Below are 1,061,569 nucleotides of genomic sequence, written 5' to 3'. Positions count from 1 at the left end.
CTGGGGAAGTTTGATGGGGTGAAGATGACATCATGAGAGGCATCTGGGCCAGGGACATGGGGCCCAAAGAATGGGAGCAAGAGGAGGATTCTCCCCATGGGGAAAGGCTGAACTCCACCCACAGGGCCTCTGAGGAGGAGAAGCCAAAAAGCCCAGACTTCCTCTGATGATACGCCCACTCCATATACTTAAACACACACATTCATAAACTCCTGGTTTTTGCTTCTAAATGTATCTTGAATCGATCTTCTCCCCTCCATTTCCACCACTGGTCATTTTACCACACCACTGTCTCTCACCTTGATCACATTTGTAGCCCCCAGCAGGTTTCCCTGCCATGGTCCTCCCTATTCAGTCCGTGCTCTGCTGTGGCTGTCCCAACCCACTTCTGGCCTCATCTCCTGCCGCACAAACCCCTGGCATTCCCTGAGCATACCGCCTCTTTCAGGACCCTAAGCCTTTGTACCTGCCGTTCCCTCTATTTGAAATATTCCTTGGTGAACTTATATTCATTTTTTTTTCAGATTTAGTTTGTATTAGTTAAGATTTGGCTTAGCTGCAAATGATGGGGAAAAAAAAAGGAGAAAGAGAATAGCTTAAACAAAATGGAATTCTATATCTCTCTTAGGTAAACATAGGCCAATCAAGGCTCCTTCTGTCTTGTTGTACTATCATCCTCAGCAAAAGGCTCATGTCCAAGTTTCAGCTGCTTCAGCTCCAGCCATCAAGTCTACCTCCCAGCCAGCAGAAAGAAGGACATGTACCCTTCCTTTAAAGACACATCCCAGAAATGGTTCTTACCACTTTTACTGACATCCCATTGGTCAGAACATAGTCACATGGCTACACTTAGCTGAAAAGGAGAATGGGAAATGTAGTCTTTATTCTGGATGGCTGTATTCCCAGCTGGGAAAGAGCTATATTATTCAGGAAGAAGAGAAGAATGGATTTGGGAGGACCTGAGTAGGCTCCGCTGCACAGCTCCAGTATCACTCTAAATGCCTTCTCTGCCCTCACACTTCTCTGGAGACAGACGATTCCATATTAACCGTAGAACATTTTGTATATTCCTGGAGTATCACACTTATTATCCTGCAGTGCAATGATTCATTGACATATGTGAGAGCTCTCTGAGTGCAGGGACTTTGTCTAATTCATCTCCATGTCCCCCTATTATGTTTGCCACAGCACATATTAAATGACTTGTCCATCATTACACAGTAAGAGGTGCAGCCAGAATTGGAACCCAGGTAGCTAAGGCCAGCATGGGATGGGACAGAAAGGGTAAAGAGACCACAATCAGGTCATGAAAAGCTGTGTGCAAGCAGTCACTGAAGGGTATATGATGGAAAGATCACTCTGGAGGGCAGCAAGACAGAAGGTGAGGAGACTGCTCAGAGGCTGTTTGAGCAACCTGAGAGATGATGAAGACTCTGAACTAAGGCATAACAATGAGGATTGGTAGGAGAGAATATATTTGAAGGATACTGAAGTGGTGAACTGATAGTACCTGCTGACTGGTTGGATGAAGGAGGTGAAGGAGAGGGAGGAAACCAGATGTTTCCCAGGTTCCTGGGCAAGTATGTAGATGATTGCATAACTTGTGTCCATCAACAGATGAATGGATAAACAAAATATGGTATACACATATATACAATAGAATATTTTTTCATCTTAAAAAGGAATGAATTCTGATACATACTACAAAAATGGTTGAATCTTGATGACATTATGTAAGTGAAATAAGCCAGACACAAAAGGACACATCTTGTATGATTCCACTTACATGTGGTACCTAGAATAGCCAAATTCAGAGACAGAAAGTAGATTAGAGGTTACCAGGAGCTGGAGGAGGGAGGGATGAAGAGATAAATTGTTTAATAATACAGAGTATCTGTCTGGGAAGAAGAAAAAGGTCTAGAGGTGGATCGAGGTGACGGCTGTATAACAGTGTGAACGTACTTAATGCCACTGAACTGTGCACTTAAAAATGATAATTTTATGTTATGCATATTTTACCACAATATTTTTAAATAGCATTTCTGGTACCCTGATGGTTTTCTGCTGAGCCTATGCTATAAAATATAGCTGCACTGGATTTTCTGTGAATCGTCATCATCACCACTCCTTCTAATGTCTTTTCTGGGATGCAGAGGAGACACCTGGAACCATATTTCCCAGAATCCCCTTCTCTCTATGGGCCTAGGTTAGAGTCAGCGGGGTGAGATGGAAGAGGAGAGACCGTTATTCTTCATTGGTTGTTGCAGGCAGATGCGTAGCCAGACTTGGGGTTTAAAGCAGCTTCTGGGTGACTTTCTTAAGAATCACACTCGTTGGTTTTGCAAACTAAGATAATTAGATGAGCTTCCCATTTGTAGCCACTTACAAGTGAACTTTTGAGAATCACTCCTTCAAGTGCAAGCTGAGATGGTCACTCCTCAAGCCCTTCCAACAGTTTACAAAACTGTAATTTTCTACATTACAGCCTTTCACACTTGAAAAATATAGAGTGGCTTCTGTTTTTCTGACTGAACTTAGATTAATACAATAGGTAGATGCAACACACACCCATTCTTCCCTATTTGATGATACAGTTTTAGTTTTTAAAATGTTTGGGTTGGTTGGAGGTATTTGTATATGGGTATGTGTTAAGTGCTTTGTGTGTGGAATCATTTTAAATCATTGTAGGCAGAGTGACACTTCACCCTAAATACTTCAACATACATCTCCTAAGAATAAGGACACTTTGACATAAACAGAATACCACTATCACACCTATGAATATTAACATAATTCTTTACTATCATCTAATATATACCATATATTCAAATTTTCCCAATTCTCCCAAAATGCCTTTAATAGCTGTTTTCTCTCTCTTTTTTCCTTTTTAAATTCAGGATCCAACACATTTCATGCGGTTGTTATGCCTCTGTTGTCTCCTTACATTTAGAACAGTATTCCCCAACCCTTGACATTGACTTTTTTTGAAGAGTCCAGATAAGATGTCTTGGAAAGTGATCTGAATTGGACTAGTCATTTCCTCACCATTAGATTCAGGTTAAACATTTTTGTTCAAGTCTTTGGATTCAAAAACCAGTCCCCTGAAAGCTCTTACTTACTGAAGAAATCAGCTAATACATGTAACTGGAATGATGTAATTTTTAAAAATCACTATTTTGCAACCCTCAGGGAATATTTGATTCAGTCAAGGTTCATCAATGAATGCTAAAACCATTAAATGAAAAATTATTGAGGAAAGGGATGCTCGCATGCCTTCAAACTATCTCCCCACAAATTACTTATAAATCACCAAACTTTACTTTTGCAATGGAGAAATCTGGTGGTTGATTTTAACCAAGTGATCAAACTTAACATCACCAAACAGTGGAACAACCTGATATTTTGTACCTCCAGATATAATGCAATAAGAAAGGTCACCTCTGAAGTGTCTTGAACCTGATTATTTCCACAGAACTTGTTTAAGCTTCCCTGTCTTCACTGTCTCCCTGTTGTGTAGAATCATGGTATTCACAGACAGCTGAATTTTTAGAAGAGAGTTAACCATCTGTTTTTGTTTTTGTTGTTGTTTTTTGATCCGAGAATTGCCAACATAATCTGACTGTAGAGTAAAAAGAATTTTAAAATGTATATTTATAAAGATTAAAAGGTACCTTGCTCTTTAACGCTCTGTAGCAGCAGTTTTACTGTAAACACATGTATTAAACAAGTATACGGATCTCAAATAAAAACTCAGTGTGAACCGAATGGGAAGACCTCCTAGACAGTCTTTCTCTTGTGACCTGTTCTTCAGAGGAACAATAGTGACTTCTCATTGTATGTAGTGTATAAAATGTGCTGCAGGTTGCCCTCCTTCAGCGTACTCTGCCAAGATCTCAAGTGTAAGCTGTGATGCAGCAGTCTCCGCTCAGTGTGGCATCAGTTCCTGGATTCCCTTTCAGAACACACCAGGGACATAGAATATAATCATAATATAATAACTGCTCTTTATGGATCCATTCTACATTGCTTATATTTCTATCACCAAGTCCTAATGGAAGTCCATTTCTTAAAAAACAATTTACATCTCAAATACAATTCAAAAGGAAAGGTATTTATGTTAACACAGCATTAAAATAGCCAGACGAGTTAAGCACTGACCCGCGGGATCGTTTCTTTGTTTGTCTTGAACGACAATCTATTTGCATGGTTTGTCAAAAAGAAAAAGAATTAAATAGGACATCTACAAGTGAAATATATTGTCATTAAATTAAAAAAAAAAACAACTCAGCTAAAATTGGAAAGAGAATTAGTAAACTGGAAGGTTGATCTGAGAAAATCACCCAGAAAGAATCATAGAAATAGAGAATGAAAATATGAAATGGAAGTTAACAGACACGAACAGAATAGGAAAGTCCAATATATTCCTACCAGGATTTCTGCAAAGAGAATAGAGACACTTCAGGCAATATTCAAAAGATGATGGCTGAGAAAGTTTGAAAATTGAATAAAGCTGTGACATGAATCATCAGTTATAGGAAGCATCCTGAGCCTTGAGTAGGATTAAAATTAAAACAAATGCAAATCAAGACACATTATAGTGAATCTGCAGAACATTGAAGACAGAGTATCTTAAAATCAACCAAAGAGAAAAGACTAATGATCTACAAATAAAAATTATTAAACTGACAGCTGGCTTATCAGCAATATATCTTCAAAAGACTGAAGGTAAATTAATGGCCAACCAAGAATCATACTCAGGTAAACTATTATTCAAGAGTAACAAGTTAATTTCAGAGAAGGACTGAGAGAGTTTATCACTTACAGATCCTCATTGAAAGACTACTAAGGGTCTGAAATGGAAATAAACCCAGAGAGGAATGGGATACAAATAACATGGAAGCAACAAACAATGAAATTAGTAAATGTTTAGGTAAATTAAAACAGCAGGGACTTCCCTGGGGACGCAGTGGTTGGGAATCCACCTGCCAGTGTGGGGGACACAGGTTCGATCCCTGGTCCGGGAAGATCCCACATGTGGCGGAGCAGCTGGGCCCGTGCACCACAACTACTGAGCCTGTGCTCTAGAGCCCGCAAGCCACAACTACTGAGCCCACGCACCTAGAGCTTGTGCTCCGCAACAAGAGAAGCCACCACAATGAGAAGCCTGCGCACCACAAAGAAGAGTATCCCCTGCTCACTGCAGCTAGAGAAAGCCCAAATGCAGCAACGAAGACCCAACGCAGCCAAAAAAAAAAAAAAAAAAGCATTGGTGATTTTACATGTATTTATGTAAATGTGTGTATATATATATATTTAAATATCCATATATTTAACCCACATGAGATTAGTTTTTTATAACTAAAATTGGTCAAATATTGGCAATTTCATATAGTTCAACCTAACATGAAACATTTTTCCATGTAGTTTAGTCTGTCTTAGTCACTGCTGTATTTCCGACACTCAGAACGCTGCTTGTCCCATGGCAGGGGCCTCAATGAAAATTACTGATGAAGGGATTGCTTTAGAGAAGGTGTTGTAAACAACGAGGAACGAAAATATTATTGACTAGACCAAAATCACGTGGAGAATGGGAAAGGAGAGGTCAAGGTGAAAGCATGCGGCAGTCTTTACATTAGTCAGGAGGAAGATAAGAATATTGATTATCTTTAGACTTTAAGTCAAGTGGGAGGATTAAAATTTCAGGGGTAACCCATTAAAGATACAAAGAATACATAACTTTCAAACCAGCAAATGGGAAAAAGAGACTAAAGAACGTCAGATTGACTTCTAGTAAAGGCTGGTGGATTGACTGTATGCATCAGCCTCTGCTCTTTTCTGAAATCCCAATAAAATGACATTAAAGTGCACTTAAAAAAACGCATAAACCCACAAAGAGAATAGGAGACAAAAGAAATTTTGGAAGCTGGAAAGCTTCTAGATAGTCAAACAATAGTAACTAAACACACCTGAGAAGATGAATTTTGAAGCAGCAGTGGAGAAAGGCAAGAAACCCCCTGATTGATATTACTGAACTCCCGAAAGCTCAGACATTAGCAGCAACAGATTCTTCTGGAAACATGGGTGGCAGTGGGGCTGAAAATGTGGCACATGGTTGAGAGTCTGTTTGAGAAGCAGATTCCTCTCCAGTTCCGCTCAGCTGGGTTTCTGTCCTTCCCCCAAAGCCAGAGGTTTATTCTCTGGAGAGAGTAAAAGAACAGGTCTCTGGCCTGGGAAAAACAAGATATGGTTGGGGCCAGGGTTCCTGTACTCAGAAATACAGGATTTAAGTAAAATTTTATATATTAAGTTATGAGACTCCGCTTTCCACACACCATCCTTCCTTTCGGCCAAAATGTTGGCCTGTTTGACTTTACCCTCCAGAAAGGAGACTGGAATATTCTCCCTGTGAAATTAGACTAAGCCAGGAAAATAGACCTAAAGAAACACTTTTGTGGGTTTTTGTGGTCAAGATGGTCCACTGTAAAGTGACCCATGGACTCAAGGCTTCACATCAGCTTCGTTTTTTCTTCTAATTTGCTATGAAATTTTCCAACATACAGAAAAGTTGAAGGAACAGTACAATGATCACCCTAATACTCACCATCTAGGTTCAGTAATTGTTAATATTTTGCCATGTGTGCTTTCTTTATATACATGTATGTATTTTATACGTGTGCCTAACCATTTGAAGTTGCAGAGAGCATGCACTTTTCCTCTAACAACTTTAGCTTGTATGTTCTAAAAAATAAGGACACTCTTCCACAAAACCACAGTACTCTTATCATACTTAGGAAAATTAATAAGAATTCTATAATATCATTGGATATACAGCCCGTGTTCAAATTTCCCCATTCGTCATTTAACAAGCTTTTTATTCGTGCTTTATTATTTTCTCAGTCAAGATCCAATTGAGGTGGGGGGAGGGATAAATTAGGTGTCTGAGATTAACATATATACACTACTATATATGCAATAGATAATCAACAAGGACCTACTGTATAGCACAGGGAACTGTACTCAATATTCTGTAATAACCTATATGGGAAAAGAATCTGAAAAACAATGGATATATGTATATGTATAACTGAATCTGTTTTCTGTACACCTGAAACTAACACAACATTGTAATAAGTCAACTATACTCTAATATAAAATAAAAATTAAATTTTAAAAAAAGGTCCAGTCAACATTTATGCATTGTCCCTTGTTGTTACTAAAGTACTCTTTAGTCTTTACTAAGTTGTTCCTACTTTTTTAAAAATGACGCTAACTATTTGAAAAGACCAAGCCGGTTGTCTTGTAGAATGTGCCATATTCTTAATTTGTCTGATTGTTTCTTTGTAATGTCATTAACCTTGTTTCTCTATCTTCTGTATTTCCCATAAACTGGAATCTAAGTCTAAAGGCTCAGTTATGTTCAGGCTATATTCCTTTAAAGAGGAAGCAGGAACTTCACATTACATCACATCAGGAGAAATGCAGTGTCCAGTTGTCCCGCTGTTAATGAACCTAAGTTTCATCAATTGGCAAGGCAGTGACAAGGAGATCTCTTAGCTGTAAAGACATGCTAGTTCCCTTTGTAATTAGCAGGTGATCCCTTGGTTCTCTGTCCTTGGGAACCTGATGAATTTACCACACATTCAAGATCTTTGCCTGAAATTATTATCTCATTGGGGATTTTCTAATTCTATTATTCCTTCTACATGTTTTAGCTGACATTATTCTGTAAAGAAAAGCTCTCTCTTATCAATGGGGATGAACTACAGTTCTTCCTGAAGCAGCAGCTGGGTAAATGCTTAATTCTTTCCTTTGACCAATTTACAGGAGAAGGAGGTAGTAAAATATTCTCCTCAATGGTGGCAAATTAAATGTTATATTGTTCTTTTGGCTGTCACCATGGACTCGGGGAATTTCTCTTTTTCAATTTTTATGATGATGCACAGTTATTACAAGGCAATATAGCCATGGTTGATGCTCAAACTCTTCCTAATTTGGCCAGTGGGAGCCCCTTCGAGCTGCTCCTGTGTTTTGTTTCTTTTAAAAAGATTTTAAATTTTATTTATTTTTTTTTTGGCTGCATTGGGTTTTCATTACTGCGCATGGGCTTTTCTCTAGTTGCGGCGAGCAGGGGTAACTCTTCGTTGTGGTGCACGGGCTTCTCCTTGTGGTGGCTTCTCTTGTTGCAGAGCATGGGCTCTACGCGTGGGTTCCAGGAGTTGTGGCACGAGGGCTCAAAAGTTGTGACACGCGGACTCTAGAGCACAGGCTCAGTAGTTGTGGCACATGGGCTTAGTTGCTCCGCGGCATGTGGGGTCTTCCAGGACCAGGGCTCGAACCTGTGTCCCCTGCATTGGCAGGAGGATTCTTAACCACTGGGCCACTAGGGAAGTCCCTCCTATGTTCTTTTAACACATCCCACTTGTGAGTCAGGGTTCTTTAGAGAAACAGGACCAATAGGATATATATAGATATATAAAGAGATTTATTATGAAGGAGGCTCACACAATTATGGCGACTGAGAAGTCCCACAACCTGCCACCTGCAAGCTGGAAGCCCAGGAAAGCTGGTTCTAGTTCAAAGGCCTGAAAACCAGGGGAGTCAATGGTGTAAGTCTCAGTACAAACCCAAAAGCTCAAGTATTGGGGGCTGATACTGTTAACTCCCAGTCAGAGTCCAAAGGCCTGAGAACAAGAGCTCCAACATACAAGAGCTGGAGAAGATGAATGTTGCAGCTCAAGTAGAGATACCAAATTTGCCCTTCCTCTGCCTTTTTGTTTTATTCATGCCCTCAAATGATTGGATGATGCCCACCCACGTTGGAGAGGGCAATCTTCTTTACTCAATCCACTGGTAATCTCTTCCAGAGACACCCTCACAGACACATCCAGAAATAATATTTACTAGCTATCTGGGCATTTCTTAGACATCAAGTTGACACTTTGAGTGCTTCCTTGATTTCTGATACAACTAGATTTCCCAAGCTCACCTTGTACTTTGTTTGCCCCAGACCTGGATCTCCAAGGGGCCCTGGTTTGTTTTAGTGGAGAATGGTATTACCAAACCAGGTTCCGGTGCTTGGCATTGCCGTTGGGTTGTCTTTGCTTGTAGGCCCTTGCAGTTAACTAAAGGTATGAAATATATGGAAAAAAACCATGATTTCATATAGATATTTCTAATTCAAATTTTAAACTGCAGAATTTTTCTTTTTTTAATTTTTTATTCCTTTTCTCTTATGTATTAATTTGCTTTAACCTACAATACACATAAAATAGTTTCTTTTAGTCTATCGTTTGTCTTTTGACTTTGCTTAGAGTGATTTGATCTTTTGCCCTGAAAAATATTTTTATTTTTGTATAGTCAAATTATAAAGTAATTCACCTATTTTTTCTTAAGTACATGTATGGTTTCATCTTCTCATTTAGATCTCTCATGCATTTGGAGTTTATTCATCTCTCATTTATCTCTCGTGCATTTGGAGTATATGGCATGAGGAATGAATCCAACTTTATCTTTTCCCAAATAGCTATTCAGTTGTTTCTCACATACTAAATGTCCATTTGTTCTTTGGCCTATTTCTGGACTCATCATTCTGTTCTATCGGTTTGTCTCTTCATATGCCACTACCACACTGTTTTACTTTAGAGCTTTATAGTACGTGTATCAGCTCCCTAAGGGTTTCCCCCTTATAAACATAAGCAGACAATCAAGAATCATAGCATAACCAAGGGGGGAAAGTGGCGGGGTAGGGGTGGTGGGATGATGAATTGGGAGATTGGGATTGACATATATACACTAATATGAACAAAATGGATAACTAACAAGAACCTGCTGTATAAAAAAATAAATAAAATAAAATTCAAAATTTCAAAAAAAGGAAAAAAAGAATCATGGCATATCTAAGGAGAGTCTCTCATATGAAAAATGTGGGCCAAAATAAAAAATAGAAAGCAGCAATGTAGAGAAAGAGTCTTTGCAGGGAGAAGAAAAGAAAAAAAGAAAAGTGCAGAGAGATGTAAGAAAAGATATTTTAGGACTTCCCTGGTGGTCCAGTGGTTAAGACTCTGTGCTTCCAGTACAGGGAGTACGGGTTCCATCCCTGGTTGGAGAAGTTTCACATGCCATGCAGTGTGGTAAAAAAAAAAAAAAAAAGAAGAAGAAGATATTTTAACCATAAAACAACAATAGGATTTTTCTTTAAATGTCAATATGGATGACCAGAAAAAAAACTCTTGGAAATTAAAAAATATAACAGAAATGAAACTAATCAAAATAAACAAACCAAAACTCAATAGAAGTGTTACAAGATAAAGAAGGTTGATAAAGAGAAGGGAAAATTTAGAAGGTGAGAGAAACAATCCAGGAGGTCTAACATTCAGACAGTAAGAGTTCCAGCAAGAGACAGAATGAGGGAAACCATCAAAGAAATTATTCAGGAAATGAATTTCCAGATTGAAAGGGCCCCTCAAGTACTTTCATGCCTAAGGAAGTGGTTGCAAATAGACCCACACAAAAGCACTTCATCGTGACTTTTCATGACCACAAATGAATCCGTGTACCTCAGATTGGGACTTGAACCCACATGCTGGGACTCAAACCCAGCCAAAACCCACGGTCTTCCAACTGAGGTAACACACCTGGTTTCAGGATTTAATGAAACTCAGATTCTTGATGTCTCATCACAGAAAGAATTCAGTGAGAGAAAAAGCGATAGGTAACAAGTGGATTTATTTAGAGAGAAACACACTCCACAGACAGAGTGGGGGCCATCTCAGAAGGTGAGAAAGACACCAGGGTATGGGGTTGTCAGTTTTTATAGAAGGGGTTAATTTCATAGGCTAATGAGTGGGAGGAGTATTCCAGCTATTTTAGGAAGGGGCTGGGATTTCCAGGAATGGGACCACTGCCCAATTTTGGATCCTTATGGTCGGTCTTGGAACTGTCATGGCACCTGTGGGCGTGTCATTTAGCTTGCTGATGTGAGCCTATACTGAGGCTCAAGGTCTAGTGGAAGTCGACTTGTCCACCATCTTGGACCCATTTGGTTCTAATCACTTTATGTCATGTCCTTGGGTTATGTCATTCTTTCAAAGGTTGTGCCCTGCCTCCTTCCCTCCTGTTTCACAAAGAGAAAGAGAAGATGTTATGGAACGCAAGTTCATGTGCCTGACATACAGGGAGTCCAAACAAACAGAAACATTGGAGTTTGGAGCAGAGAATAGTTTATTGCAAGGGCCAAGCAAGGAGAATGTGCAGCTCATGCTCAGAAACCTTGAAATCCCCAATGGTTTGAGGGTACAAGTTTTTAAAGGCGAAATTTGGGGTGAGGGATGCAGGGTGTATGACTTTCTTCTGAATGGTTGGTTGTGGGGTAACAAGGCTGTGTTCCAGGAATCTTGTGCTCAGCCTGAAGTTACCATCCTCCACCTGGGTGGGAACCCCATTTCTGCAGAAGAACTGAAAGATAGGTATGTATATGTATATTCCTTGAGGACAACCAGGACACTGCTTTATCACTGCACCATTGTTTCTTGTCTGCTCCTCCTTTGTTTCAGCAATACCTCCCCTCCCTAATTAGTAACTTTTAAGTCTAACCTTTGGAACTCAGGGAAGGTCTAGGAGGCTGAAGCCTTTTTCCTTCAAACAAGAAACAGGGGACACGGAAAGGATTTGAAGCCAGGAGAGCCCCACAGGGTCCTGCTTCATTTCAGGAAGGCAGGGGATAGAATGTATGTGTGTGTGTGTGTGTGTGTGTGTGTGTCTGTGTGTCTGTGTGTGTGTGTGTGTGTGTGTGTGTGTGTGATGTGTTCAAGTTGTGTATATGTGGAAGAGAACCCAATTTTCATTGACCATTAGTGGATAATCATGAGCCTGAAGATAAGATAAAGCTAAAATTGAAACATCAGAGTAATAAGATTTTCTAAGAGCCAAAAGTTGTTTTTGCAGAGTGAAAAATGGGGATGAGCTTGAGGGACTTCTGTTTTTTTATACTAACTTGTATAAGTTTTATTTATTTATACTAACTTTTAAAACTGTGTACTTTGATGAAATAAAAGCAGAATTTAAAAGTACATAAAATTATTTTTAAAGGAATACAATAAAACAAATAGAAGTACAAGCAGGAAGATAAAAGAAGCAAAGAAATACCATGGTAAATAGAAAATATAAAATAATATGATAGAGACAAATCAACAATCACAGTAAAAGGAAACAGATTAAACCAGCCCATGGAGCATCAAATCTGGAGCTAGACCGCCTGGGTTAAAATGCTGACATGGATTAGCTCTTTGACCTTGGGCAAGTTATTTAACTTCTCTGTGCATCAGTTTCCTTATTAGTAAAATGGGGATAATTATAGCATATAGTATGGTATAATTCATAGGTTCTTTGGGAAATAAATGCTTTAATATATTTAAAAAAATAAAATAAAAGCACTCAGAGCAATGCTTGGCACATAGTAAGTGCTGTGTAAGAATTTACTATTGTTATTATTATTATTTTCACATCAGACTTTACAAAAATTCCAGACATTTTCTGTTTAAAGAGGCACACCTGTAACATAATGTCAGAGAAAGTAACCTTTAACAAAGGGTGGGGGGAGAGTAGAAGGCTTTAAAAAGACATACCAGACAAAAATAAATCAAAAGAAAGCAGGTATGACAATATAATATCAGAACACATAAGCTTTGGGGCAAAAAGGATTAATAGAAAGAAAAATTCACCAGGAAAAGATAAAGCCTAAGAGTAGGGACTTCCCAGGTGGCGCAGTGGTTAAGAATCTGCCTGCCAATGCAGGGGACATGGGTTCGAGCCCTGGTCCGGGAAGATCCCACATACTGCAGAGCAACTAAGCCCATACACCACAACTACTGAGCCTGCACTCTAGAGCCCGCGAGCCACAACTACTGAAGCCCGTGGACCTAGAGCCTGTCCTCTGCAACAAGAGGAGCCCGCGCACCACAACGAAGAGCAGCCCCCACTCTCCTCAACTAGAGAAAGCCCATGTGCAGCAACAAAGACCCAACGCTGCCAAAAATAAATAAATAGATTTATTTTTTTAAAAAAAACCTAACTGTATAGTCTCAAAAGACATAAACAAAAAACTGCTGAGTCTCAAAGAGAACTTGACAAATTTGATAGGTGATTTTAGTGCCATCTTCTCAAAACTGATAGAATCACAGAGAAAAGATGTGAATAATAGTCAACAAACTTGATATATAAAGAACTCTGCACACCCCAGGAAGCGGAGAATCTTTACCGTCACAAGTACGTACCTCAAGGGAAATCCAAACATTATTTGTAATAGCAAAAAAAGAAAAAGAAAGAAAGAAAGGAAGCAAGGAAGGAAAGAAAAAGAAAGGGAAACAACCTAAATGTCATAAACAGATGGACAAATAAATGGTGGTAAATTCACAGAATGGAGTATTAACATTAGCTGGTAAAAATAAACATGTTTGATATACATGTATTAACATGGATATGTCTCCCAAACAACGTGAAGTGGAAAAAAGCAATGTGCAGGAGGATACAAACGATTGTATATTAATCACTTAAAATTTTATAGCACGTGAAACGATACTGCATATCATTTTGGCTACATAAATATATATAAAAGAATAAACCATGGATGGAAAGGAGATTCACCAACTTCAGGCTAGTGATAGACTTTGGGGAGAGAAAGGAAATGGGGAGGGACTTTCACTATATCTGTCAGATTCTATTCCTTTAAGAAAGGATTCTAAGACATGAACATTAATATTCGTTGAATCTTGGAAAGGGGTGCATATATGTTAATAACTCTGTCACATGTACCTGTATGTATGTTTGAAATATTTCACTGTAAAATTTTAAAAATAAAAAGCAAGAGATTAAATTGATGGAGAGATAAAGGAAATAAAGGCTTAAGAGTATCGCTGGTTTTGTACACAAGAGGCTCCTGGTTAGCCCAATAGAGGCAGATGCAGTGGCTCCGTGGACGTAGAAGCCAGATAGAGGGAAGTGAGGAGAAATGAAGGAAGGAAGGGGCTTGAATGGACCTTTGGTGTAGCTGCTTTGGGGGAGCAGGAGAGAGAACTGAGTAGGAACTCACAGAAGTCTTAATTAACAGACTAGCCAAGGGCCCACTAAAAGCTGCAGGTCTGAATATACAGTGGCATAAATCATAGCACAGTCTTCTCTAACAGGGTTCCATAAGGTGAAGTTGAAAAAGCAGAAGCCAGCTTTTTATATATATATATAAATTTATTTATTTTATGTATTTTTATTTTTGGCTGCATGGGGTCTTCGTTGCTGTGTGCGGGCTTTCTCTGGTTGCGGCGAGCAGGGGCTACTTTTCGTTGCAGTGCACGGGCTTCTCATTGCAGTGGCTTCTCTTATAGCGGAGCACAGGCTCTAGGCGCGTGGGCTTCAGTAGTTGTGGTGCACAGGTTTAGTTGCTCCGTGGCGTGTGGGATCTTCCCAGGCCAGGGCACGAACCCATATCCCCTGCATTAGCAGGCAGATTCTCAACCACTGTGCCAGGGAAGCCCAGAAGCCAGCTTTTTGTGAGGAAAATGAAAGAGAAAGACAAGAGGACAAAGGGTCCAGGGAATTGCAAAAGCATTGTTGAAGTAATGCACTGGATGGGAATGATGGAAGCAGGAGTCATGAATATGAGACAGAGAATGAGAGATCAGAAGGATGGGCACTGTGGCTGAAATGAGACAGAGGAAAATGATGCTGAAATTGAGGAGGTCAAGGAGTTGAGAGGGAAGGTGTTTGGATGGGTTTTCCACATACATGATGCCACAGGCAGGAAGGCAGTCTCCGAGGAGAAGAGATAGATGATCAACTAAGAGCCAGATGCTGAAGTCTGTAGTGAATGTGGAGGTCAACAATGAGGACCAGTGAGGGAGCATGGCCAGGTGGAGCCAGCCTCCAGGCGTCAGTGGTCTGGAAACAGCAACCGGGCTGCAAATCGTCTGCCTCTGTGAAGGAGGGCTGCAGGAGAAACCGGGGAGCAGGCATCCTGCACGAAGGCCAAGTTCCCACAAAGGCCAGGAAGTGGAGAGAGTTCTAGGCAAGGCTGAAGATGCAGAGGCGTCTGATCCATGGGGCAATGGGAAAATCGGGAGGGAAGAGAACTTTGGGGTGTTGTGTAGAGAGAATAAACAAAGAAGGATGCAGGAGAGTGTAGGAGTGTTCATCTTGCCAGAGAGCCTTACTTTTGGGGCTGTGACCAGGAATGAAAGGGATGTGAGGCACAGTGGGTTTAGAAGAGAGGTTAATGTTGCATCCAACATGTCCAAAGCCTTGATGAAGGCAGCCGTTGACACTGAGACCAACATGGTTGGGACCTCAAGGGTGGGACCACTTACTGTGTTCCAGACACTCTGCCAGGTCTGGAGATGAACTTGGTACCAAGTAACACCCAACTAGATTACACTGTGAGCCCAGGGATGTTCCAAGTGCTACACAGCAAAGGACGAGTTCTCTGGGTGATGAAGGGAAGAAGCAGGATGCCAAGCAAGAGAAAAGATGTGGAGGCCAGAAGTTATGCAATCCATAGTATGAATGAAGGGCTCAGTGTGGCTAGAGTGTGGTGGTAGGAAGGTAGCCTGAGCACATCTGCACGTCCCTCTGCCCCTCAGAGTCTGGCCCAGTAGGATTTGAAAATACTTGATAACAATAACCCCTCTACTGAGCAGCTCCCATGTGCCTGGTATTTACCCTTTATCATCTGTAATGCTCAAAGCAATACTCCGAGGTAGGTATTGTTATCTTCATTTTACTTACTGAGAAACTGAGGCTCAGAGGGATTCGGGAAATTGCTCAGGGTCTTGCCCTGGGCCCATCCCGGGTCCGTCTAACTCTGAAGTCCATGCTCAGTACGCCAACTCATGCTCAGGATGAGAGAACTCTGCTCGTGGGGCCTGTACCACACAAAGCCTCTACACACCTTACTGGGGGACCCAGGGACCCACGTGCTCAGTGGAAAACCAGGTGCCAGGAATTTATGATTCAGTAGAAAGAGGGCTGTTGAAACACAGGGGAGCCAGGGTCCATGTGTAAGCTGATCTGGGACAGGAACAATAGCTCAGGGCCAGCCAGGGAAAGGACAGCCAAGCTCGGGACAGCCGCCAAGTCATCATAGGGAGTGGAGTCCACCCCTCCCTCCTTGTCCCATCCCACACTTAAATATGCCCCCTTCAGTGCCCCTTCTCTACTGTCCCCTACAGAGGTAGAAGCAGCTCTAGTTGTGGCTGGAACACCAGGTCCTTAGGTCTTTAGCCTTGTCAACCGTGGCCTCCACAGGCCATGATCCATTGTGCCTCAGAAATGCCCCACAAGATGTTTGTGTCAGAAACACCTACTGGTGGTGCAATAGCTAGATGAGACCTAGCTATTGACATGGACTCTGATACCACAAAATGTACTGAGCACATTCTGAGTCAACACAGTGATGGGGGCCAAGAAAGATAAGGATTTTAGTTGTTTGGGTTTTGCTTATGTAAACCCTCCTTCGTCACCAAAGGTTTGAGGCTCCTGGCAGTGAAAACTGAAATGATGATTATGGTTATGATGATGATGATGATGAGGGTGATGGTGATGGTGATGATGATGATGAGAGAGAGAAAGAGAGAAGACCCTCAGGACCAGTGAAAATAAAAATTGTAGAAGACAATCATGACCTGAGAAAGCACAAGACCTGAAGAACGCAAGCACAAGCAATAAGGGCTGACAAAGTTGCAACAGTTGACTTTTGCATTGGCTTTGGGTTTCCCGGAAATCCATGAAGAGGGAAATTCAGTTAGTTACATAATTGTCGTAAGCAGAAGAAAGAAACAGACCAGAATCAAAAAGAAAATAAAGCTTTTCCAAACATGAGTTGCAAAATAAACATCTCGATGGGACTTTGTATACAAGGACTTTTGAATCGTATTAAAAAGTCACTGAGAGATGTCAATTTTGCATAAGATCAAGGTGAGGAAGCCCAAATACCTAAGCTTCTGGTGATAAGATCTGTGGATAGGATTAAGAGTGCCTGATATTTTTTAGTAGGAAGTCCTGTCTATTAAAATATTAACTAACATTAATAAATAGCTTTTATTTTTAATCTAGGCGTATGTTTAGATTTTTCTTTACAAATTTATTTTTATGCACTCAGACTGTTTAGTAGCCTGATTTATTGTTTAGAATATGTCATACTTACAATCCATGTCAATGGATTGTAATGTTCATTCACAATATGATTTTTAAGAGATTAATGTGGACATATCATAATTTAACAATCTCCTCTTGTACATTGTGTTTTCTTAATTTTTAAAATTATAAACAGCAATGTAATGAACACTTTCATAGCTAAATGCATGCATTCTTTGGTTATTCCCTTACCGTTAATTTTTAAATGGAAGAACATTTTCTAAACAGGTGTATCCCTATTCACAAACCCTTTGCAGTGATACTGAGACCTCCCAGTGTTAGGACCAGTTAACCTCCCAGGTTGGAACCAGTGGCTTAGACTCTAAAGGAAAGATGCACCACAAAGCCTTCAGGCATTTTCTGTCTCTGTTACTTTCATGGATTTTCAGATACAAATTGAGTGCATGTATCTCATTTCACTTTTCTCTGAAACCTCCCTCAAAATATAGTGAAGAGATTTTTTTCTTTTTTTTTTAGAAAAGATGTAGACCCATAGGGACAAAAAGAATGGAAAAGAAGACCACAGCAAAATTTTGAAAGCTAGAAAGCAGACAGACCAGTTGCAACTAATTTAGCAGGCCTGAGCAAACTGATCTGAAGTTGGCAGTGGGGAAAGATGAGTGCCAATCTGATTGATTGCACTGAATTCTCCAAATGTTAAGGAATTGTAGTAAATCTTCTGCTAGCCAATGTTACACCCGTGTATGAATTAGTAATACTCTCCCTTTTCTCAAGACACTCTACTGCCATCTACCAGAAGTTTGTCACAATAAATATACAATTCCATGATGTCTACAGTGCGGGAAAGGTGCACTCGGAACTGTGCCCTGCACAGCTTGCACAGCCATACGTACCAGCCCTGACCTGGAGGCACCAGGTACCACTGAAAATAGACGTGAATGAAGAGGCTGTTGTAAAATATGAAAGATTGGTTAAAACTATTTAAAAAGCTGGAAAAGCTTTAGCGTTATCTCTCTCACCTTGGCGGAAGATTGGAGGTTTATTCTCTGAAAAGGGGAAGACCGAAAATCTATGGACAGAGAATGCCTGGCAGAGTTGAGGACAGGCAGAGAATGCCTGGCAGAGTTCTGAGTACCAGAAATAGAGGGATTAAATCAAAGTGTGCCCTCTGAATGCTGAGTCCCATCCTGCTTCTTCCACTTGGCCCCGGGAGCACTGGTATCCAGGCCTTTACCCTCCAGGCAGGAGAGTAGGAGAAACTTCCTAGGGAAACATGACCTGCTCAAAGGAAAATACCTAACTATTTTTACTTTGGGGGTTCCCGAACTAAACTTTCCAGTGGATCACCCAACAGTGAAGCTCATAGTCAACAATACTATGTACTCATGTACATGGAGCTTCAAATCAGCTTTAAAATCCCCACTCTGCAGTTTAAGCAGATAAGCAAAGTTTACCAGGCATTTGAGGAAAGAGCCTAACATGAAAGATAGAGACCAAAACAAACAGACATTTAAAAAGGAACTTGAAGAAAACTGAGACTATGCAGACAGAAGAACACTTAAAAATACCATTAATATCATCAGAGGGTTAAAAGAATATATTACAATGATGAAACAAGAACAGGATACTACAAAAGAACATTCACAGAACTTTTTTTAAAAAAGCCCTTGCAAATTAAAAACACAATTGTAGAAACAGAAAACTGAATAAAGTGTGAGGAAATCTCCCAGAAAGGAGAGCATGCAGAGATGGAAGAAATGAGTGAAAAGAAAATTAGAAGACTTGTCCAGGAAGGTCCTATTATTGGAAGCGACTGAGCAAAAGTGGTACAATCATCTTAGAAAACAATTTTGCATTACCTGGTAAAGATGAACATACGTATACTGTACCACTGAGCAAGAGAATAAAGATTTATTAAACTCATTCATTTATCCAACAAATATTGAGCACCTGCTAAGTCATTGTGCTGGACTTTGACTATACAAGAATAATAAACAAGATAGACAAGACCTCTGCCCTCGCAGAAACCAACCAAGATTCTCATCTCAAGGCAGCTGGGAAGTATGACCCATCTCAGGCTCAATTTTGTCCACAAGGTTTGGGTTTTCGTGCAAGGAGTCTCTGGATAGATTTCCTGTGGGCAGAACATGTGTATGAAGGAATTGTAATTATTCTGTGGCTCAAAAGAGGAGTAAAAATTAGAACAAAGCTGGATTGAGAAAGAACCAATTGAATTTTTTTAATTTTGATAAACTTGAACAGAGTTGTCCAAAGATAGAATCAATTGTTTGGGGAGGTGGTAAGTTGGCTGTCAGTGGAGGTGTTCAATACTAAGCAGGATTCATTCACTGAGTGATTGCATGATGGCTATGTGCTGGACACTGGGCTAGGCACTGTGTATTATTTAGCCATTGCTGCGTTGCAAATCACCCCCAAATTTAATGTCTTATGATCTCTCACAGTTTCTGTGGGTCAGTGGCTTGGCCGTGTGGTTCTGATTCGGGATCTGTCATGAGATTGCAAGTAGGACGTTGCCCGGGTCTACACTCATCTAAAGGCTTGACCAAGGCTGGAGGATCTGTTTCCAAGGTGGCTCACTCGTATGGCTGGCAAGTCGGTGCTGGCTGTTGAGGAGGGGCATTGAGTTGGAGTTCCTTCCTATGTGGACCCCTCCACAGGGCTGCCTGAGTGTCATCACAACATGGTGGCTGTCTTCCCTCAGAGTCAACGGTCTAAGAGAAAGCAGGATGGAAGCCACAATGGTCTTTATGCCCTAGCTTTGGGAGTCATATACCATGACTTTCACAAAGCCTATTGATCACCTAGGTCAGCCCTCTTCAATGTGAGAGGGGCCACACAAGGTCGTGAGTACCAGCGAGATGAGGATTAATCTCAGAGGCTGGCTACCACAGTGTGAATGCAATGATGAACAAACAAGTGGGGTGCCTGACCTCAAGGGTCTGTTAGGGTAGAGTTAGGATATTTCTTAGAGATGATGTCAAAGGAACAGGAGTGAGACACAAGACAGATCCCTCCAGTCCTAACGTCCTGTGATTTTGTTCTTCTAGGTCTTAGTTCTTTACCCACTGTACCACTAAGCTACCATCTCAGAACCAGCAACTCACATCCTCATTCTTCTGCCACGGGCAATTCTGAGGTCTCCATTATTAGCTGCTTGTCATCACACAGCGACATAACATGGTCCCACTCTTGGTGCTCTCAGATACAGAAGTCCCTGGATAACCCCACGCTTGTTGTTTCTCTCCCCAGAGTGCACCACTGCCTGTTCTCCTCTTCCTGGGAGCGCAAGGTGTCCTATGATAATGCCAAGAGAACACTGTGTCCCCATGCGGGAGCTACTTTCGATCCAGCTGGGCAATCCCTCAACAGCAGCAATGCCCTGTGGGTTCAAGAGGAGAGCGGGTCCCGCCCCCCTTTACCCTGTTGTGCTCTTCTGTCCCTAATCAGGGCCATGCCAACCACCAGACACTTCAGGGGCCGTGACCCCTCGGACGTTCTCAGATGACTTTTTACCTTCAAGCTTTGTGGAAGGGTGCAGGGGTATGGCTAATGTCTTAGCCTGGCCCACACTGGTGCTGGTCGACCCTCGGTTTGGTGCACTAACCCATGCGCACGGAGGAGTCTGTTATCTCCAGTTCACCCGAGGAGCCAGAGGTGGCTGGGGGAGCTTCAGGCCTGAAATTGTGCTGGGCTCTGGGAGGACCATTGGGAGATACTGATGTGGGCTGCACCGGAGTCCAGAAAACGCCCTCCCCTGCCACTCGCAAGGGACTCTTAGGGCTCAGTTCTCCCGTGTGTAAGTGCTTCAGTCTTGCCAGGTGGTAAAAACCGGATCCTGGCGAAACTCTGGTGAATATTTACTCACTTGTTTGTTTGTTTCTAGTTTTTAAAGTAATACTATTAGGATGGCTATTTTTAAACACAACAACAGAAAATAACAAGTGTTGGAGAAGATGAGAGAAAACAAACCCTTGTGCACTGTTGGTGGGGATGTAAAATTGTGTAGCTGCTGTAACACACAATATGGAGGTTCCTCAAAAAATTAAACAGAATTACCGTGTGATCCAGCAATTCCACTTCTGAGTATATTCACAGAAGAATTGAAAGTAGGGACTTGAAGAGGTATTTCTACACCCACATGCATAGCTGCATTCTTCACAACAGCCAAAAGGTGGAAGCAACACAAGTGTGCACAGACAGATGAATGGATAAACAGAATGTGATCTATACATGCAATGGAATAGTATGCAGCGGTCAAAAGGAATGAAATTCTGATATATGCTACGACACGAGTGAATCCTGAAAACATTATGCTAAGTGGAAGAAGCCAGACACAAAAGTAAAACTATTGTACGATTCCACTTACATGAACTATCTAGAATAGGCAAACTCTAAGAGACAGAAAGCAGACAAGCAATTACCAGGAGGTGGAATGGGGGAGTGGTAATGGGGAATTACTTAATGGATACAGAGTTTCCGTGTGGTGATGAAGAAATTTTGGAGATAGTGGTGATGGTTTACAACATTGTGAAAGTGATTAATGCCACGCCACTGAACTGTACACTTAAAATGGTTAAAATGGCAAATTTTATGTTATATATATTTTACCACAATAAAAAACGAATACTAAAACATTATCTTAAAGTCCCAACACTACATAAATCTATAAAGTAGAAAGAAAAATCCCATTCTCCGGAGAGGAGACCCGATGAATTGACCATCTAGGTTTAGAGAGCTCTTTCTTCCGTGTAGTGGGCATCCCCTCTTCTCTATGGGATTCTTGGAGGGGCTCACACTTCCCACTGTGCTGGGCTTACCCTGGTGGCGCCACAGCCTGGTAGTTAAAAGTAAAGCTCTCCAGCTGGATGGCCTGGGTTCCAATCCCAATTCCAACACTTGCTGGATAACGTTACGTCAGCACCCTGTACTGCCTTTTTCTCACCTACTGCATCTTTGATGTCACTTTCTGTTGTGAGGATTATATGAGTCGATGTGGTACATATACCATGATTTTTTAAAGCATCTAGCATTAATGAGTAGAGTGTCAGCTTTAGTGTCATCTCTGTATTTAAAATTTCTAGAAGCTTCTGCCACTGGTCGTTCCTTATTGGCCATGATCTTGGGGCATGGGGTAGCTTCCTCTTTTACTCCCTGTCATCCCTTGGTGTCTTTCCCTTGAAAACCCTGTATCCCCATTCTGGGAAGGAAAGGGGTGCCGGGCTAGACTTGGAGACCTGGGGTCAGAGCTCACAGCTGGGAGGTCAAGTCATTTGGGACAAAGGCTTGAACTGGCCCTTCTCTGGGGCTCCCTCCTGGGGAGGGTCTGTGAGCCTCTGAGGGTGGGGGGGATACCCCACCTCCGAGGCTGCAGCAGCAGTCCACAGCTGGCTGTGCTGATGAAACTGCTCAGAGCCCGACTCCTCTCTTCCCCCGCCCCCTGCCCCAGCAGTTGGCCCCAGACCGACAGGTCCCGTTGCAGGAGGCTCCAGGGCAGAGCTCACCAGGGCCCCATGGGCACCTGCTCCTCCTGACCTCCCAGGACTCTGCCCGGTCTCTAGGTCGCATTCCTCAACTCTGGAGACCATGGGTTTAGCAGTCAAGAAATTTCTGAAATAAGCAAGAATCGATATAATGGAAGTGTGACGGGGTGGGGTAGAATAAATCAAAATTCACAGCAATAAGCCAGGTTAAAGGCACAAAAGAGCTTATGCCAGGAGGGACAGTCTCCCCACTGTGCCGTGAGCTCTCCAAAGCCAAAGACCCTGTCCTGGCCGCCTCGGTGGCCCTCTCAGAGTGAGGCACATTGTCAGACCGCTGCTCCACAAAAGCTATTTTGCTCATTGCCTGGTGCCTGTGATTCCACATACAAGAAATACCTAGAGCGGGCAGACTCACTGAGACGGAAAGCAGTGGTGGCCGAGGGCCGGGGGAAAGTTACTGTCTAATGGGTACGGAGTTTCAGCTGGGAAGATGAAAAAGTTCTGGAGATGGACGGTAATGATGGCTGCACAACGAGGTGAATGTACTTCATTGAAGACATTTGTTGGCTGAGTGAGTAGAAGCGGGCTGCGTATTTCCTCTTTGGGTAACACGTGACACCTTTATCCACCTCCCCCTCGAGCTACCCCCACACCTCTCTCAGCACACCCTGCCCTCCGCCCACCCCCGTCGCACCTCCCAGCCCTCCGTGTCCCTCTAAGCATCCCCTGGCAGCCCCTGCTAAGCTTTGCCAAGCCCTCGCCTCAGGCCCTGCAACACCAAGGATTCCCACAGTAACCAGACCGGGCTAGCTTCTCAGCAGCTTTATTGAGTAGCGAGAGGTAGTGTCACTTTCCACTGGACAGGTATCCACGGGTTGGTACCAGGACTGCTTTGGGACAGACAGACAGACAGGGGGCAGGGCAGGGCAGGTGTCAGTGGTGGGGCAGGAGCAGCAGGTGTAGCTCAGCCCTCCAAAGGGGCAGGCGTCGGCTCCTGGGCGGGGAGGGCGTGGGCCTGGATCTCTTCCTCCTTGAGGGTGTTGAAGAAGGTGTTGACTTTGTCCCGCAGGTCCTTCTCCAGGAAGCTCAGGTGGTGTTCCATGTCCCCCGCCAGGGGGCCCAGCTTCTGCCTGAGCCCCTCCACCTGCTGCACCATAGCTTTGTTGAAGGTCTCGCCGTAGGGCCCCACGGTGTGGCGGAATTTCTCCACCTGCTGGTCCAGGTGGCTGCTCAGCTCGGCCAGCGACTTCTGCAGCTCCTGGGCGTTGCCCTGCAGATTGCCACGCACGCTGTCGGTCACGGGCTCCAGCTTCTGCCGCAGCTCCTCCGCGCGGGCCGAGACCTTGGCCTTCAGCTCCTCGGCGTGCTTCTTCATCTGGAAGGCCAGACCCTCGAGCTGGTGGCTGAGTTTCCCCTGGACGTCCTGCGCGTAGGGGGCCAGGCTGCGGCGCAGCTCCTCCACGTTCTGGTCGATCTTGGCCTTGAGCTCGTCGGTGTAGGGCGTGAGGCGCGCCTTGAGCTCCTCCACGTTCTGGTCGATCTTGGCCTTGAGCTCGTCGGCGTAGGGCGCCAGCGAGGCCTGCAGGTTGTCCATGTTCTGCCTCAGCACCGCCTCCATGCGCTGGGCGTAGGGCGTCAGCTGGCGCTGCAGCTGCTGGGTCTGGGCGTTGACCTGCGCGCGCAGCTCCTCCGCGTAGGGCTCCAGGCTCTGTTGCAGCTGGCGCATGTTGGCCCCGATCTTCTGGCTCACCTCGCTGGTGTGGGGCAGCAGCCGGGCCCGCAGCTCCTCCAGCTCTTTCCGGATCTCCTCCTTCAGCTTCTCTGAGTCTTCGGTCAGGCGTTCGTGCAGCTCCGTGGCAAAGGGCACCAGCTTCTTCTGCAGGTCATCCTTGTAGGTGTTCACTTCCCCAAGTTTGTCTTGGAAGAGGGTGCTGGAGCGAAAGGACACAAGGGGGCCACCGTTACGCTTGGCCCTCCATGCCAGGACCTTGACTCCTTGCATAGCACTCACCTTACACACACCTGCCTAGGACAGGTGAGTGTGCAGGTTACTGAGTTCACCCATCTTCTCCCTGTGGCCTTCCCTATGGTGGATCATGATTTGAGCAAATGGATGTAATAGACGAAGGTATTAACATTGAACTTGTATCTCTGAATCTCCCCCTGAGCTTGAGTCACAATATCTACCTATCATGTGACCTGGAGCAGTTTGCTTTCCTCTGCTTACCTGTAAAGTAAAAAGTGTGGACTCTGAGGTCCTTCCCAGCCCAGGTGTGCTGTGACGGAGATCACATTCCCTAGTAGAATGTTATGTTCTGGACCTCTTCCAGCATCTTCTAGCTACACCAGGTGCTGCTTCCCTGCCATGTGCCCACCCTCAGAAGCTTGCCAAATATCCCCACCTCCCTTCCCATGATTTCACAGAGGCTTGTCCTGCTGGAATGTATTAGAAGCCAGCTCACACGACCTTTCTTTCCCTTCCTTTCTTCTGCGAGCCGCAATACTAAGGTGTGGCCATTCGTCATGCTCTAGAAAGTTAAAGCAGGGATTATTCAGCCCAACTTTTCTGTTTGTATATGTGGATCCCAGGTCTGGAGACCTTGGGTCCCCAGAGAGTTGGTGGCAGGGCAGTGGGTATCCTAGGCTCAGGTCTCCTGCCTCCGATTTCAGCCCTTGCCCACTCATTGCATGGCCTTTAAGAAGCTCCACCTTGCAAGCTCTGCCCCTCTTACTTGAGCTGCTGGGTGAGCTCGGACTGCTGGAGATGTTCCACAGCCTTCTTGGCATTGTTGCTCAGCTGGCTGAAGTAGTCCCAAATCACAGTGGCCACCTGGTCGGCACTGACCTCCGCCTGGGCACCTGGGTGGAAAACAGAGCAATTCACGAGGACCTGTCTCCTTCCCTGCCCCTCTGCACCAGCCTTGAGCTGCAGACCGGATGATGGGGGGGAGCCCAGCCACTGATTTCCTTCTCTACGCTTGGCTAGCTGGAAGCTACGGGGGTATGTAAAATGGGTATAGCACCAATGCCAGGGGGCCCGCCGCTGTGAATGGACTAGCTCCTCTGAGCCGGGTGGCAACCGGGCAGCCGCCTGCATCCAGCTGTGGGCTGACAGGCACTCAGAACTGTCCTCTTACCTTGGCCTCAGACTCTCCACCCTTCCCTGCCTGATGCAACAGATGGGTCCTGCCTGAAAGTCCCATCCAAAGGCAGCTCCTACTCACCGGTGACAGCCACCAGGGCCAGGCTCAGGACCACAGCCTTCAGGAACATCCTGGGCTCCTTGCTGGGCTGGAAAAGTCTCTTACTGCACTGGATCCTTCCTGGGTTCAGATGGGGCCAAAGGAGAGGTTCTCAGGCAGCTCACCTATGCTGCTGTTCGAACTGATTGAAGCTCAGAGCCAGCCAGGCATTTAAATCCCCACCGGGCTGCACTCCCCGCCTTCCTCCCCATTGTGACTCCACGCTGGAAGGTGACACATTCCCAGGAGGCCTCTTGGACTTTCGTGACTCTAAGGCAACGTGGAAGCTGACGACAGACTGGAGCCCGGGAAGCAGTCAGAAGCTCTGTGCACGTGCCCCACCCAGCATTGAAGGGAGGATGGGTGAGGGGCCATGAGCTGGGGAAGAAACGAGGCCTAGGGAACACCTGAACCTGGGACTGATGCCCCAGAGGCCCTGTGGCAGCTCTGAGTCTGTGCCAGGCTTGGTGGGGGTGATGGGGAGGCAAAGTTCACAGCTCCTCTGTCTGCTCCAGTGAGGAGTGGCCCCCCACTCCTACATCCCCGGAACCGGACTCCATCTCAGAGCAGCAGACTCTGGGCTGGGACATCCAGGGCCACAGGTGCGGGCAGCGAGCTGAGATCCAGTGCTCTGGTCAAGGTGCACCCAGGAGCAGGGGACCCCTGCAAGCCTTTGGGAATGTGGGTGGAGTTGGGGGGTGTCCCGTGTTGAAGGTGTTAACTGTAAGTGTGCTTCATGTCCCATCACTGCCAAGTGTGTCACCTTGGTCTAGTGATTCAACTTGGCGTAGCCCTGAGCCTCAGTTTCTCCTTTGAAAAATGGGGTTGTTGGGTATATTAAATGAGATATCGCTGGTGAAGTGAGTAGTACAGTGCCTGACAGAGTAAGCACTAAAAATTAGTTGTTATTGTTGTTAATAATAATATTACTATTTTCCTAATTTGGATCAAAGCAGGGAATACAGTAGAGTGCTCACTGCTCCATTGAGAGTGGCAGAGTTAGACCCAACCCTCCGGGGGTCATCAGGCAGGCGTGATGCAGGGTGAGGGGCAGGCTGGCCCGAGGCCTGATTTCTGCCCACCTCTCCAGCCACACTCCCTGGGTGGGAGCGGCCAGCTCGTGATGAATCACAGGACCTGAGGCTCTCAGGGGGCCTCTCACCAGGGGATGATGGGGATGGTGGTGGTGTCCAGGAGATCTTCTCCTTGGGCTTCCAACGTTCTCTCCAAATGAGATCACACACAGGAAGATATCCACCAAGAAGGCGACACAGCCTGGTCAGCTTGGGCCCCTCTGCTGGACCACACACATCACCGTGAGAGACTATGAGATGAGACCCATCGTATCGCACTGCTGGCTGTCCTCTGCGAGTGCAGTGCCTGGGATGTAGATGGGCTTCCAGTAGTCTGCCATTGGAATAGACCACAGCTGTGCTAACCCTGACTTCCATGTCTCCGTTTTTTCATATACCAGAAGTGGCTTGCTGTATCGTGGGATGGAAGACAGCTAGAAGGCTTTCTGATGCTTGCACCCCTTCTGCAGAGTCCCCACTACCCAGCAGTGTCCCACACCACCCGTGGTCACTTCCAGCGTCAGGGAGCTCCTCCTTTCTGGAGCAGCCCGTGCCGTCTCGCAGTAGTTATTAAGGGTTCCGGTGCTGGAGTCGGACGCCCTGGGTTTGCGTGTGGGCTCCCCACGTACTGACTGTGCGATCTTGGGTGAGTGTCTTAACCTCTCTGAGCCCCGTCTGCCTCAGCAGGGCGTAGAATAGTACCTGCCTCCTGAGGAGTCAGGGAGCTAATCTGAGTAATGCTGGGAATGGTGCCTGGAGCAGTGAGTGGTCATCAAGTACGAGCCACGTTTTACCCCTGAACGCTTTACCTCCCTGCAGCCCTCCCGAATCACGCACAGTCCAGCCTGGGCTGGGTGCAAAGGTCAGTGTCCCATCCCTTCCCTCCTCCAGGCCAGAGATGAGGAGGGCAGTGAGTCACCAAGGACACTCAGTTGAGTTTGGCCTCCTGGACTGACCGTCTGAGCAGTGGGCTTCTGGCTGGCACAGCTGAATCAGCACTGCCCAGTCCAGCCTTGTGGCAGGGGCGTGGGTCACAGAGGCTCATGTGCTAAGCCTCACTCGGACACAAGTGGAAGCAGAGTCAGTCCAACCCCAGAGGACCATTTTTGGCCTCAGCTGGTCAGGCCTTCTCCCGCCTACCCCCCTCCTCTCCTCCCACAACCAGGTATGGTCTGGGGGCCAAGCCTGGAGCGGTCTCCTCATTCCAGGGCAGCCATGGTCGCGGGGGAGGGAGAGAAGAAGGCGGGGAGAGGTGGCTTAGTCTGGGCCACCGATAAGACCCTTACTGAGATAGCCCTACTGAGACCCAGCTGGAGCTGCTGGGAGGGATACAGGCACAAAAAGGGGCCAAGCCCTTTGAAAGAGTTAAGGTCCCAGGCCCCATGGCAGGTTGCAGCCCAGCTGCATGGACCCGCACACCCAGGTTCTCTGCCCAGCTTGGCACCTCACCGCTGGGTCTCTCTGCCAGCGTCTTCTGACCTCCCTGGGATCAGTGGCCCATTGCTGAGCAGGAGAGAGAGCACAGCCTCCTCCAGACCCTCCACATGCATGGAAAGAGAGCTGGAGGAAACAGGGCCAAGGGCTCCAGCCAGCGCATTCTAGCCTGCCCCAGCCCAGCCTGGAACCTGGACTCCCACTGTGGCCCTCACCCCTGGGGCCGAGGAACAGGCCAGAACAGAAGAGGGAAGTGGACACAGTTGCCCTCTACCTTCCTCAATGTCCACCTCCTTCCGTGACCTCCTAATCACCTTCCTTTCCTCCCCACCCCATCACCAAAATCTGTACTCAGGATCTGAAACGGATTGACTCTGATGAGTGAGTGACACAGATCTCCAAGGGTCTCATCTCTCCAAGCGGTTTGGTACCAGCGTGGCTATTTGAACACCTGGATTCTTGTTCCCAGCTCTGCCACTGATGGGCTATGGGTACTTGGGTAGGCCTCTGGCCCTGCCTTAGGTTTCTCACCTGTAAAATGGGGTTAATAATGTCTACTTCACAGGAATCTGTTTGTATTTTAGCAGATAACAAGGTCTAAGTCAAAGGAATGAATCTGTATGGAGAAACTTCAAGTCTCAGCCACAGATAAAGAATTCTGAGGGTAGAGCCAGGTCACTTTCTCAGGCCTGTGATTTCACACTGTGGGTTTAGTTCCTTCCTCCTGAGAAGAGGGCCGCCTGTCAAAAGCTCTACTTCTACATTGGAGGCTCCTCCCACCTTCAGACTGTGCTGTCTAGGGAAGGACAAGGTGTTTGGGAGAAAGGGAGAGAGATTTATGAAGCCCCCGCCATGAACCAGCTGCTTTGTACGTATCTCATTTACATTTCACCGCGATTCTGGCATATCGGTATTCTAGCCCCATTTTACAGAGGAGAACATCGAGGCACTGAGGTGTTAGATCTCTGGCCCTGGGTCATATGAGTAAGTGCCAAAGTCATCATTTAAACCTAGAATTTCTTGGCTGTGATGTCTTCACATCCAGAAGACAAAGGCCCCTGATCCTGCCATCCAGGCTACAGCTCCCAGTGTGGGCCCAAGGGACACCTCACTCCGAGAAGGGCCCAGGCCTCTCCTGGACAGCTGACTGCCCCGGTAGCGCTCGTCTGGCCCCTCTCGCCACCAGACCAGCCTCACCACAACCTTGGTTCCCTTCAGTTGCCTAGCCAGGGGAGCTGAGGAAGCTGAAGCCCGAGGTGAGAGTACTCAGCGCTGGGACTCAATCCCAGCTGCCACGGTTTGGGGAGGGCCCCAAACATGAGCCTGGATCCTGTCCCAGGGAATGTTATCAGTGGGTCCAGAGAGCAAGTTGAGGAGGAAGGGGTGGTAGGATAAAGGCCTGGGACTCAGAGCGGCCTTTGACCTTCTCCCACCACCCCCTGCTCTGGGATCAGCTCAAGAAGGCTTCTGGGTAAGCAGCACAGGGACTGAAGCCCAGAGGTGGAGATGCTGGGGAGGTGGCTGTGTGCCCTTAACTGTGTCCCACCTCCCCGCACAAGCCTCTGCCCATAGGTCTTCTGTGACTTCACTCTAGGCACCCCATCCCGACCCGCTGAGTTGTTCCCAAGTCTGAAACAGCCCATCCCCCTTTCACATCACCCACCCCCCTTGCAGGCTGTTGTCAGGGCTTGGGGCTGGGGTGGAGGGGCGGGAAGGACCTGGAACCCAAGTGTGAAGGGCTGAGCTTTGGCCTCTAATCCCTTCTCCCATTTCGCCAGCCTCTCCCTGGGGAGCCAGGCTGATCAGGAGGAATGGGGTCTCCCCAGGCCCAAGCCACCCCCGGGGTCCTGAGCACATGTGGGCTACAGGGGTAGCAGAGAGCAGCATGGGCACCCGTAGCTTCCTAGAGGTTTCCCACCTCCCAGCAGGCCTGACTGCCTCTGGCTACCCTCTCTCAGGCCCTGGTCTAGATTGATCAGCAGGTGACCTTTGCCCAGCTCCCTGGGCCCTCAGTGCCCGCTGCCCTGGGGACAATATAAAACAGGTCAGAACCCTCTTGCCTGCTTACTCAGTTCATCCCAAGAAGCAGCTGCTCCAGGTAATGCCCCCTGGGGGGAGGAGGAGGAGGAAAAGGAGAGCAGGATGGAGAGGGCCAGGCTGGGGTCCCTGCCCAGCGCAGCCAGCAAAGCCTGGAGAAGAGCCTGCTAGAACCGAGGAAGCCTTAGGGCTCGATGAGCGTCCCCTCCCCAAGGCATTCTGGGGAAACCGAGGTCCGTGGGGGAAGGTCACCGGCCCAAAGCTACGTAGAGCGTAGTGGCAGAGCTGGGGCTGGCACTGGCTCTATTTTCCATGCATTCTGCATGCTTAGGACTAGAAGAAGCCTCAGACACCCCAGTCCTACCCCAGGCAGAAAAACTGGGGTCTGGAGGGTACAGAAAGCCACCCAGAGTCACACAGCATTTTAGTGGCGGAAACCTGGCCAGGACCCAGGTGTCTTGATTCCCGGTCTGGTGGGGTTTCTGCTCCATGCCGCTCCTCCCTCTCTCTGGCCTGGGTCCCCCAAGTACCCTATCTGAAAGCCTTTAGCCTCCCCCATACTAGGACGGGAACAGGCCCTTCCTCCTCCTGGCCTGACCCAGCTCAGGTCCTATTTTAGGGGCCACTGCGTCTCCCCAGGGAGGGTTCAGCGGCAGTGGGGGGATGTGGGGCACCCCTCACAGGACACTTCCCTGCAGGAACAAAGGTGCCATGCAGCCCCGGGTCCTCCTCGTTGCTGCCCTCCTGGCGCTCCTGGCCTCTGCCCGTAAGCAGCTGGTGGGACTGGGCTGGGGGCGGGGAATGGGCCACTATCTGCCTGGAGGACCCTTGGCAGGTGGCTTGGGGATGCCGGGCCCCATGAGTGCCTGGGCAGGAGCCACGGTTCCCCAGAGGCTGATCGACCCCACTCAGCCCCACTCTCCTCACAGAAGCTTCCGAGGCAGACGATGCCTCCCTTCTGGGCAAAATGCAGGACTACATGAAGCAGGCCACCAAGACCGCCACGGACACACTGACCAGCATGCAGGAGTCCCAGGTGGCCCAGCAGGCCAGGTTCGCCCTCCCTTCCCTGCCCCCGGCCCCCCACCTGCCCCTGACTTGGTGAGAACCCAAGAGGCGGGCTGTGGCTTTCCCATGGCCACCAAGGACCTGCGTGTCTCTGAGCCTTTCTGTCTGTAAAACAGGCTCCCTCGCAGGGCGAGGGCACCATATCCCGCCTCTTATCCCTTTGTCGTCCTTCCTTTCTTCCGACCCAATTTCAGCCCGGGGTGTGTGTGTGTGTGTGTGTGTGTGTGTGTGTGTGTGTGTGTGTGTGTGTGTGTGTGTGTGTGTGTGTGTGTGTGTGTGTGTCTGTCTGCCTTGTTCCAAGCCCTGGGGCCCGTGTGAGCAGAAGTCGGTCCTTCCTCTCCCACCCTGCCCCTGCCCACTAGTCCTCTGCTCTCCCCAGCCCCCTTCCCCGCCTCCACTTCACCCGCATTGGCTGGCGTTTCCATAGCAGAGGCATTCACAAACATTTTTAGTCCTCAGAACCCGCCATGGAGTGGGTATTATTTTCCCCATTCTGCAGATGAGAAAACCAAAGCTCACTTTATCAAGTGACCTGCCCCATTTCATGCAGCTAATCAACCCTCTGACGATTTTCTAAATGAGAGACTGCTTCCCCCGGCCCCGACCCACTCAGAGCCACGGGGATGTACAATTCTAGGGCGCCTCATGTGCCTAGACTAGAACGGCAGTCCTGACCTTACACATCTCCCCACTCAATCACTCCTCTCCGCTTGCTTCAGACCCGTGAGCACAAAGGTCTGCCCCCACCTGGAGAAACTCGGCTTGTGCTGGGGGTCCCATCATCACCTTCGGCGTCTTTTCCTGGGGTGGCAGCTGTAGGGGGTCCCTGCCTGAGGTCTTGGAGCATTGCTGGGTGGAGTTGAGAAGGTGCTGGGAGGGGCAGTGGGGATATGGTAGGAGCCCCATGGTTGCCACTGCCTAGAGACCGGCTCTCATCCCCCCCCTGTTTGTTCCCCTCACTGATTTGACCCTCAGAGGCTGGGTGACCGACAGCTTCAACTCCCTCAAAGACTACTGGAGCACGTTCAAGGGCAAGTTCTCTGAATTCTGGGATCCTGTCCCGAACCCCACACCGCTTTCATCCGAGGCCGTCTGAGATCTCAGTACCCCAAGTCCACCTGCCCATCCATCCTGCCAGCTCCTTGGGTCCTGCAGCCTCCCAGGGCTGCCCCCAAAGTTCGCTTGAAAGGGACGACATTCTCAGTGCCCTCCCACCCCACCCCAGACCTGGCCCACCCCCTGGGTGTGCTGTCCTTCCAATAAAGCTGGACAAGAAGCTGCCATGAGTGGGATGTCCCACGCGTGCCATGTATGTTTGGGCGTGGGAATGGGCCGGGGCTCTTCCGTGGGTGGGCTCAGGACTGGCTCCAACTCGGGCAAGCCTGGGGCTGGTGTCCCACCCACCTCTTAGCAGCTGCGTGGGGTAAGGTAGGAATGACCCTACCTACCCTGCCTGCCTCCACGGGTTTGCGTGGAGGAGCAAAGGGGATGCTAGGCTTGGCAAGACTTTGATAAACTGTCAAGTGCTGTGTAACATGTCTTGAGTGTGTGCTCTGTGCTAGGCCCTGCGCCTGACATTTTATGTCATCATCAGAATTGAGACTGTGTGTGATCATCAAAATTCTGGAGTGGATTTGCCCCGACCGGGCCACCTGGCCCTCTCCACCACATTTGAGGGAAGGAAGCTGAGGGGGTAGTAGTTAAAGTAAGATACATCTGGGCTCTAGTCTTGGTTCTGTCGCTTCATACCAGCCTCAGTCTCTTATCTGTAAAGTGGGTACAATGATACCCCATCCACTGTAGGTTTGCTGAGAATGAATGAAGGAAAAGAGACAGTGCACAGCACCTGGGACATCAGAGGCACCTGGTGAATGGCTGCCATTGTCACTACAGGCTGAGCTGCTTGTCCCCTTGGGACCAGGATTGGAGCGGGGGGGGGGGGGGGCCCGTGTCCTGGGAACTAAGGAGAAACCCAAGGTCACCCAACACAGGCTGCGTCCCTTGTGTCCCCAGTACCCAACAGATGTTCACGTCAGAGAGTTCCAGAACTACAGACTACCTGAGCAGCCCCCCACTCTTCCAATGACAAGACTGAGGCTCAGAAAGGGGAAGGCACGTGCCCAATGTCACTGAGTCAGCAAACAGCAGAGCTGGACCTCAAGCCCAGGACAGCTGTCCACACTCTGCTCAGCTGACACAGAAAAAGGCTTCGTTACTCCCATGCCAGGTGTCAAAGGCTCCTTGACAGATCTTGGTGGTGTCAGGACATCCAGCCCCACCTGGAGACGTCTGCTCTCTTCGGAAGTCCACCTGGGCTTCTCTTCGGGCCCAACTTGGCCAGGGATCCCAGCACCCACACCTGGAAAGTGTTCTCACCCAAATCTGAGCTTGACGCCTATCGTAGCTCAGGATGGTTAGGAACTAAAAACAGCCCACTCCTTTATCCAAGAGCTGTTAAGATACACTGGAGGTAGAGGAGGGGTAGATTTTCCAGCACCAGGGCAAAAGGCCCTGAGCGGAGAGGGAAGGGAAGGCTCCACGAATGCACTGCCCAGATCTTTGCAGGTCTGTGAAGCCACAAGCATGCACATGGGGGTGTGCATACCTGAGTGTGAAGAGGGGCTGGCTGTACACACTCAAGTCCATGTGAACTTGAATGCCTGGCCACAGATTTATTTACTGCTTTTTAATAATCATGGGTGCTCAGGAGCACGTAGGTCTGAAAGGGGCAATCTAGACCACCCTGCTCTTCAACCCCGGAAGTGACTTCACATCTCCAAGCTCCAGCTTCTGCATCCATACCATCAATTTCATGGCAGTCTCCCCAGGATCTGGGGAAGGATGCAGTAAGATGATGGATATGAAAACACTTTGGGGATTAAAATGTGCTAGTTACCTGCAAGAGGTGCTGACTATTTTTCTGACGCAGGCCAGAAAAAGAGGGGCTGGCAGGGCTGGAGCCCCAGGGATGGGGCTGGCACAGCTGAGCCCGAGGAAACAGCGGCTGTTTCCAGGCAGGGTGGGAGTGTGAGGAATGGCACGAGGCCCATGTGAGAAAGGAAAAGGGACGTGTTTGTTAAAGTATTTTTTGCATTAATAAAGGATGAAGGAGCAAGTGCCAAACCCTTCATTTCAACCTGCCCAAATCCTTCAAGTTCCAGTGGCTCGTTGCGGTCCGTCGGCCTCACCTGCCCTAGGGTAGGAGGGCTGGGGGAGGCTCCTGTCCTCTGCCCACGGGAAACGCTGGGGACAGGGAACCCACTTCTCCCAGCAAAGCCACTACTTCTTGCTTGAGGCCCTTTCAGGGCACCTGCGTTGGATTATCTCTCACTATGCCTGGTCCTCTATTATTTCCTTTCTGTCTCCACTCTTGAGCCCCCCGGCCAAGCAGGTCTTCGAGCATTAAGGCCCTGAGAGGCCCCAGTTCAGAGCTGATGACTCCACTGGGAAATCAACAGGTGTCCCTGCCCTCTGGCCACGCCCCCCTGGAGCTCCCTCCAGCGTCACTCCCCCCACCCCCCAACCTCATTCTCCCCAAAGAGAATTTCTTGGCTTTTGGAGAACTCTTTATTGTTTAAAATTCATCATCGAAGCTTCAAAAAAACATACAACCCATCACACCCTTCCCGCTCCGAAAATGTTTATTCTAAGAAACTGAAACTGATGGCGAGGGGAGCCTAAGGCATCTCATTGGGCATTCAGCTTCTTGGAGGCCTCGTCGATGGCGGCCAGGATGCTGACCTTGAGGCTCTCCAGCACGGGCACTAGGCCCTGGCGGAGGTCCTCCAGCGCGGGCTTGGCCTTCTCGCCCAGCGCTCTCAGCTGCTCGCTGGCCTTGGCGTGGTACTCGGCCAGGCTGCCGCCGCCCGCCTTGAGCATCTCGAAGCGGGCGGCCATGCGCTGGCGCAGGTCGTCGCTGTAGGGCGCCAGCTGCTGCCGCAGGGTCTCCACGTGGGAGCGCGCGCGGTCGCGCATCTCCTCGGCCAGCGGGGTCAGCTTGTCCTGCAGCTCCTGCACCTTCTGGCGCGCGCCCTCGCGCAACTCCTCGCCCAGCGGCGCCACCTTCTGGCGGTAGATCTGCAGCTCCTCCTGCCACTTCTTCTGGAATTCGTCCAGGTAGGGCTGCACCTTCTGCTTCACCTCTTCCAGGTCCTTGTTCATCTCCTGCCTCAGCGACTCTGTCTCCTTTTCCAGGTTGTCCCAGAACTCCTGGGTCACCGGGCCCAGCTGTTCGCGCACTTTGGCAAACGTGCTGGTCAGGCTGTCCCAGTTGTCCAGGAGTTTCAGGCTGAGGGGGGAGAGAGAGGAGGGCTCAGGGCAGGCCTCCCAGGCACCCCGGCGCCCCCTGGAGCTGCAGCCCAGCGCCCCCGCTTACCTGGGGTGACACCTGGACACACCTGTCCCTGAAGGTGCGGTAGCTGGGGGCAGACCCTCAGCCAGGCTTCTCCCATCCATGATCTCCTCCCCCCTGCCCCCCACTCCCACTGCATCCCACTGACCAGATGGACATAGGAGCTAGAAAGAGACAGAGCTGGTTTTGGTACCCAGTCCTGTCTGTCCCCGAAGCCGGGCCTTTTAAGGACCTAGTCTCCACCCTTCCAGCCCATTCTCCTCTCTGAAGACAGCCATCCTGTTGCTGGCCGGAGCCGAGGAGGGGGTTAAGAAGGGACTTAAGAAGAGGAAGGGGCTTGTTGCACCTGCAGGCAGAGCGCGGTGCCGTGAATACTGACCCGGCAGCACGGGTCTGCCCCCTGCTAGGGGGCTGTGACCCTGCGTGGGGATCCCACTTCTGTCTGCCATCCAGGTCTTCTATGGGGCCCATCAAATAGCAGGTGGGGATTCGGCCAGTCTGGCTGCTTCTTCCCACAGGCCTCCCCACCCCCAGCACCGGCACCCCCTACCCCTGCCCCAGGCCCCCAGGCTGGGTCCTTACTTGAGCTGTTTTCCCAAAGCGGAGGCTTCAAATTGGGCCACATAGTCTCTGCCACTGTCTTTGATTGCATCCACGTACACGGTGGCAAAATCCTTCACCCGATCCCAGGATGACTGGGGGTCATCTTGCTGCCAGAAATGCCGAGCCTGGCTCCCTGGAGGTGGGAGGGGAGACCCAGATCAGGCCAGCTCTGGACCGGGATCTGAGCTGAAATGCTAGGTAGGGGAGAAGGGGGTGAGGGAGAAATTCTGCTCCCTGTGCCCAGGAGGGTGGACCACAGCGGTTCAGAGAGAAGTCGCCCCCCGACGGTCAGCTCCCTAGGTTGGGGGCACCTACCGGTGAGGAAGAGCACAGCCAAGGTCAGCAGCACGGCTTTCATCCTGAAGGGACGTGGGTGACCTGGAGGAGAAGACGGGCCCGGCTGAGTGGGGCTTGAAGGAGCCCGCGCACCCCATCTCACTGTAGCCCGGGAGGAGGGGGCGGGGCACAGGGTAGGAGAGGGCCAGGTGTCCAGAGCCCCAGCATGGGGCAGAGGAGGATCCCAAAGCCTGAGCCTCAAATGCCTAGAGCTGGGGGAAGCAGGTTGCAGCACTTACCTCGATGGCCAGCAGTCTCTGAATAGCCGGCTCTCCCCCAGCCTATTTATGTGACCAGGCAGGGGATGGGCTGGGAGGCTGATAAGGCCAGCCCAGGCCTTGCCACCGCTCACTGGTCCTGGCGATGTGGAACTCAGAGTTCAAGGATCAGCTCTGTCCCTGGGGCCGGGCAAATAGAGCAGGCAAACAGGAAACTGTGAGGGCTGCAGGGCCAGGGATCAAGGGTTCAGGCAGGGGTGGGAGGGAGTGGGTGCAGGCTTGCGGGTCCCCAGAGTCTGGGTCAGCTGCACCCGGCCCCTTTCCTCGGTCGGGGCTGTGTGCCGGCCATTGTCCATTGTGCCAGTGCAGTAGGTGAATGGGAGGAAGGAAGAAAAACACATGAGCTGCCAGCGATGGCTGGGACTTCTCCACTCAGGCGGTGTCCTCCCCCGCTGTCCCCTCGCATTCCAGGGAGATTGTCTCACCTCCACCCTGCCCCCGCCTCACAAAGGCAGCAGACGGTGCTCCCACCAGTGCTGTCGCATCTCCTCGTTGTCCCCCCTCTCCAGGCCTTTGCAGACCTCCCAGATCCAAAAGCAAAGGGAGCCCTGTGCTAGGATGCTGCCTGGGGAGAGAGACAGGACAGTGCTCAGTGGCTCCCAGACTCTGAGATGTCAGAGACCTCTAACATTTCCAAACAAATTCTAAAGACCAACACAGAGCTGCCAACTTTTTATTTTGTCATGTTAAAAATCTTACCCACCGCTGCGCCCCACCTGGCCCAAACCTTACCATCTGGTGGGATGAACTGGGAGATTGGGATTGACATATATACACTAGTATGTATAAAATGGATAACTAATAAGAACCTGCTGTATAAAAAAATAAATAAAATAAAATTCAGAAATTCAAAAAAAACCCCAAAAGAGCCTAACCTCAGAATAAAGGACAGTTGCTTAAATGGGATACATAGATCTTTGCATTGTTAATATTTTTAATTAATTAATTTTTGGCTGCATTGGGTCTTCGTTGCTGCGCACGGGCTTTCTCTAGTTGCAGCGAGTGGGGCTACTCTTCGTTGTGGTGCGCGGGCTTCTCATTGCGGTGGCTTCTCATTCGGAGCACGGGCTCTAGGCGCGCGGGCTTCAGTAGTTGCGGTGCGCGGGCTCAGTAGCTGTGGCACACTGAGTTAGTTGCTCTGCGGAATGTGGGATCTTCCTGGTCCAGGGCTCAAACCCATGTCCCCTGCATTGGCAGGCGGATTCTTTTTTTTTTTTTCCTTTTAATTGAATTTAATTTATTTTATTTTTAACATCTTTATTGGAGTATAATTGATTTACAATGGTGCGTTAGTTTCTGCTGTATAACAAAGTGAGTCAGCTATATGTATACATATATCCCCATAGCCCCTCCGTCTTGTGTCTCCCTCCCACCTTCCCTACCCCATCCCTCTAGGTGGACACAAAGCACCGAGGTGATCTCCCTGTGCTATGTGGCTGCTTCCCACTAGCTATCTATTTTACATTTGGTAGTGTATATATGTCCATGCCACTCTCTCACTTCGTCCCAGCTTACCCGTCCCCCTCCCTGTGTCCTCAAGTCCATTCTCTATGTCTGTGTCTTTATTCCTGTCCTAACCCTAGGTTCTTCAGAACCATTTTCTTTTTTTTAGATTCCATATATATGTGTTAGCATACGGTATTTCTTTTTCTCTTTCTGACATACTTCACTCTGTATGACAGACTCTAGATCCATCCACATCACTACAAATAACTCAATTTCGTTTCTTTTTATGGCTGAGCAATATTCCACTGTATATATGTGCCACATCTTCCTTATCCATTCATCTGTCCATGGACACTTAGGTTGGCAGGTGGATTCTTAACCACTGCACCTCCAGGGAAGTCCCAGCATTGTTCATATTGATCTTGGATCCCACACAGGTAAGAATGGACACCAGCCCTTAGGGATGGCTGGTGTCAGGGAAAGACCTCTGGACTGCTAGTGGCAGGAGCCTAGGTTCTTATTTCATCTTTGCCTTCAGTGTGCAAAATCCTGGAGGAGGATTGTGAGCCAGTTATGTAATGTCCCTGAGCCTTGGTTTCCTATCAGTAAAATGAAGATAAGAACGGGGGTGGCTGGAGGACGAACCCAGGGAAATCCTGTAAATCAGTACCGTGTGCTTGTTGGTGTTTGCAGAGCCATCTTGTAAGGTTTCTCCTGGAAGGTGTGCGAGCCCCCAACACCAGGTCACCTGCAGGGCCCCTGTCATAGAACCTGTGAACGTGCAGGCCGAGAGGAATTTTGAGATCAGCCTCTCCCCACCCACCATCTTCAGATGAGGAAACTGAAGAGTGGAGGAATTTGCCCAGTGTCCGTGTGTCCCAGGGAGTTAGAGGCAGGGCTGGACTTAGAACCGAGGTCTCTGGACTGAGGACCCAAGGCAGAAATGTGCTCTGCACCACCTACTCAGGAAACTCCCTAATGTTCTCAAACCCAGCCGGGGAGTGCCGTCTGCCAGACCCCGGAGTGGCGGGGCTCCAGGCCTCTCCCACTCTAGCCAGCCTCATGCCTTCCTCCTCAGAGCGGAAAGCTCTGGAGCTGGACCACCTTAGGTTTCAATCCCAGCTCTGTCACTTGTTAGCTGTATGACCTGGGCTGGTCCAGACCTTCCTTCCACCTCACCTCGGTCTCTTATCTGTTAAGTGAAGATAATGATAGAACATGCATCTCCTGGAGTCATCGTAGGGGTAGCACGCATGGCAGGCAGGATAAGCCCCTCCCCCAAACACATCCATGTCCTACTCTCTGGAACCTGTGACTGTTCCCTTACATGGCAAAAGGGACTTTGCAGATGTGATTACAAGGACCTTGAGGTGGGGCAGCTATCCTGGGTTATCCAGGTGGGCCCGTGCCGTCACAAGGGTCCCTAAATACACAAGAGGAAGGCAGGAGAGGGAGAGTTGGAGAAGAAGGTGGGAGGTCAGAAGCAGAGGTTGGAGTGATGTGATTGCTGGAAGGGGGCCATGAGCCAAAGAATGCAGGCAGCCTCTAGAAGCTGGAAGAGCCAAAGCAGCAGAGTTTCCCTAGAGCCTCCAGGAAGAATACAGCTCTGCTGACTTCATGCTTTAAGGCTAGTGTGACCTATTTTGGACTTTTGACCTCCAGACCTGCACTGTCAGATAATAAATTTATGTTGTGTTAAGCACTGCATTTGAACATGCACGGCAAAACTGAAAGGGACCTGGCACTTAGTAAACAGTAACTGTTCTGTGGCCCAGAGTCCCAATTTCGGCCATTCTGCCCCCCTGCTCCCACTGAGCACACTTGCACTGTCAGACCGGAGCTATGACCTCCGTTTCTGGTGGCAGAAGTGGGGTACGGTGAGGAATCACATTTTCTCTGCGTGGCCTTGACGTGCAGATGCCGAGATGAGAGACTGACCCACCCCCAAGGCTCTGTGGGCTCAGCGGAGAGGGAGGCTGCCACTTGGCCAGCCCAGCTCCCTTGCCTGTTGTCTAGAGTCTGAGGGAGGCCGGTCCCCTGCTGGGGCAGCTCAGGGGTGTCTCAGGACGAGAGGCTCCTTCCTCTTGGGGAGGGGAGGCGGTAGAGATCCTCCTAGCCAGCACACGGGGGGCCTCAGAAGCTTACCGGTTGGGCACTGTTTTGCCCTGCTCTTTGGTTCACTACTGAAACGATGAGAGCAAACCTAGTGTTTGACATCTGCACAGTTCTTCAGTGGCCACAGCAGTTTCACGATGAACTCAGTCTGTCCCTTTAAGGCCAGAAGGCCAGATATTCTCCTTGTGGTGTCTGTGAGAAGGCTGCAGCTGAGAGCTGCTAAGAGCCGCCCTGCGTCCTTCAGCCGTTAAGTGCTCGGTGCTGGCAGGAAGGGCATCAGGGGGCCTGGCTTCTAGCTCTTTGATGGTTGCCTGTCAGCCAACAGCAGCCGGACCCCCGACTCCCAGAGCCCTTGTTTGATAGCATCTTACCAAGCCAGAAGCTTCCTTTTTAAATACACTTATTCACTAGTGTGTCTACTCCATCTCATTGTAAGATACTTGGCTTAAACCAGCCCAAACCCCTCGTTACTAATAGTTTGGAGAAGCGAGTCTTTCTGGACAGAGACCTATGGGAAAACCACCACCAACAGCAAACGGAGCGCATCTCAGAACCAGACTTGGGGTCCAGCCAGTCATTGTCAGAGGCGCCAAGTGCCCGGATTGGACTAGCTGTTTGGTGGGCGCAGGGCCTACCAATGCAGGCCCGCAGTCCAACCACCCTCTTCCTTGATCTGGGGAGTCTCCAGAGTGACCGTTTCTGAAGTGGGTCCCCTGACAGGTGTGGGAGTGTGGCTGGCTGGCTACAGGAGTGGATTTTGCTCAGAAATGACAGGCCACTCATTTCACAATTGATGTCTCAACGTCGTGCTGGTCAGTTCTGCGCTGGGAGGACTCTGTCCCCTGCTGGGCCTGGCACATAACAGACACTCAGCAAATATTTGCTCAAGGAACCACACTGGCAACCAAAGGAAGGGTCACCAGGGAGGCAGATGGTCATCTGAGGGAGTGGGCCTGGAGAGGGGAGACAGGAATCTGGAGCGTTTGGCCCTGTATCACGGGCCCTGCTCAGAACATTGACTGGGAAAGCACATGGTGCAGGTCGGGAGGGGAGGCTTGAAGTTAGGAAGGTTTGGATTGATCAGGGGAGGAGATCCCCACAACCACCATCACCCTATTCACTATCTGGCAATTTTTCTGCAGCTCCTGGTGATAGATTCCAATTTAGACCCAGGGCAGGGCATTGTAACCAACCAAGATTCCCTCCTGCCCTTCCGCCTGGGAGATGAGGCAGCAGGAGCAGACGTCTGGCTCCTTGGCAGGCACGCCAGCCTTCCGAATTCTTGATCTGTGCCGGTGGAACAGGCTGGGGGCTACCACAAAGTCAGAGAGACGAGTAAGGATCTGTCAGCAGGGCTTCCATCTTCTAGAGCTCAGACCTCAGGGCCTGCATCCAGGAGGCAGGGCCCTGAGCTCATCTCAAAGGCATCTTGGCTGCATTCAGGAGGGCGTGGCACCTCCCATAAAAGGTTCTTACAAATCGTTTGAAGTCATCTGGGTTTATCGCTGTTTGGTTTCAGAGACACTCCCAGCCTTCCACGGGCCTGTGTACACACTCAGATGATTTCTAGAAGACCCTTACTGAGAAGGCTTTTTCCTGTTCTAAACAGTCCCACAGCAACTTTCTGGTCCACCACGGACTCCCTCCTCTCCCTCTTCTTCCTAGGAACTCCGTATTTCCAGCTTTTGTAATCTTTCTTCATAGAAGGGCCTTCCATCAGCTATCTGTCAGCCGTGGCTAGGACCCTGCTAGAAATTCTACCTTGCCCTCTGGAGTCCAGCCGTGGAAAAAGGGGGAAAACTATAGCAAAAGTCCCCTTCCATCCTAACACTTATAGTTGATCGTATCCCTGGGCTGACTGAGGTCACCCCATAAAGGCCCCAGCCTGTGCCAACTCTTTGAGGTCCTCCTTTTACTCCTTCAATAGTACGCTCTCAAGGAATGTTTTCCACCCGACTCAGCAAACTCTAACGTTCCCTTCTGAGGGGCCAGAGTCCAAGCCAGGTGCCTGACGACCCAGCATGGAGCCGAGTTCAGCCTTCTAGAGAATGCTCGTCTCGCAAGGCGGGTGAGATAAAGCGCTGCTCAAAGCCCCACGCTACACGCCCTCAGCCTCCAGCATTCCAGCTTCCAGCCTGAGCGTTTCTCCCAACTAGACTCCAAACCACAAAGGCAAGAAACATATCAACGTAAGATCATAATCAGGTGTTTATTTGCACAATCCCCTACTGTCCAACCAAGTTACTAAGTTGTAAGTGCCCACCGAGAAACGACTACAGGTCTTACTGCAACTTGGGTCTGGAGGTTTTTAATCCTTTTTTAGTTCAACATAAATGAGAAAGAAAAAAAAATACTCTGACATTTTCAAAGAACAGAAATAGGAAAGTATGTTCATATACATTCAACATATACTGCGCATATTGGTCACTACAATACAAAGCAATGATTTTTTAAAAGTGTAGTTCGCAAGATGGCACGGTTAATAGGCTCACTGGCTTTCGTCTGGGTGGTCGCAGGGGGGCGGCAGTCTGCTCGGTCCATCAGCACCGTGAACAAAACAGGCTGAGCACGTGGTGGGAGGCCAGCATGGGAAGTGCAACGAGCCCGGAGAAGTCAACAGTGGCTGTCTGGGCTGTCTCGGTTGCTTCCAGAAGGTGAGCGGCTGGTGGCCACACCAAGTGGAGGGGATTTGGGGACCAAGGAGACACGGAGAGATCCCAGGAAAGGCTCTTGCACTGCAGAAACCCACTCGAGGGATACCGGGTCCAGGAGCTGAGCTGCCAACATCAGTGAGAAGGCCAAGCTGCACGGGGATCCTGTCAGCAACACCAGGATGGCCATGCTGGGAACCCGCTTTCCTCTGTGCAAATTCAGGGTGAAAGACTAGGAGGCGCCGGGGGACCTTTTACTCTGCTTTCCCAGCAAAATGGATCAAGAGTCGGGATATTTAACACCTCTTCCTTGTTTTGAAGATCGGAAGGCGATAACCCAGATCCTCTGTCAGCCCCCAGCCAGCAGAGAAGACTTTGGTTTCTAACAGCGAAGAAAAATAAAGATAATGACACAAATAATAGCTATTGCATATGCACTGCTTCAGCTGGGGGAAAGGAGACCACTACATCTGTCACTGGCACGAGTGAGAACGGTTCACAATTACAAGGTCTAAATAAAATACTTTGAACAAAAGGTGCAAGTCACAATTCAAATAGAACAGAATCTGGTTAAACATTTCTCTTTTAAACAAAAATTCCTTTTGTTTTTATTTATTAATAATAATAATAACAATAATAATAACAATAATATCAACATTTACCAAAAACAATTCCTACATGATCAAGAATTAAAATAGGGGCTGAGGATGCCCAGGGAGAAGGAGAAGTTAGGAGAGAGGCAGGACCCAAGACAACCTCCTGTTCTTCTTGCCTGTGACAAAGAGGCTGAAAAGGAAAAGCATTATATGTATGTATATATGGATGTATACGTATACATCCATATATATATGTATATGTATATATATATACGGAGCAACAATCCTTGTTATAGCACAATATAAAAGGAGAATAAAAGGTGACACAAAAGCATAGTGTACCACTGTCGGGTGTTCAGTCCATGGGTAGAACCAGCAGGATGATGAAGGCAACCAACTTTCCAGGTTGTAAGAGGGGAGCCGAGTTACACACCAAACAGATGTTCTAACTGGCAACCCATCAACGCCAGGCCACTCGCAGCCTCCGTGCTAACATTCTCATATGACCTCGGCTGGGCCAGACATGTTTTTCAGTGGATCCCAGCAGCAAAGACCTCTCCAGGTTCCAGGCTTGGGGTTTCTCTTTTTGCTCTCCAAGGGCCAAAGGCTGTCATCCCTTCCTCTGTCTCTTTCTCCAGCTGCTAAGATTCCAGAGGATGTTACCCTCTAGCTTCTGCTCCTGCGGAAGAGCAGTGCAGGGACTGGAGGGCGCTCTGTGGACGGAGGCCAGGGAGGGGAGTGGCTCTGCGCCCCTGGCCACCGTACACTAACTGCTTTGCTCTTCTGTCTCAAAAAAAGGAAAGAAAGAAAGAAAAAAAGAAAGAAAATCACCTCCAAAAGAAAACATACTTAAAAAAAAAACCAATCAAAAATAATCCAAACCAAAACCAAACAAAACCACCAACTCAAATACATCAAATACACTTTCACGAAAGGTGGCGAACATGGATTTCCTGTTTATTTCCTTGGTGACTTGGTCATACAGGCGAACGTGGCAAAACCCCCCTCAGAACCCAAAAGAACAGCACGCTGATGAACCAAATGTGAGGAAAGGAGCCGACATTCTGGGTGGAGGGAAACACAATGGCAACTTGGCGCAATGCTGCTAGATACTGTTGGTTTAAAGTCAACCTTTTCATTCCCGCGCGGTACATAAACCTGCAACAGAGCAGCAAACACAGAGAATTAGTTTCAAAAGAGAGAGACTCATATATTCCACTGAAAACTTAAAAAAGAAAAAAAACATAGGTGCGCTTTACCTCAGATATTTAGAGAGTTCTGCCTAGTATGGATTCGCCAGGTGGCTTAACTTTCATCAAGTCTTTTCTGTCAATGAATTCTCAAAGACAGAACCGATACTACCTGCTGTGTGCGTTTAGGCATTACTCCAGCCAGACTGGACTGTTTATCCGTTCTCTACCACTGGCCTCTGATCACACATTTCTGGAATATTTTGCCACTTGCAGCACAGCCTTAACAAAATCTGGCTAGCCATGTTTTCTTGCTGAATTTCATCCTTCAGGACTGTGTTCAAGGGTCACCTCCTTTCCCATTACCCTGGCCAGAGGTCCTGTCTGTCCTCTGAAGCCCTAAGCTCACTTACTCTGTGGAGGCTGTGGCACCTATAATGCGTCTTATCCCCCATAATTCAACCAAGGGACTATGGCCAGCATCCACCCCCAAACAACTGGCGTAGTGCTTAATGAAGGAACAGGAAGACACAAAGACCTTGATGGGAAGAGTGGCGTTGTCAAGTTCACTGGCTCAAGTTCACATGGAAGGAATCTCCTGATGGGATCAGGAGCTGGTACTGGGCCGAAGGGCTGGTCTGGCCCCAGCCAGGGTGATACTCACCCTCCATCTTTTGCTACACGCCTGCCTGTTCCATGCTGAAGGAGACCTCGGGGTGCTTGTAGCTGAGCAGTATGTCTGTAATACACGTGGACGGGTAGCAAGAGGCGTTTAAATGCTGGCTGCCGTCAGTCAGGTCTGGATGCTCGTGACCTCCAAGACTCTCCCCGCATTCTGCAAGACCAGAAGCAACATGGGAGATGTGCGGGCAGAGGGGTGGTAGGTAGGCAAGAGGTAGACGGAGGTGGAGGAGAAGTCTGAACCTTCCGTAGCCCGACTCCCAGCCCTGAACTCTAGCTCAGAGCAGGCCCTTGGTCTGGCTAGTGACCGTGGCTGGGGGCCAGGCTCCTTCCTGTTGTCCCCAGTGTCCGTTTTTCCCTCTTCCTTTACAGTCTCCCACCGTCGAGCACCGTCAGCTCCTGTGGTGTGGAGGACACCCTCGCGGCTGGCAGACACTGACTCCTGGGCACGCTCTGTACTCAGGACACTGGCCTAAACACTTTAAACCCCCCAAGCTAGTTAATGCTCACAGCACTATCTAGGACAGGGGCTCTGTCTGTCCCTTTACAGGGGAGGACCCTGGGGCTCAGAAAGGTTAAACACCTTAACCTGTGGAGCCAGTAAAGGGCAGTGAGAATTTACTGCAGACCTGTCCGCTCCCGAGCCTGGGCTTTATAGCAACTATGATACCCTCCCTCTACTGGTCCTAAAGGGAGACAGACATGAGGACACGGTGCCCTCTCATCAGAACCAGAAAGAGTTATGGAAGGAGCATCTTAACAGAGCGCTGCAGACAGAAGTGTGACGCCCCTGCCCTCAACCCGGAGGCGCGCTCCTTCACGCACTCACACTCGGTGCAGGAGAACTGGGGAAAGGCTGTATCCAGACAGAACCCCTTGGGGATGCCGTGGCTTCCCATGGGCTGTTTGTACAAGAGGGGAGTAGTCACTGGTGACCATGAAAGGGGGGCCCCTCCAGGAACTTCTCCGGGCTGCCCCACGCATAACACCCCTCACCCTCATTCTCCCCATCCTGGAACTGCTGGCTCCCCATGAGCGAGGACTGACTGAGAACCGCATCTGACATCCGGGCAGAACTAAGTGCTTTCCCAGCCACGAGACTCATGCCAGGCAAGTTATCCAGCTGCACCTGCAGGAAACAATTAGGGAAAGAAGTAAGGATATCAGAAAACGCGCCACCCTCAGGGACCCCTAGAGACAGCTGTGCCCTCCAAAAGCGCCCAGGCAATGGCCGGCCTCAAGCACTACCACCCAGACTCCCTTCCTCTGCAGGGCCATCTAAAGGGGGACGCGGCAATGGTGACCCCGCGGGAAGCTGAGGCTGGGGCTGGGGGTAGGGTGGGAAGGGAGGGGCACGGTGAATCTCAGCTGGTGGTCAGATGCCCTTGACATCTACATGGCCTTCCAGTGCCAGGTTTCTGACCTATCTCATTACCATGAGGAGTCTGTCTTAGGACAGCACTGTCAACAGCACTCTCTGCGAGGATGGGAAGGTTCTGTACCTGCCCCGTAGGAAGCCAGCAGCCACAAGGGCTACTGAGGCCTGAAATGTGACTAGTGTGACTAAAGAACTCAGTTTTCAATTTTATTTTGTTTTAATGACATTTAAAATTGAAAAGCCACACGTGGTTGGTTGCTGCTGTATTAGACAGTGCTGCCTGCGAGTCTGCCCTAAGGAAACGGCGCTTTGCCGAGTGGATTAGCTCCCTTATCTGAATAAATTCAGTGTAGCTGCCAGAAAACTAACCAAGAGCCTGAAGGCTCATTTGCTGGGGCCTGAGTTTAGACTGTCTGGGGAGAAGTTCAATAACTAAGACAAGAGGAAACAGACGGCAACCGTTCTCGATTCCTCAGTCTCAAATGTGGAGCTCAGGTTCTACGGAGATGCTCCTGGAGTTCAGGATTGCTTGTTACGGTGATTCCGAGAAATGCTCCCTTAGTGCCCGGAGGCGCTGCGCTCTGGCTGAGGAGAAGGAGAGTACATGCCACCCCGCATTCCTAAGTTCTGTTTTCAAGGACCCACTTCCGGAAAGCAGGAGGGGGCCAACATACATAAGCGTCGTCACTGTTCTGGATCGTGTGGTGTCTCTGGAGGGTCCGGGGCCTGTGGTGTTCACTGACTGAGGGGTGTGCTGGGTACCCAAGTCCATTGTGATCTGGCAGCTCCATTGCTTGTCCCGGAGAACTTCTATCCATGCAGTTCCCTAGGACAGACTCTGAGGGGACAGAGCAAAATAGGGTCAGCAGACCTAGAGTTTCTCCCAACACTGGCAACTCTCACCAAAGAAATGTCTCGCAAGGGACAGCGGGCAATGGTGAGGGCCACGTGCGTACTCTCCGCTCATCCTCAGCTGGCTGGTGATGCTCAGAGGAGCCTGGACCAGCCTGCCAACCCTGAGTCTTAACAGCAAAGCCGAGGCTCTCTCTTGCAGGGATCACACCCTTAGGAGAAAAAAAATCCCACATATCAGTGGTTGGCTGGATCACACTGAACATTTTCTTTTTTTCTTCATTTCTCTGTTGATTTGACAGTGCTATGTTCCCACACCTAGATGCACAGAAGAATCATTCTTGGCGCTTTCAGGACCTCTAGCCTAGGAGGATGGCCTCCATCCTGTGGACGCCTCTCTCCCCTTCCTTGGCTTCCCCTCTGTACACCACCCAGTCCCCTCCTCTCCTCCTCTGACTGCTGCCCCCAGCTCCTTCGCTCTTTACATTTCTATCCTTGACTGTCTCTCTCTCCCCACACTTGCTTTGGCAGTATCATCTATTTTCACGACTTCAACTACACTGCTTCTCTATAAAGAATTACAGAAATGCTCTTTTAAGCTCCAGATCCAAAATTCTAACTATTTACTAGGTATCTTTCAACCTGTCCAATTCAATTGGACTCAACATGTCCAATTCTAAACTCATCAGCTTTCCCCCACAACCTCTTTCAGACATCCTGGTTTTGGTGCCTACTTTCCTAATCTTCTGGGTATGATGAGCTTGTGGAGTTCATATTGATTCCTTACTCCTGGTTCCACATCATCTTAAGTCAGAAGAATGTGCCCCTCCAATGTTGGCCACTTCAGTCTCTTTCTTACTAATCTCACTGCTTCCACTGAAGTCCTGTTACCTCTTGCCTGGATCACTATAAAAGCCTCCTAACCATCCCTCTAGCACCGTCCTACAAAGACTAACCTTTCTATAGGGGAGCCCCAAACCCCTCATTTTCACAACACTGTCCCAGCCTCTCTTCCCATGAGTACGCCACACGACTCTCCTCTACATTCTAAGCTCTGGTCAAATGGGACCGTGGACAGTTCAATGCATTTGCTCTCACTGTTCTCTGTCTCTGGAAATGCTTGATTCTTTTACTTCCATTTCTGCCAATCTGAATCAACTCATCCTTCTAGGTCCAGCTCAAATGTTATAATTTTTATGAAAATTTCCCTTTCAAACAGAAATAGATCTTTCCTTCCTTTAAACGTCAGAAGACTCTATTGGACTCTGATTACTCTAATGTTATTCCTGGCACCATCTTCAATTGCATACTTGTCTTAAGTATTCATACTAAACTGTAAATTCTTGGAAGACAAGCCCTCATGTATTCTACGCATGTTTGTGAGCCTTCACTATTCCAGAACACTGTCCTCTTCCCAGTGTTTAATAATAATCTCTTTAACTGATATTAATAAACACTCTCTTAATGTGGGTTAGCCACCTGTCAGAGTCATATAACCCTGTGGACTGGATTTTGGAGAGAAAGAGGAATTCACAAAGACTGAGTATTTCTTCTTCTTGACCAAGGATGGTCAAGAAGAATACCAGGGCCACACCTAAGTTGACAGGATCCTCCTGGTGGCACTCCTGGCTCCAGTCCTTAAGAGCCTAGAACTTCAACGTACGTTTTCTTTGCTTGGTTGGTTTTTCTGGGTTAAAGCTCCCTGGCAACTATTGGGCTCATCTCCTGATGAACTGTACCTTAGCGAGACCAGGTTTTTAAACAAATTTTAATAGGAAATACAGTCCTAATGCTACCATCCCAGTATCTATTTGAATAACGAAAGTAAAATGCACTGCTTGAGTGATGGTTAAAGGGTTTCAGGTCTCTATATTCAAATGGTCTCCGTAACCATCAAGGTGAGGCCTGGGTTCAGGGGCTGAGGCAGGACGGGAAGGGAGGGGAACAAAGTGACATGCACGTTGCTGGTAATGCAAAACGCTCTGGAGAAAAGTGAAAGGATGGGAGCTTCCAAACTACCAAAAATGAAGTCAAGTGAGAAATCTTTTGAAAGTTCTCTGAGCAAAGAGGTCAAAGGAAGAGCCAGGAGCCACCGCTTTTGCTACTGAAAGCTAAAAGCCAGCAGCGAGAGGAAGATAAAAGCAAGCCTACGCCAGGACTTGCTCTGTGGGATTAGGTCACCCATCCTACCCACCCAGCCCGATTCCTCTCAGTGGACATAGCTCACGTGCTGGCCGCAGGGCCAAACAAAAGCCACCGGCAGGAAGTGGTGCAAGGCTGCCTCTGTGGAGTGAGGGACTGGCTCTTGAGTCTGCTTTGCCAGGAAGGAACACGAGTAGCTGCTTCTTACTTTTCCGAAGTGTTTTCTAATGCCTATACTTTCTTCTTTGATAGCTAACCCCATCCACTCAATTCCCTGGGGCTCCTTTTTTCTGGACTATAGAGCTGGATGCAAATCTCATGAGCTGCACCTCCTTGCTCTCCCAAAGACAAACGCGAGAGCTCTCCTGTTTAAAGATTTTTAAAGGATGATTATCAAACCTGAGGAAATGGCGAGGCTAACAGCATGTATAAGCCCTGGTTCTCGACATTCAGTTCCTTCCCACCTCTTCCAGAGGCCTCACTGTGTTTATCTGATACGTATGCTGAATCTCCCTCCCCCAACCCACCTCTCTTTTTTAAATCTATCTTTATTCCTGAGAATGGGGTTTCTCCAAACCCAAACACCTACCCTCCTTTTGGCCCTGCCTTTGAGAAGGTCCCATGGATGCTGTCCTCCTAGCCTGCTCTCTTCACAGCCTTTGGGTCTGGTGCCAACACACCTGAAAGTGCCACCAAGACAGAGCGAGCTATTGCTTGACAATCACATGACGAGCCTTCCTGACTCCCTGGCCTAGAGCTCAGAAGCACTAGCTCTGGGGTCAGGAAGACCTGGGCTTGGATCCTGGCTTCACCAGGATTCCTGAGGTGGGGGATCCTGGGCAAGTTAACTGACTTCACTGGGTCTCAGTCTCTTCATCTGTAAAACAGGACCTACTCCACAGGTGGGTAAAGGGCTTACTTGAGCTTGGTACTCTGTTATGAGCTCAGTAAAGACTCATACTCATTTTAGAGATGTTACTTCTGAGTGGATGGGGCACGATGAACCAGCTGACAAAAACAAACAAGAAAAGGATTTTATCACAGAATCCTACTTCCAGAATTACGGGGGCAATTTACCCACAGGTAAGTGAACAAGTGAGTCACTGAAACTGTAACTTCCAGGAAAGAAGCCTCTGGTTTAGGAGCGACTAATGGGAGTTAAAAACTAGACGAAAGGGAGCTCCCTGGCGGTCCAGTGGTTAAGACTCGGCGCTCTCATTGCTAGGTCCCAGGTTCAATCCCTGGTAGGGGAACCAAGATCCTAGAAGCCTCGAGGCACAGCCGAAAAAACCAAACCAAACCAAACCAAAATCAATCAAACAAACAAAAAAACTAGACGAAAAAGAAGCCTATTAAGGACTTCCCTGGTGGCACAGTGGTTAAGAATCCGCCTGCCAATGCAAGGGACACGGGTTCGAGCCCTGGTCCGGGAAGATCCCTCATGCCACGGAGCAACTGAGCCCGTGTGCCACAGCTACTGAGCCTGCGCTCTACAGCCCGCGAGCCACAACTACTGAGCCCACGTGCCACAGCTACTGAAGCCTGCGTGCCTAGAGCCCATGCTCCACAACAAGAGAAGCCACTGCAATGAGAAGCCCGCGCACCACAATGAAGAGTAGCCCCCGCTCGCCTCAACTAGAGAAAGCCCGCGCGCAGCAAGAGAAAGCCCGCGCACAGCCAACAACAACAGCAACAAAAGCCTATTAATAGGAGTTGGGTAACAGACCAGGGCTCTGTCTGTTCAAATTTCAATATAACTCACAGGTCGAAGATTTGGAAGGGCTGGCATCTTTTGCTTGGCAGATATAACTTGGAAGGGGTAGAATGGGAGGCAAGAAGGCATAAAGAAAAGAATATGACTAGGAATTCGGGAAACTTGAAGTCAGGTTCCAGCTCCATCACAAACAGTGTATGAACTTGAATAAGTCATTTAATCTCTCCTAACCCCAGTTTCCCTATCTGAAAAATGAGGGTTGTTTGGGGGCTCAAGAGCTAACACATGTGTAAGGGTCTTTAATAAACTGTAAAGGACTACACAAGAAAAGTATTTTTAGTAAGAATGTTGAGTCCTGCGTTTAGAAGTCCCCTGTGACACTCTATAGGTGAGACCCTCTGACCAGTGTGGCAGCTGCGGGGGCGGGGTGGGGGAATGCGGGCATGTGTGTAAACAGACCAAGCCTCTGGCCAAGGAACGGGAAATTCGGGCTCAAATCTTTGGCCTTCTTTATGCCAATTCAGCAGCTGGAGGAACTATGGAGCTCACCACAGGATATATAAATAATGCGGAAAGAGGACTGCTGGGGGCAGAATTCTCGGGTATTTACCCAAGTAAACCTGAGACAGTACAGGAGGAAGGATGATCATCTGATCACGCAAGGGGAATAATTACACAAACGGACCCAAAGCGCAGCGCCCACCTACCCAGGGAACCTCGGGGCAGCTTGCACAACTCTCTGTTGAATCTGTCAATGTTGACTCATCCTTACTCATTTACTGGGTTTTAAGGGAAAATGAGAGAAATGACATGTGCACATCCCTCCTAAAGGTTCTGAGGGGTAAACCCTCCCAGCCTCTGTCATCATGTGACTCCTCTGTGAAGCCTGAAGTCCACCAATGCTGCGGAAGCTGAGTAGGCTCGGAGAAGAGGATGCAGTTTTCTTTGTGAGTTCAAGCTGGTAATCTCACTGTGTAAACCGGTTATGCTATCATAGTTATTTGCAAAGTAAAAAAAAATAATAATAAATCAAGTGTATGTAATACTACAGAGGGAAGATAAACCTTACTTCTACTTCTGGAGTGGCAGACAGGAGATTACAGGCAGCATGGGGCATGTCTAGCCCTGAACCTTCTACACATTACAAAGAGACCTTTGGCATGTTGCCTGCTCAGCGCTCTGGCAGTGCCTGGCCCCGCGCTGATTGGTGGCATACGGCCATAAAAGAAATAGGTAAGCATGGCCGCTGATACGATGGCATGTAATTTTCCTTGACTAACACCAGCAATCCCTGATAATCGACCCTTAAGAAATTATAGGAAGATGCCAGTAGCTCTGCTCGTTATAATTATACCTCTTACAGCACTCATTACGTAGCGCTTCATTTAAGGCCATTTATGAACTTGTCTCTCCCAACCCCCAGTACGAACTCCCTGAGGGCAGGTTCTCCACCTTTTCATCCCTGCATTCCCCATTGGCCTTAAAATACAGTCTTGTGTTGGTCTAGTCATTCAATAAATTTCGCTGAATTTGCTCTATCACAGAAGTAACACATGAAGTGTTTGGGGGCCCGTGTGTAACTACACAGAGATGGAGGTCTCATCAGAGCAAGCAGCAGGCGTCGCCCCAACAAAGACATAAACATGGACGGGCTGCACCCTCGTGCCTGCAGGGTGGTGGGCGGAGCACATCACAACCCTTTCTTGGCAGAAGGAACGGCAAATTATCGGATGATTCTTTGGCGATTGTAAAACTGTGAGCTCTCATGTTAAGTGTAGAATCATGTCAGGTTAAAGCAGGAAGAGATTGTGGAGCCTAGTTTCTCCTGTAAAAGGGATCATAAGACATATGCCCAAGGTGGGTGTGAACACTAAATGAGTAACTGGCTGGAAAGCACCAAGCCCAGAGCAGACCAACTCTAAACACCTTCTCGGAGGGGGCACCCAGCTAACATCCCTCACGATGGGAGGAGCGGTTAGGTGTCGGGGTGGTCACAGGTTTAAGGTAAGGACAATGGGGGCGCTTCAGGATAAGAAGAAATTTTAAACACACATAGGTACATCCCCGGAGCGATTCTAACTCTAACTCTGGAGTGGCTTTGGGCTTCCCTGGGCTATTTTTTCTCTATTGCATTATTTTACTACACTGGATTCTAAACTCACAGGGTAATAAACTTGGGGCTTTATTTATTAAAGATAATTGTATATATGGTTCCAAAAGTCTCAAAATAGAAGTCGAAAGAGGTTAGAAAGAAGCAAGGTGAATAGTATTCAAGAAAAGGCATACGCCGTAGCTAAGTTAAAGAGTAAGTTGAGAGTAAACTGGGCAGAGACAGGAAGGATCATCTCTACCATACACTGGCAAGCAGGGCAGGAGCTAAGATTAGGGCTTCTAGCAAAGCTCGTATCAAAGGTCAGGAAAAGAAGATTTAAGAAAAAAGAGGGCTTTGGGGGGGAAGCCAAACTGATCATGAGGCAACAAGGACAGGGTAGTTTTGAGCTGAAACCTTTAGGGGTGTACTTATGGCTTGACTCTTCCAGAAACCACAAGAGATGCTTGCAAGGAATAATGGCGGCGATGGTGGCGGATGTAAGAAGTTAGGGGGAAGGAAGAGGCAGAAGTAACCGTAATCACTCAGCTTGGGGAAGAGGCGGGAGGGACTCGTCAAAAGAATCCTGACTGCGGGCTTCCCTGGTGGCGCAGTGGTTGAGAGTCCGCCTGCCGATGCAGGGGACGCAGGTTCCTGCCCCGGTCCGGGAGGATCCCACGTGCCGCAGAGCGGCTGGGCCCGTGAGCCGTGGCCGCTGAGCCTGCGCGGCCGGGAGAGGCCACGGCAGTGAGAGGCCCGCGTACAGCAAAAAAAAAAAAAGAATCCTGACTGCAGTTTCGGCCTGAAGCGAAGTGAACTGATTTAAAGCTGCGGGGAGCCGCTGGAGCCAGATCATCCTCTGGATTTCAGGAAACCTTGGCCCTCACAGCTTCTACTAACTCCTTCACGTAGACTAGACTTCAGACCGACCACGGCAGCTTGCTTCCCCCCAGAAACGTGCCTGAGACACTCCCACCCGCTGGCCTTTCCTCATGCTTCTCCCCTAAATCCAAACGGCAAAATCCTTTTCATCCACCAAGACCCAACTCAAATGTCACCTGCTGCGGGAAACCTGCCCCTGCTCTGACGGAGAACTGGTCTCTCCCTCCCCTGGTCTGCCACGGCACTTGGACCAGCCACGTCCTGCCTTCCTTCAGGCCCCAGACAGACCTGCAAGCCCGCTGAAAGGGGGTTCCTCTGACAATCAGGGGACACAGGCGAATTCAAGCCCCCTGGTCTTCCTGTACATAGGAGTCACACAGGAGGGAAAGGTGAAGGGAATTCAGAGAGAGTATTTTTGAAGAAAAATATTTCAAAAGGTTATTTTCACACGTGGCAATCCAGGGTGCGGGTGGGGAGTGTGCACTACTGTGTGCTCGCACGCTCGCTCGTTCCCCGAGCCTTGCACACCCAGCGTGTGCTCAGCGAGGGTCTGCTGGCGTGAAGTGAGTAGCTCTCGGGTTCAGTGCTACTCCCGAGCTGTGGGCCCTGGGGGCAAATCACTTAATCTGTGCCTCAGGTGAATCACCGGTAAAATGGGGACAGTAAGAGTTGTGAGGATTAGACAAATTCATATGTGAACAGCATCTGGTGTCTGGCACATGGAAAGCACTACGGAAGTGTCAGCTTTTCTCCTTTTCTGGTGAAAGCTGTCATTCGCACAGGAAGCTTTCCCACAGCATCCCTGATGCCGTCAAGCTGCCTCTGCTAGAACACTCCCAGCCACAGGAAGCTCCCAGGCTGCTGAGCAGCCTATTCTGGAAAGTTCTCAGGAAGGTCTTCCCCAGGGAACTGAAATCTGCTGCAACTTCTATCCTGATCTTGGTTCTGCCCCATAATATGACCCCATACCTTTTCCATCTGACAGGTATGATAGCTCTCCTGAGTTTCTTCCCCCGAGCCTAAACATCCCCAAGTCTGTCAGCCAATCCACATATGGCCTGGCTCCGGAACCTCCCACCATCCTACGTCTGCCTAAAAACACAGCAGCCGCAGGTGGACACGATACGTCTGACTGGTGCAGACCTCAAACCGGATGGCACCCATCTGCCCAAAAGCCCAGGATTTAACTGGAGTTTTATGGAACCACACCCCTATCAGTGCTTAATGAGCACAACGTGAAGGCACCAGGTCCTCTGCAGGTAAACTGATTTAGAGCCAGGTCTTCCATCCTGCTCTGTGCCAGCGGACCCAATGCCCCCAGGAGTTGAGTTTTGTGTGCTGACTTTAAAAGGACAGGGCAGGAGAGGCAGGCAGCTTCAAGAAGGGGAGGATGGGAGAAGTGCCCAGCTTCGGGGTTGTATATTTCATGGAGAAACTCGTTTTCAAGATCTGTGATGATGGGAGGGATGTCAGTCCAGATTTCGAGTAGGGTGAATGCCATGACACGAGTGGAACAATGTCTTCTGAGTATAAGTTACTGACAGTAATCCCAATCTCCTCCCAAATGAAAATGAATGTACTCGCTCATTATACAGTGATACTAAATGAAATGGCATGGGGTCCCTTATGATGCTGTAATATTCTGTGTTTAGCTTACTAACAAAGTGATCAGAGTAATAATAATACCTCAAATTATTTACATCATACATTCAGATGATCCAGTGTGCCTCTCTCTCCCTCTCCCTCTCTCTGTGTCACACACGCAAACATTATGTATAAACATAAATACATACGTGTGCGTTTTAATCTTCACAAATACTCTGCAAAGGACCGTTATTCCTCCCGCCCTTTTTCACAGATGAGGAAATAAGAACCTGAGGCTTAAGTGACAAGGTCACTGCATTCGTAACACAGGCATGTCCAGGACTGAGGGGCCCTGACTGTTAGTTCAACACTGCTTACACTAAATCCTGTTTCCTTAGCACCGGCTGGCTTTCATTCTACCGCAGAGGTTAAAGCCAGCTATTCTGATGACAGCCGAGAAATTCTGGGTTCTAAGGAACCACGGTACAAATATAGGAAACAGGTAATATACCTTACTGACTGTACTATCTGTATGTTAATTGTCTCTCACTCTCTTTTAAGTTTCAAAACAGATCCCCTTCCCCACCAAGTACGCACTTCCTACGTGCTTCTCCCCTAAACGGTGCTGCAGGGCTTCTCAGGAATTCTATTTTTCTTAGGAACCCAGAGTACCAGCTGAAGAAAGGTAATACTGCTGAGCTAACTGAATGAGGGCAGACTGGCCCAGGACTGGACTTTGCGGGGCTCTTACCTCGGCTGGACACCTTATTTCTATTGAACGCAGCAGCTGGCTGTCGGTACGGATGTATCCCCAACTCCTGTACGTGACTCACGGTTCCTAGTAAAGATTCAGGGTCCCCGGGCCCGCCAGTACTCAAGAGCAGGGGGCCATCGTGGCAACCTTTGGTCAACGTGTTCACGTTCTTCCTGTCCGGAAAGCCGTCCTTGGCCCCCTCACACGAGCACTCCTCCTCCATGCTCTCCGAGTGCACGAGCGCCGGCTGGTGAGCGTAACCGTGGGTCGGGGTGGGTGAGGAAACCTGCGAGATACATTCTTGCGCCCTGATTTGCAGAAGATGCTGGGGGCTGGTGTGGTGGTGGTGATAAGAGTCAGCGTTTTGATACGGTAAAGCCTGGCGCTCTGTCATACTCTGTCCCCCGAGGCCGGGAGCCAGACTCCCTGCATCCCCCTGGTTCATATGCCTGAACAGTTCTTGGTACTCTTGCTGCTGCTGCTGCTGCTGCCGCTGCTGCCTTTTAATGAGCTGTGCAAACTCTGCTGGGGGCAGCCGAATGTCCGAGTGGCCGGTGAGCGAATGCCGGGGGGAGAGCAGTCCTTGGAGGATGTGGGGGACCTGCTGGTGTCGGGCGTAGTCCGGCGGCGTCGGGGACAGCAGGGCCTGCTGCAGCGCCGACGCAGTATAGTGCGGTGGCTGCTGATGTGCGCTGGGAGGGAAGGTGGGGAACTGGTCAAGTGGAGGGACTTTCAGGGCTTGGGTGGGAGGTAACCCCACTCCTGCTGAAGGGCTGTAGCTGCTGGGGGAACCCCGGGACTGGTCCGAAAACAGATGGGGGTGTAAATGCGCCTGGTCGTAGTTAGCAGGGGAGAACCGATTCACGTTCAAGCTGCAGACACAAAAGGGAATGAGTACCAGGCATCCATGTGACAAGTGTGCTAGACTCCCCAGGGGAACAGCTACCACGCTTCCTCAGTGGGGAGCCCCCGCTGGTACAGAGGACTGCGGTGGATGGGGCAGGGAAGATGGGGATGTATGCGTCATCCCCACCCATCCCCTCTGGTTGAAGGTAGCAACGTCACTTGAACTATTAAGATGTACCCATCTCTTAGAATATGGGTGACAGAGAAAGAAACAATTCTAAAAGAACAGACAAGGGGAAATGGCATTTTTACCAACTCCTCTAATTGGCCACTTTCTTCTTTGCAGACATATAGTAAGGTAGCTTTGTCCTTGTCTTCCTCTGTCTCATTAGCATTTTGATCCTGGGTCAATATATAGGTTTCAAGTCCATCCCAAACCCACCACCCCAATTTTAATAAGGCTGAAATGAGCACAGCCCAGTCAGAACCCTTCTCCTTTCCTCCTCTCTCGCCCTGCTAAGGGGCTTCCTCCCACCTAGGTCACCTGGAGAGACGGCTAGGTGACCCTGGGCCGGCTTACCTGTGGGCCTCCGCACTGTCGGCACTCAGCTGCTTGGACAAGGGCCGGTGCCCGTAGCTGAAGGCGGCCATCAGGCTGGTCCGGTGCTGCATCTGCACCTGACTGGCGCTGGGGCTGATGGAGACGCCCCGGCCAGCAGAGCCTGCAGCTGTCCCGGGCATGCTGCTGAGCATGTCAACAGGCTCCTGGACCTGGATGGTCACCTGCTGTGACTGGGGAGGCTGCTGTATGCCCAAGCAGGTCAGTGCCACGCTGGGAGGAGGGGAGCAGTTCTCAGGCTGCTGCTGGAAGACTGCACTGCGGGAGGGGAAGCCTTGAAACTGGGAGGGAGATGCAGCACCTGGAGAGAAAGGAACCTCAGAGTGACCAAATGCCGGGGTTACCAGCTGGCCGGAAGTCACGGGAGCCAGTGAGGACACCTAACCTGCATACCACCCAGAGCAGTGCTTCTCCAGCTCCAGGATGCCGAAGGCTCCTCTGGAGGACTCGAGAAAACACAGGCTCTCCTGGGCCCGACCCGCGGAATGCCGATTCAGTAATTTGTAATTCCAGGAATTTGTCGTTCCAATAAGTTGCCCGAAAGCTGGTCTGTAGATTATTCTTTGAGGAGCTCTGATCCAGGGCAGTGCTTCTCAAACTCTAATGCACATGCAAATGGCCCGGGGATCTTGCTAAGATGTAGATTCTGATTCAGCGGGTCTGTGATAAGATCTGAGATTCGACTCTTCCCACCGATGTTGTTCGTCGGGGACCCCACTTTGGGTAGGAAGGGCCTAGAGAGCAATTTGAACTCTCCAGGGGATCTACATTGGGTGGCGTTACTGAAGAGATCCTCAGTTTTTGGAATACTAAATGCTCAGAGTGCTGGTCTCTGAAGGCCCACAGACTAGGGCACACTCATCTTCACCTTCATCTAAACGCCCACAGGCGAGGAGCCACGTGCCCAGTGGATCACCAAACCCAGGCATGACAGGAGGGAAGGTTCCGGTAGTCGCCTTTCATTGGGTAGAGTTGGAGGGGGTTTTATGAAAAATATTATTAACGGTCAACCTTTACTGAGACCTATTTTGTTCTGGAGACTATTTCAAGAATTTCACATATATATTTATTCAGTAAATAGTATTAGCATCCCTATTTCACCTTTGAGCAAGCTGAGGCGCCCGGAAGTTAACAAACTCGCCTGAGGTCTCACAGCTCAGGAGTTGGTAGAAGAAGTCAAACTAAGGCAGCCTCCCTCGAACACTACGTCACTCTGCCACCCGAATCGATCGAGGGCTTGAGGCACTCAAGGCGAGGCCTCACTTCTCCCTGCGCACACCACGGTTCGGCATAAACCTCTGCACTCACCGTGAGGCTGGACCATGGCGCTGCTCATGGGGGGAGGGCTGTTACTGGGCGGTCTGAAGAGGTGGTTGCTGGCGTGGCTGGGGGGAGGGCTTGCAGGCTGGATCCTTAACCTTGAAAACAACAGAGCCAGATGAGCAAACGCGCTTCCGGAAGTGGCAGGGTGGCCTTGCAGTTAGTTTCTGCCATTTGACACACAGGCGGAAACTACTTCTTTGGTTTTGATAAGACTCCAGGCTAGACAGACATGCACAGACCGCCCACCACAGTCTACTTAGAGCCGTCCACATCTTATTTCCCCAGACTTCCCAAGGGGCCAGAGGTCACTGTGGGCCTCCGTCTGGCCTCCTCTATTACTGGCGTCAGGTTACTTTGTTCACGGGGCTAAGAAAATGAAGCGGCACAGGGAGTCGGGGTTTTAGGGGGCCACGAAAATTGACACTGGCCTCCCTGCTTTTCAAGTGGGTTCTTCCAAGGTGAATGTTAGAGTCAGTCAGTATCGCCCATGAGAGTCAGGCCAACAGCTTAGGCATGAAACACCACGCTTCATTACCTCTGGAGCTGGTGGGTGAGGAGGGCGGGCTGATTCTCACACGCAGCCTGAAGGGGTGGAGAAGGCTGAGGAGGACAGATAGAATCCTACAACAAATGCGGGAAAGGAGAAAGAACACTCGTGAGCTTGAGGATTAATGAGAGCCGTTCTCAGGAAGGGAAGAAACTCTCTGTGACCAAGATTTATGCTATTGTTGTTCATCAAAAGGTTTGATTACCTTTACTCAAACATAGCAACCATGCATACAACTCAGCTCCTCTTTGCCCTGCGGGATCTCCTCCAAAGTTCACAGGCAAATCAGCCCGAAAGCAAACTCCAGAGAAGCTGGAGAAAAAGCAAAGAGGGAAGAGGCCTACTTGAATCTGTTGCTGGAGAATTTGATGGTGCTGCTCCTGCTGGTACAGCATGTGCTGCTGCTGGGTCTTCTCCAGGGCTCTTTCATCAATCTGCCCCCCGTACATCTTCTGCAGCTGCTCGCACTCCTGAAGGGAAAGCGGTTAATACAGATGGGATGCAGCCAGGCCCACGCCGCGCGGTGATGTCAGCAGATGCAGATCTGCCCCCAGGTCTCACGGGCAGAAGGAGCCACATAGAAGAACAGTGTCCTTGAGGAGCAACTAACCCATTTACGTAGGCATTTGTGTACGAAATACATTCATGCTCTGTCCTGGCTGAACAAAAGGAAAACACCAAGATGGCCTGCGTACAAGCAAAGGTTCCAGTGTGAAATCTGTGTACAAAGCACATGCCACTCGAAGCTTGGTCGTCAGGAAGGCAGAAAGGAAGCCGGCCCTTTATAAAGCCTGGAGGTGCACTTCCTTCCTCTGGGAGCGCCATTCCATACCAGCTGGAGAGGATGCCAGGTGGTAAGAATGCAGAGCAGGCTCCAACAAGACCCAGTGCCCATAAATCATGAGAGGAATGCCAGGGTTGCTTCGAAGGACGTTCCCTGGGGCCTCCCACTGAAACACAAGCCCAGAAATTCCTCTCTAATGAACTACAGAGACAAGGGGAAAATTTAGTCCCTTCCTGGGGAAAGCTGGACATAACAAGAAGTAAGGAGAGTGTCAGGAAGCTATTTGCTTTGGAACCTCTAAAACTTCAGTGCTGCTGACATGAAGTGGGTAGAAAGTTTAACACCCGGGTCCTCCTGCAATAGCGGTCTCTGTTACCCACGCTTCTCCAGAGATGCCTGCCATCTCTTCCATTACCTGCTGCAACTGTTTGATGCTGCTGTTGTTGCCCATTTTTTCCAGGTGAGCTTTGAAGGCCTGGATGCTGGCAGCCCCATCAGAGAACCGGCGCACAGGGGAGAAACGCTCCGTAGGGAGGTGCAGGGTGTTGGAGTCCTTGTAGGTAGAGCTGAATACATGGGAAGAGAAGGTTAGGGGCTAGGACTCAGGGGTTTTGACCAAATCACCTAGGGACACTGCTCCAGATGAACACAAAGCTTGCTGGCTGCACGTGCAGCCCTGCACATTACGCCATCTCCACGTCATCTCCAGAGGCCAGTCGTTTCCCTAGCCTGCTTCCCTTCAGAGGCATCCAAGTGACCATCGTCCATTTCCACTTACCTTGAGTTGGCTTAACATCCAAGCCCGGTAAGGTCCTGGGATCAAATACATCCGGTTCTTACAAATACACTGGGTCAGAGAGAACAGCTTCACAGTATCCCTCAGGCCCAGCTGTATAGGAACTCTTGCTTTTATAATCATGTCTCTATCTAGTGCCTTTAGAAACCTAGAACAAACCTACCCGTCTGACCCGAAGTTTTCCCTGAGCAGCATTCTCCGTATGACGGACCAGAGGGAAACTACAGTCAACTGTGGGGTCAAAGGTCTGGCCTGGAATTCACAGGTTTTGTGCTAGAAAACGGAGGGTGCAGGTTTAAGTGGGGAAAATGGGGACTTGTGATCCCCAGATGGAGACAGACCATTCTTAAGGAATGTGGGCCTCAAGATCCTGCACGTACCTGGTCAACGCAAATAAGGTTACCTGCCGTGAAAGTTAACTTCTCAGAGCAGTGGCACCCTCCCAACCTGCTGATGAAAGAGCAATCATGTGGATAACCTTCAAAATGACCCACTGCTCAATCAGAACGCAGCCAGTGTCTTACGGAAAGAAAGAACAAGCTATCGATAAGGAATGCCTAAGACAGCATCAGAGTTAGAAGCTACCACCTGTACTTGTTACCTAATCAGAAAGAGATGTTTATGGGTTGAGGTAAGCAGATAAAAGGCTGCCAAGGCAGCATTCCAGCAGCTGATGGAAAGGATCAGGATTTCATGTCGAGGGCAGAGGTGACATCACACTGAGCCATGGGTGAAATGATGGACCACCTTGCCAGTCACTCCTTCTGGACTGAAGCAGAACCAAGGCTAAGGAAGAGGGTTAACAAGCGAGTTCAAACGCGGCAGACAGGGAGGGACTAGGAGGATCTGGTGACTGTGCAGAGGGGTCAAGAGGGTTCTGGCAGCCTGTGAAAGCCCTTCACCCTCTCTTCTCTAACGATGGCTCCTGTTTCAGACTCTACCTGAAGCTGAACAGGAGGGAGCTGATGAAACGAACACGAACATGTATCTGGTTCAGCAACACAAAAGACAAATGGTTTTGGCAGACGCACTCCAGAAACAGTGATCGTGAGAGCCGCTCTCAGGAGTATTTCCTCAATACTTCTTATTTCTGCTTCTACTTCAGGTGTTTGGAGTCAAAGCAAGCAAATACTATTGTCTCCTGAAATTTGATTCTTACACTTGCAATATATTCTGATAATGGACACATTTCTGATTCATTCAGAAAGTCATGTTCTTCAAGGAGTTAATATGGCCTGTCTGCACAAAACACATTCTCTCCCCTCAGAGCAATACTCCCAGGTCCGGGTATTTCATGGCTTTTCCAGAAGATCAGGTTGTGAACAGACTGACACCCCCGGCAGCCCAGCACAGCAGATTCAGTGGAACAGTTCTGATGCAGCTGCTCATTTTGGAAGCACTGATAGTATCAACTGTGTTTTATTTTTATTAGCAATCATGTTCAAACTCAGGACAGCCTCATGTTAGGCTGATATTCCCACTACACTCTTCAAACAGGGACTTGGCACCCCACCTAGATAAAATCCATCTGTGTCAGTTGTTTTTTGTTGTTGTTGTTAATTACACTTAAATTTTTTTTTTAAATTTTAACTTACACACTTCCCACATTGAGAAGGTCAGTCAGACCCATCTTCTGTCTCCATGTTGGACTTCATCTATGATACCCCAGAAGAATAGATAATATGTGCTGTTCTTGAGTCATTTCCTCCAGCAAATGAAAGGAATTCAGTAATCTATTCAGGCTACCCATTTTCAGTGTTTTATAGCCTGGGAAAGTTTCTCTTTTCCCCTGAAGACTTACTTCAGCCTCTTGTGTTGCCATGTTTTTACAACCCCATTGAGACACGCTGAGGTTGCACAAATGCCCCACCGTACACAATCTGTCACTCATAAAACATTCATTCCAATTCGAACTGGCTTGACCATAGGAAACCCTCTACCAGGAGTGTTCACACAAAAACAGGCAGCAGACAGATTTCCAGCAGGCAAGGCCTTGACAATGACTAGGCAGGGTGGAGACCACACAAATGGAGCCGTGGGCCAATGTGGTCTTTCTTTAGTAACAGGTGTAAACAGGATATCAGGTCTGATAAAGGCAGACTAGGGAGATGCGCTGAGCTTCATGCTTCCCCCATAAGAACACATCCTGAGGAGCACCTGAATCAAACAACGATTAAACCCAAAGGCCTGAAACTAAACAACAGACCCTGACATAGGATGAAAAATTAAGTGTGGGGCTATAAAGGAGGGGAAGATAGAAACAGGGAGAAACAAAGTAATAAAGGGTCTATTAGGTAACAGTGTAGAACTCAGTTATTGAGAAATCACAGAAAATGTTTGGAGTGGAAAATGCAGCTAATAATCACTCAAAGTACTCTCGATGTAGTATGGTAACAGTGTAGGCCCCGAGAGATTTTCCTTAGAAAAATACTGTCTTCCCGTGCCATCAGAGTTTTATTTGAGAAATGTCATTTCTACTAATAAACCATGTTCACTGCATTATTCATGGTCATTTATAAAAGCTTATCTTCCTCCTTTCTAAGTTCCAACGTGGCACTAATGAAGTCTCAGTCTGCTCAGAGGTCACCTGTCTCTGCTGATTACCTCTGATGCCCAGTGGGTAACTAGACACAATGAAAGCACTGCGTCAAGACTGCCAGTGTGAGCCTGTTGCAAGACTGAGTAACAACACATTTATAGACTTAATCTCCTTGGAATCTGCTTTCCAACCTTCCCAAGTAAGACTGCTTTTCGCTGTCCTCCCAAAAAGATTGAAAGAAAATAAGCTCTAGCAACTGGTGGTGGCTTTCAAAGTGTGGCCTTTGAGCTTGGGGACAGCTTCAGGATGGACTAAAGGTTAAGATTTTCAGTCATCGAGGTGTTCCCAGAAGATAATCATCTTCTTAAGCCAGCAAAGTGTCATTCCCCTCTGTTCCAAGGCTTACTTGAACTCAATTTTGTGAAGTTTTCTTGGCAAGAAAGGTTACACTTGTTTCTATTTCTTTAAGACAATGAATTATAAATGTATCAGAGACCTACTGAAAGATCTGGCCGTCAGAATATTGCAAGGATGACTTTTCAAGCACAACACTCAAGAGGATGCAGTATCTCTGCTCTGCCACTCACAAAGGAACGCATCTCCCCCATACCTAAGCTCCTTGTTCAGCGGTCACGTGATAAGAAGTGCTCACTCTTTCGATGGCGATGGGTTATTAAAGGTCAAGCCTACTGATGTGGCTACAAATCCTTCTATTTCCAGTTGGCCTTCTAAGAGCTTCACCCACTTTCAGGTTTCAAGTTCAGTTTCATCTATAAGTCAACATGTAGAATCACGAGAATCACCTGCAGGCACTAAACATGCCTACGAGGTAATGGGAAAGAAGCATCTCATGTTGCCCTGGGCACTGCTTAGTTAAGGAGTTGAGAAGATGTAAGTTCAGGATGCTATTTGAAGCCACGATGCTAGTCGCCATGTCTGTAGGACTAGCCAGAAGGGTGCCTGTCCAATGAGCCTCAAGGAGCTCCCACGGCTCACGTGGCTACTCACCGATGCTGATCAGGTACCAGGTGAGGGGGCCAGACCCGGGAACGGAAAGGCTGCTGTCCTAGCTGCCGCTGTAGGTCCGGTGGGATCTCAGCTGTAGGGTTGGTCATGGCCAGTGTATGTCTTTTGGACCTATTTGCCAAGTACCTGCAACAAGCAGGAGCACATTTCATAGTAAAAAAGACAGACAGGAATATTCCTCAGCAAGAAGCATTAGAAGTTAATCCAAAGCACTCAGAGTGAAACAGTGCCAGAGCTCAAAAAGGGCTCGATGGCCAACAGATCCCTGACTGGATGAAAGCGAAACATGTTCCAAAAGGCCAACAAAAGTTGGCTTACCACTGAAGTGGCTGAATTTTGGACCTAAGAGTAGCAATTAAGAGAAGAGAGAAAACAGATGTAGCTCACAAAGTGGGATCAATTTCCCTTACTTCATTCCATTCAGGAAAAGAATTTATTTTCTACTTGTTAGTTTCATTCCTCTTTTCTCTCCAAATTTCTAAACTACAAGTCGGAGGAAATGAGCCCTAAGGATTGTTCCTAGAGATGAGCCAAGAGAGAGATTCAGAAGGGCTTCGCATGTGTCTCTTGATGCCACTGGCCCCGAGCGTTGGAGACTGACCTCGCTGCAAGTCACAGAAAACAGATCTTTCCATGTGGGGCTAAGCGAGTTCCAACACCACCCCTTCCCTCATGCCCCATGACTGTAACTCCATCATCAGAGAAGAAAAACTGATGTTGTCCCCAGGGAACCAACATTCTCTAAAGGATGAAGAAATGAAACCACATGAAATGTTTAGAATTGTTTTTTAGGGGAAAAAAAGGCAAGGCAAGAAAACAGAAGTTTCAAAAGCTGAAGAGTGGACAAGCTGATGACTTTTCTTCTGAAGATCTTTCAGATCCACCACTAATACCATCAATAAGGTATCAGTCCCCCTTGGTCTGACTGATGACTCCCTCCACCACTGATGCTCTTATTGGGCATGAATAAAAGAAGCATTATTCCTTCCATTACCTCAAAACGGATGGGCACTTTACCCTTTAAATGTTGGTCTAAGGAAGAAAGAAGGAGTTGAAGGAAGTAAAGTGCAAGACAAAGATGATGAAATGAAATACTGCTGTCTAATTAAAGTAGGAAGGCAGTAAGTTTCCTAATTTCTCTTCATGACACCAGCAGCACCCACGTACAACTTTACACACCCTGTGACTGGCAAACTATAGAAACCACAGCATCAAGAGAAAAACAAAGTCAACACGATTCCTCTATCGGCTACGCTGTAGAAGGAGCTGGCCCACCAGCCAACACCCCTGTTCTTCACTGTTCTTCCTACATGGGACCAGACTCTTTTTGAACAGCAGCTCTCACACAAAGCTACTGGGGGTAGGGAAAGAATACTGGCCAGCAACCGTCCGGGTCTTATAAAGTGGTCTTGTTTCATTCTTAACTACTTTGCCCATTCCAGCTAAAAACAGTTAACAGACTAGAGAGTAATTAGCGGTATGCAGACTTGCCAGAGGGTAAGCCATTAGTGGTTTAATATCCATTTGATAAAAACACCCGAAGTTTCCCCAAGAGCCCATGAAAACCATTTTATTTCAACTTCCCTCAAGGGAAAAAAACATATAATCTTGAAGAACACCTGTATTTCTGGGAAAATACATGCTGGATTCTGGTCAAACCCCCCTCCCCGGAAAATAAGAAAGTCAGCTCTCACAAGGGGGCGTGCACGGAGCTGAGGACCATGGCTAATGGAACTGAGGCCAAATGAACAGTACAGCATGCCTGATGGTCACTGCCGTTTTCTGTGAATTAGGCATCTCTGCAAACAATGGATATTTGCATCTGTCCCTGGCCCGAATCCCATATTCTTTTTTCAACATCTCTTTGTTGATACAAGGGGATGGAAGAAACACACAGCAAACAGTACAAGAGGTATTCATTCTCTTGGAAAGGAAGAGTCCATGCCAGCGGTCCATGGCCAGACTAGCTAGGATCACTGTCATCCCAAATCTCCAATTCCTTTTCAGTAACAGTTCTTGGCAGGTAGGAGCAGGCTTTGGGCCTTGTGAATACTATCAGAGTTGCAATATGAAGGCAGGGGGCAAGGAAGGAAGGAGGGAGGAGAGAAAAAGTTCTTATGGTTATTGCTGTCACTTAGGGGACTTCCAATGGTGCTTACAGAAATGAAATTTTCTGGGTAGTCTTCTGTTACTTCCATGTGGGGAGGAACATGCCATCTGGCTTGAGCAAAGAGACCACACAAAGGTTGAAGCTGCACTGTACCACCTCCTTGGGCAGAGGTGACCTTTCGCTGGTTGCAGGGGGAGCCTGCCCAAGGACGTTCTGCAAGCACTGCCAGATGCCACATTACCTCTGCACAGCTTCCTGATCTGGCTCCCCATCCGAGCTCTCCTCGTCCACAGGGGTAACTGCTGGCACTGCCTGAAGAGAGACAGGAAGGAAAAGCTCAAGGTGGCGCTTCCTCTGCAGGAGCTCTTACTCTAGACACTGGGCTTGGGGCAGGCCTCTCTGTCACTTTTTTTTTAATCTGCAAAGCTTTTCTAGGATCCCTGGGTTACACAGAACTTTCATATACCTTTCCATTGTTCCATTTTTACCTCGCTCGGTTGATTTTAATTTGAATTTCTTCCTCTGATTCATCTTCCTTCGTTCATTTATTCATCCAACAAATAGCTGAATGCCCACTATGTTCCAGGACAAAATGTGAATTAATAAAGTTCTTGCCCTTGTTTTACAGTCTAGTGGAGGACAGAGATAGGCAAACGGACAAGTACAAAACAGCAGGACCCAGTCATGGGCGCTTGGGAATTGAGGAAGGCATTCTGGAGGACACGGCCCCAAACCTGAGACCTGAAGGATGAGCAGGAGTTAGCCCAGCAAAGAGGGGAAGGGGTCGCAAGCGTCTGAGGTTTCCAGGCCAAGAGAAAAGAGAAGGCCTGCGGGTGTCTGAGGACCTGAAAATGTAGGAGAAGCTTGTTTACCTGGAATGTCCAGGAACTGACCTGTTGTTTCATATTAATGTTATTTCCAGACTTTAGATATCCTTTGCTCCAGAAAAGCATACCGGTTTTTTAAAAGCACACTTTAGTACATAACGTAAAGTTGTGCAATTACAATTCAATGCTTTAAAATCGCCGTTACGCACCAAAACATGTAAGTGAAATGAGGACCGCCACAATGCATGCATTACTGTGACTCTTCCCGTCTGCCTGTGGACTGGAATGCTGTATATCCTGGATAGCTACTCACAGCCTGTGGCTCACATAATCACCATGCCTCAAGCACCAGAGCAAAAATCATACCTCAGTTATTACAAAAGAGCATTTTTTTAACGGACAATAATTATAAAACAAAACAAACTTTTGGAATAGTTCCATTGTCTGTATGCTCCTAGGGTTTCCGGATCCCTTACTACAGTTCTACAAGGCTGGAGTGAACAGGGTTAGGCAGGAAGTGGCTACAGACGAGGCAGGAGAGGAACACTGTGGCCAGTTATAAATGGCCTTGAATACCACATTAAGAAGTTTATTTTGAGAAAAGGCAGTGGTGAATCACTAAAGATTTTAAGCAGGGACATGATGTTACAAGATTTATATTTTAGAAAGCTGGCTTGCTTTAGCTGCAGCATGGAAGTGGCTGGTGATGAGGATTAGAAGACAAGCCGGAACAAGGAAGCCGGTTAGGAGGCCACTGTGCTAATCCAAGCAAAGGAGGACAGTGGCTTGAGTTATTGGAAGGGCAGTGGGGATGCAAAGAAGTAAGATACTTACTTCACAGGCCCCGGGTAACTGATTTGACATGGGGAATAAGGGAGAGGGAAGAAGTAAAGATAATACCCACATTCCTAGCTTGTCTAACCAGGAGAGTGGCGGTGCCATTCACTGTTACCCAGCAGGAGAAACAGGTTTCACACAGTCAGGATAAGTTCATTTGAGGACACGCTGAATTAAAATGGTAAGTACTTGTTGAATAACCAACTAAATTCGTGCAGTCGGTAGTCATGTATACAGAAGTATAGAACTCAGAAGAGCATTCTGGGCTGGAGAATCACTGAGTAACTGAAATTAGAGAAGTGGACAAGATCACTCAGAGAGAGCATGTAAAATGAGATGGAAACGGGGCCTCAGATAAAACTCTGGGTTTCACCTACTTCAAGGAAAAAGAAGAAAGGGAACCTGAAAAGGAGGTAGGTGCAAAACAAAAAACAAGGAGAGTGGGGTAAAAGAAGACAATATTTCAAGGAGAAAAATGGTCAGCAGTGACTAATACAGTTGGGAGGTCCAAAAAGATGAAGATTAAAAATGTCCAGTGGACTTACCAACAAAAGCTTGTTAGCGACCTTGGCAAAAACAGTTACAACGGACAGAGTAAGTCACCGCACCTCCCATAAAGCTGTCCCTGATCCTTCATAACCTACATTGAACTTGCCCTTCTCTGAGTGCCTCTGCCACCTACAAGTCCATGGTCTTCACTCTGGTACTTAATCACATATGGCCCTTTACTGTTATTCCAATACTTCACATATGTGGATCTTACTGTCCCATATTATAAGCTCAGTGAGGCCAGGAACCGTGAATATAAATTCTTTCCTTTTCCCGACAGCAGTGTTACTGAAAGTGTGGCCCGTGGACCCGTGCCAGTCCACAGACTGTTTCGTTACCAATCCAAAATACGGTGGGTAAAGAAATAGAGAGTGAGATTTACAAACCTTTACAGCAACTTAACGGAGTAATTTTTTTCTGTTGAATCAAATAAAATTTAGCCTTGCAGTTCATATATTTAAAAAGTTTTACTTCTCTAATAGTTCACTTTCATTTTATTTTACAAAGGTATTTATCCCTGATGGATGGATTGAAGGGGAAAAAAGGTCCTCAACTAGAGATACATTAAGAAGCACTGCCCTAAAGCACCCAGTAAGGGCTATGGATATAATTAGCACCCAATCTTAAGGCAGCATGAGACTAAATGAATGAATAAATGAATGAAGGAATGAATGAATGAATTTACCTACGACAGAAAAATAATCAGAAATAAACAGAACCCAGCGGAAGAAGAGAATCTTTGAATGTGACCATCACATATAAAAAAATTGGGATTGAAAGATACCAGCTGTCAGGTTTGAGCTTGTGAAAGCCAAATGTACCGAAAGTGTGAGGGAGTGTTAATCAAAGGAGGAAGGGTTGGCGAGAATGTAGTTTTGGAAACCAGTCTAAAAAGCAATTAAGTCCAGAGAAAACTGTTAGCTTCCGCTGCCCTCTGGCAGGGAAACGTTACCTGCAGGAAGGCCAGGTCTGAGGCTAATGCTCCCCCCTGCCCACCCGCCCTCGAAGCGCAGGGCTGCAGCTGCCCTTTATGCAAGTATCTATAAGTAGCCCCCTGAGGATGAGGCCTCCAGAAGCAGGCTGCAGTGTGGAAATTATTTGGTTAAGTGAAGAAGTTAACCAAAAATTAACTCTGGAAAATTCTACCAGCCTGAAGAAAATGGGAATGACACTGAGCATCATACACTGAGGGAAAGAAGAAATTCAGACATTTAGGTTGGAGACTCTACGTTCTACAACCTCTGTATCAAAGGCCTCTGAGAAAGCAAGTTGGGCTTCGTGCTGCAACTCACTGGTGTCATGGTGACAAGAGGGGAGGGTCCCCGTGGCCGCTTCAGCAGCTGCTGGGCATGCAGTTGGATGTTGGCGCCTCCATCTGATGCCCTCCGGCCAAGTGGGCCCATTCCGTTCAGCAGCTGCAGGGTGGGCGGCTGTAACAGGGACTGCTCCTGTCAGGAGTAGAATGGGAAGGGGCAGATTGGTGAGGTGGGGGGAAAGGAGGAGAGAAAACAGCGGCACTCTAATCTACTGAAACTAAGGGATCCTACGATGATGACGCAGACTAGAGAAATCTCCCCTCTCACCCGAGCTGCTTTGCAAGAGAAATCATCCTTCCCTATAAGGACACCCTTAAATCCTGGGGACAGTCCCTCAAAGTCTCTCAAAGGAAGCTCAGATGTGCATCTTTAGGGGCCAGCCCTCTCCCGTTTCCGGGTACCTTGTATTCCAGCTGCCCAGCTGGCTGCAGATTTTGCATGGGCAAGAGGTTGTGCATGAAGTTCATGTTAGGGGCCACCTGCAGGAATGGAGCCTGCGGGTTGACTCCAGGAAAGCCAGGCAGCAGCTTCTGCAGATCTTCCATAACCTCCGTGCTGATAGGAAACAGGATGACACAGAAGTTCAGTTACAATTCTCACTCACAACCTATATCCCCAAAGTGATGAAACGGCTAAGTTCAGCACAATTTATTTTGTTTTATTTCTACTTATATCTATTAAGTAGAATAGATATATAGAATAGATATATATTCTATTTATATCTACTTTCCTCCTAAATCTGTATTTCCCTCTATGATCCCAGAGCGAGTGGAGGTGTGTAGAGCCTAGCGTGCGGAACCTGGCGCTCTGCCATTTTACTATCTGGGCCTGGGAATCGCCATTCTTCACGGACCACTCATATAAAACCAACAGCTCTGAGCCAAGAGGAAATGCTGGCCCCAGTCCAGTTCAGGTTTCCAAGGCCTGGAGGTGAATGGCAAGTTTCTGGAGGAGGACACAGGCCATCCACTAAAACAATGGCTGCCCGAAGTAGCAACTGATTCACCAGGGAAAGAATGCAATCGGTGCCGTCAGTGCTGATGGGCAGATAAGCGTGGATCTGTCGAGCTCCAATGATGGGGTTTACCGCACACTTTAAAATAAGAGCTCTTTCCACTAACAGCGCGACACGGGACTCCACCCCTTTGCAGCTGAAGCAGTCTCTGGAGCCAGAATGTTCCCCTATTGCCTGTTTGATCGTAGGCTGAGAATGAGAAACGTGAAGCAAGCAAACCAGCAGGCAGGGGAGGCTTTTCTGGAAATTGAGAACTCAGAGAAAAAAGAACCCTAGCTTTGCCCCTAGCTGAGCTCTCAAGAGAGCCCTGGCCACACCCTTTTCTTCCCTCCTCTGTACAAGAAATAGCCAGAGAAGAGGGGTGGCTATTTCAGTCGTGAGAATCTCCAAGTGCAGAACAAAACTGGGAGAGCTGGTCTTCAGTCCACTTCCCCAGCGTGAGGGCAGCAGGGGACACACTGAAGGACTGTTATGGGGAAACACTTGGGGAAACTGGTACTTATTTGGCGTGTTTTTGGATTTTTGTCTACTTAATTTTTAACATATACAAATTATATCATACTATTTGTCCTCACTTCTTAGATGAGTCTTGCATTAGGATATATGGCAAACAACATCTCTAAAGGCTGTCAAACTCGGATGAATTTTCAGGGGTACCTTTACGTGGCTTAGATCAGAAGACCTTAATCTTTGTGGGAAAAGACATGCTATGCTCTTCACCAAAGTACTGTGATTACCTGCCACGATGGTGGCTTTCAGCCCACCATCCATGAGGGACAGCTCTGTGATTTTTAGTCAAATCCAGTCTCATCTACCAGGGACCCTGAACTGAGTTAAAAACATGTCTTGGCCACTGGATTAGATCTCATCTGGGAGATACAGTGAAGTAGGGAAAATGTGCCATGGTAGGAACTCAAAGTCAGTGGGAATTCTCTGCCCGGGTGTTAATCGGGCAGATACTCACCGTGGGTCGGCCACGCCCACTGTGTGCCTCCTCATCGACAAATAGCGGACCAGCGCTTCAGGGGAAGGCTCTTCACCCTCATCACTGTCCAAGTTCACCGTCCCATCCGGCTGAGGAGGAGAGAAACACAATCAAATTAGAAATAAGAAGTAAGGAAAGGCAGCAAGGCTATGGGCAAGAAAGCAGTTTCAGCTGACAGCTATCAGAGGATGCTACTTGCCTCCACAATTTGATTCTCTGGGTTGATGAGCTGCACCTGGGGAACGCTGATGTTCATAGTGGTACCAGCCTGCTCCGCCTGGAAAGCAGTACGCACACAGACACACGTTCCTTCAGTACCAGAGGGAAATAATGATAGGCTTGCAAAGCATTCTTGAGTGCTAAACTCTATGTTTCTACCTCTGAGTCTCTGGTTCATCTGCCCTTAGAAGCTACCAGGAAGCATTCTTTAGAGAGGACAGTCTCTCTCAATGATTTGCTGTTTCTTTAAAAAAATAAAATTCAACTATTGTTGTCCCTCCCAAGTACTGGGCTACTCTTCCATCCTCTCTGTCAAAGAAAGGTTCAGTTCTTTGCTTGACCTCTGACAAAGCAAGAGATGACAGCCGGGAAGGGACAGAGGTACGGAAGAACAGGAACTCTCGTGACCTAGAGTTAGTGAGCGATGGCTAACCAACCCCCCTCCATGTTACTTGTCCTGAATCTGGTCACTGGAGTTATTGCCCACCTGGATGTTGACTGGTGCTTGAAATGCCACGGCTCGGGGCATGCTAGGAGGTAGTCCCACACGCAGAGTTTTGTGTCTCTTATGCCGATCACACAGCAGGCTGTAGATTGCACTATAGTGATCATAGGCATCTGATCTTAATGACTACCAAGAGAAAAGGGGAAAGAGCAAAACACCTGGGTGATGTGGCATGTCAATGACCAAAACCCTTTTAATAGTAACATTAGAAGACCAAAGCGCCTTCTTTCCAAGGCCCAGACAGGGGCAGAGGAAGAAGAACGGGAGGGAAACAAAAAGATCCAAGTTCCCAGGAAGAAGGAATAATGGAAAAGGCAGGACAGAGGGAGCAGAGCGACACCCCACCTTGTTCTCCACTCATTTACAGATACCTGTAGTGTCCGCTCTTTGTCCAGTCCCATGTCCTCCATGGCTAAGAGGACATCCTCATTTAGGGGGTCCATCTGTCTTTCTTCCTTCAGCTGCTGACATTCAGCTATTAACTGTAACAGAAAAAGGCAAGCTATCTAACTCCCAATCAACCATGTCGAGATGGCACATCATATATAATGAACAAGCTGTTCCATGCTGCCTGGCTTGGGAGATTCTTGGCCTCAGACAAAGCCTAAGCAAGAAAGCCCTGGGTACTCAACTAGGAGCAGATAAGATCGTTAAGGCCACTATCTTCCTGAGCTCCTTGGGGTACCCGGGATGGCTATAGTGGTTCAAATAAAGGAATGCTACGGGAGCCGCTGGACTGAGCACACTAAGAGAAGGGAAACAACCCCGTGGGAGGAGGCTGTACTGCCCCAAGAGCCGGGAAGGGACTCTGATTTGGGGACAAGCAGCAGGGAACTGGTATCACTGTTCTCCAACAATTCAGCTGGTTTAAGATTCCTTCTTGCTGGCTTCACTTACTTTAGGATTACAAACAAGTCTGTACCCAGGCCCGCCTTTTCAGGTCCTGGCCTGATTACAGTCTCATGCAGAAGAGACTGCAGTAGCCCTAAGAGGAGTTCCCTGGGGCGAGTGGTGCCCAGCTCACCCTGTCAAAGCTGGGATCAGCGTCCCCTAGCTTCATCCACTTGTGCTTGCAGATCTGCTCCATGGAGAGGCGCTTGTTGGGGTCTAACACCAGCATGTGGCGGATCAAGTGCTCACATTCTGCAACAGACACAGAGCCTGCGTCAAGGTCGGTGAGGGAAGCACCGCTGGGGCTGAGGAACTAGAGGCAAGGTGAGCAGGCGGCTTTTCAAGCTCCTGACTTCTAATTTGTTTCTCTTGCTTTGTGATCCTTACCTATGTCCTTGCTTACTCCAGGAGAGACTGGGCAAAGGCAGAAAGAGGTGGAGGAGAGAGAAATTCAAGTCTGGTAGTCTGGTTACTTAATACCTTCACTAAAAGTCAGATCAGAAAAAAATCTGGGGATAATCCCTGGATTTCATTTATTTATATTATGTACGACCTCATTTAAGGCAATTAATGAAGAGTTTTGAATGTCCTTCTGAAGAGATTCAGTTATCTTACAATGTCCTCAAAATAGTTCCTCCCTCCTCTATTCAATCCTATGTGCATAGTAAGGCTTTCAGCTTAGGGTCCAAAGCGCTCATCAAAACTGAAGGAATTAGATGTTCTGATGGTTCCAGGTGTGGGGAGAAAGGCACAGGCACAGAAATGCCTCCCTACCACACACTGGGTCTCTGCTGGCCTTACTGATCATCTTCTCTGCGGGTGCGTACAACTGGGCTCTGAGCTAAAGAGATTCAGATCAAGAGACATCTCTCTCGGGGAGCTCATGCTACAGAATATATTGCAAAAAGAATGACGGTTTCGAAATTAAGACGCCTATATTCTGATTTCAAAACCACCCTCTTATTTCTAAGTTTTCTCATCTGTAAATTGGGGGTTTTGAGGATGAAGGTGGTGATGATGATGATAGAAACAGCAGTATTAAGATACTCTTCTGAGCACTTTACACAATTATTTTTATCTCATTCAATCCTCACAGCAATCCTAGGAGGATGGAACTATCATTCTCATTTCGGAGATGGTAAAAATTACGTGCAGGGAAGTCAAGAAGCTTGTCGAAGGCCACATAATAGGTCAGATTTCAAACCAGACAGTCTGACTCTTTGGTTGGTGCTCTGATCCACACCCTATCTCACCCAGAACCCGCAGAACAAAGTCCAAAGTCCTTTGACCTCCCTGAGCTCCAGCACACGGGCCTTCTTTCTAGACCGTGTGCGTGCTTCACTCACCCCCTCCAACGGCATTTACACGCGCTGTTTTCCTCAGTTGGGGCGGCCGCTCCCGAACCCTCACTTGGCTGGTTCCTTGTCATTTGGGAAAGGGCTTAAATGTCACTTTCTGAGAAAGATCTTCCCTGGCCGCCTCATCCTCCTCAAGTAGGCTTCCAGTCGCTCTCTATTACATCACACTGATTTTCTTCACACTAATGACTTCTTTGTGAAATCACCTTGTTTACTGCTTATCGTCTAACTCCCCCCCCCCCCCCCGCCCAGGTAAGGTCCACGTCTTTCTTATTGCTGTTTCCAGCACCAAACCTGCAATGCCAAAGATGATTATTACACCTAATAGGAGCTGAACAAACAGCTGCTGAATACGTGAATAAATAAATATTTATTGAAACTCTAGTCAAACAAGATTGTATTTGTGGAAATGCTTTTTAAAACTATAAAATTCTCTATAAGATACAAAATTGTCTGTTTCTGTTTTACTCCAGCTGTCCTGAAAATAAAACTGGCTAGTGATAATAACAATAATAAATTAAAGAGAATTTAATAAGTTAAAAGACTTTTCATATACAAGGCACTGTGCTTACCAACTCTATTTCATTTAATCTTCACAACAACCCTATGTTAGATACTGTTTTCAGCCCCGTTTATAAAAGAAGAAACAATTAACGTAACCAACCATTGCAACCTAAAGGGCCGAGCTAGGACTTGAGAGCTACGCTCTTGCACATTTTCACGTGGATACAAATCATTTGGTATGTTTTTCCAGAGTAAGTTCAACTCTGAAACCCCACACTTTCTGCACCATTTGGCAAACACCATTCTATATCACCATCGTGAAAGGAATACAAAGAGTGATTAAGACAAATTACTCTTAATTTTTAATTTATTCTAACTTTAAACAAAAATACAACAAAGCAATATATCCCTATATCAAACTGATATTACGGGAATCATCAATTTGTTCTTGCTTTATGATCAAAAGTATATTCAAATGCAGTGTGGATCTCAAAGGCTGTGGTTCCTATATCCCTATAAAACAAACGCCATCTACAACATTAAGCTTTTATTAAAATTATGTCTCCAGAGCAGCAAGGCTAGATGCCACAACTGTGGTCTCTATGGAGATGATAAATATCGCTGCCACACATCTTTATGGTCTGCAATCACTTGAGAGGAAAAAAGTGTTCTTGATTTAGAAAGTTACTAAAACTAAAGACCCCCATGTAGGGAGAACGCCTGGGCCTGATTCCAAAGCTGGGAAATTATTGTTAGGCCCTCTAGATGGCACTCTGCTGTTTTCTTTTGGTTTCCACATAGCATCTAGTGCATGAACGGTAGCCACATTAGTTCTGAATCAGATGACCAAGGCAGAATGATGTTTAGTTACAGGCTCACTTTAAAACAGAATTCTCAAGGCATTTTATTAAAAACAACAACAACAAAAATTAACACCACTGTAGTAAGTCCTGATTAGAAGATGTATCTGGTTCAATATCAGGATCTTGAAACCTCTATTAAGTCATCCTTAGCCATTATTTGGTTTCAGATGCCTTGAAAAATCTCCAGAAAAATATGAACAAGAATTTATACACAAAAATGTGCGTGTATTTTTAGTCTATTCAAGGAGCCCCCAGAGCCTGTCACAGATTCCACAGGCGTCTACAGGTCCCAGGCTGAGAACACCTTGTTGCGGTGGCAACACCTAACGGATACAAGCTCTTATCTGTGTGCCCTATATAACACCCAGCGCCCAAAAGAGCAGAAATCTAACACTCTTCATATGTTGCACAGATGGCAAAGTATGACAAAATGTGGAAAGCCAGGGTATTATTATCAACTCATGTTTCCTAAGTGTCACATATAGCTCAGGAAATTATATTCAAACTAGACTGGAAAGTACCATTCTACATAAAACATGGAAAGAGGGTGAAAACAAAGGAAATAAATGCTTTCAAACCTAATAACACAATTAACCACTGGACAGTCAATTGAAATGAGTGGAAAGAAAATGGGGCCTCAGATCAAAGAGTACAAAACATCATCAACTTTCCCAGATGCCAAAGAGAACTCTATTTTAATGTCAAAAATGTCCCCATCGCTTGTTCCCTCTCAAAGGGCAGACCTTTGCTACTGAACAGAACTGAAGCACTTGGGGCAGTGCAGGAACCCTCGGCTCTGCGTGTTCGCAAGTGCCAAGTGGCCTCTGCAGTGAAAATCGCTGTGGTCCCGCGAAACCTGATGCCACCAGAACCACCGGTGACTAGAGGATGCCCAGCTGAGACCCTGCCCCGCGGCGCTGACAGCATTTGCATGACTCTGTGGAGAGAGGGCTGCTGTAAGGGCAGGGTCCTGAAACGGGAATTAAGTTCAGACTGCCATCTCAAGTTGTAATTCCATCTGAGGCGGGGTCTTTAACACCTTTTTTTCTTTTTTGACCTTGATAATAAACAGCTTTCTCTAAGAGGCTGAAAGCATTCAGCCCGAAGGAGAAAATAATAAAGGATGAAGAAGGGGAGTTAAAAACCAACTTCAAAATTCACCCAAGATTGTTAATAGAAGCTCTGTCTCTAGTTTCCAAGATAGAAGAAATAAATAGAATAGCTTAAGAAAGAAGTTCCTGACTAAAACTTTGAAAACATGTCCCCCGAAGACAGGGTAAAGGTCATGAGGCTGATTTATCTTGGAGAAGAGAAGGTGTAGGCAGGAAGGGGCACACTGGGTGTTCTTCAAGTATCTGAAAGATATTTATACAGCAGACAATGTGCATTTATATTTTGCTGCTCCAGGGCCCTGAATTTGGAATAATTATACGTAACAAGTTCAATTTAGGAGAAATCTTTCTAATTATTAGAGTTGATCCAAAGTACTTGACCAAGGTCCTAGGGATCTAAGGAGGGGCCCCTTAGGGAAGTGAGGGGGGCAGTCAAGTAGGCAGGGCCATACCTGGAGCACAGCTAATTTTATTTATTTTATACATTAGTATTCTTAGTAAGGTTTTATTTAAAAAATTAAGTCCAGGGCCTTCCCCGATGGTACAGTGGTTAAGAATCCGCCTGCCAGGGGTGGTGGTATGATGAATTGGGTGATTGGGATTGACATGTATACACTGATGTGTATAAAACTGATGACTAATAAGAACCTGCTGTATAAAAAAATAAATTAAATAAAATTAAAAAAAAGAATCCACCTGCCAATGCAGGGGACACAGGTTCGAGCCCTGGTCCAGGAAGATCCCACATGCCATGGAGCAACTAAGCCCGTGCACCACAACTACTGAGCCTGCGCTCTAGAGCCCGCGCACCACAACCACTGAGCCTGCATGCCACAACTACTGAAGCCTGCACACCTAGAGCCCGTGCTCTGCAACAAGAGAAGCCACCGCAATGAGAAGCCCACGCACCACAATGAAGAGCAGTCCCCGCTCGCCGCAACTAGAGAAAGCCTGCGCGCAGCAACAAAGACCAGTGCAGCCATAAATAAATTAATTAATTAATTAATTAAAAAAATAAAGAACCCCCCCTTTTTAAAAAAAAAAAAAGAAAGAAAATTAAGTCCAGAAGCAACTGAATAGGATGAACTCTTTGGTCTCCTCCAACTCCAAAAACCATATAACTATGAAAAGGGAACAATTTGACCTGAAATATCAATTTGACCTGAAATAAATATCCTTATTGTCACGAGAAATGTCTAATCAGAGGCTGGCATTTGAGATGTCGTTAGAAGGGCCCCAGTATTAGGTGTGAAGAAGACTTGGGATCCTTGAACGTCTCAGTGAACTCTGTGTCCCCAGGGCCCGCATAGCACACGGTATGTAACAGGTTCTCAGTAATGCCAGTTGAAAGAAACACGGGACTAGGTGACTGCTACAATTCCTTCTAACAACTTTAATAATCTGATTCCAAGAGCCCACAATAGAATAGGCATTCTCCATGCTTCAAGCTAGAGAAAGCAGCCAACTATCACCTTACAGAAGATTAAGATGTGGCACTGTTTGGGGGCAAAAGCCTGGGTCAGATGATTTCCAAGGCCCCCCCCTTGCAGCTTTAGAGTTCTTTGTCTCATTCACACAGAGGGTACTTACTCACTGATCTTTTCTGAGGCTGCACAGAATAATGTGTAAATCAGATTACCACGTGAGGAGACGTCTGCATGTGGCCTAGCCACAGCGTCTAGGTTATGGTACAACAAACCAAAACAGCTCCTGGCAGATAAATCTTCTCCATAAACCCTGTGGATGTGTCTGAAAGTATTAATAATGTATCCTTAGCCTCTTAAGAGAGTGAGGGTGAGAGAAAGAAAAGCGTGGAAAACAACACACGGAAGGAAGGAATGAAAGATTAATAGAGCAATTCATTCAAAAATATTATTTAATAATAATTACTAACATTTACCAAGCACTGTATAAGAGCTAGGCAGAGTGCTAATTAAAATAAATTAACCCTTTAAGTTAATTTAAGCATTTAATTCACACACTAATGCTTATTAGTATTATAAATATTTCACAAGTAAGGAAATTAACAATCAAGTAAGTTAAGAAACCTGACCAGATAATAAGAGGCAAAACCAGGATACAAATTCTGGTCAGTGTTATGCCAAAGCCATATAATACCCAAATTAATTGTTGATGTATTAGGTAGTAGCTAGAGTATCTTTATGAAAACATATCAAATCAATTTCACTCCTCTTCCAACAGATCAAATGCCATGTAGTCACCACAGGTTCTATCACGATAGAGTCACCTATAAGCCAAGTTCATAGAAAGTGGGCTAGGTGATAACTTCATTGTCAGAAGGCTATGAACAGCTGGAAAACAGTGTTACGGGGAATGGCAAGTTGTATTAAGGTGAACTGAGAAGGCGGGGACATGATGGGGAGGCTGAAGTGCGCTACAGAAGAGTGAGCTTGGTTTATATACTCTGGCTGTTGCGTGATGACGGGGACTGGGATGGAAGGCTGGCAATGACAGGCTTCCCCAGTCAAGGGATCACAGGCAGAAGGCGCAGGCAAAAACTCAGGAACTGGCCCTCAGAGTCTGCAGGCTGATCCCATGATGGAGGAAATGCCAACTGTCCCTTAAGCCCTTTAAGTGTGGCCAAAGTACGGGACATGCAAAGCAACCATTTTCAGCTCTGTGGGCAGAGGAGTGGTCTGAAAGGAACTGAGTCACAGATTCTTTCTGACCACATAAAACTGCTTGGAGCTGGGGGAACAGAAGACATCTGTGTGCCAGGAGGCATGGGAAGAATGCGAGGAAGAAGCAGTCACCCAGGAAATTCATGCTTCTTACAGGTCCTTGGAAGAGGGTATGGTGTGGTGTGTGGTGTCTCACGTCCCCTTTCCAGTCAATACTAGGTGTGTTCAAAGGTAATGCCAAAACATGTAGCCCAAGAGCTCTTTATTTTCAATAACTTTAACAAACTTCTTAATAAGGTTTAATTCTCCTGAGCAATTCAAATTTCAAAGAGAGCACTATTTTTCTCAAATCTCAAAAATCCAAAAAAGAAACAAAAATAAATTGGCTAAAATTAAAATGTCTGTTTCCCTGAAAAATGAATTAACTTCACTTTTTTTTTTTTTTTTTTTTTTTGCGGTACGTGGGCCTTTCACTGTTGTGGCCTCTCCCGTTGCGGAGCACAGGCTCCGGACGCGCAGGCTCAGCGGCCATGGCTCACGGGCCCAGCCGCTCCGCGGCACGTGGGATCTTCCGGGACCGGGGCACGAACCCGCGTCCCCTGCATTGGCAGGCGGACTCTCAACCACTGAGCCACCAGGGAAGCCCAACTTCATATTTTTTTTTTAAAAAGTTACATGGCACTAAAGTTTTAACACTTTTCAGAACAAGAATACAATGTGAAATACTGTCTGATTCTGCTCTCCACTTGGCCAGCTCAGGTACCAGTCTGGGGGAGAACTGACACTATTACAGCAGGCAAACAGAACAAGATTGATGACTGGTCTGCAATGACAATCTCTGGATGGAGCACCATGGCTTTGATAAGAATCTGTGTTCTGGACTTACAAATGTTTGTGACTCAGAGCTCCTCTTTAATGCTATCTGACTTTTCCAAAAGAAAAAAAGAAAAGAAAAAGTCTGTCATAATGTCCTGATCCTGTCATAATCATGGCTAAAAGAGTGTGCTATCTTGCAATGTCATGATCCCTACAGAAATAATTAAAAAGAAACTCAATAAGAAATCATAGGTGTTTTTGCCAACATAACTTCTTTTGGTATGACGATGGCCGGAGCTAGGAATCCTCACTCTGCTTGTGGACTAAGTCCTAGAAATGATATTTTTTAACATGCCCAAGGAAACCCTGTCATTGTCAGCTGTCAGCTGACAAGGTCAAATCTATCTTACATAGCAACTATTTTAAAATCTAAACAAAGTAGACAAATGGTCTTAAAATAAGACATTTCTATGTATAAAGAACATACACTGAATGCACTGTCATATACCTGCATTGAGAGATCACATAAATGTTAAGTACAATCATACAAAATACAGGGTTTTTGTTGTTGTTACAATGAAGTTTTGTTATACTGGATATTGCTAGAACAATGGTGCTGTAGGTATTAGAAGATTTTTACTCTATAGAAATTAAATTTTGATACTTTACTGTTACAATAGAAATGCATAAACATTTCTAACTTGTATTTCTAACTTTAGAGTGATAGTCAATACCACAGTTTTACACAATGAAAGAAAATACACAATCTTGGAATTAACTCTAATAGAACTTAATCTGTAATAACGCTGGTTGTGATAAAATTTGACTCATAATAAACAAGCACTGAGATCAGCTCCTCTAAAAGAAGTGACACTGAGGGAAAAAATGTCTTGTTTTGAAGCCATTTGCTTTTAGTTCTTTCGGGGAGAGAAAAATGGGAGTCCCAGTACCAAAGCACTCCATAAAATTCCTACAAGGATAGCCCAACAGCAAGAGATCAGACAAGGAAGTGGAGAGTGATTTAAATACAAATTCTACCACACTGGTTTCTGCAAATTATTATCAGAATGTTCTGGAATAGAAATAAAGTTCCTTATGACCAAATCCTGTGAGACACTTTCTATGGTTGAACAGAGGCCAAAGGGAGATGGCTTGGCACAATCTAGCAAATAATGATGGCGCAGATAAGAAAAGCTTCTATTAGGAATCCATAAAGTTAGGCTGAGAGGCTAAAACTTCCATTTTAACAGTTTATCAACCTGAGATAGACTGAGGAGAAAACAACTGTTTGTTGTTTGATACCATAGGTATCCATTTATTAGAAAACTAACATCTATTTCTCGAACTCTGCTTATTTTCAAGGCGGCCGTGATCTTGCCAGAATTAGGATTTAGAAATTAGGAGCCGCTGGCTTGAAGGCTGGGGACGACCACATCTACCCCTGACATGCCACACTGTCATACTAGAGGCTGTCCAATTTGCAGTTCACATTTTTAAAATAAAAACTTGTCACTTACACTACCTTATTATTCAAATATATTTTAAGTCCTAATAGCAATCATTACGGTGGAAGAAAACTCTGGTTCAGCTTTACATCAGAGTCCAATACATAGTCCTTGATACTAACACTTTTTTCCAAAAATAATCCAGATGCAGATGGGCAAAGATATCCATTCCAGGACTCTTTGGATACTTGGAATAACCTGTGAGATATGTACTCACTGAGAATTAAAGTACAATCGAAGACAGTTAGGTGGCTTCTGAAGCCAGAGTGCACGGGCTCAAATCTCAGCTCCACCACTTCCCAGCTGTGTGATTCTGGGTGTGTTACTTATCCTTACCATGCCTCAACTGTCTTGTCTATCAAATGACAAGAGTAGCATACCTCATAGCGTTGTGTTAAATATTCCATAGGTTAATGCAACGGTGTCTGGTACCAAGAAAGTGTTCAATGGATGTTAGCTATTATTCAAATCTCTGGAGTCCTTCCATCTAGAACTTCTTCCCTTACTCTGTTTTCCTCTCTAGGGTTGCTGAAGCTAGGAGACAGTGTGCTTGAAAAGGGTGGTACGAGATAGGGCAGTACCCGTATTTACCCCCTGGTTTTCTATCATATTAGGTAAAATCACGGCTCAGCTGCTCAGGGGAGGCTTGCTTAACTCTGAGGTAGCCCTAGCCTCGTTCCTGACATCGTGTGGATTTCTGCACTCACTAACATGAAAGCACTACACAGGTTGTCTCCCTAGAGGCTGAGTATACCTTAAAAAAGTACGAGAGAACTGTTTTGAGGACTCTGAGCTCCTTAGTATACGGAGACTGATGGGCGAGTTACTTTAATCTCCCGTCCCAATCCCGCATGCTGTGTGGTTCTTGACGAGTAAGCCAATCAGGGCAGAATTGTTTGCATCTAAGTAGAAGCTTTTTGGCAGTAGCTGCACGGTAGTCTCCATCAGAAGCATAATGTAAGCCTGGGTCTTGCGTTCCCAGGGATAAAATGCTTATGCAGTATTACAATTAATTAAGTCACAATGAAGTCTAATCAATAAAGACTCAAAAATATTGTCCACAAGAGATCTCTATATACTTGCCTCAATGCATTTTTTCCACTGGAAATTAATTCTCCTTCAGCTAAATATTGGGCTGGCCCAAAAGTTCATTCGGGTTTTTCCATAAGATGTTACCAAAAAATCCAAACGAACTTTTTGGCCAACCCAATAAATGACTGATCTTACTATATCTGCTAGCAGGTGATATAAGTGGTGAATAAGACAAACTAGGCTTTAAGAAGTAGGCCTCTGATGGTTTTTAAAAATATACTGGTAGTGACTGAGCTTGGTGCTCAAAAACTTTACATTGTTGGCTTCCGTCAGTGGGACCGGAACTCAGAGAAAGCAACTGCTAACATATGTGGCCAGGTCAGGTCTCACCTTCTGCAGAAACTCAAAAAAACAGCAAGGTTCAACTTTGAATCCTTTTATAATTTAGGCTCAGGGTTTTACCTAACTGCTCTCTGGGATGCTCTGAGAAGTTTAATCCAAAAACACTTGCCTAGACCAAATGTATTTTACTTGAGACATTGAAAGCCAACTCCATCGTAGATCAAACCCTTTTAAAAACTAGAAATCACTTGACCTGGTCATTTACATATTAATGTATATAACAAAAGTACGTAAAACCAATTAATAATTCAGATCATCAGTGAGTTACGTATCACTTTAATAATAAAATGCAAGAGTCTGATGGAAGAGTCTATAGGTAAGTGATGATTCAATTTTTCATTAAAAAAAATTTACTGAATATTTATGCCATACCAGATGCTCTTAAGGCTTATGGGAGGATGATGATGTGTGTGTGAAACACAGTTCTGATATACAGGAGCTTGCATTCTAGGGAAGAGGAGAGGAAGACACATACATAGCTATTGAACTAGGTAGTATAATATCGATCCCCCTTGAATAAATCCTCTTAAATTTATACCACTGTCATTGCAACTTGAAAGTATGTCTTTAGAATATCTCGGGATGTCCAGGAAGGGAAGGTTGTATCAAACAACCAAGCCTAGGCCTAGAGATATCCACTAATTGGGAGGACACGTCATTCCACACATTACTGACAATAAAGAGATGCTTAGAATTCTTAAACTAACCGTATCCATTTGTATAGCATGGCCTCCCACACAGCTATAGATACTCTGGAATTCAACTTGGCTAGAAGAAGCTGGACCATGAGGCCTTCCCCACTCGGCCACCCAAATGCTCATTTGAAAACCGACACCAGCTCTGCTGGAGTTTCTAGATCCTTCTGGCAGAAAAATGGATAAACTCAGTTCAAGTCCATGACAACAGCCTGAGAAAAAAAGGATCTTGTTTTTTAGGACTTCCCTCAACTACATTATTATCTGTAGCACAGTAATGGCTGACCTGACAGGCTGGAAAGCGGCTGGCTCCAGCCTCCATATAAAGAATTAACTCTAGGTCTAACGAGGTGCAATTATGCCTAGAAGCTAGAGGTGTAACCAGCAAAAAGACTCAGGGACAGACTCTAGGTTTCCTTTACATGAACTCGAAACTTTTTGGTACTTGAAGGACGTCTAAGCTGAGAGAAGACTAAACCATCGTATGCCTTTATCCTTCAGACAGCAGTCTCGAAGGGCCTTGGGATTCAGGCCTACGCTGGTAGGCAAGGCCGAGCACATGTATGTCCCTGAGGGCAGAGAGATCACACTAGTAACACAGCAACCGTCTACTCATTTCCTAGATTGGGTTGTTTGTCACTTCCTGTACTTAATCTTACAAAAAATGTTATTCCTACTTAGGGAATTACTTGTCCAGGATTAAAAAGTGACCGCATTTAGGATAATTATGTTGGTGTTCTATGAGTCTTTAAACTTCCGTGTTAACGTATATCATGTTGTAAATATTAGCTCTTCCTAAGTAGTTAAAATGTTACATGGTTTATTTCTAAGCACTAAGAAACGATGTGGCTGACAGCAAGGCTAGCTATTTCACCAGCATCCACTATCGGAAGCCAGCTCTGTAAGGCTTGAGTAAAAATCTTTTGCCATGATGTGGAGGTGGAGGGGAGAACGGATCCAAGCTGCTCACAGGAAACACTGTGGACACTAGCAAAGCAGAGGAAGTGGTTTGTTTACACTGCCCTTTCTCTGCAGCGGTGTGGTGTAGTAGAACGGACACTGAATTTGAGTACTAACTTGGTCACTTATTACCTGTGTGGCTTTTGGCATGTCAACTAATTTCTTTAAACTTCAGATTCTTAAACTTCATTGGCAAAATGATAAATGCTAGTGTCAATACCAATTCCAGAGTACAATTACATAGCTCAAATTAGATCAAGTATAGGAAATACTTTGTAAACTTGAAAGCCCTAAAGAAACGTAAATTACCGTTATTGATATTATTATTTGAATTATTCGGTAGTGAGCACTGTAACAAATCTATGCATGCATGCATGCATTCATTCAGCAAATATTTCCTGAGTGCCCACCAGGACCCAGGCACTGTCCTAAGCCATGGGAACACGGCAGTGAACAAAAACAAAATCCTATTGCAGTCAAGAGGCAGTGGGGATAAGGGGTGGGGACACAGTAAACAAATAAGGTCAGGTAGTGGTGAGTGCCATGAAACACCGTGAAGCAGCGTTACGGAAAGAGAATGACAGGGTATCAGGAGAGGTCTCTCTGGGGGGACATTTAAGCAGAAACCTCAGGTTAGGTGAGGAAGCCATGTAAATATGTGAGGAAACAGGAATGCATGCACTTGGAAAGTCTGAGAAACAGCAAGGACGCCTCTGTAACTGGAGCTCGGGGCCTAAAGGGAAGAAAAGCAGGAAATGAGATTAAAGAGAGGGGCCAACCACAGTGTGCCTTGTAGGCCATAATAATAATGACTTTTGGAATTGTTTTCTAATAATAATGACTTTTGGAATTGTCTTCTAAGTGTAAATGAAAGTGACTGGAGGGTTTTAAGAAGGATCCTATTTACTATCTACATACTGTTTACTAAATCCTACCACATGCCAGATGTTCTGCTAGGCTAGAGACAACTGTGAAAAAAACCCCACATTTTGTCTTTACTTTCTCTAAGCTCACAGTCTGCTATGGAAGATATATAATGAAAGAAACAATTACAATGAAATGTTTGGGAAGTCCCATGATAAAAGAAAGACTGGTAGAAATTATCTAGATTCTTATTTTTATCACATCTAATTTCTTGCTCTAGAATACAGGAGTGGGTGGCATGGGGTAGGGTAGGGGGAGGAAGAAGTACCCCAGGCAGAGGGAGTTGCTCCAGAGAGTATCACTTGTTCCGGGAACCAGAAGGAAATTAGGGCGACTAGATGTAGAATAGGATCTGGGGCTGCAGAGATAGGCACGAGCCAGGTCACAGAAGTATTACTATGTCATTGTTTTTCAAAAAGCAGTCATGAGATCAATTCAGTAAGTTATAATTAGCATTTTTAATGTAATAGAATAAAATGTATTAGAGTGCACTGCACCTAGTAAAGACAAGTTTTACTTTTTAAAAAAACTTTTGTTCAGCTGTATGTATATATGTATTTTCTAGGTCACTGTATGAAATGTATCTTTTACTACGGTCATGGTCAAAAATGAAGTCAGTGCTCTAGCCCCATTAAGGAGCGAACTGCAGCCTAGAGGCAATGGTAAACCATTGAAACGTTTAAGCCGGAAAATGATATAACCAAATTGTGTGTGTGTGTGTGTGTGTGTGTGTGTGTGTGTGTGTGTGTGTGTTGTCATATATAGTTTAGAAACATTACTCATGCAGCCGTGTGGAGAACGCATTAGAGAGGGATAAGGCTGGAGCCAGGCGTCCATTTAATTGGCTATTATTTAATCCAGGCAAGAGCCACTACAGAAGTGTCTACAGGAATGGAGGGTTGAATCTACAGGATTTGGTAAGTGAGTGGCTGTGGTGATGGTAAGAGAGGAGGAATCAAGGCTAGCTTCTTGGTCAGACGGTGACACCATTCACTAAGATAGGGAACACAGAATGGAGCAATTCTAGGGAGGGATTAAATTCAGTTTTGAAAATGTGTCCACTGATGTGAATTCAAGACACACAAGTAAAGCTGACTGGTAGCAACTGGTTGGATATATAGCCTCTCATTCCAGAGGAGAGGTCTGGGCCAGAGAGTTACCCAAGTGTTAACTGGGGACTGAACATCACTGTACTCCCTGAAGCCACAGCAGTGAATAAGATGCTCAGAAAGATGGTGTAAAGAAGAAAAGATTTAAAGGATGAACAGAGAAAGAGAAATCTGGCAACAAGGTGTACTCAGAGAGACAGGAGGAAAACTGCAGAACGTGGCATCTGAGAAGCAATGGGAAAAAAAGTGTTTTAAAAAGTAAGGAGTGACTCAACAATAAGAAAACAAACAACCAAATTTAAAAATGGGCAAGGGACTTCCCCGGTGATCCAGTGGCTAAGATTCCACACTCCCAATGCAGGAGGGGCCTGGGTTCGATCCCCTAGCTGGGGAACTAGATCCCACATGCCGCAACTAAGAGTTCCCGTGCTGCAACTAAGACCCGGCACAGCCAAATAAATAAATAAATAAATAATTTTTTTAAATGGGCAAAACATTTAGACATGTCACCAAAGAAGATATACAGATGGTAAACATGCATATGAAATGTTAACCATCATACATCATCAGGGATTACAAATTAAAATAACAAGCTACTACTTCACATCTACTAGAAAGGCAAAAATCCAAAGCACTGACAATACCAAATGCTGGTGGAGATGCAAAATAGCACAACCGCTTTGAAAGACACTTTGGTGGTTTCTTACAAAACTAAACATACTCTTATGGTATAATCCAGCAATCACACTCCCTGGTATTTAGTCAGATGAGTTAAAAACTTACATCCACACAAAAACCTGCACACGGATATTTATAACAGCTTTGTTCATTATTGCCAAAACCTGGAAGCAACCAAGAGGTCCATCTGCAGGTGAATGGATAAGTAAACTGTGGTATCCAGACAATGGAGTACTATTGAGCATTAAAAAGAACTGAGCTATTAATCCACGAAAAGACACAGAGGAAACTTATATGCATATTACTAAGTGAAAGAAGCCAATCTGAAAAGGCTACATAGTGCATGTTTCCAACTATATGACATTCTGGAAAAGGCAAAACTGTGGAGACAGTAAAATGATCATTGACTGCCAGAGGTTAAGGGAGTGGGAGGGATGAATAGGCACAGAGGATTCTTAGGGCAGTGAAACTGCTCTGAATGATACTATAATGGTAGATTGATGTCATTATGTATTTGTCCAAACCCACGGAACGTACACCACCAAGACTGAGCCCTAGTAGACGATGGACTTTAGATGGTAATCCAATGTAGTGTCGCAGCAGGCTGATGGACCGTAACAAATGTTCTACTTTGGTGCCGGATACTGACGGTGGGGGAAGCTATGGGTGTGAGGGGACAGGACGTATATGGGAGCTCTCCGTACTTTCTGCTTAATTTTGCTATGAACCCAAAACTGCTCTAAAAAATAAAGTTTATATTTAACAAAAGAAAGAAAGGAGTGAACTTTTAGCATTTAGCACTAAATACTGCTGGGCAGTCATTAAGATAAAGACCAAGGATATCCAACAGATTATGACAAGATCACTGGTGACTCCGGCCAGAACAATCCACTCCACCCCTTCTCTGCCTCCTTCCAGAGCAGAACTGCGAAGAGCTGTGTCTGTTTCCTTTCTCCGCTTCCCGTCCACCCCTTTCCGGCCGCATCTACATGGGTCAGGGTTTTACTCCTGTTCCTCCACCAAGGCGGTACTTCAGGATCATCAGTGATCTCTTTAAATCCGGTATCCAGTTCTGTATGGCTATTAGCATAAATGATGACATTCTGGGCTCCTACCATGCCTCCCGTCCTTCCACTGACCCTACCTAGGACTGTGCTAAGTCACTTCTCTGTCATCAAGGACTCTGTAGTTAATAGCCATTGTTTCATGATCATTAGGTCCAGGTGGCCTCTGTGCTCTGGTGGTCTCCAAACAATGATGAAGACCTTTGCTGACATATTCCTGGTGCCCATTAATAGCCTAGCTACCCATTAATAAATATTGATTTAGGAATGCACTTACTGTTTCCAAGCACATACCCACGCCCCTTAGGTTAACGATAAAATTGTCCCCTTGGCAGTGCATGGTACCGTTGTGAGTGTTCCTGGATGGTTGTCCGCCTGATCCTACTTATTCTGTGAGTAAGTTACCCTAAAATAAACTGACCCATTGATCACCTGGAGCTGCCTACCTTGTTTTTTGGTCTCAAGATGCCTTCTCAGTTCAATGGGTGCTTTCCGTTCCCTCCGTCCTCCAACAAGTTCTCAGTCATCTGACGTATCAGCAGCACCCCCCACAGTTCCTCATTCCCTCCTCCTTGAAACATTCTCTTCACTTGTTTTCTAGAACAGAGGACTCTCTGGCTTACCTTACTAGCAATTCCTATGCGGATCCCTCTTCACGTTCCTGATCTCTGAATATTAGTGTGTCCCAGAGATTAATCCTTAGACCTCTTCTCTTCTCTGCAATCATGGCCTAAAAAGTGACCTTATCTCAGAGCTTAAAATACTGTATTACCTACATACTGATCATTCCCAAATGGGTATCACTAGCCCACCACTCCCAACTAAGGTACAGTCCTATATTCAACTGCCTATACAATATCTCAACTTAGATGTCTAATGGGCATCTCAAACTAACACATATAAAATATCTCTCCATTCCCATCTCTGTTAGCAGTAAATCCATCCTTCCAGTTGCTCAAGCCAAAACCCCTGGATTATTAATAATTACTTTTTCTCTCACATCAAATCCCACATATATGTTGTTGGAGCCAGACTGCCTAGGCTCAAATTCTAGTTTAGTCACTTAGTAGCTGTGTTATCTTGGGAAAATTGCTAAACATCTCCTGGCTTCAGTTTTATCACCTATAAAATGGGGGTAATACTCCCATGTATCTTACAGGGTTGTTAAAGTAATTAAATGAGTTAATGTTTGCAAAATGCTTGAAACAGAGCCTGCCACACAGTACATACTATCTCTCTCTTTTTTTTTTTTTTTTTTTTTTTTTTTTTGCGTTACGCGGGCCTCTCACTGTTGTGGCCTCTCCTGTTGCAGAGCACAGGCTCCAGACGCGCAGGCTCAGCAGCCATGGCTCACGGGCCCAGCCGCTCCGCGGCATGTGGGGTCTTCCCGGACCGGGGCACGAACCCGTGTCCCCTGCATCGGCAGGCGGACTCTCAACCACTGCGCCACCAGGGAAGCCCTATCTCTCTCTTTTTTAAAAAATATTTATGTATTCATTTATTTGTTTAGGCTGCACCAGGTCTCAATTGTGGCATGATGGATCTTCACTGCAGCATGCGAACTCTTAGTTGCGGCATGCGGGATCTAGTTCCCCGACCAGGGATCGAACCTGGGTCCCCTGCATTGGGAGCGTGGAGTCTTACTCACTGGACCGCCAGGGAAGCCCCTGTATTATCTCTTGAATCTGACGACTTCTTACCATCCCCACCTCTACACCCCAGTCTGGGAACTAGCCACCAATATCTCTCACGTGGATAAAAGTCTCCTACTAACTGGTCTCCCTCCTTCAGCCCTTGAACCTTTTAACCAACAGAGCTGCCAAAGTGATTTTTTTAAAACACAAAAGTCACCGTAAAGTTCTTTAGATATTTTTGCATGTTTGAAAATATTCATAATAAAAGTTAGAAGAAACCGAAAAGTCAGATAATATCATTCCTCTGTTAAAATCCTCTGATCCTTTGCATTTCACTCAGAGTGAAAGAGGCCTTAACGCTGACTGACTAAGCCCTCAAAGTGAGCTCTCTGTTGCCTCTCTGATGGCATCTCTCCTGTCCCCTCACTCATTCCTTTCCAGCACAAGAGGCTTCCATCCTGTTCCTTAGACACCCAGTCATGCTCCCTCACTGGGGCCTTTCTACCTGCCGTCCCCTCAGCCTGGAAAGCTCTTCCTCAGACTGCACGGCTCACGCCCTCGCCTTCTTCAAGCCTTCGTTGAAATGTTGACTTCTCAGTGAAGGGGTTCCCTGACATACCTTTCCAAATAACCACCCACCCACCATCCCTAACACCCCTTCTCTATTTTATTTTTCTCACAGCTTTTTTCTAAAATGCATTTTAGAAATAAAATTTCTGAAATTTATTCTAGATGCAATTCTCATTTATTCTAAAACGTCATTCCCACGTGCTTATAGTGTGTTGCCAACCCAGCGGACATACACTCTGTATGTTGTTCCTTAAAGTGAAATCATGATTAAGCAAAACTAAATAGATTGCTTACAGCATTGTCTCCAGAATGTTCTTAAGTGCACATAGATGGTGATGAAACACTGTAGATTCTGGGTGTCTGGTGTCTGTCTTCAGTGTTAAATTCTTCTAAGAGCTACTTACCCTATTGCCCACTCATTTAAAAAGTACTTTTTGAGTCTGGGGGATAAATGTCATAGAGGCAGGAAATGTAGTAGCAGCAAGATTAAGATGCAAAGCCTGCTTTATCCTTGGCATTTATTACCACATCTCAATGGGGCCCCAGTAAATAGAAATATCATCCTGAAAAAGGGTGAGAGATGAGGTGAAGACAGGGGTGAAACTACTACGACTACTGCTACTATGCGATGTACCTATTAACTTTACACACATTATTTAATTTAGTTCTCATAGTTGTAGCCCTCACAAAACTGTCAGCCATTTATTGATGAGGAAACTGAAGCTCAGAAAGACGCAGTGGTCTGCCACACCACACTGGTAGTCCTATGTAGAGCCCAGAGCCAAACTCAGGAGGGTTATCTGATGCCAAAGCCTAGATGCTCTGTTCCTATAGAACCCTTGCCTCTGGAGGTGTCAATTCAGCAAACTGGAGCCAAAAAAGGCGGTTAAATGGGTAATTTATACTCTGTCACTCAATTCCTGGGATAACTTAGCATGTCTAATGTTCCATGAACCCAGTCATAGCTGTGTGATGGCAACTCCCTTACCTGTGGACATAAAAAATGGGATGCGGAACTTTCCACTCAACACCCGGGCCCGCAGATTCTGCAGTGTGCTCCCATCAAATGGCAGGGCACCACACACAAGCACATAGAGGACGACTCCGAGGCTCTGCATCCCAAACAGAGAGTACATACAATTAATCACATCAGAGGAAACAAAAAAGGCTATTATAGTATGTGTATGAAGATAATGGTGAGTCATGCACGAGATAATGGAACAAACTTTTTCTTCTTTTTTTATAAGAAATAATATGGGGCATTGTCAAGGCCAATCATCTTTAGAATAGTCAGCATTCTTCTTTGCTTCCAGACATTACTTTTTGGGAACATAACTAGAATTTCTCTCATTACTCATCCTAGGGAGAACGCAAGTGGCAACAACAGAAAGAATTTCTGTTCTTGGCAAGGGTACCCATCCAAGCTTGCCCTAGGGTTTTTTTTTTTTTTTTGCAGATGCAAAGCGGGAGGTTGAACTCCGTGGCTCAGTCCATAAGACAAAGGTTGAAGAACAGACTGCACCAAGAATTGGGAATTCGAAGAACAGGTGATCAGTTCTAGTGCAGTACTACGTGTTGTCCAGGATGAGGACAGCTGTCATCAGTCAAGGGTAACTAATGCTATGGGGTATAAGGGAAGGCAGTCACATACCCAGATGTCCACTTTGGGCCCGTCATATTCCTTTCCTTCAAAGAGTTCAGGTGCAGCATAGGGAGGGCTGCCACACCAGGTCTTTAGCAGCTGCCCAGGAGTGAAGAGGTTACTGAAGCCAAAATCTAGAAAGACAAATGGATATAACTCATGTTACCTTTACCCAGTGAATACTAGTTTCTAGTCAATAGAATAAAGGTTCTGGATCCTGAAGTCTGAATATCAAACACGAAAAGAGAACCTTTAGAAATTATATAACCAGCTGTTTAAATTTAAAGTAATAGTGAAATAGAAATACAGATGGGCTGGAATGCAAAAGACACATGGTTAACTAAAAGTAAATATGATTGGTTTATGTCAGCAAAACCAGCACCGTTTCCTTCATAAATCTGGACTGAGTGAGGTGAGTGGTATTTATTTACGAACAAAAATAAAATTGGATAATGATTGATATTAAGACCACGTCAGAATCAGTAAATACATGTTAAGTCTACTCACCTGGACCCAGGATTTTCAGATTACTTTTACTTCTTATGACAAACACATTTATGACCACTAGAGATATAGTGAACTTAAAAATTAGACAAAGTGACTTTATTATCATTAAGGTGGCTTATTCAAAATAAAGAATATGCAACTTATTTACAAACAAACCACAAACACTTAATATTTTAACTTCAACTCCTTTTGTGCTTCAACTTCCCCCCTTCATTTCTCCCCCTCCCACTGTCTGAAGAAAGAGTTGACGGGAGATACGAGGGGTGTGGTTTGGGGAGGAATACCAACAGAAAATGAACAAGGATGGCAGGCTAAGGATAGAGTCTCGCTGACTTATAAATACTTTTATGCACATAGATATTTAGATGAACAACGTGCAGGTATGACAGGCTAGAGCTCCCTCCTGCCCCCAGGCCTACCACATTCCCATAGTCCCAGCAGCTGAAGACTCTGGGCACCTCCCTACTCTCGGAAACACTCCTCCCTTTCCTAGTTTTACTCTCGTTGACAACTCTGCCTCCTTTTGCTATTTGCTTTTCTTCTTCCTACCTTCTCCAGAAGGTGTTTTCTAGTAAAGCATGTGCTGATTTTGACTATCGCTCCTTGCCCTGTATTTTCTCAGGGCCAGCTCTTCTGGTCCCACAGCTTCCACTCTCATTTGTTTGGTAATGATTCTCCAAATTTATATCTTTGGCCCTGGTACAATGCTTAAGCTCCTGACAAGAACTTCCAGTACTTGCCTGGGAAGAAACATCTCAAACTCCCCATTTTCCAAAATCAAACCTGCTCTTCCAGCAATGTTCCCACGTTCATTCATGGCACTACCTCTGCGTCACCAGGAGCACTGGTGTCTTCGCTCCTTGCTCCTTCTCATCTCCATTTCAAACCGGAGGTACAGCTTTTACTGCTTCTACCCTGTAAGTGTGTCTTGAACCTATCTCCTTCTTTCCATTTCCATTCCTCCCACCTCAGTTCACACTCTTATCATCTCTGACCTCGACTGATGCTCTTGCTTACTACCCTCTATTTCATTTCCCTCTAAGCCACCCATTCATAGCACAGTGAACGTGACACAAATCACATCGTGCTGCCTGCTTGCTCAAAAACATTCGGTGGCTCCCTTCTGCTTACAGAACAGTCTAGCTCTCTTAGCATTGTCACTTAAAGGTCCTCAGGACTCAGCTCCACCCAACCTTTCCAACTCACTCCTAGCCATTCTAGCATCACTAGACTATGCACAGCTTATGTGCCTCTCTTATGCTACTTACTCTCCGTGCCATGCTTTTTCCCTTCCTTGCCACATTTGAAAGCACACTCATTTTCAAGGCCCAGTCAAATATTACTTCCTGTTTGAAGCCTTAACTGACTCCCACCACAAAATACCATGCCAGTGGCTTCCTCCTCTCTTGCTTCCATGGCCCTTTGCTTATACCTCTACAGCCCAATTACAACTCTGCCTCATGCTATACTTAGTTGTATTATGTGTTTATACCCTCCACTAGTTAGTAAATGGGAGGGATATCGTTTTATTTATCTTAGTCTCCACACAGTGTTTTCATACATAGCAGGGGCTCAAGAAAGGGTCACTAAATTAAACTGCAATAAAACTGCAATAAAATCCCTGGGCCAATCCTCTTGTCACCTCCTGGCTACTGGAGCCTTTTCATACTGACTGGCAGCTGGCCAGCTACTAGAGCCTCTACCTCCCAGCCAGCCCTCCTAAGGTTGTAAAAAACTTAATGATCACAAGGGGCTTAGAGGTCAGAGCCATCATCAGAATCACTATAGCTACTTCAAGGAGAGAAATCCAATACTCTCATTCATCAATGCAAAATAAATGCCTCTTCTGCCAAGTCTTCCTGAATCTCCTGTAAGAAATGTCCTCCACCTACTATCTCTGCACTCCCTTATTACTTTGTATTCCTCCTTTATTTTGGGTATTTACATATATAAATACCCTATTCTTCTAGCTCCTTAAAAATATCCTCTCTCTCTAGTAGAATATCCTCTCTCTCTAGTAAAATATCCTCTCTCCCTAGTTCCTTAAAAATACCTGTTTCATCTCTGACTCTCTCACATTACCTAGCATACTGTTTAATTTAAACACAGTAGGTACTTAACAAATGTTAACTATGAATGCAACTGCAATTAAAGCCCTACCAACTAACCTACAACTTTTGAAACCCAGTACTTTTAATTTATAAGTTAAAGTCTGCATGCACTGAAACCTGTTTTTCTTAAGAGACTGGCGATAGGTTGCTAAAAATCCCAACAAATGAGATTCAGCAGAGCAGGTATCTTTGGGAATTATCCAGAAAGAGGGCTCTTGATATATCTTTTAATTGGTTGGCAAAGACCTTCACCAGGTCCTTTCCCACGACTAGCCTTCTCTGCACAGCGAGGAAGACGTGCTGATGGAGTCTGTAATAACTAATGGACTCTGACACTGGTGTGATTGGATAGCAAAGTCCAGAAGAGTCATGGAGTATTCTGCTTGTGTTTTGAATGGAGAATGCAACAGGGCAGGCAATGAATTAAAACCACTTGATTTTAAAACTTCCTAATAAGCATCTTAAAGTACATAGGAAATCTGTCATTTTGAACAATGAATGCTCTATCTACAATTAGTAACCTTTCTATGATTTTACTCTGTCGGGCAGAAGAAGGCACAGACTTAATGGCACGAGCTTGTTTTTTAGTCTACCAAACAGGAAACCTTTACAAAGGAAACAATATTAAAGGAAACCACCTTCAGCAATGGTTATAGGCTTAGATTGCTATTAGGTGTTTATATGAGAAATGAGTGGGCAGGAATGAATGACATGATCAGGGCCTGACATCTGGAGATGCCACGTCGGGGGAAACACCTGCTTCCAGAGCATGTTACAGCCACACAGCTGCCCTCAACAGCTAGACCCAATGACCGACAGCAAGATTTCAGTAAGATTCAACAAGAAACCCCCCACCAGCAGCTCGCTCCTATTTCCTATTACAGAAAGCAAAAACCCTTTAGTCTTGTAAACCTGTCATGGGGTCTCCTCTAATCATTCCAAGTATTGTTTCTTACTCCTAACCCTAAAGCGTTGCACATTTAAGCAAAGTTTATTTTGCCATGCTTGCTATGACACTTGTTGGAATGGACTTGTTCATCTTATTTTGGCTCAGTAGCTTAGCCAAATGTCTTTCAGTCTTTACTAAAGCTTCTTATTCCTAATGTCTCTTTCATGGTCTCCAAGTTCCTCCATTATCTTCACTCATGTATTTAACATGTATTTCTGGAACCCTTCCAATCAGTAGAGCAATGTGTTGGTTCCTATGAAAGAACCAAAGGCAGAAAAGATGTTCCTATGGAAGGACTCAAAAAGAAAGCACAACTTAAGTTGAGTGGATTGGAGCTAGAGAAGCAGAGGGGGATATGGAAAGGGTTTTCTAAGTGGTGGCTGGGCAAAAGCAGAGTAAAGGCAGATCACTTGGAACTAGTGTGCTAAGTTGAAGCAACAATAAAGAAACTGCCCTGGGTATGATGTAGGGTTCACCAGAGGTATATGGCAAAAAAAAAACATTACACAGTAGCAACAGGCCAGACAAAATATAGCTTTAAGTGATAGAACAAGGACCCTAGATTTCACCATGTGGACTTTTCTTTCTTTCCTTTTCTTCTATTTTCCCCAAATTTACAAATTGTATTAGATTTCAGATACAAAGAATTTGATTATGAATTAATTATAATCTTTGGTTCCTGGCACACTCTCACCATTGCTCCACATGTGGCCTGCTTTTATTTAGACTTTTTTTCTATAGCCTTATTATTATATAAAATTCACCCATTTAAAGTGTACTTGCAGTGGTTTTTAGTGTATTCATAGAGTTGTACACCATTACCTCAATCAATTTTAGAACATTTTCATCAACCTAAAAAGAAACCCTGTACCAATGAGCAGTCACTCTCCATTTCTCCCCCCTCAACTCTCCCACCAATGCCTCCACCCTAGACAATCACTAATCAACTTTCTGTCTCTACGGATTTGACTATTCTGGACATTTCATATAAAAGCAATCATACAATATGTGATCTTTTGTGACTGGCTTCTTTCAATTAGCATAGTGTTTTCAAGGTTCATACACATTGTAGCATCTATCACTAGTTCATTCTTTTTTAATTGCTGAATAATATTCCATGGTAAGGACACACCACATTTTATGTATCCATTCATCAGCTGATGGATATTTAGGTTGATTTTTTTTTTTTGGTACTATGAATAATGTTGCTACGAACATTCACATAAGTTTTTTTGTGGATGTATGTTTTCATTTCTCTTGGGTATATACCTAGTAGTGGAACTGCTGGGTCATATGGTAACTCCATGTTTGGTCTTCTCAGGAACTGCACAAACCGTTATCTGAAGTGGCTGCAACACTTTACATTCCCATCAACAATGTACAAGGGTTCCAATTTATCCACATCTTTCCCAACACTTTTTTTTTTTTTTTTTTTAATTTTTGGCTGCATCGGGTCTTCGTTGCTGCACGCGAGCTTTCTCTAGTTGTGGCAAGCGGGGGTTACTCTTCATTGAGGTGTGCGGGCTTCTCATTGTGGTGGCTTCTCTTGTTGCGGAGCACAGGCTCTAGGCCTGCGGGCTTCAGTAGTTGTGGCGCGTGTACTCTAGAGCACAGGCTCAGTAGCTGTGGCGCATGGGCTTAGTTGCTCCGAGGCATGTGGGATCTTCCTGGACCAGGGCTCAAATCTGTGTCCCCTGTGTTGGCAGGCAGATTCTTAACCACTGTGCCACCAGGGAAGCCCCTTTCCAACACTTATTACTATCTTTTTATATTTTTAAAATTACAGCTATCCTGGGTGGGGGATTGGTTTTAATTTGCATTTCCCTGATGGCTAATGATGTCGAGTATCTTTTTTCATGTGCTAATTGGCCATTTGTATATCTTCTTTGGACAAATGTCTATTCAAATCTTTTGCCCATTTTTAAATTGGGTTAACTTTCTATTATTGAGTTGTAAGAGTTATTTATATTCCCTGGATACAAGTCCGTTGATATGATTTGCAAATATTTTCTCCCATTCCGTGGATTATCTGTTCACTTTCTTTTTTTTTTAAGAAGATGTTGGGGGGAGGAGTTTATTAATTTATTTTTGCTGTGTTGGGTCTTCATTTCTGTGCGAGGGCTTTCTCTAGTTGTGGCAAGCGGGGGCCACTCTTCATCGCGGTGCGCAGGCCTCTCACTATCGCGGCCTCTCTTGTTGCGGAGCACAGGCTCCAGACGCGCAGGCTCAGTAGTTGTGGCTCACGGGCCTAGTTGCTCCACGGCATGTGGGATCCTCCTGGACCAGGGCTCGAACCCGTGTCCCCTGCATTAGCAGGCAGATTCTCAACCACTGCGCCACCAGGGAAGCCCTGTTCACTTTCTTGATAGTGTGCTTCGATGCACAAAAGTTTTCAATTTTGATGAAGTCCAACTTATCTAGATTTTCTTTTGTAACTTATGCTCTCGGTGTCATATGTGAGAAATCATTGCCTAACCCAAGGTCACAAAGATTTACCCCTATGCTTTCTTTTAGAAGTAGTTACTTATTCTTCGTTATGCAGTGAGCACCCCTGAACCCACCACCCAAATAGAAAACTGCTATCTTAATAATCACATCTAATCATAAGCACTACCCATCCCATCCCCTGTCCTCTTCCAACCATTGATTTTCAACCCTGTGTATACATCAGAATCACCAATGTATTTAGAGTGATCCACAAACCTTACTTCAGACCTACTGGATCTCCTGGAAATAATTTAGACATCTGAATGTACACAGATAAAACAACTCTTTCCTAAGAGGTTTGAGAACCACTCTTACAGTGATGAGTCGTTAGAACTTCTGGTACGGGCAGATGCAGTAAAATTAACCTGAAAGCAAGACTAGGTTAAGTGTGACGTGAAGTGGAAGGCCCGTGAGAAAGTAGAAACAGTGAAAATGAGAAAGACAACTCAAAAATTATTTTGAAAAAAAGACTGGACAGTACTTGAGGACAGATAATAATACATGGGATGAAAAGGAGTGAAAAGTAGAGAGTAGTTGATTTGGGGAAAAAAAAATTTTTTTTTGGTCATGGGTTGAGTTTAAGAAGGTGAGTAGAAATTCAAGTGAAGATGTTCTGATGAAATGAATTGTAGTAATGAACGGATAAAAGTTTTTTGAAAGAATAAGTGGAGAAAGAAGGATGGCTGGGAATCAAGGCTTAGGAAACACCCATAGGTACTTCCTATGCTATAGGTGCAGGAATAGAAAGAAAAAGGAGCAAAAGGGAGAGAGAAATATATCATTATAATAAGAAAGCTGAGAGAGGAGAAAAACATTTCAAAGACGGAAAAGGTGGTCTGCAGCAACCATATAATGTCATCCAAGTACTGTGCAACTTTTATCTGAGGGAAAACTGTATCACATGTAATGACTCGAGACTAGAAGTGGAAAAATTCCCCTGAGAATTTTTGTTAGTTAATCTGTCTTAATGCTAAGTCATAGGAATGAACTAAGAACATAACCTAGATTCATTATGAATCATCCAGAATGTCACACTACGAATAAAATAAGGCCTTTCTTACTAAGTTGGATGACAACCAATAAATAATAATTCTGAACTATGAGTAAATTTGTTCAGGGTACTTAGAAACGAGCAATGTGGCCACGCAGCTGAGTGGCACAGACCCTGGAGAGCCAAGTATACTGGGCTGCCCTGCTTCGGCTCAGTGCCACAGTTTTCCCATTTGTGCAGCACTTTGAATTCTGTGGAATAAAAAGCCATTTTTCAAGGGACACTCTGTCAAGTGCTGTGTTTTGGTACCATGTATTTATTATCTCATTGAGATGAGCGTTATTTTTGTTTTACGTCTGGGCAAGTGAGGGTCATTAAGTAACATGTTCAAATTTAAAGTTTAAACAAACCCCAAAACTTACTAAGAACAAGGCCCAGCCTATAATTCCAGCCTGGATGCCCTCAAAGCCCACATCCACACTGTGCTTTCAGCATCAGGTATATGTTTATATTTAGGTAAATGTACATCCCATAACTATTTTTATACAACTTCCAAATTCCTTAGTTATTATATTCTACTGTTTTTCATCTTCTTCTTGACTGCCAACCCTTTGTTCTGCTTATGTAATTCCCAAAGGCATACAGGGCTTGAGACATACTGCTCCTTTACAAGTTGCTTTAAAAACAGTGCACTGAAAAGAAGAGTAGGCACTGTATATCACTGAGGAAAGGATGAATTTCTCAGTAAATGGCATAGGTACATCTGATTTTCCATATGGGAAAAAATTATATAGGACACCTTCCTCACATCATATCATAAAATTAATTCCAGGTGGATCACAGACTTAATGTAAAAGGTAAAACTACAAAGTTTTTATAAAACAATAAAGGAGACTATGTTTATAGCCTCAGGGGATGGAAGAATTTCTTAAACAAGAAACAAAAGGCACAAATCATAAAGGAAAAGATGGTAAATTCGGTTACATTAAAATTATACTAAAATGTCTGGGCCAGGAAGCACATGAGAAGCTGCTCAACATCACTAATCATTAGAGAAATGCAAATCAAAACTACAATGAGGCATCACCTCACACCAGTTAGAATGGGCATGATCAGAAAATCTACAAACAACAAATGCTGGAGAGGGTGTGGAGAAAAGGGAACCCTCTTGCATTGTTGGTGGGAATGTAAATTGATACAGCCACTATGGAGAACAGTATGGAGGTTCCTTAAAAAACTAAAAACAGAATTACCATATGACCCAGCAATCCCACCACTGGGCATATACCCAGAGAAAACCATAATTCAAAAAGACGCATGCACCCCGATGTTCATAGCAGCACTATTTACGACAGTCAGGTCATGGAAGCAACCTAAATGTCCATCGACAGACGAATGGATAAATAAGATGTGGCACATATATACAGTGGAATATTACTCAGCCATAAAAAGGAACGAAACTGGGTCATTTTTAGAGACGTGGATGGACCTAGAGACTGTCATACAGAGTGAAGTAAGTCAGAAAGAGAAAAACAAATATTGTATATTAACACATATATGTAGAATCTAGAAAAATGGTACAGATGAACCCATTTGCAAGGCAGAAATAGAGACACAGACATAGAGAACAAACGTACAGACACCAAGGGGGGGAAAGCAGGGCGGAGGGTGGGAAGAATTGGGATATTGGGATTGACATGTATAAAACAGATAACTAATAAGAACCTGCTGTATAAAAATAAATAAATAAAATTTAAAAAATAAAGTCTGTCTTGCTCATAACAAAATTATACTAAAATGTCTATTCATTGAAAGAGAGAGTGAAATGAGAAATCACGAAATGAGAGAAGTTATTTGTAACCCATAAAACAAAAGACTCGGGCTTCCCTGGTGGCACAGTGGTTGAGAGTCCGCCTGCCGATGCAGGGGACGCGGGTTCGTGACCCGGTCCAGGAAGATCCCACATGTCGCGGAGCAGCTGGGCCCGTGAGCCATGGCCCCTGAGCCTGGGCGTCTGGAGCCTGTGCTCCACAACGGGAGAGGCCACAACAGTGAGAGGCCCATGTACCGCAAAAATAAATAAATAAATAAATAAGACAAAAGACTCATATCATTATTGAAACAAAAACTCCTATAAATCAGTAAGACAGACAACCCAGTAGAAAAATGGGCAAAAGACTTACTTAAGCAGACACTTCACAAAAAAGGCCAAAGACATGAAAAGGAGTTCAATCTCATTATTAAAGACAAAATAAAAAACTAAAACCACAATGAGATAACCATTACACACTCACCAAACTGACAAAAAGTATAATGTGTAATAATACCCAGCACTACACACTACTATACAGAAGTGGATAGCTAATAGGGACCTACTGTATAGCACAGGGAACTCTACTCAATGCTCTGTAATGGCCAATATGGGAAAAGAATCTGAAGGGGAGTGGATATGTGTATATGTATAGTTGATTCACTTTGCTGTACACCTGAAACTAACACAGCATTGTAAATCAACTATACTCCAACAACAAATTTTAAAAAGAATACACAGCACTGGTGAAGACATGCAGGAATGGGAACCCTCACACAAACTGACACACCAGTTTAGCATCACCCAGTAAAATCTGAAAACAGACATACAGTACAACCTAGCAACTTTACTCCTCAGTTTATACTCTTCATTAATGTTTAAGGATGCACATTAACGTTTAAGAATGCAATGTTCATCGCAATTGTTAGTAAGAGCTCCAAACTAAAAGCAATCCAAATATCCATCAATGGATAAAATGGAAAAATAACTTGTGGTATACTTCTGTCATGGAATACTAGACAGAAATAACTGTGCCACAACTACTGAAGCCTGCACGCCTAGAGCCCCTGCTCCGCAACAAGAGAAACCACCGCAATAAGAAGCCTGCACACTGCAGCGAAGTGTAGCCCCGCTCACTGCAACTAGAGAAAGCCCACGCACAGCAACGAAGACCCAATGCAGCCAAAAATAAATAAATTTTAAAAAATGATCCACATCAAAAAATTAATAATAAAAAATAAAAAGGGATAAAGGTATGAGAACTCAGAGCTGCCCTTAGAGAACAGCTGAGAGGGTAGGAACTGGGAGTTACTTGCTGAACAGGAATCCCAGTGAAGTTTTTGTTGAAAACAGCAATAATCCTATTTGAAGAAGAGCAAACTATGAAGATGTGATATATAATGATAGAGTTTAGAGTTGTAGTTAAAAACAATTTAAAAGTAGTAAATATTTTAATGATATATAATTGCTGTCATAATATAACAGCAATTAGGTATAAATGATAAGCAGTTCACTTCATTAAAAATATTAGTATTAGTGTTATACTAATAAAATAACTACTTCTCAGTAACTCATATTAAGAGACAAAGATGGCATACATTATGTAATGGTCTGAATGTGCCCCCAAAATTCACATGTTGAAATCCTAATTCCCAAGGTGATGGTATTAGAACGTGGGAGCTTTGGGAATCGATTAGGTCATGAGGGTGGAACCCTCATGAGTGGGATTAGTGCCTTATAAAGGAGGCTCCAGAGAGACCTCTAGCCCCTGCCACCATGTGTGGACACACTGAGCAGGCTCTAGCTATGAACCAGGAAGAGGGCCTTCACCAGAAGGCAGTCATGCTGGTGCCTTGAGCTTAGACCTCCCAGCCTGGAACTGTGAGCAGTAAACTTCTGTTGTTTATGAGCCATCTAGTCTGTGGTATTTTATTACTGCAGCCCGAATGGACTAAGACGCCTTACTCATAGTTTAAAAATCAATTTTTGTCTATACTGTCACTGTCTCCCCTAAGTGAACAAGAGCTGCTATCAAAGAACGACACTGAAGAGACTTAGATTTTCCTTCTTTTCCTTCCGTATGTCTAACTTAAGATAAACAGGCTTGATATACTAGCGAATCAAAAAACATGGACGGCCAGAAGAGAGGGGAGGGAAAAAACTCAAAAAAATGGGATAGTAAAAAACAGAACAACACGTAGGTAACTGAGAGTTAACCTAATCTTGGCAAATCTTTCTGATAAATAATCTTAACTCTCCCCTAACTAGAAGATATTTTTTTTCTGCTTATAACATTTTAATTATTCAAATCCCAGTGGTAAGAAGCCAGTGGACGGACAGAGGCTAAACATGTCTTTATCACCTCAGGCACTCTGTATTCAGCCACTATTTTCTTTTAGCTTTCCAGAACTACCGTCCTAAGGAATACTAAAGTGCTGCATGGCCCCAGCTCATGTCAGCCCAGGATGGTTCTAACCAGGGGGCACAAGGAAAATAAACTACGGCATCACAAGCTCACACGGCGGCGTCACAAGGCGAAGGTTGGAGAATGCTGGTGCAGTACAAAGGGAAACGCAGAAGCAGGGCAACGTCCACAAGAATAAAAAATGAGAACAAGAACAACAAAAATAACATAGAAACTTAAGGCAAAGAAGAGAACAGATTCAGTGCATGTTCAAAATGATAAGTATATAAACTCTAGTTTTGAACTGTACTGATAATGTCAAAGAAAGGAAGGCGGGGAGTAAACACCACAGCCCTATCAAGAATTTCTGTGCTCTTACAACAATATGGGAGAGCTTAAAATTATGTAATTATGTTATATCATGTAAATTATGTTAAATTATGTAAATTATGTTATATCTATTTGATATGCAATCATTAAAAATGATTACATAGAACAGCATAGGGAAAATATTTACCATAAAGGATAAAAACTACACGTAAAATTGTACATACAGTGACTATAATTATAAAAAAGCATGCATAGAAAAAAAAATGCGTTCAAAATGGTAAGTTTTGGAGGTGAGATTCCAGTTTGAGTACTTAAAAATCTTTTGTTGTTCTTTAAATTTCCTATAGTATGCTTATATTATTGCTTTATTATTCTGTATTAAAAATTTTTGTTTTAAAAATAAAGACTTGAATAATAAGAACTAAAACACTGAGCAGTTAGTTTCAGAAAATTCTCAGGTACAAAGATGCCATAAAGATACTTTATATCCCTTCCTCTTTATTTATTGGCAACAGGAAAAAAATTATGACCTACAGAATCAACATTAAAATGATGAATATTCTGAAGAGTTACAGAAGGAAAGGGAGAAACAAGAGAAGAAACTGGTTGAAGTGAATACTCACACCCACACAACAGAAGCCATATGGGTGGAGTTGTTCTCTTCATGTGGCCTACGGTCATTTATTTCTCCACTCATAAGTGGCTCCTAACATAATTTGTTAGGTCTCTTTTCCAACCCCCAACACCCTGGTTGGTTAGCATTTGTCTGCAGGCTAGAATGGTATCTTACATCCCCTTAATACAGAGCAGCAGACTAATTGGAACCATATGTCTGTCTTCTAGGGATGGTTTAAATACCAGAGCTTTACTATCCATTTTGAGACTTGAAATCCTTTGTTCTAGGCAAGATCAGGAGGCTGGGGCTATACCTGGCAGTGATACTGTAGCCCTAAAAGTTAAGTATATCAACAACTGGGTATGTCTATGCGGCAAGGGGAAAGAGGGAATGGGTGGCACGAATTTAAAAATCAGGACAACTGCAAGAGGAAATTTTCTTACTTGGTCCACCACCTCAGAGTAATACCCTTGACTTCTTTTTTGGCTGACCAAGGAGCAACCCGAAGCAGATATAACAGATTAGGCGCAGCCTGCAGCCAGTTCCAAATGTTCACAGTGTCTGTGAAGGTGGTACAGTAGTACAGCTACAAGTGGCAGCCAACCCCTTCAGGAGTAACTTGTGCTTCATTTCACTTCCTCGTTGTGATAAGTAAGCTTGGAAGTACGGGGCAGAGGAAAAACGTGAAGTGGGAAAATAATTACTTATCCTAAATAAACCACCTCACCAGAAAATACCGAGACAAGATCCTTCCTGTTTGTTTTGTTTTGTTTTGTTTTTGCGGTACGCGGGCCTCTCACTGTTGTGGCTTCTCCCGTTGCGGATCACAGGCTCTGGACACGCAGGCTCAGCGGCCATGGCTCATGGGCCCAGCCGCTCCGCGGCATGTGGGATCTTCCCAGACCGGGGCACGAACCCATATCCCCTGCATCGGCAGGCAGACTTTCAACCACTGCGCCACGAGGGAAGCCCCCTTCCTGTTTTAAAATCTGAAAGCTTCTGAGGACTCATAACCCCAATGCTGCACTTGCAAGTAAAGACAAAGATCAAGAATAGAAATAATTTAGGGCCCTGATTAACTTCTCAGTGGACTAATAAGTACGGGGTGTGGGCCACAAGCTGTCAGGTATTCTAGCTAGAAATGAATTGACAAATCAAAGATCAAGACCTGTAAAAGAACACTTTATAAACAGGATTTAGACCGTTATATGGACTGTTAAGATAGAACATGACACGGAAGAGGAACTAACCTTGTTTTTCCTACACAATATTACTAGCCTAGAAATCATGTGACCCAAAAGCTTTATTTGGATTTGAACACAAGAGTCAACTGTGTGAATCTCAAAATATTGGTAGTGACAAAGGATGAGTTTCAAAGTTCCCAGGAGTCTCAATATTAGTTTGCTCTTAAAAATGGGTCTGGGAAGTCCTGAAGTGTTTAGCAATCCCTTCAACCTTTGGCTGAACTTCCTAACTAGGAGCTAATAGAGAAGTAATGCCAAAAACTACTGACTCACAGCCTGAGCATTTATACTCAAGAGAAATTCCTTCATGGGAAAAAAAAAAAAAAAATCAAGTAATCAGCTTATCTGGGAAGGGGGGCATTTGGTTTAGTTTAAGAAACCAGGGGAGGTCAGAATTGGAGGAGGGGACAGGTAATATTCAGGAGGTTGAAAGAATATATGTACCTTCTTGGTAATGCGTTAGGTATTAGAGGACCATTCTGTTGCAGCTCCTACTATTGCACCATATACAGGGCTCTTACACAGCTATCACTTAATCTTAGCAATCTCCTGACCCTCCACAACTTCTGAGCACTGTGTATCATACAGCATGATGACTACCTCCGTGGAAAATGAAAGTTTAAAAACAAAAATGCTGGAGCAGCATTACATTGGTATTTTCAATGAATGACATGTATTTGCCCCCAAAGTTTTAAAAATATCTTAGCAGTTAGGATCACTGAACTCAGCTATTTTTAAATGAGGTAATAAACAAATCCCCTCCACTCTTAACATAGATAGCACTACCCCAACCCTTCTCAGGAAAGGCAAAAACCCCTCACCAACACGGGATCTTTTAATCAAACTCAGTATTGAGTAGATGTATAAAGGAAAAGGTTATAATAAGACCTTTTCTATAAGACCTACAAACAATATTCACTGGAATTCTTGAAAACGTTAATGCATACTATTGCAATTATGATTCTAAAGTGATTCATATCACTTAGAAAAATAATAGTCCAATCATTCAATCAAGTAAGTTTCTAATCCTGATAGGTGAGCACACTATACAAATTTTTAGTGTGCCTTTTATGGACCATAATGAATCAAGGTCCCCTTAACTTCTCAACAGAAACTAAAGATACCAAATGGAAATACAGTATATAGGTATAACAATAATATTTTCCAAATTAAAAATTAAGGCATATGGTCTGATAAGCAGAAGGCTACTTTTGGAGAAAAGAAGGTACGATCACATATAAGATTCTCAGTTGTCACCTAGAAACTAAGCAGGCAAGAAAATACCATCTTAGGTTAAGCCTAACAGAATAGAATAAACATAACTCAAATGAGAGGAAACATCTGAACAGTAACCCACCTAAAAGGTAAGGTGTAAATATACTAACAGGAGTAGGATACGCCCCAAGTTTCTGAGGGACCATTAGTGCATCAAGGGGCAAACAACATAATCACACATCTAACAATATAATTATATGCATAAATTGAGTTTTAAGCAAAAGTTTAGGGGCAATTGGTATATAATAGAGGAGAAAGGCTTTCCTGAAAAAGAGTCTATCAAGAGCTCAGAGAATCTCTCAATCTGATTAAAAAGATCAAGGTCATATTTGGACTAGAATGTTAAGAAAACTAACCTATTTAATTGTACAAGTACTCGGTATTTTCCAACTTTTCTGACTCTCAAACTTCTTTCAAAGGAATATATTATCCTAAAAACCTTGCAAGAAAGAAATTTTTAAAATAACTTTGTCAAAAAAAAAAAAAAAACTTTGTCATTTTTATGTGATTTATGATAAAGAAGTAATTTAAGTAAAATATTTTATATTAGTACATTATTAAAATTGACTTAAAAGTTCATTATAAATAATATTTATCAACAAAATGAAAAGGCAACCTACTGAATAGGAGAAAATATTTGCAAATCATATATCTGATGAGGGGTTAATATCCAAAATACATAAAAAAACTCATACAACTCAGTAGCAAAAAAACAATTCAATTTTTTAAATGGACAGAAGATCTGAATAGACATTTTTCCAAAGAAGACATGCAGATGGCCAAGAGGTACATAAAAAGATGCTTAACATCACTAATCACCAGGGAAATGCAAATCAAAACACCTGTTAGAATGGCTATTACCAAGAAGACAAGAAGTAACAAATATTGGTGAGGGTGTGGAGAAAAGGGAACTCTTGTGCACTGTTGGTGGGAATGTTTACTGGTGCAGCCACTATGAAAAACAGTATAGAGGTTCCTCAAAAAATTAAAAAGAGAACTACCATATGATCCAGCAATTCCACTTCTAGGTATTGATCTAAAGAAAATGAAAGCACTGGGAATTCCCAGGCAGTTCAGTGGTTAGGACTCCTTGCTCTCAGTGCTGAGAGCCCAAGTTTGATCCCTGGTTGGGGAAATAAAATCCCATAAGCCGCGTGACGTGGCCAAAAAAAAAAAAAAGAAAAGAAAATGAAAGCACTAATTCAAAAAGACATCTGCATGCTCATGTTCATCGCAGCATTATTTACAATAGCCAAGATATGGAAACAACCTCAGTGTCCATTGACAGATGAATGGATTTTAAAATGTAGTATATGTATACAGTGGAATATTATTCAGTCATAAAAAAATAAAACAAAATCTTGTCATTTAAAAAATATTAAATAGTTATATTCACTTTATTTCTTGTTTTTTCTTTTTCCATTATGGTGTATTACAGGATATCAAACATACTTCTCTGTCTATACAGTAGAACCTTGTTGTTTATCCATTTTATATATAATCGTTTTCATCTGCTAAACCCAAACTCCCAATCCATCCCTCCCCTCAGCCCCCTCCCCCTTGGCAACCACAAGTCTGTTCTCTATGTCTGTGAGTCTGTTTCTGTTTCATAGATAAGTTCATTTGTGTCATATTTTAGATTTCACATATAAGTGACATCATATGGTATTTGTCTTCCTCTTCCTGACTTACTTCACTTAGCATGATAATCTCTAGGTCCATCCATGTTGCTGAAAATGGCATTATTTTACTTTTTTTAAATGGCTGAGCAGTATTCCAGTATATATATATATATATATACCACATCTTTCCTATCCATTCAGCTGTCGATGGACATTTAGGTTGCTTCCACGTCTAGGCTATTGTAAATAGTGCTGCTATGAACACTGGGGTGCATGTATCTTTTCTTTTCTTTTTTTTTTAAACATCTTTTTTGGAGTATAATTGCTTTACAATGGTGTGTTAGTTTCTGCTGTATAACAAAGTGAAACAGCTATACATATACATATATCCCTATATCTCCTCCCTCTTGCGTCTCCCTCCCACCCTCCCTATCCCACCCCTCTAGGTGGACACAAAGCACCGAGCTGATCTCCCTGTGCCATGCGGCTGCCTCCCACTAGCTATCTATTTCACATTTGGTAGCATATATATGTCCATGCCACCCTCTCACTTCATCCAAGCTTACCCTTCCCGCTCTCCATGTCCTCAAGTCCATTCTCTATGTCTGCGCCTTTATTCCTGTCCTGTGGGGTGCATGTATCTTTTCGCATCATAGTTTTGTCTAGATGTAAGCCCAGGAGTGGGATTGCTGGATCATATGGTAACTCTATTTTTAGTTTTTTGAGGAACCTCCACACTGTTTTCCATAGCGGCTGTACCAATTTACATTCCCACCAACAGTGCAGGAGGGTTCCCCTTTCTCCAAACCCTCTCCAGCACTGGTTATCTGCAGACTTTTTAATGATGGCCATTCTGACTGGTGTGAGGTGGTACCTCATTGCAGTTTTGATTTGCGTTTCTCTAATAATTAGCGATGTTGAGCATTTTTTCATGTGCCATGTGTGTCAACTATGTGTACCTGAAATGCCTTTTTAATGAAGGTACATTAATTTTTCATTTGTAAAAGCTCCAGTCTTAGGAATAGGATTCAGAAGAGAGAATTTTCCAAACTCCATTTTCCCAAGGGTCAATATACGTTAAAGTTCCTTAGCCCCTGCTAGTTGAGGGTCCTATACCATTTCAGGGTGAGAGCACAAGGGTGAGGCGTTATGATTCCTAGGCTCTACTAGGGCCCGAATTTGGGAAAGTCACATGGCCTCTCTGGGTCTCAATTTACTACCCATCAATCAGGGAGGCGTACTGAAAGATTACCTAAACAAAGGGTGTTAGGATAATGACATAAAATTTGGGATTGACACGATGAATATTCGTAACTACTTTTTGTGACCTGTCAGGGACATTCTCAATCACCAGACTATGGAAGGGGCCTCAGAAATCCAAGGCTTCCAACCTTTGTTTTGAGATACAGATATGACTGTATCTTAGCATATTCATACTGGCGGTGAAAGGTCAATAGACTTACCAAATGTTTTAGTTTCTCACTTTTAAAAAATGAAGTAGTCTAGATCTCACTGCATTAAAGGTCAAAAATTTCCACAGTACCTCAAATCCATGCACTGTGGAAATTCTTTCCAAAATATTGGCTTTGCTGTAGCTGAACTTCAGATCTTTGCTGTCTACTGATTGCCAACTAAAACAATAACACCGGAGTGGAAACCATCTCATGGAGGCCATTCTGGGAGTCGACATTTAAAGAAAAAAGTTTCCAACTTCCTTAGGTTAAAAAAAAAAAGTTTCCACAATTTTCAAAACATTCTCATAACGTCTGAGTATTTCAAATAACTTTGCTTCAGGGAGTAAGCCAGCTACATTTAGGCAATCTTTTATAAATACAGAAATTTCTCTAGTAAATTTTTAAGGACAAGAATTAAAATTCCTTTTGAATAGCAGTACATCAACCATTAAAAATAAGGCAACACCAGTTTGACAGCTTAATATAATCCATCAATAAGAAAATCTGATTTCTCTATTTCTAAACATATCTCTGACTGGAAGTTCCCTCTTCCTGGCCCAGAGATGTGACTGGTTACCCAGTCCCAGAAATTCCTCCTCTGCTCACATCTCTTGTATTTGTTGCCCTTTTCTTCCTTCCCACATCCACTGCCACCACCCGTATGCAGGATTTTACCATTTCACAGCCTTTTAACTGATCTTCGTATTGCTTTCCTGTCCCCTCTCCCTACTCCCACCCTTTTTTCCTTATCCACCCTGAATCTGATTTATTAAGCCTGGTATTCAAACAATTTCACAATTTAGTACAAATACCTCCCCTTCCTGCCTTCTCAGGCATGACTCCTCGATCCTTCCCTCTCACCAAGCTTTTCTGCAGATATGCTGTGTGCATTCTACTGCTGCCCATGCTTCTCCAACTCAGCTTCCCACTGTAACCAAAATAAAGCCCCAAATCCTCACCATGTGCACAGGTCCCCAGGCGAACTGGCCCTTGCCAGCTCTCTCATCCCATCTTTCCACTCCCGGCCTTATTTATTATCCTCAGCCATGCTAAACTTTCTCTTACCCCCTAAATATGCTGAATTCACCTCTCGCAGGCCTTTGCCTTGCTCTTCCTTCTGTTTGGAAGGCTCTGACTATCCTCGTTATCCTCTCACAAGTCGTTCTATCAGACTACCCGATATTACCATTTTCACAGCCCTTATGAGAGCTTGTTTATGTGTTTACTGTCTATCTTTCCCCATCAGAACATTAGTTCCAAGGGACTATTTTAATCGCTGCTGTATTCCCAATGTCTGCACACAGCAGGTGCTTTACTAACATTTGCTTACTGACTAATCCTACTGGCATTCTCTCCTTGACACCTATCCTTAACGAGTTCTATTCATCCTTTAAGACTCACCTCAAGTGCTATATTCTCAAAAGGGTGTTTCTGTCCTCATCACCACTATGTAAAGTTCAGATCAACAAAGTTATTGAGCACCTACTATACAACAGGTACAATAAATGGGATATGCTTACAGTCCCTGTGGCATCTGTAATCTAATGAAATTCTGCAAACTAAAGTGGTTTCTCCATCCTCTGAACTCCTGTGGTGACCGGACTATACAATTAACGTGATAATGAATCATGATGTGCTCTGTAACATCTCTCCTATTGTATCAAACTGCAGTTTGGTAGCTGTTGGCCATGCTGTCACCCAGGGATACAACCGATGTGCTAAGAGAGCCATGTTGTGCCTCCTCCATCCTGAATCTGCTCCTTTGTGGATCCTCACACATCTGAGGCACAAAGTGAAAGGTTAGAGACCAAGAACCCTATTCTTTTCCCAGCGTTGAATTCTCTACATGAAAGCGATTTGCACGAGTGCTCTTTATAAGAAATTCAAACGTTTAGCAAGTTAAAGGTGTTTTGGAAACTCTAGTGTTTTCTAAGCAAGACATATTTGCATGCCAAATATGTTGAAATTAAATGATATACGTGAAAATGCTTTGCAAAGTACTTCTTATATATGTAAAGCATAATTTTGGTGTTATTTAACTTTTCAAAGCTCTAAGCATTTGCTGCCCACATAGACTGTAAATTCTTGAGGGCGGGAGTCATGTTCTGAGCCTTCTTTTTTCTGTCCAGTGATACCGGAGCAAAAAGCCTTTGTTAAGAACAGTGAAGATTACAGATAGCCACTACAAATTCTTCGTTCCAGACTTGGCAACTGTGCCTTTCAGAAATAAAATTCTTTATTCTGAAAACAATCAATGCTTATGCTGGATTACTAATGATAGAAACATCTTTCAAATAATTCTACAGAAGATAGGTTTGTGACCAGCATTAAGAAGAAAGCATTAAAACCAGAAAAAAAAAAAACCAAACTATTCACCTGAGCTTCATTCTCTCTAGAACTAGCACTAGAACAAAAATTCATAGGTAAGAATTTAATCACAAAAACTCTTAAACAATGGAATGATGTTGAATCTTTTAATATCTGTAACTGAAACTTATCTCTCGTGTCCTGGGAACACATATTCACTTGAAGAGGGCTAACATGGGCTTTTATAATAGCTAGATTTTTATAGTAGTACCAAGTATTACATGTAAATTGTCACATTACTTCATACAAAAAGTAAACATAAATTCCTGTAAACACAAACATCCCCAGAACAACTTATTCATCTACTTTTGAACAGGATGCATAATCTTTTCATCGAAACCACTAGGTAAATATTGGATAAGGAAAACATGAATTCCTTAAATTTCCTGATCTGAATTTTTATTAATTCCAAGTTAATTTGCTACTATAACATATACGATGATTTTTAAAATGAGGTACTTAAGACTAACAATATTTTAAATAAAATAAAAAAACCCTCTTTTCTCTCTCATGTGTTTCTTTCATATACAGTAGTTCTTTCTTACTGAGATTTATAATAATTCATCAAAAAGACTACTGAAAAGATCAGGGATCTGAAAGTTACTTTTAGCTTTCAGAATAAAAAGTTGATTTCATTACTTATCTGAACTTATCCCATCAGAACCATCCAACCTACCTCTCTAAAATTAGTCATGCTGTAGTCAGCTTCAACTAGAAGCGTTCCTCCCACTGGTCCATTAAGTTCAAAGAAGGCCTGGCTGATGAGAACGGGTATTCTATCCAATTTATGTGTAGGAAGGGAAGTTCAGGCAATGACTGAGAAACTGAGTAATGACAGCATGTAGGAAAGAATGCAAACAAAGACAATGTCAGATGCTGTAGCAGAGCACAAAGCTAGGGGCGCTCATTTAGTCTTTGCTTTGCTCTGAAAACAAATAATAAAAATGCAGACTTTAGGTTAATGAAATAAAAATCTTGACAAAATATATGCATTAATACACAGAGAGCCCAAGGCTGGCTGTCAGGACCCCTAGGAGTCTGTAATTACACACCAACAGGTAGAGACTCATCTTGTGACTGCATGGGTTTGTTTTTAACCATTAACAAAGGAAAGTATTTAAAAATCTCCTTACCCAAATATTTGTCAGTAGAGTTTCTAAATTCAATTATCACCAACCCCTGCTTTTCAAACTTGGCTTCTCAATGCAAAAACTAAAAGCCGTACAAATTTCCCTTAACTAAATCAAAATGATTCTAAATTCAAAATCAAGAACCAAGGAAGCATAAAAACTTTTTCTTAGTCTTTGGTCAGTGAAGGTAGACTAAGACTGTAGCAGAAAAAGAGGGCCTTCTTTTTTTTTTTTTTTTTTTTTTTTGTGGTACGCGGGCCTCTCACTGTTGTGGCCTCTCCCGTTGAGGAGCACAGGCTCCGGACTAGCAGGCTCAGCGGCCATGGCTCACGGACCCAGCCGCTCCGCGGTATGTGGGATCTTCCCGGACCGGGACACAAACCCGTGTCCCCTGCATCGGCTGATGGACTTTCAACCACTGCGCCACCAGGGAAGCCCTGAGGGCCTTCTTTTAACTCACTACCCTAATCAAAAATCCAAAGAACCCTACAGTAACATTTGTGGTAGGCTGAATAACAGCCCTTCAAAGACATCCTTGCCCTAATCCATGGAACTTGTGGATGTGTTATCTTCTTTTGCAGATGTGGTTAGGTTAAGGATCTTGAGCTGGAGAGACCATCCTGGTTCATCCAGGAGGGCCCAACGTAATCACAAGGGTCCTTACAAGAGGGAAGTAAGAGGATCAGATTAGGAGTGGGAGATGTGACAATGGAAGCAGGAGGTGGAAGTGTGATGTAAGGCCTGGAGCCAAGGAACGCAGGAGGCCTCCATGAGCTGAAAAAGGCAAGGAGATGAATCCTCCAAAGCCTCCAGATGGAACCAGTTCCACCAATACCTTGGTTTCAGCCCCACAGGATTCATTTCAGATTTCTGACCTCCAGAACTATAAGATAAACTTGTAGTGTTTCAAGCCACTAAGTGTGTGGTAATTTGTTACAGCAACAATAGATAACACATTTTATTATACTTTTAGGGATTGTGAAGCTTAGTAGGTGTTATTACCATTAATTTAATTGAAACTACAATGAATAATTACAAAAGAGGGTTTGCAATTGTCAGGCCTTTCCACCCTACCCACCCTCGTGAGCACTGTCAGCATCTAGAGAGCTTTAGAGAATATAAACCAGACGTCAGGGCAAAGGAAAAACATGATTTCACGTAAGATAAAGAAAGCTTCTAATTCCTGTCTACTACGTACTGAGCAAATACAGAACTCAAAGAGCTTACAACTATAAAAGTTCTAATCAGCCCAACTTAGATAAACAAAAGGCTAGGTGACATTCCGAGGATGTAAAAGTAGAGCCTGGCAAGTGAGCAGTTATGTACACAAAAGACACTGTCAGAAGAATCAACAACCTACAAGGGTTCACATAGGTACTTTGACCTATAATATAATATATATTTGAACTCTCAGTTCCCACCCAGTTAAGGAGGGAATCTTCAGAATTGCTTCTTACCTAGGCTTTTCAAGACAGTTATATTCTAGCTAAAGTTCTGTTTTCTATATGAGATTCCAGTCCTTTTTTATCTGGAAGACGAGGGACATACAGTGCAATACCAAAAACTGTCAGAAAAACAAAAATGGTTTATTTTCATATTTATAGTTTCTATATAAACTGCAGTCACTTTCTTCTATCAATAGGTGGTGAGCTTGTATTGGTTAGGCAAATGCTGACAGTTTACTACAATTGAAGTATGAGTAGAGTGAGGCAGTGAAAAGTGCTTTTTTAGGCACTGTCAGATGAGCAGATGAATGAAATTTGAGGATAAAAAGAGATGGACTGCCTTTAAACCACTGTAAGATCTATTCTTCTTAAATGATCATAAAACCACAGTCTTAAGAATAAGCATGCTCTATATCAGCAGTGACACAAATCAACCTTCTCAAGTGAAGGTGAGAAGGCACACAATTTTATCAGTTTTTTTTTTTACTAATTTATTCTATATTTTATTCCTTATTCAAAAATTACTTTTTCTTCTTTCTTCCCAACCCAGTTGCATCCCAAACTACATAAAAAAATAGCATCAATGTATTTTGAAAGCTTAGTAATTTTCAAGCCACACACACACAAAAATCCTTTTTATAATACTTCTTTCTGAATAGATAAAACAGATAATCCCTTGCTTTAAGAACCTTGAAGGAAAAGCTGCTTCACTCCTATTTCACATCCTCAGCATACTTCTCACCTGCTATTTTGATATTCAGATTGGCATCCAGTAGCAAATTTTCAGCTTTTAGATCACGATGAACAATATTCCGACAGTGACAAAAATAGACAGCTGCGACAATCTGTTTGAACTTCCGACGGGCCTCCTTTTCTGCCATTCTGCCATGGGCCACCAGGTGGTCTGCGGCGAAGAAGAATACCATCAGTTCTTGTTTTGGGACAGTGGTATAATTTCAAGAGGTAGACAGAAGGAGTGATACAAGTGGGCCCAGCAAATGAATGAGTCAAAGAAGTAAAACAAACAAATGGAAAACAATACACTTACAGTCCTGATTTGTATCTATAAAAATTCATTAGTAATGAGCACCCAAACTTCGTTAAGTATAAATCCCATTACACATACATATGCATAAGAATACACTCGCCCTACCATAAGGAAGGAAGAGCTGTGAGGGATGCACATAATGGTTTTCTTCAAGGATTGTAACACTCAACACCTTCCTGTGCATATCTCCGTTGCAAAAGATTATACAGCAAACATGCACATGAAGATACACAGCAAACATGCACATGAAGATAAGTATCAGCAATATTTCCTGTGCTAAAGGGTGAGTCAAAAAGCAGAGTCACAATAATCAATCACTTTAGGAAAGAATAGACAGAAATTAGTCATTGCTGAGAGGGGAAAACCTGCTTTATATAGGATTCTGTTTAGGCTAATATCTCTTCTGCTTTCTCAAAGGTTTACAGTTTGACATAAAAATGTACTTATTTGGTGACTATTATCTGGAATGCACAGTAATATGCCTGCATCTTTACATTTGCATTTACTGTGCTTACCAAATATTTTTAAAACTATGTTATTAATTTTTACAGATAACATCAATAGAAAACCATGTGAGTTTCTACCACTTTAAATGAAATAATTTCATTGGCTATGTCACTAAGGTATAACAAAAGAATTTACATGTGATTAACTTTGTAATTCTATAAATCAGGCTATCCTCTATATTTAAAAAGGAATTGATTGACATATAATCAATGTCATAAGTTCTATAACACTTTTCTAATAGTGGAAGTACGGTTATATTGAACCAATGACATACATATCTTTAACCCAGTTCTTCATCTGACAGCATATACGGATCACGACAGCTGATGGCATCAGAAATGTCAGTGACACAGTTTGCTCTGTTTGAAATCTGTAATAGCTCATCAGCACTATCCTTAAATCAACTGATCTAGCTGGAAAAAAGACACATTTGCCATCATAAGCAACCTGAGATAGTGGGAAAGTGGAAAATTAGACAATATAAGTGTATTATTTTTTGTTTTTTAATAGTACTTTCAGTAATACTACCCAATTGTTTTGGCACCATCTCCATCCCCCATGGGACAAGTCAGGTGAATCTTTTCTTCATCACAAAGAAGAACTTTGAGATAAAACATATGCACCAGTAATGACTGACAAGATTAACAGTTTAGGACACGAAATGGAGTGGGGGTGGTTTGAAGAAGGGGGCAAAATGACAATCCACCCACATATCAGATTTTCAAATAATTCAAAGTACATTCTGACCACAACGGACATTAAACTTTGGAGACCAAATACATTAGTAATTTTAACAACGTTATAAGTAGTTTATTTAAATTATTAAGAAAGACCCCTCAAAGGAGTTGTTATAATTGTTAGAGTTATCAATGACCCACACATAAGATCTTTGAAGCATTTCCCTCAAAAACAATCATTATTATGGCCAAGATCACCAATTTGGTAGAAAGAAAGAGAAAATAAGAAGTCTTTAGCTTAGATGTTAAAAGGACTAGGATACAGCTTTCTACAGGAGTTTAGAGGTGGTGATAAGTGAGCTCACACTCTGGTATGTTTAGGCTTCTGGTGAGATCTGTCAAATGAATTTCAAACAACACAAGGTCCCCAACTAGGGACAGGGAGTGAATACAAGCTGTTGAAGAATTGGATGTCCATCAGATGTGGACACCATGCTCCACTTGAAGAGGCCATTCTCTCTAACAGTACCTGCTCCTTTGACCCACTATTTCTCTTCACCCAAGGCCTAATTATTCTAATAATGTGCTTTAGCTGCTAAATCTTGTCTAATTAAAGAGCTTTGAAGAGACAGCTATTCTTGAGAAATACAAAAATAAACCCTTATGAAGGTTTACCCTCAGAAGCTCATTTGGCCAAGCCACCCATTAATTAAAATGCCCAGGAGACATTCATCTGGCAGTAAATACTAATTACCAGAACACATCAAAGTGCTTCTTAAATACAACAGAATGATTAATTTAGCAATTTCCAAAATAAGTGATTTTCTTTTATTAAAAAAACCTCTTTGTATTTTCTAAGTACTTTGTTTTCCTAAAATGATTGGAAAGTTCTCAAAAATGTTACATAGGCCAGGAGCTGGTAGAATGCAGCCTAGTTCTGTTTTATCTCTACAATGACACATCGGTTGTCCTTGGATGAATCATTTATACTGCCAATATTGCCACCTCTTGATCTGCTAAACAGAAATAAATTCTGTTACATGCTATGGCCAAAGAAAGTATAGCATATTTGGGAATAAACTTGTACTTTGACTAAGAGTTAACATATATGACATAATTTTAACTTTCAAAGACATTAAAAAGCTATTTTTTAAAAAGGTCCACTCATTACTACACAAATACTATGTCAGCATTTGGTTAATAGATCATAAGGATCTTTGTTCAGGATTCTGTAATGCTTGAAAGTGATTATTATTATACACCAATTGTACTGTTACACGGTTCTGGTTACAAGGTATTTGTGATAGCACACTGGGTAAAATGGCTTAAACTATATAGTACTTTCCATAAAGATACCTACAGTATCCCTACAGCTAAGAATATAAAGAAGATACACAATTTACTTTTTTAAAAAATGTGTTGCCTGCAAACGTCAGATGTTTCTTACTAGCCATTGTGTTTGATGTTTAAGTTCTTTCTTCTTTGGGAACGTTGTGCTCTTCCCCACATACAGGACCTTCATACTGGCTCAATGTCATTCAGACTTTAGCCTCTGCTTTTATTTTTGCCCATCTTATTACCACCACCACCACCCCCCCCCCCCCCCCCCCCCCCCCGCCTCCAGCCCCTGTTAGTTTGCTTTCAGTGTAAACCTACAGGGTCTAGTGGGTGTGCCAGGAAGCCAGCAGCCTGCAGCGGTTTTTGGTCCCTGCTGAAATTGCCTTTCAGCTGCCTGCTGACAAATGGCTGCTTTATGTTCATGTGTGCTCCATAGGCAGGCAGCAAAAATTCTTCAAGTTCAAATATGACATTTAACTTTCAGCGAAGAAACCCAGAGCAGCAGTAGCCCAGCCTGGACTTAACACAAACTCACAGCATTTGAATACATACTGGGGTAATTTCAGAAGGCAAATGAAACAAATAGCTCCCAAGCCACTCAACATTCAAAGTAAAATACATTCTGCAACTTGTCAGGATAAACCCACTTGCAAGGAACTCTAAAGAGTTGTTCTGCTTCTTCTGGACAGTTTAGTGAGCTAGTTCTCCGAAATACTGGGCAAGATGCCACCCATACCTCCAGTCCCAAACACCCCACCCTGCAACCATGACCCCAGCCCCCCATCCACACCCCTGAGTCTAGCCAATCTTCACTCCATCAGAGTAAGTCCCTTTTCACCATCAATTAACTACTACTCTATTTAGTTGCCATTATACCTCTGGGGCAAATTTAAAGTTTTTCTCTATCACAGCTTCAACCATTTCAACCCAGACAAGGATGAGGTGACTTTCAATTAAAAGGAGAAAACGGTTCTCCTGTTTTCAAGTTCTTATCAAAAGTGAGGAGCCTGTGAAATAAAAACAAAACAAAACAACAACAAAAGAAAAAAGTAAGGAGTCTAAGTTCTCTTTCTCACTTTCCAATCACCATAAATAACTTGGCACTGGATTTCTGTAATCTTTTTTATCTGCTCTTCCTCACAAAATCAAAAGTAGTTAGTGACACTAAGGGATTTATACACCTCACGAGGAGTATATCATTAGAAGCGGAGGGAATGAATTCTGAAGTTTCAAAAGTCTTAGAGCACCAGCGTTTACAAAGTTTGCTTCAGAGTTCACTGCTTTTTCCACAGTGAATTGCTTCAAATTCACTGTTTGTAATTTTGTCCCAATCTGACTCAGGAAGAAATATCTTGTGGTACAGTTAGATTCTAACCTTTCAAAGAGCAAAAATACACATAAGGCAGTCTTAACGTCCCTAGACCAGCCTTGCTGGAGTGTCAGAGGCACGCCACTAATGGGGTAGCGGTGGGAAGCCAACATTTCTTAAAATAAGTCACTTTCCCACTATAAACAGACAGTGTCTCCATTTGTCTGCTAAGTCTACAACATCTAAGATCCAAAACACTAGCTGAAAATGAACATACCCTGATAGCAGGTCAAGCAACAGGGCAGAAACTTTTCATTTTACATGATGAAGAAATAACCCAGTCTAGAATGGGAAAAAGGCGGCTCATGTGCTAAGCTTAGGTGGCTACCTGGAAAGATTTCTGCCAATTCCAAGCTAACCACAGCTAGCAGTTCTTTGCTTTGCCACTCAGTTCTATCATTTCTTCTTTCTACACTCATGGAAACGACTTCCTGTTTATCAAACAAATGCTTCTTTCCAAAAGAGTCAGGGCGAGGCCAAGATAACTCAGCTTCCTGGGAGAAGGTTAACAAGAGTGCACTCAAATGTCACACTGTCCCTAACCCTCGGAGGCCCCAAGCTGCCAAGGACTAGAGGAAGAGGGCTTGTTATTTGGTTTTCCTTGCCAAGATTCCAGCTACCTCATACCAGGCCTCTTTACTTGTTGCTGCTGATGGTTACCATCTCTTTTCTTCATCCTTCCAGTGGTCCAGGCCAAAAACCTTGCTGTCGCCTTTCATTCTCTTTCTTTCATACCCCACATCCAATCCATCAGCAGATTTTATAAACTCTGCTGTCAAAGTACATCCAGAATTCAACTATTCCTCACCCTTATCCCCACCCCACTCTAGTGCCACCAACCTAGTCCAATAGCCATTATCTCCCTCCCGGTTTACTGCAGTAACCTTAGAATAAACTCCTAACCAGTATCCCTGATTCTGCCCTTGGCTCACTGCGATCTACTCTCAAAATGACAGCCCAGATAAGAAGTCTTTTTTTTTTTTGAAATAATTACAGATTCACAGGAAGCTGCAGAGATAGTACAGAGAGATCCCATGTACCCTTCACCCAGTTTCCCCCAATAGTTAAATCTTACATAATTACAGAATAATATCAAAACCCAGAACCTGACATGGGTAGAATATGTGTATACTCCTATGTCATTTTATCACATGTATAGATTTGTGGAACTACCACTGCAATCAAAATACAGAATTATTTGGAGTTACTCATTACTGAGTATTCTTGCAGGCATAAAAACAGAATGTCCACTATTACTTTTTTCTGTCTATCCCAAATATTAAACTTTTTCCTTCAGGGCTCTGAGAAAACACAATTTCTTTCTGATTCACTTACAGTCACAAGATATGCTTTAGTTCTAAAAGTTTTAAGCTAGAACTATTTCTATTTTTTTCCTATGCCTTCTTACTCATACAAAAGAGCTTTGCATGTGACGGATGCTTAATAATTACAGATTAACTCAGGGAATATCCACCAGAGGAAAGACTATATACATATTTTTGTACTCTTCATCTTGCCACTAACAAAGTTTGTAAACTAAGCATGGTTTATGTTAAGGCTTTATAAAAAACAAACATGCTATTCTTTTGATACAAAGTCTGTTTACATTAATGTATAAAGGAGGATTTGTTTTCTTATAGTTTCTTAAAAAAATACTTCTAGACTAAGTATAAGCCCAGGTAGCCTATGAAATAGGATCCCGTATATTCTTCAAGGCCTTTCAAGAATGTTATTCAGACTTCTCAGATATAGTGCAAATGTTTCTCGTGCTACACCAGTATACTAGCAAAGGTGGGTTAGCTAATTTTGTAATACAGAGATTCTTCCCTGATTCCTAGTATAATTGCAGGTTCCAAATCCAGCCCATTCTTTCTCTGAAGCTTTCCCTAACCTACTCATCTACTCTAGAAGAACTGGTCCATAATTTGTATCTAATGGCATTTAGCATATACACCTCTGTAACATCAGTGAACAACTGTATTACAGTTGTTTCTTAACATGTGTATCTCCCTCTCCAGACCAGGGATTCTTAGTCCATGGATGGGTTTCCACCCACGAATCCTGTAAGGTAAAGGAAAATATGGATAGTGTGCTTCCATTTGTGTAGTAAGGAAGAGGAAATACAAATTTGTATGTGGGTGTATGTATGTATATTTAATTTATATATTCTAAAGGAAGTAATATTAAGTGAGAAACTTCTTAAAATGGTTACTTATCAGGGAATGGAAAAGGGGTAGAAGCTAGAATTTCCTGAATGTACCCTTTTTTTACAGTTTTAGTCCTGAAAACATGTAATGTCTTAAATAACTTACACAATTCAGAATTGAGTCAAAGAGAAGAAAAATTTCTAAAAATTGAAAGCAAATTGGAAAAAAAAAGGAACGTAACTCTGAGTTAAGTTGTGACATAACCAGAAAATAATTTTTTTAAGTGACAATTGAACACAGTATTTTGCCTATGCATCTTTAATGGGCTATATCCTGAGGACAAAAAGAACCAGCAGTCTCTTTAATATTTGTAATAATATTGGTATTACTTTGAGTCAGTCTTGCCCTCACTCTCATGTAATTACATTAAAGTCATTTGAAACCACAAATTTTCAGCATAAGAGAAATGAGACATAAATACATAATATTCAGGAAGTAGAAACACTGAAATCTTAAATTTCAATTGGAATGTTAGTACAAACTTGTATTTTACTTTTCTCTCTATAAAACCCACACATTTGCTACCTCTGTGCCCTAAACAGGCCTCTAAGCAATGACAACCCAGTAGTAATATAAGCATCCCTAGGGGACAGGCTGAAGGAACCAGAGCTCCCAGGAGAAATGTTTGATTCCAGGTCTGAGACAGGAAGTGTTCAAGATAAGCCTGGAACATCTTACCTAAAAGCAAGGAAGCTATTAAAGACTAATGGGATCAGGGACTTCCCTGGTAGCGCAGTGGTTAAGAATCCACCTGCCAGTGCAGGGGACACGGTTCGAGCCCTGGTCCAGGAAGATCCCACGTGCCTCTGCGCAACTAAGCCCATGCGCCACAACTACTGAGCCTGCGGTCTAGAGCCTGCGAGCCACAACTACTGTGCCTGAGTGTCACAACTACTGAGCCCGCACACCTAAAGCCCATGCTCCAACAACAAGAGAAGCCACCGCAATGAGAAGGCTGCGCACCACAACGAAGAGTAGCCCCCGATTGCCCCAACTAGAGAAAGCCCACGTGCAGCAACAAAGACCCAAGGCAGCCAAAAATAAATTAATTTTTAAAAAAAGAAAGAAAGAGGGCTTCCCTGGTGGCGCAGTGGTTGAGAGTCCTCCTGCCGATGCAGGGGACACAAGTTCGTGCCCCGGTCTGGGAAGATCCCACATGCCACAGAGCGGCTCAGTCTGTGAGCCATGGCTGCTGAGCCTGTGCGTCCAGAGCCTGTGCTCCGCAACGGGAGAGGCCACAACAGTGAGAGGCCAGCGTACCGCAAAAAAAAAAAAAAAAAAAAAAAAAAGAAAGAAAGAAAGAAAGAAAGCTATGTGCAAACACACAGCTTTAAAAAAAAAGACTATTGGGATCATGTCAAAAGAACACAGGAGTCAACTTAAAGAGGCTTCCGCTAGCTAAGTGGAGTAATTTGAGCATCAAAAGAGTAATAACTCAATGGACTGAAACACTTCAAACATGTTAAAATCTGTAAGTTCATAATGATATTACAAAATAAACAAATAAAATCAACTTCATTGGTCACCACTGGTGATTGCTAGGGTACCAGTTCATTACTCTGAAATTTAATACATAATGAAAAAGAATCACGCATTTATTTTGCCTTTATTGCAGTTTCTAAATAGTTTACAGGCAAAGTTCTTTACAGAAGAATTAGAGCTAATAAATGCAGAAAGAATGAGAGAATTAAAAAATCACCATTTTGCAACTTCTAATGAAGTAATGTATTATTAGGCAACTAAATAAGAGTGGCTAAAACATTTGATCAAAAGTGGATGAGAAACTTTATAAAAACTTTATGAAACTTTATACATCACTAAAAGTGGTGAAATCGGACATTATACAAATCCTGAAATGATGCAACAGTTAGACTATGATGTATTCCTCTCCCCGACCCCACCAAGGTGACCCTTATTTAACCAAACCACTTTACAATAGAAATAGTGAGCCAGAGACAACATGCTGAATGATGCAATAAGGATCCAAATCCAGAATGTGGGAAATTTTACAAGATGATCCAGTTTCTTCAACAAATAAATGGCATAGAAAAAAAAAAAAAACAAAAAACGTGTGTGACGGCAGGAGAGAGAAGGGGTTGTTATAAAGCATAAAATTAAGATACTTATCAACTCTGGACTTCGTTGCATCATGATATGAATAAACTATAAATAGATGTTTTGAGACAATTGGAGAAAGCTACGAAACATGGCCTGCCTATTAGTTAATTTTGTTGGGTTTAAGAATGGTATTATAGACTTTAGTTGATTATGAAGGATTAGCTGATACTGGATTTACTCTCCCACTTTAACCAACTATAAAATTTGGACTGTTTGCAGACATTGGGCAATAACCAACAAAAGGTTATGATTCTTCAGAGAGAGAAAGCACAAGAGTTGAGTCCCATATTCACCCCAAACCACAACCTATGAAAACAGATCAGAGTTAGGGGCTGGTAAGGCAGTTAGAATTTGGGTGGCAGGAGAGCAGCGAAGGAGAGAGAAGCAGAGGAGGAACATCAAAAGTTACAAAAGAAATTCTGATGAGGTCTTGGCCAACTCTCAAATTGCATATGAGCAAAAGCAAGACTATAAAAGGCCTAGCATTAGAAAGTTGCTGGGAGGATGAAAGCTAAAGAGAAAATTTTAGAGATTATACAGTGCACAGGGGATGCTGGCGTTCAGATACAGCTTACAAGGCAAGACCTTGGTGAATATTCTACATATTCAGTGGAGAGCCCAGAGGACAACACCCTGGGAGTAAGGGCTGTGCCATGGGAGTAAGGGCAAAACTAAAACAGAACCAACATGACAATGCCTAAAACTAATAAGCCTCAGCATGATCAAGTTGATCCATCATAATTCAACCTCCTGCCAGCACAACTCAACATTGTAGAAGATAACATAATCCAGAGTCTTTATAACGTGTCACTCTTAATACCCAGTATACAATAAAAAAATTACTAGACATGGGAAGAAGTAGGAAAAGTGACCAATAATCAAGAGTTTAACGTCAACAGAAGCAGAACCAAAGATGACTTGGATATTGGAGTTGGCAGGCAAGGACTTCAAAAATGACTGTGATTAATACGTTAAAGAAAACACAGGGAAAGATGTACAAAAAGGATAAGATGGAACACGTCAAAGGAGAATCAGTCTCTAAAATATATATAATTTATAGGGACTCCCCTGGTGGCGCAGTGGTTTAAAGAATCTGCCTGCCAATGCAGGGAACACGGGTTCGAGCCCTGGTCCGGGAAGATCCCACATGCCACGGAGCAACTAAGCCCGTGTACCACAACTACTGAGCCTGTACTCTAAAGCCCGAGAGCCACAACTACTGAGCCCGCATGCCACAACTACTGCAGTCCATGCGGCTAGAGCCCGTGCTCCACAACAAGAGAAGCCACCGCAATGAGAAGCCTGTGCACCGCAACGAAGAGTAGCCCCCACTTGCCGCAACTAGAGAAAGCCCGTGCGCAGCAACAAAGACCCAACACAGCCAAAAATAAATAAATAAAATAAAAACATTTTTAAAAAGTAAAAAATATATAATTTATAAACATATTCTAAAATGGCAAAACACCCGAAATTGAGAACTTATTGGATAGGTTCAACAGCTGGCACAGCAAAAGACAGGATTAGTGACCTTGAAATAAATATTATTGTTAAGTTTTAAAAAATCCTTATATGCAAGAGAAAATATTAAGTATTTAGATGTGAAATGATATGATTTCTTGATTTGCTTTAAAATACTTTTAACCAAAAAAAAGTTGGGGGAAAGGATGAAACAAAACCAGCAAAATATTAATAACTATCAAAACTAGGAGATGAGTACATCAGAGTTTATTATACTATTCTCTTTCCTCTTACATATATTTGAAAATGCCTATAAAAAGAAGTTTTTAAAAATGGAATCTATCATTTGCACACCTATTTTCATAACAGCATTATGTGCAATAGCCAAAAGGTAGAAACAACCCATGTATCTATCCATCCACAGATGGATTTAAAAATGTAGTATGTACATACAATGGAACATTACTCAGCTTTAAAAAAGAAGGAAATTCTGACACATGCAAACAACATGGATGAACCTTGAGGACTTTATGCTAAGTAAAATAAGCCAGTAGCAACAGGACAAATACCGTATGATTTCACTTTTATGAGGTACCTAGAGTAGTCAAACTGAGAGAAAGAACATAGAATGGTAGTTGCCAAGGGATGCGAGAAAGGTGAATGGGGAGTTGTTATTTAGTGGGTACAGAGTTTCAGTTTTGCAAGATGAAAAGAGTTCTGTAGATGGATGGTGGTGATAATGCGAAATAATTAACACCACTGAACTATATACTTAAGAACAGTTACAACAGTAAATTTTATGTTATGTGTATTTTGCCACAGTTTTTTTAAAACAACAAAATCTCTCTCTCTCTCTCTGTCCCTCTCCCCCTCCCTACCCCACATGCACACACACACAGACACCAGCCCAGAAAATATCTTCAGGATATCAGAGTTTGAAGGCACACTGAAATAAAATGAACTAATTCCAAAAAATGAGCTAAAAATCTCTTTATATGTCAAATATTTTAAAATATTATGACTAAAATATCTTTATTTTTCTAGAAGTTTCACTTTGTCAGAAAAGACTTCATTTTCCAAAGACTTCATTTTCATTTAAAAAAAAAACAGTTCAGAAAACCCTCAGAAAAAATATTAATACAGGAGCCAGGTAAAAATATTCCTTTTGCTCATTCTCTGGGGCATTTATTTTTACATCATGATAGAACCAACAGGATGGTCAGACAACAACCATGAATAGATATCTGGCAGTAAAGTGAGGTCATCGAACTGTAAGTTTCCAAGCACTAAGCACAGGTGGCTTCCTCATATACCTTGGGCAGGTTACAAACATAAATGCTAAAGTCATGTCTGCTATTGAGAAAATAAAACCAAAAAATGAAGAATAATGAATGGGAAATTAATTAGGGAAGGAGACGGAAGTAAACTGTTTTAATTGAGGATGACTGAATGAGATTCAGTGATACAGTTATTTGCTTCTGTCAGTAAAGCCTTAGAAAACAGCTAGTTCTTGTAGCCAAAGGGAGTAAATAATTTAGTGAGAAAACAGTATTTTAGTTATAAAAATATATAGAATGTCGTGAGGATTAAATAAGAAAAGCATGTTACAACAACAACAAAAGCACCACCCAAAACACAGTAGTGTGTTCAAATAAACAAATGTGATAGTGTTCTCAAACATTTAGGAAGTTGAAAGATAACATATGTAACACTTAACACAATATCTGGTACAGGATGGTTATACAGTTTAGTCTTTCCCATTCTCTGCTCTGTAAGTGAGTCTGAGGGTCCCATAGCATAAATAAACGGCTTTGCGAGAAGTTCTGGGTTCCATACATGTTGACACTTTTAGGAAATGTCATTTTTAAGGCACTGAGAATGTCCATAATAAATCATACACACTTCAACACAGTACTGTTAAGTTAATAATTTATTTTAAATGCTCATGAGTTCTGCCTGGTATTCAGGAAACTTTTCTTGATAAAGTGCTGGATTTATAACTTCACAGTCTCAAACAGGAAGTTTGGGGATATATATCTAAAGAAATCATACTGTGGAAGTTTTAAATTATGAGTTTAGTGGTTTACAGAACTAACCAGCTTCTGAATTCTGTTTATAAAATTAAACAGACTGGGCTTCCCTGGTGGCACAGTGGTTGAGAGTCCGCCTGCCGATGCAGGGGACACGGGTTTGTGCCCTGGTCCGGGAAGATCCCACATGTCGCGGAGCGGCTGGGCCCGTGAGCCATGGCTGCTGAGCCTGTGCATCCGGAGCCTGTGCTCCGCAACGGAAGAGGCCACAACAGTGAGAGGCCTGTGTACCACACACACACAAAAAATTAAACAGACCCACACTGTCATGGCTGCCCCTTTAAAATACAGTGTCAAACAGTCATTTCAATAAATCAATTGAATGAGTAATAAATGCTCATTCAATAATCATTTATTGAAGCCTATTACATTGCTTAGAATTCATAATCTTTAATGTCTTCCTCTGCAGTTATCCAGAAAACAAAAAGGTATTTTCCTCCCATGTCAAAAACTCATTTAACTAAAATATGTTACGGAATAACATGAAAATTCCGTGCTTGACTTCGTTATACTTCACTGTGATATAATGAAATAAATATACTGAGTGCCTACTATATGTTAGACACTGCATTAAATAGTGAAGATACAGATGAATAAGATTCAAATGTCACAATCTGCAGTCTAGTCACATTCTTTCATTCAGTTAGTCTTTCATTCAACTGAACAATAAATATGTAATGAACATGTATTCTCTGCGGGCACTTTTCTAAGTACTAGAGATTTATTAGCAAGGCTCAAAAGTTACAAAGTCCTTACTCTTAAGAGGCCTATATTTTAGTGAGGTGAGACAATAAGCAAACAAACAAACAAACAAATAAATAAATGTCTGTTGGTGATAAGGACCAAGAAGAAAAATAAAGCAAGGAAGGAAATACAGAGTAGTGGGCCAATAGGAAAAGTGAGATTTCAGACAGCACGGCAGGCAAAGACCTCTCTAATAAGGTAACATTTGATAAGAGACCTGAAGGAAATGGAAGAGAGAGCCATGTGGATATCTGGGGAAAGAGTATTTCAGGAAGAAGAAATGGAATATGTCAAGGCCTTAACGTGGGAACATATCCAGAGTTTAATGAACAAGAAAGAGATGCTGGACTTCCCTGGTGGCGCAGTGGTTGAGAGTCCGCCTGCCGATGCAGGGGACGCAGGTTCATGCCCTGGTCCGGGAAGATCCCACATGCCGCAGAGAGGCTGGGCCCGTGAGCCATGGCCGCTGAGCCTGCGCTCCGCAACGGGAGAGGCCACAACGGTGAGAGGCTCGTGTACCGCAAAAAAAAGAAAAAGAAAAGAAAGAGATGCCAGTATGAAACGGGGGAGAGTACTAGGTGCTAAGGTCAGAGAGATAGCTGGAAACCAGGTAACATAGAGGTTTATAGACTATGCATTTATTCCAAATAGATGAGAAAGCCAATAGAAGTAGAAAGCGGAACGGGAAGATTCCACTTTCATTTTAAAAGAATCGCTCGCTGCAATAGAGGAATCAGGGCAAACTCAGGGAGCCTGGTTAAAGGCTATTGCCATAACCCTAGCAAGAGATACCTATGACTTCGGTCAGATTGGTATTGGTGGAGGTGGTGGTAAATGACCAGGTTCAGCATATATTCTGATGATAGAGTCACCCAGATTTACTGACGGATCTGGCCCAAGGTATGAAAGCAAAAGAGAAATTAAGTATGACTCTATAGAAGTTTTTGGTGTGAGCAACTGGAGGCACAGAGTTGCCACTATTGAGACAGGGGAGACTGGTGAAAAGAAAAAGTTGGTGAATGGAAATCAAGAGGTCAGTTTACATATGTTAAGACTGCGACATCCATTAGACATCCAAGGGGAGATGTCAAGTAAACAGCTGGGTATATAAACCTAGAGTTCAGAGGGCAAGTCAGACTGGAGAGTTAAAATTTGGAAGCCATGGGACTTCCCTGGTGGTCCAGTGGGTAAGAATCCGTATTCCCAATGCAGGGGGCCTGGGTTTGATCCCTGGTTGGGGAACTAGATCCCGCATGCATGCCGCAATTAAGAGTTAGCACGTTGCGGGCTTCCCTGGTGGTGCAGTGGTTGAGAGTCTGCCTGCAGATGCAGGGGACATGGGTTCGTGCCCTAGTCCAGGAAGATCCCACATGCCACGGAGCGGCTGGGCCCGTGAGCCATGGCCGCTGAGCCTGCGCGTCCGGAGCCTGTGCTCCTCAATGGGAGAGGCCACAACAGTGAGAGGCCTGTGTACCGCAAAAAATAATAATAATAAAATAATAAAATAAAATAGTTAGCATGTTGCAACTAAAAAGTCCGCATGATACAACTAAAAAAAAAGATCCCACATGCCACAACTAAAGATCCTATGTGCCACAACTAAGACCTGGCACAGACTAAACAAACAAATAAATAAAATATTTTTTAAAATAAATAAATAAAATTTGGAGGCCAGAAGTTTCATGGGCCATAAAAATCAATTAGGGAGTAGATGTGCATAGAAGAAAAGAGGTCCAAGGACTACACCAAGCAGCACTCCAAAATTTGGATGTCAGGAAGATGAGGAGGATCTGGCAAAAGAACCACCAGAAGAAAAAGTGATCAGTCAAGGGACTATTGTCTAAATTACTCAGTCTAGTGCCAGTAAATGACACAGAAATACAAAAGAAAAAAACTCAACTGCAAACAGTGGTATAGTAGAGGTATGCTCAAAGGAAGAAGGAAAAAGGCAATAACTCTCGAGCACAATCAGGGCAGAGTTGACAGAAAGCATAACATTTGAGAAGAGTCATGAACGTTGAGTAGCAATTATAACAAAGAAAGATAGCTGGGCTTTTGTATCTTGTGTTCTGACACGTCCTATGGATAATCAGCCTTCCAACCAATTCCTCTGAGGACAATCCCTTTATAGACATTGTGAAGTAAAAAAGGACAGTATTCTACAAGAGATCAGGAAGTAATGTAAACTCGTCTGAGTCCCCACTAGCTTCAGACTACCATGGGACATGCTAGGGTACCTGGTAAACCCCTTTCTGCCTCTCTTGCCTTCATAACCTCTAGCTAACAAGGCTTTGAGCCTTCTACATTCATTTCCTACCAAAATTACTATTTTTACTGATGACAACACAACCGGGCATGGGTTTTTTTGTCTTTCATTCCAAATCAAGTCAGCTGCCCCTGGCAACAAAGATGCTAGTTTTAAGGCCAGCCCAGCCTTGGATTACATTATGTTTCCCCCTGGGGAAGAGGTGCAGGATGTAGGGGCTCAGGAAGGAAAGCCAAAGACTCCCACTATTCCTACCACAAGTTCAAAAGATTTTCATGAATTAAGCTTCTCAATTTGATGTTTGCTACTGGTTCATTTTCAGAGCCCTAAATGGGTGTTTCTAACAATTTTGTCTAGTTTTATATTTTTTTCTTTGGAGAGAAGATATTCTTAACTCTGTTACCATCACTTTTTTTTTTAATATTTATTTTATTATTTATTTGGTTGTGCCAGGCCTTAGTTGCAGCAGGCGGGCTCCATGGTTGCAGCTTGCTGGCTCCTTAGTTGCGGCACGTGTGCTCCTTAGTTGCAGCCGACAGGTTCCTTAGTTGTGGCTCACCAGCTCCTTAGTTGCGACAGGCAGGCTCCTTAGTTGTGGCATGCAAACTCTTAGTTGCGGCATGTGTGTGGGATCTAGTTCCCTGACCAGGGATGGAACCCGGGCCCCCTGCATTGGGAGCATGGAGTCTTAACCACTGTGCCACCAGGGAAGTCCCACCATCACTTTTATTTATCTTATTTTCAATTGCTACGTCTGTACATATTTTAGAGTTCATTTATTATATTATATAACATTTATGCACTCATACCTCACCCCATTACATTCTGATTTCTATTCTTATTACACTAGTGAAACAGCTCTCTTTAAGAATACTGAGAACATCTTTGTCTCAAAGCCAGAAGTTACCTTGCATTCCTTATCATATTTGACTTTTCTACAGCATTTAATACTGCTCCTTTTTGAAATTCCTATTTTCCTTGGTTTTTATAACACCACAGTCTTATTTCATCGACAGTGGCTTTTCATATTTTATGGCCTCATTTTCAACTTAAATACAAATACTGATGGTAAGAAGGGTTTCATCCTTAAACCTATTCTTTCATCTTTAAACATACTGATGACCAACTACCATCTATCTGCTGATGGAAACAAAATCCCTAGGCTCTATCTTATCCCTGATTTCCAGATTTCTATATCCAATTACTTGATGGACAACTTTCACCTAACTGGTGCCTCAAACTAAATATGTCTAAAACAACACACTTCATCTGATCTGTTTTTTTTTTTAAATTTATTTTATTTATTTATTTTTGGCTGTGTTGGGTCTTCGTTATGGTGCACGGGCTTCTCATTGCAGTGGCTTCTCTTGTTACGGAGCATGGGCTCTAGGTACGTGGGCTTCAGTAGTTATGGCATGCAAGCTCAGTAGTCGTGGCTCGCGGGCTCTAGAGCACAGGCTCAGTAGTTGTGGCACACAGGCTTAGTTGCTCCGCGGCATGTGGGATCCTCCGGGACTAGGGCTCGAACCCGTGTCCCCTGCATTGGCAGGCGGATTGCTAACCCCTGGGCCACCAGGGAAGTCCCATCTGATCTGTTTTTAACCCTGGTATTCTTTATCTCAATAAATGACACTACTACTGTCAAAAACAGGATCAGAAATCGAAAAATCATCTTACTGCCCTCTTAACGCATTTTCTCCTTTACCTAGCACTGTACTTCCCAATAGTTTAGTAACCTTTGATATGCTTAATTAATCTAAAATTTCAGGAATACTGCCTACTTCTTTTACATAAACAATGATAAAATAAAAAGCCTTGAGGAGAAAAGGTGAAGTTGTTATTATATAAGTAGAGGAAATACTACTAATTTATACATACTAGCTCTGCAAACAAGCTATTGCCTATGCCTAAATCTCACAGTAATAATACCCATCTAAGAAAATCTGTCTCACCCTCTTTTTAAATGGGGACTTATAACAAGAGGGTAAAAAAGACTTCATGTTAAGATTGTTTTGCTGCTATGTCTATTTTCAAAACAGAAATTTGGTTTATAGTTATAATAAAAGATCCTCCCAGAAATACTTTATTGAAGTCATTCTACATGGAAGAACAGATTCTTCAATCTGGTGAATGGGAAAGAACATATACTCTGGAGTCAGGTAATCCTCAGCTCTGTTACTGATTAGTTATAGGACTTTGGCAAATTATTTAGTGTTCCTGAACTCCAGTTTCTTCGTCTGTAAGATGATGGCAAAAATATCTATGTTACAAGATTATTGTGAAGTTAAAATGAAAAAGATGAAGTCACTACCTTACTTCAATACGTCATCATTCTTAAGTATTACTATACAGTCTCCTAACTGGTCTTAGAATGTTCCATCCCAATTCTTCCTTATATGGCAATGATTCAAGATGAAATTCAATTCTTTTACATGGTTGGTTCATTCATTCATTCACTTACTCTTTCAGTAGTTACTGATCATTTCCCTCAGTAATACTTGAGTCCAACAGTATGAACTGGAGAGCAAGAGGAGCCATGGAGTTGAATGGTGAGCAAAAACAGACATGGCCCCTAAACTTGTGGAGTTTGGTGCCTGGTGGGAGAGAGAATCCACTACATAATTACAGAAAGAAATGTAAAACCGAACTGATATCAGTACTGCCAAGAAAGGATACAGTACAATGAGAGGGTGTGATAGGGGACTTGGCCAAGTCAGAGAAGTCTTACAAAGCTCTTTACTATGGAGCCTTTCCTATCAAACCAGCCTTATTTGCGGCCATTTTCTCATACATAGCCTATATTAAAACCATACTAAACAACTAAATGAATATGAAATACGCCACGTTCTCTCTCCTCTTGAAATCTTTTGAACATGCTACAGCATTTCTGAAATACCTTGCTCCCCCAGTTAATTCCAGAAAGTATCCAAAGATACAGTTCTTACACTACTTCTTTAAAGCCTTCACCACCCATGACATTAATATTAATCACCTGATTATGTTGGGGTATGCCAATTCCTCTACCTGACAACTGATAACGTTTGTAAATCATTAATATTAATGATTTAATATTAATATTTAATATTAATTAATATTAATATTAATTAATATTCTGAGATTATGCCAAAATCCTGTCCCCATCTGTATTAGTTCCCTTAGGGTGCTGAAACAAATTACTACAAAATAGGTAGCTTAAAACAACTGTAGTTTATTCACTCACAGTTTTGGAAGCAAGAAATCCAAAATCAAGTTATCAGCAGGGACTCACTCTACCTGGAGGTTCTAGGAAAGAATCTTTTCTACACCTCTTCTAGCTTCTGGTCACTGTCAGTTTTCCTTCACTTGTGGCTGCATCACTCCAATCCACTTTCTTCTTTTTCAAGATTGTTTTGGCTATTCTGGGTCTTTGTAATTCTACATAAATTTGGAATAAGGATATCAATTTCTACAAAAATGTCAGCTTAGATTCTGATGGGGACTGCGTTGAATCTGTACATCAATTTGAACAGCACTGTCATCTTAACAATGTTAACTTTTACAATCAATGAACATGGGATGTTTTTCCAATCATTTAGATGGTCTTAAATATCTTTCATCATTGTTTTATACTTTTTTGTACTTTTCAGAGTATAAGATTTGTACTTCTTTTGTTAAATGTATTCGTAAGGGGCTTCCCTGGTGGTGCAGTGGTTGAGAGTCCGCCTGCCGATGCAGGGGATACGGGTTCGTGCCCCGGTCCGGGAAGATCCCACATGCCGCGGAGCGGCTGGGCCTGTGAGCCATGGCCGCTGAGCCTGCGCGTCCAGAGCCTGTGCTCTGCAATGGGAGAGGACACAACAGTGAGAGGCCCGTGTACCGCAAAAAAAAAAAAAAAAAAAAAAGTATTTGTAAGAATGTTATTTTATTAATGCTATTGTAAACTGAACCGTCTTATTTCTTTCATTCTCACATTGTTCACTGTAAGGATATGGGAATACAATTGAACATATTACTCTTGCATCCTGCAACCCTGCTAAACTCTTATATAGTTCTTACAGTTTTTTAGTGGATTTGTTATGATTTTCCATATACAAGATCACGTTGTCTGCGAATAAACTGTTTTACTTTTTCCCTTTCCAACCTAGTGCCTTTTATATCTCTTTCTTGCCTAACTGCTATGGCTAGAACCTCTAGTACGATGTTTAAATAGAAGTGGAGAGAGATGAAATCTTTGTCTTCTTCCTATCTGTGGGGGAAAACATCTAGTCATTCACCATTAAGTGTGATGTTAGTTGTGAGTTTTCAGACATCCTTTATCAGATTAAAGAAGTTCCCTTCTATTTCTAGTTCGTTGAATATTTTTATCATGAAAGAGTGTTGGATTCTATCAAGCACGTTTCTTCATATATTGAGATGATCATGTTATCTTTCTAAATTTTAAATGTATTGGACTATATATAGTTGATTTACAATGCTGTGTTAGTTTCACATGTATAGCAAAGTGATTCAGTTATACATATACATATATTCATTATTTTTTAGATTCTTTTCTCATATAGATTATCACAGAATATTGAGTAGAGTTCCCTGTGCTATACGGTTGGTCCTTATTAGTTATCTATCTTATATGTAGTATTGTGTGTGTGTTCATCCGAAGCTCCTAATTTATCCCTCCCCCTACGTTTCCCCTTTGGTAACCATAAGTTTGTTTTTGATATCTCTAAGTCTGTTTCGGGTTTGTAAATAAGTTCATTTGTATCATTTTTTAAAAATTTGATGCCACATATGAGTGATATCATATGATATTTGTCTTTCTCTGTCTGAGTTACTTCATTTAGTATGATAATTTCTACATCACCCTTGTTGCTGCAAATGGCATTATTCCATTCTTTTTTATGGCTGAGTAATATTCCATAGTAAATAGGTACCACATCTTCTTTATCCATTCCTCTGTTGACATTTAGGTTACTTCCATGTCTTGGCTATTGTAAACAGTGCTGCAATAAACACTGGGGTGCATGTATCCTTTCGGATTACAGTTTTCTCTGGATGTATGTCCAGGAGCGGGACTGCTGGGTCATATAGTAGTTCTATTTTTAGATTTTTAAGGAACCTCCATACTGTCCTCCATGGTGGTTGTACCAATTTGTACCAATTTACATTCCCACCAGCAGTGTAGGAGGGTTCCTCTTTCTCCACATCCCCTCCAGCATTTATTGTTTGTAGACTTTTTGATGATGGCCATCCTGACCAGTGCAAGGTGATACCTCACTGTAGTTTTAATTTGCATTTCTCTGATAATCACTGATATTGAGCATCTTTTCATGTGCTTTTTGGCCATCTGTAAGTCTTCTTTGGAGAAATATCTTTTCAGGTCTTCTGCCCATTTTTTGATTGGGTTGTTTGTTTTTTTGGCTTAGAGCTGCATGAGCTGTTTGTATATTTTGGAGATTAATCCACTGCCAGTTGCTTCATTTGCAAACATTTTCTCACATTCTGTAGGTTGTCTTTTTGTTTGTTAATGGTTTCCTTTGCTGTGCAGAAGCTAAGTTAAACTAGGTCCCATTTGTTTATTTTTGTTTTTATTTTCATTACTCTAGGAGATGGATCAAAAAAGATACTGCTGTGATTCATGTAAAAGAGTGTTCTGCCGATGTTTTCCCCTAAGAGTTTTATAGTGTTTGACATTATATTTAGGTCTTTGTTCCATTTTGAGTTTATTTTTGTGTATGGTGTTAGAGAATGTTCTAATTTCATCCTTTTACATGTAGCTGTCCAGTTTTCCCAGGCCCACTTCTTTACTCCACTTTACATGCTTGCCTGTTTTATCATAGATTAATTGACCATAGGTGCATGGGAGATGATATGTTACCTTGTATTTTCTTTTATTGATATGATGTATTACATTCATGAATTCTGATATGGTGAACCAACCTTGCATTTCTTGCATGTGGATAAATTCTACTTGATCACAGTGTATAATTCTTTTTATATGTTGCTGGATTTCATTTGTAAGTATTCTGTCGAATACTTTTGCATCCATAGTCATAAGAGAGACTGGTCTGTAGTGTTTTTGTGTTTTTTTTTTGCGGTACGCGGGCCTCTCACTGTTGTGGCCTCTCCCGTTCGGAGCACAGGCTCCGGACGCACAGGCTCAGCAGCCATGGCTCACAGGCCCAGCCACTCTGTGGCATATGGGACCTTCCCGGACCGGGGCACGAACCCACATCCCCTGCATCGGCAGGTGGACTCTCAACCACTGCACCACCAGGTAAGCCCCTGTAGTGTTTTTTTTTCTTTTCCTTGTGAAGTCCTTGTCTGGTATTGGTATCAAGTATATATCAAGTGTATATATATATATATATATATATATATATATGTATGTATGTATATGTATGTGTATGTATCAAGTACTCCCTCTTCTACTTTTAGAAGAGTTTGTGAACATTTGCTGTTAACTCTTTTCTAAATATTTGGTAGAGTTCAGCAATGATCCTCCAGACTTGGACTTTCTTTATGGGTGGTCTTTTGATTCCTGCTTCTATCTCTTCACTTGATATAGATCTATTCAGATTGTCTATTTCTTCTTGAGTCAGTTTCAGTAGTTTGTGTCTTTCTAGGAATTTTTCCATTTTATCTAGGTTAAACAATTTGTTCGTGTACAATTGTTCAAGTATTCCTTTATAATAATTGTTATTAATTTAGGGTCAGTAGTAATATCTCTTCTTTCACTTCTGATTCTAGTGTTTGAGTGTTTCTTTTTTTCTTGGCCAATCTAACTAAAGATTTGTCAATTTTGTTGATCATTTCAAAGAACTAGCTTTTGGTTTCATTGATTTCCTCTATTTTTTTCTATTTTCTATTTCATTAAATTCTGCTATAATTATTATTCCCTTCCTTCAGCTTGATCTTAGGTTTGGTTTGCTCTTACTCTTCCACTGTCGTAAGGTAGAAGACTAGGTAATTGATCTTTCTTATTATAGGCATTCTACAGTTATAAACTTCCCTCTAAGCACTCCTTTAGTTGCATCCCACAGGTTTTGATATGTTGTCTTTATTTTCATCCATCTCAAAGTACTTTCTGAATTTGCCTTTGACTTCTTCTTTGACCCATTGCTTACTTTAAAATACACTGCTTAATTTTTACATATTTGTGAGTTCCCCAAAGTTTTCCTGCTATTCATTTCTAATATCACTCCGCTGTGGTTGTAAAACATTTTGTATTACTGCTAAAATTGAATAAGTTTAAATTTTATGCAGGTTTGTTTTATGGCCTAGTATATGGTCTATCTTTGAGAATGTCCTGTGTTTACCTGATAAGCATATATATAGTATTGTTGTTAGGTGGAGTGTTCTATAGATGTCTGTTAGGTATAGTTGGTTTACAGTATTGGTCAAGTCTTATTTTTCCTGTTGATCTTCTGTCTACTTTTTCTGTCCATTATTGCAAGTAGAGTATTGAAGCTTCCAACTATTGTCACTGTCTATTTCTCCCTTCATTTCTGTCAGTTTTTGTTTTACGCATTTTAGTGCTCTGTTATTAGATACATGTTTATAACTGTTATAGTTTCCTAATGTATTACCTTCTTATTATAGAATGTCCCTCTTTATCTCTAATAGTAGAAATAAAGCTATTTTGTTTTAAAGTCTATTTTGTCTGATATCAACGTAGCCATTTGAGCTTTCTCATCATTGCTGTTTGCATGATATATAATTTTCCATCCTTTTACTTTCAGTCTATTTGTATCTTTGAATTTAAAGTATGTTTCTTGTAGACAGCATACACTGGACCATGTGTTTTTTAGTCAGTCTAACAATCATTGCCTTTGCATTAAATTATCCCACCCATTTACACTTAATATAAGTATTGATAATAGCTGGATTTATACCTGCTGTTTTACTTATTGTTTTCCACATATTTTATGTCTTTTTTTGTTTTCTATACCACCATTACTGCTTTCTTCTGCATTAAGTGAATATTTTTTAATGAAGCATTTCAACTTCTTTAATGATTTTTTTACATTATAATTTTCTGAGGGTTTTTTTTAAAATGACTGCTCTAGTGTTTAGCATGTATATTTTATCTTATCCAAATGAGCTTCTGATTTACACCAGGTGATTATATAGAAGGGTTTCTGCTTTATAGCATCATTTCTTTTACCCCCTTTTTTAGTGTTTTTGCAATAAAATTACATCAATTAATGTTACAAATGCAACAATACATTGCTATATAATTATTTCTGTGCCATGTGTAATGACTTCCTTAGCCTAATGCAGTTTTTCTCACACACATATCCTTTGTACCGTTATTGACAAATATATTACACATATATTACATTATAGCCTTAACAATGTATTTTATATTCAATTTATTTTTAAACAGGTTAAAAGAAAAAAGGAGAAAGTATGCATCTCTTATGACTTTTATAATTACATAATGACACTTATTGGTGCCCTTTGTTTATTGTGTGTACTCAAATTACCATCTGAGGTCACCTGCTTTTACCTTGAAGAACTTCTTTTAGTATTTCTTGTAAGGTGTATCTGTCAGAAACAAATTTGCTCAGTATATATATTTTTCTTTATTTTTTGGCTGCGTTGGGTTTTCATTGCTGGGAGCGGGCTTTCTTTAGTTGCAGTGAGCGGGGTCTACTCTTCATTGCACTGCTTGGGCTTCTCACTGTGATGGCTTCTCTGGTTGCAGAGCACGGGCTCTAGGCAGGCGGGCTTCAGTAGTTGCAGCACGTGGGCTCAGTAGTTGTGGCTCGCAGGCTCCAGGGCGCAGGCTCAGTAGTTGTGGCGCACGGGTTTAGTTGCTCTGCGGCATGTGGGATCTTCCCAGACCAGGGCTCAAACCCGTGTCCCCTGCATTGGCAGGCAGATTCTTAACCACTGTGCCACCAGTGAAGTCCCTCCCTCAGTTTCTGATTATCTGAGAAAGTCTATTTCACCTCCATTTTTGAAATATATGTTCACTGGTATAGGATTTTGATTAATAGTTTTTTTTTTCCTTTCAGGGCTTTAAAAATGTTATCCTATTGCCTTCTGGCCTCCGTTGTCTCTGCTGAAAAGTCTGCTATCTAAACCTACAGAACTCCCTTTAAGTGACGCATCATTTTTCTCTTGATGCTTTCAATATTTTGTCTTTGACTTTCACTATTCTTACTATGATGTATCTGTTTGTGCATCTCTTTGTGTTTAATCCTGATTGGATTTTATTGAGCTTCCTGGATATGTAAGTTATTGTTTTTCAATAAATTTATGAAGTTTACAGTCATTATTTCCTTGCATATTTTTTCTGCTCCTTTTTCTCTTCTCCTGGTATGCCCATTATAAATATGTTGGAGCACGTGATTGTATCCCACATTTCTCTGAGGCTCTATTCATTGTTCTTAATTTGTTTTTCTCTCTGTTCTTCAACTTGCATAAAAAGCCTATCTATAAATTCACTTCTTGTTCTGCAGTTCAAATCAGTTAAGCCTCTCTGATGAATTTTTTAATTTTAGTTATTTTACTTTTCAATTCCATAATTTCTTTTGATTCCTTTTTTTAAAAATTTCCATCTCTTGAACATATGTATATGTATAACTGATTCACTTTGTTATAAAGCAGAAACTAACACACCATTGTAAAGCAATTATACCCCAATAAAGATGTTAAAAATAAAAATAAAAAATAAAAAAATTTCCATCTCTTTATTGATATTCTCTATTTGATGTGACCCTATAATCATATTTTCTTTCACGACTTCAATTGTGAGTTCCTTTATGTCTGTGAACATGTCCATAATGGCTACTTTAAAGTCTTTTTTTGATAAATGTGGCCTCTCTGACAGGCAGTTTCTGTGGCCTGCTTTTTGTTGTGGCCTGGGTCATACTTTCCTGTTTCTTTATATGTTTCATAGTTTGCTGTTGTTGGAAACCAGACATTTTAGATAACATGTTGTACCACGTCTAGGTACTGGTACACCTCTACCCTTCTGGAGCATGTTCTTGTTATTTGCTTGTTTATTTGTTTAGTGACTGGCTGGATTGTTTTAGTGAAGTTTATTCCCCCATACACAGTGATCAGCTTCTAATGTTGTTCCTCAGGGGAGGCACAGCCTTGGTATATCCACCACTACCCTCAGATCACTGGATCACCATGGTTTGGGCAGGGCTCTCTTCCTGCCTTTTCTTAACCAAGCCCAGCTGTTAAAATCCAAAAAGTGTGGCTGGTTGCTCTTTTTTTTTTTTAATATCTATTTATTTGGCTGCATCGGGTCTTAGTTGAGGCACGGGACTTCTCTCTAGTTGTGCGCAGGCTTAGCTGCCCCATGGTATGTGGGAGCTTAGTTCCCCAATCAGGGATCAAACCTGCATCCCCTGCATTGGAAGGTGGCTTCTTAACCACTGGACTACCAGGGAAGTCCCTGGTTGTTCTATTATTTTCAACAATGCCCTGGAGCATAAACTGGTCTATAAACAATCCTATCAAGTTCTGGTTCCTTTGAAGAACAGTTTCTGAGATCAGAGTTTGATTTTTCTTCTGACCTTAGGAAGGCTCTTGTGATGTTTTACTCCCTGGTTCTTACCTGCAAACTAGCTGGCCTATACTTTAGCCTGCTCGAATCTCCTCTGAAATGCCTGTAACCACAACCTCCACAGTTCTTGTGTGTGCCTTCAGGCTTGAACTTCTTCACTCCCCATTGCAAATGAAGCCAGTTCCCTTGGGAAGAAATTAGGAGCTATATGTGTTATGGTCTGTTTCTCCCTCTGGGCAAATCTCTGAGCCAGGACTCTGAAGCTAGGCTGGGGACAATGGAAAAATTTTCCTTGAGTAACACTCCCTCTCTAGGAGCTGAGCTCAGTGCAGAGAAAAGGGACACAATCTCAATTCTCCCAGCTTGACTCTCTTGGGATGACCCACCAACTTATAACCCAAGGCAAGAGTGATCTGGGTCCCAGTATTCTCAGCATGCCACACCCAAACTCCACAAGTCAGGGCTGGGTGGAAGAAGGAGTCCCCACTGTTCAACTGCTCTCACCCAGGACTTAGCAACAGCAATAGGTAGCTGGGGCAGGATAAGAAATGCTGATGTCCAGTTCCTCCGGGAAGAAAGCCATTAGTATAGGTGAAAGGAGGGGACCAGAGGGCAGGCCTGTGTTCTTGGCTACAGTAACCTTGAGTGTAATCTCCACCTTGCTGAGCTGGCTAGGGGGAAGAAGGAAGCAGTACTGGCTTAAAAACCACAGACACTCTTACTTCTTACTAAATTTTCACAGATATTCTTGAATAAATGTTTCTTCAGTTGCTGTTCACCCTTAGAAACATTTCCAGAGACTTTAAAAGGCTGGATTTTAGGGGTTTTTAAAATCACTTTCACCAGTTTCACTGGGGAGCAGGGCAGCAGAGCTCCTCATGCTATCCTGCCAGAAGTTGATCACCAAGGTTGCCCACTCTCACCACTCTTATTCAACATAGTTTTGGAAGTTTTAGCCACAGCAATCAGAGAAGAAAAGGAAATAAAAGGAATCCAAATCGGAAAAGAAGAAGTAAAGCTGTCACTGTTTGCAGATGACATGATACTACACATAGAGAATCCTAAAGATGCTACCAGAAAACTACTAGAGCTAATCAATGAATTTGGTAAAGTAGTAGGATACAAAATTAATGCACAGAAATCTCTGGCATTCCTATACACTAATGATGAAAAATCTGAAAGTGAAATCAAGAAAACACTCCCATTTACCAATGCAACAAAAAGAATAAAATATCTAGGAATAAACCTACCTAAGGAGACAAAAGACCTGTATGCAGAAAATTATAAGACACTGATGAAAGAAATTAAAGATGATACAAATAGATGGAGAGATATACCATGTTCTTGGATTGGAAGAATCAACATTGTGAAAATGACTCTACTCCCCAAAGCAATCTATAGATTCAAGGCAATCCCTATCAAACTACCACTGGCATTTTTCACAGAACTAGAACAAAAATTTTCACAATTTGTATGGAAACACAAAAGACCCCAAAGAGCCAAAGCAATCTTGAGAATGAAAAACGGAGCTGGAGGAATCAGGCTCCCTGGCTTCAGACTATACTACAAAGCTACAGTAATCAAGACAGTATGGTACTGGCACAAAAACAGAAAGATAGATCAATGGAACAGGATAGAAAGCCCAGAGATAAACCCATACACATAGGGTCACCTTATCTTTGATAAAGGAAGCAAGAATATACAGTGGAGAAAAGACAGCCTCTTCAATGGGAAAACTGGACAACTACATGTAAAAGTATGAGATTAGATCACTCCCTAACACCATACACAAAAATAAGCTCAAAATGGATTAAAGACCTAAATGTAAGGCCAGAAACTATCAAACTCTTAGAGGAAAACATAGGCAGAACACTCTATGACATAAATCACAGCAAGATCCTTTCTGACTCACCTCCTAGAAAAATGGAAATAAAAACAAAAATAAACAAATGGGACCTAATGAAACTTCAAAGCTTTTGCTCAGCAAAGGAAACCATAAACAAGACAAAAAGGCAACCCTGAGAATGGGAGAAAATATTTGCAAATGAAGCAACTGACAAAGGATTAATCTCCAAAATTTACAAGCAGCTCATGCAGCTCAATAATAAAGAAACAAACAACCCAATCCAAAAATGGGCAGAAGACCTAAATAGACATTTCTCCAAAGAAGATATACAGATTGCCAACAAACACACAAAAGAATGCTCAACATCATTAATCATTAGAGAAATGCAAATCAAAACTACAACGAGATATCATCTCACACCAGTCAGAATGGCCATCATCAAAAAATCTAGAAACAATAAATGCTGGAGAGGGTGTGGAGAAAAGGGAACACTCTTGCACTGCTGGTGGGAATGTGAATTGGTTCAGCCACTATGGAGAACAGTATGGAGGTTCCTTAAAAAACTACAAATAGAACTACTATATGACCCAGCAATCCCACTACTGGGCATATACCCTGAGAAAACCAAAATTCAAAAAGAGTCATGTACCAAAATGTTCATTGCAGCTCTATTTACAATAGCCTGGAGATGGAAACAACCTAAGTGCCCATCATCGGATGAATGGATAAAGAAGATGTGGCACATGTATACAATGGAATATTACTCAGCCATAAAAAGAAACGAAATTGAGCTATTTGTAATGAGGTGGATAGACCTAGAGTCTGTCATACAGAGTGAAGTAAGTCAGAAAGAAAAAGACAAATACCGTATGCTAACACATATATATGGAAGTTAAGAAAAAAAAAAATGTCATGAAGAACCTAGGGGTAAGACAGGAATAAAGACACAGACCTACTGGAGAACGGACTTGAGGATATGGGGAGGGGGAAGGGTGAGCTGTGACAGGGCGAGAGAGAGGCATGGACATATATACACTAACAAACATAAGGTAGATAGCTAGTGGGAAGCAGCCGCATGGCACAGGGATATTGGCTCGGTGCTTTGTGACCGCCTGGAGGGGTGGGATAGGGAGGGTGGGAGGGAGGGAGACGCAAGAGGGAAGAGATATGGGAACATATGTATATGTATAACTGATTCACTTTGTTATAAAGCAGAAACTAACACACCATTGTAAAGCAATTATACCCCAATAAAGATGTTAAAAAAAAAAAAGTTGATCACCCATTTGTCATTTAACGTGGAGGTGAAGGAAGCAAAGTGCTGGGGCCGTATATGTGCTATCTCATTTTATCTTCACAACTGTAAGGCAGATATGACAGATCTGACTTTTATAGACCATGAAACTGAGTTCCAAAGTCCCAGTAAAAAAGCAAATAGTGGCAACAATCTGATTCAAAACCAGGTATAACTGCCTCCAAAGCTCATGTTCTTGATTAAGCCCATCCCTTCATCTCTGATACAGATAGTTTTAAAAATGAGACCTCATGAGACAGTTATATCCCTGTGCAGGCACAATAATTTCTTTAGGTGATACATCAATTTCTTCCTCCTCCAGATCTTTTATAATAATACCATGAGAAGTACTACTCTGTTTCCTCATGCTTTGAGCTACATTCCCACAAAGAATCTATCTTTTATCTTTTCTGTACTTTTGAAATCTGTTTTCCTAAAGAGCAAAGTAGGTATGATGTGCACTGTGTTTGGTTCTTTGATTATTATGAACATTAAGATGACAAGGTCTCTTTGCTCCCAAGATTACCATTATGCATAAGCACAGATGCAAAGCCAAGCAAAAATGTCATTAAGAAGTGATACCTCCTTTAAAAAAGACTCACACTTATTTTGAAGATTCTTAGATACAAAATTGTCAGATTTATGGGGAAAGTTTAACATACCAAAATATTCATAGTCACAACTCACAGTCATTAATGAGAAGATTCCACTTTAAAAGTGATATCATGCTCTTTAATATATTTTAAAAAACGAAGTGCCAATATTTTGAAAATTAAAAAAATTCTTACCATCCAGATTTAAACTAAAACAAAATCTAAAAAAATAATCTAAATAAACCTAAAATATATAAGAAGAAACCTTTCTCTATATTCACATGCCAAAAAAGAAATAAAATTTAAAAATAAAAAGACATGTCAATCTAGATTTGAAAGTTTAGTCATTATCTCTATTTGGCTCCATTTATCATTGTTACCAAAAAAAAAAAAAAAAAAAAAAATGGGGGGGTGCCAGTTTTTACCACCTCAAAAAGTCATATTTCCTGGTAACAAATTCTCCTGCTTAATTCTGACGTTGTGCTAACCTAAGCGTTAGAGGAAAAAAAGAATAGCTACTGAAGACAAAACGTCCTAAATTACAAGAATCATTAAGGGAACTGTGAACACGTGGTAAGGAATAGAGTTACATGTTATATTTAAATAAATGTTAAAGAATGCATTAGGGTGAGACTGTTTGCTCCGAGTGGCTATTTCACACACAACAGAGGCCCACCACACTTGTAAGTGTTCTGTCACACTTGGTCACCCCAATTAGAATCTGGCAATAGGAAAGACCCTCAAAAGTTCAGAGAAATGTTTGTTTTTGAAGATCTTTAATCTCAACCATCAACACCTTACTGAAATAAACAAAACACCTTTGCTAAGGAAACAAAGATGGTGAAGACTTAAAAGAGATGAATCAAAAATAATTATAATTACTTTGTTGATAGAAAATGACAGCACTGGAGGACAGCATCAAGTCACAGCTGCTCAAGTGACAACGGCATCGAACGGCTATTTTAAGTTTGCCGTGGTGTGCTCAATAGCTGTTTGAAGAATGCAGTAAATGTACTTACCAAATATTTCCCCTCCACTAGCATATTCTGTCACCAGATAAATCATCCGTTCTGTCTCCATAACCTGGTGCAAAGGCAGGAAAGTGACAGTGATACAAATGACAGGGTGATATCACAGGAAGAGAAACGAATGAATCTTCTTTTGTCATTTGAAGTATTAATAACCATTACTGCCTAAAGGAAACTTAAAACATCAGGGGATTGGGAGGGTGACAGACATAAACGTTATTAAGAAGAAAGGGGGAAAACAGGTATTCCTCCAAGTTCTTAAAAGTAGGAAATATTTCCTACTTGAGAGAGTCCTTTTGTCATCCCAGGAGGCCTCTGCAACTTTTTAAGCTCCACAAAACTGAGAAGCGAAGAAGCTGCCAAGAACCAAAAAGTTCACATTTGACAGTGATCACCTGAAGCTCAAAAATGTCCCCCGCAAAACCCAACCGAAACAAAACTTAGGGAGAACAACAGGAATCACTTAAGAACTGCACAAATATCACCTATGGCTGTGCTGTTTTTAAATGGAAATGACAACTTTCCTGTCCACCATCCTTTTATTCAAAACTGGGAACGATAATATAAATATTCAACACTTCAATAATATAAACGACTTACTTGTATTTTTATCTTAGTCTCTATTTTGCCACTGTTTACAAAATTAGTTGTAGTGTGTTGTCAGTTCCTTCTTCCTTTTTACCTTTTTCATTAAATATTTATTAAAGTAATATATGAGTATATATGTTCATTATAAACATTTTAAATACCCAGTATATAAACAAAAGAGCAAAGGTTTTCCTCTTTCCAACCCCCTCCATTTTATTCCTCAGTGGAAACACTGTTTATAGCTTATTCTATAACATTTTAGAGCAGTGCTGTCCAATAGAAACATTGTGAGTCTCATATAAAATTTTAACTTTTCTAGTAGCCACATTAGAAAAGAAAAAGTTAATTCTAATAATATATTTTATTATCATTAATATTATTTCAAAAATTTTTAATTGTAAACAGCTCCAATTTTTATATTTACATTAATATTAAGTGAAAGTAAAAATCCAGTTCCTCATTCACTCTAGCCACATGTTAATACACAATAACCACATGTGGCTAGTGGCTATCATAGTAGGCAATACAGTTTTACACTTTCACTATGCTTCAAGGTTAATTATTTTATCAAATCATTCCCTAGTCACTTTATTTTTGACATCTCTATACGTTAATACCATAACAGTATCATACATTACCTTATAATAATAGATCTATTTCTTCTTTTCAAGAGTTTCATAGTACTCCATTGTATGTATGCATATTCTTTTAATTTTTCAATCTAATAACTGTGTCATTTTTTTCACTTTAATTTAAAAACTCTCTATAGACTGGTGATACTAGCCCACTGTTACATGTATTGCTTCCAAGTTCTTTATATGTTGACTTATATAACAAAAAGTAAGTACCCTAAATATATGCAGTTGTTTAGGAAAAAAAAGAAAAGGAAAAAAAAATGTCATAATGTATATCTCCTTTGTACCAGGCCTTTTATTGACCGTAAATCTTTTAAATTTTATTGAAGTACAGTTGATTTACAGTGTTGTTTTTAATTTCAGATTTTTTTGAAAAGAACTTTGCAGGAGTTCAAAAACTTTCCTATATAGTTATCTATATTTGGCTCACTCTATAAACCCGAAGAGACTAAAGCTTTAACAAATGACCTGAAAACTGCCTTGACAACTCAACAGCCATTCTTCACCTTGGCAGTTCAGAATCTCCCATTAACAATATTAGCTGCCAGAGAGCAAAATTAAAGCTTAAGAAAGGGCAATGTTCAAAGCCAGGGCTGAAAGTATATAAACCTTATAGGCTAATGAAATCTTGGGTAAGAAAGGTAAATTTGCAGATTTCAGTTATAAGGTTAGTACCTATAAGTTAACCTCTTGAGAAAGATCAGCCTAATAAGCTCTACAACTATTTAAAGATGATTTACTTTAAAAAGTGAGGTCAAGGGCTTCCCTGGTGGCGCAGTGGTTGAGAGTCCACCTGCCGATGCAGGGGACACGGGTTCGTGCCCCGGTCCGGGAAGATGCCACATGCCGCAGAGCGGCTGGGCCCGTGAGCCATGGCCGCTGAGCCTGCGCGTCCGGAGCCTGTGCTCCGCAACGGGAGAGGCCACAGCGGTGAGAGGCCCGCGTACCGCAAGAAGAAAAAAAAAAAAAAAAAGTGAGGTCAAGAAGTTTACTCAACCTGTCAGGATAGGAAGGAAGCAGAGGTTAGACACCTCTGAGTTTGCAGATACAGGTCTTCAGACAACCCCAGAAACCTTTCATGGGTTTCCTTCTGGGGTACAGTGGAGGTGTGGTTCAACATAATTTAGTGTGATGGATTTCAACAAGCCTGCTCCTGCTGATCTAATTCATTTCATTATGTGAGCAGCTGATGCCAGAGACGAGCCCTAACACTGTAGCCTTAACCGTATACACTAATATCAAGACATGCTTTCTTTCCCATGAAAGCAACAGACTATGAAAGCTTCCCCTTTGGGCCTTGGTCAATGTACTCTTCACACTCTTACACATGATCCCGGATCTGGGCCAGTAACCACTTACTGCAGACTAACAGCAGCAAATGAATTGAGGGGGTGGCCACATCCTGCAGAACCAGGTGATGGCTGATCTGGTAGAAAGCAGTGAGCAGGGCTGGCCCTATGTACAGGCAGAGCTCATGGCTGCCAACACGCTGCAATTTGAGAAGCACCTCAAAGCTCTACCTCTCCCAAAATACCTCCTCTACCAGCCTGCTAAGGCAAGGTCCTCCTCTCCTATCTGGCTTAAAATTCCAGTCATTAGATTTACTGCTTTTGCTATAGGCTAGGGAATGACTTTTGATGAAGGCATGAAATATGCATGCTTCTTGGAAGATAAGAAAACTAGAACAGAAATCTCTTCCATTACACAGAATCAACCTCTTGGTTATCAAAGTAATCAAATGCTATCTTAGAAAACTAAGTCTAGTACCCTGTTAGAATAGAAAGGAGGTAGGCTCTGACTCATACAAGAAGCCATGCTTAAAATATCCTTTGCCATCATAATTCATAACATGATCACAGAAATTAGTATTTAAATAATATTGTAAAAATTAATATTACTTTCACCCCTCAAAATTCTGTTCCTTTTGGGTTCCCCATTCTGCTTTAAGATTCTGACCTAAATAAGTAAGTTCTCATCACCTTTTTGTGTAACTCTAAGAATGGCATCCAAGTTTTAAAGAACAAATTATAAAGGCCTACTTAGGTAAGTTAGACCTTACCAGTAAATACCCAAGGGAAACAGAAGTACTGAGTCGGGGGATAATAGGGTAGGATAAATAATAGGATGAATATATGAACATAGAAACAAAAAAAAGTTGCAGATGTTCACCCACCCACCTTCCCTTCAAAAGTAACCACAGACACAAGTGACCATTCTGGGTTCTTTGTTGCCATACACTACACCACTAGTGATCCTACCTGGTAAAGCCTGATAATATGGGGGTGGCAAAGCATCTTCATAATTTGAACTTCTCGGAAAATCTTCTTCAAGTTTTCTTCATCCAGCTGGGTCTTATCTATGATCTTGATAGCAACCTGACAACAGAGAAAGAAAATTTACTCTGATGCATTATTTATTATTTTTTAATAAATTTATTTATTTATTTTTGGCTGTGTTGCATCTTCCTTGCTGCACACGGGCTTTATCTAGTTGTGGCGAGCGGGGCCTACTCTTCGCTGCAGTGGCTTCTCTTGTTGGAGAGCATGGACTCTAGGCACACAGGCTTAGCAGTTGTGGCGCACAGGCTTAGCTGCTCTGCAGCATGTGGAATCTTCCTGGACCAGGGCTCGAACCCGTGTCCCCTGCATTGGCAGGCAGATTCTTAACCACTGAGCCACCAGGGAAGCCCTCTGATGCATTATTAAAAGGAGTTTACTAAGGAAAATTAAATCCACTTTAAAACGTATTCTACAAAATACAAACTGCCAGTATTTTGTTTACAGAATGCCAATGAAGAAAATAAATTCACTCTTTTTAGAAAGACAGAAAATGGACTTCCCTGGTGGCGCAGTGGTTAAGAATCTGCCTGCCAATGCAGGGGACACAGATTCGAGCCCTGGTCCGGGAAGATCCCACATGCCACGGAGCAACTAAGCCCATGCGCCACAATTACTGAGCCTGCTCTCTAGAGCCCGCGAGCCACAACTACTGAGCCCACATGCCACAACTACTGAAGCCCGCACGCCTAGAGCCCGTGATCTGCAACAAGAGAAGTCACCGCAATGAGAAGCCTACGCACAATGAAGAGTAGCCCCCACTCACCGCAACTAGAGAAAGCCTGCACACAGCAACAAAGACCCAATGAAGAAAGTAAGGAAGGAAGGAAGGGAGAAGGGGAGGGAGGGAGGGAGACAGGAAATGGATTCCTAGCAATTTGGTCTCAAAGGAACAGACTCCTAAAGCTAATGGGTCTTCTGCCATTTCTTAAATTGCTGCTACAGTAAAACCCCAGGACAAAATACTTCATTACTCTGCAGATGCAGTTACATTTTAGGCAAATCATGCTGGGTGCAGAGAATGGTATGTAGGGCCTCTTATTAAGACAAGAAGCTTATATCATAAGTAAGTGATGACTTAGTAAGGGCTGACCAGAAATTCCACAGGTGCATCCCACACCTCACCAGGTGCTTCTGTAACTCAGTAACAGTAGTAGTAGTGGTGATGGTGGTGGTGGTACCAGCAGCAGTTACTATATACTGAACACTAACTGTATGCCAGGCATAATCCTTAGTGCTTTGCAAGTACTGACTCATTTAAACCTTACAACACTCCATATTATTATCAACCTTATTTTACAAATATGGAAACTGAGACACAAAGAGATTAAGTAATTACCCAAGATTAAGTAATTTATAGCTAGTATGTGGTAGAGCCAAGATTGAAGCCCAGGTATCTCAGCTTTGGAATCAAATTCTTAATGATAACCCTGCAAAAATCTGGAGATCTTTCTGTGCTGTATACACACTGCTTCAGTATAAAGCAGCTTTCTACTTCGCTCCTAATTCTTAAGATACTCAGCAGCATACATATTTAAAAACAGAACGAACGATGAAAGACTTTTAAAATTACTAAATCTAAACTTCGTTATTCTCAGTGAAATACTCAAAATATTGGAGTGCCCCCGAATATCTCTATATCTCAGTTTCAATTACTCAATCAGTATGTAATCAATGAATACTAGTTGGACGAAGGACCAGGACTAGGCAAATTCTAGCCCCTTTCAGTTCTTAAAATTCTATGATTCTATACACTGGGGGAAGAAAATAAAATTTATACTAATTGAGAAAAAAAGGAAAAAGAAAAAACAGGGAAGCAAAACTGTCAATACTAAAAAGTTTAGCCCAAGGATATAAAGACAGTATGGAACTGTACGTGGTAGATGATTCGAATGTATGAATGAACAACATAACAATAACTTTGTTTGGAGCTGTTTCAGATGTAGAATGAGGACTAATGGGAGAAAGGTACAGGCAGACAAATTTCAGCTCAATTCAGAGTTAAGCCCTGCCTAATGATGGAATGTGATAAAATGAGGTGGGTGTAGCTTGAGTTTCAGAGATTAACCAGACACAGCCTTCACTTCAGTGAGCTCACAATCTAGTAGAGGAAAAAATATGTGAAACAGCCAACTATACAACATTGGAAATACAATCAATAAAGCTATGTACACAGTATAAGTAGAAAAGAGGATGAAGTATGACCTTCACTTGGGGGGAGAATAAGTAGACATAGGGAAAGACTTCACAAAGAAGAGAGAACTTGAGAAGAGACAGAATTGAGATGGGCAGAAAAGAAGGAAGAGAATTTTATAAGGAACAACAGCAGAATCATTAACAAGTCCTACCAGCTGCCTGACCTCCTAATAAGTCTTGAACCATATGACCCGCGATCACGAGCATTTCTACTCCTCATCACTGTGTCAGATCACACACAGTGTGCTGTCTAATATAGTAGGGACCAGCCACATGTGATTACTGAGCACTTGAAATGTGCACGTAAAATATACACCAGATTTCAAAGACTTAATATTAAAAAGGGAATATAAACTATCTTACTGATAATTTGTACATTGATTACATGTAGAAATAACATTCTGGATATACTAGGTAAATAAAATATATTATTAAAACTAATTTCAATGAAAAGGCAATCCTATGGAACGGGAAAAATATTTACAAATCACATATCTGATAAGGGATTACAAACCAAAATATAGAAGGAATTCATACAACTCAGTTTAAAAAAAAAACCCCAATTCAAAAATGGGCAAAGGACCTAAACAGACATTTTTCCAAGGAGGACATACAAATGGCCAACAGGTACATGAAATGGTATTCAACATCACTGGTCACCAGGGAAATGCAAATCAAAACCACAATGAGACACCACCTCCTGCCTGTTAGGATGTCTACTATCAAAAACACAAAAGAGGGCTTCCCTTGGTGGCGCAGTGGTTGAGAGTCCTCCTGCCGATGCAGGGGACACGGATTCGTGCCCCGGTCCAGGAAGATCCCATATGCCGTGGAGCGGTTGGGCCCGTGAGCCATGGCTGCTGAGCCTGCGCGTGCTCCACAACAGGAGAGGCCACAACAGTGAGAGGCCCGCGCACCGTAAAAAAAAAAGATAAATGCTGGCAAGGAAATGGAGAAAGGGGAACCCTTTTACACTGGTGGTGGGAATGTAAACTGGTACAGCCACTCTGAAAACAGTATGGAGGTTCCTCAAGAAATTAAAAAATTGACCTACCATATGATCCAGCAATCTCACTTCTGGGTGGGAAACAAAAGGAAACAAAATCATTATCTCAAAGAGATTATCTGTACTCTGATGTTCATTCAACAGTCAAGGTACCAGAAATGACCTAAGCGTCCATCAAAGATGAATGGATAAAAAAATGTGGTGTATGTATACTACTGAATATTATTGAGCCTTAAAAAAGGAAATCCTGTCATTTGCAACCAGTGGATGAACTTGGAGGACATAATCGTAAGTGAAATAAGTCAAAGACAAATATCACATTACCGCATGGTATCACCTACATGTAAAATTTAAAAAAGAACGAAAGAACAAACGAACAAAAGAAAGAAAGAGTCAAACTCATAGAAACAGAAAGTAGAAAAGTGGCTGCCAGAGGCTGAGAGGTGGGGAAAATAGGAAGAGGTTGGTAAATGGGTACAAACTTTCAGTTATAAAATGAATAAGGTCTGAGGATCTAATGTAAAAAATGATGACTACAGTTGATAACACTGTGCTGTAGCATTGAAATCTGTTGAGAGTAAAACTTAAATATTCTCACCATATAGAAAAAAAAGATAAATATGTCAGGTGATAGATATGTTAATTAACTCAAGGGGTAAACCCTTTCACAGTGCATACATATCAAAACATCACATTGAACAATTTAAGTATCTTACAATTCTATTTGTTAATTACACTTCAATAAAGAGGGGTGGGGGGGAACCTAACTAATTTCACCTGTTTTTACTTTTTGAAATATGACTACTCAAAAAGTAAAAATTATATACATGGCCCTCATTTTATTGGACAGCACTGGTCTAGATGATACCAATAAGCTAGCTACCAATTAAAGCAGGTATTCCACGAAAATGACTTCTGAAATACTTGACCCAATACTGAGAATTGCCAGCCACCTATCTCAAAGAAACTTGGCAGGCTACAAGGCACTCAATGCTCAACACTGCCTCGGGGAGAATCTAAAATAAGGTCTCAAAAGTTGCATTCCAAGAACTCAATTTAATTCCATTAAAAATTGTTTACTGAGCAACTGACTGGCTTAAGGCAGTGCCCTCGAGCAGCTCACCAGCAGCTACTCTCAACAGGGATTCTGTGAGACAATTAAGTTTTACACTCAGTTTTACAGCAGTTCTCAAACTTTTTGGTCTTGGGATTCCTTCTCTTAAAAATTACTGAGAACCTTCAAAGAAGTTTTGTTTATATGGGTAATATCTATCAATATTTACTTAGAAATTAGATTAAAATTACAATCAGAAATTAAAACAAAATTTTAAAGCAGAAGAATACACATGCACACATTTCATCAGCCATCAGAGTAATCATATCATCAAACATCAGGTGGTCTTTTGAAATCTCCACTGCATAATTATGAGAGAATGAGAGTGAAAAATGAAAATAATGTTTGAATATTTATAAAAACAGTTTTGACCTAGGGACTCACTGAAAGAGTTTTGGAGACTCTGGGGTCCCTGGATCAAACATTGAGAACAACAAGGCATCACTGTATGTAATGAATTAACTTCTTGCCTAGGTATCTAGAATGGTACTGAAACAGGAGGGAAGGGGGCAGAACACAACCTTTAAAAGAATGACATGGGGGCTTCCCTGGTGGCGCAGTGGTTGGGAGTCTGCCTGCTAATGCAGGGGACACGGGTTCGAGCCCTGGTCTGGGAAGATCCCACATGCCGCGGAGCAACTAGGCCCGTGAGCCACAACTACTGAGCCTGCGCGTCTGGAGCCTGCGCTCCTCAACAAGAGAGGCCGCGACAGTGAGAGGCCCGCGTACCGCGATGAAGAGTGGCCCCCGCTCGCCGCAACTGGAGAGAGCCCTCGCACAGAAACGAAGACCCAAGACAGCCTAAAATAAATAAATAAATAAATTTAAAAAAAAAAAAAAAAAAAAAAGAATGACATGGCCATAGGACATGACAAAAACTGGTTAGAACCAACTAAGTCCAAGATGGCGGAAGATGTGACTTCCACTGGACCTTAAGCCTCATTATATGCTCACTGTAATACATTAGCATATGCTAAATGACACACCCACCAGAGCCATGACAGCTCTGAGGCTAACCATAAAAGGTCAAAAAGTGAGCAGTGGCCCAATTCCTGGAAATCCCTTCCCCAAAATAATTGGAATAATTCTCCCACTCATTAGGCTACGAAATTACCCAGCCCATAAAAACTAATCATGTCATATTTCGGGGCCTCTCACCTTCTGCGATGGCCCACATTCTGTCTGTGGAGTGTGTTTCATTCTAAATAAATCCACTTCTTACCAATCACTTTGTCTCTCACTGAACTCTTTCTGTGACGAGACATCAAGAAACTGAGCTTCATTAAGTCCTGAGACCAGGTGTGTGATCTCAATTAAAAGACCGTGGGTTCAAGTCCCAATCTGAGTTGCACGGTTTCAGTACCACCTTTGGGAAAACTGAGAAAATCTTCACTCAATTTTTTTTTTTCCTGTAGGACTTAATTCCTTCTATAAGAATTAATTCATTCTCAGTTGAGATGGCTTCTAGAAAAGGAATTTAAATGTCTTTGCAATCAGCCTTGGTGAAAAGCTTTTTCCTTTTAAACTTACTAGAAAATAGAATTGTCATCAGGAAACAGGTTTAATGCAACCCAAAACCACCACAAACTGCACAAGCTAGACTATAAGCACTAAATGGCCATGATTAAAGATGTACCATATGTACCACGGTCAGGACGTAGGCTGGTCATACTCTTGGGAAGATCCTGACCTTTGCGCTGGAACCAATCAAGGAGTTGGTATTTTAGTTTGTAACAAATATTCAGATCAAGTACTAAGGGGCAAAGACATACATTTGGAAAGAACCCATTACTCCATCCATTTTACATACCATCATAACTGTTTCTGGGAAAATATGCAGCTGTCAAGCCTAAGGAATGACTGAGATGTTAGGATTCTAGCCAACTTCAGACAGGAGGATTCAACATGACCACCAACGATAATAATGGTCAATCAGCTCTCAATGAATTCCAAAGGAAATACAGTTGACCCTGAACAATGTGGGTTTGAACTGCTAGGGCCCACTTATACACGGATTTTTCTTGATAGTAAACACTACAGTACTACAGTCCATGGCTGGTTGACTCCACAGATGTGGAGGAATCAGGGATGTGGAGGGCCAGATGTAAGTTTTATGTGGATTAATCCCGGTGTTGTTCAAGAGTCAACTATAGTTTTAAATAAAAGAAAAAAAAAGATTCAACTATTGTTTAAAATATCTAGCAGGTCTTTAGGTGATTTTTATTTTTCTATACTTCTCTGTTTGGGCTGTACTGAACAGGGAAAATAAAATAATTCATGCATGCACAATGTCTGGGGGATAGAGAATTGAGAGCTTACCTGCACTGACAAAATATACCATGAAACATGCATTATTCTTGGAAGTATTTCTAAGGTGGTACACGGTATATCGTGCATAATTAATAAATGAAAATTTTCTGGTGACGACTTGGAATTCAAGGCATAGAAGGGACTTTTTTTTTTTTTTTTGCAGTACGCAGGCCTCTCACTGTTGTGGCCTCTCCCGTTGTGGAGCACAGGCTCTGGACGCGCAGGCTCAGAGGCCATGGCTCACGGGCCCAGCCGCTCTGCGGCATGTGGGATCCTCCCAGACCGGGACACGAACCTGTGTCCCCTGCATCGGCAGGCGGACTCTCAACCACTGCGCCAACAGGGAAGCCCCAGAAGGGACATTTTTAAGGCAAAAAAGAAAATAACTTCTCAGTTCCAGTAATTCCCATCTGGTTAACATTTACCGTCTCAGAAAACAGAAGTCCTAGGAATGTCTCTAACACAATGGGCAACTCCCTCAGCCTAACTGACATTATTGTTGTTGTTATCTTAACATTTACATGGTGCCAACAATACTTTGTATGCTTTACAGAACATTAAATCAACTCCTGGCCTGTAGGTTTACCACTTAAATGAACTGAACAAAAAGATCTTTAAAAAGGGATGGAGGGAGATAGGAGAAGAGGATGGAGTTGATAAAAAACATGAAGGTAAGGTTAGAATTACTTACAAAGTATCAGTCCCCATTCCATTTTCAGGTATTTATTTTGGATTGACCACATCTCAGAAGTCTAAAAGGGGGATTGAGATTGAGATTGACGGCTGAATTCTAAAGGAGCTATTTAAAAGGATGCCCTGAAGCCTTTTTTAAAGGAAGAATTTAAAGGAAGGGCAGGAAAGAGGGAGAGGCCCAAAGAAGATTGGAGGGCAAACAGGAGCTTTGAGAAGAGAGGAGGGATTGGGCAGAAAAGCATAGAGAAATGGGGAGGAAAAGGGTAAGAGCTAAATGGTTTAACAAGGAAGTCCTAATAGTTTAAAGTGGCTACCAAAGCAAATGGTATAATGAAACGATACCAATTGTTACAGAAATGTTTTGAAATAAAAGAAAAACAGAACAGCAGTTAGTCCAAGGAGAAATTTAAAGTTATGGTAGGAAATTAAGCTATGAAAGATGAAATTTTCGTGCCAGAGAAGAAAGACTGGACATGTGAGTAAAGAACTTGGCAATGGCCTGGACTGTGAGGTCAGAAGGAAGCAGAAAGCTGAATGGATTTCAAGATGAATTTTCTTAATGAAGTACATGCTACTCCTTCCTAGAGTGCCAGCTCATAGGTAAAAATAACACAGGCTCACAGAAGGATTGTGCTCTTCCCAAGAACGGTATTTGTCAAGGAGTCTGTGTACTGTTAGGCACATTTAGACGCAGCACCTAGAACACTCAAAGCTTTTTAAACCACCAGCTGGAAAGAGAGCTAATCTCCCCAATGGAGATTTATTACACTGAGCATCTTGCTAACCTTACAATGAACGGTAGTGTTGTTCCCAGTGAACAAAGTCAGCAACAGTTCATATTTTAAATTGTTTTAAATTATATTAATATGCCCCCAAAGCCTAATAACATAGCCTGCAGTAGCAGGAGGTTGATTGAACCAAGGGAACACAATAACAGTTGAAAAACCATTCTAAATTCCTCATCTCTTTGCATCTCCCAATTATTTGGTAATGAAGACTAAGGGAAAATAGGAAGCAATCTCCGTTATCAGATAAGCATCTTACCCTCCCTACTTCTGAAACTCTTACCTGTCCTGCATCCTTAGATGTCAGTACTGTGAGCTAATTGTGAAGATGTACATCTTCGTCAAGCCAGGCATTTCTAGTCTGAATGGTTATAACACTGGGCTGTCTGTCTTCCCTGCAGCAGCCCAGAGTTAGAGCCAGCTTCCCTGTGCCCATCAGGAACACTGCACCAAGCACCTTCTGAGGGGCTTTCCTAATCCCAGCTGCAAACCATAAGTGCTGGCAGGAAATGCCCCCTGGGATTCCACCAAAATGGGAATATTTTTGTGTGGTGGCTTTTTGCATTTATTCCGACTTCAATGAGTTCCTTTTATTAAGTAGTCATCACATTTTCAAACCAAATAGATTTTATTTCCATAATGAATGTCTGTGTCTCATGTGAAGTGAACAGTGAAGTTTAAGTGACTTAAATCACTCGCCTGTATAGTCTAACTGGAACATTAATTAATTCTCAAATTTCTGATATTTATTTTAAAGGCAGGAGGAGGAATGTTGATAAACAACAGTGCCATAGAAAAAAATCTGAAAAACTGTTTCAGCAAAGTACAGCTCATTATTATATGGATTATTGCTATTAGATTGGCCAAAAAGTTTGTTCAGTTAGTGAATACGTTGTTCAATTCAGTTCTTGGTGGAAATTACTTTTATTTTTACTTAAAACTGAATGAACTTTTTGGCCAACCCAATACATATCACATGTATGTTAACATTATTGTACCCATATTAAATGTAAAAACACAACTACATGAAGCATGTACTTCATATCACAGTTAACATTTAATAAGATTGTTCGTCCTTTCCCTTAGCAGGATTACATGCATCCTAAATTCTGACTTTCTATAATAGTCCTAAATTGACATTACAGTACAAGTCTAGAATTCTAAAAAGCTACTAGAAGTACCAGCAAGGATTTTACTTTTAAATAAGCTACCATAATTATGTATTAATTCACTAAAATATTAAGTATAGTTAATAACAGTGAGGGTTTTTTAAAAAACTCATTAAAAGCATCCACAATTTAAGCAAAAACCAACCTATTTATTACACTGTCTACTGGGCCCTCTTTTGATCTTATGACAGTATTGCTTTTAAGCAAATGGATATGACTCCTAATTCACTGCCAAAGAGACCCAAAAGAATCTCCAGACATCAGAAATAGTTTCATTTAAGACAGACATATTTGCATAAATATCTTTTTAGAAAACTAACAGACCATGAGAAACATCACCCAAAAAATCACAAGGACCGAGAATTATGAGATGAGAAATGAAGGGAGAATAGAGAGCGGGGGGAAAAGAAAATAAAATGTTAATTGATAATAACTTCACACTAAAAGTAATTATCCCTCCCTATTCTTTTTTAAATTTATTTTATTTTTATTTATTTTATTTTTGGCTGCGTTGTGTCTTCGCTGTGCGGGCTTTCTCTAGTTGCGGTGAGCGGGGGCTACTCTTCGTTGTGGTGCATGGGCTTCTCACTGCAGTGGCTTCTCTTGTGGAGCACAGGCTGTAGGCGCGTGGCTTCAGTAGTTGTGGCACATGGGCTCAGTAACTGTGGCTCACGGGCTCTAGAGCGCAGGCTCAGCAGTTGTGGCACATGGGCTTAGTTGCTCCGCGGCATGTGGGATCTTCCTGGGCCAGGGATCGAACCCGTGTCGTGTCTCCTGCATTGGCAGGCAGATTCTTAACCACTATGCCACCAGGGAAGCCCTATCCCTCCGTATTTAAAGATCTCTTTGAATTCTCCTGAGATCTCTGGGTCACAGATTTCTTTAGAGATCATACTTGCATTCTTTGAAACAAAGTCAAAGAAAATTCCAATAAATCAAATGTACTTTTCTGAGTAGAAGATGGCACAGAATAAAGAGTTCTGGTAGGAAAGACATAAAAACTAACACATACAGTAGCAGAATCTTTTTCCCTCTGAACAAAATCTCATAGAAGCTCTAATACATAAGATGAGGAATGGGAGAAGCACCTACTCTGGTTAACTCTGGGTAAGAGGTTCAGAGACAGACAAAACTTTTCAGAACCCTAGGGCTCTGGAGAACAATTCAGAAATCACTGGGACAGCAAAAAGAGAACTGGAGTGAGTTGAGATCTAGAAACATTTGTGACCTTGGGCATATCACCTTACCTCTATAGTCCTCAAGGTCCTTATCTACTAAATGAAAGGTGTGACTGTAAGTGACTTGCAGGCAGAGTTATCAAGACAAGGTCTCACCATGCCAATTCCTAAGTAGAACTCTGAGAGACTCTGGTGTTGCTTCTTTTACATTTTTATTTTATTTTTTTAAGTTCCAAGGTTCATTCACATAAAATCAATCAGAATCACCAAACAGTTCTCAATCTTGAACAACTAAAATATTTAAGCCATCTAGTTTTACAGTGCTATATAATATAGGACGATATGATAAGCAGAAAGATGTATTTACCACATTTGAGATAACCTCAGTGAGTAAGCTCTCAAGTGTTACCTTTCTTACTTAAACAGCAATTAAATACATTGAAGCATAACACCACTGTCTACCTAGGAAAGCCTTGGCATTTTTGCTGCTAATATTTTCTCTATTGGTAAAATCAATATCTCCTACCACTAAGAAAACTGATAATCAATAATATTATTAATTTCCATTCCACTTACAGAACAAACAATGGTAGTCTAAATTAAATGGAATGTGATGCAGGCCACAATTAAATCAAACTAATTAAGCCATAAATTATAAACAAATTAGGAAGATGTCAATATAGAAACCAAAAATCCAAGTCTAAGAATCTTATCCAAATTTGATAGTTTCCATCTATAAAAAGAATCTTAGAAATGAGAAAATTGAAGTGTCAAGTTAGTTTTATATTTTTTCTTTGTGTTTTAGACAAGTTAATCCCAACATATTAAACATAATAAAAATAGCTTTAAATTTATTAAGCACTTAATACATGCCAAGGCAGTTACTTTTTATTATGAAAAATTTCAAATATATATAAAAGTAGACAGTAATACAATTAAATCAGCTTCAACAATTTTTAACTCATGGTCAATCTTGTTTCATCTATACCTCTACCAATTTCCTCCAAAATCCCAATTGCCATATCATTTCATTTGTAAATATTTCAGTATGTACCTCTAAAAGGATCCACTCTCTTATCTTAAAACATAACTATGGAACAGTTATCACACTTGAAAAAAATAACAATAATTATAGGCATTAACTCAATCTTCACAACAACCCTGTGAAGTAGGTACTACTATCATTCCCATTTAAAACTGACGCACAAACCAACCAGGTAATTTGCCCAGGTTATACGGTACTAAATAGCAGAGGCAGAATTTGAACCCAAGCATTTGAGCTCTAGAACCTGAACCCTTAACTACACACTATGTTTTGCTGCCTCTCAAAACTAGATTTTACGGTAAGGAGTTCTTAAATATAAACATAGTAAACTGATTAACAAAGGAATGAATGACAGTATCAGAAGTCAGCAAAATTTTGAAACCGGGAAAATACATCACAGTACTTCACCTCTCCTCCAACTTCTTTCTTCATCTTCTGCTGGTATGCTCATGAACACCTCTACCTTCCTTCGTTTAACATAATGCCAATTATTACAAGGTTTGTTCTTCTCACTACAACCAGCTCCACCAGGTTAAGCTGATATTTGGGATGTACTCTCTGACTAGCTTTCATCAAAACAGACTCACTGGGTGCAGTCCTACTCAAAATTAAATATTCTCTACAGAAGTCATAAGATGTAGCAGACAGACCCTAAGGTGACCAACCTCCAGTGATTGCACACACCATACATTCATTCATGATTTTGTGTAATCTCTTCTCTCCCCTCCATCAAGCTGGAAGTCCTGATGAAGCAAGTGGCCATGTTTGAGAAGCTCCTAAGAAAAGGAACTGTGGATGGTCTCAAAGAACTGTAGGCCACCTCTCTAGAACCTGTGGGCAGCCTCCAGCCAACAGCCAGAAAAAAGTCAGTCATAAAGCCACAAAAAAATAAACTCTACCAGTAGTCTGAATGGTCTTTGGAGTGGGTTCTTCCCCACTGGGGCCTCCAGATAAGAATGCAACCCACCCAATACCTTGATTACAGCTTTATGAGACCCTGAGCAGAGGGTCTCCTGACCCACAGAAACCATGAAATAAAAATGTGTGCTGCTCCTACCTCGACTGGGGAGTCGGCAGTGACTCCCATGAGGAAGCGATACTTGACTGAGCTCTGATAGATGAACAGGCGTTAACTGGGGGGATGAATGGTCAAAGGTCCCAAAATTGGGGTAGCATGGCAAACAAAGACTGAAAGAAAACGAGTGTGCTTAGAACAGGGTAAAGAAGGAAGACCAGACTGAGGAGGGTCTCATAGGCCCTAGGAAAGAAAGTGATTTGGAGGACTTTATCCTGAAAGCTATGATTAAAAAGTTTTAAGCAGTGGGTACCATAACACCTGAATGTCCCAGAGACATCTTTAATTCAACTGTACAAAATCCAATTTCATTATCCCTATTTCTCATTTCCCAATTTCTATAAATGGCACTATCCTTCTTCTAGCTAGGAAATGACAAACAGGCTACATTATTTTACATTCCTACCAGAAATGCAGGAGAAGGTTCTAATTTCTCCACATCCTCACCAATACTTGTTATTGTCCATCTTTTTTAAATTATAGCCATCCTGAAGGGTATGAAGTGATATTTCATTGTGGTTTTAATTCTCATTTTCCTAATGACTAATAATGTTGAGCATCTTTTTAAGTGTTTATTGGGCAGCTGTATACCTTCTCTGTTCATTTTTTAATTAGGTTGTCTTTTTATTATTGAGTTGTAAGAGTTCTTTATATATTCGCAATACAAATCCCTTATCAGATATATGATTTGCAAATACTTTCTCCTCATTCTGTGATTTGTCTTTCACTTTTTTGATGGTATTGTGTACAGCACAAAAGTTTCTAATTTTGATGTGGTTCAATTTAATGTTTTTTCTTTTGTCCCTTGTGCTTTTGGTGTCCTACCTAAGAAACCACTGCCTAACTCCAGATCACAAAGATTTACTCCCATGTTTTCTTCTAAGAGTTTTACAGTTTTAGTTCTTACATTTATATCTTTGATCCATTTTCAGCTAATTTTTGTGTATGGTGTAAAGCAGGGGTCCAACTTCACTCTTTTGCATGTGGATATCCAGTTGTCCCACCATCATTTGTTGAAAAAACTATTCTTTCTCCATTTAATTGTCTTGGCACTCTGTCAAAAGTCAAATGACCACATTTGGCTTTTATTTCTGGACTCCTGAACCTATTCCACTGATCTGTCCTTACATATACTATATACTGTCTTGTCTCCTAGTTCTTGATATTCTAGATGTCGATATTCACCTTACTCTCTTAAGGTTGGTGTTTATTACACAAAACAATGGGTTTTGTAAAGTCTCAAGCACCCAACACAGGACCTAGGACCCAGAACCCAGAACAACTATTTATAATTATTTAGCAACTATTAATTATTAATAGCAACTATTAATGAACCAAACCGAAAAGATTTCTGCTTGTGATTTAGGGGGAACTTTTAAAATTATTTTTAAGAAGGTCAGTTGATAAAGCAAATATTAAAAATCGAGATGAAAATAACCTACCAACTTAGCAAAATAACAACAGAGAAATAGAACTAAGAAAGAACTGGAGTAACAGTTACTAGGCAACCACAACAATTACTAAAGGGGACGACTACTCCAAATTTTTATTCCAGTTAATTCATTCATTAATGTAACTGTGTATGTTAGATCCTAACTACTTCTTTTAAAAAAGAAAGAAAGGACTGAGGTGCTTACAAAATCAAACACATAAAATAAGACAATTAAAAAAAAATCAATAAATTCTTTCCTCCTATTTTCTCAAAGCTATAGTGCCCTTGGGAAAGGGCCAACCACTTCTAGATCAGCAGATATGCAAAGGATTCATTAGCATTAAGTCCATTAGTCTACAGGCAACACACACGGGGAAACTTCTAATATATGAAACAAGGACAAACTGTGTTAGACTCTTCAAAGGATAGATATAGGAAGTTCTGGCCCTCACCTCCCCAAATCTCTGCTTTTTAACCAAAAAAGGATAAAGAAAAGTGAGGGTTTCTTTGTCCTCTGGTTCCTCCAAAGTAGGTCAGGTCTGTGTGTAATTATTGGCTTTAGCATTCCTTCAGAAAAGGAAGAGATGTCAATGCATGGAGATTTTTAAAAACAGCACACTCAGGCTAGGGGTAGAGGCAAAAGAGTGCCTCTGCTGCGTACCAAAAAAACAAACTAAGAACAGTTTTTTGTTTTTAAAAATCGTAAGTCAATTTTAAGACAGGTAGGATAAGAGGCCTAATTTCTCATTCTAAGGCTACAAACCCCTGAACTTCTTGAACATGTGGATAAATCCTCCTTGTTTCATCTTCTTCCTAGTCATGCTCCCTACTTAGCAAGGTTGACATGAAGAAACCGTGAAAAACAAATTCAAGATATATTTACCGGAGGATTTTCTATGTAAGAACACCTACCAAAAGATTAATTAAGAACTAGTATTTTGCATTACCAAATCTTTCCTTAGAAAAAGAATCACTCTGGGGTTCTTTTTAACAATATGCTCATAGAAATTTTTATTGTGAAATACGTCACATACAAACCACAGTTCCTTATGTGCTTTTCTATTCTAGTCCCTATTTCAAGACAATCACTATCCTAAAATTTATATTATCATTCCTTTGCTTTTCTTTACAGTTTTACCCTATATGTATCACCAAACAACATATTATTTAGATTTGCCTGTTTTTAAATTTTATATCAAGAGAATCAGACTGATCATTGTTAACTGCCTTTTTTGATCCTTATAATGTATTTATAATATTCCTCCATGAAGATGCATGCAGTGGTACCTAATTCACAATATTTATGCTAAATAGTCATTCTTTTACAAATATACCATCTTTATTATTGCTTTACAGTTGCTGGACATTTAGGTTGTTTGCATTTTTAGCTATTATGAACAGTATTTTAAATATTCTTATATTTGTCTCCAGGGCCATGAATACAAAAGTTTCACTAGGGTATATATTTAGGAACCAATAAGTAAAGCCAAATTGTTTTCCAAAATGGTCATATTCAACAGTGGGACTGTTCCCACTGTCCCATATCATCACCAACAACTGTTATTTCTCATTTTTCCCAGTCTGGTGAGTGGTGGGGAGCAAACAGTTCCTCGCTGTTTTAATTTGTATTTCCTTGATTACTGAAAAGGTTGAGGATCTATTCATATGTTCACGGACCATTTATTTCAGCCTCTGTGAAATAAACTTGTTCGCGACTTTCCTATTTTCTTTTTTTTTAATTTGAAAAGTTCTTTTATATTCTAGATGAACTTTGTCAGTACATCTTCTCTCAAGTTGTGGCTTATTTTTTCACTCTCTTTATGGTGTCTTTAAGTAAATTTTTTTTATTGAACTATAACAGATATGCAGAAACATCTCCAAATTATAAGTGTAACCCACATACGAAAAAGCAACTTGGCCCTTTTGGCTCTATGAGCAGCACCATGGCGGTCGCCAAGAACAGGCGCCCTTCTAGGAGACCTCACTTTTAGTCTAGTGCAAATTACCTAGACTATACGAAGGTGATAATAGCATATTATAAGTGATTTTTTTCCTACTGTGAAAAATAAAAAAGAACAAGCGCCTTACAAAAGGCAGCAAAATGGGAGTCAAGAAGAAAGTGGTTGATCCATTTCTTAAGAAAAATTGGTATGACATAAAAGCACCAGTATGCTCACTATAAGAAATACTGGAAAACCACTAGTTACAAGAACTCAAGGAATGAAAATCACATCTGATGGCTTCAAGGGTAGTATTTTTGAAGTGAGTCTTGCTGATCTGCAGAAGGATGAAGTCGCATTTTGAAAAGTCAAGCTAATTACTGAGGATGTTCAAGGCAAAAACTGCCTGACTAATTTCCATGGAATGGATCTTAGCCATGACAAAATGTGCTCCGTGGTCAAAATGGCAGACCATGATTGAAGCTCATGTTGATGTCAAGACTACCAATGGTTACTTGCTTCATCTATTCTGTGTTGGTTTTACTTAAAAACACAACTCTCTGATGCAGAAAACCTCTTAGACTGAGCATCAACAGGTCCACCAAACTTGGAAGATGATGGTAGTAATCATGACCTGAGAGGTGCAGACAAATGACCTGGAAAAGTGGTCAATAAATTGATTCCAGACAGCATTGGAAAAGACAGAAAAGACTTGCCAATCTATTTATCCACTCCATGATGTCTTTGTGAGAAAAGTAAAAATGCTGAAGAAGTCTAAGTTTGAACTGGGACTAAGTTTGAGCTTCATGGTGAAGGTGGTAGTTCTGGAAAAGCCACTGGGGATGAGACAAATGCTAAAGTTGAACGGGCTGGTGGAAATGAGCCACCAATCCAAGAATATGTTTAAGATTCAGAGAAAAAATCCGATTTGTGGGGAAAGAAAGCAATTTTGGGTTCTCAATAATTTTTAAGAGTGTAAGAAGTCCTAATGTCAAAAAGTGTGATAACTGCTAAATCAGACATATGTGGTGTCTTATTCTCCGTGCCATTCAACCTCATATGTCCCATCTCTTCTTTCTCTGTACTGAATTTCAGAAATTTTCTTCAGATCTATCTTCCACTTCACTCTTGAATTCTATCCAATCTATACCATCTTTCCATTGTGTTTTGTCATTTTTTTCTTTAAATTTATTTATTTTTGGCTGCGTTGGGTCTTTGTTGCCACACGTGGGCTTCTCTAGTTGCAGCGAGCAGAGGTTGCTCTTTGCTGCAGTGCGCAGGCTTCTCATTGCGATGGCTTCTCTTGTTGCGGAGCACGGGCAATAGGCAGGCGGGCTTCACTAGTTGTGACACGTGGGCTCAGCAGTTGTGGCTCGCAGGCTCTAGAGCGCAGGCTCAGTAGTTGTGGCGCACAGGCTTCGCTGTTCCACGGCATGTGGGAATCTTACCGGACCAGGGATCGAACCCGTGTCCCCTGCATTGGCAGGCAGATTCTTAATCACTGCGCCACCAGGGAAGCCCCTGTCATTTGTTTTTTATTTCTAGAAGTTCTGCTGAGACTGAGCTCTTCTTTCACACCTTCCTCAACAATTTTGAGTCTCTTCACCATACCGTAATTTTAATCTCCTCTTTTATTTCTTTAAACATCTACAGTCTTTACAAGACTAATGATTACCGCTGATGTTTTAGTTATCTAACACTGTGTAACAAACCTCCCCAGAACTTTGTGCATTCAAACAACAACAATCACTTATTTTGCTCACAAATTTGCAATCTGCCCAGGGCTCAGAAAGGACAGCTTGTTTCTGTTCCATGTGGCATCACCTAGGGCTGCTTGACAGGAAGTTGGAGGATCCAGTTTCCAGAGGCTTCTCACAAGGCATCAACAGGTTAGCACTGGCTGGCAGCTGGCAGCTTAGGCCTCAGTTCATCTCCACATGGGTCTCTCCATGGACTGCATGGGCTTTTTCACAGCATGGTGATGGGTTCCAATAATGAGCATCCCAAGAGAGCAAGGAAGGTGTGCGGCATTTCTATGACTTAGCCTCAGAATTCACATAATATCACTTCCGTGTTGACTGACTTTTGGTCAAAGCAGTCAGAAAGCCCTGGCTAGGTTCAGTGGAATGAGACAGACTCTACTTTTTTTTTTTTTTTTGCGGTACGCGGGCCTCTCACTGTTGTGGCCTCTCCCTTTGCGGAGCACAGGCTCCGGACGCGCAGGCTCAGCGGCCATGGCTCACGGGCCTAGCCGCTCCGCGGCATGTGGGATCTTCCCGGACGGGGGCACAAACCCGTGTCCCCTGCATCAGCAGGCGGACTCTCAACCACTGCGCCACCAGGGAAGCCCCAGACTCTACTTCTTGATAGCAGAATAGCAAGGTTCTAGAAGGGCACATGGGCTGGGAAATACTGTGGCAGCCATCTTTGGCAAATATAATCTGCTACACCTGACTCACTCATAGTTGCTTGTCTTCTTGTGCAAGCTCACATTTCTTGCAACTTTATCCATAAAAATTTTTGAGGTCTGTCCACAGAGATTTAAATTTGATTCTCCCAGACTCTGGGAATCACAACCAACTAGGACTACTAACAACAAAGTTAGCAGCTGAGAGATTTTCAGGCCTTACAGGTAGTGCAAAATCCTGGCTGCAAATCCATGTGAGGGCAAGCTTCTGTTTAGGCAGTTTCTTGGGAGACTTTTTCCCCTTCTCCATTCAGACCCAAGGCATTAATATGCAAGTCTCTGTATGCAGGGAATTTTTTCTCCTACTCATCCACTGAGAAGTCACGTTTCTGGGATCCCAGTTTTATATAGGGCAGTTTCTAATATGACCTCCCACTCTGCTTGGACACTATTTTCTTCTCTTGTCCCTCCTCCCTTTGGCTCTAAAGCCATAGGAAACCCTCAGCACAAACACCACCATCAGTACTTACTCTACATTGTGGAATCATGCTTTCTAGTCCTTTCAAGGCCTTCAGTTGTTTTTCTCACATGGGCTTCAGTATTTTACATATATTTTTCCTTTCCCCAGCTTCATTTTAAAATGTTCTGACCAGAAGGGAATTCTCTGCACATCTAATCTACCATATTACTGTCAAAGAAATTACTCACCATTCATTTTAAGCTATTTCACTTACTAAAAAAAGATAAATAATGTCAGGAATACATCTATGTTTTTAAAAGGCAGCCATGTAAAATATCATATTTACTTGGATGGAAATGCTTTGGAAAATGTCCTTAATTAATACACTTCCCACAAAGCAAATCAGAGGGAACTTAAACTTATTAGAAACAGTAACTTTTGCCCCAGATTCTTCACACCTCTTAAACTCTATTGGGCTCTATGCCCTTGTATGTATTTTTTTTAAATTTATTTATTTTATTTGTTTATTTTTGGCTGTGTTAGGTCTTCCTTGCTGTGTGGTCTTTCTCTAGTTGCAGTGAGCAGGGGCTACTCTTCCTTGAGGCGCGTGGGCTTCTCACTGCAGTGACTTCTCTTGTTGCGGAGCACAGGCTCCAGGAGCGCAGGCTTCAGTAGTTGTGGTAGTTGGGCTCAGTAGTTGTGGCTTGCGGGCTCTAGAGCACAGGCTCAATAGTTGTGGCGCATGGGCTTAGTTGCTCCGCAGCATGTGGGATCTTCCCAGATCAGGGCTCGAACCCGTGTCCCCTGCATTGGCAGGCAGATTCTTAACCACTGAGCCACCAGGGAAGCCCCCTTGTACGTATTTTAAACATGGTTTAGAACTGCACCACAACCCAAGGTAAAGGAAACTGTACCGATTTAAAGGAAAAAACAACAAACTATTTCTAGAGCCAATGTCTTAAGGTTAAAATTAAAAAAATAAAAAGATGAGGTCAATGTCATATAGGAAGAGGTAAATTCAAGTTCTCTTTGGCAAAATGAAAATGAATTAACTGGATTTAATATTCATATGCATTTTTTGAAACATGTTCTTAAGACTAAAGAAACAGCAGTTCATGAAAAAAAAGGAGCTATAAGCCACTGGAATAAAGCCTTTGCGCGTCAGATCTCCCCACCATGCTGAAAGCAATGGCTACAAATTACCATACTCCCCAAAAGATGACAGCCAAACTCTTCTATCCCAGAGGAAAAATGGCTATTGCAGCCGTTAGTCAGCACTGCAGGAGGCTTAAGACTAAGTCACTGAACAGACCATTTATTGTTCTTCATCTTGTACAATATGACCTTTCCAGCTCAGCCTGCTAAACATCACAGTGGTCCATGAGGAGAAAATCCACATGGAAGCAAATTCCAAAATGCAATTTACCCTATAGGCAGCTTGCTTTTCCAGATTCTTCATCCCACTTTGCTCTACTCCCCTCTGGGTCATAACAGAACTTGGCAAATGTTAGAATTTGCTATGTATAAACTCTGGAGCCCAGATTAGAAAACTCAGCAAAGTATGCATTTGGTACTGGCAAAAATGGTCGCTTTGTGCACTGATTCAGATTTGCTAACTTAGGATATCTACGGTTTCAAAAATGTGTCTGCAACTGTTGAAATAAAAAAAATCGGAGAAAAGGCACGTGTCACACACATCCCAACATAGGCTTACGAGTCTTCTGAGATCATCCTCTCCGTACCAACAAAATACCAAGGCCATTACACAATCTGTGGTTTCTTCTCATAATTGAAGAAATTAATAGCTTTGGATGCAAAACTTAGATAGCTTTACTCTGAGATATTCTCCCAGCCTTGGAGCTCTGTGTATAGAATCCCAAAGTACCAGTTACCAGACTCCCAAGTAGAGGTCTACAAAAGGTTCTTTTCATTCACTAGCAATCTTTCTTCATAGAAAACTTCAAAAACGTCTTTTGGAAGAGTTTTCCACTTATAAAAAGAGTCTGCAACAAAGCCCTATTGTATAGTAGTTTGTGTTTACAAAGCTGATAAAATCCATCTATACTGTAATTTCATGTCATACTTTATTGATAGCTCTTTTCCTTATATTAAAATCAAAGAGTTAGCATCCTAACAAGGTAGAGAGTACACAGGATACATTTAGCACATGACGTATGACCAAGTTTAAAAGGGTTGAACCTGGAAAAGGTAATTGCTCAGTTTGAATTGTAAGTAATCTGACATACTGATTTGGGGAGCAAAGCTACATTCTATAGTTTTAGGCAATGTAAATCTAAAGCATAACACAGCAATGAGTTTTTCCATCTGAGTAATAAGGGTATTCATATAAACTAATTACAGCCTAGAAATTAATTAACTGATCAAACCAGATGAGTTTACCCTTGGTAAATTAATAAGAGCTTGCTTGTCCATCTGGACATTAAAATGCTAGTCAGCAGAGGTTTTGTTATAACTTAATCTTTTCTGATTTGCTTTACATCAGAATTTTTTTGGCCTCCATTTGTTCACCTACAAGTCTGTAAGTTCCTTTATACACATCCAATAAAAGCAAAACGAGTACTTAAGCTTGTACATATGCTTCTAAGGGGCTATCTTTTTAATAGATTTTGCATTTATTTAGAGCAATAATGTACATGCATAAAGATATTATTGTTTAAAAAACTTATACTTTGTAATGCAGTCCCTTAACACACCCAAAAAAATCAGTGCAACTAATGCCTATTCAATGAATAGTATAACTACAAATAAAAAGGTCCTCATTTACTCCTGCACAGAAACTGAAGGACCTACTAGCATTAACCTCAATTCAGTATTTTAGACACACAGGCTTTACGGAGAAAATGAGTTTATAATTTCAGATACCTCTAACTGTCACATAACCAGGTCTGGGTTTCTACAGGGCTGTGGTAGCTCACTTCAGTTAGTGAAGCAACCCATCAAGGGCATCAATCAGTCCGGTTGGGGGGAAAAAGCATCAATATATTTATTATATTTTGGATATATACATTTTTTTCAGTCCACTCTTCCACCTTTTTCTGAAGAACAATTTTTTTGTTACACTCTAAACTTCTGGCTTTTGATATCAAGTAGAGAACCCCAATGTCATTAACGGTGCAGAAAGAAGAGCCTGGGCTTAAGGCAAGAGAATGAAATTGGCATCCCAACCCTACCACTTAGCTTCACGTCTGTAGAACAACTACTTTAATAAAGTTGCTATAAAGGTTAAAAGATATATCACCTAGAACTGGTGATATAGCTGGCATAGAACAGATAACTAATAAATATTGGCTGTTCTTATTGTTGTTATTAGTACCAACACTATTATTATTATTATTATTATTATTCCTGATGGGTCCCTACCCTGTTTCCTAGCAATTCCAAACTTGTCACTTTCTTCAAGCCCTCTAGTCAAGCTCAAATCCCTAACTTTCAACAAATGACCCACTCTTGTGCTTGACAGAGAAAACAGACATGAAGAATTTCCTCAATTTCATGTCTCTAGATATCTTCATGCACCCAAATTTGCCTTTTCTTTTTCATTCTAGAAGAAGCAGGTCTTTCCTCCAACCTCAGGCAAGTAATAAGTGCCCAGTAACTGTTAGTCACTATCATCCTCTTCCTCTTCCTCAACAAAAGGAACAGGAATTTCCAAACTCCACGTTACTGAAGACTGGCTGTTGCTCCAATTTCAGGCTTGGCAACTACCAGCACTCATGTGATTATGGAGAATGGCTACTGGTTTTACAGTAATCCATTACTCTCTTCTTCATCCTCAAAATCCATTTAGCTGACATAAAGGAGGTCAAGTTCTCATAAAATAACTAATGGTTCAAACTCATAGAAACAGAAAGTGGAATGGTGGTTGCCAGGGGCTGGGGGAAAGGGGAAATGGGGTATTTTTTAATGGGCATAGAGTTTCGGTTTTGCAAGATGAAAAAAGTTTTGGAGTTTGGTTGCACAACAATGTGAATGTACTTAACACTACTTAACTGTATACTGAAAAACAGGTAAAATGACAAGTTTTATGTTAGTGTTAATTTTACCACAATTTAAATACATACATATTGGTACTAGCTCAAGGCCACCCCAATATGACCTCTGCCAACCTTTGCCCTGAATTCATTTTCTGGACCCCTATTCAAATTAGGGTGAAAGTTCATTTAGCCATTTCAGTTTGTTCAAGCAAATTCCTGACCAACATCTAGATAACTTATATAACCTATGTTTTTATAAAAGATAAAAAAGATGCCATGTTGTTGAGGGATACTTGGGGGTTAGGATTGAATTCTCAGAGATAACAAGTACAGCATCTGCTTCCCTCCACCCAGCAGAAATAAATATTAAAATAATTCTCCAAGAATACTACTCACACTCCCAGTGGAATCTTCTGACATTGGCACATAGGATACTTGGGACAGAGGTATGGAAGTGAATAAACATGTGGTAGAAAGCTCTCTTAACATAACCTGCTCCAGTGAAACTCACCAAATGAAACCCATGTTGTAGGAAAAAATTTGACTTGAGATGCAAATATTTATAAAAACTGTGACTTAAAGACCATCTATTTTTAGGAGAGAAAATATGCAGTAAATCTAACACAGCAACAAACTAAAATGCAGGGTGAAAAGATAATAGTAAACCATTTCAACCAGAATAAGAAACTGTACTTTTGAGAGTTGTTTTTTTTTTTTTTTTTTTTTTTTTTTGTAAGCAGGCCTCTCACTGTTGCGGCCTCTCCCATTGCAGAGCACAGGCTCCGGACGCGCAGGCTCAGCGGCCATGGCTCACGGGTCCAGCCACTCCGCGGCATGTGGGATCTTCCCGGACCGGGGCACGAACCCGTGTCCCCTGCATCGGCAGGCGGACTCTTAACCACTGCGCCACCAGGGAGGCCCGAGAGTTATTTTTAAAATGTTAAGTATTCATTCTTTACCTCAAGATGTTCAAGAATCATTATACAGAGAACTGAGTGTGTTAAACACATGCAAACACATATGAACAAAAGCTAGGTTTGGCTGTATTCACAGAACTTACCTGTAGTTGGGTGGTACAACTCCCACTCACCTCTTGAAGTATGTAAAGGACATTACCTCAACACAAAGGACATTACCTCAACACAGAACCATGTAATGTTAACACTAGAAATATCTTATTCTAACCCAAGCCCTTTGTTTCATAGATGATGAAACTGAAGCACTGAAGGGATAAGTAAAACCTATGTACAAAATAAATTATGAGATCCCAGCATATAAAAATTCAGTAACTTTCTAATATACCAACATTAATTTATAAGAAGATGTGATGATGATAATTTTTAAAAGAACACATTCACAATAGCCACAAACTATCTCAAGCCTTGGAAAAAGCATTACAAAAATGTGTGAGAATTTTATGGAGAAAGCTAGAAAACGTTAGTAAAGGACCTAAAAGAGGACACATGCCATGTCCATAGACAGAAATGCCTAACGTTGAAAAGACCTCAATTCTCCCTCTTGCCCCTATATAAGCCACACTCTAGTCTCTCTTCCAAATAAAACTACAATAAACAAAAGAATATTCTTCTATGTTGTGGGCGATAATGGCAAAGGGATGCAGGGGTAAAAAATATAAGGATAAACCAGGAAAATAAGTCATCTTACCCAAGCAGTTTAAACTTTAAATGCAGGTTTCTAGCCTATAACGCCTAGCCAGCAGGACTCTTCCTTCTACATTCATTATTTCTGCGAGTTCAAATGTCCCTCAGATGATCTGTGTTTTCATGCAATTCTCTATATTTGCTTTAAAAATCAGTAAAGGCTTTTAAAATGTAAAGTGAACTTTGGAAACAATGTGGGCAGACCGGAAACTAATTTAACATTGTAACTTCATAGCCCACCTTACACTTCTTTAAAGTCTGTACAAACTTGCACTTCAGTATTCTGCCACTGTGCTTCCTGAAAACAACACCGATAGAAACTATCTTTCTAAGTCCCTACAGATCAAGAAGACAAGGTCAGCCTCCCACCCCACCCACAACGCCACACACACCTCCAGGACCAAAAAGATACAGCACCATAAAATCCTAATAAAAGTTCTGCATTAAAACTAAAGGCAACCCAAGTTATTTTCAGTGAGTAGTCTAAGATAAAGAAGGGGGGCTTCCCTGGTGGCGCAGTGGTTAAGAATCCTCCTGCCAATGCAGGGGACACGGGTTCGAGCCCTGGCCCGGGAAGATACCACATGCCGTGGAGCAACTAAGCTGGTGCGCCACAACTACTGAGCCTGTGCTCTAGAGCCCGTGAGCCACAACAACTGAGCCCGCGTGCCACAACTACTGAAGCCTGCGCACCTAGAGCCCACGCTCCGCAACAACAGAAGCCACCACAATGAGAAGCCCACGCACAGCAACGAAGAGTAGCCCCCGCTCGCCACAACCAGAGAAAAGCCCACGCGCAGCAACGAAGACCCAACGCAGCCAAAAATATAAATAAATAAAAGGGATTGAGTAAATTAAAATGAAAAATTAGACCTGACCCTGTGGAATTAACTTCCTATTACTGTGGATTTCCAAATTAAAATCCCATGTGTAGATTTTGACACGTGAAGTAGAACGAGGCGGGACAATTAACAACTAAATCTTTAACCTAAGCAAGATGGTTTCTGACAGTTTAACTCAAAAAGGTAACTAAAAATACACACAGGGCCTAAGTTAAACCTTACTGCAAACTGGGAAATAAGCAATTGAAACTTCTGTTCTAATAACTTCCGAGTCTCTTTAATATTTTATTACATCAGATCCAAAGCTGCCAAAGTTTAAATATCAGTCTGGAGACAGGGGCAAAAGATTCTTTTTCCCCTCTCCCCCAGAAAAAAATAAATTGGAAACCGTAGATATTCTGTGAGAAGGCAGTAAGACAGTCTGTGTTTTAACGGTGCAGTCATGTAAAGTCTATGGCCAGACATACCGACTATGCGAGCTGCTTGGCAAGCAGTACAACATGGGGTTTACTCATACCAATCACTGTAGGGCTCTTGACTAGCCAAGTACCAGCAAATGTGCACTAAGTCTACAGTTCAGAGGTGAGAACTTTCCTGAATACAAAGCTACTATAGAGGCCAAGTGTCTAGACTTGAGGAGGAGGAAACCTGTCAACATCAGAGAGCTTCCCCAGATTAAAGAATGAACATTTTCCCCCTTTGAGAGAGAACGGGAGAAACTGTTATGAATGAGCCCCAACAGTCAGAACGCTAACCAAAGTTGGGTATATCCTGTATACATTAATGAATAAAGCAACAAGTCTAAACTTACGGGCCTGCAGAATACAGATTTGAATATCTTAGTATAACAGTACAGATTATTTTATTAAAATAAATATTTAAAAGTACATTTAAAAGACATTATTTCTCCAGTTTCTTCAAGAATATAGGACAGGGGCTTCCCTGGTGGCGCAGTGGTTGGGAACCCGCCTGCCAATGCAGGGGACACGGGTTCGAGCCCTGGTCCAGGAGGATCCCACATGCCGCGGAGCAACTGGGCCCGTGCGCCACAACTGCTGAGCCTGCACTCGAGAACCCACGTGCCACAACTGCTGAAGCCCTCGTGCCATGGCTGCTGAGGCCCGCGTGCCTAGAGCCTGCGCTCTGCAACGGGAGAGGCCACCGTGGTGAGAAGCCCGTGCACAATGAAGAGTAGCCCCCGCTCACCGCAACCAGAGAAAGCCTGCACACAGCAACGAAGACCCAACGCAGCCATAAATAAATAAATAAATTTTAAAAAGAATATAGGACAAAAGACCAGTGAACTATATCCCTAGAGTTAAACAGGAATAACCTCTTTGACAGGCTCTCAATTCTTAGTTTTCCTTAAGGCTCGCTCTCTCTGCTTAGGCTGCTACTCAGTCACTCCTCCCAGTCTCAGATATCTCCAATCAGACCATAATAGCTTCCATGTCTGTATCTCCAGGCTTCATATTTCCAACCATCACCCCCTGGATATCACCCTCATCTTCTCCATTATACTGGAAAGTCAGCCCATCCATAATTAAACTGATCACATTTTCTCTTCCACTGCCAAATCTTCTCTTCTACTCTGAATTCCCTTGTCACCTAAAAGAATTGTTTGGATAAAGCAATAATTAATCTACTTCCTAATTAATCTACTTACCAAAGGTCTCCTGCTTCACTTCCCCAAACCATTAATCCCTCACATTCCAAAAATGTTCTTCTATCATGAAAGCAGTATCACAAAATAATAATCGCTACATAGGTAAGTTTTCTGTGTGAAGTACTGGGCTTTATGTATATTACCTCATTCAATCTAATCCTCAAAACAGTGCTCTGAGGTAGGCATTGCTGTGCTTGTTTTACCAATGAATTAAACCGAGACTGAGGCTTATCCAAAGTCAGAGAAACAGCTAATAAGTGGGAGACTAGGAGTTCAATATCAGATACTAACTCAATCACTATATAAAACTACCTCAGTACAGATTTTTTTTTAATTGAAGGAAGGGGGAAACCAGGCATAATTTGATCATCCTAATAATTAAGTTACTAATTCATCATTTATCATACAGTTTCTGTCATGAAGTACACATTATTTTATATTATTAGAGATACTCTCAAAACACGAATCTGATCTAAAAGACTGAACCAAAAATATATTTTGGTGATTGCCTATTGCTTAAACAATGAAGTCAAATTGTATTTCACAATCTGCCTCCAACCTACCTTTCAATTATATCTTCCAATACTCCAGCTACTGCCCCTTTCCCCACTCCCCACACTTTTTGGCACTAACTAACGTACACAACTAGTAATTCTCATTCACTCTCCTAAGGCCAGGTCTGTGGGCAATGTTTTTAATGTAGCCTACCCTGACTTCTTCAAGCAAAATTAATTCCTCCCTCTTCTTGCTTCTACAGCAGATTTTTCATTCCTTTTTTTTAAAACACAGCTTTATTATTTTTTAATAGATTCACTTTTATTTGAATACATTGTTTTGTGTGCATTTTTTTTTTTTTGGCTGCACTGGGTCTTCATTGCTGTGCACGGGCTTTCTCTAGTTGTGGCGAGCGGGGGCTACTATTTGCTGTGGTGCACGGGCTTCTCACTGCAGGGCTTCTCTTGTTGCAGAGCATGGGCTCTAGGAGCACGGGCTTCAGTAGTTGCAGCATGCCGGCTCAGGAGTTGCGCCACGTGGGCCCTAGAGTGTGTGGGCTCTAGGGCGCACAGACTTCAGTAGTTGTGGCATGCAGGTTCAGCAGTTGTGGCTTGTGGGCTCTAGAGCGCAGGCTCAGTAGCTGTGGCGCACGGGCTTAGTTGTTCTGCAGCATGTGGGATCTTCCGGACCAGGGATTGAACCCGTGTCCCCTGCAGTGGCAGGCAGATTCTTAACCACTGCGCCACCAGGGAAGTCCCCAGGTTTTTCATTCTTAACTTATACCACACACATCTATGTACATATACATATACATTCATACACATATATCATCAAGTTATTACACACACCGAGAAAGGGAGTCATCTTATCTTTTCATATATTTAGACACACATACAGAAACCTCATATATTTTGCACCTATAGGGAAAGGCACTTGTGTAGTAATTCTTACTATTTCTGTTCCTATCTCTTCCTTTCTTATCTACTTCTTACCTACATACACTCCATATGCTCTCCAGCATATTTTTAAATTACATTGAGGCCAAAGGAAAATATTTCCAAAGGTAAAAGTAAATAACATGGCAACTAGCACTACAGTCAGGATCAAACATGTAGCACCTAATATATATTAACTGTACAAATTGTTTTGTTTGTATTTAAAGAAGTAGGGCTTTTCACTGTGCTTTAGGTAGCAGAAATGGCCACCACTGTCCAGGATAGGGAGGTAACAGCATGAGGAGTTGGGATTCAAAACGTTATCACTAAAGGACCAAATACGAACAACAGATTTTTAGATCTTTACTTCCTTTCCCCTCCCCACACTAATAGAAATGCTTTTTCATAGACACAATTAAAAAAAAAAAATTAGAGTAACCCTATAGTAACCACACTATTTCCAGATTATTTTGCCCTCTACAATACCTTGCATTATTAACATATTTTAATTATAAAATGTCTGGATTAACTGGAAAACATTTTTTTTATTACTGTTTAACAACAACAAAAAGACACTACAGGCAACAGAATAAACGTAACCTTTTATGGCAGACATAAAAAGACACCCAAAAAGACAAGGTTACTTAGCTTCTGTAAGTGATTTCTTTTCTCCCTCTATCCTTCTAATATATTCTGAGAAACATACAGGAATGGAAATTTAAGAAAACATGCATATTCTTCCAGTGCAGACCTAAAGCAACAAGGGAAAAAAAACCTCAAGTAATGGAGGGGAATGGGGAGAGGAACAGGGGCTGTAAGATGTCAGCAGGGTGATAGGGGAGGCCAGGTTGCCAAAGAAACCAAACAGTAAAGAATAAGAGGAAAAAAATCGTTAGTTGGAAAACCTCTGAATGCTTTTACAGGAGCTCAATCCCTTGTCCTAAAAAGATGTGCTGCAAAGAGACCAATTGTCACGAATGACAAAGGGGACCTGGAGCAAGAACACCAACTGCCAAGCAACGCCCTCTTCTAAATTACACAGTACATGTCCATCAATTAGAACGACCGCAAATGAATTCGGAATCCATGATGAATCTTCTGACTGCAGAAACCCAAACTTTGTGTGTGTCTGTGTTATTTTTTTAAAAAGAGCTTCTGTCAGCTTACATTTAAGTAAGTATAATGGTTAAACAGACATAAATACAAAAACTATTACTGTTTATATAAGCTGACCCAGGTAAAGAAACTCAGCGAGCCAGAAACACTTGTGAAATTTGCTAGCCTCCCTTCTTCCTTAAAGTCCAGTCTAAAGTTGTTTTGATTTACCACAGTTTAGAAAGAAAAAAGTGAAATTACGAAGTATTATTTATAAGCAGCCAGTAATTACTGGTTTTGAAAAGAGTTTGAAATGAGCGAACCTACTTGAAATCCCCAAGGCAAACCTTTGTTCTAAGGCCACTAAATCGTTTTGTAGTTAAGGAGATAGGGAATTAATAAGGGGAAAAAATTACACAGAAGAAAAGAATGTTAATTTTATTTTCTCTGGAAAACATAATATTTTAGAGCATGGTGGTTAAGACCATGGTTTCTGAAGCTCTACTCCTTATTAGTTTTGGGACCTTAAGAAAGTTTCTTGCCCTTGCTGTGCTTCAGTTTCCTCACTGGTTAAGGTAAAGAGAGTAATAATATCTAACTCACAGGGTAGCTGTCAGGTTTAAATGAAATAATGATTAAAGCACTTAGGGCAAACAGTGCTCGGTAAGGATTCAATAAATGATCACAAAATCCCTTTGAGATTATCTAATTAATTTCCTCATCTTGACCATGGTTATATATACTGCAAACTATCCCCTATAGTATCACTGTCAGACTAAAGTTCCTAAAATCATCCTTTCACAGTGCATGAGGAGCCATGTTTACTCACAAACTCAAAACTATGGGTCTGGCTTTCAATATCCTCTGAAACCTGTCCCCACACAATCTCTCCAGTTACTGCCCCCAAACAATCAGTTTTCGTCCTACTACTCTTCACTCAACTTCACACAAAACATACTTTTTCATTTCTGCCTTTGCAGCAACTACAGTCTTCTTAAAAGGTCCACTTGCCAGGTACCTCTTACCCCTACTTTCTACCTGCGCAAATATTAACTACCCTTCCAGGACACAGTTCAGGTTCTTTGAGAAGACTCCAGTACTTTGATCTCCTAGTGATCATTCCTAATCCTCTCAACAACCTAGCTCCTGAGGATAAACTGTGACTGTTCTCTACTTGTACCTGGTTCATTCTAACTATACAAGACAACAATCTCCTTGAGGGCAGGGACTATATTTTCCCTTAAACATCATCCAGAGGTCCAGCAAAGCTATGCACCTTGATAATAAGGCTTTTCACTCACTTGTTTTCACAGTTGAAAACAAGGGAAAAAATTTTATTCAATAAACACAATAAACAGTAAGCCTCCTAAATCCATATTATAGCTTAACTCTAAGAAGTTAGAAAATATTCTCATAAATATAGCTGTAATTTTACGACCAGAAAAATATCAGTTACATATAAACTTGCCCAAACCCAGTGGCATGAGAAAGAGGCAGATTCAACAGGATGAAAATATGGTATTTGTCTCTCTTTATTTTTTTTTTAGTATTTATTTATTTATTTGGCTGCGCCAGCTCTTAGTTGCAGTATGTGGGATCTAGTTCCCTGCCCAGAGATCAAAGCTGGGCCCCCTGCTTTGGGAGTGTGGAGTCTTAACCACTGGACCACCAGGGAAGTTCCGGTACTTCTCTATTTTTGATGTAAAAAGAATAAGCAGCAGCGTTTCACTATTCTTAAGTTGCTAATGGAAGCATGCAGGCTTAAAAAAATCGGCATGTTCCCTGATCAGTATCACATTCATCCACAGCAATATCATGGATGACCTTTTCACTTTAATCCATTATCAGAACAAAATCACAGATCTACCCTAATGCAAGCAATTTTACATCTCTCTGAAGTTCAACAACTTGAGGGAACAAGATTCAGAGGAACCACTGGCCATTATTACTGGATTACCTCTCCTGAAATTTCCTCAGTGCCAGTCTTCATTTTGCCATGCACTTGACTCCCTGGCATCTAGTCTGGAAGTAGGCTTAAATACATACACACAAGGAGGTGTGCTGAGCAAAACACTGGTTATATACTCAGCCAGTTCATCTGGATCAAACAGGGCAGGCAGTCTGATAGATAGGCAAACCAGATGTGGGCTGAGGAGACCCGAAACAGCAGACTTTCTCATATGTACATCAATCATTCATTCAACAAACACGCAAGGCACTAAGTGCATATCTACTTCTATGTACTATATACTATATGCAAGGCACTTTGCTCAGTATTGTGGGGTTAAGAGTACTTAAATCACTGACTCATTCTATACTGGCTCACATTTTATTTATTTGTTTATTTATTTTTAATAAATTTATTTATTTTATTTACTTTTGGCTGCATTGGGTCTTCATTGATGTGCATGGGCTTTCTCTGGCTGTGGTGAGCAGGGGCTACTCTTGGTTGCGAAGCGCAGGCTTCTCATTGCAGTGGCTTCTCTTATTGCGGAGCACGGGCTCTAGGCATCGAGGCTTCAGTAGTTGTGGCTCGTGGGCTCTAGAGCACAGGCTCAGTAGTTGTGGCGCACAGGCTTTAGTTGCTCCGCAGCATGTGGAATCTTCCCGGCCCAGGGTTTGAACCCACGTCCCCTGCATTGGCAGGCGGATTCTTAACCACTGCGCCACCAGGGAAGCCCATGACTCACATTTTTAATAAAAGGCATATGACATATACTACCAAAAAGGCAAATATGTCATTTATTTATATTTCACTTTGATTCAGAAAATGTTTAAGATAGCTCATAAAAAGTCACACTGGATAAAATATAAAATGATGAAGGGAAAAAAGGAGAGAAAATGAGATTAGAAAGACAAGATAAAGAAAAAGTAAGAGGTTTATTTACTAAAATGAGAATATTAAGATCTTTAACATTTTTCCAGAATCGGACAAATGTACAACATAAAGAAAACAGACAGAATACTATGAATTTGAAGGAGTAACAGATCTCATCCAACCAGGGTGGTTAGGGAAGACTGGGACCCAAAAGAGCACACAGTGCCACTGTTGACTAAGAATGTGAATTCCTTTTTTTTTTTTTTTTTTTTTCCGTTGCGGAGCACAGGCTCCGGACGCGCAGGCTCAGCGGCCATGGTTCACAGGCCCAGCTGCTCCGCGGCATGTGGGATCTTCCCAGACCGGGGCACAAACCTGTGTCCCCTGCATCGGCAGGCGGACTCTCAACCACTGCGCCACCAGGGAAGCCCGAATTCCTTTTTTTAAATAAGAAAGCAAAACTGTATTCTGTTGCTCTAAAAACATGTGTATATGAGATGCTTTTCTAGACAACTCCCAAACAGAATTGATCATCTCCTTATCAGTGCCCTTTAGTACTTTATGTAACTTTATTCCTTCCTCCCAGGTTTTTCACTATCTTTGTAACATCAATGCCCAGACCAATGTATTATACGAAGCGCATAGTAGGTGCTTAATGAATGTCTGTCAAATCAATTTAACAAGCCGATTATTTCCATGGTTCCACTAACCTCTGCGGTCAATGCAAAGTTTTTTTGCCCCTTCTACAGTTTTAGACATGCCCAGGAGACACAGAATAGATTGGGACAGTGGTACCTCATTAATGTTCAGTAGTAGTATCCTAGGAGGGTACTATATATAATAATCCAAAGATGAGCCCAGGGGCTCAAGGGAAGGAAAGTAAGGAAAAGACTGACAACTGTTGTTTGAAACATATCTGGAATTCTTCTTCCTTTTACCTAGGATGAATTTTGGATGTAAAGAGAAACGAATGTTTAAAATCTCAGTTTCACCCTAATGAGAGTCAGGGACTTTCACAATGATCTCATAGATAAAGAAACAAAATGGCAAGACAAAGGTATGACTTTCATCATTTCCTCAACAAACTGGAGCCTCAGAAAAGCCCCAGCCTGGCACACAGAGGTCTCATCTAATCTAGGGTTTTGCTCGTGCACAACTCCAAGATCACAGAAATTTTTCAGAAATAGTGATAGAATCATAAATCTGTATGTGTGCAGTTACATGAACTTTTTACTTCATAAATACAGTAAAAAGATAATTATTAGCCATATAAAAATAGAAATTTAGCCATAATCCCAAAGTAATCCAAAAAGCTGCTTTTAATGAAACTAAAAGTGGACAGCTAGGGAACTAATTTTATTAACTGATCCATTTTGAATAAATCAAAGAGAATATTGACAACTATAAAGATACTACCTTCAAGAACAAAGGGATATGAAATCAAGGAACATTTCAAATCATATTCCAGATTTACACAACTAATCATAATTCTTAGCTTTTATTTCAAAAGATTTATGAAAAAAATGTATTTGCACAAACATAAGGGAACCAAACTTGCCTAGAGTTTGACCATAGAGTTAAAATATGTTAGAACAGTCCTGGAATCATAGGTTCAAATACAAAGTTTAAAGCATTTTGATGTTTTTTTATTGGTAGATACTGCTGACTTTTATATCCATCACTTCTTTACATGAAGTTGCCATAACAGGCCAAGTGTTGGATAATTAAGCCATAGATAGATGTTTGTGTTCCAATTACACTTCCAAACCATAAACATCCTGCAACTTTTCTGAAACTGCAACTTCAATTCCTCTAAAATTCTTAAAAATCTGTGATTCTTCTAAGCTCCGGGTAGATCGGCAATGGCAAATTAATTACAATCCTAATTGCTATCTAGTCAATCCAGATGAACACTTGTTTTTATACCAATTTGAAGTTCAACATATTTGTAGGTCTTAGCAGATCGGTAAGAGTATAATCTTGTGAGACACAGGAGGCAGCTGGATCTCTAAGAAGGCCTTTAATTGAAAAATATTCTTGATCTGAGGAAGCAATTCAGGAAAATGCTTCAATTTTCCACGATCTAGCGATCTGGCTTTAAATACAAATCATCTTTCCATATGTTGCTTTAATTTAGTATCTTCCCAAAAGAATCCCATAAACTGGTCATGGCTAAAGGTACAAAAATGAGGTGACTTAACAATCATTTTCATCATCATCACATCACATGCCATTAGCCTATTTGCTAATAAATTCACAACATAAACTCTTCCGACAATTCACTGAACGCTGAGCACCAAACCACCTTTCTATGTTTGTTTTTTAAAATACTGATATTTTTTATTACAAAGCAATACATGTCTATTCTGGAAATTTTAGAAAATACATATCAAAAAAGAAGAAAAAAATCACTAATGTTACCACTTACAGAATGCAACCACTGACATTTTAGTGAACAGTAGTCTGTCACCTGGCTCAATGTTTTCCACCTCAAGCTCAGCTCCATCATCTCCCCAACTTCTTCCAGGTCCACCTGGATTACCTAACTCAACACCTCACGCTAAATTCCTTGAGTATGTCTGTAGTTTTTTCCTATATGTATACCTACCAACACAGAAGTGAAACTATACTATACATACTTACCCTATGAAATATGCTTTTCCCACTTAAGAACACATATTGTTTATCTTTCAATGTCTTTAGTTTTCTACAACGTTATGAAAATGTGTCATAATTTAAAATTGCTCTTCCAGGATTAGACTTTTTGGGTTTCGTTTTGTTTCATTTTGTTGCTATTCCAAACAATGTTTCAGTAAATATTCTTATGGGTACATTTTTGTTTTGATCTGCAATTATTTCTGTAAGACAAACTTCTAAAAATGAAACTGCTAAGTCAGAGAGTATACACTTTTAAAGCTGTTGACACATTGTGGATATGTACCACTAAAGCTGTGCCCATCTAGTCCCCTGCCCCCAGAGCAACACTGAGTATGATCTCTTTTTAAATAAAGCTTTGCCATTTTGGCAAGTAAAAATGACTGTCATTGTAACTGGCATTTATTTGACTGTGGGTGATACGTATATAAGGTATATCTAATATGAAGTTTGTATATTAGATAATTATATGTTCTTTCATTGTTGCTAAAAATTTCTATCAGCTCACTTTTACCTCCAAAACCTCTGTGCCTGACCTCTGAACTTTAGCAGGCTTATATAAAAGGGGAAAGTACAGCATAAAATAACACTGTTCTGCTATTCCTGTCTTGGAAACTATTTTCTCAAACCTAATGTTGGGCAAAATAACATTTCTATGACTTATGCTCCAATATAGAAGGTATACACAAGAGAGGTGACACAATACCTTGAAAAATAAAATCTATCTGCTATTAGCTGCACATTGTTAGAGTTTATAAATCAGATCAAGCCACTTGGGATTTGTTTGTTTTTTAACTACTTTCCTAGACATCCCTTTTAAAATATTAAGTGCATTTTAATGCATAGTCCTGTCATGGAGCCAAGAAATAATAAAACAGGGGGAATATCAACTCTCTTTAAGACTATCATATTACTAAAACATTAATGACAAAGCATCATATTAAAGTGATATATCTTATAAAAGTAATGACAGATCCCATTAAATTACAACTGATTCATCTCTTGTTACCGTGCCCAAACCAACCGGAAAGACAAAGTAGCTTTCGGGCTCAAGATTTTCTCTAACTTGTCCAGCTCATTCACACACTGCCAAGGCCAGCTCCAAAGTGATTACCTGGATTTTAATGAATGCATTTCTTAAAGTTTATTAATGTACTTACTTGATGCCAGCATAGCTGGAGGGAAGATCACTAGTCCAATGAGATCATTAGGCATTGACACCAGATTATAGAAACATTAGGAAATGACAAAAGGTTGCTTAGCAGCAGTTTTCCAAACACATTCACATGAAAAAAAACTGACAGTAATCTTCTCCACAGAGAAATCACAGACTAAATCTATTCATAAAAGAGCATTCACTGATCTCTCAGCAAAGGAGCTCAACTAAAAAAGTCTACCTTCTTGGCAAATTTTCCTCATAAATAGGAACTAGAATATGGGATATCATAATTCCCTCTCCCCAAAGTTCTCCCACGTTCAGATAGGTGGGGGGACAGCAGGGAAACCTTCCTCTCCACGGAGGTTGAGCTGTCACTCAACTACACTACTATCTAAGTCAATGTCATAAGTCATTTCCAGGTCATCTTTCAATATATGGAGAATGTGAAAACTAATAAAGGGAAACCTCACTAAAATGGAGTCAGGAGGCCAGAAGGGGGAGCTCTCACGCACATACCACTTGTCATCAGCACAGATCCCAGCAGGAAGAGATGTACTTTGCATCTCTGACAGCAGGAGGAAGATTTTCCCCTTGCCAGGCAACAGCTCAGCCAATGAGAGACTCACAACTCAGCAAATGAAAAGCCCACTATCCTTCGAATTCTCAGGTTCCTCCAAAGGACTTTTTGTGTATAACAGCCCCTCCCAACTTCCCCTTCTCCTCTATAAAAGAGTTCCCTCTCCTTTGCTTTACCAGACTATCATTTGTGGTTTGACATAGTTGCATGTTCCGAAGTGCAATTCTATGCTGCTCCCAAATAAGCCAGTTTTGCTGGTAAAATAACTGACTGTTTTATTCTTTTACGTGAACAAGAAGAATCTGGCATCTGTCTCTGCCTTTTCCGTCCTAGTTACAACCATCCTAGGCAACTTCCCATAACTATGACCTTATTGCCAAGGACCTTTATCTCCACTCTACTTTGTTGTCCCAATCCCACTCCTGGATTAGTCATAATCCATAACTACTTTAAGTCTTGAAATCCTAAAGTTCAATATCTGCATCAAGCTAGACTGACTTTTCTAACAATCATAATACCCGTCCTGCAAAATTATGAGAAACAACAAGCCTTCAAACAAGCATTCAAATAAATGTTAATTCTCCTCCCCCACCTCACTGTTCCCCTTGGAGCAACCCCAGCAACAGATACTCTTCAATCTCATTAGAACCTTCAGTCACTTACTTGGCTCTTCCTCTTCCCTTTTCTCCCAGCTGCAGTTTATCTCCTCATGGCCAACCTGCTAGGACAAGTGCTGCCACCTCCTCACCTAACACTCCTCAACTCCGTGGAATCTGCCTCCCACCCCAACTACTCCACGGAAACTCTCCTCACAAAGGTCACCAACTGACCCACTCATACCAAATTCAGTAGATACTTCCCAGTCTCTATCTTAAGGACTTCCCAGCAGTCTCTGACAAAACCGACCACTCCCTTCTTCAGTCTTCCTTCTGCTTCAAAAAATAAAACACACAAATAAAAAACCCTCCCCTACCTCCCTGACACCTTGTTATCCTCCTCCTCTCCCAGTCCTCCATGAAGCAGCCGGAGGGATTTTTCTAAAGGTCTAATTTGATCATGACCCTCTCCATCTTAAAGCAGTTCACTTGCTCTTAAGCAAACTCCTCCTCGTAGTTTATAAGGTGACTGGTTAATTCCCCTGGCCTCATTTCTCGCAACCCACTTCCCTGCCCTCCACAATCCAGCCACACTAAACAATCCATAGTTCCGTAAACAAGCTAGAGTTTTTCTCTCACCTCCTCCAGCCACAATTTCCTCAACTGAAACATTTGTGTCTTTCCAACACCCCAAATCCCCACCCCTACATCTTGCACAACTTTACTTAGCTGACTTCTACTCATGCTTTCCTAAAAAGGATTCCCTGCTCCCTGAGGCTGGGTTAAGGTCTACATGCTATCATAAGCTCCTTGTTATAGTATCTGAAAACTGTAATTGCCTGTTATTTGTCAAATATAGACAAATAACACTAGACTGGAAGCTCCCTGAAGGCATTAAGTGTATCATGTTCACCCTGTTAACCCAATGTACAACTAACTCTGTGTCTGACACATAACAGGGACTTAAACATTTCTCAAATAATGAATGAATAAAGCGCACCCTTCTCTGTACCCCTAGAACAACTCTCTAACTCAGGTCATTATTCCTTGCTTGAATGATCACAACAGTCTCCTAATGAATAAAGGAGTCTCTCTACCTTCATTCCACCTTCCACGTTGCCTCATGAGTTAATAAAAGCAAATTTGATTCTATCTGCCCCCTTCTTAAAAGATATCAGAAGTTTCCCCATTATCTATGGGAACAAATCCAAATTTCTTAGCATAAAATGCAAAGCTCCTTCATTACCTGGTCTCTACTAATCTATCCTTTCTCATCTCTTGGCACTTCCTCACACTGTCATTGTGCTTTGGCCCTTATGAAACCATTTACAGTTTCCAGAACTTACCATGCTTTTCCAAACCTGTCTTTGTATCTAGCCTAAATTCCCCTTGCCACTTAGTAAAGCCTACAGTCTGAACATGATAGTAACATCTAAAAAACTTCCTGACTCTGGAGTAGACGCTGACCTTAAGTTGCGAATATTGGGATAAAGTATTAGTCTCCCAAGGGAAAGAAAAACCACAGCATCCATCTTAGATCATTTTCCCAAACAGAAGCAGAATCTATTTACATACTTAAGTTACTTTCACTGGGGTCCATCTGGGCACAACTTCTCCTTCACAATGCACTTGCATCTTAGTTCATTACTGAGAAAAAAAATGCCGCATTCCAGAGGAAGAAAAGAAAGAACATTTCACAATACTGGCTTCACGATAAATACACTTTATCCTAAAACAGTATGAAGGAAAATTCTCAATATAATAAAATACTTGTCACTAGCAGTTCTTTTATGGAGAACATGTAGGAGGAAGGCTTGTCATCTGACAGTATCTACCAGGTTAGCATTACGCAAGTATCAGAAATAACAAGCAGAAAGTACCAGCTACTGTCACCAAAAAGTCTGTATCCCTAAGTGAACTCTACTGTGAAATGAGGTGGAAGTTGTGTTTTTCCTGTTCTAAAACCCAACATGCTCACATTCCTTACAGGTAGCCAATACTGGTAAAGTACGGATTTGCCAGCATGAAAAGCAGTCAGTGTTCTGCCTTAAGTATACATGACTTGTGGAGTAAATGCAGCCTTTGTAGTAGTTGCTAGAGCAATAACCAACAACAACAACCAAAAAAAAAATGTTAGTCTGCCTACTACATTAACATCTCTTTTCCCATGATACTGATTTTTGCCACGCTGAGCGTCCTGTAATGATGAGAAATTAACGACTTTATCAGGTCTACACTATTCAAAATCTGACAGGATTTATACAGAATCACCAAGCTGCATGTGCCCAACACTCACTCCTTTCTGTTCAATGAGTCTTTCGTGAATAAGAACATAAAAGAAAGCCCTGACTCAGGCAGATCTAGTTTGGAATTCAAGCTCCACGACTTACTAGCTTTACACTTTTGTCAAATTTGCTTAACATCTCTAAGCACAATTTCTTCTAATGTAAAACAGGTATAACAAAAGTACCCAGCTCATAGGGTTGTTCTCGGGATTAATAAAATAACATATTCAATACAATGTCATGTATAATATACAGTAGGACTCCGTAAATAGAAGCTATTATTACTATTATTTAGATTTTGCCACTATAGCTATTCTATTGCTTTAGGCAGGGTCAGTATCACAGAGGGTTATAAATTTCCTCTTTTGGAGAATTTATATCTTGGGAAATTGAATTGAAATAATCCAAGCTGAGAATTTAATGCTCAAAATGATAAACTCTGATTAAACGTGATACTGCCTTCATCTGGGCATCTAGAGAAACTGGTGAAGAAAAAGCAAAAGAAGAAATCAGATTGAAGTATTTATTAAATAACAAAATGCTACCATAGGAGTTGTATATATTAAAAATCCTCTCCAAATAACCCCATCATCCATTGATTAGAAACAAAATTCGTAGAATACAACTCTGAATTTAGCTAGTTTGAACTAAGACTGGAGCTTGTCTTCAATTAAGCTTTGACACGTAAGTTCACTGAATCTACCTTCAGGGGCATATGCTGATAAAAGTAACTAACAATATTATTTGGACTCTATAAACAGGAACCCTGAAAACACTTGGGTAAATGCATTTTGCTAATCAGCTCTGACCTCTGATAATAATAAAGGGGGAGGGAAGTAAAGACACTATTAATTAAGACCTGATTCAATTCTTTCCTTCTAACCTTTTTTTAAATTTTATTTATTTATTTAGGCTGCACTGGGCCTTAGTTGCAGCACACGGAATCTTCGTTGCTGCATGCGGGATCTTTAGTTGCGGCATGCAAAATCTTAGTTGTGGCATGTGGGATCTAGTTCCCTGACCACGGATTGAACCCGAGCCCCCTGCACTGGGAGCACCAAGTCTTCGCCACTGGACCACCCAGTGGTCCCATTAGAGGAAGTCCCATTTCCTTCTAATTTTAATGAACAAACATGAGTCACAAGAGCACTTCTTCCCACTTGCCAATAACTTTCTTCCACCCAAATGCACTGAGACTCCTACCTCCTCTCCCTAACCCACCTTCCGCTAACACTAGTCCAATTCCTACTGGGCAATGAGAAGGGAAACAAGGTTAAAAGCTATGGGATAATAAAGAGGTCCCCAAACCAAAGATTTCTAATTGAAGCTTAATGTCACAAGACTTGAGCGCTAGAAGGCATGTCAGAGACATCTAGTGCAGCTACCTCAATTTAATTGGTAAGGAAACTCTAAGAGTTGCCCAGTCTCATGCAAATAGTTAATGTCAAAGCCAGGATTAGAACCCAAAACTCTTATCTCCCAGTCCAATGTTTTTCCTACTAAATCTGAAATCAGTTTTTAGAAGACTGTATCAATGACCCCTTCTCCATTTTTACTATATAATACCCAGAATATAAAAACAAAGTGTGAACAAAGGATGAGGCACGGGAAACAAAAACTACTACCAGCTAACATTTATTGAGAGCTTATTATACCAAGCACTCTGTTAAGCACTTAGGTGCATTATCTCCTTTAATCTTCATAACAACCTTACAGTTAGGTGCAATTATTAGCATCCTTTTTCAAATAAGGAAATTGAGGCACACAGAGGTTAAATAACTTCCCCAAGGTCATACAGTTAGTAAATGGTGGATCTAGAATTTGAGCTCAGTCTCACCCCAGAGCCTGTGCATAAGTAGCAAAGCAAAAAAGAAAAAGATATCACCAGAAAAGCAGTTCATCTAGTCAATATCCACAAAATTTCCTTCTTCCAAAGATACTATATTAGGGCCTCTATTTTGACCTCAAGAGATCAAATCTCTTAAGAGAGATTTCTGTATGGGATTCAAGGTTTGCTATAATCCTGCCAAATCTAGTAAAATCCAGATCTATATTTGGCTTTGATAGAGCTGCAATGATCAAAAAGTTAGCAAGGACAGAGCACTGTTCTGCTCTCAGGCTACTGGCCCAATTTTAATTTCAAGAATGAAGCCCAAAAGAGGATTTTCCTTATTAAAACAAAACTATAATTCAAAAAGATACATTCATACCTATGTTCACACAGCAGCACTATTCACGATAGCCAAGACATGGAAACAACCTAAATGTCCTTCGACAGATGAATGGATGAAGAAGATGTGGTACATATATACAATGGAGCACTACTCACTCATAAAAAAAGAACAAAATAATGCCATTTTTGTAGTAACATGGATGCAACTAGAGATCATCACACTGATTGAAGTAAGTCAGAAAGAAACAAATACCATATAATATCACTTATTTGTAGACTCTAAAATATGACACAAATGAACCTATCTATGAAACAGAAACAGAATCACAGACATAGATAACAGACTAGAGGTTGCCAACAGGGAGAGGGTTGGGGGAGGGGTGGAGTGGTATGTTGGGGTTAGCAGATGTAAGCTTTTATATACAGAATGATAAACAACAAGGTGCTACTGTATAGCACAGAGAACTATATTTAATATCCTGTGATAAACCATAATGGAAAAGAATATAAAACAAAAGAATGTGGGACTTCCCTGGTGGTCCAGTGGCTAAGACTCTGCGCTCCCAATGCACGGGGCCCAGGTTCAATCCCTGGTCAGGGGGCTAGATCCCACATGCCGCAACTAAAAAGATCCCATGTGCTGCAACTAAGACCCAACGCAGCCAAATAAATAAATAAACACTAAAAAAGAAAAGAGAATGTGTATATATATGCAAAACTGAATCACTTTGCTATACAGCAGTAATTAACACAACACTGTAAAACAGCTATACTTCAATTAAAAAATAAAACAAAACAACAAAAGAGACATGCAAGCAACCTAAATGTCCATCAACAGAGGAATGGATAAAGAAGATGTGGTACATATATATAATGGAATATTACTCGGCCATAAAAAAGAATGAAATAATGCCATTTGCAGCAACATGGATGGACCTAGAGATTGTCATATTGAGTGAAGTAAGTCAGACACAGAAAGACAATATCATATGATATCGCTTATATGTGGAATCTAAAAAAAAGGGTACAGATGAACTTATTTACAAAACAGAAGTAACGTCACTAATGTAGAAAACAAACTTATGGTTACCAGGGGATAAGGCGGGGGAGGGATAAATTGAGAGATTGGGATTGACATATACACACTACTACATATAAAATAGATAATGAACAAGAACCTGCTGTATAGCACAGGGAACTCTACTCAGTACTTTGTAATGGCCTATATGGGAAAAGAATCTTAAAAAAAAAAATAGAGTGGATATATGTATAACTGATTCACTTTGCTGTATACCTGAAATTAACACAACATTGTAAATCAACTATACGCCAATAAAATTTTTTTTTTTTTTAGAAAAAACACTATCATATACGTCCACATTTTCTCTCCTTTCCTCTGCTGTATCTGTCTTTGTTTCATTGAGGCAGTTCTCGGCCAACAAACACAGAAACTGGTAGAAAGCTACAATAAACAAGATAATTTAGAAATCTCAAGACCCTCCAAATAATGTGTTCATTTTTTTTTGAAACTATTAATGCTATGATTGGGTCTGTTTTAAAGCTGCTAGATTTTTTTAAATTTATGCATCTTATTTTATTTATTTTGGGCTGCTCTGGGTCTTCGTTGCTGTGTGTGGGCTTTCTCTAGTTGCAGCCAGTGGGGGCTACTTTTCGTTGCGGTGCATGGGCTTCTCACTGTGGTGGCTTCTCTTGTTGCAGAGCATGGGCTCTAGGCACACGGGCTTCAGTAGTTGCGGCACACGGGCTCAGTAGTTGCGGCACGCGGGCTCAGTAGTTGTGGCACACGGGCTTAGCTGCTCCGCGGGCTCCGCAGCATGTGGGATCCTCCTGGATTAGAGATCGAACCCATGTCCCCTGCATTGGCAGGCAGATTCTTAACCACTGCGCCACCAGGGAAGTCCTTGTGTCCAGTTCTTGAGTCTTTGTCATACAGACTTTTCTATTCAACTCAGAAAGATGCCTGTTCCACTCAGCAAACTCTCCTTTAAAAGTGGAAAATTTCAGAATGGCAGCCATGGCCACAGCCCAACGGTAAGGAATGCAGCTCTCCACACACTAACCTTCACAAGCCAATACTGGAAAGTCCCAGAGAACTGCAACTTTGGCCAAGCTATATAGTGAAGTGGGTTTCAAGTTTAAAATGCCCTTTAGGGTTTCCCTGGTGGCGCAGTGGTTGAGGGTCCGCCTGCCGATGCAGGGGACACGGGTTCGTGCCCCGGTCAGGGAGGATCCCGCATGCCGCGGAGCGGCTGGGCCCGTGAGCCATGGCTGCTGAGCCTGTGCGTCCGGAGCCTGTGCTCCGCAACGGGAGAGGCCACAACAGTGAGAGGCCTGTGTACCGCAAAAAACAAAAACAAAAACAAAAAAAATGCCCTTTAAAATAAGGTGCAAGTGGGACATCCCTGGTGGTGCAGTGATTACAAATCCATCTGCCAGTGCAGGGGACATGAGTTCAATCCCTTGTCTGGGAAGATCCCACATGCCGTGGAGCAACTAAGCCCATGCACCACAACTACTGAGCTCGCAAGCCACAACTACTGAAGGCCGCACGCCCTACAGCCTGCGCGCCGCAACAAGAGAAGCCCCCCACCACCACTCGCTGCAACTAGAGAAAGCCCGCGTGCAGCAACAAAGACCCAATGCAGCCAAAAATAAATAAATAAAAATAAAATAATAATTAAAAAAAAAAAAGAAACAGACAGTGGCTGGTTCACTGGGTCAGTATCCTTCAGACTCAACAGAGGTCGGTGCATTGATTTTGAAGTCCAAACCACTTGGGTTTGAATCCAGCTATGTCACTCACTAAACTTGGGACTTCAGGTTCAACTACTCCCTTAATTTACTTATCTCTAAAATGGGTATAGTAACATCTAGTTCACAAACTGACAAAGTAATAAACAAGAGAGTACATTCTATGTGGTACATACTAAAAATCTTATTTGTTACTATTTTTTGCTGCTTTTTGATAATATAAAGTATCACAACCCCAAGAACATGATACTTATATAAACAGCAAGTCTAAATGGCCCCAGGAAAGATGTGTATCAGAAAGAGGCAGGATATCTGGCATGTTATATGTGTCATTCATTCCCATTGTGGGGTTAAGGTGAAGCACTGGGGGAATGAAAATGCATCTAGCAAGGAAGAATCATGACGCCACAGTAAAGTAGAGAAGGAAGGAAGGGAGGGAGGGAGGGAGGAGGGAGGAAGGGAAGGAGGGAGGGAGGAAGGAAGGGGAGCAGAAAGCAGAGGCTGATTAATGAATAAATGCAGTATTCCTTGAACTTTGCTCAAGCTAAAGTAATCAGCTCTATACTTTCATTTAGAGTCAACTACTAACACAGACACGCATGCACACACACATACAGAGGACAAAGGAGTTCGAATACAGAGCCCTCTCTCTTGGTCTTTGGCACAACTGGGTTAGCATCTGTAAAAATACAGTACAAAATGTAAAGTCACCAGGATATGAAACTGACCGAACTTTATTAAGTGAAGGTAAAGAAGAAGGCTCAATGGATGCTTCCTTATGGACTGTAGCTTTGATCTTAGATGGGCAGATTCCATACCTAGCCAGAAGCAGAATCTAGGTAAGCTCCATGATCAAGTGTTGTGGTCAACCTTGGGCCAGGATTTATTTGAAGTCTCTCCTAAGTACTTCACTCTAAGTGTACTCAAGACAAAGGCTCTTTATATTAAACAATGAAGGAGGGAAGGGAGTGAAAGTGGGAAGTAGTAAGAGAGAAGTGAGAAGTAGTAAGAGAGAAGAACCTAAGATCTTCACAATGTGAAACGGTTAAATGTAAAACGCTTTGGGGGGTAGGTGCTGCTGTTTTTTGCAAATACAGGTATTTCTGTTCAGGCTATTTTAACCCCTCACTTACCTGGGGAGTGGATAAGAAAAATGCACAGTTGGCATTCTGTTCTATTTTTCCCCCAGAATGAAAACAGCAACTTTCACAGAAAAGCCCTTGTCTCAGATTAATCTTGTTATGGAACATTACACAATTACCACAAAGGAAAATGAACTGATTTGAAAGCAGTCCTAGCAAAGCCATCAACAACAGAGCAGACCAGTGAATTCACTGAAAGAAAGAACCTGGAATTGGGGACTTAACCCTCAAAATGAGATTATCATCCATAATTCACCACTCTCCTAATCAAACCCACAGTGTTCCCTTTGGCCCATCCTCTATTATATTATAGCACCAGCTTCCTACTGAAAGCAAAAGGATGAAAAATAATAATCTGTTTAACTAAATATCTGTAACATACCTAACATTTAATGTAAGCTTGTTTGCCTTCTCTTCACCCAATCTACTTGCCCATCCCTCAGCAATTAGAATCAGCAAATCTGTACTGAATGCTGAGGGTGTGGGTGGGGATATACGTACACAGGTGCACATGCCAGTGCACATTCAATCACAAGTGACTGTGTGTGGTGGAGGCTCCAGGCAACATTCTATCTGTAGAGCCCACGCGGCCCTGGGGTTCACAGTTCTCTTACGGTGTACCACAATAATTTTCAGATTAAGAGAATTTCTTTCTTGCTGGAAATTTGACATTAGGCAAACTCTAAGAGTTTAGAATGTGAGTTCAGTGTACCGTCAAGTTGTTGAATCTTCCTCACTAAAAAAATGCATACCGTCTTCCTTCCAGTAACTAATCCATCACTTATGGAAAACATATGTTAGAAAGAAATACGTTTGGCAGACAGAAAACCCAGTTTTAAAAGCTGTGAGGGAGGAAGACATACAAAAAAGCCTGACTCTGAAAAAAAAAAAATCCTGCAATATAACCATAAAATTTGAATTTATTCCAAAACAAGTAGAAAATTCGACCCTTAAGCCTAAATGATTGCCAAAGGAAAATAAACTAACATTCATTGCTAAGCACTTTTTTTCTGGTTTTATCCCTACAAAAACCCCAAGAGATGAGTAAATCTTCCCATTTTACAGCTAAGGAATCTGAGTCTCAGAAAGGTTAAGTAATTTGCCTAACATCACGCTAGAATTCTGAACCCAGTACTTTCTGACTCCAAGCTCTATATTTTTTCTACTGTAACCTTGCAAACTCACAAATCTATTAATACAGAAACAAAGGAGGAAAAGGCAAAACTATAAAAAATCAATTCAAATTCTCTATGGAGAGAAGTCAAAATCTTGAATTCAGTTAAGCACACTAAATATGTATACTGTGTGTATATATGATTAAAAGCCTTTCCTGCAGAAAATAACACTATGGTTTCTTTTAAAAATGTATTAATCTCAAATTCCAGAATTACTTCAAAATCTTGTTGGCAAGGGGCTTAATTCTATACAATTAAGACAGAAAGTAAGGAAATCAAAATGTTTCACTAATAAACAAAAAACCAAATCCATAAAGTCATTATGGCTTCTGAACCAGAAAACTTAATTACAAATAGCCTTACATTTGGTAAAATTACTTTCCTGAAGCATAAGTCTGCAATTACACTAAGTCCACAGAAAGCAACCCAGAAATAAACTGTTCCAAAATTAGACCAACTAAAGGTAGGAAGACAAAGATATGAGTTGGTATTTTTAAGAAACTATAATGCATAAAGTCAAAATTTACTGTTGAAAACGAACCTTTACGTAAATACCACAGGAGTCACAATTGCTTTATAGGCCGTCAATCTCAGTATACTTATTAGCATGCTCTAACATCTATAACAAACCAACATACCTTACAAATCCTTTAGAGATCCTCACTTAATAATTCACATCTTATTGTCTTCCAAAAATTTTCCTTGGATCTAAATTTTCCTACAGCTGGATGTTCAACTACTCCTCAAGAATGTTTTCTTCATCTATTTTGTTTTAATGCTAAAATGGTACCACTTTTGTTTATTTCTCAACTTCTAGATCAGCATTAATCAATCTTATGAAACTTTATCTACCTCCAAAGTCCGGATACTGAAGATGCATTTGGGAAAAAATATGTATTAAAATATGAAAATTTTAGAATAACACTAATGACAACTCCTGTTATCAGTTTATCCCTAAGGAGGTTGATTCTGGCTGCCCAGAGAAAAGGCCACACCAACACCAATGGGACAGGGGAGAGAGGCTTCTACCATGGAAGCTCAGTCTCCAAAAAGCCTCTCCCAGACAGGCTTCCCCCCTTCCTTGCTCACAATGGGCCCCCTTTCTGAAGATCTGAGAGGGAAGGAAAGGAAGGGAAGCAAAATAAGACCTCCCTGCACTTCGAATTTACTCTTTCCCCTTCCCCTTTCCAAATACCTATAGTACTCTCAGCATCCATACTGAAGGTTTTAGAGACTCTTCTCTGCAAAAGGATGGGTGGGATGGGAAGCGTAACTTCTCCAGTCCTGGGGTAAAAGCTGTGACAGGTATCCCCTACATGGAGAGAGCCGATAAACCAGAGACAAGAGGATTAGCCTGCTATGTTCTCATAGGTATTGGAGGTGAGGCGTGCAAGACCTACTAGAATACCAAAGTCTGACTTTTCTCTTTTTTCCACCTCAACTACCCTCTTCAGTTCCCAAGGCCTGTGCCTATTATATCACCAGGGTTCTCTCAGCTTAGTGTGGGACTCTTCTTTCTTCTCTGTTGGCTTATTGGGTCATATGCCAACTGTGCTCCCACTCCCTGTCCCCAAGGCCACTGTCCTATTGAACTTTTCCTTTAAGTGTTTAAATGCTATTCCTATGGAGGAAGGCCAAGGTTATCTACCCCACTTCATTAAATTACATCATATGAGTCAACCAAAAAAACGGTTGCTATGGGGTTGTTTTCTTTTTTTTAATTAATTTATTTTTGGCTGTGCTGGGTCTTCATTTCTCTGAGAGGGCTTTCTCTAGTTGCGGTGAGCGGGGGCCACTCTTCATCGTGGTGCACGGGCCTCTCACTATCTCGGCCTGTGTGCGGAGCACAGGCTCCACACACGCAGGCTCAGTAGTTGTGGCTCACGGGCCCAGCTGCTCCGCGGCATGTGGGATCTTCCCAGACCAGGGCTCGAACCCGTGTCCCCTGCACTGGCAGGCAGATTCTCAACCACTGCACCACCAGGGAAGCCCTTACCATGTTTTTTAAAGAAATATATCTATAGAGTGTAGAGATGAAATCTGAAATCCCCACCCCACGCCCCCTTTTACAAATTGAAGCTGTAAATGTTTTGTAGTAAGATTGCTGATGTGTTGCAAATAGATTAGTCAGGCTAAACCACAATGGGGTGAGAAGGAGTAATAAAAAGGAAGGCTGAATGGGACTGTTTAAACATGTTTAAATGAGTATTTAGGGATGTATTATGATTACATTCTTAATTCCAAGAGATAGTTTTGGATGAGTCATTGTGTTGTACCATCCAGAGAAGAATTTCTTTCCATTGTTACACATAACAGAGAGTAGACTATTCCTAAGGGGTTATTTTCTACAGAAATTAAACAGAAAAAATTCTTTTTTTCCCAGAACCAGAAATTCTGTTGAGATTGGTGAGATTCTCAAAGAATTCAACATCACTTAGCCATTTTGTAACGCTGAGAGAAGCTTCTTGGGATTTACTGAGGCTTCATTCATACATAAAATTCTGAAAGGTATAGCCGAACAACCACCATAAAATAAGGCTCCCTGCTTTGCAGTTTGACTATCAACACAATTCCAATCTGGTTATCTCTCAAACACTTAAAAAAAAATTCTTATGTTGTCAAGGGCAAAACAACACCATTTATTAAATCAGAGCAGATTCAATGGCCTCTACACAGGCCTGTAGAAAAACTAGAATCCTCACTATGCAATCAAACTTGAAACAGTTTACTTTTTTTTAAAATAAATTTATTTATTTTATTTATTTATTTTTGGCTGAGTTGGGTCTTTGTTGTTGCTTGCAGGCTTTCTCTAGTTGTGGCGAGCAGGGACTACTCTTCGTTGTGGTGCGTGGACTTCTCATTGCAGTGGCTTCTCTTGTTGCGGAGTACGGTCTCTAGGTGCGCGGGCTTCAGTAGTTGTGACACACAGGCTCAGTAGTTGTGGCTCACGGGCTCTAGAGCACAGGCTCAGTAGTTGTGGCACACGGGCTTAGTTGCTCTGCAGCATGTGGGATCTTCCTGGGCCAGGGCTCAAACCCATGTCCCCTGCATTGGCAGGCGGATTCTTAACCATGCACCACCAGGGAAGCCCGAAACAGTTTATTTTTGAAACTTAGACCTCAAGAAAGAAAAGAGCTGCCTAAAGTCACAAAGGTAATGTCATAGCCAGGCCTCTAGAATGAAATATAAGTCTCTAGATTCTCAGTCCACTGTTCTGTTTATTACATGATGCTGACTGCTAAGGGCCTCATCTACACAAATAGAATGCAGATTATTTTAGGGCAGGATCCATGCCCTATATATCTTTGTGTCTTCCACTGACTCTTCTATATAGCTGAAGTTACAATAAATACTTATCCACTAATTACACCTAATCAACTAACACTTAATGGTCTAATAATTTCAGCTCTTAAGAAATTTAAATCTTAAAGGTAAAGCAATAAAACTTTTAGAAGCTAATATTAGAGGTTATCCTCATGACTTTATGTCACAAACAAGATACAGAAAGCACTAATCTTACAGGAAAATACTACTAAATTTCATTACATTAAAAGTAAGAACTTGTTTATCAAAAGACACCATTAAGAGTGAAAAGGCAAGTCAAAAAGGTATCTGTTACAGGTACAAACAAAAACAAAAGGGCTCCTATCCAAAATATATAAAGAACTATCACAAGTCAATAAGAGAAAAAGACAAATAGCTGAACAGAAAAATCTGCAAGAGACTCAGACATCACAAATGGCAAATAAACTCATGAAGAGGTGCTCCTACTATTAATCAAGGAAATGCAAACTAAAATCACAATGAGATACCACAACACTCCCATTATATAGCCAAAGTTTTTAAAGTTTGACAATAACAAGTGTTGAAGAATACGTAGAGCAATAGGAACTCTCCTATACCACTGGTGAGAAAATGAACTACTACAACTACCTTAGAAAAAAGTTGGGCAATATTGAGTAAAACTGAAAATAAGGAAATCTCACGACCTAGTAATAACTTCATTTCTGGGTATATGTCCCAGTGAGGCTGATATGTACCAGAATACATATATAAGAATGTTCCTGACAGCAAATTCATAGTAGCTACAAATTGGAAACCACCTCAAATGTCCACTAACAGTAGAATGAATAAATTGTGGTATATTCCTGCAATGGAATACTATACAGCAAAGAAAAAGAACAAACTATTGTTATAACATATAGACAAAACCTAAAACTGGGCAAAAGAAGCATATGTATTTTGTAATTCCAATTACATAAAGCCAGAAACTAGGCAAACTGTATTGTTTAAAGAGGCACATTTAGGAGGCAAAACCATGAAGAAAAGCAAAGAAGTGAATATCAAAAAGTTAACATGTTTGTACACAAGAAGCTAGCTTCTAACATGCTAGGGATGTTCTATTTCTTGATCTGTGTGTGGTACACATGAGTATTTATATTATAACAATTCACAAAGCTGTACATTAATTTTATTTTGCACTTTTCAGTATGTCTATTTTCTTTCCCCAAAAATAGGTTTTAAAAGAGCTAAGCACAGGCTAAGTACATAGTAAGCACCAATAAAACATATTATAAGCTTTTTTTTTTTTAAAGGCAAGAAACTATTGAATTGATGTGACACACTTTGGGAGAATCAAAGTACCTGTGAGCATGAAGCAGTCACATATGAAAGCAAAAGCAGTTTGACTCCTGACTGAATACGTCATTACCCCACGGAAAATAAACTGGTTGTATAGCTCCTTTACAGCCAAAGGAGGTAGAAGCAATTAAATCCCATATATGGGAAAGCACATAGTTCCTGGAGGCAGACAATGTGGATTTCAATGTTACCTACTTGGCCTTGAGCAAATTACTTAATGTCTCCAAATCTCAGTTCCTTCATCTGTCAAACTAAGAAAATTCCTGCCTAGCTACATAGCATATCATGAAGTTCAAATAAAACAATGTTTGTGGGCTTCCCTGGTGGCGCAGTGATTGAGAGTCCGCCTGCCGATGCAGGGAACATGGGTTCGTGCCCCGGTCCGGGATGATCCCACATGCCACAGAGCGGCTGGGCCTGTGAGCCATGGCCGCTGGGCCTGCGCGTCCGGAGCCTGTGCTCCGCAACGGGAGAGGCCGCAACGGTGAGAGGCCCGCATACCGCAAAAAAAACCAAAAAAACAAAAAAGAATGTTTGTAAAAGCACTTGCTGAGTGGTAACATACCAAATATACGGTATTATTAAGCTATTGCGCAATATTATTTTAGACATGGGTAAATCAAGCATAGAGAAGAAAATACCATGGAACACGAAAATATGAATACTTCATACCCTACCTTTCATTTAGGATGTAGGAAGAGATGATGCCTCTAAATTGGCATAAAATATGAGCCCCTAAATTGGCATAAAATATGACAGGGTAGGAGAAGAAAGGATGAAATCCCAGATAATGTGAAAACTGAAGAGCACCTTAGGAAAAAACCTGCAGCTGATAACTAAATACAATAGTACTCACTAATTCTGACCAAATGACAACTCCAAATGAGAGCGTCACTCATCAAATACCATTACCTAGTCCTAAAACGTATTATTTTTGATGGCAGGAACTGACCTTAATCATCTTTATAGAAGCTTTAGGTGTCATACAAATAGAACAACAGGAAAGAAAGAGCCCCCTGTCAGTCCAATCAACTCCAATCCTCAGCAAGTAGGCAAATGTTGCTGGGAAGAAAGCAAGAAGAAAAAGAAATGCCATGACCATATGCCTCAGAGAACAGCAATTCTGAAAATGTGAAAGACTGGATTATTATAACATTTTAAAGGAAATTAGTAGATTGCAGAATCTCAGAAATGTAATGGACACTAGCCATCATAATAGAAGTCCTAATTTTACAAATGGAAAAATGTGATGCCTCAAGAGAATGAGAAGACAAACCGCAGACTGGGAGAAAATATTTGCAAAGACAAGTCTGACAAAGGACTATTATCCAAAACATACAAAGAACTCTAATTTAAACTCAACAATTAAAAAACATCTGATCTGGGGTCTTCCCTGGTGGCGCAGTGGTTAAGAATCCACCTTCCAATGCAGGGGATGCGGGTTTGATCCCTGGTCAGGGAACTAGATCCCACATGCATGCCGCAACTAAGGAGCCTTCCTGCCGCAACTAAGACAGGCACAACCGAAATAAATAAATAAATAAAATTTTAAAAATATAAAAATCTGGGCTTCCCTGGTGGCACAGTTGTTGAGAGTCCGCCTGCCGATGCAGGGGACACGGGTTCGTGCCCCGGTCCGGGAGGATCCCACATGCCGCGGAGCGGCTGGGCCCGTGAGCCCGTGAGCCGTGGCCGCTGAGCCTGCGCGTCTGGAGCCTGTGCCCGGCAACGGGAGAGGCCACAACAGTGAGAGGCCCGCATACCGCAAAAAATAATAATAATAAAATAAAATAAAAATTTAAAAATCTGATCTAAAATTGGGCTGAAGACCTTAACCGACACCTCACCAAAGAAAATACACAGATGGCAAATAAGCACGTGAAGAGATGCTCTACATAACATGTCATCAGAAAAAATGCAAATTAAAACAGCAACGGAATATCACTACATACCTATTAAAGTGGCAAAAATCTAGAACACTGTCATCATCAAATGCTGGCAAGGATGTAGAGTAATAGGAACTTTCATTCATTGCTGGTGGGAATGCAAAATGGTACAGCCAACTTTGGAAGACAGTTTGGCAGTTTCTTACAAAACTAAAAATACTCATACTATACAATCAATAATTGTGCTCCTTGGTATTTACTCAAATGAGTTGAAAATTTAGGTCCACATGAAAAACTGCACATGGATATTTATAGCAGCCTTATTCATAACTGCCAAAACTTGGAAGCAACTGAGCTGTCCATCAGTGGGTAAATGGATAATTAAACTGTGGTACAACCATACAGTGGAATATTATTCAGTAATACAAAGAAATGAGCTATCAAGCCATTAAAAGACATGGAGGAAACTTAAATGCATACTGCTAAGTGAAAGAAACCAATCTAAACAGGCTACATACTCCATGATTCCAATTATAATATGACATTCTGAAAAAAAGCAAATTTATGGAGATAGTAAAATAATTTGTGGTTGTTAGGGAGAGGGAGCAATAAATAGGTGGATCCACAGGATTTTTAGGGCAGTGAAACTATTCTGCATGATACAACCCATAATGCTGAATACATGTCATTATATGTCTGTCCAAACCCATAGAATGTACAACACCAAGAGGGATCTCTAAAGTAAACTGTGGGACTTTGGGTAATAATGATGCGCCAATGTAGGATCATCAATTATAACAAATGTACCACTCTGGTGGGGGATACTGATAATGGGAGAGGCGATGCATGAGTTGGGGTAAGAGGTATACAAGAAATATCTATAGTACCTTCCACTCAATTTTGCTTTGAACCCGAAACTGCTCTAAAAAATAAAGTATATTAAAAGAGAGAGAGAAAAAAAGAAAAAACAAAATAAAACAAACAAAAAACCAACAACAACAACAAAAAACAGTCCAAAGACTAGAACTGACCTACTGAAGGTCACAGTAAGGGGCAGTTTTACTAGTAAATAATTACAAAGAGAGTTCAAAACAAAGTTCCCATAATAAACAGTTAAGACATTCACAATTAACAAAGCTCATGAGAAATCAAAATCTCCTGCTCTCCTCTTCTCCTCCCACCATTAAAGCTTAGAAATCAACCTTTCCATGACAGACTGCAAAATGTAGATTTTAGCCCCTTTAGGGCCAAATTCTCATTCGTTCTGATTTTGTTCACTACTAAGCAATAATGTTTAACTTTAGGGAAGTCAACAGCAAAATCCTGCAGTTACAAAGGTTTCTAAGTGATAAGGCAGATACTGGAAATGACATTTTCCAAGAAAATAATCTGAAACTTTAATCACTGAGGTTCAAAATGGACAGTATATCAGGAAACTAATAGTCCCTTTTTTTTTTTTTTAAGGAAACTTAACATTCTTGAAGTTGGCCAACAGGTGATCAACTGGGGCAAGAATGAAGCTAATTTAATTGGGAAATTATATTAATTATCTAGCAATGTCCTTTTAAGAATTAGAAACTACTAAAAAGACTGAGATAAACTTTAATTTATATTGTACTTTAGGTTTGGACAAATCCAAAAACTGTAAATAATTGTGAATAATAATTATTAAGGGTCACAACTTAATGCTTAGGTACCACATACCACAAGACTAAACTAATAGAACAGGTTAAAAAACAAAAAACCTGAAATCACTGGAAGAGTATTTTATTTATTTTTAAATAAATTTCATTTTATTTCATTTCATTTTTGGCTGCATTGGGTCTTCGTTGCTGCGCGCAGGCTTTTCTCTAGTTGCGGCGAGCCGGGGCTACTCTTCGTTGTGGTGCGCAGGCTTCTCATTGCGGTGGCTTCTCTTGTTATAAAGCACCGGCTCTAGGCGTGCAGGCTCAGTAGTTGTAGCTCGCGGGCTCTGGAGCGCAGGCTCAGTAGTTGGGGCACACGGGCTTAGATACTCCACGGCATGTGGGATCTTCCCGGACCAGGGCTTGAACCCATGTCCGGATTCTTAACCACTGTGCCACCAGGAAAGCCCTGGAACAGTATTTTAAACGATTTTTTTGTTCCCTTAATAATCCTTTCGAAGAATAAAGGGAAATTTGCTATTTTGAACTTAAGTGGTATAGAGGTTTCCAATAGGCACACATCGAACCAATTAACATAAGCCTCATATGCCCCACACAATTTCAGGAGCAGTGAAACTGTAGATCAGTGGCCTTATGTAAGGCACAGTGACGTCAATTCCATCTCCCTTGACACAAGATAGGGGTTGGATTAAGAAGCCTGCAGGAATTTCATATCACATTTCCATTCTTCAGTACTCATTCATTTGTATCATTTTGCTGTGACCTTCCTCTCCAGAGACATATATTACCGGGACCAGACACATAATCTCTATTAACCTGAAACTATCCTACTAATAGGACTTCAGGCTTAGCAGAACAGAGGGCTGATGTTGCTTCTTCTTTCCTCAGTATGAAATAAAAATAATAAAAATACTTTTTCCAAAATGTACATGGATAACACTAATAAACACTTTGTTCAATGTTAGAGAAAGAGATATCTCAAGAAATCGTTGTTAACTAATAGCAGGACTACAAAACAAAATCATTTTCTGCCCCTGTATTTTCCTTAATCAAAGAAGAGGCTACAAAACAAGTATTTACTGATACTACTGACCCATAAGGGGCTACACTATTTCTACCTGAAAGGGAAGGGAAGTTCAAAGTGGCACCTTCCCCAAAGAAAAGCCCCACCTCAACCACTAGCTAAAACAGAAACAATGACACAAAAAAGAAAAACAACCTCCCAAACCAGAGGCTTGACTACAGGAGCCAGATGAAACTATATATTCGTTTGTTCAGAAAAAGTAAGTGTCACAGCCAACTTGGCCAGTTCTCACAAAGCACACACCCTTGAGAAGAGCCTGGGTCATCCACGGTCATTTGGGCAGTTTCTCCACAAGAAGAGCAAGCACACTGCATGTGTAGTGAAAAACAAACATTAAACCTCCAGAACTATTTGCACAAAAGAAAAATGGGATCAATTTGGGCTGAGAAGGAGTGGTGCTTATCAAAGGTCAACCACGTAGTACACGTTTGCTCAATCTCCTTGGTAAAGAGCAAATGGACAGAAACGACTCCTTACCCAGAATTTTCCAAACATTAACCAATGCCCATAACAGCCTAGTGAGGTAAATGAGGTTTTACAAATAGGGAGAGACGCTCTGAGGATACAAAAAAAAAAAAGTGAGGACCTGGCCCCTGGGCCAATGTCCTCTCTGCCTTTCACTTGGTATATAGACTACTCAAAAAAGACTGCCTGAAGCCTCTGTTTTCCACCTTAGTATAGAAAGCACCTCTCAATTCTCAATTTCACACATAAGAGACTATGTTTTAAGATATAAAGTCTATACCAAAGGTAGCAGGGCTGCTTTGCTTACCACTTTGTCAATTATTATCAAAAATTCTATTAATTGGTTAAGGAAGACCTTCTGCCTATATATACAGGCTTTACTACCAAAAAAAATAGTTTTAAGTAAATTTTACTTTGTATTATTTATACTACCAGTTGCTAAAGAAACAAAGTCCTGATCATTTTGTACTTGGGCATGTCAAAATCTTTTTATTATACAAGTAAATATGTCTGGGAACTGACTAGAGGAAAGCACAAGAGAACCACGTGGATGACAGAAATGTTCTACCTTGATTAAGATGGTGGTTATAACATTTATCAAATCTCACTGAATTGTATACTGAAGATCTGTGCATTGCCCAGTATGCAAATTTTACCTAAAAAATACAAGCATCAAAGATGATTATTTAATAACCAAACACTTGAGTTAGGAAGCACCAAGGGGAAGCCCCATATCACACCACAAAAAGACAAAAATCCCAGTTGAAAAACTTGCCCTTTTTTTCCTCAGCCTGTCATCTCCAACTTCTGTGCACTAAGTAATTCCTAGGGAATCAAGTGGCCACGGGGCCTTCACAGCCTCCACTAAGCAGAAAGGAGAGGGTCTCAGGGCAGTGTGGAGAATTGCATCTGACTGTGAGCATGTAAACCATGTTCATCAACTAGAGTTGCCTCAGATATCAGGCAAAGTAACACAAACCATCCCTGTGTCAAAGGCATCATGGAAAAAAGCATAGATGTCTCCTCTGAGGCAGATTAAGAAGAAATGAATTGAAATTTCATTGGTAACCACATGGCCCAAATTAGTCTCTCATAATTGTCAGTGAGATGCTTATCAGATTGTACAGAGCAAGTGAGGAATGTAAAATGGTACAAATGTAAATGATTTATATTACAAATGGAAATTGCCACTTTCATCAGCAAGTAGCTCAAAGAATATTTTAGCTGAAAAGCCAGGTCTATTTTGTTCAGAAGTAAACCCAGAAATGAGTACATAACAGGATCTCTATTTCAAGGGTTAATAAAAACACCTTTTATTCTGAAATTTTAAAAAGGGGTTGGCGGCGGGGGGGAGTTCCTTCTTGATAGAAATGCCAGGTTTAACCATTGGCATGTCGGAGAAAACACAAGTGACACCCAAGATAACTAGTGTAAGCTAAATTACAACATGTTCATTTTTTAAAATAGCTCTTTAAAATAACTCCAGTGCAACTCCAAAGTCAGTCATTCTTACTAGCAGTCTTAAAAAAAAAGTATTACCAACACTGGCTACATAAATGTAATTACCCATGCTCATTTCTGACATTCGCCTCTTCCCTAAAGACTACTAAATATAGCCACTTCAGCATGTAAGAATAGACTATCTTGGAAGATAAACAGGGCTTCAATAGTGCTTTATAACACTAAACTGATGTAAGGTTGCAATGTTCCCATGGGCTCATCTGGTGACACTACCGAAGTTAAAGCTGCAATGTATTTCAGTCTCCTAGGCTGAAACATGACCTTAGAAACCATCTAATGTGGTTGTTTTCAAACTTTCAGATGACTTTCCGCCTTCTTTTTGCCCCATCACACTAAAAAGACACAGTATCATCCATCAATAATAACAGATGCAGAAAAAGACCCACAGGTCATTTGGAAATGTGCAGCCACCACCACACCCCACATTTCCACTCTGTGCCCAGTCTGAACAGCTTTCCCCATATTTCTATCCTTATTCACAAGCAAACCAGGAGGCTACTCGACAGAATCCTGGGATTCTGGGTAAATAGAGCTTGAAAAAAATCACTGATCTGGTCCAACCCTTCACTTTACAATTAAAAGTAAGATGAGAGGCAGTATGGCGTAACTAAAAAGGAGACCATGGAATAAAAGTCAATTCTGGTCCTAGCCCTTGCCAGGTGTATGACCTTGAGCAAATCTCTTAAACTCTTTAAACTTCCTCATTATAAAATTGGTATGATCATATCTCCGCCCAGTATTTTCTATAAAATTCCTTTGTAAACAGCAGAGCATTACATACAATATGGTGTTTTTTTGTCTTGTTTTTGGCCACCACGTGGCTTGTGGGATCTTAGTTCCCCGACCAGGGACTGAACCCATGCCCACAGCAATGAAAGCTCAGAGTCCTAACCACTGGACCACCAAGGAATTCCCAATAAGGTGTTATTTTTATTGTCAGGTTATTATAAGCCAAGACAACACAGTGAGTTAAGAGCACCACCAGACCTGAAACTAGAGGCTCCTGACAGCCTCTCCAAGGCTTTTCTCACTACTTCACACAATACTTGTGTTCACTGCTAGACCATTCTTATTAAATTCTCAAACTTGGGTTTTATAATAACCATTTTTATCAGGAAAACAAAATGGTACCATGCATAAATCAAAATCTTTAAGATTACGTGAAATAAATGTAAATGCAAGGAATTTACAGTCTCTGCAAGCCAAAAAGGGGAAACACAGATAAAGGGGGTACTTGCATTTTGCACGATGATATGCTGTGAATGCTCACTAAGGTACTAATGAAACAATTTTGACCATTCTGAGCTGCTGTGTGTTACTGATGTGCTGAAGAAAAAAATAAAAGCCTACAATAGGGCTGAATAATAACTGGAGGGTATACGCATTGATCAGAACACAACCGTTATTTTTAACGGTTAAAAATGTTGCAAAGCAATACATGGTTGAACTCCAGGTCAAATATAAATACAACTGGACAAAGTAATCTAACCTACAAATTATACATTAATAAAAGACTGAATGGGCATTATCTCTGCCACAAGCCTTACCACCTGGGTGCTGACCATTTAGTGCTCTCACATCTACTGGCCCTCCAGCCACTGAGCGTCCCCACTCATAAGCCTAAAATGAGTCATTGCTGTTTCATCTGCCTAAAGTGTGAGGAGGAAACAGTGAATTTAAGAAACCAGATGGAAAAAAGGATGGAGAAAATAAAGCCAGAGACGTCATTAAAATGTAGCATGAATGGGGAAAAAAGTGTGTGTATACATATATTATTCAAAGAATTTCTAAGACTAATGGAAAGCTTCTTCTCACCCCCAACCCCTCCAAAAAAACAACCCTTGGAAAATACTACCAACGTAATTTTTTTTTCAGAACACAAAAATTTCTTTTTAAAGTCGTGTTTATAAGCTCATATATATTCATAAAGTGATTCATTTGGTAGGAACATATAGTCATCCAGAAGCAGTGAACAAGCTATAGCTTTAAATGCTCAATCTACCCATCTAGACTTAAAGGTTATAGTAGCATTTCTGGAAAACATATTACTCATCACTGTTCTAACTATACATCTCTGTATAGAAAACATGGAAAACAGGGTGGACTAGTAGTACACAAGTTTGTCAGTGACAATGGTTAGAAAAGTCAAACCACGTTAGAAAATAGCATGGAACACTATTAACATCTGCATAGTTCATCACCCTGGAAATTTCACATCACAGACAATAAGCATATGGACTACTTTCAGGGAAGGCTGTTTTCTGAAAATGACTCACCCTAACCCATCTTCAGTGTCTAAACATGAGATGAGACAATGCAAAAATAAAGCAATGGGTCAATAATGCAACCAAATTATAGCAAAGTAAGGTAAACTAAACTATCTTATAATTGATAGGTATGTCCTCCCTAAGTTCTGAGTAATTCTCCTCTTATTTCAATGAAGATAGTGCATTACACACATGCAGCCTGAACATACAGGATGCTTTTTATTACTGATAATAATACTAACTAAAATTTACAGAGTATTTATTGTTTAAAAAGCACTTGTATTATTATTACTACTACTATGATTGCCTCCATTTTGCAAAAGAACTGAAGCTCAGAGAAAGGAAATGAATTGCCTAAAATTATGAAGACAGTAAGAAATAATGGTAGGACTCAAATTCAACTGCTATGACTCTAAATTCTGTGATTTTCTTTAAAGTTAAACCTTTTTTCATTTATCAGCATGAAATCCTTCATTCATGAAACCTTTCGTTCATTCATTCCTTTATCTAGTCAAGAAATATTTATTCAACAACTATGTGTTGCACACCATTCTCTTCTTAAGGAAACAGAAAGGGTATGCCTGCTTTAGGTGGTAAAGAAGTGTATATTACAATCTAGCATAATGGTCAAGGACTGATTAATCCCTAAAAAAAAAGATACCAGCGTAGGAAGTGGCAAAAAGAAATGGGTATGTGGCACAATGGGAACACAGATGAGGAAGCCCTTAACTCTTCCTATAGAGGGCAAGAAAGTTTCCGATAGGAGGTTATAATGTTACCTGAATCTTGAACCATGAAAGAAATCTGGCCAGTAGATAGAGGAGGTAGGGGGCGTGTAGGAAATAAAAACAAGAGGGGCAAAGGCCAGAAAATTCATATATAATATATTGAGGAAACTAGCTCAGCATGACTAGGAGCCAAATCAGGCACCACCCGTGAAGGAGATGGAAAACAGGTAGGGGCCATGGCAATCAAGACCAGGCTTATTGATGCAATGCTAAGGAAAATGGGCTTTGTTTTACTGGAGATAGAAGACAGTGAAGGTGAGTAACATGCCGAAATTTATGCTTTAAAAAGATCAAACTGGTTTTAGTGTGGAGGTTGGAACTGAGGGATAAAAGGCCAGAAACAGCAAAATCAGTTAAAACTTTACTGCAGTAGTACAAAATATATGAGTGCCTCAATTAAGGCAGTGAAAAGGAGAATGAAGGGCAGGTAACAAATCAGAAGTCTATCTTGAAAACAGGATCTTAAAACTTAGTGATTGACAAGAAGTCGCCAGGCAAGGTTCAAGGAGTAATCTAGGCTAACTCAGATTTCTGGCTTATACTACTGGGTGAAGAAGGAGAAGCTATTTTGGTTAGATAAATAATGAGTTCTGTTTTAGGTAACTGAATTAAGTCTGTGATATCTATGTGGCATAAGGTCAAGATGTCCAAGATACAGTTAGAAACTGCACCCTAAAACAGCACCCTGAAACTCAGAAGAGGTATGGGATTTAGGAGTCATTTGAGTGTAAGTTGTAGCTGAAGACATGGACCCGTCGCTGGTTAGCCCAGAAAGAATATAAATAGAGGAGACTGAGAAGGGAACATTAATGAACCCAAATATTTAAGGGATAAAGAGAAACAATGTCGGAAGACTGAGAAAAAGAGTTGTAGGAGGAGAGCCAAGATAAGATGTTTGCAAACCTAGAGAAAAGAGAATTCAAGAAAGAGCAGGGGGGCACTTCCCTGGTGGTCCAGTGGTTGAGACTCCATGCCCCCAGTGCGGGGCCCTGGGTTCCATCCCTGGTCAGGGAACTAGATCCCGCATGCTGCCAGGAAGACTCGGCGCAGCCAAATGAATGAATGAATGAATAAATAAATACATAAATAAATAAATAAATAAGAAAGAGCAAGAGTTACTGCAATTAAAAAAGAAAGAAACTAAAGAATAAAGTTTTACAAAGAAAGGGGAGTATGAGGGGACGTACACTGAAACAATATTTCTGTAAAGTATTCATATTTGGCAATGTGTGAAAGTTTTCAAAAGCCTGTAAGATACCCACACCCGATGACACAGTAATTCCACATCGAAGAGTCTATTCTAAGGAAGGAATCAGAAATCCTACAGTGGTTTATAAACAAAAATGTTCATCACAGGATTATTTATAATAGCAACAGAATGAAAAATTTTTTTGCTTCATAAAAAGATAGTTTTATTATAAAACAAAACATGGATACAGAAAGAAAAAGTAAAAGCTTGATAAGCTAAGGTGAATATTCTTTGTAACTGACATCCGGGTCAAGAAATAGCATGCTGGGACTTCCCTGGTGGTGCAGTGCTTAAGAATTCGCCTGCCAATGCAGGGGACACGGGTTCGATCCTGGTCCGGGAAGATCCCACATGCCGCGGAGCAACTAAACCCGTGCACCACAACTACTGAGCCTGCACTCTAGAGCCTGTGAGCCACAACTACTGAGCCCGTGTGCCACAACTACTGAAGCCCACGCGCCTAGAGCCCATGCTCCGCAACAAGAGAAGCCACCGCAGTGAGAAGCCTGTGCACCACAACGAAGAGTAGCCCCCACTCACCGCTAGAGAAAGCCTGCGCACAGCAACGAAGACCCAACACAGCCATAAATAAATAAATAAAAAGGGCAAGAAGAACAAAAGAGTAACATTTAAAAAAAAAAAAAAGAAAGAAATAGAATGCTGCCAGCCACCCCAGGAGCTTCTCTTTGTGCCTCATCCCAATCATAACCCTTCTCTGTCCTCCAAAGTATCCACTATCCTGGTGTTTACAGTAATCACCTCCTTGTATTTTAAGAGTTTAATTACTCAAATGTGCATCTCTAGACAATATTGTTTAATTTGGCAAAAATGTTTAAAATGTATGAGAGGAATGGCTAAATAAATTATAGTACATCCATACAATGAATATTAAAGTTATTAAAATTATGTTCATGGATAATTTTCAGTGACACAAAAAAAATTTATGATAATGTTTGTTGAAAAGAGCAGGACACAACCCCCATATTCAGTTAATTATGTAAAATTAAAATGCATAGAGTCAAAAAAGAAAAAGGTGTAAAACAACAAAATGTTAGTGGAAGTTATATACAGGTAGCGAGATCACTTGTGGTTTTTGTTTTCTTCTTTAGCCTTCCTTTTTGCATGTACCAAATTTAATAATGTTCATGTATTATTTTTTTCTTCTTTTTAAATTAACCATTTTTTTTTTTTTAGGGTATCTCATTGAGGCTCTACTTTGAATCCCGAATAACTAATGCTGAACATCTCTTCTTGTGCTTATGTGCCATCTGCATATCCTTGTCAGTCAAATGTCTTTGCATGTCTTCTGTCATTTACTAATTGTTTTTTTTCACTATTGAGGTTTAGAGTTCTTCATATATTATAGACAATAGTCTTTTGTTGGACATGTGGTTCACAAACATTTTCTCCCAGTCTGTAGTTCATCTTTTCATTCTTTTTAACACAGTCTTTAGCAGAGCTAAAGTTTCTAGTTTTCATGAAGTCCAATTTATCAAATTTTCTTTCTATGAATCCTGCCTTTGATATCAAGTCTGAGAAGTCTTTGCCTAGCTCTAGATTCCAAAAATTTCTCCTGCTCTTTTTCTAAAAGTTTTATAGTTTTATGTTTGCATTATTTAAGCCTATGATCCAGTTTGAGTTAATTTTTATATAATATATGAAGTTTAAGACAAAGTTCATTTTTTTGCTTATGGTGTCCAACTGCTCCAGCACCATTACTGAAAATGCTATCTTTCCTCTATTGAACTGCTTCTATATATTTGTCAAAAATCAATTGGGCAATGGCTAACAGGCACAGCGTTTCTTTTTTAGGTGATGAAAATGTTCAGGAATTAGATAGTGGTGAATGTTGTACAACTTGGTGAATATACTAAAATTCACTGAATTGTACACTTTAAAAGGGAAAATGTTATGGTTTGTGAGTTACAGCTCAATTTTTTAAAAAATCCACTGGAGATATAGGTATAGGTCCCTATTCTGTTACTCTGAGTTCTCTATTCTTTCCATTGATCTATGTGTCTGTCCCTCACACAAACTCGATTATTATAGCTGTGTAAGAAGTCTTGAAATCAGGTAGCATGATTCTTCCCATTTTTTTTTTATATTTTGCTATCCTAGTTCCTTTGTATTTCCATAGATATTTTATATTGAGAATAATCTTGTCTATATCTACAAAAAAAATCTTGCTGAAAGTTTTATAGGAATTGTACTAAACTCATATGTCAATCTGGGAAGACCTGATATCTTTATTATACTGAGCCTTCTAATCCAATATACACTGTTAGTATATTGAAATACAACTGATTTTTGCATGTTTATCTTATATCCTGTGACTTTGCTAATACACATATTATTTCTAGGAGTTTATCAGTAGATTGTTTTCTACATAGCCAATCATGACATCAGTAAATAGGGAGATTTTATTTCTTCCTTTCTGGCCTATATTTCCTTTGTTTCTTTTTCTTGCCTTATTGCCCTAGGTAGAACTTCCAGCACTATGCTGAATAAGAGTAATGAGAACAGACATCCTTGTCTTATGCCCAATCTTAGGAGAAAAGCATTCCATTTTCACCATTAAGTACAATGTTAGCTGTAGGGTTTTTTGTAAATGCTTTATATCAAGTTGAGAAAGTTGTGCTCAAAAAGGTTGGGCCCTTCTGAGATTATGTATAAAAGGAGTCTGCAACTCATCAAGGGGGAAAGTAACTACTTGTATCTCTCTCTCCCTCTCTCATTATATATATCCAAAGATCACCCTATTAACCTCAGAAGGCAATATATGTACTATCTAAGCAATCCACTCTATGGTAAATTATCTACACTTGACTCTTAACAATGCTAATTAAATTCAACCATGATCTTTCCTATCAGGCATTTCCTACCAGAATAGCTCTGTCATAAACGTAAGACAACAACTTTCTGTTTTAAACTAGTAACCTAGATAACTTGGACAATTAGATTATTAAATACAGTAATGGCAGAGACTATGCCACACATTGCTTATATTCCTACTGTGCCTTGAACAGAACCAGAAATAAATAAAGCTATTGATTTAAGTCACTATTTTATGGCATCATTATACAGTCTTTTAAAAAGGAAAGGCCATGGGCTTCCCTGGTGGTACAGTGGTTGAGAGTCTGCCTGCCGATGCAGGGGACACGGGTTCGTGCCCTGGTCCGGGAAGATCCCACATGCCGCGGAGCGGCTGGGCCCGTGAGCCATGGCCACTGAGCCTGCGCGTCCGGAGCCTGTGCTCCGCAACAGGAGAGGCCACAGCAGTGAGAGGCCCATGTACCGAAAACAAATAAATAAATAAAAATAAATCATTCTTTCAAAAAAAAAAAAAGATAAGGCCAAATGTTTCAACCCCTTCGATGTGAATTATAATGGACTACATCACTATTTAAGTATGACGGATATTTACAACCTATAGAGAGAAACAGTTTGCTTCCCACTTCTCAAATATCTCATCCAAATAATAAAAATGGGCTTCTTTTTCACATTTACTAAGAGGAGTCTAGATGAAAGTGGGAAAACACCCCTGTCAAGTTATAACAACTAAAGACTGAATATGCAGCAAAAATAATAATAAAAATTACTTGTCTACTTTTTGTAGATTCCTTAGGAATCTTTCCATTGACCAAGATTCTATTAATAGTCTGAAGCATTTAAAATATTTTCCCTTCGATGGCTATCATAACATAAGGTGGGGAAGGCTCAAAATGAGCAGACTGGTCTCTATTCGGGGGTGTGTGTGTGTGTGTGTGTGTGTGTGTGTGTGTGTGTGTGTGTGTGTGTGTGTGTGTGTGTGTGTGTGTGTGTGTGTGTGTGTGTGTGTGTGTGTGTGTGTGTGTGTGTGTGTGTGTGTGTGTGTGTGTGTGTGTGTGTAATGTACACAAAGTCAGGTCCTCCTTGCAAAAGTTTTTTAAAAAATTTTTTAATTTTATTTTATTTATTTTTATACAGCAGGTTCTTATTAGTTATTCATTTTATACATATTAGTGTATATATGTCAATCCCAATCTCCCAGTTCATCCCACCACCACCCCTGCCCTCCACCACCACTTTCCCCCCTTGGTGTCCATACGTTTGTTCTCTACACCTGTGTCTCAATTTCTGCCCTGCTTATAGTCATTACTTATTGTGGAAGTCAGGCTAATCCACAAATTAAAGCATTTTTCAAAGATTTTATTTTCAAGCCACTAACTTAGAAATGTTGCTTTATATAAAAGCACTCACCCTGTATATGTCAGTATAACCGAAAGCAATAAATATCTATCTGCCATTTCAAGCAGAATAGAAGTTATAAGTTCCTACCCCAGCTCCAGTATTTGGTGAGTGAGTATTTGCTCTTAGCTTGATTTCTTCTAGGCCTAGAACCGACTGACCCACACTAATTTGCTCAATAAACAATGGACCTAAAGCTTAACTACTAGTTGTTAGTCATCAAAAAAAAAAAAGCTGTTAGTACTCCCCCAGTTTCTTTTTACTTCTAAGTGGAACACAACCAAAACCCAGAGGGTAAATTCAAAAGAGAGAAGGGGGCAGGGAAACATGGCTTTGAGCAACCAGAAAGAAAATCAAAAGGTTCATGCAACCAAAGCTCATGCATTATGTTGAAGAGAAGGGTCTCTTGGGCCCTTACTAAAATCTTATTTTATATAAAAATCATTATTACATTTATCTCCTGGTTTCCAGCCCACAGCATATTAAAAGGGGAAAAAAGTAGAAAGAGGAACTAGGAGAGAAAAAAGTCCGTTGGAGTAGCAGTGACAGAAGAGACAGAAGTATTACAAAACAGAATTCAACAAAACATTTAGTTCCTTCAGTTCATGGGAAAGAACTCTATACACTTCGGCACAAAAAATAATGTTCATAGTGATGACCCTAAGTTATCAAATAAATTTAAATTATACTCATATGTTCTGTTTAAAAAAAAAGAAAATATCAAATACATTAAACATACATATTCAGGAAAGTGTCACTATTAAGCTCATAAGTCAAACAGATCTTTAGACTGAAGCATGTACTGGCTCTGTAACCTTGGACAAGTTACTTATATTCACTAAGACCCAGTTTCCTTATATGTAAAATGGAGCTAATAAAACACACCTCATTGGGTTGTTGTCTGGTACTAAGAGCTCAACAATTATTAGTCATTTCTATTACTACTGCTCCACTACCACTATTATTCACATTAGAAGGATTTCTATTCCAAATGGTTTTTATTGAGGTATAATTACACACAATGAAACACACATATTAGCGTACCATTTGATGACTTTTGACAAATGTATGCACCCATGTAACTATCACTCCAATCAAGATCTAGGATACTTCCTCCAAAAAGTTCCCTCCTCTTTTCTACTCAATTCCATCCATCCACCTAGAGACAATCACTATTCTGATTTCCATAACCATCACTTAGTTTTACCTGTTCTACTATTCAGATAAATGGAATCATATAACATGTAGCCTATTGTGCCTGAATTCTTTTATTCAACATAATGTTTTTGAGATTCATTTCAAGTTTATCTTTTTAAATTTCTTTCACTGAAATCATAAAAAATTATTTGTATGAATATGCCACTACTTAAAATAAAATCATAGGGTATATAATGAAGATTCATTTACCAATAGTATTCACCATATAGAATATCTTACCATTGATATTAATAAAAGAAGCATTAAAATAGAGAATGTAGATACTTCAAGGCCTATAGAGGGTCTTTTAATGATTAAATATTCCATACTTCTCACACACCAATAAATATATAATTGAGATTTCAGTTAGTCATAAAGCAATCTTTTATCATATCTGATGAATATTTTTTAATTCTGTAGATGATAAAGAATATCCTCAACACTATTAATAAATTAAAATCCTATACCTAAACAGGAGGAAGCTCCTGTGCCAACACTACTCTGGTTGACCCACTTAATGGAGAGCTTCAGCATAAGTCTTATATGAATTCAAACTCCTGATACAGACGCTACACAATTTTCTGCCTATAGGACAGTTCCCATCCATGCCCAGTATTGCTGAGTGTAGCAATACATTTTTACTAACATCCCTTAACACTGGGAACAAGAAAGAACCTTATTTCCTGCAATGAGAAATAAGGCACAAGTTTAAAGAATTCATCTCTTTAGTCATTTTTAAATAATTAACTAATCTGTACAGCCGAAACCCATGCTCTGGCTGATAATATCAATAATAATGCAATTTCTCCCAACACAAATACATTTTAAGTCAAGTTAACTCAGGGAGGAAATTCTGCCTCATTAGTGAAGACCCTATCCTCTGTGAATTTAGACAATGACTAGGCTTAGAACTAGTTAGCTAAGGAGAGTGGTTTTCAAAATAATATCCAAAAAATACGAGGACTTTAGCATTTACATTACTTTCATTTATTAAATAAACTGTAACTATTTTTAAGACTTCAATAACAGAGATGCACACAGATGTGTTATATGCCAATTTTAATAAAACGGAGACAAGCTCCAGGCAATTTCACCTACCAGGTTAACTTGCTTTTGTGCAGGACTCAAAATAAGGCTTCTCCAGCCATTTCTGTCCATTTGCTGAATGTGAAATTCTTTAAGATATGCCCTTCACTAGAAAGACTGTAGTTGTGCACTGGTGTTTGTTCTTATTCTTCTTCTTACTCAGGACTGTGTATATCCACTTATGTAAAATGGTACAAGCACACACATATGCTGCACTCCATTAGTTGTCAGGCAGCACTGCCTCAGCACATGCTCTAGATGACACAGCATGACTGTCACAAAATAAGTGAACCTGTAACGTGAAAGTCTGGGTCCTTCTTGCCCTACTTTTATATTTATGATAGTATTATCATAAGCTTTCAATACTTCTTCAATAACTTAATGTCTGTGGTAAGGTAAAATGATTAATGAACAATATCAATGAACCATATCAAAATATGATTAAAATTCTGAGATTTAAGAAAAATATCTAATAATGAATATAGCAAGATTGGTCAGGCTCAAGGCAAATTGACAATTAGTGTTAGAAACCAATACCAACCAATTCTTCAACCATTATCAAACACACTGATAATAGTATGTGAAATGAAAGACTCTCATATCAATAAATAAGGTAATAGCTCTTTGTCAATGGAGGTCACCTTCTACAGCGAGAAAAAATATATATCTCAACTCCTTGATACGTTTAGTGAAGTTAAACCTTACAAAATAGATTTATGATCCCTGTCAAGTTATGACATAGTTTGTTGGGGGGAGGGGGGAAGAGTGAGCGTAAAAAGAAAGCTTAAGGTTATTGGGGGGGGGAGAATTCAAACAAAATTTAAATCTAACAATGAAAATACCACAGCATTGTTCAAGGTAAGTTATCACACAGAACATGAGTAACTAGTACACACTCTGGAGGAAAAGCTTATTAAATCCTATACTACTAACACTGTAAAGAAGTTTATTGGATGAATATACTACTGTTTAAATATAATTATAACCATTAGTTGAAACAAGAAACTAGAGAAAAGCATCTACAATACTTGAATAATTGAAAGGCTAAAATTATGTGAAATCTCGGCACTTTAGCTAGCAAGGTCATGAATGTTGAAAATCTCATCATGCAAGTGATGATGCAAAGGGTTTATTTGTCAAACATGCACAAAAGGAGGGAAAAAATTAATATTTAGATAACTTTTTAGTATGCCCTCAAATAAGTTGCTTAAAACATAATGAGATATGTACTAGTGGTAATAAAACAATGACAGGAAAAACTGCAGAAGTAGTGGCTCTTATAAAAACTATTACTTAAATATAGTTTAAGTAAGAATGGCATGTTCCATAGATAAGCACGAGCTGTTAAGAAGATGCCAGCCAGTATGATTCAAACTATCAATTTATTAAGGCATGGTCTGTAAATTTCAGACTTCACAGAGCTATTTGGAACTATATAATGAGTTCCAGAAACTCTTCTTTCATTTGCGAAATTTGTTAGTTATCTAACCCCAAGTTCTATTATAAACAGTTCAAATAAAGCCCCCGCCCCCCCCCCCCAAAAAACTTGCCGTTTTTACTTTTCGTTACCAAGAAACTCCTTTAGTATCTCTCAGTTACAACACAGCTGCACCAGCTGGTGCATCCTGCTAATACTTTAAATAATTCTGCCAAGCAAGACTGTAATGCTACCAAGCTTTACAACTGCAAATAATGTCAACGATAAAATTAAGACAAAATCTCAACTGAACATACAAAACAAAATATATTTATCTGTTTTAAAATTTTGAGTGAATAAAAGACAACGACAGGCAACGAGGATTCTTTTTTTTTAATGACTCTGATAATATTTTCAAACACGCAATGAAGATTTAAATTAGCCGAGAAACTTACACAACAATCACTCCAGATTGAACAAGTATGAATTAAGGAATATCAGTGATTCTACTACGAAATTAGGATTTCCCGCTACTCCATTTTAAAACTTCTAGAGCAGATTAACTGAAACGTTTTCAGAGCAATACAAACACAGCACAATGGTTAAGGGCACCAGATATGAGCCTAGCTCTGCCAAGTATTCACTATCTGTAAACTTTGTATTAGTTACCTTAACTCACTGTGCCTCAATTTTTTCATTTGTAGAGATAAAAGTAACTACCTACATTACTGGGTTGTTGTGTAAATCAATACACATAAAGCTCTTAACAGCAGTCTAGTGCCTGGGTGCTTAGAAATGTTAGATGCCATTGTTGTTTGTTGTTGTTAGGCAGGGTGGTCTTAAAAATGGTTACCATTTACAAGGACCCTTCTGTGTAAACCAGGATTTTTTTTGATACTGTGCAACTGAAACAAAACACAAAAATAACCTAGAGCTCCCTAGAGCTCAAACATAGACTGACTTTCTTTAAAATTCAGCAAACTTAAATATATATTTATACTAATTTATCAGTTTTGCACTCATTAGGGCTCCAGATAAAAATTCATTTACAAAACCTCAGACTAGGTCAAAGAACTCAGGACAGAAATTTTGGCTATAAAAATGTTCTTTGAGAAACCAACCCAATCAGAAGTGGTCTTACACTCAACTTTTAAAATATCTGATAGAAGTAACAGTGCTAATTCATCCAAGCTCAAAATTGGATGCTCCCAGGTGAACCTGTTTTCAAAAGAATAAAAATATTTCAAAAAATGTTTGGGGGAAAAAAAAAGACAATGAATTATTTTCCTCTCAGTGAGTAACAAGATAATCCTAGTAAGGAATGTGTGTGAGGCTCAGATGAGAGAATTGTTTTCAGTGAGAGAAGAGAAACAATAAAGAAGAAAATACAAAACTACAAGGGAAAAATAAAAATTAAAACAATGTTATATGTGTTTTACCACAATTTAAATTTTTAATTAAGTCAAAATAAATTATTTTCCATGACCCCATGCATAGCATACAACTGTACTTCTCTAAAATCCAAGATCCAACCTTTTTGGACAGGATAGAAATAGGAAATAAAATTTTCAAAAATAATAATGTAAGTAATAAATTGTTCCTCATAAAAACACAAAGAATATGTAAGCTGTGTTTTCCTGAAAGTTGAGATATTGTGATATGGAGATATTTTACAAACAGTCCTCAGAAAAAAATAACCGTAACAAAAGGAAACGTGGAAATATGGATGCTATGGGGACAATTCATGGGTTCATGGGCTCATTCAAAGCTTTGGAAGGCCCACTCTGACTCTACTTAAAGAAGAGTCAGGGGCTTCCCTAGTGGCGCAGTGGTTGAGAGTCCGCCTGCCGATGCAGGGGACACGGGTTTGTGCCCCGGTCCAGGAAGATCCCACATGCCGCAGAGCAGCTAGGCCCGTGAGCCACAGCCGCTGAACCTCCGCGGAGCCTGTGCTCCGCAACAGGAGAGGCCACAACAGTGAGAGGCCCGCGTAGCACAAAAAAAAAAAAAAAGAGAGTCAGCATTCTGACTATACTTAGAGAAGAGTCAGAGCTCCTGAAGACAAAAAGCCTTGAAACCTAAGGTAGCAATCATCATGGGAAATATTTTAGGAAGTAACTCGAGGTTTGTGTTTTCCCCACAATTTGTTAGAGGAAAGAAAGAAAAATGAAGATCTAACTACATCATCTCAAGAGGTCAGAACAGTTCCTTTAAAGTAAAATTTTAGACTTTTCTCCCCAAACAAAAATTGACATATCTGTTGTCACAATGCCATCACAGGCAACTTACATTAATGTACAGTTAGTTCCTTCAGAATTGTTACATGCCACCAAGCCAAAGTCAGCACAGAAAATATATTAAATGACTCTCTGGCAAAACAGAGCTTCCAACAGGGCAACGATAAACATAAAATAACTCTTATGAAAGTTGGGGTATTATATAAAAATATGCAGATTCCTTTTAAATTTGAAATCCCCAATTCATTAAGAAATAAATCCCCCCTTAAAAGAAACTCAGAGCACCGTATCAACCAGGTCATTCAATTCTAATGTTACAGAGTGAATGCAGCAAAATTAGAACATGTTTTATACAATATTAACTAGTCATGTGAGATCTTAATTTTAAATGTTTGCTTGTTTATCTGCCCCCATAGCTAAGTACTGTATATCATTCGTTTCTGTCTTTAAAATATTTGGTGGTGAAAATTAAAGCTAAGTAAAGGATACTATCATTTTCTCTCCAAACAAAAAAACTACTTAAGATAAGTATTAATCTAGGAAGACTCTGGTGCCTGGTCTTTACACAGAATCTTGGTTGTGTCTGTAGGAAGGGGGAAAAACTGCTTTTATCAAGGCCAAAGGCAAACACTGCCAGGGAAAAATCAGTCACTGTAAAATGTATAGGGAATAATAAATCAACAACAGCCCTTCTCCTCAAGCAGCTTAACATTAACAATAAAAGTCAACTACAAGAGATAACACAAAGCAAAACAAGATTAACTGCCACATAACTCAGAGACAATTAGGCTGAGCTCAAACAAGGGAATGGATAACCTGGGCCAGAATAAACAGAAAGTTTCCCTAAGGCTAAGAAGCATTTAAGGAAGGTAATGGGCAGAAGTTCCTAGAACCAGGAAGGGCACTCAAGCACTGTGCCTGTACTCTCATACTGATGAAGGAGGCTACCTTGGAAGGAAGTGGATCTGACACCTTTTATCAGCATTAAGCAACTAACATGAATGAGGATGGAAAAGAAATATAACTGATTTCCAGGTTTCTGCCACTCCCAAATAATAAAGCAAGCATCAAGACCTAAACTGGGTAAAACAGACTTCAGTGACTCAGCTTAGGACCAGCTGTAAATGAAGTTCTGGTTAAACAAAACAACTGCTTTCTTTGAACTTGCCTCCTGTGTCAGTAGGGTAATTGCCCTAGATAAAGAGACATCATCTTCAAAGGCAGAAATTATAAAAGACATGGCACTTTGTCACAGCTTACCCTCCCCCCCCCCCATATCCTCAAGTCCATTCTCGGACATATATACACTACCAAACGTAAAATAGATAGCTAGTGGGAAGCAGCCGCATAGCACAGGGAGATCAACTCGGTGCTTTGTGACCACCTAGAGGGGTGGGATAGGGAGGGTGGGAGGGAGGGAGACGCAAGAGGGAAGAGATATGGGAACATACGTATATGTATAACTGATTCACTGTTATAAAGCAGAAACTAACACACCATTGTAAAGCAATTATACTCCAATAAAGATGTAAAAAACAAATAAATAAAATCAGATAAATATCACCTGTAAAAAAAAAAGACAATGACAATCAAGCAAAAACAAACAAAAAAACATGCACAACAAAAGAACCACCACAGAGCCAGTGGTTCAAACGCTGCCTCGTTTCCTTGCCAAGAAACAAGTTAATTCCTATGCTAAATACCTTTCCTCTGTTTTCACATGGTTTTTCAAATGCTGAATGCATCAAGAAATCATACCTCTTAAGAAGTTCTAATGTTTTATGATTTCTCTTTTTTGTTGTGTGTTCTGTGGTCGAGATCTGTTTTGTCTTATTTCTGAATCAAAAGAAAGCAGAAACCTTAGCCAGAATAATTTACACCAGATATGTGAATTTACATATCAGACAATATTTTTAAAAACAGAAACATCCTCCTGGGGACTCTTCTTATAAGATGATTGAACTAAGGTGGCCTAAAGACAACCTTTTCCCCCTTCCAAGCACAATCTTCCTGTTCTCTCAGCCTCATCTGAACCTGCTCAACTAAACAAAGAACCACACAAAGAAAATTTCACAGAATACTAACTTCAATAATTTACAGACAAACCAACACACCCCTGGCTCCAGTCTAGAATAAATTACAAGGTTCTTTATTTGCAATGACTCTGCGCTCCTCTTCTCTTTATCCTCTTATCTCCACTCCTAATAATCTCATATTTCTTCCCTATACATGAATCAAAGCTAAGATTCTTTGAAATATCCCACACATTCACGCAGAATCTCTCAGATCAGAATCACCTCAGCTCTACATCGAGACTACAGCAATTCTCAGCACAGGAAGGTGACTCTTGAGGGTGCAATTTAAAAGAAAAAGCATAATTAATAAAATAAACCTTATTTGATCAATAAAAAGATACCCATTGCCTTCATATTACAAACACCAAAAATAAAGCTCAAAAATGAGAAAATATTCAGAACAAACTCAGTTTAAGACAGGCTTGCCATTAATGTACGTTTGTACGTGCAATGTACACTAGAAGTCTTACTGCAGATCATAAATAGAAATGTTTCCTCTTCTCAGATAACAGTTTAATTTTGATAATTTTTATTTTAAGAGAGTATTTTTATTTTAAAAATAAGACAATTTTGTAACTATTTCAAAGTACTACAAAAGGGGATAAGGCATGAGATTTTTATGTTTATCAAAAGAGGCGATGAAAGCAGCAAAAATCTCTGATCAATGGCTAGAGCCACAAACTGCGTAACACAAACAACATCTCCTACAAAAAGTGAACTTACTGAATAAGAAAAATGTTGGAACCTAGTGCTTTGAGCTCCTAATCTAGTGCTCACTTATTTGCCGTGAAATAGAGAACAAATAACCTAAATGTTGGACTACTATCTTCCCCAAATTAGAAAATAAAATAATGTGAAGTAGAGGAAAAGAAAAAAAAGAATATCATAAAAAACAGATCTATTTAATACTTTCACTGAAATATGAAGGTCTAAGTTCAAAGGGCATTTTTTTTTCAAAGAGAGAAGCAGCTAGTTTTACATTAAATAAAATTTCCTGTTCTATAAGTAACATCAGTTGAGCACTTAATATGTACTGGGCACCATGCTAAGTGCTTTCCATGATTATCTGGTTTAATTCTCCCAAAGACACTAATGAAGTACCCACTGTTATTTTACAGAGGAGAAAACTGAGGTTTAGAACAGTTAAGAAACTTGCTAAACTAATAAATTAGGAAGCTGAAACTCTTATACAGGTCTTCAGACTCCAAAGCCTGGATTCACCACTATTCCCTCCACGAGGAAAGCAGCGGTTTCTAGCCTAGCACTGACTCTTCTTGGCTATACATAAAATCCTGCATCTCCCCATACACTCATCTCTACCGCTCCCTCAACCCACCTGAACTCTTGCTAATTGTTCTTTGTCATTTAGAATTTCTTACATGGCTAGATAAATGTCAACTTCAAAAAGGTGATAAGGAAAGTGCCTTACAATCTTGAAACACAGCTGATGGGCCCCTTTTCCAAAGCCTGGCTTACTCATTCATTCATCCATTCAAATATTCACTGAGCACCTACTATGGGAAGCAGTGCTGTGTAGTGATTAACAGCATGAGATTGCTTAGGTTCAAATCCTGGTTCCATCACTAACTTAATATGTGACTTTGAGTAATTTACCTCTCACTGCCTTAGTTGCTTGCCTCATCCATAAAACAGAGATACCTATAGGTCTGTAGTAAAGGATTAATCATGTAAAGAACTTAGAACAATGCCTGGCACTTCATAAACAAATGTTAGCTTATATTATTACTGTGTGGGGGACATTTAAGCTAGAAGCTATGCATGATAGAGGTGATATGGCATGGTATGCCCTCTCTTCTCAAGCTTGCAAAACATCTGCATAAATAACCACAGACCAATCTGTAAATACTACTACAGGTATTAGTAAATAAATGCTGTATGTCCGAGGAACGAGAGATTACTTCTAGCTAAAGAGATCAGGGGAGGTCTCATGGAAGAGCTAGAACTTCAGCTAGACCTTAATATAAAGGTAGAGAACATTCCAAGTACACAATAAAATCACGGAACAATTAAGAAATTGAGCTCCAGTAAGGAATCATCATGGGAGAACAGTGGTGAAAAACCTGAAAATGTAGGTAAGACTGGGGTCCGATTATCAAGAAACCTGAAGGTTCAAATAAGGAGTTCACAAAAATACTATCGTATTTTAAAATGTGAACTAGTATTAATATTCCCCCCAAGTGGAATACACACGTGGAAATGAGAGAGCGGAGGCGGGGGCGGGTAATGCAGGAGGAGTGGGAAAGAGAAAAAAAAAGCAAAGCAAGTCAGAGGAGTTGCAGAAATCCAGGCTTACGGGTAACACAATCATATATACCAGCTTTTCTCAAACTGTACAGTGGCCAACTAAATTCAAGAAAAGCTACACACTCCACCTCGTTTCTCTCTTCAGGGATTCACAAGGCACACTAGTATTTTACGAACTCTCAGATGTCCTATAGCAAAGAAACAGACTAATTTTGTTCACTATTTTGTTATTTTGTTGTGGAACCCTAACATTCCCCAAACTTACCTAATGATTCTTTTCCTCCTAGAACATATACTTAAACATTGCGGGACACTACTGTTCTACAGAACTTATTATGGAAAACTTTGATACTAAATATTTGGGAAAATGGGGTATGATCACATAAGAGAAAAGAGATATCTTGCAGCCCTATAATCATTTTTTGAAAGTCCCTTCTAAGATCACAGACTACTCTGGAAGTCTCCCTTATTTTGTTTTATCCTAAGTGGCAAATAAACGAACTAAAGGAGTACCATGAGTATCATACCTTTTTTTCTACCTTGAGAACAACAAAAATTTTAAGACTTATACTCCAACAACAATACAACTTGAATTAACTTCTAATTTACTTGCCCAAAGTGGCCCAAGAATTTCACAGATGTATTTTCCTTTCTTAAGCCAAAAAAAAAAGGACTGGTAGAGCCTGTTTATGCCTACTCTCGTGTCTTTCTAATCTTTTTCTTTCCAATTTACCATTCTCTATTCTTCCATCCATAAGTGATTTTCCCTTTACTGGACCTCTTTTGTCCTAAATACCTCTGTCTTCTTTATTTCTCCCAGGTCCCTGTTGAAATTATTATCTTGAGCCTTTGGGCTCTCAGTATGATCAGAGAACGCATTCAACATAGGTGACAACACCATGGATGATAGACAGAAGGAGCAAATGCTGCAGTTTCACCATTCCAAACCCTAGTAGACACTGCCCATCCACCATAGCACTCCTCCCAAATAAACCCATAGTGCTCTCAACAGCTATTTCCAATCTCCTGAAAGTGAAACCGATTTACACATAGGTTCTATAGTTCCCATCTGCATTCTTTAGATTCCACCGGCTGAAATGTGAAATGCACTAGCAAACACATCTTACAGGTTACAAAAGAAACACAGATGGTCTTCCAGGCTGGAGTGGTGTCTTATTGCACATCTACATGAGTCTGGGTTTTAAAAGTCAGTACCTGCATCAAAAGTGCCTGAGACACACACAGGGCCTTACCAAAATAGTACCACATTCAGGAACCTTCGCCCAGTTAACATACCTATGGATGAATAAATAATGAAGATAAACTTTAAAACAACCTTGAAATATTTTACCTTCTAGGAGGCTTTCCGCTACCCTAACTGAATGTTTTCAGTAAGTATGCATTTCATTATGCTTTCTTCCTGAGTTGGATTTCATCTAAATGTGGATAAAGCACTGTAATTAAGGAAAACCAATTGGCAAAAATGCTTTAAGAGCAAGACCTCTTTTAAAATAATTAATATCTGTCTCTGTTCAACTAAAAATGTGGAGTGCAGCAGCATGAAGGAAAATATAAGATTCATTCAATGACGGCACATAACTAAGCTAATTAAGGTAAGTAAAAAAAACTGTTTACTGTTCGTGCCCCGGTCCGGGAAGATCCCACATGCCGCGGAGCGGCTGGGCCCGTGAGCCATGGTCGCTGAGCCTGCACGTCCGGAGCCTGTGCTCCGCAACTGGAGAGGCCAAAACAGTGAGAGGCCCGTGTCCCGCAAAAAAAAAAAAAAAAAAAGAGTCCTGTACCACAATGTTCATTGCAGCTCTATTTATAATAGCCAGGACATGGGAGCAACTTAAGTGTCCATCAACAGATGAATGGATATGGAAGATGTGGCACATATATAGAATGGAATATTACTCAGGTATAGAAAGAAACGAAATTGAGTTATTTGTAGTGAGGTGGATGGACCTAGAGACTGTCATACAGAGTGAAGTCAGTCAGAAAGAGAAAAACAAACACCGTGTGCTAACACATATATGTGGAATCTAAAAAAAATAAAGGTTCTGATGAACCTTTAATAAATAAATAAATAAACTTCACTGTGTTGAGGGGACAGTCTAGGAACCTAGCCTGAGGAGCTGAGGACTGAAGATCCACTTTATTTTTATATGGTAATAGGTTTCTGTTTATACGGTAAGTACGGATTTAATATTGAGATAGAAAAAGAAGTGAATTGCAGTTTAGAAATTGCTGTGTTTCCCTTCTGTTTTTTTCTTTAGTTATTAAACTTTCCCTTTCCTTAGTTTGTAGCGTTATTTCATGGCATCTTTGTGGGGCAGGATGTGATGATTTTTGCTGAATCAAAAACGACTACCGTTTCTCCGGTTTCACAGGTTAGAGAAACTGATGAAGTAAATAAGTTGTAATTTGAATATAGAGTCTGTTTTGGGGACTCCTGTGGGCATATCTTAGTTTTAAAAGGGAAAAAAAGATTTAGTGTTCTAAAGGGATATATAAACGCAACTTTTTGACACTGGCTTCAGATTTCATTGGTTCAACAGATATCACTGTTGCATAATACATAATCTTCCAGTATGGTAGCTAATGAGATACAAAACTGCATAATTACAGCAACAATTATTTTCCTTATAGAATTTGACGGCTACTAAGTAAACAGTGGGGTTTTTTTGGTTTTTTTTGTTTTGTTTTTTTTGCGGTATGTGGGCCTCTCACTGTTGTGGCCTCTCCCGACGCGGAGCACAGGCTCCGGACGCGCAGGCTCAGCGGCCATGGTCACGGGCCCAGCCGCTCTGCGGCATGTGGGATCCTCCCAGACCAGGGCACGATCCCATGTCCCCTGCATCGGCAGGCGGACTCTCAACCACTGCGCCACCAGGGAAGCCCGGGTTGTTGTTGTTTTTGATATTGAACTGCATGACCTGCTTGTAAATTTTGGAGATTAATCCTTTGTCAGTTGCTTCATTTGCAAATATTTTCTCCCATTCTGAGGGTTGTCTTTTCGACTTGTTTATGGTTTCCTTTGTTGTGCAAAAGCTTGTAAGTTTCATTAGGTCCCATTTGTTTATTTTTGTTTTTCTTTCCATTCTTCTAGCAGCTGGGTCAAAAAGGATCCTGCTGTGATGTATGTTACAGTGTGTTCTGTCTATGTTTTCCTCAAGAGTTTTATAGTGTCTGGACTTACATTTAGGTCTTTAATCCATTTTGAGTTTATTTTTGTATATGGTGTTAGGGCGTGTTCTAATTTCATCCTTTTACATGTAACTGTCCAGTTTTCCCAGCACCACTTATTTAAGAGACTCTTTTCTCCATTCTATATTCCTGCCTCCGTTATCAAAGATAAGGTGACCATATGTGTCTGGGTTTATCACTGGGCTTTCTATTCTATTCCATTGATCTATATTTCTGTTTTTGTGCCAGTACCATACTGTCTTGATTACTGTAGCTTTGTGGTATAGTCTGAAAAGTCAGGGAGCCTGATTCCTCCAGCTCCGTTTCTCTTTCTCAAGATTGCGTTGGTATTCGGGGTCGTTTGTGTTTCCATACAAATTGTGAAATTATTTGTTCTAGTTCTGTGAAAAATGCCATTGGTAGCTTGATAGGGATTGCACTGAATCTGTAGACTGCTTTGGGTAGTAGAGTCATTTTCACAATGTTGATTCTTCCAATCCAAGAACATGGTATATCTCTCCACCTGTTGGTATCATCTTTAATTTCTTTCATCAGTGTCTTATAGTTTTCTGCATACAGGTCTTTAGTCTCCTTAGGTATGTTTACTCCTAGGTATTTTATTCTTTTTGTTGCAATGGTAAATGGGAGTGTTTCCTTCCTTTCTCTTTCAGATTTTTCATCATTAGTGTATAGGAATGCAAGAGATTTCTGTGCATTAATCCTGTATCCTGCTACATTACCAAATTCATTGATTAGCTCTAGTAGTTTTCTGGTAGCATCTTTGGGATTCTCTATGTATAGTATCATGTCACCTGCAAACAGTGACAGTTTTACTTCTTCTTTTCCGATTTGGATTCTTTTTATTTCTTTTTCTTCTCTGATTGCTGTGGCTAAAACTCCCAAAACTATGTTGAATAATAGTGGTGAGAGGGGGCAACGTTGTCTTGTTCCTGATCTTAGTGGAAATGGTTTCAGTTTCTCACCACTGAGAATGATGTTGGCTGTGGGTTTGTCATATATGGCCTTTATTATGTTGAGGTTAAGTCTCCTGTATACCTACCTTCTGAAGAGTTTTTATCACAAATTGTTGTTGAATTTTGTCGAAAGTTTTCTGCATTTTCTGAGATGATTCTATGGTTTTTCTCCTTCACTTTGTTAATATGGTTTATCACATTGATTGATTTGCGAACACTGAAGAATCCTTGCATTCCTGGGACAAACCCAATTGATCATGGTGTATGATCCTTTTAATGTGCTGTTGGATTCTGTTTGCTAGTATTTTGTTGAGGATTTTTCCATCTATGTTCATCAGTGATACTAGTCTGTAGTTTTCTTTTTTTGTGACATCTTTGTTTGGTTTTGGTATCAGGGTGATGGCGGCCTCGTAGAATGAGTTTGGGAGTGTTCCTCCCTCTGCTATATTTTGGAAGAGTTTGAGAAGGATAGGTGTTAGCTTTTCTCTAAATGTCTGATAGAATTCGCCTGTGAAGCAATCTAGTCCTGGGCTTTGGTTAGTTGGAAGATTTTTAATCACAGTTTCAATTTCAGTGCTTGTGATTGGCCTGTTTATATTTTCTATTTATTCCAGGTTTAGTCTCGGGAGGTTGTGTTTCTCTAAGAATTTGTCCATTTCTTCCAGGTTGTCCATTTTATTGGCATATAGTTGCTTGCAGTAATCTCTCATGATCCTTCATATTTCTGCAGTGTCAGGGGTTACTTTTCCTTTTTCATTTCTAATTCTATTGATTTGATTCTTCTCCCTTTTTTTCTTGATGAGTCTGGCTAATGGTTTATCAATTTTGTTTATCTTCTCAAAGAACCAGCTTTTAGTTTTATTGATCTTAGCTAATGTTTCTTTCATTTCTTTTTCATTTATTTCCGATCTGATCTTTACGATTTCTTTCCTTCTGCTAAATTTGTGGGGTTTTTTTGTTCTTCTTTCTCTAGTTCCTTTAGGTGTAAGGTAAGATTGTTTATTTGAGATTTTTCTTGTTTCTTGAGGTAGGCTTGTATAGCTCTAAACTTCCCTCTTAGAACTGCTTTTGCTGCATCCCATAGGTTTTGGATCATCGTTGTTTTCATTGTCATTTGTCTCTAGGTATTTTCTGATTTCCTCTTTGATGTCTTCAGTGATCTCTTGCTTATTTACTAACGTATTGTTTAGCCTCCATGTGTTTGGGTTTTCTATGTTTTTTTCCCTGTAATTAATTTCTAATCTCATAGCACTGTGGTCAGAAAAGATGCGTGATATGATTTCAATTTTCTTAAATTTACCAAGGCTTGATGTGTGACCCAAGATATGATCTATCTTGGAGAATGTTCCATGCACACTTGAGAAGAAAGTATAATCTGCTGTTTTGGGATGGAATGTCCTATAAATATCAATTAAATCTATCTGGTCTGTTGTGTCATTTAAAGCTTGTGTCTCCTTATTAATTTTCTGTTTGGATGATCTGTCCGTTGGTGTAAGTGAGAAAGTCCCCCACTATTATTGAGTTACTAGCGATTTCCTCTTTTAGAGCTGTTAGCAGTTGCCTTATGTATTGAGGTGCTCATATGTTGGGTGCATTGTTATATCTTCTTCTTGGATTGATCCCTTGATCATTATATAGTGTCCTTCATTATGTAGTGTCCTTCCTTGTCTCTTGTAACATTCTTTATTTTAAAGTCTATTTTTTCTGATATGAGTATTGCTACTCCAGCTTTCTTGTGATTTCCATTTGCATTCTGGAATATCTTTTTCCATGCCCTCACTATCAGTCTCTATGTGTCCCTAGGTCTGTAGTGGGTCTCTTGTAGACAGCATATATATGGGTCTCGTTTTTGTATCCATTCAGCAAGACTCTGTCTTTTTTTTTTTTGCGGTATGCGGGCCTCTCACTGTTGTGGCTCTCCTGTCGTGGAGTAAAGGCTCCAGATGCGCAGGCTCAGCAGCCATGGCTCATGGGCCCAGCCTCTCCGTGGCATGTGGGATCTTCCTGGACCGGGGCACGAACCCGTGTCCCCTACATCGGCAGGCAGACTCTCAACCACTGCGCCACCAGGGAAGCCCAAGCCTCTGTCTTTTGGTTGGAGCATTTAATCCATTCACGTTTAAGGTAATTATCAATATGTATGTTCCTATTGCCTTTTTCTTAATTGTTTTGGGTTTGTTTTTGTAGGTCCTTTTCTTCTCTTGTGTATCCCACTTAGAGAAGTTCCTTTAGCATTTGTTGTAGAGCTGGTTTGGTGGTAATGAATTCTCTTAGCTTTTGCTTGTCTGTAAAGCTTTTGATTTCTCCATCAAATCTGAATGAGATCCTTGCTGGGTAGAGTAATCTTGGTTGTAGGTTCTTCCCTTTCATCACTTTAAGTATATCATGCCACTTCCTTCTGGCTTGTAGAGTTTCTGCTGAGAAATCAGCTGTTAACCTTATGGGAGTTCCCCTGTATGTTATTTGTCATTTTTCCCTTGTTGCTTTTACTAATTTTTCTTTAATTTTTGCCAATTTGATTACTATGTGTCTTGGCGTGTTTCTCCTTGGGTTTATCCTGTATGGGACTCTGTGCACTTCCTGGACTTGGGTGGCTATTTCCTTTCCCATGTTAAGGAAGTTTTTGACTATAATCTCTTCAAATATTTTCTCGGGTTCTTTCTCTCTCGCTTCTCCTTCTGGAAACCCTATAACGCGAATGTTGTTGTGTTTAATGTTGTCCCAGAGGTCTCTTAGACTGCCTTCATTTCTTTTCATTCTTTTTTCTTTATTCTGTTCCACAGCAGTGAATTCCACCATTCTGTCTTCCAGGTCACTTATCCATTCTTCTGCCTCAGTTATTCTACTATTGATTCCTTCCAGAGAATTTTAAATTTCATTTATTGTGTTGTTCATCATTGTTTGTTTGCTCTTTAGTTCTTCTAGGTCCTTGTTAAACGTTCCTTGTATTTTCTCCATTCTATTTCCAAGATTTTGGATCATCTTTGCCATCATTACTCTGAATTCTTTTTCAGGTAGACTTCCTATTTCTTCTTCATTTGTTTGGTCTGGTGGGTTTTTACCTTGCTCCTTCATCTGCTGTGTATTTCTCTGTCTTCTCATTTTGCTTAACTTACTGTGATTGGGGTCTCCTTTCTGCAGGCTGCAGGTTTGTAGTTCCCGTTGTTTTTGATGTCTGCCCCCAGTGGCTAAGGTTGGTTCAGTGGGTTGTGTAGGCTTCCTGGTGGAGGGGACTGCTGCCTGTGTTCTGGTGGATGAGGTGGATCTTGTCTTTCTGGTGGGCAGGACCGCATCCGGTAGTGTGTTTTGGGGTGTCTGTGACCTTATTATGATTTTAGGCAGCCTCTCTGCTAATGGGTGGGGTTGCTTTCCTGTCTCGCTAGTTGTTTGGCATAGGTGTCCAGCACTGGAGCTTGCTGGTCGTTGAGTGGAGCTGGGTCTTAGCGTTGAGATGGAGATCTCCGAGAGAGCTTTCACCGTTTGATATTACATGGGGCTGGGAGGTCTCTGGTGGACCAATGTCCTGAACTCAGCTCTCCCACCACAGAGGCTCAGGCCTGACACCCGGCTGGAGCAAAAAGACTCTGTCAGCCACCCGGCGTAGATCTCAGCAACCTCAGCATATGATTTTCTTTCTTTCTTTGGCAGAGAACTTTCATCTTTTCACTTCAAGGAAGTAATTTACGGCTTCTCTTTGGCATATCTGAATTGCCAGCGTCACTACTCTGGTGCTTTGTGGCCATTATTAAGTAAAATCAGGGTCACTTGAACATAAGCACTGCAATACCATGAGGCGCGAAGTGACAAACGGCGGGACGTGCTGGACAAAGGGAACACAGTGAAGTTTAAATAAAATTTAAAAATAATACTGAAATCATCTTATATTCAACTCTCATAACTAAAGAGTAACAACACTACCACTTACAAAACCAACTCCAGGTGACATTTTCATGGGAGTTCCCCCAAAATGCCTGAACTCTTCATAATCCTGCTAAATATACTAATCGTGCCTTAACATAGCTTGAACATAACAAAGCTTAGCTTCTGTATCATGTCGCTACTAGGATGAACATTAAACTGAGCTTCTCAGCCATAGGGCCCATGTCTTATTATTCAACCATATTTTGGCCTCCAAATCTAATTTCTATTTTCCCTGGTTCTGAACTTAAGTTATATTTTATAATATTATTGTATTCACTTCCTGTCAGTATTTCAAATCCTTTGTAGAACAAACCGAGTATAAGTAATGTTTTATTCACCTTTGTGTCCTCAGTGTTTAGTGCAGTACCTGGCACATAAATTCTTCTTTTTTTTTAATTAATTTATTTGTTTGTTTTTATTTTTGGCTGTGTTGGGTCACTGTTGCTGTGCGCGGGCTTTCTCTAGTTGCGATGAGCAGGAGCTACTCTTTGTTGCAGTGCGCAGGCTTCTCATTGTGGTGGCTTCTCTTGTTGCGGAGCACAGGCTCTAGGCGTGCAGACTTCAGCAGCTGTGGCACTCGGGCTCAGTAGTTGTGGCTTGCAGGCTCTTGAGCGCAGGCTCAGTAGTTGTGGCGCATGGGCTTAGTTGCTCCACGGCATGTGGGATCTTCCCAGGCCAGGGCTCAAACCCATGTCCCTTGCGTTGGCAGGCAGATTCTTAACCACTGCGCCACCAGGGAAACCCAGCACATAAGTTCTTAATTCATGTTTCCTGACTTGAACGCTACTGCCCCAGTGCAGTTCTAGCTCAATAAAATACCTATGGCAAATGACCATAGCAAACCTTAGCAATATTATTTATTGGCCTGGATCAGAAGCTATATGCCCTGAGCTGGTGTTCTAGACAATGTTTTTGTCAATGAACAAAGGAATGTCAAAACTCTTTTTAAAATTGTTTTATTCCTTGAATCTTTTCAAAGAAAACAATCATTTCATTTTTACATAATAAATATAAAAATTCAAGTAGATGAAAGAGATTTTCAGATTTCAATTTGAATAACCATTATTTTTACTTACTTTTCTGTTTATTTTCACTTTCCAGGCTCTTTTCTTTTGAGTAGATGACAAAGAAACCTATTAAAATGCTTCTAAAATCATTTATCATTTATCATTTATTTATTTATTTATTTATAAAAACCTATCTCATCTCAGTGATCACAGCAGACCTGTATCAGTCTATTGGACAGGAGAAGATGGCAGAAGAGTAGGACGCGGAGATCACTTTCCTCCCCACAGATACATCAGAAATACATCTACACGTGGAACTGCTCCTATAGAACACCCACTGAACGCTGGCAGAAGACCTCAGACCTCCCAAAAGGCAAGAAACTCCCCACGTACCTGGGTAGGGCAAAAGAAAAAACAGAGACAAAAGAATAGGGACGGGACGTGTATCAGTCTATTTCCATACATGGCAAGGCATAGTATATCTATAATATAATTCCTGTTTGGACAAGATTATGAGTCCTGGTGACCATATTTTAATTATGACTCATTCAGACAAGCCAAGACATACTACTAAACAAAAAGTAAACTGCTGACTTAAAGATCTGATGATACAAAACACAGTAGATTCTGCCAGGTAATAGTGTTTCCCTCTTCAGCAGCAAAAGGTACCAAGCCCTGTCACTTTAAAGATAGACCTCTTCACCCCATATTTTGTGCTGCCCCCCTCAAAAACAAAGTTAAAAACCTTAGGGTCCAATCTAAGTACCTACCTAACTGAGGCAAATCACTCAAACTATCCAATACTGAGGATAATAAATAAAGGAATCAAACTATCCAATACTGAGGATAATAAATAAAGGACAATAACATATGCAAATCAGCCACTATAATTTATCCAGTTATCTTTCTTGGACACAAACAACGGAGACGATGTTCAAGAACAAATATAGGAGATAAAGACTAGTGACAGGAGTTAAATAGATAATATTTGTATACATTAAACTACCACAAGTCAGTTCTACCTACTTCATTATTCTCCTTAAGCTCCAAAAACACAAAACAGAAGAAAAGTCTTCTATTCCAAAAGTTGTTTAGAAAGGATCTGTCAATATATAACCAAATATCTGCTTACTGATGGGAAAAATCTCTGTTCACCAGCCAAGGGACTTTGGAGAGTAAGAACTGCATGTGGCATCTCCCCTTCACAGCCTCCTAATTCCACACCAGTTTGTAGTTATTCTTGTACTACAAGAGTATCAGTTTCAGAATGTAAGCCTCATAAGCCCCCAGGAAAGCCATTCTAGTGGAGCTGTTCCAGAAAGTTTCACTTTAGTTCCACAAAGAATCTAAGAGGCCCAGTCCATGACAAGAGTGAACAGTAATTGCTCTCTTGGTTTCCGTCTCTGACCTGTTAAGAGCAAAGCTTGGAGCTGTCTGTAATCCATAATCCATTTTAATATTCTGCTAGAACATTACAAAAATGTGGCTTTCACTAAAGGCCCTGGCATGAAGCTAAAATTGGGATTCTCAGTTACTAATCCTGTGTAGAATTTGTTCTAATTCTCAAAAAAGTAGAGGAAATTCTCCTTCCCCCCCCCCCCCCACCACCACAAATAAAAAGGGCAGTGGTGAGGCCCACAACACTTCTGACAGGCTGTATAACACACTGTCTTAATCACACTTCAGATAAATAACAAGTAGTAAGTAGGCTATTCTTCTCCATGACATTACATTAAGCAAGTAATCTGCTCCATTATTCTGGCATCTATTTCTTTTTTTTTTTTTTGTGGTACGTAGGCCTCTCACTGTTGTGGCCTCTCCGTTGCGGAGCACAGGCTCCGGACGCACAGGCTCAGAGGCCATGGCTCACGGGCCCAGCCGCGCCGCGGCCTGTGGGATCTTCCCGAACCGGGGCACGAACCCGTGTCCCCTGCATCGGCAGGCGGACTCTCAACCACTGCGCCACCAGGGAAGCCCTGGCATCTATTTCTTAAAGTTTGATACAGCTATCACTTCCAAAACTTAGGCACTGTGTAAAAATGTATGGAGTAAATTGATGATTCTTAATTTCTGAGCTAGATCATCATCCAGTTTAAACACTTTTTTATAAAAGGAAACTAGAGTTCAAATGTGTTAAGTGATTTGGCCAAGGTCACATGGCCTAGGGTAGAGTCAGGACACGAACTGGGGTCTCCTGACTCCAGTCTCATGTTCATTATGACCAGAGGAACCAGACAATGAGACAGCTCTACTATTCATCAGTGCTAAGTGCAGTGGGCACTTTTCCTATCCATCTGTCTTTTAAAAGATACAGTCCCTCTCTGTTCTGCACAATAGCCTATGTGGAAACAGAGCACATATGAGCTAAATTACTATTCAAGGGTCATTTAAACAAGCATGATGCAACACTGAGGCACAATGTCCATGTTAAATAAGCAGCAAAATACAACCAAATAAAGGCTTTATTTAAGCCAAATTATGTGTATATGTCCCCACTCCATCATTCAACTACAAACCTTCTTTAGGGCAGAAACTGTTTCTTCTTGATCTCTATATACTTTGGAGTATTAGCTCCAAAAAGTTTTGCTTATATACCCCCTAAAATAAAACTGGGAGGAAAAAATCCTTCCTTGAATATTTTTAAGTTGATACTGAAAATTTTTTATCAAAAGTTTAAATCATTGCAAAGGCTGTACTTTCCTTTATAGATCAATATAGGCCAATTTAAAACTGACAACTAAAAAAAAAAAATTTATGTCATTAATTTAAATACATCCAATGAAATCTAAACACTTGAGTAATCTGATACCCACCATCCTCCTCCGTTTTAAAACTATAACAATATTTCATTTCCTATATGAAATGTTATACTATTTCTTTTCCTCCTTGAAATTATATCTCTATTCTTCTTCTTCCGTAGTATTTTATTTTAATATAAATAAATAAAAATTTTAATATAAATTTTTATCATCCTTTCCTGTAACGTATTGTTGTTTTTAAATGACTGTTCTATGTTTTAATTAATTTATTTATTTATTTATTTATTTTTGGCTGTGTTGGGTCTTCGTTTCTGTGCGAGGGCTTTCTCTAGTTGTGGCAAGCAGGGGCCACTATTCATCGCGGTGCACGGGCCTCTCACTATCGCGGCCTCCCTTGTTGCGGAGCACAGGCTCCAGACGCGCAGGCTCAGTAGTTGTGGCTCACGGGCCTAGTTGCTCCGCGGCATGTGGGATCCTCCCAGACCAGGGCTCGAACCCGTGTCCCCGGCATTAGCAAGCAGGCAGATTCTCAACCACTGTGCCACCAGGGAAGCCCTGTTTTTTCCTTTTTTTTTTTTTTTTTTTTTTCGGTACACGGGCCTCTCACTGTTGTGGCCTCTCCCGTTGTAGAGCACAGGCTCCGGGCGCACAGGCTCAGCAGCCATGGCTCATGAGCCTAGCCGCTCCGCAGCATGTGGGATCTTCCCGGACCGGGGCACAAACCTCATGTCCCCTGCAACGGCAGGCGGACTCTCAACCACTGCGCCACCAGGGAAGCCCGAAGCCCTGTTTTTTTATTTATTAAAGTATTTCCTTTGGATTGAGTTCCTGTTACTATCATTGGTAGTTGCAATTGGTGAAAACAATGCAAATGTACTATAAATTTTGATAACTAACCATAAAAAGTTATTTCCTGTTTTGGAGATGCAGCTATTAATAAGATGTATGGAGAAGTGTATACACCTTGATAAAGAGAAGTTTCACACTTGATGCCAGTGTCACAGCTATCCTTTTGTTGGAACCCTGGAGTATTTTACACCTCAGATAAACATACATCAGTGAGATTCAAGATGAGTGAAAGGTATGGCTTTTTCTTTTGTCAACCAGAAGAGCTGGAACTAAAGGGAGAGTAGGAAAAGAGAGCAAGGATTTTGCCAGTCTTGTCTTCAGACAACAATTTCAGGAAAGAATATAAATGAATATTGAGGACTCTCAAAACTAGCCAACCTAGATACCTTTAGACATGTACTCCAATTTGAAGATCACTGCTCTAGCTGGGTTCATTTATTGGAACTTAATAAAATGACAACGATGCCTGGCAGACAGGAAGAATCAGTGTACATTTCCCACCACTAGGCAAATCTTATTTTTCCCCATCTCTCGTACACTTATTTAAATAAGACTAAAGTCTTATTCAGATATGGCAGTGTGATTTATTTTTAAAACATATATAGGACTTCCCTGGTGGCGGGCGCAGTGGTTAAGAATCCGACTGCCAATGCAGGGGACACAGCCCTGGTCCAGGAAGATCCCACATGCCACGGAGCAACTAAGCCCCTGCACCACAACTACTGAGCCTGCGCTCTAGAGCCTGCGAGCCACAACTACTGAGCCCACGTGCCACAACTACTGAAGCCAGAGTGCCTAGAGACCATGCTCTGCAACAAAGAGAAGCCACCACCATGAGAAGCCCGCATACCGCAACGAAGGGTAGCTCCCGCTCGCTGCAACTAGAGGAAGCCTGCGTGCAGCAACAAAGAACGAATATAGCCAAAAATAAAGAAATTAATTAAAAAATATATATATATATACACATACAGCTCAGTCTGCCAAAGAATAATTGATCAAGTTGGCTACCGTCTTGGTACCACTTCTACACATACAATGATTTTTACACCACAAACATTCAGATTACTTTGCAAAAAACCAGAAGGTTTTTTAAGCATATATGAAAAGAAAAGTGTGTCACTGATGAAAATCATATTTTTGACACTTTTATAAAAACCCAAGGTGATTTACATTTCAAAAATTAATTAAAATACTTTTAATTCTATAAGGCCTATTAAAACTTTCCTTATAATTCACTATGAGACAGATTTCTCAAGATCTGTGAGGTATACATCCAAGACGGAATGGCAAGAACTTTAGCCTATCGAATTTAACAGGTCAGAACCTGCTTTGTTTAAAATACTTCTTGATCTCTCTCTGTGTTAATATATTTGTCTGGATTCTAAGAGATGGTAATTCCATCCTCATCTGATCTGCTCCTACTTCTACTCTGCCCACTAGGGTTATAGGGCACTGAGCAGTTACCAGGCTTAGGTCTGACAAAGCCACCCCCTTCTCCCACTAATCTTTGGCCTCACTTGGAGCTCAAATGTAAGTAACCTTATACTCATATTCCATCACACCAGGCAAACAGGTAACACCCCAAACCACATTACAGTTTAATACAGGAAGTTGGGAATACATTTTTTTGAGATATAATTTGCATACTATAAAATTCAACCTTTTAAAGTGCATAATTCAATGGTTTTTTGTATATTTAGAAGATTGTGCAACTATCTCCACTGTCTAATTCCAGAATATTTTCATCACCCCCAAAAGAAGTTCTATGCCCATTAGCAGTCACTCTCCACTCCCTCGTCTCTCATCCCCCTGTAGCTCCTGGCAACAACCAATCTACTTTCTGTCTCTATAGATTTGCCTATTCTGGACATTTCATATAAATGGTATCATACAGTACGTGGCCTTTTGTGTCTGGCTTCTTTCACTTAGCAAAATGTTTTCAAGCTTCATCCATGTTGCTGTGTTATCAGTACTTCATTATTTTTTACGGCTGAAATATATTCCGTTGTGTGGAAATACCTCATTTTGTTTATCCATTCATCAGTTGATGGGTATTTGGGTTGTTTTCACTTTTGGGCTATTATGAATAATGCTGCTATGAACATTTGTGTACATGTTTTTGTATGAACATATGTTTCAGATTTCTTGGGTATATACCTAGGAGTAGAATTGCTGAGTCATATGGTAACTCTATGTTTAACTTTTTGAGGAACTGCCAAATTGTTTTGCAAAGTGGCTGCACTATTTCATATTCCCACCAGCAATGTATGAGGGTTCCAATTTGCAAAATAAATTTTATTTTCCAAAATCTCTTCCTTTACAAGCCTTCTGCCTTCTTTAAAAAATGAGCATCAGGATAACACAAGATTGTACATCAACTATACTTCAATTTTTAAAAAATGAGCATGAGGAAAATAAACTCTTTTCTCCACAATCCATTGTGTGTTTTAACAACTAGCTTATTTTTTAAAAAACATATTCTCTGTGAAGAATATAAGCATTAAAAGAGAATATAAACGGTATGGCTATAAAATATTGAGACTATCTTAACCAACACATTAGAATATTCACATCTAAATGAGTACTGTGCCTCATTTAATTACTTAAGGAGGTTATACACCCATCCCGTCTTTGGAAACTCCTCTTTTGAATTGCTTTCAAGGTCAGTTCATAAAAGTAGATAAAATCAGTCTTACAGTATCATATAGCCATACCTTTTTCCTGTTAAGGACCAGACACCATACTACCCAGCTTGATCACCCACCTAGTTTGTTTTGCAGACATGAGTTCAAGTGATTCCTGGCCACTTCCACAAGTCCAAAACAGCCTTTTGTAAAAAAAAAAAAAAAAGGGAAAAATAAGGAAGGAAGGAGGGAGGGAGAGAGGGAGGGAAGTTTTTTTCCTACCACTGAGAATATTCTTCAAAATGGAGTTTTTAAATGGACCTTGTATTATACTACAATTATATACGATATCATCATTGGGGGAGGCTAGCGGAAAGGTACACAGTACTCTATGTGCTATTCTGCAGTTTCTTGTGAGTCTATAATTATTTCAAAATAAGAAGGTTATAAAATACAGACCTTAAACAAGGGGCAGAGGGACTTCCCTGGTGGCGCAGTGGTTAAGAATCCGCCTTCCAATGCAGGGGACACGGGTTAGAGCCCTGGTCCGGGAAGATCCCACACGCCGCGGAGCAACTAAGCCCATGTGACACAACTACTGAGCCTGCGCTCTAGAGCCCACGAGTCACAACTACTGAGCCTGTGTGCCACAACTACTGAAGCCCGGGCGCCTAGAGCCCGTGCTCCACAACAAGAGAAATCACCGCAATGAGAAGCTGGCACACCGCAATGAAGAGTAGCCCCCGCATGCCGCAACTAGAGAAAGCCCGCCTGCAGCAACAAAGACCCAACGTAGCCAAAAATAAATAAATACATAAATTTATAGAAAAGAAATCTCTTCTCTGAATCATTAAAAGGGAAAAGTTTTAACATTTCAATCTTTAGCAGACTTAATAAGAATAGAGTTGAAAAGGCAGAAACAGCTCTACTCATATGCAACAAAACAAAACAGGTCTGATAGAAAATAGACTTTCTAGCTTTGGACTGTGTTCCTTTAATCAAAAAACATTAGAGGTTCTCTTACACTCTGGGAGAAACTTCCTGCAAAGACCACACGCCATCCGCTGCATTCTGCCTGCTATAGGTAGGAAGCTTCATTGTAGTATCAAATTTCTGGTTGAAGAGCTCACTGAGGTCCTAAACAAACAGTTCTGTGTCTCTAATGCCATACTTTCAGAAAGCAATCATTTCCAGAAGATGTAAGACACTGATTGCTGAAACGCGGGAGGATCCAGCACTTTACTATGGGCCAAGCAAACAGCACGACTGATTCAATGTTCATTGGGGGCCACTGTGTACTAGATACCAGTGACACAGAGGTGACTAAAAGACAAGTTCTGCCTTCAAAGAAGCCACTTTCTATTGGGAAAAATACACCAAAAGAGTAACTGTAATAAAGGTGTAAATGCTATTGTAGACGTATGTAAGAGGTGCTCTGAGAATAATAACAGCTAATATTTATGAACTACTTCATATGTGCAGGTTCTATTCAAAGCATTTTTCCTATATTAATTCACTTAATCCTCACAATAAGAGTAACATTATACACTTTTTATAGATTAGAGGCACAGATAGGTTAAATAGTTTTATCCCACTTCTACAGCTACATTATTAACCAAGGCAGACTGACTCAGGGATTTTAACTACCCACTATATGGTCTCTTAAAAAAGGACCAATTAATGTTGCCTGGAAGGGCAGTTAAGACTAAAGAGAGGAAAAAGAGTAGATTAACATATTTATCAATGTATCCACTCATCACTGAAGGATGACCAGAAATTCACCACACAGATGAGGAGTTTGGGGTGGAGCTTTGGGTGCTTATTCACAGGGAGTGGTTGAGGGGGCAGCACCCTAAGCAAAAAGAAAAAAGAAGTAGCAATAACAGGGGAGGGACAAAGGCCTGAGTGTGTGGTGCAGTCGCTGAAGCGTCAGCAGTCTAACCTATAGACAGGGTAGGACCCAACAGTTCCAGGAACAAGAGATGAGGCTATAAAAGAAGACTGTGGGTCGTGGGCCTTGCAGGTTCACATGGCAGGTGAGAGGGACGCATCTGAGGCCTTTACCACTGAGTGACATGAGGAGATCTGCCTTCAGTAAACATAAATCCATGAAAGGTGGGAGGTAGCCTGGAGGCCGGGAGACCAGCTAGGAGGTAATAATAATTACCAATAATTATTATATTGTTGGTAACAATAATTCTGTGAAGAAGTGATAAGGAGTGGAACGAATGCAAGCAGATGCTCCTGAAGTAGAATCAACAGTACTTGGTGACTAACTGCAGGTGGAAGTAAGGAAGAGAAGGCAGACCGAAGAAGGTATTTCTCAGGCTCCTGTTCCAGGCAGAACAGGGCAAAAGGAAGATTGAATTTTGGGAAGAATAATAATAAATAATAATAAAGTAAGTCCTATTATTATCACCCTTTCGAAAATGGAGAATTTGAGGCTTAAAGAAAATGAGTCATTTAGCCATAGTCACTAAGCACTGAAGCCAGAGAAACACCTCAGATAGACAGTTTAAGGTACCTAGGGAGGTATCCAAGTGTGAGTCTTTAGTAGGCAGCTGAGTATCTTTGTATGGACCTCAGGAAAGCTGGGAGTCTTAGAGACAGAGTTACAGTAACCACACAACCTTACTATTATTACTATTCCTACTACTAGTATTTATGAAGCACTTGCTGTAAATGAGGTACGGTTTAAATGTTTTACATACATTATTTCATCTAATCCACATGACCCTGAGGTAGGTATCACTATTCTCCTTCATACAGAGAAAGAAACAGAGAAATGAAGTAAATTGTTCAGATCTCTCAGACAGAAAATAATGGAATCAGATTCAAACGTGGGTCTTTCTGATCTGGAGGAGGGACGAGAAGGGAAAGAGGACCTGAACATGAGTTGGGAGGAAGAGCTAAAGGACTGAATCCGGAAGAATATAAACACTTAAAAAGCAGGGAGAGAAAAAGAGTCAAAAGGGGCTTAAGAAGTAGTAGTGCATCAGTGAAGGGAAGAGAGAAATAGGAAGGCACTTCTGTTTTGAAAACTAAAGGAAAGGAAGTTTTTAAAAAGAACAGGGTAATTATTAGTGTCAAATGATATAAAGAGCTCAGATAGAACAAGAGTTTAAATTAGGTAACTAGGTTTATCAGTGAGGCACTGAAAACCCTCCTCAGGTCAGTTTAACTGAAACTGCTGGGATAGACTAAAGATTACCACAGGTGTAGGAGAGAAAGAGAGGTGAAGAAACAGAAGTTAGGCGGTAAAAAGAAATAACATAAAAAATAAAGAGGTACTAGCAGGGTCAGTGAACTACACACTGTGTCCCATCTTTTCCTTTGTTTTTTTTTAAACAACCTTTAAAGATGTAAAAAGCATTTTTAGCTCGGATATACAAAAAACAGACTGCAGGACAAATCTGAGCAGTAGTTTCCCAGCCCCTTTTTAGAGCATGGTGGTTAAAAGCACATACTTTACAGCCAGACTGACTGGACTAACATCCAGCTCCTCACTATCTGGGTGACCTTGAGCAAGTCACTTAACTTCTCTGCGTCTTGCTTTCCTTACCTATAAGATGGAGAGAATAGCGGGAGCTACCTAATAGGGTCTTATGTAAGGATAAGTAAATACAAAAAAAGTATGTGGCTGCTGAAGAAAAGCCCTATTGATGTGGAGGATCTGTTAAAGGATCGGCAGACAGAAGAGAGCCAACAGAGGAGGTATGGAATGGAAAAGGTCTAGGGGTTTTTTTTGTTTGTTTTTTTTTTGCGGTACGCGGGCCTCTCACTGTTGTGGCCTCTCCCGTTGCGGAGCAGAGGCTCCGGACACACAGGCTCGGTGGCCATGGCTCACGGGCCTAGCCACTCCGCAGCATGTGGGATCTTCCCGGACCAGGGCACAAACCCATGTCCCCTGCATCGGCAGGCAGACTCTCAACCACTGCACCACCAGGGAAGCCCAAGGTCTAGTTTTTAAAAGTCCCAAAGAAGAAACGGAGAAACAGAATGAAGACAGTGAAGGTGAATGCACAGAGCACAGGCTCTATCCCAAACATTGGTCAAAGTATAAACTAGTTTGGAAGAGAGGCTGTCAACTTTTATCAAATTTTCAAATGTGCACACCTTTTGATCCTTTCTCCTCTTCTAAAACTTGTCTGTGCATTTATATCCAAGCAAGTATAAAGCTATGAATGCAAAGATGTTCCCCCTTCAGTAGTGTTGGGAAAATGAAAAAATGGAAATAACTTAAAAGTGCATCAATTAGGGGAAAGGAGAAATGAAATAATGCATACAATGGAATCTTATCTAGCCATTTAGAAGAGATAAATATGCTGACATGGAAAGATTCTTATAATTTTTTAGTTAAACTTTTATTCTGAGATAATTGTAGAGTCACATGTATTGTAAGAAATAATACAGGGAATTCCCTGGCTGTCCAGTGGTTAGGACTCGGCGCTTTCACTGTCGTGGGCCCGCGTTCAGTCCTTGGGCGGGGAACTAAGATCCCACAAGCCACACAGCGCAGCCAAAAAAAAAAAAAAAAGAAAGAATACAGAGGGACTTCCCTGGTGGCACAGTGGTTAAGAATCTGCCTGCCAATACAGGGGAGAGAGGTTCAAGCCCTGGTCCAGGAAGATCCCACATGCCACTGAGCAACTACCCCCATGCGCCGCAACTACTAAGCCTGGGCTCTAGAGCCCGCGAGCCACAACTACTGAGCCTGCATGCTACAACTACTGAAGCCCATGCACCTAGAGCCCGTGCTCCACAACAAAGAGAAGTCACTGCAAAATGTGAAGCCCACGCACCGCAACGAAGAGTAGTCCCCGCTCGCAGCAACTAGAGAGAAAGCCCGTGCACAGCAACGAAGACCCAGTGCAGCCAAAAATAGACAAATAAATTTATTTTTTAAAAAAATAGATATCCCATATACTCTTCACCTAGTTTCCCTAAATAGTGACCTCTCGCAAAGCTATAGTTCAATATAAAACGTTAACTTTTAATATAAAAAACAAACTTAGAATAGTATGCATATTACATACACTCCCTTTTGTGTATTTTAAGAGTGCATACAGTTTGTACATGTACAGAAGAAGGCATACATTTGACTGCTAGTAGTTGATAACTCTGCAAAATGGTAAAGGTTAAGGAAGAAAGAAAATGAAGGACACTTCCTTTGTGTACATTTACACTAAGTGTTCTTACAAAGTGCATATATTGCTTTTAGGATATCACAGGTAAACAGGTAGAGGGATTAACTTTTGAAATAAATAGGGCACCTATTCTTTTGATCAAAGGTATTTAACATTTGGAAGCAAAGGGGAAGGAAACTGAGGACAGTCACACTGAAAGCCTCTATTTACTCAATTAAGCAGAATGGCAGCTATGACTCATTCTGTCACAGCCTACTCACTGCCGGGCTCTGTTCTAGGCACTGGAGAATCAAAAATTAACCAGACAGGTGCGATCTCTGCACTCAAGGAACTCAGCACCTACCAAGGAAGGTGGACATTAACAGAAATGACACAGTTATAACTACCGGTACAGTGCAGCACAGCAGTTTAGAACAGGGGCTCTGGGGCCTGACTGCCAGGGTTCAAATCCCAACTCTCCTACCAAATGGCTCTGTGACTTTGGAAAAGTGACTTCACCCTCTTCACTTCAGTTTCCCCATCTACAAAATGGGGACAATTCTAGGCCCTATTTATTTACCCATCTATCTATCCCCTCGGGTTGCTGCAAAAACTAAAAAAGTCCACAAGTATAAGTGCTTAGAGTGGTGCCTGACACACAAACACTCAAATGTTTACCGTTACTGTTGTTACTCTCATGACCATTAACTATTTCAGGGAGAATATGGTCTATCTTCAGGTCAATGGAAGGTCAGCAAAAGCTTTTCCAAGCAAGTGACATATAAGTCCCAAAGAGGAGTCTGAATTAAACACCAGAAGAGAAAACCCGTCTGGCAGAAGAAAGAGAACCCTATGCTAAGAATGAGCTTGGCGTGTTAAGGATCTGAAAAAAGCCTGTAGAGTGGGGGCTCTGAGAGAAGAGAGATGGCTGGAAAACTAAAAAAGGCTGTTAAACTTGCCAGTTTATCTTTATCTGAATAACAAAAGGTGTTATACGGAAATAATAGATGTGCTGGGTTTTCTTAAATGGAGCATGTGGAAGCTTCTGTGATAGAGGGAGGTGAACCTGAGCTCAACAAAAATGGGTAAAGATTTAGAAAGAACAGTCATTCTGGTGAAGGAGAAATGAAATCAACTACAGACAAGTAAGAAGACTACTAAAGAGAATAACAAGCATAGATGAGGGGGGAACTCATGAATTAGTAACAGAACAAATTAATACGATTCAATCATTTCTTGAAGCCCTACAGCAGGAACACGGAAAATGGGCAGTATTGTTCATCCACAGCTGGAGATCTGCATGACATGTGGGAGAGAAGAACAAAGGTGCAGGAGAACTGAGGACACTTATGACTCATCGCAAGTGACCAGCTATGGTGTCCATATGGGATAAACCGATGCCAGGAAGAATGTCACAAAAATCTGGAGACAGAAGATTTAACGGGCTGGAGGCCTCAGTGAAATCAGAGAATACGTTCAGTAAATGGCAAACTGAGAAGGCAGGAAACTGCGTTCAGAGAGCCAAATTTCCAAATTTATGATTTCAGAGGTGGAAGTTCTGACTGGCCACAGGAACAGACTGCTACAGACAAGTGGAGGGACAGATAGCTGCAACAAAGATCAAGCCAGAATGAGATTAGGATATTGGACAAGTAAGCAAAATGGACATTAAAGGCACATGAGATCATGGAGGGAGTAAGAATAAACTATTACAAGGATTAGAATTAAATTTTCAGTTACATTCTTAAATATAATACCATGAGGAATGTGTTTTAAAGTATCTGGAATACAACAGGGATGCCTTGCTAAAAAACAAAGCTTCACCTATTCATTTAGCCAAATAATTTTCAAAGACCTCCCTGCTATAGTAGGCATTCCTGACTAAAGCTCTTAGACAAACAGAGAAAGAAACTTTCTGGATTATTTGTCACAACTGGAGAGCAAGCCTCATGGTAATGGTAAAAACTAAAGGCATAGACAAGCCAAAAACTGGGAGGAAATCTTTGCAAAACATATATCTGACGAAGGACTGGCATCCAAAATAATGATACTAAGAACTCTTAAAAACTCAATAGTAAGAAAAAAAAATTGTAATGGGCAAAAGAGCTGAACCTCACCAAAGAAGATACACAGAGAGCAAACATGCATAGGAAAAGATGCACAGCTTCATATGTCATTAGTGAATCGAAAATTAAAAAATGAGATATCACTACACACCTATTAGAACAGCCAAAATCCAAAACACTGACAATACCAAACACTGGCAAAAATGTGAAACAGGAACTCTCTTTCACTGCTGGTGGGAATGCAAGATGGTGCAGCCGCTTTGGAAGACAGTTTGGCAGTTTCTTACAAATCTAAACATACTCTTACCATATAATCTAGCAGTCATGCTCCATGGTATTTACCCAAGTGAGCTGAAAACTTAAGTCCACACAAAAATCTGTATGTGGATGTTTACAGCAGTTTTATTCATAATTGCCCAAACTTGGAAGCAGACGAGATGTCCTCAGTGAATAGATAAATAAACTGTGGTACATCCAGACAATGAAATATTATTCAGGGATAAGATGAAATCAGCTACCGAGCCTCAAAAACACATGGAAGAACCTTAAATGCATACTGCTAAGTGAAAGAAGCCAACTTGAACAGGCTATATACTCTATGATTCCAACTATATATGATTCCAGAAATCTGGAAAAGGCAAAATTATGGAGTCAGTAAAAAGGCCAGTGTTTGCCAGGGAGCGGGGGTGGGGGAGGGAGGAATGAATAAGTAGAGCATGGGGTAGTTTTAGGGCAGTGAAAGTATTCTGTGTGATACCATAATCGTAGATACATGACATTAGACATAGGTCCAAATCCATAGAATGTACAAGATAAAATGTGGACCCTCATGTAAACTATGGACTTTAGTTTAAAATAATGTATCAATATTCGCTCATTAGTTATAACAAATGTACCACACTAGTGCAAGATGCTAATATTAGGGGAGAGGGAAGGTAAGGAGGTATATGGAAATTCTCTACATTCTGCTCAATTTTTCTGTAAACCTAAAACTGTTCCAAAAAATAAAGTCTATTAATTAAAAACTAAAACTACACTAAGGGCATTTACCATGTGGGTCACACGAGAGAAAATAATGTCTGCTACTGGTGAAGAAGTATATCCAAGAGGTTCAGGGTGCAAACTGCTTGAGCTGGATCTGGCTCTCCCACTTACTGGCTTTGTCACTTTGGGCAATAAGTCTCAGTTTCTTCACTGGTAAATTGGGGATGCTCATCATCACGGAGTTAAGAAGAGTCCATACATGTACAGCACTTAGAATAGTGACCAGAATAAATTAAGTGTTCAATAAATATTAGCTCCCTGTTACTCAAAATAAGGTCTATAAGCTTGTAAATCAATATTACCTGCGGGCTTGTCAGAAATGCAGACTCTCAGGCATGCCCAGATTTACTGAATCTGCTTTTGAATAAGATCCCCCAGGTAATTTCTGTGCATATAAGGTTGAGAAGTGCTGTGTCAGGTGGTACTACTAGCATCACAACTATTCTTCAACAGTGTCACTAGAAAAGGAGCATAAATACTGGAAGAATCCAAATTATCATTTGCTGATGATTATGACAGTCTAAAAAACAGAGAGTGAATCAACTGTAATAATCAATGAATTTTGAAATATATGCTAATGTGACAGTAATTAAAACATGTAGTACAGGTACACAGTACCCTTTATTAAGAGTATATGTTAACAAGACCATTTCAAACATGTAGGTAGTAAATGATAAAAAATATTGATAGCCAGTTGTCCTAGTAGTTTAAGTTAGATCCTTATCTCACACTATATTGAAAAACCTAAATATTAAAAATAAATTTACAAAACACCAGAAGAAAATACAGGGTATTTTAAACGCTCACGTAGGTATCTACATTCCTAAGCATACCATAAAACCCTGAAGTCATACTAGAACTACAGTTTTTAAAAACACTTTTATATGACAAAAAATACCACAAAAGTTAAAACTTAAGATAAATGATATGCGGAGAGAAAATACACCATATGTAACAAAGGATTAATAACCATAATATGATTTTTTAAAGGTCCTATATATGAATAAGAAAACAAACAACAGTCTTTCAAAAGCTAACAGAAAAAAATGGGGGTGGGGGAATAAAGTAGGTTTCATATGCAAAGGGAGTTACGAAAGCTACAGTACAACAAAATAAAATAAACGCCCCAAAATTTACCTACAAGTGTTTGTATGTACACAGGAAAAGGTATGGAAGAACATATACCAAACTGTTAATAGAAGTTACCTCTAGAGAGCAAAATGTGGGAATGTGGGACTGTCTTTTTCTTTATAAATTTCTACATAGGGTCTTCCCTGGTGGCTCAGTGGTTAAGAATCTGCCTGCCGATGCAGGGGACACAGGTTCGAGCCCTGGTCCGGGAAGATCCCACATGCCGCGGAGCAACTAAGCCCAGGCACCACAACTACTGAGCCTGTTCTCTAGAGCCCGCGAGCCACAACTACTAAAGCCCGTGTGCCTAGAGTCCGTGCTCCACAACAACAGAAGCCACAGCAATGAGAAGCCCATGCACCGCAACGAAGAGTAGCCCCCACTCACAACTAGAGAAAGCCCATGTGCAGCAACGAAGACCCAACGCACCCAAAAATAAAAACATTTATTTAAAAAAAAAAATTTCTACATAGATTGAACTTTTTACAATGTACATGCTTTTTTTTTTAACTTACCTTTGTTTAATTATAAAAGAAAAAATACTGATAGTTTTAGTGTAAAAGGCTAATATTTTCAGTAGGAATCACAAGCTTCCTGGTCTTCCCAACAACTACTTAACCTCAAAATCGTATGACATTTGGAAAATATATCTTCACATTATCAAAATTTTCCTAAGAATTCTTAACTAAAAATATGCCAACTTTTTGTCCTCACCAAATGGGCCACTGTATTCAATTTCAAGTGGCCCTCTGTTCAAAGCCGGTTCCAACCTAACTTCAAAAGTGAAGTGTCTAAACCAGACAAGAAATTTAGCAACATAGCACAAAATATTGATATGGAACCCACATGTCCAAAATATGCCTAACAGTAACAGACAGCAACTGTTTAAGGGTAACTGCAAGTAACTCCATATCCACTTCAGTTTCAATTCTGAATCATTTCTCACTAAACTGGAAAAAAAAGTTTTGTGAGCCATTTGTCACCTCTGACTAAACACAGGCTTCAGCCCCCAAATCGCTAAGTGTGGAAAAAGTACATGCCCTTGAGAAGACTGCCAATGGAAGGGTTCTTCCAGAAAAAGTGGTTCACACACACAGCAGGAAAATCTTGTATAGAGGGAACTCGGCTACCACGTTCATTCCCTCAACCAATTTGAAAACTACTGGAAGTAAATGACTAAGAAGTAAAACATGAGACAAGATGAAAAAAATCTTACATACTGAAAAACACATAAAGTGGTTCAAGTCTGTTTGTTTTAAAAAGTTGTCTTTTGCTGAAATTAGAATATTACATTCTTGCTCTGGATGAAACAGAAATTAGCTTCACTAGTTTCCTATAATGCACTTAGAAATTTTTAGCTGCTCTCATGGATTATATGACTACTTATACTTAACAAAATGTATTACATGTAGATTCGCCTATTCTTCGCATCATTAGACCTGAATTTAATAAATAAATAAAACTACCAGTTGTTGGAATTCAGCACCCTCCCCTTTCCCTAACACTGTCGCTCAAACAAGTTTAAGCTAAAATAATCAGCATCCATGTCTCAGAAGATGTGACCATAACCACGATGAAACCTTAAATTAGTGAGGTTGGAAATCTTCCACAAAGCAAAGCAAAGATTCATTACCTTTCACCATTTATGTCACAGGCACAGTATCTTGGTTTCTAGAGCGGCCAGAGTCAGAACCACTAAGCAAGGCAGGACCCCCTGCTCAATCTAAATTCAGCTGCCAGGATATCTGCAACCAAAACAAACTGCAGGGCCTAGCTTCCCTTGTTCAAAAGGTAAACAATCCCTCTGGCCTGACTTACCAATAAAGATGTGAGTAAAAAGATTATCAGGAGGAGAGCATACCCAAGTTTTAAGCTCTTAAGTTCTCAGTGAAGTTTCTTAAGATTCCTCACTTAAAAGAGAAAGACAAACCTTGTCAGTAATGTTAGAAATGGCACACTCTACTCCAGGAAAAACAAAACAAAAAAACCCTCTTCAGGTACACTGATAACTTTATCATACACCAATGAGCATATTATCAGAAAGATCTAGGAAAAAATGTGCCTGGAAGAATACAGCATTAAAATTCATACACTGGTCGAGAGAAAAAAGACCCAAAACTAAGGTCAAAATCCCTCAGTATTTTTAATGTTGGACTTGCTCCTGTCCAAGCTCCTAAGCTTGCTCTCAAGTGTAATTTGTCAGTAACTGCCAAGGAAAAAATTTTAAACAACGCAGAGTGCTTGTTTTATCCAATTTATAACATACTTCATTATCATCAGACAAACACTAAAAGTTACATAACCCTACGTCTTTGTAATTATCTCCTAAAGACATTTTAAATGAAAACAGCCCTACTATTTATTGCCTCCCTTTCTTAACTCCTTTTTCTTTATTTTTTGAGATTACTGACTCTCAAAACTGGATAATAGAGACTGGTTTACCCTTCCTCCAATTCATCTACCAGGCATTTGACCTTCAGTGGTAGTTTAGTGTTTAACCATCATTCACATTTCTTTTCTACTGATAAACACTGCCACAAATTAGGATGAACAATACAATTTGGCATGTTATCTTATCAGACTGTGTACTTACAATTATTGGCTGCTACCCAGATCTTGACTGGTCTACTCTTACACCTACGACAACTCCTTTTGGAAAAGCACCTTAAAACAGAACTTCAACTTAAGCTCTTTCTGCAGAAAAGGCAGGGTAATTAGTAACTAAACGGCCTACAAATTGAGTTCTCTTGAAACACTCAAAATAGTAAAGTTAAGTAGTAGATCTTAACTGCATTTGACTTTTAATTGCTATAAATCTTGTGCTAGAGAGAAATCAGGAATAGATCCCATAGAAAATAATTTGTCTCTAACGATTCTTTTTTTTTTTCACATCTTTATTGGAGTATAATTGCTTTACAACGTTGTGTTAGTTTCTGCTGTACAACAAAGTGAATCAGCTATACGTATACATATATCCCCATATCCCCTCCCTCTTGAGCCTCCCTCCCACCCTCCCTATCCCACCCCTCTAGGTGGTCACAAAGCACCGAGCTGATCTCCCTGTGCTATGCAGTAGCACTAACCATTCATTTTACATTTGGTAGTGTATATATGTCAGTGCTACTCTCTCACATCGTCCCAGCTTCCCTTTCCCCCCCCATGTCCTCAAGTCCGTTCTCTACATCTGCGTCTTTATTCCTGCCCTGCCACTAGGTTCATCAGTACCGTTTTTTTTTTTTAGATTCCATATATATGCATCTCTAACGCATAGGAATGTGGCTTGACTTCTTGCCCTGCTCTGATAAACCCCAAACTACTTTATTACTTTAAAAACTGAAAGGAGAAAATGAAGACTAAATTTTTAACTTTAACAGCTACTTAAAACAGTAAAATAAAAATAATCACACTAAATAATACATCTCATTAATGAAGGAAATGAATTTTTCGTGCAGCAAATCAGACAACCCATAAACTTTTGAAAATAATTCATGAAAACAAATTTTAAACCTTACACTATATTTCATTTGAGAGCATGGAAATTTAAGTATGCTATAAGATAAACTATTCTATGTAAAGGAGTTTAACAAAATTGATGTATCTGTTATAACTATAAATGGCTATTTTCACACAAATCTAGCACCCTTCTTCAGTATCTTCAATTTTTTCTTAAATCTTCATAAATTGATTTTAATAAAGTTTATCCTCTGACTGATTGACTGATTTTTTTAAACTTCTATCAATCTAAGATCCCTGACATCTTTACACCAAGGAGGGAGTCTGGTCTTCAATAGAAAACATGATTTTTCTATAAACCATGTTAGATATGGACGGGTATTATCCACACAAATTACTTATCTTTCAAATATTATTAAAATCTGATGATTAGTAAACAACACATTGCCATTGCCCCAAGTACCTGAGAAGTAGCTGGAAGACAGTTTGCATGTGCTTGTGTTATGGGTTAACAGCAAGGATTTCTTAGATATGATACCAAAAGCACAATTCATAAGAGAAAAATGGATAAACCGGAATTCAAAATAAAAACTCTTGCTCCTGCAAGACACTGTTGATATATGTATAACTGATTCAGTTTGCTGTACACCTGAAACTAACACAACATTGTAAATCAACTATACTCCAATAAATTTTTTAAATAAAATAATAAATAAAAGACACTGTTAAGAGGATAAAAAGATAAATCAAAGAAACGAAGAAAATCTTTGCAAAGCATTTATCTGATAAAGGACTTGTTTCCAGAATAATAAAGAATTCTTGAAACTCTACATTAAGAAAACAAACAACCCAATTTTTTAAAATAGGCAAAAGATCTGAACGAGTACTTCACCAAAGAAGATAAACAGCTAGCAAATAAGTACATGAAAAGATGTCAGTATCATTAGTTATCAGGAAAATGTAAATTAAAACCACAAGATAGCACTACACACTGATTAGAATGGTAATGGCTAAAATTCTATCACACTAGTGTTGGTGAGGATAAAGAGCAACAGGAACTCTCACACACTGCTAGACAGAACGTAAGACAGTACAGCCACTTTGGAAGACAATCTGGCAGTTTCTTAAAAAGTTCAACACACACCTACTAACCAAAGGATCCAGCCATTCCACTCCAAGGTATTTACCCAAGAGAAATTAAAACATAAATCTACCAAAAGTTTCACAAGTTCATAGCAGCTTTATTCACTATAGCCGAAAACTGGAAACAATTCAAGTGTTCAACTGACGAATGGATAAACAAATCCTGTTATATCCTTACAATGTAACAGTACTCCCATATACCACTCAGCAAAAAAACCTAACAAACTACTGATACAGGCAACAACAATGAATGATCCTAAACACAGGATGCTGATGAAAGAAGAGTACATCCTGGATAAGGCTGTTTACATGAAATTCCAGAAAAGGCAAAGCTAACCTATGGACAGCAAATCAGTGAATTTCTGGGGGTAAAGAGGGGTGGGAATGAATGCAAAGGGCAGTAAAGGAACTTCTGGGGATAACAGAAAAGTTCTTATATCTTGATTATGTGACCATTATTTGAGTGAGTATATCTGTCAAAATGCAAAACGTGTATCTAAAATGGTTCAATTTTACTGAACGTAAATTATACATCAATCAAGTTGATTAAGAATATTAAAAGCAAGATACATAGTGGTAGCAATCAGAAGCATAAGGTAGGGGCATAACATTACACTGGGCAGATTTATCAATGGCAATGAAACAACTACCACCAAACAAACAGACAGGACAGAGGATAAACAAAGTGATGGGTCCTGATCTGCTAAAAAATCCTGGCTAGAACCACTTTTAAAAATTAAGGGCTGGGGGCTTCCCTGGTGGCGCAGTGGTTGAGAGTCCGCCTGCCAATGCAGGGGACACGGGTTCGTGCCCCAGTCCGGGAAGATCCCACATGCCACGGAGTGGCTAGGCCCATGAGCCATGGCCGCTGAGCCTGCGTGTCCGGAGCCTGTGCTCCGCAACAGGAGAGGCCACAACACTGAGAGGCTCGTGTACTGCAAAAAAAAAAAAAAAAAAATTAAGGGCTGGGAGGGACTTCCCTGGCAGTCCAGTGGTTGGGACTTCGCCTTCCAATGCAGGGGATGCGGGTTCGATCTCTGGTCAGGGAGCCAAGATCCCACATGCCTTGCGGCCAAAAAGCCAAAAAACATAAAACAGAAGCAATGCTGTAACAAATTCAATAAAGACTTTAAAAATGGTCCACATCAAAAAAAAAATAAACTTAAAAAAAAAATTAAGAGTTGGGAATTCCCTGGCGGTCCAGTGGTTGGGACTCCACACTTCCACCCGTGCCCCCACGCAGGGGGCACGGGTTTGATACCTGGCTGGGGAACTAGAATCCTGCATTCCACAGGGCACGGCCAAAAAAATAAAGAAAGAAAAAAAAACTTACAGGACATCCCTGGTGGCATGGCGGTTGAGAATCCGCCTGCCAATGCAGGGGACACGGGTTCGATCCCTGATCTGGGAAGATCCCACATGCCATGGAGCAACTAAGCCCATGCGCCACAACTACTGAAGCCCGCGTGCCTAGAGCCCGTGCTCCACAACAAGAGAAGCCACTGCAATGAGAAGCCTGCGCACCACAACGAAGAGTAGCCCCTGCTCGCCACAACTAGAGAAAGCCTGCGCGCAGCTACAAAGACCCAACGCAGCCAAAAATAAAAATAATTAATTTAAAAAAAATTTAAGGGCAAAGAAAAATATATATTCCCAAGAAGAAGGTGGGGTGAGAAAAGGCAGAAAATGCTTAAAGTCAACATTACCTATATGTACTACACATCTCAAATAGAAAAGAATACCAGTTACACAGAAAACAATTACCTTTAATTAAGCAAAGGGAGTAGAAGGAGCTCAGTACCCAAGATATCTGATCTGAACCCAGATCTGCCACTGACTCACACTTTATTAAGGGCATTAACTCTGAGCACCTCAGTGTCCCTCCCCTTTTTGAAACAGAAATATTAATTACGGTCGCTGAATAGCCCTTTTGAGACACTGTAGAAATAATTTATGTGAAAAAAGTTTAAGTTATACAGGAAAGTTATATTCTCCATGCAAAAGCATGCAACTAAGAATATACTACATTATCATCAAATCAAATTAATAATTGGGTATCTTAAGAGTCAAAACTGGCTCTCCAACCCAAAATGTCTCCCTATAGCCTATAAAGGCAAGCCCAAATGCCTCAGCTAAAAATTCATGTCCTTTATGAACTGACCCAATCCCATCTATCTAAAACATCTTGTATTAATCCAAATTCATCTACTTCTCCCAAACGTAGTATTTTCCCTCCCTGGACATGCTGTCCCCATACTTCTGTCAGCAATCCAACTCCTATACTTTGTTTAAAGGTGACCCCAAAGTCCACTGGCCTAATAAAACCTGCTTATCCCTGGGGGGAAGGATAAATTAGGAGGTTGGAATTAACATATACACACTAGTATATATAAAATAGATAGCCAACAAGGACCTACTGTAGCACAGGGAACTATACTCAATATTCTGTAATAACCTATAAGGGAAGAGAATCTGAAAAAGAATATATATACATACATATATATGTATAACTGAATCACTGTGCTGTACACCGGAAACTAACATGATATTGTAAATTGACTATAATGCAATTTTTTTTTAATGGTAAAGAAACAAAACAAAAACTGCTTATCCGTAACCAAAAATGTTCTTTCCTTTTTCTTAATTTCTAGTGCTTACTCAGCACTATAAAACATGGCATTTAATTTTAAACCATAGTTTCCTATTCTCTAATTATGTATTGCCTTTTAAATCTTATTTCTTCACCTACAGAAAGGAAGAGCCTTAGAGATGCATAGTATGACTGCTACCCTGTTGTAATGTACCACACTGTTGGGAAGACAGAAAGTAGAGCTTGTTGCTTTCTCGATGATGCTGTATTACAGACAGATTACCAACTTAAGGGGATGGAAATCTAAACCACATTCCATTTTGGCAACATCAGCAAGAATCTATGGTTTTACTTGCCCCACCTGGAGTGAAGCTGGAAGAAGGCAGAAGTGTAGGTTTGACAATTCTATACCTAAGTTGTTGGGCTTTTTGTTTTTCTGTGGGTTTTAGTGTTTTGCTTTTTTCTTTTTTTTTAGTTTTTATTATTATGGGAACTTTCAAATATACACAAAAGTAGAAAGAAACTGTACAGTGCACCTCCCGTACCCATCAGCCATCTATGACAATTATAAACACAGGGCCATTTGTACCTGTACTCCTGACCACTTCTTCCTCTCCCCAGCAGATCCCAGATACCATATTATGTCATCTACATTACGTCAGTATGTATTTCTAAAAGCTAAGTACTTTTTCTTTTGAATATGACCACAATATTATTACTCTATCTAAAAAGATAATAATAATTCCTTAACATCAAATATCTAGTCAATGTTCAAATATCCTCATTCTCATATAATAATTTTTTTATCAATTGGTTTGTTCAAGTCAGGATCTCAGATTACTTCAGGAGGAAAAACGGTTTCTTTTCTCCTGCTCCATGGCCTTCCACTCCTTCAATTCCATATCCTACCTCTCTTAACTTTTAGGTGTAGGCAGAAGAGCATTTCCTTTTCCCAGTACCTACTACTCTCCTTCTTAATCAAGAAAACATCTATCCTCAGTCCCGATACTGAAGTCTATCATTACCTCAGAGCTCTTACCACATTCAGAAAAACATTTAATCCAATGACACAGCCTCCTTCCTTCACAGTTAAGCTGTCCATTTCATTTACTACTCCAAAGAGTTTTGAACTCTAACATCATATAAATATAAATAATGAAGCCCCATTAAACGATTATCTTTCCATTTCTATGAATCTCTCTGAGGAGCTCAATTTTAAGTTCTTACATTGTCAGCTTCCCATTTTAAGTGAGTTACTCTTAACAATTCATGAACTAAGGCACAGTAGGTAAGGCATTTAAGCCCAAAAGATTACAGGTACAACGCTGAGAGATCAACATTGGGTTGGCTCTCTTCCTTAGCCATGAAATTCATCCCTCACTAGTCACAAAGGGAACCAGGTAAGAAGCTATGTAATAATCAGCTCAAAAACAAACCCTAATAATCAGCTCAAAAAAAAAAAAAACCCTTCATTAGAAAATAATATAAATGCAGACAGTGAATCAGTGGGGTTATTTTCATTCATTGTGAACACATATTAATAGAAGCAGATAGCAAATGTTAGGAAAACAACTAGAAGAGAAGAGAAAAAGAAAGCATAATCTTCACAACTACTTCTAAACCCTAAGAGCTAGTAACTTGGACATTCAGCAGGGCAGGATGAATCAAAACCCTTTTATTACCCACTTGCTTGGACTCAGCATTGTGAAGGACAAAAAACAACATGGCAGTCTCTGTCTTTAAGGAACCCACACTCTGGTAAAATTAGACTAAGGTATATCAATAAGCATTAAATTGTGCAAAGCACATTTAAAGCAGTGGAGCTCATGGAAGGGGTCAGCAAAGGCTAAAGAAGTCAAAGAGAATTATGTGACAGTCAGAAGAGCTGAACCTTGAAGGCAGGACATAGTAGGAATCAGTAACACTAGGACACACTGTAAGCACATGAGGGTGGAGACCATGCCTCTTTCACCACTCCATCCTAATGCCTGGCACAGAGCCTAGAACACAGGCGACCCTCAAATATTTGTGGATAAATAGAAGGACAAAAGGTAGAGGGAAAAAAAGAAAAGAAAGAAGGGGGGGAAAAAAAAGAATAGGCATTCCAGATAAGAGGGTTTTTTTAAATTATTTTTTACTGGAGTATAGTTGAAAGAGTTTTTTTTTTTTTTAAATGAAAGATTAAACATGGCAATTTCATGAGGCAGTAAGGAAACACTGAATGGTGAGAAATTAGGTAAAATAGGTAAAATGAACCCAGCCTATCCATAGTTTTAAAAGTCAGCCAAAAAGATATAAAACTGCTTCCATATTAAGTACTAAAATGAATATGTCCAGAAAGCACAGTTATGTTTCCACTTTTCAGGAACACTAACAAAAAGTATAAATGGCCATTTTTCCTAAAATGGTCATTCATCTTTGTAATATTATTGGGCATAACCTAGAAACTGTGCTAACATTTCCCCAGAGGTGAACTAATACCATTTGCTGGTAAAGATGAGTAATTCTTTGTTTTTGTTTTTGTTTTTTGCGGTACACGGGCCTCTCACTGTTGTGGCCTCTCCCGTTGCGGAGCACAGGCTCCAGACGCGCAGGCTCAGTGGCCATGGCTCACGGGCCCAGCCGCTCCGCGGTATGTGGGATCTTCCCGGACCGGGGCACGAACCCGTGTACCTTGCATCCGCCGCCACCAGGGAAGCCCTAAGATGAGTAATTCTTTTCCTGAATTTTTACTATCTGGAAATGTGACTGGGTTATCACTAAGGTCAGTCTCTTTGGTGGTTGTTTAATCAAATGCCTGAGACTCACCACAATTAAAGCAAGAGACGGCTGAGTGCAATCTAGCATAAAAGCCAGTGACTAATGCTGAATCACAGCTTCCAAGCGGTTATTTCACCATAATGTCAACCTCCCATATTAACACCCCCTACAGTGGTCCTTGGAAGTACATCAAAAGTATTATCCAATAGTACTCTCCAATATTTTGCAGGATAATGCTAAAGAATTGAGGGTGGTAAAATCTAGTCGGGTCTTCAGCCTATAAGCCAAAATTTGTGAAGTCAAGGAAATTCTTACCTCCTCAGACTACACAATGGGAGGAGTATTCATGATTATGGCATATACTCAGTGAATATGAATTCCCCAGACATTTCCCCCCAAGAAATGTTCCAGGTCCTGGCTACCACCAGCTACAGTCTTCAGTGGCAGCTATATAATCTCTATATAGAAGGACTTTAGGAACATCAATCTAATGAGGGAAGGGGACCTTGGAGAATTCATCATAAAGCTACATATGCATGGTAAGTGTATTACTTTCATTTAAATTATATGCATGTTCAGAGTGAGTGTGGCCAGCTGTTAGCATCTCCAGTCATTTTCCTCAGCATTCCTTCTACTCTTCCAGCCCAAATCATGAGAAAAAGGCAAGCTGTCTGCTTATAGATTAACACTGTTATAATGACAGTGATAGAATTCTGGTTATTTACAATTTCACTGTTCAATTTGGGTGCCTAACACCTGGTAAGATGGAACTAACAAGAGCCCTGGAGTCATACTGACCTACTTATAAAATCTCAGCTCTACCACTTAAAAGATTTGTGACCTTGAACAAGTTACCAAACTGAATCTCAGTTTCCTCTATGGAAACTAGGTGTAACAACAGTTTCTTTGCAAAGCTGTTGAGAGATTAAGCATGAAATTATATGAAGTAACCAGAACATAGTAGGCACTTAGCATATGGTAATTATGATGGAAGGCTGGTGACCAGGCCTATACTCAGGTTTCCAAATACTATTAACTATATAATGAAAGCCTTTATCAGCCTCACTCTCTCTAGTCCAGTTGTGAGGTGACTTACCTACCCTTGTATAATCTCATCTGCTGTCTAGAGGAAAAAGGCTCCCTCCCACTAATCAGTCTTGGGGCCAAAAGTGACTCTGACATTACAGCCATCTCCTTGCCATGCTATCATCTCCTCCCTGTCTCTGGAGCCTCTAGAAAATCCTATGTTTTCTCTATTGCCTATTTGTTTCATGGCCTTAGGCTACATGCACTCCCTTAACAAATTCTGAATGCCCAGTTTTGCCCCCAGTCTATTCCAGGAAACTCTGAAAGTATCCAGTTTCTCAAGAACGACCATGTTTTGGTTTGCCCTACTACTATACTCCAAGAAGGCAGCCAACCCATCATGTTCTGCCAATGCCTAAAAACCTTTTTGTCTCTGTCACAGGCTGATTGCCAGCTCTTCTCTCCCCTGGTAAGCGAGATCCTGATTTCTAGAATGACAGGTACATCTCTCTCTCTCACAAGCTTGCCTCACTCAGGTTTATTTCATCTTATTCTCCCACCAGCACTTCCCCACATCCCCACAACAGTATTTCTAGTTTGGGAAAAGTGGAAAGATACTCAAATCAGAGTTAAAAGACCTTGGTTCTTCTACCTCGACCTCTGTTAGTCAAATTTATTCTTCTTTGTAAAATGCTGTGCTTACCTCACAAGATCGCAGTAAGGCTCAAATAAGACATCTGTGAATATGTTATAGAGATCCAAGATATTATTATAACTATAACAAGTTTCTGTTGTGACTTAATATTTACTTTTTTTATTTTTATTTTTTGACTGGATCAGGTCTTAGCTGTGGCGCACGGGATCTTCATTGAGGCATGAGGGATTTTTCGCTGCAGCGCGTGGGCTTCTCTCTAGTTGTGGCGTATGGGTCTTCTCTCTCTATTTGTGGCACGCGGGCTCTCTCATTGAGGCGCACAAGCTCAGTAGTTGTGGTGCATGGGGATCGAATTGGATTGCATTAGAAAGCGGATTCTTTACCACTGGACCACCAAGGAAGTCCCAACATTTACTTTTTTTAAAAAAAAAAAATCTTTATTGGAGTCTAATTGCTTTACTATGTTGTGTTAGTTTCTACTGTATAACAAAGCGAATCAGCTATATGCATATGTATATACCCATACCCCCTCCCTCTTGCACCTCCCTCCCACCCTCCCTATCCCACCCCTCTAGGTGGTCACAAAGCACCGAGCTGATCTCCCTGTGCTACTCCCTGTGCTATGCAGCTGCTTCCCACTAGCTATCTATTTTACATTTGGTAGTGTATACATGTCAACGTTACTCTCTCACTTCGTCCCAGCTTACCCTTCCCTCTCCTGGTGTCCTTAAGTCCATTCTCTAGTCTGCGTCCTTATTCCTGTCCTGCCCCTAGGTTCTTCAGAACCATTTATTTTTAGATTCCATATATATGTTAGCACACGGTATTTGTTTATCTCTTTCTGACTTACTTCACTCTGTATGAGAGACCCTAGGTCCATCCACCTCACTACAAATAACTCAATTTCGTTTATTTTTCTGGCTGAGTAATACTTCATTGTATATATGTGCCACATCTTCTTTAACCATTCATCTGTTGATGGACACTTAGGTTGCTTCCATGTCCTGGCTATTGTAAATAGTGCTGCAATGAACATTGTGGTACATGATTTTGAATTATGGTTTTCTCAGGGTATATGCCCAGTAGTGGGATTGCTGGGTCGTATGGTAGTTCTACTTTTAGTTTTTTTTTTTGGCGGTACGCGGGCCTCTCACTGTTGCGGCCTCTCCCGCTGTGGAGCACAGGCTCCGGACACGCAGGCTCAGCGGCCATGGCTCACGGGCCCAGCCACTCCGCAGCATGTGGGATCTTCCCGGACTGGGGCACGAACCCGTGTCCCCTGCATCGGCAGGCAGACTCTCAACCACTGCACCACCAGGGAAGCCCTACTTTTAGTTTTTTAAGGAACCTCCATACTGTTCTCCATAGTGGCTGTATCAATTTACATTCCCACCAACAGTGCAAGAGGGTTCCCTTTTCTCCACACCCTCTCCAGCATTTATTGTTTGTAGATTTTTTTGATGGCCATTCTGACCGGTGTGAGGTATTACCTCCTTATAGTTTTGATTTGCATTTCTCTAATGATTAGTGATGTTGAGCATCTTTTCACGTGTTTGTTAGCAATCTGTATACCTTCTTTGGAGAAATGTCTATTTAGGTCTCTGCCCATTTTTGGATTGGGTTGTTCATTTTTTTTGATATCGAGCTGCATGAGCTGCTTGTATATTTTGGAGATTAATCCTTTGTCAGTTGCTTTGTTTGCAAATATTTTCTCCCATTCTGAGGGTTGCCTTCATCTTTTTTTATGGTTTCCTTTGCTGTGCAAAAGCTTTTAAGTCTCATTAGGTCCCATGTGTTTATTTTTGTTTTTATTTCCATTTCTCTAGGAGGTGGGTCAAATAGGATCTTGCTGTAATTTATGTCAGAGTGTTCTGCCTATGTTTTCCTCTAATAAGAGTTTTTATAGTGTGTGGCCTTACATTTAGGTCTTTAATCCATTTTGAGTTTATATTTGTGTATGGTGTTAGGAAGTGTTCTAATTTCATTCTTTTACATGTAGCTGTCCAGTTTTCCCAGCACCACTTATTGAAGAGGCTGTCTTTTCTCCACTGTATACTCTTGCCTCCTTTATCAAAGATACGGTGACCATAAGTGCGTGGGTTTATCTCTGGGCTTTCTATCCTGTTCCATTGATCTATATTTCTGTTTTTGTGCCACTGTCTTGATTACTGTAGCTTTCCAACATTTACTTTTGAATATAAAACCCTAACTTTTTTTTTTTTTTTTTTTGCGGTACGCGGGCCTCTCACTGTTGTGGCCTCTCCTGTTGCGGAGCACAGGCTCCGGACGCGCAGGCTCAGCGGCCATGGCTCACGGGCCCAGCCGCTCCGCGGCATGTGGGATCTTCGCGGACCGGGGCACGAACCCGTGTCCCCTGCATCAGCAGGCGGACTCTCAACCACTGCGCCACCAGGGAAGCCCAAACCCTAACATTTTTTAACTCCTCTAGCACTATTTATATTAGCAAAGGATCAGAAATAACTCAAATAGTCATCTACTAGGGGACTAACTAAAAAAATATATGATACATCTTTTCATGGGAATACTGTATAGCATTTTTTTAAATTAGAAAGCTCCTTATATAGCTACATGTAATAATCCTTAAGATATAATAGTGAAAAAAGATGCAGATCAGTGAGTATAATTTACTACAATTTGTTTTAAAAGAGGGGTACAGTAAATAGATACACACATTTACTTATAAACACATAAAAAATATCACAGGATATATGACACTGATAATACTGACTATATAGGAAGGAGATCTGGATCGCCATGGGGTATGTGCAGACAGAAAACTTTTCTCTGTATTTCACTCTTTTGTAGCTTTAAAATTTTTGAAACCCTAGCCCCTAGAGGGGGTAGGAAAATCATCTCTTCATACAACTATACACCTGAGAAATAATATGGACCATTAATGAGGATGACAGCATAACTGACAATTCATTTCCTGGGCCAGCCTCAACATCAAAATTACCACCACCTAAAACAAACTATGTTCCCTTCCATGATCTCATTCCATCAAGTGACCAGAGTTAATTTATTCCTTCTAGTCAGACTTCCTGACTTGCTAATTATGTATCCATGTGCTATGCATTTCCACACTCAACGCTATTTATAAACTCTTAAAACTTATTGTCTTAAGGGATCTACTGCAAGTCTTAGAAAGGCCCTCTGAACCATAACATTTTCCACCTTCAAGCCTGGTCAAGGATCATTCCAATGCTAACTTTTCTGAACCAAAGACTGAGTTCTTCCTCTTAATTACTCAAGGTTCACCACAGGATCCAAGCAAATCAGTAATTTGAGTCTCTTTGGTTAGATGACTCTACTGCAGACCACCCCCTACTCAGAGAAGAGTAGATTATGTTAATTTCCTCTAATCTGGAAGAAAAACACTCCTTCCAAACCTTGCAAAATAACTCTTCCAGGGCGATAAATAAAATGTATGAAGGCAACATCCTCCCAAACCTAAATTGTAAACAACATTGCCTTAAACATGACTTTAGTCATGCTGGAATGATATCATAGGAGCTAAAACACTGCTCAAAACAGCAGCAAGTGCTACCTCCATTCTTGCTGTCCTATGACAAACAGGGTATTTTTGGACCTAGCCTATGAAGCAGCACTCTGTTGATTATGAGCTCCATCCTCTGAATTCCTTTCACATTCAACCTTGGTTTTCACTTTTCTGGCACAGCGCTCCAAAACCTCAATGCAATACATAACGAAATGCTGGGTTACTTTAGCGCAGACAGGTCAAGCCTCCAAAAGCTTTCTAATTAGGAAATCTCTTCAGTGAAAGCATATAGAAATGTGCTGACTCCTTTTCCCTTCTCTCTTTTTCCAACAGCTATTTGCTTCCTCCGGAGCAAATCTTCAGTCAAACACAAAAGCCAGCCACCTAGCAAAGCTCAAATACAGACAGGTGTTTTGCAAGCACAGTTAAATCTCAGGAGTAACTGATCAACATGAGATAACATCTATTAACAAGGTGCTTATTGGTGTGCTGGGACAGTTAACTGCCTAAAAATCTCTGTTAAGACTAGCATTGAGAAAAATGAGGAATACAACTAAAAGAAAAAGTAAGCCCACTTTCCACCAACAGAAAACTCGCAAAAGAAAGAATCACGTTAAGTCAACTGGTCCTGCCACACAAAAACACTTTATTCCAGGGTTGTTTTTCAGTGATACTTAATTCCATGATGGAGACTAGGGACCGTAAACAAACCTTTTTGAGTATTTTTCTATTTTAATTCTACTAAAGTCCATGGTTAGGCTTATTAAGAAAAAGTCTGAGAGAGTATGACAAAACCATTGGGTTTTTTTTGACAAAATGGGTACTCATCTGAAAATATACTTGTAAATTAGCAGTTACTTAGAATTAAGAGTTTCGTTGAAACACCCTAGAATACTGTTCCAACTGAAAAGAAAGCAAGGATCTTATCACAATAGGTATGCCCTGTTCCATTAGCTCTGTTCCCCAAACATCAAGTTTCTCTGCTTTAAACTTCTTTAATACTCACAAGACCCTAAAGTTGGTTCCTGCATGAGACAGACATGACAGAAAATCCCAAGAGAATGCTAATTTCAGACTGTAAGAATTTCTAATGTTTAACAGAGAAAAGAAGGCTCAAGAAAAAGAAGTGATTATTTAGCAATGTTACCTGGGCTTTGCCCAAGTCATATCCGAATCGATTTACTGCACGCCACAGGAGGGAAACAAGTCAAGCACAGGTGAAAACTCAAGGTCACTAAACTGAATTCTGTATAGCACTTTTAAGTAGTATCTGTTTCACTATGGGCTTTGACTTCAGCTGGGTGCCAGTGCAATTTCTTGATGCCTTTTCTGCCACCTATCCTCTCTCTCTGTATTCTGCATTAAAAGATTGTGAGGAAAATGTTATGTTTTCTAGAGATACCCAAGATTATAAAATGAGAGTTTTTTTTTTTTAAAAAGGACACTTAGGGGCTTCCCTGGTGGCGCAGTGGTTGAGAGTCCGCCTGCCGACGCAGTGGACACGGGTTCGTGCCCCGGTCCGCGAAGATCCCACATGCCGCAGAGCGGCTGGGCCCGTGAGCCATGGCCGCTGAGCCTGCGCGTCCAGAGCCTGTGCTCTGCAATGGGAGAGGCCACAACAGTGAAAGGCCCGCGTACCGCAAAAAAAAAAAAAAAAAATACACTTAGGATGTCAAGCCAGAACGACGTATGTCATATCCTAGAAAAGCTCTTCAACAAGTAACACTCCCAGATCATTTCTACTTTGCAGGCTCTCAGAATGCATTAAATGTTTCATAAGTTAAATGAATGTTTTCTAAGGGAGAGCAAGGAGTTTTACTAAAGGAGATTACAGTGCTTCCCAAACTGGTATTATATTTAAGAATGTTTGAGGCTGACCTTCCAAATATACTTTAAGTACTACAAAGCTATAATAATTAAAGCTGTACAGTATCGAAGCAAGTAAAGACAGCACAATCAATGGATTAAAAGAGTTCAGAAATGTACCCAAGTATCTGGAGATTTTGTAGACAAAGTAGCTTTTTATTTTTTTATTTTTTATTTATTTTTTGTGTGTGGGATATGTGGGCCTCTCACTGTTGTGGCCTCTTCCGTTGCGGAGCACAGGCTCCGTACGTGCAGGCTCAGCGGCCATGGCTCACGGGCCCAGCCGCTCTGCGGCATGTGGGATCTTCGCGGACCGGGGCACAAACCCGTGTCCCCTGCATCGGCAGGCGGACTCTCAACCACTGCGCCACCAGGGAAGCCCCAAAGTAGCTTTTTAAATCAAGAGGGAAAAGATGGATTATTTAATAATATTGTTTTGGGACAGACAACAAACTAGACATCTGGGGAAAAAGATAGATTCATTCACTCAATAAATGGAGGGCCTATTACCTGCAAGCACTGTGCTAGATACCGAAAATAACAACATGGGAAAAACTGTACAATCCGTTGCCCTCAAGGAGCTTCCAGTCAAGGGGAAGAAGAGCCATTAATAACCACAAAAATGAATGTAAACCTGCAGCTCCAATAAATTTCACAACTGATTCCCTTCTCACCTGGCTTAAACCAAAATGCATTCCATATGAAACAAAGATCTAATTTTAAAAACAAAACCATAAAAATACTTGAAGAAAACATGGGTAAATATTTTTATAAGATTAGGATGAGGAAGAAAACTGAGAAACCTTAAAGTAAAAAACAAAAAAAAATCTGACTACATGAAAATGTTTACATTTTATAGTAAAAAAATACACATACACTGTCGAGACAAACACAGAAACATATCTATAATATTTTAATAGGTAACTAATTTCCCTAATATTCAAAAAGCTATGCACATTAATGAGAAAAAGCCAAAAAGCCCAAAAGAAAAATAGACAGGACACAGATAATTCCAAGGAAAAATACGAATAGCCAATAGACAAATTAAATGATAGTCAAATTCACTAATAAATAACTACAAACTAAGATGACATTTTCTCACCTGTCAGACTGACTCCCTAAAAAGACAGTTGGTTGCCAATGTTTAAAGAGAGCAGAGGAGCACTGTCATACACTCTCATTGAGTGAATTAGCTTGGCCTTTCTTGGAGGGCAATTTAGCAACATTTATAAAATTTTAAGCACTCATACTTTGACTCAGGCATTCCACCTCTAGTGAATTATTCTATTAAATTACTGAGAAAATGAAGAACTTAGTTTCTAACATTGTATATATCATAATGGAAAAGAACACAAAACTTTTGGGAGGTTTACTCTAGGTTGGACCTAATAAAACACTTGTTTTTTTTTTTTTTTTTTAGTTGTGGCTCGCAGGCTCTAGAGCACAGGCTCAGTAGTTGTGGCACGTGGGCTTAGTTGTTCTGTGGCAATGTGGGATCTTCCTGGACCAGGGATCGAACCCATGTCCCCTGTATTAGCAGGCGGATTCTTAACCACTGCACCACCAAAGAAGCCCTTTTTTTTTTTTAAATTTATCTATTTATTTATTTATTTGGCTGCAGAAGATCTTCATTGCGGCATGCGGGATCTTTAGTTGTGGCATGAGGGAATCTTTTAGTTGCGGCATGTGGGATCTAGTTCCCTGACCAGGGATTGAACCCGGGCCCCCTGCATTGGAAGCATGGAGTCTTAACCACTGGACCACCAGGGAAGTCCCCAAAACATTTGTATTTTTAAAAATTAAATTAAATCTGAGATTTATAAGTCTTTTGAATAATAAACAGTGCAAAAGCAAATAGAAAACCAGTACAAGCATACAAATATAAATGTGCAGAAACTGTTAAGTGACATATAATTTGAAATAAAAAAATAAAAGCCGGAAACAACCCTCAACCTATCAATAGGGCACTACTTAAATAAATTATAGTATATCCATAAAATGGAATACTCTGCAGTATTAAAAAGCTTGAGACTAGAGCAAAATGTATTGATGTGATAGAACGTGGAGATATATTATTAAAATAAAAAATGAGTAGCAAAACCACTATATATAAAATAAACAACAAAGACCTGTATAGCACAGGGAACTATATTCAATACCTTGTAATAACCTATAATGGAAAAGAAGATATACATATATACTACTGAATCACTTTGTTATACACCTGAAACTAACACAACATTGTAAATCAACTGTACTCCAATTCAAAAACAAAAAACCAAATAGCAAAGAAAACATCGGCAGTACATTCTTTGACGTTGATCTTAGTAATATTTTTGGAATATGTCTCTTCAGGCAAGGAAGCAAAAATAAATAAATAAATGAAACTACATCAAACTAAAAAGCTTTTGCATAGAGAAGGAAACCATCAACAAAATGAAAAGGCCACCTACTGAACTGGGAGACGATATCTGCAAATGATATACCCAATTAATATTTAGTTAATATCCAAAATATACATAGAACTCATACAACTCAACATAAAGAAAACAAACAACCCAATTATAAAATGGGCAGAGGATCTGAATAGACATTTTTCCAAAGAAGATATACAGATGGCCAACAGGTACATGAAAAGATGCTCAACATCACTTATCAGGGAAATGAAAATCAAAACCACAGTGAGATATCACTTCACACCTGTCACAATGGCAGGTCAAAAAGACACGAATAACAAGTGTTGGCGAGGATGTGGAGAAAAGGGAACCTTCGTGCACTGTTGATGGGAATGTAAATTGGTGCAGCCACTATGGAAAACAGTATGGAGATGACCCAAAAAATTAAAAAGAAACCTACCAGATGATCCAGCAATTCCATTCCTAGGTATTTATCCAAAGAAAACAAAGCCACTAATCAGAAAAGATATAGGCACCCCTGTGTTCACTGCAGCATTACTTACAATAGCCAAGATATGGAAGCAACCTAAGTACCCATCAACAGATGAATGTATAAAGACTTGGCATATATATATATATATATATACACACACACACACACACACACACACACAATGGAATATTATTACTCAGCCATAGAAAAGAATGAAATCCTGCCATTTATGACAACATGGATGGACCTAGAGGGCATTATGCCAAGTGAAATAAGTCAGACAGAGAAAGACAAGTACTATATGATTTCACTTACATGTGGAATCTTAAAAAATAAAACAAATGAATAAACATAACAAAATAGAAACAGAGTCATAGATACAGAGAACAAACAGGTGGTTGCCAGAGAGGAGGGTGGGTAGGGCAAGAAGAGAAATAGGTGAGAGAGATTAAGAGGTACAAACTTCCTGTTGCAAAATAAATGAGTCGCGAGTATGAAATGCACAGTGAGGGGAATACTGTCAATAATTATGTAATATATTTTTATGGTGACAGATCGTAACTAGACTTATCATGGTGATCATTTTGAAATGCACAGAAATAATGAACCACTATGTTGTGTAACAAGAACTAACACAGTATTGTAGGTCAATTGTACTTCAAAAACAAACAAACAAACTCACAGAAAAGGAGATCAGATTTGTGGTTACCAGAGACAGGGGGAGGGGGAGGAGGCACTGGATGAAGGGAGTCAAAGCTACAAATTTCCAGTTGTAAGACAAATAAGTACTACAGATGTAATGGTACAACATGATAAATATAATTAACACTGCTATTATGTTATATGTGAAAGTTAACAGAGTATATCCTAAGAGAAAGGATTTCACAAGGAAAAGGAACTTTCACTTTTGATGTTATTTACTTTGTAGAGTCTGATTATTTTATAAGACACATGTATCAGATAGATACATAGATAGATGTTTTTAAAGAGACTTTGCGGCTATAAAATGTCCTGGAAAAGGGAGATCTATCCCAAAGTGAGAGAAAGGTACAAAATGAGTACAGAGGAAAATATTTCAATAGAACATGTAATTTCAGAGTTAGAATAACTTTACAAATAAGGAAACTAGAGCATTAAAATTTAAAACCTTTGTGCTGCAAACAAAACCATCACAAAAGTGAAAAGACAACCTACAAAATAGGAGAAAATATTTGTATGTCATATATCTGATAAAGGACTTATATCCAGAATATATAAAGAATCCTTGCAACTCAACAATAAAAAGACAACCCAACTAAAAAAATGGGCAAAGAATCTAAATAGACACTTCTCCAAAGATCTACAAATGGTCCCTTAGCACAGAAAAGATACTCAACACCATGAGTCAGAAGAGAAATGCAAATCAAAACCACAATGAGCTACCACTTCACATTCACTTGGATGGCTAAATCAAAAAGAAAGAAAATAAGTTTTGGTAAGCATGTGGAAAAACTGGAACCCTCATACATTACTGGTCAGAATGGAAAATGGTGCAGCCATTTTGGAAAACAGTTTGGCAATTCCTCAAAAAGTTAAATATGGAATGTTTATGATGCAAAAATTCCACTCCTAGGTATATGCCCAAGAAAAATTGAAACACATGTCCCACAAAACTTGGTACACGAGGGGAATTCCCTGGCAGTCCAGTGGTTAAGACTCCACGCTTCCAACGCACAGGGCATGGGTTCCGTCCCTGGTCAGGGAACTGAGATCCTACATGCCGCTCAGTGCAGCCAAATAAATAAATAAAATAACGTAATTTAAAAAAAAAATTGGTACACGAATGTTCACAACAGCATTGTTCATAATAGCCAAAAGTGGGACTAATGCAAATGTCCACAATTTCATGAATGAATATACAATATGCAATATATCCATACAATGGAATATTATTCAGCCATAAAAAGGAAGGAAATTCTGACATGTGCTACAACATAGATGAACCTTGAAGACATTATACTAAGTGAAAGAAGCCAGACATGAAAGGCAATATGTTGTATGATTCCATTTATATGAAATGTCCAGAATGGGCAAATCTATAGAGACTGATTAGTGATTGATTAGGGTTGCAGGACGGAGGCTGAAGAAATGGACAGTGACTGCTAATGGGTCACTTCTTTTAAGAGGAATAAAAACATTCTAAAATGGATTCTGGGGGACTTCCTTGGTGGCGCAGTGGTTAAGAATCCGCCTGCCAATGCAGGGGACACGGGTTCGAGCCCTGGTCTGGGAAGATCCCACATGCCGCAGAGCAACTAAGCCCGTGCACCACAACTACTGAGCCTGCGCTCTAGAGCCTGTGAGCCGCAACTACTGAGCCCGCGTGCTACTGAAACCCGCGTGCCTAGAGCCTGTGCTCCGTGACAATAGAAGCCACCGCAATGAGAATCCCGCGCACCGCAACGAAGAGTAGCCCCTGCTCGCCGCAACTAGACAAAGCCCGCACACAGCAATGAAGACCCAATGCAGCCAAAAATAAATAAATAAATTTTTAAAATAAATAAATAAAAATAAAATAAAATAAAATGGATTGTGGGGACTCCCCTGGTGGCTGCAAATCACCTTCCAATGCAGGGGACACGGGTTGGATCCCTGGTCAGGGAACTAAGATCCCACATGCTTCAGGGCAACTAAGCCCGAGCACCTCAACTACTGAGCCCGCGTTCTCTAGAGCCCATGCACTACAACTAGAGAGCCCACGTGCCACAACTACTGAGCCCACGTGCTCTGGAGCCCAAGCGCCACAACAAGAGAGATGCCCGCATGCTGCAACTAAGACCCATTGAGCCAAATAAATAAATAAATAAATATTTTTAAAAATAAAAAATAAAATGGATTGTGGCGGGGAATTCCCTGACGGTCCAGTGGTTAGGACTCTGTGCTTTCACTGCTGGGGCCCAGGTTCGATCCCTGGTCAGGGAACTAAGATCCCGCAAAACGCGCAGCACAACCAAAAAAGGAAAAAAAAATGGATTGTGGTGATGGTTGCACAACTCTGTGAATATACTAAAAACACTGAATCAGGTGAATTGTATGGTATGGGAATTATATCTCAATGCAGCTGCTGAAAAATGATATACATTAAAAAGAAACTGGAAGAAACTTCCCTGGTGGCGCAGTGGTTAAGAATCCTCCTGCCAATGCAGGGGACACCGGTTCAAGACCTGGTCTGGGAAGATCCCACATGCCGTGGACCACCTAAGCCCCTGCACCACAACTACTGAACCTGTGCTCCAGAGCCCGTGCTCCACAAGAGAAGCCACCGCACTGAGAAGCCCGCACACCGCAACGAAGAGTAGCCCCCGCTCGCCGCAACTAGAGAAAGCCCGCGTGCAGCAACGAAGACCCAGTGCAGCCAAAAAATAAATAAATAAATAAATAAAATTTTTTTAGAAAAAGAAAGAAACTGGAAGCCCTATGGGGTTAAGTGACCTGCCCAAAGAAAGCTGCCAGGCTAGTAAAAACTGAGACGTGAAACACGTGCCCTGACTCCCACAGCAATGCTCAGTGCATCACTTAGACTGCCTCGAGCTGCTCTGATGGGCCAGAAAGGTTCCCCAAAGACTGGAAAAGCAGAAAACACTGCTACTAGCATAAGGAAAGGAAGAGAAATTTAGGTAACACAACTAAAATGTTGTTTTCAAATTTTAATGTGACTCCAAAATTGATTCTTGGCCTAAAAATCTAAAAAGCATTGATAGAAGAGGTTGTGACTTAGTAAAACAGTACCCCTTTTACTAAGAGCTCAATCAGAGCAGGGCACGGGATGCAGCTGCTGGCTGAAAAGGAAGAAGGAAAATGAGATGAGAAGAGGCAGCAGGCTGAAATCACCGGCCACTCTTCTGCATATGTCAGAGGCCAATGGCTAACAATGCTTCAAACAAGCTTTATTCTTGAGGACTGTGAAATCCTGTACCGAGATCCGCAAGTATCAGCTCAAAACTGAATTACCTCCCAGAATTACTATACACATATAAGATATTTAGAAATAAAAAATTAACATGGTATCTCTGCAGCTGACTTGGACACAAAGATCACTGCTGGAATACAACTGCCCCATTTGACTAGAATAACAATATCACTGTTGATGTAGAAATGGAAAGTAAGCCAAGAACATACAATCACTAAAAACATTATTTTGAGGGTTTAAAAAAATGAGCTACCAAAAAACCTCATCTATTGTCAGAACACTGCTTAGGCAACACTAGAACATTTCGACAGAAGGAAAGGACAACAGCAGGCAGGAAGCAGAAAGAAAGAAGTAAGAAATCCTGCAGGTGCCCAGCTAATCCTAATAAGAAACACACAGCTCTACTCCTGCCTTCCACAATAACAACAATCCTGTTCCTTGTGGTATACGAACACGATTTCTTTTGCCAGGAACAGAAAACAACTTACTACGTGAAAATGTCAACTTGTTCCATGGAACACTACACTGGCAGTGAACAGATATAAACCTTTCAAACTACAAAGTTTTGGCTGTTTCCTCAACCAAATTTTAACATCACTGGCCTATTGTCAAATTCAGTCCAGTTCATGCAAACTCTAACACAAGTGGACAAAAATACTACGCTGAAGTATACACTATAAATAAAAAACTCTATAAAATATCTTGTCCTCAAATTTCTAACAATTTGGCTTACTTATAAGTATAAAATTAATGCAGAAGTTCTCTTAACCCACCACCTCTCAACCAACCTGCCGAAATAACTGATGCTTCCCCTTTCCTCTGTAAAACAACTGGGGCCCCAGCATGCAAGCTGGCCCCAATTAATAGCCACTCCCTCTACTCCTGGATATTTCTGCTCCCATCCATTAAGTTGCATGCTTACCAAGAATTAACTGGTTTTCCCCAAACCTATTTATACCAGTTGTTCTTGTTATTATAGTAATGCAGTTTAATTATCTATGTAAACGGATGAGAAATCTGGGAGAAAAGAAAAACATGTTTCTTTGAAAACTAAGTTGAATGCTTAAAATGACTTGGTAAAGTCAAATTAGATGTGGATGAGACAAGTGTAAAAGACTAGGGGGAGAGAATCAAGAACTCAAGAGAGATTCTGTACTCATATTGCTTCACAAATGCCTTTAAATTCCTACTCTGCTTTAAAAAAGCAAAACAAAACTGGAAATCATAGATGATGAACTATGGGTATGTTTAACACAAACATGATGAAGAACTTCAATCAGGACATCAATATACAGAGAAAGGTCTACATCTAAGATTAGCGAATGTGTTTCTTAGACAAACTGCAAAGAAAAAGAAAAGGAGGGGAAATCTATAGAGTAAAACAAACAATTTTTTAATACAAAACTTAAGGGACATCAATCAATTATAATGTATGGACTTTATTTAGACCCTGATTCAAACAAACAAGTGGATAAAAAAAGAAAAAAAATATATTTATGTATATAACACTAATTTGATACTTAATGACATTAGAGAATTATTGTTAATTGTTTTAGGTAGGATAATGGTACTGTGATTATGTTTTTTGAGAAACAATCCTGGCCTATATAGAGATACATGCCAAAATATTCACAGATGAAAAAAATTCTGGGAATTGCTTCAAAATAAACTAGGGAGAAAAGAGAAGCTGGAAGTGATATGGGTGAAAGATTGGCCATGAGGTAATAATTGCTTACACTGAGTGATAGGTCGATGGGGGTTCATTATATCATTCTTTTTAATTTTGCTTATGTTTGAAATTTTCCATAATAAACACTTTTTGAAAAAGATTAGTGGATTAATGCATATTCACATTTTAAATTAAAATAAAATATTAAAAGTATATATGCATCATTATTTCTGATTTCCCTGCTTCATTCATTTCCCCTAATTAACTAAGCAAATCATAACCCAAACTGACTGTATAAAAGGCCTTCTATTGGAGACAAAAGAAAAGAGCATATTGTCAGATGCCTAAAATACAGCAGTGGTAACCCCCAAACATTCTAAGAACAATATTCCACATGACCCAATTACCCCTGAAAACCTCTTAACGCATACAGTGCGTAAAGTAAATACAAACATAACAGGACTGGTGTATCACCACATTTATTCACATAATTATTTCCTTTACAATTTCCTCACCACCTTTTTACCATTAAAAAAAGAGAGGAGTAATTTACAACCTTCATCAATCTCTGAAATTCTCATTCAGGTTTACCGAAGGATAGTTATTTAAAAATCAAAGATTCAAGTAATCAGAGTCTTTCTCATTAACCTTTCTTCTCTCCTTCGGCAATTTCTCCAATTTAAGTTTATGTCTCTTTGTAAAAGACCAGGAGAGAATGATGATTCATAAAAAACAACTGAAAAGGTTAGAGTCACACTTAACTCTTTTCATTCCTCGTCCAGGTTTGGTTCAGAGAAGGAAGGATTAGGCAGCTGCTCCAGCCCTCTTTAATGTGTCCCATACCTACTGCCCTAGGTTTAGAGGTGCAGCAGAGACTTAAAAGCCCTACACTCCCAAACCAAGGAGGGCAGAAGCGGAGACAAAATAAAAAAAGAAGAGTTCATTCACTTCTGGGAGGCTAAACCCTGGCACAACCTTTCTGGAAAGCAATGTGCCAATATATGAATCAGATATCTTAAAAACATGTATACCCTCTGACCCAATAATTTCACATCCAACAATCTATCCTGAGAAAAAATCAGAAATGCTTCAAAGATTCATGCACAAAAATGGTCATCACAGAAAATTTCTAACAGTGAAAAACTGGGAAGAACCTTAAATTAGGAAAAAGTTAAAAAAATAATGGCAGTCATACAACAGCAAAGTACACATCCATTAAAATTGATGTTTACAAATAGTTTAAAATGATGAGAAAATGCTTATAATGATAAGGGGGGAAGAAATAAAATAGTATATCAATATGATCTCAATTATGTATTTTACAATATTAATAACTGTTGCCTCTGGGGGGCAGGATTATGGGTGATTTTTTTCCTTCTGCTTCTTTATAATTTTCTGAGTTTTCCCAATTATAATCAGAAAAAAATAGGGCAAGGTGGTAGAAGTGAGCCAGTAATAATAAGCAACTGGGTTGAAGAGAATTTATGCTCAAGACTTCTTGTATTCCTCCTCTATCAGGTCCCGGCTGCGAGCATTCAATTGCTCCTTTAACTTAACCCTTTGCCCACCCTGACAAGAATAACACTTATCCTCTTGTCTTCTAGTATCAGTAGCCGCTACTTTTTGCCTACAGATGACAGAAAAAATACTATTTGAATGAATCCATTTAAGGTAAGGACCAATAAAAGTAACCCATTGAAATTAAGGACCAGTGACAGAAAAACAGTAGTCGTTTTAATCAGATCACTTAGTATAAAGAAAAGAACAAGTGGTAACTCCAACAAAGAGTGTGAAGTTACTTCAGGAAGTGCCAGCAGCCCAAGACAGCTTAGTGGGTCTCCTAGGCAGAAGAGGGAAAACAAGGCACTGGCTGACCATACTGACTGTACCCATGGGAACTTCTCAAGGAAGTAACCCAATGGGAACCTGTGTGTGTAAGAACCTTCTCCTTAAAATAAGGGATGTGAATTTAAATTGCAGGATTTACTTTAAATTATACTGAACTTCTTAATAATGAAAGTTTGAGATATGCCAAAAGTAACTTGCCCAGAAAGGCTGTGAAATCTCCTTACCTAGAGATTTGTGAGAAAAAGGTAGAATATTATTTTTCTTTAACATCTTAACTGGAGATAGAAAATTTCAATAATAAAATTCTAAGATGCATTGAGTAAAAAGCAAACTCAGCTCCCATTTTTTAAAATAAATTTATTTATTTTTGGCTGCGTTGGGTCTTCGTTGCTGGGCGCAGGCTTCCTCTAGTTGCAGCGAACGCGGGCTACTCTCCGTTGCGGTGCACGGGCTTCTCATTGCGGTGGCTTCACTTGTTGGGGAGCACGGGCTCTAGACACGCGGGCTTCAGTAGTTGTGGCACGTGGGCTCAGTAGTTGTGGCTCACAGGCTCTAGAGCACAGGCTCAGTAGTTGTGGCACACGGGCTTAGCTGCTCCGCGGCATGTGGAATCTTCCCAGACCAGGGCTCAAACCCGTGTGCCCTGCGTTGGCAGGCAGATTCTTAACCACTGCGCCACCAAGGAAGCACCCTTTTTTTTTTTTTTAATCCTTACATTCATTCACTAAATGAGTATTTACAGGCATTGTAGTAGGCACTGGGAATACAGCAGCAAACAATAGCTTAAAATCCCTGCCCACATGGAGCTGACATTAAATTATCACCCTGTGCCTCCTAACCAGCTTTAAAAGTTAGGTATTTTCTTCTTTTTCTTTTTAAGTAAAATGATTTTTAGAAATTTCAAGCATGTCAAAACACTGCCAGAAAACAAACAGCACCTAGCATTTGGACTGATCCAGAGACGCCCTTAATAAATACTGGGGAAACAAGACTAAAAAACTGTGTCTCAGGCACTGGGGTGGCAGGCAGACAATTTCACTATATACGAGTTTGCACGTTTTGAATTTTGTGCCATATATCATTCATTCCTAGTTTTTGATAAACAATTTTTCAAAAGCTTATTGGCTGGCTGGCTGGAATGAATGAATGAAAAATTTCTTCTCCAAAAAATTCAGTCTCAAGAAATGTGGTTGGTTAACCTAAAATTTCACATTCAATTCTTCTGGAGGGAGCAAAGAGAAGCAAAGCCTACTGCTAGTAAGCATGGACTGGAGCTGAAACTAGGTAGAAATTTGAAGATTTCTCAGAAATTCCTAATCAATACCTAAATATAGTTTAAGATAACTGGCCAAAAGTACCCAAATGAGTGAGCCCAGCCTACACAGAGGAGCTTAAACAGGCGATGGGTTTGCATCTCCTTCCTTTTCAGTTTCTGGGAAATGAGACTGAGTATTTACAATCTGATTCCTAACTCTCTGACAAGCTAAATTCTGAGAAGAAATACTTATCAATGTGGCCAGGGACTCCTGGTCTACAGTGGATCACACACCTCCTGAACAGACATATGTTCTAACATAACTTCTCTACGGCTCATCCAACAGTTTTGTCCTTAGCTGATGGAATTTTACTCTGAACAGATCCAAAAGAAACCCTCTCAAGCTAATTCATCCAAGACTGTTGAGGGCTTCTCAAAGACATTGCCAAGGTCATTATACACATTCCCATGGACAAAAGTCCATAAGAATGTACACAATTTTCATCCTCTGGATGTTATCAGTCATCCACAAGACAGCATGACTATCCTATTATGCCAGAAGGGACCAAGCTATAATAGGGACCTATTATAAAGGAGGTAGGGACTCACCTGATGGGTGAGGTCATTCACCTGGGGAACAGGCCAAGCTCTTAGATGAGAAACTAGAACCACATAAGAGGAGCCCTAGATAAATGGTTCTCTTGGCCCTCACCTGCATCATCAAGGTATGTATCTTGGTGACCAGTTCTCTTAATGAGTTATAAGATGGCACTATTCCCTGGAAACTGGTAGTGTTCTGGTAAATAAGGAGTCCATCTAAGAAATGTACCTTCAAAGACAGACCAGACCAACCCAACACAGCAAAAGTATAATTACTCATGTTCCCTGAGTGTGAGCTAGATATAGTGGCAAGAGCAAACTATATAAGGCAGACTGTGTTTATGGTCATTGCTTTTTCTGTGTTTCTTTCTCTTTTTACTTCCTTAGCATTTTGAAAGGCTTTTTTGACACCTCAGTCATGTCAAGGGAGCACCAAGGGGCATTTGAGTAGGAGATTGAAAGGCAAAGCAGTGTACCTATGGAGGACTGCAGGTAAGTGACAGAGGTGATAGAGTGAAACAATGCCAAAGGACAGGTTAAATACAGTGTTGGTATATCCCCTATTTGGAAAACTTTCCTCTCATCATGACTTCTCATCTTTGGAGTTTAATAGAGAGGATAAATAATCTTAGACTTTAATTAGTAGGTGTATCTTGTTTCTCTAATGAAAGAGTAAGTATTCAGAGGGCAAGGGCAATGTTTTCTATGATTGGAGGAGTCACGATAGAGTTAACTAGGAGTAGGATACCTGGATTCTATTTCTACCTCCCCCACTAACTAGCTATAGGATTCTGGGCAAATGGGGGGTGGGAGAGGTATAGGAGAGAGCTGTGAGTCTAACAGATAATTGATCTAAACTACTTTGATGGCTCCTAAAAGCCTGAGATTCTAAATTCCGTTAAGTCCATCTTTCTAGACTCTAGAAAAGAAAGAGTTGGAATAGAACATCTCTAAGATCTTTTTTTTTAATAAACTTATTTATTCATTCATTCATTCATTCTGTGTTGGGTCTTTGTTGCTGTCCACTGGCTTTCTCTAGTTGCGGCAAGCAGGGGCTTCTCTTTGTTACGAAGCACAGGCTCTCGGCACACGGGCTTCGGCAGTTGTGGCACGTGGGCTCAGTAGTTGTGGCACGTGGGCTCTAGAGCACAGGCTCAGTAGTGGCGCACGGGCTTAGTTGCTCCGCGGCACGTGGGATCTTCCTGAACCAGGGATTGAACCCGTGTCCCCTGCATTGGCAGGCAGATTCTTAACCGCTGCGCCACCAGGGAAGTCCCCCAACATGAGTTTTTAAAAACATAAATCAGATAATGTCAGTGCTCTGCTTTGATATCTTCTGAGGTCAGTCCCCTGTTTCACACCCAATTCCATAAAATGGCCTATAAGACCCATATGATCTGGCCCCTGTCTAACTTTCTGATCTCATTCCTTACCATCCTTTCTCTTGTTCACTAAGCTCTAGGCACCCTGACCTTGGGTCTAATCTTTGGACAAACCAAGTTCATTTCTACCCCAAGGCCGCTGCATGTGCCATTCCTTCTGCACTGAATATTCCATCTTCTGAATCTTCCCAAGCTGCCTCTTTCTCATCATTCAGTTGTCAGCTCAAATATCACCACCCTGGAAAGGCCTTCCAGCACCCTGCCCCAGACACTCTCTAGCCCATTTATTTTCTTCATAGTATTTGTCACTATATAAAATTATTTGTTTACATGTTTCTTGCCTATCTCCTCCCATCGGAAAATAAGTTCCAAGAAGGCAAGAGCTGTTTTTCTCTTTTGTTTTTGGGGTACTCGAGAGCCAGAGTAGAACCTGACACAAAATCTGCATTCAGTAAACATACGCTGAATGAATGAATGGACAAGGGAAAGGTTCCATCTCTGTGCAGAGAAGTTTTAGGTGTTTTTTAGACTTACAAAGGCTCTGGTAAGAAGAGCACATTTCTTTTTCCTTCCAAAGCATCCATTTTGTTCTCTTTTATGCCAGGAACTAGAAAACATTAGCCAGATTGATGCTTGGAAAATGAAAACAGCACTTCTGGCACAGAAATAACTAGTCTGGGCACCTCTGGCTTGAGCCAGATCTATGACTTTCTAGGGAGCTGGCACCAAAGTCAGAATGTTAAAATAAACAGTTTTGATGCTGAAAGTGGAATACTGGTATTTTGACTCTGCAAAAACTAGTCCAAATCAGTCTTAGCTCTTCACAAAGTTTCAACAAACCTTTCTCAAAATGAAGTTAGTTGTCTTTCAATAGTCATTTCTAGATTATCTAGGGATGGAACTATCCTCCTCAAATGTAACTAATATAAATCTTGCTTTCAATTTCTTTTTGACATAATTCTCTTTTCTATTTACTAATGAATCTTGTTTTCAGCCTTCTAACGAGCACAAGCATCATCCTTAGAAGTGAAAATAATACTATTGGCCCACTTTGAGTTGTTCTCCTTGTGGAAATGAGTTTGCACTAAACCACACAGCACACAGATGTGTCCTGGCTCGTCAGTATTTGGAAGGGGGTCAGGGAGCACAATGTTTTTTCTGTGTAATATCTCAAGTTAAGAATCCTGACCTTAGCCCTCTAGGTAGCACACCCTGCACCCAAGTGCAAGTGTCTCCTTAAGCTTGTAGGAATATTTCTTCATATTCTCCATGAAATTTAAGGGAATCTCTGGAGAAAAGACTGCACTCAAACTCTGTTCTGTCACCAGTCTGACAAAGTGTAGCTACACAAACACCCTGAATATTCAAGGCAGCCCAAATAAAAGCCAGTGTTAGTCACAGTTTTCATTAGACAAGTCTCATAACTATTTTAAAAGTTTAATGGAAAACTATATTTTTAAATGTCAATCGCATGAAATTAGCCCATAGTCCACAGGAATTAAATCCACTCTCTCAAAGAGGCACGTGAAATAATAGCAAACTACTTTTTTAACCTGAAAGCAGCACATCATCAGGATGACATCTACCTACACTAAACAAATGGCATTCACAAACTGTTCCAAAGTGGTGAAAAGCAAACAAAGGGGGCTATGTCTTACTCATTTTTGTTACTATTGCACCTGATGATGATGAAGAAGATGGTGATAGGGACTTCCCTGGTGGTCCAGTGGCTAAGCCTCCGTGCTCACAATGCAGGGGGCCCGGGTTTGATCCCTGGTCAGGGGACTAGATCCCACATGCTGCAACTAAGAGTTTGCATGCCACAACTAAAAATCCCACGTGCCGCAACAAAGATCTTACACACGGCAACAAAGATTCCGAGTGCTGCAACTAAGACCCAGCACAGCCAGATAAATGAATAAATATTTTTTAAAAAGAAGGTGATAATATTTACTATATACCTACTATGTGCCAGGTACATCTGTTCTAATAGTTTCACATATATTATCTTATATAATCTTCATAACACCCAAACTTGTGAGGTAAGTACTATTGTTATCTCATTTCATAGATGAGGAAATCCAAGCACAGACAGGTTAAATTACCCAGCTATGAAGTAGCAGAAGATCCAAACCCAGGCAGTCTCATCCAAAGCTCAAGCTCTTACCACAAACCAATAAACAGGCAGGTGATATATCAATATATTTGTTAAAATACATTTTTAAAGTATTTGACCAATGGCTTTTATAGTCATGTATGCTCTTTTTTTAAATGCATACAAAATATATCTACTCTTCGTTCCCATTCATCCAACCAGTGAAAGTATGATTAGGTACAGGCAACCAAATAAGCAATTGAGAAGAGAAAATCTTTTCCTTTTTTCAATCTCTTTAATATTTTATAGTGTCCTACCAAAAGAATAGGGCCAGAGAATCTCAGACCAAGGCGCCTCCAGAAAAGGGGACTCAAAGAAGGTAGGACAAAGACAGCCAGGGTGAGCTGCTGACCAAAGTATGTCACAGATGAATATTCTCTCCTGTTAACTGTTCTGCACTGACGCTCTAAGCACTGCAGTGCTGCCAATATTAAGTCTGAGCTCATGAATGCCGTGCTGCAAAAGTCACCAACAACCAAACAGGAAAATATTTCCCTTTCTCTACTAATTTTATTCATCCCAGAGTCCTGATCTAGGAGGTTTGAGAGTTAACAGAATTTGGGAAAGGGCCAGCTTTACCACTTATTATTGGACCGAGCACAGTAGCTTAGTCAATAAATAAAGTTTACTTTAGCCTCTCAGTCCATGGAATAGGTAATGTGTGTAAGAAAAGGTGACCATAAGTATTCCTCTGATGTTCAGAAAACACCTATTACCTAACCTCTTTCAGACAACACAAATATCATCTGAATTACCTAAGTCTGATGGTTATATATGGTTATAGGAAAGACCTAGACCATTCAGTGGCCTACAGGGAGAAAAAGGAGAAAGAAAAAAAATCACATACCTCCAAAAAAATAAAACAAAAAACATGATACATTCTGAAAAGAGATGGGGAAAAAAAATAGCTAGCTCTCTTTGGTTCCAAGTGACCTGACTGAAGAAGTAAGATAAACACTGCAGTGCATGGGAGAAAAATCCATCTACCTGAGTAACGGAACAGCAGCTTCTGCCACTGCCAATACCCAGGCACCTTCCTTGCCATTATATAACCAAACCATGGCCTCAATAGGCCATCATACTGTATGTCAACAGTTCTTAGACACATCTGAGCTGTCAGCATTTGAGAAACCTTTCCAAAGTGGATTCAGATAAGCATGAAGCAGGCCAAAATATATTCATCATTTACTCAGAGCACATGACAGCTCCTTGTGAATTAAGCTTCACTCACGTCGTCAGAGTAAGTTAAGTAAAGAAACACAGGGTGCCTATAACTGTAACTAGGAAATTGCACACCGCTACAGAAACACAAATGAGTGCTGGTGTGGTCCTGTCACACATGCAACTCATTGCCCAAGCCATTTCAGCCTCATTCAAGATTTTGAATATTTCCATGCATAGGAATTGCATAACTGCACACCACAAATGATCAAAGAAAAAACCAACATAAACAGTGACACCCATTTATAAACAAGCTGATGTTTAAAATGCTGCAGTCCTAAAGGATACCAAAGACTTTGAGAAAAACTTAGACACAGACACACACACACACACACACACACACACACACACACACACACACACACACACACACACTGGAAAATTAGAAAGCGGGGAGACCAGCCATAATTAGCCACTGGCTTTTCTGACTACTGAAGATAGAAATGTCTCTATTATATATAAAGCCAAGAATCAACTGTTTGCAATTACATTTACAAAAATATTCAACCCTCTCTGTCACAGATTTTTTTAATCAATATTTTGGTGTATCCAAGGGCTGTAAGATACAAAATTCTTTAAACCAGAGATACCATAAACCAGGCAACCAATTAAGTTCATAGAGTCTGTCCCGCAGAGGTCAGAGCAAAATAATCACAGGAGCTCGACGTGATTACTTAGGTGGGAGGGGGAGGCCGTGGCGAAAGGAAATACCAAAACAAGGAACAAGGCTCCAACAACTAGAGCTGTTTGTAAACATAAATTTGGCTTGGCTAACAGTAAACACAACTGGAAACACTCAGGGGTGCAGAGATGCACCAGAGTCTTGGCTCAGTCTACTCCCCGCCAGGGGGCTGAGAGGAGCACCAGGAAACCTGGCACTTTGGGATCTCATTCCGCTCAGACCTGCAGACTTGAGGCCCTCTGATAGACACTGACAGAAAGGCTGAAGGCGGCCCCCCCAGAGGAAGTGAAACTGACCAATCAATTTTCCACAGCCACCCCCCAAAGCCACCCTGCTAAGAAGGGCCCCTAACAGTCTGACAGAAAGGAGGGAAAAAGGGACTTCGGGTCATAAGTGAGCAGGAGACAAGGCAGAGGTAAGTCACTGCCTTCTGAAAGCAAGGGGCTGCCATAAGAGCAGAAACAAGGTAGGTGACAAGAACCAGAGGCTAGGCTGAGGAGGGGAGGGGAATTGACGCGGCTTTGGTAGGAAGCAGCAGCAGCTGTAACAGTTCTTCATTAGTCAGGGTGAGGGAAACACAAATTGCAGCTTTAAATATAATGAATGACTACATCTAAAGTATTCATTCAAGTGAGAGACGGAGCAAAGAAAGAAATCCGGAGTACAAATGGGCTTGTGAGTCCTGTCAAAATCAAACAATTCCTCCTCGGGTCTTCGATTCCAATACTCCCAATGAAGAAGACCACAGGAAAGAGCCAACCATATTTCCTCCAAAAATGAATTTTCTATGTAAAATATTAAACGGATATGGCTTCCTAACTGACCTTGCCCAATTGCACCACCACAGCTCCACAAATCCCTTGGGAACCAAAGGGCCCCATGAGTGTCTGGGTTCCTCACACACCTCCTCAGTCACCAGGCTTTCCCCTCACCACTGACAGCCCACTCTGGGCTCTATAAGGCCCACAGTTCTGGACCCTCCAACAACTAAATATAACCAGCAATCCAGCTCTCCCAAACTGTTTAACCCCTGAGTACCTAGGGCCACCACAAACCTGGGTCCCCCTTGGGCCTCTGTTCCCTGACCCCCTTCCTGCAGAAAAATAAAGTGCTTTTTTTCCTCCACATTTCCCCATTTTTTTCATCGCCTCCTCCAATAATCCTGTCTGTCCTCAGACTCCCATTCCAACCATCTATCAGTCTTGGACGATCAAATGCTGATTGGTGCCTCTGTCAGAAGGTACCAGGTCCCTCATACCTCTCAGTACCCTGTACCCACCACATACCCCTGGGACGTGCCCCAGCTATCCTCGTTCCCCTCATAATCCCACATCTGCGGGCTGCCGGTTTCACCCGTTTTCCCCCCATCCTCCTGGTCCACATTTCCTATTCCCCTGCCCTCATTCCCTTAGGATTTCCTAACTGCTGGTTCCAGAGGCTTCTTAGCTTACTGCCTCCTGGCTCCGGGAGAGTTCCAAACCTCTTCTTTCCAATCATCCCTTCTACGACCCTCCGCACAGCCCAGGGAGCCCCCTCCCCATCCCCGGCTCCCTAGCTCCCCAGGTCCCCGCGCTCAGTGGCCCCCTGCGTCCCCTCTGCCGTGCAATTACCCTCTCCCGGGTCCCCCGGTGTCCCCCACCTTCTGCTCGCCCTCTCCGCACTCTCGCCCGACAGCCCCCTACCCGTTTCCCCGGTCCCCAACGCTCTCCCGAGCCCCGCTCCCGCGCCGACCCCTCAGCCTCGGTGTCGCGGGGCTCTCCTGCGCCCTCAGCACTCGGACGGTCCCGGGCCGCGCAGCCCCGCCGCCGCCCGGTCCCACCGCGCCACTACCTTGGCCTTGGTGACGAGGTGCGTGGCCCGCTTGACCACAGCGAAGTTGCCCTTGCCGATGGTGCGGTCGATCTCGTAGCAGCCGATGCGGGCAGGCACCGGCCCGCGGGAGGCCGGGGCTGAGGGACGCGGCGGGCCAGCCGCCGGGGGCACAGCAGCGGGGGCAGCCGGGGGCCCCGAGGCGGGCGGAGGCAGCAGGCGGCCCGCCGGCCCGGCTCCCCCCGCTCCGGCCCCGGCAGCCCCGCCAGCTCCGCTCGCCGCCGCCGCCGCCGCCATCTTGTTGTGCAGTGAAACCTCCGGGGCCGCGGGGAGCCGGCGGGGGGAGGGGGGGAGGGGGCAGAGGGGCGGGAAAAGAGGTTGGGGGGAGCCGGGGGACGTCACTCCGGGAGGCGGAGCGCCCGCGCCGCCGGGGCCTGGCGCCATGGCAACCGCTCGTCACGTGCCGACGCGCGTCACTGCCTAGAGCCATGGCAACCGTGACCTCACCGGCGAGCTCGACCTTCCCGCGTGGGCACGGTTCCTCGGGTGTCGGCTCCCGGGTGCCCCCCTTCGGGGAGGAGACAGTGGGCACCGCCAGTGTGCCAGCAGGTTCCAAGCCGCCGCAGCGTTGCCGGAGTCGGGGGGTGCTTATGCCTGACCCAAACCCGCCCTCGATCCCCCCGGAACAGCGAATGTGACCCCTAGTGTGACCTCTGTCCCAGTTCGGCAATCACCCAGGCTCCTTTAAAACAAAGTATTTCCTCATCACCAGAAATATTAGCACTGTCCCACTTTAGCCCTTGAGGCCCCAAAGGCAGGAATAGCTACAGTATCGAAGCAACTGTAACCAAGTCGGAAGCGAGGCAGGGGAATTCTTCAGTAAAATTCCTTCCTCTTAAAAAACCCAACTCACCCGGTACAACCACTCTAATTGTCACCGAATGTAGAGGAATGGGGAAATTAGGATTTGCGTGCTCAAGGGCGGAGAAACCAGCCCAAACACGCATTCCAGTCATTGGGTGGGTGAGGGCCAGAGCAGGGACGTCATTTTCCTTCCTCCCACCCCGTCTCTGAATAAGTCTATAGCTAGATGATTGTCAAAGAAGTGCCTGCGTCCTATTTCTGTCACTTGTAGAACCCTGATGAAGCAGTGGTGCACGTCATGGTTAAATGCGTTACGTCTGTTGGGCAAAATAAGTAAATAATAAAATAAAAATTCACCCTTACCAGCGACTCTCCAAGGACATTAAAGGTGATCAAATCAAATTCCAGTAGTAAATCTCATATCCCTTTTTCTTCTCTCCTGTGTTATCTGCTATTCCACACCCTCCAGAGCCCTCACTATCTCCCGGGTTTCCCCCTCTTTCCCCCCCACCCTTTATTAAGTAGATGGGCTTTAACAGCTTCAGGTAGGGCCGGGGAGGGGTAGGCTACTGGACTGTCAATAACGAGATGGTCTGGTCAGGCAAGTGGGGAGGAGGGAAGGCTGTGAGCACTCCAATGCTGAAATGTATTCCTCCTTCCAGTCCTGACCCCTCCACATCTATGTCTCTCCTGATGGCAGAACTGTGTTGTCAGGTCACTGCATGTACAATATTAAAAACTGACACCCAGGGCACTGTGAATGTATGAGAAGCAGAGCCCCTATTTACTCTCTCTGACCAAAAGATATTTACTAGCTCTCTGATTCCCCATCTGACTATGAATAATGGCTGGGACTAGGACAGGACAGGGAGGTCATTCCACAATTGCCTTGAATCAATTCCCTGGTTGCTGTTCCAAATTACCAGCACAATTAACACTAATTGGCTTCTTTACTAGCAAATAAGGATAAGGATGAAGTGGTCCTCAGCTTCTTGCAGTGGTTAAGCCGTTTCATTGGTTGAGCTCATTCAATTGCATATAAATGATGGCATGTGGCCAGCCTCTCATCACTTTGACCCTAATCACCTGCCTCGAACAGGGACTGTATATTAACTTTGGTGCTGGGCCCCAGGGTCCCAGTTATACTATCTCCTTAAGGAAAGGAGGAGGATGGGGGTCTCAACAGAAAACTTATGAGCAGTAAGGCAAGGGGGAAAACTCTTTTGCTCCGAGGGCTGCAAGAGCAGCACTGAAACCATTCTCGTAACAACTTTACAGCCTCTCCACCCATGGAGATCATTTGAACATCAGGTACAGCAACTTCTGCTGCTCTCTGGAGGGTGTCAAAAACAAAGAAGCCTCTGGGGAGAAACTAGAAAATGGAGCGTTGGTCTAACTTCCCAGAAGAAGAGGCAGGCAGATCACTCTTGTCCCTAGCAATGGCCAGAATGTGTATGCTGTGTATTATGTGATTTATGCTTGTGCCTGTATGGATAGAGGCCAGTAGATGCTGTGTCCTATTGAGACTTGGACAAAGACTTGCTGGAGATTTCTCTGAAGAGTCCTCTTTGGTGAGAATAATATAGAAAATTAGGGAGGGGATTGATGAACGAAGATCATCAGGGAAAAAGGAAAACAGTTTAGATGTATGTATTTAATAATTATTTGTCGAATACCAAGAACCGAGTTAAGTTTGGGAGGAACTCACAATAACAACAGTCTGCCAGGCACTATGCTAAGCAGTTTATATAAATGAACTTACTTAATCTTGAACAACCCTGTGAGACAGAATATATTATTATCCCCATTTTGCAGATAAGGAAAATGAGGCACAGAGGGATTAAAGGAGTTGACCATGGTCATAGGGCTAGAAAGTGAATCCTAGAATTAGCATTCAAACCCAGGAAGCCTACCTCTGGAAGCTGAGATCCTCCCCCACTGGATTATAAACCCTGTCAGAGTAGTAGCTAGTAGGAAAAGTAGTTCCCCCCAAAACTCAGTTTAGACCCAGGGAAGAAGAAGACTTGGAGAGTTCTGGAGAACAGGGCAGAGCAGGCACCGAAGCATATCAATAAAGAACAACAGATAGCAAAACTGATTGAAGTGATGGCTTTACTTGCAAGTAGCTCCAGAAAGAGGCTCACTACTTATTGTGCAGGAGTTTTGCTGCCCTTAGAAAACAGACGGGAAGGTGTGTTCCTGCCCTGCTGCAGACTCAGAGGGGTAGCTTGAGGGCTGGATTCTCGGAGTCCTGCAGTCCAGGGTGGAGACAGAGCTAGCCACCACCCAGCTTCCAATCCACCACCATAACAATTTGCTCTTTTCTAAAAAAGGAAAAGATAGATTCAAAGATGAAAATGAGACATTTTCCTCCATAATGTCATTGCGTTTTGTTTCTAAAATTTGAAAAGGGCAAACCAAGGCATTCTTGATGGATAGGATAGGCCCTTAAGAACTTCTGGAAGTGATGCAAAACCTCTGAGGACCTAAGGTCTGAGTGGGGAGTGATATAAGCAGTGGGAGGGAATACATTAACTCTTTTAAAGTCTGCAGAGCAGTTTACCAACAACCCGAAAGGAAACTGCAGCCTCACCACATAACTCCATAGATTCTCAGAGGCATCGGAACCTTGAAGAAAGTCTAATGCCTCACTCTACGTTGTCCCAGCTCATTACTGCTCTGAAAGAAGCTAGCATTATATGAGCATTCAGTGACACAGAAGCGTTATTCAGAAACTCCGTATGACAAAAGGCAACATCATATAATGTTTACATGCCACATATTCCCAAACAAGGCCATTATTCACCAGTTATAAATTCTGCCGTCACACAGAAATCAGGTCACTGTTGGATACACGTTGTCAGGACACTCAGTGTGCCCTGGTTCTCTGGGTGAGCTGAAGGTGCATCTTCTCTCTGTTGGGGCAGTGCTCTGAGTTACCACCTCAGCTCTTGCCTTTCCTTTCCTATCCCAGACCAACCTAGTCATGACCAAGTGCATCCTCTGCGTGCCCAGAAACAGGTCTGAGCGAAGTAAGTACATAGTCTCCTGCTGTAAAATATCTTGGGGAGGGGGCTTGAGAGCAGCTTTCGGTCAAGGATTTTCTGTCCTGCTTGCCTACATTTTTCTTTTTAATGCAACCATTCAAGCTACTAAATGAAACATAAAAATTACCCTTACTACTTTGCATATGGCCTAGGATACGGTTTAAGCATTTTTAGATTATTATTAAATAATTACCCTTTAGATCATCCAAAAGACCTTTAAGTGTGATTTGTTTTAAGGTTTTCTGCATTCTTAGATGTGACTATATTATCATTTGGGATCAATGTTTTCCTCAGGTAAATACACCTGTGGTTTTATAAGGAAAATCAATGGGAAAATACATTTAGTAAAGAAAAAGAGCTCATTCAGAACAACTTTTTTCACAAAAGGATATGATCCTTAAGGTAAGTCACACTTAGTTACTCTGTGATCAACTCCCAAATATTTACACTAATTAAAAAATATGTTTGGGGCTTCCCTGGAGGTCCAGTGGTTAAGACTCTGCACCAATGCAGGGGACACAGGTTCGATCCCTGGTTGGGGAACTAAGATCCTGCATGCTGCATAGCTCGACCAAAAAAAAAAAAAAAACTATATATATATATATGTTTAACAATTTCTTTCTTTCTCTTAAATGAAAAGTATGATATTCAACAAATATTAAGATTTTGGCATATTTGGATGCTTTTCTTTCCCTGGAATATAGAAGTGTATCTCAATTCTAGGAATTCACCTCATTTCACAGAAAATAAAGGCACGCTTCAAAGGTCTACGTTAGACAGAAGTTCTTTATTTCCCTGGGTCTAAACCGACAGAACTGCAGCTTTCCTCTTTTCACTTTATCTTCACATCTCTCCTGACTACAAAGCCATCATCTCTGCTACACCTGCCTTGGGAATTGCCTCTCAGTTTTTAGTGCTCACCTTCAAACAGCCCTGCATTGTTTTGGTAGACACTACAGAAACACTGTTTTTACACTGTTTTTACGGCAGCTTCCTTTCATTATAATTGGGGTTTGCTTAATTTTTCTACCAGCCTTTCCAGCTATTGGTTAAGAAAAATTTATACTATTGGGATTGATTTCTGTAGATAGCTAATCTACCTTTGTTTGCTTCACTCCCACCACAATTTTCCTCAGTTAAACTAGAAAATCCATCATCTGCCTCTAAGGCCGAAAGTAGCCCTCTCCCTTGTCTGCAGCGACACCTGCTGGTCCAAGTTCTAAACTACATGATTCCTAGCTGGACTCCCTTTTCCATTCCACTTAGGCTTTCTAGTCCTCTCTGTTTAAACTACAGGCAGTTGAAAACCACAATCCCACAGCAGGAGCCAGGAAGCTGGAATCCAAATGCAAGCCGGTTCCAGGAAGCTGGATGTCTCTATGGCCAAATAGAAAGTACAGTGGGCTAAAGTTACAGTGGCTCTTTGGGCTGGGATAACAGTCCACAACTGTGGCTTTGTGCCACCCAGGGATGTCTCCGGTTATCCCTAGAGTCCTCGTGGCACTTTAAAAGACTTCTTTAGGGTGAAATTATTTCTGTTTGTTCTTATTTTTAAAATAATTTTATTCTTTTGGCATGTTTAAAGGGCAGCCTGGAATAATGAGTAAAAAGAGTGAGGGTTAGACCTCGCATAGACAGATAGACCTAAGCTTTCCAGTGGGCTTTTCCACTTCCAGGTTCATCTCTGAGCCTTGGTTTCCTTTTCTGGAAAATCACTCCTACTTCGTGCGGTTTTTAGACGAATCAACTCTCATAAATACGTAGCGGAACCTGGATTAGAGTCTGGTACATAGCATGCACTCAAGTATTAATTTTCTCCCTCTCAGTGCTAAAAGCGTATAGATAACAACATGCTGCTTTTCCAAATCACTTTCAAAAGATTAGGAAGATTGAGAATAGAATTAGGGCTGCAAAAATGGATTAACTTCAGAGTTAAAAAGAGAAAATTATAGTTTTAAATGTTTTGGTTGGTTGACTAAGCATGTACATTTCAGTGATTAGAGGTTGGACATATTTGTGTTTACGGTGCAATTCTATATGTCCAATGAAAGCACTCTCACAGCTTCATAAAGTAGTTATTATTCCACTTTATAGATGGTCAGTTGACTTGACCAATCTGATGATTGGCTCACACAGCCAGGACATGGTGAATCTGGAAGCAAATCCAGGCCTTTGAATCTCCAAAGTGAGTTGTCTTCCCAAACTTTAGAGTATTCCAGTGTCTATGGTCTGTTTAAAAAAAAACATGCCAATGATTTTTTTCTCCTAAAATTTATTCAAAATATATATGTAAGAAAAATACTACAATATTTTTATCATTGCTATGCAACAGTCTGAGAAATTGTGTGCATTTCCAAACTTTCTGCAGAATGCAAGTGCTCTGTGAAAACACTATAGGAGCTCTATGAGAAAGAAAAATTCAATCCTGGTGCCATTTTTTCCTTCTAAAATTCATTTAAAACCATATATGTAAAAATTACTGATTATACTTATAATAATGTCTTTATTTTATGCAATATTCTGCCTTTAAGAAACTAAACACTTGTATGTGGTTTTTAAGTCTATTTTTCAAAATAAAATTAAAACACCCTAATTTCTTTTTATTCTTAATTAAGATAATAACATTGAGTTAAATTCTAAGTTAAAAATAGGGGCAAGATATGATGAAGTAGGATAATAGGGTTTAACCTCCGACCCTACCACGACTCTAAGCTCTGAGTTGAGCCACATTCCACTAAAAGCTGGATGTGGAAACCAAAGTAGGAATCAAATCCTCCATCCTTACATTTCATACCAATTTTAATAACAACTTCAATTTCTCTAGAGATTTTTTTCCTGTGACTTCCAAGCATCAAGTATTTATGGATTCATTGTTTAGTTAAGTCCAATTCAAACTCTTGCAACCTGGCTGCAACTTCTTTTTCAGCTTCTCAAGTTTCATGTATCTTCCCACCCAGCCCTTCTCCACCCAGGAGTGCCATGGGCTCCTTTCCTGTCAAAGTACATTCTGTACTTTCTCCTTAACTTTTGCTCCTGCTTCTCCTTGTGTTTGGAATACCCTTGAAGCTCACCCATCTGTTATTTGAAATTCTACTACTTCTTTAAAGCACAGCTCAGCGCAGGAGTTTTACAATCTCTGTAAAAATTAGTCACAGCTTTTTTTTCCCCCCTGGGGCTCCCAAGCATGAGTTCACATCCTGACTCCACAACATATTCGTTGTGTGATCTTAAGAAAACTACTCAACCTCTCTGGGCCTCAGTTCTTCAACTGTAAAATAGGTATAATAACAACACCTATTTCACAGGAGTATTGGGAGGATTGAATAAATTGCTACATTTAAAATACAGTAGTGATAATTGGTGCTCTACGAATGATTGCTAAGATTATTATTATTATTAATCTATTGTAGCATTTTTAACAGCCTAACTTATTTTTAACAGTCTAACCACTTTACATGAATGGCTGTCTAATTAAATAGCAATCTCCAGATAGGCAGGAACGTATCTGTTTTGTTAGCTACTATCCAGGTCTTCACTCTGTGCCTGGGAGACAATAAATACTCAGTAGATATTTCTTAAATAAATTAATGCCTCCCCATTAAATTGTGATTTCCTTGAGGCCAAGGACTTCTGTATGTTCAGAGCATTTCTTCATCACTTTATTTCAACATGTACAGAACCTAATGCAGTGCTGGTACCTTGTAGCACTCAGCATATACTTGCAAAAGTAAAGCAAGAGAAAAATAGGAAAGTTTTATCCAAAAGTGAATACTCTCTCCTTCTGAGAGTTCAGGCAGACATGACTGGTGCTCTAGGGCTGTCATCCAAAATCTAACTTTGTTCTGAGCAGTTTATCTTGCAGAAATGTGGGGATCCCATGGCACTTCTTAAAAAGCCAAAAGAAAAGTGAAGCGTTTGCTGGGCAATCAAGCACCCTCCAGAAAACTGAGCACATAGGACTCTGCCCCTGCAAGGAAACAGAAGGCTGGAAGAAGGGTACAAGAAGGGGTAGTTGGCAAAGATCCCATTTCGACTTCGATTTGAGAGAAAGGAAAGATGAAAGAGTCCTAACTACCATTAAATCATGACCCCAAGACTGCATAAGAGCTAAAAATAGTTTCTCCAAAGAGGTAGTTTAATCTTGTTCTGTCCCCAGGACAAGTGGGAAGCCATTGATTCTACTTCTTCACTGTCGTTATTTGTTAGACTCTAACCAGGTCTCCAGGGAAAATAAAGCCTTTTAAAAACTCTCCTGTCCACTCTTTCCACCTCTTTGAACATTGTACCAGAGGTTCCAGAAAGGGCAATTAGGCAAGAAAAAAGAAATAAAAGGCATCCAAATTGGAAAGGAAGAAGTAAAACTATCTCAGTTTGCAGATGACATGATCTTGTATATAGAAAATCCTAAGGAATCCACTAAAAAACCATTTGAACTAATAAGTGAGTTCAGCAAGGTTGCAAGCTGCAAGAGAAATATACAAAAATCAATTATATTTCCATACACCAGCAATGAAAATTCTGAAAATGAAATTAAGAAAACAATTCCACTTATAATAACATCCAAAGGAATAAAATACTTAGACATACATTTAACAAAAGAAATGCAAGACTTGTACACTGAAAACAACAAAACAGTGTTGAAAGAAGACCTAAATGAGTGGAAAGATGTCCATAGATTGAAAGACATAATATTGTTAAGATGACAATGCTCCTGCAATTGATCTGCAGATTCAATGCAATTCCTGTCAAAATCCTACTTGACTTCTTTTGCAGAAATTGACAAGTTGATCCTAAAATTCACATGAAAATGTAAGGGTCCTAGGATAGTCAAAACAATCCTAAAGAAAAGCAAAGTTATAGGACTCACACTTCCCTGTTTCAACACTTACTACAAAGCTACAGAAATCAAGACAGTGTGGTACTGGCATAAAATCATATATATCAATGCAAAAGAATACAGTTGGGCTTCTACCTCACACCATACACAAAAAGTTAACTCAAAATAGATCATAGACTTAAAAGTAAGAGTTATAAAACTCTTAGAAGAAAAATGTAGGAGTAAATTTTCATGACTTTGGGTTGCCAATGGTTTCTTAGCTATGACACCAAAAGCACAGCAGACAAATAAATGATAAATTGGACTGCTTCAAAATAAAAATGTAAATAATAATAAATAAATTTGTGCTGTAAACAATACCATCAAGAAAGTGAAAAGATTACTTATCGAATGAGAGAAAATATTTGCAAATCATATATCTGATAAAGACTTGTATCCAGAATATATAAAGAATTCTTACAACTTAATATGAAAAAGACAAATAATCCAGTTTAAAAGTAGACAAAAGATTCGAATAGGTATTTTTTCAAAGAAGATCTACAAATGATCAATTAGCACATAGAAATATACTCAACACTACTAGTCCTTAGGGAAATGCAAATCAAAACCACAGTAAGATACTACTTAATGGCCACTAGGATGGCTAAAATAAAAAAGACAGACAATAAAAAGAGTTGGTGAGGATGTGGAGAAATCAGAACTTTCATACATTGCTGGTGGGAATACAAAATAGAACAGTCATTTTGGAAAAATAGTTTGGCAGTTCCTCAAAAAGTCAAACACAGAGTTACCATATGACCAATTCCGACTCCTACGTATAGCCAAGAAGAATGAAAACATGTTCATACAAAAATTTGTACACGAATGTTCGTAGCAGCGTTATTCGTAATAGCACAAAAGCAAAAACAACCCAATGTGTATTAACTGATAAATGGATAAGCAAAATATGGTATATCTATATAATGGATTATTATGCAGCAATAAAAATAAATGAAGTCCTGATACATGCTACAACAGATGAACCTTAAAAACATTTTGCTAAGTGAAAGAAGATACAAAAGTCACGTATTGTATGATTCCATATATATTAAATGTCCTGAATATGCAAATCCATAGAAACAGAAATTAGATTAGTGGTTGGCTAGGGCTGGCAGCATTGGACTATAGGGAGGAATGGGTATGATTACTAATGGATACAGCATTTCCCTTTCGGGTAATAAAAATATTCAAAACTTAGATTGTGGTGATGATTGCATAAGTCTGGGAATATCCTAAAACCCTTACCTTGTACACTTTAAATAGGTTAATTTTATGATATGTGAATTATATCTCAATAAAGGTGATAAATTTTTTTATTAAAGAGAAACTCATCAGGAAGAAATTCTCTACCAATAGAGACCCAGCTAAAAGGAGTTCAGTAAAGACTGGGTGGGGGTGGGGGCAGGAATCAAGCTTTTCATCCAAGCACCAAGGTCTTTGTGAGAAGAGGTGCTTTCAGGGAAGCCAGTGGGGAGGGTTAAAGTCTGAACTACTCTTCGACCTGTAGAATCCAGAATCAGAGTCAGTTTTATTTCTATAAAGAACACACACTTCAGGGAAAGAAGAGTGTATGTGAAATATCTCAAGGAGGGAGAATTTCACAGGAGGAGGAAATAAAATGTCTCCCCATTTCCATTCATCAATTTTATTGAACAAGAGCTCTCAAAGATACAAACCCAGCTTCATATGCAATGACTTAAATAGGCCACCAGGCACAGGGCTTCCCTGTGGCGCAGTGGTTGAGAGTCCGCCTGCTGATGCAGCGGACACGGGTTCGTGTCCCGGTCCGGGAAGATCCCACATGCCGCGGAGCGGCTGGGCTCGTGAGCCATGGCTGCTGAGCCTGCGCATCCGGAGCCTGTGCTCCGCAACGGGAGAGGCCACAGCAGTGAGAGGCCCGTGTACAACCAAAAAAAAAAAAAAAAGAAAAATAGGCCACACCGCTGATCCCACTGATCAGCTGGCAACCTTGTCCTGCAGTCCCTGAAGAATCCCTCACAGTTATAAAAAGCTCATCTGGTTCGGTGGCAGTAGCAACGTCTGCTTATTTCTTGTCTATCCCTTGTTGATAGACCCCAAGGGTTGTTGACTGTAGTCTCATGGGCTGAATTATTTTCAGCTACCACGTGTTTATGCAATACCCTGTATGTTGGAGGAGGTCATCAAAAGGATGTGACTGCTGGCTGACCCTTCAGGTGGACCCGGGCAATTGGAGGTTCCTCACTCCCTTCCCTGTCCTTGGAAGGTACACTCTGCCTACCTTTCCCTCAGTAGGAGCTGTTCCAAGGATGCAGCCTTGAGAGAGTAGGGTGTTGTGGAACCCATCTGGACTGAATATGTGACTGAACCCAGTTAAGACCTCTATATAAACTTTTAAGATTCTAGTGCGGGGGTATGGAGACTTATTCATCTTGCCTCCGCCCAAGACAAGCGTTGTAAATACGTTCCCTTGCTTATTAAACCTGCCACCTACCAATTTGGAGAGGTTGGCCTCTTTCTTCATTCTCTCCTTGCCCTCTGTGTAAGGTGGCCCGTTTGCAAACCAACCCTGTCGACTTGGGGGGAAAAAAATTGAACATGCATACCGCTAAAGCTGGGGTTTCACAGCAGCAAAGATGCAGTCACGGGACCAGCTGTTCCAAGTATGTGACAGACCCAAGAGGAGATCATGAATTACATCTCCTCCGGGATGGGGTTTGAGGTATGAATTGGGGAAAGAACTAGAATAATATTCACTTACCACACCAAAATAATGGAAAGAGGTTAGCAAAGTTTCCATAGAAGACAGTACAGCAAAGCTGCGCAAAGTACATCAAAAGTAGTGGGATAAAGAAAAGATCTAAAACAAAACAGAGCAGACCGCTTAACTTCAAGTTGTATAAACCAACAAGCCATAAACACTTCCTACATTGTGTACATGAACGAGCTTCAGTGAAATGAACTCCCTGTCTTTGAGAAGCTGGTCTAAAATTTTTTTTCTTTAATTTACAAGACAATACTATGCTGTAATTGATTCTGTAGCAAAAATTTCCTTTCCCAGGGAAATAGCCGAGGTGTACATTAGCATTGCATCTGATGATATGAAATATATGATCAGCACTTAGAAAGAGGGACAGATAGAATGTCGGAATTTGTGGCTGATAAAAAGGAATGCTGGGTAGTCAAGAGACAGAAAGCAACAGAGGAGGAACCTAGGATGCCAGTTCAACTCGATAAAATCAGATCATTTCATACCAGAAAGGATCCTGTATCTTGTTTTTCAATCCCCTTATGTTGCAGCTGAAAAAACTGAGCCTTAAAGGGATGAAGCTATGAAAGGACTTGTCTGAGCTCACACAGATAGTAGCAGGGTTGGAATCTGAAACGACATCTTCTGACTCTCTCCTTATGAAGCCAGCACTTTTGCCTTCACACTGTTTCCTCCCAGGAGCAAGTCAAGAAAAGCCTAGGAACCAAAGGACCAAAGCAGCAACGAGGGATCCTCTCCTTACCATTACTATGGCAGGTGAGAGATCTGGGAGTCAAAGGCAAAGAAAGAGTGGGCTATGAGGTCTGTATTACTTAGCTCACGTTGCCAGAACAAAATAGATAGACTGGGTGACTTACACAACAGGAACTTATTTCTCATAATTCTGGGAGCTGAGAAGTCCAAGTTTAAGATGCTAGCAGATTCAGTTCCAGGAGGATGAGTTTCTTCCTGGCTTGGAGACGACTGCCATCTTGCTGTGTCCTCACCTCTCAGAAAAAGAGAGCTCTGGTCTCTCTTCCTATCAGGACACAAATCCCATCATGGGGACCCCATTCTCAGGAACTCATCTAAACCTAATTACCTATCAAAGGCATCACATTGGAGGTTGGGGCTTCAATATATGAATTTGGGGGCGGACACAAACATGCAGTCCACAACAAGGTCTCAGAGGTCCAAGCAAGAGAAGACCCCAAACACAAGAGAGCAAGTTGAAAAAGAAAGGAAAAATGATGAAATAAAAATGGGTTGCCCTGGACTTCACTGGTGGCGCAGTGGTGAAGAATCCGCTTGCCAATGCAGAGGACACAGGTTCGATCCCTGGTCTGGGAAGATCCCACATGCCGCAGAGCAACTAAGCCCGCGAGCCACAACTACTGAAGCCCGCGTGGCTGGAGCCCGTGCTCCGCAACAAGAGAAGCCACCACAATGAGAAGCCCACTGCAGTGAGAAGCCCACGCACTGCAATGACAAGCAGCCCCCGCTCACTTCAACTAAAGAAAGCCTGCGCGCAGCAACGAAGACCCAACGCAGCCATAAATAAATAAGTAAATAAATAAATAAATAATTTAAAAGAATCTTAAACCAAAACTAGAAAACAAAAGTGTTGTCCTTAGCCCTCTTTCACACCTCCTGCTGAGATAGGGAGGATAAAGAGAGGTCAGACAGAGGGAAGATTGAAGCTAGATTGAGAGTATAAGCACTGTAGGTGGTCCCTGATGCGCCAGCAGTGCCGTAACGGTAAGAGACCTTCACTGGAGTCAGTTAATAGAGGATCAAGGCTCAGCTCCACCACTGAGGATCTTGGGACATCTTGACAGCTTGGAACATCTCAACTGCAAAATGAAGATACTGATAACCTAACTACAGGGTGGTTATAAAAACTAAATGAGGTAATGTTTATAAAACTACTTTGCAAATTATGGAGAGTTGTGTAGGTTTGTTTTGCTGAATGTTAGGATAGTTATGGGACTATGCTAGTGTTACAGATACAAAAGGAGTAGAAAGCATGGTTTCTGATCTCCAGTATCTCGTGATCCTATAGGTATAAATAAGGCTTACAAACATGAAAAGCCTTAGGATAGCACATGGCTGCACAGGGTTGATCAGGGATCTCATCTTGTCCATTGCAGGTGACTCCGTTAGGGCTGCTGTGTCTGGCTAGCTGGTAGGGTGGCTTTAAGGAAGTTTATTTGCCAGAAGCCTGCGGTACCTTATATGAGAGACCTCCTCCTAGGGGAATATGGAATCAGGCATGACAGGCACACCAAGAATTAGTGCCTTGGTCACCTGTGTGGAGTGTGGTTGTTACTACTCAAATGCAACACTGCCCTAAACACTTAGCTGAAGATCCAGGCCTCAGAGAAAAGACAAGTCTGTGGACATTGAAAAGAGCTGTTTGCCTATCTCTATAACACACTGGAGCTCAAACAACATGCTTTGGGACCACTCTCTGAGTGTATAACACAAAAAAGTGATAGAAATTATTCCCTACCCTGCTGCAAACCATGTGCTCCTTTGATACCCAGTAGACACCCAGTGGAGCAATGGGAAAGACCCAGAGAACCCGGAAGAAAGAGCAGAGTCATGGCAGTGCCAGCCTGCAGAGGTGTCAGTTTCCAGCAAGGACTGCAGCACAATAACTGAATGCGACAGTGTGTGTATTGTTGCCATCAGAGCGGTGACAGTCCCTAGCAGAAACTGCCATGCCAGGCAGCGTGGTCGGAGGCAGTGTTCATAGCTCAGCTTAGAGCAGCAGCAGCTCTTGATCAAGCATTGTGGATATTTTGGGAATGAAGGATGTTAGGTAGCCTATGGAGCATCCAGGAACATTGGGGTGGGGGTGGGATTTGCAGAGCGATGGGGCCCCTGTATTATCAGGTGAGCGGTAAAAGGCCAGCAAAAAAGTTCATGTAATACAGTCATTTCAGATAACAAAAAAGGTCAGTAGACTGGAATCACTGACATCACAGAGGAGGTGGCCACTGGACCTTGAAGCTGTTCACCATGCATGTTTAAATATTGAAAGATGCCTCTTAGCCCACAAGTCATAGAGCAAACATTCAACTATTAATTCTCCAACACCCAAAGTGCCAAGTGAGTTTTAAAAGAGCCCTTTTTAACACCACTGTGCCAGACTAAGAGGTAGCAAGTCTACCTCGCAGGTAATTCTTGCCATTTGCCTATACCCGGAGAAGCTGCTGCCTCTGCTTTTTCCAAAGAAAGCCTTCTCTGTGTTCTCCCTTGCCCCAGGGACCCAAAGGAGACAGAGGCTCCTTAGCTCTACCCCTGGTGAATAGGTTGGTTGAGTCTCTCATGTCTCCCAAAAAAGTCAGAAACAAGTGGTAGCTGGTGATACAATAGATCTAGATTATGCATAGCCCTTGCCCACTGAAGAGTCCCTGCAAAGATCGCCAGTGTTGCTTAGGGAACCTGCAGCAGTAAATCTCAAGTGGTGTGGTGGTTGCCATAGGCAACACTCTATCTTCCCTGAAAACAAGAGGCAGGTGTTCCCTTTGCATCTTTAATACATTGGGGATGAAGCTATGGAGGTAGGGAGAAAAATTGATTGTCCTTAATCCTGAATTTATTTTAAAGGTGACTACTCAATGAATTGGAAGCTGAACCTCCTTTAGGATTTCCTATGGTGGAAAGGATTTTTCAGTCTCCTGTTTTGGAGGAGAGACAATAACCAGCGATCTAGCTAAGTTACAAGTAAATCAAATGAAACTTAATGATGATAATAAAAGTTTCAAAGTTTATAAGCTTGTTTCCTGAATGTAACCAAAGAAAAGGGTGTAAAATCAGTGGTTCTTAACCTTTAGTGCCCCTAATATTCAGCTAGGAAATTTGCCTCAGGAATTCTAAATCAATGAGTCTTAGTTGAGGCATAGGTGGTGGCACCCTTATTTACTCTTCTTTCCACCACTATCAAGAGTTTGCAAGCAACTTATTCAACTGAAACTTTGGAGCCTTCAACAGACTTGTTGAAATGATTGGGGAAAAGCTAAGAAATTCATAAAACATAGGAGCCTGAAGACATGATTTTCTCCTTGAATGCTGATCCTTTCACTGATAAACTCCTTCCCTGTCCCAAGATCCCACCACTTCTGAGATTGGGAGAAGCTTGGAATATACCCAGAGCAAAAGAGATGAAACAGCTATTGGCAGGATTTTACCAGTTCATTCTTCCTATTGCTACAGAATAGCTACTCTCTGGGCTACAGATCCTAGAAATGGTGAAGAGGAGAAAATTAAGAGTCCCAGTTGGGCTTCAGGTACCAGTCCTCCTCTAAGCATGTAAAGGTAAATTTCAGGCTTCTGGTGGTTGTATATACTGCCCTGATGGCCCTCAAATTACAAAGCCCTTGATCAAATTATTGTAAGATCAATTCTGACCACATCCTCTACTTAATTCTGGTTGCTGGTTATCTTAGCTCAGACTGCCATAACAAAACACCAGAGACTGTATGACTTATACAACAGAAATTTTTGAAGTTGATTTATAGTTGATTTACAATGTTTGAGGTGTACAGCAAGGTGATTCAGTTATATATGTATACATATATGTGTGTATATATGTATATTCTTTTTCAGATTCTTTTCCATTATAGGTTATTACAAGATATTGAATACAGTTCCCTGTGCTATACAGTAGGTCCTTGTTGTTTATCTATTTTATATATAGTAGTGTGTATCTGTTAATCCCAAATTACCAATTTATCCCTCTCCCTCCCTTTCCCCTTTGGTAAGCATAGTTTGTTTTCTATGCCTGTGAGTCTATTTCTGTTTTGTAAATAAACTCATTTGTATCATTTTTTTTAGATTCCACATATAAGTGATATCACATGATATTATACAACAGAAATTTATTTCTTACTATTCTTGAGGCTGGAAGTCCAAGATCAAGGTGCCTGTATGGTCAGGTTCTGGTGAGAGCTCTCTTCCTGGTTTGGAGAAGGCAGCCTCCTGGCTGTGTCCTCACATGGCAAAAAGCAAGGGAGCTCTGGTCTCTTCTTTTTCTTATAAGGACACTAATCCAATCATGGGGTCCTACCCGAATGACCTCATCTAAACCTAATCATTTCCCAAAGGTCTATCTCCAAATAGCACATTGGGGGTTAAGGCTCCAACGTGTGAATTTGTGGGGAACACAAATATTTAGTCCATAACGTTGGTTGATTGCTTTATTTATTTATTTTTTAAATTCTCGGAGTCCCATTCTGCCCAGGACACTTCCCCTTTCTCTACCTTTTAAAACTTTTTATTATGAAAAATTTCAAACACAGAAATGTAAAGAGAATAGTACAATGATCCCTTATTTGCCTATATTCCAACTCAGTTATCACCTCTCTGCCTCTCTTTTTTCATTGGTCCCAACCTCCAACACAACAAGACAAGTAGTTTCTATGAAGACAGAAGCTGTGTTTATTTGGCATCCCTAGGATCAGGTAAAATGGCTGGCTCATGGGCACTTAATAAGTTGTTGCTGAATCAGTCCACTATGAAAATGACACTGTGCAAATGTGCTAGATGTTACGGGAGGTGCCAAGATAAATTAGACCCAGTTCCCGCCCTCAAGGAGTTTATAATCTAGAGGGGAAGTAATGGAGTCCACCTCACACTGGGTGAAAACTACCTGCCAGATACAGAAAGTGTATCTGTGTAAGATACATAGGTATCTATTCCCTGGGGCACAGTCAGACTCTAATCAAGGAGTTACTCTTCCTACCAAAGGAAAAGAGTCTTATTTTCCTCATCTCTACAAGAGAGGTGGCAAGAACACCAAGGGCTCAGATAAGCGCTCAGAACAGAAACCTGCAGGGTCAGACAAATGAAAAGAGAACTCATTCCTGGGAAGTGGGCATTTCACAAGAAGTGATAATGTGAGCAAACCTCTTCTGAAAGAAGGTGGCCAGGAGTTGGGTACCAAAAAGGAATGGTAAGCAATTGTAGATGAGGAGCTGGAGAATTGTCCACTAACAATAAGGGCCCTGATGCAAGAGGTCACATCCTAACCTAGATCGGATGGGACAGGAATAGCAGAGTTGCATAGAAAGTGGAGCAGGAGAATCTGAGATGGGCAGAGGAGACCAGAAGTCTTCAAGCCATAACTGCTTAAAGACCTCAGTAAGAAAAGAACTAGAAATTACTATAAGAACCCTACTCTAAACTAGCTTTTAGTAGGTCGCAAACAATTTTATTCAAGTTAACTCTGTGGTGAATTGTATTATGTTTCTCATTCCAGGTTATGAGTTCATTCTAAATAAAATCCTTAACAAACATGCCCTTAAGAAGGTTTATTTCCATCAGGGAGTGCCCCACATAGTGCTAAGACATGTATTCAAACAGATGCAATGCCAGATGCCCACAGAAGACACAGGTGAAGTATTATGGAATCTCAGAGGAAGGAGAAATTTTCTTTTCAGCGGTTACAATCAGGGAAGCTTTGTGGAAATGGATATTTCAATTGGATCTTGAGAGATGGGTGAGATATGGACACATATGGGAGATCAGAACAGGACATTTCTTAATAATAGCCACCTTTTTGTTTGGTTGGTTGTTGCTTTGTTTTTAATACAAACTACGTACAATTTTCAAATTTAGAAACTGGTAATAACACTTAACCAGTGTGGCTAAGAAATGAGTTTGGTTGCACTTCCAGATCTTCTGTGTACCACCCTGGGCTCGTTTCCTCCTTGTTTAGTTGGAATGTTTTCTTGGCTCAGAATTCTGAATTTTATGCGTTTACACAAAATTCAGTCTATATTGGACCCGCTCCCATTCCCACCATCACCCCCTCAAACCCAGGTGTGTTCTCTTCCTTAGCTTTCTCAATGCACATGTGATGATATGTAGATGATAAATACAGAAAGACACACTAGGGGATTTGCTTGGTTTTTTTTAATCAATAGACTAATTTTTTGAGCAGTCAGGTTTACAGAAAAACTGAGCAGAAAGTACACAGTTCCCAGATACCCCTTACCACTCCCGCACCCACATTTCCTATTTTATTAACATCATGCTTTAGTGTGGTACATTTGTTATGATTGATGAGTCAATATTGACACATTATTAACTAAGGTCTGTGTATGTATGGTCCATAGCTAAGGTCTGTGTATGTATGGTCCATACATCTCCAAATATATAATGACATGTATCCACCATTACAGTATCATACAGAATAGTTTCACTGCCCTAAAAATTCCCCTATGTTCCACCTGTTCATTCCTTCCTCCACACCCCAACCAGTGATCTTTTTACTGTTTCCATAGTTTTGCCTTTTATAAATGTCCTATAGTTAGAATCCTATAGTATACAGTCTTTTCAGATTGGCTTCTTTCACTTAGTAATATGCATTTACGTTTCTTCTGTCTTTTCATGTCTTGATAGCACATTTCTTTTCAGTGCTGAATAATATTCCATTGTCTGGATATACCACAGTTTGTTTATTCACTCGCCTACTGAAGGACATCTTGGCTGCTTCCAAGTTCTGGCAATTATGAATAAAACTGCCTTAAATATTCCTGTGCAGGTTTTCATGTGGACTTACGTTTTCAACTCATTGGATAAATTCCGAGGAGCATGATTGCTGATTGCTGGATCATATGGTAAGAATTTGTTTCATTTTGTAAGATACCACCAAACTGTCTTCCAAAGTGGCTGTATAGTTTTGAATTCCCACCAGCAATGAATGAGCGTTCCTATTGCTGCACATCCTTGCCAGCATTCGGTGTTGTCAATGTTCTGGATTTTGACCCTTCTAATAGGTGTGTAGTGGTATCTCGTTGTTTTATTTGCAATTCCCTAGTGATATATGATGTGGAGCATCTTTTCACCTGAGTATTTGCCATGTGTATGTTTTCTTTGGTAAGATGTCTGTTCAGCTTTTGCCCATTTTTAGATTGGGTTGTTTGTCTTCATATTACTGAGGGCATTTGTTTTTGTTTTACAAAACAAAATGAGATTATGTATTTCTCTCTATCTTGCTTTTCTCACTTAGTACATTGTGGAAATCCCTCTAAATCAACTGACATAGATCTAATACATTCTTTTTCATGATTGGGTAACGTTCCATGGTATGAATGAATGGTCCACAGTTTATTCAAACATTCCCTGTGGATGGTTATTCCCCTTGCATCTGGTTCTTGCTATTACAAACAATGCTGCAGAGCACACCCTTGAGCTTATTTCCTCCCACCCTGGTGCTTTTATTTCTGTTATGAAAGGAGGATTTAGTTGGTGGCTAGGAGTACAAGTCCTGAATTCAGACAGCCTAGATTTGAAACCTAGCTCTTTACTTATGATCTGTGTCTCCTTGAGCAAGTCACCTGATCTCTCTGTGCCACGGGTTCTTCATTACTTCCTACAAAACAAGAATAATAATACCTCACAGGGTTGTTGTGAGGATTAAATGAGATAATATATTATTGTGCATGGAACAGAACCTGGCACAAAATAAGTACTCAATAATTGTCACCCTTGACTGTTTACAAGATAGATTCCTGGCAGTGGGATTGCTTGCTTGAAGGGTATGTGCATTAAAAATGTTTTTTTAATGATTCAAATCTTTTTATTTTTTTTAATTTTTTTGACATATAGTTGATTTACAATGTGTTAATTTCTACTGTACTGTGTTAATTTCTACTGTACAACAAAGTGATTCTTATATATAGTAGTTCGTATTCTTTTCCATTATGGTTTATCACAGGATACTGAATATAGTTCCCTGTGCTATACAGTAGGACCTTGTTGTTTATACAGCATTTTAAATTCTAACAGATATTTCCATATTGCTTTCAAAAAGTCAAAAACGTTCATATTTCCACCACCATGAGAGTCCTTCCTTTCTATGTCACTGTCAGCAGTAGGCAGTATTACTCTTTTTAGTTCTTGCCAATTTGATAGGTATAAATGACAGCATTGTACTTGAATTTGCATTTCTCTGACTGCTGGGAAGATGAGCATCTGTTTATATGTCTTCTTGTCATTTGCATTTGCTCTTCTGTGAATTGTCCATTTATATCTTTTGTCCACTTTTCTATGTGTTGTCTTTTTGTTACCACATTGTGAAAATTCTTTACATTTATAGGTCTTAGTCCTTATACGTTCTTTGTATTGCAGAAACTTTTCTTGGGACTTCCCTGGTGGTCCAGTGGTTAAGAATCCACCTTCCAGTGCAGGGGACATGGGTTCGAGCCCTGGTCGGGGAACTAAGATCTCACATGCCAAGGGGCAACTAAGCTCGCGCATGGTAACTACTGAGCCCGTGTACTCTGGAGCCTGTGCACCACACCTAGAGAGAAGCCTGTGTGCCGCAGCAAAGATCCCACATGTCGCATCTAAGACCCAATGCAGCCAAATAAATGCTAAAAAAAAAAACAAAAAAAAACTTTTCTTAACATATTAACAGTCTCTTTGTTTATGGAATCATTTTCCACAAACAGTTTTTGGGGTTTTTTTGGTATTGTTAAATCTATTCTTTTATAGCTCCTGGGTCTCCTGTCTTGATTTACAGGTTACATAACATTTAGTTTGTGTGTGTGTAGGTGCCTAAATTTTCTTCTATAATTTTAATTGTTTACATTTAAGCAGGGGTTTTTTTTGCATATGATGTGAGGTAATGATCAAACTTCATTTTCCCTCTAGGCCATTTATGAAAGCCACTTTTCTCCAATAAGTTCAACTAGCATTTTGAATATAAAAAAATATCATATATTTTTGATATATTTCTGGATAATCTATTCTGTTCTCATATATTTTATTACAGAGGCTTTATAATATAAATATCTATTATGGCTACTTTATCACTGTTGTTCTTTTTCATAATTTTCTTGGTTATTTTTAAACATTTTTTCTCCCACATAAACTTTAAGATAGTCTAATCAAAATTAAAAACCCTGTTATAAAATATCACAAAGTTTGCAACTATCTCCAACAAGGTATGCATATTCATATATATACTATCTTCCAAAGGTATACACACAAACACACATACTTTTTCACTGCACCATTTGCGGTGCACATTATATTCTAATATATTCTAACACACGGGTAATTTTATTTTCATATGGGAAGATGAGGATATATTTATTTTAATATGCAAATGTGAAAAAATATTAACAATTGTTGAATCTAAGGTGTTCATTTGGTTGCTTGAACTATTCTTGCAGCTTTTCTGTAAGTTTAAATTCTTCTAAATAAGCAATTTATATTTATTTATTTTATATTATTATATATATATTATATTATTATAATAAATAATCTGGGAATGTAGATTGGGGGATAAGGCCAATAAAATAAAGCCATCAGTTGCTAATTATTTAAGCTGGGTGATAGGGACATAAGGGCTCACTATATTATTCTATTTTGTATATTTTTAAAATAAGAATCTAATTTTTTTTAAAAATTGAAGTGGCATTTTCATTGGAATTCCATTTAAATCATGTAGTAAGTTGGTGACATCTTAGTTGTGTTAAGTCTTCCCATCCAAGAGCATGGTAGATCTTTCCTTTTATTCAGGTCTGGTTTTATGTCCTCTGGTAAGATTTCTCTTAGGCTTCAGATTGGTCATTCATTGTTCCAATAAGTATTTGCTTAGGTTCTTACCACAGGCTAAGCACTGTTCTAGAGGCTTGGCATCCATCAGTGAGCAAGACAAAGATCTCTGTCTTTTTGAAGCTTAATACTAATGAGGGGAATCCAACAATAAACTATAAAAGTAATAAAGAAATAATATAATATGGTAGAAAGTGACAAATGTGATGGATAAAAGTAAAGTACAGCAGGATAAAGGATTCAATAGTGCAGGGAGTGGGTGGTCAGCAAAAGCTTTATTGATGGTGGCGACATTGAATAAAGACGTGAAGGAGGTGAGGGAGTTAGCCACAAAGAAACTGGAAGAAAAATATTTGAGGAAGAGGGAAAATGTTTGTATGCTGAAAAGAATTATCCAATAAAGAGTGAAAAATGATGACTACTAGGAAGGAGAAGGGACAATTGCTGGAGTGATGTCCTTCATTAGATGACAGCAATGGAATCTATGGTGCAGGTGGAGGGACTGACTTAAGGCAGGAGCACAGAGAGTTCACCTATGAGCATAGGTAGGAAGGTGGAGAGGTGTGGTGTTGGGAGTTTGTGAAAGTCTTCTGGTTGCTTCAACTTTCTCAGTAAAATAGGGAGCAAGGTCATGATCTGGATGGGAGTTAAGACGTTTTGAGGAGAGAGAAGCTATGAAATTCTCATCCAGAAGAGTGGATGAATGAATGAACTAGGGGTATATACCATCGTTGCTGGGCAGCACTGAAACTCACTTGAAGTTCATGGGACCAGTTAGCTAGGCTATGTTTTTTCTCCAGCCACTTTCAGCTGCTCAGAGCAAGTAAAATGTTTTTATGTATCTAGAGTTGTGGTTATTACCAAATAAATATGATTATATACATGGATTTGAATATAGTGACTGATCATGGAATTTAAGTTAGATCAAGAAAGAAGAAAGGCCACAAAGGGAATAAGGTATAGTGAAAAGGCAGTAGGAGGACAGGACGTCCTGGGGGATTAAAGAATTGCAGGTGTCAGGGTACTGAAAAGAGTGTGGGGTCAGAAAAGAGTGACAGTTGGTTAGAGAGGGAAATGCATGGCCATGATGAAAGGTTGTAGTTATTGGTAAAATAAGATGGAGGATTTCCCTGGTGGTCCAGTTGTTAAGACTCAGAGCTTCCACTGCCAGGGGAACGGGTTCAATCCCTGGTTGGGGAAGTTCCACATGCTGCGTGGTGTGGCCAAAAAAAAACCCAATGGAAATAGGGTGGAGGACAATATTAATGGAGGAGAGGATGTCAAGGAATTGAGAGGTAGGATGTTAGAAGGATTGTCTACATGTGTATTGAGATTACCAAGAATTAAGAGGAGGAATTCTGGAGAGTAAGCCAGGAGCTAAAACAGTAAACACTACCGCAGAAAGAGCTGAATGGCTGCCACTGAGACCCTACAGCCTGAAAAGCCGAAAATATTTGCTATCTGGCTCTTGGCAGAAAAAGTGTGTCAATTCCTTCTTTAAAGTCTTGTTCATAAAACTGCAGGGGTGGGACTTTCCTGGTGGCACAGTGGTTAAGAATCTGCCTGCCAGTGCAGGGAACATGGGTTTGAGTCCTGGTCTGGGAAGGTCCCACATGCCACGAACCGCTAAGCCCGTGCACCACAACTACTGAGCCTGCACTCTAGAGAGCCTGCAAGCCACAACTACTGAGCCCCCATGCCACAACTACTGAAGCCTGCAAGCCTAGAGCCCGTGCTCCGCAGCAAGAGAAGCCACCGCAATGAGAAACCTGCACACTGCAATGAAGAGTAGCCCTTGCTCGACACAACTAGAGAAAGCCCACGCGCAGCAACGAAGACCCAATGCAGCCAAAAATAAATAAATAAATAAATTTATTTTAAAAACTGCAGGGGTCACATCATCCAACGTGGGAAGAGAAAATGGGTTTTCCTCCTCCTCTCAAATAATATTCTGATCCAAGTAGACTAGCATTAACCAAATACCCTGTGTTCTGTGGCTTTTCTCTTTATTTTCTTCATTGCCCTGGTGGTTTTATCCCATTCTGTAGATGAGTCACTGATGCTCAGAAAGGTCCCAAGGTGAGTAAGCATTGAGGTCGGTATTCATCATTAGACTGCCTCTCTTGGAAAGGCAAAAAAGATAATAAAAACATTTCAGTTTATTACGATACCATAGGTGGCCTTATTGCATCTGAGAGTTGAACTGATAGATATGCAGTTCCTTCTTTGACATCTAAAAGTAAAGAAAACAAAACTAATGACATTGAAAGTAAAAAAGTAAAGAAATAAAATAAAATAGTAAATACATGAGGTGGGTATATTGGGATGAGAAGAATATCAGAAGATGCCCGAAGCTATTACAGAGAGTGGGTGATGTCTGAAAACATGAGATTCTGAGCTTGGGGTTTTCAGGGAGGAAAGACTGAGAATGATCTGAAAATAGCAGGACACCTACCTGATGTCCGGGCCCAATAATATGACAGTCGTGGGAGTATATACATACAGCCACCACTTTAAATGCAAAAAGATGAAGGGAATGTTCAAGAAATATTTGAGAATATAGGTGATTTTGCTGATAATGGATCATAAAATTTAGAGTAAATAGTGGAAGAATTTTAGGAGTTGGGAGGGGTGGGGGGGGACAGAGTAGGGGATATGCCAATCTTTATGGGGCTTCCAATGTGGGATACGGGGTGTCATGGAAGAACCCCAACCTCATTGAGGAAGGCAAGAAGTAACAAGACTCCAAAGGTGATAACTAGGCAAGCAAGCAGGTTGGTCTGCCACAACTCCTTGGTGGCTAAAAGTTGACATTGAAACTTAATGGATCAGAGCAAAACAGTTTCTTACAGCACAGCAAACAGCAGGAGTATCAGCCTAACTGTGCTGATTCCCCTTGCCCTTAGGCCCCACAGGATGATACAATAGGCCCAGATGGATGCTGCACATGCAGTGGGTTGTGCCACAGCTAAGAATTTCAGGCCCAAGCCTCAGTATCTTTTATAGTAAGCAGCAGACAAGCCAGCCCCCCTCCCCGCAGAAGGTACAGTTGAGCAAGCAAACAGCAGTCACGCCGTGGTCACCTTGAGCTACTTAGTTGCTCCTCTGACTATCGAAACTGCTCAATAACATGGGATATGTCTCACAGTTGGTACCCTCTGCAGGGATGTCCAGGACACACGAGGGATTGCCTCTCCCAACTTCATGGTGATTGATATAAACAGAGATCAAAAACATAATGGGATTAGTTCCAAGGGATTCAAGGCAGAAGTTCAAGTCTGTTCAGTGTGGTTAGGGAATAGGGAGTGGTGGGTGTCTGGGTATTATTTTTTACCCCTGTTAATAGAGGCAAGGAAGTCTAGGGATTCAAGATCTCAGTCCCAGTTCATGTACCCCTCTTGTTCTCTGATGATGTAGGTAGAAAGCCTGATGGAAGGGGAAGGTTATAATCAAGTTCTCAGGAGCTCAGGTTCACTCTTGGCCCTGTTGGTGGAGGGGCACATTTATACCAGATGCAGAATCCACTTTGATACCTGCTGAAGGAGTTGGGATTTCTCAGGAAACCAGGGGTTAGTCTAAGGTTAGAGATCCCCTCTTTGATCACATGATGTGAATAGAAGACCTGAGAGTTGTGTGGTCTTAGTTCAGTGCACGGACCAGTTACACAGGCACACCCTGCACTCTCTATTTTTTTTTGGCCATGCCACACGGCTTATGGGATCTTAGTTCACTGACCAGGGATCGAACCTGGGCACACAGCAGTGAAAGCCAGTGAAAGCGTGGAGTCCTAACCACTGGACCACCAGGGAATTACACCCCTTCTGCTCTCTTGATGTTGGGGTAAAAGAACTCATGGAGACATGGTCTTAATCCCTACATACCAGTTCACTCAGACTCCTATTGGGGAAGGGCAAACTTGTTTCTTCAGTCTTTGTCTTTTTTTTTTTTGGATTATATATATATATTATATTATATATATATATAATATATATATATAATATAATATATATAAAACACAAAATGCACCATTTTAGCTTTTTTTTTGCAGTACGCGGGCCTCTCACTGTTGTGGCCTCTCCCGTTGCGGAGCACAGGCTCCGTACGTGCAGGCTCAGCGGCCATGGCTCACGGGCCTAGCCGCTCCGCAGCATGTGGGATTCTCCCGGAATGGGGCACGAACCCGTGTCCCCGGCATTGGCAGGCGGACTCTCAACCACTGTGCCACCAGGGAAGTCCCATTTTAGCTATTTTTAAGTGCACAGTTCAGTTGCATTAAGTTGCAAGTTGCATTCATATCGTTGTGCAACTGTCACTGCCATCCATCTCCAGAACGTTTTCATCTTCCCCAACTGAAATTTTGTACTTATTAAACACTAACTCCCCATTCCCCTCTCCAAGCCCCTGGTAACCATCATTCTACTTTCTATCTCTATAAATGTGACTACTCTAGTACCTCACGTAAGTGGAATCATACAGTGCTTGTCCTTTTGTGACTGGCTTATTTCACTTAGTATAATGTCCTCAAGGTTCATCCATGTTGTAGCATGTGACAGAATTTCCTTTTTTTTTTTTTTTTTTTTTACCACGCCATTCACCTTGTGGGATTTTAGTTCCCTGACCAGGGACTGAACCCAAGTCCTTGGCATTGAAAGCACAGAGTTCTAACCACTGGCCCACCAGAGAATTCCAGAGAATCTCCTTACTCTTTAAGGCTGAGTAATATTGCACTGTACACAGACTACGTTCTGTTTGTCCATTTATCCATCAAGGAATGCTTGGGTAGTTTCTGATCCTTTTGATTAAAACATCTGGGGAAACCAGAAGGCCCCTTTTCCTCCTTGATGGGGATAGGAAGTCCATACACTTTGCTTATAATCATAATTCATAATCTTCGGTATGTATGTGCTACTAACACTGATCCTGATCCAAGTATGGTCTTATTTATTTATATAATGAATTCACTGTCTAACGTTAAAAATGGAACGTTGCCAATAATTTACAATCTATTTATTTGCTTCTTCCTTATCTTCTTCCCTTGCCCACCCTAAGGGTTTTTTTCATATATTTTATTGCACCTTATTCCTGAAATATATACTGTTCATGACACTACCCATTTATAAAAACTGGTAGAACTTTATAGCACAAAGACTGAATCTTAATGTATGAAAATTTTAAAAAATCAACCAGGAGGACAGAAGATTCTAGGATGGAATATAGACTATTACAAAAGAATCTATATTATAAATGACATTATTTCACTGAAGTGGGTGAGGAAAAAGAGGTGCTGACTTAAGTAACTTTGGAAACTCTGGAAACTGGAAGACTGAAAAGGAACTATACTTAAGCTTTGTCCTCAGGTTGATAAAGTCGTTTTCCTTGGAGGTATGGGTTAACAATTCTAAAACCACTCTACGCATAGACCGGGAATGAACAAATAAGTATATGAATGGCAGACGATGGGAACCCGCTTTCTTACTGTTGGAGTGAGAGGGTACAGTTAGGAAAGGAGGGAAAGCTAGAGTGAACCATGTGATACTGGATTATAGTGAGAGCTATTAGTATGAACTCGTGTTTAGCTTAACACAGATACTGAGAGATGATGATAGTGTTGTGTATACACATATAGGTACAGATACGGTTATTTCCTAGCTCTGTCCTATGAGAGGCCTACAAGCAATGACACCCTGTAGCAACGAGGACACCCATTAGATCTTGGTGTCCAAGATCTCCACACCATTCTCCAACAATACATTTTAGGTGGGCTTCACCTTATATATTCTCTCTCTCTCTTTTTTGGTTTGTTTGTTTGGCCATGCCACGCAGCTTGTGGGATCTTAGTTCCCCGGGCCGTTGGCAGTGAAAGCGCTGAGCCCTAACCACTGGACTGCCAGGGAATTCCCTACCATGATACTCTTTTTTTTTTTTTTTTGCGGTACGAGGGACTCTCACTGTCGTGGCCTCTCCCATTGCGGAGCACAGGCTCCGGATGCACAGGCTCAGTGGCCATGGCTCACGGGCCCAGCCGCTCCACGGCATGCGGGATCCTCCCGGACCGGGGCACAAACCCGTGTCCCCTGCATTGGCAGGCGGACTCTCAACCACTGTGCCACCAGGGAAGCCCTCGTTTTCTTTTTTTTTTAATTAATTAACTAATTTATTTATTTTTGTCTGCGTTGGGTCTTCATTGTTGCGCGTGGGCTTTCTCAAGTTGTGGCTAGCGGGGGCTACTCTTCGTTGCGGTGCATGGGCTTCTCATTGCAGTGGCTTCACTTGCTGCGGAGCACAGGCTCTAGGTGCGCAGGCTTCAGTAGTTGTGGTACGCAGGCTCAGTAGTTGTGGCACACAGGCTTAGTTGCTCCATGGCATGTGGGATCTTCCCAGACCAGGGTTCGAACCTGAGTCCCCATCATTGGCAGGTGGACTCTTAACCACTGTGCCACCAGGGAAGTCCCCATGATACTCTTTTTGAGGTATCAAAAAATTTACATTTTTTCCCATGAAAATATCATGGAAAAAAATTTGTGTTTCGTTTTCTTGTTTTGTTCTCTGTCTTCAATATTAGAGTCTTTTCTCAGATATCTGGTAACTTTGGCTTCTGCTTGGCTCTTGGTTAAGAATGAGGAAGTAGGGCTTCCCTGGTGGTGCAGGGGTTGAGAGTCTGCCTGCCGATGCAGGGTACACGGGTTCGTGCCCCGGTCTGGGAAGATCCCACGTGCCGCGGAGCGGCTGGGCCCGTGAGCCATGGCCGCTGAGCCTGCGCGTCAGGAGCCTGTGCTCCGCAACGGGAGAGGCCACAACAGTGAGAGGCCCGCGTACCGCAAAAAAAAAAAAAGAATGAGGAAATAAATATCTGTTGAAATCTCTGAGCACATCCGTGGGGCTTGCTGACTTTGAGCTTCACTATAGGGGTGAACTGCATGGGTCATTTGTTGAGAACAAGATTCCCCAGAGAAATTTCTTTCAACCACCTGCCTTGATAGTAAAGGTGTATGTTCTGGGAGCCAAGTGGGAAAAAAGGTTAGGGACTCTGCGTACCCAGCATTCAGTATATGAAGAGTCATTTCATCCTCCTGCTTTACTGTGCCTCCCGTCCTCCAGTCCAGAACCTCTCTGTTTTACCTTCTCCAGAGAATATAACTCAAATATTCTCCTGGGATGAGGGACAGGCTCAACCAATGCTATGGAGTGGGAAATCTATCTTTCGCATTTAGCTTCCACACAACCCTCCTCATTTTAGTCCAGCCCCACCCCCACCCCCAGTTCCAGAGGTACTTAGTGCTGTCAACCCCTGTGCCTTCTGAGGATTTTGTGATGTAATTCAGGTTGGCTCTCAGATTTGCCCACTGCCAGTTAGGCATTGAGCCTACTCTGTTCTTTCAAACTAATAACGCTTTGATTATTACCTACTGTTCTTCCTGTCCTAGTGAGTCTTTTTCCTTTTAAAAATACCATTACTGTATTGCTAGTCGTGCTTTGAGAGGGACTGAAATTAGATGGATGTGCTCAGTTTGCCATATTAATTCAGAACCTTCTTACCTCCGGTCTCACTCCCGTCAAATCCTACCTACAAGTCTTTACCTCATCTCTTGCCAGAAACAAGTGGAATCAGGGTGAGGGAGTCTAGACAGGCTCCCTGTGGAGGGTGACCAGTGATTCAGGTCAATGTCAGTGAAGGCATGGTAAATCCTGTCTCCCTCTGAGTCAACACTGAGATCCAAGAGGCTCTATCTTCGGGGTGAGACAAGATAGCAAGCACCAACGCACCATGACAATGTTAATAATCAAGCCATTAGTTTGAAACAGAACCTAATGAGGAGGACCAGAGATGGGGCCTCGCCCCCAGAAAGGGTAGTCTGGGAAGAATTGTATAGGTTGTCACTTAACCCAATGGTGAGGTTCAGGATAGGCCTATAGTTTCAGTGAGGAGAACTAAAGGACTAATCCAGAAATCACATAGAGCTAGAGCTGGGATGGTAGGCTTCAGCTCCAAGGACTCACCACTGGAGCAAGACTAACACCAGAGAGACTGTAGCCCCTGGGTTTGTCTAGGTCCTTGCTACTCAGAATATGGGTTCAAGGACCAACAGCTGGGGTATCATCTACTAGCTTGTTAGAAATACATAATCACAGGACCTACCCTAAGCTTATTGTGTCAGAACCTACATTTTAACAAGATCCTCAGCTGATATGAGTCTGCCCACAGTTTAAAGGTCTTCTATACCTACCTCTGGGGGCAAGCTGAGGGCAACAGTTGCTACAATTAGGGATACTCTTACAGACTTGCAGAAAATAAATCAAACTGAACTGACACTACTTTATTCGTGGTGAGTAAATGGATTTTCCAGTGCTTGATCTACTCGGATAAAACCCAAGTATACCATTATGATGGGACCACAAAGTCAATAAAATTTGTAGGATGGTCATATTTTCTCAATTAATATGGAAGGGCCCATCATACTCTTACGTTATTAATTTTATGAAGGCACTAAAACCAGATGGAGAAACACGTGTCTTATGTTTCAACAATTGCCAAGGGTTTAGAAAAACAAACCAAGAAAAACATGAGGACCTTTGGGAATCTAAAAGACGAAATGTAGGATTTGTGTAGCCTTACATTCTTGGTGTAGTAGAAACATAGTATTTTGAGTCAAAAGACCTGGTTTGAATCACATGTCCTTCACTTACTGGCGAATAGTGGCCAAGTTATTCAACCTCTGAGTTTTCTCATCTGAAAATGAGGAATAATAATACCAAATCACAGGGTTAAGTGAGCATTAAATAAGATGGTAAAGGGACTTTAAAGCTATGAGGTACTGTGCAAATGTGACTTTTGTTGTTATTAAGCCCCTGGTTCAATTACAATTCTGTAAAGTAGAGCTATGACCAAACTGTATGACTAGAAAGTCTGGGGAATGCGGTAATTACCTGCATGTTGTGATTTGAGAGACACCAGAAAAGGTCTTTGCTTGAGTGATAACTACAGCGTCTGAAATTCCGCCATCAATGTTATTATTCCTTGAGGTTAAATTAGTCTATTGTCTCCATGAATCCCTCTGTTAAAATCCAAATTCCACAATGAAAATGCAATCAGCCCCTACTTGTTTTATTGCTTTAAATGTTTCAAAATTTTTTCGTATTTATTATCTTATATTACCCTTTCAATTATGTGATATGGTGGGGTTGATATTTTTACTATTTTTGCCATTTTGCAAATAAACTAATTGAGGCTCAGACAGCTGAAAGTGACTTAACTGAGTTCACACAGTCACTTCCATCCCCCCTGAAACTCAAGTCAAACATTTAAGTAAGTCTTTATCCTTCCTTTCCCTGCTATCTTATATTCGAGGCATGAGAAGATGCTATCAGTTCTACCTCCAAAATATTTTAAAATCCATTTTCTCTTCTCCATGTCTACTGCTATTTACTTTATCTACCATATTTCTACATCATTATCATCTCTACACTATCATCTCTCACCTGGACTACTGTGATACCCTTCTGACTCTTCTCCCTGCTTCTACCTTTACCCCCACAATGCATCCTCATAAAGTAACCAAAATGATCTTTTAAAAACAGAAAGTGGATTTTCAACAAATGGTGCTGGATATCCACATGCCAAAGAATGAAATTGGACTCTTACCATACACCGTATACAAAAATTAACTCAAGGGGCTTCCCTGGTGGCGCAGTGGTTGAGAGTCCGCCTGCCGATGCAGGGGACGCGGGTTTGTGCTCTGGTCCGGGAAGATCCCACATGCCGCGGAGTGGCTGGGCCCGTGAGCCATGGCCGCTGAGCCTGCACGTCTGGAGCCTGTGCTCCGCAACGGGAGACGCCACAGCAGTGAGAGGCCCACGTACCGCAAAAAAAAAATAAAATAAAATAACTCAAAATGGATGAAAGATCTAAACGTAGAAGCTAAAACTATAAATCTCTTAGAAGAAAAGCTTTATGACATTGGATTTGGCAATGATTTCTTGGATACAACACCAAAACCACAGGCAACAAAAGAAAAAATAAATAAATTGGACTTCATCAAAATTAAAAACACTTTGTGGGGCTTCCCTGGTGGCGCAGTGGCTGAGAATCTTCCTGCCAATACAGGGGACACGAGTTTGAGCCCTGGTCTGAGAAGATTCCACATGCTGCGGAGCAACTAGGCCCATGAGCCACAACTACTGAGCCTGTGTGTCTGGAGCCTGTGCTCCACAACAAGAGAGGCTGCGACAGTGAGAGGCCTGCACACCGAGATGAAGAGTGGCCCCTACTTGCCACAACTAGAGAAAGCCCTCGCACAGAAACGAAGACCCGAGACAGCCAAAAATAAATAAGTAAATAAATAAATTTATAAAAAAAACAAAACACTTTGTGCATCAAAGAACACTATCAACAGAGTGAAAAGACAACCCATGGAGTGGGAGAAAATATTTGCAAATACCTGATAAAGGATTAATATCCAAAATACAAAGAACTCCTACAACTCATCAACAGAAAAACAAACAAACCAATTAAAAATGAGCAAAGGACTTGAATGGACTTTTTCTCCAAAAAAGATATACAGATGGTCAATAAGCACATGAAAAGATGCTCAACATCACTAATCATTAGGGAAGTGCAAATCAAAACCACAATGAGGGGGCTTCCCTGGTGGCGCAGTGGTTGAGAGTCCGCCTGCCGATGCAGGGGACACGGTTTCGTGCCCCGGTCCGGGAAGATCCCACATGCTGCGCAGTGGCTGGGCCCGTGAGCCATGGCCACTGAGCCTGCGCGTCCAGAGCCTGTGCTCCAGCAACGGGAGAGGCCACAACAGTGAGAGGCCCGCGTACTGCAAAAAAAAAAAAAAAAAAAAACCACAATGAGATACCACTTCACATTCATTAGGATGATGAGAGAAAGAAAGAAAAAGAAAGAAGAAAGGGAAAAGAAAAGTAAAAGAGGAAAAGAAGAAGGGAAGGGAGAAGGAAGGAAGAAAGAAGAAAGAAGGAAGAGGAAGGAAGGGAAGGAGGGAGGGAGAGATGGAGGGAGAGAGGGAGAAAGGAAGAGAGAGAGATGAAAGAAAGAAAGAAAGAAAGAAAGAAAGAAAGAAAGAAAAAGAAAGAGGAAGGATGGAAGGAAGGGAGAAAGAAAAGGAAAGAAAAGAACAAGTGTTGACAAAGATATGCAGAAATTGGAACCCTTGTGCATTGCTGATGGGAATGGAAAATGGTGAAGCCACTGTGAAAAACAGTATGGCAGTTCCTCAAAAAATTAAAGAATTAGGGAATTCCCTGGTGGTCCAGTATTTAGGACTCCGCACTTTCACAGCTGAGGGCCCGGGTTCAATCCCTGGTCAGGGAACTAAGATCCTAAAATCCGTGCAGCACGTCCAAACAAACAAACAAAAGAATTACCATACAATCCAGCAATTCTACTTATGGGTATGTATTCAAAAGAATTGAAAGCAAAGACTTGAACAGATATTTGTACATTCATAGGAGCATTATTCACAATAGCCAAAGATGGAAAAAACACAAATGTCCACTGATGTATGAATGGATAAACAAAACATGAGGGGGTTTTTTGTATATACATTCAATAGAATATGCTTCAGCCTTAAAAATGAAGGAAATTATGACACATGCTACAACATGATGAACCTTAAAGATATGATGCTGAGTGAAATAAGCCAGACACAAAAGGACAAATACTGTATGATTCCATTCATATGAGGTACCTAGAAGAGTCAAATTCATAGAGATAGAAAGTAGAATGGTGGTTGCCAGGGGTAGGGGGAGAGGAGAATGCGGAGTTATTTTTTAATAGATACCGACTCTAACTTTAGGAAGATGAAAAAGTTCTGGAGATGGATGGTGGTGATAGTTTCACAACAATGTGAATGTACTTAATGCCACTGAACTGTACACCTAAAAATAATTAAAGTGGTAAATGTTATATATATTTTACAAAAACAAACAAACCAACCAAAAATCCCTCCAAAGCAGAAACCTGATCCTCTCAATCCTCTCCTTAGGATCTTTTAATGATTCCTGTTTACAGTTAGCATGGGCTGCAAGGCCCTGCATGACCTGGCTGGTGTTTACTTTGCCAACCTCATTTTGGGAAGGAAGAAAGGGAGGTCAGGAGCGATAAAGGGAGGAATCAGAGCTGAGATCCAAATCCAGGTCTCCTGACTCTCAATGATATAGTCTGTCTACTGTGATTACCTGCCTCCTATATTTGTAAGTTAAACTTAATCAGCTAATTAACACCTTAGATCGAATAATTTAACAATTGTTTTCCAATGTGATACCTTGCTGAGAATACAGTCCTTACCTACATAATATGATAACTTTTACATGAAGAAAGATATCCTGAGCAGGTAGCACTGGAAAATAAAAGCAGAGTGGGGAACTGCAGTCAGTTCTGATTTGTCCTAACTGGGGAAGCAGGGGAAGCTTTACAGAGGAAGGGCTATTAGGACTCAGCAAAGCTTTAAGAAGAAGTAGAATTTCCATGGGTAAAGGATGGTAAAAAGGACACTGAAGGCAGAGGACAGCCAGAGCAAAGACAAGGGAAAATGCATGAGTGGAGAATGCCTGGGAACAGTCAGGTAGATGGAAGGGTGGAGCAGATGGAGTGTAGACTGGAGGGGTGGGAGATGAAGCTGGGGAGGCAGTTCAGGACCTAAAAGGGAGAAGGGAACCCAAAGCCATGATAAGGAAACTGGACTTTAAGAGAAAAGGAGAGTGAGTCACTGCACTGTAGAATCAGAGCCAAGGAACCCCAGGAGTTTTTGGTGGAGAGAAAGGGAAAGGGCAACGTCATGGGCCAAGTACCTGCATCTGAGCATGTGGGGACTTAGGATGGGGAAGGCAGAAAGATGGGGAAGAAAGAGGAAGGTCTCTTCCGGACCTATGCTCAGACAGGGAAATTAAGAGGAGGGGACCAGAGACAGGCGCTAGACAACTGTGGTACTGTTTGATGAACTCTCAAGAGTGTAGTTGGCACAGGAAACTATATTAAATATCTTGTGATAAACCGTAATAGAAAAGAATATGAAAAAGAATGTGTATATATGTATAACTGAATCACTTTGCTGTACAGCAGAAATTAACACAACATTGTAAATAAACTATACTTCAATAGAATAATTTTTTTTAAAAAGAGTGTAGTTCGAACCTGGAATCAAGAGACCTTAATGAAAAAAGTAACAGAGGTGGGTGGATCCTAGAGGGTTTTGATAAAGATCTTAGATAATTTCCTTATTTTAGAAATTTTAGCTTAAGTCCTTGAAAATTGCACTAATACCTCTGGCTGACTGGCTATCTACAACAGCAGAGTGAATGGAATAAATAAGTAAGATTTTTTAAAGTTCAATGTTTATAGGCATATTTATTTTAAAAGTGACTGAGGACTTCCCTGGTGGCACAGTGGTCAAGAATCTGCCTGCCAATGCAGGGGACACAGGTTCGAGCCCTGGTCCGGGAAGATCCCACATGCTGCAGAGCAACTAAGCCCTTGCGCCACATTACTGAGCCTGCATGCCACATCTATTGAGGCTGCATGCTGCAACTACTGAAGCCTGCGTGCCTAGAGCCTGTGCTCTGCAACAAGAGAAGCCATTGCAATGAGAAGTCCGCACACTGTAATGAAGAGTAGCCCCCGCTCGCCGCAACTAGAGAAAGCCCACATGTAGTAACAAAAACCTAATGCAACCAAAAAAATTTTTTTTAATAAATAAATAAATAAAATAAAAAATGACTGAATTAGAAGACATTAAATAATGTTGATACACACCAGGAAGGGATTAGGCAAGGAAAGGCATGTTATTTCACCACAAGAAATAAAGACCATAGTTAGACGTTAATGACCAGCCAAAGATTTAGGTCTCGTGGTAGTTTTCCTAGCTCCAGAGGATCATTATGGTGGAAACTTCTTTATGGTACTTAGCTGACATAAACAGATGGCAGTTGGAGAATTTTACTCTGTGACCCCAATGTAGTGTTAAAAAGAAAGAACTCTTTTAACAAGTTTGGTGTGTTAGGAGGGAAGGCACAAAAATCCAAAATGGTTTGGTGATACTGAAAATCCTATCAAGTAAGAGGGCATAGTGAAGCTCCAAGAGGGCAGAGAGCTCTGTAGCCCCATCCGCTAGAAAGCGACCAGCACACAGAAACATTCAGTGAGTATTGTGAAAGAATGGGTGGATGCACAGGTGTGGATTCTTGCCTTTGATTTAACTTAGAAGATCTCCAGCAGTGAGCCACAAAGCTCTGAGCTTGGTCCTGAGCTGTTATGTTCTTTTGATTGAAGAAATACAAAGTATGCTTACCAAAGAGCTATCAATAATTAGGGCTGGCGAGTAATACGCTGGCCTTAGAAGAAAATTCCCTGTCAAGTGACTACTTAAATCAGAATTTGAGTAAATATCTGTAAGTTGTGCTATAAATAGATTTCTACATGACTTCTCACCTGAGATGCCTTCTAACTTTCAAGTTCCCCGATAATGATTATGTTACTCCTTATACTTAAGTGCCTGCAAACGTTCCCTATTGCCTATCTACGTAACAATTTCCTCTTTGCAATGCCCTGCTTACTTTGATCCTACTCTCCTTTTTTTTTCAGCACTTTTTTCTTTTCAGCACTTTTGAAAAGCTTTTTCTCATCCCACACAGAGGCCGTGCCTGTTCTACTTCAGTGGTTAAAAGTTTAAATAACGTAAGTGTTGGATTTAGAAGGAACTGGCTCTGAATTCCAGATCCACCACTTGCTGTGGGGCTTTTGGTAAATTACCTGACTTCTTTCAGCTTTAGTTTTATCATAAAATGATGATGATGATGATGATGATGTGTTTTCTGAGGATTAATAAAGATCATATGGAAGTTCCCAGGACTGTGTCTGATACTTAGTTCTGTCATCTTACTTCTTCACGGATTTTTTCCCCTTCTGTCAGGACGATACTATTCACTGCCTAATTGCTTTTGAATTGTTTCACATGTTTTCATTTTAGCATTACTACTAGATTGTTATGAAATCCTGGAGTCTGTAAGCAGGGTCCAAAAAGTTTGACCTCCCGTACCTGTAGTACTTGTCTATAAAATGAGACAGCTGGACCAAATAATCCTTTTATCTATGAATTCTGTTATTTCAATATGCCTTTTGTATCCCTGAGGTGGCCTGCACAGTCTGACACATAACTATTTGTTAACTGATTGACTAAAATCTCTTTGTTGTTACTTCTCTCTTTTCTATTTACAGTAGTCATAATATAGTAGTATTAGGATCAATATAGTAGGATCAACTAGGATAATGTATATGAAAGTAATTTTAAAATTTGAAGTCGTAATTATATGTGTGTATATAAATTATATATTTATATATATTATATGTATACATAAGCAGTACATAATATATATAAACTACCATCTATATATATCTGTATATAAATATATGTAAATATATAGATATAGCTAGCTAGCTAGCTAGATAGATGATGTGATAGCTGTAATAGTAGAAAGAATAGTGGTAATAGGACCATCCATGATTTGAGGCAATTCTAATTTATTTACCAGTATAAGACTGAGGCTGGACTTATGTGACCCCAGGCCCAGCTTATGCTTGTCCAGGGTGATTCTCTGACAGCAGAGAGGTCCCATGTCATTGGGAAATTATTATTTATTAGTTTTACAGCGCATTGTACACAGAATCCATGCTCTGTGTTAGTCAAAGTGAAGAAAATAAAGCTGAGTCAGGCATGATCCCAATCTGGTGAAGGAGACCGCTAATATGAAGTTATCACCATAATATTTTACTCCTGAGAGATATTAAGCAAGGGAGATTTTTCTCCTGCTGCCTCTTCTCTTCAAGCCTTTAATCTTGCTGGCCCCTTACTTCTCTCCTTTACCCTCTCTGCTTTATACCTGGCAATTCCTACTTATTCTTTTGTTTTAATTAATCTATTAATCTATTTATTTTTGGCTGTGTCGGGTCTTCATTGCTGCACGCGGGCTTTCTCTAGTTGCAGTGAACGGGGACTACTCTTCCTTGTGGTGCACGGACTTCTCATTGTGGTGGCTTTTCTTGTTGCAGAGCACGGGCTCTGTGTGTGCAGGCTTCAGTAGTTGCGGCACGCAGGCTCAGTAGTTGTGGCTCACGGGCTCTATAGCGCAGGCTCAAGAGTTGTGGCACACAGGCTTTGTTGCTCCGTGGCATGTGGGATCTTCCCAGACCAGGTATCAAACCTGTGTCCCCTGCATTGGCAGGTGGATTCTTAACCACTGCACCACCAGGGAAGTCCTTCCTATTTATTCTTTAAGACTCAGTTCAGGTACACAATGCTTCCACTCCCCCCATACCTTACCATCACATTACTAAAGGCCTATTTATAGCAGTTCCTTTTAGCTAGTACATCATGTTCAGCAATCAAGAAAAATTAAAAGGCATATTAAAAAGCAAAAAAAAAAACAAACCGCAATTTGAAGAGATAGCGCAAGCATCGAAACCAGACATCTAACCAGAGTTGTTAGAATGATCGGACCTGGAATTTAGAACAACTATGATTAATGTACTAAGGACTCTAAGGGATAAAGTAGACAGCATGCAAGAACAGATGGGTAATGTAAGAAAAGAGATGGAAATTCTAAGAAAGAATCAAAAATAAATGCTAGAGATCAAAAACACTGTAACAGAAATGAAGAATGTCTTTCATGGCTTATTAGTAGACTGGTCATGGCTGAGGAAAGAAACTCTGAGCTTGAGGACGTATCAATAGAAGTCTCCAAAACTGAAGAGCAAAGAGAATAAAGATTGAAAAAAACAGAATAGGATATCCAAGGACTGTAGGACAACTACAAAAAGTATAAGATATGCATAATGGAAATAACAAAAAGAGAAGAAATCGAGAAAGGAACAAGAGGAATATTTGAAACAATAATGACTCAGAATTTCTCCAAATTAATGTCAGACACAAAATCACAGATCCAGGGAGATTGGAGAACAACGAGAAATATAGATGTAAAAAACCTACACCTAGGCATAGCATTTTCAAACTACAGAAAACCAAAGATAAAGAAAAATGCAAACTCCTAGAAAATAACATAGAAGAAAAACCTAGATGATCTTTTAGATATTAATACAACGCCAAGGGACTTCCCTGGTGGTGCAGTGGTTAAGAATCCGCCTGCCAATGCAGGGTACATGGGTTTGAGCCCTGGTCTAGGAAGATCCCACATGCCGCAGAGCAACTAAGCCCGTGCACCACAACTACTGAGCCTGCGCTCTAGAGCCTGTGAGCCACAACTACTGAGCCTGCATGCTGCAACTACTGAAGCCTGCACACCTAGAGCCCATGCTCCACAGCAAAAGAAGCCACCGCAATGAGAAGCCCGTGCACCACAACAAAGAGTAGCCCCCACTCACCACAGCTAGAGAAAGCAATGAAGACCCAACGCAGCCAAAAATAAATGACTAAATAAATTTTTTAAAAAATACACAGCCAAAAATAAATGACTAAATAAATTAAAAAAAATACAATGCCAAAGGCACAGTCCATGAGGGAAATAATTGATAAACTGGACTCCATTAAAATAAAAACTTCTGTACCACAAAAGACAATGTCAAAAGACTAAAAAGACAAGCCACAGAATGGGAGAGAATATTTGCAAAAGACATCTGATAAAGGACTGTTATCCTAAATATATAAAGAACTTTTAAAACTCAACAATAAAGAAACAAACAACCTGATTTTAAAAATGGGCCAAAGTCCTTAACAGATTCCTTACCAAAGAAAATATACAGACGGCAAATATACATATGAAAAAATGCTCCACATCATACATCATTAGGGAATTGCAAATAAAACAACGAGAATATCACTACATACCTATTAAAATAGTCAAAATCCAGGACTTCCTAGTGGTCCAGTGGTTAAGACTCTGAGCTTCTACTGCGGGTTGCATCTCTGGTGGGGGTAGTTCTGCATGCTGAACTGTGCGATCAAAAAAAAAAAAAAAGTCAAAATCCAGAACACCGACAACATCAAGTGCTGAGAAGAATATGCCATTGGCTGGTGGGAATGCTAAATGGTTTAGCCACTTTGGAAGACCATTTGGTGGTTTCTTCAAAACTAAACATACTCTTACCATATAACCCAGCAATCATGCTTCTTGGTATTTACCCAAATGAGTTGAAAACCTAGGTCCACATGAATACCTGCACATGGATGTTTAAGGCAGCTTCGTTCATAATAGCCAGAACTTGGAAGCAACCAAGATATTCTTCAAAAGGCAAATGGTATATCCATTCAATAGAATATTGTTTATCACTGAAAAGCAATGAGCTATCAAGCCATGAAAAGACATGGAGGAATCTTAAATGCATGTTACTAAGTAAAAGAAGCTAATCTGAAAAGGCCATATGCTGTATGATTCCAACTACATGATGTTTGGAGAAGGCAAAACTATGGCGGCATTAAAAAAAAGACAGTGGTTGCCAGGGTTTGGAGAGGGAGCGGGTAGGGAGGAATAGGTGGAACACAGAGAAATTTTAGGGCAGTGAAAACACTGTGTGATATTGTAATGTTGGATACATATCATTATACATTTGTCCAAACCCACAGAAAGTACAATACCAAGAGTAAACCCTAATGCAATTTATGGACTTTGGGTAATTATGATGTGTCAGTGTAGGTTCATCAACTAGGGGCAGGACGTAGAGAATGGACTTGAGGACATGGGGAGGGGGAAGGGTAAGCTGGGATGAAGTGAGAGTGGCATGGACTTATATATACTAACAAATGTAAAATAGATGGCTAGTGGGAAGCAGCCGCATAGCACAAGGAGATCAGCTCCGTGCTTTGTGACCACCTAGAGGGGTGGGATAGGGAGGGTGGGAGTGAGACACAAGAGGGAGGAGATATGGGGATATATGTATATGTATAGCTGATTCACTTTGTTATCAAGCAGAAACTAACACACCATTGTGAAGCAATTACACTCCAATAAAGATGTTAAAAATAATAATAATAAATAAATTAAAAATTTTTAAATGTAGGTTCATCAATTGTAACAAATGTACCATCCTGTTATAGTAGGGGAGGCTGTCCATGTGGGTGGGCAAGAGGTATATGGGAAATCTCTATACCTTCTTCTCATTTTGCTGTGAACCTAAAAGTGCTCTTTAAAAATTGTCTTAAAAAAAATTCAGATCAGGCATCATTTTCTCCTAGACACCTTTTCTAACCACCCCACCTCCTCCTTCCATTTCTTAGAACATTCAATTCTCTCCTCTATCATTGTGTATTGTATTAGAATCATTTGTCCTCACTATCACTAGATAGTGAGTTCCTTGAGGAGAGAAATGTTACCTTACTCATTTTTCTCCCCATTGTTTAGCAGAGTGCCTGACACATAAGTAAGAATTAAATAAATATCTACTGAAATGAAAAGAAATTCAGTGGGCCTAAGATGACTTTGTCAATTACTTGGACATTGCCTTTACGAATATCCAGCTTTTTAAAACATACAAGAAGATGCAAGAAACTGTCTGCCAGAACTAATTTGGATGATGCCCGGTTACCTCCTGTGTTCCAACTTCCCACTGCACTGCAGTCTTTTAGGATTCCAGGTGCTGATTCCTATTCTTGACCTCGCTTCCACCATCTGCTCCCCTCAGCTTTAACGGTCTTCTTTCTTGAGACCTGAAAATTAACCTTGACTATTCATCCATCAAATATTTACCAAAAAATATTTATTATGCCTGGCACTTCCTGGTACTGGGGTTACAAGCAAACAAGGCTCCTACCCCAGAAGAACTCATTTAGTCAGGGAGAGAGACTTGTAAACACATGGGTAAGAGAAAGGTAGACATTGTGATAGAAACAGCCATGGACTATTGGCACTCAGAACTCAGGGTTTTATCTTGAGAGAGACCCTAAAAATCCATGATATAAGGATTTGTCATTTTTAATGAGGTGGAAATTTGAATGAAACTATCTTGAAGGTTGGTGGGCAATGAAAGCAAAGCACTTAGCCAGATGTCTAGACGGGGTATGTATTTTGGCCTGGCATTGAGGTTCTTAACTCCTTCTCAAGCACATTGTTACATTCATTACAGATATCAAGCTGATTGTTTAAATTTTTCAGGTACATTTAATCAGAGAGTAAATGCTATTGTAGGGTTCCCAAAAATGGGGTGTTCTCTAAGACCTCAGAAAAATGTTCTTATGAATGTGAAGGATATATGTACTTAAGGATAAATTTATTAAATATATAGACCTGTACAATGAAAGTTACAAAATTTGCTGAGAAAAATTAAAGATGATCTAAAATGATGGCACAATAAACAGTATTCATGAATCAGAAGAGTCAATGTTGTTTTCAGTTCTCCCCTAAATATGTATTCAATGTATTCCAGTCAAAATTTCAAAAGGCTTTTTGTAGAAATCAAGAACATGATTCTAAAATTTATATGGAGGGAATATCCTGGCAGTCCAGTGGTTAGGACTCGGTGCTTTCACTGCTGGGGAGCCTGGGGTTCAATCCCTGGTGGGGGAACTAATATCCCACAAGCCACACAGCATAGCCAAAATTAATTAATTAAATAAAATTTATATGGAAATGCAAAGGACCTAGGATAGTCAAAACAATTCTGAAGAAGACAGCTAGAAGACTTACACTATCTGATTTCAAGAGTAACTATATAGTTACAGAAATTGTGATAGTCTGGTATTGATATAAAGATAGACATAAATATAAATGGAACAGAATATAAGTCCAAAATTGACCCACACATATATAGCCAATTGTCTTACAATACAGCAGCCAAGATGTCAATAATTCAATGGAGCACTTACCTGGTGGCGCAGTGGTTAAGAATCCACCTGCCAATGCAGAGGATACGAGTTCAAGCCCTGGTCCGGGAAGATCCCACATGCCGCAGAGCAACTAAGCCCACAAGCCACAACTAGTGAGCCTGTGCGGCACAACTACTGAAGCCCATGCACCTAGAGCCCGTGCTCCGCAACAAGAGAAGCCACCGCAACGAGAAGCCCGCGCATCGCAATGAAGAACAGCCCCCGCTCGCCGAGAAAGCCCATGCGCAGCAACAAAGACCTAACGTAGCCAAAAATAAATAAACAAATAAATAAATTGCGCCGGAACAATTGAACATCCATATGCACAACAATTAACTTTGTTCTTTACTTCACACTATACACAAAAATTACCTTAAAAAGGATTACTAACTGAAATGTAAAACTTAAAGATATAAAACTTCTAGGAGAAAACATGGGAGAAACTCTATTGTATTGATAACTAATAGTAAAGATTTCTTAAATAGAACACAAAAAATAACACACCATAAATGAAAGAGAATGATAAACTGTATTTTACCAAAGTTAAAAACTTCTGTTCTTCAGAAGATACTGTAGAGAATTCCCTGGTGGTCCAGTTAAGATCCTGCATGACGAGTGGCATGGCCAAAAAACAAAACAAAAATTTAAAAAAAAGCAAACAAAAAGACACTTAAGAAAATGAAAACACAAGCCACAGATTGGGAGAAAAAAATGTCTGAAATAAATATATTGACAAAGAACTTTTGTTCTGAATATAGAAGAACTTTTACGACTCAGTAATAAGAAAAATAACCTAATATTTTTTAATGGGCAAAAGAGTTGAACAGGCACTTTGCAAAAGAAGATATATAAATGGCCAAAAAGAATATGAAAAGATGCTTAATATCATCAGGGAAATGCAAATTAAAACCACCATAAGATATCATAACAACTAGAATGGCTGAAGTTTTTTTAATTGATAATATTGTGTATTGCCAAGGATACAGAGCAATTGGAACTCTCACAGTCTGCTGATGGGGGTGTAAAATGATAAGCCACTTTGGAAAACAGATGGGAAGTTTACTATAATGCTAAACATACACTTGTCATATGACTCAGCATTTCCAGTCCTAGGTCCAAGAGATCCAAAAAGGAAAACACATGTCCACACAAAGATTTCTACATGAACTTCCATCCTCATTTTATTTATAATAAGCAAAACCAGAAACAACCCAAATGTCCATTAACTATTGACTGGATAAACAAATTGTAGAATATCCATCAACAGAACACTACTTGGCAAAAAAAAGGAGTGAACTATGTACTGGTACACACAACAACATGGATGAATCTTAACATATCATGTTAACAGGAAGAAACCAGAAACAAAAGTTGACTCTACTCTATGATTCTATTTATTGAAATTGTAGAAAAAGCAAAACTAAAGTGACAGAAAGCGGATCAATGTTTGGTCATGTCAAAATGACTCAGGAGCCAACTTGAATGGGATTATTTTGGGGCAATCTGGTTATCAATAAGAAAAATAATTGCAATGAATGAAACATATCAAATGTGTTTCAATCCATGAGTTTATAATGATATTAAACCACACACACACACACACACACACACAGTTAAAAAAATATAAGAATATGACAAATTAACAATTTTCAGTTGGGAAGACAAAAATGTTGTTATATAATATGTTCTTTTTTTTTTTAATAGATCTTTATTGGAGTATAATTGCTTCACAATATTGTGTTAGTTTCTGCTGTACAACAAAGTGAATCAGCCATACGCATACACATGTCCCCATATCCCCTCCCTCCTGAGCCTCCCTCCCACCCTCCCTATCCCACCCCTCTAGGTCATCGCAAAGCAAGAAGCTGATCTCCCTGTGCTATGCTGCTGCTTCCCACTAGCCAACTATTTTACATTCGGTAGTGTATATATGTCGATGCTACTCTCACTTCACCCCAGCTTCCCTCTCCCACCCCATGTCCTCAAGTCCATGCTCTATGTCTACATCTTTATTCCTGCCCTGCAACTAGGTTCATCAGTACCAATTTTTTTTTTTTTAGATTTGATATATATGCGTTAGCATACGGTATTTGTTTTTCGCTTTTTGACTTACTTCACTCTGTATGACAGACTCTAGGTCCATCCACCTCACTACAAATAACTCAATTTTGTTTCTTTTTACTGCTGAGTAATATTCCATTGTCTTTACATTATTTCTAACAATATCTTGACCTGACCACAAAGATCTTAAAATTGAGAAATAAAATACTTACTGACCATATGGTTACTGATTGAAATAAATCGAGGCAAATGAAAATGTGTTAATTTGTAAGAATGGGAGTGAAAAAAATTTTTCCTGTTGAAACATTTCTTAATGTTGTTTTAACAATAAATAAAACTCTGAAACTTTTTCTATAAACCATCAGACCTTGCATTCTACCCACAGAAATTCCCTGAATTCACACTGTGTGTCCATTCTCAGTCCACATAGCTTTTCTTCCTTCTTTTCATATCTGAAATGCCAGGTCCCCTGAAGTCTCCCAGTTTAATTACTGTAAGTGATGAAATGTCAAACAGTCTCCTAAATTCCAGGCCACTTGGGTGGTGTTTTGACACTCATTCTCAACGTCCTAGGTTTACATTTGATCATGTTTACGTTACACCAATCAGTCCATAGACCTTTTGTCAGGGTTTCTATATTTCCTCCCTTTGGGTTGGCATGCAGTCATGAGCGAAACCAGAAAGAATCCGGATGGAATCATTAAACCCATCATCATTAATGGAAAGACAACTTGAAGAGCAAGCTCTCCTGATAGCTTTCAGTCAATTTGTCTCATAGTCAGAAAACAGCTATTTTTACCTATCACCAGCTGTATGGTGATATGGAAAACTGTATGGAAAACACAGACCCTGAATGGGGCCCAGGGGAAGGGGAGGTTGTGTGTGGGAAGTGAGGAGTGAGATAGCGTTGTATGCCCCAGAATTATGTTCCTGCAAGGAACTGAGGGGATAGTGGAGGCTTAGAGCTAAAAAGAACCTCAGCAATGACCTAGTCCATCCCTTTCACCTTACACATTAAGAAACAAAGGCTCAAAGAAGTAAAGTGAGCAATAGCCTTCAGAGAAGAACCCAGGGTACCCTGAAGCTTAGTTTAGGGTCCTTTCCACTCTACCGCCTGCATTGTTTAAATGAAATATTTAGAAAGCTAAAACAGACATATTAGGAGACAACATCAATAAATTTCAGGGTTCGGTGACATTCAGATTTTGCCAAAACACTAAAAACTGCCTGAGCCACAGAGGTATTCAAATATTAGCAGAGGCTAATTTAACCAGCTCTAGTGTTCCCTGGGGCACACTTCCCTTGTTTATGTTTATTAATTAAAAAGTTGAAAACAAGTAAGTATAAAGATAGTTCATAGGTTCCACATAGGCACAAATTCAACGCTTGATCATTCATTCCTGGTTGAGCAATACTTAATGAGTGTCTGCTATGCATCAGGCAGCATGCCAGGTGCTGGGAATCCACACAACAAGGTCTCTGCTCCCTCAGAGCTTAGAGTATAGCAGGGAAGACAGTGTATTGAAGTAGTAATTACATTAAAGTGTGTTGAGTGTTAAAACTGAAGAAATTCAGGATCCTATGGATTTATCCCTGGAGACTAATTCAAGCTGCATCATTTGAGTTCCCCAAACACAAATTCTTTTTGATAAAACGTTTAAAGCAACAAACATTTACCTGCTGGTGTGCCATAAATTGTGTGAACATCTGCACGAGAATTCCGAGGTAAATTAGCGTTTTATAGGTGGACAAATTATTTTGGATTATATACGTCTGATAAATGTAGTACTATTTGACAGTACAGGTCACCTGAAAAATAATTTGACATATCTTAAAACTTTAGGCTTCCAGGTTTTCACAGTAATTCTTAACGGGTTTTGTCTGCAAAACCGACCCCCCTGATCATTTTCAGAACTCTGGAAGGCTCTACCAATTCAGACAAGGGTCTTAACGAATCCTATCCATTTTTAAAGGGCCAGCTCAGGGCCCTGCTCCACCAAACGTTTTCATAGCCTGCGTACATCTTTTGCCCCTCCTCTCTGTTATAGATTCCGCATTTATATAGGATTTAGCAATCATCTTTTTAATATTAACTGTATGTGTATATATATATATATATATATATATATATATATATATGTCTTCCCCGAAACTGGGTGGATCTCTAAGGAAAAGACTGTCTCTCCATCCCCCTATAGTATCACCTTAAGAGGTGGTCATCCAAAATCCATACATTCATCATAAACAGAAATTCCACCCATAAATGTAAGGGACTGCCTCATTAACCTTGGGGCCCTATTTCCCTCCCACTGGCAGCAATCTGGTTTATTCCATGGGGTGGAGGAGGAAGCCAGGTTGGCGGGGTGGGAAGGGAATGGCGTCAGTGCGAGGTCACAGCACATTGTCCCGAATGCCATCTCCACACTACGGTGACATGAACGCAGGACTGAGGGATGCAGCCGTAGGAAAGATAGAGGCCCAAGTCACGCAGACTACATGCAAAACGAGGGCAGGATAGAGAACAAAGCGTGGAACCTTGCGGGGCGTGTCAGGACACCTGGGCGCCGGCAGCGAGCTCCTGCAGAAAGAAAGTGAGGAGAGGCGAGCTAAGCCAAGGCCTGGCAGGATGGGGCGGGACTTCCGGAAGCCATTTGCCTGAGTGGCAGGGGAACCGGAAGTGGGGGAGCTGCAGCGGGTGCTGAGGCCGGAGGAGGGACGCGCCGGAGCGGGGCTGCCGGGACTGAGCGAGCGACAGACGCGCCACCCGCCGACGCCGCAGCCGCTTGGGGCCCGCACGGACCCTGTGCCTGAGTGAGTGCAGTCCGGGACTCGGGGGACCGGTGGCTTAGAGGTGGGGGTTGGAAGAGGCTGCGATTTGTTATTGTGAGAGGCCCGCGACCTCCCCTCCCCCACCCTGCCGGCCCCTCCCCCGCGCCACCCCTCCCCCCCGACCCTTGGGGTGCCTCCCGCGCTCGCCCCTTCTCGGCTGGCCCGGCGTGGCTTCCCTGGCTGCCCTCCCTGCCCCCCGCACCTCCAGGCCGCTCGCCGCCTCCCTCGGAGCCTTTCCCCAGTACCCCACCCCCAAACCTGCCGCCTCCTCGGCCGCCCGGCCGCCCAGCCGCCCCGCCTCTTCCCGCGGCCGAGCACCGTGGCGGGGCGCGCCGCCCGGCCCGATCCGGCCCGGCCCGACCCCCGGAGCAGGCCGCCCTGAATCCCCCGCTACCGCGGCCCGGGGCTCGCCGCCGCCAGCCCCATTTCCAGCCACGCTTCTGCCTCGGGTCTCGGCTGTTGCCTTTCCCTCCTCCCCGAGGTTGAACCTCTGACCCTTTTTTCCCCTTTCCTCTGTCTGAGAGGCCGTTGGCGCGGGCTCAGACCAGTTACTGTTATTTTGACGGAGCACTTTTTGCCACCCGTCAGAAACTTCTCCGTTATCTTCTCTAATATATTCAAAAATCCATAGGCTGTCACGACTCAGAAGGGCTTCTTAGGGGACTGTCCAGTCCAGCACCTCATTTTAGGGATGAGGCCCAGCGAGGCTGGTGATTTGCCCAAGGTCAACCAACTAGCTAAACCTGCCAATGGACAGGTTTTCTTAGGTGCTTTTTACCTGGTCCATGTCCATGTACCAGATCAGGATCTTCTGGCCTTCAGGTTTGAGATGTGCCCGTTGCACGGTGACTCACTATTTCCATACCTCCCAGGCCAGCGTTGCTTTTCATAATGTGTATACAAACCTTAAGAAAACCAAACACATGAAGCTTTGGCCTCTTTTTAGAGCTTACCCATGGAGAAAGGGAAGACCACCTGGACCCACCCTAAGGCCTCATTTCGTACAGCTTTAAATGGGGGGGGGGTTCATTTTGGGGGAGTGGTAAAGGTATGGAGAAAACAAGGAGTATTGTCCCCTTGAGCATCAGAATACGCCTTTGCCTTGGATATGCCTGTGTCTTTGGATTCTTCTCCTGGGCACATCGTTCTGATATAAAGTTTGCCTCCTTGTGCGGGAGCAGGGGAGGAGTATGAAATCATTGTGCTTTAATGTGTTGACTTGGGCATTTGATAATAAATTCTGATTGTGCTGGAACCCCGGGACCCATCCACCAGCCCACTGAGGCAGGGTACTAGGGATGAGGCCTGCCTTCGCCTTTAGAATAACCCTGCCAGCTCCATCTGAAACAAAATGAAGAGTCTGAGGTCAGAGTGGAAACATTCTGAATCTTTTAATTCTTAGTGCAACTTTCCCCCTCCATCTGTTTCCTGGTTAAACTAAAGAAACATACAGCTCAGCTTGAGTATTTATAATTCTTTGTTGTTGGAAGTGGTTTTTGATTAGACACACACTACACCACGGTGGTATAAGCATTTGGAAATTCTGGTGTTAAGACTGTCATAGTCGGAGTTAAGTAGAGAAGACAGAAAATGCAGGAAAATTGGGAAATGCTGTGCAAGTCACTTACTCCTCATTTTCCCAGAGAACTCATTTTAATGGACAGTTAAAGCTTCCCTGGAAGAGTATGTCTCCTGATAAATTAATTTCTTCTGACCTTTATCTCCATTCTTTTGGGTTTTTCTAACTGAACATGCTGTTTGTGACCTCAGAAGTTAATGACTTGCTGCACAGAGGCGATTATTATGAACCAGTGAGGTGAGATGGGAGTCAAATCCCTCTCTGTTGCTACTTTTTCTGTTGTTACTAATTACAGCATTCTGAATACTTCTGTGCCACAATATCGCTCTCTACGTGAGGCAGGAAACCCCAAATCACTCAGATTTTTGTGACCCACCACAGGCTGTTCTCTGGATGGCTCCTGATTTGATTCTTCATTTTTATTATAAACAGTACACAGTTTTTTTTTATCTAACTCCCGAATTATTTGAATCCCCTAAATGCATAGTCCCCAGCTTGGTTCTTTCTTTTTCTTTCTTTCTTTTTTTTTTAATCCTTTGGCCGCACCACATGGCATGTGGGATCTTAGTTGCCTGACCAGGGATCGAACCCACGCCCCCTGCGCAGAGTGTTAACCACTGGATTGTCAGAGAAGTCCCCCTAGTTTGGTTCTTAAAGAGGAGATTACATGGGTTTGCCCCTCAGTTTTTGTTTTTTTTTTTTAACAGCTGTTTAAAAATGTTACCAAGCTATAGGCACAGGTAAAACTGAAAACTCCTTTGTATTGTAAGATTTTGATTTGGCAAAATAATCCAAAATCCAAGTGTCTGAAGGCACAAAGAAACAAATTTTGCTCAGAGGAGGAAGGAGGATGACCTTGTATTCATTGTTAAAGAAGAAAAAGACTAGCTAATTGGGAATATTGTGCTAAATTCTCTCAGTTTTACCTGCCTAGTGACTTTAGGTAAGTGACATTTTGTTCCTCAGTTTCTCTGTCCCTATAGCTTTTTCATTTTGCTCATGACAAAATTTAGGACTGAGATGAAAGTGTTTTGCTAAGGGTATCAGAATGCCATTAAATTTGGGTAGTAGTAATAGGATATATAAGTGAATTGACTTAGTAAATTAGAATTTATCATTGTTTCATACAGTCTTTCCTATATAGAGCCTAATGCCCTTTGCTCAAGAGTAATAGGTTTTGGAGGGTAGTATATCACCCTGAGTTCAAATCCCAGCTCTCCCTATCATGGAGCAGTTTCCTTAAATCTCCCTGAGCTTCAGTTTTTATTTAAATAACAAAGCTCCTAGCACAGTGTCTTGTAAATAGTAAGTTCTCAATAAATCTTTATTGCAGTTATTATTTTTTGATCAGTTGTTTACCTGTTGGAGAAACTCTAAAAATCCATGTCTGTAAATTGAATCAGAGATCTAAAGAGATCTTATAGTTTATATAGACCACTGGTCTTGAAAGTCGAGTATGTGTGCTGCCCTGGGATGCATAAGGAGATCCATTGGAATATAGGAAAATATTTAGAACCTCTCTTTACATTCATTTTTTTTATGTAGAAAAGGAAAAAAATTACAAATATTTAATACACAGGTTAACAGCAATTCACATCTGATTTATAAATGTACATATATTGAGGAACATTTCAAAAAGATTCTAAAACATTAAAAAATGTTTGAATCCCACTAATCTGGACCAGTCTTTACTCATATGCTTTAGTTCACTTTATGCTTTTCTAGTAGGTGTTCACCTAGTTTCTGCAGCCCCTGGGAGGAATCTGCCTTGAGAGACAGGTCATGTCATTTGCAGTTCTGTTTGTTATAAATTTGTCTCACTGTACATTGTATCTGCTGGCCTTGTCTTCCTATTTGGGGACATGCAGAATAGGCCTAAAGTCCCTTCCTAGTAATCTTCAAATACTTTGACGGCTATTTGTCCCGTTATTTCCTCTTCCCCACAGTTTTTCTACAGGTTATAAACATACCTGTTTCTTTCAACTATTTCTGATATGACAGGTTTTTTAATTTCTCACCATCTTGGCTCCTTTCCTTGAAACACCCTCTGGTTTCTCAGAATTCTTAAGTTTTTCAACAAAATCTGAACCTGGTGTTCCAAGAACTGAAATGTAGTTGGAGTGCCTGCATTGTGTGTTTAAGTGGTGAGGGATGAATTTGGATACATTTTATTATGGAGGCACCTCATATGTACAGTTTTGTCATCCTTGTTCTTTTAACAATCCCCAGGAAAAATGGTTTCAGTTACATAATCACACAGTGAGAGGGGGACAGATTATTTTTCTCGTTTTTAGTAGTGATCGCTCAGTTAACCCTGCGTCAGTTAACTTTTGCCTCAAAAATACCTAGCATGTCAAGAGTTTCTCCAGGTGGGAAAATAAATGAGGAATGGTTGGGTTTTTAAAATCTATTTTAAAAGTTAGGAAATAGACTTTTTCAATTAGTGAGTGGAAAAAGGAGCTGTTTTGTTGCTGTATTTCTTTACATTATATATCTAATTTTGAAATACAGAAAATGGGAAAAGTTGCTCCTTGTTGGTCTTAAGGACAATAGAGCTTTTTGATCAGCGGGGAAGAAAGTTACTTACTAAAATTAAAGTGAGTATTAAGTGCCATATCAGATTTAACCTGAATAGCCAGACTTGAATCAAGAATTGAACGTAGACCCCCCAAGAAACTTTTATATAGAAGATTTAGAATGTTTTATTGGCTAAAAACAAAAAGTTTCTGTGTGGCTATTTGTTTTAACCCTGTAATCCTTTTTTTGTTTTCTTTTATGTATCTTCTGATTTTTCCTCACTTTTTTTAGACAGTGAAACTCCAAACAGATCATAGTCTGATTGGAACTATATAGGTTCATCTTGCAGTTCTTCCCGATTCTTGCATTTTACATTGATGTTTTTAGCTCCGTGTGGTATAAGTCATAAGTCTTTTGGGTGAAATGGTTAGATATAGGTCCCCTTTAGGGAGTCAGCGTGAACTGGTTTGTGATCAGTGGGTCAGATGTGACGTAATTGGGGTCAGACAAACCTCATTTCAGTCACTGAACAAAGTACCTAAATTATCTGATCCTCGTTTTCTTCATTTTGCAGTACTTTTGTGAGGATCGGAGGTGGTATGTATAAAGCATAGAGTAGATAGTCCTTCATAGGTAGCTATTGTTTTCTGATAGTTGCAAATTTTAGTAATCTAAAGAAATATACACAGGTTGTGAATGATATTTTACATCTTTAGTCAGATATAGGCTTAACCCTGAGCCCAATTTTTTTTAGACCTAGTGTCATTTGGAACTGATCGAATTTATTTGCATAATTAGTGTTAAAATTGTTTCCTTCTGTAATTTATTTTTCATGAAGATTTGCTTTCATGTTTAGGGCTTGTTACTTTGTGATCCTCAAAAACTACTACCTTGGTAATCCAGGGTGTTTCGTTTACTCAGTGAATACTTATTAAAAGGCTATAACTCCTTCTGAGAAAGTTTAGTTGTATTTGAGGATGGCAAAGGAAGGAAATAGAGAGTACAGCCTTTTTTTCTATAAGCCACAAAACCCCAGCTTTTTCTCTTTCATCATCCTTTGCATTTTCCAAGTAACCTCTTGAGCCTGATGTCTCTAGTATGTATTGTCCAGAATTGGTTGAAAACAGTCTGGTTTCTTACTTGTCTTTCTAGAAGATTAGCATTTCTAATATTCCTGAATTTCACTTACTCCTTCTTCTCCACTATCAGATGCCATATTTAGGTCGTCGTTAATCAAATTTTTTTTTAGTGGATACCTGTCAAAAATAAAAATACCTAGTAAAATTTGTAGAAAACCAATTCCAGGGACTTCCCTAGTGGGCTAGTGGTTATTAACACTCTCCTGCGCTCCCACTGCAGGGGACAGGGGTTTGACCCCTGGTCATGGAACTCGATCCAGCAGGCTGCGGAGCACTGCCAAAAAACATAAAAAATTTAAAAAAATAATAAATAATAAAAATGAAAAAACCACTGCCAAAGCCCATGACTAGTTTTGTCATCATCTGTAGTACAGGTATTTGTGTGATTTTAGTGATCACTGGATTCTAATCGGTGCTGTACTAATTCTTAAGTGTGTAACTCTAGCAGCCTAAAAGGCTCTAATGTAGATGTCATTGAACTTGAAGGGTTTAATTTCTTGTCATTTGTTTCTTACAATAACATGTATTTATGAAAAATTAATATAGGTGTAAGATATATACTGATGTAATGCATTGTTCCTGAATGATATTCAAACCTGTCTGGAAGTTTAGTAGTACTAGATATTTATGGGACTTAGACAGTCATGTCCTGGACCTCGTCTCTGCTGAAAATAAACTCCAGTTGCATCGTTTCTAGGCAAAACCCAATGGAATTTATTTAATTCTTACTGTTTAAAACCTGACATGTAATATTTAAGTAAGTGGTAACAAAGAAACATTCCTGTCAGTGAACAAAACATAACATAGACATTTTTTCCGCAGGTGTAGAATGAGCCAAGGAGACTCAAACCCAGCAGCCATTCCACATGCAGCGGAAGATATTCAAGGAGATGACAGATGGATGTCTCAGGTAAAAGGGGGTGCACATGCGTTATTCACATAGATGAGTCTCTTAAATTTTTAGAGTCTTTTGACCAGAGCTACAATGGGGTGTTTTTAATGGTCAACAAGAATTGATTACTGTAAATAAAAATCTAATGTTAGAGATGTCATTCCTAATCACCATGTGATGTTGGAACTGAGGAATATTTTGAGAGCATGGGCATTGTGTACTGTTAATTTTAATAGATGACAGTGTCTCTACAGTATTCTTTCTTTAAGCTTTTTTAAATTTTTTTTTTTTTTTTTTTTTTTTTGCGGTACGCGGGCCTCTCACTGTTGTGGCCTCTCCCGTTGCGGAGCACAGGCTCCGGACGCGCAGGCTCAGCAGCCATGGCTCACGGGTCCAGCTGCTCCGCGGCATGTGGGATCTTCCCGGACTGGGGCACGAACCCGTGTCCCCTGCATCGGCAGGCGGACTCTCAACCACTGCGCCACCAGGGAAGCCCAAGCTTTTTTAAATTTTGAAGTAATTTCAAAATTATACAAATATTACAAACACTTTAGAAGCAACTTCCTATATCCTTCTCTAGACTTGCCACTTGTTAACATTTTGCCACATCTGCCTAATCATTCTGTCTGTATCTGTTTGTACTATTTACCAACTTACAGTTTTTTCTGAATCATTTGAAAGTATGTTGCAGTCATCACAATGCCCCTTTACCCCTAAATATTTGAGTGTGTTTTCTGAGAACAAGAACCTTTTCTTACATAACTACAATACAGTTATTAAAATCAGGAAATTTAACACTAACATTATACTGTTACCTAATCCAAAAACCATATTCAGATATCTGTAGTTGTCCCAGTAGTGTTCTTTTTTTCTTTTTTCTTTTTTTTTTGGTGGTACGTGGGCCTCTCACTGTTGTGGCCTCTCCCGTTGCGGAGCACAGGCTCCGTACGTGCAGGCTCAGCGGCCACGGCTCATGGGCCCAGCTGCTCCGTGGCATGTGGGATCCTCCCAGACCGGGGCATGAACCCGTGTCCCCTGCATCGGCAGGCGGACTCTCAGCCACTGCACCACCAGGGAAGCCCCAGTAGTGTTCTTTATATCAATTTTCTTCCCAGCCTAGGATCACACATTGCATTTGGTTGTCGTTTCTCTTCATTCTCCTTTAATCAGAAACATTTCTTAGCCTTTGTTTTTCATGACCTTGACCATTTGGAATAGTATAGGGCATTTATTTTGTGGAATGTCCCTCTCTTTTCTCATAATCAAGATTCACATACATTTTTGGCAGGAGTATCAGGGAAGTGATGTCTTCAGTGCATCACATAGAAGGCATGTGATGTTGATTTGTCTCATTGATGATAGTAGCTTTGATCACTTGGTTAAGATGGTGTTGGCCTAAACCAATTCTGTTTCGTTATAATATGGTCTCACAGGTTCTTATTTTAGTCAAGTGGGTTACAATCCACTGTAATTTTGAAACTCATTGTCCAAAGTTTAGCAAGTGGGAATCCCTTCAAGCTCTGGCCCCTTTGCCCTCTCAGTATGTCCCATTGTTTTTTTTTAGCACTTTATTTTTTTTTTCAGTATTTGTAGCTTGCTTTTAATAACTGTTATCCTTTACAATAACTATATTTAACCTTTATCTGTTTCCAACCATATTACCTTTTGAACTAACAAGTTCAATATGATTTTAAGTCCCCAGAGTTTCCTGTTTTAGTATTTAGTGATTCTCTTTATACTCTTCATAGTTGTATTCTCTTTCTGTTTTGGTCATCTCAGACTTAAAAATCAGTCTTTCAACTAGCTTATTTTGAGTGGTTGGTGTTTTTGCAGTACGTGGGCCTCTCACTGTTGTGGCCTCTCCGGTTGCGGAGCACAGGCTCCGGACGCGCAGGCTCAGCGGCCATGGCTCATGGGCCCAGCCGCTCTGCGGCATGTGGGATCCTCCCAGACCGGGGCACGAACCCGTGTCCCCTGCGTTGGCAGGTGGACTCTCAACCACTGTGCCACCAGGGAAGCCCCCGAGTGGTAGTTTTTTATTTTGACTGTTCTCCTATGGATCAATTATGTGATTATTCTTTCTTAATCTTCCTCATTTGTTTATATCTTTAAAAAAGTATTATGAAATATTTTGAGCATCTGTGTATTTGCTACTCATCCTAAAAAAATAAAACATTGCTAAAAGAATTGCTGTTCCCTGTATACCCCTCACTGATCAATTTCTTTCTCTTTCCTACCTCCTCACCCCCAAGCCAGTAATTTCATGTATTTACATACTACATATATAATCTCTAAACAATATAGTTAGTATTTTTGCACTTTTTTAAATTAATTAATTAATTTATATTTGGCTGTGTTGGGTCTTCATTGCTGCATGCGGGCTTTCTCTAGTTGCGGTGAGCGGGGGCTACTCTTCGTTGCAGTGTGCGGGCTTCTTCTCATTGTGGCTTCTCGTTGCAGAGCGCGGGCTCTAGGCGCACAGGCTTCAGTAGTTGTGACACACAGGCTCAGTAGGTGTGGCTTGAGGGCTCTAGAGCGCAGGCTCAGTAGTTGTGGCGCATGGGCTTAGTTGCTCCGCGGCATGTGGGGTCTTCCCAGACCAGGGCTCAAACCCGTGTCCCCTGCATTGGCAGGTGGATCCTTAAGCACTGCGCCACCAAGGAAGTCCCTTTTTGCACGTTTTTAAATGGTAAATAGTATCTTTCTGAATGTATTTTTTTCTGCAGTAATCATACATATTAAAAATATAGCTGTAGTTTATTCATTTTTTTCTCTTTAAGTAGTATTCAATTATTTTATATGAAAATACCACAGTGGGTTGTCTTTTATCTCATTGATGGGCATTTAGGTCATTTATAAATTTACTAAAAGTAGTAACTAAAACCAGATGCCTTTGTTGTTTCTGGCATAAATTAGAAGACTTAAAATGATTAGCACTGACTGGGAAAAAATTAGTCAAATGGAAGAAAAACAGATACGAATATTTAAATTTTTTTAAAAACTTGTATAGTATGGAAGGACTAACTTATATTAAAATATATTATATACCCAGATCTTGGTTTTTAAATACAGTTCTCCAATGAAAGGAACCAGGGCTCCTTAGAGAAATGATTGATTCTATAGCTGGAGCAAAGAAAATAAAAATATGGGCCTAGAGCATCTTCTAGTGCAAGAAAGCAAGAAACTACTCAAAAAAGAAAAAGAGAAAAAAAGATGGACGGCAGGAATATCACTGAAGTGATGGGTCCCCGGTGCATCACATAGAATACATGTGGTATTGGTTTGTCTCATTGATGATAAGTTTGACCACCTAAAAGACCTTAAAGAGCTCCCAGAGTGCAAAGTTGAACATTTTGAGCAGTGTGACAAATGATGGTGTTATTGGTTTATAACGGAAAGAATAAAATAAGTGTTCATTAATGCATTCTGCTATAAATAAATGAGTGGATGAATAAATAAATAGGGGAGAAGGGCTAAATCTTCCTTACAGAATAATTTTAATTAATAAATGTAGAAGTAAGGAGGGAAAAGAAAATCATGGATAGAACACTGCAGTAATAATTACTGTAGGCATGATCCATTGATGAATACTAACATTAGTGGACACAACTTTAAGGAGAAATGGTATATTTGCCTAGCCTTAGAGTATCTCCCTGTAAATTACTTTGGTGGTTTTAAGGTACGCCCACATATTTTTTGAGACCCCTCCCTGCAGGAGGTGGAGCTGAATTTAGTGTCTTGTTTCTAACATATAGAGTATGGAAGGGAAAATAACTTGATGGTGGAGAAAACTGGCAAACACCACCTTACCCAAATGATCAGTATTAACATCACCAGTAATAAGTCATGTTCCCTGATATGATACAACAAGGGCACATCACCTCTGTGGTAGTCTTCCCCAAAAATCCATAACCTCAGCCTATTCATGGGAAAACATCAGACAGACCCAAATTGAGGGACTGTCTACAGAACACCTTACCGCAACTAAATGTGTCAGGTCATGAAAGACAAGGAAAGACCAAGAGACTGTCCCATATCGGAAGAGTTAAAGGAGATATACAGATTAAATGCAATGTGATATCCTGATTGATTCAGGAAATGGGCATTAGTGGAAAAATTAGTGAGATCTGAATGAACTTTATTTTAGTTGATAGTATTCCCTAATGTTAATTTCTTAGGTTTGACAAATGTACCATGCTTATATAAGATGCTAACATTGAGGGCTTCCCTGGTGGTGCAGTAGTTAAGAATCTGCCTGCCAATACGGGGGACACAGGTTCAAGCCCTGGTCCGGGAAGATCCCACATGCTGCGGAGCATCTAAGCCCGTGCGCCACAACTACTGAGCCTGTTCTCTAGAGCCTGCGAGCTACAACTACTGAGCCTGCATGCTACAACTAATGAAGCCTGTGCGCCTAGAGCCCGTGCTCCCCAACAAGAGAAGCCACTGCAATGGGAAGCCCAAGCACCACGGCGAAGTTTAGTCCTCACTCACTGCAACGAGAGAAAGCCCACGCACAACAATAAAGATCCAACGCAGCCAAAAAGAAATAAATAAAAAGTAAATAAAATTTTTTTAAAAATCCTTACACCTGAAAATTCTGTTTTTAATAAAAAAATAAAAGATGCTAACATTGAAAGAAGCTGAGTTGGGGTATATGCAAATACTCTACAATCTTTTCAGTTCTTCTGTAGATAAATTATTTAGAAACAAAACATTAAAAGAAAAGCAGTCATGATTAAAACAAGTATTGAAGTGATACTCAATACTACTCACGGAGTATTGCTAAAATATCCATCCCTATTCTAGACTTAAGTACCACATATCAAGAAGTACCTAGAACAGATGAACATGTCCACCACCACCACAGGAATGCAGTCAACAAAATCCAGACTATGGGAGAGTCTATAGGTCAGACAGTCATATTCCTTAAAAAAGAAGTTTGGGAGGTGGTGGCAGAGGGAGGGGGAGCCTATAGATTAAAAGGGGTTTAAGAGACAAATTGTCCAGATTCTGATTTTAAAAAATCATAAAATAAAATTTTGTGACATTGAATTTGAACACTCACTAGTTATTTGTTGATATTAAAGGATTCCTGTTAATTTTAGAGGATAGAACTGGTATTGTGGTTATATATATTTTTAATCTTTTAAGAGCTACATGTTGAAATATTTATATATGAAATGTTATATCCTCAGTTTGCTTCAAAATAATCTAAGAATGGGGTGGGGCAATAGTTTCTGGAATGTTGAAATAATAGTGACCGTAAGTTAGATGATTGCTGTATCTGGTAATGGATACACAGAGATCCATTGTGTTATTCGCTCTGCTTTCCTGTATTTCCTTGATATTTTCCGTAATCGTAAGTTTTTTTTAAGGGTGATATTAAAAGACTTGACCGTAGACAAATTTAATAACAATTCGTATCAAAACATTAACCACCTAAAGAAGGCTTAGCAGCAGACTGACAGAAATATTTTCAGTAAATATTACAGATGAAGCACTGATACTGTTGTATTATCAATAAAAATATCCTCAAATATACTAGATAAGTGTCTCAGTGAGCATGACAGGAGCTTTAACTTTTTGTTTCCAAAAAGTACAGATTAAAACAATGGGAAAAGAAAGGAGGGAGAGAAAAATATTAATAACCCGTGCAGGTGCAAGTATAGTAAAATGAGTTCTGATACATTGCTGGCGTCAGAATAGATATAGCCAGTAGCCATTTTGTTAGTAATTTGGAAGTATATCCAAGATCCGTGAAAGTGTTAATCCCCTTTGCCCTAAAAATTCCCAGCCTGTAAAAGAAAATGTGTGTGTGTGTGTAAGTTTCTTCATCTCAGTCAATAGGAGGCTTCTGGCAAATCTGTCATTAGGATAAAGAGCTAAAAAAAAATGAATGTGCCACTGGATGCATCCAGTAGGATATTAAGTGGTGTTAAAAATTATGGTTATGGGCTTCCCTGGTGGCGCAGTGGTTGAGAGTCCGCCTGCCGATGCAGGGGACACGGTTTCGTGCCCCGGTCCGGGAAGATCCCACATGCCGTGGAGCTGCTGGGCCCGTGAGCCATGGCCGCTGAGCCTGCGCATCCGGAGCCTGTGCTCCACAACGGGAGAGGCCACAGCAGTGAGAGGCCCGCGTACCGCAAAAAAAAAAATTACGGTTATAGGGAATTCCCTGGTGGTCCGGTGGTTAGGAGTCCATGCTCTCACTGCCGAGGGCCCGGGTTCAGTCCCGGTTGGGGAACTCAGATCCCGCAAGCTGTGTGGCGCTGCCAAATAAATAAATAAATGAAGATTTTTTTAAAAAATTACACGATAAAATTTTTTAAAATAATTATAGTTATGAAAATCATGTAGCTACATAGAAAAATATTTCTAATATAATGTTAATGCAGTTATAATGTGTGCTCTTTATTGAGTACCTACTGGGTGGCAGCCAGAAGCTGGGCCCCTTTTATACAACTCTCATCTTCACAACTCTAAAAACAGAGTTGCCAGCAGATGTGTAAAACAAAACTCGGGGTTATGTACTTGCTTAAGGTCACTGCACTAGAAAGTAAATAAGCTAGACTTCGAACATAGGTTTTTCTGTCCCCAAAGCTATTGTGCCTTAAGGAGATATATACATACGTTTCAACTGTGTTGCGGGGGGATGTGAAAAAATAATGAGAGAAAAAACCCTAAAACGTTAATAGGTACTGGGTTAAAATGGTAGGATTATAGATGTTTTGCTTTTATCTTCTTTGTTTTTCCAAGCTCATTGCAACTACTTTTATACTTAAAAAGAAAATTTAGAGTACTTAAACCTTTAGAACAGCAGAGCTTAAATTCCATGACATTCTTTAAACATAAGCTGTTCTGTTGGTATTGAGAGGTAGTTGGCACTTTAGCATACACAGTAGAGAGACGACGTGACGTGAAAGAGCACCTACTCAATAAAACTAGCTAAAGCCTTATTCTTGCTCATCTTATCCCTTCAGTTTAAAAATACTTATTGAAACAATAGTAATTTAAAAAAATTGTTTACACAAGACATGGACCCAAGAGAAAAGTAAATGTTATCCCAAATCCTTTCACTGTAAAAGAGATGTCTTAATCAGTTGTCAAATTATTTCCAGAAATACTTTTGTATTTTCACCAATAGCAGTGAAATATCTCAGTTTCACCACAGTGTCATCTGCACTTGTATTATCAGCAGAAATACTTAAATAGTAACTCCATCTTAATTAATTCCTAGGGGAAGCATAATTGAATGTAGAGTTTGAGAAAAAGAAACAGTATTCAGACCTTTCCATAGAACTGGGTTAGAGACCTGCTAAACCATCATGTTAATTTGTTTCAGGGATGAATATAAAAATTGAAGGGCTTCCCTGGTGGCGCAGTGGTTGAGAGTCCGCCTGCCGATGCAGGGGACACGGGTTCGTGCCCTGGTCCGGGAAGATCCCACATGCCGCGGAGCGGCTGGGCCCGTGAGCCATGGCCACTGAGCCTGCACGTCCGTAGCCTGTGCTCCGCAACGGGAGAGGCCACAGCAGTGAGAGGCCCACATACCGCGAAAAAAAAAAAAAATTGAAACTATGTCCTTCAGTTTAGCATCAATGGGTAAAATCTTTTTAAAGGTGTCTTATGCCTTAAGAGCAAAGAGAAGCATACCAGGCCTAGGTCACCCTTGCTTAGAAACTTGAATTAGACTGAAAAAGCCTGAGTCCCAGTTTGCCAACATCTCACATTTAGAGGTTAGCAGACATTTTCAAAGGCCATATTAAAATCATTCAAATGAAATGCATGCCTTTTGATTGGATCCTAGTTCAAAAAATAGATACATATGATACTTTTGGAACAATTGTGAAGATTAAACGTTAGATTTTATGGGATTATTGTTTATTTTCTTAGATGTGATAATAGTTCTATGGTTTTATAGGAGACTGTCCTTATGCTTAGGAGATGCATGCGGAATATTTAAAGGTGAAGAATCACAATGTTTGCAGCTTACTCTCAAATGATTCAGCAAACACACAGATAAAGCAAATGTGGGAAAATGTTATTGTTGAATGTAAGTGAGTGTATACAGGTGTTCATTGTATTACATCAGCTTTAAGTATATCTGAAATTTTCTTTAAAAGAGTTGGAGGAAAGGTAAGCTTTTAAAAAAACATGAACGCATTTTTCTGTTCTCGTTTTCAGAAGGGCCCAGGAGTTAATAGCAGATTGAGAGGAATCAGCTTTAGGGACAGACCAAATAGAATGTTTAACAACAGAGTAACTGGTTGGACAACTGTTCTGTCTAGGCCAAGAAATCTAACAGGGGAAAATGCCAGTTTCTGATTGTTCTTTCTTCTTCACACCAGCACAACAGATTTGTCCTGGACTGCAAAGACAAAGAGCCGGATGTCCTGTTTGTGGGGGACTCCATGGTGCAGTTGATGCAGCAGTATGAGGTGAGGTGCGGGGGTGAGGGTGGTCCTTGGCTGCTCATGTCAACACATTCATTGATAACAGACTTGCATTCATTCCACTCTAGTTCAGAGTAGAAGGGAAATCAGACCTACCTGATCGGATTCTTTGTGCCATCAAGCATGATGAGACAAAGGAAAAAATACAACATTATTTATAAATAAGCTCCCTTTTTTGCCTTGGCTTCCAAGAAGCTTCACATTATATTTGTTTGTTTATATTTGTCCTAGTCATGATTTGTGTTTTACTATTTTCTTATTTGTATTTGCTCATTTATGTTTGTCTTAGTCATGATTCTCAGTTCTTATTGTGTTTTACCATTTTTATATTTTATATATTTTTGTAGTGAACTGTTTTGAATCTTTTTGAGGTTAGGCATTCTCCCAAGGGAAATTTAAAAGAAAAGATAGCTTTATATCTTTTTGGCTCAAGCACTCTAAATTTTTTCATCTCATGTTTCTACTTCACCCTATTCCTTTAAATGGTTGAATAAAGGAAAAGGAGAGTTTATTGAGTTGGCAGCTTAATTATAAATGTTGGTACCTAAGTGGCATCAGGTTGAGCTGTGACTCAAGTCTTGAGCTGAGATCTAAAGCTGTACTGAAAACTGAGTTACACAATGGCATCTTCAAAGCCCTTTCAGCAGTTGGTAGCATACCACTTGCAGTGATACATTTGAATACAGAAAAGGGAAACTTACTTCAGATGCCTCACGACACATTGCAATTGAGGGATTTTATTTCCCACTAATTTCAGCTTAAATAAATCAAGTTTTTCTCTTTTCAGATATGGCGAGAGCTTTTTTCCCCACTTCATGCACTGAATTTTGGAATTGGGGGAGATACAACAAGACATGTTTTATGGAGACTAAAGAATGGAGAACTGGAGAATATTAAACCTAAGGTGAAATGAAACTTATTATTATTATTTTTTTAAGAATATCCTTATCTTGAGTCTTTTGCAGATAGTTAAATTGTCAGACACTGGTAGTAAAAAAAAATTGCTTCTTTAAAGCGTTATTTCACTGTTGTTCTTTGCTTCCTGCCCCTTTAAGTTAAATGATATTGTTTAAGAACATTCCAAATACATGCTTAATTAAGAATCAGTGTATTGCTTGCTTGGTTTGTACTTGTTATAAATATCTTCTGCTGTAGGAAGGGATTTGATGCTAGTAAGGTATGCTATTCTGTTACCTGAGGCAGTATGAGGGGGAAAGTGCTCAGAGGTGGGCCGTGGGAGCAGAGCTATGATTCACTTGAGGAAGTAATTTTGGATCCATTTAAACATATAAACAGATTGGTAATCAAAGCCTCCAAGTTCTTCTGAAGAAAATTTGAAGCAGATGTGAACAAATGTTCAGCCCAAACATTTGCCCAGTGCCTTATAGCATTATCAACATCCTGAGTTGACACACTGCATATAAATTTTTTCAACCCAAACAACAAAAAGGAAACAAAGCTGAGCCATTGATAACAGTTGCTGTAGTTGAAAGTATTTTATTTTTGCCTTTCTAACAGAAAAACTCATGCATATTCCTTTCTTTTGTGACAGGTGGAAATTACTTTGGGTTACATAGGAAGGTGTGTGTCTCTAGGTGATAGCCACCTTATAAAATTATTTTTTTGAAGAGAAAAACTTTTAAAAACTATATCCAGCCTCCACCCCACTGACTCTTTTCCTTGAGTAGAACTGTGTATTTATACCCACTACACTCCCTTGGGTACTTTTATTTTTATTTTTTCTAGAAGGTACTTTAACTAAGGGAGTCTTATGATGTCGCAAGTATTTTCCCCCATGTTTCTTAGATTTCACTCTCTTTTTTTTTTCTTTTTTGACTTGCAGTGGTTTTATTTTTATACAGTTGAATTTATTATCTTTTTTGTATAGTTTCTGGATCTTAAGAGATTAGCTTCCAACTGCACATAAAATAATTTTCTCATCTTTTCCTAGTACAGTTTTCCTACTTAAGTGTTTTTCTGTTTGGAATTTATCCTGATGTATATGAGGCATACATTAATAATGTTTTAAGATGGCTGCCCTGTTGAAGTTACCAATACCATTTGAGAAGTTCATCTTTCCTTCTTTGATTTTTTAAAAAATTTATTTTATTTATTTATTTTTGGCTGTGTTGGGTCTTCGTTGCCGCGCGTGGGCTTTCTCTAGTTGCGGCAAGCGGGGGCTACTCTTTGTTGCGGTACACGGGCTTCTCATTGCGGTGGTTTCTCTTGTTGCAGAGCACAGGCTCTTAGGCACGTGGGCTTCAGTAGTTGTGGCTCACAGGCTCTAGAGCGCAGGCTCAGTAGTTGTGGTGCACGGCCTTAGTTGCTCCGTGGCATGTGGGATCTTCCCAGACCAGGGCTCGAACCCGTGTCCCCCGCATTGGCAGGCGGATTCTCAACCAATGTGCCACCAGGGAAGCCCCTCCTTCTTTGATTTTTGAAATAAGATTTTCAACTAACTAGTGGACATTCCTGAGTATTTATCTTTTTTCTCTTTTTCTTCCTTCCCTCAATTATAGGTCATTGTTGTCTGGGTAGGAACAAACAACCATGAAAATACAGCAGAAGAAGTAGCAGGTGGAATCGAGGCCATCGTACAACTTATCAACACAAGGCAGCCACAGGCCAAAATCATTGTATTGGTATGTGGTCTTTGGGTGGGTGGAGACCTTGATATCATTAGGTAAGGTGGGGGGTCTTTTTAGAAATGTGGTCACTCATGAACATAGAGAATCTTTAGGTTGGAAGCAGTTTATCAAGCTCCCTAGAAGCTCTTCTCTGATATGTCCCATCTTCTTATTGGTCTCATTTCCTAGAACAGCTGTGGGGTCATCTTTTTTCTGCTCATCCTTGTTTAGAAGTGGAAATCCTCTTTGTTGCCTCAGGTTGCCTTAATTTTTTTTTTTTTCGCCTTGACTATCTTCTGATAATTTTTTAAGTTGCATATGAGACTTTTCCTAGTTCCTGAGTCTCTTTTTATTAGACCTGAGTTTGGATTAGCCTAGATGTGTTGTTTTGTTCCATGGTTAATATGGTAAAGGTGGTGTATTTATCAGAATCTCTGAATTCTTTAAGATATCAGAGATTCCATCAGGAAGAAAATGGGTTCTTCATAGTCTTACCACTAACAGGAAATGCTACCCTTTGTAGAATTAAAGCATTGTCTTCATGGTCTCAGGGATAAACAGCTGTCTATTTCAGTGTTAAAGTTTACCTATAGATATTCTTAACCTAGCTAAAAATGTATGTTTTTGAGAAATCTGACGTGTATTCAGTTCTTCAATGAGATATAGTGTTAATAAGGTAGTCATTTATTCAACAAACATGCGAGAATCACGATGTACAAGGCACTATCCTAGGTTCCGAGCGTACAAAAATGAGTAAGGCGGTTCCTCTCAAGGAGCTGGTGGATGGACACAGCAATATAAACAGAATTATTATACTGTATGCTAAGGAGAGAACAGGGTATATTTTAGACATAAAAATTGACATCTGAGTTTAGCTTTAAAGAATTCATTGGTTTCCAGACAAATAGAGAAATGAAAGAAGAGAAGGTATTACAGAGAAGAATGAGAGAGAGAGAAAGGGAGGGAGGAAGAAAGGAAGGAAATGATCAAAGGCTTATACATGTATGTGTTTGTTGGGTGAGTGAAGGAGGGTGCTAGAAGAATTTTAGGGTTATCATTGGAATAAAGTTCAAGTCTGGGATAGTTAGAGGCCACAGCCAGGTCCCATGTTAGGAGTTTGGATATTATCTTAGGACAGGGTTCTGGGAGCCAGGTCTTATTTTTTTATTACATGGTATTTAATTAATTTATGTATTTATTTATATCCTACATTATTCCAGAAAAGACTACATTGTGGTTAAGAGTCCATCTCTTAAGTACAGTGGGTGGTACATTGTAGTTGCTTAGGACATATTTGTTGCATGAATGTTGCTGAATAAATCCTCCATAAATATTCTTTGTTTCAACCAGACTTTTGAATTTGATATATGGTGGTGTTATCTACAATACTAAAACATTGGAAATAACCTAAATAATCAACCCCATGGGGGAATGATTGCACAAGTCATTGACTATAATAGCACTAATCATATGACAATTAGGAGGACTGTGTGAAAACAGAATTTATGATGTATTTAAGTGAACAGTCCAAATACTAAACGGTATGTATATTATATTTAGAATTGCTTGAAAGTAAATATGCAAATTGGAAAAGGAAATAAAATAGTTGTTACATGGTAAAGGAATTAGGAGTGTATTTTGTCTCCTTTAAAATAATGTTTTAACAATTATCAGTTATTATAGAGGAAAAAATCACATGGCATACCCTTGATACTCATTTATTAAGGAAAATGTTATGCAAGTATATCAGCTATTTTTCTTATCCTTGCTTGACAATCCCAATAGGTATGGCGCCCTGCTCTTGAGGCTTAATCCTTTTTTATGGCTTTAATTACTATGGTATTCTTTGAAAGTCAGAATAACATGTATTTATTGGTCACTGGCCATCCTTCCTGGTTGCTCATTATATCTCAACCAAGCTTTGATGTGCCAGCGCTGAGGGCTGATTTTCTTTGTTGACTATTAGATTCATAGCCTTATACTTTTAACAGTTATATAAACTAGGGTTTAGCATTGACCTTGTCTGCACTTGACAAGGATGAAAGGAGATGGATTGGGGTAGCATATTCATAATTCTCTGTAGTTCTCTTTGGAACTTTACGGTCACACAGTAAGTTAATAATCGAGGTCCAGCGTTTTGCTGAAAAAATTTAAAGCAGACGTGAATAACGCTTTGGGCATAAAAATTTTTTTGATTCTTTTAGTAGAACGCCTACAGAAAACCCGTTTTTATGAAATAAGACCTCTTATCATACCCTGTAGGAGAAACAGGTGACAACATTTTTGCCTAAATAACAATAACTTGGCTGTGTGGGCATCATTAGCTATAAACCAACTAAAAGGTTGGGGATTTCTGACAGTTTTATAATTGGATCAGTTATCTGTATAAAGGCCATTTCTAGTTTGAGATGATAAAACCTTGCACTTGCCATATAAGAGCTGGCTTTTATTTACTATAGTAGAAGGACAGACATCTGATTTATCTGAAAATTATATTAGATCATTAACAAATAAGTTAAAAATGAATTTAGAACACATCTCTGTTTTATACTACCAGATATTATGTGGCTCTGATTCATCAAGACAGCATTTGTTCCAACTCCATTTCTCGTGTGTTCTAGTGTAGGTTCCATGTGGCATTAATGAATAGATGTGTATTTGAGCTAGATTATTCTAGCTATGTGGTGGACTATATGGAGGATAAATTGAAAGGGTAATACCACTGGAGGTAGGAAGACTAGTCAGGAGATTTTACATTAATTGAGGTGAATATTGGTTAAGTTCCCTAGCCATAGCAGTGTCTATAGTCAGAAAAAAGAATGGATTGGAAAAATGCTTAGGATGTAAAAGCTGAGTGATTTAATGATGAATAGATAAGGTACATGGGAGGAGAGACTCAGGGATGTTGGAAGGTCAGTTGACACAGAGAATGTAGAAGGAACATAGTCTATGGGGGAGATGATGAATGGGTTTTTGGACGTGTTAAGTTGGGTGTGCCTCAGGAGCATTCAAATACACAGTTCTGAAGCTCCAGGAAGAGATCTGGGCTAAAGTGTGTAGGGTGTAGAGAGTACTGGGCCAAGGACAAAACCCTGAAGAATACCAGCAGTTAAGGGACAGGAGGAGGAGGAGGAGCTCAGGAAGAAACCTAGGAGGGATAGTCAGAGAACTTTCATTAAGACAGTGTTTCAGAAATCAAAGGTATAACAAGTGCTAGATGGAGAGTTCCAGGGATATTTGAAATCACAAGTAAGTAGGAAAAAACAGTGAGTCTTCTCATCTTATATTCTTCTCTGCTCTTCCCCAGGGTTTGTTACCTCGAGGTGAGAAGCCCAACCCTTTGAGGCAAAAGAATGCCAAGGTGAACCAGCTCCTCAAGGTTTCCCTGCCGAAGCTTGCCAATGTTCAGCTCCTGGATACAGATGGGGGCTTCGTGCACTCGGACGGTGCCATCTCCTGCCACGACATGTTTGATTTTCTGCATCTCACAGGAGGGGGCTACGCAAAGATCTGCAAACCCCTCCATGAACTGATCATGCAATTGTTGGAGGAAACACCTGAGGAAAAACAAACCACCATTGCCTGACTGGCTCCCATCAGTGTTAATAGCGTCCCAGCTTCCTCAGATCAGTTATATCACTGGCACTACAGAATCCTTCTCTTTCTTAAGGCACTTTGCATTGTAGAATGTTCCTGGATGTTCATATCTAGTGTTTGAAGGGGAGGAGGGATTTAAACTGGTCCTGTACATAGAAGGTTTGTTTGACACAGGAGAAAAATTAGCCAAGGAAGATGGTTGTTTAAATTCATTGGAAACCAGAAGGGGACTTTTTAGTTATATGTGTGACACATTCATTGACTTATCACTGTTTTTCCTAGGACAACATCAAGCCTAAGTACTGAACAAAATGAAGATTCTTTCCTTGGCCTTTCTTTCTATGGATTATGTCATATATAATAATAATTAGAATAACACCTTCTTGGCTTTAAAACAGATGTTTTTCCAGTTTTTAAAGTTCATAATTTAGCCTTTTGTTTTTTATTTTGCTTTACTCATACGTATTCTCAATGTTATAGCAACATATAACATCAGATTGAACGTGCTTGTCATTCAAGTATGGGAGATGCTATGGTTACAGGTGAATTTATTCCACTCTGTTAACCTTTCCCATGCTTAGCAGTGGAAAATAGGTTTTGCCCCATTTGGGGGACTCAATGGAGGGTATTATTTTTATGCTGCTGAATATCACGTCTGTAATAGACCCATGCATGCAGCCTTTCCTCTATTCCCCCTCATCCCCTCTTTTTTTTGGTGGGAGGGGTCCTTGTTAACATTACAAGCTTTTAACACGTTTTTGACGTAGGAGCTCTGTTGCTGGAAGTATAAATCCCCAGCCAGTTACTCTCATGATGATATTACTGATATGTAATTCATTCTTGTGTGGTGGTCTGTGCTATAGAGTCTGTGTAGTGCTATCCATATTCAGAGTTCTGGTTTGTTTTGTTTTGTTTTTCCCTTAGAACCTGTTACAGTTTTCCTTCTTTTGGGGAGAAAAAAAACCCAGAACTCTGTTTCCCACTCCATAAGCCCTGACTTTATTTCAAGTTTTGTAGTATTTTAAGGTGTATATTTTATTTTATTTTTATTGGCTTAGTTTATAAATTATTATTAGTCCAGAAAAATTTGGCCTCTTCTCATGGGGAAATGTTGAAACTGCTCTTCCGAATAGATATTCTGCTTGATCCCACTGTTTTAGTAAAAAAAGAACTAGTAAAAAAGAACTTCGTTTAACCTTCAGGATTTCTCAATTGATCTTCATCTGAGAATTTCTTTCAAGAGAGCTCTTTATAATCTTAATGGTTTGTTGAGCTACAAGAACTGCCATTTAAAAAATAATAGGACAAAAAATAATAGGACAACAGGTGGTTTATTGTTTAATATACCTATGGAATATGTACAAACTGGATTTACAAACAAATACTTTAAACTGGACCAGGTGGATATTGAAGTAACCCATCAAAATGTGCTCTGCAATGATTCTGCTTAACGTTCAAGTTCAGTAACTAAGGCATATGTTTCTTACTCTGCTTGCAAGGCACATGGCATTGCTTTTGTGTGTTGGAGGGGGATTTGTGGTTTGTGCTAAGAGCCACTTCTGACTGAAAGGGATAGAACTTGGGCGATTTTTTTTTTTTTCCTCCTCGAGGCTTTTTCTGGGAATTTTGTTTTTTGGTTTTTTTGTCTTTAAAAAAAACAAAAACTTTCCTGAATGTATCATGTCTTCATTAACAACTGAAAATATATGTGGTGTTTACTAAACTTGTTTACTATATTAAATTTTCCTTTTTATTTTTAGTAGCCCAGGTTCTTGAGTTTTTCAAGACAGATTTTTTTTTTCTTAGCTGAGGTATAGTTCTAGGGAGGAGATTTAATTAAGCCACAATTTTGTGTGTGAAAAGACAGTTTCCTATCCAGGTCTTTTCTGTTGTCAGAGGGAAGGAGTATGGTCCAAACAAACCCCATTAGGTTACTCCTGCAGCATGTGCTTTTAGCTTCTCTCTTGACTAAGGATCAAATATCCCTTTGTGAATTGGCCTTCAGCTCCTTTGCTTCTGTGTATAAACCTTGGATGTTAACTACATTTTATATTTACCAGAGCTATTTGAGCAATAGTATTTGAACCACTAGCCTTTTAAATAAAAGTCTGCCCCATTGCTAATGTGCAGATACTGAGTCCACTTTCATTTCTTGCCAGCTTTCTTTGCACTGCTTTAGGCAAAAAGTGTTCTTCTGTTTTTCTTTGATTGACACCCGTTTGTTGCAGTGACAGAACTTAATGCTTAATATTTGGATTTCATATATATATATATATATATATATATATATGAGGGAAATATATACACACACATATATGAAGTTTAATGCACTGTCCAAGTGAAATGTCCTAGTTGTCCTTGTGATTAAGGGGCCAACTTTCCAGGCAGCCAGCAGAGGTGTTAATTCTATTTGTCTCCCAGCAAACTTCCATTCCTTTGCCCACCCATTCCCACTGCACTAGATGGCAGCTGGTGATGGCACAATAAAGATTTCTGCAGTCCCATCTTGAATGTGGCAGGTTGAAGATGTACTGCCAAGGGTGATCTAGGGCATGTTGTTTTGCTGCCACATATTCTAGACTGCCATGGGCAGTGGTTTGGCTACCACCTTGAGTCTATTTGGACATCTGTCTAAACCTGAATTTTTTGTCAAAAACCTTAACGCAACAAAACAAATCTTGAGCAGCTCATGCCCTGCTCTTAGGAATTTTGTCGTCGTTTAAAAATAATGTTCAACTTTCTTTTATCTTTTTTATTTTTTTAACCTAGTCACTGTTTACAGTTGTATGCTAACGCCTGAAATATTGTCTGTGCTGTGGTATATGAGCATTGCCAATTTTATATTTATTGCAGCGAAGAAGAAACTAAAGATATAAGAAAATGAGGAGCATGACTGTGCTCCTAAATCTGTGTGGGTGCATGTGGGAGAAGTGAGTTGGGATCCCTTGAAAGGAGGCTTTTTGGGGTGGGGTCTCCCAGGCTTCTCCTTGGTGTTCCTGCTTGGGGATCACTGCTGCTAGTTGACTGGACCTCCCCAACGGAAGTTTGTGATTCCGCTTTGGCAAAATTTCATTGACTAGTAGGACTCATTCTGTTTTAGTGCATATTTCAATATAAATGTAAACATTTCACTCAAACTTGCTGTCTTTCTGTCTCCTTTATCATAGTTTGAATTCCCATGAAGAGAGAAGGGATTTTTTTTTCCTACCTTATCACAGGCAAATTGGATACTTAGATCATCCTGCTGCTTTTCTGTGGAGCTGAATGTACCAAGCTGACCCTCATCACTTATCTCCTTGGGGGTGCAGAATGGCAGGGTAGGATGAGCAGATAGAAGGAATCCTAAGTAGATACGTGGAAATATTGTCAAGTGAAATGTTTCAGATTTGTTAATAGTATCTGGTAGTTAAAAAGAGAATTAAGTCATTAAATTGACCTCTTGACCCTTTTTCCTAATTTCAAATCTTTAGAATTTTATTCACGTTAATTGTCCCAATTTCTATAGTTTCTCCATTCCTCATGCTAATAATCACCAGTTCTTCTTTTTTACATTTTGGAATATTTCTTTCTACTGTTAACCGCCAGCTTGAACTTAAGTGCCTCAAATTAACTGGAGTATTCTGAGTTCCTGTGTCATCTAGGGAGAAAAGCTTCAGGATAACATTTCCCATATATTAACCACCTAAGCAATTTAGGTAGGTGCATTTCCACTTTACTGTTGGCTGGGAGGCCTGGAGAAGTTTGCTGTCTTGTCAAAGATGAGTCATGTAATATAAATGGTTGAGCTGGGATTTGAACCCAGCTTTACCTGACTTCGAAGTCCTTGCTCTTAACCACTACTCATTCAAACTGGGGTGTCTTTTTAGCTCTAGATTGTGATTCACTGAGTTCATTGCAGATACATCCCCAGTTTCTTTTCAGTTGAAAGTCCTGGGAATGAAGTCACAGTCTTCTCACCTGGACCAAAGGCAACAGCTTCCTTCAGTCTCTGCAATCAATATACTCCCTTTCGAGTCCATCCTCCATGTGGCCATGGAATTTTTAGAATTTATTTAAAGCGCATTATCTGGCCATCTTGTTTCCCACTTTAAAACCAGCAGTAGAATTTAAATTGTGTTTATAGAGCCAAGAATTTTTGGTGGTACGCGTGAAGGGGTTCAAAGACTGGCAACTGTATTAGCATGTCAGGAAGTTCAGATTGACAGGAGGATACTTGGGTAAGTGAAATAAGATTTTAAAGTCTAAAACAGGAAAGTGTAAGTACAGTCAGTAATAAATGGAAGAATGATTAAAATAGGAGTTGTCAGCTTCCATATGCTGAGGGGTGATGGTGGGGGCCACAAGTGCAGATGGAAATACTGAATGAGGGTTCATGTCAGACCTTCAGAAAACACAGCTGCCTCCCTTGAAGTCCACTCCATACATGAGTCCAGACAGTTCTGCAGGTGGGTTTCTGTGGATGTGTGCTGTGGACTACCTCATCTGACCTGGGTGAATGGCCTCAGTCTCAGTATAACAATGTGGCTGCTAGTGACAATGTGGACACAGTTCTCCTTTATCACCTTCGCCTCCCCAAGCTAACACATCTGCCCCAAGGACAACCTCTTTAGAGCTGTGTGACCAGAACAAGGGTCACTTACCTGGCCCATTAGGGCCTATCCAGATGACTAACTCCACCAACCACGCCAGCAATGATTACAGCAGATTGATATGCCAATAAAATGTTCCTAAGCAGCTAAAAGTGTCTGTGGTTTTTGCGACATTTGCTTTATCACTTCTCACCATGGTGAGGCTATTGGATTAAAATGATTTACTCCTATAAAAGGATAAAATTTGGAGATAACTAAACTGAGGGATTTTTGTTTTTCTACTTGCCTCCCCGTGCCCGCCCTCCCCATCTAATCACACCAAGTTCCTCTCCACCCACCCCCCCAGAGGCATTGCCTTGTGAGCTGGTCACAGGTTCCCCTTAAATCACAGGACAGCAGTGAAAGCAGCCTGGGGCCTGAGGCTTTGCTGATTGTTTCCAAACTGCTGTGTGAACCTCTTCAGTGGCCCAGAAGTGGAAGAGAGGGTAGTGTGGTGGAAGGGGAAGCTCCCTCACCAGCATCTACTTGGGGAAAGAACCAGCAGGAGAATCTATCCCTGTTCTTCTCCAGCCAAGGCAGGAGTGAAACCTTAGCTACATATTTTTACGTAGCCACAAAGCAAAGAACTTAATTGTTTTGCTAAACACATAGTCTTTCTTGGGCCTGATTTTATGCTATGCCTCTTGCCTCTTGCTTATTTGCTGGCTTATTTTATCTTAACAAATCACATCAAAAATATGTATCAAAAAAACAAATTTTACACACTGATAGAGCTTTGACAGCACCCCTGTAAAAATTAATGACACATCAGTGTACTGCAGCATGCTCTTTGATAACCACTGATAGTCCAAGCTATTAAATATAACATCCAATGTGCTCCATGACCTGGCCCTCTTCAGTTCGTTTATATCCTCCCACCTCTTACTTTGAACTTCATGCCAATAGCATTGAACTCTGAGTCTCTGCCTTTGCCCCAAGTTGAGACCCTCTGGAATATGCTCCTGCCCCTTTGCCAAACTAGCTTCTACTCATCTGTTAAGAATCCTTCAGAGAGTCCTGGAATGTTTTCTGATTTCTCCTATTTTCAGCTCACATCTGTACTAGGTCTCTCATCTTTGAATTCCCATAATACCCTGTGTAAATCTTTTACCATTGCACTTAATCACTTTTCTACACTGCTAGATATGAACTCCTTAAGAACAGAGAATGTGTTTTAAGTATCTCTGTGTCCCCAGCACCTAGCTTAGTGACTAGTACACACTAGGCACTGAATAAATGAATGAATGAATGAATGGATAGGAGATCGAGTAATTTCTTCATGATCATCTAGCCAGTAACGGTCAGAATTGAAACCGGAATACAAATCATTTGACTTCAATTTCTGTCCTTTCAATGGTATTATGCTGCTGCTTGTAAGAAACAGTAGACATTATTCCAGCTAGTGATAAATTTACCTAAGAACAGTGAAAACCAGAAAGATGCAGTATATACGTATTACAAAAATTATTGAGACATTTTCTGGAATTGTTTGATTAGAACTAGATGGAATTATGAAAGATACATGCACTCCAATATTCATAGCAACATTATCTTCAGTTGCCAAGACATGGAAGCAACCTAAGTGTCCATCAACAGATGAATGGATAAAGAAGATGTGGTATTATATACACAATGAGATACTACTCAGCCATAAAAAAGAATGAAATTTCACAATTTTCAGCAACATGGATGGACATGGAGGGTATTATGCTAAGTGAAATAAATCAGACAGAGAAAGACAAATACTGTAGGATATCACTTGTATGTAGAATCTAAAAAATACAACAAACTAGTGAATATAATAAAAAATAAGCAGACTCACAGATACAGAGAACAAACTAGAGGTTACCAGTGGGGAGAAGGAAGGGGGGAGGGGCAAGATAGCAGTAGGGGATAAAGAGGTACAAACTATTATGTGTTAAATAAGCTACAAGGATATATTGTACAACATGGGGAATATAGCCAATATTTTATAATAACTATAAGGAGTATAACCTTTAAAAATTGTGAATCACTATATTGTACACCTGTAACTTATATAATATTGTACATCAATATAATACAAGTATACTTCAATAAAAAATAAAAAAGAACTAGATGGAATTAATAAAGATGGTTTTTATAGGAAAAGTGAAGTTAGAAGAAAAAGCTAGACTGGTTCAGAGGGACAAAAATATCGTGAATGAGAAAATCACCTTTGTGAAGACTCTAGGAACCAATGAAATAACAGAAGCAGCTATAGGATGTAGCCTGTGTCCGAGCCAGAGTGTAAAGAGAGGGGACCTGTTCTGATAAGAACAACTTGGAATAAGGACTGGGTAGCTGTATGTGATCTTTAGATACAGTCAGAGAGGAGTAAAAGGTTCTTCAGTTGCATCTTCTGATTTCTTAGCCAGGGACCCAAGGTTTCTTGAAATAGGAGGATGGCTGGCTCAGTTTTATCAGTGATCTTTGGAGACACGGATTTGAGTTGATCAATTATTCATCTGCTTGTTTTCAGCAACCTGATGACCAGCCTCATTTCCTGGAAAGCCCTGATGTTGGTTCCATCACACGGCCACAGGGAACCGGATGCCTGAACGCACTGTGCACACTTCCCCTTCTGAATGGTGAAAACGAAGGTTTAGGAAATGCAGAGTGGCTGATCTGTCTCTGGCAGAAAGTCCTGGCCACTTGGTCAAAGCTCTTCTCCCTTGACTCCCCTTCTACTCTTTAGACAATAGTTCAGGATGATGAATTCAGTCAAGCCCAGCTCCACTGTGTGCGGCATTTAGGAGGACAATGGAGATGAGAGGTGGATCCTGAAGGCTCAGAAACTGCAATTTGCCTAAGATGCACAATACAGGGAATTAAACATAGAACTTTCTATCATCAAAGTCCTTCTTTTTTCCACAACACCATGAAGCTGTGGGATGGGTATGAGACCTTATCCCCAGAATGACAGAGTAAATACTGTACCTTTAACTGATTCCTAATCTGATGTGCACCCCCTTTTCACAGTCTTTGATGGAGAGAAAACAGACATGAGGGCAGCTCTGGGAAAGAACAGAACTTGCATGGTGGGAAGAAGGGCTGTACTCTTGCTTCTGGAGCTGCCTATACCCAGGACAATTGTATTTGATCTCCAAGTAGATACACTGAGCCCTTTTTACCGTCACAGTGAAAACAGGGGACTTCAAGTTCATTTCCTTCAGGGGGGCTGGTTTTGCAACCTTTTTTTCTGGGTTAAAGTTATACCATTAGTTAATTCTAAAGTCTGTTTTGATTCTGCCACCCACCTACAGACACGGCCACTACCTACCACCCAGATTCCTAAATTACTCGATCGGATTCAGCTAATCCATCCTGCTGTTGGTGAGTCCTAAGGTCATTTTAATAATACCCCTGAGCCAGCCGAAGCTTCCTTCCTGTCTTCTTGCTCCAAACTCTGAAAATCCTGTGACACAAAATGGAGCTGGACTCGTGGAAAGCTGTGAACCTTGTCAGCTGCCTGGTGAATGGTCCCATTTCCCAGGTCCTTTCTGCATTCAGGATCAGAAGGATGGCCCACAGGGAAATGAAAGGAAGTCATCCAGCCTTGTGACCCAACACTGCCCCCTTCATCACCAGGGCTGGGGTTGGGCTTTTTATATAACATGGCAGAGAATGCAGTAGCTGGGCCTATGCAGAAGGCCAGGGGGCCTGCCCTCAGGACTTGACATCTCTTTGCACTTAGAAGTCTGGCTTTGAGACCCAGCACTGCCCTTCTTTTTTTTTTGGCCGTACGCGGACCTCTCACTGTTGTGGCCTCTCCCGTTGCGGAGCACAGGCTTCAGATGCGCAGGCTCAGCGGCCATGGCTCACGGGCCCAGCCACTCCGCGGCATGTGGGATCTTCCCGGACCGGGGCACGAACCCATGTCCCCTGCATCGGCAGGCGGACTCTCAACCACTGCGCCACCAGGGAAGCCCTGCCCTTCTTTTACGCTGACTGCTGCAGCCAACAAAAAAAGCCTTCACTCCACTCAGGGCTGCCAAACCTCAGAAAGGGCCTATTCATAACAGGCTTGTGCTGTCTCTCCCTCCGGCCCCCAACCCTCCTACCCACCGTGGGTGGGGCAGCAGGGCTGAGGAAAGTTCTGCAGACCTGAGAAACCCTGGGAAAACACAGGGCTGCTGCCCTCCCACCCTGTCTGAACACTCAAGGTTAAGCCCTTGAGACCTTGAAAAAGGAAAAGATGTTGCCCGGAGAAAGGGAGCAAACAGAAATATTGATCGTCACAGTTGTTTGGCCCCAGATCGGTAGTTCTCAAAATTTATTGTGTATAGCAAACTTCTGGAGTGCTTCCTAAAATGCAGATTCCTGGGTTACACCTCTAGAGACTGTGATTCAAAAACTGCAAGTAGGGTCTCCATGAGCATTTTAAACAGGCCTAGAGGCACATTTTGCCCCCAAACCTGAGGCAGAGTTGGAATGTTTCTCCCCACCCCCAAGCCCAGCCTGGGATTATTCAGTACAGCCTCAGCACCAACCAGCCTATGGCAGAAATGCTCCGGTCCTCAACTTGTGGTCCCCACAGAACCCGGGAAAGCTCCTGGCACAGACAGGGTAGACCAGTTAAATCACATCAGCCTCAGTGGGGAGCTCAAGCTCAGGGTGGCAGTATTTCTTAGAGTTCCAGATTTACCGGGAGGTTTGTGATGAGGGAAAAAGTGAAGTGCAGTTGGAATGTGGAAATCTACATTGACTCTCCACACTGGGTTGCTGACTGCATGGAGGGCTCATTGAGAAGATACCTCTTGTAATCCTGAGGGTCCTCTGATTCCGATTCAGGTTTGTATAGATATGTGGGATAGAGTACTGGACCAAGGCACAGGGGACTTTAGTGAACTACTCATGAGCTGACTTTTTCTGGGCTTCGCTCTGCCTATCTGTAAAATGAGGGGTTGGCCCAGGAGTCTGCTAAGGTTCTAGAGTTCTCTAGCCCCTGCAGCTTGCTTTTGTTCTTCATCCTCACGTATGAATGCCTGGGCAGGGGCTAGGTCTAATTCTCTCCCTCACTGTTTGCCCAGTATAACTAGAACAGTACCTGGTACATAGTAGGTGCCCATTAAATATTTATTGCAGGAATGAATACATATTTATAACAGGTCATAAGCTAAAATAGTCCTGACTGGAACAATGCGCAGGTAGTGAGGCAGGGGCAGGGACTGAGGCTGCTGGAATCTTGCAAGCAAGAGAACCCTGACAAGTCAATGGCCTAGGTGGCTTCATCAGGGTATCTGACAACTTCAGAGGTGGCCTTTCTTTCCCTTTAAACATATCTAATTTGTCTTAGGTATGTTCTTAGAATTTGTGTACATTGTAGAAAATTTATAAATTTTAAAAATATATTAAATAAACGTAAAGACCATCCAACCAGTGATCTTTCTTTTTTTCTTTCTTTCTTTCCTGAACTTGTCTATACTTTTGGAATTAGAGGAAAATGATATGATACATGTTATTTATTTACATTTATTTTTATTTATTTATTTTTGACTGCATTGGGTCTTCGTTGCTGCGCGCAGGCTTTCTTTAATTGGGGCCAGCGGGAGCTACTCTTTGTTGTGGTGTATGGGCTTCTCACTGTGGTGGCTTCGCTGTATGGCCTCTAGGCGCGGCCTTCAGTAGTCGTGGTGCGTGGCCTCAGTAGTTGTGGTGCAGGGGCTTAGTTGCTCCGCGGCACGTGGGATCTTCCCGGACCCCGTGTCCCCTGCATTGGCAGGCAGATTCTTAACCACTGCGCCACCAGGGAAGCCCGATACATGTTATTTAAAAAGCCACCTGTAATTCAAGGGTAATCATTGCTAAATTTTATGCAGTTTTCAACGTTTTTCTATGCATGTCTATGTATTTGGAAAACATACTGTTTATATAGTGTCATAACCTGAATTCTCTGCTTGCATGTCCCTAAATGTCTTAAGCATCACTTTCAATGGCTTCATGATAATAGTACATTTAAGCACTCCCTCATTATGGACATTTAAGCTGTTTCCTTTAAGCTTTGTATTATAAGGATCACAGTGATAAGGATATTTGCCCACACTTTTTTTTTATCTGTATTTCTTATTTCCTTAGGATAGCATCCCAGAAGTGGAATTATTTGGTCAAAGAGTGTAAAGCTCTTTAAGCTCATTGAGACGTGGTGCCAAACTATTTTGTAGAAGTTTCTTTCAACGAGCTTTGTAGCTGCCCCAGCAGAGAAGAAGAGAAACAGCCCTTCGAGCTTGAAGGCATCCTTGAAGCTGTGTGGCCGCTGCAGTGGGAGGCGGGAGCGCACAGGGTTTCTCGGGCATTTCTGTCTCGGCTTCCCCTCCACGGGCAGTTTCCTAGTTCTTAGAAATTTTTCTTTTCTTAAGATAATTGGGAGAAAAAAAAACGTCCCAGGGGTGGAGGATGTTAGTGGTAATGGCAGTGGTGGTGGGGGTGAGGGTGACCCTTACGTGTGAAAAAGAGAATTTGTCAACAAGAATCCAACACTTGGAGATCCTTCACGGAAACATCCATCTAATCCAAAGTGAGCTTCCAGAGAAGGTCGGGATAATGAAAGAGGAGCCGGTAACAGGATAGGAGTGGGAGAAGGCCTCCAGCTGGAAAGCGGCGTCCCCTTTAAGACCCAAGCCGAAGCCTGGCCCTTTAAATCTGTGTCAGTTTCCCCTGACGTCAGCGGGCGGGCCGGCAGCCCCGCTGTTTACCGCCCCGCGGCGTTGCTCACTCCCCGGAGTTCTGAGCACCGAAGCCGGCGCCCCAGAAACTCGCCGCGCCGCGCGGCGTCGGGTCGCTACCACCTATCACGCCCCTCACCCTCAGACTCTCCTCCTTTCGCGGCCGACCCCGCCGCCGGCTTCCGCTCCCTTCCGCCCTCCCTCCCTCCCTCCCTCGCTCCCCTTTCCCGGCGTCTCCAGGCTCCCAGCAACTAGCCGCCTCCGGGCTGTCACGGCCCTGGCGGGCGTCCGCCGGGTCTCCCAGCCGTGCTCGGCCCCTCGCGAGCTGGGGCGCCTTCCTGTGGCCCGTACCCCAACCCCTCCCCACCCCCTCCCAGCCGCCCCAACCCCTCCCTGGCCGCTGAGAGCGCGTCTGCGGCTTCAGGGGAGGGACCGTTTCCTAATCTCAGGCCGAGGTTAAAGTTCTGGTCCTGGTGAGATGCTGGAAGTTGCGGCCAGAGCCGCAACCCGCCCTGGAGGTGACCTGTCGCTTATCGTCGCCGCCGCCGCTGCCGCCGCCACTGCCGCCCGGCCGGGGCCATGTTCGCTCTGGGCTTGCCCTTCTTGGCACTCTTGGTGGCCTCGGTCGAGAGCCATCTGGGGGTTCTGGGGCCTAAGAACGTCTCGCAGAAAGACGCCGAGTTTGAGCGCACCTACGTGGATGAAGTCAACAGCGAGCTGGTCAACATCTACACCTTCAACCATACTGTGACCCGCAACCGGGTGAGGGAAGGGGCTGGGCTCGGGGCTGGTGGTGAGTGGGCTAGCGGACCAGGGTTCCGCGATGCTGTCAGTCCCCAAGAACAGCCGCCCCACTGGGTTTCCCAGAACCACGCTGGACCCTCTTGCCAGCCCTTCTTCCTTTGCCAGGGATGTTTGTTCTGAAGCTACCAGTGGACAGTTTCTGAAGTTGCCTCTTTCCCATCTTCTCTTTGATCCCTTCCTTTCTACCAGCTGTAGTCTGAGCAGGACTGGCCTGCTCCCTACCCAGCACCCAGAGTCTGACAGTGCTGTGGGGTCTGGGAGCAAGGAAGCAGGCTTGCTACTGGGCTTGGCCCAGAAAACCCCAGGGGGATGAGACAGGCCCAAACTGAAAGGCTCTGCCTCCAGGGAGTTATAGCTGAGACTCCCCAGGGAAATGAATGCAGGACTTCCCAGGCTGCGTTAACTGCTGGGAACTTCCCAGCCCTCTTCCTTCCCTTGGAAAGACAGCTGGCCTTGTAAGTTGAAGGTGGTGGAGGTACAGCCAACCCCAGGTTGGGTGGGAGGGGAGAAGGAGTTTGCCTACCGTGGAGAAGCTTCCTCACCCTGATTTCTCTTTCATTTCTCCCCAGCTGTGAGTTGAACATGGGCACAGCTAGGTCTGGGAAGCCTAGACCCCAGGCAGGGCTGAGATTTGGAGCACTCTTGCAGCCTGGCTCACGGTCTCCTGCTCAGCTCTCACCAGGACTGGATTTACTAAGAAGTGGTGGAGTTCAGAATGGGAATCTGATTTTTTTTTTTTTTTTTCCAGAATGGGGAGGGATTGGGTTTTGATGGCAGGCCAGGATCTGCCTTCAGTGCCTGGTTCTCTGAAGTTTGATCTCATCCAACTTAGAGTCCTTTCTCTTTTTGCCCCCATATGTGGGGTTACCCTGAGAACGGTGGCCTCTATCCGTCTGGGAGGTGCTGCCCTAAGGGCTTGGGTTTCAGCAGCCCAATAACAAGCAATCCCAGGGTTTATTTTATTTTTTTTTTTTCTTTAAGCTCCGACTGTCCTATATACTTTCCTCCATAGTGCCAATGGTGGGAGTGTCTCCATTTTATAGAGGGGGATGTTGAGGCTCAGAGATGTGAAGTGACTTTTCCACAGCCCTATCCCTTGGTCAGAGCTAAGGATAGAACTTGGCCTTCTTGGCTTTCAACGATCCCTGTTTCCCCACCTCCCCGTGGCCTCTGGCTGCCAGATGAGTTGTAGAATAGGAACTTCCTGGCTCACAAGGAAGAAGGTTGGGGAGCACTTCTTGCTCTCCCGTGTCCCTGTGTGTGCGCATGTGTGTACATGCACGTGTGTGCAGACGCATGTGTGTGCAGGCATGTGCATCCGTGAACTTTTATAGCAATGGGGTATGCTGGGGATGCCTGAGGTCTCCATTGTGTTTCCCATCCTCTCCCCTAAGTCCCTCCTGGAGTCTGGGGGCTGCTCTGGCAGATGAAGGGGCATAAGGAGCTCCCCAGCTCGACCTGGATGGGGAAAGCACAAAGCCGTCTGCTTGAGGGAGGGCAGAGCTCACAGTCTCTGGAGCCATGTGTTCCCGTGGCAGAATTAGAGTCACCACGGGCTTGACTGAGGGACATTTCCGTGTCATCTTGCAGACAGAGGGCGTGAGAGTGTCCGTGAATGTCCTGAACAAGCAGAAGGGGGCTCCTTTGCTGTTTGTGGTCCGCCAGAAGGAGGCGGTGGTGTCCTTCCAGGTGCCCCTGATCCTGCGAGGGATGTGAGTAGGACCTGGGGACCAGGGAGGGGGGGTAGGCCCAGGCCAGGCCTTGCCCAGAGCCTCACTCAGGGCCTTGTCCAGGGCCCCCGACCACCTGGGTGCCCCTCTGTTTCTCCTCCCCATTCCCCGAGCCAGGAGGCTGGTCAACGGCGCAAGGGCCCAGCCAGCTGACCTGGAGCTTGTCAGCCTAGTGGAGGGGGGTAGGGAGGTAGTGGGACCAGAGCGGAGGAATTGGGGCTCTGCTCCCCTGGAGTGGCATGCTGGCTGTCATGGAACCGCAGTCATGTCTCATCTCTGCCTCGGACCATAGGTTTCAGCGCAAGTACCTCTACCAAAAGGTGGAAAGAACGCTGTGTCAGCCCCCCACCAAGAATGAGTCCGAGGTCCAGTTCTTCTACGTGGATGTGTCCACCCTGTCACCAGTCAACACCACGTACCAGCTCCGCGTCAGCCGAATGGATGACTTCGTGCTCAGGTCTGCAGGGGAGAGCGAGGGGGCCACGGTACTGGCCTCCTTCACAAGCTCTGGGAGTAACGGTGGGGGGCTCTTCTCTGCCCCACAGGACCGGAGAGCAGTTCAGCTTTAATACCACGGCAGCGCAGCCCCAGGTAAGACCTCCCTGTCAACGGTCCCTCCAGAGGAGAAATGGGGAAGCTTGAACTTGGGGGTGGGAGTGGTCAGCACTCTTTGCCAGGAGTTTCAGGTTGGTTGTACTCTCCGTGGAGGACTCTCTAGAAGCAGGAGCACTTGCCCTAAGGTGGCAGGGGACAGACAGTATAGGAAGTGCAGAGACATGGGGTCTGGCTGCCATCTTTCCTACTTGCCCTTTGGGCACTGTCCTGAGTGCCCAGCTGAGGTTGAGGGGAGTGGTGTATGGGAAATGGACCTGCTTGTGGGCAAGGCCTTTCTTCCCAGAGAGCCTCCACTGCCCAACCCTGGGAGGATTCACACTCTTCCCTTCTAGAGGGGCAAAGAGAGCATCCTCATGGGATGGGGCTCTCCCCGCCCTCCCTATGCCCTCAGTACTTCAAGTATGAGTTCCCGGAAGGAGTGGACTCAGTCATTGTCAAGGTGACCTCCAACAAGGCCTTCCCCTGCTCAGTCATCTCCATCCAGGATGTCCTGGTAAGTAACCTGCCCTTTTACTCTCCACCAGTGGATAGCAGGGCTGCTGAAGAGAGGGGACAGGGCCCAGGACCCTGCCCATCTGTCTGTCTCCTCCTCCCTCTGTAGTGCCCTGTCTATGACCTAGACAACAACGTAGCCTTCATTGGCATGTACCAGACTATGACCAAGAAGGCAGCCATCACTGTGCAGGTAGGAAATGGGCGTGGCCCGCTGGGGGATGCGGCCAGGTGGTTAGCTTTCCTAACCCTCTCTTCTTCTCCCCTGCCCCATTCCTATCCTACCCACAGGACTGAGTCTTGGCCATCCAGTCCCTGAGACTTTGGGTCCCCTTATACATGCAAGCATTGAACCACAATCCCAGTTGCCTTTGGGGACAGGAAAGAGCAGAGTACCCTTTATGGCTGCTCTGTACACGTCATTCACCACAGCTGGGAGAGGAAAGGGCCCTGGCTGGTGTTGAGGGCTGCCCTTGGCAAAGGCTAAAACCTGTGCTGGGGGCAGGGAGGGAGAGGCATGTGTTCAGCTCACGAAATCTAGTTGTGCAGCTGACGGAGGCAGCACGGCCCCTCCACTTTTTCTCCTGACTGATGCCCAGGCTATAATAGGGCACCCATGGGTTCCATGATGATGGGGCATACCCTCATTTGCTCACCTGGCAGTAGTGTTAGTGCAGGGTATGGGCTCTGGAGTCAGACGATCCTGGCTCTACCACTTACTGGCAGTGTGACCCTAAGCTGACATCCAACAGGGATAATGATAGTACTCACTCATAAGGATCTTTGTGAGGATTCAATAAAATAATATATGAGCAAAGAGTTTAGCATAGTGTCTGGCCTGACACTATGTATTCAGGCCAGACAGGGTTAGGTATTCAGAAAAGGATGGTGATGGCGATGACAAATGATGACGGTGCTGTGATGATGGCAGTCATCTTCGTCATCACTGTCCTCACCATCCTCCTCATCGTCACCATCATCGCCATTATCACCGTCCTCATCCTGCAGCGCAAAGACTTCCCCAGCAACAGCTTTTACGTGGTAGTGGTGGTGAAAACTGAAGACCAAGCCTGTGGAGGCTCCCTGCCTTTCTACCCCTTTGTAGAAGGTACATTTTGTGCCCTGGGCCTGGCCAGGGGTGGGAGGGCTTGGACACTTCCCGGGAGGTAAAAGAGCCTGTGTGGCTGATTGATGGATCTGATGGGATGTGGGTTTCTGGCTCCAGACTCTCCCAGGCCTGGTCCCACCAACTCTAGCCAAGCTCCAGGCAGGCGCTGGTTTGCCATTTTGCCATTTTACTTCCAGATGAACCGGTCGATCAGGGGCACCGCCAGAAAACCCTGTCAGTGTTGGTCTCTCGAGCAGTCACGTGTGAGTGTGGGTGGCTGAGTGGGGATGGCCTGGCCACTGGCTCTTCTTTCAGGCCTGGGGTAGGGAGTGTTCTCTGAATGGGAAGGGTAAGGAGGACCTACTCGAGCAGGCTGACAGGGTAGGAAGGAGGAGTGGTCTTGGAGGGCTTCATGACGGGGGGTGGGGGGAGGGAGCGGCGGGAGGGTGAGTAATGTGCTTTGGAGCATCCATGAGTAAAGAGATGGAGGGACTGAGATCTAGATCTGTCTCTGCCACTGTGGGCAGTGTAATCTCATTGAGCCTCAGTTTCCCCATCTCTGTAACAGGAGTAATAGAATGTTAGTCTCTATTAGCCTCACTAAGTCGGCTTAGCACAAAATTAGTAGGAAAGTTCCAGGCCCCTTAGTCATGCTCGATAAATGTTTACTGAGTGATTGAATAGAGCCCTTTGTAAACTGGAAAGTATAAGATAAAAATAAAGGATTGTGGCAGAAGGGGAAAGAAGCTGCCTCTCCTGCATGGATTCCTTATTCAGCACATTTGTTTCCAGTCCCTTCTGTGTGCTTGGTGCTGTGCTCTAGCTGTGGTCCTCAGGGTGCCCCTGTCTAGAGCCTGTTGCTATGCAGGGTGCTGAAGGCTGTGAGGAACCCAGGACAGTCACTGTGGGAGGTCAGGGCAGAGAAAGCCTCCTAGAAGGCACAGCTCCTCAGCTGTGTTTTGAAGGTTAAGTCAAGGAGGGGTCTTGGAGAAAGAAGTAGGGGAGAAAGTTCTAGCAGAGGGAACTGTGTGAGCAGAGCCAGGAATCATGTCGAGTTTGGCATATTGTTGGCACTGGCTGGGTCATTCCACCCGAGGGGAGACGTGGAGAGAGATGAGCCTGGGCCCTGCGTGCTGTGATGGGCAGGCGTGGAAAGTACTGGTGTATTTTCCTTCCCACTTCCCTGCCCACAGCCGAGGCCTATGTTGGCGGTATGCTCTTTTGCCTGGGCATATTTCTCTCCTTCTACCTGCTTACCGTGCTCCTGGCCTGCTGGGAGAACTGGAGGTAAAGTGCGACCGCTGGGCCCTCCCCTGCTCTGGGGTAGGTCAGGCACGGGGAAATGGCCTGGCAGGATCTGTGTGGCCCTGGATAATCTCCAACCACGAGGCATAGGAATGCAGGTCCCTGTGAGGGTCTGAGGTCCCTGGGCCTCTGCTCTGGAAACCAACCCCTCCCCTCAACCTTCTTCCCAAGCAGGGAGACCCCGCATTGCTTCCCAGCCTGGGAGGACCCCTGGGATCATGGATGGAGGACAGGGTTATGGGGTGGAGAGGGTGGAAGGCAGGCCAGCCCAGCATAGGAGGGATCCTCCGGCTGCCCTTCTGGTTTGTCTCTGGATTCCGTCCCTGCAGGCAGAGGAAGAAGAGCCTTCTGGTGGCCGTGGACCGAGCCTGCCCAGAAAGCGGTACCTCCAGAGGGTCTGGGTTGGTGGGCTGTTTGCTTTGTGGTTTGGTGGGGATAGTGGTGGATGGTTCCCTTGGGGGTTGGAGGAGGAAGGTCCCACTGAGGGCTTCTGGATGTTCAGATAGGGAGTAACACTGTAGGTGGAAATGGGCCTGGGGCAGTGTGCCTGTTGGTCCCTAACGTGCCCGTCTTAAAGACTGTCACTTGATTCATTCAGTGTCTGGGTCTAGGTACGCTGTCTGCCGCTTCAGACAATGCGACTCACCGCCTCTGGGATTATTAACCTTTCGTTCTCTTTCCCCTTCTTCTACCCCTCTCTCTCTATCCTCCCTCCTGCTTGGGACCTTCTCTCTCAGCTTCTCTCCTTGGTAAGCTCCAGGTGCTGTGGGCGGAGGAGCTGGAGTCCAGAGTGGGGAGGGGGAGGGGAAGTAGAGGGGTGTCTGGGTGGGACCCGGGCAGGCCGATGCTGGTCTGTCCTTGCTGCTGGTAACTTAGATGGTCAATTCCTTGACTTTGCTGTCTTTCTAGGGAGGAAAGAGGGGCCTGAGAGTTTCCAATGGGGCAGGTGGTGGTGGTGGGATAGGTGTTTGCTGGTATAGGTGCTTATTCTTTGCTGCCGCCATGGCCCCTCTGTGTCTCTCTTTGGATTCTTCCTTCCCCCTTCTCCCTGGCTTGCAGCCTCTCTCTGCTTCCAAGGCTAAGGGGTCCTTGACTTCTTTCTTTCTTTTTCTTTTTTTTTATGACTCATAAATTATAGTTTATTGAATTTTTAGAAACAGAATAATTAAGCATTGCAAATTTGTTTTAACATTTCTGTTGAAAAACCTTTAAAGTGTATACATACATACTTTAATAACCACAATATACTCTATGATATTTAATTTTTCATGGTAACAAAGGGCTTTGAATATTAATCAATATGCTAAATACTAAACTACTATAATATGTGCAAGAGATTTCCTAGTATATTATTCTCATTTTAGCCTGGTAGCACCCTGCAGGTGAGGAAGGTAATGTAAGGGGTCCCTGACTTCTTGTTGCAGGTCACCCTCGGGTCCTGGCCGATTCCTTCCCTGGCAGCTCCCCGTACGAGGGCTACAACTACGGCTCCTTTGGTACGCGTCCGCACTTGAGCTCATGCTTGCCCACTCGCCGGGTCACCACCTCCAGGGTGGCCTCCTCGGCGCCCCCTGGAGACGGGTCCAGAGTCCCCTGCCCTGAGGTCTCTTCTGCCTGCCTCACCATTTACTATTCCCTACAGAGAATGGTTCCGGCTCCACTGGATCCACCGATGGTCTGGTTGGCAGCGCGGGCCCTGGGGACCTCTCCTACAATTACCAGGGTGAGTGGGCCAGGCGGGGCAGAGCTGTGCGGTGCAGGGCTGGTGCTGGCTGCACGAACCGTGACGGTGGGCGGTTGCCTCTTCTGCCAGACGCTGGAACCAGGGAAGGGCTTGCTGTCTCCCCACCCCTCTCCTCCCTCATCCCTTCCTCCTTGGTCCCACTTCCCCGGTAACTTTCCCTTTCCTTTGAAGGGCACGACCAGTTCAAGCGGCGCCTCCCCTTTGGCCAGATGCGGCAGCTGTGCATTGCCATGGGTAGATGTGGGGAGGGCTAGTGCTGCTCTACCAATCAGCTCCTGCCAGGGCGGTTGACTGGAGCCAGAAGGCTCTAGGACCATAAAGATGCTTTGTGCATGGCTTCCCCATCTAATGCCAATAATTGCTAGCTCGTGTGTCTTTTGAGATAGGCAGGCACTGGCCCCTGATGCTGGCAAGCTGGTACCCCAGCCTCCCCCAGGCCAGATATTCTGGTTGGCTGTTGTGTTTTCCAGCACCTCACTCTCTGGCCTTCTGGGGCTCATGGGCCGGGGTGTCATGTCCTGGCCCTGGGGGCCTTTGGTCAGCAAGGTTACAGGAGGAAGCTTCCGAAGGCACAAGAAAAGAACAGGATAAAGGATTAGAGAGGAGGCAGCCTCTCACCCTTGCCTGCACCCCAGGGCCCACTGGGTCTTTACCCAGTGGGGGCCAAGGCAGTGTCTTCTCAGAACCCACACAGCTGGGCATCTTCTAATCAGCGTGACTTCTGCCAAATTCAGTCCTGCTGCTCGTGTTTGGGGCCCGGGGTCTGCTCGGTGTCCTGGCCTGGAAGCCTAGCTCAGTGAGGCGGCAGGGCTGGAGCGGTCCCTGTTTGGTGGCCTCTTCGCAGAGTCCACCCTTGTTGCCCTCAAGGACTTAGGAGCACCCGATACCTCCTCCCCAGGCCTGAGCCCACCTCTAACCCCGCTCTGAGCCCACAGTTTGCCTCTTCCCACTGCCTAGTAATTGTGACAATTGTCCCAGGTGGGTGGGGACAGACCTTGGGTTCTGTGCCCACTAGGTTACCCTTCTCCCCTTTCTGCCCCAGACCATTCCCTTGATCCTGTGGGCACCCGGCCACGACTGGACTCCATGAGCTCCGTGGAGGAGGACGACTATGACACATTGGCCGACATCGATTCAGACAAGAATGTCATTCGCACCAAGGTGTGACCCCACGTGGGTTGGCCCTGGTCACGGGTTCCCAAGGAAGGGAGATTGTGTGTTCAGCCCCAGCGTATCTCGCCACTGGGTGGCATGTTATGAAAGCAAAGGGAAGGAGCTTGCTGGGGTGGCACAGATTCCAGGGGAAATTGACTCGGCTCCCAGCCCTCTGGACCGCCCAGAACTCGGCCTGCTGGAATTCTGGCCTGTGGGAGGGAGGCCCCCCCATGTCCTCCTCTAACCTGGGCGAGAGGGGCTTCTCTGGGGCAGTGGGGCAGGGGGCTCACTCCAGCTTCTCCCCAGCAATACCTCTGCGTGGCTGACCTGGCACGCAAGGACAAACGCGTCCTGCGGAAAAAGTACCAGATCTACTTCTGGTGAGTGGGGGAGCAGGCCGGCCTTCCTGTCATTGGCAGGACGGTGCGGTGGGTTCTCGGGTTCTTCCTCGGTGCTGCCACCTCACCGCCGCCCTCCCACTCCTCAGGAACATTGCCACCATTGCTGTCTTCTATGCACTTCCTGTGGTGCAGCTGGTGATCACCTACCAGACGGTGAGTGGGCAGGGGCCGGCTCCCCAGGGCCCAAGCTAAATGCCCTCGAGGAGCTGCCCCAGGCTGGGACAATGCCCCAGTGCAGAGCCTTCCAGCCTGCGGCTTTGGAGCCAGCACAGGTCCTAGGTCATGGGTCCTGGGTTCCCATCCCAACTCTGCCTTACCAGCTGGGTGGCCTTAAGCAAGTCACTCAACCTCCCTGAGCCTCAGTCGGTTCATCTGCAAAATGGGGGCAGCATGCCAGCAGTGGTGGCCCCTCCCCCAGGTCATGGGGATTTATGAAACAAAAGTGCTGGGACTTTGTAAGTCTCGGTTTCCCTTCCCTCTTCTCTGTACTGTGGGGCAAGAACCTCCGTCATGGTCATGCCTCAGGGTTTTCAGCCACACCTAGCGAGGGGGGCAGTGACTTTACCAAAAGTGGTTCTTGCTGGTGTCACGTGCGCACACCTGCTGGCCGTGGCGGCACCTCCCATCCGTTGCAGAACGTGACTGGTGGTGGCGCAGGCTGTGGACTGAGGCACTTTAGCAGTGCCCCCTCCCTGCTCCCGCTGCAGGTGGTGAATGTCACAGGGAACCAGGACATCTGCTACTACAACTTCCTCTGCGCCCACCCTCTAGGCAACCTCAGGTGGGGATCCACTTGGGAGGAGGCCCCTTTTCCCGTCGTACGGTGAACCAGGGCAGGGGCAGGGGCTCTGCGAATGCCCGCCTCGGGTGGGGAAGTGGCCAGGGCATGAGGCCGAGGCAACGTGCCCGCTGTCGCCCCTTCCAGCGCTTTCAACAACATCCTCAGCAACCTGGGGTACATCCTGCTGGGGCTGCTCTTCCTGCTGGTCATCCTGCAGCGCGAGATCAACCACAACCGGGCGCTGCTGCGCAACGACCTCTACGCCCTGGTGAGGAGCGCTCGCCTGCCTGCTGAGGCCTCAGGCCCAGACCCTTCCTAGCAGGCAGGGCCCTGCCCAGCCCTACCCAGCCCTGCCCAGCCCAGCCCTGCCCTGCCCAGCCCTGCCCAGCCCAGCCCAGCCCTGCCCAGCCCTGCCCAGCCCTGCCCTGCCCAGCCCTGCCCAGCCCTGCCCTGCCCTGCCCAGCCCAGCCCAGCCCAGCCCAGCCCAGCCCTGCCCAGCCCAGCCCAGCCCTGCCCAGCCCAGCCCTGCCCTGCCCAGCCCTGCCCAGCCCTGCCCAACCCTGCCCTGCCCAGCCCTGTCCAGTCTTATCCTGCCCAGCTTTGTTGTGCCCAGCCCGGCCCTGCCCTTGCTAAATACCCACTCTACCCCCCATCCCACTCCTTTCTCATGATCTCCCTCTTTAGGGCCGCTTCCTTCCTCCCTTCTCGCCTTACCTCATCTCTCCCTTCCCTTCTCTCTCCGAAACAGGAATGTGGGATCCCCAAGCACTTTGGCCTCTTCTATGCCATGGGCACGGCCCTGATGATGGAGGGGCTCCTTAGCGCTTGCTATCACGTCTGCCCCAACTATACCAATTTCCAGTTTGGTGAGCGGGGCCTCCCTCTTCCCTGGCTGAACCTCAACAGGAATCTGCCTGAGTCTGCCACCCCCATTCACCCGCAGGGATTGGGATCCCCAAGATACAGCCATGTGGGCGACTCCAGGGCTGGAGGACCTGTGTGAACACGCATCCTAGCTTGTAGAACATAAGCGTCTGGATGCTGTTTCATACATCTGTCAAGCCTTTCCTGTGGAAAGGCACGTGCACGCACTGAGAAAACAAAGATAATTAAGATGCAGTCCCCGACCTCAGAGTGCTCGGACTAAGTTGTCCTTGTCGTCAGGGGAAGTCAGACTGTGGGTGACAGCCAGTGGGGCGGCAGTGGGGCGTGGCAGGGACAGTTAAGGAGCTGCAGTTCAAGCGCCAGCCCGCCACCAGCTTGCTCAGTGGCTGTGACGAGGTGTGGGGACCGGGGTTCCATGCCCGGGCTCCGCAGATGTTTCCGTAGCTCACATCCACGTCCCTCCACCTAGACACGTCATTCATGTACATGATCGCGGGGCTCTGCATGCTGAAGCTGTACCAGAAGCGGCACCCAGACATCAACGCCAGTGCCTACAGCGCCTATGCCTGCTTGGCCATCGTCATTTTCTTCTCTGTGCTGGGCGTGGTGAGGCCCCGGCCTGCTCTGCTCACCTGTAGGAAAGGTGCACACGTGTGCACACACCCCCGTCCACCCCTGCAGGAGAGAGCCCTGCTCCTTCCCTAAAGTGCCCTCCCAGCCTGGTGGGCTTAGAGCCGGCTCTCCCAGAGGAAGGGCGGGCCGGGAGAGCAGCTTTCTCCTCAGCCCTGCCTTTGGTGGCCCCAACAGGTCTTCGGCAAAGGGAACACAGCATTCTGGGTCATCTTCTCGGTCATTCACATCATTGCCACCCTGCTCCTCAGCACACAGCTCTATTACATGGGCCGCTGGAAGCTGGGTGAGCGCTCGCCTGGGGCCTGCTGGGGTTGGTGGCCTCGGGGACCTGGTCTCATGGGAGGCTTTTGGGTTCTGCCCTCTCACAGGGGGCCCAGGGGAGTCACTGGGTACGGAATTCAATGAGGCCTTGGCACAGCTGTGCCCCCGAGAGGCCCTGGGTCCTCTCAGCTGGCACAGACCAGGGGCCGGGACAAAAGGGTGCCCGTGCCTTTCAGCACCTTCCCTTCTTATAGACTCGGGGATCTGCCGTCGCATTCTCCACGTGCTCTACACGGACTGCATCCGGCAGTGCAGCGGGCCCCTCTACGTGGTACCTGCCCAGCTCCCCGGGCCCCTCCTCCTCTATCTCCACTCTTCCTCTTCCCTCCACTGGGGGGCACTCGGAGCGCAGCTGAGAGCCCAGGGGCGGGGTGGGGACCCTCTGACGGGCCTCCCTCCACTTCTCTCCCTGTCTCTCAGTTCCCCTGTCTCTGCTTCCCTCCAGGACCGCATGGTGCTGCTGGTTATGGGCAACATTATCAACTGGTCACTGTGAGTCCGGCCATCATCTGTGTAGCCAGGCTGGGTGGGCAGCTCGGCGCTTGGCCAGCCATGGGCTTCTGTGGGGAACATGGACAAATTTGGGCATGAGACATGGGGGCTGGAGAGAGAGGTGTTGGCCCCTGGGGTTCTAGAATCTTCTGTGGGCCTCTGAACCCAGCCCCACATCCTCATAAAACATGGGTTGGTGGGGAGGGAGAGCCCTTTCCTTGCTCCTCCCCTGCTTCACCAGCTCTTCCTCCCTCCTGCCAGGGCTGCCTATGGGCTCATCATGCGTCCCAATGATTTTGCCTCCTACCTGTTGGCCATCGGCATCTGCAACCTGCTTCTTTACTTTGCCTTCTACATCATTATGAAGGTGAGCGGGGCTGGCTGAGCCCCTCAGCCAGCGGCTCTGCCTTGTGGGGAGGGAGATGGGCACAGCCTCCCTGGGGCAGCACCAAGAGGGAGTGAGAATTTTTCTGTCCATCCCTCCAGGCTACTGAGTCTTGAGGAGGGGAGAGGCTAGTCTCTTGCACGTACTCCCTGGGAGCCAGCTATATCCTCAGACCCGTTTCCTGAGCCCCTTCTGTATTCTAAGTATGGCCCGTAGAACTGGTAGCACTTGAGGCCACAGCTGGCAAGAGCCCCGTTCTGTGGAGAAGGGGTTGAGGAGGTGGGGCTTGCTGAGTCTGTGTTGGGCTTGGGCCTCCGAGGGCTAGGTGCTTCCCAAGGGCCCCTCGTGCCATCCACCGTGAGAGGAGCCCCCAGGCCGTACACCCCCCAGCACAGGGTTCTGGGCACATGGATGGAGGCCCAGCCAGGGTGGGCCTCAGGGGTGAGGACACCAGGCTGCTAGTGTGGGGACCAGTTGAGCTGTGTAGGGTGATGGGATGGATCCAGGAAGGCTTCCTAAAGCATCCATCCTGAAAGCCTGGGACGGCGCTTCCAGGGCAGGCCAGGAAGTGGCGCAGGGCCCTCAGGCTGCTCTTCCCCATCTTCCCCCCAGCTCCGGAGCGGGGAGAGGATCAAGCTCATTCCCCTGCTCTGCATCATCTGCACCTCGGTGGTCTGGGGCTTTGCACTCTTCTTCTTCTTCCAGGGGCTCAGCACCTGGCAGGTGAGTGGTCCTCCTGCCAAGAGGCTACGGGAGTCGCCCACAGGCTCATCGTGAGCCCACAAACAGCCAGTTCTCTTTTCAAAAATTGTTTGTGAGCATCGCCCGTGCTTTTCACAGCTGCTTTCTCATTTCGTCCTCCTACCGTTCACCACGCCAGTGTGGAAGTATCCCCATTTTACTTATGAGGCAGTGGAGGCTCAGACAGACCCAGTGACCTGCCTAAGGTCACACAACCAGTGGTGGCACAGCTGGGGTTTGAAGCCAGAGGTGTCAGGCTCTTCCCTCTGCCTCGTATGGCACCTGCTGTGATCAGAAAGACGTCTGGCAGCGTCTCTGCCTTTGAAGCACTTACAATCTAGTTCCAGAAAGAGAGAGACTGTCAGTTCCTGGCTTTTCTTTACAATATAGTACAATGAAGGGTAATAGACTAGACAGGTAGGGGATGTGTAGGGGGGCAGAGGACAGAAAGGCTTCTGTGAGTTAGGAGGTCCAGGAAAGCTGCTTAGAGGAGGCAGGGCTTGCTCTTGGCCTTTAGAGACCCTGGCTGATGGGGAAGGGCCCTGTGGCCCAGAGGTGCCGTGACTTGAGTAACGAGGCAGAGGCAGCTTAGGGGTCAGTGACTGCATTCGCTTGGGAACCGGGTAAAGACCGTGAGCTCCTTGAGGGCGCTGCGGAGCTTTCTTGGTCATCTCTGTGGTCTCAGCATATGGCACGGACGGCCCCCAGACACAGAGTGAGGTCCAGCCAGTGTTTGCTGGACGGAGGTTGGGGAGATAATGGCCGACCTCGAGGGCCTCGGGTCATGGCCCACAGGTCCTGGCTACTATCACCCTCGGGCGGGGCCGTGTGAGCTGACAATAGTGCTTTGGAGAGAAAGTGAGCCGGGAGGAGCCCTGGAGGACTGATTGGAGCCGGGGGCGGAGTCCAAGGCAGGGAACGGAGTTAGGAGGCTTTGGTGGCCTTCTAGTCCTTCAAGGGAATCATGACCAGTGCTCTCAGGGAGCAGTCTGCAACTAAAGGCCAATTCTTAGGTGTGGGAGATGAGGGCAAGGGGTGAGCCTGAAAAAGGGTGCTCTCCACGGGCTTCCCTGGTGGCGCAGTGGTTGGGAGTCCGCCTGCCGATGCAGGGGACACGGGTTCATGCCCCGGTCCGGGAGGATCCTACATGCCGCGGAGCGGCTGGGCCTGTGATCCATGGCCGCTGAGCTTGTCCGGAGCCTGTGCTCCGCAACGGGAGAGGCCACGACAGTGAGAGGCCCGCGTACCACAAAAAAAAAAAAAAAAAAAGGTGCTCTCCAGCCTAGGGCTGGGGCTGGGAACTGGGAACAGAGAGTGCCTGGAGGGGATGGGAGCTGGTCTGGCCCAGCCTCCCCTGGGCGGTGTCAGCAGGCAGCTCTCCCTGTTCCACCCCAGAAAACCCCTGCAGAGTCCCGGGAGCACAACCGGGACTGCATCCTCCTCGACTTCTTTGATGACCACGACATCTGGCACTTCCTCTCCTCCATCGCCATGTTTGGGTCATTCCTGGTATGTCGGGGAGGCTGGAGAGGAGGCGGAGGTGGCCTCCTTTCCTGGGCTTGACTCCGCATCCGCCCTCCAGGTGTTGCTGACACTGGACGACGACCTGGACACAGTGCAGCGGGACAAGATCTACGTCTTCTAGTGGGAGCCGGGCCCTTGCTTCTCTCACTGGGCCCTTAGCTCCTCTGCCGCACTGCCCAGAGCCTCCGTAGTGCCAGGGGCGTGAGTCCCAGCCCTGCTGCCCAGTGCCAGGTGGCCGTGGGACAGCGAGGTCCAGCCCAGGCTTGGCCCAGGACAGTCACAGGGTGGCCTTGCGCCTTGTTCCTGCCCTCTGCCGGGGAGGAGGCCTGCCCCCCTGAAACCCTGGATGTTGGCCAAATTGCTGTTTTCTTCTCAGTGTTGGGGCCCTCCGCAGGTCCCCGTCCGTCAGCTCTCTGTTTGTCATCTGCAGAAGAAAGGAGGGAAGTGTCGCCTGCCCATCTCATGCCTTGCATTCTGCCCATCCTTCCCCTCCCCCCTGGCCTGGGACCCAAAGCCCTTTCTTCTTCCCCGAGCTTCCACTCCAGGGCCCTGGTCTGGGGCCTGATTCTCTGTCCTGCACCAGGGTTCTCTCCACTACTCCTGGGTCTGCATCTGGCTGCCATCACTGCCCACTCAGCTCAGCCAGGATGGATGGGGCTGTCGGATTTTGGGGACCGGCCAGCTGGTGCTGGGCTTTTGGTGCTAAGGCCTGCGAGGGGTCCCAGGCAGTGCTGCCTCCTACCTCTGACCTGTGCTCAGGGCTGGCTCTTTAGCAACGAGCATCAGCCCACATTGTCAGAACCACCTTTGATCGAACGACTGAATTCAGAGGTCACTTTCGTATCCCGTCAGCTCCCAGACTGATGTTGGCACCAGGATTGGAGGGAAAAAGCAACTCACTTTCCTTCCCTTCCTTTTTCTTTCCAGGCCCTTAGTCCTGCCAAGCCCCAGTTGGGGGCCTTTCAGTGCCATTGACACTGCCCGAGAATGTCCAGAGGCGAAGGAGGGGAGATACAAAGAGCCCAGCCCGGCCCGCCGCCTCCACGGCCACGGGAGCCCCAGTGCCTATCTTAGAAAGGGGCTCAGGGAAGGGACATGACATTCCCCTCTATGTCCCTGGTCCAGCCTCACTCTAGGACCCAGGGCTGGCTTCTAAGTTTCCGTCCAGTCTTCAGCCAAGTTCTGTGTCAGTCGCACACATGCACACATATGAAATCTTGGAGTTTACACTGAGTTGCCCCAGCTCCGGTTCCCCTGGCTGCTCTGCGCCTTGGATCCTCTTCGCCCTACCTGGTCTGTTCTAGATGCCAAGGTCGGGGGAGGTCAGGTCGGGCCTCTGCCTTGGGGATGGGAATGTGTTTTATTCTCCTCAGCTTGTTTTTATAGCTCTCCTTTGGGCTGGGGAGAGGAGGAGGGAGGGTCTGGATCTTTTTTCAGAGCTCCGTTTAATGTCTTTCCATGCTATGGTTGCATTTCTGTTTTCTATGAATGAGTCTGCATTCAATTAAAGAAACAACCAGATGCAGTTCTTGGGCCCATCTTTGCTCCCTCTTTCTGGGTGAAGATGTTGAGAATGATGGGTGGGGCAGGGCGCCCCCATTTCCCAGGTCTTCTGGTCTACCTTTCTCTTCCAAGCCCCAGTCCCATCGGGAATAGCAGTCCCTCGATGCCCTCACGTTTTTTTTCTCTCCTTTGAGCAACGGCATCAATTCAGTCACCATTTACCAGGGGCCTGCTCCATGCCAGGTGCCATGAGGGTGGAGAGGATAGCGTAGTGAAAAAGCCTTAGCTGTGCCATCTCACCTCCGAGAGTCTCCCCTTACCTGGCAAATGGCAGCAGCCTCTGCCCACCTGGTCCCCACCCACCAGTCAGACGAGCTTCACTTCTGATCTGAGCCTCTCCCAGCTCGGCGGGCTGCAGGCCGCAGGCACAGGCAGTACTCCCTGACCTGCTTTAATGGACAGGTGGTACTCTGGAAACACCAGATGGTGATGGATGGTGGGAGAGTGGGCATGTGGATGACATGCAGGCTCCAAGAGGAAGGAGATTTGAAATGACCCTGGAAGGTTGATTTAGATTTCCGCAGGCTAAGGAGGACAAGATGGGGAGCGAGTGGGGGTGGGAGCGGGCGGGGAGCGGGGAAGCTGGTGAATTCAGAACACAACCGGAGGTCTGGGCTCCTCTCTAGCCGATCCCCAGCTCCTCTCCGTGCTCTTCCCCGCAGATGCCACTAGGGGGCAATATAGCTCTTCGCGCCACTAGGCTCTGGCGTCGGGAGCTGGCTGTGGTGGGCAGACCCTCCCTAGACTGCCTGGCCCGGCCGTCCCTCTCCTGGTGGTGCTGGGTGTGTGGTGGAGAGTGTTAGCCCCTCCCTGCCAGGCTGCCCTAGGATGGGGTGGTGCCACAGCAGGCAGGCCAGAGACCCCACTGGGGGCCTCTCACCTTTCTTCACTTCCTATCCGTTCCCGGTACCCCACCACCACCCCCGAAGCAAGATTTGAGCAGGTCTCCTTCCTGGGTGATGGGGTCCAGTCTGTTTTCCAGGGTAGGTAGGGACTGTTTAAAAGGGAGGAAGGGATGACAGCAGCCTCTGAACCTCCTACCCCAGTGTTGGTGTCTCAGGCCCTAGAGACCCCCTGGATGGGGCCAGGGTCAACTGAGCTGTTGCGGAACCCTCAAATCCCACCCCCAGCTAAAGCGTGGAACTCAAGACCCACCCCAACTGTAAACTTAACCTGAGCAGGGGGCGGGGTGGTCGGCAGGGATGCCCAGGTTCTGCCACTCAAGACTTACCACGTGACCTTGGGTAAGATGCACTCAGAGCCCTTGTTTCCTCATTTGTAAAATGGGATAGTAATTTCGCTGTCACGATGCAGCTGTGAGTATGAAACGAGCGGATGTGCAAAGTGCCCGGTATGTAGCCCGTCCTCAGTAAAGGTGAGTTCCTATCTCCCACTGGAGCCAAAAGCCCCTGGAGGAGAGCGTGCCTGCTTAGTCCCCCACAAACCTCAGGGAGGGGGGCCCCTAGCCTCTTTCCTCTTTCCCTGGACGGCCCCCTCTTGAATTTCCCCCTCCCCTCAAACTCGGAGGCAGGAAACAGTGTTGAAGGAGCAGCCGTAAGTCCAGACAGCAGGGAAAGCCTTCACGGTCCTGTCCATAAAAGGCTTTTCCCGGCTGTTACCCGCCGGCAGCGCGGCCCCGCCCCCGCCCGCTCCATCTCCAAAGCACGCAGAGAATGTCTCGGGCAGCCCCCGGTAGACTGCTCCAACTTGGTGTCTTTCCCCAAATATGGAGCCTGTGTGGAGTCACTGGGGGGGCTGGGGGTGGAGAAGGAGCCAGTTTCCTCTAGCAGGGAGGGGACCGGGGCGAGCCAGCAGCGGGGAGGCTGACATCACCGCGGTGGCAGCCCTTTAAACCCCTCACCCAGCCAGCGTCCCGTCCTGTCTCTCCAAGTCCAGACAGAGCTCACTCCTTCCTGCGAGCACCAAGGAACGCCTGTAAGTACATCTGTCCCGGGGATGGAGGGGAGTTGGGCTGGGGCTTGGCAGTAGCGGTGGGTGTATCGCTGGCAAGGCCTCGGGTGCCCTGCCTGGGGCAGCCCACCCTCTTCCAGCACGCATTCCTAATCTCCACCTGCGGAGCTGGTCCTAGCTTGATGGGTGGGATGGGATTGCCAGAGTCCCGTATCTCTTAGACTGGGCAGCCTTGGGCTCACTGAAATGCCCAGGGAGACTTGGCTGGTGCAGAGGGATTGATGGTGGAAACCTGGGAACTGGGGTGAGGGAGGCTCCCCATTTTCAGCCATAGTCACACCCACGGGGGTGTGATAGGCTCCAGGTGGTGTTGGTTTAGACCCAGGTCTTGTAGTCTGCTATCTACCTGGGAGGATGTCCGAGGAGGTGAGGAGGCGCGTGGTACACCAGGGCTGGGGAGCAGTGTCCCACGGGTGGGTCCCCAGGTCCTGAGCAGCATCAGAGAGCCCCTGGGTAGCCACTGCGGCAGTGGGCAGGACCAAAAGACTCGTCTTCTGGAACAGGCTGGGGTGGCAGGGTGCAGGGCCAGTGAGAGAGCTGCCTTTCCAGGCACACAGCTCCCTCCATACTCTGAGTGGGAGCCCCTCCCACCCCCACCCCGGGCAGAGGAGTGGGGGTGAGCACCTCCAGGAGCTTTGGAATGATAGCCTGGGTGGTGCGGGCAGGGCCTTCCCCAAGGGTCTGGCTGCTTCCCCTCAGTGGTGGCTCTTCAAAGGGCAGCAGTGAGTCGGAAAGGTCTCCTCTGTCCCCAGAATTCAGATGAGCCACCCCTCCTGCCTTCTCAGATCCACGTGTGCGCATCCTACGTGCTGTGTTTTATTCTGAAGAGAGAGGGGCACAGCAGTCCTGCAGAGACCCCTGGTTCTGCCAGTTTTTCTGGGTTCCTGCTGGTGCCAGCTTTGCAGTTGGGCTTGTATTTTTCTCAGGGGAGGGGAGGCTGATGGAGCCGCAGGCTAGGAGGGTCAAAGCAGAGCCTCAGGCTGCCCTGTCTATCCTGTCCCAGGGGGCTTTGCCTAGAAAGGCCCCTGGGTGGGCCGCCCTGCCGCCCTCACCCTCACCCTCTCCTCACCCCTCCCCTCCCCAGCAGCTCCAAGGTGGGCCTGGGGAGGGCTTTGTCAGAGGACTTTGAGGGGTTCTTGGAACCCTCCACTTTCAGACTCTACCAGGAGGGAGGCGGGGGTGCCTTTCATCCCCCTTCTTTGTTCTGATCAAAACCCAAATGTTGTCTCTGGATCTAGGGGCCGCAACTTTGTGTACTTGTCACTGTGAGCCTTGACACCTTGACTGTCCTGAATCTCCTGAGACCGGAAGCTAGGGGTGGGGACACACTGCTGGCACCCTGTTCCTCACGGGCCCAGCGCGAGGTCTGGGAGGGGAAGGCAGATGGGAGGGGAGGTGGGGAGGGGAAGGCAAGAAGGTCTGGGCATGGAAGGTGGGGAGGGTGGTGGTGCCTGGACCACAGGGATGCACCTTGCCTGCCTGGGATGGGACGGTGAAGGCTGAGATGAGGAGGGAGGGTGGGAGGCCAAGACGAAGGATGGCCTGGTCCCAGCTGCTTGTGTATTTTGACCACAGTTCTTCACCCAGGAGTCCTCGGGAGGTTGGGAAGCAGGGATGAGACACACAGCGGGGTGGGGAAGGGAGGGACTTGGCCTTTGAATTCTTTGGCCCTCACTTTACAAATAAGGAAACAGACTCAGAGAGAAGTGAGTTGCCGGGTGGCTGGAATTTAGAGGAGCCCTTCTTCTGTTTTGTTTTTTTTTTTTTTTTTTTTTTGCGGTACGCGGGCCTCTCACTGCTGTGGCCTCTCCCGTTGCGGAGCACAGGCTCCGGACGTGCAGGCTCAGCGGCCATGGCTCACGGGCCCAGCCGCTCCGCGGCATGTGGGATCCTCCCGGACCGGGGCACGAACCCGTGTCCCCTGCATCGGCAGGCGGACTCTCAACCACTGCGCCACGAGGGAAGCCCCCTTCTTCTGTTCTTCCTCTCAAATTTCGTTGTCCCCTCAGGGAATGATTTTGAACAGGGGTGGAGGCTGCAGCTGGAAGAACACTTACTGTTTTTCACCATTTGGTCAGGGGCTGGCTCTCCCAGGTCGCTACCAGGAGACCAGCTCTGGGGACAAAGGACTGACATTTTGAGGAGCTCCGCTGAGGGGCAGGCAGTGTGTTCGGTAGCCACAGACAGGGCCTCATGGAATGTTCCCAGCCCTCTGGGGTAGATAACATTATCCTCACTGCAGAGACGGGGCATTCGAGCTCAGAGGAGTTGTCGGTTGCAGGGAAAGAAGGGCCGGGCAAGTGCAGTTTGGCGGCTGAGCTGGGCCCATGTGAAGCGATGATGTTCACTGCCTCCCCTGAGGGTGGGTGGGGAGAGGGACTCAGCTCTGATAAGACAGGGAGTTGAGGAAACGCGCTGACTACCTCCATCCGCAGACCATTCTCTCCTCCCAACCTCCGACCTCTCTGAGGGCCAGGGGATGGTTTGGCCTCGTTTGGTTCCTCTTCGAAGGGTGAACTCTGGCACCACCCCAGGGTGATACCTGAGGCAGGTCAGGTTCCTCCTGGCTGGCCGCATGCTGGTCTGCCCAGCGGCCTGCCTGCCTGGCCCTGCTCCTGCAGCCTCCCCTCCCTTGGTAGGGCTCTCCTGAGCGAGGCCAGCCCCAGGCCCTAAGGCAGCAGCTGCTGCTGGTCTGGACGGGGAGGGCTTCCCATGCTGTGGTTGGCAGATTCTTGGCTCACGTCCCTGGAGAGCTCTGTCTTCCTGGTTACTCAGGCTCCCACCGTGGTGAGAGCCTGAGGGCACGAGGGCCAGCCGGTGGGTATGCCAGCTCGCAGCCCTCGCTCATCTGGCTCCCCGGGGAAATGCAGCTTCTTGGCCCAAAGCTCTTGGGCTTTGCTGGTTTCCTAGCCCTTTCCAGGGGTGGGTAAGCTTCGGCCTCTGTAGCTGCAGGCAGGAGGCTGAGCTGAGCTGGTAGAGAGGCTGAGTGCTGGAGTTCCCACTTCTGGGAACCTCCATAACTTTGGGCAGAGCTGCCAAACCGCCTCACTGGACAAAGACATCTGCTGGCTTTCTTTTGAGGGGCAATGTGACCTCTTCCGAAAGGCCTCTGCAGTGCCTCCATGGTCAATCTTGGCAAAGAAAGAATGCTCTAGACCAGGGGTTATCAAACCCATGGGCTAAGTACAGCCTGCCATCTGTTCGTGTAAATAAAGTTTTATTGGAACAGAGCCATGCTCACTTGTTTACACACTGCCTAAAGCTGCTTTGGTGCTACAGTGGCAGGGACCTTATGGCCTGCAAAGCCTAAAATATGACCATCAGTAAAATGACTGTCTGGTTATTTACCAAAAAAGTTTACTAACTCCTGCTCTAGACTGCCAAAGATCTGGCCTCCAAGTTCAGAGAGGCTCCGTGGACTGAGGGGATGAGCTGGCCCGGGTGAGCAGTGCCATGGAAACAAAACCAGGAAGCAAGGGGAGGTAGATAACCGGCTAGGGTGGTTGCCCAACACAGAGCTGGAAGACCTGCCCGGCACCAGGGACAGCAGAGCTGTTCTCTGAGCCTCTCCCTCCTCCGGCTTGTGCTGCTTTAGCTCCCCGCTAACATGGCCAACAAGGGTCCTTCCTACGGCATGAGCCGTGAAGTGCAATCCAAAATCGAGAAGAAGTACGACGAGGAGATAGAGGAGCGGCTGGTGGAGTGGATCATAGCGCAGTGCGGCCCCGACGTGGGGCGCCCAGACCGTGGGCGTGTGGGCTTCCAGGTCTGGCTGAAGAATGGCGTGGTGAGTGGCACCCGGGGCAGGGGGGCTGGGTCCATGCCATCCTGCCGGAGTTGTGGGGCAGAACCCCCAAACCGAGTGCCAAGCTACCTTCTACACCCGGCAGATTCTGAGCAAGCTGGTCAACAGCCTGTATCCGGATGGCTCCAAGCCGGTGAAGGTGCCTGAGAACCCGCCGTCCATGGTCTTCAAGCAGATGGAGCAGGTGGCTCAGTTCCTGAAGGCAGCTGAGGACTATGGTGTCACCAAGACTGACATGTTCCAGACTGTTGACCTCTTTGAAGGTACAGAGAGAAGAGGGGTGGAGGCAGGTGGGGGACAGGAGGGTGAGGCAGGGACGAGGGATGATCAAAACTGCCATGATGATGGCTCTGCACAGCAGGAGTGGGATACGCCAGGAGAACCCCACACCCGCAAGGGCGTACCCTGGGATCTACTGTGCCTCTTTCGATTTTAGGACCAACTCTGCCCCGGGTTGGCCAATTTTCTGAGAGGTGTGGGCAGGCTCTGCCTTGGAGTCCTGTTTACACAGTCCTGAAGATCATTTCCCCTCCCCTCTTTCTACTCACAGGCAAAGACCTGGCAGCGGTGCAGAGGACCCTGATGGCCCTGGGCAGCTTGGCAGTGACCAAGAACGATGGACACTACCGTGGAGATCCCAACTGGTTTATGAAGTACGCGGCCACCAGGGTTTCCCTGCACCCTGAGCTTGGGTCTCTGCAGGAGACGGGCTAACCCTTTAGTACAGTGATTTGGGGAAGCAGATAGCCAGGAAGGTATGAACTGAAAGTCTAGGATGGGGGGAAATGGGTCCCTACTACTTCTTGACTCCTCCCTTTCTACCCTCCTGTCTCAGCCAGTCTCCATAGCCTGTGCTGTGGGGCAAGCTAGATAAGGAAACGAGTGGTGAAATGGGGAGGGAATGGGATCGGCCTAGGAAGTAACACAGGAAACCAAAGATGGCTGGAAAACACACAGTCCTGGCAAGTCTTTGACCTGGTTCCTCCTCTCCTAGGAAAGCCCAGGAGCATAAGAGGGAATTCACAGAGAGCCAACTGCAGGAGGGAAAGCATGTCATCGGCCTACAGATGGGCAGCAACAGAGGGGCCTCCCAGGCTGGCATGACAGGCTACGGCCGACCTCGGCAGATCATCAGTTAGAGGTGGAGGGCTGGCCCCCGGCCCCGCCCTCACCCAGCTCGCCGGCCGCAGCCCTCCCGCCTCGCCAGCCTCACCCACACCCGTGTAGCTCCTTCAGCCCCGGCCAAGCTTCGAGGCTCCGTCACTGAGCAAAGGTGACTGCACTTGGGCAGCTCGCCCGCACCCCTCAGCCTCAGCCCAACTTCTGACCCCAAAGCACTGCTCCCCTGGCCCACCTCCCAGCTTCCCGGCCAGCTCCACTGTCTCTCCCTCCCGGGCCGAGCAGGGGAGACGTGGGCTGGCAGTGGCCTGGGTGTGGGCAAGTCCACCGTCCTCCTGGGCGGCTGACGCTCATAGAAGGAGACCCAGGCCAACCGCCCCTGGGTTTTTTGCTGGAATATTTTGGGGGTTGAAATTCAAAAGGAAAAAAAAAAAATACATCAATCTTTTCTCAGGCCTGGCTGGCAGCGTCTGATTTGCCCTACTCACTTCCGTTCCGGTTACAGGAAATCTGAGCAGGGAACAGGCCGGCAGCTCGGGTTGACGTGTGTTCCTGGCTGCCATCCTCTGAAGGACCCCTCGAGTTCCAGGATTTCAGGGGCTGGGAGAGGAGAGTGAATCTCGGGACTGAAGGGAACGAGCAGCAACTTGGAGACTTGCATTAGCTTTGGGGAGGCGGCAGAAAGGAGATGGGAAGGAGCAGAACTGTGAGGAAGGTTTTTATTTTGGAAAAGCTGTGCAGAAAAAATTCAACAAAATGTTGCTGTGAAAAGAGAAAACCAAATCTTAAGCGTTAAAAAAAAAAAAAAAAATTCAAATCGACCAACTAGCTCAGAAGAGGGGAGGAGGCCAAGAATGGGAGGAAGAGTCGCAGCCTGCCAGGCAGATGGCTGGCCTCCGGCAGGCACGGCCATTTCCCTGAGCACTTTGCAGAGGAAGACGGGTGGTCGCAGGGCTGCAGGGCCAGTGACTGATCCGACACCTGTCCCAGTCCTGCCACAGACTCCCCCAGGATGTGCCCCAGCCCTGCCAGGTGCGTCGTACCGATCCTTCAGGATGAAGGGTGGGCGTGATGGTGAGGGGGTCAGGGGTGTGTTCAAGGTTGGCTTCTGATCAGGGCTAATGGAGGCCGCTGCTTCCAGGGCACGTGTGCCGAGCTGAGGGTTGACTGCCGTGCCCATATGCCAAGGTCCAAGGCTTAGGCTGGAAGGTGAGGGGGAGAGAGGAAAAGTCTGCTGTTTCTGGCCCCTGGGTCGTTAAAAGGACAGGCGTGTCTGGGGCTCTTCCCAGCCTCCACCCCTAAGCCCTCTTCCCAAGTGACCCCAGTGATGATTCTGCTGAGATGCTCTTCTGGCCATGTGTGGGTGAGGGTCCCTGTGCCCGACACCACTGGCTTGCCCTGGAGAAACAAGGATGGAGACCTGCCCAGCAGGGGCCCCAATCCCTTGTCCAGGACCTTCTCACCAAAAACTCCCGTTGGGTTGGAGGAAGGTTCCATGGCTGTTGCGAGACTGTAATCTGGCTCCGCTTGTACCTTCCGAAGGCCCTTGCCCTCCCTGAGTGTGGTCTTTAGCCAGAGGCGCTCTTTAGGCCCCTGGTCCCAGGTGGAAGCGTCGGGGCTGCCTTCTCCCCAGAGCTCCCGGGCCTGCGGAGCCGCTTTCCAAGCTTCCCCAGTCTTAGGAAGTTAGAGCCTCTCCCACGTTGGCTGTCAGGCCCAAGGTCAGCAAATCTGCACCTCCTTTGCCTGCAGCAGGTCTGGGGGCAGGTGCTGAGGGCAGTCCAGGGCACTCCTGCTCTGGGACAGGCTCCAGTCCCCTTGATCCAGCAGGTCTGGGGCGTGGAGCCCGGAGGTGGCGGGAGGGCCCTCGCTCTCCATCCCCACTCCACCTGGATCCTGGCTGCTGCAAAGGGGCACTGATTCCAGTTCTGTCCCCTCCTCCTTGGCTGTTCGGCTGCGCTGGGGCCGGTGGCGGGGCCCACTCCTACAGACTGGGTGAGAGGCCACATTCCTCTGGCTCAAGTACACTTCCAGCATGTAGTAAATGGTCCAGAAGACGGCAAAACAGCCTATCAGCACCAGGGTCTGGGGGAAAGTCAGACACCTGTGTAAGGGTGGTTTCCCAGAACAATGGGCTCAGAAACTCTCTCTCTTCCTAGGGGCTGCCTCTCCCACCCCAAACCACTCCCCCTGTTCCCCCCACACAAGGAATGCCCTGGAGAGTTAGCCTGTAGAGTGGGGACCTAGGTCTTCCCAACCCCTCACTCCCCAAGTCACCTTGAGTCTCCCACCAAGGACCACATCCCTCAGGACATTCCTGCCTGCCTGCAGCTTGGGTTTTGGCCCTCGTACCTTGAGGGTGTTCGGGGTGATGGTATAACCATCTTCCTCTGGGATTTTCAGCCCGGGAGGGCAGGGCAGCGTGAAGCCATCGTGCAGGTATTTCCCACTCATGGCACTTTCTAGTAACCTGTGGAGAAGAAAGGAGACGAGGATGCCCTACTCAGCTTGGTTCCTCTACCGCCTGCCTCGCCCATCCGCCCACCTCACAGCCAGACAGACGGAAGCCCCACAGCAAACAGGGGAGGGCCACGCTGTGGGTTCCCAGGGAGGTGGCACTCCCTAAGTGGCCTTCTCCCTGACCCCGTGAGTCCCCCTCCCTCTGACACATGTGTCTACACCTACCTTTGTCTGTCCCTGATGTCTACTGGACTCCACACAGAGCCATATAGGGTCAGCTGCCATTGCCGGAGGATGCCAGGCTGGGACGTCTCATCTCCTAGAGCCGCAAGCAGGGTGGTCCGTGAGCCACGCCCCGCTGTTGGCCACACAGACAGCAGAGGCCCTGCCCACCCCGCCACCCAGAGGGACTCAGACCACATGAGCGGCCACAGTAGTTGTCTACCTGTGTCCCACTGACCCCAGGGTACTGCAGACGTGCCTCTCGGGGTGCCCTTAGGAATGGAAAGGCGGAGGTGAAAGGTGGCACTCCCAAGTGGAGAAGTTTTGCCTCTTTCATACATACATATTTTGGGGTTTCAGCTGGGATTTTTCTTGGGAAGAAAAAAAAAAAAAGTCCAGCTAAATTAAAGGAAGGTTTGAAAACCACCAGTCTGGTGATGAACACCTAACTTGGCTGCAAGTTGGGAGGGTTGGGTTCAATTTCCAGTCCTCACTGAGAAACTGTGTGACCTCACACAAGTCACTTCAAACCTCTGCGTGGGCTTCAGTTTAAAAAAAAAAAACGGTGAAAATTAGTCCTGCCCTTACCTGCCTACCAGGGCTGGCCAGAGGATGGTTATATGAGAAAGAACTTGAAATGTGGTTTCAACAAGGAATTTTTGTTGCTATCCTGAGGAAAAATGGATCAGTCACTTCTCCAAGGAACATGAGAGGTAGTATAAATTAACAGTTCTAGGTATCAATGCCCATTTTTTTGGGTGGGGCTTACGTCTTGGCATCTACCCTCTTGGTCCGATGGCAACCCTATGTATTCCACCTGGGACAATTTCTGTGGGGACTCTGAGAGCCAGAGGGACCAGATGACAATCACGAAAGGCAGGGCCCTGGTGGGGGGCAGGCAGGCTTACCTACATCCCTGACGACGAGTCTGTAGGTCCCTTTCGCTCTTTCCCCCCAGCACCGCACAGTGGAGAAGGTCCAATCATTGAAGCCATTGGGGTCCCTGGGGCAAGAACAGAGGAGACAGAGGAAGGCATGGAGCAGGGAACTGACCCCTTTGCCCAAAAGCATTTTCTTACTGTAGTAGCAGTTGCTGTCTGAGCTACAGCCATCGGGAGGGTGCCATGGAGGGCCCTCAAGTGCTGGCCCTGGCCCCTGGGATCTCAGGGGCTGAGGGACCTGTGTCAACGTAGTGTAGTGGAAAAAGCAAACGTGGAGAGAACACGGGCTTGGGAGTCCCATAGGTCTAGGCTTACTGCTATTCTCTCAGGCACTTAACTAGCTCTGTGACTTGTTTCCTCATTTGTAAAGGGTTACAAAGTCTACACTGCATGGTCCTTACTAGGATTAAAGAAACTTGTGACCTAGAGGGGTGGGATAGGGAGGGTGGGAGGGAGGGAGATGCAAGAGGGAAGAGATATGGGAACATATGTATATGTATAACTGATTCACTTTGTTATAAAGCAGAAACGAACACACCATTGTAAAGCAATTATACTCTAATAAAGATGAAAAAAGAAAAGAAACTATATTTCAAGTGCAGTGCTGAGCACATTGTAAGCACTTGAACAAAGAAGGTAATAAAGCCAGTGCCACGGTAGCTTAGGGCAGTGCCAGTGTCCACTCCTCCCATATCTTTTCCTGGAAAAGGCCCTTGTCGCAGAGAGAGCTCAGGTGAGGGCACGTGTACGTACGAGTCCAAGCTGCGGGGGGTGCCAATAAGGGACATCATGCCACTGGGGCAAAACAGCTTCAGTTCCAAGCTGCCACGTCGTGGATGAGTGATGGAGACTGTCACGGCCACGTGCTCCAGGGTCTTCAGCCCCGACATTTCCAGGTCCATCCTGCTGACTGTGGGAAGTCAGGCTGGGCAGCTGGGAAACCAGCCCCACAAACGCTTATGCCCTCACTTCACCCCAACAGACAAAGGAACATACTCATGGAAGACACATACAAATATCTTTGGCAACCCTGACTGAACCTCATGTACACTAGTAAATGGAACGCAGTTGCTGCTTTCAAGTTTACAATCGAGTTTAGAGTCCAGTTGGGAGGACAACACATACCCAGGACACAATGGAAGAACCAAACGGAGCAATTTCCGACATTCGTTCACCCAAAAAATAATTTACTGAGTACCTCCTACATTTCAGGCACTGTGCTAGCTGCTGGGAATAGAGAGAAAAGTTGGACATGGTCTCCGCCTTCTATGTGCAAGTGGAAAATGATATGCAATGCGGTCTACATAACTGATGCTAGAACAGAGATGAGTCAGATGGGTTTAGGCAGCCGTGAGACACACTCAGAGGGAGGAAGTGAATACGATTGGTGGAGTGTTGGTAGAGGGTATTCTAGAAGGAGAAATGGCATGTAGAAAGGCAGAGGTGGACATGAACAAGTTTCATACTGAAGGAAATACAAATTAAGAAAAAAAACTACTGAAGTGAAAAAATTTCAAGGAAATTGTGCTGAATGAAAAAAAGCCAATATCGAAAGGATACACAGGGGCTTCCCTGGTGGCGCAGTGGTTGAGAATCCGCCTGCCAATGCAGGGGACACGGGTTCGAGCCCTGGTCTGGGAGGATCCCACATGCCGCGGAGCAACTAGCCCCGTGAGCCACAATTACTGAGCCTGCGCGTCTGGAGCCTGTGCTCTGCAACAAGAGAGGCCGCGATGGTGAGAGGCCCCCGCTTCCCACAACTGGAGGAAGCCCTCGCACAGAAACAAAGAGCCAACACAGCCATAAATAAATAAATATAAAAAAAATGTTAAAAAAAAAAAGGATACACAGTGTGTGATTTCATTTACGTAATATTCATGAATAACATAACTGTAGCGATGGAGAACAGATTAGTGGTTGCCAGGTGCTAGGGATGGTACAGAGGGGATGGGTGTGGCCATAAAGGGGTGGCACTGAGGAGTCTTGGGATGCAGTGGTTCTGGATATTGGCTGTGGTGGTGATTACACAAGGCTATACATGTGGTAAAATTACGGACACACACACACACATACACAGAAATATGAGTCTAACTGGTGAAATCTGAATAAGTGCTCTGCATTGGACCAATATCATTTTCTTGGTTTTGCTATTGTCCTAGAATTAAGACATTTCACATCAGGAGAAGGGTGCACAGGACTTCCCTGAACATTTCTTTGCAACCTCCTGTGAATCCACAATTATTTCAAAATAAAAAGTCAAAAAACCCCCAAACAAACAAAAAAACCCCACCAAGCTACTGAAGTGGAAGACTCAGTTGGGGAATATTAAGAAATTAGGCTGCAATGAGAAATGATTCTTTCCAAAGCAACTTTCCTTTCATTAATTCATGCCGACAGGCAAAGCAGAGAGCAGCACCCCTATTTCACAGATGAAGAAGCTCAGAGAGAATATGAAAGTATGGGCAGGGGACCTAGCATGGGAAGGGCTTTAAAATTTTTATTTTAAACAAGCAACTGAGAGCTATTAGAGATTATCGAGCAAGGACAGAGTTTTAAAAAAAAAAGTGCTAAAGGAAGGTTACTCTCAACAGCTGTGAGTGGGCTGAATCAGAGTAGGAAGAAGAAACAGGTGACAGGAAGCCCAGCTAAAATGCTTGATTCTAAGGGTAAGCCGATGTGAGCGTGGATAACTGATCAAAGAAGAAAGAGCGGGGAATTCCCTGGCTGTTCAGTGGTTAGGACTCTGTGCTGTCACTGCCGGTGAAATAAACCCTTTCTCAACTCTCGTGCCTGCTGGCGCTAATGGCATGGGCTCTGGAGCCACCCAGCCTGGGTTCAAATCCCAGCTCTGCCATTTACTAGCTATGAGAATTAGTTTATCTGTAACGTGTCCCCGTCATAGTTCATGGTTTATCATTTTTTTAAAAAATTTGTTTACTTTTTATTTTTGGCCGCATTGTGTCTTCGTTGCTGTGTGCGGGCTTTTCTCTAGTTGCGGTGAGCGGGGACTACTCTTCGCTGCAGTGCGCGGGCTTCTCATTGCGGTGGCTTCTCTTTGTTGCGGAGCACGGGTTCTAGGCACACAGGCTCTAGGTGCACGGGTTTCAGTAGTTGTGGCAAGCAGGCTTTAGAGCACAGGCTCAGTAGTTGTGGCACACGGGCTTAGTTGCTCCACGGCATGTGGGATCTTCCCGGACCAGGGATCGAACCCGTGTCCCCTGCATTGGCAGGCGGATTCTTAACCACTGTGCCACCAGGGAAGTCTCCATGGTTTATCATTTTAAGGTACACTCTCTGTCTCTTATTTTCTGCTGTACCTGGGGCCCCGGGCTCTGGAGAATAAAATTCCCAACTCCTGCCCGGATAAGCCTGCTAAGGATGGGAGAAGACACCTGGGAGTCTACCTTTTAATTGATCTCTCGTTTTACTCTCACACCTCATCTCTGCCTTCTGTAGTGCATGGGGCCTCCGAGTCCTGAGCCTTTGGGGATTCTGAGGCATGAAACGAGCCTGTTGCCTAGGTTCACCCTTACAGGTATTTGGTTTGCAACTTTCTTAGCCCTGCCCACTTCTCCACTCGTTTTCCGTCTTCCAAAAATGTGCTGCAATCTCTCCTTTGCTGTGGTCTCGCCTCTCATTCTCTTTGTCCTTGTGCTTATACCACTTTTATTCCTTTATTCTCACTTTGGTGAGGTTTTGGGAGTAAGCAGAGATAAAAGCACGTGTTCAATTCACCGTCTTTAACCAGGAATCTTCTTCTGTCCCCACGAATTTTTCAACCCACCGCAGTCTAGCTTTTGCCCCCATGAACAGACTGAAACAAAGTACTCTTGGCAGTGGAAGCACGGAGTCCTAACCACTGGACCGCCAAGGAAGTCCCAAAGTATTCTTCTTAAGGTCACCAATGGCCTCCTTGATAAACCAGGGACGCCCTCAGTCCTTGCCCGCTTGCCCACTCCCATCAGAACTACCCTAGATTCCAGTGACACCATCCTCCTGTTTTTTTTCCAACCTCAGGCATCTCTTCTCAGTTTTCTTCTGAGGCCCCTTTCCTCTGTCCACCCCCTTAATGTCAGCCTGTGTCCTAGGTCCTCTTTTATCCTTGTCTACCCCCAACCCTAGTGATCTCCTTCTTTCCCAGACCTTTCTCTTCCATTTTTATGCGGGTGACTCCCAAACCATTATCTCCAGTCTAGACTTTCAAACTTATTTATTCAACTGCTTTCTGAATACAACCTTTAGATGCTGCATAGAAGCCTCAAACACAGCAGAGCCCAAATTCTCTTCCTCAGCTCTTCACACTCCATAGTCCTTGCCCAAACCTCTTCTTCCTCCTGGGTTCTTAATCTCATGTGACGGCGCCACCATCTAATCAACGACTCCAGCTAAAAATTCAGAAATCTTCACATATACAGGTGCGTGTATATAGACGTACATCTGTATACGTACACCTTTATATATAAATTTTTACTATAGAAAGTTTCAGACCTATATAAATGGAGAAAACAGATGTTCTCAATACCTCACTTCAATAACTACCAATATATATGGCCAATCTCGTTTCATCGATGATCCCCACTTCTCCCCTCCCCAGATTCTCTTTTTTTTTTTTTTGCGGTACGCGGGCCTCTCCCCGTTGTGGCCTCTCCCATTGCGGAGCACAGGCTCCGGACGCGCAGGCTCAGCGGCCATGGCTCACGGGCCCAGCCGCTCTGCGGCACGTGGGATCCTCCCGGACCGGGGCACAAACCCGTGTCCCCTGTATCGGCAGGCGGACTCTCAACCACTGCGCCACCAGGGAAGCCCCTCCCCAGATTCTTTTGACAGAATCGCCAGGCATCATATCCTTTCATTAGTGAAGATTTCCCATGTATCTCTAAAAGGTAAAGCCTCGGGAATCTCTCTAACTGCTCTCCTTCTCCCTTACTGCTAACATCAATTGGTGATAATTGACCTCGAAGGCTCCCCACAAACTTCAAGATAAAGGCCAAACTCCTTACCATGGTAGACACAGTTCCATGTGGCCCTTACCACCTGAGTTTCCAGTCTTCCTCTGCCAGTCAGGAGCCACGCTCCAGCCACACCACGTGACTTGCGCTCCCTGAAGATACCGTCGACTCTGCACGTGTTGCCCCTGCTGCCTGGATGTCCCTTTCCTCGCCTCTTCCCCCGGCTAGCTTACCTGGTGGGACTCAGGTCAATCTCAGTTGCTTTGAGAACCCTCCTGTGTCTTCCCTGGTGGCAAGAGGCACCTGCGCCATCTCCACTGCAGTGCTTGTAACACTGCGCTCTACCTGCAGGAGGGACTGTCTTTCCTACCAGACTGGGAGCAGCTCTCTGGGGGCAGGAATCGTGTCTTATCTCTGAATCCCTAGAACTTAGTACAGTGCCTGGGATGAGGTAGGTCTCATACTTGTAGAATGAATGAGTCAATCAATCAAGAGACATTTCAGAGAAATAAATGAAAGACAAAATTCTGAGGGCTGGAGGAAGACCTAGGGAGAGGCAAGGGATACAGTGGGATTGAAAACTCCCGAGTTTCAAGTTTGGGAGCCTAGGGAATGGTGATGGCACAGACAGAAATGAGAGAAACTTGGAAAGTAAGCTGGCTGTCGATAGGTGATAATGAAATCTAAGATGCTGTACGTTTTAAACGTAAAGTACTGATGGGATGTCCAACAGCACACAGCGATTTAGGTATAGAAAGATGGAGGAAAATATTCCTGGCATAGTTGAAGGAGAGTGTTAACATGGAAGATAAGGGCCTAACGGAGAGTAAATGACACGTTATAGAGCACGGCAGAACAGAATGGAATCCAAAAAGAGCCCCGCGAGTGCTTGTCTGTGTTAGCATGTGTACGCAGTGGCACGTTACATGCATTTCCTTATTGGGGTGTACAGCAACTTGGGTGGCCAGCCATGTGGCAACACGAGAACTGTTTTATTAGAATTAAGTGAGTTAATCCTTAAGCCAGTGCTTGGCACCTAAACACTCAAATCTTAGTTGATGATGATCATATTATTTTGCCTTTGGCAAGCTGGGGTCTTTTTCAACCGCCCTCCCCCCGCCCCACCCCACCCCGAAGATCCCAGGGATTTATTTGCCCATAATCTTGCGGAAGCCAGAAAAATCTCTACCCCTCTCACTGGTTAGGGATCAGAATAAGAGATGTTGATCTAGGAATCATTTGTGGAGAGGTGGCAGCGGAAGCCATAAACACAGCTGTGCCGTCGAGGGAGAAAACGTAGAGGGAGGGTCAAGAACATGGAATGAGTCGTAGAAGGCACTCTTGGTTTGGGAGTAGTGAGGAGAGCAAACAGAAAAACCAAGTTCCTTGGGCAGAGAAGCCAGAAGAGGGCCATGGAGCAAAGGAGGTCACTGCAGCCGCAGGAAGAGGGAGGCTGCCACACAGGTCTCGTTAGTCCAGTCAGAGAACAAGAGGGCTGAGAAGGATGGGCTCTGAGCTGGCCCCTGGTCTGAGCAGGAGAGGGGCGCTGTGAGTGATGGAGTAAGTCTTCAGCGGTGGAGAGGGTGTGATAAAGGCGAGCAATTGCTTTGGTTAATTCATTTGAAAAGGTTACTGGTTGGAGGGGGGCAGAGACTTAAAAGTGTTTCCTAACAGATGCTCGGAGGGTGTTTGAAGGCAGGAGGAGGAATCAGTGGGGAGAGAAAGACTGGGCAGGAGAGGAAGATTCAGAGCCAGGAAGGAACAGGACTCAAGCATGGCCAGAGGGGGAACCAGCACTGGCTGTAAACAAGGATAAAAGGGTAATTGCAAGTGGTGTTCGGGAATCTTCTGTAAATACACACAGGCTCCCTTGTGTTTTGGATACTCCTCCCAAACCCCGCCCTCCCTCTCACCCTCTGGTAGAGATTTCAGACCCAGAGTCAGAGCTAAAGGAACCAAGGGGCGCCAATCCCCTTCCCCCTACATCCTCCTCCTGTCTTGCTCTAGAGCTGCCCTGCCCAAGAAGGTGGCCACCAGCCACATGTGGCTATTTAAATTCAATTACAATAACACACAAACTTAGTTCCTCAGCCACACGAGCCACATTTAAAATCTTCAATAACCTCACATGAATTGCACAGCACAGATAGAGAACATTTTCATCATTGTAGAAAGTTCTCTTGGACACCACTGCTCCAGAGTCTTAGTGGTATTGCACCCCTTTTCCATCTCAGGGATGTTCAGTTCCTTCTACCTTACAAAAAAGTTCACCTTCCAGCCCTTGGACACTGACTCGCCCAGGTCTTGGTGGGAAAGACTGTTCCTTGGCTATAGGGAAAGAGGTTTACTAACTGTCCGGGACTATGCTCAGCTCTATGTGAACTGGACTTTCTGCAGCCTCCAAGCACGCCCACAAGCGTGAACCTTCAGTTCTGTTTGCTCAGGGGTGAATGGGGTCACGACAGAGGGGAAGACACCTTTGCTGACCTTGAAGATCGGCAGTCCGCTTGCTGCCCTCCAAACCAATGAAGGGCTCCATTGGCAAAACTCGCCGGGTCTTCACCTCCCTTCTCTCTGTCCTTCTCTCCCCACTACCCCACCTCCCACTCTCCTCTGCCCAGGACAACCTGTCCTTCTTTCTCTTGCTTCCTAGTGACAAACGAGCAGGTGCCAGATGCCTCTATACCGAGGGAAGTTCGTTAGACACGCCGGGGAACATCCCTGGTTAGTGGGAAGCAGAAGATGATGAAGCTGGGAAGGACCCTAAGTCGACCCCCTCATCTGAGGGATGCGATTGCGGGTTAGCAGCCCTGGATGGGAGGTGCAAGTGAAAAGACATACTGTCCCCAAGACATGCACGTGCGAAGCCCCGAGGTTCCTACTGAACCGCATTCCTGGGAACGTTCCTGCACTTCTCTGCCTTGGCTGACGCTTTATGCCCTTTCCAAGACAGCATTCCTTTTACGGAAAATGCAATGAACTGGGCCCATGGATTTCCTTCCACGTAGAGGGGAAACTGGGCAAGTGCTGGACATGGTTAGGGAGAGAGACAACGGGACTATTCCCAGTGAAACCTCCACCCCAGGGATGCCGTCTCCACCTCCCCTCCATGCTCCCATCTTTGGCCATTCCTCCTTTTGCCACTGTTGTGGTTTGAACACTTCCTAGGAGGATGGGAAATGCGAAAACAGTTCCATTTGTGTACAAAGCATGACACGCTTCAATCTTCACAAAAATCAGGGAATAACTCTGCCTGTCAAAAATCCTTGAGGAAAAAAATCCCCAAGGAACTGGAGGTGAGGAAAACTCCCCAGTGGGAAGTCCGGGAAATCTGCAGACAGAAGATCCTCTTGCTCAAGTGTCCCAATCCAGCTGCCCTCTTCTCTGGGAAGGGGCTCAACCTCTGTGCTCAACGTAAGACGACATCTCTGACTGACAACACACGGCCCTCACCCCTTCAGAGAGTCCTAGCGGCCCCAGGTGTGATGGACGCGTGGGCAGAGGGAGGGCCACCACAGTCTAGGGAGCCCTCTGGGACTCCTCTGTCCTCCCCCTACAGGCCCCAGCTGACTCTCTCTGTACTAGACAAGCCTGAGAATCAAAGGAAGACATCCTCAACTCCCTCATTCCAGCCAAAGGCCACCGGGTTGCAGAGAATCGCCTGGCAAGTTCCTAGCATGGAAGTCAAAGGAAAGTCTTTCAACTCGTGCCTTGTCTCCCAGGTCCCAGTCCCAGCCCTCCCACCAGCCTTCCTAATCGCTTGCTCGGCAGTCCTTTCCACCACCAGTAACTCAGGAGAAAGGTCTCGTTTAAGCACCCGGGGGGCCAGCCAACTCAGAAGCAGCAACATGTCCTAAAATGGTCAAAGAAAACTCCACAGGTTTGGCTGGAGCTCAGCTCCTACAGGAAGGGGGTAGGATCCGGCAGGGAGGATGAGTTTAGCTTCTCCATCACCCCGCCCCAAACCTCAGGCCCACGATTAACCCCCTTTCTGCTGACTGCTTACCATTCCACAGGACCTCCAGGGGGCGGGCGGACAGTGGGATAGCCTTGTTCTCTTTCAACACGGGGCTGACGTAGGAAGCTAAGTAAGGGACAGACGTCCAGATCTATGAAAGGAAGCGGGGACGGCGAATGAACAAACAAGATGGACCCCACACACCCACTCTCATCTACTTGGCCCCTAGGGCACTGCTCTTTTGATTTCCCCCTTCCTCACCACCTTCCTTCGCTCCCGAGGCCCCTGCGGACCACCTGGACTGCTCCCTATGGCACCGAAGCAAGGAAATGCTGTGTCCAGGACAGCAGATGAGGGGCAGAGCACCCTGAGGGCTCCAAACGATACTCAGGTCCCATTTACTCTCCACCAACAGTTTAGAAATTTTAATTATAGTGTTGAGCCTGCTTCCTCACTTGTAAAAGGGGTCTCAGATGAACGAGCATTTATTAAACACCTACGATGTGCCAGGCAGTGTCTTAGGCATTCTCCCCACCTCCTCCGTCATTCCACGCAGGACACCTATTCACCTTGGCCGCGTTCACGAGTCTCCAAGCATTGAGCAGGCCGAACCCGTGCTGGTGGCTGTGGCTAAAGCCGGCCTCGTTGGTGATCCAGTCCGCGCGGCGATCCTCATACTGAGAGGACAGGGGTCCCGGTTAGTCTCTCGGATTTTAAGTTTCCCTGCTCGCCCTGCTAGCTGATCCAGCCCAGACTCTCCCACCAAGGCTGCTAGGAATGGATTTCCCAGGGAAAGCTGGGACAAAAGGGCAAAGGCCTGTGATGTCACCAGCCCAATGGCCTGTTTCTAGAGAGGGAGCCAGGAGCCACAGGCTCGAGTCAGGAGCCCAGCCGGAGCTCTCCTTTGCTGGTAAAAGGGCAGCCCCAGAACAGGTGCGAGTGAATTTAGGTCTGTGGTCTTGATGGGGTCCCCACACTTGTTCCGTGCACATGCAACTCTGGACGGGATTTGGCACCCAACGTCTGGGACACCTAGAACCTGAAGCCTCCTGAAACCTCCAAGTCCTTGGGACCGAAAGTCTGACGTGGGCTGGGCCAGGCCATTTGTCCACCTGCGAGGATCTCACCTGGGTGGCTGTGAAGACGATGATGTGCTGGACGTCACGCCACGTGAGGCAGGGCCGCACCTGCAGCATCAGGGCTATCATGCCGGCTGCCAGAGGGGCCGCGGCTGAGGTCCCCGTGTGGCCCTCGGTGCAGCCTGTGCCCTTCTGAAGGTCCCAGTCTGTGGTCACCTGGGAAGCGGAATGGAGAGGACGGGGACTGGGTTAGGGACTGTTCCCAGGTGCTGTGGAGGGAGGGGTGCGGGGCTGGGCCTCAGCGCGAGCCTCCGGGGGCCCTTCCATTGCGAGAGCTGAATGTCTAGCAGGTCGGGACGATGGAGATTCTTCCTCCTTCTTCGCCTAACAAGAGAATCTCTGGAGAGTTGAGAAGAATTAAAAAGTTACTCTGGGGGTCTGGTTACTGTGGGGGAGGGGGCGGAAAGGAGCTGGAGAGAGGGGAGAGGCCTCACGTGCAGAGGATGGTGGTTTCCTGATTCCGGCTCCTCTGGTGACCCCTTCCCAAATCCTCCACCCAACCCCAGCCCCGCCCCTCCAGGCCCCGCAGCCCTTGGAGACAGAGGAAGTGGCCGGGAGCTCCTGGGCCCCAGCTGGAGCGGGGACAGCAGTGACGGCACCGGTCGAGGAAATCCAACTTGGCAGCTCAGCGACAGGGCCTGGAGTGACATCTGTGCGAACAAAGGGAGTGTGTTCCCAGGGAGAGGAAGCTGTCCCCTTGTCCACCCGTGGGCTCACCATGGGTGTAGCATCTACAGCCCCTGCCCACCCTGGCCCGGGGCGATCCACAGGCCTCCCTGCTTCCCTGCTCTGGGCCTGGTGCCTCAGGTGGTTTCCACGAGTCCCCCCTTTTCCACCTGTGGTCCTGAGGTGGGAGGTGAGAGCGGGGGTCAGGGAGACACAGCATCTGTCTGGCATCCAGTTCTTTTCACGCTCTAATCCACCCTGGAGCCACAGAGGGTTTAGCCGAGGGGGCCCTGCCTAAACCTGCTCCAGGCCATGGCCCTCCGGATCTGGCACGCGGTGCCCATGCCAAGACCAGAAAATCTTCTTCCAAGCTTCTCTCCTGGGTCAGATACCAAGGTGCTAACTTCTCCCAAGAGCTGCCCTTTCTCCACTGTACTCACTGCTCGCCTTCCAGCTGTTACAGAGGCTGCCAAGACATGTCATTTTCACTCAGACGTCGTGTGCATGGAAGAGGAGGCAAAAACTCTCCAAGTGGAAGTCTCAGCGAGGGTGGAAAGCCTGGTCTGTGCCAGGGAGCAGGTTGATTTTTTCCTGCTACGGAAACAGCCTCACAGTGACAGTCTAGTGTGTAGCTGTGAGGCCCGTGAACTTGCCTGTGGCAGGAGCCCCAGGCAGCCACTGGAAAGGGCCGGGCAGCAGACGGTGGGCAGCCTGTACCTCCGTGCCCGCCCTCAGGAAGGCAGCCCCACCGAGCTGGTCATTGAACAGAAACTGGGAACTGGTTTCCAAGGCAAGAGCGTCCCAAAGATGGGAGCCTGGCTAAACAAACTCTCTTTTCATTTCCGGACAATTTATAGCTCAGATGGAACGTGGTAGGGGTGGGGGTGAGATGCGGAGCTGCGTCAGGAGGAGAAAGGCAGGCGGCGCACAGTAAGAGGAACCACTATGCTCGGCAGCCTTCGCGGTCCCTCGCTGGGGCCGGGTCGAGCGGGTTCCCGAGAGTTCTGCCAGGATGTTCCTGCTCGTCCTCCCAACCCAGCCTGGCCTGGGGTGGGCGTGGGCGGTGCCCTCCGCACCCAGACCCCTGCCTGCTGAGCGAAGCCTCCTGCCCACTTACTTTAGTCAGCTCCCTTTTTTCTTCTCTCGGGGTGGGGAAAGGGGCTGGGGTCACCGGGCCCTGAGCCTTAAAACACTGTGCTGACCAAAGTCATTTAGTGGCAAAACAGAATTTCAGTCTCTGGGAAAGTGAATGTGACCCAGAGGAAGCAGCCTAATTCCCAATGGCCCTGGAGAGCGCTCCCAACCCAGAGCCGCTGGAGAAATGTGACACCACCTGGCTGCAGCCCAGCTCTGCCCCGAGAGCCCCTTGTCCCCGTATCCCTCTGTTCGGGGCACTGGGGACCGGCAGGCAGCTCTAGGATGACGGGATGAAGCTCGGCCAGCTGGGTGTAGGCACGGAACCCTGAATTCTTTCACAGGTTCCCACAGCTTGAGAAACTCCACTCCCTTGCTCCGACCTCTTGTTTGCTGTGGCTCCAGCTCCAGCTCCAAGGAAAGAGCTGTCTCTCGGGCTGACTGAGACATTCCTGACTCCTTTTCCCGCCCATTCCGTGCCGACAACCACTAGCTTTACTCCCAAGGATGAACAGGAACAGAGCTCACAGTATTTACATAAGGGCTGCATAGCAGTGGAATGATGATCCTTTTTTTATAAAGGCCACAGAAATTTAGCCAAAGACCATGTTCTACCAAAGGAAGACGTTTCAATCAATGTGATACTTAATCAATGTGATTCCTATGATAACATGCATATTTGTAAGTTAAAATTTTAAAGATAAAACCCCTTTACACAGATATATTTAGAGTCCTCAGCTCCATTCTTCCAACAGGGGCAGACCCTTAGGGACACAGATCTGCTAGGGAAGAGGAACCCGAGGGCCCGGCGGGGGGCGCTTACGATGCTCCGGAGCATCTTGTCCCCACCGCTGAAGGTGACCGCCAGCGTGGAGGCACACTCCTCTGCGTAGAAAGGCATCCGTCCCTCCTCGTCCACAGCACCTGGGGACAGAGTAGGGGAAATGGGAGCAGAGATAAGGGCCTGATAACACCAGAGTCATCTCTGAGTTATCACCTGGGGGGTTGTCCTGAGTTTAAAAAATGATCTCAGTGGTCCAAGTCCTTCAAGTACACACACTCCTCACCAGGACAGGCAGCCTCAAATGGCAGAGGGTATTCTGCGCCCTAAGACCATTCTTTCAACAGGCTCCAGGGTGCATCTGGGGGGCGTTCCACCTCAATACCTACTCATCCATTCGCACATGCATTTTCCTCAACGTTTATCAATTACCTACTGTAAGTCGCACACTGTGTGAGGCATGGGGGCCATGGGAGAAGGGCACAGACCTGATCTCAAGGAGCCCATAGTCAGGGAGGAGGTCGGGTAAGTAAATGAAAACAACTGGGATGCTAAATGCTATGGGAGGGAGCACAGGCAAAGGGCATTTGGGGGTCAGGGAAGGCTTCAAGCAGGAGCGAAGGGACCCATGGAAGAGAGGCCAAAGCAGAGGCCTAAGCAGCTGTGGGGAGTGGAGGCGGGGGGTGGGCTTGGTATCCCCGATGATGGGTGGAAAGTGCTCCGGGGTATGACTTCTAAGGAAGTCCTGACATCCTCCGAGAGCAGGGCTAGTCCCTCCTAACTATCAGAGCCTGAAGAGAAGAGCAGATCATGCATACACTTTTAGACAGACCCATGGAAGCTGGGGGCACACCCACATACACGGTCCCGTCACGACTGAGTGTCTCTCTCTCTCACACACACACAGGCGTGAGCACACATGCACACTCGGGGCCACCAGGCCACTACCTATGGTGACTGTATAGATGGAGTTGGCATAGCCATCGTAGTTGCAGTTGTCGTTGTGCTGGCCCCCATTGCCACTGGCTACCACGAAGATGCTCCCAAAGCCCTGGCGGCCAGCGATCACCCCGTGTTGCAGGGCAGCCTGAGGGGCAAAACGTCCAGGTCAGTTGAGGAGTTCATAGGAAGACCCCAACCTCCATGCCGCTCACTCTTTCCTCCCCTTCTAGAAGGAAAAGAAAAAAAGCCAAGGGCACTGGACATGGGAGAAACAGATTTAAAGATGGACTCAAGGTGAAGAGGCTGTTAGTGGAACAGCTGTATGGTGCATGGGCTCTGCTTATCAGAGAGGGTAGGGCCAGAAATGGGGAGCCAAGCACACAACCAGAGCGAAACAATCTCAAAGCACTGCTCCATTTCTCTCTAAGAACATCCTCCACACTCCCCCAACCCCAGGTCAGGAGCGCTCTTCCCAAAGGAGGTGCCCGGGCTACATGGTAGGTCTGGCCCTGCAAATGGGGGTGGGGCGGGAGCAGTTCCAGGAACGGAATGAAGAGGGGGTCCTAGGTCTCCCAAGTCTCCACGCGGTCCCCAGTTACCTTCCCAAGCTGATGGGGACCGTCCACCGTCTTTCCATCGTCATCTGGTCCCCAGCTGTTGAGAGACACCCAGTGGGAAGAGCCAGAGCCAGGCTGTGGCTGCCCACCCAGGCCCCCCAGGCTCAGCCAGCCGTCCCTCCGCCCGGGCCCTTCCTCTCCTCCCAAGGGCTCCAGCTCCGGACTCCCACGATGAAAGGACACAGGGGTCAAAGGTCCAGCCCTCACTCCGAAGTGGAAAACAGAAGTACGTGCTAAATTTCTTCTTGTCCTTGGAAACTTTCCCAGTTTAGGACTACTTTAACCTGACCCTAAAAACCCTTTCTCAGGTCCCCAGGGAGTACAGAGTGGTAGAGATGGGTGGGACCTAGGGATCTAGCGCTAGGCTTGATGGCAGAGCACCAGCGAAGGGAGTATCTGTGAAAGCTCTCGGGTCTGAGGAGTTCTCCATTCTTTCTCTGAAAGGAAATGTCCCTGTGGATAATGCCATGCATTCACAGGAGACACTGCTTGGGGAAGAGCAGGTACCATCAGTGCTGGGGGGCAGCCCAGCCTCAGCCCCTCCTTATCGAACACCCCCTCCCCGCCATAACCGTAACCTGGAGCTGCAGGTGTGTTTCTGGGGGGTGGTGCTGGGTGTCCAGCTCTGCTGTGGTTGGAAAGGAATGCCCAATTTCTTCCAGAGCCTTCTGAGTTTGATAAACAGATAAACACGAGGCAGGATGGAGCACTCCTCGTGTGGCAACCTGATTACTGGGGTGACAAGGGGCTTAAGACTGAGAACCCAGACGCTGGGGGTCTGGAGAAATGAGGGCAGTGGACTTACAGGCTGAACCCAGTGGGGAGAGCCCTGCTGGGACCTGCCCGAGTCAGCCCATCCTGCTGTTCTTTGGTTGGAGGATTCGCCCAGGGCCCGAGCCTCTGGCCCCCTCACCTTGTTCCTGGCTCTGCCTCACCTGCAACTGTAGATGTCATTGATCTGATAGTGCTTGTTGAACGCCACAGCCTCCATGCTGTCTGTCAGGGGTCCATCCAGTACCCGGATACCTAGGCGGTGAAGGCCATACCGGCTCCTCAATAAAGCTGGTCCCCTAGACGGGGAGCTGGGTGCTGGGGGGCCCCCTGTGGAGACTTACTTTTCCTCTAAGTGCTCTTGGGTCTTTTGAATTTTTATACCATGTGCATGTACCTGTCAGGAAATATTTTTTAACATAATGCTAAATCTTAGACTTTAAGGATCCTGGGGTCCGGTGGGAAGATGCAGAGCCTAGAACGTAGGGACTCCAAGGTCCCCTTCTTATGTGCATCCTCAATCATGTCAAACACTGCAGTGGTGCTCGACACACAGAGGGTATTCAACAGATGGTACTCATCAGCATTACTCCTCTCACGGATGCCTAATCTCACCCAATAAAATGGGGTGGGTCACATCCTGGTGACCACACAGGGCGGAATGGAGCTTTCAGAAGGGACTTGGGCCCTGAAGGTTTCTGGCTCCCTCTGTAGCCTCATTCGCAGAGAGGGCTGCTGACCTCTGCTGGAGTGTAAGAGGAATACAGCCAATCTATTCCAACCTCGGAAATGCAGGTCCCAAGCATTTATGAGGAATCACGCGGACAGCGTGTCCCCATTCATCCCCTTCACCTTCTGCCTCAGTGGACAAAGACCGAGAGGCAGAGGAGCCGCAGTACCACCCCAGCGGGGGCCAGGGCTGTTCCGCTCTCCTGAAAGGTTGGAGAGCAGACGGTGACCATCAGAAGGGCTGGGAACGGGAGAGCTGGGAGAAGGGAGAGGGGCCTCCACAGACACACGGGGGTCACGGAGGAAGGGCAGACCAGGAGGCACTTGGTAAACCATTAAAATACAAATACAGCATGGATGAATATAAGGAGTTATCATCACAGTGAGCTGAGCATTGACAGGGCGTAACCATGATCAGAAAAAGGGAAGAGTCGTCTGCGTAGGTGGGGCCTGGGCCTCCGTCTCCCATCCAGAGCACTTCATACTTTCAGCTGCTTTATACAGTGGGGTTCACTGCTAAAAACATGTTGGAAACACAGTGCATTGAAAAAAATCAATGAACTGATAAGTCCTGCAGACACCTATTCATAAGCTTAACCTTTGCTTTCTGCTGTGTGTTGAAAGTGAAATAAAGTCGGGTTGGAATTCATGGGGGAGGGACAGAGGATGGACAGCTGTCACAGGAGGAATGTACCGAGGCTGGACTGGAGGTACCTGCTATGCGGCTCCCATACGCCACTCCCACGGCACAGAAGCTGTTGTTGGGCACGGCAGCGATCTCTCCTGCACACCTCGTGCCGTGGTGGTTGCCATTCTCCACATCCGGGTGGGGCATGGGGTCAGGGTCGTTAGAGTTGAGGTCATAGCTGCCCTCGGGGCTCTGAAACAAGGTGGGGGGGACGGGCGGGGCATGTGGTCACTCGCTGGTTTACAAGGGGTCAGGTCTTGGAGCTCAGGGAGAGAGGGGAACTGGGATTTGGGGGCTCTAAGCCAGCACTGTGGGCCCATCTCTGCAAACCACATGGGCTGTGAGATATGAGGACAGGACACCTTGAGGCAAAACTGAGGAGTGCTGCAGCTCTTGGGAAATTTCTCTCTTGGCCATTATAGATGTGCCTAGGAGCCGCTTCCATGGTGTGGGAAGCCTGGGATAAAAGAGGTTTGGGGCTACCTAAAAGTCGGGCTTTAAGGAATTTGTGCAGAGAGGGAAGCTGCCCGCAGGGGCCACTCCTTACTCCCCAGGGCAGGGAGTGGCAGCAGGAACCAGGAAGTGTCTCCCTTGCTGAGCTGGAGCCACGTCCAGTGTCTTAGCTACCAGGCTGGAAGGCTGGCTGCGGAAAAGGAGTAGATGAAGAACACCATCCCACCTTCCAGGCCCTTTCATTTGGCCCAATGACCTCTAAGAAAGGGGACAGGCCTGAGGGAACATCAAGAATCAGATAAGGCCCGGCGGTGGGGGACGGGTCGTTCCAGTTCCACTCACATAGTTGGGTGCGATGTCCTGGATGGTGTGCTCCACACCGTCGTCCACGACCACCACGGTCACCCCTTGCCCGGTTACATTGCGCTCCCATACACCCGTCACGTTGATGTCCCTGCCGGGGCTCCGCCGGTTATTCTGCAGGAGAGACAGGGTCAGGAACTATTCTCTGAGCCCTGGGAATCCAGTGACACACAGCATAGCCCATGGAGAGACAAGTTACAGCGAGCAGCCCCTGTGCACTCTTGGCCGCCGTCAAGGAGCCAGAGAGAGGTTGCAGACCAATAAGGGTAGGTGGGGACAGAGCTAAGGAGGGACACGTGAGAGCTTTGCCACCGCCGAGGTCTCCAGGAAAGCCTGGCATCACTCACGGGCAGTAAGGGTGAGAAGGTGGCTAGGGTCAAGGGTTGGACAATATAATTCATAGGCCATATGATACACATTATATTAACACCGTATAATATAACGTTACTAGTTAACTCTTGTAAAGCGTTTCCCATGTGGGCACAAGTACCTTAGTTCACTTAACCATAACCATAACCATTACAATCTCCATTTGACAGAAAGGGAAAGTGAGGCACAGAGAGGCTAAACAGTGCACCCAAAGGTACACGCTAGTCAGTGGCAGGCGGCCCAGGCAGCCTGGTCCCAGGGCCCACGCCCTGCCACTGCAGTCCGCCGGCTCTCTGAATAAGAGCACAGGGAAGGTGGAGCCCGAGGACGAAGCCCACTGTGGAAGCCCACAGAAATGTCTCCTCAGGCAAAGGATGGGGAACACTGAAGAGTAACACAGACAAGAGGCCACTAAGGCACGGGGTACCCCCCGCCCAGCATCTGAGGCCCGAAGCTGCAGGGCTGGACTCACCAGGTGCCACTGCTGCGGGTACTTGGGGTCATTGAAGTGGACGCTGCGCTTGGTCCGCTTGAGCAGCCTCTGCTCTGAGTGCCAGCGCACGGCTTCGTGCCTGGCCAACACGGCCTCCACCTGCTGCCGGACGGCCTCCACCTGCGGGGCCTGCTGGTGCCCTGCTGGCTGGACCAAGAGGTAGTGCCCCTGGAGCTCCCCGATGCGTCCTGCATTCACCAGCCCTGCCGCCTGGGCCAGGGCATCTGCCCGCTGCTCCAGCGACTGTTCTTCCCTTTCGCCTTCTGGGCTGTCCACACGCACCGCCCAGCTCAGCCCCTCCGGACCCCGGGCCCCAGGCCCACCTGCCCCCACCAGGCCCATCACCCAGGGAAGCAGTAGGAAGAGCCCGGCTAGCTCCAGGCAGAGGCAAATGGGCCTGGGGCCCAGGGGGGCATCTGAGTGTGGCACTTTCTGCCTCCCCTTGGGCATCAGAGCAGTAGGCTGCAGACAAAGAGAAAGGACACCAGAGGTAAGAATGTGATAACACGGCACACCTGGAAATCCCTAAGCCATGCCTTTTAAATCATTAAACATGTGATCCTCTCCTGTTATTCACAGTTATCTCTGACCAACAGGGATAAGCCCCCATGGGCAGCGTGGGCCAGCACAAACCCCGGGGGGTCCCTCAGTGACATGATTATCACTAGATGATCAAGCAGGATGTCTAGTTGCTAACAGGCACCGTGCTGCTCTTTCCCACTGTTGCCATGAAAAGGGCTCAGAGGTCATAGGACTCCTGCAAATTCCTGGCAGAGTCATGACCGTTCTTTAGAAGAGACCCTCCTCCCTTCTTTAGAGGCGACAGAAATCTTTCCCCAGCTGACGTCTTGGTCCCCTTGTCCTGAGGGCTAACTCCCCGCAGTGGGGCCCCGTTCCCACCTGGACCCTGAGTGAGGCTGAGCTCCTGGTCTGGCTAACCACCTCACGCTCATTTTGTGCAAACGGAGAAAAGGCATCCCTTTCGCTGTGAGCAGTGGTGACTCCAGGCACAGATTGCAGACCTGTAGGCCCCAAGAAAACAAGAAATGGTGTCCTCCCAAACCCAGTGGAGCAAGCAGAGGCTGGCCATGAACTCTAGGATCCGTGATCAAAGAAACTGCAAGTGATTAAGTATCATTTCCAGGAATCCCAAATAGGTCACAGTCTAGAACCGAACTGGTCCAGTAAGGCCAGATCAGTATATAATCCAGAAACCGTACTTCTCGACCTAAACGTCAGGCCATAGTCTTTTCTTTTTTTCCTAGATGCCTAGAAGAGGGCTTGAACTCTTAGCAAAAACCCCTCTTGAAAAAGTAGGTGGTACTGCTTCCTAGAAGTCCGGGGGGTAGTAGCTAACTTCCTGATTTCTGTACCTGTGGATGCCAGGGGAAGTAAGAGTAGGCGGGAGGCGGGTGAAATGGGGAAAACCCGAGCATGCAAACAAAACTGAACAGGCGTAAGAGGCAAGTGGACACCCTGGGGAGAAGGGGTGATTGGAAAGCAGCACTAAAGGGCTACTCTTAGTCACTAGCTCAGCAAGTTGGTTGAGAAGTGAGGGCTCAAGCTCTAAACCTGGGACTGCCACCCATGGTTTGACAGAAGGGCCAAATGAGAACTGGTGGGCAACTGTGGGGACAGAGACAGGTGAATGGGTGACAGAACATGTGTGTCCCTATTGGTGGCTGGGCTTCAGAAGCATCTGCTCTCTACGGGGGTGGGGTGTAGGGGGGTCACCTTGAGGTAGGGCTTAGTACCCACACAAATATGCAAATGGATTAGTCTCAAAACATTACATAAACATGGGTATTTTACCGAAGTCTCTTTGGAAAGGGAGAAGGGGACTTCCGCCACCTAACATTTCCCTCCCCAAATCTACATATCTCCTTCTCTCTTTTCCTCTGAGGTTCCCGGGCAAATTCCTCCCTGCGCTCCAGCAGCGTCGACTGTCCCAAGATATTCAGGTGTCCTTCCCAGTGTGCATACAAAAATCTTGTTAGATAGCCTGATAGTGACCCAACTAGGCAGGCTCCTTGAATCTCAGTAGAGCCCATAGATTTCCGGAAGAGAGGAGAAACCTGACCACTACATCCTCCAGTCCCTCTGGCAGAGCGGTACGTTAACCCCACCCCAGCCCTCACCCTAGGCTTCTGGGTAAGGAAACTTAAATACCCTCTGAAAGTAGATCTCAAACTTCACCCAACTGCTAGGCGTGTCTTTACAGCTCTGAGGTGCCAAGAGAGAAGAGGAATGATACGGACAGCCCAGAGTCCAAGATTCTGCTCCCAAGAGACTGTCCTCCTCGCAACCTCTACACCTGTTCCTAGAAACCAGGCTGCGTACCGGGGTCAGTTTCATTGATTTCCCCCTCCCTGGCCTCGACTGCCCCGTGCAATGTGCCCCTCTCCTCGGAGGACCCACACTATCCTGGATCCAAGACTCCGTGGCCCCGTCTCCCTGGGCTCCCCCACGCCGGGACTGAAGGCGCCCTCTGTGCGGCTCCCTCGTCCTCAGACACCGGCTGCCCCCCTGTTCTAGGCCACCCGGACTTCCAATGCCCCGCCCCCACCGAGTTCTCAACTCACCCGCCCGGCCGCAGCTGCTGCCGCCGCCTCCTTGCGGAAACTCACGGCTTCCCGGGAGCCCGAGAAGCCAGTGACAGTAGCATCACTTCCGCCCAGCGGCGCAGCCAATCAGCGACGGGTCCCCCGGCCGGCCCGACCAGCCGGGAGCAACTGGCTCTAGGGGGCCGGCTCCTTCGGGCATCCTCCACTGAGAGAGCAGCGTGTGTGGGTGCTCCTCGCGGGGGCCCACCGCCCCGAGTTCTCGGGGCATCTTCAAGAGGGACCTTCTCTATAGGGACGGTCCTCTCCTTCATGGTGTCCTCTGGAAAGGGCATCTCGGTTGCGAGCTTTAAAAACACCTCGTTCCTGTTCTTCCTCTGATCGTCATGACCCCGACTCTCCCTGTAATCTTCCTAGAGGGGGTCCTCCCTCCACCAAGTCTCCTTCCTTCTCGCGGTCGCATCTCCCTTAGTCCCTTCGCCCCGGGAGAAGTCCACTAGTATCTTAGGGGCTTCCTCAGCGTCCGCGACCCCTTGACGGTGCCGGCTCCGGCCGCCAGAGGGCGCCGTCGGGGGCGGCGCAGTGCCACCGCGGCCTCTCCTCTGCCGGCCGAGCCTCGCCCCCGCCGCTCGTGCCGCCGGAAGTGGGAGGTGTCGCGCGCGGGCCGGCGCTCGACCCCTCCCCCCAGGCTCGGCCGCCCCCTCCCCCCGCTCCGCCCGCTCAGGTGAGTCCCGTCCCTCCCCCCTTTCCCTCCCGGGGGCGCGGCGCGGGAGGTGTGTGCGGGGCGGGCGCGCGGGCGGGGGCTGCGGCTCGAGGGGCTGGGGTCGGGGCGGGGGGCGTGGAGGGAGCTGCGGGGATGGGGGGCGGGGGTCCCGGCCTAGAAGTGGGACGGGGGTGGCAGCCGGGTGGGGGGCGAGGGCAAGGTGCGGAGGGGCTCTGGCCGGAGGAAGCTGCAGGCTGGGCCAGCCCCCTGTGGAGGGCGGCCGGGACCACCGGCGTCGCTTCCCCCCATTGTCCCCTTCGCGACCGTCCCCCGATCTCCCCCCGAGGACCCGTCGCTCCCAGCGTCGCCGTCTGGTCGCCGCCGGGTTGCGGTGCGGGGCTTCCCTTGGCTCCTTCGACTTAAAGCCCCCTGCCGCAGCCTCCTGCCAGATGTCCCTGTCCCTCTCCCCTTTGGGCTCTCAGCCACGGAGTCGCACGTAGGACCCGTGCCCTGTGGTTTCGTTTCCCGGGCGCCAAGGACCCCCGGCCCGGGCCCTGATGGGGCAGGATGTTTGCACCTGTGCGAGCAGTAATGGCGATCTGGGGCCTGTTTTCTCCCCGGAGCCTCGTATAATTTGATGAGGGAAACTGAGGCACAGGGGGTCTCTGGCCTGGGACTGAAGTGTGGACACAGCCCAGCCTCCGTGCCTGCCCTATGCGCTCTTGGAGGGTCAGGGATGTACCTGGGATGCTATTAAAATAAAAACAAGAATTTAAACTAACCCTGTGTTACACCACCAACCACCTGCCCCCACCCCCCGCCCCAATATTCATTTTTTTTCTTCCTCTTCACCATAGAAGGCGTGAGTTTGTCCTGCAACATCTCTTACTTGGATTACCGTGTTTTTCAGCTTCTCATTTTCATGCTGGAGTAACCAAGATTCTCATACTCTGGCACCTTTAGTAACTCTAAAGAGTCTGTACTTTCCTCAGTCAGTGATTGTCAGACTTTTCCCATCTGTGGGGAACCCAGAGTAAAAGTGAAAGATACTTGGATTGCCCAATAAAATATTGCTTTTTCTCTCTCACACGAACATCTCCAAATTAATGGAGAATGCTTTTAATGTAACAGCCATAAAATGATTTTAAAACATAAGCTATTATTGATGTTAGGCCCCAAATCACATCCTTTGTAAATGATACTAGGCAAGGTAGGTAGGCATGTGGATCATTTGGAAGATTCTCATGGTCTGTGAGACTGCATTTCTCCTAAAGTGAAAAAGCTTTGCGCACATATACGTGTATGTATGTGTGTATATATATATATATATATATATATACACACACACATATATATACATACACATACATATACACATATAGTGACGTGTGAGGATCGATATCCCTATTGCATGTGATGGCTCTTTTAATATCCTACTAGAGAATACCCTTAAGTGTTTTCTCCTGGAGCCCAACTTTTTCTTTGTGTTTCTTTCCTGATATGACTCTGTTGTATGGACATTCTGAGAGGGTGAGATATATTTGTTTTGAAATTTTGGAACTTGTAGCCTGTACTTTGTTTCTGAATGTGCAGAGCATGATGGCAGCATCTGAGGTCGCTGGCGTGGTGGCCACTGCTCCCAGTCCTCCGGAATCCTCGTCTAGTGTATGTGCTTCCAAACCAGACGAAGTTCTCCCAGACGGTCTAAGGTAACGTGTGGACTCTCAACTGGGAAGATTTCTTTTGGGTAAAGGGCTTTGGAGATGGGCTTCTTATGGAAGTGTAGTTCGTCTTTCCCCTTTTTAGCTCTAGTGACATTGCATTAGATGAAGCTTTTTAAAGGTAGGGACTATGTGATCTATATTTGTATATCTGGTACCCAACACAGTATCTGACACTCAGCAGGCATGCTAATTATTTGTTGAATAAACAGATTAAAATACAGGGGATCAAACTCATTTGAAAATGCAAATATTTCCCACCTTCTCCTACATGGACTATCTGTTTATTTAACTATATGTTTATATGTTACATCTGTGTGTGTGTGTGTGTGTGTGTGTATATATATATACACACACGTTATATCTAATGTATATAGACACATGTATATGTATCTGTCTATCTATAGGTAAATAGATAACTTTATTAATATGGCTTACTGCTTCATGTATGTATTTCGCCTTCCAGCTAAACTCTTGAGCACAGGAATTATGAATACCCAACCTTGTTTTACAGTGCTTAAAACATTGTTATGTATAATGTTGTACTAGGTTGACTATGTATACTACCTCAACTCTTTTTTTAATTTAATTTTTATTTATTTATTTATGGCTGTGTTGGGTTTTGTTGCTGCGTGGGCTTTCTCTAGTTGCGGCGAGCGGGGGCTACTCTTCGTTGCGGTGCGTGGGCTTCTCATTGCGGTGGCTTCTCTTGTTGTGGAGCATGGGCTCTAGGCATGCAGGCTTCAGTAGTTGTGGCATGCGGGCTCAGTAGTTGTGGCTCGCTGGCTCTAGAGTGCAGGCTCAGTAGTTGTGGTGCACGGACTTAGTTGGTCCGTGGCATGTGGGATCTTCCTGGACCAGGGCTCGAACCTGTGTCCCCTGCGCTGGCAGGTGGATTCTTAAGCACTGTGCCACCAGGGAAGCCCCCTACGTCAACTCTTTTGTAGAGTACCTAGGACCTAATACAATAGATAACACTGTGCTAGCAGCTTTATATGTGTTAACACATTTAATTCTCTCAACAATCTCAGCAGGTAGGTGCTAATGCTGTTATTCCCATTTATAGGTGAGAGAACTTGAGACACAGAGAGGTTAGTAACTTGCCTAAGGTTACCAAGCTATGTTGGAGTCAGTGTTTGAACCCAGGCTCGTCTGACTCCAGTGTACTTAATAAATGTAACAAATCTGTTACATTTGTATTTATTATTTGCACTTGTTATTAAGTGGGTAATGGGGAAAAATGTTAAGTAAACGTAACCATAAACTTGGATCTTCATTTTATAAATAAAATCAGACACATACTACTAGTAATAATAATAACAGCTAAGGTTTATTGAGTGTTTACTGTGTGCCAGAACTAAATACACCAGATGCTTTATCTCGTGTAATCCTCACAATAATCTTATTAGGTAGGTAATATTATTTCTGTTTTACAAATGAAGTTAAGTAACTTGCCCAGAGTTAAACAGCTAGTAAGTAGCAGAGTCAGGATTCACACCCAGGTACTGTATCTGCCCAAATTTATAATTAAGTGTCCCCCTCCCCTGCCGCCACTTAACCCCCAGCAAGGAATCAGCTTAGAGTATTTATAAAGATTTTTCATGTCACAAGGTGCTGTCTCTGTTGTTTTATTTTGAACAGTAGGTACTATTGAGGAAAGGAAGGCACAGTGACCTGAAGCCTAAGTCACTACTAGTTTGGAGTCCTTAAGGGCATAGTTGACAGAAGCAGTTGTTTTGTTTTGTTTTTTAATAGCAAAGGAATTTAACACATATTATTCCTGGTAAAAGACTTACAGTCATGAATGTTGGATGTCATAGTAAATAGGTTTTGAAGATCTCTTAAAAGCAGTATGGTAAATGGTTGTAGCAAACAATGAAACAACGATTTCAGTGTATACATGTGTGTATATTTGTTATCTGGGGTAAAAGTTCTGCTGACAGCTTCAATTTTGGATTCAAAATCGTCTGTACTTCAGTCAACTTGAAGTGAAGATGCTGTGCTCTGGAAAGCTGTTGGTGGTTCTGGTCAAAGATCTGTAAAATGAATTTGAATGAAAATTATTTTTGTGAAACAAGAGTGGAATTTAAAACAATATTTCTCAATCAATATTTTATTTATTAAAATATGTGGAACAAAATTAGTACATGTACCTAAATGAAATATTCTAAGTAACAGCAGGCTATTTCACCTGCATCCCCCCAAACCTTTGGCTCCTCAGCGTCATTTCTGTGTGACCGTTCACTGCGGACTGTCTCCTGAACCCAGCTTCTTCACCACCACACCATACTCCCTGCATGTGGGACAGAAATCACTGGGTGGAAACTAAGTTCCTTTTCAGTTGGCTAATTTGGAGGGGTTTATATAGTCTCGTTTTGTTCTTCTAGTGGTTATGTTAAAAGTATTATATATTTAAGCCTCTTTAAGATTGGGTGAAGAGAGAAACCTTTTATCTTATGTTTTTGATAGCCCCAAAGACCCTGCACAGAAGCACAAGAACTCGCCTCTGTCGAGTGTAAGTAACCAAACGATAACCAAGGAGAATAACAGAAATGCCCATTTGGAACACCCAGAGCAGAATCCTGGTTCATCAGCAGGTGACACTTCAGCAGCGCACCGGGCGGTTTTAGGAGAAAACTTGATAGCCACGGCCCTTTGTCTCTCTGGCGGTGGGTCTCAGTCTGATTTGAAGGACGTGGCCAGCACAGCGGGAGAGGAGGGGGACACACGCCTCCGGGAGAGCCTCCACCCCGCCACTCGGTCTCTTAAGGCAGGGTGCGATACAAAGCAGCTTGCCTCCGGGAATTGTCCTGAAGAGAAGGCCCCACAAGCCTCCATCCTAAAGGAAGGGAGCAGGGACACAGGCTTGGATTTCCCACCTGTGGTGCCTCCAGCAAATGGGGTTGAAGGAGTCAGAGTGGATCAGGATGATGATCAGGATAGCTCTTCCCTGAAGCTTTCTCAGAACATTGCCGTCCAGGTCAAGTATCAAGTTTCTACTACTAAAACGGAATTTGGGCTTTTAATTTTTTTTTTTTTTTGAGGGCAGGAGATATTTCTTCATAGTTGGTAGAGAACTACTCTGTCTCGTTTTTTTACTGGCAACTCTCATACTGTTTTCATACGGTGCTCTGTGATGACTTCATTCTGGTGTTCAATAAGTAACAGCCCGTGTCTAATCGTGGCGACCAGGAGCTTCATGACCTACATACAATCACTTTCACTGAGTAATTGATGAGCGTAGGTCATTAGCATTCATATTTCCTGTCTTCCACGTTGCAGGAGGAATCCTTGTTAATTCTCTGACCTATATCTTAAGAAGTACGGGGTATCCTGCCTTCTAGTGACTGGTGTGCTTTTTTGTAGCAGGAAGGATGAGCACAGTAAATTGTAGGGGCCAAAATTCTTATCTGAGTCTCGAGCTTGTCTCTCCATCAGTTGTTGGGTCTTGTTCAGCTTATTTTGTGGGGTAAATGCTTCATGCTACATGGATGTCAGTGGACATTTGCCAGAACTACAGTTCTCTTGCTATGAAGCTGATAAGAGGAGAGAGTAAAAAGTTAACTTCTCAGTTCCTTGTGGCAGATTTCTCAGTGAAAGGACGAGAGCAATTCTGCCTTTTAGAATGTCTCTGAACAGTTCTGAATATAATTGTTTCTTTCTTTATAGACTGACTTTAAGACGGCTGATTCAGAGGTAAACACAGATCAAGATATTGAAAAGAATCTGGTAAGTAGTTAAACTGCAATTGTTCATGTATGAAACCATTAATGCAAAAGATCTAGAGTCACATCATCTCAGTTGGAAAAGGTGCAGGAACCTCCTTTATAAAATCCCTGACAGATGGTCAGCTAACTTCTACTTGATCACCTCCAGAGATGGGAAGCTTACTACTCATGAATCAGCATATTGCATTTTGAAAATAGCTCTTATTGTTAGATCTTATTATGAGGTGAGAACAGAACCACTAAAACTTCTTGTTATAGTTCTCTCTTGAGCTACGTAGAGTAAATCTAAATCCCTTTACTTGTTAGCCCAAAATATATTCAAAATGTTTTTTTAGATGCTTTTTCCTCTTATCCTTTAAGTCTGAACCTTTCCAGGTGAAACATCCCCAGATTTTTTTTTTTTTTTTTTTTGCAGTACGCGGGCCTCTCACTGTTGTGGCCTCTCCCGTTGCGGAGCACAGGCTCCAGATGCGCAGGCTCAGTGGCCATGGCTCAGTGGCCATGGCTCACGGGCCCAGCCGCTCCGCGGCATGTGGGATCTTCCTAGACCGGGGCACGAACCCATGTCCCCTGCATCGGCAGGCGGACTCTCAACCACTGCGCCACCAGGGAAGCCCCCCAGATGTTTTTTTAACATTCTTCTTTTCTTCATATGATATATTTTTGAGTCTTTTCTTCAACCTGGTTACTTTTTCACCTAGACATGTTACACCTTCTCAATGTTTCTTTTGCAATGTGATCCTGAGAGCTAAATGTAGTAATGCACATACAGTGTAATTACTTCACTATACAATGGAACTGTTGTGTCATTCTGTGGTGACATTCTACACACCATTTCCTAAGCTGACATCGTCACACTGTGGAGTTTTCACTTTTACTCCATCAGGTCTTTTTCTCATGTATTGTTTAATTGTATCTTCCAATTTTATGCCTAGGTAATTATTATTTTTTTTTTGAGCATCACTTTTTAAATCTGTTTTTTACTTAAAAATAAGTAATTGGTTTTTAAAACTTAGAGAACTTCACATTTATTTTTGTTAAAGTGGTCCCCTTGATCTTTCCCTGGCATTTTGTGGCAAAACTTCCACCCTGTAAGTGTGTGGATATCTGAATGTCCATTTTTCAAGAGGAAGGATAATGCTAGAAAAGGCACCCTAAGTTCAGGAAGGGGTCTTTAGGGTAAGATATGTTAATTGAATGGAAATAAAGAGGAAAACCAGGTAAGAAAGTGGATATTTGGTGCAAGTTGAAGAAATTGAGGGGCAGATGGAAAGAAGTAAGTTATTGGAGTACATTAACCACATGAAAACTTTTAAATAGAGAGTAGCAACTCAGGAGTTATTTATAACAGGCAAGTAAAAAGATCCTAGAGATGAGAGACCTGATGGCGATGTGCTGGGTGAGAACCAGGCTAGGAGAGAACCTCCAGGAGAAGGAGGAGAAGTCGCCTTTTCTTGAGCATTTATTCTAAACACTTTACATGGAGTGTTTATTTGGTCCCCACAGTTGTAAGGCAGGGTTTTGTTGACCATATAGCAATTGAAGGGGCCAACTAAGAGGTAATAGATAAGCTTTAGCATCAGTCTGAAACAGGGGTGGAAACTGGCAAGCCATTAGGCCAAAAGAGGCCCAGAGTTGTGTTTTGTTTGGCAGTATTCTTTTGGGTGGTGGTGTGGCCCACATGCTGTAATTTTTTAAATTATTATGATTTTTTAAATATTTATTTAGTTTGGTTGCGCCGGGTCTTAGCTGCGACAGGTGGGCTCCTTCGTTGTGGCTCCAGGGCTCCTTAGTTGTGGCATGCAAACCGTCAGTTGCAGCATGCACGTGGGATCTAGTTCCCTGACCAGGTATTGAACCGGGCCCCCTGCATTGGGAGCATGGAGTCTTAACCACTGTACCACCAGGGAAGTCCCTATTATTATTATTTTTAAAACACAATATGATTATATTTTAGTACACAACCAAAATACAAAACACCGTAGTAAGTTGACAGCAGTAGAACATGGTATTTCATTTGCATTGCATAACAGACGGTTAACATTCTTAGTTGTAAATGAGTTCTCCACATGCTTTTTTTTTTTTTTTTTTTTTTTTTTCTCTTCTCGGTACGTGGGCCTCTCACTGTTGTGGCCTCTCCCGTTGCGGAGCACAGGCTCCGGACGCGCAGGTTCAGCAGCCATGGCTCGTGGGCCCAGCCGCTCCGCGGCATGTGGGATCTTCCCAAACCGGGGCACGATCCCATGTCCCCTGCATCAGCAGGCAGACTCCCAACCACTGCACCACCAGGGAAGCCCTCCACATGCTTTTAAAAAGGCATTGGGACTAAGCAGGTATTAAGCTTAGTGGCAGTACAGGGAACTTTGCTCCTGTTTTATTTGCTACCCTTTTCATGCATTTACAGTAATTGCCCACTGCCTGCATTTGAAATTGTGACTCCTGCCTCTCAGGACCAATTCACCATCAATGAAACAAAGTAACAATGTGTAACCCTTTGGCTTATTAAGATGAGAATTGTATCAAGTAATTTGCTGTATGCCTTTAAGCCATCCATTTGTATGTACTAATAGTATGTACCTTGAGACTTCTTTCCGTGAAGACTAGAGTTTTTTTCCCCATCCTGTGTTGTTAAAAAGATGCATTATCGGGCTTCCCTGGTGGCGCAGTGGTTGAGAGTCCGCCTGCCGATGCGGGGGACACGGGTTCGTGCCCCGGTCTGGGAAGATCCCACATGCTGCGGAGCGGCTGGGCCCGTGAGCCATGGCTGCTGAGCCTGCGCATCGGGAGCCTGTGCTTCACAACGGGAGAGGCCACAGCACTGAGAGGCCCGCGTACCGCAAAAAAAAATAAAATAAAAATTTTTTAAAGATGTATTATGGACAGAGAGGTACCATAAGGAAGTAGAGAGAGAAGAAAAGAATCCTCTAATCTACTAGTTTTCATCAATTGGTTCTTAACCTTTAACTTTTCTTGGGTTAAGGTCCTCTTTCAGAATCTTCTGAAAACTTTGAATTCTCATCTCAAAAAATTTTATACACACCTATCCATAGACCTCAGGTTCAGAATCCCTTTAAAGTTATGATGCTGAGGTGTCATCTGTTTAGGGAGCTTTAGTTACATTTCAGTACATGGACTAAGGACTAGCTTATCCCAAAGCTAAAGTCCCATCTTGAGAGCTTATTTTTTTATTATCATAGTGTGATAAGTTTTTCGCTATTCACTTCTAAAACCTTTCTTTTCTTTGAAAGTAGTTATCGTCTAATGAACAAATTCAGTTTAATGCTCTGTTTAAATTTTACGCTGGTTACCTTATACCAAGTGTGCTTTAAATTGACCCTCTAAGTTTCAGTGTTCCTTTGAAAGGTAATCATTACTTTTCTTGATTTATTAATGTGGGGGAGGCAGAGCTGAACTGTGACCCTTAGAAGCTTCACCTCTTTTATTGACTTATTTATTTATTGGCTGCGCTGGGTCTTGGTTGTGGCATGCGAGAGCTTTAGTTGCAGCCTGCATGCGGGATCTAGTTCCCCAACCAGGGATCAAACCCGGGCCCCCTGCATTGGGAGTGTGGAGTCTTACCCACTGGACCACCAGGGAAGTCCCAGAAGCTTTACTTCTGCTCCCTGTTTATATGAGAGCTTGCCGATTTGACCAATCTGAATACCAAGTGCCCCAGAACTCTTTGGTGGATCTGCCAATTTGTAGTGCTAATGACCAGTAAGGAGTCCAGTTTCTGGATGCATTTTGAGTAGTTGATCTGTTCTTTGTTTTTGCTCGTTCTTCTTCCTCCTAATAGATAAAATACCTTATTTCTCTTATTCCCTACTGCAGGGAAATTAGCCTATAAAGGGTCAGTTAGTAGATATCTTAGGCTTTGTGGGCTGTATGTGTTCTTTTGTAACCACTCCACTCTGCTGTTGTAGTGTGAAAGCAGCCAGCCAGCTGTCGGGTATGGCTGTGTTCCTATAAAACATTTACTTATAAAAACAGACGGTGGGGGCTTCCCTGGTGGCGCAGTGGTTGAGAGTCCGCCTGCCAATGCAGGGGACGCGGGTTCGTGCCCCGGTCCGGGAAGATCCCACATGCCGCGGAGCGGCTGCGCCTGTGAGCCATGGCCGCTGAGCCTGCGCGTCCGGAGCCTGTGCTCCGCGACGGGAGAGGCCACAGCGGTGAGAGGCCCGCGTACCGCAGAAAAAAAAAAAAAAAAAAAAAACAGACGGTGGAACCTCCCTGGTGGCGCAGTGGTTAAGAATCTGCCTGCCAATGCAGGGTACACGGGATCAAGCCCTGGTCCGGGAAGCTCTCACATGCCGCAGAGCAACTCAGCCCTTGCGCCACAACTACTGAGCCTGTGTGCCACAGCTACAGAAGCCCACACACCTAGAACCTGTGCTCCGCGACAAGAGAAGACACCGCAATGAGAAGCCCCCGCGCTGCAATGAAGAGTAGCTCCCGCTCGCCACAACTAGAGAAAGCCCGTGCACAACAATGAAGACACAATGCAGCCAAAAATAAAATAAATAAATAAAATTTAAAAACAAAAACAGTTGATGGCTGGATTTGGCCCACAGGCCATAGGTTGCCACCCTCCATCTTAGCGCAGTGTTGTACAATAGAATTTCCTTTAACGACGGAAGTGTTCTGTATCTGTGCTGTCCAGTATAGTAGCCACTACTCACATGTAGCTACTGAGTACTTGGAATGTGGTAAGGTGACTGAGGAGCTGGATGTTTACATTTGCTTATTCTAATTAATTTAGCTACAGCATCGGACACTGCAGCCATAGCGCCCTGCATGGTGCCTTGAACAGGGACATGGTGAATGTTTCTTGCAATGAAATTGGCGAATTAAACTTCTCATCTGTTGTTACCAATAGGATAAAATGATGACAGAGAGAACCTTGTTGAAGGAGCGTTACCAGGAGGTCCTGGACAAGCAGAGGCAAGTGGAGAATCAGCTCCAAGTGCAATTAAAGCAACTTCAGCAAAGGAGAGAAGAAGAAATGAAGAATCACCAGGTATTCTGCTTATGTTGAAATTGGCAATAAGTAAAGTATAGTCCCTAATCAGACTTTAATTTTGTTTTCAAATTAATAGAAATAAAAAAGCAGTATTTAACTTTTTAATGGTTATCATAGAATTTTAAGGATAAACAAGAACCTTCGAGGGCATCTCGTCCAAACTCTCACTCCTATTTTGGTTCAGAGAGGAAAGGACTTTTTTTTTTTTTTTTCGGTACGTGGGCCTCTCACTGCCGCAGCCTCTCCCGTTGCAGAGCACAGGCTCCGGACGCGCAGGCTCAGCGGCCATGGCTCACAGGCCTAGCCGCTCCACAGCATGTGGGATCTTCCCGGACCGGGGCACGAACCCGTGTCCCCTGCATCGGCAGGCGGACTCTCAACCACTGCGCCACCAGGGAAGCCCAGGATTATTTATTTAATATATTTGTTTGACTGCCTACCTGGAAAGTCATTTGATTAGACTCCTGTCTCACACTATATTTAAAAATACAATTCTAAGTAAATTAAAAATATACATATAAAAACTGGAAAAAAATTTTAAATCAGAAGAAAATTTAGAAGAATATTTGTATACCTGAAGTTGCAAGAGGTCATTTTAACCCAGGCAGAAAACCTAGAAGATTTTTTAAAATTAATTATATATAATTAAACTTTTTGGCATGGCAAATGATATAGAAAACAGTCAAAAGATCAATATTAGACTGCGAGAAAATATTTATAGCACATATGACGAAGGGTTTAAGATGACATTCTGAGATTCCTACAAATTCATGGTAAAAGCCAAACAATCTAGAGAAACCAGGAAAAGTTACTGTATTACTTTCCTATTGTAATAGTTTTCTACTGTAATAGTTTCCCATTGCTGCTGTAACAAGTTGTCGTGAATTTAGAGCTTAAAACAACACGTTTATTATCTTACAGTTCTGTAGGTCAGAAGTACAACGTGGGTGTCACTGGGCTAAAATCAAGGTATTAGGAGGGCAGCATTCCTTTCTAGGGACTCTAGGGGAGAATACATTTCCCTGCATTTCTGGCTTCTAGAGGCTGTTTGCATTCCTTTACCTGTGGCCCCCGTCTCCATCTTCAGAGTCAGCAACGTTGCATTTCTGTAACTGTTCTTCCCTAATCACATCTTCCTCTGATCACAAGTGGGAAAGTTTCTCTGCTTTTAAAGACCCATTTGTGGTTAGATTGGGCCCACCCCGATAATTCAGGATTGTCTCCCTATCTCTTTTGCTATGGAGGGTAACATAGGTTCCAAGGAGTAGAACATGGACATTTTTGTGGGGAAGAGGTTATTATTTTGCCCATAACAGTCACAAACAGTAATTCACAGAAGAGGAAAAGCAAATGGGTAACAAATGTATGAAAATAAACTCAGCCTTACTAGTGTCGATCCATTTGTATAGCAAATATTTTTTGAGTTCCTGATGTACGCTCTGAAGATTTAGTGGTGAACGAAACATAGTCTCTGCCTTCATTGAATGCTTATTCTAGTTGGAGGAGACAGACAATAAAAACAGTAAAAGAACAGGAGGTAGTGAAATGCTCATTAAAATTACTAGATACCATTCCTCCCTCTTTCCCAAGAGATTGGGAAAAATGAAATAAGTTGTCAAAGGTAAGGAAAAATGAACTCTTTTTAGACATTGGTAGGAGTGTGAATTGGTATGACCATTTTAGAAAAGATATTAGGGCGACTTCCCTGGTGGTCCAGTGGTTAAGACTCCAAGCTTCCAATGCAGGGGGCACAGGTTCAATTCTTGGTTGGGGAACCAAGAATCCCGCATGACGTGCAGCGTGCCAAAAAGTTAAGTAAATAAATAAACAAGTAAATAAGTATATAAATAAAGTCTGAAGAAAAAAGATATTAGGAATTGTCACTTAAAATAATGTATATATACCTCGATTTAGCAGTCTCATTGTTAGGAGTCTATTCTACAGAAATAAAAGCTTTTGTATGAAAATATAGGCATACAGGATGTTTATTGTAGTATTATTTGTAGTTACAAGAAAACTGAAATCAGCCTTAACAGGATGGACTCTTAACAGAGACTGGTTGACTAAATTCGTTATATACATGTCATGTCGTGTTATACAGCTATTTTTTAATTTGATCTATATTTATCGATAGTATGCTCATGTCAGGTGAACAAAAGCAAGATGCAGAATAGTGTATATAAAATTACCTCATTATAAAGAAAACAAAAAAGCAAATACGTACGTAAGTACACATGTATTTGTGTAAGAATGGAGAAAGATGTGAAAGCATAGAACAAAACGCTTAACACATTGATTACTTTATGGGTGGAATTGGTGTGCATTAGGGGTGACTTAACTTTATTACTTTTTGTTCGACTTCTTATTATAAATATATATGTATATAGTTAAATAATTTAAAAAGAACAAAGGTAACCCCTACGCATAATAAAGTAGAGCCGTAACAAAACAAAACAAGGCCATATTTGTTGGAAGTAGCAAACTCCCACCCTGTGCAAGAATGCCTTTCTCAGCAGTCTTGACAGGTGTTCATTCAGCCTTTATATGAGCACCAGTAATGGAGAGCTTATTGCTTCACAAGGCAGTAAATTCCGTTTTTGAACAGTTGTGATTGTTAGAAATTCTTTTCTCCTGTTGAATTGAAATCTGCTTTATTATAACTTACTCCCTTTTGGGACTTTTTTGACTGCTTTTGGGACTACTCATCACCAGATTCCTTCAATTCAATTTGAAATCACTAAAGTTAATATGTTAATTTGAGATAGTTGAAAGTAACCTTCAGACCAAAAGAACTAATTCATTTCCTTCTTTATTTGTGTGTGACTATAATTGTGCGGGACTTAGGAGATATTAAAGGCTATCCAGGACGTAACAATAAAGCGAGAAGAAACAAAGAAGAAGATAGAGAAAGAAAAGAAGGAGTTTTTGCAGAAGGAGCAGGATCTGAAAGCTGAAATTGAGAAGCTTTGTGAGAAGGGCAGAAGGTAAATGATGCTGTTAAGAATAAAAACCCTGGGTTTATGTGTGTGTGTTTGTACATAACAGGCCGGTTCTACTTGTGTTTCTACTTTCTTTTCTTTCAGTCTAATTTTTATTTGAAAAACAAGTGCACAAATTAAAATCCTTGAGTGATTTTAGCTTTTTCAGCACCCTATGTTAAATTTAATAAAAAGTGTTTCAGGGATTCATCAGTACATTGAAATAACAGCAGCTCATTGTTTGGTTCCAAGTCTGATCAGGATTTTGATATATATCTAACACCTATTTCACTTGCCTTATCTGATGTTTGACAGTTTAGGCTATGAGGCTACTTTGATTATGTTAAATTCAGCACCAAAACCAAATTTCAAACTAACATTGCAAGCTGTTTGCAAAGCTATTTAATGGATCTGTGTCCTTTTCAGGGTACTGCAGCAAGGCTAAGGCGGGCATATAATTTGGTCATAGTTTCAATTTTCTAAGTTTCTTAATGTGACCTGTTTGGAAGCCAAAATAGTTGTGAATATTGTGATTTTATTTAAATTCTACTAAAATGCATTTTTATTTATCAAGAAAATCTTGGCTTGCTAATGTGTCCGAGAGCTAAGTGAAAAGTAGCGGGATACTTGGAAAATGATTCAGCAAATGAGGAAAGATGATAAATAAGACAGGACATTTTGGAATAATTGGGAAATTTTGAATATGGATTACGTATTAGGTAATATTGTATCAATGGTAAATATTTTGTGTGTGATTATGTAGAAGGTTCTTATTCTTAAGAGATACTTGCTGAAGTTTTAGGGGTTGTCATGATGTCTATAACTTTCAGGTGGTTCAGAGGGAGAAGTAAAGTAAATGTGGCAAAAAGCGTTAACAGCTGGTGAATCCAGATGAAGGGCATGTGTTCACTGGACTATTCTGTTAACTTTTCAGTTGGTTTGAAATTTTCAAAGAAAAAGTTGCAGGAGTGGGGGTAGATATAGGGAGAAATTAGCCAGGCAACGAATAGGGAAGAAGACATTGCAGGCAGGGGACCTATAGACGAGAAAGATTAGCAACTGAGACCTGAGGTAGAGAGGAATGAGGCTAGTGGAGGAGGCAGAAGCCCGATCACAAAGGCTCAGATCCCGCGTAAGGAGTTTGAGATTTTCCCTGATAGTGAGAGACTAGAGAGTTTTAAGGAGGGGTGGGGATCAGAGGATGAGATTTGCACTTATTTATTTATTTTTAATTAAAAAATTTTTAATTGAAGTATGGTTGATTTATAATATATTAGTTTCAGATGTACAACGTAGTGATTTAAAACCTTTATGGATTATATTTAAAGTTATTATAAAATATTGGCTGTATTCCCTGTGCTGTATACTATATCCTTACAGCTTATTTATTTTATACACAGTAGTTTGTACTTCTTAGTCCCCTACCCCTATCTTGCCCCTCCTCCCCATCTCCCCACTGGCAACCACCTGTTTGTTCTCTGTATCTGTGAGTCTGTTTCTGTTTTGTTACATTCATTCATTCTTTTCACTTTTTAGATTCCACATGTAAGTGATGACATACAGTATTGTGTTTTTCTATCTGATTTATTTCACTTAGCATAATGCCCTCCAGGTCCATCCATGTTATTGCAAATGGCAAAATTCCATTCTTTTTTATGGCTGAGTAGTATTCCATTGTGTGTGTGTGTGTGTGTGTGTGTGTGTGTGTGTGTGTGTATGTATGTATGTATGTATGTATTACCACATCTGTTTTATCCATTCATCTGTTGTTGGACACTTAGGTTGCTTCCCTATCTTGGCAACTGTAAATAGAGATTTTCAGTTTAGATAGATGATGATGCCAGTTGGAGAATAGACTGGAGTAGTGTAGAGGACCAGTTAGGAGACTTATCTGTCAGAGCCTGCGTTACAATAATGGTGGCCAAAACTGAAGTGCTGCAGTGGGGAGGAGAGATGTGAATCCATTTGTAAGGTGTTAGGGGTAGCACTAATAGGTGGAGAGGGAAGAGTTATAGAAACGCCCATATTTCTGGCTTGGAAAATTGGGGAAATAATGGGGTTTTCTAATAAGATGTCTTATTTAGTTACCCACTTTACAAGTTTCAAGTTAAATTCTACCTCCTTTGTAAAATCTTCCTTATCCAGTTCTTCCTGAACTAATCTCTCCCTCCTCAGAACATCTATACAGCTCTCTGCTGATTTTGCTTATTTTTTTATTTTTATTTTTTTTAATTTTTTTTGTTGTACGCGGGCCTCTCACTGTTGTGGCCTCTCCCGTTGCGGAGCACAGGCTCCGGACGGGCAGGCTCAGCGGCCATGGCTCACGGGCCCAGCCGCTTCGTGGCATGTGGGGTCTTCCCGGACTGGGGCACGAACCCGTGTGCCCTGCATCGGCAGGCGGACTCTCAACCACTGCGCCACCAAGGAAGCCCCCTGATTTTGCTTATTTTTGTATTATACTGTACTCTACATTTTTTTCTACCTGTGTATGTCTTGGCTGGCCATTGATATTGTAAGCCTCTTGAGGATAAAGACTGGACTCTCCCTCTTCGTATGTATTTAAAAATTTTTTTTTTACTCTTTTGTGTTCTTTTACACTTAGCTCAGTGCTATATACTGATAAGTATTGGACAAATATTTGTTGAATTACTGGATAGGAAATTAAATTTCACCTTGATATTATAGATGAATTTACGTAATAGAAATTTGCTAAGTGCTTTGTACTGTTTAAAGGTAATTACTGTGTTTTTTATTGTAATTATAATTTTTAAAGAAGACACGATGAACTGACCAAAAAAAAAAGACCAAATATTCAGTTTAGTCACGTATTTGATTTTTTTTCTCCTTGACACTTGGCTGCTTTATAATGGACATTGTCTTGCCTTTGTGGGGACACTTTCTAGTTTCCAGCTTGCATCCTTCAAGATTATTGCTGGTATTAGAAAGGTGAGGCTTCCAAGCTAGTTCTCTTCTACGGCCGAACTTCTTTTTAAGCTCCCTGCCTTTAATAGTGACTCATCGAGAATAATAGCAAATAAGGCTCTTCTTGAATAAAGATGGTGAGCTTGCGCTTTAAGAGACATCATCGGTTGATTCACAAAGGTAGGTTGGGACCAGTAGCCGAAAAATTGCAATATCAAGCAAAGGTCTTCTTTTTTTTTTTTTAATATTTATTTATTTATTTGGCTGCACCAGGTCTTAGTTGCGGCATGTGGGATCCTCCCGGACTGGGGCACGAACCCGTGTCCCCTGCATTGGCAGGCGGACTCTCAACCACTGCGCCACCAGGGAAGCCCGGGTCTTCTTTTTTAAAATGCCCTGAGCTTGCCTGATGAACTCGTGATAGAGTGATAGGTAAATAGCAGATCAAGGGAGTTAATGTTGGAAGCATTACTTTGGATGTGGTATAAGAGTTTATGCTATATTGAAATTGACAGGGTACAAGAGGATTCTTTTTGGAAATTTCTCACCAAATGCTAGTTTATTTAACTGGTATGCTTTGAAGTCCTAATAGCTTGTCTGGCAATCAGTAAATCTAGTGAGTATTTCTTAGGTGCAAAGCAGTGAGCCAGACTGTTCAGCATCCTGTATTTTGACCACAGCCTTCAGTCCTTCCAGCTTTCTGTCTCATTCCCAGTAAATGTACACTTTGACATCAAGTCCTCTTTCTTGTTTTTTGACTTCATTCCAGTTTCTCCCAGTCCTCCAGCTCCCTGGAAGCATTTCTTTGCCTAGCCAGACTGGACTCATGGTCCATTACTTGAATTTCTCCCTTACCATTACCATCAATTCTGTGGAGGCTTGTTCCTTTCCTTTCATTTTTCCATAGTACTCCAGTCCTGGGCCAAGTCAACCCCCACACCTACCCCCCCACCCTGCCCCCTCCTACATCTATCTCTATTCTTCTTATACTTGGGCTGCTGAGGGCTGCTGCAGGAGATCACACTGTGTGTCTTGAGGCCAGAATAAATTTGACAGAATAAATTTGACTTTCAAGAACACCCGGACCCTCAGGACTCCCTCTTCCTCTGAGGGCTGTCCCTAACTATTACCTCTCTTTCTAAACTTTCTGTCTCCACCACTTCTCTCCTTAGTCTTAGCAAGTGATCTTGCCTTTTATTTGACTGAAAAAATAGGGGCCATCGAGTAAACCTTCCTTCAGTTTCCTATCAGCAGATACATCCATCTTTTCTTCCTGTCCTTGTATCTGAGTCTAAACTACCTGTGTGTGAATCCTGTTTCCTCTTGCTTTTCCCACTTCTCCGTAAGTGACACCACACTCTCCTCCAGTGACTAAGCCGAATAACCAAGTCATTCTGAATTCTTCTCTTAACCCCTTTCTGCTTTACCAAGTCCTGTAGAGTCTTAATATTAATTGTCCCTTTCTCTCCATTCACTCTGCCACTCTTAGTTCAGGTTTCTGTCAGTTCTCCTAGATTCTGAGGCAGGCTACTAAACGTTCTTTGCCTCCAGTCTCCTCCATTTTAATTGGTCTAGTACAAATCTGTCGAAGAAATCTGTCAAAGAATACGGATCTGATGATGTCATTTCCCTGCTTAAAGTCCTTCATAGTTCCTAGGGTAAAGTTTAAACTCTTTAGTTTACTATAAGAGGCCCTCAATTATCTAGTCCCTGTTTATGTCCCTAGCTGCATCTTTTACCATTCCCCCAAACCACCATGCTAGTTTATACCTAACTACTACATGTTGTATCCTGAACTCACTTAAAACTCAGCCTGTATCAACTGCTCTAGAAAGCTTTCCCAGATACTCCCCTTATCCTCCCCTTCACACACCCTGACCATTTAATTTAGATGACCTTCCTCCGTATTCACCTAGCACGGTGTGTATGCTTCTGTCATAACACTGACCTCTGATGGTCTTTTGTGTTTACTGGAATGTTTCCCACATTATATAGTCAGCTTCTTGAGGGCAGGTATTTCGATTATCTATCGCTGTCAAAAAAACACTGTAGAACTTAGTGTCTTAAAACAGCAACAATATTTTATTATTTCTCTCAATTCTTTGGGTTGATTGAGTCTCAGATGGATGGTTCTTCTAGTGTCCTTTGGAGTCTTTCCTGTAGCTGCCGTTATGTGGCAACTGGGGCTGGAATGTCCAAGATGGCTTCATTCATATTTCTGCCTTGGCAGGGACACGTGGAAAGCTGAGTTCCGGTGGGACTCTGGGATGTCTAGGCCTTTTCACTCTATCTCTCCATGCTGTCTCAGGACTTTTTCCTCTCCAGGTGGTCTTTCCAGCTAAGGAGCCAGATTTCTTACTTGGTGGCTCAGGGCTCCCAAGAGTACAAAAGTGGAAGTTTCCAGGCTTTCTTAAGGCATAGACTTGGGACCAGTACAGTGCTACTACTGTGGCATTCTGTTGGTTAACATGAGTGACAGGGCCAGCCCAGATTCAGTGTGGGAGGGGACTGCGAGGAGGAGGCCTGGTTCACTGGGACGACTCCATTTTTGGAGATTTGCTACCACGGCAAGTAACACATCTTGTTTAACTTTTTCTGCTGAGCACGTAATAGTTTCTTTTAGATACGGGAAATCATAGAAGTTATATAAACGGGTTACATAATTGGAGGTGTTTTAGAAGTATGCAGGATGAATTATGAGGAGAGACAGAGGCTGAGACATCAACCAGTAAGCTCTTAACAATAAAGTGAGTTTATAAGAATTATTATAAGACTAATGGTGGTTGAATGAAAAGGGAGAAATGGATTTAGGAGGGATTGGTGTCGGATTATTTTAAGGATTAGGACAGAGGGAGAAGTCAAAAATAACTTCATTGTTTTGACCCTGGGTAACTCTGTGCCGCCATGGACAGTAATCGGGAAGTAGAATACCAGTTCTAAATTTTGAGGATAAAGTAATACTTTTGATGATACGGGACATGCAAGTTAAAATACTTAGTAGGCAATTAGAAATGGGAGACTTGAATACAGAAGAGATGCTGTCTTCATTTGGAGTTGCATATAGGTGATAGTTAAAATGATAGGAGTGAATTTTCTGTGGGAAAAAGTATAGAGTAGGGCTCAGTTCTGAACTTTGAGGTACACCTGCAGTTTGGGAGTAGAAAGAGGAAGAGAAGGCAAAAAGAATAATCAGAGAAGGAAAAGGAAGCAGTTTAAAATAGTAGTATAGGGTTTCAACGGGAGAAGGTGGTTAACAGCGTCAGAAACTATAGGGTAGGAAATGAGAACCAGGTCTGATTAAAGGCTATTGGTAATTTAAAATAATTAATTAATTAATTTATTTATTTATTTTTGGCTGCACTGGGTCTTTGTTGCTGCACTCGGGCTTTCTCTAGATGCGGCGAGCGGGGCTACTCTTCATTGCGGTGCGTGGGCTTCTCATTGCAGTGGCTGCTCTTGTTGCAGAGCACGGACTCTAGGCACACGGGCTTCAGTAGTTGTGGTGTGCAGGCTCAGTAGTTGTGGCTCACGGGCTCTAGAGCGCAGGCTCAGTAGTTGTGATGCACAGGCTTAGTTGCTCTGCGGCATGTGGGATCTTCCCGGACCAGGGCTCGAACCCGTGTCCCCTGCATTGGCAGGCGGATTCTTAACCACTGCACCACCAGGGAAGTCCCGCTATTGGTAATTATTGAATGTAACCAATAGGGATTTTTAGGTAGAGGAATTAGGTTATTGGATTGATTTTTCCCCCAATATTTTATTATGAAAATTTTCAAACATTCAGAGAAACTGCAAGTATCGTACACTAACACTCACCACCTAGATTCAGCAATTAACGTTCTATTAAATTTGTTTCAACAGTATCTTTCCCTCTATCTATTCATCAGTCCATCTTGTTTTTTATGCATATTAGAGTAAGATGTAGTCATCAGTAAGTTCACCTATAAACTCATAAACTTGTATATCATTAATTAGACTTTAATATTATTTGTGTTTCCTTTTTTGTGGTAATAAATTGTATATGCAGTTAAATATATAAATATTAAGTTGTACCATTCAGTGAGTTTTGACAAATGTATATACCCTTGTAATTCAAAGCCCATCAAGACATAGAGAATACTATGATTAAACCAGATAATTTCTCATGTACCTTCCCTGTCATTCCCTGTCCTTACACTCCCAAAGGTAACTACTGTTCTGACTTTTTTATCGAAGACTAATTCTGTATGTTCTAGAATGTCACATAAATGAAATCATACAACATGTACTCTTTTCTTTCATTCAGCATAATGCTTTTGGTAGTTTTCATGCTGTCTTTTTTATTCTTGAGTAGTATTCTTCTTGTTAATATACCACAGTTTATCCATCTTCCTGTTGATGGTAGGTAGCAGTTTCCAGGTTTTTGACTATTATGAATAAAGCTGTGAATATTCAAGTGCAAGTCTTTGTGTGATCATATACTTTTATTTCTCTTGGATAAATTCCTAGGAATACAATTGCTGGGTTGTAGGGTAGGTATATGTTTAGTTTTATAAGAAAAGGCCAAACATATTTCCAAAGTGTATATACCTTTTTATACTCTACCTACAATGTTTGAGAGTTTGGGTTGCTTCATATCCTTGCCATTCAAGTGGTTGTGCAGTAGTATTTCATTGTGGTTTTGATTTGCATTTCCCTAGTGACTAATGATGTTGATCACTTTTTCCATGTGCTTATTGGTCATTAATTTACCTGTTTTTGTGAAGCGTCCTGTCAAATATTCCCCCCTACGCACACCTTTTTTGCGGGAATTGAGGTTTTGGCTTTCTATGACTGTATAGTAGATGCTCTTTACATATTCCAAATAGTCTTTTGTCAGTTACATGTTCCGTGAAAATTTTCTTCCAGTCTCTGACTTATCTATTCATTTTAAAATTGCATCTTTTGGTGAGCAGAAAATTTACTTTCAATGATGTCTAATTTATCAAGTTTCCATTTACAGGTATTGCATTCTCTGTCCTAAGAAACCTCTGCCTCCCCTGAAGTAGCAAAGATGTTCTCCTCTGTTTTCTTATGGAAGCTTTATCATTTTAGCTTTTAATATTTATGTCTCTGATCCATCTCAGATTAATTTTTGTGTATGGTGAGAAGTAGGGGTTGAAGTTAATTTTTTCCCATGTGGATATCCAGTTGTTCTGGCACCATTTGTTGAAAAGACTTTCCCCATTGGGTTGCTTGACACCTTCGCCAAAAACCAAATGGCAGTATGAGTCATTTGTATAAATAGTGGGTTTATTCTGAGTACAGTACCAATCTATTGCATTGATATATTTGCCTATCTTTATGTCAGATCACAGTGTTGTAATTATCATAGGTTTATAGTAAGTCATGAAGTCAGATTATGCAAAGTCTTCTGCTTTTTTTTTTAACTTTAAAAAAATAATTAATTTTTGGCTGCGTTGGGTCTTCATTGCTGTGTGCAGGCTATCTCTAGTTGCGGTGAGTGGGGGGGCTACTGTTCGTTGTGGTGTACGGGCTTCTCATTGCAGTGGCTTCTCTTGTTGCAGACCATGGGCTCTAGGCGCAAGGGCTTCAGTAGTTGTGGCACGCAGGCTCAGTAGTTGTGGTGCACGGGATTAGTTGCTCCGTGGCATGTGGGATCTTTCCGGACCAGGGATTGAACCCATGTCCCCTGCATTGGCCGGCGGATTCTTAACCACTGCCCCACCAGGGAAGTCCCAAAGTCGTCTTCTTTTTGTTCAAGATTGCTTTGGATATTCTAGGTTGTTTGCACTTACATATATATATTTGAGAAGCAGCTTATCATTTTCTACAAAAACAACAGATATTCTGTTGACATATATTTATTAATGACATATATTTATTATTATACAGAGTATTTTTCACTGCCCATCCTCGGTGCTCTGCCTGTTTATCCCCCACTCCCCAACTGATCTTTTTATTGTCTCCATAGTTTTGCTTCTTCCAGAGTGCTGTATAGTTGAATCATACAATATGTAGGCTTTCAGATTGGCTTCTTTCACTTAGTACTATGCATTTGAGGTTTCTCCATGTCTTTTCATGGCTTGATAGCTCATTTCTTTTTAGCATTGAATAATATTCCATTGTTTGAATGTACAACAGTTTTTTATTTATTCATCTTTGAAGGACATCTTGGTTGCTTCCAAGTTTTGGCAATTTGCATAAAGCTGCTATAAATATCCAAGTGCAAATTTTTGTATGAACATAAGTTTTCAGCTCCTTTAGGTAGATACCAAGAAGTGTGATGGCTGGATCATATGGTAAGAGTATGTTTAGTTTTGTAAGAAACTGGCAAACTGTCTTCCAGAGTGGCTGTACCACTTTGCATTCCCAACAGAAATGAATGAGAGTTCCTGTTGCTCCACATCCTCGCCAGCATTTGTCGTTGTCAGTGTTCTGGATTTTGGTCATTTTAATAGGTATGTAGTGGTATCTCATTGTTTTAATTTGCATTTCCCTGATGACAAACGATGTAGAACATCTTTTCATATCCTCATTTGCCACCTGTATATCTTTTTTGGTGAGGTGTCTGTTAAAGTCTTTGGCCCATTTTTAAAATCTTTTTTGTTTTTAAACTGAGAGATGATATTTTAAATTTAATTTTATTCCTATTTTTTTGGCTGTGCTGTGTGGCCTCCAGGATTTCAATTGCCTGACCAGGGATTGAACCCGGGCCACGGCCGTGAAAGCCTGGAATCCCAACCACTAGGCCACCAGGGAACTTCCTTATTGTTTGTTTTATTGTTGAATTTTAAGAGCTCTTTGTATCCTTTGGATAACATTCCTTTGTCAGATGTGTCTTTTGCAAATATTTTCTCCCAGGCTGTGGCTTGTCTTCTGATTTTCTTGATACTTTTTTTCACAGAGCAGAAGTTTTTAATTTTATTTATTTATTTGGCCTCACTGCATGGCTTGTGGATCTTAGTTCCCTGATCAGGGATTGAACCCAGGCCCTTGGCAGTGGAAGCGTGGAATCCTAATTACTGAACTGCCAGGGAATTACCAGAAGTTTTTAATTTTAATGAAGTCTAATTTATCAAGTATTTCTTTTGTGGATCATGTCTTTGGTGTTATATCATTCATTTAGGTTTTCTCCTATGTTGTCTTCTAGGAGTTTTATAGTTTTGCATTTTACATTTAGGTCCATGATCCATTTTCAGTTAATTTTTGTGAAAGGTGTAAGGTCTGTGTTTAGATCCATTTTTTTTTTGCATGTGGATGTCCAGTTCTAGCACCATTTGTTGAAGAGACTCTTTGCTCCATTTTATTATCTTCACTTCTTTGTTAAAGATCAGTTGACTGTGTTTATGGAGTTCTATTTCTAGGCTCTCTGTTCTGTTCCACTGATCTATTTGCCTATTCTTTCACAAATACCACGCTGTCTTGATTTTATAGCTTTATAGTAAGTCTGGAAGTTGAGTAGCATCAGTCTTCCAATTTTGTTCTTCTCTTTCAATATTGTGTTGCTTATTCTAGATCCTTTGCCTCTTCTTATAAACTTTAGAGTCAATTTGTTGATATCCATAGAATAACTTGCTGGGATTTTGATTGGGATTGTGTTGACTCTGTAGATCAAGTTGGGAAGAACTGACATCTTGACAATGTTGAGTCTTCCTTTCCATGAACATGGAATATCTCTCCATTTATTTAGCTCTTCTTTGATATTGTTCATCATAGTTTTGTACTTTTCCTCATACAGATCTTGTACATATTTTGTTAGATTTATACCTAAGTGTATGTAGTGTAAATGATAATTGTGTTTTTAATTTCAAATTCCACTTATTCTTTTTTTTGGCCGCACAATGTGACTTGTGGGATCTTAGTTCCCTGACCAGGGATTGAACCCACACCCCCTGCATTGGAAGTGCAGAGTCTTAACTACTGGACTGCCAGGGAAGTCCCAAATTCCACTTGTTCGCTGTTAGCATTTAGGAAAGCAATTGACCTTTGTATATTAACCTTGTGTTGTGCAACCTTGCTTTAACAGCTTATTAGTTCAAGGAGGGTTTTTTTGTCTGTTCTTTCCAATTTTATAAGTGGATGATCATGTCATTTGCAAACAAAGACAGTTTTATGTCTTCCTTTTCAGTCTGTATACCTTTTATTTCTTTTTCTTGCTTTATTACATTTTCAAGGACTTCCAGTATGATGTTGAAAAGGGGTGGTGAGAGGGGACTTCTTTACCTTGTACCTGATCTTGGGAAACTTCAAGTTTCTCACTCTTGAGTATGATGTTAACTGTAGACTTTTTTGTAGATGTCTACCATGTTGAGAAAGTTCCCCTCTATTCCTAGTTTACTGAGAATTTTTACCATTAATGGATGATGGATTTTGTCAAATGCTTTTTCTGCATCTGTTGACATGATCATTTGATTTTTCTTTTTTAGTCTTTTGATGTGATGGATAATATTAATTGATTTTTGAATGTTGAACTAGCCTTGCATACCTGGGGTAAATCCCACTTGGTCATGATTCTTTTTATACTTTTTTGTATTGATTCGCTAATATTTTGTGAAGGATTTTTGCATCTGTGTTCATGAAAGATATTCGTCTGTAGCTTTTTCTTCTTTTATTTTTGTCTGGTTATGGTACTAGGGTAAGTGCTGGCCTCATAGACTGAATTAGGAAGTATTTCCTCTGCTTCTGTCTTCTAAAAGATTGTAGAGAATTGGTATAATTTCTTCCTTAAATGTGTGGTAGAATTCACTAGTGAACCCATCTGGGCCTGGTATTTTCTGTTTTGGAAGGTTATTAATTATTGAATCAATTTTTAAAATAGATATCGATGTTCATTCCTTTTTAATGCTGAGTAGTTGTCCATTGTGTGAATATCCAACAATTTGTTTACTCAGTTGAAGGTGTTCTTCTAATATAAACTGTCTCCTATTGTTTCTGATGAGAAGTCAGTGACAGTTGTTTCTCTCTGTGTATTGTGTCATTTTTTCCCTATGGTTTCTTTCAATGTTTTCTATCCTTGGTTTTCAGCAGTTTGACTTTGATTTTCCCAGGTGTGGCTTTCTTCCTGTTTTACCTGTTTGGGGTTTTCTCAGCTGCTTATTCTGTAAAGTTATGTATTTCACCAAATTTGTGAAATTTTGACATAATTTTCAAATATTTTTCCTGTCCCATTCCCTCCTTTCCTTCTGGGACTCCACTTTCACATGTGTTAGAACTTTTGATATTGTCCTATAGCTCATGGGGGCTCTTTCATTTCTTTCCAATTCTTTTTTTTTAATATTTATTTTTGACTGCGTTGGGTCTTCGTTGCTGGGCACAGGCTTTCTCTAGTTGCGGCGAGTGGGGGCTACTCTTCATTGCGGTGCGCGGCCTTCTCATTGCAGTGGCTTCTCTTGTTGAGCATAGGCTGTAGGCGCGTGGGCTCAGTAGTTGTGGCTTGCAGGCTCTAGAGTGCAGGCTCAGTAGTTGTGGCACACGGGCTTAGTTGCCCTGTGGCATGTGGATCTTCCCGGACCAGGGCTTGAACCTGTGTCCCCTGCATTGGCAGGCGGATTCTTAACCACTGTGCCACCAGGAAGCCCTCCAATTCTTTTTTACTCTGTTCAGCATATTGGATAATTTCTCTTGATGTGTCTTCAAGTTTACTTTTTATTATATCATTTCCAGTCTATTAAGCCCATGCATTGAATTTTATATTTCCAGTATTGTATTTTTCAGTTCTTTCATTTCAGTTTAGTCTTTTTTATAGTTTCTATTTCTCCGTGAAGAGTTCTTATATGTTCACTCCTTGTGAGCATATTTTTTCCTTTATGTTCTTTTGCATAGTTAAAATAGATGCCTTAAATCTTTACCTGCTAATTCCAACAACTTGGTCTCCTTGGAGTCCTTTCTATTGATTGCCTTTTTTCTTGACCAGGAGTCAGAATCAAAAGCATTATTCTAAATAAGAAACTAGACGCAAAAGGTATGCACTGTATGATTCTATTTACGTGAAGTTCTAGAAGAGACAAAACTATAGTGAGAGAAAGCAGATCAGTTGCCAGTGGCTCAGGGTAGAGGGAAGGGATTAACTGCCATATAGTAAATACTTGAGGCTTTGCAGACCACCTGTCACAGCTACTCAGCTCTGCTGTTGTAGCATGAAAGCAGCCATAGACAGTAAGCAAGCAAAATGAGCATGGCTGTGTTCCAATAAAACTTCATTTACAAAAATAGATAGCAGTCTGGGTTTGATCTACAGACCATAGTTTGCAGACCCTGCTTTTCCTGTTTCTTTGTACATTGGTAATTTAGGGTTGAATCCTGAATATTGTGAATAATACATTGTAGAGACTCTGGATTCTGTTGTATTCCTCCATTAAATCTTGTGGTTTGTTTGTTTAAATTTGTTTTATCAGGCTATTTCCTTGGTTGGGCTTAAACATCATACATACATGTTTGGTGGGCAGCAGCTGTGGTCTCTGTTGAGTTCATTTATCTGTAGATGGGTTCCTTGGAGTCTCTTCTGTGCATGCGTGGTTCAGGGATCATCCAGAGATTTAGATAGATTTATATGCAGAATTGGGGGTTCCCCATTTGTGGCTTTTATCTTTTGGGGATTTCTCCCTCATTTTCTAGCTGTTATGGTAGCTCCCAGTTTTGTCCTTTGGCTCTTGAGCTGGTAAGACTGCAAGGCTTCTATCTCAGTTTTAGTCATCAGCACAGAGCTGTCTGGGGTTTGTCCTTAGGTGAAAGATGAATAGCCATTAAGAAAACAGGAAACAATAGTGGTATTTACTTCTTCCAGTTGTCAGGTCTTCTCCTGGTTTTTGTTTGTTCTTTAGTATCTTTTTTTTTTTTTTTGCGGTACACGGGCCTCTCACTATTGTGGCCTCTCCCGTTGCGGGGCACAGGCTCCGGACGCACAGGCTCAGTGGCCATGGCTCATTGGCCCAGCCGCTCCGCAGCATGTGGGATCTTCCCAGACCAGGGCACGAACCCGTGTCTCCTGCATCGGCAGACAGGCTCTCAACCACTGTGCCACCAGGGAAGCCCCCTTTAGTATCTTTAGATAGGTGTTTTTTTACATTTTGTGTAGAATCTATAGTTTTTTGTTTTTGTTTTTTTTTAAAGAATTTATGATTCCCAGGTGCTGGTCCAGGACCACACTTTGAAAACCACTAGATTTTTTTTTTTTAATTAATTAATTAATTTATTTTTGGCTGTGTTGGGTCTTAGTTTCTGTGCGAGGACTTTCTCTAGTTGCGGCAAGCGGGGGCCCCTCTTCATTGCGGTGCGTGGGCCTCTCACTATCGTGGCCTCTCTTGTTGCGGAGCACAGGCTCCAGACGCGCAGGCTCAGTAGTTGTGGCTCACGGGCCTAGTTGCTCCGCGGCATGTGGGATCTTCTCAGACCAGGGCTCAAACCCGTGTCCCCTGCATTAGCAGGCAGATTCTCAACCACTGTGCCACCAGGGAAGCCCGAATCTATAGTTTTTTATCTGCAGAAATGGTTGGTCTATTAGGAGCAACTCTGCCCTTAGTGGAAGTGGAAACTCTCCAGATTTAATTTTTAGAAGGACGACTGTGGCTGCATTACGTTAGATGTGCTAAAGTGCAGATAAACTTATGTCAGGAAGACAGTTTTAACAAGATAAAATGAGGGCCTGATCTCAGTGGCAGCGAAAGAGAAAGGAGGGGTATTCTGAGGTAGGATTGCTGAGATTTGTTGATTGTTAGAGGGAGAAGAGGAGTAGTGACAGTGAGATGGCTGGAATGGCAGAGATGATGAATATAGGAAGTGGAGCAGGTTTAGGGCAGTGGCCTTGAAGGGGAGGTTGTAAATTCTTGTTTTAAATTCAGTTTTAAGGAGGTATACTTTATGTAAAATACACCGTTTTTTTTCCTACAAAAAGTGTAAAGTTTGGGGACTTCCATGGTGATCCAGTGGTTAAGACTCCATGCTTCCACTGCAGGGGCCGTGGGTTCAATCCCTGGTCAGGGAACTAAGATCCCACATGCCATGTGATGCAGCCAAAAAAGGAAAAAAAGAAAAGAAAAGAAAAGAAAAAGGGTAAAGTTTTTCTTTTTTTTTTTAATGTGTAACATAGGCAAAATTATTTAAGTCAATAAGTTTTTGAGAAATTTCACATTTTCTGATTCCACCCACTGCCAAGCACCTTAGTGGGTTTTTTTTTTTTAGCATGCAACTTTTGTATTGTTTTCTCAATCTAAAGAATACAGTGATACAGTATACAGTGATATTATACTGCATCTACTCACGTGAAAAGGAACAAAGTATCGCCCCTGAAATAATTACTAATTACACAATACTGCAGACTGATAAACACTGTAAGTACTAAAATGTTAACATTTCAACATACAGTGTCAACAACATCCTGCTTTCTTTTTTAATTGGTTAAAACATTTGTTAAGGTCATGCAAAATAAACACTTTGTGAAAATGTTAGATTACACTCAAACATCAAGGCAATGAAACCCCAAAGAGCAACTTTTTAATGCAACGACTGGTCAAGTAGATAAACTATTCAGCATATTAATAAAAATCCAATAAGTGAAAAACATCAAAAATGTAAACACTAAATTTAGGTAACTGCTTGTCTACGATCTCACCACCTACAGTCTTACCTGTGACTGAAGATATACTGCCAAAATTGTTCTACATAAGTAAGCTATGTTAAAATGACCAAAAAAATGTCAATGCATGATGCCAGGGTAAATTTCTAGTCCACACAATACTTAAATGTGATCATTGTCTTAACTCTGCTAACAGTAAATGAAAAGTCACACCAGATTTATCTTCTTTTTACTCTTGGTTTGTTACATGTTTTTAAACTTTTGTCTACAAGTATTTCTTATGATCCTCCCCCAGAATTAACATGCTTATTTAGGAACAGGTGAAGCAGATAAACCCTGCCTTGGTATAGAAGGCAGTGATTTCGTTTTCCCTAACTAAGTATTTCCTTGTCACTTGTCAACTGTCACTGACCTTTCTGCTATAGTTATGTCCTCAGTATCCCATTCCATAAAGATTTTTAGTGCCTATTATTATCCATGTCTCCCAGATTCTCCCAGAAAAAGAATTCATTTTTTTCCTCTCATCGCTAGGCTCACTAAGGAAAGCTGAGCACACAATTTAAAGGAGTTACAGAGTAGACCAGGGAGGGTTCTCAGGCAGGTGGATGGTGCTTGAAGCCAGGTCTGGGATCTGGAGAGAAGAGCATCCAGGTCATAGGAAGGTGATCGGCCCCTCTCCGTGGGCCACTCTCCTAGCAGCTCCCAATGACACAGTTACTGGGCTCTCCTTTGGGCACTGTTGACTCACTTTCTTACCAATTTTTAAAGCCCTCTTTATATTTTCTACTTAAAATTTAAAAACTCTTTGATAAGCAATTTGTCTATTATATAGAACACCAGTTCTCAACTTACAGAGCATTAACCTTAATCTCTAGGTTATTCCATAACCTAGTGTTTGGGTCATACTCTTCAAGAGAGTCCTTTCAAGAATTTTTGCCCAATCCACAGTTATCATTGTCAGTCAGTCTTGCCACAATTTTTTCAGTTGGGCTTCTTTGCTCTCTAATGAAATACGGACACACTTCAAAAATTCCCCACGTGTAATCTTTGGGATCCAGTTTTCTCAAGCAGTTTACTTTAGGACCATGTTTAGGGTCAGACAAGATGGATCAGCCTGGTTCTGAATTTTAGACACCCTAGAAAAAGAGAAGCATCAGTTCCTATTGAAGAGTATGTCAAACTGAACAGTATGAGAAACTATAGGAATACTGTATCAGTAAAAATACCAGGTTTAACATGCACAAAGCCAAGAAAAACAATGATGCCAGATACTGAATTTATATTAGCATTGTCCTTTGAACTCCCAGCAGAATAAACTGCTGAATGCAGGTACCACACGGTGCAATAAAATTCACCCATTTTAAATGATGAATTTTGACAAATGTATACTGTTGTATAACTACCACCACAATCATGGTATGAAATATTTCCGTTACTCCAGAAAGCTTCTTCCTGACTCTTTGGAATCAATTGCCTCCTCTATCCTGAGCCATTGGCAACCACTGGTCTGCTTTCTCTCAGTGTAGCTTTTGCCTTTTCTAGAACTTCATGTAAATAGAACATAGAATATATAGCCTTTTCTGTCTGTTTATTATTTAAGATAAAGCTTTTGCAGTTTATCTGTGTTTTTGCATGTATCAGTAATTTAATTCCTCTTTATTGCTGAGTAGCATTTACTTATAAGATTATACCAAGTTTGTTTACTAGTTGATGGACATTTGAGTTGTTTCCATTTTTTGTCTGTTATAAATAAAGCTGCTCTGAATATTCAAGTACAAGTCTTTATGTGGACATGTTTCTTTTCTCTTGAGTAAGTACTTAGGAGTGGAATCGTTGGACCATATGTTTGCTTAACATAAGAAACTGGCAAACTGTTTTCCAAAGTTGCTTTACTATTTGGCATTCCCACCAGCAATGCATAAGTGTTCCGGTTACTCTGTATCCTCACCAGTACTTGGTGTTATCAGTCTTTTTAGTTTTAGCCATTCTAATAAGCGTTTAGTAGTATCTCATTGTGGTTTTAATTTGCACTTTTCTAATAACTTTTTTTGTGTGTGTGTGGTACGTGGGCCTCTCACCATTGTGGCCTCTCCCGTTATCGAGCACAGGCTCCAGACGCGCAGGTTCAGCGGCCATGGCTCACGGGCCCAGCTGCTCCGTGGCATGTGGGATCTTCCCGGACCGGGGCACGAACCCGTGTCCCCTGCATCAGCAGGTGGACTTTCAACCACTACGCCACCAGGGAAGCCCCAACTATTTTTTTTTTAATTCATTGATTTGGTTGTGCCCAGTCTTGGTTTTGGCAGGCAGGCTCCTTAGTGGCTGCTTGCCAGCTCCTTAGTTGCAGCACATGGGCTCGTTAGTTGCAGCTCACGGGCTTCTTAGTTACAGCTTGCTGGCCACCTGCGTTGGGCGCACAGAGTCTTAACCACTGGGCCACCAGGGAAGTTTCAACATTTTCCTAATGACTGTTGATGTTGAACATCTTTTCATGTGCATGTCTGCCATTTGTTGTTCTTTTTTGGTGAAGTATTTATTTGAATATTTTACCCATTTAAAAACATGTTTTCTTATTGAGTATTGTCGATACAGGTCCTTTTATCAGATATGCGTTTTGCAAATATTTTTCCCAGTATATAACTTGCTTTGCATTTTGTAGCAGTGTCTTTTGAAATGCAAAAGTTTAATTTTTAAAAAAAATTTATTTTTTATACAATTTTAAAGGTTACACTTCATTTACAGTTATTACAAAATATTGGCTCTATGCCCCGTGTAGTACAGTACATCCTTGTAGCCTGTCTTACACCCAATAGTTTGTACTTCCCACTCCCCCATCCTTATATTGCCCCCCTCCCCTTACTGGCAATCACTGTATCTGTGAGTTCTGTTCTCTGTATCTGTGAGTCTACTCCTTTTTTGCTATATTCACTAGTTGTATTTTTTAGATTCCACATGTAAGTGATATTACACAGTGTATTTGTCTTTGTCTGACTTATTTCACTAAGCATAATGCCCTCCAAGTCCATCTGTGTTGCTGCAGATGGCAAAATTTCATTCTTCTTTACGGCTGAGTAGTATTCTATATATATATAGAATATAGATAGAATATATACCACATCTTCTTTATTTGTTCATCTGTTTTTTTGTTTGTTTGTTTGTTTGTTTTGCGGTACGCGGGCCTCTCACTGTTGTGGCCTCTCCCGTTGCGGAGCACAGGCTCCGGACGCGCAGGCTCAGCAGCCATGGCTCACGGGCCCAGCCGCTCTGCGGCATGTGAGATCCTCCCGGACCGGGGCATGAACCCGCGTCCCCTGCATCGGCAGGCGGACTCTCAGTCACTACGCCACCAGGGAAGCCCCCATCTGTTTTTTTAAAAAATATTTTCTGAAATTAAGATTTTTTAAAATTTATTTATTTATTTATTTTTGTCTGCGTTGGGTCTTTGTTGCTGCACACAGGCTTTCTCTAGTTGCCGTGAGCGGGGGCTACTCTTCGTTGCGGTGCGCGGGCTTCTCATTGTGGTGGCTTCTCTTGTTGTGGAGCATGGGCTCTAGGCACACAGGCTTCAGTGGTTGTGGCACACAGGCTCAGTAGTTGTGGCTTACGGGCTCAGTAGTTGTAGCTCACAGACTCTAGAGCACAGGCTCAGTAGTTGTGTGCATGGGCTTAGTTGCTGTGTGGCATGTGGGATCTTCCTGGACCAGGGCTTCAACCTGTGTCCCCTGCATTGGCAGGCAGATTCTTAACCACTGTGCCACCAGCGAAGCCCTCATTCATCTGTTGATGGACACTTAGGTTGCTTCCATATCTTGGCAATTGTAAATAATGCTGCTATGAACGTTGGTGTACATGTATCTTTTCGAATTAGTGTTTTTGTTTTTCTTTGGATATATACCCGGGAGTGGAATTGCCAGGCCATATGATAGTTCTACTTTTAGTTTTTTGAGAAACTTCCATACTGTTTTCCACAGATGGAAATTGGCTGCACCAACTTGCATTCCCACCAACAGTGTATGAGGGTTCCCTTTTCTCTGCATCCTCACCAACATTTGTTATTTGTGTTATTTTTGATGACAGCCATTCTGACAGGTGTGAAGTGATATCTCATTATGGTTTTGATTTTCATTTCTCTGATGATTAGTGATGTTGAGCATCTTTTCATGTGCCTCTTGGCCATCTGCATTTCCTCTTTGGAAAAATGTCTATTCAGTTCTTTTGCCCCTTTTTTTTAAAAAAAAATAAATTTATTTATTTATTTATTTTTGGCGGTGTTGAGTCTTCATTGCTGTGCACGGGCTTCCTCTAGTTGCGGTGAGCGGGGGCTACTCTTCATTGTGGTGCATGGGCTTCTCATTGCAGTGGCTTCTCTTTGTTGCGGAGCATGTACTCTAGGAGCACGGGCTTCAGTAGTTGTGGCACGCAGGCTCAGTAGTTGTGGCTCACGGGCTCTAGAGCACAAGCTCAGTAGTTGTGGCACACGTTGCCCATTTTTTAATTGGGTTGTTTATTTGTTTTGATGTTGAGTTGTATGAGCTGTTTATGTATGTTGGATATTAATCCCATATTGGTTATATCCTTTTCACATATTTTCTCCCATTCAGTAGGTTGTCTTTTCATTTTCTTGGTGGTTTCCTTTGCCATGCAAAAGCTTTTAAATTTAATTAGGTCCTGTTTGTTTATTTTTGCTTTTATTTCCTTTACTTAGTAGATGGATCCAAAAAAAAATATTACTGCAGTTTATGTCATACAGTGTTCTACCTGTGTTTTCCTCTAGGACAGTGGTCCCCAACCTTTCTGGTACCAGGGACCGGTTTCATGGAAGACATTTTGTCCATTGGGGTGGGGGGGATGGTTCAGGCAGTAATGAGAGCATTGGGGAATGGCAGATGAAGCTTCACTCACTCACCCACTGCTCACCTCCTGCTGTGTGGCCCGGTTCCTAACAGGCCATGGACCAGTAGCAGGCCGCAGACCGGGGGTTGGGGACCCCTGCGTTAGTAGTTTTATAGTATCTGGTCTTACATTTAGGTCTTTAACCCATTTTGAGTTTGTTTTTGTATGTGGTGTTAGAGAATGTTCTTATTTCATTCTTTTACATGTAGCTGTCCAGTTTTCCCAGCACCACTTATTGATGAGAGTGTCTTTTCTTTATTGTATATTCTTGCCTCCTTTGTCATAGATTAATTGACCATAAGTGTGTGAGTTTATTTCTGGGCTCTCTATCCAGTTCCATTAATCTATGGGTCTGTTTTTGTGCCAGTACCATACTGTTTTGATTACTGTAGGCTTGTAGTATAGTCTGAAGTCAGGAAGCGTGATTCCTCCAGCTCTGACCTTCTTTTTCAAAATTGTTTTAGCTATTCAGTGTCTTTTGTGTTTCCATACAAATTTTAAATTTATTTGTTCTAGTTCTGTGAAAAATGCCCTTGGTATTTTGATAGAGATTGCATTGAATCTGTAGATTGCCTTGGGTAGTATTGTCATTTTAACAGTATTGATTCTTCCAATCCAAGAACACGGTATATCTTTCTATCTGTGTTTTCTTCATTTTCTTTCATCAGTGTCTTATAGTTTTTGGAGTACAGGTCTTTTGCTTCCTTGGGTAGGTTTATTCCTAGGTATTTTATTCTTTTTGATGTGATGGTAATAAATGGGATTGTTTCCTTAATTTCTCTTTCTGATATTTCCTTGTTAGTGAATAGAAATGGAACAGATTTCTATATATTAAGTTTGTATCCTGCAACTTTACCAAATTCATTGATGAGCTCTAGTAGCTTTCTGGTGGCATCTTTAGGATTTTCTATGTATAGTATCATGTCATCTGCAAACAGTGACAGTTTCACTCCTTCCTTTCCAATTTGAATTTCTTTTATTTCCAAAAATTTAAATTTTGATGACGTCCAGTTTACCAGTTTTTTCTTTTGTGGTTCCTGCATTTTGTGTCCCAAGAAATCTTTGCCTAACCGAAAAAAGAAAAAATCAGTTTAGTTAGAAGAATGACATTGTTTACATTTTTGTAAGCCTCTTTAATGGAACAAGCTTAATCCTCCTATCTACCTCTGTATATAATCTCCTGCAATATGTTGTTTTGGTTAAAGTACAGGAAGAAAATCTAGTGATATGCAGGTATGCAGTTGGAAAAGCAAGGAGTATTTTAATAGACTTTTTAGATAACTGTGAATATTCTTCTTTGACAGTGCTCCAAAACTTGACAGATGATAGTTTCTTAAAGTTTCGTTGCATCGTGGAAACTGAAACCACTTCAGTGATTTTGTACTGTTTTATTAAAATTCATTGTCTTAACTTGCACTTTGAGTGGATCTTTTAACTGTGTTGGCTACGGAAGGAAAACCTTTTTCCTCTATCCTAGTAAGTTCAATTTCTGAGGCCTGTGAATTAACCTGACAAAGGACAGAGTAAGGAGAAAAAACCCAGTTTATGCATGCAACATGCATATAGTGAAATAATTCAGCAATGAGTAGCTCAAAGGAATAGTTAGAATCTGGGGCTTATGGGAGAACAAATGACTTCTTAAAGTGGGGGAGAAAGGACACTTTCTGGACTTTTGGAAGGATAAATGGGTTTTCAGGAGAACAAGCAGGAGTTTAAATTTGTGATAATATTTATATGTACAGGTATGAATAGTTTTTCCGTCTCCTTCAGGGCCATAAAATTCCACTGGAGAAGAGATTGAGGGTAGGTTTTATTCACATTCTTTCTTCTGGGAGTAGCTCTGCCCTGAAGAGGTGTTTAGGACAGTCTTATTTCCCAGAAATTGCTGCTGTTAGCTAGAGAAAGCTCTGAGAAGGCTTTCTTTCCTGTGTCTGTTGAATCTCAAATGTTTTCATCTTTTTGTTGTTGTTTCATTTTATTTTTTATTTTTTTGGCCGCATTGGGTCTTTGTTGCTCTGTGCAGGCTTTCTTTAGTTGTGGCGAGCGGAGGCTACTGTTCGTTGCGGTGCGCGGGCTTATTGCGGTGGCTTCTCTTGTGGTGGAGCACAGGCTCTAAGTGTGCGGGCTTCAGTAGTTACAGCACGTGGGCTCAGTAGTTGTGGCACACGGGCTTTAGGGCACAGGCTCAGTAGTTGTGGTGCACGGGCTTAGTTGCTCCGTGGCATGTGGGATCTTCCCAGACCAGGGATCGAATCTGTGTCCCCTGCATTGGCAGGCAGATTCTTAACCACTGCACCACCCTGGAAGTCTACAAGTATTTTCATCTTAAAATAATCTTTATACCAATTCGTGGGTTCCAAGTGGGCCCCATCATTGATTTGGTAAAACAATGCATTGATAATTAGGAAAATATTGCTTCAGAGTTATGCAGCTCTTCCAAGTGTTGATACATTTTATTATACAATGTTTAAAGAATCACATTTGTTGGGACTTCCTTGATGGTCCAGTGGTTAAGACTCCCTGCTGTCAATGCAGGGGGTACAGGTTCGATCCCTGGTCAGGGAACTAAAGTCCCGCATGCCGCATGGTGTGGCCCAAAAAAGAAAAAGAAAAAAAAAAGAAGAATCACATTTGTTTATATCACTGTGGATCTCATCAGAATAGTCTTTAAGTAATGGGAAGCCTTCAAGCTCCCAGTGGCCCATGCAGACTTTCCAAAATTCTGATTTTTACCTGAAAGCTCAAATGTTATTGTTGGCAACAAACACTGTCAGTTGTTTTCTTTGAAATAACAAGAGTAATTTGTTCATTTTTCAAGAACGTGTCTGCTAAGTACTCAAATTCAAATAACCATAGTTTCTCAGTTCTTTTAAGTAGAAATGATTTTACATGAAAAAAGAGGCTAGTTCAAGTTTCAACTCAAACAGTCTCACATGTGCTTTTCCTCAAGGCAACCATTGTATTTTGGCATGTAGCATTTCATAAACAGAATATTAAACAGTTATGTATTTAAGGGTTGAAATTTAAGAGGATTATTACTTTTGATGGCTTCATCAAGGGCATCCTGAAGTAAAAGTGCCCCCCCACTCCCAACTGCAAGTGTGTGGCATTAAAGAATACAATGACTAGTAGTATAATTTTGATGCCACTGCCTTCATTTGTGTATGGTGCCAATATTTGTATCCACTATAATTTTCATACAAGTAGGAGCAGTGCAAGTATCAACACAATTGTTCTCAGATAAACCATGAGATTCAAAAGAGTTATTCATCTTGGATTAGGTCAGCATCACTTGTGTTTGTTGCCAGGAATTCATACACGACATCATCTTCAGTGATTAGTTGGTGCCAATGCTAGATGAATGTAAACAAAATAGCAAGACTAGTCTTGTCTGTGGATTCGTCTATTTGTAAAGTAAAATTACAATTCTGCAGATGAGTTATTAACCAAGTCTTCAAATTTGCAGCAAAATCTTTAATTTGGTGAATTAATATATCATTAAAAAAGGGGCACTGCCATGATTTATTTTACTGACTTCATTCAGCAGGCATATAGCAATGTCACCTGTACCAAGTCGTGCTTCTCCAGTTAAGGAAGTACAGTAACTTACCCTAAGGTGCTTCAGTGGCTTTTTCATTTCTAGCTTGAAAGGTGTTAACAATTTTTAAGACTTGTAAAGAATTCATCACATCTGCATTTAAAATATTCAACTACTTTTTCTTTAAATTCTGAATGATCTCAAAATGTCACTATAACTTAACTGGCATAATATAATTAGAAAATGTTGTGTTGCCTAAGATACAGTAAGATAAATTATTAACATCTATAAAGTCAAGAGAAAGATGACTCTTGTCATACTTTGGTTTCATATTTACAATTTGCCTAGTTTTTTTGGAGTAGATTCTTCCTTTCCATGAGTCAGATAACTCTAGGCCAGTTGCATCTTTTTTAGTATCTTTAAATGTATGTATTGCAGTTGTGGGTTGAAAAAGTAAGTCTTCTAATCTCCCTGTTTGGAGTCAATGATTCATTCTTAAATATAAATGAAAAATTACAAATAAATTTTCTTTTATTTTAGAAAAAAATAAATTCTAAAATAATACATTTTAGATATAATTTAAAAATTGAGAAGAGTTTTCCAAAAATTTTTGAAGTGTTATTGTAAAACAAAATAACAAAAAGTACTTGTTTCTACCTGATGTGTGAACTTTGAAATATTACAGTAATGATTTATTGAATAGTAATGAGATTATAGTAAGTATAACTAAAGATAGCTGTAAGAGCACAAACAGAAGTACTGAGAAGGAAAATACCTTAAATTATACCCTAAACCTACTACCTTAAAAAATGCTAGAAAACGTTAGAATACAGAAGCATATATTCCACTAGCCATCAGAGTGATGATCTCATTACACTTTGTGTAGTCTCAGGGAAACTCCACTGTAGACTCATGAAAGAATGAGAGTGAAAAAGGCAAATGAATTTAGTGTTATTATGAAACTAATTTTGCTTCATAGACCAGGCCCTCAAAGGGTTTTGGGGGACCATGGACTGTGTTTTGCAAATTGCTGTTCTAGATTATTTCTTCCATACCTAGGGCTTCTACTACTATCTCTGCTAGTGACACTCTCATCTGTATCCCAGCCCAGACTAGTTATATATCCCTTGCCTGCTGAACTGCCTGGACTATTTCCTCTGCTTGGTGCTCTGTTTCTCTTTGGCATTTGCATATGCTGTTTGATCTGCCCAGAATTTCCTGTTCCTTTTGTTCACTTGGAAAGTTACTGAATTGTGAGCTGCTTGGGGGCAGGAACTAGGCATCTTTATATCCCCAGCTTTTAGCAGAAATGTGTAGCACATTGTGCTGCTTGGTAGATATTGAGTTAAATTGAATCAAGGAAGAACTCTAGCCTCATAAACAAAAACTTTGCAGTGCATCTTAGGGTAAAGTTTTTTCTCTTTTTGTCTGATCTCATTCATTCTATTGGGTTGGCCAGAAAGTTCCTTTGGTTTTTAAATAAAAATAAAGGACACATTTTTCATTTTCACCAAGAACTTTATTGAACAACATATTCACCGTTTTGGTCCACTACCTTCTGCCATTTTTCAGGCAACTTCATAATTCCATCTTCTCAAAACTTTTTATCTTTTTGAGCAAAGAACTGGTCCAGGTACCTTTTAGTCTTCCAGGGAATTGAAATTTTTTCCATTAAGAGAATTTTGTAAAGACTGAAATAAATGGAAATCCGAAGGTACAATGTCTGGTGAATATGGTAGATGAATCAGAACTTCCCAGCCAAGCTGTAACGGTTTTTGCCTGGTCATCAAAGAAACAAGCAGTCTTGCGTTATCCTGATGGAAGATTATGTATTCTCTGTTGACTAATTCTGGACGTTTTTCATCGAGTGCTGCTTTCAGTTGGTCTAATTGGGAGCAGTACTTGCTGGAATTAATCATTTGGTTTTCCAGAAGGAGCTCAAAATAGAGGACCCTTCCAATCCCACCATATACACAACATCACCTTCTTTGGATGAAGACCGGTCTTTGATGTGGTTGGTGGTGGTTCATTTCACTTGCCCCACGATCTCTTCCATTCCACCTTATTGTACAGTATCCACTTTTCATCACCTGTCACAATTTGTTTTAAAAATGGAACGTTTTTGTTACGTTTAAGTAGAGAATCACATGTGGAAATATGGTCAAGAGGTTTTTTTCTGCCTAACTTACGTGGAACCCCAATACCAAAGTGATTAACATAACCAATGATGTGGTGCAAAAATCATTTGGTGCGAATGATTTTCAGCGCTTGATTTGGATATTTTGAGTATGTTGGCTCTCTCCCGAGTGGTATAACATTGATTGTTCTCAATTAATGTCTTGATTTGATCGCTATCCGCTTCACCTGGTCTACCTAACCGGAGCATCGTCCAGTGAGAAATCTCCAGCATGAAACTTTGCAAACCGCTTTTGACACGTTTGATCAGTCACAGCACCTTCTCCATACACTGCACAAATCTTTTTTTGGGTTTCAGTTGTGTTTTTACCTTTCTTGAAATAATAAAGCATAATATGCCGAAAATGTTGCTTTTTTCCTTCCATCTTCAATATTAAAATGGCTACACAAAAATTCACCAATTTTGATAAGTTTTTTTTTTAAACGCATGCTGATATGACAGCAGTCACAATACAGCCTAACAAAATTATCTCGAATGAAGTTAAAGACAACTAAGCGCTACTGGACCCATCTTACGGAAAAAACCAAATAAACTTTTTGGCCCACCCAATATATTGGTTTGTATTAGCTTCAGTTCAGAGAAAAGACTTTTATAACCTACCTCAAATTCAGGACGGCCAACTCCTATCTATATTAACACATCCACCGGTATTTGTTTTGTTTCCTTTTGCCTTGTTTAGAGTATACTATATTCTGAAAGGAAGGTATTTCAGCTGAGGACTCAACATCTTAATTTTTAGTTCTGTCTTTGACTGTTGAGAATATTTCACAAGACACTTATCATCTGCTTCTCTGCATTAAAATCACCTGATTGCTACCACCACTTTTGGTGGAAAAAAATGTATTCACGTATTTTAGTTTCTCTAACATCCAAATGATAACTAACATTTCTTAAGTTCTTACTATATGGCAGAGACTGTCCTATATGTTCTGCATGTATTAACTCATTTAACCTGCATAATGGCTCTGTATGAGAGGTAGATTATTTTATTATCCCCATTTTTCTTTAGGAAAATGAGGCAAAGGTTAAGTAACTTGCCAATGGTTGCACAGATAGTAGATAGTAATAGTCTGGGTTTGAACTGTGAGTTTAGTTTGGCTCCAGAAGCTGTGCTTTTAACTGCTGTGAGAAGCTTCCTCTCAAATCTAATTACTTTTATCATTAACCTATGTTAGTACACATGCACAGATAGATGCTCATTATAATATTTATAATTGTGAAATTGAAAATAAGAGAATACCTAAATCAATAATGGGATATATGTACAATGGATAGTTACTTAAAAATCACAGTTTTGAAGAATACTTAATGATATGGAAAAATACATTAGGATGAAAAAGTAAGATAAAAACCACAGTTTTTGTTTGAAAAGCGTATATAATGGATTTATATGTTACATATGCATATATAAATATACAAATTTATTTTAAAAGACTGAAAAGAAGTATAATAATGATTTTTTTGTGGGTAGAGCAATTGTAATTGTAGAGCAATTTGTTGGATGCTTCCCATGGGCTAGGCACCATATTAAATTCTTCATGTGTGTTTTCTCAGTGAACTCTCCCATCAGTCGCATGATGTAGGTCCTACTCGTTTCTCAGATGAAGAAACTGAGGCCTAGAAAGATTAAGTAACTTGTCAAGGGTCATACAACCAGTAATCAGAAGAGTTGGGACCTCTGTATTAGGCTCTTTCTGTTTTTTTTTTTAAATTGAAGTATTGTTGGCTTACAATGTTGTGTTAGTTTCTGGTGTACAGCAAAGTGATTCAGTTTTACGTGTGTGTGTGTGTGTGTGTGTGTGTGTGTATATGGGTATTCTTTTTCAGATTCTTTTCCATTATATATTATTACAAGATATTGAATATAGTTCCCTGTGCTATATAGTAGGACCTTGTTTAACTACTTTATATAAAGTAGTATGTATCTGTTAATCCCAAGCTCCCAATTTATCCCTCCCTCCCCCTTTCCCCTTTGGTAACCATAAGTTTATTTTCTATGTCTATGAGTTTGTTTCTATTTTGTAAATAAGTTCATTTGTATCTTTTTTTTTTAGCTTCCACATATAAGTGATATCATACAATATTTGCCTTTCTCTGTCTGACTTACTGCACTTAGTGTGGTAATCTCTAGGTCCATCCATGTTGCAGCAAATGGCATTATTTCATTCTTTTTTATGACTGAGTAATATCCAGTGTGTGTGTGTGTGTGTGTGTGTGTGTGTGTGTGTACACATCTTCTTTATCCATTCATCTGTCAGTGGACACTTAGATTGCTTCCATGTCTTGGCTATTGTAAATAGTGCTGCTATGAACATTGGGGTGCATGTTTTTTTTGTTTTTTTTAATTTATTTATTTATTTTTGGCTGCATTGGGTCTTCGTTGCCATGAGTGGGCTTTCTCTAGTTGCAGAGAGCGGGGGCTACTCTTTGTTGCAGTGCGCGGGCTTCTCATTGCAGTGGCTTCTCTTGTTGCAGAGCGCAGGCTCTAGGCGCACGGGCTTCAGTAGTTGTGGCACGTGGGCTCAGTAGTTGTGGCTCACAGGCTCAGTAGTTGTGGTGCACAGGCCTAGTTGCTCTGCCACATGTGGGATCTTCCCGGATCAGGGCTTGAATCTGTGTCCCCTGCATTGGCAGGCAGACTCTTAACCACTGTGCTACCAGGGAAGCCCTTGCATGTATTGTTTTGAATTAGTAGACTCTTTCTGTTTTGTATTTTCTAAATTTTTTACAATTTGTATTATTTACATGATGAAAAGCAAAATTAATTTTTTAAAGTATGCAAACGTATTGGGACAAGTCAGACTTGTACAGTCTGGTAGGATTTATTCATTGGAACCATTGATTCTTTAAACTAGCTAAGCAAAATAGCAGAAGCATGGGACTTGAAAGAAATTAGACCAAGCATTTAAAGAGTTAAAACATACTCAGTGGTTTCTATTATATCAAGGATTTTTGGGGCATCTACTATGGGCAACTGATTTTTTTTTTCTAGCATGGGTTGCAGTTAGTACCCCTTAGTGAAGTGAAATCTGTTACATATCTTACAGGCTAGTGAACGTATGGTAAGACTGACCATTTTTATGACTGTTTAAGAATTCCTTAACCATTTTTGTTGTGGTTGCTAGTAGTTCCTTTTGTCTTGTTGGATCCCAAGGAGATAGATGTTGCCAGATGCCCAAAGAAGAAGATTTTTCTGTGTGTGAATTTGTGGGATGTCCCCTGTGGACGTGGCAGTATTTTTCTAATATAATTGTAATCCCTAGTTGATAAATGAATTTAATGAAAATTAGAGGTGTTCGATGAACACCGATAGTCTTTAAGAACAGCATCATTCACAGAAAGCAGCAGCCATGTTTTCCTACAATCATCCCATCGTCACAGAGTGTCTAGTAGGCTAAATGGACCGCTGATTGACCCCTCAACGTATATCACATATTCTTATGGTAAGAGGATTCTGACTCCTCATATATTTTTTCACTTGAGGAATATGTGCTGTATTAGGAAAATACATCTACTTATAAACCTTTGTCTAAAGAACTGTTAGAGAAAGAAAAAAAAAGAACTATTAGAGAATTCTTCCTCTGGCAGGAAGTTTATTTGGAGAGGACAACACATGGAGATGAAGGAAGAATATGCCCTCCTAGTTGTATCTATTACATGAGTTGACCTTGTCAGCAGAGGGCCAGACGGATGTTAGTGAATCAGTAAATGAATGTGTGTGTAAGAGACACACAGACATACACACTTGTACTTTATGAAATAGCTAGCCAGGGGTGTGTGGAGAGCTGGGCAATGAAAAAAGGGACCTGAAACACTTACGTTAAGTGGATTTTTTCCTTTCATATTATATTTAAGGTTACTAAAAAAACCAGAAGATGAATAAAATTATTTCTCTCACCGTAGAAAAGTGGGAACATTTTTCTTAAGACAGAATCCTTCCCAATCTTTTCTTCTTATTTTCACCTTTTAGAAATTCAGTGAAAATAATGTACACATTTCCATACTGTTCTGTCCACTGATCTGGGTAATCCTGTTGCTTTTAGCTATGTAACTCATTACATTACAGTCAAGTGTAATACAGGGAAATTCTTCTGCTGGTTCTGTTCCTTTGTTGGCATCTTCGGTCCTGAGTAGAATGATCAACCACCCCACATCCTGGGAAATCCCTCATTCCTGGGCAAACTGGGACAGTTGGTCACCCTAATCCTAAGGGTGTATATTACACTCTAGGGATGGGGCTGGGGAGCTGGTGTAAGAATGAAGGAAACTGATGGAAAGGAAAAGTCCTGAGGTATGAAGACAACATTTTTTCCTTTTGAAGAATGTTTACTATAGCTAAGGATGTGTGAAAATCAGTAAGCCAGTATCTGTGTGGTTAGTAGTGAATTAGTGATTGCTGCCTTAGGGATAAGTATTTTGGGTTTAGTCCTGTATTCTTCAGTACCCATACCAAAAGACAAGGAGTCAGAGGAATGCCATTTTGATTTGAGCACTCCTGGATCATAGAAGAACATTCTGCCTTCAGTGGGTTTTGGTTCTAAGTACGCACTTTGTTCTGGGTAACTTTATTTTAGCAAATGGAGATGTGAACATTTTTACTTTCAAATATAGGGTGATTATGCAATTTCAGACCACTTTAAACATAATTTATATATATCTATAGTTAATACTTAGAGTAACACTTCCTCTAACATACTAGGTAGACCAGTTTCAGGTTTTACTTTTGCCTTGGTGTTCCTTAGCAAGCTTGTCTTTCTCTCCTAAGTCTTGTTCTTGGCTTCTTACCTTACAGAGAAGTGTGGGAAATGGAACTGGATAGACTCAAGAATCAAGATGGTGAAATAAATCGAAACATTATGGAAGAGACAGAACGTGCCTGGAAGGCAGAGGTGAGAATAGCCGCTATGTTGAAGCTATGTTGAAGGTCTTGATTTTGGGCTTCCAGATGGTGTGTACTTTTGTTATAGTATCAATACTGTACACTAAGCTATTTAAGTATTATACCGTAGAGCCACTAAGCATTGTTTTAACTATCTAAGGGTAGCTTTGTGTACGTAAAATTAATAAAGTGTGTGTGTGTGTGTTTGTGTGTATGTGTGTGTATGGTTTCCTTAGATCTTATCACTAGAGAGTCGGAAAGAGTTGTTGGTATTGAAACTAGAAGAAGCAGAAAAAGAGGCAGAACTGCACCTTACTTACCTCAAGTAAGTACCTTCCATTTCTGGGGTCTTAATGGCCCTGCAGTTTTGTGTTTTGGAGGCATTTCTTTTTAGGTTTTGAAGCCCTGGGCCAGCTAGTCTGGCACTTACTCTGTCTTCACGGGGAGTCATCTCTGTGTGATAGTAATTTGTTCAGCGATTTCTCTTCCCATACTCTAAACTTCCTCACTCTCTGACTCTTCCCTTTCTACAGTCTTATAGTTTTGTACTTTTTATTGTATTATTTCCAATTGGATAAACAGTATCTCTTATGCTGTCAAGCATAACAAATGTCTTTGGAGATTTGTTTCTTATACAGTCATTTCTCCTCTTTCTGCCGTGAAATTTGGAGGACCCCCGTGGCATTTTCAGCCAGACAAGAGCCCTCTCTCTGTGGTTGGTCCGCTTTCTCCAATACTTGTTTTGCAAGATGCTGGAGTTAAAGTGAGGCGAACGGCTTAGAACCTTGACCTTCTCCTGCACATGCTCCGACCTCTTCTCTCCAGGCCCATTAGCCAGCTACTGTTCTGCTATCTCAGAGAGTTAGGAATTGGGTTTTCTTTAATTCTGTAAATTACTGTTGGTTTCTTGAAAGGTCAACTCCCCCAACACTAGAGACAGTTCGTTCCAAACAGGAGTGGGAGACAAGACTGAATGGAGTTCGGATAATGAAAAAGAATGTTCGGGTAAGTGTAGTGATGCGTGATCATTGAGTCAGTTAATCTGTGCTTAAACACTTCTGGTGATAGGGAGGGACCTTTTGCATTGCCCTTAGGGCCTGTCCTACCACTCCTCTTGCTTTCCTGATATAGGATGGTGCTCTCTTTTTAGGCAGGCTCATTCTGCTTAGCAGTAAAGGATAATTCTTGCTTTTCTCTCTTTTCTAGGACCAATTTAATAGTCATATCCAGCTAGTGAGGAATGGAGCCAAGCTGAGCAGCCTTCCTCAGATCCCGACTCCCACTTTGCCTCCACCCCCATCAGAGGTAAGAGCGCTGGCTTTGGGGAGTCTACCTTTGTGTGTTGGTGGCAGAGCCTAGAGTCTTTCACTTGTTCTTTTTATGAAGATATCGGGACCATCCTTATTTGGTACAAGAAACAGTTGCTCACTGATCTCTGCTCCAGTTTCCTAAACTTTCATTTTCTTTCTCTCCCACTTGTCTTCCACCTCGTCCCCTCTGCAGACAGACTTCATGCTTCAGGTGTTTCAACCCAGTCCCTCTCTGGCTCCTCGGATGCCTTTCTCCATTGGGCAGGTCACAATGCCCATGGTTATGCCCAGTGCAGATCCCCGTTCCTTGTCTTTCCCGATCCTGAACCCTGCCCTTTCCCAGCCCAACCAGCCTTCCCCACCCCTTCCTGGCTCCCATGGGAGAAATAGCCCTGGCTTGGGTTCCCTTGTCGGCCCCCATGGTCCACACGTGCCCCCTGCCGCCTCCATCCCACCTCCCCCAGGCTTGGGTGGTGTTAAGGCTTCTACTGAAACTACCCGGCCCCAACCAGTAGACAAACTGGAGAAGATTCTGGAGAAGCTGCTTACTCGGTTTCCACAATGCAATAAGTAAGTATCTTTAAGGATTAATTTTAAAAGTGTTTTTCAGAGAAATGTTTATGGGTTAAAATAGGAGAGGTTTCATAGATATTCCTCATGAGTGTAGTATAGAATCTCTCCCCCTCAACATTTTTCTTCCTTAGGGCCCAGATGACCAACATTCTTCAGCAGATCAAGACAGCACGTACCACCATGGCAGGTCTGACCATGGAGGAGCTGATCCAGCTGGTAGCTGCGCGACTGGCAGAGCACGAGCGGGTGGCAGCAAGCACTCAGGTAAGAAAAGCTACTTGGCGGAGAACTCAGACCTGCTGAGATGTTGGGGAAGAGGTAGATTTCAGAAATATTTGGGGTGGGAAGAAGCATTGCAGCCAGGGGTATCTGGCCTGCTTTCTTCCTTTGCTGCGCTGGGAAATGAATGACTTCTCTTTGTTAAATGCCCTGTTTCTCAGATGTTCCTCCCTCACTGTGACAACGTTTCTGCCCACAGCCCCTTGGTCGGATCCGGGCCCTGTTCCCTGCTCCATTGGCCCAAATCAGTACCCCAATGTTCTTGCCTTCTGCCCAAGTTTCATATCCTGGGAGGTCTTCACATGTAAGACTCTATTCTTTGAAAACTGGGATGTGGAGAAGCTGGGGGTGAGGAGGGAGTGGGTTTATAGGTGGAGCGCAGGAAGAAGCTGTCATCTCCTCAGCTGGGTTGTTGACAGCCCCAGCTGGGAAAATGCAGGTACTCTGTATTGGAACTTTTCTTTCTTTTGGTATAAAATCTTTTTGCTACATGGAAAGAGTAGATGGAATCATGGGCATATAAGGCAAGGAGGCCCAGAGGTTCCTTACTCTTTTGACTGTCCCTCCTCTGCTGTACAGGCTCCAGCCACCTGTAAACTGTGTCTAATGTGCCAGAAACTTGTCCAGCCCAGTGAGCTGCACCCAATGGCATGCACCCATGTGCTGCACAAGGAGGTGGGTGCTGCATGCCTTCCTCTTTTTTCCACTCTTTCTTTTTGACAGCTGAGATCGTTTAATTTTCTTGAACATTGTACAGTGTTGACGCTCATCATTAATATCTAAACATAAGGTTTCAGTAAACCGTGGCTTAAATGTCAGCAGAATTCAGAATACTGGCAGCTAGGCTCTCCCAGCTTCCTTCTACCCCATTCCCTGTAGGGGACTGGACTGGGTAAACAGTTCATACTAGAACGCCGATAGTCACTGCCTTGGAAAATTGACAATAAGATATACATATCTAACCATTGTTTCAGACGTATCATTGCCAAGAGACTTTGCTTAGATGAGAGGAATGGAATAGGGAACCTGAATATGAGATTAGTAACTCCATTAATAAAATAGTTGGAAGGCTGACCTATTAGAGATTAGCTTCACAAACTGACAAGTTATTCCTGTCTTTTATGATGGTACCAGACAGAGTTAAATCTCTTAGCACCAGGGATGATTTTTTTTTTTTTACTATTTTGTTCATTTTGTTTTTCTGAGAGGTAGAAACTGAATTTATATCTAAATTCTTGGTAAGGGAAAATCCTGAATAAGATTTGAGGGCAATGGGTATTAGGAGATGGAAGCTCATCTCAGGCTAAATAGATGGCAAGAAGGAGCAGGTCTGTAGACAGTCAGCAGGAAGCAGCTTCTCACTGTCATTAGCTGATTGTTAATGTTCCCTGTAAAACAAGATCAGGTTCACCTGCTCTGAAGACTCTTCTGGCGGTAAAAGCCAGTGAAGCAGCCCTTCCAGTCCCCCAGTGAGCTTTTCTGACTCAGTAAACATCCCTTAGACCTGTTGAACCTTAACAGCGCTCTCTCCCCTCCTTCCCTCCGTCTTTCCTGATGAACCTGAGGTATGTCTTTCTTTCTTTCCAGTGTATCAAATTCTGGGCCCAGACCAACACAAATGACACTTGTCCCTTTTGTCCAACTCTTAAATGACGGACCTGACTGGGGAGGAAGAAGAGGAGAAACTGATGTGAACAGGAAGCGCGGGTTCAAGATTTCTAAAACTCTATATTTATACAGTGACATATACTCATGCCATGTACATTTTTATTATATAGGTAATGTGTGTATAGAAAGTCTGTATCCAGATGTTCGTAAATGAAAGTATGTATATTATGCAGAAATGGTCTGTCCCCCTCACCTTTCAGTTCCTCTGGGGGAAGCAGATTGTAGGTAAGATGGTATTTAATTTGGCCTTGAAATTATGATATTCCTGCCTAGGGCTGTTTTCAGATGCAATATAAAAACCATCTAGGAAGCTGCTCTTGCTCTAAGGCCACCCTGCTCTGATTTGGCTCAGCCTCTAGTCCATTTTCTTAAGGCTCATGTACGCCGATTTGAACCCTGGTGCTCACCTGCTGTCCAGCCAGATGCCTTGCTTATTGAAAGCCTCCGGAAGCCTCAGTGCTATTCTAGCCCCCCTACTCCAAATGGAGAAAATGAGACTGATTGAGGAAAAAATATATAACCCTGATAGTTTGATTTTTCGTTGAACATTTTACTGTTTTAACACTCATTATTTGTACATAGACATTAGGTTTACAGAATAGTCTGTTTACATCAGCAAAATTCACAGTCCAAGAATAACAACATAACCAGGTCCCGTTTCCCCCATGCCTCCACAAACTTCTGTCCACCCTACTTCCTGGATAGTCATCTCTTTAGAAACTAGCATAGCCCACAGGTCTTTCCTGGGCCAAGCCATCCCTTTCCACCACTGACTTGGCTTCTGATCAAGCTTTCACAGACCAACCTTGTGAAGTCCTCACCGCTTCCCCTTCACTTCTGGTCTTCTAGTCTAGCTATCTCCCCTCCCCTTGAAGGTTAAGGCAGTTGGTTCACAACCAAGTTGTTTGGTGACCTTGGGTGAGTTCCAGGCAGGCACTGGGGTGAGGGGATGTCTGTGCAAAATTCCTTTCAGGATGATCTTGGGATATGGGTTTGAATTTTTGAAGCAAGAAAGCTATGGGGGACATGCTTCCTGTCCTGGGACAAATGGAGACCAAAGTGCTGTGAAGAAGGGAGGTTAGATTTCAGGTTTATAAGTCATTTGTTCTGTGGGTAGCTGTCTGGAGCGAGGTCATTTTTCCACCTCTGCTTATTGAGCACTTCCAGTTTCTAGGTTTATACCGAGGAAAGCTGCGTTTCTATTACAGCTTTGAATCCTTTCCTGTCGCTTTATCTTTACTCCTAATGGAAATGGCTTCAGCTCCCTTCTCTTTTGGAATTAAACAAGTAAAAATTAAGCAGTAATAAAAAAAAATTAGCTCCAGGAAAGGATATTATTATATTACCAACAGGTGAATTTTTCCCATTCTGGGACCTGGAAATGCTTACTCGCACTAGTGGTACATATGAGGGTAGCAAAGATTTTTCCTTTCAGAGCCAAATAATTCTCTCCTCTCTCTTTATGTTACTCTTCCTTGTCTTTCATCCTTGCCTATCAGCTCATGAACATACTCTTTCTCTTCTCTGGTCTTACTTGTCCCGGTTTATTGACTGGCAACAGTGTAAGGAAATGGACTTCCTGGGATGTCCTTGGCATCTTTTAGGGTGATGGAAATGGCCTGAGTACTCCCCACTGTAGAGGTCAGATGACCCACTTTCTTTGGTTAATGAAATATTAATGACTCTAGTTTGGTAGCCATCATGAACAGGGAATGTGGCAAAATGGAAGACCAGTTCCTTTGTTCTTTTCATTTGGTGGGGGGGGGGGATTCATTTTTTATCTTGTAATCTTAAGATTTTATCTCCCCTTAACTTTGCAGCAGCCTTTGGGCCACTTGCAGTATTTTTCAGTATCCAATGAAAATATAGAAATTAGAAGTGGGTCTAAAAAATATCCTGTTTCTTTTCTACAAATCTTTGACACCAAAGGAGTAAAGAGAAAACAGGAGGGGATGGGGGGCTTAACTGCTTCCTAGTGAAAGCCCCTGGAAACCAGCTGCACCAGGAAGACAGTGTGGTGGAGGGTGTGCGTGGGGGCCGGGACTCATCGTCGCTCTTTGCTCCTTCTTGTTCAGGATCAATCCGAAAGCAACAGTTAAGTTTTGGCCACCCTTGTTCTCCCTTTTCCCTCTGTCCACTGGCCTGCACTGGTACAAGCTGTGCAGACCCCTGGGGAAGGCCCCTGATGCAGGGAGTGGAGATGGGACAGTCATTTTTCTGGCATAGAATTTAAAAATAGAAATATAGAATACATATTTTTACAAGGAAGAAGCTGTTGTCTAGATTTTTTTTTTTACACTTCAGAGTTCACGGTTTCAGGGTAGAAAGGAAGAAACTGTTAAAAGAAAAATAAGTACAAGTTTTCTCTTTCAAAGAAAAAAATAGGACAATGAGACTTACTAAGGAAGGGGTTGAGTTTTATACCCTGGAAAGAGCTGGGGAAAAACCAGTTTTCCCCAACGTGGGTCGAAATTATAAAGTGGAATGTGGCATTTTCATTTCACGGTAGCGGTTCTGGAAGTTTATTTACACAGTAAGTTCCAAGCTGGAAGTGGACAGGCTCCAGTCTTCCTGTCAGTCTCTGTGGTTATGGGGTGTTCCCCGTCAGCCAAAGCAGCACCAGGTGCAGTGGGAATGAAGAGGACTCAGATAAAAAACTGCGACTCAGTATTCTTGTTTTATTGGTTTATGGCTTGTGGGCAGCTGGCCGAGGCCAGGATCTCCAGAGGCCCTCTTTGTATTTCCCTCTCCCTCATCAGGTAATTCTACGCTGTGCAGGTCCCATACTTGGAAGCAGTGTGTTGACCAGAGAGGAATAGGATCCAGTGGAATAGTAAGAAAATTCAGCTCTTCCCATTAACACTGGTATCATAGTCGACTGGCTTAGAACTGATAGGGAGGAAATGAACTTGGTCCCCACTGTCTAGCCCAAGAACCAGCCTGGGTACCCAGGTACTATTAGGAGCGGGGAATAAAGAGCAGGATAGGGGCAAAGGATGGCCTCCATCAAGGGGCTCTTGTGGTGAAGGGAATTAGGAAGCCCGGAGGCTGTCATCCTTTTTCCACGCAGCCTTGATACTGAATGCGATGCTGGTGGAGCCAGAAAGCCCTGTGTTCCTGACATTCTTGGTATAATACTAGTGCCACTGTGGGATGCCTTAGCCGAATAAATGAGGGAGACCTTAGAGACAGGGAGAAGGCAACAAAACTGCTCTGTATTATGTCAAGATCTTACTACCACTTACAGCTGAACAGGAAGAACTCCAGGCAGGGGGTATAGGGCATCAACTCTATCCCTGTTGAATGAATCTTCAAGAGTCTGCTTTCAAGGATTAGATAGGAGAGGTTTCCTATCTATTCTTAGCACCTCAGCTACAAAGCTCTGGAGAAATAGGACTGGGGGAGGGGGTGAACAGGTAGCCAGGAAGACAAAGTGCAGCCCTGTTATATTTGCTCTATTCCAGCTGCTTTCCCATAGGGCACCTGGGGCTTCCAGGGTTGGGGATGTTTCAGTGCTACCAGTCACGTGTACAGTAGAAGGTTCAGGTAGGGACAAGGAATTAATAAGGTAGAAATTCATTTGTTAGACGGAACGTTTTAGTGGGCACTTTTCCTTTAAGAGAGTTAAAAAGAGCTTTTTGGCTAGAGAAGCCCTCCTTCCCATCGCACTTTTGGTCAGGCTGCAACCACAGAAAAGAAGACATTGGGAAGCAACACCCATCTTAGAAGGTGGGATTCTTATCTTGGAGATGCCGTCTAAAACTGGGACTGGCGAGCGGTCATGTTCTGGCCTTGCCTCGCTTTGATCCCAGCTTCCCTGTCTTTGCACTCCCTCTCCTTCTCCTCGTCCAGCCACCCCCATTTGTACAAATTATTTGTACAAATTATTTTTAAATTATTTTTTAATTCAAGAGGCAGTCTTTGCACCAATGTTATAGGCTTGTCTATACAGTCCCTATCTCTAAAGCAAACAGCAAACGGTGCGTCCGTTCCCGCTGACTGGCCAGCAGGGAAACAAGATTGGCCCTTTCTCTGCTAGGGTACTGCAGAGACACACACTGGGGTCACCTTACTTCTGGAACTAAGAAAAGAAGAATACTTTGGGTTGGAGAATCTAAAGGGATGGTGGACAAAGGCTCAGGGCTGAAGTTTCAAGCAGCAGAATTTCCCAACTCAAGTTTGAGGTGACCAAGGGTATTCCCGCCATCAGAGCACTTCTTTCTTCCCTCTCCTGGTTCCTACAGGTGCAGTCCCTGCAACCCACCTTGCCAGCTTTTCCTTTTCTGTCAAGGCAGAGGCATTTGTGGGTGGGTGAGGGTCTTGAGGTGCTCTGGCCACAGGTGCCATCTGTGTCTCCTCCTTGTGACCAGAGCGAACCACCAGATGTGGTCCAGGGGGATCTCTCTCTTCTGCCCGTGGGACTCCTCACTTCAGCAGGGAGATGTCATCAGCAAAGTCATCGTGCTGATGGCGCAGGCAGCGGAGGCAGCGCCACTGACACACCATGAGGCAGAGGGGCAGCATGAAGAGGGCGCAGATGGCAGCCATGACATAGGCTATGGTCATGAGGGTCGATTCATCTGTCTGTGGGATGTTGTAGCCACAGTCTTCCATGTCCAGGGTGACAAAAGGACCTTCTACCGCTGCTGTCCTGAACTCATCGTGCACTGGAGAAAGGGCAGATGTGAGTCACAGAGCAGTTTGGATCACACACCCAAAAGAACTTCCCGGGACAGGCCTTGAAACCGGCCCTGAGGAGGCCGTAGAGTCTCCCTCCTGGGAGATGTTTAGGAGCAGGACAGAAAGCCGTTGCTACGTGGAGGCATGGCTCTCCTCCAGGTCACTGGGGACAACAACCCTTTCCTGTCTACCTGTCCAATAGGACAGGGCCCTAAAAGTCAGTCATTCTAAGCTGACCAAAAAGCCAGCCCTACATATACCTAGTAAACTCACCTGCTCCTGCTGAAATTCAGTTGCAAGACCCTGCCAGTAGCATTCAACCTCGGCATACGGCAGCTGGCAGGGTCACGATAGGCCCAGCCCGCCACCCTTGGATCTAGAGCTTCCCAAGGTGCCGAGGCAGCTCTTGCTGTTCTGGGTCTCCAAAAGAGGTTGCCAGTCCAGGCGGGGGTCAGCATGCCAGGCGATACAAAAAAACCACAAGCACCGGGGCTTCCCTGGTGGCGCAGCGGTTGAGAGTCCGCCTGCCGATGCAGGGGACGTGGGTTCGTGCCCCGGTCTGGGAAGATCCCACATGCCGCGGAGCGGCTGGGCCCGTGAGCCATGGCCGCTGAGCCTGCACGTCCGGAGCCTGTGCTCCGCAACGGGAGAGGCCACAACAGTGAGAGGCCCGCGAACCACAAAAAAAAAAAAAAAAAAAAAAGCACAAGCACCGACACAGGCTTTTACACAATACGTGGACTCTGGCTTGAGGCAACGGTTACTCCCTCCCAGACTGACAGGGGCCCGGGTACCCTCACCACTGGACAGGGAGAACGGGGATAGACTGACCCCACACCCTCGTTCCTGGCTCTCTCACCATGGCAAGCACTGACAGCAAAGCCAATTCGTTTCCGGGCCCGATCAAAGACAACGTAGAAGCCCTCCATGATAACGGCTCCCATGACAGTGCCCGTGGATGACTGTGAGATGGCGAACTTGTAACAGTCGTCTTGGGATGTGGCCACATCTTCCACTGGCCGCAGGTATTGCTAAGGATAAGCAAGCAAAGAGTGAGAGTATGTCTTCCTCCACCCTTCACCCCATCTCTGCCTTCTTGGTATCGATGCCCTTAGGCTGCCCTTCCCTTTGCCAGCCCTGAGCTCCGAGAGGCTGGTTTTTCCCAGAGCCCTTTACCGCTGGATCCTCATCTATTTTGTCTTCCAAGTTCTAGGAAGCCATGCCTGCTCACTCTTTCTCAATATATCCTTTGTTCTCGTCCTGGGATCCCACTGATTCAGGCCAGGGACATACCTGTGGAAGGATGGTGATTCGGAAGGACTGATTGGTGACCTCACCCATTAGGTAGAGTGAGATGACCGGGAAAATGTTCCACGGGGTGGTGCCTGCTTGCCAGCACACCAGCTGCTCCCCGAGCCAAAAACCGTCTGGGAACTTCTCCGTCTGTGTTGATGGGAAAAGGATAAAGATGAGGAAACGGCCTCTTTCACCATCTCGCCTCTCCCATTTTCAGATAACACTTACTGGGCCCTTTACTTGCTTTTCCATGAAATATCCAAACTGGGGAAAGGTCAGCCGAAACCCAAGGCTTAGAGGAAGAGAGCAAGAGAGTAAGGCCAAAACTTTGGGCTGGGGGACTGTGTGCTGAGCAAGCTGAGGCCCATAGCAGAGAACCGTTGTTTAAGAGACCTAAGTAGAGGGATCTAAGGATAGACATCTTGGCTCTTGTGGAGGAATGTGCCTCTCACAGACTTCCTGTGACACTCTGTCATCTCTTGTACCCCTGTCCTGAGTCCCACTGACCGAGGAGGCTGCCTTGATGGATTTGACAGCAGCTTCAAACACTTTCTTGGGCAGACGAAGGTTGGTGGTGCCACTGTCAACGATGCTCTTGTCATAGTTGTACTAAGAGGGAGAAGAGAGGGTTAGAACATCAAAAGCCTTCTTGATGCCAGGCTTTGGCCAGAATTGGAGGGGTGAGGCTGACTGCTTGGGCTCCTTCCTGGGTTGGCATCCTGGCTTTGCCACTTCTTAGGTGGATCTCCTTGGGCAAGTTACTTAACATCTGTGCCTCAGTTTCCTCATCTGTAAAATGAGGATAATAATAGTACCTACCTCAAAGAGTTATTAAATAAATAAAGAGCATTAAATTAATTAATATATTTGAAGTGTTTAGGATTGTGCCCTGCACATAGGAAGCAGTCAGTACATGTTAACTCTTATTATCTTGGGTGGGTAGACATTCTCTAAATCTTGAAAATAAAAATACCTTGTATAATGCTTTTAACTTTTCATAATACGTTTGTATCTGTTCTAAGTTAACATACATGAAGAATCTAGGTAAGGAACACCCAAATAGTTTAACTGCCATTATTGGGTCTTGCTGTGTGTCAAGCACTGGGATAAACACTTTATTCACTTTCTCTATTTTCACCACCGTCTTTGGAAAAGCTGTTTTTACTTCTGTTTTGCAGGTGAGGAAACTGAGACACAAAATAGTAACTTGCCTGAGGACACATAGCTAGAGCAGAGCTAGAAACCCAGGTCTTTCTTACTCCAAAGCCAGACTCTTCTACTACGTCATGTGACACTGCCTCGCGGACGACTTGCCCAAGGTCATAAAGCAAGGCAGTGACCGGAGTCCAGATATGCTTTTTTCCGTACCAGACCTTATGCCACGCAGCCTCTGGGAAAGTGCTAAGCCAGTCCCTAGCCCCAAACCTCAGGTCCCGCCATGTGACCATTAAGCTCCTTGCTGTTCTAGGCTCAGCCCCCAACCCTCCTGCAGGTCCTGCACCTCAACCTCATCCTCCCAGCCTCATAACTCGGGGTCTGGCCTCACGCGATGTTGCCTCCCCCTTGCCTCTCCCTGCCTCCCCCAGGTTTTATTACCTCCTTGCAGTCCATTTTCAGATCCTGTCCATTGATCTCCACCCGCACAATGATCACCTCGTAATACCATTCCCGCCGGATGGGTGTGTACCAGAGGCTGCCCATGTACAGCGAGTGGTCGATACCCCCGATGATCTAGGGAGCAGAAGAGCCAGTACCCGTGTGCCAACACAGAAGGACAACAAGTCACCCAGAGGGCAAGCATAGGATCAGTCATTTCTGGGGTGGCAAGGCGCTCTGCACATCACCTTTCTCATCTTCCTGCTTCTAATCAAACCACGCCGTAAAGCGACTGATACTTTCTTAAATGTGTTAAAGGATGTGTTCAGGGGAAAAGGCTTTCCAGGATTTTTAATTGTTTCAGAATCACACAGCCCTTGATATAAAGTTATTTAAACCTAAACTGGCATAATAAATGTTGAGTGAATGATAATTTGCTTCTGTTGTAAGTTTTATTTTCTCTGCTTGTTGGAGATAGAGTTCACCAGTTGTCCTAAATGAATTAATAAATAGACTTTTAAACTCCTTACATCTCCGCCTTCTCATCATCAGACTGAACAGTCTTGACTTGAGAGGCCTTATTTTCATTTCCTTTGAAATTTTCCTAATCATCTGTCATCCTTGCCAAGTTTACCATAGGAGCCTCAAGTCCTTTCTGGAATAATGCAAGGAAGAAAAGGGTAGAAAAAGAAAAATGGAGGTGGGGAACATGAAGAGGTTTCTCTCGATTCTCAGCAGTGGAGCCCGAGGCTGTGGTGTGGCCTCAGAGGGCAGGGAGGCAGCAGGTGCTCACGTCTCTGCCCAGTGCCCGGGCCTCCCCTCTCCTAGGGCCTACTCACCATGCTCCCTCCAACTGAGGCCAGCACCTCCGACTGGTTGAGGGGGAAGCCAGCACCACAGAGCTGCAGGGAGAAGAGATTGGGCACGTGGGTCTGCTTTACCAACGAGTCAAAGAATGGCTCCAGGGAGTCGTCAGGCTGTGGCAGAGAGAGACAAGGAGTGAATCCTCGCACAGAGGGCCCTAATGGAAAGAGGAATGGGAGGGCAAAAGCAAAACTTGGGGGATGTTCCTTGGGAAAGACCATCCTGAGGTACTGAGATTTGGTGGAGAGAGGGACAGCAAGACACACTGGCAATGCAAACAGGAAAGATCTGTAGGATCGTTGATCCCCATCTGCTTAACCTGTTTCAGAGTTATGGGGGCCTCTCTTATTCTTAAAGATCTTAGCGTCAATAGAAAAGATAGCCTGTTCCTCCACCTGTCACCATAGTTCTGCCCTCTGTAGGGATGAAATTCAGACTGCCACCCTATCCACCTGTAAAGTAATTCTTTAAACTGATTTGTTTCCCTCCCTTATTCAGTTCCCTCCCCTTCTCTCCCGTAACTCCGTCCCTGTGTAGCATGCAGTGTGCAATGTTCAGGCAGAATGTCTAGGGCTAGCCCTTGTTCCTCTCACCCTGGCGATCTCAGCGTAGGCCAGCCCCAGGATGCCCTCCCAGTTGGAGCCATTGATGAAGAACTTGTCTGATTCAGTGATGGCAGCGATGTTGGCACGAACGGTGACGTTGGGGCCGTGGGGGATGCTCACCAGGTCGGTGCCCAGCTCCCCCTCCCACTTGCCCTGGGTGTAGGGCACATACACGCCCTTCCGGAGGTCCCGGTATGTACTGGACCTGTGCAAAGGAGGCAGAGATCTGTTGGGTGCGTAACCACAGCTGGTACATGGAGCCAGCATCTAACCTACTCCCAGACGCCGAATCTCATCTCGGTCATCTACATAAGACAGGATGCTGTCAGGCTGCTCAAGAGAACATCCATAGATCCTTCACCGGGAACAGAATAAGTGACCTTGCAGACAGACGTGGGGAGCTGTCTCTGGCGCTCGCTCTCCTGTGTCCGTAGCTCGTATTCCTAGATCTGGAGCTCAGGCCCTGGAAGAACAAGTCTAGGCTTTGTGTATTGTGACTGCTGCTGCTGAAGGGACAGCTAGCGGGCATCTCCCACTCCCCGCCCCCTGACCTTATCACGCTCTTAAAGAAAAGGAGCCGTTGACTCTTGCTGCCTTGGGACCCAGTGGTACCATCTGAGTGGTAGAGAAAGTACCAAGCGGGTGAGCATGGAACTTCTTCAGCAAATTCTTCCAAGGAAGGAGTTTGCACGAGCACCTCAGCAGGGCGAGCAGGCAAGACGCACCACTCGGATGGAACATGCTTATCACCATGTGTCACCCCCACCTGTGTGGAATGACGCCTCTGACCAGGGCTGGTGTGTATGATGGGGGCAGTGATGGGACACGGGCAAGGAGCTGGAATGAATTCCCTTTCATGGACCCTGGCCATGCCCCCTTCCCTGACTGCTTTCTTTAGATAGGGAAGTTAAAGGGCAAGGGACCTAAGAAGGCGCCTTTGGCATTTGCCTAGAAGTCCAAGAATGGGGTGTCAGTCTCGACTCACATGTTTTCACACACACATACGCCTCAGACATTAGATGGCCTCTCGCCACTTCCTGCTTTTCTGTTAAAGGGGCTCCCAGATCATCCCTCACTGGCTCTGTTACCTTAAAAACCCACTTCCACCCTCCCTCCCACCTGTTAGCTAAGTCCAGCTGCTGGAACTCCCGGGAGGCAGGGAAGCATTTAGCTTTCAGTCCCTGATATCAGGCCAGGCAGTGGAGCCATGGAAGGCTCTTCCTTCCCTTCCTTGAACCGTGCAAAGCCACCAAGAGTAGCCCCCAGGCGAGGACACAGCGAAGGGAGCTGTCACTGCAGCCTGCTCAGCCTAGACTTAGGTGGTGGCGTCAGAAAACCAGAGCCACTGAGGGGTGTGGGTTGGAGTCCCTGGGCCTCCCAGTTCAGGCAGAGAGAAGGAGACCTCGAGACTGCACTGGGAGCTTTGGGGCTGCTCTCCTTCCTGCTTTCCCTCCCCCAGGAAGCTGCCCTATCTCGGAACTGACGCACTTCCTGGCTGTCCCTCAACTTACCCTTCCCATAGTTTACCTCCTCAACTCTCCAGCCCCTCCACTCTTCTCTTCTGGTCACTGTTGCCTTCTTTTCCCTCCCTCCTGCCCAGCAGGAAGAAAGGCTCTGTGGAGCTGGTCCTTCTCCCTGCAGCCCTCCCCCGACCCTCCTTTGCCCTGGATCCTTGGGAAGAGCCTTCCCCCTTCCTCTCCCCGCACTCACAGCTGCCTCTGGTAGTAGCGGTGCAGGAAAGGGTGGGGGGCGGCCCCAACTGCGAAGTTACTGCTGCCTGTGTCCACCAGGATGTTGAGCTGTCAGAGAAAAGGGAGAGAAAGATGCTAGGACAGGAGGCCTGGACTCACTCCCTTCATTGTCCTGTACCCTCCCCATCCCCCGGCTATGTGGTCTTCCTTTGGAGTGTCCAGGGTGAAGCTTCCAGATGCAGGACTGCACAGGCTGGCCCTGCTAGTACCGTGACCACAGTCAGAACATGGGGTCCTGTGACGCCCTCAGCATGGCCTCAGAAACCTTGTGTCTGCTTTTGTCTTCGCTGCAGAATTGGAACATTTTCTGTGTCATCAGAGCCATATAACTGGTGTGTGTGTGTGTGTGTGTGTGTTTCCATTCCTATTTCTGTCTACCTGCAGATGCCCTTCCTCACTTTGTACTGGCCCAGTCTGTCTGCAGAGCTTGCCCCTTCCCCTCCTCTCTGGTTCTCCTGGGAAGCACATCACCGGCAGGCAGCCTGGCTCATCCCCCTCCAGCTCAGAGACGAGCTATTCTAGGAGCTGGCACTGACCAGGGGCACTGTGGGGACCACAATGGCATGTTGAGGCCCACGTGTTTCTGACCCTGGCTGCCAGAATGTGGCTCCCCATGAAGGGCCCCCTTCTGTCTCAGAGGTGACACAGACCTATGAGTCCCACTGTCAGAAATAGTGGGACTATAGCCAGGAGCCCTGTATGAGGTCCTGGTGAAAAGCCATCTCCTCGGGGCCCTGGTTTTGGCTCATTGAAGATGGACAGGTGTTGTCTTGCTGTTCCTTCTGTGCGGCTCCTTCTACGTCTCTTCTACTTTGTCCTCCTTCCTCCTGAGGTGGCCTGACCCCTCCTCAGCCAGTCAGCCGTTTTTTTGATGCCTCCTATATCCTCACAGGCAAAAAGGAAAGGCCCCTGTCCTCAAAAACACAGCAATCTATAAAGTGAATCCTCTCTCTTTCTTTTTTTAATGAATTTATTTTTTAAATTTATTTTTGGCTATGTTGGGGCTTTGTTGCTGTGTGTGGGCTTTCTCTAGCTGCGGCGAGTGGGGGCTACTCTTCATTGCGGTGTGCAGGCTTCTTACTGCGGTGGTTTTTGTTATTGCGGAGCACGGGCTCTAGGTGCAGGAGCTTCAGTAGCTGTGGCTCACGGGCTCTAGAGCGCAGGCTCAGCAGTTGTGGCGCACGGGCTTAGTTGCTCCGCGGCATGTGGGATCTTCCCAGACCAGGGCTGGAACCCGTGTCCCCTGCATTGGCAGGCGGATTCTTAACCACTGCGCCACCAGGGAAGTCCAAGTGAATCCTCTCCTGCCCACTTGTGTGTCCTTCACCTCAGCTTCTCCTCTGACCTCAGGGCCCTCCATTTCTGCATCACCTCTCCTCAGTGCAGTGAAGTCAGCTGACCTTGGCCTTGCTGCAGGCTCCGACCTTGTCACATAGGGCAGGTCACTGTGTTTCGTCCCCTCTGCCGGATCCTCCGGCTCCTTCCTGCTCTCAGTGGTCCCTGGTAGGTCTGCTGACTGCACCTCCCCCAGCGGCCGCTCAGGCTTCCTGGCCTCCCCATGGCCGCTGTCCCCTAGCTCTCTGACCCTGCCTCCTCCCTCCTTCCCAGCCCCCACTCCTGGCCTGCCTCCCATTTCCCTCCCCGCCCCTCTGCCCCTACCTCTCCCTGGTGTCCCTCTCCCCGGTCTCTAAGCAGCCACTGGCCCCAGATGCTGTGCTTTCAGAGAATCAATAGAGCTAGAGGCACAGCAGTTCAGATTTCAATCAGCCAGGTTAATGATTAAAAAGGCTTCTTCACCCACCCACTCCCCAGAACCCGCTCTCCCACCTGCCAGGACTCTGGTCTCCGCGCCACGGCTGGCCTCAGGCTTACAGGCGCCCCTGCTATCACTGGACCCCAAAGAAAGAGGGTCTCCTCCACAGCGCTGGCGCCGGTGGTGGTAGGGGGGACCGCCTGGAGTGTGTGTACCTGGCCGGCTCTAGGAGAATCCAACCACCTTTGACACTGGAATGGAGCTGTATCTGGGGGCTCGGCTCAGCTGGTCCAGGCCCCCTCCTCCCCACTCCTCTCTGTCCTGTACGGGAGGAGCCCTCTCTGCAGGCCACTCGCCCCCCCCAGCCCGGGGGCCCATCATCCCTGGTGCCCTTCCAGTTCCAGCCTTTCTCCTCACCTGAGGAAGTTCTCCCCACTCCGCCCCCAAGGGGGTCAAGCCTGGGGAGGAATGACCCCTCCCCTCCCATTGCTCTCTCTTTAAACCCCCAGCCCCAATACCAGGAATTCAAGCCACCACTGCTCTCTCTGCTGCCCCCTCTCCACCCTCCACGCACACAGAAAAGGGAAACCAAAATAAACAGTTGCCTCTTCCTCCTGAGCAAATGTCCTTCTGTCTGTTTGCCCTTTGCACTGTGATCCTGCTTCCGAGAGAAGTGATTTTGATCCTGTCCTTCCAACATTTCTATCATGAGCCCCCTGGGCAGCCTGAAGGAGGAGGGTTTGCGTGCGTCCAACCTTAGCAGACGCCCTCCCCTCTAATTTCACCCAGCAGGGGGCCGTCAGAAGACCCCTCCCCCCATCTCCCACAAGATCATTCCCACGTCGTCCATCCTGCCTTTCTACAATCCCTCCTCCTGCCTAAGGAGGATCCACCCCTCATGCCACACCCCCCCACCCCCAAATCTGGATTCTTCCTGTTGGCATTTACAAATGCTTGTCTCTTCATTTAAAAAAAAAAAAAAAATCTTTAATCTCACATCCGCCTCCAGCTACCCTCTCTCTCCTCTCCCTTCACAACCAAAGTTCTCGGCCAAGCTGTCTTCATTTCTTCACCTCCTACTCATTCCTCAACCCATTCTCAAACTGAGTTTCGCCTCTATCCCTCCCTCCACTATAAAACAGCCCTTACTACAGTTACCAATGATTTTGTGTCACCAAATACAAAAGACGGTTTTCAAATCAATCCTCATCTTGCTTGACCTCTCTGGAGCATTCAACGCTGCCGACCCCTCCCTCCTTGAAACACTCTTCCCTGTCACCCTATCCCGTGCTTTCCTCCTGCCTCTCTGATAGGATCTTCTGTCTACTTTGCAGGCTCACTTCTCAAGGCCTGGGCATTGGTCCTCTTCCCCTCCTGCTCTACTCTGTCCTTAGGCCATCTCATCCATGGCAGCGGCTACAATTACCACCTATGTCCTTATACCTCCTGAGCTTTCAGCTCTAGCCCCTTCCTCCCCTTCGAACTGCCTCAAAGACACCTCGAATTCAGGATGTCCATGGCTGACCTTACCTGGTCCTGCCCATCTGTTTTTTCTTCACAGTTTCCTACATTAGTCACCATCCATCTGTTTCATAAGTCAGCAACTTCAGAGACATCCAAACACCTTCCTCTTCTTCACATCTCCATCCAAGGCATCAACGAGTCCTGTCCAATTAACCTTCTTAAAAGTCTCCGAATGTATTCATTTCTTGCCACCTCCTTTGCCACTCCTGGCCAACCTATCATCATCTCATCCTGGAATACCACAATAGCTTTTCAACTGATCTTGGTACATCCACTGTTGACCTCTCCAACCTGTTTCTGCACTGTGGCTAGAATGATCTTTTCAAAGCGCAGATGTGACCACGTTACCCTCCCGTGTCAATGGCTTTCCTTTGCTATTATAATAAAGACTTAAAGCTTTAACATTTCCTATAGGGCCCTTCATGGTCCAGCCCCGCCTACATAGCCAGCCTAGCTTGTCCCATACTCCCCCAAGCCCTCTGCCCACCAGCCACACTGGGCTCATTTCAGGTCCTCCAATCAGCCATGGTCCCTCCCGCAAAGGCTGTTGGTCATTCACTCTGCCTGGATTATCCTCCTTTCCACTTGCAGTTTTGTCTACTCATCTCCTATCATCCTTCAGTCTGAGCTCAAAAGGGACTTCCTAGGGACCTCCCTGGTGGCACAGTGGTTAAGAATCCACCTGGTAACGCAGGGGACACGGATTCGATCCCTGGTCCGAGAAGATCCCACATGACGTGGAGCAACTAAGCCTGTGCACCACAACTGCTGAATCTGCGCTCTAGAGCTCACGAGCCACAACTACTGAGCCCGCGTGCCATAACTACTGAAGCCTGCACACCTAGAGCCCATGCTCCACAGCAAGAGAAGCCACCGCAATGAGAAGCCCGCGCACCGCAACGAAGAGTAGCCCCCGCTCGCTGCAACCAGAGAAAGCCCGCGTGCAGCAAGAGAAGCTGCGTGCATCAATGAAGACCCAACGCAGCCAAAAAAAAAAAAAGGGACTACCTAAGGGAGAAAGACCAGGTCATATTCTCTGATTAAAATGCTTCTGTAGGACTTGCCACTATAATGTCATACTGAATCTCATCTCCCCTTGTATCTAATTTTTAAAAAAATCCCCATTGTCTCCCTACTGGGTATCACAGTGGCTGGCAATAAGTATTTCTTGAATTAATGAATGCTTAAAGGAAAAAGGAGAAAGAGCTAATCTACCCTATTTTCGGGGTGAGGGAGGGATCTCTCAGTGGCCCCCAAACTATGGGTGTTTTTAGGTTATAGGTGTGGCTCTAGCTCAGACCTGCCTTCCCCTCACCAGGCCCCCTGGTTTGATACAGGCAGCCCGGAGTCCTGGAGCCATCTTACTTCTTCCCTATCCCTTGGGGCCAGGCCAACTCAGAAGTCCCTGTAGAGCTTGCCTTTAGATGCCCAGAGGACCGCAGCATGGAGTCAGGGCTAGGTCAGTGCCAATCACTTAACAAACAAATATGCCCCTGGGGGCCTCTGAGGGATTGCAGCTTCATGGGAAGTGCTAACAAGCCCCACAGGGAAAGGCACACTTGCCCATTCCATCCTGCAGGCAAGGCTCCCCTGGAGGAGTCTGCAGCAATAGATCTTGGGCAATGAGACAGATGTGGAGCTGCTGAGTCCAGGGTAAGCTCTTTGTTCACAAATCCCACCTGTCTTGGCCCCAGCTCTCACTAGCAGATGGGAGTTACTTAGATTCTTCTGGGTGAAAAGAGCCTTCAGGAGTCATCTGTCCGTTGGCCTGGAGATATGGGAGCTTGTTCCAGTTCCGAAAGATCTCTAGTTATTAAGATCCACAGGGCTTCCCTGGTGGCGCAGTGGTTGGGAATCCGCCTGCCAATGCAGGGGACATGGGTTCAAGCCCTGTCTGGGAAGATCCCACATGCCGCGGAGCAACGAAGCCCGTGCGCCACAACTACTGAAGCCCGCGTGCCTACAGCCCACAAGCCGCAGCTGGAGAAAGCCCGCGCGCAGCAACGGGGACACAAAGCAGCCAAAAATAAATAAATAAAATAAATAATAAATAAAAAATTTAAAAAAAAAAAAAAAAAAAAAAAAAAAAAGATCCACAACCTTTCTTGGCAGCCTGTGCTAGGGTCTTACCACTTTCACGCACCTCTGGGAAAGGGCTTTTTTTTTTTTTTTTTCTGCCGTGCGTCACCATGTGGCATGTGGGATCTTAGTTCCTCGACCAGGGATCGAACCTGTGCCCCTACATTGGAAGCTCGGAGCCTTAACTGCTGGACCGCTGGGAAGTCCCTGGGAGGGGGCTTTAATTCCTCCTGCTAAAGGAAAGTCTGTTATCTTCTGTGTGGGCCTCAGAGTTTACGGGGGAAGAGCCCTTATATTCTCGTAGTATAAGCCTTTCAGCTGAAGCTGAGATGTAGGAGCCTTTCTTCCATTTCACAGAGGAGGAAACTGAGACCAAGGGTGAATAAGAACGTAACCCCTCTTACACATAAGCCACAAAGCTAGGACAAGAGCCCCTTGGCTCTGACCAAGCCCCAAGTCTTCTCTTTCATCTCCTTGACCTTCCTGTCTCTCTCATTCTCTCTCATTGGGAAAGGAAATACATGGTAGATTGTTACACTAATGAATCAGACGCCCTGTATCCATGCCCTGGTGTGATCCCCTCTGACATTGACGCTGGGCTTGGCCATGTGACTTGTTTTGCCCAATGGGACATCAGCAAAGGAGGAAAGCAGAGGCTTGTTAAGTGCTCTGTGCACTGGGGAGACTGGCCTCTTGGAACGCGGCCCTGAGCTTGTACGTGAGGAGGCTCAGTCTTGCCTCCTTGAGGATGAAAGACTTCACAGAGAAAGAGGTCCAGCAGCCTGGCGTAGTCCGGCCCCCAGCCGACCCACCAGCTGAATGCAGCCACACGAGGAGCCCAGGTAAGATCTGTAGGATCACAGCCAGCCCACAGAATCCTGAGAGGGAATGGCTCTCGTCTTAGTTTGTTACACTGCATCAGATAACTGCTACAAAACTACCTGAATTAAATCCTGAGATCCTTGACTTTGGGGCACCTACCCACCCATCGGTCAACTCCAAATACCATCTCTTATCACTTTTCCCCTCTCTCACCATCAAGTTTCTCAGTAGCACAATGATCTGTCACCTCTGCATACGCCGTTTCCTTTTCTTGAAATGTTCTCTCCCCGTTCCATCTAACTTCTGTTCAATTTTCAAGTCGTGGTTTAAACATTCTTTCTCCCAAAGGTCCTGCCCTGATGCCCCCGCCCAGATTAGGTTCCTCCTCTCGTAGGTCCTCAAGAACAACTGCGCTTCTTTGCCTACCCTTTCATCCAACTTGAAACCACTTATCCAATGTCTGTCTGTCCTACACACTATGAGTTCCACAGGGTAGGGAGCACATTTCTGTGCTTATTATCTAATTCTTACCTAGCTCTCAGTAGGTGCTCTGTAGCAATTGTTTTTAACTGTAATTGCCTCATTTGCTGCAGGTCTCTGTGACTCTAGAGCCTTGCCATTAGTTCTCAGCCTCAGGGTCCTTGCAGGGGGGATTTTCAATCCGGTACTGCGTATGGTGATGATGGCAATGGATGCCCACTGTACCCACGAAACTGAGTAGCCACCCAGGTTCTTAGAGCAGTCCGAGTGATTTCAGGACTCGCTGCTCCCGGAGTCCTCTGAGTTAGCTTCATCTGCTTCCCTAAGTGGACATTCCCAGACCTGAGCTTGCCCGAGGCTGAGAGATGGGGGCAAGGAAGGACATGAGGAACCTCAAGTCAGCAGCTGGTCCTGGCTGAGAGCCAGCGCAGCACACAGCTCCTGCCTCGAACTGAGTCCGGCAACTGGGTCCCATCCAGGCTCCTCCCACCTTGACCAAATCAGCTGACCCAATGGAAATGGACTCCTTTCTCAGACATATCCTCTGCTTCCACTTCGCTCTCCAGGCTGAAGCTGGCAATCAATACCTCGGAGCAAGCAGGCTCCCTGGTGCCACTCACCCCATCTTGGGCTGTTTTTTAAAAGGAATCCCAAGGTGGCTGGGTCATCCCAAACCTTATCTAGGGCAGCCTTCCCCCTTTAGACAGGATGCTCCATTTCCCCCGGGCTCAAACCCAGCTCAACTAATATCTATCAGTGCTTCCTATTCAAATGAGATGATGATGCGAATGGTCAAAAAGCTTACCTGTCTGTCCTTAAAGAAAAGATCTGAGACAATGGTTTTCAAACTTATTTTTCAAGCAGCAGAACCCTTTTGCAATCTCATTCAGGATCCCAGCATACCAAAGAGAAAAAGCAGAGATGCTCTGCTTTAGGGAGAGCTTTTATTTCTTTGTCTCCATCCCCTCCCTGTGGTGGCTCTCGAGGTGTCTCGTTAGCACCTTCAGCCTCCACGGAACCCGTCTGGGAAATCCTGCTTGGAGGGTAGCACAGCCACTGCTACCTGCTTTTCATTGTCAGACAGTTCCTGTTGTCTAACCTTGTCCCGTCCACAGGTTACAGGGGCTGTAATAGTCTCTGAGTCTGTCCTCAGGTGAGAATGAAGCTGATCTCTGGCCTAAGCCCACTTTCCTCCATGGCACCCGGTTGTGCTCAGCACATAGGTCTGTTTGCTTGAGCCATTGGGAGATGCCAGGGTTCATGCCTTGTGCTATTTGGTGAAAACTCCACAGGCGCTGGAGTCGAACAATTGGTGGGGTTCACCAAGCCTGAGAGGCCAACCAAGGAGACATCCAGCCTGTACATAGTGGGGTTACAGTGGCCAGGAGACAGGGTAGCCACTGGGCCCATCCTGCCAGGGGAAGCTCAGGGCAGCTCTAGGACCAGGAAAATGGTGTTTCCTTTCCAGAACTCCCCACTGCCCAGGCCCCCCAAGCGAGATGGCTCCCAGCAGACACAGAAGTTAGTTGGCGGGTAGGAGGGCTTCCCTGAGAGATGTTTCTCTTCCTGGATTTTCAACCAAAATTTCTGCTTAGCTCTTTACTGGAGATACCCAAGAAGGGCCCTTGACCATCTACCTTAGTGAGGGGGCACGGTCTTTCTCAATGCCTCTCTCACTCCCAGCTGAATTCTTTCTTTCCAGACCTGGGGAGGAAGAGCAAGAGATAGGTGTGAAAGGACAGCCTAAGAGTCCCAGCAGAGGCCTACGTGCAACTGAAGCCCAACCCCAGTCTCTAGGTTGCCTCCCAGTGCCTGAGGCCAAAACTGTCTTGACGGGGGCTGGGCTTCAGGGTCATCTAACTTGGAGGGTGATTCTTTGAGTTCAAAGGTTTTCGACCTTTTAAGTACCAGAACTCAATCAATCAATCAATCAAACAAACCTGGAATTCCACTGTATAAATACAACAAAAGCTGACCTATTCTGGGAGATTTGGGGGCAGGTGGGACAGGGGAGGGCTTGGTGAGGGGAAAGGTGGAAGGTACAGTCTTGCCTCTTACCTTTCTCTTAACCTCTCTCTCACCCTTGAGGTCCCTTTACAGAACCCCACAGATCTCAGTTTGAAAACCATTCTAGGGAGGGGGTCAGGAAAACCACTTGGCATCTTCATGGGTTTTGAGATCCTGAATCCTCACAGTTTTCTACTTCTCTGATCATTTTCTTTTGCTCCCTTGATCCCTCGTCTACATCCGATATTCTTTCCCTAATCGTTTTCCTCTTCTCTCTCCATTCTCTCAAACAAGTTCATTTGCTAACTTGGCTTCCACAAGCACCTCTCTACAGGTGACCCCTGAGTCTACCTGTCCAGTCCCAACTTGTCTCTTGGCTTCCAGTTCCCCATTCTCAGCTGGTTGCTGGATACATCCACAAGAATTGTCCACTGGCATCTCGAACTCAACCAACATGTCCCAGACTATGGAATGCTGGAAAGAACCAAGTATTTGGACTTGGAATCCAAAGACCAGGATTTGAACCCTAGCTCTCTTCTTCCCTTAGCTGTGTAATTTTGGGCAAACCACTTAATCCCTCTGAGACTCAGTTTCCTCCTGCCCAAAACAGACATGCTAATACCTTGCCCTTTTTAATTAAAGCAGAGTAATAAACATGGAAGTTTGGTAAACTATATTGTGCTTGAAAAGCTTGCTCCTTTTGCTGTGTGTCCTGTTGCAAACACAGTCAGAGAAGTTCAAAGGCGGGAGACTTCTTCTCTTCCCTCTCACCCATCAGGGACAGGGAACACCTGGTTGACCTGACAGGTGAATGCTGGCTCTCTGAAGACTTCTCCTCTTTTATATCTTCTTTCAGGCCCGTGTGTCCTAATTGAAATCCTTGTCTCGGACTCTAGAACATCCAAGTTATCCTGCACCCTGGAGTAGTTTTCCTAAAACCAAAATTCACGAGACCATTTCTCTGCTGCCCCCAGAATGAAACCCAACGCCCACTCAGCCTCACAGCATCCCTATCACAGCTTCCAGCTTCTTAGCATAGTTCACGTCTCTCTTTACGAAGTTTTTTCTCCCCACTCTCCAAATAGCAAAGCTTTCTCATCTTTCTAGGCCATATTCAAATGCTACCTTTTCTCGCAAGCCTTTCCTAACACTCTGTCAGAAGTAGCTGCTTCTTTCTTTATACTTCCAAGACTCACTGTTCTTCTATTTGTACCAAATGTACTTGGTCTTGTGTGATATATAGGCGTTTACATGTCTGTGTCTCACACCAAATCGTGAGCACTCCAAGGGCTGAGACTATGACGTATGCTTCTCTTTTGTAAGTAGGTGCTCAATAAATATTTGTTAAACTGAAAATTGACCATCACCAGATTTCAATCCTAACAATTAAATTATTGGCCTGTGTTTGGATGGCGATGCTTGTACTGTTATAATGAGATGATATCCTTTCATTTAAGCAAAGAGAATGAAAATGCTTTCTCCAAGATCTCCACTTCTGTACTTACAGCAGCCCATCAACAGTTCTATTGAAAGGTCTTACTCTTTATTTATTCATTTGCTCAACACTTTTTAGGTGCCTGTTCTGAGCGTGGCGCTGTCATAGATACTAGCCAAAGAGAAATAAAACACTACAAAAATTCATTAATTAAAAAAGACATTGTCCTCAAGAGCTTGGTGTTTTATGAGGGAAACAAACACAGAAACAGTGACACGTGCTCCTAAGTGTAGTAAGGAAGACGTGAGTTGGTGTCAGGAGAATGGAAGCGGGATCTCTGATAAACTCTCTCTTCTTCTCAAATAGGTGGTATGGAAGAGTAGGGAGGTCAAGGGTGAGACACGGTCTTAGCTTACTGACCTGCCAATTATTTAATCTTTCAGTCCCCATTTCTTCTGCTAGAAGCTGCAAATAGTAAGACCTTTTTATATACTGCAGGAATTACTGTAAAGAACAAAATAGTCTATGTAGAATATATTTTAAACTTTTATAGGACTTCCCTGGTGGCGCAGTGGTTACAAATCCACCTGCCAATGCAGGGGACGTGGGTTCGAGCCCTGGTCCGGGAAGATCCCACATGCCGTGGAGCAACTAAGCCCGTGCACCACAACTGCTGAGCCTGCGCTCTAGAGCCCGCAAGCCATAACTACTGAAGCCTGGGCACCTAGAGCCCATGCTCTGCAACAAGAGAAGCCACCACAATGAGAAGCCCGCGCACCACAAAGAAGAGTAGCCCCTGCTCGCCGCAACTAGAGAAAAGCCCGCGTGCAGCAGCAAAGACCCAACTCAGCCAAAAATAAGTAAATTAATTTTAAAAAGCTTTTATAAACTGTAACCATAAATACAAGGATATATTTGTACACCCATAGTCCTAAACCATCCCCTCCTGCCAACTTTCTCACAAATGGTCTTGTCATGTTCCAATTCATCCCAGATAGGAATCTTGAAATCACCTTTGACACCTTCCTCCTCACCCTTCACACCAATGTCACCGAGCCTTGCATCCCAGTCTTCCCTCCTTTTTCCACCTGATCACAGCCTCACTAGAGGTCCTTGTCATAGCGCTCCACACTTGGACCTTTGTGACAGAGCCTCCTGCTGCCTGCATCTCTCAGTTCCATTCTTTCTAAAATTCAGATGCCTCTTCCTAAAAGATTGCTTTCTTTGTCATTCCCCTGCACAAATAAATTCAATTTCCCCCTTATTTCTGCAGAGACCAAAGTCCAAACCTTATGGCTTGACATTTAAGGCTTTTGGCCACTTGGTTCTATCTTATTTACCCAAACCTGTAACATTAGCTGGCCTGGGTTTCTCACTGTCTCCTGAATGAACATGCATAAGCCCAAACACACATAACGCATTCTCTTCATTCACTGTGTCCTCGCTTGGTCTCAGGGGAGAGGGTGGGAAGGAGTGGACACACAAATGAAGTTGCGATCCCAGTTCGGGAGGACTTTTCTGTGCTGGGAATGGTCTCGACCCTCCTATGCATCCTTCAAGACCATGCTCGTAGCACATCTTCACGAGGCCTTGCCTGATTTTACCTCCTTCAGAACACCTATAGGGACTTCCCTGGTGGTCCAGTGGTTAGGAGTCCGCACTTCTGCTGCAGGGGGTTCCGGTTCGATGCCTGTTTGGGGAACTAAAATGCTGCATGCCGTGCAGCCAAAAAAATAAATAAATAAAAATAAACTGAAGAAAAGAACCCCTCCCTTAAAAGAATATAGATGGAAAAAATTTAAAAAAAAAGAACACCCGTAGCACTCACTCATGGTACTGCTATAAATCAATGCTTTTCAAACTTGAGACACAGCCCCTGAGGTTCTGACCTCGTAGGTGTGGAGAGCGGCCAGAGAATTTACATTTCTAACTGGCTCTGATGACAAGGGTCTGGGGTCCTCACTGAGTACAACTGCTGCAGATTACTTTGTACAAGCACTTATACTTTCACTTCCACACTAAGCTCTTGAGGTAGAAAATGTATTTTCTGTCTCTTTGTGGATCAGTCCCCCAAAACCAGCAATGAATTGCCTGGCATATAGAAAGTGCTCCCCAAGTTTCACTGTTGCTCGTTTACAGTACTGTGCCTTTCACATTCTCATTTGGTGCTTATAACAACCCCACTGGGTCGGGAGAAAGGGCATCCTTCTCGCAGACTGCGGGGGGCAGAATCAAGTCAACCACAGAGCACAGACTGGCTGGCGTTGGCTCAGGTATGGAGCCGTAAGCCAACTCATAGGGTGGCTCTAACTGGGGTCTCCCTGCCACTGGCTTCCTGGACTGGTGCTGAACTTGAAGCCCACTTTTCCCTTCTCCTAGGAAGGAGCAGGAATGGAACTGACATGTATTGGGCAATTACTCTCTGCCAGTTTCTGGGCTGGGGGATGTACATATTATCTCAGGGGTCCAGGGAAGTACAGTAATGGGATCCCCCATTTACATGTTTTACGTGTAAAACATGGAGGCTCAGAACACCCAGGTTTTTATGCTTCCTTGCAGAGCACAGAAGAGGCAGGAGTGGCCAGACAAGTAGGAGAAAGTGATTTCACATTTACTGGAGGACAAGTGGGTGTCCAGGTGCATTGTTCTAGGTGCTTTCACCTGCCTAGTCTCCTTAATCCTCACAATCACCTTCCAAAGGAGATCTCATTTCACCCATTTTTAAAGACACGGCAACAGCCTCAGAGAGGTTATATAATTTTCCCAAGGACACACAGCTGGGAAAAGGGAAAGCTGTGGGTTGTGGAGCTGGAATTCCTGGTCTCTCTGACCCCAAAGCCCTTGTTGGTCCCAGAGCCCCGTTCTGTGTCCATGTCACAGGGTCTCTGCACAATTTGCATGGTGCATCAGTAGCAGAAACGGGACTAGGAACCAGGTCCACACAGCCTCCTTCTCCCTGACAACAGCTGGCATCCTGTTGGCTCAGGCTGCTAAAGGCCTGGATTCAGGCTCTGTCCTTACACCGGTTCAAGACTGTTTACAGCACATAGGCAAGAGGAGGGGTAAGTGGGGAAGACCAGAGCCTTGGATCAGCTGAGAGGTGGGAGGGAGGCCTGGGTGGCATGGACCTCGGAAGGCTTGCTTCCATCAGGTAATTGGGAAGCGGAGGCTTGTTTTCCCCCTAGATCTGGTGTGAGAGCTGTTTAGAAGTCCAGGAAGTGTGGTGGTTCCCTCTGCCCATAGACACACTCCCACCTTCACAGACCCTCCCAAGGACAAGCCTCCCAGACACAGATCAAGGGGAGGGGGGTGGCTCAGAGATGTGCGGGCTCAGATTCAAGGTGACACTCACCAGCACACACAGAGCCATTCTGCCACCCGTGCCTGGGCTCAACCACAGAGGAGGCAAATGCTCACAGAGGGCAGCCACGGCACCCCGCGGAGGGCTGCTCATGGCACACTCCTACCCGGCCAGAGGTACAGAGGGTGAAACCTCCAACCAGCCACCTTGAGTGTACCTTGGAGGATTGTCAGGAAGGATGGGGGGAGCTGGCAGGCAGTGTTTTCTCCGTCGCTGCCATCCCCCACCCCTGAGCACCTATCAGCTCGTGGAGGGAGTCTCATGCTTAGAAGGGGGCTCTGGCTCCTTTGCTCTATGCAGTGTGTGATCTGTCCTTTCCCCAGACTCAGTTCAGTTCCCTCTGGCCAGTACTTGGGAGGCATCAGGTAGGGGAGGGACTGGAGTGCAGGATGCAAAGCTGGGGAGGAAGTAGGGGCAGGGGAAGGCAAGAGTCAGCCCGGGGCTTCTGGAGGTCACAAGGAACTCGGAAACCTTGTTTCGCTGTCCTGTGGCAGCTCAGACACGGGGAGAAAAGGGCCGGTCCAACTCCTGCCAGGATTCCTTGGTCCTCAAGATGCTGGGAACCAATGGTCAGAACCCCAGATGCCAAGATTGGGTGACCAAGATCCAGAGCAGTGGGGCTGGGAGACTCAAGCTCGGTCTGGGCTGACACCTGTTCACAGCACCCCTGTGGTTTGGACTCTTCTCCAGGTCAGGCTCCCCCCACTGATAAGTTTCTCTTGCCCCAAATCCTTCCTGAGCCATGTGTGTGTGTAAGACAGAGAGAGAGGGGAGGGCAGACAGAAGCCTGTGAGGGGAAGGGAAGTGAGAAGGGGGGCTTTGGGGCTGACTGCTGCCAGTATGATCCCAGAGGACAGGTTTGGGTGAGGGTCCCTCCAGCCCGCACCGTGCAGCCCATTTTAACAGGAGCCAGCATGCTGCACCCCCAGCCTGTCTCCCCTCGGCTCGTGCAGGAGGGAGGGTAGGGCTGGCCCGACAAGCTTACCGTCTGTGGGGGGCTGCCCACGGTCATCTCCACGTAGTAGCCCTGACCGGACTTGCCCCTCAGGTTGTCCACCATCTCCACAAAGCTGCCCCTCCGGCTGGGCTCCTCGTCGGTCTCCCGGGGCAGCCGCAGCCCCAGGGGGGCGCCCCCCAGCCCGCTTCGCAGGGGCAGCCGGATGCCAGGCTGGGAGCCGTGGGCAGGCAGCACCCCAGAGCCCATCCACAGCAGGAGCCAGGGCAGCGCTTGGGCCATGGTGGGCCCTGGCCTTGGGGCGCTCTGGGCTCACTCCAGCCTGCGACCGTCCCTGTGGCCTGACCCCAACTCTGGGTGCTGGAGGTGGCTTCTCAGGAGAGTGAACGGTGAGACATCAGGGCTCCAGCGCCTGCAGGCCCCTCGGCCAGCCCTGGCTCCAGGCTGTGGGGAGCGGGCAGGAGAGATCCACAGAGAGGCAGGAGGGGAGAAGACGGATCCGGAGCCTGGCTACATCTGGCCAGCGGTCCAACCTCAACAGAGGTCCGGGAGAGGCCGGCTCGGGCCCCCCGGGGGGCTGGGCGGGGCGGGCATGGCAGGTCGGAGGCTGCTTTCCTGGTCCTCCCGGCGGGGCGGCAGCAGGGGAAGGGTCAGGGGCTCCGGGCTCCTACAGCTGCGTTTGCAGCTCAGGCCACCATAATCCCGCTCCCAGCTCCCAGGCAGCCTGGGGAGACGGAAAGACTTGTGGCAGCGGCTGTCAAAGCCAAAGGGTTTTCGCTTTTCCCTGGGATCGCTGGGAAGTGTAGTCTTCCCGTGGCAGACAGCCCGGCTTCCGGGGTTGGTGAGGGGTCTGGGATGCCCTCTGCCGAGATGGAGTCCACCCTGCAGGACCCTGGCAGGATGGGAAGGGCCATCGGGATGGAGTGGCGGCAGACCTCTCTTGTTCCGTCAGCCTTTCATTGGGCATTTCTGGAGCACCCACTGTATGCCAGGCACGCTGCCAGGCCCTGGGGCTACAGAGAGAAATAAAATGCATATGCACCGCACAAAATGATGGGGAATTAAGGAGCAGGGGTTGGGGGGACGTCTGGGGGGTCTGGGAAGACTCAGCGGGAGGAGGTGGTATTTAATTTGAACCTTAAAGAATGGGTGGAATTTCTAAGAGCAGAGATTTGCGAAGCAAGAGTAAGGGGGATAGAAGGGTATTCTACGCAGCCAAAGGAATAAGCAAGGGCAAAGGGGAAAGTGCAGGGGGCAGTCCGCCTTCACTGGAGCCTGCAATCTGCAGGGAGGTGAGAGCCAGCTGGGGCTTCTCTCAGCTGAATCCTTTTGTGCCTTTGGTGCTCTACCTGCCCTGACCTCCACCCCAGATTCTGTGAATCTTCAAGCCCATCCAGATTTCTGTGCTGGCAGTGAGCTGAGGGTAAATGGCTGTTGTCAGCTTTAAAGTGTTTTCACTCCAAGAAGTATCTTTATGTTAATAGGTAAGAGGTTAAAACGAAAAGCTTTAGAGCTAAAATAGCTTGAAGGAGAAAAGACATATGATTATATCAACATATTATTTATCAAATGTGGAAAGCTGTTGTTAAAATTCAGCAGTCCTTCTGATAAAAACCAAGGAAGAGGGACTTCCCTGGTGGCGCAGTGGTTAAGATTCTGCCTGCCAATGCAGGGGACGGGGGTTTGAGCCCTGGTCCGGGAAGATCCCACATGCCGCGGAGCAACTAAGCCCGCGAGCTACAGCTACTGAGCCCATGTGCCACAACTACTGAGGCCTGCGTGCCTAGAGCCCGTGCTCCATAACAAGAGAAGCCAACGCAATGAGAAGCCCGCACACCGCAATGAAGAGTAGCCCCCCGCTCGCTGCAACTAGAGAAGGCCCCGCGCGCAGCAAGAAGACCCAATGCAGCCAAAAATAAAACAAAAACAAAAAACCCCACGAAAAACCAAGGGGAAACTTCCTAAACAAGATAACAGAAAATCATAGAAAACATAATAGTGACAGGCTAAAGTTATTACCATTAAAGTCAGGCTTAGGAAAGAGAAGGTCATTATCACTACTCTTATCCCACATAGCTTAGATCAGTCTAGTTAACTAATAAGATGAGAAAATGGAGCAAATATTAGAAAGCAAAGGATTATTATTTGCAGATTATATAATAAGGATAGAAATATCCTAACCAATACAGTGGTTAGACACAGGTTAAACAATAAAAATCAATAGATCGATATATGTATGGGAATTTTGTGTATATGATAAAGATGGCATTCATATTAGAGGGAAATAGATACATTTATTCAATAACTGTTGTTGGGACAACTGGCTACCTTTTGGGAGGAAAGAAAACTAAATCCCTAACTCATCTACAAATAAACTCCAGATAGGTCAAAGAGCTTAACATTAAAAATAAAACTACAGAAAAAAATAGAATATTTAAAAGATCTTATATTGAAGAAGTTCTAACAAAACTCAGAAGATATTTTTTAAAAAATGGACAGGCTTGACTAACATTTTTAAAACTTCTGTAGAATCAGGCTTCCAGTATTCCAATTCTGGTTCTGCCACTTAGTAACTGGGATACCCCATGCTAGTTACTTATTCTTTCTGTGTCTCAATTTTGTCATTTGAGAAAAGGGGATAACAATAGTACATACTTTGTAATGTAGGAATTAAATGAGATACTCCATGTAAGGCACTTAGAATGGTGTCTAGCACATTGTAAATGCTCAATGAAGGTTAGCTATTAGTGTTATTACCACTACAACTTCTAAGAAAAATGACGTTTACAAAGTTAAAAGATAAGTCACAGACTAGGAGACATTTGTTGCACAATAAAGAGACAAAGGGTAAATGTCTATAATATACAAAGAGCTTTTACAAGTCAATAACGCCCCCCCCCCCCGCCTGCCACGAACAACTTGGGGAAAAATGAACAAAGAATGTGAACAGGTTATTTGACAGAAATTCAAATGGCCACTAAATATATGAAAAAATTTCAACTTCATTAATAGCAAAAGAGGGACTTCCCGGGTGGTCCAGTGGCTAAGACTCCACACTCCCAATTCAGGGGGCCCAGGTTCGATCCCTGGTCAGGGAACTAGATCCTGCATGTTGAAACTAAAAGATCCCGCATGCCACAACTATGACCTGGCACAGCCAAATAAATAAGTAAATCAATATTTTAAAAAAGTCATTAATAGTGAAAGAACACAATTAAAACAATATTTAGATAACATCATCAGAATTTTTTTTGCCTCTCACATTGGTAATATTTGGTGTTGGTGAAGGTGTTGGTTGGACTGTAAATTATTCCATTTTTAGAGAGAAATTTGGCAACGTCTATTAAAATGTAAAAAATGTAAACTGAGCAGTGTCACTTCTAGGATCCTATCCAACAAAAATCCAACAGTATTTCAGCATTGTGTACAACATCAAAACTTTGGAAGCAAAAAAAAAAAAAATTACCAATAGGGACATGAGACATTCAATCAACTGAGTCTTATGTAACCATTATAAAGAATGGAGTAACTTCTTATGAACTCACCTTGGAAGATGTTTATGACATGTTCAATGAAAAAAGTAAAGGGACTTCCTTGGTGGTCCAGTGGTTAAGACTCTGTGCTTCCACTGCAGGGAGCACAGGTTCGATCCCCTGGTCGGGGAACTAAGATCCTGCATGCTGCATGGTGCAGCCAGAAAAAAAAAAAAGAAAGCCTATTGTAGAACAATATGTACATTATGATCTCATTTCTATAAAAATTAAAAAGTATGCACATATGCATATACATGTATGCATATAAATTTATATCTGCATAAGAATTAAAAAGCCTTCAGCAAAGGTGGGAACCCAAATGTCAACAGTGGTTTCCTCTAAAGTGTGGAATTCCTTCCCTCCTTCTTTTGCTCATTCATTCATTCAGCAAATGTGTTGAATGCCTAATACATGTTAAAGGCTGTTTTTGGCACTGTGGACACAACAATAACTAAAATAAACAGAATCCCTATCTTCATGTAGCTTACATTCTAATGCAGGGAAACAGACAATAAATAAATAAAATACATAGCATTTCAGATGGTGGTATGTGCAATGGGGGAAAATAAAGCAGAGAAGGAAGATGGAAGGGCGATTTGCAATTTTTTTTTTAAATAAACTTACCTATTTATTTGTTTTTGGCCGCATTGGGTCTTCGTTGCTGTGTGTGGGCTTTCTCTAGTTGCGGCCCACGTGCTTCTCATTGCGGTGGCTTCTCTTGCTGCGGAGCACAGGCTCTAGGTACATGGGCTTCAGTAGTTGTGGCTCGCGGGCTATAGAGTGCAGGTTTAGTAGTTGTGGCACGTGGGCTCAGTAGTCGTGGTGCACGGGCTTAGTTGCTCCGTGGCATGTGGGATCTTCCCGGACCAGGGCTCAAATCCGTGTCCCCTGCATTGGCAGGCAGATTCTTAACCACTGCGCCACCAGGGATGTCCTCCCAGTTTGCAATTTTACATAAGGTGAATTGAAGGTGTAGAAAGAACATTTCACATCTTTTGAAAACAATGGTAGGATTGAGTGTTTGTCTTTCTTATTATGTGGATGGTTTTCTGTATTTTACAAGTAAACAGGATGAAAAGAGAAGAAAAAGTTATAACAGTAAAATTTCTGACCTGGGGGTAGGGCATAATTGAGACTGATTTGGTTTTTTCCTCCCCCATCTTTACAAAATCACCCCTAAATGCTCATTCCTGATGGCAAAAGATAATCTACAGTGTGTGAAATTCTCAGTTTCTCTTCCTCACTCATTGGGTATATTAACTGGCATATCAACTGGTGTGTCATTTTTGTTATTTTCCCCCCAAAGACTTGCTTTCTTAATTATGTTTGCCTAAGGGCATTTAAAAATTAGTTTGCATTTCTAAGTACAAGTCTATAGGGAAACCTGATAAAATGCAAATTGCTTATCTGTGTGGAGTAACCTCATTAATCCCAGAGTAACCCTTATTTTATTAGCTCTCCACACTAGAGAGCAAGGGACCTGAGGAACATGGCAATTAATGTCAACCAGGTTGATTGCAAGTTTTCGGACAGGGGGACAAAATCTGCAAATGGTTTTATGAACCCTGATTTTGTGCAAGGTCTGTGGTGGATGAACTGGTGAGCTCTCAGTGTCCTTCCCGCTCTGCTCCCTTGGCTCCTCTGTGAGACTTTTAAGGTGTGTGGAGAGGAAGGGGGAGCAATGATTTGTCATCTGCAGGCAGAAAAAAGGAAGTACAGGCAGAACTGCCACAGAAGAAACTTGACGTTAAACATGAGGTATACATTCTGGATGTCTGCTTTGGGATCCACGGGAACAGCAGTCTGAGTTCCTCCTCCTGGGATCAGGCCCTCAGTGGTGCTGGGACTAGTTTCAGGACTTAGCAGGAGCCAGACACGTCCCCACCATGGAGCCTGCCAGGAGCTGCTCCAGGGCTCCATCCTCCTCGCCAAACGACTAACTTTCTTCACTTTTCTGCTCCCCAGTTTTCCCATTAATTTAATAGCCAGAGCTGTCTTTGCCGCTCTTAACTTCTGGAGGTTGAGGACGTGTAAGAGAAAGGAAGATTTGCCCTCGTGCAAACAAAACTAAAGGCTTTTAAATTATATTAGTAGTAACCCTTCTGCCAGGCAGGGTTTGTGGAGGGGCTACACGCTGTCATTTTTTCCTTCTTAAATAGACTGTTGGAAAGAGTTATGACAGGGCTTCCCTGGTGGCGGCGCAGTGGTTATGAATCCGCCTGTCAATGCAGGGAGCACAGGTTCGAGCCCTCGTCCGGGAAGATCCCACACGCCGCAGAGCAACTAAGCCCGTGCGCCACAACTACCGAGCCTACGCTCTAGAGCCTGAGAGCCACAACTACTGAAGCCTGCGCGCCTAGAGCCCGTGCTCCACAACGAGAGAAGCCACCGCAATGAGAAGCCCGCGCACAGCAAAAAAGAGTGGCCTCCCGCGCTCAGCAACTAGAGAAAGCCCGCGTGCAGCTGCGAAGAACCAGTGCAGCCCAAAATTGAATAAATAAATAAATTAAAAAAGAAATAGTTATGACAGATATTATTATACCCTTCTTGCCTGAGCCCTGCCCTCCGGTAAAAAAGATGGACAGTGGTCTCTTAACTCCTAAGCGGGTACTAACTGATTTAGTCATAGTAAATGGGAGTCTTTTGTTTATTAAAGCCTCGGTGGGTTGATTATTGAGCATCAGTGTATTATTCACCTGATGTTAATCACGCTACTAAAAACGATGACCAAAAGTTTGCCTTAGGTAAGTCACGTTACTGTCGATACTCTGAATGATCCTTTCCCGCCCGGGAAGAAATTCCCCTCATAGCTAAATTCTCTCTCTCTTTTAACCCCTTGCGGAGCCCCATCAACTATACTGGACTACCTCTCCCATCATGCAATGGGAAACGTACACATCGTCTCCGTGATCCGACGGGAACTTTAACCAATCCGATGACAGGGCTCTCATTCGGCGACCTTTTGACTCTGAGTAGAGGCGGGACTCTCAGTTGCTAGGTTCTTACCTTTTCCGGAAGTGGTTATTGGCCGCTGCAGGGCAACACCCCGGCGTCCCTGGAAGCTGGGAGCCCGGGTGGTGCTGCGGAATCTGCGCAGAGCCGGGAGCTAGCGCCCCGGGCCTCCCGGGGTGAGGGACAGGTGAGAACCCCCTGGAGGGAGAGTTGGGTGGCTAGGAAGGGAGGGAAGCGGGAAAGTCGAGGCACGCTCGTGTGCCACCGAGCGGGATGTGCATGAGTGTGGGCGGGAACTGAAGGAAGAAGTGAAGATGGAGCGGCCAGATCAGTGCGCCTCTATCCAAAATCTGAGTGGCGGAAGGGCCTGGGCTGGAGTGCTGGCGGGGCAGTGAGAGCGGGCACTGGGCCACGAGTGTGAGCTGGCAGGGGCGCTCGTTTATTTGTCCTGTTCGGATTTAGTGTGTAAGGCTGGTCTTCTGAACCCTGCTTGAACATTTCTCTCGTGGGGAAGCTTCTTCCCCCCCGTGTTCGAGTCGGGGCTGGCCCAACCTTTTGCTGTCTTATAGCCAGCTGGGGAAGTTAGTAAGTTTTTTGTTTTCATTTTTTCCTTTCCTTGCATTGATTCAAAAATCTACCTTCTCCTTGTGGAACCGCGCTCCTCACTTGCCTTCCACGACTCCTCTCTCTCTGGGGTTTCCTAACCCAGCCCCCTTCATCAGCCTTTGCAAACCCTTACTTTCTGTTCACTACACTCCATCTCTGAGCGGCTTCACCCAGAGTTTCAGTTACCATCTATTTAACGGTTACTCCCCAAACTGTGGCTCCCGCCAGACCTCTTTTCTTGAGTCTTGAGCTCCGACTTGCTTACTGAACCTCCCAACTGAATGTCGCCCCATCCTTCCCGGTCCCCCAGATCTGTTCCTCCTTTGTAGTTTCTGTCTCAGTGAAGGACTTCACCCATTCACTCAGTCAGCCATGTCTGCACTTGGAATTCATTCATCTATTATAATATATGCAGCAACGTTTGTTGGCCATATCTAGGCAGTATGCTAGGTGGGGCTATCGGGCAAGGCATAGAAGTGAACTGATAATCACAATATACTGCTTTAAGTGCTCTGATTGTTCTCCTGCCTCTCCCTTACTTGCTGCAGACATCAAGTACTGTTCTTTTGCCTCATAATACACCTGGAATCTGGCCCTTCCTTTCCATTCTCACAGCCACTGACTTAGTTCATAATTTCTTGCTTTTTCTTTTTTTTTTGGCCACCATGGGGATCTTAGTTCCCCAACCGGGGATCGAACCAGTGCCCACTTCATTGGAAGCACAGAGTCTTAACCACTGGACCGCCAGGGAAGTCCCTAGTTCATAATTTCTTGCCAGTGTTTTCAGGATACCTTTCTAACTGGTCCCTCCGTGTCTTTTCTTGCCCGCCTCCAATTAGTTCTTACACAGCTGTCAGAATCATCTTTCTAAACTACAGATCTGATCAGGCCAGTCTCCTTTGTGAAGCTTGTGATGGTTGCTCATCATGTCAGGATACAGCCTCAGTCCTCCCAAGCCTTTTATTATGTGCTCCTTGCCTTCCATTGTAGATCTCTCTCCTGCCATTGTCCCTTGTGCGCTGGTCACGTCAGAGTGGTTAAGAGCTCAGGGCTTTGGAATCAGATAGATGTGGGCGCATGCATGTTCTGCTGTGCCATTTACTAGCTGTGAAACCTTGGGCAAGTTTAAAAAACTTTTTGAAACTTGCTGAGCCTCAGTTTTCTCTTTTGAAAAATGGGGATCATAATTTCTACTTAGCAGAGAGGATGAGGTGTGATGATGTATATATAGCATTAGTACAGTTCTTGGAACATAGGAAGTGTTCAGTGAATATAAGCTTTTGTTGTCATCATTAATTCTCTGCACCTACCGTATACTCTCTTCTGCCTCTTTGCCTTTGTGTAAGCTGTGTCTTCTGCCTTAAATAACCTCACTCCCTTATCCTGGTGAACTCCTGCTTATCCTTCAAGAGCCATCTCCATGGTCCTCTACTCTGCAGTGCTTTTCCTGATCTTCCAAAGTAGGGTTAATTGCCCTTCCTTTGTGTCCTGTCGTATTTTCTGATACTTCCCTTAATGCACTTAACACACTGTATAATCATGTATTTACATATTTGGCTTCACAACTAGGTTGAGCTGGAGCGTTACCAGGTTTGTGGCTGTGACAGCATAGTGCCTGACCCATGGTAGGTGTTCAGTAAATGGTTATTGGATGTCTGAATGGCCTTAACTTATATTCCCTGGTACTAGCTTTGTCCTCTAGAACAATGTAGACTAAGCCCTTTCAATAAGTGAATGGTAATAATAACAACTAACATTTATTGAGGTCTTACTGTGTTTTGAGTATTTTACATGTATTGAGGCATTTAATCCTCACAACCCTTTTAGATAGACATTGTTATTATCCCCATTTTATAGATGAGGAAACTGAGGCAACTTGCCCAGCTGGTAAGTGGCAGAGCTGGGATTCAAAGCCAAGAGTGTTCCCAAACCTGTGCTCATTACCACTGCATAATCAACTCTAATGTCTTCCACGTTCTCCTCAGTGCCTTCTCCAGTAAATCTTTTCTTTTCTGGTGGTGAACTTTCTTTATAATTGTTCAAGCAGGGTGGAAGAAATAAATATGCAGGGAACCCTAAGTGTGCATATACGTGTGTATGCTCTGTGAGTACGCAGGTGTGCAAAACTTTTTGGCTGTGCCTGTCAAATTAGACCACATTCACAGTAAGGTAACCATAATGTCGAGAGACTGGGAACCAGTGGCATGTATTGAAGGGAAGGGAGCTGGGAAAACCTGGCTTGGAGTAGTGGTGCCTTGGGTGCCCTTTGTGGGTCCAGAGGGTGGAATAGGGCAAATGGGAGGAAGTTTCTTAGACATAGATTTTTGGCTTACTAAGAGAAAGACCTTTTCATAGTTAAGGATGATCTAACTGTGGAGTTGGCAGTAACATCAGTAATATTGCTAAATTTATTTAACATGTTTTGTGTACCAGGGACTGTGCTAGGCCCTGTACAGGTATATATTATCTCATTTCACCTTCAGACAACCTTTTGATGTAGATTATCGTGATTGTTTGAATTAAGCGCATGAGGTTATTGAGACTTGGAGAGGTGAAGTACCTTGCCTAAGTTCACACAGCTGGTAAGTGAGAAAGATGGGATTTAATTCAGGTGTTTCTGGCCCCCAAACTGGTGCTTCAGCCACTATGCTGTCTGGCACTTAAAGCATAGAGAGGAAAAATTTGGCAAGGGAAGGGCAGTTGGACCAGAGCTCTTATGGGCTTTTTTTGCTTTTGAGATTCTTTGGCTGTATATTAGTGGTTTAGAGCAGTGACCAAGCTCCTACGTTTACTTAGCTTATTTTAGGCTTGGTTGGTAAATGCAGAAGGAGGCAGAGGCATGACCCTCAGAAGCCTGTGGCTTAACAGGAGAGGTGGAACGCATTCTCATAAAAAAGGTAATACTGAGAAAAATATGCCTATGAACAAAGGAAAACTGTGTCCTTTGTACCGAGGTAGTTATAAGTAGACAGGAGAGGCCGAGGTTGGCCAGGGAGGGCTTCCTGGAGAAGGTGTATGAGACTTTGCTTTTTTGCTAGATTCTGGGATTGGCAGGAGATGGATGAGGACAGTTGGGTGGTCCTTCCCCACAACTCCGTGGCTCACAGTGAGGGTCAGGCCTGGCGGCAAGCACATCTCCTCAGGTTTCATCTGATCTATCGGTAAGTGCTGCATGGAGTACCACATTGACGGTTCTGAAGCCATGTCTAGGGTGCCAAGATTGACAGTGATGTCCCTCACGGTCTCAGGCTTAGAGGAAAATGTTAGGACGTGTGCCGTGTGTTTCCTGAAGCTGATCTCAGGGCTGCTTTCTTAGATGTCTCATCTTACCCCCGCTCACCCAGGTTATCATCACCTCTCATCTAGATTGGCTCGTGGTTTCCTACCTAATCTCTCTGCAGCCACTCTGATTTTCTTCTTTTCCAATCTGGCCTCCATTCCTGTCTGTATTTCCAGTGGCTGCCTGAGTAATCTTTTCAAAATATGTATCTGGAAAAACCCTTTCCTGATTTCCAGCTCTCTTATTACAAAAGCCAAGTTCTCCACATGGCCCGACTTCCACCCACCTGCCCAGCATCCTCTCCGACTATGCTTCTTCTTGCTTAGTGTTCTTAGCTGTTGAAGGGCCTTTGCACGTGCTGCTGCTTTTGTTAGAACATCTTTTCCTCCTCTTTTTGCCTGGTGAATACCTCCTCATTCTTCACTTCTCGGCACAGGCTTCATCCAAGTCAGGCTCTTTTCCTTCGGAGCTCTTACCTCATTTAAAATTATACACTTATCTGTGACTGATTGGTTTGTCTCCTTCCCTCACTAGACTAGCCCCTGGGGAGTAGCAGCTGAATCTGTTTTTAATCACCATTGCATCTCTAGCGCCCAGCAGCAAATAAATACTTCTCGAATGAGTAAATGATCTCTAGTAGCCATTGAACAAATGTGGTTTCTCTTCTACCACCTTCCTTATTCCTGCAATTCCTGCCCTTTTGGCCCTGTCCTTGCCTATATCTTTCCTGAAGCCAGGCAAGGAAAGAAGGTAGACTATAGCCCACCCGTATTTTAATTTTTTTCTGGCAGAAGGTTTGTTTGACATTTGAGTAATCCAGGAATTTAGACTTTTCCACATTCTTCCTGACCTTTAAATAGTTAAACATAGACGGTTTAGTAAATGGCTAATTAGGCATTTTGCCGGGAGGACAGAGATTTTACCTGCCCCCTGCTTTCTGGAGATGGGATGTATCTAGGGATAGGTAACATTTTTCAAATGCAGAATTTCTCGAATTCTCTGAGATGGTTGGTACAATGCCTTGTATAGGTCACTGCCTGTTGAATTGAATAACGTACAGCCTGATGTTCAGGCCATTGCGCTTCCTACCTCCCCAGAGATCCCCTCCCTTTTTCTTTCCCTCTCCTCCCTAACTCAAAGGATGAAAGATTCCGAGGGCTCCTTAAACCTCCAGGCTGTGGCCACATCTCCTGCACTGGTTCTTGGTCCTTTTCTGCTTCGCTTTTTCCGCGTCTGGCCCTAGTCATCTCTGACTGTATGTGTGGAGGCTCAAGCATTATGTCCGCAGGTGTTATAGGTTCTCAGGGGAGGAAGAAGATTCCCACTTAGGCTTAAGTACTGCAGGGAAGAATGCTTCTTTAGCCTTTCTTCCTGAGGCACAAAGGCGCTGCTTGGAGGTGTCGTGGTGGGAATGAGAGGGTGCAGAGCCTGGCTCCCTTGGGTCCAGTGACTGAGAAAGGGAACCATCTTTTGTGAGCCCTAAGGCAAGACACCTCCCTTGCTCATCTGTCAGCTGCCAGAGTGCAGACAGGGCCACGGGAATGGTCCCTCAGAGATCCTTTGTGTTTATCAGGGGCCCCTCTCCAGGGATCTTGGAACAGATTCAGAGTCACCAGATCTTGCCGTTTTCTGAGCACTCATTACAGGCTGCATCCCAACCTTCTTTTTGACGATGAGGTCTTTTTTTTTTTTTGCCTTGCCCCAAGGCACGTGGGATCTTAGTTCCCGGACCAGGGATCGAACCCGTGCCCCCTGTATTGGAAGTGTGGAGTCTTAACCAGTGGACCGCCAGGGAAGTCCTGATGATGAGGTCTTTCTGCTCACTTCCTCTGCTATGAGGGCTGTGTCCTGCTTGCTGCCCCAGGTGGAACTGTGACAGTGTCTGAAGAGGTGGCTACAGGAGAGGTCAGGACCTGCTCCTCCAGGCTCCCTGCGGTCATACCAGTGTGGCTGCCACCGCCCGGTTAGGGAGGCATTCTGAAGGGCTGTCCGTGGCAGCCACTTTACAGGGTGACTTGTCCCTGTGTCATCGGGCTTCAGCGTGGGAGCTGCTATAGGGGAGGGGTGCTGTGACCTGGGGTCCTGAGGTCGTAGGAGTAGGGATGCGAAGGAAGGAGCAATTCTAGAACCGCGCCAGCTTGTCAGTTGAAGAAGGTGGCACCGCCCCGTCCCTGGAGCTAGGAATCTTGGATTCAGGTTGGATTCCTTTCCAGTCTTCCGCCCCCCCTCCCCCCATTCCTGGTCCTATTAAACCTAACATCACAGCATCCCTTGTGTCTGTCCCTTCTTCTCCATTCCCACTGCTTCTGCCCTAGTTTAAGCCCTCATCATCTTTCCCGGGGACTGTAGCCTCCTCAGTGGTTTTCCTGATGCCAGTCTCTCATTTCTCCAATCCGGCCAGGCCACTCCTGCCAAAGTTCTCATCCTAAAAAAAGGCCACTCTGTGTCACTTTCTTCCACCAAAGCCCGCAGTGGCTCCTCTCTGCTGCAGGGCAGAGTTGAGGCCCTTCAGCAGCATCCACTGAGATCACCATGACTAGACCCAGGCCTGGCTTCCACCCCGGCCCCTGCCATGCGCGCTGGCATCGGCTCCCCAGACCACCTTGCCTGACCTGCTGTTCCCTCTGCCTGGGATTCCTCTCTCCGCTGTCAGAATTCTTGTCAGCCGTCGGTACCCAGCTCCTTGACAAAGCCTTCCTTCATCCCCGCAGTGGGAGTATGTTACTTCTGTGTTAGTACTCCCAGAGCAGGATGTGTTTTTCCCTTCTGCCTTCTACTACTGTTGAAGCTGTGTACGCTGCTAGACTGTAAGCTCCCTGAGGGCATTGTTCAAGGTAAACAGGGACATGCAAACAGGGCTATGTGTTGGGACAGCATGACTGCACCTGGGGTACATTGGTATATGGGTATGTGTGTGCTGCTAGTTATTGTGGTGTCTCACTAGGGTTTTCTAGCAGGGGTCCTAGACTGTTAGTTCTTACTCCTGTTGGGGGAGTGGGTAGAGTATTAAGTCAAACCCTTGAGACATTTGGGTTTCCAGGTCGTTTATGGTCCACAAGAGTATTCAGCAGGGCTTTGGAGGGAGATGTGTCTAAGAACTTTCCAGGGTGCAGAGGCTATAAGGCCTGAGTTCTGAGCCATTGGTCCCACCCTCCGCTCTCCCTGGCTCAGTTGGCCTGCAGGGGCTGGTCTGGCCCAGGTGCTCCATGACCCAGCCTCACCTTTTCCCCTTCTAAGCTGGGGCACTGATTTTCTCTTTGGGTGGGTGGGGTCTCTGGGATCTAGGTGTTCGAGCCCAAACCAGTCATGGCCGGAAGACCCATCCGCATAGGAGACCAGCTGGTTCTGGAGGAAGATTATGATGAGACCTACATGCCCAGTGAGCAAGGTAAGAGGCCTGGGTGTATTTGTAATAGTTCTTTGAGGGCAGTTTTCATGGTTTATTTTTGTTCTTCTGATGCAAAGTATGGTACATGCACAGGGTTGCTCAGTGTATTTGGGTTAGATCAGGGGTTGGCAAACTGTAGCCCACGGGCCTAACTTGGCCTGTTGCTTGCTTTTGTAGCTGAAGTTTTATTAGATAACAGCCATGCTTATTTATGTCTTGTTTATGGCTTCTTTCATGCTATAGGAGCAGTAGTATTGAGTAGTTGTGACAGAGACCATACAACCCACAAAACCTAAAATATTTACTGTCTGGCCCTTTACAGAAAAAGTTTGGTGACCTTGGGTCAGATCAATGATTAACTTTAAATGAAAATATAGTGGAGGATATCATGAAATACAGTATATCCTGAGGCCAGGGGAAACCCAATTTCTTAAGAACAAACTAAAGCTGTATGTTTTTTTAAAAAAAAAAAATAACATTATTAATAACAATAATAACAAAATTTATTGAGTGCTACTGTGTGCCAGTCTCTCTACTAAGAACTTTTCATGTGTTTCCTTTTCAACCCTCACAGCAACTCTGTGAGTTAGATACTATTATTATCCCCATTTTACAGATGAGGAAACCAAGGCACAGGAAGGTTAAGTAACTTCCCTGTAGTCACACAGTTTACTAATCGGGGCAGCTAGGATCCACACCTAGGTATTCTAGCTCCAGGGCCTACACTTTGAAGCACCATGCTATTTTGGGGCAGTGAAGATTTCTTTGAATTTCTCATGAGTTGCGGACCTGGACACACAAATTTTGCTTATAGTTCAGGTGGTTTGCAAGCCAGTTTTGGGGAAGAACTCTTGCATCTATAGGAGTCCGTGGATCCCACATTAGGATAGGATAGGATTTGTTATAACATAGGATTTTTGTTTGTTTTCCGTGTAGAAATTTTTAATCTCTGTGTTAAATTTATCAGTCTGTTCTCATATGGCCCCTGAATTTTGTATCATAGTTAGAAAAGCTTCCCTGCTCTCATGTTGTCCTCAGGTTTGTCCCCACACTGTTCGTGGCATAGCTCATCTTTCACCCACTGGTTGAGTGCCGCCTGTGTGTTTTGGGGTTTACTTTTTCTTCTGTTCCATGGGGCTGTCTGTTCAAACGCCAGAACTGTGCTCTTAACTACTGAGGCTCAGTAATAAATTCTAGTATCTAGTAAGGCTGAAATACCCTCATTCCTCTTCTTTTTTCAAAGTTTTCTTGGTTATCTTATCTGCTTTATCTCCCCATGAACTTTAGAAACACCCTGTCTTTTTCTGGGGAGGGCTGTGTATTGGGGAACTGTTGGTATTTTAGAGAAAATTGTGTTAAATTTATGAATGAGCCTGGGGAGGATTGACATCTCTATGCAGTTAAGTTATGCATCCAGGTCAACCTGGAGGTTCCTATCAAAGAACATCTATTCCTTTCCGTTTGTGTCTTTTTTCTGTTCTTCAGGGGTGACTTAAAAGTTTTCTTCATTTTGGTTTTGCACATTTCTTGCTCAGTTTATTTCTTAAAGATTTTATTCTTTTTGGTTTGCTATTATAAACGGGGTCTAACTTTTTCTAAGGCTGTTTATAAAAAACTCTCTTCTGCTCAGTCATGCGTAGACGTCCTAAGCTCGAGCCCCCATTTTCTCTTCCTGGACTTGCAGCAGCTTCCTAATCAGCCTCCTGCTTCTACTCTTGCCCTTCTCTAGTCTGTGCTCCACTTAGCACCAGAGTGATCTAATAGTGTAAAGCAGATCATATCGGGGCTCTGCTTTTCATAATCTTCCGTATAATCTTCCATTATGCTCAGCATAACGCCCTTAGTGGGATGTGCAGGGCTGTGCATGACTCGGCCCTGCCACCCAGCCAGGCTCACCCAGTGCCTCTCTCTCCCTCCCTCTGCTAGGCACATGGTCTTTCTGACGGTCCCCAGACAGGCCAGGCTGCCACATGTCACAGGCCCTTTGAACCTGCTCTTCTGCCTGAGTCCTCTTTCCTCAGTGCTCTGCATAGCTGGCTCCTTTGTTTCCTTCAGGATTTAGTTAAGTGTCCCATTCTGAGAGGTTTTCTGACCACCCTTTGTAAAAGACTGCCCCTCCACCTTGACAAACTCTGTCTCATACCTCACTCACTTCCTTCATTACATTTATCAGAAGCCTTAATTCCTTGCATATTTATCTGTTGATGTCATTACTGGCTGTTTCTTCTACCAGCATGTAAGCTCCATAAGGACAGAGGGCATTTCCCTCCTAGTCATGGCACATGGTGACTGGCACATAGGAGGCACTCAAACAATACATGTGAAATTAAGGAACACGTTAGTCCTTGGCTAACCAAATTTCGGCCGGTCCTTTTTGCCTTTCCTAGTCCCCAGGTATGTCATCTTCCAAAGTCCTCCACTGAGATGACCCATAAAGGATATGGTAAAGGGTAGAGGTGAACAGCCAGGTGAAGAGATACATAGGGCGAGGTCCGAGAGGGTCCCAAGTGCAGGAACTTCTGTCCCAGTGGAGCTGGGATGTGCCACCCTCCTTGCACACGGAAGTGCCGGAAGCTCTCTGAACCCCAGAGTTTAGGGATTTTTACGGAGGCTTCGTCGTGCACGTATGATCACTTATTAACTCATTTTCCAGCCCCTCTCCAGAGAATGAGGGGAGAGGCTGAAAGTTCCAAGCTTCTAATCATGGCTTGGTCTTTCTGGTGGCCAGGCCCCATCCAGGAGCCCACCCAGAGTCGCCTCATGGAGACAGAAGACTCTCCTGTCACTCAGGAAATTCCAAGGGCTTTAGGAACTCTGTGTCAGGAACTGGGACCAAAGACCAAACATTAATAGGAACGGGGGCAGAGACCAATATATAGCTCTCTTATTATCTCCCAAGACTGACTGATTCTTCCTTCTTTGTATCCACCCTCCTCCCACCCCCACCTCTCTTACCTTCCCACCCTCCTACCCCTCCTTGCAGAAATTCTTGAATTTGCCAAAGAGATTGGTATTGATCCCATAGAAGAACCAGAGCTGATGTGGCTGGCACGGGAGGGCATTGTGGCCCCACTGCCTGGGGAGTGGAAACCATGGTGAGTCAGCACGGGCGCCGCCTTCTGGCTTGGCCTTTGAGGCGGAGGGGGGCTGACACTGGAGATCAGCTTTAACCGGCCACCTTTCGAAGCCTGTCCTGCAATGGGCCGTCCCTCTGCTGGGCCGCCTGATGCTTTGGGCCTGAGCCCAGGCCGCCATGATGGTCCCTGGAGGGGCTCAGCAGGGATACCCAGGGTCCCAGGCTCTAAGCTGCCGCCCTGCGTCAGCATCCGTTTTGGACACACGGAGGAGGTGTCATTGTTATCCTTTGCAGACTGAGATGGAGAGTGACAATACTGGGGCCTCCTCAGTGTGTCCAGAGTGGACGCTGGTGCTGGAGAGGTTTGAGTGAGGCTACACAGACTGGCAGCGGCTTCCGTCTCCTTTGACAGCCCAGCCCTGAATTTGTGTGACTTGTGCACGAATGGGTTCCTATTTCCAGTTTCAGTTGGCACTCTGAACTGTGAGAGCAGACCCTCGCTCAGCTTATCTCAGGGGATCAGAGGTTGATGGTGAGGAAACAGACTGGCCGAGGCGGGGCGGCCACCGCCTTCCCCCTGATCCTCCCCATGCCAGGACTCCCACTACAGGGGGCACTGCTCTGTCCTTACCACCTGCACGGGGCTCTCTCCAGGTGGCCTTCTTATGGTCGGTGCCCCGAGTTTACTTCCTACCGTAGCGTGGGATTTCCTGTTTCTCCCAAACTAGCCCCCAGATATCTTGGGGTGGGGGGGTCGTCTTTTCTGCTGGGATTGTGCAATTTTGTGTACAAGTTATAATTATCCTGTTCTTCCCTGAACCACTTAATGCGTTGGCCATACCTCAAAATGACTGCAGTCGTAGCTTTACTTATCCCCGCCGCAGGGTCCTAATCCTTCCAGCTTCTCCTCGCATGACGGGCTCCCTGTTCTCTGGATCTTTTTAGCCGCCTTTCCTTGGACCTTCTCCAGGTCATGACATCTTTCTTCTACTAAAGCCATCAGCACTGCACCCAGTATTGCAGGTGCTGAGGACTCCCGGTTGTGTTTATAGGAAAAGTTTGTAGGATAGTGGTTTCTGTTTGGTTTCCAACATCCACCCTGATAGCCACATTTGCCTTATCATTAATCTCTTTATTCTTTTTTCTTTATGTTTTTTAAATCTGTATATATCTGTGCTGTTCTGCTTTTGGATACATTTTCTAATTAAAAACCACATGAGAAATGTAATCAGAATAATACCTTAATGTGCACATAATAAACAAATGGCTGCAGTGATGTAAAAAGGAAAAAGGGTGATGGAAGGAAGGAACTGTCATCGTCTGTGGCCCAGCTGTGGGCCAGGGTCATGCCAGCGGCCCTCAGGTACCTGCTGGTGGTAGTTAACACTACCTCATCCGGTAAGGAGAGCATGAACTATTTCTCACTTTTTAAAGTAAGTCATTGAAAGTTATGTATATGTGTCTTCTTTCATCCTTACTCCCAGTCCCATGAGTAATTGCTGTTAGTTGGGGAATTCCTTCGAAGTCTGGATTCTCTCTTCTCTTCCTTTAATATGTTTGTCTACCTTTACACCAATACTGTACTGTCTTTTTTTTTTTTTTGCAGGTAGAAAAAAATCACAAATTTATTACATACATACATAGACATATATAAAAATACAGGCAGATACAAACAGAGATCTTACAGCTTTGCTTCTAAATTTTAGCCATGAGACAGGAATGATAATGCAAAACTCACTAGTTTATAAAGAACAGTTGGATACAAATTGTGTTTCTGGTGAATGGTATTAGTTAAGGTGAATTGCTCAGATGGCTTAAACTTTTTACTAATATCTGCGTAAGAGATTTTAAGGTTTCTCATAGGCCAAGTTTTTAAAATACGCTTTCCTTTTTTTTTCCTACTTCTTTTTTTTTGTCTTTATACTTTTAATTGGTATTTTTTGAATAACATAATTTAAGTTTTAATGATGTCCAGTTTCTCGACTTTTCAAATATGATTAATGCTTTGTGTCCTGTTTAAGAAATGTTTGCCTATTCCAAAGTCATGAAGATATTCTGTGTCTCGTTTTTTTTTTCCCCCACAACTCACACACACACACTGTATTTTATTTTTACAAGAGATAAATAAACTGACACCAAGCATTGTAAATGGATGACCACAACAAAAGCAACAATGATTGCAATTACCAAACACGAAACACACTCATACTATGTCATAATATTGACATTCAGTCCAGGAATGTAACAGCTCCTTTACTTTGCAGTGAAAATTGATTTGTATATTTTTTGCCTCTCAGTCCTTGTGGGATTTTGTTTTTTTATTCAAACAGAAAGTCACAAAAATTATAATCATCCTCATCAGTTCACTCAGTCCCATGTAATTAATTTTTTTTTTCATCTTGATCTTTTGTTAGCACTTTTATGAATTCATCAGTTTTCCATTAGAGTTCTGAAAATGCTTACTCATTCAGTTCAGCAGTATAGTCACTTACCAGAAACCTGTACTTGTCAGAGTCTTTTCCATGAATTCCTTGAAGATGAAACCCTTTTATAGGAACATTGTTGCGAAAGCATCAGAGTACACCCAGAACTGTCTGTAAATGACAAAAGACTTGATGTCTGTAAATGACAAAAGATTTGATGAAAGTTCATAATAATGCAGTTGACAAGGAAATTTAGTTACTTCTGAGATATACATTTTAAAGTAATAACTAGAATTATGACTTATAACATTATACCAGAACATATAAGATTTTTAGAAATTTCATGTAATGTCTGAAACATTTATATTAACGTATTTCCATACAGATAACCCAAAGAAAGTTTAGTTTTAGTTGTTTTTTTGTTTGTTTGTTTTTTTATACTGCTGGTTCTTATTAGTCATCAGTTTTATACACATCAGTGTATACGTGTCAATCCCAATTGCCCAATTCATTACACCACCATCCCCACCCCACCGTGGTTTTCCCCCCTTGGTGTCCATATGTTTGTTCTCTACATCTGTGTCTCAACTTCTGCCCTGCAAACTGGTTCATCTGTACCATTTTTCTAGGTTCCACATACATGCGTTAATATACGATATTTGTTTTTCTCTTTCTGACTTACTTCACTCTGTATGACAGTCTCTAGATCCATCCACATCTTGATAAATGACTCAATTTCGTTCCTTTTTATGGCTGAGTAATATTCCATTGTATATATGTACCACAACTTCTTTATCCATTCGTCTGTCGATGGGCATTTAGGTTGCTTCCATGACCTGGCTATTGTAAACAGTGCTGCAATGAATATTGGGGTGCATGTGTCTTTTTGCATTATGGTTTTCTCTGGGTATATGCCCAGTAGTGGGATTGCTGGGTCATATGGTAATTCTATTTTTAGTTTTTTAAGGAACCTCCGTACTGTTCTCCATAGTGGCTGTATCCATTTACATTCCCACCAGCAGTGCAGGAGGGTTCCCTTTTCGCCACACCCTCTCCAGCACTTGTTGTTTGTAGATTTTTCTGCTGACACCCATTCTAACTGGTGTGAGGTGATACCTCATTGTAGTTTTGATTTGCATTTCTCTAATAATTAGTGATGTTGAGCAGCTTTTCATGTGCTTCTTGGCCATCTGTATGTCTCCTTTGGAGAAATGTCTATTTAGGTCTTCTGCCCAGTTTTGGATTGGGTTGTTTGTTTCTTTAATATTGAGCTGCATGAACTGTTTATATATTTTGGAGATTAATCCTTTGTCTGTTGATTTGTTTGCGAATATTTTCTCCCATTCTGATGGTTGTCTTTTCATCTTGTTTATGGTTTCCTTTGCTGTGCAAAAGCTTTAGAGTTTCATTAGATCCCATTTGTTTATTTTTGTTTTTATTTCCATTACTCTAGGAAGTAGATCAAAAAAGATCTTGCTGTGATTTATGTCAGAGTGTTTTTCCTATGTTTTCATCTAAGAGTTTTATACTGTCCGGTCATACATTTAGGTCTCGAATCCATTTTGAGTTTATTTTTCTGTATGGTGTTAGGGAGTGTTCTAATTTCATTCTTTTACATGTAGCTGTCCAGTTTTCTCAGCACCACTTATTGAAGAGACTGTCTTTTCTCCATTGTATATCTTTGCCTCCTTTGTCAGAGATTAGTTGACCATAGGTGCGTGGGTTTATCTCTGGGCTTTCTATCCTGTTCCATTGATCTGTGTTTCTGTTTTTGTGCCAGTACCACATTGTCTTGATTACTGTAGCTTTGTACTATAGTCTGAAGTCAGGGAGTCTGATTCCTCCAGCTCCGTTTTTTCCCTCAAGACTGCTTTGGCTATTCGGGGTCTTTTGTGTCTCCATACAAATTTTGAGATGATTTGTTCTAGTTCCTTAAAAAATGCCATTGGTAATTTGATAGGGATTGCATTGAATCTGTAGATTGCTTTGGGTAGTAGAGTCATTTTCACAATATTGATTCTTCCAATCCAAGAACATGGTATATCTTTCCATCTTTTGGTATCATCTTTAATTTCTTTCATCAGTGTCTTATAGTTTTCTGCATACAGGTCTTTTGTTTCCCTAGGTAGGTTTATTCCTAGGTATTTTATTCTTTTTGTTGCAATGGTAAATGGGAGTGTTTCCATAATTTATTTTTCAGGTTTTTCATTAGTGTATAGGAATGCAAGAGGTTTCTGTGCCTTAATTTTGTATCTTGCAACTTTACCAAATCCATTGATTAGCTCTAGAGTTTTCTGGTGGCACTTTTAGGATTCTCTATGTATAGTATCGTGTCATCTGCAAACACTGACAGTTTTACTTCTTCTTTTCCAGTCTGTATTCCTTTTATTTCTTTTTCTTCTCTGATTGCAGTGGCTAGGACTTCCAAAACTATGTTGAATAATAGTGGTGAGAGTGGATATCCTTGTCTTGTTCTTCATCTTAGAGGAAATGCTTTCAGTTTTTCCCCATTGAGAATGTTTGCTGTGGGTTTGTCATATATGGCCTTTATTATGTTGAGGTAGGTTCCCTCTATGCCCACTTTCTGGAGAGTTTTTTTTTTTATCATAAATGGGTGTTGAATTTTGTCAAAAGCTTTTTCTGCATCTATTGAGATGATTATATGGTTTTTCTTCTTCAATTTGTTAATATGGTGTGTCACATTGATTGATTTGCGTATATTGAAGAATCCTTGCATCCCTGGGATAAATCCCACTTGATCATGGTGTATGATCCTTTTAATGTGTTGTTGGATTCTGTTTGCTAGTATTTTGTTGAGGATTTTTGCATCTATATTCATCAGTGATATTGGTCTGTAACTTTCTTTTTCTGTAGTAGCTTTGTCTGGTTTTGGTATCAGGGTGATGGTGGCCTCATAGAATAAGTTTGGGAGTGTTCCTTCCTCTGGAATTTTTTGGAAGAGTTTGAGAAGGATGGATGTTAGCTCTTCTCTGAATGTTTGATAGAATTAACCTGTGAAGCCATCTGGTCCTGGGCTTTTGTTTGTTGGAAGATTTTCAGTCACCGTTTCAATTTCAGTGCTTGTGATTGGTCTGTTCATAATTTCTATTTCTTCCTGGTTCAGTCTTGGAAGGTTATACCTTTCTAAGAATTCGTCCATTTCTTCCAGGTTGTCCATTTTATTGGCATAGAGTTGCTTGTAGTAATCTCTCATGATCTTTTGTATTTCTGCAGTGTCAGTTTTACTTCTCCTTTTTCATTTCTAATTTTATTGATTTGAGTCCTCTCCCTCTTTTTCTTGATCAGTCTGGCTAATGGTTTGTCAATTTTGTTTATCTTCTCAAAGAACCAGCTTTTAGTTTTATTGATCTTTGCTATTGTTTTCTTTGTTTCTATTTCATTTATTTCTGCTCTGATCTTGATGATTTCTTTCCTTCTGCTAACTTTGGGTTTTGTTTGTTCTTCTTTCTCTAGTTCCTTTAGGTGTAAAGTTAGATTGTTTACTTGAGATTTTTCTTGTTTCTTGAGGTAGGCTTGTATAGCTCTAAACTTCCCTCTTAGAACTGCTTTTGCTGCATCCCATAGATTTTGGATCGTCGTGTTTTCATTGTCATTTGTCTCTAGGTATTTTTTGATTTCCTTTTTGATTTCTTCAGTGATCTCTTGGTTATTTAGTAACGTATTGTTTATCCTCCATGTGTTTGTGTTTTTTACGTTTTTTCCCCCTGTAATTCATTTCTAATCTCATAACATTGTGATCAGAAAAGGCGCTTGATGTGATTTCAATTTTCTTAAATTTACTGTGGCCTGATTTGTGACCCAAGATGTGATCTATCCTGGAGAATGTTCCATGTGCACTTGAGAAGAAAGTGTAATCTGCTGTTTTTGGATGGAATGTCCTATAAATATCAATTAAATCTATCTGGTCTATTGTGTCATTTAAAGCTTCTGTTTCCTTTTTTATTTTCATTTTGGATGATCTGTCCATTGGTGTAAGTGAGGTATTAAAGTCTCCCACTGTTATTGTGTTACTGTCGATTTCCTCTTTTATAGCTTTTAGCAGTTGCCTTATGTATTGAGGTGCTCCTATGTTGGGTGCATATATATTTATAATTGTTATATCTTCTTCTTGGATTGATCCCTTGATCATTATGTAGTGTCCTTCCTTGTCTCTTGTAACATTCTTTATTTTAAAGTCTATTTTATCTGATACGAGTATTGCTACTCCAGCTTTCTTTTGATTTCCATTTGCATGGAATATCTTTTTCCATCCCCTCACTTTCAGTCTGTATGTGTCCCTAGGTCTGAAGTGGGTCTCTTGTAGACAGCATGTACATGGATCTTGTTTTTGTATCCATTCAGCAAGCCTGTGTCTTTTGGTTGGAACATTTAATCCATTCACGTTTAAGGTAATTATCGATATGTATGTTCCTATGACCATTTTCTTAATTGTTTTGGGTTTGTTTTTGTAGATCCTTTTCTTCTCTTGTGTTTCCCACTTAGAGAAGTTTCTTTAGCATTTGTTGTAGAGCTGGTTGGTGGTGCTGAATTCTCTTAGCCTTTGCTTGTCTGTAAAGCTTTTGATTTCTCCATCGAATCTGAATGAGATCCCTCCTGGGTAGAGTAATCTTGGTTGTAGTTTCTTCCCTTTCATCACTTTAAGTATATCATGCCACTCCCTTCTGGCTTGTGGAGTTTCTGCTGAGAAATCAGCTGGTAACCTCATGGGAGTTCCCTTGTATGTTATTTGTCATTTTTCCCTTGCTGCTTTCAGTAATTTTTCTTTGTCTTTAATTTTTGCCAATTTAATTACTATGTGTCTTGGCGTGTTTCTCCTTGGGTTTATCCTGTATGGGACTTGCTGCACTTCCTGGACTTGGGTAGCTATTTCCTTTCCCATGTTAAGGAAGTTTTCGGCTATAATCTCTTCAAATATTTCCTGTGGTCCTTTCTCTCTCTCTTCTCCTTCTGGGACCCCTATAATGTGCATGTTGTTGCATTTAATGTTGTCGCAGAAGTCTCTTAGGCTGTCTTCATTTCTTTTCATTCTTTTTTCTTTATTCTGTTCTGCAGCAGTGAATTCCACCATTCTGTCTTCTAGGTGACTTATCCGTCCTTCTGCCTCAGTTATTCTGCTCTTGATTCCTTTTAGTTTATTTTAGTTATTGTATTGTTCATCTCTGTTTGTTTGTTCTTTAGTTCTTCTAGGTCTTTGTTAAACATTTCTTGCATCTTCTCGATCTTTGCCTCCATTGTTTTTCTGAGGTCCTGGATCATTTTCACTATCATTATTCTGAATTCTTTTTCTGGAAGGTTGCCTATCTCCACTTCATTTAGTTGTTTTTCTGGGGTTTTATCTTGTTTCTTCATCTGGTACATAGACCTCTGCCTTTTGATCTTGTCTGCCTTTCTGTGAATGTGGTTTTTGTTCCACAGGCTGTAGGAACGTAGTTATTCTTGCTTCTGCTCTCTGTCCTCTGGTGGATGAGGCTATCTAAGAGGCTTGATGGGAGGGACTGCTGGTGGGTAGAGCTGACTGTTGCTCTGGTGGGCAGAGCTCAGTAAAACTTTAATCCAGTTTACTGTTGATGGGTGGGGCTGGGTTCCCTCCCTGTTGGTTGTTTTGCCTGAGGCAACCCAACACTGGAGCCTACCTGGGCTCTTTGGTGGGGCTAATGACAGACTCTGGGAGGGCTCACGCCACGGAGTACTTCCCAGAACTTCTGCTGCCAGTGTCCTTGTCCCCATGATGAGCCACAGTGCCCCGTGCCCCACCCCCACCCCCCCACCCTCGCCTCTGCAGGAGACCCTCCAACACTAGCAGGTAGGTCTGGTTCAGTCTCCCCTCGTGTCACTGTTCCTTCCCCTGGATCCCGATGTGCATACTACTTTGTGTGTGCCCTCCAAGAGTGGAGTCTCTGTTTCCCCCAGTCTTGTCGAAGTCCTGCAATCAAATCCCACTAGGCTTCAAAGACTGATTCTTTAGGAATTCCTCCTCCCGTTGCGGTATGCGGGCCTCTCACTGTTGTGGCCTCTCCCGTTGCAGAGCACAGGCTCCAGACACACAGGCTCAATGGCCATGGCACACGGGCCCAGCCGCTCCGCGGCATGTGGGATCTTCCCGGACCGGGGCACGAACCCCTGTCCCCTGCATTGGCAGACGGACTCAACCACTGCGCCACCAGGGAAGCCCATCTTTTATAGTTTTTAGTGTACACATCTTGCTCATATTTTGTCACATTTATCTCTCTTCTTTTGATGCTTCTGTAAATGCTATCTTTTATTTATTTTTATGTTATTGAAGTATAGTTGATTTACAATGTTGTGTTAATTTCTGCTGTACAGCAGTGTGATTCAGTTATAAATACATATACATTCTTTTCATATTCTTTTCCCTTATGGTTTTTTTTGAAATGTCAGTTTCCAATTGTTGATTGCCTTCATATAAAAATAAAATTGGTTTTTGTATACTGACCTTGTAGCCTGCAACCTTGCTAAACTTACTTATGTCAGTTCTAGTAGCTTTTTTGTAGATTCTATAGGATTTTCTACATAGATGGTATGCCTTCTGGGACATGTCCTTTCTAACCTGGATACCTTATATTTCTATTTCTTGCCTTACTGCACTGACTGGAACCTCCAGTACAATTGAATAGAAGTGGTGACAATGGACATTTTGGCCTTGTTCCTGACCTTAAGGGGAAGCATTCAGTCTTTCACCGTTAAGTATGATGTTAGGTGATGTTAGCTGTAGGGTTTTCTAAATGCCATTTGTCAGGATGAGGAAGCTCCCTTGTATTCCTAGCTTGCTGAGAGTTTAAATCCAAAATGGATGTTGGATTTTATCAAATATTTTTTCTGTATCTATTGATAGAATCATATGATTTTTCTATATTGGTCTGTTAATATGGTCAATTATATTGATTGGTTTTCAAATGTTAGACTGACCTTACATTCCTGGGATAAACTCTGCTTGGTAATGATTATATATTATTGGATTTGATTTTTTAAAAATTTTGTTAAGTACCTTTGCTCCAAAATGATAGCTTGAATGCAATGAGATGGATAGAGTTGGGTATTTTTTAAATTACTGATTTCCAATTTTATTTGTTCATTATATCTATTCTTTGTTACATGTTGAGAGTTCTTTTTGTTCAGTAAGTGATCCTGTTTATGTAAATGTTCTATGTGTGCTTGATAAGAATGTAGTCTCTCATTTTTGGATACAGCGTTCTTTTTTTTAAAATTAATTAATTAATTTGGCGCATCGGGTCTTAGTTGCAGCCCGTGGGCTGCTTAGTTGCAGCAGGCGGGCTCCTTAGTTGTGGCATGCGAACTCTTAGTTGCGGCATGCATGTCGGATCTAGTTCCCTGAGCAGGGATCGAACCCAGGCCTCCTAAATTGGGACCGCGGAGTCTTATCCACTGCGCCACCGGGGAAGTCCCCAAGGTTCTTTTTTTTATTAAAGTATAGTTGATTTACAATTTTTTGTTAGTTTCTGGTGTGCAGCAGAGTGATTCAGTTTTATACACACACACACACACACACACACACACACACATAAGAATATATGATGAACCTAGGGCAGGACAGGAATAAAGACGCAGACTTAGAGAATGGACTTGAGGGCATGGGGAGGGGGAAGGGTAAACTGAGACGAAGTGAGAGAGTAGCATTGACATATGTACACTACCAAATGTAAAATAGATAGCTAGTGGGAAGCAGCTGCATAGCGCAGGGAGATCAGCCTGGTGCTTTGTGACCACCTAGAGGGGTGGGATAGGGAGGGTGGGAGGGAGGTGCAAGAGGGAGGGGATATGGGGATGTATGTATACATACAGCTGATTCACTTTGTTATACAGCAGAAACTAACACAGCATTGTAAAGCAATTATACTCCAATAAAGATGTTAAAAAATATATTCTTTTTCATAATCTTTTCCATTATAGTTTATTACAGGATGTTGAATATAGTTCCCTGTGCTATACAGTAGGACCTTGTTTTTCATATATAGTAGTTTGTATCTGCTAATCCCAAACTCCTGATTTTTCCTTACCTCATCCCTTTCCCCTTTCGTAACCATAAATTTGTTTTCTGAGTCTGTGAGTCTGTTTCTGTTTTTGGATACAGGGTTCTTAAATGTCCTTTATATCAAGCATGCTAAATGTGTTTATCTTCCTGTGTCCTGAGTAATTGTTGTCTGGTCTCACTCTTTGTTTTTGTATTTTTTTTTTTTGGCTGCACTGTGTGGCTTGTGGGATCTTAGTTTCCCCACCAGGAATTGAACCTGGGCCCCAGCAGTGAAAGCTCTGAGTTCAGGGAAATCCCTGGTCTCACACTTTTTTTTAAATTTTAAATTTATTTATTTATTTTTGTCTGCCTTGGGTCTTCGTTGCGGTGCGCGGGCTTCTCATTGCGGTGGCTTCTCTTGTTGCGGAGCACCGGCTCTAGGCGCACAGGCTTCAGTAGTTGTGGCACGCGGGCTCTAGAGTGCAGGCTCAGTAGTTGTGATGCACGGGATTAGTTGCTCCGAGGCATGTGGGATCTTTCGGACCAGGGCTCCAACCCGTGTCGCCTGCATTGGCAGGTGGATTCTTTACCACTGTGCTACCAGGGAAGTCCCTGGTCTCACACTTGAATAGTGGTTTAGTTGAGTACAGATTTGTCAACAGCTGTTTGACAATACTGTATACCATTATCTTCTGACCGCTGGGTTTGCTCGTAAGACATGTTTTTTGGTTTCATTAGTTGTTCCTTTGTAGGTAACCAACTTTTCCCCCCTCTGGTTGTTTTTATTATTTTGTTTTTAATCTCTGGTGTTCTGTAATTTCACAACAGTGTGTCTAGGTGTGGATTCATTGTTATTTACTGTGTATAGGAATTGGAGTGCTTCCTTACTCTGAGGACTCATATATCTCTTCAATTTTGGAAAATTCTCAACCATTATCACTTCCTTTTCTACACCTCTTACTGGAAATATATTGGACCTTATTATTTGATCCTCCATGTCTCTTAACTTCTGTTTCATATTGGAAAAATCACTTTATAATTTCCTTTAGCATATTTATTTCCCAATTCACTATTTGTTTCTTCTTCTGCATCAGATCTGGTTGTTTTTCATTTTGAATCTAATGACTACCAGTTCCTTCAAGCTCTCTTATGTTCTTTTCAATATGTCTAGGTTTTTTTTAGAGTTCTGTTCTTTCATTATGGATTCTACTCCTTTATCCCTACAATAATTTTAAATATTGTTATTTTTAGTCTTCTTTTGATTGTTCTACTCTCTCAGTTCTTTTCATTGTGTTACTGATTTTCCCTCGTGGCGAAATGTTTCCTCACGTTTCCTCTGTAATTAGTTATTGTGCATTTTGTGAATTCATCTTCTGCAGAGGTTATTTTCTGTGAGTGTCTCATTCCTAGGTTGTTGAGTGGCTTTACAATGGTTTCTGCCAAGGAGTTTTCAGTGGTTTAGGACTAAATTTTTCCATTAATTTCCTGACTTGGGGTTCCCTTACCACATTTTGGACTATATATCTACATGTGTCTTGGGGTTTCAGTTTTTCACTAAATTTTATTTTCCCCACCTAGAACCTGACATGTTTCCTTGCTGCTTCCATGACCTAGGTCCTTTTATTCATGGAGGGAACAGCCCGAAGGGCCCCAGATACACCTAGGGTCTCATTTCCAGTTCCTAAATTCACGAAGGCCTAAGGCCACATTTTGTTCTAAACTGGCATTAAAACCCAAGTTCCACAGGCCTATATCCAGGTCAGATACCAGTTTTGACCTGTCAGTTCATGCACTTATTATTCAGGTTTCATGTTTTCTTTTTGTTTCTGGCACCTGAGAATTTCTCTTTCCGTCTGGCTATGTGAATAGTGGTGCTGTGACCATTGGTGTACAAATGTCTGTTTGAATCCCTGCTTTCAATTCTTTTGGGTATGCCTCCAGAGGTGGAATTTCTGGTTCAAATGGTAATTCTATTTTTAATTTTTTGAGGAACTGTCATGCTGTGTTCACTGTGGCTACACCATTTTCCATTCCCGCCAGTAGTGCACCAGGGTTCCAGTTTCTCTACATCCTTGCCAGCGCTTATTATTTTCTGCTTTTTTTTTTTTTGGCCACGCCCTGCAGCATGTGAGATTTTAGTTCCCCAACCAGCGAACGAACCCGGGCCCTTAGCAGTGAGAGTCCTAACTGCTGGACCGCCAGGGAATGCCCATATTTTCTGCTGTTTTGATAATAGCCATGCTAATGGGTGTGAAGTGACATTTCATTGTAGTTTTAATTTTCACTTCCCTAATCTTCAGTGGTGTTGAGCATCTTCTCATGTGCTTCTTGGTCATTTGTATGTCTTTTTATCTTTTACCTCTGATATTTTTCCTGTTTTACTGCATATTTTCTCTTTCATTTGAATTAAGATTGAGCTTGTCAGATTTCATAAGGAGCCTGATTGGGATTGTATTGGATTTATACATTAATTTGAGGATTAATGGCATGTTTACAGACTTGAATCTTTCTATTCAGGAACACCGGGTGTCTCTCCAATTGTTTTTTCTTTTTTCTTCCCCTGAATTTTCAATAAAGCTTTCTGAAGATTTTGCACACTTTGGACTTATTCCTGGGTATTGCATCTTTTATATTGCAATATATGGATTATATTGCAATATATGGATTACTGATAATGGTGGGTGGGATGAATGGCTATTTTAGACTTGTTCATGTTGAGACCTACCTTCTACATTATTTTCTTTTATTGTTGATTGACCCCACTAGCTTGGATTATCACCTCTTATGAGTTTAGAATCTTTTGCAAAATCAGAGCTATCACAACGCATATTTTTTCTTCAGATCATTTATGAAAATATTAAGCAAGTTCTATCCCAGAATTTATCTCCATGATACCATAGTGTTTGTATTTATCCATCTAAAACAAAGTTTATTCCTACTCTAGTCTACCATGAATTCTCAGGAACCTTAACAATTAAACATCTCCATCTAGAGAAGTCCTTAGGTATCCCAATCATTTGTTTCTATCTAAGGAAACTCTTTATTCTTAGCCAAATGGTACCCATCAATTTTTATTTTTTTAATTTTGGCTGCACTGGGTCTTTGTTGTGGTGTGGGCTCTTCGTCGCAGCGCACGGGTTTCTCTCTAGTTGCGGCACGCGGGCTTGTTGCCCCGAGGCATGTGGGATCTTAGTTCCCTGACCAGGGATCGAACCCACGTCTCCTGCATTGGAAGGCGGATTCTTAACCACTGGACCATAAGGAAAGTCCCTACCCTTCAATTTTGTGTTAATCCTTTCCTCTCTTCTTTTCTCTCTCTCCCCTTCTCCCCACAGTTCTTCCTTCTTCTCTGCCTCCTTGCCATTTTTCTTCTTCTTTTTTTTTCCTGTGTAGCTTTGGACCTGAGCAGGGACTAACTTGTGACCTCTGCTCATCCCCAGCCAGGACATCACAGGTGATATTTACTATTTCAACTTTGCCAACGGGCAGTCCATGTGGGACCACCCCTGTGATGAGCACTATCGGAACTTGGTGATCCAGGAGCGGGGGAAACTGTCGACTCCTGGGGCCATTAAGAAGAAAGAAAAGAAAAAGAAGAAGGAAAAGAAAGACAAGAAGGACAAAGAGACCTCCAAAAGTCCCCTGGTGAGTCAGAGAGGCCAGGCCTGAAACCTGAGGGATATCGGGAACCTCTAGCTGTTTACAGCCGGGAGGTTAAGAATAACAACAATAATATAGTCACTTTTTGATAGTGCCTCATCTGAATTATGCCTGTCTTCTGGCAAATTTTCCTTTCAGGCTTCTAGAAGTGGTTACTATCTCTAAGCAATTTCTTTTTCCCCCTTGGGAGGCACATATGACATAATAGGATGAGTGAGGGAGTGCCCTGCTGAGGATGGGGTTTTGCAGTGACGCCGTCTGCCCCTCTGGAGAGTTGGGGCACAGGGAGCACTTGGTGGAGGCCAGAGAACCCAGAGGAGCGAGTGCTTCTCCTCTCCTTTCCGAGCCAGGCTTTCCTCGTGTGGGTTCATCATGTGTCTTGGTGGTGCAAATTCCTAGATGTCTGATGAGCCATAATTCAGTTGTCAGAACATCAGTGCCTTCAAGATCCAGAAAGAAAAGCTTGAGGCTTTATCTGGCCCTGTGGATGGCCTTTGCTGCCAGTGTCCTCGGTTCATGGTGGATAACTGACATTTGATTGCAGTGTCATCACCTTGGTCCCAAGTAGCTTTTTTACTCAGAGTTGAAAGTTATCTTTCCCATTATCATTCTATTTGTCCCTCCAGGTGTGAGGCAGGTGGGCCACATTGAGGAGAGGGAGGGACTTGGGAACCCAGTTTAGCCAAGTGGGGAACCCTGGGAATACCTTTTCAACCCTCTTAATGGTCGAGTTGATTTGCTCTCTTATTTATAGCCTTTATTTCCCACTGGTGCCTGGTGCTTACTTCTTAGTGAAGATTTCCTCCATCTTCCTTCCTTTGCAAGGTGTCCGTTCTGACATTGGATAGTTGCTGATGAATTTAGCTCTTTTCATCATTTCCAAGCTCTACAGTTACTCCCCCCCACCCCAATATTACTAATCATGGTTCTGAGAAATAAGATAGCAAGTCCATTCTTCCAGGTGGAGAAAAGAGAACAGGTAATTTCCAAAGAGGCTGAATTTTCTAATGCCGTGTGTTTGAAAGGTAAAAGATGTATAATGGGCTTTCCACTAACCCCGGACTATTTTACATGATAATCGGCATCTGGGCAGGCTCTGGCATGACTGAAGGTGAGAGAGGGAATGAAGTGAGGGTTCTGGGGTGGAGGGTTGGGTAATAGACTGAGCTCTGGGTGTGTGACTGCGTTCCTGGAGCTCCCTGTTAAAAAGGATTCCTCCTGTGGCTTCGGGAGCTGAGGGCAAGTGGACTGCGCTGGGCTGCCAGTCTGGATCTTAGGGCTCAGGACAGGCGCCAACCAGTGTGTCCAGGGGCAGGCCTGACCAGGTGGGCGACCGGGCTCAGGTGGTTTGGGCTCTCTGCAGGAGAGCTGGGTGGAGTTTAGGGTGAATGCAGGACGTGGTTGATCTTTTATGGTTTTGTCTACCCCAAGATTCCCTGACTGTGTGGGCCTCTCTTGAGCAGTACCAACTCTTGCCTTTGGTAGAAGACCTAGTCCAAGTTCCCAAGGCTCGGTTCACTGCTTATGTTTCCCCTCTTTCCTCCCTTCTTAGACTCTTTCTGATAGTCCTTGATAAGGATGGTGGATTTTATGAAATTAACCAATCACAGAATTGAGAGCTTGATGGTACCTTTGGGGTAATCTAGTTGGTGATTTTCAGACGTTTGTTAGCAATGGAACCCTGTCTTCACATCAGTTCTCCCATAGAGGGCCAGTGGATAAAGAAGAAGTGGAGCTGCTCTGGTTGAACCTGGGGGTGTGGGTGTTGGTGATGCCTGTTCCCCGTCACATGCCCACCATAGCAGCCTCCAAGGTACCAGGCGGAACCAATATGTGGGTTCCATGGCGCAAGGTTTATAAGCCATTGATCTCATCGAACCTCCTCTTTATAGATAAGGAAACTAGGGCCCAGAAAACAACAAAGCTCAGGGAGTTTTTAGCTTTTCTTCCCTCATGGGTTTGTGTTTTTCTTTAAATGGAGGGTGGGTTTCTGCTAAGGGTTTGCCAAGGGCTAAGGTAGCAAGTAGAAATCAGAAGCGCTTTGTCTTAGTTTTCTCTGCCTGTTTATATACCCATCTAGGAAACACAGCCTGAGCAGGGACTTCTGCCTTCTTCCTCCTTTCTCCGTGGCCCATCCCCTCTCTCAGCACCTGGGCTGGCTGATCTGGACCTAGACCAAGAGATGCAGGCTAGAAGTGAGGGCTCCTTTAAGAAAGGGAAGAGCCCACATATGCTGGCTGACATCCCTAGGTCTCTCACGGGCTCCCTGCCTAGCAAGCTACAGCCACTCTTCAAGGGCCAAGCTTCCCGAACCCACCAGATCTTTGCCGACGTGGAGAAAATCTTAGGCAGGGCCCCAGCCCACTGCAGGACAGAATTAGGTGATCAGCAGGGTCTGGAGAAGCCCCAGCAGGTGACAGAGAAAATCTACCTGGGGTTTTCAGACCCTGAAATAGAAGAGCTGGAAATGAGGACCAGACAGCAGAAACCTGGCGCTTTGGGCCCTGACCACAGCAGGCCCTTCCGGAACGGGCAGGATGCGTTAGAGAGCAGGAGCCAGGCCTTGGTCCACTTGAAGTTTTTGGAAGCCCTCAAGGGCCTGCAGCTGAAAGGGGAGCAGCACAGCCATAACATGGCCAAGCGGAGCTCCACTGGCCCCGGGGGGGACAAGGGCCAGAGCCCCATTCCCTCACCATCCCCTGAGGAGGATCCCTCCCTGTCCCTTTGTTCTTCTGACCCCATGCTGCCTGCCAGGAAGAGCAAGCCGTTCTTGTTAGTCAGCAGCCCAGCTGAAGACCAGAGCTGGCAGGGCGTTTCTGGGGAAGAGGGCAGCATGGGCAGGGGCAGGAGGAGGAGAGAGCCCCCGGGATTGTGGATGGGACAGGTCTCCAAGCTTCTCCACAAGGACGCCCCTTGGGGCAGCAAGAAAATAGAGCCCGAAGACCCTGAGGCTCCAGGGGCCTCAGCCATAGGTCCACCTCAGGGGCTCTTGCTAATACCCCCTGATGCCCTGGTCTCAGAACCAGCCCAGAGCGCCCCTGCAGTCGCCTCGCAGGCCCCTCGAGGGTCTCCTGCCAGTGAGAAGACACCACCCCCAGGCTCTCTGGAGCCCCCTGCAGAGGACAGGAGGCTGGGCAGGTTTGGGCCTGACTTGGAGAGCAGCAGCAGCAGCCTGGCCTCTCACCTGGGCTCTGAGGTCCTGGGGGAGGTGACCAACTTCCCGTGGGACCTGCAGAGCTCACGGGGATCTGAGCGGGGTGTGGGTCAGTCAGGCCCCGGACCCAGGGAGCAGCACCCCAGCCCCTTCCTGGCGCCCCAGTTGTCCCACATGCAGAGCTCTGCCGAGGAGCAGTCAGAGAGTGAAGACTACTCTGAGGACCAGAGGTTCTACCAGCACATCCTGCAGATGTTCAAGCTCTCCAGGCGGCTGGAGGGCCCGGGGCCGCCCGAGAGCGCGCGGGACAGGCCGTGCAGAGACCTTGCCAGCGTGGTCTGCCGCCTGGCTGCCGAGTCTTCCAGGATGTCTAGTGAGGGCGAGCACGAGGCCATCAGAGCCATGAGCTCCCAGTTTCTGTCTTGGGGGCCAGAGACGCGGGAGCATCCTCAGAAGGTGGCCGGCGCCCCGGCTGGGCAGGAGGCCTCTCAGCAAGCTCGTTTCCAGCCAAGCAGCAGCCCCCTCAGGCAGGGGCTGGTCAAGCTGAGTTCCAGCAGAGGGCTTGCTACAGAGCCAGGCAAGATGCAGCTTCTCGACCAGGTAGGCTTCTTAGAGAGCACGGCCTTCAGGCTCAGTGAACTTGGCAGGGAGGGAGCAGGTTGAGCTGACACCCTAACACAGCCAGCAGGTGTGCTTTCCTGTTATCTGTCCTCCCTTGGTAACTATTGATCCCTTAACCACCCAGGATGGCCATCTTGTGGGATGACATGCGGTTGCTGTTTCTTCTGCCCCATCACCGGCAAGATAGGGGCTGAGGGTATCTAGACTTCCCTTCCCTTGACCTAACTGTACTTCGTGGGTGGTTCACATGCTCTGACGATGCTCAGTTTTGAGGGTGAGCAAGGTGGCACTTATCCTGGCACTCATGCAAGATACAGGTACTGTCCCAGGATTTGGGAAGCCTTCCCCATCAGCTGGTTATGGGGAGGTCCTCCCAAGTAGACACCCTACCCCCAGCCTCTGAACCTAGTCCCTTCTGGGAATCACACAGAACTAGAGTTAACACTGTCATGAGAGGCTGAAGCCCAGGCTCTCTCTGCCGTTCAGTGAGCTGCTTCTGCTCCTTGCTTCCCAGCGTTTCCAGAGCCATGTGAATAATCTGTGTCAGGCTTGTGCTGACCACGTGAGCCTTCACTTCCTCCCCTCTTGGGATCTACCAAAGGGTTGGGCTTGCCCTGTCATTCCGACTCCTTTTCCCTTTAAAGAGTCACCACTAGCTTCATTCAGAAGTCAGATTGGATCCCAGACCACCGCGGGGGTCGATCTGCATTTCCCCGGCTATTCTTCGGCTGTTGCCCAGCCGTGGCTTTACCCAGTTGTTACCTCGGTTCCTAATTGCTGGCGTGCCCTGGTTCTCCGTTAGCTCTAATAAGTACTGTAGCACTATAAATATCAGATAAGCTGCAGATTATCCTGACAGTTTTAATTAGCCCAATGGCAGCAAGTTTATCCTCTCTGAAGGACAATGCCACGCACAGCCCATAGTGCGTGATCAGCTAGGAGCCAGGGATGTATAATTTCCCTACTAACCGCTGATTTGGTAAAGGCCTGGGAGAACAAAGCCCTCAGTGGGTCTGTCTCCCTCCCTCAGGCCCCCAGCACGTTAGCAAATTAGCCATGTTAGGAGTCTGTAATTTTCCATAAATATAGTACGGGAAGAATTTTACTCGCTGATCCACTGGGCTGGCTGCGGGGAGCAGGCTGGGTTTGCTAACAGTTCACCTCAGAGCGGATTTCCTGGGCTCCTTTTCTGCCATAGCCAGGAGGCAGTGTACAATACTGGCTTAGAGATTGCCCTGCGTTCCGGTCCCACGTCTGCCCTCATTGCAGGCCCTATGATTTGGGGCAGGGGTCTTGACCTCACCAGTCTCCGTTTGCTCTTGTGGGGACTGTGGCCTCAGATGGTTTTGACAGTGAAATGAGACAGGTGCTTACCCCAGTGCCCAGGGCTCAGGCAAATTTGGCCAATTTTTTTATTATCAGCTCCTTTTCTGCCTAACGAAGATACCCTGCAACAGGCCAGGTGACTGGGAGGGGGTCTCGTGTCACCTTTCAGATAAGCATCTGATGCCCTTCCCATGCAGAAATGGGTCGTGTTCAGAGCCCACCCGATGGTCTGGCCCCAGGCCCAGCTGCGGGTGAGAAGATGGGCCACCTGAACTCTGCCTGACCTCCTCAGGTTCCCCTTTCTCTCTTCAGTCCCCATGGGATTAGAGAGGAATGGAATTTTTGTGTTGTTTTATATACAATTTAAATTTGAGGATATTTAAAGAGCTGTTTGTAAACTGTCCCCAGAATGCTATCCTGCCTCGGCTTCTAAGCCCAGACTCTTGTGATGTGAATCCCTGTAATGATAGCAATTCCACAGCGCTGGTGTAGCCCTGGACCACGCACACGTGCTCCTTGCTGTCAGTATCTCATTTGAATTTCTCAACAAACCTTCTTAAGTAGCAAGACACACATCATCTCTGTCTTGCAGATGAGTAAACTGAGAGTCCAAGAGTCCGTGAGCGACCCAACGTCTCACAAATTCTGCCACCCAGTTGGTTTCTCTCCCCAGTCCTCACTGGTACAAAGCCTTTGTTTGGCCATCCCAAGAACAGGGCAAAGGAGGGGCCTGCACAGTCCTCTGGCGAGGCTCCCTCCAGCCCCTTTCCTCATCAGTGGAGAGCGGAAAGAGAGTTCTTTTGTTGCTCATGTGTATTTTTCATAGTTAATATTTATTTTAATTGAAATAAGACATGCCCATGTTATTAAACAATGTCAAGTCGAGCCAAAAGGCATAGAACGAAATACAGCAGTTCTCGGGTGTGGGTACCCCTCCCCAGAGGCAACGGCTCTCTTCCAGTGTTTGCTTCCATATTTGTAAATAATATGCTTAGACTGCTGTTTCTTGATTCATCCGTTTTCAAGTTTATCTATTGAGACTTCTCATGCTGGTAGATGAGGCTTTTGTCTCTTCTCCCCCCAACCCCCCAACTTCCTCTGTGGCTTCGGAGGGAGAGCAGAGTCCTCTGCAGCATCTGCCAGATGTGAAAGAACCATTTGCTGAGAGACAGGCCCAGAGTTACGAGGATCAGGAAGCCAGCCCGTGATTCTCACACGGCTGGCACGATGGTAATTTCTGGATGTTGTGTTTCATTAGCAGCCTCCGAACGGAGGCGGTTTAAATTTGAGCGGGCAGGATTTAGATGTTTTATTTTTATATCCATCTCCACACTCAGAGCCCTGTGGTTTCTTGGGTTTGTAACAGGATGTTTTCTGTTGCCCAGGCCCTGGGCTCCCCGTTAGCCCCCGTCCACATTCCTCTCGGGGGTCTGGCCCCGTTAAGGGGCCTGGTGGATGCCCCGCCCTCTGCTCTTCGTGGATCTCAAAGCGTGAGCCTGGGGAGCTCGGTGGAGTCTGGTCAGCATGGAGAACTCTCAATGGTAAATGCTTCTTCTTGTGTTCAGTGTAGTTACCGTGGGGCCTCCATGTTCCATGCTAGGAACCGTGACCCATGGATGAGAAATAGAGGGCATGGGCTGAGTCCTTAATGCTCATAATCTAGTGGGGAAGATGAGTCACACCTGGAGGATGCTGAACAGGGGCTCTGGGTGGTGGAGGATGGACCCAGGGCATAGGGACTGCAGTGGTGACTTCCCAGTCCCTGCAGCCAGGGCAGCAGGAGTTGGACAGGGAGGGATCCGTGAGCTGGAGCTGCTGGGGTCAGCTTCCTGGAGGTGGTGGGCTTGCTCTGGGAGCCATCTGAACAGAAAGAGAGAGGAGAAGGCAGCTGAGGGTCTTCCCCGTAAGTGCCTTGGTTTTCCTTCTCTATTTTGGAGCCTTCACAGGGTCTCAAGACTTCTGCGTATACAAAGGGTCTCCTGGGCTCCATCCATGAGGACAAGAATGCTCTCAGCCTCTTGGCTTTAGGAGAGGAGACCAATGAGGAGGATGAGGCGGAGAGTGACAACCAGGTAAGAATGAATCCTTTTCTTGGCCTGGAAACCCTCTGTGCTATGAAAAAAAATTTTTTTTTTAAAAATTGTGGTCAAATATGTCTACCATGTTAACCACTTTTAAGCGTACAGTTCAGTGACCTTAACTACCTTCACAGTGTTGTACAGTCATCACCACTATGCATCTCCAGAACTTGTTCATAATCCCATAATCTCTGTACCCTTTAAACAAAGCTCTGGATCCTCCCCTCTCCCCAGTCCCAGATCTACTCTCTGTCTCTGTGAATTTGCCTGTTCTAGACATTTCATGTAAGTGGAATCATACTGTCTTTGTCCTTTTATGTCGCATAATGTTTTCAAGGTTCATCCATGTTATATAGCACATGTGGCTGGATAATATTCCATTGTATGAATATACCATGTTTTGTCTAGCCGTTCATCTGCTGGTGGATAGTTGAGCTGAGCTGTCTTTACCTTTGGGCTAACCTCTGTGCTACTTTGAAAATAAGTGAAAATGATTTTCCAGCCCACAGCTTCATTCCTTGCTCAGTCTGTGTACCTGCTGGGTCTGACCCAGAAAGTATAACCAGTGAGGGGCTTCTCGGCCCCCTGGGCTGACCAGTTTCCTTGCCATCGTTTTCATTTTCAGAGTGTCCGAAGCTCAAGTGAGCTTCTTAAGAACCTGCACCTGGACATCGGGGCACTGGGGGGTGACTTCGAGTATGAGGTAAGAGCCTGAAGCCCCTGCAGGCAGATGCCTCAGCCTGGCAGGTCCCTCCTTCCTTTCTTTTTTTTTAAAAAATATTTATTTATCTATTTGGCTGCGCCGGGTCTTAGTTGCGGCATGCGGGATCTTTAGTTGCAGCATGCAGGATCTAGTTCCCTGACCCAGGGATCGAACCCAGGCCGCCTGCATTGGGAGCGCATAGTCTCAACAACTGGACCGCCAAGGAAGTCGCCCTCCTCCCTTCTTCAGCCTTCCTCCTTGTGGGAGACTTGTTTGGAAGGAGTACCATTTTGTCCCAGTCCTGTCCAGATGGGATTTCTGGGGTTTGGGGAAGCACAAGCGTGGAAAGGAATTCATCCATTCACTCATTTCTCAGATAACCACCGTTTATTGAATGTTTCTACATGAGGCACTTTGCTAGGTGCTATTGGCCACGCACGCCTCAGTTAGCTGTGGTCCCTGCCCTCGAAGAGTCTCATAAAAGAGAGACTTACGTAGCTGGGACTCGGAGTGGAATGCAGGGCCGCCGTCAGGGTGGTAAAACAGTGTTGTGGCTGGGGAGAAGTCGGGGTCTCCTGTCCGTTTGAAAGGCCTTATTGAGAATCTGACATCTGAGGTGAGCCAGGAAGGACGGTGGGTGGGACCGGACGAGCAGAGGCGAGTGGTGAGGGAGAGCTCCAGCTGCAGGGCACTGCACAGGAGCGGAGCACGAGGGTGTCTCCTGCCTGGAGCCCAGGGCGCGTGTGGGAGAGGAGTGGGAAATGGGGCTGTGGAGGTAGGTTGGGCTGGGTCGTGGAGGACCTGAGTGCCAGCTGAGAAGTTGGGACTGGGTTACACCGGCATTGGGAGCCATGGGAGGTTTTGAACAGAGGTGTAATGCTGTCCAGATGCTTAGCATTTGTCGAATGCTGGCTGTGTGGCGGCAGCTGTGCTGTGGTCGATCCCAGCACTGGTAAGGAGTGGCCTGGGCGGGCCTCTGGGAGTGTGCAGTTGGAGAGAAAGGATGCTGGGCACTCAGTGCTTAGTGAGCGCTTAGTACACGTTGAATAAATGAATATTTAGGAAACTGTAAAGCAGGGCCAGGTGTATAAAGAGCTCGAGCACAGGTACACTCTTTGGAGGAGTTCTGAGGGCAGAGAAATTACCTGCCCAGAGATGAGGGAGAACTTGGATGAGACAACATTTGACCCCGGTCTTGAAGAGTAGGGAGGTTTTAGATGTGGGGGTGGAAGGGATGTTTTAGGCAGGTGGACAGCTTGAGCAAAGGCATGAGGCCTGGGAAATGCAGAATATGGATGGAACTAGCTTCCGGAAAATCCCCCCAGCAGTCCTGCTGCTTCTCATCTCTTTCCCTGGTCTGTCCTCCACTCCCACCAGAATGTCCCTTCCTTCCTTCCTTCCTTCCTTCCTTCCTTCCTTCCTTCCTTCCTTCCCTCCTTCCCTCCTTCCCTCCTTCCCTCCCTCCCACCCTCCCTCCCTTCCACCCTTCCTCCCACCCTCCCTCCCTTCCTTCCTTCCTTCCATCCATTTTTGGCTGGGTTGGGCCTTTGTTGCTACGCGGGCTTTTCTTTAGTTGCGGTGAGCGGGGGAGCGGGGGCTACTCTTCGTTGCAGTGCGCGGGCTTCTCATTATGGTGGCTTCTCTTGTTGCAGAGCACGGGCTCTAGGCGCGCGGGCTTCAGTAGTTGCGGCACGCGGGCTCAGTAGTTGTGGCTCGCAGGCTCTAGAGCGCAGGCTCAGCAGTTGTGGCGTATGGGCTTAGTTGCTCCGCGGCATCTGGGATCTTCCCAGACCAGGGCTCGAACCCGTGTCCCCTGCATTGGCAGGAGGATTCTTAACCACTGCTCCACCAGGGAAGTCCCAGAATGTTCTTTCAAACAAACAAACAAAGCCTGAAACTCATCATGTCGTCGTAATAACTAAAAAACCCCAGTACATTCTTCTACTTGAAAAAGAACATTCCCTACTATTTGTTCTCGGTCTATTGTCTAATTTATTAATTTTTAACAATTAAGCTTTCTCTAAATATGTCCAAAGTATTCACACAACCAATAAATCATGAAGTCAACAACTCAGATTTCCCCAGACATTGAAATATTGATTGCGAGGTCAGTTAAACTTTTCACAAAATAGAAAATTCTTTTAAAGACTTTGAACTGAAAGAGATCACTCACATTTATTAGAATGACCACAAAACTGACCAGTGAAACAGCAGTGCCCGTATCATGGATTTAAATGTTTCCTTATTATCTTTTATTTATGTCCTTATCATCCCTTTCCACGGTCTTATTGTTTCTGACTCTTACTCCTTGGTCTTCAGCTCACCTTGAGAGCTAGGGGGAAGGTCCCAGGTGGGCTGAGGTTGAGAATGCTGGCTGACACCTAGGTGTAGGTGGGCTCTCCCAGCTGACGCAGCTCTAGCCATTGGGCAGGCCCCATGCTATACTTAGGCTCACTCTGTAGCCTCAGAAACGGTCCCCGTTTTTGCCTCTGCGCAGTCAGATATGTTTTGATTGTGACTTTGATGCTTTCTGCCACGTGACACGTTTTCTGAGTGTCATCAACCTGATCTGGCTCTACTCTGACACTTCCTTCTGAATGGGGCCTGGTCTGTTTGCATTAAATCCAAAGCCTTCTGTTTCTGGTTCCCTGAAATGATAACTTTATTTCTTCTCATCTGCCATTAAGACCTTATGATGCTGATGGAATCAGTGGCTCAGGTTTTGAGCCTGGAAGGCTGTCCATGAGTAGGAATGAGGTGTCAGGAGGACTCGCTGGCTTTTGGAGGAAGAGGGTAGTCTCCACAAGACTGAGCAAAGTGAGAGTCGGGATTGTGCCCTGTTCATGTGTGCGTGTCTGGAACCTGGCCTGCTCCCTGGAACTTGGGAAGTGCGTGGGTATGTTTCGCTGAGCGATTGAGTGGATGAATAGGTGAGTGAATGAATGAGCCACGCTGGGACCAGAGGGTGTCCTGGCAGGTCGTGTTGTGCTTTCTTCTTCTCTGGGCTTTCCCAGGTCCTGGGTAGAGTGGACACTGGATGCCCGCTTCAGCTGGTGGATTGAAGATCCCGATGTGGATCAATCATGATGTGCTTTGACTTGGGCTAGTTAATTTTTCCTCTATAATAGTTTACAAACGTCCACAAAAAAAGGAATTTTCTTCTTTGACATGTCCTGGATTCTCAAAAGCTTCCCTTCTGATCTTTATATGCTTCTCTGGGGGAGTAGAGCTTTTAAATATATTTTTTATAACCTCTTTAATATAAATAGGCAACCCAGTGTGATGGGGAGAAATGTCTGGAGTGGGAGGTGTTAAATACACTCCCCCCAGCCCCCACCCCATCTCTAGCATCCCAGCAGATTTAGTTCTTTTTGCCACATGGAGTGTTGAATTCCTGCGTTCTAACCTCAGGCAGGAACTGGGGCTTCTCCTGGTGGGGAAGGTTAGTGGTGGGGATGAACGGGGGTTTTAGGACAGACAAAGCTGCCTCTGCTTACCATGCCCTTTAAAATGGCTTTTGTCCCAGTTTATAGACCTTGGGTCCTCTGAGCTGCCCACCTCTTCCTGCTTTTGGGCAGCCCTGGCAGCCTGAGATGGAGCGCTTATTCTGTGGTTTGTTTTACCCTGTTTCGCTGTCAACAGTCACTTTGCTCATGATTCCATGAGAGGGCAGTAGGATGGCAAGAATGCCTCTCACTCTCTCTCTCTCTCTCTCTCTCTCTTTCTCTCTTTCTCTCTTTCTCTTTCTCTCTCTCTCTCTGTGTGTCTCCTTCCCCCTCCTCTGCTGCCTTCAACTTAAACCCATTTCTAGTCTATTACAGAATCAAAAAGGATACATTCCTGGAACAGACACTGAGAATGGATGGGAGTGCAAGAGGGGAGGCTGAAGGGTAGGTGAGCAGGCAGCAGATGGCCTTGTAGTGCTGGTGAAAAGACCATCAGCAGATCAAAGGGGAGGGAGGGAGCTGGGCTTAGAAATAACAGGATGATGTCAGTGTGATTGGAAAGCGCTAACAGCACTGGGGAGCAGTGCAAAGAACTGAGACCGACTGGGTGGGAAGGAGACATGGAAAATAAACCGACTGGTGTTTGGCTTGGTGGGGGGGGGTCTCCCCAGAACAGGATCAATGCAAGGACATGGTGTTCCGCTCCCCTGTCTCCCACTCTCGCCCTCCTGAGCCGTGTGGAATGTAGGGCCCCTGCCTTTGTGCTCTGGACCGCAGCAGGGGGATTGCAGCATGGGAGACCTCATAGCTTTGGGGGGATATGTTAAATATTCATGAAATGGTTCGTACAGGCACTCTCCTGCACCCCCCTCTTCATGCAGATGGCAAAGTCTTTTTGGAAAAAGACAGCAGGAATTTGCCTTATACTCAAGGACCTGGGGCTGTGACAGGAGGAGACAGAAGGAGTGTGAGCACGGTTGAGCTGAGAGCAGAGCTGTGCTGTGGGTACATCCCCCGGGTGCCCTGCAGAACACTGGCGCAGGAGGCTGTGCGCAGGGGCCTGGGTGTGCGTCCTGGGCCGGGCCTCAGGCCATGGGCCCCGCGATGGAATGAGGAGCAGGGGCTGAGTTAAAGGAGGGCAGCGTGGAGTCAGCTGGGTTTTCCAGACACTCAGCTCTCGTTCATCCATTTGTGGATAATCCACAACAAATGCCTAGTCTCCCCCTGCTGTCCTTCCCCTCAAGACGTCCCCCTGGCTGTCCTGTCATTGCAGTTAGTTGATGTGGGCGCAGGGAATGCAAGTTCACTTATTTTCATGTTAGCCATGTTTTAATATTTTACTATTTACGTAGACAGAATAGGATAAGCTCCATGGAACATTTTTCTTTTGAAGAATTTTAGCTTGAGAGTGGCATAGCCTGGGCCTGACATTCTGTAGTCTGGCCATATTCTCTCATGTGTAAGAATGGGAATCTCCCCCTGGATCTGGTGTCTTCTGATTTTTGATAGGTTACTTGTTTTTCCGTCATCTTGAATATTAATAGTTAATATTTGTTTAGCTATTTTCCATTTCATAAGCACTATAACAAATAATAGTCTAATCCCTGTATAATTTTGTAAAATAGATATCACATCTCCATTTTACAGAGTAGGAACTCCTGTATCTGCATTGACCCACTTAATCTTTTTTTTTTTTTTTTTGCGGTACACGGGCCTCTCACTGTTGTGGCCTCTCCCGTTGCGGAGCACAGGCTCTGGACGCGCAGGCTCAGCGGCCATGGCTCACGGGCCCAGCCGCTCCGCGGCATGTGGGATCTTCCCGGACCTGTGCACGAACCTGTGTCCCCTGCATTGGCAGGCGGACTCTCAACCACTGCGCCACCAGGGAAGCCCCACTTAATCACTTTTAATATTCAGTCAACAAGCATTGACTGAGCACCTATTATGTGCCAGAAACTAGACACTGAGGATAACAGGGAGCTGATTTGGTGAGGGCAACAGGCAAGGAAGTCAGCAGTTATAAGACAGTAGTTGTTGTGAAAGAAGATGAGGAAGGCTGATCTCAGGAAGGCTTCCTGGAAGAGGCGATGCCGTGAGGACCAGTGGGAGCTTGTCAGGGTAGATTGTGTGTGTATTAAGAACGCACACGGCAGAGCAGGGAGATGGTGTAATGTTTGTTCACAGGCAGGATGTGTGTGTGTCTGGAGATGACCTCAGAGGAGCAGGCAGGGCTGGGCTGGGTGAGAAGGGCTGTGGGCCGTGTGAGGAGATGTGAACTGGTGGTCCGACACCTCTTCTGCCCCCTAATCCAAGGCCTGTTGCCTTTCTTTCATCATGAGATGAGCGCGGCCGGGGTGGCTTGGCTGTGCTTGCTGAGTCAGACCCCTCACTCCCCCCGAGACACTCCCACGTCCTTCTTGGCATCCAGGAGCCCCACAGACCGGTCACTGCGTGCTGGCTGCTGCCGAGAGCCGGCTGCTGCGGGGACACCTGGCCTCGCCCTGAAGATGCCTCTCAAAGAGGAGGAGCTCATCTTGGCCCCTCTGCACCCAGTGACCATGAAGACTTCCTCCACACTATAAGTTAGGGTGTCAGGAGGGTGGGCAGCCGTGGAGGGCACCCTGCCTTTGTGCTGCCAGGGCATGAGGGAAGCCCACCACTTCTCTGTTCAGCCTCTGCTCTTCTCCCTGGGACAGGCGTGGCACTGACCACAGCGTCACCACCATGTCCGGTGCCCTTTGCTTTGGGCAGTAAAGGCTCATAGCCAGGGCCACCTGGGATGTTTCACTTTTCTCCATTCTCAGCTGAATTCCTTGAGGGCAGGACCCATCTTCCTATTCAGGTCGCCACGGTGGGGTTTGGCTCATAGAAGGTGCTCGGTGACTGAACTTGTGGGTCTCATCGTAATACACGAGTTAGCGCTTATGGAGCGCTTACGGTGCGCCAGGCGCGGTTCTCTGTTCTTTACTCACTCGATGAGTGTTAACTTATTTAATCTTTCCAACAATCTTATGAGATAGGCCCATACCCCCGTATTTTAGAGGAAGAAACTGAGGCCCAGAGAAGTTAAACAGTTTGCCTAGGGTCCCTGTAAGCACGGAGACAAGATTTGAACCTGGATGTTCTGTCTCCGAAGTCGGGCTCTGAAGTGGTCTGCTTTCCTGCCTCTCTTAACCATCCTTGGAAAGTCTGGGTGGGCTTGTCAGTCGGCTGCCAGACCTGCAGTGGATGGTCATGGCCTTGGGTTCTGTGGGTTCTTTAACAAGCAGACAGCATGGTGAATGGCGTGTTTGGGGCTTTTCCTTGGCCCTCTGGACTCTAGTCATCACGCTTCTTGTTGGAGTGTCCAGGGTCAGGCTTCAGGAAGTCTCAAAAATCCCTGCCAAGAAGTTGTCCACGCTGGCAGCCCAGGTTTAGGACAGGTGTTTTCTGGGAAGAAGGCTTCTCTGCTTGAGCCTAGGAGAGATCGCAGGCTGTATTTCCAAGGGAGGAGTTCCTTTTTCTCTTGTGGGAGCTCTAAAGGTTTCTCCTGGTCTTTACCATGGGGTTCGTGAACGAGGAGCAGGGTGGGCAGCTGTAGAGGTGGCCTGCTCCCATCTCCTTTCAAGAGACCCTGCAGAGGGGACCTTGGGGGATTAACGGCCTGCAGCTGCTGAACCTTTGATCCACCCCGGCTCGTGCCAAGGCCGGGCTTGTTGATGGAATTGATGGGGTGCAACGGGCCCCGGAGCAGGGCCATTTTCTGCATGACGGCTGCGAGACTGTCCATGGGGCCGAGACCCTTTCAGAACTGTGCTGTGGCCTGAGGCTCTCCTACTCAAGCCCCCTCCTTCCCTCTCCCATGTCACAGGTCTCAGACCTGCGTTCCGAAGCCTCTCCCCACCTCCCGTATCCTCATGGGCATTTCCCCCACTTGGTCTTCTACACACCTCACCCCATCTGGCACCTGCTGCCCAGAGGACTCACTTGATGGTCCTCCGACAGAGGAGCCTGGCTCCAGGGCTGCTTATGCAGCCCCCTGAGGCTATAGGGAGAGAGCTACCCTCATTGCTGTGCAAGAAGTGTACCCTCCTGATATTTCCTCCCTGCTGCCTTTTAAAAATGAAAACTCTAGACTTTGGTACTTTTCTCTCATGCGGTTCTCCGTCATCATCCTCGTAAACAAATATTGACTTCTGAGCCTGCCATCTAATGGGGCTGGAATGAGCCAGATTTATCACTCGAGAAAGTGATGGGTGGTGACAGAGTTGTATAGTGCAGTGCACTGGATTCCAAGCTCCTCAGTGGACGGGGGTCAGGTTGGGTGTGTTCAGATCACCATAGAATTTCAGAGTCGGTGGAGCTGGGCTGGAGCCAGGAACCTGTGTTTTTAAATGCTTTTGAGGTGTGGGATAGCCATTGGTTTCAGAACTGTAGGCATCAAGGAATGGCAGCTCCGTCTTGTAGCAAGTCTCTAAACCCTTTTATTAATTCCTGACGTCTTCCTTTCTGACACGGTCTTCTGCTCCCTAGGAATCTCCAAGAACAAGCCAGCCAGAGGAGAAGAAGGACACTTCTCTGGATTCCGACGCTGCCAGCCCCCCTACTCCTGGCAAGCTCTTCGGCCGACGTGCAGATAGCAGCCTGAGCAGTGCCGATGGCCAAGGGCAACAGGGAACAGGGGCAAGTTGGCTCCCAGAAAAAGAAAAGAATGAGAAGAATGATCCCGGGATGTCCAGGAGTGTGGCGGACCCCGGGGGTGACCCCGCGGGCGATCAGCCTGCCAAAGCCAATAAAAAAGAGGCACCAGAGGACCCGGTGGATGCAAGAGAGGAGGGTTCCCTGCAGGAAGAGGCAGCAAAGGAGCCAAAGAAGGAGGCTTCCGTCCCGAAAGAGAGCAGATCAGAGGCGAGCGAAGTAAGTCACCTTGTCCCGTGGGCAGTTGCTGGCTGCAGCCCTCTGCTGCTCTCTCATGCCCTGTGCACGTTGCTCTTCCTTCATCTTTATTACTGAGTCAGGAGCTGCATTTGCAGGCCCGGCAATGGGTCGGCAACATCAGCCAGAACTCTTAATTGTGACAAATATGCCCAGACCCAGCAGGCAGTAAAATCCTGAATGAAACTCCAAACCTGCTGGCACTAGAAATTCAGAGCAGAAAATTGCTTTTCCGTTGGCACCTCCTGGGGTATTCCTATTCCTCTGGTCTCCCACTTACTTCCTCTTGCCATTTCCTGCCTCCCCCTCCTACTTCTTGACATCAGTTTGGGGTGAGTCATGGTTGCAGCCTGTGTTCCTGCAGAGAGAGGAGCCTGTTGAGGGGAGTGGGGGGGGGACGTTTGGGAGTGTCCTGCCCCGGCATTGGTCAGTTAGGGTACAAGAAGACTCTTCATTGGTCTCTCTGGCTCCTTTGAACAACCCAAGACACGGGAGTCTTGCTTGGTAAGATCAGGCCAGTGACTCGGATGGATAGAAGTAGGACCCAGCTGTGAGAGCATTTGGCATCTTTATTTTCCAGCCCTTAGTCCCGCCCTTCCTCCAGGTGGATGGTGAGGGAATTCATTTAAAGAGCTTTTAGCTACTTCCTGGAAAAGATACTCTCATCTTGTTTTCCTAGGATCCCATCAAACTTCCCCACTGCCGACTTTCTAACCATCTCCCACTCTGCTTCACTTGGCCCTCCTTCCAAGTGTAAGGAGTGTTGCCCTGCCCAGCCTGAGGGGGCCGGGGGCAGGTGTCCAGAGAGAATGGGAGGGTCCACAGGCCTCTTCCAGGTTTTCCAGAAGAGGTGGATTTCGGTTTGGGTTCAGCCCTGTACTGGCACCGTGGATAGTGATCACGACCCTCTGTCCTCTGCTCTGGTGACTTCTCTGTGGGTCTGTCTCCCCAGGAGTCAGAGATCAGTGAACACATGAAGGAACTACAGCCCTCAGACTCCACTGCTTCTGACCCCAAGTCCTTTCTTGGCCTGGTGAGTCTGAGATGGGGGGCAGCAGAGTGGTGGTGAAGAGCATGGGTTTGCGAGGTCCTGTGTTTGAGTGATTCGCTGAGCATCTCACAGCTTGTAAGTGGGGAAGTTAGGACTCAAACTTGGGTCTTGTCTAACTCCATTTTCTCAGCCCTGCGTACTAAGGATAACACTACCTACTTTATAGGTTTGTTGTGAGAAGCAAGTGGTGTAAAGAGTATAAAACATTAGCATATAAACATTAAACAGACATAGCTGTTATTACTATTACTGCTGTGTGAATTGCCTGTGAGATCATATGAGGTCATTGCCTCTGGGCTCTAGCCCAGGAGCATTACATGAACCTAGGAGGTTAGAGACTGTGTGTTTATGGAATCACTGAGCCATGGTGAGGACCAGTCCTCAGGCTCTCAGGCTCTGACCAGGAAGGATGCTGTGGTGTGGTATCATTTCCCAAGTTACGACTTTGTCCTGGAATGCCAGCATCCATGGTTTCTTTGTCCCAGCGCTTCCACGCAGCCTGCTGTAGCCTGGCGTCACTTGCCAGGTTTGTTATCTATGGGGAGGAGTTCGGGGTGCTTTCTGGCAGAGCACTTTTTCCAGAAACCACACTCCATCTGTTCGGAGGAGGCAGATCAAAGGGAAGGGATTAGTGGGAGAGGGTCAGGGATGAACAGTAATGATACGAGGGGGTGCAGAGGAATTAGGAGGCTGTGCGCTCAAGCCCCTCACTGAGCCATGGGCTTAGGAACCAGATGGCAGCTGCATTGAGTGGAGTAGAACTCACGCTGAAAGGGAAATGTCATCAGCAAAGAAAACCCACAAGCTAGGAACGGGAGGCAAAGTCCTTGTTGGCACAAACCGTCATGAAGAATCACTGTGTCACAGAACTCTCTGAAGCAAGGGCCCCGGCCCTGCTGAAGGAGCCACTGTGTGGAGGAACGGGCTGCCCATCGGCATTTTTCTTCTCTACGGGAGTGGGTGGAGGAAGCCACAGACAGCAGGACCAGACCTTGGCTGGGCGCGCCTGCATTTATCAGGGCTGATGACAGAACTGTCCCTGTTAGCGTGCTGTCAGGTAGCCGTCCGTCACCTAGCCCAGTGACGATCTTGGGCTCGGAGGGGGCGGGCTCGTGGCTCTGCGGCAGCCAAAGGGCTGCGGGGAGCTGGCACCTGTGTGGGCACTTGCTGCCCGTCCCAAAGAGAAGCTGGTGGAGGAAGTGGCCCTAATTCATCCCCATTGTCCAGAGGGACACCTGTATGGGAAGGGGAAGGAACCAGCTGGGTGGAGCCTGGCAGGCCCTGGTGTCCAAGCTGCCCACAGGGCTTCTGGGCACTTTGGCCTCCTGGTTGGGCACCAGGAGGGAGAGACAGCTGGAAAGTGACATGCTTTGCAGCACATGTCACACAAAGAGCTTGGGCTTTGGAGTCGGCCCAGGGCACTTCTGACCCCCAGCCCTATTGCTTACCAGATGCGTGACCTTGGATAAATTACTTGGGCTCTCAAACTGCTTCCTCTGTGAGATAAGAATAAGAGGATCAGTCTCATAGGGTTACTTTTTTCCCTGTAATTTGATTATGAAAAATTTCAAACATACTGAAAAATTAAAAGACTTTTACAGCGAATAGCCTCATTCTCACCACCTGGAGTCTACAGTGAACAGTTTACCGTACCTGCTTTGCCACATACCTTTCCATCCAGTCGCAGTGTTAATTTTGAAGGTGAAATTAATGAGTAGCTGTCGGGGTGCTTGGTACAGTGCCTGGCATGTAGTAGGCGTCTTTCTGGAAGGTGGGGGTGGAGGAGAGGCCCTGTATCCCTGGTGGGCGCTGAGCGTGACAGAGGAGAGCTGACCTCCCCGTCCCTACCATCTCCAGGACTTCGGTTTCCACAGCCGGATCTCGGAGCACCTGCTGGATGTGGGCATGCTCTCCCCTGTCCTGGATGGAGCCCGCTGGGAGGTGAGTCTCTCTAGGGCTGGGCTGGAGCCTCACTTTTGAGGATAATCAAGAGCTGAGTCCTGCCCATCCCAGGGTGCATTTCTGGGAGTTCTCTCCCTTCTGATTCATTAAGGCAAGGCCCTGACGGTGCCTGTGATGGGGCTTCCGACACACATGCTCTGTTGCTGCCGTGAATTCAGTCATTCCATGTCCTCCACCGCCATATATTTATCTGTTTATCCAGTCACTTAGCAACTGAGGGCCGACCACTTGCTCCCGTGCAAAGCGCTGTGTAGTGTGTGGGTTTCAAGGCACTTCCCAACCTGGCCCATCCAACCTCTGCAGCCTCATCCTCAGCCCACCGCCCATGCCCCGGCTGTGCCCACCACTCGCCGTTCCCCTGGGGCCACACCCTCCACCCCCTTCACCACTCTGCCCGCTGGGCTGCTTTTCCTTTTGTCCCGGCAAGCTCTTTCTTGGTCTTGGAGGTCCACCTCTGACGTCACCTCCTCCAAGCACGATTTATCGTTCCTTCCCTTGCTCCCCTTAGTGCTGCTGCTTTTGTTTTATGGTTCTTTGTCTCCCCTGCCAGATGTAAGCTCAGACACAGACCCTGTCCTTAAGGAGCTTGAAGCCAAGATCATTTTTGCCTCCTCTGTAGGGTTGTTGAGAGGAGAGCGATTCTGACTTGTGGTCTTTGCAAGTCTGAGCGGGCATTTGGTTTGGGTGAAACAAGGTATTTAATGTGAATCAGGCCTGGGTGCCCTTAGTGAAGCGAGTCCTGAGACAGGATGGAGTTACAAGGTCGGTTGCATTTGTGCCTGACATGTTCTTCTTGGTTCTGCTGGACCTTGGTCCCCACCGTCTGCAGCACTGCGGTTTGGAGGCCTTGAAGGGCACAGACAAGGCCAGGTGGTGTTTGTCAGGAAGGCTTTGGAGCAGGTGATTTGAGAGACACCTTGCTGAGTAGGCTGGGCAAGGTGAATTTCCATTGCTCCGTCTCCAGAATCTGGCCAGCATTAGAATACTTGGGGGGCTTTAAAGAAGACAGATTTCTAGGGCCTGCCTAAGACCTCATGAGGCGAGCAGCCTCTTTTTGGGCCATGCCACTTGGTATAAAGCAGTAGCAGGGCCTGGCTTGCATTTGGTTCTCATGAGCACCCTCTGGCAGCCGCCCTGGCAGAGGGGGCCCTAAGCTGTATCTCATGACCAGCGTGGGGCAGCGCTGGGTGCTCAGGTTGGCTGACCGCGTGGAGCCCTTTGCAGGATTGTGTCTGCCCCTCACTTCAGGGCACGGAGGGGCTGAGCAGGGAGGTAGAGCTGGAGGGACAAGAAGCAGCCTCTTTGTGGGACGGATAGAACCATAGGTACAGTCCCCTTTGTCTTTCCGGGGGGCACTTGTCCGTTTTCCATATTCTCTGGATCTCTCCCAAGGCCAGGGCCAGCACAGAAGCTTAGAACTGAGCTAAATTAATTTTTGTTCACTTAAACATTTTTTGTGCATCTTTATTGAGATCCAATTGACATAAATAAACTGGACACATATAAATGGTACCATTTGATAAGTTTTACCATATGTATACACCTTTCAAATCACCACCACGGTCAAGATAATGATTATAATGAATTACAAACATGATGAATTTTATAATAGGTTACAAAAAATGACCATAAAGTTATTTCAAATAATACAGAAGGTCAAAGTCTTCTACTTCCTGCAGCCTTACTCCCTCCCGCAGGTAGGGACTGTTAGTTTCCATTAACATTTTTCATGTGCCTTTCCGGACAATTTTCTGTACACATATAAGCATGTATTTATTTTCTATTTGTTAATCTTTTTTTTTCCTACAGAAATTGGAACTGTGCTATTAAAAACTGCTTGGCAATATGCTCTTCAAATTCGAGAATAGACCCTTAACTGATTTCTGTGCTATTTCAGGTCTGCCCTACTCCTCTTATTGGTTGCATAGCATTCTGCTTTATGAATGCACTGTGACTTACTGGGATTTATTAAACTGAGGACTGCATCATAAACAAAAAACAAAACCCCGGAGCTAAGTTTAGGTTGGGGAAGTGGTGTTTCGAGCAGTCTTAGGCCGGAGGCTTAGAATGTGCTTGTGTCTCCCCTTTCTAAAGAGTGCCGATATGCCTGATTTCTTTGTCTGGTTCCTTTGACTCCCTTTCTCGGGCAAAAATGTCTAGGGAGCAGGTAAAAACTCTGCTCAAAATACCTCTGTCTGCGTACTTACCCAAGGTGTCCCTTATTCTGTAGCTGGGGGCTAGTTGAGTTTCTAGCAGAAGTATGGAAGGTGAAATAAGGAAATAGACAGGCCTTGTCTGTAGTTTGTCCTTTCTGATTCAGGGCTCCGTCCGCCGATATTAATTACAATCACTGCACTTTGTTACCCATCTTGTATTTTAGTCTGTGAAATAGATTGGCCTGTGTGATTGTTTTTGTTTTTGTTTTTCCTTGAAAAGAGAGGGGGAGCTGTCTGCTGAGCTCGTTGTGAATTGTAGGGAAGACAAGTTGTGAGTTGAGCTCTGGAAGGGAAGGAGGTGGGGTGGGAGAAGGGCGGCCCGCCCCGCCATTGTCTGCGGTCTCTGCCCGGCTGATGCGATTAGGAGTGGCAGCGCTGGCAGGGAGCCCTTCTGCTGCGGGCACCAGGAGGCACTCCCAGGCAGCATTGCTATTTTTCATGTAATCTGGGGGAGCTGGCTTATAGTTCAGACCCATCCAGATGGCAGAGTCCGCCACAGCTGCCGGGGCTGAGGCTGCCAGTGGAGAGGTGTGGGGGGCTGGGGGCATGGGGCTGGGGACACGGAGGTGTGCCAGCCCGGCCGGAGCCCTACTGGGGAAGATGGAGTGAGCTGTCTGTCTCCTGCCCCACGTCTCCTGTTAACCCTCGTGTCCCGGAACAGACAGGGCTCCTGTCAGTGTGACAGAAGGAGTGCAGGTCCTAGGATGGGGACTGGCACTGGCAAAGCTGGTTTCTTCTGTGTTTTGTTTTTCCTCAGGCTGGGGAAGAGGAGAGGGGGTATGAGGAGAGCTCGTACTTGTGGCATTATGCCTTCTTTTGGGCCGGAGTCGGGCTTTCTGTACGTGATCTCATTTAATCTTCACCAGAAGCCCTGTGAGCGCTGGTTTGCTATCCCGTTTCGTAGTGGAGGAGGTGCTAGAACAGAGGGGTGAGTCCAGGCTGACTGCCCTACTCTCCCCGCGTGACCTCACCCCTGCAGAAAATATGTGAATGCATCAAGAATAGTCCTTTTTCACCAGCTTGCTAAATTTGCCTAGACGCCTAAGCTTTAAAATGAGATTTGGGGTTGGCTTTCTTTTTTGTTTTGCGCTGCCTGGCTGGTAAAATCCCTGACTAGGAAGGGGGCATCATTGTCTACTGATGGGACCTGGGTGTCGGGGGAGCAGAGGAGCGCCCCGTCTTCCTCCCTTCAGGTGCCCACACAGTGCCCTTCTCGTCTGGAGTACAGCTCTCTGTCATTTCACCAAGTCTCCATGTCTCCAGGGTCCTTCCTCTTTGACGCGCTTGTCTGCTGTGCCCAGTCTTGTTCGCTTAATTTGAGCGTCCCCGATTATCACTGGCACTGGTGGTCTGGGGCCTCTGTGGATCTGGGGTGTTCATGGATGGCTCCGCTTTGTACAACTGGCAGTGAAGGGTTTCCAACTGCAGAAGGCAGGATTTTCTTTTTCTTATGTGTTCTGCTTCAGCCTCTGCCTCTGCCTGCGGTGGCTTTAGTGTCTGACTCATCCTCCCCAGGCCAGCAAGGCTGGCCCTGGGAGCAGCTGTGAGCCTGGGGGCTTAGCCAAAGCCCCAGGGCCTTCACTGTGCAGTAGGCGACCTTCTCTTCTGCATCCCGAGTGGTCCTCACTCACCAAGAGCCACCTCTCAGTGCTTCCTCCTGGCATGAGAGTCAGTTGGAGGATTAAAGGACCCAGTGCAGACCCCCCAACCCCCAAAGTATACACTTTCCACTGCTACTTGCCTACAGGCCCAGAGGTTGGGGAGAGAAGACAAGGATGCCAGCCAGTCCAGCCAAGATGAGCTGCAGAGCAAGAAGTCCAGAGACTCGGAGAGGTATAGTGCGTGGGAGGCCACCCTCAGGGGCTTTGGGATGGCGTGGACTTGGGCAGAATTCCTGGCTTTGGTCTACGTACCTCAGTGTGCTCCTGCCTGAAGGCAGATGGTGAACTGACTGGATGGCCTTGCAAAGTCTGCGTGTGTGCGTGTGCATGTGCGTGTGCGTATGTGTGTGTGTACGCAAACCAAGTCAGGAGTGGGAGGTACTGCTGGAGCATATGGGAGTACTTTGTGCCCATAGCACCATTGTGGGGACAAGGCTCTGTCCTTTTCATCAGATTGGATGAAGCCTTGTGTGTCCCTGCTCGTGGGCCAGGGCTGGATAGCCTGCTCGAGGTCCGGGGGACCATGTTAGAGGGTCGGTAGTGCAGCTCAGAGCTCCGAGCCAGGTCTTACCACATCAGAAATGGCCGTGGCTGTGTGTGTGTGTGTGTGTGAGTGAGAGAGAGAGAGAGAGAGAGAGTGAGAGACAGGAGCTTCCAGCTTCTCAGACCTGAGCCCATGATAAGAGAAGGGCTGCCACCCTGGAAGGGGAAGCGGGTGGTCGTGATACTCTTTGGACCCTGAAAAGCTATCAGCATTCTTACTTGAAGCTGCAGCTTCCTGCATTGCCTATAGTCTGACCGTTGGAGTCTGGCTTCTCTTTTTCTCCCTCTTTTCTGCTCAGTTCTTCCATCATCACCCCCCGCCCCCAACACACACACACACACTCTCCCCAGCCCCACTGATGGCAGGAATGCATACACCTGTGAGTGTGCCCAGCTCTCACTCCTGGGCCAAGCAAATGCAGCCCAGGGACCTGGGAAGGCTGAGTGTAGTCCAGGCAAAGGGAGAGCTCCGGAGGGAGTTCCTTCGTCCTGCTTTTCTGGCTGCTTTGACCTCCATGGGCTCTCCATGGAGGTGGGGCCCCGGCTGAGGTCCAGCCCGCAGGAGGCATGGACCTCGGTCCCCGTACTCCACTCCCCAGTTCTCCTGCCGCTGTCCGAGTGGAGGTCCTGACTCTGCTGCTCTGCCCAGGTTATCTCCTCCTCTTCTGCATGGGGAGCGGCTCCAGAGTCCCCTTCACAGCCAGGCCACGGATGAAGGGCCCCCGCAGCCCCTGGAGGAGCAGCTGGAACAGAAGGGGGCAGAGGAGCCTGGGGAGGGCTCTGCAGGCAGCCCCACGCCCCCTGGTTCCCTGCAGAGGTAAGGGTGGGCTGGAAGCCTCCCAGGGTGGGCGTGGCGGGCTTGGAGAGGTGGGGAGAGCAGGGGGCGGGGTTGCAGCCTAAGCATCCGCCACAGACATTTCTGCTGAGTGTTTCACACAAGCTGGAGAGTTAGGAAATCTGCCTCTTCCTCGTCCTTGGCCTACAGCTAAAGTCGGGGTGCACAGTCTGATTAGGGGAGCTTAGAAACTCTGGAACTAGCAAGTATGTCTTCTGACCCAGCTGCCCTCCTGCCAGGGGCCGGGGCAGAGACTGCTGTCACCCTGGACTAGGCTGTTCCTGCCAGGGGGGCCATTTCCCCCGGTCCCCACCTGCCAGCCCCCTCCTTCCCAGCAGGCATCCCACTGCTAGTCACTCAGCAAGCCTGTGGGGAGCCCTGCTGGGTGCGGGGCCCAGGGCTTCCCTGAGGCCAGCTGAAAGGACCTTCACTCCCTAGCCTGCTCCAGAGCCGGTGTAGACTTGCTAGTTTGTTCCCCTGGCAAGAGAAAGACGCTGGTCTTAGAGCTCATCTGGTTGGAATGAGTCACTGGGGGAGGCTGCGTAGCAGCCGTGTTTAGTTGGCAGCATCCGCGGAACTCTGCTGTGTGCAGAGCCTCTCCTGGGTGCCATAACCATTCTGCATCCCACCTGGGACGCGAATATCTGGTCCTTCAGTGTAAACTGCTCGGGGAGAGGCAGGGAGGGGAGCTGGGATCTGAGACCCGAGATAGGGAAACCACAGGTCTTGCCAGGGCCGCTGCCTCCTTTGTCCCCATCACAGACCTTTGACCCTGAATGGGGTACACCTGGAGCCTCTCACCTTCCTCTGGCTTTAACACAGTTGCTTCCTTGTTGCTGTCAAGGGAGGAGATCCCAAGCCCACCTGCCGCCCACGAGAGGGGCGAGGAGCAGTGCTCCCAGGCTGAGGGGCTGGGCCCTGGGCAGGATGAGGCCGAGGGGCCCAAGGAGAAGATGGCGGTCGGCCCCACCCTGCCAGTCTCGCCAGAGGCGTAAGGGCCAGTTTTCACATCTGTCACTGCCCTGCACTGTGTGTGGATTGCTTCAGTGCCCATCTGGTCTTGGATGGTGGGGAGGGGATGCTCTGGCTCCGGCTCAAGGAGTGGAGTGGGGGGAGAGTGAGCGAACCCTTGGTTCTGCGTGCAACCTTGACCCCTAAGCAGCCCCCGGGGCTCCCCTGGTCAGCACCTGGGGTACGAGGCTGGAAGCGAGGGGGAGGGGGGAGGGTATCTCCTGGGTCATTAGCAGAAACCTGGTAAAGCGTGTTTTCCCCTCTACCAAGCATGTTTTTCTTTGAAAAAATTATTGAGGTATTTATATACACGAAAGTACATACATCTGAAATGTCCAAGTCAGTGAGTGTTTACATACGTATACACCATATCACAACCACCCAGATCATTAGCAGAACATTCCCATCCCTCCTGAAAGTTTCCTCAGGCCCCTTTCCTCTCAGTCCACCTGCCCTAGGTCACCGCTATTCTAGCTTCTGTCCCATAGATTCGTTTTTCCAGTTCTCTAGCTTCAGATGAATGGAATTATCCAGGACACAGTATATATCTTTAGTGCCTGGGTTCCAAGCTCAGCTGTGCTCTTGCACCAAGCACGTCTAAAACTTAGAAACCTTTCCGCTCTCCTCCCCTTTCTCACCGCTTTTAGAGATCAGGAACCTGAGGTTCAGGGAGGTGAAGTGATTTGCCCAAGGTCACGTCGCCAGTCGGTTGCAGAATTAGGACCCGAGCCCTCTAGTCGCCCGAGCCGTCGACTTCTGACTCTTGCTCTGTAGCCACCGTGCCTTTTCTCTGCATGGAGAGAAACGGGTGTCAGGGTGATACAGGTTTTCCTGTCTGTGAGCTGAGCAGTACAAGAGGATGAAGCGTCCTCAGGATTCGGGCTGACTGTTGGGCAGAGACAGGTTCATGCCCTGATTACTCGCAGGAAGCGTCACCGAGAGCTGGCGGGGCACATGAGTGCACGATCTCCTGTCATCGCTGTAGCGCTGCAGGAGTGATGTAGGGAAGGGGTAGCCCGTTTTTCAGGTGGTGATATATCCCACAGTGACAGCTCTGCCCCTGAGGAATGACACAGCTTTCCCAGGTCCCCTGGGTGGCTGTGGGCAGCCAGATCAGGGTGCTTTTGATGAGGACAGGAGGTGAGTGGGGTTCAGAAACAGGACCCTCTGGGCAGAGGTCAGAGGGCATTTTCCCAGGGCTTCTGGCAGAGAAGCTGGCCAGTGAGGCTCCTCCTGGCTGCCTGGGCTGATGAGTCCGTCCCCTTCCTTTGTGTTTCTCCTCCCATCCCAGTGAGGCTGCCCCTGCTGGGGGGCTCTCTCCTGGACCACACAGTTTCAGTTTACACAGCGCCCTTAGGAAATGTCTGCTGTTCCTTTCCTAAGTCTTCTCAGGCTCCATAACTTCCTTGTTATTGATCTTTACAGCTACGTTAAGAATGGATTGATTTTCTGGGATTCGTGGGGAGTGGCTCTGTGTCTGTGCCTCATTTGTATCCATGGGATTTTCATTTGTGAAGGTGACTGAGTGACAACACAGAGAGGCCCATGCCACTGAAAGAAGAATTTGTTCCTTATATTTCCAGAGAGAAGAGGGCATGCCACGCCGGGTGGGGCCACGTGGGGAAGGACCAGGCTTGGCCAGGAGGCCGAAGAGGCGAGAAGGAAGAGCATAACCCAGAGTCTTCATTGGGGTTCTCGTGGGAAGCAATGGGCGAGACAGGGTAAGTACCCTGAGCGAGTGGAGGGGTGGAAAGTTGGAATAATTTTGGAGGGCTCTGGGCCTGGTCTCTAGTTACCTGGTGCCTGGCCCTGGGTGATTTTGGGCGTGGGAAATAGATCAGGAGATGGTAGGGGGTGTAGGGATTGGTTGGTTTGCATGTGAAAGACATACTCCCTTTGCTGTCTCTAAGGATTGGCTGATCTGGGAGGGGGCACCCTCTCCTTGACCAGCCAGCTTTTTCAGATGCCATAACATCATGAAATACAGAAAATAAAAAGCATGATTAGTAGAGCCTGTCTCCTGCATAGATAGTGTCAAGCTGAATCAGGAGGAGTTCAGAGCAAAGGGCAGGTCAGGGAGTGCAGGGAGGGCTAGCAAGCAGCCACCGCTGTGCTTGCTTTGTGGCCAGAGGCCTGGGTCTGGGAAACAAGGATACCCTTCCGTTTGTCATCCCAGCATCTTTCATGAGGTGTGTATAGAGAGAGGGTAAATGAATGAAAACAACTGGGTTGAAAGTGAGCGGAGACAAGATCCCTGATAGTGATCTGAGTTTTAGTGGTACCCTGGCCATTTCAGGGCCATGGGTATCATATCCGCCTCCCTCTCCTCCCTCCCTGCCCGCCTTCTCTCTTTGCTTTCCCTCATACGGCTCAGAGTAACTCAGTGGCCCGTCTGAAAGGACGACGCTCTGACTGAGCCTCTTCTTGGCCACTAACTGTTGCAAACTGTGTCTCACTGATGCTGATACCTGAGGAGTGGCCTAGAAATCAGACCTGCCTCTTCCTCTGGAGTCTTCAACTGCCCAGTTATCTCATAGATCTTTCAGGCTCACTGTTTGACCGCCTCGGACCTAAGCTGGGAGTTTGGGACACTCGATCTTTAAAACAGGGACACGGAGGAGAGGCCCACTGAAAAGCAGCCCCATTTGCCTGTGTGCCAGACGTGCAGGCAGGCTCAGTGGTGCGTGCAGCCTGGGCACACACGGGCACGCCGGCTGATGCCCCATCTCTCCGCAGCATCTGTCCCCAGGGCTCCACACAGCTACGTAGCCCACAGGGGAGAGAGACATTAAAAGGTACCATCTCAGGGAAAAAAGATGATTTCAGCTCAGGCTGGAAATGAGTTGGAGGGTTGATGAGGCTGAGAGCTGCGGGGGGAGGCTCTTTCCGAGGGCGGTATTCTCAGAGGAGGTGTCTTGATGCACGTCTTACATCTGCATCAGTCGGGCTGGGACAGGGGACTGAGAGGAAGCTGGGAATTGGAAGCGGGGAGACGGGCTTGGGAGCAGAAGAGAACTGAAGGCAGGACTCAAGACTGCTTCTGGTCTGAGTCATGATTTTAGGAAAGATCTTAATGATATTTCAGAGATAGCAGAAGCCTTTTGTGTCTTCCTTCTCTCTCTGGCCTCAAGGGGCTGAAATGGAATTCCAGAGCCCTTGTTTACTTCTGCTCTTCTAATTTGATCCCGCCCGCCCGCTGCCTTCTGTCTCCTGCAGTGTGGGAGCTGAGGGAGGAGGGAGTTTTACATCCCCAGCGGTGGACGGGGGACTGGCTCCCCTCTTGGGCTCTGGCCCCTCTTGTCCTTGATTGGACCACGCCCATATGCCGTTGGGGTCCACTGGGCCACCGTGCCAGGCCTGCCGCAGCTGGAGCACCGTGGGAGAAGATGGTGGTTGGGTGGCCAGACCAATTTCTGATGTAAGATTTAGGGACCTGGGAATGCCAGCATGTCCTGGCCTTTAGGAAAGCCGCTCTGGGAGGCAAAACACTTTATCCCGCTTATGCTTTCGTTGCTTAAAATGTTCTTGGGGTTTCTCTTTGGGTATCTCCTTTAAGAACCAGAATACAAGCAACATAACAGCCTTCATTATAGACATCTCTTTAACCGATACCAGTGTTCCTTATCTTACCACCCGCCTTATGCATCCAGGTTAGAATTTCTTTTACACATTTCCAAACAGTGAATTCACTCTAAGCAGATGAAGTTGTGGCATCATCGGGGAGATATGGAGCCTGGCATCTGGTTGTGCTCTTGCTCCTGTCTTTGGCTTAGGGAAGGGTCTCCTGCCCGGCTCCCTTGGCAGAGTGGGGAGGACGGTTTCCCATTCCTGGGCCTCCATGGACTGTTCTAGGTCTCAGGGCTAGGAGTTCTAGCAGCGAACTCCTAGCAGCAGCTGCTGCTGCTTCTCCCGCTGGCTCATACACACTGGCCTCTGTTCAGTTTGAGAGTCAGAGAGCAGCCGCTGGGGACTTCCCAAACTGCTGGCCTTGAGCCTCAAGTAGCAGGGAGAGCCCTGGTAGGGAGTCGGAAACAGGGCCATGAGCCACTCTGGGGAGGAGTCCATGAGGGACAGAGCTCTGCTCTCTTCCTGCTGCCGCCAGCCCTTGAGCCACAGCTTGGGTGTTCACTCAGGCCACAACCCACCAGATGCCCTGAGAGCCTCCTACGGGCACCCTCATCCCCAGGCTCTCGGGGCCTTTGACAGCCACCGTGGGGCTTGTCCTATAGAACGAATGCTGCCTGTGTCTTCGAGAGGGTAGCCTTGCTGCCCGCCCTTGGGTACAGTGATTTGCACTACGATTCCTGACCCTGGGCCCTCTGTTAGGGGGGCTGTATGTGCTGTTCTGTATCTGTATAAATCCTAGTGCCGAAAGGTGGGTGGATAGTAAACCTAGTGAAATGCTGCTTCCACCCTTGGCAGGCGATCTACACAGCCTGCGGCTCCCCCAGAGCAGCTCTCAGAGGCTGCACTGAAGGCCTCGGAAGAGGCGGTGGCCCAAGGACTCGAGCAAGAGCAGAGGGGGCTCCTGGAGTCCAAGCGAGAGAAGATGCCGCGGCTGCAGGAGAAGCTGTGGCAGGAGGAGGAGGCGGCGGAGACCCTGCAGCTTCACCGGCAGAAAGAGAAGGCGCTCAGGTCCCGCCCCGACCCCAGTCCAGCTGCCCCAGCTGTGCAGGGACACCCTCCTCCCACCCTGGCAGCCACGGGGATGCCCGGGGCCCCTCCAGGACTGCTCCCCAGTGGCCCGTGTGGAGGGGTGGGCTCCCTGGCCAGGGCTCGTGCCTTTCCTCTTTTTGGGGAGGACTTGGGAGGCGTGATCATGATGAGGGTAGCTAATATTTTTTGAGAGATTACACTGATCCATATGCTTTATGTCTATTAATTTGTTCAGTCCTCGGAATGGCCCTTATGAGGTGTCGTCATCAATTCTGTTTTGTAGCATCTATAATATAGACGAAGAAACTGAGGCACAGAAAGGTTAAGTAGCTCGTCCCAGGTATGGAGGCTCGTAGGCAGCAGAGCCCGGGTTAACCCAGGCGGTTTGTCTCCGGAGAACAACTACATCGTCCTCTCTCGGGAGTCAGGGCCCTGTTGGAACCCGCTGAGATTGGGAGGGACCACGTGAGGTGCTCTCGGACCCAGAAGTTTCTATTTGGGTTCCTACTCTTTGAGTAGCTGTCTGCGAGGCCCTAGACAAAGGCGACATGGAAGCCTGGGCTGGGCCCACGTGTACAGGATTGTGTGTATGTGTGCTGGAGTTTCATTTTTATAGGAAGAGGCAGTTCAGGGCTGGCATGATGGCTACACAGAGTCACCAGGTCCCTGGTCTCCTTTCATGTCTCTGCCATCTTTAGTGCTGGGTTTTACTCTCAGGGTCTCTTTACAGTCCAGTATAGCTGCTGGATCTCCAGCCATCGTGTCTGTGCTCCAGGCAGGAAGATTAGGGGCACCTTCTAGCTCATTCAGTCCCTTTGAAGGCACTTTCCTGGAAACTTTACCCAATAACTTCTGCTTATTCTTTAAAGGAGTTTTCCTGGAAACTTTACCCAATAATTTCCACTTATATCTGGCTGGCTACCCCTGGTTGCAAAGGCTAACTGGGAAATGTAGTCCTTCAGCTGGTCCTCTGTACCTGATAGAAAAAAAATCAGGGTTCTCTTAGTAAAGAAAAATGGGAGAATGGATACTGAGAAGGGTAGTAAGCAATCTCTGTCACAGTCCCAGGATGGGAAAGGTGCTACAAAAAGATGTTAATATATTTCACTTACTTAGCACTTAAACTAAAGGCTAAATCTTGTCCTCTTGGACAGAACATCCGAAAGTGCTAGAGACTTGCTATTTTTCTATCATATGTAGCAAAGACTTATAAAAATATTTATGCTTAATTTAGAGAAACTAACAAAGCCAACACCCAACTACCCAGAGGGTTGGGGACAGTCTCTCTCATTAGCCCAACACAGGATCGACTGACCCTGGGTCCATCCTTATGTCACCCCTCCTGGATCCCCAGCCAGAGTGCATCCCAGAGGACAGATCTTCCCACAGCATCTTCCTCTTCCAGCCAACTGAAACTTGGGGCGGGGGCCCACCCAAACAGGGTGCAACTCAGCTTACCTTGAGAGACAGTGCCTGGGAGGAAATCCCCGTGGTGTCTCCCTGCCCACCTACCAGGCTCCTCTCTCTTCCCAGTCACCCTCAGCTGGGCTGACTGTGCCCTTTGTCCCTCCCCAAACCCCCCAACTGCAGAGGGGGCCTCCCAGAGACCTCTTAAGTCGTGGTGAAAACCAGCCGCCAAAAGGGTCCGACTCAGGGCCTGAAACACAGTAGTTGCTCAATAAATGATGGCTCTTGATTGTAAATCTTTTCAGTCGAAATCAGTACAGTGTCAGCGGTCTTGACTAAGTGGTTTCTCTGTGGGCAATGCCTTGCCTGGCTGTCTTCCAAGTAGTTTATCACGAGAACCCTGCTTCTGTTTACGTGTGAGCCTTTCTGAGGGGTGGCGCCTCCTCTTTGCTGGGAAACTGCCACTTGGTAGAAATTTCTGGAAACCCCAGCCAACCTTGTAGCAAATATTTCTCGAATGAGAAAGCAGGCAGTAAGGCAGACAGACTAACTCTCAGTTTCTTTAGTTACAAAACAAGGAGATTGAGTTTAGTTGTAAGATGAAGAGAGAGAGTTGTAAAATGCAGGGCTTAACCTCTAAAGACCCTTCCAGCTCTGCCATTCTGCGGTGCTACGTGTAACATTTGGCCACGGGATGAAGAGAAAGGGTTTCTGGGGAATCTAGAAGGAAGGATTTTTACTTCACTCAAATTTTCTGTCATCATGGAAGAGAGCAGTGGTGCTGATAACTTAAAATAGGAAATGAACCTAAATCTTTTCTGGCTTTGGAATTCACTCCAGAAGCTTTTCAAAGAAATTGTCTTCTGAATCGTGCACAGCACACAGCCCCTGGTCACGTGGGGGCCGCAGGAGGGTTGTCTGCTTGGGATGAGAAGGGTACTATCATTAGTCTGCAAGTAAGGTACCCCTCATAGATAATGAAAGCTTGCTTATAGTTTAGGCCTGGTTGATACTGTTCAAATTCAACAAACATGCATTGAGTACCTACGTCATATCTGTTACTGTGTTTGGCACTTAGGATAAAACAGGTTTTAAGACAAGACTCTTTCTCTGGAGAAGCTCCCAGGCTTGTAAGGAAAACACACATACAAAAGATTAATTAATTATGGTGCAGTGTGATGCGTGGCACCGAGCGGCGTGCTTAAGAAAGGTCCTCATATAAAGTGTGTTGGGAGCAGAAAGGTAATTGATGAACTTGGAAAGACTTCTCTGAGAGGAGGGAGCTGGGTGTTGAACAAGGAACATGGGTTCATCAGGTAGGAAAGGGGATTCTAGACGGGGGAACCAGCATGAACAAAGGCCAAGAGGCAGGGAAGAGTGTAGCGGGGTTTAGAGGGGGTGGCTCATCTGCTGTGGCCAGAGCTGGGCTGGAGTCAGACTGGATCCCACCTTGAGTGAACGCCACCAAGGTGAACCTGGAGGCCGAGGGGAGCCTTTGGCAGAAATGCTGTGCTGGGATCATGGAGCCTGTAATCTACTTCCGGCTGCAAAGAGCAGGTGGTTCATAGCCCCTCTAACCTGGGGAGGTATTAGAGGGAGGCAGCAGGACCCAGAGGCTGAGGTTAGACTCGTCTTTAAGACTTAGGAAGCTTCGGACTTCCCTGGTGGTGCAGTGGTTAAGAATCCGCCTGCCAATGCAGGGGACACAGGTTTGAGCCCTGGTCCGGGAAGATCCCACATGCCGCGGAGCAACTAAGCCCGTGCGCCACAACCACTGAGCCCACGTGCCACAACTACTGAAGCCTGCATGTCTAGAGCCCGTGCTCTGCAACAAGAGAAGCCACTGCAATGAGAAGCCCGCGCACTGCAAGGAAAAGTAGCCCCCGCTCGCTGCAACTAGAAAAAGCCCGCGCACAGCAACAAAGACCCAAGGCAGCCAAAAATAAATAATGAATAAAAAATAAAATTAAAAAAAAAAAAAAGACTTAGGAAGCTTCACAGGCAGGCTACGGGCTTTTGGAGGCCGAGAGCCAGGGGTTATGCCTAAAAGAGGGAAGGCCTTGTGGTCCCGCCAACAAACTTGCCTTTCCTTTGCTTCACAGTTCCCTGACGGAGCAGCTGCAGAGAGCCACCGAGGAAGAGGAGAGCCTGGTGAGAGAGCAGGAAGGCCAGAGGCTGTCCCGGCTCTGCGCCCAGGTGCAGTGCAGCGTGGAAGCGGATGAGGACCAAATCAGGTGAGTGCAGGCTGTGGGCTGCCCGGCCCCCTGGAGGTCCACCCCCGCCTCCCCCAGTGCCCAGGCCCATCCCCACCCGCTTGTCTGCCCAGGGCCGAGCACGAGGCTTCCCTGCAGAGGCTGCGAGAAGAGCTGGAGTCTCTACAGAAGGCTGAGAGGGCCAGCTTGGAAGAGAGAAACAGGCAGATGCTGGAGCGTCTCAGGGAAGACATGGAGGCTTCGGAGAAGAGAGAGCAGGCCGCCCTGAACACGGAGAAGGAGAAGGCCTTGCAGCAGCTGAGGGAGCAGCTAGAGGGGGAGAGGAAAGACGTGAGCAACCCCCTCCCCACCCCAATGTGATCCTGGGCTGCCTGGGGAGGAGCTGAGCGCTGAGGAAGAGGAAGCGCCAGCCTTGGGGCGCAGGGTGGGGAGCCAGGTGGAGAACGAGTGTCTGCGTGGATGGGCAACGAGATGTCGGGCCGGCTGTCTGGGCCCATGTGGACCTGGCCTGTGCATTTGGGAAGATTTCATGACTGAAAGAACTTAAACCAGACCAGAGCTCTTGAGACAAAGGGGCCTCGTCCTTGTCCCTGAGGGGCAGCTGTGAGGACCTCGCGTTTCTCTCCTTTCCTCCCCTGCCTCAGAGCGAGAGGCTAGCCCACTCAGAGGAATTTTTTCTCCTTTGTCCTTACTCCCTGTCCCTCCAGTCCAGTGGGTCTGTCTCTAGGTAAGAGGCTGAAGTAGGTAATAGGCCACATGGAACTTCTGTTTTCTTTTGGTGATGGGTGGAGTTTCAGCTCTCAGGCCCAGGGTGTCTGCAGCAAGGCGTGGGGGTGTGGGGACATCATTGTACTGCACGCGCTCTGGGAGGTGGTGCTCAGACGCGCAGGCCTCCCTGCCTGGTGCTTATGCACAGGCAGGAGTGTCGCCTATGTACCGGTGGCCTAGAGGCGGGGGAATGGAAGCCGTGACCGAGCCTTACTGAAAGGCCCCTCCACTCTGGCGTTCACGTCCCCGTTCGTTTGCGAGGTGCAGACTTGAGGGACAGTTATTTTGGAGGAATCAAAGATGTGCCTGCGGTTCCCCTGGAGTGCTTAGCTCGAGAGGCATTGGGGGTGGTCTTCTGGCTCTCCTCGTCTCAGCTCAGAGCCCGGCCAGCCTGCCCTGCGTCCTCACAGGCCCTCTGCTCTGCCCCAGGCGGTGGCAGTGCTGGAGAGGGAGCACAGGGAGGAGCTGGAGCGGCTGTCTTCCTCGCTGGAGGCCAAGCACAGGGAGGTGAGGCGCGGTGGCCCTGGCCGGCGGGGCAGACCCTGGGCATCCTGGGGTGTGAGCCGCGGGACCCCTTCACCCACACCCCGTCCCCTAGGGAGGGAGTCTCCCTCTCCTGCAGCCCCCGGGGGGATGGGTGCTGGGACCCTGGGAAGCGAGTCCCCCGCGGCCACTCTGCAGCGCTCTCTGCGGGTCACGCTCCCCTGTGTGGGTGCCTCCTCAGGTGGTCTCCAGCCTCCAGAAGAAGATGGAGGAAGCTCATCAGAAAGAGGAGGCCCAACTGCAGGAGAGCCTTGGGCGGGCGGAGCAGAGAGCTCATCAGAAAGTTTATCACGTTCTCGAGTACGAGCAAGAGGTGAGTGCTGGTCTGCTCCTTCGACTGTGTACCTGTCGTGGACACTCTGACGGTCGGCCGAGCCATCCTGGCCCAGGGGTCCTCTGCTTTGCTTTGGACAGCTCAGCTGGGGTCAGGACTTCAGGGTCCGTTTTCATGCCTTAGCTCCCTGGAGGCCAAGTGCTTCTCCACCCCCATGCCCTCTATGTGAGGAGGAGGGTGTGCTGGGTGTGGCCGTGTGTATGTCACCTGACGTGTGCACGTGGGGACATCGGGGAGGTTGTGTCACATGTGTGTATGAGTCCCTTCAAGTGCTTCAGTCCCCGGGGGCTGCTCCAGCCTCAGTCTTGCATGTCGCATCCCTGCCGCCTGCCCTGCAGCTCAGTGGCCTCCTGAGAGAGAAGCGCCAGGAGGTGGAGAAGGAACACGAGAGGAAGATGGACAGGATGAAGGAGGAGCATCAGCAAGTGGTGGCTGAGGCCAGGGAGCAGTATGAAGCCGAGGTGACCTCACCACGTTCCCTGGCACTTGCACGCGCGCACACACACACACCCCGGGGTCACATACCCACACACCCCACACACCCCAGGGTCACACACACACACACCCCGGGGTCACACACACACACACCCCACACACCCCAGGGTCACACACACACACACACCGGGGTCACACACACACACACACACACACACACACACACCCCACACACACCCCAGGGTCACACACACACACACACACCCCACACACCCCACCCCCCACACCCTGAGGTGACTTCACCACGTTCCCTGGCATGTGCGTGCACACACACACACACACACACACACACACACACACACACACCGGGGTCACACACACCCCGGGGTCATTCCCAGCTGGCCGGAGGGCCTGGGAAGGGGACCACCTGTGGTCAGGGATGGTGGGAGGCTTTCTTTCCTGGCACCCTGCAATGGTGAGATCGTGTTTTGCCTTTTTACTAAAGCATTAGGTGAGGAGCGATTCCTCCCCATCAGCAGGCTGCACTTTGCTCTCATATTAATAATAGCTGACGTGTGTTGAGCTTGTACGACGTGTCGGGCACTGTCCTAAGCTCTTTATGTATATTACCTCATTTAGTCCTCACGACACCCTTAGGGGGTTCATACTATCATTATCTCTATTTTAAAAAGAGGGAACTGAGACTTGGGGAGTGTAAGCAACTCTCCCAAGCCCACCCTGGCTAGTAAGTAGAGGAGCTAGGATTCAAGCCAGAATGTCTGACTCCAAAGTCTTCAATTTTAACCACCCAACACCGTGCCACCAGGGTTAATAGAAATTCCAGGACACCAGGAAATAGACTGGCAAGAGCCACCCAATATTTAGATATTATCTGCCCAACTTCAGCCTTCGGTGGGAGCGTTCAGTGACTTAAGTGGACCCATGCCGGCTTGCTCACGTTGGGGGTGGACGAGGGGGCGGGCTGGTGGCTGACTTTAGCCCAGAGCCATGCCTCTACCCAGGGTTTCTAGGCTACTCCTCCAGTAACTGGAACCAGTATCCCAGACTCTGCACCAGGGCAGAAATAGCGGCCCATCGTGGTGAAATGTAGTTGACTCCCTTCCCAAACCAGTTCTGCCCTTGCTGAGGAAGAGTGAGAATTTAGTAACGATCTCTCTTCCCTTAAGGAACGAAGGCTGTACGTGCAGGGGTGGTGGGTGAGGCCGGCTTCCACCCAGGGATTTCTCAGCACGTCTGACCAGCATTGTTTCAGCAGCAGAGAGCCAGGGTGCAGGCTTTCTGGGGGCGGGACCTCGCCGTCCTCAGTGCTCTCCTGCTCTTCTCCAAGAGTCGGCCTTAGAGGCCTGTTGGGGTCCCTGATGGCACTGACCCAAGGCTGCAGGGTGGGCTGTGGTTTTAGGGGTGGGAGGGGCGGCTGTGGTTTCCCATCGGCGGCCCCACCGTCCGTGCAGGAGAGGAAGCAGCGGGCCGAACTCCTGGGGCACCTGACGGGAGAGCTGGAGCGCCTGCGCAGGGCCCACGAGCGGGAGTTGGAGACAGTGAGGCAGGAGCAGGACCGGCAGCTCGAGGACCTGCGGCGGCGGCCCCGGGAGCAGGTGGGGGCCCCGGACAGACGGTCGCTTGGGGCCCGCCCTGCCCGACCCCTCCACCCCGGGTAGAAAAGTGCTGGGGGCCGGCACTGCAGCAGCAGCAGACGGAGCTTGACAGCTTCAGGGGTGGGGGTCTCTCGCTGGCCATGCGCAAGCTGGGGCATCCTTGCGCTTTTGTTTTCTGGGCCGGGGAGCATCCCCAGGACTAGAGGCGGAGGTCAGCAGCCCCAGGGCCTCGGGGTTGGCACCTTCGCCTCTCCTCGCCCCCGCTGAAATAGATGAGAGGTGGTGCTCTGCTGGGAGGCCGTGGGGGCAAGTGGGGGAAGCCAGCCCAGCTTGGAGCGGGCGGTATGGGGTGGTAGGTCACAAACCCCTCCTGCCGCTCAGCACGTGCCTGTGCTCTTGCTACGCTCACGGCTTTCTCTCCACCTACACTTCTGTGCAGGAAAGGAAACTCCAAGATTTAGAGGTGGAGCTTGAAACCAGAACCAAGGATGTCAAGGCCAGATTGGCTCAGCTGGATGTCCAGGTGCGGGAGCGGGGGCGGAGGACAGGTTCTCGGGGGCCCTGGACCTTGGAGTCAGCTTCCCCGGGAGAGGACCCGGGGCCCGGAGATGGCCAAATGGCCGGTCCTCTCCTTCGCCCGCAGGAGGAGGCCGCCCGGAAGGAGAAGCAGCAGCTCCTCGATGTGCAGAGGCAGTTTGCGTTGGAGCGCGAGGTTTGGCGGCCTCTCCTGTCCTCTCTCCTCTATCTCCCCTATTCCATTTCCTTCCCTCCCGCACCCCTTTGTTCACCGGATCTGTCCAGGGAATTGGGTTCCAGACTGTGTTGGCTGCTATTGCACAAATAGCCCCAGCGTGTGGGACCAGCTCAGGAGCCGCCGCGGGTGGGCCCGGTGGGGGACACTGCCGCTGACGGCAGACACAGGCCTTCAGTGTGCCTGGTTCCATCCTCTCCCCATTGCTCTTCCCTGTTGTCTGGTGCTGCCCGCTCCCTGCCTGCCCCGCCCCCCCCACCCCCCATGTCTCTGGGTGTGTCTCTCTTTCCTCCTGCCCCCAGGAAGCCGCAGCCACCCGTCAGCACCTGGAGGAGGCAAAGAAGGAGCACAGCCATCTGCTGGAGTCAAACCGGCAGCTCCGAAGAATCCTCGAGGAGCTTCAGGCCCGCAAGTTGGAGCTGGAGTCCCAGGTGGATTTGCTGCAGGCCCAGAGTCAGAGGCTGCAGAAGCATGTCAGGTGGTCTGTACCCCTGCATTTAGCCACCCCTACTGCCTCTCGCCGGCCCTCTGACCTCTGCTGCTCATGGGCCCTTTCTACTCACGGCCCAGTTAACAGGCAGAGGTGGGGCCAGGTGGAGGGGCTGCGTTTTGTGGGGAGTTGGGGCTGTGAGTAGCCGGGGGTCCCTGGTTCTACTGTTCATGCCCCAGCTCTGCCTCCAGGGTCTTTGACAGGAGTGAAGGGATGGAGATGGTTCTCCCCGCTTCCCCCCAGGAGTCCTGACAGTGTGCTGCCTGGTCTGCTTCGTCATGTGACCCTGCCTCCCCCCACCTCCCCCCCTCGTCTCCCACCACAGTGACCTGGAGGCCAAAGCCCAGAGGAAGCAGGACTTGCTGAAAGAGCTGGCGGTGGAAGAGAGTGATGCTTCCTCACGATTTGAGCCTGATCTCCACATTGAGGACCTGAGGAAATCCCTTGGGACGGTGAGCTTTTCTGTGCCTTGGGAGGGTCAGGGTGGCTGGGCTAGGGCAAGGCTCCAGGCACCAGGAGGGGGCGGGCCTCCAAGAGTGCACCAGGAGGGGGTGGGGCTCCAGGAAGACTCTGGGCTCCTGGAGGGGTCCTGGCTCTGTTCTGCATAGAACCTTAGTCTCCTGTTCTTATCATTCCTAGTCCCCTTCTCCATCAGTCAGATTATATCTGTAAGTGAATAGTCCAGCGGCTGGCAGAACCATTTCTGTGTCTGGGCCACTAGGAGGGACTTTGGGGTCCTTGGAGCCTGTAGTGTATCTGATGTTACCTTCAATGGGCCTTTTCTACTGTGTGTCCTAGAACCAGACTAAAGAGGTATCCTTTTCCCTCTCCCAGAGCAAGGAGGAGACCGACTTGTCCTTGGACAGGTGAGTTCCAATAACCTGTCTTATTTTGAGTTGAGGATGCCAGGAAGGGGTAGGTGAGTGCCTGCGTCACAGAGCCGGGGTGGACTGAAACGTGACGGTGGTCTCCAGCGGGGCTCGGTTCAGGGAAGGGGCCCTGGGTGCCTGAGGAATCGTCTCTGACAAGCCAAGAAGGTGCCCATGGTGATCTCTGGCATCTGCTGACCTCTGCTTGTGGGTCAGGCTGTTGGGAGTGTCTAGCCATCTCTGGAGGCCTCAGGCACGTTCCCTTTCATAGTCAGGGTGGGAGGACTCAGCGCAGCCCGTGCCTCGCGCTCTGTGGGTATTTAGTGGCGATGTCCCCGCACTCTGCCTGGCCCCAGCACCGCAGTCTGTGCTCAGGGTGGGCATCTGCTCGGGAAGTGGTTGTGACCCACAGCAGGGGTTCTCAGAGAGTGTGTGTCCCCCTCCAACCCCCCGCCCTGTCCCCCGCAGCGCCCGGCACTACCTCTCTGCCGAGGGGGTAGCTCTCCGCAGCGCCAAGGAGTTCCTGGTCCGGCAGACGCGCTCCATGCGGAGGCGGCAGACAGCTCTGAAGGCTGCCCAGCAGCACTGGCGCCACGAGCTGGCCAGCGCTCAGGAGGCGGCCAAGGACCCGCCAGGCACCAAGGCCCTGGAGAACATGTGCAAGGACCTGGAGGAGGTCAGGAGCCCGGGGGAGGCCTGGGGCAGCCGGCGGCACTCCCTTTGGGCTCGCCCTCAGTTGATCATTCTGGGGACTACACGAGAGTGGTCACATGAGCCTTGGGGTCACTGGACAAGTCTAGGGAAACCAGACAGGAGATATAGGATAAGATCTCCACGAGGATGGAAGCTTCCTTACACTTACGTGCCAGTGCAGTGTGTGGAATGCTTTCTCTAATAGGAAGTCATTTGGGCCTCACAGTAACCATAGATGATGTGCAAGGTAGTAGTGGTATTCCCATTTTCTAGGGGAAGAGGAGAGACGTTCCACAGTGCTTGGCCATTCCATCACACTCAGGACTTCACTCAGAAGTGAAAATCTTTTGAGCACACTTGGCATAAGCTTGAGTTACTTCTCTGTTTTCCTTCTCTGAGACCCTAATTTGCAATGAAACGGCAGAGACGCTGTGGTTATTATCAGTGGGATCACAGCTCTCTCTGCCATTCGGGGGTCTTGGCAGAAAATCATACCTGGTCCCTTAGAATTCTGAGGGTGCTCAGAGCTGGTGAGTGAGCTGTGGCCCCTAAGCCTGGCTGGGGGGCGGCAGAGGGCAAGAGGCTGGTCCCGATAGAGGGGCAGCCTTCCCAGGGACACCTGCATGCTACCCCCAGGCCCTGTCATTGCTCTGCTGAATCCCTCCTGCTGCTGCCGCTGATAGTACTGGTAGTTGGAGCAGTGATAATAATAACCATTTGGTTAACAGTAACCATTTGAGAATTTATTAGGAGTGGGCATAGTGGAGGGCACGTAGCATACTCTATCTCTTCTAATCCTCCCTCACAACCCTATGAGAAGTAGTATTTCTGTTTTTTAGATGAATGTCCAGACTGAGAGTTCAGTAATTTGTTCAAGATCACCCAGATCAGCCGGCCTACAAACGGCAGAGCTGGGCCTCCGGCATCTGCCTGGGTGGTTAGTCACCGTCTTTCTCCTCCCCTTTCTTCGTGGCTGCAGGAGACCAGGCACCTGGATGAGATGAAGTCAGCCATGCGGAAAGGCCACGACCTGCTGAGGAAGAAGGAGGAGAAGCTGCATCAGCTGGAGTCTTCTCTCTGGGACGAGGTGCAGCCCAGTTTCTGCCGTGGCCTCCCTCCTCTATTCCTGGGATTCGGTTGGGTTCTTTGGTCCTGCGTCGGGACAGCTGGGCTGCCAGGGCCCAGGATTGGCAGTAGGCTTAGGGCTTCTGGGCTGGTGAAAACGGCAGTGGCTTCAGCTTTGAATTTGTTGAACACATCTGGGGCTTTGGATGTCTGTGCTGAGTGGTCCTGAGCAGACCCGGAGCCTCTTGCTGAAGGTTCTTGGGAGGGGACTGGCCCCTGCCCTGGTGCCCGAGGAGAAGTTTGCCCCGGGTGTCAGGAATAGAGGCTCCTAGAAGGTTTCCCTACCTTCCCTGGGGCCTTGTAGCCTTTCCCCCAGATGCCAGAGGTGTAGGTACAACAGGAGGGAAGCTTAGGTGGAGAGACACCATGGGGAGTGTTTACTGGGGGGGGAAGGGTTGGGGTCTGCGTGGTCCTGGTGGCCCTACTGCCCTATCTTCGGTGGCTGAGTTCTCTTAGCCTCGCCTGTAAGGCAGCCTATATGACGTGCCTCTCCTAGAACTTTGGGCCCAGAGAGCTTACCCACCAAGTCCTCAGGTGTCACGAGGGCAGTGGGCAGAAAGCACAGGGCAAGTCCTTACCGCCGCTTCACCCACCAGGCTTCAGATGAAGACACTCTGAGAAGACCCCCCACCAAGAAGGTGGTGACCTTTGACCTCAGCGACCTGGAAGACGGGAGCAGTGACAGTTCCGAATCCTGCCCCCTGCCTCACAGTGAGTGGGGTATCCATGGGGAATGGAGGTGCAGCCCCTCCCTGCAGCCCCGTGTGGAGGCTGTAGGGAGGGGCTGCACCTGTGGCCCCCTCCGGGGGCCAGTGTCTGGAGCAGATGCTTGGGCAGGAGTGAGCCCTCTGGGTTTCCCAGCACACTGGGCCCAGAGGCTCAGGGGAAGCCTTCTGATCATGCAGGGTCCTCACAGTGAGACAGGGGTCCCTCCTGGTGCCGTCCCCGGCCCCCCGGGGAGGCTCTTCTCCCTCTGCAGCTGTGGCCTACAAAGGGGTGGCGGCCTTCACCCTGGGGATGCTCTTTCTCTCGGCCAGCTTCCTGTCTGGAACACAAGCCCTGGGGCTTTTGTTGGGAGGAACGGGGAAGGGGTGGGGATGTGGGCCAGTAGGATGCACAGTGCCAGCTGGGCCTGGGCCATTCCAGGGCCCCGAGCCCGAGTCCTGCCCCACCCTCTGCCTCTTCCCTTTCAGTCGGCCCGACCCTGAGTCCCACTTTCCCCAACAAGATCCACTACCTGAGCAGCTCCCTGCAGCGGATCAGCGGCCAGCTCAACGGTGTCCTTAGCGTGCTGGGCAGCCTTAACACCCAGCCTCCGCCGCTTTTCACCTCCATGCCCTCACCGCTCCCCACCCAGGCCTCCAGGAGCACCCCCGCTCCCTCCTACCCCTCCCTGGTCCGGGTCTCAGCCTCATCCCCGGCTCCACCCACGTCCACCCAGTGGGCCTTGGACCCAGAGCTGGGCCCCCGGCTCTCCTCCTCCGTGGCTCAGACTGTGGACGACTTCCTGGTGGAGAAGTGGCGCAAATATTTTCCAAGTAAGCCTCCCTCTAGGCCATGTGTGGTTCTGGGTTCAGCCTCCCCGCCTTCCTCCTCTGCCTACCCCTCACCCCCGACTTTGGCATGGCCCATTGACTCCGTGGTGGGTGCCTGAGAGGACCTTGCTGCTCGCCCTGTGGCTGGAGGCCCTGTGTGTCTTGACGGTTTACCGGATGGCGCCTTTACGATGGATGCTAGAGCTCAGCCGACCCTAGGAGGTCGCTGTTGTCAGTGTCACGATCGCTGCCATCTTGTGTGTTATATATATTATGGCCAGGCATTTTATATATGGTTTTTCATTTAATCCTTATATTAATCCTCTGAGGTTATAATATTTATTCCCATTTTACAGATAGGGAAACTGAGACTCAGAGGTTAAGTATTGAAAATATGCTCCAGGGTACCCAGGGAGTGAGCAACAGACTGGGTTTTGACCCCATGTCTCTGTGACTCCAGGGTTCATGATCCCTTGGCTGTATGTGGCCTCCCCTGGTCTCATAACCCTGCTAAGGAATGTGAAAAGCCATAAAAACAGTTATTTGAAGGAAAAAGTTCGTATCCTTATCCCGGCCCAAATTGAAAATAATTTCAGTTTTAGAAATAAAATAAATAGGACCATTCCTGGCCATCCTCTGTCGTCTCTCACCTCCAACCACAGAAGCTTCTCCTGTTTTTGTCTGGGGGGCCAGTGCCTTTGCAGTTTCTCGGGGAAGGCAGGAGGGGGCTGGCTCAGATGAACCGCTGCCCATTTCTGAACGCTTTCCTCCCACTTTTCCAGCTGGCATCCCGTTCCTCAGCAGTGGCCCTGCCCCCCTGGAAAACAGGCTGGGGTATGTGTCTGCCAGGTAAGCCTCCCTGTGGGCTCAGGGTGGAGCCACACCATTCAGCTGCTCGCTGCGGCTCCCTGGGCAGGTGGGACCTGGGAGGGGACCAGAACTCCTTGTCACATCACCCAGAGCGGTTAGGCAGGTCCCCAGGCCACGAAGCTGCCTGGGTCTGCGGTGCACCTCCGCAGCCAGCGAAAAGTCCCAACCGATGAGGTCCCAGCGGGGCCCGGCGGGCCTTACCTGATCCAGCCCTGTGAGGAAGCTGCCCTGTGTCACCTTGGGGAGAAATGGGCCCCTGGTGGGGCCCTGCCCCTTCCAGCCCTGGAGTGTGGCCTTCGTCTCTTGCCCTGAGCTCTCTGTCTGCATCACACGGCTCCCTTCTTCCCCCAGGCCCGCTGAGCAACATCTGGAGTGAGAGGGGGCACCCTGTAGGGGGAGACAGATGGGCAATTATTGAAACCTGTTATTAGTTTCCCGTTCATCTTATTCCTTACCGAATGTAGCCCCTGATGTATCCCTGCAGGCCCCCAACCATAAGTACAACCCCTCTCACCCTTTGGCCAACTTGGGAGCTGATGCTGGCAAGGTATTTGAGTCGATAGAGAGGGAAGCTTTTGCAGATGAGATTGGCCGGGAACAGGCAGATGTGGGAGCCTCGCCGTCAGGAGCGTTCACCCTTTCGGGAACTGATGCTCCTCATCCCCGAGGGGCATTCTTGCCTGGCTCCAAGACCCCCCCTCTGGCACTCCTGCCTCCTCTGCCCTCCCCGCAGTGAGCAGCTCCGCCTCCTGCAGCATCCCCCCTCCCAAGTCCCCGAGGCGGGCAGCACCAACTTCCAGGACATGATCGAGGCTCACCGCAAGTGGCTGGAACATTACAAGAATGACCCCAAGTCGTATCTTTTTAGCTGCTCTCCCAACCCCGATCCCTTCTTGCTGTAACTGCCAAGTCGTGTGGGCCCTCGGAGTGCAAGGAGGACCCCGTTGGGCCTGTGACCCTTCCCCAGGCGTGCTCAGCTGACTGCAGAGTTTTCCTTCACCTTGTGGCCAGACATCTCTTCTCTTCGGTGCCCAAGCCAACGGCTGGTTCCGGCCTCCTGCAGCTGGGCCTGGATGAGAACAACAGACTGAAGGTGTATCGCTACTGAGGCCCTGAGCCGGCAGGCAGCCTGGCCTCTCCTGCGTCCAGACCAAGTGTCCGAGTTGCTGCCTGCACTTCACTCCCTCTGATGATAAAGCGTTCTGCCGTCCCCTCTTTGCTGCTTGCCTCACTCAGAACCTAGAGGAACCACGGGGAACCGGTGGCATTGGCGGGGGTGGGGGTGGGGGGAAGGATGGTATGACCAGAAACAGTAAGCCGCCGCCCCAGACCGTGTAACGCATCTCGGGCTGCCCTGTGTGACTCCTGTGGACTGGCAGCACTGACGTGGGGCAGCGAGGACAGGGGCACCTTCGCGAGAAGGTGGCACTGGAGGAGCTGCCTCCTTCCGAGGCCAGGGGACTCCTTTGGAGCGGAGTTGGCCTCTCGGACCTGCAGGACCTGCTTGGCACTCCCAGGGTCACGTGTGTGGCCCTTAATTCGCCAGAACAAAGCCCCCCACAGCGTGTCTGTACCCTGGGACCAGGCCCCGTCTCTCTAATACCTCAGCTGTGTAGAGATCAGACTTTTTTTTTTTTTTAATGTCCCCTTTCTTGAGTGTTCTCCCTCCTTTTGACTCTCTCAGTATTGGGCCCAGAGCCCCGCGGGAGGTGGCTGGAGGCTGGGCCCGGAAGTTTTGCTGCCTGTCTTCCCTCTGCTGGCCCTGGGGCTGACCTCAGGAGCACCCCCTTCCCCTTGCCCAGAGCATCCCAGCTAGATTCTCAGGGCTCAAGTACCCAACTATCAGGAAGCCAACAAGCCATAGGAAAAGTCAGGGATGGCTCTGGTCCTCACCTTGGCTTTCTCTTCCCGGCCCACCTTGGGTCTACACGTGGGTCATTTCCATCCGTCTTTTCCAGCTGTGCCACCGCCCACCCCGTCCCCCTGCCGCCCCTCCTCAGAGCTTGGAGACTTGTTCTGGAGGAGGTGAGGGGCCTGGCCTTGGCAGGGAGGGACCAAGTGCCAATGGGAGCTGCTGCCATTCTGGCACGGCATCCTGCAGCCCCACCTCCCATCAGTGGGCTCCTCGGGGGGACATGCAGGGGATGTTCAACGTCTGCCCCATTGTTTAAATACAATGCCCCCATTTTCCTTGTCTTGAAAGCCGTGGGGTTGCCCTTGCATCTCCAGTGCGTAGAAACCAACTCTCCACCATCCCACCCTCGTTCCTCTGTCATGGGGTAAGAAACTAAGATCTCATACGTTACAACCAACTCTGGTGACAATCCTGTGTTTTTTACGTCAATTAAATCGCTGCAGGTCCAGTTGCTACAAGGCAGTTGTGTGAATGTGTCTCCTTTTTGAAGGACTTTCCCTTCCTGTATTTTTAAGCAGGAGGCAAATTAATATTCACAGAACACTTAGGTATCGGATCTACTCACATGACAAACCTGTGATGTAGATAGTTTTAGCTCCATTTCTATGGATGAGAAAACCAAGCCTCAGAGATCTTTAAGTGCCTGAGGACCTGGAGAAAGCAGCTGAGTTCCCTATAAGCGCAGAGCCTCATACGCCATCACTGTGCCCTGAGAGCTCCCATCCCAGTGGGGAAGTGCCCCAGCCTCCCGACTCCACCTTCCGGCCCCGAGACTTACTGTGCCATTTCCCAAAGGCCACTCGTCGTCGTTTTCCCCATGCAGACGAATGAAAGGTAAGCCCCCTGAAGTCCTAGGCTGGCAAAGTTAGGTGAGTCTTTTCTGCTCCAGTGGTGTGAACAGCCTTCGTACTCTTGGATTTGTAGCAACAAAATTGCTGGAAGAACCAACTGAGAATCAGGCCGTGTTTCATAGACTCGCAAAAGAAAACCGACTTAAAGACAACATACAAAGGAACCCAGCCTCCTCTGTGTCCCAGTGTCCGAGCCGCTCTGAGGACGGGAAGGAGGAAGGCGCTGAGAGGAGCCTGCGGATGACTCGTCATGTGCAGCCCACTCAGATCTCACAGTGGAGGGAGCGGCCCAGAGAGATCACGGGAGAGGCCAAAGGCGGGGCCTTTGCATGGCGGGGGCGGGACCAGATCTGAGCAGTCCTGACTCCTAGCCTGGGGCTTAAGGAAAGAGTATTTTTAAAAGGGTGTTTATTTTGAATAGGCTCTGAGTTCACATGGCTCAATATTCGAATGGTACAAGAGTCAGCCCATCCGTGGGCCGTTTCCTCGAAGGTAACAAATACACCAGTTCTTTCTGGAGATTTTATGTAAATAAAAGAAAGAATGGAGACTGTTCTGACTCTTCCCTTTTACTGGTGGGGTAAGGGTCATTCCTCCCGTGGGGATCAGACAGTTGCCCAAAGCTCTTCTGTAAGACATTCATTGCCTCTTAAGGGAGCAATGCTGAGCATGATAATAGCCCCCCCCCCCCACCCCCGTAACACACATTAAAAACTTCCACACAGAATGGCAGTATGGGGGTGGGGAAATAACCCTGGCCTTAGGACACCTGGGTTTACTTCTCCCTCTGACATCTACAAGCTCTGCGACCTGAGCAAGTCCTTTCTGGGCCCATGTCTTCCCTGGTCAGAAGCTCGAAGCCCAAATCCACAGTCCAGGGACAAAGCAGGGTAGCTGCCTCAGATGCGGTGACTGAGGGGCCTGCCTTGGGTGGAGAGCTGCCCTCATCCGGAGAGGGACTGAATACGTCCAGTGGCCTAATATAGGCCCCAGGTGGGGAGGGATGCTGGCAGGGGTTGCCCATACCTCCAGCAGCTTCTTTGGAGAAGTGATGGTTAAAAAAAATGGATCAAGTACCATCACCAGTGCTGATGAATTGGAATGTTTCCTCATTCCTCCTTGAAACTTCTGCATCTCCAACCTAGGCCCCCGGCCTCCCTGCTTAGCTTTGCCATCTCCAGCAGGTATGTAGACAGAGGGCCCAGTGAAGGGCAGTGTAACACCATTTGCCATCATGGAGGAGAGGGGCATCTTCTCTTGGGGGGGGGGGGTCCCACTCAGGTTTAAAGGCAGTGGGGGTGTGAATCAAAGGTTCCCACTTTATCCTCCCTGTGCCTTGATTTTCACACCTGTAAAATGGGGTTAATAGCGGTATCTAGCCCAACGTAATAACAAAAATACCAAACAACCCAATTGAAAAATAGGCAGAAGACCTAAATAGGCATTTCTCTAAAGAAGACATACAGAGATGCTCATCATCACTAATTACTAGAGAAATGCAAATCAAAACTACAATGAGGTACCACCTCACACCAGTCAGAATGGCCATCATTAAAAAGTCTACAAACAATAAATGCTGGAGACGGTGTGGAGAAAAGGGAACCCTCCTACACTGTTGGTGGGAATGTAAATGGGTGCAGCCACTATGGAAAACAGCATGGAGGTTCCTCAAAAAACTAAAACTAGAGTTGCCATATGATCCAGCAATCCCCCTCCTGGGCATATATCTGTACAAAACTATAATTCAAAAAGATACATGCACCCCTATGTTCATAGCAGCACTATTTACAGTAGCCAAGACATAGAAACAACATGTCCATCAACAGATGAATGGATAAAGAAGATGTGGTATATATATACAATGGAATACTACTCAGCCATAAAAAAGAATGAAATAATGCCATTTGTAGCAACATGGATGGACCTAGAGATGATCATACTAAGCAAACTAAGAAACAGACGCACAGTAAAGAGAACAGACTTGTGGTGGCCAAGGGGGAGACGGGGTGGGGGAGGGATGGAGTAGGAGTTTGGGATTAGCGGATGCAAACTAATATATATAGGATGGATAAACAGCAAGGTCCTACTGTATAGCACAGGGAACTATATTCAGTATCCTGTGATAAACCATAATGGAAAAGAATATGAAAAAATATATGTATAACTGAATCACTTTGCTGTACAGCAGAAATTCACACAACATTGTAAATCAACTATACTTCAATAAAATAAAAAAAAAATTAAAGACGATTTAAAAATAGCAGTATCTAGCCCATAAAATGGTTATGAGGATTAAAGAAGTTAATCCATATAAAGTTCTCAGTGTTCAACACGCAGTAAGGGGAATGATGTCACCAAGACGGTGACGTAGGGTGTTCCTGACTTTGCCCCCCACCACAAGAGCAACTAACAACGATTCATGGACAAGACACCATTGAGAGAATCCTAGAACCCGGGAGCAAGGATGAAGCACCTTCTGTACCACAGAGACCCAGGCAGACCACACTGGGGGGTGGGGGTGGGAAGAGGGTAAGAGGAGCGGCTACACACTGACCATATTGCCCCTCCCCCAGGTCAGCACAGCCCACCCCACACCAAGAGGTCTCCCTTGGGCCTATGGTTCCTCCAGAGGGAAAAGAGAGTCCAGGGGTGACATCCAGCACTCCCAGAATTGTGGGTCACTTCATGGGAGCCCTGGTTTCACCCCCTTGGATTGCAGGGGACTCTGTGGGGCTCAACCACTGGGAATCTGATGGTGATGGAGAAGGGGGAGAGGCCTCCAGCACTGGGTCTTGGCAGACCAAATTCCCACTTGCAGAGCCCACGTAGTAGTCCCAACCTGTGTCTTTGCTCATTTGCAGAACAAGTCGATGGTGCAGTGTGACCAGGGAACTTGGTGGGGTGCAGGTCTGCACGACTCAGCTCCTCAAATGAGGAGTTCTGCAGTCCCTGGAGCCTGGTCGTCTCACTTCCAGGCAGAAGAGCTGAGTCGTAGCCCCACCAGCTGTGGTGTGCCTCCCTGCCCCTCCCAACCAGAAGGCCTCCTTGGGAAAATCTGGGAGTTGTCGGAAGTGGCCTCCCAGTCCTGCCCAGGCAGGGGAACAGACATAGCCCTACCGGCTGCCAGTTTGGCTCTTGGCCCATCTAACAGGAAGCATTGCTGAGAACACCTGGAAGCTGCTACGTAATCCTGCAATGCTTGAGTCCAGAGGCAGGAGGCAGAGCTGATCACCCCAGAGCAAAGCCAGTAGCCCTGTTGGACCAGGGAACTTGGGGCACAGGTCAGCTTGAGTCAAGACCACAAAGAGCCTTAGTGGCCTTGGAGCTGTTCTCCCAGCTCCTGGGCAGAGAAACTAATTCATAGCCCCACTTATTGCTGAATACAGCCTTTAGCCCACCTGACCAGGGAACCCCCCCAGAACACATGAGAAGCTGCATAGCCCATCCAACAGCCCCTAGCCCAGTGGCACTAGGACAGAGAGCACAGCCTGTGGCTTTCCCTGTCTACAGAGCAAAACTGGTGGCCTCACCTGACCAGGATATTCCGTGCACAATCTTGCCTGATTTGGGTCCTCAAGCAATGAGCCATGCAGGCCCTGGGTCCCATTCTGCTGCCCAAGAAGGGCAAGAAAGCTAATTCATAGCCCCACCAACTGCTGAGAATAGCATCCAGTCCCAACTGTGTAGGAAGCCTGACCAGAGAACTCAGGCAACGACAGAGCCCATCCTACAGCCTCACTTGGGTAGGGAACCATGTCAGCAGTCTTATCCAGCTGTTCTTAGCCAGTGGCATCCCCCCCTCCCCAACTTCAGAGCTTAAACAGTTGCCTCACACAATAATAGATCCTAGTAGCAGGCCCCACCAGCAGATACATCCAGAAATCCAAACTGAGCTGAGAAGTGAACTGTCTCTGCCGAAGAAACCTGCAAATTCTGGAGGAAGAGACCACTTACTCAAATGGGAAGATATCAACATAAGGAATCAATGACCAAGAAAAATCAGATAACTGTGATACCACCAAAGGAAACTAATACAGTTCTAAAAACTGACCCTAGAGAAATGGAGATCTATGTTCTGTCAGACAAAGAATTCAGAATACTGCTTTTAAGGAAGTTTAGTGAGCTACCAGAACACACAGATGACTAAATGGAATTAGGAAAACAATGCATGAACCCAACAAGTTCAGCAACGAAATAGAAACCATCCAAGAAAAAAAAGAAAAGAAAAAAGAAATCCTAGAGCTGAAAAATACAATTGAAGAGTTCAATAGGGAGTAGAAAAGCAGACTCAGTCATGCAAAAGAAAGAGTCAGCAACCTGGAAGATAGGAAATTTGTAACTGTCCAGTCAGAGGAGCAAAAAGAAAAAAAAAAAAAAGAGTGAAGAAAGCCTATAGCAGGCTTCCCTGGTGGCGCAGTGGTTGAGAGTCCACCTGCCGAGGCAGGGGACACGGGTTTGTGCCCCGGTCCGGGAAGATCCTACATGCCTCAGAGCGGCTGGGCCCGTGAGCCATGGCCGCTGAGCCTGCGCATCCGGAGCCTGTGCTCCGCAACTGGAGAGGCCACAACGGTGAGAGGCCCGCGTACTGCAAAAAAAAAAAAAAAAAAAGAAAGCCTATAGAACTTATGGGACACAAGGTAAAGAAACAGCATTTACATTATGGGAATTCTGGAAGGATAAAAAGAGAAATGGATAGAAGGTATATTTAAAGCAATAATAGTTGAAAACTTTCCAAAGAAGGGGATAGAAGTAGACATCCAGATCCAAGAGAATCTCAAATAAGTTGAACCTGAACAGGGCTACACTGAGACACATTATAATTAAACTGTCAAAAGTCAAAGACAAAGAAAGAATTTTAAAAGCAGCAAGAGAAAAGAGAAGTTACATATAAGGGAACCCCTGCAAGACTGTTGGCAAATTTCTCAACAGACACGTTTCAGGTCAGAAGAGAATGGGATAAAATATTCAAAATATTGAAAGGAAAAAAAAAAACTGTCAACCAACAGTACTATACCCGGTGAAACTGTCCTTCAGAAATGAAGGAGGGATAAAGACTTTCCTGAACAAACAAAAACTGAGGGAATTCATCACCATTAGACCTGCCTTATAAGAAAAATTTAAAGGAATTTTTTGAGTGGAAATAAAAGGACTCTAATTAATATCATAAGAACTCAGAATGCAGTGTAAAACTCAGTGGTAATAGTAAATAAATGGTCAAAGTTAGATTCAATAATGTGGTAATGGTGGTGTGTAATTCACTTACAACTCTAAAAGTTAGAAAACAAATGTAGTAAAAATAACCATAACAAAAATAATCTGTTACTAGTTATACAATGAAAAATATGTAAATTGTAACTTCAATACTCTAAAATATGAGAGGGAGGAGAAGTAAAAGTGTAAAGCTTGGGAATTCTATTGAAGTTAAGTTGTTACAATTTTAAGGTATTTTCTTTAAGCCTCATGGTAACCACAAGTGAAAAACCTATAGTAATTACACAGAACAACATAAAGAAGTCAAAGCATTCTTTTACCACAAGGTATCAAAACACACAAAAAGACAACAGGATAAGAAACAAGGTGCAATGGATCTAGAAAACAATTAACAAAATGGCAGCAGTAAGTCCTTACTTATCAATAATTACTTTAAATGAAAACAGACTAAACTCTTCAATCAAAAGATGTAGAATGGTTGAATGGGTTTTTTTTAAAAAAAAAGATCCAATGATATGCTGCCTACAAGAGAGTCATTTTAGCCTTAAAGACACATAGACAGTGAAGGGATGGAAAAATGTTTCAAGTAAATTGTAAGAACAACAACAAAGCAGGGGTAGCTATACTTATATCAGACAAACAGACTTTAAAAATGGTAAAAAAGAGACAAAGAAGATCATTATATAATGATCAAGGAGCCAATATATTAAGAAGATAAAACAGTTGTAAATATTTTTGTGCCCAACGTCAGAACACCTAAATACAAAAGCAAAAGCTAAGAGCTAAAAGGAGAAATAAACAGCAATACAATATTAGTTGGGGACTTTAATACCCCACTCTCAACAATGGATAGATCATCCAGACACAGAATCAGTAACAGTGGGTTTGAACAAGACTAAAGACCGAGTGAACCGAACAGACATATACAGATGTTCTGACAACAGCAGAATATACATTCTTCTCAAGTGCACATGGAACATTTTCTAGGATAGACTGTACATTAGGCTGTAAAACAAGTCTTAGAAAATTCAAGGAGACTGAAATCATACCAAGTATCTTCTCTTACAACAATGGTATGAAACTAGAAATCAATAAGAAGAGGAAAAATGGAAAATTCTTAAACACATGGAAATTAAATAACACTTCTGAACAACCAATGGATTAAAGAAGAAATTAAAGGGGAAATAATAGAGTATCTTGAGATAAATGAAAATAGAAACACAACATACCAAAACTTATGGAACGCAGCAAAAACAGTTCTAAGGAGGAAATTCATAACAATAAAAGCCTACATTAAGAAGCAAGAAAGAGCCCAAATAAACAACCTAACTCTATGCCTTAAGGAGCTGGGGAAAAAAAACAAAGAAAGAAAAAAAATGAGCCCAAATTTAGCAGAAGGAAGGAAATAGTAAAGATTAGAGTAGGAATAAATGAAATAGAGGATAGGAAAATAATAGAAAAGATTAACCAAACTAAGAGTTGGTTCTTTAGAAAGATAAACAAAGTTAACAAACATTTAGCTCGAATAACCAGGGAAAAAAGAAAGAGGACCCAAATGAAAATTATAAATGAAAAAGGAGACATTACAACTGATTCCCCACAAATACAAAGGATCCTAAGAGGCTACTATGAATAACTATACACCAAAAAACTGGACAACCTAGAAGAAATGGAAGAATTCTTAGAAATATACAAACCAGCAAGACTGAATCAAGAAGAAATAAAAAGTCTGAATAGACCAATTACTAGTGATAAGATTGAATCAGTGATAAAAAAAAGACCTCCCAATGAAGAAAAGTCCAGGACCAGATGGCTTCACTGGTGAATTTTACTAAACACATTTAAAGAATTAACAATCCTTCTCGAACTCTTCCAGAAAACTTAAGAGTTGGGAATGCTCCCAAACTTATTTTACAAGGTCAATGTTACCGTGATATCAAAGCCAGAAAAGGATGCTACCAGAAACGAAAAGTACAGGCCAATAACCCTGATGAATATAGATGCAAAAAATTTCAGTAGAGTGCTAGCAAACTGAATTCAGCAGCACATTAAAAGGATCATTCACCATGATCAAGTGGGATTTATTCATGGGATGCAAGGATGATTCAACATATACAAATCAATAAATGTGATGTATCACATTAATAGAATGAAAGAAAAAAAACCATGTGATCTCCTCAATGGACACATAAAAAGCATTTGACAAAATTCAACATTCATTCATGATAAAAACTCTAAACAAATTAGGTATAGTAGAAATGTACCTCAACATAATAAAGGCTATTTGTGATAAGCTCAAAGCTAACTTAATACTCAATGGTCAAATGTTGGAAGCTTTTCCTCTAAGATCAAGACTAAGACAAGAGTGCCCACCCTCATTACTCCTATTCAATGGAAGTGATCAGGCAAGAAAAGAAATAAAAGGCATCAGAATTATAAAGTAAGAAGTAATATTGTCTCTATTTGTAGATGACATGATTTTATATACAGAAAATCATAAAAACTCCACCAAAAAACGATTAGATCTAATCAATGACTTCAGTAAAGTTGCAGGATACAAAATTAGCATACAAAAAATCAGTAGTACTTCTATATGCTAACAACAAATGATCTGAAAATGAAATATAGAAAAGATCCATTTATACAATACCAACAAAACCAATAAAATACTTAGGGATAAACTAAGGAGGTGAAAGATCTCTATTCTGCAAACTACAAGACATTGATTAAAGAAGTTGAGGAAGACACAAATAAATGTTCATGAATTGGAAGACTACAGTTAAAATGTCAGTATTACCTAAAGCCATCTATAGATTCAATACAATCACTATCAAGATTTCAATGACATTTTTACAGAAATAGAAAAACAACACTGACGTTTATATGGAACCACAAAAACCCTGAATAGCCAAAACAATCCTGAGAAAGAAGAATAAAGCTGGAGGCATGATACTCCCTGATTTCAAGCTGTATTACAAAGCTATAGTAATCAAAACAGTATGATACTGGCATAAAAATAGACAGGTCAGTGGAACAGAATTGAGAACCCAGAAATAAACCCAAACATATACAGTCAACTAATATTTACTAAGAAAGCCAAGAATACTCATTGGAGAAAAGATAATCTCTTCGATAAATGGTGCTGGGAAAATTGGATATTCACATTTTAAAGAATGAAACTAGACCCGTATCTTACACCACTCACGAAAATTAACTCAAAATGGATTAAAGACTTAAATATAAGACCTGAAATCATGAAACTCCTAGAAGAAAACATAGGAAAAAACTCCTTGACATGGGCCTTGGCAATGATTTTTTGGATATGACACCTAAAGCACAGCTACAAAATAAAAAAATAAACAAGTGGGACTACACCAAACTAAAAATCTTCTGCACAGCAAAAGAAACAATTAAGTGAAAAGAACCTATGGAATGGGAAAACATATTTGTAAATCATATATCTGATAAGGGGTTAATATCTAAAATATTTATAGAACTTATACACCTCAATAGCAAACCCCCCAATAATCCAATTAAAAATGGGCAAAATCCTGAAGAGACTTTTTTTTTCCCAAAGGAAAATATACAAATGACCAACAGGTACATGAAAAGATGGTCAACATTACTAGGCATTAGGGAAATGCAAATCAAACCCACAAAGAGATATCACCTCATGCCTGTTAGAAAAGCCATCATCAAAAAGATGAGAGATAACAAATGCTGGCAAGAATGTGGAGAGAAAGGAACACTTGTGCATTGTTAGTGGGGTTGTAAATGGGTACAGCCACTATGGAAAAGAGTAACCTCAAAAAATTAAAAATAGAACTACCGTATGATCCAGCAGTTCCACTTCTGGGAATATTTCTAAAGGAAATGAAAACACTAACTTGGAAAGATATCTCACCCCCACGTTCAAAGCAGCATTATTTATAATAGAAAAGACATAGAAACAACCTGAGTGTTGGATAAATGCATAAAGAAGTTGTGGTATATACATACAATGGAATACTATTCAGCCATAAAAGATTGAGGAAATCCTGCTATTTGTGACAACATGGATGGACCTTGAAGGCATTATGCTAAGTGAAATAAGTCAGACGGAGAAAGACAAATACTGTATGATCTCACTTATACGTGGAATCAAAAAAACAAAACAAAACAAATCAACTAAAACAGAAAACTCTTTGGTTGTTGGACTGAGGTTCTTTGACCAGCACCAGTGCTCTGAGACTGAACCACATGTGTTTTTGTTTTCATAGGAGTTATACTTTCTTACAGGTAATTATAAAGATATGAGAGTATCCATGCTAAGTGGTGAGCAGAGTGCTTAACACAGTAGACTCTCAATAAAGAGGAATATCATATGATATTGCTTATATGTGGAATCTAAAAAAAATGATACAAATGAACTTATTTACAGAACAGAAACAGACTCACAGACTTAGAGAATGAACTTATGGTTACCTAGGGGGGAGGGTGGTAGGGAGGGATAATTAGGGAGTTTAGGATTGACATACACACACTGCTATATTTAAAATGGATAACCAACAAGGACCTACTGTATAGCACAGGGAACTCTGCTCAATATTCTGTAACAACTTAATGGGGAAAAGAATTTGAAAAAGAATAGGTACATGTATATGTATAACTGAATCACTTTGTTGTACATCTGAAACTAACACAACATTGTTAATCAACTATACTCCAATGTAAAATAAAAAGTTAAAAAAACAGCAGTTATTAGTGTGTTACATTGTATTGTTTTCTTGTACTTTGGGACACTATGCTGAGAAAATCAAGATTTCATGAGGCTTCAGTCTTCACTGGTCTTCCACTCCCTGATCCTTTCTTCCACTCTTTACCTGTCATCCATCTATCTAACATATATTATGCTTTTATTAAGTCAGGCACTGTCCTGGGTATAACTGTGAAGGGATAGAGCCGTTCTCTGCCCTTCATGGTACCAAGACTTTGGGTGAAAGTCAGAGGGGTAGATCAAGCTTAGTATAAGGGGGACTTTCCTAGCAGAGCTGTCCAAAGGTGAACTGTGCTGGCTTGGGAAGTGATGCATTCTCTATCAGGAGGTAAGCACGTGAAGGACAGACGATCCTTGCTAATGGCAGAAGGGATTCAAGATCTGGATGGAAGTCTGAACTAGGTAGCCTTGAAGGCCTGTTTGAATCCTGAGATTCACTGATTCTTAGAGACACTAAAACCAAACCTGGATCACCTCCAGGGTAACACACATCTGGCAGCTGTTGCCCCTTCTGCCCGAGAGCATTGCTGCCACTGCCCAGAAGATATGGGTTCTGGAAGGAAGAACAGAGCCCTGACTGGTCCTCCCACCCTCCTCACCTACAAACACAGTTACCCTCCTCTCTGAGCTCATCAGTCGCCGTTCCCCAACACTTCGCCTGCGTAGATGTGGGTGAAGGGGAGATGGCATGTGGGGAGATGCCCTGAACCTGAGTTATGAAATGAGGGTTTCCATGGAGATCCAAGTTCCTCCTCATCTTCTGCATAAATTAAGATGCTGTTAGCTGTTGTAAAGATAAACTCCCAAATCTCAGTGGCTTAATACAAGTTTCTTTTTTTTTTCCTCATAGAAAGTCCAGTTGGCATTGTAGGGGTAGAGGGGCCTCTGCTCTGCACAGATATATAGGAACCCAGGCTGAGTGAAGCTCTGTCATCTTTAGTAAGTGGCTTCTGAGCTCACCTTTGGCATTGACATCCAGCTGGAGAAAGTGGAGGGTGGCTAATCCAGCTCTGAAAATAGCATGTATCAATTCTACCACATTCCACTGGTCAGAACTTAGTCTTAGGACCCTATCCAGAAGTCAGGGGACTAGGAACTGTAGTCACCAGCAGGGCAGCCACTTCCCAGCCATTATGTACTGTGGAGGGGAGCATGAGGCTTTGGCAGACAGCTAGCTGTCTCTGACATATTCTGTTCCTCCAGGCCTCCATTTTCAGGACTCTGTCAATTTGGACACACACCAGACAGTGAGCCCCTTGAGCTTAAGAACAGATCCACTGGTCCTTTGCATCCCCACTGCTTAGCTCAGTGGCAGGGCATAGGAAGGGTTTCAGTGTATTTGGTGAGTGAATAAATGCTTGGGTATCATCTTTCTTGTTACAAATACAGATGTCTGGCAGAAAACAGTTGGGCAGTTCCTCAAAAGTTAAACATAGAATTACTATTTGACCCAGCAATTCTACTCCTAGTTGTGTACCCAAAAGAATTAAAAGCAGGGATTCAAACAATTACTTATACACCAATGTTCATAGCAGCAGGGTTCATAATAACAATATTCACAGTTTGCAAAAGGAAAAACCCATGTCCATCAATAAGTGAATGGGACAAAAAGTATAATATATACACACAATGGAATATTATTTAGCCTTAAAAAGGAATGAAATTCTAATACATGCTTCAGCATGGGTGAACCATGAAAACATTATGCTGAGTGAAAAAACCTAGACAAAAAAGACAAATACTGTATGATTCCACATATATGAGTTTCCTAGACTAGTCACATTAACAGAGACAGAATGTGGAATGGTGGTTACCAGAGGCTGGGAGGAGGGGAAAGGGAGCTAGCACTTAATGGGTATAGAGTTTTTCTTTGGGATGATGAGAAAGTTCTGGAAATGGATAGTGGTGATGTTGCACAACATCGTAAATGTACTTAATGCCACTGAACTGTACACTTAAAAATGGTTAAAATGATCAGTCACAAGAAGAAAACTGGAAAATTCACAAATATGTGGAGATTAAACAACATGCTACTGAGCAACAAATGGGTCAATGAAAAAATCAAATAAGAAATTAAAAAATGGCTTGAGACAAATGAAAATGGAAATATAACATACCAAAATTTGTGGGATGCAGCAAAAGCAGTTCTAAGAGGGAGGTTCATAGTTATAAATACCTACCTCAGGAAACAAGAAAAATCTCAAAACTACCTAAATTTATACCTTAAGGAACTAAATAATGAACAAATGAAGCCCAAAGTTAGTAGAAGGAAGGAAATAAAGATCAGAGTGGAAGTAAATAAAATAGAGACTAAAAAGACAATAGAAAAAAAATCAATGAACTAAGAGCTGGTTGTCTGAAAAGTTAAAATTGATAAACCTTTGGCTAGACTCATTCAGAAAACAAGAGAGGGCTCAAATTGATACAATCAGAAATGAAGGAGGAGGGAATTCCCTGGGGGTCCAGTGTTAAGACTCCACACTTCCAGTGCAGGGACCTTTGGTTTGATCTCTGGTTAGGGAACTAGGGTCCCACAAGCCAGGTGGTGTGGAAAAAAAAAAAAAAAAAATGAAAGAGGAGGCATTGCAACTGATACTACAGAAATAGAAAGGATCTTAAGAAACTACTATGAACAATTACATGCCAAATTGGACAACCTAGACAAAATGCATAAATTCCTAGAAACATACAAACTTCTAAGACTGAACCATGGAGAAACAGAAAATCTGAATAGACCAATTACTAGTAAGGAGATTGAATCAGCAATTAAAAAGCTTCCCACAAACCAAAGTCCAGGACCGGATGGTTCACTCATGAATTCTACTAAATATTCAAATAAGAATTAATACCAATCCTTCTCAAAATCTTCCAAAAAAATAGAAAAGGAGGGAACAAATCCAAACTCATTCTATGAGGCCAGCATTGCCAAAACTAGGCAAGGACACCGCAAGAAAAGAAAATTACAGGCCAACATCCCTGATGAATATAGACGCAAAAATTCTCAACAAAATATTAGCAAAAATAATTCAATAATACATTAAAAGGATCATACATCACGATTAAGTTAGATTTATTCTCAGGATGCAAGGATGGTTCAACGTCTGCAAATCAGTCAACATTATACACCATTAACACAATGAAGTATAAAAATCATATGATCATCTCAATAGATGCAGAAAAAGCATTTGACAAAAATTCAACATTCATTTATGATAAAAACTCTCAACCAAGTGGGAATACAGGGAACGTACCTCAACAGAGTAAAGGCCATATATGACAAACCCACAATTAACATCATACATAACAGTGAAAAGCTAAAAGCTTTTCCTCTAAGATCAGGAACAAGACAAGGATGTCCACTCTTACCACTTTTATTCAACATAGTATGGAAGTCCTAGTCAGAGCAGTTAGGCAAGAAAAAGAAATAAAAGTCATCTAAATTGGAAAGGAAGAAGTAAAACTGTCACTATTTGCAGATGACATGATATTGTATATAGAAAACCCTAAAGACTCTACCAAAAAAACTGTTAGAATAAACAAATTCAGTAAAGTTGCAGAGTATAAAAATCAATATACAAAATCTGTTATGTTTATGTACACTAATAACAAACTATCAGAAAGGGAAATTAGAAGACAACCTCATTTACAATTGTATCAAAAAGAATAAGATCCCTAGGAATAAATTTAACCAAGGAGGTGAAATACTGTACTCTGAAAACTATAAGACACTCATGAAAGAAATTGAAGAAGACACAAATAAGTGGAAAAATATTCTGTACTTATAGATTGGAAGAATTAATATTGTTAAAATGTCAATAATCCCCAAAGTGCTCTACAGATTCAATGCAATCCCTAACAAAATTCCAAAGTCATTTTTCATAGAAATAGAACAAACAACCCCCAAATTTGTGTGGAACCACAAAAGATGTCAAGTGGCCAAATCAATCTTGAGAAAGAACAGCAAAGCTAGAGGCATCATCCTCCCTGGTTTCAAACTATATTACTAAGCTATAGTAATCAAAACAGTATGGTACTGGCATAATAATAGACACATAGATCAGTGGAATTGAATAGAGAGCCCAGAAATAAGCCCACACATATATGCTCAATTAATTTACAACAGAGGAGCCAAGAATATATGATGGGGAAATTACAGTCTCTATAATAAACTGGACAGCCACATGCAAAAGAATGAAACTTGACCACTATCTTACACCATACACAAAAATTAACTCAAAATGGGTTAAAGACTTGAATGGAAGACCTGAAATCATAATATTTCTAGAAGAAAACATAGGCAGTAATCTCCTTGATATCATTTTTGGTGATGATATTTTGGATCTGACTCCAAAAGCAAAGGCAATAAAGGCAAAAATAAACAGGTGGGATTCATCAAACTAAAAAGCTGCTGCACAGCAAAGAAAACCATTAACAGAATGAAAAGGCAACCTACTAAATGGGAGCTAATATTTGCAAATCATATGTCTGATAAGGGGTTAATATCCAAAATATATAGAGTACTCATACGACTTAATAGAAAAAACCAATCTGACTAAAAAATGGACAGAATATCTGAATAAATATTTTTCCAAACAAGACACACAGGTGGCCAAAGGTACATGAAAAGGTGCTCAACATCATTAATCATTAGGGAAATGCAAATCAAAACCACAATGAGAGCACCTCACCTCTGTTAGAATCGGTATTATCAAAAAGAAATAACAAGTGTTGGTTAGGATATGGAGAAAAGTATACTCTCGTACACTGTTGGTGGCATTGTAAATTGGTGTAGTCACTATGGAAAACTGTACAGAGGTTTCTCAAAAAATTAAAAATTGAACTATCACATGACCCAGGAATTACACTTCTGGGTATTTATCCAAAGAAAACAAAAACATTAATTCGAAAAGATGTCTATACCCTCATGCTCATTGCAGCATTATTTACAATAGCCAAGACATGGAAGCAACCTAAGTGTCCATCAATGAAGAATAAAGAAGATATGATATATACATACAATGGAATACTACTCAGCCATAAAAAGAATAAAATCTTGCCATTTGTGATGATATGAATGGAGCTTGAGGGCATTATGCTGAGTGAAATAAGTCAGACAGAGAAAGACAAATACTGTTGTATTTGAATCACTGTCAAGGGATTCTATGATCTCACTTATACATGGAATATTAAAACAACAACAACAAAACCCCCAAACTACAAGCTCATAGATACAGAGAACAGATTAGTGGTTGCCAGAGGCAGGGTTGGGGGTGGGGTGGGTGGTGGAGTGGGCTAAATGGATGAAGGGGTCAAAAGGTACAAACTTCAGTTATAAAATAAGTCATGGGGATGTAATGTATAGCATGGTAACTATGGCTAATAATACTGTATTGCATATATAAAAGTTGCTAGGGCTTCCCTGGTGGCACAGTGGTTGGGAGTCCGCCTGCCGATGCAGGGGATGCGGGTTCGTGCCCCGGTCTGGGAGGGTCCTGCGTGCCATGGAGCGGCTGGGCCCATGGGCCGTGGCCGCTGGGCCTGCGTGTCTGGAGCCTATGCTCTGCAGTGGGAGGGGCCACAGCAGTGGGAGGCCCGCGTACCACACACACACAAAAAAAGAAAAGTTGCTAAAAGAGTAGATCTTAAAAGTCACAAGGAAAAAATTTGGTAACTATGTATGGTGACAGATATTAACTAGACTTATTGTGGTGATCATTTCACAATGTATACAAATATCAAATCATGTACATACAATATTACATGTCAACTATACCTCAATAAAAAAGAAATATGTTCTTCATGAAAAAAAGTTAAACATAGAATTACCATTTGATCCAACAATTCCACTCCTAGTTATAGACCTAAAAGAATTGAAAGTGGGGACCCAAACAGGTACTTATACACCAATGCTCATAGCAGCAGCATTCACAAACAAAAGGAAAGAACGCAAGTGTCCATCAATAAGTGAATGGGATAAAAAAAATGTGATGTATACACGCAATGGAATATTATTCACCCTTAAAAATGAATGAAATTCTGATACATGTTATAACATGGATGAACCTTGAAAACATGCTGAGTGAAGTAAGCCAACAGAAAGGACAAATACTGTGTGACTGTGATTCCACTGACATGAGGCTTCTAGAGTAGTCCAATTAATAGAGACAGAAAGTAGAATGGTGGTTGCCAGGGGCTGGGGGAAAGGGAAATGGGGAATTAGTGTTTAATGGGTACAGAGTTTTTGTTTGGGAAGATGAAAAAGTTCTGGAAATGGATAATGGTGATGGTTGCACCACAAGGTGAATCTACTTAATGTTACCGAATTGCACACTTAAAAATGGTTAAAACATTAAGGAAACAACCTCATTTACCATTGCATCAAAAAATAAAATACCTAGGAATAAACCTACCTAAGGAGGCAAAAGATCTGTACTCTGAAAGCTATGAGACACTGGCGAAAGAAATCAAAGATGACACAAACAGATGGGTAGATATACCATGTTCCTGGATTGGAAGAATCAATATTGTCAAAATGACTATACTACCCAAGGCAATCTACACATTCAATACAATTCCTGTCAAATTACCAATGGCATTTTTTACAGAACTAGAATAAAAAAATTTTAAATTTGTATGGAAACAGAAAAGACCCTGAATAGCTGAAGCAATCCTGAGAAAGAAAAATGGAGCTGGAGGAGTCAGACTCCCTGACTTCAGACTATACTATAAAGCTACAGTAATCAAGACAATATGGTACTGGCACAAAATCAGAAATATAGATCATTGGAACAGGATAGAAAGCCCAGAGATAAACCCACACACCTATGGTCAACTATTATGACAAAGGAGGCAAGAATATACGATGGAGAAAAGGCAGTCTCTTCAATAAGTGGTGCTGAGAAAACTGGACAGCTACATGTAAAAGAATGAAATTAAAGAACTAAATGTGAGATCGGATACTCTAAAACTCTTAGAGGAAAATATAGGCAGAACACTCTGACATAAATTTCAGCAATATCTTTTGGGATCCACCTCCTAAAGTAATGAAAAGATAAACAAAAATAAACACATGGGACCTAATTACACTTAAAAGCTTCTGCATAGCAAAGGAAACCATAAACAAAAAGAAAAGACAACCCACAGAATGGGAGAAAATATTTGCAAATGAAGCAACTGACAAGGGATTGATTTCCAAAATAAACAAACAGCTCATGCAGCTCAATATCAAAAAAACAAACAACCCAATAAAAACATGGGCAGAAGACCTAATAGACATTTCTCCAAAGAAGACATACAGATGGCCAGAAAGCACATGAAAAGATGCTCAACATCACTAATTATTAGAGAAATGCAAATTAAAACTGCAGTGAGGTATGACCTCACACCAGTCAGAATGGCCATCATCAGAAAGTCCACATACAATAAATGCTGGAGAGGGTGTGGAGAAAGGGGAATCCTCTACACTGTTGGTGGGAGTGTAAATTGCTACAGCAACTGTGGAGAACAGTATGGTGGTTCCTTAAAAAATTTAAGAACTACCATATGACCCAGCAATCCCACTCCTGGGCATATATCCAGAGAAAACCATAAGCTGAAAGGATACATGCACCCCAATGTTCACTGCAGCACTGTGCACAATAAGCCAAGACATGGAAGCCACCTTAATGTCCACCTACAGGTGAATGGATAAAGAAGATGTGGTACATATATACAATGGAATATTACTCAGCCATAAACAAGAATGCAATAATGCCATTTGCAGCAACATGGATGGACCTAGAGATTATCACACCAAGTGAAGTAAGTCAGGAAGAGAAAGACAAATACCATATGATATCACTTATATGTGGAATCTAAAAAATGATACAAGTGAACTTATTTACAAAACAGAAATAGACCCACAGACTTCAAAAACACACTAATGGTTACCAAAGGGGAAAGGTGGGGGGAGGGATTAATCAGGAGTTTGGGATTAACATACACACATTACTATATAGAAAATAGATAACCAACAAGGACGTACTGTACAGCACAGGGAACTCTACTCGATATTCTGTAATAATTTATGTGGTAAAAGAGTCTGAAAAAGAATGGATATATGTATATGTATAACTGAATCACTTTGCTGTACAGCAGAAACTAACACAACATTGTAAATCAATTATTCTCTAATATAAAATAAAAGTTAAAAAAATTTAAGAAATAGTTAAAACGGTAAATGTTATTTTGTGTATCTTTTACCACACATACAAAAAATACAAATGCCTGGGTTGCATGCCTGCAAATTGTGATTCAGTTGGGATTGGCGAGATCTGGGCTTCTTTGTTTTTTAACAAGCTTCTCAGGTGAATCTGATGTGCAACTAAGATCCACTGGTCTAGCTCTGGTTTTTGGCAGAAGGGAGAGAGCAAGGGCATGGTCTCTCGGAAGCCTTTCTAGAGGAGGGTTTCTTGAACTCTAGGGTGCGTACGAATCCTCTAGGGATTTTGCTAAACTGCAGATTTTGATCCAGTGGTCCTGGGGTGAGGAACTCACATTTCTAACAAGCTCCTAGGTGATGCTGCTGCTGCTGGTCTGTGGACCATACTTTGAGTATCAAGACGCTAGAGACACGTGGTGGTCTTGTCTGGTGGAGATCTGGAAAGGAGCAGGAAAATGCTTAAGATGACGGCTCCAGATACAGAGTTCAGTGATGATGAGCTGGGGGTGAGTGAGCAGGAGGTGAGCTAATCAGTGAACTAGCTTCTGGGTACTGTTCAAACAGGCAGGTTTGTGGTTTAGCTAAAGAACGCATCGAGGTTAGAAATCATCAGCCCACAAAATTGTGTGGATTTTGCATGAGTCTGTCTGAATTTCCAGAACTCGTGTTTCTTAGTAAGGGGCCCAGCTCAACTGAGCACAAGTGAAACTGGCTTGTACTTCACTGCTCTGTTGTCTCTTCAAGTCCTTTTCCTCCTACACGGTCTACCTCTGGTCCAAGGCCTTCTCCAACAGAGCCCCAGAGCTGAACACCTCCCCTGCTATTACTGTCCCTGCCAGAGTCAGCCCATCAGAGCCACCCACTCCATCCAGCTCAGCATGTTGTAGAGGCTCCCCTCCCTGAATGGCTAACAGTTCCACACTGGCTGCTTTCCCGCCAGTGAGTCCAGCTGGGTCACTTGGTGCTGGCGGAGTGCATCATCCTCGGGGCAGAACTGAAACTCAGCCTCTGAATAGTGAAACATGGGGCAGGCTGACCCAGTGGCTAAGGAATCAGACGCTCTTGGTTTGAACCTCATCTCCATCTCTTCCTGCTCCTCTAACCTTGGATAACTTACTCAACTCTCTAGGGTTCCACCTTTCTCACCTGCCCGATGGAGATGGTGATGCCGACTTCCCAAACCTGCCGTGAGTTTACATCAGCCAATCTTCAATGAGAACTCGGGGCTTGATCATTGTGCCTGCAGTTTGAGAAGTGACCTGCAGGTGGCGCATGCAGCCCTGGGGAGGTCGCCCGGCCTCCAGTGATGGAAGGAGCCTGGAGGGCTTTTTCCCACTGATAGCGTTAGCAGGTTCTCCGGGTGCATCCGGGCTGAGAGGGAGTCTCCCCAAGGGCCTAGGAGTCACCCAGGAGCACATAACCTCTGCCTCCTCCCCTCTTTCATGCCAACAGCTCTCCCCCTGCAATGTAGTTACCCATGGGCGGGAGCTCCTGTGTCCGCACTCGCTGGGGCTCAGGAAATGTTTGTGGAATGAGCTGCTTATTGGAAAGTGCTTCTATCCAAGGTCATGCATGCCAGGGAGGGCTTCCCTGTGGCCCAGACTGACGGGTACAACTCACATCCTGCACACACCTTCCCTTCCTCCTTCCCTCCCTCCCCAGCCCTGGGGACCCCTTCCCTTTTCCTTCTCTCTGTTTTGGGGAAAGGGTGGTGGGAACAGCAGGCTCACCTTCCTTCCAGATTCCGGGTCCACAACTCAGTCTTGACTTTGGGTGCTGAGCTCAGGAGCCCCCTTTGTACTTCTGAGGGACACTTCCTTTTCACCCAGGGGTCCTGGCCACCGTGGAGGGGCACCGTGAACTCCACGCCCCTGGTCTTTTGCATTCTCCTGGGTCTTTCCCTCTCCTCTGCCTATCCAAACCCTCACGTCCTTGGAGGCCCAGCTCACGTGCCCTTTGACCCTCTTCTCAGAAACGCCTCCTTTGCGTACCTGCACGTGGGTGCGATTCCTTCCACCTGGAATCTAATTGCAGCTCCTCTGACACCAGGTGCCCGCTGCCTCATTCTCTCTGGCTGCAACCCATTCCCCTCCTCCATGAGCCCTTTCCACATTTCTGACCTCTGATGACCTCATTCCTTCTCCCTTTGGCCTTTTCTTGTCCTAACAGTCAGCCCAGAACTTCAGGCTCTGGCTGGACCCCCAGGGTAATATCATCTCTCCCTCCCTTCCCAGTTTACAGGCATCTCTTTCACAACTTCCCACTAGCAGTTAGCGTAGCTTTGTTCCCCTGGCTACACTGCTTTCTCCCAAAGGAGAGAAGCCAGTAGACACAGCCTTCCACCCCCATACCGGCTCCCCAGCGCTCTTGCCAAGGTTGCCTCATTTTACTGATAAGCAAACTGTGGCTCAGAGAGGTTTAGGAGCTCGCTCAAAGACACACAGCTGGTCCCCTGTAGGGCCCAGCACAGAAGTGCTCAAGGAGGCAGCTTGGCTAATGGAAAGCCTTTTTAAAAGTTTAACGTGCTGAGCTAAAACTGGGCTTCTCGAAGTCTCTCCCTGAGAGACAGACGGCCTGGTACAGGGGCCTCTCCTCCCTGCCTCCCCACTGGCCCTTGCCAAATGGGAAAAAAGCCACCATGTAGAAACATAACCTTTATTGCACACGGCGCTGGGTCTTTTTTCATAGAAAAAGGTATCAACACATAAGCATCTGCAAATTGAAGCAACTCCTGGTTTTCTTGGAACAGTAAAATCGCATGCAGTGTCTCTGAGTTGGGATTTTGGTCTTTGTCAAAACCACCTAGATTGGAGGGAGGGTGAGTAGGAGGGAAAAATTGCTGAGCCTTTGTGCCTCTGTCTCAAAATAAGGTGAGAGAAATATATAGATATATAGCTTGTCGATGTGTTCCTCTCTCTCTATATATGTATATATCTCTCCACACATATTTTGTGGGGTGGGGAATTTGACTTGCACTGTCAAATTCTTTGTGCCCTGGCTTCATGGAGAAGAAGAAAATAGTTTCATTTGTACAAAAGAGTTCTATGTACAAGCGTTCATGACTTGGGGGTTGTCTTTCCCTTGTTGGTCGGTTTTCATCTGTCAATTTAATATAAATAATGCAGGAAATCAGCCCAGCTGGTGTGTGACGGCTGGAGGTGCAGACAGGTCCAGGCGGAGGGCCACTCTTCTGGTTGTGTCCCTACACCAGGGTGTAGGATTTGGAGTAGGCCCCGGCTCCCTGCTTCTGAGACCTCCCTACCCCTGATGTGCTCATCTCGAGAAGTGAGTCCCTGGAGCCCCCCATTTTGGTGTGTGGGCCCCCGGCCCGCGGAGGCTCAGTGCTGGGGGCCGGAGGGGCGGCACTGGGGGCAGCCGGGGGCTCAGCAGGGGTGGGACCGGGTGCCGGGGGCGCCGTGCCAGCTGGGGGAGCTGGCATGGCCAGAGTCCTCTGAGGTAAGGTGGCTGTGGCGGCGGCCCCCGGGTGCGGGAGGCCCAAGGGCTTGCTGGCAGGGTCCAGGGTCAGGTGGCGAGCCTGGGGCTGGTAGGTTCGAGCCAGGTTCCTGATGGAGGCCTCGCGGGGCGGGACCACGGGGCAGGGCTCCCGCCCGTCTGCCTTTCGGAAGAAAGCCTCCGACTTGGCGTAGAGGGGCAGGTTACAGTAGTCACCTGGAATGGAGGAAGCAGGGCGTGTTAGCGCCAGAGGCCTCGTGGAACCAGCGGCCAGCTTGTTTCCCCACCCCTACCCCTCAGTCTTCTCCCTGACCTGGCATAGGAGTCCCTCCGCCAGACAGGCAGTAAAGAGTCGAGGAAAGATGAGTTACTTGGCCTCTCTGAGCCTCAGTTTTCTTATCTATGAAATGGGGATAATCATATTTCCCTACAGGAATACTGTGAGGAGGGAATGAGATAAAGTAAGGAAAGCGCTTAGTACAGTGGCTGGCGCACGGCGACGCTCAGTAAATTGATACCCATTGTTAATTGATCACTATAGCCGATCAGCTTCAGCTGGTGAAGAGCTCATTTCTAAACAGGGATGTCCTAAGAGCTCTGGCTGTTAGAAAGCATTTTTTTTTTTTTTTTTTTTTTTTTTGGCCATGTCGCGTGGCTTGGGGGATCTTAGTTCCCCGACCAGGGATCGAACCCAGGTCCACGGCAGTGAAAGCGCCAAGTCTCAACCACTGGACTGCCAGGGAATTCCCTAGAAAGCTTTTCTTTACTCCGAGGAGGAGAGGAATGTCACTCCCTGTCACTTCCCCACGTTCAGCCTGATTCTGTCCTCTGAGGACCCCCAGAACAAGGCTTTCCCCTCTTTCTCACCGTGGCCTTTCAGACATCTGAAGTCAGCTACGTTTCCCCGTCCCTCTCCTTCGTCTCCTCTTCTCCAGGCAGAATGTTCCTAATTTCTTAAAGTGCCTCCTCGGGACAAGCTTCTAGGACCCTCACATGCTGATCCCTCTGCCCTGCGAGCACCCTCGCCTGTGCACGTGCCTTTCTCCCATCCACTGTGCCAGGCACTTTCCTTAGGTCATCTCGTTTAGTCCCCACAGCCCCCTGCATAAGTTAATACCTGCCTGCATTTTGCAAGTGAGGAAACTGAGGTTCAGAGAGATTAAGTAATTTGCCCAAATTCACACAGCTACACAGGGAGGGGAAATCATTCAGGGCTGCTCGTCTCCTAAGTCTTTGTAATTTCTGTTACCCCAGGCTCTTCTCTAGATGACCCTGAGCCCCTAGGTCAGCACGGCCACTTAGCAAGGCCAGTGCTGAGCAGACCAGATTGCTTACTTTGACAGCCTGGGCCTTGCACCCCGTGGCCCTAATGTCTGCTGGGGGGCTTCCCTGCCCCCCTCCCCCTGGTTATCCTAGACCTGCCCTGCTGACCCCAAAGGACATATGCTCTGGCCAGGCCCCTGGAGTCAGATGGTTCCCAGTCAGGCTAGGTCATTGCCCACCACGAGGTTTGGCCACCACGGGCTGAACTGCCAGGATTGCTCCTTTGGGTTTAGATTAAGTTCAAACAGTATTGAGACCAATGGCCACTGGGCAGCTGACCCCATAAGCAGTTTCTTTCCATCCTGGCATAGCTTCAGATTAAGGGAATGATCACTACTTAATGAGAACCTACTATGTGCCAGGCACGTATATCATTTCTAATGATCCTTACAACAATGCAAAGTATATGCTATCAGTTGCATTTTACAAATGAGAAAATTAAGGCCAGAGAGGTTAAAGGACTTGCCCAAGGTCACAGCAGTATTAAGAGGTTAAGCCAGGATGTGCGCCCTGATCTGCTTGCTCCCAAGTCCTTGTTCTTTGCACTACCCCCCGCCTGCCAAGGAGCCGTGCTGGGCTGGCAGGACCCAGGTGCAGTTAGGGCTAGGTCTAGCCAGGGCTCGTGGGGTTTGGGGGCAGGGGACACAGCAAGGGAGGTGGTCTGAGCGCTCACTCTTGTTGGCCCGGTGAGGGATGGGCACAGCCACATTTTTGCCCCGGTCGGCATCCTGGGGCTTGGGTGGGGAGGCGGTGAAGCGGCAGATGCCAGGCTCTGAGGGTGTGCTCATGGATGTCATGCTGTCAGCGTTCTCGTTGGTGCCTGTGGTCATCTGGTCAGAGGAGCTGTCGGAGATGAAGCATTCGGTGATCTCAAACTTGGCGTGCTGCAGTTGCTCCTCCAGCTTGGCATGCTCGTAGGCCCGGGCCAGCTCCTCGTAGGTGGAAGAGGCGCTCTCGGTGGACACCATGCTGTTCCGTCCTTTGTCTGGGGAGATGGAAGGCACAGAGTTGAGGGGAAATGAGTGGCACCCCCCATATTCATTGCAGCATTATTTACAATAGCCAAGACATGGAAGCACCTGTACGTCCATCGGTGGATGATATATATATATATATATATGTGATATATATATCACATATCACAAGAATATGTGATATATATATATATATGCACACACACACACATGCGCACGCACACACACACACACACACAAAATGAGATATTACTCAGCCATAAAAAAGGAAATCTTGCCATTTGGGAAGATATGGATGGACCTTGAGGGCATCATGCTAAGTGAAACAAATCAGACAGAGAAAGACAAACACCGTATGATCTCACTTATATGTGGAATCCAGAAAACCCCCAACAACAACAAACAAAACCCCCAAGCTCACTGATACAGAGAATAGATTGGTGGTGGCCAAAGGTGGGGGGTGGGAGTTGGGCAAAATGGGTGAAGGTGGTCAAAAGGTACAAACTTCCGGTTATAAATAAGTCATGGGGGTGTAATGTACAGCATGATAACTATAGTTAATAACACTGTATTGAATATTTGGAAGTTGCTAAGAGAGTAGTTCTTTAAAGTTCTCATTATAAGAAAAAATACTGTAACTATACATGGTGATGGATGTTAACTAGACTTACTGTGGTGATCATTTTGCAATATATTACAAATATCAGATCATTATGATGTACACCTGAAACTAAAGGTTATACGTCAGTTATATCTCGATAAAAAATAAAGTGGGTTTATGGGGAAAGGGTGTAAATGAGATCAGACTGAGCAGTTCCCCTACCCATAAGCCCAGCAGCCATCTGAAAGCCTGACTATGGAGTGGAGCAGGCTCACAAGATCCTGCTCTCCGCCTGTGAAGGTAGTGGTGGTGGCAGAAGTGGGATATTTGATGTGCTGCCTAATGAAGGGCAGAACATCTTTCATTCTTGAAAATAAGCCTCATCCTCTGAGCAACACTTAGCCTTTTCTCCAACAAACATCATGTGTACCATTTTCTCTGTTATCTTTTGGGAGAACAAAATGAAATCCTTGACCAAGCAGAGCTCTGCTAGGTCAAGTGCTTTTGTCATAGCCACACAGTGAGTCAGTGACCAGCTGGAAATGAAACTGACCTGTGCCTTGGACTCCAACAGCTGGTAGGTAGGAGTTGGGAAAACCAAAGGTGGAGATGGATAATGGGGGAGCTGGAGGGCAGTGAGCAGAATGAAGGCAGGTCCTTGGGCTTACCTGTGTCCTGGGAGAGGCTGGCACTGTAGCTGTCACTCTCGGTGACAGTGACACCATGCTGGGAGCCCACAGTGCGCCAGTCGGAGGTGAGGGTGCGGGCGGGTGTGGAGGCCTGGCACTTGGTCAGAGTCCACTGGCTTGAGTACCGGTTCCGGGTGCTGTGGGCTGACTTTACATTCTTCCTGGACACTGGATCTGCACAGAGGAAGCAAGAGCTAGTACCCTCCAGCTGCAGGCATTCAGGCTTGGGCAGCTGGCATTTACCAGAAAGGGCAGCAGGAGCAAGGGAGGAGGCAGAAGCAGCCACAGAAGCTCCCCTGGGAAAGCTGAGTGAGCTGCCTTTCCTGACCATGGAGCTATCTGTGGAGAAGGAGAGCGGCAGTGTCGGGCACTGGGCGGCGTCCTAGTCCTCCCCCGCCACTCTGTCTTTTCCTTCAGCCTGGGAAGAATGTCACCTCATCTCCTACTGCCTCATGACTGTCCATTCATTCCCTACAGTCCTGGATGTATTCTATGCTTGTGTCCAGAGTCACAGTGGAAGATGCAGAAGGCCCTTGGAGAGAAAGAACAACTAACCCTCTCAAAACTTCTAGGTAAGGAAACTGAGGCCCAGAGAGATAAGGTTAGTGACATGCCCAAGGCCATAGCTAGTGAGTCTATAATCAAGGTCTCTAGACTCTAATTCCAGTGCTCTTTCCCTTCTTCCATGCTGCTCCTCCCTCCTTTTTAAAAAAAATGTCACCTCTGTCTTATGCTGTGCCCACGAAACCCCGTGTGGGAGGAGGGCTGTCTCCCCAGGGATAATGCATACTGGTGCCTGGCCGGATGTCAGACATGTCGATGAGGGGTCCTGTGCTCTGGATGAGGGCTGGGTGGTGCAAGGAGACACCGGTGCAGAAACTCTGAGGGTTGACAGCTTGGCTGAACTCAGCATCGGTCACAGGGATGGTGGCCTTGTCATCTCCTGGGGGAAGAAGTGCAATCAGCAGCAGTCCTTCCCTTTGGGCACCATCTTTGCTCCCCAAATTTCTCTTTGTCTTTATCCAACAATGAAACCAAGAAAGGTCAGGTCAAGTCTTCCCATCAACGGAGGAGGAAACCTAGTCCTTGAGAGAAGCTGCAGTGAGTTCCTAGGTTGCTGAGTTGTTGACGGGGCTGCTTCTGGAACCCTGGGCACTGTGTGAGGACTGGTGGTTGCCCTTCGTGGGATGTGGCCTGGGGAAGCACACTCAGCAGGACAGAGAGCTCACTCACCCAGCTGCTTGATGCCCTCCTTGTCCTCGATGAGTAGCTGGACCCTGGGGATGTCAATGTGTAGCCGTGGGCCCTGGGGTGGCCCCTTCACGGGGGTGTCAAAGCTTCGGTTGTTCTTGCTGTGGAGAGAAGGGTTGGAGGAGGGTGACTCAGCAGTCATAACGGGTTGGGGGAGGGGTTTTGCAGGAGAGTGGGGTCTTAGAAACCTGTACCCTGAAGGGAGGAAGGGGGAGGGGAGGAGAGAGGAAGCAGCTATATGACACCCACCTTATTAACATTTCTGCCAAACTCTTTGCATCTGCAAAACAGTAGAGAGAGGGGACTGAGTGAGAATGGAGTCTGAGAAGGACGAGAATTGGAAGAGGCATGGGGAACAAGGTGGGAGAACTTCCTAAAATGCGGCCAGGGCTTGTCTCCTGGGAAGAAATATAAGGAGTTCTGAGACAGTCCAAAACATAAGGTCTCACTGCTCCCAGTTCAGGATTTGGCTCAGTTCTGCTTTCCTTTCCTCAGATTTTGATCTAATAGGGAGATCCTCCCCAAAGCAAAGGGTATGTAAAGTGCTCCATCAGCTTCCTGAATCAACTCTAATCAAACAAAACATCATAGCAGTCTGGAAATGGGCATCAGTGGTAGGTCTATCCTCAGTTATCTGTTGGGGAGAGGAGAGAGTGGGGAATGAAGTAGAGGGGGTCAATGGGTATCTCCAGATGACATCAACCAAGAAGTTTCATTTCCTTCTCTAGGACATCTGTCCCAAAAAAGTCCATGGATGGATTTGAGGGTCACTGCTTTGTCTCAGAGGAGCCTTGAATAGGTTCAGGACTGTCAGGTTAGGAATTGATAAGAGAGGAGAAGCAAAGGACCCAGGTAATCCACTAGACCTCTGATAACTGAGAATGATCTGTTAGATCAAATCTAGCTTCATGAACGAATTCAACCATCTATCTACCCACTCATCCATCCATTCATTATTGATCTCTCCACCTGTCAATCCATCCCACCCATACATCATGCATTCATTCAACTACCCATCCAGCCAGCCAGCCAGCCAGCCATCCACTGATCCAACCATTCCTCCATTCAACCATCAACCCATCCAACCATCTAATCATCTGTACAACCATCTGTTCAACCATTCATCTAATTATCCATTCATCTATTCAACCATTCATCCAATCATCCATTCATACAACCATCTATCCATCTTATCATCCATCTGTCCATCCAAGTATCCACCCATCCATCCATCCATCCATCCATCCTTCCATTGATCCAACCAACTATCGATTTAACTATCAATCCATCAACCATCCAATCTTCCATCCATCCATCCAACCATCCATCCATTTAACAACCATTAACCACCCACTGAACCATCCTTTCTTCTACCCAACTCCTAAACAAACACCCTAGGCAGCCTTAGTCATTCCCTCTTCTGTGGTATTATTGTGCCTTGGCTGTGAATTCTGTAAGGGCATGGGCTGTTCCTTCTTCATTCATCTTTACACCTCCAATGTCTGGCAGTATCTACAATACAGCAGATACTCAATAAATATTTTCCAGATGTGTGAACAGACATTTATTAAGCAACTAGTGGGTCCTGGGGAAATCAAGGTAAATCAGACCCATTCATGCCAGACTATGGTAGCAGGTGTTGGGACAGGGGATGATATTAAAAATATTTAGCACCTGACAAGGCATGGAAACAGCTCAGTCAAACCAGAGCAAAGTCCTAGAGGCCACTTGGAGGTCTACTCTTTAGTGGCTGGGTCCTAGGAAAGTCTCGGGGATCCTATATGAGAGAATGGAACACCCAGGGTAGAAGGGAGCAACATCGATTTACCAATCAACATGGAAATGTTTAAATATTTTAACAAGCAATATGGTTTTACCACTGTGTACCTCTAAAAGTCAGCCCTGGTGAGGGCAGGCACAAAGTCCTGGGGGCATAGAGGAGGAAGCAGTGAACAACTAAGGGGTTTCAGAAGGCTGGAGTGGCAGCTCTCCCTTCAAGGGGACACGGGCACTCTCCCTTGTCCAGATGGTGCTGTGAGCCAGTGGAAAGTGGCCAGCGTGGCTGAGGGTCAGCAGTCCCTCCCAGGAAGCCCATAGGAAACTCGCCCACCTCGGAGTCGCTTCAGCCGCTTCTCTTTCCTCTTCTTGCGAACGATGAAGAGCAGTGCCACCCCCAGGGTGGCCAGGATGACCGGGCAGCCAATGGTGAACAGCTTCTTCACATCGTCCCCCTCGCCTTGTGCAGACTTGATGGGTGGGATGGTGCCTGAACAGGGGTGAAGAAGGGAGTCAGTTGTCCCTTATGAGTTGAGCGTTATGCAGAGTCTCATGGGCAAGGTAGCCCTTGGACCTCCTTTGCTGCCTTTGGTCTCACTCTGATCTCTACTTCCTGGTGCAGAGCCCCAACTCTCCCCTCTGCTCCCCCTAATTCTGGTCCCATCAGGACAGCCATGAACAGTTGTGTAGTTTTTATACTGCATATGATATTAATGACTTCCTTTTAGAATTTTCCTAAAGTCTCTCAGAGATAGTCTACTCTGCTTGTTGGAGTTCAGTGTTCATTTCTAGAACGCTGAACTTAGATTCCCACATCCAGCTGGTAAGGTAGAGGGGGATGGTGAGGACCGTAGGAGAGAAAAGTCAGGGAAGTGGGATCCTGTGCTCTCTTCCCCAGTTGGAGGCAAAAGCCACTAAACACCCTGCATTCTCTCCCTGCTCCCCATCCCGTGGGCGAAATCTGCTAACCTTGGGGGCTGCAAGGAGGCAATGTTGAGTTCTCCTGCTGACATAGCCTTCTGCCAAGCCCCGAGGCTTGCTTGTTTCAAAACCTCACTTAAAAGTCATCTCCTTCATGAAGCCTTCCTTGTTTGAGCCCATCCCCTTCCGATACCACTTTTATTCTGTTTCCTTAACACATAGGTAGACTCAATTTAGCTTGTGACAGCTGGTCCCTATGAATTCAGCCCTCTATGTGCTTAACTGCATGTGTGTGCGTGAGTGTGAGATGCCCCTATGTGGCAGATACCAGTTAGTACTCACCAAACATCCGTGTGCTCATCTACATTCCCCAGACTTCCTGGCAGTTAGGTTAGAGCCATGTTACTAGTTCTGGACAACAGAGTGCGACTAGAAATGATGAGTATCACCTCCTGGCCAGGGCAGTTAGGAACTGCTGTTTCTTTTTCCTCCCTCTCTCGTTGGTGACCACGGAAGCTACATGTTCAAGATGGCATAGCTAAAGATGGTGGCCAGCCAACCCTCACAAGGTGTTATGAGAGCGAGAAACAAATCTTTATTGGATCAAGCCATGAAGCTTTTAGTGTGTACTTGTTACTGCAGCACAGGCTACCCTGTCTTGGCTAATGTACCATCTGAGCAGAGGGTTCTTATAGGGCAGGACCGCAACTGCATCTTTACCTCCCTCTCATCTCTTTTTTTTTTCTTGCGGTACGCGGGCCTCTCACTGTTGTGGCCTCTCCCGTTGCGGAGCACAGGCTCCGGACGCGCAGGCCCAGCGGCCATGGCTCACGGGCCCAGCCGCTCCGCGGCATGTGGGATCTTCCCGGACCGGGGCACGAACCCGTGTCCCCTGCATCGGCAGGCGGACCCTCAACCACTGAACCACCAGGGAAGCCCCCTCTCATCTCTTTGAAGCAATGGAGAGCAAGGGTTGCACCTTCAAGGGCCCTCTGTCTTTAGCGTTACTGACCTGCTTGTCTGCCTATCCATGTGTGTTGGTCACAGGTATATCTACCCACTTACCTGTCTACCCGTCTGCTGTTCCTTGGCCTGTCCTTTGCTTGCTTATTCACCTGTCTGCCTTTGTCCCTGACTATAGTCCTGCCTCTTTTCTATATGCGTGCCCATCTCTTTACATGTCTGCCTCTCTGCCAGCTTCCCTGGCAGCACCTTGCTCCAGCCCTGCCCACCCTTTCCGACTCACTGCCATCGTAGTCCAGGGTGGCGAACTGGGCGGTCTCGTTGCCGCAGCCAGCGCTGTTGCAAGCCCTCATGCGCAGCTCGTACCACGTGGCCTCTCGCAGCTCGGTCAGAAACACCTCCCCGGACCTGTTGGCGCGCAGGCCCTGCCAGGCCCAGGTGCCCTTGGGCCGGTACTCCAGCACGATGGCTGTGATGGGGCAGCCCCCGTTGCTCCAGCCCTGCAGGTTAAGCCGAGCGTGTGTGGAGTTGATGTGGGTGAAGAGGTGCTGCTCTTTGCTGAAGGAGGGCTCTGGGGGGCCAGAGGGAGAGAGAGGTTAGAGAGACTGGGAAAGAGTTCCCTGGGCAGCTGGGACCACAGTGGCTACGGGGGATCGGTGGGAGGCGCAGATGGGAGTAGGGATGCTCCAGAGGACAGAGGGGGAGGAAGAAGAGGAGGGAGAGAAGGACAAGGAGAGAAGGGCCTGGCCAAGGAGGAAGACACATGCAGGAAAGAGGAAGAGGTGAGCCACCCATCTGCCATCCCACCGCAGGGAAGCGGGGCCAGTTTCTGCTACCGTGACTCATCCGATGCTGCGGTGATGGGAACTAGGTGGAGTCTCCCCTTGAGTCTCCATGCTCCCCTGTGCCCTCCCTCCCTACCCCAGCAGCCTTCCACCCGCCCTGGGCCTTACCCCGCCCATGGGTCTTGGCCTCGATGATCTCGCTGATGCGCCCGGAGCCCACGCTGTTCTTGGCCGCCAGCTTCACCTTGTACCAGGTGCCGCACTTGAGGCTGTCCAGCCTGAAGGACCGCTCGCTCGAGCTGACGAACACATCCTTCCACTCCTCGCTGTTGTCCACCGAGTACTGCAGCACGAAGCCTGCCCGGGAGGTTTGCCTGGCTCAGGTTGGGCAGGGCAGGGCCTGGGGTACCCCAACAGGCATCATGGGGCTGGGCGCCGCAGGGGGCAGGGGGTGCTTTGGCCACTGGGAGGGGGTGGATGCAAATTCGATGCAAAACGGAAAGGCCCTTGGGTGAGTCGTAGGGCTCTCTCCTGTCAGCGCTTGTGTTAGGGTTGAGAAGTCAAGGTGGGGAGGGGAGCAGAAACCGGAGCTGTGAGGCTTACAAGGGGTCCTGTTTAGACCCTGCTTCTCCATATTTGGTCCCCTGGCCCCGAAGCATCAGCACCACTTGGGAGCTTGTTAGACGTGCAAATTCTCAGCCTCCGCTCCAGACCCCCTGAACCAGAATCTGTGCTCTGACAAGATCCCCTGGTGATTCACATGCATGTTTAAGGTGGAGAGGCACTACCTAGAACATTCGTCTACTGTTACAGATGTGGAAACTAAGGCCCGGAGAAGAAGACAGGCTTCCCAAGAAAACAGACTGCCTCAGGCTCGCACAGCTCACCAGTGGCAAGGAGGGTGGGTGTTGGAAAGCCCAGACGTCTAGGCTGGTATATTTTCCGGGGCACTTGGGTAACTTCCCTGTGGTCTGAATCGCCCCCCCCATTATTTCCCAAGCATTATGAGGACAAGCAGGGGGAGTGAGCGAAGCCCTTCCTCTGCCCCTGGGCCCAGAATTCCTTCCCCTGCCTCCCCTCTCCTCATCCAGACCCCTCTCACCTCGGATGGAGCTGCCCCCGTTGTCACCTGGAATCCAGGTCAGGGTGATGGACGAAGCGGAGGTTTTGGAGACAGTTAGGCGGGGTTGATCCGGGGGAACTGTGAGGGGAGAGCCACCAGCCCGCACCAGAGGGTTAATCTCTGACATTGGGTGGGTTGAGGGCGAGGGGCTGGCTGTCCCACCCTCTCGGTGCCACCCTCACACTTGCTCATTCTCCTCTCTAGCCCTCCTGCCCCCACTTCCACGGGGACCCTCTGATCCACCAAGGGTCGGTCTCCCCAGTGGCGGGTCTTCTTCCGTTCGACAACCCTCTCTCTCACGCGATGGAATTCCTCCATCCCTGTTGGCACCGGAGCCCCACCCGCCTCGCGGCGTCTCACCTTGCACCAGAAGGTTGACGATGATGGTGTCGAAGCCCCCAGTGTTGGTGGCTGTGCAGGTGTAGTAGCCCGAGTCCTCAGCCTTCACTGCACGCAGCAGCAACGTGCCATTGGCGTGGATGAGCCAGTGCCCATCCATGGACACGGGGATGGCCGAGTCTTCGCTGCGGGGGTGGGGGATGGGTTATAGCAGGCATCCCCTCCTCCGGGGGCCTCCCCCAGGTCTGCAGGCAGTTGGAGCTGGGAGCAGTAGGGGGCTGGCTCGGGGACCCTGGATTCTTGGGCTGTTACTCAGTGCTTCCCGGGCATATCCAGGAATCTTGGCCTCTTCCATCACCCAGGGAAGGGAGATCCTTGGCAGCCGACAGAGGGGAGCCAGGGAGGTCAGGCCTGCGTGTGAGAGTGGTAGCCGTGTACCTGGCTGGGCCCCTGCAGGGCTGGAGGTGACTGAGTCGCTGGAAGGGAGGGACATTGGTTCTCTTCATGGCTTTTCTGCTGTGCCCATCCCTGGGGGTCACCTATCCCTGCGGGGTCCCGCACACACCTGTCCTTGGTCCACTTCACGGCAGGGGCTGGGTCTCCCACCGAATTGCAAGGCAGCCGGACATCTCTCATCCAGGGTGTTGTCACAGTGCCCCCAAAGGATATGATCTTTGCTGGGGCTACAGGAAGGAAAGGATGAGAGACACCCCACTTTTACCACCAGCACCGCACTGGCTCCCCTTTCTCAGGGCTCCTGAATTTACAATTCAAGTCCTCTTTCCCCTACCTGACCGCTACCTTGGGCTTGGGGTGTGGGGAGAGTCCAGGAAATTTCAGATGCGAGTCATTGATACGACAAGCGTTTATCAAATACCTGTTTGGGCCAGGTATCACAGGAGGCTTTGAGGGGCCACAAAATGAATCAGATCTATTCCCTGTCCTCAAGTTGCTCGCCATCCAAGAGGGAGGCAGATACTTAAAAAAATCATTAGGGTGAAGAATACTATGGTAGGGGTAGAGACAAGTAACCCTAGGAGCAGAAAGAAGGAGGAATGAACTCCGGCAATGCAGTGGTGGTGGAGGCGAAGGCCAGGGGCGGCTTCTGGAATTGGCGGCTTTGACTTGAAACTTGAAGGCTAAGAAGGAATTCACCACACAGAGAAGGAAAGGCATGTCGGAAGGGGGAACGGCACTGAGTAGAGGCACGGGGGCCTGAAACACACGATGGGTGGGAGGATCCTTTGGGGCGACCAAAGCCCAGGGTGAGTGAAGAGGGGGCAGCAGAGCCGGGGCCAGAGCAGTGAGCAGGAGGCAGGAGGAGAGCGAGCAGGGCTCTGCTGCCACCTCAAGGAGGCTGGGCTTCCCCTTGAGGTCACGAGGAGGCTTACAAGTAAGTAGTGGTATGTTCAAAGCAGAGTTTTAGATAAATCCCTGGCTGCTTGCAGAGGATGGTTTGGTGGAGGTGATCTTTTTTTTTTTTTTTTTTGCGGTACGCGGGCCTCTCACTGTTGTGGCCTCTCCCGCTGCGGAGCACAGGCTCCGGACGCGCAGGCTCAGCGGCCATGGCTCACGGGCCCAGCCGCTCCGCGGCATGTGGGATCCTCCCGGACCAGGGCACGAACCCGCGTCTCCTGCATCGGCAGGCGGACTCTCAACCACTGCGCCACCAGGGAAGCCCATGGTGGAGGTGATCTCGCAGGATGAAGACCAGGGACAAGACGGTGGCTGGAGTGCAGGCGAGAGGTGATACTGGGTGGTGGAGAACAGACTAGGGGCTCAAGGGAAGACATGCCAGGACGTGGAGTCTCCCTAGTTTGGGAGGTGAGAGTGACTTCCAGGATCCCAGCTGGGACAACCAGATGGGTGCTGGTGCCCTCGTGGAGTTGAGGCCCACAGGAGGAGGAGCAGGGTAGGTGGGAGAGCCGGGAAGATTCTGCTCATGCTAAACCTAGGGGACGCCCACGGGCGTAGCTGGGAAGCAGGTGGATATAAATGTTTTGGAGCATGAGAGAGATGACTGGACCGCACTGATATGCACTCAGCAGCAGACTGACTGAGGTCACCAGGAGGGGGACTGCAGATTGACAGAGGAGTGGCCGAGCCCTGGGGTCCCCAACATGCAGGCGCAGAGGAGGAAGGCATGTCCCCGGGGAGACAGGAGCGCCCTGAGGACCCTGACGCACAGGCGGCATCACGGAAAGCAAAGGGAGGCAGAGATGCCAAGGGCCCAGCGAGAAGGTAGTCGTGTCGGGCACCCTGGAGATCTCCAGGCCCAGGGTTGAAAGTGTTAAATTAACCAAGCAACCACGTGCTTCGGGGGGACACAGTCAGCCCCACTGAGCCACGGGACCCTTCTTGGGGAGAGGGAAGATGTAAGGTGGCTGAGGAAGCAATGCTTAGAGGTTTGGGTGCAGGGAATGGAGGTTCCTCTCCCCTGAGGGCAGCTGCCTGGGGAGGACCGCCGGGGGCCAGAAAGACGTGGACTGGACAGAGGGGCCCAGCGAAGACAGCCTCCATCACGGGCAGAGAGAAGTGTTGGGGGCCTCAGGGATGGTGCCAGGGGCTCTAGAGATCCCGTTCTAGACCCAGTTCTGCCCTGTGGCTGGGACTGGCTCCTGTCCCTCCACCTCCCAGGGCTGCTGTGAGGACAGAAGTGCGTGATGTCCACATTCGAAGAAGTACGAAGCCCTCTGGGAACATGTTCCATTTGATTTCCACAGGGGAAGGGGCCGGCCTTCAGCCAAGACACCCAGGCTCTCAGACCACGCTCTGGGCCAGCGCCAGCTGTCCTGGGAGGAGCGGAGGCCCTGGGCCCCTTCCCTCCTGGAGGAGACAAGTGCAGAAGAAGGGCTGGGTAGCCCCTCTGGGAGGCGGGGCCAGGGGAGGTTAGACACCTGAGGCCGTGTGGAAAGAGCCCTGACTTGGAGCCAGAAACGCTAGCCCACCACTCTCAGCTGTCTTTGCAGACCGTGCCACCCCGGCCTCAGAGTGTCCACTGGAAAATGGGATGACAGCCCCCGCTGGCAGGGCAGCTGCGGGCCCTCCGTTCAGTGCCCGCTGACCCTGAGTCCAGGGAGGGTCTCAGCCAAAGGAAGCTGGTCACCCCTGGAGGGTGGCTGGGCTGAGGCAGGCACCAACCACCCGCGCCCTGGTCCTGGGGCCCCAGGGCTACAGCGACAGGTGGCTGTGGGACGAGGGAGGGCCCAGGGAAGCCCAGGGTCAGAGTAGAGGCTGGAAGTCTCGGGCCTGTGTGGCTAAGTCCCATGCCCCAGGGTTAGCGCAGGGCAGGCGGCCCGGCAGCTCCGCGAGGTGGCCTCTGTCTCGATCTTGGGCTGAGGCCTCAGAACGGTCATTCCCTGTAAAGTGGGGGTACACGTGCCCAGGCCAGGGGTTCAGCAGGGCACCCCCAAGAATAGACATGGTGTTATTCACCCTGCGTGCCCCATCTAGCCCACAGTCTCCTTCGGCATGCCCCCTGTAAATGTCTGTTTGCTGAACGAACCACCGATCAGTGGGGTCACCCCTGCCTGAGGTGTCCCGGCTTTGGAAGGAGGGGGCCGTCTTGGCAGCTCCCTGCGCCGTGGAAGCGGTGTACCCCGCCTCAGTCCCCTCTGGAGGAGCTGAGCTGGGCAGGAGTTGGGAGCTGGGGACCAGGGTGCATTACGCCCAGCGCCCCTGGCTAGCGGTGCTGCCTCGAGCCTGTTGTGAGGCTTTCTGGGAGTCAGGGGGCAGCAGAGGCCCGGTCTTGGTGCGTGCAGGAGGGAGGCGGGCGGCCGGCCAGCCCCTTACAGCCAGGTCACCGACAGGGTGGAGGGAAGACATCCCCTCCCGGGGGAGAACCGGAATTCTAGGCGGGGGCGGCTTCTGCCCTCTGCCGCAGTCCCAGGCTGCTCACCCTTGCCAGCAGGCTCGATGGTCACCTTCTCGCTGCCGTTGCCCCGGCCGGCAGAGGTGACAGCAGCCACCCACAGCAGGTATTGCTGTCCTCGGTTTAGGTGGGCGATCCGGTAGAAGAGCTGCTCCGGACTCGTCTCATACTCGCTGGGAGCCTGCGGGGCAGAGGGCAGAGGCGAACGCATGCTGAGACCCAAGTCCCCTGGGCCTCCACCTCCGCCTCCAGCCTTGCTGGGGGCCCTGGGCTCAGAGGAGGTGACGGCCGGGTTGGGGGCCGGGGAGGCAGGATCCTGCCTAGTCCGCCCTTTCTGGTTTTGGAGCCACAGTGAACAGAGTTTGCCCTGGACTTGGCACGGGGCTCGGCCCTGGGAGCTGACGGGCCTGCTCTGGTGTGTTGCTGGGTCAGCCTCAGTTTACCTCTTGGACTGATCTAGGCGCTGGCCACTGTGGCTCCAGGCCAGGAAATGTGAGTGTTCTGAGTGAGAGATGGAGGAGAAGGGAGAAGCAGGGAGGGAGGGTCTCAGGAAAACCCTGAGTAATGGGAGTCTCTGGGAAGAAGCTAAATTACTACATTTGCCTTATTAGGGCTGTAGACAGGTTCCCCCAGCCTGTCCCCACTCAGAGTCACCTCCCAGCCCTGCTGTCTAATGACTGCTCCTTCATTCCTCCCCCCTCCCCCCCACCTCTGGGGGAGGAAGGGGTGGGAGAGGGAACTAAGAAACCTTCAGGGGGCAGTACTTTATTAATGATGATTAGTGGTATAGATCACCATATATATATTTGTAGGTTATATAAATCTATAAAATTTTTTTAACCAAATGACAGTTTTGACAAGTTGCCAACAAAACAATATCGGATCCCAGTGGTTTTACCAGTTGCTTTGATGAAAAGATTACGTTGTCTTGGAAACCAGAGGCTCAGATATTGAAATGAATTTGAGAAGGAGCTTTTGATAAGCGCTAGTTTGCAGACCTCCTGTCAGCCCCTTTCCTGGTGCAGGCGGGATGGGGCTGACTTTCATTTTATTTTATTTTTTGGTCAGCTGTGGGGAAGGGAAAGCAGGACAGCACCAGGGCCTCTTTGACATCAGGGAGGAAGTCTAGGGAGGGGGAGCAGCCCCGGAACAGATGGGGGGCCCCCAAGGCCAGAGGGAGCTAATAATTAGTTATCTCTGCAGTCACGGGATCCTGCACACACATGCCTACATGCACACGCTCACACGCACACGGACATGTAGACACATTCACGCACGTGCTGAAGGACAGACCTCCAGACAGATATGGGGTCACAGAAGGACATTCTCTGTCCGCCATGGGAGGGCTGAGGGGCCCAGTGACTTATAATAGGAGAAAACATCCTTTTTGGCCCCAGACTGTGTGCAGGGAGATGCTCGGGAGAAGGTACAGGCATCCTCACAACACACACAGAGCTCCCTGGCAAACTCCTCCTCCTGCCTCCCTGTGGAGATCTGGCCTTGGATCCAGGAGGTCCCTGAAAGCCACCCTGAGCCCTAGTAGTTGGGAAGTCCTCTCAGGCTGCAGCACTGGGGGACCGTGTGGGTATCTGCAGGTCATATCTGAGCACGAGGCAGGGCAGGGCAGTGGCTTTGATACCTGCTTGCCTCACTTGCTATATGATCCACAGTGTCTCCCATGGTTTCTGGGGCCTCAGTTTTCTCTCCTGCACACTGAGAAAGCAATACAGCTCGGCCTACCCTGTGTGGTTACAGTGAGGCACATATGAGGCAAGGGGTGTGCAAGTCTTTCGTAAAAGGGGAAATGGTCTTCTCCTGGCACATTTTTCTGTGAGGGTGGAGGTGTGTGTGTGTATGCATGTGTAGAGAAAAGTTGAGTGTACTTGCTTGTGTGTGTCAGTGTGTACCTGAATGTACATTTGTGTCTACACAGGGCAGGAATGCTTTGGCTTCCCCCTGAAGGCATTAGCATATTACCCAGATCCTGGGTACCTTCTTTTAACCTGGATTCCCCAAGAATGTCCTGAAATCACTTTCAGAAATACACAACTCTACTCCCAAATGAAGTCCCAGTGAATCAAAGGTTAAAAAAAGGTAAAACTATGAAAGAAGAAACTATAGGTTAATATTTATCTGTCCTAATAACAAAAATAAAGGCAAAAATCAAAAATGATTTATAAATTTAAATTATACAAAAAGAAAACCTATGGTATAATAAAAACTAGAATCAAAGGCAAGCAAATACTTGAAACATATATGATCAAAAATGGTTATTATCCTTAATATGTAAAGAGCACTTACAAATCAATAAGAAGAAAACCATGATACACCCAAATAAAAAATGGACAAAGGACATGAATTCACAATTACCCAAAGATGAAAAAAACTGCCAGAAAACACATAGCACTAATCAACCTAACTAGTAATCCAAGAAATATAACTTAAAACAAGACCTCTTTTTTAAAAAATCCCAACTGTCAAAAAAAGAAAAATATATAACACCTTGGATTAGTATGGGCACAAGGAAGAAGTATATACTACTTATAATGCTGTATAAGAAGTATAAATTGGCGCAAAATTTCTGAAGAGTAATTTGCAAACGTGTATGCAAACCTTAAGAATATTCATACTCTTTGTGACCCAGGAATTCCTATAGAAATTTAACCTAAGAAAAAAATAAAACGTGTACATAAAAACTTTTATGAAGAACTCTCAATGAAACATTATAATGGTGAAAAATTAAAAACATTAAATATAGAATAATTGGGGGGCTAGCTAAATAGATTATGTACATACAGATAATATTTTAAAAGAATACTTGATGTCATGGGAATTCCCTGGTGGTAAAGTGGTTAGGATCTGCGTTCTCACTGCCAAGGGCCTGGGTTCAATCCCTGGTCGGGGAACTAAAATCCCACAAAAAAGAATATTCGATGGTGTGGGAAAGTCCCTTCATATGTTACATGAAAAATGCAGATTATATCAATTGTGTAAAATTTTATTTTAATTTTGTAAAAAAACCAAAACAAAACCATGGTATACGTACAGATCAAAGACTGGAAGATTATACACCAAAATGTTGCCAATGTTTATCTTTAGGGAATGAGAGTACAAGTAATTTTTACTTTCCTCTCTATATTTTATATATTTACAGAATTTTCTACAATAAAATTGTATTATTTTGATAATCAGAGAAAAACAACAAGTGTATTAAATTGTTTGGTAAAATTTCTAACAGGACTCAATGCAGCTCTGGCCAGCCCTAGGGTGTAATTCCTGGGATCCTGCACCATATGTAGTTTCCCTCATCTATTCTGAGGATTCCGCACACACAAGTTCATACACTCCAGTATGTACACACACAGACTCACGCGCATTTGCCTCTCACCCCACACTCACTCCCACAGTCTTGCACCATCACACGTCCACGAGTGTGCCCTCACTCCTGGAGCTCTTTCATAAATGAATTTGTGATGCAGTTGTTTGGAATCTGGAATATATTTCTGCAAAGCAATCGTATTACACAATCACACGTGGTGGTTAGGTCCCCTGGTCCCTCGTTCAGCCCAGTCCCTGCCTTGCAACATGGCTGAACTGCAGTTCTCATCACACTAGCACACCTGCCCCACCCACCATGTGACAATGTCTGATGGGAAATCTCCCCAGGAGAGAGGAGGTTCCTCCATGCTCGGGGCATGAAGAGGAAGGAGGGAGGGTCCCCAGGTCTCCAGCAGCAGGAGGAGGGCATGGGGACCAGGCACTCTGCTCCGGAGCCTGGGACATGTGTCCCCAGCCAGTTGACTGGGCATCCTGGAGCCTGAGTTAATGAGGAGGCTGCGTTTCCAGATACCAATCCCTTTGAAACACTTCATTATCAGAGGAAGTAATGACCATACAAACCCAAGCTGGAGAATGAGTTCCCACCCTCTCATCAACTTATGAAGGGAAACTTGCCCAACGTCTAAGGCTTTACAATTGCCAGGTTGCTAGTAATTCATTCATCAAACACGTATTCTGTGACGATGATGTTCCAGGCACCATGTTCCACAGCTGGGGACCCAAAGATGAATCGATAGATGCTGCCCTTGTCCTCACAGGGCCCCTCAGACCAGTACGGGAGACAGGTGAGTGAGCAGCTAACTGTCAGCGAATGCGTTCAGCGTGTGCTAGAGGATGAGGAACACGCCATGGGCGGTAGGATCAGCGGGGGCAGAGGGCTGGGGGGTGAAAGGCAGAGCGGCTGTCCAGACGGTGACAAGCCGAGTGTAACAAGAGCCTAGGACGTGTGTGTGGGGGAGGGGCAGGAGGAGGGGGCAAAAGGGGCAGAAGACGACGTGGCTGAAGATGTTGATTGGAAAATTGGTGCAACCCCCCAACAATGGCAGGGTGTTCTCAACCTAACACCTGCAGACCCCGTGATCCAGCAGTTCCTCTCATAGGCCCAACAGGAACGCATACACAAGAGCACCAAGAGACACGGACAAGAGTTTTCACAGCAGCACCATCTGTAATAGCTCCAAACGGAAACTACCCAAATGCCTATCAACGGATAACACAATGGATAAATAAATTGTGATACACACACGTAATTGAAAACTATACAGAAGTGACAGTGAGCGATCTCTAACCACACAGAACAATATGGATGAAATTCACAAACTCAAAATAATGTTGGGTCAAAGAAGCTAGGCAAATGGGGTGTGTGTGTGTGTGTGTGTGTGTGTGTGTGTGTGTGTGTGTAATATAAAGTACAAAAAGAGGCAATGCTACTCTGAAGTCAGGATGGTGGTTACGCCTGCAGGGGGAGGGTGGTGACCTTCTGGGGTGTTGTCCTGTTCCCTGCTCTGGGAATCCCCCCTTCTGCATACTTGGATGTGTGAAAATTCATGGAGTTGTATAGTCATCATATATGTACTTTTCTGCATGTGACGTAGTGGCTGTGAGGATGGAGAGGAGGGGACGGAGTCATTGCAAAGACATTTCTGGGCTTCCTCTCTGGTAATAGAACTCTGGCCTAACTGGTGAGGCGCGGGGCCACCTAGGGCTCAGAGGTAATTCAGAAAGACCACAGGAAAGCAGAGAACAGAGGATGAGATGATGACACAGTTACCGAGCAATTTCAGGGTAGCTTTCCGGGCTGCCGGAAGCTCATCTGCAGGTGCTGGGGCTGCTGTCACATCACAAGTTGCTGATGGAGGGAGAAGCTGGCTTCCTGCTGCTCCCTGCTCTCCCCGGTCCTGAGCACATCCCTTGATAGTACTCACGCCTCCCCAGGGAGCACCCCTCTGCTTTTCCCACTAGACTGGAAGCGCCCCAAGGGCAGGTGTCTTTGCACCTGCTCTTGTAACTATAAGAGGTGTGCAGAGCAGTCACCCAGCAGAACTCTGGTTGAGTGGCTGGAGGTAAGGAAAGAGGCAGAGGGAAGGATGCCTATTATGGGATACGGATGCATATCCCACGGCACCTGCCCTCATCCTCTCCTCCCCCTTAGCAGCCCTCAGTAGAGGGCAGGGGTTAGCCCCCCGCACTGTGCCCCAGCCTGGGGGCTGCCCACTTTGCTCCCAGGTTTAGGCAGATAGAGCTATCTCTCAGTCCTCTCCCCTAGGCTAGGCCCAGACCCTGGCCCAGAGAGAGATGCCCTTGCCTTCCCCCATCTGTCCCCACCTTCTCCTCTCTCTTCAACTGGCGCCATGCTGAGGGGGGCCACTCAGGGTAGAGCTCCAGCAGCCCTCCAAGCCAGGACTGATCATACTGAAAAGTTGATTCATTTCCAAAGGCCGTGGGCCAGCGAGTCCCCAGTCCAGAGCTCTGGGATCTGCTAGGAGCTTCCTTGGTCAGCCAGACCAGAAGAGCCGAGGCCCTCTCCTCCCACCTGCTTGAACGTGACCCCTGACTCAAAGGAGCTTCCAGGGCTTGTGATAATCTTGCAGCCCCTGGAACAGAGGACTGACCCAAGATGGACTGGGGTAAGGCTTTAGCCACTCTTGGGTGACCAGTGCCCATACTTATGCATGAATCCAAGAAGCAGCACAGATATAAGCAGCCCCAGGGTTTGGCTCAGAAGCCAGCTGATCTACAGGTACTTTCTCTTTCTCCTGTCCTGCTCATCATTTGGCCCTGGGCCCACTTACCGGCTGGCCAGACCCGGGGCTGAAGCAGAAGATGGTGTACTTGCGGATCACCCCGTTGGGCTTGGTTGGGGGGAGCCATGACACAACCACACTGCTAGCGGATGAAGGGACAGCTTTGATGCCAGCGGGGGGACCTGGAACTGAGCAGGGGAAGGTCGGGTCAGTTTAGAGAAAGGAGGAGCAAAGCCTTTGGGAAAGAATGACAGGGTGGGGAGAGTGAGGCAGATCAATCTGGGAGCGCTTCCTGAAGGAGGCATCTCTGAGCTGTGGTTTAAAGGAGGAGGTTCTAGCATGGCAAACAGGTGGTGATTATTAGGGGCTTGTAACAAAGTCTCTGAGATGGAAGCACTGGGAGTGGCCAGTTTCAGAACTGTTTGGCCAGAACCAAGGACTTAAGAAACACGAGAAAGAAACAGAACCCATAAGGAATTCATCTTGATCCCAATGACCCTACTAATGAAGCTTGTACTTAGGCCAAACAAATATACAGGTCAATTTGCTTTTTGCCCTGTGAGCTCCTTGAGGCTGGGGACTCTAGAGACTCACAGAGCAGGCCTCCTCCCGAGGGTCAAGGGTCAGTGGTCAGCCAGTGGGTGACTGTGTTTCCTGTCATGTGCTCAGGGCACTGCCCTTGGGGGTCTGGCTAGGCCCTTTCTCTTTTCGGGAGGGAAAGTCTACTTTAGAATTGGCTGAGAAATCCATCCTAAGTGGATCCAATCTGTATGGATTCTGACCTCCCCTTGCTCCCATGTCTGAGCCTGCCTGGCCTGGCTGGGACCCCAGGGCTCTGCCTGGGAGACTGGAAGCATCCTGTTTGCAGCCCACAGTCTCCTTCTTCATCTTTCCCTTGTATTGTTGTGACTTGCCTTCCCTCCTGGGAGCTTTTATGCTCCTTTGAAGATTGTGATGGTATCCCATTCAACTTATTTTACCTTTCTGAGCCTCAGTTTCCCCATCTATAGGGACACAACAACCACATTAAAGGTCTGTAGTGAGAATTAGCGCTAATTAAAATAATTAGGCACAGTGCCTAACACACAGAAGACACTCAGTAGATTGTAACAACTAGTACTTTTGCATATTCCCTCCCGTGACTCTCAGCTTTTAGCACCTACGTCAATTTTTTAAATCTAATAAGTGGTCAACAATTCTAGGTTAAATAAAATAATTAAAAACAGCAGCATCCTCCGTCCAGGGACCTGAACCCAGAAGCTCGCAGTCATCCTTAACTCGGTCCTTCCTCACTGCTATAGCCTTGCCATTTACCTCTGTTAGGGGTCTCTGCAGTTTCGGGATGCAAGGGGGTCTATGGATGGCCACTGGGGCAATTTGCAGTGTTCAAATCTTCTCTGTCATTGCATACTTTTTTTTTCTTATCAGTTATTGAGAGAAATATGTTGAAATCTCCCACTACGATTATAGATTTATCTATTTATCCCAACACTACAGGTAGTGCTGTTGGTTTTTGTTTTATATATTTCAAGGTTATTAAGTTCATAAAAATTTAGAACTGCTTTATTTGCCTAGTAAATTAAGTCTTTTACCATAACAAAGTGTCCTTCTAAGAATGAGTTTTTGCCTTAAAGCATACTATGTCTGATATTAATATTCTGGTTTTCTCTTAGTTTTGCATGGTATGTCTATCTTTTTCCATCTTTTCATGCTTAACTTTTCTACACCATTATGTTTTAGATGTCTCCTATAAACAGCACATATTTGGGTTTTGTTTCATTGCTAGCCAATCTGGCAATCTTTATCTTTTAATTGGAGAATTTAGTCAATTTATCTTTAATGCTATTACTGATATATTTGGGTTTAAATATCCCATCTTACTAAATACTTTCTATTTGTCCCATCTATTGTTTTCTCCTTTGTGCCTTCTTTTGGATTGAGTATTAAAAATACTCTATTTCCCCCTCTCTGTTAGTTTTACAGTCTTTAATTACTTTTAGATTACAATGTGAATCTTTGCCTTACCAAAGTCTAACATTATTAATTGGCACTTTTCTTCTCAGACAATGCAAGGACTTAGAACTTGCATTTACCTTCTCTCAATTTACATGCCACTGTTGTATATTTTAATTCTGTATATATTTTAGATCCCCCTTCAAGACGATGACATGATCACCATTTTACACAATCAATATCGATTTTGATTTACCCATATGTTCACTGTTAATTGCTCTTCTTTCCTTCCTACATCACTGAGTTTCCACCTGGGATCATTTTCCTTCTAGTGAAAGAATACCCTTTAGTATTTCTTCCAGGGCAGGTAGGTTGATGATAAATTCTCTCAGTTTTTTTTGGTCTGAAAATGTCTTTATTTCATCTTAATCTTGAAAAATATTTTTGCTAGGTATAAAAATTACAGATTGATAACTATTTTTTCATACATACTTTAAATATAGCATTGTATTGTTTTCTGGCTTCCATTGTTTCTGATAAGTTAGCTGACAATCTAATTTTTGCTCCTTTGAAGGTAAGTGGCCTTTTTATTCTCCAGTTGCTTTAAAGATTTTTCTCTTTGTTTTTTAGCAGCTCTATTATGATAAGCCTAGGTGTGGATTTCTTTAAGTTATTGCCTGTGAGGGTTGTAGAGCTTCGTGCATTTGGGCTTGATGTCTTTCACAGCCTTGAAAAGTTTTCAGACATTTTATCTTCTGCTCCATTCTCTTTCTCCTCTTCTTTGGGATATCTTCTCACATCTTCTATGTCCCTGATATTCAGAATGTGGTCCATGGATCAGCAGCAGTGTCACCTGGGAGCATGTTAGAAATGCAAAATCTCAGGTTCCACCCTAGATCTACTAAATCAGAATCTGAACTTTAACATGATCCCCAAGTGATCTGTATGCACAGTAAAGTTTGAAAATCACTGCTCTATATCTCTTATTTGCTCTTTTATTTTCCATTCTCTTATTTGCTCTTTTATTTTCCATTCATTTGTGTTTATAATATCAGAAGGTATTATCTTCTGACCTATCTTCCAGTTCACTATTTATCTCTTTAGCTCTGACTAATTTGTTGTTAAACCCATCCAGTGAGTTCTTAATTTCAGTTATTAATAGTTTTTTTTTTTAATTTTTTATGAGGAGTTAGGGGCTCTGGTTTAATTCTGTTCTGCTCTGTTGTCCCTCCAACACCTGTTTTATTAGGTATAGTTTGTTCTCTTGTATCCCTTTTTTGTTTTTTAGATGTCGAGGGTAGGAGTTTATTAATTTATTTTATTTATTTTTGCTGTGTTGCGTCTTTGTTTCTGTGCGAGGGCTTTCTCTAGTTGTGGCAAGCGGGGGCCACTCTTCATCACGGTGCGCGGGTCTCTCACTATCGCGGCCTCTCTTGTTGCGGAGCATAGGCTCCAGACGCGCAGGCTCAGTAGTTGTGGCTCACAGGCCTAGTTGCTCCGCGGCATGTGGGACCCTCCCACACCAGGGCTCAAACCCGTGTCCCCTGCACTAGCAGGCAGATTCTCAACCACTGCGCCACCAGGGAAGCCCTTCAGTTATTAGTAGTTTTTATTTCTAGATTTTCCATTTGATAGCTTCCAATACTCTTAAAATTTCAATTGTTAAGAATAATTATTTTAAAGTCCATATTTGATAAAACCTATGTTTGGAACTCTTGTGGACCTGTTTCTTTTGTCTTTTTTTTTTTCTGCTGGCTTTTGTTCACATTGTCACCATTATTTTTTACTGTATGCCAGACACATTATTTGCAAAATTGCTTGTGGAAATAATTTGAGGTCTCAGGTGATGTAATCTTCCTAAAGAGAGAATTCATGTTTGCTTCTGACAGGCACCTGCAATCTGGGGCACTAGCAACCTGAGGTCACCTCAATCTAATTTCTAGGACTGAGATGATTTGAGGCTGAGCTACTTTTGGTCCCCCCCCCTTTTTTTTTTTTTTTTTTGTGGTACGCAGGCCTCTCACTGTTGTGGCCTCTCCCGTTGCGGAGCACAGGCTCCAGACGTGCAGGCTCAGCGGCCATGGCTCACGGGCCCAGCCGCTCCGCGGCATGTGGGATCTTCCCGGACCGGGGCACGAACCCGTGTCCCCTGCATCGGCAGGTGGACTCTCAACCACTGCGCCACCGGGGAAGCCCTTTGTGGTCCACTTTTAATCTTAGAGTTCTACCCTTCATGGTCTCAACTCAAAGTAGGCAGGGGTGGGGGGTGAAGGGGATGGGAGGAGGGTTCACCAGACAGACCCACACACCCTAGTAGGCCCTGGCCTCCAATTAATGTCTTTCTAGTACTGCTTAGTTTCTCAGTCACTGCCTCCAGATTCAGCAAATGCCCCTGAGGGGAAGAGCTGTTCCAAATACCAGGCTCACCTCCTGGGCCTCCATTCTTGCTTGGATCCTGGCCCAGTAACTCTTTACTTTCCTGCCAGCTCTCTGATACCTTGAAGCAAGTATTAAAAAATATTTTATCCATATTTCCTAGTGTCCCAGCAAGGAGGAGAGTGGGTTTGAGTTACCGCGTCTACCATTCCTGGAAGCGGAACTCCTCTGATACGTTTTCCTAAGCGTGTCCGTCCTCCTCCCTTCATCCTCACTGCTGCTGAACTAGCACACACCTTCCTCTTCTCTGTCTAGATGCCCACACGTTCTAAGAGGCCTCTCTGACCCAAGTCCTTAATCCCCCATCCCCTTCCTGCAATCAATCCTCCACGCTTCTACAAGAGTTACCATCCTAACATGCGGCTCTAGTTCAAGCCTCTTCCTCAGTTAAAGACCTTTAAAGTGGTCTAAAATCCAACCCAACTTTGCACTCCGAGTCCATGTAGCTAGGTCTGGTATTCACAGGGGAGACAAGCGGTAGGCAAGAGGTTTCGTAGCTCGTGAACTGAGTGCAGCCGAGCCAGCCTGAAACCAGGCTCGGACTGAGAGATCTGGACTTAAGAAATGAGCTTGAATTGATATGTTTGCATTTTATCTTTTTATGTATCTTGGCTTTCTCTAAATTTTCTGGTAATTTTTTTCCTTTGGCAAAATGCAAATTCCTGAGGGGGAGGGGGAGTGGTGGGTACGGAGTCACAGAGTCTTCAGATGAGGGTATCTGTCCCATGGCACAGCTGGAATTGGAATGTGGGTCTGTCTGCTTTCCAAGTCAGCTGAGTAACAACTGTAATGACTACCACCTACAAATGGGAGAATCTGGTGGGGCTGGAGCAGCACGGCTGGGGCGGGCCTGGCTGTCCACCTACCCCTCTGCTGTCATTCCTTCCTATTCCTTGCAGAGTCTCACTCTTGCTTGGGTCACCCATGCTCCTCCACCCTTCAGAGAAAGCTGTCTCCGTCGCCTTCACCAGAGGATTTATCAGGATTAGAGTAAGTCAGCCATGATAATTCCCTTCTCCTTTCAGTGACTAGCTTCACTAGAGGCATACTGCCCCACTGTGGCTGATGGGAAATGAGCATAAACCTGTTGAGGGGATTTCTGGGAAAGGTTTCTTTTACTCCCAAGAGAGGCCCATAGGAAGAGACTGCTTCTCTCATCCTGAACCCTGTCTTGTCTGGCGTGATGCCTGGAGCTGCAGCCATCTTGAGGCCATGGGAGGAACAGCTGACAGGCTGAGGATCGCAGAGCAGAAAGATGGGAACCACTGAGCTAACCAAGCCTGGAGCTGCCCTACTCAAGACTTCTTGTTATATATGATAATAAACATGCTTATTGCTAAAATCAACCAAAGGCTTCCTAACCGATACAAGCGGTGTGATGGAAAGTATAGAGGCCAGGGAGGCAAGAAAGCCTTGATCTGCCACCCACTGGCTTTGTGACCTTCAGCAAGTTGCCTTAGCTCTCTAGGGCTCCGTTTTCTCATCTCTAAAGTGGAAAGAATACCTATGCTATAGGGCTATTGGAAGGTTAAATCATGCTTATGATGGCGCGTCACACACATGTCAAGTTAGGACCACTGTTCTGGATGAGACCTCAGCTGACAGCAGGCCCCTTTCAGCTTAGGCTTCCCTCAAGGGCACCTGGGTCCATCAGAAGCAGTCATTTCATTGCCAGCTCTTGGCAGGCATAAAGCAACTACCATTTGCTAGCACTTGACATTTTAGAAAGGATTCTATAGCTATGTTGTTTCTTACAACGTCTAGATGAGGCACTGTCCCCATTTTATCATGAGGAAACTGAGGGTCAGAAAGGTTAAGTGACTTGCCAATAAGTGGCAGGGCTGGGGTGCGCACGGCTGCTGTGTTTGCCAGTGTCCCTTCCACTCAGGGAAGCTGCTGCCTTAGGACCTGGCCCCTGCCTGTGCGTGTCCCTGTGTGTGGCTCCGTAGGCAGCTCAAGGGTAGGGGGTCGACAGCTCCTTGTAGGGAGGGATGGTGCTCTTAGACCTTTGGATACCCTTGTGGGGTATTGCCTTGGTCAGTTAAACATGTGTAGGTGCTTACATCTCACGCCTTGCATCAGAATAGGACACAAAAAGTCTGGGGGTCTGGGTGGTTAATTTCTAGAGGCCAAGAAGGTGCCAGTGTGTGTGTGTGTGTGTGTGTGTGTGTGTGTGTGTGTGTGTGTGTGTGTGTGTCCTTGAGGCCCTGAAAGGGGCCAGGCACTGAGCACCATCTCCGTTCGGTCTCCACACAAGAGCAGGTGGCTCTGCCTGGAGCTGTCCCAGGAAACCTCGATGGGGGGATTAATGATAGGAAAAGTAGGGCGGGCAGGTTGGTAAATATTTAATTGCTCAGAGCTTAAGTGGGGGAGGGGGATGATCTGATGGAAAGGGAGGGGCTTAGGGAGAGTAAGGAGCATTAATCTGAGCTGGTCCGGTCACCAAGTCACCAAGTGCGGGGCTGCACTGGGAACATCTCCATCATCACATTAGAGCTGCTCTCCTTGTAACTCCTCTCACCCCTCCAGCTCCTTCTGCTAAAGTGTCTGGGTAGAGCCTAGACTGTGGGTCTCTGTATCCTTTGAAAAACCCGAGGCTGCGTGGGAAGAAAGCCATGATGGCAACCCTGGCTACCGTTTATTAAGCGCCCAGGGTGTGCAAGGCACTTAACACCAACCGACTCTTCTGCCGATATAGCACCTGGCTCAGAAGGGTTAGAATCAACTCAGTGATGGGGTTCGGGGGCGGTGAGGAAGGGAGTGGAAGACGAGCTTGGAGCTGTGCATGGTCACACACAGCACCTCCTGGATCCGGCAAGGCCCCTGGAGGTGTGCAGCTCCAGCCCAGGCAGGAAGTCTGGCCCTTCTCCCAACCTGACCCCTCCTGGGCTGACTCAGCTCCCAGCCTCCGCCATGTGACTCCATCACTCTCCCCTTGAGGTTTGGCTCCTTATCTCTGTTTTCTTCCGGTTCCGCCCCCATGGAGAAGGGCTTTGAGATCACAGCTCCAAGTGGAAGCACATCCCATTCCCTCCCTGAGAGCCCCCTGCACACCAGCGTCCAGGGCCTGGCCCATTCTGGGGCCTCTGTGGGGTGATCGCCGAGTCTCTAACCTAGGACATGTGGGGTGATGCTCCCGTTTCCCCCAGTCCCAACCACCTGTACCCAGAGGACACCAGGCTGAACCCTGCAGGGGAGCAGGTGCCATAAAGTATGCTCCTGGGGTGGGGGGGACAGGCTTTATCCAGCCTCTGACCCAGTGCGGCAGGGGGAGGGGGTACGGTGGCTTGTAAGGTTACGCTCGAGTCTCGGAGCACCTCACCACCACTTACAGTAAGCTGTGTTCTCCCAAAGCAGGGCCCCAGTGTCCTCAGAGTCACCCTTCAGCGAACCAAAGGGACAGGAGAAAGGACGGGGCTCTGCTCTCACCCTTCTCCTTGGGTGAGCAGCGGGGTGGCTCGAGGGCAGTGCTCAGCAGCAGGCCCTGGGAGCTGCCACGCGGTCCGAGGCCAGGCCGGGGCTGGAGGAGCGCACTCACCGTCCTCCTTGGTCTGGATGTAGAGCACACTGCTGCGCACGCCGTCCCCGGCCTGGGTGTAGGCCAGCACCTGCACGCTGTAGTTGGTGAACTTCTCCATGCCTCGCAGCTCCACCCTCTCCCGCGTGGTGGTGATGTTCTGCATCTCGCCCCACTCTGCCGGACATGAGCAGCCCTTGAGTGCGGTCCAGGCCGGCCAGGCCACGGTCCCCCAGCCGCCGCCCCTCCGCCAGGCTGGGCTCGGGGCTGGCCTGCTCCACTGGGCTCAGACCTTGACTCCATGGTGGTGGCGACTAGAGGGACCCTCCACCTCAAGTTCATGGGTTCGGATTCGGGGCACTGCTCCTGGACCACATTTCTCCCCAGGTGGCCCAACCAGGGTGAGCGACAAATGCCAGCTGGGCCTTGGCCCCTAGTCAACCTTGCACCAAATGCAGCTTAATACTCTCCCCATAGGACAGTCCCATCTGTCTATCTCTCCAAGCCACATTCCCCTGTCCTCCACCCAAACCTCTCTCCGTGTGAGGGACCCCAGGAGTGACTTGGACCTGGAGGGGAGCCTGGACCAGGCGGCCAGGCAGCAGCTGCTCCTCTTGGCTGCCCGGCCCCTCCTTGGGCTCTCAGCTCTCCCTAGGCAGCGGATCCAGGGGGCATGACAGGCTGAGGGTGCCTCCCCTGCACCTGACCACTCCCGGACCAGCGCCCTGAACTCTCGAGAGTATAAGGGGTCAATCCCCGTTACCTTCTCCCCACCACTGAGGACACCCTCCCTGCAAAGAACCCGCACAGAGAACACGGGCGAGGCCAGTGGAAGGGCCAAGCCTTCCTCGGGCTCAGCGAGGACCTGTCGTCCTGGCTCTCAGCACGTCAAGGAACGTGCTGTAGACTCTGAAGAAGGGCTTAGGGAGAGGGTCCCATGGGATGGCCAGGGCCTTAGGAGGAGGAAAGAGACAGACTCCTGAGCTCACGGCCCTACCCCTGGTACAACTGGCTTTTCAGAAAACAGCCCCAGACACCGGCTTGTAGAAGACTAGTGCCGGCAAACCTACCCTGGAGCCTCTCAGGGACCTGGCACAGGCAAAGGCCCGGCAGAGGGCCCGGCCAGGGGTAGGCAGCAGTCGGCCAGATTCCAGAGGGTGAGGACGCCAGGCCCAGCCTGAGGGGACTCCAGGTCGGTGCAGGGGAACCTCAGAGGCCTGAGTGGTGGGACCTTCCTTTTTGGGAAGGTTAGAAACCAGGGTGGACCTGTCTAGGACTAGAGACAGAGAAAGACCCAGGAAGAGGGCGGCATGGCCATCAATCCACGTTGCCTCTGGAGACTAGAGAGGCTGATGCCTTCCTCACCTAAGGGCTGAGTGGGGAGCCACAGGCTTAGAAAAGTGGAAGCAAATTCTGGAAAATGAGGCCCCATCCCTGGCTCAGCACAGCTGTGTGAGGCCATCTCATCGTATAAGGCCTCGGGAAACCTTCAGGTCTCTGTGTTTTGGGAGGAGATGATGGAGGTGTGGCAGGGAGAGACAACTACTGTCAGCAGGGCTTCTGGGCAGAGCAGAATCCAGGTCGGGAAGGGGAGGGCCGCTGCCACGGAGGGATGACCATGAGCTGGAGTCCCAGGTCCTCCAGGAGGGAAGGGAGGAGCCAGGGGACACGTGGCAAAAGGCTGAGGATCTGGGGAGGCAAACTCATTTCCCTAGTGTGGGATGCTGGGCCTCTGGCTTGCAAGACTGCAGACTTCCTGGTCACTGCAAGGGCTCTGTTACACCAGTGGGCAGGGCCTTGGTGTGTCTGGGGCTACACAAACCTGTCTGGACTACTGCATCCCAGGGGAAGGCAGGCACCTGAAGTGTCGGGCCATTGTTTTGTTTTTTCTCCTTCTGCCATTCCTATCCCCCCAGCTCCGCTGTGCACCCTTCTCCAGGTCCTGGGTGGCTCATCTGCACAGACCACATGCCTCGCTGTCTGTCTGGCTGACGGGTGGCTCTCCCTGGGTTCTGGTGACCCTGCTTCCTCCTCTTGCTCCTTTAGTCCTAGGCGGTGACGGCTTCCTGCTTCTGCTAGTCCCAGGGGCCCTGTCCTCCCTCCAGACTCCTTGGGAAGCAGCGCCTTCATTAAAGTCTCCTCAATTGCCCTGTTTGAGCGCGCCACCTGTCCTGACTGACACGGCCACAAAGTCCTAATATCAACACATTCCATCAGAAAAGCAAATGTGCCTGTCTCACCCCTCAAATCCCTGCCCAACATACTGCTGTCCAGGAGCAGCTGGTGTCCATCCCCACCAGGGAGATGACTATGTGTACCCCACCCACGCTGGTCCCGGCTCTGACCCCCGGATGACAGGTATGGAGGAGGGGGTGGACTTCCACTCGACATCCCATGGAAGGTGCTCAGCTCTTAGTACGGATCTCCAGCAACCCAGTGCCTCTCGCTCCACAAGCCGGCCACCACTCCCAGCAGACTCACCCCCATCAACGTAGAGTGACCAGAAGATGACCCGATAGCCTTTGAGGACGCCGTTGAGGGTGCTGCGTGGAGGTTCTGACCAGGAGATGACGGCCACGTCGGAAGTTATGGACAGGGCTCGGACGTTCTCGGGGGGCTGGCTGGGCACTGCAGGGGCGGGGGGAGAGTTGAAAGGCCTGGTTAGGAAGGTACAGGACACATCCACGCGCAGGTGGGGCCCTGCTGCCCAGCCAGAGGAACTTTGGGTGACACAAGTGGGAGGCCCTCCTGATTCAACGAGTCGCAAGAGTTTTGGGCTGGTGACCGGGAAGTCAACCCAAGTCTCCTTTCCTGGAGATTTGGGTGAATAGAGATCCTTACAGCTTGGTTCCTGGGCTCTGGGTGGCACGTTCCTGGTTCTGGGTAAACGCTGGGGGAAGAAGGTGATGAACTCCAGGCATGAGCCCCTGGGGATTCACCAGTAGGCACCACAGCCCAGGGAGTCCACGTCCACTGAACGTAACGGAACCTGGAAGACCAAGCCAGTGCTGGAGGGATCTGTAACTGATGCTCTTATCTGATGGCTGCCAGCCCTCTATGTCACCTGAGCTCGGGGTCTGAACCAAGGCCCCGCTCTAGGGACCCTTGTGTCCTCATACCAAGCTGAAGGGAAGGAAAAGAAGAGGATTTGAAGCAACCCTGGGGCAAGGGGAGAAGAGGTTCCGCAGACACCTTTAGGACCTCTAGGATCATTACATTTTTGTCCCTTGTCCCTGCCTCTGAAGACACCAAAACGCCTTGGGTGATGGAAAACACTCTCTAAGACCAACTTGGGTGGTCTGCCCTGCCATTAACCCTCTCCATCTGAGATCTACCTTTGAGTTTAACCTAAGTCCCACCCCCTGCAGGCGGCCCTGCTGCACGATGATGATGAGAGACAGTGGTGACACCAGGCCGCAAAGAGCCACGTCGGCGAGTGACAACTTTGGTGGTACTTCCACTGGCTTCTGAGGAGCTGGGGACAAAGGGAAAGGCCACGTCTGCTTTGCTCTGAGTGGGAGAAAGCAGGCACAGGCTGGATGGAAGGTAATTAGATCCCGTTGCCCCACAAGAGGCAACTCTAATTTTTATGAGCATTTAAATGATCATACATCACCCTAACGATCCTCTTTGAGAATGATTATTGTTTCATATTACTTAGGTGTAAAAATATAAGCACCATGTAATTAGGGACCCAGTGTCATAAACTAATACAGATAGCCCGTTCGAACAAAATGAAGGTAATATAATTATGGAAGAGACACTATTGCTAAAGCAGGGGTCCTTGAATACCCCAGGAGGAGTGCTAATATTGCAAGGAAACGATCAGGATCTGACAGGCTAACGAGGCCCTTAATTAAGTATGAAAAACTGCTGAGCAAATGCTGCTGGAAACTTTCATCCCCTTCTCCTCCTTTGTTTGCAAAAGGACTCCACAGCCCGTGCTGATCTCTCCCTGTTGGTAATCCCAGCACCCAGCCCCCACTGCAGCCCCCCAAAGCAAGGGAGGTGGGGCTCTGATGGAAGCCAAAGGTGGGCCTGGCCTGGCTGTTTTCTGGGATGGTCCCAGTGGACGGAGTTTAGTGTTTGGTCAGGTGTGCTGGGTGGTCTTGGGGCAGCTGTTCCCCCTGGACTCGACTTCCCTGAGCATCCTGCATCCACATCACTTGGTCTTGCATCCAGCCCTGCCCCCAAGCAACAGGGTAACAATAGGGTGAAGTAGAAAGAGGGCGAGATTCAGGGTCAGGCCTGGATTTTGACCTGGACTCTTCTTCATTAGACGGGCAATTCTGCGCAGGCTCTTAACCTCCGCGAGCCTTGGCTCCTTTTATGGGTAATGACCTGGCTGTTAACGCTGTGGTTCTCACAGGTGCTCCCTACACCAATGGCATCGGCATCACTTGGGAATTTATTAGAAATGCCCGTTTTGGGCCCCCACCTCAGACCTGCTGAAGCACAACCCTGGGCGAGGGCCCAGCAATCTGTTTATAGCCCTCTGACGTGCGCTCAGGTCTGAGAACCACTGTGTCAGAGCACTGCTTGGGATTGGTACTGATGGTACTAAGAGGCGACAAGCTGACCTTCCTCAGTCCAGCCGGGCCCGTGGCCAGCATCACGAAAGGGAGGGGGACGATGGGGGGCTGGTGAGGCTCCGGGCTGGTGGAGGGGGTTGGGCAGCTGGTGGCAGCGTAGCTCAGGTGCTTCTCTGTACCTCTGTGCATTCTATGCACCTTTCCCTCTCTCTGTGTTCTCCCTTTTCCCCAGGGGAAAAGGGAGAACAGTGCTCTGGGGCTCTGGGGCTCTGGGGCTACTGACAGTGCTCTGGGGCTACTGACACCTGCTCCCTCTCAAAGCCTTGCTTGTGCCCCAGAGCAACTAAATGGAAATCTCTGGGGATGAAGCATCAGGATTTTTAAAACTCCCCAGATAATTCCAATTTGTAGCCACTTAGGTGTTTCTGACCTGATGCATCCTCCCTCCCAAGGATGTCTGCATTTTCAGAGAGAATGAGGCAGGGAGCGGGCATTGCTTAACAAAAGGATGGAATGCTTAACAAGAGGGTGGAATGCTGGGTATCCTGATGGCCATGGGGTGATGTCATTATGTTACTGGGGCAGTCAGTTCCCTCCCTCTGCTGGGGGCAGGCTCAGACTTAGTGACAGTTTTTAATCTCACATCGTGGTTTTAGGCTGGAGCATCAAGAAGGAAGCTCTGTTTAATCTGCTCTTTGTGGGGCTGTGACCAGCCCGGCTCTATCTCTGGGGGGCATCAAGGGTCACATCTCCTCTCCCTTCCTGGCACAGGCTCAGATACCAGCTGGCTCTTCTCTGTGCTTGGAGAGCAGGCAGGCTCCTGCTGCCTTCTAACCCTCTCTCCCCCGTGAAACCGGGCCCCTTAATTCACTCATCAGAGTTGGAGTGCTCTCCAGTCCTCAAAGAATTCAGTTTTAAAAATCGGAACCTAAATCCTCTGTCCATGGACCTTGGGATATCGTACCTCCACAGTCTCATCTCAGGTCCCTAAAACAGATGGTGGACAGATTCCAGCCCAGAAGTACAAAGGTAACGTGGCTCCTGCCCTTTTTCCAACCTGGAGGATGTAAGGGAGGAGAAACAGGACCCAGAGTACAGAGGAAAGAGCTTGGGGACAAAGATGGGTGAGGGGCCAGAATGAGGAAGGAGGAAAAGGTAGAGGGAGAAGCACGGACGGAGAGTCAGGCAGGTGCACAGACAGGCGCTCAGACAGGCCAATAGATCAATAGAGAGACCGATGGGCACAGCATTAGCAAGCGATGGATAGAGAGCCAGCCAATGGATGGAGAGGCCCGGAGTGCTAAATGGACCAAGCATCCCTCGAGGACCCAATGGGTGAGACGAGATGGAGGGATCCAGGGAGCCACAGGACCATGACGGGGCTCAGGAGGAGGGAAGGGCCCCGAGCCCTCCCTGGCAGCCCTGGCTCTGCCCACAGCTGAGATCTGTACCCGCTCACTACCCTCTACTGGTGCCCTCACCATCCTCCAGGGTGGTGGCATTGATCTCGCTGGATGAGGGCCCCGTGCCAGCCCGATTGAAGGCCTGGACCACCACCCCATATTGGGCGAACTTCTTGAGGTTGTCCAGGGTGTAGACCTCGCTGTCTCCAGTGGCCTTCATCTCCACGATGCTGTACTGCCCATTGCTGCCAGGGCTGTTCTCTCTGTAGCCGATCTGGTAGCCCCGGATGACGCCGTTCTGCAGCTCCTTCTTGGGTGCCTGTGAGTATGGGGTGGGGTGGGGAGGAGACAGACACAGTGACATTCTTAGAGGATGCTCTTTTTTTTAAAAATAAATTATTTATTTATTATTTATTTTTGGCTGCATCGGGTCTTCGTTGCTGCCTGTGGGCTTTCTCTAGTTGTGGCGAGTGAGGGCTACTCTTCGTTGCGGTGCGCAGGCTTCTCATTGCAGTGGCTTCTCTTGTTGCAGAGCATGGGCTCTAGGTGCGCGGGCTCAGTAGTTGTGGCTCACAGGCTCCAGAGCGCAGGCTCAGTAGTTGTGGCACACGGGCTTAGTTGCTCCGTGGCATGTGGGATCCTCCCGGACCAGGGCTCGAACCCGTGTCCCCTGCATTGGCAGGCGGACTCTCAACCACTGCGCCACCAGGGAAGCCCTGAGAAGATGCTCTTAAAACCAAAGTCGGATCATGTCACTCCCTTGCTTCCAAGCCTTCAAAGGCTCCCATATCACCCAGAGTCAAGGCCAATGTCCTTACAATGGCTGCAAAACCCTACAGGATCTGACCCCACCCCCATGCCTCTTGGACCCGTCTCCTCTCCCCCATGCTTCCTATGCTCCTGCACATACCTCTCTGCTGTTCACACCAGGCACACTCCCATCCAGGGGAACACTCTTTCCTTGGGTATCTACATGGCTCGCCTCCTCAACATTGCAGTGTCCTTGCTGAAACGCCGCCTTCTCAATGAGGCCTTCCTTAAGCTCTTCGTGTAAGAGTGCTCCCTGCCTTCCGTTTAGTGCTCCTTACCTTTCTTCCTGGTTTTATTTTTCTGCATGGCAGTAGTGTCATCTGACGTTCCATATAGTTTACTTATGTCTTTGACTATCTGTCCCCATTGGGATGTAAGTGCCGTGGGGATGAGGAGTGTTGCCTATTTTGTTCTCAGAGGCTAGAATGGTGCCTGGCATGTAACAGGCCTTCAATACATATTTATTGAATAAATGAATGGGTGAATGAATGAATGAATAGGGATATCATTTGGCATGGGCTCAGGGGCCCGGGAGAAATGCAACAGCAGACAGAACGTAACCTGATGGAGAGGGAGGTAGGTAATTAGTTTGAATAAAAAGAGAGAGTCCCGGGCTTCCCTGGTGGCGCAGTGGTTGAGAGTCCGCCTGCTGATGCGGGGGACACGGGTTCGTGCCCCGGTCCGGGAAGATCCCACATGCCGCGGAGCGGCTAAGCCCATGAGCCATGGCCGCTGAGCCTGCGCGTCCAGAGCCTGTGCTCAGCAACGGGAGAGGCCACAACAGTGAGAGGCCCGCGTACTGCAAAAAAAAAAAAGAGAGAGAGAGTCCCAAGATACCACTTCACACCCACTAGAATGGCTATTATTAAAAAATGAAAAATCACAACTGTTGGTGAGGATGTGGAGAAACTGGAACCCCTGGGCGTTGCTGGTGGGAATGTAAAATGGTGCAGCTGCTGTGGAAAGCGGTTTGGCAGTTCCTCGAAAAGTTAAACATAGAATTACCCTATGATCCAGCAATTCCACTTCTGAGTATATACAGAAGAATTGAAAGCAGGGATTTGAAGAGGTATTTCCACACCCATATGCATAGCTGCATTCTTCACAACAGCCAAAAGGTGGAAGCAACCCAAGTGTGCACAGATCAATGAATGGATAAACAGAATGTGGTCTATACATGCAATGGAATATTATTCAGCCTTAAAAAGGAACGCAATTCTGATATATGCTACAGCATAGATGAACCTTGAAAATACGTTAAGTGAAATAAGCCAGACACAAAAGGACAAATATCGTATGATGCTTCTCTGAGGTACCTAGAACACGCAAATTTAGAGACACAAAGTAGAATAGAGGTTACTAGGGGCTGAGGATGGCTGGGTGGGGAGTTAACGTCTAATGGGCACAGAGTTTCTGTTTGGGATCATGAAAAAGTTCTGGAGATGGACAGTGGTGACGGTTGAACACCGTAAATGTACTTAACGCCACTGACTTCTAACACATGAACATGGTTAAAATGTTCAGTTTTATGTAAAATGTATATTTTACCACAAGTTAAAAAAAAAAGAGTCCTTGACTCTGGTGTAGGCCCAGCTCCTGTTGGAGCTGGTTTGCCCTTGACATCCTGGCCAATGGCTGGGGTGTGTTGAGAGCTGAGGCCTGAAGCCAGCTCCTGGATGGAGGGACAGAGATGGGCGAGGACAGGCCGGTGACAAGGGGGCACTTCGGAGCTCTGCCTGGGCCAGCTGGAATGAAGGGCTGATCCCAGCTGGCCAGGCAAAGGGAGAAAACTCCACTGGCATCAGCCTGGAGGGTGGAAAACATACGGTCACCCCCAGCTTGAACCCTGATACCCAACCAGCCATACACACAGGTGTTCTGAGAGAGAACGCATCAACAGGTAAACACTCACCAACACAGACATTCTCATACACGATCTCACACACACACACACACACGCTGGATCCCAATATCCCTTCACATCCAGACCCATCAAAGCAAACATCCCAGTCCACACCTACCCGTGGCCAGAAACATTTAGACCCACGAATAGAAACTGGCTCTTTTAATGTGGGGTCTGCCCGTCTACATACTGAGAGAGAGCACACACCCCAGGGCATATAAAAACAGCTTGAATCAGGGCTTTAAAGACAATGCAGTTAATTTAAAAGCCCACATTTTATTGTACTAAAAAATAGTACAATATTATTTTAATTATTTTAAATAATAATTATTATTTTAATAGTACTACTATTTAATAGTACTTAATATTATTATTTAATAGTACTTAATATTATTAATAGTACTTAATAGTACAACAATTAAGTTAGTAAAACAGCCCGTTTTTTAAAATTCAATGAATGTTTAAAATGAACTGCATTTTTAAGCTCACTGTTAATGCAATAAAATGAAGTTTTTAATTTAACGTAATTGTTTTGAACTCATTAACTAGGTGTGTGTGTATTTAATTCACTTGACTTTTTGTTAATGCCTGAATAACGTTCCTCTCTGTACTTGGGCAGTCCTGTTTGCTAGTTTGCAAGGGGGCAAATTTCTGAATTTGGGTTCGTATCTATACACTCACACATTCAGACAGACATCTATTATAGACACAAATATATCTGCAAGGTGCCCTTGTTTTCGCCCTGACATATACTCTCCTATTACATACCCACGTCCATATCGAAACACACTGATATATACATCAGTACACAATGACACATACGCCTACATACGCAGAGCCGCCTACACCATGATATACACCTGTATATGTGTGATATACACAGTACCACGTCACCTTCATTCACATCAAAATATACTGGCAGAGGCCTTGGATAGGCATCCAGGCATACCCTGCTACATACATATAGATATTCACATATTGTTATAAATCTTGACACATGTTCCCTCTCTCCCTTCTTCCCTCCCTCCCTCTCTCTCCCCTCTCCCCATACTGCCCCACCTCCCCCCAAACAGGCACACTCAGGATTTAAATCAATCTTAACAATATTTCTCTGAAGCATTAAGAAATCAATAGGGCTGATTGCAAATTTATGTCATAAAGCAGTGGTGATCCATCTCGTGGAAAGAGTCTTGAAATGAAGTGACTTATCTTTCAAGTGAATCTTTATTTTTCATTAATCTGTTTCTTGGTGTTAAAAAAAAAAATCCCCTGAGAAGTCAGCCCCAAATTTATTGACGGGCTTGTTCATTCTGAAGTTCTAACTTTCTAATCAATTTTAGTTTTCATTATGAGACTTTGGAGAAATAAATCTGATTCTAAATTTTTATCAACCTCCAGGTCGGAGCTTTGTAGCCAAATGTCTCAGTGGTTTACATACTTATTCAGCCCTGCCCCACCTCCAGGCTTCCTTGGAATATTCTTAGGAAATGGGTGCAGAGTCAGGATGCAGACAAGACTTGGGGACCAGACTCCAGGCTTCATCCCCAGTTTCTGAGAGAGGCCCTGGCACCCAGATCTGAACCTGGAGGGAACCATGGCTCTGGAGTTATCTGCTAGGAGGGCGAGGACCAACGGCCCAGCCTCTGTCCCACCTTTATCCTGGTCATTTCTCTGGGGAGGGAAGGAACCAGGCTCTGCTGCCTTGTGTGTGTGTATGTGTGTGTGTATGTGTATGTCCGTGTGTGTGTACATGCCCAGGCATGTAGTCTTTTTAGGAAAAATATTACTAGGCCCTTCTGAATCTCCTATTCTTGAGTCTACCTTTTTGAAGGGCCCAGAAGGAGGACTAAAGCACCTGAATTTTCCCACCAGGAGTTCAAGTCAGAAAATGACCTTGGACTTTGATCCCAGATGTAGATGAGGCAGCCCCCCCACCCAAGCCCCACTGTTGAGATGGGAGAGATCCAAGAAGAAGGACATGGATGGGACTCAGAAAACTCTCTGTTCCTGATCTCCATGCGCTGGGCTCTGGTGGGGAGACTGCGCAGGGGCTCCAGACTCTGTGCACTGAAGTTCTGCACCTGTCACAACTTGAATGACCATGGAAGTCACCTTGCATCTCTATACCGTGGCCTCCTCTGATGGATGGGGATAAAAATACCTCTTCTGTCCACTCCACAGGAATAGAGGGTCAGATAAATTAGTTCAAGAAAATACTCAAGCACTGGAAAATGCGGTGCAACAGGAAGACATCAAGGATGGGCAGCCCTTCTGTGCCCACGGCAGGGATGTAGCAGTGAGGCCAGAGTTACCCAGGAAAGCATTTCTTGGTCCTGCTCAAGGTTATTCTGATCTGTTTCCCTGCCCAGCTGTGGAATTGCCTCGAAGATTTCCCCTCAGTGACAGTCTTCAGATACCCTCTAGATTTACAAGTTTCTTCCTCTTAGAAACGGCTGCAGCACCTACTGGTTTGTTTTCTCTGCAGATCCCCTCCCCCAGAGCTGGGGAGGGCAGTCATTTTTTAATCCTGATTTTATAGAGGAGGAAATCAAGACCTGAAAAGACCAAGCTCCCTGTTCAACGCTTTACCATGAGAATATAGGGGGTGGCTTCACCCTACCTCCCAGCTCTAGTCACAGGGCCAAGATGAGGGTGAGACTCTGTCGTTTCATCTCCCATAATCCACAGGGCCCCTTTGAAATTTACACATAATCAATTCTAACTCCAGACTTTTTACAACATGTGGGGTGTGTAGGACAGACCAGCATGGTGGAAGAACCATCTTCCCTCCTTGGCACTGACAAATTCTTCATCCCACCCTAGGCATGGGCGTCCATAAGACAGTCAGGGTGGAGAAGGGAGTGGGGATTGGTGAGGGAACCAGCCTCTTTATCCTCCTCTCTTTCCACCCCTCCAACCTCATGGATTTAGCAATAAACAGGGTTGGGCACTGTAAGAGACCAGAGACTAGCTAGTCTGTTGGGGTTTCATTTGTAGATTGAGAGGGGAAGAAAGGAGGTATTTCAGAGGAAATTGTCTTTGAATTTACTTACCTTCCAGGTCACCTGGATGCTCTGTGAGGTCACTGGCTGCAAGGTTACATCCATGGGGGGCCCATCAGGAGCTGGGGGGTGGTGGGGAGAAATAACATTATGAGTCAAGTCTTGGAAGAAAAGAGTCCTATGTTCTTACTCCCATGCTTGAGCTGGAGGACTGCTGGGGAGAAAGGAAAAGCTCGTCTACAGAAGCAGAGAACCTTTGTTTGAGTCCTTCTGAAATGATCATAGGGTTTATATTTCCCCTTCATTCTCCATAACTTGCTGAAAATGTAGCAAACAATGACTATGAAATACTGCTCAACATCCAGCAGGCTGGCAAGTATTTTTTAAAAGTTTGATAGTACAAAGTTCAGACAAAGATATGAAGTGGCAGGAGCTCTTGTACACTGATCATGTGAGAGCAAGTTGGTACAAAACTTTGGAAAACATTTTGGCATTTTTTTGGTTAAAGGTAGAAGTTTGTCCATCTGATGACTGTAATTCTACGACTGCTTATATCCCTTGGGGGGGAGGAATGAAAATACACAAATGATACAGCTGTACTGATGACATGAAGCTCACAAAAAGAATATTGATCAAAACAAGGAAGACAGAGAGAATATATGAAGTATGATGTCATGCATATATTCTATTAGAAAACAGGCAAAACTGAACTGCATGGGTTATGTGTACATGCATTGTGGTGACAGTACAAAAAAGGAAAGAAAGGAAGTTGGGATACTGGTTACTTCAGGGGGAGAGGTTATAATTGAGAAAGGGCATATGGAGGACCTCTGGTAAGTGGTAACGAGTGTTGGTTATACTAGTTTTTCTTTATGATTATTTGTAAAACTGAACATGTATGTTATATGTACTTTTTTGTATTAATTTATCTTTTGCAATGACAGGTAAGAGAAAATGCAGCAAGGAAAATCTTGTTTAAACTTTCAGGAAAACTTCATGACAAAAATCACAGGAGATAATCCAGGGCACTAGCACCCCCATCCTTTGCAGATCTAGCATATCTGTCCTTTCCAGACAGGCTGCGGCCAGGTGAGTGGGGGCAGGACCATGGACAGCTCCCGAAAGCATTGCATCGAGAACCCCATCTGGAAAAGGTCAGACGTAAGAATCTCCAATGATTCAGAGGCAGACAAAAACACCTCGGAATCTCCCCCTTCTCCTCTCCTAACTGCAAGCCCACTGCCAGTGGACAGGGTGGGTGTGGCCCCGGATGTCCCGAGCCCAGGCGCAGGGGTGGCTGGGCGAGATGCTCACCGGCCTCCTCAGTGCTGATGGTGAGCTCCTTGCTAGGCTCGCTGCGGCCAATCTTGTTGAAGGAATACATGCGGATGCTGTACACGGATGCCGGGTGCAAGTCCACGATGTTGGCCTGGTTGATGGTCGGGGAGATGTTGCGTGTGGACTGCTTGAAGTCCCAGGAATCTGGACAGAGGACACCCATTTCTAACCACAGCCAGGCAAACTCCAAACCTCAAGCAGCAGCACATCCCAACGTCAACTTAGATGCCCAGAAGAGGTCTAGTTCACAGAGACTGAAGCAAGAGAGCCTTCACAACTTCACAGAGGACCAAAGGGTTCTGTTCCATTAAGCTCAAGTGGCCAAGGGATGCCTGAGGATGGGAGCAGCAAATGCACTGCTTGGAAACTCAGGGAGCTTAACCCTTCTCTTCCCTGGGCCGCCTGGTGAACTCAAACCTCAGATGGGGGTCAGATGTCTCCTACGGTCCCTTCCAAGATCACCGTTTGCTTGCTATTCCTGAGGGTCTGATTGGCCAGTGCCCTTGTTCCTGGTTTCTCAGACCACATCAGAGACCTGTTATAACTGTGAGACACCCCCTCAACACATGATCCCAGTGCAAAGGGGGACGCCAAGTCTTATACCCCTTTCTCCTCCTATGTGTGCTTCTGTATTGCCTTTCCCTGTGCATTTGTGTGGTGGTGGTCTTGACTGTTTCTTGGGCTGTCAGGGGGGACAAACCACGTGCCAGAGTCCCTAGGCAAACCCTACCCTCTCTCTCACCAGCAAGAGAATGGTCTCTGAGTCTTTACAGTCAGAAGCCAACAAAGGGATGAGCATGTTCCCGATTCATCCAGGGGGACTGACAGCCCATTCCAGGGCTAATGTTTAGCAAAACTGTAGAATGTGAAAAATACCAGATAAATACCACTCAGGGATACTGTGACAGTAAACACTCTGCACCTCCAGAGGAATCCAGTCATGCATTCAATGTATTTGTGCTGTGCACCTACCAGGGGATCCCAGACAGACATGGAAGGGGTTGCAGTCACAGCAATGCCTCAGCCTAGGACCTTCCACACGCAGAATTCATAACCAGATTACGTTATTGGCACTTTGCTTTGAAAAGAAACAAAAAGGCAAAGCACAAGGAAACTAGCTGATAGTGGGGCTTAGAAATCTTCCCAGGGCGCGTCCTGATGTGACTGTTCAGTCTAATTTTCCATGTCTTTTAAATCCACAGTAGAGGATCCTGAAAATTCTCAGTAGACAAGATTAAACTGTATTCACTACAGTTTGACCCGTAAATCAGGGAGGGAGGCTAGCACATTCTAGAACAAATTTTAGGAAGACTTTTTTTTAGCTAATGCCTGGTAAATTAGGAGAATTGGTTCACTCGAAAAGACTATCCCATCCCCCCAGGTTCTGGTTAATTGAGGTCTTGACGTTTTTCAAAACACCACTTTTAGCTACACAGGCTTGGCATCTGTGAAGGGCACTGGCCCAGCTCCCCATCTGCAGTTTTGCATTTAATTCTTTGGTTTCATGAGCCAAAGTCACAAATGGCAGACAGTGGATGCTCAGAAAAACAGTATTTTCTCCTTGTCATTTAAAACACCCCAACTGCCCAAGAGTCACTCTGGCTGGCAGGTTAAGCCAGAATTGCAAATATGCAGGCTCCTACTGCCGTGGGTACTGCTTTGGTTTGGGAGGAAATGGGCTAGCGTGCGGAGGCAGGTGTTCACTTCTCTCTGCGGTATTCTGGGAGCTGGTGCCAGCTCACACAACATATATGATTTGCCTGCGTTTATAGGAGAGGGAGAGTGATCACGAGTCAGTGCATTCATTTTTGATGAGTGCGGCAGAGGAAGGAGACCACATGATGTGTCTGAAAACAGAGGGGCTAAAGAAAAGAGGTGCTAATATTTATCAAGCACCTGTGATGTGCCAGGTGCAGTGATGGACACGATTGACTCTTCCCTCCTTCCAATGACATCAGCACCATATCTCCACTGTATAGGTGATGCTCACGTCATCAAGGCCGATTTCTCACTTGGCCTTTCAGGTGTGTTCAACGCTTAGACCTCTCCCTTCCCGAAACACTTTTCTCTTGGGTTTCCTATTAAAACACTCTCTAGCTTTTCCTATTCTCTTGGGTCATCTCTTCACTTTGCAGGTGCATCTTTTTTACCTTACCATTAACGGTTCGAGTTCCTCAAGGCTCCATCCTAGGCTCTCCTCTCACTCCATACACTTTTCCCACCAGTGGCTTCTATTTCCATCTACACACAGATAAGCTCCCTGAAGGCAGGAACCATGTCTAAAACTTTGCCCATCTTGCCCACTTGGCACGCGTTGGGCACTTAAAACCCACTGTTGGTTTTAGATCAGAGCCACTTCGTTGTCCTGGACTTTGGACTTGCAGTTCCTCTGCATTTTGTAGTCACAAGAAATACCCTTTGCCTTTCCCTCCCTTGCCTCCTTCAACTGTCAGTCACAGGAAGGTTGCGGGGGGGGGGGGGATGCCCCAGAGAGTGGCCTCTTTTTGTTCTGCTTTTGCCAGTCATTTCCAGGTGGATTTGCCCTTGTGTTCCCAAATCATCTTTGATGTTGCCACAGAATGGCTCTCTCCCCATAGCGCCTGCAGGCTAACGCATCAGAGTCAAATCTGGAGGTCTCTAGCTGATTTTCCATACTTGATCACTGCCATCTCTCTGACCTGAATAGCTGAAATCAGGGGCCCTATTTTCTTCCCTTTCCTTTTCAGCTCTCAGAGTACTGAGCTGGCTTTGGTGAACATTGTCTCTTTTAATATTCCCTTTCATATAAGCCTGGCTTACCCAGATTAACATATTTCATTAAGGGCTCTCTCTCCCTTTCTTCATCAAAGGGTTTATGATGCAAAATATTCTTCTTAAAAACTAAGGAAGAGGCTGGGGAGATGTCAGTGCCTTCCACTCTGTGGGCTGCTTGCTGGGAGGGGACCTGGGGCCTTTGGTGTTTCAGGGGACACATTCACTGGAGAAGGGGGAGCAGTTTGGACGAAAGTCACGTCTGGAGCATTTAGCTGCCTGTGCTTGGGAAACAAATCCATTCTGCATCTCTGATTTCCTCCTTGCATCACAGCTCTGAGCCCACCACGGCAATCTCCGCAGCACCGAGAAAAGGTTTCCTGGGTCACCACCACCACTCACCACATCCCAACACCAGACCCTCTCACAGCCGCACCCCAGCTCACACAGAACGCCACGCCACACCGGGCTGGCTTACCCCATGGTGGCTGACGGCGCGCACCACGAGGCTGCCTTCTGGGCTTGGAGGGCCATCCTCAAAGAACCCATCCCTGCTCCTTGCTTGGAAAACAGGGGTGAAATGTGGTGTCTGCATGTTTAAATCTGCACGGCGCCATCTGATAAATTTGTGTGGACGGTGCTATTTATCATTCAGCATTCATGTATTATTACTCTGCTGCCTGGGGCCAGGAGAAGTCAGCGTGAGCGGGATGGCTTAGAAAGGGCAGACTTGGTAATTTCCCTTGGAAAATTAGCATGATGAGCAACATGGCAGAAAACCTGGCAAGGCACAGTTGTAATACAGAAGGGGGTCAGGAGCAGATGGTCCAGACCCAGGATGGGTGTGGTCTGGGGCAAGAGGAAGAGGGGAAGGGAGAGTGGGGCACAGGATGGGGACCCATGGAGAGTTATTCTGTGTCAGGCTCTGTGCTAGGCACATGCACATAAGCCATCACATTCACGTAATCCCTACAGCCACCTTGGATTACGTGTTATTGTCTCCACTGATAGGTAGAGATGCCCAAAGACCTTAAGTTGCTTGCTAAACATCATACAGCCCTGACACTTGGTCAACCCAAGTCTTCTGCTTTGAGAATTGTTCTTGTTCTACTATTCCACCTGCAGGCAGAAGATCTACTTACACACACACACACACACACACACACACACACACGCCCCTCCCTCCTTTGGGTCATCCATCCGTTCCCTAGGATACCTTTTACAGTTCTCATGTAATTCAGTTTGTGGTGTATTACACGTGATTGGATAATGCTTTGTAATGGTCCTGGAAGTGCCTTCGTGTGTGTGTGTGTGTGTGTATGTATGTGCATGCGAGCGTGTGTACACAGTGTTTATTCTCACTCCAACTGCATTGTAAGCTCCAAGGGCAACACTCTGTCTCCTTGTTCTTCCTCTTTCCCTACCACATGGCGGGTGCATGATTCTGCAAGATTATTATTGGCACGTAGTACATGTTGCTGACTGACAGACACATATTTCAGCCTGCAAGTCCCATAGGACTGTAAATTGCCGCATGAAGTATCTGAGTTAGAAGGAGAGGAACTTACATCTTTTAAAGGTTGACTACAGCCCCATGCTAGATGCTTTCTCTTTATTCCTCAAAGCAATCCCACAAGGTAGGCATTACTGTCTCCCCCTCACAGACAAGGAAGCTGTGCTATGTTCACAGCCTCTGCCTGACTCCAATGGTAATTCACTGCAGTTCCCACGGGATTCCTTTTCCTAAGTGCCAGGATAGTGCCCGTCTGAGTGGGGTGGCCTGGAGTAGTCCTACCTAAAGGCAGGAGAAAGGACCAGCCAGCTTCTCTGTGCTCTCGATCCTGTGATTTATTTTGCTTTTTTTTTTTTTTTTTTTACAGGTGCAAAACCCTTGTGGATGGGAGAGTCTGAGGTTGAGTTTTCATTACCCACCTCTCTACCTTGCCATCCATCCTGGCTCTGGGGTGGGGTATGGCCATTCCTCATCTTTCAGGAGAGCCAGAGGGGGTGGGGGGAAGATGTGGATGAGCTCTGAAAATAGCATCTTCCCTGCCCGCCTCTCCTTCTGCACCGCTCTCCAGATGTGTGATGTTCTCAGCTTCGCCCTGCTGAGCAGTGCCCCAGGAAAGGTTTCCACACATTGGAGGGTGGCCAGTGGAGGGGGCCGGGTGGGCAACGGGGCAGCATGGGGGAGGAGGGCAGGGGGGCAGTCAAAAGGAGCAATAGGGGAGAGGCCCGAGTGACAGCCCAGGCATCCACTCCCCACCCCCGACAGGCCACATCATCCAGGCAGGGAGATGCTGGCCCATCTTTCTGGCTCCTGGGGAGCTTGTGCCCAGACTCGGGAAGCCTCGAGGTGTGAGATGAACACAGTGGGCTTCCTCTCCTCCCCGCGGCCTCTGCCTCCACTGAGGCCCTGCCACTGCTCATCACCTGTCCCAGATGCAGGGCTGCGGCACCCTGCTCACTCAGCTTCTGGACGCCTCTCCTTCCTGTTGACACCTGATGACCCTTTTCAAGGTGCCATGCCAAGTCTCTCTCTGGGACCTCACGCATTGCTAGTAGCTCTCAATGACCTTCCCCAAGGAAGAGAAAGCTCAGCCCAGAGCCGCCCCCGCTCCCCCAACCCGGAGCCCAGAGCACATTTTAGTCTTGTTGACCAGGAACTGGGTCTGTGAACCCTCTGCTAGACGTGCTGCTCCCTGGAGAGCACTGCATCTTGCTGGGGCCTGGCCGTTCCCATCTCCCTGAATCTAGGCCTGTTAGCGTTCCATCTTCTCCCAGCTCAGTGGAGCGTCTACAGGGACCGGAGAGATGCTTCCCTGACGACCCCTGTGGGCACAGCCCCTCCTCCTCTCTACGGCCCGCCTCCTGCACTGAGAGCGACCTCCCAGGGGCGCTGGCTGTGAGCTGACTTTTCTCCCCAACTGAACTGTAGGCTTCTGAGGGCAGGGCCCCTCCTTGCCGAAACCTGTATCAAGGATGACGAACCCAGGGCCCCGGACACGGTGGCTTCTCAAGAGGCGAATACAGCTCAGAGATCTGCTGTGGACGCCATGCCAGGGGCTGCCGCTCTAGGGGAGTGGACAGCCAGCTGGCCAATGACCATGTGCTATGCTAAGGAAGGGAGGAAGGGTCTGGAAAGCTTCTGAGGAAACAAAACCTTGAATCTACGCTAAGACCTGGAAGATGAGTTGGAGTTGGTGGGAGAAGCGGGCTGGGGCGGCTTGAGTTTTCCAGACTCTCTTTCTGTGTTTTATTTTAAGATTATTTTGAAAAGCGTTTCTGGGCTTATGGTCTTGAATTCCGAAGGTATGAAAGAACCCAAGAGGAGGAGCATGCTTCTCGTTCCCTCACTCCTGTGCTGGGAGTGAGGGGGCAGCCCCCTGTTGCTGTACCTTCTGGAGAGAGTCACACAGATACAAACATGATTGCTCTTTTTTGGCTTGGCCTCTTGTCCAGGCCTCTTGTCCCCTCCTTGCCATTCTTGCCACATGACTGTGGGTCCCTTGTTTCCCCAGAGACCTAGGGGCCCATTGTTCACTCTGCTCTACATGGCTTCACAGTGGCGGGCAGCCTCAGGAGCTAGCTAGGGTCCCAAGGGAGGGATCTGGGAGGGCTTCTTGGAGGAGGAAACTTAGATCTATGCTTTTCCAGGGACTCCCATCCCCCAGTGACTCATTCTTGGCAAGGACCAGCTCTCTGACTCCCAAGCACCCCCATCATCCCAAATCAGGAGTGCCTAGATGACCCAGTGAAACTGTGCTGTCTCTGACCCCACAGATACAGCCCATAGCCCCCTGGCTCAGGGCCTTTAAGTTGCTTTAAATCAAACCACCCTATGGACCTGCCCAGGGACAGTCCTGGGAAAAAGGGGCTGACACCCCCTCCCCATCAACTGAGGGTCCCCCTGTTTGCCCCCAGGGTTCCTAACCAGTGACCAGTGTTCCTCCCTTTGGAAGACACAGGGGCTTGTGTGTCTGCCTTAGATGGGCAGCCCTGACACCCAGGGGCTGTCCCACAGAGGGGCACCGTCCCGGCACATGGTGCAAGGGGTCACAGCAGGCCCAGCCCTCACCCACCTGATTTGTTCTTGTATTCAATGTCAAAGCCCGTGATGATGCTGTTCCCGTCAAATCGCTGGGTCCAGCGCAGGTTCATGCTCCGGGCCTTCACCTCCCGGATCTCCAGCTCTGGGGGGTCGGGGGGTTCTGGGGGGTGGCAGGGGAAGGGGGCAGAAGTGAGGATGGCAGCAGAGAGCTTGGCCTCTTGCCGACCCCTACAGAGGACCAGGGATCTGCCCTGGGGGATCCGTGTCACCTGTGATCCACCCAAGGGCCCTGAGCCCTGGAGTTCAGGCAAGGCAGGAGGGGGTGAAGGGTGCCCGGCAGCAGGGCTCAGAGGCAGAGGGGGGCCTGCTCGGTTCCTGCTCTGCTCCCCTCTCTTCCTTAGCCCCTTTCCTACTTTCCCCCATGCAGAGCTCCCAACTTTTCCCAGCTTGGCTTTCCCTTCCCATACCTCCTGCAGGGTCTGCGCCCACAAATCCAGGCCCTCCACTTCTGGGAGCAGCTAAGCTCCACAGGGGCCGCAGCCATTGCAAACCTCGCTGTATGCAGCGTGCCTGGAAAGACCCTATCACCCCACTCTGGGCAGGAAGGAGGGTGGATGGAGCTTTGCCTCAGAGCTGTTTCTGGTCAGCCTCCGCTAGATGTGGGCGGTGTCCCTGCTCTTGAGGGGAGTTGGCAGTGAGCGCCGGGGTCCCAGGGGAAGGGGCTGGGGGCGTGGGGCAGGTGAGGTACCTTGCACCGTGAGTTGGATCAAGCCCCGGTCCTCCCCGTACGAGTTGATGGCATGGCAGCTGAAGAACACAGAGTCCCCACGGTCAGCAGGCTTGAGCTGGGAGGCAGCCAGCAGGGGCAGAGGGCAGCGGCAGGGAGAGAGGGAGGAATGGGGAGAGTCTTTTAGAGCTGGTCTGCTGAAGGGGGCCCATCTGGCCAGGGATCAGCAAGGCCACCTTCTTCTGGGAGAGGATCCACCAGGGGTTTGTCAAGGGCTCCTCTTTCCAGAAAGTTCAAAGGATGGAAGTGTGGAAGAGTCCCTGCAGGGAGGCCAGCTGAGGAGTTCCAAAAGAGGGAGGGGCTGAGGGGGGGGACCCAGGATAGAGGGAGGGGCTGAGAGGGTCTAGGAGGGAGGGAGGGGCTGAGGGGGGGGACCCAGGATAGAGGGAGGGGCTGAGAGGGTCCAGGAGGGAGGGAGAGGGCTGAGGGCATCCTGGGGGGAGGGAAGGAGGGGCTAGGGTGTCCTGGGAGGGAGGGGCTGGGGATTCCACACATTTAAAGGTCAGGAGTTGTCAGAAAGGGGATAGAGTGAGGTTCTAAGGCAGAGGTTGGTGGATGAAGGAGGGAAAAGGAGAGGTAGTTTTTGGGGTGGAGGAGGGGCTCCCAGACTCCCCATTCACCTCCTCTGGATACAGATGCAATAGCTGTGGGCTCCCCACTTTCTGAGACTGGGGCGTGGGTGCTCACCTTCAGCGTGGAGACCACTTCGTCGCCGTTGTCCTTGGTGGCGATGGCATACCGCATGACGCGGTCGGGGTCGATGACCGTGTCCCCCTTCTCCCAGCGGATGATGATGGGCCGCTCTCCCCGCGCCGTGCAGTTGAGCTCCTTCGCGTGGCCCTTGATGGCGATGGTGGTGTTGGGGTGGGAGGTGATCATGGCCGGGACTGGGGAGGGGAGGAGGCCCAGGAGGTCCCAGTGAGGGCGAGGGAGGCCAGCCGGGGGAGAGCACGTGCCCAGAGCCGAGGCCCCGCCCCCCGCTGCCCCTCCCCACAGAGCATCTCATGCCCAGCGAGAGGGTCTAGTAACGGTTGGGGGAGGGTACAGAAAAGCCCACTGCCTGTCCCTTTCTCCCCAGCCCACCCACGACTGGGGCAGCCTCTCTCTTCACCAGGGGTTCTGATATTCCATGGACCCCTTTTCAGAATCTTTTAAAATGCATAATATACATAAAATGACAAAGGAAACCAGATATGCTGAAGTATGGTTATACCAATATGAACATTCAAAAGCAAACTTTTGATACAGTATATCACATAATATATGCTCTGTATTCCTCTTTATGAAATGAGATCTAGTGCTGGATTGTATTCGAACGATTTTGTAACAGTGATGAGCACAAATGATATTTTGGGGTATCTGCCAGGGCTGCGATATGAAAATACCTATCGGTCACAGTCACAGGTGCTGCTACTGCTGTGGCTTGTTGCTTACGTTCAAAATGGAAGAAGTACAAAATTTCAGTTAAGTTAGTGAAAAAAGAAGTTAGTGAAAAAAAAGATGCCATTTTACCCCAGCCCCAATTCACAGAGCCCTTGAATTGGATCCGTGCGCCTTTGGTGGGGAGGCCTGTGGACCCTGGGTTACACGCCTGGTGCCTCTGCTTTGTGTCCATGGCTCGAGCTCTCTCCACAGCGGTCAGCTGGCTTACCCCCTGCTTCTAGGCAGCAGGCCCCTCCCAGACAGCTGAGAAACTCTCTTCCAAACAAAATGCAACAGAAAACCCTGGCTAGCAGCACCGTAGTTAAGAACCTTCAAGCCCACTAACAGGTTCCCCCATCCCCCGTCCCCCAACCAGTGACCTGAGAAAATCGTCATGAAACAACCAAGGCCCTGGCTGGCCGTCAGGAGAGCCCGCCCACTGCCCTCACAAGAGGCATCTCAATCCCGACCCTCCTCCAGGCCTTAGCACCATGGGCGGCAGCAGGAGGAGGGTGGGGTAGAGGGAAAGATGGTCTCGGGCCAGTGACATCTTGTCCCCTTTTTCCCCCATCAACTTAACAAACATGCATCCAGCACCTATGCCATTACGTGGCATGGTGCCAGGCTTGGGGGAGACGGGGTCGTTGCCTCCTGGGAGGGGGGGGAAGGGGAGGGGGAGGTAGGCACCTGTGCGAGCAACATGAAAATAAGGAAAATGGGATGAGTTTTTCAAGGAGGTATCAGGAGAAATTAATTTTGGCGGAGGAGTGTCAGGGAAGGTATCACCCAGCCTTTCAACGAGCATTGATGGAGCACCTATTAGGTGCCAGACCTTATGCTGGGTTCTGGAACCAACAGTGCGCAGGACAGACCCAATCTCAGGGAGCTTCGCTGCAGTGGCGAGAACAGACAACACAGTAGCAGTTCCAGGAAAGATTGCAAAGCACTGTGCTAGGAGAAGTGCTCACCATCTGACGTGGCAGGATACACACGGGGAGAAAGGGTCCCCTAAGCGGTGGAAACTGCTGGAGCAAAGGCTCAGAGGCAGCGATGTGCAGGGCAGATCCCAGAGAGATGAGAGATCTGATGCAGCTGGAGGACTGTCCTTGTCCTTGCCATTTCCTCACCACTTTACTGGGAAACCTTGCCTCTTAGAGTACAGGTCCCCAGGGCTCGCGTCTCCAGAGGAGTGCCCATGAGCCATGCTGGAGTACACACATTAGGGGGCGCTGTGGCTGACTGCAATAATCAGACCGCATTTCCCACCCCCGCACTGCGGGAAGGACCCCTGCTCACACTGAGGTCTGCAGAGTAGACAGCCACCCCCTCACTGGCCTGCTTGGGCCATGCAACAAGAGGATGCTCTGTCTTCTCTCTCTTTACACCCCCCCACCCCGGAGGCTCCCCTCTGGGGCAACGCATCCCTGCTCCACTTCTGTGGATGCCCCTTTCTTTCCCTCCTAGCATCCTCAGGATTTTTCTCCCCTCCAGTTTTGTTTTGTTTTTGGCTGCCTGCTTGGCTTGCGGGATCTTAGTTCCCTGACCAGGGATTGAACCCGGGCCCCCTGCAGTGAGAGCTCAGAGTCCTAACCACTGGACCACCAGGGAAGTCCCTTCCCTCCAGTTTTAAACACCTACTCAGACAACATTCTTCCCAGCAAACTCTCCAGGGTCCTCTGACTTCTAAGGACAAATAAGCCTTTGGAGAAAGGAAGGAAGGCATGGAGCTGTAATAGTGTGACCTGAGATGCCAGTCAGCGGGTGAGGGGACATCTGGAACAGGTCTGGGGGATGAAGGGTGGTTTCTGGCATTCCCTGAAGTCACCATGCAGCCAGCCACCTCCTCTGCCTTCTGTCATGTGGGACTGGATCCTGAGGGCAGCTCTGGTCCCTGGCCCCTGCACCAGCATCTCAGCACAGTCCCCAGCCCCGGCTCATCATATAATGAAGCAGATGAATTTTATAATGCACGGCATCACGCCAGTATACAATAAAACGTGGAACACAAATAACAAGGTGCAAGTTATAATGAAGAAAAAGCCTGCAGTCAGAGACATGCGAGTATGAATTATTGACTAAGGTTTTACACTCGCAAGGATGTGCGGAGGAATATTTTTCTATCAAAGATTTGCATAATTCACTCGTATAAACCTGGGTGGAATATAGAGTAAGATTTTACATCAACAAGTCGGGCCTCGCATTGCAGAAGCCTCCATTTTTCCTGGAGGATTGAAATGCCGGGATGTGGCGGGAGGGGCGCATGAGCTGCTTCTGCTCCCCGCAAAGTGAATGGTCAGAGACTGGGGCCTGCGCCCTTGCTTGGCCTGAGTCCTGAGGCCTTCCTGGGGAAGCGGAGGCCTAGCTCTCAAGAGGCTGCCGCTGAAGCCACAGACGAGACGGGGGTGTTCATGCTGAGGGGGGTGTGTGTGCACGTGCGTGAGCGTGCACGCGCGTGTGAAGGGGGATGGGGGCAGGGTCAAGCCTCAGCGTAGGTCACGGGTCCAAAGAAGGAAGGGGAAATGATGAGTCTTCATTTTTGGTAGGAGGACCTCAAGACTCTGCACCGGAGTGAGAAACTGGCAGCTCATCCCTGTTTTGCTCTCCAGGTAGGGCTGTACCAGCCTGTCCAGGGCCTGTGTGTGAATTATAAAGGCACCCCTCTGGCTGGATGCAACATGGTGCCGGGAGCCGCAGCTTGGCCAGTGGAGCAGGGACTGGGTTCCAGACTTTACTTGCCCCTTAGGCTATGTAACTTTGAGCAGTGCACAACCTGTGTATTCATACACGCCAGTCCCACCTCACAGGGTCTTCCCAATCAGGTTTGTTCAAAGAGACAGACACAGGGGCAACCAGAGGCCACAGGGCCTCAAGAACCCACTTGGTCCTTCAGCCCTGAGTATTACCCACACCTGGGGCCAGGGGGTGGGCTCCCTTCACCATTGTTATGGCAGCAAACAGCATGCAGCAGAACCCGATGTTCTCCTCACAGCCCCGCGGCTCAGGGCAGGTTCAGGGGAGCTCCTCTGCGAAGAAGAAGATACTGCTTCTGTGGACCCCACCCAGCTTGAAGAGCTTGGGGGCCAGACGGACGTGTTTCTACCCAGCTATGTGGTCTTTAATACGGGCTACTTGACTTCTCCGAGCCTCAGGCTCATCATGGGTACTATTCCCACCCCAAGCGTCTCACGCTCCTCTCCTGTTCCAAGAAAAGCATCAGATAAACACACGCACACCTTAAGATGTTACTTGCCATCTATTTTACAGAATCGCAGAGTCCTAGAGTTGCACAGCCCACGTAACGTTCAGCATAGTCGCTACTAGCCACACGCGGCTATTGGCCACTAGAAAGGTGGCCGGTCCAAACTGAGATGTGCTGTGACTGTAAAGTACACACTGGATTTCAAAAACACAGGAAGAAAAATGTAAAGTACCTCCTTAATAATTTTATGGTGATTACATGTTAATAGTTTAGATATATTGGGTTACATAAAATATACTATCACAGTGAATCTCACCTGTTTCTTTTTTGAACATGTGACAACTAGAAGATTTTAAATTACATAGGAGGCTTGCATTTTGTTTCTATTGAAGGGCACAGGTATAGATCATCTACACAGACCCTTCGTTTTACAAATGAAGAAACTGAGGCCACGCAGGGAAGTGATTTGCCCCAGTCATACTAATAAACAGCAACACTTCTTAAAAGTGGACAGATGGGAGAGGCGATACATAACGTATGAAGCTCTAACACTAATGGTGGAAGGTGAACTGATGCCAGGAGAACTAGCGCCCAGGTCTTCAGAACATAGAATGACAAGCTCTAAATTACTCGTGAAACATCACATCTCGTTCTGGGCTCTCTACTTGATGGAGGACATTGACAAGCTGGAGTGCGACCAGGAAGATGGACAGACTTCAAGCCATGCCATTTGAAGAGTGGCTGGAAACTGGGAGCGTGTAACTTACAGGGAGTTGGGGGGGACATGGCACAACAGCTCTTCAAAAGGGGGAAGGCAGACCTCCTGTTTGGCTTCAGAAGGAATTTTCCAGTAGTTTTGGCTGTTTAGGGAAAGGGCTGCCGCGGAGGCAGGGAGCTCCCCATACTAGACCACCTGGGCAGCGTGGAGAAGATTCCAGGGCAGCGCAGAGAAGATTCCATGTCTTTGGGCCCCTGCGGGTGTCCGGGTCTCAGGAGAGAGGAAAGATGGTCTGAGAATCCGGCTCATTGTTATGGGAGGATTCTGTGATCATACTCTTCTTGCGTATAGCGGTCTTCAGCCCCTCATCCTGGGCAAGAATCAGAGGACCTGCTTCCTCTTTTCTTCCTGCCCTACGCAGTCTGCCTGTCAATGCCAGAACAGGGGACTCTGTCACTGTGCCCCTCCCCCAGACCCTGTCCAGGCCTCCAAGGGCCTGGGTGCCCTCCTGAGCCCACAGACCAGGGGCCTCCGCCCCCCTGGCTGCTGCAGCCCCCTAATAGAGAGAAGCCCGGGGCAGCAGGTGCCCGCCCTATCTGCTCTCCTCGTCCCTCCATCTCTCTCTTGCTTCTTGCTCTGGACCACAAAGTCACTCTGCTTCACTGAATCACAGGGGTAAACACAGTTGAATCCTCACTGCTCCGAGACCTGGCTGTGCTCCAGAGCACTTCCTGGGTGAAGGCAGACCCCAGGAATTCCCTAGAGAGATGCTCGTGTGCAGTCACCCACAGGAGCACAGATGCGCACGCGCGCACACACACACACACACACACACACACACACTTTTATGGTTACCTTTTACTGGGAACTTCCCATGTACCATGTGCTGGCAGTATTCTAGTACTTTACATGAATTAAGTCATGTGGGTAGGTCCTGTTATTATTCCGCCGCTCCAAAGCCTGGGTCCTGATGTATTTCTTGACCAAGCGCCATGGCCTTCCTGTGCCCACAATGCCCCTGATGGAGCAGGCAGTCTGCTGGATGCCTTGGCCTCTTGGTTCATTACTTACTGGCCTTCCCCCAAAACAGCCATGAGAAGTAAGTCTTACGGTAGTAAGAAGGCAGTTTTTCCCTCTTTAAGCCTGTCCTACTGTAGGGGCTGGCCACCTCTGGCTGTCTGTCTGTCTGCCATGCATGCACGAAGAATCTGGCTTTGGGAAATGGAATTTGGTTGTCAGCAAAACGCTGTGGCTTCTCTATGGTGGGCGGCCTCAGCCGGCCTCTCCTAGGGCAGGTGTCAGGGACTGCAGCTTTAGGGGGACAGGCAGGAGAGCCAGGGAGGGGGCGGGGACCGTATGCACAGGGCTGAGTTCTGCGTGACAAGTGCTAATAGCAGCCGCAAAGGCAACACAGTGCTCCAGTAGGACACAGGAGGCTTTAATGAGATACAACTTCTCTGCTTTCCTGCAGTGTAATTCAATTAACAGCCAGGGAAACCTAATTTCTTTTTACAAAAGAGGGGTGCAGTAAGAGATTCTCTGGGGACTTGGGAGCAGGGAGGGGCTGGGCTTAAGGGCATCGAGGAGACCCAAGTGGGTGAGCTGCCCCTTAATACATAGCTCCTTCCAACACAGCTCCTTTAGGTGGGGAGGGTGGGCTCTTCCCTGGGATCTGGGAGGCCCTGGGGTGAGCTGGGCCAGTCTTATTCAAAGCTTTACAACCCCGGTACTTGGTATAGCGCCGGCACTGCACATGGCCAAATTGGGGCAAATTCTGGTCGAACCCAAAGGGGCTTCCTGATGATTCCCAGGGCCCTTCCCTGACACCCCATGTCACTGCAGATACCCCTCCTCTGGGCATCGAGTGTCCCTGGCATGGTACATGTCATACTGCAGTGTCCTTGGCTCTGACTGTGAGACTCCAGGGTAGGAGCATCCCTGTTCAGGACTTAGCATGTTTTTGTGGAAAGAAGGCAGGCTCCTCCAGTGCCCTGGGGCAGCCTGCCCTGGTCCACAGACTCACTCCAGGGCAGGGAGGAGCCTCGCTGGGCCTCTGGCTTGCAAGCCACGGCCTTATAGCCCTCCAGAACTCCCAGATTTCCTCCTCCTGGATCCAATGGGGCTTTACTGGCTGAAGCCACAGAGGGGAGAAAGGCACCAGCCTCCACAGTGGACTCACCCCCTCCTCTCGCTCCAGGGCCCTCCTGGGGCAGCAAGCCGAGGGGAGAGGAAATCAATTTCAGAAACAAGACAGTTGTCAGAATCCGATGTAACCGGTTTCTGTCTGTGAAATTACTCACAGGCCGGCTCCTGTCACCCCCAGCTCCCGCCTGGACCAGCTGCTATTTACATTTTAATTTGATAAAATGTAAATTTTGAGAGGCTGATAGATTTTTAAAACACCACAAGACAGCTCTGCTTCCTCACTCCCCCCCACCCCTTCCCCGAGCATCCACAGACTTTCTGACCAACCCCCAGGATTGGGGATGGAGTTCTAGGCCATGGGGATTATGAACTCTGCACCTACTCGGCCCCTCCTTTACCGCTCCAGCTTCCCTCTTCTCGGGGATCCCACCCATAAGCTGGGGTGCGCTGATCTTTGCAGTTTACAGAACACCAGAACATCCTTTATCAGGAGCTTCACTCCTGTTAAGGAGGTAGCCTGGGGGCTTTTAGCCCCCAGAGTATCAGTGAGGAAATGGAGGCTCAGAGAGGCTAAGTGTTTTGTCTAAAGTCACACAGCTGGTGAGTGGCAAGAAGCAGCAGCCCCAAGTCCCCTGACAGTTCACCGGCGCCCTTTCCTCTGCTTTCATCCAGCCTTCTCCTTCTGCCTGGTGGACTATTCTCCCACCTTGGGCTTTGTCCCAGAAGTAGGAAGCTGGGTGGGAATGACACGATGTGGAGGAATCCTGGGGGCAGTGCAGGAGGCTGAGAACTGGAGAGCTGGGCCCGTGGGGCAGGAGGTCAGTCCAGGGCCAGCTGGGGCTGGGGGCAGGAGTTAGGGGGGCGGTGATTCGGGCCTTCTCTGTCTCTGTCACCCTCCCTCTCTTCCGCCTGATGATTGGAGCTCAGCTGGTGTTTCTGACAGTCCCCGAGTCACCAGGGAGGGAAGATTCAGTTACGAATACCCAAAGGCGGAGAGCAGTGTGTGCAGGAAGGAGGACGTGGAAGAAGAAGGACATGAATGCCACCAGCTGTTGGGAGAGGCCTGATAAAATGGGAAAGAGGTGTGGAATGTTGCATTCCAAAAGGAAGCCTGGGGTACTTCTTAACCCCATTCGTGGGCACCAGTGTGTGATAACCCTAGAAGTTCACATTATTGCAGGCTTACTATTTGTAGGCACTATTCTGTATTCCTTTACATGGGTAACTCATTTAATCCTCAGAACAACCCTGTTTTTATTCCCACTTTACAGATGGGGAAACTGAGGCTTAGAGAAGTAAATTGCCCAAGGCCACACAGCTAGTAGGCAGCAGAGCCAGGATTCAGGGCATCTGTGGTTTTAGCCATGATGTGACACTGGTCAGAGAAGGGCAGGAGGCAGGGGAGCAGAATGGGAGTGCAAAGAGTCCAGCCTCTCTGAAGAGAAATGCAGCCAAACTGGGGGTGAAGCAGGTTGGTCTGGGAACCCGGACACCAAGGTGTTAGGCTGTTCTGCTCTTCTAGGTGGGTGGCCTGGGGGAGGGGGTCGAGGAGCTTTTCACAGGGTCTGAGGGAAGAGCCCTAGTGCTGGATGACCCTCCTCTTCCATCACCATTCAAGTGGATATCCCTCTGGTCCTTCCGCCGCCTCAGGCAGGACAACCTCAAGGCTGATAAGGTTGGAGGAAGGGCAGCAAAGTCAGGGTGTTCTTCACCAACCTTAAGGATGGGACTTGACTGTCTCAGGAAGTCCTTCTGAGAGTCTAACCGAAATCTCTCCAAGAGTCTCTTTGCTAAAGGATGCTTTCTCTGGCATGCTAAAATGCTTTACTGGATGTCCTCCTCCTTGCCTTTGGGAGAGGCTCTTCCAGGGGACAGCGTGTGCCCTGAAGGCTCTAGACAGCTCTGCACACCACCTTGCCCTGGGAGAAGGGAACCTCCCAGCTCAGAGGCTCTCATCTCCTTTTGTTTCCAAAAGGATTACAGGCACCCATCTGAGGTGAGTGGGCCCCTCCTTCCCCCTAGCTCAGCCCACTCCCCTCCCTCCCTCCCAAGGCTTGTGTCTCTGCTCCTTGTTAACAAGATCCTGACAAGAAACGCAGCCCTGTTTGGCAGCGTGAGATAAGCTGCCACAAAGGGGCATTGTTGGCATCTGGGGTGGTTGCCTGGGGAGGGGCGGGGTGGGTGGGAGAAGCTCTTTGCGCTCAGCCCTGGCAGGCGCTCCAGGCTTCCCCTGGGGAAGGGCTGGCGCTGGGGGAGCCTTCTGGTGCCTGCCTTGTTTTTCCCTTCTTAAAGAGCCAGGGCCTAGCGTTGTTAATTTGATCGCACCCACTTCGGCTTCTTGTCTCCCCTGATTAGCCAGGCTCCACCTGAAGCATGAGATTAATTCAAATTGCATGGAAGCAATCAGCCTCGGCTCTGAGAGCTGGTGGGGAGGTGCCAGGGGACCCTAGCTGTCCACTGCCCGTGTACGTGGGGAGCAGAACTGACAAACAGTGTATGTGTGAAGGGGGTGGGACGCGGGTCAGGGACAGCTGTGGGGCCTTTGAGACTTGGACCGAAGCCCTGTTTCTGCTGCACGGTGGGCCCAGCTGAGACCCTCAAACTCACCAGGTCTTGCTTTCTCCGGCCATAACATGGATCAGTCATTCCCTCTCTTGACTGCTCGCCAAGGAGCATAAGCACAGGGTCGGGGCCCGGGAGGTGGGGGTATTATTCTCACATGAGGGTAGGACTCGGTCCTCCACTGCCTCTGGTCTTCTACTCTGCCCAGAATCTCGGAAAAGTGGTAGTAATAGTGAAAACAGCTAATGTCTACTGAATACTTATTATGTGCCATGCACCCCGGTTAATGCTTTACATGAATTATTTCATTAAATCCACCCCCCAACCCTAGGAGGTGGGTCGTGTTTTTATTCCCATCTTGGAGATGAGAAAACACTCAACTCTGAAATGACCCTGAATATCCGAATCCTTTCAGAGACAAAAGGAGACACCACCATCTTTCTGTAATTACTTGGAAGGTAATATTTAGGGGTCATTGCTGTGAATACCCTAGAGCTGGGGTCACCAAACTTTTTCTGCAAAGGACGCACAGCACATGTCTTAAGCTTTGCAGGCCATAGGTCTCTGTTTCAACGACTCAACTCAGTTGCTGTAGCTCGAAAGCAGCCATGGACAATAGGATACGAAGAATGGACGTGGCTGGGCTCCAGCAAAGCAGGTGGCGGGCTGGCTATGGCCCTTGGTCAGTTTGCTGACCACTGCTCCAGGGTTAGTGCACAGGAGAAGCTTGGCTTGTCGACTCTCAACAAAGAAGGAGTTTCTGTTAGGAGGCTGGTTGCATTCAGACAAAGGCAGTTGTAGGATATTGGAAAGGACAGCACTTCAGCTTCCAGGGTTCTGGAAAGCACGCAGTTATGGATAATAAATCACTGGGCTTGGGGATCGTTGCGGTTTGAATCGTGTCCCCCAAAAAGATATGTCCAGTCCTAGATCCTGGTACTAAGGCAGGAGATAGATGGGCCCCGGGCTGAACAGTTTCTCCCCTGTGGACAGAAACTCCATAATAGCAGAAACTCCATAAAAGCAGGATGATGGAGGAGGCTGGGCCCTGCCCAGATGGAAGATAAGAGACCACATATTCCTCATTCTTGAAATCAAGGGGACCTCCCCAGCTACACACGCGCAGAAAGGCTCCGTGGAGGTCAAAAAGGGAGGGGGCGCCACCGCATAGTAAGTGATGCCAGCTACCCATAAGCCTCTTCACTAGAATCCATCTCGGCTAAGAGATGTGCACGCACACAGGGGAGGACCCTGAGATCAACCAAATACGGACCCAGAACCAGGCAAAGCAAGATGACTGGCCAAAGGAAACCCAGAAGAAATGCCACATACAAGTGATTTAAACTGCCACGAGTGAGCGACTCTCTCTCTCTAGGCCCGCCATGTGTCTATCCACATGTATTGCACACTTTTTCCTCCTCATAAACACTTTACTTGCTTCACTACTTTCCGTCTCTGTGTGGAATTCATTTCTTCATAGCTGACGGGCCAGGGCCTTGCCGCTGGCCACTGGTCCCTGGTGGCCTGGTGGCTAGGATTCAGCACTCTCACTACTGCTGCCCGAACTCAATCTCTGGCTGGGAATCGAAATCCTGCTTCAAGTTGCTGCAGGCCGAGGCCACATGAGATCAGGTCCTGTGAATGTGACCTTATTTGGAAATAGGATCTTTGCAGATATAATTAAGATGTCTTACTGGAGTAGGATGGGCCCTTAGTCCAATATGACTGGTGTCCTTATAAGAAGGGGAAGGGAGACACACACAGAGGGAAGATGGTTTGAAGACACCCGGGGAGACAGAGGCAGAGACTGGACGGATGCATCTACAGTCCAAGGGATGCCAAGGATGGCTGGCAGCCCCCAGAAGAGGCAAGACAACGTGTTCCCTGAGAGCCTGCGGAGAAAGCACAGCCCTGCTCACACCTTGATCTGGGATTCCTAGCCTCCCAGAACTGTGAGAGAATACAGTTCTGTTCTTTAAGCCACCCAGTGTGTGGTACTTTGTTACAGGGGCCCTAGGGAACGAATACAAGGTTCCAGTGTGTGACAGAAATTCCCTGTGCAGTGTTTCCAGGAGGACAGCCACAGCCTGTCCCCATGGAGCTGGCGGGGGCTTCCTGAGGTGGGAGGTTGTGGGCTTTACCCTCTCTGCTCTGTGGGGAGCCCACCCCCGTTACACCCCCAGCGCCACGGACAGGCTGGCAGCAGGCGAGCGGTGGCAGGAGTGTGCCCGGGCCACAGTGCCCTTCCCCGCAACTTCCACCCCAGCACCTGGCCCTGGGATGCACACCCGCTGCCCATGAGCAGTGCAAGGAGAAAGTTTCCTCCGAATCTCGACTTTGCCAGGTCTCAAGTCTCCGTAGACCTGAGAGGCCCACGTGGGAGCCTGACGGTGTCCTGAGGACTGGGCGGGGCTGGGGTCAGGGCTTGGGCTGCCGGGGAAAGCCCACCCGTGTCATCCTTCTCGGCCCAGGATAGGACAGCTGTTAGTCACACAATGACTCCTGAGTCACCTGGCGAGGTGGGAGCTGTAGGGGTCATTGGGTCCAGCACACTCCTCTGAGTAGAAATCCTGGCAGAAAGGCAGCCAGGGTTCGGCTGCGTCAAAGCACCCCCAGCACGAAGCAAATATGTCATCTCTCCACTCCCATTTTTTTAAAAAAATAATTTGAAAAATATTTATTTATTTGGTTGCCCTGGGTCTTAGTTGCGGCTCGCCAGCTCCTTAGTTGTGGCGCGTGACCTCTTAGTTGTGGCACGCGTGAGGGATCTAGTTCCTGGACGAGGGATCAACCCCGGGCCCCCTGCACTGGAAGCGCAGAGTCTTAACACCTGCGCCACCAGGGAAGTCCTGCCACCTCCTTCATTTTTACTGGTGGCACCATCATACTTATCCCTTAGCCTGGAGCCCTTGACTCTTCCCCATCCTTTTCCCAGTCCATCATCCGGGCTGGCACCTGTTCCTTCTCAGCGACTCTTAGGCTCCCCCTTTCTCTCCATTCCCTGCTCAAGACCCGAGGAGCACATCCAGACTTCGGCGCCACTATCCATCCCCTCATCCCCAGCCCTCCTATCAGACGTCCTCCCCACCGCCTCCCACGCCTTCCACCTGCCCGTCCTCCTTTCTTCCCTTTGTTGATCCAAACCCTACCTATTCCTAAGGTTCCACCCGAGTCCTGCTCCCCTAGAAAGCTCTGTCTGACCATGTCTGTCCACACTGGGTTTTTCCTTCTCAAACCCAGCACTGCACGTGTAACCCCAGACCTTTTTATTTTTATTTTTTAAATTTCCCAGTCTGGATGATTTGTATTTATTAAAGTGAATTTAGCAAGATTTAAGTGTACAAAATCAATGCACACAAAAAAATGTGGTTTTTTTCCTATTTGTATAAACAATCAGAAAATGAACCGGACTTTTTAGCACGCTATCTTGCCTGCTTCCTGAAGGTGAGTGCCAGCTTCCTAACTAGTTTGTAAGCACCCTGAGGGCAAGGGTGGTGACTTACTCTTGCTGTTTTCTCTTTCGCAGACCTTGAGGCCACGTTGGACACATAGGGGCTTCTCAGGAAGTACATGTGTATGGCTTGACCGATCCAATAATTTATTCCGCCCCTGCCATTCAGAGGGGCTTTGATCACAACCGGGGGGAGCAGTTCTGGGCTCCCCACTTACGGCAGGGTCTGGAGGCACCAATGTAGCTCTTGGCCTGTCTGCATTTTCTTATCTAGGAAACGGAGGCACCCAGTGATAGCCCTGACTCCCTTGTGCCTCGAAATTACTGGCACGTTTTCCTTGGCTGGCAAGTACAATGAGTGTAATTTTGTTATTACAAATTTTGTTATTAACATCCAGACCTGCTGGAGCTGAATGTAGGGAAAGCCTCAGATGACCCCTTAGAGCCCAGATCCATCTGGAAGGTCTGCCATGCTCACGGTCATGGGCACTGACTGCAGGGGTGACGGTGGAGTGGTGGTGATGTGCTTTGTGCCACCACTGCCCAAAGCCTCCAAGAAGGACGTAAGGGCCCAGATGAGGGCGTGGGACAGGAGTTTTCCAACTGGGAATGGAGGTTGTACAGGCAGGTTCATTCCTGTCCCTTCACTAAAATCTCTCCTGCTGTCAGGGGACCTGGCTTGCTGTGATGATGAGAGGGGGTGGCACTGGGTTGGGGGGTTGTTTCACACGGAGACCTTTTTTTCCTACCTTAAAACCTTTGTACAAAGGTTCCTTTGGGGGTGGGTTTTGATGTGACGTAATTTGCTCCAATGATACTGTTTGCCTTTGGAGGTCAGTATGATCTCCCATGTTTCTCTGATTTAGACTTGCTTTTTAAAATAAACCCCTAAAACACTAAAGGCCCCAGCTCCTGAAAGATAGGCTCTGGAACTGTGATCACACTCCCTGCCAGGTCTGCACTGGCACAGCAAATGTCACCCACTCGTTGAGCTCTGTTAATGCCTTGGGGGCTGAGGGAGAGGGAGAGAAGAATCGTGACTCCTCTGAGCACAGGAGCAGACTGAGTCCCAGGGAGAGGGAGTGACTGACCCCAGTTCACCCAGAAGCAGTGGGGGAGGTGGGGGACAAGAGGTCAGGACTCTCATCTCCCTGGTCAAGGCCTTCCTGTTCCCTAAGCCTTCTACTCATTTTGGCCTCCCTGGGTCCTACATAGGGCAGGGGAGCCCAAGCTGGCCCATGGCTTGACCTCCTGGCCAGGGCTCAGTGGGGGCTGCAGGAGGGAGCCTGGCCTGGTGAAAGGATGCATCCAGCCTGGTCTAGAAAGGGAGCTGTGGGCTCTGGGGGGGCATGTCCTTTGGCTGGAGACTCCTTGCCCTGTGGGAAGGGTGGGCGCTGAGGAGGACAGAAGAGGCCCTCTAGAGCAGGAGCCCCAGTCACCAGGCCTGAGGGAGGTGCTGCTTCTGCCTGACAAGGAGGAGGTTCCTTTGGGCAAATTTGAAATTAGGACCACCTCAGGTCATCGGATACACAGTTATCTTTCCAAGGTTTTGCATCCTGACCTCTGCACCAGTGGTGAACCCCTGGTGGGTGACCTGGTCTACTCAGGCCTGGGGCTTCCTTTCACCAGGGTGGACACCCCCCTTCCCCACTTCCTCAATCCCCACTTGGCTCCTCCTCTCCTCCCTCCTGAATCTGTGACTCTGCAGTTGCCTGTGCAGTTGCTCGGGAGGGCTCCTGGATCTGGCTTTAATTGGTCTGACATTTTGCTAAACAAACAAATCAAAACTCAGACCAAACAAAGAGTCCTTATGGGTTTAATTGGCCAAGGGCTTTGCCTTGGCCCCATCACTGGAGATTTCACAGAGAGGAGGGGAGCCTGGGAGATGCAATAGGACCTATCTAACCAGGTAACCTGCAGCACAAGGGGGCTGCCGAGTCCTGTGCAGTAGTGGCATCAAAACACAGCCAGCAAGATAACCTCATCCACCAGAGGGCAGACAGCAGAAGCAAGAAGAACTACAGTTCTACAGCCTGTGGAAGGAAAACCACATTTACAGAAACATAGACAAAATGAAAAGGCAGGGGACTTTGTACCAGATGAAGGAACAAGATAAAACCCCAGAAAAACAACTAAATGAAGTGGAGATAGGCAACCTTCCAGAAAAAGAATTTAGAATAATGATAGTGAAGATGATCCAGGACCTTGGAAAAAGAATGGAGGCAAAGATTGAGAAGATGCAAGAAACATTTAACAAAGACCTAGAAGAATTAAAGAACAAACAGAGATGAACAATACAATAACTGAAATGGAAAATACACTAGAAGGAATCAGTAGCAGAATAACTGAGGTAGAAGAACGGATAAGGGACCTGGAAGACAGAATGGTGGAATTCACTGCCACAGAACAGAATAAAGAAAAAAGAATGAAAGAAATGAAGACAGCCCAAGAGACCTCTGGGGCAACATTAAATACAACAACATTCACATTATAGTGGTCCCAGAAGGAGAAGAGAGAGAGAAAGGACCTGATAAAATATTTGAAGAGATTATAGTCGAAAACTTCCCTAATATGGGAAAGGAAATAGCCACCCAAGTCCAGGAAGCACAGAGAGTCCCAGGCAGGATAAATCCAAGGAGAAACACGCCAAGACACATAGTAATCAAACTGACAAAAATTAAAGACATAGAAAAACTATTGAAAGCAACAAGGGAAAAACGACAAATAACGTACAAGGGAACTCCCATAAGGTTAACAGCTGATTTCTCAGCAGAAACCCCACAAGCCAGAAGGGAGTGGCATGATATATTTAAAGTGACGAAAAGGAAGAACCTACAACCAAGATTACTCTACCCAGCAAGGATCTCATTCAGATTTGATGGAGAAATCAAAAGCATTACAGACAAGCAAAAGCTAGAAGAATTCAGCACTCCCAAACCAGCTGTACAACAAATGCTAAAGGAACTTCTCTAAGTGGGAAACACAAGAGAAGAAAAGGATCTACAAAAACAAACCCATAACAATTAAGAAAATGGTCATAGGAACATACATATCGATAATCACCTTAACCGTGAATGGATTAAATGCTCCAACCAAAAGACACAGGCTTGCCGAATGGATACAAAAACAAGACCCATATATATGCTATCTACAAGAGACCCACTTCAGACCTAGGGACACATACGGACTGAAAGTGAGGGGATGGAAAAAGATATTCCATGCAAATGGAAATCAAAAGAAATCTGGAGTAGCAATACTCATATCAGATAAAATAGACTTTAAAATAAAGAATGTTACAAGAGACAGGGAAGGACACTACATAATGATCAAGAGAACAATCCAAGAAGAAGATATAACAATTATAAATATATATGCAGCCAACATGGAGCACCTCAATACATAAAGCAACTGCTAACAGCTATAAAAGAGGAAATCGACAGTGACACAGTAATAGTGGGGGACTTTAACACCTCACTTACACCAATGGACAGATCATCCAGACAGAAAATTAATAAGGAAACACAAGCTTTAAATGACACAATACACCAGATAGATTTAGTTGATATTTACAGGATATTCTATCCAAAAACAGCAGATTACACTTTCTTCTCAAGTACACATGGAACATTCTCCAGGATAGATCACATCTTGGGTCACAAATCAAGTCTCGGCAAATTTAAGAAAAATGAAATCATATCAAGCATCTTTTCCTACTACAATGCTATGAGATTAGAAATCAATTACAGGGAAAAAAACAGAAAAAACACAAACACATGGAGGCTAAACAGTAAGTTACTAAATAACCAAGAGATCACCGAGGAAATAAAAAAATACCTAAAGACAAATAACGAAAACATGATGATCCAAAACCTATGGGATGCAGCAAAAAGCAGTTCTAAGAGGGAAGTTTATAGCAATACAAGCCTACCTCAAGAAACAAGAAAAATCTCAAATAAACCTTTCGGTGTAAGGTTAGATTACACCTAAAGGAACTAGGGAAAGAGGAACAAACAAAACCCAAAGTTAGCAGAAGGAAAGAAATCATCAAGATCAGAGCAGAAATAAATGAAATAGAAACAAAGAAAACAATAGCAAAGATCAGTAAAACTAAAAGCTTGTTCTTTGAGAAGATAAAGAAAATTGATAAACCATTAGCCAGGCTCATCAAGAAAAAGGGGGAGAGGATTCAAATCAATAAAATTAGAAATGAAGACGGAGAAGTTACAACAGACACCGAAGAAATACAAAGCATCCTAACAGACTACTACAAGCAACTCTATGCCAATAAAACGGACAACCTGGAAGAAATGGACAAATTCTTAGAAAGGTATAACCTTCCAAGACTGAACCAGGAAGAAACAGAAAATATGAACAGACCAATCACAAGTAATGAAATTGAAACTGTGATTAAAAATCTTCCAACAAACAAAAGTCCAGGACCAGATGGCTTCACAGGTGAATTCTATCAAACATTTAGAGCAGAGCTAACACCCATCCTTCTCAAACTCTTCCAGAAAACTGCAGAGGAAGGAACACTCCCAAACTCATTCTATGAGGCCACCATCACCCTGATACTAAAACCAGACAAAGATACTACAAAAAAAGAAAATTACAGATTATTTTCACTGATGAATATAGATGCAAAAATCCTCAACAAAATACTAGCAAACAGAATCCAACAACACATTAAAAGGATCATACACCATGATCAAGTGGGATTTATCCCAGGGATGCAAGGGTTCCTCAATATACACAAATCAATCAATGTGATACACCATATTAAAAAATTGAGGAATAAAAACCATATGATCATCTCAATAGATGCAGAAAAAGCTTTTGACAAAATTCAACACCCATTTATGATAAAAACTCTCCAGAAAGTGGGCATAGAGGGAACCTACCTCAACATAATAAAGGCCATATATGACAAACCCATAGCAAACATCATTCTCAATGGTGAAAAACTGAAAGCATTTCCTCTAAGATGAAGAACAAGACAAGGATGTCCACTCTCACCACTATTATTCAACATAGTTTTGGAAGTCCTAGCCACTGCAATCAGAGAAGAAAAAGAAATAAAAGGAAAACAAACTGGAAAAGAAGAAGTAAAACTGTCAGTGTTTGCAGATGACATGATACTATACATAGAGAATCCTAAAGATGCCACCAGAAAACTACTAGAGCTAATCAATGAATCTGGTAATGTAGCAGGATACAAAATTAATGCACAGAAATCTCTTGCATTTCTACACACTAACAATGAAAGATCAGAAAGAGAAATTAAGGAAACAATCCCATTCACCATGGCAACAAAAAGAATAAAATACCTAGGAATAAACCTACCTAAGGAGGTAAAAGACCTGTACTCAGAAAACTATAAGACGCTGATGAAAGAAATCAAAGATGACAAAAACAGATGGAGAGGTACACCATGTTCTTAGATTAGAAGAATCAACATTGTGAAAATGACTCTACTACCCAAAGCAATCTACAGATTCAGTGCAATCCCTATCAAATTACCAGTGGCATTTATCACAGAACTAGAACAAAAAATCTTAAAATTTGTATGGAGACACAAAAGACCCCGAATACCCAATGCAGTCTTGAGGGAAAAAAACAGAAATATAGATCAATGGAACAGGACAGAAAGCCCAGAGATAAACCCACGCACCTATGGTCAACTAATCTATGGCAAAGGAGGCAAGGATATACAATGGAGAAAAGACAGTCTCTTCAATAAGTGATGCTGGGAAAACTGGACAGCTACATGTAAAAGAATGAAATTAGAACACTCCCTAACACCATACACAAAAATAAACTCAAAATGGATTAGAGACCTAAATGTAAGACTGGACACTATAAAACTCTTAGAGGAAAACGTAGGAGGAACACTCTTTCACATAAATCACAGCAAGATCTTTTTTGATCCACCTCCTAGAGTAATGGAAATAAAAACAAACATCAACAAATGGGACCTAATGAAACTTAAAAGCTTTTGCAAAGCAAAGGAAACTACAAACAAGACGAAAAGACAACCCTCAGAATGGGAGAAAATATTTGCAAGCTAATCAACGGACAAAGGATTAATCTCCAAAATATATAAGCAGCTCATGCAGCTCAATATTAAAAAAACAAACAACCCAATCCAAAAATGGGCAGAAGACCTAAAGAGACATTTCTCCAAAGAAGATATACAGATGGCCAAGAAGCACATGAAAAGCTGCTCAACACCACAAATTATTAGAGAAATGCAAATCAAAACTACAATGAGGTATCACCTCACACCAGTTAGAATGGGCATCATCAGAAAATCTACAAACAACAAATGCTGGAGAGGGTGTGGAGAAAAGGGAACCCTCTTGCACTGCTGGTGGGAATGTAAATTGATACAGCCACTATGGAGAACAGTATGGAAGTTCCTTAAAAGACTAAAAATAGAATACCATATGACCCAGCAATCCCACTATTGGGCATATACCCTGAAAAAACCATAATTCAAAGAGACACATGCACCCCAATGTTCACTGCAGCACTATTTACAATAGCCAGGTCATGGAAGCAACCTAAATGCCCATTGACAGACGAATGGATAAAGAAGTTGTGGTACATATATACAATGGAATATTACTCAGGCATAAAAAGGAACGAAATTGGGTCATTTGTAGAGACGTGGGTGGATCTAGAGACTGTCATACAGAGTGAAGTAAGTCAGAAAGAGAAAAACAAATATTGTATATTAACGCATATATGTGGAACCTAGAAAAATGGTAGAGATGAACTGGTTTGCAGGGCGGAAATCGAGACAGAGATGTAGAGAACAAACATATGGACACCAAGGGGGTAAGTGGTGGGGTTGGGGCGGGTGGTGGTGGGATGAATTGGGAGATTGGGATTGACATGTATACACTGATATGTATAAAATAGATAACTAATAAGAACCTGCTGTACAAAAAAAATAAAATAAAATTCAAATATTCAAAAAAAACCTCAAGAAACACAAAAAACCAAAAAACACAGCCAGCCCCTTGCAACCCGGACTAAGCAGCCTTTCTTTGTAACTGCCTCTCGGTGAAGCATTCTCTTTGAAGATGCTTTATTTTTTCCCCAGTGTGTCAGTTGGAGGACGGATTGCCTCTTTCCCCTTTTGGTCATTATCTCTCTTTTATTTAAATTTTACTTTGTAACAGGGAGATAAAAGGTAGCTCTGTGGATGTAGTATTTTCTTCTGTTAATTACATTTATTTTTCAACCAAGTTCTGGGAGGTGGTCTGGTCTCCTGAAAGGACCATGCACACAGCTAGAATCATAGATTGTCTGAGCTGGCAGGGACCTTTGGTTCAGCTATGACTAGATTCTAGTCCAGGCCTCTTATTGTACAGATGGGGAAACCGAGGCCCAGAGAAGGGAAGGAATGGCTCGCAGATACGGAGCCCGTGAGTCAGAGTCGGGACCAGAAACCAGTCTTCTCTCTCTTGCTCTGTGCTCTCTCTACCGAACCGTGAGTAGACAGAGGCAAGCTCTTGTCTCAGCTGGGCCGATGTCACCCAATGACCTCGATCCAGCACCTTCCCTTCCCTGAGAAGGAGCTACTGCCCACCAACCTCACAGGCAAGGTATGGGCTTTGTACATTGTCAAGTGCTGAGCGCTGTGCTGTGCCAGTGGGAAGGCTGGGCTATGTGCTCAGGCACCACCCACGCTCTCGGGGTCAGGGAGGAGTGGGGACCAATCGGGACTGGATGGTTGCCAACACGGGTGTCCAGGGGCTAGGAAAGACTTCTGCTCCCTTTAACGAACTCTTAGAAATCTGGGGCCTCGAGGAAAGCAATTCTCCAAGAACCACCTCTGGAATCCCAACCGCCATCAGACCCCTGAGCTTCCGGAACTCCGGTTTGGTGCCTGATATCGAGAGTCAACGCTGCATGAAAAGAAAACATTTCACTTCCCAAACCCGTAAGCACCTCACATGTATTCTCCCTGTCCATCCTCCCTTCATTCTCCACCAGACGCCCTAAGTTCCCCCTTCATCTGAGGATGCGCACGGCCTTGCCTGCCTCCACGCTCTTGCTATACTTTGTCCTCATCCTGGAATGGAATGACCTTTGCTTCTATTGGTTCTTGTCAGAATCCTTTTCATCCTTCAAGTCCTACTTAGTGACTGTTGCTTTTGTGGAGCTTTTCTTGGCTTTCCCTTGTAGGCCCTGCAAATTAAAACTGATTACTCCATCCCTGATTCTCTCTGTGTCACATTGTTTGTGGCTTTTTAAGGCACTTATCACTTTGTGTATTATAGTTATTTTGGGTATATGTCTATCTCCTCTTCAAGATCCTCAATTTCCTGAGAACAGCGACTCCATTTTATCCAGCACTAGATTTTCAGCACCTAAAACTAATGATTGCTAATGATTATTGAATGTGTATTTGGTGTCAGGTACTGTGTTAATTGCTGTAAGTGCGTGTCTCACTTGAATCTTAGCAATGAGTAAATAGCATTATATTTCCAAACTTACAGAGGAGGAAATTGGGGCCTACAGAGATTGCTGTCCAAGATCCCACAGCTATCAAGTGGCAGAGCTGGGATTTGAACCCAGGTCTCTCTGGTTCTGAAGTCTGTGCCCTAATCCACAGAGTTTTATGGACTATTTAGTGAGTGCCCAGTGAGCAACTGTTGAGTTATCACTGGAAACTGTCAGGGTCAATGGTTCCCGACAGAGGGCAACCACAAATGTCCAATTTGACACTTGAATGCTTTTTATGATGTATATCCCTTTGATACATTTACTCTCTTACTTCTACTTGGCTAAAGCGGGGACTAAGGTCAGTTTGCCTTCTGAGAGGTCACACAAGTGTGAGGTCTGACAAGGTGGAGCCGTATAGGGTCAGCGTTTTCCTGAGCGTGGTGGGGGCGTCAAGGAAAGCCGCACAGTTGGCTTTGTAAATGGCAGGTCTTTCTGGAGCTGGCCTTGCGGGTGGCGGTGGGGGTGGGGTGGAGTGCTGGTGGTGTGGGCTGTCTGGGATGGACTGAGGGCTGACCAGGAAGGGCTTAGCCCTGGCAAGCCCATCTGTGACCCACGGGCCCAGGTCCTGTGGGTCCTTCCCTATCTACCTGCGCCTACCTGGGGGAGGTGGGAGAGGTAGAGGGGGAATGAAGGAGGAAAAGGGCAGAGCAGGCAGGGGGAAGGACGTCCTAGAGGAGGAGCTGAGGGTGGGTTACCTGAAGCAGTGTGCCCGCAGAAAAGCAGCAGGAAGTGGGATGGAAGTTCCTCAAGAAGGTCAGGACTACCCCACCCCCATCACCAAACGGTCCCATTGTCACAGGAGCCCCTTCTGAAAGCCAGATCTGGGTGGAATGATTCAGGCTGGTACTGAAAAGCAGTCAGACTCTCCAACCCCAGGCAGAAGCCCCAGCCGTGCTCAGCCCTCCACACCGACTGCCCTCAGGCCTCAAATTCCTCCTCCTCTCCTGCTGGCATTTGGGGCGGCACAGGGGCTTCTAGTATGGCTGGCAGGTCACTGGGGAGAGCGAGGCTGGAATGGAAGGAGGCGTTTGTGACAGAGGAAGTTGTGCAAGGAAAGGGTCATCGAGGGGGCACATGTGGGTGAGGGTTTGGAGACCCCGGGTGTGCAGAGGGTGTGGGAGGGGGCCCAGCTGGAAAGCAACCTGTAGGGGAGGGCCGTGTGAGGGGGGATGCTGCGTGAGCAGCTCGGAGAGACTGTGTCACAGGCAGCCGATGAGGGAGGCACGGCGAGTGGGAGAATACGAGCCGGAGGTGTTTGTGAGACAGAGCAGATGAAGGGAAGGCGTGCGCCTGTGCCTCACTATGGAAGGACGCAGAGCAAAGCGACAAGGTGGCTGGAATGAGGACGAGGGGGAAGACGGAAGGAGCAAGGTCCAGATGCTGCCCACAAGTGAGGACAAGTAGTACGGAGCTCCCATCATCCCTTGGGAAGAGGGGCCAGAGGTGTACGCTACTGCGAGAGTGGTGGCTGAGTGTGTGGCTTGGTGCTACACGCGTTCGTGAGGCTGCCCGGGATTTACGAGGTGTGTGCTCGTAGCTGCTGCCTGGGTCGTGACGTGAGGATGGCACCGAAAAATGCAGGTCCAGAGGGGAGAAGAGAATTGCCCAGGACGCCCCAGGACATCAGGGACAGGCCGACGTGAGCTGGGTCACCTTGCACACAGCCCACCCCCTGGCCCCTGCGTCTCCCTTCACCCACATCCACCTCAGCGCCACAGAGAAGCCACGGGCCACAAAGGCACCACCACGCTTGCCCAGTAGAATCCCCTACCTTAGAGAAAAAAGGCAAAGACCAAAAAAAAAAAAAAAAAAACAAGCCTGAGAGTTTGAGCTCTTTTCTCCTGCTGACGGTGGGGAGATAAGGATCAAATACCAAGGACAGCGATAGTTCCACGAGGTGCCTCCTATTTCCTCTTGCCGCACGCAGGCGGAATTAGCAAAGTTCTCCCCAGCTGAGGGATGTAGATTGATTGCCTGGTTTTATTAAGGACAAAGTGCTTTTTGATAGTGTGAGGGAAGAGCTCCCCAGAGCGGGGATTCCGGTGCCCGGAGCTTCCCAGCATCGATCGATTGCTGGGGCTTCCCCGTCTTGTGCTGAGTGAGCGAGGGTTTGGCAAGCGATAAAGAAGCTATGATTCTTAAAGGCGGGGACTCCAGGGAGACGCTGGGCGGACCGCACACTGGGCGCTGCTCTCAGCTGCCTTTCCTACACGTACCTTGGAGTGTCTTCCATTAAAAACAAAACTGGTGGCTAAATCTCTGACGGTCTACTGGGTGCCAGTTACCATACTGGTTGCGTTATCCATGTCATCTGACTTACTCTTGATACAAAACATAACAGGTAAGGCGCTCTCTTGACCCTCCTTTTGTACATCAGGAAAATGAGACACAGAGGCCAAGGAAACCTGTTAGAGGTCACTGTAATTACCACACGGCGCCCAGATTCACAGTTGGCTTGGTCAGATGCTAAAACTCAGGCTCTTGCTGCTGTTCTCTGTGGCCCATGGTCTGTTTCATGACAAAGGGCCAGACACTGTCTTGATATGATTCCTGGGGGCTCACTATACAGACCCCTAAGAGCGTAAAGGGATAGGCTCGTCCAGTAGGAATGTCTGTGTGTGACTTAACAGAACTCAGGGATATTCTAGACTTCAACGCCATTGATTCTGGCTCTAGGTCTGGGGATTTAGAAGCCAGAGATATGGTACTGAGCTAGAGTGAGTTTTACTGCCTTTCTGGCTTTTCCAAAGCTTCTTCCCCTTTCCATGATCAGTTCCTGTGTTACTTACGATGATTTTGGGAGCTGAGTGGGCTGGGAATGAACCTCTAGCACAGGTGAGGAAAGGAACCTAGAAATGTGAAGTCACTTGCCCAAAGCCAGGAAGCTCATCAGACAGATCTGGAATTGGAACCCAGGATTTCTGCCCATAGGCCTATCTCCTACATTGCATACGTGGTCTCCTTGCTAAGCCACAAACAGGTTATACACTAGCAGGTGTACATTAAATAAAAGAAATAAATTGTTTGATATGACTCTTCAGATGGAATTGCCAACCTACAGAGCAAAATAAATGGGCTGTCGTACGATACCGTGGTACAGCAAATCACGAGCCTATCATGACTGGAGTGGAGCGAGCTGGGGCCATTTAGAGTGAGGCCATTGTTTTAGATGAGAGTGCTTTGGAATCCCCCAGCAGAGGTTCCCAAGCCCACCTCTGTCTAGGAATCCTTCCCGCCTTCCCTTCACAGAAGGAGCAATGGAAACCAAAGGGGGAGGCAGGGTGAGTGCAGAGATGGGCCTTGGTCTATGATCAGGGGTGTCTGGAGGGTTGCACGGGGGCAAGACTCACTCTTAACAGTGAGGAACATGGACTTGCTGATGTCGGTGCCCACGCCGTTGCTGGCCTGGCAGAGGTAGTAGCCGATGTCCTCTTCCAGGACGTGGCGGATCAGTAGCGAGCTGTTGGGTAGGATCTGGATGCGGCCGGTGAGGGGCACTGGGTGGTACTGCTGGGGGTTCCCGCTCCCTGAAAGGAGGCGGCAGTTAGGAGGTCTGGTGTCTAGGCTGGGGGGTTGGAGTGCCTCAAGGAATGGCTGATACCTTTCTCTTGCTGATCTAGGGCCATTTTGTAGCATCCCCAAAGTGCTGGGAGCTCACATAGTTCTTGTTTCCTGGGAAATAGGAAAGACCCTCACAGAAGCCTGACCCTGCCTCAGATCTGAGGTATGGATCTGAGGTATGGAGCTGGGGGGGGGCCTCAGCTCAATGCCCACCTTGGCACTGAGCTTCCTTTGGGCTGAATTCCTTGGAGGGGAAGAAAGAGTTCTCTTTGGGCCACTTGGCAATAGGCAAAGGGAAGATCGAGCCCTCAAATGGCGGTTGCCTGGTTGTAGGCAGTCAGGCCTGGGAAAGAAGCCAGCCATCCTCCAAGGGGGGCTTTGGATACCTCCTCCCATTGCCCCAGAGTCAGCCATGGACACAGTAAGGATAAGAGGTTGGCGCAGGGCTTAGTCAGAAACCAAATGCATCCTTGGGATGAAGTTGGGTTCCAAGAAGGACCAAGATCCCAGAATAGGTTGGACTGGTGAGAAGCAGGGGTCAGTGAGACTCTGGGACCCTAGGGTGGGGTGGGGAGAGTTGGGGAGTATACTGAGTTCTAGGGTTGGAGGGGGGAGGGGAGAGGTCAATCTACGGGGACGAGAGGAAATCTGGAATTAGCATGACAGCTATTCCTGGTCCATAGACCCTTTGGGGGTGGCTGAGGATGACTTCCAGTTCAGGTATAGCCTGGGGTCTCAAAGGTCAGAACCCAGGGCTAGGAGTCATGCATGTGTAGAGACCAGGCCAAGTCGCATTAGTATCCTCCCCATCCCATCCCCGGCCATGCTCAGAGATGCTGGCTGGCCAGGGGCTTACCCTTGGCATGCTTCCACATGACCTTGGGTGGGGGGTAGCCGTCCACCGAGCAGTTGAGCACACCAGCCTTGCCATAGATGCCATCCTGGTTGTTGGGCTGCACCACGAATCGAGGGGGCACTGCAGAAAGAGGGAAGGTGGGGGAGGAACAGATCATCTCGGTCTCTGATAGGTTTTCTGGGGGCTTTGGGCACCTTCCATTCAATGTTAGCCCAGCCTGGACCATTATAAAGTTGGGAGCAGGCACCTCTGAACATCTGAAACCCAAGATGTTGAGAGCTTTTGCCAGTCGCATTGGGTTGGCAGCTGGGAATTGAGTGCCAATTCTGACTTCACCAGTGACCAACTGAGCCAGGGTCTTCTCCTCTCACGGCCTCCGTGTCCTGGCCTGGAGAGTAAGAGGTTTGAACCTCTTGATCTTTAAGGCCCCTGCCAGAGTCAACTTTCTCTGAGCCCGTGATGCAAACTTGAAATCTAGAGAGTGTTTTTAGCAGCAGACAGAGCTGGACCCTTCCTCCTCCCAACCTCGCTGGCCCGTCTCACTCACCGCGCACGATGAGCTGGCGTTCCCTGCTCACGGTGGCCGCTGTGTTGCTGGCGATGCATGTGTAGTTGCCATTGTGCTTGAGGGAGACGCTGGAGATCTGCAGGGAGCTCATGAATTCCTTGCTCTCGATGGTCACGCCCGAGCCTGAGATGATCACCTGTCCATCTTTCCTCCAGGTGATGCGGATGGGCATGTCCCCCGAGGACACCACGCAGGGGATGTAGAGCAGCTGGCCAATGGAGGCAGGCGGGAATTCGAAGGGCTGGATGAGAGGGGGCACTGGGAAGGCAAGGGGAGTGCTGCTGTCAGGCCCCCACTCTCCCCAGCCTGGCCAGCAGCATGTCCATCCCTGCCTGGCCTTCATGAGAGTGGGCTGCGAATAGAGTTCCGTGGGCACTGGTGCCTGTTTTCCCATATGTGCAGAATCTCCTGGGGTGCCCTGTCATTGTCCCCTGGCTCCCGTTCCTCTGCCCACCCAGGCCTGGATCTGCTGTCTCTGTTCAGGGCCTGGGCTGGCCTGAACTAATCATGACCTTCAGATTTGTACTGGAACTTGAATGGTGATGACTCATGTGCTTCTTGACTCCTGTCTGCTTGCTGACACACTGCCCAGCTTTTAACCTGACTTCCCTGCCATTCCTCGGTGCCCCTGTGCTCACTGTCTCATCCCAGAGCTGAGTCTCCCAGATGCCTGGGGGCCTGGGATGGATAGAGATGACGTGCCTCAGATGCTGAGGCTGTCCTCCGTGTGCACCCCACAGCTGCTCATCTAAAGCCAGGCTGCTGTAGCCTGGTCTCCTCCTGTAGAGGTCTCATCACCCACCCCATTGTCTTCATGCATTAGGACGGGCGAGAGGAAGCTCCCATCACTGGTTGTTTTCAGCTCCTTTATACACACCTCCCACCAATAATGTGATATGGGCTTAATTGTCCCCACTATACAGATGAGAAAACTGAGGTTCAGAGCAGAGACTTCATTTGCCTTAGATCACCCAGCTCATAAGAGGGGACTGTGGGATTTGAAACCTGATCTGTCTGCTCTCCAAGTCCAAGCCCTCTTTCTTATGCTACCTGGTTGCCTTGTTGAGAAAGCCCCAAACATGCCCAGACCAGAGACCCCTTTGTCTCGTAAACAAGCTCCCCATGGGTGGCAGGAAAGAGCAGAGAGGGAGCCCTGTCATCTGCAACATAGCTAGTTGGTTAGACTCACCCAGCTAAACGTCATCCACATAGCCCCCACCCCCCAGAGATTCGGCCCTCCCCCTCTCCTACTGCCCACATCTCAGCCCCTGGGGGGGCCTGTCTGGAGCCTGAGCCTCTGCAAGAGGGATCCTCCTTTCTCAGCTCTGGCTAGAGCAACAGCCATTATCTTTATGATAACTCAATTAGGACACAGTGACTTCCCCAGCAAGTGGGGGGAGAAGAGAGAGAAGGAGACGATTAGCTTAACAAGGCTGAGCACCCAGTAGATGAGACATCCTTTCTGCAGTCAAATAATTAGATTACAAGGCTGTCCACAGTCCTCTGGCCTTCTCCCGGGCACCAGCCCCACCCCTCCTTGGAAGCTTGCTACTCTCCCCACCCAGAGTGGACACAGCAGGGGGTGAACCCTGAGGGGAAAAGGATAAGTGACATCATATGCATGCCCAAGGCACCCCAAGGATTTTCAGGGCTCAGTGGCCAGGCGTGGACAGGGCAAAACCCTAGGCAGCCCTTTGGATCTCTGGGGAAGCTCCTGGTCAAGACTTCTAGGTCCAGAGGAAGTGACATTTAGAAGGGCTGTTGCCCCCATGCCCTATGGGATGAGAGCAGGGGACTTAGCTGACCTTCTCAGTGTCACCTCCCACCTTACCCTTCACTCTGGCCATGGGGGCTCCATCGGTTTTCCGTAAACACCCACAGCTCCGAAATTCAGCCCAGGCCTGGGTGAACACAGCTGGGCCCTGGGTGGAAATAACCACCATGTGTGCCCTGCCATGGGCCCAAGTCCAGGTCCACAGTCCAGCCAGGTTTTCTGAGGCTCTGGTCATTGTCCGGATCTCCCCACCCCCAAACTCTGCCTGCTGCTACTCCCTGGGCTGGGGCCTTGCCCCCAGTATTCTGAGTGGTTTGTGGGGCCTTGGATATCTCCAGAGAGATTTCTCTGGAGCCCTGACTCTAGTAACGGCCCAATGCTCATTGCTGAGATTTCCCGGGGACTCCTCGTTGGGCTCTGCAGATCTTCCCACCGCCCTTTTTGGGGTACTTTGGTCAGATTGAGTCCTCTGGCCTCCTTGGACTTTTTTTTTTTTTTTTTGCGGCACGCGGGCCTCTCACTGTTGTGGCCTCTCCCATTGTGGAGCACAGTCCCCGGACGCGCAGGCCCAGAGGCCATGGCTCACGGGCCCAGCCGCTCCGCGGCATGTGGGATCTTCCCGGACCGGGGCACGAAGCCGTGTCCTCTGCATCGGCAGGCGGACTCTCAACCACTGTGCCACCAGGGAAGCCCTCTTTGGACTTTTTGATGGAATTGTTGCAGAGACCCAGATCTGCAAGCCAGTTTGTCTCCTTAGGTTTAGCAGAACCAATTCTGGTCCAGTCTTCCTTCCCACAAAGACCCAAATCTAGAGCCCAGCAGGCCTCATGGGAAACTCCTCTCCGTCCTTTCAGACCCCGCTCCAGTACCACCTCCTCTGTGAAGCCTGCCCTCCTCCTGCACAGCCCTACAACACCTGGTTCACACCTTGATCATGGCACTCATCACATGCCGGTGGGGTATCTGTTTGCATTACCACCTTCCCTGGGTGTCGGGGAGTTCCTGCAGGGCAGTAACTAGGACTTATTTACCTGGCAAATTGTAGGAGCCCAATAAATGCTTGTCAGGTGAGTAAATGAATAAATATATGTCTGGATATCATTTCCTGGGTTGAGCTTAGAAGTTTCCCTATGAGGTGGGCAAGGGGTGGGGAGAGCACAGGATGGGGGTTCATCCAGAAAAAGGGGGAGCTCTACCCTCTTCCTCAAGATGCTGTATTTATGCTACAGGATTTTGGAGCTGGGAGCTTCTCCCTTGGTTCTTCCTGAGGTTCAGGCCCTGGCTAGTACCAGAGCTGGCTCCTTTAAGAGCCCTAGGGACATGGGGAGAGTCGTGGCAGTCATGAGGGCCCGCAGAGGGGAATGTGTGGGTCAAGCAAGGAGCTGAGGGGCTCTGCCTAGAGAGGAGAGGGCCTTGCCCCAGGGATGGATGGCCAAGAGCTCCATTTCCGTTGAGGACAGAGCAAGTGGAGACTGGAACTAGGCAGGGAGATTTAGCTCAGGCAAGGCAAAGATTGTCTCTCTCAGTAAGAAAGGATTTAGATAATGGAATAAGTTACTAAGGCAGGTTAATTCATTAATTAACTAATTCATCTAATATTTATGAAATGCCTGCTCTGTGAAGGCATTATGCTCCGTGTGGGCTGGGGAAAGTGGAAGCATGCTTAAAATATGCATAGAACCTCCGGAAGCATAGCATTGGCTCGGGAAGTTAAGACATTTCCCTCAGTGGTTATTGGACAAGCACCACGTGAATACACAGATACTGAACTCAGAGACGAGAAGAGGTGTCATCTGGTCAGGTGAGCGCAGTGGCATAGAGGACGTGGCATTTGGACGGAGGCTTAAAGGATGCACACGCTTTACAAAATATATGGAGTGAGAGTGTGGGAAAAGGCTGAGACAAGAGGCAGAGGCCAACCAGGGGCTGTCATTCCCTTCCGGTCTTTAGGAATAACACTAATGGCAATTCGAGTGGCCAGGGAAGGAGAGAGCGGCCAACCTCCATCCTGGGTGGGTGGGGGGCGCGGTTAGGCATTCACCCAGGCCAGCCAGAGGTCTCTAGTGCACTGCTGCCCTGCTGGAAGTAGATGGCCAGATCACCCCCAGGGGTCCAAGGAGTAAGGCTCTTTACTTCCCGCCCCACTCTGCCCTGCTGCAGGTTGATGGGGCAGGTGTGGTTCTGTGGGGGGATAAGTGTCCCCTTAGAAACTCCTTGGTGGGAGTGGTAGAGGCCAGAGCTGCTCACAGAATTCCTCGGCCCCAGGCTGGCATTCCGATAACCCTATAACTCCAGCACATGAGGACCGCCTGGAGGGAGAAGAAAGCCTAGGGATCCCGGCTCCTTCACGGGCTTGCTGAATACCACCAGCAGGAGGCTGTGATGGGAGGCTCTGAGAAGCAGGGTGGGGTGCCCCGTGATGTGGACATGGGACTGCTTTCTGAACTGTGAGTCTCTGGTGTCTCCCCTGCACTCAGAGGTGGATACGGGCTCGCTGAGTGTGTGTGTGTCCATTTCCACTTCTGTGAAAGAAGAAGCTGAGGCTTGGATCACCTCCATGGCGGTGATGACAAGGGACCTCTTCAGGGTTGATAGTCCACAAGGACTCCCCTCCTGCCCATGACTCCTAGCATTTCCCCAGCACATGGCCTGAATGTAAGGGGCACGGATGCTGCATAACCAAGGGATTTATCTCTGGAAGCCCTGCTCTGGCCACAGTCATCTTTGGTGAGAGGGCAACTCAGTCAGCTGTGAGGGAAGCAGGGTCAGACCAAGTTGCTGTGATGGCGAGAGGTCAGAGGCTGGCGTGGCTGAGAAGACACAGCGGTCGTGGCAGTCCCTGTGGTCCCTGGCCACCATAAAGCTGTTTCGGCCACTTGTTTGGGGGTGTTGCACAGAGGACGGCATGCTGACCGCCAGCCCAGCCCATAAACACTTTATGGTGTCTCTCATGATCTCTCTTTGGGACCGAACCTTTTTATTTATTGCACCATTTAGTAGAGAGTGGGCGCTGTGTGAAGCTGGAGCTTCTCTGCTTGTGCAGCACGGAGATGGCGAAAGACACTGTAATCCAAGAGTGACGTGGGCAAGCTGCCTCGTCACCACCACCCTGTCTCTGCCCCCGAGCCTCAGTTTTCTCAACTGCAAAACGGAGGAGTTGGATAAAGTAATCTCTAAAGCCTGATGCTGATTTTTCAGTTGTAACAAGTCTAATATTATAGGAATATTAATAACTCACTTCAGTTTTTTTAATGCAACCCCCTCTTCTCAGGAAGGCCTTCCCTGACCACCCTATTTAAAATTGCAGGGCTTCCCAGGTGGCGCAGTGGTTGAGAGTCCGTCTGCCGATGGAGGGGATGCGGGTTCGTGCCCCGGTCCGGGAAGATCCCACATGCCGGGGAGCAGCTGGGCCCGTGAGCCGTGGCCGCTGAGCCTGCGCGTCCGGAGCCTGTGTTCCGCAACGGGAGAGGCCACAACGGTGAGAGGCCCGCATACCGCAAAAAAAAAAAAAAAAAAAATTGCAAACCACTCTTCCTGCCCCTTGGCACTCTGATTCCCACTCCCTATTTGACATGAGGCATCTTTTATGGATTTCACGTTATTAACCATTTCCCTAATAGAATGTAAGCTCCCCAAGGGCAGGAAGTTTTGTCTGTCTTGAGCACAGCTGTGTTCACAGAATAGCGCCTGGAATATAGCGGGTGCGTAGTTAACGGCACTGAATGAATAAATAGATACGGCTTCGTCCACCTCCTCTCCATCGTGGACACCGCCATCACCGTGATCGCTGCCTGTCCAGTAAGGAGGATGCTTGCTCCTGTGCTCCTGGCTCCCTCTGCCGAGGAAAAGGGCCGTTGGCAGCAGCATCCTTGGCACTCCCTCCCCCCAGTACATTTGGCAATCTGCCCCTGCGGAACCTGCTGTGCCCCCTTCCTCTGGATTCTGGTGTGTTCCTTCCAAAACTCCACCTGTGCCAATGGCAGGCCTTTGGCCAGGGGGTTGGCTCTCTCTTAAGCCCCCTGATCATAGAAACCCCCAACACATTCTCTAGGGTGGAAGGGGGCCTCCCTGAAGGCTCCAAGCACACGGCAGGGACTTGTTGAGCAGCAAGGGAGGAAAGAGTGTGGATGAGGAGTACAGGCACTAGGGAGTGGGGGTGTGTGCATGAGTGCGTGTGTGTCTGTGTGTGTTGGCACTACCTCTGGGTCCTGGCCTTACTGAGCATGGGCAGAAAGCACCTCATGCCCTTGTTTTGGCTCCGGAGGCTCAGATGCGCGGGTGGAGATGTTCCCTCACTGAGCCAAAGCCAAGAAGCCCCACTTGCAGCCCTGCCTTCTTAGTTAATTAAACATTCGGCCCGCGTGCCCAGAGATGCTTTTATGCTACATTATTTTTCAGCTACAGAGGGCCCTAAAGACACCAAATCTAGGTTGGATCTCTGGGTCCTCCTCTTGGCATCCCGCCAGGGATCTCTCTGGGTGCCCAGAGACAAGCACTTGCCTTCCCCACAGCCTGGCTCTCCCCTGCCAGTCAGTGTCACAGGCACCCAAGCCCAGGCAGCCCTCGAAGCATCCTCACCCTCTCTCCCCTTGGCCCTCCTGCCTTGCTGGGTCACAACAGGCTCACTTAGGTGACATTTTCTATGGTAGCACCTGCAGCCACCTCTTGTGGCTCAGGAATGTGGCTTCACAGGAGGATACAGACAGAGGGAACATTTGTGTATGTGCAACTGCATGTGTGCAAGTGTGGACAGGCTAACGTGTCTATTTGTTGCACGCATGTGCATACAATGCGTACAGTGCGTCCATGCGTGTGTACTCATGTACACAGGTCTCTGCACATGTGTGAGCATGCATGTGCATGTGTGTCTGGTGTGTTCTGCTCTCCTCAGCTCAGTGTTTGAAAAATTCATCAGAAGACAAGCAGTCCCAGAAGGAATGGAGTCAACAGTGGTTTTTCCAGCTCATGGAGCAGCCTGGGTTTATGCCCTGCCCTGCCTGCGGGCTCTTGGCCTCACAGAGAGATGGGGGGTAGGACTTCCAACAAATCTCAGCCTTCTAGTGCCCTGTCCTGCCCCCACTCGCCCTTTCCTACACTCCAGCTCTCTGCTCTCATCCTCTGGGTGGGACGCACGTCCCAGCCAGGCAGCAGGAGTGGGGTGGAGAGTGCTGCCCTTGGGCCCTGTCCCTCTCTCCCCCAGAGTCGGGGCCCCTTTCCACGCCCAGGGGCACCTCCTCCACCCTCCTCCTTGAGTAGCTCTTAGAACAGCACAACAGCTAATCAAGCAGCATGTTCATAATCAGCTCTGATGGGTTCTTCTGCAAAAGCGCATTCTAATGAAGTGGGGAGAGGGAGACTGGGGGAGAGCGGGGATGATGGGTTTAAGCTTTCGGACAGGCAGGGGCACAGGGTCCCAGAGCCCTCATACAAATGCTGCTTCTCGGTCTGGAGAGAAAACAAGTGACTATAGCCCTTCTGGGGCTGGATTTGCAGACCCTGTGGGTAGGCAAGGGGCCGTGTGTGCACACACGCCTGTGTACTACACACACACATATGCCCCTGCTTTTGAACTCCAAGCTTGTGCTGTGTGCCGGGAGCCACATGTGCCCAGTGCAGGGGCTCTGCCCTCTGTGATCACACACACACACACACACACACACACACACACACATGCACGCACACACACGCGCGCGCACATGCCCCTTTCCCTCTCCCAGGGCTGGGAGACATGGTCGCTCAGCACAATCACAACAGGCCCAGCGAGTCGCTGAGACGGAATGCATCCGATTCAATTCATTAGGACTGATCGCTCCCTGAATGGGGTTGAATAATTGATGAGCAGAAGCAGCTTTCAGGATGTTCCGCGTACTCGGAGGCTCGCTGGAGCCTTGGTATTTATTTATTTTTTTAAGCCAACAAACCCGGCCAAATGCTCGATGGTGCAGGCGGGTGAAGGGAGTAGAGCAAAGGTTGGATGTTTTAATATGTGATGTTTACACTGTAAACTCTCGGTCCACAGCTTGTGACAGAAATGGATATAGGCAGGTCGCCCCGAGATGCTGGGAACGGAAGGCAGGCTGGGGATGGGGCCTGGGGGCTGTGAGGTTCCCGCCAGCACAAGGCCCCTGGGCTGGGCAAAGGTTTTAGCCTGAAAGGGGGGGCCAAGATGCCCCTCAGCCTGGCTGGGGTGCAGCCGTGGCGGGGGGGGGCCAGCGAGGCAGATGCTGTTAGGGTCTCCTCTCTCCTCCCCAGGCTGGAGATGGGCCACAGAGACAGCCCGTCCCCCAGTTCTCAGGCTCAGAGCCAGGCTTCCCAGAAAGTCACTCCAACCCAGACTAATGTCTCAGTTTCAGCTCAAGAAACAAACACTGTCTGGCACTGTGACAGGTGGTGGACGCACAAGGGCGCATGGGACACGGCCCCAGTGTGCCGATGAGGGGGAGCCCTGGTGACAGGAGCAGAGGGCGAAGCACTGATTGCACGTTTGCTGCTACCTTCCGTTTCTCCGGCTGTTCTCCTGACATCTGCCCCGGGAGGTCCCATCTTCACCACACGCGTGAAGGGGCCCAAAACGGAGGCAGCATCTGTCTCCCCAAACCTTTCCTTCCCCCAGACTCCCCTCTTCCTGTCCACAAGGCCTCCACTCCATCTTGCTTCAGGAGTCTGGGGCCCGCTGGGGCCTTCCCCCTGTGCCAGGGCCCCTTTGCAGGCCCAGACCCCCCTGCTTTCTCTTCCTTCCCATGGGCCCTAGGGCACAGGCTGGCCCCCTCTCCGGGTTCATGTGGTCCCTTGCGGATATGCGTAAGCCTGCCCTGGCTCTTGAGAAAGGGACATAAGCCCCTTACCCAGCACGGCCACCACTGACCCAGTGACTTTCCACCCCAGCTGCCTGGATTTTACTGACCTCTCCTTAGCCAGGCCTGGCAGGCGCCACCTCTCCATCCTGCCTCCTAGGTGACCAGGCCGCCCTGCCCTCACCCACCGTCCAGACAACCTCCAGGCCTGTCAGTTCCAAAGAATGTGTTTGGGAGGGAGCTTCACACCCCCGCACAGCCCCTAAACCCAGGGGACAGCTGTCGTCTAGTCACGAATTCATTTATTTGCTCATTTATATGCATTCATTTGTTTAATCCACAGACATTTACTGAACGGCCGCCATGAACCAGGCACTGTGTTAGGTGCCCCCACACAAAACACAGACCTCACCCAGGTAAGTGTGGCGGGCCTGGGAGGGAGGAGAATTTTAGGCACCAGGCGGTGCTCTCCAGGCCTCCAGCTGCGTCAGCAGGTGGAAGGTCCTTGCCCATCCCATAGAAGCAGCCTCGGCCGGCCAGTCTGAGCCCTGGAAGGGAGTCAGGGCACCCAGCACATGCACCCTCCACCCAGCTTCTTGCTGCTTCCGCTCTGCGACTCCTGCCCCTCTCCTACCCGTTGGTCTCTCAGGGGCCCTGCTGAGTTCTGGGTGGTTCCATGCTAACATCAGGGGAACAATATAGCCTGTCCCCTCTGACCTGGGCCTCTTGCCCAGGTACCACTGACCCCTCATGCCCCTGGGCCAGTGCTGCCGTGTTGTGCAGCCCACAGAAGGAACTGGAATGTTGAGGTACCCGTGGCCTTCTTATGTACCCCCTACAATCTCCCCCCTCCCAGCCCCCAGCAATCTTCCACCCTGCCCCCTTTTGTCCAAACTCCAGGCCGGAGCCCTCTCTTCCGTGGCTTTCCACTCCCTCAGGATTGCCTGCCGCTGCCTGAGTGGCTGGCTGAAGAGTGGCCCACAATCCTGGGTGACCAGGAGGGCTCCGGTTCAGGCTGGAAGTTGGGGGAGGCCTACCTTTGACGGCCACGTGGACGCTCTGGCTGATGGAGAGCTGCGGCTGGATGAGGACGCTGCACAGGTACTCCCCTTCGTCCATGCCCTTCTGCACATCAGTCAGTTTGAGGGTCCCGTTCTCGAACACCACCTGGCGGTGGTTGTCGGGCAGCAGGAGGGCATCCTTATACCACTTGATGGAGTAGTAGGGGTAGCCGATGACCCTGCAGTTGATAAGGGTGTCCCGCCCGGCGACAGCTGTGATGTTCCTCATCGCCCGGATGCTGGGGGGGCCTGGGCAGGAGTTGGGAGGGAGGGGGAGGGGAGGGGCGATGGCGCGGTTAGCCAGGGACGGCCGGGCGCTGCCCCGCGATGCTCTTCTCAGTTGCTTGGACTCGGAAACTCTTAGGGGATGGAAATTTGGCAGGGGGAGAGGGAGGCCTTTTTTATAAGACTAAAGGCAGAGAGCTCCCCTGGTGGCGCAGTGGTTGAGAGTCCGCCTGCCAATGCAGGGGACACGGGTTCGTGCCCCGGTCCGGGAGGATCCCACATGTCGCGGAGCGGCTGGGCCTGTGAGCCATGGCCGCTGAGCCTGCGCGTCTGGAGCCTGTGCTCCGCAATGCGAGAGGCCACGGCAGTGAGAGGCCCGCGTACCAAAAAAAAAAAAACCCACAAAAACAAAAACAAGACTAAAGGCAGAGGTTGGAACTGGGGGCCCCCGTGGTCTCTCCCGGACTACTGTTACTATCTTCAATTAGTTGCAAACAGACATGTTTGCATTCATTCATGCCCAGGGCGAGACTCCGTTCCCCTAACGGGAGAGGCTAGATGAGCGAACTAAAGCCTCACCAAGAAGTTACTGGGATTTGGGAGGGCGAGTCCTCATTTATGAGGAGGTTAAGATTCGGGGGTGAAAGTGGAAAAGTAAAGATTTTGTTATTTTCATTTGATTTGCTCATAATGGTCTTGTACCAAAAAGGATCGCACATACATTAACTATTTAAAGGACGATAGGAAGGTCTTCAATGGATGAGTTTCTTTCAACAGGTAAATGTGTTTTGTGGGCCCCTGAGAAGGGGCTATAAAGAGGGGCTCTGATCACACTGGCGGAGGGGAGGGAGTGTCATCACCTGGGTCAGGTAGGCGGATGGCCACGTGGGAATTGCAAAGGGGGCTCAGAGGCTACCATGCAGGGTTAGTGCTGGAATGGGTACATGAAACTCTGGGCTTCCAGCTCCCCCACCAGTAGGTGAGGGGCAGGACCAGGGCATCTCCCACGACCCTGCAGCTCTGTCCCCTTCCAGTTCAGAGAGGGTGGGAGGGTGGCCAAAGGGAGGCCACATTTCTCATGGGGGGTCGGACACCTGGCACAGGTGAATTTAGCATGAACCCCCCACTCCCCTTCCCCGTGCCTATGACAGCCACCAGTGCCCCTAGTCCAGCGCCCCTTCTCCCCCACTCCCCTGTGCCTCTTCTGCTCTCGTGTCAGGGCTCACTGGTTGGGTCAGATGAGGACCAATCTGACACCACAGGGCTGCAAAGAGCTTCAGAGGATCCTCTGCTCTCACCACAGCAACCTGGAGACCTGAGGCACGGGGATGGTCGCCTTGAGGACTCCTTCCCCCTCTCTTGAAGGTGCTTGCCTTGGGGCACCCTCACCCAGCCTGAGTCCCCTATTCTTGATGGCTGGGGTCTTGGAGGGTAGCCAGGGGAGGGTGGACTGAGAGATGCTGGTGCCCTGGCTCCTGGCTGCTTACACCTCCTGGAGTATTGTGGGAGCGGGATACAGCTTCGGTGGACACCCCTATCAAAGGGCAAGCCTGGCCCCACTTCCCCTTCCTTGTCCCTGGCCTTGCAAGGCCCTGGTGGGACTGTAGGCGCCAGTGGAGCACTTAGTGTACCTGGGGCCAGAGAGATTGATGGGGAGGGATGGGGTGGGGGGCAGGATTGTGGGAGGGGTGAAGGGGTATGGGGAATGGGAATGCAAAGGGGGAGAACGGTACCAGACACACACACACACACACACACACACACACACACACACACGAATGGATGATGGGACTTGTGGAGGGCAGGGAAACGGGGAGAGAGAGGAGAGAGACCTCTACTAAAATCAAAATGACGATTAAGAATAAGTACTAATCACCACAAGAAGAATGGTAAGCACAGAGATGGCAAAGGAACTCAAAAGCCTATTCTGATATTTAAATGTAGACAGGCACCTCTTACGTTTATTCGCGCCTGATATTCAGCACTGCCCACCGAGTTCCGCGCCGTGCACCGGTACACGCCCCCGTCGCGGATCTGGGGCCCCGTGACATTCATGTGGCTGATGGTGGTGCCGTCGGACATGGTGTACTGGCTGGTGCGGTGGCTTCCGTCCCGCATGATGGGCTCGTCGTCCAGGGCCCAGGTGACGGTAGGGGGCGGGGCGCCCTTGGCTGCGCACATCAGTGAGAACTGCTCCCCGGGGTTGACCACCTTCTCGCTGAAGGACGAGACGATGCGGGGCGTGCCGTCTGCAGGGAGCGAGGAGCCCCCTTAAGGCTCACCGAGTCACAGAGAGACCATCCCACCAGGCCACCCCACCTCGTCATGGGGAGGAGGCAACGCAGAGGACGTAACAATGGTAAAGCCCTTCCGCGTACTTCCAAGATTCATGTACCATCCGCAAAACCCTGTTTAGTGCACGTGAATGAAGACTCCTGGATTTGAATCCTCCCTCAACTACCTGTTAGTTCTGTGTCTTTGGGCAAGTTACTTAACCTCTCTGAGTCTTTCCATCTCCTCTCTCTGGAGGGTGGAGATAATGGGGATAATGATTATATCCTCCTGGTACTGATGATGTGAGGAGTAAATGAATTAATGCATTAAAGATGCTTACACAGCACTTTGCAAGTGCTTAATAAATGTTAGCTCCTCTCAACTTTTCCTTTTCTGCCTCTTTCTCCTCCCTTTTTAAATAAAGCCATAGAGGCTCAGAGGTTAGCTATGTGTGGAACCAGGACCTGAACGGTCCAATTCCAGCTCTGATTCGAGTGGGAGGGGTGCTGGTGCTGTAACTCTGTTAGCAAAAGCCTGAAGCTTGAGTCTTAACATGTGAGCTGCCCGGGGCCAGTGGTGGTGGTGGGGTCTGTTTTGGGGCTTAAGTCTTGGTTAATGGAATAACCTCGGACAGCATAAGTAACCCCCGGGGCCCCACTTCCTCCATGGATCATGGGGGATGTAATCATTAACCCTGGCCATCCTTCCACACAGGATTGCTGTAAAGGATTAAAATAGGCGCTAAATCCTTGAAAAAGTCAAACACCAAAACAAACATACAAAAAAAAAGCGAGGCAAATGTAACATGGCACTCCACATCCCACCCACATGTCACACCAAAATGCTGACGTTAACTCAGGCTGCCAGCCCCTGGCCCCATTTCTGAGGGAGAGCCTGGTGCCTGGTGGAGCCTGGTACTGCCTGGCGTGGCCACTGCCTCTGGCCTCTCCTCTGCCTCTCTCCCCAGCCCTCCCTCTCTGGCTGCCCCTCCCTTCCAGCTCATTGCCCCTCTCACCAGCCTCCTTCTCCACATCCCAGCTCTGAACTGGTGGGCACCAGCTGCCCTGTGAGATCCACCAACGGCACAGGGGTACCCTCAGAGAGAAAATGCACTGGGGGGGAGTAGTCTGCTCCTGGGTGGGGAGCAGTTCAGACAGGAGGTCCCCTGAGACGAAAGGCACCCCTTTCACACTAGGCTGTGCCCAGCTGATGTGTTTCCTCATTGGGAAGAGAGACCAGGGATGGGGCAGGACAAGAGGAGGTAGGGGCTGAGGGAGGCAGTTTGCTGGGCACCGGGTGAAGGATGAGGGCTTAGTTTCGATGGATGCCCGGCTCTCATGCCCCACTTGCCAAGGAATGAGGACCCCTGGGCTGTAACAGTGAGACAGATACCCGTGGGGTTTGCCTAGGTTTGGTGTTTTTGTTATCACAGTGAAAAATCCTTGGAAGGAACAGGATTATGGGAGCAATAAAGGAGCTGGGGAACCACTGAATTTGTTGGTAAGGATAGGGCCTCTGCTACCCCCCGCTGCATCTTTGTGCAAATAAGAAAAAGGTGCCTCCTCTGCGTGGTCACAGCCCAGCGTGCGTGCATGGCTTGGTAAGTGGAGTGCAAGCTGCATTTCAATCCTCACCCTCTTAGTTGAGCACCTTGTGTAGTGAATGACCCGAAAAACCATACACAGAGGTGCTGGGTGCGGAACCTTGGGGGCGTAGTAGCTTTAAAAGGAGAGAGAAGCAGGTGGAAAGCCAGGTCCATGGTAAGAAAAAGGGCCTGCTGTGAAGAGACCTCAGGCAGGGAGAGGACTCAAAAATCCAGAGGTTCCCAGCACCCTTCCAGAGCCTCTGGGAGACCGAGAGTCTTTGAGACCCTACTGAAGGCCCTTCTAATAGTGAAGTTCTAGTAATTTTGAAGGGCAGAGTCAACAGAGTATGGCGGTTAAGAGCCCTGAGTTCACACCCCAGCCCTCTTCCTTAGCAGGGCCGTGTGACCTTGGGCAAGTGACCGAAGCCTCGGTTTCCTCAGCTGTCAAATGGTTATTATAAAAAAAAAAAAGTTATCTGCACACAGGGCCCTTGGGAGGATTAAATAAGACAGTGCATCTGCCTGGAGTGCTGTGAGTGCTGAACGAATGCCTCCTGCCTCTGGCCGGGCTGTAGGAGCCCTGAACCCGCCCGTCTGCTCCGGCGGCCCCAGCTCACCCTCGAGCACAATGATGGCGAAGTCCTGGGCGGTCTGGGCTTTGCGGGTGGCGAAGCACTGGTAGGCCCCGGAGTGGCTCTTCTGGGCCGAGGTGATGAGCAGGGTCTCGTTGCTGAGCCCGCGGATGGAGATGGCCTCGTTGGGCAGCAGCAGCTCAGTGTTGCGGTACCAGCGAATGGTGAACTCCGGGGAGCCCGTGAGGGCGCAGGAGAGGATGACCGTGCTGCCAATGCCGGTCTTCAGCTTCTTTGGTGTCAGGGTCACATGAAGAGGGTCTGTGCCGGACCAGGCAGGGCAGAGGCGAGGGAAAACAGGGAGGAAAAGGAAAGAAAAAGGACTCACTGTGAGTGCAGTGTGGCCAGGAGTGGGCTGTGGTCACAAAAGTCCCCAGGAGTCAGGAGGCCCTGATTCTGTCTCCAAGACTCCTTGTAGCAGGGGGGACCAGGACGAGCGAATTCCTTTCTCTAGGGCTCAGTTTACTCATCTGTTAAATGGCAGGGTCAGGCCAGGAGATGTCTTTACGTCTGGTATTCTGATGGCCTGTGCTTTCCTGACGTGGGCCCTTTGGCTGGGCGGGGCTGGGAAGCTCCCTTTGGCTCAGGAGGACGATGGGACCTCGTCTGGTTCACTGTCCTCGCTGTCACCCACCCTAGAAACCAGGGAGGCACCCACGGCCGAGCCACCTGTCTCCTGTACTTATACAGATAACCACTTGCTACCTTCTGACTTCCTTTATATGCATCAGTTAATCCCCTGCCCTTTATCCTCACCACCCCTGTCCTGCTGCAGGCCTGCAGCTCCTGGCCTGGACCCATGCAGTACTCTCTTCTCCCTGCCCCCTTTTTCCCTGTGTCCTGCCATCGGTTCTCCATGCTGCAGCCAGCCACCGCCCTGTTCAGAACTTCCACGGCACCCAAAAACTCAGTGTGGCATTCAAGGCCATCAAGGCCCTTGGGGACCTGGCACCCTTCTCAGCAATGCAGTGTCTAGACCAGCAGCCTGCCTGTGCTTCCTGCACACGCAGAGTCTCACCTAGAGCACCCTTTGCCCCCTCTACCTACTTCCTACTCATCCTTCACATTGAACTCAGGTGTCATCTCTTCCAGGAAGCCTTCCTGGACAGCACTCCCCTCCCAGGCTGGGTTAAAGATCTCTCTTCTGGGGCTCCCTGTGTGTAACTAACACAAGACTAAGGTCATGGTCTTCTAATCACCTCTTTGTGTTTCTATCTCTCCCTCTGGACTCTGAGCCACTTGAAAGCAGGGCGGTGTCCCTCATCTTTATATCACTACTGCTGTCTGAGTCATGTTGATCGCTTCACTGGCTGGCTGGCTGGTTACCACCCCCAAGCTGGCCTCTCTCCCTTCATCTCCATGGGCTTGGGGTTCTGTACAGGAGCCTTGGAACCCCAGCGAGGGAGCTTGCAGGAGGTGGGGGCACGGCAGGCCCGTCTGGGGGGGCACAGTCAAAGCACACACGAGTCTGCTCACACTGTGCTCTCCCTACTCACTGCCAGAGCCTCTGCCTGCTGTCCAGGAAATGTCAGTGCAACATGACGCAGGTGGCATCCTGCTTGTCCCAGTCACCAGCCAGGGCTCTCAGGGCCAGGGCCCTGCCAGCCAGCCAGCCGCTCTCTCCTCACTGCCCCTGCACGGGCTAGGATGCGTGGGAGGCTTGGGGGCAGAATGATGTGGAGTATGGAAAGCATTGCTTTCCTCTCCATGAACTTGGCAGAGAGGAGCTATCACAAGGATGGAAGACAGAGAAAAGCCAAGTCACTGCCCTTTGAACCTGGTTGTCCAGCCAAGCCCAGTGTGGGAGAGGGTGGGGAGCTGTCTCAGAGGAGAATGAGGTGTACCCTTCCACTCGGGGGCAGGGGCAGGCGGTGCATGCACACAGCCGTAGGCAGTTACTTACTGTGTGTCTGTGAGCGTGCTCTAGGATGACAGTGTGTTACGTGGAGGAATGTGTGTATCTGTGAGTGTATATGGGCACCATATATGTGTGCACGTGTGTATGGGGAGGTGGGCATGTGAACTTTCAACACATCTGCCTGTGTGTGTGTGTGTGTGTGTGTGTGTGTGTGTGTGTGTGTGTGTGTAAGTACCTGCCTGCCTGTCTGTCCTGAGGCAGGAGCTCTGAACACCAAATTACTCAGAGTTAAGTTTGCTACTTTTCCAAGGATTTGGGGGTACGTGGCCCTCCTGACCTGTTCCCTGAGACAGTGTGTGTGTATGAATGTGAGTTTGAGTGTGTGTATGTGTGTGTATAGCAGGAGGGGTTGAAGGTAATTCTAGACCAGACAATTTTGGACAGTGCTTAGGTCAAGAGGGTACTAATCCTGGTCCTTCTACCTGCCTCCTCTGCGGTCCAGGGTTTGTCTATATAAGAGGACCGCCCCTTCCCCCCAAGCCTTCAGCGTCGTAACCTAAGCATTTGTATTATGAACTGTTGCTCCCAGAGCATTTCTTGGGGCTGTTCCTGCTCTTCCAGCTTCACAGTGGATTCGCAGAGGGGGGGTCTCTTCCCCACACTGCAGATAAATGTGCTCCAACTGCCAAGACCCCCTTGACTGTGGGGAGGACACTGGGCCCATATCTGGGCTGAGGGCGACAGGACAGCAGAAGGCCAGGAGGGGGTGGGCTCTGTGTGGTTCTCTGGTCCACCTGAGGGTCCGCAGACCTGCAGCTCTGTGCTCATGAGATAGGTGGTGAGCTGGGCGGAGAGCATCTTTGGTCAATCTTAACGGCAGAGCGCCCCTTTCTGCAGGGGGGGGATGGGATCACCTCTGGATGGCCTCTTTCTGCCGCCCAGGCCAAATCCCTCACAATGCCCTCGGGTGCAAAGTTCAAGGACTCAGGCTACTGCTGCCCCACAGGGGTGAGATCCCACAATCCTGGGTCTCCAGATCTCTAAATGTCAGTCCCGCTGCTGCCAACACCTTCCCTGCAGCCCCGAGAGCAGGGAACTCAAGGGAGGGATGGAGGGCTGGGGGGCAAAGGATGCCCCTGGGTCTCATGAGTCCCCCTCCAGGGCTCTTTCCCTAGCTTCAGCCCCTCTGCCTCGACCTCTCTGCCCTTCCGGCAGCTCAGCAGCAGCAGGGGTCTGCGAAGACCTCCTGCTCTCCACACGTGCTCCCTGGACCCTGGGGCTCTGGGATGGGGAGCAACAGGAAGGACCAGAGTTAATGCCCAACTGGCAGGTCCTGGAAAGGCTGCCTTGGGTGTTTGCCTCCAGCGTCTGCGCTGATCAATCGGTACTTCTATTAATTATCACTAAATATTCTGAATGTCGCCTCTGGTGGGTTCATATGTCCTCTGATGGATTCACGTCAGCATTGTTTCCTTATTATAGACTCTGCCTCCTCCCAAGAAGCTGAGAAGCCCTGTGAGCTTATCACATCACCGTCACTGTCGCTTTTGACCCTCGTGACCTCTGGGAGGTCGGAGGGCCAGGGTTTTTATCCCCTTTGACAGAAAAGGGCACAGAGGTGATGCCCAGGGTTATATGATTTTCCCCAAGTCAGTTACGATCTGGTGATATCAGAACCAAAAGGCAGGTCTTCTGATTTCAAACCCAGTGCTTTCCCCAGGACACCAACCTGCCTTCCCCAACCAGGGGATCATCCCCTGGGGCCGGCCAGAGGCAGGGGCGGCTGCCCCCATGCCCCTCCCCACCACACACGGTGCTCTCAAAGGTTACTGAAGCTGGAAGAGGGGCTTCCCCGCTCACCGATGACTGTGAGGGTGCCTGTGGCCTCTGCTGAGCCGAAGGTGTTGGTGACCTCACAAATGTAGGTGCCGCTGTCCTCGGTCCGCAGGTCACTGATGGTCAGCCCCGTGATGTGCTTGGTCCAGCGGCTATCAGCTGGAAGGGGTCGGCCATCCTTGAGCCAGCGGATGGCAGGGATGGGGTAGCCGGAGGCGGTGCAGGGCAGCTCCATGTTGAGGCCGGCCCACACTTCCTGGGAGTGGAAGCCGTCCAGGATGGTGGGGATCGACTCGGCCGGGTCTGGAAGGCAGAGAACACGAGAGGTCCTGGCCAGCCCTGGGTGGGAGCAGGAAGGCAGGCCCCCAGAACTTGCTGCCCACCGGTGCCCGGAGTGAATGATACCCAGTGTGGGAGGCTCACTGTGTCTCCTTGTGCCCCAGACTCTGGCCCAAATGCTCCTACTCGGGCCAGACGGAGGCCCTGAGAAGCACGGCTGGGAGCAGGGGCTGGGGGAGGAGAGGATATGGTGGGCAGACTAGGCTAGAATGACAGACAGACAGACAGACAGAGGGAAAAAGGGAAACAACAAGAGACACAGGGAGGGAGGGACTTTCATACAAACAGTCCCTGTGACGTAAGGATCATGACATCTTGGGTTTGTAATTCTGGTCAGGGTCAGTCTGGGCCCGTCAAGGATGGGCCTCCCTGTCCCCCCCGTCTCTTCCCACCTGCAATCTGGGCAGGCTCAGAGGGGGCAGTGCCTTTCCACCAGAAAGTGCCCAGAAGGGTTCGGAAGTTAAGCCTTCCACAAAGCACACTGGCTACCCCAACGATGCTTCTGTTTTTTGCATTCCCAAACCTAGAGGAAGCAGCGACTGTGGGCCTGCGCCCTACATTGCAGGAGGCCTAGGCCCTCACTGGTGGGATTCTGTGTGTGATGCCCGTGTTATGTGAGCGGCGTGCTGGCTGCTACCTCAGTCTAGTTCTCACCCTAAAAGGCCTCTCTGGGTTTTCTGCCCACCGGGGACCTTCCCCTGATGTAAAACTCCCATAGGCTCCCTCTACCTACATATTACAATCCACACTTCTTATCCTGAATTAGGCCTTCTGGGATCTGTGATCTCACGTCAACCAGGTCCCTGGCCTGGCCTGCCTCCCCCGCCCCGACCCCTTTCTGATCTCACTAGTTCCCCACTCAGGGCATGCTGTCCGCCAGCCCACTCTGCTTGGCCAGCTCCTACTAATCTTTCAAAACCAGCTTCAACGTCACCTCCTCTGGACGCCTCCCTCAGGCCACTTCCACTGGATTCCCATAGTTTTCCTTTGCTTTCATTTTATTTTCAAGCAGCCTTTTCTTTTAAAGAAAAAGAATGAAAAGTGCAAATATGCACATGACAAAACTTCAGAAAGTAGAGGAGAGCATACAGTGCAAAGGGAGTCCCCCTCACCCCTGCACCCAGCCACCCCGCTTCCCTCCCAGGGGCGACCACTGTCGCCACTCCCCTCCAGGCCCTTGCCAACAGCACTTAGCACCAGGCCATGTATCTGGCTCCCCTGGAAGGCCGAGAGCTCCTCGAGGCAGCGCTGATCCCCTACGGCATCTCCACGTGCCTGGCACAGAGCAGGGCTACTGAACCATAAACGTCTGAGGGAGGGTGAACGGGGGCACGTGGGCATGGGGCGGGCCGGTGGTCTGCCTTTTCCACATGGCAGAACTTTACAGGCTCATGGAATAGTAGAGCTGGCTTAGGGACTCGGAAGGCTCACACAGATGAGGGCCTGGAGACCAGAGAGGTGCAGTGACCTGCTGAGATCACACTGCAGAGCCAAGATCCGAAACCAGGTCTCTGCCACCCTTGTTCAGTAAATGGGGTCTAACCCCGGATTCTGCTCCAGAGTGAACCGTGAGAGCGCTGATGCCCCTCTCGGCCCCTTCTTGACGAAATGGGAAACTTCCTCTGTCCTCAGCTCACCCGCCCCCCCCCCGCCCCCTTTGGAGACAGGCTGAGCTAGGAATGCTCCTCCCCGGGAAAGAACTTTCCAGAAGATTCTCTGCTCCTTCCCTATTGTCCATGGCTTCTCACAGGGAGCCTGAGACTGGGAATCAGGAGACCCAGGCACCAGTCAGCCTGGGTCACTGATAAGCCGTGTGACCTTGGGTGAGTCTTATGATCTCCCAGAGACTGAGTTTCCTCGTCTGCACGTGGAGGTGATACCACGGCTTCCAGATCTCCTAAGGCTGTTGTGGGCAACAGAGCAAAATGTGTGTCAAAGAGCTCGAGTGACACTAACCCACCACGCAGACATGCCCGGCGATTACTATTCTGCCCCCGCCCGCCCTCCCTCCCTGCCAGCTTCTGCGGCCTCTTCCCCATCCTGTGGGAATGGTTGGGCTAAACAAACCCGGTGCCAGGGAAGAATTACTCAATGTGACACTTAATTGATGCAAAATACACAAATTCCGTGGCGCACCGCAGAATTTACAAGCAGAGGGGCCCATGGGGCGGTGGAGGAAGGGGCTGGGGGTGGGGATGGAATTAATCGCCGAGTCTCAGGCGTGAAATTAAATTCTGAGGGAAAGAAACCTCTTTCATTACTCTGGAGCAGAAGTAAAATGCTGTGGCGTGTATGGTGGCAGCCTGGGGGGATCGGGGGCTGCCAGGGCCAGTGCAGGGCTGGGAGACAGATGGCCTGGTCCTGAGAAATCTCTGGGGGTAGGCTGGGGCTGGGCTGGCGGGGGGTAGGGGGTCAGTGTGCCCCGGGGTCGGGGTCGGGGGCTGCTGGGACCTCTCTCAGCTGGCTGAACAGTTCTGCCCTGGAATATGACTTCTGCACCTGGCTCGGCACCCCGTGAGCTGGGGAACCCTGGTCCAGTCTCTCAGCCTCTCTGGTCCCTGGTGCCCTCCTTTATAAATGCAAATGATGGTGCCTCTTCCACAGAGCTAACGCCCATGACAGCACTTGGTCAACTCCAAAAAGCACCTCGATGTGACGAAGGGTTATTAGGTTGTATTTTTAGGGGGCTCGGTCTTTCCTCACGACTGCCTCCTCTTCAGAGAATTAACAGAAAAATGAAAAGTCCTTCCCCGTCCCCGCCCCCGCCCCCCCCCCCCCCCCCCCCCGAGATGTAGTAGGAATAATAATCCAGAGACAATAGAACAACAATAACAACGACCACAACAAACAGAGCAGCTACTCTCTGCTGAGCCCTTCCTGTATGTTCGGCCCCAGGCTAAGCTTTCTACGCGCGGCACCCTATTTAATTCTCACAACAACCCCAAGGAGAACATGTCACTCCCATTTTACAGATGGGGAAGCTGAGGTTTGGAGACATTATTGATTTGATGCCAGGTTGTACAGCTAGTGAGTGCTGAAGCTAAGACTGAAACCTTGGTCTGATTCCTGAGTCCTTTTTCCAATACGTCTCACTTTCTCCTTCCCCCGTCCCTCCCTATTACTTAATCAAACACCTGGTGAGAACTGAGAAAACCACAGGTGTGGTTGCTGCCCTCATCCAGTGACCATCGATAAGGCACTGCGGAGGGGATCATTCTGCCCCTTCCTCTTGCCTTTGTACCTGGTGAGGAGGAGGGGCAGCCATCCCTTGGGGTGTGCCGGGCTCAGACACCTTCAGCCACCAGGTGCCTTGGCAGGACCCAGCTCTGCCAGGACACACAGCTGCATCTCCCATCCCTGATTCCAGGGGTTGGCCCGGAGCTTCTGGCCAGGGAGGGATGACACCCTTCCCGACCACCAGCCCCAGGAGCTCACAGGGTTCTGGCCACTAAGGAGTGAAACATCTCAGTTGAAAGCTGCCTTGGGACTGACCCCTGCCCTCAACTCTGGGAATGGATCTGAAATGTGAGGCTCTGGGCGGAGGCCTGAGCCCTCCTGACACGAATCTCCTTCTGCACTGCCTCACTTGGGTATCAGTTGCATTTTTGCCGAGACAAGCTGCTTGTAGATTGCCTTGTCACATCACATCACATCAGGGCCCGCGTCACTCCTGGGGCCCCTTCCCCTCCGCTCCTAACGTCTTCCACCCTGTCGCAGTCATCTTGTCTATCCTTGTCTCTCTGTTAGGTTTCTGCTTTTCTCTGCCCTATGTTTTTTTCTCTCTGTGCCCATGCCTCTCCCCTTTTGTTGTCTGGCTGCCTCCCTGTCTTTGCTTCTCCGTTTCTCTATTTGGGCTTCATCTCCTAGTCTCTGGTAGCATCTCCCATTCTCTGCATCCCCACCCGCCATCCCCAGCTGGTGGGCAATGAGAGCAGAAGGAGAAGGGTTGGCATATCCTCCAGTTTAAAGGGTGCCTTTTTTGAGGGACAAGAGTGGAAGTAAGATTAGTAGGATGAAGGGGCTAAATATTTGTGCAGGGGAAAGGAGCAGGCCTGCAGGAGGGAGGATTTCTGTGCCTTTCCCACAGCGTATGAAAGGCATGCAAATTAGATGCAAAACACTACACAAACAAGTCCGTATAATCTGGAAGGTAACCACTGACACGTTTGGGAATTGGGCTGCAGATGGCAAGGTCTAGCCACAAAGATGGGGCCACACAGCACAGCCCCATCTCCTCCCCACGTGACAGTGCAGTTTCCCTTGGCACTGATTAATTCCACAAATATTTACCTAGCACCTACTATGTGCCAGGCACAGGGCCAGGCTCTGGAGACACAAGGGGGAATCAGAGAGCCCGATCCTCGCTCTCCTGGCTTCCGCTTTTCCGCTCTTGCCCCCAAATGCACCAGGCAAATAAGAGGGGGTCCTGGATAGAGTCACCTGCTGGTCAGGGTAGTCCTCGCCAAACCACAGAATGTCAGAGGTAGACAGAATCTGAGCTGTCACCTAATCTAGCTCCTTTTTCAGAGATCCAGAGACATTGCACGATTTGGTGGGGGCTAGTCCCCAAACCCAGGTGTTCTATCAGTTCATCTCCCTTCCAAAAGCCACTCTGATCCCACCTCCACAAGAGCAGAGATTTTCAAGTTGCAGGTCACAAACTGTTAGGAAGTTATGAAATCCATTTGGTGAGTTGCGTCCAGCATTTAGATAAATTGAAGTGGGATAGAATAGAATAGAAAATATCAGAGTGCATCGCGACGCACGTGGTAGGAAATACCAGCGTGCGTTGCATAGGTCATGATGTCTGCGGATCACTGTCCGCAGTTTGAAAAGTGCTATTCCGGAAAGCCTTCCTTGAAGAGCGCCAAGTGCCCTTCTTTCTTCTGTGACTGGGGCACGTGTGTGGTGTTTGATTAGCCACTTCCGTGAGGGTGTGCAGCTGGAGGATGCTGGGGTCGGGGGGCTCAGTGTGAATTCTGGCTGTGCCCCCCACTGGTTAAACAGTGGGGCAAGTTGCTTGGCTTCCCTAAGTTCTGGTTTTCTCACCTGTAGAAATAAGGAGAGCAGTGCACACCTCACCAGGCTAGTACACTGCCTAAGATACAGCACATAAGTGAAATTTCTGGCACACAGAGGGATTCAGTAAATATTAGCTTTCATCCTTCCATAAGGAGCTATAATCACTCCAGAATAAAAATCCTTATTTAATTTAGAGATTTATTTTTTTTAACCTTTTGTTTGCCTACTTTCAAATGTTGTGAGGTAAGACATACATGTATTCAAAAATAGATAGAATAGAATCCTAAAAAATTCTTAGGGACACAAGGAAATACAAAATCTCCCTAATCCAATCCAATCCCATCGAATCATTACTATGTTTGCATAGCAGATTGTATCTATGAACTTCCTGGCAGCAAAGGCAAAAAAGGAACGACAGGATAGATCCCATATCCCTCATTATTTGATAAACGGTAAAATAACAATTCTTCAGGAGAGTTAAGCTTCCTCAGGTATAGACTCCTGAAAAGAATTTAACTGTAGGGTCCTTATGTGAAGGATACCCAAAACCAAACTGGACAAGGTCTCCCCCAGTGGTTTCTGCACCTGTGTTCTTTAATCTCCTTCTCTGAATCCCCTGAACACACAGCAGACTCCCTGATCAGTGGTGCCGACATGCCCACCCAGTCCCGGGGGTGGGCTGGTGCCCTTCCTCCCCAGCCTTCTCGCCTACCTGTCACGGAGAGGCGGGCCCCGTTGCTCTGCCGGGTCTCCCCGCTATACTTGTGCTTGGTGATGCAGCGGTAGGTGGAGAGGGCGTCCTCCTTCTGCACGTCAGAGATGTACAGCCCGCCGTGGTAAGTAATAAAAAACCTGTTTTCTGGAGACATAATCAGGACACAGTCGATTACTCCTCTGGCTGGGCACACTACCAGAAGCAACTTGGGCCTGCAGGTGGCCTTCTCCTAGGCCAGGACTGCTGCCCAGGGGAGGGGAGGTGATGGGGAAAACAAGGGGGTGAAGCTGATGTAGTGCTGAAGGCAGGAGAGCATCTCTAACCAATGAGGATTTTCTATGTGCAAATCAATAGAAATTACAGTGATTGTTCCTTTAAATGTAGATACTTCAGCTTTTTACAGGAAGATGTTGGGCTTTGGAGTCAGACTAAGATCTGGGTTCCAATCTGACTCTTTTACTTATTAGCTGTGTGACCTTGGGAAAGTTACTTAACCTCTCTGAGCCTTATCTGTGCAACAGGGTGCAAATAATCCTTCAGAGAGTATTATTATTATTAGAGTATTATTATTATTAAAAAAAGTGTCTGGCACACAGTGTGTGCTCTCTTAGTGAATATCAGTCCTCATCTTTCCCATCTCTTTGCAAGGGTTTGCAAAGCTTTAATGTTCATTGCTTGCTTGTTCTTACAATTGTTTGAGGTGTCATCTCCATTTTAAAATCACACAGCCAGTAAGTGGATCAGAACTCAGGCCTTCTGGCTCCCAGCTCTCCCTTTGCACTGAGCCTAAACACAAGCCTAAATCCCTTTCTCTCAGTTTTCATCATTTATTCACCCAAGAAACAATTATTGAGGATAAGCTATACTAGGAGCGGGGGCGTGGAGACACAGATTTACGATACTAATTCATCATACAGTTTTTGATACCATTTTGTTCAAGGCAAAGGTGCCAGCACTGTGCCCTCCATGGTCTCACTGCCGTGACAGCGCGAAGCAGAAAGGACAGAGTAGTTTCACCCATTTAGCTGATTACGAGACAAGACTACACTCCGAGGTAGAATGGATTTTCTTGTCCAAGGTCCTAAGGCAAACCCTGAACTTGAGCTAGTCAGGGCTGATTTTAAAAGGGGGAGATTGTGGACTTGAGGGTTGGGGAGGGGCTTGCATCTGGCTTTGGGACTCTCTAAGCTCATGGTTTCCCACCCAAGACCCAGCTAGACTGAGATCGAGAAGCTAACCTAGGGTCCCTCTGCCTGCTCTCTAGGGGCACAGCTGCTTCCCCAGGAAGGCATAGCAGACCTCAGGCTGCCATTTTCACCAGAGGGGGCATCAGAATCAGGACAGTGAATAATGACTTACAAGAAAGCTTCAGGGGAGAGGGTAATGCTGACCTCATACAAAGGACCTGCTAACATTGGACTGTCAGGCTTTCATAAGGAAACATTTTGGGTAGCCCCATGTCCTTCAAATCCTATTATTTTGAGGTCTGCTTCCTCCCACCTGGGTGCTGAGTGAGCCCTCTCAACCGCTGACAAGAGCCCTGATACTGGCTCATTCTCCTATTAGGAATATTCTGTGGTGTCTCACCCCTCCAAGCACAAGCCCAAGATCTCAGCACCAGCAAACAGGGACCTCACCAAAGGATACTTTCCAACAATGAAAGCTGTAGAATTGCAGGGTTGAAAAGCTGAATGTGCTTGACCACATCTTTAACAAAGCTTCTCTGGCCTTCATTTGAATACCTCCAGGGCCGGGGAACTCACTACCTTATTTAGTGGCCCATTCCAAAATTGATAGCTCTGACTTTGAGAAAGCTCTCCCTTGCTCACCACTGAGCTCCATGGGTCCTGGTTTCTACTTGTTGGACCCTTACAGAACCAGTCTCAACCTGTGTTACTGACACACTCCCTCGCAAACTGGAAGGCAACTATCATGCCCTTTGACTTTTCATCAGGCTAAGCAGTCTTTGGATTTTATTTTTTAATCGTTATTTAGTATGGTTTTAAATAACTTCATCAATCTGACTGATCTCTCGCTTAATAAACTTTGGTTTATCTACAAATTTCTGAATTTTCCCTCCCTCCCTCCCACTCTCCACCCTCCCCTCCTTGTCTCCCTCCCTCTCTCCCATCTCCTTTCCATGTATCTTTGTACAGGACTAGACCTGCTATGTGGCAGGCACTTTGCCAAGTGGTGGGGATCCAACTGTCAGCTTATCTGACCAGGGTGGAATAGAGCAGGGCTACCAACTTCCAGCCTAAGCGGCATTAACTTTTTAGGGGAGACTGAGTGGGGGTGGGGAGGCAGACCCATTATACTACTGCTTCATACTCTGCCCGCAACTAAAGGCTCTGGTCGTGTGTTTGCAAGCTGCGGCTACGCCACTTTCCTTCTCTCCATCCTTGGACACCTGGCCATGTGGGCCCAGGTCCAGGACTTCACACGGATCCCTGCTGAGTGGCATCCTGTTGGGATCTCCCTAGATGAGCACTTGGCCAGCTGGCAGCCTGCCCGGAGCTTGTGGCCCCCTGCCCCGCCCCCTCCAACACGCAGACCACACCTTGTAGACTCCGGCTCAGTGCTGTGGGTAAAAGATGAAAAGGGAGCAGGAGGGAGCCAGGCCCTGCTGCCAGCAGTCAGAAGACCCACGGGAAGCACAGAGAAAGCCTGGCTCCCCCACCAGACTCTGCATGTGCCGTTTTGTCTCCATGTTGTGACATCCCAAAGTCAAATGCGGAAGCTCTCCCGTAATTTATTATGTAACTGGGACTGGAATGCAGAACTACTGGAGGGCGTTGCTGCCAATCAGAAGTATCAGGATTGGAGGTGGTGGTGGCAGTGGGATAAGGAAAAACAGGAAAGACCCTAAAATCAACCCTAGCAACCCACAGGTGCTCCAGCCTGGACAGCTAGGACCCTGTTGTCGCCAGAACGGCGCTGACAACGGTGCACTTGGCCCTAAGGAATTTTAAGCTGGGGAGGGGCGCTGCCATGCTGGTGGTGGGGAGCTGGGGTTTCTATAGCAACAAGCAGCTGCTGCATCTGATGTTTCACATCCTTCATTGTCCTCATTTTCCCCCTCCCTTCCCCCCTTCTTGTGCATATTTAATTGCAGTAACATTTCCAGATACAGTGTATCGCTCCTGAAACAAAGGCAGGCCGCAGCCAGGGGGATGCGCAGCGAGCAAGACAGGAAGGAGAAATCAGGGGTATTATGTTAATCCCCACTGGGGGGGGGCTTGTGCAACATCAGTTCTGCATGTTTGATGAGAATCAGATGATGGGCCCTGCTGGGGAAGGAAGGAGAAGGGGGCCTGTGGAGTGAGAGGCATACGGTGTGGAGAGCGGAGGAGGCACAGATAGCTGGTGGGGGGTTCAGAAGGGCCAGGGCTCCAAACACGGCTGGCCTCCAAGGCTGGCTCCAGCGGGGCGCCCTGGCAGTCCATCCTCCGCAGCCCAAATGGAACCAGCTATCCTTGGACTGGGTAGAGGAGCCATTATCCCACATCTTGTTTCCTCCTCCTTGGGGCAGGCTGCGTCCACCTGGAGTGGACAGCCAGGACCACCACGTCCAGCCCCCAGCCCGAGGCCGTTTGGACATGTGCGTCTGGGAGCATTTTTGGTTGACACCATAACTTGGGGGTACCAATGGCATTCAGTGGTCAGGTTAGAGCAACAACAACTATTCTACCCCAAATGCCAACAGTGTGCCCATGGAGGATCACTTTGTTTTAGGCTCTGGGACCAGGATATGGAACTGTGTCTAAATGTAGACTCTGCCACTGGCGCTGCCTGACTGGTGCATCTCAAAGTCTGCAGTGTCATCTGAAACACGCCTGCGACCTGAGAAGTGCTGCGCATGGCTAATGAATCCTTTTCTGGTTTTTATTATTCCTCGAATACTCCAGCCTGCTTCACTATCCTTTTTCCTGGTGATCTGGAGCACAGCTCTCCTTTTTTTTAAAGCTAAATATTTATTGAGCATCCATTACATGTTAGGCCAAGGGCTTTAGGAACATTATCTCATTTAATTCCCACACCCCTTTGAAATGGTTATTATTGTTGTTACTAACCAAAGCAGAGAGGTTAAATAACCCACTCACAGTCACACAACTGATAAGTGGTAGAGCCTGGACCATTAGTCTACTTCCTATGCTCTTCCAAAGCTCTGTGCTAGGCTGACGCTCCTAGAACAAGAGCACTTTTATAGGGACACACGTTCAGCTGGCCTCTGCTTGATTGCTTCTGTTGATGGGGTCCTCACTTCCTCACGAAGGAGCAGTCATCCATTCAATTCAGTTTGGCTCCATTTATCAAGTCTTTGTGGAGCATCCCTAGGTACTGAACTGGGCTCCATGGAGAAGTCTTGAACTTGGTATCCGCCCTCTGGGATTCCACAGTTAGAAGAGAACGTTCTTCCACCAGGAAAGCTTTGGCCTTCAGTGTTGAGGGCTGGTGAAGGGTGGGGAGGGGGCTCGATGGAAGCCATTAGTGAGAAGAGGAGGATGAAGAGGGGCCGAGCCACCCAGCACTGGGGGACAAGCCCAGGACTGGGACTTAGGAGGCTGAGTTGGAGCCCTAGCTCTGCCACTAATGATGGGGTATATACTGGGTTAAATAGTGTCCCCCAAAGTTAATGTCCTCCCAGACCTTGTGAATACAAATAGAATCAGGTTAAAAAGAGGTCACACTGGATTAAGGTAGATCCTAAATCCAATCTGACTGGTGTCCTTATAAGAAGAGGGAAATTTGGACACAGGTGCACACGCACAGGGAGGAGCCCGTGCGAAGATGGAGGCGGAGATTGGAGTAATGTATCTACAAGCAAAGAAAAGTCAAGGATTGCCAGCGACCCCAGAAGCCAGGCAAGAGGCAAGGCGGGATCCTCCCCTAGAGCCTGCAGAGGGAGCAGGGCCCTGCCCACACCTTGACTTTGGACTTCTGGCCTCCAGAACTATGACACAGTAAATCTCTGTTGCTTTAAGCCACCAGTTTGCGGTAATTTGTTAAGGCAGCCTTGGGAAACGGATACAGGGTGACCCTAGGGAAGTCCAGTCCTCTCTCAGGCCCTCAGTTTTCCCATACAAAGAGGGAAGGGGTAGAGGAGGTATGTGTTTTTAACTGTGTTTGTACATTAGAATCACCTAAGAAGTTTTTAAAATTAAACTCAGAATCTCTGGGTGTGTGCCCTGGAAATTGGTATTTTTTTTAATTTATTTATTTTTGGCTGCGTTGGGTCTTCGTTGCTGTGCATGGGCTTTCTATAGTTGTGGCGAGTGGGGGCTACTCTTTTGTTGTGGTGCGCGGGCTTCTCATGGCGGTGGCTTCTCTTGTTGCAGAGCACCGGCTCTAGGCGCACGCGCTCAGTAGTTGTGGCTCGCGGGCTTTGTTGCTCTACTGCATGTGGGATCTTCCCGGACTAGGGATCGAACCCATGTCCCCTGCATTGGCAGGCGGATTCTTAACCATGGCACCATCAGGGAAGTCCTTGGTATTTTACAAAAGCTTTTTGGGTGATGTAATGTGAAGCCAGGGTGGAGAACAACTGGATTAGAAAAACTAAGTCCCCTTCACTCTGGAAATGGATGTCTCTGTGATCACACCAGACTTCTCTGAGTTCCATTTCTCCTTCAGGAAAACGGAGATAATAACTAGGACTTAGGTCACAGAGTTGTTGGGAGAATTAGATGAAAGATGAGTTACTGCATGGGAAGGTCTCCAGCACGTGGGTGGCACTGGTTAAATGTCATCACAAGTGGCTCCATCTCAGGGAGATGGGGGGCTGCACACCGCTGGGGGGCTCTCCACCCCTCCCTGTGGCCAGGCTTCCTGCAAAGTCTCCCCCTTCCTCTCAGTAGCTTGAAAGTAAAGGAGGCCCTCCTTGGCAATTCAGTGGCCTTGCACACACATGCTAAGTGAGCCGAGAACATCTTTTCTGTCTTTTTCTAAGAGGTCAGAGAGTTGGGCCTTGGAGACTCCCCAGAGCTGCAGGAGTCCCGGAGAGGTAATGGACAGAAACCTTGGGGCTCCTGGTGGCCCCAGAGGGCTGGGAGAGAAAATCTGTCTTCTGCAAAGGTGGGGCCCTCTCCCTTCCCTCAGGGAGGTGTGAGGGTGAGTTGGTGGGGAGAGGGTCCCGGGCAGAGGAGAGGGGAGGAAGGGTTTGCTGGAAGGTGTGACTTGGATAGATCCCCCTTCAACCTGTAGAGCAAAGGAAGGGAATTACTGAGGGAAGCAGGGACAGCAGCTTCCTAACTGGCCCTGCCCCTCCTCTGTCTATTCCTAGGAGGCAGCCAGAGTGATGCTTCAAAACCTAAGTCAGACCATGTGGCTCCTTTGCTCAAAACCCCTCAATGTTTTCCCATTTCACTCAGTGTGAAAACAGTGTCTATCACAAAAATAGGCCCTTGATAAATATTTCTAGAATGAATGAATGAGTAAATGAATTCCCCAACTCTAAGTTTGTTTTATCCCCATGTGCAACTCAGAAAAGCCAGATCCCAGCTCTAAATTTACCTCTTCCAGGAAGCCTTCCCAGATTAGCCCACTCCCATTTCTGAGGGTTTGTACATCTGGCAAACCTCTTGCCACTGCTAATCACTGTTTCTACTATATTCAATTAGACTTTTAAAAATAACTACTTTTGAACATTCAGAAGTCAAGATTAAATAGTATGGCAGTTCCTCAAAAAATTAAAAATAGAATTACCATATGACCCAGCAAATCCACTTCTGGGCATATACCCAAAATAATTGAAAGCAGGTTGTCGAAAAGATGTCTGTTCACCCATGGTCATAGCTGCATTATTCACAATAGCCAAGAGATGGAAGCAACCCAAGTGTCTATTGATGGATGAATAGATAAAGAAAACGTGGTATATAGATACAATGGAATATTATTCAGCCTTAAAAAGGAAAAGAATTCTGTCACATGCTGTAACATGGATGAACCTTGAGGACATTATACTAAGTGAAATAAGCCAGACACAAAAGGACAAACACTGTGTGATTGACTCCACTTATAAGAGGTACTTAGAATTGTGAAATTCTTAGAAACAAAAAGTAGAATGGTGGTTGCCAAGGGCTAGAGGGACGGCAGAATGGGGAGTTGTTAATGTGTCTAGAGGTTCAGTTTTGCAAGATGACAATGAACTTAAACATTACTGAACTTAAACTGAAACGTTACTGGACTTAACACTTAAAATGGTTAAGATTGTAAATTTTACATTATATGTATTTTACCACAGTTAAAATGTTAAAGGTCAAGATTATAAAGAATTGGAAGGTGTCCTTGTGAGGTAGTGAGTTTCCTGTCATCAGGGGTAATTCAGTAGAGGCTGAAGAAGCACTTGGCTGAGATATTGCATAGAAGGCTTAAGTATTAAGTGAGGGAGATTAGTTGATCCTCTTTAAGGTCCTTCCCTCCCAGCAAGTTATAAATTCCTAGCTTAAAGAAATCAGAGCAGCAAGACCCCTAGAAGGTCATCTACTACAATGGTTTTCAAATCAGTGTGCATGTGCTCATTTCTACCCCAGGGCCTTTGCTGTGACTATTCCTTCTGTGCCTGGAATGCTCTTTCCTTGACTCACCCCTGGCCCTGTTCAGATCTCTGCTCAAATGCCAACCCCTTGGAGAGGCCTTGCCTGACGCCTCTATCAAAATTAGGCTGAGTGCCACGTTCCTGCCCAATTCCTTACCCTGCCTTCGTGTCTTCAGAGCACATGGCGCTTTTCGTTGAGAGAGGGAGTTATTTTAGTATCCCAGCTCCAGAACGTGCTGGCACACAGTAGATGCTCAGCGAACATGTGTCGACTGAATGAATCCTACAGTAAAGGGGCGCTTCCAATGAGCTGAGACAGCTGGACCTCTAGCCTGGAGTCCCGTCCTGAGGTCCCCCGCACCCTGGGGTCTCTTCCCCCTCTAGCCCCCGCTGCCATGCTGCAATGTTTGGGCCTCTGCTCCCCGGTTAGGCCACTTTGGTCCTTGTCTCGGTTCCCCAGGTACAGGCGGGCACATCAAAACCAGACTGATGGCTTGGAGCTAACAAAAGGGAAATCAACAGATGGTGACACAAGCTGGGCAATCTGGAGCGTACACTCTGGCCGACTCATCTTAAGGGAGAGGCCTGCAGCAGGGGATGACCTCACGCTGCCCAGGAGCTCGTGAAACACGAGGAGACCCAGGGCAGCAGGGCCCAGGGAGAAGGAGGGACACGGACACTCCATCTCCAGCCAGCCTCCCACTGTCCTTCCCTGACCAAGACCTGCCTCTTCCTTAGGTGATTGGAGCAGAAATGCTACCCTCGCTCGGAGGAGAAATCACTAACGACAGAGGCCACTGGTTCCGGGATGGAACCCCATGAGAGTCCCAGGGGCCAACATTCAGACCAGAGGTAATGCAGTAGGGCAGTGCCCCTCTGTGGACAGGGAAGTTGGGGAACTGAGCTTCCCTGAGTGGCTCTGCCTCTGCCTGTCTGGAGGTGAGCTCAGTCCCCTGGGTCTTAGAGGTTTCCAGAGCTGGGGCCTTTGAGAAAGGAGACCTCTGTCCAGGAACCTGCAGCTGTGAACTTCCCGTCTCCAGCGCCCTTGGGGACCCCTCCCGGGCAGCGTCTACCCGGGTTGGGCGAGGGATCCAGGCTTAGCCGGGGACTTGTCTTCAGTTGTTTTACAAACTCAGCAGGAAGGGCGCCCCGAGGGGCAGGAATCAGTGGGAGCCTGTGTGCCAGGCTCTGGGCTTGGCACTTTCCCCTGATGTACATCCCTCTCTTCAGTGTCATCACCGGCCTAGGAAGTGTGTGCTGTGCTTCCTTCCTGTGCTGTTGTTTCACGGACAAGGACGCTGGCTTGGGCAGAGACTCGTCCGGTAAGTGGAAGAGACGGTACTCTCACCTGGGTCTCCTGAACACAAATCGAGCTGCCAGGACAGCGGATGCTGCGGTTTGGAGGCGCTCCGGCTCACCCCTTCCCTGCGGGGCAGACGTCTCCATCCCCCCTGGGTAGTGGCCGGGCCCCTTGCTTCTTCTGGAAGAGCTTTCCTTCTCACTAGTCAGGGCAGGCGTGGTGGGCGAGCAGAGAGGGCGAGGTGCGACCAGCATGCAGTTATTGACTGAAAGGATGGGTGAACGCTATCCATCAGGAGGCCGGTGTGCAGTGAAGCAGCAGGTCAGGGCTATCAGGTGGTCATCCGTTCTGGGAGGACTCAGGGAATGAAGAAACTCTGCTGGCTCCGGGTGCTATGCGCTAGCAGGAGGGCGGGCTCGTGGGCAGGGGACTGCACGTGTCTGTGAGGGAACGAAGTGCACGTGCTGGCACTCACACTGCTGGGGGTCCGTGCATGGGCCTGTGGGGTACCACAGGGGACACAGAAGGGGTTGGCGGCTTGGGTGGTGGGGCATAAGCTCCAAGGGGTGCTGTAGGGAGCACTGTATTTGGAGTCAGAAACGGGAGATTTGAGACCCACCACCTACCAACTGGGTAGATTTAGGAAAATCCCTTAACCTTTCTGGGCTTCTGTTCTCTCATCCCGACACTGGGGACACTAACCCCTGCTTTCCATGGCTCACAGGGTTCGTTTGTGGTGCCCACGTGATGATGACCATGAAAGGGCGTTGTGACATATACTGCGCTCTACACGTGTAAGGAGGGGTTATTACCGTAATGTGAAGTGTGTAAGAGCACAAGGAGTATGTGTCCATAACACATACACGGGGTATAGATATTTGTGTAGGCGTTTTGTTGAATGGATGAATCCTGGCAGTAGAGATGATTCTTGGCTCTGGGAATCAGATGCCTTCCTGAAGCAGGAAAACCAGAGGCTAGGGATGGGGGGGGTTCTGCTCTGCCCGCCTCCTTCGCCCCTGCAAGGAAGGTCCCAGGAGGCAGTGGGAGGTATGGAGTTGGGGAGGGGAGGTGCGGAGGAACGGACGGAGTTTTGCCCTGAGACCAAGCTTTGGCCGGGGTCAGAAAAAGCATCCGGTCTCCTGCGGGAGAAGAGATGCTTAATCTGTCACAGCCCTAAGTTTTCTGGGGTGGCCTCAGGATGCTTCACTTGCCCCCCTGGGGCCTCCCAATTCCCAGAGAGAAATTGCAGTCAGTAAGGTTACCAGTTACTGCTCTATCCCATAGAAATTTATCAAAACAATGTGGTCACCCTGCCGCTTGGGGCCTGTGGGTGGTGCATGGACCAATGAGATAACTCCTCCCAGCGGCAGGGTAGGTGGGGATGACCAATACCTCTGGGCTGGCAGGATTAGCCCTGCCTGGGCGCCAACACCAGGGCAGCCTACTGGGAGCTACTTGAGGCTGGCTCTGCAGAGAACCCACCTCTCACACCTTTGTTATTCCTGCTGAGGGCGAGGGCCCTGGGGGAACCTGCTAGCCTGGGTTTGAAAAGCCCAAGGGAAGCCAAGGCCCTGTTCTGCCTCCTCTGCTCTCCCTGGACTCTGGACCCCCAGGATTGCAAGCCCTCCACCGAGGCCCCGGAGAAAGAGTTGCAGCATAGTGACATGTGAGTCTGGAATTTGAAGTCAAGTCCCAGCTCTGGTCTGGCTGGCTTTAAACCCTAGATCCTCCCTGTTGTGGACTGATTTGTGTCCCCACAAAATTCATATGTTGAAGCCTTAACCCCCAGTGGGACTGTATTGGGAGATTGAGCCTTTAAAGAGGTAATTAAGGTTAAATGAGGTCATAAGAGTGAGGCCCTAATCCAATATGTCAATTCTTATAAGAAGGAGAGACACCAGGGATGCACAGGCAGAGGGAAGACCACGTGAGGACACAGTGAGAGGGCGGCCACCTGCAAGCCAAGGAGAGAAGGCCCAGTAGAAACTAAACCTTGATCTCAGACGTCCAGCGTCCAGAACTATGAGAAACACATTTCTGTTGTTTAAGCCACCTGCTCTGGTACTTTGTCATGGAAGCCCTAGAAAATGAATCTCCTCCTCCTCCTGCCATGCTGTTGCCTGAGGACCCTTCCAGGGCTACGATTCTGGAGTCAGGTCCTGCTCCGTAAGACACTGGGGTGAGGACTGTAGGGTAGGAATGGGGAGGAGGACAGAGGCAAGCTGGCCCTGAAGCTCAGCAGGCGGACCACAGAGGTGGGGTTCAGAGAGTGAGAGCGTGAGGGTGGGGAGACACTGATCCCGAGGACCCCGCCCCCCACGGGTACCAAGAGCAGAGGGAGGGATGAGGTGGGCAGGGCACCGGTGCGGGGAATGGGCCTTTGATCACAGATAGGGCCTCGTCCACACTCGTCATCAATCACTCAATCTGATGCACTGCTGCAGGGGACACTCGAGGAAACAGAGGGTCACGCAGCCAGTCTGGGTCAGAGTGGAGCTGTCGGGAGAGGCCTCCTGTCTCCGGGCCCCCTGCTCTTCCCCACGGAACTGAGTTCAGGCAGAGCGAACACGTCTGGGTCACAGGGAGTCTGGATGGCTGGGAGGTGGGACCTTTGCTATGCGAGCTTGTACGGAGCATGCAGAGCCACAAACCCTGCCCTGCCCCGGCTGGCTGGAAGAGGGAGGGGAAGGCAGCCAGAGCTTGACAGCGGGTCACAAGTTAACAACCTCCTTGTGGCAGGTGACAGGTCCACCGCCTGCTTTCTGGCACAGGGGCTCCGAGGAAGACACCATGGTCCCACATTCATCTTCAAAACCTGATGCCAGGCTGGGCAGGGGATAGCGTGACAGGCTCCGAGTGGGTGGCACAATGCATGTGTCCCCAGGGGCCTGCGGGAGCAGCACCACTGCCACCTCTGAGAGAAGAGGGCGAGCGGTCAGAGAAGAAGACACAGAACTAGGGAGCAATGCCCATTTCTGCCCCGTAGGAGGGATTAGCCAGATCCCCCATCTTTATCTCTGCCTTTGGGGCTCTACAGGAGATGGGGTTACTGGGAAGACAGGTGCCTCAGGAGGACCCAGCAAGTTGATAGCATGATGGAGTAGAAAAAGCCCGGCTTGAGTCAGAAGTGGGGTTTGAACTATGTTCCCCTCTTGAGCTGGAATATGCCGGATGAGACTCTGAACCTGTTTCCTATGAGAATGCAAGAAGTTAATGAATGCACCCAGCACAGTACCTGGCACAGTTAGCAGTGGTTAGTGGCTGTTGAATGACTGAACGATCGAATGAATAAATGAATGTATATCTCTTGTAAGGTGGGCACTCCGAACTTGATCTGGGTCTCAGCCTCCAAGCCAACCTTTCCCACCGCCTCCCAACTGCCCACAACTGGCCTCTTATAGGTGAGAGAGTGTAAATTTCCAGGGAGGCACCAGGCTCAGCTCACCAGGACCTTGCCGACTGACCACTCTGGGCAGCTGAGATCTAGAAGGGGGGGGGTCAAGCACTGTCTTTGGAGCGGCCCCCAGGGAGCTGGGGTCACAGGGGGTGTGAGGATGGAGCGTCTTGGGGAGGGGAGCCAGCATGAGAGCCTTGGTGGAGCGGGGCAGAGGGGCAATGGCTAGTTTTCTCTCTCTCCCTGGGTCCTTTTCTCTAAATACAGCTCTATCTTCCTCCACCACAGGATTAGCACACATCTCTCATTCTCCTATTGCAACAAGATTTTATTTCTAATTATGCTGTAATAAAACTGGAGCGCTCCCAGGCTTCCTTTCAAATGACTTGTACACACACCGCCGATCGGATCCTCCTCGGCCCCATTGTAATAGCATTTCCCTGACATTCATTAGACATGCATGAGAGGGGCGCTTTAAGAATAGAATTGCATTTAAATGGATTTGCTGAGAGAGGAAGATGAAAAAAAAGAGAGGCGAGGGGAGGAGAGGGAGAGGGAGAGAGGTTTGTTGAACAAACTATGAAAACAAGATGCCATAATAACAGGGTGCTGAAATAAGCCTCTTTCTTCCCCGGCCCCCTCCTGTTGCACGTGGCCGAGCCCGGCCTCCAGCCCTCCCCCCGGAGCCCCCGCCCACACTTTCATGGTACCCTCTGGGGGAGCTTCATAGCTCCTGTGCCCTGTGTCAGATGCTCATGGTGTCACAGAAAAAACTGTTACTACCATTCAGGAAGGCTGCCTTGCTTTGACAGAACCCCAAAAGCCAGGCTGCCGCCCTCGGGAAGGGGGAGGGATGGTGACCGTCCCTCCAGCGCTCATCTTTAAGGCCCCCACCCCTGTGTCCCTCCCCCTGAATGACCACCCGTACCCTGAACTCCCATGGGCCACTGAGTAGCTGTGAGTTTTCTTTGACCCTGGGTGGCTCTGAAGCATCAGGCGTCGGAGATCCACTGTGACCCCAGGGCCTTACTCCCTGCGGAAGCGGACGGTCCCCACAGCATACTGTGTGTACCATACGCAGCCTACTAGGGGTCAGAGGCCTGCCTGCTAGGTGCCCGTACCTACTGTGGTCTCATTTAATTTCTTCCCCTCGCTAGAGCCCGATCCTCTTAAAACGGACATCTGATCATACCGAAAACCATCCCGTAAGCTTCCTCTTTTTCTTCAGATAAAGACCAAAACCCTTAACAGGGCAGCCAAAGCCCACCACCCTTCCATTGGCCCTGTTTAGTTCCATGTCTGGCCCTGGCCCCAACTCCAGCCACACCAGCCTTCCTCTGTCCTCCGTGGTGCCCAGCTCCTGCCTTCTCTCCAAACCTTGCTGCTACTCGGGACACTTAGCTGCCTCTTTCCCAAAGTTTCCACTGACCCACCCCTCGGAGCTCAGCTCACACTCCCTTCCTCCCGAAGACCCTCCCACCAGTCTTCTGTCTCCTGTCCTCTTCTCTGCATACTTGCCACAGCTGTACTGAGTCACTAAAGACCTGACATTGTCCCTAGACTGTAAGCCTGTTGAGGGCAGGGCAGGGTGGGTCCTGGCCGCCCCCCACCACCCCGCTCTGAGGTAAAGGCTCAGTACAACGGGAAGGAAGCCAGGCATTGTGCCGGGGACTTCCCGATAAGATACCTTAGCTCCTTTCATCCTGCTGCAGGCTTACTGAGGCTGAGGGTTTTTCCTTCCCCTCTAATAGACTAGGAAACTGAGAATCAGAGAGTTCAAAGCAATTTGCCCCAAAGCACAAAGCCGGAGCTGCCATAATGGAAAGCCATGCTTTTCCTATGATACTTCCTGGTACCATGGGCACTCCTACCAGTTCCTTCCCACGTGGACTGCCTCCCACCTCCCCTGCACCCAGCGAGGCCCTTCTCAAACCCTCCTTCTTCTAGAAGTCTCCTTGGACAGTCCAGCTAGTGCAGACCCTCTCCCCCTCTGCAGACAGGGCCTCAAGTTTCCCATTTGGATTGCTCCCACCTGTTCTGTGGGATCATTCTTATATCCCCAATAGACTGCAGGTTCCTTAAAGACAGTGCGTGTCGCTCTTCTGAACCCCCAGTACCCGTGGGCCAGGATACTGCAAATACACGACCAGCAGAGCATCGGACTGCAGCCAGGAGAGCCGCTCTGCCACTTAGTAGCTGCGTGACCTGGAGAGGAGCCCACTGAGCCTCCACCACTCGTCTAGAAGGTGGTTCTGATGACACCTACCCCACAGGGTCACTGAGGGGCCTCAGTGATCTGTGGCAGAGGTGGTGCCTCACAGAAGCTCATTTCTCCTCTTGTCCTATTCCTTCCTTGGGGCTCTGTTTGGTGACAATGGGAATGAGAAAGTTGGTCTTACAGTGTCCCAGAAGGGGGTGTGGCTAAAAGGGACATGGCACTATGGCCCCTCAAAGCCATCTGATGTGGCTCTAATGGCGCTGAGATGGCAGGGGAGACCATCCCTCCGTCCTTCCTACGTTTGCCTCCAGATCCACCACTTTGCCACCCCCAGGCCTGCCTGGTTCAGAGGCCTCCAGGGTCCACACGCTGCAGAGATGATGCTCCCATGATGAGCGGTCGGAGCCCCAGAGGGCCAAGAGCAGCTGGAAGGTCCGTCCACCTCTGCCTCCCCGGCCTGGCCCAGTGCATGTTTGTGAGACCGTGACCTCCATGAGGGCAGGGGCTGCCCCCTGTCCACTGCTCCAGGCTCAGTTTTGTGTACAACACCTGCAAGTGGTGATGCTCAAAAAATATTTGTTGAATGAATGAATGAATGAATGAATGATAAATGGAGTGAGTGTATGAACCTCAGCCTTTCTGCCTCCATGGTAAGTACTTAGGCTCTGAAGTCAGCCAGACTTTTGCGGAATCTTGCACAACTTACCTAACCTGATTTCATTTCCTCTCCTCTAATAATAGTTCCAATCAGAGCTGGAGCTGTTGCAAGAATGAAAGCACCTGGCTGCTGCCTGCACAGCGATGGTTCAATAAGCGATAGCTCTCGTTGCTCCATCTAACGTCTACTTCAACCCACTCGGGAGCTTTGAGCGGCCACTCGTGTTGGTGGTTCTAGATTGCTCCAGAGGCAATTCTGCTGTTTTTGAACATCTACCTTTTTTATTTACAGGCTAATCAACATGACTGGGTGGCACCCCAGTGATGCCAGCCAGGGATCTTATCAGGAAAGGTAGACATGGTCACAGTCCCATCCACATTTGTGTCTTATCAGCTCCCAAAGCAAGTCCGTCCCATTGAAATGATGCGAACACAGAAGCGCTCTGCCCCAACTCTACTGGCCTATTCATTTTTTTCCCCCAAAGCCGTGCAATCTCAGCACCTTTGAGCTCTTAATTACATCCTACGTTCCCGGGAGGCTCCCCTCCCCAACCCAGCCCTCTGTCATCTCTTCCTCCCCTAAACCTGTAATATCTGTACCCTTTCCCCGGCTTTCATCATACGCTTGTTTGTATTGTTGATCTAAAAAATGCATCGGTGGCTTGTCTTCCTTGGCAGCAATGCATGGGGGATGAAAAGGGGAGGGTGATAGGGATGTACCTCTCATTTACAGATCTCCATTATGTGCCAGCCAGAGGGCTACATACTTCATGTGCATGGCCTCAGTTTAATCCTGAGAGCAGCAATATCATCCCCATCTTACAGATGAGGAAAGCGGGCTCATGGAGATGCAGAAACTTGCCCAAGTCACACTGCTAGAAAACAACATAATTGGGATTGGAATCCAGGTTGCGTGACTCCACAGCTGTTCGAGGACAGAGGCCACAAATCCCCCCACGGGATTTCCGTGGGCCTGGCCTGGAAGCCCAAGGTCTGTAATTAACATTAGCCGTTGACAATGGCCATCTTTCAGGGAGGTATAACATTAAACGAGAAACAAGAAACGTAGGTACATGCTTCCCCCTTGGCCAGGCACACAGTGAGGGCTGTGTCCTTGCGTGTATGTGTTCCTTGCGTGTATGTGTTCCGAGCGTGACACTGGCCCCGGCTTCAGCCCACGTCCTCTCAGCACAGCTCTGGCCCTACCAGCTCCCTGGGCACACGCTGCCACCTCCACCTTGCCCAGATTGGCGCCAGCTCCCCAGCTTCCCCACACACTTGGAATTCTGAGCTCATTCACCAGACAGGTGCAATTTCCCACCTCTCACTCTCCGGCACTTTCTGGGCAATTGATCACAAACTGTTTCCAAATTAACCTAGATTTAGCTGCGGTCTCCCCTCTTTCCACTCGGGCAATTTCCTACCTACCCCCGGGGTAGGTTTCCCCCCCCAGGCTCCACTCCCTGGGTGTCTGTCTTTTCCTGTAAATTTCCTACTGATCCAGAAACTGGGTTTCTGTCCAGCGTGACCCTCTTGCCCTTGGTCAAGACTATTCTGGACTTGATCTCTTTCTCAGGATGCCTCTCTGCTCTGTCCTTGACCGTGGTTTCGGGGCACAGGACAGGCAATTCCTTTCATTTCCTGCTACCCCTTCTTGGGATTCACCCTATATGCTGAGCTTTCTTTTAATTAATATTTTGGGTTGAAGGGGCCATAGAGATTCCTCTGCATAAGTCCCTAAAAACATGTAAAGAGAAAGAACTTTGGGAGGGCAGAGATCAGAGGGAATCAGCACAAGGAAAGAGTTTGGGGATATAACTCAAAGCTGAACAAGAATTTCTTGGTAAATCCTGAGAACTGTATACCCCACCCTCAGTAAATTCCTGTCTCGAAAGAGCAGAGTAGGAAAATAGCATGAATTGAGCTCCTACTATGTGTCAGGTACTATATACTCTGTGCGTTACCACAGATGAGCATGGCCATCCCCAATGTACAGATGAGAAAACTGAGGCTCAGAGGGGTTGGCCAAGTTGTTGTCTGTGCCACAGACCCAGGAAGTTCAACACTCTCATCCACTGTGCTCAACTACCTCTGCATTCTCCCTCTCTAGAGTCTTCTGAGGGATGCGCATGTGGGGAGGGGTAGAAAGGGAAGGAAAGGAGTAGATGTGGGGGGGGGGGTGGCATTCATCTACCATTCTTCTGCCAGGTAAGCTCCAGCATCAGATCTGCCTCCTTGGCCCATAAGTTCGAGGTAGTTGCTGCCCCAGAACTGGCAGCTGAGGCAGGTAGGAGTGGGGGTGGGAGGGGGTGGGTAACAGCGGCAGAAAATCAGAAAGCGGCTGACTCTGGAGGGAGACAGCCAGTGAGGGCCTCGGGGTAATTTCCCCACAAGGCCTCTGTGGCCCAGCGGCTGTGTGGGGTGTCCTGGCACATCAGCAGTCACGGGATCAAAGAACAAATAGGAATTAATATCCCTGAGGTGGTCCGGAGCTCCTGATACCAGCAGAAAATTACAGAACATGAGACGGGAGCATTACAGAATGAATGGGAGGGGACAAGAGATTTCCGTGGCTAATCCTGTTAACAAGACAATTTCTTATCAAACTCATTATGCTTTTGAAAGGAGGGAACAAGAGGGGGAAGAGGAGGTAGGGGGAGTGTGTGATGGGGGCTTAGCCCTGGAGAAGGAAGGAGAGAGGTAGGGGAGCCGTGGTTGCAGAGACTGCAGGTTCCCGTGAAGTAGGCGTGTGAGTGGCAGGCGTCTGGGGGAAGAGGACTCCCCACCTGTCCCTGCCCTAGAGGCCAGGGGCAAAACCCCTCCCTGATGGCTAAGTCCCTGCTGAGCTGCTGGGAACACCCTCCCTGTCCCGCCAGTTGTCTGAACCCACAGGTGACCGGAGAAAAGCAGGCTCTCAAACTTCTTTCTTTGACCATATCTCCATCTCTTCCCATCTCCCATGGGTCAAAGAGGACCATCCCCATCTGTGTAGATGCTGACAAAGCAAAGCACACCATGGGTCTGCTAAGCACGTTCCTGCCGGCGTCTCACTTCTCCTTGTGGCCCCGCCCCCTGGGAGGGGGGCGGGGATGGGATTACAGGGCCTGGGAAGTTAGAGGGCCCTTTCTGGCACTTCCCAGCCTGGTATTTTGGGCAAACGGCTTAACCTCTCTGAGCAATCATTTTCTCATCTTAAAAACAGAGATTAAATAAATCTTGCCCTACCTACTTCACAGGGTCCTTGTCAGGATTAAAAAGGACAGTGTAGGCAAGAGGACCTTGTAATCTGCGAACATTTTACATACACAGAAGTGATGTTTGGGGCCATTTTGAAGTTGAGGTAGTAAGTTAAGTGTCTTGCTGGACGTAACGAGGTGGAAGTGGGAAGCCAGCCTTGAACCGTTAGTTTCAAATCCAGGGTCATTTCTGCTGCCGGAAGATCACTCCATGGGCTCGTCTTTGACTAGCAATCACAAGGGTCTTAAATTGGCACAAACTTAATATCTGTTTATTAAGGGCTCACGTTGCACTCAATGTTCTCCCAGGCTGGCTTGGGGAAAGAGTGAGGTCAAGGACAGAGTCCTCATCATCAAGAAGCTTGGCATCCAGGTGGGGCAGAGGAGTCAGAGCCAAGGAGCAATGAGAAGAATTCAAGTCAGGGTGCCTCCCTCACCCCCACAAATACCCAAGGGCACAGTGTGAAGGCCCAGACAAAAAGTCCGGTGGATGAGTAACAAAGGCAAAGACCCTGGGCCGGCACCATGAGGGAGGGCTTCCCGGAGGACTCAGGACTCGCGGTGGGTCCTAAAGGATGTGTGGGGTGTGGAGAGACGACCAGAAGTCAGGGAAACATTAAACAGACATTTATGGAGCACTTGCTGTATATCTGGTGCTGTGATAAATTAGGGCCAGATACAAAGATGCTTAAAATCTTTTAGAGGTCAAGTTCAAGGTCAAATCGAAGCCCCTCAGCAAACGTTGGTGAGGGTGCGGAAAAGCTGGACCCTTGTGCACTGCTGGAGGGAATGTAACATAATGCAGCACTATGGAAAACAGTATGGTGGCTCCTCAAAAGATTAAAAATAGAACCACCATGCGATCAAGCAATCCCACCTCTACGTACATCCCCCAAAGAACTGAAAGCAGGGACTCTGAAAGATATTTGTACACGCATGTTCACAGCATTATGATGAACAATAACTCAAAAGTGAAAGCAACCCAAGTGTCCATCCATAGACGAATGGATGAACAGAATGTGGTCTGTAAATACAATGGAATGTTACTCAGCCTTAAAAATAAAAGGAATTCTGACACGTGCTACAACACGGATGAACCTTGAGGACACTATGTTAAGTGACGTAAGCTAAGCACAAAAGGACAAAAAGTGTATCATTCTACTTAGATAAGGAACCTAGCATAGCCACCTTCATAGAGGTAGAAATTAGGATGCTGGTTGCCAGGGGTTTGCGGGGGGCAGGGGAAAATGGGGAGTTGTTGCTTAATGGGTACAGTTTCAGTTTTGCAAAATGAAACTGAACTTAAACATTACTGTTTAGAGACGGATGCACGACCATGTGAATATACTTAACGCCACTGCACTCTACACTTAAAAATGGTTAAGACTGCAAGTTTTATGTTCTCTGTATTCTAACATAACTAAAAATAATAACAAAAGGGCAGGTTCTATTGGCACCAACCTTTCAACCATTGTCCTTCCTCCTTTTTTCCTGCTAAAAAGATGGATATGTGGCTCAGAAGCACAGAGGCTGTCTTGCAGTCGTGAGGATGGCAGAGCGGGAAGGGAAAAGGAGTTTAGTTTCTTAGCAACTGGGCCAGCCCTAAGCTACCTGTACCCAGACTCCATTATACGAGAAAAACTACTCTCCAATTTGGCTAAACCATTGCCTTTTTGTTACATGCAGCCAAACACCATCCTAATGGAGACAGTTTCTAAGCTCATCACCTCTGGCTGCTTCCACCCCTCCTGCCTCTTGTATTGCTATCTTCCTGCTGAAACTTCTCTGACACGATGGAACCTTGTATCTCCTGGAAATGCCAGGCTCTGTGCCTTTGTGCACGCCAGGCCCTCTGCAAGCCCTTCCTTCTGAACAACCTCCTTGATTGTTCCAAAAGCTTCTTCCATGGCCTCCTGCATTCAGGTTGGGCATTGTCCTGGATGGGTGAGTTACCCTTTGTCAGGACTGCCCTAGCACCCCACACCCAACTCTCTCATGGTATTTACCACTCTTCTCGAGAGTGGCTGTGTTCATGTTCTCTTCCCTCTAGACAGCAAGCTCCTAGAAGCTCAAGATCTGTTCAGGTCTGGACGCCCGGCGCTATGTGGCAGGTGCTGGGTAATGATGGTGGACCAGAACTCTTCTGACTCCCAGGGGTCACAGTTGGAGGAGAAGGATTCAGACCCAGAAGCAGTTCCCTGAGAGGAGTGGCCTGAGGTGCCGGGGGAGCCCAGAGGACCAAGTGACTGCTCTGTTACAGGGGAGGTCACCGTTGAGCTGGGGCCGGAAGGACTCCTCCTGGAATGGCGGTGTCTGCCTCCCGGTGTAGGGGCAAAGGCGTAAGGCATGACAGCGCAGGGAGCCTCTGGGAAGCAAGGTCTTGGGGGGCAATGACATGATGGGGCTACAGTGTCAAGAGCTTGCCTTGTAGCCTCTGCACGGAGGGGCTGCTGAGGAGAGGAGAGGAGAAAGTGTCATGTTGGGGGTTCAGGAGCCAGGCACAGAGTCAGCGCTGCATACCTGTCATCTTAACCACTGTGATCAACTCTGATTCATGAAAAGCTCTCTGGCAAAGTGTGGAGGATGGCGGGGAACCGGGAGGGGTGGCAGCAGGAAGACGGTATGAGCTTTTGCAGGAGTCCTGGTGCCTGACAGACGAGGAGGAGGGGGAGGGGGGTGGGGTCTGCAGGAGAGAGAGAGGAGACTGCAGTCTAGGGCCAAGACCTGGCTCTGTCACTTCCTGATGTCACTTAGGGCCAGTTTCCAATTCCTTTGTGCCCATTTCCACATTAGCAAAAGAAGGTCATTGTGTTACCAATCTCAGAGGCATGTCATGAGAATTATGTGAGACAAATGGTTATAAGTGATAAGCACAAGGCCTGGCACACAGCAAGTGCTCAGTGACCCTGAAGGAAGAGGGGGGAGAGGGACCCTCCTCAGTCCCTGTGGGATATTAAAAAAAATTTTTTTATTTGTTAAATTTATTTAGTTTTTTGGCTGCGTCAGGTCTTAGTTGCAGCATGAGGGCTCTCTAGTTGAGGAGCACGAGCTCAGTAGTTGTGGCACGTGGGCTTAGTTGCCCCACGGCATGTGGGATCTTAGTTCCCTGACCAGGGATCAAACCTGCATCCCCTGCATTGGAAGGCAGATTCTTTACCACTGGACCACCAGGGAAGTCCCCCTGTGGGATATTTACAGACAGTAAAACCTGTGGCCAGAGCTGAGGGGTAAATTGGGGGCTACAGGAGGTCCAGGTGGTTGAGAGGGGAGGGCTGGATGGCAGAGGCTTTGCATGCCAGGGCAAGGAGTCTGGGATCATCTGAAGGTTTCTGGATGGTGGCATGTATGTAGGACGGGAGGAGTGCTTTAGAAAGATGAATTTGTTTCCGTTTATAGAGCAAAGAGAGAGAGAGAGAAAGAGGGAGGGAGGGAGGTGGTGGGGGGAGAGGGAGAGGGAGAGGGAGAGGGAGAGGGGGGGAGGGGGGGGAGAGAGAGAGAGAGAGAGAGAGAGAGAGAGGCTGGAGACTAGGAGGCGAGAGAGGACCAGACTTTTTCCTTTCCAGGCTCATAGTCATCAATCTAAGTCCTGTCCAGTTTCTTTCACCCTCCAACTTGGCCCTACTAATGGGTCTAAGAGGAAGTAGGTGGAGGGGATGTGGAGAAAAGCTAGAGACAAAGGCACGTCCCATCAACATGCCCTGTGTGAGATCCCACCTGACTCCAGGGCCCAGGGAGTAGGCACTCAGCCTGGGGCTACAGCTACACACCCCACGCGCCCGCGAGAGCCAAAGAGATGGATGTGTTCATGTCCTCCACCTCCAAGTGAAGGTCAAGTGCTTTGAGAAGTCAACTTGTTCGGCAGGACTTTGCATGCATTGGGGAAGGGCTGGCATCCTTTTGTAGCCACACCCACCTAGAGCTTAACGGCCCGCTTATCTGCATCTTCTTAGCTGTGGTACTGATCCATTTTTGTCAGATTAAATTGGTCTGGTGGGGAAGAGAGCGCTAGATAAAGAGGTGACACGTTGGCATCTCCCCAGCAAAAGGGGAGCACTGTCTTTCCTGGAGATGGATGCAGGGAGGGGCCAGTCCAGACAGGACCAGGCAGGGACTAGACCTTGGATGAGGGATTTTTTTTTTTTTTTTTTTTTGTGGTATGCGGGCCTCTTACTGTTGTGGCCTCTCCCATTGCGGAGCACAGGCTCCGGATGCGCAGGCTCAGCGGCCATGGCTCACAGGCCCAGCCGCTCTGCAGCATGTGGGATCTTCCCGGACGGGGGCACGAACCCACGTCCCTTGCATCGGCAGGCGGACTCTCCACCACTGCGCCATCCAGGGAAGCCCTGGATGAGGGATCTTTTAAAACAGGCATGAGGATTACTTCTGAGCCCTTCATGGTGATGCTGAAGGAAATGAAAATGTCCCCTAGAAACTCTAGTGCGTGTCAAGGGTCACAGATGGGAGGTCAAGAGCGCGGGGGCCTGGGAAGCAGGTGCAAAGGCAGAGTTCGGCAGGAGGGGCTCTGACAGGAGACTGAAGACACCTCCCGAGATGAGGCTGAAAGTGCTTACTGCCAGTGCAGGCTGCTTCCCTGGGACAGACATGGGGCTCGGGACCCCTGCCTTCCAGGGAAGAGGCTCCACCCTGCTCCCACCTGCCTCTGTACCTTTGCAGAGCATGGAACTGGCCCAGGCTTCCTGTCCTGGAGGGAACCAGGCCCTTCTGGGCCTGCAGTCCCAGCCTCACCCCTGCTCTCCCCCTCTGGAGGACCCAGTGTCAACAGAGGGGGTGGTACAGTGGGTGCTGGGAGGGAGTAAAGCTTCAGCTTCTCAGAGCCCCAGTCCCTCTTCCTCCCTTTCATGGGAGCCAAAAACAAGGGAGAGGCCCCAGGTGCCAGCAAAGCATTCTTCTGCATGCAATTTGCATTCGGTCTCCATCTTGAGCAGCCTGGCTTTGGGCAACCAGGAGAAAGAGCAGCGGCTCAAGCAGAGAAGGTGCTTAGTCCAGTGTGGGGTGTGAAGTGTTGGTGGTAGTAGTGGGGAGGGAGGGGCATTGCTCTGAGGCAATGAGAGAGGGGAGAGGGGGGAGGGGGAGGGGGAGGGGGAGGAGGAGGGGAGGGGGAGGGGAGGGGAGGGGGAGGGGGAGGGGAGGGGAGGGGGAGGGGAGGGGGAGGGGAGGGGGAGGGGAGGGGGGAGAGGGGCAGTGAGAGGGAGCAATGCACAGGGAGAGGGCTGGGGGTGGGCGTTAGGGGCCAAGAGGGGAAAGGCCTAGGACAGTGATTCTCAGGTGGGGCGACTTTGGCCCTCAGGGGATGTGGCAGTGTCTGGAGACAGTTTTGCTCGTCATAACTGGGTCGGGGGTGTTGTTCCTGGCATCTAGCGGGTAGAGGCCAGGGATGCGGCTAAACATCCTACAGGGCAGCCTCCCTTATCAGATCAACAGCGCTGAGGCTGAGAAACCCTGGTTGGGTGGAATCGGAGGAGAGAGGACAAAAAGCAGGGAGGAGGTGGGTGGGCAGTCAGCTCTAACCAGTATCTCCCAGGCACAGGGCAGCGCTGGGCACTGCGGGGTCAACAAAATGAGCAGTGGGTGTCCAGCTGAGGGCAAACTGATAAGCTGCTGTCAGGACCCACTTTACCAGGGCTGGCTGCCTTGGAGAAACACAGGGTAAGGAGGCTGGGTTGAGGAGGGGCAGAGACCTCGGCACAGAGAAAGAGGATGGAGGGAATACAGACCTGGGCAAGGTCAAAGGTCACACGGGGGGCCACCGTTCAGGCGCAGAGATGTGCGGGTTGGCTGGGTGAGTCAGGCTCAGGTTAGGAGGAGCTGGGGCATAGGGCTGGGGGAGAGGCAGGGGCTGCCCCAAACCCAGAGAAGCTCCAGCCTGGGTCCGAGCTCCTGAGGCCCGTTCCCCGAGTGAACAGGTGTGGCTTCTGGGATGGGGTAGGGGGTACAATGAGCAGGTGAGGGGCTGAGGTCAGCCTCTTCTTGGAAGAGAGGAGGGACCACCCTGACCAGGGACATATTGAAGAATTCAAGGGCTGGAAGGGACTGCATTCTATTAGCAACGAGGAGGATGATAATGGAAATAATAACAGTTGTAACACAGCTGTTGTCCGTTGAGCACCTGCTTCGTGCCAGGCACAGTGGCAGGTGTTTTAATAAAGTATCTCACTTAATCAGCATGACAACTCCATGCGGTATGCAGAGAAGCCCGGAGGGGTGAAGTGATGGTCCAAGCTGTCGTCACCGTTACAAACTCGCAATAGCTTATATCGGTGCTGTCAAAACAACTTTCTCATTTGATTCGCACGTGGCACCATGAAGTAGACTGAGCAAGTACCAATAATCCTATTTGATATTTAAGAAAATTGAGGACACCTAGTTTATTAGTGGGAAAGCCAGAACTAGAACCCAGCCTGTTGACTCCTAGCCGAGGCTGTTTCCAGAACTCTCTAGAACTTAGAGAGGGCAAGCATTCCTGCCCTGCTTCTGCCTCTGCCTCTGCCTCTTCATGAGGGGGCTATCGCATCCAGCTCCGGTGCAACTTGCCTGAGCCGTCCCACCAGCTCCCTGTACCAGACCTGGGAGAGGCCCGTGGGCTCAGAGTGATGTCAGAGCAAACTGGCGTAAGATCCTGCCCAGCCATGCTGGCCTCAGGGGCAAGGGCTTCCATCCTGGACACGTCTTCACCCCATCTCCCCCACTGCCCATCCCTTTGAGGTTTTCCTTATTATTGTAAAATTAATCTTCATTTACTCAATAATTCATGAGGCAGTGACAGGAAATGCTTAACAAAGCGCAAACTCCCCAGTCCCGGCTGGCCTGGACCACAAGCTGTCCCGAAGGCTAGGCTCCAGGGTTGCCCAGAGACAGAGATGGAGGGTGGGCGCTGGGCTCCCAGGCACAGCCACAGGTGAGCAGGAAAGCCCAGGCTGCAGGAACAGACGCTCCAGGCGATCAGGGCACAGGGCTCACTAGTGAACACGCAGCGTGTGCGCTGTGCAAGATGGAAGCCCCCCGGGAATGAGGCCCGCCTCTCATCAGAGCAGCACAAGGTGAGCGGAAGCCCTTTTCCTCATGCACCTTCAGATCCCCCCTAATGGGAAGTTAGACTACGCCCAGGGCAGTGAGCATTCGGCTATGTGTCAGGGGGCTTGGGTCCTGACCACTTCAGTGATCCTGGACCTGTGGCTTCCCCTCTCCCAGCTCTGGCTTCTTTGTGCAGAGTGAGGACTTTGCCAGATGACTCTTTAGACCTCGCCCAGTTGGGGCACTCTGTGATGCCGCCACTCCATCTCTTAAAGCCCTGCAGTGGCTCTGTGCTGCCGTCACGATGAAAGCTGAACCCCTTTCTAACTTCTGCGAGCTTTTTCCTGATGAGGCCACTGCCTGCGTCTCCAGCCGTTCCCTGCCCCTCACCTTACTCCATCTGCCCAGAACCACATGCTCTTCCCCTGGTTCTCTTAGCCTCTCCTAGGGGCCTTTGCACCTGAAGCTTCCCTGCCTGTGAAGGTCTGGGTCTCTGTTTCCCACCCCTCTGCCCCCTCCACTAGCATCTTATCTTCAGCTGCAGCTCAGCTTTCACTTTCACTGAAAACCCCTCAGGGACCACTGGGGACAGGATGGACGCCCCTTGTACACGCTGCAGAGCACCTGGGTATTGCACACCAGCGCATGCATTTGCCTTTGACGTGTTTCCCTGTTCAAATATATGCTCTCTGAGGATGGGGCTGAGTCTGTTTTGACCCTAGCTGTATCCCCAGTGCCTTGCGCAGTGTGGCTTGGTAGATGTAGAATGAATAAATGACTGCATGCAATGATTCCACGGGCCTAGAAGCCCAGGAGAAACATGTTTCAGGGCAAGGATGGGGGGTGAGGGAAGGAAGGGGGTGGGGAGGCAGCTGGAGCAGCCTCACAGCCTCTGCTGGAGAGAGAGTGCTGGGAGAGACAGTGCTGGGAGAGAACGGGGTATCACAGACCACCCACGATAGGAGCTCTTCTGCCTGCAGCCTTGTTTCAGAGGGGCAGGCATTCCGGGGTTGTGGGTCTGACAGAGCATGCCAGTGGCCCTCTAAGATGCCAGCCTGCCGTGCGGAGCCTGAGAGCTCAGGCTCCCATCAATAACACATCATGGGTCCCCAGGCAGCCCCTGGGGCCCCATGTATGCTCCCCACCTAGGGTACGCCTCTCCTTGAACACATCACAACCCCCCTCCCCTTATGTCTGGACTCCACCCCCATGCAAATGCCCCCATGCAAATGCCACCTCCTCTGTGTGCCTCTGGACCTCCTTGGAACCAATTCTTGCTCTGAGCCCTCACACCTCGTGGCATGTGTTTAACGCTGTTGTGAGTTGCACAGAAATGTTGACATGTGGGTCTCCTTGGTGGAAGGCAAGTTTCTCTGAGGCCCGAGGTCAAGGAAGCATGAATTAGTGGAGACCAACAGACTTGGGCTGAATGTGAGTTCTTTGCCAGTAGCTGACACAGAGTATGAATGAATGAATGAATAAGTGAAGGTGCTTCACTTTTCTAAACTCAAGTTCCTTCTTTCTAAAATGGGAGCATCACATCCATATCATAGGGATAGCGTAAGTCTGGCAGACATGGCATAGAAGGGTCCGATGCAGAAAATAAAGGATTACTATTATCGCTACTCATCAGCGCATGCCACCCATGCCTCCCAGCCCAGCCCACTGCTTACTGAAATGAGGTGACCGTCGAAAGCCATCACTGCAGCACCAAGCCCACTTCCTGGTGGTGTGTCACCCACCCCAACTCCAGTCCTGGGATGGAGGCCGCTTGTCGCTAACTGGGGGGGGGCAGTTTGCTGTTTTATTATAGTGTCCTTTCTTACACATAGAAGGGAAGTTAAGAGATCCGGGGAAAGGGGGAAAAAGGAAAGAATAGAAAAAGCAAACCCAAAGAGCAAACCAGCACCATATGAGGGGGACGGAGCTGCAGGATCCATGGTGTTGAGGCAGCTTGCCTTGGCCCCCTCCTCCTCCAGGCCCCCAGCTCTAGAAGCTTGTTAAATACTGAGCCCCGAGCTGAGGTGGAAACTAGGCAGGGCTGGGAAGGAGGGTTCAGGGGCCAGCTGCATTTTAAAAACAACTGACGGAAGCTCCTCTCCTTGTGAACTTTCTACTTCCAGACCTTCACAGATGTGAACAAAGCTGCATGCCAGAGGGAAACTGAGTCTCATTGGAGGCCCTGAGGTCCTTAGCGCCCTCCTGCGTCATTTGGGTCTCCTCTGTCACGGTGTGTGTGTGTCTCTCCCATTTGCTACTTGTGCTCAGTTTTGAGGAATTTCACCACCATTACATTAACTCCTTGTTTGGAAAATGTAGAAGCAGTTAAGTGCTGAGCAGAGGAGGAAAACTATTAGGATGGGTACCAACACGGGAGCCTCTAAGAAACGAGAAGTGGCGAGAAAATGACAAATGTTGCACCGCTTCCCCACGGGATGAACTGTGTGACGGTGAGGACCACTCCGAGGGCAGAGAGCAATTATACAAGACGCGAAAAGGGCAACCGGAAGACTGAGTTGGGGGTACGGCCAGATCAGGGATAGTGCAGACCCTGCCCCCCGAGTGCCGGAGCTGACAGCTGCAGAAGAGCCGGTTCATTCTGTGAGGTGGGCGGGCATCTCTTGGAGAACAGTCTTCCCCGCCCCAGGGTCTGAGGACCTGGTTCTCAGAGTTTATGCTGCTCCTAGATAACATTTTTGAGTACTCACTATGGCTCAGGTACTTCATGTGGATTGCCTTATTTTATCCTCCCAGGTGATTTTTATCATCACCATCATCTCTATTTTATAGAGGAGGGAATGGAGACTTATAGAGGAACTTGTGTTTTTTTGTTTTGTTTTGTTTTGTTTTTTGGCTGCGCTGCGAGGCATGTGGGATCTTAGCTCCCCAACCAGGGATCGAACCCACGCCCCCTGCAGCGGAAGCACAGAGCCTTAACCACTGGACTACCAGGGAAGTCCTGGAACCTGTGCTTTTAGAGGAGCTGGTCAAATAAGGGAGTCAGAAGGAAGGTTACCCTCCACCCCTGCTCAGGAATTACAGAGACAGAGCATGAACCCAGGCCCCTTAATTCCCATCCTACCTCCTTTCTATCACACCAAGCTACCACCCTTAATTTATTCTGTACTAATTTTGCTAAGGGGAAGGTCAGAAAGGCTTCACGGGGGTGGTGACATTTGAACTGGCTCTTTGTGGCCTGGATAATGTTATGGGCCAAGTCTCCTTTCCTTGTAGGCTCAGAGAAGAACTACATTTCCCAGCCTTCCCTGCAGCCAGGCAGGCCTGTATGACTGACCAATGGGATGCGGGCTGAAATGATGCACCCACTCCAGGCCTGGCTCCCAAGATCTCCTGCATGTTCCTCCACGCTCACCCCCTCTTCTCTGCTTACTGGCCATATACTGGGTTGGCCAAAAAGTTCGTTTGGGTTTTCCCATAAGCTCTTACGGAAAAAGATCTTTTCCATAAGATCCCGAACGAACGTTTGGGCCAGTACATGGATTCCAGTGGAAGGCTCTGAGACCTCAGGAGAAGGAGAGTTCTGCCCCCAGCGACTGAGAGGGACGTGATGTGAGAAATAAACGTGTAAGGTACTAAGTCATTGAGACTTTGGAGCTGTTTATTGAGCAGATGGTTGACGGGCTAATACAGCCCTGAAGGATGAGGATGTGTTTGCAAAGGCAAAGAAAGTGAGGAAGGACTTCCTGAGAAGTAAAAGAACACCTTGGGCAAACGTGTGGAATGTGAGGGGGAGGTTGTCAAGCCGGCAGGCTTTATAGAGGGGAGGAGGGAAATGAGCTAGAATGGCGGGGGCCAGCCGCTGTGCTGGAGATGATGGGGGGCCTTCGGGGGTTTTATGCCAAAGACTGACACATTTAATCGGAGTTTTAGAAGGATCATTCTAGTGCTTGCTTATTCAAGACCTTTCCAGGGAATTCCGGTCCTGAGAGTTGTTCATAGAAAATGCAGTTCTGCCTGGCCTTGGAGATTCACAACACACATTAACACCTCAATCCCACTCTAGCCTTTACTGGTTTACTTTCTTCATAGCGCTCGCCACAATTTGAAGCTCTTATTTGCTTACACATTTATCTTCTATCTCCCCTGCATTAGAAGCCCCGTGAGAGCATAAAACTTGTCTTATTCACCACCTATTCCCAGCAGCTAGCCGAGTACCTGGCACTTGCCGGGTGCTCGATATACATTTGGCGACTGAGCGACTAAAGGCTCTGAGAAGTCCTGTGTAAAGAACTGGTTTACTGTGTGTGCAAGACCTATTACAATTTCCCTTGACTATCACACTTCGTAAATGCTGTTCTTGTGGCCAGTGGCAGATGGTGGAGTTCTTTGCTGACAGTGCCTACTGACCCCAGGGGCCACTGAGGGCCATGACCCTTCATGGTGTTGGGGGTGGGAGGTTCAGCTAAAATACAAGGATGCCACTGGCCAAGGCAGCTGGAACCTGGTGGAGGCTGGAGCCTCTCTCCCTGGAGAGCTGAAAGCAGGATTAGGTCTCCTGCTTCCCGCCAGCCTGGCTCCACGCCAGCTGCAGGGCCAGCTTTCCACACATGGCAGTGGAGGGATGAGGCTAAGCTCTGAGGATTAATACTGGCCTTGTACAGGACCCAGCTCCCATGTCAAATGATCTTCAGCTGGGTAACAGGAGCCCAGACAAATGAGATAATGAAATCCAAGCTTCATTGGGGGAAGGACTAGGGCCCAGAGAGCCGAGCCCTGGTGGGGAAGGTAGAGGGAGACCAGCGCTCCGGAGGGCCCGTGGCTGTGTCCCGCTCAGTTTCCTCAAGCACCCATGGTTGGGGGGGCCTGAGAGGTACCTCTGGGGTGGAAGCAGGGCCTCAGAGCAGGAAGGGGCTTTGGAGATCACCTTCATCACTGCAGTCACTGGTACCATTTATTGAGCAGCTACTATGCACCAGACACTGACAGAGTCCTCTCAAGTACTGCAGAGGTAGGGATTAGTGTCCTTATTTTACAGATGATGACACTGAAGCTCAGAGAGGGGGAGAGAGAGAGAGAGAGAGAGAGAGAGAGAGAGAGGGAGATTGATTTCCCCAAGATCCTGGAGTGAGTGGCCAGGTTGGAAGGAGGAACCCAGTCCTGGACTCCCTGCCCAGTGCTCTTTCCTCTACTCTCTGTGGCTTCCTGGAGCCCTAGCCTGTCCTTCTGTGCTGCTGTGATCCAGGCATTCCCAGGTGAAGCCTTGGCTCTGGGGCTCAGCTAGTTCTCCGCTCTCCCGCTCAGAACAGCTAAGTGAGAGGGAGGGGGAGGACGGAGAACGGGCCTCACCCCACTCTCCCCCCACCTCCAGCTGTGCACTCTGGCCTTGCCCTTCAAATCAAACAAATTCCCACAGGGCAGAAACTCTGTGGTTTCATTGGATTCCCAGCCTAGTCCTGGGAGACGAGGTCAGTGAGGCTGGGAAGGGAGCCTCCGGTGGCGGCGGGGAAGCTGGATCTGGCCTTTTGCTGTCATCGTTGTTAACGTGGATTTCCAGCTGTGGAATACGGTCCTTGGCATGGCCTCGGCCTCCCCACCCACACCCCTGGGATCCTGCCAGGGCCTTCTTGCCCCGCCCCCATTTTGTCCCGGGGTGTGTGCTCAGGTCATACTAGCTCTGTTTCCAGTGTAACACCAATGATGGGCATTTAGGAGGTGGTCAGTGAGGATCTGCAGGTGAATTATTAGGAAGGCCAGTATCTGGGGGGATGGGCCTTGCAAAAAGCTGGTCCTCAGAATTCAGCCGAGTGAAGGTGATCAAGCAAGCCTTGTCCACTGAGGGGGAATAAAGGTGGGTTACCTGCCGCACCCCCTTCATTCGATAGGAGGTCGTTGCTCAAGTTCCCCTTGGCTAGTTCAAGTGCAGGTATAACCAGACCCTGCAGGAGGGCCCCACAGTCCCGGCTCTTACAGACTGCTGGGTCGATTAGGTTTTGCCAGAGGGAGGGGAAAGAGACCTCCACGTGTTGGTGCCTTCCAGCCTTCGTGGTCACAGTGGTGACTACAGTGATGCCAGCTAACCGTTTGGAAGCCCAGCACTTTCACAGATGCTGTCTTAGCTGTTCTTCAGAACAGTCCTGCGAGAGAGCTACTGTTTCAGCATCCCCTTCCCCAAATGCAGAGATGAAGTTAGGGGACACGCTCAAGGTCATACTGCTGCTGCTAAGGGGCTCCAGCCAGCACTCAAAACTCAGGCACGTCCTAGAGCAGTCCGAGATGGTCTGAACACCCAAACCCGATCCTGCTCCGGTCGGCAGGTCAGGCCCAGAGTAGACTGTCCATATGTTCTCTGCAAGCTTGTGGCCGGCCTTCAGGGTCCTCAGTTATAGATACTGATGATGAGCAGTCTGGAGGAATCTCTCAAGACCCCCCTCAGCTCCTGGCAGCTGCAAGGAGTCAGAGTCTACCTTCCATTCTCTCAGAGCCTTCTCCTGATACCTTAGTCCCAGGCCCCAGACAGCGTCACCTCTGTGCTCTGCCAGCCCCAGCTGATCCCCCTCTCAGGTGGAAATCCCTAAGTCACAACATCCAGTGGTCCTGCGGAGCCCACAGTTCCCAGCGAAGCCGGCAGCCTTCAGTGGGAAGGCTTCAGCCTACAGTGGGAAAGCCAGGTGCTTTATCCTCATTTATTTGCAAAGAAACTGAGGGCCAAAGAGAGGAGAGACCCCTTCTGGGTTCCTTCAGCTCCAATCTTTAACTGATCACTTGGGCTGAGCACCTCGTCCAGGCTGGGGTGGGCAGCCTGATGCCCACTGATTTTTATACCCTAACCCTAACCCTAACCCTAACCCTAACCCTCCCTGCTTCCTGGGCGCACAGCTAGAACATACTTCCCAGGCCCCTCTGAGCTGTTTTGGGACCAAGACTTCTCTGAAGCTGTGGATATCCAAGTTCTATTTCCCCTTCTGTGGACGGATGCCGCCAACGTGAGGCCCTAGGGGTGGAGGAGCCATAAGATGGGAAGGGCCCGGGTGCCTAAAGTCATCTACAGATCGGGCCATCACCTTGGACGTAAACCTCTACTGTGTTTGAGTCAATATAATTTTGAAGACCCATAGCCTGGCCCACCTGTGTGTGTGTGTGTGTGTGTCTGTCTGTCTCTCTCTCACACACACACACAATGCATTTAGTCTTGTATGTTCTATGCATTCAGGGCAAGGGGAGTAAATGATGTGAAGGTGCATATTGAACAGTCCCTGCCCTCAAGGAGGATATAGTCTAGTCGGGGAACTGAGGCAGACACAGGTGACAGGTGTTTAGCCAGACTCCACCAAGCGTCATTGAAATGAGTGAGTCGGCACCTGGGCTCAGAGGTGGGCGAGCCCCGGGGCAGGGGAGCAGGCAGGGAAGGCATCTCTGATTCTGCTGGATATCAGGTTCTCAGGCTTTAAGGAGTTGGGGGATTTGGTTAATAGAGTGGAGGGGCTGGGCCTTCCCAGAAGGAGGGACAGTGGAGTAAAGGCTTGTCTACAGGCGTGGGTTCCAGGGGTCTCTGGATCAGCTGAAGCCCCTCGTCAGGCTGCCGGCTACATTACAGGCTCTCCTGTCCGGCCTTCGGGGGGACATGCCCTCTGGGGTGAGGCCGCTGTGGCTGGTGGCAGAGCAGAGGCTGGGGAGCCGGGGTGCCTGGGCTTCCAGCTCACACACCTCTTCGGGTCCTGGGTCTTTCCCATCCCTCCAAGACAGCTGTGCCCAGGGGTCCCCAGGGCAGCAGTGGCATGAGCACAGTGAGGAGTTGGCTCATTCCAAGAGCTCCTCCAAGCTCAGGCTTTCGGGGGAAATCTCTTCATCCCTGAAGTGAAGGGCTGGCCCCAAAGCACCTCTAAGGTGGACATGTGCTAGTTCCCTTCTTCCTTCTGGGTCCCTCCAGCTCTAATATTCCAGGGCTTTCTGGAGCTGGGAAGGAGGGAGTGCTAAATCTCTCAATCCAGGAGCTGGATGGATGAGAGGGGGGTTCAGAGCACCCACCCACCCTCTGACCTCGACTCCAAGGCCATCCTCGGAGGGCCTCTTTCTGGCCCTTGGGTCTCAGTTTTGTCCTCCGTGGGATCCAGCTCCAGAGAAGGACAAATGGGCACTGTATCCTTGAGGGGAACCCACCCATTTAGGGGCCTGGGAAGGAACAGCAAATTCTGATTCCCCGGCTGGTCCCACAGAGGCCTGCTACTGGAGTGTCTGCCCTGCCCTCAAAAGACCCTGTAGACTCCTCCACTGTGAGGAGAAGACTAGATGGGGGGGACATTGGTGGTGGGCTCAGGAGGGGGGTGCCTGCTCTTATTATCTGGAAGCTGGGCTGTCATGGTCGGGTTGCCCGAGGCCCCTGCCCTCTGCCATCAGACAGGCCTCTGCCAGATAGCTGTGGAGTGGCCTGTCCTCCGACCCGTGGGCTCTTCAGCATTGGGTCTCGGACATGAACTATATGAACCTGTATCCTCTCTGCTGCTCCTCTGCTGTCATCTCTCCTCTGAGGCCAGTTCCAGGCATGTGAGCCCCTGAGTCTGTCTCCCTGCTACCTCCCAAGGACAGAGGTCCAGGCCCTAGACCAGATGAACACTAGTACATGAGGCCCTCTGGGCTCTCACCTGCCTTGGGACCTACAGCAAACCTTGGAACCAGACTCCTTGTGAAGCAAAAAATGATTCCACTGCACAGGCCAGGAAGGGAAGGCGTAACAGACCTGGCCACACATTGAAACCACAGGGGCCCAGGTCCACGTGAGCCGATGGCGTTACAAGGAAGGCTCAGTCATGAGTTGCCTGGAAGAGGAAAGGTTTGCAGGGGACCTGATGATCAAGTTTAAATCAGTGGCTCTTAATCTTTGCCTATTAGGACCACTTTTCAACGTTCAGAAGCCTAGGCTCCGCCCCTGAAGTTTCTGACTTGGTAGGTTGGGGTAGGTTCTGGCGTCTGATTGTATAAAGCTCCTTCTGCTGACGCTGCTGCACGGCTGGGGCTGACAGGCTTGTGCCATCCCACCCCCAAACCCCCGCTAACTAAGATGCTGTGAACCATGGTCTCTAAAGCAGGCAGGGCTCATCTCTCTACACGGGGTGGCGTGCTGTAGGGCGGCGATCAGAAAGAAAAGGCTCGTGCCCATTTGGCTGGGGTGAGGCCTGTCGGAATTGTAGGTCAGAGAGAGGGTGGCTGGTCCCTGTATCCACGAAGCTCGTAACACAGTGCCTGGCACACGCGAAATGGTTAGAAATGGAAATCTCCCCGCCATCCCTTCCCAAAGCCTCATACAACACAAGTGAAGCCTGATCGCAACAAGCTTTTTTCTCTCTGTACCCAAAACCCTTTTCGTTTTCAGTTCCTGATCAGGCAGGAGCTGCTGGAGAGAAGGATCCAGCTGTGTCCTGAGAGTCAGGAAACAATCGGCTGCAGAGTCAACATCTTCATCACCGCAAGTGGATATTCCAAGCGCAGAAAATTGAGAACTGGGCTGGAGCCACAGCAACGGTGGCCTTCAAAGGCCAATTACCATTGATGTGAATATTCTAGGCATCTTACACAGAGGCAATACACTTTGCACATGGCTTGGGCTTCATTTCAAAATTGAGCCCCTGATTTAGAGCTAAATTTATTCTACAACGTATTTCCACATGGCGAAGCCTATCCCTTCCCCTGCCAGTCCACAGTGGCAATACAGTATAATGGACAGAGCACCATGTTAGGTTAGAGGGAGTCTGTGGTCTAATCCTAGAGTCTCCTGGTACAGGCATCTCCCCAGGTTACTGAGTCTCCCGGGTCTCTGGCCCAGGAGCTGGACTAGATTAGTGTTCTCTGGTCCTGGTCCATGGCCTGGCTGGACCAGAATCACGTGAAGGATGTTTTACAAAGTATTGATATCCTGGTCCTACCTTCAGATTGTCCAATTCAACAGCTCTGCAGTAGGGCCTGAGCATCTATATGTTAAAAAATTCCCACAGTGATTTTAATGCACAGCCAGGTTTGGGAACTATGTAGCCAGGGAAGATTTTCTTATTCTATCCGTACCGTCAGAGGCATTTACCCACTTGACCACCCTCTCCTTACTAAGACCCTTAATTTCTCTTGGCTTCCATGACTCCATTCTATCCCGATTCCCCCCTACCTCATTGCCACACCTTCTCACTCTCCTTTCCCGATTCCTCTCTTCTGTTCCACACCTAAATGGGGGTGTACCCCAATGTCCTAAACCCCCTTCTCTATCTAGACTCTCTCCCTTGGTTTTTGCATCTACTTCCATGGCTTTAAATCCCACCGATATGCCAATGGCTTCCCAGGTCTGAACCTGTAGCCCCAGTCTTTCCATAGAACTGCTTACTTTTCACCTCCACCTGGATGTCTAACAGTCATTTCAAAGTTACCTGTCCACAACAGAAACTTTAGTTCCACCCCAGCATTCCAACCTGTTTCTTCTGGTCTTCCTAGTCGCCATAAATCTATTCTAATCTATCTCCATTCTGATCTATCCAGATGCTAATCTAAAAAAATAGGCATTATCCTTTTTCCTTTCTGCCCTCATCCAATCATTAGTAAGTCTTGTTGGCTTGATCTCCAAATATTGGGTTGGCCAAAAAGTTCATTTGCGGTTTTCTGTAAGATGTTGAAAAAAAAAAGAAAACCCAAACAAACTTTTGGCCAACCCAATATATCCCAGATCCATCTACTTCTCTCCAAGTATATTGCCATGACCTGGTCCAAGCCTCCTTTCTTTCTTTCCCAGGCTCTGCAGGTTGACTGTTCTCTCTGCTTACATTCTTGTCCTCTTGTAATCTCTCCACTCAGCAACGAAAGCATTCATTCATTCATTCATTCATTTATTTTTGGCTGCGTCTGGTCTCAGTTGCGGGATCTTTCGTTGCGGCATGTGGGCTTCTCTCTAGTTGTGGCACACGGGCTCCAGAGCACGTGGGCTCTGTAGTTGTGGTGTGCAGGCTCTCTAGTTGGGATGCGCGGGCTCAGTAGTTGCAGCATGCAGGCTTAGTTGCCCTGCGGCATGTGGGAGCTTAGTTCCCCAACCAGGGATTGAACCTGCATCCCCTGCATTGGAAGGTGTATTCTTAACCACTGGACCACCAGGGAAGTCCCCAAAGCATTCTTCTTTTTCAAAACAATGTCGTCTCCTCCAGTAGCTTGTCACAGCACTTAAAATCCAAACGCCTGACCATGACCCTAATTAAAGCTTTCTATAATCTGCTCCGTGCCTACCTCTTGGACCCCATTTCTGTGGCTCTCTCGTCCTTATTCACACTACTATGGCCATTCCAGCTCTCTTGAGTACAGGACCACTTCTACTTTGGGCCTTTGCACTCGCTGTTCCCTCTGTCTGGAAGCTCTGCCCCTGATCTTCACACGGCTGGACCCATCCTGTCCTTTAGGTCTGAGCTAAATGTCACCTCCCCAGAGAGGCCTTTGCCGACAACCCACTTTATAGTGGATACAGAACCCTCTCTTTATTCTATTTCCATTCTCTACACAGCATTGACCACGGTGTGATATTTAATAGTCTGTGCTGACGTTTTTCTTGTTTGTTTGTTGCATATCTCTAGAACATTCTTTGTTTTGTTTACCACTATATTCCTAGAGCCTAGAACACAGCCTGGCACACTGTACGTACTCCAGAAATACTTATTAAATAAGTGAATAAATGGAAGTTCCTGTTCAGTTCTAGAGGCACATGATATATTTAGAATATTTAAAAAATACAACAAACTAGTGAATATAACAAAAGAGAAGCAGAGTCACAGATATAGAGAACAAACTAGTGGTTACCAGTGTGGGGGAGAGGGGCAAGGGAGAGGTGGGAGAGTAGGAGGTATAAGCTATTGGGTGTGAGATCCACTCAAGGATGTAGTGTACGACATGAGGAATACAGCCAATATTGTGGAATAACTAAATGGAAAGTAAACTTTAAAAATTGTATAAAAGTTAAAGAAAAATTAAAAATGAACTTTATCCAAAAAATGAATATTTAATAATTAATTATGTTATTCCGTGTTCAAGTTTTGTGGAGCCCAAGAATGTGGTTTTGAATGTAGGGGAATCGGGAAGAGTTTCACCATTTCTTGTAGCCATTGAGATTTCTGGATGTTTCAGGCATCAAAGCTCTGCTCCTGGGACTTCCCTGGTGACGCAGTGGTTAAGAATCCGCCTGCCAATGCAGGGGACACGGGTTCGAGCTCTGGTCCAGGAAGATCCCACATGCCGCAGAGCAACTAAGCCCGTGCACCACAACTACTAAGCCTGTGCTCTAGAGCTCGCGAGCCACAACTACTGAGCCCACATGCCACAACTACTGAAGCCCGCGCACTGAAAGCCCGTGCTCCACAACAAGAGAAGCCACCACAATGAGAAGCCCGAGCACCTCAACGAAGAGTAGCCCCCACTTGCCGCAACTAGAGAAAGCCCGCGTGCAGCCACAAAGACCCAAAGAAGTAAATTATAAAAAGAAAAAAATTAAAAAAAAAAAATCTCTGCTCCTTGGAGATACAGTGAATTCCATGAGACAGGCCTCACTCATCTTTAGGTGCTTCTGGAGCTCAGGGTTGTGCTGAGCTCCATAAATGTTAAGAGAGTGAATGGATGGTCTTCTCCTGAGCTAAGGAAGGAACTGGAGGTGAAGAAGGGAGGAGTGTGCTCCGGGTTTGGGATGCTACGGCTACTCAGTTGGGCCTCTGCGTCAGCTCTGTTCTCTACTTTCTGGGCTGGCTGCCTTCAAAGCTCCTTTCCGTCCTTCCTCGTACATGGCGAGAACGAAGCGAAGTCCCCAGCACCTGTCCCACCTGGGTGCCACTTTGAGGAACCTGAGGTCAACTTTAGCGCTAATGGGTGATCTGGCAAGGTGGGAGAGTGAGGCCAGTGAGAGATTAAGTATGGACTGTGTGTGCACTGTGTAACCTTGGGCAGGTACTTCATCTCTCCATGTCTCCATTAATATTTTTGTAAAAAGGAGTGAATCACAGCCAGAGGTGCTCAAGGGATTGCTGGGATGATGAACTGAGAAAATGCATGGAAAGCTCTTTGTGGGGTGCCTTGCACACAGTAGTTGCTCAATAAATGTTGGCCATTTTAATCATCACTGAGAGTTGCAGCCTTGAGCGGGGACCTGGGTACCAGGATTCTCTGCCTAGGATTTCCTCATCCCTTCCTACCCTTTGCAGCCACAGACAAGTCACCTGGAGCCTTCCTCTTCCCTGCCTCTTTTTTTTTTTTTTTTTTTTTACAACCAGGATAATGATAGCTCCCCTTCCTTCCAGCACTGCTGTGTGGATTAATTAGTGTTAATTAATGGGCTTTGAAAATGAAAAGCACCTAGGTAAGTGCTGATCATGATTATTAATGGGAACCATGAGCTTAGAGAAGGCGCCATACAGGGTCCTAAAATTATACAGATTACAGAACAATAAGGGGAGTTGAGAAAGTGGCTATTAAGCTCTGAGGCTGGGGCCCCAGGTCTGCCAGCCTGCCAAGGTCTTCAAACCAGAACAGAAAACTCGCAGTCATTCGAATGTAAAACTCCGTGGTGAGCCACGGAGGTGGAGTACCTTTAGCAACTGTCACAGACTGGAAGGGACCCTTGCTGAGCCAAGGTTGCCCCCTTGGAGGAGAATCGCAACCAACTCGGCCTTTTGACCCTTTGAAGAAGGCACGAAGGGACGCCCCACCAGAGCGATCATAAGAAGAGTTACCATATATTGCCTACTCACCATGAATGTACAGTTTTCCAGGATTTTGCATGAATGAATTCTCTTGTTTTTGGAGGAGTCGGGTTTATCGAGGTACAATTTACATTCAGTAGAACTCACTCTTTTAGTGTACAGTTCTAAAACTCTAGACATACACCAATAGTCTTGTAACCACCACCATAGTCAAGATGCACAACGTTTCCGTCACCTGCCAAATTCCTTCATGTCCTTTGTTGTCATCCCCTCTCCCCACCCCCGGATCCTGGAAACCACTGATCTGTTTTCTGTCCTTGCAGTCTTGTCCCTTTTGCGATGTCATATAAATGGAATTATATAGCAGGTAGCCTTTCGAGACTGGCTTCCTTCACCGAGTACAGGGCATCTGAGCATAATGTGTTGAGATCAATGCATGTAAAATCCATGCACTGAGAATTTTATGTGCACGTGTTATGTCTTTTCGTCCTAAAGATAATTCTGAATTAGGTACTCTATTATTATCCCCATTTTATTGATGAGGAAATTGAGGCTTAGAAATGTTAGTTAACTTGATGAAGGTCACCCAGCTCGTGAATCATGGAACCAGGGTTTCAACTCAGATTTCTGATCTCAAAGTCCATGGATTTAATCACTGTTGCCCTCCCTGGGTATCGCAGGGTATGGTCTCTCTAGAAACCAACACAGCAAACTTGGTTAATTGTTTGAATTGATTCTACTCTCTTTTCCAGAGGCCCTTCTTGTCCCCTGAGTTCATTCCTATCGCCTCAAAATTCACTTCACCTTGTATGTGAATTAGAGACGCATGCCTGACCCCTAGGTTACAGCTTCCTTTAAGACACACCACGTTCTCATGGAGGCAGAAACCCCACAACCATGGGATGCGGGTCTCTAGATCAAGTAAGAGCAGGTGCATTTTGAGAGGACAGGTGTGAGTGCAGGGGACAAGAAGGGCATCTGGACTTGCAGAAGAGAAAGGTTAAGTTCCCTTTGCCGTGAGAATCACAGCCTGCTTTCTTTTGGACTCAGTGTCTAATTTCATTTCAGCTGCTGCTTTGCTGATTTTGGGCTCTGTATCCATTTACAGGTCCAGTGGGATCTGGGTGTGCAATGTGGTTTGAAACCACAAAACCCTTCTCCGTGTTTTGGAGAAGTGCTGACGGGGGCTGTGGAAGGCAGCGTTGCTACGGACTCAGCAGTTAGTACACCAACAGAGGCATTTCCCTTGTACCGGGTCCCGGATGACCTCGCTGGTGGAGAGAGTCATGAGCCGGTTTCCACAGCCCACGTGATCCTTTTCTTCCCCGCCACCATATCAACAATTATTAAGATGTGCATGAAAGTGCATTGACCTAGTTGGAGGTTTCATAAATATAAATAAATTAAATGGTTATGCCTAAGGACGCCTGGGCAAGCATGTGGGGAGGAAGGGAGAGAGCTGCTCATGGATGGATGGAGAGTGAGGGGCCCTCGAGCCTGTCAAGTGAAAACCAGAGAGGACCAGACTGTGAGGCAGATGAAAGAAGCCACAGGGCCCAGCCTCAGTGCCAGGACCCTCCCTTTCTGGGACTGCCTGAGCTTGCTGCCCTGGCCAGTGGGCCGTGTCTGTGCTGGGATGCAGATCCCCTGGGGCCCCAGTGCAGCCGGGTGGAGCCTGCACAGCGGGGTGGCCCTCGAAAGCCCCAACTAGCGACTAGCGACTTCCGGCCGCCAGCAGCCTGGTTAGTCGATCCCAGTGTCCTAGAAAGAAAGAGTTTCTATTTGTGCTTTGAAGTGAATAAGGTTGAAAGTGACGAAGCCTGGCGGGTGGGGGTGAGTATGGAGCTTTTCAATATTGATGTCCGAGGGGGAAAGTGGACCAGAAAATGTTCCCGGCCCTTTTCAGAGTCCTTTCATATCATGATCTCATTTCATTCTTACAATAGCTTTGCATAGAAGGCAGGGATATTATCAGTGCTGTCATTCCCATTTTATAGATGAGAACACTGAGGCCCAGAGACATGAAGTGAGTGACTCATGGTCACCCAGTGACTAGGTGGTTTTCTGATTCATGAAACCATGCCCTTTTCCTTCCCCCACACTGCTCTGGAGAAGTCTGGACAGTCTTGGGATCCTTGCCCCTCATTTCTTCTTCCCTATCAGTGCCTCTTCCATCACCAGACGGCGCCCATCTGAGTCTCCCTGCGTCTGTGTCTGTCCCCTTCCAATCCCTCCTGCTTACCCCTCTGCCTGGCAAATCTTCTCAAACACTGCTCCCACCTCAGCAGCCCTCTGCTCCTCTTTACCTAAGCGATGCTCTCCAAAGTGTAAGCCTGCTCGTTCAGCCCCCGTGGCCTGATCCATCTCACCCCACGTGAATCCCCTGCCCATCTAAATCCGAACGCCTGCCATCCTTCAAGGCTCAGCTGCAGCGCCATCTCCTTGGGGTGACTTTCCTGATTGTGTCAGCCCATACCGCTCTCTCCCTTAACCCCTGTCATAAGCGCCATTACCCTCTGCCTTGCGTTGCTCGTCACCCCTTTCCACGTGCGGGTCTGCCTTCCCCGCATTAGCCCGTGAGTCCTTCAGGGAGCATCTGACAGCATAGGCCCAGCCCCCCACCCCACTGCCATGTGACCCGGCGAGCCCTCTGCACATATTCCTCCACAACATGGGAGGGGGCGGAACCCAGAGATCTCAGAGGTCCTTTCCAACCCACATTCCCTACGATGGATGGATCGTGGACCTCTTCAGACAGTGGTATATAAAGGACGGAAAGGTCTGACACGGCTCTTCTCCAGGAATTTGCATTTTAACAGGCGCAATGCTTTCAGCCAAAGGAAAGAAGCTCTGATGCTTTGGGGTTGGGGTGGGGGCTTCCTGGTACCCTGCAGGGGACCATCTCCAAATGGCCAAGGGCCAAGCCTGCTTTGTGGAGATTATTCTACTCCCCACTGCCTCCTCCCCGACCGACATTAAGGGATCCTCAGGGAACCAAGAAAATAGAAGCACATGTAAATTCTTTTCCGCTTCTGTCCTCTTGCATTCAGATGACTGACTCATGTTGGCCTCATCTCCCCCATCGCTAACTCTGGGCTCTAACCTCGAGGGCCAGGGGCAACGGCTTTGTTCTAGCTCCATTTCCACATGGGAAACTCAGATGCTGGGATCTTGGGGTGACTCACCACCTGTCCCGCACCCCGACTCTCACCCCCAGCAGGGTAGAGTCCTACCAGCTCTGGGGGCAGGGTGTGGTGGTGGTGGTGTTGGGGGAGCAGACTCGACCCCAAGATGGGGCGTTTAAGAGGAATACCCAATCCCAAAGCTGAGCTAGGAAGCAAGGTATTTGTCTGCCATCGGAGCTATATCAAGGAATTGCCTGGGACCAGATTTGCCCAGATACAGAGAGCACCCCTTGGACGCCAGGCGGAGACAATGAGACTTGCTTAGGGTGAAACTAGATCGTTTCTGTCCTCAGGGTCCTCAGAGCAAAGTTCTCAGGGCCTGGGTGGTGTCTGGCAGCTCCACTATTTGTCCTGTGTTCTGAGTCAGGAAAAATCAGACGTGTGCCTCACCCCCAGTGTGCGGCCGCGTGAGCTGGTTTTGAATAGCTTTGAGTGTTGATTATTAAATTTGAACAGAGAGGACGTGGCACTTCCAAATGCAACACGGTGGCAGAGAGCATGGGCTTGGGGCAAGGCACTCGGTCTCCTCATCTGTAAAGTGGTTTAACAGCAGGACCTACCTCACTGAGTTGTTGGGAGGATGAGGCACGCGGCAGGTCTGAAGTAAATGTTAGCCCTCGTTATTATAATATGACATGGAGCCAGAGCAAAGATTATGAGCTAGTAATGGATGGCCCGCCTATGTGCTACTGGCTCATCTTGATGATTCCGTCCAGATCAATATTCTGTCCCGGGATTTTTCTGGGCTTCCTCTCTTCAGTCATTTAGTGTTTCCATTGACTCATCTCATTCTGATGCTCAGCAAAATGGAATTAGGAATTCATATTTTCTACCCCCAAAAGTGCATTTCAAATCAAATGGAGTTGATTTGGGGGTTATCTGTTATCTTAAGTGAGCGGTTTCATAGTTTCTACAAATATATCTGTACGAGTGCATAAACAGAGCTGCGCTGGTATTTCAGGGATGTCATGGGGACTCTGGGGTCACACAGCTGACTTCTAATAGTATCCCCTGTTGGTCTACACTGAGTTGTGACATGTGGGAGGTGGCAGCAGGACAAGACTGGAGGCAAAACTGGTGCCTTTGTCGGGGAGCTCAGGGAATGTGGGTTGCCAGGGCAGGGCACCACCCCCCCGACCGCCTCATTCCTGGAGGCTGAGTTGAAATGTCACTTCCTCTGTGAAACCTTCTTGGCCAATTTCCTGTCAGAATGAATCACACCTTTCCATGTTCTCATAGAATTTGTGATTATACCACGGACCTTCACTGATTGTACCCCGAGCACCCTGAGGGCTGGACGGTCTCTGATTCATCCAAGTGTCCTGAGTGTCCAGCATCACGCCTGGAGCACGAGAAGCTCTCAGTAAGGGTTTGCCGATAAAGGCATGAATGCCCTTGGTGTGACTGGCCACTTCTAGAAGCTTAGAATCTGGGAGGAGGGACCTAAGAGCCAACTGGACCAAAGTCCTCCTTTTATAGAAACTAGGGAACGGAAGGGACATCCCCAAGGGACACAATTGGTGGCAGAGGTGGGATCAGAATGCAGGTCTCTTGACTCTGGGCCTGGGGCTCTGTTTTCTGCACACTGCAGCTCCCTGCTACCCATCTTACCCTTTCCTCCACTGTGAAAATTAGAGCATGATCTGTGCTCTATGGGAGGATGGATGGAGAGGCTGGGGACCCCACCTCCAAGGTATAGGAAACAACCATTCCTTCAGAGCCCTCCATTGGGACCCCACAAGGTAGTCATCTGGGTGGGGGAGGACCCCTACCTCCTTGCAACATCCCAGTGGGGAGACCAACTTTTGTCTGTAACTTCCCACCCCTAGGTTTAGGGCAGCCTGCCCTATGACCTCCCTAAAGTGGGGTACCATTTCTGGTAAAGCTCACCTTGGGCTAACAGGGCATCCCACCCATCCTCCTTCCCCCAAGTCAGCCATGGCAAAGACACCCTCTCTTTCCAGTGTTCTCTTCCCAGACACCCTATTACCTATGCTCCAGTTACACAACCTGCTGGTCTCTTTGGGCAGAGACCCAAGCTTGCCATGAGACACAAAATCCAAATCTGGGACCTTTTCAGGAGATCAGGGAGTCCATAGCAGCACTGGATTGAACCCTGCCCTCTCCCCTACCTAAAGCACAGGCTGGTGTTTCAGTGGTGCTGGGGAGGGGGCTGACGGCATAGGGTAGCCTGAACTCCCTCCAGTGTACCATCTCAACAGCCCTTCCCGCTTCTCTCCTCCGCCTTGTCCTGGGGTGTACTGGCAACTACAGAGGGACTCACCCTTGACGCCTGCCTGCTCCTTTCAGCTCCCCAGTCTCTGGCCTCACTTCTCCTCTTTATCAGAGGGGAAATGCTGGATGGGAGGGGCCCAACATGCTCAACCAAGAGAACAGAGTGAAGGTCTCCCGGAAACCTCCCTGGGTCTGGGGAGCCGGACAGAACTCTCCAGAGAGGCAGCCTTCTCTCTCTCCCTCTTTCCAGCTGGTCACATCTGCCCATGCTTCTGTGACGGGATTCTAAGGGCAGGGAGGAGGCTTCAGGACGCAGCCCTTCCACGAGCTGGGCTATACAACAGCTTTCTTTTTTTTTTTTTTTCTTGCGGTACGCGGGCCTCCCACTGCTGTGGCCTCTCCCGTCGCGGAGCACAGGCTCCGGACACGCAGGCTCAGCGGCCATGGCTCACGGGCCCAGCCGCTCCGCGGCATGTGGCATCTTCCCAGACCGGGGCACGAACCCGTGTCCCCTGCATCGGCAGGCGGACTCTCAACCACTGCGCCACCAGGGAAGCCCTACAACAGCTTTCTTATCTGCTGAAGGACATTGCCCGGGGCCGGTTCCTGGAGGAGGAAACATTTTCCAGACCCAGGTTGGCATCTCCCAGGGTTTCAGTGATCTGGCGAAGGCATTTGGCACCTTAGCTTTTGGGGATAAAGAATGCCCAGCGCCAAGGCCCAGCTGACCTTTCTGGAGCACAGTGATGTCCACAAGGTGAGGCCCCGTGGGGCGCTACCCAACAGCTTCCTACAGCCCCATCTGATCCTATCCTCCAGGACAGACACATAGCCAAGTTGGCCCTTTTCTGGATGAGTCCTTTAGGCAGGTGGCCACGTGCTGTGGCAGCCACTCAACTTTTGCCAGGGGTCATTCCTATCGCTGCTATCCCCGGGGATGCCTTCTGAGGCCAAGACTTGTCACGACTGCCCTACTCATCTGGGTAACTGAAATAGCTCACATGCTGGGCAATGAATCAGTGCTACGAGCATCATCTCATCTAATTCTCTCAAAAAAACCTGTGATGGGGCTTCCCTGGTGGCGCAGTGGTTGAGAGTCCGCCTGCCGATGCAGGGGACACGGGTTCATGCCCCGGTCCGGGAAGATCCCACATGCCGCAGAGCGGCTGCGCCCGTGAGCCATGGCCACTGAGCCATGGCCGCTGAGCCTGGGCGTCCGGAGCCTGTGCTCCGCAATGGTAGAGGCCACAGTGGTGAGGGGCCCGCGTACTGCAAAACAAAACAAAAAACAAAAAACAAAAAACAAAACCTGTGATGCAGACGCTCTTATTATCTCTATCTAATAGCTGAAGAAATTGCAAGTGAAAGGAGGTTAGTAACTTGCTCAAAGTCAACCAGTTAGAAGAGGCCGGAGCCAGGGTTCCTGCGAGGCGGCTCTTGACACCCAGCTCTGTGCTCCTCTCAACCTCCACATCACGCTCCCCTCACCCTGCCACCTCGCTTCTCTGTGGCCCTGGGCTCTGCCTCCCAGCACCTGCTCTGCTCCCCAGCCCCACTGCAGGTCTGAGGGATGCCAGCGAGTGCCGTCATCCTGGTCCAGGCTTTGAGTATTGATGACATCTCCCTGTCACCCCCGCCCCCGCCTCCTCCAGGGACCCCAGATGGAGGAGCTGCCTGTCAGAGCTGAGTCAGACCAGTGTTCTCCAGGTCCCTCTGCAGCCTGGACCCCTGGCTGCCTTGCAGAGCCGTCACAGAGATGACGCGTCACGGAGCAGGGGGCAGGTTCGGAGTGGTTACTCTTCTGGGAGTGGAGAATGAAAGGGAAGGAAAATGTGACTTAAAAAAAAAAAAAAAAGAGTCAAAGGCAGAGTAAGCCCACACTGACGGGGCTTTTCAGAGGGTTCCCTCCTTGGGGTGGGGAGAAGTGGGAGGGTTGAGCTAAGTCTTTCTGTGCCCGCAGGAGCCCTGTGGTCCTGAAGGAGTCCTTGCCCTTCTCTATCCAGGATTCAGATCTTGAGGTCTGATATCCTGGGACTTGGTGACACCATCATTCTAAACCTCATTGTAACCCACCACCACTGGGGGGAAAACAGTACCTTGTATTTATTTCACAAACACTGACATTGCACTTTAACGTGGCTGGCGCCATTCTAAGCACGTTGGTGACATGAATTCATTTAATCCCATGAAAACCCTCTGGGCTAGGTCCCATTGTCACTCCCATTTCAAGACGGAAGAAGCTGAGGCACTAAGGTGACATAGCTAGAAGGTGGCAGATCCGGGAAGTGACCCAGACAGTCTGGCACCAGGGTCTGGGCTCTTAACCACCCCTGAGGCTGTCCTCTCGGGGGGCATCATGTGCTGGTGCCACACAGAGGGGTCCGCTCGCTGAGGACCAAGTGCCCCCTTGGTAACTGAAGGGCCCATTCTGGTTTCCTATCTGGCCTTAGGTAGCCTGTGCAACCTGCAGGGGCAAACTAATCCAGGCTAACACGGGCTGCAGCTCCCGCACAAAGCCGTGTTGACAAAGCCCTCCTCCCTCGGAGGCCCCTGAGTGGGCGCATCGAGGGACATGAAGCGTTTTGTAGGTTATTATGCAAACACACATGCGCCCTGGATGCTGGCAAGGCAGAGCCAGAGCCTTCACACCCCACAGCCTCGGCCGGGCTGCTGGGGAGAGCTCTGAAGTACCTTGTCGTCAAGGGACTGTCAATCACTAAACATTTGAGATGCTTGTATCCAAACAGAAGGATCCAGTGGGGCGGGGTAGGGGGTGGAGCAGGCTGAGGTCCAAACGTGGACATAAACGCCCAGGAAGGGAAGCGGGTGGGCAAGGTTGGCTTGGGGTTTGTGTCCCCATCCTCACAGCCACCCCACCTCACTGGATCCTTCTCCTCTTCTTCCTCCTCCCATCTCCCTCCCCCTCTGACAATCGGGGAACATCATGCAGGATCAGGGAACCCTGCTGCCATCTGCAGAGAGGAAAATGAGCCTCATCGACCCAAATAAATAAAATAAGCACACACCGGGGGAGAGCGGCTGCTGCAAAGAACAAGGCATGGTTTTGGGAGACTCTTGCAGGGTGAGTTGGGGTCGCGGACTCAGAGGCCCCCACTTTGGCTTATTCCAAACCTCGGATGAGACTGGGGAAGGGGGTGGCGGCCTCCCTCCTCCACCACGATCAAATACAAGCCTGAGAAGGGGGTCTGTAAATATAGAGAAGCAGATGACAGACATCACTGCCTATTAAAATGCAAGCGATCAGCACTGCCACCTGCCCACGTCCCCATCCGTCTTGGAGAGGACTGCTAGACCACGTTGGATCAGATGCACGGGCAGACCTTCCTCCTGTCACCCAGCTATTCATTTATTCAAAACAAACATGCACTCAAAATCTTTTTATTCTAGGTGAACAAAGCAAACATATTCTGCAGGCAGAACACCCGCCCCCCGCCAACCTCCCCCCACTCAATGTGTTTTCATTAATATAAATTGTTTGCAGTAGGCAAATTAATTCTAGAAATGGTTTTTAGACACGGCAAATCGTTCTTGTAAAGCAGAAGATGGGTGAGAGCTCTCTGCATTTTCGTATGCACCAGGGATCTTAGGTAAATATAATAACGTTGCTAATGATAATCGATGCTTATTACAATGGCCAGGCTTAACGACCTGCAGCACTTAGAGCTGATCAGAGTGGATGGGTCCAGGTTTTGAGTTGCATAGACCCCTGGGAGCAGGTAAGTGACATGAGGTACAGAAGGCTGAAAACAGAGCAGTTCTTAGCATAGCTTTAAAACTTGTCTTTGTAGAGGGTTTCCCTGCTTAAAAACACTTTATTGCCCTCTTTGAGTTTGACATCAACAAGGCAGACAGGCATAGCCCCACTGTACAGGTGAAAGGGTGAGACCCTGAGAGGTGAAGTGATTTGATTACTGGCTGGCAATTAACAGAGCTTGGACGGAAATTCAAATGACCTTGGTTCAAATCTCCTCCTCCTTCCACTGCACCAGGGCTCCCTAGACTTGAGGGATTGGGTCCCACTAGGAATTTTTTTTGCCTTATCCAAATACCTCTGTATTAGTATTTATTTAATATTCTTCTCAAAATCAACCTGAAAATCACCAAATATTTTGGCTGGCCTCATCTACAGTAACGATATCTACAAAACGATGGGCTTGATGTGTGGTTGTAACTTTTTCGAAATGAAGATTAGGAAGAATACATAACTTCTTTTTTTTATGCTTGTCTGTGCACCCCATAGAATCGCCTGGTGTACCATGAGGGCACGCGCACCACACTTTGGGAAGCACTGGCTTACGCCTCAAAGCAGCAGCCTGGCATGTCTCAGCTGTTCTTGTCATAACTGACTGCCCCGCCCCCAACACCTGCAAGGAAGGATCGTTCCTCCCACAGACACCCTGCCAGGGGTTTGCAGTACGTCCTCTTCAGACCTGTGACCCTGCCGTAGCCTTGAGGAGGGGCATGAGGCTGAGGACAGAATATTACCTGAGTTCTCGATGGGGTCTGGGGATCAGGGGGCTAAGAGCCACCACAGAAAGGTCAAGCTCTAATGGGAGAGTGCAGTGGCGGGGGCGGGCGGGAGGGAGGGTCCCAGAGCAATGGCTATGAGACACGTGGCCATAAACCCCAAAGACCCTCAAATGCAGCCTGACTACTTCATGAGGACAAGGAAATATTGTTGATTTTATAAGCAGTGATAATGACCGTACGGTTCTATGGGAAACAGCCGTATTTCCTTTAAAGATTCACACGGAGTTGTATAGAGGTGAAATCACAGGAGGCCTGGGATTAATTTTCAAACACTTGAACACTTGACGTCAGGGAGAGACAAGAAGCCAACGTGGACAAGTCTCAACAGTTGTTGAATCTGATTGATGGGCTGAGGGGTATATAAAATTCATTATTTTACACAATTTGAAATATTTTATAATAATTATTTTTCGAATGGGGAAAAAAATGACCCTAGCTCAGCTAGTAATAGGAAAGTGGGTATTAAGAACTAGAAGGAGGTAGCAGGGAGGAGGAGTGATGTGGGGTCTTTGGGGAGAAGAGGTGGTTCCAGCACCCCAGGACCCAGTGGGCATCCCAGCTCCCCCAAAGTATGCCCTTCACTTCTCAATCTGGCCGGGTTCCTCACCGAGCCGCTGCACACTGTCATGAGCGCCCGCCTCTGTAATGAGGAGTGATGTATAATTGATGAAAGCACAATGTGATACAGTCCAGAAACCTCGTCTGCTAGAAGACATCTGTTCAGCACATAGAATCCACTCAGCTACTGTCACAATGCATTCGCTGTATCATATCCGAGCTGCAGGAATATGCGAGTTCCATGCAAGCTGTGATCTGTAATATTATATGTCTGGGGACGTGCAGAGGTAGGAAGCCACGTTTCTGTTTTTGATGTGTATGTGTCCGGGTTGCACTCCCTCTGCTTCCTTTGCTCTGCCTGCATTGCTACAGCATCCTCCTCGTAAATTACCTCTGCTCTCTGACGGGCTTTTAGCGGACTCCGGTGCTAGCGTCGAACTTCTCTCCTTCAGACGCCTGTGTCACAGAAGCTTTGGGGAGCCCTGTTCACTGCACATTCTGGAAAGAGGGGGGATCGCTTCCCAGGGAGGCGGCTCCCAGGGATTTCTTCTTTCCCTAGGACTCTGCTTCCTGGTGCATCCAGGCCCGTTAACAGGGTCCACTTCCATGCTGAAGGCTACTAGTCAGAGACTACAGGCTGTTAGGACTTTGCCCTTGGTTCCAAGTGGGTTTCTGCAGGTCTGGACAAAGGGGAGGCAGGGCTGGGTAAAGGGGGCGTCCCAGAAGGACCTGGCAGGAGAGGCCACAGCCTGGGGGTTGGGCCACAGGCCTTGGCATGGATGCCCTGGGCCAGGTCGGGCCCCGGGCCCCTGATCTGAGCTGGTCGTCTCCACTTGGGGGTGGCAGGTGGTGGGACCTGTGCCGATCAGGAAGGCAGGGGCCTTGGACAACAGCCATCGGGGCCCCAGTGTCCCAGACTGGGCTCTCCACAGCTCTGGGCTGTGGGGTTTGCCATCTCACTCTCTCTGCCGAGTCCTAGCCTGTCATCCCTCTGCTCCCTAACTCACAGTGCACCTCCACCTGGATGCCGTGTCAGTTAAGAACGCCAAACAGCCTGTGTGTGTGTGTGTGTGTGTGTGTGTGTGTGTGTGTGTGTGTGTGTGTGCTGACATGCATGTCCAGGGTCTTTCATTTTCCTGAAAGCCCCCTGAGGGCTGGGGCTGTGTCTTTTCCTTCCTTGGGATCTCTCCTGGGCTCTGGCACAGGGCTACAAAGACCTCTTCACCCCTGACATCTAACTGTGAAGGCCTCTCACTATTGAAGACTGGATATGGAAGGCTGGGCTCACTAATGGACAGTGGGCGCTGTATTAATAGCTAATAGTCACGCAGCACCCACGATGTGCCGGGCAGTGTTCTAAGTGCTTTATAGTATTCAATGATATAGTCCCGTCAATAACCTTATGAGGTAGGAACTGTTATTAGCCCATTTTTCAGATGGGGAAACTGATGCCTCAGGGTCACAGAGCTAACAAATGGAGAAGCAGGATTTGAACCCAGGCAGCCTGGTTCTAGAGCCCAGGCTCCTGGCTGCGGCAGCAACCTGCTGCCCTGACAGGGCTCAAGAGAAAGAGCTCAAGCATTGGGCAGCTCTGGGCGTGAACCCTGACATTGTCGCTGTGTGTGGTCACTTCCTCCAGGCTCAGTGTTCTCTCCCACAAATGGCTGATAGCACCCACTCAGAGGTAACCATGAAGATGAGATGAAGTAAGCCAACCAAAGTGTCCAGCACAGGACCTGGCACTCACGAGTCACTTACGAGGGGAGAAGGGACAGTAGGGGGAGTGGCCCAGCTTCCTAATCCACTGATAGAGGGTCAAAGGCCATGAGTTTGCCTGTCCCGTTCTTGGTAGTTCTGACCAAATTGTTCTACACAGAGAGATGCTCAGTGGTGGGCAACCTCTGGCCTCGGTATCAAGAAAAACAGCCGTCTTGTGCCCTCCAGCACAGCTGTCTGCTCTACCCCCTCCCACCTGTCCCCACCTCTTGCACACCTTCCCTAAAAAGGTAGATCCCCCAGGCAGCAGCGAAGCTGCCTCTCCACGTGCCTCACGGGGGCCTGTGCACATGGGTCACTCAGCTGGCACCTCAAGCCTACTGTGTGCAGGTCCCTTAATTAGAGTCTGACAAAGGAAATGGGAGAATGGAAGCGGCTCCCAGCCTCCCTGCAGTGGGAGCATCAGGCTGACTGCCACCCAGGCCAGTTCGCAGGCTTCTTATAACCCCCAGTCCCAGAGGTCTAGTGTCAGGCCAGCACTAGAGCCTCCTTTATTAGGAAAAGACCCAGGGCTAGGTTTGGGGCCCTCACAGAAGCAAAGTGGGGAGCCTCCTCTTTCTGCTTATCATGGGGATGTGGGGTTCCCATATTCCTCAAACCACTGTATTGAATCAGCTGCATTTCTAAGTGCCCTTTAAAAAGGCAGCCCGGTCTCACCTGGCATGGTTATCCACCAGCCTTTCTCAGCCTTGCCAGAGGAAAGAAAAAGGAGCAAAGAGCGCTAAAGGTAAACCTCAAGGAACTGCAAGAGAGATGCACAGATATTGGGCCCCCTTTTCCATGTCAGTCTAAATCTCCCGCTGTTTCTCGATATGGGGCAACATTGGCATTTTGGGCAGGCGCCTTCCTGAGTCTACCCCAGGCAAAAAAGGATGTTTCCTCTTCATGCGCTAAGCGCCAGTCATTTTTGACAATAAGATATGCTGCCTGCTCCCCCCCCACCCCACCATGTTCAAACACCCACGTGGGTTGGGAGTGGGGGGTGAGCGATGCTGCCCCTGGTGGAGAAGCCCGTCCAACTTGCGATGCTCTTAGCAGGGCGTGCACATCTGCTTAGGCCTCTTGTCCTAAGACTCTAGTAATAGTCACATCTTCCTTCTGGGCATCAGCTTCTTCTGCAAAACAGGGGGCTGTGCTCTGGCTTTGACATCTGTGCTCTACGTGTTCCCAAGTGGGTCAGATGACCTCCATCTAAGGTCCTGCAGCAGCCCCAGCTCCTTCTCTGACTCCAGCTATTTGGTCCTTTCTCTCTGTCTGGACTTCCCAGGCCCTCCCTAGTTTGTGGTATCCTCCTTCTACTCCCAAGACGTCTTACTGTTAGTCCTATGTAGTTGGAGCTAAGGAAGAAAGGGGGCCAGGGAAGGGTAAAGGGTGAGTCCTTTCCCCTCTGGATAGACCCTCTCTATTGTTCAGTTCTCCCTTCATCCCTTGCCCTCTGACAGTTTCCGTGGTGGGATTTGAATTCCTCATTGTTACTCTTGTCAAGATGGGACTCCTCTGTAGTTCACTCTAGCCTTTCTCTTCAACTGCTCTGCTTTGCATTTCTATGGTGGGTTTCTTCCTTCCTGATATAATGATTACTCTGTCTTTCTCTTTCACTCACACAATCAGACACACACACACACACACACACACACACCCTTTGATATTTCCTTAAGACACTTCTCTGAAGAGATGAGGGTGAAGGAAGGCTGTAGGGGAGCTCTAATGAGAAAGGCTTTCTTCCTAGTGGGGTTGGGGGAGGGTTGGAAAGAGACTCAACTAGAATAGGGATCAAGGAAGTCAGTGGAGTCCCTGTCTCTGAAGGGCTTTTAAAAATATCTGCTTTTTTTTCTGATTGAAATATACATATGCATTGTAAGAAATTTGGAAAATTCAGAAAAGCAGAAATAAGAAAATAAAAATTATTTGTAGCCCCACCAACATGAGATAGAAAGTTGATATTTTTTGGTGCATTTGGTGCCTTTCCTTCCAGTCTTTTTTTTTTTTTGCGGGGGAGGGGGGTGGTGGTGGGAGGGAGGGGGGTGGTGGTGGGAGGGAGGGGAGTGGTGGTGGGAGGGAGGGAGATGGGCCGAGATCAGGCTACATATGCAATTTTATGTGCTCTTTTTCCCTACTTTATATTACAGTAAGAGCTTTTATTCTGTATCATTAAATCATCTGCAAAAACACCATTTTAAGGACTACATAATATTCCTTCCTATGGATAGACTGTGATAGACCTCCCAGATATCCCAGAACCCTAAGATGTTAGGACTGGCCTCACCTAGTGTTTCCACAAAAATCTCTTTTTGTGGAAAAGACAAAGAGACAAAGGATGAACCCCCCTCCCCGGTGATGTATTTTCCTATCGCACTTCACAGTCCGCAAGAGCTTGTCAGCCCGTCCCCATCCCCATCTCTACCCTCATGTAGGTCACCCTGAGGTAGATTTGTGCCAAGCCCGTGCACAGTAACAGAAGCAACCTTTCAAGCATTGCAACCAACATAAGACCACCTTTTCTCAAAAAACCTCCTGAAGTGAAGGGGTAGAAGGAGGCAGGTGTGGAAATACGCAGATAAAAGTGGCTAAGGAACAAAATGTCATGTCTTAAGCTCTGAGACAAATCGCATGGGAGCAAGAAACTTAATAACAAACTCTTTTTGGCTCTGTATTGTCCGTGATAAATGACCACTCTCAGCGTCAATAAGTGCAGACATACCCGGGAAAGAGATGTACGTACAAGCCCATAGCTCCTGCTGAAAGCAGTGGATTGAATTCAATTTGGGGCTTGAAGGCAAATTTCACAGCCCTAAGCAAAATGATCTTAGCGATCGGCCACCACCACACACACAATAAAAGTAAGACCACTGCAGCTAAAATGGGGGAACATTATGCAAGATCTCAAGGTACTGGATGGTGAAGAATGCTACTCTTAAGTCCAGATTTTTTGAAACTATAAGCTCTATGCTTAATGCGATTGCTACCAGGAAACACAACCTCCCTGGAAGTTCAGAGTATCTTCTGATCAGTCAGATATGCAATTCCTCTCAGAAAAAAGTCTCAGCAGGATGTGCCAGAGGCCTGAGAAGTAGCAGGTTAGGGAGGACAGACAGTAGCTTTGGAGAGCCCACTTCGACGTGCAGTAATATATTTCTACGCTTGGGTGAAATTCAACATGAGAGAACATGTCGGAAACACATGCAAGATGAATACCAGTGAGTGTCTCAGTTACTGCCCATGGAACATGCTTTACTATGCTCACAGAAAGCAATGGCACCGTGCATTCCAGAAAAATAAGATGAGGCATGGGAGGTGGGAGGCAAGGACACAGGGAGAAAGATGTGAAAGGGAACCACATAGGTATGCTGTTCGAAAAGCTAATCCCTATGAACTAACATCAACCAAGGTGGATGCACGTGCATGTAATGACGCATAAAAAGGAAACACCAAAAAGAGCTCATTGTTTTGAATGCAGAGGCAAACCTGGACACCCAGTCTGTTACTACAAAAGGTTCATAGGAAAAAAGAGGAGGAAACCCAGTAGCCAGCTTTAGCTTTGGAATCAAGTAGTTTGGCATTTATAAGGTTTCCATGTCCGTGAATTTGTCACTGCTGTGGGCTTTCTTTTCCCTTGGCATAGAACGGTTACTGTGATGAGTGGTCACATAAAGCACAATATAAATTTTTATTATTATTAGATGGTGCTGGGGCTGGAACTGCACTGTTCTGCATGGAGGTTTTCAGACATATTATAATTACATTCTGTAGGTTTGCAAATAATGACATAACCCAGTCACCTTACTGTGGTTATGATTTATTACAAAAAACAAAATGTTATTATATGGAAATTAGTTTCCACATAACAGCTGACTAGAGGGGAGAGCTCCAGAGCCACTTCCATCACCACGATGAGAATCCGTGGCATTTCAGGACCTGGGACAGCGCCAGAAGGGCCTCAGTCACCTTACTTGCCAGAAAGACCTCTGCAAGAAGGACACTGCAAGGGAGGTGTATGGGACCAGGGCCCTGAGCAGTTAAGACGCAACCTGGGTTCAAGGCCAGGACCTTTGTCAGCCTGGGAGAAGGAGCTTCCATAGATTACTTTTGATTTTTCATTTGGGTGCTGCCTTCTCCTGACCAGGATCCTCTCTTTGCAGCTTAAATGCTCCTTCTCTAACTCGAAAAGAAAATTGTCAACCCCAGCATCATATTCCATAAACTCACTTTTTTTTGCACCTTTGGGAATACTGTCATTATTTAAAGTAAGAAGAAGGACAAAATTCAACCAAAGACACGTTAAGTCTTTTGACTGTATGGACACATTGGGTCTAGCCCTATCCATAAACTTAGGCTGGGCGCTGTAAGAGGAATACAAGAAATATATGGTTGATAAGTTAAACATTTATGGGTCATTTAGTTGTTAAAAATATTCTCCCAACAGGGTAGATGGCTGCTGCTTATGACAGAAAGCAGAATACAACACTTTCAAACATTCTCTCCAGCTCTCCTTTCTCCTGCTGTCTAAGCTTAAGAGATCTGGAATGCCAGCCTAAGAGATCTCCTCAACCTGGTCACATCCTGAGGTTTCTAAGGGGATTACCTTTTGGTATAATGCATTTTTACAACATAAAAATAAGGAACGATAACAGTTTTCGTAGAAGCTTAATGTTTCCCCATATCCTACGGGTAGAACTTATTACCCTATTTAACTGAAGAGTAGGAATTAGTTCAGCAACTTGCCTAAGACTGAAGGGGAAAGGAGAGATCACAACCCAGATTTCCTATTATCCCAGTCCCAGATACATCCTGCTATATCGTGGGTGTCAAGGGTGATCTAGGAGATGGCAGCTATCCAGCGTGCAGTACTGGAAACTAGGATGAACTGGTTTTGGGCTCCATTATGATTTTTGCCCACTTTGGAAGTTCTTGACTCTATGTAGAAACTCTGTTTTTTTCGTCTCTGTCTATATTCAGGTTCATCAAAACTGATCTCATCTCTTATTCCCCAAATGTAAACTCCAAACATTTCTTTGCCCTTTTCTATGTCATTTCAGGGTTTGAGGTGGGGGTGGGGGAAAGGGGTTGAAGAAGAGGCAACAGGAGCACTTTGCATGGTGAGTTGGAGGAGTGCCAACTTTCATTATAGCATCCTGGGGACGCAGTTACATAGAACCCAAGGTATGTTTGTTGTCATCTCAAAATCAGGGCTGAGGGTTTCCCTGGTGGCGCAGTGGTTGAGAGTCCGCCTGCCGATGCAGGGGACACGGGTTCGAGCCCTGGTCCGGGAAGATCCCACATGCCGCGGAGCCGCTAAGCCCGTGCGCCACAACTACTGCGCCTGCGCTCTAGAGCCCACGTGCCTCAACTACTGAAGCCCACGTGCCTAGAGCCTGTACTTTGCAACAAGAGAAGCCAGCGCAGTGAGAAGCCGGCGCACCGCAATGAAGAGCAGCCCCCGCTCGCGACAACTAGAAGTAAGCCCGCACGCAGCAACGAAGACCCAATGCAAACAAACAAACAAACAAACAAAAAAAAATCAGGGCTGAATTGCTTTGGTCTAAACTGAGTAAGAGCTCTGAGAGTTCTGAGGAAGGATTCTGACTATCCATTTTGGAGTGGGGTCTCCCGTGTTGTCTTTTTTTTGACGTTGGCGCCCGAAGTTTTGCGAGGATGAATGCATTGAGAATGTAAACACCTGGAAAGTAATCACTCCGTGACATTAAATAACACTAACATGGTGGAATCACAGAATTATCACAGTGATACAGAACCCAGCATCAGTCTCCTTTCAGTGATTACAGAATTTCTGACCCATTAACATGAAACATTTTGTCGCAGCTTGGGGTAAACTTTTGGGTGGTTTCTGGTTTTGCGGGTTTCCAGCCCTCGGCCACTGAATGTCCAAGTTTAGTTCTGGTCTATACTCTTTCCTAACCCTGGGACACTAGTGACTGGAAGGGGATTTCCAGTCCAAAGTCTTCAGTGTTTCCTTATTACTTAGACTCTAGAACTAAGGAATAGGGCCTTAGAAACCTTCTAGCGTCAGATACTTTGCTTCAGGGTATGGATGCCTTCCTCCAAATGAAATTCTTCATGGAACTCCAATGTGTGGAATGAGTGGAAAACATGATGCTCTGAATAAAGCCCCTGTGAGGGGCTCAGAGCCCTCCCTGCTCAGCAGCACCCTGGCCCCTCTCCACATTGTGTGAACGTGTTCACTGAGTTCTTCCCCAGCCTTCTCCCCTCGGCACAAGATATCTGCTACCACCCTGTGTTTTCTGCATCAAGATGAACTCCAATTCAGGGTACAACTCAGTAAGCATTGCAGGGCCCTGGCTCTGGTTGGGTCAAACGACTTTCAGCTGGGTCAGAAGATGGACATAGAACACACACAGATGTACGAACATCAGACCAACAGTGATATGCGCTCAGAGACAGACACCACAGCCCCACGTAGCATCCAGGAATGATCAACGACTCCAGGAGAGCAGTAGGTAAGCGGTGCGTTACCATACAGAGGGGAATGGCAGGGCGCAAAGGGTAGGGCCATGTTCTGTGTTTGAATCTTGGCTCTGCCAAAGTGTGTGATCTGGAACAAGTTACAGTCAGCCCTCTGTATCCATGGGTTTTGGCTCCACGGATACAGAGGGCCGACTGTATTCACTGGACTACGGCATTTTATATAAGGGACCGGAGTGTCCACGGGTTTTGGTAATCGTGGGGGCTCCTGGAACCAATGCCCCAATGATACTGAGGGACGACTGTACTTAACTTCTCTAGGCCTCGTTTTCCTTGTCTGCAAACAGATAAGGTGGGTGCTACTGACAGACCCTACATTATAGAAATATGGTGAGAAGTGGATGAGTTTATTCTGAGAATAAGCAGTGATTTAGGAAAATGGCTGAAATGAAGGAAGAATTCCATAAGCATCGTCTGTCTCTACTACTGATCACCCTCACATTTTCCCTGCCTGGTCTTTGTGCCCTGGTTCTGCCAGCACCCGTGGTCGGAGTTCCCGGAGTGTGCGCTGGGGCAGGGCTGCGTGAGGCACACAGGGAGGGCATTTATTGCCTGTTCTTTGCAGCCCCTCCCCTCTCTTCCGGGGCCTGGCTGGCCAAGCGGGAACATCTTGCAGACACGTGACAGCCCCTCCCGGCTGAGCTGCGATGCGTAAAGGGATTTACGGTTGTAGAGCCGCATCTCACTGTGGATCGTGTCTGGGAGTGAATCCCCACTCCCCGCTCACAGCTGTGCACTAGCAGGCTGGTCCCGCAGAGGGGAAATGCCAGCTTCCCTCGCCCTCCGGCTCTGAGTCCCACAGGCCATTCGGAGCCAACCCTCCCTCCCCAAACCACAGGATCTCCTATGCTCCCTGCTCTCTTTTCTCCCCGCCCACCAGGGGAGGGAGGAGGGGTGGTCTGAGCCACCACATCAGGCAGTGACAATTAAACCCATTCAGAGCCCAGTCATTTGCATGCAACTCCTCGCCAGGCAGAGAACACTCAACCTGTCATTATCTCCTGGCATTGCTGGTAACTGTGACACGTGGCCGTGGAGATGGCGGCTTCCTTTCCCTGGGTACCGCCAGCCAAGGAGAGGTGATTGACGAAGGGCCGGGGACCTTTCCTCCTGCCCTAGCTGGCCTCTGAAGGAGGCCAGGGGGCCAGGGCTGAAGGAGGAGGTGGAGTGGAGACAAGGTGATAGGACCCCATGGACCCCACTGTGCTTGGGCACTGGCAAGGGTCTCTGGAGGCCACTGCAGGAGGATGGTGGGAGGGCAGGAATCATCTGAGGGTAGTTCCCACCCCCTCAGCTGGAATTTATTGAATGAGGCTGTCCCTTGAAAAGTACTGAAAGCTACAATTTTGCTGTATACCCACAGAGCAGGCTCCAGAGCAGCTGTTCCCCTCCCCCCTCCCTCACCCACTAATTCTCCTCTCTGTCCCTCCCCCACCTCCAGCTCTAAATAAATCACAGTAAGATCCAAATGCTAGGATGCCTAGTTGTGCTGGTCCAGCATTTCTGGTCTCAGAAACGGAGAGACAAAAAAGACCTAAGGGCTAAGAATCTCACACTGATTCCCCAACCCTGGATCGGAAACCGTCCACAGCCTATCATGAAACCAGGGTCCAAAGGCCCTATCCCTAGGGCTGGTTGGGGGAGGGGGCAGAAACGCTTCAGCAGGGAGACTTACTTTAAGTTTAACCTGCTGAGGCCAAGCCGAGATGCCCAAGGTCAGGACTAGCTTACATTTAGAGTAGGTGGTACCATTATGAAAGATCCAGAAGCGCTCTGCCATCCAAAACACTGTTAAGTAACCACTATGACCTGAGATTCCACTATTTGTGTTTTATTCCTTTCACTTAAACACTTGATCCTGGTTTAAATGCAAACACCCCCAAGAGAGGCAACACTATAAAATGTGTTCTGTTTTTTACTCCTTAGTAAAAATAAATTTCTCCAGGCTTTTCTGAGAAGAAGCACTGATTATAGCGGAAGGGACAAGGACCTGAGGGTCTCAGCCTCTTGAATGGGTGGGGGCAGCTTTCCCCAGGAAAGGGGAAACCCGAAGGGCAAGGTATCTGTGTTGGGAAGATCCTCGTATTTTTTCCCAGAGCCAGTTCTGATTCATTTGTTCCTGGTTGGAGAGATCTGGGCACACCGGGGTCCAGGCCAACCGAGCTGTGTCCTTTCTCTGAGTTTAGGTTTCCCAGGACAGCAGGGCCCTGGGTTCAATCCTGGACAGGAGCTGGAAGGATTACCTTTAAGTCTCACTGCATTTCCTGCTGCTGTGATGAGGCCACCCACCCACGAAGCTCCAGCTCATTTCTCTTTTAAAGGCATAGATTTATCAAAAGGACCACTGCATCTCCTGCCTCTGTTCCCACCTCCCAACCGGCACCTCTAGGGGGGCATGCCCAGAGGCGCTCCCTTTAGGTGATCTCTAAAAATAGGAACTTCACTTTCTCAGGTAGATATGAGCACCTATTACTTTGTGCCCTCAGATACAAGGAGACAGTTCATCTGCTGCTGGGCAAGAGCGCTCCCTCCGTTCCCCGTCAGGCCCTGGGCACAGGTAACCTGGCATCTCGGTGTGCATGCGTATGCGTATGCGTGTGCGCGTGTCTGTTCCTTCCCTGCCTGTGACCCCTTGAAGGCAGGGTCCCTCTCTTTAGACTCTGCAGCATTCAGCATAAGGCTAGGCACACAGCTGGTGCTTAATAAGTGCTAGCTGATTGGTTGCCAGTCCCTGCCTTTGAGTAATTCATTGTCTTCTGTAAGGCAAGTACTTCACACACAGCTAAGACTCAGAGAGCAGTGAGGCCCCACAGCAGAGGGAGCGGACAGTCTACCAACCTGGCTATGGAGGGAAGTCAGAATCCTCCAGCTCCTGGCCTGGGAATTCTCAACGTACTGCAATGCTCACCCTAAAACGGCTGCTAAACTTGGTCCTAATTTTGTCCATCAGGGGCGCCCCCATCCTGCATCACATGTTATTCACGTGGCTTCCAAGCAGAAGGAAATTCACGTGTAAACAGCCCTGGGGCTGAGCGCTCAGGGTCAGGCGAATTTGAACTTTCGCTCTGTCACTTGCCATGTGACTGTGGGCAAGTGATCCTCTCTGGGCCTCGGTTTCTTCATCTGTAAAATGGCAACAGAGAGCTACCTGTGTCAGAGCTTGCTGTGAAGATTAAACGAGATAATGGACATAAGGGACTTAGCACAGTGCCTGACACATAGTGAACACTCAATAAATGTTAGTGACTTAATTTTATCATTTCCTAATGCATCAGGCTAAAGTCGTAAGGGTTATGCAGCAGAATGCATTCTGAAGGAAGATTTTCACATTCAAAAAGGTCAAATCAACTCCTCTCTTCCAGCGAAGTGCAACAGTGGAATTGTTCAGGATAAGAAGGGCTACTCTAAAAATGTCAAACTTTGGGGTAGAAACAGAAAACCTTAGGCAATTTCCTGAATGATCTTGAAGGTCAAGATATTTGTAGGAAGGTCAAATGCTATTACTACCGTCAGCAGTTCTAATTTACTGAGCATCTACTATGTGTCAGGAATTGTTCCAAACACCTTATTTATAATCCTTAAAATGACAATTCAAATAAGGCATTCTTATCCCCATTTAATTGACAAGGAAGCTCTAACGGGCAGGTGCCATGGCTGGGCACTGGCAGAGCTGGTGTTCAAACCTAAGCCCGTCTGACTCAAAGCCCGGTCTTTCTCCTAAGCAGACCGCCTTCCACGCCCTGGTATCACTAGAGCACAAGCTTCTTGCAGGTAATGCAGGCGTCTCACTCGTCTTCAGGAGCCTTGCTCGCTTGCTCGGTGTCTGGCCATGGCACGTGTCCAGTACATGGCAACGAATTGAACGTTTGGTGGCATAAACTATTTCATGTAGCAGGGGGTGGAGAGAGAGGTGCCGTGTGTGAGCCAACATGGCCACAGCTCCCCGACCGTTGTTAGAGAGGAGGACAAACTGCACCGACCGTGTTTCTGGGCTGATTCTGTGAACTTGACCCCTTAATGCGTCTGGCAGCTGCCCAGAGATCTCCCTCCCTCCCTGCATCCCCCCACCCCTCCCTCTCCATCAAGGCCTGTGTTAAATTTGCAACAAACAACAGACGCCCCACCTTGGAGGGCCCTGCTCATGAATAATGAACCCACACCAGCTCCTTTCTTTTGAAGGAATTCTCTCTTGGCTGTGGAGCTGTGTGGCAGGGAGGCTGCCTCATTATTGCAATTGTTTATTTATTCATGCTTGAATGGGGTGGGCCAAGCCCGTTCGCAGACATCTTTTCCCTCACTGAATCCTGCTCTCCACTCCCCTTTCCTTCAACTTCTAGCTTCCCTCCAAGGGCTCCAGCGGAGGATGAGGTTGGGATCCAAGTAGCCGGATCGTCCGGGGAGCCCAGGATGGAGAAGCCAGAGACGGAAATGGAAGGAGATTGCTTCCCATGCCAGTCTGCCTGCCCTGCGTCCCTGGCAACCAGGCCTGTCTGGGATCCAGGGCACCCTGCCATGGGGACACGATGCAGGTGCTCTGGGGACCGCCATTGCCTGGCCTGTGGCTGTCTGTTGGCTGTAGGTCTGGGAAGGGACCTGATCAGAGGGGCTGAAGAGTATCCTCTTCCTTCTGCTCTGCCTCCCTCGCCCTCCAGGATTTTAGATCAGCATGACCCTCCTCCTTGCCTGTACCCCCTACCCTACCCCACGGCAGGGCTGGTCTGACAAACACTTCCCAGGGACGCTGTTTAGGCTGGGAAAGATGGGGCTGACCTTGCCCTCGTCTTCCGAAGCTCAGCTCAGGCCTCCCACATTCTTGTATCAATCGCCCATCACCAGCTCGGAGGGCTTCCCTCTGCGGCAAGCACAGCGCTCTCTCCCCGCGCACGGAGTCACGTGCAAGCCAGCCCAGAATGCGGAGACGAGGCAGAATGGAAAAGCACTTAAGCAGAGGCCCTCAGCCAACTTTCATTTACTCTGCCACCTGGCTTCTTTTAGTCCTGGGCACATGGAGTCCATCTTTGTTGGACTAGATTTCTGTGTTAGGTCAGGGTAGCCTGCAGGGGGAGGAGGGAGGTGCTTGGGAGGGAGGGTTGGACAAGAGGCAGGGAGGTTGGCGTGATGGGGAGAGATGAGAGGGTGGGGAAGGGGGTCTGGCTTTAGTTCAAGCTGTCTGGGTGAGGACCTCCCACCCCAGGGAGCACTGTGATGGGCTGGAACCAGGCAGACCTGGATTTGAACCCTGGCGTGGGTTCCTTCTTGCTGTGCCATCAGGGGCGGGGCAGTCACTTAATCTCCTTGAGACTTGGTTTCTTCATCTGTCGAGGGAGCCAACCCCGGCCTCCTTGCAGGCAGTTGTGAGGGTCAGAGGCTGTGTGCGCACAACACCTGGCCCAGGGTCTGAAGTGCTCAGACCACAGCAACGGTTTATTACCCTTTCCACTCTCCAGGCCCAGTCTTCCCTTCTGTGTAACGGGGAGCGCAAGGTGGGGCTCTTCTGTGGGGTATGTGGGGAATCCTTCTTGGAGCGGCCATGACCCCTCCTCACTGAACTCTCAGGTTTGCTGGGGGTCGGGGGCTCCCACCCTCTCAGGGCTCTTTCCTTCCCTCTTGAGATTCCCCCATGAGTGGGTTCTGAGGAGCAGAGAGGAAACCAGGAGCTAGGAATACCTTCTCTTCCTTCCTGGGCCTCTGTAGCCCCCAGAAGGAATCTTCAGTCCTCCTGGAGAAGGTCACTCAGCCTTTGCTCAAACCCTACCTCCAGGCTGCCCATCCCACTTGTGAATAGCTCTGGGGATCAAACAAACCCCCTTCCCTAAACATTCACCCACTGACTGTAGTTATACCTTGAAATAAGTGTGATCTGTTTTCCATACGATACCCCTTCCAGGATTGGAGACAGCTATAAAACCCACTGAAACAGTCTCTCTACACTTAGATATAATACACTCATTGCAAGAAAAAGTCATTCTTAATTGACACAGATTCCACTCATCACACCCACCCCGACCTTGCTCTGGTTCCACAGATAATCGGTATGTCAGATTCCCCCTCCCTCTGTGTTTACAGGAGATTTTAGAGATCTTATTTATCTCCATGACTTTTCATCCAGACCATCATTGCTACCCGAGGAGGGAGTCTGAACTCAGATTCTGATGTCCGCGTTCCTCAAATGTGCCTGTCAGACCACGGCTTCCTTCTCTGGGAGGGAAGTGGAATTGGGTAGAGAAGTTGATTAGGGAAGAACGTGGACTCATTTAGTCAGGCAGTGCTTACTGGTGAGGATGCAGAGACGACTCAATCATAGTCCTGTCCTCAGCAAGCTCACCATGGCCTGGACCAGATGGTATTCTAGGCACCAGCTCTGAGAGCCCAACCACCCAGAAACGGGGCTCTTTCACAAGGAGGCATGGGAGCTGATGGAGGGGGCAGGGCAGTACTGACTCTCCAGTTGGCCGTCCACAACTCCAGCGACAAGTTCCCCATCACCTTGTCTCCTGACCCCAGCACGGCCTCTGTGGCTGAGTCTATCCATCTTGGAGACTGGGCCAGAACAGGCTCGGAGGCAGGGGAAGGAGAAGCAGACAGGGTGGCAGCCCATGAGCCTAGAGTGGGAAGCCAGCCTACCAGTCTCAGGAAAAAGGCGTGTACAAGGAGGTGCAGAACCAAAGTGACGCTATCTGGGGCTCTGGTCTGGGTTTCTGCCATTCATGCTCCGAAGCGATGCTGACCACCTGGGAGCCACCATCCACGGCAGAGGCTGTGTCTCTGTTGTATCAGCTGGGGCCCCAGCAGGAAACAGAATTCAACTCGGATAGTTCAAAAGTAGAGGCTTTAAGGAAGGGGCTAGCGCCCGGAGACAAGCAGCCAGTTGCAGGTGCATCCACGGCACCTCAGTGAAAAGTGCGGGGCTACGTAGCAGGCAAAGCAGTCCCCACGGCTCGTCTTTGCTAAGAGAATACACCCTGGGTCACACCAGCTGTGTAGACCTTAGCAGGAGAGGTGGTGAGGGCAGGACCTCGCAGCAAGAGGGCAGTGTAGGGCCCAGAGGGGTCTGTTCCAAACGCCACAGGGATGGGTGTTTCCCCTGCACCCAGAAGCCATCTTGGATAGGAAGAATGCAGAGGCCACATCAGTAGGGGAGAAAGACTCTCGATAAAGAATGGGAACTCGCAAGAGTATTTATTCATTAAATCCCAACAGGCCATTTTAAACTGGGAGAGACTGCAGTCTCTTTAAGTGGCGAGTTTGAAACTTCCTCTCTGGAAGCAACCTAAACGTCCATCAGTAGATGAATGGATAAGGAAGACATGGTATATTTACACAATGGAACACTACTCAGCCATAAAAAAAGAATGGAATAATGCCAATTGCAGCAACATGGATAGATCTAGAGATGATACTGAGTGAAGTCAGACAGAGAAAGACAAATATCATATAGTATCGCTTTCATGTGGAATCTAAAAAAAATGATACGAATGAACATGTTTACAAAACAGAAATAGACTCACAGACAAAGAAAACAAACTTATGGTTACCAAAGGGGATAGCAGTAGTAGTGGGGAAATAAATTAGGAGTTTGGGATTAACAAATACACACTACTATATATAAAAGAGATAAACAACAAGGACCTACTGTATAGCACAGGGAACTATACTCAATATCTCGTAATAACCTATAAGGGAAAAGATATCTGAAAAAGAGTATATATATGTATAACTGAATCACTTTGCTGTACACTTGAAACTAACAAAACATTGCAAATTAACTATACTTCAATAAATAAAATAGCTGCTATATATATATATATATATAGATAGATAGATTCCTCTCTCCGCCTGCATCAGAGGGAAGGCAGCTCTTGAGAAATGAGGGCAGTCAGGGAAGCTAACAGAAGTTTCATCCGCATTGTGGTGTATACATCTGATCCCATGACATGTGCTTTGAGACCTCCTATGTAAGGGCATTGAGCCAAGACTGTGGGCGAGGCAGGCAGTCTGGGGGAAATCTGGGTGGCAAATATGCATGAACAAATGAAAAGTTCCAGCAATGCAACTGTGGAATACAGCAATTCCACAACGGAGAGATGACATCAATACTTAATGATCTGGTATGGTTAACACAGCCTTGAAAATAGATGTAACTTTTATTGTCATGTTTTTTCTGACCATAAAAATAAAGTATACTTATTAGTAAAAAATTGAAACATACTGAGAAATATAAAAAAGAGAATTGAAATCCACAATCCAACTTTCCCTACTAACAGTTCAGTGAATTTCCTTCATATCATTTAAAACTTTTATATGTGTATGTAAACACACATACACAACACACACTCACGTATACACATATTTCAGTACAGTTGAGATCAGACTGTACATAGTTATATTTCCTGCTCATTTTTCTTTGCATTCAACTGAGAACATTTTAATATCTTGGCACAGTCTTCCTAAACTAGTATGTTTCATGCCCAGGTGACAGTCCATTATACCGATGTACTGTGATGTATTTAAACAACCCCTGTTGATATTTAGACCACTTCTGATTTTTCACTATTAGAAACCTTTATCTGTATTTTCCCATTTATTTCCTTATGATAAATTCCTAGAAATGAAATTATTATTAGGTCTACAGGAACTATTATTTTTAAGGCTCTGTGACACATACAGCCAGAAGTGTTGACACGTATCACTGTAAATATTGTACCAAGTTTTACTATCATCAGCAGTTTGCTGAAGTGTCCTTCTCACCTTTGCCAACACTGAGCATTATATATTTTAAAATACGTGCCACACTGAAAAGGGCAAAACGGCAGCTTGTTTTAATTTGCATTTTTGATTACTAGTGAGGTTGATGCTCGAAATAGATTTGTTTCAACTATTCTTCTTTCTTTTGTGACTCTCTGTCATGTTCTTTGCTCCTTTTTCTCTTCGGATGTTCGTGTTTTCTTAATGATCTAAAGGAGTACTATATTTGAAGGATTTTAATTGTTACCCATTGCTATATTTGTCTCAAATAATTTTTTTTTGACTTGTAGTTTGCCTTTTAACTATTTTTTTTTTTTTGCGGAACGCGGGCCTCTCACTGCTGTGGCCTCTCCCATTGCGGAGCACAGGCTCCGGACGCGCAGGCTCAGAGGCCATGGCTCACGGGCCCAGCCGCGGCATGTGGGATCCTCCCGGACCGGGGCATGAACCCGTGTCCCCTGCATCGGCAGGCAGACTCTCAATCACTGCGCCACCAGGGAAGCCCTCCTTTTAACTTTATATACAGTATTTGCTGGATGAAATGAAGTGGTAGGTGTAACGTTTAAGGGTTGGGAAGACTGGCTTTGCACTCTGGCCTTCTCCCATGGCCATAACGGGCCAGTGCAGAGAGGGTCTATGGATCTGACCTGGTCTCCCTGTGACCCTCAAAACCTACACTGATGAACTTCCCTACCAGAACTTCTGAGGGTACCCCAGCGATCACTCTTGACCTGAAAACCATCCCATTCCCACCTTGCCCCCCAAAGAGGAACAAACCCCCAAACACACCCAATGAAGCAACCTGCCCCCTCAAGGAGGCGCCAGCACTGTCTGCATCTGGGCTGTGAAGCTGTTCCCAGCCAACAGCCTGGGGAGAGGAACTGTGGCTGGTTGCCATGGACTGTGCACGCTCTCCATGCCGACAAGACACTCTTGACCACTCTGCTCCTTTACCGTGGAGTCAACAGGGGATTCTCCCGCCCCCTTTTGTTGCTACAGCTGCATCTTCCGGTCACATGTGCTTCCTTCCCCTCTCAGCTACATATTACATGCACACCTCCCAGGGCCCTAGATGTTAGGTGCTGGGCGGGCGGTGAGGGTTCTTTTCTGGTCGTCTAAGGGATCGATGTGGCAACAGAGACCTCGTCAACAACCATCTCTAGTTAGTTTCTGGGGTGACCTCTCCTCTCTCCAACCCCAAATGTGGTGACAGTGCATTGCTTAGCAGGAGCCAGGGCCGCTGGGGCCAGCCAGTGAGGACAGACTCAGAAGGAAGGGGTAGTGGAGGTGTGAGGTCTTTGACACAGACCTCCCAGAGGAGTCCGGTGTGCACTTTGCCTCTTCTTTTCTGTTTTTCTTTTCCCACTTAAAATAATCTTGGGGAGGTTATTCCTTACCGGTATGCACAGAGTCACCCCATTCTTTGTAATGGTTGCCTGGTATTCAATTACACACAGCTATATCCATTTATTTAACCAGTTCTCTATTCCTGAGAGTTGAAGTTGCTTCTACGTTTCTGTAACTGCAGGTAGTACTGCAACCCCCCCGCCCCCAGAAAACAACAAAACAAAACAAAACAAACAACAAAAAAACCACAAAAAGCCCCAAACAAACTGGTACGTAGATCTCTTTGCACGTGTGCTAATGGATGCTTACACCCCTGCAGGGGGGATTCCTAGCGGTAGAATGGCCGAGTCAAAGGGCATGCACATTCCCAATGTTTCTATCTCCTGCCAAGTTACCCCACCAGGGAGGATATACCTGTGTACCCCTCTTCCCCACCCCACCTTCACCCCCAGCAGCACGGGAGAGAGCTTCTGCCCACACCGGCCAGCACAATTAGAAAAAGGCAAAACTCTCAGCATGGCCCATGAGGCACCCCCAAGTCTGGCCCCGACCTGCCTCTTCTCAAAGTCTGCAGGGTGACGCTTCTCCCCTCCCTCCTTCCCTGCTGGCCATGGCCTTCGCATGCACCACTCACTTGCCCAGAACGCTCCTCTCTGCCTTCTCCTACGTATCCTTCAGATCTCAGCCACCCACCGCTTCTTTAGCGAGTTCATGAACCCCTGAGTTCTTGGAGTGCAACGCCCTATACTGTGGTTTGGGGGATTATTTGATAAATGTCTGTCTCTCAACTTGACTCTAAGCTCCACGAGGGCAGGCACCATGTCTGATCACCATCGTATTCCGTGAGCAGGATGCAGTATCTGGCCTACAGGAGATACCAACATATTTATTGGATGACTGAACAGAAGTCAAACCGACTCATCATTTCCCTCTGCTACACTTCATATCCTGTGCTCGTTTGCTTGGTAAAGATCAGTATCCTTCTAGTGCCTTGGCAAGACACGCTATTGTTCTCTTTAACTCCTTTCTCTCCTCCCTCCATCCCCAGCAGTTGTCAAATCACTTTACACAATTGTAGAAACTCCTCTTTCCTTTCTAGGTCTTTATTTGAGTCATTTCCTTCCCTGAAGTGCCCTCTCCTCCTTCCTTTACCTGATGAAGTCCTATTCTGCCTTTAAGACATATTGCATGTTTTGTAGGAAACTGCTAGCTCTCCTAAGTGGAATTTAACCTCGCCCACAGCCCCGTAACACCGTCTCTCTGAAGGGCCTTTTCCTTGGCTGAATTTTGGAGTAGTTTATGAATTTTCCTGTCCCTCCAGGGGATGTAAGGTCTTGGGGAGCCAGGAGCCATCCTTGTTCATTTCCGAATGCTCCTCAGCCCCAGGCACAGCGCTCTGTACACAGTAGGTGTGCAATAAACTCTGGATAGAATCAAAGCGAATGATGCTGAAACAAAAAGGGTCTGTCTTCGCTTCTCGGACGTCTGGGGAGGCTTTCCGGACACAGCTCCCAGGCCAGGCTGAGAGCCTCTTCCCTCCTTCCCCCTCTCCCCAGCACAGGCACGCCAAACCCCATGGCTCGCCAGATTTCAAACTGCATTATCCCCACCCCAGAACTCAGGAAATATCATCAGACAAGGCAGATGTTTCCCATCAGTCTGGAAGGTTTCTATTTTCATTTTCCACATCAGCATCATGCTATCAATCTCTTCTCCACCCTGCTTCCTTCTCCTGCTTCCCCACCCCCAGCCCTAACGTGCCAACCGCTAGCCCTGCTGTGGATCAATTCCTGTGCTGCAGATACAAAGGTAGTTTTGCTTGACAAATGAAGCTGCCCTTCCAGGAGGTAATAAGGAGATCAATACTGGTTGGTTACACTGGAATGCTCAGGAGCAAGGGGCCAGTGACACCCCTGCCATGGTCTACCGCCACATGCCATGCCTCCCTCCTTCCATACCCTTGGCATCTGCAGAGGCTCAGTGAGCCCAGGACCAAGCCAGCCTGTGTCTCCTTGCAGAGAAGCCATTGTCCTCATCAAGAGGCGAGCATCCTTTGAATGCAGAGCCCCCTGCCCTGGGCCCTGTGGGCTGACAGCCTGGAGGGTGGGGGAGGAGCCTCTGAAGAGGCAGTACACGGCGGTGCTGATGGAAGAAGGATGGTGGGGTGAGGGGGACAGAGAACAGGCCAAGGTTTAAGTCTCGGTTCTGCCACTCACTGGCTGTGTGACCTTGGGCAAATCACTTTCCACCTCTGATTTGGTCATAACTTCTACTGTGAGTCAAGGAGGTTAGATTAGATAACCTAGGGTCCATGGGTGGGCTTTTGAGGGTCCACATACCCCTGAAATTGTGTTCGCATTTTGTGTGTACGCATATTTTTTTCTGGGTAGAGGGTCCATGTTCCCTGTCATCACCCACCTCCCCCCACAACACACACAAGCCCTTAAAATCAGATTCTTAAAAGGATCCTTGACCCTAGGTGGTCAAGTCGGTCCTTCAAGTCAGAAAAAGACTCAAGGGCACTTTTGGAGTAATGGTAAGGAGGGCTGGAGGCAGGTGGATAAATCTGGGAAGACTTCCTGGAAGAGGTGAATTTCTAGAAGAAAGCAAAGTTCTCAGAAACCTAAAAGGGAAAGGGGACATTGAGAAATAACAGAGTGCTCTCTCCTCTTCCCTATGCTCAAAAAATAGGAGGCTTTGTGAGGCAGGGGGCGGGGGGACCCCTAATTAGCTGAGGCAGCTCACAGTCCTCCACCAAGAACAAGAAATCAAAAAGTCAAACACCAGCTCATTAAATGCTCGGGGCTGGCTAGCTATTAAAAGAATTTCCATTTCAGAACAGGATGCCTACCAGGGAATGCCAGACCTAAATATAAGCCAGCCCCCTCCCTGCCAGGAGACTTCACCATGTTAGGCAGGAGGGAGGGGGCACTGCGTGGAGATGTGTCATTACTTTTAACATCCAAATATAACCCGCCCCAGGGGGTCTGGGACTAAGGCTGCTCTTCCCAGCTGCCTCCTGCCAGAACAAGGGGAGGGTACGAGGGGAGGCTGGGAGTAGGCCCTGCAGAGCACTGAGGTTTGGGCTGCAGGCAGCCCCCAGGCCACCCTTTTCCTTAACCAAACGCGGGGAGTCTGGAGGGAGGGCCGCTGAGTTCTATGGGCTACATTCTGATCCGGATGCTGGGGTGGGCGGGGCTTTGGGGAAGTTTAGGGGCTCTCTGGACATTTAGGATTACTTTTCCTGCATGCTTCCCTGGAAAGAGCAGAGGGAAGGGGCCACAGGGAAGAAAAGATCCCTGAGATTCGTATGTCTCTGCATGTTTCTCCCACAGAGCATGCTCCCCGTGGGCAGTTCCGCACCCATGTAGATGGTTATTCATCTAATGTCTGTTTTCTCCAGACTGTAGCTCTTTGAGAGCACGGGCCCTGTGCCTGCTCCCTTTTCCAGCTCCAGCATCTAGCCCAGTGCCCAGTGTGGATAGCGCCTTGGTGAGTGGGTTACCAGATGAACTGACAGTCTTGCCTATACCCCTCATGTGGTAGAGGACTTTACACCACTGGTTCTCAACTCACTGGTGCTCGGTGGAACCACCTGGATGCCTGGATTCTGACTGGTCTGGGGTGTGGCCTGGGCATCTGGAGTTTTACAAGCTCCCCAGGTGATGCTAAAGCAAAGCCGCATTATCTAATGAAAAGCTTTCATTCTCTCAGCTGATTCTGGGTTCCTTCTCTTCCTCCCCCTTTTAATACCCTATTGTTGAGTCTTAAAACAATTTCCTGAGGTAGGCAGGGCAGGCATCATTATTCCCGTGGGATTTAAGAAGAACCTAGGCTCAAAATAGCTGAGTGACTTGCTCAGGGTCCCACAGCTGATGGACAGTGTTGCTGGGATAGAAGCCCGTGGCCTGGGGGTGCCCAGCCCGGGTTGCTCTCCCTGGCTGCGGCGGAAGCCACGGGAAGGGTCTGGACATTCAGGGAGTTGACCTGAAACAGATCGCGGCTCGTTTCTTGGAGTTGGGGGAGGAGAAGCCAAGGTGGCCAAGGAGAAGCCATGGATCACCACACAAGACCCGGCATCTGCCCCTTCATAGCCTGGTGGGCACTGGCTGTGCAGGGAGCTCGGCCTGGGGCAGCGTCAGGCTGGAGGCTAGGCTGGGGCGAGGGGGCGGCTCCGAGGACACAGACAGACAGAGGGCACAGCTCGTGGTCAGATCACTGTGCCCAGGAGAAAGCTGGCCAAGAACCTACAGTGGAACAGTGCCTCCCAGGCTGCCTCTGGTCCACGTGGCCCAAAGATCTGTCAATCTGAGGGGGAGTGACTTAGGTCTCCGGCAGTGCTGTTTCCCCCTCTGGGGAATGGGGACAAGAATGCCCTCCTGATGGGCTGCTGAGATGGTGAAATGAGAAAATGAAGGCAACAGTGATGCTGAAATGGAAAGAAGAAGCTGCTCCGTGCCTTTCATCCTGGGGAAGAGCTGCTGGCCTCTGTCTCCTTTTCCTGCACCCCCATCACACCCTGAAGTCGGGGACGCCACGCCTGCTGGGGAGCTAGCAAATGCTAACCCTATTTGCAACACTCACTGCATGAACTTCGGACCAGAATGAGTTTGCTTTCTTGAAGTTGGGGAAGATTTCATGGAAGCAGGCGTGTATACAGGGGAGTGGGTGGGGGAAAGTCCAATGACTTGAACCTGTTGGTCTTCAAGGTCAGTTTTAGGGAGAGGTGGGAGCAGGTCTCTCACCGTCGGGGTGGCAGCTCACCGGATGCCCTCCCTTCTCGCTGAGGCCATGCTGGCTGGGTTACAGAGAAGGAAGTACACCTGGGCATGGACCTCATTAAGCCCCAACCAAGTGGGTGGAAAGGCAGCATCCCATCCCTGGGAAGGAAAGCCTCACAAATGCAATTTCCCACACCTGACTAGGCCAGGTGACCAAGTAGCTATAGGCTAACGTGTCCTCATCCATGACCCTTGGGTCCTTGGCGAGTGTTCTTTTACTGAGTGTTACTCCCACCAGGGCTGGGAGCAGCATGGGGAATCCCAGCAGAGCAGGGACATGCAGATTCTTTTTTTTTTTTCTTTTTGCGGTACGCGGGCCTCTCACTGTTGTGGCCTCTCCCGTCGTGGAGCACAGGCTCCGGACGCGCAGGCTCAGCGGCCATGGCTCACGGGCCCAGCTGCTCCGCGGCATGTGGGATCTTCCCGGACCGGGGCACGAACCCGTGTCCCCTGCCTCGGCAGGCGGACTCTCAACCACTGCGCCACCAGGGAAGCCCGCAGATTCTTGATAGAAAGCTTTGCTCACTTGGATGGAGCTGGGGTCAGCAGCCAGCTCGCAATCACCGTTTTTATCTAATCCACGTGGCCCTGAGATTGTCCCACTGCCAGGCTTTGTGGCTGCAGCCCTTTGTTTGGCCATTTGATGCTTGAATGTCTTTTGTAAGCAGCCTTCTAATGTCTACTTACATGCCTCTAGTGAAGAAGTACTCACGACCTACCAAGCTTTCCACTTCAATTTACTATCCACTGTCTAATTGGACTGGGGCATTGCTCGGCACTCCCAGCAGTTTGAAAAGTCACCGGGACCATGGCCTGTGGGAGAGACAGAGCTTGAGAAACTGACCCTGCTGCTGGAGCTGACACGGGGGCTCAGGAAGGTGGCCACAGTTGGTAGTCCAAGAATTTCAGTGATCTCTGGTCAGTCTCAGTGCTGACAAATACTCCTCATGTCCTTAATGGGAAGGCCATACTGCCACTGGTGTATATAAGTTTGTTCCTTCCCATTGTTGTACAGTATTTCATTGTATAAATATAGAACAGTTTGTTTATCTATTCTATTGCTGACGGACATTGGAGTTTGTTCCAGGCTTGAATGAATGAATCTCACATGAAGGCAAATCACAAACATAAGGTAGAGCAAAAGAAGTCAGACCCCCAAAAGAATATACTTTGCATAATTTGATGTTGTGCTTTTTTTCGGGGAGGGAGAAGTTAGTGACCGGAAGGAGAACACAAGGGGGTTCTGGGGTGCTGGTGACGTTCTATTTCTTGAGTAACAATGATTACACCGATATGTTTACTTTGTGGAAAATCAGCAAGCCCTACACCTGTAATCTATGTCCTTTGACACACGTATGTTATACAAGTACATCAAACTAAAAAGCTTCTTCACAGCAAAAGAAAGAGTTAACATGGGCTTCCCTGGTGGCGCAGTGGTTGGGAGTCCGCCTGCCGATGCAGGGGGTGCGGGTTTGTGCCCCGGTCCAGGAGGATCCTGCGTGCCGCGGAGTGGCTGGGCCAGTGGGCCATGGCCGCTGGGCCTGCGCATCCGGAGCCTGTGCTCCGCGACGGGAGAGGCCACAGCAGTGAGAGGCCCGCGTACCGCAAAAAAAATGGAAGAAAATATTTGCAAACCATATACTGATAAGGGATTAATAACCAAAAATATAAGGAACTCATAAAACTCAACAGCAAAACCACAATAACCTAATTATATAATGGACAAAGGAACTGAACGTTTTTTTCAAAGATGATAGAGAAATGGTCAACAGGCATATGAAAAGATCCTCAACATTACTAATCATCAGGGAATCACAATGAAAACCACATTGAGCGATCACCTCGCACCTGCTAGAATGGCTATCACGAAAAAGACAAGAGATGATTCCTCTGGAGGATGTGGAAAAACGGGGAAACCTGTGCCCTGCTGGTGGGAATGTAACTTGGTAGACACTTTGGAAAACAGCATGGAAGTTCCTCAAACTATGTTTTTTCCTTTTTTTTTCAGTTTTCCTTTTTCATCTCCCACAGTCTCTCCTGACAACAGATTGTTCCCTCTTTATGACTATCTGCCATAGTTTAACTGGCAGAATGTTTTTTGTTTTCCCCAGTCTGAATGGGAACATAAATTTAAATGTTTCCTATTAGTTGAGGAATTATTACACGAGAGATGTTTGTTCTGACTCCACAGATAGATCTGAATCTTTTTTAAAAATTTAATTAATTTTTTTTATACAGCAGGTTCTTATTAGTTATCTATTTTATACATATTAGTGTATATATGTCGATCCCAATCTCCCCATTCATCCCACCTCAAACTATTAATAATAGAATAACAGTATGATCAAGCAATATCACTTCCGGTATTTATCTGAAGGAACTGAAATCACTATCTCACAGTGATAACTGCACCTCTGTGTTCACTGCAGCATTATTAACAATAGCCGAAACACGGAAACAACCTAAATGTCCATCCGTGGATGAATGGATAAAAGATGAATGTAATACTATTCAGCCATAAAAAAGAAGGAAATCCTGCTTCTTGTGACAACATAGGTGACCTTGACAGCATTATGCTAAGTGAAATAAGTCAGAAAGAGAAAGAAAAATATTGCATGATCTCACTTATATGTGGAATCTAAAAAAGTCACAATCATAGAAACAGTAGATTTGTGGTTTCTAGGGGCTGGAGGGTGAGGGAAATGAGGAGATACTGGTCAAAGGTTACAAACTTCCAGTTAAAAGATTACAAAGTCTGGGGATATAACAGACAGACTGAAGACTATAGTTAATAATATTGTGCTGTATACAGTAGATCTTAAATGTTCTCACCATAACAACAACAACAACAAATGGTAATTATGTGAGGTGAAGGATGTGTTAACTAACTTGATTGTGGTAATCATTTTGCATATCTAAAATCATCACATTGTACATCTTAAATTTATTCAATATTATATGTTAATTATATCTCAATAAAGCTGGAAAAAAAGATAAAAAATTTCAGCCCAACCATGACTGATCTTACAATAATAATACTATAATGACCAATATAATGGGACTTTATAATATCTTACTGTGGTATAACAGATGAGAGGAACTTTATGGGACATACTGACCCTTTCACAGAGTTATAATGAAAAGTCTAGCAATTATAAAGATATCCTTATTCACCAAAATTTGTTGACTATTACCACATGTCAGGTATTACTTGAAATGTTTTCTGTGTATTAACTCATTGAATCCTCTAGACAACACTAGGAGATCGGTATTCCCATCTTGCAGAGAAGGAAATGGAGGCTCAGAGAGGTTAGGTAGGCACTGAAAGGTCTCACAGCTGATTAAGTGGTGGAGCTGGGGTTCTGGAGTCTGCTGGGAACACCATCTGAGCTCCTGGATGTCTCAAATAAAAGTGCCCCAGGCAAATTCTAGGGAGGCTGGACCAGGTTGGGAAGCCCTCCGGGCTCAGCCACTGGCCCAAGTGTTTCTGGCCAACTGAGAGGAAACCCACCCCTACAGTGTGGATGTTGTCGTATTTTTAAAAAGAAGTAAATAAGCCTCCTCATTTGCATGATATTTCACGCTGACTTTGCCTCTCAAACTGTTATTCTGTCTACACATGGCACTGTGGGATGCCTGTGATATTTTATAAAGTTAATAACTTTCTCTTAATTGGATGAGTTTATAGAATAGTCTAAGCAATTAACAATAATTACGCCAAAGATTCCAAGGATGCTCCACAAACATTGGCGTATTAAGCCGTTTGGGGAAAAAACCACAACCCAAACACACTGTCACAAGACAACACACAGGCACACGCACACTCATATACTCCCTGCAGTTCTGTGACCCAGAACAAGTCCCCATTTCCAGGCCACAGGATGGTGGGGCTTCTCTGAGATGCTAGAAAAGAAATGGCCCCTGTCACATTTCAGTACGCTCCCGCACCTCCCTCCCTCCGCCCCACCTAGCTAGGAAGAGGGCTTGCAGGGCCAGGTCCTGCTGGACTTGTTGAAGGACACACTGTCTATCCATGCACAGGTGACCATGCAGGACAATGTCCCCTGGGCAACTGGCAAAGACATTTAATAAACTAGGTCTACAACAGTATAATAGCCTCCGCCTGCCTCTCCCCCGCACCCCCCCCGCTCCCCCCCCCCACTCTTTCTCTCTCTCATGCTACCTTTGATCTCCACAATGCCTTTTCTAGGATGATATCTCATTCAAAAAGGACAACTGCCAAAGAGTGTGGAATTCAACATTACCTGAATCAAGTTTTTGAGCTATTCAATATAGCTCCTTTCACACAGTTATAGACATGCAGGGTTGGAAGAGTCTTAATCTCATTCAGTGGTTGGATGGCTTCTCCAACATTCTACCAGGTGGTTGTTCAGTCTTTGCTGGAGCACCTCCACTGATGGGGAGTTCGCTACCCTCTGAAGGCATCATTCCATTGTAAGGTAGCTTTAATTATGAGAACCAAATTCCATATAATGGAACTTAAATTTATCTCCTTGGAACTTCCACCTGCTTGTTCTACTCTTTGGAGACTAAGTGAATTTCCTCTTTCATACAACAGCTCTTCAGTTTTTCATTACCTATGAGTCATGTTCCCCCAAACACCCAGGTCTTCCCTTCTGCAGGCTGGTGACCCCCTGTTCTTATGACCTTTCCTACCATTCCAAGCCAGCTTCAGAAACTCATCCATCTCAATATGAACAAATTCTAGCCCTAAAATAAAATAGGTCCCTAGTCTAAAATGTTCATGTGACTGTCACCCTCTCTTTTTTAGGTTTGGTTTGCTTAAAAAATAAATAAATAAAAAGAATCAGTCTTTGCAGGCAAAGAGATGCTTGCATTTGGGCTGGGGCAAATGAAGAGCAGGGAGGAGAGAGGCATATCAATAGGGAAAAGGGGAGCATGGGATTGAGAAATGGGACCTCTTGCTACTAAGGCTGCCTTAGGCAGCCGAAGACTGATACCTGCAGGCATGTGCCTCAGCCCCCGCTTGGGATGGCCTTGAGTGCCACTACCATTCATTGGGGAGGGTGTGCGGGAAAGCGAGACTCTCCATGCAGGGCTGCTGAATAACGCAGAAGCTGTGTCCTTTGTCTGCATCTTCCAGCATCAAGCCTGCCCCCAAAGCGCCTCACCCAGGCTGGCTCAGCGAGCCAACTCCTGACCCATCCTTCTCTGTCTTTCTCCCTGTCCCCTCCGCCGTTCCACTCTCGCCTTTATGTTTCTAGCTTGGGGGTGCCCGTGCCAGCCCATCTGTTCAGTCCCATATGCTGTCCGCGAGGGCTGCCAAGTCAGGCCCGGTGCTCAGTGACTCTACTCCAGCCTGGGCGGCTGGTCTGAGGCCTTCTCTGCCCTACCTGGTCGCTAGGAAACAGCCTGGCTGCTGCGTCGGGGCCGGGCCTCGATGTGGTGGCGTTGTGGCCGGGCCATGGCTATTGGCCCAGGACACCTGACGGGCATCCGTGCCCGCCTTCTGCGGAAACTGCCCCTGGTCAGGACCCAGGTCCTTGGAAAAGTACAAAAGAGCAAGACCCTCCCAGGCTGGAAAGCCTCATTCACTGTGAATTTGTAGACCACAGGGTGGAGAGCTATTCCGGAAAAATTAAGATTTGGAGGATAACGGAAAAGATGTTTAATCTTTTTTTGTGCCCTTTGCGAATCTGTAGTTCCTTTTTAGCTAAGGAACTTAAAAGTGGATTATGGATAACATATTTTGATTCCAAAATGTTCATGTTGGTATACTTACAAGGGTATAAATGAAGATTTGAAAAACATGGCTACATTTTGGGAAATGCAAAGTTTCTCTTATTTTATCTTACATTTTTGCTTGTGAAGTAGTTTATAGATACATCTTTATATGTTTTCACACATCCACAGCAGGTCATAGGTCATAGGGCACCTAATTTTCTTGCCCCTTCCTCAGCCAGTTCTTTTGGAAGGGTACTGAAAGGCATGATTCAGGGGAAATAATTTTAAAAACCTGAGTTCAAATTCTCAATCTTGTATTTATTATCTTTGTGACCTTGGGCAACTTCTCTGTGCCTCAGTTTCCCAATCGTAAAATGGGGATAATAATTTTAAAAACCTGAGTTCAAATTCTCAATCTTGTATTTATTATCTTTGTGACCTTGGGCAACTTCTCTGCGCCTCAGTTTCCCAATCGTAAAATGGGGATAGTAATTCCAATTCCATACATTTGGTGAGAAAATTAGTTAAAACTAATTTGGTCACACACACAGCACAGCGCTTAACCCACTGGAAACAATAAATCATTGCTTGAATGAAGACTAGCCTGGTCAATTACAGCCTTGTGACTCCGAGGTGCCAAATACCGGTGGTCCTAAAACAGTGTCCTAGCTTCCCCAGAACAGCAGGTAAAGCCAGGCAACAGCTCTTAAAGTAGACGAGGAAGCATCTCAGACCAGCAGACGTGGGGACATGATCCAGCTTCCCTGCACAAACCAGAACTAGCTCTGAATTTCATCAGCCACCAACAGTGGAGAACTAACAAACTGCTCTCTTTACCCCACGAGTATGTACACACACTGCCAGCTTCCTCTCCCTCCCTTCTCCTTCCCCCCTCTTCTCTCTGTCTCTCACACACACATACTCCCCTCCCCCTAAGATTAGACTGGATTCCAGTTTTATAAGTCCTTTCTGACACCTACAGCCAACCAACTGCTCCATTTAATAGGAAAGACACTGTGACTGAAATTAACTCCAGAGGGGGAGATTTCCAAGCCATTGCACAGACAGGCTTGTCTGCTTGCCACCCGTTTGGACTAGGGCCCCCCACTTTACCACACTTCCTCCCTTTCCTCCCCCATGTCACAGAGGAAACACCCTTGCCTTTGTAGATCCATCTTAGGTCCAGATGGGGTACCCAACCCACAGGGGCAAGTGGAAACCAAATATACAGAATTTAGAATCAGTGTGGAAGCTAGATGGAGTGGACTTGGAGTCAGAGAGATGAGTTCCAATTCCATCTCCCCTGCTTGTTAGCTGTGTGACCTGGCGGAAGTTACTAAACTTCTCTGGCTCTCAGTTTCCTCAACTGCAAAATGGGTACAATAATAACTACTATAGCACGTGATAGTGAGAATTAAGGACAATAATGCATGTGAAAATATGTCATGTAGTACCTGGGATACCTAGTAGGTGCTTAATAGATGACAGCCCAGTTAAAGTCCGGATTTCAGCTTTGAGGCAGAGATAGAGAAGTCTCCCAGGTTGTAAAAATGTCTTTATGCCAACCAAACAGTTTACAGTCTACGGACACGGCATCTGGGATAATTAAGTTGAAAATGGGAAATACTTGTGCTCCTTTCAAAGCCCAGCTTGAAATTTCCTTCCATTAGGAAATCTTCTCTGATCAGACCACTCAAGTTTTACTGCTCTTTTTATTGGTTGCCCTTCAGCACCTATACACACAGTTGAGACCATAGAGAAAGCTCTATTATAAGTAAGCGTAGGGCTTCCCTGGTGGCGCAGTGGTTGGGGGTCCGCCTGCCGGTGCAGGGACGCGGGTTCGTGCCCCGGTCCAGGAAGATCCCACGTGCCGCGGAGCGGCTGGGCCCGTAAGCCACGGCAGCTGAGCCTGCGCGTCCGGAGCCTGCGCTCCGCAACGGGAGAGGCCACAGCAGTGAGAGGCCCGCAAACCGCAAAAAAAAAATAATAATAATAATAAGTAAGCGTAATAGGTGGATGCTTAACTTACAGATTGTTAGGAACAAATTTATTTGCTGATGTCTGAAAACCTAAGGTTAAGTAATTTTCAGATGGCTCAGCAGTGACACCTATCTGTTAAGTCTGGTGCTACAGACCAGCTCTATTAGACAAATATTTTAACCAAAGGAGGAAAGCAGGGAGGACAGTGCTTCAAGAGAGAAGTCAGGGGATTCTAGGCTCAGGAAAAGGACCTATTTGGATAGCAGCAGGAAAATTTTCTTTACAAATATTAATGTATCTTGTTGCCCAATTGGACTCTAGGATCCCAAGAGTAGGGCTGTATCTCTTTCTTTGGGGAAAAGAACATGGGATATGGGGTTAGAAGCTGGGTTCTGCCAGTTTGTTGGCTGTGTGGTTTTGGGTAAGTTACTCAACACCACTAAGCCTCATTTCCTTATTTATCTGCTAGAGATAACACTTACCTCAAAGGATTAAAGATTAAATGAGATAATGTGTGAAAGTACTTGCCACTTACTAGCTGTGCATCCGTAGGTAAGAAATATAGCTGCCCTGAGCCTCAGTTTTCCAGTTTCAAAAGTGGGGTCATCATGAGGTTACCATGAGGACCAAATGAAAGGATGTGTTTTGTGAAAAGTGCTCTATACACTGAAATGCTATTTAAACATTTAGTTATTACTATTGCAAGCATATTACAAGGCCTGAAATTTAGATGACCCTCATTCCATTTTTGCTGAATGAATGAATGGTGGATTGAGAGACCATTGCCTAGTCTAGGCTCAGATGTTTGCCAAAATGAGGACTCCCTTAAAAGGAGAGGAGGTCTGACCAGACTACTACCAGACTGGTTTTTCCCACCAGATCCATATTTAGCTTTGCCCATGCCAGAGGGCCAGCGGCCTGGAAGCTCTATAGAAACAAATGAGGCGGCTTTGTGCCCTTGCTTCACCATGGAGATACATACCCTCTTTGGTGTGAGACAAGGAAGCTGAAAAGCCACCATCTATAAGATGTGGATTCTGACTTGTCTTCTGGGAGAAGGGACAGGCTATACAAAGTTGCCCCCCCTTATCTTCCCCTGTGATGGATGGTGTGCAGGTAGGAGGGAGCTGGCTGCCAATGTGGGGGAGCCTGTCGAGCTGATAGCTCACATGTGGATCAGACACACCCCCAGCCCAGGTCTCGGAGAACACTGTCTGAACCAACCCAGCGCCCGTTCCCTCCATCCTCGCCTGGAATATTTTCATGTGTATGTTCTGGAACTCCACCCCACTGCTCAGTCCTGGGTGAAGCCTCCCATTTCATGTCTGGGTCATCCTACTATTTTCAGTTCTGAATGACCAGAGCCCTAACCCATGAGGGATGAGGGGATACCAGGACCCAGGGCCTTCAGCAAAATCAAGTTCATCTTAACAGCATACACTTTGGCACTCCTCACTCTTCCAAGGCACTCAGCATGCACAATGTTTCCCAGGCTGCACTTCTACAGGATCCTATGGGTAACAGATTCAGTACATCATATGTGTTTATATAGAAATAATAATATTTACTGAGTCCATTCTGTGTATCAGACCCTGAAAGGTGTACACACACACACACGTAAGCTCTTCCACTGGTAGAACAGTGTAGACATCATGAGTGCTGACTTGACAGTAGGCTAGTTTGAGCTCAAATCCTGGTTCTCACTAGTTGTGTGGCTTTGGGTATATCATTTAATATCTTGAAGCTCTAACCCTACCCCCTCCTCACTCTTAAAGGACATGAGACCCTGGTTTTCATCAACTAACATCAATTGGAAACCCCTGTGATGTTAAAGGGCCTCTGCTGGTCTAAGATGCTAAACTCTTCCAGTAGAAGATGCCTTAGTGTGGGATCTGGGGTCAGTTTGTCTTGGCTCCATCACTCACCAGTTCTGGGACCTTGGGGAAGTTAAATAACCTGAGAGTCAGTGTCCTTGCCTCTAAAATGGGGATAATATTAATACTGATCTCACTCTATTGTTGTGAAGATTAAATAAGACAAATGACCCTAAAACACTTAGCCCAGTGCCTGGTACACAGTACATGTTCAATAAATCTTAGCTATTATTGTTAACTAAACTCCTAACAGAAGAGGAAGCAGAGGCTCAAGAGGAGAGGTAAATTAGGAGCTTGGGATTAGCATACACATGCTACCATATATAAAATAGATAAACAACAAGGACCTACTGTACAGCACAGGGAACTATACTCAATATTTTAGAATAATTTACAAGGGAAAAGAATCTGAAAAGGAATATATATATATATATATATATATATATATATATATGTAACTGAATCACTTTGTTGTACACCTGAAACTAACACAACATTGTAAATCAACTAACTTCTTTTTTTTTCTTAATTGAAGTATAAGTAACTTGCCAAGATACCCACCTGGCATTTGAAGCCAGGTCTCTGGCACGAGACCAGTGATGGCATAATAGGGACGATGGCTTACTGTTCCCATGCATGAAAACTACAGATATGGCTACAGTGTCTGCCAAAGAGCACGATGGTGGGCATTCAGGTACCATGGAGGACAGGCAGAGAGAGCTCTCTGTACAGAAGGTAGAGTGAAGAGATAGAACAGCTTACCCTCAATTAAGCGACGAACTTTCTTTTTACCATTTGTTGGTTCCAAATTAAAGCGAGTCTAGCCAACTTGCAAAGCCACCCACCAGCTTCAACTTGATTGAAATGAGCTGGACGGGAGTGACAGCCTCACCAGGTGCTCACAGAGAAGGCTGAGAAGGGTCAGAAGCAGAGGCTTCATGAGCGACAAAGAGCGGGAGGAGGGACTGTCAGCAAGGCCTGGAAAGACGGGGTGCCTCTTCCTCAGCCCCCAAAGAATGACCGGAGCCATTCTTGACCTTGTAGCCCTTGACAGAGGGATGAATAGTAAGGTGATCTTAACCTGCAAATCGAACAGGATTTGGAGGTTCCAAACCGATCTGTAAACAGGCTACAAGAGAGACAGGGTGGAGAGTAAGTCCATTACAAGTTCAAAAGAAGGCATCGAGTGCACCTGGGTTTTGCCCTCTTCGTTCTACATTTTGGCCTTTTTATTTATGGTTTGCTCATGTCTGGGTGAGGTAATCATGACAGGCATTTGCATGTCCTCTGGTGGCCCAGAAAACAGCCCGCAGTCACTCCCTGGCCCTTTAACTCCTTCACTCCCGAGCCGGGTGCTGGAGGCGCCCACATCCATCCCTCACGGAGAAGCTTCATAAACCTTGGGTCCACAGGCAACCTTGGCTGGCATCACAGCTTTGGGAGCCAGCCTGTGGGGCAGAGAAGCCTTCTAGGCAGGGGCGTGGATGAATGCGGGGTCTGGCAGGTGAGCGAGAACCGGAGTTTGGGAGGCAGACTTGGTTTTGGGTCAAGGTCAGTGGTTCCCAAACTTGTCAGCAATTGGAACCACTCGAAGAGCTTCCAAACCCACCAGTGCCTGGACTCACCCCACATACTATAATGTCATTAGTCTCCGTGTGGCCTGGGTTTTGGACGCTTTAAACCCCCCTCCCCCAGTCGAGTCTGGGAATCCCTAGGACCCCCTGGGAGAAGGAGTTCTGTTCACACCCAGACTCCACCTCTCCCACCGCAAGCACACAGGTCATCTCTGCGGGGCCTCACAGGTTGCTGGGCTCAGCACGACTGCTTTATGAGAAGGCAGTGTCTGAAGAAAGGGATTTCAGGGGCCTGGCAAAATGCCCTCTGGCTTTCAAATCACCTCTCCCACCTACTCCCTGACACCTGCAGCTCCCTTAGCTGGGACAAAGCTCTTTATCCCACAGTGAGAGATAAGGCTTAGAACAGCAATGCCCTTGGGAGGCGTAGCCACGTTGCCTGCCTGTGGAAACAGGAAAGCTAGAGGGGGTCCCCTCATTTTAGAAATGAGAAAATGGGGCCCCAGAGGTGTGATGCGATCTGGCCAAAGCGAACTGTTCAGCAGGTCAGCCGTAGAGCCTGGGGGTAGAGAGGATCCTTCCCACACTCAACACAGCTCGGTGTGGGGCTGGCCTTGAAGGCGCATCCTATAGGTGTCTGGGGTGGATTTTTGTATCAGACATCACGCTGCCCCCTAAACGCCGTGTGGAAGTATGTCGGGGCGTTTTTTGATTGTTAACAATGCCTATAGGTGCTGCTGGCATTAGTGAGCGGGGTCCAGGGACACTAAATACCCTGTAATGTGTGGGCCGTGCTGCCCGAGGAAGAACAGTGCAGCCCCAAGTGGCATCGGTGTCCCCTTGAGAAACACTGTTCATCCCTGGGCTGCAGCAGCTTCTGAGGCCCTTCTTCCCCTAAAACCATTACAGCAATGCTGGTCCCACGCTGCGGGCTCAGCCACGATGCCGGCACAGGAAGCAACTACCCCCAGGTAGGCTCCACGGGCACTGTGCGCCCAGTACGTGGGCAGCGGGGTTTTCCACAGCTTCCACTCTGCCCCATGATCTGGAGCTAAGCCCTGGGTTCAAGGGAGGCTGGAGACCTCCATACCAGCTTCAGGTCAGGGGGTAAAAATGCCCCGTGGGTGGCCTTCCACACAGCCCGCTCCTGCTGGGACCATCCCCTCTTCTGGCATCAGACCCAGACAAAGACTCAGACCAAATAACCATCTGCCCTGTGCCCAGCCCGCGTGGCCCCAGTCCCCTGTGGATGCTACACACAGCAAAGGGCTTGCCAGCGAGGGCTGCCCTTTCTTGAACAGATAGGACACTGAGTGGTGAATCTGGGCATCCAGGCTGCTGCCTGGTTGTCTACTGGGGGTACCCCTCTCCTCTTAACCCAAGGTGCTTACCCCTCTCCTCTAGATCAAGGTTTCTTGATTTGATAGTGAGGTGAGGTTAGACTGATGGACGGGCCATCATCAGGTACTTAAAGAGGCCGAGGCGATTTCATTTATTCACGGGGCCATCCTGTGTCCTCTCGAGCCTCAGCTTTCCTCATCCATAAAGTGGGTCATCCAGCTGCTCGCCCCACTGCAGTGAGGACCGGATGAGGTAGAGCATGTACAAGGGTGTGGCAGACTCCAACTCTATACAAAAAACCCCCTCTACACAGGGGGCACTTATGTTGTCATCCTTTTTCCAGGCACCCAATGCCCCTCTGTTGCCAGGGCCCACACCTGCACCCCTCAGGCCTGGCAGGACCCAGCTCCCCTGGCCTGCTGTCCCCAAGGACTGTCCGCCACACCTTGCCCACCTGGGGCAGGGCCCCGAGGGCCTGGCAACAAGGAGCAGGCATACAGTAGGGCAAATCTCATAATATACTCCATGGTGTTTGTTACCTGCCCACGAGCAGCGCCCTAATTCCCTAGGAAGAAAGAGAGAGGGGGGAAAAGAAACCTGCAAAAGAAGTCAGCCAGGCCTGTCGGCAGCGGCTCCCGCGAGACTTTACACGTAGGAAGACGAGCTGACATTTATGGTGGGAAGTTTTATTTCTGTGGTAAATAACCTCTAATGGTGTAGGCCATTACACTAATTACAGCAGACAATTAATTTTCTAATTCTTTTTTTTTTTTAGGTGACCACATATTATAAGAGAAACATAATTTATTCCTTTTCTTCCTGGGCGGATATGACAGGGCTTATCCTGTCATCCTGCCCCACCAGAAGCTGAGATGGCAGGGGAAGTTTTCCTCCGCAGCCCCTGCTCCACCAAGAGGTTCCCAGAGGGTCCAGGAGCTCCCCAGCCCTCCTCTCCCCCTTAAACATTGTTCTCATGCAAAAGCTCTTTCCTTGCCACCATCTGAAGATGATTTTCCTTAGATCAGCCCAGTTTCCCTGAGGCCTTGGGCACATGGGCTGGTGTCGATCTTCAAAGCTTTGATTGAAGGCCTGTCTCATGTCCTTCATGGGGGAGCATCTGGTAAAGCCAGCCAGGCCGCCATCACCACACGCACTCCCGCCTCTGAGCCGCAGGGCTCATGTTCCCTACCGCCTGGATTCCCAGGTACCCCTTTCTATGTAAACCCCGTCCAGGACCGTGGCTTAACTCAGCTTTCAGCTCGATATAAGTCTTTGCATGAGCGTATCCGTGCAGCGCCCAGTAGGGAACGTGGGCAACTTCTGCACCAGGCACGCTGCATACATTAAATTTTCGAAGGAGGTTTCCACATCCTTATTTCGGAGCTGAGGCTCAAAGAAGTTAAGCGCCTTGTCCAAGATCACACACCTGGGGGTGTGGTCAAGTTGGACAGGCATCCGGCACGGAGCCCATGCATTTTCTCTTGCTCCCCTGGGCCCATGGTTGACATTCTATCAGGCATTAGGCCCCTTGTATCCCTCTCAGACCTCATGAGTGCTTCATTTTCCAAACTCCTCCAGCTCCGGGCAAGACCACTCTCATTCCCCGAGGGGACCATAGGCCCCTCGGCACGCTCCATTGCCCCAGATTCCTCACAGAGACCATCGTGGGCCTGGGCACCCGGGATTTCTCAATCATTATCCTGATATTTTAAAGGGATTTATGTTTTACAAAGCCTGTCCATCCCATACTGCATTTGAACCTTACAATATCCCTGTGAGGGAGACATCCCTATGTCATAATTCCAATTCTAAAGATGAGAGATGGAGGCGTCCAGGGTGACACAGCTGGGTGGACGTACAGACAGAACTAGCGTCACGTCTTCTTCCCCTTGTCCAGGGATATTCCTGCCACAACACCGGCTTATGCAACTGAGTACAGGATGGCATGAATCCTTCCACGTACTCCCTGCAAAACCCACAGGGCCAGCCTCTGCTCATGGCCCCTTCCCAGGGTGGGAGGGCAGACGTTCCCCGTATCCTCTGAGTTGAGGAGGAAGCATCAGTCCTTGGCGGCCCTGCCTTCCCTGCCCAGCTTCCTGGTACAGTTAGAACCACCGGTTTTAGAGCAGGACAAGCTCCCCATCTCGGCACACGCTCACCCTCCTGGATCTTGCCCTCCCAAGGCTTCAACGATCACCATGGCACCGTCAGCCCCTCAACCTGGGTCCAGCCCCAGCCTCTGCCCTGGGCTTCAGCCTGTCCCTCAAACACATCTCTCCTGCTATCTCTCCCTCACAGCTCCTCCTCCAGACTTCATTCATTCACGCATTCACTCAAAAAAGTCCTTATTGACTCATCAGATACGTGTACACTCACGTTCGTAGCGGCATTATTCACAACAGCCAAAAGGTAGAAGCAACCCAAGTGTCCACTGACGCTCGGATAAACAGAATATGGTATATAAATACAATGGAATATTATGCAGCCTTAAAAAGGAAAAATAACTTCTGACCATATGCTACAACAAAGATGAACCTTGAAGACATTATGCTAAGTGAAATAAGCCAGACACAAAAGGATGACTATTATATGATTCCACTTATATGAGATCCCTAGAGTAGTGAAATTCATACAGACAGGAAGTAGGATGGTGGTTGCCAGGAGCTGGAGGGAGGGGGGAATGGGGAGCTGCTGTATAATGGGTGCAGAGTCTCAGTTTGGGACGATGAAAAAGTTCTGGAGGTGGATGATGGTGACGTGATGGCTGTACAACAAGGTGGGGGTACTTAACGCCACTGAACTGTACGCTTTGGTTAAAAAGGCGCACTTTAGGTTACGTGTATTTTACCACTATTTTTAAAAAGCTTTATTGTGTGCCTATTATATGTCAGGCACTGTTCTAGGTTGTGGGGACGTGGCAGTAAACAAAATAGAGGAAAAAATTCTTGCCCTCATGAAGCTTACATTCTAATGTAACAGAGACAATCAACAAGGAGACAATCGACACACGTAAGGAAGTTGGCACTGTAGGTCAAGTGGTTGATAAGTGCTATGAAGAGAAATAAAGGGGGATAAAGAGGGAAGGAGAATGATACGGGGGCTGCTATTTCATACAAGGGTCAGGGAAGGCCTCTGTCATAAGGTGATGCTGGGGCACACACCGGAAGGCAGGATGGAGTGAGCCACGTGGATAGCTGGGAGCAAGGTGTTCCTGATGGAAAACTAGCAAGTGCAAGGGCCCTGAGGCCGGGGCCAGTGTGTCTGGACCAGAGTGAGCCAGGATGACAGAGAGAGGGGGCCAGATCATGCAAGGCTTGCAGACTGAGCTTTGGATTTCATTAGCATAAACTTTTTATTGTTTTTCATGGTTTTCAGACCTTGGACTAACTTAGCTGTCTTGATTAAGAGCTTGGACTCTGACGCCAGTCTGCCTGGGCTCACATTCCAGCCCCTACTTCCCAGAAGCATAGACTTGAGCAAGATACTGACCATCTCGGGCCTTATTTTCCTCATCTGTAAAATGGGGATGATGATGCCAATGCCTCCTTCACGTAGTAAGCCCTCAATCCGTGTCAGCTTTTATTATTCTGGCTTGCTTTGACTTTTCCTCTCTTGCCCTCGATAGCTGACCTGCTGCCAAGTTCTATTTAAGTCCACCTCAGTGGGCCCAGAGTGGCTCCTCACGTGGGCAGGTACGCCAGCAGCCAGGCCACATTCCTTGAAGGACAGCTAGGCTCCTGACATGAGACTCCACCTGTGCCCTGCATGGACCCTCTCCCACTCACTTTTTCCTTCCCTTGACCATTTACTCCACTTGTCTTGGTCCTAGGCTGGGTTCCAGACCTGCTGCTGCTCCCAGATGGGACTTGACTGCCTGCCCAGCTTGGCGTCCCCCTGGCCACCTCCCTGCAGGGGTTCTCCCAGCCTGCACACCTGGCCTCCCCACAATGCACGCCTCCCCAGAGCCTCGCCCGTCCACCCGTCTACATTTTCTCCCACTTTCCAAGTTCAGGCCTGTCTTCTCCACGCCTAGGTCACCACCCTAGCTTCCCAGACGGTGCTTCTGCCGCTGCTTTCCCTTTGGTCTGATGTGCCCATGTGGCTGTCGCATAATACCTGCTCCCGTTCCATCACTCCAAGTCCCTCCACGTGTGGTCCCAGCCTGGCCCCGAGCATGGCTAACCCACATGGAACATGAATTTCCCAAACTCAGATAGAAATTAGAAATGGCAGATTGATCAGTATTAATGAGGCTTAAAAAACAGAAAACCAAAAACCCCCAAACCCAACGGATCTAGGGATTAAAAAAAAAAAAAAGATGAAGAAGAATCAGCTCTACTTCAAGTGTAAATCTGCTCCGCAGAGAGGCGGTCTGGGGGTTTTCACTGATACATGTCACGGTCTGGAGGGGTAGTATGGCTGTGCTGGGCACCCCTGGGGTGTGAGGTCTGGTTTGGAGGCTCAGCAGTGCTGATAGGCAAGTGCCGGTGACCAGGCAGCTTCCCTGGTGCCGAGAGCCCAGCGCCCCCAGCTATCCCTCTGGACCCCCTCTAAGAGGCCTGCATGGCTGCTGGGCTGACCGGGCCAGGAAGCTCCAAGGTTGCTCCTCCCCGCGCCAGGGACCTGCAGAGCTGATGGCTGCCAGGCTGAGCCCCGGGATGGGAGTGCAGGTGGCCTCAGGGTCACGTGACAGCGGGAGGCTTGCTCTGGCATCTGGGACAGCCCCCGGGGAGCCCTGGGGACAGAGGACAGTGCTCTCTCCTCCCAGGAGGAAGCAGCCGGAGGGGCCTGGATGGACTGGGCAAGGCTGATGAGAAACTACTAGTCAGACAGGCAGAGAGAGCAAGGGAAATGGCAAGTGACAGACACAGACAATGGGAGAGACAGAGAGACAGTCGGTGAGGCTCAGAGAAGGCTCAGAAACGTGGGGGAGGGGAGGGAAGCCAGAAAGAGACGTAAAGAGAGGAGAGCCCAATGCGGCCTCACAGGGCCTGAGAGACAGCACACTGAGGCAGAGCGACAGTGGCTGCAGATGGTGGAGGTTCTGTGGGGCGGTGGCCAGAGCGCCCCTGCCCCGCATGGCACTGCTGTAGGGCACAGGGATGACGCCTCCCACCCCGGAGCCCCTTCCCCCTTCTTCTCACAGTTCCCTAACTTGCTGGAAGGAGAGAAGGAGAAGCAAGACAGGCCAAAGGGGGCCCGGCCACATGGCCTGTGGACGGGTCACCGAATGCACTAATATGCCCACTGCTAATTGGCCTAACAAACAGAACACACATCTGCTCAGCTCAGAGGCCTTGGAGCCGCGCGGATCTCCACTCCAAGCGACTCCTGCCGTTCCAGGCCAAGGCGCCAGCTCCTGGGCTCCCGGAGCCGGTAGGGGTGTCGGGGTCTGAGGGGCAGGAGGCACACACCCCACCCTGCCAAGCGGCCTCCCCCTGAGGGCAAAGGGAAGTCCGGGCTGTGTCTCCACCGCTTCTAACGCGTGCTGGCCGTGCGCTCAAAGGGGCCTGGCAGGAGCTGAGGGCCGCGCTGCACCGAGGCTCACAGCAGCCCCGAGAAGTAAGAACTGGTGTTGCCCCCTCTTTAGAGATGCAGAGACTGAGGCGTAGAGGAGCGGAATACACTGCCTAAGATTACACAGAGGGCAGAGGGCGGGGTTAGGGTCTGAAAACAGGCATCTGGACTCCAGAGTCTATACCCTAGGAGAGAGAATGAGTTTGTCCTAGACAGCGTCCCTATTTGACCATTTTAGGGTATGACCAAGAGCACAGGTGGACGAAGGGTGCCTGGTTCAAGTTCCAGCTTTGACCCACTTCCTAGATGTATGACCTTGGGCAGGTCATGTGACCGCTCTGGGCCTTAGTTTCTTCATCTATAAAACTGGGAAAAGAGCACTGAGGTCCAAGGGTTGAGAAGAGTAAATGAAATAGGGCACATAACGTGCTCAGAAGGGTGGCTGGCACAGCACAGGTGCTCAGCAAATGAGAGCTGTTACTATTTTATAGGCAGGAGATCACTGGTGTCAGAGGTGGGGCAAGGGGGTTGGTGAAAGGGAAGAAAGGGCCCTCAGGAAAGACCAAGGGGCCTTTGGAAAGACAACCCTGCCTACCTCAGAGCCCTCTGGCCAGAAGTCAACCCAGGAGAAGCCCCAAATCTGGGTTCCCAGGCCCCCTGCTGCTGCCCCATTTTATCTCTGCTCAGCGGAGAAGATGGGGCTCATTAGAGAGCCTCTCCTCAGACACCTGCCCTGCGGGACGGCGGGTGGGAAGGGGGGAGCTCCACCAGGGCTTCTGGAAGCAGGGCCTCACCTGTTTCTACACCCCATGCTCCCTAGGAAGCCTGGGAGGAGACCCCTGGAGCCGTGGCCCCGGCCAGTGTTCACTAGCCCCCGAGCAATCATTTCAGGGTCTGCCCTGCACTGGATCCCAGGACTCTCGGAGACCAGAGAAAGGCGTTCAGTTCAGCCTAAAGGGCAGTCTCTCTGGGGACATTTGCATGTTGAAAGAAGCCCAAAGGGAGAGGACAATGCTTATCAGGAAAGAATACATTAGAGTTTTGGACGTCAGGGGAGGCAGCCATTTCAGTGAGCTTCTGTGTGTGTATGCACGTGTGTCTGTGTGCAGCTGTGTGGACATGTATGCATGTATGGGTGCGCATGTGTGTGCGTGTATGTGTACAGGTATGTGTGTGTGAGTGTGTGCGTTCGGGTGTCCATTACTCCTTAAGCCAACCATCTGCCCATCTAACCATCCAACTACCTCCACTTTGGAGCCTTTTCCCTGGGCCAGGCCCTGAGCTAACCTCTGGGGTGACAGAGGACAGCGACCTGGTCCCTGTCACCGGGGAGAAGCCCCCTAAGCAGAGGGGAGAAGGTCTACAGACAGGAGAGGCTGGCTGAGTCACAGGCTTACCCCAGGCTGGAGGGGCAGCAAAGCCTCTCACTTGCTGATGAGAACGTCACAGCCCAGAGAGGGGATAGCCTCGGCGCCCCATGGACTGTTGGAGGGACACTAGCGGTAAACTAGCTGTAGCCTCCAGCCCATAAAGTAATGTCTTCTACGGCCGGGTTATCAGAGGCTATCCACATGCTGGGGGAAGGGTTGGGAAGCTCACCAACATTCCAGCGCGTTCTCAGGCCACTGGAGCTGTCAGGTTATAGTAAACAGTCAGGTGTCTCCAAACCCCATCCCTTGGCGCTAGTTCTGCTTCCTCCTGGGCCTTTAGGCAGCTGAAGGTAGGCACTGTACTTCCTCAAAGCCTTCTCTTCTAAACCTTTCCATCCCCTTACCATCCTGAACCCCCTCATCCTAGGAGGGAGCAGGCCATCGAAGGGATTGGTTCTGGGAGCTGAGATGCCACCAGACAATCTGGTCAAAAGACAAGTGCTTGTAAAGTCACTCTAGGGGGTGGCCAAGACTTGCACTGAGTTTTATGACACAGCCCCAATATTTGGTCTGCAGTTGGATTTTGTTCTCGGGAATGAGCCCAAGAATTTTCCCTATTCAGAAAATTCAGGCTCACATGAGTCTCTCACCCATTGATGTCTCCATATGTAAGAGCTGTACTAATTCACTCAGAATAACTCTCACTACCCATTTATTAAGCGTTTATTATGTGCCAGGCACCATGGAAAGGGCTCTACATGTATTATCTCATTTAATTCTCCCAACAAAGCTAGAGGTGGACACTGTCTACTAAGGAAAAGCAAGCTGAGGCTTACAGGAATTAACTTGTTTATGTTTACACGAATAGTAAGTGGTCGTTCAAAGCCAGATTTCCTGCCAGGAGGCTCCGCAGCCTGTCAGGAGTGGGCTGGTCCAGGTGGGTGCTAAGTATCTTACCACGCCTGGGACAGTACCACCTTGGCCTTCAGCCTCCTGATCAGGAAAGACAACACAAAGCAAGCTCTCTTTATCATCTGGAGTTTGGGCTGACAGTTGTACCGAGAAGGGTGGACTCCTGGGGACAGTAAGCATCTCCCCGTGGCCTGTGGGAACCCATGCATCCGCTGGCTGAGAGGTTGGGCAGGAGACACCTTGGCCAGCCCGGCTCCAGCCACCCTTCAGAGAAGGAGACCCTTGTCCTCCCCAGAAAGACACGTCTCCCAGCTGAGAAGGCCCGAGGGGTAGGGAGGAGACAGATGCAACTGAATCCAGCCCTTGCTGCCTGTCAGCGCAGAAGGAGGGCTCTGAGTGCTCTAAAAACTGGGTTAAAAATGGCTTGGCTGTACCTATCTTATCTGCTTTACGCTGAAAGCCTTCAGCGCATGGCAGGTTTTCACATAGAATTTTCCTTGCTAATCCCCCTTTGTTAGCTCTGATGCCGACATTGCAATACCAACCTCGTCTGAGCGATTTGAGAGGGATTACAGACCCTCAATCCTTCAGCGCGTGGGAGAAGAATGTTTTCTCAAATCAAATTTTACACAAACTTGTTTTCAAAAATAATGAAACTGCAAATCCCTCCTCGGGATTGAAGGGTGGGGGGAGACACTTGTCTCTTCAAACTTCAACACGGCAAACGGAAGCCTGTCCTCCTGGAGGGCAAGGAGAAGGTACAGAGCCACCTACCTGGCTGATTAATGGCATTGACCTTTCTCGTCCTCCAGACTGTCACGCTTGCTAAGTGGGGCTCTGTGATAGCAGGAAGGGTCAGATGCTTTGGCATGGGTTGGCATTGGCCATGACCCTGTGCTCCGAGTGGTACCATGATCAAGGCAGGGAAACAATGGGGCAGGTTCAAGTTCACCAAATGTATGTTAATAGTCTATCATGTGCCATGCGTTGTGCTGGGGATTGTGAGGGATGCAAAGATGAGTAAAGTTTGACCCTTGCCTTGGGGAAATCACAGTCCAGCAGGGAACCTGATATGGGGCAGATTGGGATAGGGGCTGTAATAGAGCAGCAAGTGACAGAAAAAGAGGTGATTCCGCTTTCTTAGAAGGCTTCCTGGAGGTGTGGGGGAACAGGGATGGGGTTGTGTTTCATGTGGGCTGGAACCTTGGATGTCTCAAAGGCTGTCCCATACAGAGCAGAAAGAGAGCCAGCGGGAATCAGGCAGACCGGTTCCGGGCCAGACTGTCACTAACTGTGTGACACTGGTGTATCACTACCTCCTTCCCAGCCTCCGCTTCCATACTGTGGCATCAGACTGCAGCGGCACTCCCCTTCTGCCTGGCTTGGTAGAACAGGCCATCTTTAAGGCCCCTTGCAGCTCCTATAGGAGGCTTTAGAAGGTCAGGAAAAGGTAACAACAATATAAGATGCTGCGGGCCTGCGGGTTTCATCTAAGTTGCCCAGGGCCTCAGAGGCAGCCTGGGGTCTGTGCTGCCTGGAATTTGCATTAGTGATTTTTCCTTAATGCTCTGGTGGCAGGAGCTGATCAGCTGGGCCCCGAGGCCACATCCACTTGCAAATCCTCCTCCCTCTCGCCAGCCCCTCCCATCCCCTCCATGCCCACCCACACCTGGGCCCCCTGCAGGGTGGCCGCACCTGCCCTTCAAGGCTGACCTTTGTCACAGATTAGAGTTTGGTGGATCCCGAGCTTGGCTGGTCACAGGAGCTGGGCTCTCCTTCCTCGGTGCCAGAGGGAGCCGACGTGGGACGCCTCTAAGGGGCCAAGGCCTCTGGCTAGAAATGGGCCTTGAGATGGGATTTTGCCTGCGCTGTGGCTAGGCACAGGGAGCAGTGCGCCCAAGCCATAAACCCTCTCCTCCCTTGGCACGGCCATGCCTGCCACCCACCAAGCCCCCGACAGGCTGCTCAACAGGGAGCACATCACCTTATGGGGGCTGATTAAAGATGGATGTGCAGTCCCTGAGGTTACTTGAAGCTCAGGCTGCTCTCAAATGCATAACCCCAATATTTTCCTCTTAAGCAATTCTTCTGCTCTTTGATGTTCCGACGCAGCAAACAATCACATTCAGTTTGGTGCACGGAAAGGGGAGGAGGAGAGGGGGAGGAAGGGTGCGGGGATACGGAGAGCGAGCCCAGCTCTGTCTGCCCATTCTTTCCGGGAAAATTCGGTTTCACCATTTCATCCCTGGCTGGTCAGGAATTCAGTAAGCTGTGGGTTGTTTTCTACAGCGCCAGAATCACGGGTATACGAGGGAACTGGTGCCAGTGGTTGGGTTTTATGGCTTTAAATGCAGAACTTCCCAACAGCTTTTAAAAAAAATTCTGTGACTCATCTGTCAATTTCCCTTTGCCAGGGTGCCCCCGGGGCTCAGAGGAAGGAACGGGGATGAGCCTCGGAATCATTTGTGTCTGGGAGAGGGGAGAAGGGAAGGAAAAGAGGAAAAGGGACGACAGAGGGGTCACCAAGAAGAAGGGGAGGAAGAGAAGGGGCAAAGGAGTTGGATCGAGGTGCGGGAGGAGAAAAGAAGAGCAGAGTACATGCGAAAAGAGAAGGAATGGGACAAAGAAGAATCCATCCTTTACGACATGCAGAAGAGGAGGCGATGATGTAGCAAAGTCATGATGCTGGCTGGGAAATGTCGCTTTAGCCAAAACTGCGTTAAAATCATGGAAACCTACTGCTGGGGAACAGGGGAGGTAGTGGAGGCCCAGATCATTTAAACGACTGGTCCAAGGGTTGACCTCATTCTCTGGGCTCCCTCCCTTTCATCCCTACCCCTTCCAAAGAGTGGCCCAACCAAACTGTATTCCGACGCAGGGGTTTTGGTAATTTCTCTTCTGACCACGTCCAAATCACAACCGGTGCGCAGACCACCTGCCCTGCTCCCTGAAGCCAGGGACCGTGTCCTGGCAGGTGAGCGGGGTCAGAAAAGGGTTAATGTGCTGATGTTGAGACACTGTGTCTGAGGAAAAGCTGAGCCCTTCATCGGCATTATGGCTACAGTGAATAAAATTATACCCATACTTCTCCTGGCCAGACATCTGGGGAATAGGCATTCCTTTTTAAGAGTGAAGCAGTAAGTTTCATTACCATATTTTAATTAAAAGGAAAAATCCTGTTAAACAATTCCCAATGTATTGGGATTAGCAAAAACCAGCACCTGAGACCCAGTAACTCAGCATGTAGGAACACACTAACCAGACGTATTTTCCTCGGAAATTATCTCTACACCTGCCCCTCCCCTCCCAGCCAAGGAAATGGCTTCCAGCGGGCTCCATCCTGGGTGGGCCACGATGGGAGTTCCATGCTTCCCTCACTCCCTGAGGGGGAGAGTAGGAAGCCATATCTCCCCAAAACATGTTGAAACCCCCAAAGCTTCCTACTCAAAGCACTGCTGGTAAGAAACCTGCTTTAGAATATGGGGTAGTCCTGGGCTTAAAACCCACGGTCCCCACTTCCTAGTTCTGCAGTTCCTTGATTTATTTTTAGCTTCAGTTTCCTAATTTGTAAAATGTGAATTTGACATCTACGTTGTAGGGTTGTTGAAAGGATTAGAACTTATATGTGGAAAGAAATTGGTACAGCGCTTAAGTAGTGGTTAGTAAATAAAGCGAAGCTAGTATCATTGCCTATTATTATTTTATTTCTGGACAGTATAGAGGAACCACTTCCAGGAGATCCTGATAAAACACACCCTGCTTCATGAGTACGTCAGTCCAGGCTGGTCTCTCCAATTAACTGTCACAGCGGGCAGGTCACGCTTTCTCTTGCTTCCTGGCCTTTGCTCGTGATGTTCCCTGGCTGGGAACCCACTTTCCACTCCCATAGCCCTAGCACTTTGCCTGGGTAATCCCTGCTCATCCACCAACTCTGGATTTGGAAGTCGCTTCCTCGGAGGAGCCTTCCCTGTCTCGGGTGGAGGCCTGCCGCCTGTGCACCTTGGTTTCTGGGTCACTGCAGTTCCAGAGTTTCTCTCAGAGCATCTGAAATGTCTGTGTAAGGGTCTGGAAATCTCCTTGGAAGCTGTGAGCTCCATAGGAGCAGGGACCAGGCCTTGGGTACTGTGATGTCCCCCACGTCACTGTACATAATAGATGCTCAAAAAATAGATACATGAGAGAAATGGGAGAAAATGAGATACAAGCAGATAAAAATAAGTAGGGAAAAGTGGCAACGGAAGCGACAATTTCACACGTAAAGCACGTAGGGACCTTACCAGGACCACACGTTAATATATGGCCCCCCAACCCCAAAGGCAATGCAAGGGGGTTGCATTCATAGGGAAATCGTCTCCAGACAGAAAGGATGTCGGCTCTGCTCCCCTGCACACGGGTAAACCAGCTGGGGTGGTGGGTACGGCTCCAGCCCCCTCTGTTAAACAGCCACCTACATGGCAGAGCCCATTCTGCAGAGACCACCCCAAATGGTGAGGGGACCCCAACTGAGACATGGCCAAGGGGCAGAGGATATCAGCTCAGCAGAGGTGGTTTGGGCCTCTTCCTAGGGCTCTCTTCAAGCCGAGCTGTCATGGGGCAAGGTAGGGACTGGACGTATTCTGGGTGACTCCAGGGGGAGACCCCAACTCAATCAGTGCACATTTGGGGAAGGCAGATTTGGTTCTGCGTGGAATGACTCACCATCCAGTTTGCCCAGGTCTATCCCAGCTTTAGTACTGAAAGTCCCACATCCTGGGGAAACCCCTTAGTCCTGGGCAAAACTCTCTGTCCCCCAGCACTAATCTACTTTCTATTTCTATAGATTTGCCTGTTCTGGGTATTCTATATAAATGAAATCATATAATACGTGGTCTATTTTGACTGGCTTAGCATAATGTTTGCAAGGTCCGTCTATGCTATAGCATGAATCCATAGCTCACTCCTTTTTACAGCCAGATAATATCCCATTTGCATGGACATTCCGCCTTATTTACCATTCCTCTGATTTGCTAATGGACATTCGGTTGCTCCCGTCTTTCTGCTCTTATGAACAACGCTGCTATGAACATCTGTGCACACCTTTTTGTCTGCATGTTTGTTTCCATTTCTCTTGGTAGACACCTAGGAGCAGAATCGCTGGGCGTATGGTACTTCCACGTTTAAGCATTTGAGGAATGGTCAGACTGTTTCCCAAAGTGGCTGCACTATTTTCTAGTCCCACCGGCCGTGTGTGAGGGTTCTGATTCCTCCACGTCCTCGACTCGTGTTATTACCTGTCCTTTCAAGTATAGTTGTCCCAGCGGGTGTGGCTGGCATGTTTTAACAATCAGAGCCCTGAGGCAATTAACTAGGCTGCTTGCAAAGTGGTGAGACCCCTGACATCACAAGTATCCCCACCGAACGGGATGAGCCGGGAGAAGGGCTGCCTACGTTGGCTGGGGGGTTGGATGAAAACAGGTCTAAAAGTCTTTCTTACCCTGCTCTTGGGGCTGAGGGGTTTGGAGGAAGGCTCTGGAAGGGGGACGGATGGTGAAGGAATCCAAAGGGGAGCGGAAAGCGGGGTGCAGACCCACACGCTTGCTCCCCGCCCCCCCAGATTCTGCTGCAGGCCTGCCCGGGCAAGCAGAGACGGCTCAGGAGCTGCTGGCTGGGTGCGGCTGCTGTCCAGTGTGGGAGGACTGGCCGCGGCTGCAGAGCCCCAGAAACCGCAGCCTCCACTACCCTGCCCTTTCCGCTGCCCCACGTGCCTCCTGTCCTCTTTTCGGGGGGCTCTGCTGCCCATCCTCACTTTGACACCTGGCCTTTCCGTTTCTGTCTTGTCACCCTAGAAGGGGCTTTTCAGCTACCCAGGAATGTTCTCTCGCGGAGAGGTGAGCAGAAGAGGCGGGAGCTCTAAGTTGGGTGGGAGGGGCGGGGGATGGTACTCCAGTGCACGGGTCTGCTCGGGAAGCCTCAGAAGTGGCAGCCGCATCTCATTCTGCTGCCACTGTTCTCAAACGTGCAGCATAACCACGGCTCAGTTCCCAGTGCTTGGGCTGCGGCAGTGGCTCTCTCTTTCCTAATTTCTTCCTCACTCCCCATCCCACACACGTGTAAAGCCCCTAGGACAAAGAGCTCCTTCCCTGCCCAGGCAGCCCATTCAACTGCTGAGCACCTTGCTGGCATTGTCATCCTAACACCATGCTGGCAGAGAATCCTGACATCCAAGATCTTGTTTAGTCCTTAGGAAAACCGTGGGAAGGAAGTAGGGGAGGCATTGCTGCTCTCACTTTACAGACGGGCTTGAGTTTATATGAATGACATGCTCTAAATCCTACAGGGCAAGTGCCCTGGTCAGGACTCAAAGCCAGCTTCTGGGTTCTGGTCCAGTCATATACTTTCCAGCTGCTCAAGCCAAAAAAAACTTGGGCATCATCCTTGGCCCATCTAACCCATCAGAAAATCTTCCTCGTTCTATCTTCAAAATACATCTTGATAAAGCAACTATACCCTAATTTTAAAAAAAGAAACAAAATACGTCTTAAATCTGATCACTTCTCATCCCCACACCATGGCCCCAACCCCCAAACCCCTATTTTCTCTCACACGCACCTCTTGCCCACGTCTACCCGCAACCCACCTCTGGCCTCTGAAAACAGGCCAGGCACGCTCCTGCTTCCTCCTTTGTGTCTGTTTCAGTTTCCTCTCCATCCTCAACTTCCCCCAGCACAGTGCGGGGCCAGAGCTGCACTCACTGAGATGTGTCACGTAACAGAACTGAGATGAGATTTGTTTCCTGCTGTGCGTGTGTGTGTGTGTGTGTGTGTGTGTGCACATGTGTGTGCATGAACACAGATGTGCTCTGACTTCAACCAAAAGAATACAAAACCCAGGCACATAGCCATACTCTTATCAAAAGCTTATTTACTCTACCCCTACTTTTTTTCATAGAGAGAGGGGAATACACACATTACATTGTGCAGCTAATCAGGTTAGAACCACTCCAACTGGCAAGATGAGATTGTGTGTTTCCAGTCGGGGAGAGGCCACATCTCAGTTCCCCTGCCATCCTGCCAAGTAATTTGGGTTTGATCGGATGCCAGGACTGGGAGCTAGTTGACCCAAGGGTCCCAGATAGAGATCATGTGTGACACAGATGGCTAAATGTCACCTTCTCCCCACCCCTAACAATGGAGGCTGATCGCTCCGAAGGCTGCAGGGCTGCTGGGGAGCAGGCAACCTCGGCCTCAGCTCTTTATCTTTCAGGACTAATTTCGGCATTCTCTGCGAGCACATCAGTGCGAGAATGCCTGTTACGGTTAGTTGTCTACATCCAAGATGAGGATATAATGACCTCCCTGGTGTCTCACACACGCATACACCCAGCCCCCCCACAGACACCCACTCTGCATCCGTGCACAGCTGCCTGTGACTGTAGCAGCCATCCCATGTGACCCGGCCAATGGGGACTCATGTGGAGGCTTTTTAATTGTCTAGGAAGGGATGGAGGGGATCCGGTCAGCATTAGCTCCAGAGTGTCAGAGCAGAACCTCCTTAAACTCCCAGATGGGAGGGTCCTCAGAAGGGGGAGACTTGGAGAGAGGGAAGAGGCTGAGGCTGGGGGCAATGTCACCAAGGGCTAATTCCTGCCCTACGCCTCACTGCAGGGCCTGCCACTCTCACGGAACCACAGGAGAAGGAAACGAGCAATTACTGCTTATCGTTCACAGCTCGGCCCTTCATGTGCCGTGGAGAGGTAGAATTGAGTCCATTTTACCAGCGAGGTAGCCTGAGGCTTGGGAGCCTAACGTCGCAGAGCTGGTAAAGTGGTAGAGCTAGGATTCCAACCCATGTCTTTGGCCACCAAGCCCGTGCTCTCCTGCCACACAGGCCTGCCGCTCTCTCCCCAGCAGCTTTCCCCACTCCACCAGTCCCTCCTCTGAACTCCTACTGTGTTCCTTCCCACCTCCCACTTAGCCCTTGTCATTGCGCTTGAGCTGCTTCTGGTTTGCAAACCCCACCCCCAAGCCCCCTGGATCATAAGCTCCTAGAGGGCAGAAACCATGACTTGGGATCCTGCTGCATCTGAGTCTTACGGTGCTCTGGACGTCACAGTGCTGTTCGCTAAGCAGACTCTGGGCCTTAAAACAGCTAGCAGGTAGGGTCCGTGGTGCCAGCCAGAGCGACCCAGGTCCAGTACGTGGGCATGGCCCCCCTAGCAGGGCTTGGCCAATTGCTGGTGGCTGGGGCCCTGGCACGCTACCTAACCTCTCCGACTGGTATGGTTCAATGGGACTTAGCACCTGACTTAACAAAGAGGTAATAAGGATAAACAGCAATGTGTTTATTTATTTGTTTTAGCCTTTGGCCGTGCAGCGGTGGCTTGCGGGATCTGAGTTCCCAAGCCGGGGATCGAACCCGCGCCCTTGACAGTGAAAGCGCCGAGTCCTAACCACTGGACCCCAGGGAACTCCCGAAAGCAATGTATTTAAAGTTGGGGGAATTCAAATCTGGATTGGGTATCAGATGACACCAGGTCATTGTTGTTAGGTGTGACAAGGGCCTTAGGGTCAGGTAAGAAAATGTCCCTATTTTGTATAAATGACTGCTGACATATTTAGGGGTGAAATGATAAAACGTCTGGGGTTTGCTTTAAAATAAATCAGCCAAAAGTAAAGATAAAATGAGCAATAACGTAGAAGATGAAGTTAGTGTGGCAAAATCTTGGTAACTGTTAAAACTGGGTGATGGGCATAAGGGCGTTCGTTGGGTGGCCTCTCAACTTCTATGTATATTTGAAATTTTTTTCATAATTATAATACCAAAAAAGGTAAAAATAATACATGTGAGAGAAAAGGATATACTAAAAGCATCTCGGATTTTGCCCCAGCACATATGAGGCGCTCACTATATCATTTTCAGTTTTGTATTTCTCCTTTTCCATGCTCCCCAGAGACGGAATTTCCTTCCCCTTAGGAGGAAGCCCACATCTTACAGCCCTGAGTAGCAGAAAACAAATAGGAAGTAGCTGAGCTCACATGACCGAGGCCGGGTGACACCTCTAGGGCTCGAGGCTACTGGCAGCCATTCACTAAGCACTTACTACAAGCTAGCCACTGTGCTAAGTCCTGTAAGTGCATTCTCTCTTTAATCCCCACAGCACCCCTAGCAGGTGAATAGTATTATTATCTCCATCTGTCCAGCTCTGAGCTCCCTTCTTCCTTTTGTCTTCCCTGAGCTCTGATCCTACCCGCAAGAATCTGCGCTTCCGTCCAGGTCTGTGCACAAGCCTTGCCCCCATAGGTCACCTGGGCACAGTCTAGGGAACAAGAATGGGAACAATCTGGCCCCACTGCCAAGATCCTCGGTGGGACCCCAGGTTGGCAAAGCCACATAGACAGCTGCTGGGACAGCAGGAGCACCATGGTGCCAGGTGGTGGTTTGGTAAGGAGCAACTCTGAGACATCGGAGGGTTGTGTCCCTGTGGATGGGAATGAGCACCTGGGGGCCATGGCTGTGGTGGCCCAGAGTGGGTTCTGAGGGTCCCGCTTCCTTCATGGGCCAGTGGATTGCCATGATCCCAGGTCTTGCTGCTGCTAAGATGAGGACATCAGAGTGGAGGGGCTGAGAAACACCCCTTGACGATGCCCATTCTGCTCTTGGATTCCATTCTCCTCCTTCCATCTCCGACCCTCTGTCTGGAACACCCTTCCTGGCCCAGGTTGCCAAAGCCATCCCGTGTTCAAGCAGCTTGGGAAACGTTGCCTCCCCTGGGGTGCCCTCGAGGAGCGAGAGGAGGAGAAGGCAGGACCATTTCCCCAAACTTCCTCTCCAGAAACGCAAAACTCCTTTGGTTCGCCCATACTAAGCTCTCCACTAAAACCTTTAACCCTCCACCTGCAGGGATTTCAGACTTCGCCTCTGGTGTACTTGTTACCTAGTTCTGAGTCTGAATTTATCCACCTTGTGTTCTCTTTATATCTGCTTCTTTCCGTATAGTTCCCTTTGAAGCTTTTACAGGGCTAGTTTAAGATTGAGAGAGAAAGTGTGACTTCATACGGAAGCTTGTAAACTTTGGGAACATCTGACCCCAAGAGGTGGGACAAGCTGAGAAAATACAGTTTCTGAAAGGGTTGAGCTCATTTCATGGATGTCAGACCATGATAGATAATTGAAGAAAACCAAAGTGACTGCCTGTATATCTGATTGTGAGCCCCTGCGTGTATGTGACGCGGGAGTACATGCCATCCCCCCCAGTAAATATTCCCATGTCTTTTGGTTCACATCCCTACTCTTTGAGGCTGGTGTTGGGGAGGAAAATTCAAGGCTGATCCCTTAAAGAATTCTGCAAGTTTTCCTTTTATTTTAGTTTTCCAGAGGGTGGAGGATTCTTCTCTGCAGCCTTTCATTCACCCAAGAAGAGCTGCTGAATCATTTGTAAAATACTGATCCTACCCAGTCTAGGCCTGTCCAGTTTCAGGTGAGTTGGGTGGCCCAGCCTAAGCCTCAGTACTGACTCAGATGCTGCTCTCTGCAGGGGAGGGCACCAGTGGTGTCTCCACTCCATAGAAACGATGCTTGGGTAGTCATCCCATAGAGCCTGCCGACACTTACATTGATCACCCTGCAGCAGGCTCAGAGCCCTCAGGTACCTCGGCTCCTGTGATCTTCCCCCTCGCCCCACGGGGTAAGCTGGACAGGGGTTATTTGCATTCCACAGGTGAGGAAAGCAGCTTGAAAAGTAGTAAGACCCAAAGCACGTCTATATGTTTATAACTGAGTCACTTTGCTGTATGGCAGAGATTGGTACAACATTGAAAATCAGCGACACTTCAATTAAAAACAAAACCAAAACCAAAAAGTAGCAAGGCCCACCCACAGGCAGGTGGGGAGGTGGCAGAGTGAAATGTAATGTACAAGCCTGTCTAGGTAGGGGGTGTGGAGAGGCTCCCTTGGGCTATGAAACTAACATCTGGGTAGAGGCTGGTCAGACACCTGTCTGGTTCCCCCAGTTCCTACCCAAAGAGCTCTCCTTCTCTGTGGGCACAGCTCTTCAAGGAAGCCTGCAGAGCTGGGCCCTGTTGAGGACCCATGGTCATGTGCTATGCTCATGGCCACCCAGTTCTATCTGACCCCTCGCCTTGCATGCTTCCTCTCTCCCGAGAGAAACCCACTTGGCAGCCACATCTCCCACATCTTGCAGGGTTCCCGGTGCAAGATGCAAAGCCTCCTCTTGGGAAATAAAAGGGTGATTTTAGAATCCCAAAGTTCCAGTCACCGACCATCCACTCCGACCCTCACTTTACAGGCCTGCGTGGAGAAGAGTTTTCCAGGGCCTGCCTGCTTCTCTGCGCACTTGTCCTGGGCACTGAGGTGAGCACGGGCAGTGTAGCCTAAGGCTCCTGGGAATTTCCAGCTCCTGCCGGGGCCGCAAAGACGCTTCTCCTCCCCTGCACATTGCCGCATACGTGCTGGCATCCGAAACACTCCCTCCAGACCGCTTTCCTTCCCTAAATTGAGCCCATTTAGAAAGTTTTCTTTCCTCTCCCCACTGAAGACATCCATCACTTTCCCCAGCAGAGGCGAGGCGGCCACAACTCCTTCCTCGGGTTTATTAAATACGTTCAAGAGCCTATTTGTAGCTGTCATGGAGAAGCCGAGGGGGAGGCTGGGAGCCCTCTCAGCCGTGCAGCCTGCATCTCGACCTCTGGGTCGGGGACCCCCTTTACAAGGGTTTCTCTGTAGCAGGCAGAGCTGAAGGGGCACCGCAAGCTCTCATGCACTTGGCACCAGGGACCACAGTGGGGGGGGGGGGTCAAGGAAACTCAGTGGGGGTTGGCCAGTCAAGGGTGGAGCCCACACAGCAAAACACCCACCTGCCATGCACTGGACTCCACCTCAAACGGCGCAGTGAAGAGCAAATATAGTCCCTCTCTGTCCCAGACCCCACAGGGCCACCTCAGAGTCACAGACGGGACCTGGGAGCCTTAGGTGTGGGCATCACCATCCCCACCATGTGGGCTGCCCCCGCTCGGACAGGCAGGGATGTGGCTTGAGAGATCCCTCCAGCTGGTGGGTCACATTGGAGTGTGGAAACACTTTCCACAGAAGCCTGCAGGGCTCATCTGGCCCAGGGAAGGAGGTTTGGAGACAGTGGCTGCAGCCCCAAAGGACCTAAAGGGACCTCAGATGCCCTGGAAACTCCTTCCCCACTTGATGATGAGGACAATAGATCCCAGAGAGAGAAGGGGTTCGCTTGGGGTTCCCCACCTACCTACCCAGTAGGACCCACCCTGCCCACCTACAGGGACCCAGTGTGCCCTCTGCGCCCCTTTATCTGAGGATCCAGGACAACTGAGGCTACCTTTTTCCCCACCCATGTGATTTAAAGGGGTGGGGAGAGAAATTCCTGGGAGGATTGGGACTGAAATTAGGAGAGCCAAGCTTCTTGATTTCTTGAGTCATTTCATTTTCTTTTTTATTATGAAATATCTCTAATGTACAGAAGAGCATCAAGAATTATATAGCTAATGGGCTTCCCTGGTGGCGCAGTGGTTGAGAGTCCGCCTGCCGATGCAGGGGATACGCGTTCGTGCCCCGGTCCGGGAAGATCCCACATGCCGCGGAGCGGCTGGGCCCGTGGGCCGTGGCCGCTGAGCCGGCGCGTCCGGAGCCTGTGCTCCGCAGCGGGAGAGGCCACAGCAGTGAGAGGCCCGCGTACAGCAAAAAAAAAAAAAAAAAAAAAAAGAATTATATAGCTAATATCTATGTAGCCACTATCCAGTATTAACAAATCCTAATAACTTGAACGATTTCTATTTTCAAATATGGTATTAGCTGCTATACGGTTAGCTGAATTTTTATAGCTCTATTCAAATGTAAAATAATTTTTATTCTTTTTAATAAAGGCATTTCATTAAATGTATAACCAGGATTTAATTTTTAGACCCTGGAAGACTTCATTTAAATACGTTCAAAACCAGGGGTGGGGAAAGCCCTCTGTCAGAGCAGAGGGTCCTGATTTTTTTGTTGGAGAGACAGTCTCTGGGGCTGTGGTCTGGCACAATTGGAGGGAAGGGAAGTTGCTACAGATTCCCCAGACTCCGGAGAGGCAAAATCTGAGGGAAATGTTTTGTTTCAAGATGGACCCCCCCCCCGGCCCCCCCCCCCCCCAGCATGTTTGCTGAGGAAGGAGGAGCTTGCGAGGAAGGAGACAAGGTAGAAAGTTCAACGTTGGGTGAGTTCAGCCCGGTCTCCTGTCCTGCCTAGACTCCCTTCCCTTCCCTCACTCCCGACCCCCAGCCCTCCCACCCCCCCACTCCATGCCTCTGCCCCCTGCTTGCAGGCTGTGCTCCCCGCTAGTGGCCACAAGTCACTAGCTGAGTGCGCTGGAGCCGCTCATGCCAAGAGCCCATTGCGCCTCTCTTCCCAACTCCTCGTTCAGTGATATACCTCCAGAGGGGTATCTAAGTCATGAAAATCAATCTGCAAATGCTACCCATCGGGGCTTCCCCTCTCCCTGAGAGCTGGTTATTCACCGTTGGCCAGCACACCACTGGTCAAAGGACACTCGCCTTTAAGGGTCTCCCCTAGACAAGCAAAACACTCAACAGCCAAAGGAATGACTCCCACATGGTCAGATTTCAGACACGAGACAGAGTGAGAGGATTTCACCTTAGCAAAGCAGCCACTGCCTAGCATTTGGTGGCTAGGCAGGTCCCTAGAAGTTATCTTGTCCGGTCCCCTCACGTTGGAAAGCAAAACAAAGTCCAGAGAGGCGACGTGACTTGCCCAAGGTCACAAAGCTCACTGATGTCACAGGTGGGCTTACAATTCACAGCTTCCTTTCCTAGTACTTTTTACACCGTATCCTATGCCTCATCCTGAGCCTGCTCAGCTGGAGATGGAGAGGAGGTCACCTGAGGCAGAGCCCAAGTGGTGTCAGCAAAGGCACGGCGATGGGAATGGCGAGGCACTGAGCACTTCCTGCCCCTTTGCCCTCACCCTGATTTCCCAGGAAAGGGCTAGTAGGGGCTTAGCAAACACTTGAACAGACTCAGGCTAACAAGGCGGTGAGCAGTGTCGAGACGGTCCGAGCAGGGGTCTGCTCCCCAGACCTAGGTGTGAGCCAGGAGGTAGAGGGACATAAAGAAGATGGGAGCAAGCACACTGGTGCCACCTCAGGCTTTTATGTCATTAGGGCACAAGCATGGTGCCCATGCCTGGGAAAGAGGCAGATGCTTAGGTAAAAACAGAGAGAGAAGGCGAGAAAGGAAGGGAATGGGGAGGGGAGGAGGGAGAGGAAGGACAACTGGAAAAAGGGAAGGGAGACGAGGAGAGAAGAGCCTTCTGGCTAGTGGAAAGCAAAGACAAGGTAGGAGCCTGAGAGAGCAAAGCAGAGCAGAGAAAGTGCAGGAGGATGGAGCCGGAGAGGCGGAGGGAGTCCCGGGAGAGAAAGAGGGGAGCAAGGGAGACTTGTCCCCACGGAGCCTTTCTTGACCTGGCTCAGATGTCCTCCCCTCCCCCACGGCAGCTCGGGTGACGCTGTGCCTGAGTGCCCTCCCTGTTGGGGCTTCCAGTCCAGCGGTCCATGCAGAGGCTCAGAGAGGTGCCCTGACAGATGCTGGGGCCCAGAAGCAGCCCACTGGGTGGTCACGCCACCCAGCCCTGCATGGAGGCACTGCCCAGCCCACACCCCCTCCCCAATCCCCTGCACCCCGTCTCCCCGCCAGCACCATCTGTGCCCAGCTTCACGCTCTCGCCCTCTGCAGCGGGAGCCGCAGTGACCTGGAAAGCCAGAGGACTGGTTTTTCTGCCCAGCTGTGTGTCCCTGGGGTGAATTAGTTCCACTCTGGAAACCAAGGGGAAGGTTAGGGGTGGCGGGGTGAGGGGTGCTCCTGGGCTTCCCCAGAGGCGCAGGCTCAAGGCTGAGCTGGCAGCCACTGCCTGAGCACCAGAGCCCTTTCTGAAAAGGGCTGAGAGCAGAGCGGGACAGGCTTCCGCGCAGTTCACCTCAGCCGGCCATCGGTCTCTCAGAAGCTGAGTTCAATTCCTCACGCGTCAGAAGAAATCAAACGTGAGAAAGGAAGAGAGGAAAGGACTCTGCGGGGAGCCGTGGCCCTAGTGAGGGAAGTGGCATGGGCTTTGGGGTCAGCAGACATGGGGTTTGTGGCTGGCTCTGCCCCTTAATCCCAGGTCATGGAGTGACCCATGTGTGACCCACCTTCTCTGCAGGATGGGGACAGTGGTGACCCCTGGCTGGTGGTTGTGTGAAGTGAGAGAGAAATAACACACAGCAGAGGCCTGCTGCAGACTCACTCCTGGTGGCCACTCAATAAGTGTCTCGGCCCCTGCTCTCCTGCCCCTTCCAGCCTCCGGCAACCCTGGGGGGCCCAGAGTCCGAGGCAGCCGCCTACAGAGACAGGGGGTAAAATCTTTGCAAAGTCAAAGGCGTGATGGTTTCTGGGAAGGTGCGTCTGCACTGGGAGAAAATCAACCGAAGTGGGGGATGTGAGATTCCCACAGGCTCAGACTTGAGCTGGTGGTAGAACAACAAACAACAACAAATTCTTGAGCGTTTGCTCTGGCCAGGAATGGTGGCTCATGGTTCACGTACATCATCTCAGCTGAGCACCCAAAGGAGATGTCTTTCCCTTAAAATCCATCTCCCCCGCCGGATAGGTCTCCCATCTACACTAGTCATACTTCCCGACACGAAGGTTCAAGCCATCACATATATACATATATATATTTTTTGGCCGCGCCATGTGGGATCTTGGTCTTAGTTCCCCGAGCAGGGAGTGAACCTGGGCCATCAGCAGTGAGCACATGGAGTCCTAACCACTGGACGGCCAGGGAATTCCCAAACCATCACATCTTTGACCCACCATCACTTGCGGTCTCTGGGCCTGGTTCCTGGGCCCACTGCAGCCACCACGTGCACACGGGGCTCGCTGGGGCTCCCTCCTCACTGATCTGCCTGCTCTGGGCTGGCCAGCCTTGAACCAATTGTTCTCTTTATTGTGACAGTAATTGTCTTAAAAATACCAGGGGCCAAAAAACCTTCCCAATGCCTCCTGAATAATGTATGAGTTCCTTGGTCCCAAATTTGCCCCCAGTCTACTTTTCTGGACCTATGTCTTAGTTCTTACGCCCCCATCCCACCCCGAAGGCCCAGGGAATTCTCACTTTGAGACTTTGGACCCCTCCATGCCCCCCTGAGCCTACAAAGTCCTTCCTCCTTCCTCCCTCTGAAACACAGCCCTCCCAAGCTCTGCCTCGCGGGAAGCCTTTTAGATGGTCCCTCGCCAGAGCCACTTGCTTGACTCATCCCTTCCTGCCTTTGGCTGGCAGGACATCCTGGAAAGGGCACTGAATAGGGGTTCATGCCACTGACTGGGCGAGTTAATCAATCCTCTCTGGGTCTCAGTTTCCTCATTTGTGAAATCAGAGAATGGACTCCATCAGGGGTCCCTGGACATGGCTCCCCGTGGCATCATCTGGGAACTTTCAGAAAGCCCAGATTTCCAGGTCCCACCCCGGGCCTTCTGAGTGTGGATCTGCAGGGTGGGACCCAGGAATCTGTCTGAGAACACTTCCCAGGGGATTCTGAGCCACAGCCGGTTTGGGGAGTCCCTGGACTAGAGAACCTGTACGTGTGGATTGGCCTAGTGTAGATGGCTTTTGCATTTACAGACGTCAAGAGGACGGGACCCGTGTCTTATTGCAGGTTCGCAAGGCCTAGTTGTGGAATTCAGAGGACGTTCAATAAACGTTACTTGAATGAATGAATGAATGAATGAATGCCCTGAAGAGAAGCAGCTGTAGCTCTTTAGAAACCCTCCCCTCCAGCTTTTTCAAGACAATTAGGTAGAAAGCCAGAAAAGATCACACGCAGGGCTTCCCTGGTGGCGCAGTGGTTGAGAGTCCGCCTGTCATGCAGGGGACACGGGTTCGTGCCCCGGTCCGGGAGGATCCCCCATGCCGTGGGGCGGCTGGGCCCGTGAGCCATGGCCGCTGAGCCTGCGCGTGCGGAGCCTGTGCTCTGCAATGAGAGAGGCCACTGCAGTGAGAGGCCCGCGTACCGCCAAAAAAAAAAAAAAGACCACACGCAGCTTCATGCAAAAGGGCTGCTGCAGCCTGTGAGGGTCTGAACACACACCTAAAGGAAGGTCATGGCGCTGAGCAGTGGATCGGAGGCTGTCCTAGGAGCTGGTCTCAATCATGCTGTTTAAGGGGTGTGTGTGTGTGTGTGTGTGTGTGTGTGTGTGTGTCTGTGTGTGTGTGTGTGTGTGTCTGTGTGTGTGTGTGTGGTGGCGGGTAAGGCTTGGGGTTCCAGGTGGGTGGCCTGCTAGGATTATCAAGATTACTGGGACTGGCGCAGGGCTGCTCAGGATGAGGCAGCTAATCGCCCAGCTTCCCACCATAGCTGTGGTCACGGGTTCGAGCCCAAAGGGAGCCTGCAGTGCAGGGTCACAGTGGCTTCTCCACAACAGCCCAGACCGGCCCCAGGAAAGTACAGGCAGTGAGGATTCCCCAGGGACCTCCAGGGAGAGAGTAGGAGTCTCTCCGGTGGGTGGGTGAGGGATCCTGGAGGTCAGCCCCGTGACTGTGTGCAAATAGAAATGGCCTGGTTTGTGGGCCATTTCCCAGAAGCCCAGGGTGCAGACTAAGGCCACATTTTGACCGAAGCCTCAGCCCAGAGTGCTTTGCTCTTACAGCCTATCACAGCTGTCTCTGTCCCCAGCTGCTGGACCAGCGTCCCATGGCCCTGGTCTTGGCCCTGGGAGGGGACAACGAAGAGAAATGGATGATAAGATCCTGGCAGGGGCTGCAGCGGCAGCACTTCTGTCCCGTGGCCCCGTTTTCCTAGCTCCAGCACTCACGGATGCTCCGCTCAGCTGTCTGAGCCCTGCTTTGCATCTGAGTAAAGTAAGAATAATTAGACCCTTAAAATGTTGCTGTCCCTCAGAATTTCAAAGTACTGTTTTTTTGGTTTTTTTTTTTTTTTTTCGGTACGCGGGCCTCTCACCGCTGTGGCCTCTCCCGTTGCGGAGCACAGTCTCCGGACGCGCAGGCTCAGTGGCCATGGCTCACGGACCCAGCCGCTCCGCGGCATGTGGGATCCTCCCGGACTGGGGCACGAACCCGTGTCCCCTGCATCGGCAGGCGGACTCCCAACCACTGTGCCACCAGGGACGCCCTCAAAGTACTTTCTTAACATTATCTAGTTTTAGAGTCACAGCATCCCTTCAAGGCAGATGTTCATTCCCTCCTGTGGCCCAGAGAGACATCAGGGACGCCAGTGCCTACACCACGGGCTAGTTGTGGCTACCACGATCTCTTATCGCCCAGGGCAGCCCTGGCTTGCCTCTGTCTGTCTTCAGGGTGGTTCCTCTAAACCAGCAAGACCTGGGCTTTCGGCTCTCACTCCTCCTTTGCACCGCCTTCCTCATCAGAGTTCTCAGATTACAAGGCTGAAAGCGAACCCTTGGACCAGGCTGGACTCCAGCAGGGAAGCCCCCAACTTTGAAACAGATACTCGGCAGTGTCTTCTCCTTTTTGGAGACATTAGCATCAGTGGGATTAATCTCAGGCGTGTTGCCTATTCTAGTCCCCAGGTCTCCCTCTAAATTATCAGAGGTCACCTGGGCTGTGGAAAGTGTGACTAGAGGCTACCATGAGGTTACTCCTGCACCAGGAAAGGCAGCTGTGTGTGATCGCCTTACACGCCTTAGGACTGGGAGATGGAGTGGCTGACACGTGCCCACTCCTCCAGAGCTCCTGTCCCACCACTCCTGTGCCCTCCCAGCCCTCCCTTCCCCATCTGCAATGGAGGGGGTGGGTGAGGAGGCCTCTGAGGGCCCTCCAGCTGCACTACACTCCCATTTAAAGGTGAGATGCTCACACTCAAGGCAGCCACAGCTCTGGTCTCATCCAGGGTCGGTAGATAGGGTGGTGGAGAGATGGGGACCGGTGGAAGTCTGAACCTACACGCTCAGCTTCAGAATGTCATGAGACCCTTGCTTTTCCCTCCAGAAGCATCTGGATTAGCAGACGAAGGACTGGGACTCGTCATAAAATACTGTCATGTTTATAATCGTGTGTGCTGGGGAGGTGGTGGGAAGCACCACCAGCTACACAGGAAACTGTAGTCACCCTTCTTGTGATTTTTCCCCAGACACTAAGTGAATCCAATATTCTGGCCTCAACACTTCGGATGATCTCCGTGGAGACCAGCTCTGGCCTTTGGTCAAGCCTGATACGAGGATGCCTTCTGCATGGCTGGACACAGTGCTCTCTAGAAGAGATTCCTTCTCCCTCTCCCTCAACCCACTCGTCTACCACTTGGCCTAAATCAGCTTTGTCTCATTTCATCCTCGCCTCCCCATGGATCCTCTAGCTTGCTTGTAAGCCAGGTGAAGATTTAAGAGAACATCAGTGTTGGCAAGGATGTGGAGCAGTTGCAACCTTTATACACTGCTGGCGGGATATAAATGGCAGCCAGTTGGGAAACAGTCTGGCAGTTCCTTAAACATCGAGCTGCCGTCGATCCGGCAATTCCGCTCCTGGGCAGATACCGAAGAGAAATGAAAACATATGTCCACACAAAAACTTGCGCAGGAATGTTTACAGCCACATTATTCTTAATAGCCAAAACATGGAAACAGCCCAAGTGTCCATTAACTGATGAATGGATAAATAATATGTGGTATAGCCATACAACAGAATATTATTCAGCAATAAAAAGGAATGAAGTAGTGATACATGCTACAACGTGGATGAATCTTGAAAGCATTATACTAACTGAGAGAAGCCAGTCACAAAAGACCACATATTACAGGATTCCATTTACATAAAATGTCCAAAATAGCAGACCCATAGAGATAGAAAGTAGATTGTTTATTGCTTAGGGCTTGGGCGGGGGGGGGGCGTGGTGGTGGTGGTTAAGGGTGCTATCTAAAGGGTAGGGGGTTTCTTTTTGAGGTGATGAAAATGTTCAAAAATTGTAGTCATGGCTGTACGTATCTGTGAATGGACTAAAACCCACTGAATTCTGTATTTTCACTGCGTGAACTGTGCAGTATGTGAATCATATCTCAATAAAGCTGGTTTAAAAAATGAAAAAACCAGAACATCCAACTGGAACTGGGAGGTGTGGGCTGACGTTCTGGACACTCTATCTGTTTGCGCTGTGACACCGGAAAAGCCGTTTACTTCTCTGAGCCCCGTTGGCCCATCCACGAGGCAGGAGAGACTAATGCCTGCCACTGAGGAGTATCGGGAGGAATCAGGGGATGCAAGGTATGTTGCAAGTAGAACAGGAACAGAGGCATTATTTAAATGGACAAGATTTACTGTCGAGATGTCACTGCCCTGGGAAGCTGCGGCGTCCCTGAGTTACGGGCTCCGACTCCCGCAGAATGTTAAGTTGCAGGGGGCCTCAGAGACCAATCAGGAACACAGCTAGAACAGTCCTTTTCTTGCCCAGGTACACGTCCCCCCTGCCCCACCACCATCCACAAACATTGATCTGAGGCGTGGAGGGCACTGAACGGATGGAGAAGCGGCAGGAAGGAACCGCCGTGCTTTTCTTAGGGCGCCCTGGTGGGGCCACCTGGAACAGCATTTCTCCTCATTTCTACCCCAGGATGTAAAATATAGAATTAAACGCAACCATCTCCCTGAAACAGAAAACCCTCCTGCCACGCTTGCCTCCCAGCCCCAATGCCAGGTGTCCAGGTGTTGTGACAGCTGCCAGCACACTCCCTCTTTCCAAAGCCTAAGTGCACAGCCCAGGGCTGAGCTATGGCTGCGAGCCTTCCTACCGTCCCTGGACCCAGCTCCAGTCCTGAAGTCCCAGCTGCCATCTTGATACCCTGATATGGGGACCCATCTGCAGCGGGGGGATCCACACCTGCTGGGGCCTGTGTATCATGGGGATCTGAGTGTACCCAAGTTCAGGACAGGGGTAGGTTTAATGTGGAGGCAGAAGAGGGCTGGCTCCTTCAGGGTTTTGAATTCTGGGGCAGCAGCATATAATAAGGATAGTGATCATACTAATAATAGAAACAATAATAATCATAATAAATAGCTTCTACTTTATTATAGGCATAGACTTGCAGGTATTATGATTCAGTACTTAAAACAAACCTAAGAGGGACATATTATCATCTTCATTTTATAGATGAGGAAAGTGAGGCTCAGGGAGGCTAAGCATCTTGCCCAAAGTCATGCAGCTGGTAAACAGTAAACATAGAATTTAAAACTAGGTCTGTCTGATGCAAAATCGGTGGGAAAGTCTAATCCATACCCTAGCCCCTTCAGGCTTCCCACCAGGAGCCCCAGTGACAGAAAGCTCAGGGATCCTGATAGCCATTGCTCTACAGAGAGCCACCTCAACTCTGCCCCAGCCCCTGTGGGAGTTGGATCCAGTCTCAAACCACATTCATCAAGTGCCAAGAGGGGATTTTGTTTCGTCAGGATGGAGACACCAGGGAGAGGAGCTGTACTTTGCAGGGCTGAGCCTGGAAGGCAAACGTAGATTCAGCAGGAGCCTGGCCCCAGCACTGCCCCTCAGTTCCCTGTGTCACAGCTGCTGAGACCGCTTTGGTCTCTCCGCATCCTGTGAAAAGCAGCTCCTGGTCAGGGCGCCGGAACGGAGCAGGCAGCGTGCTACAGGACTGCAGGACAGAGCAGGGTCTGCCCGTCATCTCAGAAGGTGGGACAAAGAGGGTGATTACTCACACTCTTCAGAACAGGGGTCAGGGTCCAGAGTAAGGCAGAACCAGATCCCAATTCTGACACCACACTTAGTGGTCTTGGCCTTCAGCAAGGAACTTAGCTCTTCTGAGCCTCAGTGCGATCAGCTGTAAAATGGGAATCATAATGCCCACACCTCTGGACAGTCTGAGGAAGAGGATGAGGACGGTTGCGGGCTTATGTAACATTTACTCTGTGCCGAGAACAACTGTTCTAAATCTTTACCGAAATATCTCTAAGTGTATCTATCTGTCTGTCTGCCTGCCTGTCTACCTATCAATTTAACTTTTCAATTCCCCAGTAAGGTATTATTATTCTTCCCCTTTTATAGATGAACAAGTTGAGGCTCAAAAGGGTTAACCCAGGACACAGAACCAAGTTAGTGGGGCTGCTGGGATCTGAACCCTATGTAGCCTGAATCTAGAGTCTGTGGTCTTAATCACCACATTATACGGCCTCCAAAGAACACATGTGGAGGGTCTAGCAATGGTGCCCAGACCGTGCCCAGTACAACGCCACACTGTGGTGGGGACAGTACATGGTCCTCAAACACCCCAGGCCGCCCCAAGGAACTGGAGGCTTACTAGGAGGTGCCAGTGTTATGCCGCCTGGATCTGGCCATTGACTAATTAAATGAAGAATTAGAAATGTACTTACTACTCTAAGAGGAAAACAAAAAAACAGCTTAACTGTTGACTCATACAAGGAGTCACTATACCAGCTACTGGAGGCTGGCAGAACCCCCAGCAGGGTGGGTCTGTGGGCTGCACTGCCAGAAACACTGCATGTCACCCATGCTTCCCAGGGCTCCCAGGCTTCAGGGCAGCTGGTCCTTGCAGGCGATGCCTCTGCCCCTGCCCTGTCTACCAACATCCACATCCCACGTCAAGGGGCTTCCTCCCAGATTCTCAAAAGCCTTAGAATTTCCAAAGGGGACCTGGCTCCTTAGGTGTTCAGGCTCACACTTAACTCAACGGGCTCTTGAAAGAAGAAATGGAGAAAAACAAACCAATCTTAGCAAGCCTTGAGAAGTCATATAGACTCTTGGAACGTATGGCATCGGAGTAAGAAAAGGGAAAAAGAAACTCTAAATCCCAACCTCCAGGGTCATCTTCCCTGGCCAGTGAGTGACTGTGGCTTGCTTTAAAATTTAGTACCGGGGAAAAGACCGCCTCTCCTGCCGTGAGTCCTTTTGTCAGACACCCGTGTAACAGTCATATTTCCATTTTCGCCTTTGCTGCCCAAAGAGCTCAGATTTGAATGTAACGTTCACTGTCGGTAACCATCTAATCCTAGGTCCCCGGCAGCACGAGCTCCTCTTCACCCCATCCTTTTATTGATATGGGATCTCCTTTTCCGACTTTATTTGTAACTGTCAATGGTCTCACTTCTCCTTTCTGGAAGCTGGTAGGACACACAGCATAGACGGCCGCAGGATCACAGAGGGAGGCTTCAGCGTCGAGAGGAAGCTGGATGGGTGACGTCTTAAGGCCCCCTTTTCGCTCTGAGATTCTGGGACTGTGCTCAACAGTCTGCCACACCCTTCTTCCACAAAAAAAGCCGAGCCTCTTCTCTGCCTCCTGGAAAAGGGGGTTGGGCTTCTGGAATGTCAAGGAGTGACTGACTCTGGTGTGTGGTTGGCGCGGCACAGCGAACGCACACCTGCTCTTGCTGGCGTCCCCTCACAGCCCTGGAGCTGGGCTTGGTCACGGGATGCCAGCTGGCACGAGGCACAACAAGCTGACTACTTGAGAACAATGGTCTTTCCACAAAGCAACTGCCTGCTAGTTGGCAACACAGGCTTGGTGGGGACCGTGGAGTCACCGGGCTGTCTTTCCAACGAGCACAGAACAGGAAGTGAGACTCGGTTAGGATCCGTGTTTAAACATAAAGGGGAGACACCATGGCATCCTTTGGTAGCCCCGGAGTCTTCGGAGCTTATGGTCCATGTTCATCTGAGGCTCAGTATCAGATGGTCTTAGCTTGAGAGGTTTGCCGATGCCAGGCCCATGTGATGGGTGCCACCTCTCTCTCGCCTTCCTGATCCACTTCTCAGGGCGATGGAGTTCAATTCCCTCCTTTTACAGACTGGCAAGCTGAAGCCCAGAAAAGTTATGACTTGCCCAAGGTCACATGGTCAGCTTACTGCCAGAGCAAGAACTAAAACCCGTATCTTCAGAGTGAGAGCTAAGATTCCGCTTGGCATTGTCAGGGTGGCCACCTCTATGAAGAAGGTATAGTTCGAGGCCAGGCTCGTGAAAGGCTAGACCCCATGCCAGGGCCCAGGTGAACAGCTGTGACCTGGACCGACAGAGGGTTAACATCTCAGGAGAGAGTGACAGAAGCTCAGACAATTCATTCCAGCCAGAGGAAGAGGCAATGAACGGTTCAGGATTAGGATAAACACAATTTCAAGTGGCACAGATTCTCCTTAGGTCAACCGGGCTGCTTAGCCCATAAACCAAAGTGTCAATGAAACCATGTGCACCTTTTCCCTAGCATCCCAATGTCCAGATACTTCTAACTGGTGTTGTTCAGGCAAAAACCAGTTAACTGGGTCACCGGGAAAAGATGGGGCCTCTAAATTCTCCGGCCAGCCTATCTGTCCCCAGGACCAGGCTGGGTGTAGCTCTGGCTTCCAGAGCTTTCCACCGACCCACACTTCCTTTCTGACTCCTAGGCAGCCTGTTCAGGTGATGGGCACCACACACGCCTCCTAGTCTGGGGTAAGCACTGATGCTATTTCAGAGTTCCTGGAGGGGTACGTGATTGGGAGTCAAGGAGAGCTTAGCTCAGTACAGTCCTGCGGTGACAAGGGACCAGTGTTTGAAAGACTATTTCTTCTTGTGCCTAGTTTACGTTCCCCGGCACCTGTGGGTAAATGTCACAGGAGAGCCTCCCTGGCAGAGATGATCACAGCCAGCCCTTGGACATTATTATGGTGCTTTTCAGTTTATGGACCATTCTCACATGTACCTAATATAAGTCTGACCACAGAATATGAAGCCACTAATACTATTCTCATTTAGTCATAGGAAACCAAGGCCACAAGAGGTTAAAGACCTAGAACAACGCCACCTAGTGAATGGAAAAGTCCGGACTAAAAATGTGATTTGCTGCCTCCTGAGTACAATAAGACTGTTTTCCAAAGCAGCTTGGTCGACCTAGCCCTCTGCCAAGAGCTTTTTATTGTTTAAGCACTGGCCCTTCTGAGGCCCAAAGGCCCCAACTGGTGGAAAAAGTTAGCTTTCTTAAGCATCCCCCAGGGGAGGAGAAGGCTTGGCTTTGCTCTGGGCCAGAGCACCTCAGCTTCCCCACTCACCCAGCATTCCATCTTCTGCCCCACACCCTTGTCCTTATTCACCCAGAACCATTTCTCTCTTTTCCTATCTTCCTTTCCTGCTTCTCTCTTTTTCTCCTCCCTGACACAGGCTGTAGGAAACGGCCCAGCTACATAAGCAGAGTCTCCAAGTCCCCTCCCAGGGCTCCAGCCCCACAGAAGGAGCTCAGAAGTCAAAGCTCCAGGAAGGGGGGACTGAAGCCACCAAGGGCCTGCCCCTTCCCAGTCCTTCCACTCTGGCAAGGAGCTGGTGTCACGGTCGAATGTCAAAATGCCAACGAGGAGCCAGGTCTGAATGCAAGGCCCAGGTCAGCCACAGTTCACGTGTCCTCGGGCAAATGGCTTTCCCCATCCAGGCCTCAGTTTCCTTATCTGAAAAACGACAGGTTGGATCCTATCATCTCTAAATTTCTTCCTGTTCCCTGAGTCTCTATGAGGACTCTTTGATAAACAGCGAGAGGAGAGCCTTTGTATAAATTCTACCCTCTGAAATGACTTTGCCATAAAGGGGAGGCGGGGGCAGGGACTAATAGATTCCTGGACACTCTGGAGAGCCCCAAAAGGGTTTTAATTAAAATGTAAATGTTGTAAACATTCAAACTCGCTCCACCCTGGGAGCTGGGGCCCAGCTGCTGAGAGGGGTCAGGGCATCATTCGCCACTATTAGTGTTAACAGGTGCCCTGTATAGCTGCCAGTGCAAAATTCTATTAGGGATCTCAAGCACATGGAGCAGCCGTGCGAGGAGAGACTGGGTGTCCTCCAGCAAGCTGTATCTAGGGGCGGTTTTGTGTCTTGATTTTGAGAAAGAGCCCTTGTCCCCAAATATATTTCCATCCCATCATGTACACACATATATACATACTTTATAAATACATTTTATATAAAATCCTATGACTAGGGGTGAGTTAGGGATGGTGTTACTATTAGTTAGGCAAATAGCACGGAAGACGTAATATGTTTTGTTACTGGTCACTTCCTAGCTGTGCAGTCTTGGGCACCGGTCCTGTTCTTTCTTTGAAAGAGTGATGAAAATGCCTAGGCTTCTTCTCTGGGGATGAGGGGGGCTACAGTGGCCAGGCCCCTGGACTCTCTTTCTTGGGACCTAGAATCCTAGACTTGTGCTCAACCTTCTCAGGGTTGATGATCCTGGGACTTGACCCAAATGGCAGGAGGAAATCCAAGGGCTGGAAACCCTTGTAAGGGAGGTGCCTCACAAGGACCGCAGACCCCGGCCAAGTAAAAACAGACCAGTGGAGGAGGTAGCCATGGCCATGGAAGGCGTTCCCCTTGGGGAGGAAACTGAGAACACGACAGGTGCACGAGAACAGTGAATCCCATCGCTGGCTGGGTTTTCCATTCATTCCACTTACTGCAACTTTTGGTGACTGTCTAATTATGGCTCATTACAAACATCAAGTTACACTTTGCAAGGTCGTAACTACAGGGGAAGGATACAATTATTGTAATGAACCTTCCCCAGCCCCAGACTCTCTCCCCTCCAATCAGTCCCAAATGCCACTGCTCAAATCATTTTCCTCGCCTGCCACCTGGTCCTCCTAGGTCTCCTCTCCTGCATCCCTTTTGAAGGCCAAGGTGACAGAGCACGATCCAGGGCACAGTTCTTTCTGTGGCTTGTCTCCATCAAAAGGTACTTTTCTCCCTTTTTCTTTCCCTGCTAATAAGCTGCTTTCTCCTGGTGTAGCCTTGGTGGGGGGGAAGAGCTGAGGGTGTCAGATGGTGACGAGCAGAGTCGTGGCGACTGGGTCTATGAAGAAGAGGGGCAGGACATGAACCAGGGAGTCAGCACCTTCCAGCATGGCCTAGGGTTGCAGCCCACCTGCTGGCTGAAGCTGGGCAAATGGCTCCTCAAAGGCTGGATGCTGTGACAGAAACTCTGGGCCAGCGAGTTTCTGGGAGAGAAGAAGGCTTGGCGTGGCCTGGATCCACTTGCTTCTCGCCTTCCTCCTAAGTCCTTCTGACCCCCCAAAAGTCATCCTATGAGGAATCAGCCTCCCTCCTCTAAGGGCAACTTTCCAGGGAAAGGCTGGTCTGTATCCAAAAAAGGAGAGAGGGTTTGTCTCAGTCCTTCCTTTCTGCTGGTCAACCTACTTCCAGGAACAAGGTGCCTCCCTTTCAGAAGGACAGCCATGAACCCAAGGACCCAGAGAAGGGCAGCTAGAAGGTGAGAGGTCCTTTAAGGGAACTGGTAGTTTCCAGTCCAAACAAGAGACTTCAGGGGACCATGACAGCCGGCTGTCCCGTATAAGAGGGAGCGGACTTGGCCTGTATATCTGGAGGCAGAATCGAGACCTGCAAGCTGGCCAACCATGGACTTGGCCGCCTCACAGAATAGTGAGCTCATGGACAGCCACTCCTCAGGAAGACCACAGAAGATGCTCTCTCTCTGGGTGGCAGATGGTCTTTGAGGTCCCTTCTACCCTAAGATGCTGTCTTTGAACCCAGGCAATAGCCCTGGCATAGCACCTTGTACACAGTAAGTACTCAATCAATGTTTCCAGACTGTCAGATGGATAATATTAACTTACATGGGGGAATCAGCTTTCGAGTAGACGGTAAAGACCTTCTCCAGCAAACCTCTTTTCAATCAAAGGTAATGAATGTAGCTCCTAACAGGGGTTATCAGATTCATGTAATTAGGAGTCCTGTACGTGCTTATGTAAACTACAGGTTCTTGGGCCCCACCCCAAATCTGGATTCAGTAGATCTCGAAGGCGAAAAAAAAAGCCTGTATTTTAAAGTAAGCTCCGGTTGATTCCTATGCCTGGGATTGCCAGCCCACACTTTAAGAAATGCAGACCTACAATAAAAAGCCCTGGGTTCTTCTGGTTCCCTGATATCAGCACCATCAGAGCTGCCATTGCCTTTGACTTCCCCACATCCAATCGCCCCTGGAGATGGAAGAGGCCTCCATCTCATCTGACTGAACCCCAGGAAACTCTGAGGCCTGGAGCAGCCAGAGAAGATGAAGGCATCTTTCAGCATAAGACCCACCCCCAAATAATACATCTGATACCACCGAAAGGCGGGCCTCCAAGTACCCTTGCCACGTCACAGACTTGGTCCTGAGAGTTCACCCACCTCCTGGGTACTTCTGGTCTTGCAGCTTACGTTCCCAGCCAAGGCTCTACCTGGCTCTCCTACCTGCGTTCAGTCTCTGGCTCCCACCTTTCCTACGATCTAGGCTCTGCTTCTGGCTCCACTGCCTTTGGCTCCCCAGTCTGGCTGCCAGGCCCCTACACCTTGGAGCTGCCCCTCATCACCTCCTTTGTCTTTTTTGCTCCAGTCCTGCAAGCAGAACCCAGCCAGCCTCCCCCTGGGAGCTCTCCCACCTCCTGGGCTGAGAAAGAAAGATGAAAGGTCTAGAATCGCATCCCAACCCTCCTTCTCCAGGCAGCACTCTCTGCCCGTGGTTCTTCCTCTCCTCTCCCACCCCCGTGCCAGCATGAATGACACCCAACCTCTTCCAGGAGGTTCTCTCTTTCAGTCCCCAGATCACTGCCAAGGGCCTGGCCAGGCCAGATTCTCCCCTCGCAACCTTTCTCTACAGGGATTGATTTGTTTAGTTTCAACAGTTTAATCTTCTCCTTCCCTTGGAGGTGTTCTGTATTGGACTGAATAAATGGTGGGGGGCGGGGGGGGGGGACAAGGGGAGGAAGGTAAAAGGAAAAAAAAAGAAAGAAAGAAGGAAAACATACCTCCTGGCAAAACCCAGAGCACCACTTTCGCAACATCTTTCCTCACTATATTATTTATAGCATGACTGAAACATTTATTCCTCCTCTGCTCTTCCAAAGAGCACCGGTGTTTCCACCGAGCAGTAACAAGTACAGCGAGGCTGCACTCAGCGAACACTGAGCATCTGATATACAACAGCGCACCCCGGAAAGGGCTGTGGCTCACAGCAGCCGGGAGGAGACGTGGAGCACAGGGCAGGGCCTGGGAAGAGAGAGGGCAAGATGGTGGGTCCTCCAGGCAAACAGCTAAGGGGCCTACAGGAAGCCGGGCTTGCAGAGAACCAGAGACCTGGACCCACGATGGTCTGTGGCCAACCACTAGCCACATCAACAATGATGCCTGAGGACGCACTGGCTGGTGACAGGCTTTATGAGCAGATACTTTAATTTTATCTTACAATTTATATAAATAGGTATGTTTATACGTCATGGTGTGATGGAAAGGCTGTGGATTCTGGATTCAGACAAATCTGTGTTCCAGTGCCCCTTTTGATACCTCCCTGCTGTGTGGCTTGGGGCAAGTCACATACTCTCTCTGAGGTTCAGTTTCCCTTTCTGCAGAAATAGGGACACCCATACCCACCTTGCATTGCTGTTTGGGAGCCTTTAAGTTCACGTCTAAAAAGTACCCAGCACTTTAGGTGAATTTCACCTCAATTAACAAAACAGAGTACCTAGCACCCAACGGATATTCCAGAAAGATAGTCCAGTGGCTTTTTGGCTGGCAAGCATTGTGAATACTCACAGGTTCTGCAGAAATGTTTCCCGATGGCCTTGTGTACATGCTAATGAGAATACACGGTGCAGTGAGGGAGACCTGACATTCTCGAAGGCCTCCAGCTCTCTTTGAAATAATAAGCCCACGGACCCATGACAGCGGAGTTTCCCATCCCCGTGCACCCTGGCTTTACTTTAGCTGAGCCAGCAGCTACCACGTCCCTACCTGGCTGCAAGTCTGCTGGGCACCGTCAGGGCCACGTCTATCAACAGTTGCTGTGGGTTGCCCAGTGCCCTAGGGACCCCCAGGCCTGACACCCTTTTCTGCCTTAACTACTGTCCCTCATACTTGCAGGAGGAGATGCTGATTCCCACCCATTTTTTTCAAAGCTTTTTCCAGCACTTGTTCCTGTCCAGGAGTGACCCTGTATCCAAACACATTTAAGTCACATTTATTTTTTTGTTTGTTTGTTTTTTTTGCGGTTGTTTTTTTTTTTTTTTTTTGCGGTACGCGGGCCTCTCACTGTTGTGGCCTCTCCCGTTGCAGAGCACAGGCTCCGGACGCGCAGGCTCAGCGGCCATGGCTCACGGGCCCAGCCGCTCCGCGGCATGTGGGATCTTCCCGGACCGGGGCTCGAACCCGTGTCCCCTGCATCGGCAGGTGGACTCTCAACCACTGCGCCACCAGGGAAGCCCCACATTTATTTTTATAATTGCTTTACTGGAGAAGAAGGGATATGGGATCTAGCACCAGAAGATCTACTATTCACTAGCTGTCTGACATTGGAGCAAGTAACTTAACCACTCTGGGAACAAGATAACCACCAAACACCATTAGCATTTATTCTGTGCTAAGAGTTTTATACGCATTATCTCATTTATTCCTACAACAACCTTAGGAGGTGGATATTATTATCCCTATTTTCTTTCTTTCACTTTTCATTTACTCGTTCCTTTAAAACGTCTACGACATGCCAGGGATGGCAGCAGGAGTACAGTGATGATAAGACAGCTGTCCTCATGGGAGCTTACGATCCAGATGAGGAAAGGTTGGCTAAGGCCTCGTGATATCTTCCCCAGGTAGTGATCTCATGCCTCACACCTCTCGCAGGGTGCTTTGCAGTCTACAAATCCCATGGGACTATTTCATGCCAGAGCGCACACACACCGCCCCTCCCCAGCCCCCCACCCCGCAGGAACTGGCTCATGCACACGGATGTGTAAAGGCTGGAGTCCAGTGGGTCCCTATGAGGCCAGCCAGGTCCCCTTCTAATTGCAGGACCCCAGCAGCTGGGCCCAGGAAGGTGCCTGGGCCAGACCCTGAACAGCACTGGGTTCCAGGCAGAGAGCGCTGGCCCTCCCCGGCCCTCCCTCCACCGCCCCGCCCCGTCACTGGTTTCCATTTGACTGCAGGGCGACCTGGTCTCACACCAGCCACGTCCGCAGCTCAGTGCCATCTCCTTCTGGCTGTTCCTGCCGCTTCCACGCGTGGGGAGTAAAGAGGAGAGGAGCGTGGCTCGAACAATAGCCAACTTGCCTAAAACCCCAACGCTGGAGTTAATAAAAAGAAACGAGCCCATTCAGGTTAGCGCTGAAATTACAGTCTCGGCTTCACTGTGGTGACAGAAGGCGGGTACTTGAGCAAGGAGCTTGGCGTCGGGTCTGTGGGACGGTGGGGGTGAGGAGTGGGTCTCCTGCTGCAGATGGTAAACCAGGCCCTTTGATTTGTTTTCTCTCTTCCTTTCCAGCCGCCCCTCCTCTCCAGGTCCCGATCCTATGAATATATTTGTTTGTTTATTCCTATTGATTTCCAAAGGCCTAGGTGCCCCCGGGGCCTCTTGCTGCAGGTGTACCAAATGCAAATTTGACAATTACAGTCAATCCAGCAGCAAAATACCCCCATAAAAGGAGAAAGCCAAAGGGCTCCCCGCTGGGGAGAGCAGCCCTCAAAGCAAGCCCTCCACAGAAGGGGGGCCTCCACGGCCCTGGCAGCACTGGCCTGGGCGGGCACTGGGGGTGGAGATGGCCGGGTAGGGCCCTTGGGCAGACTCTGCTGCACGTGGCTGGCTGGGGCATCTCACCTCGGGAGAACTTTAGGGTCCCCATCTGCCCGAGCTGGACGAGCATGGGAGATGGAGGCAGGCGGGGCTGCAGTGGCTTCTCCCAGTCCAAGCTGTCTGTGTTGGCGCGTTTGTTCATGCAACAACTATTTAAAGGACATTCTTGGTGCCCAGCACTGTTCTAGGCCCTGGGGAAATAGCAGTGCCCAAGACAGACAGAGGTGAAATGGAGCCCAATGTGAGGTGTGTAGGGGAAGGGCTTTCCAGGCAGAAGAGCGGCCTCTGCAAAGGCCCTGGGTTTGGGGGTGGGGTGGTGGAAAACCCTGCTTTGTCCGAGAAACTAAGAGATAGGTGTGGCTAGAGCTCAACGAGCGAGGAGGGTTGTGGCGTGAGATGGGGTCAGAGAGTGTCAAGGGCCAGACCATGGGGGCCTTAGGGCCCCAGAGTGACATCGGGATTTAACAATGGAACTGTCAAACTTGGGCTGACGGCCCGGCCAAGCCTGTGATGCTAGACCCTCTTTAGAGGAGAGAAGCTTTCTGGCTCCTAGGTCTTCAGGAACCTTTGCCTGCCTTTCAGGAAGGAAATTAAGACAGCAGTTCTGATGCTGATTACCATAATTTTAGGTATGTTCTATGTGCCTTAACTTCTTGTAATTGTTCAAGACCAAACCTTCTCATTCACTGATTTATTCACTCCAGTAAATACTGAATACCCAAGTGCAGGGCAGAAAGGTAGGTGGATAGGAGGCGAGTTCAGCTGGATCAGGATGGGCCTTGGGTGTCATGTCAGGGAGGCTGGACTTGATTCTGGACCCTGGAGACACTTTGAACAAGGTTTTGAAACAAGAGAAGTGACAACCTTGGATTTGAACTACAAAAGGAGGCTCTGGCTGCAGTGAGGAGATGAGACAGGAGGGAAGGGGGCAGGGTACAACCTTTAAAAGAGTGACATAGGGCTTCCCTGGTGGCGCAGTGGTTGAGAGTCTGCCTGCTGATGCAGGGGACACGGGTTCGTGCCCCGGTCCGGGAAGATCCCATATGCCGCGGAGCGGCTGGGCCCGTGAGCCATGGCCGCTGAGCCTGTGCGTTTGGAGCCTGCGCTCCGCAATGGGAGAAGCCACAACAGTAAGAGGTCCGCGTGCCGCAAAAAAAAAAAAAAAAAAAAAAGTGACATAGTCATTGAGGATACGAGAAAAACTTGTTAGAACCGATTGGCCCAAGATGGCGAAAGATTTGACTTCCATTAGACTCTGAGCCTCATTATACACTCATTGTAATACATTAACATATACTAAATGACACACCCACAGATGCCATGACAGTTCCAAGGCTGACCATAAAAGGCCAAAAAGTTAGTGGTGGTCCAGTTCCTAGAAATGCCCACCACTTCCCCGAAATAGTTGGAATAATCCTCCCACTATTAGCCTGTAAAATTACCCAGCCCATTAAACACTAACCACTTCATATTCGGGGGCCTCCTGCCTTCTGAGACGGCCTGCACTCTGTCAGTGTAGTGTGTATCTTCCTAAATAAACCTGCTTTCCCACTTAGTTCTCAGGGCAGAGCCCTCTTGCCTGCCCACTTGTATCCCTTACAAGCATCCTCTATTAAGAAATCCTCTTCTTACCTATCACTTTGCCTCTTGCTGAGGCATAGTGAGACATAAAGAATCTGAGCTTCCTTAAGTCCTGTGACCAGGTGTGCAGTTTCAGCTGGGAGATTGTGGGTTCAAGTCCCCTCCTAAGTCAGAGATTGTGGGTTCAAGTCCCATCTGAAGCATGGCTGGGTTCGAGTCCTATCCAAAGGAGCGTGGTTAGAAGATTGTGGGTTCAAGTCCCAAGTGAGGTGGGATTGGATTTGAGTCCCAATCTGAGGTGTGTGGTTTCCATGGGGACCCGACGGGTCCACCGAGGCTACAGTCTAAGGCCACTATGGTTGCCCGGGGAGAGGCGGCACTTCCTCCTTGAGGCGTTTGCCAACTCCCAGGACAGAATGAAAGTTTCGCACCTCTATGCCTGGGGGACGTTTTGTTCCTAACTTCTAGTGTATTCCCATTTCCTGTATGCCATAATCTGATACTGCAATTCAACAGACAATCCAGGGGCCTCTGTTCTGGACTGTAGAATCCACTAAGGGTTTAGGCAGAGGCACAGGGAAGGGACAGACCTATCCCGCAGTGTCATTTTGCCGATGTTGACAGTGAAATGAATTTGCCTTCCTGGGCACGCAAGAACTAGACAGAAGGGGAGGAGCCCAGAGGGCCTGCGTGGAAGAGGAAGTCGGACTGGAATTCCTTTCTCCATACTCGTGTCCACGTGGATAACCGAGAGGCAGCTGCACCTTGAAAGTGGCGCACGTTTGGAAACTGCGGGGCCGGTTCCCTGTGGCCTGTGCCTGGCATAAGGAATGGACTTAATGCTCACACTTCAAAGCACCAACTGGGTCCACATCTCCCCCAAGAGGGATAAAGCCTGGGCAACCTAAGCCAGCAGCAGCATTTGATATGCAAATCTCCCATCTCTTTAAGCTAGATTGTTTGTGAAACAGAGAGTTCGAATCAGAGTTAAGGGAATCTGAGCCCTTAGACATCATGACGCCCCACACACTCATTTTATAAACTGGCTACCAGAGGCATGCTGAGCTGAAATGACTTATCCTGAGACCCTCAGTTAGACGGTCTGAACCTCTTGCACTGGATGGCAGGAGGCCATGTGGAGTCTATGTTCACATCTCAGGGCTTACCTGCTAAACCCAAGGCACACATAGAATGTCTCCCAACAGCAGTCCATGGATCTGAGAAATAAATACTTAGATAAAAAGCCATTTACCAGGCTTCCCTGGTGGCACAGTGGTTGGGAGTCCGCCTGCCGATGCAGGGGACATGGGTTCGTGCCCCAGTCTGGGAGGATCCCGCATGCCGCGGAGCGGCTGGGCCCGTGGGCCATGGCCGCTGAGACTGCACGTCCGGAGCCTGTGCTCCGTGGCGGGAGAGGCCACGGCAGTGAGAGGCCTGCGTACCACAAAAAAAAAAAAAAAAAAAAAAAAAGCCATTTACCAAGACCCAAATGCCTTTTAACAGAGGCTATGTGCCCAGGAGGATAAGCCAATTATCAAAGGATTGTGTTCCAAATGCAGCCTGTCTCAAGAGCCATGTCAGGGGAATCAATAAGTAGTTAATAAATGGATTGATTGATCGTTTACTGCTAGTAATTAAATTTTGAGAAAGTACAAATTCTATTACACCTACAGTCAGTCGAAAGCAATGCTCAGATCCTGGAACATGAGAAGAAATAAAAATAGAAGCCCCGTGGCCATAGTATTAGAAAGTCAGAGAGAGGAGGGGTGGGGATGGGGGAACTTTATCTTACGGCATCACAGGTCTTCAGAGTCAAAAGAAACTTTGGGGATCATCCAGTCTGACTCCCTCATTTTGGAGATGGGGAATCAGGGCTCTCAGAGGTCAAGGTTGTGCCCAAGGGAACCAGCGGGCTCGCATCAAAGCAAGGACTAGATCCAGACCTCCTGCCTCCCAGCCAAGTGTCCCTTAAGAGCGGGCAGTCCCTGTTGTCCAGTTTAGGGTGTGGTAGCAACATCATCAATGCCTTGCCAACAGCTCTTTCCTTAGGGGCACTCAAGAGATTTCCAAATGGCCATTTTCTCTCACCCCAAACACATGGCTTGTCCATTAACACAGAGATTCACAGAGGCACCTTATATACCAATGCCCTACTTCTAGCAAAACTGGAAGGAAAAATGCTCCCAGGATGAGGGTTTGCCATCACTCAGGAAATTCAGCACAAGCGCATGTGCATGAAACAGTTCCTGGAAAAGCAATTGCAGCAACTTCAGAACAAGCCCACGGGCATCCAGGGCAATCCCACGAGCGGACAACTCACACAGATGTACGTGTTCTGCTCTGTTTGTCAAAGGTGTCTCATTTTCTTATACAGCCCATGCCATTACCATTCAGGGTTCTGTCTGACGCTTCCCCTGTAGCCCTTAGATTGAGTACCATTATGGGCCTGGCATACTTGGTGAACTGATTCAAAGATTTGAACGTGTGATGTGACAAACTTAAGGGCAATCATCCGTGAAGGATAGGGAGTCTTTATGCCAGCCAAGGAGACAAATGCCATTTGGTTTACCGGCATCTGGAGGTGGGAAGCGGAGGGCGGGGGGGAAACATTTTGGTGAGCTGTGAGTTTCTGTACTTGTTCCCAAAGGTAGGTGGAAACTCCTCCAGGAAGCCGCCCTAGACCCCCTGCCACTTTTGCTCTACCACAGCAGTCCCCAACCTTTTTGGCACCAGGGACGGTTTTTTTTTTTTTTTTTGAGTATAATTGCTTTACAATGGTGTGTTAGTTTCTGCTTTATAACAAAGTGAATCCGTTATACATATACATATGTCCCCATATCTCTTCCCTCTTGCGTCTCCCTTTGTGGAAGACAATTTTTCCACGGACGGGGGTTGGGGGGATGTTTCAGAGGGTAATACAAGTGATGGGGTGCGATGGGGAGCGGCCCATGAAGCTTCGCTCACTGGCGCGCCGCCCACCTCCTGCCGTGCGGCCCGGTTCTTAACAGGCTGCGGATTGCTCCTGGTCCTCGGCCCGGGAGTTGGAGACCCCTGCTCTAGTGTGTTCGTGCATCTCCCCAGGCAGTTTTCATTGCCTGGTTTTATGGCTCTCGATGGACAGGCTGTAAACTCAAAGTACCTTTCTCCAGCCAGCCAGCAGGATTCGGAGCCCCCTTGCCCCTTGCCGCCCGTCTAAATGTGATCAAGAAAGGCAAACACATTTTTATTACTTGCTTAAGCTGAGTGGAATTAGGTAGGTAAATCTTCTGGGAGGAAAATCAATACGTTCCAAAGCCAAATATCAATGATTTGCGAATTACCCTCTGCTTGCGTAAGATCTGTGCCCGTGTTTCTGTTTATGTTAAGCGCTTTCCTGAGCCATCCCGTGGGTGGGCTTCTCCAACCAGTAGCTGGGCAGCTCCCCAAGGGCGGGAATCCTGCCTCATCCTCTGCCTTTCTCCGCACGGTGCTTGAGAGAGTGCTTTCACAAGGGCTTACCCCAAGTGCGGACGGTCGGATGCTCTATTTTCCTACAGAGTCTGTCCCTACCCTCATCCCTTCTTCCCTACCCTCCCCCAACCAAATCCACCCTGCCCCCATGCCCAGCGTAGCAAATCAGAGAGATTAAGGATTACTGGACATGTTCTGGGCAGTCATTGGTAACGTCCAACCTCCCGCTCCCCGCTAATTGGATCCGCTGCCGAGAAGTCTGATTTAATCAGCCTGTGATCACCGCTGGGGGGAGGGGGTGGCTGGAGAGAAGGATGAGCCTCCCAGGCCTCGGCTTGCTCTGTTTGCCGGCCCAGCTGTGTGTGTACAATCAGCTTTTATTAACTATTACACTTCATCCGGACAGCTGCCTGGGGAGAACATCGATTCATTCCCCAAGCTTTTAGGCTGCCCTGGAACTCCGTGTTTCCATTCATTTATCTCCTATTTCCGTGCACTCTCACAAGGTAGACCAGGACTGGCGAGGCCGTGTCAAGCAGTGGATTCAATGAGAAGCATGTACTCCGCTTTCTTCCCTTACACTCCCACCTTTCCTTGAGTCTCACCCGTGTGCTGCGTTTCCCTCAATCCCCCCACCTTGCCAGCCCTGAATAGAAGATTCTCCATGGGAGGAAGTGAGAGCGGCACTTACACCCAGAGCAATTTACTTTGTCGATTCTTGTCTGGGTCCTCTGCGTTCACCTTATTTCTGGGTGGATGCCGGTCTGCTCCCATCCACTCCCGATTCTCGCCCACGTGTGTGCGAGGCACGTGCTGCGGACAGTACCTGAAACAGAGCCAGTTTCCGGGGCTTCCCAGCTGGGCCTATCTCCAGGGACTGGGGGCTCCTAGGCTGGCAGTGGGGTGCAGTCACTCCTGGCTGCAGGATATTTTAGGTTCTTGGTGGAGGGGGAGGTGGAAGCAGTACCCCCATTCTGTGGCAAGGTAAGAGGGTTGTAGGTAGAGGCATTTCTGATGGACCAGATGGAGCTGCTGTGGCTCTCAGCGAATGGGGGCCTCCAAAATGGCAAGGGCGCCGTGTCCTCATGCTTTGTGCCACGTGGCCCATGTGCCAAGCCCTCTCTTGGATATTAATGGGATATTCACCAAGGTAGTACCCCCGCATGTTACTGCAACCCAGATATCCCCGTCCAGATCCAGGACTCCCCATCCTCCAGGGGGCCCCCTGCCAAGTCCCCCTTTCTTCTGAATGGACTGAAGAGAGCTGATTACACCTACAGAGGGCTGAACAGACGGTAAGAGAAAGAATATCTTCAAAGCCCTCAAAGAGATGACACTTTAAATCTCTCTTGCCTGTGTGCTCTGAGTCTCTCGGCTGCTACCTGCCATGTGACTTTTGGGCAAACTAGATGACCCCTCCGAACCTGCATTTCCGCATTTGTAAAATGGGGCAAATCTGCCCTGGTTGCTTGCCCTAGAGGGATATTTAGGACCATAGGAGATGATGTGTGTATAGATTTGTGGAATGTAAAGTACCTCATCAGGCAGACAGTGGAGTGGTTAAGAGAACAGATGCCAGAGCCAGCTGCCTGGCCGTGCTCTGGCCCAGCTGTGTGGCCTGAGGTAAGCTTTTGCCCATTCTGTGCCTCAGCTTCCCTTTTCTAAAACGAAGATAATAATAGCCACATCCCTCATGAGGTTGTCACGCAGATTTAATGAGTTGTCAGACGTGAAGGACACAGAACAGTGTCTGTGTCAGTGTTAGCTTTTGTAATTACACACGTGGACAGCCCATCTCCTCACTGTGCTGCTCTCAAAACACACACACACACACAGAACAGCAGGACTCCGAACACTTCCAAACATACCACAAAACTTCAGGTTAAACTTTGTACCCCTGGCCAGGCAGGGGCCCTCTTTTCCATTCAGCCTGGCTCCTAGTCTGCAGTTGGGACTTATGGGAAGAAACCTTTAATGATGCAATCCCTAAATGCGTGGGCCTGGTTTTCTAAGTGCCAGTCCTGTCTCACTCCCCAGCAGAGGGAAGCTGGAGTACCCTGGGCATCACTTCTTGTTTGTTGTATTAAGGTCAAGTATCCATCTGCTTTCACCCCTCTGCCACCAGCAGCACCGAAAGTAACCCACAGACTCTCAGCTGCCCACTTCAGCGTCCATCTTATCAATACTTCCTCCCAGCAAAATGCAAACTTCATCAAACAGTTCACTCTCCTGATTATGATTCTCTCTACGTACTGAGTGATCCACACTCCGGGGACAGCTTTTTACAAGCGGAGGGCTAGGGGTCAGAGGGGGAGACCGGGAAGCAGAGGAGGAAATAGGGCTTTCGAATTGTGATTCTGCTTATGGGTTCCAATGCCACCAGATTTTCTCAGAAAAAAGTTCATCGTGTGTCCATTCTCCCCCAGACTCCCCTCCCACCCAGGCTGCCGCATAACATTGAGCAGAGGATACATGTATATGTATGGCTGAGTGGCTTTGCTGTGCACCTGAAACTATCATGACGTTGTTAGTCGGTTATACTCCACTATAAAATAAAAAGGTTTTTTTTTTTTTTTTAAAAAAAGTTCATTATGATTGAAATGATAAAATAGAGCAGAGAGCCAAGTAAAAGGACTGGCACTATTATCATAAATTGGAAAAAAAAAATCACTGCTAGTTTTGATTACAAAAAAAAAAAAAATGCAGTTACAAGGGAGATAGGGAGAGGAAAGCGACACCATTAGATAGTAGAGCGTCTACAATTACAAGAGGGTCCAGGAAAGAACTTGGACCAGGGTTAGGAAAACTCTTCTGCCGGTCAACATCTTAACCCCGCATTTCAAATGCAAGTACCTCTGACAGCTATAGGGTACCATATGGGTCTCTTTTTCTAGTCCCATGGCCCCTGTCACAAGAACAGGCCCCAGACCCGCCTCTCACAGCCTAGGTTCCCTTCCCCACAAGGGTTCCAAGGGTTCGCATTTCCACAATTACACAGACAGGGCCGTCCCTAAGACCAGCCCTTCTCTGCTCTCCTGAGCTGCTGTTCCCCGGAGTCAGCCTCCATCACAGGCGTCCGGGATGGCCTGGAGCTGTCTGGAAGGACCAGCCTCTGCTCAGCAGACATCTTGTTAAACAAGTAGCCCAGGTTGGGGGTTCACGTCACAAGGCCAGACAGCAGGGCAGTACTCAGCTCCCCACAGGGCAGCACCCCGAGCCACAAGCTTTCCAGCGGGTCCCCGGCCACAGTCACTGGGAAGCAGAGGCATGTGGGCGGGCTGTGAGCCCTGCCCAGCCCAGTCAGCCCCCAGACAGTGTTCCTTCCTGAGGGGCGGGGGCAAGCCCTGGGGACTCTTCTAACCAAAGGAGGGCCGTTCGTAGGGACAGAGTTGCACCATTCTGCTTGAGAGGCAGGTTGCAAAGCACTGACTAGTGGAGGACTCTTGGGTCCATCATTTCATCTTTCTGGGTCTTGGTTTCTTTACATTTACCTGGAAGGTCTGAACCAGGAGATCATCAAGTCTCCTTTCTGCTCTAACATCCCAAATTTATTACAATAGGTTGAAAACAGGCTGTTTCCCATGGCCTCAGAATTGCTCGTGAAGCCCAGAGCCAGGCATCACAGGACAAGGACGTTCTAAGAAGAGGCACTAGGCTCTCCACGAGGGGCGTGATCGTGGGTGGGAGAGCTGGTCCTGAGGTCCTGGGCCCATCATCACTCCAGCCCGGGCAAAAGCTGCACAGACTTCCTATGAGATGACAGAGTGAGGGTCTCTTTGAAGAAAGTGGGGTGCTCCATGGGTCTCTGCATGTGTCTGAAAAATGCATCCCACCCATGGTCCGAGTGAGGGGTTGTGTGAACCCAGGGCAGCCCTGGGAACCTGGGATTGGGGGGTGGGACACTTCAAGATGAGCTAGACATGAGTTACAGGGCTGCAGGCAGGGGCTGGTGATGACCCTGGCCCAGGGTGGAGGCAGCAGAGAAGGTTCTGGAGGGCTGTGTTGGTAGCATGGGTCTTCTGCTTACTGAGGGGGCCGTAGACACCATGGACGGCACAAAGGACCATAACCAGGGATCACTTTTATTGAGCACCTCCTATGGGTCAGGCTCTGTTTTAAGAACCTCATACACAGCATCTCATTTAAACATCATGCTAACGAAATACTGCTATTAACCCCATTTTATAGATAAGGTAACTGAGGCTCAGATAGGTGCAGGGACTTGCCCAAGGTCACCTGAGCATCTGTGTCTGGCCTTACATTTAGGTCTTTAATCCATTTTGAGTTTATTTTTGTGTATGGTGTTAGGGAGTGTTCTAATTTCATACTTTTACATGTACCTGTCCAGTTTTCCCAGCACCACTTATTGAAGAGGCTGTCTTTTCTCCACTGTATATTCTTGCCTCCTTTATCAAAGATAAGGTGACCATATGTGCATGAGTTTATCTCTGGGCTGCCTTTTGTTATTGAGCTGCATGAGCTGCTTGTAAATCTTGGAGATTAATCCTTTGTCAGTTGCTTCATTTGCAGATATTTTCTCCCATTCTGAGGGTTGTCTTTTGGCCAAAGCAATCTTGAGAACGAAAAATGGAGCTGGAGGAATCAGGCTCCCTGACTTCAGACTATACTACAAAGCTACAGTAATCAAGACAGTATGGTACTGGCACAAAAACAGAAATATCGATCAATGGAACAGGATAGAAAGCCCAGCTTTCTCCTCCAGTGCTCTGCCCCCAGCCCGCCTTTTCTAGGCCAGCATCCTCTCCTCTCTCCCTCTAAAGAGAAAACAGAAAACCCACGTGAGGACTTTATGAGTGGATACAGTTTCTTTAATTAATTTAATAAATGAATCCTTGGGCTTTTTCTTTACACCTCCTTGGGAGCGCTCCTAAGGCACCGGGCAGAATCACAAACAGCCACATAAAGCCCTCTGGCTCGCAGGAACCTCTTCTATTGATATCATTACAAAGTCATAGAATTATTTAAGTTCCTAACTGGCTGCCTTGCTTCCACCATCCCCACCCCGGCACCACAGTGAGCTTTCTGAGGCACAGGCCTTATCCTTCAGGGGCCCCTCATCACCTACAGAGTGGTGTTCAATGAAGGTGAAGTTTGGAAATTGGGGCGTTTTGGTTGTCACAAAGACGGGGTGCCTGGGTGCCAAAGGATCGCCGTGTCCCAGAGCTGAGCCTTGTGGAGGGGCCTCTGCTCTCTGCAAATGCTAGCCGTGTCCTGTTGAGAAAAGCGTGAGAGGAAGGTGATGCCCTAGCCTGCCCTTCTCTGCCTTTCCAGTCCAGTCTCCCCACGACACTGTCCGCCCCCCCACCTCCGCTGCCACACCCAGACTGGGGGTGACAGGTTTGTGACAGGCATGTGACTCTCCCTGGTAAGCGTATGAAGGCCCGAGGCTGCCTGGAGTAGCCATGGAGGGAAGACGGAGGGTAGAGAGATCCCTCAGCAGGCTTCTCTGTCTTTCCACCACTGTCTCCTCTGTTCCTCAGATGAGGATGCTGAGGCTCAAAGAGAACTGACAACTTGTCCAAGATCCCATCGTTATTAAATGGCTGAAATGGAAATCAGACCCATATCTGCCCCACTCTCCACCATGCCACAATATCTCTCCATTCCCCTGGAGAGGGTGTGCCCCTTCCCTGGCTGGTCTGCTCACTGAGTCATTCATTCCGTCTCCCTCAGTTATTCCTTCATTCCATCAGTTGAGAAGTATTTATTGATCACCGGCTATGTTTATTTGTTTGACTAATTTGTAGCTTAACCTGCTCCAGTACGACTTAGAGGCAGCTTACAAAGACACCTGCAGTATCATATCTGATGACATGAGGGACGAGGTATGAAATGAGTGCGGATGCTGATGTTCGAATGACCAGGACAATTGCACAGAGGTCAGAGCATGGCTGGTCCCCAGGAAATCCAGGGCATACAGGCCTAGATCATTCCTAAAAATCAATGGAAATTGGACTGCATGCTTCTAAGTGGAAAAAGTGATGAACCTACTGTGTGTAAAGCAAATATCAAGTATGCCGATCCCTTTGGAACATAGTGATGAAAGCTTGGGCTCAGTTATCCAGAAGTTACCAACATCCCTTCCAAAATCTGCAAAGGACATTGATGTCATTTCTGTCTTTAAGTCTTCTAATAACCCAGTAAGGAAATGGATGGTCAGAGAGGTGAGTGACCAGCCTAAGGCCACACAGCCGCCAGGTAACATAGGCCTCTGTCTCCAGGCCCTTTCCTATAGAGCACAGGAGTTAAGTATGTGGATTCCAGGGCTAAACTGCCTGGGATCATGTGCTGGATCCAACACTTAAAAGCTGTGTGACTTTGAGGAAGTCACTCAACCACTCTGTTTCCCCATATAGAAAATGGGGGAAATAAGGCACCTCTTATAAGTGAGCACTGCACTTAAAACTGGCTTACATGAGCTATCAGAAAAATGTTTGCTACTACTATTTTATCACACAGCTGGCTGTCTCCTGTCCATTATGCCCATCAAGGTCCCAATAGGGGCTTCAAAGAAGGACACAGAAGGGTGGGCACCAATGCACATAGATACATATATGCTGCTGGCATCCTCAAGCCAGACAACAGGAACTTTCTTATCCACCCTTGCCTTCTCTCCCTGGGAAGGGATATCAAGGAATAAACCCTTAGGAGGATTTTGCCTCCTATGAAGGCCATCCCAAGTGTCAATCCCTTTCTCCTAAACCAGGGATGTGCTGATTCACTTCTGAAAGGGGTGGACCTTCCCCCAGTCCCTGTGCCCACGGCAGGGCTTGCACACGGGGGGAATTCAAGAGGACACATCGCAAACAAAATTCTGTACTGATCTTTCCCCTGTCTTCCCCACTGCCAGCCAGCGTCTCCTTCAGAACCTGCCTCTCCCTCCTACACAGAAAGGTACGAAACCCATCGGAGCTTACTTTCAACTGGGAACAAACTGTTCACACATTTCAATAACCAAAAAAAGAGAAAGGGGGTGTGTGGGGTGACGACGCCAGCATATCGAATCCATTTAACTAGATTATATATGAAGACTTGGCGTTAACCAGGAGCAGGGTGGCAGGGAGGGATGGAGTTTCATTAAGAAAAGACCAGGGCTTCCCGGTGGTGCAGTGGTTGAGAGTCCGCCTGCCGATGCAGGGGACGCGGGTTTGTGCCCCGGTCCGGGAAGATCCCACATGCCACGGAGCGGCTGGGCCCGTGAGCCATGGCCGCTGAGCCTGTGCGTCCGGAGCCTGTGCTCCGCAACGGGAGAGGCCACAACAGTGAGAGGCCCGCGTACCGCAAAAAAAAAAAAAATTTAAAGAAAAGACCAGGTTCGGAAGGAGGTGGCCCATTGTCTTTGTGCTGGTTTTTCTGCGCTGATGAGATGTGTCTGTGTAATTTAAAATGTACTGCCAAATGTTAAACACTTTTAGTCAATAATGTAAAATTGAAGGGTATCTGCGTGAGTGCTTGAGAACAGAGAACTTGGCGTTGAGTGAGTAACCCCTCTCTTCATATATCGCCGGGGCTTGCCGAGCTCTCAGATCTTTAGGCAAAGGGTGGGATTGGAATTTGCTTGCCTACTGCAGTTCTTCAAGGGGAAGACCGCTCAAAAGTCCCCTCGTGATAAAGCCCCACTGGAGGTCACGGCCAGTCCAGCCAGTGCCCAGAGCGTGGGGTGGGAAACTTGGCAATAGAGCAGGTCCTCCATCTAAAGGGAGACATCTAGGGATCTCCAGGTGGCTTCCTTCAACCTCTCAACATTAATTGGTGCTGGATCCTATAGTGGGTGATATCATTGTGGGAGAAACTGTAGACATCAGAATTTCAGATTTGGAAGGAAATTTAGGGATCATCCAGTCAGGCAGGCCCTTTTCTACTATAGATGAGGAAAGTGAAGCTCAGAGAGGTTATGTGACTTAGCCAAGGTCACACAGGAAATTAATGGCCAAAGCCAGAATCTAGGTCTTCTGGTTCCCAGGCAGGTGATATTTTCATCACTCCACCTCCCTCTCATCCCCACCTTTTCTGGTCAGGTCAGTGGACACCAGGGTCATGGGCAAGGCATGCAGAATTGAGTCCAGGCAGAGTGACAGGGCACACGTGACCCTGGGGGCAGGTCTGAGGTTCCATCACCTCCAGCTAACGGGGCCTGTGGTGTGATGCCAGGCCTGCTGGCTGAGGGGATGAGGCTTCTGGATGGGTACCTACAGATGTTCTGGAAAAGCACAAAGCTTTGCTTTGTACCCATGGAGCTGTTGTGAGCTCTGAGCTCCCCAAGCGGAGATGGAAAGCCCTCTTATCTCTGGGTGACTATGGGTAGCAACTCCACCTCTCTGAGCCTCTCCTTATCTGCCCTACTCCCAAAGTCGTGACGAAGTAGGTGTGGGTGGGAAAGTCTTAGAAGTTGCACAGTCCAGTCATTGTGAAGGGAGATGCTGATGGCTAGCAGTGGTATGAGGACGACCCCATGGGCAGTGAGCGTGGACGCTTTGTATTTACCTCGTTTTAAGTTTACTTTTGGAAAGCAGGACCTGGGGAGAGCCAATCCCCTGAAGATGTGCTATAACCTCCTTCCCTGAGACTGGGAGGGATTTTTCCACTGGTAGATTCTGTTTGCTGCTGTACCTGTCCTGCTGGTCAATGAGCATTCTTAGGCTGAACCCAGAGGCAATAGCTTGTCGGGACAGGACTATAGAGAAGCTGAGACCCAGAATCGAGGCCCCAGGCTCCCATCCAAACCCCCGAGGGGTGCCAACTCCTGGCCTGAGACTTGCAAGGTGGACAGGGCTGAGCCTGACTCTGAACAGCAGTCTGGGAGAGGGAAGGGGGGAGGGGGGACTGGCCTCGGTTGGTTGGCTCACTCCTCGGCTTAGAGCGCAGGAACTGGAGGAAATCCCCAATACTGACCTGCCCCTCACGCTGGCAGAGGTGCAGCAGAAGCGCTCATACAGCCCTCCATGAGGATCAGGCATGAGCAGCTTATAGAGGACAGCACAGTGCAGATGGGCTTCAACTCTTCCTTTTGGGAAAAGAGTAACTGGGAACCATCGTGCCACTGGTGGAGCCAAGAACAGAACCTAGTCTAGGGCTGTTCCCCAGCCTCCCCACTCGGGGTCCTTGCCCCCCTCTGCAGAATCCCCATTATAAGCTGCTCTGAAACCTGGTGTTTTCTTCCTGAGCAAAGTTCTCTCCCCACTGCTTGTGGCCAGTTCCGGACTCCTCAGGTGTGAATAACTATAAAGCTTTCCAGTAACCTTTCCTGGGAGCACATGGGTGTAAAGTGGATTCAGAGTTTTAAAGAAGAGGCAGGCATATACCTGGGGGTGGGAGAGAGAAGCAGCGTGGTCACCAGGACCCCAGGGCTTCTGAAATCTAACCGCAGCAGCAAGGACCACTCTGGCCAATGGGGGAAGCTCGTCTGGCACACCCTCCACCCGCCCAGCAACAATGATTCACTTGATGAGGATGGCGACCCACGCTGATTTAGCTCGGTGTTTTCAAAGCCTTTATCAGTTGGCTCCAGGAACGGGTGATTCAGGCACCGAGTGGGAAAGTGGACGGTGACACCTAGGATGTGTCTTCCACTCTTTAAGAGTCCGTCACTGCGAGGAGTTTGCTGGTTGAGGATAAATATCTTATTAACCCCATCTCTCCAGAGGCTGCAGGCATAGGGATGCAGGAAGTCATGCAGAATGTGGACCAGTGAGAAGAAGGCCCAGGACCAGATGTGGAAGAAAATGTACGGGAGGAGGAGAGAAATGAGAAGCGGCCACAGGGGGAGGAGGAAACCATAGAGCTCACAGTTGAAGAAATGAATGGAGGAGGGAGAGGTCAAGGGCTACTTGGATTTGGGAGCCAATCTGAATTTAAATCGCCAATTCTTCTGCAATACTTTGTTCCAATAAACATTCACTGAGCACCCACTGTGTGCCTAGCAGAGTATGGTACAGTGAACACTACCCCAGACTCTGGGAGGTTAATATTACCACTCGGTTTGAAAAGTGATGGAATCAAAGCCTAGAAGAGTAGTCTCTCTAGGCTGCAAGGGAAGAAACCACAGCTTTGAAAAATTAGCAAGACTGTTAAGGGAAGCTTACAGAGGCAGGTGGCCCGCATTCCCGCACAAAGGTCCCCAGGGACCTCAGGAAAAAGACAGCTGGGTGGCCTGGACTTCGGATCTAACCACAACTGTCCTTGTGGCCCGGCAGGCCCCAGAGTCCAAGCCACAAGGAGGTCTCAGGGAAGCCCTGAGATGGAACCCAGGCAGCTCCTCCTGTAGGCCCAGAACAGGCGTGGGCCCAATGCCCCTTCTCCTTGCTAGCTCTTGGAGGAAGGAGAAGCTCATTTGGAGCCATCGCCCCCTGCCACCAGCCCCCAGCCCCCAAGGGAGCGAAGGCCAGTGCTGGGAGAAGGGGAGGGAGGGATGAATTCTTAGCAGCAGCGACAGCAGGGGAAAAAAGAATGGTGTCTTTTTTTTTTTTTTTTTTTTTTTTTGCCATACGCGGGCCTCTCACTGCTGTGGCCTCTGCCGTTGCGGAGCACAGGCTCCGGACGCGCAGGCTCAGCGGCCATGGCTCATGGGCCCAGCCGCTCCGCGGCACGCGGGATCCTCCCGGACCGGGGCGCGAACCCGTGCCCCCTGCATCGGCAGGCAGACTCTCAACCACTGCGCCACCAGGAAGCCCAAGAATGGTGTCTTTTAAGAAGATAATGACTCAGAGTTTGGAGTGTAGAAGTGCCTCTGAGGTGCTAACCCCAAGGGGCAGAGTGGGAGGACCAGGCTGGCTGTGCTCAAGAAACATCGTGTGTGGCACCTGGGTGGGTCTGGCAGTCCATGATCCCCTCTCTTCTTCAGGCAGGGGAGTGTGGAGGCTCTGCTCTCTGAGCTGGGCCCAGGCCAGGCCTGCGTACCCCAACAAGGTCCTAAGTCCCAGCAGGACAATAGTTGGGAAGGGCTGGGGAGGGGAGTGGCTTCCTTTGCCCCTCCTCAGCCAACATCAAAGAACCACCCCCTTCCCTGCCCCCTCCCCTCACACACCTGCAGCCCCCATCTTTAAGGGCAGCAGGAAGAACACAGGACCAGGAGGCAGGGGACAGGCTTCTGGGCTGGGCTTCACCAAAGACAACCGGTGTGGGGCTTCCCTGGTGGCGCAGTGGTTGCGAGTCCGCCTGCAGATCCAGGGGACACGGGTTCGCGTGCCCTGGTCCGGCAAGATCCCACGTGCCGCGGAGCGGCTGGGCCTGTGAGCCATGGCCGCTGAGCCTGCGCGTCCGGAGCCTGTGCTCCGCAACGGGAGAGGCCACAACATTGAGAGGTCCACGTACCGCAAAAAAAAAAAAAAAGACAACCCGTGTGACCTTGGGCAAGTTCCTGAACCCCTGCACACCTTGTATCGTAGTGTAGGGATGATCAATGCCCACTTTACCAGCCTTAAAGGGCTGCGAAGACGTGGGAAGATACTTTGAAAAGAATAAAAGCCCAAGATGAATATACAATCTAATCACCAGCATCTTCTTCAAATCTATTAAGTGCTAGTAAGATACCCTAAGCTACACAAATAGTTTTTTGTTTTCTTTTAAATCAAGGTCAACCTAAGCAGACTGGGATGGGCTCTCCCCTGCTGGCACCCTCCAAACTCCCCAAGGAAGCTGAGTAGCCTTTTCAGCACTTGGCCACCAGGTACCATTGAGGACTGGTCCACAGGAAGGATCGAACTGCAGAGTTGCAGGGATCCCCTTCCTACCTAACAGCCCAGGAAGCGGCATAGCCGCCATCCTCCTCCCTCCTTCCAGGGGCTTCTGTTTCAACAGGTAACATCAGCAAGTGCTGAGTCCTCCCCGCCTACCTTAACCCTCATCACAGCTCTGGAGAGAGTTGTTTTACTGTTTCACTAATGAGGAAACCAAGACCCACAGAGGCTCAGGAATTTGCAGACCAAGAGTAGTTTTTAGCAGAAATGGAAATGTCTAAGGGACCATACAAATAAACTCAAATAAGCAGGGCTGTTTGTTTTTATGTTTGCTTTGCCTTCTCTCTGTCTTTTCCTGCCCATCTATTTTTTAAAGCCTTGCTACTTGAAGTGTGCTTCGCAGAACAGCATCACCCAGGAGCTGGTTGGAAATGCAGAATCTCAGGCCCTGCCCCAGAATCTGTTTTTTTTTTTTTTTTTTGCGCTGTATGCGGGCCTCTCACTGTTGTGGCCTCTCCCGTTGCGGAGCACAGGCTCCAGACGCGCAGGCCCAGCCGCTTTGCGGCATGTGGGATCTTCCCGGACCGGGGCACGAACCCGTATCCCCTGCATCGGCAGGCAGACTCTCAACCACTGTGCCACCAGGGAAGCCCCAGAATCTGTTTTTTAACAAGATCTTCCAGTACTTGGTAAGCACCCTGCAATTTGAGAAACATGTATCTAAAGGAGAGTAGCACATCACAAGAAAGATTGTGTTTAACTGTAAAGAAAAACTTCCTGCCAGCTGGTCACAAAATATGCTTCTGGAGGGGATGGAAGAGGCCAGGGCAGAGATGCTCAGCTTCCTGGGATGCTCAGATGAGTGATAGGGGATGAACATGATGACTGCTCAAGGCTCCCTCCCAGCCCGGGAGACACATCCTGGGCTCCTGAGGAGGAGCCGGAGGGGGTCCCATACACCCAAGTCAGCTTCCATGACTGCTAGAGACCCGGATTCAAATGCAGCCGCCTCTGTGGAGCTGAGACCAGCAGGCTTAATTCACATTCTCCTGAAGGATAGGTAGTTGCATCCGAGATTACCCTGGAACTTAATTCTGCATAATGTTTCTCAGACAAACGACACCCCTGAAACTCTTTGCCAAGGCCAATAATTACATAACTGCAGAGAGAAATAATGAATATGAATAGGAGCAGAGGGAAAGAGAAAATCAAGGAGGCGGGGGACGGGGGAAGGGGAAGGAACAGAGACTGGCTTCCGGCCAGAGGCGTTCTTGTCTTTTTGGAACATCACTCGCATGGTGCTAACACACAGTGGGCATTCAGTAAATAGTTTAAAAACCACAGACTACATTGAAAACAACAAAGTAAAGTGGAAGAGAGAGCTGCTTAGTTCATTAACTAACTAGTGTATTAACCAGTTCATTTGTCCAACCAATCATTGCGCAAGATTCTATGGCGTACCAGCTATGAGTCAGGCACTGTGCTGGGCGCTGTGGTCCCTGCCCTCCTTGGCTAAGCGCACTGTGGGCAAACACAGCAGTGGGGGGGCCCCCGTCAAGGTCTTGGCCCAGGAAGCTTAAAGCCCAAGGGCAGAACCCAGGCAAGTGACTAACGGCCTCACAAGGTGTCGAGGCATCTACGGGTCTCCAGGTTGTCCCTTGCTGGCCTTGCAACACCCGTCACCTTGGATACTGCACAGGCCAATGTAAATTTTCTGGAGGTCTGTACATGGCTTAGATCTCAGAGCTGGAAAGGAGCATGAGAGATCATCTAGTCGTCTCGTTCATTTTACAGATGGGAAAGGGAGGTCCAGAGAGGCAGTGAGATTTGTTCAGGCCACCAGCCGCTTACTGGCAGAGCTGGAGGAGGAATCCCTCCTGGACCAAGTTGTGTACCTCCCTGGAAGGCAGGGGACCTGGGACCAGTCTCTGGGACAGACAGGTCACATCTCTCTGGAAATCAGTTCTGTCATCTGGAAACAGCGAGGGGGGATCTTTCAGTAGTCCCCACACTGTGCTCCACAGAGGTGCCTCTGGGGACACCTGGAAGAGGAGGGGGCTGGCTAGGGGGTCTCTGGGCCCTTACCGTGCTTAAGTCAGAGCATCCCTCTTGTTCACTGGGCTCCCCTGAAATATTTGGTTTGAACCAAGGGTCCCACAGCTGAAAACCCCAACCAAAACAATTAACCAAAAAAAAATATATATACACACACACACACACACACACACACACACACACCACACACACACATATATGGGGCTCCTGCAACACACGTATTGTACACTTGGCGATTACACAAAGAAAAGAAGACAGGATCTCTGTCCTCCAGATGCGCATACTACTAAAAGGGAGAACACACACACGTGAACAGACTTGAAAGCCCCAGGAAGCAGCATTTAGTCCCATAATTGTCCATCCCCAGAGTAAGTAAAATCAAAAGCAACCCAATGCCAAAGGATGACGTGTAGGGGGTGGGGGCAGATGGCAGCCTCCCTGCCCACTGGGCTCCCAGAGACACGGGTCCCCCTGAAAACACACAGCGGCAGGAGGAGGAGAGACTAGCGACAGGGGCCCTGGGGCGTCCTACTTTCTGCCTTTGGGACCCCACCCAGTGCCCTAGGTGCCACCCTCCGCCCATTGCCACCGGCCTCCCCTCCTCCCACAATCTCAACCCAGTTATGTGTGTTTACATTACAGTTACGTATAATTCTGCCATTTACATTCAGTTGCCGGCTCCTCTGTGTGCTCATAAAATATTAACACTGGAGGGCCGCTTGTTGCAGAAATGTTTATAATTTCTCTTCCCCATTATGGGCTTATTAATGATAATAATGCCGTTTCCCTGCTTAGGAGCTAGGGCTACCGAAAGGCAATCACTCACCAGAGCTGAAATATGACAGTGGGAAGTTGGATTCCGTTCCTTGCTCAGCATTTAATCTTAATAACATTTTATCTTGGACGACAAGTGTGTGTAATGTTGTTTAAAAGCCATGACTACACGGATACTCCATGTTCAGGAAAAGGGAGGGGGGAGGGGTGGTAAGGCCTGCCCTGCCCTCCCGTCCCCTCCTCCACTGCCTTTTCCTGCTGCTCTGGTCACAACTTTCCTTTCCACAATCCCTGGCTTTCTCTGGCGGGCGTGAGACTGCCCCCTAAGTGAGTCAGGCTGCAGCAGGCTGCGGGGTACCTCCCTCCACCCGATCCCGGCTCAGCATTCCCGCCATGAAAGGATTTTTTTTTTCAACCTGTGAGAATAAAAAGTACTTACAAGGACATCAGCCTTTGAAAACACAGCTACCTCAAATGGGCTCTATTAAAAATAAATAAGTCCATTTCGCAAATGGGCTCTATTAAAAATAAATAAGTCCATTTCGGCTGGAGAGCTGGGCCTAAGGGAGTGTGAAGTCTTTAAGCTGTGTTGCAGAGGGACACGTGTGCTTTCCTCCTCCTTAGGCAAGGTTCCTAATGATACAGCCGCTGGGCACAGCTCACTTAGCCCCGCTCTGCTCTCCCTCCGCACCTCAGCCTCACCTCCATCTCACCCTTGCTTGGGGCACCTTCCTGCTCCCCTTTCCCAGCCTTCTTTTCATTTTCCCTAATCAGCCCCCTTTGTCTAATGCTTGCTTACCGCGACTGGCCCTGTTCCCCTTCTGCCTGTCGCTTCCCCTGCCCCCGCCCATCTCATCCCTTGTCCTGGGATACAGGAGGGTGCAGGCCATTTCTTCTGTATTTCCCTCCTCCTTAGGGGGACACTTAGGGAAGGAAACTTTTGGAGAGGATGGATATGTTTACGGCATGGATTGTGGTGATGGCTTCTCAGGGGTATACTTATGTCCAAACTCATTCAGTTGTATACATTAAATAGGTACAGCTTTTTGTATGTCAATCATACTGCAATAAAGCGTTTTTTTCCCCAATAGGCATAAGTATATATTTGCATACATAAATAGATACATGTAAATATCAATATATATTTAAGGAGAAACTGGTTCTATTTAAAGCTCCAAACTGTTTTTACAGATAGCAGATACATACAAGATAATTTGGAAACCACACTGTACTTGCTAATAATTTCAGCCAATGCCAAAGTCGTCTTCCAGATGAGGAAATCATGGTGGCACAGAAAATCTGGGGCTCATTATAGTGTTTAATATACATTGTATAGTGGCCATTATAATTATGATCATCACTATTCACTTCATTATCAAATAATTATCTGTCAATGTAAGAGGTTTCTTGAGAAATTTCTAACTTTGAAGAAATAGGAAAAAAAAGCCACTATAAACAACAAAGATTCATTTGGGAATATCTTCTGTTCTTTATCTACTTAAGCCCTTTCCTCTATAATTAAGGGTTGTTTTTTTTAATAAAAAGGATCAACAGAAGGAAAAAATTATAGGTATAAATGTATAGTGTGCCTAGAACATAAATTATACTCTAGGTTTACAATCAACATTGTTTCCTTCCCTCATGTCTAAGTTAACTATTAAAGTAATTTTTGTTCAGCTGAAGAAAACAAAGACATTTCGGACTCTGTCCGTAGTAGGTGCTCAATGACTAAATGTTGGTTGGAATTTAAAACTAAAACTACCATTTAGCCTGGCGAATCCTATTGGGCTGAAAAAAGGAAGAATTGTTTTTTTCAAGTCTGGTTTTATAAAAGTATGCAGGGTCATAGTACAGTAGCAGCTAATAATTGGAAGGGACCCTCAAGATCACTTAAATCAACCTTTTTCCCAAGAGTGACTCTTCTCTGCTTCCCTAACAGAGTGTCACATCTTCAGCCCACGGAGCTCATGATTCGCACGGACGTAGGACTGGATGTGGAGACCCAGTTGGAATGTTTTCCCCGCGTGGAACCAAAATCTGCTGGCCTCCGGCTCCCAAGTTCTGCCCCCTGGAGTTCACAGAGCCAGTCCACATGTCCTGCTACATAACAACTACCTTGAGTATTTTCTCAGACTAAGGGTTCTCATTTTCCCAAGTGTTGCTCATTTGACAGAATTTCTAGACGCAGCACCATCCTGAGCGCCTGCCTCCAGCATGTTCAGTTTGTCAAAATCCCTCCGAAAGTGAGATGCTCAGAGCTGGAGCCCTGGCTCGGATGTGGTCTGTGCAGAGTACAGTAGAAGCATTACACACTCTGTTTTGGAATCTAACTTTTATTGTTTCAGAACAAGAACAGACTTCAGCACCTTGCTGTGGCTATTTCAGCAGTTAAGATGCCCTAAGATCCTCTTGTACTCAACTCGAACACACAGGTCTTTGCTCTTGAACCTACATCAAGTCAAGGCTTCTCCACCCTGTACTTATGGAATTGATTTTTTGGAAACTTCAGTGCAAGACTTTCCATTTATTCCTGTTAAGTTTCGACTCCTTACTTTCAGCCCATCATTCCAGCCTGCAAGGTATTTCGGATCCTGATTCTGCAGCCCTACATATCAGCTAGCCCTTCTGCATCTGTGTCACTCACTTATTTGAAAAACATGCCTTCTGGGTTCTACTCCAAAACCTGATAAATTACTGAACGGGCAGATAGCATATCATGTGACATCTCCCGTCAGGTAGACGTCAGCCAGCGAGAAAGCTTACTTTGGGCATGATTGCTCAGCGGGCCACAAACCAACGGACTCCAGGAAAAGCCTTGTGTCAGCAGAGGCTCTGGAATTGCAAGAAGTAGACCATGGGACCTGTTATGCTACTAATAAGCTGTGTTTCTTTAGAAAAATGAGCCTTTAGGGTCTCAGTTTCTTGACCTGTAATGTGAGAGGGTTAGATCGGAAGCCTCCAGGTTCTCTTCCAATTCAACACTTAAATGGATCAATGACTATCCCGCGACCATGCTTCTCAGCCTTGCCCGCTAGGAACAGTGACAGACTTTGTCAAAAGCCTTATTCAAGCCAAGGTATCTTGTGGCTCCAATATTTTCTTCTCCTACCAGCACAGTATCCTTATGCAAACAGGAGATGCGTTTCTTGACGTGACTTGTTTTGATTGAACACAAGCTGGTTCTTTTCTAAAGGCAGTGTGGCTTAGTGTGGAGGGGAGGGGCTTCCCTCCCCCTGTCATTTTTAGTCTCTATCTTTCCCACTTTTTTGCAAATTAGGCTATGAATCCATCTACAGTCTCCTGGCACCTGTTTATGTGTCAAAACAAAGGGAAACTAACATTTCGAGAGTGCCTAAGATGTGCTACATGCCCATGCCATCTACTTTCACAGCAGTGAGTGCTGTGCCCTGGGGAGGTCCCTGCGAGGTCCCTGCCCCATCTAGGCAAGGACACGTACACTTGAACAACGTGCCATAAAACGGTGTGTAAAGTGCCACGTTAGTTGTTTGAACTAAGCTTGAGGAGGAGAGAGCCATCCATTCCAGTTGAGGAAAGCATGCTGGAGCAGGTAGATCTTGAACTGCCTGCTCTGTGATGCTGGCATGCATTTACGTTTTGCTCCCAAGGACTCATCAGTAGCTAATGTGAATGCAAGTCGGGGTGCAGGTGGGTGGCAGGTGGGGTGTGTTGTGGAAGATGAGGCCAGTACATGGGAGCCAGGTGGTGAGTAGCCTCGAATGCCTGCAAGGACTTAAACTTCAGCCTCTAGATGACTGGAAGACAGGGAATGTCCAGAGCATATTGATAGACTACGATTTAGAAAGACCTTGGCAACTGTGTGGAGGATGGACTAGAGGGGACAATGGCAGAAGCAAGACAATAAGCGGTCAAGGGAAATACTGGGTTGGCCAAAAAGTTTGCTCAGTTAATGACTACGTTGTTCAATAAAGTTCTTGGTAAAAATGAAACATGTCTTTTATTTTTACTTAAAACTGAATGAACTTTTTGGCCAACCCAATATTATAAGGTCTTAAAGCAGAGCAGTTGACATCAGCAGGAATAAAGAGAAAGAGGGTCCGTAACTGCTTGGAAAATAGACTCAAGAGGACTTGGTTATCCATTAGATTTAGAGACAAGAGAAAGACACCATAGGGGATGCTTTCCATGATTTCTAGCTTAAATGACTGCGCAGACAATGGTTTCACTAACCAGTCTCAGGAAGAAAGGAGTAAGAACAGATTTGAAGTGAGGGAGGTCATGAGTTCATTTAGAGACATGTGAGGAAGGCGGGGGGGCTGCAGATACAGGGCATGGTTATAATCATGAGTGGATAAACTCACCCAGAGAGCATGTGCAGAACAAGACAAAAGGACAGAGCCTGGGCAGAGACTGATGTGTAGGGGATGGACGAGGAAAGAGGAGCTACTACAGATAAGCCAGAAATTGTGTAGAGGGGAGCCAGGCGAGAGTGGTATCCAGGGGCACAAAGGAGCAAATCCCCAGTGCTACATATTGAGGGAGGTACAGAGCTCCAGAGGGCGAGAACCACAAGAAGAGGCATTGAAGGAGTTGGTGGGGGTGACTGAGAGACTTCTTTCATGGCCGGAGGACTGGGTAGTTGCCATGAACCTGGGTTTAAATCCTGCCTCCACCACTTACCAGCCATGTCACACTGGGCAATTGATGAATTCACTGAGTCTGTTTCTTCGCCTATAGGATGGGGATAATAACAAGATCTACTTCGTAGGTTGTTGTTAGGATTAAATAAGATAATATAAGTAAAGCACTTAGAACATACAACAGATGCTCAATAAGTGTTAGCCAAAAGTCCAGAAATGTGGAGGTTTGGTGAAAGGGGTAATAGGAGAATAGCTTTTTCATCACATTTCTTTTGGTGAGAGGATTTAAACATGGCTGAAGGTGGAGGGAAGGGGACAGTTAGGATGGAAAGGCTAAAGAGTAATCTGTAACAATAAAGGAAGGTCCTAGATGAAACGGGGAGATAGAAGCAGGAAATTTAGCCCAGGCTACGACCGCTTCTCTTTTTCAGACAAACAGAAGGCTTCCTTGGAGGCTGCAGACAGGAGAGTGGAGCTGGTCCACACCTGGGGGGCTTTCTCTTATCCGTGGTGGTGTGTTTTTGCTGAGGCCACAGCTGGCTTGGGGTACTGAGAGAGGGAAAGGCCTGGAATGGGGCTGAGAAGAATGAAGTGGGGGTTGAAGACAAGAATTCCAAGAAGCACTGGAGGCACAGCTCAGGCTGGAAACCATACATTTATAACGTGTTCTTGGAAGATTATTTGCTAAGGAGAAATAGAAGCTAGAGAGTTCTGCCGTTTTGGTTTTGATCACCCATCAGTGACACCATGTTCCCAGAAGAGGCTGCATCTGTCTTCCCTGAAGCCCCCCCGGGATGGCTGTTGACTCCATCTCACACTCCCCTCACTGCCTAGCCTGGGAGCAGTTGGTGGGCAGGACCCATCTCCTCCCATCTGTTCTCCCCCAGCATTTGCCACGGGGCCCAGCCCAGAGCAGAGGCTCCCAAGCACTTATGTAATTACTTTCCTTACAAAAAGGAAGGATTCACCTGGATTCACATGGAGGCTAGAAGTGCTCATCTCCCATAGTTATAACCACAAGCTTAATACTCACTATTCAGCTCACTTCCAACATGTTAAATTTCTGCTCAACACCATGGAAAAGGACATCTCACATGCTCGCCCATTAAGAGTACAACCTCCCTTGTCATCTGAGGCAGCCGCTGGCATTTAAACAGCCTGAAAACCCTACCTCCCCTGCAGAAACTTCAGGGCCTAATACAGAGTTAACATTTAACAAGGGCCTTCTATTTGCTAGCAACCTCCTTATGCACCCACCCCACAGACAGATTGCATTTAGGCTGACAACAGCTCTGGTGTTGTTAGCATTGTTGCCCTATTTTATCGGTACAGAAACAAAGGCTCAGAGAGGTACAATCACTTGTCCAAAGTCACACACTGCTCAGGTGGCAGCCCTGAGATGAAATCATGGTTTGGCGTGGTTCCTGTGCACAGCCTCCTGCACCCGGCTGCCTGCCCTCACGTAGCTCCCCTCCTGCAGGGATGCCCTTTGGCACTTCCTCCTGGTTTCTAACCTGGATTCAGGACTTTGATCCTGCCTTGTCACATATCCTGATTTCAAGGTACAAAGTAGAGATCCTCCAGCAAACCTGGGTTAATCTATTTCTTTCTTCTCATGATAAATCATGACTTTTTTTTTCAAATTTTTTTATGGTGGTAAAATACACATAACAAAATTTACTATTTTAAATGTACAGTTTAGTATAAGTACATTCATATTGTTATGCAACCATTACTACCATTCATCTCTAGAACCTCCTCATCTTCACAAACTGAAACTCCATACTCTGTGAAATAATAACTCCCATTCCCCACTCCACCCCCCAGCTTCTGGCAACCACCATTCTACTTTCTGTCTCCCTGAACTTAAAGTACTTCTTGTAAGTGGAATCATATTGTATTTGTCTTTTTGTGACTGGCTTATTTCACTTAGCATAATGCCTTCAAGGTTCATCCATGTTGTAGCATGTGTCAGAATCTCCTTCTTCAGGGATGAATAATATTCCATTGTATGGATAGACCACATTTCTTTATCCATTCTTCTGTTGTTGGACATTTGGGTTGCTTTCACCTTCTGGCTATTGTGAATAATGCTGCTGTGAACACTGGCTGTACCAACATCTCTTTAGGACCCTGCTTTTAATTCTTTTGGGTATATACCCAGAAGTGGAATTGCTGGATCATACAGTAATTCTATGTTTAACTTTTTTGAGGAACTGCCATACTGTTTCCATTTTACATTCCCACCAACAATGCACAAGGGTTCCTATTTCCCTGCCTCCTCACCAATACTTATTTTCTGTTTTGTTGATAGCAGCCGTACTAATGGGTGTGAGGTGGTATCGCGTGGTGGTTTGGATTTGCGTTTCCCTAATGATTAATAATGTTGAGCACCTTTTTAAGCTTATTGGCCGTTTTTACGTCTCCTCTGGAGAAATGTCTATTCGACTCTTTTTTTTTTTTTTTGCGATACGCAGGCCTCTCACTGTCGTGGCCTCTCCCGTTGCGGAGCACAGGCTCCGGACGCGCAGGCTCAGTGGCCATGGCTCACGGGCCCAGCCGCTCCGCGGCATGTGGGATCCTCCCAGACTGGGGCACGAACCCGTGTCCCCTGCATCGGCAGGCGGACTCTCAACCACTGCGCCACCAGGGAAGCCCTCGACTCATTTTTGAATCTGGCTGCTTTAAACCATGACCTGTAAAAAGCCCTGACCCTCTGCCCTCTGCATCTCCACACATGTTCCCGGGACAGTTCATTGGCAGTGCTCTGAGGGAGCAAAAGAAATTCCTCTGTTCCACCCCATCTGACTAGGTTCGCCAAGCGTAGAGCACTTATGCACAACACCGCACTCTTTGGGGCTAAAGCATTGAAAAGGTCTGTCAGCATGTGAACGTTACCCAGAAGAGGTAATTCATCACGTCACCATGACTCAGTAACACTCTACCTTAGATTCCTTAACCTGTGTAGCTACGTGGCCATCCATCACGGAAAGGGCCACTGGACAGGCAGCTCCTGACAGGTTGAAGGCAGGTCCTGGTGGAAATGAGTGGTGAAGAAAAGGAGAGGGAACCAGACAGAAAGTGTCTGAGCAAATAGGGCAGGTGTTAGCCAAGCTGGCGGGGCAGCAGACCTGTGGGGACAGCCCTCGCCTTGGTGAGCAGAGTGTGGAGGGATTGTTATATAGGGAACGGGCAGGAACGAGGCTCTGTCTCAAATGGGAAGAGAAGGTGAGGATGGGCTTAAGGGACAAGACCTTTGTCCCAGCGAGTGGATCGGAGCTCTTGTCTTCACCCCAGAGCATAGGTTTGGAAGATGCAGTGAAGGGGGAGCAGCCAGAAGCTCGAAGAGAGCCGGTGTGGGCAAATAGGATGTGGCAGCCACGGGAGGGTACTGCTTGGACCTCCCTTTGGGAGAGAAGTGCTGTGAAGAGCCTCCAGCTGCCGCACCTTTGCACCCAGCGTAGCTTTCATGCCAAGACCAGGCTCTCTTCAGGCTACTGTCAACCAGCGAGAGAGCACAGCCCAGGTTCTAGAGCTGGGTCACCCCCAACCAACACAGGACTCCTGGCTGGAAGAAGGGACCTTTGCTCTAAGGCTTCCCGCCTGTCTAGCTGAGGCTTTTTTTTTTTTTTTTTTTTTGCGGTACGCGGGCCTCTCACTGCTGTGGCCTCTCCCGTTGCGGAGCACAGGCTCCGGATGCGCAGGCTCGGTAGTTGTGGCGCACGGGCTTAGTTGCTCCGTGGCATGTGGGATCCTCCCAGACCAGGGCTCAAACCCATGTCCCCTGCATTAGCAGGCAGATTCTCAAGCACTGCGCCACCAGGGAAGCCCTATTTTTATTTTTAAGTGAGAAAAAAACTAAGACGAGAAACAACTGGGGGTAGGGAACACACGCTCCCTGAGTGGTGACACCACGCTGGGTGGGACTGTCCCCTGGAGAATAAACAACCGCCAGAGACTAACAGGCTTTGATCACCTGCTTATGGTCGATTAAAAATCCCAATTAACACTTCGACAAAGTAGTTCAATATTTGCCACTGAGCTCTGGGTAAGCTGCATCTGGCGGCAGGTGGGAGGCAAGGAGGAAGGGCCACCAGGGGCTGTGGAAAAGGCCCCCCTCTGCAAAACCAGTGGGGGTTTGGGAACGGCCTGCTTCTGCATCCTCCTTCCCGCTTCCAAATGGTTATTTCCGCATCTTCAAACAAAAATGCCACCTTAGGTGCCCACCCCTGCCATTTGGGCACAGCGCTCTGCTGTCCTGCTCTGTCACCTACTCTGTTGCTTTAGCTCCTGGTTCAAGTCTACACCCCCCTACCCTCAGGCCTGGTGGTCTGGATGTCACCCCAACACCCAGCCTCCTAACTCCCAGGGCATTCACCCCATGCCAACCATCTGGAAGGCAAACCCTGCACGGCACTGGGCAGGGTAAACAGACAATGCCTGGCAGCTGTGATTACTGCTCTGTTGTTCCTGTAGATGTCTCCCCCTCCTTCCGTCCACACCCTCCAGTTACATACTGCCAAGGCCTCAGCCACCTTATCTGGTCCCGGAGCCTGCTTCTCCAGTCCTCTGACACCTCACGCAGGCCCCTGCCACTTCTTCTCCAGTTTGCCTCTTTCCCTTCTGGATCCACAATCGACCCCTTCTTGCGGCTGCCAGCGTGATCTTTCTAAAATGCCAATAGGATCATCTCAGTTCCCTCACTTGAAATAATTCAATGGCCCCATTGTTTTGGTCAGTCATGGAAAACCTCTCCTGACCTGGACTGGCCTCTGCCCTCCTTCTTAACCTAATCTCCCTCCATGCACTGGTCACTGGAGTCTCCTCCTAGAACATACCATCTTCCTGTGGGACGTTCCCTCTGCCAGAATTGCCCTTTCCCCTCTTCTTCAGCTAGCAAACACCGACTCTCCATAGCTGAAGTTTCCCCTCCTCCAGGAAGCCTTCCCTGACTGCTTCTCCTCCCGTTTGATATAGATCCTCCTCTGTGAGTCCACTGCATTTGCTTACCCTCCTCGCAGCAATTCCGATTCCACACCATCAGGGTTGATTTATTGTTTCTCGAAGCTTCCTTGAAAACAAGGACTATGTCTTACATCACATTTCCTAGCACACAAGTAGGTATCCGATATATGTTTGTTGCATGAACAAATATTTAATACAGCTTTATAAAAATTGTGTAATGATCAAGTTTCTGTGACTCAAACAGTATTTCCCGCTAAGCTTTGTTATAATGTCAGAGACGCTTTATATTCACTTCCAACCGTCGAGACATCAACAGTGGTTCTAATTCTTTAACTTCATGTGTCTTCCCCCAAAGCCTCTGTCAGGTAGAACTCAAGCCCAGAATGATCCAGTGGAAGCTGATAGTTAAAGGATTCTTGTGGTTAAGCCTCAACATAAAATAGGAGATTTTCTGGAATGCATATAACCACCTCCTAATTATCTACCTGGTAAGTTTGAATTTGGAGGTTTCCTTAAATTAGCAGAGCAAACTTGCAGTTTCTCGGAAAATGTGATTGCATCTGTGGCTCATCCCATAAAGATGCAGATCAGGGGGCTCAGATCCGGTGCAGCAGCCAGTGGTGAGCGTGGAAACGGTGGGCAAAGGAGAAGGGAGCCTGCAGAGAATTCCAGGGCTGCTCAACAACGCTATTATGCAAACCAGCGATTTTGAAGGCATATTGCTCAGAGTTCAGGCCTCCAACTCTCAATTACCCCAGGGCTATTTCATCTCGACATTTTCCAGGCTGCCTTCACCACCTACCTAACGCTCTAAGCCGGGAACTGGGAAGAGATTGCTTGTTCTCTGTCCCATGGGAATCCTTTTGTCTGTAATTCAGAGAGCGGCCTGTTCTACACTATGGTCCCTGCCTACCACCATCTCCCCTTCCCAGATGCTGACTTTGTTTACTCACCACTTGTGGCAAATATTGACACTGAAACCAACTCTGCTCCTGCGGTTGCTAGTTTTCTGGTCCCAGGAAACCTCAGTTCCCAAGTGACAAATGGATTTTAGGTCCATTAGCGATCCTATCACCAAAACACAAAATATAAATCTCTGTTCTACTCCGGACCTTTTCCAATACCTGGAAATCAACGTTTCTTCTTCAGTCGTCAGCCTTACTCCATCTAGAATTTTCTCTCTCTAAAGGCAGCTGAGTGGAAGTGGAAGCAAACATGTTACCCCAGAAGATAGTGGTTGCCCTGAAGACAGGGACTTTTACTGGGTTGTCTGTCTCCAGAGCCGGGCCTGGAACCTATACCTAGAGGCAGCCCAATAAATGATGGGAGGAAGAAGAAAGGATGACGACAATGATGACATAAAAACAACAACTATTACCACCACCCCCCACCCCACATTAATTGAGCGCGTGTTGTGTGCCAGGTCCTGTGCTAAATTCTTCACTGGTATTACCTAGGTTAATTCTCACAAGAATTATTATGCCCATTTATAGATGAGAAAACTGAGGCTTAGGAGGTTAAATAATTTGTCTAGGATCACACAGCAGACTTCAAAGTTCTTGCTCCTCACTCTATGAAGAAAGGAGAAAGAGAGAGGAAGAGGGAGAAAAAAGAAAGGATAGAAAAAGGAAGGAAGGGAGGAAGGAAGTGGGGAGGGAGGGAGGGGAAGAGAGAGAGAGGGAAGGAGGGAGGAAGGGAGTGAGGGAGGGAGGGAGGAAGGAAGGAAGGAAGGAAGGAGGGAGGGAGGAAGGAAGGAGGGAGGGCGGGAGGGAGGGAGGGAGGGAAGGAGGGAAGGAGGGAGGGAGGGAGGGAGGGAAAACAGGCTGACCTGAAGCAAACCAGGCAAGATGATGATAATGAAATTTAGTCAAAAAAAAAAAAAGATAAAGACTTAATTATCATTCCTCAGGCTTATTCCCTGAAAACCTCAAAGCACCCTCACATCTGCTCCTTTTTCTGCCTATAGCCCAACAAGGTGGGTCAGAGTATCTGCCAGTCTGTCTATTCCTTTCATTCTCCCTGGCCCCCGTCCCTACCTTCACCCCCCTCCCATACCATACACACACTTAAAAAATCTGTTTAGACTGATGGCAAAATTGACGTCTGAAAAAATCTTATGGTTAAAACGCGGACATCCCCATTCCAGACGTCGCGGGCCGGGCCAGGCCAGGCAGTTTGGCGGAGATGCCAGGAGCTGGAGGAGGGGCTGAGTTTCCGTACACTTTGCCTTCCTCCCAGTGACTGGGCTGGGAGTCCCAGTGATGAGAACATATGTTCTCTTGTTTCGCTCCAGCCAAAGGGAAAAGGTAGATGCCACGTACACCCACACCCCAGGAACAATGCAAGTATTAATAACTGTTTTAATTGTATGCGAGTCTCAGCATATTTCCCCCTGGTGCCTCAAAAGCCATTTATTTTGGTACCTCATTGCGGGGATGGTACCATCCACCGGGGGCCCAGCCAGGCTGGTGGTGACTAACAGAGAGCTCTTCATTCAGGGGAACGTTGGAAAAGTGTTTCCATTTCCCCTTGTGCATTAGGTGGGTGGTGAAGGCAGTGAGCTAAGTACAGCACTGTCAAGGTCTGCCTGCGCGCCCCGCATGTGTGTGCGGTGTGTCAGCCCTCCATACCCACACCGGGGGAGGGGAGCCCGGGGGCTGGGGAGGGGTGGAGAATGCAGACAACCCCCTACAATGCATAACCTAAAAATAGTGTGCCTTTGCTTTTGACTGGCAATAAATGATTCCCCCCCCACCCCCCGAGCAGAATCATCTTTCTCATTTTCTTTTGCTTCGGCCGTTATTAAAATAAGTTTGCATTCTCAGAGAACACTCAGATGGCTACAGAAGCCAGGTTAGTGCTGGGTGGCAGGTAAATCCAACCTGAGAGTCTAAATTTGTCTTGGACAATCCTAATCCAAAGGCAATTCACTCTAAGTAGGAATATTGTTTTCCTTTTAAGATAATTTAAAAATTTTAAGTTTTGTTAGAAACTAGACACTTCCACTCTTGAGAGACATGGAAGAGAAAGATTTTCTTTCCCTGCTAAAAATTCCTCTTCTTCTCACCCCCACCATCTATCATGATTAACATATGTTCTGTACAGAAGATACCCTCTGTGATAAACAAGGGACTTCTTCAAGGCTCTAAGTCATCATGGGAGCAGCCTGGAATTATCTCCAGTTAGGAGTGGAAACATTGACTCAGCCAGGTAAGGGTCCGAATCACCTCAACCACATGTCTTGTCCATCCACTTGTCTCTAAGCAGAACCATAACTAAACGATCTCACACAGGTGGATGTCTTATTACTTCCACTCACCTCCTCCCAGAGTCTCAAAATGTTTTCTCTCTTTATTAGTGAAATTTGAAATTCTAAGTTCCCACGTGTTCAGTAGTGGGGGAGGTGGGAAGCAGGCTAGGGAGGGAAGCATGACCTTACACCAGTGCTTAACTTCTCTGAAGCTCAACTTTCTCATCTGTACAATGGGGTAGAATATATACCATGCAAGGTGATGCGCATGGTACCCTGCCTGGCACAGAAGAGTTGTGCTTATGAGTGGGACTCACCCTCAACCTCTGTTAGTAAGGTAGGCAGAGCGACCTCAGAATGTACGTTCCTTCTAATGTCTCACAGGTCCTGATATAGTTGGAAACATGAGGGTGTCTCGGCCAGTGAGCATTATTTTGGGGAGACCACTAGGAATAAAGGGCCCTCAATCAACCACTGACTTCCCCATCTCCTCATACTGATCCAAACTTCCCCCTGCTGGCTATGGACACCCAAATCACCCCTGTCCAGCAGGCTCACCTTTTCTCTTCCAACTTACTGCTTAGCAGTGAGCAGTTTCTGCTAGTGGGAGGTCTTGCCTAGGTTTTTTTTTTTTTTGCGGTACGCGGGCCTCTCACTGCTGTGGCCTCTCCCGTTGCGGAGCACAGGCTCTGGACGCGCAGGCTCAGCGGCCATGGCTCACGGGCCCAGCCGCTCCACGGCATGTGGGATCTTCCCAGACCGGGGCACAAACCCGTGTCCCCTGCATCGGCAGGCGGACTCTCAACCACTGCGCCACCTGGGAAGCCCTAGGTTTTAATTTTATTGGTTGGTTGGTTGGTTTCAAATCTGCCTCTATTTCATACTGGGAGAAACTGAAGCTTATAAGCAGATAGAGATCAGAGTTTGGATCACTCCTAACTCTCCCACGACTCAGTGCGGCCCTGTTCCCAGAGAGGAAAGCAATCAGAGCTCAGTGTTTAGATAGTCCAGCAGGACTAAGGGCTAGAAGGGAGAGGTATGAACGGGAAGACCCTCTGTACGACGAATCCTTTCATCACACGCGTTCTGGGCCAGACTGACTTTTCCCGGTCAACTGTGAGCCAGGAGGGTGGCAGCCATCCACGAAGGCAGACGCATCTGTGCAAACACTTCTGTGTCTAAGCAAACTCCCTCATCTGCACACACACGTGTAGCATGCACAGAGGCACGAGGCCTCGTGTCTAGCCCCACTTCGGCCACTAGTGTCTTGGGGAGTCCCTTGACTCAGTTTTCCCAAACTCCCTCAATTGTAAATATCACCCGGGGCCCTTATTTAAAAGTGTGGATTCACGGAGTCTTCACAGAACTACTGACCTAGAATCAAATCCCATAGAATCTCGAGGGGTTCATGAACCACAGGCTGACAGCCCTGGCTCTAGGCCTTTGTTCTCTCCTCCACAAAATGAAGAGGGAGATCAAAGCCTTCCGAAGCAACATCATGAGGCCAGTGTTCCAGCTCTGAAGCCACATGCCTCTGTGACCAACTCACATGTGAAAATATATCGTTGCAAATGGGCCCAGACTCATGTACACATGGGTGCCCCACCCATGCACGGGTGCAAACAGAATCTAGTTCTCTTCCTCCTCCAGCATGCAGCCTTGCTTGGCTTGCCTTCCGGGCGTGACTGGGGGTGTCTAGATCACCTATAAAGCCTGGACTTTGTGGGAGCCAATGCTCCAAGTCCCTGAAATGACTGACCCTCAGCTCTGCAGGTGCGTGGTTATAGGCAAGTGGATGCTTGTGACGGAGGACACTCGTTAAGGGCAGTCACTTCGCTGCCCAGAATCAGCTGAAATTTCAGGTGATTAAATAAATACCACCTTTTGAAAGCTAGGAAGATGGGAGAGCCATTTTCCTGGCTCCTAGAGGAAAGAAGAGAGGAATGACGTGGATGATCAAGAAGCGAATGATCCTGGAGGTACTCTTGGCTCTCTCTCCTCTCTGCTCCTCCAACCTGCCTCCCGAGCCAGCCTTCCAGTTGTCTTACCAAGCCAGCACATTTAGCCCACTCCTAGGCATGCCAAAATGCAGGCGGAGGAAGATTTCTGAGTTGCCTGAAGGCAGGTAGACCAGATGCTTCTAAAACAGTATCGTGACGCCATCTTTCCAGTCTTGGGGAGTGGGCTCTAGTACCCTCTCCATCCCTGAGCGGTTCAAGCAGAGACTGGGCTCCCCATGTGGACTCACCAAGAGGTGAAGACATAGACTGGATTAGGGAGATGGTGAATTTGAAAATCGTGAGCTGCACAGAACAAACCACATCTCCAATATATCCTGCCTCCCTCTGTGCCCTACACTTCCTGATCCCACGAATAGGACAGCGTGACACCCAGTTTTCCACACTAATTGTGCAGAATCAAGGAGACTCACAGTTGGAAGGGACTTGCAACCTGTCCGATTCAATCCCAACACCTAAAGCTACAGCTCTGTCGTGTCATCCCCTCCACATCAGGGGAGTGTCTCCCTTCTGATGGACAACCTATAGTGACAAGAAACCCACTACTTGCAAAGATGCCCCATCTCTTTGGACAGCCCTGCTGTAAAGTGGGCTTGATGTCAAATCTCAGACTATCTTAGTTACCCAAAGTTCTCCTCCTCCTCCCAGACCAAGTAAATTCCGTTTGATTTGGGGGAGATTTCTTAACCTCTCTCAGCCTCAATTTCCTTTTTCATAAAGTGGGGATGCTAGTAATACCTAATTCAGAGGACTGCTGTGTGAGTCACATGAGATAGTAAATATTCAGGGCTTGGCACGTAGTAACCCCTCAGGAAATGTTAGTGGCTGATAGTTCGCTTTTGAGGAATTGATATGTTCCTTTGCACGAAGGCATTCCTGATATTTTCATCTTCAGAAGGGATACACACTGTCCAGAGAGTGGGTGTTCTCAGGCACTCTGGAGATGTGGGAGGGGGTGTGTGTCAGAGGTGGCACATGGCACCGGATGGAGCAATACCGTTCCATCAGGGCCCAAGGTCACATGGGTCCTGCTGGAGGGTGGGAGGGCCTCCCAAGGAGCAAGCCCCTCTATCCATCACAAGGCTTTCTCTTCATTCTCACTCCAGGGACCCAGACACCTAGCAGAGCATGAGTTGGGGGTGGGTAGGGGTGCAGGTTCCCATAATGCGCCACCCAGTAAATCATCCTGATTTCGTCCCAGGCCAGAGTGCTAGCCCAGGATCAGCCTGTCCAAGTTGGAGAACCTCCTTCAAGTGTCCTCACTAGCTCTTTGACTTGGGCAGGAAATCTAAACTCTCTGAGCTTCAGTTTCCTCATCTGTGAAATGAGGACATTGATAATACCCAGCTCATGGACTTTTCATTCTGGAATAAACTGAAATGAAATACCTGACTGATGCCAAACTTGGCACCTTACTAAAGGACTTCAGATACAGCCTGAATCTGAAGATACAATCTGTGGTCCAGTCAGCTATTAGCCATCATGGAACAGGTGGTAGCTGTCTTAATCTGCTTGGGCTGCCATAACAAAATACCACAGGCTGGGTAGCCTAAATCTCAGAAATTTGCTTTCTCACAGTTCTGGAGACTGGAAGTCCAAGACCTAGATGCCAGCAGGCTCAGTGTCTGGCGAGGGTGCTCTCCTTGGGTTGCAGTTGACTGCCTTCTTGCTGTGTCCTCACATGGCAGAGAAAGGAGAGAGCGAGCCCTCTGGTGCCTCTTCTTATAAGGGCACTAATCCTACTGAATGATGGCCCCACCCTTATGACATCATTTAACCTTAATTACTTCCTTAGAGGTTCCATCTCCAAATACAGTCACATGGGGGCAGTGGGGGCCTCAACATATGAAATTGGTGGGGAGGGGAACAAACATTCAGACCATAAAATTAGCCAAAAGGGGTTTTTAAGTGGCTATTTATTTCAACAAATTTCGTGGAGAGAGAGATGGTTGCATGACCACAGCCCACCCCTCCCTACCCCTAGCCTCTTCTTTCTCAGTGCACTGGCTCTGGGGTACGTCTTTGTAAAAAAGAAGCCAGTAGTCAGCATCTTTAGGGCAATAGGCAAGTCTCCTGACCCCTCAGCCTCAGCAGCAGTTGAGAGAAAGGTAAGACCCCCCCCCCAGGTCCCTGTGAGGCCCAGGTCCCTGAGGAGTCAGTCCCTGAAGGTGACAATGACAATGGGACAGACCCAGACCAAAGGAGCAAGAAGCAGGGAGCTGGCTCAGTGTCTCTGCTCCCTGGCTGAGCCTCCATGGTAACACATATAAAGAATAAGTCATTGGACCTCACCCAGCCTCAGTTCGGGGCTGCCCTTGGTACAAGAATGGCTGTCCCCTCTGCAAGGGACAGGTCCAGGAAGGCCTCATCCTGCTGACGGATTACTGTTCTGATGGCCTGGGATTTGCATTTACTTTGCTTTCTCTAACACTGCCTTGTTTATTGCATGGATAGCTCATCTCCCTGATTCATCTTGAGATCATCGTTAAAGGTTCCTTCTCTGCTCACTGAGATGTCCCTGCTAATCATAAAAACCTATGTTACAATTTCAGATTAATTAAAGCTGTAAACTGGGCAAGGTAGTGACTTAGGTCATATTCCCCACTTCTCTGTACCCTCTCAAAATCATATCATTTTATAATACTCTCCCTAAAAATAATTTTATGCCCCCAAACCTTCCTGTAGCCAGCAGGCAGCCTTCTTGGACTGGGCTGTCCTCCAGTTGTGCCTTCTTTGCTGTGGGCAGTGGGATCTGACACACTTCCTGGGCAAGCAGCCCCCTCCCCCAACTTTAGCAACCCCAAAATGCATCCAGCACAATCCTTAGGGACTAGAACCAGTGAAGCAGACTCCTGGTTTCAAGCCCAGCTCTGCCATTTCCAAGCTGTGAGACTTAGCCTCTCTGCGACTCAGTTTCCCCACCTGTGAAATAGGGATAATTATGAAATGCATTTTGTAAAGCACTTAGAAGAGTGCCTGCGTAGAAAGAGTTCAGTAATAGACGCTGTTAGGCAGTGTCTATTGAGCCCATGTACTGGATAGGCTCCCGTGGACAATACCATAGATACAGTAGCATCCCTGGCCTCTAAGAGTCGACAATCTAATTGGGGAAGTGGAACATACTCGAAAGAAACAGCATACCAAGCCCTGACCCACATGGTGTCTGTCATCAGCTCAAGGTCACATAGCTATACCCAGTGAGGGCTGTTCTCCGTCTACACCTGCCCCTGCTCCCAAGATCCAGAGATTCTTAGAGAAGCGTATCCAGTGGCTCAAGCTTTGCTGCTCCTGCCTTCTCTAGAGAAAACTAGGAAAACTGAGTGCACCCCTGAGTGAGCACAGAGGAGACTTCCAGGACGACATTCTTGAACAGGCTTTTTCCTGTGCATCAAAGTTGTGGTTATGATTTCTGCCTTGCAGGGCAGGCTGAGCTCAGCCAGAGGCAAAGAAACATGAGGCTGGGAGAAGTTATGCCTGCTCTGCTTTGTGCCACCCTCCTTCCTTTTGAGAAATTAAGATGTGAATCCTACTACCCTCAAAAAAGTGCTATGAGTACCCATCCCGTTCTACACAAGAGGAGAACTGAGGGGCAGAAAAGCTTGCTGAAGTCCCTGAATGGAACCAGTGCAGGGCTTGATAAAGTAACTCAGGATGTCATAGAGCAACCTGGCCTGGGTGAAGGTCCAGCGCACTTCCCATCCTCACCACCCCTTTCTCCCTACACCAGCTGCTCCTAAAACTGGGTCTAGGAGTTCCCCACCCTTTGGTCCACCAGGAAGAGGTCTCCAATCCCTGGCACAGATAACTCCAGGGACAACACCCACGGCATCTGGAGGCCTCTTAGTTGAAACATCTGCAATTCCAGGCTCAAGAAAGGAGATTCGATTCTGTAGCTCCGTTTTTGTTGTTGTTGTTTTTCTTAATTTCATCACCATCACCTTAACAATTGCATCTCCAGGTTGTTTAATTCCACAACGAAGCCACTTCTGCTTACTACCGGCCTATCGTCAGCTAGGATTAAGATTTATTTCAAATAAGAGGGGTTCCCCCTCATTCCCCCCTCTTTCATTCGCAAACTAATTTGCATTACAAAAACTGAAACAAAAGCAGCTTTTTGAATCTCCACTCATTACTCCCATTACATTTGTTAACATCATTATGCTCAACTGAAGACGGCAACTATTATCAAACGTTGTAGCGTTTTTGTGGACCTCTTGCTGTATTAGTTTAGAAAATTGCTTTAATGCATATGCTTTTAGAGGTTTAAAATCTACCATGGCATTATGAGCTATATAATGCTGTACATTTTTTAATCTAATAGTGCATTTATTTTATCTCATTTTTAAAAAGCACGCTGCACTGAAGCAAAATGTATACCTGTGGTAAGGAAGAATACAAATGCAACTGGGAAAACGCAGAACTAGGCTCCTGACGGGCAGGCCCTCTCCCACTCCCTTCTTCCCCTGAGAAGAAATCACTTCTGAAACTCAAGTCCTGAGGCCCTAATGGGTATCATGTGTGTATGGTGGGGGTACTCAGTGACCTCATGATGGGGAAGGAAACTGTTCCATTTGGGGCTGTAAGCAAAAGCAAGCTTCTGCTAGTCATTAACACAGAAAAGCACAGTTTCAAGGGGCAATTACCAAATTTTTATATTCATAGAAATCCAGTTTCCCTGGAGAGAAAGGCTCAGGTTGGAACATTTATGAAGTGCTGGTTTCTTATGGAAATAAGAATTTTGGGTAATTACACAGGAGCTGCTCTCTATCTGCTTCTGCATTTTAATGATGGAGAATGGTATTTTTTTTAGTTTCTTTTTATTATTATTATTAAAGCACACGCAGACCCACAGCATCCTTGCTGGTATCCCAGGGATCCTTTCATCCTAATAGCCAAGAACGAGCTTCTGCGACCCTGCTCAGTCGCACTCAGTCACTCCGCTCACCAAACCAGAGAGAGCAGAGATGGAAAAGAGACACCGTCATCACAGCTCCATGCTCTGTCTGCACCTCCCAGCTCCTCCTCCGGTTCCTCCCGTCTTCTCCTTCCCCCCACCCGCCCCTCCCCGTGCCCAGCCCCCATCATGGTGCTGTGTGGAGCATGTTCATTTCTCAGGGAGTCACTTGTAGGGCAAAGAGGTTAAAGTATGAGAAATTCTGTTGCTTACACCCTTTTCTGCAGCAAACCCCAACCCGGGACTCAGAAACACAAATGATTAAGCATCACCAGAGTGGGGCTCACACAACAAGGCTCCCTGCCTCAGTCTCCCCATGGCTCCTTTCCCTTCCGCTCCCAATGCCCTGTTGATAGCTTCCGATCCCATCCCTAATCAGTCCCCTGGGACCCATGTCGGCCTCCTCCCTCCCCCTGCCTGGTACCCCATTTCTGAGACCTCACTCCAGGGAATGACTACTCCCTCCCAGGGAGGCCTGCAAAATGACACCAACCACCCTCCCAGAGCTACTTGAGCTGATTTTTAATGGTTATAAAAGAGGTCAGAGCTTGATTAAGCTTAACAGATCCATTAATTACACCAAACAAAACAAACATAATGAACATAAAAATTTACGGCCTCCGTCACCGGTTCAGATGTATCCCCTTGTCGGGCCTCGACAGATCCTGTGGAACTCATCCATCTCGACACTTTGTAGAATCAGTGGCCACAGGCTGTGTGGAGACGGTGGAGGTGGAACTACCCCAGTACCCCAGACTCTGCTGCTGAGGGCAGCACCTGGAACCGCATCCCCGGGCTGCTCATCTTTGCACCTGTCTCTCCCGCAGTCTTGGGGCAGCACGGGTTCAGGTCAGCACAACGGCCACAGCATCCTGGTTAGCACCTCAGCCTCTTGGGCCTGACTGCCTGGTGCAGACCCTGGCTTTACCACTTAGTAACTGCATGGTGCTGGGCAAGTTAGCCCATCTGTCTGGGTCCGTGAAGTGGAGATAGTGATAGCACCTACCCCCTGGGGTTCTTGTTGGAATTAAATGACTTAATGCACTAAGGGGTTTGGACTACTGCCTGGTGCATTGTACACGCAATGTCACCTGTGTTTATTTTGGCCTTATTGTTACTGAAGTTTGCATAAAGACTACAGACCATCTATAGCTCCAGTATATCTTGGGGGACTTCATCTTTCTCCCTTTTCGGAAAAACAGGGAAATCGGCCCCAAAGTCACCAAGTATTTATTAAAGTCTACTAAGTGCCTAACCCTTGGTTAGGGGCCGAGAGAGCATCTCAGCCTCGGCAGGTGGTACACGCCCAGAAATGATTTAAAACGTCAGCAAGAGCCCGGAAGTCTGTCTAATGGAACACTTCCGATCTTGTCACTTTCCCCAGTAGGAAAAGAAGAGCCAGAGAGGTTCAAAGGGACTTGCCTGAGGCCAGGGAGCTACGTAATGACACCACTGGACTAGAGCCCTGGGCCCCTGACCAGCCCAAGTGTCCTTCTACTATACCATGCTTGCATGCAACCGTGCCCACCCTCCCACCACGTGGACTATCACAAACTAAGAAACCGCATGAAGGGTGGTTGGTAAAGAGAGAGTCGTGTAGGAAAATATGAACTGAAATTGGAAACCATAAGTCTCTGGCTCGGCACCACTTTCTTCGAGACCCTGATGCTCTTTGGTTTCAGAAGCAGCCGCGCTACCTCCTCCAGGCCTTTGCGTGGGCTGTTCTCTCCACCTGGAGTGTCCTCCTTCCCTTCGTGGCCCCCTGACCACCTCTACTCCTGTCTCAAGACCCAGCCCAGGTTTCACCACTTCTTCAACTTTCCTACCCCTCCTGAGATCTACTGAAAACAACGGCATCCTCACCACTTCTCGGCTCCCCTGTGGCCCTGCCACGGAGCATCCTCTGTATAGCAGTTAATGTACTTCATTGTGACCTTCTGCGGGCCTTGGTCAGTCCCTTATTCACCCAAAAAATATACTGAGCACCTACTACGTGCCAGGCACTGTCCCAGGCATGGCAGATATAGTGGTGAACTAGACAGCCATAGTCCTTGACCTCAGGGAGCTTACAATCTAGTAATGCTAATTTTGTCTTGTGCATCTTTGAATCTCTGTGCCCAGCACGGGGCCTCACAAAGAGTCCCTCCACGAGGAAAGGATGCCTGGAGGAGGGGCAGAGGCTGTCTGTGGGTGGGCTGGCTGGGGAAGACGGCAGGTAGGTAGATTATTGGGATCTCTTTACAGAGCAGGGGCAGGAGTTATGGTTCTGCCTGGATCCCACCCACAGGGCTTGCGACAAGCCTAGGGAGTACAAAGATATCTACTCGGTGTGGTTTAACCATCTATAACCCTCCCCATCTATTATTCCATCCTCAGATATCAATCCCTGGTAGGTCACTCAGCCTACAAGACCCTGAAAATAGATTTAAATTATTGCTTTATTTCCCATCCAGCTCAGGGTGTTGATTTACGCTGCCCAAACAATCAAGCCTTTATCTCAGTCACCCAGCAGCTTTAGCAGCAATTTATCATGGTTTACTTCTCCCTTTACCACTCGACACCGGGGCCCGTTGGCTGTGTCCTTCTTTTCTCAGAAAGATGCAGCAAGTGGGCATGAGCGATCACAGTAGCAAAGGCCAGGGCCGCTTCCTGACAGCCTAGAGTGGGGGGACAAGAAGTTGCTTAACCTGGAGGCCCTTTTATCTTGTGTCAAGTGGAAAGAATCCAGGCCTGGAGGGCAGGGGTCCTATCCCAGCTATGCTGTGAACTAGCTGAGCAACGTTGAGCAAATCACTTCCCCTCTCTGGGCCTCCATCGCCCCATCTTTGACTCCCTCTGACCACTGAGGTCTTAGGAAAGGGCAGAGCCAGCTATCACCCCACAAGGACTCTTTTTCTTTTTAAAAGCCTAACCCGGCCAACTCTACCCTAGCTTCCCTGCTCCACGTTAGGGCGTGAGCTCCGCAAAACCAGCCCATCTGTGGGAACAGGTGAGCGCACGAAGCAAGAGTGGGGAGGGAAGCCCAGGGGAGTCAGAAGTGCCAACCAACTTTGAGACCAGACGGTCCAACCGTATCAGGGGTCCAGGTTCTGCCTGCTCCCTGTTTTGTGCAACCCGGGAGCTAAGAATGGTTTTTACATGGCTGAAATGGTTTTTCAAAAAAGTCAAAAGAAGAATACCATTCCACCACACATAAATGTTACATTATTAAATTTTGGTGTCCATAAATAAAGTCTTTGGGGCACATAGCCACACACGCTGGTCCACAGAGTGTCCGGCTTTTGCCCCACACGGCAGAGATGAAGAGTTGCAACAGAGACCTTATGACCCGCAAAGCCTGAAATATTTACTCTCTGGTCCCTTACAGAAAAAGTCTGCCAACCCTTGGCTAGATGACTGGCGAGGCCAGAGTGCCCATCCTAGATGTGCCTGAGTCTGGGTTTGTGGCATTAGTTTTCTCTTTAGTTTGGGAAGGAGACTCACTCCTAGCAGGAGGAAAGGATCTCCTGAGGTTTTTATCAGTGAAAGAAACCCCGCTGGGGGAAGCCAGAGATGAGAGACAGCCCTGAGCCTCCACCACTGGGATGGTTGGGCAGGCTGGCCCCTACCACCCGGTACAGCAAAAACAACCAAGGACACTGCTTGTCACTCCTGCCCTCGCCCTGCGTACTCCTGCCTCTGAGCCTTTGCCCAAACGCACCCTCTACCCGCGCTGTCCTCCTTCTCCACCCCAAAGGTCACCTCCTCCAGGAAGGCTTGTCTCTCTCCATCCCAAAGGGCTCCATCACCCACACCAGAGCCCCTTCAGCACTTCATCAGAACTTCCCTGCTATCACGTATTTCCTCTAGCGAAGAAGGCAAAAAACTTTGAAGACAACAAACTGGTTTCATCTCAGGTGGTTCCAGCTGACTTCCTGTGTGGGCTTCCTGTGTGATAAGGAGTGTGAAACTGCTCAGAAATCAGCGAGAGACGGTCTTGATCAGCCAGCGATGGTCGCTCCCAGCACCAGAGGGTCAGAGCCCACTGCGGGCATCTTGCCTTGCCTGCTCTGCTGTGGGCTGGGCACTGGGGAACGGCGTCAACCCCCCTTGCGAACTGTGAGTTCCCGGCTAGCAGTGGCCACATCCACCCTGGGCGCCCTGCTGTGCCTGGACCAGAGCTGGTCTCACAGCATCCCCTACCCCACCGGGAGCTGCCAGTGACAATACCCTGACACCAGCCCTTTCAAAGGCCTCCTGGTAACTAGCACTGAAACACACCTATTTGGCCTGTTCTCAAAGAACTGCCCCGCGAGGCACTGCTGGGCAGGAAACAAACCCGCATCACCAATCAGGTCACAGGAGGAAAGGAGAGGCCAGGACAGAAGTGCAGGTTCCAACTATGGGGAGGAATCCTTGGCATTTACATAGCAAACAACACCCAGGTGAGGCAGCATGTCAACAAGGCCTGGCTCAGCAGCTCCCCTGTCTCAGCATATTTTAAATGTTTGCCACATGCCAGACGTTAATATTTTAACGGCCGCACGTCGCTGGCAGGCGGACCGGTGTCCCGAACACAGTATAAAAATCGAGTGATAACAGCCTGGCTGTACGTGAGGTCAGTGGGGCATCCCCTGAGCCCCACCGGCCCTCCCCGCGTGTGTTGAATTGCTGCGAATGGGCAGGGTTCTCCTGGCCTGTATGACCTCGAGGCAGCTCCCAGGACCCTTCACAAGCCCCTATACTGGGAGGATGAAGTGCGTGGAGGGGACCGCAAACTCAGTTCTAAGCCCAGCGGCAGTGGCCTCTGTCCGATTATGCAGAGAGCTTTGGATATCTGAAATCCAGCAAGGGCTTTCTTGGGGGCGGGCGCAGAGGGGAATGAAAGTTCCCTCACTGATAGGATTCATCAGTGAGATTAATTGATTAATCCAGTGGCTCCCACTTACTGATATTCCTTAAAACAGAAAACACGTGGCTCGGGGGGAAGGTGGATGGCTACACTAAATATCGCGCCCAGTTTTCCTTTCTAAAAACGCACACAAGCTGGATGAACAATCAAAAACTCCCCTCTGCCATATAAGACCTTTGGAAAAAACCCTCTCTGGCTAGAAGGTCTTAGAAGCTACCTGTTACTGCAAGCTTGGCCTCCAAACTCCTCTGCGAAGCAGCAGGGGGATCACAATGACAATTACCTGTTAATAACAACAGCGAGCACTGATGAGCACTTACCAAGTTCTAGGCCAGGGGGTGGCTAACTGTTTCTGTAAAGGGGGCAGATAAGAAATACTTCCAGCTTTGTGAGCCAGACTCAGTTGTACTGTTGTAGCCCCAAAGCAGCAGAGACACTCCTTATAGGAAAGAGTGTAGCTGTGTTCGTTTCTTTTTTTTTTTTTTTTTTACAAAAACAGGTGATAGGCCTGATTAGGTCCATGGGCTGTAGTTTGCTGATTCCTCTTCCGTGGGGGGAGTGTGCTAAGTGTTTTAGGGACATAATCTCATTGAATTTTCATCATAACCCTAGGAGATGGGTACTGTTTTTATACTCATTTTTGGAGATAAATTCAGGATCAGAGTTAGATTTCTTGCCCAAGATCATAAATTTAATATGCAGTGTGGCTGGAATGCAAACTACTTAATTATATTGTTCTACTTAAAAGTCTTGTAAAAATAATAATACTCCTAGATGACATCTGTAGAGTGTTTCCTAGGAATCAGGTACATTCTGATGTTTTTATTTAATCCTTGTAACTCTATTATTATTCTTATTTTACAGATGCCAAAACTAAGTCCAGAGAGGTGAAATGACTCGCCCAAGGGCACATACTTTATCAGTGACAGAGATCTGAACCCAGGTGGTACAACTTCACAGCCTTGTCTCTTAACTGTTTAACTCTCCACGCATTCTTTGAGGCAGGTCAGTGGGTAGAAGCCTACTGTGCTCTGTGGCCTTCTGGCCCTGAACACATGTGGGGTTTCCAAGGCAGAAAGGACTTGAAATCTGGATATGAAAGTCCCAGCAGTCTGCCCCACCTCCCCTTCCAGGATGTATCAAGTCTCAGTCAATAGGTCCCTTCTGGTCCAGGCACTGGAGCCCTGGGTGGACGCTGGAGGGACAGAGGACCCGCCTGGCTCGCCGGTGCAGTTAGCAGGGAATAGGAGTCCCAGAATAGGAGTAGCCAGTGAGCGCCCGCCGCCCGCACACACTGCTCAGAATGACACCCAGGCATCCAGGTACAGAGCAGATAGCAATTTTCCTTTCTACTTATTGGTGCAAGGCCAGTCAGAGAGCCTGACAGGGGCCCAAACAAGCTGTCAGGAACTTCTAATTAGGGCTGAACGGCATCAAGAGTGCGCACGCCCTCCAGCCTCACAATTAGCAGGACAAAGTGTCAGATAGGCTGAAAGACGAATGCCCACAGTGGGGCTGGAAGGGGATGGGGGCGGGGAGCCAGGGGCTGAATCACTAGGTGGGCCGATCTCCCCTCTCCAGGGCTCCAGGAAAGCCCTTGAATGAAGAGGGAAACGTGGAGCATATCCCTTGCACCTTCAAACTCCACTCTGACTCCTTCTCACTCCCCAAATAATTCACTGAGTCCCAGGGAGGCAGCGAGTGGTGTTACGGTCCTGCACTTGAATCAGCCAGACTTAGATTCAAACCCAGGCTCTCCTGTCATCCAAATTCTAGTTTCCTCACTGACCTCGAGTGGGAGTTGTGAGGATTAAAGGAGAGAACGCTTTCCATGGGCTTAGCATAGCTCCTGACACGTAGTAAGCGCTTAAGAAAGAAATGGCCGCTCTTACGGTTACTGTTCCATACATTCACATTCACTAGCACCTAGTGTATACGTTCGGCTTTTAATACATTGAATTTTCATCCTCAACAATGGTCTGACATAGGCCTTATCATCCCCATTTTACAGATGAGGAAACTGAGGCTCGGAGGTGAAAGGACTTGATCAGAATCATACACCTGACAGGTGGTAGATTCTGGATTCACATGCTGAAGTTAACCATCGTAATCACAATAATTGCTACCACTTTTTGCACACTTATAATGCACCACGCACTGGGCTAAGCCAGGTAGGTGATACTTCCCCAGACGATGCTCCAGCCACTGGCCCAGGGCTGACCAGCCTGAAGAGCTAGAAAGTGCTTCTTTGCGCTGGGCTTTGTACCTCCTCCTACTGTCACAGCCCATGGGTCCTGGGACTCCCCTTTGGCGATGTGCAGCCAGTCCACCCCCGATGATGTGCCAGCGCTCCGGGTGTCCAAGGACAATAATCACCCCTCCCCCAACTTATCTCCAATTACTTCAACCGTCCCTCAATGGCTGACATATTATTTAGTTAGTTATTACACTCAGAGGTGACTCCGCTCTCCTGACCCCCTGCCTTTCTGCCACGGCCTGCTTCATTTTGTCAACGTCCTTTTAAACACGTGATCCTGTCTTTTTTAAACACATTTTGTCAATGTCCTTTTAAACACATGGTCAGTCCAGCTATGGACTGGCCGGACTGTTACTGCCCAGAGCTCCCTTGGGAGCCTTGTCACCCTGTTGATTTAGGCTGAGATGCAGCCAATCAAACCTCTCTGAGTTTTTCAGACATGCTGGTGACAAACCTCTCACCTCATCCTGTCTCGATACTTTTATTCTAGAAACAGTACTTCTCATGTTTTCCTATTAGATTTCATCTCATATTCTGCCCATAATTCTAGTCCAATGAAATTGCTTTGTATCATGTTTCTTTCACAGCAAGGAGTTAAGAGCATACACTCTGGGGTCAGATGGCCTGGGAGTAAATCCTGGTTCTACAGCTTAATCTCTCTGTCCTCAGCTTACATATCTGTAAAATGGGAATAATGATATTACCTACCTCATTGGGATGCTGAAAAAATGAAATGTTAACACATGCAACGTGTTAGAACAAAGCCTGGAACATGGTAAGTGCTATACAGTGTGAGCTATTATTTTTTATTACTATTACACAAGGTATTTATTACCCCCTTGTAGCTTTAGGTCATTCACGAATCTTATTTAGTATGTCCTCCACATCTTCACCCAGTCACCGAGAACGCATCTCGGAAAGAACAGGGGGGTCCCCACGTCCTGAGAACGTTCCCTCCAGATTGACAGAAATCGTTAGGGATTCATTCCCGTTGGTCTTTGTTCTGTTACAAATGCTCCTCGTTGGATACCATCCAGCTTGTCCACGGGGGTGCCATGAAAAGTTATGACAAGTGCCACACCGAAATCCTCTTCCTAGGTCCAGAATATTCCTTTGACCTACCCGTACTTCACAAAAGAAAAAGAGGTTTCGTGTCTGGCACGGCCAGTCCTCAGTCAGCCCACCCAGCACTGCCCTTTGAGTCCACGGTCACCCACACCCCGTCTGTGTTAGAAGCTCGCCCAGGGCTGGTGCTGGGCCCCTACGTGGACCATCTGCCGCCCTCTCTTGCCTTCTCCCTTGAAAAGCAAAGCGACATTTGCCTTTCTCCCCTTACGGCCCTCTCTCCAGTTCTGCCCAGGTCCCCAGGGAGGCCTGCGGTGATTCAGCAAGCTCACCCGAGCATCTCCCCTCAGCGCCCACCAGGTGACCTCCTCAGGGCTCTGTGCCACCCTGGGCTCCCACAGACCAGGTCCTTCTTTCCCAGCGCAGCCATCCTTCTCTCAGACGGGGCTCTGCCGCCTGCCCTCTAACTCCCATGAATGTCACACCATCTGCACCCCTGTACCTCGTTCTTGCTACGAAAGCCACTTTTTAAAGTTCCTTCTTAAGGTCTTCATGTCATTTTTTCCCTCCCGTCTCACTTCATCTGCCGTTTAGCCCTCCTTACCCTTGCTTGCCACATGGGGAGCAATAGGTGGACCTCAAAGGCGCCTTCCTGTCTGTTGAGGCTGTGAATCCCTCAGAGGCTGGATATACGGTGCTGGGGCCATGGGGCAGGTTACCTGCACTCAGGCATCACCGCCGAGGGTGGGAGGAGGGAGAGACGCAGCCTGGAGCTGTCACACGGGCCTCATCTGCCTGCACACTGGGGATGTGCCACAGCTCCCCTCTCCGCTGGCCTTCCTGCTACTCTTTATTCATTAAAATGCTCAGATGCCGACTAACTTTATTTGCTCAGTATTTATTTCGCCAGCCTTGAAGCCAGAACAACAGGCAGCTTGATTGAAAGGTTGTCTGGTTGCATTGTCGCTCCTGTAAGTAATTCCACAGCCTCGGTGGAAATGGTATCTTATAACTCGCCAGAGCAGATATCCCTTAGTGAACTGGAATAGATATTCCTGTGTCACCTCAGCTGTCTTCTCCCTAATGCCCAGGCCTCTAGAACCACTGCCTGCCTCCCCAGCCCTACGGCACTGGGCTCCCCCAGGGGAGCTCGTCTCCCTGGAATGTGGCAGCCACACAGGCAGAGGGGACGTGGCCTAGAGATGCAGCGGGAGGGCTCCAGGTTAGACCTGGGCTCATTACAAGGGGTGCGACTCCGGAATGGAAACGTGGTGGGTGAGAGGGCGTGGAGAGGCAGAGGGACGGTGTGACTTCTCCTTCTTTGGACATCCCCAAAGGTCAGGCTGGCAGAGATGGCCCAGTCCTGCCTGGAAAAATGGCAAGCTAAGATGTGTTCTGGAGAGCATTAAAAGTAGGAGGAGTCAGATTCCACCAGTACTTCCCCTGCCCTCCCACCAACTTTGACTACCCCCCACTAGGGAGTCCGAGAGACAGAGCACTTCCCCAGGTATGGCTGGGCAGGGGTCTCCATGGGAGGAGGCGGGCTGGGCCCTCCCACTGCTGTATTCCCTTTGTCTGTCCCCTTGGAAAACAGAGGCTTATGGGGCAGAGCAGGCCTCTGTACCTCGGGGACCCCAACAAGCTCAGAGTGTTTCCAGGACAGCCCCCCGCCCCATCTCTGAGCCCACAGCACCTCCTTCCGTGGGGTGGAGCGGGGGGCTTTGGAAGGGGGGTGCAGAGCAGAGGAAGCTCCATCTTCTGCCCCCCCGAGAGCCGATGGCGTCTCTGATCGTGGCTCGGCAATCGCCCTCGCTTTACTATTGTGACTAAATCAAGTTGGGTGATTTATTTCCCACTTATCTTTCCTGTTTCCGCTCCCTGTCTGATCCGCACTGTTGAACACACCAGAGTGAAAACAGATCATCCGTTCTGATCAGCTGCTGCGGAGTCGAAAAGCGCACCCCTCCTGCTGCCTTGGGGCACAGAGGTGTGCAGAGGCGGGGGAGACCCTCCTAGAGACTGGGCTGGCCCCAGACCCCAGCTTCAGCGGGCGGGAGGTGGAGCGTCAAGGCTCTGTGAGCCTCTGCAGAGGGAACAGGCCGCAGTTATGCTGAAAACAAAGCGAGCAGGTGGGTGGTAGCTGGGAGCCGGCAGCAGACAGTAGGCCTCACCTTGCAGCAGTGCCTGCCCCCAAGGCTTCCTGCAGTCCAGGCCTCACTCACTGCTCCCCTCACCTGTCCCAGGGTGCCTTGTGCTCCCCCAGATGCTCCGGCTGGGCCTGACCTGCCAGCCCCACACGTTTCCTGCCTCGCCCCTGGGTGCACGTTGAGGGAACCGAAGAGATCTAGCCATGCCTGACGTCCTCAGCCTGGGCTCCTGCAGCCAGGCTGGACACCCTCCCCAGGTGCACCACCCCCAGAGGGCACTGCAGCCCACAAGCCACGCCCCCACCCCTGTGAAGGTAGGACGGTATGGGGGTCCAGAGCATCGGCCCTGGGGCCAAAAGCCTGGGCAAACTGCTCGGCTTCCTTGAGGCTCAGTTTCCCTACCTGTTAGAAGGGTAACAATACCCACTGTTGGCAGAATTAAATGAACCCATGTGCATCCGTGGGTGCTTTAGGAAGCGGTGTTTAAACCAATAAGCCACTTCTTCCACGTGGGGGAAGGGAGAGGAGGGACATTACCTTGGGGGCCATTTGTTGTTGTTAGGATAGCAAAAATCACTTGGGTGACTTATTTATATTTATTTCATATTATATTTTGTATTTATTTATGTAAATATAAGGCCCCTGAGATGCTCCGGACCCAAGAAAAGGGTACATCGGGACGCTTTCTCTGTGTATTAGAAAGGCTGCCCCTCCAGGTGTACAGACTGTGGGAAGGTGGGCCATGTATAGGAGGAACTCGAGGCCCTTCTGGGAGGGAGGAGCCCAAGACTTCAACCCTTTCTCTGTAAGGTCTGAAGTTAAAGCTATCTGTTGTGTAAGCTAGGGCGGCACTGCAGAAGCTCTGACGGAAGGAGAACACCCTAAGAGCCACAACAGAGGACTCTCAGTGAGGGAAGTGGGCAGCAGGGCTGGTGACCTGCTCAACCACCAGTATCAGAATGAGCTTTGGGAATAACGATGAGACCTCGACCTTGGATCCAAGGTGTGGGGGCCTCTGGACTTGTAAGAGAGCTGGACCAGCAGCAGCAACCTGTATGAACAGGAGACCTTGGGCTAGCAGCCAAAGCAAAGCTTGGTGTATTGTACCCCAGTGGCATTCAGCCTGATGTCAGGCACACAGCATTCAGTAAATGTTGGTTCATTAATAATGAGGCTAGTTGGTATTCTTTGAATGTGTGCTATGTGCCAGCTAGTTCCATAGCTTTAACACTCATTGAATCATTTAATTCTAACAAAACTCTATTAAGTAGGTATTAGTCTTACCTCCAACTTTATAACGATACAGAGGCACAGAGAGGGTCAATAATTTACTCAAAGTCACACAGCTGGGATTCAAATCTAGCTTCACCGTTATCATTGTTGACAACAAAAGTTCTCTGTCTTCCCCCATTCCAACCACCAAGACCATGTCAACCCTTTGAAACACTGTGGATTAAGAGGATCCACAGATTACAGACAAGCCTCAGGAAAACAGCAGGTCAGTGCCCAAGGCTGACAAGGATCCCAGCACCTTCCCTCTGCCCTTACCTCCCCCAGCACCCCAAGCAAAGCCCTCTCTCCAGAAAGGGTAGATTTACTTATGCTTTCTAGATTAGATGTGACTGCAGAGTTTAGCACATTACTTCTCCTGATGTATCTGCATTTTAACTTGGGACAAATTCTTAAGTCAAAGACATGAACCTCTAATGGTAGAATATCAGAGCCCAGTGAGGTGAGGGATTACAGCCAGGCAAACATTGGCAGGGATCAAGAGTCCCTTCATGCATGTATAGACACAGCCCATGTCAGAAGCAGAGCCTGGTCTGTTTGGAGAAGTTCATCCTGGCTTGTGCTGCAACAAGTTATGTGTAAAGAATGAAGAAGGGTGACAGCACAGGTGAAGGGGGTGGGGCTGGTAGTCCTACTGGGTCGGGGGGGTAGAGGGCCACTAGGGAAGGCTTCTACCCAAGATAATATCTGAGCCAACGCTTAAAGATGGTGGGCTCAGGGGATCATTCCCACTGTCATCAGTAAACAGTCCATGGGCTAACATGGGAAAGATGAAGCCAAGGGAAGGAGGATTCTTGAGGATGATTTTGTAGGATGGTCTGGGAAGAGGGAGCAGTGATTTGTTGCTCCCAGGGAACACTGACATCAGAATAGTTACTTAATACTAGCAAACTGAATCCAGAAACACATAAGAAATGATTCTATACCATGACCAAGTGGGATTTATCCCAGGAATGCAAGGCTGGTTTAACATTAGAAAATCAATTAATGTAATACACCACATCAATAACATAAAGGAAAAAACCCACATGATCATCTCAATAGACAGAAAAAGCAGTTGACAAAATCAACATCCCTTCACGATAAAAACACTCAACAAACTAAACATAGAAGGAAATTTCCCCAACTGATAAAGAGCATCTACAAAATATCTAGACTTAACATCATATTTAATGGTGAAAGAGCAGATGCTTTTCCCCTAAGATCAGGAACAAGACAAGGATGTCTATTCTCAGCACTTCTATCAACATTGTACTAGAGGTTCTAGCCAGGGCAGTTAGGCAAAACAAAGAGATAAAAGATAAAAGGCATCCATATTGGAAAGGAAGAAATAAAACTATCTTCTTTCTATTTGCAGATGACATAATCCTACATAGAAAAAAAATCCCAAGAAAAATCCACTGAATGTTATCAGAACTAATAAATGAGTCCAGCAAGGTTGCAGGGTAAAAGATCAATACACAAAAATCAATTGTATTTCCATACACTGGCTATGAACAATCGCCTCAAAAAGAATAAAATACATAGGAATAAATTTAACAAAAGATGTGCCAAACATATACTCCGAAAAGTCCAAATGTTATTGAAAGAAATTAAAGAAGACCTGACTAAATCGAAAGACATCCCACGTTCATAGACTGAAATACTTAATACTGTTAAGATGGCAATATTCCCCAAATTGTTCTACAGATTCAACACAGTCCCTCTCAGAATTCCAGCTGGCTTTTTTGTAGAAATTCACAAGTTGGTCTTAGAATTAATAAAGAATTGGGAGGGACCCAGATTAACCAAAACAATCTTGAAAAAGAACAAAGCTGGAGGATTCACATTTCCTGATTTCAAAATTTACTACAAAGCTACAGGAAACAAGATGGTGTAGTACTGGCATAAGAATAGAAATTTAGATGAATGAAAAAGAAACGAGACTCCATAAATACTCTCTTACAATTAAGGTCAATTGATTTTTGACAAGGAAGCCAAGACCATTCAATGCAGAGAAAGAATAGTTTTTTCAACAAATGGTGCTAGGACAACTGGATATCCACATGCAAAAGAACGGAGCTGGCCCCCTACCTTATACCATATACAAAAAACCTGACTCAGATCAAAGATCTAAACTTAAGAGCTAAAAATATAAAACTCTTAGAAGAAAACATAGGGGTAAATCTTCATGACCCTTTGCCCATATTTTAATTGGGTTATTTGTCTTTTTATTATTCAGTGATAAGAATTCTTTATATATTCTAGATATGAGTCACTTTTCAGTATACAATTTGCAAATATTTTCTCCCATTCTATTTGTTGTCTTTTCCCTGTTTGATACTGTCCTTTGAAGCACAAAACATTTTAACTTGATGAAACCTGATTTATCTATTTCTCCTTTTGTTGCTTGTGCTTTGGATGTCATATCTAAGAAAGCATTGCCTAATTTCTCCAAAGAAAATATACAGTTGACCAATAAGCACATGAAAAGATGCTCAACATCATTCGCCGTGAGGGAAACAGAAATCAAAACCACAGCGAGGTACCACTTCACACCCGTTAGGGTGGGTGTTGTGCTAGACAGAATAATGACCCTCCAAAGATGTCCACCATTCTAATCCCTGGAACCTGTGAATATGTGACCTTACATGGCAAAAGAAATATTGCAGATGCAAGTAACTCAAGGATCTTGAGATAGAAGAGGAGCTTGGATTATCCATGTGGGCCCAATGTCATCACAAGAATACTTTTAAGTGAAAGAGAGAGGCAAGAGGGCCAGAGTCAGCAAAGGAGAGGTGATAACAAAAGCAGAGGTCAAAATGATGTCCTCGCTGGCTTTGAAGCCAGAGGGGGCCACAAACCAAGAATTACCGACAGTCTCTAGAAGCTGGAAAGGTCAAGGAAACAGATTCCCCCCCTAAAGCCTCCAGGAAGAATTCAGCCCTGCCAACACCTTGACTTTAGCCCCATGAGATCCATTTCAGACTTCTGACCTCCAAAACTGTAAGATAATAAATGTCTGTTGTTGAAGTCAATTTGTTACAGCAGCAATAGGATACCAAGACAGCTACAGTAAAAAAGTCAGACAATAACAAGAGTTGGCAAGGACATGGAGAAACTGGAACCTTCAAACACTGCTGGTGGGAGTGTAAAACGGTGCAGCTACTTTAAATGATGGTCTGGCAGTTTCTCAAGAGGAAAACAAAGAATGACCAGCAATTCTACTCCTAGGTACCCATCAAGAGAAACGGAAGTATGTGTCCATGTGAAAACTTGTATATAAACGTTCACAGCAGCATTTTCACGATAGCCAAAAAGTGGAAACAAATCAAATGTCCGTCAGTGGATGAATGGATAAAAGAAAATATGAATTCATGCTACAACACAGGTGAACCTCAAAAACATTCGCAGTGAAAAAAGTCAGATGCAAAAGGCCACATACTGTATGACTGCATTTGTGGGAAATGTCCAGAACAGGCAAATCTAAACAAGTACAGATTAGTATTTGCTGAGGTCAGGGTGTGCATAGGAGGGGGAATGGGGAATAACTAATAATGGAGAAGTGGTTTCTTTTTAGGGTGATGAAAATGTCCTAAAATTGACTGTGGTGATGGTTGTCCAAAGCTGTGAATATACTAACACCATTTAATTGTACACTTTAACATTGTAAATTGTATGGTATGTGAATTATATCTCAGTAAAACTCTTATTAAAAAAAAAAAAAGACTGCCTACCTTGTCCTACCTTAGGGAAGTAGTTAATCATAGAAAGATCCCTGAGATCCACTTTAGCAAACCTAGTCCAGTAGAAAAATCTGTAGCCCTCTGGTTTACCAGAGTTGTGATTCCAGGGCAGGGTAGGTGTTGCCCTCCCATGGCCCAAGGTCCCCAACATGGACATTGGAAAACCATCCACAAAGACCCCTGTTTATCTGGCCAGTTAGTCTCCCACTGTTCCAGCCTCACAGCACACAGGGCATAATTCTGAACTACTGAGGTTGTCTACACACCCAGGCTGCCCCTTCTCCCTGTAAGCCTCCTTTACCCAACTCTTACACATCCTTCAAGACCCCACTCAGGTGAAGCTTCCCTAAGTGACCGCCCTGAACCTCAGAGTCTGGGCAATTTGCCCTCCCTCCTGCTTCCCCAGGCTCCCCAGCTCCTTGAAGATACTCTTCCCATCATTTAACATCACAATAAATACAACCATTCCATGTCCCTGTCAACACAGCTTTCAAGCTCCTTGAAGGTAAAAGCCATCTCTTATTTGCCTTCGTAGCATTAGTATCTAGAGCGTCTGGCTCACAGCAGGTGCTCAGTAATGTGGATTAAACAGCCTGACAGGCCATTTTTCCAGCCTGAACCTGGGAAGACCCAGCTGGACACACAGCAGTGGGGAAGGTAAAGCATCAGGACTGGAGGGAGAAGAGGGAGGCACTCAGCACAGCCTACACAAGGCCTGGATGGGGTGTCATCCTCCGCTTCCTCTCAGCAGGTACCCTCTGTGCTCAATGGCCTCTTTCTCCTCCAGCTGTCATCCAGCCCCAATGTCAGAGCCGCTACCCCTCCCAGGAATAGTTACATACAACCAGCTGACTCGAAGACTAAAGAGCTTTGGAAGGAAGAAAAGAAGAACACTGACTGAGCATCTCCTGTGTGCAGGTCCTGTGCTGGAAACTTTCACATAGATTATATACTTTATTCCTCAAAATAAGCAAGTATCATTATTTCTCATTGTTCCAGATACAGAAACGTGCCCAGTTACCAGTAGGGGCGGGGGGCTGCAATATAGGGGTGGGGGAGTGGGAGATAAACTACTGGCTGTGAGATAGGCTACAAGGACATACTGCACAACATGGGGAGTAGAGCTAATATTTTGTAATAACTGTACATGGAGTGTAACCTTTAAAAATTGTATAAAAAATTTAAAAATAAATTTAAAATATAATTTAAAAAGAAATCTTAAAACAGTTTGAACCAATTTCAACATATATTAAAATTCTTTTAACTTTAGCCATTTTGACACCAACCCCATCATTCTTAACTAATTTAAAAAAAGAAAGGAAGGAAGGAAGAGGGAAAGAAAGAAAGAGAAGAAGGAATGAAGGAAGGAAAGAAGGAAGGAAAAGGGGGGGGGGAGGGAGAAGTGTGCCCAGGATTCCACTGATAGTGACAAGCAGGACTGGAATTGAAATCTAGGTGTTCCTGGTCCTAAGGACCCTGCTCCCCTGTTTCACACACAAAGATCTCTCTTTGGTTCTGTTATTAACAAGCTTTGTGACCTGAGGGGGGAGATCACTCCTCTGGCCCCAGTTTCCTCCATTATAAAAAAGAGGAGTGTACGTGACCTCTGAGGCCCCATGCAGCTCTGACACTGACTGTCGGATGAATGGTGGAATTTCGGTCACCGTGAGGGGTCCTGAGGAGAGAGCACTGAACTTGCCCAGAACTTCTCAGACCACACACGGAAAGTCAGCTCAGCCCACATCAAACCCAGCACCCAGACAGGAAGGGCCAGGGCCTGGGTCCCTTCCCAAGGTCTGTGGGAGGCAGCTGGGGTTGCTCTCAGCTCTTTTGGAAAGTGCACGGTGACTGCCCAGCTTCCTTGGGAGCCAAGCATGAAATCCGGAAAAAGCCAGGAATTATTATTATCATTATTAGTTATTATTGCATGTAAATTGTGCATGACTAACTCCGAAGGAGGGGCACACTTTCTTTTTCCAGATCCTTCAATCATCGGTATGATAATAATAAAAAAAAATTACGTGCTTCAAAACATGCCCCCAGCACTGCCCTATGTTTTCTTCTAACGGTTCCCAGAGCTTCCAAGAGCCACATTTAAATAAAATGAAGCAATTATTTAGTCTGCAATTAAAGATCGCAGCGAGTCATTTATTTATTTTGCGGTACGCGGGCCTCTCACTGTTGTGGCCTCTCCCGTTGCGGAGCACAGACTCCGGACGCGCAGGCTCAGCAGCCACGGCTCACGGACCCAGCCGCTCCGCGGCACGTGGGATCTCCCCGGACCAGGGCACGAACCCGTGTCCCCCGCATTGGCAGGCGGACTCTCAACCACTGCGCCACCAGGGAAGTCCAATCGCAGCGATTTATTTTTAAGTAGGAATATCATCACTAGGGGTGAAATGGCAAGAAAGGAGGACAGGAAGGGCTGTGGCCGAAGTGGGGGCAGGGAGGAGAAGCAGGGACCAGGGACAGCCAGGCTGGGGTGGGCAGGGAGCGGGGGAGCCGCTGACTTGCCAGAGGCTTTCAGGCCCAGCCCTTGGGAAACTCAAAATGAGTGGATGGGGAACTGGGAGTGGGGTCCATGGCCCTGCGAAGCCTGGGAAACCCGAGCAGCCAGCCCTTCTGTGTCATGAAACTCCTGTTGAACATGCTTTAAAATGTTCACCATTAGGGCCTCGCACAGTGCCTGGCACACAGTAGGCTCGCTACAAATCACCAACGAATGGTAGAGGAGGCAGAGATCTGGACCCGCACGCCCTCGCTCAGAGGCGCCAGGTGGGGCTCTGTAAGTGTAGGCTCGCTCTTCATGGGTAGCTGCTCTCTACAAACGGCTGCTGCGTCCCCCTGAGCATCGGGGTGGTAGACTCAGGTGGTGGCAGGCTACTTGGCTGACGACTAAAGGATTATAGGTAAACTGCCAGTGACTGTTGCCCTAGTCCCGCAGGCACACGGTCCTCAGGGGAAAGCAGTCTGGCACGTGGTCCCTTGACGAGTCCTGGAAGGAAGTGTGCAGCTGGGGAGGGGACAGGGAGAGGGGGTGGGAAGAGAGCCCTCCTAGGTCTTGGGATTCTGGAGCCAAGTGTATGAGTCTTCCCTTTTGGGCGACCATCTGGAAAAGTCACCTCTTCTCCAACCTCCCCAAGCCTGTATGCAGACAGTCCCTGCAGCTGTGGGGACATCCCCCAAAAGCACAAACTGATTTACTTGGCGCTGAGGTGAGGAGTCTTTCCCTCGCAAGCAACACCACTTAAGGGATGGGGAAACCAGCGGCGGGACGGGTGTGGAGAGAGGAAAGGCCAGCTGGAGCCCCCCTCCATCTCTGAGACGCCTGAGGTCCTCAGAAAGCCCTGCTTGCCCCTCTCCCTCCCTCACCCTGAACTCACCTCCCCAGCCCGGGCTCACCCATTCCTAGCCAGCGTCGAGCTCTCCGTGGACCTGGGCCACCTCCGACTCTTCCTCCCACTCCGCCTGGCCGACTCCTACTCGAGTTTTGAAGCCCCTGCCTCATGGGCAGTTCTGCAGAAGTCTTCTGGGAAGCCCACCCCTCCACTCCTCTACTCTCCCCATGAGCCCTTCCTCCCGGGCGCTTGTGTTTGGTTAACATCTGTTTCCTGCTCTCTTCTGTAAGCTCTGTGGAGGCAGGCACATGACTGTTTTGCTCCGTAAATATTTGCTGAGTAAATGATTCGTGGGTGGAGAGATGGCACGGGGAAGGGGAGGGGGAGGGGAGAGGACACGGCTTAGGAGGGCAAGCTTGGGGCTGAGCTTTGGAGACTTAGGACTCAGACATGTGACAACCCGCAGGAGACGGGGCATGCTGGAGCTGCTGTGTGGCCCCCCGGATGGCTGGTCACCTTTCCATGAGAAAGCCCGGGGTCTGGGGACTATTTAATGGGAATCCAGGTCACACTGCGGAAGGCGCTTCACCGCCCCACGTCAGTCCACACAGGGGGCTCCTCCCGAGGGACCAGGACCACACTGCGTATCTGGGGAGGCGGAGGGTGGGGGAGACGGACTGTCTGGGTCCCACAGGGCATCCCTTCCCAGGAGCTCGCAGCCTCAGCCCCCACTGGGAGGCCAGGGAGGAAGGAGGCCGACGGGGACAACTCTCCCTGGATACGCCAAGCGCTGCGTCCAGGTCATGAGAACACCAGAGGCAGAGACGCGATGTTAGTTTCCGAAGGACTTTCACATTCGTTACCTTATTCCAAAGCTCAAAGGGCCTGTATTACTACCCTCATTTTCTAGATGAGAAAACTAAAGCTCGGAGAAGCTGAAACATTTGCTCAAGGTCACACAGGTGAAAGGGGCAGATTCAAGACACCTGCCCCTGGAGAGAGTAGCGTGTGTGTGTGTGTGTGTGTGTGTGTGTGTGTGTGTGTGTGTGTGTGTGTGTGTGTGTGTGTGTGTGTGTGTGTGTGTGTGTGTGTGTGTGTGTGTGTCCGTCCGTCCGTCCGTCCGTCCGTCCGTCCGTCCGTCCGTCCAAGAGGGGAACAATCACCCCTTTAAAAAGCACATGAAAAAATAAAGCAAGAAAAAGTCTGGACCTCCACAGAAAGAGAGGGGAACACAAAATATCTTTTTCTTTTCTCAGAACAGCAGCCTGTGTGAGCCTGCAGGGCCCTCACATCTGTCTCCTCATACAAAATGAAAGACGTTTTGAAAAACAAGAGGGGTTGTAATAAAGCATAGACTGTGTTGGGAGCGGAGCTGTGCCCAGGGTGTCCTGTCACTGTCACCACCAAGGAGACAGTGGCCAGGCTGTTCATGCATCCAGGCTTGCCTCCAACTCCGAGGTTCCCGGGGAGGTGCAGACAGACAGACACATTTGGGCAAGACTGAGGGAGAAGCCAGGAGGCCCAGAGCCCAGCTATCCGAGAGCAAACACAGCTCCTACCGTGAGCAAACAGGGACCCACACTCCTACAGTAATATTACTATTCCTACTCAGAACCTAACCCCAACTATAGGGCTCCCTGGAGCCCTCCCAGGAATCACAGACTGGCAATGTCTCTTAACAGGGCTGTATTAGGTACCTACTGCTGCATAACAAAGTACCCCCAGACTGCGCAGCTTAAGACAGCTCTCATGTATAACCCCACACCGTTTCCCAGGCCGGGAATCGGGTGGCCAGGCTGGGTAGCTCTGGCTCATGAGCTTGTACATCTGTTGGCTGTGGCTTTGTCTCCTCCACGTTCAACTCCATTCATCTCCAGCTTACTCACGTGGCTGTATCAGACCTCTATTCCTTCTGGCTGTTGGCTAGAGGCCTCGGTTCCTTGCCATGTGTTCATCTCCCTATGGCCGCTTACAACCCTCTGGCTACCCTTCCTCTGAGCCAGTGACCCACGGGCGGAGACCAAGACAGAAGCCGCAGTTGTTTATTACCCAGCCTCGGGAGGGACTTCATCTCTCTTGTCATACACTGCTGGTCACACAGACCAACCCAGGTACAAAGTGGGAGGGCATGACACAGGGGTGTGGATATAAGGAGGGGAGGATTTGAGGGTCATCCAGGAGGCTGTCTACCATGGGGGTGCTGTAGCATTTGGGCTGAGTCAGTTCTTCACTGGGTTTGGCATCCCTGGCCCTCCCCTCTAAATGCCAGTGGCTTCCTCCAGTCATACTACAGCTAAAACATCCCCCGTCCTGCCCTCCCCCACTCCCCTACTCCCTCCACGCCACACACTTCCAAAGCGTCACAGGACCATTGGCTCCATCCCCTTGTTTTACTGGTGAGTAAATGGCTTCGGCAGTAACGCAGAGGAAATCTGTAACATGGGAGAGCAGAACAACCGCGACCAGGGTCACTCAGATGCGCAGCCCACCTCTTCGAGCTGTTGTAAATGTGGGCAAGTTATTTGTCGTTCTTCCCCTTGAGGTTCTTGATCTGGGAAATGGGGGTAAAAGACCTAGCTTGTAGAGCTGTTGTGAGGGGTAAATGAGATTATGCGTGTCAAGCCCCTAGCACATAGCAAGAACCCAGCAAACCACAGTCCACGGCACTGTTATCAGGCTCCTGCCAGAGATGCGCTGTTTCTTTAATATCCACTGCTTAAGGGGGCGGCACTGACCGGCTGAAAGAACGCTCTCTTGTGAATTAGGAAGCTCAACCTCTGTTCCTGGCTTTGCGTGAGTTGCTTTAAACTTTCCTGGGCCTCAGTTCCCTTAGTTATAAGTTAGAAAAAATCATTTTCAGTTATTTTATCCTTTCCAGTAAATCTATGATGAAAAAGAAAGAGTAGGTGCAAAAGGACTTTCAGGATTTCAAGCTGGAGTGTAGGGAACAAGGGCCAAGTTCTGTGTCTGCTTCATTTTATGTCTCCTTTGAGTTGCGTCAGTCAGTCAGCCAGCAAGGATACACCGAGTGCCCACTCTGTGGCAAGCTCTAGGCTAGTGAGCCACACACAAGGCAGATCACAGGATGATGCCTTCTGGGGCTGCCACAGCGAGCTTCATGCCTACAGTGCAGAGAACAACTACCGTCCTAGGAGGCGTGTTGCTGCACATGTGGAAGTTCTGGAATCTGGGATATGTGGCACAATGATGGGTACCTATAAGATGCTGTTTATTATGATTAAAAAGATAGTAGTCCAGCTCAGAATCAATGACATTCTACAATTCAGCAACCGTGATGGGTTCGTTTGTTGGCCCCTGGGAAGGCTTCCCTGAGGGACACATGCAAAGAGGGATTTATGAAGGACGACTTGGGCTTCCCACGTCGAGAAGGGTGACCCAGGCAACACGAACAGCTAGAGGGAGGCCAGAGAGGCGTGGGATGGTGTGGTCCAGGGCCTGGGAGAAGTCCAGCGGGTGGAGATATTTATTACATAGACGGTGAGGAGTCATGAAAGGTTTAAAATCAGACAGCGATATGATCAGACCTCTCTTTTAGCTAGAGGTGGGAAGAAACTGGAGGCACTGAAATCAGTTAGGAAGCGATTGTAGGTTGCATGGGTGAAAGATGACGGCTGCCTGAAACTTGCAGAATGTAGGTTACTCAATAGCTGTTTATGCTGAATGATTGTGTGTGAGTATACATCCATATACAGGCACACGTTATCCATTGTTCTAGAATAGGACAATTTCAAATGGCATCTATTCATTTCTTCGCCACCCACAGACTCTGAACTCCTTTCTCACCTTCTGCCGGCACCCCCGGCGATTCCTACCTTCTCAGTACTTTCCTCGCTAGAATCTTCTCAGTTTTCCAAACAGGATGAAACCTATTTTGCACTCTAGGTCATTCCCTCCCTACAAAGAATTTTGTGGGTATAGCAGTAATTAGCTCACTGCTTCTCAAGTCTTCCCTTGAATGCTGACATCAGCCAGACCCCTCTGGCTGACGTTAGCATTAGTCACACAACGTCAATGTCAACCACACTCCGTCCTCACCCGCTATCCTGTGCCTGTGCACATTTAGTCCCAGGTACCCTGCTCAGCTCTCTCTATAAAATGTACCTACACACATATTCATAAAAAATACGGACTCTTGGCTTCTCCACTGAGATTCCACGTCCAAAGCCTTGGGTGCCCGGGCATCTCTCCCTGGCTCTGCAAGGATTCCCAAGGTGCCCAAAGAAGGAGTTTAGCACAGCCCTCCACATGACCTGCGGCAGCCCCTGTGCTGCCCGGAGGTTTCCACCAGTATAACCATACCTCTGTTTTGGGAGGGCAGACTTTGATGGCTACCAGGTATCCAACCAGAAGTCGCCCTTGTACCACCAGTCCCTTTCCCCCATCTTGGTAATTTTTAAGATAAGAGATGAAGAAGTGTATTGCTACATCCTAGAAGGAGGAGACCAGAAGAAGATTCCACCAGAAGACAGAAGGAAAACACCTGTCGCCCAGGGAAGAAATGACAGCTGAAAAGCACACTACACAGCTAGCAGCTCTCATCTGATCCTCCAAACATCCCAGGGTACCAAAAGCAGGCATTTCCACTCCTAAGTGATAAAGGAACTAAGACACAGAAAGGGGAGGTGACAGGCTTAAACTGCTGCCACTAATAAGAGGCAGAGAACGGATCTGAACTCCGGTCTCCCGTCTCCCATCGCACAGGTTACCACGAAATACCAACCTAGGACAGCAGTTCTCAAGGGCGGTCCTGGAGCCGCAGCACTTGAGGTAGTGCTAGAAATGCAAATCCTTGGGCCCCATCCCAGACTTACTGAAGCAGACACTCTGGGGGTGGGATCCAGCAATCTGTGTTTTAACAAGCTCTCCAGCTGACTGGGATGTGCACACAAGTTTGAGAACACTCTTCAAGGACGTGGAGATGGATAACGAGATAAGACAAACAATCCCAGGAAGCCTACATATGGCCAGGAAGTGGCGGTTGCTTACTTCAGCTCTACACAGTGTGAGTCCTCTCACTGAAGTCAACCTTAGTCACCCACGGTACCTCTAGCGTGTATTGGACACTGTGTACGGTTATTCAGGTTGTGCACTGCACGACTCAGGAGAAACAGTGCCCTTGGAGATGCGCTGCAGAGCCATCTGTGGTGGCCATGCTGCTGGTCTCACGTGGTGGTGGCAATGGGCAAAACAAATTGACCAGAAACGGGATGAGGAGGTGGAACCCAGCCTCGTCACACACTCAGAGTCATTTGGTTCTAACTCTAGAGCGCCTGGGCTCCTCACCATAGACCCAGCGCCAGTCCCCTTGGAGATGGTGCATCTCAACCTTCACACCAATCCATCTGTTCAGGCAGTTGGGCACATGATCCTCATCTAGAGTTTAGGGGATGTGATGTGCACCAGCCCAGAAGAAAAATCAGTGAGTAGAGATTCCTGAAAGGGATGTTTTTAACAAAGAGCCAGGTGAAGAGAGAACAGGCTGTCTTGGGAGAGAGGGGCAGCCTGGTCACAGGGAAGATTCAGGAAGAAGTTGGACAATTACCCATAGCAAGGGAGGACCAGGTTCCTTACATAGATTATTTTATCTAATCACGGAAATGGCTCTGTGCGATCGATGCTTTTAACCCCACTTCGTTGATGAGGAAGTTGAGGTGTAGACAGCATACAGAATTTGCCCTCGGTTGTGCAGCCAGTAAATACCACAGTCAGAATTTAGACTTGGGCCATCCAACGCTAGGGTGACCGACTATCTCAGTTTGTCTGGGGCGGCTCCTGGAACATGGAACTTTCACTGCTAAACCAGGAAATTCCTGTAAACCGGGATGAGTGGTCACCCTGCTAGAGAATTGAGAGTTCTCCAGCTCCGGCAGCAGTCAGTGGACTTCATTACTGATGCCGAAAACCTCTGTCCAGCTGCATGCTGCCCAGGTATCCCGGGAAAAGCTCGCTCTTGACACACCTCCTCCTTGATCTTGCCTTTCTGGATTCCCGTGATGCCAGCAGCCCAACAACGTGTGGAGAAAGAACCAGCCTGGTCTTAGGAGGCGGCAAGCCCTCGCCACGGCCACCCTGTCCTGAGCCTCCCTGACTCCGAGGTTGCATATTTACTGTTCAAGAAACAAACGCGGCCTGCCAATAACCATGGCCACGGACGTGCTGTTGGCACGCTAGCATCGCCCGGAGAAGTGTGCTGACGCGGAGCCACAGCTGGGCTCAGCCGGGAAGACCTGCACGGCTGAGTCTGGCTCAGCCAGCCCAAGGTCAAGGGTCTCCCTGTGGCAAGTGCCTGGGCAAGTGCAGGCTCCCCCAGTGGATCTTCCGACCCAAATGGAGCCAACAGGCAAGAGGAAGGGCGCTTTCCTTGTTTGGGGAGAAAAGGGGGAAGGACATTTACCCTGCACCTACGGCATGCCAGCACCTTTGCTTTGTACTCTTCTTGGTAAATATTCATGCCAATCCTGGAGGTGTGTGTGCTTCTGGGAGGGAGGCTGTGCCGCCCACCAGAGATCTGTGCGTCCCCATCCACAGTGTGGAGCTGTTGCTGGGCAGCAACTGCCCAGCCAGGGATTCTGTTTCCCAGACTTCCTGACATCTCAGTGGGGCATGGGACTGAGCCCTGGCCCATGGGACGTGTGTGGAAGTGATGGCCACCAGCCCAGGCCTGGCCTACCCAAAGCCTCCCCCCGCACCTCCTCCTCCACATTCTCTCTCTCCTGCCAACTACCCCTGGATGGTGGCATCCAGTTGCAACCTTGAGACAGTGGATCCTAAACACAGCGGACCGTCAGTTAGTCTGTATCCCTGGATGACCGCGCGGGGCAGACTCCACTGCTCATCGGATTCTTCACGAGCCACTGCGTTAAGCCGCTGAGATCTGGGGGTTTTCGAATACTACAACAGATTGTACCACCTTAATGATTACAGTTTTATTCTCATTGACAGTTGAGGAAACGGAGGCTCAAAGATGCTCGGGACTTTCCTAGGAATACATAGTAATTAGGGGAGGTGGACCCCCAATCTCCTGTTCCCTCCACTTCCCCAGGCTCCTCCACACAGCACGATGCTCTTTGTGTTCAAGCAAGTACCGCTTCCCTCCTCCCTGAGGCTGCAGGCTTCTGCGCTCCGGTCCAGGTCTCGTCAGCATCACCGGGAGCCTGAGCGCTGCCTGCAACCTGAGGGAGGCTGGATGTCATTCCACATCTGCTCCAGACCTCAGGCAAAGCCTGGGCTGAGCCTAGAATCTCCTTCATGGTGGGACAGAGGGACACGTGGGGAAAGGCAGGGTGCACGCTGGCATCCACCGGGTTTTGTCCCTACTGGATGGTCATGATCTGCTTCCATGCTGCAGAGGGCTTACCCTGGAGGAAGCAAAATGAGGTGTCATCTCTCCTGGGCTCCAGCTCCCTGACGATGGGCCTTTGGAGGGGCCCTTGGCCCCCTGTGAGGTGACAGCACACCCTCTCATACTGGGTTCACATGGATCTAAGAGAGTCTCAGGGACGCTTGGATGAGGAATTATAAAACCCAACAAAAGGGACTTCCCTGGTGGCGCAGTGGTTAAGAACCCGCCTGCCAATGCAGGGGACACGGGTTCGATCCCTGGTCCGGGAAAATCCCACATGCCACGGAGCAACTAAGCCCATGCACCACAACTACTGAGCCTGAGCTCTAGAGCCCACAAGCCACAACTACTGAAGCCCGCGTGCCACAACTGCTGAAGCCCGAGCACCTAGAGCCCGTGCTCCGCAACAAGAGCAGCCACTGCAATGAGAAGCCCGCACACCGCAATGAAGAGTAGCCCCCGCCCGCCTCAACTAGAGAAAGCCTGTGCGTAGCAACGAAGACCCAAAGCAGTCATAAATAAATAAATAGATAAATAGATAGATAGATAGATAAAACAAACCCAACAAAATGGCTTAACCCAAGGCATTCAAGGGAAAGTCTAGATTTGAACCTGAACTCCTCACTCCCAATCTGGGGATGACGGCACAAGCGTGGAGCTGACTCACCGACACAGCTGAGGGCCCAGGCCATGGCAGAGGCTCATCTGAGGACACTGGGGGCGCTGTGGCCATTCGGGGGCCCCACCTCAACCCTGGCTGTGGCACACTCCCGCTAATACTGAATCTCAAATGATCTGAAAAGTAACAGGATCCAGTCCATCTGGTGACACCCTGGGCTTGGAGGGAGTGGAGGTGGCCGGGTGGAGTGTGCCTGGGGTGAGACAAAATGGGGCAGCTTCACACAGGGAGCCAAGGTGAGGCCCTGCGGCTGGGCAACCCCCAGGGCCCCTGCCCTGTGCACACACCCAGTTACTCCATTTACCAACAAATGTGTGTGGCATTTGGGCCGGTTTACCCCCTCAGCTCCAATTCTATCCTTAGAGAGTCAATATATTTGGATCAGAGAAACATATCTGGAGAAGAAGGCCGCTGGGGGCAGGGCAGGGGCTGGTCCTCTCTCTGAGAACCGGCTCTCTAGAATCTGTCCTTGGCATACCAAGGGACCCGTGTCAGACAACAGTGCTGAACACCATGGAGCTGGGTTACTCGTGATGCTGTGGCCTCAGGTGGCCTCTCCCTGTCCCCTGAATGTCCCTTCTAGGAGGGCATCTATGGAAAAGCCCACTCTACTCTTCCTTCCATCCAGCCAGCCAGCAAGTATCAAGAATCTGCTTTGTGCCGAGCCCTGGGCCAGAGTGAGGGAATACAGAGGAAATAAGACACGGGTTCTTGCCCCCAAGACACTCACAGTCAACAGGGGAGACAGACAAGTCAACAGGCAACACAACACAGCCTCAGGTAGCAGAGACGAGGAGCAGACCTGGGAGAAGGTGGTGAGACAGAGCAGGAGGCAGGCAGAGGCTGGAAGGGGGCAGCGGGAGACAGCCGGGCCCAGAGGCGGAGGCCCAGGAGGCGGCAGAGCGGGGTGCCGGGCAGGACGCCAGGTCAGTCCCCCTGGGCCACAGGCACGACTTGGCTGCACGCACACGTGAGCAGGAACAGACACAGAGCCCAGCCGTGACCAACGTACACCCCATGCCTCCCGGAGATCCCTCAGCCCCGGACATTTCCAGCCACACCCGTGTGCAGCCAGGGCCCTCCGTCTTCCCAAGCTCCCCAGGGAGCCGGCTGCTCATCAGCCCAGCGGTTCCCTGAGATGCAGGATGCTGAGTGGAGCCCAGTACCGCGGGCCGCCTCATCTCCCACTCTGCGGCATGACCACACGCTTGACCCCTGGCCCGCCATCCTGAGGAGCAGGTCCTTCCCGAAGCCCAGATCCTCTGAGCATTCTCTCTCTTCCTCTCCAACAGGCCTCCACCTCTCCCTTTCTCATTTAATTTAGAGCTTGCTGGGAGAGAAACACCTTGTGTGTATCCTTAACGGTGAACCCTTGGCGATTAACGGGCAGAATTTAATATCCATTAACACACCAGCAACCTGCTTCTGGCCTGCGAGTATCAGTCTCATCCCTACACCTATATGGGGAGAAAGTGGCTACTGGCCACACCTCCCACTCTGCCCCACACCAGAAGAGAACTCCTCTTTCAGACCCTGGCTCCTTCTGTCTCCTGGACAAGCTAACTCATCAGCCTCAGTTTCTTCATCTGTAAAATAAACATAATCAGATAGTTTACCCTAAGGCTGCTGTGAGAGTTCGATGAGGTCACGTGTGAACAGCGCCCGGTCCAGCGCCTGGCTCCTCTAGATACTATATATTGCTAACCACGTGCTACGGTACTGCTCAGTGTTTCACGGGGGCTATCTCACAACAGCCCCTTGAGGTATGGACTATTATTATCCTCATTTTATAGCTAAAGCGCAAAGAGGTTCAGCAACTTACCTAAAGTCACACAGTAAGTGGCTGAGCCAGGACCCAAACCCAGACAGTCTGGCTCCAGAGTCCAAGTTCCTGATCCCCTCAGCGTGCTGCCCAGAGCAGGGCCTCTCAAAGCTTAATGTGCTGAAGCAACCTGTCTTGTTAAATGCAGATTCTGATCCTGTAGGGCAGGGTGGGGCCTGAGATTCTGCATTTTGACAAGCCCCTGGGATGCCAGGTGAGGCCTCAAGGATACACATTAGCATCTTTCCCTTTGCAGAAAGACAGTCTTATTTTTGTTCTTGGACGCGATGTGTGGCATGCGGGATTTTAGTTCCCCCACCTGGGATTGAACCCGTGCCCCCTGCAGTGGAAGTGCGGAGTCCTAACGACTGGACCACCAGGGAAGCCCCCAGAAAGACAGTCTTTACAAGAAAGCTGGATTCCTGGGATTTCTGAGCAGGAAGGGACCTTTGAAATCCCTTAGTCCTTCCCAGCATCCCACCAGGCTTACAGCGGGTGGGTGCTCCCTCCACTCTCCAACTAGCCCCAGCCACTGGTCACCCTGGTAACCAGGGCCCCGGGGGGTGGGGAGCGGAGGGGGGGGCGGGCAAAGTCCACAGCGACCTCACCCTCTGCCTGCTCTGTGCATCCCATTTGGGCCTGAGCCAGAGGCTGTGAAAGGGAGCCTCTGCCTCCAAAGCCTGGTTTTGATTCTAAATCATGGTTTCCTATCGGAAAAGTAAGACAAAATTCTCGAAACTACAGGTGAGGGTAAAGGATGTCCCAGGAACGAGGTGGGTTTGCTCTGAGATAAACGGGTTCTGCGCCTAACCTCACCGCCCACCCCGCCACAGAGGGCAGGTAAACCAAAGGAGGTGCAGGTCGGCAGGACCAGGGGCTGCCTGACAGCAGAGGTGATTAAAGACCAGGACGACAAGTACAACTCAAGGACGAAACTCCCAGACGTCACGTTGAGTCTGAGAGGCCAGGCTGAGAGAACACACCATGTGCTTCCCTTCGTAGGAAGTTCAAGACCAGGCAACACTGATCTATAGTGACAGGTGCCAGGAGGGTGGTCACCTTGCGGGGAGGGGTGGAGGTAACAGCTGGAGGGACACACAGGAGGCTTCGGGGCGCTGGGGAGGCTCATCTAGGGGGTGGCTACACAGGTGTGTTTGTTTTGTAACGATTTATTGAACCGTACACTTAAGGTCTGTGTATGTTTCTGTATGTATGTCATACTTCATTAAAAAGTCAATTAAAAAAAAAAAACCAAGGTAGCTACAAAACAAAAGAAAACAGAACCAGGGCAGGCTACCAAGGGAGTCTGGGCTACTCTAGCCCAAGGAGCTTTCCTTCCCTGAAGGACAAGGCGGGCTGGGGAGGGGGGACAAGGACGGGGTAGCAGGAACCCTGCCACCCTCTGTCCTTCACACGGAGGTGCACCAGCACCGACCAGACCAGAGGGAGCCTTCCCTGGCTGCGTTTCTCCTGTGTCCCTTCACTCCCACTGAGCCAGAGTGCGCCCCCTTCACCAGGGCCAGGGGCTGCGGACGTCGGCCCCCAGAGAGACTCACGTCACCCCATGCAAGACAGGCACCCAGTATCTCCCTCCCCTTCAGACAGGCTAGTTCTTGAACTGCTTATCTTCTGATTCACAGTACTAAGTTGACCAAGCAAGGAGAGTCTGAGCTACAGTGCTTAGATGCAGATCCCCGTAGCACCACTTACTAGCGTGTAACTTAAGGGGCAAAAGCCCCTTAACTTCTCTGTGCCTCGGTGGCTTCATCTGTAAGATGGGGATAATAAGAGTATATTTCTCATAAGGTTACTCTGAGGATTGAATTAATTCATATATGCAAAGTGCTTAGAAGAGTGCCAGGCCCACAGTAAGTGCATTCGTGTTACGGTAATGCAGCATTTTGCAAATGCGTTAGGCAGCACCGATGCGGTCCTTTGGGAGCAGGCCAGAGGTCAGGCAGCTGGGACCTGGGCCTCATGCCAGGGCTGTCCCCAGCTGGCTGTGTGGCCGGAGGGAAGCGCCCTGGCAGAGGGCTCTGAGGCCCCCTCTCTGTGCCCCTTGCTCTGTCACAGGGATGGGGAGGTTGAGGGAAGCACGGTGGTACCTATGGAAGCGCTGGGAGCCCATTTCCTCAGATCCAAGCCACCCTCCCCGCTGCCTGGCATCAGGGCATCTTTCTGAAATACAGTCCCCACTCCTCAGCTTTGGCTGTGCTGTGGGCAACCTGGGACCACAGGGTGCTCGCCTATGCCTTCGGCCCTTTGCACAGCGCTGCTCCCGTAACCTGGACCAACTCTCTCGTCCCCGTCCTTGCCTCACAAGCTCCTGCCTCAGGACTCAGCGGAAATCTCAGGCCTTCCTGGAACCTCCCTAAGCAGGCCCGGCCCCCGCTCAGCAAGGCTCCCTAAGCACCCAGGACACGCCTCCAATACAGCACACAACACCTGCGTAGAAGCTGTGCCTCTGTGAGGCCCATCTCACCACTGGGTGGGGGCTCCCGAGAGCACACAGTGAGCGAGAGATGAGCGAACGAACAAATCCAACCCGATGCCAGGCGCCCTGCCACCCTGTTGCTTTCTCTGCCCATCTCCCTCCCTCTTCCCTCCCTCCCTCCCTTCCCACCTCCGAGGTCTGTGTTGGTCTGTGTTGCCTCTTGCTCCCTCCTGTGGCCCCTGCCTCTAGACTCCAAACTTCCCTCCCTGGAGTCCTTCTCTCCATAACAACTGAGACACAACAGAGCTTTTTCTTTTCTTCTCTTTTTATCAGCCCCAAACCCTAAGCCCTGGGAGTAGGTTTTCTCAGATTTTAGGTACTACCTTGATGTAATCCTGCCCAGGGGCTGCTTACAGAGCCCCCGCCAAGCAGCCTGGGTATGTTGGTGGCCTGGGTGACCAGTGGCCAGTCAGTCAATAAGCACTCACCACCCTCTTCCTGACCCCCCTCAGGCCACACCATCAGCACAACGCTAAGGGCAGGGCTGGAGTTCCAGGTGGCTCCATGAAAACCCATCGTATCAGAAAGAAATACCTGAATGAATAAAAGTTGCAATGCCCTACTGAGTTGTCCAGAGGAGGGAGGTCCAGGCACACCAAGGCAGTCAGATGGCAAACTGACCGCAGGAGTCAGGGGTCTAGCCCGGAACATGTGGCTTCGGGACCTGGGACAGACCACGCAGATCCTCAGACCTCAGTTCCCTCAGGTAACATGGGAGAAGGATGAGGCCCAACTCACACAACTGCGGTGTGTATGGAATGCAGTACCTTGTGGGAGAGAGTTTTATAAGCTGCTGTAGCCATGTCCTGAGGGTCCAGGTGAGCCTAAGTGTCGAGGTCAGATTGAAATGCCAGGTGGTCAAAGGGTTAAGCAAAGATGACTTCACAGGGGAGTAAGCTACCAAATCTTTAGTAAGAAGGCCCTTAGAGGTCATCCGGTGACCTCTTCCCCCACAGAGTAGCTTTCTCTTCCACAAGCCCCGTAAAATGCCAGGAAGAGCACAGGCTCCGCAGGACAGGTCTGCTCTGCTATTTACAAGCTGTGTGATCTTGAGCAAATTACTTAACCTCTCTGAGCTTACTGCCGCCAGTGCATTATGGGGACAATGATACCTAATGGCGGGTTGTTAGGAGAAAGTAAACACAGAGCAAGAACACTTGACACATAGCAGGCACTCAGTAAATGGTAACTAACATTATTACCATCTGGCCCTGCTTTAGACACACTCAGTAATGGCGAGCTCACTACCTCACAAGGGAATCCAAGACACTGCTTGACCACTTTGTTAGAAAAATCACGTTGATATTGAAGTGATATTGAAGAACCTCTGTCCTCCCCATAATTCCTGCCCACTGGTCCTGCCCCTTAGAGCCTGTTGCACAAGGGAAGTAGGCCTGCTCCCCATCTCTCGGATAACACCTCACATTAGAAGGAAGGCTGGAACCATGTCCTTCAAAGTCTTCTCATCTCCAGTCACAGGGCCTAATTCCATCAGCTTTTTCATAAGACCTGACTCTCCCTGGTCACCAGCCATCGACACACTCCCTGGAGTGGCTCGGAACAGAGCACAGGGTCCAGGCAGTGCAGAGCACGGGGGGCCCAGCCCTCTCTTGCCTGCGGTGCACATTGGTGATGGGGACTGGAGGACAGGAGGGCTGGGATTCCATCTAGGCTGGCGGTGTTGCTTGGATCCCGGCCCAACTATTACGTACAGGAACCTGGGGCTTGGATGACCCGACCCTCACTTGGGGAGACCCAGCGATGTAAGGAGGCTGAGAAGGGCCTGCATCGCCTACCCTTTCCCTGCCCACCTCAGTCACCATTGCCCACAACTGGCGTGGCAGCAGGAGAGGCAGGGGGTGCCAGGGGCAGCAACTTCTCGGGGACCCACTGCGCAGGCCCGGCCGCTGGCAGAGCATGGAGCAGGTCAGGTGAGGCTCCAGTCGGCTCTGTGTTCCTACAGCCCAGGACCCAGCCTTACACACACCTTGTGGGGCCCTGCTGAGCTCCGAAGCAGGGCTTCTGGGGTCTTCCTCATCCTTCCCCTATGTGGATGGAACACTCCCATTCCCAGAGAGGACCCACAGCCCAGGGATGCAGAAGAAACAAGGACTAGGCCCAGAACTGCGGGTTCCTCCTCCAGACCCCAGGTCGCGACTCCTGGTCTCCTCTGGGCCAGATGGGGCGTGAGCCAGGACGAGGGCCTGGGAACACGCTGGAAGGCAGATGCTGCCGCGGAGCTGTGCCTTCCCAGGTAAATAAATTACACACCAAACACAAACAATCTGCGGCCTGCCTCTCCCCATTCAGAGGGCGGTGCACACAGGGAACGAGGAGTCCTCCGAGAAGCAGCGTTAATTCCTTGCGGGGGGGGGGGCAGAGCGGGGACTGGACCCTTGTCTCAAGCGCTCCATATCTTGTAGCCTGGACATCTAAGGTACATTATGGGAAAAGGACCTTTCTGAGTGGTCTGCTAAGAGGGCAGCAGAGAACAGCACCATGCGGCCGGCAGACCCAGCCCATCTGCTGGGAAGGAGGCAGCGGGTGACCTGGACCCTCCTTGGCAAGATGCTGAGGCCTAGACACGGCTGAACCCAGCCTGCTGGTAGGGGCTCCTAATGGGCAGGAACTCAGGCTAAGCCGGATCACAAAGGGCAGGTCTGCCGGGAGCTCCGCCTGGGCATGAAGGGCATGCAACCCAAAGCAGAGGAGGGAAGGAACTCCCCTTCCAGCAGGGAGACTTTAGGCTGCATCCCAAGAAGGAGTGATGAACGGGACGCGTTAGAAGAGACAGCCCCGAGCGTCTGGTGGACCTTCACGATAGCAGACACCCAGGCCACTAGGGACCCTGAAGGGAAACATGGCACACAGAGCGACAAGCCTGTGTCTGGTCACTGTCTGACATATCAGGGTTTGACGTGGTTGACAAGAGGCACTGGGGAGTGACAGCTTCGAAGCTGGAGGTCCTGCGTTCATGTTCTTGCTTTGCCCCCAGTGAGCCCCGTGATTCTTCTGGGCCTGGGTTTCTCATTTGGGAAATGCTGGTTCAGGGGCGTCTGTGGTGGAGGAGAGAGAATGATGGAGGATTCATCCTCCAGCAAGAAGTGGCGGCAGCACTGAAGGGATTCCCCCCTAAGTCCATAGGGGCTCTGTCTCCCTCCTCCCACCACCTCCTGCTGCACGCCCTGGCACCGCCCTCGCTCTTTCCTGGGGGCAGCTGGGAAGGGCTGGTCTGGGCAGGTAGATGCCAGTGTTTTTGTGCGGCCCAGGGTGGGTGCAGTCAACGGGGACTGTGCCCCTTTGGCAGAATGGAAGGAAGTCTCACAGTCTCCACCAGGGGCAGTGAATTACGAAGGCGATCCCACCGGCGGAACTTTCAACGGCTTGAGACCGAGAGATCTAGAGAAGTTGTCAGCTGCTGAAAGGTGGTACCTGCAGGCACACGTGTTAGGCAGAGAAGGGGTAGATAACGCCCAATAACCATTGATAAGGTGTCTCCTGGGTGTGTCCACGTTGCCAAGCAGCCCGCACGCCAACCTTTCCTGGAGTGAGCAAAGCAAGGACGAAAGAAAGCAGAGTATAGGTCTCGGTGCTAATTCTAATCCCCAAGTGAAGCCTTTACAGGAAAAGCGCTTGGCCTGAGAATCAGCAGACCTGTTCAGATCAGACGGTACTTTCAACAAACGTACAGAATCACATACTTAATGAAAATGTCTGAATTAATCCCCCAGGTTGGACAGAGATTGTACGACAGGATCACCCAGCTCCAGCGCTTGCCCCCCAAGGGTTTATGCTCTCCAAAATGGCAGGGGGCTCACGTGGGTGGGACGACAGGGGAAGGAGGGCCCTTCACCCAGCATCAGCTGGGAATATGTTCCCTTCCGGGGTGGAGTCTGAGCTATCCTGCCTAGCCCTTCAGTCCCAGCCTTCTCAGGCCCCTTGCCGAGGCCTACATGCCTTTCTGGGTGCTTTCTGAGGTTTCTGTTTGGGGGAGGCCAGCGGCTGCGGGCGGGGGCTGCCCATGCATGCGTGTTTGTGTGTGTTTGTGTGTGCGCAGGCGTGTTGTTGGCACGGACGTGACTCTGCATTCTCCAGGCCCGTAATGAGTCCTCGTTGCAATGGGTTTGATGGAATAATTATATTCTGGAAAAACTGCAGGAAGCTGCGTTCCACTTCTTAAAGGGCAGGATCATCAAACATTTGTGCCACATTATTTGTCGTCACACCTTCTGCTGCATCTGCTCCCTTAAAAAAAAATCTCCAACTCCAATCTGATCTGAATATATAAATCTGAATTATCACAGCAAAGGCGAAATGCTCACACCTTTTTTCTTTTTTTTTTTATCTGTTGCCATGGTGATTAGATAAAATTCACGCCAAGTCTCCAGGGAAGGATGGAATTATTTCAGACAGTTTCTCACCCCTCTCAAGCTACTTCTCTCTGTAACATGCCTGGGCACCATCTCTGGGCTTGGGCAGAAGACAAGCTGGAGGAGAAGCCACCACCTCTTTGGGAAGCCCTGGACAGACAGCGGAAAGCACTCGTCTTTCGGAGATGCTCTTGGTGCCAAGCCGCGCCCTCAGCCACAGAGCCAGCAACGTATCCTCAACTCATGGCTTCCCCAGCCACCCGTGTGAGCCACCTGGGGAGAAGAATGGAGGTCTACAGGGGGAAAGATGGCGCCCTCGTTCAAGGTCAAGGCAACAGGAGTTGCAGAAATTGACCCAGGGCCATGGCTCTGCCCTTCTCAAGTACAGCTAAGCAAGGAAGGGTTTTCCTGGAAAAGGAGAGTCTCAACTCCCAGCACCGGGTCTGCGTCTGGATCCAGTTTCCATCAAGACTAAGATTCTCACAGGGGCTAATTATCAATGAATGCAATTTGTTAAAAGGTTCTTGTAAAGGGCATTATTGACCTAATTGTCATTTAACACCACCAGTTCATGAACCTCTGCTGTGTGCCTGTGTGCGTGCGTGCGTGTGACTTAAAGGACCCAGAGTGCATTATAGAAGGCAGAGTCTCCCTCCTTAGCACAAGCCTTTTCATTTCTATCAAAAGTCCCAGTTTCAGGGTAGAGGAGATAGGAGCTCTGAGCTCTGAATCCTGGAGGCCTCTTTCACTGAAGCCTCAGGGAACTGAACACACACCCATAAAAGCTGAGAGAGGTTCATCATGAAAACCACAGCAAAGCAAGACGGGGAAAGCTTTGTCAGCCCAAACCTACAGGGCAGAACAATGATTTGGGTTCATTTACTCCAGTGGCTCACATTAGGGTCTCAGCAGTCCCACCGATAAAGAGGAAGGGGTTGGGGGGACACGTAAAATTTTGAGTGTATCTCACAGCAGCATTTTACGGGACGATGAGTTAGGAGAGCGAGCCCTGGGGGGCAGGAAAGGATGCTGGATCTCCCAAGGGGCTTCATCCTGATCCCTCCGGGCCAGCACACATGGAAGAAATGAGCCGCAAGCTGGTCACTGGGACAAAAAAGACTTCTTCGAGTATTAGGCAGAGAATGTCTCTTTGGGGTTGCTTGCTGGGACCAGGGCACATTCAGCAGAGCAGCCTGGGTAAATGGCAGGGTCTGGGGACCAGCATGTTGTCATTTGCCAGAGGCTCTGCATGAGGCTGCTGTGTACTGTTTCCTCTCTGGGCCTCAGTCTCCCACTATGAGAACAAGGGAGAAGACACCTATTTCTGTCACTGTTGGGAAATGCTGCAAATTCTGATGTCAGGGGTGGGGTTAGCGCAAGGGGCCTGTGGAGAAGCAAGGACACCAGGAGGACCAGGCAGGCCCCCCGCCCCGCATGAGCACAGAGCCTGGCACCTGAGCTGGCGAAAGCCAGTCCCTAAGCCTGTCCTGTCACTCAGCCCACAGCTGTCCCAGGGGGCCTGTGACCCCAGGACAGCGGCAGGACTGGTGGGACACAAGGAAAAACTGTATGGGTGTGGGAGTCCAGTGCTCCTGGCCGTGAATCCTGCAGAGGGCACTTAATAACTCTTTACCCGAGGCCACACAGCCTCTCTGAGCCTCTGTTTCCTCGAACGTGAAATGGGAATAAATTTAAAACCTACCTTCCGCTCAGTGTCAGATTTAAATGGTGTGAAATGTATGAAGCACTCAGCAGAGTGCTTGGCACAAAGTAAAGGCTCAATAAATGGTAGCTGAGATGATGAGGGGGATGTTGGTGAGGATGCTGGAGGAGGAGAAGGAGGGCGGCAACTTCACTGTAGCAAAAGGTGATGCAAACACAGCACAGAGAAGCCCTGTGCTCTGGTTCCCCCTTTGACATTCATCGTCACTGTGCTGGGGGCACGTCACTTCATCTCAGAGCCTTATGCTTCATCCACAAAACAAGAGTCTACTCTGTTGTGAACTTGTGCGATAAGTGTTATTATTATTTTTTTTATTTTTATTTTTTTTGCGGTACGCGGGCCTCTCACTGTTGTGGCCTCTCCCGTTGCGGAGCACAGGCTCCGGACGCGCAGGCTCAGCGGCCATGGCTCACGGGCCCAGCCGCTCCGCGCCACGTGGGATCCTCCCGGACCGGGGCACGAACCCGTGTCCCCTGCATCGGCAGGCGGACTCTCAACCACTGCGCCACCAGGGAAGCCCAGCGTTATTATTCTTGACTTTCAAATGAGACAAGGAGGCTTCGAGAAGTTAAGAACTAGAAGTAGCACAAGGTCACGTATTAGTTAGTGGCTGAGCTGGGATTCAAACCCAAGGGTAAGAGTATCGCCCTGGCCTTCAGCACAGCACGTATAACATGAGATGATGCATGTATACTTTTGTTGATTGTCAGTTGTGATATGTGGGTAAGTTGCAATGGTTGTGGGCATCACTTTGAATTGGCAGCTGAGACCTGTGACTTAGTGGGGCTTAGATGTAGCTGTTGCTCACTCGGAGTGTTGGCAGAACAGAGACGGAAGGCCAGGGAGATGGTCTCAGAGAGCCTGGTTCCAGTCCCAGCTGTCACTGACTCTGGGACTCTGGACTAGGTCACCTGCAAGGTCCCCTCCCAGTGCTAAGCCTCTGTGATTCTAGGATTCAGTCACTGGGGATCAGGCGAAATAGGCATTGTTTGCAAGAGAGAGGCTTGGACCTTGCCTAAGGACAACTAAGGGAGATGGGAGAAGAAGAGAGGGCCACAAGAAACGTATGTACGCAGCTCAAAAAGATCCCTGAGTTCTTTCCCTTTAAGAGAAGCAAAGATCCCTGATTTTTGGATGAGGGCTGTGCGAGCCTGGAAGGGGGAGGGGGCCGAAAAGCCCCCAAGTCTAGAGATTCAAAGGCAGCCCAGCCCTGCGAGATGCAGAAACTCTTAATTGGAGCTGTGCGTGCATCCAGCACCGATCACTCCGTGATGTGCCTTTCTGAGGCAGCACAGAAGGCAGCCCTTCATTAAATCTGACACCAGGGAATTAATTCAACTCACTGCCGTCACTCTGTCTCCATCACCCTTTCCCCTCAACAGCCATTGCTCCTTGATCTTCCCCACCTTCATGTCGAAAGTTCTCCTTGAGAAGGGAAGCTTCCCCTGACTGTCACCTGAGCTATGACTATATTGAGGGCCAGCGCCCAGATCCAGAGGGCATAGCGGGGGTGGGTGGGTGGGGGGGGTGGATGGATCAACATACGCACACCTTCCTAGAAAGCAGGTGAAGGAAGGACCACGGGCCACGATGGATCCTTCTCCACTACCGGCAGAAGAAACAAGGATTTGAAAGCTGATAGTGGCAACTCACCGGCTCACCTCCTTTTAGCTCTTCTTGAAACAGTGACTTTATAATTAAAGTCCATTTGGGAGGAGTCATGTGGAGATGGAGGGGGACGAAAAAGAGAAGGAGTGGCAGGGAAGCTACCTGGGCCACTCCACCCTGTCATGACACTCCCTTGCCCATAGAAAATCACAGGTTCCAAACTGACGCCCCTCCTCTACCTACAGGTACCTTCCTTCCTACCCACTACATTCCCCACGGTCTCCTCCCGACTCCACAGGTGGGTGACCCATGTGAAGAGCTCCCTCAGCCCTAGATGAGTCGGGGTGGGACCTGGGGCAGGCAGATCCCCACCACCGTCCATGGGAACCAGTCACCTCCATTGTAGACAACCTCCTCCTTTTGCCCCAATAGGCCATATCAATCGTATCTTTTTCTACTCAAGTTGAGAAGTGAAAACAGTTGGGAAGCACTGCCCTAGGGCTCCAGTCTCCGAGATCTGTCAGTCCAAGGAAACAATGCCTCAAAAGCCTTCCAGTGGCTTCTATTGTAAGTCACTAGACAGCACTTGAGTTTAATTCCTCTTTCTCTATGGAGCCCCAAACGATTTGTCCAGGGCTGGTAAGGAAATATACAACACTCATAAGACCAGGGAGAGGGAATGTAGATTATGTGATGCTAATTTATGACAGAAGAGAGATTTAAGGAAGAACTGCCCTAAAAGGAGGCAGATCCCCCGGGGAAATATTAGCAGCTGGTCTGGGCTCCTGGTTGAGGCAGGTATAGCCAATGAAATAACACTAGTAAAGTAATAACTCCCATCGGCATCCCCATTGTACAGATGAGGAAGTTCCCAGAGGTGAGTAATTGCCCAAGGTGAGACCCAGCTGAGACCCAGTCCCAGTCAGTCTCCTGCTTCCTCCGGCTTGCTCTCTCTCCCCTGCATCAGAGCTTCACACCTCTGGAGGATTCCCACTTGCTCAGGAATGCCAACCAGACAAAGTCTCCTCTTGACTATAATCAAATTGCAGAGTCAAGTCAGAAATGCAAAATGGGCCACGTTAAAGAGTTCTTGGTTTTGTGTTTTAACCTTCTTAAGAAATTCTGACATTTCCTTTTCATTGAGTCACAAAATCAGATTATAAACTTCTCCCCACCCAGGGTGGGGTAGGGGGACTCCAAGTGTTGGGGCTGAAACTATCAAAACGAAGGAGCACCTGGCCGCAGACCGTCGCCCACCCATCATAAAGATGAGATGTCACACCTGTACCGGTCTCACCGAAACCACAGTCATTGGTGTGTCTGGAGTCTCTGTTACGCCCTGCGGGAAAGGCCCTTTGTCCTGGGGGCAGGAGTGCCCTGCTCTTTGGTGAAGCATCATGGGAGGGAAGGAGAAGGAAGCAAGTCCTCACAGGTTTTCTCACTATTAAAGGTATTAACATATGTCCATGTCAACACACTCCCTGAAACTGTGTGGAAGATCCCAGTGACCCTCTGAATCCTCCCTGTTAGAAGGTTAATTTGGGAAGTTGAAAGGGGAAAGGTGGTTCTGGGCTCCTCTCAGAGATGGGACTGGCAGCCCAGCACCACAGAAGGAAGACCACTCAACATGGCAGGTGCCCAATGGACCCTTGGGGATGACTTTCTGTGGTCCCTGTCACCCGGCCACCCAAAAGCTCACAGAAGTTCTGCAAAATACATGCGGGCCTATGTGAGGGTGGGACTTCTGTGAAAATCAGGAAGGAGGTTGAGGTCACATTTGGTCAGCAGCAGGACAGAGATAAACATCCCTGAAACACAGAGCGAAGAACAAGGATTCGGAAGAGTTGGGAAGCAGGAGTCAGGGAGAGCTATGAGACCATAAACCTTCCTGAAACTTGCAGACATCTTGGGAAGGACATGGGACTTTCCCAAGGATGTGGAATTAAAATTAGAGGCAACTTTTATAGCTTTTAGGAGGCAGGGACCATCCTATTCTATAGGATATCTGGGTTATAGAATAATATTCTTATGTTAGAAATGAGGAAGTTGAGAGATTTAGGTAAAGGGCCCAGGACTACTGAGAGCCAGGAAGCTCAGAAGCACCAGTTCCACGAGGTGAACGATGAGAAAGCAGATCCCAGGCTGCACTGGTGGAAACAGCATGTTCCAACCAAGGAGGGGGCGAGGGTGTCATGGAACCCTCTGTTCCTACCATCTGTGGTGCGGGGCATCCACTCTGAGCCCGGGTTTTGAGAAAGACATTGAGAAACTGGAGTATGACCAGAGGTGGCACCCAGGATGAGATGAGATCATACAAGGGCCTGCTGCAGAAACAGGTTGTGTGAGACAGGAGGATGGGACACTGGGAGGGGCGGGGGGTGCAGGAGAGGATGGTGGCTGTCCTCAGTTACAGAGGGTGCCACAGAGAAACAAGGAAACTATGTAATTCTGTGGAAGTTTGGGGGGTGGGGTTGGGCAGGGGATCGGGTGAAGACCTAAGGGATGAATTTCAGGAAAGCAGATTTTAGCCCAACATAAGAAGGAACTTCATAAAGGAGGAACTTCCTAAATTAGCAAGAGCAGCAGCTACTCTGCAAGGTACCTACACTTAAATATGGCTTTTCAAAACCGCTTCATATTTAATCTCCTCAAAACATACTCACAGAATGTAGAAAACTATAAAAGAAAAAACAGAAATCACTCCTAATCTCACGACCCAGAAAGAACCATAGCAATCACTAATAGCTTTCAAGTAGGTCAGGATATCCATCTATGATATATGTGTGAATGTGTGTGTGTATTTTTTAGCCAATTGGGATCCTACCATATGTATATGATGTAGTTTCCGCTTAACATCATATTATGATCTTTTTTCAAGTAATTGAAAATGTATTAGACTATTTCATTTCTATTATTGTATCATAAATTACTTAATCATTCTCCTATTACTGGATATGTAGGATTGTGTTTCCACTGTTGTAAATAACATTGCAGCTAACAGAAATCTTTACTGCCATCTTTGGTTACTTTTTAAGGATAGAGCCCAAAGGACATGGACACTTACGGCTTCAGCTACCTACTACCAAATTGCTTCCCAAAAAGGCCGTCCCGGTGTCTCTTTGTATCAGCAAAGCCTGCCCAACTCTTCCCATGCTTGCCAACATCACCTCAAGGTGATGCACTCATCACCTAACAGAGCGCTCATCCGTTTTCAGATGAGATTTGAGACCTCACTTTTCAGGAACACGTCTGTTATCTGTCTGCTTATGATAAACACGGTACAGACTCTGGCCTGCGCACACACCCTGATACACACGCTAGTGTGTTCTTTGAAAACGCTGGCGATCCTTCCATACCTTGGAGAGTCTCAACCCAAATCCACCCTGTCGAGGATGACAGCCGCCCTCATCCTATAGCGGGATGCTTCTAGAGGCCTGGGTCTCAGGTCCAGTCAAGGTCACAAAGGGCATCTATATAATAAGCAGGGGACGGGGTTCCACGGCTTTCAAGGCCCCCTCCAGCCCTGAAAAACCAATTTACCATCTTCATGTACCACCTGGGAACTTGGGTATGTAAGAGGGTTGGGGAAACAGAGGAAGAGCAGGACAGGGGAAATCAGTGTTTCAGGGCAAACTGGAATAGAACTAGGTGTTCTAGAAGGCAGCATGTGGTGATCCTTGCCCGCCCACCCTCCGCCCAGTACACCCTGTGCTCTCCAGGCTGCAGGAGCACCGGGAGATCACTTTTCTCTCTCAGGTTTCCCTGTTGGCTCTGACCTGGGCTCCCAGCCTCCTCTTGTAATTTGAGCTGGAATTGGGAGTAAACTTCTCAAAGGAGGTAGTTATCTGGGCATCTCTCCCCACCCCCCAGTCACCTGTCCCTATCCAGCTGGGCTCTGACACTGACTGACTGCCCCTCAGGGCAGGACAGGTGGATGGCTGCCAGGATGCTCCTTGGTTCCCAGCTTCGGAAATCACAGAGCAAAGGGGCCTCGTAGCCCTATGAGTACTCCCCATACTCTTAATTTTTAGTGGCCTCATGCTGGGTCTTCAGACTCTCATTAAACTGGGAAACAGATGACAGTGGGATCCCGAGGCAGATACACCTCTCCTCCTCTTCTATTTACACTATTTTCACTGTTGTTATTTAATAGCTGCTGAGCACCAAGCTTGCCCAAGGTGGCCCTGGCCGAGGCAGCAGGAACTAGGGCATAGCTGAGATGCACGCTGTGTACTCGCCCCTCCCCGGCCCCACGACCACAGACGCCCACCCCCCCGAGGATCAGCCCCCAAATCTTACTTTCACCTCCAACCTCCTCTCTCCACTCTCAGTCCCCCAGCCCTAGAATGTCACAGAGGGACCTAGCCTGCGCCCTCACCCTCTCCTGGCATTTTGCATATGGTAAGGATATGGGCACTTTTCTAATGAAATATAGCATGCCTATAGAAAAGGGAAAAAAATAATATGAAAATATCCATGTTTACTTTGACTGTATTTTCTTCTGATCTGTTTTAGAAGAAACATTAAAAAAAAAATAAGACATTCTGAAAACAGTTATATTGCCCTCCATGAGCCCACTGTCTCCTTCCTCAGACGTAAGCACTACCATAAATATGGTGTTTATCATTCTCTTGCATGTTTTGATACTTCTGCTACATATGTATGTATCCAGAAACAACACAGGATACTGTTCTGCATGTTTTCAAACTTTATGCAAATGGTACCGTAATGTACGCATCCTTCAGCAACGTGCTTTTTCCATGCAACATGTTTCAGTGACATGTCCAGGTTGATTTGTAAAGCTCTGGTTCATGCATTTCCTCTGCAGTATAGTATTTCATTGTAGGAATGTAACAGATTTAACGTATCCATGTTGGTTTCTGTTCTTTTGCTATCACAAACACTGCTGCCATGACAATTCCTGTCTTGCACCTGTGCGAGAGTTTCTTTAAGGATTATACCTGCTGGAGCTCTTTTCTTAACATGTGTGTCTCCCCAGCAGGACACAGACCTGTCACCGTGTCCCCCGTGTCCAGCATGATGGAGGGCACGTGGAGCTCGGGAGGATTTGTTAAACTGAACGGGTCGATGGATCATCCGTTTCAGCCCTTTCACTTACATATGAGGAAACTGACATCCAGAGAAAGGGCATAAAACCATTTTGCGAGACAGCTGGAATAGGAAACCCCAGGCCCCTTCTCCACCTTTCTAGCCTGATCCTTACCAGGCTCTGGGGGAGCTGGTGACTATTAGACAAATGATCCAAAGGAGAGAGGGAAGAGGCAGAGACCAGAATGATGCCCAAAGGGGTCACACCTGGACACCCAGCCTCCAGAGTGGGGTCTCACACCTGGACACGCCTCCTCCAGATGAGGCCGCCTCGCATCTGCACACCCAGCCCCCAGATTGAAGCCTGCCTTTTCTGTTCTCCCTTCCTCCTCCTAACCCAGTCCAGTGGAACAGCCTAGAACAGGAAACCAGGAGACCCAGATGGCATGGTCAAGATGAAGCATGGGCTCTGGTGCCTGATGGCTTGGAATGGAGTCCCCACTCTACTTCTTACTAGCTGCATGGCCTTAGGTGAGTTACCTCACCTCTATGTTCCTCATTTCCTTCATCTTTAAAATGCGGATGGCGTGATAATTCTACCTACCTTATCATGATATTGGGAGGACTAAACAAGTTAGCTTGTATAACGCAATTTGAATAGTGTCTGGCATGTGGCAGACGCTATGTGGTTTTTTTAATTGAAGTATAGTTGATTTACAATATTGTATTAGTTTCCAGTGTACAGAAAAGTGATTCAGTTCTATATCTATATATATATTTTCAGATTATTTTCCATTATAGGTTATTACAAGATGCTGAATATTGTTCCCTATGTTATACAGTAGAGCCTTGTTGCTTATCTATTTGATGTTTAGTAGTTTGTGTCTGTTAATCCCAAACTCCCAATTTATCCTCCCTTCAGTAACCTTAAGTTCGTTTTCTATGTCTGTGAGTCTATTTCTGTTTTGTTTATAGATTCATTTGTATTATTTTTTAGATTCCACATAAAAATGATATATTTGTCTTTCTCTGTTGGACTTACTCCATTTAATATGATAATATCTAGGTCCATCCATGTTGCTGCAAATGGCATTATTTCAATCTTTTTTTATGGCTGAGTAATTCCATTTTGTGTGTGTGTGTGTGTGTGTGTGTGTGTGTGTGTGTAATACACACACATTCGTCTTAAGCCGGTCCTCACTTGACGGGCATTTGGGTTGTTTCCATGTTGTGGCCAGGGCTGCTATGATCACTGGGGTACATTTACCTTTTTGAATTAGACTTTTGTCTGGATACATGCACAGGAGTGGGATTGCTGGATCATACGGTATCTTTATTTTTAGTTTTTTAAGGAACCTTCATACTGTTCTCCATAGTGGCAAGGCAGGTGCTACGTGTTTTATTATTACCTCCCCCTCCCCCAATTCCATACAACAAGTCAGTGCAGCGTCAATGCACTCTGCACAGCATGACTTCCCCTGCCACTCTGACTCTGCTACCTGGCCAGAGAAAGGTACTTCTCTGAGCCTCAGTTTCCTCATTTGAAAGTAGGGCTGACACCACCTGTCACAAGAATAAAATGAGATCAAACAACACAAAAGGGTCTTGATGAGGTACACTCCTGAAATAGACCTGGAATAGTGGTCTCGTGGTTTTATTTATCTAGCCATCTAACTGCTGGTGGAGCCAAGTATTTTCCCATTCTTCATGGGCCACAGACCGTGAGGAAACAGAAAAGATATTCTGTCTTTAAAACATGAGGTCACAGCTGTGACAGTGCCTGGCATAGTGTCAGTCCCGTGGCTGAATAAATGCTGGCCCGCAGTGCTCCCTACTTCTGTTCCGAAGGTTTTCTTCTCTCAAGTAGAAGGGAAATTAGAGAGGCAGCAGAGTAATAGGAGAAATTAGAGAGGCAGCAGAGTAAGGTCATTGAACCTCTCTGAGCCTCTGTTTGCCCATCTGTAAATGGGGATAACTTTTTCACACAGAATTGTTACAAGAGTCAAAGTGTCCTGTAAACTCTAAAAGCACAATACAGATCTACTCACTAATATTACAAAGAGACTGTCGAGCTTGCCTTAGATCCCTGTACCGCTTAAACTGCGTGACGCTGCGGGGCCTTTCTTCCCACAGGCCTCGCTGGCAAGTTCCTGCGTTCACCTTGCCAGTGCCCTGACTTATGGGACAGCCCCCTGGAGAGGAGACAGGAGAAAAAGAGGGAGTGTGGGGTGCAGGACAGAGGTTGCCTGCGGCCCACCGGCCTGAAGGAGGCCCAGGGATCATTCTTAGGAAATCCAAGGGTTGACTTGGGTTCCAGGAGGCTGAGCGGGGATGATCGCCATGTTTCTGGGAGCATCCTTAATCACTGAAGACCAACTCCCAAAAGTCCTTCCAGAACACTCCTTACTCAAAATCTTCAGCGGCTGCCCACTGCCCTTCAATTACACGCCCTCAATGCAGCTTCAACCACACCCCACCCTAGGATGGATCCCGAGCTGCAGCCAGACCTGGCTTTTCTCCCCCAAGAAGCCGCCTTTGTTCTAAGTGCTCCCAGATTTCACCCCCGTGGCCTCCTGTAAGCAGAACAGGGTTCTGCAACCCAGTTGCTCACCAGATGCACCCCGGGGGCTTTCACAAATACAGATGCCCGGGTCTTCCCCCAGGGATCCTTACTTAATCGTTTGGGGTGGGGTCGGGTCATTGGTGTTTTTTTTAAAAAGCTCCCCAGGTGGTTCTAAAGTTGTGAGCTGACAGGTCTAGAACAGTCTCCCCTGCAGGAGCCCCGCCTATCAAACATCCATCCTCCAGGACCCATGGGAAATGCCACCTTACACGGTGTCTGCGCTCATCATAGAAGACGGGGCTCCTGCCTCTGAGCCCCGAGAGGCTGTGTGTTTCCTCATCACACTCTGCCTCATGTTGGGATCACCCGTGTCCCAAGTTCATCCTACCTGTCAGACAGCAAGTCCCCTGAAGATAAGCAGATCGTTCCCCACATTCTCCGTGCTTCTGTTTACCCTTTTTGAACCGAACTGGCCTCACTAAATAGTGATCCATCCAAAACTGTCCATGAAATTCAGAACATGTGGGCCACCCACATTCTGACCCAGAAGACGAAGAGGGAACGAGAAGTTGTCCTCTCTGCTCAGGAGAAAAGGCCCAGACCTGAACACTCACCCAGACACACTTCTGACCTAGATGCTCCCGTGGCTATGCTGTTTCCCATGGACAGAGGGCCAAGGTGTCTGCCCTGGTCTCCACTCTGGGGTGTCTCTGAGGGTCTAGATTCTAGATGAATCTCTCACCCCTCTCCACAGGCAAAGAAGGGTGAGGGTGAGTATACACGTTTGTGTCGTCAATATGTACAAGTTACACCATGCATGTTATTCATGTACATACGCACATATGTGTTATAATTAAAATGCGGGAAGAGGAACTTCTCCAAATCCCTTGAGATCCTCAAGCAAAGACCCTTGGGAATCACTGTCTAATAACACAGCATCTTGCACACAGGAAGTGCTCAAAAAACATTTGCTAGATTAAATAATGAACTGAAAATTCAACCAACTGACTGTTGCTTATGCCAACACAGCCATCTAGAGAGATTCAGGGGATGAAGCCAACCTAAGACATGGCATTGCCAGGAACAGCCTCATGGAGTTTGTGTCTCTTCCTGCAACCCATCGGGCTTCCCACAACTGTTTGCCTCAGCCTATGTCAGGAACAGCAGGCTCTGGAATATTCTAGATACAAGCCCTTTCCTTTTCTGTGTCCCATTCTGAAGGGCAGTCCAAGAGCCCACCGGACCACCACACAGAGGACAAAGGTCACCCGATGCCTGGCTGCCCAATGCCACTCACTGTCATAGGCTTCTGTCTCCCACTCTGTCATCTGCTTCCCAGCTGACGGTCCAGATTCTGGCAGATTCCAGGTCCCTAAATATATGCTCTGACCTTGAAATGGAGCGGGGCGGGAGGGTCTCCATGTGTGAGAGGAAAACACTCCCAGTTTCCAGGAAGCCTCTGAGCCCCACTGCCCTCTGTACCGGAAGATAGAGGGCTGTTCCTGGTTCCAACTGGCTTTGCATTCCACTGCAAAAGGCAGGCTCGGCAGCCCCGAAAGACACATGCCTAAACTCCTGAGAATTCTGCACACAGCAAGATGACAGGTAGACTACAAAAACCAAGATTATAATGTTAGGGAATGGGCTTCAGCCATGCAGGGTAACACGAAGGACTTACCCTGCCTCTGACCCAGTATGACAGCTGTCTCCTAGCTTTCCTAACCTGTGCCCTTCACCCTGAAGGCCAAGTGACCTCCAGGGTAATGAGAGCCAAGCCCATCCCCCTGTATATTTATCCTGGATGCTCACCCCCTATATACTCACACCTGCATGCTCACTCCTATACACTCACTCCACGATGTTCACCCCTAGATGCTCACCCTGGACGCTCACTCCTATATACTCACCCCTGGATGCCCACACTTGGAGGCTCACTCCTGGATGCCCACCCCTGGAATCTCACTCCTCACAGAGAGACCTTCCAGGTCTCAAGAAGAAGATGACTAATCCTGGGCAGTTAATCATGTGTCTGCTCAGAACTAGGAAAAATTGAAAACCTACAGATAGAGAAAGGATCTATATGTAGAAAGTAGATCTATATAGAAAAATATAAACTATGCATAAAAAACATTTTCCCTGTAGAGAAAAAGTACATCATTTCTATTCCTCTCATGTGAGGAAACTGAAGCTCAGAGAGGTTAAAGGACTTAACTAAGGTCACATGGCAAGGAAGGAGGAAGACGGGATTTGAGCCCAGGTATCTCTGAGGCCAGAGCCCACACCCTTTCAGCTTTGCTACACAGCTTCCCTCCACCAAAAAGGGGCTGCAGGTAGGTCCTGCTGATGTGGGGCGTCGCAGGAGCAAATGAAGACTTTATTCTAGCAGCCCCAGAACCACATCCTTCCCTTCATTTAAATCCATCTCATTTACAACCTAATCCAAGGGTCAGTCCCCTTCCTGGTTAAACATTCCTCCAGGTACTCAACAGTCATTGTCTGAGCACCTACTATGTGCTGGCACAGTGAGGCTTGTGGCGTGATGAATACCAGCTCCCCTCCCAACACGACCGCCATCCAGCTCTGGCCTCTGCTCTGCCGGGTCCCACATGGTTCCAGCTTTTGCGGCGAAGTCTCACTGATACGCAACAGGGTTCAAAATCATAGGCTTGGCAGGAAGTGGCGTCTATACATAGCTCTCCCACTCTGTAAGTACCGTTGGCTTCTTCTGAATAAACGCTACCCTACATTAAATGCCAGAATCCGGCGAGCAATACTGCATGTTTGTAATGAGACTGAGAACTAAAGGCAAGATTGATTCTGATGTGAGCACCAGCAAAGCAAATGGGTTTTTGAAAACCCTATAATTTCCCTGCAACCCTTGACTTCACTAAACACACATTTTTAGACTACAGCACAGTTAGGTAGGCATTAAACAAAAATGAGGTAGTCTAATGATGATTTATGTGTAGGATAATCTTCTATAAAGAATTCTGCTCTGATATCAGAGTAACTTACAGAGGTGCCAACTTTACGAAACAATGCCGCTTGTTCCGTGTCCACTGCCACAGTGGGATCCCAGGGCAGAGCGTTCGCCGGCAATTGTCTTAAATCTCCTGAAATTCACCCAGTGGGTGCTCGGGAAATGCATCACCTGCCATGAACTAAATGGAAAAGCAAAACATGACACATACATACGCCTCCAGAGGCACCTGTGAACACAGACATTTCTGCTTGACTGAGGAGCCGCGGCTGAGAGCTCTGGAACCAACCAACTGGCAAGCGGATGCAGAGCAGCCCGCCCACCGGGAGACTGGCAGGGGTGCTGAGGAGCTGTGGGCACGTGCTCCAGGTGGGGCCTCAAGAGCTCCTGGATGCAAGCATCAAACCGGAGATCTGGTACCCACCTCCCAGGCTGTGTAAACTTGGGAGGGCCCTTCAGCTCCCCCAAGCCTTGGTTTCCCTGCCTATTAAGTGAGGTTAAGGATGTGTCACCCTCAGATGGGGTTGGAAGGGTTCAGTAAGATGCTGCCTGTGAACCTGCTTTATAAACCGGAAAGCACTATATAAGTGAAAGATGACACAGGCATCAGGGCACAGCTGCGAGGTGGCCCAGGTCACCTCTAAGAGCTGAAATCAAACCGCCCTGGGCTCAGATCCTGCCACACCACATGGCCTTGGGCAGGTGACCAGCTTCTCTGCCTCAGGCTCCTCTTCTGCAAAATGGAGATAATAATACCACCTAGTACGTAGCGCACTTATGAAGATGAAATGAAATGACTTGTGAAAAGCACTTACCACATAAGAGCTCAATAACTGATCACTTATTTTCTTACTATTATTATCACTATGATTATCATTTCAATTTAGGCCATCTGACTTAAGAGAGAATTCCTTTGCTGCTTCTGAACACTTCCTTGTAATCTCTAACCTGCAAAGCACGTGTTAAGGCATCAGAAGGTGGGATTTTTCTCTCTGCCCTCAAGACGAGGCTCCCTTCCCCATCAAATCAAACAATAAGCAAATACTACCAGCAACGTTAAGGGCCAGCTGCCTTTTCCTCTCTACAACTGCCTTGATGAGAGAAATAGTAGTTGTCATGAGTACCTGGGACCGCCCTCATGCCGGAGTCACTAAAGTACTTTACAAAGAAAGAGCTTGGGTTTTAGGGACAGAAGCTCTGTGTCCAAGCACAGGCTCTGCCACTGAGAAGCTGTGTGCCCTGGAGCAAATTGCTTGGCCTCCCTGAATCTCACTTCTTTTTTTTTTTTTGCGGTACGCGGGCCTCTCACTGTTGTGGCCTCTCCCATTGCGGAGCACAGGCTCCCGATGCGCAGGCTCAGCGGCCATGGCTCACGGGCCCAGTCGCTCCGCGGCATGTGGGAATCCTCCCAGACTGAGGCACGAACCCGTGTCCCCTGCATCGGCAGGCGGACTCTCAACCACTGCGCCACCAGGGAAGCCCCATGAATCTCACTTCTTTACACCTAAGGATGGGGGTAGCACGCCCCCCTCACAGGGTTGAGAAGAATTCAATGGGATGACATCCAGGTGCCTGTCACAGGGCCCTGCATACATGTATGTCTTATTATGTATTTATCTGCTCTTTTTTTTGACTTTTCTTCTAAATGGGCAAGCCCTTGAACCTCACTGTGTCGTCGGTTTTCTCATCTGTAAAATGCGGAAGGGAATGGGGGTTCCTGTGAGGAGCCAACAAGGTTGCCTCTTCTTTTTTTTCTAGAACTAGATAGAACCTTTATGAATCAAATATCCTGGCATCCTTTCCAGACTTCTCTCTCACCACTTCTACTTACCCTCCAGCCAGGTCACTCCATCCTCCCCTTCCCTGCTTGCCTTTCCCCGTGCTGTTACCTCACCCAACGTGCTATTTCTGCTCCAAGGCCCCCCCTCCCCTTCCTGAGCCTTGCTGGGCTGCCATCATCAGAAAGAACCCCAGCCTCCTGGGTATCTCTTCTTGGGAAGATACCATAACCCCTAGATAGGAGCTGCTGAAGGAAAGAAACATGTCATAGTCAAGTTTAATTCCTCTGCAAGGCATGAGACTCTGCCTAGCACCTATTTGTTAAATTGCCTTGAGCACATCATTTATTTCATATTAGCATACTGACCATCCCAGCCCATTTTCTCCATGCCCCTAAGTAGTCAAGAGCTGAGATCCCCAATTTTGCATCTAAACTACAAAGTGTCACAGGAGGACCCCACCGAAATGGTCTCTGTCAAGGTAGCTCTGAAGCAGCTCGGTGTAATGGAGACCAAGGACCACCAAGTCTAGATCTCACAATGCCACCAATTTTCCACGTGACCTTAGGCAGTCTTCCTTCCTGCCTGCCACAGGGCAGTCCAGCAGGGGGAAAAGAGACTGTCATTTCATCACCATCATGAATGATCTTTTCTGAGCACTGGAGGGGAAAGGGGTCTGAATGAAATACAGTTCCTGCTCTTGATGATTAGACATTCTCATAGTGGGAATAACACAGATTTTACAATATTACAGGACAAAATATGATTAGTGTCTTCAGCAAGGAACTGATAAATTTTGGAGGGAGCTCAGAAAAGGATCCCCTGGAAGGAGGTTAATCTGGGTGATTTTTAAATCCATTCTTAGCAGAAATTGGGAAAGACATCATGGGGGGAAGAAAGGGGGTATATGAACCAGACTTTAAAAGCTGGGAAGGTTTTAAACAAAGAAGGAAAGACGTCCAGTAGTAAAAAAAAAAAAAAAAAAAAAAAAAAAAGAGCACCCTATGAGTAGTTCAGATACTGTGCCCTGAGAATGAGCAGGAAAGAAGGGGGAAGGGGCATAAGAGGGCATTGGTCTGGGCCTGAGTTTCTTTATCAGTAAATGAAGAGGCTGGACCACGTGACCTCCAAGGCCCTTCTAGCTCTGACAATCAGTGACTCCATTCATCTGCAGCCTACATGTGTCCAACTGGTTTCCGAGCACCACCTGGGCTCTCTCTCATCTGTGCCATCCCCTGTCCAAGTTGGTGGAGACTCATGGGATCAAAGTAGCTTTAATATCAGCTGGAGCAAAATGCAATTAATACGTTGACCCTGCGTTCCAAAGCAAACCAAGATAATATCTGATTGCTTACTGTGCTGGAATTATCATCCTTGCCCGTCAGAGCTGACAACATGAACAGAATCCTAAATTCCCAGATCAGACCACCTTTGTGTCTCCCACTGGGCCCAAGACGGAGCCAGTGCCCAAGAAAACCTCCTTGTTAGAATGACTGCCCGCTGATCTTTCAGCTGGAGAGCTGCTGACCTTCAGAAAAGCCAGAGCCTCTGGTCACGGCACACAGAGCCAGAGGCCAGGGCAAGGGCTGGTGACATGTTTCTGTCCCCAAGCAAGTGCAGGAGACAGGGACACGCCCTCCTCCGATGTTGGAACAGTCCGTTGCTAATAAGGAGCCGGCTCTGGAGAGGCAGTGGGGAATAGTGCAAGCCGGAGGACCCCAGCTCAAACCCAAGCCACTGATGAGCTGTGTGGTCTTGGCTAATTTGCTTAACTTCCCTGGGCCTCCCTGTCTTCATTTATGAAAACTGGAAAAACAAACAAACAAAAAACTATCTTAAAGGGTTATTGTGAGGATTAGAGATAATATATGTACAATGCCTAACACAAAAGCGGTCTTAGTACATGATAAACATTATTATTAATATTGTTATTATTATTATAACAGGTGCTATGAGGGCCCTGGGGATAAAGAGATGCAAAAGATGGAGTTGTACACCCTCCTGCAGCAGACAGACAGAAACAACAGCCTCTAACGTGAGACACAGTGAAGGAAGTGCTCCAGGAATGGAACCAGAGGACTGATAGATCTGCTGCAGGCTTATGTAAAACTTCGTGGAAGGGGACACACGTGAACCATGTTTAAAGGACAAAAGACGAGTACAGTATCAATAAGGAAAAGAGGGGATCAGTGCAGACCAGGCAGAGGAGATGCAAGACCAAATGCAAAGAGGTACAAAGACCCATGAACAATTTGGAACCCTGGGGACGATTAGCGCGACGTGGGTGATGGGTGGCGGGCTCACTGCCTTCCCACCTATGGTCCGGGAGCACTGCCCACTTTTCTGAAAAGACCCCTCTGGCCAGTTTCTCCTTGCTCCTGCTTCTCCCCTCCCCAACACAGAATGTCCCCAGTGCACTCCCAACCTGGCCAAGGCAGGATGACAACCCAGCAGTCCAGAGCCCCAGCCACTTAGACAAGGGAGCTGCTCCAGGCTTGCCTTCCACAGCACCGGCAGATACGTCTGGCCCGCATCTGAGCAGTGTCCAAAACTCCCCACTGGGGCCCAGACAGCCAGTCAGGATGCTGAGGAAGAGCATGCTGGGAAATTCCCACAAGGAGCCTGCACCAATACAATCAGGTCTGGCGGAAGTTAAAAGCTATTAGGAACAGGGCCGGATTTACCTTTATGTCCAGTAACATGCATTGTAATGGTGATCATGCAGATGGGAAATTAAACCACATCCCGGCTTCACTGGAGGCCTTAATTTTAATTTATGTCTATGCACAGCCCTTTGCCCTATTACCCCCCATCCCACCCGCTCTGGAGAGCCAGTTTACCTCCAGACCAGGTCTCCTGGGAGAGAAGTAAGGGGTAGGAGTCTGTCAGCTCATAGGTGAGAGGCTCTGTGCTTTCACACACACATCTCTGAATAGCCTGACGGGAGGAAGTTGATCAGCTTGGGGGGCAGGCAGTAGGTGGCTCTGAGAAAGGTAGCACTTTGGGCTGTCTGTCCAGCCTGTGCGAAAAGCACAGCCCAAAAGCGGCTCAGAGTTTCAGCGGAGGCTCCGGGGGGCTTGCCTGCCCTCCCAGTGTGGACTGCTGGGAAGGCCAACCCGTAAGCCAATACCCAACTCACGGAGCTCGCTAAGGCCCCGAGCCTCTAAGTCCTTCCACACCCCCTCGGAGAGGCAGACCATTCACAGGGGCCTGCAGCCACCCCGTTGGGCCCCCTCCTCCCAGGGCACCCACCCTCCCCAAAGAGGTGTCTCCCGGGCCCTGATTGGCCCGCGTCAGCCTCCGTTCGTCCTCCCGCTCTCTCGCACCTGCTCCCGCTGGCCCCGTGGTTGGTGGAGGATCTGAGCCCAGCCGGCCCAGAGATCAAAGTCAACACTGTCTTCCCCGCTCCAGAAGCTGCCCCTGAGGAGTCAGAGGGCAGTCACTCAGGCTCCTAAGTGCTTCCTGAACCTCAAGGTGGCCTCAGCATTAAATCTCCCCCCACGGTGAGAAGCTGCCATCCAACATCCCAGCCAAAACACACACGCACACACACACACGCGCACACACACACGCGCACACACACACACGGGGCAGTGTGGTATGGAGAGCAGAGAATCCTATTTTTATGAAAAAAATCAATAAACGATTTGCATCTTCCAACATTAAAGCCTGGAGCAGGGGGACCCAAGTTCTGGCCCTTCATCTTTAGAGCACGGAGGATGCAAAACTCCACTCCCTCTGGTTCTCATGAATTCCTCCAGGAGGGTGTTCGTTGGACTCACGTGCTCTAGAAAGTCCATCCCTGGATCTAAAACGTAGCTGTAGAGGGATCTAGAATGATTTTGGATGGGGCTGGAGGACTGGGCAGGGGAGGAAAATTCTCCAAGGCTAAAGGAAAGGAGGAGGTTCTACAGGCAACGTGTAACAGAGCCCTGCAGACTAGCGTCCAGCCCACTTCCCTGATAATTATGTCCTTTGGAGCCACCAGCCCGGGCTTGACATCAAAGACAGCCCAGAAGCACCAACTACAAGCACCAACTACAGTGAGTCTGGGGGAAGCTCAGTGCCTCCACACAGGAGCCAGGTTAATCTTCGTCTCTCCTGTCTGAGCTGAGCTTCTAACTACCCCAGGCCCACTGCACCCAGCCTTATCCCAATGCCTCCCGTATTCTTTCAGAACTCTCCTGATCATCTATCATGCACCCACTGAACACTTGGTGAGCATTTGTCCTGGGGGTGCAAGGCGGTGCGTCAGGAGCCTAGGGATGTGCGCCCTAAAACAACCCAGGTGCCACCCTTGGGAAACTCAGTCTAGTGGGGGACACAGACTCTGTTACACAGAAATATGTACACCTAAACAGGAATCGGCAATACAGAGAGGAGAACGCTCTCATGCCCCCAAGAATCATCATCACAGCTCCAGCCCATCCTCAGTGCGTGGCAGGCAGTGTTTGAAACATTTGACATACATGAACTCGTTTCATTTTTTTTTTTTTTTTTTTTTGCGGTACACGGGCCTCTCACTGTTGGGCCTCTCCCGTTGCGGAGCACAGGCTCCGGACGCGCAGGCTCAGCGGCCATGGCTCACAGGCCCAGTCGCTCCGCGGCATGTGGGATCTTCCTGGCCCGGGGCACGAACCCGTGTCCCCTGCATCAGCAGGCAGACTCTCAACCACTGTGCCACCAGGGAAGCCCTCGTTTCATTTTTACTTGAACCCAATGAAGTAGGTCAATCATTACCCCTATTTTATTATCACTGGGGAAACTGAGGCACCAAGGAGGTAAAAGACTTGCCCAGAGGAGTGAGCTTCAAGCCCAGGCAGTCTGATCCTAGATTCGGGGCTCGTAATCACTACACTTGACTTAGTTCTTCCCTACAAACTAGCATTGACTTTTTCGCTTTCCTGAGGCCAAGGCTCTCCTTGCCTGGAGCACACAGCCTCCCTTGTACGCAGAGTGACACTTCATAGGATACATTTGTGCAGGTCCTGGGAGGTGGTCCTGTGCGGGAGTTCAGGACATAGGCAGAAAGAACAGACCTGGGTCCAGTCCTGCCCTCTGTGTGATAACATGTGTGACCCAGAAGTCCCTTTACTTTTTTGAGCCTCAGTTTCCTCTTCAGTAAAGTGGAAGAGGAAAAAAACACACTTATGGACTTTTTTGTGAGGATAAAATGAGGTCACATATGAAAGTTTCTTAGCCCAGTGCCTGGCATAGGGGAAACACTCAAAAATTTATTATTATTATTTTAATGAGTATAACTCTTGGTCCATAAACTCAGGTGTATAAGAAATATCACATGTCTCTATGTTCTTTACATCACCTTCCATGTGACTCTGTTGGAGAGACAGGACATTCAGTCCCCATCATTGTTGGCGCATTCCCCAGGGACGTGCCAAGGTCCAGGGTCTCTCTGGTCCTCACCAGCCCGTTGTCCCTGCCTGCATGATCACTCTGGGTGTTGGGCTGTGCATCTCATGCCTCATTTGGACACAAGAACCCAGGCCTCAGTCCCAGACCCCAGAGAGCCACACACAGCCACCCCGCTGAGGTCCGACCGCTTCCTCCCGCCATACCCCCTGAGCTGCCTACAGCAATACCCTGCCTCTGGCATCCGATGGTCTCCTGTCTGTTCACCGCCCTCAGAGGCTCTCCTCCCCGGGCAGAACACCCATCCTAACCTTTCCTGTTTGCTCACAAAAGGCAGGAAGAGCAGGTGTCTTCAAGTAGCTTCTGATTCCTGTCCAACTACAAGCTCTGAGACCAGGAGATATAATGGCCTGGCCATCGGCTTGGGACTGAGAGAAGGAAAAAGTTCCAAGAGCAAAACACAAATTAATGTCTCAAAAAGAGTATCCTGCCACGTTGGCTGTCAAGGTGCTGAAGCATCGGTTCGTCTCCTAGAGCTCTACCTTGGAACCACTCAAGGAGATTTAAAACAGCTAGTGCCCAGGTTCTACTGTTAAAGATGCTGATTTGGGGTTGGGCCCAAGCACTGGTGTTTTTCAAAGAGCTCCCCAGGGGTTCAATTGTGTAGCAGGATTAAGAATCCCAGCTTTATAGGTTTCATGCAAAGAAGTCTGTCTTCTCCAACTAACCTGAAGACCTTGAGCAACTAGAGCCATTTCATATGCCCAGCAATGGGCCATCGATGCTGGGGGGCACTCAGGGAGCATCTGGTCAAGTGCTTCCATTTTACAGAAAGGAAAACCAAGGTCCTTGATGGAGGAAGAAAAAGCGTCAGGGCTGCTGCAATGGGCAGGGATGCAGGGAGAAATGCTGGAGTGATGGGAAAACCCCACGGTTTTGTAACTGGAGGCCTGGAGGTATTTTGAGGATCTGAGGCCCTCTCTTGAGATTTCCAGACCTGTTTTCCTGTTGAAGGGACAGCCCTGCATAGGAACCAGCAATGGAGTGCCTGCAATCACGGCAGCTCTAACAAGGTGACCCTACAGCATGGTCTCAACCTCTTTTTGCAACACCTGGCACCTCCAGCGTGAGGCCGGCTAGAATTCTGATGGAGCGTCTAGGCAGCTCATGAAATAAAAGTCCCACGCGCATGCTCACTCAAGTCTGGTCCTCCGAGAATCCCAGGAACACGGACCACACACCGGCCTCTTATCGCTCCTCTCCCCACAGTCTTTCACAGATAAGGTCCTTCCAGCCTTGCCTCCCATCTCTAAGGCCAAGGGCAAATCAAATAGCTGGTGGCCAGGAAAGACAGTGACCCCGCTCCTTCGGGGCAGCACGACCACCCTGTGTCTGACAGGACCTTCACACACGCCGCAGAGGCTGCTGCCACGTGGGTTTTCACCACCCACACGGAGACGCACCAAGCCGAGACCAAAGACGCTTTTTTGCCAAAGCATCACCAGAACAATGAAAAACCACTTGCCGGGACCAACCTCAAGAGCTGGGTGAGCTCAGCCACCAGCTCAGTACCTCTGATTCTCCGCCCCCCCACCCCCCAGCATCCGGGCCTATGAGGCCCCGCGGTCCTCTCTTACCTGGGATGATGGCGACTGTGTCTTTCTCCCAGGACACAACGCTAACGTATTCCTGCACTGAAGAGGGGATGAGGCACTTGAAGACGGCCACGCTTCCACGCATCGACCTTTGATCCTCCACCCGAACGGTGTAGGGTTCCCTGAAAACTGCAGACAGGTTGCGGGGCGGAAAGAAGAGGGTGTCACAGGCTTGACTAGGACACGGTGTGGGGGCCTGAGATAGCCACCTCTCAGCACCCCAGGCCACACTTCCTTCACCTCTTCTCCCACCTCCCACTTGCCCCGCCCGGAAGTTCCTGCCAGAGTCTTATTCCTGCCTCCTCCAGCAACCTCCTTCCCACTCCACCAGACACCCACTCTCCCGCAGAAATACCCAGCCTCCCTCTACAGGACCGTAAACCCAACTTCTAGCCTTTCCAATTTTGGTGAGTTTTAACAAACTGCATTAGATTGTAAGGGCCTGGAGGGCGGCACCTATGCCCTGCAATGGGGTTGTATTCAACAAGGGCATGTGTGGTTTCTAAGCAAAAGTGCCGGAATCCCTCTAATTAAACCTCGCTTGATTTCCTACACGATTCCTGGGCCCAGGGTGGTAAGAGTTTGGGGCACAATGACCATCATTTGCCAAAAGAAAAACTGTGACACGTGATCTAAAAACAGATTTTTGTGCCACTTCAAAGTGAAAGGCAGCCTGGGAAAAGGTAGTTGACATACAGAACTTTCTGCCGGGCTCGGTGGTTTATAAGAACAATGGGAGAGAATACTTGACACAGTGATGATCTCTGATAACACGGAACCCCAGAGACATGGGTGATTTCCAAGATTCTACAAAACAAAGCATCCTTGCTGGTTTCTCCCACCTCCTGACACCACCTACAGCCTGACCCCAGTCTTGCCCCCAGCTTCAGCAGATCCCTTCCCCCACAGTGTGCAGTGGAGGTCTCCTGCCTCGGTCGGTCCCAGGGCTGGTTTCTGGGGCGCTGTTACCTGCAGGTGCTCTACGTATCAGGTCCCATGGGTGGGCTGGACCAACCTTAGGGGTAGGGCCGAGGGGCCTGCTTCTGCCTCTCTCTGGTCCTCCTCCACTTGGCCTTTCCCCGAGGCCCTCTCTGTCTTTCCACCTCTTCTCTGCCAAGCAGAGCTGGTGCAGCCAGAGCCCCGCTGCTTCCCGACCTTGTCCCTCTGCAGGCACCTGGGCTGTGTGCCCTCCTGCTCTCCCTGCCATGGTTGCCAGGGCAATGCTCAGGGCCCTGCAGCCCCTCCGGCTGTGCACCTGCAGTCCCTCTGGCTTCATCAAAAGCTTCTTAATTGGCTGTGTTTCCCATCAGGCCAGCCCTGCCCGTCCCTCCCCAGGTCTTTATTCTTTCCCTCCCTGTGTTGTGGCTGTGATGGGAAGAGACACAGTTGAGGTGGAGGACGGAGGCATGGAAGGAGGCACTCCCAACTCTGTGGGGCCGTGGTCCACCCTTTCGTGGGCTGGACATCGCACTGCCTGCAGATGCGGGGAGAGCAGAGAGGAGGCTAAGGGGAGGGAAGCAGAGGGGAGGGTGGGAAGGGCTGGGGTTTGGGTGCACACCGCGGAGACAGTCCTCGAGAGCCTGCAGAGACCCATGGTTAGGAGCATCAAACAAGCAGGCCCTGTGTCCTCCTCTGAGCAGCAGTGTAACCCTGGATAAGAGCTCGGCCCTGTGTCCTCCTCTGAGCAGCAGTGTAACCCTGGATAAGAGCTCGTGAACCTTCCAGAGCCTCGGTTTCCTCATGCGTAAAAGGAAACAATAACAGCAGAATGGAGAAGGCCTGGCACGTGGAAAGCACTACAGCAATGCAGCTGGTCATTAGAGCCATGCCTCTGTCATTAACTGGCTACAGGTGCCCTTCGGGCAAGTGACTTAAACTTTATTTGACTTAGTTCCCTCCCTTGTAAGACACACCAGACAGGATTATTGTGAAAACTATATCCTAACCCAATAACAGGCAGGTATTAGGAGACAGAACATGGCTTGCCGTTAGCTCAATCCTCCAGGCTGTGGAGGCCAGAACTGGGCTCCAAATCCCGGCCTCGGGGCTCCCAGTCCAGCACCTGGTGTCATGTTAGGGGGTTAGTGCTGTTCCTGAAAAGAGGATCCACGGGGAGCCCCAGAGGAGATATCTAAGTAGGTCCTCAGAGCTTACACTCTCACACCCCCCTCCCCCAACCAAACCAGTGGATGAAGACCAGCTCTTTAATTAAGAACTCCCACCCCACATCACCCCTACACACACCCATTCCCAGCTGCTTGGAACCTTCTACGTGTGAGAGGCTCTCCTGAGGCGGAAGGATCTTAATTCAACAGAGCGCTATCTCGCTGAACCGTCACACGGAGTGATGAATGAAGTAGGTGCTGACATCCGCTTTGCAGATGAGGAAACTGAGGCTCAGAAACGTGTGTCCTCTGCCTAAGGTAAGTGGCAAAGCTAAGACTCCAAAGCACAACACAACTTTCCTTGAGGGCCTGACTCCTTGCCAGGACAGGAAGTCAGAGCTATCGCAGGATCCAACGCTAGGCACGCGGGCTGGGGAGACTTCCCCGGAACACACTCCCCTCTGCCCGACACAATCACCAGGAAAGATGGCACGCCCAAGCCTTGGAGCCATCGCAGAGAGCTGGCTGGAACATTATCTATCCTCTCCCACTGAAAAAGCTCTTCTAAGAAAATCATTCCCCAAACTTCCATGCTTTATTACTATTCGAGGCACTTTATAACAGATTGGGACTCACCAGCATATCATGACAACCTAGTTAAGAGGAGCTCATCTAAGCCACGCACTCACCTCCAGACCTAACCCAGAGAAATGAGACTTTCTAGTTTCTGTAAAGAGAACAGCTGAGAAGCCCTCACTTCCTTGCTTCCATCACCTCTTCCCAAGACCAGAATGCTTCACTGCTAAGAGTTGTCCATCATGAATTTTACCTAAATGCCTATTCTCATGAGATACCTTATATTCAAATGTCTATCAACAGTGGAAGAGATAAATAAAGTTCAGTATAGTCAAACGAGACTATACAGCAATGCAAATGAATGACATATAACTTCACACAGCAGGAGGGCTAAACCCCACAAACAACAGTGAGCAAAAGATTCAAGGGCATATGTGCTGTAGGACTCCATTTAGATAAAGTACAGAAACAAGTACAGGCAAACATCTGTCTTGTTAGAAGTCAGGACTGTGGTTTCCCCTAAGGGTGGAGTGACTGTAAAAAGCATGAAGGGGCTTCTGAGATGCTGATACCTTCCCCTGGATATTAAACTTTGTGCAAATTCATCAAGCTATATACTCACATGTGCAGTTCTTTTATATACTCTCTTTCAATAAAGGGTTTGTGTGTTTTTTAAAGAAACTCACTGAATTTTTCCATGAACCAAGTACTAAAATGAGCACATTACTTAATATAAATGGGCCCTATCTCCTTGGACCATCACACGTAGTGATGAACAGGGTGGGTGCTGGCATCAGCTTTGCAGACGAGGAAACTGACGCTCAGAAAGGTGCGTTCTCCACCTAAGGACACACAGGAAGTGGCAGAGCTAAGATTCCAAAGAACAGCATGATTTTCCATGATGGGCCGCCTTGCCTTCTTCCGTGTTACACACACATCCTCAAAACGACAGGTGCTGCCGGCTCCCCATTCCCGCCCTGCAGGGGAGCCCGTGTCTGGTCCTTTACCTGCTTTGACGCGGATGTTGGGACTCCGGATCTTGCCGGCAGCATTCTCCGCGGTGCAGAAGTAGTCATTGTCGTGGATAAAGCTATTGAAGGCGGAGGGGGAGAAGGGGTAGAGCTGCAGCGTCCCGTTGGCGTGGACGTGCCGGATGTGCGGCACGTCGTAGATGTCGTCCCCCGTGGCCAGGTACCATCGAAGGGCCGCACTGGGGGAGCCCGCGGCCGGGCAGGGCACCACCACCCCCACGGAGCTGGAGAAGGTCACCTGCTGCAAGGAGTCATTTACAAAGTAGAGGCTGGTGCCGACATCTTCAGGGCGGGCTGCAGGGGAGGGGAGAGGCTGGTTAGCGCCTGCTAATGATACCCTCGTAGGCCCGGGAGGCTGCAACACCCACGCTCATTCATAAAACGTTCAAGCACCAGTCATTCAACAGCACTACTGAGCACTGACTGTACACCAGGCACTGGCAACGGTGATGAAGAGACAGTTCCCACCCTGCATAAGCTTCCAGCCTAGCACAGGGATGGCAAAAGTTGAAACGTCTCGTCCTCCACGCCAAGCCGAGTCCACGGAGAGAGGCGGCCACCGCTCTGCTATGGTGAAGGGTCCCAAGCCATAATCCACGTCCCCGCACCCCAGCCGCCCATCAACACTTCAGGAGAGACACTGAAATTGCTTAGATAATGGGTATTTATTGAGTACCTATTACATCAGGGAGGGTCACACCCGGTCCCTTGGTTCATCCGTACAACACTGAGAGGAGACAGTACTGCCTCCTTTTATATCCTTCCCTTTGGAGGCTGAGCAAGTTATGTGATTTGCCTGAGATGACACAGCCAATAAGCTACAGGATTGAAATCTGAACACACTGCCCTAAAGAGGGTCTTAGCACACTTTCTGTCACACCACAGCCGAAAGGTAAAAGGTCAGAGACCGTGTTCTACGAGGAAGGGCTTCACGAAGCGGGATGCTGGCCTGGACGAGAAAAGACTGCAGAGACGTCTTCCACTCTGGAGGTCGATTTGGAAAATGTGTTGCCCCAGAGGATGGGTGGCGGACTGGCGGCACCGTGGGTAGACCAGTCCAAGCCTGGGGACTAGAGATACCCACCCCCGCAAGCCTAAGACCATCCCTGACACTGACCAACCGTGGAATTCCCCTCCCCTCTCTGACCCTCTGCTCCTTCACTTGTAAAATGGAGGGAGGATACATGAGGCTGCAAAGACCCCGCGCATCTCTGACATGTTGCCATTGCAACACTCAGTCACACGGGCGAACATGCTCACGACCTCAGCTACCTGACAACATCAAGGCCGCCTGACAAGGAGGACAGCCGTCTGCAACTCTCATCCCAGCCCAGGGCCTCAGTCTTGCCTGCCCTCGTGGGAAGCAGCCCTGAATGGTGGAATCAGGGCCTTCCCTCCCTACCAAGGAGCCTGCTCCCTTAAGAAGGGCCACCTCTGAACAAGTGGAAGCAAACCCAGAGGAAGAGGGGGCCTGGTCCCGGGTCTCCAGCTGGAAGCCACTCCCTCTCCCCCAGGAAGATCAAGGAGCAAACCAACCACTCTGCCGCTTGTTTAAAGACCGTTGCAGGGGACCCAACTTGACCTCAATTTCCACAACTTTATGGGGAGGGGAAGGGCCTGCGTCCGACCATATTAATATTCTCGGCTTAGCTCCGAGCCGAGCCTCCAGGGAGAATGTACCGGGCAGCTCATTGAGGAAGGCCATTAAGCCTCATTGGTCAGAGCAATTCACATCATCTCATAAAAAGCTGCGATGAAGCCATTAGCAGCAGTGCTGGAAAACACATCCATGGGCTCCTTGCTGGGGTGTCAGGGGCATCCTCTTAGCTGCAGATGCATTTGCCCTCCCTACCCGGCACTGCGTGCCCATAGCGGCTGCAGGGGGCAGAGGCGGGTGCCGGGGCACGGGGGGCAGCATAGCTTTTCCGTCCACGTCCTCACGCTGCCTCCCCGGTGACAGTGTCGGTGCTGGTGGTGGAGAAGTCTGCTCTGTGGAAGAGGGGACCCCGGTGGGGACCCTTGGAAGCCTGCCCAACTCACAGGGACCAGAGTATTCCCCAAGGTCATGAAATCATGTCATTCTGCAAGTAAGCAAACTGAGGCTTAGGAAGTTTCTCTTCGGATCCACACTCCCCAGGTTCCCAGGAGCCCGCTCAGCTTCTGAAAGACTTCTTTATTGACATTCAGTCAACAATTATTCGTTAAGCATCTTCTACATGCCAGGCACTGTTGTAAGCACTTTACTCGTCTGACTTTTTTTTTTTTTTTTTTTTTTCAGTACGCGGGCCTCTCACTGTTGTGGCCTCTCCCGTCGCGGAGCACAGGCTCTGGATGCGCAGGCTCAGCGGCCATGGCTCACGGGCCCAGCCGCTCCGCGGCATGTGGGATCCTCCCAGACCGGGGCACGAACCCGTGTCCCCTGCATCGGCAGGCGGACTCCCAACCACTGCGCCACCAGGGAAGCCCTACTCGTATGACTTTTAATCCTCCCAACAACCCTGTGAGGGAGGTATTATTCTTATTCCAGTTCACAGACGAGGAAACTAACGCACTGAGCGATCAAAGAGACTTTCCCAAGACCACATGACCAGTAAGTGAGGGCTCTGGGACTCAGACTGAGGCAATCTGAGCCCGGAGTCTGATTTCTTAACCCTTAGATGATTGTAACCACTGCCATAATAAAGAGGGGGCTTATACCTCCCTCAAACAGCACCTGGCCCCCAACTTCCCTTTTCAGCTGGCCAAGAACAGGATGAATATATCCACACGCCTGTGCGCGCACGCACACGCACACCCCCTGGGAGGGGCCCGTGTCGGACTCAACATTTCAGACATGCTTAGCCTGTGGGCGCAGGAACATCACTCTGGGGTTCTGGGTACTTCCTGAGACAACGTAGTTAATCAGACACCCTCACCGTGGCAGTTTTATGGATTCTGGACGCCAAAATCCATCAAGGAACAGAAAGAGGCATAATGTAGACATTATGCCTGACAAATGGACTTAGGAAGCTGAGAAAGATCCCTGACAGAGAGGAGCTCAGGAATTGTCTGATTCAAGGGGCAGCGTAAGAAAATATTTAAGGATCAGTATGAAGTAGCCCTCAGTGATGCTAAGGCCAGCAGCAATACTACCAGCCAGGGGATATGGGGATATATGTACATGTATAGCTGATTCACTCTGTTATAAAGCAGAAACTAACACACCATTGTAAAGCAATTATACTCCAATAAAGATGTTTAAAAAAAAAAACAACTACTGCTAGCCACCATGGATTTCATTAACTACAGGCCAGGCTGGGCGCTAGACCTGTTACAGGTGTTCTCTCACTTAATCTCATGACTCTCTAGGGGATGCTATTATTATCATCCCATTGTACAGATAAGGAAATCGAGGCTCTGAAAAGTTAACTGATTTACCCAAAGTAACCCAGAGTGAAAGTATTAGAGCTGGGCCAGAACCCAACTTTGCCTGCCTTCAGAGCCTGGGGGTGAAACTGCCCTTTTGTACGAACCACACCGAAGACAAAAGGAATCAAACCACAAAATCTTGGTTTTCCAGGCTGGGTGTCCCTCCCCATCCTTTCTTCCATCCCAAACCCACTCTCAATACACATTCCTGGTCTTCTCTCCCGGCTGCAAATCCATCCCACCCTCCCTGCAGAGACAACCCCTGGGGATCAGGCTTCTCTCGGCTCCGGGCTCCGGGCAGGACTGTCAGCCACCGTAGCAGCAGCCTTCCTGCTCTCTGGGCCTCGGATCCTGCCAGAGACAAGGACACGGGCTTCTCAGCAACTACAAATGGGTAGATGTAATTGATGAATTGACGGGGACCGTCCAGCCACCTGTCAGGGCTGAAGAAACAGCGGATTTATAGCCAAAGGTGAGTAGCCTCATATTTCTCCCCCCTGGTATGTGAGCTGCTGTCTTCCGGGTCTGGGGGAGCTGTGGAGGATTAGACACACCATTCGTTTCAGCTTGTAGCTCTGACAGAGCACTGCCATTATGAAACATCACCCTCAGGTGTGAAACAATAGCATTTTGCACTTACTTCGGGCTCATATCTTACCATCACAAGGCACCTGTCAGCCTGGAATGCAGAAGCCTTTAAATAAATATTAATTCAGCCTCACCCCACCTGCCAAGAGAGAGGGATAAGCAAATCCATAAAGGGGAAACTGAGGCACGAATCTCCTGAAATCTCTGCCATGTGCTAAGATGAAGGTTGGCACAGGGCACCAGTGAGTGGCTGCGGTAGCAATGGGTACGATCAGTCACCGGCCACGGAAGGGGTAGGAGCAGGGGTCTGGGGGCCTCACCCCCACCTCACGGAGTCTGGAGAGGCTTCAATGGTGGCAGCGTTCCCTCCTCAGGCTCCTGTTTGAACCTTCAGAGCAGTGACAAAGCCTCAGCCAGCTCTGAGGAGCACAGAAGCATGGGACAATAGTCAGACACCCGGGACAAGTCTGACAGTGCTACCTTCCCTCCTGGGGCTCATTCCTGACCTGCTGTGTGACCTCAGGCAACCCACTTAGCCTTGCTGAGCCTCAACGTCCTCATTCACAAAAGGGGGACCTTACCTGTCCCCCAGGGCTGCTAAGCAGGCAAAACAGAACGTGAAAGTACTTGGTTCCCCGAAATGAGGATGCAGGACTAGGAGGGATGGGATTGTTATTCGCATCCCAGTGGTTGATTCCCCGAGGGGACCAGGGAGGCGAAAGTTACTGCAAAGCGTGGTCAGGGTCCAGTCCCCCCAACCCTGCCGTCCTGCACCTGAGGGTGACTCCTGCACCCTTGAACGCTCTCCTCTCCCAGGTCCTTCCTGACCCGAGGCCAGGAAAGACTTGTTCCCTCAGAAGATCTTTACCCAGCACAAGCCACATGCCCAGCAGGCCCCCAGGTGTGGTGGAAAGCATCAAAGGCCGGGGAAAACGGTCCCCGCCATCCAGGAGCTTGCAAAGGAGATGGGGGCCGAAGAGGGCTAACCCACCGCCCAGGGCAGAGTTCGCAGAAGGGTTTATGGCCCTTCCTGTAATTTCATTTTGGCTCTACACGTTCTCCCCTGGAGGCTTAGTGGCCTGGCTGATGGTACAGAGTTCTCAGAAGAAAGGAGACTAACTGATTGAGCGCCTACTGTGTGCTACAAGGGCATTTCCTCACATAATCCTGACGCAGAGGTCCGAGGTGGGCTCTGTGAGTCTCATCTTACAGGTGAGGTCAAAGAGGCTCATGCGGGGAGATTCTCCAAGATCGTACAGCCAGGAGGCCACCAGGCCAACAGTCAAAGTCTGCCTGGCTCCCAAGCCAGAGTTTTTTCCAACACAAAGCTGAAGAGTTCAAAGTTTGGGGCCTTATGAGGATTTTCTTTCATTTCTTCTCTGGAAGCCAGTCCAAATTTGGAAAGCAAATCTTTGGACAGGAAACTCCGACTTTCGCCTAAATCTCAGCCATCCCCCAGCTCTTTCTTCCCTCTGCAGACAGTACCAGGCAGACTTACAGACAGAAGGACAGGAGGGAGAAACACTTCGTAAATAAAGAGAGATCAGATCAACAGCAAAGCTTCTTCTGGTCAAAGGGGAAATGGATTTTTAATAGAAAATGGAAGTTATGGGCTTGGTTGTGATGTGACAGACGCCCAGACTTAAACCCCTTTAATCTTCTCCGCCGGTTAACATGGAGCACCACCCTGATGCCGTGTTTCATAAAACAGGCTCCAAATGGCTGGGAGATTAGAAGCGTAGAAATAGCACAGCAATATTTTTAAACCAGAAATCGCACCCAGGCATTTGGGCTGCCCCAGGGTCACCCCTGAAACCTAAATATCCATCGCATCAACTTGTCCGTCTGCCCCACGCTGTCTGGCCATCGGGATTAGTTTGGCGAAGGAAACTCAACACCCACGCAGTCGACACCCAGGGGCCCCCCACCCCACCTGCCCGGGTTGGGATGGAGGTGTCTGGCCAACTGAGGCTTCCACCCAGGTGCACTTTGAATTATCCCCATGTCATCATCTCCAATCATCGTGAATGACAACCTGAGGGGACCGAAACGTTAACGTCTCACCACCTCCACAGGGAGAAATGAGTCACTTCTTCTCTCCCTTTACAATATTTAGTCTCATTCACTGGATCTTTCATCCAGGAGCATCTGCCAGTGCTGGAGTCCCTGCCACCTGCACCCGCCCGAGAGATGGGCAAGAGCCTGCAAGGGGTATCCAGCCCCGGGCACGGGGAGCGTGGCTGGATGGTAGCAGCGGGGACGAGGGGCGGGCAGGGCTCCCCTGCAGGCCTATGAGCTCCCCGTCTTGGTCACCACTCTGTCCCCTGGGCCTAGCATAGCACTAGGCACTTAGCACAGTGGTTAAATGCCCAGACTCTGGTGCCAGGCTCCCCAGGCTTGAATCCTTGCTCTGCCCCTTACAAGCAGGGTAACTGCAGGCAAGGTTACCTCGCCTCTCTACACCTTGGTTTCCTCATCTATAAAATGGGGGTGACTGTATCTACTTCAAGGGTTGTTAGATTGGATGAGTTAATATGTATGACAGTTTCCGGTACATATAAGTGGTAGAGGTAACCACCTAAGTATTCATTGCTGTTGTTATAAATATTATCATGATAGCAGACAGGCAGGAAGTATATCCCACAACAAATACCTCTCACCAATGACGATCATGATGGCAACCTCAGACAGTAGTTTTCAAACATTACTATGCATAAGAACCACCTGGAGACCTTGTTAAACATGCGCGCCCTTAGATACCAGATTCGCTGAGTCTGTCGTAGGGCCAGGGAACTCTGTTTCTGAGGCAGGTGGTCCTCTGTCTACACTCAGAGTAATGCTCTATAGGAAAAAGGTTTGCCATACCGGACTTCAATCCACTCTCCCAACAACAGACCATTCTCATGGGCTTGGCTGACAGAACCTCAGCACCTCATTAAGTAACTTAATTTGGTGATCGAGTTAATGAAAGAATAATGGTGTGATCAATAAACAGAGCATTGCCACAGCTACACGGCTCCCGGGCCACACACAGAGCTGTGGTTGTTTTAATGCAGATGTGAGGTTTCTCAGATTAATTTGCAAGGTTGATTACTCCGCTGCATCTCCACACAAAGGTTTTCATAAAAGAGATGTATTATTTGTCTTCACTCTGTTCTTATTCCATAGTTGGAAAAACCGGGTCCAGAGAGGATCAGCCAGTGGGGTCTCAGGTCAACCACCATGTCCATCCAAAACTCAGGTGAGGACCAGGGAGACGGGGTCTGGCCCCTCCCTCAGAAAACCCCGTTATGGTGTGTTCACACCTTGGAGACAATCGGAGTCTAGATTCCGAGGAGGGGAAAGGCCGGTCTCCCCAGACAGCATCTGAGCATTTACAGGCAACCAGAACTGGTTGTGCAGCTGGACCAAGTCCCAGACCTTCTGTCCCCAAACCTGGCACACTTGCTTTACCTCTACACTCACCATCCTCATGGCCACAATTTCTTTTCAGCACTAATTGTGTGCCAGGCCCTGTGAGAAGCCCTTTCCTTCCATTACAGTGCATTTAATCCTTATGAGTACCTCTAACGTAGCTACTGCCCAAGACCCCATTTTACAGATAAGAAAACAGGACCTTCAAGAGATCAAGTAATTTCCTAGGCGGCCCAGCCAGGGCTGACAGAGCAGCATTTGAAACCCAGGCCTCCCTTACTCCGGCTGTGTCTCTCAACGGGAGCGCTGCATTCTACTCTCAGAGTGTCTGCAAGCTGTGATCATCCTATAAGGTGGGTTTCTGATGAAAGAGAGCCCTTTGGGAAATGACAATTCTGAATTATTTGGGACTGCCCCAGGCATCAGACATTTCATCCCTAATCATCCTTCCCTGCCCTCCACTATATCCCCCTTACTCTAGGGACTAAAATAACCAAAAAGTATCCCCCCAGTTGCCAAACAGCCCTAAGGAAACAGTACCACCCCAATGAGAAGCACCGCTCCAGTGCCCAAGTGGTCACCTCTGTCCATCAGAAACGGTTTTTTTTTTCTTTTTTCTTAAGATTCTTAGCACAAACATAGTTCCTGTAACCAGCAACCAGAAACCTCTGCGATCCAGTAAAGATCAGTCATCCTTCAACCTACAAGGCCCCTCACCATCAGCTCCAGAAGTTATGAGCAACAGCTGACAGTCAAACAGACTCTTTAATCTTCCAGCCCCTTCTAGACAGGGCCTGTCAAAGGAACGCCCCTTATGGCCAGAAAGGTCTTTCCTGGGAGTCGGCTCAGACAGCACAGTTGTCCCCAGAGATTCCTAGATTTAGACTGTTCACACTGGAGGGACTTAAGAGATTATTTTGTTCGATCTCCTCCATTTACAGATGGGGAGAGTGAGGCCTGGAGAGTCACTTGCCCCAGGTGCACAGCTGGCCAGCATCCTGGCTGGGACCAGACCCCCGTCTCCAACGCTCTTGCAACTCTGGCCGCTCCACTTTCAGATCCCAACAACCCAGGCACGGAGGGCATCGTGGAGAAAGGGAATGATGTCGTAGGAGGGAGCGTTAGAGGGACCAGGGCTGCTGGCTGCCCAGAGGAGAGGGCTCAGGTGGGCAGTTCATCTGTCTACAAGTAGTCAAAGTGTCATCAGGTAGAAGAGGGTTTCACCTGGATTTATGTGGCCTAAAAGGTAGGAGCAGAGCCAGTGAGTAGAAGGTACAGGACCAAGAAAGTGGCTGACTGTAAGGGTGAGAGCCGTAATAGCTCCCTGGCCAGGAATGGCCTCCTTGAAAGGCAGGAGTTTCCAGTGGCTGGAAGTGCTGTAGCAGAGGAAGAACAACGCTGGTGGGACAGTGCAGAGGGGATCAGACAGCTGATTAGGGGACGGATTCCATGTCCCTGAAGGTGCCTTCCAACCTGGAAGATTTTGACCCATGGCTGTCACACCCCCAGAGCAGGTCCCCCACTCACCTTCTCCCCCATGGCTCTGGGAGGCCACCCTAGATACAGGGTGTCCGTGACCCTGAGTCAGCTGGGTTCTCAGGGCCTGGATTCCAATAATCGCTGTGACCTCAAACAAGGTGACCCAAGGTGGGACACTGTGCCTACTCCCCTTCCCATAAAAAAACTGTGGAGTCCCAGCAGGGAGAACACCCTCAGGGGCGTGTCCAGAGGATTATGGACTAAACGGTACATCTAAGGACCTGGGGAGGGAGCAGAGGTAAGCTCCTCCCACTGCCCCCAGGCACTGGGGCCACAGGGAATCTGCCAAGTCTACTCCATGAAGACGCTGGCAGCCTGGCTTTGTCTCATCAGCTGTTCCCCATGTTGATGAAAAGCAAAGGCTAGGAAAATTCTCCATATGTGTGAGGCCCAGGGAGGGGGAGACAGCCACACACAGCTGTGAGACCTTCGTTGTTCCTGTATCATGAGATGACAGTAATTATACCTCATTTCAGCAGAGCATTTATAAGGCCAAAACTGATTTGCTGTGGCTTTTACATGTGTGTGTTTATATGTTGCCCTCTTCAGTTTACAAAGCATTGTCACACGCTATACCACTGTATGGCCTTCACCCTTTTTGTGCATATGCGACAGCAGTCGCTCTGGGGGACAGCCAGGACTGGGGTTATTTTGCCCATTTTGCAGATTGGGAAATAGAGGCACATGAACTATTAGGTAACGTGCCTATATTAGACAGCTGAGCTTTGTTTTCTAGGTCTATGGACAATGCTTCTTCACACACACACACACACACACACACACACACACACACACACACACACGGAGTTTAATGGAGATGCAACTTGCCTTTGAATAACTGTTCTTAATGAAGACGGTGACCTTGGAAACTGTCAGTGCAAACAGCGTGTAGAGCAAGGGCATGGGGAAGTGGGGCAGGGGGTGGCTGAACGGATGAGGGGATAGCAGCTGGATGGCAGGGGTGGTGCCCAAGGCTAATGCTATTCATGCGAAAGCAGCACAGGACAAACAGCTGTTAAACAGGGCACACAGGCTGCTGTGCCACAGCCCCGCACCCCGCCACTCATGGGACCCACAGGCCACAGCCTGCCATGAGCAGCAACTGACCTCTGGGTCCTATGCTGCTTCCCTGGGTCATATGGCTGACCGGGTTACGGAGGGAGGAGTGGTCCAGGGATCCCCAAGGTCAGGGGCTGTCAAGGGTGTTCTCTATACATGAAACTACCTGAAAAACAGCGAAGTTCATCCTAGCAGGGAAAGACAGAAATCCATCCAGCTACAAGGTATGGGGGCTCCCCCTGTGCAGCCCACGTACATAGGTTTATGGCATTAAATCAGTTCTTACTGTGTCCAGTCATGGTAGAGCTTTATCAACCAACCCCAGCCTTCCTTTGGTAGGTACGAGACTGGCCTTTGCCTCACCCTCAAATCCAAATCTGGAGCCAACCTGTGCCCTCACCTTTTCTACAACTGCCACCAGCTGTGGCTGGGGAAAGGGAGTGTGCTGGGTGCTCCCACCCCACCCCACCCCAGGGCCACCCAGGCGGCTGCATGGCCTCGGCTATCTGGCTGAGGACGGGTCCTGCAGGCTACGCAGCGGATAGGTGATGGAAGGAAGCTGTGACGCCCCCTGCCCTGGCCACCATTCAGCCTCTCTCACTGCTACAAAGTCTGAGTCCGTTGGCTTGGCCAAAACTGCGGCTCATTAGTACAAGCATTCGGGACAGAAGCAGATGCTCTGCTCTGGGGGGGAAGGGGGCTGAAGCTGGGAGTAGTGCAGAAAAAAGAAGAGGTCTAAGGTTTATTGAAAACGAGTTATATTCTAGGTACTTCATATGCATTAGCTCCTTTAATCCCATTTCATAGCTGGAGAAAGGGAGGTTCAGAGAGGACCAAGGTCACATACTAAGTGCAGAGCCAGGATGCAAATGAAGGGTTTGCCTTGACTCCGAATATCCACTGCACCATCGAATTGCAATCTTTTTTATTTTTCTTCACAATTCTAGTATATAAAATGCTCTGGTTGGAAGAACTGGGGGAGGAGGGCTTGAAGCTCTGCCCACTGGCCCTCTCCCTCTCTCCCTCCGGCCATCCCCCGAGGCTCTACCCAACACCTTAGGGTTCCACCCCCACCTCCTTCGGAAACCTATGTGGGCTCTGGTGGACCAGGGCTCTCCCAGATCATTAGATGTGCAGAAAAACACTCTGGGAGGCCTTGGAGCTGCACCTGCCAGGGTGGGATTTGCCCAGGGCCCCGGAAATGCAGACAGAATCATTCCCGAAGCCACCCCCCCCCCAACTGTGGGCATCCCAGCTGGCTCTCTGGGAAGCAGCACTCCAGCTGCCCTGAACTGTGTGCTCTTCAAGCATTACTCCCAACTCTTTATACACCCATCGTCTGACCACAGTGCCTGCCTTTCACCGCGCCCCCACCACTGCATGTGACAGAAGGCGTCTTAACAATGGTAGAAGCAGCCGCTGGGGGCTCTTCCCCTCAGAGGCCACAACCCCCTCCCAAGCTGGACACCGACAAACCAGCGGGGTGAAAGAGCATTTTGCCTCACTTGATACCCTCTTCCCATCAGTTGCTGCTTCTCCACCCACTGACCACAGCCCTAAGCATCCTCCATTCTGGGGGTGCACTCACCAGAAAACAAATGTTGGCCCTGGATCCCCAAAGCAGGTGTGCCCCTCTCTTCTTCCTGCAGTACAAGAGGCGCAACCCACACCCAAAGTTTGGTCTGCCTTCGGGTGTCTCTGCCGCCGGTCACCCATCCCACCCCAGTTGCAAGCTCGGGGGCTGCCTTGCCAGAAGAAAAACTCAGTGCTGAGCCCCTGTAGGCCTAGAACTCAGAGGCAAGAGAGAAGCACTACCCAAAACATCATCCTTCTCCCCACTCTTGCCCCACCCCCATTCCACAGAAGGAAAAGCCACTGCCTGGCTGCAGCTGAGGCTGAGATCAAGATGCGGCTACTCAGAGGGTGAGGAGGCTCTTGGCCTGGCTAGGTGAGCATGCAAATCTGTATGCAAATTATATGCAAATCCAGGGCCTGCCCTTGGGTTCCTGGCACCCTGTCATGTCTGCTGCCTGTGGCTCACCCCATTCGTGCACCTGGGTGCTGGTTAGAATCTACTGAGCTAGGGGCTGAGAAAGCACTTCGGAAGCTGGGGGCGTTTCCTTTTGACTGTTTCCAATGCCCCCAAGAAACACCTCCTCCAGGATCACGTGGGAGGGAAGAATCTCCCAGCTTGGTACCCATACCCCCCAAAAAAGCTCTCTGAACATCCACCCTCCCTTCAACTCATCCACAAATAAAATCGTCCTTCACCAAGCTGAGCAGGGGACCAAGCAAGTCACACGGGTGGAATTCCTGAAGACCCGGAGAAGGTAAGGGGGACTGGAGGTCTGCACCCCTCTGACAAAAGCCAACAGCCCATGAGGTGTCCTGTGCAGACAACCACCCTGTGCCCGGGGGGGGGGGTGCGCAAGCATCGCTGGGCCAACCCCACCCTCCACCCCTGCCATTTGCTTGCCCACCTTCTCTCGGTTCTTCAATCTGAGAAAAATAAGCCTATTCAGCCAGTCTACTGGGATCTGCTCAACTTACGCGCTGCCTTTGGGTCAACTGCTTACTTGCTTTTTGTTTCTAATTGAGCTCCCCAGTCTGCTGCAGAAATATATTCAAGGCAGCTGACTTTGATGCCCAGAAATACGAAGCATCTGAAAGGTTTGTCGGGCATCAAGGCAATCCCATTCTCCCCCATGTTATCCTAGCACCCAGGGCCTCTCTGCCTACCTACCCCCTCCCCAACGTTCACTGGTCTTTCACCTCCTTCCCCTAAGTTGTGTTTGCCATTTCGAGATTTAAAAAAACACATTCCCTGAGTGCCCACCCCCCTTTTAATTAGACTCTGAACAGAGTGTTAGAGATTTTCTTAATGGCTTGTCGAAGGCTTTTAGTTTGGTCTTCTCTGGAGAGAAGAACCATGAGTCCCCATCCGAGAGGTTGGGGGGGGCAATGAAAAAATCAATGCACCCCATTATTTTGGCTTTTAGAAAACAGGAATTTTAGTGCCGGGGAAGCTTGCTCTTTTACACAGGAAAAATGCAATTGCAGGCAACACAGATGCTGGCACGCTGGATGGAACAAGGGAGAGAGCCTCGCTGGGGTTCCTCTGGCTGCCCGAACCTGGATTTGTTTTGGCAATAATAAGGCAGTTATTGAAGACTCGACAACCGATTATTAAAACACCTTCCCAGTTTAGTTCTGGAGAATCAGTCTGAGCTCAGGCTTCATCAAAAAAAAAAGGTATTTCGAGAGGAATGGAAAGAACAGACGCTTAAAACACATTCAATAACTGCTTAATTCCATCCAGAGGACGCTCCATCTCATCTTGTTTTCTCCTCCCTCTCTCTCTGCCTCCTCCCCCTCCTCACAGATGGACGTACAAATTATTGCAAGAGGATATTGTTTTCTGTAACAGCCTCCAACATTCACATTTACATTTTCCTTGGTGCCGCGGGGGTGACAGGCAACGGGAGAGAAAAATACACCAAACCCCATCTTCGCTGCTCTCACCACATCAACATCCTCCCCCAGCCGCCTCCGCCACCACCACGCCACCCCAAGCAGAACAGGCCCCGGGGACCAGCCTGGCACCTAAGACCCAATTAAGGCACGAAGGAAAAGAAAGGCCTGTCTGGCAAGTCGCCCTGGCGCCCAGCGCAGATGCTGGAGCCTCTGAATGGCAGGGGCGCGGGAGCTCTGCAGACCCCAAGGCCACTTAGGTGCCGCCTCACCTGGCACCTCCAGCCTCCCGCAGGCCCAAGGCCAGAGCTACTGGCTTCTCCTGTTGGAGAGGACTTTGCCCCTCGGGCCGTCCTGCCGCCTTCTGGGCCCTTCTCCAACCCCATCCCCATCTGCCCCTTCCCTATCAAATAGCTTGGGCTTCATTTATTAATGGCCGGCTTCTGGAAGGGGGAGGGGAGAGTCCATCAGGTATTTGCTAGGGGGCCTCGACTCCCGGGGAATGGGCTGCTCTGGAAGAGGTCTCCGGAAAGGGGGTGGGAGGTGTGTGTGGACAAGGCTGGGCAAGAGTGTGGGAGCAGCTCCAGCCTGTGCTTCCTCGCCCGACAAAATGGAAAGGGGTGGCGGGTGGAGAGGGAACTAGCCAGAGAGAAAGCTGCCTCTCCTCACCTTATGTATTTTTAATATTAATGTAATTAAAGCTGCGAGCCGAGCCAGCCTGCGGGGCGGAGGGAAGCAGGAAGAGCCTGGGGAGAGGGAGACTGCGGGTGGGGGGGCCCGGGGGAACAGGAGGCAGGCTGCTTGCTCCGCGGACGGACGGGGTATAAGAGGGTGCTGGCGGGGTCAAGGGGTTAATCAACCTAGACCAGCCTTGGTGTGTCACCCCGTGGACCCCGCTGGGTCAGAGAAACTCAACTACTTTGTCCACGATTCAGGGGCCAGCCCTCGCCCCGCACCTCCGCAGCATCTTGGCCTTCAGTCTGGCTTTGACCGGGCGGTACTTACAAATAAAATAGGGTCACCCTCCTCCCCCAAAGCCACGAGATACTGCAGTCAGCTCCGGCAGGTTGCAGACTCCAGACCCCTGGGGCGTCGGCAAGGAATGACCGGACCCGTCCGGGAGCGCCAACCCTCTGCTGGGTTGCCCTTCCCCCATCGCCTAGGGGTCAAGAGTTGCAGCTGGGCCAGGGCACCCGCCTGGGCAAAGGGGGTTGAGGCCGTCCCCCAGGGCGCGAAGGAGAAAAGTTAGAGGGCTGCACAGGTAAAGCTGAGCTCGTAAGAGCGTGTGTGCTTCTCAGCGCAAGGGCGCCGAGTTCGGCCGCCTCATCTCCCGCCATCTGTGCGCCCGGGGGCACGTCCTCTGCGATCGCCTGGAAGCCCGACAGCCGGGGACTGCCTGATCCCGACTCGGTGCCCAGGTGATTCTGGTTGGAAATGTCTGACCGCTTCCAACCCCCCAATCCCGGCTACCTCGAGGATCAGGTGCGCAGCGCTCCAGCAGCAGGTCTGGACATGCCGGACACCTGGACCCACCCTTAGCAACGCCTTCTCTCCGCGGAAAGCGACACGCGCCCCCCCACAACCCAAGATTCGTCCCCATGTCCGCTGACCAGGAGCCGAAGCGCAGACTCTCGCACCTTGGGGCGCGCTGCCTGAGGTGGCCAGGCGGAGCAGCCAAGCCGGGGCTAGTGCCCGGGGCAGTGGGGCTGGACGAAGGCGACCTCTAGGTTTGGAGAACAAACTTGCTATTATAGGGAGCCCAGGTCTCGGGACCCCCGGCTCTCCCCGCCCTGCATCCAGCCAGGGCGCGGATAAGCGCGGTGCGGTGCGATGCGATGCAGGGGGTCCGGGGCGGCGGAGGGGCGCGCGGTGGCAGAGAGGGAGTAAGCCGCGGCCCGGTTCCGCCAGCACTCCCAGGTGAACAGTCACGGCCTAAGGAACCCTCGACTCGGAGGGCACCCCGGGGTCCCAGCGCCACCCAGCCGCAGGCAGCGGGCAAGGGGCTGGGGGAAGGGTCCGGGCAGAACGGCGGCCCGGCAACGAGCGGGGAGATGAGGGGCTGTCTCACCACCTCCCCGCCGGGCGCGCCCCAAAAAGGCAGGCGCGGGTAGCTGGCGGGGCGGTCCAGGGCGGACTCTTACCTGGCCGCTCCCCGGGTGCCTGCCCCTCCCCCGCTGCGCCCCATCCGCGGCCCCGCGCCGGGGTCCGTCCCCCCACCCACCCACCCCCCACCCCGGGCACCTGGAGCCCGCCGGGCACTCCGCCTCGCCGCCAGCCTCGCGCACCGCGGCCCCGCCGCCTCCGCCGCCCTGCCGCCCGCGCGGGTCTCACCTTTGTGTAAAGAGTCCAGGAGCAGGAGGAAAGTTACCAGCCACATGCCATAAAGAGGCCCTATTCTCCGGGGAGGTGGTCCTGTGGCCGGCCGTGCGGCAGCGCCTCTCCCCCGCTCAGCGCGCTCCCAGCCGCCCGCACTCCGCGCCCCGCTCTCTCTGCTCCTCAGCCCAGCGCTCGGCGGCGGCGGCGGCGGCTCCTCCCTCCTCGGCTCCCTGGCTCCTGTCATCCGCGGGGCTGGGCTAGGCGCCGCTCTCCCCGCCCCCCCGCCTCCCCCCCGCGGCACCCCGGCCGGGGAGCGCCGCGCGAGCCCCGAGCCCACACGGCCCCCAGCCCCACAAGCCCAGGCACAGGGGCGGAGGGGCCCGGACCGTACGGCCCGGACCAGTTTTCGCCGTCTGAGAGGCGAGGGGTCCCCGCCACCCACCGGCTCCGAGCCTGCGGTCGCACACAGGCGTGTGTCATACATGTGCCAAGAGACCGCCCTGCTCGGGCCAAGGGCGCCCCGTGTCTCCTGGCCCAGTCACCTGGGGCCAAGGCAGCCTGCCTCTTTCCGACTCAGTTTACCCCCTGGGATGGGGGAGCATGGATGCTGGGAGTAAAACCCAGACTCAGACCCTTTGGTGCCGGCCCGGGTTACTCCCCACCTCCAAGCTGAAAGCTGCCTGCCCTTCCAAGCCCCAGTTGCCTGTGCGAGCCTGCCTCGTGGGAAGCCCCGCTGAAGCCCACCACCCCACCACTCTGCGGGAATTTTCCTCACACTGGGCACATTGTGACTACTCAGACATTATTGTCAATAAATAGTTTAATGTCAGCTGTATCTCGTGTATCTTCCTCCTTCATCCTCATCTGTCCCCCCCTACCCCACAGCTTTGTCACTAAGCAGAAATTGGTTTATTCCTTATGTCAATCTGCATAAAGTCGTCATAGAATTGAATAGGGCTGGAGTGAGGTATCTTCTCAGTTACAAAATGAATGTTGAGCACCTGCTGTGTGCCGGGCAGCAGGTTAGGCACGGGGGCCCAAGGCATTTACTCTTTAAAATATGTTAAAATATACATGATATAAAATGTACCATTTTAACTGTATTTAAGTGCACTCTTCAGTGGCATTTAGTACAACATTCTCAGTGTTGTGTAACCATCACCACTACCCATTTCCAGAACTTTTCATCATCCAAACAGAAACTCTGTACCCATTAAACAATAACTCCCTATTCCCCAGCTCCTGCTAACCACTAATTTACTTTTCTGTCTCTGAATTTGCCTCTTTTGGGTACTTCCCTTAAGTGGAATCATACTATATTTGTCCTTTTGTGTCTGGCCTCTTTCACTTAGCATAACGTCTTCAACGTTCCTCCATGTTGTCACATGTCAGAATTGTATTCCTTTTCATAGCTGAGTAACACCCATTGTATGTACAGACCACATTTTGTTTATTCATTTGTCAGCGGACACTTGGGTTGCTTCCACCTTTTGGTGATTGTGAATAATGCTGCCATGAACATGGGTGTACAAGTATCCCTTCGAGACCCTGCTTTCAACTCTCTGGGGAGTGGTAATTGCTGGATCATATGGTAATTCTATTTTTAACTTTTTGAGGAACTGCCAGGTGCATTTACTTTTTTTGTATAGTACTTTCAGAGTTTAAAGGGCTCTCACCTGCAATTGCTCCGTGTAATCCTCACAATATCCTTTGAAGCTTTATCACTCCCCATTAAAACAGGTGAGAAAAGCGAGGCTTCGCTTGTTCAAGGTCACCCAGTTTGTATCACAAGCAAGACCGGAACCCAGGTCTCCAGACACCAGGGCAGCACTGCTTGCTCTGCACGGTGCTGCCTGCCCTCGTGGCCCAGCTGCGTGATGTGAAGTCACCACTCCAAAGTGGATGCTTTTTCACTAGGTGTTCTGCCCTCTGTGAACACAGGCTCAGAACAGAGACATGGGGCAGACTGCAACAGGTGTTTGAGATGACCCAGCCCAGCCCTCCGCTTTACAGATGAGGAAGATGAGGCCCTGAGCGGGGAGGCGATGGACCTGCCTGGGGTCAGGCAGGCAGCGACAGAGCCCAGCCGTCTCCAGTCTTCTGGCTGATAGCTTCCCTCACCACCGCCAGCTTACTGGGCTCATTCTTCCGTCCTGTTCCTCCCCTTCTAAAGGAGATGGTTGCTGAGAGGAATCCAGTTATTTTAAACTAAGCCTATTGACCCAGGGCACCTGGTCAGGCCATGCCTAAAATAAGCTGCTAAGTCAGACAGGATGAAAGGGGCTGCTGTCTGTTGGGAGGAGACGGGCCCTGAATGCGCCTGGGGGTGTCAGCACAGCTGCTCGAGCCCCACATGCTGGAAGGAGAGAGGGGGACCCTCCGCTCTCCATTTACCTGAAGTACCTCCTCTATCCTAAGTGTCCCTTTTATGCTGGTTACACCTGAGGGCCTTTCAGGGACCACAACACTGTGTGTAGAGAGTCAGGTGTTACCCGAAGGGTGAGGTCATTCACTGTCTCCTGAAGAGGCCGAGTGGATGTGGGGAGCAGGGGTGGGCAGGTGAGGCGGGCAGACTCGGGACTCTCTCTAGCACAAGGAGGCTCTCTCTGTATACAATGTCATGGTTAAGAGCACGACTTCAGAGCCAGAGATTAGATCTCAGCCCAACTCTGCCGTTTACTAGCTGTGCAGTCTTGGGGAATTAATGTGTGCTGACCCCCGTTCCCTCGCCTGTAAAGTGGGGACAGCCACAGCATCTGCCTCGGAGACCTGTTGTGAGGATTAAATAAGACAAGCCCCGCGGCTAGCACGCAGTAAGCACAGTAAATGTATATATCACTAATGTTATTGGCTTTTGCTCAGAGGACCTTGAACTATAGGGGGTGGGGGAGGGAATAGCTCAATGGGAGGGGACGTTGGGATGACATCCTGCAGTCCCTATGGCAACAAGGCCAGAATTCAGGAGTTGGGAATCCAGGAAGAGGCCCCAGAAACATGGAGAAAAGGTGTGCTTGAGGCTGGAAGGGCATAGAGTGACTGTCAGCAAGGAAAGGACCTGAAAACAGACAGTCCATATGCTTTTTGTATTTTCCATTTCCTAGGTTTTGTTCCTGCTTAGTATTTAGGAAAATATCTTTGCAAGTGACAGTCTGGCTCAGATGTGTTCCTAAGTCCCCTCTTAACTGGAGTTGTACTTGGGGAGCTATGGCAGAGTCAGCAACAAGCACAGCAAGGGAACTCCAGGGAAGAGAGTGGGATGCTTGTTTCACCCACGCCCACGCCAAACCCTGATGCTCTCCTCCCACGGCTGACATTTTGGAGGGGCTAATTTTTTATTTTGATAAAAGGGACAATTCCTTCAAAGTCCCAACTTGGATGGAAGCCCTCACACCCACACACAAATATATGCACACCAATGTGAGAACAAACACAGTTGCCCAGGCAAACATCCATGTGTACAGGTAAACATAAATACTTAATGACAGGCACACCTGTGCTCAGATGCAATTTGAATACAATCCAAAAATCCTGCATTGACACCTTTGCATATGCCCTAATACACTTGTTTAAAGCCGCAAATTTGTGGGACGCATTTCCAGCAGGGACACACTGCTCATTTAAAAAGCGATTAATTAATTTCAATAATTTGTTACATCAGAATGCTGGGTGATGATGTAGCTGGCGTGTGTGTGTTTTACCAATGCCAGTTGAAGCGGCTATATGAAGACACTGGAAGGTGAACCCTTTCCAATTCAGGTTAATCATGGATATTTGGGGGGTATTATTTTGCCATGTTACATTAGGACTAGAGCCATCATGAGAAACAACAGATGTTTTCATTGTTTAACTCAAACAACAGCTTACATATTTTGGATAATTTTCTTCAAAAACAAAGGCATATAATTATTTTAGCAAAGGCTTCTTATTGCTCTGAAATGCTGTAACAACTTCAGCATAAATATGGTTTTCATAAAAGGAATCGATACTGAACCAGGTCAATGGTAAAAACTTGACATTTGGGGTTATATAGCTAATTTGGGATTGACATTTTTAGTACTAATTCATTGATGGGAGGAGAAAAAAACAAATAAGGGTTTCCCCACCTTTTTTTCCAATTTGTAATTGATTTTAATGTTATATGAACAGTCCCGGACTACGATTCAGAAATCCTCGGTTCTCGTCTCATTTTTGCCACCTTAGCCAGCTGTGGGATCTTGGACAAGTCACTTTATCTTTCTGGGCCTCAGTTTCCTCACCTATGCACATTCTCTAATGCAGGCAAAGAGACGGAAATACGTATTTTCATGCACTGATACTCAGAAGCAAACAAAAAACGCACAAAATAAACAGTTTTTGCTCCAAACGCATGCACGTCTATCTAAAATACTTCCATCTTCTTGAGATGAGGTGAATCATTGCAATTAATAGGCTATGGTGCCTATATAAAAAGGTAGCACATGTCATTAAATTACCCGGGCATTCCTTAAACCAAAATTCTATATGCTTAGCTCCGAGGATGTCTAGCTACGTTTTGCCACTTACCCTCTCAACATTTTGGATTCTAGTATCATGGTCCTAAGCTCACGGAACAAAGGGCCCCAATCCCTGAGGCTCCTCCCCTACAGATGGCGTCTCTGGGGTTCCATGGCCCTTGTTCAAGCCACTGTCTCAGGAGGGTTGGTCAGGGGCTGCAGAAGCCCCCTCAGTAATCATGGCCTCTCTTCCGCAGTCCCCTCTCTGCTCCCAACTCTGAAACTGGCTGAGAAGCCAACCCAGAGAGGTTCCATGAAGCTGGAATTCCGCGCAGCTGATTACGCACACATCTGACTTGCCTCCTCTTCCAAACGCTAGGTTCCAAGCCCTTTCGGTTTGTACCTGCGGAGCCTAGCCTGATGCCTCCTCACACAAGGGGGCACTCAGTGCCAATTTAATGACCAATCAAGCTCATTCTTACAGGGTTGCAAATACTCGATTACAACTTCACAGGTATGCCTTCCAGAGGCACATGCTTTAACTGGAATCAAAGCCTTAAGCTTCGCCCTTCTCATATGAGAGTTTCTGGCCTGGAAGCGTGAGGCCCGGAGCTGCAGGAACACTGACCCTAAAGCTGGAGTCTCCGCAGATGCCCGCTCAGCCGGCGTCACCATCATCTTCCTCAGGACTTTGGGGATCCAAAGGCTTCACATTTTCTTTCATTTCAGATCCTCGTCCAAAACAGAAAGATCAGGCCAGAGGTGTTCTGTTCATTGTACAGATGAAGAAACTGAAACTCTAAGAGGTCTGTGGTGTGCCCAGAGGCAGATCTACCATGAAACTAAGACAACTTATGCTCCAGGGTCCTGTAGGGCCCCAGTCATAAGTTCACATAGTCAGATGGTATTGGTAATTTGGTAGAATACCACAGTTGATCCGCAATCATGGCTTCTCTTCTTTTCTACTCTGATGTGCATTTGGGGTCTGGTGTGCATTTGGATCTGACTCAGGATCCCCCAAATGAGTGAGTGATGGATCCATTCGATTTGGGATCGGTGAGATATATTTACGCGTAGAGAATGGTTAGCGCTACTGTGTAGCCATCCCAGCTTAGGGAATGGCTGCAGGAATGCGACCACCCATCGGGCCAATTCACTTGGCTTTGTGACACGAAGTCGCAGGGCCCAAGTTGTATCACAGCATGATTATGGCCTGAGGGGCCTGCACTAGAGATGTGTGTCTTGGAAGAGAAACCAGATTGGAGATGTATGGAGCCAGGAGCTGGTGTGTAAAATTGTGAGCAGAAGAAATGTTAAAAAAAAAATTTTAAGGCATTATAGAGGTGTGTGAGGCAGTGAGTTCACACAAATGCTGTTATTTGTCCAGATTGTGTGATATCTGTGGTATTTGTCAGTTTTTACAGAATTTGTGGCAATTTCATTTTAGCATCCTAAATATTCACCTTTGTACCTCATTTTGTGTTTATAGTTGTGGACTGTTTTCCTTAAGGAGGTCCCTTCGAATGGTCTAAGCTTCAGGTCCTACACAACCTGTGTCCATCCCAGGGACTTGTCCTGGGTCAGACCATGGAGGCTGAGCTGGGCCAAGAACCAGGTTTTCTGGATTCTGGTCCAGGGCTCTTCCCACCACAGTCCCTTGCCTCAGAGTGTCACACAGTGTGTAACTTATGTGTTTGTACAGTACTGCACACACAGAGGACGCTTAAAAATGCCACAGCCCCCGAAGAGATCGTCCTCCATAGTGAAGGGGAGGCCAAGGTCCGGCGCATGGAATCGGCCCTGACTTGGATGCTCAAAGCCCTCTTCCTAGGAAATCTGGCCACTTCAGTCCACAAACCAGAGGATCTCAGGGGTGGAAGACGGCTTAGAGTCCCCCGCTACACCCTATCTGTGGGACAACGCCCCTCCCATCACTGGGACGGAGCTACCAGCATGAGGACTGAGATGCCCCTCAAAGCCCAGGGGTTGTGGAAGACACCAGGAAGCCCCTCCAGCCACGCTGAGCAGAGAATGTCCACCTGCGGGGGGCAAAGCCACAGAGCCAGAGTGCCACAGTGGCGGGTGGAATGCCGTTTGGGATTGCCAAGGGAATGGGGGACACTGTGTGGGAACGGTGGGGGGGGGTACCAGCCGAACAGCCATAGACTCAGCGAGGAGGCCGGCTGGCGCCTTAGAGCCCATCTGACCGGCCCCATCTCACACCCCCCAGCTCTCTCCACCCCCCCAGATAGGTGCTAACAGTCCCTGGTTAAATGCTGCCAGGGATGAGGGGCTCCCTCCCCACACAGAAGTTCACCCTAATTTGACTCTCTGTGATCACGCACACTTTTCTTTACGAAGCCCAATCTGCCTTAGCCCGCTGGAGTTCACAAGACCCGCCAGATGACGGCTTTTCAAATATCTTAGAACAGCCACCATAGCGCCGCCCTCCTACAGGCCTTCCTTTTGCCAGGCTAAATATCGCAGTTCTGTCAACCTCTCCTTTTCCAACATAATTTCCAGACCCTTCCCTCTCCTGGTTTCCCCTTTTGCACATATTTAACGTTAACAACGTCCCTCTTAAAAGCAGAATGGCCCCAACACTCCAGATGAGATCTGAACAGCTCTGAGAACAGGAACTGTCACCCCCTTGATAGGTATTCGACTTTCTCTGTGTCTCAATATTTGATTGGCTTTTGGGGGCCGACGTGCCAATAAAGCTGGGCCTCTTTCCCATGAACTGCTGCTGACCTGTGACCCTGAGGTGGATTCTTGGGGACGGGGTCAGGGTGGGATGCACGACTAGACACATTGCTTTTTGACCGCTGGGAGAGGAAATGCTGCCTGGGTCAAATGGCATCACTTACACACACCGGCTAAGACTCTCAACGACCCCTGAAGTCCTAGCTCAGCCCCAGTGAGGGGGGCAGACTCAGCTGAGAATGCAGGCACGAAGGGAGGCCCAATTTCAGACCACGTGGCATGAAAGCGTAGCATCTCTACCACACGCGATCGTACTTAAACCCAGCTGAAAAGGCAAAAAGATCTTACACTGCATTTCCCAAGAGTTTCATGAGAAGGAGATAGGTGATATGCAAAAAGTGAGTTCTGGTCAAATAGGTTTAGAAAACACTGGAATAACCAGAGGTAAATAGGTTTCTTTTACTGTAAGGACATCCCAGAACCTTTAAAACACTATTGGGTGTTATGGATACAGTGTGAGGTATTTGGGAAGGTTTCCCACTTTTCCTGGTCTGAAACCTCTGTCCTTTCACTGGCCGCTGCCCACCCTCGACTCAGAGGAAGCACATGTTGTCGGTTTATTTACACTTTCAGCAATTTTGTGCCCGGCCCCTAAGCAAGGAGCTCCCAGCATCCCCGGAAACTCTAAGACAGGTCCCTGCCCTGGGAAGCTTGTGCTCAGCGGGGAAGGAGACGTATAGAGGACAGCATGCGGAGGTCTGTATGCTGAGCCTAAAGGTCAGAGTGGGAAGGGGGCTGGAGGCCATCTACTGGGAGCACCCTGTGTCACAGAGGAGGAAACGGTGGTCGTGCAGCTGAAGAACATCCAGGCCATACATTCTGAAGGTCAGTGGCAGCGCTTGGATGCAGGGTTCCTGAATCCCAGGCCTGCACTCCGTCTACCGTGACATTCATGGCCCAGGTCGTGTTGTCCTCTGTCTCCGGCCCATTGACTGGGTAGCCCTGCCCACCACTCCATCCTCAGTAGCCACAGGGTTGGGTTAAAAGACTTTTAAGATCCCACCTAGGGCTGAGATTCAATTAGTCTGTGAAGACAGCTGCTTAAGCTCAGAGAAAGGAGTGGTTAGGAAAAACCAAGGCAGGATGTGAGTGGGCCTGGTGATGGGAAGAGCCTGAAGAGTCAAAGCTGGATGGAAATGGATGTACCAGGTGATGGGAGAAGGGCCTCCCTGTGGGGGGTTTCGTGAACCTGGCTCTGTGGTGTGTGTCTGCCCATCTGAGATACCCACGCACCTGGCACGAGATGGTTCAGGGCTGTGTCTTCCAAGACTCATGGTTAGAACCTTGGAGCTGATCGCAATGGCCAATTGTTTGTCTGAATCAGCCAAAGTAGCTTTTTCTTTTGGCAAATTATAACCAGAGCCATGGACTCCTAATAACGATGTTTATCATTGAACCCTGCTGTGGTCCAGCACTATGCTAAGTACTTTAGATGCATAATCTCAGTGAACCCTCCAAACAATCTATACGGCTGGCATAATTATTATCATCCCCATTTTACAGATAGTGAAACTGAGACACGGGGACATTAACACATCTAGTAAGCGTCAAATGCCCAAGCCTTGAGCAGGGCTGGGTGGTCTGACCGCAGAGTTTTCTTTCTCTTTACTGCTGTCGGTGGTGGTTGGTAGTATCTCTGCTGTCACATTTTCAGAAAGATTTTAATACGGAAAATGTTCAAACATATCACAAGTAGAGAGAAGAGTATAACGAACTGCCAGAGTATAACGAACTGCCGTGCACCCATCCTCTAGGGCCAGCAATTGTTGACTCGTGGCAATCTTGTCTTATCTGTATTCCCCGACCACCCTCCCTTCCCATCACGAAGGATTTCTGTAAGCAAATCTCATGCATTATATAAATCCATTCGTAGATCTTTTCGTGCGCATCTCTAAAAGATAAGGCTGAATTCTTACTGTCAATCACTACACTTTATGCCATCCTGACTGAGAAGTAGCTTAGACCAGGCACACCGCCCTCAACTCCCAACACACACGTGCTGGGCTTCAGGCCAGTCACTGCCCAAAACAGCCGAGCTCATGGCAGTGTGGCCAAACAGCTTCCCTGAGCCTCCTCAGAGAGTCTTACTGCAGCTGAAGCCCCTGCCATCAGTCTAGCTTGTCTGGAGCTGGGGAACACCAAGTCTTCTGCTGGGTGGGGTTGCTACCACAGGACAACAGTTCGGACCAGCCTGGACCTGGCCCCGCAACTCTGGCCACGCCCCTAATCCCAGTTCCTAACTCAGGGTGATTCAGCATGCTCTCTTCTGCCTAGGAGAGAACGGCTCCCCACTCTGCTCAGTCTAAGAGCAAGAGGTAGGGAGGAGATGGAGCTGAACAAAGCACCTGGAATCAGAGGTTCACTGTGCCTCCCATGAACTCACTTTTCTCATCTGTAAAATGGGAACATAACACCTACCTCATACGGTGGCTGTGAATGTCCAAGGAGACAAGTTTTCCCCGCTGTGGTTGGGCTACCGGATGATGCAGTACCAGACCTGGCCAGTAGGTGTCGCCCAAAGACTAGCACCTGTAACCTTGGGGAGGGGCGGGGTGAAGCGGGGCGGCAGCTGCTTCATTGAGAGGATTATCTTTCCATATTAGACCCGGTTGCACCTGGGGGAAGTGGAAGAAAGTTCAGCCTGTGGGATTTCTCCTTAGAAAAGTCAGGTCTGGGGACTTCCCTGGTGGTCCAGTAGTAAAGAACCCGCCTTCCAATGCAGGGGATGAGGGTTCAATCCCTGGTCGGGGCACTAAAACCCCACATGCTGCAGGTCAACTAAGCCCGTGTGCCACAAATACTGAGCCCACGCGTCTCACCTAGAGCCCGCGTGGCGCAAACTACAGAGCACACGCACTCTGGACCTCGCGCGCCACAACTGGAGAGAAAAAAACCCGCACGCCACAACTAGAGAGAAGCCTGTGCACCGCAACGAAAGATCCCTCACACCGCAACTAAGACCTGACACAGCCACAAAAGAAAGAAAGAAAGAAAGGTCAGGTCTGCCTCTACGCGGAGTTAAAAAGTGGAGCTGTGCAGCCTTCAAAGCACGCTCACAGGAAGACCCCCCACAGCAAGACAGGCATCAATACCTCCATTTTACAGATGAGGAAATCGAGGCTGCAAGAAGCAAGTGACTTGCTAAAGGTTAAGCAGCCACTAAATGCAGAGCTCAGACTCCAGCTCAAGTCTTCTGCTTCCATATTCTAGCACCCTGCTGAGGCACGTCCTCAGAAGCCAAGCCTTTGAGGGGACCTGGGACGGGCTGGAAAAAGTGTGAAAGGTACGGGTGCTCCCGAAACCCCTGGCCTGTGATATGCTGTCCTCTGAGAGCATCTCCCCTCTCTGGGGCTCAGATTCCACTGTTCAGAAAAGGACTGAACTAGATCAGTGGTTCCCAAATTCAACTAATCAAATGCACATACGCGCGCACACGCACACACGCTCACTCGCAATGGGGACAGGGAGACAGAGAGAAAGAGAGATTCCAGATTCCAGAAGCAGGGATCTGTATTCTACATATCCCAGGTAACTTGAAGGTAAGCGGCTCAGCATGGGTCTTCGGACTGGCATTTGGGAAACACCAGACTAGAAGATCTTCTATGGGTTTATGTTCTGTAGTTTCATAAACAATTTCCACTCAAGCTTGTCAAAATACCAAACACAGTGACCAGCACATACTTGATATTTAAATATTCAACATATATTTTGCTGAAGTATACTGAAAAGCATGCAATCAAACACCCAACCCAATGAAAACCTTGGTTGACATTGCTTCATCCCACTTTGCAAACTCTTCTACACTGTTGGTGGGAATGTAGATGGGTGCAGCCACTAAGGAAATTCCTTTAAAAATTAAAACTAGAATTGCATATGATCCAGCAATCCCATTCCTGGGCATATACCCAGAAAAGATGAAAACTCTAATTCAAAAAGATACATGTACCCCAATGTTCATAGCAGCACTATTTACAATAGCCAAGATGAGGAAGCAACTTAATGTCCACCAACAGATGAATGGATAAAGAAGATGTGGTACATATATACAATGGAATATTACTCAGCCATAAAAAAGAATGAAATAATGCCATTTGCAGGAACATGGATGGACCTAGAGGTTATCATAATATGTGAAGTAAGTCAGACAGAGAAAGACAAATATCATATGATATCATTTATATGTGGAATCTAAAAAAGAGATACAAATGAGCTTATTTACAAAACGGAAACAGACTCACAGACATAGAAAACAAACTTATGGTTACCAAAGGGGGAGGGATAAATTAGGAGTTTGGGATTAACAGATATGCATTACTATATATAAAATAATTAAACAACAAGGACCTACTGTATAGGACAGGGAACTATATTCAATATCTTGTAATAACCTATAATGGAAAAGAATCTGAAAAAGAATAGATATACATATATGTATAACTGAATCACCTTGTCATACACCTGCAACTAACACAACATTGTAAATCAACTCTACTTCAATTTAAAAAAAAAGAACGTAAAACTTTAAAACACCCACATTGCATTTCTGTAGCGCTTTACGGCTTACAGATCTCCTTTACACACATGATCTCATTCAGTCTCTTTAATGGGCATTGTGATCCCCATTTTACAGATGAGGAAATTGAGGTTCAGAGACGCTAAGGGACTTGCCCGCTGCTGCCCAGCTAGTCAGTGACAGAGCCACGCTCCAAACCCAAGCCTGTGTTGCCCCACCTCCAATGCCTCTTCCACTGCACTATTCCTGCGTTTGCTTGTTTCACTGCGTGGTTTGAGGGGAGGAAAAACATCAGATCTAGAAGAGAATGAGTCTTCCAAAACTCCCTGGAGAGGGCAGTTTAAAAGCCCAGGAGCCCCCCTCCCTCTGCCTGGGCCCTGGCTCTGCCCTCCAGAGGGGACATCCCACTGCCTGCACCTTGTAGTCTCTGGTCCTTTGCAGATGCCTCCATTCCCAGGTCTCTGCACAGGGAATCTGGTTATCTGCCTCCCCTAGCATCCCGGGACGGGATGGGGGTGCCGCAGGCTCAGATCCTCCACCACACAAGCTGCCCCTCACCCCAGGCCGTGTGTCACAGTGAAGCTGGGATCTGGACTCACTCCCTGCCCCAGCTTTGTGTCTGTGTGTCTAAGAATCACTGGGAGCAACAGACAATGACCTCTGACCCAGCCCCCATTCTCAGCTGAGGGGGCCGAGGTCCAGAGAGGGGCCAGCAGAGTGGAGCTGCCCATTTCCCTGGCCTCCAGACTCTGGGCCCAGCCTCTTGCATCCTCCATGCAGTCAGTTCCCTACCACCTTGTCTGTCTGGCTCTTCCCCCGTTCCCACACACACACACACACAAATGCACATACACGTACATGGACACTCACACACAATCCCTCGCTCACCCAACACACACACAGAAAGTTCTTCCACAGACCCTTCCTGGTCCCAGCACAGCAGCCATAGACCACCCTCCACTGGTCTCAAGGGAGCGGGGGAGCCCATGGCCAAGCTGGCAGAGGACCCAGCGGGCGGGGCCTCCCAGGATGGGCCAGACCAAGTCCCCACTGTGGCCCAAAGGGTGCTGAGGAGGGTCTGGGGCTGAGGGTGGACTCAGGAGCCCCTACCTCCTGGCCGTGAACAGTGTCCTGGGAAGAATGCACTGGACGGTAAAACATTATGGCCAAGGGCTGAGATGCCTGCAGGGGTCCAGGGAAAGACAGCAGCATCCAGTGTCAGCACTGGGAGAACATTCGAGAAAGTAATCACAGCAGCCACTGGTCACCGAGGACCGGTCAGGAGCAGGAACTCCACGAGTCAGACATTGTTTCTCCATTTCGGGAAACTGAGGCTCAGGGGGGACTTGCCCACAGTCCCATAGTCCACAGCTGGCCAAGCCAGGGCTCACATCTGGGCCGGCTGATTCCAAAGCCTCTGATCTTAACTGTGATGCCAGGGACAAAATGCCGGCTGTCACTGGGACAGGCCCCTGGTAGCCCCCTCCCCGTCCAAGCTCCATGAGCGCCACCCGGCAGACACACTACCCAGCTATCTGCCCAGACTGCAATGCCCAGCAGCTCTCCCTGCCCCCTGAGAAGCAGGGAAGTGGTAGGTCCAGCTGTGGGTAATCACTCATTCATTCCTCTGGCCAGCCAGTCATGTGCTCAGTCAACAGCAAACATTTATTGAGCACATGCTAGGATGGGCGAGGCGCTGGGGATTGCTGGGTAAACCATCAGACGCCACCCCCGCCCTCATGCGGCTTGCAGGCCGTGCAGACAGACATAAAGGGACTGTCAGAATGCCAGGAGTTATGGGGCCCCCAGCAGGTCCCCTGGGAGGAGGGCATCTGAGGGCTGAGGCCACTCCGGGATGACGTGAGTCACTGCATCAGGAGCAGATGGTCCACGGACACGAGACCTGAAATATTACTTACTGCGGCAGGGGTGGTGGGCACTCAGCTCCCGTGCAGGCTGGGTTGGCACAGCTGTGTTACTGATTGATAGGCCTTTCAGGAAACAAAGACCACGAGAGAATTCAACACGCTCCTGGCTCTGGGCCAGGCCAGCCTCATCTCCTCTGCTTTGTCAAGTGTGTCTTTTTGTCTGCCTTCATTACTTGCTGGGCGCCTCTGTTTTAACTACTAGGAGGGAGCGAGTGTATATTTGTGTGTGTGTGTGTGTGTGTGTGTGTGTGTGCGCGCACGCACACACCCAGCCTCCCTGAGCACTGCTCTTCTGGGGGCAGGAGGTAACAAGGGGACCAGCTACAGGTCCCCACTTATCCCTTCCCAGAACCCCTTGACTTTGAAGCCAGCGCCTGGAATTTTTGTCCTGTGTTTGCTTTTCCCAAAGCCAAGTCCAGAGGCAGCCGAGGGCCGTCTCACGGTCACACAGTGGGCTGAAGGCAAAGCTGGCAGTGAGGCCAGCTCCCTACCGTCCGCAGCACGGACGGCACTGAGCTGCAGGCGAGGTTCCGGGGCCTCGAGCTGCTGCCCCCGCCTGGAGCTGCCCGTCTTCTATGCCCGCCCCGCCACCTCACCTGGGGAATTCCTCTTGGTGACACCAAGGAAGGCCTTCAGGGAAGCAACAGAGAATTTCTTGAAAAGGGAACCGAGTTTAAGAGCTCTGGAGACCAACAGCAGCCAGGAGCACCCCAGGGCCTGAGGAGGGGGCTTGGGGGGTCACGCAGGTTCAGGGCAGGCAGCCTAATAGCCCCCCAAATAAGCTGCTGAGTCAGAGCCTGGGGAGCCGCCACCCCTACATGCAGTGGGTTCGAGTTCCTTTCAGGTAGGAGGCCCTTCCATACCTGGGAAAACCCCTCACCCTGGTTTCTGCGGCCGCCTCCTTAGGTCCCCCCAACCCCCAGTGTCAAGCTGAGGTCATGGGCACCAAGGTCCCAAGTTCTAAACAGGATTTCTTCCCAAGCCCTCAGTCACTCAACTGCAGACGACATTGAGTGTCCCCAGTGTGGGAGGGGGACACCGAGGCTAAGGGGAGGGTTTCTTCTAAGGCTGGCTCACTCGGGCGCCACGCTGACTCTCCCAGCCCAGCCCCGGGCTCCGCGCTGCCCTCCCAAGGCCCTGCAGTGGGACTGCTGTGGTCCCGGCTCCAAGGCCCAGGCCCGATCCATCTTCCCAGCCAGAGACTCACTGCGACGACAGGACAAGGCTGGGCGGCCACAGCATTGGCCTCTGATCTCCCCTGGCCGAGTGTACGTCAGGAGGACGATGAAGAATGAACGCCTGGCAAGGAGTGGGTCACTGCCGCCCGGAGGCCCTGCTGAATTGCAGTTCAGACCTCAGCTGCCTGGGGCCACAGATCAACAGGGCGGCCATTAATCTCTCCAGCAGGGATGAGTGGGAGGAGGGCCTGGGGGAAGGCTCAGCACTCCCCTCTGCCCTGGGCCCCTCTTCAGCTCAGCGCGCCCACTCCCTTGGGTGAGATAGGACCAGTGGGGTTGCTGCGGGCGGCGGTTGGGGGTGGGGGGTCTTGGGGCCGCCCTCTCCTTACCCACCTCTCTCTGGGTCCTGCTCATGACGTTGATGCTCATGACGTTGATTAACTCAAACTATGTGGGTGAAGGTCTCATGGTCACCCTAAGGTAAGGAAGATGTGCAGATGACAGAGGGTCTCTCCCTTCCAGGAGGAGTGAGGAGGGCTCGAGATCACACAGCCAAGAATTATCCCAGAGCAAGGGCAGGTGATACCCCTGAGGGGTGTGCAGACGGAATGAGAAGAGCTCAGGGCTTTCCTGGGAAACCAGAGCCCCTGGCAGACCGGGAGGCCCCTCCTCCCAGCAAAGGTTCCACCAGCCCTTAGACTGAGTTGAAAGCCCGTCTGAAAGGGATTTGGAGTAAGACACATGCTCCATCTGGTGGTGACAAAGGAAATTGCATCCCCTCAGACTAAGGCTGCTATTGTTGCTGTTGTGTGATTAAAAGTTAATTCATTCAATCACTTCCCAGCCTTGGTTGTTATTTGTGACAATCTGTGTACGAATTGTGGAAAATCCCAAAGTGAAGTGAAAGTTCAGTAGCTCCCAGTCAACGTGACCTTAATGGAGGGGGAAGGGAAAGTGTTGATGAGGACTCTGAATGTCACCTGGATCTGTGGTTTCCGCACTGGCTGCTCTCCTGGGAGCTGGTTAAGCATCACCTGGCATGGGCCCATCCCAAGGTTAATATTTGATAGTTCTGGAGGGGATGCTGGGTAGCTAGTGCTTTGAACAGCACCCCAGGTTCTGCAGGGCGACAGTCTGGAAGACTGGCAGACAGAGGGCTTGCAGCAGGGGCAGAGGCGGAAGTGACTCCCTCAGGACCATTTCCCTCCAAAGCAGCTGGAATTGCCCTCTGGGTTGGCAGCTCAGGGCCTGTGTATGGAACCTTCTAGAAATGTGGCTCCTCTCCTAGGCGCTTACTTCTCCTCAGGCAGGCCGCAGGCCTGGAATACCCCTCTTCTCGTTCACCTTGCTGCTACATCCAAGAAGCTTCAGGAGACCCCTCCTCCCAAAAGCCCCGCTGGCTGGACCTGCCCCATTCCCGTTCATTTCTCCCACTGTCGTGGATGGCTCCAGTGTCTTGTGTATGGAAATACTGAATTCTATTTAAGGGTTTGGCCTCTCAGGATTTATTTGTCATGGGTGAGCCCACATTCGGAGCAGGGTGTCACAAAGACCTTAGCTCTGAGTTGTAAGAATCAGGCTTTCCCCTCTGTGTCTCCCTGGAGCTTCTCCTCCCAACCCACGGGGTCAGTGAGAAGGACTCTGAAATTGGGGGGCCAGAGACCTGGGTTGTAGCTTGGCTCCGACACAGGCTGGCAGGGTCACCTGGACAAGTCACTGCCTTTCTCGGGACCTCAGTTTCCCTTGCTGAAAATTGAGGATTGTTTGTTTTACTCTTTAGGGGCCTTTGGTGCTCAAGCATTCTGCGAGTCTGTGAAGGCTGGTGGTCCAGGCAGCAGTGGATTATGACAAAGAGCTCAGTTCTCAAGCAGAATGCTGCCTACCCTGCCTCTGGTCCCCAAACACGCCCTCCCTGTTCGCTTTAAACTCTGCTCACTTGCTGCTGTCTTGGGTTCCCAGGCCAGTCCCGCCTCCTTCCCTGGCTGCTCCAGGACCCAGATGAGTAAACTGGACACTAGGTAGTGCCATGATCCCACCATCCCATCCAGCCTCTCGCAGAGGCCTCTGCCGGGAAGGGAGAGAGAGGGAAGAGGGGCTCCTTCCAGGGCACAGAAACTGCCCGAGGGGAGCAGCGTGCTGGGCTGCCAGGGGGCCCCAGGCAACAGGAAGTCAGGCGCTGGTGGCAGGGCCGGCCTGACACCATCCTGGGTTGAAGCTGTCCTGGGTGAGTGCCTGCCAGAGCGGACAGGGGGCTGGAGGAAACGGCTAACAAGGGGCCCACCCTCACCGTCCACTTTCTGGCCCCTGGCCCTGGGGTTAACCAAGTCAGCACCCAAACAGATGGATGAGGTTAGGTCCAGCTGAGGCCCCCTGGCCCCACGAGTGGAAAAGGGGTGGCCGGAGCTTAGCACCAGGGTCAGGAAGGGGATAGGAAGAGAGCGTGTGCTGAGGCCCCCGCCTGGACCCCTAGACCCACCCACCCTGGCACGTTGGTGCACCTGGGGAAATGGCAGAGCACATAATATGGCCACAAACAGCTACAACGCTGGCAGCCCAGGGCATGGCTGCAGCGTCTCCCACTGGAGAGCTCCAGCAGCCCCACCCAGGGCCTGGGCCGATGATCAGGCAGCTCCAACAGCCCCAGCGGCTTTGAACCTGTGACCTTCGCCTTCCCATCTTTCTCTTTGCCTGGCATTTGGAAGGCAGCCTGAGCCCTCTGTCTCTGGGGTCCTTGGCATCACTAGGGAAGTCCTAGAGGGGATGGTACTGAACTTCTTGCTTAAGTAGGCATGGGCACCTGAGCGAATGATTGAAAAACAAGGGACCGGGCTGTATGGACTCCGACCTGGAGGAGCGGATGGTGGCAGTTACAGGAGAGAAGGAGGGAGGGAGGCAGGCCAGGGAAGGAGCCGTCTCTGAGGCTGGTTTTATTATCAGCATGGGGTGGGAGGAGGCGATGCCCACCCAGGGGTCATGCGGAGCCCGGGGCTTCCTTCAGCCCGAGGGCCTGGCAGTCCCGGGTACAAAGACCTATAGCTCAGGGAGCGCTTCCCAAGCGGCCCCGGTGCAATGGTGGACATGACTGGCTCTGCAAAGACAAAGACAGGATTGGGGCTGTGAGGGGGCAGAGGTCGGGACTCTCATTTCGTTCCTTATTCATCTTACCTCTCCCTGGCATGTCTCAGCAGCCTCCCTTGGCTACACGTGCCACGCCAGGCACTTGGCCATCGTTTAAAAACATATGAGGGTGACAGACACCTGGCTGATGGATGAAAGACCCTGACGTCCTTCCCAGCTCATCCTCACCTCTTCCTTATTAACCACAGCCATCCCTGGCCACCCCCTTGCCCGCCCCTCGCAAACCTACCTCTCATTACAGCTCATCTTCGTGAACTTGCCTGGGATGGAGGAAAGCAGACAGGTAAGTTGGGGGGGGCGGCGAGTTCAGGGGTCCCTGAAGTTGTAGACCCTCCTCACAGGCCTCAGTGACCAAACTCCTCGACCTGCTCCTCCCGCCCCCGCCCCCGCCCCGCCCACCCCATCAGTCACCCAGGCAGGCACGCACCGGTGCTTCTTCCTGCCCCCGCAGCGGAATCGTCTGCCTTAAAGAGAGACAGGAAGTTAGTTTTCCAAGGAGACTCTCTCTGCCCTGGAGGACTCGGCTCTGTATTCCCTCCTCCCTCCCACCTGCCTGTACCGCTTGGTGTCTGCCTTGGAGGCCACAGTTGACTGTCTCTCTCTCTATATAGGGCTGCACCATAAGCAATCAGAAGCCCAAGCCAGTCGATTGGTCAGTCAACAAACACTCGCTGCAGTGGCTCCGTGGGGAGCGCCCTGAGCGTGGGGCTGAGCCTGGGCCATTGTGGCGCCCGCTGCGTGGCGCTGGGCCTGCAGACGCTGCTCAGTAAAAGCTCTTGGAGAAGAATGGCAGGAAGTCCAGAGCCAAGACCCCTGCTCCTGCCCATCTGCCTTCCACCTCCTACGTGCTCAACACCGCCACCAGGGAGCCTCCAGGGGAATCGGGGAGACTGGCCACGTCTGCAAAGCGCAGCCGTCAGGAGGGGGGGCACCACCCATGGATGTGTTAGGATCCCAGGACACAGGTGTATCTGCTACATTCTCTCTCTTCTTTTCATTGGTGTGTTTCCGTGTATGTTTCTTCTGGTTGCACCTGAACAGGGCTCCTGCTGTGTGCCTGCCGGGGCTGGGGCTGGAGCCAGGACCCTTTTTTCCCCTAGGACGCCCCATGCCTACGTTGGAGCGTTCTGAGTGCTTCCTTGGCTGCTGTGTCTTTGGCTGCCAGCCCTAACCTTCTGAGGCAAGTGGGATCATCCCCATTTAACAGATGAGCAAACTGAGGCCCAGAGAGTAGGGGTGCCGAAGGCCTCTGGCTGCCAGGCACGGTTGCCTCCCGGCAGCAGGCAGGGGGTTGCGGGGGGGGGCGTTGCAGCTGAACCCGCTCCGCTTCCGATTCAGCTACGGAACCTCAGGCAGCTTGCTGCCCCTATCAGGGTGGGTCTGGTTTTTCATCTGCAAAATGGTGACATTGGTGGCCATCCCTCAGTGTTGCCAAAAGGATTAAATGGGCCGAGATGTAGCTCAAGCCAAGGAAGCGTCCAGATCTGGGGGAGGGGGTGTCCAGTGGAGGCTGGTTCCCTCCCTTCGCCTGGCTCCACGTGCACTGGAGCTTCCCTGGGCCACTGGAAGCCAGCTCTCCCATCTCCACAGCCTTCCCCCCAGCATCCACGGGAGGGCTCCCTGGAGGAAGAAGGAACCTCCTGGGTGGTCTGAGGACCAAGCAATGGGGCATCCAAGACTCCTCTTTCCATCAAGGTGGCCATCCATTTCCACATCCTGCGTGGGGGACGGGAGGGGGTCCGAGAAACTCACTTCCCCCTTCCTGGATCTGGGAAGGGGGCGAGAGGGCTCTCCCCCCTCCACCCCGCACCTGGGAAGCCAGTGCGCTCAGTGATGTGTCCCCATCAGCGCCCCACTTCCCACACGAAGGCCCCACTTACTGAGGATGATGATAAGCCCCACGACGAAGGCCAGGGCAGCGAAGATCAGGCCCCCGTTGCGGACAGTCTCATAGTCTGAGGGAGGAGAGGGCAAGGAAGTGGGATGAGTGATCCCAGACCCCTCCCTGCAGCCAACCTGGCAGCAGCCCTACAGTAACTGGCGAAGGTGGGGGACACATAACACAGAGCCAGGAACCGGGGTTACATGGGTGGGGGGGCTCAGGAAGGGTGCGGAGGAGGGGCCCACCAGGCTCACCATAGGAGAATGGGTCCACGTCCTCCTTGGGGCTGCCGCCTGAGGGGAGAGCCAGAAGTGGGTCAAGGGTGAGTCACCGACGGCGGTGTGTTTCAGCCACAGAAACTGTGGAACTCCCATCCTTCCCATCCCAGCACCCCTAGGGGTCCAAGGGGGCCAGGTGAGGCTGGTGGAGAGACACCCACGAGTGGGGGCTGGTGAGTCCCACTGCCCTAGGCAGCTCCCAACCATCGGCTTGGGACCAGATACTATGCCTCCAAAGCAAGGACCCACGATGCCTGTGGAGGCCCCTGGCACCTCTGGGAGGGGCTGGTTCCCTCCTCTCCTTGCTTCATACAAAAGTAGGAAAAGACCAACAGAGGCATCTCCCGTAAGACTCACCAGCAACCTCTCTCCATATAACTAATGAACTACAAGGTACTTAGCAAATATTTGTGAAGTGAACGGATGAATAAATAAATAAATAGAACCTTAACGTTCACTGAACAGAAGGAGGAAACTGAGGCCCAGTTTGAAGACTCTAAAGTCCCAATAAAAGTTGGAGGCAGACCTGAGTCTTGGACCCATGTTTCTAGATTCTTCTCTCCTACATTGCTATCCTCAGGGGGAAGCAAATTTATTTCAGAAGCATTAATATATTGTGCTTACCATGTGCCAGGCTGCGGCTAACAAAGCAGTAGCTCATTTAACCACTGTAACAACCCCATGAGGCATTAATATTCTTCCAAGATAGTCCATGAGAAGACGGAGGCACAGAGGGGCAAAGCAACTCACCCACAGTCACACAGCTAGAAAAGGGTCGAGCTGGGAATGAACCCAGGCAATTGGTTGTTAAGAATCTAGGTGCTTAACCCCTTTGCTGGGCTGCCTGTCACATGGTCAGGAGGAAGGAGACATTTCAAGGCCAGGTGGTTCGGTCCAGTCTCCAGCCCCGAGCAGTATCATGGCTCTGCTTCCGGCCCTGTAAACTGAGCACACTCACTGTTGGGCAGCTGGAGGGCACCTGGCCACAGCTTTTCTGCCATGGCTAGGGGTGGCCCCTTTTCTCTGCCCTACTTGAGCCCCTTCTTGGCACTAGGGCAGCAGTGCCCAAGGTCAAAGGAACGCACCAGTCGGCACCTCCCAGGCTGTGCTGAACTGTGCCTGGGCCGTGGGGCCTGGTGAGCCCAGCTGTCCTGGCGGTACACCCGCCCTAGGCCAAGAGGGAACAGGCTAGAGGGGGTCTGCTCCTGGGCCTGTAGGGCCTGAGGCCAAGGGAGCCTATGGGGGGGCCCAGGCACCCGTCACCATGCAGAAGACCTCCGAAGTTGTCTCCCCAGATTCGGTTCAGGTCTTGTTCAAGGTCACATGGGGCATTCGTGTCAGAGCCATGAGCAAACTCACAGCTTCCCTCACCCTACCAGGAACCCGTCTCCTCCCTGACCACCACGTCTTGAGCCACTGGATGAGCCAGCCCTCACCCAAAGCCCTCGTCTTTTCTAGATCTGGCTCTAAGACCACCACAGACGACAGAAGGCCTACTGGATTCCAGGCCTGATCACCCTCGTTCGCAGGATGACTTCTGGGCGCGTGTCCTGAACTTGGGGACTCTCACCCCAAAGCCAGCCTGAAAAGGCTGAGCAGAGGGGCCCACTCCTGCCCCAGCCAGCCTGACCCCCATCTGCCTGCTGCTCTGAGCTTAGATAGTCCCAAAGATACATGCAACCAGGACGGATGCAGGTCAGAAAGTCAGGATAGAAGCTCACCGCTCCCCACCCCCCAGCAGCTCCTACTGGGCGCCCAAGGTTCCGCCATTCAAGCTAGATTTCTTTGGAGTTAAGGCAGGATTCTCTTTTAAAAGCATATTTTCTTAGCGGGAAGGCTGGCACGGGATGTGGCAGAGGTGGTGGGTACACTTGGAAGGCAGGGGTGCCAGGAGACGGAAGAGTGGGGTCCTGCTCACCCTCCAAAGATGGTCCGAGGCACCTAATGTTTCACACGCGCACACACACTCACCATCATCTGTTGACAATCCTGCCATGTCCCCCCGCAGACGGGCACGTCCCACTGCCCTCTTCCCGCGGCCTCTGCTTCGGGGAGAGTGCCTGGCTGTGGGGTGGCCAGGGATGGGGGGGACATTAAACATTAACAGTGCCAGGTAATATTTACCCTGGTCACAAGAAAGGCCCTGGTGTGGGTAGCGGGGCTCCTGCTGAGGCATGAGGAGGTGCAGGGGCAGCAGGGGTAGGGAGGAGTTGGCCGGCTTTCCAAACCCTCCCCAAGGAAATTTCCAGAGAGAAGTGCTGGGGACAGATCAGCCGTGGTGTCCTTCCCCCAGCCCGAGAGGTCACGGCTGCGGCTGTGACAATGGGGAAGTGGGAGTTTCGAAATATATTCCGTGTATACTACAGCCTGGGGGGCAAGGTCGGGGGTCCCATGGAGACCCCTGACCCTAGCAGCTGCCCACCTCACCCACCGCTATGGAGATCGCTGTTTCGGCTGATATGTCTTGTCTGGCACTCAAGGCTCCTCTGCGGTGGTCCCAGGGTACCCGGCCCCTCCCGCCTCACAGCCCACCTGAGCCCCCCACGCACGTTCACACCTCCAGGCCTTCACTGCCTGGGAGCGCCCTTTCCTCTGTTATCTTCCTCATCCATCCAGGCTGCATCTAACAGCTCACACCTCAGTCAGTGTCATCCCTAACCAACCCCTCGTCTCCTGCAGCCTCTGGCACTCTCCTTCTCCAGCCGCGAAGCACAGCTCCCGTGCCAGTTTCCCACTGTTACACGGTAGGCTCCCTCGGGAGGGACCAAGCCCTGCCACAGGGAGAGCGCCTTGTTTTCACGATTTGCAAAACACGTTCCTATTAGTTCCTTGCACTTTGTGTTATTTCCCCATTTTACAGATGAGTCATCTGAGGCACAGAGAGGGTAGGGCCCTGGCTCAAGGGCACACAGCGGTGAGAGGCAAGGTGGAGACTGAGAGCCACACCCTCAGCTTTAGGAATCAGGAAATTCCCCACACTTCCAAGGCCTCCTCCCCGCCTCTACTGTGGCCCCACTCACCTTGGGGACCGCAGCGCTGGGTAGCTCACATTCCTAGCTGAGTTCTAATCGATCGAATTGGCTTCCAGTAGAGGCTGATGCTCAGTTATAGCCAAAGGGCCAAGGTCAGCAGTCAGTGCTCATCAGGGGTGGGTTAGTCCTTCAGAAGGACTCCATCTATTAATCTTCCTGGAGCAGTGGCAGTGGGATCAAGGTTTGAGTTCACTTCCTGGCTCCTGCACTTGCTCAGTATATGGCCTCTGTCAAGTGACTTAACCTCTGTGTGCCTCAGTCTCCTCATCTGTAGAATGGGTTGTGATGAGGAGAAAGTGAGATAATGCAGTAAATGGTGTGGCAGGGGGCCTGGTACACAGTAAGTGTCATCATTGTTACTGTCATACACTGTCAGACCCAGAAAAGCCAACCACCTTCCAGCAGGATGAACATGAGGGTGAGATGGAAAGAGGAAATGTCACGGCCTGCAGACCAGGAGCCGAGACACCCATTCAGCTCTTCTGCTTTCAGGGCCAAGTGATGAATATTCATGAAAATACAACAGAGCTAACCTTTGGTAGGGGCTGAGCGTGTGTCAAGTTCTTGCATGCGTTGTCCTGCCGAATGCACGTTTGCTCCATTCCACAGATAAAGAAACTGAGCTGGTCATTGACTCCACAACGACCCTGAAGGTGGCCAGGGCAGCGCCATGATCCCCACTGGGCAGCCCAGGAAGACTGAGGGCAGGGAGGTTGAGGGATTTGCTTGAAACACCCAGTCAGGGACAAAACCAGAGCTAGAAAGCCCCCATGGCTGTACTCCCAAAACTCCTGGGGCCCTCCACACAGACACTGGTACCTCCTTACTATACATTATCTTGGTATCTTAGTACATTTTGTCTATCTTTGTAAGCCACTGTGGATTCTTTCTGGAGTATAAAAATAGGTAGAAAGTTGATAGATAGGTAGATAGATGAATGACTATAATAGATGATAGATAGATGATGATGATGAAGATGATAGATGGATAGATAGGTAGATAGATAGGAGATGATAGAAGACAAGAGAAATAAATCAGTAGCTGCGTTTTTAACTCTATATGCAAGGTACTGTTCTAAACACTGTACAAAAATTAACTCATTTAATCATCACAGCAACTCTATGAGTCAAGGAAGGCATTACTATCATCCCCATTTTATAGATGAAGAAACTGAGGTCCAGAGAAGTAAAATAACTTGCCAGAGGTCAGGCAGCTACGAAGTGGGGGAACCAAGCTCTGAACCCAGCAGTCTGGCTTCAGAGTTCCTGCAGGTGGACAGACAGATGGACACACAGACAGAAAGGGGGCTGTTGCACAAGTTGCCTTCCCAGCTCTTGCAGCTCAGAGATGCTGGGAGCAGAGATGACGGCACGCCCAGGACCCATACCGAGATGCCCTTGTCTAGAAATCCCGCCTCTCCTTGTTTCTGCTTTTCCTGTACTCCTGGGGAGCTGGGGGTGCACTTGAAAGTGATGGGGTGGACACCTGTGTCAGAGTCTGAGAAGGTGGGGGGATGGGGTTCAGGGGACTCACCCAGGTACCACCTGTCCATGGCAGGAGCTGCTGGCTGTGTCCTCAGTGGAAGAGAAAGTTATGAGGTGCTAGTGACCCAGGGCCTGGATGGGAAGAGTGGCCCTCCCTCCCTCCACACCCCAGCCGAGCCCACAGGCAGGAAGAGACAAAGGCAGGGAGGAGGGACTGGCAAGGGAGCCCTCATCTCGTGCCGCCTGCTGCCGGGGCCAGGCTGGGCCAGGATCCACGCGAGAGTGGGGGAGATTCTCTGACCTCCAAGGTGACCTGAGGAAGGGGGAAGCTGTGAGCCACAGCAAACAGTGGGGGCGGGACGGCAGAGCACTGGGGAGAGATGCCACAGCCAGCAGCCTCCGTGCAGCCCAAGGTGCCTGCAAAGGTCACCAGGAGCCAGGAGGGCACTGGCCGGGGCCACAGCCCGTGGAATCAGAGCCCTTGCTCTCCACCTGCCCCTGAGGCAGCTGAGGGAGACACTCAGGGGTCCCCCCAGGCCTTTACTCAGCGACACCTCACTCCTCCAGCCCAGTCAGGCCTTGGCCCTGATGATCCTGCCTTGAGGGCTTGTTCTCCAGCTAGGAATCCCCTGGGACTGGGCAGAACTGCAGCAGGTCCTTGGAAGCTGCCCTGGGTGAGGAGGGAATGTGTCCAGGCCATGGCCCAGGGCACCAGCTGCAGCCTCCTGTGTCACCCCGGGACCTGGGCAGAGATGGGGAGCCGCTGGGGCTGGGAGAGGGAGCCGGTGTGTGACCCACCCTTCCTCAGCTGGGAACCCCCACTTAGCCCTCAGTGACTTACCTGAGGCTATGATGTCAGATCCGCCCAGCGGCCCAGCAGGAGATACCAGCAGCTCAGCGAGGCCTCTGAGGGCTGCTGGTTGGTGCCGCAGCGCGGGGAGGACGGAAGACAGCACTTCCAGTGGGAAGGCAGGTATGCAGGGCCGGCCTCCCAGCTGGAGCCAGGAGCCAACCGTGGGAGCAGGAAGGCAGAGCAGCCCCTACCCTGGCTCAGACAAGACCCTGTTCCCTGGCCGCTGAGGCCTCCGACCAAGGGGGAAGCGGGGCGGCGGGGGGATGAACTGGGAGATTGGGATTGACACATATACACTATTGATACTATGTATAAAGCAGACAGCCAATGAGAACCTACTGTATAGCACAGGGAACTCTGCTCAGTGCTCCGTGGTGACCTAAATGGGAAGGAAATCCAAAAAAGAGGGGATATAGGTATACGTATAGCTGATTCACTTTGCTGTCCAGGAGAAACTAACACAATATTGTAAAGCAACTATACTCCAATAAAAAAAATAAAATATAAGTGGCCACAGAGAAAGAAAAAAAAATCAGCAGTCTGTGTGGCTCACTTAGGACCACAGGATCGTCCTCAGGTCCCTTCCTTGTGGGTCGCCCTGCTCGGCCATCCCAACACAGACACTGAAAAGCAGGGTCTGGGAGGTGCTGGTCTGGCCCCAGACACTGACCCTTGGCTCTGGTCAGATGACACCCGCCACTCTGTCCTTCCTTAGCAAAGCTTCCTGCCCTGAGAGGGTGACTCATGACACCCCCTCAGAGCTGCCCGGGCTGGAAAACACTCTGGATATAGAGACAGGCAGGCCTGGAGGGGGTTGTCTGACTGGGCTGAGATCTGTCCTGGGGGGCCACGCCCCCCCAGCAGGCAGCCCTGCCTCCAGGCTCCTCGTCCCTTCCCCACGAGGCAGGGGCCCACCTGCCCAGGGACCCAGCTTCTCACAAGACCAGGCCTAGTCACATGTTCCCAAGTGGAAACCTGCGTGCTCACGGCCCAGAGCGCCAAGCAGACATTCCCCAGGTTGGGCACTTGGAGAAGTTCCTAAATCTTGGGGCTAGATGGGCCTTTAGTCCCAGTCTAGTTACCCGTCCAAACATGTCAGTGGTCTCAAGAGTGGAGACCTCAGCCAGAAATACCCCCATCACACACACACACACACACACACACACACACACACACACACACACACACTCTCTCTCCCAGACACGAGCACTGTGAAGAAAGCCATCTCCATCCCAAATGGAGACCCTGCATCATAGACTAACCAGAAAGGGCCTCCAAGGTCATCCCACCCAACGCCCTCACTTCACTAAGGGTTCCCTCTCCTGCTTACACTCTGAGGGCTCAGAGTGTAAGCCAAAGCCCTTTCTGTGTCCTAGAAGCCCGTCTTTATCTGGCTTCTAGATACAGGGCTGACCTCTCTGACCTTGTCTCCAATGACTTCCCTGCCCCTTCTCTCCACTCCAGCCATACTGGTCCCCTTTACGGTCCTCTAATCCTCCAGACACGCTCCTGCCTCAGGACCTTCACACGGCTATTCCCTCTTCCTGCAGACTCTTCCTCCAGAGGACTTCCTGGCTGAATTTGCTCAGGTCATTCTTCAAAGACTGACTCCAAAGACCCTTCCTTGCATCCCCGCATAGTATTTACACGCCCACTCTGCAACATTTCAAATTCGGGTTCTTTTTTTGTAGCACTTACTATATCTGATTAAGTACGTATTTTCCTTATCTTGTTTCTCATTTCTCTCCTAACTAAAACTTAAGCTCCAGGAGAGCAAGGAGTTTTGTTGGTTCTGTTCATTCCTAGATCCCCAGTGCCTAGAACAGGGCCTGGCACTTAGCAGATCCCTAGTTTTGTTAAATGAATGGATTAGTTCCAGAGGTGAAATAATTTTGCCAGCTGCACAGGCAGACCCACAACTTGCCTAACGCAGCCTCTTCCCATGAAATCACCTGTAATAAGTAGCAAGAACTAGTTTGTCCCCACGGAGAGACAGCACACCCCACCCCCAGCAGACAGCTTCCCCAGAGTCCTTCCTGGGGAGTTCCCCAGCCCCGGCCCCCTGCTTCCCTCCAGCGCTTCACCTGGAGCCCTGCAGCAATTTTCATAAAATTGTTCGTTTGTCCGTTCAGGGGAAGCCAGATGTTAAGAGTCAAGGAGGTCCTGCCCCTCTCACCTCACCTACAACCAAGTCCTTCCTTGTCCTGACTGAGGTCATCAGCCTGGCTGACACTGGGGACAGGGCCCCCTCCCCCGCCGCCAGAGCCCCTACAGCCTTCCAGGGAGGCCCTGGCTCCTTCAACCTGGATCATGGCCACGATCCCCCGGAGAGAAGCCCAGGGAAGCCTCCCCCACGCATCTCTGCGAGCAGCACAGGGGTCCCTTGCAGATAGATGCACCCACGCTTAAATCCTGTTGCATCCTGACTCCTTACTACGGATTGCATGATGCCGGGGAAGGTTACCTCTCCGAGTCCTCTTCTCCCATCTGTAAAATGGGATGATAGCACCTACCTTGCAGGGCTGTCGCAGGAATAGATGTGATATAGGTAGAAGGCCTGGCAAGAGGGTCCTGATAAGTGCCAGCTTCACAACCCTCACCCTGAGCTGACCCTCCAGTTCCTTGTGGACACTTGCGGTAACCCCCTCCCTGGGCTCAGTCGCCAGTGGGGTGATCTTTAAAGCAGGCTCTTGGGGCACCTTTCTGTCCCGGACCCTCAGCACGATCTCTGCCAGCCAACCACCCATCCGGCATCCCCAGCCTTCCCTTCTTCCCCCGAAACCCCATGCAAAACGGCTGTTCCCTGCTGGCATCTGGCCCTACCTCTTGTTCTTCCAGTCTTTTCTGGGATATGGGGGCAACTGGGGTGGGAGCACCACTCTTCCGTCCTGGAAAGACCACAAGGCAAAGACCCCCAAGCCCTCCTCCTTTGTCTGTTGTTCCAGGCTACAGCCAAAGAGGGGCACACTCTGCTGTTTTCCCCAAAACCCAGAAATCAAGGAGCAATTTGGGAGGTACGGAGAGGCAGTCCCAACTCCCAGATCCCTCCTTCAGGGCTGCCTGTCCAGAGGGACAGTGTCCTCAGCTGCCGTGCCTTAGCCTCTCCCGTCCTCCCCCAGCAGGCCTCCTTTGTCTCCGGATTCCTCAGCCTTGGGCGACCGTCTGGGGTGGTCATGGTTGGGCTCATGGGGCAGGGAGTTAACAGACTGGGACATGGGCTGAGCCTTGTCTCCCTGGTGCTCAAGAACCAGCAGTGAGGCGAGGGCCCTCATCACATCTCCTCGAGACGGGATCCTCCAGATTCACCTGCCCTGGGTGTGGGGGGCTGCAAGGCAGAGGGCACAGCCTTGGACTCCAGGCCCCCAGCCAATCCTCCTGGTGCTGGCTCACAGCTGGAGAGAAGCCAGAAGCCCCTAGAAAGCCCCGATTCCCGGCTCAGGTCCGTCTTCAGCTCCATGGCACGTGTGGTCACTCGGCAGGGAAGGTGGTGACTCTCAGGCCCCATCTGTGTTGCCCAGATGTCCCGAACCCCAAGGAACGCTGGCTCCTGTCTCCTGCTGTGGCTGTGAATGCCAGGGTCCCTGGGGTCTTATAAGGCAGGGCTGGGAGGGGGTGGGCCCTGGAGGGTCCATTCCTTAATTGTTGGCTTCAAGATGGCGCAAGCCATGGGGCACACAGGTCCTGGGAGCTGCCAAAGGGCAATGTACTCAGAGTCAAGGTCGCCCAGGTCTTTCTGCTCCCTGAGCAGGCAGGAGATGGGGACGTCCCCTTCTGCGTCTACAGCTGGTGACAAGGGCAAAGCCGTTTGACCCACCTCTCCCACAGTGAATACCCTGGAGAGAAATGCATTCTTGACTTTTTTAAGTCACGTCTGGGTTTGAACTAGAGCGGAGGCTGTTTCTCTCCAGCTGCAGCCCTTCTCCTTCCAGTAACCACATCCCTCCCTACCTCTGAAAGGCAGGTCCCAACTCACTACTTCCAGGAAGACCTCCAGGATCAAGCCTGCCCCTTGCCGCTCCCACCCTTCCTCCATGACCTTCTGGATGCCACTGACATGGCCCAAACGGCTCACACCTGGCTTTGTAATCATCTTCAGCATCTATTTCACAAGACTACCAAGTCTATTCTGGCTTTTTCGAGGACACAGATCATGGGGTCTGTTAAATGTCTATCTTCACTGAGTCTGGTGCCCATCTCAGATCACTTGGTAACAATTCCATCCATTTTATGGTTCTTGATTGTTCCAAAGAACTCTTGCCTGTTTGATCTGCTTCGTTCCGTCCAACGACTTAGTCAAGCAAGTTTTGAGATACCCATCCTACAGAAGAGGAATCTCCCATGGTATGTGGACAAGTCAAAACTTGAACCCCAGTCTAAAAGACAGAAGGGGAACCCTGCTATCAAAGAAAGAGCACATAAGGAACTGGCTGGTAATGTAAATATTAATAACGTGGACAAAAAAATGTTGCCTCCATATTTTAGTAAACAATGAATGTCGCCCACCATCAAACCATCGGCCACTGCTGGTGACAGTACACCCTGAGGGGGATATAGGGTGAAGAAAAACAGGATACTGGCCCTAGGCAGTTAAGATAAATATCAAAGGAATGATTTCAATGAGCCCAGATTCATGCATCTTCCCATACATAGAAAGGCACTAAAATCCTTAACTTGGGATGCCTGGTTTTTGTGATTAGCAGTAATCTTTTCATGTTTAGCTGTACATGGTTTTTTTTGTTTGTTTGTTTGTTTTTCAGTAAAGACTCCTATATATCCTGGCTTCTCCCTTACCTCTTTGGAACAGCTCCGCAGAGCTATCTGAGAGGCTGTCTTCCACACCATAGTCCTCAGTAGTACCCCCGAATAACACATAATTCTCAACTTTTAGGTTGTGTGTTATTGTCGACAATAACATAATATCTACACGTAAAATTTTCAGTGTTTTTATGTCCATCGTGTCACTCTGACCCTGTGAGGTAACAGGAAAGATACTGATAGGCCCACTGGACAGTTGAGGAAACCAAGGCTCCCAGGTGTACACAGGAGCCCAGCTTACCCCATGGCTAGGAAGGACTTCATTTTGCAGAGAAGGAAACTGACAAAGACGCTGGGGTCCGCCCCGGATCACACAGCTAGAGGGAACACAAGGAAATGTCCTGAGCCTCTTTCTGTTCCACCAGGCCACCCCCAAGCCTGGCTGGGAGGCAGGAACCCACTCCTCTGGATGATACAGGGGGCCCACCACCTGGCAGCCCCTAACACCCCAAGTCCTTCAGGATACCCGATCACGCCATCACCTGCTCTATGATCCCCGCCTTGGAAAGTGCCCCACTATTGTGCAACCAGGCACGGGGCTGGGGCTGGGCCTGGCTCCATAACGTCAGCAGCCGGTTGGCTTGAGCTGGCTGATCCTGCCCCCTGGAGTTCAGCTGTGACAGCCATGAATCACACTAATGGTGAGAAGTGGCCGCTCCCCCTCTGTGGCCTGGAGATAGGTAATTCCAAGGCTCCTCCCCTGGCTCAGGCAAACACACCTGACCTACCCCCCACCATCGGTCTCACTCTCTCTGGGCCCAGGGTGAGGCAGAACTACCAGGGACAAGGTTGGGGGAACCAGACAGAGCTGGACCACTCTCCCACCCTGGCTCTACCAGCCCATGATCCTGCGGAGGGCAGCACCCTCCTCCCCACAAGAAGAGAAGGAGCCCGCTGACCTTGAGGTGTGCTTCAGCCTGGCGTCCCCCTCACCCACCCCTCTCTCCCTGCGGCTTGCACTGTGCCTCTGACTCTCTTCCAAGAACAATTTGGCAAGTTCCTATCCACAACCTGCAAAAAAAAAAGGGATAGGGAGGGCCACAGCCCAGGGGGACCCGGAAGGCAGACTGACCTTTTTTTATGTGGTACTAAGTAGCACCAACAGCTCATGCAAATAGACTTGAAAATCTTTGGAGTGAAATTCATGGGGAGGTGGGGAGCAGCGGGTACAGCCGGGAGGTGAAACGTGCAGGACACCTGAGATCTCTGAGACCCTTCTGGGAACCGGCACAGCACGACAGCTTTCCTGTTCCACCGAGTTACATCTGCTATATTAGCCAAATCACAAATATAAGTTGCGTGCCTGGAGGCTGAGCGGACAGACGCGGTCCTGCCTGCACGGGATTCTGGCCCAGAAGGAAGACACACGTTAAGCAGTGACCCATGCCTGGATTCCGGATTCTTCTGCCCTGGCCCTGCAGCGCTAGACCAAAGAGGAAGCAGCAGCTCATCCATTGGTTGGGAGGCGAGGGGGTCGTCCGTTCAGGCCCGGACACTCAGGTCATTCTGGGTAGGTTCTCAGAGTCCATCTTGCCTAGGGGATCCTATCTGCTGGTTATTTTCCCTCACCTTGAACACTTCCGGTGACTGGGAGCTCACTCCCGTTTGGGATCACCGTAGCCTGGGGACTAAGCACGCACTCACAATAGGCCAAGTTTCACCTGCTCACGTCCAGCTGATGGGCCTGGGTCCTCACCTCTGTGGCACAGGGTCACACTGGCTTGGAGCTGGATGGGCCTGGGCTAGACCCTGGCTTTGACACCAGCAGTGCAAACTCAGGCAGGATCCACCAAGCCTCAGTTTCCTCATCTGTAAAATAGAGGTGCCATCGTACAGAGTCGTGAGTTCTGAATGAGTTGGTGCACGAAGACCTCAGCCCAGTGTTTGGTATAGTAAGTGCTTGATAAATGTTAGCTGCATCCATTCATTCGTTACTGTTATTATTTTGATCGCCAGTTTCTTTGACTGTTCTTTACGTGTCTTGTTTCCAGACCACTCACCTCTCACAGGACTCTCCTCAGAGCACAGTTCAGCTAGTTTATGCCCTGAAGGGGCCGCCAGGCACCGGAAGCAGCCTCACCAGCCCAGACGATCCTCTTCCTCTATCTGGATATCAGCCTCCCGAAGAAGGAAGCCAGGCCACGTGTGTACTATAAAGAGCTCTGGAGACAGACAGCCTGGGCTCAACTCCTAGCTCCTCTACCTGCCAGCCGTGTGGCCCTAGACCAGTCACAAGTTTATCAGAGAGAATCTACAACGTGAACATCTAGCTCAGAGATCATGCTGGATTACCAGCAGGAAAAATAGGTAGGTTCTCAGAGTCTGCCAGAGTAGGGGTAACCATTTTCTATCTATGCTAGAGATGAGAACTACCATTCTCTATTGTTAACATAATTATTATGAGAAAAATCAGAACCTCCCCGCTGGACTTCCTTATACTTATTTCTGTAGTTTAATGTTTTCTTTTCAATAACGAATGTGGGGAGGTACCCACCAACTTTTGTGTACCTGGGGCCTCTAAGCATCTCCATCCAGCCTTCCTCTGAACTTGCTGCAATTCCCTGACACACAGTGAGTGTTCCATGATCAGGGGGGGTCATTAGCTTATTCCCAAAGTTTAAGCATGACCAGAGATGTTTTAACCACCATGATCTCTGGGTTGACAATGCCAAGCTTGACCTCAACTATAAGCCTCAGTCTTTTCAAGGACCTGGGGGACCGAGGGCCTAAGCAGTGGAGAAGGAGGACAGGCAACACGGATGTCCCAGGGGTGGCCAGGCGTGAGTGGTTGGACCCCCAAGTCCCTCAGGACCCATGCCTTGTGAGTCTGCAGCTCCAAACAACTCAAAGAATCTAGGCAGACCCTATGAAGACTTTTTTGAGAACGTAAGATGTTGCAGGCTTTCTTAGGTCAGAACAAGACATAGCCCTTGCCCTCTAGGATTTGGGTCACACCATAAAGACACGTAAGACACGCAGAGGTGGGGGCCACACATGGGCGTCCTCCAAGGGAATCAGCTCACAGCTGTATTTGTTTGCCCAACAGTACTTTTTAAAAAGCTGAATTGGAATGTCTTTGGGAGGATGCTCGAGGTGACCCCAGGTCCCTATGCTCCCCATCTATTGTGTCACTACCAGACAGACATTATCCAACGGGCCTCTACAGTTGTGATCCAAGGCATAGAGCATTAAACATGAAGATAAAGGCAGGAACCAGTGTGACTGGAGCATAGAAAGAAGGGACTCATCTACCTTAAGTCCAAGAAGGCTTCACAGAGGAGGGGGTATTTGGGTTTAGAGAAAGATGAAAGGGTAAAAGGGCTTTGATCATACCCCAAGTAACCCACCCACACCCCTCTTTGCCAGGTCCTTAGGTAGTGGCCCCAGACTTGACCAAAGGGACAGGTGAGAACCTTTCCTTCCAGGCCAGCAAGCCCTCGGTCAAGCCACCGTGATTCCCTTCTCTCCAGGGCATGTGGGAGGCACAGGTCCAGCTATGGGGTGGAGCCTGAACCCACTGACCGGGGGCAGAAGCAGGGGGAGGAAGGGGTGAGGAGGAGGGGTGTGGGTAAAGGAGGGGAGAGGAAGGGGAGGCACGAGGAGAAACAGGGGAGGAGCTAAGTGGTCAAGCAGCGGAAATAAACCCACCCCCGGAAATAAAACACCTCCCAGCTGGCCCTGCAGCTGCCACCTCCTCCCTCTGACCGAGGACACGGTCCCTTTAGCCCTTCAAGCACCACAGACCCTACAAATACTCAAGTTCTTTCACAGAAAGGAAAGCACCTCGGAGCCACTAGGAAACAAGTGGTATTTTATTCCTTTTCGTCGTTGTTGAGGAGAGATCACGACACAGAGAACAGCAGTCCTGGTCACAGCGGCACGGTTTGGTTAGTTTCCACGAGAACACGATGAGCGGGAGGGGCGGGGTCTGATTTTCCACTCTCTTCACCAGCTTCGACCTCGTGCTGTTCCCCCTGCAGCAGGGCTGTGCGGAGCCCTGCCGGATCCCTAACCCGCAGCACAGCCGCTGCACTTGCCGTTCTGGCCGGTGACAGGCGAGCAGAGGGTGCAGGAGCCCCCGCTGCTGCCTGGCCAGTGGGATGTGGACAGAGAAGCAAAGGACCCCTGCTCTCCCAGCTGCCCCTCCCCAGAGCACCGGCCCCAGCTGAATGCACCCCTTCAGCCATCACCTGACAGAGCCTCAGTCCAGGGACAGGAGTCTGAGTCCAGACGAGCTGGGCTATAGATGGGCATCTTGGGAGCAGGAAAGGCTGGAGAAGGGGGTGGGGTTCCAGAGCCCACGGGGTTATTGCTGAGAAGATATGCAAGGGGCACGTTCCCCAGGGGCGGAGTAAGGTGGGGCAGATGGGCACCAGGGAAGGGGTGTAGCTGCCCCAGGGCAAAGCGGGCTCATCAGCTCCTTGCTGGGAACCTCCCACTGCCGAGAGACCTCAGAACAGACTTGGTCCAGGGACAAATATGGAAGCAAGGTTCTTATAAAAGGAGTGAAGACGGGCCATGTAGAAGGATCACGAAGGTGATGTAAACCTTCCCAAGTCCCAAGCCAATCGGAGACTCCGCCCGTGCCCAACCCCTCCATCCACCCGTAAATCAAGAGAAGGAACTGGCTTCTTAGGGACAAAGCAGACTCCCGGGAGTGCAAGGTGATGGGGCCATGGAGAGCAGAGACGAGCTGACAGCCACATGGCTCAGCTCCTGCCCAGGAAAGTGGGGCCAGGTTCACTAAGATACAATGTCATCCACGAACAAGCAGCCACAAAGACCACATCATCAGACAGACACATACACACAGACACATGTCACAGGAGGGGGACGAGACCACAGGCTGCAGGGAGGCCGGGGTTGCATCATCAAGTTGAGGACAGGTGTCGAGGGGTTGGGGAGAGGGTGGGGGACACACAAGTTCTTGGCTTCTCCTGGGGAAAGATCTGTTGCTGAAGTGGCCGGTTTTCTTAAGCATCAGAATTTGCATCTAAAGGTTCAAGCAGCTGCCTTCAGGTTCTGGAGGTTGAAGTGAGAGAGAATTTAAATTAAAACGAAACTCTGGCTTCCTTTCAAAACTCTTTACCTGCTCGTCTCCCAGCCATTAATTAGGACAGACCCTCTGCCCACGGAAACTCCCAAGATGAGACCCACTCTGAGTGCCTTGTTCTCAGCAAATCAAGGAGGATGAGCCTGAGAAGCAGGGCCAGGAGATGAAGGTGGAGGAGGGGGTGGAGCTCAGGAGAAGGGCTCTCTCAGGGGGATGGAACCTGGTAGATGTGGAAAGGAAATTGTTAAACCCGGGATTTCTATCTCAGGACACCTCCAAGAATCGCTCACAGTCCTGAGACTCAGGAAAACAGGGTTTCCGAGGAAGTTCTAGTAAAAAAAAAAAAAAAAAAAAAGACAACTGCTGGCTCAAGGCGCTCTCCCTGGAGCCTTCCCACACCGCTCCCCAGATTCCGAGCTGCCAGCTGCCATGACATAGACAGAACACCGAGCTGCAGCTGGGATGCCTGCCTCCTGGATTGGATCTACGTCAAACTGAGGCATCTTTAACCTTCCCGAGGCCCAGCTAGAAGACAGGAGGTAATGAGCCCCACTCTGCCCACCCTTAGGAAAGAATTCAAATGCTCCACAAGTACCCTGTGTTATTACCGTGATGGTAAAAGCTGGTGTGTCAGGCATTTTACATCCAGAAATCTCCTTCAACTTACGATTTAGGATAAAGTATATCCCTTGCTTGTGTGGAAAAAAAGGCAGAAGTGAGCTGATAGAAGACTGATCCCCGCCACGCCCCAGTATATTCCAGGGTATGTTATAAAGGGAGACGGGCAGGAGCAGAGGGGTGTAGTGAGATGCAGCACTCAACTACAAAGCCCTGAGCTCGAGTTCCAGACGGTTACTTACTATATGTATGGCTACTCTGTCTGACCTCAGTTTCTTCATCTGTAAAATGGGGCTAAACCCCACCTGTCCTTCTTACATCTTCCGGCAGGCTTGAGTGAGTTTGTGTTTGTGGCAGCATTTTGAAAACTGTAAAGCATTTATTACTTTCCTGCATTACTGTTGATATAATGAACAATGGAAACGGATACTAAATAGAACTAAAAACAGCGCCCCTAAACGTCAAGAACTGATAATGCTGGTATGGGGGGGGTCATATACTATTCTCCCTACTTTTACGTAGGGTTGGAAAGTTTAAGACTAAAATGTTAACTTTAAAAAGCGGCCTGAAGGTACTCTCTGAATCATCACTGAAAGCCATTGTCTTTATGCTACTTTGACATTAGGAGTATTTCACTGACTAATTCTCTCCCAAGTCATGCCCACGTGGTAGCTAGGATGGCACCCTATCAACTTGACCGCTGGGTTGCTACGGAAGCTCTATTTCCCGACTGCTCATTCTGTGTGTGTGTGGTACACCTGGGAGGTTTCAATCCGTCTGTCTCATCACCCTTCAGACATGAGCCTCCTGAGAGCACAGCTCATAATAAAAGCTGGGCGCGTTGCAAGAGCTAGCCCAGTTCTTCCCTGATGACTCCTCGGCCGGACTTCAGTCAGAACGGTGATGGTGACAGGAAGTTGCAGGCAGACAGCATCTTACCTTTGTGCCTGAGGGCTGCACTTCAGTTCTCTGCTTTCTGGGGCTCCGTTGCTGGAAAGAGAACCAGAATGGAGGGTAGTGCATGAACCCCTCACCCCAGCGGGCCACCCCCTGCCGCAGCCGTGACTGTGCCTGTCTCTGGGGGGAACCTGACCCGCACAGCAAAAGTGACTCATGTGGATTTCGAGTCAGACAGGCCTGGGGCAGATCCTTGTCCTGTTATTCGCTTGTTAGAGAACCTGGCACGTTCCTTAACTTTTCTGAGTCCCTTGGTTGTAAAATGTGGAGAACGACGCCTACCCCGAGGGGCTGTGCGCCCATTAAATGAGAAGTGAAGCACTTTGTATCATGTCAAACACTAAGATTCCCTGTAAACAGCAGCCGTCAGGAGCAGCAGCCTGTTGGTGGAGGGGAGGGAGCGATGCACAGCAGAGCCCCGGGGACCCCCCCACTCTGGCACTATGCAAGCACGTCTGACCGGCCAGCTCTCAAGAGACGACGGCACCTGGCAACCGTCCCCGACCCTCAAGCTGTAGGAGAACCCTTGCCCATTCCCTCCATCCCACCTGGGCGGGTGGTCCTGACACTCACCATTTGCAGTGACGAGGTTCTCCACCTGGGCCTCCTCGTCCCCTGGAGCCCTGCAAGAGGATGAAATGCAAGCCCGTCAGAGGTCTCCAGGGCAAACCCAGAGAGCATCGCCACTCACCTTGCTGGGGCAGGGCCCTAGGATCCTTCTCCTCCAAGTCATAGTGGATCATTCCCCACCATGGGGTTCATGGGGCGGGGGAGGCCAGGGCCAAAGGGGATGTAGTCAGGGGAGCTTACAGGCACCCTTCAATGTCGGCCCCTGAGAGAGCTAAGTACTGGGAAGAGATGGCCTAGGGCTGCATGGGGTCTTGGGTTGTGTCCTGCCACAGACTTTGGACTCCTGAGGTCCAGCGCTGCCCTGGGTTACCATGGTGGACTAATGGGTTGTGCCCTTAGGTGGAGGTAGAGGGTGGGCGAAAGGAAGCCCAACATTCCACAAAGCTCAAAGAACCTCATGAGCAGGTGACCACAGGGCAGTGTCACAAGTCCTGAAGAGAGGAGACAGATCTCAGGAGAGGCCCGGAGGCCCTCTGCTTCCCTTCTCCCAAGCCCAACTCAAGGGCCTCCAGACAAGGATCCAGCATCTTCTCCCCCTTCCCCCACCCCACACATACATCAGAAAAAAGAAGGATGGGCTAACCCTTGATGTTCTGACCTCTCCTCTGCCCCAAAGACTGTCTGACAATCCTCAAAACTTCCACCTCTACCCCAACACACACAGCCTGTTTCTGAGACAAGAATCCAAAAGCACACTCATTTGGGGTCACACACCACAGGCCCCTCCCTGTCCCCTCTTAGCGTCATCACCCCACATGTCCACAGCCATGGCATCCTTACCGCGGCTTCTGGTTAAAACCGCACTTGCATCTACGACCTGAAAAGCAAAGAAACCATCCAAGGTCAATGTCCTGGCTTAGCCACAGCAGGGCTGCCCAGTGAATCTGTGAGACTGTGCGAACAGCAGCCCCGACTCCTGGGCACTGCACGGTTTGCACAGCTGCATGCGGCGATCCCTGGTTGGAGCAGGGCTCTTCGGCGGCCAAGGTTCAACCGTCAGCAGTTTGGATGGCTACAGCACCACTGTCTGCTTGACCATGTAAACGCAGACAGCTCCACGCAGCCCATGCTCACGAGGGGAAACACACGCAGGGGCATACCCCTTGGAGCACTCTAAAGACAGCCCCTGTCTCCTCTCCTGTGACTCCCCCACTCGCGCCCTGATGGGGACAGCAGGGGGACAGCCACCTCCGCCCCTTCGTATCTGTGCTTGTTTTCATCGAGCACTTATTTTGTTCATTCTTCACTGTTTCACTGAGCACCTATTATGTGCCCAGCAGTGTACTAGGCCCTGGAGGTAACTAGGAAGACAGACAGGCTCCTTCCCTCTCCAGAAAAGAGAACCGCCAGTCTCTTACACCGTTCCCCACTCACTTCACAGCTGCAGACATTGCCCTTAGAGTGAACAAAGGAACAAACAAACTTACTTAGGATAAGCAGGATCCCCACCGAGAAGAGGACCACAGCAAACACCAATCCCCCGATCCTCAGGGTCTGGTAGTCTGCCAGAGGAACAAGAGTGAGAGATGAAAGAGGGGAAGGGCCAGGGAGAACGTGTCCATCCCTCCCCTGGACGGGGCTGTGCCTCCCCCTCCCCACCCAGGGTCACTGTCCCTGCTCACCATAATGAAAAGGGTCCTTTTCTTTCTCCTGCTCAGCTGCTAGAAAAACAAACAGGTGTGGTCAAGGGGGAGACAGCTACACATCCTGATTCCCAAATATCCTACCCTGTCTCACAGGCCTCACTCCCCACAAAGGAATTCCTGGGAAACAGGGCCCACGAAGCAGAGATGCCCAGAGAAGCACGGAAGGGTGGGCCTGCCTGCCAGGGCCAGCCTAGAAGCCAAAGGCAGGTGCAGCTCAGAGCACCAATCAGTCTGCATTCACAGCATCCACATTTATTGCTCCTTTGTACCTTATGTCACCATCAAAAGGCAGGGTCTATTTTCCTCTTGTTATAGGTGGGGAAACTAAGACCACGGAAGGACACGTGACTTGCACAATCTAGAGACTGATGTACAAGGCTGACTCCCAAAGTTCTGGTTAAAAGTCTACAGGGACCTGGTGGGCTTGAGGGCTGGAGCCCATGGGGAGAGGTGGGCAGGCTGGAATAGGGGCTGTGTTAGCTGCTGCCTTCCAGGACTTTCTTTGCTGACTAAAGGCGGGACAGCTGGTCAGACATGTAGAACCTGAGAGCCCCCCAACCCTAGTGTCCCAAAGGGCCTGGACCTTCCACCAGAAAGGGGTACTTACCATTGGCCAGGACCGCCGGGGCCAGCAGGCCGCACAGGTAGAGCAACACCACCTCCATGGCGTCTGGGGACGGAGGGAGGAAAATGACTCTCTGGGTAGGAGACTCCCCACTCCAACCCTCAGGGCCCCAGTTGGATTCCCACCCCGACTCTGAGCTCTCTCCACACGGTGTGAGGTCAGACAACAGAGCCAAAGCAGCTGACGTTTATAGACTCCTTACAGAGTGCTCTGCACGCATGAGTTCAATTACAACAGAATCAGTTCAACTAGCAGGCACTGTGACTAACCCATTTCGCAGGTGAAGAGGCTGAGGTTAAGGAGGTGAAAGGGCACTCATGGTAGCGAGTAGCGCAGTCTGGATCCCAACGCAGCTCAGGAATGCCTCTGCCCGGCTGCCTCTCTGGTGCCAAAGTCATAAAACCCCAAGGGCTTGGGACATCACATCACCTGTGTCCTCCTCTCTGGGCCACCTAGAGATGTGGCCATCTCTAGCTCATTAAGATGTCTGGGACTTTCTGGCCTGGTTCCCTACAGCTGAGACCCACTGGCGGAAGTTCTTCTTTCTATCAGATTAAATGGGGCAGGTAAGCCAGGGGTTGGGGAGGAAGGCCTGCTGTTTCCTGGACTCTTTAGAGTAAACTCTGAAATGCTGACAGCTCTCCATCAAGGTACCCCTCACGCTCTCTCCTCCAGAGTGCCCAGGTCAACTCTTCCTGTAGACTTCAGTTCATAATCCTCCAGATAGGTGGTTTGATTAAACAAAGGGAGCACGGAGACATGCTCTCTGAGCATCGGCGCCCTGGTCTCTCCTTCCCCAGAAAGGGCCTGAGACTTCTGCTCGTGAGCTCAGGCCCCTGGTCTCTGGGGTCAGTGGCCCCTGGATGGAGGCAGAGGGCAGGGCCGGTTGGTCCCTCCCAGGGATGGATTTCGGTGCAGTTACACACACCTCATTCCTGGGCTTAATTAAAGGAATGTGGTAAAGAGCCAGAGAGGAAAGGGGAATGAAACCCGAAACACGAAACCCAAGGCTGCTTCCTCTTTCTTAGTGGGGTGAGACTGGCAGCGGCCTAACGCCCTGCACACTGTCTAGGGGCCAGGACCATGCTTGCTCTGTCGGTTCACGCCCTATTCCATTCCGGCCCCGCAGCCAGCAGCCCCCAGCTGCCCTTCACCTCCCAGCCAGCAGAGGTCAGAACAGCTCCATCCAGGGTCAGGCCAAGGCACAGACCCAGAACTCTGGACTCCCAATTCAAGGAGCGTTTCTCATAAGGCAGTCATTTGCCTTCAGTGCTACTTCATTTAATATTTGTATTTCTTTTAAGTTTCATATTACATTTTATATGTACAAAAATATATGTGGGCTTCCCTGGCGCAGTGGTTGACAGTCTGCCTGCCAATGCAGGGGACACGGGTTCGAGCCCTGGTCTGGGAACATCCAACGTGCCGCAGAGCCACTGGGCCCGTGAGCCACAACTACTGAGCCTGCACGTCTGGAGCCTGTGCTCCGCAACAAGAGAGGCCGCGACAGTGAGAGGCCCGCGCACCGAGATGAAGAGTGGCCCCCACTCGCCGCAACTAGAGAAAGCCCTCGCACAGAGGCGAAGACCCAGCACAGCCAAAGATAGGTAAATAAATAAATAAATAAAATTTAAAAAAATATATATATATATATATAACACACATGTAATGAAACATAAAGGAAACACCCATTAAGTAACTTAAGAACTAGAACTTTATACGTACTGCTACATTTACTTCTATTTTCCTCCAACCCATCCCTCTGCCTTACTCCCAAAAGTAAACAGTACCCTGAATATATATTTTTAATCAGTCCCTTGCTCTTCTTCAAAAAAAAATTTTTAATTAAGATACCATTCACATACCATGAAATTCATCCTTTTAAAATGTATGATTCAATGATTTTAGTATATTCAGAAAACTGCAACCATCAGCACTAAGAAACATTTCATCATCTCAAAAAGAAAGCGGGTCCCCACTGGCAGTCATTTCCCATTTTGCCTTTCTCCCAGTCCCTGACAACCACTAATCTACTTTCTGTCTCTACGGACTTGCCTATTCTGGACATTTCATATAAAGTATCATAAAATACATGTCCTTATAGGTTCTTTGAGTTTATTCTATTGTTTTTTGCTTTAGATTTATCTTATGTTGGATGCCTAGTTCATTAATATTTAGCCTTTCTTGTTTTCTAATATCAGCATTTAAGACTATATAACCAGGGCTTCCCTGGTGGCACAGTGGTTAAGAATCCGCCTGCCAAGGCAGGGGACCCGGGTTTGAGCCCTGGTCCGGGAAGATCCCACATGCCATGGAGCAACTGAACCCATATGCCACAACTACTGAGCCTGTGCTCTAGAGCCTGCGAGCCACAACTACTGAAGACCGCGCACCTAGAGCCCGTGCTCCACAAGAGAAGACACCGCAATGAGAGGTCCACGCACCGCAACAAAGAGTACCCCCTGCTCGCCACAACTAGAGAAAGCCCGTGCACAGCAACGAGGACCCAACGCAGCCCTAAATAAATAAATAAATAAAAAGACTATATAACCCTCTAAGTGCCACTTTCACTCCAAATATAAGCTTTGAAATGTGGCTTTTTGATTATCGTTTAGTTCTTAGCACTTCAGACTTGCATTATAATTTATTTGACCTGTGCATTAAGAAGCCTGTTTTTAAAATGTCCCAATGTAGAGTGACTTTTAATTTGCCTTTGTTACTGACTTCTAACACGTGCACTGTGGTCAGAGAATGTGGTCTGTAGGATATAGATACCTTGAAATTTACTGAGACTTGCTTTATGATCTAGTATATGGTTATTTATTTCAAAAATTATATTCTGTGTAATTCCTTCATTGTTGGGAAGAAAGTTCTATATGCCCATTAAATTAAGATTATTAATGGTGTTATTTAAATTTCTATATATTTTCTCAGTGTTTGACTGTGTGACCTACCAAAAACTGAGATAGGTGCTTTAAAGTCTGCCACTGTGAGGAAGGACATATAAATTTATCCCTGTGTTTCTCACAATATTGTAACAGAAAGTTTAAAACTGTTATATTGTCCTGTGGGTTGGACCTTTTAGGATTATATAGGGATCCTGTCTTAAATTCCATTTTACTTTCTACTTTTCTGTGTCTTTATGCATTCTATCTTAAAAGAGCTAGATTTTTAAAAATTCAACCTGATTATTAACTGTCAAGTTTACTCCATTCAACTTTATTGTGACTATTGACATATTTGGTCTGATTTCTACCATCTGTTCTTCCCTACTTTTCTTACGTGTATTTCTCTTTTGACTTTTTTTTTTTTCTTATTCATTTTCTCCCTCTACTGCTTGAGAAATTACACAAGTTATTTCTAGTCTTTTAGTGGTTACCTTTGGAATTTTACCATTTGTATTTTCTATAGACTGAATGTTTGTGTTCCCAAAATCCATATGTTGAAACCTAATCCTCAATGAGATGGTATGTGGAGGTAGGCCTTTGGGAGGTGATTAGGCCATGAGTGGGGGGAGCCCTCGTGATGGGATTAGTGCTCTTCTAAAAGAGACCCCAGGAAGCCCTCTTGCCCTTTCTTCCACGTGAGGGGTCCGTGAGGAGACGCTGTCTATGAACCAGGAAGCAGGCCCTCGTCAGATACTGAATCTGCTGGCAACTTGACCTTGGACTTCCCAGCCTCCAGATCTGTGAGAAATAAATCGCTATCGTTTATAAGCCATGTAGTCTATGGTATGCTGTTATAGCAGCCTCTGAACAGACCAAAACAGTATTCAACTTAACAAAGATTTTAAAAGTCTAAAGTTAAAATGTATAATAGTTATTAGGTACAATACTCTTCTTGAAAAATACAAATCACCCCCTTCATGATATATATGCTATTACTGTACCAATTTTCAGTTCTTTTCTTAATCCTATGAAACAGATGCTAGTGTTTCTATTTCTTGGAAAGAACATTTGTTTAGATTCACCCACGTGTATAGTGGCCAGCCTTCAAGCGAGCCCCCAGTACGTCCTGGTATTCACATCCTTGTATACTCCCCTTCCACAGTGCACCAGGGTTAGTCTGTGTGACCCATAATACATGGCAGAACTGATATGTCACTTCCAGTATTAGATATAAAAGGCACCACAGCTTTCTTTTCCTGCTCTCTCTCTCTCGGATCGCTTGCTCTGGGGAAAGTTACCTGCCATGTCTTAAGGATGCTCAGGCATCCCTGTGGAGAGGCCCACGTGGCAAAGAACCGAGAGCCGCAGTTCAAAAGCCCACTAGGAAGTAAGGCTGCCACGAACCACGGAAGTGAGCCTGGAAGCAGGTTCTGCAGCCTTCACTGACTGCCACCCTGGCTGCCAGCTTGAGTGCAACCTCATCAAAGACCTCGAGCAAAACCACCCAGCTAGGCTGCTGCCTGACTCCTGACCCTCAGAAACTGTGTGAGATAACAAACGTTTGTTGTTTTAAGCTACTGAGTTTGGCGGTAATTTGTTATGTTGCAACAGATAACTAATACAACTTATTTACTAACTCATTTGTTCGTGATTCCTTTTGAATCTCAGACCTCCATCAAGCCATTTTCTTAATTCCCAGAGAACATCTTTTAGAATTTTCTTTAATGAAGATCTATTAGTTGTAAACTCAGTTTTTGTTTATAATTTCACCCTTCGGGTGGACAGACTCTAATGTGATCCCCAATAATTCCAACCTTCTAGTATTCAAACCTTTGTGTAATCCCCTCCCCTTGAACAGGAGTAGCAGCTGGGACTTTCTTCTAGCCAGGAGAGGGGTTATTAGGCGAGCAGGGCCCCTCCTGGGAGTAGGAAGGACACATATGAAGGGTTCCAGGCCACTAGTCACTGCTACACCTTCCCCTCAGCTCCCCCCAATCACCTCCATAGATGTTCACATTCAAGTTAATCCCCCACACACATACACACTGAATTCCTAGACGGGGTTATACGATAGCGGGTTCTGCAAGGGATAAACAGGTGAACAGGACAGGGCGGCAAGGTTTGAAAGCAGAGGGCTCTGGTGTATCAGCAAATGTGAAGAGAGCTTCACAAAAGGCAGAGACTACATTCAAGGTTCAGCCAGCAGGGCACGGAAAAGGGGAGCAGGGAATACAACAGGAGACCTGGGACATTTCCATGGAGGAGTTGACATTCCAGCTGAACCTTGAAAGCAGGATGGGATTTTGATGGACAGGGGTAAGAAGAGAGAAGAGGAAGGGCATTCTGGCAGAGGACAGAGCATGAGCAAAGGCAGTGAGAAGGGAAAATGGGAAGCGGGGATAACAAATAGTATTCAAGTTCAAGTTCGGTTCAAGTGGAACCTCAAGGTACTTCATTCAGTAGTGGTCACCTGGGCTTCCCTGGTGGCACAGTGTTTAAGAATCCGCCTGCCAATGCAGGGAACATGGGTTAGAGCCCTGGTCCAGGGCTCTGGTCCACATGCTGCAGAGCAACTAAGCCCGTGAGCCACAACTACTGAGCTTGGGCTCTAGAGCCCCTGAGCCACAACTACTGAGCCCATGTGCCACAACTACTGAAGCCCGCGTGCCTAGAGCCTGTGCTCCGCAACAAGAGAAGCCACCGCAATGAGAAGCCCGCACACCGCAATGAAGAGTAGCCCCCGCTCACTGCAACTACAGAAAGCCCACGCACAGCAACGAAGGCCCAATGCAGCCAAAAATAAATTAAAAACAAAACAAAAAAAGTGGCCACCTTTAGTGGCTTCCTCAGAAGGATTCTGAATGAAGTGGGGCAGGAGAGAGGGCCTTCATCCATTAGTAATGTCTACATAGCGCAGGAGGGGGCCGTGACAGCCATCTGCAAAGTATTTGCCATTTCTAGAGTAAGATACCTTCCAAAACAGTGAATAATTGGGTTGTGTAAAGCATGAGGGTGTGGGTGGTGAGAATTCTGGTAAGACACTTGGGAGACAGCCTCTAGAGGAGCTTGAATGCCAGGCTAAAGAGTAAAGACCTGTCTTTGTATTCTAAAGAAAACATTCCTGATCAAGTTACAGTGAGCTGAAAGAAATACTGTTACAGATTTGAAAAGGGACCAACTTCGCTCGGTCAAGCTGCTGCCCAGGCCTGGACTATACCGGCCACACCTCAGCACAAGCTTCCTCAGGGTGCCTCTTGGACCCCCACACCCATTTTTTTAAAATCCCGCTGGTACCCCTGGCACTGCCCTCGAGTCGAGTGGCCATGTACACATACAGAGCCTCTGACGGGACACAAAACGCCTTTCTCTCACTGATGCACCAGAGACTCTCTCTCTGCCTTCCCTCCCTCCCACACAGCCGCCCCTCTGTGTCCTACACCCTCCCAGTTCCCACACATTCCTTTATCCCAGAAAGGAAGCTGGGCTGCCTGGGGCTGGCTAGGGGGAGGGGGAGATTAAGAGGTGGTAGAAGTGGTACATCTCATTTCCAGGCCACAGAGTTTAAGAAGTAGATGGAAGCAAGGAGGGAGGGATCTTTGGAGGACGGAAAAGCAAGGCAGAATTGGGTGGAGCTGGGAGAGGACGTTCGGGAATATTACCTTAGCTTCCTGTGCATGTGAGGTCATGGACCCCCTACCTGGGGGTGCCTGAGGACCTGGCTCCCTGGGAGGGGGCTCTGGCGAAATCATCACTGTTAGATGGGGAGTCTTGAACTCTAGATCATTCAGATCATCCTCCCCATGTAGAAAATGGAACCAGTCACATTTTGCTTCCTCGGCAGCATCTCCTGAGAAAGGATTGATTTTCCATTCATTTTTCTGCTCCCTTCCATGCTCTCATTTATCTCTACATTGGTAAACAGCTGACACGTTGGGCGGCAATAGCACATGCATGTTAATTTTCCTCCCTGATCTCTCTGCTGTCTGCACACTTGCTTTTCTGCATGTGCAGGAGAAAAGCAATCAGAAGAGTTTCTCCGGTGATTATCTTTCCATCTGAGTCACATAATTTCACATAATTGCTGGGTAGAAGCTGCTCAGAAAGAGAAGCCACTAGTTGATGATCCAGCATCAGGCTATGTTATTTTTGATTACACGCAGCAGCGAGGTAGATCAGAATACCCAGTTCTATTGTGAAAATAACTCAGAAATGACCTCCCTTTCAAATGTATAGGCTCCAAATTACAGTGGAACATCATTATCTCATCCTCATCTCCGTCTCACTCAGCCCCCAAGGCCTCACCTCCCATCCCTTCCATCCCACCTGCTTGCCTTCCTTTGGGTTCAGCCCATCAAAAACATGCCCAGGGGTATCATCAAGGCCTGGGTACTGGCAGGATCCCCAGAGAAAGATGAGGCCCCCTCTCCAGACAGCACATGCCAGAAGGGAGCCTTTTATGGGGTCACAGAATGCCCGAGCCCCAACGTTTAGGCTAACAGGTTACCCTAGACACGTTATTGTATGATTTAGCCTATGACGTATCCAAACCTTTGCGACAAAGAAGCTGGTGAAAAGAAAATTCCACTGTATATAAATAGGATATAAGCAAGATCTGAGGTTTACCAGACGGAGTTAGAATCACAGAATGCCAGTGAGTTCGAATGACTGAGATGAAAGCTCTTACTTTTTATTTGAGGAGACTGGGGCCCCAAGAGGAGTGCTGCAGCCAATTCGTCCAGCTAGTCAGGGGCAGAGCCGGGCCCAGAACCCACGCCTCCAGCCCCTGCCTACTGCTCTGGTCTGCTGGGATTGGGCAGTGGGCGGGCCAGGGCCGGAGGAGAGGAGCACAGTGACGGCAGCAGGGAAGGCTGAGCAATGCCCGAGAGCCCTCGGGCAGCCCAGCCGGAGCCAGGAAAGAAGACACGGCACCTCTAGGAATGCGGGTGACGAGGGCAGTGAGGCGGGGAGCAGAGAAGCACTGCCAGGCTCCTGGGCTCTCCATGAGAACACCATCTTGGGAGAATTCCCTGGCGGAAATGAAAACTCTGGGATGGGAAGCCCATATTTGAAGCCTAGCTTGGGGCCTGGATTGGATATAAGAAATGATAATAATAATCACGATAAACAGCATACAGGTCAGGTGCTATTTCTGCTACTTTAAGTATTCATTCTCATTTAATCTTTAAAAGTAGCCTGTGAAATATGTGTTACCGTCAAATCCATTTTAAAGGGAAACAAATTGAGGCAGAGGAAGAGCAGTCCCCTGGGGAGTGAGAGCTGGATCCCAAACTGCTGCCCAGCTCAGTCTGCTTCCCTGCTGGGGGTAGGAAGGGTAATCTTCCTGCTGTGAGTCCTGGATTCCAGCCCGCCCAGCCCCACATCCCAGGGGAGGGCTCACACCCACTCAGGGCAAAGGGCCATGATGGGCCACCTGCCCTGCTGCTCCCAGAGGGCTTACCTCCCAAGCAACTGCCACTCTGTTCCTTACTCCTGTCCCAGTCCAGCGGGCTTAGGCTGCAAGGCTCAGCCCCCTGAGAGAATCAAATGAACTCTGCAAAGAGGGGTTCCTGCCTCTGGGTGAACATTTACCAACCAAGCCCTCTAACATTGTTGGCTTCATACATACTCACGAGAGAAGGAGACAGCGGCATGGACAGTGCCTGCCAGCTCACCCCCAAAAGAGAATTTCTATTCCCTTGTTGGACAGAGAGCTGTTCACTGGAGAGGGTGATTTTTTTTGGTAACAGATTATGGGATTTATGCTGTTGATTAGGTCAGAGGTGACAGCATGGTGTCGGGAGCAGTGGGGGATCAGCCAACTCCCCTGCCCACTCCAAGGCTATTACAAAGGTCAAGTGAGATAATATATGTGAAGGTTCTTTGTAAACTGTGAAGCTCTGTGATAAGAATACCTAATATTTATTAGGCATTCATGGCATGCCAAGTACTGTTCTAAGTGGTTTACGTGTACTAACTCATTCAATCCTTATAGTAGTTCTGGGAAATGGCTCTGATCATTCCCATTATACAGATGGAGAAACTGAGGACACAAAGGTTAAGCAAGTTGTCTAAAGTCTTTGCTCCCGAGTCCTCGCTTTTTTTTTTTGAATTTTATTTTATTTATTTTTTTATACAGCAGGTTCTTATTAGTTATCTATTTTATACATATTAGTGTATATATGTCAATCCCAATCTCCCAGTTCATCCCACCACCACCACCCCGCCACTTTCCCCCCTTGGTGTCCATACGTTTGTTCTCTACATCTGTGCCTCTATTTCTGCCCTGCAAACCGAGTCCTCGCTTTGAACCACTCCACCATCCTGCCTCTCTGCCACCCGGTGGCGTTGGGGCCTTGAACAAGTCACTCTACCTCTCAGAGCCTTTGCTTCTGAAACTGTAAAACAGGAACAATAACAGGCATCTCAGGAGCTGGGAGGATTAGATGAACCAGCCTCTGTGCATGCACAGTTAATTGCCCACACCTTCCCCTCTGGAGGGGAGACAGCTCCTCCCCCACTCCAAAGCTACAGGTCTACTGGGGGCTGCCAATCACAGCCCCTCCCTTGTTGCTAAAAGGACTGGGTTTGAGACTTCGGTATTCCCCCAGGGGCTGTCACATCGTCCGGAGGCAAGGGAAGAAGGGTCAAAGCAGCCAAGCTGTGAAATCTGGGGGTGGGGGGATCTGGCGGGGGCAGTCAGGCAGCAGCTCACAGGTGAAGAGCCCGTGGGAGAGAAGCAGGGAGAAGAGATGGGGACAGGGTACTGGCTGACCGTGCTCCAGCTCATCTGTTCTCAGCCCAGCGCTGCTCTGCCCATCCCACAGGCCGGCCGGCTCTATGAACCGGTAATCCCTGCCTTGCCCCCAGGCAGATGCAGTGCTGTTTGGGTCATTTGCGATGAAGAGATACCATGTCACAGCCGAGCACTCTGCATGGTAAATACCAACTGCTTTTTAAGTGTCAACTGTTGATTCTATCACCATCCCCCCAACTCTTTCCTCAGCTTCCACCTTTATTATCTAGCTTCTCTTGGGAAATGGGGAAGAGATACAGAGAACACAGCTGGGGAAAGGCCCCGGGTGCCCCCTTTCACTTCCCAACACAGGCGGGGGACAGGCCTCAGCCCGCAGAGGAAGCAGGCAGAGGAGGGCTCTACAGATGCAAAAGGCTCCCCAGAGCCACTGGCCTCCAGAAAAACAGGCTGCATCACCCAGGGCCACCAACAAGTGGCGTGGGGAGCTCAGATCTGCCTGGGACAGCAGGGACGGGGCCACATGGGTGAGCCCCTACCAAGAGACACAGAAGCAAGACAGGACCTGAGACAGAAGAGGAAAGAAACCCCAGAGGAAGAGCGGCTGAACGGGGAGGGGCCCAAAGAGAAGTGCGAGACAGGCAGGCAAAGGGAAGAGAAAGGAAGAGTCTGCAGGACAGAACGGAGGCTGGCCAAGGGGAGGGGCTCCCAGCAGAAACTGAGCAAGAGATGCACACGGTGACAAAGCAAGGAGAGGCGGAGACTGCTGAGAAAAGAAATCGGCTTTGTAGAAACATCAAGCAAGGCTCCACGCTGTCGCCCTCCCCATGAGGCCCCAGCTGGGCCTCCATCCTTGGCTGCCTGTGTGCCTCCACCATACCCTGCCTGCCCCAGTCACACGGGTGCTCCAAAGAGCAGAGAAGGGAAAATGCCCCTGGGCAGGGCGTGGGGAGGAGAGTCAACGGACAGCTGCAGCTCCTGGGAGAAGACATTTCATCCCCCTCCCTGACTGTAGGACAGCTGCCCAGTGGAAGACACAGGGTCTCTGCTGTCCAAGCAGCCTGCTGGGCAGGGCCGAGCAGACTTCTGCTAGACTGGGATACTGTGCACCCTGGTCCTCCTGCCTCTTGGATTTAAGGGAGGTTGAGGCAAGATATATCAGCTCAGAGACTCTTGTCCTACAGCCCCAGACCCTCGAGTGTACCTGTGGCTGTCGTTAAGACAGAGGGGGACCGATGGTGTTGTGTACGCTCCCCCCAACCCTGCTCCTGCTACCTGCCCACGGTGGCTGAAGGGGATGACGAGGGTGATGGTGGTGATGTTGATAACACCAAACATCTGTAAGACACCCGACTCACCAGGCAACGTCACAAGCATTAGCTCAAAGGAACATCACAACTGCAGGCGATGTTGGATATCATTGCCATTTAACAGATTAGAGAAGGTGAGGCTCCGAGTTGCCTCACAACTAACAATGTTGCCCCACAGCTAACAACGGCACAGCTGGCATCGGCTCCTAATTCTGTGGATGCCACATGCTAGGCCCTTTCCACTCTTCCTTGCTGCCTCCCTGGCACATGTGGCAATGCATGGGGACTAAGGGAAATCAAAATGCTGACCTTGATCCCAGACCATGCAGGGCTCATTGGACGGGAGTGTTCTTACCCAGGCCAGGGGAGAAAAACCAGTGTGAGAGAATAACCCAAATAAAAGTAAATAGCTTTATTTAACTTTGGCATGTATTATGTCATTTTTTCCCTTTCACAGTTTCCTGCTCAACTCTATTCTGTCTACTACGACTGATGTGAAGGCTGGGACCCTGGAGCCCCTCAGGAGGCGGGAGGAGGCCTGGCATATCCTTCAGCCATCGCTGGCCCCCAGCTGTTCACAGGTCTTCCCGTTGCTCCCAGCTGAGCTTCAGCACCACCACGGGCTCTCTTCTCTCCCTCCCCAGTCTCCCCACAGCAGCTACTGGGCACCCTGATGCTCTCTGCCTAGCAGAACATCCGTGTATTTATGCAGGGAGCTACACAGCATCCCAGACCAGTTGTAGGGCATCCTGTCCATTGGAGCTAAGCTCACAGGGGATGCCAACAGACTACCAGCCCAGCAACTGACAGCCTTTCAGAGCAGACTGACAAGCCGCAGATCCCCTTCTCTTCTGGTATGGTTCAGAATTAGATTAGGGTGCAGAATTGAAATAAAGACCACCCCTACTCAAAAATATATCCACGCCCACAAGATTCTCCCAAGGAGAGAGTGCTTAATTCAACCAAATGCTTCGTTTAAAAGGTAAATACTTACATTCCTAACAGTTACTTATATCTCGGCCTGAGTTATTTAATCAGATTGCTTTCCAAAGAGCTGAGATCCGCCTGCACTTAGGTGGAGAAATTGGTGGAGAAGAGAGGATAATTTTGGAGCAAGGTGTAATTTTGGAAAGAGTGGCATCATTATCCTTCCAGTAACCAAATTAACAAACATTTCTTGACGGCCTACTGCTGCCCAGGACCTTAGTCATCACTGGGGGAGCTGCAGCAACACAGTCCCTGCCTCACGGAGCTTACAGTCTTAACTGAGTTCACAGGATTTCCTCCCCGCCTGCCGAACTCCACGTGGTGTCGGTGGCAAAGTCCCAGCCACGCTGACTCCTGCGCTATCTCTATCATCTTCTCTCCCGTTGCTCGCTCTATAGTTCAGACCCTCATCATTGCGCCCCTGGGCTGCTGGTATGCTGATCACTTCTCTCCCAAACTCAAGTGTATCATGGTGCTTCCATATTCTATTTATTTTTTTAAAAATCAAAACTTTTATTCTGGCATATAAATACCTCTAAGTCTATCCCTTTTCTATCCTTTCAGTATTTTCTCCCATTACTTTCAGCTAAGATGGTCTACTCCCATCCCCTGCCACGCATGTTTTGATCTCCAGGCCGTTGTATATTCTGTTCCCTCCACTTAGAATGCCCTTCCCTCCCCTGTTTATTCCAGTTCTCAGCTCTGGCTGCACCTCAGGATCACATGGAGAGCTTTTTCATAATAATAATGGGGATCAACTATGTCCCATCAAATTCTAAACTCTGGGGGTGGGACCAAGGCATCAGTAATTTTTAGAATCTCTCCACTCATTCTAACGTGTAGCCAAGGTTGAAAAATGCTGTCTTTGTCCAACTGCCACTCCAGCCCACGGGCTGACTTTCTTTCTCCAGCCTGTGACCTGTCATTAGCACTGATCTGCCACACAGCACATTCTGGTTTAATGCTCTCTTTAATAAGGTTCTCCTGCCTGGAAGCTCTCTGTGCTACTCCACAACTTGTAAGACCTGGGGCGGTGCAGACAGCCAGCGAGTGCTGGTTGACAGATCGATGTTTGTCTCGAGGAGTGGAAAGCACAGCTCTGATCACCAGGCCCTGGAACCCTGCTGAAGTGGGGGCACTAAAAGGGACTGGAAACCCAGCGCTGTCAACATCGACAGTGATGAATCGTACTGAGGGTATGTACCCTTGATCTGATGTGATAAAAGTTGCACTTTACCTTTGTGATTCTCCTCCACCAAACCCATAAGCCCAGTCTTATCACGAGAAAAACGTCAGCTAAATCCCCATTGAGGGGTATCCTGCGATATACCCGACCAGTCCTCTTCAAAAACTCTCAAGATCATCAAAAACAAGGCAAGTCTGAGAAACTGTCAGAGCCAAGAGGACCCTAAGGAGACACGACAACTAAATGGGATGTGGTTAACTGGATGGGGTCCTGGAATAGAAAAAGGACCTTAGGGAAAAACTAAAGAAATCTGAATAAAGCATGGTCTTTAGTTAATAATAATATATCAATATTATTTCATCAACTGTAACAAATGTACCACACTAATGTAAGACATTAATCGGGGAAACTGTGCAGGAGGGTTATATTGGAACTCTCTGTACTAGCTGTTCTGTTTTTCTGTAAATCTAAAATTTTTCTTTAAACAGTCTATTAAAAATAACTTAATAAATTTTTAATTCATTTTAAAACAAAACAGCTCCCCAACCACACATGCTCACCTTCCTGGCAAGCGGTGTGGAGCCCTGTGCTCTGCTGGTGGTGTCTGATGTTTCTGTGATAGGGGCTGGGCTTCTGGGTCAGACCAGAGCCAAAATCCAGCAAAGGCTTTTAGAGCTGCCTTTTCAAACAAGTGCTTTGGGTCCAACCAGAGGTTGCTGATGGACCTGTACCCTTCAGAGGAACATGCAATGTGTTCCCTTGATCTGCATGTTAAACGCTCATCAAATAAGCATAAACATAAATTATTCTCTTTAATAGCCTAACTATAAAATTCCAGAGAAGGGCTGAAGAGCAGAGAGAACTCAAAGCCTGGGACTCAGGAGAGAGCAGAGGGTGGTGACATTCTCACAGGCCGAGGGGCTCATAGTGGCTGCTGTCACTTTACTGAATTCCCTGCACTGCCCCAGGGCAGCTGGACCTCCTTACAAGCAGGGCCGGGCCTCTGGCCCCCATCATCGCTGCTGACACCCACCAGGGTGGCCCTTTCCTACCAGGTCCCTCTCATCACAAGGGCCCTCAGGCCTGGCAGGGCCCCCTTGTGTAGCCCCATCCCTGGGTCTGCCCCACCGTCCTTCCTTCAGGGAGGAGGGCAACCCACAGCTGGGAGGCTGGAGGCTGGGCCCGCTGGGCCCCATGACTCAAAGCTCTTCCCATTCCGTGAGCCCAGACCCAATCCAACCCGGCTGCACAGGGGGGGCATGGGAGGGACAAAACTGCTTTATCACGTACAGAGAACTTACTATTTTAACTCGGAGGCACCTTTATCTTTAATGTGGGATTACTTCTGAGGCAAAGGAAGAAAAGACCTGACCACAAAAAGAAATAAGACCCTTTCCCTAGAAGCGGACACACCGAATTCACAAATCACAAACACAGGCCTGGTTTCTAAAAAGATTCCCTGGAGCGACCTGAAGCTGGCCCACCAGCAGGGTCAGAGGGCCTTGCTTCCCCCCTCCCCCATCGCTACCGACTATGACCGTCTTTGCAGCGCCATCCCAGACATCACCCTGTGGGCTTGTCCCAACAGCCCTCAGAGGCAGGCACACAGGGCAGCGTTGTGCGGCCAACCCCAGCACAGGCCGGTGATACAGTTGTCCAGAGTGAGTAAGGGAGCGGGACTATGCCTGCCACCTGCCAGCCCAGGGGCCCGCGCCCCTGCCCCCCGGGGGATCTCAGTCCAGTTCCGGGGAGTCTGGATGGTGGGCAGCCTACTGACAAAGGCCCATTCAAGAGAGGCCAGACGAACAGTCCTAGCGGCAGAAACAGAAACTCGGAGCAGCGGCCAGAGGCCCAGGGGCCAGGCCCGAGTAACCCTGCCCACAGCCAGACCACAGTCCCTGCCCCTTCCAGCCTCCGCTCAACAGCCCACCTCCTCTGAAAGCACAGCTCTGGGCGGCGCGTTTGAACCTACAGGGCACTTTGTCTACGCTCACGTTGTCTTGAGGGTAGAAATGACACGGGGATGCACCCTGACCCGTGGGCCTGCATACCTGGAAACCCGCCCAACCTGGTCCCGTCGCCTGCGTGGAGGTTTACCCGACCTTGTTTGTCTCTGCTTCGGGAAATGCACTGTCTCCTCCCTCCTGCCACACGCCTCATTGCCCCAGTTCCCACAGAGCCAAGGCCCATGCCTGTCTCCAGGTACGACCATCACGACCATGTGCGTCTCTCCCATCAGACTGTGAGCTCCTTGGAAGCAGAGGCACATTCTAGGCATCTCTGAATCTCCAACACTTTGCATAGTAGCTGCTCAGTAAATGCCCATGACTGAATGAATGGATGCTTCAGTATCATTATGCCTTTAGTCATAATCCAATCTAAGCCCAGAACAACCTGAGGATCTGTGTGGAATTTTAAAGGAATTTTAAAACTTTCTCAGTGCTCCCCTGCCCCCACCTCCTCCAGCCAGCTCTCCAGGTCTCCGTCAAGCCCCAATCACCAAAACGCTGTGATGAATCAGCTTCCTTCCATCGCCTTCAGCCCTTAAACACCTCCAGACCTCCGACAGGGTCTGACTCTTAGTTTTCAGACTCTACCAAAGGAACAGGCAGACTGAAATGACACATGGACATAAAGGAATGTATCCTTCAGGTATGTGTGGTGGGTACCTGGGTAGGAGTGACAGGTGGGAGAGAGCTTAGAGGGACAAGTGGGCTTTCACCGTGCCCTGGTGGGTGAGGACTTTTTCCCACATATGTTCAGTTCACAGATGCTCTCTGGGCTTTCTCCATGTCTGACACTGTGCCAGGCCCTGTCTGGGGCAAAAAACAGACCTTGCCTTTGAAGAGGTGGGAGCGGGTATGGGGAGCAGGTGTGGATATAAGTAGCTAAATGAAGGCTCAGTAGGCGTGTACCCTAAGGGAAGAATCAATCGAGCATTTCAGGGGTACCAGGAAGAGGAAAGCTTGTCTGTTTACTTGGAATTAGGAAAAGCTATTTGAAAGAATAAGCACTGGAGAGAAGCCTCAAAGGATGCTATAACAACAATAATGTCATTTTAATAATAACCATGTGTCATTATTATTACTATTGTTATTATTATAGCAGCTAGTATCTACTGAGTGTTTACCATATGCTGGGCACCAAGAAGCATTTGACATAGCTTACCCCTGGCTCAAACCTCATGCCCATTTGACAGATAAGAAAACTGAGGCTTAGAAGAGTTAAGAAAACTAGGAAGCGTCAGCACCCAGATTACACCCCAAGTCTGTGCGTCTCCAAAGGCCGCTACCCGCTACTCAGCTGGCTGGAGTGAGGCAGCTCATTCCTGTTAGGGCCTGAGTGGAGGCCGAGGGTAGGAAGTGCAAGGCTCAGGATGACCATCTGGAGAAGGGGTCTGGAGAGATGGCTGCAGCCAAGTTCCTGAGAGCCTCGAGGGCCAGTGCCAAGTACCTGTCCTCATTAATAGGCAACGGAGGGCTTCCCTGGTGGCGCAGTGGTTGGGAGTCCACCTGCCAGTGCGGGGGACACGGGTTCAACCCCTGGTCCGGAGGCTCCCACATGCCACGGAACAACTAACCCCACGCACCACAACTACCGAGCCTGCGCTCTGGAGCCCATGAGACACAACTACTGAGCCCACATGCCACAACTACTGAAGCCCATGTGCCTAGAGCCCGTGCTCCGCAACAAGAGAAGCCACCGCAGTGAGAAGCCCGCACACCGCAACGAGGATCCAATGCAGCCAAAGATGAATAAATAAATAAAACAAATAATTTTTTTAAAAAATTAAAAAAAAAAGGGCAATGGAGAGGTCGGACATATGGGGCCACAAGATCAGTGGTAAAAGGATGGGGGCTGAGAAAGTGGAAGGGAAGAGGCGGTCACAATGGTCTGGGTGAGAGACTGCACCGGGGTGAGGTGAGAGGGTGCTCGGGAACCTGTGAGCTCATGCCTGTGTGTTAGGTACGGAGATTACGTATGTGTGAGAAGGGGAGAGTGTGTGCCAGTGTGAGCGACACACGAGCAAGCGTGGAGCCCTGCTTGTTGAAGAAGGACGTTGCAGGGCCTTCCCAGGGGAGGTGCGGGTAAGGTCAGCTGGGGAGAGAGGGAGGGACAGGGCTAATGGATGGATCTACCGGTGCAGGAGGGCTCCGGTGAATGAAACCAGCATCTGACTTTCTCACAGCTCTGTGGGTCCTGGGAAGCCCACAGGGCCTGGCATAGGGGAGGGACTCAGTTAACATTTGTTCAAGGGATGGCTTGTATGAATTTAAGACCTCGCCTCTTGTCCCTTCCCAGGCCTGGCTTTGCCCTCCAGCTGCATGGGGGGCACTGTCATTCCAACTAGATCCTCCCTCATCCCTGGCTTCAGATCAGATCTTCTGCGCTCAGCAGCCACCTTCCCATGGTCCCAGCCTGGTTCCCAGGGCCCCAGCCCCGCTCCCCCGCGCATCTTTGTAACAAGCGTGTTCCTGTGTGAGCTCCAAGTTGACTTCATACTTTCCCAGGTCAGAGGGCCCCTCCTCCTTCCCATTCCAGAGGAGAGAAGATGATGCCAAATTGGTCCCAAGCTTTTGTCTTGGCCAGAGACACCCTGCTTCTCATTAGAGACAGAAAACCCTGATCGGCACCTCCCGTCACGCTCTCCAGCTGGTCCAAGGCTCTCCGTCCAGAGGATTCATAGACCCAGCAAATGATGGCCTTGGACCTCATCCTCTCCAGAGACCACATCTCCCAAGACTCCACCCAGCCCCAGTTTTCATCCTGGCAGAAGAGACCAGGTGCACATGGTGTCCAGGGGGACCAGCTACTGCAGCCGGAGAGAAAGAAGCCCAGTCTGAGCTTCCTCAGCATCTCCTGGCCCACGGGGTGAAAGGGGAGGCCTTCTCCGGAGTGACCGGAGACCAGCCCCTTTCCTGCTCAGCTCAGCTACAACCCTGTGTTATGAAATCATGAGTACAGTTTGGCACCCGGAGAGAAAAGGGATCTCTTTCAAGACTGTACAATCTATAAAAATTAGGAGGCAGAAATGCCTTAGAAATCATGAAATCTAGCCCCTCTGCTGACGGACGTGGAAACAGAGGTCTAAAATCGTGGAGGCTTTCAGTTGCTTGAGATCAGTCTAAACCATTTCTGACTTTTGCCAGAAACCCCGTTTGCATCCTAAAGGATATCTGTGGCATGAATGCACTTCCCCCTGGAGCACAGCCAGGACTACAACCTGGGTCTGTCTCCAGTTCGCAGCCTTTCTGCTACAGGCTCTCTGCCTCCAGGGGCTGTGCCTGTCATGACTGGTTTGCTTCCTCCAGGGTGTTCAGGCAGAAGCTGGTGGGTGATTTGTCAGACAGTGAGTCCTGGGGGCTGCCTGGCACAGTCTGCCACCCAGATGGCAGCCAGCTAGGTCCAACAGGGCTGGGCTCTGACTTACGGGGGGTCTGGTGGGCTGGCTTTCCTATGGCTGTGGGGAGTTTCCAGGGTCTAGGGAAGTGCTCCTCCTGGCCCCTCTCCAGGCCACATTCTCCCAGAAAATAGGATGGAGCAGGCTCCCCACCCACTAGGGCACCCACACTTTGAAAGGGATCCTGGTCCCCAGAGGATTGCTGGCAATAAAGAAAAGAAGGCAAGTGATGTGGGACAGGAAGTATGGGGGTCACAAATCCTGGCTAAAGAGTCAGAGGCCTCAGCCACAGCTGGGTGTGTGACCCCGAGCCTCAGTTTCCCCATCTACGTGATGTCCTGATTGGATGTTCCCCTTCCGGCTCTGAGAAATCTAGGACTCTGAGGTCAGGGACTGTGTCTTCCTTCTCACCCTCATGGCCCTAGCAATGAACACATTGTAAGTACTTAAAACAATTCCTTGAATAATTGAATGAAATGGGGCCTAAGTCAGTCCAGAGATCACAAGGCGGCCAGGAAGGAGACCCTTGCCTCCGGTGACTACCACGAGGACCCCTAGAGAAGCGACAGGTCTTAGAAAAGCCCTGGCAATCCAGGAGCCCTCTGCAAACCCACTTCCTCTCCTAGATGCACAGATGTGGCTGGCGGAGCCAAGGAGAAAGCAGGAAAGTGTACCTGGGGGAGGGAGGATAGCCTGGACCTCCTCCCTGCCATCACCCTACCTACACTTTCTACACTCACCTGGCTCCTCTTTCTGGCTCCCCTCTCCTCCCAGCCCCCATCCAGGCTTTGTCTCCTCTCCCTGCCCTCTCTGCTCTCCGCTCTCCGCTCTCCAAACACAGTCACACTTTTCCTCCCTCCTCTGGGGAGGCTCAGAGCCTTCTGCTGGTCCCAGAGCTGCCTGATCCTCTGCTAGGCAGGAAGCCTCAGCAGCAGAGTCCAGCCTCCTAGGAGGGGCCAGGAGCCTCAGGCTTTCTCAGGGTCACGGCAGGTAGAAAGCTGCCATGGAGAGATTTAAATTCTGGTCCATGCCCAGCCTCTTGCATCTAGCTCCTAGGAGAGGGGCTGCCCTCTGAGGACATCTGGAAGTGCATTCCTCTCCACCTTCTTCTGCAGGGTTCTTGGGGAGGTGTTTCCTTCTGGCCTTCTTGAGCCTTCCCCTACATGCTCCTTGGCACAGAGCTAGGAAACTGCCCTCTCTCTTCCAGCCAGAGACCTACTGCGAAGAAGTACTGCGTGTGTGTTGGGGAAGCAATGGGATGTTATTGCTGGTATGTGTGAAAGCACACACCGTGCGATGACAGGGTGTACGTGTGGCATTGGGGGTGACGTGTTGTGGTGTGGTATATGTATGGTGTATTCGGCGTGTTGTGTGGTGTACGTGTGGTATGATATATGTGTGTGTGGTGTGTTGATGCAGTGTGTGTGGCAAGTAGGATGTGCGGTATGTGTGTGAGTGTATAGGTGGTGTGGCAAGTGTGCATATGTTTGGGGTGTGTTTGTGATGCGTACTGTGTGTTGGGGGGCCTGGATGGGGTAGGGGCCACATCACTTTGAGCTGGGAGCTAGCTAGCTCTCCAGGGTATCCTACTCTGAGAAGTCAGGGATAACCAGTATCTAGGCAACCATGTTGGGGGGAGGGGAGGAGATATGGAGGTAAAGAATGGGCAGGAAAAGGAGGGAGGCTGAGAATTGAAGAGGGGTTTCTATGGCAACTACTGGGCAGGTCACGTGAAAAAGGCTAAGTTGCGGAAACAGATATACATATCCACACATACACAGTATGAGGGTACTGGGCCCTCACAGAGGGATCCTTCAACAGAGGACGTGGGCTGCCCACTGATCCATCTCCAAACCTGGAAATCTGGGCCCAGCCAGAGAGCACAACGCCAAGGAGACAAAGCAAGTGGAGACAGAGGCCCCATTCGTGGCGAGAAGCCCCGGCAGCCACAGCCCACCGTGTCTGGAGGTGGGCAGCAGGGGCCTAGCCAGGCCCATTGCTCCAGTGTGGCTGCTCCCGGCTCCCACCGTCGGGTGCTCCCTTTACCCGCCACCACTTGTAAGAGCCCAGAAGCGAGCGCCAGTAGCCCCGGGCGGCCCTTCCAAGTCTCCATGGAAGCCCAAGAGACACAATGGGGAAGGCTGTGCCAGGGCCAGCCCTGCTGGGGAAAGAGGGCTGGGTACCAGGAAAGGAGGGAATGGGGGGGGGGCGGTCAGGGCCCCCTGGAAGAAGCTAGGACTGGTTAGACGAGAGGAGAGGAAAATTGATGCAGACACTCTCATGAGCCCCATGCCCTGGAATCAGCCTTCCTTATCTGCCCCCATTCCCAGTGGCCACTGCCCAGCCCCAGCTCTCCCTGTCCCCCAAGCACCGAGCCAGCAAGTTCCATTTTGTATGGTTATGTGTGCACACACACAGCCGGCCCCCTCCCTCTCTTCACCTCCGCACACTCCACTTAAAGAGTCCAAGCTTCCAAGTAACAAAGGAAAACCCCCTGGACACAGCGGAGAGCAGCCCTTTCCCCTTCTCCCAAAACCGTAGCCCCAAGCTCCAGGTAGCGGCAAGCCCCTTTCCAGAACACCTTCACTCCCACCGCCACGACCTGCCTCCCCTCGGCAGCCCCTCTTCTCTTCCGACGACCGCCTCCGGGTTTCCATCCGCTGCCCGGTTTCCGCGGCCCAGGCGGCAGCTGCCCGGCGAGGACCGCTCACACCCACCGAAACAAACCAACCCTGGCAGCATCCCGGCGCCCCGCGATCTGTCCCCACCCCAGCCTCTCTCCCTCTCCGGAAGAAGAACCCAACTTTGCCACGACCGCAGCCACTTACCTGCACGGCGCGGTCCCCTCCGAGACAATCCCAGGAGGATGCGCGGAGTCCAGAGGAGCCTGGGAGCGGCGGGGCTGGGGGCAGGGCTGTGGGCGAGGCTTTCGCTTTTTTCCCGCCTCCCCTGCTGGGAAGGGTTGGAGCTTGTTGGAGAGGCGCGTCCTGCAGGGGTGGGGAGTGGTGGGCGGGAGCTCAGCCGGGGCTGGGCTCCGGGGACCGCGATGTCACCGTCCGCGGACCTCCGGCTGGCGTCCGCGCGCAGACCCTCTCCTGCTCGCCGCGCGCCGCCGGCTCCTCGGAGCGCGCCGCCGCTGCTCCCGGGTGCGGGAGAGATTCTTTTTCAAAGGGCGGGCCGCTCCGAGAAGCAACAGGAGACCGCCGTCGAGGGCGCGGGCCAGCGCCGGCGCGCGTTCGCCGCCAGCTGTGGCTTTTTGGTTTTCCTCTGCTGAGGGTGGGGAGGGAGCGAGCCAAACACGATGACAGAGCTAAGTGTCTCTCCGAAATAGTAAACTCGGGGAGGGGGGGAGGGGGGACGGAAAAATACGAGAAAATAACCCAGCACCAGACACAGCAACCCACGTTCATTGGAAGTCTTGACAATGAAGTGGGATGCGCACCTAAAGCATGAATGGCTGTGTCGTGGGAGCGCGAGCCGGTTCTGGCCGGACTTGTCATTTTCAGCAAGAGCCGGGGGGCTGCTGAGGGCGGGGGCTCGCTAGAACCACAGATGTGCTGCCCAGATCCCCCTCATCAGGGCCCCTCGTCCCGCTCCTGCCGGCTCACAGTACCGCCCCCTCCCCAGTCCACTCCTCAGGTCCAAATTCGAGACGACAAACTTAATGAACAGATTTAAATCCTAGCTCCGCACCTGCACCTGTGATGTGACCTTGAGCACAGCACTGAAGGGAACACTTGAGCCTCAGTTTCCTTCCATGTGAAACGGCGATGAGAACCCTGACCCCCGGGAGCTGAACCCAGCGCTCAGAGCGAGCGCTCTGTAAGCCGGCAGTCGCTGCGAGGCCCGAGGCCAGGCACTGGCAGAAACCACGGACACGGCAAGGGCTGGCCACTCGGTTGGTAGCCGGGAAGCCATGCTGCCGGCCATGAGGCTGCCCAGCCTGAGCCAGGAGGGGGATCGACAGGATTGGGGGTGGGGGAGAGGGGGCCGGTTCCTGAGAGAGGCTGTAACTGTCCAAGCCCGAGAGGAGCCGCAGGGACTTCCTTACACACCCGGAACCCTAGTACGCTGGGTACTGCCAGGAAGCGACCCAGCCCTACCTCAACACCCCAAGCCCTGGCCCTCAGTTTTCTCATTTGTGAAATGAAGGACATGGGCTAGATAATCCAGAGGCCCCTTCCAGCTCGAACCCTAGATTGAATTATTTTAATGAATGGTCCAGTCTCAAAACCCCAAAGCAGGAAGTATACATGGATTCCAGAAGGCTTCGCACAGATGTGGAAGCCATAAATGGCCACTGAGAAAGAGTGGGGAACCCTCGAGAGGACAGGTTGGACTCCATGAGCACAGAACCTTGGACAGAGTGGACGTCTGTCTGGCCCAGTCCCGAAGTTCCTTGGGTGCCTTTGAAAATCACTCGCTAGGCCCATGTCCTTGGGCAAGTAGATTAGTCCCTCGCAGACGCCCTTGAGGACTGCCTGCCAGCATCTCACTGTGTTGCCTCTTGGAGTTCCTCCCGGTGAGGACACTTCAAACCCAGGTCTGAAAGTCTGTTTGAGAAAGACAGGCCAGGGGTCAGAACTCCAAAGCCGAGTCACCTGTTAGTACCAGCCCTTGTCTTACCAGAGAATTCCAAGGTGTTTGGCCAAATTACTCAGATGCCCCTTAGCAGTGAAAGGCCGCAGAGGGGCAGCCGGGGCTACATTCACGTGCGGAAGGACCTTGGCTTGCCCCTCAAATGTGCTTCTCCCCAGTCCATCCAGAGGCACAGCTGAGGGAGTTTGGGGTGACACAGCTATGAAGTCACACACAAATTTGTTCTAGCGGGAGTCCTGGCTCCCTTCTAGGGGAGGAATAAACACATCTAGCCCCTATGAAACATGTGGGTGTCAGTAAAAAAAGGTCACCAGCTGCCTCATTCTTGCAACACAGTTATTGGCATGAGGAGCTACTGGGCAGTGAGCCCTGGGCCAAGCTCCAGGCTCCACAGTGAAAGGATAGTCACGGTCCCTTAGAGCTAATTGGCAAGGCAGAGATTGATCAAATAATCCCATGGAGAAGTGTGTCATTAAAACAGCGTTCAGAGCCCTGAGGATGTAGCGTTTGAGAAGCGAGCTGAAGGGTCAGGAGGTGTTAAGGAGATGAGGTGAAGGAGCCAGGAACGGGAGTGACAGGCAGGGTTGGGAACTGATTCTGACACGGGAACAGAAGCCACATGCGCAAAGGCCCTGAGGCAGAAGGAGCATGTCGTGAAAGGAGCCACAGTGGCTCTGGAGCAGAGGAGACAGGCTGGAGAAGGAAGCAGATGCCAGACCGGGCAGACCTGGTGGTTCCTGGGTGAGTCCAGCTTTTATTCTCCCGACAGTGGGAAGCCACTGAAGGGCATTAAGAAAACTACTGCAAGCAAGAATTGGGGAGTTGCTGGCTCCATAGTGTGGGGGACCCTACAGTCAAGAATCAGGAGCTGTCAGGAGAGCAGTGCTCATCTGAAGCTGAGAAATCGGCTTGGATCCCAACTGAAGGGAACCCTGCTTCTCTAGAGGCCGAGGAGCAAAGAGAGAGAGCTGGGGCAGGTGTGCCCAGCCACGGTGGGCAGAGGGCGCGAAAGCACAGAAGCCATTTCTAAAACCCTCCCCACTCTCACCCCTCTCCATGCCCAGAATAAGATCCATGCCAGGACGTAGGGTTTGGAAGGATAGTGTAAGTGTTGGGAGCTTAAGGGGCTTGTGCTGAGCTAAATATCTTGCAATTGTTCAGCTAAAACTCCATCTGGATAACACTTGCCCCAGTTCCCTTGTACTGTGGCAAAAACAGACCTGCAATATGTCAGTACCCAGGTCACACAGCTACGGACAGGAAGCAGAGGGCCTGCAGGGAAAATTAAAGGGGCAAGACCAGGAGTCACCCGAGGAGACCCTCGTCGCTCCTAGCAGTTCCTAGTAGAAACAGCAAGCTTTGGGTGCTGTTTCATCCTAGGGTGCAGACTGCAGGAGCAGAGCAGAACTTGCCCACCAATTGCTACCTTGGGTCCATTCGTACTCATTTTACTTTGTAGGGTTTTGAAAGCGTGTTCTCTCCCACCCTCGGCCGAATGCTAAGCCCCTCGCTGAAAGAGCTCTTCTCACTTCAAAAGCACTCCTTGGTCCTGATCCCTTCCCAACTCAGTTATTCATCCAGAAAAGTGTGTACCATCCTCATGCCTCTCCCCCCACTGCTTCTGTTCTAGGTACCAGCCTCTCGCTGGTGCCTCTGCCTCAGTCTCCCCACCCCACACTAACTCTTGTTTGGTAATAATTTTCCACAACACAGATGTGATTCAAACCTTCCAAGTCTCCCTATTTTCTACAAGTTAAAATCCAACTTCTTAAAATCCAACATTCAGTCTTTACCACCTGACACCCACCTACCTTTGCTGCTTCTTCTCCGACCCATTCTCTGCCCTGCCTTCCCCATCTCATCACTCTGGTCACCCCAGTCCTTGAAAACGCTGTCCCCCAGCTCAAGAGGGCCACTCACAATTATCCAAATACATTGCTTGCTTTCCCACCCCAAAACTTCTGCTCATATAATCCTCTCTGCTTGAGATATCCTCTCCCTCCCTTCTCTACTTACATGAGTCATACCTACCGTGCAAAGTGAAATTCAAATATCACCTTCTTGAAATTAAAGCCGTCTTGTCCACACTGTCATGAACTGCACTGTGTCTCTTCATCTGTGCTTGTACATATCATAGTCTGAATTTTACTGTGTTTAATTGCACGTGTGTGTGGCCCAAGTAGAACGGGAACTCCTTGGGATCAGCCAGGCATCTTACTCCATTTATACGCCCTAGTGTCTTGCATGGTGACTCTCTTATAACTGGTTGAATTTAAGTGAATTGCAGCTCACAAGACCCTACATGATCCTGCCTCAGCCCACCTCTCCAGGTGCGTTCCGAACACTTTCTTCCATGCTCTCTCTCCAGCCAGCAACCTCTCAGCTTAACCAAAGGGTCTTCAGAACTGGTTCCCTGGGCACGGGTACCCTGGGCCCAGACCACGCCGGTGAGCTGCAGCTGCTTCGTTCTCTCTTCCCAAGATGAAGGGATGAGGAAACTAGTGCTATTGAGGCCCAAGGCAGAGGAGAGAATGGTTCCCAGGCAAGACTGCCTGGAGAGGAGGAGCAGGGAACCCTGACACTGACATTGGGGGTTGAAAAGCAGGACTTCTCTGACTGTGGGTGGAGCAGTGGGGACTGGGTAGGATGGCAGACACCCCTGGTTCCCTAGACCAGGTACGTTCTCTTCCTTTTCCCTTCTTTTTTTTTTCCCCTTAGAATGTGATTTATTATTTGATTTTAGTTAATTCACTTAATTCTTCATTTCCTCATCAATGAACTCTTTTTTTTTTAATTGGAGGATAGTTGATTTACAATGTTGTGTTAGTTTCAGGGGTATACAAAGTGAATCAGTTATACATATACATATATCCACTCTTTTTTTAGATTCTTTTCCCATATAGGCCATTACAGAGTATTGAGTAGAGTTCCCTGTGCTATACAGTAGGTCCTTATTAGTTATCTATTTAATATATAGCAGTGTGTATATGTCAGTCCCGAACTCCTAATTTCTCCCTTCCCCCGCTTCCTTTTCCCTTCTGTCAGAACATTTTTCTAATTCAGCTGCAACGTGTTCAGTTTAAACTACTGATTTTCCAGCAACTAGGGGTGTCCATATGACCCAGTTCCAGCCAAGGAGATGGGAACAGAATTATACTCAGGAAGAATTCTAAGAAAGACACAGTAATATGTCCCTTTTGCCCTTTGCCCTTTTCTTTTTCTCCCTTCTTCTGCTCCTTTTCTTCTTCCTCCTGTCCTTTCTCCCCCTCCCCCTTCTCCTTTTTTTTTTTATTGAAGTATAGTTGATTTATAACTAAGTTATAACAACAATGCTGTGTTAGATTCAGGTGTACAGCAAAGTGATTCAGTTATACATATATATATCTGTGTTCTTTTTCAGATTCTTTTCCATTATAGGTTATTACAAAATATTGAATAAGGTTTCCTGTGCTATACAGTAGGTCCCTGTTGTTTATGTATTTTATGTACAGTAGTGTGTATCTGTTAATCCCAAACTCCTAATTTATCTCTCCTCTCCCCTTTCCCCTTTGGCAACTGTAAGTTTGTTTTCTATGTCCTGTCCTTTTTTTTTTTGTCAGAAACATGGATGGGATGCCTGAAGATGAAACAGCCATCTTGCAACCATGAAGAAAGAAGTCTGCAGCTAAGGATGACAGGGCAGCAGCTCGAGAGAGCCATCAACAACATCTGAATTACCTCATTTCAGAGTTCTCGTTACATGAGAAAACTCAGCTCCTAGTACATAAATTTTTTTTCCAGGCTGAGAATTTTTTTTTTAAAGATGAGGACACAGGGATGGGGGGCAGAAGTTTGTACAGGCCAGGTCACCCCTCCCTCCCGCCAGAGGCTGACAGTGGCTCTTCTTGCTGAGTCTATCAGAGGTGGCACCGGCTGTACCCCCCAGTACATAAATCAACTGTAGTTGGTTTTCTGTCCCATGCAGCCAACACACCCCTAAGGGATACAAGAGGGGAGAGCAGCCTTTCATCATGAGAAAGCAGAAATTCAGCACAAGCCTTCCTCCCCTAGAAAACCTACACCTGCCACTTACAGCCCCACTGGCACACACTTGACACACACCAGCACATCAGAAACACAAATCCCAGCGTCACTCTTTGTGGAGTGCGTCCTGCATAGTCCCTTTCCTTAGCTCTCTTTATCTGGGTCTTGATTTTTGGAAAAGGAAGGAAGCAAAGGCAGTCAGGGCGGGGGAAGTCTGAAATAATCTCTCCCTATCTTCCCACAGGAAAACTATGACGTATGTCAGGAAGCAAGGCATGCCAAAGCACGGATGAGATTTGTTTCTAAGTGAAAAATTCACCCCAATCCCAGTAGTCTGGAAAACCAGTTGCTGCCTGATTAACTTAAACTTGTAAGCATGTAACGTCACCTCAAGGTGCTGATCTCTAATTATGAGCACACTTCTTCCAGAGCCGCTGGTTATCCAAGTTAGAGCACATGACCACTCCTCCCCCCACCCAGCCTTTCCACTCTGCAAATATGCACCCATTTGTCTTTTCCCAGTGAATGCAAATGGGAGAAAACTGAGTGGTGTTGCCCTTTGGAGATAATAACGTTGGAAATTCAATATCTAATGGCTCCCAAACAAGACCAGAATAGCTTCGTGTTTCTGTTATCCCTATGCACAGAGAAGCTGACAGCCTGTTAGCATAAGCAGGCATCTGAACTCCCCGCCCCTCCCTGACTGCCTGGAGCCAGCGTGCATGGCGAGAGACACCTGTTTATCATCATACACTTTCTTCCAACCCACTGGATCCAGGCTCAGAACAGAGGCTGTAGCTGAGTTTGGGGGCCAGGAAGAACTATAGTGACCCAGAAGGCACCTCCATTCAGTCTCTAAACCAGCTTTGCAACTAGACAATAACCCATTAGTCTAGGCACATGTGCTGGGCAAGTAAGACTGATCTGAATCCACTTATTATTTCTCACATCCCCAACATCCCCCCCCCCCGACCCCAAAGCCCAAGCTAGAGTTCAGGAAAGAAATTAAAATGGTTTGGGGCTGGCAGACTGTTGAACTTCTGTATAGAGAAGTCACATGAAGCCTGCAGATTAACTACCATGAGGGGAGGAGCTTCCCTACAGAGCAAAATCGGGTGCCTAGAGACAAACCTGCATTTTTCCCGAGGGGGACAGGGCAGTAGCCAGAAGCCTGGCATCCTGGGCAGGTCAGCAGACCCCCTGTGGTCATGGAGGCTCTGTCTCTCTCTCTGTTTATGTTGGACTCCTGGGACCATTGCCTGCTCTGTCCCTCTCAACCCTCCTGTAATTCACTTGTCTCTTTGATGATGCTGTTCAAGTAATTGCCTCTCAGACCAGAGGCGTATTTGATGTCCACCATTTCAAGCATTATCTCTATTGATTTTCATTTTTCAGGCCTTGTACAGAACCTTAGATGTAGCTGGTGGGAGGTGACAGGTATAAAACACTCAACATTCTAGCCACTCACTCTAATTGTAAACATTTATATAGCCTGTGGCACACAACTCCTTCCCGAGACCTTGTTAAAAAGAGAATCTGCAATCATCTTCCTAAATTTAACTCAGGACTTTCTTTTTCAGAATCAGGAGAAGGGATGCAATGATTTCACCCAGGGAACAGACTAAGTTGTTTACTTTTACATGGTGAGTAATTTGAAGACGGGAGGGGTGTCTGGGTTATGTTTTGAACCCTCTCCCCTCTCACCAATATAATTAGTGTACGGTCAGTATTTACTGAATGCAAATGATGGGAATGATATTGACAGAGAAGACCACCACGCGTCAATAATTAGCCCCTATATGGGCGCTGTGAGGCAGTCTGAAGCTGTGCCTTGTCTGACGGGAAGGAGAAAGGGAGAGATGGGAAGCAGGCTCCCTGAGACGCGGTTTGCAGACACCGGGTGCAGCAGACTCATCTGGAGGCTTTTTTTGTCCTTTCTGGCTGTGCCTGGCTTCATGCAGGATCTTAGTTCCCTGACCAGGTATCGAACCCGTGCCCCCAACATTGGGAGCATGGAGTCTTAACCACTGGATCACCAGGGAAGTCCCAGGAGACTATTTTTTCAATTACGGTAAATTGTGTTTCCAAAGATGGCCTCTCCCATCCCACAGGCTCTTCTACAGTGAAACTTCACCACTCTTCCCACTGAGAGTCTGGGCTGGCTCTATGTCGTGTTTTCAGCAACAGAAAGAGGCAGAACTATCATCGTGTAACTTTCTAGACTGGGCCTTAAGAGATCTGCGACTTCTGCCTTAGACATTTGGAATGCCACTTCTTGGAGGCCATCTGCTTTGGAAGAAGTCAGACTCCCCCTGGAGAGAGAGGGAGGGACAGACAGACAGACAGACCACGTGAACATTCCCAGCGCAGCCGAGCTGAAGGCAGCCCCTTGAGTGATGCTGACCGCAAACCACTGAGTGGCGCCTGAATCCCTGCTCCTCAGATCATGAGTAAATGAAACGGTTGTTGTTTTAAACAGAAAATTTGGTGCATAGACTGCCATGTTGTTTTCAGAAGACTTGAAATACCAATGATAGTTTAAAAACTGTACGCCTGATGAAGGAAGACAATTTAATGTTTCATTCGGATCGAGAGGTGCATCAAGTTGAAGGACAGCTCCAATCGGCAAACAGGTGTTTCATGACGGTATCCAAGAAGAAATGGTTGGTGATAGACAATTCAGAAATGCTTCCCCAAAATGTGGATGGTTCTTTAAAAAGTTTCAGGTCACAGCCCTTGCAGAGCACACGGAGGCCCAACACGCTGATTCTCAGTCCAGGAAACGTGGGTCTTCCAGGTATTAAAAATAATCAATATATAAATAAGTATAATAAACAAACAGAAAATTTGGGAACATTTTGTTCTGCAGCCATAGCTGACTAAAACAAGGTGACTGGGTCCCCCGCAGGCCCATGGATCAGACTCTCCAGGGATCGACCTGGGCATCTGTATTTTTACAGGCCCTCCCTGGCACCGAGAAGGAGAATTTGGTCTCCCCCTTATTCCTCCCATGGCCGCTTCATCCGTGACCCCAGACTCAGCAGGTCAAAGCTGCAGGAACCCAGGCCAGGGACACAGAGTAAGAGAGATCAAACAGACTCAGAAAGGCAGAGTCTTGAAGAAACAGGGCACAAGAGATATCTGTGTGTGGAGCTCTGAACTAGACACAGGAGAAGAGTCAAAGGAAACAGCTATGGAATATTTGAGCCAGATGAGACCTTAGAGAACATTTTGCAAATTGGGACCCCAAGGCCCAGAGAGGGGAACTGACTGGCTCAAAGTCACAGAGCTTATTAGTGGCCCAGTGGGGACCAGAGCGAGGTCTCCTGAGGACTGGCCTATCCTTCTTCCCTTGCCCCACCCATCTCTCGGGGTTTCTGTGTCCTAACTGAGCAGTGGAGAAAACTCACGCTTTCCTAAATGCATGGAAAATATTTTAAAATATTAACTAAGCTGTGTACTTGAGTGCCTATTATTAATGTCCCAATCCAAGAGAAGGATCAGAATAAGAGGTGGGACTAATCAGGGGCATCTTCCTGGAAGAGTTGGGCTTTGAAGGAGGAGGGTTGGGGGTTGGGATGGGAGAGCAGGCTGAGGCTCAGAGGTTGGAATTGTTAGACCTGCGCGGTCTCCTAGGAGTTTCGACTCGCCCAGGAAACAACAAGAGTCGGAAGTCGATGCAAAACACAAGAGGTTTATTGAAGGCCGGTGCACCGGGGTTCCTTGGTCCTCACGCAGGAGGTCGAAGAAGGAACCCTTTTGGGCGCGAATATGTCAGTTTTATAGGTTCCCACTTCCCCGTATGTAAATTATAGATTTGGTTGTGTTCTCCTGCTGATTGGTCCCGGCTTAGGCTCGGACCAGAGAGGGAACTTGTCCCCAGCTGCCTGATTGGTCTTTGACAGACACCTTTTTTACATTTTGTTATCTCCCTCCTTCTCCCCAGCTGCCTGATTGGTCTTTGACAGACACCTTTTTTACATTTTGTTATCTCCCTCCTTCTCGGAAGGGGGCCGAACATCCTGGAAATTCACCCATTGTCTAAGAAGCCCCTATTGTCTGGAGAGTTCTTAATCATTAGCTGGAACAATGTCCCTCGAGTCCCACATTCCCCCCTTTTTCTTGTGACTACTGATTCCAATCATGGAATCTCAACCTTCTGTTCGTAAACTTTGGTACTGTTGTCTTAACATTAGAACTTGTACAGTACTGATACGTTCTCTAATAAATGCTATCAAGCGATTTAGAACACATGGTCCAAAAGTTAAAATCAACAATAAAACAATAAGAGGTCCCAACAGAGTAGAGATTAAGGTGGTAAACCAGGGGGACTTATCAAACCATGATTGAAACCATCCTTTTTCGTTCTCTCTCTCCCTTTGCCTTTTATCTAAGCGTTCCCTTAGTTTATCCATGGTTTTTGGTAATGGTTCCTGAATGATCAATATAAAAGCAACATTCTTCTTTTAGAGCGGCGCATAATCCCCCTTCCTTAAGAAACAGCAAATCTAGGCTGCAACACCATTTCTGAAAGTGAGGTGAGTGATTCCTTTAGTTGAGTTATGGAACTTTCTAATGCTCGAAGGTCGATGTCTACAGCCTGTCTTAAACTTGCATAATACTGGGGTTGTTGTATGAGGGCTGTGGTTCCTGTTCCTATCCCGGCAGATATTCCTAGTCAGTCAGTAAAGGCAGTAAAACCAAAATTATAAGTCTTAGGTTCGTAGAAGCTTGAGTTTGAGCGGGTTGTCGGTTCTTTGGGCCCGCCATCCTGATGATGCCGTCGCTGGTGCAGCCTTCACATGTGAAGCATGGATCCAGGCAGCGATGCCGTCCACTTTTATGGCCGTTGGGGTGGTGAGGAGGACGGTGTATGGTCCTTTCCATCGAGGTTCCAACATCTGGGTTCGATGCCGATGGACGTATACGGAGTCTCCGACTTGGAAAGGATGAGTTTCTCCCGGTGTTCCCGGTTGGTAGGCCTTGGCGAGTTGGGACCATTTCTTTCTGGACCAATTGGAGTCCCAGTAGCCTAGCATATAAGTCAGTGTTATTTTGACAATCAGGTTTTATTTCTTTTCCTAAAGTGAGGAGGGGAGGCGGGGCACCATATAATATTTCAAAAGGAGTAAGATGGTATCGGGAAGGTGTATTTCTAACCCGGAATAGGGCCAAAGGAAGGAGCACCATCCAATCGGTACCGCCAGTCTCCAAGGACAATTTAGTTAGGGTCTCTTTTAGAGTCCTATTCATTCTTTCTACCTGACCTAAACTTTGGGGTCTATAGGCACAATGTAATTTCCAATCAGTCCCCAAATATCTGGCCACATCCTAACTTACCTGGGCGACAAAGGCTGGACCATTATCAGACCCTATTACCTTTGATGCTCCAAATCGAGGAAAAATTTCTTCTAAAATCTTCTTGGCTACTACAGCAGCTGTTTCTTTCTTTGTTGGGAAAGCCTCTATCCATCCTGAAAAAGTGTCTACAAAAACTAAAAGGTATTTATTACCGTACCTTCCAGGACGCACTTCGGTAAAGTCCACTTCCCAGTAAGTTCCTGGGCGGTCCCCCCTGAGTCTCTTTCCAGTTTCAAGTTTCCCTTTGCGAGCATTTACCTGTTGACATGGGACGCATTCCTGCACAATTTGTTCAGCTAATTTTGTCATTCCAGGGGTTTCGTACCCGGCTTTTTGTAACAAGGCTACCATCTTTTTAGTCCCCAAATGTGTCCATCTGTGCATCTGTTGTAACATGGATTCTGCTTGCTGAGGGGACAAAGTTCCTTTTGTTGTGGCCGGGATGATTTCTTCATCGCGGCCTGGTTTTTCAGGAACTTTATCTGACAGTCCTAAAATGACTTCTCCCGATGCTATTTCTCGGGCCACTTGGTCAGCCATATTATTTCCCCTAATTATTGGGGTATTTCCTTTTTGATGTCCAGGGCAGTGGATGATACTGACTTTAGTAGGAAGCATGAGTGCAGTCAACAAAGCCACGATTTCGTCTTTGTTTTTAATTTCTTTGCCATCTCTAATGCCCTCGTCAGGGCAATTAATTCAGCTCGTTGGGCTGAGGTCCCTTGTGGTAGCGCCGCTGCCCATATGACTTGATTTCCGTCTACCATGGCTGCCCCAGTTCGACGCTTACCTTCCTCCAGGAAACTGCTCCCATCCGTGAACCAGGTGAAATCAGCATCAGGGAGGGGCAGGTCCATCAGATCTGGCCTACTGCCGTGTGCTGCGGCTAGTACTTCCTGACAATCATGTATGATGGTGGAGCCTTCCAAGTCAGGATCAGGTAGCAAGGTGGCTGGATTGAGTCCTGTGGCTGGAGCAAACTTGATGCGATCTGAGTTTAGCAACAGGGTTTGGCAATGGGTCATCCTGGCATTAGTTAGCCACCTATCCGGTGGTTGACGGACTACATTTTCCAGGGCATGAGGAGCTGTTATCGTTAGATTTTGTCCTAAAGTTAGTTTGTCAGCATCTTTGACTAGAACGGCCACTGCAGTGATTATCTTTAAACAGGTGGGCCATCCTGATGCCACAGGGTCCAATTTTTTTGACAAATAAGCAACTGGGCGATTCCAGGGACCCAATTTCTGAGTCAATACTCCTTTTGCAATGCCCTTATTTTCGGCCACATATAAATGAAAAGGTTTGGTTACATCTGGCAGTCCTAGGGCTGGAGCTGAAAGTAAAGCTCGTTTGATTTGGTCAAAAGCCCGTTGTTCCTTATCGCCCCAAACGAAAGGAGTGCTGTTTTTGGTTAGGGGGTACAATGGGGCTGCCAGCTCAGCAAACCCTGGAATCCATAGTCTACAGAATCCGGCCGTCCCCAAAAATTCTCTAACCTGCCTGGCGTTTTGGGGAGCCGGAATTTGGGCCACCGTATCCTTTCTGCTCTCCGTGAGCCATCTTTGCCCCCCTTTTAATAGATACCCCAGGTAACTGACCTGTTGTTGGCATATTTGTGCTTTCTTGGCTGAGGCTCTATATCCCAGGGTTCCAAGTTCCGTTAACAGTTTTTCAGTACCCTTGATACAATCTTGTTGGGTCTCAGCAGCTAATAAAATATCATCAACGTATTGGAGTAATGTTACCTGGGGATTTGATTCTCTATATAATGCCAAATCCTGATGGAGGGCTTCATCAAAGATGGTCGGGGAGTTCTTAAATCCCTGAGGTAGCCGTGTCCATGTCAGCTGACCAGACATTCCCGATGTTGGATCTTTCCATTCGAAGGCAAAGTAGGGTTGGCTCAGGGGAGAGAGTCTTAAACAGAAAAAAACATCTTTAAGGTCCAAAACAGTATACCACGTATGTTGAGGTGGAAGAGTGCTCAGGAGGTTGTAAGGGTTTGGAACTGTGGGGTGGAGGTCTGCCACCCGTTTGTTTACCTCTCGTAGATCCTGCACCGGCCGATAATCATTTGTTCCTGGTTTCTTTACCGGCAGGAGAGGGGTGTTCCATGCTGATTGACATCTTATTAAGATGCCCAAGTCTAGTAGCCTCTGTATATGGGGACGGATACCGTCTTTGGCTTCTCTACTCATGGGGTATTGACGGACTGTTATTGGGGTGGCAGTTGCCTTGAGTTCCACTAGCACCGGGGGCCGATTTTTGGCCATCCCCATTCCGGCAGTTTCTGCCCAAGCTTGAGGGAACCGAGTTACCCAATTAGTAACATTAACTCGTGAGGATGAAGGCTGCTCGTATAATTTATATTCATCTTCTAATTTCATAGTCAATATTTGAAGTAACCTTCCCTTATTATCAGTTATGGTGGGACCTTCTGGCTGAAAGTGAATTTGAGCCCCCAAGAGTAAATCTCTTCCCAGCAAAGGATAGGGGCATTCCGGAATAATCAAAAATGAATGGGTTACTCGTCCAATCCCAAGATCTACTGTCCTTCGTGTGGTCCATGAATGTTGTTTATTCCCAGTGGCTCCTTGTACCCATGACCTTTTAGCTGAGATAGGACCTTTTGAGTGGAGAAGGACGGAGTGCTGGGCTCCGGTATCTACCAAAAATTGAACAGGTTCCCCCTCCACTTTAAGAGTTACCCGGTGCTCGGGGAGAGGGTTCGAGCCCTGACTTTCCTAGTCTTCTTCTTTCAATGTTAAGATTTTGTTTTTGGTTGGCCTTCCTCCATTCTTTTTCTTAGGGCATTCTCTCGCCCAATGTCCTTTTTCTTTACAGTAGGCACATTGGTCCTTGTCTAATGGCTGCCTTCTGTCTGCCGTTCGCTCTTCCTGCCTATTTCTATCCCCTATATTTCTTCCTCCAACCACAGTGGCCAGTATCTTACTTAAATTCCTCTCCTGTCTCTTATCCCGTCTTATTTCACGGGCTTCCTGCTCTTTCTGCTTTCTTTCTTCCTTCTCTTCCTCTGTTTCTCTTTTGTTACATACTTTATCTGCCTCTTTTACTAACTCCTGAAGCGAAAATCCCTGCAAGCCATCTAGCCTCTGTAATTTCTTCTTAATATCAAGGGCCGCTTGATCTATGAAAGCCATTGCTATAGTAGCCCTATGTCCCTCCGAAGTTGGATCATAAGGGGTAAAGCGTCTAAAGGCTTCCATTACACGTTCCAGGAACACAGTTGGCGATTCCTGGGGCCCCTGAGTTACTTCCCTTACCTTAGCCAAATTAGTGGGCCGTCTGGCCGCTCCATGGAGACCCGCCACCAGAGCCTGGCGATACATTTTCAGGCGCTCCCTACCTTCCGGGGCATTGAAATCCCAGTTTGGCCTGACGAGTGGGAAACCAGCATCAATCTCGTTAGGCAGCTGGGTAGGTTGCCCATTGGCGCCTAATACATTTTTTTTTCTGGCTTCTAAAAGAACCCGTTGCCTCTCCTCAGTCGTTAGGAGAGTCTGGAGCAGCTGCTGACAATCATCCCATGTGGGCTGGTGGGAGAAAACGAGATTCTATTAAAGCGGTAAGGGCCTGTGGATTTTCGGAAAAAGTTGGGTTATGCATTTTTCAATTATAAAGATCTGCAGAGGAAAAGGGCCAATATTGGAGAGGTCTATTCCCTTGGCCATCGGGGGGGCCATATTCTCTAAGAGGTAGGGCAGTGGAGTCCGGGGAGATTGCCCTCCGGCTCCTAGTGCCCACTGAGGGACCCCTTTCTTCTTCCATCATGGATGGTTCCCTTGGTGCTGAGGGCAGTGGAGCTGGGGGTCCTCTAGGTGGTAGGGGATTCGGGGCCGGAGGATAAGGGGGTGGGGAATCCAAAAGCAGCAAATCGGACTGCGGGTCAGGATAAATCGCCTTCGGTAGATCCGGGGCGTCGGGTAGCTTCTCCGTGTTGGGGTTTTTCTTTAAGGCTAATATCTCCGACGCTGCTGATGTATGCGCGGACGTACCTGTTGAGGAAACAAAGGGCCGGACCCACGGAGGTGGGGAGAGAATTAAATCTTCCCAGACCAAGACATATGGTACTTGGTCTGGATGTCCGTGGGGATCTATATTAAATATCTTAGACTTCAGCAGCTTAATCTTGTCTAATAAAAAGGATCCTTCGGGGGGCCATCCTATCTGAAATGTTGGCCATTCAGAGGCACACAAAGTCTGCCACTTTCCTTTCTTTACCTCTACCGAAAAATTATGGGCTCTGGCCCGAACTTCGGTCCAGTAGCTTAGGATAAGGGAAAGAGGAGTCGTCATAGTTTGTCCCATTGTCGTCCGTCAGAGAAGAATAGACCACAATACAGAAACAGTTAAAACTCCACGAAACACATATACGTATGGGCCACCGCGAGCTCGCTTCAAAACCGAAACTTCTTCAGATGGCAGTTACCACCAAGGGAACTGCCGAAACCGAGTGAAGGGGAGACAGAGTTTGCCTCTCCTTCCAGATGAGCCACTAGGGCGTCCCCTAGGGCTCATGGACGCCGGCTATTAGCACGTCTGCCTAGCCAGAGGTCCGATACAGATTCCATAATAAGCCGATTCTTACGGCTTTCCTCCGATAATGGCCCACAAAGAACAAGGGACAAACAGACAATCAAGCTCGAGCTTACCTGGTACCTCCAACTCCCGATGTTCTTGTGGTCCGGGGCGAGTGGAATCCCGGACGAGCCACCAAATGTTAGACCTGCGCGGTCTCCTAGGAGTTTCGACTCGCCCAGGAAACAACAAGAGTCGGAAGTCGATGCAAAACGCAAGAGGTTTATTGAAGGCCGGTGCACCGGGGTTCCTTGGTCCTCACGCAGGAGGTCGAAGAAGGAACCCTTTTGGGCGCGAATATGTCAGTTTTATAGGTTCCCACTTCCCCGTATGTAAATTATAGATTTGGTTGTGTTCTCCTGCTGATTGGTCCCGGCTTAGGTTCGGACCAGAGAGGGAACTTGTCCCCAGCTGCCTGATTGGTCTTTGACAGACACCTTTTTTACATTTTGTTATCTCCCTCCTTCTCCCCAGCTGCCTGATTGGTCTTTGACAGACACCTTTTTTACATTTTGTTATCTCCCTCCTTCTCGGAAGGGGGCCGGACATCCTGGAAATTCACCCATTGTCTAAGAAGCCCCTATTGTCTGGAGAGTTCTTAATCATTAGCTGGAACAATGTCCCTCGAGTCCCACAGTGCAGAGATGCAAGACAGCAGCGACTGCAGGGTCAGAGGGACACGCCCCCTGCTCTGACCTGTGGACCTTGTCACGTCGGCAGGAAACTGGGTGCTCCGCGAAGGATGAAAGTGCCAAGTTCTGCTAACCCTGTCCGTATCTGGGGGACCCTGATTGATCCAATTTAACTCATCAGGCTGGCTCGGGGAGTGACCAAGAGAACTGAATACCATTCTCTGGTTGGGAGAGGATTCTGCAGGAGATACAAATGCCAACAGCCACCTCTGAGCATTTACCACAGGCCTGGCACAGCACTGATGAGTTCACGTACATCCCCTTCTTTTCGGGTGCACGCAGCAGGGAGTGGCAGCTTGCGGTAAGCAGCAGCTGGAAGAGAACTTAGTTCCCTGACCGGGAATCGAACCCTGGTCGCCTGGGTGGAAACCAGGAATCCTAACTGCTAGACCATGGGGGCCAGCGTCTAGGGTCTAAATCCCCAGTCCTTGTCTGCCTTGAGAGGAAAAATCTGACAAGGAGACAGAAGGTATAGATGAAAGTAAAGCGTTTATTAGAAAAGCAGAATATGTGGGGAAAGACGCATGGGCGAACTCATCGAGAGAGTAGCTAGAGTCATGCCTTTGGGAAGTTTAGATCCTTTATAAGGGGCCAGTCTTCTGGGACTTTGCTCTTCTCTTGGCCAATCGTCTTGCTTTGACCCCATGGCTAAGTTTTCTCAGGGCCCTCCCCTAGGTGCGCAAGAACCCCTCAGCAAAGGTGGATTTCAGCGCAAGGGCGTCTGCGGAGGATGGCAAGACTAATTATGGTCTGGCGTCCCCTGCCTTTTCGACCCCACGGAGCCTTTCTGCACACGTGTCATGTCTCCCTTGCCCCAAGGATGGGAAATAAGTGACCTCTTGATCTTTTAAACAGGGTTTAGTCCCTCTCTGTTCCTGCTATAAAATTGTGCTATGTCTGGCTAGTTACCCTATTCCTGTTGTTTTTATATCAAAGTGCAGATCTCAAAGTGAGGACAGAAGGCTGGTCATAAATATGTTGCCGGGAGCCCACTTGTCTCTTGCCTCAGGAAATATAAACAGGAGGCTGGTAATAAGTGTCCGGCCTGGAGCCCATCTTTTTTCGGCCCCAAGAAGTGTGAACAGGTGGCCAGTTGTAAATGTCTAGCCTGGAGCCCATCTATCTCCCGCCTCGCCCTCATTTAATCCACACAACAGCCCTGCGATGCAGATCCTATTTTTGTCCCCATTTCTCAGACAAGGAAACTGAGCCTAAAAGAATGACGCAATTTCCCAAAGTTGCTCAGTTGATCAGTGGCAGAACCAGGACCCAAATCCAGGTGCAAAGCAAGTACTTGTTTGGGGTTTGTTTGGTGAGGATGCAACCTCGGCTCACAGCTTCCAGGGGTTCTGCACTCCTGGCCCCTTCTCCCCACGAGAAGACCCCAATCCCCAGGGCTCCCATTATGCATGATCTTGTGACACAAGGACACCCTCTCATAGCCACCAGCCACCCCTGACCCCTGCCCTGTGTTGGGCTGAGGCGCTGGCACCCACCCCTGCCCTCTCTGCATTCCAGAAGCCATTAGCCAGTGATAGGCAGGAAATTGCTTTCTTTGTCCCAGCAACCTGTTTAGGGGAAGTGCTCGGAAGTTTTTTTCCCTCTGAATAGGCCATCTCCCTCGGTCTCCCATCGTGAACTTCCTGCTTTCTGTGTTGTTGAGATTAGACTTCTGTCTGTGATCAAAGAAGGGTGCCTTGTGGCTGCTGTAGCCAGAAACTGGTATGAAATAGGCTGGAGACACATCTGGCTACTGTCATTATTGTCATCATTTGGTATCTGCTAAGTGCCCCAGAGCACCTGCCCTAGACTCGGGAGTGCTCTGAGAGGACATAGTCAAGAAAGATGGAGTGAGCTTCCTGCTGCCAGGAGGCCTACATGCACATCTCCACCTGCAAGTCAGATATCCCAAGCCTGGTGCACACAGGTGTGTTCAGACAAACAGGTCCTCTAGGAGGGGTTCACGAATGTAAGCGAGACTCGAGCCTCACAACCACCAGAAGGGCTTGTTAAAACAGAGTGCTGGGCTCCGCCCCCAGGGGACCGCACTTTGAGAACCAGCCCACTAATAATGCCTCTACCAACAGCACTGAGATACTCACACGTGTGCTGCAGTGCATGTACACACACAGACATACGTGTTCAGACACAGGTCCTGCCACCTCTTAAGCATCCTCTGGCCCCACTCTCTCCCTCAGTCTTTGGGCTTCAGTATCTCCAGTCTTCTCTGCATTCTTCAAGCCATGGTCCTCCTGCCTCAGGAGGAAAGAGAGGTAGGAGAGCAATAAATTGAAGCAGAAAAGCAGAAACGCTCATGTGGGCTGTGGTCAGGTGTGGACCAAGAACGCTGCCTGCTGAATCAGCAAACAGAGGATGTTGCAGTCATCAAGCCATCAGCCACTGCAGCTACCTTGACGGTGCGCCCTGAGGGAACTCAGGATGGAGACATCCAGATGGAGACTCAGGATGGAGACATCCAGATGGAGACAAACAGGCTGCCTGCCACCACACCATCAGCTACTGTAGCGCCCCCAACGGTGTACACTGGAGGGGATTCAGGATGGAAAAGAACAGGATACCGGCCCTAGATAGTGGAGGTGCATATCAAAGGAATGATTTCATTAAGCCAGACTTTTGCATCTTCCCATACATAGAAAAGTGCTAAATTCATTAACTTTAGTTGTTTGTTTTTTCTTTAATTAACAATAATCTTTTGGTGTTCCAGCTGCCCGGGGTTTTTTTTTTTTTCAAAAACTCCTATATATCCTGGCTCCTTGCTGTCTTCCGGGCTTAAGTCCCCAGCAAGTCTGCGGAATAAAACATAATTCTCAACTTTTAGGTTGTGCTTTTTTTTTTTTTTTTTCAGTCGACAGTGGGAAGTGGCAGTAGTTTCTCCTGGCAAGATGGTTCTCACTGAGGCTGGAACAAGAGACAAAAACTTTCTCTGTCTGGAACACACTTTCTCCTACTGAAACTGAGCAAAGGCTTGTGTGTCTGTGGTGCAGAAAGCCGAACTCTGACAGTGAGGGTTTGCATCAAAGTAAGGATTTACTGCACGGCACTGAGCAAGGGAGTGGGAGACAAGCCTCACATCCACTTCCACTTGACCTTTGAGCTAGCGGTTTTTAAAAAGGAGAACAAGAAGACTGAGATTAATCATCGTCTTGTGATATTTCATAATCATAGTTTCAGGAGTCAGAATGCCTCTGGTTTACAATTCTCTGGCCAGGTGGTCCATGGCTTGGGGGTCTGTTAGCTCAGCTTGCCCTGGAGAAGCAACCTGAGTTTGTATGTTAATGATGATGTCTATAATAGCAATCTTAGTATATTCACATTATGGGCAATGAAACGAAGCAGTATCCTGTGGGGCCCTCCTCAAAAGTCCCTCCGTGTTTCCTGTTTCTCGTTTGTAGAAAAAGGCTTTAGTCTCCTAGGCCTTCCCTGAATTCCACAGAATAGACTGAAGTATGTCCTAATTAGGGAAGTGAGGGAATGCAGAAACAAAGGAAAAGCAGTCTAGCAAGAAAAGTAATGATAGCTTAAACAACAGTTCAGCAATAGAGCAGAGTCCTAGTTCCTCCTCAAGGGATATACGGAACAATCTGACACAGTCTTTGAGTTGTTCTGCAGAAACTAAGCCCCCACATGTGTGGAGGATGGTGACTGCATGCTGACCACAAGCATGTAGACCCCAGACTGGTTGGAACCAGAAGGTTGATGATTAAGATTCCTTGAATACCACCCTATTACCTCACCTCACCAGCAGCAATCAAAAGAAAGTCCACGAGCTGTAAACCCTCACCCCAAATGTTGCCTTTAAAAACTCTTCCCTGAAAACCATTAGGGAGTTCAGGTCTTTGGAGCATAAGCTGTCATCCTCCTTGTTCGGTGCCCTGCAATAAACACTGTACTCTCCTTCACCACAACCCAGTGTCAGTAGATTGGCTTTGCTGTGCAGTGGGCGAGCAGACCCAGGTTTTGGTTCAGTAACACCAACGGCAATTTTAGTATGCTAACTGTGTTATTGACAACAGTAATTTTAGTCTGACTCTGATTAGTGTTCAGTTAGCATAGAACTGAGGTCAGAGGGGACAAAAAAAGAATAAAATTTTGGATAGAGAGATGAATCATAAACTCGGTATGAAAACTCAGTTTTAGGGGGACTCGGTTTCACTACTCTTTGTCTAGTTAATGCCTACCAACTCCTCAGATCTAGGTTCTAACAGCTCTTTCTCCAGGAAGCCTTCCCTGATTCCCCTACCACTCCCACCACCATCACTAGACCAGGGCAGAGTCTAATTATAGGTGATGATAAAATGAAATTATTTTAAGTCAGGAAAGGAAAAAAATTTAACATAAAATTGTCTCTGCTATTTGAGCCACTACCGCCCCCTCTTTAGTATGCATTGTGCATCTGCATTATATATTAACTAGATCCCCTTAGATGACACAGCAATGCCTATTAGCCACAAAAAGAAAAAAAGAAAAGAAATTTCCTCCTCGTGCCAGCGAGGTAACTCCTTAGGAGATAACATTCCTTCCTTAATCCTGTAAGGGGTCAAAATGACCAACTACTCACCTTGCTGGACTGTGTAAACTGTCAGTATATTACTTTGATGTATAATCCTTTGACATATAACCCTTTGTCTAATAGCAGTGTTGGGGGTTAGGGGGAACAGTTCTCAGAGCTTTTTGAAAGACTGTCTCCCAGGTTATAATCCCCAGATTGGTGCAAATAAAATTTTTCATTTCTTTCTTAGATTGAGTATTGATTAATTTTTCATCAACATTGGTCATATCTTTGTATAATTTTTCTTCACATATTTAAAAAATGTATGTTTGAGTCCGTGAGAGCTGTGATCACGTTGAGTTTCTCAAAGTTCCACCCCTAGCTGTGTGCCTGCTTCACGGTAGATGCTCAGCAATGTTTGTTAAATGAATAAATGAACCCCTCATGCATGTGGACAGCTCACATAGACACACAGGTATTCATGTAAGAACACGTTCATGTGTACTTTTATGTCTGCCTTTAGCATTCTTTGAAGCATGGGGTAACAGACTTAGACACTGTGGAGGTGTAGAAGTTAATTAAACTCTTCTGAAAAACAGTTTAGCATTTTGGATAAATAGGTGGACAACCCTACTTACAGGAATTTACCCTTAGGAGATCATTGCTTCAGAATGAAGCATGCACAGAGAAATCTATGGCGTTAACGTTCATAATATCAAAATCTGGAAACTAACTACTCTACTTAAACGTCCACTGACAGATTAAGTAAATCGATACATCTACACAATGGAGTATTCTACAACCATTAAAGATGATAATATCCGTCCCCCTGGGGAAGGTGTTTATCTCTTATTGTTGAGGGAAACGAAATCAAGGTACAAAATAATCTGTATAATATGATCCCATTCATATGAAATTGTAGACCTCTCTCTATGGATACATAGAGAGAGGTCTAGAAAGATTTTACCCAAGGGCTAATAATATTTACCTCTGGGTGGTGGGATTTAAAGTGATTTTTACTTTCTTCTTTGCAATAGTACCTACTATTGTAATAGTTGTTGAGAGATTAAATGAGATAGTAAAATATGTGATGATGTGGAGAGTTTATGCCTGGCAAATAAATGGTACCCTTTATATTATTTCTATAGTTTTCAGGATTGTTTGGATTTTTTTCAGATGCTCCTGTAGTGAGAGTTAATTGCAAAATTACAGAAACAATCAAGCTTTAAAAAAGAAAGACCAGAGTAGAAAGGGGCAGGGAAGGAACACCATGATATAGGTGTGTGTTCTCCACTCCAACCACAAGTCCTGCTCCCAGCACTTAATGCAGTCCTTTCACTAGTGAGTGCTTGTCATAATTTGTTGAATTCAACAGAATTTGGGGCATCTATTAGTCCAATTAGAAGGCTTATCAGAGAAGAGGCTGATGGAGTTCTAATCTCCAGTCCCAACCACAAAGCAGACCCCACACAGGCTTCATCTGCAATATTGAAGCTATTGACCATGCTTCCCCAATCCTGGGCAGAATGATCGAAGTGTTTCTAGCACACACACCTGGGATGCTTCAAGCCGAGGAAGTTAAGAAAATGCAAATTCCCAATCACTCTTCTTTCTCCCACCCACTGAGCTCTTCATTAAACTGCAGTTAAATTAACATCCCTCTTCTCCAACAAGACCCAACATCACCACATAAACCTGACTAGCCTCAGCCCCCTTCACGGGAGAGGTTGTTCACTGTGTCCTCAGAGTGAGCAGCGAAGTGAGATCAAGATATGGTTCCAGTAGAATTTCCAGAAAATGCCTATCCAAAATCAATACCTGCGGAGTTCCCTGTTTTTGTCTTGCTGTGTGGTCTAATACAGCAGTCCTCAACGTGTGGTCTGAGGACACCTTAAGGTGCCTGAGACAGTTTTCACGGGATCAGCAGGGTCAAAACTATTTTCATAATAATGCTATGATGTCATTCGCATTTTTCACTGTGTTGACATTTACCAATGGTACAAAAGCAGTGGTGCGCAAAACTACAGGCTCCTTACCGTGAATCAAGGCCACGGCACCAATCTGTGTGTGTAGTCACTGTGTTCTTTGCCAGCACACTCTTGCCAGTTTCACTTAAGAACATCTTTGATGAAGTGGTAGAAATGATTAATTATTGAAAAGTATTCATTTTATTTCATCTCAATCCTGAATACATGTCTTTTTAACATTCAGTGTGAAAAAATGGGAAGTATGCACGAACCACTTCTGCTGCATCCCAAAGTACTAAGGTTTTCTTGAGGAAAAGCCTTGTATTGTGTTGGCCAACAAGTTTGTTTGGGTTTTTCTGTAACAGCTTTTACAGAAAAACCCAAACGAAGTTTTTGGCCAACCCAATATTTTTGAGCTGCAAGCTGAACTAGCCACATTTTTTTCGTGAAATACCATTTTTCCTTGAATGAAGATTAACATACAAATGACTGTTCAGACTTGATAGTTGGCAATCATTTTCTCAAAAATGAACAGAATGAGCTTGTCGCAGCAAGGAAAACAACAGACAATATTTGTTGCTAGGGATAGAATTTAAACTCTCAATTGAACATTAGAATTTTGGAAAATTTGCATCCTTCCCATGAGCTTGACTGATTTCCAATCCTTAAATACTTTTCTAAGAGATCAGCGGTAATATTTTTATTTATTTTTTTATTTTTGGCTGCGTTGGGTCTTCATTGCTGCACACGGGCTTTCTCTAGTTGTGGCGAGCAGGGGCTGCTCTTCCTTGAGGTGCTCAGGCTTCTCATTGCAGTGGCTTCTCTTGTTGCAGTGCACGGGCTCTAGGCGTGCAGGCTTCAGTAGTTGTGGCACGCGGGCTCGGTAGTTGTGGCTAGCGGGATTTGTTGTTCCGCAGCATGTGGGATCTTCACCGACCAGGGCTTGAACCCATGTCCCCTGCATTGGCAGGCAGATTCTTAACCACTGTGCCACCCGGGAAGTCCCGAGATCAGTGGTAATATGAACACATATTATTTTTGATATTGTATAATGAAGTGTGTCAGCATGTGGAAGATGTTCATAACTCAGAATCAATATTTTCCAAATGATGAAGGCATGATGTTACAATATTAGGCGTGGGTAAAAAGACCCATTTGGAGTGCAACACAGACCAAGAGATTTTAATGTAACTGAGTAAAAAAGTTCATTGACAGGTTTTAGATTCCACATTGCATCTGACCTTTACGAAACTGCCACTTGTCAAGTTTGAGTATAGTAACTATCAAAAAAAAGTATCCACAATTACCTGAAAAGGCTAATAAACTATGTTTCCACTTTCCAACTCTATATCTATGTGATATTGAATTTTCTTCATATATTTCAACCCAAACAACATACCACAACAGATTGAACACTGAAACAAAAATGAGAATCCAGCTATTTCATTCAGCCAGACATTAAAGACAGTTGCAAAAATGTAAAGCAATGCCACTCTTCTCCCTTTTCTGTTTAAAAAGTATTATTTCAATAAAAACATTATTTTTGTTAACATTAAGTACTCAGCTACAAATATAATGAAATAGGAACAGGATCTGTATGCTAAAAACTACAAAACCTAGATGAAGGAAATCAAGTAAAATCTAAATAAATGGAGAGACATATCGTGTTCATGGTTTGGAAGACTCAATAGTTCTAAAACCTCAATATTTATAAGAACCTTAATAAGAACCTCAATAGTTCTAAAACCAGTTCTAAAACCTATATGGAAATGTAAAGAGCTAGAATAACCAAAATAATGTTGAAAAAGAACAGAATTGGAGGATTCACCCTACCCAACTTTAAGACATACTATAAAGCTACAGTAATTTAGACAGGGTGGCATTGGTGAAGGATAGACATGTAGATCAATGGAACAGAATAAAAAGTCTAGAAATATGCCTGTACAAATATGCTCAATTGATTTTTGACAAAATGCAAAGGCATTTGGATGGGAAAAGTACAGTCTTTTCAACAAATGGTGCTAGAACAACTGGCCATACATTTGCAAACAAAGAAACAAACAAAGAATGAACCTCAATCTATAACTCAGTGGTATCCAAAAAGTAACTCCAAATGGATCTTAGGTTCAAGTGTAAAACATAAAACAATAAAATTCTTAAGAGAAAATATCATAAAAATTCTTCTAGAGCTTGGATTTGGCAAAGAGTTCTTAGAATAATCCAAAAAGAAAAAAAAAATCGATAAATTGGAATTCACCGAATTAAAAACTTTTGCTCTGTAAGGACGCAATTAAGAGAACGAAAAGACGGGCCCCATGGGGAGAATATATTTACAAATCACATATTCAACAAAGACTGGTATCTGGAATATATAAAGAACTCTCAAAACTCAACAATAAGAAACAACCCAACAAACGGACAAAAAATATGAACAGACATTTCACTCAAGAGGCTAGATAGATGGCAAATAACACATAAAAAGATGCTCAACAGCATTAGCCATTAGAGACATGCAAGTTAAAACCACAATGAGACACCACTACACATCTATTAGAGGGGCTACAATAAAAAATCTGGCAATACCAAGAACTGGTGAAGATACGGAGCAACTGGAACTCTCATATTGCGGGTGGGAATGCAAAATGGTACAGCCCCTCTGAAAACAGCCTGGCAGTTTCTTAGAGTTAAACATATGGTAACCATCATCTCACCTACAGTAATTTGTCCTAGAGGAGTGAAAACTGAGGTTCACATGAAAATCTGTACACGATCATTGAAATCTATGCTTATCTTGATTTCTGCCATGATCTCATCAGGAAAGAATGGCTTTGATCCTAGAGAGAATTTCTTGGCCTTTGTACAGTGTTCATAAGAGACAGGCCTGAGTTGTCTGCAAGCAGAAGGGCTTTAGGGGTTGAAGAGAGGGGAGCAGCCTGGGCCTGACCCAGGGAGAGTGGGGTTCCTGAGACTAGGGGTACAGAGAGCAGAGAGTTTGTGAGCTACTCCCTTGACCTGTAAACCCCCTGAGGGTGCTTGTGATGGCTGCGGACTGAGCACCCTGCCTGAAGAGCAGCGGACAGGCTCTCCTGGGGCTGAGCTTCCTGGGGCAGAGCATGATGAGAGATGTTTTCCAGCCAGGCTGCAGCAGTTCAAAGTCAGATTTTAATCTACTTGTAAAGACAAAGATGACATTTCTTACACTTTAATGACATGGAACAAATTCCTACTGGCTCTACCGATGTTAGCTGGAAAACCCAGGGATAGATGAGATGACCCAGGGTGAACATTTACCCTGAGAAGAGAGCTGAGGCTGGTGTCCTGGGGACACCATTTACAGAGCTTGTGGAAGACAGAAGGAACAGCCAGAGGGTCAGGAGGGGAACTGGGAGAGCTTGGTGCCACAGAAGCCGTGGCAATTTCACAAAGTGGGAAGTACTCAAGAGTTAAATGTTGCAGTTCCAGTGAGATGAGGACTAAAAATGTTCCATCAGATTTGGCAACATGACAGTTCGCTGACATGATGGGGCAGGAGCCAGATGGCCGTGGATGGAGGAGTCCGTGGGGAACAAGGCTGTGTGTCCCCTCACAGCCCTGAACTGTCAGCTCCTTTGGCTGAGCAGTCAGATGCCACCAGAGCAGGGCCAGTGACAGGAATCCATCCTGGTCCCATCAGTGATGAGAGAGAAGAGTGAGCTCAATTCAGTGCATCTCCGTGACTTAGAGAAGCCACCCGTAGGGGACGGCCATCTACCCCAGATGGTAGTGTCATCTCCATGGAAGATCAGCCATTGCTATGAGACTGAGAGGAAAGTTTATGGAGAGAAATGGCAAATTTCCTAAGCCCTGGGATGTTTCCAAATTTCCCTCGCCTATCTCACTTATTGGGTGAAGTGATACGCAGGTGAAGGATCTGGCCCTTTTGTTGCAAGCTCAACATTTGTTGAGAGGTCCTAATATGCCAGTCACTTTGCCCTGTGTGTTTACACGCATCCTCCCACTTAATCCTGCAACAACGTGTGGCCTAGATACACCCATCTCACGTATGAGGGAGCAGATCGGCTTGCCACAGAGCCAAACAAGCGGCGGAGCTGGAATTTGTACCTCCACGTTGCTTTGATTCCAGCTCCAGGACTCTCTCCACTACAACATAGTGTGATTAGGAGGAATTATTCAAAGAAGCTCCCAGCTCCCTCCTTGTATGAAAAGTGAAGAAATTCTGGGACCTGGGACTTGGACAGAGGAGACAGCTTGTTATATCCACAGGTTTCGCTGGCAAGAACTGAGCTTGAAGGACCAAAGACCAAGCCATGCTCCTCCCTTCTCAAAGGACTCATTCAATAAAGGCTCCTGCCTGGAGCATCCCAGCTGCTTATCACCCGAGCACAGCACTCTGTGTTCCCTGGGTAGGCCCATTATAAGACCAGCATGGGGCTTTCTCCCTGGGCTGGGTGGCAGTTTCCAAGGAACAGGAAGCCTGGGCCAGTGCAGAGGAGGTAGGGAATGAGTGGCACGTACCTCTCAGAGTCACCCACCCACATGGAGGAGACATGGAGGTGTCCTGGGGCCATAGTGGGTCATGGCATGGGAGGGTCTCCCAGAAACCATCCACTTGGGGGTGGTGGGGAAGGTGCCAGGGGGCCTCGTCCCATCCACGATGCATTTGTCCCAGCTTCTAGAAGCTGCATGGTCTAAGGCTCTGGTCGTGTGACACTCTGAGGGATATGCCCATCCTCCTCTGGGAGTTGTGCCACCTTGCCCCTCCTACAGCACAGGCCTGGTGGAGAACAGAAAGATCTACAGAGCCAGATGGCAGACCCCACGAGGCGGCAGCTAGGAAGCCTCCACCTGCTTCTATAGCAGCTTTTAAAATCAGACAGCCTGGATTCAAAGTCCAGCTCTGTCACTTAGTAGTTGTTAGTTTGGGGGAAGCTTATTCCAGTTCTCTTGGCCTTGTTTCCTCATCTGTAAAATAGAGATAATAACAATGCCTACTTCATGCTCGCAGAAGATAATACACATCAGGTGGTCAGCACAGCACCTGGCACGTAGCAGCGTTCAGCAAAGGCTAGCTATTACTGTCATCGTCCTCCTCATTATCATTACGCGGAGCTCTCTCCATGCGCATCTCTCAATGTCCTCCCAATTGCATCAGGACATCGCTAAGCAATTATGGAAAACAATAGGTCTTGGGAATCTAACCAAACCCCAGAGGCAGCTGGATGGGCAGCAAGGCTGTAACTGGCTCCTTCTCCAAAGAGCCGTCATCACCTGTCCCACCCCCAATGCGCTCACTTGACCCTCCCCCTCTCCCCAGGGAAATTCAGCTGTCAACAGAGCTGACAAAGCCAGAGAGCTTGACTGGAACCTGGAGATGCCTGGGACCCAGGGACCATAGGACAGTGTCACCAGCAACACCTCCCCTCAGTACACACGCCCATCTCCCTGGATTCTGGATCAATGTGGGAAATCCCATCACCCACCCTCCATGATTTTTATAGCCTCTGTAGATGTCCTGGGCCTAAGGAATATTTTTCTCTTCCCATCTAGATACTGCTTTTTCTCTTACCTCTCCCTGACACACACACCTCTGCACCCCCAGCAAATCAATTTCTGCCCTAGGAAGCCAAGAGAGGAGAGAAAGGGTCTGGTTCCCAAGTAAAAACGAGCAGAAATGCCCTAAGCCCTAACTCTTGGCCCCAAGGCCTGGCTTCTGGGATACGACCAGCTTCCTCTGGGGGGCAGAGATGGCTGGTTAGCTTCCAAAACAGGTGTTTACTCTTGCGTGGGAACTGCCCAGGGACTGACTTTCTTAGTGTCTTTCCCACTTGATCTAGGTGGTACCATGTGATGTGTTGACACCCATAAAATATGAGTGAAAAATGACATGTGTCACTTCGGAGCCAGAGCATTTAAGAAGTGGAAATGCTTTCTTCATCTTTTCTTTCCTCTGTCCACCGGCTGGAAGCAGATGACAAAGTCACTAGGCTGAAAGAATCTGAGCCTCTGAAAAATCATGTGGAAGAAAGCCTCCCATTGGCCAGACACCCTCACTGGACTGTTAGGTAGATGAGAAATAAACTTGGATTGGGTCAAGCCACTGAGATTGTGGGAAATTTGGGGATCTGTGACAGCAGTTGTGTTACCCCTACTGCTAAATATAGGAAGCCTGGCACCTGCCCCCCTCCCCATGCTTTGTCGCGCAGACGGAGCGAGAAAATAATTGGAGGAAGGATTTCCCCTGGCGTTGACAGGGGAGATTCAACAATCTTGGGGTGTCCAAAGGCCAGGCCCATGGGGGCAGGTCTGGAGAAGTCTGTGCTCATGGCTAGAGGCATGCGTGTGTGTTGAGGATGCTGGGAATTCATCGTGGATCATAATGGGTGAGGTCAATATATTGATACTAAACGGAGGAAAAGTAAGTGCAGAGCAAGAAGGGCTAGAGCTTTCAGAAGAGGCCAGTGGGACCGCGCATCCAATTCTCTTGGAAACAGTTGAGTAAGCACCGGGGCTTCTTTGTAAATATGCCTTTTGCTGAGCTGGCAAAGGCAGAGGCAGAGAAAGAGGAAGGAGGGAAACAGAGCAGGCACTGGCCTGCTCTTGCCCCACCCCAGCTGCTTGGTGAAGACTCGCCTACTCTATTAAGACTCATTTCAAATCTCACCTCATCGATGAAGCCTTCCCTGACCTCTCTGGGTGCAGCTCCTGGCTGTGTTCCAAGCACGGTGTCCACACCGAATCACAGCTTCTGTCACACTGGGTCACGACCGTGACTTCCTGAGGACCATTGTGGTTTTTGTACCACCTGGGCCTGGCGCAAGTTCCCGGTACAGAGCAGGCACCCATACGGTGGGTGAATGAATAAATAAATGAATGTATGATTAAATGAGCAGAACCCCAAACTGAAGAACCAAAACTAAGAACAAAAACTGAGGATGTCTGGGCACCTGGGTGGACAATCTCAGTTTTCTACCTAGGGTACCGTGAAAACATGCAGTGACACATTTTTCAGGTCACACATTTATTGCTGAAGACCACTGCTAGGGGTGCTGTGGATGTGAATGTTGCCGTCCCCCAAAAAGCCCCAGCTGTGATAACATGTCACCAATCCCCTCAGACCCCGCCCAGTGAACGCTAGCCAATTCCAACTGCTCTTCCAGAACAGTGTCTCCCCCGGGCAGTCGCCTGCCTGGGCTGGGCTGGGCTGGGCTTATCTGCTCGGACCCTGCCGATGGGAGTCATAGCACTACCAGACAGGCCCAAAGATGGCAGGAGAATGGGATTGCGGGAGGATTGGGTGCCCCAGAGAAAAGGATGGGGAAGGTCCAGGACTTCAGCTGGTGCGGGGACTAGACGCACTGATGCCCTGCAGGAGGGGCAACTCGGATCCTTCAGAAAAGCTGCTTGGAGGGCCTGGGGACAGAGCCAGCTTTCTCTCCAAGGCAGTTTTCATGGCAACACTGTGTCTATGAGAAGCTGAAATGGAGAAAGCTGAGAAGAAATTCCAAAGTCCCAGGACAGCCCTGGGTACCAGGGATGCCCATCCACCTGGATTTTCCCAGGCTCCGGGGCCAGCAGAGAAGCAGTATCGGTTCCTTCACGCTCCTGCAGCCCTTGGACGCAGCAACAGTTGTGGTCCTCTTTGTGATGGATTTGTCTGCCAGCCCAAGTGAGGATTTGCTTCCCTGAGTATCTCAGAGGGCCCCTTGAGGGCAGGAGCCTTCTGTGGGACTGCAGAGGGGCACAGCTGCCGGGAGTCCCTCTGAGTTCCTGAGGTGATTGACGTTAGCTCTCTTGGCTCCTGGAATTTTTTTTTTTAATGTTTATTGGAGGATCGTTGATTTACAATGTTGTGTTAGTTTCAGGTGTACAGCAAGGTAATTCAGTTACACATGTACACATATCCACTCTTTTTTCTTTTAGATTCTTTTGCTCCTGGGATTTGTGGAGAATTTTAAAAAATACATCTACTTCTATTTCTTGAATATAAAAATAAAATGAAATGAAATTTGCCTCCAACAGCCTGTGACCAAACGAGGACAGCAAGCCCTGTCCTGAGTTGTCCGTGGGGACAGCCACGACACGGCCCCAGCGGGAGGGCTGAGAGGGGAGAGGCCACGCAGAAGGTCAGTGGGAATATCTTCCCACTAGGGATGGTCCCAGTACTCCATGAAACATATTACTGGCCCCTGACAGCAGTGATGGCTGGGCCACTGGAGGCGGGGGGGGGCAGCCCATTCTGGACTAGTCTCCAAGTTAGGGTCAGAGAAGCAAGAATTCCTGATGTGACCTTCCAGGCCCTTCCCTGGGCTCCACCTCCTGCATCCATTATGGTCACCCCTGTGGGAACCTCCATGGTGTCCAAACAGTTCTCTTCAGGTGATTTTCAGCCTGGCGTTTGAGAAGAGCTGACAGCGCTCCTGGTTTCTGAAGACCTTGGGAAAGCAGTGATACACACATGTGCCCACGCACACACACATGTGTATTCACAGAGGCAGCAGACAGTGGAGGTGGCAGTAACGATGGTGTCTGGTGGCCTTTAGCCCAGATGATGGTGCCTATGGCCCGGTCACATTGGCCAGAGTCTTTACAGCAGCCAGTGCCGTGCGGTGGAGCCGGACTCAGGCTTTCTAGAAGCGCGTCTCACTCTGAGGAGAGGGAGAACAGGGTGAGGGTGGGCAGGGTGTGCTTGGAACACAGAAGGCTGAAGGTGGGGGCTCAGAGCCTAAAATTCAGCCCAGCTGTCATCGGGCACTGCCCCTCAGAGAAGAGGGGCAGCCCAGAGGAAAAGATGGGAACAGGACCTGCCCCACTGGACTTCCAGAGAAGCCTTCCCATCCCCACCTGAGCCCTACTGCCTGGGCAGAGAAGGGAAGGGCTGGCACAGCATCCCTGCCCTACAGCTAGGATGCAGGCCCAGGGAAGGTAGGAGCTGGACCGGGTCCACAGAGGTGGGGGGTAGACCTCCGTTTCCTGATGCCCAGTTTCCCGGGAGACCCACCTCCTGCCAATAAGGGGAGGCCTCCTCCTGTCAGTATGTGGGCTTATGACGCGGCCATCACTGGGCAGAGGCTGGAGCCAGTACCCAGCCTAGACCCACCACTTTCCAACCCTCTGAGCTCTGTTTTGCAGGAGGAAAAGGGGCGGAAGAAGCACAGGCAGCTGGGGTCGGCCCAACATTTGACTCCTGTCCTGTCCTGGTCATTTCCACATTCTGAACACCCCCAAAGGCGAGGGGGCAAGGGGACCTCGCCGAGACCCTGGGGAAAGGCTAGGCCCTCTTCCAGGCACCCCACCTTTGGGAGTCCCCGCCTGCTGGGTACACACACCCCGCAGGGCTCTCACCTCCATCTTGCTGTATATCCAGTGCAGGACTTCCGTCACTTTGGTGTACACGCCGGGTTTGTTTCTCTGGCCGCAGCCAATGCCCCAGCTGGTGACTCCTGCCAGGTACCAGCGGCGGTCCTGCTCGCAGACCAGGGGCCCCCCGCTGTCTCCCTACAGGGGAGTGCACGCGCATCAGCAGGGTGAGAGAGGCAGTCCTTGGGCAGGAAACGGTGGGCACCTGACTCTCCCTCCGACCCCAAAACCTCAGCCTTCCTCCCTTCCCTTGGGGTCCCAGGGCCTGAGCCTCACGTGGGAGCAGCCTCACCTGGCAGGAATCTCTCCCTCCCCGCAGGTCCCCCGCACACATCATCCTCGGGGTGAGGTTGCTGTTGTAGACCAAGTAGTTGTTACACCTCTTGAAGTCGATGAGGTTGACCTGCACCTCCCGGAGGAATGGGGATGTCCTCTCTTCAGTGCAGTGGAGGAGAGAGAAGAAGGGAAGGGAGTGAGACTCCGAGCGGCTTTGTGGCCTTCCAGCTGCCCACCCCACACCCCAGACTGGCAGCCTCCTGGGCGTGGAGGGCACCATTCCCATGGTAGGCCACCCAGGATGTATGGGCACATACACCCTCACACCAGACACAACTCACTACACGTAACAGAGACACACGTACCCAGACAAACTCACAGGCCTTTCAGGCTGCCTCACATGCTGCACAATGCCTTTCTGTGTCCAAAGCAACATCAAATAGATCATTTGTTTCTGGTAACCACGTGCTCTGAGGAGAGCAGGTGTGATGAATCCATTTACAGAAGGAGAAATTTAGGGCTGAGGAAGGACTTGCCCACGGTCACCCAGCGAGTCAGTCACAGGGCCAAGATCAAAACGAGGCTGCTCCTGGCCAGTCCCCGCTCCATCCCACGAGCAGGCCCAACACCTGCGGCGGCCACGAGCTTGCGATGCTCACGGCGAGGCCAGCTGACTGCTGTGCCTTCCTGCCCAGTATACATGACCTTACAGACCGGACACCAGACACGGCCACCTGTGATCACGATGAAGTGAGGGAAAACCAAACCGCTTCCTAGCCTCGTTTCAGCACAGACAAAACACAAGGTAGGTCAATCCACGAAAGGACCGAACAGCCCCCTGTCCCAGCCAGGAGGAGCAGCTCCTGCTGCTTCACCAACTGCAGCTTTAGACGCAGTCTATTAACTCTTTCTAAATGAGATTTTAAGATATCCACTCACAGGATTATCCCTGCTTCCTACAGGCAACCAATCTAGAGAAATACTTCACTTCTTTGAACCCCCTTCAAAGCACCCGAATCCTGTAAGTCCTTTCTGACACCCTCTTGTTGAGACGCCCCACGGTTCTCCCTGGTGTGAGTTCTCCCTCGGTTCAATGAGCAATGAACCCAGGTCTTTCAAAGACGGGGATTTTCCTTGTGTTGTTGGCTGGGGCATTGTCACGGCAACTGCCCTGATGTATACGCAGGTGTATATACACACACATTCACACCAAGGCCCATGACTCTATATATCCAAACCCTCCTCTAGGTAGACCCTCATCTCTATACCCTGACATATCACCCCCCCACACTCTACACAGACACATATGTACACACACACACACACACACACACACACACACTCTAGCATCTGCCTCTCACCATCTGTCTCCTTGGTCTTGCCGAAGCCTGTGACCCAGCAGGTCTCGTTGAGGCTGAAGGTCTGTCCGTGCATGGGGAGGCAGGCAGGTTGCACATGTGCTGTGACAAGACCTCAAGACATCAGTGAAGGGACAAGGCTGGAGGTTTTGGTGGGGGGTGTGTGTGGAGGGACAGGAGTACCAATGTCCCAGGACCTCCTCCTTCCCCCCAGAGTGCTTCTGAATCTTTCAGGGCCTTGAACGGACCAGGCAAGAAACTCAATCACTTTATCTTGCCCCTCCAGCCTTCAGGGTGCCGTCAGAGTCCCCCAGACATTCTGATTTTTCAGTGGGTGACATGTGGGCAAATGCATATGTCTTGGAAGCTCCCCTGTGCCAAGCTGGTACTGGGTGTCTGAGGGTCTCTCTCTTCAAGAGTGGCTGTCCCGGCTGAGCCTCTTCCACGCCTGTCCCTCAGAGCAAGGAGCAGTGCAGGCTAAATCCCAGGTATTACTGCCAGGACGTCTCAGGGGTGTGTCCTGCCTGGTCTGGGGAGGGCACCCCTGTTTGGCCAGGGCCTGAGCCTCTCTCTCCAGGGTGAGACAACCTCTCCAAGTGGGGAGAGCACATCCCTAGAGGCACAGGCCACGAAACTGCTGCTCCCTTGCTCCCACACTCAGAATCATATAGAAGGTGCGGTTGTGCATCAGTTCATAAGCTCCCTCTGAGGACCAGTGTTCCCATGTGGACTAGAGCATCGACCAATTTGCAAGAAGAAAAGAGTTGATAGAATGTTTGCAGTGTTCACGATTGTTATGCTCACTGCAGCTTCCCGTGCCTAAAATAGTGCCTGACACATAGAAAGTGCTCATAGGAAGGAAGGAAGGAAGGGAGGGAGGGAGGGGAGGAAGGGGAAGGGGGGAGGGAGGGGGGAGGGAGGGGGAGGGGGAGGGAGGGAGGGGGAGGGAGGGAGGGATGGGGGAGGAGAAAGACAGAGGGAGGGAGAATGAATGTAAAATTTTTCTCCTGTAAATTGGGAGTCGAACACATTTCTCTGCTAGAGAGTAAACAAACAAAAAATAAATGAAGGGATGCCATCAATTATTAAGCAAAAACACAAAACTTGACTTCTTAAAATAGTGTGTGTCTATTTTAGAGACATGCAGTCTTAAAAACATGTAACACTATTATATATTCTACTCTTTTTATGGGGTAATTAAATTTATCAGTGAGCCTCCACAGTTTCCTCAGCTAGTACTGTGACTTCGAAGCGCTCAGCCTACCAGACAGTTTAAGAAACTCTGCCCTGATCTCTAAACCAAAAATCAGCGCACATGGCCTGACCACAGGACTGCATAAATCTAAGCTGTGAGTGTCTCAGCCTAGAGATATTCCTCCTTCCCAGGAGAGTGGGAGGGGGTAGGAGCGGCTATCAGAGTCTAGAGAGGGACTGCTGCAGTCTGAAAAGCATAGGTAGTGCTATAATAGCTTTAATTTAGTTTTACAAATTAATTCTATTTGCAATTCCAAATAATATTCAGGGGGTTTGGGGTGATGGCAGGTAAGATCTGGACGGTTAGTCAAATGAAGTCTGGGTTTTTCAAGGCTGGGAAGGCCTGTTCTGATCCTTCAGACTGCCTGCCCGCTTTCATGTGTGCGCGAGGGGCAGGGCAGGGGCAGCACGGCACCCCCATCTCACCGCCCCAGGCTCCACAGACGAGGCTAGGAGGGGCAGGAGAAAGGCTGAGAGGGCTCGCCCGTGGCGGGTGGTGGGCTTGGCTTCTGCTAGGATCCGCTGGGGGCCAGCTCCACCCAGCCCAGTCCTGCGTTGGGGTTGGGGTTCTCCTCTGCACACCGCTGTGATGAGCTAACCGCTGTGACTCAGGACCAACACCGCCTCCGTAATTCACGTGCCGGCAAAGGCCCGCGCACAGGCCCAGAGCACCAGAAAGGCTGGACTAAGCAGAGAGCCCTCCAAGGCTTCCAGAAGCCTCTGTAGCCTGCCAAGACGGATTAGGTGCCCGAATCTGTGCCACCACGGCTCCCCGGGGTGCCCCCGACATCACATCACTAGCTTCTCAGTGGCTGTTTGTGTGCGTCATCCGTTTTGTTCTCTTTGCAGTGAAATTGCAGAGCCGCTATGTGGGAGACACACAGTGTTTGACGCGTGAACAAATGGGTGGATGAAGTAGTGAAGATAAACCCCGATCTCCTGAGAACTTCAGTAGCATTTCCTTCCTGTAGCCCCATTTGCTCCTCAGCTCCACCCTCAGCTCTCACGGCAGTTAGATGTTTGGATGTATAGGTACTTTGCTCGTGTTCGCAACTTTGGCGTTGGCAATTTGCCAGCAGAGAGCAGCATGGGAAGAGCACTGCTTAGGAGCCAGACCCAACTGGACCCAGTCTTGGAGCTGCCACTCATTACTGCACGGCCTCGGGGAACTCTCTCTCTCTCAAGCTCCTCTCCTCAAATGTAAAATGAAGTTAATAATAGTACCTGCTCCACAGGATGGGTTGTGCAGAGTAAATGAAATTGTAGATGTAAAATGCCTACCACAGGGTCTGGTCTCTGTTAAGTGCTCGATATCTTGATGAAGGCCAGTATCCAAACCCTGGCTCTGTCACCAGTTTGCAATGTCAGATGTGTCACTGGGGCAAGTTTGTTTCCAACCTCTGGGCCTCAGTTCCCCTAACTGTAAGACAGAGGTGTTCCACTAAATGATCTCTAACAATCTTTGACGGCCACCACGCTGAAGCTCTGGACCCTGGGATGGGTCAGTGGCTGCTGCTAAGTGTCAAGGCTGGGCCCCAGGGCTGCTGGATGAGCAGGGTGGGGTGTGACAGGCATGGATTCACTCACTGGTCAGAGTCAGGGGCTCGGAGAGCCGCATGAGGGCGATATCATAGTCGTCCTCGTCGTCCGAGTAGTTGCTGTTGATAATGATCTGGGCAATGGAGGCTCCCTCGGGCAGCTGGTGCAGGTTGTTGGTGCCCACGTACACCTTCCAGTCCTCCAGGATCTTATTCGGGGTCCTGCTAGGGCCACAGAGAGCGTGGGCCAGTTACCACATGGCAGAGCCCCCTGGCAGCACGCAGGGAGCTGCAGCCAGGGCGCCCCTGGAGGCAGGAGAATGGATGAAATGACCTCTGGAGGGAGCTCTCTATCTTAGCCCGGGGATCTAGGACAATCCCCTACTTCCAAACAACCGCTCTGAACTGGCGGCTCTGTACCTTACGATAGAAAACGGGAGGGGCTGAGTAAGACTTCTAGGACCACTGGCCCCACTGTCTCCTCTGGACGCCACCAAGGGTCAAATAAGGCGGGTGGGACACATCTCAGTGGTAGTATCCTCAGCAGAAACGGAGCTTTCGACAGGACAAAGTGACCCACTGAAGCCTCACTACTGGGGAAGCCAGTGCCCCTGAGGCCTCGTCTCCGAGCCCTTTCCTGTCCACCAGCTCAAAGGACAGGCCTGGCTGGTGACTGTCAGAAGCTGACCGCACTGCCCTTCCCACAATCCCCATCCCTCAATTCCTGGGACAGCATTCCTGATGTCTTGGGCTCCTCCCCTCTAACTTGCAGTTTCTGGCAGCAACAAGCCCCAACCCTCTTTATTTCACCCTGTTCTTTAGGGCAGGCTCACAATTCCTTCCTTCTACCTGCCTCTCTCTCTCCCTTGGAGCCACCAATCTGTACTGGCTCAGAACAAGTAATCCCAACTCACAGTCCCAGGACCAAATACCAATGGCAAACCATGGTCCTCACCACACACGAGCTGCCCAGCCCACAGGGGCCAGCCTTACCAACAAAGTCCCCCTCCACAGAGAGAAGTAGTCTGCCCTCAGCCCTTGCTGGCATCCCCGACCCTCAGCGGTGTCGCATCATTGCCCCCTTGGGCACTTACAAGAAGAAGCAGTGGGCGGCGGTGAGAACCCACTGGGCGTCGATCAGCGTGCCCCCACAAATGTGGGTGTGGGCGTACTGCAGACTGACTTGCCAAGGCCACTTGCTCTCTGGGGACAGCGCCCCTCCCACGATCCGCCCGGTCAGGGCCCTCAGTCCACAGCCTGGGGAGAAGTAGAAGAGATAAGCTAGTACGAACTCAGCTTTTCTCAGAGCTGCAACCATGCTCCCAGGCCCAGGGAATCTCAGGCAGCCGCATCCTGAGGGTACCACCCACTCATGGAGGCCGCTTTGCTCACTTAATCTGATGCAGCACAGCTGCTTCCTGCCAACAGAGAGCTCCCACATGGCGGGTTAGCCTTCTGGGATCATCCAGTGGGTAGTTTGGTCCTAGGAAAGATCCTCTTTCCTCCCCCTCATTCATTCTTCCATTAATTCGATAAATGCTTCCTAAATACCTCATGCTTTGGGCACTGTGCCAGGCTCACAACGGTGAATTCCAGGGCTGCTGTCAGGACCTCGTGAAAGCAGACCAAGCCTAACATGACCCTGAATTGGTAAGCACTGTGAGGGGGATCGTTTCAAAACAAAGGAGAAAAGCCCTTCCCATGATGCACAGGCAGGTGGCGTCCACGTGTTTCCTCAGTGGGTCATCTTGTGCTGTTGGGGACCCTGCACCCCAAGCGAACATTTCCAAACATGTTCTGGAGTGAGTCCTCCCCCCGAAATCATGGACAGAGTTTGTTCACATGTGTGTTCTTTCTTTGAAGAAGGAAAGTGAAGAGCCAGCGGTGGTCTGAGGGGCTCCATCCGCAGCACTGTGCCCGCCTGCTCAGGGGAGCACCCCGCCCGGCCATCATGAGAACACAGCACTCATGGACCGGTTAACAGTTTGGGCTTTGGGGTCAGACCCAAGCTCCAATACCAGCTCCTTACCTACCAGCGGTCTGACCTTAAGTAAGGCAAAATTTTCAGTCTCTTTTCAGTAAGCGGACAATAATGGCACCCGCCTCATGAGAATTAAATGTCATCACGTTTGTAAAGCCATAGGCGCAGTGCCTTGGCACCCAGTGTGCTCCGTAAATGTTGGCTCTGGATCTAGCTCCACATCTATCGATAGCAGAGCTTTAAGCTGGCCCTGACGTGCTCTCCCAGTCCTCTGCCCTCTGCCCAGAATCCAGGAGACTTGGATGGTGAGGTTGCTGGGCTAAGCAGAGTCAGGAGAAGGGGAAATGCTACCCTGAGAATGTCCATCCAGGTGCCTTACAGGGACCCTGGCCCTGAAACAGGCCTGCTGCTCCAGCCCCTCTTCCTGGCTTGGACACCCAGGGCTGGCCCTCTCCCTCATAGGGACCCCACTGCTCTGCCCCCTGACTCCCACCCCACACAGGCCACTATCCAGGAGAAAGGGCATCTTCTTACTGGGACACTGGAGAGTCACATACTGCTGGGAAGGGCATTCAGACCTGCAGCAGGAAACACAAAAGATGAGAAAAGGGCACATTAGCTGGCTCCTCCAGGAAGCTTTCCGTGATTGGTTTCTGCTAAGTCTCATCCCATCCCCTCTGCACAAGAATATGGAGTTTCTTTTCTTTTTCTTTTTTTTTGTAACATCTTTACTGGAGTATAATTGCTTTACAATGTTGTGTTAGTTTCTGCTCTATAACAAAGTGAATCAGCTATATGTATAGATATATCCCCCATTCCCTCCCTCTTGCATCTCCCTCCCACACTCCCTATCCCACCCCACTAGGTGGTCACAAAGCATCGAGCTGATCTCCCCGTGCGATGCAGCTGCTCCCCACTAGCTATCTATTTTACATTTGGTAGTGTATATATGTCAATGCTACTCTCTCACTTCGTCCCAGCTTTCCCTTCCCCTTTCCCATGTCCTCAAGTCCATTCTCTATGTCTACGTCTTTATTCCTGTCCTGCCCCTAGGTTCATCAGAACCTTTTTTTTTTTTTTTTAGATTCCGTATATATGTGTTAGCATATGGTATTTGTTTTTCTCTTTCTGACTTACTTCACTCTGTATGACAGACTCTAGGTCCATCGACCTCACTACAAATAACTCAATTCTGTTTCTTTTTATGGCTGAGTAATATTCCATTTATATATGTGCCAAATCTTCTTTATCCATTCATCTGTCGATGGACATTTAGGTTGCTTCCATGTCCTGGCTATTGTAAATAGTGCTGCAATGAACCTTGTGGTACATGTCTCTTTTTGAATTATGGTTTTCTCAGGGTATATGCCCAGTAATGGGATTGCTGAGTCATATGGTATTCTATTTTTAGTTTTTTAAGAAACCTCCATACTGTTCTCCATAGTGGTTGTACCAATTCACATTCCCACCAACAGTGCAAGAGGGTTCCCTTTTCTCACACCCTCTCCAACATTTATTGTTTGTAGATTTTTTGATGATGGCCATTCTGACCAGTGTGAGGTGTTACCTCATTGTGGTTTTGACTTGCATTTCTCTACTGATTAGTGATGTTGAGCATCCTTTCATGTGTTTGTTGCCCATCTGTATATCTTCTTTGGAGAAATGCCTATTTAGGTCTTCTGCCCATTTTTGGATTGGGTTGCTTGTTTTTTTGATATTGAGCTGCATGAGCTGCTTGTATATTTTGGAGATTAATCCTTTGTCAGTTCCTTCATTTGCAACTATTTTCTCCCACCTGATGGTTGTCTTTTCATCTTGTTTATGGTTTCTTTTGCTATGCAAAAGCTTTTGTTTCATTAGGTCCCATTTGTTTATTTTTGTTTTTATTTCCATTTCTCTAGGAGGTGGGTCAAAAAGGATCTTGCTGTGATTTATGTCATAGAGTGTTCTGCCTATGTTTTCTTCTAAGAGTTTTATAGTGTCTGGCCTTACATTTGGGTCTTTAATCCATTTTAAGTTTATTTTTGTGTATGGTGTTAGGGAGTGTTCTAATTTCATTCATTTACATGTAGCTGTCCAGTTTTCTCAGCACCACTTATTGAAGAGGCTGTCTTTTCTCCATTGTATATTCTTGCCTCCTTTATCAAAGATAAGGTGACCATATGTGCGTGGGTTTATCTCTGGGCTTTCTATCCTGTTCCATTGAGATATATTTCTGTTTTTGTGCCAGTACCATATTGTCTTGATTACTGTAACTTTGTAGTATAGTCTGAAGTCTGGGAGCCTGATTCCTCCAGCTCCATTTTTGTTTCTGAAGATTGCTTTGGCTATTCAGGGTCTTCTGTGTTTCCACACAAATTGTGAAATTTTTTGTTCTAGTTCTGTGATAAAAAGCCAGTGGTAGTTTGATAGGGATTGCATTGAATCTGTAGATTGCTTTGGGTAGTACAGTCATTTTTCACAATGTTGATTCTTCCAATCCAAGAACATGGTATATCTCTCCATCTGTTTGTATCATCTTTAATTTCTTTCATCAGTGTCTTATAGTTTTCTGCATACAGGTCTTTTGTCCTCTTAGGTAGGTTTATTCCTAGGTATTTTATTCTTTTTGTTGCAATGGTAAATGGGAGTGTTTCCTTAATTTCTCTTTCAGATTTTTCATCATTAGTGTATAGGAATGCAAGAGATTTCTGTGCATTAATTTTGTATCCTGCTACTTTACCAGATTCATTGATTAGCTCTAGTAGTTTTCTGGTAGCATCTTTAGGATTCTCTCTATATAGTATCATGTCATCTGCAAACAGTGACAGCTTTACTTCTTCTTTTCCAATTCGGATTCCTTTTATTTCTTTTTCTTCTCTGTTGCTGTGGCTAAAACTTCCAAGACTATGTTGAATAATAGTGGTGAGAGTGGGCATCCTTGTCTTGTTCCTGATTTTAGAGGAAATGGTTTCAGGTTTTCCACCATTGAGAATGATGTTGGCTGTGGGTTTGTCATATATGGCCTCTATTATGTTGAGGTAGGTTCCCTCTATGCCTACTTTCTGGAGAGTTTTTATCATAAATGGGTGTTGAATTTTGTCGAAAGCTTTTTCTGCATCTATTGAGATGATCATATGGTTTTTATCTTTCAGTTTGTTAATATGGTGTATCACATTGATTGATTTGCATATATTGAAGAATCCTTGCGTTCCTGGGATAAACCCCACTTGAAGATGGAGATTCTGACCTTTCTCCCTCCCAGTGGGACAGACCCTTCCAGTGCTTTCTGCAGGAATGGGGGTGGCTTAGTGCAAAACATGCCCACTCTTCTCCCAACGTCCGTTTTTCTGTGGCAGATCACACATATTGGCTAGGTCCATGTCCTTTGAACTCATGACTTCACTGTCCCAGCATCTTTCCCAAGCTAAACAGGTGACCCAACATTCCCCTGACAGTTGCTCAATGTTCAGCCAGCAACGTAGCATGTGAACCACCCAGCACAAAGCAGGCATCCAGGAGGCAGCTCATTGCTTCCCTTCCCTCCCCATGCCTACTTATCTCACAGCCTGGTTTCTTCTCTCCCCTCCCCAAGGTAAACACTGCTAGCTGGTGGGGCACCCCCCCCCACTCCTCCCCTCCACCCAGTGGTAGTGGGAAAGAGCAGCTGCAGTGCAAAGATGACAGATGGCGAGGCCCAGGGGGATGGCGATGCTCCTCAGATGGGCCTCCCTGCCCCCTAACTACCTGCACCTGGCACTCCCCCTGCTGAAGCTCCCCCGCCCCATTCCCCACCCCACTGATGTTTCCCCCTTTCCACCCCAAGCCCCCTCCCTGCAGCAGCTTTCTGTCCAAACATCAGGCCGACCAGTGGCCCCGAGGTTTATTCATTGTCTCTGCCAACCAGGTGAACTCTTGGGGGCCCCTCTGACCTCGAGGTGCTCTGTGCACCCAGCTTCGACTGCTTTCAAGTCAGGAGGCAGGTAATGAATGAGAGCTGTTTCTGAGATGCTCTTGACATTCACGAGGGACTCCTGGAGGTGGGATCCCAGAAAGGCCGAGGGAGAGGGGCTCCCTGACTCAGAGCACTCCTTCACTCCCCTGCTCACAGCTGACAGCCTGGGCCGCCTCACACACCTGTAGATGCTCTCCTGGAAGGTGGAACTATATTTGGAGATTGAGAAACTGCTGTCAAAATTCCTGTTGGTCACGTTGGCTGTCCAGAAAGCACTGCAAGGGAGGAGAGGGGAGAAGAATGAACCTCCTCGAGACAGCGCACACCCATGGCTCCCCAGCCAGCATTAGAGTCCCAAGCGAGCCCTGCTGCAGAGACCAAAGGCAGTTAAAACCCAACAATCTCAGACCCCACCCACATATTCCACCACTGCCCCCTACTAGCCCTACGCACTAACCCAGTAGTTTTTGTTTTGTTTTTTTAATGTTGAGCCTTCTTTTAATTTATTTATTTTTATTTTTTGGCTGTGTTGGGTCTTCGTCTCTGTGCGAGGGCTTTCTCTAGTTGCGGCAAGCGGGGGCCACTCCTCATTGCGGTGCGCGGGCCTCCCACCGTCGTGGCCTCCCTTGTTGCGGAGCACAGGCTCCAGACACGGAGGCTCAGCAGTTGTGGCTCACGGGCCCAGCTGCTCCGCGGCATGTGGGATCTTCCCAGACCAGGGCTCGAACCCGTGTCCCCTGCATTAGCAGGAAGATTCTCAACCACTGTGCCACCAGGGAAGCCGCTAACCCAGTAGTTTTGAAAGTGTGGTCCAATCCCAGGGGACAATGTTAGCACTGCCTGGGAAGTTGTTAGAAATGCAAATTCTTGGGCCCTGTCCCAGGCCTACCAAATCAAGAATTCTGGTTTTCCGTTTTAACAAGCTCCCCAGGTGATTCTGACGCGCTCTCAAGTTTGAGAAACACTGACCTAGCCCGTTTCTCTCCAGACTGTGGTCCACGGACTGACAGCAGCAGTATCACCCCAGACCTGCTGAGCCAGACTCTGCATTTTAAAGATCCTCATGTTATGGGGTTGCACATTAAAGCCTGAGAACCGTTTGGCTTTTAGACCACAACGTGCCTAAGTATCACCCCCGGGTGTTGTTAAGCAGGTCTGAAATCCTAATCCCAGAGATTCTGATTTCAGGGTGCATTTTAACAAGCACCCCAGGTGATTCTTCTGTGGGTGATCCATGGACCGCTATCTGCGTGGCCCTTCGGTGTGTTTCTAGAACACGGGACACCCTTGCATGACAGCATGCCTTTGCAGGCGCTGTCCCTCTACCCAGGGGCCTCGTCCATGCTCTGCTGACCTCCAGGCACAGTCAGGCACCCTCTCCGTTGTGTGTGCATAATGCTTGCCACGTGTCCTTTCCGTTACACATCACACGGTGCTGTGATTATTGGTTGAAGCCTCTCTCACCCGCACCATACCAGAGACTGTCCAAGGGCAGAGATCTTGTCTGGGTGAATGGCTCAGACATAATAAAAGCTCGATGAATGTTCTTTGAATAAATGACACTATCTATTGAAGCCCAAGGGAAGTTCGCATTTGCATAAGGTCACACAACTCAATGATAAACGATGTCCGTTGTCTTCCAACTAGATCACCCAGGTCATCTTTCACAGATGGGAACTCTGAGGCTGAGGTAGGGGCAGAGAACTGGTTCTAAGTCCTCGTCCCCAAGCCCTGGTGTTCTAGGTGGTTTCTACGGAGAGCCCACAGTGAGATCCTAAACAAACCTTTCTCGCTACAACTTCACACACGTTGGTGAACCCCCAAACTACTTGGTTTGAAACCCAGACCAAGGGGGAGGATGGAGGTGACTATGTGGCCTGCCAACCGGGGGCTCCTTCAAGGGGGAAGGTCACAGTAAACCCCACTCCCTACTCCACCCACTGGTACCAGCTTCTTGTTTCAGATCTGTAGAGCCAAAGATGCTAATGACTTTATCTAGCCACGTCTGCCCATCTCGTTCCTCGTTTGACGCATTCTAGCCCAAGCCGCAGCTGCTTTTTTGCTCAAAGTCCACTGAAGGGTTTGCACAGCCTGAGTTTCTGGTTCCCAGATGTGAGGAGAAGACGAGACCTGCCCGAATGCCCACCCACCTCACAGGGCCTCTGCGACCACTGAATGCGAGCGTGGGCATGAGGACGCTTTGATGCAAAAAACCGTACAGGAATGTCATCCTGCTGTAGATCTGCAAATAACTACGTTGGCCTCCTGGAAACAGCTTGTCCCCAGACTTGGGCTCCCCAGGCCACTGTCCCTTTGAATAATCCAAGTGTGCTATTAGCTAGTGACCTCAGCCCTGGTCCCCAAGAGTCTTTTTAATATGTGTTTCCATCAATGATCCTGAGATGCCCTTGTGAAGAGTTTGAGGCGCCCCTGAAGCCGGGACTCATGGGGGAGGTTTACCTCTTGAAACCCAGCTGCTGGCAGGTCTTGTTCGAGTAGAGATCATTCCAGCTGTCACTGCAGATGGGAAGCCACTTATGGGAGGATCCAGAGTAGAATTTAAGCAGAGACTTGTCCCAGTCAAACCTCACTGCAGGGCAAAAAAAGGTCAAGGCAGGCCCTCAGCACCAGGAAGCTCCAAGTTCTTGAGGAATGAACTGAGTAAGGCTCTGAGATGCTCCTGTCCTAAGGCTTCTCACTGAGGCCTTGCAAACAGCCGGGAGCTTGGCCCGGGACGGGATGGTCGTCAGCCAGTGCTCAGAGCCCAAGATGCTCAGTAAGGGCAGAGCCAAGGCAAGGGGCTGGGGCAGAGCAGAAAGAGATCTCCATCCGACGGGACCCACAGCCGTCACTGGGAGAAGGGGTGTGCACTGCCAGGAGCTATCACCCCACGAGGGCAGTGACGTGCCCAAATAAGAGAGGGACACGGGGAGTGGTGATCCAACTGAGTGCTCGCTAGACAGGCTCAGTCACAGATGGATGTGGTCATGGGCAAGGACACACATGTACACACAGGTGGAAAGGGCCAGTTGTGCACCCACAGACACCCACATTGGGGCTGTACATGGACAACACAAGTAAAAACCACTGAGGACCAGCGCTCAAAGAGATCATTGTGCTCATGAAAGCCTTCATTTACAAACTGACCTTCATGGAACCATAGAGGTGGCAGGTCAGAGGTCACCTGCTGGGCACATGGACAGAGCTCTGGACCCCACACCTGCCTCCAGCCAGAGCAGCCCTGCTTTGCTCAGTCTGGTAGCTGCGAGCTGTCAGATGGTATCCGAGAACCACTAATCTTGTCCAATCCACTCATTTTCCAAGTTAGGAAACTGAAGCCCAGAGAAGGTAAGTGATTAACCCAAGTCACACAGCACTCAAAGCCAGGTTCCAAACCCCAGCCTATTGTAACTAGAACCCAGATCCTCTGAGTCTCTCTCCATTGCCTCCCATTTGAGCTGATACCCAGTTTGCAGTCCCCAGAGTGCACATGCGCGGGTGTGCACTTGCTCATGCTCACGCGCGCGCGCGCGCACGCACGCGCACACGCACACACACACACACACACACACACACACACACACACAGCCGGCCTCCTTACCACAGCCCAGCTCGTCGCTCTTCAGCTTACAGTCCACGACCCCATCACAGCGCACAGCACGCTTGGGGCAGCTCTCTACCGGTTCCTTGTACTTGATCCCTACGTGGCCCTGCCAGAAGTAGACTGAAAAAAAATGAAGCAGAAGCCAGGTCACTGCCAGCCCCAGAGAGACATGACACTAAGCAGCCCATGGCCCTGGGTGTTCTGAGACACTGATCTGCAATCCCTCTGGGACTCTGGGTCTCTCGTCTCCCTTCTGTATGGAGAGAAAGGCTGCTCAGGAATGCTCCGGAATGCTCCAGAAAGCTTCTGCAAGCAGGGCAGCACTCAAGAGCGGCCACCCAGAGAGGGAGGGAGGGAGGGAGGGAGGGAGGGAGGGAGGTGTGGAGACGGTCACTACTCTGGGAGCTCCCCTGCCCTATGTGCCGGCCAGAGTGGTGGTCAGAAAAAGCCCTTCCTCCACCATCCCAGAGGCCCCTTCTCAGAGCCACTCTGGCATCCCTCCGCCTCTGTGCCCTGTGGGTTGTAGCAGAGACATTTCCATCTTCAGTCATACACTTGCAACCACTACCTGTCCTGTCTTCGCAAAGGCTGTCCTCCCAGCCTCAGAAGCTCCTGGATTTTCTTCCTCCTCCCTCTTCTCTAAACAAGGGATGTCCCCTTGGCTCAGTTCTTGCCCCGTTACTTGTCTTGATGCCTTTAAATGTCTTCCCACTCCACGAGCAACTCCAGGTGGCTGATTCCTAAACGTACAAGTTGTGCTGAAAAGCCGACAGCTTTACAAACCATATGTGAAAATCAGCTTCATGACTTCTTCTAAGACCCATCTCTTTCCAAACTAGGAACCGTCATCCCTCCTTCCCGGAAACACCTCCCCTTGGATGCCTAAGAAACCCCGGTTCTGACTCCTCACCCTGCCTCTTGTCTGCAACCTGTTCCTCAGCCCTCACACATCCCACTGGTCCCACTATGCTCTCCGTCACCCCGGGTGCAGGTCAGCCCTGTGTGACTGCTCCTTCCAAGTCCAGACACCAATCCCTCCTAACCTCTTGGACTTCCCCCTCCTCTCTGTGCCCTGGTCCTTCCCTCTCCCACGTCCTGGGCACTGAGGCTCCTGGGATCACTTTGATGTGTAGCAGAGAGAGCTCTCAGGGGGCGGGGGCTCTAGTCCTGACCCCACTGCACAGCTGCTCAGTGACCACTTCCCTGGGAATTCCGGAGGTCAGGGGGCTTCAGGGAATGCTGTGAAATCATGCTGAGCACCTGCCCTCAGTTGCCATCTCCCCCCTCCATGGGTTATTTCCTACTGGAGCAGATGTCCTGTGTGGGGAAGGGAGGCAGCTGGGTGGGGCACCCCAGCGGGAGGTTCACATGCATGCCACGTGGCGGCAGGTTCTGTGTTGACGCCTTCACATGCATTGTCAGGCAGGTGGGGAAACTGAGGCTCGGGAAGTTAACTAACTTGATGAAGCCACACAGCTGGTAAGTGGCAGAGCCGAGATGCTTTGGCAGGTCTGTCTGGTCCTAAAGCCATACTCCTTGTTTGTTTGTTTTTTTACTTTTATTTGTATTTATTTTTTGCGGCATTTATTCCCGGGCCATACGTTTTTGTTTCTTCAGTTTCTTCTGAGATATCTTCTTCTTCTGGACAACCTCCTCTTCTGGTTTAGGAACAATCTGTTCTTTTTCAGTAAGGATCATCTCCATGTGGCAGGGAGAGCTCACGTATGGGTTGATCCGACCATGAGCTCTGTAAGTCCTGTGCCGCATCTTGGAGGCTTTGCTCACCTGGATGTGCTCAATGACCAGAGAATTACATCTAAGCCCTTAAGTTCAGCATCACTCTCTGCATTTTTGAGCATGTGCAGTGAAACTTCAGCGCTCCTTCTGGGCCACCGACCCTGCATCCAGCCCCACTGTTTGGCCTGGGCACACCTACCAACTCCACCATTGTAATGACGGAACGGCACACGTTGCCTCTTTAAAGTGACGTCCTTCAGATACTTGATGGCTTTTCGGATAAGCATACCCTTAATGGCCTGGGCAGTTTCACAAGTGTTCTTAAAGTGAACACGAAGATTTGAACCTCTTGACTTGCATGATTTTGTGGGGTTTTCTGGGTCAAGTGAAGAGCGAACCATTTTTAGAGGTCACCTCAAGCCACTTACCAGAAAAGGAAACATAAAGTCATACTTTTAACCAGCGTGCAACTTCTTCCCACGCAATCCTCTCCCTCAGACAGACCTGCCCTTCGCCACCCGTGCTGCCTCTTTAACAGAATCCTTACCCCTCAGCCTGGCATTTAAAGCTCTCTACAATGTGGCCCAGCCACGTGCAACCAAACGACAGCCCTCAGGTCCCCAAATGAATATTCTGTCTGGTTAAGTGGGTCCCTTCCCTCTCCCCATGCCAACTTGCCCATCTGCCCCCCACATTTCCTGCAGCTCCTCATCCTGCTCAGATGCCCTGCCCAAGACGCAACCCCCCCCCCCCATCTTCTAGGTCCTCATCTGGCCCTACGGCCTTTAGGAGCTGTCCCCTGCCACCTCAGCCCATACAGCTGTCCTCTCTTGCTGATGGTCACACTCAAATCCACCTGGTCTTAATCATTTCCACCTACGTCCCCCAGGAGACAGTCCTCTCCCTGAGGACAGGGTGGTGTGATGTGTGATCCCCTTCGCTCCCTCCTAAGGTTTCCCACTGTGCTGGGCTCAGAGTGGACTCCCTGGCAGGGAGTCCAGGGACATGTCCTGAGTATCTTTCCCAAAGGAGGGCGAGGAATTGAGGGAGCCTGGACCCCTGAACACTTTATCCCATTGATTAAAAATGCCTGGGCACTTTTCCTAATCAATGTTTTTATGTTTGTTTTTTAAATAACTAACTCTTTTAGAGTGGGATTTTGTGCCAGGCATTATGCCAGTAGCTCAGTTATTCCTTATAACCCAGTGAAATCTTTAGGAAATTTTACTGAGCACATAATAAGTTGAATGAATGAATTTAATCCCATTTGAAGAAACAGACACCGAGCTCAGACTGGTTAACTACTCGCCCAAGTAAGTAACACAGATGGGACCAAAGCCAGGTTCCTCTGACTTCCCACCCTCTCGATCCAACTGTCTCCAAGGGGCCTGGAGGCGCCACGGGCCAAGGCCATTTGCAGGAGTGTCCCTTTGTGGACATGGCAGCCGGTGAGTGTGTGTTCCCCACTCGTCTCCCTGCTGCGTGTCCCCATCCCTGAACCCCACTGCACCCCGCAGTGACCAGAGCCCAGCCCTGCTCCCTCTGTTAAACTCACAGAGAACGATGAGGGACACCACGAGGGCAATGAGGAAGAAGATACATCCGATGAGCAGCAGCTGCTTCAGGACCTCCTTCCTGGTGAACTTGGGCAAGTGGATACCTGGGAACAGGCCAGAAGTAGGGGAGGGGGAGGCTGTTGGAGGGGAGTCTGGCACAGTGGATGAGGGAGAAGGAAAGCAAGCTGGCCCAGGAGGGCCCTGTGAGGACCACTCCACCCAGAATACGGCACCGCCCCTGCCTGAAACCAAGCTCCCTTTTACTCAGCATCTACGGTGGGCCAGCTGGGCATTTGCGTGTGTTACCTCATTTAATTCTGACAGCAACTGTGTGTGCTGGGTATCATTACGCCCATTTTATAGATGGGGAAACTGAGGTCCATGGATGTTAAATAACTCGCTCAAGCTTACTTGGCTAGTGAGTGGCAGAGTAGGGATTCAAATGAAATGTGTCGGATCCCAAAGGTCTCCGCACCAAAGTGCCTCACCGGTCCTGCAAAGGGCAAGACTGGGCCCCAAATCTGGGATGCTCCTCCAGTCCTGTTTATATTGCAGTGCTGGGGCAGGAGGACAGGAGGAGGGCAAAGTTGGGATGGGCAGACAGGCTGCTTCCCTAAGGGCAGAGCCAGTCCCTGAGGACCATTTGACGTCTCTGTCCCCCTATTAGCTGAATCCTATAAGCCAGATTGGGCAGTTGGGGGTGGGGCATGCCTGCCTGCTCAGAATCTCTCTCTTTGCCCCTCTACCCACAGATGAGCCCACGATCATGACTGTGCTCCAGTGCAGACCCCAGCTTCCCTGGCAGACCCCCAGGGCAGCCCCAGGAAAGAACCCTGGTTTCTAACCAGGAGGCCTGGCTCTCAAAATCTGCACCTTGACCCAGACTGAGCAGCCTCCGAAGTTCCATCTGCTTTGTCGGTCCTGCTTTCTTATCCTCCACCCCATTTGCTGCAATTTCCCACTGCCTTGGGTTTGCATGTCACGGTTCCTTTCTGCCCCCTCCTCCCCAGGTCCCCCACTGCCCACCCGGACCATCCCCGCTCCTTCCCAGTCATCGTTATTCAAGAGCTAGAGGAGGAGCAGAGAGTGACAACTTGGAGATTCCCCCCCCCACTGCACCCCACTCCGCCCTTGGACTGCTTCCCTGTTCCTCTTGCCTTCCCTGCAGGAGCCCCCCTTACCTGGGTTCTCCCTGGTGGCCCTGGCAGCTGGTGTGGACCTGGCAGGAGATGCCTCGACAGGCACGGCCCTCACTGGTGTGGCTCTAACAAGGTGTACTCTCGCTGGAGACGATGTCATGGAGGCTGACATGGCAGACGATGACCCGCCGGGCGATGACCTGGAAGGTGATACCCGGGCTGGGCATGCACAGGCCAGCGGTGCCCGGGCTGGAGGCGTCCTTGCTGGGGCGGCATTCTGAAAGCAGAGTGAAAGCCATCCCTCAGGCTGCTTCCCACCCAGCTGTCAGCCCTGCTGGGCCAGGAGATAGATGCCCTGGAGCAGGCGGCTAGGGGGTGAACAGACCTCCCAGACAGGGAAGAGAATGTCCAGGGATGGAGGAAAGCTCAAAGAGCCTGTGGTACCCTACTCCCTGCGGTCTCTCCCCATCACAGGGACCTGCGGAGGGGGGCAGAGGGCTGTGGGTCATCTGCCTGGGGTATGGGGGCACCTGCTTTGGCTACACGTGTCTAGGGACCCTCAGAAAAGAGGTTGCTGGACCGGATCCTCACTCTGAGGGGGAAGTAACCACCCTTTCTGCCCTCTTCACGCCCCTGCATCCCGCCCTTCTGTGTATGTGTGTTATATTATAAAACATCATTCTTACAATGAGCTGTCATCAAAAAGTGTGAAAGCACGACCTAAGGAAAACCCTGACCTGCCTTGTACCCCACTGTTCTCAGTAACACAGGAAGTCACACACACGCGCGCGCGCGCGCACACACACACACACACACCCCGATACGTCAGGGAAAAAGGAGAGGCAAGATGAAGGGGAAGGAGGTGACCAAGGTCCTTAACCTTCCTCGGCTGTAGGTGGAGTGATTTTTTCATTTAGATTCAGCACTTTAATCTGTAGTTACAGAGGACTTATTCCCTGAGTGCCCTATGTATTTACTCACTTGATCTTGAGAACAACCCTACGAGGTAGGAACTCTTATTATCCCCATTTTGCATCAGGGGAAACAGAGGCAGAGAGATTCAGTAACTTGATCAAACTCTCAGAGTTAGAGTGGCAGAGACAGGATTTGAGCCCAGAAAGTTGGGCTGTGGAGCCCACACTCAACCACCAGGCTTTGCTGCCTCTCTGAGGAGGGATGCGTGAGATGATGCAGCAGTGGCCAGAGCAGGCAATCAGTGAACACCAGTACTGCTCCTTCCTGGAGAGTCTGAGCCTTTGCGTGCACTGAATCTGGGATTGGGAGCTGGTGGGCAGCCAGGGCTGATGGAAAGTCCTTAAGCAGCCTCTACTGGTGGCCAAGCCCTGGTCTGCAGGAACCCCAGTCCCTGTCACCAGATTAGGCATCCTCTCTCCTCCCTCTGCCCTCCCTCACACCATTTCTGCTTTCTAAGCAGAACAGCAGGGGGAGCTGGAAACTGACCTGGCCACATCTGCCCCTCACTATCATTTCTGCTGAACACTGACTGGACACCCAGGAGGGCAGCCGGGGAGCAGCAGGAATGGTGGGGGAAGGGACCTGTGCTCAGGAACCCTGCGCTCTGGGCACAGTCGGCAGGGCTGTGTGGAAGAGACGGGCTCTGGACCTTGGGCACCTCTATTTCTTCCCTCACCTACCACTGTGCTTAAAAGCATTTGACATTAGTAAGCAGCTCAGTTAATAAAAAGTCCTCTTCATTAGAACATCCGGCTCAAGTGAACACCATCAAGCCTGCCAGGCAGGGTGGGGTTTTTTGTTTTTTTTAACTCCATCTCCTAAGAGTCAGAGGTAATTGATCTGGTCACTTCTCCATTTTTCTGGAGGCTGTGGGATGAATTCAAGGAGGGTTGTTGAGTCCCTGACCACACTCAGCTTGCCAGAGGCAGGGACCAGGAGTGACTATCCCAGGGGTTAATTGATGAACATGGGTAAATACACATGAGTCCAGATGCCCCAGCCAGCAGAGCAGGGACACACTCGTGTGTGTTTAGGGATATGAAGGGCAGCTGAACCAGATTTCCCTCTCAGATTTCCCTCTCACCCCTGCTGTCTAGAGACTAGATTTCCACAAAACGAAGACCCGTTAGCCCCTGGAAGCCTCAAGGGGAACAGGACTGGGGTTGCAGCATGGAGAGGGGGTGAGGATATGCTGAAACGTACAATGCATCGGTTCACAGCACTGGCTTTGGAGTCAGGCAGACCTGGGTCCCAATCCTAGTTCTAGAAGTGTGACCTTAGACAAGGCACTTAACTTTCCTTTTTCTTTTTCTTAATCTGTAGAATAGGACTAATACTCCTGAGGATTCAATGAGATAAAATAGGAAATCTCTTGCCCGTGCCTGGCGCACAGTGGCTGGGCAGGAAACGGTCATTCCTCTCCCCCCTTTGCACTGGCACACCCAGCGCCCACCGTGCTAAGACTTAACAGCCTTGAGGCTTGGCCAAAGGTGCCTCTAAAGGCTAAAAGGTGCTGTGAGCTCATCTTGGGAGAAAAGAGGATGCTCAACGAAGGCCAGACTAAGGTCCTTCAACAAGAGGAACAAGCCCAGGCTGTGCAGAGCCCTGTGCTTCCTTCCCACAAGTGGTGGTCCCAGCCTCGGCACCTGAGCGAGACCTTGGCATTGTGGCACCTCAGCTGGCATGCCAGGCCTCCCTCCCTGTTATGCTCACAGTGTACATCGTCCCTCACCTCAGGGGAAATTCCCATAACTCAATCCAATAAATATAAATTGATTATATAATTGATTATATAATTAAATGATTGATTATAGCTGCCAACGTATGGTACTTGAGGGTTTATAACACACCTGCACATCTCTGGCCTCCTGAGGTCGTCACTCCATCCCTGAGAGGTTGACATGTTTCGAAGCGCATTTTACAGGTGAGGAATCCAAGCCTCAGAGCTCAGATTGCCCAGAATCACATAGTCAGGAACCTGGCCCGAGCCCAGCTGCATCTGAGTCTCCTGTCTTCTTGAGTCAGGAGCAAGAGGCTCCTGGCCCAGTCTTTTCTCTGAACCCTGTGCATGGGATGCTCATTCTGCATCTGTGACGTGGCTTGAGAATCGGGCCTGGGACCTTGCCGGGCTGGGAGTGCCATGGGGAGCCTGGGGGTGGAGCCGAGGCTTCCTGCAGGGATCTTGGTCTTTCCAGTAGGGAACTGAAAGTTTCCAGTGGGAAGCAGGGTTGGGCTCGGTGGCCTGCCAGGACAAGCCTGGTCGTCAGAAGCAGTGGCATCACAGCCCTGCAGTACTCTCAAAGCCAGCTGGCGACTGGGCAAGCGACTTAACCTCTTCACATCTCGGTTTCCTTACGTGTGCGGTGAGCCGGTCACCTTGCCTCATAGCATCGCAGTGATAGCTGATGTATATAAAGTAAGACTTGGTGACCGTTAGCTGTGATGGTGGGTGGGTGTTTGTCTATTTGCTTGTTTGCTAAAGACACTGGGCTTGAAATAGAAAACTCTGTGTTCAAATTTGACTACATCCATTCCTAACTGGCTTGGGCAAGTACATTAACCCTTCAGAATCTGTCTCCCCGCATATAAAATGGGAATGATCTTACCTTCTTCCTCCAGATTGACAAGGAATAAATAGGAAAGAGGCTGGTTTATAAATGCCTATCACCGTAATAATAGGAACAGCCCCACTAGGCATTTCACCTGATCCCATTTCAACCTCATAACAGCCCTTTGTGGTTGGTATTATTAACCCCATCTTATAGATTTTGAAACTGAGCTCCAAGGTGGTTAGAACATGCCCAAATTTACATCTCAGGTAAGTGACGGGGCTTGGATTCTATCCAGGCCTACTCAGAGCAAGTTGAGTCTGGCCCCAAATGATCACGAATGCCCACAGTAACTTCCTGCATTTCTTCAGGGCTTACAATTTGCAAAGAGCGTTGACACCCATTATTCCACTTGATTTCTCACCATGCTCCTAGTTTAGCAAGCTGGACAGGAGTTATCATCCCCAGTTTCTACACGAGGAAACTGGGGTTCAGAGGGACACAAGAGCATGCCTAAAACCCCAGAAAGGATTAGTGGCCCTGGGACTCCTATCACAAACTTCTGACCTCCCCGGCAAGAGCTCAGGCCCTCCACCTGAGCGGGACCCCGTGACCAGCTAGGGTCCTGTCACCCCATCAGCAGGGCCTGAACGAGAGAGAGGGCTGAGAGGTCCACAGGTGGTGGAGGCCTAGAGGAAGATGGGTGGGGAGACCTGGGGGAGGATGGAGGGAACAGGGAGCAGGCAGGCATAGCAGGAAGCCGGGGGCGGCCAGGGAGGCAGGGAGACCTCCTGAGCCCTGCGGGTCCCTCTCCCCAGTGCTGGCTCCACCCACAGGTAGGTCCCAACACGCCCACCCACGGCCTTGGCCGGCAGGAAGTGGGGAGGAGAGCCACCTGGGTCCCTCTTCTCTGAGTCTAGAGGGAGGTGGGACGTGTAAAATGGAACTAACCTGGGGCTCGGTACCCAAGGAGCCAGCTGGAGGGGTGAGTAGTCTCCAGCCAGACTCTTTCAAACTGTTACCTCTGGGCCTCAGCGGTCCAGCACAAAGTCTTCCCAAGGTTGGGCAGAGTGGGGTGTGGGGATGGAGGGGAAGCTGGCGGGGAGGGGAGAAAGGGTGATACCCAAGAAGGGGCGGGAGGCCCTGGAGGCCCTGGCCTCAGGAGAACGAGCACTGTGGTGTCGGACAGGGTGGGAGACAGGTGGAGAGTTTCTGGCCCCACAGAGCAGGACAAGAGAAGGGCCCTAGTCCCCAAAGTGCCAGATAGAGCTGCCCACGTAGAGAGCTGCAAGGGACAGCAGGACGGAAGCGCAGCGCCAAGACCAGAGGAACACAGCCTCCAGAGTGAGGCCCTCTACTCCATCTTCCTGACTCCAAACCATCACACTTCCAGGACGCTGCTGGGAAGCGTTCTCATTTTCTAGGACTACCCGAGCAGGAGATTCCACAGCCCTCCTTCTTTACCCGTTTCACAGCCTTCCACCCCACCCTCCTGGAAGTTCTTCCTGACGTCTAACCTACTAGAGCAGGAACTCATTTCCCTTCCTTAATTCTTGGAGATCAACTGCTGAGATTCCAGCATCCCTCCTGGAGGCCTGACCTCTCCCTCAGAGCAGATGTCTTGAGCAGGTGGGGAACAGGGAGGGGAGGAGAATTCTTGCCCAAGGTCCTGAGATACAAGGGACAGAGCCCGGACCAGAACCGGCCAGACTCCTAGCCTTGGCCAGCGAGCAGCAGACCCAGGATTGGGAATCAGATGACCAAGGCCAGACTCTCCACAACCTGCCTGCAGACCAGAGGCTCCTCGGTCTTCAAGGGGACAGGGGGACAGGGCAGAGCGTGGGTGACTCTGGCCATTTCCCTGGCCTAACATTGCCAATCATTCTCTGCCTCTCTGCCCCCGCCACCCCTGGCATGGTCTCTGGGGTTACCCCCTGGGCTAATACAGCCGTGAACCCTCACTGTGTCATGGACCAGGCCTATACCCCAGGCTGTCACTGATGCCACCTGCCTGTGTCTCTGCAGCTCCCGGGGACCCCTACTCAAAACTCATCCAGTCCCCTCAAGACACTCTGCGGCAGGAGGCAGCGGGCAGGGCAGGGTCCACAGGAAGATAGCAGTGGATGAGCCAGGGAGAGGTCCGGAAAGAGCAGTGCCTGGCTCTGGGGCTCGTTCCAAGCACCTTCCGGGACAGGAGCTGATAAGGATCATTATTCGCATTTTATAGACAAGGAAGGAGAGGCCCAAAATATTTGTGTGCTTTGCTCAAAGTCGCTCAGATACGTCTTAGAGCAGAAGGGGGACTGAAACCCGAGTCCCATTGCACCCGGTCCACTGCCCTCTATACCACAGTTTCCGGGGTAGATTCCCCAGCCCATGGCACCTGGGCCAGTGTTACGGTTTCCTGCGGCAGCTCTGCCCTGGGCCCTTACCTGGTGGGGGATGGGAGTAAGTTAACAAGCCCCCAAGTGGGTCCTACCCTTGGCCTCTCTGGGTCTCCTGCAGGCCTAGCCAGCAGGGCCAGAGAGGAGGGAGCTTCTGCTGTGCTGAGTGATGTCACAGTCACCTCCTGGATCGCTTCACCTCAGTGGTTATGTGGCTCCCCCCATGGACTGTGCCCTGGGCTTTCTATAGAGACTGTTATTTACCCACAGGCGGCAGCCTGATCTCCGGCCCAGATGCACTGTGGGTCACTCAGAGCACCCGGCATTACTGGGAGAAGGACCCCATAATAAAGTCTCACGCTAGGCTTAAGAATGTCCACCTGCAGTGACCTGAACACGTTTTCATGTCTCTCGGGGCCCCTTCAAGTCCAGCACGAGCTGACTGGGCCTCCCTCCTCAGTTCCGGGCCACGCTCAGGCTGGGCATACCACAGGCTAGAAGCATCTTGAAAACCCTCTAGTACAGCCCATTTTCCTACTGATGAAGCGATTAAGGCCCAGAAAGGCGATTTGATTTGTCTAAGATCACACAGCCAGCTGGGGGCAGTGCCAGGACCAGAACCCAGCTCTTCTGACTGCCGTCCTCAGGCTGCTGCACACCTCCATGCTCTCCCACTGCCTGCCCCTTACCACGCTCCAACAAGGAAGGACCCCTTGCTAGATTTAGGCCCCGGTGGCAGCGTCTCTCTCCCAGTGACCCTGAGAATCAAGGATGTTCAAAGGGTGGCACCCCAGGCCGGCACCCCAGTATTCCAGGCTACGCAGGATGAGGTGCTCCCCAATCCCCACCAGAAGCACAAGCGGTACCAAGAAAGATCAGAAGCCCCCTTTCACAGAACTTAAAAAGCCTCCTTGCCTGTTGGGAGCCTGGGGACCCCCTGGACCACGGCAGGGGAGCCTGAACCCCCTCCAGCGTGGACTGGACTGGATAGGAGTGGTTCATGCTTCTTCCCATCCTCACTGCCCAACCCAGGCTTCATTACACCTCCAGGTACACAGGGTTCCGTCCTACCCTCCCCGCTCCCTGGACCCAGAGAAACCACGCAGATACAGGCCCCCTCAGAACCCACAGGCAGATTTCCCAGCACCTCCTGCCACCCAGCCACCAGCACGCCCCACATACATGCAACGTTAACCTCAGGGACCCCAGTCGGCCTGGAATCAAACTGGGCTCCAGACGAATCAAACTGGGCTCCAGTCTAATCAAACTGGGCTCGGGCCAGAGCCCCGAGGCCCCCCTCACCCCAGGCACAGGAGGCTCCAGGGAGCCCTGCTTCTGCTCCTAACCAGCTCCATGACCTTAAGGATAGTCACATTCCTTTCTGGGTCCAACCAAGGAAAAGGCTGGACAATCATCTATTTTCAACCAAGTTTCTACTGAGCATTAGAAGTTCCGTGGACATGCCTTGGAGGCCAGCTTGTAGGTAAAGAGCTTCGAGTCCTTTACCCCACTTCAAACAGGGCAGATTAACTTTTCAGTTTTATGCAGTGGGTTCCACATAAGATTTCATTTGAACAAAAGAGGCTGCTACTGCAAAGAACTTGAAAATTGCAGGTCTGATTGGATGCTAAGGCTCCTTCTAGTTTATGATGCCTCTTATACACGTGAAAAAACCCTGGGGATCCCTATTAGGCTAGAATCAAAACACCTTCCTGCTCATTCATTCATTCATCAAATAGTTTAAAGAACATTGAGTACCCCCTATTGCCAAACAAATAACGTTTGGTTGCCCAGGACCTTGGTGCCTCAGTTTCTCCCCATGCCCCCTCTCTGCAAGGCTGGGGTGGTAACAGGGCTGCTACATAAGGGGGGCCCCATGGACAGTCCTGGGTATTGCTTCCCTATCACAGGAGCCAGACGCCGCCTGGCATCGCCAAGGCCTCCACTTGGCTGACAAAGCCCTGGGTTCCCGGTGCTGGCATCCCTCCCTGCCTGGCTGGACACCGTCCACCCCCGTTGCTGCCGTACCGAGAGGAAGCTGTTTTGCCAAAGCAGGACACTTAAGCCAAGTGGCTACTGTTCCATCAGTCAGCCTTCCCGCCCAGCACCCCGCCTAGAGCCCCGCACACACACTCCCACACATTTCATGCTTACATTTGCCAGGTCACAGGGACAACACAGGGGGAGGCAGGGTGGGCTGGGCCCAGTGTAAGGCTGCTCGGCACCAGTGCCAACATGCAGCACAGAGGTTCAGGCGAGGGCTGCATACCTGCAGGGACAAAGGGCAGGTGCCAGGAATCCTGGGGGTGCCTGCACTTTGGGGTCTAGGGGATAGCAGAGCGACCTGAGCCTACTGGTCTGCCATCTTGGGAACCTGCCCAGCCCCCTCTAAAGACGGTGCCTCATCCTGGACCAGCCCTGGGGCCTCCAGCCATTCTCAAGTGCACAGCATCTGTGGTCTTGGGCTGACTGAAAACCTGCTCCACTTTAAGAAGACCCCGGGCTTCCCTGGTGGTGCAGTGGTTGAGAGTCCACCTGCCGATGCAGGGGACACGGGTTCGTGCCCCGGTCCGGGAAGATCCCGCATGCCGCGGAGCGGCTGGGCCCGTGAGCCATGGCCGCTGAGCCTGTGCATCCGGAGCCTGTGCTCCGCAACGGGAGAGGCCACAACAGTGAGAGGCCCGCATACTGCAAAAAAAAAAAAAAAAACCTTTGGAAACCTTCACGTGTGTATGACTGGCTTTCCCACAGAGGACACTTAGCTGCTCTCTACCAAAAAACGGAAGAGGAAAGTAATCTTAGTTGTAGCAGAAGGAATCATGGTTAGACATAAAGAATCACTTTCCAAGCATGAAGATTATTAAGCCTGAAAATAATGACCAAGAGAAGTTTAAAATCCCCTTGAAGATCTTCAATACCACCTTTTCTAAGACGGTTTATGAGTCTAGTGAGAGGGTTACCCAAAGATAACCTTGAAGCCCAGTTAGAATGCTAAGCTTCCATGATTCTCAAACCAGCAAAGTTGTCCCAACAGCACATACGTCCTGGCTGGGGTACTCAGGGGCCACAGAGCGGGAGCCCAGGATTCAGCCACACAGCCCCGGGGTGCTTCCTGACCAGACCCCAGGTCCCATCAGCTTCTCCTCCCATGGGGCCCCTTTTAGGAACCATGATAAAAGGAGGCTGCATGATCGTGATCCCCAGTAGCTTCAAACTGGAAAAGGCACATTCAGTTTCCCCTGAAACCGAGGCACACTGCCGCTGCCCCACCTAGCTTCCAGCCCCATCCCTGTTTCCTCAGTGCCGGAGGTTCTGGCCCGAGCTCCACAGATGCACTCACCAGGTGGCTGTCTCTTTCCATGGTCTCCAGAGGGGTGAAGCCTCCAGGCTCAGCTGATGTTGACAGGAAGATCCATGTTTGGCTTCCCAGGCAGGTAAGGAAAAGGGGGCTGGAGGGCTGAGGGCCAGCCCTCACCAGATGGGCGGGGAAGCCAGTTGGGACATGTGAGGTAATCCTGTGTATGAACAACAGGGCAGAACTAGCCAGACCTGTCCCTCGCCCCTCCTCCAAGGCCATCCTAGTTACTCAGCAAATACCAAATACTGGGAAGATAAAGCTACCTTTATTCCCAAAGCTGTCCCCACAGAGTCAGCTGTGGGGAAACCAGGGGTTCCAGACCACCTTTTTTCAAAGGGGGATTCTGGGGAGAAGTGGCCCAGGCCTTGGGAGGACAATCTTAGCCATGCCAACCTGGGCCCCTAAAACAGGTGCTTCTGAGCCCTCTGAGGTACGACCCTGTCCCCATAAGGATCGTCCAAGATCAGGGACCAGCGCCTACCCAGGGCAGGACAGAGTGAACCTTCATCTCCAAGGACCACATGCCCAAATCCCAAATCAGGGCACGTAGGCTGGCAAAAAGAAGTTTTTTCCTGAACTTTGCTTATTTCCACAACAACTCTCAACAAGGAAATTCAAATCAAATGGCTTCTAATTACGCACATAATAAATTGCCTCTATTGAAAATAATAAAATGTTATGAAACAACACGTCAAAACCAATGAAAATAAAACATACATATATTGGAATGGAAACCATTCCAAGAAATACTATGCTGACTCATGATTCCCTACCTCTGCCCCAGCCTGTCGAAAGAAATAGTCTAAAGAAACAGAGGAAGCGCTGCTGCGAAGGGAGAGTTAGCACCTCCACACCCAGCAGAACTGCTGAGAACAGCAGAATGTAAGCTTTGGGAAGAACTTTCCAGCCTCTGAGTATTTGGGGGCATAGAGATCATAGAACTGCAGACCCTTAGAGATGGAAGGAAGCTCAGAGTTCATCTAGTGATTCAATCTCCTCATTTTACAGATGGAGAGACAGAGAGCCAAGCAGCTGAGGAAACTTCACAAGTCACATCTAACAAACAACAGCGGCAGCAATAATAATAAGGTGCTGGGTGTCCTATGAAATGCTTTACATACAGCAATGCATTTAATTCCTGCAACAATCCTGTGCATCCATCCTTCACTCATGCATTCAACAAGTATTTATCGAGTGCTTATGTCCCTGGCACTGTTCAAAGTACTAAGGACACAGTGAGCAAACTCAGCGAAGACCCCCACCCTATGGCAGTAGTATTCGGGTGGGTTGGGGCAAACAAAACGAATTTTAAAAACAGATGTATATGTATAACTGATTCACTTTGTTATAAAGCAGAAACTAACACAGCATTGTAAAGCAATTATACTCCAATAAAGATGTAAAAAAAAAAAAACCAGCTAGACAACAGTGGTGCCCATAGGTGGATGATACAATGTAGCAGAAAGTGGAAAGGGCCACAGAGCAAAACAAAGCAGAGAAGGGGATCCAGAGGGCTGGGCAGGCAGAGTTACAGGAAGGTCAGGGAGGGGATCACTGACTTGACATTTAAGCAAAGACAAGGGAAGTGACTACTATTCCCTCCATTTACATACAAGAAAACAGGAATTTCTAGCTCGGAGTGGAAGCTGCTGGCTCCAGAGGTGTCTTGAAGGAAATGGAATCCAGAGGCAGAAGGATGGTGGGCCCAGGCAGAGACCCTAGGCTTCTCCAATCTCTCCCTCCTCCCGCCACCAGCCTGCCAGGGCAGAGGGACCCCTCCCACGTGGTCATCCAGTCCCTAGGAGACACCGAATTGTGTCCTCAGCGCCTCCTCTTCCCTCTTTCCTAGGGAGGCACCCCACCCCTCCTCAGGCCACCGGGGACTCTGAGGCTGGAGACTGGCATTGGGCCTTTCCTTCCATAGACCAGACCTGAGGAACCCCACTCTGTCTCCCAGGCAGACCACTGGCCTCCCAGGGTCACCCTTAGCTTCATTCCCTGAAGGTCCCCCCGTCCTCTGGTAAGAGCTCAGGATTGGGACTCTGGGCCCGTGGCGGGGAGCGGGGCTGGAAACCCCACCTCGGAGGTAAATGCCAGCAATGTGAACTTGGAGGTCTTTAGATTCACCCTCTGGAAGACCGTGATGACACAGCCACCCAGAGAATGTGTCCGGCCCTGGGGAGGCTCTGAAGAGACGTGGGTTGTATTTCTTGCTCTGTTCCTTGGGTCCATCAGAGGCACAAGTCGTCCCAGGGTCCTTGCTGACCAAACCAGCTGACCCACGTGGAAATGCCCATCAGCCGTCCGTTCAGTTCAATCAGCATTGACAGCTCGGCACCAGGCCCCGCCGTAGCTGTTGGAGGTGAAGGTGGCAAAGAACAGGAGTGTGGGGACCCTGCCCCGGGGGGTGGGGTGAACATGCAATATCCCGCGTTGGGGCTCGGAGACGGGGCCAGGGGACACTGAGGCATGAAGTTCTTTGCTGGTGGTTTTCCTGTTTCCAGAGGGGAAGGTCCTGGGGTGGCACAAGGCCTGGACTCTTCCCCCAACAGAGCTGGCCTTAGTAACCACCTACCCCGGCTTCTGCACCCGGCTCCAGCCTTGCTCCGCCTCTTCCCGTCTCCTTGGAAGGAAGGAGACCCCGTCCGTGCCATCCCTGCATCCCTCTGACTACCGCCTTTCCTTTGCCTCCCCGCCCTCCTCCCTCCAGAGACCTGATCACGACGACTTTCCACCCAGAGGGGAGCACCGCACTGGGCCCAGGTGTTCATCCGCTCTACCTTTTACCTCGCCTTCAGGGGGGACTCCAGGCTTTTAGTAGCCTGGTCCTTTCCCGCCTCTGGTTCATTTCATTTAGGGTGGAGGGAGTTTTACAGAAAATATATCATCCATGCAAACAAGTACATGCCTCAAGGCAGCCCCAAGAGAGTGAGGAGTGACAGAAATCTCACTACTATTTTGAGACTAAACTCCTAGCGCTCTGCTTTCATGGCCGCTCCAGCTGCCACTACCCAGCGCCTTGCAAGCTCTTTCCTGCGGCTACAGACCGGGAAACAGGGCTCTTGGCCATTCTAGTCCCACCTGGTTGTCAACAGTCCTGGTTCGTGAGTCCTCCTTCATCAGCCCTACTTGTGAATTTCCTCCCCGCTCCCTCCGCGAAAGCTCTGAGTACCATCCCTCCTGTGTAGCCCACTTCTGAGATTCTCCATCACTTAGAGCTCAACAGAGGGACTTCCCTCCAGGTCTAAGGGAAGCTGGGACACACAGACCACATACTTAGAGGCCAGGCAGAGAGGACACAACAAGCCCACCCTCAAGGGAATAAGTCACCAGGAGAGACCCCCTGGGCCAGGACACCTTCCCCACCCCAGAGCCTGGACTCTTCCCCCAGCCCCTGCTCTCCCCACCCCAGCGCTCTTCCCTGAGCCCAGACCAGCAAGGCTACTGGCCGGGACCCACACCAGGTGCTTGGTTAAGGGTGCTCCCGGATATTATAAAGGGAGGCTGGAGAGGGTGGCAGTATTTTTTTTTCAAACCCAGAGGAAACAGCTCGTGAGCCTAAGCGGAGCCCCTCAGCCAGCCTAAGGAAGGCTGGCAGGGGACTCTGCTGGTGGGGCAACTCTGAGGCTCCCCACATCCAGCAGATATGGGGCCTCTTAGCCGAGTAATAGGGACAGGGGAGGGAGGAAGGCCAGCCACACCCAGAAGAGAAAGCTGGCCAGAAAGCCTGAGCTTGGCCAAAGGACCACCTGATGACCCCCCAGCAGGTCAGGGCCTCAGAAAGTCTAGAACCCTCAACCCAGGAGCCAGCGTTCCCCTTAGTCATGGAATTTGCTGCCCCATTTGTCTTGTTCAGGACCAACAGGAGGCAGAGAGGGACCAAGCCCTGTTCTTCTCCCCGTAACTGTCATAGTTCTGGTTGCATCACTCCAAATCCGTGATTAGATGGGATAAACTATGTAGAAAGCCTCTGGCAGAACCCCAGACTCCCTCTGGCACACTCTGGCCACCAGCCCCTTAAACAGTGGGCCATGGGCCGTGAGGAGGGCCGGCCCCGCCCTCCAGGGTGTCCCGGGCCAGGGCAGCCGAGTCCTCTCAGGTGGACCACCTGTGACCCGCCTACCTGGAAGTCACCCAGCTGTGCCCAGATTGGAGTGGAAAATACCACCATCCGGAGACAGTTCTGACTGTTTAGGTGCCACCTGTTTCCAAAGAAGCGTTTGACGCAGCTGCTCTTCCTCGTGATTCGCCCACACCCGTTTTTCTGTCTTACCAGTTCCCCTCCCTGCAGAAGTCAAACCCCACTTCAGCACGACAGCCCCTCTCACACTTGAGGGAACAGTTTGGTGACTCTCTGAGTCGGCACTCTGCCCACCTGAGCACACCCAGTTCCTTCACTTGCTCCTGGTGTGGGGTGATGTCAAGTCCTCTTCCCTCCATGGATTTCTCCAAAAGCAGGCCCACGGGCACTATGGCCCCCCTGAAGGGTGGTCCCAGAGCCACTGTCCCCACAGCAATATTTACAGGCTCCTCCTTGAGATAAAACCAACCAGTGGTTCACCAGAACCACCAACTGGGCTGCTGCTAATTTTTCCACAGGACTGAAGCAGCTGCCCAGAGACCAGCGGTGCTGAAAGACAGGTAGGGATTAAGTCCTGCAGAGGCAAACACGGGTCACCTGCACACAGCCACAGCCACATTCAAATACTCACAGAGTGAGGACAAATGAGACACTGCTGTGACCACGAGACTCCCACATTCAGACAGGAGCATCTCTACTCCCCTCTGATCCATCTGAGAAGGCTTTCTGGAGGAGGAGGTGGGATTCCAGAAGGTGTGAGAGACAGGCAGTAAGACAGCCTGGCACTCTGGGGCTGCCAAGGAGGGTGTGAGAGTCCTCAAAGGAACGTTCAGAGCAGGAAGTGTTGAGTGGTTTGTACAATAGACTTTGAGATCTGTCATGGAATCAGAGCTCTTCGGGTACTCCCTCTGTGTCCTTGGGCAAGTTACTCCCCATCTCAGAATCTCAGTTTCCTTAAAAGGGGATAATGGTTCCTCTCAAAGAGAGTATTTATGTCCATTCACTGAAATCATTTGTATGAAACGTTTGGCGCAAGGTCTGACACATAGTACTCACCAATAAGTAGTAGCCATTGTGAGATGACATAACTTGTGAGCCATTGTGAGCCATTGTGAGCCATTGTGAGCCATTGTGAGATGATATAATTTCTGGTTGAACAACAGGTAGTGCTCTGAGCAGGTATGGAGAGGGCTAAGACGTATGCTTTGAATTCAAAGCCCGGAGAAAATGGTCCTTTGCTGACAGTTTGGTGGAGAAAGCCCTGGGCTAAGACACGAGACTGGGCTTTTATTGCTTCTCTGTTATTGCTGAGCAACTTCTCAGGGGCACCAGGGCTCAGCTTCCTCATCTCTAAAAAGTGAGGTCCCTTTCAGCTCTGGAGAACCTAATCTCTAAGTAGAGAGACTGGGCACAAGAGAAGAGAGTCAGTGAAGGTGACCAGGCAGTCTGGAGATCCTTGCACAAGAGCTGAGGAACACAGAATCTGACAGAAAGAAATAGAATTACAGTTTGAGAAAGAATAAAATGCTGCCTAAAGGTTTTGCCCAGGAAGACAGAACAGAAGGGGGGTCAGAACCCAGAGGAAAAGGAAAAACAGGTGCAATGTGCAGTAAATAAGAATTATGAGGAGAAACTACATATTTTTTCATGGTTAAATATAAAAAGAACACCAGGAAATAATAACTCACATTTGCAAAGCACTGGCACGAATATTATTTCACTTTGTCCTCAGAACACAACTGCATTTTGCAACAGGGAGCAAAGAGTCAAATAAATACACTTTCCCCTGTCAACAGCTTATGAAGGATGGAGCTAATGCTCAAATCCACATTCTCTGCTTCCACGTGGATCTATGTTCTTACTATGACAGTGTCTGTTGTAATAGACGGGTATAACGGATCATCATATTTTTAAATTTTCCAAACTATCAATACACTGTTTTGATAAATACACAGTATAGAATGTTAAATATGTACATTATTGTTAGAACCTTTATCTATAGTCTTTACAGTTCAGAGTATTTTAAAAGGAACGCTTCCTTTGGATGTAATTCTTTCCCTAGCTTCATTTTTTCAGCTGCTGCAGATGTGTTTTTATCAGAGCAGATGATAAGTGTGAAGTCACTGAAGGTGAATCCCTGCAGGTCCCCAGATTAATCATTCTGTGTTTTGCCAACTGTCACCAAAAGATAGACATTTATATTGTTTGCTCAGCGAAAGGGAAATGTTATGCATTTTGAGATTTTGGCTTTTAGAATATGAATTATTTTTTAAAAGATACAAAGTTATACAGACTTTAGGTAACACGAGAAACTTTAGATTTTTTTTTTTTTTGGTAGTATAGTTGATTTACAATGCTGTGTTAGTTTCTGGTGTACAGCAAAGTGATTAAGTTATATATATATATAGTTTTTCAGATTCTTTTCCATTATAGTTTATAACAAGATATTGAATATAGTTCCCTGTGCTATACAGTAGGTCCTTGTTGCTTCTCTATTATACACAGTAGTTTGTATCTGCTAATCCCAAACTCCTAATTTATCCCTCCCTCCCTTTCCCCTTTGGTAACCATAAGTTTGTTTTCTATGTCTGTGCGTCTGAGCATGCAACCACATTATTCCATTTCTCCAATAGGTCATTCAGAATTTGGAAAGAGAACATGAGCCTTTCTGCTTTTTTGGCCCTCAAAAGACTTCTCAGTTTAGAACAAACTAATCTAAAGGAATATGATTTTTTTTTCTCTATGCACATGGATATTAAGACATTGAGTAATCACATTTGTAAAGCACTTTCTCTTCATCTCCTCTAGCCCTTAGGACAGCCCTCCAAAGCAGACAGGACAGGTGATCTCAGGAAAGCCCAGAGAGGCTCCAGGTCCCAAGGCTGGTGGCTTGGCTGGGTCCAGCTGCAGCCGAAATGTCTCCAAGTCTGTGCATTTCACATTAATGGTACACCCCAAACAGGGGCCCTTAATAATTATGATCAACATAAAATTCATGAAGACAAATGCTTCCCTTGAAACTATCTTTATATCCAACCTAGAGCACTGCTTAGGGACAATGCACCTTGACCCAGGTCCAGCCCTGGCTTAGCTCCTTCCCAGAAGTGGAAACTTGGCCAAATCACTTCACTTTAGTTCTCTCAACTGCCATCCAGCAAAGGTAAGATCTGCTCTGCCTGTCCCTTAGGGATCAAATGATATTGTGAGATGGCTCTTGGGAAACGCTGACGTACTCTAAGGATATAGGATGTTATTACTATCAGCTTAAAACTCTGTGTAAACGGATCTCCCTACAGTATGTCTTCCCTCAATGCTTTTGACCGCTAAGATGTGCCCTTTGGTAACACATCAGAATTCAGTTCAGCCTTCCAAGTTTTATAAGTTTATACTGGGTTTATTTTTTCAGCTTTAGTTTTCCCACACTGAGGGGTCCTGACGTTTCTAGCAGTTTCTGATGGAGATCCTTAATCACGGAAGCACTGAATGGAGGCTGTTACACAGAGCAGGACAAGGTTTCCAGCTGATGTTTCCCTGAAAACAGCCAGATT

The 1,061,569-nt window shown here is 47.3% G+C and overlaps 15 protein-coding genes, 3 long non-coding RNA genes, 2 other non-coding genes and 1 pseudogene across 54 annotated transcripts; 8 read left to right on the top strand and 13 right to left on the bottom strand.

Annotated features, from left to right (window-relative positions):
- Positions 1-23,604: 23,604 nt before the first annotated feature.
- APOA4 (apolipoprotein A4) lies at positions 23,605-25,913 on the bottom strand. Its single transcript, XM_004316749.2, has 3 exons — positions 25,865-25,913; positions 25,373-25,499; positions 23,605-24,571 (listed from the first exon to the last, which is right to left on the bottom strand). The coding sequence occupies exons 1-3, from the start codon at positions 25,911-25,913 to the stop codon at positions 23,605-23,607; spliced, it is 1,143 nt and encodes a 380-aa protein (XP_004316797.1).
- A 4,552-nt stretch (positions 25,914-30,465) lies between these two features.
- APOC3 (apolipoprotein C3) lies at positions 30,466-32,978 on the top strand. Its single transcript, XM_033861622.2, has 4 exons — positions 30,466-30,487; positions 31,125-31,192; positions 31,356-31,479; positions 32,470-32,978. The coding sequence occupies exons 2-4, from the start codon at positions 31,138-31,140 to the stop codon at positions 32,588-32,590; spliced, it is 300 nt and encodes a 99-aa protein (XP_033717513.1). The 5' UTR covers positions 30,466-30,487; positions 31,125-31,137; the 3' UTR covers positions 32,591-32,978.
- A 2,070-nt stretch (positions 32,979-35,048) lies between these two features.
- Positions 35,049-37,196, bottom strand: APOA1 (apolipoprotein A1). Its single transcript, XM_019942021.3, has 4 exons — positions 37,024-37,196; positions 36,764-36,826; positions 36,428-36,581; positions 35,049-35,782 (listed from the first exon to the last, which is right to left on the bottom strand). The coding sequence occupies exons 2-4, from the start codon at positions 36,804-36,806 to the stop codon at positions 35,182-35,184; spliced, it is 798 nt and encodes a 265-aa protein (XP_019797580.1). The 5' UTR covers positions 36,807-36,826; positions 37,024-37,196; the 3' UTR covers positions 35,049-35,181.
- Positions 37,197-42,813: 5,617 nt separating this feature from the next.
- SIK3 (SIK family kinase 3) lies at positions 42,814-290,145 on the bottom strand. Of its 5 annotated transcripts, none has more exons than XM_019941850.3 (25): positions 289,851-290,141; positions 151,688-151,804; positions 148,198-148,261; positions 117,865-118,026; positions 94,390-94,514; positions 93,727-93,850; positions 75,004-75,122; positions 74,351-74,461; positions 73,962-74,105; positions 73,455-73,532; positions 73,235-73,344; positions 71,657-71,810; positions 71,232-71,387; positions 67,968-68,038; positions 65,599-65,742; positions 61,671-61,821; positions 60,816-60,941; positions 60,460-60,545; positions 59,910-60,019; positions 58,563-58,902; positions 57,134-58,008; positions 47,794-47,957; positions 46,738-46,870; positions 45,725-45,895; positions 42,814-45,028 (listed from the first exon to the last, which is right to left on the bottom strand). In XM_019941850.3, the coding sequence occupies exons 1-24, from the start codon at positions 290,124-290,126 to the stop codon at positions 45,738-45,740; spliced, it is 4,098 nt and encodes a 1,365-aa protein (XP_019797409.2). In that variant the 5' UTR covers positions 290,127-290,141; the 3' UTR covers positions 42,814-45,028; positions 45,725-45,737. The 5 variants fall into 5 exon arrangements, 4 of the variants coding, with proteins under 4 accessions (XP_019797409.2, XP_019797411.2, XP_019797410.2 ...); XM_019941852.3 differs by having other exon boundaries at positions 57,134-57,828; XM_019941851.3 differs by lacking the exon at positions 65,599-65,742.
- Positions 158,006-168,615, top strand: LOC117313270 (small ribosomal subunit protein eS1 pseudogene; annotated as a pseudogene).
- Positions 272,068-272,140, bottom strand: TRNAW-CCA (transfer RNA tryptophan (anticodon CCA)). The gene has a single exon. It is a non-coding gene; the product is annotated as a tRNA-Trp (tRNA).
- Positions 290,146-313,774: 23,629 nt separating the features above from the next.
- Positions 313,775-337,485, bottom strand: LOC109550969 (uncharacterized). 6 transcript variants are annotated; one of them, XR_012333318.1, is made up of 10 exons: positions 337,344-337,485; positions 336,486-336,617; positions 333,286-333,351; positions 332,748-333,006; positions 331,472-331,592; positions 329,778-329,882; positions 321,560-322,742; positions 315,254-320,972; positions 315,003-315,119; positions 313,775-314,152 (listed from the first exon to the last, which is right to left on the bottom strand). It is a non-coding gene; the product is annotated as an uncharacterized lncRNA (long non-coding RNA). The 6 variants fall into 6 exon arrangements; XR_012333317.1 differs by having other exon boundaries at positions 315,003-320,647; positions 320,845-320,972; XR_012333320.1 differs by having other exon boundaries at positions 320,845-320,972; positions 337,344-337,480.
- A 3-nt stretch (positions 337,486-337,488) lies between these two features.
- Positions 337,489-360,573, top strand: PAFAH1B2 (platelet activating factor acetylhydrolase 1b catalytic subunit 2). The gene is made up of 6 exons (XM_004321830.4): positions 337,489-337,619; positions 343,695-343,782; positions 352,116-352,205; positions 353,008-353,124; positions 354,740-354,862; positions 358,155-360,573. Exons 2-6 carry the CDS (start codon positions 343,702-343,704, stop codon positions 358,431-358,433), a joined length of 690 nt encoding a protein of 229 aa, XP_004321878.1. The 5' UTR covers positions 337,489-337,619; positions 343,695-343,701; the 3' UTR covers positions 358,434-360,573.
- A 9,207-nt stretch (positions 360,574-369,780) lies between these two features.
- On the top strand, positions 369,781-386,396 carry SIDT2 (SID1 transmembrane family member 2). 6 transcript variants are annotated; one of them, XM_033862032.2, is made up of 26 exons: positions 369,785-370,517; positions 372,150-372,271; positions 372,582-372,746; positions 372,835-372,880; positions 373,296-373,397; positions 373,506-373,589; positions 374,405-374,504; positions 374,702-374,767; positions 375,698-375,791; positions 376,139-376,191; positions 377,234-377,305; positions 377,452-377,532; positions 378,596-378,714; positions 379,015-379,088; positions 379,196-379,262; positions 379,817-379,890; positions 380,035-380,158; positions 380,639-380,756; positions 381,245-381,381; positions 381,583-381,691; positions 381,924-382,000; positions 382,175-382,221; positions 382,483-382,588; positions 383,219-383,329; positions 384,743-384,856; positions 384,930-386,396. In XM_033862032.2, the coding sequence occupies exons 1-26, from the start codon at positions 370,335-370,337 to the stop codon at positions 384,990-384,992; spliced, it is 2,508 nt and encodes an 835-aa protein (XP_033717923.1). In that variant the 5' UTR covers positions 369,785-370,334; the 3' UTR covers positions 384,993-386,396. The 6 variants fall into 6 exon arrangements, 4 of the variants coding, with proteins under 4 accessions (XP_073664262.1, XP_033717923.1, XP_033717924.1 ...); XR_012333310.1 differs by lacking the exons at positions 384,743-384,856; positions 384,930-386,396 and having other exon boundaries at positions 369,782-370,517; positions 382,150-382,221; positions 383,219-383,328; XM_033862033.2 differs by lacking the exons at positions 369,785-370,517; positions 372,150-372,271 and having other exon boundaries at positions 372,675-372,746; positions 373,237-373,397.
- A 1,816-nt stretch (positions 386,397-388,212) lies between these two features.
- Positions 388,213-393,783, top strand: TAGLN (transgelin). The gene is made up of 5 exons (XM_004325428.4): positions 388,213-388,369; positions 392,001-392,192; positions 392,296-392,473; positions 392,761-392,863; positions 393,205-393,783. The coding sequence occupies exons 2-5, from the start codon at positions 392,013-392,015 to the stop codon at positions 393,347-393,349; spliced, it is 606 nt and encodes a 201-aa protein (XP_004325476.1). The 5' UTR covers positions 388,213-388,369; positions 392,001-392,012; the 3' UTR covers positions 393,350-393,783.
- Positions 393,784-394,034: 251 nt separating this feature from the next.
- On the bottom strand, positions 394,035-417,721 carry PCSK7 (proprotein convertase subtilisin/kexin type 7). Of its 3 annotated transcripts, XR_012333312.1 has the most exons (18): positions 417,584-417,719; positions 415,902-416,023; positions 414,981-415,463; positions 414,119-414,253; positions 413,350-413,515; positions 412,071-412,161; positions 411,118-411,172; positions 410,525-410,663; positions 409,619-409,719; positions 406,984-407,151; positions 406,426-406,533; positions 405,905-406,007; positions 397,703-397,859; positions 396,917-397,011; positions 396,012-396,105; positions 395,679-395,796; positions 394,793-395,411; positions 394,035-394,531 (listed from the first exon to the last, which is right to left on the bottom strand). XR_012333312.1 is itself a non-coding variant. In XM_033862035.2 (17 exons), exons 3-17 carry the CDS (start codon positions 415,449-415,451, stop codon positions 395,049-395,051), a joined length of 2,364 nt encoding a protein of 787 aa, XP_033717926.1. In that variant the 5' UTR covers positions 415,452-415,463; positions 415,902-416,023; positions 417,584-417,719; the 3' UTR covers positions 394,035-395,048. The 3 variants fall into 3 exon arrangements, 2 of the variants coding, with proteins under 2 accessions (XP_033717926.1, XP_073664264.1); XM_033862035.2 differs by having other exon boundaries at positions 394,035-395,411; XM_073808163.1 differs by lacking the exon at positions 415,902-416,023 and having other exon boundaries at positions 394,035-395,411; positions 417,584-417,721.
- Positions 417,722-418,157: 436 nt separating this feature from the next.
- RNF214 (ring finger protein 214) lies at positions 418,158-474,529 on the top strand. Of its 6 annotated transcripts, XM_033862036.2 has the most exons (15): positions 418,158-418,286; positions 419,859-419,974; positions 422,456-422,966; positions 423,656-423,715; positions 428,591-428,731; positions 431,579-431,718; positions 462,608-462,704; positions 462,931-463,019; positions 463,609-463,699; positions 463,901-463,999; positions 464,198-464,574; positions 464,709-464,841; positions 465,056-465,160; positions 465,436-465,531; positions 466,444-474,529. In XM_033862036.2, exons 2-15 carry the CDS (start codon positions 419,862-419,864, stop codon positions 466,507-466,509), a joined length of 2,118 nt encoding a protein of 705 aa, XP_033717927.1. In that variant the 5' UTR covers positions 418,158-418,286; positions 419,859-419,861; the 3' UTR covers positions 466,510-474,529. The 6 variants fall into 6 exon arrangements, with proteins under 6 accessions (XP_033717927.1, XP_019797398.2, XP_019797396.2 ...); XM_019941837.3 differs by lacking the exon at positions 418,158-418,286 and having other exon boundaries at positions 418,549-419,974; XM_019941841.3 differs by lacking the exon at positions 418,158-418,286 and having other exon boundaries at positions 418,556-419,974; positions 422,456-422,501.
- LOC117313442 (small nucleolar RNA SNORA8) lies at positions 448,394-448,531 on the bottom strand. Its single transcript, XR_004527950.1, has one exon. It is a non-coding gene; the product is annotated as a small nucleolar RNA SNORA8 (small nucleolar RNA).
- BACE1 (beta-secretase 1) lies at positions 468,278-492,497 on the bottom strand. Its single transcript, XM_004325433.4, has 9 exons — positions 491,763-492,497; positions 477,276-477,364; positions 475,554-475,770; positions 474,936-475,073; positions 474,097-474,231; positions 473,008-473,109; positions 472,498-472,647; positions 472,064-472,235; positions 468,278-471,191 (listed from the first exon to the last, which is right to left on the bottom strand). Exons 1-9 carry the CDS (start codon positions 492,012-492,014, stop codon positions 470,950-470,952), a joined length of 1,497 nt encoding a protein of 498 aa, XP_004325481.1. The 5' UTR covers positions 492,015-492,497; the 3' UTR covers positions 468,278-470,949.
- A 5,786-nt stretch (positions 492,498-498,283) lies between these two features.
- On the top strand, positions 498,284-568,864 carry CEP164 (centrosomal protein 164). 5 transcript variants are annotated; one of them, XM_073808157.1, is made up of 35 exons: positions 498,284-498,404; positions 501,862-501,984; positions 505,389-505,491; positions 508,475-508,586; positions 522,442-522,646; positions 524,742-526,415; positions 529,148-529,303; positions 529,700-529,834; positions 530,466-530,543; positions 538,502-538,885; positions 539,856-539,936; positions 541,812-541,895; positions 545,880-545,965; positions 546,986-547,153; positions 549,766-549,903; positions 552,605-552,817; positions 556,348-556,479; positions 556,572-556,788; positions 557,656-557,733; positions 557,951-558,082; positions 558,442-558,564; positions 560,011-560,154; positions 560,594-560,677; positions 560,798-560,866; positions 561,208-561,386; positions 561,721-561,847; positions 562,194-562,261; positions 562,733-562,940; positions 563,937-564,044; positions 564,679-564,793; positions 565,276-565,620; positions 566,400-566,466; positions 566,972-567,034; positions 567,221-567,343; positions 567,499-568,864. In XM_073808157.1, the coding sequence occupies exons 3-35, from the start codon at positions 505,410-505,412 to the stop codon at positions 567,593-567,595; spliced, it is 6,075 nt and encodes a 2,024-aa protein (XP_073664258.1). In that variant the 5' UTR covers positions 498,284-498,404; positions 501,862-501,984; positions 505,389-505,409; the 3' UTR covers positions 567,596-568,864. The 5 variants fall into 5 exon arrangements, with proteins under 5 accessions (XP_073664258.1, XP_073664260.1, XP_073664259.1 ...); XM_073808156.1 differs by lacking the exon at positions 501,862-501,984 and adding an exon at positions 548,016-548,162 and having other exon boundaries at positions 498,290-498,404; XM_073808159.1 differs by lacking the exons at positions 524,742-526,415; positions 529,148-529,303 and adding an exon at positions 548,016-548,162 and having other exon boundaries at positions 529,709-529,834.
- Positions 563,679-587,819, bottom strand: LOC117313381 (uncharacterized). 5 transcript variants are annotated; one of them, XR_012333308.1, is made up of 4 exons: positions 587,756-587,819; positions 569,181-569,337; positions 567,488-567,556; positions 563,679-566,874 (listed from the first exon to the last, which is right to left on the bottom strand). It is a non-coding gene; the product is annotated as an uncharacterized lncRNA (long non-coding RNA). The 5 variants fall into 5 exon arrangements; XR_012333307.1 differs by lacking the exon at positions 587,756-587,819 and adding an exon at positions 569,411-569,706; XR_004527821.2 differs by lacking the exon at positions 587,756-587,819 and having other exon boundaries at positions 567,002-567,556; positions 569,181-569,710.
- A 2,299-nt stretch (positions 587,820-590,118) lies between these two features.
- On the bottom strand, positions 590,119-913,423 carry DSCAML1 (DS cell adhesion molecule like 1). Its single transcript, XM_033862020.2, has 31 exons — positions 913,277-913,423; positions 691,167-691,313; positions 685,118-685,396; positions 681,385-681,660; positions 678,861-679,157; positions 676,660-676,932; positions 667,034-667,312; positions 666,487-666,606; positions 665,420-665,596; positions 640,743-640,942; positions 640,017-640,113; positions 639,300-639,428; positions 632,443-632,610; positions 631,180-631,250; positions 625,492-625,732; positions 621,960-622,106; positions 619,500-619,655; positions 611,621-611,760; positions 605,517-605,670; positions 602,184-602,301; positions 601,640-601,803; positions 601,259-601,357; positions 600,325-600,513; positions 599,655-599,942; positions 597,822-597,977; positions 595,961-595,991; positions 595,694-595,812; positions 595,251-595,403; positions 594,440-594,634; positions 592,870-593,181; positions 590,119-591,089 (listed from the first exon to the last, which is right to left on the bottom strand). Exons 1-31 carry the CDS (start codon positions 913,377-913,379, stop codon positions 590,623-590,625), a joined length of 5,745 nt encoding a protein of 1,914 aa, XP_033717911.2. The 5' UTR covers positions 913,380-913,423; the 3' UTR covers positions 590,119-590,622.
- A 37,136-nt stretch (positions 913,424-950,559) lies between these two features.
- On the bottom strand, positions 950,560-957,815 carry FXYD2 (FXYD domain containing ion transport regulator 2). Of its 2 annotated transcripts, none has more exons than XM_033862016.2 (6): positions 957,519-957,815; positions 952,930-952,968; positions 952,674-952,748; positions 951,221-951,257; positions 951,023-951,053; positions 950,560-950,743 (listed from the first exon to the last, which is right to left on the bottom strand). In XM_033862016.2, exons 1-5 carry the CDS (start codon positions 957,535-957,537, stop codon positions 951,029-951,031), a joined length of 195 nt encoding a protein of 64 aa, XP_033717907.1. In that variant the 5' UTR covers positions 957,538-957,815; the 3' UTR covers positions 950,560-950,743; positions 951,023-951,028. The 2 variants fall into 2 exon arrangements, with proteins under 2 accessions (XP_033717907.1, XP_033717906.1); XM_033862015.2 differs by lacking the exon at positions 957,519-957,815 and adding an exon at positions 954,925-955,131.
- Positions 957,816-966,928: 9,113 nt separating this feature from the next.
- Positions 966,929-994,169, bottom strand: FXYD6 (FXYD domain containing ion transport regulator 6). Of its 2 annotated transcripts, none has more exons than XM_033862019.2 (8): positions 994,018-994,169; positions 972,649-972,711; positions 972,018-972,056; positions 971,823-971,897; positions 971,176-971,212; positions 970,339-970,388; positions 969,748-969,798; positions 966,929-968,159 (listed from the first exon to the last, which is right to left on the bottom strand). In XM_033862019.2, the coding sequence occupies exons 2-7, from the start codon at positions 972,704-972,706 to the stop codon at positions 969,770-969,772; spliced, it is 288 nt and encodes a 95-aa protein (XP_033717910.1). In that variant the 5' UTR covers positions 972,707-972,711; positions 994,018-994,169; the 3' UTR covers positions 966,929-968,159; positions 969,748-969,769. The 2 variants fall into 2 exon arrangements, with proteins under 2 accessions (XP_033717910.1, XP_033717908.1); XM_033862017.2 differs by having other exon boundaries at positions 972,018-972,053; positions 994,018-994,149.
- A 5,225-nt stretch (positions 994,170-999,394) lies between these two features.
- Positions 999,395-1,003,194, top strand: LOC141279244 (uncharacterized). The gene is made up of 3 exons (XR_012333214.1): positions 999,395-1,000,181; positions 1,001,392-1,001,454; positions 1,001,923-1,003,194. It is a non-coding gene; the product is annotated as an uncharacterized lncRNA (long non-coding RNA).
- Positions 1,003,195-1,023,941: 20,747 nt separating this feature from the next.
- TMPRSS13 (transmembrane serine protease 13) lies at positions 1,023,942-1,054,052 on the bottom strand. 4 transcript variants are annotated; one of them, XM_033862013.2, is made up of 13 exons: positions 1,053,923-1,054,052; positions 1,044,717-1,044,951; positions 1,043,535-1,043,639; positions 1,040,240-1,040,362; positions 1,039,099-1,039,228; positions 1,036,821-1,036,913; positions 1,033,239-1,033,282; positions 1,031,818-1,031,980; positions 1,030,773-1,030,945; positions 1,027,935-1,028,033; positions 1,026,590-1,026,732; positions 1,026,283-1,026,435; positions 1,023,942-1,025,585 (listed from the first exon to the last, which is right to left on the bottom strand). In XM_033862013.2, exons 1-13 carry the CDS (start codon positions 1,053,941-1,053,943, stop codon positions 1,025,568-1,025,570), a joined length of 1,500 nt encoding a protein of 499 aa, XP_033717904.1. In that variant the 5' UTR covers positions 1,053,944-1,054,052; the 3' UTR covers positions 1,023,942-1,025,567. The 4 variants fall into 4 exon arrangements, with proteins under 4 accessions (XP_033717904.1, XP_073664254.1, XP_033717905.1 ...); XM_073808153.1 differs by lacking the exon at positions 1,053,923-1,054,052 and adding an exon at positions 1,053,118-1,053,241; XM_033862014.2 differs by lacking the exon at positions 1,053,923-1,054,052 and adding an exon at positions 1,052,737-1,053,072.
- Between the last annotated feature and the right edge of the window lie 7,517 nt (positions 1,054,053-1,061,569).

This window comes from Tursiops truncatus, chromosome 8 (assembly GCF_011762595.2).
Source record: "Tursiops truncatus isolate mTurTru1 chromosome 8, mTurTru1.mat.Y, whole genome shotgun sequence".
NCBI classification, from domain to species: domain Eukaryota; kingdom Metazoa; phylum Chordata; class Mammalia; order Artiodactyla; family Delphinidae; genus Tursiops; species Tursiops truncatus.
The sequence above is the reverse complement of the archived record's forward strand: the minus strand, read 5'-3'. Positions and strand labels throughout refer to the sequence as shown.

What these genes read in the sequence shown, in the direction of transcription:
- SIDT2 (XM_033862032.2), top strand. Translation starts at nt 370,335, where the DNA reads ATGTTCGCTCTGGGCTTGCCCTTCTTGGCACTCTTGGTGGCCTCGGTC. An exon ending in CTACAACTACGGCTCCTTTG is followed by an intron (nt 377,306 to 377,451) that starts GTACGCGTCCGC and finishes TATTCCCTACAG; the next exon opens with AGAATGGTTCCGGCTCCACT. An exon ending in CCATGTTTGGGTCATTCCTG is followed by an intron (nt 384,857 to 384,929) that starts GTATGTCGGGGA and finishes TCCGCCCTCCAG; the next exon opens with GTGTTGCTGACACTGGACGA.
- APOC3 (XM_033861622.2), top strand. Translation starts at nt 31,138, where the DNA reads ATGCAGCCCCGGGTCCTCCTCGTTGCTGCCCTCCTGGCGCTCCTGGCC. An exon ending in GGCGCTCCTGGCCTCTGCCC is followed by an intron (nt 31,193 to 31,355) that starts GTAAGCAGCTGG and finishes CTCTCCTCACAG; the next exon opens with AAGCTTCCGAGGCAGACGAT. An exon ending in CAGGTGGCCCAGCAGGCCAG is followed by an intron (nt 31,480 to 32,469) that starts GTTCGCCCTCCC and finishes TTTGACCCTCAG; the next exon opens with AGGCTGGGTGACCGACAGCT.
- PAFAH1B2 (XM_004321830.4), top strand. Translation starts at nt 343,702, where the DNA reads ATGAGCCAAGGAGACTCAAACCCAGCAGCCATTCCACATGCAGCGGAA. An exon ending in AGTTGATGCAGCAGTATGAG is followed by an intron (nt 352,206 to 353,007) that starts GTGAGGTGCGGG and finishes TTCTCTTTTCAG; the next exon opens with ATATGGCGAGAGCTTTTTTC. An exon ending in TGGAGAATATTAAACCTAAG is followed by an intron (nt 353,125 to 354,739) that starts GTGAAATGAAAC and finishes CCTCAATTATAG; the next exon opens with GTCATTGTTGTCTGGGTAGG.
- BACE1 (XM_004325433.4), bottom strand. Translation starts at nt 492,014, where the DNA reads ATGGCCCAAGCGCTGCCCTGGCTCCTGCTGTGGATGGGCTCTGGGGTG. An exon ending in CCTACGCTGAGATCGCCAGG is followed by an intron (nt 475,074 to 475,553) that starts GTGAGAGGAACA and finishes TCTCTGCCACAG; the next exon opens with CCTGACGACTCCCTGGAGCC. An exon ending in CCTCAGTTGGAGGGAGCATG is followed by an intron (nt 474,232 to 474,935) that starts GTGAGTAGGCCC and finishes TCTGCTCCCTAG; the next exon opens with ATCATCGGGGGTATCGACCA.
- RNF214 (XM_019941837.3), top strand. Translation starts at nt 419,766, where the DNA reads ATGACTCTGTTGTATGGACATTCTGAGAGGGTGAGATATATTTGTTTT. An exon ending in CTCAGAACATTGCCGTCCAG is followed by an intron (nt 422,967 to 423,655) that starts GTCAAGTATCAA and finishes CTTTCTTTATAG; the next exon opens with ACTGACTTTAAGACGGCTGA. An exon ending in CCCATGTGCTGCACAAGGAG is followed by an intron (nt 465,532 to 466,443) that starts GTGGGTGCTGCA and finishes CTTTCTTTCCAG; the next exon opens with TGTATCAAATTCTGGGCCCA.
- FXYD2 (XM_033862015.2), bottom strand. Translation starts at nt 955,129, where the DNA reads ATGCCTCAGCAGGAGCCCCGCTACCCACACCAGGGCCTTTCTTGTGAC. An exon ending in CGTGGACCCATTCTCCTATG is followed by an intron (nt 952,749 to 952,929) that starts GTGAGCCTGGTG and finishes CTCCTCCCTCAG; the next exon opens with ACTATGAGACTGTCCGCAAC. An exon ending in GGGGGCAGGAAGAAGCACCG is followed by an intron (nt 951,054 to 951,220) that starts GTGCGTGCCTGC and finishes CCTCCATCCCAG; the next exon opens with GCAAGTTCACGAAGATGAGC.
- SIK3 (XM_019941850.3), bottom strand. Translation starts at nt 290,126, where the DNA reads ATGGCGGCGGCGGCGGCGGCGAGCGGAGCTGGCGGGGCTGCCGGGGCC. An exon ending in CCCATTTTTTATGTCCACAG is followed by an intron (nt 75,123 to 93,726) that starts GTAAGGGAGTTG and finishes TGTCTGTTGCAG; the next exon opens with AATGTGAGCACTTGATCCGC. An exon ending in CTGGGCAGCTGGAATACAAG is followed by an intron (nt 71,388 to 71,656) that starts GTACCCGGAAAC and finishes TACTCCTGACAG; the next exon opens with GAGCAGTCCCTGTTACAGCC.
- PCSK7 (XM_073808163.1), bottom strand. Translation starts at nt 415,451, where the DNA reads ATGCCCAAGGGGAGGCAGAAAGTGCCACACTCAGATGCCCCCCTGGGC. An exon ending in ACCCGCAGCAGTGGCACCTG is followed by an intron (nt 414,254 to 414,980) that starts GTGAGTCCAGCC and finishes TCTCTCCTGCAG; the next exon opens with AATAACCGGCGGAGCCCCGG. An exon ending in GTATGGGAGCCGCATAGCAG is followed by an intron (nt 412,162 to 413,349) that starts GTACCTCCAGTC and finishes TTCACCGCCTAG; the next exon opens with GTATCCGGGTACTGGATGGA.
- CEP164 (XM_073808156.1), top strand. Translation starts at nt 505,410, where the DNA reads ATGGCCGGAAGACCCATCCGCATAGGAGACCAGCTGGTTCTGGAGGAA. An exon ending in AAGTCCAGAGACTCGGAGAG is followed by an intron (nt 545,966 to 546,985) that starts GTATAGTGCGTG and finishes TGCTCTGCCCAG; the next exon opens with GTTATCTCCTCCTCTTCTGC. An exon ending in TGTGCAAGGACCTGGAGGAG is followed by an intron (nt 562,941 to 563,936) that starts GTCAGGAGCCCG and finishes TCGTGGCTGCAG; the next exon opens with GAGACCAGGCACCTGGATGA.
- APOA4 (XM_004316749.2), bottom strand. Translation starts at nt 25,913, where the DNA reads ATGTTCCTGAAGGCTGTGGTCCTGAGCCTGGCCCTGGTGGCTGTCACC. An exon ending in GGCCCTGGTGGCTGTCACCG is followed by an intron (nt 25,500 to 25,864) that starts GTGAGTAGGAGC and finishes TTTTCCACCCAG; the next exon opens with GTGCCCAGGCGGAGGTCAGT. An exon ending in GAGCTCACCCAGCAGCTCAA is followed by an intron (nt 24,572 to 25,372) that starts GTAAGAGGGGCA and finishes CTTTCGCTCCAG; the next exon opens with CACCCTCTTCCAAGACAAAC.
- DSCAML1 (XM_033862020.2), bottom strand. Translation starts at nt 913,379, where the DNA reads ATGCGTGGAAGCGTGGCCGTCTTCAAGTGCCTCATCCCCTCTTCAGTG. An exon ending in GCATCCAGGTGACCTGGAAG is followed by an intron (nt 625,733 to 631,179) that starts GTAAGTAAATTC and finishes CCATACTCACAG; the next exon opens with GCACCCAAGAAGGAGCTGCA. An exon ending in CAGCCTCTCCCAGGACACAG is followed by an intron (nt 593,182 to 594,439) that starts GTAAGCCCAAGG and finishes CCATCTCCCCAG; the next exon opens with ACAAAGGACGGAACAGCATG.
- FXYD6 (XM_033862019.2), bottom strand. Translation starts at nt 972,706, where the DNA reads ATGGAGGTGGTGTTGCTCTACCTGTGCGGCCTGCTGGCCCCGGCGGTC. An exon ending in CCCGGCGGTCCTGGCCAATG is followed by an intron (nt 972,057 to 972,648) that starts GTAAGTACCCCT and finishes TTGTTTTTCTAG; the next exon opens with CAGCTGAGCAGGAGAAAGAA. An exon ending in GGTTTTAACCAGAAGCCGCG is followed by an intron (nt 970,389 to 971,175) that starts GTAAGGATGCCA and finishes ATCCTCTTGCAG; the next exon opens with GGCTCCAGGGGACGAGGAGG.
- TMPRSS13 (XM_073808153.1), bottom strand. Translation starts at nt 1,053,198, where the DNA reads ATGGCTCACGGGCCCAGCCGCTCCGCGGCATGCGGGATCTTCCCGGAC. An exon ending in CGTGTCCCCTGCATCGGCAG is followed by an intron (nt 1,044,952 to 1,053,117) that starts GTGGACTCTCAA and finishes CTCTGCTTTCAG; the next exon opens with AATGCCGCCCCAGCAAGGAC. An exon ending in GGTGTCCCTCATCGTTCTCT is followed by an intron (nt 1,040,363 to 1,043,534) that starts GTGAGTTTAACA and finishes ATTTTTTTTCAG; the next exon opens with TCTACTTCTGGCAGGGCCAC.
- APOA1 (XM_019942021.3), bottom strand. Translation starts at nt 36,806, where the DNA reads ATGAAAGCCGTGCTGCTGACCTTGGCTGTGCTCTTCCTCACCG. An exon ending in GGCTGTGCTCTTCCTCACCG is followed by an intron (nt 36,582 to 36,763) that starts GTAGGTGCCCCC and finishes TCCCACCTCCAG; the next exon opens with GGAGCCAGGCTCGGCATTTC. An exon ending in GCTTTGGGAAAACAGCTCAA is followed by an intron (nt 35,783 to 36,427) that starts GTAAGGACCCAG and finishes CTCCCCCCTCAG; the next exon opens with CCTGAAACTCCTGGACAACT.
- TAGLN (XM_004325428.4), top strand. Translation starts at nt 392,013, where the DNA reads ATGGCCAACAAGGGTCCTTCCTACGGCATGAGCCGTGAAGTGCAATCC. An exon ending in TCTGGCTGAAGAATGGCGTG is followed by an intron (nt 392,193 to 392,295) that starts GTGAGTGGCACC and finishes TACACCCGGCAG; the next exon opens with ATTCTGAGCAAGCTGGTCAA. An exon ending in GACTGTTGACCTCTTTGAAG is followed by an intron (nt 392,474 to 392,760) that starts GTACAGAGAGAA and finishes TTCTACTCACAG; the next exon opens with GCAAAGACCTGGCAGCGGTG.